The sequence below is a fragment of the Lissotriton vulgaris genome, chromosome 8, assembly GCF_964263255.1.
Source record: "Lissotriton vulgaris chromosome 8, aLisVul1.2, whole genome shotgun sequence".
NCBI classification, from domain to species: domain Eukaryota; kingdom Metazoa; phylum Chordata; class Amphibia; order Caudata; family Salamandridae; genus Lissotriton; species Lissotriton vulgaris.
The window spans coordinates 1301530610-1302684042 of record NC_141696.1 but is presented as its reverse complement, the minus strand read 5'-3'; the positions used below and the strand labels follow the sequence as shown (position 1 = coordinate 1302684042).

General features: G+C 45.8%; 1 protein-coding gene across 1 annotated transcript; it reads left to right on the top strand.

Moving 5' to 3' along the window:
• Positions 1 to 263004: 263004 nt before the first annotated feature.
• Positions 263005 to 1095260, top strand: DDX10 (DEAD-box helicase 10). The gene is made up of 18 exons (XM_086935230.1): positions 263005 to 263339; positions 282827 to 282887; positions 288378 to 288508; positions 291624 to 291782; positions 304016 to 304136; positions 304710 to 304899; positions 311006 to 311132; positions 327452 to 327614; positions 358400 to 358484; positions 426998 to 427099; positions 430567 to 430654; positions 437253 to 437341; positions 476294 to 476726; positions 773050 to 773178; positions 810127 to 810288; positions 839400 to 839453; positions 1006381 to 1006517; positions 1094520 to 1095260. The coding sequence occupies exons 1-18, from the start codon at positions 263124 to 263126 to the stop codon at positions 1094716 to 1094718; spliced, it is 2646 nt and encodes an 881-aa protein (XP_086791356.1). The 5' UTR covers positions 263005 to 263123; the 3' UTR covers positions 1094719 to 1095260.
• Positions 1095261 to 1153433: the final 58173 nt, after the last annotated feature.

The window sequence follows — 1153433 nt, the reverse complement described above, 5'->3', positions numbered from 1 at the left end:
TGGATACTACATCACCGCGGCTCTGTGAGCATTAAGCCAGCGTGAGGCGCTCCGTTTTAAGCATTGCTAATTAGGCATTTGCATGCGGAAAACTTGATTGAACGTAACACTAGTCTGTTAAAAATAAAGATGGCTCCTGTGATGCGGAACAGCGGAGGGAGGGGGGTCTATACTGATACTGCATGAGCGGTCAGTGACCACTTTTTCAGATACAACCACCACACACACACATACCGGATCTTTGAGAACTAAAAGCGGGAGCTATTACAACATACCATGGCGGAACTTACAGGTCTCACTTTTTCAGTTGAAGAAGTAGAGAGGCTTTTGGCCACCATCAATCCCTTTGAAGGGTTAAACACTTGAGAACCATGCTCGAACAACGGTGACAACTACTATGCACCACCGCCTTTTTTAGGGGCACACCCGGGACCACGGAGGGGCAGACATCGGAGGGGCAACAACGTCCACTGGTAAGCCACTTTGGACGACACAACAGGGGTCTCAACCAGGAGCATGACGGCACTCTGAACAACCCACCGTCCACAACCCGGAGGATGACCTAGTGGTCAATCGAACAGACCATGTATTAACACCAGCACAGAAGAGCATATTAGAGAAAGGCTTAGGGTTTGCACCCACCGGAAATCTGGGCCTAAAAGTGCCAGAGAATAAGCGAGAGGGAGAGAGAGCATTGAATTCAGATAGTCATCTGTGGAGGCATCTATGTATCTGTTATGATGTTGTTTGCGACCTGCCTGGGGCTATCCCTTTCGTGCACGTGTAAGTCCTGCATATGCTTTCGAAATTCTGATATTTGTCTGCTTTCTCCCACATAGGTTGGCATAAATCAGCCACACAGAGAAGCAACAGGAGTGTTGATGGTGTAGGTGTGGACAGTAAGTATATATGGCTACACAGCTCTTTCTCAATGCATAGTTAAGACCTTCTGCTCTTTGTGATTTGTTCTCCTTACAATTATTGGTGTAGAGCACAGTTTCGGTGAGCACAGTATGTGTCATTCAGCTCCCATTGTGGTGGTTATCTTCTACTTCCAACATTTACCAGGGTACTTTTCCCAAATTAATAATTTACCCCAAAACTAGAGCTAAGGGACATTTATAGCCTAATGTACGCAGACAATATCATTATATTTGATCGCATCCCAAGTGGATTACAAAGAAACCTAACTGAATTAAATAGATATGCAAAAGAAAATTTCTTGGTCCCTAATATCTCCAAAACAAAAATTTTACCTTTTAGAGGAAGAAGGACATTTTCGCCATTTACTTAGTTTTTGGGAGGTAAACCAATTGAGGTAGTGAAAGAGTATGTTTACTTGGACCGATTATTCTCATATAATCTTGAAAATGCTTCTCACTTTCATCACCTGAGGCGAAAGGCCGACACCAATGTTGGGGCCTTAAAGAGATTTTATTCTTCGACTGAGAAGAGACATTTTAAATCCCTGCTAGAGGTTTATAGTGTGAAAATCCCACCTATTCTATTTTATGCTCTGGAATATATACAGATTAAAACCTGTCAACCAATAAAAGTGAAAGAAGGGATTATCCTAAGGAAACTGCTGGAAGTCTCTCAATCTGTTCCCGCACAAGCCCTTTGCCTTGAGCTCTCTTTAATAAGTACATATGCTCGAGCCATCTCTAATATTATAAAGACGGCTTTTAATAGTTTAAATGCGGGTCCCGGCTCTCTAAGTCATATATTAAAATTAGAGACGTTTAGAGAAGAATCGGCACCACATACTCTCAATAGGAATCTTAAAGCAGCCCTAGAGGAATCACAATGCACTATAGCACTTTTGCAGGATTGGTCCTCAGCACATTTGAAGTTCTTTTTAAAACATATGATGCAGAGAATAAGTTTTGATTCAGACAAGGAGTATTGTACTCAAGTAGAACATTACAAAAAATGTGCAGATGCTATAGTATATAAAACTCCTGAGCATTACTTAAAGTTTCAGCTTGAACATAGAGTAAGGCATTGTCCTTCTCCTGTGACTAGGAATTCTTCCATTAAAAGTGTACCCTTCCAGATGGAATTCCTCTGAATGTTCATCAGGCATCTGTGTCTTGTGTAACGGTGGAGTGCAAGACCTTTGTCATGTAATTTTAATTTGCCCAAATTCGACCCTGGTAGAAGCCCGGCAATGTGTCAATTCAATTCAATTCAAAAGTAGCTTTATTCGATTTTAGCAAGGAAAATCATAAAAGCACATTTTAATACAGCATAATAAAATGAATTTAGCTCAGACCTAGTATTAAAATAAACGTAAGCGATAAGAAAAGACTTTGAAATTTTTTAAAAAAGGTATATCAGATTCAGAGGACAGTCAATTCATAGATGCTCTGCACCTTACTGCAAATTTCAAAAAACTAGCAGCTACAGTAATGGTATGTTCATCTTCGAGCATATAGAGCTTGAGTAAGGCTGGTCTGCACTGTCTTAGACCCCATTGTTTCAAAAGTGGTAGGAGATGCTTCTTTATACCCCAATCGTAATATTTGCAGAATAAAAGGACGTGGATATTGGATTGCTTAGAGGTATTGTCACAAGGACAGACCACCAGATTAGTGGACCAGTCATTAGTGGTGGGAAATGTTAATAGACGGTAGAAGCACTCTGTCCTCATCCTTGTTAGCAGCATTCTCGTGTAGGTTGGAATATGCGGAGAAAGATAGGAGGGAATGCCAACATCATGAAGTAGGAGCTTGTGATGGGCAATCGATAGTTTGTTACCTTCAATATAAGAGCGCCTGTCTTCAAGTAAGCCTAAACAATGGGCCTTAAGGTCCTTTTTTAGAATGGTTGTGCATAGGGTCGGGTTGGCATATAAATCGGCTAAATCCAAAGATGTTAGGAATTTCCGCACGTAGGCGAGCCAGGATATTTTTCTTGAGTCACTTAAGGCCATGCAGTCCATGATCACATCTCGGTTTAGCACAGTTTTTTCCGAGGTCCATATTTTGTGCCATAAAAGAATTGGTGCGGTTTTAATTGTGTCCGAGATATGTACACGGGCAAGCTCGTTGTGGCAGACTGTGGTGGAAATTGATCGTGGCACAGCCAGCAGGTATTTTAAGAATGCATTCTCGCTGGTTTGTATCTCTCCACAGTCCGCCAGACCCCAGATTCCAGCCCCATATGTTGCAGTGGAAATACACTTAGCTACAAATATATCCAACAGGATCCCTACCGGTTTCCCACCTAGTTTTGTGGCAAATTTCTTTAGGGCTCCAATTTGTCTAATGAAAGCCAAGTTACGGGTATGAATAGCATTTTTCCATGACCCTTTGCTATTAAAGAGTATGCCCAAGTAAGTAAAAGTTTTTGTGAGAGAGATCTTGGATGCGTTAATGAACGTGTTGCATGAAGTGTTCTTCTTTTTACTGCAACACATGGTAAAGGTTTTACTTACGTTGATCTTTAGTCCTCTCTCGCCCATGAATGTTGAGAAGGCTGACAGTGCTTTTTGTAGCCCTAATTGTGTCCTTGACATGATAACGGCGTCGTCCGCATATAAGAGAATTGGGACTGCCAGGCCTTTTATTTTAGGGTAGTCAACGTCCAATTTTGCGAGGCAGTCGGCGACGCTGTTTATATATAAATTAAAAAGAAAAGGGGCGAGGATGCAACCCTGTCTAACCCCCTTTTTTATGGGAAATTTGCTCGTGCAACTTCCATCCTTGCCGTAGCGAACCTTGGCCCCAGCTCCACGGTACAATTCTTTTATGAAAACAAGTATATTGGGATCAACTCCCATGGCGGTAAGGGTAGACCACAGTATAGAGTGGTTAAGGCAGTCAAAAGCAGAGCTTAAGTCCACGAAGGTCATATATAGATTACACCCTTTTGCCGTCACATATTTATCGGTAATCAAAGCTAAGTTGAGGCATTGTTCCACTGTCCCAAGGCCAGAGACAAATCCATATTGAAATTTGGATAAGGTGTTATTTGCCTGAGCCCATATCTGCAGTTGATTCAGCAGGACTCTCCCCGCCACCTTCATCATGGAGTCCAGCAAAGAAATGGGTCTGTAACATTTTGGGTCCATTCTTTCCCCTTTTTTAAAGATTGGTATTATGATGGCTTCTTGCCAGGTTTCAGGGAATCCTGTGTGGGCATAGGAGTTAAGGACATTTGTGACAATTGGTGCCCACAGTTTGATGTTATCTTTAAATAAATCTATTGGTATTCCGTCCGGCCCAGGGGCTTTAGCATTAGAACTTTCAAGAATGGCCAGTTCCACTTCTGCATAATTGAAAAAGATGGTAAGTGGAAACGACTCTGTATAATTTCTTTGTATCTCGTTACTCTCAGTTTGATGAATGTCAGGGTGGGGTGGCTCAATCTGTTTATCTAGTTTATACAAAAGGCCGTATTGTCTCTTAGGATACTTGCTTTTACCAAAGCTTCCCAGGCTGCAGATTTCAGTTCCTTTTTCCTGTTTTTAATTGCCTGTTTATAAGCTGCACGGGCTGATCTTATTTCCGTCTGATTTTTTGGGTGTTTGTTGAGAGTAGTCTTTAGGATATTGTGTGTACTTGAACATTCACAATCAAACCATCCAGGGCTTTTTGTCCCATTACTTTTGTTGTGTTTTCTATACAAGTTTTTCCTAATTTGTGACGCAATTTGGTCAAAAGCACTGATGATTTCCTGTGGGTTGGGAGGGTATTCTAGACAAGTCCGGAATAAATCAGGGTCAAAGTTGATCAAATTTTCGAGAAACTTGGATGTATCAATTTTTGCCCACTTTAAAGTATAACCGTTTCTCGACGAGAGTGATATGGAATGTGAATAGAGATTTCCTGTAGTGCTCCCAGACTTATTTCCACTAATGGGGGAATATATTTTCGCACTGATAGGGTAGTGGTCGCTCATAGCCAGCTCCTCTCTCCTTGTTTCTCGGGCATCGCCGTGGTGACTATTTGACAGGAGAATAAAGTCTATGGTCGTGAGCGAGCCCCTTCCATGGAATGTAGGTTGGAAGACAGTTGGTGGAACTGTTAGGTCATTAAGAAAGCCCAAATCCCATTCGTGTAATAAGTTGTTTAGTTGGGAACCCATAGCTGAGTGTTCGAAATGGGTGGTATGTTCGCCATTTGGGGCTCTTAAGTCGCAAACCCTGGTTCCACTATATGGGCATAGGTGACAGTTGAAATCTCCTAAAATAACTAAACGTCTGTCTAGACGAGGCCCACCCATGCCCTTCTTGATAAGTTTGGATATAAAGTCTATGAATTTTGGTTGGTCGTCTCTCTGTGTACTATTATATAGGTTTACGATGAGAGAGCTAACAACCTCTTTCCCAGTCATTCTTAAGGCCTGTGAGTGGAGGCTAAAGGACTTTAAAGTAGGATCAAGTGAGGCAACCTCAATGGGTTCTAGAGATACGTTGAGCCTATTTGTGACATATAGGCAAAGACCTCCTGAAGGTCTGCCTCTGGTAGGCTGGGTAGCTGGGGTGAAATGTGTGCTATAGCCATCCAGATTGGTAGGTGTCAGGTCCCAACATTCCTGTAATGCTATGATATCAAATCTGTTTATAAAGTTCAGGAAAGTTGGGTCCTTCGCTTTGGCTGAAAGACCGGCTATGTTCCAGGTTAGAATAGACACATGTTGATTAAAGTCGGTATGATTTGGGGGACAATAGGGATGACTGTGATCAGGGGTTAAAGTGGAAGGAACCAAGGGTCCATTTGTTTGTACGGCAGTGGGCCCAGAAGGGGACATATTAGTGGGGCCAGCAGTAAGTTGTTCCATAACAGGTTCCCCATATTGACTTGAGAGTGACCCAGTACTAGCAGGGGGCAAAGGAAATGTTGTCTTATTCTGGGGGGATGGTTGGTTGCTTGATGGTCAGTCGACCATTTCTAAAACTGAGTAATAGTTGCTGGTTGGTACCCCCCTCCACCCCTCTGCGTAGGGTTGCTCTCTTCTTTGATTCCAAGGGTGAAAATCCCACTCCCTTCCTCTGTTGCGTGTATCTACCTGAGACCAACTCCAGCCTGGAGATTGGTTCCAGCTAAGAGGATAATCTTGATCGCGAGGAATCCTTGGAGGATAAAAAAAGGACAGGCGATGGGTGTCTATGGATCCCTTTCTCTCCAAGGTTGACCAAGAGCAAATATATCTAACAGTCTCTGGATCGTCAAAATTGATGATAATGCAGTCCCCCTGTATTCTTTTTCTAGTTTCCCCAATCCAAGGAACCCTGCGTGTCATGGAGAGCCTGCTATTACAGTGGGAGGGAAGGGGTCTGTTGACGTTGAGCCATTGCATTACTTTATTTTTAAGGACCAGGTGGATTCACTCGTATTTTCATCTAGTTCTGGGACTCCCGTAAGGATCACAGTGTAGGGAGTTGCCTCTGGGGGGAGGTGGATAGGTCTCTTTGGCTTGGCTGGTTTATTCGTAGTATCACTTGCTGGTTGTACATCTAAGGGCTTGGGAGGGGGGGGCTTTGATTTAGTTTTGGAGGGCTCGGAGGTTGTTATGGTTGACTTTCCCTGAGCTTGCTTGGTGGTGTCTTTAGTGTTTGTTGGAGTTACTTTAGTGTTAGTAGGCGTTTTGGGAGGTTTACCTGCAGGTAAAGCGGTGTTATGTGTTGGTAGTGGGGGTGCGGATTTCTGCACAGTAGTTTCCCTAGTATGATTGGGAATTGTGGAGACTGGGGGAGCTGTAACAATGCTAAGAGGTTTTTGTTGACTAGTAAGGTTGATAAGTCTAGCAATTTGTTTCTCGATGTTATTTAAGGATCTTTCGATAGGTAATAATTGGGATTTTATGAGATCCTTAATTGTGACAACCATATGTGTATTAAGCTCTGCATGATTTGTAGTTCCAGCAGCAGCGTGGTCCCTCTGAGCATCTTCCAAGGATGCAGCTATTACCGAGGGGTCATCCACATTAATATGTTGGGAGGTGCTGGCATTGTTTTTGCGTTTAGTGTGCGGGGATTTTTTTGACCTTGTGTGCTTTGGTGGACGTTTCTGATTAGTCGTGGCAATTGACCTTGTGCTATCATGTTTAGGGATGGCTCCCTCCCTTATCCCCTTCTCGGTATTAGTGGCAGGGACAACTAGAGGTTGCGACTCTATTAGAGTTGGCGATGCCATTTGAGTCTGGCTAATCATCAGAGTCGGTGTTTTCTCCAGGTCTTCCTGCGAGGTTTCCCCCAAGGATAAGTGAGTGACGGATAAATCAACACTCATAGGAATGGTGTGTAAATCTGCACGGACTTCTTGCAGTAATGGGGCGTTATTGCCTTGTTGGATGGGTGTTTTAGCTAAGGCCAGAAGGCCCATAGAGGATCTTCGGGCTGCTGCTAAGTCCTGGGAGACACGTCTTTCCAATAAAACAATCCCCTGGTTTATTGCATCGTTGGCTTTCGTAATGAATTGGTCAATTGGACCAGTCACCTGGCCCACCCCTTGTGCCGTCTTACTCCGCATGACCCTTGTAGTCATGAGGGCTCTGTATTACACGTACACGTAGATGAATATAGGAAAAAAGGGGATGGCGAGATGCTATCAGGATGCGAGGGGAGATGTCAAAGAGGGCTAGATGAAATAAAATAGGCCCAGGCCAGGCTCGCTCAGGCTTGAACGGGCTTAAACGGGCCCGCCCTTTGCCCGGGCTTCGCCCCGGGCTGCGACCCGCGCGCGTCCCGCGATGCGCGTTTGAGCCCTTGCATAAATGCTGTGGTGTGACGAGGGGCGGGCACTGGGAGGGGGCGCGGCTCACGCGGGAAGAGGAAACACCCTGCGAAGGGCATTCTCTGCTATGATCCTTGCAAGACTGGATTATGGTAACTCGCTCTATTTGGGCTTACCTCAAAAACTCCTGGACAAACTTCAGATGGTGATGAACGATGCCGCCAGGCTCATTCACAAGAAACCCAGGAGCACGCATGTGTCCCCACTCATGCGTGAGCTACATTGGCTCCCAATAAGGCAGAGGGTGCTCTTTAAAGGGTTATGCATTGCACATAAATCCCTTTATGGTAAGGCACCAAGCTACATCAAGACCCGCCTGACCCCATACACACCGGTCAGGGTGTTAAGATCTGCTGAAGCAACTTTGCTCATGCAACCTCGGTTTAGATTGGCGACAGTGGGCGGTCGTGCCATTTCCAACACCCTCCCAGGGGTCTGGAACAGTCTACTGGTGGACTTGCGCAAAGAACCCAATTTGCTGACTTTTCGGAAGAGGCTGAAGACTGTTCTTTTCCAGAAAGCTTGGGGAGGGATATAAATTTCCTGTAGTGTTTCTTTTGGTTCCTGTGGTGTTTACTGGACAAGCGCTTAGAGACCCCGGGGTTATATAGCGCTATATAAATCGAAAGAAATAAATAAATAAATAAATAAAACAGCTGATGGACTTAGCGCTGTTCCTCGCAGTCCCGGGGCCGCGCCTCTCACCTCCTCTGCGGCCTCGTGGTGGCTTTCTCCTCCCTCTTATGGCGTGGACAGTCTGGCAAAGAAGCTGCTACTCCTGTAGCAAAGGCAGGACACTGGAAGCGCTGGGATCAGAAACCTCAAAGGCGAGCGGCTCCCGCGAAGCGGGGGCCGCGAGAGGTTATAAACGCCTTGCTGGGGGCGGGCACTGGGAGGGGGCGCGGCTCACGCGGGAAGAGGAAACAGCTGATGGACTTAGCGCTGTTCCTCGCAGTCCCGGGGCCGCGCCTCTCACCTCCTCTGCGGCCTCGCGGTGGCTTTCTCCTCCCTCTTATGGCGTGGACAGTCTGGCAAAGAAGCTGCTACTCCTGTAGCAAAGGCAGGACACTGGAAGCGCTGGGATCAGAAACCTCAAAGGCGAGCGGCTCCCGCGAAGCGGGGGCCGCGAGAGGTTATAAACGTCTTGCTGGGGGCGGGCACTGGGAGGGGGCGCGGCTCACGCAGGAAGAGGAAACAGCTGATGGACTTAGCGCTGTTCCTCGCAGTCCCGGGGCCGCGCCTCTCACCTCCTCTGCGGCCTCGCGGTGGCTTTCTCCTCCCTCTTATGGCGTGGACAGTCTGGCAAAGAAGCTGCTACTCCTGTAGCAAAGGCAGGACACTGGAAGCGCTGGGATCAGAAACCTCAAAGGCGAGCGGCTCCCGCAAAGCGGGGGCCGCGAGAGGTTATAAACGCCTTGCTGGGGGCGGGCACTGGGAGGGGGCGCGGCTCACGCGGGAAGAGGAAACAGCTGATGGACTTAGCGCTGTTCCTCGCAGTCCCGGGGCCGCGCCTCTCACCTCCTCTGCGGCCTCGCGGTGGCTTTCTCCTCCCTCTTATGGCGTGGACAGTCTGGCAAAGAAGCTGCTACTCCTGTAGCAAAGGCAGGACACTGGAAGCGCTGGGATCAGAAACCTCAAAGGCGAGCGGCTCCCGCGAAGCGGGGGCCGCGAGAGGTTATAAACGCCTTGCTGGGGGCGGGCACTTGGAGGGGGCGCGGCTCACGCGGGAAGAGGAAACAGCTGATGGACTTAGCGCTGTTCCTCGCAGTCCCGGGGCCGCGCCTCTCACCTCCTCTGCGGCCTCGCGGTGGCTTTCTCCTCCCTCTTATGGCGTGGACAGTCTGGCAAAGAAGCTGCTACTCCTGTAGCAAAGGCAGGACACTGGAAGCGCTGGGATCAGAAACCTCAAAGGCGAGCGGCAATGTGTCATAAAACCTATTCGTCTTCGATATAACGCTAATTTATCTCAAGATTTAATATCATTGTGCACGTTTCCTCTAAATGAATTTATTTGCTATAACTTCTACAAGTTCTTAAAGAGTTTTTTAAAGTTGTAAAAAAAGCTACATTTTTAATAACCACAGATTATGTATTTGTACTCGTTAAATTTAAATTACCAAGTCTACAACGTGTTTTTAAAGAAAGTTCAAACGTATAACTACAATTTTTATTTTTAATTATGGATTATTTGACCTCAGATGAGGTCTGAATCAAATTGATTTTTATATGTTATGATGTTGTTTGTGACCTGCCTGGGGTTATCCCATTCGGGCATATGTAGGTCCTGCATATACTTTAGCTATTAAGATTTTTGTCTGTTTTCTCCTGCATAGGTTGGCATAATTCAGCCACACAGAAAAGCAACAGGACTTTTGATGGTGTAGGTGTAGACAGTGAGTATATTGGGCTACACAGCTCTATCTCAATGCATAGTTAAGACCTTCTGCTCTTTGTGATCTGTTCTCCTTACCATTATTGGAGTAAAGAGCAGTTTATGCCATTCAGCTCCCACTGCTATGGTTATCTTCTAATTCCAACATTTATGGTTTGGTGCCATGCCAATTTGTCGTCCATCAGCAGGTTTATGTCAACCTTTAGAAATGGTGGTGCGCTACTGCTTTCAAACCAGGTTTGATCTTTTTGGGCCTACAGTGTCTTGAGAAGGATTACTAGAGTTTTATAGTGAAAAGGTGGGTGCATACTTGATTTTCCTTGGGTATTCCTGGCACTGCCAGGTCTCAGGGGTCGTGACTTGAAAGCGTAAATAAAAATAAACTGGATTTTAAGAGCCGTGTAAACTTTCACTGGTTTCCATATTGTCCCTCCCCCTTGAACGCATGTCCAAAAGGAGCCTGCTGAGCTGAGCTGAACAGGGTGGGACATTGTTGTCTTCCAAGTGATACCATTAGTGTTCAGAAGGTGGACAAGGTCACTTTTAGCATGCTTGGCATTATGGCAAATAGACACCCAAGCATTTCCAGACTCTCCGCTACAGTCCTGGTATCATAAGGTCCATGAAAGAGTCAGTGACTCCCATTTGCATTATATGATTTCTCATTAGGTCTACCCCTATTCAGTGTACAAAGGTGGAATTCTGTTGCAATAAGATCATTCTGCTTTTACCCAAGCACGTACGTTGAATCAGAAATGGATGCTGACCATGTAGAAACCATAGACAACTATGGCTCGGCCATGAAAAATAAAAGTAGAGTAAACACAACAATACATTGCTTATAGCGCAGTGCAAGTATTCCGTACACTGTGGCATATTAAATGCCTTCTGCCATGTTACTGTAATAACTTTGCTGATAATATGATTATTTTCATTGTGGAACGGATACACAGTTCCCAGCAGGTACACTGCGGGCATTCATGCAATGCACAGAGTTAAAATTCAGGTCTAGCAGGATTTCCTTCACACAAAATGTCTCCTAGCGCACTCTTGAGTACTTATGGAACTTGTCAATACTTAGAGCAGATTATATGGTGTTAATGTTGACATGGGAAATGTGGTAACCTGGAGCAAACAGCTTATAAGAGAAGGTTATATACGGGGTAAGATGTGTCAAATCACCTTGAGCTGTACCATACAAGGGCATATGACAGAGAAGTCTTGCTTGATTCACTTTAATGATGCTCTCAGGGCCCAATTCATGAATATATTTGTCATGCAACTTTAAAATGTGCAAATGCCTTTTGCTTGCAAGTGTTAACTCGTGTTTGCTATTCACAACACATGAATTTAGACTTGTAAATGGATTTACTCACATGTAACTTTACACCAGCATAGAGTAATTTCCACTGTGAGGATATCTGCTCATGTGGAACACAGGTGGTAGGCTTATAATCGAGGTACCTGACAAAGTAGGTGAACTCCCCCAGGCTGACAGCCTTGTGAGGAGTTACAAACATTTGGCAGGTATATTCCTAGCATGGATACAGTTGGAGATTTACTCCTGCCAAGGAGACGAAAACCCCCCTATCCAGGGTTGAAATAGTGAGGCACCGCTGCCAAAATTGTTGTTGGTGTAGTGGGAAGAGGTTTCCAGCGACAGCAACAAAAAGTAAACTATAAAAAGATGCCAGTTGTAAATGTACTGTTGCATTATAGTTATGCATGCATAATCGTACACCTGTTACATTTACGTATATGAAAATATATACTATGGGGGTACTCATAGAACACCACCACAGTCAGCCTGCCAGGAAAACTCCTAGACCTCAGAAAACTTCAAAAAATTACTTCACACGTAATATAGAAACAATTTTTTTAAATGGAGACAATCGGGTTCTCATTGAGCATTCGTTAGCTCTAATTAAAAATGCAAGCTTTTTGAAGCAACAGAAAAGAACACCTGCATTTGATCATGGTCTCAGGACATGATTTTATGGGTAGTAGCTGGGTGCACAAGACCAAGGGCTGTATTATAAAAAGTACTCTGGGAGTGCAACAGGCATGTGCGCCTGCTTTTGAGTCCTCTGGGTACTTTGGAATTACAGAAGGTGCTGCAGACGCTTGTATGGTCCCTTCTGTAACATAGACAGCACTGGGGCACATGTAGCGCCAGCACTACCATTAGGGGGCGTTGCCTTATGTGCATGTGGATGTGGTCCCATGCAAATGAGGGAATCATTTTGCCTCTACATATTATGGTTGTATGTCGTTACAACGCATTCCGTTGCAATGCATGCCTTTACCACGCATGCGTTATACCGGAATGCGTATTCCACGCATAACCTTTACCACGAATATTCCTTTACCACGCATAGATTTACAACGATTTTCGTTGTAAATTTATGCATGGTGAGGGCATACTTTTGTTAAAGGTTATACCCCTCCCCTTACATGACCCCCAGCCCCCACTCCTTATAATTACCCCTGCCCTTAACCTTTAATCTTTTTTTTTTTTAACTAATTTTCCCCTCACCTTTTTAACTTGTCTCCTCTCCATTTTCTTTGATGACGTCGGTCGTACGTCGTAAAGAGGAGGCGGAAGTTTCATTCCATTTCCTCTCTCACGACGATGATTGCTTCATTTTCAGCACTTCAGGTTTTTTGGGGGGGGGCAAGAGTTCCCCCAACCACCTTTTTTAATTCCAAGTTTTATTTTTTATTTTTGGGGGGAGACCCCCCAAGCCCCCTTTTTTTTTTGCATTTACCACACATGCTTTTACTAAGTATCTCGTAGTAAAGGTATGCGTGGTAAAGGTTTTCGTGGAAAAGCCTGCGTTGTAGTGGGCGTTTCCCCATATTATAGACGTGGACACAGAGGCAAACATTCCTTAAGCAGGAACAAAAAGGTGGCACACTTTCAGTGCACCTCTTAAAGTCAGCACTCTGGAGGGGAGAAAGGGGGTCACATGGATCCCCCCAGACATCCTTTGCAGGCAGGTGCAGTCACTTACTGCACCCGCCTGCAAGGGGATCTCTCTTCCCTTATAAAAGTGCAGGCAGGTTGACGCCTGCACTGGGAAACATGGAGCTGCTTTGAAACATCCACTCTATATTTCGCCTGAATGGGCTGCCCTGGGGCAGCACGAGTTCACAGCTGCCCTTGAAGCAGCGCATTCACTGCAATACGGCGCACTTTCCCTATTTGCGCACGGCGTACCTATTAAAAGGTGTGCAAAACTCAAACAGGGAATGTGCGGCATTTATGTAATACGGCCCTGAATGTACTACGATGAGGAAACAGGAAATTAATTTTAATATAGAGCATTCTACAGTTTAGTATTCACGAATTTATATTAGAAATATTTTCGATTGGAGGCACAGAGGCACAAAACGTTTAACCACGATTCACATACAAATGGTTTATAAAAATGGTTTAGGTCAAGTACAACCTGGTCTACATTTCAAATCCACATCACTTGTTAATTTTTAATGCAGAACAAGGCACTTCAATAATGGTGCAGAACTGTTGTCGTGCTACAAGCTAAAGAGGCTGCCACTATCTTATGGGTCCACTTGGCTACTACAGAGTAAGTAAAATATTAACTATAAAGTAAAGGTATCCCCATAGTCTGAAAATGTCAAAGGCTAAAAGAGTAGGCAATCCGAGTTATAACATTCCACCAGCCTGCATACATCATCCTATTCTTGGTGTGCCATTTCATAAGCCTTTTTACACTTATCAAAATTGTTAGCAGCAAAACAATTAAGAGCACAAAATAAAACAAAATGCAATGTTGAGATTAATCTAATTGCAGGCAGTAAAGAAGACAATACCTCCTTAATATGTGAGGATTTTTTATATTGTGATAGTAAACTTTGGGGAATGAGGGCAGGGTAAGGATGTTCCTCCTAATTCTGTGATACTCCAGCCTTTGTCTAGCAAGGCTGTAGATCCAAGGGAGTCTTTTGTATCTATGACTAAAGATGAATTTTCTTGAATTCTAGAAAAAGAGGTGTTCAACTTTCTGTTTAGGTTTTGCATACAGGTCCTCTTGTTTCACTTTTTTACATTCACACTTACAGAGTGCATGTCTCTGCAGTTAGTATCCCTGCCCCGCCCTCTTCCCAATGTTACTGCTCCCTCGTGCTGTTCCTATTACCCCACCCCTTCCACTGCCTGGTGTTGCTTTGACCGCACCCCTTCCACTGCCTGTTGTTCCTTACCCCATCCCTCTCGCTGTCCGGTGTTTGCGACTTACCTAACCCTCCTCCTGTTGTCCGTTGTTTGTAAACCCACTCCTACTGCTGTCCGTTGTTACGTCTTCTGCTGTGCAAAATGTTAAGAAAAAAAATAATAATTGACAAAACCAATAGATCTCGCATAGGCAAAACCTATTTGCTGTGCCAATTCTTGTTTGGATTTGGATTTCGGATTCTCAGGTTAAGAATTTATATCTTGTTTGCTAATTTTGGCTTTACTTTGTAAATGTTTTTTGAGTTAAGGGACCTTTTGAAATTGCTTAAATGTGGGAAGAGTGTTGTTTTCGTGAAAATAAAGTAGTTGGACCTTGAGTATTTAAACTGTATCCCTTTAGTTTACCTTTCCATTTTAGGAAAGAATATTGTGAAGTGTGTGTAGACAGGCACTGCCCCATGTGTGTCCAAAAGTGACCTCTGGATGATATCAAAGCTAGTTTCACTCCAGCGGTAGCATGGGAATATAAGGTTTGCTGGTATCCCTTCTGTGTGCTAAATGTTGCTGATGGCACCTATTTATGATGCTGAGCTTCTCAGGAACTTGCATTGCAATTTACTAAGGGTCTCCGCTCATTACCATCTCGAAGGACCAAACGGTATTCGGGGGCCAGATGCTGACTTGGTTTACTGTTTCTTTGTCCAATCAATCACAGCAGATGAGGAACGAGCGAGATGGACAAGTTTGATTCACTAACCCTATGTTGCCCAATAGGGATTTATTTTAGTATCTGCCAAGTTCGGCTTGTATATAGAGCTGCTGAGGGAGCTCCTCACTTGGTTGGGCTTTACCATGCGCCTATCTACAGATAACTCTCAGATTTTATCTGAGAAAGCCACCAGGGATGACACTAAAGGGCCTGATTTAAATCTTGGGGGACGGGTTACTCCATCACAACAGTGACAGATCTCCCATCTGCTGAACTAAAAATCCCATAGGATATAATGGGATTTATATTTTGGTAGCTATAGAAATCAGGCCCTAGGCTAATTAAGATGCCCTTAAGGGGGCAATTACTCTTGGATGGCTTAAAATGTCATGAAACTAAATCCCTTATGGACTGACTTGCTATTAATGGGAAAACATGAACACTTGCAGCACAGCAATGGTTCCAGTGATTAAGAATGGAGGTAGGCTGAGCAGCTCTCTCTGTCAGCAATGTTTCTAGAGTTCACTTTTAGGACTGTATATAATAAAACATATCAACACTATTGTATCCACAGCCATTCATTGGCTCCATCTGCTTCATCGCATTAATCTCTTTCGGATTCTGGCTGATTTCAGAACTGTGGTACAGGCACTAGCAATATTGTCAATAGAGGTTCAAGGAAAGTCATGCTAAAGTGCCCTTCTAAGGCAATCCTGGATCTTTAAAAGCTGTGTCCCAGGTTGCAAGCAAACTGAGGTACGCAGTCCACATTTCGCCACTTCTGGGAGAGTTCCACTGCCTTCCATTGTAGGCAACAATTTACTTAAAGTAAGCTTATCTTGCATACAAGAGGGTCCATATTGGTTACATGAGGTATGTGCTATGTGGCAGTGGAGAATTAAGTGCCTGGGGGTTCCAGGAGTTCTATGGGTCAATCTATTGTCATCCTGGAAACTGCGGGATTTAAGAGGTCTGAAACTTTGCACCAAACTTTCTCCAAATTAGTTCCTAGGTATTGGAATGTTCTTACTATTGAACTGCAGCTTGCTCCCTTGTTAATAATGTTTAGAAAAAAAATTAAAACGAACTTTCTGGCAGAATAAATTTGAAAGCGCTACTTTAAGCTTACATGTACGGTGCAATGTACATGCCTTTTTAATCTGGACCAAAACGTTATATTTTTAAGCTACTACCTAAGTATAGTTTAAATTTTATCTGCATGTTCACTGCTTTATTACCTCTGGGTGAGGCTTGTGTCCATCAAAATCGATGAGTTTTTAATAAAAGCAGTCTAAAAACTAGACAAAACATGCTATCTGTCTTGGTGCACCACATTCTATCAATCTGGCTATACAATCCGCTAAATCTTACTTCACCAATTCATAAACCCTGGTATAACATACCATCTGTCTGGGTACAACACTTTATGTATATAAAATTCCATTAGGTATAATATTTCAAAAGCCTTCATATAATATTCCATTAATAATAAGATGCCCAGGCTTCAATTTTTGTTTAGTACTTTGTAAATATGTTTATAATTCCATCTTTCTTGGTAAAGTATTTAATCACTCTTGGTGTAAACATCCACCCGTCGCCGTATATTTTTCCATCTTCCTCTGATTAACATTTTATCAGTCTTGGTATAGCATCCCACCCCGTTGGTATAAGGTCTACAGCATCTAAATAATCTACCATCAATTTGTGTATGAACCTCTACTTTTTTCTTGCTAGGACATTTCATCATTCATGATACAGTATAAAATAGTTTCTGTTACAGTTTCTTGTGTAATGTTCCAAGACTCTGGGAATGGCATTCCCTCAATCTGGGTATAACATTCAAATGGTCTTAGTATAATATAAAATTTGTCTCGATAAGACATTTCTTCATTCTTAGTATATCATCTCAAATTTCTTGAATAATGTGCTAAGAGCTTAGGTATAACACTCCCACACTCTGCGAAGGACATTCAATCAGCATTTTTATGACATTAAGTCATTCATGATGTAGTACCGTATCAGTGTTTCTATAATATTCAAAGAGTCTGTGTTTAGGAGTATAGTAGTCTGGGGGTAAAAGTCTCTCATTCTTGCAATAACATTCCATCAGTCTGGGTATAGCAGTTCCTCAGTGTGGGTTTGACAACTCATTATTATTGGAATGGTATAGTATTACTTTTTGTACAATGGTCAAATGATCTGGTCATAACAGACCATCACTCTGGGTGTAATATCCACTCAGTCTAGGTATAACATTCAATGTGTCTCCTTGTGACATTTCATCATTCTTGGTATAACATTATAATACATGGGATTATGGAATCTCTATATAAACAGCAGTCTCTAATTTATTTATAATCGACGACTTGTGACGCTCCCAGTCACAGAGTACAAAGAAAAGACATCAGATCTCAACTATTATAAGTTATTATTGTCGAGGTTTGACATCACAATGCCTGCTGCCAGAGCCAGCAGCCGAGGTAAAAGGCAGGTCAGGTCACAGAGCATAACTGAAGCAGCTGTTTAAAGCAACAAATATGGAACATTGCTTTTATTTCCTCTGTTCGATTTCAATAGCTTACATGGACAAGCAGAGAGAATATGTTTTTTTTTGCACTCCTTAGATACAGGCAAGCTAGAATCTTTCTGCATGTTTCATGTGGCAGCTTGCTCAGAACCCGGGGAGGTGGGCTTTTAAAAAAAGAAAATACAAGAATTAACTTACCTTGCCCGCTGCACTCCTCTCCTCAATCTGCTGGAAGCACCAAAAGCACCTATGCTTCTGGACTCTCTCACCCAATCACAAGGCTGCAGGAGCAGTGTCGATCTTGGTCTGAGCGCCCTGTTTGGACGCTCTGCCAGTGCTTGGGAAGGCTGGGGATGTTCTCCAAAGGGCTGTGCAACACAGCCCAATGGAGAACATGCCAAGTGTGCATGACGGTTTGGCCGGCCCCAAACTGTCATGAGCACTTAGAGGAGTGCAGACCACTCCCCCTCCCTCCGCTCTGGTGTCACAAAGCCAGCCCCGCCCGACTCCCTCATAAAAAAAGAAAATGATAATAACATAATTTTCTTTTTTGCACTGCTGAAATAGCAGTGGGAGGAGATGCTCCTCCGCCTTAGTGGAGAGCCGCCACTGCATGCGTCTACACATTCCGGGCTACTTCAGTTTTTATTTAGAAAATTGACTTGTATTGAACTGTTTCAAATATTTGCAACGAATATCTAACAGTGATTTGATGTGTTTAATTTTGCACTTGTGGTTTCATTTTTATTCTTCATGTTTGCAAACATGCTCGCTCTTTCATATGAAAGTGGGATGCTCCAAGGTTTTAAATGGTTTGTAGGAAAGGTTATGGTGTGACCATGTATTATATGGGATAAAGTACCTTGGTGTACATGATAAGGATATTGCAAGCCACCTTTGAGTTCAATAACCTTTGCGGGCTGCTTTTAAAAATAAAAATAATAATAATACAAAAATAAAACTTACCTTTCAGCCACCAGGTCCCGCGTCTTCTCTCCTGCTCGCCTGTGTCTGACTCCAGGTCGGAACAGGAAGGAGGCAGACAGGCTCCCACCCCTAAGCCAATCACAATGCTCCAATGGAGCGTTGTGATTGGTCTGAGCACTGTGACACAGCGCTCAGCCAATGGGCAGTAGGGGTGGGCATGTTCACCATGCAGGCTGTAAAGCAGCCTGCATGGTGAACAGGGGAGTGCTCATGAATGTTTTGGGTCGCCTGAAAAGATCGATCTAACAGTCATTGCCCACAGAAGTGTCTACCACTCCTCCCCTGCAGCTCCGCCCCGCCCCCTCACACACTGCTGCAGAAGGAAAAATAAATAAAAGGATAATAACATTCCGTTATCATTTTATTTTTTCCTTACTTTGGTGCTCCTGGCAGCGGGGCAAACTCTAGCGGAAGAGCCACCAATATGAAAATTCATCGTTCTTGGTATAACACTAAACCAGTTTTAGTATACTATTCTAAGCGTCTGGTTACAACAGTCATCTGGTCTGGAAATAACAATCATTAGGTTGGGTACCAAAAGTGTAAAAGGACGAAAACAATAAGCAGCCAATGAGGAGTTTACAGAAATTTGAGAGCACAGATGAGGAGGAGGAATTGAACGAAACAGTTAAACTCCAAACAGATAAAGTGAAATTGGAAAAGAAAAAAAGTAACCAGCTTGATTGTGTAAATACCTGTATGTGTGTGTAGTTAGACAAATTAAATCATAAAAGCATATGTGTTCTATAGAGATTGTAATGGAGCAGGTACATATATGAATAAGCCAACATGCGAAATGAACTATAAAATAAAGAGACATTGAACAAGAGTTTAAGGAAGTATTTTAAGTTCCTTACATGCTTTCAGTTTTCTCCAAGTACCTAAGAGTTACTTCTATGTGGTTCTGTAACAGACTAGCATGGTTTACATGGTGTCTTGTTAAGCACTGCTAGATATGGTAGGGGACCATGCAGCCATGCGGCCCCCACTACCTTTTAATAAATAAAAAAAAACAGCGGAATGGGGTCCCCAGGGTCTGATAAGTCTTGGGGAGGGTGGCCCCGCAGCCCGCTCCCCTTTAATAAAAAAAAAAAACAGTCCTGGGGATGGTATATTATCCCCTCCCCTTTAAAATATATATGGCGCTGGGGAATGGGGTCCCCAGGGGATTAATAGGTTCAGGGATGGGGTCCCAGGGCCAAGCCCTGTGGCTAACACCCCACCATGCAAAATCGAAGACCCAGGGCAGTGTGGGGTTGGCTGCCGTTACGGGGGTTGGTCACAGGGCCTAACCACAAGCCAGGCCCCGCAGCCAACCCCACGCTGCTCACAGCCAAAGGCAGGGGACTAGATTTACGTATGGTAATTAAATATTACTTTACATTTTAAAAAACCTAAAAATTAAGTGGGAAAAAAACCAAAGGTTAAAGTAAGATTATAGTTAGGTGAATTGTTCAGTAACGGCGTAACATTTTAAACTCTAAAAACCGCTGATCTTTATCAGCATTGAATACAGTTTTCTCAAGGTACTATAACTCGTGCCCTAAGGTTAACTACAACTCGTGCCCTCGCCATGCGCTGTGAAATACCCCACATATTACATCACTCATTACATCTTCTGGAAGGGGACAGAGAATGAGTGAAGTGAAAAATGTCAGGAGAAAGCTATTGCATAAAAATAGAACCAAAGAGAACAAACATTGGCCAGGCCAATAAGTCTGGATTTTTTAGGGAATGTATTTGGTAATAGTTGAGCAACGTTGTGTCTGGTGCCCTCAGTTGCCAAGACGAAAATCCCATAATGAAACATCCTGGGCAAAGAGGTGTTAACCTGTCCTCTCAAAGAAGAGTGTTGAGAAAACAATATAAAAGATTATATTTGCTTTGAAAATTATGAAGGGGTGCACAGAGAAATGGTGTGTGTCCAATACTTTTGGCAATGGGCCAATATTTTCATTGCATCGTTAAGAAAGCCTATGTGCACTCATGTCTTTAATTTGCAAACAAAAAAAGATGTAAATCCAAGAACATGTTATGAAAGCAAAATAAAACAAAAAAACATCAAGGGTGATTAGGAAATAGCACTGGGTCTTTATGACAGGCTAAGGCAGCCAAATAGCATGCACTTCCAAAACAAAACAGGCAAAAGCATCAAATTAAATGGTGTCAGCGAAGATCACACACTGGCTCTGTTTTACCAAAAGAACTACTTAATGCCCTGTCATTAAAACCTAATGGGAAAACAACTGAGACAGTATAACCATACATAAAATGCTCTGACCTTGCCGGACATCCCCTCCACGCAATGAAAAACTCAATAATCTATTTTCTGTACATGTAATTGTGCCTTTAGAAATAATTAATGATGCAAGATATTGAAGACAGCTAAAACCTGTAGTCACCTCAAACCTCAGTTTAAGGCGACTTAAGGACATGGACTGAGCTAGGTAAGGAGGTCATACCAAGGGAAACTTGAGTAGCAATACAACCAGAAAAGCACAAGGTTGAGAGAGAAAAAGTGATAGAAAACAGAAAATAATAAGGTAAAAAGAAAATGTGAAAAATCATTATTAAACAAAAGAGATAAAAGTAAAGAAAAGGGGGAAGATTGTACATGGGAAGACAACATTAGGAAAATAAGCAACTCTTTTTGAGCAGTTCAGTTAGTTAATAACTTGGCTATGGTGAGGTCAAACGTTCTAATTCAACACTCTGGTGTTGCTGAATGCACCTACACCAGAGTTCTGTTTTACATCCTGCAGGCCACAGGTTCTAATACCAGTGACAATAATTTGCATGTTAATGCACCTACTGCAGAGAACTGTGTCTAAGTTGTTTTTCACAAGCTCTATTCTTAGTGGTATAACTGTGCCCAGCAATGCACTAACAGTGTTGAACATTCTGTGATGACTTTAAAATTCAGCCGTGTGTACTTTAACAATTAAATGAAACATGCTTAACGATCTACAAAGTGTGTAATTCTACTCGGTTTGTGAAATCCCAACAAAATACTTGCAGGATATTACATTGTTTTAGCCGTGGCTCTATTCCCGACACCACAGACTCCCTCACTACTACCCCTCCATCTAGTTGGACCCACACTCACAGGTCCTATACTTTCTTTTTGTGTCAGCCACTATAGCCATATCGAGATTAGTCACAGTGCAACTCTTTGGAGTACAAAATAAGACAGCTCACAAAAGCTCGCAGGCGCCTCCAGCTGTGCTCCAAAGGATGGATGTGTGCTTATATTTAATGTAATTATTAATAGTAAAGGGAAACAAAGTTGAGCTTCAAGACGCATACAAATAACATTACACAAAGCACATTCCTGGGCAAACCAACAGCTGTATCACATAAACTAAAACACTGCTTGATTATTATTACCACTGGCACACCATGTCTTTTAAAATTTATACATTTACCATTGGAGGGGAGCTCTCTTCCCTTGTCACCATGCTGGTTATCTACCTTGAGGGGAGGAGGGGAAGGTTAGGGATGAGGGGGGTAGGGTTGGGTTTTGGATCATGTTTTCCTTACATTATTTTGTATTGTTTGCTGTTTCTTTCACGCTGTTCATAATTGTTTTCCTTGCTCAAGTGCCTTGCCTATTTATTCAAGTGATGATCTTCGCAGTGAGTCCCGCAGTAACAACCTAGCGCAAACAGGTGTTACAAAATTTTATGAGATGTTCTATAGAAGTGACAAATATTTTTACACAGGTACCAAGTTTTCTTTCTCAAGGGCAATGTCTTACAGTAATAACTTTGTGTGTACATGGTGCACCCCGCGGACCGATAACCACCAAATATGTGTCATGTCTCTCTGCCTGTATGCCACTTTTTTCGTTTTAAATATCATGTCTTGCTATATTATCTTTATACACAAAGTTGAAACCTCTTTGATATGTGCGTCCTATGTAAATGACATGAGTCTCCACTCAAGTATCATATCTTGTGTCTCAAGTCTACTGTTTTACAATGATAACCTTGCAGATTTAGGAGGTACCCTTTGAATGGTATGCCTCCTATATGTGACATACACAAATGGCTAACTAATTTAACGCAATTTCTACTAACCTCTTTGCATACGCACTATGGGACTACAACCTCTCATCACATAGGGAATAAAATGCACAAAAATTAATACAGAGCTAGGGACCCACCTACAATGCTGATAACGCACTCATGATGTCGCAAATATGCCCAGGTAACTTAGACCATAACAACCTCTAGATAGTCTCACTGAACGTTAAACCTTCAAATGGAGGAAGATACTTGATTATCTTCATGAACAAAAAAGGGTGACGTCTTCCTACTTTAGGAGACAAAAATCGACTCAAAACTATTTAATTCACTTAGAAATAGGTATTACAGCGAAGTTGCTGGCTCTGACGCAATAGGAAAGAAAAATGGTGTCCTGACTCTAGTAGCAAAGAAATCAAACATCAACATGGTAGAAAGCACATCAGATACTAAAGGAAGGTGGATTGCAACACAATTGTCAAAAGACAACACAGAATTTTACATTACTAATATTTATGCCCCCAACAAAGGACGACTTGGAATTTTGAGGAGATGTAAGCAAAAAAATTGACACAATCCCAGATACTGGTGGGCAATTTCAATCTACCCATAGACCCAGCAATAGACAGGGAATCATGATGCCCGTTTCGCTCAAACAACTCTCACAAAGCCCTTATTAACCTCTGCACACACTTCAATCTAACAGACACTTGGAGGATACAAAATCCCACAGGAAGGGAATATAAATTTCACTCGTCCCCACATAACTCCTACTCACACATTGACTACCTATTTATTTCCGGTAATGCTATAGCAAGAATCGAAGAAACCTCGATTGAGCCAACAGTGATCTCGGACCACTCATGCATCAGCTTGTCCATATCTGATCCAAAGCCTCTCTAAAAACAACCTCTCTGGTTGCTCAACAATGAAGATTTAGAAAAGGAGTCCCACAGACAAATCATTAAAAGTGCGATACAGAATTACCTAATGGTTAACAAACAGGGTGACACATCGGACCTCACACGGTGGGAGGCTTTGAAGAGCACCATCAGAGGAGAGATCATTAAAATTAGAGCCGCTATGAATAAGGACTCTAACAACAACCTTGAAAAGCTAGAAAAGGAGATTGCTATATTAGAGGGGATACATGCAATATTAAGAGATACCTCAGTCCTGAACGAAATAGTGAAAAAGAAATAAGAGTATAATAACATTCTCAGTGACAGAGCAGGGGTATAAATAAGTAAACAAAAAAGCATCAAGCTATGTGAGTCCAACAAGGCAGGGAAGAGCTCAGCTTCATACTTAAAGATTAAATTACAGAAGAATACGATTAAGAACCTAATAGATGAAAAACGTTTAGCCCACTCTGACCCTGACAAAATTGCAGGAATTTTTAAGGATTTCTACAGCACTCTGTATAGCAAGAACCAGAATTTGGACACCACAAAAAACACAAGATTATCTGAATGAATGCACACTTCCTGCCTTCTCAGTTCAAGAACAACTCGAAATCAATAGCCCAATCACCGCCTCAGAAATTGAAAGCTCAATTAAGTCTCTCAAAATAGGAAAGGCTCCGGGCCCTGATGGGTTTAATGATAAGTTTTTACAAATGCTTCTCCTCTACACTAACTCTCCCACTTTTAAACTTGTTCCACAAATTTAGTAACTCTGGCCAAATTAATAGGACACCAGCAGGAGCCATTATAGCAGTAATCCCCAAAGAGGGGAAGGATCCAACGCTCCCCAAAAATTATAGGCCGATATCTCTAATTAACTTAGACTGCAAAATTTATGCAATGATCCTCGCCAAATGCCTTCAAAATATGTTACCCAAACGTATCCATCCCTCACAAGTTGGTTTTTAAAAAACAGACTATCCAGCGACAGTACAGATATCCTAGCTCATGTCCTGGAGAAAGCCAAACTTTCTGACTCACCAACAGTTGCTTTCACTTTGGATGCCGAATAGGCTTTTGACAAAGTAGATTGGGCCTACCTGAAAGCAACGCTGGATAAATTTAACTTAGGCGAGAATTTTCCACGTATGGTAATGTCACTTTATTTTAATCCCATCGACCAGGGTACGAGCAGGAGGCTGCCTCTCATCTTCCTTCAAACTACAACAAGGAACAAGACAAGGCTGCTCCCTTTCCCCCGCCCTATTTCTACTTGCAATTGAACCCTTCCTATATCACCTTAGGAATAATAACCAGATCTCAGGGAAACGTTTCAGTAACTGAATGGTCAAGATAACTGCTTATGCCGATGACATATTCGTTGTCTCTGAGAATGCCGAAGCAGCTACCCCTGCGCTCATGTCCTCAATAGAAGACTTTGCTGCAGTATCCGTGTACAAATTCGGTAAAGACATGACTGAGCTTAAACTCCTGAACAACCTTGGCGGTAAAGAAATTATTGGTGACACGGGTCTCTTGTGGCTACCTAAGTGCTTCAAGTACCTGGGCTTGGAGTTCACTGGAGATCTGATCACCACCCCTCAAACCAATAAGCATGCCCTCTACAGGAAAATCTCTTCAGTGCTAGATGTTGGTCACCTAAATTTTTATCTTGGTGGGGAAGAGTCGACACTTTAAAAATTATGATTACTCCTGTTGTTAATTATCTAGCTAGCATTCTACCAATGACGTTTTCAAATGACTTCCTGAATAAAATATATAAACTTTTCAACAGGTTCCTTTGACAAGGCAATAAATCCAGAATATCAATGAAAAAACTCCAATTGCCGAAATAGAAAGGTGGTCTGGGTCTTCCGATCTTTAGGAACTATTAAACAGCGTATCTTTGCAAACAAGGTTCCATCTAGCTAATCCCTCAGACTGACAACACCCCAGTCTGGATAGATAAAGAAACGTCAATCATCAATAATATGCCTCTACCTGCTCTCCTCACCATGGATATATCTCCCCCACTCAAAATACATTTTGATTAATACTAAGAGAGCTCTATTATGGCTGGAACATCTCTCAACGCTAAATATAAAAACAAATAAGTTCAATCTATCCTCTCTCTGGCGCAACCTGAGCCGAAGATTGATGGAGAGGCGCTCCATTGGGAACATTGGTCTAAAAACAGTATAAATCTAGTCAAAAACCTTTTTATAGGGACCCTACCATTACTTTTTCCCGTCCTCCAGACTCGACACGGGCTAGAACCGATGGATTTTTATAAATTCCTAAAGTTAAAATCTCTCCTCTCTGTGCGCTCTATTAGACCCTCCGATCAGTCGTTAGTTTCAAAGATGTCACAGCTACTAAAGTCAGGACACACCATCTCTAAAATATATAAACTTCTTTCCCCTAAGCCTTGCAAATCTCACATGAAATGTGAGCTAAAATAGGAATCTGAACCCAAATCCAGCAATATCCCATATGATTGGGAGAAAATACATATCACCCCATTTTCGAATAAAATATCTCCAATATTGTCGCAAACCAAAATTATGCTAACAAATAGGACATACTGGACACCCGAGAAAATCTTTCAACATCATCTTAGCGAGAGCCCGACATGCTGGAACTGTAAGTCTCACGTCGGTAACCTCGCCCACATACTCTTCTATTGCCCTACCTTACAAACATACTGGGACAATGTTTATGAGTGTATAAGCAATACTTTCAACATAGTTCCCCTAAGGGAATTTTCCTATATTATATTAGGTGCTTTGGATCCTAAGATCAAAGATGTGAATGACCGTTACGTGCTAGACCTCATGCTCACTTTAGCCTGTAAAATTGTTTTGAGTAAGTGGAAAAATTCCAAAGAAGTCTCTTTTAGAATGTGGCAAGAATGGTTATCTTTCCTTAGAGGAGCAGACAATATCGCACTTCATACCTCTCCCTGGTGTAAATTCCACAGGAAACTATTGAAGTCCCTTGATGCCTCATCTCTCTCATACGATCCTCCGTGAAAATCTACCTAAGTCCCCAGACTATAATGCGTATTGTATGCTACATTAGCGGCGATACTACTGCACTGCGTTGTATTTTCCTGCCTCCACAACTGTGAAAAACGTACCTGCTTGACATACCTATGCTATATATTGTATCGTATAAATTCTCTTTTTTAAACTCTCGTGGGGGAGCTGTACTTGTTCACCTAACTGTACGTCACTGCGGGTTCACTGCAAACACCATGGCTGGGCACTTAAGTGACTTGTAGCTTTCTATTTATTTTGTATTTCTCATAATTTGTACGTATTATTATTATTTCTGTAGTTATTTGTTCATTTTTTGAAATTCAATAACATTGATTTGAAATAAAAAAAAAATATGTGCATTTACAAGCATTTCTGCAATCAATGTTTTTGTCTAGTCAGAATGGAAAAGATCTCTGGAGCGAGGTTTATGGCAGTAGGGTTCGTAAGTGCCGGGGCCCACTTCCAAAACAGGTGCGACCCTCTTCTCCACACCGCTGGCTAGTTACTACAAGCACGTGGGGCTGATTTTTGGTATGTTTCAAGGAGCTTTTTTGGACAAGTTGGAGCCACTGGGTCTACGTCTGGGGCAAAAATATTTGTAATTGAGAAGATTGTCAGGAAGCCCAGCTCCATATTGCCATGTTTATAGTCCTGGGAGTTTCTGTAAATAATCATTGTTATTAGGTGGGTTTGTCTAAATGGCACAGCGTGAGAAATCTATATCCACAGCTCCGAGAACATATTTGGTCAAAAGAAAGCCACCACTGAAAATATAGTGCCCTGGCAACATGGAGGTGGTATGTGACAGCTTCACCACTGTGGAGTAAGGTTCCAGTTCCAGGTCGGTGTAGGCAGTGACAAGATAAGCGCGAAAGCAGAGCGTACCAGACCATCTCCTTGCATTGTAGAAGAGGCAGGATACCCTGTGTGTGTCATAGTTATGACTATTTGCAGCGTAGCTGGTCAGGGCTGGCTTTAGAACAGTGCGACTGGTGCAGCCACACCTGGTGCTAAGGTTGGGGGGGAGTTGTGGGGAAGAGGGCTGTGATTAGAAATAAGGTAAGGTTTTAGAAGAACCTGCTGCAGAGTCCCTTGTGAGTCTAGCAGTTTTCAGGCAGCAATAAAAAGTTTAAGACAACTCTGGTGATTAATGGTTCTTGTCTAGTGGTATGCTTGACTCATTATAAAGTAGAGCAGAGGATCAATATATCTACTAATAAGAACATGTACCCTGCAGATCACTGTGTTTTATGTGGCTAGCTCAGTGGGGTACTGCTTCTGTCACAGAGATCCTTTTGTTACTTGCAGTTCATATGCTACAATCCTAACATAGTACAGCGACCTAAGAAATGTTATCAACGGGCTGCATGCAAACTGCATGGTATAGGTTAGAACGTTATCTTGTACCCAAGTCTTTCATTATGCTAATGTTGCTGAAAAGGCTTAGTGTTTGAAATGGGGGTCTCTACTTGCAGTGGTATACACCCTGTCCTGGTAGGGACCCTTCTTTCTAGTCAGGATAAGGAGCTACACACCTAGATAACCCCTTTGCACCCCCTTGGTAGCTTGGCGCAAGCAGACAGGCTTATCTTTCGGCAATGTGTAAAGCAGCTGTACCCAAACGCACAGTAATGCAGCGAAAACACTACCAAATGACACCACAACAGTTTAGAAAAATAAAGTATCTTTATCTAAACCAAACAAGACCAAATCAACAAATATCTAACATACACTTATCAAAATACCACTTTTAAAAAGGTTTGAGCAATTCTGTCCATAGAAAACTATGGATGCAGGTGTTTTTCACAAAGTACTTTAGGATGTGTCAAAATTCACCAAAGCAGTCGCAAATGAGCAAGGCACGGGAAAACACTGTGATGCGTCTATTCCTGAGTCTGTGGGGAGGCAATGCATCAGTTTGGCTACACGAAGGAGAAGTGTTGCGCTGAATCCAGACTGTAAGGGGAAGCGTTGAGTCGATTTTCAGACAGCTCAGGTCTGCGGGTGTAGATCTTGGGGCACACGTGCGATGTGTGCTAAAATCTAGGTGCTGCGTGTCGATGAGTTAGAGATCCATGCGCTGTGATGATTTTTGCAGCCTCAGACAGGTGATGTGCCGATTCTTCCAGGTGCACGGCAGGCTTGCGTTAGAATCGGAGAGGGAGTTTTGGACTTCAGAAACTAGGTGCTCGAGCTGCGGCGATTTCTCAGGCAGCACACTGGTGCTGCATCGATCTTTTTGGATGCACCTCGGCGAGGCAAGTGTTTTTTTGGTCGCACAGCACTTTTCAGCGGGAAAAATGGGGCTGGAAGGGCAATGCATGGATTTTCAACAGGAATTCAGCAAAACAACTTCCATGGGCCTAGGAACTGGATTGGACACCAAAAGGCAGGTCAAAACTCCCAGCAGTAAAGTTCAAGGTTGATGTAGGTGAAGTTGTTGTGTTCCTTTGACTGCTTAACAAGAGGCAAGCTCTACATCAAGCCCTTGGAGAATCTTCTCCAGCAGGTTTCACAGCAAAATCCTGTCTTTGTCCTCTCCTTTTCAGAAGCAGCAACTGCAGGCCAACCCTGCAAAGCAACAAACAGAAAAGGGACAGTAGTCCTCCTCACAGCTCTTAAGTTACTCTTCTTGGCAGAGATTCTTCCTGATCAAGAAGTGTTCTAAAATCTTGGGGACAGAGCCTCAATACTTATACAACTTTTTCCTTTGAGGTCAGCACAAAGAAAAGTATCTCTTGCACACAAGAACCAGTTCTATCCTGTACTGGCCAGGCACACTACATGAGGTGGAGACGGCATTGTGCAGGGCAGCCACAGTCTATTCAGGTGCTAGTGACACCTCCTCTCACCACTATAACCCAGGATGGGCCATCAGCATATGCAGGGCACGCTTCATCTCCCTTTGTGCGAGTGTATGGAGTGAATGCACAAACAAGCCCCGGTCAATCTACAACCAGAATGCTGATTCCACAGACAGGCAGAGGCACATGATGGTTAAACAAGAACATGCCCACTTTCAAACACACAATTTAAAACCCATCTGTACTAAAAGATGCGTTATTCAATTCTGAGCTCTGGGAGTCCAAACTCAAAATCTCTAGCTGTTCACAACTGACAGTTACACTTGTAAAATGTTACATGGCCGCTCCAATAATAGCATATGGGAAAGCCAGTCTTTCAATAATGAAAAACGAAATTGGTAGTATTTCTCTATCAGGACATGTAAAACACACTAGTACATGTCTGAGCCTTCACATACACTGCACCCTGACCAGGGGGGTACCTTGGGCATACCATAGGAGTGCCTTACATGTGAAAAAAGGCAATGTTTGTGCATAGCAAGTAGGCAGTTAAAAACTGTGTGCGCAGACATTACAATGGCATGCCTGAGAAAGGTTGGAAGGGCTACTCGTATGGTTGGCACAACCAGTGCTGCAGACCCACTAGTAGCATTTGATTTATTGACCCTGGCACACTTAGTGCACTTTACTCGGGGATTACCAGTAAATAAAATATGCCAATCATAGATAACAATCATAATTACATTTTATACAGGGAGCACTTGCACTTTGGCACTGATCAGCAGCTTCAAAGTGCCTAAATCATCTAAACTAGCAAAAACGACATCCAGCACAGTGTCAAAAATACTGGAGGTAAAGGCAAAATGTCAGGGGAAACCACATCAGGGATGCCTGATCTAACAATAAGTTTGTGTAGAAATGCATTCTTATTAGTAAAGCAAACCCCAAACACTGTTGCATTTTAAATCAGGAGTTTGTGCTTCTGCAGAACAAACACTCTTAAAATATACTGCCTACTATTATGGATAACATGTGATTCCTACATCTTGTAATCCTCACTGTCTTATGTAACATTTCCCATAGACTAATTTACACATGTTTATTTAATTGATCTATAAAACAAATGAAATACATGTGACAGAGGGTTATGGAGAGTTGAGGGGCACTGTTAGAGGTTACTAGTGAGGGAATCAGTGGAGAACGGGGTCAATGGGGGGCACATAAACAGACTGTTGCACCTGGCACCACCAGTGCAAACGCTGGCCCTGGTGCTGGTGCACAAAGAGTTGCTAAAAAGCCTGCTGCCAGTGTAATAAATGTCAGCGCATTGACCACCAAGTCTGCATAGACTGGAAACTACCTCAGGCCTCTGCCCCTTTACCTCACTCTTGCCGGGCCCTGCTTTCTCCGTTAATGAAGGTTTTTCTGTCTTTCTCTTCCTCCTTCTTCCTCCCTCTTTCCCGTTGGTGTGTTCCTCCTCCTCCTGCCCTCGGGAAATGTCTTATGAGGTAAAATGAGTGCTGGTATAAAAAGAATTAGTGCTGGTGCCCTCATGGGCAACCACCAGCTCAAATTAAGCACTGGCTATTTAACAAAGCCCCCTTTAAGGATCATTTGTGAGCTTAGTTTGATCCTAAAATATAATGTGGAACCTATAAAAGTTTTAATCTGCCATTGTGCACCATAAGGCAAAAGAATAAGGAACAACAATAAAACGCACATTTTGTGATGTCCAGTCTCTCCATTAACCACCTGGGGAGCAGGACGGAAAGTAAATGCTACTTTCCAGAGGCGGGAGCTGAGACTACATCATGCTGGAGTGAAAATGAGGCCTAAAATCGACAAGTTAGTTCATGCCCAACAGTCAGCGCCTAACACAGAGCTTGTGCGGAAGGAAATCCCTCCCAGGCCTCTATAAAACCTTTTTTTTGGTAATTGACTTTATCATTTTACATGAAAGGACAAAGAGAATAAAATACAACAACAATTCAACATTACAGCATGATCACCAATCCACATATGCGATATACAGCCCATGATATGCTTAGACCAGGCGGCACCGGCAGCTACTGTCCCATCTATTAATAGAGTCTAGACCCCTACATTCCATAAAACCACAAACCAAGGTGACAACAGTCAATCAATAGGATTTGTTAAGCGCAGCTTATCAGGCGCTGGTGGGGAGGGGGGGTGCTACTGAAGAGGACTTTCTGATGAACAGCCAGGTTTTAATTTTCTTTTAGAAGTCTTGTAGAATGTGTGTTAATCGGAGTTGCAGAGGGAGGTGGTTCCAGTGTTTGGTGGCCACGTAGGAGAAGGTGCAGCTGTGGCTACTGCTTCTTTTGATGCACGGGTGGAGGGGACGCAAAGCGCAGTTGTCTGGTGGGTTGGTGGAAATTAACTCTGAGGTAGGCAAGGCCCGAGTTGTGAAGGGCTTTGTAGGTGTGGGTGAGTAGTTTGAACTGGCACTGTTTGTTTACAGGGGGCCAGTGTAGTGCTTTGAGGTGGGGGTCATGTGGGTTTGTCTCGGGGGGTTGAGATGAGTCCTGCTGCTGTGTTCTGGATGGGCAGGAGTCTGTTCAGAAGTTGTGTGGTGATTCCTATGTGGAGGATGTTGCTGTAGTCCAGGCGGCTAGTTATGAGTGCCTGGGTGAGCATTGTAAGGACCGGTGTAAGGTCTATCCCAACCCTACACCCAAGACAAGCTGCAAGAAGTAAGAGTCATTGACAACCTTTATCCAAAGGCCCTGCGCAAATTGTGGACATGTAAGCAAAGTCCTGCACCATAGTGTAGCACAAATAAAAATGCACAGCCTCTCTATGTACTTTGTAGAGAGGACTATGTCGTGGATGAATAAACCAAGTTTTTTGAGTATGTTCTGCAAGAGGTATTTCTGCATTCTGCACATCAGAAGTTGGAATTCCCTGAGATGCATATCGGTCATCAAAGCTCCAACAGACAATTAACTTTTATGGTATGTCTCTTACACCTGTTTCAAGACACAAGGCTATCTGGGAGGACTGCGATTCTTTCCGAGGATCTTTTGAGTGACAATATCTGAACAAGCATTTGCAATGCAATAGGTCTCGCATTAGGAAAGTTTGAGCTATTGGTATTGAAAAGACAAATATTTTATTTATGTGTTGGTTTTGAAAATAGTGAAATAATAGCTTTGTCATTTACAATGCCAAAAGTTTTAACTTTCGCAAATGTGACACCTATTGCATTTGTAATGCAATATGTGTTGTATTTACGTGACTTAGATGTAGTGATATTACAAATAACAATGGCTTTTAATTTTTTTTTATAATTAATACCTAAATAAAAGTTATTGTAATTTATAATGGCAATAGCTTTAACTTTTGTAAATAACTTTTGTGAAGATAATGTTCAGTGTATTTTATTGTGACGAAAAAGCAAGAACAGAAGTGAAATATTAACATATTTTTGTGACATTTGTAATAAAGCTTGAAGCATTGAGAAAACATATTTGAACCAGTTGTTGTTGAATGGTTGCACAGATTCATGCTGTAGTGGCGCTGATTGATGTTGTGGTTGCGACGAGTGATGCTGTGGCGTTCAGTGGTGCTGTGGTAGAGCATAGTGATGTTGTGGTGCCCCTGAGTGATGTTGTGGTGCCCCTGAGTGATTCTATGGTGGTGCTGACTGATGCTGTGGTGATGCGATAGATAGAGTGAGTGAGTGCGATAGATAGATAGAGTGAGTGCGATAGATAGATAGAGTGAGTGCGATAGATAGATAGAGTGAGTGCGATAGATAGATAGAGTGAGTGCGATAGATAGATAGAGTGAGTGCGATAGATAGATAGAGTGAGTGCGATAGATAGATAGAGTGAGTGCGATAGATAGAGTGAGTGCGATAGATAGAGGGAGGGCAATAGATAGAGGGAGGGCGATAGATAGCGGGAGGGCGATAGATAGATAGATAGATAGATAGATAGATAGATAGAGGGAGGGCGATAGATAGAGGGAGGGCGATAGATTGATAGATAGATAGATAGATAGATAGATAGATAGATAGATAGATAGATAGATAGATAGATAGATAGATAGATAGATAGATAGATAGATAGATAGATAGATAGATAGATAGATAGATAGATAGATAGATAGATGGATAGATAGAGTGAAGGAGATAGAGTGAGAGCGATAGTTAGATAGACAGATAGAGTGAGAGCGATCGATTGATAGATAGAGTGATGGCGATAGATAGAGTGAGTGCGATAGATAGACAGATAACGTGAGGGCGATAGAGTGAGGACGATAGATATAAGCATGGGCGAATTTTGCGAATCTCGCGTTCGCAAATTTTGCGGATTTGCGAACTCGCAATCCGCAAAATCCGCGAATTCTCGCGAATTTGCGGATTTTTTTTCTTTTTTTGTGTTTGCCACTCTCTGTCACCACTGCCACTCTCTGACTACTCATGCCACCCTCTGGCCCACCCATGCCACCCTCTGTTTCATCACAGCACCCTCTGGTTGTCCAGTCAGTGTACATTATTGTGGCAAAGCAAAGCACACCTTCCCTGCCTCAAGTGACCTGAATTAATTTGGGGCTGATTAATGTGTCACAGAATATTTTTTTAGCTGGCACCTGCTTCCTTAGTGCTTCCTGATTAGTGATCTTTTGCACTTGCTAAGTGCTTTCATTGTTGCAAAATTAGTTAGAACACCTGCCCTGCCCCAACTGACAATAATGAATTAGGGGCTGATTAATGGATTTGAACTTCCAGCCTGGCTCCTGCTTGTCTCCCTTAGCTGTAATTCAGGACCTTTGTGGCATATGTGTAACTATTCCGAGGTTCAGAGCAGGGTCACATAATAGTTGCAACTGGCAACTGAACTCTGGAGGGGCCCCTCAGGAAGCACTACAGGAAATGGCTACTAATGATGAGCCTGAACTTTTGAACCTGGTAAGTAGCTTCAGTTTTGCTAAGATCGTATTTCTGCAATTTAGCGCTTATTCGCGGGGCGCGAAGTTGTACTGGGAAGCCGCGAACTCACGCGAACAGTGCGAGCAAGCCATAAAATCCGCTGCTCGCGGATTGCGAATTTACCGAAAATCCGCAAAATCCGCGAGCGAAACGGATTTTCCGCCCATGCTTAGATAGATAGAGGGCAACAGATAGATAGAGTGAGGGCTATAAATAGAGTGAAGGTGATAGATAGTTGTAATTTAAAAGTGTAAGAAGCACTGAGTGATGCTGTGGTGTTGTTGAGTGATGATGTGCTGGCCCTGAGTTATGCTGTGGTGGCGTTGAGTGATGCTGTGCTGGCCTTGAGTGATGGTGTGGTGGGCCTGAGTGATACTGTAGTGGTACTGACTGATGCTATTATGATGCTGTTGCGCTGCAAAGTGATGCTGTGGTAGTGCTTCATGATGCTGTTGTGGTACTGAGTGATGCTGCTGTGTTCCTGAGTGATGCTGTGGTGGGGTGGTGCTGAGTGATGCTGTGGTAGTGCTGAGTGATGCTGTGGTGGAGGTGAGTGATCCTGTGGTGGCCCTGAGTGATGCTCTGGTAGTGCTGAGTGATGCTGTGGTGGTCCTGAGTGACGCTGTGGTAGTGCTGAGCGATGCTGTGGCGGTGTTGACTGATGCTGTGGTAAAGGTGAGTGATCCTGTGCTTGCCCTGAGTGATGCTGTGGTGGCGCTGAGTGATGCTCATGTAGCCCTGAGCTATATGGTTGTGTGCTTGAGTGACGCTGTGGTGGTGCTGAGTGTTGCTGTAGTTGGGCTGAGTGATGTTGTGGTGGCCCTGAGTGATGTTGTCATGGTGCTGAGTGATGCTGTGGTTGTGCTGAGTGATGCTGTGGTTGTGCTGAGTGATGCTGTGGTTGTGCTGAGTGATTCTGTGGTGGTCCTGAGTGACGCTGTGGTAGTGCTTAGTGACGCTGTGATAGTGCTGAGTGACACTGTGGTGGTGTTGCCGGATGCCGTAGGGAAAGTGAGTGATGCTGTGGTTCTGCTGAGTGATGATGTGGTGGCGCTGAGTGATGCTCTTGTGGCCCTGAGCGATATTGTTGTGTGCTTGAGTGATGCTGTGGTGGTGCTGAGTGATGCTGTGGTGGCGCTGAGTGATGTTGTGGTGCCTCTGAGTGATGTTGTCATGGTGCTGAGTGATGCTGTGGTTGTGCTGAGTGATGCTGTGGTGGTGTTGAGTGATGCTGTGGTGGCGTTGAGTGATGTTGTGGTGCTGAGTGGTGCTGTAGTGGCGTCGAGTGATGCTGTGGTAGTGCTTAGTGATGCTGTGGTGTTTTTAAGTGATGCTGTGTTGGTGTTTTTGAGTGATACTGTGTTGGTGCTGAGTGATTATGTTGGAGAAAGTGTAAGAAAATTTAAAAAAGCAAAAACCCATCGGTGAACCCCCATTTTAGCCTGAAATAAAGTTGTTTGCCTACTCAATTTTATGTTCTCTATAATGAAACGCCCCTTGTGGTACTTAAGCTCGGGAGATTCTAGGTAATCAGGTGTATAGTTCAGAAACGTAGTGCATGTTAACTGGATAAAGTAGAACACATTTGTAAGTGGTCAACACATGGTATAGCAATTCAAGACAAACTGTGCTGCAATTCGGGGTTTTCATTAAGCAACCACTGCATTATAGAAATAAGTCACTTCACCTGCGGCCAGAGAAAATGGGGAGCAGAGAGCTTGGCTCTTACATTACTGCATACACACTGTTCCAAGCCCATCATCTCATCACCTTCTTTTGGATGTAAACAATCCTTCCCGTGCTGCCATGCATATTTAATATATAATAAACACTTAAAATATCTCACTTTAAGTAGCGCTCCAAGCAAGATTTTGCTGTTACGGCGCCCTAGCGCTTCGAACAACATTTATCTGTTACGGCGAGCAGTGAAAACGTTATTGTCAAGAAATTAATTTGCACCCCTTTTTTCAAGCAAAAAAACAAAAAAGACGGTTGGAGCAAGAATGTTGTATGCCATAGGTATTATCAATGGTAAAGGTTTGAATTTTCGTAATGCGTCACAACACCCAAGGGCAAAGCTTACGCCATGCAGAATAACTGCTGAGTCACTCACAACCTCTGGAATTCTAAACAATGACCTACAGTTTACAAAGAGATCTCTGCAGGCGGCGCATGAACCCCGTAGGCTGCTGAGTAGACAAACATGTGCAAATGGTCTTGAATCCCCCCTCCCGCCACCCAGGACCATAAAATAGGGTGTGCCCGTGTTTTAACAATATACTTAATAGCAAACTGATTATGGCTTGATTTAACCAGGATCGCACAATGGGCGATACCAAGGGACAGGCTTTACACATCCTGGGTAAGCTTATTATATTCCCTACTAATTATATCAAAATGGTGTGAATCGCTTGAAAGCCCACAGAAGGTTTTCACACACACAATTATCCATATGTATCCCTGTTCTGTAGTTGACCGACAATGTTCCCCGTTTTCGGCCCACGCCATCTACTGTAATCAATACTGGTGTTTACTTGGGGTACAGTACAGCCCAGTTAGTTACTCGGATAACTAAAGACTTTAAAACGCTGACCTTGGCAGTTTGGTCATTTTCAGAAAACGTTCTCTGTCGGTGGCTGACTGTGGTGAATCACACAACGTCATCGCGTTATCTCAACAGTTCCAATACCAGCTCCCTATAAAGTGTCTATTTTGGGGTAATTTATTGGGCTCTAAAAAAAAAAAAAAGACACCCTTAAGTATGTGTGATCAAACCAGGAAAGTGGGGGTGAAAAAAACTACGCTAGCTTGCAATGTAAAGTGCTATGCAAAAACGGAGTAAAAAGTATTAATTATAACAAGTGGTGATAATGTACAGAGAAAGGCAAAATACGTAAAACAACGGGATATATTTTATAAACAATAACGAAACAGTACTGGCTTAAAAAAAACTTTAAAAAAATTAGAATGGGAGGAGCTTAATGTGGCATGCCCCAGGAGGTATTAGCGGGGGAATGGTACAGCACAGGATATGGGTGACATCCCCCGGGAGATGGTAGCAGGGGAATGTCACTGTATGGGCTGAGTGGCGGGGCGTGGAAGGCTACCGCACGTCCCAAGAGTGGTGCGGTGGGGGAAGAGCAACACGCGGGGAAATAGATAGCGAGAGCAGGGGCACCGAAGTCAGGCGCTGCGCTTGTGGTGCAGGGAAGAGAAGCAGAAGACAAGACAAGGAGTTGAAATAAAAAGGATATTTAAAATAAGGGGCAGCTGATGGTACCGAAATGAGAAAGAGCCTAAGACCTTAAGAATGCTCACAAAAAAACAATCACTTACCTTCCCGGACGCCTTCATTTTATCTTGGGGTGCAGATTTGACAAGTGTTGTTCCAAGTCCTTCTTTGATGTCTATGCCGGTAACGTTGAGCACGCATGGTGTTCTGGTGAGTCCTACCGCTCATGAACATCACAAAGGGACGATGAATGCCCAGTCGGACGTAATTCCAGCTGTGACTTCAACGGAGCGTTTCGTCATTGAGTTACACCTTGAATTGTGTGACGTCACAATGCTAGCCAGGGGTGCCCTGGCTCCGGGCCCGAAGAAGCAGTGCTCCCCTAAGGTCCCACCATGAGCTGCCCCGGCGGGCTGCCCATCCTGCTTCATGTCCTCCTGTCTGCCCCTCCGTGCCATGGGGCCACCAAGCTCAGCTCCCCGCGAGTTCTGCTGTCCTACTGCAGGGAAGTGCGGGTTAGCATTATTCTCCGGTCTGGGAGCGCCTGCTACAGCTGGTGAGTACCAGAAAGGGGCGGACGCGCTGACACATTATTAAGGGGGGGGTCGACAAGGCTAATTAATCGGAAGAGAGTCCAAAAGTCTTTAAAGCTGTTGAAAGGGGTGCGGTATATGGAAATCATATAGACTAGTAAAACACTACCCAACACGTACGTCACGCTTTTGTCTTGTAACGTGACTGTGCTGGTGGCTGGGTTGTTACGAAACTTCACTAGCCGCGAAGTGAAAATAAACCTCCCAGGGGGGCTCCGCTGCCGAGACAGCGCAGAGAGCTGCAAGGGCCATGGAGGCCAAGGACACCGAGCTCTACGAGAGCCTCATCATGTGGGTGAGTGACGGGACGGGCTCGAAAGTGGAACTGTATGCTGGCTTGCCAGCGAAAGCAGGACAGGCAATGTGCGCGTGGTCGGACGTGCGCGGCCACAGACCACAATCTGCGCGTGCCCCGGTCTGTCTCCCTTGAGAGGCATCTCAACGACAATAGGTCTCGAGAGCTAGACCTAAAAATCTCAGACTCTCTGGCCCCACCTCACTTATGCCTACATCTCTGCTAACACTCTCAGATCCAATTGTAAATGCTGCGCTGTGTAGGACAAGCAGCGCAGCAGTCCCTACCGTTTGTTTGAAGCCTCAACTGTATTTTCTTCTGGAGTAAATCATAAGGAGAGGACAGTCCATGACCCATTTCCCCACACAGGCCTTGGCAACCTCTGCCATGCAATGTGTCTGCCTCTATACGGCACAAAGTTCATAACTGCACATAATTTAAGTTATATGCACGAACAAAAAAAGTGCATATGTATGGGCCCTTTACATGTACATTTTCTGTGCTTACAACAGCATGTGCTGTTTAATACTGCTATCCTTAAAATAGATATTTGCAATGATATGCCCTTTATTGAAGAAACTCAATGTTAATGCACACACGAGTGCAGAAAAGCAGCTTCAGAAACAAATGCGTGACTGTGATATGAGCTGCAGGGTTGTATCATCTTAAGGGTTTTTGGGGCCCATGACAAGACATACATACAAGAGGGACCCTCTATTCGGAACAAACCCACATTTATTAGCCACTTCCATCTAATCGTAGTCCTGATTATGTTAAACAATATTGAATTATATGTTAAACTTTCAGAAAAGGAGGCCGCCAAAAACAATTGAAAGTTCAATCTGAATGGCATCTGCCAGCCAGACAGTACCAGAAGAAAGCAAAAACTTATCTTTTAAAAGCCATTTAGTTCGCGTTTGGGTCTGGATTTTTTTGCATTGCAATAATATTTTACATGAAACTCAATATCTCACTGGCCTGTTCCTCATTGTGGGAAAGGCACAGGATAGGTAACTTTGTGGACGTTTGAGTGGAAGAGTACATATTATTACAATAAAATACATGCATATAGCGTTTGACAATGTAACTTTAAATGCCAGATATTTTTAATCAGAAATAAATCACCCTTCACACGAGGCATTCTTTCTGCAACAAGGAAAATCAAAGCACTATACCGAGGATGGGGGAAATCCTATAATTTTCTCTTTGCTTCTCTTGTCCCCTGCCCCTCATCTTCTTCTCTAGCTAGAAAATGATTCCGGCAGGCCTGAATAAAATAAATTGGAGGGGGCAGGAACAGAAAGCAAAAGAGAACACAGTAGTAAGAGAGGTGAAGTAGATTCAGATATTGATAACAAAGGAGGTGAAAAGATAGCAGATGCAGAGAGATGAAGGACAATGGGAGTAAAGTCAAGAGGGAGAAGATGGATGAGAGAGTGAGGGAAATTGAGTTGTGGGATAGTTTAAGATTGGGAAAGAGAGAGAGGGAAGGATGGAGAGTGGGCCAAAGAGCGAGCAAATGTGGGAAACCTATGCATACTCATCCCAACGGTGGCCTAAAATACCCAAGTTTTACACCCAACTTGTGCATTGGGACTGTGAACTGCACTGAAGGGACGTGTGTTCCGCCTCATCCTTGCACACTTTGTTTCAGCACTTAAGGAACGTTGCAGTTATTTTAAGGCCATTTCTGCACATTGCATTTCAGAAAAGAGAGCAATTTTGCAACTGTTATACGTAAATGTTAGAGGTTGGCAAATTCAAAGCTTGGCGGCCCTGATTTTGTAATATTTATCTTTTTACATAGACTCCATAGCTTGGTTTAGTTGGGTTAATGTGTCCCTCGAAGTGTCACACATTTGGCAATGGAATGTCACTCATATGCACACTGAAGCCATGGAAATGTCACTCATAAGCAATCTGAAAACTTGTCAGCTTTGATCTATAGCAAATGACAACTACAAAACCACGACTGACAGACCTCTGCTCTTGGCCAGAAATACAGCTGAAAGTCATCAAACAGACTGAGGGGATCTGAAATATGGTGTCATTAACAGACATGACTATATCTAATTATATATATATATATATAATCAGGAGGGTAGGGAGGTAGAGAGAAGATCCTTTCAGTCTCCGGAGTTAACTCATTATAATCAAGGGGGGGGAAAGGATCACTTGTCCTGCTTAAACCTTGGGTTTCACAAGTAGAGGAACTGGTATCTCCCAAAATATAACTCTCATACACGTGTACTTAGGATGGTTCTTTCTTAGCGGTATATACTGGGTACCCGCTTTTTTACACGTGCGTGCGTAATCACTGAGTTATTTTTTGTATTGTGCACCCTCCACCAGGAGGTATTGCCTTTGGTTTAAGGCAGTAGTGATCGTGAATAGTAGGGGAGGGGTTGTGGTGGCGGTGTGGTTAAAAAATCCGGACAGCCAGACTGAGAGAATTTTAATAAGTCTGGATTCGGAATTGATTTAAAAGTTAATAGTGCACTTTTTGAAATTGTTAGGGGTTCAAGTGCATTTCGTATCTTAAAAAGAGGTCAACATGTTTCAGCCTTTGGTAGTCAGAGGATCTTAGGCTTTCGTCAGGACCAGTAGGGGTGAATAAATAGTGATTAAAGCAAAAATTGTGAGAAGAAAAAAGGTAAATTGACCTGATCCTTCGTTATTCAAGGTTTCATTGTACCTGTGAAAAAAAGACATACACAAACGACAACAAAAGGGAGATAGGAGATGGGAAAACACATAATATGTACAGTAGTGCCTTTCAATTATTAAGGAACTCATGAATAGCAATGCTTTCGCTCATACTCAATTCAGGCGTCAACTCTTCCTTTTTCATGCTTCGATAGTGGCAGGGACTAGGACTGTAAAATGGTGCCCATAATTTTACCAAGGTACAATTTCTGTGCGTGGTCTATAGTGAGGATCAATGTTTGTGGTTGGTTCATAATTTCATTCATGCTCCATTCACACCATGCTTACTGTCGCATATCAATCGTGTGGTAATAGTATTAAAATCACGTGCCCATGTGATGGATGTCTATAAACCGGTTTTGCTTGGTGCGACGTGCGCAAGGACTAATAACGAGTTTCCACTCGAGTGATTCTGAAATCATGCTCTAAGGTGGTCGCATTAGGTATGCGATGCTCCGTGGTGAAATGCGTCGCTCATATATGTAGTTTCGCCCAAGGCGGTCGGCGTTATTGCGTACCTTGTTTTGGATGAAGAATTACTTCATCGGGGAATGAGGCGGCTCGAGAGAGGTTACTATGGAAGTATTGAGAAAAGGAAGTTACAAAGGGTCGTCAATACTTGCGGTTTGTCGGTCTCATGTACGAGGCTCCGAGCGCCTCGTTATACCTGAGTGCCTTCTTGCTCGGTCAGCGCCGCATGTGCTGGCTCTGCCTCTCGTCCCCCGGAACTACAGAGAGGTGCGGTTCCGGGTGGACTTTAACTCCAGGTGGATAGAAAAGGAAGAGATACTTCCCGCTTTCTTAAGGAATTACTAAGAATATGTAAAAATGTAAAAAAGTGGCTTTAATTTCTTGTGAATTGATTATCACATAGATTGTGATCCAGTAATTATGAAAACGGGTTTGGAATTATATCGAGTGATTCCAAAATCCTGTTTTTTCTATACTTCAGGATAATTATAAACTGTCATATTCATAGACTAATTAATGAATGTGTTGATTTCTCACATTCTACGGAAGACTCCGCAGTGGGGCATGTGTGTGGCCGTTGTTGGTTGGCACATCTGGATGGAGGCAATGGATATGTTGATTGGGACAAACAACTTTAGTGCTCACTTAGGGTACTCTTGGTTTGATGGGGCTTGTTCATTCTTATAATTTATTTATTGAGGGAAAGCCACGGAACGGAATCATTAAGGCCCTGGGTATCTGTTTTGAGCCTATGGACCCAACGTTGTTCCTTTTCAAAAAGTATTCTCGTTGCATTTCTGTCTACTATGTCTAGACTTTCTAAAATTACCCAGTGTAAGTCATTCACTGTGTGTTGCTTTTCCTTGTAATGTGACGACATCTTTGTCGTGGTTCTTTTGCAGTTAACATTACTCCTGTGTTCACATAGTCTTTGCTTCGCTTTTCGACAGCTCATCCCAATATATCGCATGTCGCAAGGACATGTGATCATATACACGACATGGCTAGTGTTACAGTTCGTGTGTTTCTTTAATTTCCATAGGAAATTTGGGAGTAATTGCAATTCTTTTGTAGGTTCCGTGGTTGCACACATTACACAGGACCCACATGGGTAATGACCGGTGATTGGGGGGTTATTCCAAAGTCCTGGTTGTTGTTTTTTCTTCTTTGGGGGTGGTCGTGTGTGCACCAGGAGGTCTTTGATGTTGCTGCTCCTTTTATTTGCGAATCTGGGTTTTGACCAGGTTAGGGTATTGGATGTTATAATCCTCCAATTTCGGTTGATGATTTTCTTTACCTGGTTTGTGATTGGGCTATATGTTGTAACGCAGGTGGTCCTTTCATCAATCTGTTTTGGGTGGCTTTCTAGGAGAGATTCTCTTGGTTGGTTTCTAGCTCGCTTGGCACAAGAATTGATAATTCTTTTGGGGTAGTCTCTGGCTGTCAGTTTGGCACAGAGATCATTTGCTTGCAGTTTATAATCCTTTATGGAGCTGCAATTTCTCCTCAATCGCAGAAATTGACTGTATGGGAGATTCTCTCTCAGAGGGCGTGGGTGGAAACTGTTGAAGGACAACAAGCTATTTTTAGCAGTGGGTTTAAAGTATGTTCTCGTTTTCAGGGTGTTTCCTTCTGCAAAAACAGTTATGTCTAGGAAATCCAGACTTTGTGAATCAGATGTGTAGGTGAAGTTGAGACATTTATCTTGTGTGTTCAACCATCTATGGAATTCCATCAGAGATTCTGTGTCTCCTTCCCAAATTAGCAGTATATCGTCAATATACCTTTTCCAAAAGAGTATATGACGAAGATAGGGATTATGTGCATTTTGGACGTAAGTCTGTTCAAAGGTACTCACGTAAAGTCCCGCCACACTTGGAGCAAAGACACTGCCCATAGATGTCCCATGTTGCTGAAGATAGAGAGTGTCTTTATATTGAAAAAAATTTTCCATCAAGGCCATCCTGCAGCACTCCAAAACAAAATGTCTTGGTGTTCGATGGTGCCATTCATTGTTGAACAGAATGGATTCAAGCGTCTCTAAAGTCTTCTGTTGTGGTAAGCTCGTGTAGAGGCTCTCCACGTCTAAACCTACTAAGAGCATGCTGGTTGTCGAGTAGTTGAAATTCTCCAGTTTGTTGATCAAATCTCGTGTGTCCTTTAAGTAGGTTGGTGTGGTTTGCACCAGTGGTCTAAGGTATTGGTCTGCGAATTGCGACAATGGCTCTAGGATGGAATTGATTCCTGACACAATGGGCCTCCCGGGAGGGGGCATTTTGTTTTTGTGTGTCTTGGGTAGAGAATAAAAGTAAGGCGTGACTGGATCTTTCGTTATCAGATAGTCCGCTTCTTTTTTGGACACCCAGTTATTGCACTCTGCCTCTTCAGTCATTAAGGCTATTGTTCTTTGTAGACGTGGTGTTGGGTCAGTTGTGATGATTTGGTAGTATTTTTGATCTGCGAGTAGGGTCAAGCATTGGTGGTCATATCCTTCTGCTGATAGTAGGACTATGCCTCCGCCTTTGTCCGCCGGCTTAATGACTATGTCTTGATTGTTCTTCAATTCGTTTAAAGCGATGTTTTCAGCTTTAGTTAGGTTCTGGAATGGTTTTGGGAGGTGTTGATTCAGTTCCTCAACCTCCTTCATGATTGCTTGTTCAAAGGTACTGATCTCGATGGGTACCTGCGAATTGAGTGGACAAAATGACGACTTGTTTCTTAGAGTTGTATCTCCTTCTTGGGGTTGTTGTTCTCCTTTGAAAAACGCTTTTAATTTTAGGGTGCGGCAGAAATTTGCAAGCTCGCACTTAGTTCTGAAAATGTCTGTTTTTGGTGTCGGCACATAGCCTAGTCCTTTGTTGAGAACACTTATTTGGTTCTCAGTCAATTCTTGTCCAGTTAAATTGACTATCAGACTGTCGGGCCTTGATTTGTGTTGGCTTTGGTGACACTCCGTGTTTGGACCTGTCGTGTCTGGTCGGACCAGGTGATTCCTTTCTGTCTGGACCTTCGGTTGTTCTGGCCATTCCCTAAAAAAGGACGGCCTTGTTGGTAGTTTTGAGCACCCTGTGGGGGCATTTGGTGGTTCATGGGTATCGGAAAATAAGGGTTCGGCCAAGCTTGGAACTGGGGGTTGAATGGGTGAAACGGTATCCCTTGTCCACTGTTGTGGTAGAAAGGGGGGCGCCATTGGTTGTTCCGACCTCTTTGTTGTCCCCTTCTGTTCTTGAAATTGCCTCGGCCTCGTGGTGTAGTATCATCCCCACTCTGGTTTGAGCTGTTGTCGGATGACATACTGTTGGTGTCAGAGTTATCATTTGATTTATAATCTTTACTACTGTATGGGTGAATGCGTTCCAAGGAGAATCTTTTTAACTCTTTAGCAAGCTTCTGTAATTTTGTCTGGGTTAGGTATTCTTGGGTGTCTTTCATTTCTTTGTTGATCTCATCAAGGCGGGTTTTGTAGATAGTGATGTTGATTGTATTGTTCATTTTCGTTTCCAGAATCTCGATCTTGATTGCAAGTTCATCCGTCAATCTAGTTGCGGTTTTGATTATTAGTACTAAATACCAGAGACTATTAGTACTAATAATCAAAACCGCAACTAGATTGACGGATGAACTTGCAATCAAGATCGAGATTCTGGAAACGAAAATGAACAATACAATCAACATCACTATCTACAAAACCCGCCTTGATGAGATCAACAAAGAAATGAAAGACACCCAAGAATACCTAACCCAGACAAAATTACAGAAACTTGCTAAAGAGTTAAAAAGATTCTCCTTGGAACGCATTCACCCATACAGTAGTAAAGATTATAAATCAAATGATAACTCTGACACCAACAGTATGTCATCCGACAACAGCTCAAACCAGAGTGGGGATGATACTACACCACGAGGCCGAGGCAATTTCAAGAACAGAAGGGGACAACAAAGAGGTCGGAACAACCAATGGCGCCCCCCTTTCTACCACAACAGTGGACAAGGGATACCGTTTCACCCATTCAACCCCCAGTTCCAAGGGTGGCCGAACCCTTATTTTCCGATACCCATGAACCACCAAATGCCCCCACAGGGTGCTCAAAACTACCAACAAGGCCGTCCTTTTTTAGGGAATGGCCAGAACAACCGAAGGTCCAGACAGAAAGGAATCACCTGGTCCGACCACACACGACAGGTCCAAACACGGAGTGTCACCAAAGCCAACACAAATCAAGGCCCGACAGTCTGATAGTCAATTTAACTGGACAAGAATTGACTGAGAACCAAATAAGTGTTCTCAACAAAGGACTAGGCTATGTGCCGACACCAAAAACAGACATTTTCAGAACTAAGTGCGAGCTTGCAAATTTCTGCCGCACCCTAAAATTAAAAGCGTTTTTCAAAGGAGAACAACAACCCCAAGAAGGAGATACAACTCTAAGAAACAAGTCGTCATTTTGTCCACTCAATTCGCAGGTACCCATCGAGATCAGTACCTTCGAACAAGCAATCATGAAGGAGGTTGAGGAACTGAATCAACACCTCCCAAAACCATTCCAGAACCTAACTAAAGCTGAAAACATCGCTTTAAACGAATTGAAGAACAATCAAGACATAGTCATTAAGCCGGCGGACAAAGGCGGAGGCATAGTCCTACTATCAGCAGAAGGATATGACCACCAATGCTTGACCCTACTCGCAGATCAAAAATACTACCAAATCATCACAACTGACCCAACACCACGTCTACAAAGAACAATAGCCTTAATCACTGAAGAGGCAGAGTGCAATAACTGGGTGTCCAAAAAAGAAGCGGACTATCTGATAACGAAAGATCCAGTCACGCCTTACTTTTATTCTCTACCCAAGACACACAAAAACAAAATGCCCCCTCCCGGGAGGCCCATTGTGTCAGGAATCAATTCCATCCTAGAGCCATTGTCGCAATTCGCAGACCAATACCTTAGACCACTGGTGCAAACCACACCAACCTACTTAAAGGACACACGAGATTTGATCAACAAACTGGAGAATTTCAACTACTCGACAACCAGCATGCTCTTAGTAGGTTTAGACGTGGAGAGCCTCTACACGAGCTTACCACAACAGAAGACTTTAGAGACGCTTGAATCCATTCTGTTCAACAATGAATGGCACCATCGAACACCAAGACATTTTGTTTTGGAGTGCTGCAGGATGGCCTTGATGGAAATTTTTTTTCAATATAAAGACACTCTCTATCTTCAGCAACATGGGACATCTATGGGCAGTGTCTTTGCTCCAAGTGTGGCGGGACTTTACGTGAGTACCTTTGAACAGACTTACGTCCAAAATGCACATAATCCCTATCTTCGTCATATACTCTTTTGGAAAAGGTATATTGACGATATACTGCTAATTTGGGAAGGAGACACAGAATCTCTGATGGAATTCCATAGATGGTTGAACACACAAGATAAATGTCTCAACTTCACCTACACATCTGATTCACAAAGTCTGGATTTCCTAGACATAACTGTTTTTGCAGAAGGAAACACCCTGAAAACGAGAACATACTTTAAACCCACTGCTAAAAATAGCTTGTTGTCCTTCAACAGTTTCCACCCACGCCCTCTGAGAGAGAATCTCCCATACAGTCAATTTCTGCGATTGAGGAGAAATTGCAGCTCCATAAAGGATTATAAACTGCAAGCAAATGATCTCTGTGCCAAACTGACAGCCAGAGACTACCCCAAAAGAATTATCAATTCTTGTGCCAAGCGAGCTAGAAACCAACCAAGAGAATCTCTCCTAGAAAGCCACCCAAAACAGATTGATGAAAGGACCACCTGCGTTACAACATATAGCCCAATCACAAACCAGGTAAAGAAAATCATCAACCGAAATTGGAGGATTATAACATCCAATACCCTAACCTGGTCAAAACCCAGATTCGCAAATAAAAGGAGCAGCAACATCAAAGACCTCCTGGTGCACACACGACCACCCCCAAAGAAGAAAAAACAACAACCAGGACTTTGGAATAACCCCCCAATCACCGGTCATTACCCATGTGGGTCCTGTGTAATGTGTGCAACCACGGAACCTACAAAAGAATTGCAATTACTCCCAAATTTCCTATGGAAATTAAAGAAACACACGAACTGTAACACTAGCCATGTCGTGTATATGATCACATGTCCTTGCGACATGCGATATATTGGGATGAGCTGTCGAAAAGCGAAGCAAAGACTATGTGAACACAGGAGTAATGTTAACTGCAAAAGAACCACGACAAAGATGTCGTCACATTACAAGGAAAAGCAACACACAGTGAATGACTTACACTGGGTAATTTTAGAAAGTCTAGACATAGTAGACAGAAATGCAACGAGAATACTTTTTGAAAAGGAACAACGTTGGGTCCATAGGCTCAAAACAGATACCCAGGGCCTTAATGATTCCGTTCCGTGGCTTTCCCTCAGTAAATAAATTATAAGAATGAACAAGCCCCATCAAACCAAGAGTACCCTAAGTGAGCACTAAAGTTGTTTGTCCCAATCAACATATCCATTGCCTCCATCCAGATGTGCCAACCAACAACGGCCACACACATGCCCCACTGCGGAGTCTTCCGTAGAATGAGAGAAATCAACACATTCATTAATTAGTCTATGAATATGACAGTTTATAATTATCCTGAAGTATAGAAAAAACAGGATTTTGGAATCACTCGATATAATTCCAAACCCGTTTTCATAATTACTGGATCACAATCTATGTGATAATCAATTCACAAGAAATTAAAGCCACTTTTTTACATTTTTACATATTCTTAGTAATTCCTTAAGAAAGCGGGAAGTATCTCTTCCTTTTCTATCCACCTGGAGTTAAAGTCCACCCGGAACCGCACCTCTCTGTAGTTCCGGGGGACGAGAGGCAGAGCCAGCACATGCGGCGCTGACCGAGCAAGAAGGCACTCAGGTATAACGAGGCGCTCGGAGCCTCGTACATGAGACCGACAAACCGCAAGTATTGACGACCCTTTGTAACTTCCTTTTCTCAATACTTCCATAGTAACCTCTCTCGAGCCGCCTCCTTCCCCGATGAAGTAATTCTTCATCCAAAACAAGGTACGCAATAACGCCGACCGCCTTGGGCGAAACTACATATATGAGCGACGCATTTCACCACGGAGCATCGCATACCTAATGCGACCACCTTAGAGCATGATTTCAGAATCACTCGAGTGGAAACTCGTTATTAGTCCTTGCGCACGTCGCACCAAGCAAAACCGGTTTATAGACATCCATCACATGGGCACGTGATTTTAATACTATTACCACACGATTGATATGCGACAGTAAGCATGGTGTGAATGGAGCATGAATGAAATTATGAACCAACCACAAACATTGATCCTCACTATAGACCACGCACAGAAATTGTACCTTGGTAAAATTATGGGCACCATTTTACAGTCCTAGTCCCTGCCACTATCGAAGCATGAAAAAGGAAGAGTTGACGCCTGAATTGAGTATGAGCGAAAGCATTGCTATTCATGAGTTCCTTAATAATTGAAAGGCACTACTGTACATATTATGTGTTTTCCCATCTCCTATCTCCCTTTTGTTGTCGTTTGTGTATGTCTTTTTTTCACAGGTACAATGAAACCTTGAATAACGAAGGATCAGGTCAATTTACCTTTTTTCTTCTCACAATTTTTGCTTTAATCACTATTTATTCACCCCTACTGGTCCTGACGAAAGCCTAAGATCCTCTGACTACCAAAGGCTGAAACATGTTGACCTCTTTTTAAGATACGAAATGCACTTGAACCCCTAACAATTTCAAAAAGTGCACTATTAACTTTTAAATCAATTCCGAATCCAGACTTATTAAAATTCTCTCAGTCTGGCTGTCCGGATTTTTTAACCACACCGCCACCACAACCCCTCCCCTACTATTCACGATCACTACTGCCTTAAACCAAAGGCAATACCTCCTGGTGGAGGGTGCACAATACAAAAAATAACTCAGTGATTACGCACGCACGTGTAAAAAAGCGGGTACCCAGTATATACCGCTAAGAAAGAACCATCCTAAGTACACGTGTATGAGAGTTATATTTTGGGAGATACCAGTTCCTCTACTTGTGAAACCCAAGGTTTAAGCAGGACAAGTGATCCTTCCCCCCCCCCTTGATTATAATATATCTAATTATAGCAAACAACTGAAACTGGACGAAAGTGATCCTGATCTGGACTCAACGTTGTATATTTTGTAGAGATCAGACTCCTTGTCTCGCTCGTGAAGGAGACTCACATATAGAGACTGGTGTAAGGCTATAACCAAGGCCATTGTAATTATGCAGCAGAGGAGGACTAAATTATGTAGCAGGGATCACTAAATTATATGGTATGAGAAAGCACATTATGCGGTATAATGCAGCATATCTTGTAATGGTTTTACCTCATTATTTTGTTATGTTTACACGTTAAATCTTCAACTGCAAAATCGCAAAATTCCAGTGGCCCTGGCTATTACCTGAACACGAGATGAGGCTCCGTTAAGAAAGCTACAGTTTGAAGCTACAGTCTTTGGGAAGCCATCCCAGTGTAGGGAGAGAGAGAGGAGCTGGTTGGAGCACATCGAAGTGGTACTACTCTTATTTTAATAGCCATGAGATTACTTAAGTAAGGGTTAGGTCTTATTATACGTATTTTAAATGTATTTCAATATTTTGTTTCAGATCACCAATGTCACTTTCCATAGTTATTAAGCTCAAAGATTGTGCGACGTCCATTCCTGTGATGTTTTCAAAGATGCTAATTAGTTACCACTTCTACGAATCTTAAAAACTTGAGAGCTCTGACAGAATTGTGGCCTTTCTCTACTTTATGATTCAAGGGATCTTATCAGAAGTGTCTTGTCAAATGTACAACTGTGGAGGGAGTCACTACTGAAGGTCAAAGGGGAAAAGGGGCCAGGATGAACAATGTTAGCAGAGTTGCCTGCATCATAAATGCTTCTATATGATTTTCCATAAGATCCTGCAAAGAAAGCTAAAACACAAATATTTTCAAATGCCAGTTGCGGTTTCTCGATAAGAGACTTTATTGGTGTGTGTTTCTCCGGTACTGTTTGTATTTTCACCTTATTAGTTTCTTTCTTTACCACAATAAAACACATTAGCCACACATGTAAAATTACCTGGCATAGTACATTTTTCAACATCTGGCTAAGTACTACAGGATTTTCACATTTTTTCCGGATGGAAAAGGTGGCTGGCTTGAAGGACTGAGGCCCTCATTAAGAGTGGCATGCTATTTTAACCATTAACTTGCGTTCCAGTAATTCTGAGTTGGAGGAAAAATAGGACTATATGTTTTTGGGGACTAACATCCCAGAATAAGTTTTATCATGCTGATTCTTGGATATTTCCTGTTCAACAGCAGCTTTCCTACTAAACTTATATCTCTGATGAGCCCGATAACTAATGCTATGGACCATATGTAATGAGGGGGCAGACGATGCTTACTTAGAAAAAAGTCACCCTATTAGAGGGCACAATTCTGACCGGTTACTTGGAGAGGTAAACAGAAAATGTGCTTTGCGAAACCCACTGCGGAAAATCGGAACATTCTGAATTAACAAAAATAGACGTAACTTTCTATGTGTTTCTTGTGGCGCAGCAACGCTGTACTCAATTGAATGTCTTGGGATGGTCGTACCACAGGAACACATATAAACATTTCAGGGACAACAAATATATGCGTTCAAAGAAGTAGAACATGAAATCACAAATACATCATCAACGGAAGAAAGGAATGTGGTTATAGTTCCATACCCACATTTAGAAAACAAGCACTGTAACATACTGAAAAACCGTAAAAAACAATTATTTCAAAGTTCTTGCTAAAATCTGTAAACTATTGATATAAGTCACTGTAGATGGAACTGGAAACGTTTACCTTTGACATTAATTTTTAATGGCAGGTAAAGTGGAGAACTCCTTTGAAAGGAATTCCTTTACTGGAACAAAGTCTGTGTCCTAACATGTTCTGTTTGACTTTGAACAGGTTCTGTTTAATGCATATTAATCCACTTTTGCCAATTCTATATCAGGGGAGGGAGGTTCTTCTTCATGACGGTTGTCAATGTGTAAGTAGCGAAACAAAGACATGTGGCTCGGTGGAGGAGTTTCTAAATAGTTCTGACATTCACATTTAAAAAAAAAATGTCTTAAACATTAACTTTGTGGCGCGTTGCCAGACTGTGATGCAGTCATTTTCTCATAAATTAGATAGTCCTTATTTGAAGCTTTTCCTCTACTGAATTCTTTAAAATCTTCCTATGAAAGCTGCTGCAAGGACCTCTGTATCCAGCTTTATTGATCTGTATTTTCGATTGTTAAGTGCAGTGAGTGGGAAGTCATTTGGACGATTGTTAGTAAAAAAAACATGCTGACATAGGGATTCAGGTCTCACACTTGGCCTGTTTTCCAAATTGGAAGCTCTTGTTATGTTCTGCACTTGATTGATTAAGACATGTTGGGTCTGACTGAGCACAGAGGTATTCCATAGGTTAGACACCCAAATATACATTATAAATAGAACTTAAGAAACAAGTAACACTGTCAAACAGCTGTGCCTAGCACAACAAAATGTAGGCAAGCAGATGCAATAAAAATCCGAAGGGGACATTTATGTAAATGTTCTGACAGCAATCTTTTGGGGACAAGAACGCTCCTGACATCTAGTGAGCATTGACAAAATGCAAACACGTTTTCATGTTTTATCCAAAATATCCATTAAAGGAAAACTGCAGACGTATGTCTCGTCACAAAGGCTGCCAAGAAAAAAAAAAAAATTAAAAAAAATGAATAATATGAAGAAGCACAATAGGTGGCCAGTTCACAAAAGATAACAAAGAAACTGCTAAATATATAAAACTGCCACCCAAAAAAGCAGAAGAGTCGAGTTACATCAAAACGTATATGAGAAATCAACAATGTGGTACGATTTTTAAGGAAAAATGCACAATGATGTAGAAGAAATGTATGTGCACTGGATACACTGAAATGTGCCCAAGAAGTGAAGAAAAACATAAACATGTGTATAGTTATTTCTTTATTTATTTTTGTAGTTTTCTTAAGAACAAAGCAGACTGCGGAGGGTGTCGGAGGGCTTTACAGGGATGAAGATTAAGAACATAGGCCTTCATTACAGGCAGGAAGATTATTTCTCGCCTGAAAATAACAATAACATGGGTATTAGTAATATTGGTTTGCAGAAATAGTGATATTTTGAGGTTTTCTCCAGAGGGTTCCCTGACAAATCACTAGGAATATGATATACACCATATTCAGCAAAGTCTCACTCTGAGATGTCGCCAGCTTTTATTTAGTATATTGAATTGGGAGGGGGGTTAGAGGATGCAGTATTCCAGCATTCCTTTTCGTTATTGTTTCCAGTCATACCGGGTATTACTTACAATTTATTGGAGACTGTTCCATAGACTTTTCCTGTGCATGTATTCTGTAGAGTCATAAGGCCCTTCGGGCCATGCGTCCCATCACCACCATTACACAAGGTCCAAGTGACACCTGAGGATTGGCAACAGCACCATTCACTGAACTGGTACGGAATGACATTTGTCAGGCAAACCTGAAAAACCTTTAAAGATGCATGAACCTCGCTTGGCAGCCGGAGTAGCCCTTTACGTGAATTACATTTTCAATGCAGAACTGCACAAATGGTAGAAAATGGTGCATATGTATACCACAGACTTCAGGGTGATTATGAATCTCCCAACTTGCCATCCTTTGGTGACAACAATCCACAACCCTAATTAGTTGTGGGTCAAACACAAATCTTCAGAGATTACTTTCTGTGATGAGGTAAGGATACTCATAGGAGTAGTCCTCGATTGTACCTGTCCAAGTGCTAAAGAGTTCGACAGCTTCATCTGATAGGCCTAGGTGGTGTCTGTAAGCCCAGTTGCGCAGACGTGTGCATATAATGAATAGACTGTGGCCATCACTCGAGCAGCGACAATACTAGTGCCATGGTAACTAGAATGACAAGGTCGTGCAAGCAGACTAGTACATCTATCATTTCATGTCTCACACATGATGTCATGCAAAGTCTGTCTAGTTGCTCTGACTGCTCTCACTTGTGTTTCACTAGTGCCTCGTAGTTGTGCAAGTCTTGCTGTTTCCGACGTGTACTGTGTTGCCAGCAGCATCTCACTGCTCCTTCAGTATTCACACCTATCGGTTTCGAGGGGACAGGGGGTAGTGTGTGTCTCCACGTCCTTTCCCTAGGGGTTCCTTGCATGGAACATGGGTGTGCTAGTGGCTTGTGCATAGCTATCAGCAGTGCAGTGGGTGCACTGGCACCGGGGCCCCGGTGCTTGAGGGGCTCCTTAAAGTGGTCTTTTACCATGAAACAAGCCTGCCTTGCCTGCATTAGGGCTCGCAGGGCCGGCTCTAGGCATGTGCAAGCTGTGCACCTGCACAGGGCCACCAAACCCCAGGGGCCACCACGCCAATATATATCCTTAATGTATTAATCCTCTGAGGATGGATACATATTTGCGTGGTGGCCCCTGGCAGGGATTTGGCGGCCTCCGGCTCTGCTCCACTTCTAAACACCCTGACCCCCTCCCCTCTTTACTGGCCTGCGCGCTCCGCCCCGCCGGGACCCCCCCTTCCGGGGCCCCCTACCTATGCTCCTTGCCCAGGGCCACCATGAGCCTAGAGCCGGCCCTGGGGCTCGCGGCCCACTGCTACGCCACTGCCACTAATGTGCATGGGTAGAAAGAGCAGGAGCCTCCCTTTCTTCTTACTGTGCCTGAACAAACGGTGTTATATTATCAGACTTCAGCTACTTTCTACTCTATTTTGTCTCAATCAGCACCATCCATTAAGTCAAAATCCTTGGGATGGCAGGAGTGACATCTTCACCTGATGACATTAAAGGGTTGACCCTGTGTGCCATCATTGACCTTTCTAATAGCCTCTTACACTTCTGCTGGGAGGCTATGAGGAGGGAAGGGAATGGAAAGCACAGAAGTAAAGCAGGAGTTTGGGAAGGCACCCAGAACAGTATTGCGTCATAAGGGCGTATCCCAATTCACAAAAGAATGGAGCATCCCTCCCTGGAAGATAAAAGTCATTAAGACACAGAAACTAAAACATACATGTAACAAAGTGTTAACTTTGTATTCTAGCAGCTGGATTCATAACCCTTGAGACTGGGGGATGGGTATTGCCAGGGTACCAAAGCACAAGGCATGGGTAGAGCCGCTACCACTGAATACCGATCATTAAATTCCATTGAGCAATTACATGTAGGAGGAGGCGTGAGCAAAGAATGTCACTGCCTGTCTTAGTTTATTCCATTCTACAACCTCTAAACCGTTATCTTGTCTACGAAATGAGCAGATGACACAGAGAATGTCACTGTCCAGGCCGAACTTCACAGAGCCTGACAAAACTAAATCAATCAATACCACAACACATACATGCAGCAAGTGTTGTGCAATCTAACAGGCGTCTTTATATAGGACAGTGGGTATTTTTTTTTTTATATAAATACTGCAGACATAACCTAACCACGCTTCAGTAGAATACATATGATAGCAGACAAAGAGAACCGAGCATGTAGAATCCTGGGTGAATTGTAACATAATCTTACATAAGTACGGACAGTAGATGAGGAAAGAAAGGTTAAAAAAAACCTGTGAGAAAAATAAGGATTTGAGTTTCTGAGCTCTATGAACCTACCTAAAATTGACCCTGATGAAGTCGACTGGATGCGGATCCTTTGAGATTACGTCTGTAAGACTACTCAGAGTGAGTGTCCATAAACAAACAAAGAGGAAGAATAACAAAAAAGATGTGGGGCTTTTGACAAAACAATTAGTGTGTCTATAAACTTAGACGGATGTATGTCAGTACAACGTGATCTTTTAGATCGCTGTACTTTACAACGCGGTTATTACAACGCAAGTCGTTACAACGACTTGTGTTGGAGGGCGCGGATTGAGGAATATTGTAATTTTATATTCCAACACCAGTCCACGTAACAGTAGGAAAGGTGTTGGAATATAAAATTACATTATTCCTTAACCAACAGCGCCATCCAGCGCAAGTCGTAGTAACGACTTGCGTTGTAATGGCACCGTGGTAAAGGTCGTGCGGTGTAAACACCGTGTTGTAAACAACATTTACCCCCAGGGCTACTGCTCTTGTTGTATGGTTGGAGTCAGTGCATCGGTGACTCAAGGCCACAGGAAACAGTGGGTACTAGACAGACGCAGCGTCTGCTATCAGAGGCTAGCTGTCCTGCCGTCTCTTTTATGTAACAAGGTGTTTAAAGCAATATGCAAAAAAAGCCAGCTATAAAGTTGGGTGCTTTCCTGATTTGTTCACGTAGGATGTCACAGAACCTCGGTGTGTTGCCTCGGATAGACCTGGCCAGGTCAGTGTGCTCTTATTCTTGACGCAGGAGTGTCGGGCACGAGTTTGGTTTTGCTCCCGATTATCCTAGAGTCACCTGGTAACTGTGCACACCGGTGAAGCTGCAGAAAAAGTCTTTCACCGCATTATGTGCTTTTTCTTTTGTGTCTCGAATGCTCTTACTAAACTGCAGGAAATGGTGTGCAAGTCCACAAGCTGACTAATTCGATGTGCGCTGATTGATTTTGTAAGCACGTCTTCGTTTCTGTCTTCGAGGGCTCTCTAAATCTGTAACAGAAAACTTTCTGAAAGTTTGTTTTTTAAACACTTTGGCCGAATGGAGTTCAATGATCGTGTTACCTGTTCTACATTTCATGATACCGCCTAGCTGAGATTTCCTTTACAACTTCCTTCAAACGTGAGACGGGTGCTTTCTTTGCTATGGACTCTGTTTTCTGTCAGCTGCTATTACCAAAGCTAATTTGATGTGTCTTGTTTAATCGTCGGCTACTGTTTTTGAGCGTTGATTTGCTGTGGCATTTTTTGTCCATGACTGTTTTCTTGAAAGCTCATTTTGTGGGTTGTTTTGTTGCATCTTAAGGGTGAGACTGAACCACAACATTCTTCCTTGGTGCCTTGGGGTGGAGATCCCACCTCCTCTCCGGTAGTCAGCCAATAAAAGCCAACTTCAGAGTCTGTGGCAGAAGTGGAAGCATCCGCATCAGAGAGAAAGGAGGACACCCTGTTACAGTTAAAGGTAAGCTCCTCCACCACAGGAGCCTCTGTGTCTCAAGAAGCATAAAGGCATCAGTCATCTGATAGGCCATGGTCACAGCCTGCCCCCTATGAGGCTGCTATGGTGACGGGGATGACGGCTACATAGTATATTGTGCAATAATGCAGTGACAGACAACTGAAGAACTACAGAGTTATGATACGAAAAAGGAAAAACACCAAAACTAATATGTTTTTCTTTGGAAAAGTTTCAGCCATCTTGTCTTGTCTCTACTAATTTGTGTCCGCACTTTCTCTTTGTTCAAGTAGACATATTTTTTGAGACCAGCAGCAACATAACGTACTTAACGCTGCACAAACCCCTGCTCTAAAGTTTAAGGACTATTACTCTGCCTGAGCAAGGCAATGTCTGAAAGTAGCAATGTGGCTGTCACAATGACAACCAACAGCAAGGAATGATAGGGCTGTGATAGTTGTATCGCTTGCAACAAGGGTATTAGAATCATAAGCAAAAGACACAGTAGTTTTCGGTGACATGTGTCCCTGAACTTGTGTTGCACAGGATCACCGCCTTGAGTGTCATGCGTTAAACTGCCTTCCTTTATTTTCAGAGCCCTCCCCAAGTGTCACAAATTCACAGGAGATGTACTCACTCTAGGGTCAGTGTCTCAAAATTGTGACTATTTATACGAAAAATTAATAATAATAAACTGATAGATAAGTTAAGATAGTTTAACACTATGGCAATGTCTATTGTATGCTTTGCCTCTATTGCCTTAAAAGCAAAGTCGTATTGTTCTTTTTAGGAAGTATATAGTGGTTGTTAGAAATTGGGTTACTAGTTGACTGGGGTATGAGCCCTGGTCAAGCAGCAGCCACACTTGTAGTCATGGTAAGGGCAGGCAAATCCTAAATTAACCTGTGCTCACCCTTGTAAAGAAATCCATTAGGCACAATAAATATAATTAATTAATATGTTCCCTCAACATTCTTTATTCTTGACATTCTTTTACATCTCACATTATGATGTCATTTATACATCATTACAACCCTCTGGTAGCTTGGCACAGAACAGTAAAGCTTAACTTGGAAGGAATGTGTAAAGTATTTGTGCAACATTTCAAATAGGCATACAGTGAAAACACTACACAAAAAGAGTCCCACACCAGGTATGAAAATATGGAACCGACTTTAATAAATAAAACGAGAACAGCAGCTGAGGTGATGTGTTGATGAGTGGTGAAGCTGTGTGGAGTTTTGGACTCGTAATCGAGGTTTCTGTTAACAAGAGATGTGTGGACCTGCACCAGGGAAAGAGTTGCGCATTAGCAGTTCCAAAGGCGGTGCGTCGGTCCCAAGTTGGAGGAGCGATGTGACTGGTCCAATCCATGCAGCAGCGGCAATGGACCAGTTCTGCTCAGGGATGCTCCGCTTAGCCGAGGAGATGTGTCAGTTCTGCTCAGTGATGCGTCTCTCAACAGAGAAGATGTGTCAGTTCCACTGGCAAGCACCTTATGCTGTCTTTTAAGGGTCCAGGACTGGGGTAGTACCACTTGGAAGGGTAGACTCACAAATGGCAGAATCCGGGTTTAGGGGTTGGAAGCCTGTAATGGTCCTGAAACTTCAGATCAGGGGACCAGCCAACTAGCCCTTGGAGGCCCTGTGGGTTCTGGGGTCAAGAGATGAAGTTCCAGTCCTCCTTAACCAGGTAACAGCACAGCAGATCAGCACAGAAAAGCAGGAGACCTGCAGAGTGGCAGACCTTCAGCAGCACAGCAGTCCTCCTTAGGGGCAGAGTATCCACAGCAACTAACTTAAGGGATTCCCTCACCTCTATGCCGTATCAAGCCAGATTGCTAGTGGTTGTAAAAGTAAAACACAAAGTCTTTGCCATGGGACTTAAATCATAGGGTAATCCATATTTCAAGCAGTGCTTCAGTGGCCCAAGCATGTTATAGTAGGTGCATTTGTAAAGCAGACTATCACCCGCAAGGGTATCCTGAAGCTGAGCAGGTGTGTGTGCCCAACCCTGCCTATGGTAGGTTGGTTAAATGAAAAGTCAGGTCTTCTTAAAGAATCCAAGAGGAGAGGAGGAGGCTCGGATGTGGGGTGGGATGCCGTTCCATGCTTTAGGAAAGATGTAAGAGAACGCACATCCTACCTCCTAATCTAGTTCTATGTACACCTGGGATGTGTGCAAGGAGGGGCCCTGCACAGCAGAGGTGTCTAGGTGGTAGGTAAAGGAGCTGAACTGTTCGGGTAGGTGGGTCTAAGTTGTGGAGTGCCTTGAATGTGCGAGTGAGAAGTTTGAAAAGAATATGTTAGTGTATCATGAGTCAGTGGAGCTCTTTGAGGTGTGGTGTGATGTGAGGCCTGTCTTGGATATGAAACACAAGAATGTGGCTAATAAAACAAATGATTTAAGGCAATGGTAATTGAAGTAAAAAAGAAAGTGTGTTTTCACACTTACTGCTGATTCTAGTGTTTACAGATGACTACAAATAAGAGGAACAGGAAACAAGAGCTAGTGATCAAAAATGTTATTGCTTTACATTGTTGTCAGGTGCAACTGGGTAAATATCCTGATCCTTGTAATTTCATCTCAGTAGAGTTCAGAAAAATATCAAGTCAGAGAAACATTTGCGTTGGAAACTATTTCATTGAAAATTAACCTTTCGGTAAAACCTATTTAGTTGAAAGCTGCACCACTGAATATCTGATTGTTTTTTCTCATACTACTCCCTCCTTCTGAAATATTGTTACTTGTATAGTATTAAAAAAAACGGGTTTAGTAAAATTGAAAACCTAAAGCTAGCCTTTAACTCATACCTGACTTTACACTCATGTTTGACCTTAGCGCAAATTACAAATTCTACCTCATCCATTTCTTATTCCTGACCCTTATAAAGACGCTAGTATACCATAATCTAAACTTTACCCAAGCCTTCTTCAAACCTTTAATCAAACCATAACTGTAAAATTGACCCCGGCATAATCTCAACAATCAGGCGTGTCAAAGCTTTTCTAGGGCTCAGGTCACAAATGTGACGTGAAGTGAAGTGAAGTGAAGTGAAGGAGTTGGGCCCTTTGCTTGTTTTATGTTGACATCTAGAGGTTTTACCTACCTTATCACGGACATATCACGAAAGGAGGGTAAGCTTGCTTTCGTGATATATCAATATATTTAGCAGTGCCACACAAATTCCTGAAAAGAGTGGGATGGGACAAACATCCCTGGCTGCTTCTCCAATGTGACAGCCATGTCGCTCAGACTATACCTTTAGTCCAGAGGACCCCATCCCAAACCTTGAGGATTACTTTTATTCTAACACTAACCTAAGCATTATCCAAACACTACAATGTACCCTTATTTTTACCCAGGATCTAACTCAAAATGTATCCGTCGCCCTTACTTTGACCCAAGCATAAAAATAACGTTGTCCTTTACCTTATGCCTGCTTTCCACCCTAACATGTCCCTAACAGCAGACCTGAATCTAACATGGTGCATGTTCTTCGCCCCCAAATATTTTTCTGATTCTGTTTCATTAACTAGTTAGTTACTAGTATCAAATGACAGGTTATCAAATACTCCCGTCTCCTAGATTTCACAGGCAGCAGTACTTGTGCTCTTAACCACTGCACTGTGCACATATTCATCTGCAATAAAAGGGCCTTGGTGAACTCAAACAGTTATGACCGAACACTATTTACTTAGCAGGTAGGAGCTACATAACTCCTGTTTGATGTAAAATGGAATGCAGTGCTGAGACTGGGAGTAAGTGAGACACTGGGAACCCCAAACAAAGGATGAGGGGTAGCGCAAACCAGAAGCATTTTTAATGCGAGTTACTCTTTGTATTCCTCTGATTTGTGCTGCTTTTTGGTGTGTTCTTAGTTAGACCTGTAAAGGTCGGGCAGGTAATTACAACTGCACCTTAACAGGTCAATGTGATGTAATGAAGGAGAGGGAACAATAGAGCACGCACCGTCCCCACGCAGCTGCCAAGTGTACCTACCAAAGGAGAATTAAAAGGTCAGCGCACCGGAGACAAATTCAAAGAAGACTGTCGTAAGCAGGTTCATGGGAAGGCGGCTGACTATTTAAAAAAAAAAATAGAACACACACACACTTTAGCACTATATGGAATCAGTCGAGGAAAGGTACCAAAAAGTAGCCATTTTATCATATTAATTCCCAAATCTGGTACAATTCTGGCACAATTATCTGACTCGGACAGCAAACAATAAATTCATGGAGATTTTGAATAGAATTGAAAGAAATTGTGAGTAAATCAGCTACTGAATGGTTATTGTTCATTAGTACTTGTGTAGCTCACAATCGGCTACGCAGCCTACAGCCAGAAAGGTTCCAAAGTGCCACGCATGAGTGGGGCACTTTATTCAACACGGAAAAGTATCAACAACAGGTTATTTTTCACCGAGTAGTTCTAATAATATATTTAACAACTGTATGAGGTATACATCTCTCGTGCCCCATGCATAGACCCTGCGCGAGCTGTTCTCGAGAGGAAGGGAAAAGATTGGAGCAGTGTCATGCAGCAGCCGTAATGTATAGGGGGAGAGCGATGAAATGCAGATGTTGGCACAGTGACGTCCCTGCCGCTGACAACTAAACTTACTGTCACCAAAAGCTAGAGGCCAGAAATGTTTATTTTATGAAATTCCACCTACAAAAAAAAACTAAACCACGATTAAATCCTACTGGACCCAGCAAAGGGGCCAGGAAACGGACCCAGCAATCCTACTGCAGCAAGAAAGGGAAAAAAATCTGCATTGAAGCAGTCCAAATGCTGCGAAGAATAGAGAGGATACAATAATGTGCTTTCTGTCAACACACACGTGTTTAATTTACCAATCACATTTAAAAACACGTGTGTGTTGCGCATGCATGTTTGGGGGAAGAAAGGCGTCCCATATTTCTAATGCCGATTGCATAGTTTTGAATGATTATATATTAGAATTATTACTCATAATTAAAAGGCGCCCAGGACTCGGGTCCTGTCACTGAACGTATACTGGTTGTAGCAGCGCCCATGCCCCCTGTAACAGCCTTACAGCCACCGTGCGACTTTCAGTATTCAGGTGTATTTCATTCATGTTTCTTTATTTGTGTTTTATAATGCACCACATCTTCTCACTGTTAATGTATGAGCGGAGGCATGAGTGAGTGAATAGGCCGCGACACTCACATAGCTCACTATACTGTTAAAAGGCCTCTAGGCGCACTCCTGCAGCCAGTGCAAGGGACCAGCCGTCTTCCGGCATCAACCACAGAGCATGATACAATAACTGAGGCCACGAGGGCGTCCATAACAAGTGGGTCACTGGCTCCTTACTCAATAAACTGCAGTTCAAGACACACCTCTGCGGCGCGCTCAAAGATAGGTAAATGAGCACTCTACAATGTCACCCACGCCTCAAGACGCGCAATAAAACACCTCGACGCTTCATGCTGCTCCGCCCGAGGCGCGCACTTGTAAATCTGTGCTCTTTCAGAGAAAGTCGCCTGTTTGCTTTACTTCCACATTTCCTATAATATCCTCACCGCAACCGACAATTGGAAATGACAGCATCATTAATAGATATAAAATGCGGAACAACGTGCATATACACCGGGCATCCGCACACTTTAGCGTATATATTTGTGCAAAATTAGCACCGTTTTGCTGATGCTAATGGGCACGCTATCCCGTGCAAAAAGAAGTAGCGGTGTGACTTTTTTCATGCAATCTTTCTACTTGCCAAGAAGCCCCAAAATCGTGGTAAGCGCTCAGAACAACGCGTTGCATACGTTGACAACGTTTATTACGCAATCACATACTCCTAATGAGAGCCACAGGGTGCCCGGGAACCTGGCGCCTAGAATCTGTGCATCGAAGGAGCGAGCGCGAGGCATGATTCTACAGCCTGCAAGACTAGAGAGAAAACTAGAAAGTTCGCCTGTTTCAAACTTCGTCCTGGACGACGCTAGAAGCTCAACCCGCTCCCGCTGCCCCGTCCCTGAAGTGTGTTGTGTACCTGGGTCTGCTGTCCTCGGCCCCCCTCGGCTCCCGCTCCAGCACCCGGCGCACCCTGGTCCTCCTCTCCGCCTTCGCGAGCCCCTGCTTCGACCTGCTGCTGCTGTCCCTCGGCGCTCCGTGTCCAGGCCCAGCTCCCACTCGTTGAAATCTCACGTTCATGCTGGCATTACCGAGGCACGGGGAGCGCGCGCTTCCTGCTCACCTGGCAGCAGCCAGATGAAATCAAACGCAGCTACATTGAGGAACAATGCATGCGCTGCCTCTACCTGCACCCAGGGGCTTGTTTTGACAGCTCAAATGACTGTCTGTCCTCTTAGCCAATCCACGCTGCAAACTGGGAGCCGGTGCTTAGGCGACAGCCAATCGCTTCCCCGAGGGGGCGGGCGCTATGTTGTTGAACACAGCATGAAGTGGTTGAGTAACATTTATAACATAACTTAACTTTGCCCGTAGAAAGGCAGCTTTCCAAGGTACATATCACCTTTAACCAGTTGCTCAAGCTGTCTAAAAATTTACAGTTTATAGAAACAGGCTTTAATTACAACTTGTTTATTGTAATTAGCATATTGTTAGAGTATTTACAGGTCTGTCTTCACAATGTATTTACATAACTGCGTCCACTTAAAGAGGAAGTTACATTGTCTATGAAGATATGTGGGTGAGGAAGAGACTGGGTTAGGAAAAGTAAACATAACCTGACAGGCCCCATAGTAAATACCTCAGTACTGCCTCATCTGTTGACCTTTAAGTGTAGGAGGCAATGTTGTTAACGTTATGAATGAAGTTGTTGGAACTTTTGTGCATTTGATATTTTTGTGTATTATTAACAAGGTGCAGAACTTACTTTTGATGTCATATGTGCACACAGACATGCTGCTATTCACTTGAAACAAACTTTCTATAACATATACTAGTGATTTACTGGGTCTTGCTAAATAGTCTTTACTTTTGGCCTAGATGACATCTTGTTAAAAATGGATGTCTCCTCCTGTATGTACACTGTTCATTATTTCTGCAGCACGCAGTCAAGCAGAATTATGTTTGTTTATTTCCATTGCCATTGTCTTGCTGTTCTCAATGAAAACTTTCCAGCAGGGTCACAATGTTTCTTTTCCCAATGACCATGCAGTAGCTCACTGTACCCTATCCATTCAAAATAGTTTACTGGTGTTCATTTAACTAGTTTGTCCTGCTATTTCCGGATGACATCATCATATACTGGTAGAATCAATACTCACGTAGTGGGATAGTATTAGATGCTAAGGCAATATGTTGTTTCATAAAACTGTGCTCTGAGCTGCTAAAATGTAATTCTTATGCTCACACTATGATGATTCTCCAGAGCTAATACTTTTCTATGTCAGAAAATGGTATATAAACCCTTCATTTTGGGGATGAGCCAGAACTTTCCCAAAGACTTTCCATTGCTACAAGGGATGCTGTCCTTTTCTCTACTGATTTTGCTGCTCAATAGGAACTTAAAGTTTTTCTAATTTCCTCATTATTCTGTAATATCCTATTTTGAGACCCTTTTACATTTTATTCCTGATCTAGAACTCAATGATTGAGTGGGCTTTTACTTAATTGAATGCATTTTCATCTGCAGTGGGGTGCCTTATCTCAGGTACAAAGGACAACCAAAGGTGATGATGGACGGAGCGTTGACAATACAAACACTCACCCCCAGTCAATTGATCTGGGTTTAATCCATCACCGTTCTTTAGCTCACTCCGCCACCCCAGTTCAGACATGGCCATATGCAAATCAGTCTGACACTGTGCCTCATGGGAATTGTCCAGCCTGAACTGCCAAGCCATGTCTTCCCTGGACCGGAATCAAGCTTCCCAGGACCGGTTTCTGGCATTACAGCCGTCTTCAGCCGGGCTTGCTTGACTCCAGTGGCAAAGTGAGCAAGGGACTCACGTCTGAGCATACCCTGCCAACTTAAGGCAAACAAAGAAAAACCAAAGGTGATGATGGATGGAGCGTTGACAATACAAACTCTCACCCCCAGTCAACTGATCTGGGTTTAATCCATCACCGTTCTTTAGCTCACTCCGCCACCCCAGTTCAGACATGGCCATATGCAAATCAGTCTGACCCTGTGCCTCATGGGAACAGTCCAGCCCGAACTGCCAAGCCATGTCTTCCCTGGACCGGAATCAAGCTTCCCAGGACCAGTTTCTGGCATTACAGCCGTCTTCAGCCGGGCTTGCTTGACTCCAGTGGCAAAGTGAGCAAGGGACTATCGTCTGAGCATACCCTGCCAACTTAGGGCGAACAAAGAAAAACCAAAGGTGATGATGGACGGAGCGTTGACAATAAAAAACCCTCACCCCCAGTCAACTGATCTGGGTTTAATCCATCACCGTTCTTTAGCTCACTCCGCCACCCCAGTTCAGACATGGCCATATGCAAATCAGTCTGACCCTGTGCCTCATGGGAACAGTCCAGCACGAACTGCCAAGCCATGTCTTCCCTGGACCGGAATCAAGCTTCCAAGGACCGGTTTCTGGCATTACAGCCGTCTTCAGCCGGGCTTGCTTGACTCCAGTGGCAAAGTGAGCAAGGGACTCACGTCTGAGCATACCCTGCCAACTTAGGGCGAACAAAGAAAAACCAAAGGTGATGATGGACGGAGCGTTGACAATACAAACACTCACCCCCAGTCAACTGATCTGGGTTTTTTTTTTTTCAATTCAAATTGACTTTATTTCGGATATATTGCAATCCATAAAAGTACACACAATTAGACAATTCATAATAAAAACATCATAATACTCACAAAGTCAATCTTAAATTACATACAACTCAAATGTGTCACAAAAAGGAGTGCATTGACAGAATTAGAATAAGAGATGCAAGTAAGGTCCATATACAGAATATACGAAATAAAGTGCAATAGTGCCATAAACTACAGTTAATGCACATTTACTCATCCAAACAATTTCTTAGTCTCATAGTCATTTTTAAGAATTCTAACACCTGGAGGACACTGTCCGAATGCAGCAACTGTAAGTACATAAGGGCGGGTCTGATTTGGTTAAAATTTAATTTCTTTAAAAGAGTAACCAGGTACCGCTTTCGTGGATATTCATAAAATGTACATAAAAATATAAAATGCAGCATGTCCTGTGGAGACTTCCCGTCGCAGCCACAGGGAGCTGCTGGTTTCTTAAAAATGTCCGACTTTGGTCTAATTAAAAGCTGATGAAAGATGTTAAACCTGAAGCGGGTCAGCAAAAATTTCTCATGGGTGGTGAAGGAGCATGTTAGATACAATTCCATTGAATTACAAGTTCTCAACATGATATACATTCTAACATTAGGTTTCAGGAGCTCTACTTCATCTCTTGCAGCATTACGGTTCAGGTAAAAAGCTCTCTTAATTGCAGCAACATCACCCTTAACTATATCCCCCGGGTTATCAAACAGGTTCAGTCGGCCAAGCTTCACAAATTGCGACTTCAAATATTTAAGCCAGGGTACACGCATTGAGTGGTCAAGCGATAAAAGATCCTCCACTATCAAGTGGGTCAGAGGGATTGCATCACTTAACCAAAGTTTTACCCAGCACAACAACGGTTTCAGTCCAACAATGTCCGATAAATGTAAACAGCCAAGTTCTTCATGAGCGGCTAAATTCGGTGTGCTCCCAGGGACACACAACAGACGTTTTAAAAATTTATTTTCAACTATTTGAAGTTGATCACTGTTTGTGTAGCCCCATATCTCGCTTCCGTACACTGCAGTGGCTATGGATTTAGCGTTGTATAGTTTCATCATAGCCCCGTTTGGCTTTTTTCCCAATTTAGAGGCAAAATTGAAGATAGAAGCATTTACCCTGGACATTTCCCCCTTCTTCTTGGCCAAATGTGGGGCCCAACTCATCTTTGTATCAAATAAAACACCCAGGTAGGAAAACATCTGGGTGATGGGTATCGGAACATCATTCAGTTTAAAATTGAACTTCTTCTTAGGTTGACGGCCGACATGCATTATGAAAGATTTTGAATTGTTGACCGTAAGGTCCCTATCAGACATAAATTTATTAAATCCATTCAAAAGTGCCTGAAGACCTAATTCAGTTCGTAAAATTAAGACCGCATCATCGGCATATAAAAGCAGAGGAATACCCCTCGCACCCGCCCTAGGACAATCAGATTTTATTTCCTGTAAATCAGCCTCCAGGTCATTTATATAAAAATTAAAAAGGTAAGGGGCCATAATGCACCCCTGACGTACACCTTTATTAATTGGAAAACAACCCGTGGTTTCCCCAGTCGAAGAATACCTCACATTGGCTCTTGTTTCATTGTGCAGATCCGCAAGGAACTCCACAATACCCCCATCTATTCCCTTGTCCTTCATGGTCCTCCACAGCCTCCCCCTGTTGACACAGTCAAAGGCTGAGGACAGATCCATGAAGGCAAGATGAATTGCTCCCTTCTGAACGACAGTATATTTATTCAGAATAAGGAACAGGTTGAGACACTGTGTTATGGTTGAGCGCCCCTCACAAAAGCCATATTGAGAGATTGACAAGATGTGGTTTTCATTCGACCAACTTATTAGGCGTTGAAGTATAACTCTCCCCATGATCTTAACCATTGAATCAATTAGGGATATGGGTCGATAGCAAAGTGCACTTCCCCTATCTCCCTTCTTGAATACGGGGACTATAGTTGATAGTCCCCAAGATTCTGGACACCCCACTGTGGCCGCCGCATTAAATACGGCGACCAGAATGGGAGCCCAAAAAGCTGGATCAAACTTGTAAAGATCAGGGGGTATTCCGTCAGGCCCCGGCGCTTTATTAGCAGTGAGGCCCATTATGGCTGCCAAGACCTCACTTTTGTTAAAAATAATAGGGGTAACCCTATCATAGGGGGCAACAACCATAGATCCAGAATTTTCAGAATAATATAAACTTTTAAAATGGCCTTCCCATTCCTTTTTGGTTATACAGCAAACAATTCCGTCATCAGGGTCCTCGATCAAGAAAGGTTTCTTAACCAAAGCCCAGAATTTGGTGCTGCTATTCAGGGTAGAGGGGTCAAGCAATTCCTCCCACGCCTCTTTCTTCAGTAGCTCCTTACGGGAGATAGTAATAGCCTTATATTCTTTTCTACACAGTTTTACAACCTCCCGATCCCTCGGGGAAGCTGACAAAGCAAGCCTCAATTTGCGAGCAGCTACGGTGCAATCATGGCTAAACCATCTCGGTCCTACTTTTGCCTGGGTTTTATTAGGAACAGATAGGAACGCTGACACCTTCTCCGCTATATTTTGATAAGCCTCTAGAACTAATTTAGGTTCACCTCCCCCGTTGATACAAACGTCAATGTCCTCTGCACACCCTTCAGAGATGTCTTTATAGAGTGCATCCGCAGAGTCAATTGACCATTTTAACCGCCTCCTCCCATCTGTTGTGCCCAATCTTCCTTGGACAGTACTTATAGGACAATTTTTTCCCCAGGGACAGTTCAAACAGATTGTGACAGGATTATGGTCACTAAATTAACTAGGGAGGATACAGAAAGAATCTAAAAAAGTTTGCATAGTCCTAGAGACAAGTATATGGTCAATGAAGGTACCCCTGCCATGTCCCTTAAAAGTAGGGATGTCAAAACAGTATGAAGGGTCCTTTAAAGACATACAAAAAACAAGAGAGGTACTCAAAGTCTATGAAATGAGGAACTGACAGAACCAGACTGTGTCCAATCTGAGTGTTCAGATCAAATCGTTGATCTTGAGCACATGACACTATTATGTCATAGAGGTGAGGAAAGGAGAGGAAGATACAGGGTCTAGAAAGTTAGAACAAAGTACCCATCCGCCCACTCAACAGTGGATTTTCGTCATCTGGGTTGGTGAAAAGAAAAGGTGTCCTTTGGGCTCCTTCTCAGGGAGAGTCTGAGGTAGCCTAATATTGGACCCTTAAGAACAACATCCAACCACAGAGGATAGTGTGTGAGTGGAAGGGGCAAACAAATTTGCAGTGCTCAGAAAAGACAAGAAAAGGAAACTAATCCTAGTGATTAAAAATACCTACTTTGATGACATAGGAAAACTTTATTCGGTGTGACCATCAAGGTGGTATCGTTAAAAACAGTATGCTGATAGCATGTAAGGAATTGCTATCTATCACGTATGTTAATTGGTCGACATGTTTCAGCCTATACCGGCTTACTTCAGGACCTATGATATGCTACTGCAACACATACTTATCGTGAGTTGGGACTTGATTATGACCAATCTCCAACAAATGAAGGTGTATCTCCTCCTGTGCATAAAAATGTGGAAAACAAAAAAACAGTGTTAAACACATACAGACTATATAGTGTTAATCTCACCCTCTTGAAATGTAAAGAAAACGTAATCTTCACTCACCCCAATTGTAGGGAGAGAAAACCTCACCTCGCCTGGCAACAGCTCAGGTTAGAAGGAGGCCACGCACTAAAAAGATAAGTGCGAGAAAAGGAATTAATAATGCAGTAACTCAATGAGTCCTGCATTGTGTTTTAGACTTTTTACAGACAGTGACACCAAAAGGCATAGGAAAGCGGCTGGGTTAAGAAACTGATGTAAAATTCATCTCTGAACATTGCATAAAACCCATTACTATATTCAAGTTGTGCTCCCAGTAGAATTATTCAAAGGGGGCCAAAAAACGCCGTGCTATATTGTTGGCGTTGAGTTGAATCAAAGGGAGTTGGAATCTTCCTGTCTAGAGCCCTCCCAGGAGAAAGTGCAACATGGAGCGCTAAAGAACTCACCTCTCCGTCGTTGCCTCGGGTAGAATCCTGAGCCGAGGGGGAGGTGACTGGCTCGAAGAGAAGAGCTGTTGATAACAGCCGATGGCGGACCTGAGAGAGGACTCTCAGTATGCGCGCTGTTATAGGTTGTAAGAAATTAGCCAATGATAGAGGTGCAAGCTAAGCCTGCAAGAGCGCGGACATCTATGCGCGTTCTCATTGGTTGGAATTTAAACCAATGCCAGCGGATGAAGGCTTTTAATGTGGAACTGTACTGAGTACGTGCCGCAAACCTTCTAAAAGTCATTCATGATAATTACAAATCTATTTAAGAGAGGGACCTCATCTGAGGACTGCTGACAGACCATTCGCATGAAAAACGTATGTCGCCCAATAGCTCTAAGTGTATCCGGAGGTTGTCTGAATGGGCTATGACACAAGAAACGTGATTGGTGAACTTGCAACCAATCACGCACTGTTTGGTAGATAAAAAACAGTTTGTTTTGTTTACTTTTCGAGTGCATTACAGATCAGGTCCGCCTTCAATTATAACTCCGCAGTTGCAGAGAAATGGTAGAAAACAAACTACTGCCGATCTGCACTCCATGTTCACACTAAGTGGTGTGTACCAGAAGAAATTGTAGTGTATAGCAGGCCGTATCTGAGTATACACATGAGTAAACAGATCGACCGGCATTTTGCTACCGAGTCGTGTGTAACAAGGGGAAGGCAGTATGTCGGAGGTTTTTCTTGTATGTGCAATCCCTAGGCTACGGCTGCGTGTGACAGTGATATGGGCAAGGTTATGTTTAAATGGTGCCAATTCCAATCGGAAAATCACTTCCGTGCACCATAGAAAATGAACCTAGATACTGGCAACCTCCCCCGACAATGTAACAACCGTAAAAAACCTTATGTAGGACCAAACAGGTGAAGATGGTATGTACCCATGTCTAAAAAGTTAGCCCAAAGTGGCCAAAAACCAAGGTGAACTGTAAACATACTGAAATTCAGTTAGATGCTCACAGTTGCATCCAGGGTATATCATCGTTAAGCCCTTGTGTGTCGCTTTTCAGTTTGTAGACCCACCTTTGCTCTTTTCTCAGAAGGAACAATGAAATGTCAGTGATGTGACTGGGTATATGTGGTTGTTCCAAGATTAACCACCTCAGTTCATCAGGATGGTGTTTTTTCTCCAGAAAATGTGAGGTAAGGCGGGTAGCCTGTTTTGTGCGTCTGATAGTGCTTTTATGCTCTTGGATGCGCAGTTTGATTTTTCTTGCTGTCATCCCTATATACCTTAAGCCACAGGGGCAGGTGATTTGATAGATGACTCTGTCACTGTTACAATTTGTGTGACGTTTAAGTTTCCAGGGTGTAGTGGTGCCAATGTCGACTTCTAGAATTTTACTGGTTTGGGCACACACTGAGCAGTTGCCACAAGGGTAATGGCCCTGCACTGGAGGAAGATTCCACAAGTTCGAAGTGGATTCTGCAGTTTCATCACGAGGTCTTGTATGTACAAGAGCGTCTCTGAGATTTGCCCCTCTCTTAAAAGAGAACAGTGGTAGAGAGATGTGTTCACCAGAGCTATTTAGAATGCGCCATTTCTGTCTAATTATTTTCTGTATTTTAGACGAAGAGGTGTTATACGTGGTGACACACACTATTCTGTCGAGGGGTGGTTTTGCAACTGGTGGTTCGAGTAGGGCCTCACGATGATTATTGGCAGCACGTTTGAAAGATTTGCGAACCAGAGATTTAGGATATTGCCGCATTTTCAGTTTGCTGGTGAGATCCTTTGCTTTTGCACAGAAGTCTGTAGTGTCAGAGCAGTTCCTCCGGACCCTGAGGAACTGGCCAAAGGGAAGATTCTCCCTCAGGGAGCGGGGATGGTGGCTGTCAAATCTGAGCAGTGAGTTCCGTGCCATGGGTTTCCGATATAGAGAACTCGCCAAATATCCTTCTTGTGGGAAAATTGTCAGATCAAGAAAAGGGAGTTCAGTTTTACTGTGCTCTAATGTAAACCGAAGATAAGGGTTTTGTCCATTCAACCAGTCTTGAAAAAGCAGGAGGGAATGTGTATCTCCTTGCCAGACCACTATGATGTCATCAATGTACCGTTTCCACATCTTCAAATGATGAAGATGTGGATTGATGTTATTCAGTACATGTTGGGTCTCAAAATGATGGACATATAAATTCGCTAGACTGGGTGCGAATTTGCTGCCCATAGATGTCCCCGAGATCTGTAAATACAGAGAGTCCTCGAAGGCGAAGAAATTTTCGGTCATGGCAATCCTTGCCAGCTCCATTATAAAATGGATGGGAGTGGCAATGTCCACCGAAAAATCTTCTAGAAGTGTTTTAACCGTCTCCAGTGTCTCAGTCTGTGGTATACACGTATAGAGTGATTCGACATCAAAGCTTGCTAAAATGTCAGTATTGATGTCGAAAGGGACATCGGGTAGTTTCCTTAAGATGTCCTTGGTATCTTGGAGATATGTTGGCATGGTTTTTACAATCGGACTGAGAAAGACATCAACAAAGCTTGATAGAGGCTCTAACAAAGATCCAATTCCTGAAATAATTGGCCGGCCAGGCGGTGGTCTGGCCGGTTTATGAATCTTTGGAAGGGTGTAGAAATACGGAATGGTAGGGCATTTCGTAACTAGAAAGTTGGCCTCTTGTGGAGTTATCCATCCCTCAGAGCTTGCTTCTTCCACTAGACACTTAATCTCATGAGAGAGTCTGGCAGTGGGATTGTTGGCAAGGAGGGTGTAGAACTGTGTGTTGCCTAATTGTCTAAGACATTCGTCACGATATGTAGTGATGTCTTGAACGACACTCCTTAACAAAAAGGGTTCTCCACGGTTAGTGGGAACAAACCCGAGACCTCTGTTGAGAACCTTTTGTTCGCTGGGGGTAATGATCCGGCTACTCAGGTTCACAACCAGATCTTCTTCAGGGGGCTGGGGTGTATCATCTACTGGCCTCGTTTGTTGTGGCTCGTCGAAGGGTCTTGATCGGCTGCCCAGGAGTGAAATCGAACGATTTTTCAGGACAATCAGGCTACACTATTTTTTCAAAGACAAAGAGCCTGCCACACCGACCAATGACACGAACACAGGGCTAAAAGTAAAATCTAACTTTATGCCTCTACTCCAACAAGTGCCATCCAAGGTTGGCACTTTCGAGGCAGCAGTGTTGCAAGATCTGAATTCTTTAAACTTCTCCACAGAAGGTAACTACCAGAACCTTTCAAAGAAAGACAGAGCCGCCCTCAATTCGCTTTCCAAAGACACTACGATAGTGATTAAACCGGCGGACAAGGGGGGAGCCATTGTCGTTCAAGACATCACTACATATCGTGACGAATGTCTTAGACAATTAGGCAACACACAGTTCTACACCCTCCTTGCCAACAATCCCACTGCCAGACTCTCTCATGAGATTAAGTGTCTAGTGGAAGAAGCAAGCTCTGAGGGATGGATAACTCCACAAGAGGCCAACTTTCTAGTTACGAAATGCCCTACCATTCCGTATTTCTACACCCTTCCAAAGATTCATAAACCGGCCAGACCACCGCCTGGCCGGCCAATTATTTCAGGAATTGGATCTTTGTTAGAGCCTCTATCAAGCTTTGTTGATGTCTTTCTCAGTCCGATTGTAAAAACCATGCCAACATATCTCCAAGATACCAAGGACATCTTAAGGAAACTACCCGATGTCCCTTTCGACATCAATACTGACATTTTAGCAAGCTTTGATGTCGAATCACTCTATACGTGTATACCACAGACTGAGACACTGGAGACGGTTAAAACACTTCTAGAAGATTTTTCGGTGGACATTGCCACTCCCATCCATTTTATAATGGAGCTGGCAAGGATTGCCATGACCGAAAATTTCTTCGCCTTCGAGGACTCTCTGTATTTACAGATCTCGGGGACATCTATGGGCAGCAAATTCGCACCCAGTCTAGCGAATTTATATGTCCATCATTTTGAGACCCAACATGTACTGAATAACATCAATCCACATCTTCATCATTTGAAGATGTGGAAACGGTACATTGATGACATCATAGTGGTCTGGCAAGGAGATACACATTCCCTCCTGCTTTTTCAAGACTGGTTGAATGGACAAAACCCTTATCTTCGGTTTACATTAGAGCACAGTAAAACTGAACTCCCTTTTCTTGATCTGACAATTTTCCCACAAGAAGGATATTTGGCGAGTTCTCTATATCGGAAACCCATGGCACGGAACTCACTGCTCAGATTTGACAGCCACCATCCCCGCTCCCTGAGGGAGAATCTTCCCTTTGGCCAGTTCCTCAGGGTCCGGAGGAACTGCTCTGACACTACAGACTTCTGTGCAAAAGCAAAGGATCTCACCAGCAAACTGATAATGCGGCAATATCCTAAATCTCTGGTTCGCAAATCTTTCAAACGTGCTGCCAATAATCATCGTGAGGCCCTACTCGAACCACCAGTTGCAAAACCACCCCTCGACAGAATAGTGTGTGTCACCACGTATAACACCTCTTCGTCTAAAATACAGAAAATAATTAGACAGAAATGGCGCATTCTAAATAGCTCTGGTGAACACATCTCTCTACCACTGTTCTCTTTTAAGAGAGGGGCAAATCTCAGAGACGCTCTTGTACATACAAGACCTCGTGATGAAACTGCAGAATCCACTTCGAACTTGTGGAATCTTCCTCCAGTGCAGGGCCATTACCCTTGTGGCAACTGCTCAGTGTGTGCCCAAACCAGTAAAATTCTAGAAGTCGACATTGGCACCACTACACCCTGGAAACTTAAACGTCACACAAATTGAAACAGTGACAGAGTCATCTATCAAATCACCTGCCCCTGTGGCTTAAGGTATATAGGGATGACAGCAAGAAAAATCAAACTGCGCATCCAAGAGCATAAAAGCACTATCAGACGCACAAAACAGGCTACCCGCCTTACCTCACATTTTCTGGAGAAAAAACACCATCCTGATGAACTGAGGTGGTTAATCTTGGAACAACCACATATACCCAGTCACATCACTGACATTTCATTGTTCCTTCTGAGAAAAGAGCAAAGGTGGGTCTACAAACTGAAAAGCGACACACAAGGGCTTAACGATGATATACCCTGGATGCAACTGTGAGCATCTAACTGAATTTCAGTATGTTTACAGTTCACCTTGGTTTTTGGCCACTTTGGGCTAACTTTTTAGACATGGGTACATACCATCTTCACCTGTTTGGTCCTACATAAGGTTTTTTACGGTTGTTACATTGTCGGGGGAGGTTGCCAGTATCTAGGTTCATTTTCTATGGTGCACGGAAGTGATTTTCCGATTGGAATTGGCACCATTTAAACATAACCTTGCCCATATCACTGTCACACGCAGCCGTAGCCTAGGGATTGCACATACAAGAAAAACCTCCGACATACTGCCTTCCCCTTGTTACACACGACTCGGTAGCAAAATGCCGGTCGATCTGTTTACTCATGTGTATACTCAGATACGGCCTGCTATACACTACAATTTCTTCTGGTACACACCATTTAGTGTGAACATGGAGTGCAGATCGGCAGTAGTTTGTTTTCTACCATTTCTCTGCAACTGCGGAGTTATAATTGAAGGCGGACCTGATCTGTAATGCACTCGAAAAGTAAACAAAACAAACTGTTTTTTATCTACCAAACAGTGCGTGATTGGTTGCAAGTTCACCAATCACGTTTCTTGTGTCATAGCCCATTCAGACAACCTCCGGATACACTTAGAGCTATTGGGCGACATACGTTTTTCATGCGAATGCTCTGTCAGCAGTCCTCAGATGAGGTCCCTCTCTTAAATAGATTTGTAATTATCATGAATGACTTTTAGAAGGTTTGCGGCACGTACTCAGTACAGTTCCACATTAAAAGCCTTCATCCGCTGGCATTGGTTTAAATTCCAACCAATGAGAACGCGCATAGATGTCCGCGCTCTTGCAGGCTTAGCTTGCACCTCTATCATTGGCTAATTTCTTACAACCTATAACAGCGTGCATACTGAGAGTCCTCTCTCAGGTCCGCCATCGGCTGTTATCAACAGCTCTTCTCTTCGAGCCAGTCACCTCCCCCTCGGCTCAGGATTCTACCCGAGGCAACGACGGAGAGGTGAGTTCTTTAGCGCTCCATGTTGCGCTTTCTCCTGGGAGGGCTCTAGACAGGAAGATTCCAACTCCCTTTGATTCAACTCAACGCCAACAATATAGCACGGCGTTTCTTGGCCCCCTTTGAATAATTCTACTGGGAGCACAACTTGAATATAGTAATGGGTTTTATGCAATGTTCAGAGATGAATTTTACATCAGTTTCTTAACCCAGCCGCTTTCCTATGCCTTTTGGTGTCACTGTCTGTAAAAAGTCTAAAACACAATGCAGGACTCATTGAGTTACTGCATTATTAATTCCTTTTCTCGCACTTATCTTTTTAGTGCGTGGCCTCCTTCTAACCTGAGCTGTTGCCAGGCGAGGTGAGGTTTTCTCTCCCTACAATTGGGGTGAGTGAAGATTACGTTTTCTTTACATTTCAAGAGGGTGAGATTAACACTATATAGTCTGTATGTGTTTAACACTGTTTTTTTGTTTCCCACATTTTTATGCACAGGAGGAGATACACCTTCATTTGTTGGAGATTGGTCATAATCAAGTCCCAACTCACGATAAGTATGTGTTGCAGTAGCATATCATAGGTCCTGAAGAAAGCCGGTATAGGCTGAAACATGTCGACCAATTAACATACGTGATAGATAGCAATTCCTTACATGCTATCAGCATACTGTTTTTAACGATACCACCTTGATGGTCACACCGAATAAAGTTTTCCTATGTCATCAAAGTAGGTATTTTTAATCACTAGGATTAGTTTCCTTTTCTTGTCTTTTCTGAGCACTGCAAATTTGTTTGCCCCTTCCACTCACACACTATCCTCTGTGGTTGGATGTTGTTCTTAAGGGTCCAATATTAGGCTACCTCAGACTCTCCCTGAGGAGGAGCCCAAAGGACACCTTTTCTTTTCACCAACCCAGATGACGAAAATCCACTGTTGAGTGGGCGGATGGGTACTTTGTTCTAACTTTCTAGACCCTGTATCTTCCTCTCCTTTCCTCACCTCTATGACATAATAGTGTCATGTGCTCAAGATCAACGATTTGATCTGAACACTCAGATTGGACACAGTCTGGTTCTGTCAGTTCCTCATTTCATAGACTTTGAGTATCTCTCTTGTTTTTTGTAGTAGTAGTTGGGGGACAAGGTACTCTCATTGTCTATAAACTAACTCCCCTAGGACCCCCCAATACTCTGTTGTATTTTTTTTTTTTTCCTTTAAAGACATAGCCAAAGAGAGGTCAAGGTCATTCATTAAGTCATTACACATTTCCCCCTCTATGGTGTGCTCCATATGCAGACAATCCGCACGAGCACAGGTCATTTCTGATAAACCCTTGTGCAATGGATCTACACATGGATGCAGATTAAAATCCCCCCAAATCATGAGATTATGGCCCACTTTTTCCATAAAATTAGAGACAAAGGAATTAAGAGCATGAATATGATTCAAACCTGCACTATCAAAAGCAGCATTATAAAAATTCACCAGTCCCACAAGAACATTACCACCAGATAGAATTAGTCCCATGACCCCTGTGTGCTGAGCTACCAGTCTCCTTACTTCGCATGGTATCAATATGGAAACAAAGACTACAAGACCCCCCTTGGGCCTTCCCCGCAATGAAGGCAAGGCCAGCACAAAGAAGGCCTTATACCCTTCTAAAAACAGATTACAGCCCAACTCCCAGGTCTCTAGGAGACAAATGATAGAAAACTGCTTGATGTAGGTAACCCAGTTTACATCAGACATTTTGGCCGCAAGACCAACAATATTCCAGGAGACAACAAGGTTTCCTGAAGTTTTACCCACCGGGTTCAAAGAATTTGTAGTTTCACCTGAAGCCCTAGTAATCTGAGCCGCAGGTGCCCCCAGTCAGTCACACTGCTCCAGACCGGATAACATTTCGAATCTATTCTGTGTATTTAGATTCAACCCATATTGATGATGACCGTCACTTGGACTCCTATTATGAATTCTAATAGGCCCCCCTGACCCACAAGGGTTAGTAACATTATAGAGAAACGGAGACTCCTGCACAGGAGTATAGGGTTCAAACCCCCGCCTGGTTAAATTCTGTTGTGGTCTAGGTTTACACAGATGTGCATAAAAGTAACCCAAGGGGCGTACACAAATACTATTCATGTTATATACCAATGCAGAAGCTCTCAGAAGGATAGTTGCCACGTGCTGGGGGTGCTTAAAATTTACGACTATACAGTCCCCTGTCCCAGTCTTTTTTGACGGCCCTACCCAATTTACACGTCTTACTGTCATAATTTGGTCCGAGTATGAAACAGGGAACCCACAGTTTTTATTGAGCCAAGACACAGTTTTATTTTTCAGAGAGGATTGGGATTCATCAAAAGGAGATGCGGGATTAGTCCCGCAGGGGGGCACATTAGTTAGTACAGCTCAAACGGAGCACAATCTGGTGGTAAATTAAGATAGGGATTGTACCTCGGGGTCTGGGTGCTCTACTGTTTATTTGCTTTATAGATGGTATTGGCGGAGCCGAAGCCACAGGGATATCTGGACGAATAGGGGGTTCAGAACCAGTGGCCTCTGCAACAGCAGCATTCCCCCTTGCCTTATTACATATATCGTTGATATCGGCAAGTTCTAAACCTTTCCTCCCAGAGGGTACACTTCCACAAGATGTGACACTATTCTTTGCTGATAACAGACCACCCAGCCTTGTCACTTCCTTTGCTAGGTTATCTATCTTACTTGTTAATGGTTTAATAAGCTCCTCCATTTTAGTTGTCAAAGAAGCTTCTAGATTTTTTATAAGTGAAGCTAGAAGGTCAGGAGTTATACTTACACCATTTCCATTACCATCATTGCTAGTGCCCATAAAAACAAAAGGGGTTGGTATTGCAGGATTGATAATTGCCTTACCATCCTTATTTTTAGACTTATTTTGCTTCCCATTTACCCTTTGAGAGAGTGTTCTACAAGTTCTTATAGCCCTGGTTTCTGATTGGGGCTCATGTAACACACTAGTATCAGGACATGACAGCACCTGAGGGTCAGAATGAGCCTCCACGTTAACTAAAATGGACACTGGAGGGTCAAAAGAAATGACATCAGTCGAGTTAATTACACATCCTTGTAACGGGCTGATAGGGGAGTTTTCAAAAACCATTTCCCCTACCACAGTGCTTTTCCCCAATGATGCACGCCTGTTATTATTTATCTGGCTTACTTTCCTAACCAGGAAATTATCAAGAGTAGCGGGACCCACCGGTGCCTTATCATTTTTGGATTTAGACATTATAAATATAAATGGAACTAATACTTGCAAACAGGTACCCTTCAATCTAAGCACTGAGTATTAAAACAACCTATACAGCTCAATATAAAGAAATAATCAGATATCTTACACGCTCCAGGCGCGAAAATGGTCCACAAGGGGAAAAATAAGGGTCCAGGCCCAGTCCAGTCTCCTTCAGTCCCCTGAGGGCCACAGAGGGCCCGCCCTTTGCCCGGGCTTGTCCCGCGGCGCGGGAGTCCAAGGCTGTCTTATACGTCCCTTCAGGTGAGGTGGGAGGGGCTGCCGGTTTGCTCTGCGGCCCCCGCTGGTTCCTGGGCTCTGGAGTCCTCGGATGTCAGCCCACAGCAGTCCCTGACCGAGCGCAGCGTCTCCCGCGAAGCGGGAGGCGCAAGGAGTCTTTGAAGCCCTTCAGGTGAGGTGGGAGGGGCTGCCGGTTTGCTCTGCGGCCCCCGCTGGTTCCTGGGCTCTGGAGTCCTCGGATGTCAGCCCACAGCAGTCCCTGACCGAGCGCAGCGTCTCCCGCGAAGCGGGAGGCGCAAGGAGTCTTTGAAGCCCTTCAGGTGAGGTGGGAGGGGCTGCCGGTTTGCTCTGCAGCCCCCGCTGGTTCCTGGGCTCTGGAGTCCTCGGATGTCAGCCCACAGCAGTCCCTGACCGAGCGCAGCGTCTCCCGCGAAGCGGGAGGCGCAAGGAGTCTTTGAAGCCCTTCGGGTGAGGTGGGAGGGGCTGCCGGTTTGCTCTGCGGCCCCCGCTGGTTCCTGGGCTCTGGAGTCCTCGGATGTCAGCCCACAGCAGTCCCTGACCGAGCGCAGCGTCTCCCGCGCAGCGGGAGGCGCAAGGAGTCTTTGAAGCCCTTCAGGTGAGGTGGGAGGGGCTGCCGGTTTGCTCTGCGGCCCCCGCTGGTTCCTGGGCTCTGGAGTCCTCGGATGTCAGCCCACAGCAGTCCCTGACCGAGCGCAGCGTCTCCCGCGAAGCGGGAGGCGCAAGGAGTCTTTGAAGCCCTTCAGGTGAGGTGGGAGGGGCTGCCGGTTTGCTCTGCGGCCCCCGCTGGTTCCTGGGCTCTGGAGTCCGCGGATGTCAGCCCACAGCAGTCCCTGACCGAGCGCAGCGTCTCCCGCGAAGCGGGAGGCGCAAGGAGTCTTTGAAGCCCTTCAGGTGAGGTGGGAGGGGCTGCCGGTTTGCTCAGACATGGCCATATACAAATCAGTCTGACCCTGTGCCTCATGGGAACAGTCCAGCACGAACTGCCAAGCCATGTCTTCCCTGGACCGGAATCAAGCTTCCCAGGACCCGTTTCTGGCATTACAGCCATCTTCAGCCGGGCTTGCTTGACTCCAGTGGCAAAGTGAGCAAGGGACTCACGTCTGAGCATACCCTGCCAACTTAGGGCGAACAAAGAAAAACCAAAGGTGATGATGAACAGCGCTTTGACAATACAAACACTCACCCCCAGTCAACTGATCTGGGTTTAATCCATCACCGTTTTTAGCTCACTCCGCCACCCCAGTTCAGACATGGCCATATACAAATCAGTCTGACCCTGTGCCTCATGGGAACAGTCCAGCCCAAACTGCCAAGCCATGTCTTCCTTGGACCGGAATCAAGCTTCCCAGGATCGGTTTCTGGCATTACAGCCGTCTTCAGCCGGGCTTGCTTGACTCCAGTGGCAAAGTGAGTCCCTCAAAGTGAGCAAGGGACTCACGTCTGAGCATACCCTGCCAACTTAGGGCGAACAAAGAAAAACCAAAGGTGATGATGGACGGAGCGTTGACAATACAAACACTCACCCCCAGTCAACTGATCTGGGTTTAATCCATACCAACTTAGGGCGAACAAAGAAAAACCAAAGGTGATGATGGACTGAGCGTTGACAATACAAACACTCACCCCCAGTCAACTGATCTGGGTTTAATCCATCACCGTTCTTTAGCTCACTCCGCCACCCCAGTTCAGACATGGCCATATGCAAATCAGTCTGACCCTGTGCCTCATGGGAACAGTCCAGCCCGAACTGCCAAGCCATGTCTTCCCTGGACCGGAATCAAGCTTCCCAGGACCGGTATCTGGCATTACAGCCGTCTTCAGCCGGGCTTGCTTGACTCCAGTGGCTAAGTGAGCAAGGGACTCACGTCTGAGCATACCCTGCCAACTTAGGGCGAACAAAGAAAAACCAAAGGTGATGATGGACGGAGCGTTGACAATACAAACACTCACCCCTAGTCAACTGATCTGGGTTTAATCCATCACCGTTCTTTAGCTCACTCCGCCACCCCAGTTCAGACATGGCCATATGCAAATCAGTCTGACCCTGTGCCTCATGAGAACAGTCCAGCCCGAACTGCCAAGCCCTGTCTTCCCTGGACCGGAATCAAGCTTCCCAGGACCGGTTTCTGGCATTACAGCCATCTTCAGCCTGGATTCAAGTTGTTGTTCATGTTCTGCCGTGTGTTTTCTCTTGCAAGCTCTACCACCATATTTCTTGACACAGCTGTGCAGCTATTTGTAAAACGTGACATAATTAGTTTCTCCCGCTGCAGTTTCCCAGAGAAACAACTGCTTCACGTTCCAAGGTGCTCTCTAGTCTTGGGAGACATTTATGACTTCGAACAGAGCTAGTGTACCAACATGTCAGGTCCAACGGTCCTCAGGATCTCACGATGCTCTATGGGGTCCACCTCTCGACAGCCCCTGGGTCTGAATGGGAACAGACGCACAGGAATGATCGAGCGAGGGATTAACAGGAAGGTAAGGGTGGGAACTGCGGGGAAGGGAAGCTGAAACGAGAACAAGGCACCATGAGACAAGCACAGACTAAAGATGCAATGTAATGCGCCAAACAACTTATTGCCCCTCCTTTGTGTGAATTGACTGAGTTATACCTGGTAGGAATAAGTGGTTGGCTTTGCCTGGCAATCATAAAAGGTTGAATAGGATGTTATACCTAGAACACAAGAACCTATGGTCAGTATCTAAACTCAGCAAGATCCACAATACATTACAGATTGCACATTACTACATACCAACAAAGATGTACAATGGGGCTTCAACAGGGGTCAGTATGGAAGTTAGCCTGCCAGGCGAAGCTCATAAGCCCCTGTTGTCAGAGAGGAGAAAAGCGGAAACAACAGTTATGTCTTCACTCCCTAATGTGATTGCCCGGTTAAATCACCTGACAACACACTCTGCTGAACACAAGAAGTAATACCAAAGTCCTGATTCCTGAAGTGATAAAGGTACACCAATGAAGCTAAACCAACAATGTCATCCGTTTGGCTGGTGAACCACAGAATATGCACCTTTGGAATACAATGTCTCAATGCAGGTAAGTTCGTTTGTACCCCTCAAGCACAAGGCAAATGCATAGGACGTAAGAAAGATCAATAGCCCTGGAAATCTGAATTCAGATTGAACCCAGAACACGGAATGGCAGTTCACAGAAAACAGTGTTCCCAATAATATCCTTGGACCTTTTCACACTGTAAACACTGCCTGGATACCTGCATCTCACTAGCCAGTGAGACGCTAGAGCCTCAGCCGAGAACTCCACTGAACAGGGAAGCGCCAGCCGACGCCACCCCTATACAGAAGCGGAAGGCTTCTATTGTACTCACCAGCCGGTAAAGTACGCTCGCAAAGGATACGCAGGAACTCCACGGAAAAGGGAAGCGCCAGCCGACGCCACCCCTAGACAGAAGCGGAAGGCTTCTATTGTACTCACCAGCCGGTAGAGTACACTCGTAAAGGATACGCTGGAAACTCACGATCTCACCCAGATCAGGATCGGAACCAGAATCAACGGCGGCGTCTTCGGTTTCTTCTCCGGTAATGTTCTCTGCGCGTGTGACGTCATAACACGGGCGTCGCGCGCGTAGGACCTGGAATCATGGGAAATGTAGTTTATAGGTGTTAGATCGCGTCTCAAGGCAGGGTTCGCGCCTAACCTCCGCTATGAGATCTGACACAACATTTAATGTGATGTTTTCTTTTGACTTTGCTCTTAATTTTGTGCCTTTCACCATTTGAGCTAGTGTCAAGTTTCATGCTCATAACCAATTTTTGAGTGAACCTTTTGTGCATTTTGCGTTCATTTTGTGGTTGATGAATGAGTTCCTTAATGCTACTTAGGTTGTGTGTGGTGTGACTGTGTCATGGTACGTCATCCTTTTACCTGTTGTATTGAGATGACTGTACATAATATAAGTCACCTGTTCTTGATAGAAGTGTGGGGTGACTGCACGTAGTTTAAGTAACCCGGTTCTTATTGAAATGTGCTGTGTCGGATGACAGTGCGTGGTTTAAGCCAAACAGTTCTTATTGAAATGTGCTTTGTGGGATGACTGTGCGTAGTTTAAGTCACACTTTTTTAATTTAAAGGTGTTTGTTGTTGGATTGACTCTGCGTAGTTTAAGTAACCCGTTTAAAAAAAAATGTGCTGTGTGGGATGATTGTGTGATGTTTTATCTCCTTGTTTCGATTGAAATGTTCCAAGTGGGATGAATGCGTGCTGTTTTAGTCACCCGTTTTGCCTGTTTATGATGTTTGTCATTTCATTTGTCAGCTCTTTATGTTCTCTGCTGCACCGATTTTATACGTACTTTTGTCTGGCTGCATTACGTGCCAGCCTGGCCAACTGGCATGCGTGTGGTTTGTGGGTCAGGTAGTTGAGGTGGGGTGCTGTAGATTTTGGTGGACAGGGAGAAGGTGTGTGCATGATATGTGAAGATGTATGTGATCATGTGTTTTGTATAAGAGAAGTAATGGGTTATGTGGTGCTTTATTCAATTCGCGAGTTACTTATATTTAAATTATATTTATAAGGTACAGGCATAGACTTCCTCTATTCTGATTTATATTGCATGTACTTTCTCCATTCTAATTTATATTGCATGTACTTTCTCCATTCTTCGCGTAACATATTTATGGAGTAGTATCTATGCTATTCTTGCTTTTGTCACTATGCTTTTGTCACTTTTCTGTTTTGTGTGCATAACTATTTACCAACTTTACATTGTATTGGTTACATGTATTGTTTTTAACATTGTTTCATTTAATGTGCTGTATACTTGTGCATCTTACATTTTCTTGCAAGGGTCCCTTCTCTTGCTATATATTTGTGGGAATGCGGGGGGGGGGGTTGTAGCAATGTCTTGTATTTTCCTGTAAAGAAGGGAGATGTGTTGTATCTGCTGCTCAGCCAGGGTCACTGTGGTGAGGAATGTTGGTGAGTGATGATGCTGTGGAATGTTTGCTGGGGAGAGTCAGTTGGATAAAAAGTCTGAGCAGCAGGAAGGCTGCTCCTGGTGGGGTTCTTAATTACGTCTTCATCTTAACATCTCAATAAAGCAACTTACCTTTCTACACTTGGACTACTGGATATCATCATTTTGATTACAATAGATTGGAACATTGGGAGCTCCACTGAAGACAATAAAGTGACTCAGGGCCAACAGCCGATTGTGCAGACCTTCTTCTCCAAGATTTCAATTCTTGTCTTCCTCCCTTTTTAATTTAGAACATTCTACTCTCAGCGAGTGGAATGCTCTAATATTTTAGCCATTCTGCATCAGGCTACACTGATTGTTAAAGGCCCTCACCCTCGTTATAAGCTTTCAACTGTGGCTTGGACCTATAGCTCATGTACAGTGCCGTTAGAAAACCGTGATAGCCCTCGGCAGTGGACTATAATGCTATATTATTCCAGTGCCTTATTCAGTGGCCTCCTTAAATATCATGTTGCCTGGTTACAGCATGTGCAGAACACTACAGCTTAATTATTGCTTAAAATTGGCAAGTTTGATCAAAACTCAATGGACATTGGGCAGTGTATTGACTCCCTGTCGAGAATTAAATTGTTGTAGAATCAACTCCAAGTCCGCAGAATAGCTTGTGCATTTTTGGGCGAGAAAAGCTCTCCCTACATTCTGGCACAAAACTGAATGCTCGCTTCCAATGGAGAAGGAATGGATTTTCAGTTCTAGATAACACATTGTGGAATTACTTGCCATCAGAGTGTAGTATTGTCTTCTACTAGTTGTGCACTGTTTATGTGTATTTCTTATAACCCATGCTGTCTGCTCTGGAGCACAGTAATGTCGAGTGTTCCAGAGAGTGGAGGTTGGTTTCCACTTGATAGCCTGGAGCAGTTGAGGTTACTTTTTGCTGTCTTAAATAAAGCCCTTTATCTACATTGACGAAGTTTGTCACTTTTTCCACATGGTGACGAGCTGGACCGGTGTACCCTCGAAGAAGAGAACCCACAGCCTGGTTAACACTACCGAAAGAGAAGGCACTTGCCCGCATCACGTGTGTTTCAGCCAGACGTCGCAGCAAGCACAGTTCCAGTGTTAGTAAATGTAAATGTGCTGGACTTGTAAAGCGCACAGCTGCCCGTAAGCGTCCCGGCGCTTGCTTAGGGAACCCGTCCTGGTATTCCCCTGTGAGAAACCACGGCAGGGTGTCCACAAGGTGAAAGCCAGGCATCCCGCCGCGAGGGGCCGTAGTTGAGATTAAGCAAGCTATTGCCCAGAGTCGCAGAGTGTGACCCCGTGAGTTGAGTAGGCACCAGAGCGAGAATTGTCGAGTCTGTGGAATTTTGAGCCCGAGACCCGCCGAGGCGGGGAATCGAACCCTGGTCCACAGTCGATCTCAGCTTCCAGGTCTGCCGCCTCTAACCACTGAGCCACGCTTCTCCACTTAGTCTCCTGGTTCCGGTAACAGAATGGGTGAGCCGTACCACATGAAGAAAATTTGCACAGGAACACACGCTAGTTGAGCTGCACGATGCAAGACAGAGTTGGATGATGCATACCGAACTTCTCCGAATTCCCGTAGAAAAAATGCAGGAACTGACAGCCATTTGCGGGAGGAGGAGCGGTCAACCAGGGCTAGGTAAGGGAATCTGTGCATGCGAAGAGGACGTTTGTGGGTACAAAAACATGGTATATTGGCCTTAAAGATTAGAATATACACGGCAGCCATCTTTATAGATTGGGAAGGTCTCTGGATTATTGTATCGTCCAGGAAAAGGCCTATCGACTGAAGAAAAAAGAAAAAAAACAGAGCCATCCTGTGCACTGAAGACAGTTGTGCTACAATTTCATTGAAGTGTGACATTTTCATAATGTACGCTTCAGGCATAATAAGAAGTACTTATGGCAATGTATACACGATTTTGACTTCTACCTAGCACTTAAAATGTTTTAATATATATATATATATATATAACAGCTTCCAAACACCAGCCAGATGCACACGTGAGCGGCTGCACACACAACGGGGGTGTGCCCGTTTAGATAATCCAAGCTCCGAACATCCAAGGATCCTTAATCCATAAAGAAAGTAGCACACACAGGGGGTAGTTCCACAGAAGATTTATTACGGGAACTTAACGGGAACTTAACAGCAACGACGCGTTTCGCCTTAGGGCTTTGTCAAATTGTGCCAATTGCCCCGACCCCCTCCCGCCCACCTCGCCTTTGCCTTTCCTGAGCCGCCAAGACACCTATTAGCTACACGGACCAGATGTAAGCAGGGCCAACTGCCCGCCCCCCTCCCGCTGTGACCCCCTCCCGCCCCGCCTCGCCTTTGCCTTACCTGAGCCGCCGCTAATGCTGGGTTTTTATTGTATTCAGGGACGGACACAGAGCAGATGGAAGCAGGGCCAACCCCCCGGCCCCCTCCCGCCCCGCCCCGCCTCGCCTTTGCCTTACCACCGCCGCTTTATGTCTGCCGCTCCTCCTCGTCATCACGCACGTCGCGGCCAGCGCTTCGTCGCGGCCAGCGCTACGTCGCGGCCTGCTCAACGTCGCGGCCGGCTCTACTTTCAGAGGACTACTGTTTTTTTTGTTGTTACATTTTTAAATTTACGTTTAATTTTTATTTTTTATAGCCTATGTCCATCTGCACACTCTGGTAATTTCAACGATTCATCAGGTGTGTGGATTGGCGCTGTGGTTCTCGAGTTTACCTGGCTCAAATGTTTGTGTTCTCGCTTTATAATAGTAGTATAGATACATTTTCATAAAAGAAAATGTACATATAAGTTGGTTGTGACTTCCACCATGTATTGCTCTTTAAGTTTATTTGAAGTACTATGCAGTCAGTAAACCCACCACCACCTTTTTTGGAGACACCAGGAGATCCACCTACACAGTGGAGGCAGTGGCATGGTGCTTTTGAGGTTTACTTTGGGGCAATTGGTGCTTCCAGATTCAGACCAAAGAGGAAAATATATCTACTTTTGAAGTCTTTGACTTTTGAAGGTAGATCCACGCTTAAATATCTACCTGATATTCAGGTTGACTGGGAGGATGAGTTGGATGTCTATGAACAAGCCATAAAGAAACTTGTACAAAGGTTTGATGTTGCTCCCAGTCTGGTGGTGTTGAGGCACAAGTTCTGCAAAAGAGAACAAAAAGTAGGAGATGATGTTGATACGTATATCTCTGCTCCGCACAAGTTGGCAGCGGAATGTCAGTTTGAGAATTCTGCAGAACAAGTTATTAGAGATCATTGCCACTGCACTGATAGGTCCATCAAACAGAAGTTGCTTTTATTAGAGAATCCTTCTTTGACTGAAATCCTCACGATTGCTATGAGCATTGAGACATCAATCAAATCAGTTAGAGAATTAGAGAACAAAACGGTTGAACAGGTTAATGCAGTGCACTCCAAAGATCACAAAGAGAAAATGTTTAAAGTGTCTGCTGCGTCAGCATTTGTCACCTTGTAATCCTGCACAGCAGAACTTGTTTTTCAAACAAAATAACATGTGTTTCAGGTGTGGATATCCACCACATCAAGAGGGGGGTAGGGCTAGCCCGGCTAAAAATGTTCAATGTAGACTTTGCACAAAAACTGGGCATTTTGCCAAGGTTTGTCAAAGTGTGTCAGGACCCCACAAGTCTTACCTTCTGCTTGCAGATTAATCTCGCACCTTTCCCTAGAAAAGGAATATATACTGACCAGGGTAAAGATGGGGACCGGAGGAAGAAATCCCAGAAGCATGGCGTAGTGTCTCTACTGTGAAGACTTGTATGGGTACGCCCACGGATGCTGAGGAAACCCCTTTGGGAATCACCGTCTGTAGGGATAAACCATATGGGTAATTACTTCTTCACCCCTGGGTCACACACATACAGTTTCCATACAATCACTAGAGGTACTGCTAAGGAGGACATAATCACCTGGACAAGGTATATCGTTTAACAGGAATGAGAAGTCCTCCCACACACTGGAGTAAGAAAATGGAATTTAAGCTTGCGGACGCTCCTGCGCATCCTGGATGAGATGAGACTTGTGGCCACGTGTTCCTACGTGAGCCAAACAATAAGAAAAGTAGATTGAGCGCTTCTGCCCTATGTAACATGGAAAATCACTTGGCTATGTGCTCCTGCGCATGCCGTAAGTGAGAGACACATAAGCGCTCCTGCTCGAGTGTGAAACCAAGTGTTGTGGCTGCGCGCTCCTGCGCGTAGCACAAATGCAAGATATAAACCAGCGCTCCTGCACAAGTATGGGATTACATTTTAGGCGGCTACGTGCTCCTGCGTGTGCCGCAAGTACAAGGAAATATCAGCGCTGCTATGCCAGGGGGAAAACAACAGTTGTGGCAGTGCACTCCTGCACTTGCCACAAATGCACAAACACAATAGCGCTCCTGAGTGAGTGTGCAAACAAGTAAGGTGGCAACGTGCTACTGCGCGTGCCGCAAGTATAAGGAAATACCAGCACTCCTGCTCAAGGGGGAAAACAAGTGTTGTGGCAGCTCGCTCCTGCGCTTGCCACAAGTGCACAGACACACCAAAGCCCCTGCGTGAGTGGGGAAACAAGAATAGGCGGCTATGTGCTCCTGCGCGTGCCGCAAGCAAGAATGACTCACGCGCTCCAACGTGAGTCAGACCAAGGATTAATTGCTCGATGTGGGACAAAGGGACTGCTTGACGGAAGTCAGCGGAGAGCAGACAGGGCAATGACTCGTATTCGAAGCACTATCAGGTTGAGAGTTGCGGGCCTTATGTGGTCTCACCCGGTAGGGCAATGTCAGCTGACCTGGACGTAATTTCCCTTGCAGGAAAGCTGGACCGCTAACCGGTCCAGCATTCCTATAATTACAAACGCCCGTAAGAAAACAGACCATGCAAACCCCCTCAATCATTCGGAAGACGGACCCTCCAGGACCTGCTCAGAGACGGAACCATGACAGTACCCTCCCCTAAGACAGAACACTCCCCCTCCTAAACATGGGTGGCAGGACGTGGCTTAAGGGGATGCCGATTATGGAATGCACAAACCAACTGGGGGGCATGGTGCACATGGGGCAGGGGTTCCCAAGACCTCTCCTCCGGACCATGTCTCCTCCAGTCTACCAGGTAAAAGAGCCTCCCCCTTGTCCTCCGTGAATCAAGGATAGCTCTCACCTCGTATTCTTCGTGGTCATCCTGGAGCACAGGAGGTGGAGGGGAAACAGTGTGGCCTTCCAGGTGAGCTGGTCATAGAAGGGAGACGTTGAACACGGTGTGTATTCTCATCTGAGCTGGCAAGGAGAGTCAAATGGATACTCGGTTGATGACTGTATAAATGGCGTAAGGGCCAACGTAACATGGCAACAGTTTTTTGGGACCGTGCACATTAAGGTTTTTAATGAATACCCACACCTTATCCCTTACTTTGTAGTCTGGTCCAACTAGTCTATGTGTAGTGGCATACTGTTTGTGGCTTTCCTTGGCTTTGGCTAACAAACCGGGCTTGCTGCCAGAGGTCTTGAAGTAGGGTGTGCTAAGATATTTACAAAGTTGGATCTCAACAGAGTTTACTATCTGGTTAGAGTCAGAACGGGTGATGAGTGGAACACTGCTGTGATGAGTGGAACACTGCTTTCTGTACTAAGTTTGGGTTGTGCTAGTATCAGGTCGTGCCTTTTGGACTGTGCAATGCTCCTGCAGCATTTCAATATTTTATTGATAAGGTATTGAGATGATTTTTGGATGTGTTTTGTGCTATCGATTTAGATGATATCTTTCTCAGTTTTGAAACCTTGGAGGTTCACCTTTGACATAAAAGGGTGGTTCTGCAATGTTTGAAAAAACATCATCTTTTAGCTAAGATATATAAATGACTTCATCACACTACTACCACAGTGCAGTTTCGGGGGTACTTCATTACACCTGAAAGCATTCAGATGGAATAACAAAAAGTAGCTTTAATAGTGCAATTGCCCACACCCACATCAGTTAAGAAACTTCAGAGGTGGGAAACTAATTTGGCAACCTCAGAAGCATAGAGACAGCACAGAGCGCAGCGCGCTCACTAGGAGCCATCACAGCTTGAATTTTAAGATTCCCGTTTTGTCTCCTGAGTTGTGTGTTTATTTGCACTTTTACCCTGATTTTAATGACCGCCACTCACTTGCACATAAAAATTAACAAGCACCGCGTTGGGGCGGCTCCTCTTGTCACTCGAGAATTTATCTGCTTTGCTTCACTCAATTCACTGCCATAGCGGCGGACATCTTGGGTGGGGGGTGAGGCTCTGCACGGTCTAGTCGTCATAAGGACGCTAGACCGGTACTTAAGCAGAGCAAACTAGGCGGCCTGTTACTTGGGAAACTAATTTGGCAACCTCAGAAGCTTAGAGACAGCACAGAGCGCAGCGCGCTCACTAGGAGCCATCACAGCTTGAATTTTAAGATTCCCGTTTTGTCTCCTGAGTTGTGTGTTTATTTGTACTTTTACCCTGATTTTAATGACCGCCACTCACTTGCACATAAAAATTAACAAGCACCGCGTTGGGGCGGCTCCTCTTGTCACTCGAGAATTTATCTGCTTTGCTTCACTCAATTCACTGCCATAGCGGCGGACATCTTGGGTGGGGGGTGAGGCTCTGCATGGTCTAGTTGTCACAAGGACGCTAGACCAGTACTTAAGCCGGCCATGCCGACGCGCAGCGGTCTCGCGCTGCGGGCTCGCCAGAACATCGCCGGAGTCACACCAGAGTACAGCCCGTCTGCGCCCGTCCGCGCACGGACGGGCTCGGGGGCCTGGACTCTTGACCATCGGCACATCTATACGTCGGAGGAGCTGCGTCACTTAGATAATGGTGAGCCGTTAACAGATCATGGAGTCATTGCTAGGCTAAAAAAGTATGCCATACAACGATCTCATAATGGAATTCTTAGAGCCCAGTACCCTGTATTAAAGATAGCTAGTTTAAATACCAGGTCACTTCCCAGCCATCATGTGGAGATTTATACCCTGCTTCAGGATAAGGACCTTGATGTCCTGACCCTTACAGAGACCTGGATGGGCGAAAACTCCATGCCGGACATTATTGCTGCTCTTCCAAATGGCTATGATGAAATATGGCAGAACTGCGCAGGGGCTGCGTGGGGGGGGGGTAGCGATCTTATTTAAAAAGACCTTGTCCGTAGAAAGACTATTATCAGAAACGGTGGATCTAGCTGATTTGGTAGGAGTAACGATTACCCTGAACAACTCCTGCTGGGTGGCCCTGTTGATTTACCGCCCGCCCAACTCAACCCCACTCTTTAACGACCTACTTGCTCCTATTATGTCTGACCTCCGTACAAGATATAAGAAAATCTTGGTAATGGGAGACTTTAATCTGCATTGGGATAGCCCCCACAGGGATCTGGCTACACGCCAATTGGACATTACAATGTCCTCCTTGAGTTTTAGTCAACTCGTGGAAGTACCCACACACATCAAGGGTCATACTCTTGATCTAGTATGGACCACAGATCCAAACGTCACTCTTAGGGATGTGGTCCCTTGTGTATGGACCGACCATTATTTGGTGACCTGTGGGGTAAACATTAATGACCATTTAAAATACCTACCGCGGGGTATTCGAAGAACCCGTAAATGGGCTGAGGTTGACTTAAAAACCCTGACCATGGTGTTCCCGAAAGCGGCTTGTCTGTTGGATACAGATAAATGCCTGGACCTAGAATACGCGGATCTAACTCGGAGTCTGGGCGAAGCTATTGACCAGATAGCGCCGGAAAGAACTCAGTCAATAAAAGGACCTGGCAAAGAGTCTCCCTGGTTTACCCCACTATTGAGGGAACAAAAAAGAAAACTCCGAGCTCTGGAGAGATCCTGGAGGAAAACTAAGCAGGATACAGCGAGGAACCACTATAAAGGCTCTCTTCATCTGTATAAAAAACTAATTTCACAAGCTAAGGCGGAGTACTATGAGTCTCGCCTAAAGAGAGCCGGGAATACCCAGAAGGAGACCTTCAAAATCCTGTCGGAGTTGAGTAAAAAACAGGAAAACTTCGAGTCCCCTATAAACTGTAACACCTTCCAGGGGTACTTTTAGGAAAAAGTAAAGACCATCATCCTGGAAATAAAGAGTAGTGTGGTGAATAGTGCTACCATACACTCTGATGCTCGTAATCTTGTCCACTGCTCCATAGTACAGTTCCCTGAGCTGGACATGTTGAGCCTAGAGCAGCTGATGGGTAAAACCAAATCCGGTTCGCCAGCGGACCCGTGTCCCCCGAGTGTTTTCCATGTGGCACGTCCTCTACTGGAGGATCGGATTATCTCTCTCCTTAATAGGTCCCTAGAAACAGGGTATCTACCGGACGAACTCAAGGAGGCTCGAGTTAGGCCCCTGTTAAAGAAACCGGGCGCAGACCTGGCTGTTCTGAAGAACTACACGCCGATTTCCCAGCTGCCTTTCCTCTCAAAGATCTTAGAACAGCATGTGCTGAAATCTTTGTCCCTGTACCTGGAATCCCATGGTCTATTACATGAGCGACAGGCAGGGTTCAGAGCGCATCACAGCACCGAGTTAGTGATGCTCTCGGTGCTGGATGAATTAAGAGGCATAGCTGACAGCAAGAAACCGAGCGCCCTGATTTTATTAGATCTGTCAGCGGCGTTCGATACTGTCAGCCATGACTTGCTCCTGGAAAGACTGGAGGCCTTTGGGATCAGAGGCCTGGCCTTTAAATGGCTGCAATCCTTCCTTTCGGGAAGGACACAGAGGGTACAACTGGGGGACTTGACTTCAGAGGTGGGGACCCTAGAGTGCGGGGTACCACAGGGCTCCGCATTGTCCCCACTCCTGTTCAATCTTTACCTACAACCTCTGATTGCATCCTTGGCCAATATGGGCTGCAGAGTCTTTAATTATGCTGACAACACTCAGCTTGTGCTGAGTGTCGATAATACAGGGGCAGCACAAATTCAAGCCCAGAACATCTTGAGGTACACCGTAAGATGGATGACGGAAAACCTGTTAAAGATCAACCCGGATAAGACCAAGGTGTTGGTAATTCCATCTACCACCTCACCCTGGAGTGATCTGTACTGGCCTTCAGAGTTAGGACTAGCCCCAAAGCCAAGTGTGAACGTAAAGAGCTTGGGGATTAAATTAGACTGTGATCTGTCAATGTGCAGCCAAATATCTTCCGTTGTGGGAAGCTGCACAAATATTATCAGGCAACTGAGGAAGTTAGCCCCCTTTCTCTCTCAATCCATGATGCGCTCAATTGTAGCAGTGACCGTCATCTCAAGGATTGATTATGGAAATGCCCTTTATCTTGGTCTCCCTAAAACTCTGACTAACAGAGTACAGGTCGTGATGAACGACACCGCATGATTGATCTTTGGATTACCTAGAAGAACCAAGGCCTCCCCTCTACTACAGAGTCTTCATTGGCTCCCTATTAAAGAGAGGGTTGAATTCAAGAGTTTATGCATAGCCCATAAGGCGGTTTACGGCCATGCACCTGTCTACATTGAAGACCGCCTGGAGGTGTACAGCCCAAAGAGAACACTTAGATCATCGGACTCCCAGTTGCTGGTTTGCCCCCGTTACAAATTAGTAACTAAGGGAGGGAGAGCCTTCTCTGTATTGGCCCTTCAGCTATGGAATAAGCTGCCTGAGGGGCTACGCAGGGAAGTGAATCTTCTGCGGTTCAGAAAACTGTTGAAAACACTGCTGTTTGGTAAAGTTCTGAGCGCAATGTAAACTGTTAGCTGTGTCTCTCTGATGTGTTGTGCCAAGTTATTGTAATAACATCGATTTCCGAGTGCTTAGAGACCTGTAGGTGATTGGGCGCGTTACAAATCCAAATTAACAATAACAATAACAATATTGCCAATTTTTATATGAGATACATTCATCAGATATGAAAAAAGCGGTAGCTTTTATTTGGTCAGAAGAAGCCAATCTGCATTTTAGGAATCTTTTCATAGTGCTTCCATTTTGCAAAATCTTAATGTGGAGTGCCCTTTCACATTTGAGACAGATTCTTTTTGTTCTGTGACTGGAGGTGTTTTGGTATAGAGAAATACAAACACTGGCCAGGTTCCCCCAGTATCTCACACTTCCAATAAATCTTCACCAGCAGAGTTATATTATACCATTATTGAGAAGAAACTTTTGGCCACGAAGAGATTTAAACGATGAGGCATTTTTTGTTAGGAGGATAACATACCATAGTAGTGCACAAAGAGAACATAAACCTGCAGATTTAATATCAGTCAGAGCACTTACCCGTACAAACATAAAGGGACTTGGTTTTCTCTGACTATAATCTCATGCTAAATTAAAGACCAGGTCCAAAGATTGGGCAGGCCAATTACTTCTCACAACAAGGTCAGGTGGCGAATTAAAGTCAAGTGACTGAAAATATCTCCCCAATCTTTTCATACCTAAGGGTTTATGCAATCAATCCATTGCTTTGATTATTGTAGCTTCGTTTTTTAACAAACTGTGTATAGAAAGTCCTTCTATAGACAAAAAGACATTTCTAATGAAACAAGACTATAGACATGAAAAATATGTTTTTATGCATCATGAAAGAGCTGTGTATCTACCATTAAAAGACTATGAGCTGACTTCATGACTCTAAGGTGGCTGAACATCCTGGACTAGCTAAGACTTTATCAGCAGTGACAAGATGTTTTTGGTGGCCATATTATGTTACTGTTGTTAAAAGAACCACCTTCCACTGTACAGCTCTGCCCCCAAGAGCACCATCTGTGACATACCCCAGGGCTCCTCTCTCAACTCCACCATGTTCATTTTTCTACATGAAGCTGCTGGCACTCATCACCCGCAGCCACGGTCTCACATTATCTCCTATGCAGACGACACCCAGCTCATACTCTCCCTTACCAAAGACACAGACACCACTTAAGTGAACTTCAAGAACGCCATGGCTGATGTCGCCAACTGGATAATAATCTATTGCCTCAAATTCAACTCCAACAAAACCAAAGTTCATCTCTTTGGAAGACCGCCCTTCACCGTGGGACTACTCTTGGTCGACCTCCACCCTCGGCCCAGCTTCGAACCCCCAACACCCACGTCCTCAACCTCGGTATCATCCTCGACAGCGAGCTCTCCATGAGACAACAGGTCTACTTGGTTGCATCCACCTGCAACAACACCCTCAGAATTCTCCGTAAGGCCTTCAGATGGATCCCAACAGACACCAGAAGAACCATCACACAAGCCCTCATCACCAGTCGAATTGACTACGGGAATGCCTTCTATGCAGGAACTACCACCCTCCTCCTGAAGAGCATCCAAACTATCCGGAACGCAGCAGCAAGAGTCATCCTGGATCTGCCTATACGATCCCAAATCACCCCCCAATTCCTTAGCCTTCACTGGCTACCCGTCAAGAAGAGATGCCACTTCAAACTGCTCACACACGCCTACAAAGTCCTCCACATCATGGGACCAGAATACCTGAACCTTCCACAAGCCCTCCAGACACCTGTGATCTGCCACCCTGGCCCTCGCCACATCTGTTGCATTTACCGCACCCGAGACGGAGGAAGCGCCAATGTGACAGCGGCGATGCAGGCGCTGCATTGATTTCACAGTTGTGAAGCAGGTGCTGCATCAATTCCTCAGCCACGAAGCAGGTGCTGTGTCGAAATTGGAGTGGGTGCCACGGACATCGGTGACAGAGTAATTATGACTCACGCTGCAGCGATATTTCTGACGCGCTGCGATGGCACGCTAGGGCCTGCAGTGAAAGCTGTGGTTGGTGCGTCAAACGGGAACCACACTTCTGTGCAGGCAGTGGCGGTGTCGATCTTTTGTAATGGTGCATCAAGAAAACAGGCTCTGGGAGTCAATGCATGGATTTTCTCTACAAGATCACCAGATTACACTTCAAAGGGCCAGGATCTGGATTTGGCACCACTTGGCAAGTCAGGACTCTCAGCAGAAGAGCCCAGGCACTGGCAGGTGAAGTCTTTAATGCCCCTGAGACTTCTTCTTACAGGAGGCAAGCATACACAAGCCCTTGGAGAACCTTGGAAGCAGGATATAGAAAACAAAGTCCAGTCCTTTCACTTCCAGGACAGAAGCAGCAAGGAGCAGGCCAGCGCAACAAAGCTACAGGCAGAGTGGCAGTCCCTCCTACAGGGCCCAGCTTTCTTTCCTGGCAGAATGTCCTCAGTCCAGAAGTGGTCTGATTTTGGGGTGTCAGAAGGGTCCTTCAGCCTAGGGATGTGCCATCAGGATATGCAAGGCACACCTCAGCTCCCTTTATATGACTGTCTAGAGTGAATGCACAAGAGCCCACCTGTCAGTCAACCCAGACGTATATTCTACAAACAGGCAGAGGCACAGAATGGTTAAGCAACAAAAAGACGACTTTCTAAAAGTGGCATTTTCAAACACGCAATTTAAATACCAACTTCACCAAAATATATATTTTCAAATTGTGAGTTCAGAGACCCCAAACTCAAAATCTCTATTGTCTCCCACTGTGAAAATATACTTTAAAAATATTTCAAGGCAATCCCCAGGATACCCTATGGGAGAGATAGCACTTGCAATAGTGAAAAATGACATTAGCAGTATTTCACTATTAGAATACGTGAAACACACCAGTACATGTCCTACCTTTTAAATACACTGCGCCCTGCCCATACGCCTGCCTTGGGCCTGCATTAGGGGTTACTTACATATAGTAAAAGGGAAGCTTGGGCCTGGCAAGTGGGTGCACTTGCCAGGTCAACATGACAGTTTAACACTGCACACACAGACACTGCAGTGGCAGGTCTGAGACATGTTTGAAGGAATACTCATGTGGGTGGCATATTCAGTGTTGCAGGCCCACCAGTAGTATTTGATTTACAGGTCCTGGGCACACCTGGTGCACTTTACTAAGCACTTATTAGTTAATCAAATGTGCCAGTCTTGGATAAACAGGGAGCACTTACACTTTAGCACTGGCCAGTATTGGTAAAGTGCCCAGAGTCCTAAAACCAACAAAAACAAAATGCAGCGCATAGTCAAAAACAGGAGGTCAGAAGTAAAAAGACAGGGGAAATCACGCCAACGATGCCATGTCTAACAGAGGTGCATACAATTTTTAATGCAATAACTGTAAGAGGTAGGTTGCAGTACTTGGCTGATTGGAACAGATTTGGTCCTGAGGAGCGATCATGGGAATCTGATTCCAATTGTCATGCTCCACAATTGTTGCAAGGCTTTTATGCAAGACATCCAGACAAACCAGGAGCCCCTCTGCTGAGATGATGGCCTTGTGGAGGGACACTGTCAGGAAGCAGAGGAGGTTCTTGTAACTGCTTTTTGAGGCCCATGCGTGTGGCGGTAGTACGCCAAATCTGATTGTGCTGGGTAATTTTCTGCAAAGACAAGGCAGGAGGCCATCTTGGGGTGCTGATACTGAACTGAAGCTTCATGCATGCGAAGAAAGCACTGTGCGGTTGAGTGTTGGCAGTTAACAACGATTCAAAGCAAGCCACAAACTCTTCCATGTTTCTAGACAGATGGCGGCCATCTAGGTTTATCAAGTCCTTTGCTAGACAATTTTGCTACAATGTTGCTGCAGCTATGACCTTGCTACATTGAACCCAGATTTCCCTTGCAAAGACCAGTTTCTTCTTAAAGGGTAGTTTGTATGGACTATTGAATCACAAAGAAATATCCTGAATTCATATTGTTGGTGAAAATTAACTTTCAACAGTTCACTCAACTCTTTATCTGAACTATTAGGACTAAAGCTACTAAGTTACCTTGTAAAGGAACAGGGAGAACTCATAAAGAGGATAATATGTATTTATAAATGACATTAACAGTGTTGATTATATTCACAGTTTTACAGAACTCAAGTAGATATCATAACTCTTCTTCCATAAGAGGGTATGTAGTGACTTTGGTTGAAGTCGTTATCTAAGAATAGGGAGAAATACTAGTACACATATATATTTGATATACTTGGTGTTTGTATTTTTACTTTTCAGGAACTTAGCTGTTCAATAATAAAGTGCAGAGAGTAAAGGCATATCAATTCACAATTGAGATTAAATTTTGTTCTCTGAACAACCTTACACTTAGGATATCTCTTCTGCCTCAAAGGGATTCACTACATTCCACAGAGCTCACTTACTAGACAAGCAGTGTTCCAGAAGTGGTGAGTCATTCCCTTGGTTCTACCTATGGCCCTCATATTTCTGTATATGTGGTCATTGGTGAGGGGGTGAGAGATGGAAAATAGCATCTCTCCTGTTGGATCCAGTGCACAAGGTTAGTGCAACATGGCAGAGGCTGGGGCCAGTCCTTTAAGTCGGTCCCTCAAATGCTTCTTCAATATTGGCCAGATTTGATAAGCAGCACCTTTTTCTAAGCATTAAACACAGTTGACCTCAAGAAAGGAGAACATATGTCTGGCGCCCTCTGGTGGTCTGGCAACAAAAGCGACCTCATTATTATTGAAGACATCAGATTTGCTTACAATCAAAAATCTTTAAATAATTGTTGCTGAGGAAAGAGGGGCCCTGAAAACTGTGGGGTGTGTGGCATAATGCCCTCACCTCTGCCCATTACCCCCCATAACATCCCTAATCTGATACAGGAAGAAATTGACAATGTTCATTCCACCTAACTGTTTCCTCAATCTTAACTTTTTCAGAAAGATTATTAATGTTTCTATTTCCAGAGAAATATCATGAATAATAAGTTAATGGTTTAAAGTCCGCCGGCCATCCTGATGTAAAAAGGGACCGCCCGCCATAAGTGCGGCGGTCCCGTGGGGGTGATTAGGATGCACATGCCACACGAGTGGGCTCATCCTGCATTTTTAACTTTGTGTCAGGCGGTGCTTTTAGCAGCACCCACCGCAATGTCAAAAATGCATGTTGTGCATATTCATGCACAACGTGACAGGCACTGCGCGGTGCCTGCCATGTTGTGCATGCACATGCAGGAGGGACGATAGGTACCCCAATTTACATCCCCCAGCCCCTCCAACATCCTGGGGGCCCTCAACGGGCCCCCAACTTCAAAATCCACATGCCTTTCCGTGGCGGCACCACCATCACGGAAAGGCTGCTTCATGCCTGCATCCTGTCTAGAAGACACGCCACCATATTAAACCCTTTTGCGCCCGGTTGACTTGTCGACCGGGCAGAAAAGCGGCGGTCGGTCTTCCCGTCCGCCACGGTATGCCCCGCCATACTGATATGGCGGGGGGAAATGGGTGGCAGGCGGGGAAGAATGTAGGGCAGATCGCCACCACCATGCCGGCGGTGGCGATCCGCCCTACATCCTAACGGACCCTATAGTTTGAAAGCTTAGTTGGCAAAATTCTCAAAAAATAATGCCTGAAAGCACAAAGGGCAAACTGTGATTATGTGATTGCATTGGATGAGGGGCAAAATTGCAAGCCCAGGCTAACCACAATGGGAGTGAGGCCTGCTGAACAAAAGTACAAGGATTTGTTGCATAGAGGTGGTTCCGAGGAGCAGCATAGCTGTGATGCTGTGTCCTGCTTCATTGTTGAGGATGCTTTGCAATGTGAAGTCCGGTTTGCCAGATGCATCGCGCACCAGCGGTTTTGAAGAGCTGCAGGATTATGATGCGGAGTCATGCGCCATCGTCGAGGACTCCGTTGACGAGGTGCGTTTGATATGAAGACCTGCGTCAAGAATGCATTGTGGTGGTTCAGAGAAGACTGCAAGCTGCAAAGCTGGTCTGGCACTGGGAAGGCCTCGTGCTGTGGTGATTCCGATGCAGCTGCAAAGACATGGGTTGCGCTGCATCATTACTGGTCAAGGAACCGCCTCTGGGGTGTCAGAGCACCTTCAGACCCACTTCCAAGGGTCCAGGACTGGAGTGGCACCAGTTTGCCAAAGTTCCAAGGGACAAACAAGCAAAAGCCGGCGACAGATCCTTCTCCTTCCTGAGCCCACAAGCTTGGATCAGCAAGCATACTCAATTACGCCAAATGAACAATGAACGACCTTTCAGAAAGCAACTTAAAATGTGGCTTTTTACTCTCTAATTCTGACCCTTCACATTCTCTTACTTTCTAAACTAGTGCCAGGACACTCTTCGAAGTGTCACTCTAGAAATCATGACATTTTAATTTATTCATTGCCTCAGTCACCACTTGGGGGTAGGACTCATAGCAGACAGAGTCCAGGTGTTGGGTTCAAGATGAGTGGAGCCTTTTCTTTCCCTGAGGCTCTGATGAGGAGGCCAGCGAAGTAGCTCTTGGAGGCACTCTGGTAGCCTTGGGTTCAATATGCAGGTCCAGTCCTTCACTCAGGCAGCAAGGTAGCAGGGCAATTGAGTTGCTTTCCATCTTGCAGAGCAGTACAGCAGTCCGGTGTTGGACGTTTACAACTAATCTTTTACCACGCATGGAATCACAATGCGGTTGTTACAACGACCGCATTGTGATTCCGCATACCATTACTCCACAAGTCGAAACAACGACTTGCGGAGAGGGAGGGGGGAGGGGGGTTGGATTTTAAATCTACCCCCACTGGGATCTGAAATGTTCTGCCTCCCTGGTCTATCCCCAGCTTGTCTAGGGTCACAAAAGACTGGTGTCAGACCCTTTGGAAGTATGCTTAGGCAGAGCATTTGTGATGTGCGAGTGTGTTAGGTGACATCTTGTCCCCCTCATCAAGTCAGAGATGGCCCATCCTGCTAACAACTATCTGGGAGCAATACACAAAGACCAACTGGCAGCTACACCAAGTCATATGACCCAGTATGCAGGCTGCAGGCACCAAATGATTAGAAAAAAAGTAAATGCTAATTTCTAAAAGTGGCATTTTCAGAAATGCGACTAAAAATCCAACTTTACCATTACAGAAGGTTTCAAATTACCATTACTTAGGCACCAAACTCAACATTCCCAACTGCTCCCCAAAGAAAAGCATCACTTAATAAATGTAATACGTTAACCCAATGCTATGCTATGTGAGAGGTAGGCTTCACAGTAGTGAAAAACAAATGTAGGTATTTGTCACTATCAGGACATGTAAAACTTAAAAGTACATGTCCAACTTTTTAAATGTATTGCACCCTGCCCTATGGCTGTTTAGGGCATAACCTAAGGGTGGCTTGTATGTATTAAAAAGGAGGGGTTAGGCCTGGCTAACGGTTTATTTTGTCAGGACGAAATGGCAGTTTTAAAACTGCATACACAGGCTGCAATGGCAGGCCTGAACTTGTGACTTTGTCCCTGCCTAATGCGACCAGATATCCACAGTTGGCGCTTTGTGCATTGCACCAGCTCTACTGATTGGATTTTTGTAGTTTTGGTCTTGTTTGATTTATTAAAATTTGCTCTTTTTTCTAACCTGGTGGGGGATTCCTTTTGTGTGGTGTTTTCACTGTATTACCGTTTGAAGCGTTGCACAACTACTTTACACATTGCCTCCGAATTAAGCCTGCCTGCTCTTTGTCAAGCTACCAGGAGGTTGAGCACATATTAATTTGGGGTTTGCTTGTGCCTTACCCTGATACAGATTATGGTTGCTGCTTGACCAGGGCTCACATCCCAGTTACCCAAAAACCCAATTTCTCACACAGGCGAACAGCAGTGAGAATTGGGACTTGTGTTTGTGAAGTGCCTTACAGTGATTTAGAATACACTAATATTCAATTTCTGAGACCAATTCAAATTTGTAATTCTCCTTGATTGGCCTTTTTGCTTTTTCGAAATTCTCTCTCTGACTGTTGTACCTGAAACCACACCTGGAAGAAAGGAGTTTGAGCTGGCCAACATGGATGCCTAAACTGTAGCCCAGCTCAAGGAGTTCTGCAAGAAGAGGGGTCGTCGACCAAGGAGCACCACTAGGAAGGTGGTGCTACAAATAGTGCTGAGGGCTGAGCAGAAGCCCACCAGTTGTTGGCTTGAGCTACAGAGGGAGATGGTGGTGAGTGGAAGAGCCCAGAGAAGACCTCCCAGTGATGCACCCTGCAGATGAAGGGGATGACTTGACCCCTGAAGTGGAGCTCCCTGCCAAAGCAGAGAGTAGTGTGTCTTTCTGCAGCCTGTCCCCAGAGGAGCAGGTGGAAAGGAAGGCGGAGAGGGAGTTCAGACTGCAGATGGCCCAGTTAAGGATGGAAGGAAATAAACTGGCCATGGAGACAGAGGAAAAGATAACCTCGCCTTGGAAGCAAAGAAGGTTGAGGTTGTTTTGGTCTAGTTTTATTTAATAAAAATCACTCTATTTTTCTAACCTGGTGTGGGATCCCAAGTGTGATGTTTTTACTTTATTACTAGTGTACTTTACACATTGCCTCTAAATTAAGCCTGACTGCTCTGTGCCAAGTTACCAGAGGGCTGAGCTCAGGTTAATTTGGGGTTTTGTTGTGCCTTAATCTGACAAGGATTGTAGTTGCTGCTTGACCAGGGCTCCCACCCTAGTCAACTAACAACCTAATTTCATACATTATGCTTCTCAATTTGGCGTTAAAGGGGTTCCATAATATTTGAGCTGAGGCATATGGCTCTTGGATTTAAGCAATAAAAACATCAGTTGAATTTCTAATATTTTTAAAGACAGTTAACATTCTAATTATATTAAATGACCCCTTGTCTTCTACAATCTCCTCATTCGTTCTTCAGATGTCTTTATTGAGTTGCACATTACCAAGGACATGGGATACTGAAATGTAGGCAGGATCCAATATCAACATTGATTCACTGTATTCTTTTAAAACAAAATGTCTTTATTGGCATTTATAGCAACAATAACATAGTTTTTCAGGATTTAACAATAGACAAAGGGGTACTTAAGAATCACAATAACCTACTTAAAGCTAAAATACTAGGAGAAATTGGAGTTTCATCAGCTATGCAGGAATATAAAGATGCTATATGTCATATGGTCATAAAAACATCAAAAAGTAGTAAGAGAAAGTGCCCAAAGCTAGTTTAACTCAAGCTGTAATCCTCAGCTTTGGTTCAATTATTGCTTCTTATATCAAGGATAGGTGTTGGTCATCAATTAAGAGATAGTCAAATATAGAGTAGGTCTGGTGAGAAAATGTACATTTTCTTCTTTGAGGATGAGGTGTTCTCCATACTTCTTTTCATTTGTGTTAAGGTCAGTGCTTCAGCATTTATGAAGACACTGCACAACACAGAGAGCTTGCGAAATAGAGTAAACCAGTAGGGTCTGTATATGATTTTCCATCCATTCTCAACCGAACCTATATATCTTTAGCATGTACATCCTTCCAAATTGGCTAATACACGGCTCATAGGCATGTGAGTTCAGAAGTTTATAAACATTGTATCTCTGACCACTCCCACACTTAATTTAATACCACGGAAACAATGGAGTGAAAAATTGGACTTAGGGTGTTGCCCAGTTATTTTTCAAGAATATAGGGCACCTATATAAAGATCCCAGTTTGTGTCAAAGTTGCAATCACCCTTAAACAAGTCGGATTTCCATCTATCTATAAATAAATCCCAGTGATCCCAGGAGAGGCTAACCAAGCTGCATAAAAGCTCGGCATGGCTTAGTTTTATAGGCAGCTCTAACAAGATTCAATGGAACATTCAAATCAATAGTAGGAGATCAATATAGAAAAAAAACTCCATCTTTACTTACAAATGAACAACACTTAATTCTTTACAGTAGCTTGGTAACATATCCTTATGAGAGTTTTATGACCTCCTATTTCAATTAAGATCTGTCATATAAGTCTGTTTTGTGAGTTTCTTTGTTTTTTACGCTCTGTTTAAATACTGTTCTTAGATTACCAGAAAACAATTGTACGGAGTGATGTCTGCAGACTTGCAGGATCAGATTACTGTTAAATGAATCTATGTTTTTCTGCTTATTTTTATGACCACATGATGAGTACGTCTATTTAAGTGAAATGTTCCCATCCCCTCCTGTGCAACAGGGGCAGTGTTTCTCTTATGGCTTGGGGGCATTGGCCCACTGATATTATGGCCTCCGTGGCTCTCCAATTAAATGTAAGTAAAGTAAACACTTGAAGTGTTTTGTATTCTTCTGCCCCTGGCCGGTTGCAGCATCCCTGAAGGTGGGTTCTGACTCCTTGGAAGCTAGTGCGGTCTGAGGGGGTGGGGCTGAACAATAATGTATCACAGACACAACACAGTAAGTCCGAAGGGTCAATATGCGCATGTCGGGTAGGACGGCTGCCTCTCTCCGGCCAGCCTGACATGCTCACAGAGTTTCTTCCCCCTGCTCATACAGGAGCCCAGGGTGACTCACAGATACATAGACTTCATAGACGCAGCCCCTAGGCTCAGTAATGAGCGCTGAGGTCCCCTGCCCCAGCCAATCTAGGTGCTGCTGTAACAGCAGGAGAAGTGTCTGGACTGGCTGAGTGAGAGATGGGTTAATAGTTATTGGTGCCTCTGTAGTCTGTGTGAGGCAGCGCGTGATGGGAGGAGGCTGTTTCTCTTACGCTCCCCTTTTCACAAAGAGAGTCAGGTGCAGTGTCCGTTGCAGGCCAGCCCTCTGGATGTCTGGAGTCTGCTATACTGCAGAGACACAAAGCTTCCAAAGTACCCTCTTATGTCCAAATGAGAGTGCTCACCTGCTGAGGACAGGAATCCTACCCTATCCCTGCTACCAGTGAAAGGCGCACTCCTCTCGCAAGGGGCCAGGAGTGATGTTGCACGGATGCCATTATAGGTACATACTGTTCACCTGTTTACAGGCTATCCCTACAAGAGGAGGTTTGGCAGCGCAAACAATTATTATGAAATAGAGCAAGGCGTGCTGCTGGATGGGGAGTGCAAGGTCCTTCTTATTTACACTGCTATGTTTTCCCTCCACCCATTCACTTGCCCTTTAGGTCACCTCCCCCTCTATGCTACCTCTGTCCCTGGACTTTGCTCCTTGACTCTTTGTCTCAGTCCCACAGCTGTACAACAGTGTTCTTCGTCGATCCCTCTTTTTTGTTTTCAGAGTGTTCGTTGGAGCTTGGACACATCCAAGATGGCCACTCAAAACTATTGGTTTTTCCAATGCTCATGCAACAACTTCACAATCATTGGTAAAGCTATTATCGGCAGCGGTGAGCGGTGGAATGTTGCACTGGCAAACTGAGAAAAGCTGGCTTTACTAGTGCTTGTTTTTGCAGACAATGTTTTCCTTAAACCCTCACTGTGTTTTTTCTGCTCCTTCTGCTGATTGTGTAGCATCACAAGGCAGCATATTTTGTAGTGTGCGCTGCATACAACTTGTCACCCCTTTCCATAAAAAGTTGACTTCTCCCCAAAATCCATCATTTTACCCCTTAATGGAAACGATGAATGAGAGGTCAGTGGTTTGGGAGGGGAAGTTGACGAAAGGTGAGAGAATGAGGAATGCTGTTCAGACCTCAGTTGAAATGAAATTCTCATGGTCTGTTGTGGGGGTGGGGAATTTTTATATCAGGGATGTTGAGGTTAGTATTGGGTAAAAATGTTTTTTTAATATTTTTTGCAAAAGAGCAAAACTGGATTCAGTGAATACAGACAAAACTGAACTGAAGGAATGTGTTTCTGTGAAAATTATGTTTCCCCTCCGTTCCATGTTTCACAAATTGGTTTGTTTTCTAGAACAATTCATTCTTATTCATTCTTATTTGATGAATTTCCAGGAAAGTTTTTTAAGCAAATTAGTGGTGAGCAATTACGGTACGGAGACATATTCACCTTGTTTGAAACATTGGTAATTATTTTATCAAATGTAAACAACAAACTCGACTGGAACCTACTTGACTTTTACTCACCCGATATCGCCTTCTTCACAGGGACCTGGACCAACAAATCCCCTGATCAGATCCTTGAAGGAAAGAAAGGTGGTCACCTTCAACTATGCCGACGCCCTCCAAATCATGTTCCCTATTGACAACTCTCCCCGGTCAATATCTGACTTTCAATCCACCATGACATTCATCCGTCATTGGAAGGACCACAATCACTTGAAACTAAACCCACGCAACACCAAACTGGTTCTGACAGCTGGTGCCCATAATCAATGGGACCCACAGTACTGTTCAAGTGAATTAGGTCCCCCCCAGCTCCCTCACCCTCAGTGAAAAGTTTAGGGGTCACCATAGGCAACGACCTTTCCCTAAAATCGCACCTGAAGCACCCAGCATCGGTGGGCATTCGTCTATTGTGCCCCTAGTCACTGGCAAGTGACCCAGACTCTATCCCCTCTGCTTTCAGGTTCTTCACATCCTCGATCCAGGCTTGGATCCCTCCAGACACTTTCCTTCTTCCCGGCAGCAGCACTTTTCAACAGGTCACCATTGAAAATGACGACACAACCCAACACCATTTGACACCTATGCACCCGGCCTCCCTGGGCAAGGTAACTCGAGTACTCTGGTGCTCCCATGGGTGTTGGCCCTAGACCCCCTAAGTCTAAAGGGTTTGCTCAAAGTCCTCTCCTAAGTGTCCATAAACTTTCAAATTCCAACCGCGAATTTCCCCATAGAAGCTAACTGAGCTTGTGGCTTTGTTCTCACACTGCACATGTCCCTTGTGGGTCCCCTGTGTGTTGCCTGGGTCACTACCTTGGGTAGTTCCTTGGGGTCCCAGTGATTCTACATGCTCTAGGCACTGTGTCTAGTCAAGTCGTGGTTCTTACACCACTTTCTTAATATATGATTTGGTCTCCCCCTGCGGCCGAATGTATATTGTGTTATTTACTGAAGTTCTAAAGGGTTGATGTTGTGTATCTTGTTCTCTAATCTCATAAAGATGTTAGTAGAGAGTGTTTAGTAATAAATACATATATTTTATATATACCTTGTGCAGTTCTCCTGTCATTTGGTCATTCAAGAGGTTATAATCTGGCAAACAAAGCTGCTTTACACTTCAAGACGTAGCCTGAAGGCTGCTCTCCATAGCTACCACTAGGATAGCTTTCAATAAAGGTTGTCTTTAAACCTATCATCAATAATGGTTGTTTGGACTGGTGCAAGGTGCCCACTAGAACTAGTGGACAGCATATGCCAGGCCAATTTCTCACAATCGCCTCAACAAACTACATACTCATTGGAGACCTGAACTTCCACCTCGACAACCCCAGCGACCCCAACTCCACTATCCTTCGTGACAACCTCGCCAGCATCGGACTTAAACAACTTGTCAACACACCGACCCACAGAGCAGTACACACCCTTGACCCCATCTGCGCGGCAGGAAACAGCGTCCAATTCGGCCAAACAACACAGCCGCCATGGACCGACCACCACTGCGTACACTTCGCCGTCAACAAACCAAAGGCGCCCAAACCAGCCCCACACCCACCATGAAGGAACTGGAAAAAGGTTAGCGTTGAGCAACTTAACTCCACCCTCACCCGAGACAATCACACCTGGGCACCCGACGCAAACGACGCAGCCAGAGAATTCCACACCTGGATCTACAACTGCGCAGACAAGCTCAACCGCTACGCAACCCCGACAGACAACGCCCCAGGAAAGCCACCTGGTTCATCACCACTCTCCAAGAAGCCAGACTCACCTGCAGACGCCTGGAGAAGAACTTGAGGAACACCAAGACAACGAAAACCACACCACCTACAAGGACGCCATAACAGACTACCACAACCAGATCAGAGCCACCAAGAGGAACTTCATACACAACAAAATCCTGGCCAACTCAACCAACTCCAAGGATCTTTTAAGTGTCATTCAAGAATTCACCAACCCACGAAGCGAAGCCACAGACATCACCCATCCCAAGACCTCTGCTACAAGCTTGGAACCTATTTCCACCTCAAGATCAAAAACCTCTATGACAACTTCATCGACCATCCACCACACGCCACAAACGGCCCGCCCCAGAAACAACAGCCAGCCCACCATCTCCAACTGGACACTGATCATGGCCGAAGACACCGCATTGACCATGAAAATCATCCACTTGGGTCCCCCACTGACCCCTGCTCCCTCACATCTACCACAGAGCCGTGGCCGCCATCGCACCTGAACTACAACGCACCATCAACACCACCTTCAAAACAGGCACCTTCCCAGACGACTGGATGCGCACAGAAGTCAGACCCCTGCTCAAGAAGCCCACAGTTGACCACACCATTCTCAAGATCTTTTGGCCCGTCTCGCTCCTCCCCTTTGCAGCCAAAATTGCAGAGAAAACAGTCAACAGGAAACTGACATGATTAATTGAAGAGAACGCCGTCCTCAACCCGTCCTAAACCAGATTCCGAAGCAACCCCAGCACAGAGACTGCCCTACTTGCTGCCACAGACAACATCCACACCCTCCTCGGCCAAGGCCACTCTGCTGCCCTCATCCTGCTTGACCTATCAGCGGCCTACGACACCGTCTCCTAACGTACACTAGTCGCCATACTACATGACGCAGGCAGACAAGGAACTGCCATGGACTGGATCCGATCATTCCTCACCGGAAAAAGCCAAAGGCTCAGACTCCCATCCTTCCTCTCCGACCCCACGAAAATCACCTGCCGAGTCCCGCAGGGTTCATCCCTGAGCCCCACCTTCTTCAACATCTACATGCCCCCCTCGCAGCCATCGTCCGACAACACGGCCTCAACATCGTATCCTACACCGATGACACCCAGCTCATCCTCTCCCTCACCAAAGACCCCCACAACTGCCAAACTCAACTTCCAGAAAGGAATGCATGATGTCACAGTCTGGATGACCAACAGCTGCCTGAAGCTCAACACAGAGAAGACAGAAGCACTCGTCCTCGGTACCACCCCTTCTGCATGGGACACCCCTGGTGGCCGACCGCCCTCGGAAGCTCACCTACCCCCTCAGACCACGCCAAGAACCTCAGCATCGTACTCGACTCATCACTCACCATGAACCGACAGGTCAACGCCGTCCCCTCCAGCTGCTTCATCACCCTCTGCATCCTTCAAGTGGATCCCCCTGAATCAAGGAAGACAGACACCCACACACTCATCACCAGCAGACTGGACTATGGATACGCCGGCATCAACAAGTCCCTACTCCGCAAACTCCAGACAATACAGAACACAGCCGCCAGACTCATCCTCGGCATCCCACCGACACGAACACATACACCAACACCTACGAAGTCTCCACTAGCTCCCCGTGGAGAAAAGAGTCACTTTCAAAATCGTCACTCACGTCTACAAATGCCTACACAACAACGGACCCAAAAACCTCAACGACTGAATCAACTTCCACGTACCCAAAGGAAACCTCCGATCTTCCAACCTCGCATGGGTTGAAACCCCGTGCATCCACAGAGCCAGAGCAGGCGAAAGATCCTTCTCTCACATTGCAGTCAAGACCTGGAATGAGCTACCAGTAGACATCAGATGCGCCCGCTACCTGAACACCTTCAGAAAGACCCTCAAGACCTGACTCTTCGTCTAAACAGATCTGTGAAACCCCCACCCCGCGCCTTGAGATCCTCAAGGGCGAATGTGAATAGCGCGCTTACAATTCCCTGATTGATTGATTGATTGAACAATAAGTCTATCTCAAATCGTTTAAGACTGTGGCCTGTAGGTGACCGCTGAGCTCTGCACTATGTGCATGAACCCACTCAGTTATCCTACGGGCATTTCCTGTGGTATGCATGTTATCTGCAGACATCAACAGTAGGTGCAATCATCCAGAGAGCTATCTAACAGGCACAGATCTCCACCTTGCAGGTTATATGCATTTCTATGCAGTAAGTAAAACACAGGCATCTTTATGGGGTGCAGGCCAGACTGGCTGTACCTCCTCGGGAGGATGGAAGGGTGAGGGGCTGGTTTTGTGGCAGTTCAGAAGTTTTGAAAGCTCCCGCTGCAGAATTCCCTGTACATCCATTGATTTTTAGGCAGCAATAAAAGTGTCAAGATAACACCAGTGATTAATGTTCTTCCTGAAGAGAGATCACAGTTTTGTCTAGTGGCAGTTTTGACTCATCTAAGGTAGCGCAGAAGGTTAATATGCTTGCTACAAAGAACATGCACTATGCAGATTGCAGAACAGCATTTTATGTACATAGCTTAGTGGGTTACTGCTTTTGTCACAGAGGCCCTTTTGTTACTGTTCAGCTCATAAGTTATAATTGTATCTAACACAGTGACCTATGAACTACCATCAAAGATGCTGCATGCAAGCTGCATGGTACCGGTTAGTAAGTTATGTTTTTCTTTAAGTATTTCATTATCCAAATGTTATTTAAAAGGGTTTGTTTGGATAGACATAACTTATTATGAGCAAAGCGAATACTACCCACTGTGTTACATTATGAATCCTAAGTTTATGCTTCTGCATACCAAGCACTCTTTAAAATACCTACCAGTATAGATGACATGAATCCAACACCTTGTAGTCCCCTTCATCGTATGTAATATTTTCTATACACTGATTTACACACTTATGATTACTTATTATCTCAAAATCTGGTATGAAGTACTGTGGTTATACTGAATAAGCAGCTACCTATGTCATTATCATATGAAATCTCATTATTGATGTCATAACAACACTTTCACAATTGCATTGTTAACATTCTTGTTTTCTCAAATTTTGCCCATTCTTATTTTAAAATTATCTCGGGAGAAGCTCCTCGAACCTCCCTTATGGCGGTCAAGCTCGCTCGGTATGCTTTCTCGACACAGGGCACTCATACAGAACTTTTACACCTCACCACTTTCAAATGTCACCAGCCGCCACTGCTGTACACCTTTGATGGGTTTATATGTGATTGAAAATTCACAAAGGCAACTCATATGGTCCATAAATGTAATGATTTAGGGCTAGATGTAGGTAAATCATTTTTACAGATTCTAAAATACCGAATTTTACCGATTCGGTATTTTAGAATCGGTAAATCTGATGTAGGTAAATTTTCTGTATTTTTTACCGAATTGGTAAGATTCGGTAATTACCGATTCGGTAATTGCCATTCATTCTTATGGGCCAGGAGGCCATTCATTACTATGAGCCTGGAGGCCCATAGGAATGAATGTCAATTACAGAATCGGTAATTGCCGATTCTGTAAATAGCGAATAACACAAGGGTGGCAGCCTGTTGCACCCCTGATTAGGGCTTGTGTGCCATGTGGCACACATACATGCCCTAAGGGCACACATACTTGCCCTTAGGGCATGTATGTGCGCTACATGGCACAGGTGTACATGCACAGATTTGCATATACACAGGTATTCGTTATTTACCACCAACTAATAGTTGGTGGTAAATAACGAATCCTTAAAGCCCTGTGGCACTGTTTACAGTGCCACCTACATCTCAAAATACAGATTCTGTAATTTTACCGATTCTGTAATTTTACCGATTCAGTAAAATTACTGATTCGGTAAAATTACCGAATCTGTATTTTAAGATGCCCTACATCTCAGTATCCAAAATGCCGGTCGGTAACGGCCGAAAATCTGTATTTTCGGCCATTACCGACCGGTATTTGGATACCTACATCTGGCCCTTAGTGTTTAATTTTTATAAAAATATAAAAGTGTTCGAAATTAAGCAGTATTATTACCTTCTCTATATTTCCTCCAGAAATACATAGTACAATTTTAAAATTAATAATTCAGAACCCAACAAATCATGGCAGTCCATTAAGGATGATTGCCCATGGTTCGCCTCTCAGTATCCCTGGCCATGTCCTTGTTACCTTTGTTCTTACAAGTTATAAAAGCTGGAGCACGAATCAATAGTAACCCAAACACGGAATGCCTTGTTTACTTTGTTATTTTCCACTCCTTGCTATCTGCCTGGTACCGCATAAGCAAATAGGAGGGTGTGGATGGGTGGCAGGGTAAAACAAGTGGTCAGTCCTGTGAACGCTGATTTGTTTTCATGGAACAATTCCATGTCTCTTTAGCACATTTTTAACATCCACCTCAGGACAAGTGTTAAAGCATTTTTTTGTTCGCTGCTGCGGGTAATAAAGGAATGCAGAGAGTGTATTAATTTGATTTACATTTGTTACATCATTATAACATTAATGATTGTTTTGTGGGGCATGGCTGTGACCTAAGAAATGCATCTGAGACAAAGGCGAAGGCTTATAATAAGGATGAAAGGCAATTGCCTAATGATAATGTTCTATAGGGCATTGTCTAATGCTTTTAGAATATCTTCCCTGGGAGCAGCAATTGTTGGGAAAACCCCTTCTGAGAATTTGGTTTTGGAAAACTAAAAGGAACCCTATGCTATTGACCCGTGTCCATGCTGAGCAGTGTCGGTTGGTATGCCCTGTTGGGCAAGGCTTAATTAATAAAATAGTATGAACCAGGGCACAAGGTTGTGTTTAGAAGCCTGGGGCCAGTGCATTCAAGGGTCAGGGTTCTGAATACCAAGGCTGCATAGTCTTGAGTCCAGCTCATGCCTCTTTAATCCACTGCCAGATCCTCCAGACCTCTTTACATCACTCTTGGAGGCTCTTTTTCATCCCTGCTTCCTCTCTTTGTTAGTGTTATTCTGTCTTTCTCGTCCACCATCTTTCGCTTTTCTGTGTTGTGTCGGCCCCCAAACATGAGTGCAGATGCTCACCACCTGCAACCACGCTGCTATTGTGCGACATCATCATGAGTAAGCCGAAAACAATTAAGAATCAGCAGCAGAAAAATATGTGAGAGTTACATTGTGGTTAGTTGGGAGCAGGCACGCAACGCCCATTGGGCTAAAAAGACTTTAGCCCCACCCCCTCAACTCACCCCTCCTCCCCGCCGTCTGCTGTAGCCCAGGTTGTGGAGTACATAGGCAGGTCTTAAACTGCTTAAGGCTGGGCTGGGCAGGGGCTCACATCTTGGCCTCCTCCGAAGTGTTTTTCAGGCCTTCAAAAGACCGTTTCACTTCAGTACACCAGTATTCATTTCTGCATTGACCGTTTCATATATCAGAAGTCACAATTTCGCAAACTTTGAAACATTCATGCTTGCGATGACGATGCTATTAGCAGGGCCACTATAATGGATTTGCCGCATTTGCCACATAATCCTTTGTCTGCTCCATAATCTGTAGATTCAACAAAAAGAAAATAGTTTCTAGCTGAAATGGATCAACATATGAGCAACATTAATGTCTAATAAAACATAAATGTGAAGATTTTGTAGAGGGCACACCCAAAATTGATAAAACAATAAAAGATATGGAGGTACGATGAAATAAGGTAATTGCCTAAGGTAAAACACATTTTGTCTAGCAGGTAAAGCAGGTGTCTTGCTTTCACGGTGCACAATTTGGCCACTAGGTGAAGGGGAAAGGACTTAGTGACTGACATATGTTAGTGGGTGGCAGAAGCCACACCACATGAAATCTTGCCTCGAATTCCCAAGAGGACTTTTTCCAGAGCTCAGCATCTGACTGTGACCTGCAATAGCTCTCCCACCGCTAGAAAAGTAACTTTCCGCACGCCCAAAAGTATGTCATTTTTGTGCAGGATTAGCTTCGATAATCCTAGTTGAAATTACACCTGAATCCTCACTTGCCATGTCAAGCACATGGTGAATTACTTAGAGTGTCTAGGGATAAATCATCCTGTGTTCACACAGCTCACACTACACTCACACAAGTTCACTACTCATCCTGTCCTCACATGGGCTTAACTTTTACTCTCCCAATCCACTCACAAGAGCGCCCTGGTCACCACAGGGCATATTTACAAGGACGGAGTTAAAATTATTCCCCACTTTAGCAGCAGAAAACTGCTGCTAAAGCGGCGATAATGGGCTTGATAATAGGATCTTGAGAATTCCAGAGAATTTCAATAGAAGCCCCAGTTTACACCAGAACATGGTGAGCAATTGCAGGGACAGCCCCCTGGGGTGGTGCAAATCATCCACTATCGTCACTTCTGTCTTCCTCGAGGCTGGAGCGTCGTTAGTTTTCACTACTCATCCTCTTCCTCTCCCGTCGTCCATTCTCGTCCGGCAGACGAGGGTAGGTGCGAATGCCAGTCCTCCGAGGTTCAATGTAAGTACAGAACCCTTGCCCCTCATTACCATTACTTACGAGTGAGATGCTGCCTCTCGTTCATTATGAGAGTCTTGGTCTCCCGGTTTGCCATACCTTTCCGTTCTGCTTCCTTCAGCAAGGTAACCTCTTGATATGCCTGCTTCCCCCGTTGAGGCAACCCCGTGCACTATTTAGGATAAGCAATGCGTTTTTTCAACTTCAGTTATGCATGAGCTGTGGCACCCATAACCACCTGGGTTTCCATATGATTTCTAGCCACGCATTGCCATAATGATTGACTAGAGTACTTAGAAGCATTAACATGTCTTGCCTTCACATCCTACTGCTATAATTTCAGCTGTGAGCAGTTCTCCTACCACTTTGGTTTTTTAATCTTGTTTTAACCATGTTTTATGTTCCCACTAACACTTTTTTACCACATGTACTTTTATCTACTTCTATAGGTTGGATTAATATGTTGGCTTGGTTCTGAACGATCACTCACCAGAAAACTACAACCACTCACCTGATTCAAGTTTATTTAACAGGGTGTAAATTATCTTTGACCCCTGTTTAATTTTATATTTAATGTTGCACTTTTCACACTTTTCTCCGGTCCTGATGAAATGCCAGGGATCCAGTAGGAACCATTAGGGCGTGAAACATGTCGACCCCATGACCTTTTTCACTAATCACTCTTTGTAAATGGAACTAAGCCTCCTCATTGGTGGAATGTTGCGAGAGTTCTTTTTCCTGCTTTTAATCATACTGAACGGATATAAGAATAAATATTGTTTGGTGTACTCTTACAATATTTTTAATTCACCTGCAGACTTACCCGACACACCCACACTCACCACTATGGCATTCCTCTTAAAATATTTCTGCTAAAGAGCCCTCTCTCAGGGCCCGTGGGGGACTGCAGGGCCAACCCCACGAGGGGAAAAATCGCCCTATGATGAAGCATGACACCTTAACGAGTGCGTGAGCGCAGCTCTTCAATTTCGAGGCATTTCCTAGCTATATATATTTCTTTTCCATCCAACCTAATATTCATCTATTTTAGATGAATCACTACCAACCTCCTGTTTCCTCTGTACCTTCCACAGCCCATTAGGTTAGGATCCTTCTACAGGAACAGTTGCGCTCCAGTGAATTTGATGTCAGGCACAGGACCAGCTCTGGGTTACGTTGACTACATTCACCATGGGCACAGTTCTTGATTTCAGCAGCGAGGTCAACCGTGATTGTTCCTACTGAATAGCGGCATGGTTTGATGTTCGCCAGCAATTCCCTCTTGGAACTGAACTTCTGGAGAGACTGTACCCACCCTCTTTGGACTCACAGATTGACCTCTGCTATCTTCTTTCTCCTGGTAGACCTTCCACACTAGAGTCTGGTGGTTCGTGGCATCAACTGGTCAGTCACACCTCCTGCGGCTTGACAAGCTCTTTCACTCTCTAAGCAGGCAGGCTGGCTGCTTAGAGAGTGAACAGATCAGGGGTACAGTTCTTCCAGCAAGTAAATACTCCAGGTGATGTACCCTCTCCTCTGGGAGGCTGGCTGTCACACAGACACCAGTTCTGGTTGACCAGCAGTTCGCAGAGTATGCTGTGGAATACTCCCTTCCTTTGTGAAATGACTTGGAACTGGAGCAACAAGGATGTAAGGAGCTCCCACTTTTATGCAATCAATGCAGATAAGGAATGCAAATTCTCTGTATACAATCTAAAAACAGATTTGCGTCAGTTCTTCTGTCAAGTGTCGTCTCTAGGCTGTTCTCCAGACACAGCCTTTGTGTAGAGTGATGCTCTTCACAGCAAGGTAGTCTCCAGCTTGAAGTACCTACAACAGAGGCACAAAAAGGTGTGATATTTCTGCAAATGTCTTTTCACCAGCCACACTGAATAGTGATCAGGGTGAAGACAAAAGGCTAGCCTCACCTAAAAGATCTCTCTCACCACAAACAGCAGAGAAAGTGTCTCACCCCAACCACCTAACAAATGGGAGTACCATTGAAAAACTAATCAGCAGCTTTACTCAGCAGGAGCTGCTTAAGTGAATTTCTAAAGGAGCCTTGTCTCTTCCCTCTGTTTTCAGGGTCGACAGTAATACTCTTCCACTGTCTATGAAAACAATCTCACCTACACCTTGGGCAGAAGAACAGACTAGGAGCTGTCAAAACGGTACCCACAGGCCTCCATTACTCCACACAAGCCATAAACACACAAAATCCAATTGGGATGAAAGTTCTGGGATATAGGTTACACATTGATGCAAAACATTGCACAGGTGGGGTCGGCAACACAGATAGAAGGTATGTGAATGAACAAAACACAGTATGATGCCACAACCACTGTATGTGCTAAGCCCATGACTGGGAGCGTAGCCCACTGTCCGCAAAACGACGATCTACACTTGATGCACTCCTTCAGGTCCCAGGACAGTCCAGGACTTCGTTTGTGTCAGGGACAGGTGTAATCCTCTGCACCTGATATATTAGCTTGAGCCTAAAGCCAAAACCAAAACTGGGACACAAGATAGCTGCAGTCGCGCACTCAGAATGTAGCACCATGACTGCACACCCCGCAAGTAACATTCCCAGTCCAACAGAATTTTCAGGCAATATTATGTTTTTCCTACATTAAATGTCTTATCATATCGTCTTTTCACTACATGTTTGTTTAATTGGCTTTGGAAAATATGCTATTGTGTTGTTACTAAACAACTGCAAATTTGTGTCTCAATGTATAATCATTGAGGTAAATATACATTATTTCCAATTACTGCCCGCCCCTACACAGTGCATGCATTCAGGAGTAGTCGCTCCTCACCTTCTAAATGGTGAGTGGCTTGATTGTTTTCTTTTCTTCACAAGACTGATGAGGGGGTACCAGGGAAAGCTGACAGGAGCCAGTAAATTGAACGATTGTTGCGACTTGGTGCCTGCCTTGCTCAAGGGAGACCTGCCCTATGTCCTGGAGAGCTTACCTATTTCCTGAAGGGCTGAGAGTAGCCCTTAACATGGGGCAGAAGATTTGAACAAAGAGAGCTGGTGAGGGGCCTGAAGACCTGATGAGTTGCCTCAAGGTGAAAACAAAAGCCTCACTAGAAGATTTTATAGGAAAAATTATCTGCCAGCCATAATGTCTGGAGTGGTAGTAGCTTAGACGATTTTGATACCTTGGCAGTGCGACTGAAGGCCTTCTCACCACTGGGCCTTGCTGTTTGAAGGGCAAACATGCATTACTTCCCACCCACTAATTTCACTCTTCTTGCATCCCTTCCCACTGCTCAACCACATTTCCAGAAGCTCAGTACAGTTCACCATATAACAAAATGCCAAAACATCTACAGTCACTCACCTTTAATCTCATCAAGGCTTTATCAATCCCTCATCATTGTTGCAAGCACCTGTGGGCCAGCAGAATCACCTGCAGTCCCATGTTCTCATGACTAGCTCTGTGGCTAATCCAACCAGAACAGCCAACAACTTATTGAATATAGGTATTCTCCCAAAGGAACACTAAATGCCTGACATAAACCCTCCCTAAACCGAACAGGCATTGAGTCAAAAAAGTCTTGTAAACGCTGGCTAATAACAGACTGTTTTTAGTCAAAAAGTTAAATCAATTGAAAGATGTACCTCAAAACATAAACCCACATTCAAAGAAAAGTATCTGCTTTCAGACAACCAAAACAGATTCTGGTATGGCTGACGCACAGAAGCAGCAGCGGATTACAAATGGAGTACCGGCACACCTATTACTTGAACTCTCCCTTACCTTTGATACTGTTCATCATACCAACTACTAAACGAAGAAAGATCTTTGTGAATCACACAAGATGAAGTGAAAAAAGAACTGTAACCTGTGTAGGATCAAGCAGATTGCATCTTTTTGATCAGACAGATCCTTATCTCACTTCTCTTCAGGTCAGCTCCATTCAATTCACAACTAATGTACCAAACATCCTCACCCCCTCTTTAACATGTACCTTAGATCTCTATTGCACCCAAATCGGGTTCTCCAATCTTAAGTGTTACTGTTAAGCAGATAATAAACAAACCATACCTAATTATAAAAACCCGTCTGACTTTGACTCATACTCAATCAAACAATGTCTCAGTCAAATAATGAATGATATCTAACCACAGCAAAAGAAACACTTCACAAATCGAAATATCCATATGCAGCAAATGCATTAAACAGCACCCACCAACAATATGGCCTCAGCAAGTAGGCCCATGACCAAACTGACCCCAAGCGAGGAAGGTAGGGATAAATACATAATCTAGTCTGTCAATCATATTAGGATTGAGTTTGCCCAATAAGTTTAAACTGCAGTTTGGCACTTCATTGTTATGTTATGTTATGTTAAAACATTTATACCGCGCATGGTCACCAAAATGGTTTCATGGCGCTCAAAGACAATTGCGGGTAAACAGTGCAACAGAATAACTCAATAGGCTAGCTGGAAGGCTAGCTTCCCTCATATATGTTATAAAGATAGCTCCGCCTACATTGCTTGATATGTTTGACGCGCCCCATTGACTGGAATAGTTAGCCCCTGCCCCCCGAAAGTCGAGTCTAGTTGTCCCCAGTTTGTTTAGTCATTATTTTGTTACTTTTCAACATTTTGGACAGCAGGTTGTTATTGCCAGTTAATACCCTCTTTCTAATCAAGCTACTGAACAGCCTGAATAGGTCATTAACTACTGCAGCACTGCTTAAAGCTCGGGTACTAGGAAAAGCATCCGAAGCACAGACAAACTTCAGCCTGACTCCTGACTTTCTGTAATCCCAACAAACATTGCTGCTGTTAAGGAAGAGTTTTCAAAATGAGACCAGGTGAGAAAATGGAAAGGAATGAGTAGGCCAGGACGATGCCCTCAGTGACACAAATATTTTTAAGCGCCCCTAGGTTGCTTAAAGTGTGTGTCTTGTTCAATACAGGGGCCAAAGGAGACTTCCTACAGCTGCAAAGTCACCCAGGCAACCCAATATGTGAGTTTGTCTCCCCTTCTGTGCTTTGGCACAGGTCAGGGTACAGGAGCTTTGACAGCCACGTGGATCTCCCTGAGGTACTGGAAAGGGGGCATGCTCGGTATAAGAAGAAGTAGCACAAACAACATGGCCTCCTGTTCCCCTAGCTTTCCCGCCTTTTCCAACTGTAGGTCAAAAAACTGGGGCAGCATGTGAGGTTCCGTGACAATCGTAAGTGGTGCTTTCGACTCGCACGAATATGGTCGAGTCTGGTATCTATGAACCGCAAATGACGAGTTTAGTAAGTGTGCGCAGTTTCGCTGTGCTAACTTAAACCGTTTGTTTGTTAGGTGGGTTTTTCATCTGTACCCACGGGTTCCATCTTAGATACGGCATCCATTTTGTCTCTTGCCCTCAAGTAGCCAGCGAACGGATGCTGTCCGCTTCGCGACCCTGGGACTCCCAAGATATGTGCGGAAGACACATGTTCTTTGTAAATGTCTTTATGACGAGGGGGATGTTACTGTAAGGCAGATGGCGCCGCTCAAAGCTCATCTTGCCGCACAGACTTATTGTCTCAGCCATGCATCTCATTAGGCACGTCCCTTTGATGCCTGTATCTCGTGTTTCCCGATACCTCCCCTTTTACACCCTTTCCGATCTCCCCACTGTCTCCGTCTTCCCCTGCACCTGTCTTTGTTCCTACTTCGATCTGTTTTACTACCGATTGGAATGCACTAATGTTGGGAAGATGGGTTTTTACAGTTGGGAACCGCCAAATGTTTCCGTACTTATGTTCCGGACCTCATGTGTTTCAAAGTGACCAAAGCGACCCCTCTGGGGGATGATGGTGGGAACTGAGTTGTAAACTTTTGTGTACCATGTTGTCCTATGGGTAAAAACTGTATAAAAGGAGCGATCCACAGAACCAATTTGAAGCAGTCTCCCCAAGTTGCACGTGGTGTACTTGTCGTGACTTCTGTGTTCCCTGCAGTAAATAAACCTTGAATCTTTGACGCCGAAGGAAGTGTCCCGTGTCTCTGTGATTCGTACGCCGGAGCAGGTTACCCACGAAGGTTTCAGGTGTTGTGCCCTGGCACCGCTGGGTCCTACAGAACCCAGTCCTTCAGTTGGCGCCCAACGTGGGGCTGCATCAGTGGTACCGGTCCAAGCCCGACGATCGTGAGGAACTTCGTGTGAAATCTCCGAGGGAAGGTGCACTCCGCTTCATCGATCCAGTTGTCGAAATAAGTGGCCCGAAGACTTTTCCCGCGAAGATTCCCGCCTCCGGACGGCTGCGACGGACTGCTGCCCTGACTGTAGACCTGTTTTGGCGCCTGGCGTAGACCTTGGTATAGCGAGACGATAGACGGGCCTTCCTGGTGACGCCATTGATCTTTGAGTTAAGTATTTGTGGGTCGCTCCCAGAGTTCTTGGTTGTTGACACTTTAGCGAGTGTTTTTGTTGTTAACGCTGTGTGAGTGTTTTTGTCGGTGACACTTTGCTAGCGTACTTTGTTGTGTTGTTTGACGACTGCAGCCGCCAAAGACCGAGGGTTTTGTTCTTTGCTGGGACTTGGTAAATCCCGTAACCCTTGAAGTTTGTGAAACTCGGCTAGTGTGCAAGATGCCTGGTCGTAGTACTTTGTTTAGTTGTTTCAGACCTTGTGGTACGGACTCCCGACTGGAGGACTCGTGTCCGATACCTCCGGTTGGAACTCCCACTTATGAACTATATAGTAAACATGGACTAGGTCCGATTACCTTTAATGATTATTGGATTAAATATACAAAGAAGGACGGCGACCTTCGTTGGCCACCTCATGGTAGCTTCGAGGCCCCGATCTTAGATAATTTAGAGATTAAACTGTTCGAAAGAAAATCAAGGCCGGCCATGTTTGATGCCTTTCGGTTGTGGCGCAAAGAAGCCCGACAGAAAGAAATCAGACAAAATAAACGTAATCATCGAGATAATGTTGCTACTATAGTAAAGAAAGCAGAGCAATTTCAGCATGATAAGGAGGTTAAGGATAAGGAAGTGTTTGACAGACTACAGCGTATGACCGTAGATAAATGTTATCCCGCATTGCCTACGGAGTCGGAAAAGAAGGAAGAGCCAGTTGAGGATCCTTTAATGTCTTATCTCATGAAGTCGCCACCTCCGTACGTACAGGGTACCGCAGCTGCAGCTCCTGTGGTTCCTGCCGTACCTATTTTTCCGCCTATTGTTCCTCCGCCTGTTCCTCAACCTGCACCTGCTCTTCCGACTGTTCCTGCTCCTTTGCCTGTTTCTATCCCTACTGCTCCTCCACTTCCACATACTCCTGCTCCCGCTGCTGCTCCTGTTTTGTTAACTCCTGCTGTTGCTACTGTTTCTACTCCTTCTCTTGTTAGTCCTGTATCGTACGCTTCTCCTTCTACTCGTTCTCGTAATTCTCCTCTTGCGGCTAGCTTCTTTCATTCGCTCGGACCTGTTCATGGGTCCGCAAGTTCTGATGGTCCTCAGAGACGTAGTCAGCTTCCTGGAAACAGAGAACGTGTTGCGCTATATAATATGGCGATGGGTTGGATGGTAAACCCTCTTAGAAATCCACCCCGTGTTGTCCTTGAAACGTTCTGTCAGTTTAATGCACCAACCCAGAGATATGTGTTTAATGAAATGTGCAAGTTCCTTCATGATCAGATAGTGGCCGATGCGCCTGACGAGGTGCTGACCGCCCTGTCTGAGCTTCAGCTTCAGTTCGCAAATGGACTGATAGTAGATACTAACGTTCGACGTGCTATTGAGCGGTTGCTATCTCTTCGCCCCGCTCCGATCCCTCATGCATTGTTTATCGAAGATATTGAAAGACAACCAGATGAGTCTGGCCAATATCCCATGCGTGAAGTTCCACCGGTTTGGATGCCAGGTAACCCCGCAGCTGCCCCTCCGGTCCCGCCATATTTTCAGAGAGTATGGATACATCTCCCATGGAAAAGATCGGAAGTGTTACAGGTGAAGCAATCTTTGCCTGACCCTCGCAAAAATCCCGCAGGGTATTACAAAGAATTATCGCAGCTCGTAGATGCTACGGTAATGAGTCTTGCCGATATCGATATGTTGTTTGGCAATGTTGTACCGCAACCGGTATGGGCTAAGATTCGTCAGGAAAATCACGCGACCGAGCTAGGTGGTGATTGGGCGGCCATCGTAGCGGCGGATGGGTTGCAAGTTGGTGGTGCTAAGCCTGAACAGTTGATTGCTGCTCTTCCCCAAAGAATAATTACATTAATGAAAACGCTTATGCCAGCTATGAGAGTAAATTGGGACAAATTGTCAGCTTGCAAGCAAAAGAAAGATGAGAGTGTTTCCGACTTCTTTACGAGGTTCGAGGAAGCATTCATTGACCATAGTGGACAGGATATGGGTACCGAGGGTGGACAGAGATTGTTTGTGGATAAATTTGTTTCGAACTTATTGCCCGATTTGAGCAATAAATTAAAGAATTCGGAAAGTGCATGGGCCGTTTCTACCTCTGCTCAGATATTGGCTACGGCACAATATTATGAGAATAGAGAGAAAGAAGAGAGCGACCGTGCTGATAAAAAGACGAAAGAGCTAAAAACTAAAGTGTTGCTTCAACAAGCATATCCTCCGCGTTCGAATCAGAATGCACCCCAGCAGAATAGATCGCAGCCGCAATCGAATCGATCGCAGCCGCGTAATGATTCCTCCTTCCAAAGATCATCGTTGGGGTACAATCAATGTGCTTATTGTAGACAGGAGGGACATATTAAATTCAATTGCCCTGTTTTGAATGAACGTAATAGTGGTAACTCCTCTAAAGGAGGTCGTGGTGGTTCGCAGCAGGCATCACGTGGTAGAGGTCGTGGTACTCAGAACGATCGTTCAGATAACTCATCTAATAATAATAATTGTTTTGATCAACGTGGATCGTCGCAAGGACGATCTGCGCAGTATAATGTAGATGATTATTACGTCGATCAGGGGACTGACGACAGTAATTACTAGGACAGCCAAAGACAAGGAGAGGGAGTGGTATCAGTTCCGGTTGATCAGAGAGGGCCTTACGTCGCAGTTGCTACATCGGGCGTCGTTGAGCCTTTTCTGTTGGACACTGGTGCAGCGAAAAGTTCTATTCAGCATTCGAAACTCCCTGGCGCACCTTTGTCTGGCTTAACAAATGTTTCCGTAGGATTCTCTGGCGCCCCCGTTAGCAATCCAGTTTCGCGCCCTTTGCCCCTTAAAATTGGGCCACATGAGCTAGAAGCTCCATTGATTCTAACCACAGGTTGTGGTGAAAATCTTTTGGGCCTGGATTTGCTTAAACGTTTGTACGCAACTTTGTATTGTTCTCCTGCGGGTATAAAGCTTACGTTAGGAGAAAGGGTTGTCTCTCCCATGTACTTGTCTCTCGACAAGCTTCCACCGGAATTGAGTTCTCTTCCTGCGTCTTTGTGGGCAACGGGTCCGAATGACGTGGGCCTACTTGATATCTCGCCCTATGTTGTTCAGTTGAAATCTAATGTGCGTTTGCCACGTATTCCCCAGTATCGTATCTCCCTTGATGGTGAACGAGCACTGTTGGCGATCATTTATGATCTGATTGAGAAAGATGTTATTGAAGAGACTCGGGGAAACGTGTGCAACAGCCCTGTGCTGCCTATTCTTAAACGTACTGATCCTTCAAAACCACCTGTTTATCGTTTTGTTATCGATTTACGGGAGGTGAATAAAATTGTGGTTCCTCAATTCCCTGTTGTGCCTGACATCACGGCGCTACTGACTCTGATTCCAGCTTCTGCATCGTGGTTTTCGGTGATTGACTTGAAAAATGCGTTTTTCAGCATCCCGATTGCTGAAGAGAGCAGAGACCTTTTCGGTTTCTCTCTCGGTGGACGCAGCTTCCGGTTCAAACGCGCTCCTCAGGGCTACTGTGAAAGTCCATCGATTTACAGTCAAGCCTTGAAGGGTCAACTGGATGTGTCTCGGTTGCCGGTCGGTGCGGCCTTAATCCAATACGTCGACGACTTATTGGTAGCCGCCGATACTCAGGACATTTGCAAAATTGCTACGGTGTCGTTGCTGCAACATCTCTGTGAGTTGAATCACAAGGTGTCACCTACTAAACTCCAATATTGTTGTCAAGAAGTAACCTATCTAGGTCACTTATTGTCAAAGGAGGGAAGGAGGTTGACCCCAGAGAGAATTGCAGCGATTGCACGAATGGCTGTGCCAAAAACCCAAAGAGATGTGCGTGCCTTTCTAGGTATCACGTCGTACTGCAGGCAATGGATTCCTAATTTTTCATTGCTAGCGAAACCATTGGTGGCTCTTACGTGCAAGGATGTTACAACTCCTTTACCATGGACGGAAGAATGTCAGAAAAGTTTTTCTGAACTGCGTGATTCATTGTGTTCGGCTCCTGTGTTAGGTACTCCTGACTACAGTAAGCCGTTTACATTATATGTTCACGAGAGAGAAGGTTGTGCTTTGAGTGTCTTAACGCAACCTTTTGGTGGTAAACAGCGTCCATGTGCATATTTTTCCTCGACCTTGGACCCAGTAGCTAGAGCATTGCCGAGTTGTTTAAGAGCAACTGCGGCAGGTGCGGTCTCCATCCGACAATCAGCAGGATTGGTCATGGATAATATGCTTACGGTGATGGTTCCGCATGCAGTCGATACCCTTTTGAATCGAACGAAAACTCAGCACTTGACGAGTGCGAGGTTGTCTGGGTACGAGTTGACGCTATTGGCAAGTCATATTCAGATAAAACGTTGTAATGTTCTGAACCCGGCAACTTTGTTACCAATTAGCACAGAGTCAGATGAAGTAGCAGAACATGATTGCTACTTGAGGACTGAAGAGGAAACAAAAGGTCGAGTGGACCTTAAAAACACCCCATTGGAAGATCCGGATGGCACACTGTATGTGGATGGGTCATGTTTTAAGTTGCCGAATGGCGATGTGACTACTGCTTATGCTGTTGTGACGTTGAATACGGTTGTTGAGACTGCAAGGTTGAATCAGAATTCTGCCCAAGCTGCAGAATTGATTGCTCTTACTAGAGCATGTGTGTTAGCGAAAGGGAAACGTGTGAATGTGTTTACTGACAGCCAGTACGCGTTTGGAGTTGCTCACAGTTTTGGACGTCTGTGGAGAGAGAGGTTTCTTGACGTCGCACGGTACGAAGATTCAGCATGGCCAGCTTGTGAATGATCTTTTGGATGCATTGACGTTGCCTAAGCAAGTAGCGATTGTTAAATGTAGTGCGCATCGTAAGGTGACGGATGATGTTGGTCGTGGTAATGCGTTTGCAGACGAGATCGCTAAGGAGACTGCCCGGAACCTTAGCACTCGGATGTATGTGACGAGTTCGGTTAGGTGGCCTACAGAATCGAGCATGTGTGAGGACACTATCGAAAGTGTGAAAGAAATTCAGAATGAAGCCACCGAGACTGAAAAGGCGAAGTGGAAAGAAAGCACGGGAAAGTTGGATGCGAATGGTTGTTGGATTGATTTATCGGATCAGAAAAGATGGTTGTTGCCTGATGCGTATGTGCTGGCCGTTGTGACAATGGCGCATGGGTTAGCACATATCAGCGTGAAAGGTATTTGTAAATTGTTGTCTCCGGTATGGAAGAATGATGGCATCACGAAATGTGCTGAACGTTTGGTGAAGAATTGTATGGTGTGCATGATGTACAATCCTGGCAAAGGAACCCCAACGCCTAGAGTCGTGTGGTCAGATAACGGAAGTGAGTTTGTGGGTAGTGTGATGAAGAGTGTGTGTAAGGGCCTTGGAATTAATCAGAAATTCCATAGCGCCAATCATCCCCAGTCAGCTGGTTTGGTTGAAGGGTACAACGGCACCCTTAAACTAAAGCTAGCAAAGATTCAGGCTACGACTGGTCTGTCGTGGCCTGACGCTTTACCTTTAGCATTACTGTCAACTAGGGCGACTGTACACTCCCGAGTAGGGCTTAGTCCCTATGAAATAGTGTTCGGCCGTCCTGCTAATGTGTGGGGGGTTCCTAGGCCAGGAATGTTTTCTGATCTTGAGTACCCAATGTTGATCGATTATCTACATGACTTGACTGCTAAACTGAGGTTAATTCACCAACAGGTTTACGACGCCTTGCCGACGCAGACGGAGGGTCCAGGCCACCAGCTCCAGCCCGGAGACTGGGTGGTGACGAGAAATTTTTCACGCAAAAACAACCTAGACCCGAGGTTCACCGGACCCTATCAAGTGCTCCTGGCCACGAGGACTGCCGTTCGTCTCGAGGGACGTAAGAATTGGGTGCATGCCACCCACACTAAACGAGTCCCTATTCCTTTGCCGGCAGACCCGTGGGTAAGGAGAGGCATTGCGTCAACGGAAACAGAAACATTGCCGGCATTTGTACCTTTTAGCGATGCACAGCCTGTTGGAGAATCCTCAGCGCAGCAGAAAGACACTGTTGAACAATTAGCATCGAAAGACTCAAGACCAGAACACTCAACTGATCAGCAGGACGCTGTCTCTTCAACGGATCCTTTGTTTGACGAGCAGACACGTCTTGGGAAAACCCGATACTTTTTGCGATCTCGCACTAAGGACAAATAAAAAGATTCGGTTTTGTTGTATTGACAACTGCATAATCCCATTTTTCGTGATCAGTTTTGAACCTTCGTATTACTGTAAATATTCCTGTATATATATATATTGAGCTTCATTCCTTGTACTTTTTGCTTCCACAGCTGAGAGACTTTGTTTTTGCATACATACATATTGTGCATTGAAGGCCGTAGGGCCGCGCGCGTACTTCCTTCTAGATAGTAGGTCTTGACACTAGGTTAAAGGCCGTCGGTTCCTGGGAACTCCTAGGGATTGACTATTGCTATACAGAACGAAGTGCGTCAAGAAACGTTGCGGACGGTCGTAGGGAATGGCATTCTCGAAGCTGAATGATTTGGAGGGAGCTCAGGTTCATCGATTCAAGCTGCAGCAACTCAGTCGTACCAAATGTTTTATATTCCAACTGTTTGTATTGTTTCTGACTGCTTCTGCACTTTTGACGGGTGGGGTGTATTACATGATGTCTTACTTCTTACCTGCTACACCTACTCCTACTCCTGACCCTAACCTTACCTCTACTGTTTCTCCCCATTCCTTTCATATGTTACCGGAACACGAGCAGGCTAGACGTGTAGAATTCCGCAACAATTCCTTTATTCAGCTCCTTCATCAGCATCAGTTAGTGGTTAACACTACTAATTGTTGGGTGTGTGGGTTGATGCCACATACTACGGATAAGGGAATTCCATATCTGGTGTTACCATATAGTTCCCAAGGGTCAGCTCGAGCATTTCAAACAATGTTTCGAAGCGCACTGGGTTTCCACCCCATTCGAGAACCACGTTCCCCCTACTCTGGTCCTACCTCGTATCAAAAACCTTTGTCGATAGCAATAGAGGATTTAGATAGTGATATCTATGATCCCTCGCTTATTCCCGAAGAAGAGATACAAGCCTATAGGGTCCTAAGTAGAGGTGAATATAGTGCGTTCACTAGCGAAAAGCAGCTTAAAAGCTCGCCTCCGATATGGGTCGTACCCCACACTGGTAATTTTTGTCTCATGGGTCGTGGCCGAAGGTCGCAAGCCCGACTTGGAGCAAGTGCTTGCATTGAAAATTACATATTGCCTATGGTCTCGTCCCCTGTGTTCCTGGCTGCCAAGGGTACATACTTTATCTGCTATGATCGTGCATACACATGGTTGCCCGCTGACTTTATGGGCTCATGTTTCATTGCAAATCTGTTGCCTCCGACGTTTACCGTAGATGCCGATTATCATAAGACTAGAGTTGTGAGAGGCGTAATTAGCGAAGAGGATACTGCCGGTCAAGAGGCAGGAGACTTTTTCAAGGGTTTCCTCCCGTTTTGGGGACCTATGGTTAATAGTAGGAACCTGAGACAGTTGACTCAAGTGGTAGAATCGACAGCTAATATTACTGCCAGTGCCCTTGGTAATATCACCACAGAACTTCAGGCGGAGAGACTTATGACGTTACAAAACCGTATGGTTTTAGATGTCATCTTAGCAGATCGAGGTGGGGTATGTAAGGTGATCCATTCGAGCTGCTGCATTTTTATTCCAGATAATGCTCCTACTGTCTATCAAGCCATCTCGAGGTTGCATAAAATCTCCGAATCCATACACGTGGATGTAGGGGATTGGACGTTACTTGGATGGTTTTGGGGCATGATGTCGACGTGGGGTTGGAAAATTCTGATGATCATCGGAGTCGTTGTGGCGTTCCTGTTCACGTGTTGCCTTTGTGTGCAGTGCGGTCCTGCCTTATGTGGCCTCTGTGCTACAACGTGTATGAGACAACCACCTGTTACCAAGGGGACTCGATTGGACAGAGCTATGCTACAGCAACATCTCGGTGGTTTGATGAATATTGATTATGATTCCGACTAGTGCTTGCCTACATGAGGGCAAAAGGAGCGTCTGAGGTTCCGTGACAATCGTAAGTGGTGCTTTCGACTCGCACGAATATGGTCGAGTCTGGTATCTATGAACCGCAAATGACGAGTTTAGTAAGTGTGCGCAGTTTCGCTGTGCTAACTTAAACCGTTCGTTTGTTAGGTGGGTTTTTCATCTGTACCCACGGGTTCCATCTTAGATACGGCATCCATTTTGTCTCTTGCCCTCAAGTAGCCAGCGAACGGACGCTGTCCGCTTCGCGACCCTGGGACTCCCAAGATATGTGCGGAAGACACATGTTCTTTGTAAATGTCTTTATGACGAGGGGGATGTTACTGTAAGGCAGATGGCGCCGCTCAAAGCTCATCTTGCCGCACGGACTTATTGTCTCAGCCATGCATCTCATTAGGCACGTCCCTTTGATGCCTGTATCTCGTGTTTCCCGATACCTCCCCTTTTACACCCTTTCCGATCTCCCCACTGTCTCCGTCTTCCCCTGCACCTGTCTTTGTTCCTACTTCGATCTGTTTTACTACCGATTGGAATGCACTAATGTTGGGAAGATGGGTTTTTACAGTTGGGAACCGCCAAATGTTTCCGTACTTATGTTCCGGACCTCATGTGTTTCAAAGTGACCAAAGCGACCCCTCTGGGGGATGATGGTGGGAACTGAGTTGTAAACTTTTGTGTACCATGTTGTCCTATGGGTAAAAACTGTATAAAAGGAGCGATCCACAGAACCAATTTGAAGCAGTCTCCCCAAGTTGCACGTGGTGTACTTGTCGTGACTTCTGTGTTCCCTGCAGTAAATAAACCTTGAATCTTTGACGCCGAAGGAAGTGTCCCGTGTCTCTGTGATTCGTACGCCGGAGCAGGTTACCCACGAAGGTTTCAGGTGTTGTGCCCTGGCACCGCTGGGTCCTACAGAACCCAGTCCTTCACATGCCTGCCCAGATATCATCCAAAAGTTACTGTGCATTGTTAGGTGAACGGACCAGGGGTAAATACTTGACAAGGTGATGGGTAGTGTCTTATCAGGCTTTACAGCTGGTACACATACCCATTACTCGGGAGATGTAAGGGCGTGGTAGGAGGCCAGTAGAGGAAGGACTGTTGCACGCCTTTGACAACCTGTTAGTTGCCTATTTGGTCTGTTTTGGGTGCACATTCAGAATGCTGTCTTTAGGTGGCCTACTGTAGATAGCTATGTTGTGTTTTAGTGGACAGTGTTCAGCACAGGGGACATTATCGAAGGGTGAGGGTAATCAGACGCGGGCATCTTAGAATAAGGTCAGAAGTCCATGGGGAGGGGAATTTCTTGTAATGACTGACGGTCAGCTCCTCCAATCAGTATTCATTGACTGAATAAGTGGTTACCCATCTAGAGGTTTATGTTGTGGCACACTAGATTGACAGGAATATGAGAGGGTCCCACAAAGCAAGGGAGAGAGCACCATTTGAAGCAGTGAAAATCAGATCTCCCGTTGGGAAGTATAACACCACATATGTGTACTACATTCTCTCTTTAACCAGCCATTGGGACTGGCAAGGCATACAATATTATAACTCAAACTTCAGTACCACTACAGAATAAAGAAACACTAGGCTAAAATGGGATGTTCAAAAATACCTTCTTTAATTGTAAATTCATAGTCCATACAATACGTACATCGGCAATATTGCATTCGAAAATTATTGTACCATATCAGTTTTAGAAACAATTTTTATTTAAAAAACAAAAAGATCACATATTTAAAATTTGTCATAATATGGCGCAAAACAATTTTGTGCAATAAAATTAAAACAAAACTACAAAAGGAGCTGTAAACAAAACATGGAGAGACAAAAAAGAAAACACAGCCAATTGTCTATTCAGCACTACTGATCTGTTCTGACATAGTACATGATACTAGATCTCATTTAAAAGTCATCCTCTATTGTACCAAAAATGTACACAGATTCAGTGTCGATAACTTTGTCAACGTTTCTTGGTGGATCGCATAGTTTGTTTACTACCTTCTTAAAGACAAACAAATACATTCTCCCACATACAACAAAAATTCATAAAATCTGTAGAAAAGCGGTACAGCTACTGTAATTTTCATACTGGAATACATCAAATACAAAGCTTTGACAAATGTTCAATGTGCCAAAGGGATCTCTTCCCCTTGTTTCCCATACTGAAGTGGTACTGTCACTAGATTGAACAAACCTCATCCACAAATCCATTAAAATAACCATCCATAACACCCATATTCCCTAGTGCTTAAATCATGCGTTTTGTACATCTAGAAATTAATGTCAGCTATTTTTTACTCAAGCCATTGTCACTAACGTCTATACACATATATTCACCAACTCATTCTTCACCCCACCATGACACACTCACCAGTGAATGAAAGAATCGAAGTTCCAATTCAGGACCTGTATTTGAGTGCTAGTATCCAAGCAGGACTTCTTATCTTGAAGATTCCAAATAGTCAAGGATTGACCCTAATCTTGGAGGGGCATCCTAAAATGGAAGACAGCAATACCATGCATCTCTATTCCTCTGACAACTTTACTTTTAGTATTTATAGGTCACATATCAATGCTCAGCCTTTTATAGAGTTGCTACCACTTCAATGATTTGCCACTGGACACAATGTACTCCGGGCTGAAGAAATAACCTAGCGGAGCTATGTTCTTACGGGTTTCAATAGTTGTCACCAGTGGCGGCTGGTGACACTTAAAAGTGTTGAGGTGTAAAAGTTCTTTGAGTGCCCTGTTACGAGTGAACAGAGCGAGAGAGCCTGACCGCCATCAGGGTGGTTCAAAGGGATACTCCCCAAGAACATTTGGAAACATGAATAGGCAAATTATGCGTTTTCAAGCTAATTTGAGACAGCAAGAAGGTTGATAAAGCAATTATGTAAGTGTAATTATGACATCAATGAAGAGATTTCAAATGAAAATTACCTAGGTAGCTGCTTATTCAGTACAGAACTTCATAACAGACTTTGAGATAACAATGAATCATACGTGTGTAAATCAGGGTATAGAAAATATTACATAAGACAAAGGGGGCTACAAGGTGTTAGATTCATATCATCCATACTGGTAGGCATTTTTAAGAGTGCTTGGTATGGAGAAGCACATTCTCAAAATTCATAACTTAACAGAGTGGTTAGTGTTAGCTTTGCTGATAAGAATGTATTCCTATCCAAATAAACCCTTTTTTGGCAACATTAGGATAATGGAAAACTTGGAAAAAAACATAACTTGCTAACCTATAACATGCAGCTTGCATGCTGCTCTTTGATGGTAGTTCATAGGTCACTGTGTTAGATACGATTGTAACTTATGAACTGCACAGTAACAGAAGAGCCTCTGTGACAAAAGCAGTAACTTACTAAGCTATTTACATTAAATGCTGTTCTGCAATCTGCGTAGTACATGTTCTTTGCAGCAGGCATATTAACCCTCTGCGCTTCCTTAGTTGTGTCAAAACTGCCACTAGCAAAACTGCAATCTCTCTCCAAGAAGAATATTAATCACTGGAGTTATATCAACACTTTTATTGTTGCATTAAAACTACTCGCTGTACAGGGAACTCTGCAGTGAGTGCTTTCAAAACTACTGGACTTCTACAAAACCAGCACCCCCACCCTTCCAGCCTCCCAGGGAGGTACAGCCAATCTGGCCTGCACCCCATAAAGACATCTGTGCTGTACTTACTGCATAGAAATACATATAACCCACAGAGCAGTGATCTCAACCCGATTAAGATAGACCTCTGGGCAATTGCACCTACTGCTGATGACTGTGGCTGCGAATAACCTGCATTCTACAGCAAATGCCCCGTAGGATAACTGAGTGGGTTCATGCATGTGAGGCAGAGCTCGACAGTCGCCATCTGGCCACAGGCTCAAACGAGAGGGTACTTCAGAAGCCCTGTGACTCTTCAGTATAGCAGTCTCCAGACATCTAGAGGGCTGACCTGCAAAGAACGCTGTGGCCTCCTCCCGCCTTGCGCTGCCTCACACACACTGTAGAGGCACCAAGAAACTAATACAGTGTCTCTCTCAGCCAATCCAGATGCTTCTCCTGCTGTTACAGCAGGGCCCGGATTGGCTGGGGCAGAGGACCACAATGCTCATTACTGAGACTGGTGGCTGCAGCTATGAGTCATCCTGGGCTCCAATATAAGCAAGGGGAAGAGACTCTGAGCTGGCTTCTACTGTGCATGCTGGGTTAGCCGGAGAGAGGCAGCCGTCCAACTCGGCATGCACACTTGGGCCCCCTCTGACTGATTGTGTTGTGTCTGTGATACATTATTGTTAAGTCCCACCCCTTCAGGCCCGCACTGACGTCCCAGGAGTCAGGACCCACCCTCAGGGATACTGCAACCGGCTTGTGGCAAAAGAATGTAAAACATGTCAAGTGTTTACTTTATTTATATTTAAATGAGGGACCAAATATCAGTGAGGCAACGCCCCCACGCCCTAAGAGATGCACAGTCCCTGGTTATCACTCAGATATGCTTCACAACAGTTTTTTAAGGAAGCAACTTTTTACCTAGAGCCAATATCTATAAATTAGAAACATAGTTTTAGCATCTTAAAATACATATTAGTACGTTCCCCTCAAGTGGAGAAATATCGCTTTGACAAAGAGACCCCTTTACTCATCGTGCCATATATTTTGCATTAACTTGCCTGCCAAATATGAATAGGTTAGAGACCTTATTTTGTCATCTTTATCTGCCTATTGGTTCATCCCTTGAGGTAGGGAAGTGTCATTTTGGCAAATAAATCGCTTTAATAGTAGTGGAATTCATAGCTTTTGAAAAAAACACCACAGTTACAAATGAGGGGACATACATATCACCACCACAAAAAAAATGAGAATGCTACACTATACCCTATCCGTACTAGTGACCGATCACACAACCCACTTTCATTGGCGCCTAGCGTTCCTGACTCCCTGGTGCACATCGTTACTGTAAACTACTGAATCTCCTATTGGAAGCTTTGTAATTATTCTAGTGCCACATTCATTTAACTAAGCCCCCCCAGTAGCATTTATCGCCCTCATTTTGCGACCATAATAGTGCATGGACTTGCCTGCCAAACTCTAACAACGTTAATTTGACCTGTTCAATTCCCCCATATGCTGGGGCCAGCAACGCCATACGCTGACTGCATGCGACCACCAGCCAATGAGGACTACAGTCTCACACCTCCTGGGTCTCCTATGCAGACCAACCTCCTGCATTGTTACTGGAGGTACACAGCCCTACATCTTAAATACTGTATCCCCCTTACATCGGGTTGACCCCCACCGAACAAGGATTCCACCGCCATTTCTATTGAGCGTACTGCACCCTCATGGTCCCATGAACAGGACCTGCGTATTTGTACTTACTTTAAAAAAGTTCTTCATGCTGATGGATGTCAAAACGCATTTCGACTCTGGGATAACTCTCAGAGTCTCTAATGCCCTTTAAGTATCCCTTTATTGGCCCATACACGTCATGTGTTCTTAGTCACCGGATCTACCAACTAGACCGGTTGTTAGAAATCTTTATCATAACAATCACTATTTTTGTCGAGGATCGTTCATTTACCCAAACGCTGTGTACAACAAAATTATATACATGAGTCATAAAAAAAACCTCCTAATACCAATTGTACATGAGTCATAATGTCTCAATGAGTGTCACAATTAACTAGGCACACATTTAAAACTGCTATCAATATAAAGCGATGTATGTAGTGCCTACTAATTCTTCATTGATTCTGTATACCATAGCGCTAAATTCACAAAAATTGATTCTGACACACAACAGAAATCTTACAAAATTAGGTGTCTTTGAGGTGGTGAACTGGTCCCATTCTTCCTAGTTGTTCATACCAAACCTTCTCATATTAAATCTAGATATTAAGCATTGTTACATTAATTAAAATGTTCCACTCTCTAGGCATTTATCTTTTGTGTTCTCGATGCAGCATGGAGAAATTTTTAAAATGGGTCCAGTAAAATGAGTTCTTAACTCCATGCGCGCGGCGGGTTTTCCCGCTGTGTGCTGACTTTTTTTAAAACCCGCGGTTCATGAGGAGCTCAGCTCGTCATGAGCGTACGAGAGGCGTAACTCATGACGAGCTGAGCTCGTCATGAGCGTCGAAGGGGTTACAGGTGGAGTCCGCTACGATAGGAAGGGTTGTGGAAGCCTTGTTCGTTGGGGGTCAAAGTCGATGAAAGGGAGATACAGTATTTATTATGTCGAGGGCAATGTACCTCCAGTAACAATGCAGGAGGTTGGCCCGCACAGAACTTGCCAGAGAGGCAAAAGTGTGGTCCTCGATGGGTGGCGGTCTCACGCAGTGAGTGTAGGGCGTTGCTGGCCCTGGCCAATGGGGGAATGCAACAAGTCAAAATACCATTGTTGGGATTTGGCAGGAAAGTCCATGCACTATTATTGTCGCAAAATGAGGGAGATATGTGCTACAGGGTAGTCTTAGTCAAGTGAATGTGGCGCCAGAATATTTACAAAGCTCCCAGTAGGAGATTAGGTAGTTTACAGTGTCGACATGCGCCAGTAAGTGGGTAACGCTGGGCAGTAAGGAAGGTGGGTTGCTGTGATCAATTTCTCATACGGATAGGGGATTATGTGGAGTTTCCTTTTTGTTGCGGGTGGGTGATCTTTTTGTCCCCCTCATTTGCAATTGTGGTGGTTTTTATCAAATACTATAAATTCCATCATTAATAAAGGGATTTATTTGCCAAAACAACACTCCACCTGATGGGAATGAACCCAATATGCACCTGAAGATGATAAAATATGAACTCTAAGCTATTAATATTTGGATGCAAGTCCACAAAAAATAAATGACATTAAAAGAGGGAGATACACGCAATTGGGGTGTCTTATTTATATAAATGAGGCACTGTAATACTTGTAAAACCCCCATGATGACACAAGTGATTTCATAGTGCCAACATGCACTAGGTAGTGGGGAACGCGCAAATGGGGGCTTATTGATGTGACCAGTCTGTAATATGGGTGGAGATTTCTTCATCTGGGGGGTGCATTTAAGGCTGCTTTTTCGAATGAGGTGTAATACCACCATGAGTCTCTTTATCAAAATGATATTTCTCCACTTAAGTGTAACATACTAATATAAAGTTTCTAATTTAAACATATTTGCTCTACGTACAAAGTTGCTTCCTTAAAAAGCTATTGTGAAGCAAATCTGAGTGACAACTATTGGAAACCATACGGAGGATATAGCTCATATACGTTTTTAGGGCGAGCCCTCGTGATGCACTGCGTAGCAGTGCTCGCGTAGGCGAGCCGTTTTGTAGGGGTTTTCAAAATGGAGCTGGAAATTCCACACAGCTCGTGCGTGTTATTTCCTAGGTCCATTTTTATTCGGCTTTGAGTGCGTGAACAGAACACGCAATAGGCCATAGGCGGTTGCGTAGCTCCGCCTATGGCCTATTGGTGTCTGTTACGCGCACCAAAGCCCATGTGTCTTCAATTATGGTGCCGACACAGGTGCGATAAATGAAGACATATGCCTGCAGTGGCGCTCGCTGGCTTTTTTTTTTTGGATCCATTTCACGGCGAAGCAGCTCTGAGCAGTGTCTCCAGACGCACCCACGCATTCAGGTGGCCAGACCCCCTGCCACATTTAACACTCTATTTTCCTCTAGCTAGGCCTGCTTATGCGTGTCATATATGTAATACTTAAAGACCTTCTCACTCCGAGCAGTGATGCCAAGTTGCAGAATGTATGCCTTATTTTACCCAGTGTGTTTGCAACTGCTGCCATTTTCCTGACGTCCTAGGCTTTAGCGCTATCTAGTGACGGGTGACGCCATCTAGTGACACAAATAGACGGGTATTTTTATGTCTCTGGAGTGCAGGCTGTTCGGCCTCCCTCGGGCTGCAGAGCGGGGCAGGTGTCCGAGACCCCCGGGTCGAAGGTGACCCGCCTCACTTCAGACAGGTGCCGGTCGCGGGAGGCTGCAGTCTGGCCGCGCCTCCCCTCCTCCCAGCCTCTAGTACAGGCCGAGAGGGGCGGAGCATCCTTCGCCTGCAGGTCCCCGTCCCAACCCGGCCAATTACATAAAGATGCCCCGGCTCTTAGGAAACCACTGGACACCCGAGTTTGAGGACCGCCGGACGCCCCTGTTAAGGAAAGCGAGGCCAGGCTCCTCCAGCCACCGAAGCCCACTTAGGGTATCTTTTAAGGATTCTGCACGGACGATAAGAATGCAACTTTGAGGTGGAAGAAAGTTCATAGTGTTAACGCAGCTTTTAAGAAAGCTCAATGATTTCTCCAAAAACTGAGTGGCACACAAAGTTTACTCGGAATCCTCTTCGAGACACGTGGCCTCTGTAATTAAAGGTTTGGTTTGAAACAGGTACATTAAAATCCTGTACATCCCGGAGTGTGCCTAGCTGTCACTGAGCTTTCTGCTATTGCATCCAACAATATAATCGGGGCCCCATGGAATTATGTGATTGTACAATAAAACCATTACCTGCATGTTCACAGTGCTTAGAGTCACATGCTGGGGCCTCGTAGCACTATGGATACACGTTACTATTCCCCACTATTGCACCAATGATTAGATTCTGGGACTGGTTACACACAGACATCTACAGTGATCACAACCTTTCAAAACGTAACAGAAAGGGCGAGGATGTGACCTAAGCGTTAGGGTGGACGCCTAGGGTGAATTCTCAGCAGGGACGCTCAACATCCTGCAATTTTGGGTAAATCACTTAATTTACCCGGGCCGTGCCTGACAAAAAACAAAATGAATGTGACCGTCTGTAACGTAACTGGTGCTCATCTATTGCGCTCTGACAACTTCAGGTCTAGTTTGTGCTATATATACTACAGCCCACCCCCCCCCAAAAAAAACACTGCATTTCCCAGATATTACTTTAACTTGCATTTATTGTTCATTTAAGGTGTGTGATATGTATTTACATGAAGGTGCAAACGCACACAATAATAACATAATATGTTGCTCCTTTTAGCCACTCTTTGTCCCTGCCCCAAACACACACGCCCCTCCCCCCTCCATTAACAGTTCCCAAACTCAGTGGCGTAGAAAGGTCAGGTGGTACCCGGTGATGAACATTTCTTGTCTTACACCAAAAACGGACACTGTTCCAAAGGCCAGGTCCACAAAGTGATCCATAGGCCTTGTGATAGGGGAAGAAGAAGTCCTAGGTGAAACGGACCCAACAAACAAGGGAAGGGTTACTCTTGCCTCTTGTTGCCCTCACACACCCCGAGGAGTGTTATGCTTCATCATCGGGCTGTGCTCCTCGTTGGGCCGGCGCTGCAATTCTCAACGGGTCCCCTGAAGGGTCGCTTTATCGGAGATCTTTTTGAGGCATGCTGGATGGTGCATGAGGGTATGCGGGGTAAGGGTGGGTCTTATATTAGGGGTATCAAAAAGTGCGTGCATTGTAAAATGAAAAACTGACAAGGGGTAACCTCCTAAGGGTTATCTTGATGATGCGTCCCTCTTGACAGATTAAAAAAACTCTAAATAGAGTATCATCCCACAGGGCATATTGTGCCTAGGTATAAAAAAACGGTCAACATGTTTGACGCCTCTGTCGCCGCTAAGCTTGCTGGCGCTTCTTCAGGACCAGAACATGAGAACAATAGTGAAGTGCATGTGAATAGTGAATTAAAAATATCTACCCAAAGTACAGGTCAGGGTGGGCCATTGTTCTGCTCCTGACCAAAACCTAGGACAAGAAAAGAAAGGAAAAGGGAGAATACAATGGAAGTGCATTAACCTTGCTTAATACAACTTAGTGTGCCACTGCTGTGTGCATCACATACCAATGTCAAAACAAGAAGAAAAGGGAATAAAGGACGAGACCAGTAGGAGATTAGTCGTTTGCTTGTTGAGCATGAAAATATATAGGCGGGAACCTAGGAAAACATATATACATACATATCGTAGTATGACACATCACAAGGGAAACCATATTGCCAGGCGGGTGAAATACACCCGTATTCATGTACCAGTGTTCAACGAGGACAGGGTTCAACATACACTCCAAATACCGCTCAGTGCCACAATTACACGCCACATAATTACACGGCACTGAATGCAACATACACTCCAAATACCACTCAGTGCCACATAATTACACGCCAAATAATTACACTGCACTCAATGCAACATACACTCCAAATACCAATCAGTACCACATAATTACATGCCACAGAATTACACTGCACTCAATGCAACATACACTCCAAATACCACTCAGTGCCACAGAATTACACGCCACATAATTACACTGCACTCAATGCAACATACACTCCAAATACCACTCAATGCCACATAATTACACGCCACATAATTACACTGCACTCAATGCAACATACACTCCAAATACCAATCAGTACCACATAATTACACGCCACAGAATTACACTGCACTCAATGTAACATACACTCCAAATACCACTCATTGCCATATAATTATACGCCACATAATTACACTGCACTCAGTGCAACCTACACTCCAAATACCACTCAGTGCCACATAATTACACTCTACTGAATGCAACACACACTCCACACAATACCACTCAGTGCCACATAATTATATGCTACATATTTACACTGCGCTCAACGCAACATACACTCCAAATACCACTCAGTGCCACATAATTACACACCACATAATTACTCTATCTATCGCCCTCACTCTATCTATCTATCTATCACCCACACTCTATCTATCTATCGCCCTCACACTATATATCGCCCTCACTCTATCTATCTATCGCCCTCACTCTATCTATCGCCCTCACTCTATCTATTGCCCTCACTCTATCTATCTAACGCCCTCTATCTATCTATCGTCCTCACTCTATCTATCTATCTATCGCCCACACTCTATCTATCTATCGCCCTCACACTATATATCGCCCTCACTCTATCTATCTATCGCCCTCACTCTATCTATCGCCCTCACTCTATCTATTGCCCTCACTCTATCTATCTAACGCCCTCTATCTATCTATCGTCCTCACTCTATCTATCTAACGCCCTCTATCTATCTATTGCCCTCACTCTCTCTATCTATCTATTGCCCTCACTCTCTCTATCTATCTATCTATGGCCCTCACTCATTCTATCTATCTATGGCCCTCACTCTATCTATCTATCGCCCTCACTCTATCTATCGCCATCACTCTATCTATCTATCGCCCTCACTCTATCTATCTATCGCACTCACTCTATCTATCTATCGCACCACCTCAGCATCACTCAGGGGCACCACAACATCACTATGCGCTACCACAGCATCACTGAACGCTACAGCATCACTCGTCGCCACCACAACATCACTCAGTGCCACCACAGCATCAATGTGTGCAACCATTCAACAACAACTGGTTCAAATATGTTCTATCAATGTTTCAAGCTTTATTACAAATGTTACAAAAAGATGTTAATATTTCACTTCTGTTCTTGGATTTTCGTCACAATAAAATACACTGAACATAATCTTCACAAAAGTTATTTACAAAAGTTTAAGCTATTGCCATCATAAATTACAATAACTTTTATTTAAGTATTAATTATTTAAAAAAATTAAAATCCATTGTTATTTGTAATATCAATATATCTAAGTCACGTAAATACAACACATATTGTATTACAAATGCTATAGGTGTCACATTTGCGAAAGTTATACTATTGGCATTGTGAATGACAAAGCTATTAATTTTGCTATTTTCAAAACCAACACATCATAACAAATTTGTCATTTACAATACCAATAGCTCAATCTTTCCTAATGCGAGACCTATTGCAATGCAAATGCTTGTTTCTTCAGCCATGAGTACATTGTGTCCATTGGCTAATGGTTGAAGTGGCAGCGTCTGTATATAAGGGTTAGCATAGATATGTGACCTAAAGTGATATACAGATACTTACGGCCACATGCATCATTGTAAGGTTTTGCGATTCCTTATTTGCAATTTTTAGGGAATCGCAAATAAGGAATCGCAAAATGGGACGCATGATTTTAATCGCATAATATTTGCGATTCGGTAAAAATCGCAATTTTTACCGAATCGCAAATATTATGCGAATTCTAATTTGCGATTTCGCAATTCCCATTGATTCCTATGGGCCAAAAGGCCCATAGGAATCAATGGGAATTGCGAAATCGCAAATAGGAATCAATGGGAAGTCATTGACATTTTGCAAATTTCAATTAGCGATTCGCAAAATGTTAATGCATTCCATCCGCACCCCTGAAATGTATTTTAAAGTGCATGTTTCACACACACATGTCCTAAGGACATGTGTGTCTGTAACATGACAGTGTTTAAAATGCAAATTTGAGCATTTTAATACTTTTTCGCAAATTACCACGAGGTTCAACTTCGTGGTAATTTGCACCCCCTAATTGCGAATTCGCAATTTTAAAAACAATCCTGCATTGCTTTCAAAGAATCGCAAATTTGCGATTCCTTGAAAGCAATCGCATTTTTGGAAATCGCTAAAAATGGCGAATTTCACAAAAATGCATGATGCGTCCCAAAAACTTATTTAGGAATCGCAAACGGCCGAATTTACCGATTCGCACTGTTTGCACTTCCTAAATAGGTTGATGCATGTGGCCGTAAGTGTAAAGTTGTAGGAGAGATAGAGGTACATGGTATTGCTCTCTCGCATTTTAGGATGCCCCTCCAAGATTAGGGTCAATCCTTGACTGTTTGGAATCTTCAAGATAAGAAGTCCTCCTGGGACACTAGGAATCAAATACAGGTCCGGAATAGGAACTTTGATTCTTTCATTCACTGGTGAGTGTGTCAGTGTAGGGTGATGAATGAGTTGACGGTTGTATGAGTGTGGACTTTAGTGACAATGGCTTCAGTAAATAACAGCTGACATTAACTTCCACATGTACAAAACGCATGTTTTAAACGCTACAGTATATGGTTGTTATAGATGGTTAATGTAATGGATTTATGGATAGGGTGTGTTCAATCTGGTGCCAGAATCACTTCAGTACGGAAACATGGGGGGGGGGGCGGGGTCTCTGTAACACATTGGAAGTTTGTTAAATCTTTGTATTTGATTAATTGCATTATGAAAATTACAATAGCTGTACCATTTTTCTAAAGGTTTTATTAATTTTTATTGTAAGTGGGAGAATATATTTGTTTTTTTCTGAAGAGGGTGGCAAACAAACCGTGAGACCCACCGAAACGCATCAACAAAGTTATTAAGACTGAATCTGTGTACTTTTCAGATACAATAGAGGGTGACTTTTAGATGAGATCTAGTATCATGTATGATGTCAGAACATTGATAATGAAAGGAGTGAATGTTGTGAATAAGATGTCACTTGCGGGGTTAATTTCAATGGCCTTCGATTATGGTTGAGTTAGAGAGTAGGTGGGAAACACGATGATCAGCATTGTACGCTTTAAATAATTGTAACTAGTACATTGGTCCCAACACTCTCTCTCGTTCTGTGCATATTGCTATGGAAAGTTACACGATGCGAGCCTGTGTCAATTGAAAAACACAATAAAAAATGTGTTTAAAAAAAAAAAGTATGAGGCTGGAACAGATCAGTGGTGCTAAATAGACCATTGGTTGTGTTTTCTCTTTTGTCTCTCCTTGTTTTGTTTACAGCTCTATTTATAATTTCGTTTTAATTATTTTGCACAAATTTGTTTTGCGCCCTATTGTGACAAATTTTAAAAGTGTGACTTGTTTTAAAAATAAAAAAATGTTATAACCCTGTGAAATGGTGTAATCATGTTCTACTGTGATATTGCCGATGTACACATTATATGGACTATGAATGTACAATTAAAAAAAGGTATTTGTGAACATACCATTTTATCCTTGTGTTTCTTTATACTTTAGTAGTATTGAAGTTTGAGTTATAATAGTGTATGCCATACCAGCCCTAATGGTTGGAGAAAGAATGAATGTAGCACACATATGTTGTTTTATACCTCCCAAGGGGAGATTTGACATTCAATGTATGGGTACACTAGCCAATAGACTAAATCAGTACAGCAGCTGTGAACTTGCAGTAATCATGCTCATGTCATAGCAGTGAAACACAAGCTCTCTTTCTCACTTCTGTGATGTAATTGTAGTTAATAACAGGAGTTAGAAAAGTTTGTTCACTACAGTGAATGGGTATAGGGCACATATATAACAAATTTGTTGTCGAAGCCTTTCTAAGAGGCAAAAGTTGGTGATGTGCCTCGGACAGATAAACAGAGGAAGCACTATGGTTTTGGAACTGAATGTTTTTCACTAAATATCCTCAGACACATTGCCCCTGGTGACAGAGTGACAGGGTTCTCTGTTGAGGTGAAACTGGAGACACTGCCAAATGATACCAACAGGTGGAAGGATGCACTGAAGAGCGACAGAGAGCTACCAAGCCCGCTCGGGAGCCCTGCCTGTGCCCCAGGGACGGGGCGGACGCCCATCGACTCCCAGCCCTGCCAGAACCTCTCCAAAACAGAAGGCTTTACATCTGGAGATTCATTAACCCGAGCTGCAGAAACCCTGGCGGACACCGTAATTAACGCACTTAATCCAATCTGATATAAACAAGGCAGCTGCAGTCCTGGAGCACTTAAAGGGTGAAGCTCTGAACAAGTCAGAACAGAGTCTCTGAGGCGAACTATAACTTGAAGTTTAATATTAACTCTGCTGCTGTGAACCTACAGAACCTTTCTTGTACGATGGAAAACGTTTTCCATTTAGATGTTTAACATATACATTTCTCGTGCCAAATTACAGAAAGGCGTACTGTCTTCTGGCACCAGCTACTACTGTGACACTCTTGCAGAAATATTTTGATTAAAGCCAGCAGCCCTTGGATTTCAACACGACAGATCAAGATGATTCTTTAGAGGATTTTTGTGTAGCCAGTACAGCAAAATACCACAAAGCAAGACATATAAGTAGAAAGTGCTCCTAAGTTCAGTCCCCAGGAGAGGTACTTTCCTTCCCATAAAACACTGTCAAATCCAATAGGTCTGGTTTTAATGTGCAAATGCATGTAAAGACAAGAATGAACCAAAGCCCTCTGAATGCTTTGAATGCACAAATGCTGTTTAGTACATTAAAGTGCATGTAGTGTCCAATTGTGTTGTTTAGGGGCCATTTGTTGAACCCCAATGTTCTTTGATGTTCAAGTCCCACAAGTCGAGTCTTCGAAGTGGCACAGATTTTGCCATGCATATGGTATGTTGAGATTTATGTGCCTAAGGGACTCGCCCCACTTTCATAAACCAACAAGTCACATTGATTATTTTTATGTTTTTAGCAACCGCTTTCAGCTCCACAATGGGACCTCCATCCAGTGGGTATCTACACGGTGCACAGTCAAAATATCGACTACAAAATATCGAATTGACATAATATCGAGTACAAAATATAGGCTGGACAGAATATCGAATGGACAGAATATAGACATCAAAAATATTGTTTTGAAGGTAAGTAATGTAATATCGAATTTTAAAATATATATAGTCAAAGTATCGAAGTACATAATATAGGTTAATAAAAATATCGAACATTTTATAATATCGAATTTTTTATAGTGTATTTTATGTGTTAAAAGTGTTTATTTATGTAATAATGTAATTTAATTAATTAATTTAATGTTATTTAAATTTTGCGTAATTTAATTCTGTAGCGGGTTGTGGGTTTATAGGGGAATAGGGTGGGAAGTAGTTTAATTATAATTAATTAAACATGTAAATGTATTTATTGGTATTTGTTTATAATTATTTGTTAATTAATTTTTGTTTTGTAATTAATTACATTTTAATTGTCAATTAATTTTATTTAATTGATTAATTGATAATTATGTTAATTTAACTAATTTAATTTCTGTAGCGGGTTGTGGGTTTATAGGGGAGTAGGGTGGGAAGTAATTTAATTATAATTAATTAAATATGGAAATTTATTTTTTGGTATTTGTTTATAATTAATTGTTAATTAATTATTATTTTGTAATTAATTACATTTTAATTGCCAATTAATTTTATTTACTTGATTAATTGATAATTATGTTAAATAAACTAAATTAATTTCTGTAGCGGGTTGTGGGTTTATAGGGGAGTAGGGTGGGAAGTAAATTAATTTTAATTAATAAAATATGTTAATTTATGTAGTGTTATTTATTTATAATTAATTGTTAAATAATTGTTATTTGGTAATTAATTAAATTTGTATTGATAATTAATTTTATTAAATTGATTAATTGATAATTATGTTAATTTTACTAATTTTACTCTTTGGAGTGGGAATAGTAATTTAAACCCCTACGCTATCCAACGCTTTCCCTACTGTTGCACTCTCTGGAGTGGGAATAGTAATTTTTACCCCTACGCTATCCAACGCTTTCCCTACTGTTGCACTCTCTGGAGTGGGAATAGTAATTTTTACCCCTACGCTATCCAACGCTTTCCCTACTGTTGCACTCTTTGGAGTGGGAATAGTAATTTTTACCCCTACGCTATCCAACGCTTTCCCTACTGTTGCACTCTCTGGAGTGGGAATAGTAATTTTTACCCCTACGCTATCCAACGCTTTCCCTACTGTTGCACTCTATGGACTGGGAATAGTAATTTTTACCCCTACGCTATCCAACGCTTTCCCTACTGTTGCACTCTCTGGAGTGGGAATAGTAATTTTTACCCCTACGCTATCCAACGCTTTCCCTACTTTTGCACTCTCTGGAGTGGGAATAGTAATTTTTACCTCTACGCTATCCAACGCCTTATCTACTGTTGCACTCTCTGGAGTGGGAATAGTAATTTTACACTTCCGCTATCCTACGGTAATAATATTGGATATTTTTTAATTATAGTATGTTACTATATATATATTTTAACAAATATGATTGTAAACAATTGTTTTATAACTTTAATTAATTATTTAATTATTCTAAGGTAATTTAAGTATGTTTAAGTATATTTTAGTAAATAATTTTTAATATTAATTTAATTTAACATTGTTTTTAATAAATTCAATATTATTACAAACTATATATTTGTAAACGATATTTTTTACTCAATATTTTTGTACTTACCTATTTGTAGATACAAAGTCGATATTCTGTCTGTCGATATTTTGTCGCCGATATTTTTGGTAGTCGATATTATGTCCCTCGATATTATGTCAGTGATCCACCTTCACACAGGGGGTCAAATGTCAAGAGCATGAATATGTGTATTTGTATTTTATTTGTATTTTAATGTATTTATAGAGCGCATCAATCATCCCAAAGCACATCACGGCGCTAGGACTGAATTTAGTGCAATTCATATTGGTCCTAATGAGATAAGTGTCTGGGAAACAAGGTGGTTTTCAGTTTTTTCATGAAAAGCAGCTGGTCATCTGTCAGGCGGAGATCAAGTGGTAGATTATTCCAGAGGACCGCAGCTGCTTTAGAGAAGGATCGATCACCCATCCTGGCCTTTGATGTGTGTTTGACTGACGCAAGGGCTAGATGGCATGATCTCAAATTTCGTGAAGGGACATGAAATTGTAGCTTATCATGCAAGATGTGTGGTCCTTTTTTATGCAAGGTTTTGTCCGCAAAGCATAGGAGCTTGAAATTAGCTCTCTAGCGTACAGGTAGCCAGTGCAGTTCCTTCAGGCAATGAGATGCTGAGCTGTATTTTATTTTGTTATAGATTAGTTTAGCGGCAGCGTTCTGGACTACCAGGAGTCAAGCAAAGAGATAGTCGGCCATGCCAACGTAAAGGGCATTGCCGTAGTCTAGTCTGCTCAAGAGCAGAGCCTGGGTTACCGATTGTCTGCAGTTAGAGGGGATCCTGGGGAAGAGTCATCTGAGCAATTTCAGTGTGGCGAAATCTTTTCCACATAGAGTGCGTACTTGGTCCTGCATGGAAAGGGTGTCATCAAAGACAATCCCCACATTTTTTGCCGCTCGCTTAGGTTTTGGGCTGGTACCTAGTGCCTGAGGCCACCAGCTATTATCTCAAATCGTCTGGGCGCCCCCGAAAAGCAAAATATTTCGGACTTCCCAGCATTTAGTTCCAAACAGTGCCGAGACATCCAGCTCGCAATTTTCAGTGAGGCAGTTTATTAGGTTGTCCTTGGTTTCGGTATTGGCCAGTTTATTTAACATAGGAATGACCAATTGAGTATTGTCGGAGTAGGAGCAGATTTCAAATCCCCATTTCTTGCTAATGTCAGCCAAAGATGAGACAGATGCATTAAAAAGGGTAGGACTTAAGGTAGCTCCTTGCGGGACTCCATATTCAATACTCTTTGAGGAGGAAGTGCAAGATCCCATTTGGAAGTTTAGCTTCGGTCTTTAAGAAAAGAGACTAACCATGATAGGGCTTTATAGCATATCCCTTTTATATGTAGTATTTGAAGTAGTTTAGTATGTGATATGGTAACGAAAGCCGCATTAAGGTCCAATGGGATCAATACTACGGCTCTACTTTAATCAACTTGCGATCTAATACTGTCAGATACATCTAGTAGGGTGGCCTCGGTACTGTTATTTGCCCTAAATCCTGTCTGTGAGGGATCAAATAGGTTGTTAGTCTCAAAGAAAGCGGTGAGTTGTTTATTGAATAGCCGCCCCAAAACTTTGGAGAGATATGGTAGTTGGGAAATTGGGTGATAGTTGGCCTGGTCATGAATTCCAACTCCTGCTTTCTTTAGGAGGGGAAAGACCACTGTTTTCTGTCATATGTCTGGAAAACAGGCTTTCTCCAAAGATTGATTGAAGATTTTGGTGATAAGGGGACATAGGGCCGGCACTAGTCTGGAAAAAATAAAATGTAGGCAAGGGTCAAGTGGAGATCCTGCCTAAACTTCAGCCATAGCTTTGGCCACCTGTTCCTCTGAAAAAGGAGTCAGAGTATCGAGATGGATTTTTGCTGCGGGGTGAGGGGCCAGATTTTCCCAATCAATATTAGCCTCTTCGGGGGATTATGAAAGGATGCGTAAATGTTTGGCACTTTATCAGTGAAAACATTGTTAATTAGCTGACAGTTCTCTGTCATGGGAGTCATAATTTGTGATAGACTGGAAGGTTTACAAAGCTCGAGAATAACTTTGTATAGTTCCTTGGAGGAGATGCCATTGTCTTCAGCCCTTTTTGTATAATAGTTTGTTTTGGCTTGTTTTAATGCGCAGTGGTAGTTTTTCAATTCAGCTAAATAATTAAGTCTATCAATGCAATCTTTTGACAGTCTCCATTTGTGCTCCAAAGTTCGGCATTTTTGTTTATTTGTTTTTAGTTCAGGTGTGTATCATCTTTCTGATCGGGAATTAGAAGCCGGTTTGCTAGTGAGTTTGGGAGTGCATTTTTCTAGCGACTTCTCGACCTCTTACTGTAGTTGGGCATCTGATGTAGAGGCAAAACTAGAGAGGGGTGCAGCAGAGTCATGGTAAGTGAAGTGAGTAGCAAAGGCTTCCTGGGTAATTAGGTTCCATGCTCTTTTCCCTATTTGATATGTTGTTTCAGCCTTGGATGATTTGTTCGGTAGGACTGTTTCTTGAAAAACAGAGTTCTTCCTTCTAAAGAATTTCTGTCTCTAAAAAGCATACTGTCTGCCCCAGTAGTAAAATGGTTTACAAAAAATGCTGCCTCAAAAGCATTGCCCAAAAGCATTGAAATAAAATGCTATGGTCCCAGTTCACTTCTTAGGGCCAGTCTTCTTTAACGGCTTTCATGCACAGCTTTGCAGGACAGTATTTTTTATAAAACCACATCAGGATCTACAGGAGTAACATAATTGGGCAAAATCAGCTGAGCAAAACCTCTTTCAGCACATCACAGAGCAGACAAGGTGTACACCTTGAAGGAAGTAGTAGTCTGGTCTCTAAGTTGCAGAAAACATAGGAATACATTGACAGAAATTTGGGGGACAGACCTGCTTGGATCAATAGAGCACACAACATTAGTTGCAATATTATGTGAGCTAACTCTTTACTGACTGATATTCTGCTGTAATAGACAACACCTTAAATGACGAGGCAGGTCGTTTGGGAACCATGATGAATTGGGATGGCTCTACATTGATGATGTAACTGCTGTGATGGCCGGGTAACTTGCAAAGAGGTTTGTCCAACAGATTCAGAAAGAGCCAATCCTCATCTTGGACTTCCAATCTGAATGTCTTACTTTCACCGCTGATTCTAATAACCATGCCAGTGTAAGGCTCCCTTGTCACTGCATCACCTTCAACAAACATTACTGGCCACACGCAACCCTATTTCTCAGTGCCACCCAGCACAGCATGCAGAAATATAGACACACTGTGTATTTTCACCCAAAAAGATACCATTCTGTGAGGATTTAATGGTAATAGTGTAATTCCCCTAGATGAATATATATATATATATATATATATATATATATATATATATATATATATATATATATATATATATATATATATATATATATATATATCTGCTAATTCACACTGAAGTATGTCCCCCCAACACCTTAATCAACTCACATAAGATACTTGAGTACATATTACTTAAGTCCCATGTTTCCTGTATTGCTACGGGGAACAATTGTACTGTGTCATCAAAAGATATTTGAGAGGTCGTCTCACCCACAACTTAACGGTGCATGCTTCACCATAGGCGACCTCTCACACTGGGGTAGGACAGTACCACTCCGGCGGAGTCACCTGAAGTGCTGAGACTTAGGAATTCTTATATATATATATTTCAGGACAATATCATTGGTCCAGCTGGAGTTAGAAAAGATAAAAATATCTAGCGGTATACCCATAGGGACTATCTTTATTACTGAGTACTCCTGATATCAGTTAAAACAAAAATGTGTGGTTAATAGATAGAATATGATGATTGATCTTACCTCTCAAATCACAGGAAATTACCAAGATGTTTGAAATTATGTTGTCTGCATGAAAATGGTCAAAGGGGTTTGTCAGGGTAATGTAAACTCCCCATCTGTATTAAACATGTAACCTTGGCCTTAAAGTAGAGAAAAGACGGAAGGCCCCACACTCTCTCGATCGGGAGACTTAACGTTTGGTATCTGACTGATAAAGAGGTGAACCTGTGCATTTCACAGGAACTGAGCGTGTACTTGGCCACCAATGAGGGGTCTGTGGATTTGCCCACGACACTGTGCAAAACCAAAGGGGCTGATGGACGGAGTATTGAACATTGCAAGTACTCACCCCCAGTTAACTGATCTGGGTTTAATCCATTATCATTCTTTAGCTCACTCCACCACCCCAGTTCAGACATGGCCATATGCAAATCAGTCTGACCCTGTGCCTCATGGGAACAGTCTAGCCCGAACTGCCAAGCCATGTCTTCCCTGGACCGGAAACAAGCATCCTGGTATCGGTTTCTGGCTAATCAGCCGTCATCAGCCAGGCTAGCTTGAATCCAGTGGCAAAGTGAGCAAGGGACCCATGTTTGGGCATACCCTGCCAACTTAGGGCGAACAAAGCAAAACCAAAGGGGATGATGGATGGAGTGTTGAACATTGCAAGCACTCACCCCCAGTCAATTGATCTGGGTTTAATCCATCATCATTCTTTAGCTCACTCCGCCACCCCAGTTCAGACATGGCTATATGCAAATCAGTCTGATCGGGGGTGAGTGCTTGCATTGTTCAACACTCCGTCCATCATCCCCTTTGGTTTTGCTCAGGAGACTGTGGGCAGCAGACAGGGCTTTTATGCGGGGAACAGCTCAGACTCACATTCGGGCAAATAACGGAACTGGAGGCTTTCATTGTCCAAATGGAACAGGACCCTGGAATTGGGGGGCGAAACAAGAGAACCATCAATAAGAGATAGACCCAACATCTCTGAGACACTTATGCGTTAATTAGGCGCACCATTGCTGAATTGCACCTTCCAGACAAACAAATGGTTGGGGAAGACAGGTTCAGTAAACTACTATACTAGCTGGCAACCCAAGGTGATACCAGGTATAATACATTTTACCCAGAACCTAGTATTGGAAGCTCCTGAAATTGAGGCCACATTTGCTGAGTATTACCAAGCCCTATGTGCAAAATACCAGAGACCCCCAAGGGAGGTGAATACACCATTAATTGCTGATTCACCCTTACCAGCTTTAACAGCACCCAATAAAGAAAACCTAGATCAACCATTTGCACCAGACGAACTGGAGAAGGCCATATTTTACATGAAATTAGGCAAAACTACCAGCTCAATGGCTTCCCATTCTAATATTACTGGAAATTCTGGGATTCTTTTCTCCTTCCCATATTATCTATGTATAATGAGGCGATTGAGAGAGGCAGCTTCCTGCATGTCTTAGATCTAGCCACGATCGTAGTGCTCCATAAATCAGGACGTCCACCGGAAGAATGCACTACCTACCATTTCATGTCCCTTCTTAATAGCGAACACAACATTTATGCCAAAGGACCCTCCAAATAGGCTTGTCACAGTGTTACCTCACTTGGTTCACCTAGACCAATGGGCTTCACTCCCCAATGCAGCACCAGGCACTGTATCCGCAGGGTCCATATGGTCCGGCACATCATCACCGCCTTATAGGCCCCAGCGCCTTCCAACTTATAGACTTGGGGGAGGCCTTCGACTCTATTTACTGGGACTTCCTTATGCAGGTACCCTCACACCTGGGGTTCAACCCTGCTTGTTGTCAATATGCGAAGGAACTATATGTTCATCCTTAAGCTCAAGTGCGGGTGAATGGGCGCTCTCCCACACCTTCCTGATCTGGTGCGGCCCAAAGCAAGGTAGCCCATTGTCCCCCTGCTATAAGTCCAAGGGATAGAGCCCCTGGTGGCTTGGATCCAATGTGATGCGCAAGTATGGGTGTTTCAGTTTAAGAGTGGTATAGAAGACCACAATGTGTTGTACGCAGACAATGTGCTGCTCTTCCCTGCGTGCCCACACGATACTGGACCATTACACTTCTAGACCCTGGATCTTTATGGACAGGCCTCAGGTCTACAAGTTGATTGAACTTAGTCCCTCTTGCTTCCCATTACAAAGCATGCTGAAGCGACATCTTGGCAGAATAAGGTACCCACTCACAGACTGAGTTTCCGATATGTAATTCATATATGTCTACTACAGGTCCTCTCGAAGTCCTGTAATTTTATACCGCTGGTATCCAAAATATGGGTGAACTTAGAGAAATTGGTTTGTCACCCGCTCACCATCCTGGAGAGGTCAGCCCTCTTTAGGATAATGGTCCTGTAAGCCCTCCAAAACTTCCCATTTGCCCATCTGTGATCTCTCAATATAGAAAACAGGGTGGTCCTAGACACAATTTATCTGACACATGTAAATGCAATAATCGTTTTAGCATCTGAATGGTCTGCGATACCCAGGTCCGTTGACCGTTGACCTTTTTTGGGTTATACCCCATTTTCTTAATGGTCATCTGTGATCTCTCAGCAGTGGTTCACTGAGGTTAAGGCAAGAATATGATTATTCCTCTGGGAGGGCCGAGTCACACGGATTACATTTGGCAAATGCGTCCAATCCACATTTAATGGGAGCATAGCGGTCACAGACCTGAGACTACATTGTTGGCAGTTACCTTGCTTGGTTCATCCATACCAATGTGGCTTTATTCCCCAACGTAGCACCAGGCACTGTATCCACAGGGTCCATGTTGCATGGCACATCATCACCGCCTTATAGGGCTCAGCACCTTCCTACTTATAGAAGGTCTTCGACTCCATTAACTGAGACCTCCTTATGCAGGTGACCTCCCACCTGGGGTTCGGCGTTGCTTGTTATCATATGTAAAGGAACTATATACTCATCCTTAAACTCAGGTGCAGGTTAATGGGTGCTCTCCCACACCTTCCTGACCTGGTGTTGCACAAGGCAAGGTTGCCCATTGTCCGCCTGCTATTCGCCCTAGCAATAGAGACCCTAGCGGCTTGGATCCAAGGAATGAGGAAGTCTGGGGGTTTCAGTGGGGCAGTAGTTCAGGCAAGAATACGATTGTTCCTCTGGGCAGGCCAAATCCCACGGACCGCATTTGGAAATGAGCCAAATCCACATTTGATGGGGCATGGCAGTAGTAGGGCTGGGACTATATTATTCAGCCTCCCAGTTGGTGGTCCTCAACAACTAGATCAGTGGGGGATGGACAGGCCCAGGATTCCGTACAGAAATAGCATTCGTGAGTGTTTGCTTTATCCTGGACATGGACTACGGAGAACCCGTCCTGCGCTCTCTGCCAGAAGGGTGGTGTTTGTGGCATGGAGGGTGGCAATGCGATGGATTAGAAAGGAGGGAACGATTACCCTAGGTACAACAGGTATCCCGCCTGGAAGGATTTAGCAAATTACACTTAATAGGGATTTCAAAACTATGGGATGCCTTGCAGGGGTCACATATTAAGTCCTTCCAAGAACTTTAGGTGGATTTTAGTGTTCAACACTCCCAATTTTACAAATATCTATAGCTCCACCATGCATTGTCGGCCTATGGGGACTCACTAGAGGGGACCCCTGAGTTCAGCCCGTTGATGACCAAATTGCTTAAGGGGCCCCTGGAGAAGGGGGCCATTTCCAGTGTATACAAATCTATGGTCATCAACTACCCAGATTTTTTCACCCCGTTTATGGACAGGTGGGAGTCCTGGGTGGGCCCATTGGAGGATGACAAGTAGAAGAAGGCATTAATGTCACCATATAAATAACAAAAACAACAAGTGATGGACCGAATGTGGATCAATGTCACACATTCCCCCAGTCAAAAGATCTGGGCCCAAATCCATCGTTTTTTTGCACTCCACACCACCCTGGGTTAGACAATGGCGATATGCAAATCAGCTCTGACCCTGTTGCCCCATGGGAGCAGTCCAGTCCGAACTACAAAAGCCATGTCCTTCCCAGAACGGAATCAAGCATCCGAGGACCGGACCGGTTTCGAGGTAACACCTCTCATCAGCCCGGCTAGCTTGACTCCAAGTGGTGTGGAGTGCCTGGGACCCACGTCTGGGCATCCCCAGCGCACTTAGGGCGGCAATTGCAAAAACAACAAGTGATGGACCGAATGTGGATCAATGTCACACATTCCCCCAGTCAAAAGATCTGGGCCCAAATCCATCGTTTTTTTGCACTCCACACCACCCTGGGTTAGACAATGGCGATATGCAAATCAGCTCTGACCCTGTTGCCCCATGGGAACAGTCCAGTCCGAACTACAAAAGCCATGTCCTTCCCAGAACGGAATCAAGCATCCGAGGACCGGACCGGTTTCGAGGTAACACCTCTCATCAGCCCGGCTAGCTTGACTCCAAGTGGTGTGGAGTGCCTGGGACCCAGTTCGGGACCCAGTTCGGACTGGACTGTTCCCATGGGGCACAGGGTCAGAGCTGATTTGCATATCGCCATTGTCTAACCCAGGGTGGTGTGGAGTGCAAAAAAACGATGGATTTGGCCCCAGATCTTTGGACTGGGGTGAGTGTGTGACATTGATCCACATTCTGTCCATCATTTGTTTTGTTTGCAATTGCCGCCATAAGTGCGCTGGGGATGCTCAGACGTGGGTCCCAGGCACTCCACACCACTGGAGTCAAGCTAGCCGGGCTGATGAGAGGTGTTACCTCGAAACCGGTCCGGTCCTCGGATGCTTGATTCCGCTCTGGGAAGGACATGGCTTTTGTAGTTCGGACTGGACTGTTCCCATGGGGCACAGGGTCAGAGCTGATTTGCATATCGCCATTGTCTAACCCAGGGTGGTGTGGAGTGCAAAAAAACGATGGATTTGGCCCCAGATCTTTGGACTGGGGTGAGTGTGTGACATTGATCCACATTCTGTCCATCATTTGTTTTGTTTGCAATTGCCGCCATAAGTGCGCTGGGGATGCTCAGACGTGGGTCCCAGGCACTCCACACCACTGGAGTCAAGCTAGCCGGGCTGATGAGAGGTGTTACCTCGAAACCGGTCCGGTCCTCGGATGCTTGATTCTGTTCTGGGAAGGACATGGCTTTTGTAGTTCGGACTGGACTGTTCCCATGGGGCACATGGTCAGAGCTGATTTGCATATCGCCATTGTCTAACCCAGGGTGGTGTGGAGTGCAAAAAAACGATGGATTTGGCCCCAGATCTTTGGACTGGGGTGAGTGTGTGACATTGATCCACATTCTGTCCATCATTTGTTTTGTTTGCAATTGCCGCCATAAGTGCGCTGGGGATGCTCAGACGTGGGTCCCAGGCACTCCACACCACTGGAGTCAAGCTAGCCGGGCTGATGAGAGGTGTTACCTCGAAACCGGTCCGGTCCTCGGATGCTTGATTCCGTTCTGGGAAGGACATGGCTTTTGTAGTTCGGGCTGGACTGTTCCCATGGGGCACAGGGTCAGAGCTGATTTGCATATCGCCATTGTCTAACCCAGGGTGGTGTGGAGTGCAAAAAAACGATGGATTTGGCCCCAGATCTTTGGACTGGGGTGAGTGTGTGACATTGATCCACATTCTGTCCATCATTTGTTTTGTTTGCAATTGCCGCCATAAGTGCGCTGGGGATGCTCAGACGTGGGTCCCAGGCACTCCACACCACTGGAGTCAAGCTAGCCGGGCTGATGAGAGGTGTTACCTCGAAACCGGTCCGGTCCTCGGATGCTTGATTCCGTTCTGGGAAGGACATGGCTTTTGTAGTTTGGACTGGACTGTTCCCATGGGGCACAGGGTCAGAGCTGATTTGCATATCGCCATTGTCTAACCCAGGGTGGTGTGGAGTGCAAAAAAACGATGGATTTGGCCCCAGATCTTTGGACTGGGGTGAGTGTGCGACATTGATCCACATTCTGTCCATCATTTGTTTTGTTTGCAATTGCCGCCATAAGTGCGCTGGGGATGCTCAGACGTGGGTCCCAGGCACTCCAAACCACTGGAGTCAAGCTAGCCGGGCTGATGAGAGGTGTTACCTCGAAACCGGTCCGGTCCTCGGATGCTTGATTCCGTTCTGGGAAGGACATGGCTTTTGTAGTTCGGACTGGACTGTTCCCATGGGGCACAGGGTCAGAGCTGATTTGCATATCGCCATTGTCTAACCCAGGGTGGTGTGGAGTGCAAAAAAACGATGGATTTGGCCCCAGATCTTTGGACTGGGGTGAGTGTGTGACATTGATCCACATTCTGTCCATCATTTGTTTTGTTTGCAACCATATAAATAACAGCAAAGGAGTGACTACAGATTATGGCAAAAAACACATACGGGCTAGTGTCTTCAACCAAAAAAGGAAAAGGCAAAACAAAGAAGTGTGACAGAAGTGTACCGAAAAACCAAAAGGTTTTTAGGAAAACCTTCACTCACCCCTAGTGGGTGACATGCTTCATCATCAGGTTCCACCGGGTGGGCCGAATGCCTACCCAGTGTGCTACAACACCTGCGATTGCAGTGGAGCTGGTTTTTCGTGAATAGTAGTGACTAGTGATAAGTGTGGTTAAAACAGAGCGTACTGTAGCCAAAAAATAATTTTAATAAAGTCACAGCAAGCTCTCATTAAAATCAATTATGGACAAACATTTGGCCATTAGTTTGAGTCAACTGTGTCCAAATGGTGATCAACGGTCGACATGTTTCCGCTCAAGAAAGCCAAGTCGGCTGAGCTTTCATCAGGACCACAGAAATAGTGTAAAAAGAAGCCTCCACTGGGCGGTGTACACACGCTAAGGCGTACCCTAACCTCAGTGGTGAAAGTGAAAGAAATTTAAAATTGTAAAAAACTCACAATTTTGTCCCGGACTTCCCTGGCATTTCCAGGTGTCCGAACCTGTGAAGGAAGAAAAACGGGACACACAAACAAAACAACATATGAATATGCATGCACCCATTGTCGTGCTGGACTGTGACTAAGTTCCATTGTCAGCCCAGTTATTAACTATCACACTTCAAAACACCGAATGGTGATCAAATAGATCCCCTGCTCATATCAGCAGAAGACATTTTTTGCCACAGTATTTATTGATTATAAATAGAGGCCCTGATGGGGAATCTAAATAGCCCCTTGTCAAATGCCCATTTAGTAAGTCACGACGAGTCTAAAAATAGTTTCTATTGCGTCTGTGCCATAAATATTTTTGAGATTTTTTTTTAAAAGTTGTATGCAGTCAAAGTTCTGTTCCTTTTATCGATAAGCACAGAAAAATAGCGCCACAAGTGCTCCAAAGTTACTAGACAGCCCGTAATACCGAAAAAGATTGCAAGGTGGCACAGGTTAGTACATATTACACACATAGTTCAACGGTCATAAAACTTAACAAACGACCAAAGGAGCCCAGCAGTTGGAAAGATATGTGTAAAGACCAAATGTCAGATAGGAGAATGTATAAGTCACATAGACTAGCATATTACATAGTACCTATCAGGCAGTTTTCAAATATGGAAGTCAAGTGGATTGATGCTAAACAATTCCTAGTGTAGGACTTAGTATCAATGAAAAAAATTGTAATATACCATCTATTCATATTTGCATTATCCCATGGTTGGTACCAAATATGTTAGGGAAGTAAATGTAAATGTTACTGGTTTGTCCACAAGTAGGGGATACAGATTAATGATGCAGAACTGAGCCCCAGGGTATATTATCATTTGAACCCCTTTGGTGGGTTGAAAGGCGATAAACCCAACGTTGTTCTTTCTCATATAATGACTCTTGGACGCTAGTGCCACCCGTAAGCTGTTCTATCACTGTCCACTTAACATCATTGGGTGTGTGATTGGCTTGTATGACGTGAGCAGTAAGTTTGGTGGTGTCCTTTTGGCATCTAATGTTGCTGCGATGTTCACCAATCCGCAATTTGATACGTCTCGTAGTCATACCTACATAACGTAGGCCACATGGGCAAGTGACCAGGTAGACTACGTTATCAGAGTTGCAATTTGTATGTTGATGTAACACCCACCGCTTTCCTGGCTCTAGATCAAGGGTTTTCGTGGGGGATGTAAGATGGCATACACTACACCCTCCACAGGGATAGTGCCCTAAGACTGGGGGAAGCCCCCATGCATTCAGTACTGTTTGTTGGTAGGTCTGATATATGGGCTGGACGTGTATGGACCAGGGAGCCCCTCAAGCTTCTGGCTCTCTTATAGGAAAAAAGTGGTTTCTCCCATTTGTGATTATTACTTGTTAAGATCTGCCAGTGCTTGTTGATGGAACGACTCACTGTGTTCGACAAAGAGTTATAAGTCGTAACACATGTTAAAGGGATATTCTCCACCATCGTCCTAGGATTGTCTTCCAACAGAGCATCCCTCTGTTGGTTTCTGGCCCTTTTGCAACTTTTATCAAGGATTTTATGTGGGTAGCCACGTCCCTTTAGTTTGTTTGTCAAGTCCAGAGACTGATCTTTAAAATCCTTTATCTCACTGCAGTTACGCCTAAGGCGTAAGTATTGCTCGAAAGGTAAGTTCTCTCTAAGCGGGCGTGGGTGGAAGCTAGTGAAATGTAAAAGATTATTCTTCGCTGTCGGCTTGTGTTAGGTTTTAGTTTTCAGCCGATTGCATACCCTAATGATTGTCACGTCCAAGAAGACCATCTCATTTTATCATAGTTGTTCGTGAACTTAAGATGTATATCACAAGTGTTAATCCAGGTCAGAAAGTCCTGTAACTGTTGTTCTGACCCACTCCAGATAACTAACACATGATCAATGTATCTTCGCCAGAAGAATACATTGGATGTGAATGGATTTGACGCATGAAGTTTGTACTTGCTTTCAAACTCAAAAACGTATAATCCAGCCACACTAGGGGCAAAAGTGCTGTCCATCGATGTACCTGTGGCTTGGAGAAAAATCTAATTTTGGTATTGGAAAAAATTTCGCTTGAGGGCTAGTGTTGCACAGTCCACAACGAAGTCAGGCGGAGTCTTATAAATACACTCCGAATTATTAAGTGTGTCCCTGATGACCCTAATGGTGTCATTCTGTGCTTATCGATAAAAGGAACAGAACTAATAAAGTTTTGCGATATGCATGGCTCATTCACCTTTAAAAATCACACTTCAGGTCACGGATCACGTGATACCTTGGTCACGTCATCTACCCGACTCGCGCTGTGATTTGTTGCAAAACGATACACTAACCATTACGAATCATGACACTTAACTTTCTGAAGAAGTCTCAAACAAAGTGATATTATCTCGGGTTAACAAATTGTTATGTGGGATTGATCCCTTCTCTCAACAATGTTACCCCGTTGAAAGTATATACGGCAAAACGGTGGGGTGGACCTGTGATACCAGCAGGGCGGGTCCACTTGACGTCTTTGCGCAATTGAAGAGTAATGTTTTATTAACAGCTTGAAAAATCACAATCCCTAACATTCGGGCGGTGGATGCGAGCACACTAGATCGCAGGTGGGGAGCCGTTTGGAGTGAAGTAAGTAAGAGACGACTTGTTGTATGCACGGTGAAGTGTTTTTATCAGTCGCTTTACCAAGACTGCTTGACCGCATTTCTCTTTAATCTTAGTACCTCCGACGTGAAGTAACCCCCACCACCGGTCCCATGAAGTGAAGCGCGAATTGCTTTCACATAATTTCTTTTATTTTTACTGCTATCGCTCTCTCTGGGCCATACCAGCACGCTCGGGTGTTTGTAATATGATTTAGGGGACTCATTGTTAATCTTTCAAGTCCTTTGACTGCACACAACTTTTTTTTTAAATATCTCAAAAATATCTATGGCACAGACGCGATAGAAACTATTTTTAGACGCGTTGTGACTTACTAAATGGGCATTTGACAAGGGGCTATTTAGATTCCCCATCAGGGCCTCTGTTTATAATCAATAAATACTGTGGCAAAAACGTCTTCTGCTGATATGAGCAGGGGATATATTTGATCACCATTCGGTGTTTTGAAGCGTGATAGGTTAATAACTGGGCTGACAATGGAACTTAGTCACAGTCCAGCACGACAATGGGTGCATGCATATTCATATGTTGTTTTGTTTGTGTGTTCCGTTTTTCTTCCTTCACAGATTCGGACACCTGGAAATGCCAGGGAAGTCCGGGACAAAATTGTGAGTTTTTTACAAGTTTAAATTTCTTTCACTTTTACCACTGAGGTTAGGGTACGCCTTAGCGTGTGTACACCGCCCAGTGGGGTCTTCTTTTTACACTATTTCTGTGGTCCTGATGAAAGCTCAGCCAACTTGGCTTTCTTGAGCGGAAACATGTCGACCGTTGATCACCATTTGGACACAGTTGGCTCGAAGTAATGGCCAAATGTTTGTCCATAATAGCTTGCTGTGCCTTTATTAAAATTATTTTTTGGCTACAGTACGCTCTGTTTTAACCACACTTATCACTAGTTCACTACTATTCACGAAAAACCAGCTCCACTGCAATCGCGGATGTTGTAGCACACTGGGTAGGCATTCAGCCCGCCCGGTGGAACCTGATGATGAAGCATGTCACCCACTAGGGGTGAGTGAGGGTTTTCCTAAAAACCTTTTGGTTTTCCGGTACACTTCTGTCACGCTTCTTTGTTTTGCCTTTTCCTTTTTTGGTTGAAGACACTAGCCCTTATGTGTTTTTTGCCATAATCTGTAGTCACTCCTTTGTTGTTATTTATATTTGAATTGGGGTAGAGGAGTGTTTCTTAAACCCTACCTCTCTTGTTGTTGATAAGTATTAATGTCACCATAGCAGCTGGCAATCTCATCTAGACTCCGGTAATCCAACTTAAATTCCTGCACATCACCTACCTGACACCATTGAGACTCTGGAGGGCCAAGAAGCGCCTTGCCCCAGACTGTACCAGCTGCACCACAGAAAATCCATACTTCTATCACATGGTGTGGCAATGCCCAGTGAATCAGCAGGACTGGTATGTGATCTTCTGCACCTTCTCACAAATAATTTTGGATAGACTTGTTGACCCTTCACCGGGCCTTGTATTCCTGGGACTTCTAGAGGATCTGGGAGGGAGTATAGGGCCCTGGTGGGGATGGGGATCCTAGTTGCTAAAAGGATATAGCACAAGTATGGTCATCTGTGGCTCCTCTCTCAATAGCGACATGGTGTGGGGCAATGAATTGGTATGCGACGATGGAGGAATCCATTCATGTGGTGCGAGGCTGCGCCAACAAACATGAGAAAATCTGGTGGAATAGCTTGTTAAGACTTTTATAAAAGCATACACTGTCTGCTGCATAAGTATGTATTGTGCGTGCAAGCTTGCAAACTGCTGTTTTATGATCACATTTACAAAATCAGTAAACATGTGTTTATCAAAATAAATGAAAATTTGAAGGAAATAAACAGCCATTTGTGACTACATATACCCGTACACAAAGGAGCATTGAGTTAGCCCTCTTCATCCATTTATCTATTCAAGTGCCACTCATATTTTGCTTCCGGCCACCACAGCATGGTGGAAGGGCAGCTCACTTCCTCCTCTGGCTGTCTTGCATAGTGATTAAAGGCATATTGCTTGATCACAAGTCCACAGCTATCTGAAAAGGAGTGCATTTCAGTGCCAGGACTGGGGTGCCTAGGTTGCGGGTCACTATTTTAATTTTTTTATTTTTGGCCATTTATTTGCACATTGCTTATGGTTACCGATAACAATTTAAAAAAAACACTGCATGCTTGCCAAGGCCAGACTTACTAGATTTACCAATACTTATTAAAGTTATGGGTGCGGCGGATGGGCACAGCAGGCACCTGGCTGGTTTCTGGAGTGAGTCCGGCAGTGGGCCGGGTGCTAGCTTTAGCCTGGGATGCTTTTCTTCTCTTAACCTTGCATTCAAAGCCAAATAATACAGAAGAAAGGATTTCACACGATATTTGCCTATAAGGTCAGAAAGCGGGACATTTTATTTAAACACTTTCCATTGAAAACGGAAAATTACAGCATGTCAACAAACAGTAATAGTTAAGCTACTAGCAAAAAGTAAACAAATAAAATACCAATAGCCAGACTAGTTAAATTACTAGGACTACCAAGCAATTCCGAGGGCTTCGGAGCTGAAACACCGAGCTAGCAACGCCAACTCTTAAACACCGCTAAAAGTCACACCTTTCTTTACCTCTAATCAAAGTGAAGCCATAAGACCGCCCCGGTGTGAAGGATGCCCTCCCCAAACCCGTCTTGTATACACACATAGCTGACACAAACCACTTGACAACGCTGTGATCATTACTGCAAGGTCAACTCAAGGGCAAAACAAGTAAACGCTGAGCCTCTCACAAGGGACCCTCTTACCACGCAAGACTAGACTAGCACCCCGTTTAATAGACCCCAGGGAGCGTCAATCCAAAAATGTGACCTCCTAATTCCGATTGAATCATATTTGTACGTGTAGTTTATGAATGCTATAGCGAGTATCATTAATCAGTCCATGCTACACCAGGATATTTCAGTCCCTCCCACGATCTCTTGTGTAACAGTCAAGAACACATTCACTCGGATCACTGACATTATATCGAATTCACAAAGAAAGAATTACCAAAATATCGAAGAAAAAATATAGAATGCAAAAATATCGAATTCCTATCTACAAACAGGTAAGTACAACAAGCACTGGCGTTGCCAATAGGTCTCGCAGTTGGAAAGTTGGAGCTATTGGTTTCGTAAATGACAAAGCCCTTTATGTTTTTAAAATGAAAACAAAAATAAAAGGCATTGTTATTTGCAATTGTAATAGCTCCAACTTTCCTACTGCGAGACCTATTGGCAACGCCAGTGCTTGTGTATTCTTTAACATATGTCATGAGCTCATGAGCTCATCTATCACCAATAGCCCAAAATAGGGGTATACTGAACAGAGGGGCGGAGCTTGGTCAGTAATATGGGGGGGGGCGGGTGAACGGGGACGAGCTTCAGATTTGTCGACGATCACACTGGTATGTGATGCTAAAAGACAGCAGGGGTGCATAAGAGGGGCTTAAGGGGCAGTGGAAAGGGAGAATGCGGACTCGGAGAAGCACTAAGTGAGAGAGACACAATATTCTATAAAATAATCAACATTTGTTAGGGCTTTGAAAAGTGTGTGTGTGTGTGTGTGTGTGTGTGTGTGTGTGTGTGTGTGTGTGTTGGCAAAAGTTAGATGCTGCCCCACCCCTGAATACTCTTCTCAGCAAAGGCGAATACCTCATGCTGTTGGGACAAAAAAGTCCAAGATTAATATTTTTATTCTCACGATATAATAGCATTAAAGAGCATAAATGGTGGCTGAGGGCATCTAACTATCAGGGGAACTAGCACTACCACGAAATGTCACAGTCACGTGGTTACGTTGCAGAGTTAAAGACGCAACATGCCGGGCAAATCGGTTTTCTTCAAGCACCTCAAATATCTAATTTTCCCAAAATTTAAGCCAAAACAAAAAAAACGAATCACTGGTCACTTCGTTTCCATGAGGTTAAAATCTGAAATGTGCTGCAGCTAGCAAACGAGTGACTGAATAATCTAGCCCTGCTGATTTTGTGCCTGCAGAAGAGGTAATCGGAAATGTAAAGTGCCTTGCTGCTGCAACCACACGTGCTAGTCAACACTGAAAAGGGACTGGCAAGAATTGCTTTGGCACTCATACACTATCTCCTTTTAGGGAGAAAAAAAACATCGGGCTGAAGGCTAACGGGCCCCAATTGGGGCTTGAATCAATCTGACCAATTTTAGCCTCCTAACAAATTGCGGTAGCACATGACTCATAGTAAAATCAGAAAACGAACAACAATGTTAGCATCCCGTTCTCCACAATTTGCATTTAGGAGCATGCTTAAAAAAAAGTGTTCGCTAACATTGGCCATTTCAGGGTTGAGTCTGAACATAAGTCAGTGTCCAAAAGTAGAAGGAAAGCACCTGCCGGCTTAAATAAAGAAACACGCAAGCAGCTGTGAAATGGAGAGTGAAAAAGCCATGGCACTTCAACATACCCCAGGAAGAAGAACTCTGTAAACAATTTCCTGCTAGCCTGTGAACTGGACAGCTGCAGAATTATGTAATTACGTCAGGGATTTTATGAACACTGAGGATAAAAAAAAGAAGAAAAAGTAGTGGAAGTTTGGCCATAGAAACGTTCTCGCAAACTACCAAACAAATTGCTGATCTATGTGAAAATAAAGAATGCTAAAAGGACTAGAAAGAACCAATGCAGACCAGTATGGACTAACACGAGCCGCAGCAGAACAGAATGCATTCACGTTGAAAGAGCTTATCAGTGGAATTTAATGTTGCTGAAGGAAACTGCAGATTAGCCAAGGTGTCCTTGCGGCCGAGTGAACTGTAAACATACATCAAATAGTTTCACCACATATTGTAAAAATAAGGATTTTGAAAGAGGTCGCTGAACGAACAGCACATTTTTTCATAAATGTATTACTTTGGTTATTTAAGAAACCACATGCGGACGTTGCTTTAAGGGCGAATGAGTTCGAGTATTGGAAAAAGGCTCTGCAAGTAAAAATAAATTCACGCACAGAGACAAAGTGAAAAAATGAGTTCGAGTTTTGGAAAAAGGCTCTGCAAGTAAAAATAAATGCACGCACGGAGACAAAGTGAAAAAATTAGTTCGAGTATTGGAAAAAGGCTCTGCAAGTAACAAGGGAGAGAACAACACGAGTGGTGGGGGAAAACCACGAGGGAGACGCACGCACGGAGACAAAGTGAAACAACACGTACCTGATAATGCAGAGCGGCCGGGAAACTGAAAGTACGGCCGGCCTGCGGCCGGCCATGAATAATTAGGGGAGGAGAAGCCACACAGCGCACGCTGGGAGAAGCCCTTTGATGTGCTGTGCGGCCGTGAATGCGCATGCTTGTTTGGTCACGTGATTCACGTGAACTTAATGAAACCCGCAGCGCAAGAAGCCCTTGGTTTGACGAGGATTTCGAGCACTTGAATTCTCGCTCCGCACAATGCGCTTGCGCGCATTGATAGGTCGCGAGACCTAAAAATATCGAATCAAAAATATAGTTTTAAAAAAATATAGTCAAAATATCAATTTCTTTTAAATGTTTTAAAAGTAATTTAAAATTAATGAAATAATAAATATAACATTTACTATTCCCACTCCAGAGAGTGCAACAGTAGGGAAAGCGTTGGATAGCGTAGGGTTAAAAATTACTATTCCCACTCCAGAGAGTGCAACAGTAGGGAAAGAGTTGGATAGTGTAGGGGTAAAAATGACTATTCCCACTCCAGAGAGTGCAACAGAAAGGAAAGTGTTGGATAGCGTAGGGGTAAAAATTACTATTCGATATTCAATTACTTACGTTCAATTCGATATTTTTCACCACTATATTCTGTCCATTCGATATTTTGTCCATTCTATATTTTGACTTCGATAGTTTGGTAATTCTATATTTTGAATTAAATATTTTGTCTTGTTATCGTAGGCATAGTATGCTGTCCGCAGGCAATTGACCACATCATGGGAAAAGCTAGAGACCAACATTAGGGGTGTTAATCCATGAAATAGATTCTCTTCCTTGCTCATTAGTCGACCTTAAATCCAACTCATATTTCACAATATGAGTTGAAATATATAAAATATTTCACGGGTCCCTATGCAGCTAGGCTCTCATAATAATGGTGACATCCCCAAACCGCATTGCGCAGCTTTACTGTTTTGCATTGCTAAATCAATATTCTATTCAAGAAAATAATGAAAGCCGGAACATTTTAATTGCAATTATTGCACACATCTCTCCTTTCTGCACGTAGAATGTTTCTAAACAAAGCAAAGGGTGTTTTTTTTCTCCATTGCACAACGTTTTTTAGGTCGAAGCCTGCATTGCAGGGCATGCCCTGCTGCAGGCAAAGAGATATTATGAGCAGGGGATTTCAGTATGGCGTGAAGCCACGCCCCTTTTTTCCATTGGCAGGCCTCTGGAAACAGAGGCCTGCCATTGGAAAAAGCTCCGGTTTAGCAGATTTGTCTGCTCTGGATCCCGCCTCTCGAGGACTCCATGACCTGCCTTACGGTAGCACGACAATATTTTTAGAAATATTGCCTTGGCAACCATGAGGCAGGTCAGGGAGTCCTGGAGGGGCGGGATTCAGTATCATGTTCCCGCCCCTTTGTTTTTTTTTTATCCGTGCGGTTTTCGGCATTGTTGCCTCGTTCTCCTTGCTGGAAGGACCCTCCTTGTTTTACATCTGTATGCGGTTCTTATTATTTTAGCCTTCAGCTTTGAAAGCTTTGGAGTCCGAGTCTTTCGTCCCTGCTTGTATGCGCTGCACTGTGCACAAACGACCAAAATACCAATTCCTCTCCCTGGGTGAGTCATCACGGATCGATGGAGCCTGCATTATTTCACGGCTCAATTTAATTTAATTAGGAAGGACGAATTGAAGCCCACGAGAGAGCTAATCACGGCCATTAGGAGAGATTAGCCAGCGCTAATGAAGTGTGTCTTGTTCAGCTCCTCAGTGCTGCTCTGTGGGCTTGGAGGACATTTTGAAGCGCCCTCGACGAGGCTGCGCGCCACTGTTTAAAAACACGTCGCAAATTCGAAACAGAACTGTCACTTGTGTAGTTTTTACTTCTGGCGTGGCAGCACAGCCGCTTGCCAGACATACTGTTAATTTGTTAACTGCACATAGTGATTCCCCCCCCTTTGCCCCCCCTCCCCCAGACTAGGAAAACTCTTCCTTCACCTAGGGTTGTTTGGAGTATTTTACCGCCGTCCATGAAGTGCTCCTTTAGAATGCGTGAGGGACTTTATTATTTTTTTTTTAAATCTGAAAAGTACCCGGAATCATCATGCTTTCTCGTTTATTCAATCCTCTACCCTATTTGTACCAAAACGCAGAAAGAAATACTTTTTAGGTTTTGACCTGGCGAGGGGCAAAGCCCCTCCCAGATCGAAAACTTTTGTTTTCAGTAGGGATGTTTGGACCGCCTCTGTCTATCATTGGCTAGCTCCATAAATGGAGGCTAGCCATTGGGAGACAGAGGCTGTCAATCGCGCTTTCTCTTGAAAACGCGATTCGGGGGCGTTTCTGGTGCTTTTTTTAAGCCCCGCCCCTTTGTCCCGGGCCGCGCTGCGATTGGCTGCCGGCCCGGGACACCCCCGTGACGTCATTCCCGGGCCGCGCTGTGATTGGCTGCCGGCCCGGGACACCCCCGTGACGTCAGCCAATCACAGCGCGGCCCGGGACCTGACTTGTTTTTTTTGGGTAATTGATTGGCCTTCTGGCATCTTCCCCGAAAGAACGTTTAGCATAATCCATGACAAATCAAGCATTGATAAGCCAAAGGGCAGAGGCCAACACTAGACCCATTGGCTGTGCCAACGCTATATTTAATTCCCGGCCTCCAGTGGAATCACAGAAAGAAGGGCTCAAAAGGAGGCTCGGGCAGAGAGCACCGGAGGACGATTCCCTGCTTTTATTTCTGGAAAATTGCAGGTCCTCCAAGCCGGGAACGGAGTCTGACAAAAGCGAGGGGGAGATTACAAAAGAAACGGAGCCGAGAGCGGGGATTGTGCGCTGCGAGGCGGCATCTCGCTCTCTCGGCGCTTTTGTGCCGGCTGCGGTTGATTTCAATCCGGAGCCGGTGAGATGGAGGCGTCGAGGCCGGGAGCGGCGGTGATCAGTGCAGGGAGACTGAGCCCCCCCCCAGCCCTCGCCCCCTCTCTTCCATCACTCCTCCCGCGGACGCGCATCCCTCCCTGGCGAGCACTTCACGGCACCGCTCGCCGTCCAAAGCAAATTCATTTACAGCGGAGAGAGGCAGTGGACTCACTCGTTTAATTTACTTATGTTTTGGATCCTTGTAATTGTCTTGTGTGCCCGCGGGCCACCAACAACTTGTCGACCACAGACGACCTCCCTCCCCCCCACCCCCTGCAAAACCCCTGGCTACAGTTGCCTCACTCCATCACGACACCCCTTCTCTCCCGGGGTTTGCCGATGTCTCAAGAACTTATCTCGAATTTCTTTTCCGTCACTTCTCTTTCCTCGATGGCACGTTGAGCTCGGAGCTGGAACCGTGATGTAACCACGATCCGCAATATTAAAGCTGGCGCGAGGGCCGGGCCGGAAGCAGACAGACGGCCGCAGGGCATCATCCCAGCTGGACTAGCGTCCTGGGTCAGTCGCGATCCGTCGCCAGAGCGGGTGGTCAAGGCTGCTTGGATTGGAAAGGAGGGGTCATCACAAGACCGGTTTGCGCCGTCTGAAAGGACACCGTACCTCACGGAATGGATCGAAAATAAAGACAGAATAAAAGGTGAGGATATGAAACAGATGGCGCGGCGATAGTCATGCCACCAGCACACACACACACTCCAAGTAAGACACGCACGCAGTATTGGATTCAACAATTCTTTGTCATGCACCTGATTATCAAACATATCGTGACCGATGCTCGGAATATTAATACACATAGTGACATTCCGACAAGTTGCAGTTATTTCTCCCTTTTTTCGCTCCCTTCGTTGGTCTTTTTCCATCTTTCGTCTTTCTCGGTTCTCTCCTTCTGTTCTTGTGCTCCTTCCGACGGCTCTGCTGATCCCCAGCTGAGATGCACTTCCGGGCCGTGGTCCAATGCGCTGCCCTGGCAACAATACCACAGTTCTGAACTGAAGCACTTCCTGTTACTGGGCTTAACCGCAAAACTGCTCTTACGCCCCAAACTTTACCTGAATTAGTAGCTAGTGTTAGCTAGACACCACTGCCAATGCCCCTCCATCCAGACTTCAAGATCCTCTGCTCCGCCAGGCCTATGACTCCAACCAAACTCTTCCCACTCCGGCATGCCCTCCACCACGCTCTTCCGTCCTAACCCTGAGACCCACACGGCTGCCCCTCCCTGCAGAGTCTCCAAATCTCGCTCGAAGCCCCGTCAGTGCACCTCGAGCCTGCTTGCAAGAGTCATTCTAGCAATGAAACCCACATGTAACTCGGGAAATGCACATCAGAGATGCCCTTTTTGGCCTCTGCTATTGCCATAATGCCAATCTCTGTCGAGTCACCTCAATAGTACTCTTAATTTTCTCAATTCTCTGCTCTGCTTGTAATTAGCTACACGTTTTGCGCGGGCGGACCTCTTGCGGCTTAGTTGGTGACGTTTGGGACAGAAATGTGCTGCCATGCGTCCATGGAAGGTGGCTTTGTGTGGATTGGTAAATCCAGTTGAGGACTTGCCCTGCTTTGCGTCACCGTGTGCCACACAAGGCAGCACAAGCCATAGTATATCTGACCCTCTGTTCACGCCAGTGATGTCATATTTTATGACAAATATATCTGAGTCTTTCTTAATTCAGGCGGATATTCACCGCATTTCTGATAAAGGAGGTCCCGATGGGTTGAAGAGCTCAGCTGCAGCCCAGATTAAGGTGTTTGAATGCTTACAATAATGTGGTGGTTCAACATTACCATCTATTCCCACCTTGTCCCAGGGATTGGCATAACATAACATAGCACACATTGTGTATTTGTAAAGCACCTGTTACTCGCGGCCGCTCCTAAGCACAGGTGGTGGGGGGATAATGGGAGTTTGTGAACACAAAATAATAATAATAATAATTAAAGGCACTTACCTGAATGCCAAAAACAGCAGCAAGCTTGATTGACCCGTGCCCTGGGTGTGTAACAACCAAACCTTCAGGAGGAGGAGGAGGAGGGAGGGGGGTGCCTGCGCGCAGCGCATAGAACGTTGCACTGTCTCCTCCTCCGCGTCTGCGTGCCTCTTTAGGGCATTAGGCCTGCGCGTGACTGCCTGCACCATTACGAGTGAGAGTGACGAGCAGAGGCACTGTGCGCACTTCTGGACCGGAGCTGGTGGGCGGCCAACCATAATTCAATTACTCCTAGGCTAGCCCGTCAACGTAGCCACCATCTCTGTCTGCCACCAACAGCAGGTGAGTTTTTCCGGCACCAAATCAAATAATGATTCGTCATGGCATAATTGGCATTGGTTGCACAAACAGTTGGCTGGCTTTGCGCCGTGGTGGTCTGGATTCATTTAATTGATTGCTGCCTGCCTGTGTTGTTGTGAGTCAGTGAGTGACTTGTGAGCAGGGGCCAGGGCGGAGGAGGCAGTGCGGAGCGAGGTGGTCTGCCTCTGATGACGTTTATGGGTAAATGCACCGCTCTGTGTACATACAGAGGCCTCTCGCCTGCTAGCGCCTTCTTCAGCCTTCAATCAGTTACCCATTCCTGAGCTGAGTGCAGAACTCAGGATGAGGGGGCCCCTCAGCTCCCCTCAGCCTGAGTTGTGCGCTCAGCCTCTCACAGGACCGTCGCAGGTGCAGGCAATAAATCAAAATATGTAATTATGATGATGAATCAATCAACATCATGATTACAATGTTTGATTTGTTGCGCTTGGTGCGGGCAGCCATGCCGGGAGGCCGTGATTAAAGTAGGAGAACTGAACTAAACTAATGCAGCAGGCTGGCTGGCTGCTTTGTTCGTTCTCCTACTTTAATCGCGGCCTAGGCTACTGTGATTGCTGCCTCATCCTCTCGGGACTGGAGGGGGCGGCCGCGGCCACCGAAAGTAAATTACAGGCCCAATTAATTTTTTTTGCACATACCATCAGATTGAGGCCTAATCTGATGGTATGTGCAAAAAAAACAAGCATTTGCAACGCAATAGGTCTCGCATATGCGAGAGTTTGAGCTACAGGCATTGTAAATGAGAATGCCTTTTATTTATTGTGTTGGTTTTCAAAACACATAAATAAAAATCATTGTCATTTATAATGCCAATAGCTTGAAATCTAGCAAATGCGAGACCTATTGAATTGCAAATGCTTTTTTAGGTTTCGACCTGGCGAGGGGCACGAAGTGCCCCTCCCAGTTTGAAAACTTTTGTTTTCAGTAGGGATGTTCAGACCGCCTCTGTTTCCAATTGGCTAGCTCCATAAATGGAGGCTAGCCATTGGGAGACAGAGGCTGTCAATCGCGCTTTCTCTTGAAAACGCGATTCGGGGGCGTTTCTGGTGCTTTTTTTAAGCCCTGCCCCTTTGTCCCGGGCCGCGCTGCGATTGGCTGCCGGCCCGGGACACCCCCGTGACGTCAGCCAATCACAGCGCGGCCCGGGACCTGACTTGTTTTTTTTTGGTAATTGATTGGCCTTCTGGCATCTTCCCCGAAAGAACGTTTAGCATAATCCATGACAAATCAAGCATTGATAAGCCAAAGGGCAGAGGCCAACACTAGACCCATTGGCTGTGCCAACGCTATATTTAATTCCCGGCCTCCAGTGGAATCACAGAAAGAAGGGCTCAAAAGGAGGCTCGGGCAGAGAGCACCGGAGGACGATTCCCTGCTTTTATTTCTGGAAAATTGCAGGTCCTCCAAGCCGGGAACGGAGTCTGACAAAAGCGAGGGGGAGATTACAAAAGAAACGCAGCCGAGAGCGGCGATTGTGCGCTGCGAGGCGGCGCCTCGCTCTCTCGGCGCTTTTGTGCCGGCTGCGGTTGATTTCAATCCGGAGCCGGTGAGATGGAGGCGTCGAGGCCGGGAGCGGCGGTGATCAGTGCGGGGAGACTGAGCCCCCCCCAGCCCTCGCCCCCTCTCTTCCATCACTCCTCCCGCGGACGCGCATCCCTCCCTGGCGAGCACTTCACGGCACCGCTCGCCGTCCAAAGCAAATTCATTTACAGCGGAGAGACGAGCCGAGCGGTGGAGGGAGAGGGGGCTTCTTTCACAGGCCTTGGGGAGGGGGTGGGCAGGTGAGGGGGCGACGAGGAAGGGCTGCCTTCCCTGTCCAAGGACATCTTCAAGAAAAGACGAAACAGCGACTGGCCTGCGCAATAAAAAGTATATGTTTCTTCAATTTAACAGTGCTCACCTCTGACCTTCTGAAGTTTCTAGGGAAGGGGGCGTGAATCGTCTGGAATGAATCCCAAAGCATAAGCCAAAAGTCACCCAGTTCTCAGGGGCACCATCGGTACCCAGCCTGCTCCCCGACTTCCTACCCTAAACCCCTCGAAAAGAATGCCTAGATGCAAAAATATGACGAACAGATCACTCGAACTACAAGCCCCACAATGCAGTGTGTTGTTGAATAAAACGTGGCCACGTGTTGTATCCGACCTTGTGTGGAACACGTCAGCCGCAGGACAGGCTAGTCCATCCTGACTGGGGTTGGCCTTTACGCCACACCCAGGGCTTTTCCTCCCAAGTTAGAGCTGGGCGCTAGACTCGTTCTCGGTGACCCAGGCCTGAGATCCAGGGATGTATGAATGGGTGCAGTGGTCCATGTCGGATATCAGAGTCCGGGCTTCCAAGCGCGGGGTAACAGTGGGTGCGGGGAAACCTCCAGCTGGGTGCGCTCACCCTCCCATAGCGGCTAGACTTTCAGAGTGGGAGCAGAATGGAATGCGCAACCTTCCCCCCTCATCCCTCTTCACACTCCATCCAAGAGAGGCTTTTGCCTCACCTTTACCCCATGATAACTGGCTAAAAGTAATAGAACGCTGGTCTAGGCTGTTTGGTGCCACAGAACCCCGGCCCAGGTCATAGAAACAAACGAGGGACTATCTCCCCCCTCTCTCCGGGAGAATCTTGCTGATGGGAAAAGAAATGTTGTGGGACGCTGCTGAAGTGGGTGTATAGAGCTGCGTTTCCTTCATTGGTACGTCTACTATCTTCAGGGCCATTGAAATTATTTGGCTGCAGTTTTTTTTCTCTTATTAAGGATTTGCCACATAATCTCTGCCCAGACATCATTACCATGTGCAAACATTACCAAATAATGAAATACTATCAAAATATTGACTGCATTATGTTTCATAATATCTTGCCTCATAATTCATTCAACTTTTAAACATAATTTGTTGCTCCCCTGTCGCATGATTCGTTGCTCTGTCTGTGTGTGTTGCTCTGTCGGTGTGTGTTGCTCTGTCTGTGTGTGTTGCTCTGTCTGTGTGAGTTGCTCTGTCTGTGTGTGTGGCTCTGTCTGTGTGTGTGGCTCTGTCTGTGTGTGGCTCTGTCTGTGTGTGGCTCTGTGTGTGTGTGTGCTCTGTGTGTGTGTGCAAATGCAATAGGTCTCACATTTGTGAGAGATTAAGCTATTTGCATTGTAAATGACAATGCCATTTATTTATCTGCTTTCAAAACCAACACATAAATACAAAATTTGGCATTTACAATGCCAATAGCTCAAACTTTTACAAAGGCGAAACCGTTGCATTGTAAATGCTTGTTTACGTTTGTTCCCACCATTCTCAAAGCCACTTGTGTAAAGTTTAATGTGATTAAGAGCGTGTGTGCGTGCGCTGCATGAAAACGGCGTTTGTGAATGCCTGTGTTAGGTAGTGGTGCATTAAAGCCAGACCTATGGCCTGACCTATTGTCCGAGCGTGTTTCTGTTTATCAGGCTGGTTTATTTGCACCGTGATATCATACAGGAGAGGAGGAGGGGCCTTTGACGGCCCCTGGAGAAGGGACTGGACCTGGAGCACTTGTGTTCCCGATATTATTTGATTGCCCAAATCACCGCCACATGAACATGATGACGCAGAGCACGCACATTATATACTTGCCAACTTACAAATGAATGCCACAGTGTGAAGAGGCGGCGGCGCCTCATGCCGAGAGCTACCGAAGAGGCACTTTGCCCCTCACAAAAACAAGCATTTACAATGCAATGGTCTCGGCATTATTAAAGGTAGAGCTATTGGCATTGCTCATGACATTTTTTTTCATTTTTAAAAAAAAACATAAATAAATGGTATTGTCATTTACAATGGCAATAGGTGAGCAATAGAGAGTAGTAGAGAGCAGGTATACAGCATAAACATTTGTTGCCTTTTATTGTCACTCTGTTTTGCTTACTTATTTCATGGCTTGCCTTCCTCTTCCTGTTTGTCCGTCCCCCGGAACATATCCTCTTTACCATCCTTTTGATTGACTGACTTGTATCCCCCCCACTTCTCACATTTTAGGAACTTCTCCATGAGAATGCAAGTGTTTTTTTGCTATTTCTCGTGTGTTACACCCCCCCCTCCCCCGAAATACTCAAATCTATCTGTTGATTGACCTTTCAACTGCCTCTCTGTTGCTCCCTTACCCATCGTGGTACAGCAAATGCTTACATTTTCATTTTTTATTTTTGCAGGGCCCAGGAATTGCCATTTGCTGCCTGTCTCTACACATTCCAAAAGGCACTTTCAAGTTTAAAAGAGAAAAAGCTTTTCATTTATTGATCCTTGTGCATTCTGCCATCTTGGAATGGTGAATAATAAATAAGAGAAAATGATGCGGCTGTCAGCGGCAGCCCATCCTTGTGGTTTTTTTGTGGCAGTACTGACTAGGATCACCAAAAAGCACTTTGCTTTTTGCCGATGTTGCACAGTACTAGTGGTAAATAACAGTGCCAAATGTAATTAGCAAGAAAGTGAGATCGATTGACTTTTCCCGTGCTTATTTGCAGTAATAGTTCCCCTCTGTTCTTCCCCTAACTCTCTCAGATAAAAGAACTGTTGCTCTCTTGTTTGCTCACAAATAACAAGCTGCCATACATTGTCATCACTGTAAAGGTAATCACACTGGCCCAGCCCCTTTCTTTATAATATGTTCGCGGTCAGTATAAATTCACAGATTGTCACATATTTCACCTATCTTCTCACCGCTCGTGGTTCTAAAAAAAGTACCTTTCGATGCCTTTTTTTAGGTCCCCTCGCTCGCAAGGGCCCCGCACCTTCTCAGTGGTGTAGTATTACACCCCGGACCATGCTGGCCTTAGTTCTTGAAGAGAGTGGATTGAGCGTGTAGAGAGCACAAACGCGATTCCAGAAAATAACAGACCATCGTTGGCATGCTCTCTTCTGCGAGGGGACGTGCAGGCACTTTTACTAGCACTAGAGGGGGGAGGAGGGGGGGCAGGGGGGAGGAGGAAATTAGGGCTTTCCAAAGAGAGGGAACCATGTTATAGCGACGTAACCCCCAAAACATGCATTGTACAAAAAAAGAGGGCTCTTCGGGCCGCACTGCCTGTATGTCAGCCAAATATAAGTGTAGGCAAACACACCAATCAGAGGCGGCTCGCTCTTTTCACTTTCGGGCAAACGTTTCGGTGTTTCCCAACTTATAAAATATCCCTTACTTAAGTAATGTGGAAAAGAAAGATCCTAAGCCTTCTAGAGCGCTCTGTTCTCAAATGTTGCCATTCTTTTCTAATGACGAACAACTTCACATCAACTCGTACCCCACGAGGAATATTACTGACACTGAACGAGTGTAACATTCATGGATGACACAGGGATGCGCTCGTTCAGAGTTTAAAATGTCGACATATTTATGCTAACTTATGTCGAGAAAATTAGGAGGATTCGTGACTACTCCGTCTAAAGGATGGCTACATGTGCATATGCATTAGGAACCTTCGTTGGCATAAATGGTGGAAATTCATTGTAATACTTGAACAAACGTTTTCGGGTACCTTTTGGACCTTGAGAAAACGTCACTGTCATGTGACTTAGGCAGTCGGGAGACACACCTCTAACAGCGGCCGTATACTACAGCCAGGGCCGGTCCTAGAACTTCTGGGGCCCCGGGCGAAAGGGAAGATGTGAGGCCCCCCTAATTTCTATGTAACATCCAGTCGCGGCCGGCATGATGCACGGGTGGGGGGTCTCATAGGGGTTCGGCGCGGGGGGTAATTAAAAAAATAAATAAACTTACCTTCCCAGGTCTCGTAGTCGTCTCAGCTCCTGTTCTGCTCTCCTGCTTTCCTGCCTCTGGCAGGAACAGGAAGCAGGCAGCCTCCTTTCCCTAAGCCAATCACAAGGCTGCAATGGCAGCATTGTGATTGGTCGATACGCCGACCAGCCAGGCGCCTATGGGGAGGCCTTTTTCTCCATGTAGGGTGCAGTGCCCATGACTGGTTTGGTCGGCCCAGAGGGCCGACCAAACAGTCAGCGCCCTTAGCAGTGGGCAAGGGACTCCTCCCCTGCCCTAAAGCAGACCCGCCCACCCCCAACCAAACACTTCTGCTTTCTTGCAGTGCGACAAGCAGAAACATAAAATGGGAGTTTTAGAATTTTGTGTTTCTGCTTCTCGCACTGTGAGAAAGCAGTAGGGCGACACTCCTCCGCCCGAGTGGAGGAGCCGCCCTTGGTAACATCACAAGAAGTGACATCACTGAAATTGGCATCTCAGCACAATTGATCTTATTTGGCATCCCGAAGAGACCTAACTTGGAAACCAGTAACATGGACAAAAAGATCAATATACATATAAAATAAGTCCATATATTTTAAAACTGTATTAAATGGATTACATTTGTCACATTGGATGGAAAAGCTAGGTGCAGTTCTCACAAAAATGTATATTATTTACTCCTCGTTAACTGATTGTTTCCAGATGAGTGCAAGATTCAATTTCCAGTTCTGCCTCATAAAGGGGGGAGATCCTGTTGAGGTAATGAGGGGCGGGATCATTCAAAATATAAAATGACACAAGAGAAAATCTCTCACACCATGGAAATAATTGCAAATTTGAAAAGGCTCCCTTATCTTTCTGTGCCATTATTGTGCTACCTTAGGATGACATTAATACTTCTTAATTTGTTTTAACATAAATCCTCTCACCAGTATCCCGCATACACATGCTAAGAGATGTAGGACAATCTTTTTTGTGTGTGGGATCTTTACTCGCCAGAATTGTGTTAAGTGCAAAAACACAACGCCTAGTACAAAATTACAAGACACCATTGCAAACAAATAATGATTGTACATAAATAAAAAAAGACTTGAAACAACCAAGACCACTGCTAAATCATACATTGACTTGAAGGTAAACTTCAGATTCAAGGGGTTGTCAAATCAACGTTTTTGATTTGGTGGTAGAACTGTAGGAAGTAGAAGTGGCCGCCTTTAGCGCTGGTGGAGCCCTGTGCAACAATGTTGGTGACCCTCAATGACTCTGCCATGGATTGCCTCACTACCACCCTTTAACAGTGCCACCCTTTAACAGTGCCACTCAAGTCTCCATAACCACACTCTCTCTCAGATACATTTAATTTAATTTACAGAGCCGCTGATACCAGTGTAGGGTTTCAGAGAACTTTATATCACACATTACATGGAGACAATCAATCCTACGTGTGTAAATCACAATAGGTAATGTTACATAAGACAAAGGACTAGGAGTCACATTACAACCATACTAGTAGGCAGTATGGTGCATTAGTGATTGATCAGGAAAAACACAAACTCTGAATTTAGAATGTAATACCATGGTTCAGGGTTCTATTTAATAACTAGAATTGATTTCTGTCTTTTTGCAACATTGGGATACTCAAAGACTGGGGAAAAAACCATAACGCTGTAATTTATACCTTGTAGTTTGCATGCAGCTCTTATGACAGTTAATAGCTCATTGTTCAATGTTAGGATTTTGACTTATAAACTGCAAGTAACAATAGCATCTCTCTGACAAAAGCAGTAACCCATTGGCCTATTTAAATTATGTGGATTTAGTGATCTGCATGGTACATTTTCTTTGCAGCAGGCACATTAACCCTCTGCGCTACCTTTTAAAGAAATCAAAACTTCCACTTGACAAAACTCCATCTCTCTCTAGGAAGAACATTAATCATCAGAGTATTCATGACAATTTTATTGTGGCCAAAATTGTTGGAGGCCAGGAAGAAGGCAACAAGTGCTTTTAGAAACATAATATACTCACAAACATGACTCCCCCACCCGAAGTCAGCACTCAGTGCGATCTCATAGGTCGAACCGCCCTAGAGCCTTCCTGCTCAAGGGTCCTATGACCTCAATGCCAGTCACTAGGGTGTGCTGCTTCGAAGGCCTGCCCAAAAGACTCAAGTTGAGCTTCAATAAGGGTTGTAATGGACAGGCCTTCAAGTTTAACCCACACTTGCCACCGCTATGGTCCACCTGCTGGTGCTCAGATACCATTCTTCTAAAGTCTTTCGGGGCCTACTAAATGCGCTCTCTTGGGAGAGTAGTCTGGTGGACTGGTCATGAAGGTTGAACCTGGTTCCCCAGTTCCAAATTTGGCCGCTCTGACCATAGTGTCACATCCTCTCCCTCACTGAACACCATACTGCCCCACTGGGAGAAACTTACATTTTGAACCTTTTATTTCTCTCCATCCCAATGCTGCAGGTTGGAAGAGGAAAATGTCAGAAAAAAGACGACCTTTCCAGCAACTGTTTTTATTTTTGGGATTCATTTCACTTGAGAACAAATAAAGTAGTACTGGCTACAAGGCCCAGGGAAAGGGGCCCCCACACCTGGACCTTGCAGCTTTCTATAGTGATTAGAGGCCCAGGGAAAGGGGGCCCCCACATCTGGACCTTGCAGCTTTCTATAGTGCTTAGAGGCCCAGGGAAAGGGGGCCCCCACGCCTGGACCTTGCAGCTTTCTATAGTGCTTAGAGGCCCAGGGAAAGGGGGCCCCCACATCTGGACCTTGCAGCTTTCTATAGTGCTTAGAGGCCCAGGGAAAGGGGGCCCCCACACCTGGACCTTGCAGCTTTCTATAGTGCTTAGAGGCCCAGAGAAAGGGGGCCCCCACATCTGTACCTTGCAGCTTTCTATAGTGCTTAGAGGCCCAGGGAAAGGGGGCCCCCACATCTGTACCTTGCAGCTTTCTATGGTGCTTAGAGGCACAGGGAAAGGGGCCCCCTTCCCCTGGGCCTTTGAAGCTGTGAGTCAATTCGTAAAACACTGCCCTAGCACTGGCAGTTCTACATACATTAAGTTAACAAAAGCCAGTTGATCTGGCTGCTCCCTCCTCCCCTCACCCACCTCCCTTACCTGAGTCCGGCTGGTCCTGAAAACAAAGGGGGCCTTCTGTAACCTGGCAACAAAATGCAGACAGGGAATGGCCGGTACTTAACAGAGGTGCTGCTCCGCCCCTGACACTGTGATGCTAGCTGGCTGCTCTGCCTTCCCCCCACCCCTGCACCCCCAGGAATGCCAACACGCCGTGATCAGCAAGGTCGACTCCAGACCATGTGTATTGTATTGTGATTGTGCGGGGAGGGGGCCCAGCAATAGCAGATGGGCAATCTGTGAAAGTGTGGCCTTTCACAGTGAAGCGGTGGTGGCCCCCTGTCTTGCAGCCAAGCGCGAGGCCCTGGGCAGCTGCACACACTGCCCATGCCTAGCGCCGGCCCTGACTACAGCGACCTTTTAAGTGCACATAATACATCTTTAAAATGTAACGTTTTAACAATGGACGCTTTAAGTAAATAATGCAACTTTCTGAAGCTAAATTAAGCGTGTTTTCCTGATTAATAAAGACTAATTTGGCACACCTGTGCATTTACTGGTGTGTGAGCCCTTTTACCGGATGAGACAGAATAGAATGAGGTAAATCGGAGGTACACATAGAAAATTCTGAGCATAAAGGTAATTACCAATTGCACGCACAATGGTCTCCTTCAAACTTGACATGCAGCATCTGGGGGTTTTAGGTGAAGTGCAGATGCGAGGGGTAATATCGAGTGTTGGAAAGAATGTGCTGGTGAGAGATATTCTTTTGGGAACAATACGTAGATTTCCCTTGTCGAGGAAGGGCTCCAGACGGGGCATGCCTTGGTGGCAATGACGGACATTACAGAGTGCACAATGGAACATATAGGGGCTTTGAGTGCATTATGAGATAGGGCATTTATAAGAGACGTCATACCGTGCATTAGTCATCATTAGGGAAAGTATAGAGGACGTTCTGGATAGGTAAGACGTACGAGCCAGATACAACACCGGTGGGACAGGGGAGGGGCGGTACTGGCGTTCCAGCCAATGGAGGTGCAGCAGAATATTCCACGGATCTCAGACCTTCGCAACGGCGCTGGCAAAAACGTCACGAGAGTATTATGGGCTGCCTGTGCCACTGACGGGTGTAGGGAACGGGGCGGACATGGAGCTCTTGGCTGTTGGGGAGCGAGTGTTTGCTGTGGAGGCACTGCTCGAGCGTCGGGTGTGGAAGTGTCAGACGCGTGTGCATTTATGAGCGATGGTGGTTGCACACACATGCGACAACTTCTCAGTACATGGAAAACCAAACCTGTCTCAGTGGCAGCAGCAGAGGCGAGGACTCGGCGACTTCTTGGGGCGGCGGTCGTTGCGAAATGGCATGAAAAAAAGCGCCGCCATTTTCAGATTCGGGGCGTGTTTTTTGCGCCCTGAGTGACAGACGACGTCACAGGGCTAAAGAATGCAAAAAATCACGCCCCCGAATCCGAAAAAGACGGAGCTTCTTTGGAGGGACAGCTCTCTCCTCCAATGGCTGGCCTCCTTTTAGGAAGCCAGCCAATGAGGAGAGACGAAAAGAGAGGTGGGATAAAGGAGCCACTCTAAGTAGCATTAATTCTCCTGACTTCCGGTCTTGGCCTTCGGCCAAGCCTACAGTCCCTCGACCTAAAAAGGGTCCGGATTGGCAAGGCGGGCATTCGGGCATGGGCCGAAGGGCCGGTGCCTCAGTGCCCTCTGTGGGCCGTTTTATTTTTCTCTCCTGTCCCAGTCCACTGAGAGTGGACTAGGAAAGGGGAGAAAAAAAACGGCCCACAGAGTGCACGGAGACAGAGACTGTGAAAATGAAAGCAGCCTCGCAGTGCGGCCAGACAGCGATTGTCAGCTGTGGCCTCTCCTTCACCCCTGCTCTGCCAAGCAATCAAGCTGAGGCTGGGCTGGGGAGGGGTGATTGTTTGCAATAATCGGCCTCCCTGTGGGGCCAGGTGTTTCTCAGGCCTTTGAGCCATTTGCACCTCGGCCCCCAGGCGCCCATGCAGCCCAGAAACGGTGTTAGTCTTAACACCTCGCCCACAGCCCTTCACATTCAGGGCATAGTGGGCGAGGAAGAATAGGTCTTGCTGTGGGGGCCTGGTGATGTTTGGAATTTTTTTGTTTTATTTCTTTATTTATGCGATTTTATATAGCGCGGACTTTACCCGAAGGTGTCAGAGCGCTTCACACTAGGAACAGCAATAATACACGAGGAGAAAATTATAAGTGGACAAATTACAAAAGCAAACATTAAGTTACATGAATCAAAAGTGACAATAGTGAGCAACCAAAATACATGAGGAGCAAACGATACATTACAGGAGGAAAACGTGATATGTGTGCAGGTTACAAAAGCGTACAAAATGCAAGTAGAGGTATAATACTTCAATTAATGGAAGCCACTCCAGCACTAGAACAAACGTTACATAGGCAATGGTGGCACTTGTGCAAGTATCTAAAGCAAACAAAAGTGGGAGGTAGCAAACAGTGTGTTACAAGAGAAAAGAGACGTGTGCAAGTTACAAAAGGGTACCATACACAGGTACAAGGGTAATACTACAGTAAATGGTAAACACTCAAACTGCCAGAACACACTGGGAAGGCACTTCCCATGCACCAGCTTCACCTCAGCCTCCCCCCTGGCTACCTGGCTACCTTGGATGACCCAGAAAGCTGTGTTTTGTGCTCCCCTGCCAGGACATTTTACCAAGGCCTGGAGGGTTGATTAATTTACTAATTGCAGGGGCCTTACCTCTGTTCATGTGCTCCTGAGCTGAAGGTCTGGGGAGGGCTGAGTAGGTTAGTAATAGCAGGGGCTTTGCTGCTTTTCAGGTGCTCCTGTGCTGGAGGGCTGGAATAATTTTGTGACAAAAAGGGGCCTTGCTATTTTTTTTAGTTGCTCAGCATGTAGGCCATTGTAACCTTGGCCCTGTGTCCTGTGCAAGAACAGTATCCTCCCACTTTCATTCCTTGTCTGTGCAATATGGGCCACGCCTCTTGAATGTGGGCCACTTTTTTCGTCAGTGCCCGGGCCGAATTGTGATCCCAATCCGACCCTGGCTGTTGCCAATGTCCTGCGGTGTTTTTGCACCACTTAATGGACATCCGCTGCTTACTGCTTCCGAAAACGAGCTTGAAATCCACTCTTTACAGTAGTTTTCAACTCGGTTTTCCTGCCACTTTGTGATTTCGGCTCCTCACTAGATGACTGTTGTGAATGGAGCAAAAATCATGTGACACACGGCACCATGTGAGTTGGCAGGTAGCACGCATGTTGCCTCAGGCGATGGTCCACCCCTTGCCTAGCCACAAATAAAGGCATTGAGGGATTGCCCTGGAACATTTGGAAACCCTTCATGGATTAGTCTCCACACTTAAGCTGGAAAACTACTGTCCTGCCAACTCGCACAAATTTGTCTCCCTTTTACACGGTCACCCAGAGAGGGGCTAGTATACCATGGTGGCAGGGAAAACGAGCTGAAAACTAGGGGTGCGCGAGCCACTGAAAGCTCGAGCCCAAATCCTTGCTCAGCTCGAGGTTCTGTTGGAGCCTCGAGCCCATAACATGCTGAGATTTCGTGTGGCTTTTATCTGCCTGCCTCCCTCCTGGTGCCTTGGATGTGGCGTTGGGGCCAAAGCTGTTGACTTTAGTCCTTGGAACAATACGATTCTGGGCAAATCACTTAATTTCCCCATCCCTATAAACAATGAATGGTGATAATGTAGTGAGTGATTATGTAAAGGCTCCAATACCTTAGCATCGAATTTGTGCTATATAAAAACTGCTGAAAGGTACACAAGAGGAAAAGCAAAGCTTTAACATAAGGAAAGCTACTCTATAATAATCTAGGCCAGTAAAGGGTTTACATGGCTACTGTCTTGCCTCTTAGTTCACTAAAGGCCTTGCCGGTGACCATTTTCACATGTTTACTTATTTACACAGCACTTGATGCCATCATCTTGCTACTAAGTATCAGTTTACGTGAGATGTTTTATTAGATAATTCAATGGTACTCTTTTGTCAACATTAGAACGATGAAAATGCTGCATTATTACCCGGCACAAGTAAGAAGTTCTATTGTAGAAGCATTATTCCATTAAACTGTCTTAATTGCTATATATTTAGCTAGTCAATGTCACACTGCTGTGAGCTGCAAAAAAAAAACAACTTCAGCTTCCATTCTTCCGAAGTTAATAACTAAAGTACTATTATAGGGCATAATTACAACACTAAATATTTTCAGTGGTAAAAATGAGTGAACTGTATGAAATGCTATGTTAAAAATTCGCATGATTTGCTTTCACCGAATTAAATGAAATTTGGCAAAATTACATGAAATGCAACTCTATTACTTAGCATTATATTTTAGAAATGATTCGTCGTATCAATTTTTAACTTGAGAATGCATTGTACATTAAATAAACTCACGTTTTGCTGTTTTTGCTGCATATGGTGCATAATTACACAATGCGACACAATGGTGGAAATTCACATAACAAGCGGAACACAAAATTTCGCGAATTATGCCAACGTATTTTAAATTTGGCCCAGACCTTCCAGACGCAACACAGCACAGAAATGGTGTTAACTGTTAACCGCTCAGCAATTACAGAGGAGTCTGGCCATTTTTTTCTTTTAATTTACGATTTACTCTGAAGTGAAAATTTGTGCCATGCAACCTTACTTCAGGAAGGGGAATGTCTGCCTAAGAGGACCAATGGGAACGAGCTTGTGCTGCACTCCTTGAACCAATCACACATGCATAGCATCCTCAAAAGTCACAATTTTAGATAAATAGTCCTGCCTTCACGTTCCACCACCTGCAGATTGTTTTTCTGTCTAACGTGAAAAGTGTCTGATAGGAGATTGCAAAATTTCTAACACTCCTCCCGCCCCCCCCCCCCCCCTCCAAAAAAAACTCTTTCATAAGCTCCATCAGGTTGGGGGAGGATTCTCTACTGGGGTGTGGACATAGAAGCAGAACAGGGAATACTTTACAAGAGGCACGGTCTAAAACGTGAACTAGAATCCTGTGTGTGACATAGGGAGCCACCTGATAAGTCCTTGTATGCCTCTATATGTGTGGTTAGTAAATCCAAATATATCACACAACAACTAATACATACACCTTAAACTACCCACACCTTTTCGCTTTACTAGTGCTTTTCAGCACTCATCTTTATTTGATATCACTTATATGAGTAAAAACTGCCATTTTATTCACATCACGCTCACAATAATTTCTCTCTGAACTGGTCACTCACACCCTTCCCTCTCCACAATCTCTTTCTGAAGTTCTTCCATCAGCCTGTTTCACGCTTGATGTCACTCTTGACTACTGCTTTGCATGTACTGCCTTTTATATCCTTTACTTCACTGGCCCCTTTCTCTCTCGCTCTCTTTCTCGCACACACACACACACACACACACACACACCCACTGCCTTTTTCTCTGCCTTTGGAGCTAATATTATTTCAACAGTTGTGAGCCTCCTTCACTCACTTTCTCTTGAAATACTAGCTACAGTTGGCACATATGTGACATTTGCTCTGTTTCCTCTACAGAGACAACAATGATTGTAACAGCACATTCCTGTTATGACCTAGTCACAGGCACTCTGAGAGTCTTGCGCCATCTTCAGTCTCTACCCAGTGTTCTCAGTCGTGTTCCGTCAGGAACACACAATAGCTTTCCACTCCGGTGGTCTCAGGTTTATCTCTTCATTGAGGGCCTGATGCACAATGCTCTGATTGGACCTCATTGCCATCCACCATTTTGAGTGATAGTAAAGATATCTTTCTCTTTCCCAGTCTCTGAACAGTGATGTTGCCACAAAGTGTGCACCTTCCGAGAGAAAATGAACGAACATTCTCAGCTATGTTACAGAAAGGCTCCGACAGAGGAAAATGATGTCTGAGACCCAGTTCATCCACTAATGTTGTCAGCTGTAAACATATCACGAGAGATTGTGCTTGGCCCAGGCTTAAAACAACATGTGCAATTTTTTATGCCAATATGGAAGTGGGTTCTGTACTTTTACAGTGCACACAAAGTATTCTGTGTTGATTCACTTGGAAGAATGTCCTAGCGTTGTTGGCACATACTCCTTGTTTTCTCTCTGCAATCTGCTCTATCCACTATTCCCTGGTCTCAACCTCTCCCTTGGCTCGCAGCACACCCTCTATGTTCCTTCCCTTGTCCTCTCCTCTGCTGAACCTCAAACCTCCAGAGGGAACCGGGTCCTCTCCTTTGTTCTCGCCCCTCGTCTCAGCCTCCCTCTTTGACGTCACTGTCCCTCTTCTTATGTCGCTGTTGCTCCTTCCTTGGAACTAGTTACAAAGCAAAATGCAGTTGTCAGGTGTGAAAATGCAGCACGACTAAAAGTGTGAGGGGCCAAAGAAACAAAAAGCCTGAAATGCTCAGGAGTAATTGAAATTAGGTCAGAATAAATGTGCAGCTACAGATTAAGACGCTCATTTAGACTCCAATGAAAACAAGCATTTGCAATGCAATAGGTCTCGCATTGACACAAGTCTGAGCTATTGACATTGTAAATAACAATGCCTTTTATTTATATTTTTAAAAAGAAAACAGAAATAAAAGGCATTGTCATTTGCAATGTCAATAGCTCAAACTCGCATCAATGCGAGACCTATTGCATTGCAAATGCTTGTTCCTATAAGCAACCAAGTATTTCACGCAATGTTTTCATTGGTTGTCCTGGAAAATTGGCATAGAATTGTTCCTGAAGTAAGACATATGTGGCCGATAGCATTTAATGATAGTGCAGTTGTTTCATCAACTTAACACCTCCTTATCAAACACACACTAACACATTTCAGAAATTATAGTTTACAAAAAAGAACAACTTAGGAACAAGAGTAATCTTTGTGTAGTGAAAACAATAATACACCTTTATTATTGTCTCTGTTGTATTTCATTACATAACACAATATTATTATTATGTATGGTGTGCGAGATGCAATTTAGTGTATAATTCATATATAATTCGTTTATGACAAATATGGCATCACTAGTGGTAACCAAAGATTGTAAAATCTGATCTTCATGTCTTCCTGAAGGAAGGAGCACTAAGATTCCTTTTGGTCCTCTGAGAGAGCTCAGAAACAATGGAAACTCCTCATTGTTGACAGCAATTAATTAATATCACTGCTTTGTCTCCAAATGTCACCAACAAATTCAAAGTGTAGGACTATTGCTCTAATAAAAACTTTCAGAAATAATCCACCAAATGCTAGGTTTGAAACATACTGTTTTCCACAGGAACCGAGAGGTAGGGGTCTGCTGCTGGAGGTTTTTTAAGTCTGCCCAGGAACCCCCATATATTCAGTCAGAATATATGCCCCAGAACTAGTGTCAGAAACACACTAGGATGAAAATGCCACACACCCCTAACTGAGCCCTGCGATAGTCTCTCTTGTGGGCCTGATGCTGCAGCGAAGGTGAGAAGCTTGATGTCCAGATACAGAGGCACAAGGTAAAGTGTGAGATGAATTGGGAGTACGAGGGACTACATCAGTGTCTGGAGATTTTTCATTCAGGAGATCTAATCGCAATAAAGGAATACTTTCCCATTCATTTCTATGGGCCAGGAGGCTCATTGGAATGAATGGGAAGTTATTCTTAATTTGCGATCCGCAATTTGCTAATCGCAAATTGAGAATAATGTCAAGGATGCAGGGGTGTCCAAAGGACACCCTGTTGCACCCCTGAAATATGCATGGGTGCACATGTGGCGCACATACATGCCCTACAAGCATGTATGTGCGTCACATGGCACTTTGAAAAATGCAAAAATGTGCATTTTTCAAGGAATTCGCTACTTACCACCAACTAGAAGTTGGTGGTAATTTGCGATTCCTTAAGGACATTTTGCACTTTTTTTTTGCTTCATACATTGCATTTAAGGAATCGCAAAATGTGCGATTCCTTAAATGCGATTGCTAAATAAGGAATCGCAAATTTTGCGATTCCTTGTTTTGCACCAGATTTTGCTTTATACATACCATTTAGCAAATTCGCATTTGCAAAGGCCGAAATTTAGAAAATTTCGGCCTTTGTGAATGTGAATTTGCTTGACACATATGGCCCATAGTCCCATAACTGCTATGCCAGATCAGTCTATCAGCAAATGAACAACGTTTAACCTCCCCATGCTTATCAAACTAACAGACATCCTTAGTGAGTGCATGACCAGCTCTTACAAAGATGACATATTGCCATCAATAAATCTATTGATCAAGATTCCCTAACATGTCTTATCCACATCATTTTTTTATTTTTATTTATTTGAAGAGTTTTATATAGTGCTGGCTAGTCCCAGAGGTATCAGAGTGCTTTACATGAGGTAAGACAAGAACAGAGTTACATAGTTACATCTCGTATATATATCATGTGACGTTGTCCGTAAACATGGACACTAATATCTTCCTAGCAGTGAAGTTGAGGCCCTTGAGAGCATGGTGCTGTTGTACCCGATAAGACAGTACCTCCATGGCTTTGGTGTAAATTGGTCCATTGAGGTGGAGATGCTCTGTCGGGGAAGCGAATACGAAGCTGAACAGGCAGAGGAACCAAGGGCAGAGCCGCAGGAGAAGATGGAACATGTATGGCCATTCCAGGGAATCAAATGCCTTAATGCCATTCAATAATGTAGCAGCCACTGACAGCTGGGGGGGATCCATGGCATGTATGAGGGCAAACATCATGCAGAGGTTATGGGCCGTTGAATGGCCTGGCACGAATCTCGACGGGTCTGGACAGATAATGTTTGGCAGTAAAGGGAGTAGCCGATTGGCGAAGAGTTTAGCAAATATCTTGTTGTTGACGTTTATCACTGAAAGCAGTCGGTACAAGTCGCAGCAATTTCTGGGTTTGTTGGGTTTCAGTATCGCAACAATGATCGCTTTCTGTAGGAACGGCGGCAGCACACAGGATGCCAGGGAGTCTGCGTACACAATCAGAAGGTGGGGAGCTAGAATTGTAGCGTATTCCTTGCAGAAAAAGGTGCTGAGGCCGTCTAACCCCAGCGCTTTGTCACTGAGGAGGCTCTGAATTACCTGCGTCACCTCTTCCATGGTGAAGGGGCCATCTAGGTGCAAGCGATGGGCTGGATCAAGCCACAGCAGCTGTAACATGTCGAGGTAAGCAGCCAGGGCCACTGGGTCAGGTATGACTGTGGCTCTATACAGCTGAAAGAAGAAGGATGCCATAGTCTGTAACAGGTCTTCGGGTTTCGTATGGCTACTCTGCTGGTTGTTGATAAGCTCCACGACGTATGCAGTGGCCCATGGCTTATGGAGCACATTAGCGAGCATCTTCCCAGGACAATCGTCTTCACCATAGCGCCACACAGTTGCTTCTTGGTGGAGGTTAACGGGTTTCCCTCTGAGCCTTGTCGTATGCTGAGAGTTTCTCCTTAATGGCAGTTAGAGTGTGTACATTTTGCGTCATGTAGAATTCCAGTTCAAGGGAGCAAATTTCCCTTTTGCGTGCAGCCAGTTGCATGTGTATCGCTCTGAGTATGCCTGACTGTTTGCTATGCAGACGACGCGGATTATCATCTTAAAGGCTTACCACAGTGTCGTAAGGCAAGGCTTCTTAGCCCTTGTTATGGACGTTGTGGTCAATAATTTATTTATTTATTTTATTTTAAAAGTTTTATATAGCGTGAACAAGATCCTTGCAGATATCAGAGCGCTTTACAGAGCATAGAATAACACCAGGATGGCGAATAACAGGCCATAAGGTACATCACAGTTGTAGGTATAGGTGGGGTGGGGTATGTACATGGGGGAGCATAATAAACAGGTACATCAATAATGCAAGTAGTAAAAATAGTTGTAAGCATAGACAGTCTGGTAATTCAATAATGCAAGTAATACGAATAATCAAGGGATTATAGATAATACAGATCGGTGCAGATACTTTTAAAATTCACGTTAATAGATCAAGTGTGTTTAGCCATGAGGATGGCTTTTACTTCTTTCCTAAAGAGTGTGATGGAGGGGATGAGTCTAGTTTCAGGAGGGAGTGAGTAATTGTCATATGGACTTTGTCCCTGAATACCAGGTTGCGGAGAGTGCTGGGATCTAGGCACCAGGTAAAGGCATGTGGGATGGCCAGCGGAGGGGATATCTCCATTAGAACAGGGGTGTGATCAAATAGAGTGCGAGGCAAGTGCAGCACGTCTGAGGCCCAGGTGAGGACGTCTCGGGTAGTAGCCAATAATCTATTCTAGAGCATGTACCGTGGTCAGATGTAATGCAGATGCCCTCTACACTGTCAGTATGTTTCAGATGGCAAACATCAGATAGGCAATTGTCATGCATGGGCGTGTGGAGCTGCACCGGGAGTTGGGATGGGGTCAACTAAAGACGCTGGATCGGTCTGAAGTGTAATCTAGAATGATATTAAAGTCTCCTAGCCAGATAAGAGCTCCAGGGCCCAAGGTGGCGACTAAGCACTAAATATCTGCAAAGAACTGTGGTCTGTCAGTGTTAGGACCATATATCGAGACTAAAATACCTGGGTACATGTGTAGGGAGCCAAAGACGATTACATATGTACAGGCCCTGCTATCCTGTTTTCCTTTGTTGTGCCTTATGCCCCGTCTAGAGCCCTTCGCTCTAGCTCACTGCATCTAGCAACCACAACTAAAATTAACAAAGCCCGATGGGGCAGTCGGAATTCTCTCCCTCTATCCCTTCGAGAGAACAATAACCGGATGTCCTTCAGAAAGGCCCTGAAAACCGATCTGTTCGCAAAAGCGTGTTGATTCACCCTGAGCTCGCCACCGTAATCAGTCAAAAGCGCTGCGAGGCCTCCGGGTAGTTACGCGCTATACAAGTGCAATTTTCATTTCATTTCATTTCACATATCGCCCTTCTCTATCACATATCGCCTGTGCCAGGGGAGCCCTTTGCAGATAAGCATGGCAGTTACTCAAGCTTAATTGGAGTACAAGGACACATGGGTCTCCAGGCACCACCCAGCCCAAAGGCAGATATCTACGTGGTGCCTATTAATAGAAGTGTGACCCAGCCTGGTCTTCCACTTGTCATTTAGTTCGCTGATGTTCTAGGTCATGCATCTTATGGTGGTCATCCCATATCAAAGAGAGGAATATGTGATGTAGCTGGGACAGTCAGGGTGCCGTGTCCCTGCCATAGGAGGCAGTGCATTGGTATGGTGTCTTGCCAGGTGTGTGACCGGGAGGGAACAAGCAGGGAGAAACAAACAGTCCATCATAGCCATCCCCACCTACCTCAAACACCATAATCGATTGAGAGACCCTATCCCACCCCCATCCCCAAATCATCCCCAAACAGCAATAGTACACAAGAGAATAATCCTGTGAGGCATCAGAAAGCTGGGTGAACTGCCCAGTCATGGACCAGAAGGAGTCGGTTTGGGCGTATTGACGCCGAGTTCAGGGCCTTGATCATATCATAGGATATTGTAGGTACTTGTTGTCATCGAGGGCCAAGTGGCAAAACTGGGGATGCTAAAGTTTGAGGCACAAGGGTTCGGAGCAGGACTCTGTCAGGCAGTCATGTCATTTTATATAGTCCAGAGGGGCGTCTTATTTATTATCCCTGAGGCAGCCGTCCGCTTTCTGTGTGGCGCCTGTGCGGGGTTGGCCTTGGGCTTTGATAGCTGTCAGGAGAATTTAATTGCTGCTTTGGCATTAGTGAAGTAGTGAGGTTTTCCATCATGTTGGATCCACAGCATGGCCTGGTGAAGTAAGTAGTATTTGATTTCTGATTTCTGGAGCAGGCGTTTGTCCGGTAGGAATTTGCGGCAGCCAGCCTGTAATCAAGTGTGAAATTGGGGTAAAAGGAGGCATATTTGCCTTTGTACTGAATGGTGCAGTGCTTTCGAGCAAGCCGTAGGACCATGTCACAGTCTCTGTAGTTGAGAAGTCTAGCGATTATGAGTCGTGCTGGTGAGGGGGGCCACAGGCCCAGCATATGGTTGGCATGCTGCACAATGAAGACTACCAATAGGATGTCCTCAAATAGTGCTCATAGTATGCGTTCAAAATAGTCTTCCATTCTATCAATGGCAGTGGATTTAGGTATCCAAATGATGTGAAGATTATTGCACCTGAGCCCGCTTCTAAGTCCTCATTTTTCAGTTTGATGACTTCCAGGACTTTGTCCATATGGAGAAGATGTTCTTCTTTGGCAGTTTCCGTGCCTTACACGTCGAAGGTGTGGTTCTCAAGGTGATCTAGGCGGTCATCGTGTTTGTCCACTCTTTCTTTTCTGCGGTCGATGCGCCTACGTAGGAGATCAATTTTGGCGTTGATAGTGTGAGGCTGTTTTTGGTGTCATCCAACATCACTACTTTGGCACATCTCTGAGGGGAGGGTTCTCTGCCTTTGACTGGTAAGTGTGGTGCATTTGGCATTTCCACTCGAATGTCAGTTTGGACTGGCATGCCTCCAGCTTCCCCTTGCCACACAGATCCAGGGAGGGAGGCACACGCTAATCCCACCGGAGAAGCTGCTGTCGGGGTCTGCCACAGGGGAATCCGCAATTTAGAGTGAAGAGATGTCCGGATGACTGAGTTCAGTACTCGCAGGCCCCCTGCTGTAGTGTAGGTGGCTGGAGAGCTCCATGATTGTCCCATGTCCCCCCGTTACCCCACCTCACCCTAGAGCCAACAGGTGTGGGATGGAGGGCACGATCAGGCCTGTTGTCACAGCACTGAAACTTTAGATGACAAGGGGGGCCCTAAAGTGGAACCATGGCCATGCCGCCAGCATGTAAGAGCCCCCACAGCCCATAGGCCCCTCTTGCCTCTGTTCATCTTCTCCATCTCCTGGCAGTGCTCAGGCTCCGGGCCTGGGCCAAGGTCCTCTTGTCTCTCTCAGGTCCCATCCGCCTGTGCCCCTGCGACTCATGCCAGGCAATGTAAGGTGCCCCTTAGAGTGGGCAATAGATCTATTGGGCAGCTCCTGCCGCCAGCACCAAGCCCAGCTCCGCGGATGAACCAGGCCCCCTAAAGCAAAGTTATTAGCCGCTGGTCTACTTTGTTGTTTGGCACTAGTAGCCCCAGTCTCGCTAGCTCCTGTTGCTGCTGCTGTAGACTGCTAGGAATTGCCCTCTTCGGGGAGGTATTATGGCGGGCCCAGGGCAACCCCACGAGACCCCAGGAGTACGAGTTTCTCCTCTCCTCACTGCACGCACCTCCATGGGAGATGTGCCGCGGCGGGTCACAGGGTCACAGTGCAGGCTGCAGCATGCCGATCCACTGTCCTGCCTCAGCAAAGATGGAGGTATAGGCTATAGCACCTCTTGTTGTGATGCGTATGAGGCGTCCGCTGGTATTAGGGGTCCCCTCAATACGAGGCCACAAGTCCTCTTCAGCAGCTATCGCCATTCATGTCAAGCCAGACTCCACAAATGTAGCAGGCCCCTGAAGGCAGTGCCGAGGGCTTGAGTCGGGGTACCACGTGGGTGGATGGCGTCCCCCCACTTATTTTACTGGGTTGGCGCCGTTCCCCCTGCCCAAAATCTGGACTGGGCAACAATGGCGTTACTTACCGGACCGGCCGCCCCGCCGATCTCCCAACCTTGACGTACTCATCGCATCCTGCTTCCTCCTCTCTACACCCCTCCCGTCACTCTCCCCTGCCCACTCACTCGCTACCCATCTCATGCACCCTGGAACCACGGATTTGTGGTGGATGATGATATCGGCCACCAGATTCTCGCTATGCTGCAGCCATCTTGCTGCCGGGCTCTCTAGCGCCCCTGTACTCTTGGAACCTCACCTCCCAGCAAAGTCTCTTGGATTTACCCCTGACATGGATTTCTATGGTACGCTTCCTGTCTCTGCCTCTTGGAAATGTCCTAAATCATACCTGTGTGCTTGCCCTTCTGCTCAGTGATTTGTTACTTCCCCGCATGATTTCTTCTATGTAAGTATAAGTGCATAATAACATACATCTTCCCAGATCCTAGGCGGCAAGGAAGACATCTACAAAGACTCAGCTCTTGGCTGTTTTCTTCTACCCTGACAAGTGACATGATCTGAGCATCAATAACACCAGTTCATCCAGGAAGGGGAACCAGATTTATGCCTTAATAAATGTTTTGTGTCAAAGTTGCCCTATGACTCTTGCGCAGGGTCAAGGCCATTTGTCCATCAACAGCAAGGGAAATCTGCAGGAGACATTTTCCCAGTTTTTATATATAACAAGCTGGAGCACAATTCAAAAGTTAATGATACTTATTAACAAACTGCATTTTGTAGTACGTAAATTAGAATTACATTACTACTATTCCTGTATTACAAAAGGCTATTCGCAAACCCAAGGCCGGACACCTCCACCTATCTTATCCTTTCTGTGTGGCGATCTCCACCCTGGGTATGCGATTTAGTAAGTAATGTGAGATTGACCAGGGGGAGTGGTGGGAAAATGGGGAATAATTGCTAGTACATATCAGGGGTTTAGAGACACTTAAAGAGGAGTTTGGGGGGACATGCTATTACAAAACTCACACCCACAAAAATAGTAAGACAATTGCAATTCACAAAATTCACTTATGAAGTTACTACAGTCTGAAAGGTGTCAACAAAAGTTTCAATGTGCTCTAGCCCAGCCTTGTAGTACGCCAAGAGCTACACACGGCCAACCACTAGTACTGCACCACACTACCATAGAAAACAGAGGAGGCTGAGAATTAAAATAACACCCCATAGGAACTAATGTTAAATTAAAGAAAATATTCCAACATTTCACAATCTGTATATATACATAAAGATATTTCTAAGTGACAAAATATTATAAATAATGAATAGTTTCTATTAATAAAGTAATTTCTTTCAGATTACACTTTAAAAAAATGTTTATTAATTAAATATACAACTTTGAACCAAGTTCACTAAATATTAGCGAGTAATGGGGGGTGGGGTTCCTTAAGTCGTTACAATTGCTGTATACTGCCCCCCACACCAGGTTACGAGTAGGAGGCATTATCTCGAGGGCCTGGCACTGGACAGGGGAGTCCACTGTCGCCGCTTCTTTTTTCAGTGGCGATGGAACCGTTAGCTGCGGCTTTCAGGGAGAAGATAGGTAGGTGGGGGAATATCGCAGGGCAACACTAATCAGTGGTCTCTATGTACGCAGACGATACCTTGGTGTATTTTTGGCAACCAGCACAGGTGGTCTATATATTATTAGACTCACTGCGGAGGTTCAGCGAAATCTCAGGACTGAAAACAAACTCCAGTAAATCGAAGCTAATTCCGATTAGACGGCTAGCCCTAGAGCCAAGGTAGACATTACTGGTGGTGGGGCTTCCATAGGTGGAGACCAAGCCCAAATATCTGGGAATTAGACTGGCGTGTACACCAAAGAGATATCTGGAGCTCAACATAGGGAAGGTCGTAGAAGGAATACAGGGTTCAGTGCATTTCTGGCAGGAGTTGCCTCCATTCATTATGGGCAGGATTTCTATTACAAAAATGATCATCTTGCCCCGGTGCTTACATGCAGTACAGCACTCGTTCTAAAAAATCCCTAATCACTTTTTTAAAACACTAAATAGTTTGATAGTAGAACTGTTATGGGGCTCTAAACTTAAACAGGTTATTTTGATGACATTACAGAGAACATGGCAAAAAGGGGGCTGGAGGTGACTTGTTTAGAATTTTACCACATGGCTTCCCAACTGCAGCATGCAATCCACTGGCTAGATGAAAATGATAGTTGGGAGACGAGGCTCCTGGCGGGGACCTTCAATGGAGGCTCACTACCGGAGCTTTTAATGATGGGGGTGAGGGTTTTCCCTGCCTGTCCCTACATAATTTGTCACGTGCCAGAAGTCTGGGAATATAAAGTTAAAAAAGTGATAGGTCGGGAACCATAAGTCCCAGATATGCCACTATGGGTGACACAACCCCTTTCCAAAATTGCAGACTCTATGTCTGTCCACAAATAGAAAGAGGGTGGTTGCCTAACAATGGGAGACCTCTGCGAAAATAAACAATTTATTGCACGAGAGTGCAGAGTCCACCTTTGAAGTAGGAAATGGGCAGCTTCTGTAATATAGGAAGATCTCCCAGGTAGCTCAGGAATTATGGTCCTCATTTCCGGAAAAGCCTCCTATTGCAAATGTGCTCCACTTAATGCTCTACATGACCCAAGGACACCACTCTATTTCCCACCTATACCGGGCAATCCAAGATGGACAAGATACTCCCTATTCAAACATGGTGGGATGTAGTTGTAAGGGGCCCTACTGATGACGAATGATTGGATCAAAATACATGAGGGGGTTAAACGAGTGAACTCGAATGCATGGTTTAAATTGGTTCAATATAACTTCCTACACCAAACTTACCTTACCCCCAAAACACTGAGTAGAATTTACCCGGGCTATTGTCCCAGCTGTAATGAAGCAGAAGCAGACTTTTTACATATGGTATGGTCCTGTGCATTCCTGGCCCCTTACTGCAATGACATTTTAACCAAATTGAAAGAAGCTACAGGGTGGGAGGTATCCAGAGAGAGCCGTACGGTGATGTTAGGTTTATTACCTACTCCCAAGAATAAAAAACTCAGTAGGAAATTTGTAATGCTCGGACTTGTTTTTGCAAAACTTCGAATAGCCATATTGTGGATGATTCACACTCCGCCAAGAATAATTATGTGGATAAGAGATGTATGTGAATGGGCAACTGCAGAGGCAGTCCGAATGAAACAGCTTAGGCGTGATGAAAAAGTGGAAGATGATTTACGAGCCTGGTCGACAATGTTAGGGCATATGGGGGGGGGGGGCACACAACCACCCACAGTACCCCCATGCCCGGGCCCTGAGTGCTAGGAGCACCCAGTAGATATCAGGGAGTAGATGGTCGACAACAAGACAGGACATGAGTTGATACAAGATGGGCAGCACACTGGAACCAGGAAGAGATGTAGCACTAGCACAATGACACATACGTGGGTGGGAATAGAGGGACAAACAGGGATTGTCAAGTGGATTTACCATGCTGCTTATTTATTATTTCTAGAGTAATAATTAATATTTTAAAATTCATTCACATTTATATTATACATTAAAATATTTTATTTATTTATTATGAAAAGAAATACACTTTATAAAATGTTCCTAAACTTTCCCATGGGGAGATCTCCACAACAGGTGAAAAAGTTAGTAATAAGAACTTTACACTCATAAATGTTGTTGTAGGAGGATTTACTCCTAATTTGACAGGGACATGTTAGTCTACACTTAGGTGTAAATCGCCACTTGAAGTGGTGAATAGCAAAAAGCAGAGAGTTGCACCTCGGTGTAGGAGTAAATGTACACATAAGTTAATATACATGTTCACATTTACCACTGCCTGCCACCTTGCATCACAGAAGAACACCTAAGTCATGTTTACCTGCCGCAACTGCACCTTCTCCTGCCTCCACATACCAGACCCTCCGACTGAATGCCACTCAAGAACCGGACATGACCGCCTCAGATAAATCCTACTCAACAACAACTGTTCCCTCGAAAGACACACCATGGAAATCTGGGACCTGCTCGACTCCATCTCCCCCAAATTCACCTTTTTTACAGAAACCTGGATGAACCCACCTTAGCTCAAGACATTGCAACACCATCCCTGACAGCTGCAAAATCTTCCACAAGGACCTCGTCAACTGACTGGGAGGAGGGATCACCATGGTACACAAAAACACCCTCCACCTCTCAACTAGCTCCGACGACCACTCACACAACATGGATCATGTCCACTTCCTGACCAACCCAAATGCCACCCTCTGCGGCACCCTTGTCTTCAGATCTCATAGACCCCGCCCACCCTTCGGCGAAGCCATAGCTGACTTTATCGCTCACCACGCTCTAGCCTCAACAGACTAAGTCCTACTCTGCAACCTCAATTTCCACCTGGACAACCTCAAAAACCACAACACCTCATCCCTACTGGAGAGCCTCACCACCATCGGACTCAAACAACCTGGCACAACTTCAACTAACTCAGAAGGACACGCTTGACCACATCTTCTCCGCAAGCACCAACATATCTGTCAGTCACACTTCTGAGCCACACCAGACTGACCACCACTGCGTCCACTTCTTCAACAGATACACAGTGCGCCACCATGCCCACCGCTATCCTCGCAGAAGCTGGAACAAGGTCACCGAAGACCAGCTCACCGAGTACCAGCTCAGCACCTCCCTCAGCAAAACCCGACCCCCGCCATCCATGTTCGCCAACACCTCAGCACGCAATATCCATCTTTGTATCTCTGACAGTGCCAACATACTGGCTTCCCTCAGGAAACCCTCAGGCAAGCAGCCTTCCAAGAAATCCAGCTGGTTCTCCCCCACCCTCCAAGAGTCCAGACACACCTGCAGACGGCTCGAGAAAAGATGGAGGAGCAGATAGATCATGGAAGTCTATGCATCCTTTAAAACCACTGTTAGCGCACACCAACACCTCATCAAACAACAAGAAAAGCAGCCATACATGAACGCATCAATGCCAATGCACACAACAGCAAAAAACTCTTCGCTGTGGTCAAACAATTTTCCCAACCCAGCACATAGACAACAGACATTCCCCCCTTTAAAGACCTCTGTGACGGGGGACTTGGCCAATATGGCGGTGAGGTAAGACGCATTGTTCGGAGCTCCTGCCCGCCTATTATAGCACTCATGGGTCTCTGCGGGGTGCTGATATAGCCTGAGACATCGGCGGAGGGTCTCTCTGATGAGGCTCTCCCTACACTGGCCTTGTAGCCCCCCACAGAAGAAGTAAGCGGCGGCCTCGTCAGTACCGCGTGAGAGGTGACACGGCCCTCCCATTGCAGACGCCTGGGAGCGGCCTCGACAATGAGGTGGCCCAGAGTCTGGACCACAGAGGCCAGCTGTCTAACACCCAGCCGCTCTACTGGCAACCCGGATGACACGTGGGTTGCCTAACATGCCGCCCGGCTGCCTGTGACTGCTGATTTTGATCCACCTTGGAGGGCGCCGGACTTGGCGCCTGTGTGTGGGCCTGGCTCTGATTGCTGCAGGGCTTGCGGGAGCAGGCGAAGTCCAGGGAGTTGCCCCATCTCTACTGGAACACTCCTCAGGGTTACAGCGGGTGACTCCGGTGTCTTGCGAAGATAGGGATCGCCACATCGGGAGGGCCAAGCAGTAAACAGCGTGCAGCTCATTAGGCCATAGGATCCCTGGCCTCCATTCTAGAGCTGCCCGCCTGGGGTGCGGGAGCCTGGGGTGACGTACATGAAGAGCCCTGGGGTCTCAGGTAGGTGAAAAGGCCGATGAAGTGCCTGATTGCGAGATCGGAAGAGCAGCAGCAGCCCGCAACGCTACTCCAGCAGCAGAGGTAATCACCGACCCGACGGCCTGTAGAAGCACTTAGGAAGTGGCCCCAATGCCAGCAGTAACTCTCACCTCACGGACTCCAGGTGAGAGAAGAGACAGCTGGGCGCCTTGCTGCAGGCCTGGGGGATAAGAAGCGGCTTGCAGCGTTACACCGCCTGCTGTACCAATTATCGACCCGGCGCATTGTGTCGCCTCATGAAGAGGTGAGCCGGATTCAGCCCTGGTAGACCCTGTCCTGCGTATCCCCGAGGGTGTTGATACCAGCAACGGGGCCCAGGCCTCCGATTTGAGGCCTGGGCCTCAAATCGAACACCCTCAACTCCTGCCTGACATTCCTTGAGAACGGCGGTTGGCCTCCATCGTGCCCGGCTGCAGGCGTTGAATACGCACTGACTGAGCTCGCTAGCACACCAGGCCGGGATGATCCTCGGCCTCAATTTTGGGCACGCCCGCGGGGGAGCGCGAGGGAGACCTGAGCACCTCTGTAGCTTCCCTGGCGAGACTCCCTCTGGTGGCACCTTGGGGATAGCGCAAATCCTGGGCCTGCACTGTGAGATCCTCCACACAGCATGGTGCATATCAATCAATCAATCAATCAAGGCATTTATATAGCGCGCTACTCACCCAGAGGGTCTCAAGGCACTTGGGGGGGGGGAGGTCTGTTACTGCTCGAACAGCCAGGTCTTGAGCTGCTTCCTGAAGGAGAGGTGGTCCTGGGTGAGGCGAAGGTGGGTGGGGAGGGAGTTCCATGTCTTGGCGGCCAGGTAGGAGAAGGACCTTCCTCCTGTGGTGGCTCTTCGGATGCGGGAGACGGCGGCAAGGGCGTGGCTGGTCGATTGAAGCTGGCGGGTCGGAGTGTAGAAGTTGAGTCGGTTGTTGAGGTATCCTGGGCCTTGGTTGTGCAGGGCTTTGTGTGCGTGGGTGAGGAGTCGGAACATGATTCTCTTGTTGATCGGGAGCCAGTGCAGGTCTCTCAGGTGTTCGGAGATGTGGCTGTGTCGGGGGATGTCCAGGATGAGTCTTGCTGAGGCGTTCTGGATCCGCTGAAGTCTCTTCTGGAGTTTGGCAGTGGTTCCGGCGTAGGGGGAGTTGCCGTAGTCCAGTCGGCTGGTGACGAGGGCCTGGGTGACCGTCTTCCTAGTCTCGGTGGGGATCCACCGGTAGATCTTTCGTAGCATGCACAGGGTGTTGAAGCATGACGAGGAGACAGCGTTTACTTGTCTGGTCAAGGAGAGGGAGGAGTCCAGGATGAAGCCCAGGTTTCGTGCGTGGTCCGTTGGTTTGGGTGTGCTGCCAAGGGCAGGGGGCCACCAGGAGTCGTCCCAGGCGGAGGGCGAAGATCCCAGGATAAGGACAGTCTGACTCCCTGAGATCACCTGCAGCAGCGGCCCACGTGGGGCTGGGCTCTGAATCAGTGAACTATACTCCCAGCAGATTCCTCGTAAGAGCGTACTCTGGGCAGCGGTGCAGCAGGGGCCCCATGATTTAAGCAAAGGCAGCCCCTGAATGCAGATGACAATTGAATACACAGCACACAGATCCCGCGCATTTTCAGAGAACCTAGGGGTGCAGTGCTGTATCAGGCTGCAAAGACTTGTGACTCTCCCCCTGGGGCTTGGCCTGCTGCCTGGTGCCCCAGTCCTCACTTCCTATCACTGCCCTCTGGCCACTCCTTCCAGCGATAACTGAATAAGGCACTGGAGCACAGAGGGGTCGGTGAGTGTGGTGGTGCAATTCTGCCTTCATTCTGAGACATCTAATTTGCAACGGACTCGGAAGGCCCAGGTTGAATTGCAGTGGACAGACGCAGATCGCACAGTGCACCTAGGGCCCCTGCCGTATCGCCTGCCTGATGCCTTATTGGCTCAGTGGTTGTCCCTCTGGCACCCGTCCCCATCCTATAACAAGCCTTGGGGTGGCAGAAGAGCATGTCCAAGTCCAGGACAAAAAAGGTGAAACATCTGAAGGACATCTTTGGTCGCTCACAATCCATCCTCAACATGGCTGCTGCTGCCCCCGAAGCCGAGTCCTCTAAACCCTCTGCGACCTCTGGTGACGAACCTGTAACAAAAGCCTTTCTGGAGTCACTGTTTCTCACCCTCAGGGAAGATATAAAATCGGTAAAAACTGAACTTGCAGCGGAGATCAAGGAGATACAAAGGGACGTGGATGACGTCAGAGATCGGGTGGCCACCTTAGAGGAGAAGAGGGACACTGCTGTGACCGAGTGACCATGCTTCAACAGGAAGCAATCAGACTACAGGATCAGCCTGTGGACATCCAAACACATCTGGAGGACTTGGAAAACAGGTCCCGCAGACACAACATCAGGATTCGTGGAGTGAAAACTGCAGAGGACACCAAATATCTGTTCACATTTACCAAGGCCCTCTTTCGTCACATGCTTGGCGACTCCCATGATGCTGAAATCATCCTAGACAGAGCGCACAGGGTTGGGCCGCCCCGAGCACCCAATGCCCCTCCAGCAGACATCCTGGTGTGCGTTCAGGACTTCAAGACCAAGGAAGCCATCCTCACTAAGGCGAGATCTCTTCACCCCACCTCCTTCCAGGGACATTCTCCGGGGTGCTATTCCAGGATTTAGCTTTGATCACGCTTCAACGTCGCTGGCAGTTTCGTCCTGTGACCGAACAGCTTCGACAGCAGGGTATTCTGTACTCTTGGGGGCTCCCATTCCGACTTATCTTCCGCTACAAAGGCAAACTCCACCAGCTTTGTTCACTTCTAGACTCTTGCCGACTGCTGGGCATCGCCCTGCCGAGCGAAGACGACGATGAACACAGCACCGGGTCGGGCCGGAGAGATCCCCGTTGTGGTGGCAGCGGCAAGGCAGATGGAGGCATTCCAGAAAACCACACAAATCAGAAATAGCCAGGAGTCAGCAGGCAGCCCTTACTGCTGTATCGGAGGCCCTTACAGGGAAGGCCCCAGCACCAAATGAAAGCCTCTGGGACTCTGGATCTTCTGAATGCTTCCTCACTGGGTCTAGGCGGGCGGCGGGTTGAGTGGCACTCCTGTTGGTCACCACTTCTTTGACTGACCGGTCATCTCAGGATGACGAACGATATTTCTTGACCTTCACTGTTCGAACTGTCCCCATCTGGATGTTGTTTTGGGGCTTTGTTTTTAGGGGTTTTTTTGGGGGGGGGGGGTCGGCCCCCTCGTCCACCTACCACTTTTGCGCTATGCGGACCATTTATCATTTAGGTGATATGGATTGCCTTCTCCCAGTCTTCCATCCTTTAGCCCGTACCACAACTTATGACATGACATGGCTTGCATTTCTTCTCAACCTAGATGCCACACAGACCTCTTAGAATTCTAACACTTAATGTACGTAGCTTGAACAACCCAATTAACCGCAGGGCTGTCCTTCACTATTTGGAACACTCCAAAGCTGTCATTTGCCTTCTACAAGAGACACATCTTATCCCCAAAGACCACCATAGGATGAAATTGTGAGCTTTTCCCACACATATGTTTTCCTCTAACCCTACTAAGTCAGCCGGGGTTGCCATCTACATTTCCCGATCCTTTCAGGGTAAGGTGCTCTAGAAAGAGGCCGAGATTAGGGATCATTTGCTCACATATCAGTTTCTCGTAGCTGAGGTGTCCTTCATAGCAGGATCTGTATACGCCCCCAATGAGGGGCAAGAAAAACATTTTCATGACGCACTAACTTAGGCGACGGCTAACTCGGAATGGCGCCTGCTATTGGGTTGGGATCTGAATTTAGTATTTGATAATCTTCACGACCACTCGTGCCAACGAACGAGCCAGGCTGGTGCTCTTTACCTAACAGGGCTGGCTCGTCTCCAAGACCTGGGGCTTATCAATCTATGCTGCCACATCCATCCCCACAGCCGAGCCTATACTTTTTACTCAGGAGCTCATAAAACATATGCTAGACTAGACTATCTCCTTAGTTGCACCCCACTACAAGCGCTTGCAACTGACTCCGAGATCCTGACAGCGTCCGTATCAGATAACTCCCCGGTCATTGCTTCCTTTCAGTTCCCTCCTGCATGACAACCACTGAGACACTCGCGATTGCACGACACATTGCTTCACCGGGCCTCCACAGTTGACCAAATTAAAGCCGCTATCACTAATTATCTTGCCCTCAACGCCAATCCAGACACCTCTTTAGCGACACAATGGACAGCCCCCGAAGGTGGTGTTGTGGGGGAATATATAGCCATATCCACAGCCAATAACCTAGAACTTAGTCAGAAACGTGCCGAGCTTACCCAGCGAGTTGCGGAGCAGATGCACCAGCACACTGGAGCCACTAGAGCTTGGCACCAACTATGCGTGGAGCGGAAACAGCTCACAGCACTTGACCAGGACTGGGCCGAATACGCGGCTCTCTGTCTCCGCCCCTTCTAATACACCGGGGAAGACAAGTGTGGTCGCCTTTTAGCCCACAAACTGCAGGAAGCCAGGCAGCGACAGGGCGTACAGACCATCTGCTCTTCCTGGGGCGAAGTTACCATGGACGACGCAGCAATCGCAGCGGCCTTTTATAAAACCTTTTGCACCCAAGTGTCTCCTCTGTTGCGGGACCTGTTTAACACCTTTGCACAAGCTGGGGCCAATTCAGAGGAGAAGCTGGAAGCATCAATTTTAGTCATCTCGAAACCCAGGAAAGATAAAATGTACAGCAGCGCGTATAGACCGATCTCCCTCCTAAATATAGATGTTAAACTCTACACTAGCATTCTCGCAACTCGTCTCGCACCATATATGCCCCAATTGGTAGAACCGGATCAGGCGGGCTTTATCCCGCAAAGGCAAACAAGTGATAACACTAAGAGAGTCCTCGACCTGACCGAGAAAGCATCACGCACAAAAGTGGAGTACATGTTGCCGGCCATCCACGCCGAAAATGCCTTTGATAGGGTACATTGGCCCTATCTAGAGCAGGTCCTGCAAAGATTTGGCCTTGGTGAGAAACTACGCACTCGGATTCTCAATTGTTACCGCTTACCCAAAGCAACGGTTTGGGTGAATGGTCAAACGTCCTCACGCTTCTCTATAGGTAGAGATATTAGGCAGGGGTGCCCCCTTTCCCCCCTCCTATTCGCGCTCTATATGGAACCACTAGCACTACGGATCAGACGCCACGCCCTTATTACGGGAATCAAATTTGGAGGTGATGTCTATACAATCAGCCTGTATGCAGATGACATCCTGCTCTCCCTCTCTAGCCCGATCTCTGCGCTGTGTGCCCTTTTCATTGAGCTACACTGCTTTGCACAGGCCTCCGGTTACAAGATCAACATGGATAAGTCAATTGCTCTCGACATTTCTCTCTCCCCGACCACTTTAGCTCACTTGCAAGACAAACACACTCTACAATGGTCAACTTCCTCGATCCTATATCTGGGAATTCAACTAGGGTCTACCATACAAGCCACTACTGACATCAACTATTCCAAACTTCATGCACACATTCGGCCCCGATCTTGTATCTCTTCCAGACCCTTCCCCTTCGCCCTCCCTCAGGCTGGATTCAACAAACACAAGCTGACTTAGCACACTTTATCTGGCAGGGCCTTAAGCCCCGGTTCAAGCATGCGATCGCCGCTCTCTAACTGGAGATGGGTTGGGTTGGGGTCCCTGACCTACAGGTCTACTTTTATGCCTCACAACTTCTATATCTAGTAGAATGGCATTGCCTAGAATTGGAGAAACACTGGTTGTTTCAAGAACAGGCAGTGGCAGCTATGCCCCTACAGGGCATGCCCTTCCTTCGTAAGATGCATAGGCCACCCAATCTCTATGCATCATACATCACAGGTATGATAATGAAGGCTTGGGACAATACTAACACCCTCCATGCTCTGACTTCTTTTCCCTCCCCCTAACTCCCCTATTCAATAAACCAGAATTTCATCCTGGCATGGTTCCTAAGGCCTTCGCAGCCTGGCGTCCCACGGCATGTCGATCCCTAGGCCACCTTTTCGACCTAGAAGGGATTATTCCATTCCCACAACTCAAGACAGACTATGACATCCCTGAATCGGAACGCCTACCCTACCTTCAACTCAGGGACTGGGCGCTTCAGCCGCACATCAAACCGGGCGCCCAGAGCCTTTTGACCCCCTATGAAAAAGGGCTCATCACTCGCTCCTCCTATAAAAAAATCACCTCCGATCTCTATAAATAGTTATTAACAACTTTTACTCTCACCTACAATTCTGGCCAAATGCGATGGGAGCGGGAACTGGGACTGAAGCTTAGCCATAAAGAGTGAGATGGCATATACCATAGGGCGCGGCACTCAGCACACCACACACGACTCACTGAGACACTGACTAAGGTAGCCACCTATTGGTATTACACGCCGGAGCGCCTTCATCGCTTCGATGCTCGACAGAGTGCCTTGTGCTGGAGGGACTGCTTGGAGGTGGGCACTCTCACGCATCTTCTCTGGGGTTGCGACCGCATCCAACCATATTGGTCCCATATATTGATGAGGTAGACAGCCATTTTGAAACACAACTCCTGTGATTTCCTGCATACATTCTCCTGGGCTTGCCCAATCCTATAACATATCCTCTAAAGTCCTGGAAGGGCCGGTTGATTGCTATCGCACTGGGCGCAGCCATTCAGATTTTTCATGCACACTGGTGCTTCGCCCAGCTCCCAACACCCTTCGGATGGCTAAAGAGGCTCTGGCAGGTACTGGGGATGGAAAAGCTCACCCTCACATTAGCTGGCAAATGGTCTGAGTTCCCAGAGCTGTGGAAACCCTTTCTGACCTTGCTCACTTCTGAATTCCGAGAACTGACATGCCCCCGAAATCTCAGACTTCTTCACCTTGCTGATACACAAATCCGCAAGATAGTTCCTCACGTAATCCTAAGCGGCCACGCTGACTTCTAGAGCGTTCATTCTCTTTTTTCTTTCTTTCTTTTACTTTTGTGGACGAGGGGAAGAATGGGGGGTGGAGGGTGGTAAAGTTGGGTTTTAGTTGTTTGTCCTGTTCTTTCCCACCCCTACTTATTGTTTCTTCCCATAGACCTGGTCCACTCATCTTACTTTGGTGATGCTATTATTTGCAACACTTGTTGTCGTCACTGCCCTGTCCTCAGGAGGCTGGGGATCTTTTTTTGTCTTCTGTTTGAAAATCAATAAAAGATTTAAACCATAAAGACCTCTGGGACAACCTCACCACCTTCTACCATTGCAAGATCAGGATGATCTATGACAGGTTCGCAACCCAAGACCCACACCACCTACCACACCCAATGGCTCCAGACCCCAGCAGACCTTGGCCAACTGGGCCACTGTCACTTCTGAGGACACCCTCAGGATCATGAAGAGCATCTACTCTGGATCCCCATCTGATTCCTGCCCTGACCACATCTTCAACAGAGCCTTTACCTCCATTGCATCCGAATTCTGCTGCACCATCAACTGCACCATCAAGTCTGCCACCTTCCCTGAAGACTGGAAGCATGCAGATGTCAACCCCTGCTGATGAAAACCCTCTGCCGACCTGATGGACCTCAAGAACTATAGACCCATCTCTCTGCTTCCCTTCCCAGCCAAAGTCATCAAGAAAGCCATCAACCCCCAACTCTCCAAGTTCAGCAAAACAAACCACATCCTGGACCTCTCCCATTCAGGCTTCAGAAGCAACCACAGCACCAGGACCGCTCTCCTCGCTGCTACAGACGACATCCGCACACTCCTCGGCCGAGGCAAATCTGCTGCCCTCATCCTACAGAACCTCTTAACCACCTTCGATACCGTCTCCCACCACACCCTCTGCACAAGACTCCATGATGATGGCATTCATGACAAAGCCCTACAATGGATCCACTCCTTCCTCACTGGCCAAACACCGAGAGTTTGACTTCCACAGTTCAACTCAGATCCCACAGGGATCAGCTGTGGAGTGCCTCAGAGACCCTCCCTGGTCCCCACCCTCTTCAACATCTACATGGCCCGCTTGCAGCCATCGTCAGAATCCACGGACAAAACATCGTCTCCTATGTCGACGACATCCGGCTGATTCTCTCCCTTACTGACGAACCCACAGCTACCAAGAGCAACTTCCACAACGGGATGAAGGCATTCATCACCTGGATGAAGGAAAACTGCCTCAAGCTTAACTCAGACAAGAACAAAGTCCTCATCTTGGGCTCCACTCCCTCGGCCTGGGACAACTCCTGGTGGCCCGCAGCATTTGAACCCCACCCCCCCACCCCCCCTCACCCACTGACTACACACGAAACCTCAGCATCAACCTGGGCTCCTTGATTTCAATGAACAGCCACATCAATGCCATTTTGTTCTCCTGTTTCCACTAGCTCCGCCTGCTTCATAAGATCTTCTAATGAATCCCCACAGAGTCCACGAAAATGGTCACCCATGCACTAGTCAGCAGCAAACTCGATTACAGCAAGGCACTCTACGCCAGCACCACCCAGAAACTCCTAAAGAAACTGCAGAACATCCAGAATGCCTCCACCAGACTAATCCTGACCATCCCACACCGCAGCCACATCACCGGCTACCTGAAAGACCTTCACCTATCAACAAAAGAATGACCTTCAAGCTCCTCACGCACGCCTACAAAGCGATCTACAACGCAGGACCTGCATACCTCAACCACTGCCTCTCCTTCTACACTCCCACCGGACATCTCCGCTCTGCCCAACTGGACCTAGCCACCATCCCACAGATGTGCAAGACCACTGCTGGAGCAAGTTCCTTCTCCGACCTCACTGCAAAGACCTGGAACTCCCTGCATCAGCACCTCAGGCAATCACCTTCGCTTCTGCAATTTAAGAAGGACCTCAAGTCCTGTCTCTTCAACTAAAACGTAGATCTACCCCCTGCCCCCACCACTCAGCGCCTTGAGACCCTCACATGTCAGTAGTCACGCTCTACAGGAACCCTGAATGATTGATTGACTTATGTGAATTGTGCCAAGTGTGTATAAGCTACAAACCCTCTATATACAGGGGCAATCTAGCTGTGGGATTGCCAAATATACTGATGGTTAGTCATTACAGTAAAAAGATTCTCCATACAGGAATATGATCCCATGCACACACATTCAAGTGTCATCTTTTCAGTTAGCAAGTAAGCTTTCTCATGTTTGGTCAGAGTCCAACTGGCATATGGAATGATAAGTTCTGGTGATTCTAGGTCAAATTCATATAGCGTCTGGATGGACACCCAGTTCACAGGACGGACTTTAACAACTACCTTGGAAATCTTTGCAGGGTCAAAGTAGTACAGGTCGCCTCTAAAATGCGAGCCTTGGTACCAACAAAAGCAGTCTGTTCCTATTTCCTGGCCTCTCTCAATGGCACACTGATTGGAGCAAAATCTTAGTTGTACCTGGTAAAATTAATCATTAAACCCAGGGTCAGAATCAGTCAATATGCCTTCACGAGAGAAGATGTGTCCAAAGAACCTCAGCACTAGCTGACAGAAAGTATATTGCTCTCATTCAGCTTCAGTTCCACGTCTGCCAATTCTTTACATAAGTTGAAAAGTATGTAATCATGGTATTATTTGGCCTAGCCAAATCCCAAAATATTGCTACTCTAATTGAGAGAAACAAAAAGGCTTTAAATGATCTTCTATATGTCTACCTGCAGATGATATCTCAAATTACCAGGGTGTATAGCTGAACAGGCCTGAGTGCATGGTGAAGGTTGTAATGTATAATGATAATGCTTCCATTTCTAAATGATGACAATACTTGTTAGATTCAAGTTTAGGGAATAAATTAACCATTCGTCAGATGCATCATGAATGCAAGGGACAAGGGGATGGTTCCTCCGACTGTAAAGAATGGATGGTTGCATGTCTACACAAATTCTTATCTGACCTCCCAATTGTCTTTTGGCACAAGGACAATTGTAGAAGCACAGAATCCTGAAATCATTTACTACTGTTATAGTAGCAAAATGGGAAGGCAGAGGAGACAGAGGGCGGAAGTAGAAAGTACAGTTGGTGAGTAGGAGAGGGAGTAGAAATGTGATTTAGTCAAGCGGGAAAGGTGTGACCAAGGACAAGACAGGAAGTAAAGTAACATTTAATAATAATAAGCCAATGTCAAGTGGAATGGGGACATTTTGGCATAGAGAAGTGCATGGTGATGTATTGTACCTGTGGAGGGGTGAAGAGAGCATGAGGGTGGGGCAGCTATTGTTCCAGACAAAATAGTACAAGGATAAGGTTGAGAATTCTTCATTCTGCTGTAAGTCAAACAGGAACGTTTCTCTTATTTTGTGAAAGATCAATAAGGATTTGATCAGTCTGAACACTTCTAACACTTCCAGGCCCCAAAAGGTAAAGCCATATTTCCCTTTGTCTGGAATAATGTCAGGAATGTTGTCCTGCCAGCAACAATGTTCCAATGGCTGGTTCACTTCCCTGGTAAGGGCACCTTCAGTCATTTCTGTGACTGGCTCACTTCCTCACGCCCTTCTTTCTTGCAATCCTTACTTGCAGTGAGATTTGATGCTTTTGTCTTTGACCAGCTCACAGCTTTTAGCTGTCTTGAGGATTCCCTACAAAGAGTGTAGATTTTTGAGCAGATTGTGTTGCCTTTGTTGTTGACAGACAGCCCTCGGCGATCTGCAGACAACTGTACTTTCATTTGTGAATGTATTGAAAGTGCCATTTGTACCAGGCTATGTAGCCTCACAACAAAGGCTGCTAAGGATTTGACTGGCTTCTGACCTGCCAAGCTGAAAAAGTGGCGCTCTTGGTCTATATTTCTCTTAGGGTTGAAAGTGCACACAGTGCTGCTTTGAGATTTTTGCATATTTCTGACTTTCTTACAGAGAGTGTTCCATTAGGTGGCTGCCGTCATGGCCCGCTTGAAGCTGCTATTGTTGTAGGGGCGGTCGTAGGTAGGGGGCCCCGGAAGAGGGGGTCTGGGCGGGGCGGAGCTCAGGAAGGTGTTTTAATAATACTCCCAGAAAAGACGTTAGATGACCAGTACCTGCGGCTGCTCCTACCCTTCCGAATTCGTCTCAGAACGATATGATTTAGGAGGAGGAGGGCATTGTGACACACAACGTGAGGGACTGGCACAGACGGCTGCAGTGCCAGGGCCATGACAGGGGCACCGGACCCACAACCCCCCACAGAGAAAGAATCGGTGGCTCTATGCCCGGAAACAGTAATATCGATGCCATATTTACTATGGTCTACCGTCTATACCTCGATATTCGCTCTCCTACACGGGAATGTCGATGATTACAACAAAGCACCATGTATAGGGAAGCAGAAACAGCAACGACTCAGGGCAATTGCAGAATGTACCAGACATTATAGTGATGACGACTCACATAAGGTATTTACACAACAACCAAAGAAAAACATAGAACCTAGCAGTAAACACTAAATGGACAGGATTGGCCATCATCCAGTGCAACAACAGGCAAACGGGCTATTAAAATGGAAACTCTTCCTCATCGCCCCCTCCAACAGTCCACAAAATTATAATAAAAATAGGTCTAGCCTTATCCCATGCATGCATGAACATGAGAATGAAAGCCAGCACCCTAAGTCACGTGAAACAACTGGTTTGAACATAAAGTGAAGCCTCAAATATTTATTGTAAATTAGAACACCAGCTACGTGATAGCACATATTTTAAATGCTCACACTATTTCCTTAGTTGTTGAAAATATTAAAAAAACACATAGATACAAAATGGATTCCATTGTTATAGAAAAATATAGGCATCTTAAGTACTGAAACGTCACAAATGTAGCAGATTACACTTGCAATGTAATTCACCTCTAATACGTTATTTGTCATGTCTCTGGGTGTGCATACAGCAACCAAAGCAGACCAGGAGGCCAATTAACTCTCGTAAAATGTTTTGGCATTGCATTTCACCCCATGTAGCCTGTTTTAATAACTTTCGATCCAATTGAGCTACACATCTTTTTTGTTAAATTCTGGAAATTATGCACCAGTCCAGATAATGCATTGTGTGCCAGGGGCTACAAATCCGCATGCACAGAAAACACTTACCCCACGGATTCGCATAATTTTACGACAATTGATTTCTCTCCCGCATTTTAACTTGCTGCAGTATAATATTTGAAAGACACACCTGCCACCCTATATTTGCAGTTTATTCCATCCGGCTCCTGTGAGCCTGGCTGGGTCTGGGGCAGGGCGAGCAGCAGCAGGATGGAGAAGCCCAGCTCAGCCAAAGTCCAAATGCACGCCGAGTACTGGTGAGTGCACGCGCTGGTTTAGAATCTCGGACTTCAGATGCATTTCGAGGCTAAAACAATAGTTTCAGTAAAGTTGGGGTAGATGGACTCAGTCATATTGTGTATTTCACCGCAGTATTATGTATTTATTGCTCCTGGAGACAGACCTGCACCGCACACTCGTTGAACTCTGTCCTTGATTCCAGGAAGTGAGGTCATAGCTACAGCATGGACATTAAAACGCGGACCAGCTAGCTGCATTTCAACCCCCCCCTCCCCAACCCGCTATCTGGCATATCGATACACATAATTATTTAACAAAATACAGTTGCATCATCACAAAAAAATAGATCAACACTGAGGCACGAGTGTGCCCAGGGCCCGGGCAGGCCCTCGAGACAGACGGGAGTGTTTGAAAACTTCCTTTTGGATACTGTGCGCCTGGGCATGTGTTTGGGGCCTCCTGGCACTGCCTAGCCTTGGTAGCCTGCTATGCACCGTGGGTCGGGCTCCGCAGGGTCTGGCGTGGACAGACTCGGTTAAGGCTCTTGTGGGGGCACCGCAGCTGGCACAGCGCCCACCACCATGCAGCGTCTGTGTGCGCTGCTCCTGCTTCTGGGAGAGATAACTGGTAAGAGACTGCCCAGATGCTTTTATTTACTCGTCACGCCTACGGAGCAGTATTGAGCTGACACAGATGAATTTGTTATAGTGGGCAGAGTGGAAACGGGCACGAGTAAGGCAGGGGCCGGCCAGATCCATTTTCTCTCGTGACTGGCAGCTACAGGCTTGACCTTTGCTGAGGCATAATACTATTGCGCAGCGCCGCTATGAACACTGGCATTGGACATGATCTAATAGTGTGCAGCCTTCCATCAGACCCAGGGCCAGGGGCAGGCATGCGCCGGAAAGGACAGTACTACTCCCAGGGTCACTCAGAGTGACACATTGTGTGACTACAGCACTGCAGAATCTACATTCAGATCTGATCTGCCTCTGCAACCCTTACCCACGCCAGGTGCGTTCAGACTTTTACCTTGTACTTGACTTTCTGAAGCAGGACTGGACAGCTCAGCTTAGTCCGACCACCACCAGAAATTATGGCTGTAGACTGACATACGCCACCACGCCGCACGCGGGAAGCAGTATGAGGAGGTTAGGTTGAGTCTGCGCGCCGCGCAGATCACCCTTGGCTTCCGGCGTCTGCCATCCGCAACCGCCGCCCGCCTTGGTGACATGATTGAAACACCCCGGCGCCGCTGACTGCCAATCAGGAACGAGGAACACAGGTCAGTACGGAGCCAAAGGCCAGGCAGTGAAAGGGAGGAGGGGAGGGGAGGGGGGGATGACTGTCAGGGCTTTGGAAGTTAATAATAGTGGAAGCCGGGGTCGGAGGCGGCCAAATCCTGCCAGGGGCCGCCGGCACCAGTGCCACGAATATGTATCAGAATCCTTCTCGTGGCGGCCCCTGGGGTTTGGCCGCCCTGTGCAGGTGCACACCTTGCACATGCCTAAGGCCGGCCCTGGTTGTTGCTTGTCTTGCGAGGCTGCTGCCGCTTCTAGAAAGTCTCCCACTGACTCTAGCCATCTCTTCCACTGGAAACCAAAAGTCTGCACCCATCAAACTTCAAAACTAGAGGTGGCACTTTGAATGAGGAAGTTGAGTTTTGTGTGGCTCTTTGCTTGTTGAGTATGTTTATTGTCGCGGGTGATGGGAGAGGTGCTCTTTAGTGTTTATTGAGGCTTCTTTTCTGGTATCTTGTGAGTTATTGAGTAGGGATAACTGTGGTAAATTTAAAATATTACTTTAGAATACCTCTAACAGCCACAACCATCTTTCTGCTCAGTGCTAACCTTGCTCCAATTTTTATTTGTCTTTGACAAATGCCTGGTACTGGAGGTGAGTCATTTTTAAATATCTTGCTCAGCATCTCATGTTTACATTCTGTATCGATTTGAAAGTTGTTTACAGTCTCCCATGACTTCTGATTCTACACCTGTGTAACACCTTTGTTTCTGTATCATTAGATGATCTCCATGGGATACCTATGTATGAAAACATACATTTGAGTCTTCTCTCTATTTGAATAGCTTTATGCTCATTGGGGTGCTGGGGATCCCTTGTCGCCTGCTTCTGTGATTCACAGATTAGCTTTTCTTTTGTTAATAAACATTTGCAGACTTCAAATTGGTGTGTGGGCAAATTTTCTTTAATAACTGAATACCACACTGGTGTCTGTAACAACTGCAAACACCAGGGATCAAAGTTTCTGTACTTTGTGATGTTCATTTTATCAGTCTTCACAGAATGATAAATTGTGCTAGCCCTGATCAGATTTGAACATGTACCAGCCACCTAACACCCTGATCTTAGGACAGAGCACTAAGACGCCCACAGGATACGGTAGCAGTGACATTGATGATTGTATTCACCATTGGGACATGAGACCAGCTGGTGCGTGGTCCCCGAATAGTTTGTTGCAGGTACGAGGGACGATCGCAACCACTCGGTCCGGTGTGAGTCTCAAGTGAGGTGAATACTGGTTACCCCGGCAGCCCTGATGAAGTTGCATAAATTGGCGGCAACGAAACATGTCGGCTTTCTGCTTTTGAAAATGGTTTAATATAAACCATTTTTTAAATTGAGGTCGCTCACAGCACGGAATAAAGTTATGCCCAGCTAGTGAGTTGCACCTCATTTTAAACATTGAGAATTGCATTCCTTTTCTTACGGGGACCAGAGGGCGCTTTAGTGACACAAGCACAGACAGTGCATTTATATTTGCTTTTTCACTGTTTCTCTTTTTCCTTCTCTCACTTCTGAGAACTCTATGATGAAACACACACTTTTCCTTTACAGGAAGAAAGCAACCGATGATGATAAGCGGGTGTGCTAGTGAGTACCAACCAGCAAGCCCCCCTTGGTGTTACTACCTTGAGGTGCTTTCTTTCCTTTCTCACATTTTTTCATGTAACTTGTGGGAAAAATTCCCCTTTTATGTGGTGTATTGACATTTTTTGCTTTGAAATTGAACAAGTGGACACATAGGCTAGTGGCAGTGGGCCTTGCCTTGGAGGAAGATTTTTTTTAAAACCCCTCGACTGTCTTGAAGATGAGTGTTGTTGTTCAAGATCAGTCAGGTTCATTTTTGTTGGTAGACTGTTGAGTCGAGGTCGACCTGACCGTTTCCCCCTTGTGCTCCTTCTGTGTTGATTGACCTAACACACTGAGACTTCTGGTTGCTTTGTATGTCAGTGTTTTGCTTCTTGATATTCTGTTATATTTGTAAACAATATATCCCGATCAGTTGCAATCCGCGTTAGGAAAAGCAATAAAGAAGAAAAAGTCTTTCAATTTCAGTGTCAATCTTCTTCTTTTAATGTTCTCAAAATGATATTTCTTCAGATCTTTAGCCAACACGTGTTTCGTCTACAGCAGTTTATGCTGTTAGACTTCGTCAGGGCTGTCTGTCTGTTAGAGCTAGATCAATATTACTGATTAAATTTCTCCCATAGACAATTTCAATGTCACTCGTAAAATCTTAAAAGGACTGTCCAGTCCGATGAAGTGGCAGAATGAAAATAATGTTCTTGAAACACAAACCCACGTCTGGGCTGGTCAATTCCCACAACTGTGTGCAGTTGGATCTGAATCTCACGAGTAATCCGGGCACGGCGTTTAGCCCGGATTACTCGTGAGATTCAGATCCAACTGCACACAGTTGTGGGAATTGACCAGCCCAGACGTGGGTTTGTGTTTCAAGAACATTATTTTCATTCTGCCACTTCATCGGACTGGACAGTCCTTTTAAGATTTTACGAGTGACATTGAAATTGTCTATGGGAGAAATTTAATCAGAAATATTGATCTAGCTCTAACAGACAGACAGCCCTGACGAAATCTAACAGCATAAACTGCTGTAGACGAAACACGTGTTGGCTAAAGATCTGAAGAAATATCATTTTGAGAACATTAAAAGAAGAAGATTGACACTGAAATTGAAAGACTTTTTCTTCTTTATTGCTTTTCCTAACTCGGATTGCAACTGCTCGGGATATATTGTTTACAAATGTTTCATATGTAGTTTACTACATTGTTTATGACGCTAGATAGACGTCACTATTGTCCCTTGTAGCAGCATTGAGAATTGTTTTCACCTACTATTAGACATTTGTGCGCAAGTCGGAGAACCTTCTATCTTGTCCTTTTTCAAAAATTTGATATTTTGTTAATCTTCCTTTGTCTCTGGGCCAGCTCCTTAGCCAAGACTCCACATGTTCTCAAGTGTTAACAGATTCTATGCAAATATTTAAACTGTATGAGGTAAAGTCGATTTGATATAGCAGCCTTGCGGGAGGAACTGAGAGCGAATGTCCATTCTTCGTCTTCTTAACTTTTCCACATACCTCTCCCAGACGACTCTGGCAAATTTGTTAGGTATAATAATTACTAGTGACCTGTAAATATGCGTCATCTTCCCCCAGCTAGGAGGTTCATACATGACCAGTTTGGCCACTTGGGGCTAAACTCCGGCAACTCCTCAAGATCTCTCAGATATGGGATAGCTGCAGATATTTACAAAATTGTGTATGTGTAAACCCAAATTCTTCAATAATGGTGGTGAAATCCTTGACAGAGCCGTCCTTCACCACTTTTCCCAGCATTGTAATCTCTAGGCCGTCCCATTCTCCAAACCCCTCCAATGTGGCAATCTTATTCAGCATAGTGCTCTCCCAGAGGGGCGTTTGATCCGTCATTTTGCAGAACCAACCAGTCTTTTAGCAGCTCTCCATATGACGACCACCGCCCTGGCTGCTGGGGGTGCCTCTTGAAGGAGCTTTGCTCCATATTAGAACCTTATTGGAGACCCATCCCCCATCGCCTACAGTTCGACTACATATGCCAGGTCCAGCCCTGGTTCAATCCAAGACGAGTAAATCCAGTTGACCTGTAGGCTTGTCACTCCATAATATGACACAAGATCCATCATTGCTAAGCCGATTGTGTAAAAGTTTTGCATTTACTCATTGTAATTTGTAGGTTGCGCAATGCGGTGTAGTTTCCTTGAAGTGTCCTGATTACATCATGAGCCCATGGGAAACAGATTAGGTCATAGATCGAGTTAATTGAACCTTTCAGCCTCTCGAACTCACTAAGGTGAAACCTCCTTTAGTTGACCCTCTTTATGACCCCACTGTCCCTTTAAAACTGCTACTTACTTGCCACAATTATGCTGTACCCCCAAAGCTCAATAATTCATTACGTCACACGATGTAAACTTCACTGTGCACCAAGGGGAAGGCCGAAATTTTCAAATAATTTTTCTCATCCCTGTTTATTATTCTCATTGTCATTATTTTGCCACTGTATGTTTAGAGATACAAACTGCTAGTAAATGCTTTCAAAATAGGGCAGTGTACCTGGCACAAGAACCATGTGGCAGCAGTTTACCAGCAGTTTTAAATGAAGGGGGTGGGGGGGACAGCTAACCAATGACAGTGTACAGGGAGCAAAAAATTAGTTCCTCGATACGACCATGATCAGTAGAAGGACACTGGGCACCTAAATTAATTAGAACTTGGTCCATGCTCCACCGATGAGACAAACATAAGAAGACGAAATGAAGCCTAAAACCAGCGGTCAATGAAAAGCAAGGAAATGAGAGTGATGATGGAGCCAACCAATTGTAAGTAATGGGTGGGTTCTAAGTCATCTGCAAGTAAACAGAGGGCTCCACTTCATAATGGTAAAAAGGCAGTTTTGGTAATGAGTGCTTTATGTGCCGAAGTATATTGTTATGCAATATGTATGGTATTACACAGGAGAAATCATCACACACAAGTTTTCTTCCATGTTAATGTAGTATAACGCTTGTTGTAGCATGGGCTGTGCAACATTCATCCACAGGCTCCTTGTTTTATTAGAAAAATTATTTATTTGAATCTTCTTAAAATGTACATTATTTTCAATAGCCAATGTGTTTCGTCTCTTTCATGAGCGACTTCTTTAGGGCTTTTTTATTTATCAAATCATTTGAACCCGGCCTAATAGCCCCCTTCTGATTATTCACACTGGTGCATGAGAACCATTAATATCCAATTCTTGTTATCCGTACAAATGAATTTCCTATCTCTCTCTGGACAGTCAACAGCGATTGTCAAACCTGGCTTTTAATCACCGGATATATACGCTGGATACCTATGTAATGCACTGCGTTATCCCACGGATAAGTGCGCAAAAATCCCGACATCAAAGATTAAACAACCCCTTAACTCACCCCTCAACCCTCCTCGTTGGTTCCCGCTGCTTGGGTCATGGAAAATCGGTGATGGGTTAAGGAACATGAGTTTGAAGAGATATCGGAGCAGTCTGGGGGTTCGTTTATCGATAGGGAGTTAGCATTTTTTTACAATTTTTAACATTTTGCTATTTAAAAAAAATAAAAACGCGGGCTCTGTTCAGCATAGAGATGCGGACAAGGCGACCATATTCGGGCGCTTCTATGCGGCACTCTACTCGAGTGACGCTCTCGATCCGGGCGCACAATCCAAATTCCTGGAAGGTCTGTCTCTCCCGAAAGTCTCTAAAGAGTGGAATGAATCACTGTCCTCCCCCATCACCCGGGAGGAGGTCTTAGATGCCATTAAAGGCCTGAAGATGCACAAGGCCCCAGGGCCTGATGGCTACACGGCCCTCTTCTACAAAACGTTCGCCTCTGAAGTATGCAACTACTTAGTCTCCCTCTTCAACGCAATGGCGGTTGATGGCAGAACCACGGACTCTATGGCCGAAGCACTGATCACTATTATCCCCAAGCCGGGGAAGGATCCTACTTTTTGTACATTTTACCGCCCGATCGCGCTTCTCAATTTGGACGCCAAGCTGTATTCCTCTATTCTGGCGGGTAGACTGCAGGATCTGATGCCTGCCCTGTTCCATCCTGATCAATCGGGGTTTATTAAGGGCAGGCAGACTCATGATAACCTGCGCCGCGTCGTACACCTCATCGAAAAGGCGGAACGATTTCGCATACCTGCGGTGCTAGTAGGGCTCGACGCGGAGAAGGCTTTCGACCGCGTCGACTGGGGGTTTTTGCACCAGACGTTAGTGGCCTTCGGATTCTCGCCTCCTTTCGTAAGGATGATTGAGGCCAACTACAGTGTTGGTCAACGGCCATAGGTCCACGAGTTTTCGTCATTCCCGAGGGACGCGAGAGGGGTTGTCCCCTCTCGCCCCTTCTTTTTGCTCTTAGTATAGAGCCGTTAGCATTGGCGGTGCGGGAGAACGAGAGGATTCTAGGACTTCCCTTTACAGGCGTCCTGTTGTCCATCAGGGAGCCAGCGCTGTCGCTACCGCATGTCCACTCGGTGCTCTCTGCTTACGAGGAGGTGGCGGGCTTCAAGGTTAATTTCGATAAATCCTATATCCTAAATCTGACCCTGTCGGCGGGGGAGGTGCAACTGACCCGGCTGCTTACTCCGCTCGCTTGGGCGTCGGGATCCCTGCTTTACCTGGGCGTACGGTTGACTTCCACCGTGAATGCCCTGTTCCACGCTAACTTCCCACCGATGTTATCTTCCATTAAAACTGAGCTGGAACGATGGAAGCCTAAATTCATCTCGTGGCTGGGCAGGATACACACCCTTAAAATGGTGCTTCTTCCCAAATTGTTGTACTTGTTTCAGGCTTTGCCTATTCCGATAGGGCTAGACTACTTCCGCCGATTGAAGACCGTGATGCTGAGATATGTCTGGCAGGGTGGCCGAGCAAGGCTTCCGTTTTCGGTCCTGCGGCGCCCACGCTTGGAGGGGGGGGGTTGGCTTTCCGGACATGCATTTGTACTACAAAGCCGCCCAACTGAGGGTCATCGTGGAGTGGTCCCAACAGCTGTCGGAAAAGCACTGGCTCCACATGGATCGGAGCGTTGCGGGCCGCTCCATCTGGGATCTGGCCTGGAAGCCTAGGGCAGACCGACCCAAAAATGCTTACATTAGCACTCCCACGAGCACGGTGTTGAAGGTCTGGGACACGGTGAGTGGCGACGACCGTTGGACCACATTCCCGTCCCCATTCACCCCGATCCACTTCAACCCGGCCTTTCCCCCGGCTCTGGCGGAATGTCCCTTTGACGCTTGGAGGGAGGGTGGCTGTAGAGCCCTCACCCACTTGTTCCATGGCGTCGAACCCCTCACTTTCCACAACTGTATGAGGGATTATGGCGTTCCTCCAACAGAACGCTTCAGACATCTCCAACTCCTGCATTGGGCGACGTCACCTGCTGTAGTGGACGCTGCTACCAGACCCTTGTCGAAATTTGAGTCCTTCCTTCTTCGCTCCTCCACCATGAGGGGAACGATTTCTTTCCTGTACAAATTGTTGTTAGACTCTACCGTGACACCGCGACCGCGATACCAAGACCATTGGGAGTCCACGCTGGGGAGGGACATTTCTACTAATGAATGGCAGGGCTTATGGAGAGATGTGACAGCGCATAATCACTCTACTGACCTCAGAGAGGCACATATGAAACTCATCTTTGATTGGTACCTGTACCCCTCCAAATTACACCGCATCTTTCCCACTGCTTCAGATAGGTGTTGGCGGGGCTGTGGGATGTTGGGAGACTTTAGCCATATATGGTGGGAGTGCCCCACCATTAAGCTATTCTGGGCTGAGATTCTATCCCACATAAAGGACATTTTGGGTTACCCGATCCCGGACTCCATGGCCTTTGTCTTATTAGGGCTTAGGGACCCGCTGCTTGAGCACCAGACTAGGGCGGATAAGCGTGTTATGTGGTTGTGTTTGGGTGCGGCCAAGATTACTCTAGCGGCCGCGTGGAAGTCCCCATCTGCCACCGCTATTTCCCTGTGGCATGCCCGATTGTGGCGTCTGTTGAGCATGGAACGCCTCTCTGACATCTTCCTGGGGAATTTTAAGAACTTTATGTACAACTGGGGCCCGCTTGTGAGATTTCTGTCCCGAGGCCTGCCTTCGGCTGTATGCCCATCAACGCTGCGGTCTCTTCATCTCTTCCAAATTTGATCTCAAGAATGTTTGTATTGCTTTGTATGCTTGCTGGTCGCCGCCACTGGGGGGAGGGTGATGTTGGGGAGGGACGAGGGTGGGGGGATAGTTGGGGAAATTGTCTTGTGTTTTCTCTTTCGTTGCGACTGGCTATGACTAGGGAGGGCTACTGGGCCATGGGCGGAGTTTGGGCTGTTCTTTCGGTCTAAGGGTACCGCGTCCACTGTTGAGATACCTGTCCTGGACTAGGAGCTGACCTGGGCGGACTCTCCCCCGTTGCTTTGTCGAACTATTGCCGGCTACTTGTGGACTATGGAGCTTTGTTGCCCTTCTTCTTCGAATGATCCCCTCCCTATTTTTGCTCCCCCTGTGTGGGGTTTAGTGGCGGTATGTCGCCTGTCTTTCTCTCTTCTTTCTGATCCCCCTCTTACTGTTCCCTACCCCCGCTCTGTTTCAACTGATATACTGCAAAATAAATTTTTTTTTAAAAAAATAAAAAAAAACCTGTCCTCACCTCTCCTCCTTATGACACATCCCAAGCCATTCTAAATACTATGGGGCAGATTTACAAGCCCTTTGCGCCACTTTTGCGTCATTTTTAACATGGGAAGTGACGCAAAAGTGGTGCATGGGGCTTGTACATCTGCCCCTATGTACCTTTCTGAATACTATGAACCCCCAAACATCCTTCTCAAACTTTTATCCATCCTTTTAGCCAACAACCACACACAACCGCTACTTACAAAAACAACTTACAACTTCCCCTTTTCAAATGCACTCCTAACAAACATTCTATCCCTACCCCCCAAACTCTACAAAACACTCAAGACTAATGCACAAGTAAACAAGCAATGGCATAGCCAATAGGTCTCACCTTTGGGACCTTATAGGTATTTAGTTATGCAGCACAATATCATTGGTACAACAGCATCAACTGTTGCATAGCTAAACACTTATAAGGTCCAAAAGGCGAGATCTATTGGCTATGCCAATGCTCAACCTAAAAAGGAACAGTTATTTGACAATAACAAAAGCTCATTTGGTAGAAAAAGTGCGCAGCATACCAAAAAAAAGAGACAAAAACAATTATGAGACCCAAAAAACAATAAGAGGTACTCTGAAACTCACACAAAAGTCACATTTCCTATCTTCTTTCAAGGGGCTAGCACAAAAGCAAATAGGTGGTTATGTCAAAATGTTTTAAAGTCTTTCACCATGTAAATAAATAACAGCCTTCCCCCATGCCTCCCCGGAAAGGTATGTACTTATTTTAAATACAGACATTGATTGCAACACCCCAACGGAGTGTCCCTGGGTATGGTAACACCTAAATCAGGCACTCGGTTAATGGCATTTAGCAGTGGGTGAGACACACACAAGGGATACCCGAATACAGCTAAACAATATTCTCTGACATTCTTATTTAATTGAGGTTTCAAATATGATAATACACTTTTGACATAGCATTAGGGGCGCGGAAGGCAAAGCTGTAACAGGACACTTTTTTTTCAGCTGACACTGACAACTGATCTTAAGTACCTCGAGCCTAGCCATGTGGTACACACATTGGTAATTAACGAAAATGCCACTTCAAGACATCTTTGTTGTGTCACCGATGATAACCTTACAAAAGCATTACAAATGAGGCCTCTCTTACAAGTGTAAATATCGCTGCGTCTTAAAGCATACAAAGTTTTTATTGTATCTGCTTATAAATGTTACAAAGTCTTCCGGTATTAGGCAAAGAAAAATGCAATGCTTATGGCGGGTGTTAGATACAAACTAAGGGAAAGAAATGCTCACTAAAATGAACCGGAAAGAAACATTTTCATGAGAAACAAGCGCTAAGCCACAAGCGCGGCCCGCGGCCGCGAAAGTTAATTGTTATGAGAGAGAGGGGGAGCAGGAGGTGAGCCCGCGAGTGGTGGGTGCGTGCGCTGCTCTTTTTCAAGCACTGCACTCGTGCTTGTGGCGCAACCCTGCATGCTCCCGCAAGGTGTATGCCGCCACAAGCACAAGTGCAGTGCTTGAAAAAGAGCTGAACGACGGCTAAAGGTCTCCTAAGTAGCGCATGAGCGCTTCATAGCCGAGACCTAAAAATTTACTAAAGTACTAATTTTTGGTTCCGGAGTACCATGGTACTAGCCAAAAAAGAGCTTCAATGCCTCGTCAGGGGTCGTAAGCGCTATATAAATACATTTACAATTACAACTAAATTGTTATCCTGTATTCAGTTCAGGGCCGGCCCTAGGCATGTGCAAACTGTGCACCTGCACAGGGCCGCCAAACCCCAGGGGCCGCCACGTCTCCTGTCGATGAAGGGGGCCCCTCAGCTGAGCTCTCGGTAGAGAGCTGTCTCTCTCTCTCTAAAGCAGCTGCTGCTGTCTGCAGCCTGCTCCTAGGAGCTCCTCGCTCCTCGTGCTGCTGACCTTTGACTGAAGAGAAACAAAGTATCAACTTCCATTGTTTCTCTTCAGTCAAAGCCACGAGCCAGGCCCGGAAGAGGAGGGGGTGGGGGCCCTAGGATGGTGCATTCTCCTCAGGGCACTATTCCTTTGAGAAGGGAGGAGGCCAGGGCTGTCTGTGAGGGGTGAGGGGTTGTCAGGGTTTGGGGGCCTACATGGGCTGGGGACCTCCTAATGTGATTGTGGCACCCTTAAAAAAACTGCTTCCCTGCCTCCCCTACAAGTTATCTAAAGACACAATTACAATGTTGAAGCTGGCTCTGTTACCACATCAGCATTTTAAAAGCATGCTTACATTTTCTGGATGATTTTAGCCGGCTCGACTACGCATGTCTAACATTGCGAAAGTGAAAGCGATTTGCACACCCCTCTTGAGTGGGCCTCGGTAAATGTGGAGAGCTGGCATGCTGGCATGTGGCGAAGACGCAGTGTTCTGCTATGTGCTTGTGCACAGGTTGGCCCATGGTGAATTATAATTATTAGAAAGAACGCTCCAGATGCAGAAGCGCTTCCTCAGCCACCAAGTTTGGGACAAGGAACGAGACAGTGAGTAAGTGTATTTTTATTGTTGAAAGGTGAAACAAAGGTCTCGGTGGAATGGGATAAGGGGCCTGCAAGTAAGGGAAGATTATCTGATCTCTGTTCAGACAGCCTGTAGGTCCTTTCTCCAACATATGTGCCTGTGTAATATCGTTTGTAATCACTGTGACATTTTTAGGAACTTTTATACATAATAGAAACTGTGTTTTCCGACAAGTCATGGTTCTTTTAAACAAAATACAATTTTAATTGCTTGCTTTATCGTAGTCCGTTTCACGCTCACCCTGACATCTGTTTAAGTCCTCCGAGTCATTTGTTATTCTCTCGGTGTACCAAGTCAACCTTCCCTCTGAGTTCGGTAAGCTGAGTTACAGTGACAATCGTTATCTACAGCACATAGAGGTGTCAAAATGGCATTTGTACAAACATTAATTTTATTGTGAGAGAAAAGCATCCTCATTAAAACATGAATGCATGTGAGGGTGATGTGCTCTCTGCCCACCCTTGTTTGGCCGATATATTGTTGGTAGTTCTTAGTATTTAGTGTGCATCCTTGGCTTGGGATGGTGGCACTTTCCTTGTATAGCCAGAGTACATATGGATACTGGATGAAAACTGCAAACTGATAGTAGAGCACCTGCCATGCATTTACTAAAAATAAAAAGCTTGTCTATTGGGTCAAAATTATTTTGTTTGAAGAAAGTGATCAGCTTACGTTTTGGAGTCCAGGCGGAGGGGGAGAAGGGTGCAAGGCAGAGGGGAGAAGGGTGCAAGGCAGAGGGGAGAAGGGCGGAAGGCAGAGAGGAGAAGGGCGCAAGGCAGAGAGGAGAAAGGCGCAAGGCAGAGAGGAGAAGGGTGCACGGCAGAGAGGAGAAGGGTGCAAGGCAGAGGGGAGAAAGGTGGAAGGCAGAGAGGAGAAGGGTGCAAGGTAGAGAAGGGTGCAAGGTAGAGAAGGGTGCAAAGTAGAGAAGGGAGCAAGGCGGAGGGGAGAAGGGTGCAAGGCAGAGGGGAGAAGGGTGCAAAGCAGAGAGTAGAAAGGGTGCACGGTAGAGAAGGGTGCAAGGCAGAGGGGAGAAGGTTGCAAGGCAGAGAGGAGAAGGGTGCAAGGCAGAGGGGAGAAGGGTGCAAGGCGGAGGGGAGAAGGGTGCAAGGCACAGGGGAGAAGGGTGCAAGGCAGAGAGGAGAAGGGTGCAAGGCAGAGAGGAGAAGGGTGCAAGGCAGAATGGAGAAGGTGCAAGGCAGAGGGGAGAAGGGTGCAAGGCAGAGAGGAGAAGGGTGCAAGGCAGAGGGGAGAAGGGTGCAAGGAAGAGGGGAGAATGGTGCAATGGGGAGGGGGAGATGGGTGCAAGGCGGAGGGGAGAAGGGTGCAAGGTGGAGGGGAGAAGGGTGCAAGGCGGAGGGGAGAAGGGTGCAAGGCAGAGAGGAGAAGGGTGCAAGGCAGAGGGGAGAAGGGTGCAAGGCAGAGAGGAGAAGGGTGCAAGGCAGAGGGGAGAAGGGCGCAAGGCAGAGAGGAGAAGGGCGCAAGGCAGAGAGGAGAAGGGCGCAAGGCGGAGGGGAGAAGGGTGCAAGGCAGAGGGGAGAAGGGTGCAAGGCAGAGAGGAGAAGGGTGCAAGGCGGAGAGGAGAAGGGTGCAAGGTGGAGAGGAGAAGGGTGCAAGGAAGAGGGGAGAATGGTGCAACGGGGAGGGGGAGAAGGGTGCAAGGCGGAGGGGAGAAGGGTGCAAGGTGGAGAGGAGAAGGGTGCCACGGGGAGGGGAGAAGGGTGCAAGGCAGAGAGGAGAAGGGTGCAAGGCAGAGAGGAGAAGGGTGCACGGTAGAGAAGGCTGCAAGGCAGAGAGGAGAAGGGTGCAAGGCAGAGGGGAGAAGGGTGCAAGGCAGAGGGGAGAAGGGTGCAAGGCAGAGAGGAGAAGGGTGCAAGGCAGAGGGGAGAAGGGTGCAAAACAGAGGGGAGAAGGGTGCAAGACAGATGGGAGAAGGGTGCAAGGCAGAGGGGAGAAGGGTGCAAGGCAGAGAGGAGAAGGGTGCAAGGCAGAGGGGAGAAGGGTGCAAGGCAGAGGGGAGAATGGTGCAAGGTAGAAAAGGGTGCAAGGCGGAGGTGGAGAAGGGTGCAAGGGGGAGGGGGAGAAGGGTGCAAGGGGGAGGGCGAGAAGGGTGCTGCAAGGCAGAGGGGAGAAGGGTGCAAGGGGGATGGAGATGAAGTTAAAAATGTGCCCCCCCCCCCGGAAACATTTCTGCGGATGCCCATGGAACGCACACTACTTTGTGAGAGAGAGTGGGAGAGAGTGGAGAGAGAGAGTGTGGAGAGAGAGTGTGGAGAGAGAGTGTGGAGAGAGAGTGTGGAGAGAGAGTGTGGAGAGAGAGTGTGGAGAGAGAGTGTGGAGAGAGAGTGTGGAGAGAGAGTGTGGAGAGAGAGTGTGGAGAGCGAGAGTAGAGAGCGAGAGTAGAGAGCGAGAGTAGAGAGCGAGAGTAGAGAGCGAGAGTAGAGAGCGAGAGTAGAGAGCGAGAGTAGAGAGCGAGAGTAGAGAGCGAGAGTAGAGAGCGAGAGTAGAGAGCGAGAGTAGAGAGCGAGAGTAGAGAGCGAGAGTGGAGAGCGAGTGAGTGGAGAGCGAGTGAGGGTAGAGAGTGAGGGTAGAGAGTGAGGGTAGAGAGTGAGGGTAGAGAGTGAGGGTAGAGAGTGAGGGTAGAGAGTGAGGGTAGAGAGTGAGGGTAGAGAGTGAGGGTAGAGAGTGAGGGTAGAGAGTGAGGGTGGAGAGTGAGGGTGGAGAGTGAGGGTGGAGAGAGGGTGGAGAGAGGGTGGAGAGAGAGTGGAGTGAGGCAGTGGAGAGAGAGTATAGAGAGAGTGGAGAGAGAGAGTAGCGAGAGAGTAGAGAGAGAGTCAGTGGAGAGAGAGTGGAGAGAGAGTAGAGAGAGTGGAGAGAAAGACAGTGGAGAGAGTGGAGAGAGAGAGTGGAGAGAGAGAGTGGAGAGAGAGAGGGTGGAGAGAGAGAGGGTGGAGAGAGAGAGTGGAGAGAGAGCATGGAGAGAGAGTAGAGAGAGAGAGTAGAGAGAGAGAAAGTGGAGAGAGAGTGGAGCTAGACAGTGGAGAGAGAGAGAGTGGAGAGAGCATGGAGACAGTGGAGAGAGTGAGCAAGAGAGTGGAGAGAGAGAGAGTTGAGGGAGATAGTGGAGAGAGAGTGGAGAGAAAGACAGTGGAGAGAGAGTAGAGAGAGAGTGGAGAGAGAGTGGAGGGAGAGAGAGTGGAGGGAGAGAGAGTGGAGGGAGAGAGAGTGGAGAAAGAGTAGAGAGAGAGAGTGGAGAGAAAGTGGAGCTAGACAGTGGATAGAGAGTGGAGAGAGAGAGAGAAAGTGGTGAGAGAGACAGTGAAGAGAGAGAGTGGAGAGAGTGGAGAGAGAGAGAGTGGAGGGAGTGGAGCTAGACAGTGGAGAGAGAGAGAGAAAGTGGAGAGAGAGACAGTGTAGAGAGAGAGAGTTGAGAGTGGAGAGAGAGAGTGGAGAGAGAGAGTGGAGAGAGAGAGTGGAGAGAGAGAGTGGAGAGAGAGAGTGGAGAGAGAGAGTGGAGAGAGAGAGAGAGTGGAGAGAGAGAGTGGAGAGAGAGAGAGAGTGGAGAGAGAGAGAGAGTGGAGAGAGAGAGAGAGTGGAGAGAGAGAGAGAGAGAGAGAGTGGAGAGAGAGAGAGTGGAGAGAGAGAGAGTGGAGAGAGAGAGTGGAGAGAGAGAGGAGAGAGACAGTGGAGGGAGAGAGTGGAGGGAGAGAGTGGAGGGAGAGAGTGGAGGGAGAGAGTGGAGGGAGAGAGTGGAGGGAGAGAGTGGAGGGAGAGAGTGGAGGGAGAGAGTGGAGGGAGAGAGTGGAGGAGACAGTGCAGAGAGAGAGTGTGGAGAGGGAGTGGAGAGGGAGTGGAGAGGGAGTGGAGAGGGAGTGGAGAGGGAGTGGAGAGGGAGTGGAGAGAGTGGAGAGGGAGTGGAGAGGGAGTGGAGAGAGAGTGGAGAGAGAGTAGAAAGAGGGTGGAGAGAGTATATAGAGGGTGGAAAGAGAGAGAGAGAGAGAGTGAGAGAGTGGAGGGAGAGAGGGAGAGAAAGAGAGTGGAGAGAAAGTAGAGAGAGAGTGTGAAGGGATAGAGGGTGGAGAGAGTGGAGAGAGAGTGGAGAGAGAGTGGGGAGAGAGTGGGGGGAGAGTGGAGAGAGAGTAGAGAGAGTGGAGGGAGACAGTGGAGGGAGATAGTGGAGAGAGAGTGGAGAGAGAGTAGAGAGAGAGAAAGTGGAGAGACAGTGGAGAGAGAGTGGAGAGTGGAGAGACAGTGGAGATGGAGTGGACAGAGTTGAGAGAGAGAATGGAGAGAGAGAGAGAGTTGAGAGAGAGAGAGACTGACTGACTGACTGACTCAGAGACTGAATACTGACTGACTGAGAGACTGACTGGCTAGGAAACTGACAGAGAGAGAGCAAGATTGGCTGACTAAGAGAGTGACTGACTGACTAACAGAGAGAGAGAGACTGATTGAGAGTGAGACTGACTGGCAGAGAGAGAGACTGACTGAGGTAGAGAGATACTGACTGACTGAGGTAGAGAGATACTGACTGACTGAGGTAGAGAGATACTGACTGACAGAGAGAGAGGCAGAGACTGACTGACTGAGAGAGATAGACTGATTGACTGCGAGAGAGACTGACTGACTGAGAGAGACTGACTGACAGAGAGAGAGAGAGAGACTGACTGAGAGGGGGACTGACAGGGAGAGAGAGAGAGAGACTGACTGAGGTAGAGAGAGAATGACTGACTGAGAGAGACTGACTGACTGGGAGAGAGAGAGACTGACTGGGAGAGAGCGAGACTGGCTGACAGAGAGAGAGACTAAGAGAGAGAGGGACTGGGAGACTTACTGGCTGAGAGAGAGACTATCAGAGAGAGATAGACTGACAGAGAGAGAGAATGACAGAGAGAGAGACTGACTGACAGAGAGAACAGAAACTAAAGAGGGCCCATGGAGCTTTGTTTACTTTTCTGTTGTCTCCATTTCTTGCTCTTTCCATAACACCTCAAGCAGTAAAAAGGAGGCCGTCGAAAGTCCAAGGTTAGACACGCCTGTGATGTCACTGGGTGTGAAAGGGAGTGACATGTCGCTTTTGTCACCCATAACATTTTGGCGAATCGATGTCCATGAGGGTCTGGACCCTCTCTTCCGGGGCCCCCACCTACGCTCCCTGCACAGGGCCACCATGAGCCTAGAGCCGGCCCTGTTCAGTTGTAGGAGAGACCTTTCGCCAGAGGAGGAGTGACAGCACTATCATGCTTGTATTATCAGGTTGGAGTCCACACTCAGGGGAGGCATTACCTCGTCTTTGCTGCATTCTGTAAATTCATCGAGAAGGGAATCCCAATGCAAAATGTCTTCGTGCATGTATTACGAGCTGTAGAGAGAGTTTAATATCTGTGCTTAAGAATGTATCCACTGATTGTATTTGTGGGCCCCGGCTGCCCTCTAGAGGTGTGTTTAGGAATTCCCACAAGTAAATGTGAGAATAACAAAGAAAGCTAGCTTGTAATGAAATTAGTTTGTAATGAAATTGGAGAGTTAGTTACGTTTTAGTAGCAGAAACAAAGTCACCTAACTAAGCAGTACGGTTTTTGACGCGCAGCTCCAAATTTAATGAGTGGAATGTACCATATAATAATTTAATGAGTGGAATGTATCATATAATAACCAAACTGTTATCCATTTTAATGGTGCCGATTCTGTGTGACTTCGCAATAATTCCTGCGCCGTATAGGAAGAAAGTGCTGCTGTCCCTGGCTTGTAAATCGCGAACTACTCTCCCTTACAGGTTTCAAGGCGCTGGGGGGCGTTGGAAATTAAGTGACAAATTGCCCAGAGTAACATGGTGCTGAGCTGAGCTGCTGCCGGAGCCGGGGGTCGAGCCTTGAACCCTGTGCTCCGAAGTCAGCTGCCCTGGCCGCTGCACCACACCTCACCACATGCTTGGTGCCTTAATTATTTGGTGCTGTTTATAGGAATTAGTTCGCTGTCACAGCATGCCATCTATGGCCAAGAAGACGCAGAAAAGGTTGCTATGATCCAAATTGGCCCCGCAGATAACTGTTCCTCCATGAACAAGCATTTGCAATGCAATAGGTCTCGCATTACTGAAAGTTTGAGCTATTGGCGTTGCATTATTAATTGCAACTCCAATAGGTCAAACTTTCAGTAATGTGAGACCTATTGCATTGCTCATCGAATCTCCCATGATGCCAAAAGTTCTTCCAGAAACAGGGTTCACACAAAAACAGGTGACATAGGGCTTTTAAGGACTCCTGTATGCCGCCGGGCAGAGAGAGAGAGACAGAGTCAGGGGTAGGCAGAGATGGGCCAAGATATGAAAATAGAGAGAGGCAGCTTACTAGCGAGATTGTTTACTTTCCATGGGGCCCCTGGAAAGGTAGGGCCCTGAGCAACTGCATACTTTGTTCATGCTTTAAAACTTTTCTGTACATATAAACTGCTGTCCCAATAGCTTCAGTAATGTGGCTCCCCAGTTAAACAAATAACTTTATTAGACGCCTCTAGCCTTTCCTACGACGTAGCAAACAGAAATCACGTATTGCAAACTAATCACTGAAACAACAGTCTCTAGCGGAGAGTCTGTGCATTAAGGTAAAATAATATTTAGAATAGTTGCCCCTGTCAAATGTAAACGCAATCTGTCCAATCCTTTTTTTCCAGGAAAAAAACAAGGGGCAGATTTACAAGCCCCTTGCACCTCTTTTACGCCGCCGTTGCGCCACTTTTGTGATGCAGCGGCGGCGCAAAAGTTGCGCCATGGTGCGGGGTATTTACAACGTGACGCATCTCCCCGATGCGTCACATTGTAAAGCCCTGCGCCTGAAGGAGACGTTCCATCGCAGGGGGGGGGGCGTTCCGGTGCAGGAATGCCTTCCCAAAGTGGCTGAGTGAAATCTACAAGATTTCACTCAGTCACTTTTGGGCCCATGCTGCGTCAAAACCCTGCGCCTGCTTGAAGCAGGCGTAAGGATTGACGCAGCATTGTGGAGATAGAGCCCCCCAAGCCTTGCTGAAGCTGCGTCGCAAGCTCCAGCAATGCGTCACTTTTACGGCACAGATGTGTCACGCATCTGTGCCGTTTTTGCCACATGGTGCGCCGCAATGCGTCACTTTTACGGCACAGATGTGTCACGCATCTGTGCCGTTTTTGCCACATGGTGCGCCGCATTGTAAATGTGGCGGAGCTGTGGCATACAATTACTGGTGCATCCCTGCTGATATGCAGGGATGCGCCAGTAATTGTAAATCTGCCCCCAAGTTACATACGAGGACTCACCTTTGAGTTTTTAGCATTAAAAAAACGATATATAAAAAAAAATGTCACAACAGGTAACATGCTCTTTTGAAAAAAATATAGTTAACACAAAAGAAACATCAGTTATTTTTATTCTGGCTTCTTAACCTGCAGTCTTTCGACCGCATACTTGCTCTAGAAAGCGAAAATAAAGTCCCAGAAGGATTCGTCCTATGGGCTACTAATACTACACATGCGTATTTATTTAATCTTTTTAGCGATTTTTGTATGGCGCAGACTTTGTCTAAAGGCATTCAGAGCGCTCTACCAGCAAGCAAGAAGTAAATTTGGATAAATAAACACCATAAAACAACCAAATAGGACCGGGAAAAAATATTCTTATACCTCCAGTGATTCAGCTGGTGAACGACATTCACGTACCTTACTCGTAGTGCTCAGACTTCAGAAAAAGAGGACAAGGTCTCTTTATATGGAATTAAGCCAGATTTACATACGCTCCTGGCAGGACATACATTTCAGGAACCCCTAAGCGGCCTAAAGAGCGCCAGCAGCAGTAATCGCGCGCTTCTTCTGGTCACCAACCTTTCAATGTCTCTCCTGTCCCATTCACTGTCCGCGCAAGATGCACAAGGCTCTCTTCTGACCTGAACCGGGTGTATGCAAATCACCTGGCTGCTCAACCAATGACCTCATTAGACTTCAATTAAATTTAAAAGAGACCGCGCACTTTGACTATGCTCTTAAATGTGTGGTAGACTAAGGGGTAGACTCTGGTAGAGTAGAAGCAAATCCAACAATTGCGATGGCTAAACCCCAGGAAATGTTAAAGTCGGCTGAAATGAATAAAATGTTAGTCCATTCAAAATCCATTACATTTTTAGAGAACCACGTGTGTCCCCGCCACGCGCTTGACTCTTTCGTGTAGTTCTTTTTTTTTTACACATTTCCTTACATGCTTGAATTACTGACCGAATGCTCACAATGATACAAATCCCACACACACCGCAGAATTGCACAATTGGCTGAAAATGCCACAAACTACAATCCAGCTTCTGCACAGCTGCTTCGTAGCCATCCTATATACTCCTCGTGCACTATTAATTCAGCCTTGGCTTTGTAGGCAAGATTACGCTGCATTCAGGGACTTGTTTTCCTTTAAACATTGTATGGACCCAAAAGTCCCAGAGAAAAGTGCAATTACCTTACATGCCAACAGAGCCTATTTAGGTGGGAGAATTCCGATTTTGTAAGCCAAAAAATGCTTTACTTTAACTGTCTCCCAATGAAAATTGCTCTTGTGTTAATATATGTCAATCAGGAAAATGTAATGCTCAGTTTTTTTCTTCACAAACTCTCCCTCTTCCTAGCTTAACAAGCGGCAGTGAAAGCGATCTCGAAAGTGAAAGTGATTGTTATTGAACAGCAAATAAGCCAGTGAGTGGTGTGTGCACGTGCGCCACAGCGAGACATGTGGTTTCAATTATCGCGCCCATGTCTGGGTACGATAATTTAAACCACATGGCAGCGGTGCGGGTAACCGACACCAATAGGCCATGGGCATAGCAATGCACCCGCCTTTGGCCAATTATGTGCTGTCTTTGATAAAAAAAAGACGCACGCAAAGGCCAATAGCATGGGCCAAAAGGAAAAGCACACACACAAGCATGTGCAATTCCTTGCTCCGTTTTCAATTCCCTTACATGAGGTCTCTCACTGCGCGAGACAGTGCTGCGCACTGCAACGCTAGGCGCAAGACCTAAAAACTATTGGTGGAACATCCTTCTCTGTCTAATCTTCCAAACTATGCAACTCCCTCTCTGAAAAGATACTGGCTATCGTATATCACCTGTAGTTTAGGCGTCTGATGAAAAGGTCGCTTTTCCCTTCTTGATCTGTGGTTTGTAAAATAAAGATCTCACTGGCAACAGAAAGTGGGTGGGCCTTTGAGTTACCATACTCTTGGCCATGTACTAAAAGGTACAGTGCCTTAGGACAACATCCCTAACACATCATTGGCCAAGAAGGATTAATATGTCACATCTGCAAATGAGGATGAAGTCCAACCTTTATCATACGAAGACATCTTCTGTGATCCAAACAGCACAAATAAAATTCTGGCAACTGTTCGAACTTGCATATTCTGGAGGATACAACCCAGAAATTATCAAGAAAATAATAAAAATGTCGTTTTGCACTTGAACTCCTTGCATGATACAGCATGTCAGCCATCTTCAAAATAAGCATGACTTGCATAACAGACTTCATTCATTCATTCTTTCACTAACTGAATCCATGTCTGACCATGTCTCCTACGTTATACTGCTTGAACTTCAAAACGAAATAATTCAGAGCTATTTCTCCCATTCTCACTTGCCTATCATGAATAAGCATGGCCCAAAATACAGAAATGGATACATAACTAAAGCATGTAGAACAGTAACAACAATTAACTACTAACTTTCCTCAGCACTAGAAATTGCAGGCAACTAAACAGTATAACAACTCTAATAGTGTTATTAAGTGCAGCACTTAAAACTACCAGTACAAACCAACTCTGGTCTCTACAGAGTAGCGTGCTCCCCATTTGTAAAGCGCTTTAAGGTCTCTATAGTACAACACAATATAATACAACAGATGACGAATTAGAAGATCACAAGCCAGTAGGTTGTACTAGAATGGTGATCAGTGTCCAGCGACAGTACTGGATCCCAACATCAACAATCATCGTATGCAGTTCACTGCTCGAAAAGGTGAAGGAGAAGTAGGTTTGTCATGTGGACAAAATAAAAGAAACAAGTGGCGGCCCAAAAAGGGGGACACAAGAGCTGGGATGAGGTCACAAGGAAGTTAGGCAAAAGTACCTGTGGATTTGTCAGGTGAGGAATAAATGCTAGGTGTTGCATACATGGGATATGCACAGGACGGTGAGGCAGTGGTGGGGAGCAGTATGTTTAGGCAGCCATAAGGCAGTGAGGAGCCATATATAGTGCTGCAAAATGAAGGATTGGGGAGAGTGATACAGACCCTATGGAAAGAAGACTAGCACATCTTCATTCACTGTGCATGCAGAAGGGATTAGACAGCATCATTATGAGAAACTGGGTTGTTGGTTGACTGGGGTGTGAGCCCTGGTCGAGCAACAGCTACAATCCGTGGCAAGGAGAACTACAAAAGGCACTAAATTAACATGTGCTTAACCCTGGGAAGCTTGTCACAAAAAGCAGTAAGGCTTAACTTAGAGGGAAAGTATAAAGTAGTATGCAGCAAACGAATAGTAACAAAGTAAAAATACAGCACAAGAAAAATCCCACACCAATGTAAAAAAAAACTAGAGTACATTTTAATAAATGAGTTGACACTGAAATGGAAACCAATCAGTAGAACTGAGTTCTGCATTTGTAAAGTTTTTAGTAAAAACTTGCACCTACAAGATCAATGCGCCAACCGAAGACATCCAGACACGCATAACAGAGTCAAAATCAAAAATATGGCCGACCGCGGTGGATTGGGCCAAGTCAGAACTTACCTTCAGACTTAGAAGAATTTCTTTGAAAAATGTTCTGAGAAGGTGCATTTCATCAGAGCAAGGCTGCAGTCCCATGAGGTAGCGACATTGTGTACAGCCTTTGGTCGAAGCCACAGTGAAGATTTCTATGTTCAGACTTAGTCTCTGAAATGGAAGTCGAAAATCTCCAGTGGGACGAAGCAGAGGGCTTAACAGCAGAGTTGCAAACATTATACAGATCACTGAAGGGTCCATCAATTCTCCCAATGTTAAAGGCCATGTCTGCAAAACTGTTATCAACACTGGCATTAACCCTGGACGTAGTGGGCGTCGCGGGGCTATGCAGAGGGTCACGGAGTTGTGAACAAACTCCGTGGAACTCCGCTACGCCACCTGCCTCCACTCCCCCTATATTAACAAGTAATTCTACATTACTTAAAAGTAAGTTAAAACCACTTACCTGTACTGCAGTGTCCCCTGGCTGCCCTCCTCCTCTTCCTCGCCATCTGGGTAATCCTTGAGCAAACTGCGTGCGCGTCCGTGCATGCGCATTTCTTGCGAGAAATGCACATGCGCGGGTGGGGAGTGTGCGGATATTTGCATCCCCCGTGTTCCGCGGAGAAGGCAAATCTCCACGCACTTCGCAGCGGAGCTGAGTTAGCTAGCTCCCGCCTCCACCCCTATATTAACAAGTAATTCTACATTACTTAAAAGTAAATTAAAACCACTTACCTGTACTGCGGCGTCCCCGGGCTGCCCTCCTCCTCTTCCTCGCCGTCTGTGAAATCCTTGAGAAAACTTTGCATGCGCAAACACGCGCATGCGCGCATACGCATTTCTCGCAAGTAGATCACAACGGGGTGAGCTGAATAAGCCTCGATATAATTTAGAAACAAAGACACTGCAATCTTTCTTACCAGTGAAACTCTCCTGGACAGCAATACCAAATCTACAAAATGGCTGTACCTAACATAATATGTGGGGCAGCTGCCTGTAAACACAAGTTAAACTTCCATGTGCATACAAGGACTGCCCCTGAAAATCTCTGCCCGGTGTGGCAGATGCCTCGAGGCGCCTGCAACAAGGGGCAGGGATTTACACAAACACCCATTTCTCTGTAGGAGCTTGTGCGGTGGGCAGTTTCCACCTACACCACAATCTCCCACAGGGAAATGGGAGTTTGCGGTTTTATCACCGCCGACCAGAGGTCAGTCGGTTCCGAATCCGCAAGGCTGTCAGTCGGAGGGAACTCCGACCGACATCATAATGAGCCCCTAATGGTTCCATTTACAACAAAACTTCCAAGCTAGTGTATAAAGAAATTATAGGCAGTGAATTAGAATGGGTGAGTCAAGCAAGGAGATAACTTGAATCAATGGTAAGCGATCTTAATACACAAAATTTAAATATTGAGCAGTGCAGTTTGCCCCCATGAAGGTATTAAATTCAGGGGCAGCTCCTCCATTTGAATGCAAGTCCCAGAGCTAAAATATAAAACAGTAATAAACTTCATTACTGTTTTATTTTTCAGCAACCCGTTCTGAACCAAGTGTCAGGACGGGGCGGGGCCAGCTGTGCGATTTAAAACGCGCATCTCTCTTTGGCTGGCTGTCTTAGGCTAGCCAGCCAGACATGCGCTTTTTAAAGTTCGCTAACCTAGCTGTCTTAGGCAGTTGGATTAGAGAAAGTGCTGTCCTCCATTGCGCTTAGGAGCGCTGAGAGAGGCCGCCCGCTCCAATACTGGTGCTGCTTTTATGCTGTGAAAGCAGCGCCAGGATTGGGTAGTGCAGTTTCCTGCTTCAGGAGCTTCCTGGAAGACACCCGAGGGAAGAGGACATCGCTTTATCAAGGTGAGTGAATTTATGTCGGGTTTATAGTGCTCCTCCCCCCTCACCACCCTCAGTACAAGCCAGCCACCACTGTTTAAATTTGAGGGTGTAGGGGGATCAAGATTAGGAGACTTGGGATAGGTATAAGCAAAGAAATCTACACTGCATTTTAGAGTGAATATTCTGTCAAGAAGCTACCTTGTACCCTTATTTGACAAAGTTACTTAACCACGCAATGCAGGAAATATTGTCAAGATTTAGACTAGGCCAAAACTCCTTATACACATAAGGAAAAGTACTTAATTAAAAAAAAAAATAGTACAGATAATATGGAAGTATAGAAAGTATAGCACAACAACTGAATCACACAATCACACAGATCATCTCATCATTGTACACAATAAGGGCCCCATTAGGATAGCGGGCGGAAAACCACCCCGACCGCCATGGAGGCGGGAACCAACAGCCCGCCGGTACCACGGATAAACCGGCGATCAAATTAGGATCAACCACCAAAAAAGACCGACCGCAGCGGAAGCGGGCAAACCAAAACTGTCTGACACGGGCAGTGACGTCCAGAAACCAACCGCGGCGGTCGGAAACGCTGCGGAAAAGCTACAACCCTCCACAAGCAAAGCGGAGACACCGCACGGGAAATTACGATATCCCCGATGGTCCCGCGGTATGATCCGCTGTTACCGACCGCCGCGATCACACACAGGAGTGAATGGGAGAGACAGCGGAAGAGCTGCAGCAAAGCCACCGCAGAGGGCAGTAAATGAAAAACATGGCGGACGATGCCAAAACACCGCAACAATGCCAAACTTTGCACAAATCAAAGTAGCCATGCCCTCCAAATACACAAAACACATACCAATGAAAAAACAAATGCCCAAAAAAACATATAATTCCATGGACAACACCCACAACACACCTGACATCAAAATCCCATTTGGACACACCCACACAGCTGAGTATAAAACCAGCCCCTTTACTGACCACAATCCTTTGCAACACTCCAGAAGAGAAGGCCATACACCAGATCTGACAGGAGAGGCAAAGGAAAACAGCACACACACCACCACCACCACCACCACCAAAACCACCACCACCACTACCGCCATCACACCAGTACCAACTATCCCCCAGCACACAACACACCTCACACATCAACACCACGCCCACCACACACACCCCTGCACCCACAAACATTCCAAACACCACGCACCATGGCAGCACAGACAATGCCCAAATTCACAGAGAGTGAGTTGACAGTCATGGTAAACGAGATAGTGAGAGTGGAACCACAACTGTTTGGTAGCCTGGTCCAACGGACACCATTAGCCACAAGGACCCAAATGTGGGAAAGGATAGTACAAAGGGTCAATGCAGTAGGGACCACCCCGCGATCCAAGAAGGAGATCATGAAGCGGTGGCATGATCTCAAGAGGGTTGTCAAAGAGAGGAGAAGCAAGAACAGGGAGCTGGCTGAGAGGACTGGCGGTGGCCCTCCCATCCCACCGAAACCATTCACACCATGGGAGGAGAAGGTAGTTGCCATACTGCATCCTGAAAGTCTCACAGGAGTAGCCGGGGGAGTGGAGGCTGGTAAGTACAAACAAATGTTGACCAACACACTGATATGTACTTACTTGCACAACCAAAACACCATTGCATTGTTCAGCTTCACCTAACAGGTAGGTAGCCATCTTGCCTGGGAGGTCTGTTTGGGGAAAGGAGGCCTTTACCACTACTCCCACTATGCCCCCTGTCCCACAGCCTACCAAGTTGGATCCCTCCTCCACCCCACCCAGAAGCATGTGTCAGCCATTGCATTGTTCACCCTCACCTAACAGGTAGGTAGCCATCTTCACAAGAAAGGCCTGTATGGGGGAGGGGGGGAGGCCTGTACCACTACTCCGACCATGCCCCTGTCCCACAGCATCATCAAGATGGAGCCCTCCCCCACCCCACCCAGAAGCAGTTGGAAGCCATTGCATTGGTCACCTTCACCTAACAGGTAGGTAGCCATCTTCACAGGGAGGCCTGTATGGGGGAGGGAGGTCTGTACCACTACTCCCAGCATGCACCCTGTCCTACAGCATCATCAAGATGGAACCATCCCCCACCCCACCGGAAGCACTTGGAAGCCATTGGATTGTTCACCCTCACCTCACAGATAGGTAGTCATCTTCCATGGGAGGCCTGAATGTGGGAGGGGGCCTGCACTACTACTACCACCATGCCTCCAGTCCACCAGCCTACCAAGATGGATCCATCCTCCACCCCACCCAGAAGCATGTGTCAGCCATTGCATTGTTCACCCTCACCTAATAGGTAGGTAGCCATCTTCACAGGGAGGACTGCATGGGTTGCAGGGTGGCCTGTACAACTACTCCCACCATGCCCCCTGTCCCACCGCATCATCAAGATGGAGCCCTCCCCCACCCCACCCAGAAGCACTTGGAAGCCATTGCATTGTTCACCCTCACCTAACAGGTAGGTAGCCATATTCCATGGGAGGCCTGAATGTGGGAGGGAGGCCTGCACTACTACTCCCACCATGACCCCTGTCCCACACCCCAGCAGCATGGAGCCCTCCCCCACACCACCCAAGAGCACATGGATGCCATTGCACTGTTCCCCAAACAAACTTACAGGTAGGTAGCCATCTTACTTGTGAGGCCTGAATGTGAGAGGGAGGCCTGCACTACTACTCCCACCATGCCCCCTGTCCCACAGCTGAGCAGGATAGAGCCCTCCCCCACCTAGGAGCATGTGTCAGCCACTGCACTGTTCACCCTCACCTAACAGGTAGGTAGCCATCTTGCTTGGGATGCCTTTTGGGGTGGGAGGCCTGTACCAAGACTCCCACCATGCCCCCTGTCCCACAGCTGAGCAGGATAGAGCCCTCCCCCACACAGGAGCATGTGTCAGCCACTGCACTGTTCACCCTCACCTAACAGGTAGGTAGCCATCTTGCTTGGGAGGCCTGTTTGGGAGTGTGAGGCCTGTACCACGACTCCAACCATGCCCCCTGTCCCACAGCTGAGCAGGATAGAGCACTCCCCCACCCAGGAGCAGGTGTCAGTCACTGCACTGTTCACCCTCACCTAACAGGTAGGTAGCCATCTTGCTTGGGAGGCCTGTTTGGGGGTGGGAGGCCTGTACAGCGACTCTCACCATGCCCCCTGTCCTTCACTCCAGCAAGATAGAACCCTCCACCAACATCACCCAGAAGCATGTTTCAGCCATTGCACTGTTCACCAAACAAACTTACAGGTAGGTAGCCATCTTCACTGGGCTGGCTGTTTGGGGGTGGGAGACCTGCATCACTACACACAGCAGGGCGTGGCAGCAGGACAGGTGGGAGGGCCAGGGTCACCCCCAGACCTCAGGAGGTTGGCATACCATCCCTGGACCACTTCACCAGAGTCATCAGGGCATATGAACAGGTCCAGGGACAAAGTGGCCGGTATGACGAACTATTGCGTGAGTTCATCCTGCTGATGAGGTCCATCGACACACGCATGGGACAAATGGTGGAACTCATGGCCCAGCAAGTGGCGTTACTGAGATACAGGCCTGCGTCCCAAACAACACCTCTGCCCCCCTCTGTTGTGCTGCAGGAAGACAGTGCACCATCCTCCCCTGCGGCCACAGAGAGGGGTGAGTCTTCAGATGCCGCTGGCCTTGCTGCAGGCCCCACCCCCATCAAAGCAATCAAGGGGGCGTCCAAAGAAGAGCCTGGGAGTCTCTAGAGGCAAAGCACCAGCCACACGCCATTCACGGAGCTAGCCCTGATGGCAACCCTCTTCCCCGTTGCATTGATTGTTTGGACTGTCCTTCCCCACACTGCCTTGTGAATGGCACCTGTCTGTTGGACTGGGTCACCACATCCATGTGGTGTCTACTCTTGCATCTCATCTACCATGACTGTCAACTCACTGCTCCATCACCACCTTCATGTAAATATGCTCGCACCCCTCACATGTCACCTTTGTAAATAAAATACCTTACACACTTGAATTTGTGCAGTTTGGTTTTTACTGCAATATCTACAGTTTTGAAAAGGTCCATGATGTATCCAAAAGATGTACAGTAGGTAGGCCTGGAGTTTTTCGAGGCACCTAGGGAGACACAACAGAATAACAGTCACTGGCGTTAGTGTGGCATCACAGACATAACAACACAAAACATCCACATTTGTCTACAGGCAGACAACACAATGTGCAGCAAGTGTCACCAAACAGAGTTCTGTATACGTTCACATGTGAAATGTCACTGCCACATTTCAACACACAGTCGACTCAATATGTGCCTATCTGTAACATCCGCACATAGCCCTTCACAGCAACAGCAATTACACCACACAATATACAAGTCGTGCCTCGTCACCCACCTTCAAGTGAAGTAGCGGGCGATGAGCTGTTGACGCATGTCAACTCCTTCCTCCTCTCCACTGTCCTCATCACTAGACTCAGGGCCCTGAACAGACGGGGCCTTGGGTCCCCAACATCATCCAGGAGCAGGGGAATCCCCTTGTGAATGGCCATGTTGTGCAGCATACAGCATGCCACAATGATCTTGCAGACCTTCCCAGGCGAGTATGACAGTGCACCTCCTGTCCTGTCCAGGCAGCGGAATCTTGACTTGAGCAGGCCAAAAGTCCGCTCAATGACACGTCGGGTCCTGCCATGGGCCTCATTGTACCTGACGTCAGCCGGGGTCCTGGGATTCCTTGGTGAGCTCAGCAGCCATGGACGGCTGGGATATGCAGAGTCACCTGTGAATGACAAACACACATTGCAATGTTGCACAGTCAGAGGGCAGCAGTTCACACACACAGCACACCATAGCACTAGGCATACTCACCCACAATCCAAGCACGCTTGGGAAGCAGATTTGCCATCTTCCGGGGCACCAGGCTGTTGCTCAGGATGTACGAATCATGGGCTGAGCAGGGGAATCTTGCACACACATGTGATATGCTCATGTCCGCAAGGCACACCACCTGCGCATTGATTGAATGATAATGTTTACGATGTCTAAAAATGTGCTCACTTGCCTGTGGTGGCACCAGACCTACATGGGTGCAATCGATGGCACCAACAACATGGGGGATGTGCCCCAGGGGAAAGAAGTCACCCTTCACAACGGCCAATTCTGCTCCCCTGGGGAAATGTATGTATCGATCCATAGATAACATCATGGCTGCAAGAACATCCCTCATCACCAGGCTGAACATGGGTTGCGACATCCCAGCAGCGCTGGCCATGGTCTTCTGGAAGGAACCAGTTGCAAAAAAGTGGAGGGCTGCCATCACTTTGTACGTGGGTGTGAATGCTGTTGGGTAGTGGCGATGAGGCTGCAGGTGGGGCTCCAACAGATCACAAAGGGTTTTTAGTGTCGGTCTGTCGAGGCGGAATTTGCGAATGATCGCAATATCTTCCATGTCCTCCAGCACTGTCAGTTGATGTATTAGATTAGGCCTCCTCCTAGTTGAGATGTAAAAATACAAATGTCACAGACAACCATAATGAGATGACCACAGCAGATACTGTTAAGGATGTCACGGAAGAGCAAAGACTGCCATGAGAGATGCGTAGCACACCAGGTTACATGGGTGGACATTTGAGACAAATAGAAGGCACACCTCTCAATTTACAATACACAAGTGCCGCAAACAACACATAGGTCAATGTGAATGCACACATACTGAACCCCACAATTCACATGTGCACGCCTTGTACCGTACCATCCACCAATTGTGTAAAATGACCATGACTGTCACATACCCATCTGCTGTACCTGTCACACCTCAATGCATCATGTGAACTTGGCACACATCCACAACCCAATTGTCATAGTAGCTGGAAAACTGTCACTTGTGTGCATGAGCTGATATGAAAGCACAAGTAAGTAATAATACCATACAGTGAGACAAGCCGTACCAAGGTCAGCACTGACCCACAACACATTGATTTCTTACACATTAACATATTATTAACACCAGCTTAACACTATGAAGCATCATCAACCATCCAATGCATAAGTTACATGGCAGGGACCCTCTCTGTGGCCGCAGGGGAGGATGGTGCACTGTGGATTATATGGAATAATGGCATTGTGTGCCCAATGAAGTGCCCTTAACCATGTTGCTGCTGTGTACTGATGCAGTGTTCACGATGGACATTGCCATTGCATGTGCCCCAAATAGTGGAAGCTACCACCTGGCCCCGGCGGTGTGACACCAGCACCACACCCTTCACAAGTGCAGTAGCCATTGGCATGGAGACATGGATAGATGGCAGTGGGCATGCTCCGCCACCCACATCGAGAAAGCTATCGCCCGGGCCCGGAGGTGTGACACCAGCACCACCCCCTTCACAAGTGCGGTAGCCATTGGCATGGAGACATGGATAGATGGCGGTGGGCATGCTCTGCCACCCACATCGGCGGTGCGACACCCCATGTGATGTTCGTGTGGTGGTGCTGTGCTGTGTCATGTGAGTGGCTGCTGGGATGTGTGCCAATATCAGGCATTGGGCCAAACTGCCCTTACAAAGCTGATCCTCCCTGCTGTGCTTTCTCATAACCAGATGTCTTAGGATCTACATAGTCATACAGCATTGGGATAGTGTGGGAAATCTATTAGGGGGTGAACAGCAGGGTCCACTATCTGAGTGTGACATCATGTAAGCCTACTTTGCATGCACCATGATTGGTGAGGCCCACACATCTGACAAAAAGGTGCACCAGAGTAGCACATGGTGCTCGTATGGCCTACTTGGCATTGTGGACTGTCATGTCCTAATAGGTGTGTGTGTTGTCCCCTCCTGTTCCCTGAAGGTCTGTCAGTGGAAATGAGTGTTGTCCCCACATCATGTCCCTAGGTATGTGCAGGGCAAGTTGTGTGTCTGGTATACTTCATCCATGGGCAGGGTGTTGTGCTGTGTGGCCTCAACATGGCTCAGTCATGGCAGATGTTCAGGGTTACAGGCTACACTGTTGTGGTCTATGTAGTGTGTTGCTGCAATGTGATTGCAGGGTGTGGTGGTCACCATGTTGATTTGGGCATCTCCTGTACTGCATTTATTCGATTGCTTTGTCCTGCTTTGTCCTGATGATGACACTAACACAGCCCTGCATCTGTTTCCCATGCAGAATCGCCAGTGGACACGGAGGAACGGGAGCCGGAAACCAGTGGTGGCGTGAGTAGCACCACAGCTGCACCGGAGGCCAGTGACACAGAGCTCACCAGCGTATCTGAGGGGGACCGGAGTATGCAGGAGGAATCCGTGGCTGAGAAACAGAGTACTACATCATCTGATGCCAGCGGTGATGCTTCCATGTTGGCAGGCACAGGGGATGGGGAGTCTGCAACATCATCTACCACACAGCGGCCAGTGCCCAGCCTCCCATCCACTCCATCTGGTGTTGCCCATGTACGTGTCAGTAAGAGGGGACGAGTTACATTCACACCTGGCACCGCTGAGCCTGCACCTATTCCCCCTGCTGCCCCAGTGCAGAGTGTGTAGAGCTCCTGCGCCAGCTTTGTGTGGGTCAGATCGCCCTGCTCAATGCCTTCAGTGACCATGACAAGAAATTAGGCCAGGTGGTTGCCTACATTGAGGGCATACACTCTGATGTGGGTGGGCTACACCGTACAGTCCAGGCTTTGTCATCTGCAGTTACGTCTGTCCTTCAACAGGCACATGCTCCCACTCCTGCTCAGGTGCCTTTGTCCACCCCCCAGTCAGTGGCCACATCAGATGACAGTGACCACGGCTCGCATGTGTCACAGCAGACACAACCCAAGAGGTCCCGGCCACAGACACCATCCCCACAGAAGAGCAGAGCCACCCCAGAATGCAAAGACAAGAGCCCGTCTGGGAAGAGCAAGGGCGAAAAAGCAATGAGGCTGACATCAGGCTCACATGCCTCAGAGGCATCACCAGCAAAGGACTCTCCTGTCCCAAAAAAAGTCACGCAGAGCTAGGCATGCAGTGTCCGTGCCCACTGAGTTGTATGGCAAGCGTACACCTCGGAAGGGCACGGGGCCACATCCACCCACCACATCAACTCCAATTCCAAGCCCAGTGAAGCAGGTGGAGGAGGGCACTGTCGGTACCACCCATGACAAATAGGCAAAGGAGAACACTGTAAGTGGGACACCTAACAAGCAGGGGAAGGTAGTCCAGAGGCGTAGCCAGGCAAAGCGTTCCGCAGGATCCAGCACGTCACCAGAGGGAGTGCCAGTGTCTGCACCTGATGCGGGACAGTTGGTGTGTGTGCCTGTTGTCTCATTCCCAGTTCCCATTAACCCCAAGACAGGGAAGCCAATTCGTATTCCCAAGAAATGGAAGGGCACCCCTCCAACCTCTCCCACCCACACTGTGTCACAGGTCTGCATGACTCCACCTCCATGTGCCACTATACCACCTGGTCCAAACAGCCCTCCAGCTTGCCAAACCACTGGTAGCCCTACATCACCTGGGCCTCTGTCTCCCCAGTCAAGTGTTCCTGCTGTCCCCGACACACAGCCATCTCCAAGTCCGCCTGACAGCCAAATGTGAGTGGCAGTCCCCTCATACACCTGTCTCTCATACAGGTGTGCTAATCCTGCCCATTGTTTGCCACCTGGGTGTGTTGCTGGTCTTGGAAGGGTACAGTCAAACACACTCACTGTGCAACTTCTCATGTCCTGACTCCGCATTTCTCCCTGGCAACTTAAATTGTCATTCACTGCTTTGTTGTACTCTCCCCTGTGCCATGGACACTGGCCCTGTTGCTCTGCTGTTTTGTACTCTCCCCTGTGCCATGGACACTGGCCCTGTTGCTCTGCTGTGTTGTACTCTCACCTGTGCCATGCACACTGGCCCTATTGCTTTGCTGTGTTGTACTCTCCCCTGTGCCATGGACACTGGCCCTGTTGTTCTGCTGTGTTGTACTCTCACCTGTGCCATGCGCACTGGCCCTGTTGCTCTGCTGTGTTGTACTCTCACCTGTCCCATGCACACTGGCTCTGTTGCTCTGCTGTGTTGTACTCTCACCTGTGCCATGGACACTGGCCCTGTTGCTCTGCTGTGTTGTACTCTCACCTGTGCAGCCTCTCATGCACTTGCTGTGCCACCTGCCATGGGCACTGGCCCTGTTGCTCTGCTGTGTTGGAGTCTCCCCTGTGCAGCCTCTCATGTACTTGCTGTGCCACCTGCCATGGACACTGGCCCTGTTGCTCTGCTGTGTTAGAGTCTCCCCTGTGCAGCCTCGCATGTACTTGCTGTGCCACCTGCCATGGACACTGGCCTTCCTGTTTGGAGGTTGCCTGTGCAGATTATCTTGCATATGATCAGCATTTTGTGCCTTGTTCTTGTCTACTGTTGTTCTACTGTCATATCTGTGCAAAATGTGAATAAAGACAGTTACTCCTGTTGTCTGTTTTGTCAGTGTCCTTGCTGATTAAAGTTATTTTGGTGTGTGCATTTGGTTGGCTGTGCCCCATGCTCTATGTGTCACTTCAACATTGCCAAGCTGTCACATCTTTAAACAGGGGTGACAGGGTCTTCAGTCCATTCAGACACTGATACTTGTGTAATCTATGTTGCCTCTTTTGCCTGTCATGCAGTTCTCTTTTTAGTGGTTTGCTATTGTTGGCTACGTTGTTGCCATGCCAGCTTGGGGTACACTGCCACAGGGTGTGATGCTGTGCACAGGTTTGCATGCAGGCTGGGCAATGTCATGATGTATGTGTGTTATTCCTGTATATGTGCCCAGCTGTGTTTGTGTATGGTCATTTTGTGTTGGCCCTTAGTCCTGGTCCCCTTGCCTACATGAGATGTGTGGTCTTGGGTGGTGAAGAGGTGTGCAGTGTGAAGGGTGCGACTTTGTAGTGGTTGTGGATGTGTGTGTGCCCCTGGATTGTGATAGACACACATGTGTCACCTAGGAGTTGTGCCTGTTGTTTGGATTGTCCTGCCCTGTGTAAATGACTGTAAGCACTTGCGTGAGTTGTCTGTTGTGCACTGTGCAGTGTGTTGGTGTGTCCATGCAGTTCTGTGTGACTCTTCCTTGTTGTTTTGGTCACTTATGAGTGTGCAATGTGTGTGACTTGCACATCCGTTTTGAGTTTGTTTGATCATCAATGTGTCTTAAGTGTGTTTGTGTATACTGTGTGGCCCTGCTGCTCCTCACTGGCATTGTGTTTGTCATGCATTGCAGGCACATGGTGCCTTTTCTCCTCCTGTATGGCATGGTGTGTGTGGTGTTATGCCATCACCTATGTGTGCCACTTGCACCTACAACCCTTACTTGTCTACTACTGACATGCTAGTCAGTTGACTTGGATGTCAGCTGTCCCCTTGGTTTACATGTGTATGTGCCTCCCCATCACTTAATTTGTGAGACTGTGCCTTATGGTGCAGTTCTTGGGTCAAGAGTGATGTTCCACTCTGGACATTGCCCCAATTGTTTATGTGTGATGTTCTTGGCTATTTATCAGTGAGGATTGCTCATGTGCACTTCAGCTGTGTGTGCTGCCCAGTGATCTGGTGAAGATGGTTCTGCTCTTGTATCCCAGAGTGGTGCATCCTGTTGTTGTTGTTGTATTGCATGTATGTGTGTTGGATGTGGTATTGCTTCACTTCCTGTGTGTGCTGTTGTATTTGTGCTGTGCTGATTTGGGGTGTGTGTGTTGAGGTTGTATCAGTCATGTCTATGTGAAGCTGTTGTGCTTGGAGTGCACAGACTGCTTGTTGTGCATACAGTGCTGTGTGTATGTGGGCGTGGCATTGACTGATGTGCATCCCCTGATGCCCTGTGGTGTTTGTTGATTTTGGCTTTCATGTGCATGTGTAGTTGGTTTGATGTGGCAGTGTGGTTCTGTGCTGGTGCTGTTCTTGTATGATTTGTGGTATGTTTTGTGTGTTTTGTTCTTGAGTGATGATGTTGTGCACTCATGTTGTGTTTGTGCTCCCATTGCCTTTCCACTGTTTGGCTGACAGGGTATATCTGTTTCTGTTGGGGTTCTGTGTGTGTTCCTGTGGTGTTTGTGTGTTGTTTTTGGGCAGGTATCTGTTCAGGCTTCTCTGTGTGTGTGTTCTGTTTGTGACTACACCCAGGGTGTGTGTTTGTTTGTGTGTATATGTGCTGGGAAGTATTGGCAGCCTACAGTGTGTGAGGCAATGGTGTTGTGTGTTCATTGTCAGCCACTCCTGCAGTGGCTGTCTCCTTAGTTGTTTGTTGTGTGGTGCAGGGTGTGTATTGTGCTTGCTTGTTGCTGGGCTTGTTGCTTTTTGGTGTGCATGGGGGTGTACAGGATGGGCACCTGGCCTGTGACTTGATGGGGTGTGTGGATGTGTGGTTGGGGTGGTGTGTCCCTGTGGTCTTTGTGCCCTGCCCATGCCTTGAGTGGCCCTGCCTTCTGCATTGTGCGCATGTGTTGAGCGCGGCTGTGGCAGTGACGTGACCGGGAACGGGACGTTGCTGCTAGTTCGCGGTCGATGTGTCCCAGAGGCAGAGGGGTGACTTGGTGGCAGGTGGGTCATGGTTGGGTGCCCTTGTGGATGTGTTGTAACCCCCAGCAGGGTGTCTGTTATGGTTTTGGACCCTGTGGTATTTGTGTATTTACGTACCTGCGACGTTGTCCGCGGCGGCCCATTTAATGATAGTACTGTAGCAGGTACATCACCGGATGCATATGTAGGGCTGGGTCCATGGCGTTCATGACCGTGTTGAGAGGACCGCGTCTGTGCTCTCGCGCTCCGCTGTCTAGTTTCCGCCGTCTCTGGTTGGGCGGTGTCTCCGCTGCGGTGCGTCTGCCTGTTTGGGCCATCCTAATTTGTGGACCGGGGCGGACGTCATTCCGCAAGGCAGTGAGTCTCGATTGGCTCCCACCGCCGCGGTGGCGGGCACACTTTGATGGTGGGGCACGTTGCTCCGCGGCGGACGGGAAATTACCTATGCTTTGATATACTAATATGGCGGATGTGAGTACCGCTGCTAGCGGGCGGAAAAAGGCGTTTTTCCGCCCCGCCAGCACCGCGATGGTGCCACCGCCCGACATCCTAATGGACCCCTAAGTATCGAAAAACATGCCTGGATTACAGAGGCCTCCCATAATTTCTACATTTAGTAAAAGCGTAACGCCCCTACAAATCAACCTTATAGCAAGACCCTAATATATATCTGACAAAAAATATTATACATCTAGGAGCCTTATTCTGTTGAGAGGGGTACACCTGCTCATTCCAAGCCTAATTTTGTTAAAAATGTTCTCAATGGATCTCAGAAATCTCACGGAATAGACGATGGTGGCAAAGTCTCTGTATATGTCTCCACCCATTCCTCACACAAAGACATATCTTTCTGCCAATTTTGAAATTTCGGGGAAAGATTACTACCCCATCTTATAGCTACCTTGCGTTTCCCCAAAAGCAGACCCATAGCAGTGAACTTTCTATATGTGTTCGGAATCTCCTTAACATATCCTAGCAAAACCATAATGGAAGTGAAGCGAAAACTATGATCTGTCATTTCATGAAGTGGCGGCATAAGTCGAGACCAGAAAGTGGCCATCTAGGGCAGGTCTATGCTAGATATAGGAAGTCCACACCCATATCGCCACAGCGCCTACAGCTAGCATCTATGTCTGTGTAAAACCGTGCAAGCGTCAGTGGCGAAAGGTATACTCTATATAAAAAAATATAGTGAATCCGTCAGTGTCTGCGATTAGAAGATACTTCTCTGGTCTGCTGGAAACAATATTGCAATTGTTCATCTGATATTTCGAGTCCCAGGTCACTCACCCATTCCCGGCGTCTCCTGGGAGGTTCCAGATTAAATATTCCATGACAGCATTATATAGTTGTGAGAGATGTCTAAGTGATTGTTGACTAGCCAGTAGAATGCGTAGCACAGGCCATTCTGGGGGTTCCTCTGGAAAATTGTCAAAGAGGGATCGAGCTTCATGTGAGAGCTTGCCACAGGCAAGAACATCTAGCATGGTAGCCTGGGAGTCACACACATATTCACTGAATGTTTTGAACCTATGTTCTAGGAATACGTCTCCTAGTCTTGAAATGTGTCTTCTCCCCAATGACCTCACAACCCCAGGCGCACAGTCCACATGGAGCAGGCAATAGTGTTTAATAGTTATATGCGGAGAGTATGAATGAATTGTACTTATGCCACTAAATAATAAACTTCGATGTTGGGGACAGCAAGTCTGCCCTGGTGATAGGGAAGCTGTAGTATACGCCTGCTACTCATAGGCTGCCGGCCAGCCCACCCCAGCCTGATCCTAAGGGAATGCAATGGAGCAAAACATGCTTTATTCAAAGGCACTGGGATATTTTGGAATAAATATAACAGCTTGTGCAGGATCACCATTTTCATAAAAGCAATCCTACCCACCAGAGACAGTCGGAGAGTAATCCACCTGTCTACAGCAGACTTACGGGTTACCATATAATGTCCATAATTCTCCCTAAGCAGGGTTGCAATGTCGGTATGATACAGAACACCCAAATATCTTATTGGTTCAGTTTGCCATTGTCACTGGTAGGGCCTATCTGGCCTAGTAGTGGCTCTAGTCAGTGGGACCTTGATTGATTTGGTCCAATTTATTTTGAGTCCAGAACATTGACCAAACTTAATGATTTCACATATAACGGGAGTCATGTTAACTGCTGGGTCTTTGACAATTAACATCCCGTCATCCACGTATGTAGATAATAATGTGTAGCAGAACCCGATATTTACACCCCTATTATAATGGAATTATCGAAGGGCACACACAATAGGCTCCACCATAAGGGCAAATAGGATGGGCGATAGGGGCAACCCTGTCGCGTACCAATACCTATTAAAAAAGGTTCTGACAAGCCACAGTTTGAATGCAGTCTAGCTGAGAGGGCTCTGTATAACAACTGCACCCACCTTACAAATGTGCCACCCAGCCCCATTCTGGTTAACACCGTGAGCAGGAATGACCACTCAACTGTGTCAAAAGCCATAGCAGCATCCAAAAATGCAGCAACGACTGGCACATCAGGATTTAATTGATGTGTAAGGGATAGCAGAGAGCGAAGATTATCCCCTGTAGAATGGTCCGGGATGAAGCCAGACTGATCTGGATGAATGAGCCGCAAGCAATTTAGCTAACTTTTACAATCAACAGTGATAATGGATAGGGGATAGTAGGAGTTACATTTATTCAGAAGCTAGTCTGACTTCGGAGGAGTGATAACTACGGATTCCCTCATAGTTAAGGGTAAGGTGCCTAATTGGAGTGCCTCTTCCTATGCTTCTAATAATATAGGAGCCAACTCCTCGGTATAGGCTTTCTAAAATTCAACTGAGAGGCCGTCATTTCCCGGTGCTTTGCCATTCTTTAATTGCCTGATAACCTACTTGATCTCCACAACCATTTGGGGGTCGACAAAATAACTCTCGATTTGCCTGATCCAGCCGAGCTAATGTGAGATGTCTTAAATATTCAGTTGCGTCAGCAGAGGTAGCCTGAGTGTGAAAGGTGTACAGCCTGTGGTAAAAAGCAACAGATTTGTGCATAATCTCACCAGAGTCGTACAAGGGATCGCCGTCAGTGTCATCTACGGTGTAGATACGGTTAGCTGTCGACCTGGGTTTAAGCAGCATAGCTAGTTTGTGCCCTGGTCTGTGGCTCTACCCATATTTTCATTCTTGAGAGTATTTACTCAAACATTTCACTTCCCCATCAGACTCATCTTGGAAATCCAGCAGGAGGGTATGCATGGGGTTCAAAAGTAAGGGGAAGTAGGGGGGGGGGCATGGCCTGACTAATGGCTGAGTAAGACATACATCCAGCAAGCTCCTGCTAGGGCATTTTATCCGTGCATACTCCTGCAGTTACCTGCATCATCTTAAGTGCCAGGAAGGATCCCCTTGAGTGGCGGAAATAATACTCCAACTTAAATCGGAGCAAAGAAAAGCAGCCAAACGAGTGAAGAAATAAAAAGGAACCCGGGCAAGCACACCAGCGGCCAACACAGAAAATGGAGGCCTGGTGGACTTGATACTCTCCCATTCTCCAGAGATCAGAAAAGAGTGGGCCAGAGTGAACTGGGCAACACTGGCAACCTGCACAATACGAAACACCGAGGGCTTCTCTGATGACGCAGTGCAGCCAGCGGGTGGAAAGAGGAGGCCGAGCGACGTTGGAGAGCAGCAGAACCCTGCAGAAGCAGAACCAGACTGGCTGCTACAGAAGTGGGAGACAAGGCAGGGAAGTTACTGGCTTGGATAAGCAAGAAAGAGATGCAAGCTAGATGGGTGCAGGAAATTGTCGATCAGCTCATACCACTGACACTAGCATGGCTGGGGCATTCGCCGACTATTATTGGGATTTTCACACAACCCGTCATCTAAGAATTCACACAGAGATAGAGGAATACCTAGCCTCAGTCAAGACCCCAGTATTGGGGGTAAGAGAGACAAGAACCGAACCCTTACTTGACTTTGACGGAAGTTCAGGAGGCAGTGGCTAAACTACGTCTGTGTGAGACCCCTAACCCTAATGTGTTACTGGCTGAACTCTATAAGCGCTGTATTGACCTTCTAGTCCCCCATTTGTTGCGGTTTTCCACAGATACGCATGAGGAGGGCATCCCACACCCTGATCTGAGATCTGCAACAATTGTTGTCATACACAAGGAAGGCAAACCCTACAACCAATGTGGCTCATACAGACCTATCTCATTATTAAACACCTATCACATCACTAGTCCATGACAACCAATAGGATTTTATACCAGGTCGAGCAACCCGGCTGAACCTCCGAAGGACACATAATTTGTTAATGAAGGTAAAAGGCTGTGACGCACCCCACATAGTCCTATCGCTAGATACAGAAACAGCGTTCAACGTGGTACATATGCCGTTTTTAGACTGTACTCTGGCCAAATTCTGGCTAGGCCTACATTTCTGTAGCTGGGTAGCACTCCTCTATAATCAACCCATAGCCACACTGAGAATAAACTGAGTAAGATCAGCAACATTCCCCATAGGCCGAAGGACAAGACAGGGATGTCCCCTCTCACCACTCCTCTTTGCGCTCACCCTTGATTCCCTCGCCTTTAATATCCCAGGCCACCCAGGAATCCGGGGCTTCCAATGGTTCTTTCTGACCAAGAGTAGGAAAATATTTCCCTTTACGCTGCCGACATCCTCCTATATGTCACAAACCCCGATACAGTAATTCTTACCCTATTTGATACCATAGTAAAATATGCAGGGCTTGAAAAATCCTACAAATGTTACTAGACCTGCAGGTCTAGTAACTTTAATAATCTACTCGACCTAGCTGTAATGTACTTGACCAGTGAACTGGTCTCAAATTGTGTGATCCTAGGCAGATATTTTGTCTTATGGAGCACCATTTTTTTATTATCACATAAGAGAGTACCTTCAAATATGCAAGTTTACTATTTCTGCTGTACAAAAACTCTTTTTATTTACTAGACTAAATGTTCAGAACAAGTATCAAGCCCATATATTGGGCACACATGATTCTCGGCTTGCCTCTTAGTTCACTAATAGCATTATCATCTGGGCAGGAGCAGTAATAATTTCCAGTTCATGTTTAAAAACTCACTTTTCATAACTATATTACCAAAGCATGATGTGGTAGTGCACTGTTGTTTACAGATTGCATATTTTGCATTGAAATGGCCACAAAACGTTGCCACTAACATGTAGTTTTACTGATAATGGCGCATAAACCATTGGGTTTCAGCAAAAATATTTAAAATATGCACATCACCTACTAAAGTGTTCTAATTTCTTTTGATCCTATAAAAATATTTTTTTCACCACAGAATTTCAAAATGGGTTTTCATGACTAGCTAAATATATTTCAAATGTTTGAAAAGTTGACTTAGCTATTTCAGTGTTGTGTTAAAAAAAGCCTGCCATCTTACAGCCTTTCATTTAACATGCTTTGCATAGTTCAGTTGTCACACAGTTCACTTTACAAAATCCTTTAACTTTATTCACAGAAAGAAAACTAAATGTAGGAAAACTTTTGACCTCTATCTCTTAAAGCCAGCAAATGTGACAAGGTAAGAAAATGTAAAGCCATCTGTATTGCTCTTTCACTTTGTGAGCAATAAAGATGTCTTTAAATCTTATCATTTTGTCACATTTGAGACTGAGGTCAAAAGTCAGTTGTCTTCCTACATTTACTTTTTATTCTGTGACTAAAGCTAATAGGATTTTCAACTTGCTTGGAAGGGCGAGTAGTCCCTAAAAATAGCTAAGTCCTTAATAAGTCCTGCTCAATAATACGAGAGGGCGAGTGGATTTTTGGAGACCTGCTCCTGGTTCAAAATAAATTGGAACAAGTCCGCACTCTACTGCCCTAATGAAACTCAGATATGCTGGCCATAGCCTGGTGACCTAAGAGTGGTTAAGGAGGGCTTTCAATACTTAGGAATCTTTATAACCCCACATAATGAGAAATGTAGGCTTAAAAACCTCAGAAAGGTCATACAAAACTTGTGGAACTCTGGAAAGACCACCCCCTCTCTCTGCTCGGAAGAGCGTCCATCTTTATAATGATCACCTTACCCCAATTGCTATATGCCCTCCAGAATACATATCATCCACACCCACGCGGAGTGTTTGCCGAGCTGGAAAGTGGATTCAGATCCCTACTATGGCAAGGAGGTCACCCCAGAATTGCACCTAAAAGATTGCAGAGAAACCCTTACAACGGGAGGATTGCGCTACCAGATGTAGAAGCCTACTATTGGGCCTCCACCTCGTTCTCATAAATGAATGGCTAGATAGAGCCAGAGATCACGCAATACGCCGCCTGGAGAGATAATCAATCATGCAGCACACACATCTACACAAACATCTACACTATCTTTATGATGGGAAGGGAATCTCACACTTACTGCCCCAACACAAGTCACTTTAAAGGTATGGGCGAGAGCAACGAAAACCATAGACTGGGCGAGCTGGGTTCCAAAGACGCTCTGGAAAGGGGGAGGATTCAAGAAACTGTGGGAACTAAAGGGATTTGAGGACTGGGACCTCTTGGGCATCTCCATGATGGGGGATGTAATGGACAAAGAAGAACTCAAAACCTGGACTATGCTTAGTCAGGAATATGGCCTACACAAATCCCAATTCATCAAATATGAGCAGCTGCGACATGCATGGTGAGCAGAGGTTATACAGTGTACAAACTTACTTGAGCCCCACTAGAGGGAACTTAAGTAAGAGCTCGTAGAAAAGGCTGTCTCTCTAACTTACAAATCTATTAACAATAACATGCCAGACAGATTGGGGGGATTGCGAGGAAGGTGGGGAAAGGATATAGGGCCCCTGGAAAACATAGAGTGGGAGGCGGCATTAATGCACCCCAGAGAGGTTGCAATCAAGGCAAGGTTGAGCCTCACACAGGATAAGATACTGCATAGAATATATTATGAGAAAGAAAAATTTCACAAGATGGGAATATCAGAAATGCCATACAGCCCTACCTGTAAAACGATCAAAGGTTACTTTTTTTCACACAATATGGGCCTGCCCTGCAATACAGACATATTGGGAGCCCATAATTGAGACACTGGGGACAATATTCGAAACGGCACTGCAGGTCGAACCTGGATTCGCCGTATTGGGAATCCCGAGTGAGGTAGATATTAATAGGGACCAACTACTTTTCGTCTCCCTAAGACTGACGGTAGCCAAGAGAGATGTGGTCTTAGTGATGGGAAGTAGTGGAGTATCCTAGGATTCAGGAATGGACAAGGGGTATGGACCTTTATATGGCCTCCGAACACACCTCATACCTAAGTATGGGATGGCCCCGGAAAATTCCGTACAATTTGGGGTCCATGGAGACAACACTTTGGGCTTGATCTATGGGAAGACATGCAACATCTCATGTTACGATCCTCAGGGGGAGCCTTTATGGTTAGACATGGAGAACAACCTTAATAGAGAATGCACTTTGTTATCCCTCAGAGGGGAGGGCGGATGCCATGAAAGAGCAACAGTATTGATTCAAACTAATGCGATGTTATGGGAATGGGGGGATTCTGTCGACAATGGCTGGGTTTTTATGCGACCAACCGGTGTAGTATTGTCTGTTGAATGTATTTGGCATATAAAAATAAAGAGATTTGGAGAAAAAAAACAGTAAGGGGCAGTACTTACGCACAGATTAAATGAGGCGGGAGAATGCTCTAGTGGGCTTGAAGCTTGTGATGTTATAAAGCACTTTTCATTTGATTGTTTACATTTCTTAGGCTTGAGGCATCATATTTTAAAACCAGTTTTACCAAATATGTTATCAAATTTTGATGTGATGCAATAGGGCTTTTATACGAAATTAACTTTTTAGATGAAACCTGTGCTGTTGGTAGATTTTTTAAGGTTTTATCTGAAAGGGGAAATCATTTGTAATTTTCAATGTGTATGTGATTAGTTGGTATATATTGTAAAGGATAATATAATAGGAAGATGTTCATTGTTTTAAAGACCCAGGATCAAAATAAACATAATTCTACTACTACTACTGGAAGTACCTTTGGTGACACCCTCATTTCACATTACACCCTTAGTGATCGCTGAACACTATCACCACAATACCACCACCTATACCAGATTAAACATCATAATACAAGGCACTGTCATAAGAACCAAGGTAGGCCTACTGGATTTTTTCAGGGTGTCACCACGTCAATAAATGTAACCACATGTTAAATATGCCCTTACTAACATCAATAAAACCAGTAGTCAAAAGCAGTCATATTATTGCTAAGCATGCCATTATCGGGGCATGGCCTAGGAGGGCAACATGGCAATCGCAGTGTAAACCTGCTCCCCACCTTCTCTGCCATTCGCCTTCATCCTGCCGTCCCATGTTGTTGTCTCTGGGCCCGCTTGCCTACCTGTCCTCCCTGAAGGAGCTGTGACTGTCTGGGCGGGGATGGAGCTTCCAGGGATGCTGTGGGGACCAGTCGTCTACCCTCCTTCCCCCTAGGGCTCCTCTTTCCCCTAGCGGGACCTGACTGTGGCGGAACTCTCGGCCGTTGGCCAAATTCCCATGGAGCCAAAGGGCAAGGGCCTCCTCTCTCTCTCCCCCCTCCTCTGGGACCAGCGGTGTGGCCCACTGAGGTGCTGAGTCTCCCATGAAGGGTCCTGCTGCAGTACCTGTGGGTGCTAGGGTCGGTGTCTGACTCCGGGGGACATGTGAGTCACCTGAGGATGTGCTGCCAAAGACACACTCTACCCCTGCCTTAGGGAGACGTCTGCCTGTTTTGGGGCTGGGGAAGAGACTGCCCTTTGTGGTCTGACTCCTCTTTCCCTCCATAGCAACATACCCACTTGAATAATCCTTCTCGCCTGCGACAGCCCGGAGGCCTCATGATTGATGGTGCTAGAGAAGACCTCAGCGGCCTGAACCACTCACAGATGCACTGGTAAGGGGGATCACGGAGAGGCTGTGGAGGCAACAGTGCCTCTCCACCTGGAACTCGTAGGCGATCCCCTCCCCCATTGCCCTCCTGAGGTCCAGGTGAATATGTGCCTGGGACACACCAGCTGACCCGCCACTGGTCATGGCCCCTGGGGGCAACCTGGCTACTCGTTTTGCCCGAGGTCAAGCGGCCCAGAGTGGGACTCCACTTACTACTTCAGCTCATCACCCTGGCCCTGTGTCGACTTCGTTGAGCAAGGATACGGCCCTCCAACCTGCACAGGCCCAATCCAAAATTGACTATTTTACCATGGTACTGGCGGGAACTGGGAACTCAACTGGGCCCCCTAGGTAGCAGCCCCTCCAGATCATGCGCAGCCCGACCTGGCCACCACTCTCAAAGTCATGCAAGACTCGAAATCTGCCCTGGAAAGCTGAGTAGGTGAAGTTCAGATGGATGTTGCGCTCCTCTGCCAGGATCTTGGAGAAGTTCCAACTCAAGTCTCTGAAGCTGATACCCGGGTGTCCTCGGTGGAGGATGACGTGACTGTCCTGAAGTGGCAATTCACGGGTCTGTTGTCCTCTGCAGCAGCCCTGGAGGAGAGAGCTTAAGATGTAGAGAGCGGCTCCTGCCGCAATAACGTGTGAACATCAGGTTTTCCAGAGGGGTCTGAGACACTGTACACAGTTAATTTCCTGGAGAATTGGTTTTGCTCATGGATCCTGGAGACAGCGCTCTCTCCTTGGTTTGTGGTGGAATGAGCCCACAGATCCTTAGCACATCTTCCACTCCCTGGGGGGCCGTTTCGCCCATTAATTGTTACATTACTAAACTTCTGAGACAGCAACACTGTCCTCAGAGAGGACAATGGGCAACCTGAGCATCAATTTAAAAATGCATGCATAATGCTCTTCCCCTATTATACCGAGTTAGTCCAACAACGTTGTCGCTCCTTCAGTGAGGTCTGGCAAGAACTACAAGCACTTAATCGCCAATACATGCTCCTCTTCCCTGCGATATTGAAGATCCTTTTCAAATCCAAATCCTATTTCTTTAAAAGCCCTGAGCAGTCCTGGGAATGGGTTGAGACATGTAGTGTGGGCTAGATTGGTGTGCCCAACTAGAAAAGCCTATTTATGATGCATTGGGTTGCCCACAGAAACACAATGAGGTTTGGGGGAAATGGGGAGCGTACAACGGATTGGGTCTGTGTTTATTAATTCTGACAATTGTACCTGGGTGCTGTTATAACAGATGTAGGGGTGCTTCAACTGGTAGATTTGAAAAGTTAATAAAAAACAACATGGCATTTCAATACAAAACATGCATCTCAGAGTCTTTACTTTACTATAGTAACACTGCTAGACTGTTACTGCACTGCAGAGCCCAAGAGCAAACGCTGTAGCTCTGGGAGTGCCTGAAGGTATAATAAACCTCTCCTGGGGTCAGGGATTCAATTCCCTAAGAGAGGTGAGTGAGTTACATAAAAAAACATTCCTATGTGGGGATTGCTGCACCACCACCAGCCACCCACAGAACATTTACAAAACCCTGGCTGTGCCCCTGCCCACTTTGGGGGTTCATAGCAGCAAAGTAGGTGTATTTTAGCCTGCTGTTGGGGCACTATGACCCCTTTACCGCTGGGAGCCGTTTCCGACCCAGCCGGAAATCGGACACAGTTACCTCCTCGTTTCCTCGCCATGCCTCCTACCCCCTCCCCACCTCTTACCATCCTTCCATTCTTGCCTTGCCTTACCTCCCCTTCTTTTCCTTTCGTCTCTCCCCTGAATTTCTCTCCCCCTGCCTGCTTTGTTTTTCCCTGTGCCTATTTTCCGCTTAATCTCCCTCCCCGTCGCCCTTTGACATTACCCCATACCCTTCTACATGCCATGAACCAACGGATGTAACCTGTAATTGTTGTACCTTTCAGATGTAACTCGTAATTGATGTACCTTCTGTAACAATGTGTAACGTGAAACCTATGTAACTCTCCTCATGTAAAGCGCTGTGATACCTCCGGGTCTAGCCAGCGCTATATAAAACTCAATAAATAAATAAATAACAATGGGGTTCTCCAGCCCAGCATTGTGAATATCTAATGGGCGTCTATCGGTTGCTTAAACTGTTATCAGCTTTTTCTTTTTTTTGGGTACCCCGCTCCCACCGGGCCACCCAAAAATAGCAGAGGCCATTGGTGGGGTGTGGGGGAGCAGCAAGACCGCCATGGCTCCCTGTGCACATTTGAGGATATTGTGGGAGCCGTCACCATTCTCCTCTGCTTCCACCTGGCAAAAGCAGACATTCTCCTTGGCTTCCACCCATGGCAGGAGCAATGTCGATTCCCCTGCCTGCCAGGAGCACAGGCAAGGAGGAAGAAGTGACATGCCCCACCTCAGACACTGGGGGCTGACTACACACCCGGTCTGTTGTGCGTTCCCCTCTTGCGAAGGAGGGAACACACAGAAGGAGGGAACACACAGAGAATGTGATTCCCTGGACCAGCTCTCATTGTGCTGTCCACAGAGAGATGGCGGCCTCCTGGCGCAATACTGATTCAAGACAGGGGGCCCCACATAGCCATCTTCTGCCAAAAAAGGGAGGGAGCTCAATTTTAAAAGGCAAGCTGCGTCGACCCCTAGCCCAAGATATTTGCTGAAATCGCAACAGAGTTATATGCCCCATATACTTGTTTTTTAATTCTCATGGGCAAAAGACTTCCTAAGCCTGTTTCTCACAATAGGTCCAATTTTTCTCCTGGTGGCCCTCCATAGCCACCAGGTGTATTTCCATCACGCATTTGGGCCTCTAAAAGGGCACTTTTCGTGAGGAGGTGGACTTTCTGGCTCCCTACTTTAGACATGTTCTCTGCCTGTCTTCTGGAGCTCTTCTCCTACTGGCTGAGGCATCTTGCACAGCACCTATAAACCCGCCAGAACACATTTCCAGACGCTCTTCCCCAGACCCAGGGATTCTGGACTTTTCATTGGTTGTCAGTGTGTGTCAGAAAAGTCATGGGCCACTCCACAAAGAGCCCAGGGACACCATCCATGGTGCCTCAGCAGGTCCATTTCCCCAATGGTTCGTCAAAGGACATAAATGCCAGCACTATTGGCCCTGGAGAGATCCATCCAATTCAACTGGAGTCAAAGTCCCAAAATTCCTTCTTAAAGGGGATCAGGCAGCTTCTTCTTCCAGCTGGGCATCCTTTCGCCGTTGTCTCTCCAAGGTCCAGTGACGTCTCAACTTTGTATAGGCGGCAGGGCCGGCTCTAGGCTCATGGTGGCCCTGGGCAGGGAGCGTAGGTAGGGGGCCCGGAAGAGGGGGTCCGGGCGGGGCGGAGAGCGCAGGCCAGTAAAGAGGGGAGGGGTCAGGGAGTTTAGAAGTGGAACAGAGCCGGAGGCCGCCAAATCCCTGCCAGGGGCCACTACGCAAATATGTGTCCATCCTCAGAGGATTAATATATTAAGGATATATATTGGCGTGGTGGCCCCTGGGGTTTGGTGGCCCTGTGCAGGTGCACAGCTTGCACATGCCTAGAGCCGGCCCTGTAGGCGGTTTTAAGTAGTGGTGGAAAGTTCTAGAACCTAGACATCATCACTCCATCCCTATCCCAACCCTCCTGCAAAGCATTCAGGGACATTCTAAAGTTTGACTTCAAGTACTCCCACCGAGAGCCTCAGATCTGCCCTAGGTCTAATCTCTTCCCACTACAACTTCAAAGGTGAGCATCTTTTGTGCTCGCTCCAGAGGTCTAGTTGTCCCACTGTGTTCCTGTCCTAGCCAATGTACAGTGTGACAAGCTTATTATCAGAAGCAAATGTACTCTCCACATCTTCCTTTCCCAGGAACTGGGTCAAGCACTGTTAGTTGCTCTGTAGTGTGGGGAGGCCTTTGATCCCTCTGCTTGGCAGCAGAATAATTAACTCGGCCAAGTAGGTGGAACAAAGGCCCAGAATCGGATTCTGAGGTGAGCTGGAGAGATAGAAAAAATCTTAAACTGCCATAAGGTGTTTGGGTTGGATGGTAGGGACTGGAAATTCACACACAGGCGCATGTTTAACACCAGACTGGTACCTCGCTGGACCCTGTAGTGGAGTGAAACTGTACTATGGAGCAGATTTTGCCTATAATGTGTACATAATGTAATCAAGCCAGACCTTCAGTAAGCACTAAAGATGTACACTCTGAATATTTACTCACATCAGAAGATCTATCACCACCATCCACAGAATAGTCCCAACTGCGACAAAGTACCTATGTGCAGATGCCAGGCTGCACAAGACGGTAGAATTACACACGCAGCTGACCCATGTTCGCACAAGCATATGCACATATGTTCATGTCTTAGCCTAGCTGGGCAGCAGGAGCCTTGTCTTAAAAGGTAGACGTTGCTGATTAGTATGCTCAGACTAATTACTGTGAATTTACAGTAAGACTGACGTTGTGCGGCCTGCTCACAGTAAAAGTTAAAAAAACAGGTAGTCAAAAGCCAAAAATCCTAACTAAATGGACGAAACCCATCTGCTACAAACAATATTAGAAGAATTTGGTTTGCGTGGATTTTAATTCCAAATGCCTTTTGCCAATGCTATACAGCATTGGCTAATGCTGTGTAGCATGGCTAAAAAGAAAGAACAAATATACAAAAAAGCCTGTAACAGCTGCCTCATTTGTGTATTTTAAAAAAACTGAGGGGCTTTACAACTGAAATCGAGTAGTCGATTGGGCAAGCATTGGGGAGTGGGTATAGGGCATGAAGGAGAGAGCAACACGGGGCAGGGGAGAAGCGCAAGAGGGAGACACTGAGGACGAGGAGAGGCCCCACCTGCCCCCATAACCAGAACACACAGATGTCCAGCCCAGTTTTGCTTTCGATTCAGCCTGCCTGGCCTCCCTCTCATCCTGTTGTTTTTTTCCTGCCTCATGGTGCCCCAGTGGCCTGCCCCCTCCACAGATTTGTTGCTGTCGTCAGGGCAACAGAACTTCCTCTGAACAGTGTCTCTAAGAGCAGGTGCTATGAGAGAGTTGAACTGGTGATGACCGAACCCGGACGGAAGACCCGGAGGGCACCCGGACATCATCCCTTTGAGCCCTTTCTTTTGTGACTTGCTTTCTGACTTATGTGAAATAAATTACCAGCATAGCCCACTATATTCGGCCTCCTTGCCTGCTTTTCTGGCCCGCAGCACACCCACAACCACAGTCACTCATAGTCGTTGAAATGTCACTCATAATTTCACTCACATTTTTTAAATGTCACACATGGCAATCTGAAACCTTGGCAGCTATGTGAGAGCATTGGCAGAGTGAGTACAGGGTAGAGAACAAACAAAGAGCATGGAGGTAGTGGGGATGGTATTTAGTCGGGCGGAAGAGAAAGACATGAGAGAGGAAGCTGGAAAACACATGCACTCTCATGAAGCACTTAACCAAAAAAAATAAGTAGTTCACCAAAAATAAACAGCAGAAGGACACAAGTAAGCTAGTCAAGAGGGTGGTAAAAAGGGTATGCACCTAGGAAGGAAGAAACATAATATGGACAAGGAAAGCCATTGAATAAGAAGCAAGCTAATGAGAGTGACAGTAAGGCTATCCAATGGTAAGCAATGGTGGGCTTTAAGCCCACCGTAAGTTCTTGTCAAGTTCACCATAGGTCTTTTGAGATCAAACTGCTTGTGCTGCCTTGTAGCCTGGACCTAAAATAATCAGCACTGGTGCCCTCTCCCATACTGTTAGAGGCTACTATGAAAAAACAGACCAAGTACAGCATATGAAACAGAATGCACTTGGCATCTCTCCAGACCTAGTTTAATGAGCGCACTAAGGGTATAGTCAGCATCTCAGAATGCAGAAATATGTGTCAATCAAGTAAAGTGAGTTCTGCAGCTGCCACACTATTGTAGTTTGGCTCTGGAATTCAGGGGCACTTGCTGATAGCAGCCAGTGAAGAAAGTATGGTCAATTTAGAAAAGCAGATGATGCTTTTGTCAAAATTAAGAACACTAAACCAATGTTTATTTACGTCTGTAACCACAGAATCCTCTTTTTGTATGATGCCGTTTTTCACGGGTGCAAACAATTTAGGAACAAAAGCAGTCATTGCAGTCCTTTGGGGAGTAGGGAGATAAAATTCAACTATTTGTCTGCAACTTCACTGCCATTTTAGCTACTAGACATCTCCTTATCATCAGCATACCTAGTTTCCAATTTTTGCTTTCATTAAACACATCACTGTATTCTGCGAGGAAGTAGACATCAATTCCATTGAACAACTCAGACTTAGCTAGAAAAGACTAGTAACCTTACTGACATGGCCTCAAAGGATCTAAAAGATTAATATTTAATTTTGCATCAAGAAAATATATTTCAGTCTTTATAAATACTACTACTTTCTTTTTTTTTCATGAAGGGCTCTGGCTGACAGATATGTTCTTATACAATGGCTGGATCATTAGAAAACAACGTGAGGAATAGAATGCTTGAATTAATCTCAGCCACTAACAATCACTTGTGGCTGCATCCCAATCCATTCTTTTACTCCCACCATGCCTGAGGTTGGACCCAACTATATACAAATTAGTCTTAAACTGCTCCAATGGGCCCAGTCCAGCACAAACTGCCAGGCCCTCCTTGAGCCGGAACACAAGCAACCCAGGACAGGTTTAACCCTAGTCAGGGCTCATCAGTCAGGTATAGCTTGGTTCCAGTGGCACAGTGAGAGCATGGCAACCACGTCCGGGCATTTCCATGGCACCTTAGGGCATCAAAAAACAAAGTGATGGATATAATGTTTGAATTAATCTCAGTCACTGACAATTGCTCGAGCCACATCTTTCACCCACTATGCCACCTCAGTTTGGAGGCCTGCCATATGCAAACTAGTCATGACCCTGCTCCAATAGGCCAGGTTCTCCCTTGACTGCAACACAAGCAACCCAGACAGGTATAGCTTGTTTCCAGTGGTACAGTGAGCATGGGATCCACGTCTGGTCATACCTGTCGCACAAATTTAAGGACTCAATTGTAAATGCACTTCTATTATTACCATTTGATCAAAAAATGAGGAGTTGTTTGTATGTTGACGCTAGTGTGAGGGCTCTGAGTTCCATGCTTACTAAGAAATATCAAGGAACTGAGAGAACAGTTGGTTTTGCATCAAGACCTTTGTCGAGTTCTGAAAGCAGATATTCCACTATCAAACATAAAGCTCTTGCTTGCGCATGGGCAGTGGAATATTTGAAGACCTATTTGTGGAGGAAGGAATTTACTTTAAAATCTGACCTCAAACCTCTACTGTCTATACTCAGTACCAATGGTACTGGAAGAGCATTTGCCCAGTTGAATTGGTACCAAAGGCGAGGTCTATTGGCTTTGCCACTGCTTGTTTCTTCTTAACGTCTGCCCTTCTCTGTTCACAAATGTGCCCAGGTGCATTTTTTGAAGGCTGTGTTCCGAACATTGGATGCATTAATTGATTGCTGTTTTAATATAGAGGTGAGCAGAGCCATAAAAACATTTTGCATAGATATATCATAACTGCTCTTATGCTGTTTTACATAGCCGTGATGTTAAGCGTAGAGCGTGAACAGAGCTACTGCACTGTTCAATTCCACGATACTAATAAAGTTTATCGCATTCGAAAGTCGTCATTCGAACGCGCCATGTTGTGGAAGTAGTTTGTCTCACGTTGTGAGATTCTAACATCGGCATGGGGCGCATATGCTTCAAGGAGGCAGCCATGTCAGAGTCAGGCATATTTTAGTCCAGGGCCCCTTTGCAAACGTCGACCCGCCTTTATCACTACGGAGACTTGCCTGTTATTAAAATGGCTACCCTTGTGACCCAGGTACGCCCCCAGCGCAATGAGGAATGCGCAGAATGGATGTATCCGCACTGGAGTATTTGATGTGTGTTTAGCATTCGGGTGTAGAAGGGGGACTAGTTATTTGCTTTATTGATAGATATCGGCATGGAGACCACTCAGTCGCAGACACCAGCTACCCCAGTAGTCAAGAAAGCTTCTAGGTTTAACAACCGCACAGACCCCGTGAAGAACTTTGAGCGATGGAAGAAAAAGTACAGTAAAAAACAGCAGAAGTGCAAGACCCTGCGAAAAGAGCGACGTAAACCAGAGTGGCAAGTGGAGAAGGAGAGCATCAGCCGTCTGGTGCAGCGATACAATGAGGTAAGAGCAGAAACACTGAAGGTACAGAGGGCACAGCATCAGGGACTCTGCACGGCTGGGACATGGGGCTGTCACTGCTTGGGAGAAGCACTGTATGCGACAAGGCAGGCACATTACTTTGTCATTTTTCGAAGGGGTTATAGACACTTTAGAATGAGAGGAGATATGTACAAGCTATGATTGGGGAGAGTGACTTATGTAGAAAGGCAACACTAAGGAAAAATAATTTTAATGTAAGGAACTACTCCTGTTAGGGTGGTCAAGTTTCCAATATCATTTCGCACGACATGGCGAGACATTGCGCGTTGTGGCATCATATTTCTGTTGGGGATGGGGGAGCTATAAGTCACGTAGCGTATTTTTGGGATTCCATTCTAAATCCTCTCCCTCTAAATAAGTCCATATTAAATGATAACTGCCATAGAATGTATATTGAGTGTGATCATTGTGCACACTGTACCAGTCTCTTCCCCTGTTTGTCCCAATTCAGTGCTGATTGCAGTACCTCTCGGATTTGCCTTTATTGCATCCCATATCATACTAATATGCACACCCAAGGCGGCAATATCGCCAAAGAATATATTAATTGTCTTTGCCATTATCACCGTATGTACAGGACTCTGAAGCTTTATCTGCCGCATCTGCATGATAATATCCCTGTCGGGGTGTATGCCCCTCTCCTATGTCATTTCCAAAAGTGTGTGATTGGAAATGTAGTTATCGGACATGGCCACTTTCATGAGAGAGCGATTCAGAGAGTAGAAAATCAGTGAGTAATCTATACGTGAGTATGTGGCTTGCGATTGAGAGTAGTGAGAAAAGTTCTTTCCTGAAGGATGGAGGGACCTCCAGGTGTCAATGGGACAAAGTCTATTAATTCTCTTTTAGTTCCCCTGACATTTGAGTTCCTGGCAAAGTTGAAGTTACCCCCAGCTATTATATCCTCCTTTGCGTCCCCCAGTTGGTTGCTAAAAAGTTGTTGGAGGAAAGAGTCTTGGCCTTTTTTGGACGCGTAAAGATTGAAGAGGGAATAAGGTATGTTGTGCAAAAGCAAGTTAGAGTTTAGTGAAGCATTTTTACCTGTCTCTTTACTGATGATCAAGGTAGAAAAAGAGTTGCAGGTCAAAAACAACAACCGTGATAAGCAAGATACTGGAATAGATAGAGGAACAATATAATATGCCAACACAAAAGGAAATAGAAGAGCATATTAGTGCAACAGACAAATATAGAGGTTGAGCACAATCAAAAGTCACAGACATAGTCAAAAGCATAGGAACCCCTGCGAAAAATATGTAGTAGCGTTAATCAGGTCGAGGCAGTCCGTGGAGGAGAGAAGCCCCCAAGTAGCGGAACCAACCGCGAGTGGTACCTGATGGGGGTAGGTGCAGTCAAACAAGGGCTTTCATCCACAGAGCTTTCACTTCTTTTTTGAAAGATGCCTTAGAGGGAATCAGTCTGATGTGCGGAGGAAGGGAGTTCCAGTTTCTCGGGGTGATACCCGAGAACGCCTGGTTATAGGTTTTTCTTTTTTGGGAATTTTTGAGGTTTCAGCAGCAGGGTACTGGAACTCCTAGAAGATCAGCTCCCACTAGAAAGATCCCGTTTTTGAGCTAGCTACAGAGGAGTGTTAAAGTGAAGGGCCTTGTGAGTCATGCACGCAAACTTAAAATGAATCCTAGCCTCCAAAAGCAGCCAATTTTAATGATTTCAGGTCCGGTGTTATGTGACAATTTCTTCTGGAACCTGTGATGAGCCTATCCACTTAAATCAGGGAAGCCCTGAGCGGTGCCAACTTGTAGCTGGAAAGCCCACAGAGTGTTGTGCAACCATTATCTAGCCTGGAAATTACTAGAGCTTGAACAGCAGACCTGAAGTCATCCGGGGGAGGAAGGGTTTTCTCTTTCTTAGAATCCTCATGTGGAAGTTGGCACCTTTGGTGGCTGAGCTAATGTGATCCTGAATGCTCAGTGACTTGTCAAGTGTAATTCCAAGAGACCTTGCAGAGTTGATGATGTGTGGGGTACAGTTGAGAGCTGTTAGGTGGTGCAAGTACTCAGCGTTGGTTGGCGCGATCAGGAGGAATTACGTTTTGGAGGAATTGAGCTTAAGATTTTGGGAAGTCAGCCAGTGTTGTGTTTTGAGTAGGGTTGAGTTGAGTGATCTGATGTTGTCTGTGAAGGAGATTTTGAGGTACAGTTGGGTGTCATCGGCATACATGTGATAGGGAATGTTTTATGAATTGAGTAATTCCGTTACAGGCTCCATGAACAAGTTGAAAAGCGTGGGAGAGAGTGCAGATCCCTGAGGGACCCCAAGAGTGGATGGCATAGAGTTAGTAAGGGAATGATTGACTTTAAATCTTTGCGTTCTGTTGTTAAGAAAGGAGTCAAACCAGTTTAATGCAGCGCCAGAGAGACCCATCCTTCGTTCCAGTAAATCCAGGAGGTTTTCAAGCTTGACCATATCAAACCCTGAAGATAAGTCAAGGAGGATTAGAAGGCATGCTTCATTCCAATCGAGCATTTTTAGGAAGTCATCAACTATGTGTGTAATAGCCGTTTCAGGGCTATGGCCCTCATGAAAATCCGATTGGAATTGATCTAAAAGCTGGAATTGAACAATCTGGTTACATAGTTGGACTAGAACACATTTCTCTGGGAGCTTCGCTACAGTTGGAATGCTAGTGATAGGAGGAAGGTTATTAAGGTCCTCTTGGTCCGCAGTGTTTTTTTTTCGGAATGGGTGTAACCTGCCCTGACTTTAGACAATCAGTGATCACACCGTGACGTAAGAGGCATTTACTATTTTTGTCCAGAGAGGGCCTAAGGAACCTTTCATCTTATTGAAGAAACTTGAGGGTAAAGGGTCACTGAAGTGGTTTAAGGGTTTCAAAGTAGAAAGCAGGTTGAGTATAGAGAATTCGTCACATGGAGTGAATTGGCTCCAGCGGGCATTATTTTTGGAGAGACCTACAGTAGGCAGAGGTTGAGGTGGAGGAGGGGATGTAGGGTTAATCGGGAATAGGGCAGTCGGTTGGTTGCCTTGTAGAGTTCGTAGATAATTTTCAATCTTAATAGTCTGAAGAAAGAGGCAAGCACTTCACAGGTTGGCTGTGTAATGGCCTGTGATGGCTGGAGGGTGGGGAGATAGTTGGATTGGAGTTTGATCAATTAAGAACATTTTTTAGGTCTATTTCTGGCATTATCCAGTTTGCTTCTGAAGAAGTTCGATATCGCCCTTCTGATATATTTGTTGTAAGAGCTTCTTCTAGATCTCAGGAGAAAGAGGTGTTCCGGGGACGGGGATCCTCTCCAGGATCGTTCGGCAAGTCTCAGATTGCGTCTCTCTGAATTTAAATTTAAATTTAATTTAATTTTGAAAGTTTTATATAGCGCGAACAAGATCTTCGCAGATATCAGAGCGCTTTACATAGGTGAATAGCAGAATATACACAGATACATCTATAGTGTTAAAAGTACAGTGAAATGATATCATAAACAATCAAGTAGTCAATTTCAAAGTCACACAAAAAAGCAAAGGGTTCGAACAAGTAGTACAGATGAGCACTGAGTCTTTGAAGTTGATCCCCAGTAGTGGTTCAAGTGCATTTAGCCATGAGGATCGCTTTTACTTCTTTCTTGAAAAGTATGGTAGATGGGATGAGTCTGATTTCAGGGGGGAGTGAGTTCCAAATCCTGGGAGCCATTCCTGAGAAAGAGCGTTTGTAGGTTTTTTCTTTGCGGAATCTTTTAGGCTTTAGCAAAAGATTGTTTGTGCCTCTAGTGTTTCTGGATCCTCCAGAAATCGTCAGCTTCTGAGCGAGGTATCTAGGTGAGCTAAGGTGGACAGCCTTGTGCGTCAAACAAGCGATTTTCAGGTGTATCCTGGCTTCAAAAGGCAGCCAGTTCAGGGATTTGAAGTCAGGGGAGATGTGTGAGTGTTTTTTTGATCCAGTGATAAGTCTCGCTGCGGCGTTTAAAGAGGCTCTTATGGGTGCCGTAGTAGCTAGGGGGAGACCGCAGAGGGCGGTGCTGCCGTATTCTATTCGAGGTATGACAAGTGATTGTACCGCAGTTTGGAAATCTTTGGCTGGAAGGAAGGGTTTAAGTTTCCTAAGCGTGTTGATTTGGAAATTTGCTCCCTTAGTTGCTTTGTTGATGTGTTCCTGCATGCTGAGATTGGTGTCGAGTGTTATGCCCAAGGATTTCGCTGAGTCCACGATGGTGGGTTGAACATTGAGTGCCGTTAGGTGTTTAAGCCACATTTGTGCGGTAGTGATCTTCGCGGGAGGTGAGATCAAAAGGAACTCTGTTTTGAGGGCATTAAGTTTGAGATGATTAGCGGCCAGCCAGGATTGGGTGCTACTGATCGTTGAATTCAAGAGCGTGATGTCATTGGGTGATTGAAGTTTGAGATAAAGTTGGGTGTCATCAGCATACATGTGGAAGTGCACTTTGGATTCTTGTAGCAAGGTGGTGAGAGGTTCCATAACTAGGTTGAACAGAGTTGGGGATAGGGAGGATCCTTGTGGTACGCCTAGCGATACAGGTCTTAGCGCGGACATCAAGTTGTTGCTCTTGAATTTCTGCGACCTGTTATGCAGAAAGGACGTGAACCATTTGAGCACAGTTCCAGATAGGCCCATTCTTGTGTTTAATAGGTCAAGTAAATTCTCATGTTTGACGGTGTCAAATGCGGAGGAGAGATCAAGGAGGATTAGGAGGCAGGTATCGTTATGATCTAGGATTTGGAGGGCGTCATCGATTATGTGAGTCATAGCAGTTTCAGTACTGTGATTTGCTCTGAAGCCTGATTGATGAGAGTTGAGAAGATCAAACTGAGTAATGTGTTTAGACAATTGTATTTGTACGCATTTTTCCAGCAGTTTGGCAAGAGTCGGAATGTTGGTGATGGGGCGGTAGTTGTTGAGGTCTGAGGGGTCGGCTGTAGGTTTCTTTAGCAAGGGTGTGACTTGTCCAACTTTGAGGGAGTCGGGAATGGACCCTTGTTGAAGTGAGCTGTTAATGATTTTAGTCCAGAGTGGAAGGAGCGACGGGGTAAGGACTTTGACAGCGTTAGCAGGAAGGGGGTCCGTGAGGTGATTGGAAGGTTTCAGAGTGCTGAGCAGTTTGCCAATTTCTTCTTCCGTGTAGGTGACAAAGGTTGACCAGATGGCATTGTTTTTTGGTTTAGTTGGTGCTATGCAGAGGGGTTTGGGGTAGCGGCTTGCATCCATGAGTAGGTCATTCTTTATGTTGTCAGTTTTTTGGATAAAGAAAGAGGCGAAGTCTTCGCAGGAGGGAGCTTCACCCATAGTGTTGAGAGGTTGGGGGTGTTCTTTGGATTGCGTTCGGATAAGCTCAAACAGCTTTCTCGGACGATTTTTGTCTAGGTCAAGCTGACGGCTGAAGAAGACTGATTTTGAGCGTTTTATTTTCCTGAAGTAGGCATTTCTCTTTTTCTTCAGGGTTTTTAGGTTCAGTGCAGAGGGAGCTGATCTCCAGGTGCGCTCTGCCATTCGCATGGCGCGTCTGTCGTCATTGAGACTCCCGTCGTACCAGGGATTGGAGATTTTTGCGGAGGCTTTTTTAGCTGCAAGGGTGCGACTTCATTAATTATTGAGGACATAGTATCAAGATAGTGATCAGTCAAGGATTGGACGTCCTTAACGCCAGTAGGAGGAAGTAGTGAATTGCAGCTGTTGGGGGGCAGAGAGTTTGAGTTTAGTTTTTTCATGTCTCTTTTCCAGATTTTGGGCCTGGCGGATTAAACAGGGTTAAATTTAACTTTTACATTGATGAAGAATGTGATAATATGATGGTCTGACCAGTCACAGGGTTGGATAGATTCGAGTTGGATAGAGGCTTCTTTGGAGATGATAAGGTCGAGGATAGAGCCTTTCTTGTGAGTTGGACTATTGCAGATTTGAGTGAGGTCAAGGGCGTTAAGGAAATTCTTCAGACCTTTTACCACCGCATCATTGTGATCGTTCCAGTGGAGGTTGAAGTCACCAAGGTATATTTGTGTGAGTTGTCGCCCGGAGTTGGTTGAGATCATATCCATGATTTGCTGGGAGAAGGTAAGGTTGTCGCCGGGTGGGTGATAAACGCCGTGAAGAGTGCAAATCGGTTTGCCCTCATTGATAATATCGAGGCAGATGTATTCACAGGAGGTTGGGGAGGGTAGGGAGGGGGAAGTTACTTTCAGGACAGAGAGGTTGCGCCTGTGTATACATGCGATTCCGCCACCTTTTTTATTGCCAGTCCTGTCAAGTCTGGTGATGTGGTAGTTGGGGGGAACCAGAATGTCCATTATAGGTGTAGAAGATTCTGTTAGCCATGTTTCAGTCATGATGATTAAGTCAAGATCCAGTTTTAGGATGAGATCGGCGATAGCGAAGGAGTGTTTTGCGGCTGATCTGCAGTTGAGGAGAGTGCATTTGAGACGGGGTGTGTTGAGGGTGGAAGGGGGTTCTAGAGCGAGGGGGACTTTACTCAGGTTACTATGGATAGCTATTCTGTTGTTCAGTGTGGGGGGTCTAAGGGGATTGGAGTGAATCGTAGGAATGGCAGTGAGAGTGTTGGGTGTATTGCTATGGGGAGCTGGGTCGTAGGAGCGGAGGAGGGCGATTGTGTCGAGGTCCGAGAGAGGATTACAGGAGCGATGGGGGCGGTTTTCGCGGTTGTGAACCGGGATTGTGGTCCAGTGCGGTGGGAGTCGAGTGCGAGAGTTCGCCACCCGGGTGGAGGTCCAGTTGGGAGGGGAGGTGATGGTGGAGGCGCGTGCGGGCTGTCTGGGATGTGTGCTGAGTAATTGTTTGATGATGTGAATGTCTTGTTTGATCTGGTGGAGGGTGTTGGGTGAGGGGTGACTGGAGTGTGATAGGCAGAGTAGTTGTTGTTTGATGATGTGCATGTCTTCTTTGAGCTGGAGGAGGGAGGTCGTAGTGCAGTCCAGTGTGGGAGATGTGTTGGAGGTGGGGATGGGAGGGTCGGGCGTTGTGTTGGGGGTGAGGATGGGAGGGTCGGGCGTGGGTGACATCGGGGAGATGTTGGAGGTGTGGTTGAGAGTATTGGTGGTAGGCGGAGAGTGCAGGGTGGAGGATGGGCGTTTATTAGTGGTGAAGGGGGCGCATGTACGGTAGTGAGGGGTGAGAATGGGGGGGAGGTGGGATTGTATGTGGTTCTTTGTTGAGGAGTCGTAGTTGAAGAGATAGGGGTAGCGTGTTCTGCGTGGTTGGTTAATGAGTGGAGGTGAGGGCTGAGAATGGGGGGGGACAAAGGGTGGGGTTTATCCGTGAGCTTGTCGATCAGATGCTTAGCTTGATTAGGCGGGATGTGGGTGGGGGCTGTGATGTCATGGGTGACAAGAATGGGAATGTGGGATGGAGTATGGGGGGGAGGGGGTACGGCTGGTGTATGTGGGGCCAAGATCAATGTCAGTGATTGAGGGGTGTGGGGTAGCAGCAGTGGATGGGAGCATGGCTAAGGTGCCGGTGGTATAGGAGAGGTGCGTGTCGTTTTGGGGCTGCGCTAGATTAGCGGCGTTGTTGGTATGGGAAGTGGTGTCAGGGGTGAGCGGAATGGTTGTGGTATGAGTGGGGGTCAAGATGTTGGTGGGGGGGGGTGCGGCTGGTGTGTGAGGGGGAAAGGTCTGAGTCTGTGAATGAGGAATGTGGTGTGGCTACAGTAAGTGGAGGAATGACTGTGGTGACGGGGTAGAGGAGAGGTGCGTGTCGTTTAGGGGCTGAGCTAGGAGAGAATGGTTGTGATTAGGGGCTGTGAAATCAAGGGTGATAGGACTGAGAGTGCTGTGAGTGCTGTGTGTGCTGTGAGTGGGGGTCCGTGGTTTGGAGAGGTGCTGTATGAAAGTGGGGAACAGGTTGTCTAGTAGTTCCAGGTTCCTGTCTGTGGATTGGATAAGGACAATCCCGTTGTTATAAATAGTGATGGTGGTTCTGCCCGGGAAGAGTTGGGAAGGTGTGATGGTGAGTGTTCGGCCATGAGCGGATTTCCTAGCATTGGAGACGGTGAGTAGGGAGAGGAACGTTTTTCTCCATTGAGCTCTTCGTGTGGTGTGGAAGATGATATCAATGTTTACGGCACCATTGACCGGTGAGAAGTAGGTGTCTGCAAAGGGGGTTTCAGGGTGGGACCTCAGTAGATTGTGTTTAAAGCGTTTTGCAGCGTTTTTGGTGAGTGCGGGTGGGTAGTTGATTCTATATGTGTGCTTGCCGATGAGCTCCATGATATGGTGACGGAATAGGTAGGGGCGTGTGGGTGCCCAGTAGACGCCGGTTGCCGGGAGTAATAGTGACACAAGTAACAGCCAGGGTATATGAGGTAGTCGTCAACGTAAACAGGGTAGTGAGGTAGTGAGGGTATATGAGGTAGTCGTCAACGTAAACAGGGATAAAAGTTGTAGCAGGAGCGGAATATAGATGCAGACAATAACTTCCCTGGCACAGGGGCGGTACCGGAGGGCACCCAAAATATGTGCAGTAGTAATCAGTGTGTCCGGGAGGGAACGGTGTAATGAGTGCAGGTTACATCAAATGTGACAGGTCTATATGAGGAATTAATTGGTATATTGCAGGAATAGCAGTAAATTCGATGTGGGTTACAACAAAATAAAGTGGACGTATGATGCTAAACATATGCAGGAATAAAATAAAATACCTATGCAGGCAGTAAAAAACCTGAATCGAAAGTGACAGAAGTGAGTATGTGTCAGTAGCGAAATACACTTGCAAACAAAAGTCAAATGCAGAATAAAGTAGACGTACAATACTAAAAATATACTGGAATAAGGTACCTATGCAAACTGTAAAATACCTGAATCGAAGGTGAGCAATAGTGAAAAGTCAAAAATAGTCAAAAATATGTGAGGTACATGAATCAATAGCCAGATACAATTGATAACAAGAGTCACATGAGACAGGTGGCGCTAAATACAATACCACTGTAGAAGGCAAAAATATAAGGTAGCCCTCGGTGCAGGATACAATTAGGAATATAAAACCACAATAGACTGCAAAAATATATGAGGTAGCCCTCGGTGCAGGATACAATTAGGAGTATAAAAATATAGTACCACTATAAACGGCACAGAGATATGAGGTAGCAATCAGTGCAAGATACAGTTAGGAATATAAAACCACAATAAACTGCAAAAAATATATGAGGTAGCCCTCGGTGCAGGATACAGTTAGGAATATAAAAATATAATACCACTATAAACGGCACAAATATATGAGGTAGTAATCGGTGCATTACAGGTGCAGATAAAGTGAAAAGTGCTGGATACAGTAAGGGGTATAGTAATATAATATAGTACCACTATGAAAGGCAGATACTATCATAGTCCGACGTGGAAGCGCCAAGTGGTGTACATTGTGCATTGCTCATAGCTTGCTGGAAGGGAGTCTTATCTCTATTTCTGTTGGTCATGCGAGGGGGAGGCAAACTGGGGAGCCTCGCGGCCATCTGGATACCGAAGGGGATTTATGTCTACAGTTTTATGGCCCCAGCCATTTTGCACAAAGGAGGTAGCTTAAAATGTGTGCAGTTTAATGGCTCCAGCCATATTGCAACAAGGAGGTAGTTAAAAATGTGAGCAGTCGGGTGGGCTGAAATAAATACCTTATGCCTCCATAAGCGTGTTAGGCTTGCCAGCAGGGTTTTGCAGATTCAGTGTTTTAGACAAGTGTCCCAAGGCAGTTATATGTGAGCTGTGCGTTTTTTGCCGCAGGGCTCCAAACCTTCCAGGGTGAGCTCAAACTGACTACCTCCAGAATTCCAAACCTGTGTTTCCTGAGCGGTGGGGTGACTCCTCAGCGAGAATCCATGCCCGGTGCCGGTGGGGGCAGGCTCCTGTCGGCCCCCTAGATCTCGTTTCCCAGGGCTCATTTCATCTGCTACACCGGTCAGTGGCGCCACACCTCCGGGGGCGCTGTCATGGCCTCATTCCGATCGATCACCCAGCGGTTCCGGCCAGGCAAGGCACCCAACGCATAGCGCCTTGAAGCGGGCGGGAGGGGGGGGCCTCACTCAGCCCTCCGGTGTTGTGGGGCGGGCGGGCGGGGTCCGTCTCCGTTTTCGTGGCCTCGACCAGCGCCTTGAATCGGGCGGGAGGGGGGGGGGCCCTCCTTTGATCCTCCAGTGCTGTGGGTCGGGCGGGAGGGGTCCGTCTTCGTGGCCTCTACCAGCGCCTTGAAGCAGGGGGGGGAGTGGGGGGGTTCTCTCGATCCTCCGGTGCTGTGGAGCGGACGGGAGGGGTCCGTCTTCGTGGCCTCGTCCCGCAAAGGCAGAGTATTCAACGACCAGCGCCTTGAAGCAGGCGGGAGGGGGGGGAGGGGGTTCTCTCGATCCTCCGGTGCTGTGGAGCGGGCGGGAGGGGTCCGTCTTCGTGGCCTCGTCACGGCCAGGCAGAGCACTCATCGACAGCGCCTCGAAGCGGGCGGGAGGGGGGGGGGGCTCTCTTGATCCTCCGGTGCTGTGGGGCGGGCGGGAGGGGTCCGGCTTCGTGGCCTCGACCAGCGCCTTGAGGCAGGCGAAGCCTCGGCCACTTAGCCCAGAATCAGCTCTCAGGTGCTCCGGTGCAGCGGGGTGGTCGACTTCAGCTGCACAGTCCAGCAGCGCGATGGTTCCCGGCACCACAGCCTGTGTCCTCATCCATGAAGCGGCGGGAGGGGGCCTCTCTGACCTCCGGCGCCGCAGGGGCTCCTCTGCCGGTCGCAGCACTAGTCCGCAGGGAAAAGGAGGCTCGGCAGGCTCCCGGGACTTCAGCTGCACAGTCCAGCAGCGCGATGGAGGCGATCCGGATTGAGAGACGAGTGGGTTTCAGCCCTCCGCCGTACAAGGTGGAGAGAATAAAAATAAAAATAAAAATATGCTGGTTGTAATCCTATTACTCTTATGTAGTCGGTTTCCACGGAGCGGTGGGTGCTGACAGGGATAAATCCAACAAGTGGGATCCCAAGCACCGGGAGCTCTTAGCAAGCTCCTGCTCCTGCTCCGTCGGCCATCTTAATCTTAAACTATCATTGAACCAATGTTTGGAGTCTTTGGAGGACTTTCTTTTAAGTTGTAAGGGGACAACTGAGTCTAAAATACTCAATATAGAGCTGTTGTAATGTTCCGTGAAGTCCTGTAACTCGGACATATCAATTGAAGGCAACAAGGTGTTCTTGCTGAGGGAGATCAGGTCATTCATGACCATGTGTTTCTTGTCTTGTGATCTTTTCTTGGACCAGGGTTGAATGATGTGGAAGGAGATCTAATGATGATCAGACCAGTCGCACGCAGTCGAGGGAAATTTAATAGCATTGGGGTTAGCCATAATAAGGTCCAGGATCGAGCCCAGAATGTGGGTGGGACTATCACCTCTTAGAACTAGGCTGAGGTCCGCAAGGAAGGTTTTGAGAGTGGTCGCTACGGGGTCTTTCAAGTCATTCCAGTGAAGGTTGAAATCTCAGAGAAAGATTTGGGGACAATGTTGCCCCACATTGAAAGAAAGATTTCCATGATATCTCCCACGAAGGGGAGGTTGTCACCTGGCGGATGGTAAAACATGTACAATTTGCATAATGGCCTGCTATTGCTGGTGATGTCAATGCACAGGTATTCACAGGAGGAGGCTGCATCTAATTGACCTCCCCTCTATACAGATCTCTCTTAAGATATGAACTAGGCAGTCCTGAGTATCCTAAGTAATAGCAAAGAGTCTTATCTAGGGCGTGCCAGCTGGACCAGGTTTCCCAGGTTCTGTGTGAACTTTTTATGGTTGAAATGGCCCACATGTCAATTACTGAATGTTGTTTTCAGCACTTCTCTCGACCCAAGTTTCTGAGCCCAGGGTGCAGCAGCTAGTCTTCTACCATTTGGTTCTGTGTCCGAATAGACTCTGTTCAGTACTTTGCTGCTTGTGTCACCCTGTGAATGAGACATGCCCAAGCTTGTCCCCGGGTGCTGCATACTCTTCCCGGTGTGAGGGTCAACTTTATCCATGTGCCACGAGGGGCATTCACTGTAGTGGCACTATCAGTGTTCCTTTAGTCATCTTTTGAGAGGTGTCCACATCAAGTCTCTCGCATAGCAATGGGGAGATAGATTGCAGGCGCAGGGGGGCACCTAACTGATCGTCCCGAAGCTTCTGAGACGCAACATTGTTATTGTTGGCCATGTAGCTGAACAGCATGCTGAATCAATTCCACTCCTCATTAAATCTGAGCCGTCCCTCTGCCTCGTGATCTCTGTGGCACTGCTTTCTTTTATGCAGCACATGGGGTGATGGAATTTGAATTTGCTCCGCCTCCATTCTCTAGGGGGCTCCCACCCGTAGCCTCTCTGAAGCAGCTCTCCTGCATATCTGTGCCAGGGGCTTTCCCAGCTCAGGGTATCATGTTTGTGCTTAGAAGTTGCACTCCTACTCTGTCCCTGTTCAGGAGTTTTTGTCACATGGGCTCACCTCTACCTTCTGGCTCGCCGTTGTCTTTGTTAAGTTGAATCCGCTTTCTCAAGTGTCTGCAGTTAGGCCAGCATCTGACTGGGAGCCTTCACCTCCTGTTTTGCTGGAGGTTTGGAATGCCTTGATGTCAGGAATTGAAGGGAACTGAAAGCTCTATAGAGCCGAACAGAGTTTTCCAGTCATTTGTGAACTCAGATTGCTTACTTCTGCTTCCCAGTCCTACCTTCATAGATAGTTGCTTCAAAGAGCCAGGAAAGGAGCTACAACCCCTATTTCAGTTGCTTGGAGGAGTTTCCTGTATATTGTTGTAGGGAAGCCCTACATATATGTATGTGAGGGTTCACATTAGTGGTGGAGGCAGCGTCATATACAAACGTTGCTAGCGGCATTCATGATGTTGCTGTCATTATTTTCGATTCAATGAAGGAAAGGTATGTCTTCCATTCTGGGTTGTGGTTTCTGTTGATGTGCCTAGTTGTTATTTTTTGTGACTTGTCTATTTCGGCCTTCAGGGCTTTGCATAAATCTTTAAGCCATTGAGATATGGGAGGTGTTGTCCTCGCTTTCCAGCACATAGGTATTCTGTAGATTTGCTAATATTAGAGCTAGGTCCAGAAACTACGTTCAACACTTTGAGTTAAGATGTACATTTAGGAATTCCTAGTATAAAATGTTCCCCGCTTGCTTGCACAGTTGTTTCTGTGGCATCCGTCAAAATCCCTGCAACTTCGTCGCAATATCCACCTATTTTTGGGCATGTCCATGCCATGTGTACGAATGTAGCAATGGATGTGCTGCATCATGGGCAACTATCTGAGGAGGCCAGATACATTCTAGCAATCCTGTGAGGTGTGAGATAAGTGTGTTGTAAATAATTGAATTGGGTGTATTTTGTCTCGATTGAGCTAGTCTTGGTGTTCATTAAGCATTGTGACCACTGCTTGTCGGTCAGAGTTGGAGCTAACGTTTCCTCCCAGTAAGTCCTCAGTGTTGCCAATTGTGGTATATTGTCTTGGCGTATTGATTTGTAGAGCATTGTAATTGCTCGACCAGCTGTGCCGTGGGTGAGTAGCGTTTGGAGGGGCTTGGATATTGCTGGTTTAGCATGTGTTTTGTTCCATATCCCACGCAACTGGTTTGTTAGTGTGGCGTACATTAAAAAAGAAGCAAGGGGCAATCCATATTCTTCTGATAAATGTGTAGAATGTGACGAGTATGAGTCAGTGAACATGTCCCCCCAAGTGTGAGTCCTTCGTTGACCCATTCTACAATTTCTGGTTTGCGACCATGCTCTATAGCCCGGTGTAGCCCATAGCAGCAAAGCTGGTGTATATGGGAACGATTGCTCCTTTTTATGTACATAATGATGCCAGCAATGTTTAGCTATGGTCAGTAGCAGGCTTCCAGGTCTTCTGGGTATCACTGTGTCCGTACCTAGGAGTACCTAGAAGTGACTCTAAAACAGCATTTGAGTGGAGCCTAGTCACCCGTTGACCCAATTCTAAGATATTTTGGCCTGCAATCACATGCATCAGCCATTGCAACTGGGCCGCTGCGTAGTAGTATTCGTAGTTTGGAGCTCAAAGGCCTCCCTTCTGAGAGTGGTGCATGAAGTTTTGCCAGAGAAACCCGTTTTCTGCCCTTACCCCATATTAAGGCTATTAGTAGTGACTTTAAGTCTCGGAAAAATCTTGGAGGTATATGTTTTGGGAAAGCTGTAAAAAAATATAATGGTCTTAGTAATTGGAGCATCTTGGATATAGCAATGCGGCCCATGGGTGAAAGTGGTAGACCTGTCCAGAACTGCAATGAAGATTTGGCACTGGTCAATACTTTGCCTAGATTTCCGTCCATTAAATCTACGGGTGAATGATAAACTTGGACACCCAGATATTTAAACGTGTCGCATTTCCATGTTAATGGAGCGATTGGGAGTGTATCCTGCAGTTCCGGTCTCGTATATGTCAGGGGGAGTAGAATTGACTTGCCCGAATTCAACTTTAATCCTGAAATTTTGTCAAATTGCTCCAATAGTTACATCAGTTGCGGTAGACTTGACGTGTCGTTCCTCAGATATACTAATGCGTCCTCTGCGTATAACGATACTACGTGCCATGTATTGTGCACTTTGAAATCCTATTCTAGAACATATTTACGAAGCATGCATGCCAATGGTTCTATTGCTAAAGGAAATATAATTGGTGATAGAAGGAAGCCTTGACGTGTGCCCTGTTCTATATTGTACGGTGCTGAGATTTCTGCACCCGTACAGACTCTCGCATTCAGGGAGTTGTACAGTAGGGATACCCATTTCTGGAAGTGTGGCTCAATTTCGTGACGTGGCAGAACTGCTTGTAGGTAGTGCCACCCTAGTGTGTCAAACACCTTTTCTATATCCAAGGAAGCCACCCACCCTTGCCTCTTGTGCGTCTTTGACCAGTCCATTATCATAAACGTATGTTTAGTAATGTGTTCCTGTTTGGGATGAATCCATTTTGGTCATGATTTATTAGTATTTGTATTAGGTTGATTTAATCTATTTGCTAGTACTTGGTCTAATATTTTATAATCTGTGTTTAATAGGGATAATGGTCGATATGTGACAAGAAATAATGGGTGCCTACCTGGTTCAGGGAGCAGGACCTCCTCTCGCAGGGAGATGGGTAGTATGCCTTTATCGTACGCCTCTATTTACACACGGTGTAAACGAGGGGCTAACTGTGTTTGGTATGTCAAGTAAAATTGTTATGGCCATCCATCTGCTCTTGGTTTTTTCCCTCTTGCTAGTTGTTGTATGGCATTTTCTATTTCATTTAAGGTAATGGTGGACTCGAGATCTGCGTACTGTGTTTGTGTTATTTGTGGGAGTTCTATTTCTTCCAGGAACTACTGATAGGGGTACTGTATAATGTTCTGTAGTAAAAGTGGATGGTCGAGTTTATCACCGTCTATGTGTTAACTATGCTATCTGACGCCTTTAGAACCATCCAAGACCCGTCCCATATTCAGAAAGAATTGAGCCCCTGGACTATGTGCAATCTGCAGTCCAAGATACCGTAAGAGATCGCACTTCCAATCCATGCCAACCTCCGGGAGACCCTGAACTGCCCCCCCGTGCCAAAACTGCGAGCGGGAAAAGAATAATCTTCTGACCATTAATACGGAGTCCCGACAAAGTTCCAAACAGGTGTAATCATCCTTTGTGGCTCACATACATATAGCAGAGCGTCATCTGCATATAAGGAAACTACATGCGTGCGACCATCCACGTTCACACCTCATGGTTCCATGTCTCTGTGCAGGCATAGCACCAAAGGCTCCATGGCCAGGGCAAACTGCAATATAGACAACGGGCATCCCTGCCGTGTGCCCCTCCCTATCTTAATGGCCTCTAAAACGTCTCCCAGACCGCTCCCTAGCCATCGCTACCTGGTACAAGAGCTTAACCCAGGCTATGTACTCCACTCCAAACCTCATTCTCCGCAACACTTCCCAAAGGTAGGCCCATCTAAGAGTATCGAAGGCTTTATCGATATCCAGGGCAACTACCGCCACCCTGAGGTCCGTGTCTGCAACCAAATGGAGGATATGTGACAATCTACGCAGGTTCATGTACCCCTCCCGGGCATAAACCCACATTGAACCTCGTGGACCAAGGCGTTCACCACCCTCCGTAGCCTAAGGGCCAAGACTTTAGCCAATATCTTGGCGTCCACATCCAACATGGACAAGGGTCTATATGCAGCAGGGTCCTCAGGGCCCCTATCGAGCTTGGGCAGCATAACTACCAGTGCTTCGCGCATGGATTGGGGAAGAATACCCGCCTGCTTTGCTTCCCGCAGAGTGTCCAGAAGTCATGGAAGGATGGTATCGGCATATGCCTGATAAAATTCGACAGGGATCCCATCCGGGCCTGACGCTTTTCACCTGGCCATCTTTCCCGGGGCCTCCTGAAGGTCGTCCAACCATATCTCTGCTTCTAGCTCCCTCCGCTGGTCGGCTGAGAGTCTCTGGAGTGAGAGCCCTCGGAGAAAAGCACACCTGTCTGGGCCATTGTCTTCCGCAGTTTGGCTGTACGTGGTCACCAAGTGATCGAACAAGTTCTTCTTGATCCCGGCCTACGTATTTGCAGGGCCACCCTCGGGGCAATGCAACGTGAGAATCAACGGGGGGACATTCACGCTTTAACAACCACGCAAGTAGTCTACAGGATCTATCTCCTTCCCTATGTAATAATTGTCAAAATTCCCTGCGGGTCATAGTCCAGCCTGTCCCATGTCTCTCCTACCTTGCGCCGTGCCTGTAGGAGGGCCTCAGAGGAGTGGTCTGGCGCATGCGCTCGTATTACATGTTTGTTAATTAACTCCAAATTGGACTATGTAAAGGCATCATTGAGTGGGCTTCCAAGGAACCTAATTATGTGACTGAAATAGCAGCAAAACACAGCAGTGAGGCTGGTCCTTGAATAAAGAAATGTGACCATATCTCAACAGGGTTAATCCCATTGCACTATTTGCAGTGCTCTAGAATATTACCTGCAAAGTTGCTGATTTTGATTTGTCCTTAGAACTAAACTCAAATGGAAGGAAGACTGAAGGGTTGCTGGGATAGGACTAATGATCTGGATCTTTTTGTTCACAGACCTTAGGGGAAAATGCTCAGCTGGCCTTTAGAAAACACCATTGGAAATTATTTTGTCTGATAGTAAACAGCATATTTCTTTATTTTTTATTTTACAGAGTTTTATATAGCGCGAACCTGACCCGAATCGTGTATCAGAGCGCTTTATAGCACCAGTTGCATTACATGAGGAGACATTCATTTTTGTTAGGCACAGGCAGATTAAGTGATTTGCTCAGAATCACAGGATGTTCAGCGTCCTTGCTGGGACTCGAACCCAGTTCCTCAGATTCGAGGTCGACTGCCCTAGCCGTTAGGCCAACTCCTCTCCCCTTATGGATTATACATAGCATGTTGCATTCAGGGTTTCTTTTCTAGTTGTACTTCTCGTGATTATTTACTGTTTAATTGCTCCTCGTTCCTAGAGACAATTTAGTCTGTGGTGTCCGCTCTATAAATGAATAAACAAATGTGCGTTCAAGTTGTCTCTTTTGGACTGAAGAGTAACTGAATTTACTGTTCTTCTGTTTTGTTTGGAGATGCTCTTTCACATTGATAATTTCAGTACTAATGTATCTGGTAGTTGTAAAGTACGAAACTAGTCAAAAGACTTGTTTGCAGGTGCTTGTTTGTGTGTAACTATGATGTGGGTGGATTGCAAAGCAGTTAACTGTTTACTAATATAAGGTGATCCGTGTGTGTGCAGTTTTATTTGTTGTACTTATCAGTTTTTTATACTGTTGTTTGTGATGTCAGTGCTTGAGTACACACGGAGAGTGTAAATTTGTGTAGAGCAATATTTGCATGTACAGTATATGTTCTACTTTACAAGGCGTTTATTCGTTTCGAGTTGGTTAAATGAAGTGCATTCAGTTGCAGCTACAGAGGTTCATTTATTTTACTTGTTGCTAAGTTTCTTTGGTGCTGTAGTTGTAGCAGTGAGAGTTTATCACTCAGTGTGTGAAGCAGCACACGTTTTGGTTTCTTTGGTTCTCTAGACCCAATCATAGCAGGATGATTTATCTCTCAGAGTGCAACGTTGAAAGGATTGCCCTTGACCAATTGATGCCTTATCTATCTTAGTTACATTTTTCTTAGAAGTCATTTGAAATATTTTACCCAGTTGCAGTTGGCATGTTGGGGTTCTATCTAATTCATGGACTGCCTGTTGCTGTAGACACCCGAAATGTTGTGTTTTGTTATATTGTATTTATGCAGCTGAATTCATGCAAGGCTTCTTGGTGCTCCATAGACAGTTACACAACACACACTGAAATTCAGATACTAAGAAGTAAGAATCCTAATAAAAGCCAGGAAGAAAATATACTAGCATCATAATGTTTTTAAAAATACATATTGAATTTAGAACGGGGTCAAGATTAATTATTAAAAAGAATGTTTTAAGGAAATTCGTGAATTTTGTCAAGAAGGACTCCACCCAAAGTCCTAAAGAGAGAAGATTACACTCTTTTGTTGGTGCCACTGCAAAATGTGAAGTTACTTCATATGTTCCTAGTTCTCCTTCAGAGGATCCTAATTTAAGTCATAAGCACAGAATTGTCCCTGGCATGCACAGGGACATTTAGCACCCTAATGACACATATTTATAAAGCCTTTCAGTAGAAAAGCACACTTCAATAACGAATCAAATCTGTTTAGTTTTGTAGTCTGTATTGCCTACATTTTGTTTACTGTATTTTGTTTATTTGTATTAGGAAATCAAATGAATTCTAAAATAGGTCACTTAAGTGAAAACCAGATCCATATATGTAATGTATCATTTAAAAGTGTTCCAGAGACCCAGCACATAAGCAGGGCATTTCACTGCTTTAATTATTCATGAGGATCCCCAGAGGAGATATCCTAGCTCTACAAGTTACAATCATTGCCATGGGAACTTGCAAAATGTAGTAGTGACCTGAGCACAGACCGCCTCCCATTGTGTGCCAAGTTAATTTGGTCACCTAGAACTCTGGGGTATTTGAATAGATGTTCTTGTAGACCATGAAGGCCATCATAAGCGTAATGGACAGCTTGACACGTCTGGTCATTTCGAATTTGCTAAAATGATGCAGTTAATGTAGCAGGGAGAGGCACTGTAGCATGTAGAAATGCACGCACTGTATGAAGGAAAGGTGGGAACACAGAAGAGCAAGAAAGCTGCCCAGAATGAAAGATCCAGAAGTTGTAGCTGCACTGAAACCGGGGAGATTAATGCACTGTCAGACAGAGAGAGGGGGGAGACTCTTTCAAGAATAGAAAAGCAGGAAACCCAGTGGGTGAGAGGGCAGTAAGATCCTAGAGAGGGAGAGGCAAGCATAAATGCTGCAGGAGGAAGGGGCCCTGGATCTCCAGAGTGAGATTGCCCCTCTTCAATATGTGTTTTTCTTTTGCAGATCAATCTTGAAACTATAATCAAGTTTTCTGATTTTCCGTTGTCAAGAAACACATTGAGAGGTAAGTGTTAACTTTATGCTGCAGTTGATTTACTGAGGTTCTAATGCAAGCTAAGGTTTATTGTAGCCACTTCTGACATTTATATTAAGGACTTACATACTTTATAAGAAGTATGGCAGCATCTGTACAATATAACTAAAGAGCAGCAGGGGCCTGTCCATGTGGGCTGAGGGGCCTCATTCTCCACCTTTTTCTCAACTTGAAGAGTATCTGTCAGGCTGAGCAAAGGTCAGCCTGACAGACACACTTTTTGTTCAGGCAGCCAGGAGCTAGATATGTGCTACATGCGCATGCTCCTGGCTGCATGAGCTGAACTTTTTCAGGATGAGGATTTAAAAGCCCTGGAGGCGTGACCTCCTCAGCCTGAAAAAAGTGCCTCGAGCCCCTCTGCCTCATGATGAGGAAGAGCTTCACTGATTGCCTCAGACATGGGTGCATCAGTTCTAAGCCCTTAAGTGCCTAGGGCCGAGTGTTAATCAGTGACACCTCGTCAGAGTGGGGTAGGGTCAGCAGTCTCACTCTCCACATCCCACTCTGTGACGAGTGAGGGACTGCTGCCTTCTCTCATTGGCTTAACTTGGGTCAGCCAATGAAGGAAGGCAACAGCCCCAAACCTCCTGGGACCTCCAAGGCTTCCCTCTCTACAGTGAAAGTAAGTTTTATGTCTTTTTTGTATGTTTGATGCCTGCGTGTGTGTATATATTTGTGCATATATCTCTTTTAATGAGTGTTGTGAATGGGTGTGCGTGTGTGAATGCATGGATGTGTGTGACTGGGTATGTGTGCCTGTGTGGCCGCCGCTGCCTTCCCTGGTAAAATTACCAGACGGAACTGGTAAAGAACAAATTAGAGATTGAGAACTGTTCTTGGTAAAACATTTATAATTGTATTTGACTCATCCCCAGGGCCAAATACAATTAAACAGGGGCTGGCATGCAGCACCCTTACCCAAGCCTTATTAGACCCCGTCGACCCCAACCCGCAGGGACAATATTTTAATAAAAGGAAAGGGGTGCCAGTTGGCTGCCCACCCCAGACGGTTATTGTTAGCCGATTCTGAAGTGCTCCTAAACCGACTTCGTCCTGATGAAGACCCCAGAATGAGGAAACAGTAACCCTTCAAACCCACGGGGTCGAAACGTAGACTACCTCTCATCCTCACACCATAGGGCCAAAAGAAATACGGACCATTCTAGGCTGTAAAGGTCTAACTATATATAAGTGTAACTGTGTTCATGTCACGCCACCTTTACCCAGTCCGCCACCAACCCAATCACCCCCACCTTACACAAATACCTTCCTTTCTCTATCTTCACTGAGAGCACTTTATGATATCGAATGTGATACAATATGCATTGAGTAGTTTCATAAAGCTACATTAATACTTTGATTTACAAAAGTTCATTATGAATGTTCTACTTTGAGAACCAAATGTCCTCCAAAAACAGATACATGGAGTTATATGGATGCTTTGGTTTGTAAAAGCCGTGAATAATTTTGATTTTCTTTCCTTTTCTACTTATGTTGTGATAATAAACCAGAAATGATGATGAATTATGAAAACATCTAGTTTGTGGTGAATTACTAATACAATTGTATAATTATAGCTACTACTCTGACCCTTTCTAAACATACTTTTTTTAACCCTCTTGGTAGCTTGGCTCAAAAGCAGTCCGGTTTAACTTAAAGGCAATGTATGAAGTATTTATGCGGCCCACAAAGAGTGATAAAGTGAAGCCACAACACAATAAAAATCATAAAACAATTTAGAACAATAGAGTAAAATGTAATAAATAAGATGAGACCATAATGAAAAAAATCCAATCTGTAGAGCCAGAGATATGCAAATTTTTTTTAAATTTTTGAAAACCTTTATTCGGAATCAGAAAACACAGCTATTTAGCCTAACATCCCGGAGGCAAGGCAGCAAAAGCAAAGGAGGGCATTAGCGTTCAACAGTAGGAACATAATCATCAAAGGTTAATTTTATTATAGAAAAAAACAACAACAACTGGCGCCCGTGGGCGCGAAAGTGGCAGTACGTAGAGCATGTCGCTGTGTGTCGGGGATGGGTAGGGAATAGGGCAGGAATACAATCAAAAAAGGAAAAGTTCAGGATAGGACGGAGGGAGGTGGGGGAGGGCATCAGGAGGAAGAAGCACTTCGAAATTCAGTTGGCGTCACAGGTCAGGGGAACGCAGCCTCCTGTAGGTCAATTGGTTCAGGTGGTTGGCAAATATCCCCCCTATATTCATTCCATGCTCCCCAGATTTTCGTCCAGTTCTGCGGCCTCCCCCTGGCTACATAGACCGTTTTCTCTCGAACCATACACCAGTCCATGTTGGCCTTCCACTGCACCAGCAGAGGGGCCGCAGTTGCACCCCACCGCTGAGCTATGTCCCTCTTCGCCACCATGTTCCCAAGGGTGACCCACCTAGTCTGTGCAACATTATGGTCGGACGGTTCCCAAACATTTAGGAGGCACCGACGGGCCTCCGCATGGGAGGCCACGCCAGTAACCTCCGCCATCACGCGGTGGATCCTCCTCCAATAGGAGGCGATCACCGGGCAATCCCAGAGGATATGTAGGAAGGTGGCAGGAGCCCCACACCCCCTGCGGCAGAGCCCATCAGAGGAGAAACCCATGCGCATCAATCGGGGCCCAGTCACATACACCCGGTGGAGGATCTTAAACTGCACAAGGCGGAGACGGGAAGAGATGGCAACCTCCTTAGGAGAGGAAACCGCACTCTGCCAGTCCTCGTCGTCCAGCTCAAGGCCATCCGCAACCCACTGCTCTCTCAGGCCAAGGAGGAGGTCTGTGCGTGCATTTATCAGTTTCTTGTACGAGAGGGAAATCGCACTGTCTGGCACATGCCCATCCAGGATCCTATCCTCCAGCGGGGAACTTTCAGGAATGGCGCCATCCGGCGGGGAGGCCGAAAGCAGCGCATGTCTCAACTGTGCATAGCGGAAGAACTCCGTCGCGCCCAGCTGATATTCAGCCTGTAACTGGGGGAAGGTCTTAATCACGCCCCTAGCAATCATATCCTCAACCCTGCTGATGCCAATGAGGTCCCACTTGTCAAAGCCTTTGGTGTGCCACAGTCTACCCAGGATGTCGGAATCAAAGAGGGGAGTGAACCTCGTGAGTCTGCCCCGCCATCCCTGCGCCTTGGTAACTGCCTTCCAGATACGAACCGCCGTTAGAGTGGGGCCCGTCAGTTTGCGGTCAAGGGACTTGGAGTATAGGGCACGGTAGTAATTACCGCCTCCCATCAGCCATCTGTCCATGGCGTATCCAGGGTTCTCCACTGGGCCGTAGAATCCGAGATATGCAATTTTAAACACTGAAGTACAAATAGCTCCAAGAAGCAGAAAGCACGAACTGTGGGTATCTGGTCGCGCTAGACCGGGCAAAGTCAGAAGTTCAGGGCGACTGCGATGGAGTGCGGGCTAGATTCAGGGGCAAGTGTAGTCCCACTGAAAAAATTACCCCCTCAAACTCCAGTTTGCAGAGATTAAAACTTCAGGATTTCACAGAAGGCACTCCGCTGATGGCAGCAAGTGAACCAGGACCTGGGGACACACCTCTTGAAGATCAGGAACTCACTTCAGCAGAGGTCAGCAGGGCTCAAACAGGTTCAGTTTTAGGTCCAGTAAGAGTCTGTTTCAGCAGGTCAGCTGGGCAGTTGCACAACTTCCTCTGGAGCTTGTTGTGTCCCTGTAGCACAAAACAGGTCAGCCACCTGACCCTTGGAGTCACTCTGGTAGTCCTGGGTTCAAGGAGATGGTTCTTTCTCCTTCATGCTGCAGGGCTGCAGAACAAGACAGGCCTCCAGCAGCAGAGCAGTCCTCTGAGAATCAAGCAGAAGAGTAGTCCTCTGCTCTAAGAAACAATGCAGACCTCGAGCAGCAGGACAGCCCTAAGAAGAACAAGGAAGTCCTTCTGTAATCTCCTGTAGTGTACTGAAGAGTGGGTCTGAGGGTCCAATATTTATACCTGGTGCCACCTTTCAAGTGGGAAAAACTTCTGGAGTTTTACCCCCTACAGATTGTTCTAGAATTTCCTTTCTCCCTGCCAAGGTCCTAAGATGTCCAGGGTGACAAGTTCATTGTGAGTGTGCTGAGGCGACTCCCTTGAAATGTAATTGAGCAGGGAACACACTATATCTTTCAGGACCAACAGTTGGCAGATATGTTGTCCATATCCTAGTTTTGTAAGTTCTCTCAGTCAAGTGTGAAATTTTTGAGCATCAAATGTTTGTGTAATTGCTTTGGGTTCATGATTTACAGGATAGGTTTGCTGATTTACATGATAGAACTCAGTCTAATCTTATGCTTGACAGTCCTGCCCCACTAATCAACTGCGTAGATTAAACCGAGAACTGGTCCGTGTTTTCAAACCAAAAGCTCCCAACAGATGTCACAGTTGAATCCTGCAAAAATAGAGGTGATGCTTTTCCTTGACCACCCTGAACTTTGCTGACATTTAGCAAGAGGTTTTTCCAGTGTCATTTAAATAGGTCTTGGGCTTTGATAACATACATTTTGGTTCTTTTCTTCTGTTCATTCTGATTAACACACAACTCGGTGCACGTTTTCTCGATCTCCTGTACCGTTTCATGTCTACCAGCATTTTGTGGATGCAGTGAAACTAATTAATAGCTTTCTTTCTATTCTTGGGTCCCAGTGCCCCTGCCTGTCTCTTCTTGAAATTCTATAGGATGCTCCTGTTGCTGGCTTCTTCATTAGCACCCTGTAACCATATAAGTATGTTTTATATAGCTTTGCAACTTGTGCCTTACTACCTTTTAGTGTATAATTTATGCACTCTTTCCCACAATGAATGCTCAGTTCGGATGAGAGCCTCCGGTTATAGTTTGCCTTTCTACAATATATATATGATATTTACACCATTCTTCGCTTTGGATACTTATTTAGAGGAGGTGTTATAGGTGGGACCAGAATAAGAAGTTAATTGTCTATTCTTTGGGCCAAAAAATATGGAGAAATGTCCATCATGGCTGTAAAGGATGACTTTGACTTTAACACTCATGATTAAGACCTGCTTGCATCACAGCGGGTGGGATACGTGTTCAGCACTTTAATACAAATGCAGTAGCAAGTGCTATGCTTTATAAATTTAACACTCAGCAAGCCTATTTTGATAGGACATAACGCGTGTTTGGAGATGGATGGGCGGATAATTGGGAATGATGACAACTGTGCTCCGAGAGCTGAAAAATGGCCATATTATTGTAGTACTCAATTGTAGCAGACTTGGCTGAATATGAAATTGTTGAAAAACACCAATAAATGTATGAGTTCTTTATGTTCCCCCTGCTCATTGGCTCTTCTTGTGCAAGAATAGTCCAAACATATGCATTAGAGGAATTGAAGATAAATATTGTTTGCTTTATTCTGCCTTCATATGACTTGTTATTCTGAAGGAGTCTAATGTTCTGCTTTTGTCCTCTTTTGTGACAGGTTTGCAAGAAGCTCAGTACCGCATGCCCTCCGAGATACAAAAGCAGACTATAGGGCTCGCTTTGCAAGGAAAAGATGTCCTAGGAGCTGCAAAAACGGGATCAGGCAAAACGTTGGCTTTCCTTATCCCTGTAAGCTTTGGGTTTGGTTTCGATCACTTGTTTTTGTCCTGTTGATCACTAATATCTGCCAACTTGATTCCCAAAGATTTGTGTGCACACAAATGGAATGTCTGTGCATAACAAACTTACCTATCAATCGAAGTTCTCTTCTTCAGTCATGAAACATTTGCTCCAGCAATTAGACTTAATGTTGCAGTCATTCCATCTGAAAACCAGATTGTGCCCAATACTAACCTTAGGAACAAGATCAAGAGTGTGGATTTTCCTGGGGCTTGGAGGAAAGCTGTTGGTGCTTGACAAGCGCTGCAAATTTGTGCAAACTCGTTACTCCTTTTTCATCTTGTTTCGCAAATTAACTCTCATACTGACTCCTGGGAAATGCTGGAGTAAATGCTTTTCCAGAGTGGGGAAATGAAAGGGTACACTTCATTATTTCATCTGGTAAAGGGGAAGGGGTTTCTGCAGGGAGAGCAGAGAATAATTTTTGCTTTTCAAAGTTCTGTCATTCGGAGTTGAGTGAATTGTCAGAACCACACAGAGTTGTATCCCTTGGAAATGTGAGATCATTACAATACCCATGTGCTATTAAACCCACACTGTGCACACATTGTAATGTGTATTCTAATTTTAAATCCCCATTAATCCCTACTGCGTGCACCGGGTACTCCTCTGTTCATGGAGTCTACGCCATGGTGTCACATCATCAAACATTTAAGTAGTAACACTTCTGTATCACAGGCTTCTGCCTCTCCTGCTTGCTCCAGACCCAAATCAAACTATGTAGCCACTTCTTTGCACATAAATTAATCTAGATTTATTTAAACATATGAATGTTCATTGATACCATCGGGAAAGTAGCTTTCTTGTTGTAAGCAATGCCTCATTAATTATGTGTATTTCTGTTATTTCTAAGCCTTTTATCCTGAGAAAACATTTGTATAAGTCTACAGTTTATCGGGCTACCTGACTCCAGATGTGTTGTGTTGAGATTATTCTCACTTTCTTGTGTTCCCACAGCGTTCATCTTTAGTGTTCCTGCAGGAAAGTGGCTCTAAAAATCTTTGGATCTGCAACAACCCAGAGGGATGCAAGTTCCCATGACAGGGTCTTTGTTACATAACGTTATGTAGTAATACACATAGTTAAAAACCACAGTTGATGGACAGAATGCAGAACAATGTCATACATTCACCCCAGTACAGAGATCTGGGCCTAAATCCATCGTTTTTTTGCACTCCACACCACCCCAGTTTAGACATGGCCATATGCAAATCAGTCTGATCCTGTGCCTCATGGGAACAGTCCAGCCCGAACTGCCAAGCCATGCCTTCCCTGGACCGGAAACAAGCTTCCGGGGACCGGTTTCTGGCATTCCAGCCGTCTTCAGCCTGGCTTGCTTGAATCTAATGGTGTGGAGAGCATGGGACTCATGTCTGAGCATACCCATCCCACTCGAGGTGACAAATGCAAAAACCACAGTTGATGGACAGAATGCAGAACAATGCCATACATTCACCCCAGTACAGAGATCTGGGCCTAAATCCATCTCCTTTTTTAGCCATTTTTTAACCATCTTTTTTGGCATTCTCATGGTTAGCATACAACAGATTGCTAGCTGACGGCAGCCGGATATGAGATACAGCATAGATAGAATACGCCGCCCATGTTCTGCTATTTTATCGCGTCATGTCTGCGCCTGCAGGAGCCATGTGCCCTTAAGGTGGTAAAAAACATAAAATAGTAAAACACAAAAAAGAGAACAATTAACCAAGCAGGCAGTCACCATGATGAGAGCGCCCCATAGTAATGGGAGCTGTCCAGTTAACATGTAATAAAGTCCCTTGTCCATGCTTCCTCACAGCCCTACCCTTTATTACTTTGACAATATATATTACACACTGCTGAATGTATCAGCACCCCCGTCGCCCCAAGCTGAATGCTCCTCTCTCCGAATAGAAAGTTCTACGCCACAGGGAGAATGTTAAAGTCCTTAATCGTCTATGGGCGGTTGCAAGCCTTCTAGCAATTCTTCCTATTCTGTTATAGGTTTTTTTCCCCCGCAGGCCTCTTCCCGTCTCAGTGCCGCCACTTCCACCTTACCCCATGAGAGCATAGCTGTGCTCCATCATTCTATCCTGGGTAGCGCTTTGGCTTTCCAGTGTATATCGATCAGTCTGAGTTATGAGCATCGCTAGGTCAATGAATTCTTCTTGTATGGTCCAAGCAGACAGCTGGCATAGTATGAAGGTCAGTGCGACCCATGAGGCCTGTCGATTTGTTCGTTACCACTAGACACAGGTTGTGTGCCAAGGGACCAATCCAGAACACATGCATTATATCGGCCCCCTGTCCCATGCATTATGTGCAATTAGGGGAGAGTCGGTGAAGAGCCTGTGAAGTCTCACCTGGGTAAGGTAGGCTATATGTAGTAGATTATGCTGAATGTATTGGAACCAAGTGTTCCAAGAGACCTTCCTCGGATAGAGGAGAGTACTATCCCATTCTTTCTGAGAGAGCTTGCATCCTGTGTTTTCCTGCAAGGCTCTGTGTAGTGGAAGAAGGGGGTGCTCTATGTGCTGGTAAAAAAGCATGGTACAGCCATGTGATCAGGCGGCACCCAGCTCCTACAGTGTGCAGAGCCTGTACAATCAGATGGGCGTTAGGTTCTGTCAGTGATGTGCCTCAAAGTAGTGTTGCCATTTCATTTTTAGGAGCAATTATGCTTGATAAAGTAGGAATCCATAGTTACTAGGATTGGTTGGATTTTACCTGGATGGCAGAAAGGGACTTATTGACACCAGAATTTCTGGTGCCTCCATCCACTAATTTTCTCATAGCATGGTGAAGGGAGGGCAACATTTAAAACCTGGATGCAGAGTGAAATCCAGAACATTTCAGCATTGATACTTTATTGAATAATTAGTTAACCAGAGCCACAGTGAAATTGGAACATTTCTAATTTGAAGTTCTTTCAAGGTCACATTGTTTCAGTGGTAGCAGGCCTTTGTTGTACTGTGCCCCCTCCAAATTAACCTCTCTCTGTTGTGTTTCGTGTTTCGAATGACTGGCTCTATGTTATTCAGATTGTTTAAGGTGTCATAACACATTGTATGTGGCATTGCAGGCCTTGGAATGCTTGTATCGTCAACAGTGGACAGCAGATGATGGCTTGGGTGTTCTGATAATCTCACCGACCAGAGAGCTGGCTTATCAAACCTTCGAGGTTCTGCGAAAAATTGGGAAGAACCATGAGTTTTCGGCTGGTCTCATCATTGGTGGAAAGGTACGCAAGTATTGTAACCAAATCACTCAAGGATAGCACATCATCTGCATGCAGGATGGGAAAAGTTCATGTTTTGTTTCTTAAAAACAACTTTGTTTTGCATTTTGAATATACAGTATAGTATTTGTAAACACCAATGTTCCTCTGTGGGTATTGTCAATAAATAGATGTTTGAGACTTGTGAAAAATGTATTTGTGCTTTTCATATGGAATTCTATACAACTTCTTTCGGATTCAAAAATATTTCTAAAATGATGTACACAGTTGGTCATGTATGAGTTTGTTGTAAAAGCTATCTGTGCCCACATACAATTTGATTGTGCTGTGACACTGAATTTCATGAAGAACGAAAATATTTACATCTTTTTTCTGTACTCCAATCTGATTTGGGACTGTCAGAATATTAAAATTTCTATATGGAATGAATGGAATACATTCTAGATACGTTATATTTTTAGAATTCAGAAATTTAAATAGCACAGATGCAGATAAAAATTTTGGGGGTGATTTCTAATACTCTTAATATGATATAGAATTTCTTTTCTTTGGCAATAATGCTTGATGTTGGTGTAAACATATGCTGAACATTCATGACAGTGTGTTGCAAGAGTATTGGCAGTGATTGACCACGGTGTTATGAAGCTGAATAGAGATATTAGTATATGTTTTGACTTCTATTAAGACACTGGGGGCAAGGAACACGGCTCTTAGTATCTTCTTAACACGCTTACACATGCTGTGTTATTTGTAAGGTAAAGCGTTTAAAGAAAAATCATTGAAAACAAATGGAAATGGTTCAAATTAACTAAGCCATGATGTTTTGAAGCAATATTAGTTTGAAGTAGCACCTAATCCCATGGCAATATGCTCTAAAGTGTAAATGCTTCTATATGTGTCTGCTATAACAAGATCTGCTGTCACTGAAAGTTATTTTTCTTGAGCGCTTTTTTAGAATTCAGTAAATTTAAATAGCACAGATGCAGATAAAAATTTTGGGGGTGATTTCTAATACTCTTAATATGATATAGAATTTCTTTTCTTTGGCAATAATGCTTGATGTTGGTGTAAACATATGCTGAACATTCATGACAGTGTGTTGCAAGAGTATTGGCAGTGATTGACCACGGTGTTATGAAGCTGAATAGAGATATTAGTATATGTTTTGACTTCTATTAAGACACTGGGGGCAAGGAACACGGCTCTTAGTATCTTCTTAACACGCTTACACATGCTGTGTTATTTGTAAGGTAAAGCGTTTAAAGAAAAATCATTGAAAACAAATGGAAATGGTTCAAATTAACTAAGCCATGATGTTTTGAAGCAATATTAGTTTGAAGTAGCACCTAATCCCATGGCAATATGCTCTAAAGTGTAAATGCTTCTATATGTGTCTGCTATAACAAGATCTGCTGTCACTGAAAGTTATTTTTCTTGAGCGCTTGTACATGCTTATACTTGCTGAGCATGACTGTAGCTAAAACCCTGTTCGACAGAGTATTCGACACGCCTAGATTCGGTTGCACATCATACATTTACTCCTGTGGCAACATTAGTCTATTACAACATCAGATTGAAGGTAGTCTGAGAAAGAACTAGTTTAGAGCATTATGCATCAAGAAAGACTAGTCACCCATTTCCCCTTTAATCTTGCTGTTTTCAATAGACCATGGTGGTAAATCCTCTTAACTGAATACTGACACATTAAAACATTTACTCCTAGCCCCTCCCCCCCCCCCCCCCCCCCCCCAAGAGCGAGCGTCCCTTTAGGAAAGAGTCCCATAGTTTCTGATGTACATCATTTTTTTTTTTTTTTTTTTTGGGGGGTTCAAGTCTGCTTTATTGAGATAAAAGTAGTAGGATACACAGCTTGGAACGCCTACAACCCGGAGGCCGGCAGCAATGGATGAGCAACAATACACAGCCTGGAAGCCGGCATCCCGGGGGCCCGGCGGCAAAGTATAGAGCGTCACTGCATCGCATTAGTATCCGGTGGAGCAGGCCAAGCGAGGATGAGCAGCAGTCGAACAGATTTTTTGAGCGAGAGAATAGTCTCACCATTGTTTTGTTGTCTGTGAAACAAGAACCACTAAACATCCCAACGAGTTAACAAACTAAGAGGTGTCGCATGACTGTTTTGCGTTAGAGTATGGTAATGGTGCATCGCGGCTATCTTGGTGGGTGGCGCTGCGCGGGGAGATTGACTGTCCTAGTCTCGACTGCTAGTGTGAGTGGAAGTTCGCGGGGCGTAATCTCAGGATCAGTAGGGTATGGAGGACATAGTGTACCAGAGGCGGGGTCGTCCGTCTAAGTGGCAGGGAGGACGCTTGGGCACAGAAAGGGGTAAGAAGGCAGCGCTATTTATCCAGGGTTTTAGTCAATGTCTAGAAATGTGTCACTGTACCTGGGGAGTGTCGGGTTCATCGCTTGACTGCGCATCGTCCGGTGAGCGTTTAAGCAGATAGTGTACCAGTGGGCCCCAGATGTTCCCAGGCCGGCAAGAGAGAGGCAATAGCTCAGCAAAGGTGGTGTGCTGTTCTTGGCAGTATGTCAAGTCAGTTAGCCAGTCCTTGAACTTGGGAGCTCTGCCCCTGCTCCAGCGGCAAGCAACACGTCTCTTGGCCAAGAGCAATGCTATGTCAATGAATTTTCTGCAGTCCCTAGGTAATAGCTTGGTATATCCAAGGATGGCTACCAGAGGGTCCGCAGGAACCTCCTCATCTACCATTTCCGCGACGGCTTCGATGACCTGCCGCCAGTAGTCAGCAACCTGGGGGCAGGACCATGCCAGGTGGAGAAAATCAGCATGTTCAGCACGGCATCGTTCGCAGCGATCATTATCGGCCAGTCCAAACCTGAATTTCCGGACCGGCGTATAATACATCCTCTGAAGGAATTTATAGTGTATTATTTTCAATCTGCAGCTGGCCGAGATGCGGGAAGTTAGTACGCAGCAGTATTTCCATTGGTCATCCGAGACATCTGTTCCCAGTTCCGCCGACCAGTGCAATCGGGCAGCAGAGGCCTGTAAAGGAGCAGCTCCGCGAAACTGGCGGTAGAGTCCAGAGACCAAATGTGTCCCATCCTGTGACTCTAAAAGATAGTGTAGTGGTGGCAGGGTCGCAGGCTCATCAGGATAGTCAGGTAGGATGTCACGCATCCCAGCACGTAGTCGGATATAGTAAAAAAGGTCAAGGGGCGAATGGGTATGCGTTCCAAAAAATTGATCGGCTGATTTGAAAAGTCCGTCGTGGAACAGGTCTCCCCAGCAGACGATAAGAAGCTTGCCACAGAGCTGTCAAAATCCTACTTCCGATAGCAAGGCCAGACGTGGATGATAAGTAAGGGGAAGTTTGGGGGAGTAGGGCAGCGTGCAGAGCAGCCGCCGAGCAATGCGGCGCCATGCATCCAGCGTGCAAGAAACCGAGGTATTCGAAGTGGTGATGGAAGTCTCGGGACAGTGCAGCAGGCCATTCAGCGGGAGGGGGTGTACTATCCAGTCCTCCACCGCTATATGTGGCATGAAGGGAGTAGGGGCCATCCAATGATAGGCGTAATGCGCCTGAGCGCATAAATAGTACGTCTCGAAGTCGGGGACATCAAAGCCCCCTTGGTCATAGGGTAGGGTCAAAGTCGACCATTTCAAACGGGGAGACTTACCGCCCCAAAAAAGTCTGCGCAGCTCCGTGCGAAGTGTCTTGAAGAAAAAGGCACCAGGGTAGTAGGGAATATTGAGGAAAAGGTACAGGAATCGGGGCAATAATATCATTTTTATAAGGGAAGCTCTACCAGCCATGGAGAGAGGCAACGTGATCCACCTATCAACGGAGGCAGTAAGTTTGGTCACGGCAACGCCATAATTGGAGCTGAGTGTCTCGTCCTTGGTGCGCGCGATACGAATCCCAAGATATCTGAGATCATCACGGCACCACACCAATGGGTAATCTAGGGGGAAGTCGTGCACAGCATCAGTGAGAGGAAAGAATTGCGATTTAGCCCAGTTGATGTGAACGCCCGACTGGCCTCCGAAAAGGACAAACTCACGAAGCAGGGGATTAAGGTGTTGATCCGGGTATTTGACGTACAGCGTTATGTCATCCGCATAGAGGGATACATCGATTTGCCGCTGCAGACACTGTACCGCTCCTGCTCGGTGTAATTGGCGCAGACGGCAAGCCAAGGGTTCCACTGCAATAGCGAACAATAGAGGCGAGAGCGGACACCCCTGACGGGTGCCTCTTGTAAGGTTAATGGGTGGCGACAATTTTCCATTTATCAGCACTTTTGCCGTGGGGTCTGTGTATAGGAGGCGCACCCAGGCCAAAAACAATTTAGGGAAACCCATGCTGGCCAAGACCGAGAAGAGGTAGGGCCATTCGACCGAGTCGAACGCCTTGGAGGCGTCCAGGAACACAGCTGCCACAGGGATATCAGGGTGGACTGTGCGGAGCAAGGAGAAAAGGGTGCGGAGATTATGAGACGTAGACCTGCCCGCCACAAATCCAGACTGATCAGGTAGGACAAGTCTGGTCATGAGTAGTGAAAGTCGCGTGGCCAGGACCTTAGCAAGGATCTTGACATCACAATTCAGAAGGGAGAGTGGGCGGTAAGAGTCGCAGGAGGCGGGATCCTTGTCCGGTTTCAGAAGCGAGGTGATAACCACCTCCCGCATAGAGCAGGGCAGTATCCCATCAGCCAACGATTCGGCAAACACCTCACTCAGCACGGGAGCCATGATTTCAACATAAGCCTTGTAGAATTCGGCCGGGATGCCATCGAGCCCCGGGGCTTTACCGTTCTTGAGGGACATGATGGCTTCGCAAATCTCATCGAGCTCGAAGGGCGCCGCAAGGAATTCCCTATCTCCATCACTAAGCCAGCAGAGGGCTACTTCGCTCAAGTATTCAGCATATGGAGCGTCCTCCTCCGCCGTGGACGTATATAGTGTCGAGTAGTGTGTCGTGAAGGCAGTAAGGATCGCATCCGTTTCCCTAATGGCGGCGCCAGTTGCATCCGTAAGCTCTAAGACAGTGTTGTGTGCGCGTGGCGTGCGTGTGAGTGAAGCCAGCACTTTCCCAGGTCTCTCCCCCTCCCAGTATCTCCGGGCCACCCAGTGTTTACCCCGATATTTCGCCTCCCTGGCAGCCTCATCCTCATATTTGGACAGCGTGTCCCTAAAGGTCACCTGCAGGCGTGGATCATCATCTACCGCCATTTGGAGCTCCAGTGCGCGCAGCTCTGTCTCTAGTGTGGTGATAGTGCGCAGGATAGCACGTAGGACCCCGTGACATTTGGAAATGCAGAACCCCCTAATGGTGACCTTGAAAGCCTCCCATATGTGCTCTACCGACTCCACTGAGCCCTTGTTTCTAGGGAAGAATTCCCTAATTTCCTCACCCAGCTCTGTGCGAAAGAGCTCGTCAAGGAGCACGTCGGGGCTTAGCCTCCACTGTGGTTTCGGACTGTCCCAACCAGGGGTCCTGAACTGCAACTTCACAGGGCTGTGATCTGAAAAAGTTCTGGGCAAGTGGTCAACCCCTATCAGCTCCTTAGTAATGTCTCGGGTAACCAAGAAGTAGTCCAGGCGCGCCCATGACCCGGTGTGAGGTGTGAAGTGCGTGCCCTCCCGCCCGTGGGGATACAGGTGTCTCCAGGCATCAAACAGACCACCCTCCTCCACCACTCCCTCCAAAATCTCTCTGGCCCGGGGCTTGTAGGAGCTAACACCATCCGCCCTGTCAAGGGGGGGCGCCAGCGCCAGATTAAAATCACCACCCCAGATGACATGTCGTGCCCCAATCGAAACAATCCTACCCCACAATGTGGAAAAAAAGGCAGGCGAGTCAACATTCGGTGCATACATAGAGACAAATAAATAGATGTCATGTCCTACCCTGCCCCACAGCAAGACATACCGCCCCTCCCTGTCCACCTCCTCCCCGAAGCGATGGAAAGGCACACCACGGGCAATGAGAATCGCCACGCCCCTCGCATATGTCGAATAGGAGGAGAAGGCACGGGTACCTGCCCATTTGAGTCCAAAGGAGTTGTCCCTGCGTATGGGCATGTGCGTCTCCTGCAGCATGGCAACCTGTACATGATGTCTATTCAAGTAAGCAATAACATTCCTGCATTTTTTAGCATCGTTCAACCCCCGGACATTCCATGATAGACATGTCAGTCGCGCAGCAGTGTTCACAGCAGCCATGGATATAGCGACAGCAAAGGCGAAAGAGCCCAAGAGGGCCAAACAGAGGATCCACCGCCAACCCCAAAGGACCGAGTCATACACCAAGCGGAGTAATAAGTACACAGCGCATTCAATGCTAACCTCTCAGAAACTAGCCCCCCCCCCACCCACCCCAGCATCCCAAACATGCCAGTAGCCTTGGATCCCCTCAACAAGAACCCCCCTCTTCACCCTCCCCCCCAACGTCAGAGAGGCAAACGGCCAAACAAACAATAAGTCAGTGGGGAACACCCAATTGGGGTACATCAGAAAGAGCGCGCTGCCACTATCCGGCCCATAGCTCCAAACTGTACCGTCCCTGGTGGAGTCTAGGGCCGAGAGAGTGGTCTTTGGTATACGTTACCACTGGGGTGCAGTGTCCAATTGATCGCCGCTCACGCATCTCCCCAATTCTCAAGTGGTGAGTCAATGCCAGCTAGTGGTCCGGTATGATGCAAATGTGAGTCAGAGTATGTAAGATCCGTTAGTCTGCATGGTGCTCAGGAGGCAGGTCATCATTCTCTTGTTCGTCTGCAGGGGCCTGTTCATCTCTGCGTGCTCTTCGGATCGTCTTGAGGAAATCCTCAGCTTTCTGCGGGTTGGTGAAAAAGCGTTGCCTGCCCTGATGGGTGACTCTAAGCTTCGCTGGGTACAAGAGGGCGTAGTCTATTTGGGCCTCCCGCAGTTTTTTCTTCACTGGGAGGAATTTGCGCCGCTCGTCCTGGACCATCGGGGTGAAATCAGGATGAATGGAGAATGTAATGCCCTCAAACCTCAGTGATCCTTGTGTCCGGGCAGCCCTGAGGGCCGTGTCGCGGTCCCGATAATTCAAAAGACGAGCAATGATAGGTCTCGGTGGCAGGCCTGGCTGGGGCATAGGCGCCAAGGATCGATGGGCCCTCTCCACAATGAATTGGGATGAGAAAGCTTCATCTCCGATCGAACCCTTGAGCAGTTTCTCCACATAGAGCTCCATCCTGCCCGTAGCAGTGGATTCCGGCACATTCGTAATGCGGATGTTATTCCGGCGGCTACGCGCCTCCAAATCCTCATTCTTTGCCGCTATGATGCGGAGGAGATTGTCCATTCTCGCTAGTTGCGTCGTATGGGACGCGGCGGCATCAGTGTTGTCGGAGATTCTCTGTTCCGCAGACGTAAGGCGCTCCTCATGGCGATCTACCTTATGGACCAGGGCGTCCAGTCTGGCCGTGACGCCATCCACCTTCTCTACGACGGTGGCAAAGCCTTGACGCATCTCCTGTATCAGGTTGGTAAGGTCCGCAGCAGGAGCGATGGGTGGGGCAGGCTGTGGTGGCGGTACGCTGGGCCCCGGATTCATCTGCGCCGACGTGTTGCTTTTGCGTGTATTATCGAAGCTCAGTTTAGGCTGGCGAGTCTCAGATCGTCCCATGGTTGTGACCGGAGGCAAGTTAGAGGCCAAAAAGGAAAGAAATAAGGCGACAGAGCACTGTGGGTAGGAGACAGCCAGGAGTAGGTAATAGGGTTCCAGGCGCAGTGTACTGTAGTACACCGCAATGCAGCCGGTGCCACCAGTAGTGCTAAATGGTCGCCAAACGTCCAGTGGCAGTGGTTGCTAGTCCTGCCCTGGGCACCCGGCTGCAGCAGCAGGCACCCGCCGTGTGCTAGCCAGGTAGTGCAGAGGCCAGAGCGTCGCCCCCCCTCCGATGGGCTGTAGGGTCAGATCCAGGGAGGCAGGCCAGTGACCAGGAGTAGCGCGGCATACAGATTAGTGCCTCTCAGTATGGCAGCTGCGTGATACGTTTACAGCCCCCAGCGCATTCAGTGCTCGAAATAGTCTATAACTCAGCCATGCGGTGTAATGTCAGGGGAGCTCCGCTCGATGGTACAACCCCTACACCCGATCCAGGATTTCAGGCGGGCATCGCCGCGCAGGTACGGGGCTGTGGCGCCGGGGGAGACAGGCACGGCGACCAGGTAGCGCTACGTTTGCAGGCGTCGCAGCAGGAGCAGCCCGCCGTCCGTGGCAGCACGGTGACGGCCGGGGGGAGACCCAAGGAGAGCAGGCAGCAGTCTCCTACCTTCACCGTCCCCTCCGCACGCCGGCACAGCAGGATCGGGCAGACGAGGGTCCGTTGCGGCCTGGGAGCCTCGTGGCAGGCACCGAGGTCGCGTAGTTGCGGCAGCCAAGCGTCCGCCACAGGCAGCTCCAGAGCAGGCACCGGGCAGATTTCAGAAGCCCGTATCTTCGGCTCTGGGAGTCGCAGCCACTCCAGACTGGACACGATTGTAGATGGCACCCCCCGGATGCGGAATCCGGTCTCCTGGGGGCACCGCGGCACCCCGTGGCGAAGGATCACAGCAGGATAAGTGACCAAGGAGCGGGAGCTGCAGGTCTAGGCAGCCATTCCACAAGCGCGCCCTCTAGCGCCCCTTCTGATGTACATCATAATTGTCCTCGCCTTGCTGCTCCGACCTGTAAGGCAGGGCACATCTGTAGGAAGCTGACTCTTTATATAGTGTACCAAAATGAGGTGCACTGTACAGAGAGTCCAGGTATCCCCTGTTAGTGTACTGAAGCTTACATTAACAATCTCAATGTGCTCCATTTGTGGTAGTGTGTTCGAGCAGCCTTAGGCTTATCAGAGGGGAGAGTTAGGCAATTGTTGCACACACACAGTCAATAAGAAAATCCGACACTAATTTAGAAACATAGCATAGATTTTTATATTAAATTAGATACCAAGGTCTACGAGAATAGCTAAGTACTTTTCAAGTTAGCCGTATTTTCTTTGTCGATTTGAAGCATTAGCCTTTCACGCAGTAATGTTACCCTGTGGGAGAAACATACACTGCATAGGGGTACTTGCAATCGAGTTACAGGGTAGTTCTTCTGGATTTAAAGTAAGTAGGAGCCAAGGTTCTTAGAACCACCAACAGTTTTGTTTACCTGTTCTACTGTGGCCAGGTGCAGAGGTGCTGGGCGCAAGGATAGCCTTTAACGCTACAGTTGAAGTCTATGGAGAAAGCCTGTAACAGTAACAGGCTGCATTTAGAGACTTGTGGACAAGTCCTTCAGAACCCAATAGGGGGCTCGGTTCTGGAGGGTCTGTAGGACAAGGGTACATCGTCAGTAGGCTCGAACTCGGGCTGTGGCCCTAGGGTGTTTTGTCTGGCTGGTTCCTTGCGTTGGAGGCTGTGACTTGTTGGGTGGACCTGGAGATGGGGGCAGAACAGGCCACTCTCAGTGCTGGCCTTGGTGATGCTGAAGTCCCTTGTCGGTAGGTCTGTCTTGGCGGTATTCTTGTATGGGATGGACAGTGAACAAGCCTTGCCTGCTGCAAGGGGTCAGTTACTCCGGTTATTGGTGCAGGCCTGCTCCTGGGGGTCCTAGCATCTCCAAACTTGGTGAGGAGACTGATTTGACTTCCTGGAGCACAATGGCCTCTTCCTGGCCGACTGCTGCGATAGGGGACCTGGTGTTCAGAGCAGTGAACCAGACATTGCGGTCGGTGCATGCAGACTACAGGGAAGAGGCTACCCCACTTCAAGGGAGATGCTGTTAGTACTGGCAGCCCTCCGAAACTTTTGGAGGATGCACAGCTGCAGGACGTGTCTGGTCTTTGCAATCGTCCCCTGCTATTCTACAATTTGTGCGTTCTACTGCTCTTTTCTGTCCTTCTTTGGTCAGGTGAATTTGACTTCCTGCTGTCAGGGGGCCACCTAAATACTGAACGCCGGAACCACAGCCAAGCTACAGAAAAGACTACAACGCATCCAGAACGCCTCCGCCCGACTCATCCTGGACATCCCTCGACGCAGCCACATCTCCGGCCACCTGAGGAACCTGCACTGGCTCCCCGTCAACAAGAGAATCACGTTGAGGCTCCTCACCCATGCACACAAGTCTCTCCACAAACTGGGCCCCAAGTACCTCAACGACCGCCTGGCCTTCCACAAGCCCACCCGCCAGCTACGGTCCACCAGCCTCGCCGCCGTACCAACCATCCGAAGAGCCACCGCCGGAGGCAGATCATTCTCCTACCTGGCTGCCAAGACATGGAATTCCCTCCCCATCCACCTTCGTCTGACCCAGGACCACCTCGCCTTCAGGAGACAACTCAAGACCTGGCTGTTCGAGCAGTAGCGGCCCCCTTCCCCCAAGCGCCTTGAGACCCTTCCGGGTGAGTAACGCACTATACAAGTGTTATGATTGATTGATTGATTGATTTAGGTGGCCCCTGGGGTCACCTAATGGGCTACTTACCCTTGGGGTTATTACACCCCCTATATGACCACTTCTTGTGGGGAGTGGGCATAACCCTGTCCTAGAGTTCCTAATTCCACCAAAAGCAAGATGGTGGAATCCTTCTTTCATGGGGAGTGAACACTAGTAGCTGCAACTTGTTCTCATGCCCTGTCTACAAATTTGATTCCTATTTTACACCGTTGTTTCGATTTGTTGTATTCGTGTCTGTTAATTGGTATCCTGCTCTAGGGCAATTCCGATTTAGGTACGGGTCGGGCCAACTCCCCAACTCCTGACCTTGATTGTTTCCCCCCCTCTGTTCGACAGTGTGTGGGTTTAACTACACCATTTGTACAATTGTGTTTTTTGTGTGCTTTCGTCACATCTGTACAGCGCTCTGTACCCGTAAGGGTCTAGTTCGCGCTTTATAAAACTTATCAAATAAATAATGGAGCTCACAAGGCTGCCCACCTTATGGGTGTGACAAGCCTGGTGGTGGAACACGCCTACTTGCATAGGTAATTTCCCACTAGTCCTGGTGCCAAATGGGCCTTAGGGTGGTTTCTCCCAGGTCTGGGGGAAGCCAGGATCGCATATCAAAGGCTGGAGGGGTTTTGAAGCCCCTAGCCTTGATATGCTAAATCACTAGCCATCCTGCTGGAGGAGGTGTGAACACCTTCCTCCGGAGCGAGCGTTGTTTGGGGCCTCAGAGATCATTGGCTCTCACCTGCCGGGGTCAGAAACATGTCTGTGGTGGCAGACTGGAGGATACCAGTCAGACGGCACACTAGATAGTGGTAGGTTTTTCATGGGGCACCTCTACGGTACCCTCTGGGTGCAGGTCATAATAAATCTCGTACTGGCAACAGTACAGATTTATTAAGACTAGGTGTTTGATACCAAACATCATAGGTTTTAGTAAAGCCAATATGTAGCTGGGGAGCTCGTAATGACTAGTTCATATACCTAGATGGCTTCCCTGTTCACTTGTACCATCTAGTAAGCGCACTAGACAGCAAATGGGTATATCTGCTAATGTAGATATATGCCCCCACAAGTAATATTGCACCATGCCATAGGGCTACCAGGTCCGCTGTAGGGATGACTTGCATATATTACATTCAGTAACTTTGGCATGGCACGCAATGAGTCTGTCATGTCGTGCTTTCACTGCTGGCTTGCAACATGTCACAATGGCCGCATGAATGAAGTTCGTATAGGTATCTCTTAGGCTAGCATAATACATGCTGCAACCCACAGGGAACCTCTTTTGTACCCATGTCCTAAGTACCAGTGGCACTACCTACTAGTGGTGCCAAAGTATGTGCCAATCGGTTGACAATTAGACCATATTACCTTGTTTTTAGGAAAAGAGCACTGGCACTGGGGCCTGAATAGCATGGACCCAGTGCACATCAGTCGAAAACATCAGTACCAATGGCAAAAAGTGGGGAGTGACCATGACAAAAAGAGGCACTTTCCTCCAACATAGTCTTGCTGTCATGGCAATTGCACCCCTTTTGGGCGGTGCTGTTTATTCTTTCATTTTGTCCCCTTTGTGGAGAGGCATTTACTAGCATTGCTCTGAAGTGCTTATCAATCACAACTAGCTTCAAGCTAAAGGTAGAGAGCAGTTCTTGGCAGTTGGCCCACGAAAATCAACCTTGGGTAAGCTTTTGCCATTCTGTAGTGGAATATATCGCTGAGAAACAGACTTCTGTGTATATTGAAAATACAAAGAGCTCATTATTGCCTCTTTTTCACATTGTTATATTTTAGGACTTGAAACAAGAATCAGCAAGTATCCATCGCACAAATGTTTTGATTTGTACGCCAGGACGACTTCTACAGCACATGGATGAAACTTCTTTTTTCCATGCCTCTAATCTTCAAATGTTGAGTAAGTAAACGACAACACTGAAATATGTTTTTAAAAGGTATGTCTTTGAGAATGATGTTCAAGGTTTTTGGTTTGCTAAATATCCTGCTTTAAGTGCTTGCATCTCAAGCTTAGTTTAGAGGATTCTTTTGGAAGTTCAGTACTGCTGGCTTTACTTTAGAATTTCTTTTGCATTCCCCTGATCTTTCATTTGCCTGAACATATACATATTCTAGGCTTAGGAACATGTTACAGATAAAAGAGCTGTGATAACATATTTTCTGTAATTAATAGTTTAACATATTTTCTGAAATTAATATTCTCTTGTGTCTATTGTAATATGTAACAACATAAACCATTCTTTTGGAAAGTTTACAGTGCCAGATCTCAATTTTCTTTTGTTCTTGGCGACAGATGACAACATTTATGGATCTAATTTTACTGCTGTTTTTAAAATTGCAGCGACTTAAGATTAGTTGTTCAGATAAAGTACTCTGGCACTGTATGTGGTGTTATTGGGTACATCATTATTTATAGTTCTGTCATTAACCTATAATGTAAAGACTTTGAACTGTCATCCTGTTTTTTTTTTAGTTCTCGATGAAGCTGATAGAATACTGGATATGGGTTTTGCTGATACCATGAATGCTATCATAGAAAATTTGCCCAAGAAACGTCAAACACTGCTTTTCTCTGCCACACAGACAAAATCTGTAAAGGACCTGGCACGTCTGAGTCTAAAGGACCCAGAATATGTTTGGGTTCATGATAAAGCAAAATTCAGGTGATTATTTTTTGTTTAAATCCTTTTTTGGGAAGATATAGACAGTATTATTCAGATTGCTCTTTACTGTTCTGTTCCCTGAACCAAGTGCTTGCCAAATTTGTGTAGTTTGCACAAACTCTTACATTTACAGTTCTCATACGATTGTGTTTGGCCAAAATATTCATGCTCAGCCTGTACTGTTTACTCAAGGTAAATGTCTGTTTTCATTTTGCTGTGTGTATATTCAACTTTACATAGTACTATTCTAAGCTGTGATGCAGTATAGTGATAAATAGTGTAAGGCAATGTTGCGATCAGGTCATCGATTAAACAATGAGAGTGAGGCGCAGAGGAAAGTTCTCTCTGCAGTTCAGACCTGGGGGCAAGAGGAGGGAGCCAGGGAATTCCTTAGCAGTGGCGGATGAGATGTATTTTAGTGAGATGAGAGTTCAATTATTTTCCTAAATTATATCGGCGAAGGGGTGAGCATGATCTGGGACAGGGTGAAATCCCACATACTTTGTACGTGTGAGTAGATTTTTTTTCTAGTCTCTCCCTTTTTGGTCCCTTCTGATACATAACATATTTGATTATTTCTTTGGTTGTTACTTTGGCATCCTGAGATTGATTACTTTTGTTTGGTCCGCTTGGGCTTTGTCTAGTGTGAATACCCCTGTTGATGATGCGCATATCTTGCAGATGATCTGAGACTGTAGTGCTAGCCAGTGCCCCTCTGCCAGGATTGGGTGATGAGGTCACACTACTTTAAAACTTTCAGTTGGCCTTTTACTGCTGGTGAGATGCTTTTCAGTGGCGCTAGGTGGGAACCAGGTATACTGTTAAGGGGTGCCTTGCAACTGTTAAGGTAGGAAAGGTGCCTTTTAATGTTCCTTTGAAAGCTGCAGTGTTCTTAAAGCTTTCCAATTCTCAACCGCTTGGTGGCGGGGACCGTAAACATCTTCCATAGTTATTTGAATACAGAAATGTACGTACCAGTACTGCGAACCCACATATATGTCCTACAAGTTACACTTCTATCCCTCACTAGTCAAATTTTTTTCCTCACTTCATGTAGATCAGAACCTACTTATTTCATGTTTGGATCCTTTGTTTGTGTCTATGCTACTGTTTCTCCTTCCATCTCCTTCTTTCTTCAGATCAGGTACCTTATGCCACAGTAATGTGGATTGAAGCCTTTTATGTAATTTCATCAACATTTTATGCTGACTCTAATCAACTCTCTAAATTTAAGCCTGTCTTCAAATGGCACAGCTGGGCAAAGCATTTGAGAAATGAGTGGCTGGTTAACTTAACACATCCATTGAGAAGAATAAGCTTCTTGCCCTTGTAGGAGAGTGCCCTTTTTTGACATGGTCACCCCAATTTTCTGCCTGGTATTTGCTGCAACTTTGACTGAAGTGCACTGGGTTTTTAATAACCAGGTCCCAAGTGGCAGTGTTTTTTCCCAAAAACAAAGTAAATGTGCATTTGGGACACAATTGGCAAGACCTTTAGCACCCTTTTAAGTCCCTTGTATATGGTACCCCTAGTACCTAGAGCGTTGGTGCTAAAGAAGGTCTCTAAGGGCTGCATCATGTATTATGCCACCCTAAGGGACCCACCACCAGACTCATGCCAACTACTATTGCAGGCTGTGTGAAATGGTGCAGACCATGTCCCCGACACTGCATGAAATATTTGTAAGTTCCACTACAGCAGGCCTTCCAGCCCTAAGGCAGGGTGCATTATATTACATGTGTTGCCATGTCTGCATGAGCAGATATGCCACTGTGCTGTCCAGTTCAATTACTAGATCGTACAAGTGAAAAGGAAAGCCATCTTAAGGTATATACTGGGCACTAGTCAGAACGAGGTTCCCAGCTACATTGAAACCCACACTGAAACCTATGGTGTTTGGTATCAAACACCATGTATTAATAAACCCACACTGGTTCCTGTGATGCATTTATTAATGCATGTACCCAGAAGGTTCCTTAGATGTGCCTCCTGAACCATACTAGACCAGCCTGCCACCACAGACCGGTTGTTGACCCCTCTAAGAGGTTACAGCCCCACGCTCAGAGAACAGAAACAATGCCTGCTCTAGCAGGAAGTGTTTATACCTCCTCCAAGCAGGATTGCTAGGTAAAACAGCATATAAAGGCAGGAGACTTCAAAGGCCTCTGTACCTTTGATATTCGACCCAAGGCTTCCCCCCCAGACAGGGTAAGTGCCAACCCTGCCCAGGGCCCATCTGGCATCAGGCCAGGCGGTAAAATTAGCTAGTCAAGAGGAGTGTTCAGGCTAGTACCGTCCCTAATCAATCAATCAATCAATCAATCAATAAATCAAAAATTTATAGAGCGCGCTAATTATCTGTGAGGGTCTCAAAGCGCTGGAAAGGGAGGGGGATGAAGCAGCAATTGATCGAACAGCCAGGCCTTGAGGAGTCTCCTGAAGGTCAGCAGGTCCTGGGTCTGTCGTGGGTGGGGAGGGAGTTCCATGTCTTGGCGGCGAGGTGGGAGAATGATCTGCCCCCGGTGGTCGTTGGGCGGATGCGTGGGGCGAGGGCGAGGTCGGCAGAGCGGAGATGGCGGTTCGGGGTGTTGAAGACGAGACGTTCGTTGAGGTATGCTGGTCCGGTGTTCTGGAGTGCATTGTGAGCATAGGTGAGGAGTTTGAAGGTGATCTTCTTGTTGATCAGGAGCCAGTGCAGGTCTCTCAGGTGCGCGGTCATGTGGCGGTGTTGAGAGGGATTCCGAGGATGAGGCGTGGGAAGGCATTTTGTAAGTGTTGGAGTCTTCTCTGGAGTCTGGCCGTGGTTCCCGTGTAGAGGGCATTGCCGTAGTCCAGCCTGCTGCTGACGAGTGCTTGTCCCTAAGGCTGTGCACACGTCTAGGAAAATTGCACCATCTTGTTTTTTGTGTGGAATTAGTTTCTCTGGGTCAGGAAATGGTCTTATACAGGGTGTAGTCACCCTAAAGGTAGGTAACCCACTGGCTACCACCTGACAGTCCCTGTAACAACCAACCGTAAATACAGTATGTAGGTGGCATCCCTGATACCAGGACTTCAGATTCCACAGGCAAAAAGGAGTGGACAAAGAAGATTGCTGATACAAGAACAGTGGAGCAACCACTGTTGTGGTGCTAACTCGTCTGCCTGCCTGCTGCCCCCGACCCTCATGGAGAAACCAACTTGTCCTGCCGCTGTGCAGACTACTAGAAACCCAGAGGGCTCCCAGTGCGCTGTAAATCGCCAGAGAACTCTTGTGGAGTAGGGGAGCTACTTCCCATCAGGCACTTAGAAGCAAGGTCCGGTTCATGGTCCTGTCGCTTACCGGGACTACTGACGCTGTAACCACCCAGGAAGAGGTCACTGCTCCCACAGGTCAGATCTGTCCTCCCTCCAAGTGTGGGGACGCCAGGACCGGCTTGAGCCGCACTGTAAGAGTACCTGGGGTACCAGACCCCTTACAGAAAGCAAGGCTGGTTGTGTCCAGCGCGGGCACCGATGCAGAAGAAGATCGACCTGCATTTCTAGGGACTCCAGGGACAGTGCGACCCACATAGAGAGTGGCCCACCTGTCCTATTTTCCCCTTTTCTGCAGAACAAAGACAAAGAGTAAATCTCCCACTGCCGCCATGCGACACCTCAATGTTCCTCTGCTCCTGCACCCCACAGCTCGAGTCCAAGGGAGGTGACAGTGCCAATGAATTCCCAGCCTCTTTGTGCTTGACCCTTCAACCGCGAGTATCTCCTGCAGCACGGACCAGACGCCGAAAGACAGCACCTCGCCGAGCCCTACAGCCTGAGGAGCAGGGGACCAACTGTTTCCCTATGTGCCTCAGCATCTCAAGGACAGAGCCTCCCTGTGGGTTCACACGGACTACCGTTCGAGGTGATGTGCTGGTGTTGTCTTTGACCCCACCTCACACTCACCTTAAGTTCTGAAAAAGTCGCTGAGCAGTGCCAAATGCAGTATATGTTTTTCTCACATATGATAACAATACCGCTACAAAAATTGCACTGTCGACTTTTGAAACATGTAAAAATTCATAAATTGAAAACTACTTACCCAATTCCGACTATCTTGGTATCTAAATTCATATAAAAATAAAAATGTTTTTATAAAATGGTGCCGGATTTCGTTATTGAGTCTATGTCTCACTCACTTCCTTTGTGTGTGCAATAAATGCTTTACACGACCCTCTGATAAGCTTTCCAGCTCTCCCACACCACCCCAAAAAAGAGCATTTGGGTTATTTGTGCCTTTGTAAACTATTGGGGTTTGCCTGGACTCTTTTCACAGAATACCTCTTTTTAGTTCACTATATAAAGAGCCATCTTCCTACACTTTTCCCCGAAATCTTGTACATCTCCAGTTCCCCAAATTGGATTTTTGTAATTTTGGTGTAAATTTAGTTTATTAAAGTGTGTCCTATTTTTCTAATTTGATTTTTTTTTTTATTGCTTGCCATTTTCAGTTTTTTAAAACTATTTTGGTACTGCATAAATAATTCACGCCCTAAGTCAATCCTGTCTGCTCTGTGCCATACCAGGGTGTTGAGCTCAGGATAATTTAGTGACTATGAGGGTCCACCCATAAAAGGTTTGGGATTATTTCTTGAGGTGAATAGACACCAACCCCATATAATAATCTAACTTCTTAGATGCGCATTCTAAAATAAGGTGCCTGAGTGCACCATCTTCCGCTGAAGGCTTGCGGGTTCTTATAGTCTTTCAGCGTTGATGTATCAATAGTGATCATCCAGCGGCCATCCAGTAGTGAGTAAAATAAAGGCAGCTTGTAATAAAAACAAATAGTGAGTTTGCATACTGGGGAAAGTCGCAACGATTTCAGTGTTGTAACTGATTTAGGAGATGCTCTTGAAGAGATTGTTCCAGTCTGCAGTATAAAACCCAGTAGTAGAATCAGGCTTTCATTCGAGCATAGAAACAAAGATTAAAAAGAATAACTAATTCTCCAATGTTGCTGGCAGTTCATTGCTCTGCAGTGCTCAACCAAGGAAGTGTGGGGCTCCCCATGACACGTCCACCCTATAGTTCCTGGCCAGCACCATGACAAAGAATGCTTAGCCAATTATGACTTGAAAGTACAATCTATGAAATCACGTATGTAATATCTGCATCCCCTCTCCATGCTTTTAAGTGAGATCTGGAAGACCACTAGAGCGACTCTCACCGGAACTAAAAAGGTCTGAAATGAAAATAGTAAAGCAATTGTGAAGATGGATACAATGCACGATCTGCATTAAAAGACTAGGGGCAGATGTATCAACATTCGTGTTTGCGATTCTCAAGTAGCGATTTTTTGAGAATCGCTATTTGAGAATTGCAAAATGGGATGTATGTAAAAAATCACACTTTTTTAGCGATTTCTTCGTTTTCCTTAATTGCGATTCGCAAATTGCGAAATCGCAATTAAGGAATACTTTCCCATTCATTTCTATGGGCAAGGAGGCCCTTAGGAATGAATGTGAAGCCAACCTCAATTTGTGATTCGCAATTTGAGAATCGCAAATTGAGAATAATTTCAAGGGTGCAAGTGTGTCATAAGGACACCCTGATGCACCCCTGAAATTTACATGTGTGCATATGGCGCACATACATGCCCTAAGGCAAAAAGTGCATTTGTGAAAGAAATCGCAAATTACCACAAACTTCAAGATGGTGGTAATTTGCGATTTCTTAATTAGTAATCGCACAGCTTGGGTGCTTCATACATAGTTTAAGGAATAGCAATTTGAGATTACTTAAATGGTGACGCAAAATGAAGGAATCGCAAATTTTGCGATTCCTTAATTTTGTGATTCCTTAATTTTGCGATGCGATTTCAATCATACATCGCATTTTCCAAATTGTTTGTCGCAAACTCTGCTTTTTTTGAGAATCTCAGCGTTTGCGACTAAAAAAACAGATGATACATGTGCCCCTACCTGGCGACTTGGCAAATTTTGTTAGTCTTAGAGTTAAAATGTGTCACCCAATTGGGTTTGTCTGTTATGTAACAGGCAACCTTATGAACTATCTAACTTTTCGCCATAAAAAAATTGTTTTTCTGACCAGAACATCTTCTTTTTTTTTTTTTTTTTTCTTTCAGTACTCCGGCAACTTTGGAACAAAACTATGTAGTTTGTGAACTATCTCAAAAAATTAACATGTTGTACTCATTCATACGAAATCACCTGAAGAAAAAGAGCATCGTCTTTTTTGCAAGTTGCAAAGAGGTACAGTTACATCACTGATGCATGTTGTTAACTTTTTAGTTGTTTCTTACGATTGCACTTTGATAAATGCTGTAAGAGTTTTCCTTGTTTACATTTATACATGTTATATGAAACCGATACACTGAACTGGTTCTGTTTGTGAAATCATAATAATTCAGTTAAGTACATGAGTACATTTGTGTTTTTATTTTTGTTACAGCTGTTGATCATAGATATTTTCATTTGTTGCTCATCCTAAGGGGAAAAGCCTTATGTAGCTGTCTTCTAGCAATATAACTTCAAATTTCCATTCCGATTCCCCCGGTATTATATGCAACAGTTTTTAAATAAAAGATATTTTTTTAAAGTTCCAGTAAAGAAGAAGAAACTCAAAGAAAAGTGTCCTAAGTGAGCCATGAAGATGCAGTACTCAAGGGATGAGAATAGAAGCAAAGGAAACATAAACAAGTGTTAGCTCTGATCCTAAACACTCAGATAATATGTGAGAAATTGTTCTCTCCCTATGAGTGTTATTTACGCTTATCTTTTGAGGAATCCTCATTCAAGACTAAAGTGTCTAACCCGAGGTTGCTTTGTTTATTAAAATTGTGGGGCAGCACCTACTATCCTTTGGCCATTGTCCACATCAGGTGTTCAAATTGAGGCAAATGTGCACATCAATGTAGAAACAATTGATGATAAACTGGGTGGCGCCTTATTCGACCAACCCTTACCACTCCGGGCCCTTGTCCGGGATTAGAAGGGCTATACAAATGCTGGAAATAATGGTGCGTGCAAAGAGTAATGAGAGTGAGTTGCAAAAGAGGAAAGTGCAAATTGTGGGGTGGTGTGCATGCACAATGCTGAGGGTTTTGTGTTTGACTTCTGGTAAGTGATGAATAGTGTATACATGAGCGCAAATTCTGTCCACCTATTGGAATGAACCTTGAGTTGTGACTTTTGTACTGTCTGGTTAGGGGGTGATGAGCAAGGAAGGAGGAAGTAAAGAAACCTCTGAAAATGCTCTGCATTCTCTCCTATAGGGTGATTTGCCTGTTCTGTAGATAAAATAGACTCCCACCATTTTTTTCCCCAGTTCCACTATCTTACATATGGATAGCACTGCTGGAATAGTTTGTAACCACAAAGATAGGAGCATAAATAAATTGACAGATTGGTCATTTGAGCAATGATAAACAGAAACAGCAAGCAGCTTCTGGGCAAATCAAAGACCAAGGCACTCCTGAAAAGGAATTTGCACTGCCTTTCTTTTGTTGACACATTTTCGTTTCCTAACAGTACATGAGCATATCATTTTTTTATCATACGGTCATGTTCATTGCAGCATTCAGCGCTCCAACTTGTTTTTTTAAACATATGTTATTGGCATTTTGCTAGTATTCAGGACTGTGCCTCAGCGAGATTGGTCCAGTAACAAGTAATGAGCATGTGAGACAAAGACATAGCAGGAGAAAGGAATAAGCATACAAGTCTCTCGTGATGACTAAAATAGTCCAGAGTAGCGATCTGGGCCTGTCCCGTAATATGTTTGCCAACTCAACCTAAGCAGAGCCTATGTGATAGTATAAAAATTGCTATGTCCCATGTGGCCTGTATGACCTTGGGACAGGAGAGAGGTAAGGGGGAAACATTTAAAATAACATCAGAAAAAAACAGAACTGTCTCAGGGTGAGCATTTCCTTCATGTGAGGAGTAACATCAGAGAGGGCACACTTGAGTGGGTATCAATGGGACGGTAATATATCAGGGAAGTCTCACCACATCCAGAGGGCAGGGAATGGAGGGGGTAGCGCTAGGGTACTCGGAGATCATAACAGGTGAGAGGGGGCGGAGTACCCCAAATATAAGGGGGCCTGTTCTCCCCTGTGTGCACTCACTCCTACTTAAACACCTAAGTCCCTGCCATGATCTCCATCAACTAGCTCATTCTACTCCTCAGGCTGTGACCCCCACATCCTCCTCTGGGTTTTCCCAGCTCTCCATAACCTCTGTCCACAGACCAGCTATTGGGGGCCTGTTCTCCCCTGTGTGCACTCACTCCTACTTAAACACCTAAGTCCCTGCCATGATCTCCATCAACTAGCTCATTCTACTCCTCAGGCTGTGACCCCCACATCCTCCTCTGGGTTTTCCCAGCTCTCCATAACCTCTGTCCACAGACCAGCTATTGGGAGTCACCGCACCCAACATGCGTCTTCCCTAAGCAAGGCCCTCTCCACATCTCTAATCCACCTGGTAACATCCCTCACCCAGGTTCCCAGAACAGTTCCCACTATAGACTTCCACACCATTGCAATTCGTCTCTTGGATAACATAAGGGCTATGTCCAACAACCTAGTGTCTACCTTCCACGCTTTGGGTCTGGGAAACCCCAGAGAAGGCAAGTCTCAATTGTGCACGGAAGAGTGCAACCCAGTGTAGTGTGCAATCTGAGGAATGTCATGTTTCAGAACAGCTGTAGAGTGGGGCAGCTTCACGCCATGTGACAAGTCTGCATCTGGGTGGCTACACCTGGGAAATTTAGGTGGCTCCCATCAATAAGTGACCTGAAACCTATGGGGTGTCAGGTATGTCATGTGGACATAGTTAAATTCAATGTATTTCAGTCTCATATTTCTGGAGGCTTTCTTGAGAAAGCCCAATATCCTAAGGACCTCCAGAAAGGAAAGCTAGGCTTAAGGGATTGGAGCACCCCTCCCAAGTTGCCATCTTAAATCTTCCAGACTGTGGTACACCTAAATACCCAGATATTTAAAAGTTGAAGGGGATCAGGTCAAGACCGGAGGGTAGTCCAGAGGTTGCTGGACCCCTGTGTAACCAGAAATAGACAGGTTTTGGTCCTATTGACTCATAGGCCTGAGAGTGTCCTAAACTCCTCCAGCCATCAGGGTGCACCTGGGGCACCAGCAGGGCCGTCAATCAGATAAAGCAGGCCATCCACGACAATATCACAGCCCCTGCCCTCCTGACGAAATAAAAGTCCTCCAAGGGCTTGATGGCCAATGCAAACAGGAGGGGGGGAGGACAATGGGCAACCTTGCCTTGTTCCCCAAAATATCTATCATATTGACAGGAGACCCGAGTGCCTGTCCTGGCTTTTGCTGTCGGGCTACAATTCAGTAATGTGACCCATTTGACCCAGCCCTCTCCCAGTCACACTTGATGCATGACCGCGATTAGAAGGTCCCATCAAACCGTGTCAAAGGCCTTTTCAAAGTCCACCGACCTGAGCATGGCTCCCGGTAAGGACGGCACTGCCAGGTGATATAAGACATGATAGAGCCATCGGAGGTTAAGGAGGGGATAGCTGGTCGGAATGAAGCAGTTCTGGTCCCTATGGACCAGAGCTAGCAACTGGGGCAGCAATCGAGTGGCCAGAACCTTACAGAGGATCTTGAAATCCATATCTGAAAGAGACACGTTAGTGATAGATTCCTTACCTTAGAATATCCCCAGGCGTCAGACTGGATCAGGAAAGTTTTGCGTAGCAGTACCCTTGCGCGTCGGTCGGCGTCGTCTGCGGCTCCGCGTCGGCGTCGTGGGCGCCGTGATGACGTCGTCGGAGTACTTAGACGCCGCCTCCTCGTGCTGACGTCAGTTCTTCTTTTTTCCGCGCCAGCCAGCGCAGATCTGGAAAAAGCAGTTCCCTGGTCATTTTTTGACTAACTTTTTGGATCTTTTTGATCTCTTTCGAAGTCTTCACGACTCCGACGGTGCCGTTAGGGATGCCCGGCTTCAAGCACTGCGGCGGTTGCGAGCGACTCATGTCGGTTACGGATCCGCACCGACTGTGCCTGACGTGTTTGGGCGTCGACCATGACGACGAGGCCTGCTCCGACTGTCGGGCCCTCTCGAGGAAGGCCAGGCGGGAGCGGTCCCGCAGGTGACTCGAGATCCGCCAGTCGGCCCCGCGCCAGCTGAGGTCCCGGTCCCGGTCCCACGGGAGGTCGAGGGACAGGTCGCGGGGGCGGAGCCGTCACAGCTCCGGGAGTCGGCGCCACTCCTCCGGGTCCAAGTCATCAGGTAAGAAGCATAAGAAGTCGAAGAGACATCATCGCTCTTCCGACTCCCCCCCGACGCTCGCGCGATGCGGTCGGGGGTTCGGGTGACACCGCCCACGCGGCTCCTCAGGAGTCGCGGGCGCCGCGTTCGGCTCCATACCCCCCGGTCCCTGGGCTGAACGCGACGCCGGGGGAGATAGAGCGCTTCCTCATGGCCATGAGGTCCCTTTCTTCCCCGACGGGTTCCGCGGCGCCTTCGGGCCCAGTGAATCCGTCTGGGGGCCCTAGTGGGTCGGGTACAACCCCGACGCCGTCGGGTGCTTCGGCCTCGACGCCGCTGCTGCCCTCGGGCTCGGCGCCGCAGGGTTCGGCGGTCCCGGCGTCGTTGGTGCCTTCGGGTCCGACGCCGCAGGGTGCCGTTCGGCCCTCGTCGGGCGATGGAGCGTCCCCGGTGGACCTTACGACCCCCCCCGGGGTCGGTCCGTGTGGTGTCCCCGCTGGTGTCGGTCCCGGCCGACGCCGTCCCCAATACCTCCTCTCTATGGGTCCCGGCGTCGGGACAGCGCCAGTCGGCGCCGATCCCGACGCCGTTCAGGGATTTCTATCCCTATGAACCATCCTCATTCGCTAACGACCCTGAGTCTTAGGAGATGAGGGAAGAGGAGGACTGGGAGGGGTCTGAGGACCCTCTGACAAGGGAATGTCAGTCTAGCATGGACTGGACAGGAGAGCTTGGGGAGGCCAGTGGCCTGGACACCTCTCCAGACACTGGATTCGTCTCTCCTCCTTCCGTGGCTTCGGAGGAGGGCGCTACATATAGTGTGGTGTTGATGAGGGCTGCTAAGGCCTTGGGCCTTGAGCTCCCCGTCGCGGCCGTGAGGACTAATCTCCTCACTGAGGTCCTTAAGCCGCAGTCATGCTCCATGGAGCCAATGCTGCCGTTTAATGAGGCCTTGTCGGACGTTCTGTTGGGCACTTGGTCCAGGCCCGCTACAGGTTCGCCTGTAGATAGGAACGTGGCCAGACGCCACCGCCCGGCTCCGGGCGACCCATGTTTCCTGTCCACCCACCCCCCCCCCGAGAGTCTGGTTATCCAGGCCTCTAACTCCCAGACCGCCTTCCCGTCAGCACCCCCTGATCGGGAATCCAAGAGGTACGAGGCCTTTGGCAAAAAGGTCTTCTCGTCCCTTAGCTGTGGACTGCGGTCTTCCAACACCGCATGCCTCTTGGGCCGTTACACCCATTCTATATGGGAAACGGTGGCGGAATTGCTGCCAGAGTGCCCGTTGGAGGTACGGGCCAAACTCGGCCAAGCCCTGGTGGAGGGCCGGGACGCAGCGAAATATTCGATCAGGTGCGGACTGGACACCACTGACTCGCTGGGCAGAGCGATGGCTACGACGGTGGCGATTCGACGCCACGCCTGACTTAGGTCCGCCAACTTCTCGGCTGATGTCCAGAATACACTCATGGACATGCCGTTCGATGGCCGTCGCCTCTTTGGCGACAAGGCAGACCACGCGCTCAAGCGTTTTAAGGACTCCAGGGCTACGGCCAAGTCCTTGGGCCTCTCGGCCCCGCGCCAGCAAGTGGCTGCCTTTCGCTCCTTTCGTGGCCACGGAAGGGGCGTCCCCACGCGTGCCGCCAGCCACTCGCCGCAAACTGTCGTCCAGCGCGGCGGCGGCCGTGGAAACCGCCGTGGAGGCGGTCGGGGAGGCAAGCGGAGCCAGTCCACACCTGCCCCCGCAGCATCCGCCTCTAAACCCTCCTAGTCCGTGCTTTTCGGCCCATGTGACGCCAGTGGGAGGCAGGGTTCGCCATCACCACTCTCACTGGCGCACAGTCACTTCGGACAGGTGGGTGCTGCAGATCGTCCGAAGGGGCTACTCCCTCCCCTTCGAGACGACCCCTCAAGCCATGCCACCGCAACACCACCGCGTATCGGGGGATCATTTGCAGCTCCTGCAGGAGGAAGTTTCGGCCCTCTTGGCCAAGGGGGCCATCGAGCGCGTTCCTGGGCCAGAAGTAGGACGTGGTTGCTACTCCCACTACTTCCTGGTACCCAAGAAGGGCAAAGGGGGCCTACGCCCTATCTTGGATCTGAGGAACGTCAACGGCTTCCTCCGGAAGGAGAAGTTCAAAATGCTGACACTGGCTCAGGTCTTGACTGCCCTAGACCCAGGAGACTGGATGGTAGCGTTGGACTTGCAGGATGCGTATTTCCACATCCCCGTACTGCCGGCCCACCGGCGTTACCTGCGGTTCACGGTAGGCCACGAGCACTTTCAGTTTACCGTGCTCCCCTTCGGCCTTACCAGCGCCCCACGGGTGTTCACGAAGGTGATGGCGGTGGTCGCAGCTCACCTGCGCAGGTTAGGGGTTTCAGTCTTCCCCTACCTAGACGACTGGTTGTTGAAGGCGGGCTCGCCCCAGGCAGTCGTCACCCACCTCCAGACTACGGCGGATCTCCTGCACAGGCTGGGATTTACCATCAATGTGCCGAAGTCGCACCTGTGCCCCTCTCAGAAGCTCCTTTTCATCGGAGCGGTTCTCGACTCGGCGCAGTTTCGGGTTTACCCGCCCGAACAGCGATTCCGGGATATTCAGGCCCTGATCCCGGTCTTCGGGCCGTTATCCCGGGTTTCGGTCAGGTTGACGCTGCGGCTTCTGGGGCTGATGGCCTCCTGCATCCTTCTGGTGCATCACGCACGGTGGCGGATGCGGGCTCTGCAGTGGGACCTGAAGTTTCAGTGGGCCCAGCACCGGGGCAACCTTTCCGACCATGTCCTGATCTCGGAGGGCACTGCGAGACAGCTGCAGTGGTGGCTCACGGACCGCGATTGGGTCAACGGCAGATCCCTCTCCCTTCCCCAACCGGAGTACGTAGTTGTGACGGACGCGTCCCTCCAGGGCTGGGGTGGCCACTTGGGAGAGGCGGAGATCAGAGGACTCTGGTCTCCGGCGGAATCCCGGCTCCATATCAATCTGTTGGAGCTGCGGGCGATTCGTCTGGCACTGAAAGCATTCCTCCCGTCTGTCCGAGGGAGCGCAGTGCAGGTGTTCACGGACAACACCACCGCCATGTGGTACTGCAACAAACAGGGCGGTGTGGGGTCGTGGACCCTCTGCCAGGAGGCTCTGCGCCTCTGGCAGTGGCTGGAACATCAGGGCGTGACTCTGGTGGTTCAACACCTGGCAGGTTCTCTGAACGCCAGGGCGGACGAACTCAGCCGTCGGTGCTCGATGGATCACGAATGGCGTCTGAACTCGGACGTGGCGCAAGGCCTCTTTCTGCGTTGGGGAAAGCCTTGGTTAGATCTATTCGCCACCGAAGAGAACGCGCAATGTCATCAGTTCTGCGCGTTGGAATTTCCAAGGCGGCACTCGCTCGGAGACGCTTTTCGTCGCGAGTGGAGCTGCGGTCTGTTGTACGCCTTTCCGCCTATACCTCTTCTGCCCAGAGTGCTGAAGAAGATCAAGCGCGACCGGGCACAAGTCATCCTTGTGGCTCCGGACTGGGCACGAAGGTTCTGGTATCCCGAGCTACTCAGTATGTCAGTCGATCCCCCGGTTCGTCTGCCTCTTCAGGAGGACCTTCTGTCGCAGCAGCAGGGGACGGTCCTCCACCCGAACCTGTCCAGTCTCCACCTCCATGCATGGAGATTGAGCGGCGGCAGTTGAGGCCATTTGACTTGCCTCCTGAAGTTTGCAACATCATTCTGGCAGCCAGGCGTCCCTCCACAAAAACGGTATACGCCTGCAGGTGGAACAGATTTGTGGCATGGTGCACAGCAAAGGCTGTGGATCCTCTCAATGCCCCTCTCTCTGAGATTCTTCTCTTCCTTCTTTCTCTTGCCCAGCAGGGCTCTGCTCTGGGCACTATCAAGGGCTATCTTTTGGCTCTTTCGGCCTTTCTGAGGCTGCCTGACCAACCTTCCTTGTTCAAGTCCCCTATAGTTAACAGATTTCTGAAAGGCATCACTCATACCTTTCCTCCTGTTCCTTTCGTGATGCCTCAGTGGGACTTGAATCTGGTTCTAACATTTCTGATGTGCGCTCCCTTTGAGCCACTTCATAACTGTCCGCTTCGCCTTCTTTCTTTGAAGACTGCATTCCTGGTAGCCATCACCTCTGCCAGGAGAGTGATTGGGCTCCAGGCTCTTTCTTGCAAGCCTCCTTTCCTTTCAGTCCATCCGGACAAGGTTGTTTTGAGGACTAGGCCCTCCTTCTTGCCTAAGGTGGTCACGGCCTTCCACATTGGGCAGTCCATCACATTGCCCACCTTCTTTCCGCCTCCGCACCCCTCGAGAGAGGAGGAGAGGCTCCACCGTCTGGACCCAAAACGTGCGCTCTCATTCTATCTGGATCGCACACGCCAGTTCCGGGTGGATGATCAACTCTTTGTTGGGTACGCGGGCGCTAAGAAAGGGAAAGCTGTGCACAAGAGGACCATTTCTAGATGGATTATCATGTGCATCCAGGCGTGTTACTCCTTGGCTAAGAAGGAACCACCTGTTGGGCTGCGGGCTCATTCCACTCGAGCCCCGGCCACTACAACTGCCTTGGGCCGGGGTGTGCCCCTGCAGGACATTTGCCAGGCTGCTACGTGGGCTTCGTTGCACACGTTTGCGAGGCACTACTGCCTGGACAGTCAAGTCCGGAGAGATGGCTACTTCGGCCGTTCCGTTCTCCAGGACTTTCTGGTGTGAATATTGGTTCGCAGACCCACCACCTCGGGGATGGTATTGCTGGGGTATCTATTCTAAGGTAAGGAATCTATCACTAACGTGTCTCTTTCAGATGCACAAGTTACTACTTGTGTAACGATATATCTGTAAGAGACATTAGTTAGTGATAGATTCCTTACCGACCCACCCATCCTCCCCGTTCTGCGAACCGATATCTAGGGTTAAGGTCATCCCCTTTCAGGGCCCTAGTTTCTTGGCACCAGTGTCGGTTTTTGTCATGGCTCTGCGCTTCTGGCGCGGAAAAGCTGTGGCTAAGAACTGACGTCAGCACGCGGAGGCGGCGTCTAAGTACTCCGACGACGTCATCACAGCGCCCACGACGGACGCGGAGCCGCAGACGACGCCTACCGACGCGCAAGGGTACTGCTACGCAAAACTTTCCGGATCCAGTCTGACGCCTGGGGATATTCTAAGGTAAGGAATCTATCACTAACTAATGTCTCTTACAGATATATCGTTACACAAGTAGTAACTTGTGCGTTGAGCATGGACAGCGGCCAGAACATGGATGTAGGTGCACCCATAACTTTGGTGTTGGGAAGGGGCACAACAAGCGCGCTTCGCATAGAGTTGGACAAGGCTCCCAATCTCAGCGACTCTATAAAGTGCTTCCAGTTTTGTGGCCAGTTGTCCCATGAATGTGGAGTAAAGCTCTGCAGGGAGTCCATGCAGGGCCCGGGGTTTTGTCAGTATCCATTTTGTTTATGGCATGCCTTATCTCTTGAAACGTCACCGAACCCCCAAGATCCACCCTAGTCCCATAAGGTAAAGTCAGGAGTGATAACCAGTCTAAAAAATATGTCTGCAAACACACCAGAAGTAGCTCTGGGCAGCAATAAAGTGACTCATAGTAGTCCCAAAACCCATCATTAATGGTCCCCGGGGAGTAGACTTGCACACCGACAGCAGCCTGAAGTTGGGTGATAGGGGTGCCTCGAGTCACTGGTTTAGTGAGCCCCGACTTTCCTTTCGTCCTCATGACTCCGGGCCACACCATTCTTATAGTCATGACATCACAAACGCTCTAGTGTAAGGATATACTACCGCCCTTCTCCTCAAGGAGCCGATGGTGAGTCACTGGTTCCACCCCTAAGGCATTAGCTAAGACAAGACATGGAGCGTGCCACCCAGAACTCGCAACTCCCCATCCAATTCCCTTCGGACTCCCACCGACTTACCCAAAAGCGTCCGCGGACCAGTACTTTAAATGCCACTGGATGCCAAGCTCTGGTTAGAATCAACGATGATGGATTCAACCCAGATCGGTGACTGGGGGTGAGTGTCTGAAAAGTTTCAGCGCTCTGTCCATCATCTCCTTGTGTTTCTTTACAACTAAACACCAACAAAACAGAAGTACTCATCATGGGCCCAAACCCTGATGTCTGGAACTACCCCTCACGCCCTGGTCACCCGCAGACTCGACTACGGGAACGCACCCTACATCGAAATAACCAAAAATCTCACCCGAAAGCTACAGAACATCCAGAACGCTGCTGCAAGACTGGTCCTCAACCTGCCAAGACACTGCCACATCTCCCAGCACCTGCACATATTCCACTGGCTCCCCATTGAGGCTAGAGCCACCTTCACAATGCTCACTCACGCTCACAAGGCTCTCCATGACACCGGACCAGAATACCTGAACAGCCGACTCAAATTCCACGCACCCCAAAGGACCCTACGATTAGCCCAGTTCTCCTATTCCCCGCGGCCATTGCCTGGAACGCCTTTCCGCTCCACCTCAGACAGACCACATTGTTCCCCATCTTCGCAAGAAACCTCAAAACCTGGCTCTTTAACAGACCCTTTCCTTGATGGACTGGAACCTGCACCACCCCCAGCGCCTTGAGACCCTTACGGGTGAGTAGTCGCGCTCAACAAATGCCTGATTGATTGATTGATAATAAGCATGACTCTTCCGGACTCGTGATAGGGCTAAGGGTTGAGGGGCAGTCAAGAGTAATCCGAGTCCACCATTCCCTCTCTAACCCTGGCTGAGCATGTCATCCGGTAGCAAACTATGGCTTCCCTAATAGGTAACTCAACACCCCTCACCTATTCGTCCCAGAACCATTACAGAGGTGCTCACCCGACCCCCACGGTCATTGCCATGGCAGTTAAACCATATAGCCACCAAGAGGCAGGTTACAAAGGCAAAGGTCCCCATCAATCCACTGTCAGCAGGGGGGAGTGCTGGGCAAGGGCAAATCCCAGTAAACAAACAGCTCAGAGTTGCATCAGTTCACATAACATTCTCTGCAGATTTTGGGGTCACCTTTGCGGGACACTTACCGTCCACTGGCGAACCGTGAGATTTCGATTCTATGGACTGCTACACTGACAGAAAACCAGTCTCTGAATCCGACATATTGGGCACCGCAATCTCCGCCACTGCCTGAACTGCAGCCTCTCGGTCTTTCTCCGTTTGGGATCAAAGTCATTTTCTTCAGGCCCCCTCTGCAATTGGCTACAGGAAAGCACCTGGTTTCGCCCACTGCGACCTGGGGGACTGTGGGGCCGACCCCGGTCTGTAAGCGTCCAGCCATTCCCACGCCGTTTTTTGTTCTTCTTAGAAGTGCTTGACGCCATCCAGCATTATTTTCATTTTGGCCAGGAACATTAAAGAGGTTTGGAAACCCTGGTTTTAAAGCACCCTCTTGACCTCTCGGAAGGAGGCTCTCTTGGCTTGCACAGCAGTGGTGGCTATTCCGCTATGGCGAGGAGCGTCGACCCATTGCTTTCTCGCAGTGCGAGAAGCAAAAACATAAAATGGTATTAACTTTTAGTTATTACTATTACAACCTAGGAATATATAGTGAGGTCTGTGCATGTTTTTCACCATTTGGTGAGATGTTAATTAAGTGTCATTGTCAGTTATTAACACCACAGGAGCACCCTCTTCCCTGAAAATTCCTTTCATCACAGTAAATCTTACATTCACTGGCACCTCCATCGTGGGGCTAATAAAGTCTAGGCAAATGGTATGCCAAGGCTTGCCTGGATCTTCTATATGTCCGCCAACAGCCTTAGGCCTACCTTAATTTTTTTCTTCACTTTCCTTGCAAATGAGCAATATTCCACCCACCTTCCACCTAGCCTGGCCACCGGAATTCTCCTTTGAGCCTTTTACTAGTCAGACCTTGACCTTGACCTAAATGGCCCTCATGTGCAAGCTCAAACAACCTCCATCTCAACCCTTCTAGAGGATGCCAAATGGTATGCCAAGGCTTGCCTGGATCTTCTATATGTCCGCCAACAGCCTTAGGCCTACCTTAATTTTTTTCTTCACTTTCCTTGCAAATGAGCAATATTCCACCCACCTTCCACCTAGCCTGGCCACCGGAATTCTCCTTTGAGCCTTTTACTAGTCAGACCTTGACCTTGACCTAAATGGCCCTCATGTGCAAGCTCAAACAACCTCCATCTCAACCCTTCTAGAGGAACAAAGCGATCACCCCTCATCATAAGATTCACCCCACAAATGGACAGCACATCAGCAACCTTAAAATAAGGCTGAATGGTTTGTGACCATGCACCCTCTCTTGCCGCTCCACACTGAATCATTCTAGACACCTCCTTAAGTACAACATCAAGTTCAATTTCTTCCGCCCATTGTTCAATAGTGAAAGCCCCTAGACCACACTGGACCGCGTCATGTATGGATGCTACCGCACCCTCCAGTTCAAATTTCTTCACTGCCATAGCATCTACAGTCTTCCAATCCAGCAACAGTCTAGACAAACAGTCTGCTAGGATGTTAATCCACCCCTGCTTAAATTCTAGAGTGTAAAAATATTCTTGCAGCCTAGCAGCTAACCTAGATAGTCTGGCTGACCCCTTGCCTGCCGCACCCGAAGATAACATTTTCATCTAGGGTTTATGATCCGTGCGTAACACAAAACATGCTCCCATAGGCAAATGCGAAAGTACTCCGCACCCCATTCAGCTGCTAATGCCTCGCGCTCTATCGCCGAAAAGTTTCTTTCGGCTGGTGTGAGAGTGCACGGGGCAAAAGCAACTGTTTCTTCCCATGCCTTTGTGAAAAAACATCCCCAAAACCGGTGCCACTTGCATCCACTGTATGGCCAGACTTCAGTTTATCAAAGAGTGCTAAAACTCATGCATTACAAATTTATGCTTTGATGTTATCAAAGCAACTGCTTTGTTCCCTGGCCCAGACAAACTTTTCTCCCTTCCTCAGTAATCTCCTCAAACCCTCAGTCTTGTCTGCAAACCTCTCTACAAATTTTGAATAACATTCAGTAAGTCCAAGGAAAGATCTTAATTGATCTGTCTCTGCAGAGGCTGTTGCTTTTCTAATGGCATCCAAAAGAGTGTTTAGGACTGACATCTCCATTGGATATAAAATACCAAAGGTAGTCTACCTTCTCTGTCAAAAATGTACACTTGTCCTTGTTCAACGTTAGTCCAACGTCCTCCAGTGTTTTCAACACCTTCCTCAAAGTGACATTGTGCTGCCCTGTGGCTTACCCCATAATTAGAATATCATCCTGAAAGTAAATGACCCCTTTAACTCCCTCTCACACTTCCGTCATCACCCTTTAGAACAGGCTCGCTGCCGGTGCCAAGCTAAGCGGCATACAGGTGAACTGGAACGTTCCTTCAGTGGTAACAAAAGTGGTGAGTTTTTTTTAATTTTTCATGCAACCGAATTTGGTGGTAAGCACTTCTCAAACTTAACGTCGAGAAGTACTTACCCCCCTTCACCATGTTAAAAATGTCCCCTATATTAGGAAGAGGAAAGGTGTCAACCACAATCTCTTGATTAAGATATCTCAAATCGACACAGAATCTCAAGCCACCATCCGATTTTTGGGTGATCACCACTAGAGAAACCCATGGTGACGATTCAGCCAGTTCAATCACACCCTCCTTGAGCATGTCGGTGAGTAACTCTTTGACCCCTTCCCTCGCAGACAAAGGTACCCTTGATGTATCCAACTCAGAATTGGTGGCCCCTGTTCAGATACATACACCTTCCTTTTAGTACATTGTGTCCGAAGTTGAATGTCTCCTTCCACAATGGTTTCCCCTTGATACCCTGCTGGATTAATGCCCTTTCCAACAACGTAACACCACTCCACACAGTGTTGAATAATTTCTTAGGAATTATTATGTACATAGATCCGCATTTACCATCAGTACCACCTCCTTCCCACACACAATATATTTAGCTGAGGGTCTCACTTGTCTCCTCTCATCGCCCATTGCTGCCTACTTCTTCCACTTATCCTCACCTTCACACACTACCAACGCTTTCACCATAAAGATTGTTATTCATAACCTCAACGACACCACATTAGATTTGTTATCCTTGTCCCACGCACTGTATCTTTACACATTTGGGAATAATGCCCTTGGCGCCCACACTTCCTGCATTCCTTGTTGATGGCAAAGCACCTCTTAGATTCTGCTGTATGGTAACCACTGCCACACCTAAAACACTCCTTACCTTTACCTCTAGGCACAGATAATGATGCTCCCTTCTCATCTCGCCTCTTTACCACACAAACTACATCTTCCACATCCTCCTGACTGTTCTCATTAACAGCAGACATGTCACCTACCTCCCTCTTTTCCGTTGAGTTCCTTCATACACCTTTGGGACTCTTCAGTGACTTTTGTCATGTCTCGCTTCCTTGAAAGAATGACTGTTTGCTGCCCATAGTCTATCTTGGATCTACTTGTTTGTACACTGTACAGTAAGCTGGTCACGTATCGCCATTCATGGTAACAAAAGGACGTTTGGTTGAAAGCGCCCTCAATCTTGCTACAAATTCATCAATTGGGCTGTGCTCTGCCTGCGTTTGGGTATAAAACTTGTAGCGCACCATACCCAAATTGATCTCCTTAGCAAACATATTCTCTAATCGTTTAATAGTCTCCTTAATGACATTGGTTATGGGTCGGCCATTGGGCCCCACTGCTACAGGTTAGTACTTAAAAATCCTTTGACCCTTATTCCCAAGCACACTCAAAAGTAGGGTCCTCTTCCTTGCAGCAGAAAAATCCTGACCGTCTAATGCTACGATATAATTCTCCATCATCTCTACCCAATTCTCCTACGATATTGATGGAGGTCCTGGCTGAGGTAGGAAAAATGGTGGTGTGATGATGTTATTAGCCATAGTCAAAGAGCAGTGCCCAATTCTAGGAAGAAACTCTGGACTCTTTACAACAAAGTGCGGTGTTAAAATGGGAAGAATTAAATTCATAAGTCTGTCACAATATTGCTGTTAAATGAACCAGAGTGGCCACATTTCAACTCCTCACCGCATATGACCGTAATTTCAGTCATTAACCAACTCCCATTCCAAGCGCGTGTGTTCCCTGTGGACTCCTCCGATTTTCTGAAACGGAACGTCAAAGTGAGGCGTCCGATGACACTTGTCAAGTAATTACCACTTGTTCGGCAGTCCAGTTGTTTCTGTGACACAGGTGATGTGCATAGGTCACGTGTCTTAAAGGCGTCCATCACCTTGTGCTGGTTATACCGTGACCACCAAAAAACTTTGTGTTTCACAGTATTGTTCGCTCGCGCCGGTGTGATTTTTTTAAAAATAATGGCTCCAGCTTCTCACGCTTGTACGAGTATAGCGGATGCTCTGGCTCCATCTCCCTGTTCAGTGTTCAGGTACAATGGATGCTTAAAAAAGGCTGTCCTGCTATATTCCTTTTTTTTCTCTCTCTCACCTTAGTGCACTGGACAAAGACTTATGTACTGTTGTTGATGCCTAAACTTTAAAATACCCAACAGAAAGCAACCATGCAATTGCCCAAACAAAAACCCAGTAAGCTTCACTTAAAAGCCGAGTCCTTCTAAGGTTCTTGTAGAAGCCTTTTTCCTCTGCAAGATAGCTATAATGTCTTGAGAAAGACCTAAAAGATTAAGTAATAATCAACATTGCAGCATGTAACCAGTTCCTCATGTGGCGTGCTCATGGGTGGATTCTGTAGAACATTTAGCTTGGTGATCAGTTACAGAGGTATTCACTTTTTGGTGATAAAGGACTGAATGGGACACACAGGAGCTTGGCAATGGGCCATAGCCGTTGATTTGCGATTTGACACATTCGGTTCTCTCCAGGTATCCAAGTTCAATTAGTTTGAGAGCCTCCATGTTGAATCCGGCCTGTAGGTCGCTACTCTAGCATGTAAGCGTGCATGCCCTTGAGCGTATAGAATGGCTGCCTGTAACCAATTAATTTCTGTCTGTTGCTCCTTTTATGCTTATGGGTACACTCCCTGGAGTTTACCCTATGGCTGACCGTAACCAGTGAATTTCTGTGTGCCGCTCCTAGGTCACACATGGGTGCAGTCACGAATGTATACTGTAGCTTCCTCTAACTAGTACATTCCAGCAGGTTGCACCTCTGATGCTCAGTTCATCCAAAAAGCTGAACCGTTTGCCTCTCAGGGATGCTAGGAAGGGCCATAGTGCTTATGTCTTACAGAGACACACATTAGTTCTTATACTTCGAAATGTATTGCACTTTGAAGGATTTGTACAGTGCATGTTAATGTGCTTCTTTAATTTGCCTTTACGCAGGTGCAGTATTTGTTCAGAGTGTTCTGCAGGCTGCGCCCCGGCATACCTATACTTGCTCTTCATGGTAAACAGCAGCAAATGAAGAGGATGGAAGTCTACAACGACTTCATTCGGAAGAAAGCAGCAGTGCTGTTTGCCACTGATATTGCAGCAAGAGGCCTTGGTAGGTGTCAATAATTTTAAAGGTTCTTAATTAAAGCGATAACCCAAGGGCAAAAGCAACTGCTGATGTAGCATGCTCTGAAGTAAAGCAAAACTGTTTTTGTGAATACAATATGTTGTAGCGGGAATTCCGTTCTCCTACAGAACTGTGCATAGAGACCTGGAACCTCAGTGAATTAGGATGGCCCAAAACTCACCTCAGTTCCCAAAATCCCCTTACCGAGCTAGCTACAGTGTCTCATTGGTCATAACAAACTCCCAATGCTTAGACAGACCAGAACATGAACTTAGAATACCTCCGGTATCGTGGAACACATGAACACTCTTTTGTTATATAATCATCACAAACCAGAACGTGGAGTAAAAGAGGACACGTGCATGTTTGAAATATTAATTTACCAATGCAAGGTTCTCAAACGCAGTATCTTGTATAATACTAGCAAACATATTATAAGCAACAAAGTTATCAGCATAGTTATCAGTCCATAAAAGGCGAATGGTGACAGCATACTAAGATGCTGAAATGAATAGAAATTAACAACGTCTAATTCACACCCTCCCTAATTAGCATAGTATTTTATATCGATGAGGGTCTCATTTGGGTTTTTAGCAGGGCGGGCCCATACCTCAAAATCTCAGTGGCAGGAGGATCACATCATCTTCGACCAGCTCTCTGCAAGGGAAGCATATCAAGTGTGTTTTTGTGCGTTCAGCTCGACAATATAAAACTCGCCTAGAGCCAGATTTTGGCAGCAGCATGTGTGTTATATCTATAGGGGTGCGGAGATCAGACCTTACAACAACACTGGGTTAAGTTATTCGTGTAGCCTTCAGCACTCACTGTGCAGACAGACTGCAGAACAAAACTGATATCAGAGCAATAACATATTATTTCTCTAGTAAATCACAAAGCTCTTCTGGGTTGAAAGCTAAAACAACAATTATGTGTCGTGTGCAAAAGTGAAGCAAGAATGAAACGGCGTGCAAACATTTAATAAACTAATGCTAACTTAACACAGTATGTAGAAAAGAAGTAGCTATATGACACCCCCCAATGATCAGAGCACTGTCAGAAATCATGTAAAGTCAGAACCAGGAAGGGGTTTAACCTGAAAACAGAGTTCAACAATAATGAGCTAATCTATTCTCCAAACGTATATATGAAGGCCTATAGGGGCCAAGTGTAATTGTTCCAACCTATGAAAATATAAGTCAATAGGTCTGGGACGTATAAAACATTTTCACACATGAAAAAAGGCACTGTCCAAAAATATAAAAATGCACGTGCCGAATTAAGTAAAAAAACTCCATGGCATCTCACGATAGAACTGAATATGCAAAATATGCAGCCACAGCCTCCAACATGAAATCACTGTCATCATCCGAAAACAGTTCAGCCATCCAATTAAGTAGTGGGAAGGAACATACGTGCTGCTCCGTCACTGGATCCTCTATTAACATCAGAGGACAACTCGGTGGGTTCTCAAGAAAGCTCCTTGCCAAGAACTCATGCGCTGCTGCGAGTACATCCCAATGACCCATTAGTCCTTGCATCGCTGCCAAGGCCATAATCATTTCGCCAGAACAAACCAACTCGTGAGCAACTACGGGGCTCATCAGATGAATAAAATCGACGTCAGGAGACACCGTCAATTAGAGACACAAATCAAGGGCCCAGTGGAAATCGCAGCTCAGGCAATGAAACAGGCTGGACACATGTGAAATAGGAAAATAGAAACGATAATCCAAACGACGTGCTTAAAGTCGCAAGCGGCAGGGTGCCATAGTAATCAAGCATCCGGTTGCGCAACAGTGACTGGAGGGGCTCTTCTGCTCCTAATGCAGGATGGGCATCCATTTGTAATAAAACAAAATATCACCAATCCGCCTGCAGCTAAAGCCAGCAAGACAGGGAAGCCTCCAAACAAACTCGAAAAAATAGAATGAAAGAAAGCAGGGATGACCCCAAATATTTTTTCAAATGAAGACACGAGACCGCTGCCAACTAATTTAAAAAAGTGAGCAAGGCCGGAAGTGGAGGAGGCATTAAAGATTTGATGAACTAGCTCGCTGAAATGTAACGGTAAATCAGTATTTAAAAGCGCCTGCACTTCTGTGCGTGTGTTAGCTATGTGAAGGACGAATGTTTCTCGGGCCGAACTCAGGGCCACCTCTTTCTGAGACAAAAGGGCTCTTATTCTAGTCATACCATTGAACTCTGCCTTCAAGGTTGGGATGCGCGGCCAGATGGAAACATCTGAATTCCCATGCGTAGGGGGATACAGAACGTTTTTGCAGCACACAACACGTTCCGATACAGTTACCAAATAAGCGATACCAACAATTAAACCACAACACTCCTCGTTATTCAACAGCAAATAACTACCATTTGCCAGAAGTGTAAACGTGGGAACAATTGCGGGAACAGGAGTCCCTTTTAACACACAGGCTAGATTAGGTCGTTCCTGGTTACAGGAACCATGTAACTGGATGTGTCTGCATATTAATGAATGGTCAGGGGACCCTTGCTGGCCACCCCGACCCCTGCCGCCCCCTCCACCACCGGTCGTCGGAGCCGATGAGTCCTGAAAGGAACGAGGACAGTGTTGGTCAGAAGCCTGAAATCGATCAGGAGTCTTAATCGTCGCGCGGTCGCGCAAGTCATAAACACGTTCCGACTGCGTAGGCAACGGAGACGCAGGGCGAGAAACCTGTGTTTGTTGTTGTTGAGGTTGCTTTACCTGTTTCTGTTTTTTTAGGCCAATTTTGTTTTTTGGACTTGGGCTGAACTTCCGTCTCCGAAGTGTGTCCCTGGGGCTCCTTTTTATCTTTAACAGAAAAAGGCTTAACGCCCTTACTATTGCGACCCACGGTTTTATAAGCCGCCACAATAATCCTCGCTAACTGTCGGGGTTTCTCGGCCTCGGGAAGCGCCGCTAACGCGTTAGCAACCTGAAAGTTCACTGCATCCCCTTGACATTAGCAAGGATCAGATCGCAAACTGCATCAAAGGTGCCACACAGGCGCATGCCCAACTCGACCGCAGATTCCGATCCGTGATCATCTTGAACACGTTTAAGGACTGAAGACAGCACGGACATAGACGGGGTGCCCTAGCACGGAGCATAGACTGCCGCAAAAGTCTTACCCCAGTTCTCAGTCAACGAGCTCAGGGGCCAAATCCTTCGGCAAACTAAGCGTAAGAATCCGGTGTTTTTCACCAGGAGTCGTATTAGGAAATACAGCTTCCAGCTGGTCAAATTTCTCGGCAAGCCAGAAAGGAAAATCATCCTTTTCCTGGGGCTTCTTGCCCATTACGGCATTGACCATGACCGGACTGATTTTCAAACCACCCTGCCCTGCCAGAAGCGCCGCACCCCCCGGGGCTCCACCCAGAAGATTACGGCCCATGTAATGCACTAAGGCTCTAATCACGGCAATCGCGACTACATGTAGTCGTCGGAGTTCAGCCACATTACAATTGCCGTGTAGAGGATGAGGAGTAAATCCAGCCAAAACAGGCTAACTAGCGCCTGGAATGGACAAAGGACCTAACCTCGGAGCGGTTAAAGAATGGGGTAGGGCGCCACCAAACCAAACTCCATGCTGCCAAACATCAATAGGTACTTCCTGCGCTCTGTACGGAGTATACTCATTAAGTACAACCGTGGGAGTGTACTTGTGGAAGACGCCTGAATTCGCGTCCACCGCCGGAAATGTCACCCTCGAATAAAAGAGTTCGTAAGGGTAAGCATGTTCCGCACTCACCACCATAATCACAGCCAAGCCTTCCAAAGGTACATTGTAAGCCCGCAAATGATCTCGCACCGCAATGCGACTATGCTGCGGAATGTCCACGGCTTGGGCCATGACAGCACAGGAATGAGAAAAAACAAAGCAAACTTTGTAGCACAACTGGGTGGTAATTCAAGGAAACCGTTTTTAGAAAGAATCAAGCTTGAAAAGACCTATTTCAAAAATAGGTAGGTTTTTCAACACCACCGTTTACCGGAAACGTCATTGAAGGGGTTAAGGATTGAATGATATACTACTCGAGTGTCATGATATAAGGCCAACAACGTATGGGCGCCATGTAGCGGGAATTCCGTTCTCCTACAGAACTGTGCATAGACACCTGGAACCTCTGTGAATTAGGATGGCCCAAAACTCAACTCAGTACCCAAAATCCCCTTACCGAGCTAGCTACAGTGTCTCATTGGCCATAGCAAACTCCCAATGCTTAGACAGACCAGAACATGAACTTAGAATACCTCAGGTATCGTGGAACACATGAACACTCTTTCGTTATATAATCATCACAAACCAGAACGTGGAGTAAAAGAGGACACGTGCATGTTTGAAATATTTATTTACTAATGCAAGGTTCTCAAACGCAGTATCTTGTATAATGCTAGCAAACATATTATAAGCAACAAAGTTATCAGCATAGTTATCAGTCCATAAAAGGCGAATGGTGACAGCATACTAAGATGCTGAAATGAATAGAAATTAACAACGTCTAATTCACACCCTCCCTATTTAGCATAGTATTTTATATCTATGAAGGTCTCATTTGGGTTTTTAGCAGGGCGGGCCCATACCTCAGAATCTCAGTGGCAGGAGGATCACATCATCTTCCACCAGCTCTCTGCATGCGAAGCATATCAAGTGTGTTTTAGTGCGTTCAGCACGACAATATAAAACTCGCCTAGAGCCAGATTTTGGCAGCAGCATGTGTGTTATGTCTATAGGGGTGCGAAGATCAGACCTTTCAACAACACTGGGTTAAGTTATCCGTGTAGCCTTCAGCAGTCACTGTGCAGACAGACTGCAGAACAAAACTGATATCAGAGCAATAACATATTATTTCTCTAGTAAATCGCGAAGCTCTTCTGGGTTGAAAGCTAAAACAACAATTATGTGTCGTGTGCAAAAGTGAAGCAAGAATGAAAACGGCGTGCAAACATTTAATAAACTCATGCTAACTTAACACAGTATGTAGAAAAGAAGTAGCTATATGACAGTCAGCTTCCTATTTAGTACTGAAAACGCATGCATTTCTTATTATGAACATCTGCTGACAAATTCTAATGAACACACACCATTGAATAATCCAGACATCAACTACTGTCTTTGAAATTGCTGTGCACTTTAAGTGCAGAGATAAAATAGATATTCAAATTGATCTTACAACAATCTAAGCCTTAAGACACACAAGTGTGGCGCCGCAGCCAGAGCGACTGATGCTGGAATCTGGGGATCACGGTTCGATCCCCGGCGCCGATGTCAGATTAGCCCAGCACCATGTGACTCTGGGCTTGCTTAATCTTCCCGACGGCCCCCAGCGCCTAAAGACCCTTACGGGTGATTGTTCGCGCTTTACAAATGTGGATTATTATTATTATTATTCTTAAGTGTTAGCCTGACTGTAAATAATTTACCACCGTGCTTAATGAACCTAAAGCATCACTGAGAGGTAAATCAAAAACTGCATTTTGTGAATTCCTATCTCTGGTAAATATACACAGTCATATTAATGGAATGCCTAAACTCAAAGCAAAACCACCTATAGTACATCACTAATTTGTATTGCAGTACTTCGAAAATTAAATGTAATACAAAATAGGTAAATACCATTAATAAAACATTTACCGTCTTGTCTCGTGCCTACAGCTTTATAAGGTTATGTAAATGTTGATCACAAGAATCTAACAAATTAAATGATAAAAATAGAGCAAAGTTGACCCGCTGGGTCGCTATGTGTTTGTCATGATTGGAGCTGAACCGGTGGTGTTTGGTAGTGTGTATTTTTTGCAGTGGTCCTTGGCTGAGAAGCTATTTGAACTATGGGCTGATATCCCAGAATCCCTGGCCGTGATAGGTGGCGACTGGAACGATGTTAAGGATGTGTGCCTGGACCGCAGGAGGCTGCAGGGGACATTGGCGGCTGCCTCCCCTACGAGACTGAAAGCAATGGTGGACGGATTGGGCTGGGTGGATGTTTGGAGACATTTGCATGCCACGGTGCGAGAATATACTTATGTGTCTGCTGTGCATGGTTCATTTTCACGACTGGACTATGTGTTTATGCCAGGACCGTTCCTTGATAGGGTGAGAGAGGATACGATTCGGCCTAGAGGGCTGTCCGACCACTCCCCTGTGGCAGTGCGGGTGGAGCTGCACAAGACACGTCAACCATTCCGATGGAGGATGTCCTCGTGGCATCTTCAACAGTCAGACTATACTCAACACATGCGAAGTGCAGTTGCCCATTACTGGCAGGAAAATCTGGTCGAGGGTATGGACGGGGTGACAGTCTGGGAAGCCATGAAGCCTACCTTGAGGGGCATAGACATAGCATGGTGTACTGCGGCCCGTCGCCGCCGTCGTGAGGCTATTGTTGCAGCCGCGGCGCTGATGGAGGTGCTAGACCAGCGGTGTCAGGGGAGGGGGGATGACGTGGCGGTATGGCTGCTCCTGCAAGCTCAGCAATCCTATGCGTCTGTCTTAATTGACGAGGCTCGACAGGCGTGGCTCGCCACTCAGGGCAGGATATATCAGTGGGGCGATAAGTCCTGCACCATGCTGCTTAGGCTATGTCAGCATACCCTACAGCCGGTCACACTGCCCGGCCTCACCGACGGTGAGGGAATTGCCATGACAGACCCAGCGAACCTGGCGACGAGCTTTGCCCACTACTACGCGGAGCAATATGCTCACCGGGACAGTCTCCCACCGGATGCGATAGACCAGTTCATTGCTGACCTGCCCCCCGTGCAGTCTCGGACGAAGCGAGGAAATCCCTGGACCTCCCCCTTACGGCTGAGGAGCTAGGAGATGCGCTAGGGCAACTCAACACGGGTAAGGCACCCGGACCTAGCGGGTTCCCCTGCGAATTTTATAAGAAGTTTAATCTCCAATTAGGACCACACTATAGGAGGGCACTGGAGACAGCGCGAGAACAGGGTAGCTTGCCGGCGGACTGGCGCCATGCTGAAATTGTAGTTTTTCAGAAGCCGGGTAGGCCACCTGACCGGCATGAGTCTTATCGCCCCATATCCCTGCTCAACATCGAAGCAAAGCTGCTGGCTAAATAGTTGGCAAACCGCCTTCTCCCATATGTGGCCGACTTGGTCCATCGGGACCAGGCGGGCTTGATGCCACATAGGGCGACACGACACAACATCAGACGAGCGCAGGCGGCTGTGGACGCCATGGGGGCCACCGGGGAGCGGGCGGCCTTATTGCTGGCAGACATTGACAGGGCGTTCGATTCGGTCAGCTGGACATACCTATTCGCTCTCTTGCCACGCCTTAACCTAGGCCTAGTGTTTATTTCATATGTCAAGCTGCTATATACGGACATCACTGCATCTGTATGCGTGTCTGGGGCGATCTCAGAGAAATTCTCGATTGCCAGGGGAACCCGACAGGGGTGCCCACTGTCCCCATACCTCTTTGCGCTGGCTATGGAACCTTTGGCCTCTTGGGTGCGCATAGATGCGCAGCTTCGTGGCTTTGTGTGGGGAGCAGGGCTCACAGATAGAATTGCGCTATATGCGGACGATGTCCTTTTCTTCCTGACCGACCTTAACCGATCTGGCCCTCGAATACTGGAGATAATGCGCATATTTGGTGAGGTGTCAGGCCTTTTTCTCAACCCGCACAAGTCGGCCCTGTGGGTGCTGGGCGGGGTGACAGGTGTATACCCCTGGGCGTCGGCCTTGCGGGTGGCGATCGGGGGTCTGAAATACCTAGGAGTCTTCCTGTCCGAGTCCGCTGACATTGCATGGGAGCGCAACGTGCTGCCTGTGTGGGACAGACCCCAATCGGACATCAAGACATGGTCTTGCATGCCCCTCAACATCTTTGGTAGGTCTGCGATTTTCAAGATGGTCGCCCTTCCGCGCCTACTATACCAATTGCAGAACCACCCGTATAAGATTGAACCACAGTGGTTCCGTCGGGTCAATTCGGTGCTGGGCCGCTTCCTGTGGGCGGGGGTGCCGCCAGGGTGGCGCTGAGGACATGCTTCCTATCCACATACTGTGGGGGTCTGGCCAAGTCGGACCTCCTGTCCTACTACCAGGCCTCCCACCTTTTGGTTCTCAATGAATGGTGGTACGGCGATAGACGAGACCCTGCGTACGCCCTCGAACGCTTGTTGATGGGAGATACCACACTGCATACGCTATTGTACTCGGCTGGGCAACGGAGGAGGCTGCCGCGAGTCACATGATTTGGAGACAAGTACTGCGCCGTATGGCTGGTGGGGTAGGCTGACGGCAGAAACCCCACTGTGGAAAAATGGACAGCTCCCCGCACTGGCCTCGCTGACGGGGTTTGGTGGCTGGGATTCTATCGGAATTTCCTCGCTTGGACATGTTCTTACCGGGGTTACGCTCAAGTCCTTCCAAGACCTTAGCACTGAATTCCATATGCCCAAGACACAATTCTTTAAATACCTACAATTCCGTCATGCGCTTGCACCTAGTTTGGTTGGCTTGGATCAGCTCCCTGAATTTAGTCCAGTGAAAGCCAAGCTCTTCATGGGAGACCTTGGGGATAAAAAAGTATCCCGAATCTACCAAACATTGGTCACTCACTGCTCCTCTTCCCTACTATCGCTGAAAGAATCCTGGGAAACGGACGTTGATCCATTGGACGAAGATGATTGGAGGGAGGCCCTGGAATCCCTCCGTGGGGCTGCCATTGCCGTGCAACTCCGCTTCATACAATTTAAATATCTGCACAGGGCCTATTACACTAGGGAGAGACTATGGAAGGCTGGCCTAATTGCGATTCCGGAATGCCTTCGTTGTGGGACTGAGAGAGGCACGCTATTGCATACGGTGTGGTCCTGTGTGGGTCTGACTCGGTTCTGGAGCGGTGTGTGGGGCTGTTTGTCAGAGGTGCTGGGGTGGGACCTTCCCCGTACGCCCAGGTTGGGCCTCCTGCATATCTTGGAGAATGTGGGTGGGAACATCTACAAACGTCACCTTTTGTTGTTGGGCCTGGTAGTGGCCAAGCGAGACCTGGCGAGGGCATGGAAGGGTGAGCGTGCTCCCCCACTGAGTGCCTGGAAAGCGGGCCTGGATTACTGCATGGGGTTAGAGCTACCTGTGTTTGAAGCCAGGGGATGCCCCCGGAAACATTTCAAGATCTGGAAACGGTGGGCGGATTACAGGGGGTTAACTCTGGAGCCCCCAGCGGACTCGGACGATGGACTGCCTGCAGATGGGGACTTCCAGGCCTAAGGGGACCCTCAACGATTGCTGTACTCTATTCATATATTGAGGTTGATTGTGATCACGTGCATTGGGTTAGGGTGGGTAGTTGGGGCCTTGGGTAGTTGGGGTGGTGGAGGGGGGCGGGCGGGGGGCTTTTTGAGTGATTGGGTTGGAATACACCTAGACTTGTGTCTGCCATCCGACAGTGCCCTCCTGATTGTGGCGAACTGTATTTACGCTCTGCCTAATCATTCAATAAAACAGTTGTGAAAAATAGAGCAAAGAAACAATTAAAAATACTTAACCACAGAAACAAAAGTCTGATAGTGTTCAAGGTAATTTGTTAAACGATGTAAAACACTTATGTGAGGTTTCATTTTATTCAACAAACACTACAAACTACTTTTTACTCAGGGGGCAATCTGATATAATTGGGAGGCTTCAGTTTATATTTGAGGCAGTCTAGTGGATGAACAGTTATTTGCCATGGCTGGCGAAAGAATGTACATGTACTAGTCCTTAAAAGTTATTATTGAGGAATGAAACAAATGCATTGAGTATGTGGCATCTCCCTTACGAATGAGGATTAGATCAAAGTATTTTTAACCCTCAGATTAAATCTTTACAAAATGAAGTGTGTGTGCCTTTCAGTCTCTTTGGGCTAGGATAGAGGAGGTTAAGATCGAAGCCTCCCAAGTTTTGGCAGACGACCTGAGGCAACTGGTGTCAGGCCTGCCAGACAGGTTGATTCGGAAAACTACATCTATCCACCTGTTGAAAATATTCCAATTCAAATAGATGTGGTTTTGCAACACCAAGATCTTATATGTGTAGTTCTCTGGTCTGAGGCCTGGTACCTGGCTTGCAATGTATTTAGCATTTTCTTCCACGCATTTTTTTTATAACAAATGTTATTGGGTTATTTTGCATTATGAGGGGCACAAGCCCCGCAGCGACCTGTATGGATGAAAGGATATTACTTGCACCGATAACCACATTTATGTTGATAAACAGTACCTGCCAAACATGCAGGTGAAACAATATGAACATTATGAGGACAGTTTTCGATCTCCACAGCAGGACACATGACACACCGGATTCAATGTATACATCATAGCAGGGCAGCAAGGGTCCATAACGATATAACAAAGGGTGATGCATATCAGGGTATAAGGGGTGCCACTCATGGATCCACCTCGGGTAAAGGAGGCAGGTCGATTCCTCAATATGTCGCCCACCGGGTCCAGATCTTACGATGTTTTGTAGGGCAACATTGGGCCTCGAAGACAGCGATCTCGGCCCCCATGCATTTATCTAGCTCAGTAAGAACAACAGATGCTGTTTATCCTGGTTCCCCCCAATATCATCGGTGGAATGTAACAAGAAAAGCCGTGGGTCAAGGGGAAGCACCCATGCCAGCACTTCATTAAGACATGACGGAACCCTACACCAAAAGGGTTGCAAAGCCTTGCAGCTCCAAACTGTGTGTATAAATGACCCTTCCTCCCGGCCACACCTCAAACAGGTTGGGGACTGGATGACACCCATCCGCCATAGCTGCACCCTAGTATAGTACACCCTATGTAGATATTTGAACAGGATGAGCCGATAGCGTGTGGATACTGCCGGACCCCTCGGGCTGGTGATTGACTCGGCCCAGTCGTCATCGGTCAATTCTGGAATGTCAGCCTGCCAGGCAAGTCAGTACTTATCAAGGGAGGTGGATGTGTGTGTGTGTCGTCAATGTCTGGTATATTTGTCTAATCTTGTGGAGACCAAGATCACCCATTAGTAGGCGGCCCTCCAAGGGTTGGAACTCGGGGAGAGTCTCCAGATTGCGGATCTGGTGGGGTGAGTGCATGGCGAAGCTGGAGAAATTTGTAGAATTGTGACTTATGTAGGTTAACGTCGGCCTGCAGTTGTAGGAATGATTTTAATGTGGTGCCCCGTAGCACGTCCCCAAGGGTCAAGATCCCCACCAGGTCCCACGCCCGGAACCCGCCCAAGGCGGCCACTGATCGAAGGTGTGTACCCTGCCATAGGGGAGTTTGCTGGGTGAGTTTCCCCTTCTTTCCCCTTCCACCCCATCTGTCTGGTCTTGGCCCTCGTTAACTGTATGACCACTTTTCCTGCCGGCGGCTTCCACGCATTTTTAAAGATTTCTGCTCAATCACGTTGGAACGTACAGCATTTAATGTTACCTAGGGACAGTCTGTAAGATGTACGCCCATTGTATTGTAAAATGTCTAAATCAGTGAAGTCACCCATTGCAGACTACGAAATATTTGCTCCAGTTGCCTTTAGCCAGGTCATACCTGATAGTAAGTGGTGCTGCAACAATTTTCAGAGTGGAGGTGCTGCCATCAATGTCCCTGCACTGAAGTCATAGCGATTGTGAAAAATCCAAGCATCACCGAAAGAGCAAATGAATCGCACCAATTCAGCAGTAGAGAGGTATGTAGCAGGTGGTGCATTTTGTTGCACACTGTCTTAAATATATTATCTGGGGCTCTGCGAGACCTCATCTGGCAACTCGGGAAGTTAATTGCCCACAGATCAGAAGAGGAAGTTTAGACCTGCCCTCTGTGGAACATTATTATTTAGCCCTACATTTGGCATACATGCATCACTGGGTCCAAGACCCTATGTTGTGGGTTATGATTGAACATAGACTCCAGGAGGCATCATTGGGATTACAGGCCCTCTATCTTCCTGACCCTCTGCCGCCCACTTCCCCAATCCCATGCTGAAAGCCTTGTACGCTGCCGGCCCACAAGCTTTTTTCAGTGGATGTGTATCTTCATGACAAAGCTCCTATTTGGAATAATGCTGTAATTCGCATAAGAGGAATCAACTTTGTCTGGGGCCCTCGGCGCAGAGCTGGGATTCTGACTCTTACGCACTTGATCTCTGCTGGTGAACTCAAGCCCTTTGAGATGCTACTGGACGAATTTGGCTAGTTGCTTTCCTAACAATGGCGATATATACAATTACGTCATTGTCTGCTGAGCAAATTGGGTCCACAACCCTGGACCATTCCCTGTTGCTCTCTTACCTCAACACTTGGGGCCAGTTTAAAGCAGTGATGTCTGGATTATATAACTTCCTGATTTGTCATCTTTATTCTCAACCACAATTGGATAGCCTCAAGACAACCTAGCAGCTCATCTATAGGTGGAATAGGACGAGGAAGACTCTACAGAACTTGTGGAGGCCCTAGAACGAGGAGTCTGTGAGGCATGGACGAAACTCGATTTAAAAATAAATCCTTCAGGGCTGGTACTGGACCCCAGCGTGGCTCCAGGCTGCAGGGTTGCTCCCTTATTCTGCCTGTTGGCAATGTGATCATGCATTCTGTGATATGGTCCATATTTTGCTGGACATCAATTGAGTCGATGCTACTGGAATCTATGGATTTGCCCTCACCACTTGCAGACCCCCAGTTCCCCTCTATGACCTATGAGTTATTCCCAAATTGACCCGCCATGCTCTTTGATTGATCGTCACTGCCCTTACAGCTGCCAAAATCGGTATTTTGCTACAGTGGCGCTCTCCGCAATTGCCATCACATGAGGAATGGCTTGCGGAGATGTACAAGACTGCATCATATGAAAAGATCATTTGCAATTTAATGGACAAAGCAGATACTTTTCTTCGTATATTCTCCCCCTTTTTATAGATGCCCCCCCTTCCTTCATAGTTCACTTAGACTCTTGCTTTTGTCTTATTACCTTCATTGTACTCACATGCACTCCCTCTCCCCTCACTTTCTTCCCTGCTTTGTAATTTCCGTCTTTCTTCCCTTCTTTCTCTCTCCTTCTTCTCTTCCTCTCTTTACTTTCTTCCTTCTATAGCTTTCTCTCGCACCTCGCTCTTCAATATTATATATAAGTATTGTTTGTTTTGGTGTTTGCATCGTAATCAACGTTTGTATCTTCATATGGGTAAAAGCTGGACTTGCATGTCACTGTATTTGCTGTTAATTATTAATTTTATCAAAAAATTAATTCTTGTACAAAAAAAATCTATATTATTAAAACATGGTGTGGTATTGTGCTGTAATTTACAGACCGCACATTTTCCATTGAAATGCCCACTAAAGTTACACAGACACATACTGTATTCTCTATAGGGTACAAAAGATAGATAATGTTTCAGCGAATATTTATCATTTTGCATCACCACCAAAGTGTATTTATTGTATTCAAATCTATGTTTCCATCACACTTCAGAATTACATACAAATGTGCTCCATTTTTCTTTTCGTAACTGGCGATATATTCTCAAATGTGTGTACAGTTCATATATGGGCATTTACATTTTGTGCATTAACAAATAAACATTGAACATCCTACATCCTTTCATTTCAGAAGCCATGCAGCCCAGTAGGATTGCCACATAGTTCACCTTACCAAATCCTTTTAATTTTTAATCATAGAAAGAAAAGTAAACCTCAGCCTCCATTATAACAGAGAAAGTAGCAAATTGTCAGAAATCTGGCATCCTACTTCCAATACCTATGCGTTGATTTGAAGCTCCACAAAACCACTTACTCAATTGCGTGGCAGTGTGTTTTTAAACAAGTTACCATTTGAAAGCTCATCCCTTAAGTACACAAATATGCAACAATACTTAGCAAATCGGTTATCATTAAGGCTCCCTGTTTTCCGTTTTATGGGTTTTAACAGATAAATACAGACAGAAAACAATGTGTTTTTTGTCGCCTTTGTTTTTTATTGTGGATAAATACAGAAAATAGTGCTTCTTTAGGTGAACCTTCATGCTGTCTTTCATGAATTATAGCCCAACAGCTGAACAACTGGAACGCTTGGGAAATTAAAAAACTGGGTGAAATGTGTTTACGGCATATGTCAACATACATTTGTGGTATAAAGCTAATATTTACCAGTGGATGTATTTTTATGTAATATGTGGGACCTTAAACAGCTAAAACATGACAGACATCAAAGTATGAGTGCACGTCGATCAGTTAAATAAATATGGAAATATACAGTTTTGATACTTCATTTTGATGCAGAACACAAAATAAATACAGATAAAATGTCCAAAAAATAAATATGGATAAATACAGACAGAAATGTAAAATAAAAACAGGAGCCCTAGTTATCATCCCTCAAGCCAGATTCATCCACCATGAAAGTTGCTTTGTGCGTTGCATTTGTTCAGTGGTACACTTCATCTAGATTGGAACGTTTTCATCCAGAATTCAAAGCATGTTCTTTTGCAGTTGTCAACATGTAAATCATCTTGGCAGTCTGTGATCACAGGTGTGACTTGGGTAATGGGTCACATTAAAAGTTAAAGAAAAGGTTTCTCTTTCTTAAGCACCTACTAGATAACAAGGTGGTGAAATAATCTATATATCTGCACAGTTGCTCTACTTTAAATGTGCCTCCAGATAACCTCATATATCTCCTCTGTAGACTCTTTAAGTAGTCATGAGGTTAGAGCATGCAGAGTCCTTGGAAGGCCACCAACCCTTTGGACTTCGGCTCATCTTCTTTCTTGAGGTTGCGTAAAGCTCCTGGGGCTCAGAGAGATCAAAGAATGTGGCATTTTTTGGAGTGGGAGAAACAGCAGTCCTCCTAAAGCACTGCCACTGAAACTAGAAGGCTGACACTGGCTGCAGAAAAGCTGTCCCAACTCAGAGAGCTTTCAAGATGGCAACAGCGCTGCAATGAGGATGTGTAGTAGCTTCATGCCCAGCTGTGCACTTACACAAAACTTCACTGTTTTATTCAGAATTGAGGGTGAAACCTAACCCCAAACATCACCAACTGCCAGAATGGCATAGGGTTTACTCACATCTGAAGTGGCAGTAACAGCAGGAGAAACCAGAGAGGTGCCTGTTTTGGAACAGAGTGGAAGGGTGTTGCCATTCAGTGACTGGGTTCCTGCCTGCCCCACGTGACTGTGGACCGTAACATGGTGGATTCTCTTACCAAGGGGATGCATGGCCTTTCGAAACTAATACAAGGGATATAGGTGCCCATCCCAACACATTTCTTTCTGTAGAATGACCCTGCTCCTCCATCTAGAAAATGCTGCTAAAAGGTACCAAAGGGATACTTACTAATGCTTAGTGACTTACTTTATACCGAAGACCTGTAACTAAAATGACTAGTGGAAGCAAATTAATCCAGACATCTCTGATGCTTCTATAACCTAAGGTAAATTGATGCTGCTCGTGAGCAACTTAGAAAAAATATCCTAGCAGATTGAAAGTAAGGTCATCTCCCTGGAAGGCACCTATTGAAGAGACTGAGGCAGATATGTGCACATTAAGGTTACCAGAAGAGACTGTTTCATGAGAAGCTTATTCTAAGAGGTACGGGCACTTCACGGATCGTTGTGTTACATCTATTGTGCAGTGTTAATCCAGTTTAGGACTCGTTGATAATGCTACAGGGTATTCTTTATTGTGATGCTTTGTCTACCCTCTTTCACAGATGGGGATGCAAGACAAATCACTCTCATTTTGTTGATGTCTGAGGTATTAGGGTGATTGTTGCTGCTCTCTTGATGGTCGTACATGCTACTAGACTTACTATATAAGATCAGGCTGGCAGTCGAAAGAGAATGTGCTGATCGCAGAATTGGGTGACTCATGGCAAGGAGGACTTGTAAACATAGAACTTATTTCTTCACAGTTGTAACATTCATGTTTTTCTGGATTTCAACTGTCCTCCCCTGTTGGAAAGGGTACACCTGCAGGTTGTGGAAAAAAACCTTGGACGATTCATTTCTTTCCCCTACTGAGTTGAGCAGGGAAGAACATGCACAGCTTCTCCTGTCTTGATGTTGCCTGTAGTTTCCTTACCCTGAGGAAAGGGATGTTAAGATAACTGCTGAGCACCGAACTTAGGTCCTTTTATGCTTGATGGTGATTTATGTATTTTGTCCGGTGTTTGCTTCAGGTTTTATTGCCCCCCCCCCCCCCCCCCACCCCCACTGCACTTTTTGCATTGCTTTCCTCACAATACTGAGTAGTTTGTTAAATGCACTGTCTGGGTGTGATGCATAGTGCTGTTATAACCCTACCTGTAAAACCAAATCATGGTTATAAAGGGAAGGAATGTGGGTGGAGGGACAAAACGTGTTTTAAAAGCCTGACCACTTCGACACACTAAGCTGAGGAAATCTTAACCACATATGATATTTGTGTTTATTTGTCACCTGTTTCTGACACTGCTGATCAGCCTGTCTGAGGTAAGTCTGTTTACAGTAGGTTACTCTTGATTACTTCCTTCCAGGCTCCAGGTTCCAAGGGTCTGAGTGTCCATGGCAGCTTTTTGCAAAATGGGCCCCACCTACAGATCTTTTACTGACAATTTGCGATTCAAGAAATATAGATTACAATTCATGAACCACTTTTAAATAATTGTATTTAAAATTGTTTGTCCTGTCTACTGAAATCCCATGTCACCAAAATCATCTATCTGTAGACAACACTGTGGGATTTAGATCCTCTCTTTTGATGACATCAGAATATTTTGAAAGTCAAATGTTCATGTAGAAAACAAAACTAAGTCAGTCACGCATGACATTATGTAAAGGAAAGTGAGAGATCTAAATCGTTGTGAAGGTAATTCAGAAATAAATGGAAAACAATATGAAATCACTTTTGATAATGCACATTGAAGAATAGTTTTTCGGAAGTGGAGCAGAGAAATGGAACATGAAATATTTCCCTGAGGGCTCGAATGTCAATACAGACAGATAAAAGAAAGCGAAAGTTACTTTTTAATATTGTTTCTAAGGCTTTTTAATGCTTAGCAACTTGTGATGCTGTTAAAAATGCCATATATGATGGACTTAGCAGCGCTATTGATAGGAATTGTGTTATTGTCAAGTGATATTCACACTGTTATCAATTGTAATGTTGTTACTAGAATCGTGCATTTTAGCTTGTGTGTGTTTTTGTGATAATGATTATAATAGCTATATACCTTTTTTTAAATGAATTTCAAACCTGTTAATCTCTTTTAATGTGGTTATGGATCGAACATTACTCAGAAGCGTATTTCAATGAATGTCCATTTGTGCACCACTCTCTGCAGTTAAGCAAGATTACGCTTAGAACTTAATAATATGTCTTGAAATTTAAACCCACAGAGGACCTGTGTTGCTAGAGTTCTCAGACTGCCTCGGAATGTATTCTTTCACACATCAACCATCACAAAAGTTATCCGCGATGCTACCCTTATTTAGGATCTTCCAATCCTGTAACTGTCTCCTTCCCCTGTAATCCTGTCGCCTTGTTCTCTGCTTACACCCTCTTTCGCTAACCTTCTTTTTGTACATGTATGAAACACCAGGGCGTTGTATCCATTTTATAGCGTTGTTGTAGGAAAGAGCCTCTTTTTGTATGATCACCCCCCCCCCTCCGCCCCCCCCCCGAATTTTGGAATGATTCTATTGGTTTTTCAACCATGTAGTGCACTGGGCCTTGCTGTCCATGTCCTGGTGTATTTGCAAGTGGCCAATCCCTGTTTGGCATAGTTTACTTACTTTTAAGACCCTAGTGTATGGTTCTCTGGGTAACCAGGGCTAGCAAGTTAATGGCCACTAGTGGACTGTGGCACTTTTTGTGCCACTGTTATGGCAAAGTGAAAACAAGGCTCTAGGTCTCCCATCATAGCCTAGTCGGATAGCTTCCAAACTGCCATCTTAACATGGAAAAATAATGATTTATTTTTAATATCTATATTTACACCTAAGGGAGTCCTTATAAGCCCTTGAGGAAGTGTGCTGATATAAAAAAAAAGGACATGTCGAATTTATACCTTACATGTCCTGTCAGTAAAACAGTAAAAACTTACAATTGTCGTTTTTATTGTAGTATGGCTGGTAGCCCCATTAACTAACACGGAGTACCGCTAGCCCACGTGCTATGTGATAACTTCCATATGGGACCATCGAATATGGTACTTTAAGGTATAAAATGAATTGTTTCATTGAACCAGACTTCATGCTGGATTTGGATTTAGAGTAACTTTTAAGGCAAAGGTGATGTTAAAAATTTACCACTTTGTTAACCAAACCTCTCGTAGCCCTTTCTTACTATCCGCAACTATTGTTCCCACCAGACAACAGGCTTCTTCCCTTCTCGGAAGTGTGAAGCTCTCCCAGGAGCAGGAAACAAAGAGAACTGTTGGTGGGAGGAGATGTGGCCTCCTTCAACAGGATGACAACCGGGCGGTGGTTACAGCTTCAAAAAGGCTGGCTGCAACTTAAATGAAGTAGATGCTGATCACACTCTAGCTTGCCTAGAAAATGCTGATCACACTCTAGTGTACCGGCTCCTTTGTGTCAATAGACAGGCTGGCACCTCCTACAAATTGGAGAAAGCTGGTTGCAGGACTGGTGTTCCAACAGGAGTGGCTCATTATTATTGGTACAACTTAGGGGTGTGCCCAGAACTCAACAAAGGGGAAGAAAAACCTGAGCCCTCTTCAATTCAGGCAGTGAAGGGTGCTCTGGAATTGTTTTTGGCCAAACTCCCACACAATAATGTGGGAAGAATTGTCCCGTGGGAACTGTTGCCCCATTAGTTAGCGAGTCCTCCCCTCCAAAAAACCTGAAGATGGAATCAAAGTAGCACCCCTTGCACAGTATTCATATCACTGCTGGACTGAAAAGAACTTACGTGCTGCTTCCTGGGCCCAGCAAAGAGAGGCTGCACCAAAGTCTGGACACCATCTGCTGCGCCAGAGGGGCCCACAAAGAGGACTGTGCTTGCTGTGCCCACTCATGGAAAGGAGCTCCACTTGTGCCCGAACAGAAGTGGCCCCAAGGAGTAGGTGGCTAGCCTCCTGTTAAACACCAGGAATACAAAAGCTAAAGAAGCCTGCACCCTCGAGAGCCGAGCTGCAGAGGAACGCCTGCCCACCACTGGATGTCAAAGTGAACCGTGGGATACAGAGTCCTGACGTACACGAAGTGCCCTTTTGCCTATAGTCAGAGCGGACCCTGGTTCCCCTACAAAAATGATTTACATACCTGCAAGTAACCACTGAGACCACTGTAACTGAGAGACCAGTGTACCAGTTGTGACTGGACCTGCACTGGACACCAGTGGTACATCGTGGGAGAATGAGTTCTGAGCCCCAGATTATCCCTGGATGTTCATGGATCCAAGCGTGGCCTAAGGAGGACTCAATGTGCCTCTTCAGACAGTGTCCGTATCATCTTGCATTCCCAGCATCAGGACCACTTCTTTGCTGGACCACGATACAAGACAAAATCAGTGACGACCTTGAAACTGCTGAATCCGACAGGCTACTGTCTTCCTGGACTTTAGTGGTCCTTGTAACGGGCTCCCAACCTGTTGTGACCTGCCCAAGAGAGTTTTAGTAGTAGCCGATCTAGCCGTTTGCTCAAAACTATTAAACTGCTTACAATGATTCATTGTGTTCTAAAAATTGAAATACATTGATTTATGCTAACCTTGAAAAATCTTTCACTGGTTTCCCCCAATAGATTTTTGTTATTTGGGTGTCTATATACACTCTTTTTATAAATTGGTGTTGGATTTTTATTGATTTGTGTTCCTTACTAACTGCCTGTTTTGGTATTCTAAATTCTTCCTGTGATTAAACCTGGTTGCTCTGTGCCACTGAAACCCAGGACTAAAGGTGTTATTAAAGAATCTAATTGGACCGGATGGAGATTGTGTCATTATATTAAAATCAAAATTCCTTCTCCTGGGTTCAATAAAACGTTAATGGCGTTGGGATCCCAAAGGGGACGCACACATCAGTGTCGGGGATTTAGATGTTACAATGGTTACCAAATTTACAGAAAGGTATATATAAGGCCTAACAGTACCATGGGAAACATGAAACAATAATAAAAACTTGAAACAATCATTAAAAAAGCTTTTTCATTTATTTAAGAAGATTTAAAATTAGATTATAACATGTGTTTGCATTTAAAATAATACATAAATTTCATAAATTTCCAAAGCATACAGTTTTATATTAAAAATTGCTAACCTAGCAATCATTCATACAGACATTTTCACAAATTTAATCAATGAAAATGTATGGGAACGAAAATGTCGACGCGGCGTTTCGGTGCCTCTTTTATATCCTGCACCTTCTTCAAGGACTCGTTCACAGCTTAATAATATCTCTAAAAAACATATCATAATACATATTGTTAGGCCCATATTTTTCCAGTACTTGCACATAGATAACTAAAACATTTTAACTTGCATGCCTAATATTTGGTAACCCTGAACACTTTACAATCCCAGTTCTACTTTTTCGTGGTAGTGCATTCCTGCACAGCCTCATCCTTAAATGTGCTAAGGGCAAGGGTATAACAGACTTGGTGGTTCTCTACTGGTATACAGTTTCATCTTTTTTTAAAAAAAAGTTTAAAAAAATTTTAAAGAAATTTTTAAAAAAAAATATTATAAAAATATTTTTGGGCAAAGGCATATATGGCTTGGTGTTTAATTACTGGTCTGTGTTGCCTTAATACTATTTACTTAGGCCCAATAGACTCTTTCTTTTATTAAGATTGACAAGTCAAAGGGAACAAATTTTTCAATTCTTTTTTGTCCCACTTGTTATCAGATTTTGATTGAACTTGGCTTACCCAGATTAGATCTCTCCTGGTCCTGGTTATTTAGCTATCTCTGAGCACGTATTCCATCCGCCCAGATCTCTTTCGGCCTTTTGTTCTAAAAAGGGGAAATCCGTCTTATTTTAGGTAGCCCCGTTATCTATTCATTGATATTATCCTTGATAGGTGATCTAACATCTCTTTACCTTGTGTGTAGATTTTCTCCAACCTTCACTCGCTTTAGGAAGAAAAAGGACCAACTTCAATCCTATTGGGAGGATACATATTTGTTATAAAGATAGGTCGCTTTTTTGTAGTTTACTTGATTTGCTATTCTTTATCATATATTCTATGAGGTTTTATTAGAGTTTTATTTAGTTCTACCTTAACCCCACAGGTCTTCGCAATATGCTAACCCATTGTCATGTATTGATGGCAGCATTATATTTTGTGACCGTACTTTTATTCCATATACTTTAATAAGGTATATGTATTGAAACTTATTTTCTAGATGTCCCCTCCTCTGTGCCTCTAGTTGGTTTACAATAAGTTTTTTAGAAAAAAGGGGGCTTACCAGTCCTATTTTCTCATTTACTTGATCGTTAGGAGGACGCCTCTGGGAGCTACCTTACGCTGTTCTTTTCATCACTTTATCTATAGAATAATGATGTCTATTAGTGATAGGCAGTGGTTTTTCTTCTAAGTAGTCTAGATTTGAGCAGAGTCTTACCTTTGTGGTAAAAGAAGATTTATTTTGCTTTTATCTTCATACAGTCAAAGGTTCCCTTTGGGGTTTGTTATATCATTGGCTGTTCGCTCTAAAGAGAGAGTAGAATTTTGTATTTTTTGTATTAGAAATCTTAGCAGAATAGTCTATGTCTATAGTTTATCATGGTATAAGTTGTGGTTTAAGGTTCCCTATGTTTTACTTACTTGTAGCTGGTAGCTGAACTGCACGGCGTCCTCCTCCCTGCTCGGTAGTTTGGAAGTGATTCTTTACCTTCCACTGCTGGGTTTAAATACTGTTATTAATTGGTTAACTGCTAGCACCTGTGTTCGTGTTTTTGTTCCTTCCTGTATGTATGCCCATTACTGAAGTTAACCACACCGCCATTTTGTAGTGGGTTAAAATCTTAGGGTCCTATGTTCTGAATACACCCTTACTTTATTTTCTAAACCATAACCACACTCGTTCTTTATTCCGTTTCGTAATTATTATTGTGCTCGATATTCTTTGCACAGCTGTGCTGGTTTATGTATTATTTTTTACCGTCGTGCGCTATTTATGTTAATGACCTCGGTGGTCCAACTAACCCCTTTTCTTATGAATACAATTTATCCTCAGCGTTCTTTTACTATTTCCCATTATTATGGAATCGACCTCGTGTTTATATCCACATGATTGCTACCTCGGTTCGGATTGTGTGTTATCTGCCGCCATTTTGAAACGGGAAAAGAACGAAAGAATGTCTCTTCCAGCTTTGACATCAATCTATTCGAATAACATATGTTCTTGATGTCTTACGAACCATTTATTTTTAAATTCTTTGGAGATCAGGTGGAGTGTAAAAAATTAGATTTAGATTCTCGATCTTTTTGGTCTTATCGAGTCTTAACGGGCGCCGTCCTGGAATGGAATGACGGTCATCACTAATAATCGTTTTTCAAAATACTATTTCATTAGTGTTCTGCCTCTACCTAATTGCTATTTTACTGGTGTTACATCTCCCTCATTCTTACACGGAGGGTATCAATTATTTTTCGACTTGTGTGTTTTCGGCCGCCATTTTGAAACGGGGAAAACGAAAGATTGTTTCTCCCAGCTTGGACATCAATCAGATCGAATAGCAAAGGCTTTTGATGTAATATGGATCCTCTTATTTTTAAAAAGATTTCGAGCTCAGGTGGAATGTTTAGAATTAAATTTGGATTCTCGATCGTTTAGGTCCCTTTGGGTCTTAACGGGCGCCATCTTGGAATGGGGTGACGGTCATCACGAGCATTGATTGTATAGATCGTATTTCGTTAATATTATGCCTCAACCTCATATTTGTTTTCGTGTGTTACATCTCTCTCATATTATACAGGGGGTTTAATCTGTTATTATATCTGATGTCCTGATTCTGTCACAAAACACTATTATTAATATGCAGGTTGCCCTATTCTATATTTGTTACACGGTCACATGCCGATGTTATATTGTTCAAGTTGGTATATGTTGTTAATGTACTTGCTGCTGCCTTCTAATGAGATGATGATGGATAGTCTAATTCAGATTAAAGAATTTGGATTAAAGCATTATTTGGGCCTTTGCATATTCGTAAATGATTAGGAGTGATTACCGTTTACTGTTCTTATTCAGATCTCAAACATTTTATCTCCCTACCGTTTGTCCTAAAGGATTCTCTCCCATTCCTCTCTGTTGTTCAGTCCTGTTTTGTAACTATTAAACTTGGACATATAGTACTGCTCTCTCAGTTTACGCTTCCTTGTTACATCTCCTCCTCTTCTGTTTGTACTTATAACTTCAAGGACGCACCATTTCAGGTCTTCCACTTTATGGTTATTTTCTAACCAGTGCGTTACTAGGGGTGCTGTTGTTTTTTTCGTTCGGATAGCTGACTTATGTTCATTTATCCTAACTCTAATTTCTCGTTGTGTTTCCCCTATGTATGCCTTCTCGCATGGACATTTTATCATGTAGATGACATTTTGAGTCCTACAATTAAAAAGCGTTTTGTGTAGGTGTGTTATGTTGCCATAGATCATCTTGGGGCCTGATATAATTGAAGGGCAGTTTTTGCAGTTGCCGCAGGCAACGTTGCCCGTAGGTGTTGTGCCATCAATGGTTCTGATGAGATTTCTGTGGTTTTTGTTTGGATTGGTATGTACTAGACAGTTTCTGACTGTCCTGTTCCTTCTGAAGGCAAAAATTGGTTTGGGCATAGGTATTTCCCCTGGTTCGTTGATCAATTTCCAATTGCTATTAATACAGTTTTTTAATTTGTTTGATATACATGAGAAATTGGTCACGAATACAATCGGTTTTGTTTCCCTTTCTTGTCTTGTTTTCGGTTCGAAAAGGCTCTCCCTGTTATAATATTTGGCCCGTTTATATGCCTTTTTAATCATATTCTTCGGATAGCCTCTCTCTAAAATTTTTTTTGTCAGAACATCTGCATGTTTGTCATATTCTTTTTTTGTAGTGCAGTTGCGCCGTACTCTTAGAAATTGGCCAAATGGTATGTTGTTCTTTTGGGCCGCTGGATGGTGGCTCTTAAAGTGGAGCATGGTGTTACGATCTGACGGTTTAGTAAATAACTCTACCGCCAAGCAGCCCTCCACATTTTTTATTTTAATGTCCAGGAAGTCACATTCTTCATTACTGTATGAGGATGTGAATCTCAGGTTCTCATCTCCTAGATTAAGCCAAGTGATGAATTCATTTAGATCTTCTTCATTGCCTTGCCAGATGAAAAATATATCATCTATAAATCGAGACCATTTCGAAATATTTTCATAAAAGGGGGCTAGTGTATTGAAAATATGTTTCTGTTCAAAATCTGCTACGTACAGGCATGCTAGACTTGGGGCACAGGTGGCTCCCATGCTAGTCCCTTTCGTTTGCCTGTACATGGTGTCTTTAAATAAAAAGATGTTATTTTTGAGGATTAGTTCCAAACATTCTATTATGAATGTTGAATGCTCTGACAAGTCTTCACCTTCCCTAGCTAGCATTTTTTTAATTACATTTATTGTGTCATTTTGTGGAATGTTTGTGTAAAGCGCTTCGATGTCAAGCGTTACCAACCATTGTGTGTCAGAGTTGAACTCAGTGCCTTCCACTTTGCTGATCATGTCAGTGGTATCCTTTATGTATGCGGGTTGTTCAGTGACTAACGGTTGGATGAACCTATCCACGTATTTGCTTAAGGGTTCCGTGAGGGAATTCAGACTGGAAACTATGGGTCGCATTGGTGGGTCTTTGATGTCTTTGTGCACTTTTGGCAGCCCATAGATTGCTGGAATAGTAGGTGTTAGGTTGTTCAGAAAGTCAAATTCTTCCTGGTTAACCACTCCGTCCTCCTTAGCTAGGAGGAGTAAGTTCTTAATGCGTTTTCCCAGGTCTTGCCATTCTCGCATGTTGGACTTTACGTAATGGTTAGGGTTATCCAGAAGAAGATTCATTCTTCTCTCATAATCTGATGTTGACAGTACTACTATGCTGCCACCTTTGTCACCTGGTTTGATGGTGATCGTGTTGTCTCCTTCCAGATTTTTAAGAGCTTTTTTTTCCCCAAATGTGAGATTGTTCTTGACCCACATTTTCTGATCTAATATATCCTCTAGTCCTCTTGTTATTACTTTTTCGAAGGTTTCTACATTTTTGTTCACCATCGAACTCAATGGTGTCCATAGGGACTTTGGGCGCAGGCCTGATTTGTTATCTGTTGGCATTTTATCTTTTCCCTCAAAGTATTTATGGAGTCTGATTTTTCGTACAAAATTTTGTAGATCCCTCTCTAGTGTGAATCTATCTGGGGGTCCTGCTATTGCGTAACCTAATCCTTTCTCTAAAAGACTAATTTCTTCTTTTCTCATGTTTCTATTTGACAAATTTATTATTGGTGCTTTGTTATCTGAGGTTAGTCCCATGTTTTCTGACTCCTGGTCCTCATGTAGGGACGTTGTTGGCTCTGATTGGGCTGGTAGGATCCTCTCCCTCTCCCACGTCCCCGTGGGTTTGGGTTTGGATTTGAATTTTGATTCCCCTTTCGTCTGTCTAAAAAAATGAGACTCTCTCTATTCTGTTTCTGTGGTATTTCCCTATCATTGTCCATATGGTTGGCTGATCCAGACTCATTCTCTGATTCACTGCTAGTGTATGATGTATCCGAAAATTTTACACCCTTCCTCTGGCCCTGACGTCTGTTGGATTGCCAGTTATTTTTAGCTGACCAATCTTCCCTTGGTCTATCAAAGTAGTCTTTTTGCAAGTAGGGATAGACTGACTCTTGTTTATATTGGTTGAGATCTTTCCTAAATTTATTACTTTTCTTATTGATCAGGTAATCTTTATAGCCATCAAGATCCCTTTGGATTTCCTCTAGTTTTTGTTTCGCGTCTTCTACTGAGGTGTTATCTTTAAGTTTCTTTTCCATATTATCCAATTCGGCTCTCTCTATGATCAGAGTGGCTTGTGCTGTCTCAATAATTAGTAAGAGCCAATCTCTACTGCATCTGTTTGCTATGAAAGTCCATGTTTCTAAGAACTTTTCATTTTTTGTAAATAGACTGGGCTCATTTTTAACCTGTAATCCTTTCGGTATCATTCCCTTCTTGCAGTACTGTATCAGGAAGTCGGAATGCAGTTCCGTCCTGATGATCTTTTTTTTATAATTCCAGAGTTCCTTCCATTGTTCTACATCTGTGTTGGTTGTTGTTATTGTGTTTACATTTTTATCTGGGCAATTGACTAATTTATTGAATTGGTCCTCTGAAAAACTAAAGACTTTAAAGGTGTCCATTATGAATTTGGAACAACCGCGTATTTAATTACGCCTCACTGTTTAGGTGAGAGAGAAAACAAAAACTCCCCAGTTAAATAACTGTGCCTGAAAGTCCAAACAATATTTATCGGGAGTTACCCTTTCTGACAGGAAAAGGATTGGGTCAACAATCTATTAAAATCAAAATTCCTTCTCCTGGGTTCAATAAAACGTTAATGGCATTGGGATCCCAAAGGGGACGCACACATCAGTGTCGGGGATTTAGATGTTACAATGGTTACCAAATTTACAGAAAGGTATATATAAGGCCTAACAGTACCATGGGAAACATGAAACAATAATAAAAACTTGAAACAATCATTAAAAAAGCTTTTTCATTTATTTAAGAAGATTTAAAATTAGATTATAACATGTGTTTGCATTTAAAATAATACATAAATTTCATAAATTTCCAAAGCATACAGTTTTATATTAAAAATTGCTAACCTAGCAATCATTCATACAGACATTTACACAAATTTAATCAATGAAAATGTATGGGAACGAAAATGTCGACGCGGCGTTTCGGTGCCTCTTTTATATCCTGCACCTTCTTCAAGGACTCGTTCACAGCTTAATAATATCTCTAAAAAACATATCATAATACATATTGTTAGGCCCATATTTTTCCAGTACTTGCACATAGATAACTAAAACATTTTAACTTGCATGCCTAATATTTGGTAACCCTGAACACTTTACAATCCCAGTTCTACTTTTTCGTGGTAGTGCATTCCTGCACAGCCTCATCCTTAAATGTGCTAAGGGCAAGGGTATAACAGACTTGGTGGTTCTCTACTGGTATACAGTTTCATCTTTTTTTAAAAAAAAGTTTAAAAAAATTTTAAAGAAATTTTTTTAAAAAAATATTATAAAAATATTTTTGGGCAAAGGCATATATGGCTTGGTGTTTAATTACTGGTCTGTGTTGCCTTAATACTATTTACTTAGGCCCAATAGACTCTTTCTTTTATTAAGATTGACAAGTCAAAGGGAACAAATTTTTCAATTCTTTTTTGTCCCACTTGTTATCAGATTTTGATTGAACTTGGCTTACCCAGATTAGATCTCTCCTGGTCCTGGTTATTTAGCTATCTCTGAGCACGTATTCCATCCGCCCAGATCTCTTTCGGCCTTTTGTTCTAAAAAGGGGAAATCCGTCTTATTTTAGGTAGCCCCGTTATCTATTCATTGATATTATCCTTGATAGGTGATCTAACATCTCTTTACCTTGTGTGTAGATTTTCTCCAACCTTCACTCGCTTTAGGAAGAAAAAGGACCAACTTCAATCCTATTGGGAGGATACATATTTGTTATAAAGATAGGTCGCTTTTTTGTAGTTTACTTGATTTGCTATTCTTTATCATATATTCTATGAGGTTTTATTAGAGTTTTATTTAGTTCTACCTTAACCCCACAGGTCTTCGCAATATGCTAACCCATTGTCGTGTATTGATGGCAGCATTATATTTTGTGACCGTACTTTTATTCCATATACTTTAATAAGGTATATGTATTGAAACTTATTTTCTAGATGTCCCCTCCTCTGTGCCTCTAGTTGGTTTACAATAAGTTTTTTAGAAAAAAGGGGGCTTACCAGTCCTATTTTCTCATTTACTTGATCGTTAGGAGGACGCCCAATGCCATTAACGTTTTATTGAACCCAGGAGAAGGAATTTTGATTTTAATAGATTGTTGACCCAATCCTTTTCCTGTCAGAAAGGGTAACTCCCGATAAATATTGTTTGGATTGTGTCATTATTACATGTTGAGTTCTCACAACCACAACACATAATAATCCACTTTCCTACAGTGGTGTTATGGTAATGGCATTTGTGTAGTGCATAGCATAGTCTGCCATTAATATGTCCTTGGTGTGCCAGTCTGCTGTCTAGGGGTACCTTTCCACACAAGTCCAAGGCTTTTATCTTCTGGGAAGACATGTAGTAACTTTTGACTGCTGCTGTGTGGTCCCTCTCTAAGATGGCAGTGCGACCTTTAAGGTTTGAGATTGGGAATTAGATTTTTATAAAAGAAACTAAAATGTGTTGTTGTGTAAGGTGGCTTGCTAGATTGGCTGGGAATATGTATGTGGAATGTTCCGTCCAATTATTTTTGTTGTTTGTGATGGTTTTCACTTAGGAGCTGAGTGCATAGTGACATACTACTAACTCACTGCTTAGCATTTCTCTCCTATGTCAAATGTATGCAAAATGTTGTCTCTAATGTATACTTCAATGTTAAGTGAGTGGAAGATTTATTGCACTCTGTTGTGTTTCTGTGTGGCTCAGTTTACTGCTTAGTGCATGCAGGAAACTATTTAGAAGATGCCAGAATTGCATATGTCTTCTATGTTGAGGTGTATTAAATGGTCTCTCCAGTGAGTTCAATTGTTTGTTTGTTTGTATGTGGCACGACACTGAGGTAGGTGCTATGGAAGGCAGTGTAAAATATCAGTATATGTCACACCCTTGCTGTGCTTGTGTGTGTTGATCATTTAAATACATTCCCTAAAGTGCTGAACAACAGTGAGAAATTCAAGCTAGTACTGAAAACTTTATATTTCTTAGTTGAGATAACGGTCATTTAGGGCTTGGTGTATGCTGCCTTTTTTTCTGTCGCAAAAGGTCCAATTCATAGAATCGGGTTGTTTGTGACCACACAGATATTTGGAATGGGCGTGTTTTAGGGAGCAAGTTCCAAATATTGATTTGCATTAGTACGTATTAATATTTTTTAGACCGACTTTGATCAAATTAATCTTTACAACCTCCTGAACAGAGGCGTAAGCCATTTGCAACCTAAAGGGGCCCCCAGTGGACCTCCTTCCCCTTTGTGAAAGTTGACCGAAACATTATTGAAGAGGAGGCAGTGCTCCTATGGACCTCTGTCTTCTCTGAAAAAAATGAAACTTACACTTTTTTTTAAACTGCATCCTGTTTTCTTTAAAGGAAAATGGGTTATATTCAAAATCAATGCAGTCGGAGACAGGGTAGTCAGCTGACCCCAGCAGGCCACCTTGCCTGTGATTCCTAGAGGGTCACAATTGGCATCCTACCTCATTATTATTCATGAGGTAGGTCAAATTGCTACCAACTACAAATCAGTAATTTGGAATCTGTCCTATTAGTGCATAGGTTGGTTTGCAAATTACCACACTGGTCTAAAAAATACTGGTCGCATATTACGACCTGTATGTTGCAATCAATGCTACGTATGTCTATCCCTTAGTTTCAGGCACTGATGCAAACTACCTAACACATGACTAGGCCTCAGATACGAGGAACAGGTGATTTAACTTGGGATGAAGACAATAACAACCAACAGCACTCCATGCCTGTCCATGTACTATAACAAGATTATGTCTTTGCTTAGTTGTCTCCAATGGTGTTTAGTGGGTGCTGTGATTGGCAATGCTGTCATGGCTGTGATGGCATAGGATGGTCAAAGACACAAAAAGTGATTGGAGGAATGCTTGTAATTGGGGAATGCTTATAGTAAGTCTAACCACTGGCAGTAGCTCTGGGTAGCATTCCAACCCACTGTTCTTTCTCCCACCGTGTCACCTCAGATTAGACCCAGCAATATGCAAATCAGTCTTGACCCTTCTCCAATAGGAACATTCCAACCACAACTGCCAAGCCAGGTCCTCTCTGAACTGGAACATAAGCAACCCACGATCTGTTTCCACCTGATTGGTCCTCTACAGTGAGGTGTAGCTTGGTTTCAGTGGCACAGCAAGGAAGACACCCACGTCTGGGTATACCCTTGGCCACTGAAGGGGTTGCATCAAACACACAAAAGGTGATGGGAGGAATACTTGCAATAAGTCTAACCACTGGCAGTCGCTGTGGGTGGCATTCCATGCCATTTTTCTTTTGTCCACTACGGCACCTCGAATTAGACGCAACCATATGCAAATATGTCTTGGTCTTGTTACAGTAGGAACAGTCCAGCACGAACTGCAGAGCCAGGTTTTTTCATTGTGTAGTGTGGCACAATGGGCGAAAAATGCTGGAATGCTACCCCGAGGATATTCAGACAATGGTAGTTGCTACTCTGAATCTGCCCTTTCTCTGAGTCCTTCCAGATGAGGAGCCCCAAGATATGTAATTGGAGATGATAAATACTTTGAACCCGTGTGAGGCCCACACAAATGCTTCTATGCAATGCTATGATATTTTGCCAATACAAATTGGCTGTTCTGTATACATGTCCTTATTTTCATTTTTTTAATACATAATTTAATGTTTTATTTAACTACAACTCATCTATGTCACTACCCTTATAGGTTGTCTTTATTTATATGATGGGCACTACTGCCTATAGTTATGCTTCATTAGCTATGTAGTCAAAGTGTAAACATAAAAAATTGATAGATTTTATTGACATATGGCTTTTGTTTGATTAGATTTTCCTGCGGTCAACTGGGTTCTTCAGCTTGATTGTCCAGAGGATGCCAGCACTTACATTCATCGAGTAGGAAGGACAGCACGGTATGTTCAAACTGTGTAGATATTAGTATTTGTTTAAACAAAGCCATGTTTTCTTTTTCCATGTTCACCTGTTTCTCAAAGGACAAAACATAATGTTGATGTATTAAGGGAACATATTCACTGACCCAATTCAGTGCTCTTGGTCAGTGTTTATATAGGAGCGTGTTAACTTCCTTTCTAAGCTGATGAATTGTATTGATGATGAAGCATAGCTTGGAGATGAAATCAAATGAAAGTATAAACAGCGGAACTTGCTAAACTACATTGGTAACAAATCCTGAATTGTTGAAGCAAACGTTGGAACAAAGAAGCTCCTGCTAGTGGGAAATGTGAGTGTGTACACAAGACATTCATCCCAGGTGTGGTGATCAAGCTATGAATGGTTTTAAAAGTCTGACAATCTCAGTCTTTCATATGGGTTTGAAGATCAGCTGCCAATCCAAAACATGTCCAGTAAAATGGTGTACACCGGGGTTGTTATATCGGTATATATTCACACCTTGTTGTATGTTACTATATGCCCTGCTGGTACTTTGCCTGCCACTAAAGCCCTCCTGCTGCCACGCCTACAAATTCATAATTGCGACACACTGGCCCCAACTTGTTAAATTAAGTTCCCCTTATCCTGTTTTATAAAAGTGCTTGCTAATAAGCTGCTCCCAGTGATAGAAACAAGTTTACATTACAGTCATAGAGAAAGATTTCAGTACACTTTGTTGAACGTATATAGGGGATGACCTAGAGCATGCGGGTGTGCTCCATCCTATTTAAAACGGGGGGAGACTCTTGTTCGCATTTCCCACAGCTAGGATTAAAACAGATAATGTCAGACAGCACTGCGTTGACAAAAGGGCACGAGGCAGAGTGGTCACTGTTTCCTCTCCTATTTGCATTGGCTATGGAAGCACTCGATAGTAGATTGAGAAGACCGTGGAAGAATGGTGCATACAACTGTCTCCTTGTGCATGGCTGCTGCATTAGTATACCTAAGAACCTGATGTGCAATTCCTATACTACTTTTGGTATTGGAAACATGTAGAACAATATAGGTGCTCAAAATGACCCAGGCCAGATCCAAATTGTACCAATTGGGTAGGTTGACATACATGCAAAGCGAGCACTGCCCAAAACTGGGTCTAGAATGGGTTTCCACAGCCTTCATATACCTGGAAATACGTTACCCAAACATAGAAGACAGACATTGAATGGAACAAATTATAGCTGGCTTGAAAGCATCAATAACATTCTGAAACATTCTCCCATTGTCTGTGATGTGCAAAGTGTCCATAAGAAAAATGGTGGTCTTGCTGCAGTACCTCTAACACTTCGGAGGTCTCTTTATCAAATTCAACTCATCGGATTCAAAGCACTAGATCAGCTACCGACCTCTCTTATATGGCTGAAAGACTTGGCATATCAAATTAGAAACCGTAAAGGTGACCAGGAGTAGTAGAGGTTTATTGATCCTAGAGATGTAACTTTATTATATTGCTACTTAGCTGCAGCTCGTTGGTTAGATGACTAGGGAAACTAGATAATAACACTGCTGAGAGGAACACACAATGATACACCGCTAAAAGACATTTTCATGATGGGTGTATGAATCTCAAGTCACTTGCCATACGTAATTAGACAGGTGTATCAGATCTGGGAGGGAAAAAAGGCAGACCAAATGTTGATGTGGAAATGGAAAATGGGCATGTAAGTTACTTGGCGTCTTGTTCCCACACAGATAATTTATCACATATGGAAGCACAGGAGCACTTTAGAATAGGACAGATCTTTCAATATGCTTGCATTGTCCCAGATAGTAAGAGAAGTAGGGAAGACAGTCCCAGAAGTCCCAGACATCATACAGGCTATGGTAACTACAGGAAAGTGGTTTATTATATAAGGTGGACCAGTGTCCACCTCAATGATAAGGCCATAATCTGCTAGACATTACACAAATTAAATTAAATAAACCTATGCTCAATCCCTGATAACATGACACAAATCGGTCCGGCTTAAATCCAAAGGCAATGTGTTAGGTATTTAATCTGTGCATACAATAGAAAAAGTTATACAAAACAGAATAAAGTTCCACAGCAAATTTTTAAAGCAAACAAAAATCTTATTGAAAAGTAAGAACAAAACAACAATAATCCAATAAGAGGAACCAGAGATATGCATTTTTAAAGATTTAAGTGTAAATACTGCCCAATCGGGTGCCTGTGGAAGCAGTAGACCTGGACCTAGATGCAATTTGAAGCCATCCACGATGGGTCCCTAGATGGATACAACGAGTGGATTGGTGTCTGTCAAAGTCAAAAAGTTTTTAAGTCTCAATGCAGAAAGGGCCTTTTTCAATTTTGAGAAGAAAAGTTCTCCTTGAGCCGGCTGCTGCTGAAATTGTAGCTGCTGCTGTGGAACCGAATGCTGGATAGTTGAAGCAGGTTGGTCTGTTTGAACCTTTGGAGATTGCTTGCTAAAAAGGATTTACATTCCAACAAAAAATGGAACTTAGACTTTTTTTTCAGGTGCTGGGATCCTTGACTGGGATAGGACTAAAATGCAGTCCGACACGGTGAAACTGCAGTTTGGATACTTTATCCTGCAGGTCCCGCTGGCGCTCTAGACGAAAAGTTTTTCAAAGTTTCCAGACTTTTGTCTAGTGGCAAAAAAATAACAGGAGTACACTTCTAAGACCCAGGACTTCTGGGGATGACACTTAAAGAGCCTTGGGTGCCAGCAGCACAGTCCACTCCAGGACCAATTGCCACTCTGGGTCATCCAGTTACCTTCTGGAAAAAGACCTCTTCCAGCTTGTGGTGTTTCTGTAACCACACACCAAGCTGACCCGCCGAGTCCATTCTTTGTCCTGGGCACAAGAGGGAGCAGGCCAGTCCTTCACTGCTCCTTTTATTCACAGGCACCATGTCCAGACCTCTTCTGATCTTTCGGAGTTTCAGAAAGTGTTTTGAGGAGGTGCCGCCTTTATGCCTGGCTCCAGTTATTGGGTGGAGTGGGAGGGCTCCTGGACACTACCTAACCAATAAGGTAAAAGTTGCTGGGGCTACCCTTCCCACTTTTTTCAACAGCTCCTGTTTGCCCTTCTGCAGACAGTCCCACAGTGTGCCTCACTCTCCTAGAAGGCATACCCTTCTCCTCTTGTAAAGAACCTGTGTGCCCACCCAGAGGTGTGACTAGGGTCATGATCAGTACCCTCGGCTGTTATCCCTTGAAATCGTTTCTGGGGGTAGCTTCCTCCCACTGGGTTTGGTACCAGCCTGACAAGGGGGACAAAAGCTGGGTCCTTTCCCGGTGTCGCTTGACATTTACTTATGACAGAGAAGGTCACTTTAGAGTATGTTCCATTCTTGGGCCGAACCCTACTGTTCTTCCTTCTGGGGGAAGAAAACATCTCCCCGCACGCACGCCATGTCTCTGCCCTGGAAGCAGTTTTCACACTTCTTTCACTCCTAATTTATGCTAAGTATGGCTGAGCAGTTGTTGGAGACCTAATGCAAATAAGCAGCCAGCCGCTTCTGACAGAGAAAAGGTAACTTTCTATAGCTTTATAGCCTGCTGGAGAGGGCTATACTGGTTGTTAAAACCCCTGAACCCAAGTTATATGTGGTGAGGGCCATTAACGAAGGTGGGGCCTTTAACAGTGGGTAAAAGCCTGAGACAGAAGAGCTATAAGGCATTCTACCCATTGAGTGTGGAATGTTCTAAATTAAAAAGGGAGAAACAGAAAGATAAACATTGGAATGTTGGAGCTCAGGCTTATACCAGACAATATAAGTCTGATGCTGCTCCATTGTCTTCAGTGGAGCCCTCAACATTCCAGTGTTCTAATAAAAGTTACTGTTGTGTTGCACTGTAATAGATTTAGCCGGTAGCTTGTCCCCCTTATGCTCCCGTCCCCCTCCATGCGCCTCCCCTGCCCTCGCGCTTACCCTGCTATGACATCAGCTGGCATTCTAGAATGCCAGCCGATACTCTAGCCTATGACAGTTTACAAGTGACAGTTGGTTGCTTTCTGACTTGGCCGGCTGCGACGCTTACGCCCTCCTCCAGCCGGTGTGTTGTACTTGAATTCAAGAATAAATTATATTCTAAAGTCTTACCTTGCCTGAGTTAACTACTTAACATTTATGGCGACGAGGTGAAGAAGACGACGCACAGGAGTATCCATGCGAAAAAGAAAAAGATTTTGAATGTAATGATCCTTTCAGGAGCGGAACAAGGAATCAGCAAAGAGGAATTTAAAAAGAAGCACAAAAGTAAGGATATTTCTGATCCAGAGCGCATATTATAGAGGTGTAAAATATTCAGAATTGCCAAAAATATGTGAGGTGAGGAACGGAGACTGGAGCATGAATGAAAAGTGGAAAACCAGCATCGCTGAGAGTGGCAGTGACTAACGGCAGAAAGATATTCAATGAAAAGAGAGTCGGTATTGTGGTGATCGGTTAATGAAGTGTGTCAAGGCTGGCTTAGATGATATTTGAGAAGATCTTCACAAGAGACTGCGGCGAAGTTTAGGCTAGCGTGATTCGCTGACATAAGCGAGCTGCGCGGAAGCCATATTGGGAGAAGATAAGGTCAGCGGTACAGTCTTAAATGTGACATGAGCATGCAAACGTGCCACTATTTTGGGAAACAGTTACAGCGAAGAAAGTGGCATGCCAGTTTCACAAAAAGTTGAAATAAGGAGGCACGAAACCTGGGAATGAGTGAGCGCATTGTTCTGCGGCTTCGACGGGCAAGATATTAAAACGAGAGCAATACAAGTGAGAATTGCAGGGGAGAGAAAAAAGAATTTTATAAATATATTTGTGTTGTAAGTGAAAGGAAACTTAAAGAGATCTGTTTAAGAAGCAAATTACGGACCGCGGACCACATCTGAAATACATAACTGTGCATTGCAATCTCTATAGATTATGGCTAGTAGTAACAATTTGTCACCCCTGCAAGCGTTTTTGGCAGTTTCTGGCGAGCCGCCATTGAAATGGGAGGAATGGCGCGAGTATTTCAATAACTACATTTCTACATGTGATGATGAGGATGAACCACTTAAGCTTGAGGAAAAAAAGACAATTTTGCTACATTGTTTGGGGGCTGGTGGACTTAAGGTGTACAATAAAATTAACAAGAAGGTACGGGAAGGTGAACAGGGTGATTTGTTTACAAATGCATTGGAAGATATAGACAGTTATTACAAGCCTACTGTCTGTGTTGCAGTGAACCGATATAAATTTTGCCACCGCAAACAAGAGAAAGAGGAAAGTGTAGAAGACTATGTTTCAATACTTAAAAATTTGGTGCTTACATGCAAATTTGGGGAACTGCATGATGGATTAATTAGAGACCAGATCGTAATGTGTGCAGCTAACCCAAATATTCAGGATGTGCTATGGGCTAAAGGAGAAAAAACACTTAATGATGTGATAGAAATAGTAAAGCGATCAGAATTGACAGTAAGGTGTGCCAAGGCAATAATTAATGAGAGTAAAACTAAGGAGGTGGAACCTAATGTAGTGGCTAAAATAAGTGGTAACAGGATAAGGCAAAAAGATAAAAGCAGGAGCAAAAGCAGAGAAAGTGCGATATATGATAGGAAAGGGGAGAAAAAGATGGGCTGCAAAGAAAATGTTACCGATGCGGAAGCCACAGACATCTGGCAAATGACTGGAAATGTTCTGCACGCAATGTCAAATATAGCAAATGCTATATTCTAATATTCGAATATAGCAAATGCTAATATATCTTACATTCTCAGGGAACAACAAGGGGAGTAGGATAGACCTATTCAATGTTTATTCAAGAGGGTCCCCAGGGGATCAAATGTCAAGTACAATAGCGACCCTTGAGCAGGTATTAGCTAAATGCCCCCCGCTCTCCAAAATCATAGTGGGAGGGGATTTCAACTGTACATTTGAACCCCTAAGTAGGGATGATCCCCTGGGTACAGAGGAGGAGGACTCTAGATGGTCTATACCGGCCCTGTCATTAGCACCAATCAGAAAATGGTCTCCAAGGGCAATACAGATTAATGCCCTGACCATGGAATACTACCTAAGAGCGCTAAATGGCAGGACAAGCTCAGACCGCGACGGGGAAAACACCTTTAATAGGCTTAATGGCCCGTCGAGAATAGATTATATCCTACTTGACGTCACCTTGTGGCGAGATCTAATTGACATGGAGGTGGTACCTTCTCAGGACAGTGACCACAACCCCTTATGTACGAAGTTATGGTGGGGCACATTAAATGGAATTGTGACTAAAGCCCCCCTGAGGACAACCAAGGAGGTCGTCCCCTTTAATTCCAATCGTAGACTGAAATGGGATAAGGTTCAATCCCAGGAAGGGAATCTCAATAGGATTAAGGTTCATTTAGCAGATCTGATTGTAGACCTAGAGGAATTCGAATTAGCAAATGACAGTGTTCAGGGCCCGTCTTTCTCTCTGGCCTATAAAAATGCAATAGAGAAAGTGGGCCACTATTTCTCCACTCAGGGCAATAAGTGTAAACTGAACCATAAACAGGCAAAACACAGTAACCCTTGGTACACGGACCAGTGCAGGGAAAAAAGGAAGGAGCTATCAGCCGCCCTGCTTAAAAAGAATCCATCACTAGTTAGAGCGGCTAGGAAGGATTATGCCAGGTCATTAGTGCTAGCCAAACGTGAGTGGGAAGAACAACATTGGCAGGACCTTAAATCTGCAGCCCATATGAAGAATTCTTCACTGTTCTGGGATTTGATTAATAAAGCCAGGCGGCGGAGCATGGGTACCATTAGTAATCATATAACAGAACAACAATGGTATTTCCACTTCCTGGCTTTGTATGGTGAAGCAGATGTGATACGCCCCTCGCCCTCAGCCTCTGACAGCGAGGGCCAAGTGCCATCGGTGCTCGTAGAACCATTTTTGACCACCGAGGTAACATTGGCCATTAAACATCTAACCCCGGGGAAGGCGGCGGGCCCGGACGGGCTACCTGGGGACCTCCTTCTGGACGAACCTGTAGTCTGGGCCAGACTTATCGCCCTAACAATGAATTTGATCTCTAAGTGCTACCCAGAGCCGGATTCGTGGATGGGAGCAGAGGTTGTAATCGTGTATAAGAAGGGGACGAGAGATGACCCTGCCAACTACAGACCGATCAGTCTAATAGACGTGATCCAGAAGGTGGTGGGCAGGGTCATCATCTCCAGGGTGGGTGTCTGGATGGAAGAGGAGAATATCCTTTCCCATTTTCAAGCGGGTTTTAGACAAAAAGTGGGCACGATGGATCAGGTCTTCCGATTTTTTGCGATCTATTGGAAGGCCGTGACCATCGGTAAAGGTAGCCTCGACCTGGCATTTATAGATCTCAAAACAGCTTTTGATCTAGTCCCTCGTGCCAGGCTGTGGGATATCCTAGAGAAGATGGGTTTCCTGGGGTCTCTCTTGGGATTTATTGTGAAACTTCATGAGGGGAATGGAATTATGCTATCTCAAAATCCAAGAGATTCAGGAACAATGTTTCGCTTAATGGTGCCCCCTTGGAGTTGGTAGATTCATTCGACTATTTGGGGGTCAGGGTTAATAGCCGGATGAATTGGAAAGATAATTTTGCCAAAATGCTTTTAAATCATAAAAGAGTGTCAGGGGCTATTTTGAGGGAACAGCGGGAGTCAACGAGTAAACCTGTAGCACCGGCTCTCGCTGTGTATGAAGGCCAAGCATTACCGTCAGCACTGTACGGATCCGAGCTGTGGGGGTCCGAGAACATAATTGATCTAGTTACATCTGAAAATAAGTTCTTGAGAAACCTGGTGACCCTTCCAGTTTCTACTCCCCTAAATCCACTACGGCAAGATATGGGCAGGCGCTCTTTAAAAGATGTAGTTCGCTTGCGGCCGCTACTTTTCTGGGTACGACTCAGAAGGACCCGGGAGCTCCATAACTACGCAGCAGTTCTAGACGAACTTCTTTTGCTCAACTCGGGGAATAAGATCAAGTGGTTGAGCAATTTGAGGCAGCTGGTTTTATAATTGGGCCTGAGTGAATCATGGATGAGCCAAACACCCCCATCTAAGCTAGTGATTAAAAAACTTTACTGGGATTGGGTTCAGGAGGAGGCCACATCTAGAGGTGCAGGGGGTCCCCTTACAGAGCGGTTCCTTGAGTTTAAATTGGCAAGGAAACTTGAACCCTTCCTAGATTTTATAGAAAAACCATTGGATAGATCACTCTACCTAAAACTCAGGTTTGGGACCCTCCCGGTGAATGATTTCACCTCTGGGTGGAACAACCCAGGCAGTGTACCAAAATCCTGTCCTGGGTGTGCAGCCCCCAAAGAGTCTGTGGCTCATTTATTTTTCGCTTGCCCGGCCTACAGGGGTGCAAGGAAGATATGTTTAAAACCATTATGCTTGGGGCTGGGCCTCAGGTGTCATAAAACGGCCTTTTGGGTCCTCAGCACCGACACGTCTTCCCTTGCCATGGTGTGTGGGGTAGCCAAATTCTTGGGTAGTGCTTGGCAGACACGTATGCAGAGGGTAAAATCCACCCCCTTATCAACCTGATTGTTAGATGGATTTATGTTAGGATGATTTTAGGCTGTCATGTATCTGTTTTTATTGTATATCTTATCGCTTTTAGCATTGTGGTTTTAACGTGTTAATGTTTGTACACAAGGATTGGTGGGTTCTTGTTTTTATCTTTTTTAACTGTATAAGATTGTATACTTTTATGATGAAATTTTATCGAATAAAGTACTTCCACCAGATATAGCAAATGCGGAATAGTGGGGCATTTTCAGAAAGTGTGTCACAGAAAAATGAGTGCAAGAGTCCGATTGGTTGAGGGAAGCGCAGAATACGAAGGGGATTCCTCTGACGAGTCTGATTATAACTTGTGCGTGCTTAATGTGAATGAGGAATCTGAGAATCGAGAAAAAGAGAAAGATAAGAGGAAACCTATGGGCAAAGTTGGAATTGGAGGAGTGAGCATTGAAAGTGTAGCGGATCAGGCTCACCCTGTACAATAGTCAAACGAAAGGTTTGGCGAGAGAAATTTCAGAACGCACTAGGACAGAGCATGGAATCTCCAGATAAAGTACTTGGTTCAGCTATTTCAAGGGGGTCAACACAAAATAAAACTAAAAGAAGATGTTGTGCCAAACATACATAAGGTGCAACACATACCATTCAAGAGAGGAGGTCAAGATGCAGCTAGGTGTGCTACTTGAGGTGGGCATCATTGAACCAACGGAATCATCTGAATGGGTAGCACCCTTGGTGGTAGCCTGCAAGCCCAATGGCAAGTTGAGATTATGCATAGAATTACGCGATCTAAACAAAAGTATTATAATAGACCAATATCCGCTGCCTAAAATAAATGAAATGCTGTCCTTGACAAAAGATATGAAGGTATTCTCAACAATTGACTCAACCGCAGCGTACCACCAGGTTCCTTTACATCCGGACAGCAGGTGCCTCACCACTTTCTTATCGCCATTCGGGTGTTATAGGTTTAGGAGAGTACCTTTTGGGCTGGCATCGGCGGCAGCATTATTTCAAAGACTCATGCATGACATTTTTAAAGGTGTAAAAAATGTGCTCATCTTCCAAGATGACATCCTATTGAAGGGGAAAAATCAAATTGACCGTGAACAGAAGTTGACACAAGTACTAAATATCTTACAAAAATGTGGTTTGACCGCAAAGTATGCGAAGTGCAGGTTCGCAGAGAAGAAAGTAACATACCTGGGACATGAAATCACACCAGAGGGCAAAAAACCTAAGAAGGAATTCGTTAACGCCATTAGGGATGCACCACTGCCACAAACAAAAGAGGAACTGAGAGTCTTCTTAGGGCTGGTAGAATTCTATTCAAAGTTTGTGAGGATTTTTTCAACAAAGAAATATGACATTAGACAATTACTGGAATCTAAAAACAAGTTTGATTGGTCACCGTACTGCAACAAGGCATTTGGGGCTCTTAAACGCAAAATTTGCGACTCACCACCCCTACAAGGTTTTGACCCGAGTCTCAATAGCGTGGTTACGCCGGATACAAGTCGTAAGGGGTTAGGAGATCGAATTAACAGGTGATGAAGTAACAATTGCCTTTGCATCACGGTCACTCACCCCCACCGAGGAAAGATACTCGGTGATTGAGCGCGAGGCATTGGTGTGTGTGTGGGGTTTGGAGTATTTCCGCCAAAATATTTGGGGTAAAAGAGTAACTTTGCGGTGTGATCACAAACCACTCACAAAGGTACTTTCATTTAAGGGATTGTATAATGCATCTCTGAGGTTGGCACGTTTGTCTGTCAGACTGTTAGACTAAAATTACGATGTACAGTATCTGCCTGGTGCCAGGAATGTAGTAGCAGACTTTCTCAGCCATTTACTCCTACCTGGAGGTAGTGAGGGGGAATGCAAAGAGGATGAATTTTGTGTGGCGAACATCAGTGAAGAGTTCCCCAGCATTCGTATGGTTGATGGAATATGAGCAGGATAAGGTGTTACAGGAAGTAAACAAACTAATTGTAAATGGTTGGCCCAGCAATAAGCTGGTCAAGAAAGAGTTGAAACCATGCTGGGAACTCAGAAATTAATTATCTGTTGAGGGGGGACTCCTTTTGAGACAAGGGAAGGTAATACCGCCGGAAACACTAAGAGGCAGAATCGTGCAAATTTGCCACGAGGGGCATATGGGCATCAACAAGACAAAACAAAGAATAAAATGTTGGTACTGGTGGCCAGGTTGTGACTTAGAAATCGAGAGAAAGTTCAGGGACGGTGTCCAATGTGCAAATTCTGACAAATCTCAAGTTACACCGAAATCACCCTTGCATCCTTTGTCTTGCCTGGGTATGCTGTGGGAGAGAGTGGGCATAGTCGTTATGGGCCCCTTACGGTACCAGGGAGAAAATGTGTATGTTGTGGTTCTGGTGGACCATTTTTCAAAATGGCCGGAGATCTAGGTATTTCACAAAGTCGAAGCAAATGACATTGTCATGTTTCTCGACAGTGTTTTCACAAGAGAAGGGATACCCAAAACGATTGTAAATGACAATGGTAGACAATTCACATCTGTAGTATTCAAGAAATTCATAGATAGGAATGGGATAACTCACAAAACCACTTCCGTATATCATCCAGCAGGCAACGGAGCTGTGGAAAGATTTGACAGAGTAATCAAAGGTACTATACAACTAGCCAACAACAATGGGCTATGTTGGAAAATGGAAGTAAAGAAAATGATTTGGGCATACAGGATAACACCCGGGGAGAGCACAAGCTTCAGCCCTTTTGAACTGATGAGAGGTAGAACACCATTATCCAAAGATAATGTGGGTTGGCTCAAGACAACTATAAAAGCTGAGTGCTCTGCGTAGTTGGCCAGGAAAATGTACAAAAGGCACAAAATGAATGCAAAAGACGTTTTGACATAAAACATGGATATAAACCAATCACTGTCAAATAAGGAGATACAGTAAGGATAAAAAGAAGTGGACTCATTGAAAAAGGGCAGAACAGATTTACACAGCCATTAGTTGTTGAGAAAGTATTTTGTAATTCTTCCCTTCAGTGATGGGAAAGTGTGGCATGCTTCTGCACTATCCACATGTGAGAGGAAAAACATTAGGGATAGAGAAAGAGTAGAAGACTTTGGAACAGACAGACTAGCCAAGGAGGACATATGTGAAGATTACGATAAGCAGATAAACTTTAACTGGTTATTTGAAGAAGAGTCTGAGAAAGCGGGAGAGGAGAATAGTAAGCAGGGGCTTACCCAATCCGCAGCAGCCTATGTTCTCTCCAACCAGAATCTCATAGAATCTATAGGGGAAAACAGAGATTTCAGCAGCAGTGATTCTGTTGATTCTTCCAGTGCGAGGGTACTGAACAGTCAGAGGAAGAACAGGATCCCAAGAAAGGTCCTGTGAGAAGGAAACACTACCAGTAGATGTGGACGCACAATTGTTATGCCTAACCAGTTCAAAGACTTTGCATGTGAATAATTAGGCTGTTTGTTTGAACATACTTTATATGCTCTCTTCCAGCAATCCATGTACCTCTTCTCACCTATTGGGAAGGAGATGTGTTGTGTTGCACTGTAATAGATTTAGCCGGTAGCTTGTCCCCCTTAGGCTCCCTGCCCTCGCGCTTACCCTGCTATGACATCAGCTGGCATTCTAGAATGCCAGCTGATACTCTACCCTATGACAGTTTACAAGTGACAGTTGGTTGCTTTCTGACTTGACCGGCTGCGACGCTTACGCCCTCCTCCAGCCGGTGTGTTGGGCTTGAATTCAAGAATAAATTATATTCTGAAGGTTTACCTTGCCTGACTTAACTATTTAACAGTTACATTTCCAATACACTTAAGAAAAACCCGACTTTGCCATTTAATTAGATTTATATAAAAATAAGCCTTTGAGTGGAGTCTGTGGGTGGTACAAGTCAAAAGATATAAAGTGTATAATCTATACTTTGACTTTTCCTATGTGCCGGCTACATCCTGGCCACTGACAATGTGTTTTGGACCTAGTCACTTGGGTAACATGCCGTCTTTAATATCCCACACATTTCACTCTTAAATATTATGCACCATACCTTGTGTGCAGCAAGGTGCACTTAGGGGTGTTTTAAAATCTGTTTTTCCACCTGTCAAATGGGTATTATTAACAGGTCTAAACAGCAGGGTATAGCTATTGCTATCAGGCTTGGACTAAAGCCATGTTTTCTCTGCCACTGTAGTGGAGGTCCCAATAAGTTTTGCAGTCCACAAGTGACATTTAACTTTCCATTGACCTTATAGGAAAGTTACATTTGCCAATTCTGGTTAAGCATATTTCTACATATTTTAGGGGTTATGTCCCATACTCTGGGAACTGTATAGTTGGCTCCCAGTGTTAGAGTTCAAGATTACCAGAAGGTGAGCCCAAAAAAAAAAAGAATTTCTCGCGATGACCACCACTGCAGGTTTTTTTTTGTAGCTGTAACTTTGTTGGCAATGGGAGGGTGCAGGAGAGTTTACTATTATTTATATATAGAGCCCACAGGCAAGATGTAGGAGGAGCTTCATTGCGGCATATGAAAGATATTTAACCATCATAGATAAACTGCTTACTAAAAATGAATGGAACAAAATATGTAAAAGAGTTAAAAGTACATCCAGCAGTGCCTGCTTTAAGTTAATGCAGTACAGGGACGATTAGACTTCTTTTAACTGAAGGCAGACTTTGGATTACCGCATTCCATGTATTGGCACTACAATGCTATCCAACCCTGGGTAACCCTCACACTAATACGCCCACTTGCGAGTAGACCACACACGCCTTTTGATAGGTGGTTCCTCTCTAGGCACGATGACAAGTGTATCCTGTCTGACATTTATGCTTTCCTTAACACTATCCCCAACACTACCGCCTCACCTGCCCCCCCCCAAATGGGAACTGGAGTGTGAGCAGCAGTTCTCTGATAAAGAGTAGTCCGATATCTTGCGACTGGCCAGCATCTGTGCCTGCAGCGCTTCAGGAACGAAAACTCTACTTAAAGTTGCCCACTATTGGTACTATTGTCGCAGGGATTCTGCTCCTACACAGAACTGTGCATAGAGACTTGGAACCTCAGTGAATTAGGGTGTGCCAAAACTCACCTTAGTACCCAAAATACCCTACCAGACTAGCAATCAGTGTCTCCTTGGTTCTTACAAACTCCCAATGTTTAGACAACCCAGAACATGGACTAAGAACACCTCAGGTAACGTGGAACACATGAACACTCTTTCGGTATACTAACATATCAATCCAGAACGAGGAGTCAATGAAGCCACATGCACGTTTGAAATGTTAATTTCTAATGCAGTATTCTCAAGCGCAATATCTTAGCTAATACAAGCAAACATATTATAAGAAACAATGTAATCAGCATAGTTACTAGTCCATAGAATACAAATGGAGAAAGAATGGTAAAATGCTAGAGGGAAGAAGGCTAAATAGCACCTAAATCTTACCCTCCCTTGCTAGTATATTATATTATATCTAAAGAAGGTCTCTTTGGGTTTTAGAAGGGCGGCCCCATACCTCTGATCCTAGTGGAAAGGGATCACATCATCTTCCACCAGCTCTCTGCATGCAAAGCATCATCAAGTGTGTGTGTGTGCTCTGTGCAGTGCAATATCAAACGCGCCTAAAGCCAGAATTAGCCGCAGCTGCATGTATGTTATGTCTAGAACGTGCGAAGATCAGACCTCACAACAACCACTGTGTTGAAATAACCTTGAAGGCCTCGGCACTCACTGTACAGACATAGCTTACCAAGCAATGGTGATACAATAGTAAAACATATTATTCTTGTGTGAAGCAAAATATTCTACGAGGCTCAAAGCTCTAATAACAATATGTGCCGTGTGCAGAAGCAGCAGAAAGGTAAAATGGCATTTAAACTCCTAATAAGCTCATGCTAACTTAACACAGTGTGAAGGCAAAGCATATCTATATGACACTATACACCTGCAAGCACAGCCGGATGGAAACGTGGAGGGGATTGTTGTTGGCACCACTGCAAGCAATAGCTTGGGTACTATGTCCCATGTACTGTGGCACTGTTCCAAATTACATCACAATTGGACGGACATACTTGCAGATATCGATCAGATGTTTAATACTGACATACCATGCTTCCCCAGTTATATCCTTCTAGGTCTCCCCAATACATTGACCTATCCTTCAGAATCCTTAGGAGGGAGAGCCATCACTCTGGCAGTCTGTGTAGCTAAACAAATCCTACTATCAAAATGGGGCATGGATGTGTGGCCACGCATACTGCTTGGTTCCATAAACTTCGGAACCTTATGTATAAGAAGAAGCTGGTGACCTTTGTAGAACAGTTTGAGAAGACCTGGGGGCCCTGTTTGAGATTTTTGTTCCAAAGCTTCTGAGAACTCACCTTACCAACAAATCTACGAGTGCTTCACCTTACAGTGGAAGTTCCCGACACAGTCTAGCCCTTCCTCTGTGGCTGACCTGGTATATGAACTGGAATGTGAGGCATTGATTTGTGTGAGCATCTACCTACTTATCCCTCCATCATCTCCCACCTCGCTAATAAATGTGTGTACTTCTTGTACCTCTTCACCCTCCACCCTCGTCACTCTTGTTTTATGATCTCTACCACTGTCCCTTTTATTTCCCCGCCGGCCTTCAGATGTAGGCTTGTTGTTATGTTAACTGGTTTATTAACTTTTGCAAAAAACAATGAACGATGTAATCCTAAAACTAGGCAAGGCACCTGGGTTGGATAAAATCCTGGGTGAACTACTGTCCCATGATTTATTAGTTTGTGTCTCCTATGTTAAATTTCTTTGCAACGGTGTAAATGTAAATGTAAATGTAAATGTATTGGCATTTATATAGCGCACTACTTACCCGTAGGGTCCCAAGGCGCTTCGACCGCTGCGAAACCCTTCCTGGCTTCCCTGAGAGATGGTCCCTTAATGGGTATCTCCAGGGTGAGACCAGGCATCCCCGGCGGTCTGGTGGGGCCGTTAGTGAAGATGAGGCAAGCTAATGCCCAGAGTTGCCGAGTGTGATCGCTGATCAGAGTGGGCACCGAGGCGAGAGAATTATCGAGTCCGCTGACCCTGGTCCAGAAACCTGCCGCGCCGGGAATCGAACCCTTGTCCCGGGCCGTCCTCTGCTCTCGGGTCTGCCGCCTCTAACCAGAGAGCCACACTACTTCACTGGTGTAACCCCAGGTGCTCCAATCCCCGGCACTTGGAAAGGTGCGGAAATATTCTCCATATATAAAAAGTGGGATCGTATAAACCCAGGCAATCATAGGCCAATAAGTCTTATAGACATTCTACAGAAGGTCTACGTGAGACAAAATCTCAAACTCTTAGGCCCTCATTAAGATGTCGGGTGGACTGCCACCGACAGGCTATCCTTGGCGGTCCACCAGACATCCAGGACATCGGTCCGACAGCTGCATTATGATGCAAGTAGTCTGAGTGATAATGTCGGGAGAAAGACCACCGCCTCAGACAGGATCCAAGATGCCTTCGATTGGCGGTCAGAATCCTATCCCTACAATGGAGGCAGCGCCTGTGCATGCACCACCGTGGAGATTAGGATGTTCCTTTCGAATGCCTTTTCATTACTGTCCCACTGCCATGAAAAGGCAGACAGATATGGACGTGGGGGGTCCCAAGCGGAGACCCCGTATGCCACTTCTAGGTGGCCCAAGGGGGCACATGTAGTGCCCCCCCACACATACACACACCATGTGCTAGGCACCACGTGGTGTCTGGCACATGGTGCATGAGTGTGCTCAAAGTGCCTCTTTCTACTGCAGCTTGTGCTGCGGCCCTTTTCCTGGTCCACAGTATAAGCTGCAGTAGAAAAAGGCACTTTTTGCTCGACAGCTTGGCGGTCTCATTCTAATTTGGCAGATGGGACTGACAGTTCATTTTCGGGTATTCTCCTGACCTAAGCAATGGCGGTCAGTGGTCCGGCCGTCCGCCATCCTAATAAGGGCTTTAGAGTGGATTGGTGCCCCGGAGATCTTGACCCCTATCAGGCAGGGTTCAGAGCGAAAGTCAGTACCATACACCGGGTTTTAAGACTTATAATTATCTGGAAGTATACTAAGTTGAGACACCCATCTATACATAGCTTTTGTAGATCTTAGGACTGCCTTCGACAAAGTCGCTAGGGGGTTGCTATGGGACTCTTCCAGGAGGTTGGGTGTTCTCGAAACATTGCTTGCCCTGTTAATAATAAGACTTCACCAGGACAACTATGCTCAAGTCCTTTGGGCTTGAGAGGGACAATTAACTGACTGTATCTCAGTATGTAGAGTGATGAGACAGGAGTGCTCATTGGCCCCCACACTTATCTCACTGTTTGTAAAAGATGTTATAGGGCCCTTACTTAACAGTAACATATGTGCCCCTAAATTAGGTGGGGTCTTTGTGCCAGCTCTCCTATTTGCAGACGACATTTTGCTAATCTACCAAACTCCTATGGGCTCCTCGAGTTTTGTTCATCCAAGGGGCTGAAGATGAATGTATCAAAACAAAATACATGGTAGTCCGACCCCATAAGACTTTTAGATGTGCTATACATTTGGATAAGGAAGAACTGGAGTGTGCTTTTATGTTTGAATATCTAGGTAGTATGCTGGAGAGTAAGGTTTCATGATCCCCACATATTCCAAAGCGCAGGGCCGTGCTCCAGGACCAAGCTGCGCCAATTGATAAAAGACCTCCGGCATCATTCACAAGAGCTATGCTCCCTGCCTTGGAAGTGTATACATTAAAGGCTCAAACTGTGGCACTTTATGGCTCTGAAATCAGAGGCCACGTAAACTCTGAGATACTGACTTTGAGCATGAATAGGTTGTTCGTTCTCCGCTGCATCTCCCTAAGAGCTCTCCCCGGATCCCAATGTTTTTTTATGTAGGTCTCAAAAGGGTGGGCTGAATTGCCAGGTTAAGACCTTTGATGTACTGGGTGAGGCTCTGTTCTGCTGAGGATTTGTTCTGCTGAGGATCTTGTGCCTTATAGTGAAGCTGTGAAGGAGCTTCCAGCCTACGGTAGGAAATCCACTTTTCCATGGGTTAGGCATGTACAGCCATGGCTCTCGAGGCTGGGACTTGAAAGGGTATGCACTCACCCAAAAGACGTAACTATAAATCTTCTAAAAAGCAACTAAAAGACACCTACTGGTACTATGTCACAGTTAATTATTTCTGTAATTCCACTCTGGTGAGATTATCAGAAGAGTCCTTCTCTGGTAAGGATACCCCATGTTCTGAGCCCTTCCTGGACATACTGCAACAACCGATGGCAAAAAGTCTATACTTGAAGATCTGTTATGGCACGCTAGAAAAGCACGACATCCATGTGGTCTGTAGGAATTTCAGTAGACTCTATAGATATATGTCCAATGTGCTCTTTAGCATTAAAAATATTTGTCTCATGTTCCTATTTTGTAAGGCATAAAAACAAGAGCAAAGTTGATTCGACCATTATGCGTTCATTAGGCTTGGCTTTAGACTTCCTAATGAAGCTCTAAGGGTTTTGAAGAATGACACATCTATTGATGCTGTGTCTGCTCTGAGTAAATACTTGTTTGCGGTGGGCTATTGAGGAAAAATAAGGATGTAACGTTTTAGTTGCAGGTTGTATTGACTACATAAGCTTCCGGTTATTATTTTGAACATTTTAATATTTGTAATATTGGTTTTAAATGATGTACAGTTTCGTTTATACAGTATTCTTAGATAAGCTTGATATTATGGCTTGCGCTTTATTAGCGTCATCACCAGTATAAACATTAGAGATCACAGGTTACAAGACTCATTTCTCCACCGTGTGAAAGTCTGGTGGAACCTCCAATGGTCATGAATTGTTAAAATTGTTCGTATAATTGTCTGAAAAACTTGTACTTTTTATGGTGGAAATAGCATTTTACTGCTGATTGTAAAACAGTGAAATTGTGGGTGCTTTTTTTCCCTTGACCTTCTTCCCAATTATATTGTTGTTAGTTTTGTCACATAATTATTTTAAGCTGCACAATTTTGAGTTAATGGTGCGGCATTCACAATCCTCCAGAGTCTCCAGCCGAATAGTGGACATGATATAGCTTATGCCAAAATAAATAAATAAATAATTTGACGGCATAGTACTTACCATCTATTTTATGATTTTTTTAAATTGTGGAGATGTAGGTTGTGTGACTATTTTCGCGTTTTTTTGCTATATTTTAATGACGTTATTTACTGCATGAAGGCTTTTAATTAAATGTGATGTTACATAGTTTTATGGGTGCATTTTCCGAATAAACATTCTTGACTGACTGAGTCATTTAATTCTTGTGTGAGGCAAAACCGTTCCTCTGCTTCGAGTGGGTGCTTCCCTCACCCGTTGCCTCCATTTCTCAGCAAACACTAATGCAAACATTAGCTGAATTGCAGTCGAGTGCGGATCATTAATGCGGTTAGCTATGATTTGATTGAAAGGGCCGTGGCCCGTGATATGGGTAATAGAATTGATCTGAATCTAAATTAAATACTGCAACTAATTAGAATCCTTCGTGTTGCTGTGTTGCTGTGCCGCGGACACTTAATTGTCGTGAAATTAAATTAATGCTTTGAATGTCTAAGGTTCTGGTTGTTGCCTGCTCTAATGTGTCACCTATCTGCGGAGGTAGCAGAATTCCAATGTCGCCATCACTGGCATTGGTGTGGTGTGAGACTCGGTATGCCAAGGTGCCAATAACTACCTGTGTGTCAGCTGCTGCTGCCAGTGAATATCAGTGTGTGCTGTGCTGTTCCTGTAATTGGGGCTGCAAGTGGGATGGAAAACCTGTGTGTGTGTGTGTGTGTGAGGGTGGGTAGTCTCTCAAAGGGGCGTGGTCATGGTAATTAAGGGCGTGGCTTACAACACGTGAGATAAACATCAGTGCACAGCATAGTGTGCCGACCGACTTGTATTTTGCTGTTTCTGTTATTGCATCCAGATATATGATACATCTGAAAGAGACACGTTAGTGATAGATTCCTTACCATAGAATATCCCCAGGCGTCCGACTGGATCCGGAATTTTTTTGCGTGGCAGTACCCTTGCGCGTCGGTAGGCGTTGCCTGCGGCTCCGCGTCCGTCGTCGGCGTCGTGGGCGCTGTGATGACGTCGTCTGAGTACTTAGACGCCGCCTCCGCGTGCTGACGTCAGTTCTTCTTTTTTCCGCGCCAGCTAGCGCAGATCTGGAAAAAGTTGTACCCAAGTCACTTTTTGACTAACCTTTTGAGATCCATTTTTCGAAGTCTATCGACTCCGACAGTGCCGGTAGGGATGCCCGGGTTCAAGCCCTGCGCCGACTGCAACTGACTGATGTCGGTTACCGACCCCCATCGCCGGTGCCTGCACTGTTTGGGCCTGGACCACGAAGACAAGTCCTGCTCCGACTGCCAGGCACTGACGTCTAAGGCTAGACTGGAGCAGTCCCGAAAAAGCGACTCGAGCTTCGGCAGTCTGCCCCGCGCCGCTCGAGTCCCGGTCCGAAAGGAGGTCGCGGGGCCGGAGCCCCCCAGTTCCGGGAGTCGTCTTCGGGCTCGAAGTCCTCAGGTAAGAGCCACAAGAAGTCGAAGAGGCACCATCGCTCTTCTGACTCCGCCCGACGCTCGTGCGACGCAGCCGGGGGTTCGGGCGACACCGCCCACGCGGCTCCGCTGGAGCCGCAGGTGTCGTGGCCTGCCCCACACCCGCCGGTCCCTGGGCAGGACGCGACGCCGGGGGAGATTGCTAACTTCCTCATGGCCATGAGATCGCTCGATCCTCCGTCAGGTTCTGCGGCGCCTTCGGGCCAAGCGGTTCCGACTGGGTCACCACGCGGGCCGGTTGCTTCAGCACCGGTGCCGTCCGGGGCTTCGCCGTCGGCAACTTCGGTCCCGACGCAGCAGGGCCACACTGGGTCCGGTTCCGGATCCGGGTCGTCACCGGTCGACTTACCGACCTCGCCGACGCCGGGCCCCTCGGATGTCGCCCCCGGCGCCGTCCCTGGACGACTTCGTCCCTGGTCCTGTCCTCGTTTCGTGTCCGGCGCCGGTCTGCGCCGCTCTCGACGCCACTGGGAGATTTTTATTTCAATGACCAGGCCCCATCTTTTGAGCCTGAGTACCAGGCTGTGGGTGATGAGGAGGATTGGGAGGGGTCTGAGGACCCTCTGGCACGGGAGTGTCAGTCTTCTGTGGACTGGACAGGAGAGCTTGGGGAGGCCAGTGGGCTGGACACTTCGCCCAACACTGGCTTTGTCTCCCCTCCTAGCGTGGCTACGGAGGAGTTGGCTGCTTATAGCGTGGTGCTGATGAGGGCGGCCAAGGCCCTGGGCATTGAGCTCCCCGTTGCGGCCGTGAGGACTAACCTCCTCACTGAGGTCCTTAAACCGCAGTCAAGCTCGGCCGAGCCTCTGCTGACGTTTAATGAGGCCTTGTCAGACGTTCTTTTGGGCACTTGGTCCAGGCCCGCCACAGGACAGCCTTTGGATAGGAACGTGGCCAGACGCCACCACCCGGCTCCGGGTGACCCTTGCTTTCTGTCTACCGATCCCACTCCTGAGAATCTGGTTATCCAGGCCTCCAATTCCCAGACCGCATTCCCGTCGGCTCCCCCCGACCGGGAATCTAAGAGGTACAAGAATTACGGGAAGAAGATATTCTCCTCCCTAAGTTTGGGACTGCAGTCTGTTAATACCGCGTGCCTCTTGGGCCACTACACCCACTCTCTGTGGGACACAGTCGCAGACGTGCTGCCACACTGCCCGTTGGAGGTACGGGCTAGACTCGGCCAAGCCCTGGTGGAGGGCCGGGATGCAGCACGGTATTCCATCCGGTGTGGGCTGGACATTACCAACTCTCTGGGCAGAGCGATGTCAACGACGGTGGCGATTCGTCGTCACGCCTGGTTGAGGTCCGCCAATTTCTCGGCCGATGTCCAAAACACACTTATGGACATGCCGTTCGATGGCCCTCGCCTCTTTGGCGACAAGGCAGATCATGTGCTTGAGCGCTTTAAGGACTCCAGGGCTACGGCCAAGTCCTTGGGCCTCTCGGCCCCGCGCCAGCAAATGGGTGCCTTTCGCGGCCAAGGAAGGGGCGCCCCCACACGTGCCGCCAGCCACGCACCACAGTCTAATATCCAACGCGGTGGTGGTGGACATGGAAACCGCTGTGGCGGTGGTCGGGGTCCACGGCGAGGCCAGCCCACACCTACCCCTGCAGCATCCGCCTCGAAACCTTCCTAGTCCGTGCTTTCAGGCCCATGTGACGCCAGTGGGGGGCAGGGTTCGCCATCACCTCCACCACTGGCGCTCTGTCACATCGGACAGGTGGGTGCTGCAAATCGTCCGAAGGGACTACTCCCTCCCCTTCGAGGCATCCCCTCCAGCCATGCCACCGCAGTGCCACCGCGTGTCGGGGGATCACTTGACACTTCTGAGGGAGGAAGTTACGGCCCTCTTGGCCAAGGGGGCCATCGAGCGCATTCCTGGGCCAGAAGTAGGGTGTGGTTGTTACTCCCACTACTTTCTGGTACCCAAGAAGAGCAAAGGGGGCCTACGCCCTATCTTGGACCTACGGAACGTCAACGGCTTCCTCCGGAAGAAGAAGTTCAAGATGCTGACGTTGGCTCAGGTCTTAGCTGCCCTAGACCCTGGAGAATGGATGGTGGCGTTGGACTTGCAGGACGCTTATTTTCACATCCCCGTCCTGCCGGCCCACCAGCGTTATGCGGTTCACGGTAGGCCACAAGCACTTTCAGTTTACCGTGCAACCCTTCGGCCTTACCAGTGCCCCACGAGTGTTCACGAAAGTGATGCCGGTGGTCGCAGCTCATCTGCGCCGGTTAGGGGTTTCAGTCTTCCCCTACCTCGATGACTGGTTGTTGAAGGCGGGCTCGCCCCAGACAGTCGTCAGCCACCTCCAGACTACGGCCGACCTCCTGCACCTGCTGGGGTTCTCCATCAATGTGCCGAAGTCACACCTGTGTCCATATCAGCAGCTCCTTTTTATCGGAGGGTTCTCGACTCGACGCAGTTTCGGGTTTACCCACCCGAGCAGCGGGTTCTGGGTATACAGGCTCTAATTCCACTCTACCAGCGGTCTGTTGTACGCCTTTCCGCCTATACCACTTCTGCCCAGAGTGCTGAAGATCAAGCGCGACCGGGCACAAGTCATTCTGTAGTAGGGGATCTCTGTGTATAGTCATAATCTAGTAAATAGTCCCGCCCATGTGCGTGGACCCCGGAGCAATCAAAAATAATCTCTTAAGGTGTTGAAAATGCAGAACTGCACAGATACTTGAGAGAATTAAAGACAGATAATGCATGCAGCCTATATAACAGGCTACACTGTCCAGTACTTCAACTAGAAATTCCACCAAAAATCCACAAACAGCAAAGTCTGTCCAGATTTCCCTTGCTTCAGCAGCAAAAACCCTCTGGAATGATAGAGAGGAAGACATAGACAGACAAGCCCCATATGTTGCCATTATGTGGCTCAGAACAGGATACTCGATGTGCCTGCTGTGACTGCAGTCTGGGGAAAAAACGGACCGTCTGTGCCAGGGCACATATCAGAGCCCGATAGAGACCCGATTCGAGGCCCCCTTTAAAAATCTGCTGGTGCTCAGACAGCACCGGTGAGACCCGGCCCACTTAAAGCCCTGCCTTTAATGACCAAAACCACGCATGGATTCCAGCATTCTCTTAGCACAGTGTCTCCCGCCCCGACGGCTCGCTTTGTGGTGACACCAGATTCTCCCTCAAAAGGCTCAGCTTCTATGTAGCGCTTAATTCTCAAATATAGCACCTTACAGTCATGGAAACTGAGCTGTGCAGATCGTTAATTCCCCCGTTCTGGGTGTGTCCCTGCTCTCGCGCTCCCTCCTTTCTTATCCCCGACCCCCTTCCAACCAAAGAGGACATTACGCACTACGGAATGCAATCCCCGTCATCCTGGAATGCGCGTGAGGAGACTGCTTGAGTGAAGATTGCATTTTAAAGATTGGGCCTGAAAGGACTACCTTAACCATAAAGCAAAGGGGGACGTGGCTTTAAAAACCGTAAGAGTGGCGCCCACGGTCACTGAAAGTGGACACTTAAAATACACTTAGTGTGTGCGCTTTCGAGGCGTAACGGGTCTGCACTGAAAGATTCGACCTCTTGCCCATCAGCTCACTGGGTACGAATGCATTCAATCTGAAACGTTCACATGCTCCGCTCTGCACTGAGGGCTTTAGAAGAAAGTGAAGCCATGTGCCAAGGTATTGTCTAAATATTGCATATATCGGGCAGTAAATAGTAAAACAGGGACATCTCTTCCTTCAATCTGGAGATGTTACTTACACAATTTAAGCAGAAGATCAGAAGCCCCTCTTACCGCGCCTCCTTCTTTTTCTGTCGCCCCCGTGGCCGTGGAACCTCTGTCCACAACCTGCCCACGGCAGTTAATTCTTGCATATTCTCACAGGACGTTGAGGCGAGGCTGGCACAGTTGTGCTTTATATTGAATGGCAGCGGCAGCAGATCGCCACTAGGGGGAGCTGCTGTATAACCTACCCATTCAAGAAGTGGTTCCTAGACGAAACGCGTCGACAGTGGATGGTGGTGATCTTGAATGAATCAGTTATTGGTTAAATGTAAGGAAGGATGACTGGGTGAGTGAGCGCATGGAAAGATGGAAATATAAATATGTATGTTCTCGTGCTGGTAGTACTGCACACGCAGTGTGTATCCCTTCTGGTGCTGTTTAGTACTGTACACGTTGCAAGTGAGGCCAGTACTGTGCATATAGCGCGGATGCTGGTGCTACTGTACAGGTATGTGTTTATGAATCCGACCTTGTCCCCCTCGTCCCTGTACCTGGTCTGTACAACATGTGATTTGAATGGCACCAAAACTTGGTCACCAGCTCTCTATCGGGGCTGGAGTTGTGCGTTAACCCCTATAGGGCCGAACGTGAAGCTGTTAGTGTAGCGGCTGCTGTGAAGGTGTCGGGCATTAATACACAGAGCATCGTTCGTGTGTCCATTTCCGGATGGGAGTCTTTAATCAGTTGATGTGAGGGCTCGGCAGGCATAAGCAATGGAGCGAAGAGACCCGTTCGATACTCTGATGAGGTCGGATTAGGCAGAGCCCCCCGTGCTGGAATCAGCAGGCTGCTGACTGTGCTGATTTGTCGGGCTCACAGCTGCCCGCGAGCGCTGCTTTGAACGCTATCGATACCCCCCGATGGCCCGGAGTCCAGAGCGCTGTGACGTGCTATCGCGAGCTTATGGGTGTAAGTGAGGTCTAGAATTGACGTGAAGTGGTCACATGCATCTGTTGTCCCGCCTAAAGGTGTGACGTCGGCAAGTGTCATTGCTACTGGCAAGAGTTGACACAGAAGGTGAAAGCAGGCGGGGCATTGTGTCTGCGAAGAGCTCAGGTTTCACACTGGCCCAGTAGTGTCTGTTGGGTGTGGGTTCTGCTTCCTGAAGCCCCTGTAAAACCACCACCTGAGGGGGCACAGACCAGTGTTTGCTCTATTAAAGGCTGGATATGATCTCCAGACTGGTACTTGAAAGATATCATCAGATAATTTGTTTGTATGCACCAGGCCAGACACAAGTCTGGATGTTGATGAGCTGCTGACAACAGCTGCCAGCGCCATCGAGTTGGAAAATGCACTTGGATTTGTCGAGTCCATGGGCCTGTGCTCGTGTGAGGGAGGTGTTCTGCTGGACTTTGCATGAGGGCTGTGACCTTGTTTTAAGATGGCCGATTTTTCTTGGCAAGGGGAAAGAAAGAGCCTTCGCTTAGCTGCCAGTTTGCTGCCCCTTCCCCTCCACCAGTGATGGTTTGTATTGCGCTGTAGCCAGGGTGAGCTGGCTGAGTGCTTCGAAGATCAGAAACCGCGCTAGATTGGGAACATAAGCTGAAGCAGCGATTGCCAAATGTAATCATCTGCTTTGAGACTCAATATTACCCTTTGACAGGTGTTGAGTGTAGGCATGAACTCGCCAGCAGTGCAGCGTTTCACTGGCATCTGAAGGAACCGTGCAAGCTTTCTAGCTACAATCTGTGTATTTTGTTTTAATTTAGTCTAGTAGAAAGTGCCAGACTGTAGTGTCTGTGTTTAGTGAGAAGGATGTTGCGTGTCACACCTGGTGTGATACGATATGTTCACGCAGGCACCCGTTGGTCGCGCGCCCTCGGAGGGGGCATAGGCCGTTTTGTCACAGCAAGGCCTGTCTATGGCTTAAATTGCATTGTCAAGGCTGGTGGGGGTTGTGAATGCTGCAAGAGTACTTTTCTGCATACTTGCTCAACACAGGCAGTTCCTGCAGATAGTCCAGTGATGACAAGACACTATTTTGGTTGGCACGGTGTTGCTGCTGAGGTTAAGACAGTGGCTTCCGTGAAGAACTGCAGATGGCTCGGGATGTTCGAAGAGCAGCTGCTTTAAACACATTTTGCTAAAAGTTGGAAGGGAATGGCAAAGGCCCGACCCGTCACAGTGAAAAACTGGTGTGAAAAGGGAATCCCAAACAAACTCACTGGTACATCATTCAAATGTAATTAATCAGCGGGAGTGCTAGATTATGTGGATACTTTCTACAATAATTTGGTTTCCAGACCAAGCATGGAAATGCTAACTACTCTGCTTTATTGAATCAGTCCTAAGCACGCGTCTGGTGCATGGTGCCAAAGTCTTCAAAAATATGAACTTTTGCAGACTTTCTGAGCAAGCCATCGCACTGGGTTCACGCGGGGAGAGGCACAGAATCTGTCCTGATTTCGGTCTGGGCGACATGCAGATTCTAGTGGAAGAAAATGGAGTTGTTGCAGTACTGTTGGACCTGCCCATCACTTTTGATACAGTATACCCTCACTTCTTACTGAGACCAGGGGAGCATGGCATCCAAGGAACCATCCTCGACTAGATATCCTGCTACCTCTCTGACAGATCTGCCATAGTATCACTTCCACCATTGTATCCCCTCCTTTCAAGACCAACTCTGGTGAGCCTCAAGGCTTGATGCTTTTACTTCTCCTAATGCTAAAAAAGCATGGACCTCTACTATTCAGGACTCTGGGCCCGATGTAGGTACCAAATACCGGTCGGAAACGGCCGATTTCGGCCGTTTCCGACCGGTATTTGGCCTACTGAGATGTAGGGGACCTTTTTTTGTCCGATTCGGTATTTAAAATTACCGAATCGGTAAGTTTACCGATTTTTAAAATTCGAGATGTAGGTGGGACTACTTTCAGTCCCACAGGCCCTTCAGATTCGGTATTTTAACACCCAATCCAATTGGGTGTTAAAATACCGAATCCAGGTGTGCATGCACATGTGTGCATGCACACCTATGCCATGTGACAGACAGACATGTCCTTAGGGCATGTCTGTGTGCCACATGGCACACAAGCCAGTATTAGGGGTGCTAGAGGGTGTCAAAGTGACACCCCCTGCACCCTTGCAGAAATCGGTAATTACCGAATCGGTAAATACCGATTCGGTAATGCCCATTGATTCCTATGGGCTTCAATGCCCATACCGATTCCTTCCGATTCGGTAATTTTTAAAATAATATTACCTACATCTGCCCTTCTCTTTTTTACCACTTCTTAAATACCGATTCGGTATGAATCGGTATTTATGAAGTGGTAAAAAAGATTTACCTACATCGGGCCCCTTATCTTTTGCGCCGAGCTGTTGACCAGGGGTTGCCAAGTTAGCACATAGTGTAGGCTAGGAATCTCCAAAATGGACACCTGCAGATAATGGAAGAACTATCAGCCTACAGCCACCTGGCTCCAGGGATAGGGCAATTTTGGCTGAAGTAAGAAACCTTGGAGTAATTGTGGACTCTGGCCTTTCCTCAGTCCTCAAAGTGAACCTAGGCTGAAGAAGTGCATTCTGCGTGATACAAGCCCTGTAAGCAACATCCTTCATCTAGGATTCCCTGAGAATCTACAGGCCACCATTTTCGAGGTCATGTCCAACTCAGCCTACACTAATGGGGCTGTAGCTTAAAGCCTCGCTCTTACTACTCCAAAGACTGTAACAAATTCAAAATGATGTTGCAGGACCACTCTTAGGTTTTTTGGAGCACATCGCCCCACCCACCCAAGCAGGCTTTCCATGACAAAACACTCTGGCTTCACAACACTCTGCATTACCCACAGGACCATCCATTGCGGAGGCCGTTTCTTCATCCAAGTAAAAAACTGTAAAGATACTCCTGGACAGAAAACTGTGCTCTAGCCTGGCACCTCAACTGATCTTCCCCTCGTACTAGAAGTAACCGGTCAGTGGGACCTCTCCAGTCCGTGCGGCACAAACACTGATCTCGCTCCGGAAAAGACAAGGGACATCCAATATCACCTGGAAATCAGAAAGGCAGTAATGACCTTGCTCTTCCCTGACAGATGATGAAAGTCTACCGCAACAAGCAGAATAAAGTCTTGTAATCATAAGGATGCCATGGAAGCCTTGGAATGGAAAATAGTGGCCTGGAAATGTAGTGCCTTGAGACCCTCATGTGTGAGTCGTCGCGCTTTATAAGATTCCGATTTATTGAACCAAATCTCCCTTCGGCATGGTAGGCAGGAGCACAGGTACAGCTGCAGCTACAGGGCCTCAGGTACCTTTGTGAAGCATGGACCACACCACCTATGTAGGCCAAACTCCATCTTTCGTGCGTCCAACAAAACACAGTGGGGCGTTATTGGCGGCAGCACCCTCTCTCTCTCACTTGTTTTCAGTCCACTGCACACCAAGGCACAGCAGCACTTGAAACAATGAGAGCTGAACTCCCGGCAATTTTGTCTGATGAGCCCAGGGGTGGGGGTGCAAGTATGATGCACTGCTGATTTTGTTACTGGGGGCTGATGTTGCAGCACCTCTGCAAAACCGGTACCCTCCAGTAACAAAACCTGCCCCCACTGCTGCAAAACCGGCACCTACCCATTCAGCCTACTGAGGAAAACCCCAATGCCCACTACGGCTTGTATCCGGGCATTACTATGGATTGTGAAAAATCAGTTTTTCAAAAATGTCTGTCCACCTCTCCATCCCTTTTATTCAGAATTCAGCATGTGCAACACCACACGAAAAAATACCTCTGATAATATATGCACAATTGATTTAGAAGCTTGCTTCCAAAGTGAAAGGTTCTGTCTGCCTGCGGCTAATCCATACACAATTAAAAAAAATATATTTTCCAGTGTTTTTTCTGTAATGTTTTGCACACTTCTCTCTCTGGTCAGCATTTAGGAGCAGAACATATATTGATTACATTGCGTCCTGTACAGCACAGTGTGAACTTCTGTCCGGCCTGCATTGACACCATCTAGCATGCTTAACCTCAGGATCACCAGTCTGTATTGGATTTGGAACATTACCAGGCCTCACATTCTACATCTGAGCCCTGCTGAAGCCTGGACCCATGCAAGCGCACAAGTATACATGGGTCTCGCCCTACTGCAACAGTAGTCTGCTGCGCAATGGCCCCTGCACATGAGGTGGACAGATCATGAAAAAGACTCACAAGTGTCTGCAGTAAAACTACACCAACTGGTTCCAAGATGGCCGACGGAGAGCACAGGGAAGGACTGTATGCAGCTGCCATCGCTGTGCTTCTATTTCTGAATATAATATTGTCGCCTCAGTCTGTTCGCTCTAGGGTTAAACAGAATACTTTGCCATTTGGTGCCCTACAGTAGGGCTGTAGTTGTCGATAGAAGCAGCAGGTTCCCAGTGTCTGGTTTTTCATCCACACTTTAATCTATTTTCTTCAACTCCATGGATGTTAGGTGTTGGTAGTAAGGTATAGTTAAGATACAGGAGTCTGTGTGGAGTATATTTTCTAGCCCACTGTGGTGGGCAAAGCTAGCTGGTAGTACAGGTTTCTCCCATGGTCAATGCTTCGGAGTGAAGTAAATGCACCTCTTTTCAAGCAGACACAACAATACGAAAGTAGAATTAGAGTTGCATAAATATGTATATATTAATTCTTAAATGAAACGAGCAAGTAGAAATGTCAAGAAAATATTCAGTATTGTTAGATCTGCAGTAATTCCACATGTATTTGCCCTTTCCCAGAGATTTATGTAACTTATATCTGCAGAAGTGTGGGGAGAGTGAGAGGTGGACAAACCACGCAGGGTTCGAGCCTGGCACGAGCTGAATGTCTGTCTCTGGCTCAACCCCTGTTTATTGGGATTGGCAAGCCAACATAGAGCCAAACCCAGCCTCCCAGGCACTACACTCTTCCTTCCCTAGCTCAGGTTTAAAATACAAAAGATCAGTTGAGAACGTGAACTCTACAAAGGTGCTTCTTTGCTCTGTATGAGCCTGTGGGAAGGTGGGCTGCAATCTGTGCCCCCTGCTTCCGGATGCTAGAGTCCGCTTTCATTTGACAGTCCGTATAATTGATGTCATTGCCTTCGCCTACGTTTGTACTTTTTTATAAGACCTATTTTGACATTTTATATAGATTTATGCGGAATTAAAATTTGTGAATTGTATTTATTGAATATATTTACTAATTTAGTTCATGAAATAATTGAACACTGTCGGAGATATTTATCCCGTGGCTTAATTGCAGGATGTGAGAGTAGGAAAGGGAACCTGGGTTCAAATCCAAGTGTTCGAGGCATATGGGCTGCAGACCACACACTATTGCATTAGATCACCATCTGGTGTTGGGCCCGGATGATTACACTTTGTTGTTGTCTTGGAAGAGTCTTTGTCTGTTGGATGACTCCTTCCTTAGGCCGTAGTGCGCATGGGGATCAACTCCATCTTCAGATTGTTTTTTTCCGCCATCGGGCTCGGATGTGTTCATCGTTCAATCCCGTTACCCATCTCTTTTCAAATCCAAAAATTAATCAAAATACCATTGGCATCGTCGTCGACATTGATTCCGGTTACCAGCGCCGAATAGAGACTGCACTTCTCGATTCCAGCGTTTGTCGGGGCTGTCGGGCCCAAGTGCGCCATTGGGCCTTTGGCTCATGGAAAGAACACCCTTCAAGAAGTGCCCTTGGTGTGGACACAAATTCCCTTAATTCTCTTACACCGATCTTCATGAGGTTTGCAATCTCTTCTTATCTCCAGAGCACGAGAGTCGAGACTGTGAGGCCTGCGCTTCGTTCCGGTCCAAGAAAACAATCAGGGACCATCGAGCTCGAAGAGTAATGGCGCAGTCATCTACATCGACACCTGACCTCATCATAGACGAGGCTCCAATTGAAGTAGACGCTGAAGAACAACAGCACAAAGACATAGTTTCCGAAGCGGAGGATTCAGCTTCGGAAGTAGAGGATCAATCCGAAGATGAAGATCTTCCAGCTGGTCAACAGATCGTTAGTACAGACGTCGACCCTGTTCACCCCACCATACCGGGACAGGCTTCGTTTCCACCTCCACCTTCGGGTCCAGGTGCACACCGACCAAAACCTTCCGACGCCCCGTCTTCGGGCTCGGCAGCGAAGATTGCAAAAAAGCCTCCAGTCGACTCGGGCTCGAGTCAGTCTGTCGTTCCCGAAAAGCAGAAGATCCTTAAACCCAAATTTAACACCGGCACCAAAGCATCCTTCGGTACCGAAAGTGGTTGAACCGAAAGCAAGTTTGGCACCGAAAGAGGTTCCCAAACCTACCGAACTAAAAACCACCCCGGTTCCGAAAAAAGTGGATCCGAAGATGGTTCCGGTAGCGAAACATACTTCGGCTCCGAAGGTAGATGAGTCGAAACGTACTCCTGGAACATAAAACTCCGGATCCAAAGAGCACGGATCCTAAGAAAAAGTCTTTGGAACCGAAACGAAAACCTGCTCCAAAGACAATGGACACTGTTAAACCTAAGCATTTCGGCTCCATACCATGTAAATCGGCGCAGAAAAAAGATTTGCCAGTAGAAGAGCTTTTTAAACCTGATCCAAAGCAAAAAACTCTTCATATTAATCCAAAGACTGGACATATCACTTCAGTCCCTGAAAAGAGGAAAATGGACTATCCTAAAACACAGACAGTTCCTCTAAAAAAGCATGCTCAAACTTCACCAATGAGGATCCCTGCACCCGAAAGGGAAGTACCAGTAGATATTTCTCCTGTAGATTCACCATCTAGTACACATAGTCTTATACTACAAGATGAAGATGATGGGGATAGTTACTCACAGGACATAGAGAGTGAACATCACATAGAAGACATTAATGACCCAGATGATATTCCTGGGCCATCAGGGGACCCATGGGAAGATTATAATGCACCAGATCTACCTCAAGATGATGTATACCCATCTAGACCATCTTCCCCAGATGACACTATTGGGTTCAGGCAGCTCATTCATAGAGCACCCACTTTCCATGGGGTAGACCTCATACACACAGATGCAATTGAAGAAGATTTCCTAATAAGTACTTTAATGTCATCTCATAAGACCAAAACCACACTTCCAATACTTAGTGGAGTGGTAAGACATGCACCTGAAATATTTAAGGACCCAGTCAGAGCAAGGGTATTTAACCCCAGACTAGAAGAAAAGTACAATGCAGCTCCAACTGATCTAGCATAGATTAAAGGACAGTTGCCATTGGACTCACTAGTAGTGTTAAATGCGAGAAAAAGAGCGAATTCGCAGACTACAGGAGATGCTCCACCTCCTGACAAAGAGTCTAAGCTTTTAGATGCTTCGGGAAAACGCACCATTTCACAAGCTGCTAATGTCTGGAGGATTGCTAACACTCAAGCTTTGTTAGCAAGGTATGATTGAGCTGATTATGATGAGTTTGAGTCACTCATGCAACACTTGCCAGAGCAATACAAGACAAGGGCTTCTGACCTAATACAGGAAGGCAAAGTTATTACAATTACCTCTATAAGATGTGCTCTAGACACAGCAGACACAGCTTCTAGAGCAATAAACACAGGGGTATTGTTGCATAGACATGCATGGTTACGCATCTCTGGGTTTAAGCCAGAAGTACAAGCCAGTATCTTAAACCAGCCATTTGACAAAGAACATCTTTTCGGTCCATCAATTGATACTGCACTAGACAAGATGAAAAAAGATACAAACCCGGCAAAATCCATGGGAGCTTTACAAACACAAGCCCATAGATCTTCCTTTCGTCGCTCCTCTTACAGGGGCCCCTCTAAGGGTTTCCAAACTGACAATACCTCCCTTTCTTTTAAAGCACCCAACCAAACCTCGCCTAATAAAGGATATTATAGAGGAGGTTACAGAGGAAACAACAACAAGGGTAGAGGTAGAGGAAACAACAATCGCAACACCTCTACTCCCAATCAGTGACTTCCCTTCTATCCCCCAGACCATTCCACTCCTGTTGGGGGGAGGTTACAACAGTTCCTACCTGTCTGGAACTCCATCACCACAGACAGGTGGGTAAGACAAACAATTCAATCAGGTTATTGTCTGGAGCTCACTTCCATTCCTCCAACAATACCACCCAGACAACGTCCTATGTCACAGGAACACCTCATACTGCTAAGACAAGAGGTGGAATCTCTACTGCAAAATAACGCAATAGAACCAGTCCCAAAAGAACATAAAAACACAGGAGTTTATTCTCTATACTTTCTCATACCCAAAAAGGACGGGTCCCTCAGACCTATTTTAGATCTAAAGCCCCAAAAGCTGTACATACAATCAGAACACTTTCATATGGTCACACTACAACTGGTTCTACCGTTGCTAAGGAAGGGAGACCTCCTTGCCACATTAGATCTCAAGAACGCCTACTTCCACAGTCCCATACATCGATTGCGCAGAAAGTACCTAAGGTTCATTCTAGAAGGTAAACACTACCTATTCAAGGTACTCCCCTTCTGAGTAACTACAGCACCTCGAATGTTCACAAAGTGTCAAGTAGTAGTATCAGCACGCTTAAGAAGGGACAACATTCATGTCTTCCCATATCTGGACGATTGGTTAATTAAATCCAAGTCATACAAACAATGTGTACAGCACAGGCATCAAACAATATGTCTGCTACACAAACTGGGATTCACAGAAAATCAAAAGAAATAACATCTCCAACCATCCCTGTCTCAGCAGTATCTGGGTGCTACAATAGATACCTCCAAAGCAATAGCGGACCCCAACCCAGCAAGAATGCAAACTATGCAGGATGTATATGCAACTAATAGGAATGATGGCATCTTGCATTTTCATAGTGCCGTATGCAAGACTACAAATGCGCCCCATTCAAGAGTGCTTGGCAAGTCAGTGGAATCCGGGTCAGCAACAAATAACAGATCTGGTGGTGATAGACGACCGGACATATCACTCTCTGCAATGGTAGAACACCAAGAATTTTTCCAAGGGCCGGCCGTTTATAGAACCTGTTCCACAGATAATACTAACCACAGACGCATGTCTCACAGGATGGGGAGCGCATGTACAAAATCACACAGTACAGGGTACATGGACAATGCAACAAAAACTACTCCACATAAATCATCTGGAGTTACTAGCAATCTTTCTAGCTCTAAAATCATTTCAGCATTACCTGTCAAACAAAGCTGTACTAGTCCGGACGGACAATATGACAGGAATGTATTACATTAAAAAAAAACAAGGAGGAACATACTCCCTACAGCTCTCCTGATTGGCACAGAGCTTATGGAGATGGGCCATTCCTCAAAACATTGTTCTATTAGCAGAATATCTACCAGGAGTTCACAAACAAGTTGCAGATCTGTTAAGTTGTCAGAGACAACAGATACACAAATGGGAACTTCATCATCTAGTTCTTCAGCCATTTTTTCAAGAGTGGGGTCAACCAGGGATAGATCTGTTTGCTACAAACCACAACTCCAAATGCCTACGCTTCGCCGCCAGATACCCACACCCATTATCCAAAGGCAATGCGGTATGGATGAACGGGTCAAACAAATTTGCGTACGCTTTTCCACCTCTCCCACTAATTCCATTAGTGGTTCGCAAGCTACAGCAACATTCTCTCACACTGATTCTCATGGCACCAACGTGGGCAAGACAACCTTGGTACACCACGCTACTAGAGATGTCAGTAGTACCACATCGCAAATAAAACTCTCTCCACATCTATTAACACAGAAACATGGAGAGATTATGCATCCAGACCCAATGCAGCTCAATCTAGCGATTTGACTCCTGAGGTCTTAGAATTTGGATAGCTAAATTTACCACCTGATTGTATGAATGTCATAAAAGAAGCAAGGCGCCCTACCACTAGAGCATGTTATGCAGCAACGTGGGAAAGGTTTGTTGTATATTGTACAAATAACATCAATCCCTTAGATGTTTCCATACAAAACATTATATGCTATTTGTTGCATCTGCAAAGATCTAACTTAGTGTATTCCTCAATCGGGTTACATCTTGCTGCTATAGCAGCATATCTTCAAAATAGACAACATTTGTCTTTGTTTAGAGTACCTGCAATCAAAGCGTTTATGGAGGGACTTAAAAGAATAATTTCTCCTAGAATACCACCCTCCCCAGTGTGGAACTTAAATGTTGTCCCCACAAGACTTATGGGACTTCCTTTCGAACCATTACATAAGTGTGAATTAAAATTCCTTACATGAAAAGTTGCTTTTTTAGTAGCTGTGACTTCCCTTAGAAGAGTAAGTGAGTTACAAGCATTAACAATTCAAGAACCATTTATACAACTTCATCATAATAAAGTGGTTCTTAAAACAAATCCAAAGTTTCTGCCAAAGGCCATTTCACCTTTCCACCTCAATCAATCTATTGAGTTGCCAGAATTTTTCCCCAACCACAAACAGTGGCAGAAAGAGCTCTACATACATTAGATGTGAAGAGAGTGCTTCTATAATACATTGATAGGACAAAACCTTTTCATAAAACTAAACAACTGTTTGTGTCTTTTTCTCCTCCACATAAGGGAAATCCAATTTCAAAATCAGGCATTGCAAGAGGGATTGGTAAGTGCATTCAGATGTGTTATCAAAAAGCAAAACGCACTCTATCCATTCCACCTAGGGCTCATTCTACCCGTAAATTAGGGGCATTTATGGCATTCCTAGGGAACATACCATTAGATGATATATGTAAAGCAGCTACATGGTCTACTGCGCAAACATTTCCAAAACACTACTGTGTAGATGTGCAGGCAAAACAACAAGCAAGTGTGTGCCAGGCTGTGCTCAAAACATTATTTCAAACTATTGAAACAGACACGGGTGGTCACCGCTAAGGGAGAAACTGCTGTGCAATCTATACAATAGTGTGTGGTGTGCAGGCCATTTGCCTCGAACAGAAAATGCTACTTACCAGTATGGCTCTGTTCTTGGCATGTAGGGCTCCAGAACCACACACACGCCCACCCGCCTCCCCGGCTACCGGTGTCTGTTCCAGTATTATCTTATTTGGATACACAATACATGGTCATCTCTATATGTACTCATACAACTCCATCATTTGCCCAATGGCGAAAACAACCTGAAGATGTAGTCAATGCCCATGCGCACTACGGTCTAAGGGAGGAGTCATCCAACAGACAAAGACTCTTCCAAGACAACAACAAAGTGTAATCATCCAGGCCCACCACCAGATGGCGATCTAATGCAATAGTGTGTGGTTCTGCAGCCCTACATGCCAAGAACAGATGCATACTTGTAAGTAGCATTTTCCTTCTCCGCTTGACCAATTTGTCTAATCTTAGGTGAACCACTTTACTTCACTGTACCGCACTTTGATGGAGTGTCAGATCTGAGAGCATTTGAAATAATTTGGTTCAGAATTTGCACTATATAAAGCATATTTGTATGGATGAACAGGCAGAGTTGCTCCACTTGTAAGAATGTTCTTAACCTGTGGCCTGCTGGCCCTCAGGATCTGCAGTGCATGTTCGTGGGGTCTGCTGACCGATACTACCCTTAACCATTAGTTTCTGTCAATAATTGCAAACATTTATAGATAAATAACTGTATAAAGGTGGTTCCTTCTACAAGGGTAATAGTTTCATCAAGTAACAGTAATGCTTACGTGAGGTATACTGTATGGCCTCCCCAATGTATTTGATACAAGTATTTATAAAATCAAATAAGAAATGTTTAAAAAAATCATAAGCATTTTAAAATGTTTGAAGTTGTTATTCGTGTTCAAACACGCTCCTTCCTGAAGTAGCAATCAGCTGCTGACTAAAAACGTATGAATTGCTAATGATTTTCTATAAAATCGTACACATCTGGACATTTAGAAAGCATTTGCTCTAACTGCTCACTGACCTATGCATGTATACGTGTGTAGACATCTCAAAACGCCCTCCAGGCAGAATGTTCTCCCATTCACTTCTTACAGAGGCAGGAATCTACAGACACCTGGCACCTATACTTCTTTTTAAAAAAAAGGGTGTGACTTTATTTTTTATTACAGACTCCCGGCGCCTGTAATTCTTTGTATTAGAAAGAGGGTGTGACTGCACTTTATGTAAGAGACTCCCGGCGCCTAAACATCTTGTATTAGAAAGAGGGTCTGACTGCACTTTCCATCAGAGTTTCACTGCGCCTATACGTGTTGTATTAGAAAGAGTGCCTGACTGCACTTTCCGGCAGATAATCCTGGCGCCTATACTTCTGGTGTCAGAAAGAGGGCCTAACTGCACTTCCTGTCAGAGACTCTTGGCGTCTGTACTTCTTGTATTCGAGAGAGGGCCTGACTGCACTTTCTGTCAGAGACTCCCAGCGCCTAAACATCTTGTATTAGAAAGAGGGCCTGACTGCACTTCCTGTCAGAGAATCCCGGCACCAGTACTTGTATTAGAAAGAGGGCCTGACTGCACTTCCTGTCAGACTCCCGGCGCCAGTACTTCTTGTATTAGAAAGAAGGTCGGACTGCACTTCCTGACAGACTCCCGGCGCCTGTACTTCTTGTGTCAGAAAGAGGGCCTGACTGCACTTTCCGGCAGAGACTCCTGGCACCAGTACTTCTTGTATTAGAAAGAGTGCCTGACTGCCCTTCCTGTCGGAGACTCCCGACGCCTGTACCTCTTGGATGAGAGAGAGTGTGTGACTGCACTTTCTGTCAGACTCTAGGCACCTATAGTTCTTGTCTGGAATCACAGTATCAAGGCTTATCGAATATTATGCATGATGGGGAACTTGGACCTCGAGCGCGTGCATGGACGCAGACTCTGTCACCAAACGGAGTCCGTGGCTGCCTCAAATAGCCCTGTGGGTAATGTAACCGAAGAGTCAGGGCAAACAGATTTGTGCTTTTTTCTCCTACTTCCTATCCCGCTTTTCTGCTGCCTTGCTGCTAAGGTGTCTATGCCATCATCCTATACCACTGCTCCCCTGTCTTCTCGCTCCCTAGTCTCTCGGCTTCCTTGTCTCTGGTCTCACTGCTGTTCCCTCCCTGTATACAAGAAGCCATCTCGCCAGGGTCCCATGGCTCCCCCTCACCCTGTCCACCTCCGTAGCTGGTCCCTGGCAGTGACTGCCCACCCGCAGTTCTCTTCCTCCATTGTTTCATTCCACTCCCGCTTGTTCCACCTTCTCCCTAACCTCATTTAGATTTTAGTCTCCCCAAAACTCTTTTCTTAGCTACTCTCCAGGGTCTCCCTTCACCACGTCGCTGCTCCCTGATCACCACTAAATTTAGCGCTTCCATTTTTCTAATACTCCGGAGTGAATATGGCGCTGTATGGGCAGATCTGCTATGGCTTAGTATTAACCATGCATTATTAGCTTCATGCTCTCCCAGAGAACCCCGAAACAGACGAAAAACCCCGAAAACCCGCACATTTCAGAGCAATAAACAGAATCCCCCTCCCCCCCCCTCCCAGCCAGATTCCTCTTAGAAGCATTATGCTAATATCAGATGCGTATATTGCCATGGACTCCACTATCTGACTCACCCGCAGATTACCCATGCTGAAAGATATAAATGCAAACATACAGATGCATTCGTGCCTAAATGCCAAGTTTTTATGCTTCTAAATCATTGCTCTCTTTTACATAATTTACCGTTATCCCAAATACGTTTCCACATAATTTACTGTTATCCCAAATACGTTTCCAGTCCCATTTCTTTTCGAATAATAAAAGTTAGTTTTGCGGTCACCATTAAAGCTATGTAAGAATCCTCTATGTTTGCCCTAGTAGGACCAAGGTTCAGTACAGAGAACTGTGAATGTGATCCTTGCTTCTCTTTCAAACCAGAATAGAGCTTTCTAGGATGGGTTTGCTGTGGCCATGTTTGTGGAGATTTGAGTTTCTTGTGGAGACCAGTGTAAGTGATGTTGAAGTAATCAAGGGGTGCCATGATTATAGCTTCAGTTATCCTTAATTGGTTTGAAGAAGTGGAAGGATTTTATGAAGTACAGAGTTCTTGAATTTGAATTTGAATTTAAAAACATTTGTATAGCGCACTTCTACCACGCGGTTTCTTGGCGCTTTTAGATTGCGAGGAGACAACAGGAGCGGAGGGAATCTAGACATTATAGGCTCGGGAGAAGAGCAGAGTTTTAAGACCTTTCCGGAACTCGATGTAAGAGGATGTCATACGGAGTTCCGTCGGAAGGGAGTTCCAGAACGCAGGAGCGAGAACTGCAAATTTTGTTCCGCCCGCCTTTTTCTTTCTGAAACGGGGGGTAATTAGCAGGGCCTGATGGGTGGATCGAAGCTCTCTACCCGGCGTGTAGGGCTTGATGGCGGAGCAGATGAACTCCGGGGCAGTGCCCATTTTGGCCTGAAAGGTGGTACAGCCAAGCTTGAACAAGGCTCGCTCTTTCACCGGCAGCCAGTGCAGAGCCTGCAGTAAGGGAGTAGCTCGGTGGAATTTGGGCAGGCCGTGAATCAGGCGGGCGGCCTGGTTCTGCACTAGCTGCAGACGGTGAATGGCGTAGGCTGGGGCGCCATTGTAAATGATGTTACCATAGTCAAGGCGCGAGAGCACCATAGCCATCACTATGATCTTTAGGGCAGGTAGAGAGAAAAAGCGAGAGATCTTCCTGATGGTTCTGAGGGAAAAAAAGCAGGAGGAAACAACCGAATTGACCTGTGAGTGAACGGAAAGTGAAGAGTTGAGGAAAATACCAAGGGTTTTGACCTTGGGGGCAGGGAGGAGGGGGACACCAAGTGACGGAGGCCAGTGGAAAGGGGACCAGGGACTGCAACCACCTCCGGTCAAGACTAACTCCGTCTTGTCCGGGTTGAGTTTGAGGTGGTTGCAGTTCATCCAATCCTGGATGAACAACATGACGGATTGGACGTTCAGGGAAGATGAGGAAGAGTGGGAAAGGTTAAAGATTAGCTGGAGGTCATCGGCGTAATTGAACACCGTGACCTCAAGCTGCTGTAACATAAAAATAAGAGGGTAGATGTATAAATGAAATAAAAGAGGGGAAAGTGAGGAACCTTGGGGGACTCCACATACAACCTTACGAGAGGCAGCGGTAAAACCAGCTAGGTGGACCGCCTGAGCCCTATCACTCAGGAAGGACTCAAGCCAGGCGAAGGCCAGGCCCTCTATGCCCGCCGCCCTGACACGGGTGAGGAGGATGGAGTGGTCCACCGTGTCAAAAGCGGCGGACAGGTCTAAGAGGATGAGGGCCTGCGGGAGGTTGGTGTCAATGCCCTCGCGTAGGCTGTCCATCACTGAGGTCACCACCTTCTCCGTAGAGTGGAGGGGGCGAAAGCCCGCCTGCCGGGGGGAGAGGCAGTGATTAGTTTCCACATAGGTGCTCAGGGTGCTGGTTACATGGGTTTCTAGAACCTTGCCCAGGTAAGGCAGAAGGGAGATGGGACGTTAATTAGAAGGGGATGAAGGGTCGGCACCGGGCTTTTTTAGGATGGGGATAACAGCCGCAAATTTATGAGCAGTGGGGACCACTCCATTGCTAAGTGAGTCATTCAAAAGTGTGAGGGGAGGGGTAGGGCAATTTAGGAAGATTTCTCTCAGGATGTGAGCAGGGGCAAAGTCTAGGGGGGAGCCTGACTTTACCTTTTGGAGCAGGGGGAGAAGCGTAGCCTTAGTCAGGGGGGGGGATGGAGGTGAGTTTGGAAGTGACAGCGGGTGGGGAAGGGTTGGTGAAAGTGGGGGAAGGGAGGGGGATGTTGGCCTTGATCTTTGCGACCTTGTCTGTTCTGTATGTTGATGCTTTTGACTAATGCATTGACTTGGAGGGATGAATCCAAAAGTATTCCTAGGGTGCTGGAGTTTTGGGCAGTTGACGCATGGCTTCCTAGGCTTCAATGTTGGTCAAATAGTTTGAAAGTGGCACTGGCTCAGGTCCACCCATATCAGGGAGCTAGGTTTTTGTGCTGGTCATGCAGGGGATGGTAGTATATAGAGTAAATGTTTCAAGCACTAGGAGAAGTTGGTAGGATTATTTGGTTGGTAGTCTAGGCACAAATGACGTATGCTCACTTTTGATAATGCATTTGGTCAGCCAGTGTATGGACCTTTCAACTGACCCGGCTCTGATTTTTTTGGGCTGCTCTTAGAAAGAACCCAGGACTGAGCAAATCCAGATATGGCTGCCCACTATTCCAGGCTTTCCACCAGTGGTATATAGTCAACAATAGGCTGCAGGTATGCAAGGAGTTTCTCATCTTTGCTCATGGAAACAGAGAGCTCATCCTTTATTTTGCTTAGGAATAATCAGTGTCCTTTGTGGGTGGTTTAGTGGAGTGTACTCTTGGAGTTGTTATATCACTTCACTTTCCATTATCTTGTTGGGAATAGGAAGGTTGGAAATTGGAAGTAGTTCAATAAAATCTTAGGATCAACTTTTTATTTTAGCCAGGCTGGGTACAAAGATAATATTTATCATGCTTGACTTTTCGAGAAAAGGAAGAAAGTCTTTTAAGCAAGACTGAACAGTGGGCCATGCTTTTATCTTGGGGATGAAGACTTAATATCCAGGCAGTATCCAGAAATGTTAGCGGGATAAGGCCGATTGCCTCAGTGGTAGAGAGACTGGTGGGAGAAGATATCCAGTATGTATCTGACTGTGACACAGATTTTGACATTTTTAGATGAGAATGAGTAAAGTATTTGCACTGTTCTTTAGATGTGCATTGGTTGCCTTTCGTGGCATCGGGTGAGATTGCTAGTGATAAATGTTCAAGATTTCACTAGTTTGTTTGGATGTCTTTTTAGTTCATTTGGTGAAGTAACTTTTTTTTTTTTTTTTTTTTAAATTTTTGAAAACCTTTATTGCGCATGGTGCAGGAATACAAATACGGGCCTACAACCGTCTGGCCGGCCACATAACATTTGAGCGCAGGTGTCAACAATACGGTCCCTCCAATGACATCAGGCAATATAGCAACAATTAAGAACATGTACACTGAAAATTATGTCGCCAGGGGGAAGGAGAAATAAAGGTTAATTTTTAGGTTTTGTCGAATTAAACAAAAGTCAATAAAGGATAGGTACAAAGGAGATCCGAGCCCGAACTGTAGTACCCACATGAGTAGGCAGCAAGTATAATAGCAACAATTGCGTGAAGTACCTCAACAGAGTAGCAATACAATAGAAAAGCAAGCAGACGACAGGAACTAAGCTCGTGCCACTCCCAGTGCCACCCACTCCCTACCAACCTCCATCACAGACCCAGAAAGAAACAGTACAAGAAAGCGCAGAGAAATGAAAAAAAGGCCCATAGAAACTAAATGAAGAAGTAAAATCTACCCCCCCACCCTACACCAATGCGGAGGCTACGGCCTACCCCCCCCGACAATGTGCCTGTCGCCCCATAAAGAACCCGAAATGTAGTAAAAGTAAAGGAAGAAAAGAAAAAGTAGAAACTCTGAAATATAGAGAGTGAGATCAGACCATTCTAATCCGCAACTCCCCAAAACCACCAAGGAAACGGGAGGAGGAGCCAATCCGAACAGTCCCAGCCCCTCAACCAAGAACACCATCCCCACTCAATTTGCGACAGCTTGTATCGGACATTAATACAACAACAGTTAGGGGAAAGTCAATATATCGTGTGCGACTGAATCAAATCTATATCAATCCCAGTCCCGGTCCAACCCGCCAAGCAACCGACTGCGTAAGGAGCATTTAGCCCTGACCCGATCTAGTACAGACCCCAAAACGAGGCACACAAAGAAAGGCCACCCCCACCCCGACCAAAGACCAAAATGGCCGCATAATGAAGGAGAATACAGTAATCCCACAAAATGGCCATCTAACGTCACCACTAGATCCTCCGTCCTGAGCAATCGAGTTCCCAAGTCCATCCGGAAAATATGGGGTCTCCGGGGCGCAGACTGAGGGCAACAATAGGAAATCCGCCGAAGGGGCCGGCTGTTGGGAGTCCCAGGCATGAGGCAACAACATAGTTGCAGGCGGCAGAGTGTTAAGCTCCGGAGACAAAGGAAACAAAGTATCACAAACACATTCACTAGTCGGCCGGTGGCAGGCTTCCACTGAAACAGGGAAAGTCACGGATTCTCCTCCAATACAAAGCAACACTGCACCCCTCATAGGCTCAAACGTAGATAGTTCCATGGGCAGCTGGCCATCAACTGTACGGTCCCTCCGTAGATCGGCCGCCATTGTGTCGAGACTAGTGCTCAGCGCTCGAAAACCCACTCTCAATTCCGACCTAAATTCGGTCAGGGCGGCCAGGATAGTCTTGTAAGACATCGGCGGTTGGGGCGCCCCACAGTCCCGTTCCCAGAGAGGAATGTGCAAACTGGCCCCCGGTTCCCTTCGGGCACCATCACCGGCAGACAGGGACGGGCGCTCGCCCCCATTCTCCAGGGCAGCAGTCCCCATCCCAGTGGTCGAGGCGCAACGCTACCTAAATGCAGGCGCAGCGCACCGTAGCTGCGATACAGGGCTCCATGCGCGTACAGGCAAGGAAGGTCGGGCCGTCAGAGCGGAGGGCTGCGGAGCCACCGGCCGCACACCAGGTCGAGGGGGCAGGCAACAAGCCACATCACAACATGGCCGTGCAGTCCTTCCCCCTCTCCACCGGCCGCAAACAAAGACGCTCTGCCGAAACGTCTCCCGAGGGGTTACAGCTCGCAGGACGCTGGTCGCGGCGTTCCTCAACAGGCTGCGTGACAATGGGTCCGAGACGGGAGGAGAGTACCACTCCACAGTATCGGCGATCCCCGGACAGGTCAGCCGCCTCTCAGCCGCATAGACTCGGGGACGGGCAGCGGCAGTGTCCCGGGGCCAGGGCTCGATGTCATCACTCGGTTACTCCGGCTGCCGGGCGAGTTAGGAAACCCGGGAAAGTCGAGACGAGTCAGCACAGCATGGCACGCATTTCGCCTCCAGAATTGCAGGATTAGGTGCAGGATAATCAGCGCGGAGGAAAGGCAGCTGTAGGAGCCGGGAGCCTACACGTCTTCACTCGTCGCCATCTTGGCTCCTCCCGAAGTAACTTTTTTTGAATCTCCTATTTGTTATGTGGTAATCTCACTGGTGTATGTTATAGTGAGCTATATCTCTTTCAGTCATAGATTTGCTCTATTGAGTATCCAGGTCGGGGGTAACGTATTTCAGTTAAGATGGTTCCTGCTGAGTGACTTTTTTGATGCCTTACTTGGGTTTTGGAAGTTTTGTTTCAGCTAGAATGCTGTCGACAGAAAATATGTTACGATAGAGGTCGTTCAGCATGGTTTTCATGTCTGCAGAGTGGTTTCATCTTTCTAGCACTGTAAGTAACTCAAAACTATCTATGCTGATGTTTCCCATGTGCCTTTGTGGGATGGTGAGGATAGGGTAATTGCTGTGCATGATAGATATGTTACACAGGTCAGACAGGTTGATGGAGAGGAAAGAGTGAATTCACCATGACAATGGTTGAACCACTGGGTTTAGTGTTTCAAGGTTGTATGTGAACATGACTATGAGCATGTGCCCAACAGTATTCTCTGGCCACTTACTGTGTGTTGGAAGTCCAGAGCCTGCAATAAACATCTGTTATTCAGCGGCAAGATACCCTTGGGTGAATAAGCACTTTACAAATACTGATGTTATGTTATGCATATTTCTAGACGGTCCCCACCAGATTTTGAGTCAAGCTTGTTAACGCCTAGTTTGAAGTCACCCATTATCATCAAGGTCTTGTTTACTTTAATCTGTAAGCAGAGTGTCATTTTTAGAAATCCCTGTGGGAGGTTGAAAGTATTGGGGGTAGCTAACCACTGCTAGCATACATTGGGGATATTGGTAAAGGTCAAGTAGTTAGTCACCCATTTCTTGTGACTCAGAGGTCTAAAGTGAATGTTGTCAAGAGTGTTATTCATTTGTCTCCAAACTATGTGTCAGTGAGGCCAAATAAGCGACAATTGAAGTCAGAAAGAAGGCCATGGGCACGCTTCAAGGCATAGCAGGTCTTAATGGGTCATGAGTTTTGGGATTAGAGAAATCAGTTAAGTGCGGTAGGTGATAGTCAAGTGCTTTAATGGTTTGGATTGGGAGGTGTGCTAGGAGGTAGTGTTTTTAGGTTTATATTGAGAAAGAGAGCTGGTCTTCCCTTGAGACGGTTGCACTAGTGAATGGCAATGAGGAAAGACTATCCTGGAGAGTGGTCAAGGAAGTTGGTGTTTATTTGTGCATGGTCGTGGCATGGGGGTTGAGAGGTTGGCATTGTTATAGGGATAGTGTTGCTGAAATATGGCTGAATGAGTAGGTTTTTGGAGTTACATAAGTGTACAGTTTGGCTATTTTGAGACACTGACCGATCTTACCAAATGTGTAGGTTCCTTTTGCTGACCAGAATCATTTTGAGCTTACTTCAGTGAGCCATAATGGACGGCAGCATCAAGTCGAGTAGCACTTTGGATTTCCGAGCTCTGGCTTAGTCTGAGCATCGTCCGTAAAATAATCTGCCAAGCTTCAGTCTTTTTTAAAATTAAAAAAAATATATTTTTATTAAACCGGCTCAGGATAACACACAGTTTCACCATATCTACAAATTTGTACATAGCATATCATTGTTATCAACAATCCCCCCCATGCTCTCAACCCGTTCGTCGAATCCCATATGAACTCTCAGACTATTGTAATCTAATCTAAGGTAAACCCTCCCCCTCCAGTTTCCTTCTCTACCTAATACCCACAATAGTTCTGCCATTGTCCCCAAATTTGATCCTATTTATTCGGACAACCTCTGGCTTTATAAACCACTTTTTCCGTCCTGGTACACCAATCCATGTCCGATTTCCAGGTATTCACTTCCGGTATCTGTTTCGCCCCCCATTTTTGGTCTGTTTTGCCACCATCGCCGCCACCTTCAGCCAAATGGTGGTATATTTCGGCTATTTGTCCTCTCCTGTGACACACAGAAGCATCCAACGGGAGTCAACTGGAATTGTTATCCCTGTGACTTTAGACATGATTTTCGACACACCCTTCCAATATTCATGCATATATTTACAATCCCACAAACTATGAAAGAAGGTACCAATTTCTCCACATTCCCTAACACAGTATTTAGACATCCCCATCCCAATTTATAGATTAGTGACCTAGAGGCATAAGACCTGTGCAGTATGCGCAACTGAACCAGTCGGAACCGGTCTCGAATTGCCACTTCCCTGGGGCTTTGCACCGCCAGGCTTCAGTCTTGTGTATGAAGAAGAGGAAGTCTATCTTTGTAACCATTGTCTTCGGTCTGGTGTGGTTATCTGTCTTTGTAACTATTGTCTTTGGATTGGTGCTGTCATCTGCTGAGTGTCCCAATGTAGTCTTTATAGACTCCTGCACTTTTGGATGCCCTCTATTTTTGGGTTTAAGATGTAGAAGCAGTTTAGATCCTCTTGTACAAGAAGGGCTTGTGATTGAGCTGTCTGAAATTTGGGTATTAATGGTGCTTTAGTACTTGGTTTCTCTTTTCTGGGTGAAGGAGGGGATTGGTTAAAGGAGTTATTGGAAGCAAAAATGGAGAACTATTTGGAGTGTGAGCCAGCATGAACGCTTGAATGAACACAGTAGTGCAAGCCATTGATTACCAAGGTTCCCTATGCATCTCCACACTAGATATCAATACTGATTACACAAATGCATCTGATTGAACATTTTTATTTTTCTGAAAGAAGCAGCAAACAAGTGGCCTTTTGATGCAGAAGCCAATGGCTTTCGATGGCTCAATACTAGAATGACTGGCTAATTTTCTGTCCAAGCTCGATCCTGACCTGAGCTCGGACTTAGCGATGAGCAAGCCACATAATTCTTAGTGAGAATGGAGCCAGACCCATGGCTGCATCCTAAAATGCAAAGTACGAGCGGAGTCATTTAAAAAACCAACCTTGTAAATAATAAAATAAAGGTCATGAGAAATATTACTCATTGAAACTAAAAAAAACTATTATTTTTTAAATTTATCGGCCTAATACATTAGTTTGCATTACTGCTTGAGTGACATTTAATTAAATTGGCCCCATTTCTAAACATAATTTTAGAATGAATTACGGAACAATTCCCTTACTAAGAGTGAGCTAAGAGACGGTTAATATTTTGCTGTACACTATATAAATGGTCTGTTATGAAGAAACCTACGTTATCCACTTGCCGCGATGCGGTGGTTTAGCTGAGTGGGCGGGGCCTCGTCTGCCAACGGATGTGCGCAGCACTATGGCGGTTGTGCTCGCGACGGCTGTAGGCCGACAAACGCAGCAAAGGGGTTAAAGGTTTGAAAGCACATATCGAGGGTATTTGTTTTAGTATAGCCCTTGCTCTGAGCGGAATCATTTCTCGGTCTTCCTAAAACTTTGCAGTTAATGAAATAGAGGCACATTAAAATAAAGTGGTTGCCGAGAATTACACGAATTGGAGTAGTTGGGTAGTCCAGGTCAAAGCCCACATTCCTTGGTCACATAAAGTGCAATTAAGGCTCCGAGCTCATCTCCCCCAGTCTCTCCGAACCAACAATGGCTTCTGCCTGGGTGCGGTTCATTTGGTAAGTATTTTTTAATTTGTTGGTACAAGCCAGCAAGCCACATCTATGAAAAAACATCTGTCTTGTTCCCCATAATGCAAAGCTAAAAGTAAGAGAAGTAGAATACTTTGTATGTCAATCACTGGTCGCACCATTCAGTTAGCAAATGATGTATCAGATGTACTGAACAATGGTTGCAAAATTCTGGTCTATATTTTCAGTATTTTAGCGACCATTGTGGAATTTTTCAAACCGGACTATGGACTAATAGGTTGGTTTGCAAAATTCTGAATGTTAGTGGGTCACAATAAGCCCTACCTCATCAATATTCATGAGGTAGGTTGCAAATTACCGCTCGCTAGGATTAGATGCTATCACAGGGACGGTGGCCTGATGTGGTCAGCAGACCACCACATCTGTGATCACATTTCAGTATAGCACTTTCTTTTAATGAAGCACTTTTTCCTTAAAGGTAAAAAGTCTACTGTTAAGAAAAAAAAATACTTTAAAAAACATTTAAGCGTCGACCCACTGCCCACTCTCAAACTTTTTTTTTTTCTTCATTCTCCCAGGGGAAGTTGGTCCCACAGGGGTTACGAATGGGTTACCACCTCCTTTGAGGTGTTTGTAAAATGTCAATGTTTTGCTGTCCTCTTTCTTTCCGCTTATGTCTATCTGCATTCTTTCTTTCCACTTTCTTATTTCCACCTTATTTTCTGTCTACGTTTTCTCTTGTTCCAACTTCTCTTTCTTTATTTCTACTTTCTCTATCTTTCATGTTTCTTTCTGCTTTGTGGTAGGTACAGGCGAGTCCTTCCCTGTTCATCGGACCCATGAGTCCAATACCAAAATAGCCTTTGCAGAGGCCTCAATGCACAGTCTTGCTTATGACTCCAATGTTTACTCACATCGCCTGTAGCACATGCCAATTCACAAAATGTTTTTTTCTTGTGTAAGTATGTTTTACTCCCGGAAGTTCTGGAGTGAGTGGTGTCTAAGTCATGTGCAAACACACAACTAATCGCAGTGTAAGCTTTTGGAGTTGAGCCTACTATTCTTTTTTGACCCGGGTTTGCTCCCGTCAGTGCCTCATGCACCCTTTCACATATTACTTAAGGATCAAACAGCTATGAGTCGGGTCTAGTGCATTTGACATATGTATCTGCTGTTAGGTCTGGCTTCACAGTACAGCTGTCATCTGATCTTATGTTATCAACAGAAAAGGAGCTTAAATATGTACTACTCCATGAGGGAATTTTGTGCCCCTGACATGTTGATTGCCTTGAGTACAGAAACCGATTGATCAAAAGTTCTGTGCTTGCTTAGAAGAGTGCTTGTTGCACTCTTATTTGCTCCTTTGGGGTTTTCCCTTCACCTAACATGACCGCTCCTAGAGGCAGCTTGCACATAGGAGTATCTAATAGAGACGTCTAGTCACAGATTCCTTACCTTAGCAGTACCTCAGAAATATCCCTAGGCGTCAGATTGGATCCAGAAATTATTTGTGAGCAGTACCCCTGCACACCGGTAGGTGGCTTAGTTTGGTATCGCCCATGCCGAAAATGATGTGCATTGTGCCTAATAAGGCATCACCCCAGTACGCTGACGTCAGTTCTTTTCTTAAGCATCAGTCAGAGCAGATTTGGAGAAGAGCTACCCTCAGTCACTATTTACTGACCTTTTTCAACCTTTTTGTCAAAGACTTTTAAAGACATTGTTTCCTGGTGTCCCAGGATGTCCACAAGGAAGGATGTTTTATTCCCTGGAGAGCCTGTCACTAGCAGATGGTGGTGACAGAGCCACACCGTGTCTGCCTCTGGTGTCTCGAGCGTGACCACAATGCCATGACCTTGAGGGTTCTGTCCCTCAAACTCCTTGCTGCTCGAGGCTGCAACAGTCTTGATCCTGGTCGAAAGGAAGGTCCCGTTATTTTTCGCGGAGCCATCAATCTTCATCAAAGCCATCCAGGCATTTGGGTAAATCCCACAAGAAACGAAAAGGCAAGAAGTTATAGAGATCTTCGAATTCGCCCCGTCCGTCGAAGTCATCTGATGATACAACGGAACGTCTGCATTCAAGGCCTTGCTCCACGGTCATCTCTGCACCGGGGCTGTCTCCATGCCTCTCCGAGTTTTCTGGAGTCCAAGCAACCCCGGTGCAATGCCATGAACTTTTTTTGAGGCCATGTACCTCCTATTTGGGTGGCCCATCCCCACTGGTGGGCCTTTGTACTTTGCAGCGTCGGCAGGGGCCCCTACTGTTTTTTTGTTGTTGGTGGGCTCGCCTACGTCACTATTCTAACCTCTTGGATCAATGGCCAAACCTGGACCAACACTGGTCGATCTATTTTAATCTTCCCTTGCGCTTGTCTCTTTGCCCTTGTTCCCAGCAACGCCACCCCCATTCATATTCACAACTCTGAAACACAACCGGATGGGCGTGATTCAATGCTGACTCCGGCGCAAACTAGAGCCATTCCCTCCAGGCTGGAGTCTAAACACTATTCCTATGGGCTAGGACTTAGGGAAGATTGGGAGGAGCCACTGGACCCTTGTATTTATAAGGGTCCTATGGCTCCTCACAATCTGGTGTGATAATTTAGCAGATGCCAGTGAACTGTACACCTCCCCAGATACTGGCTTGGTCTCTCCTCCTACCGTAGCTACGGAAGAGAGAGCCTCATTTGGAGTGGTGGTGAAAAGGGCAGCTGTGGTCCTGGAACTTACGCTACCCTCTGTGGCTGTCAAGATTCACATCATGATGGAGGTGTTTCAACCGGGAGTCATCCCATCCAAATCGCCTTTACCGTTTTAATGAGGCCCTCACATGTCCTACTCGAACCTGGGCCAAAGCCCTACACAGGGACTCCTGTGAAAAGGACAATAGTCCGCTGCTATCGCCCCATCCCAGTGGACCCCAACTTCCTCACTCTGTACCCCTCTCTGGAGAGCTTGGTGATCCAAGCTTCCACGTTAAAATTAAGTCCTCACGTATGCCCTACCACGCCACCGGACAGGGAATCCACTTAGGCAAGAGGATGTTTTCTTCCACTGGCCTGGCACTGCGGTCAATTAACACTGCATGCCTTTTGGGTCGATATCGCCACTCGCTCTGGGACTCTGTTGCGCAGGTGCTGCCTATGAACTTAATGGAGGCCCGAGCCATACTCTCCCAAGCTATTGCTGATAGGAGGGATGCAGCTCAGTTCGCCATTTGCTGTGGACTGGATACGACCGACTCACTGAGCAGAGCGGTTTCATTGTTAATGGCCCTTCGGTGCTATGCCTGGTTGAGAACCACAGGCCTTTCAGGTGATGTTCCAGCCTTCCTCATGGGCATCCCTTTGATGGCTTCCATCTCTTGGGAGACAAGGCGGACTCAATGCTGGGTCGCCTCAAGGAAAGCATAGCTACGGCTAGGTCCTTGAGCCTTTCCATGTCCCCTTGCCAAACCTGTCTGCCTTTCGCTTCTTTTGTGGTCACAGAAGGCGCTTCCAGCTGTGTCTCTCCCTGCCCAGCACGCAAGCTTCCCAGCCTGTGGCAGAGGAGGTGATACCTACATGCTTATGGGTTAGGCAGCCAGAGATCAGGCCAGTCCACCACTCCGCCAGCAGCGGCACCTTCCAAGCCTCTTTACTTTGCCTTCCGAACATCATGGGCACTCACTGGGAGGCAGCATACACTATCACCTGCACCTCTGGAGATTAATAACATCCGACCGCTGTGTTCTTCAGATTGCCCCTTCGTAGCTAACCTTTCACCCATGATAGCTACTTGTGACAGGCTGACAGTGAACACAACTCCTTATCCATAAGGAAGTGGCAACTCGTTTTGCCAAGGGAGCCATAGAGTGGGTGCTAGCATCAGAAGTACATCATGGCTGCTATTCCTGCTACTTTCTGGTACCCAAGAAGGACGGTAACCAACATCCTATCCCAGACCTGTGACCTCTAAATTTCTTCCTGAAGAAGGATAAATTCAAAATGCTCATGCTGGCTGTCCTAGATCTGGGCAACTGGATGGTAGCATTGGACTTGCAGGACGCATACTTCCTCGTCCTACCTGTCCACAGACTTTACCTGTGGTTCACAGTAGCACTTTTAGTTCACCATGCTTCCCCTTGGCCTTATCAGCATCCCTCAGGTGTTCACTAAGGTGATGGCAGTGGTTGCAACGCCACCTTGGAGATCAGAGGTACAAGTCTTCCCTTATCTCGACGAGTGGCTGTTAAAGGCGAGCTCGCCCCAGGCAGTCGTCTCCCACCTCTAGGCTACCGCGGACCTCCAGCACTCACTGGGGTTCACTATCAACGTGCCTAATCCACACCTTCCCCCCTCTCAAATTCTCCCTTTTATCTGGACTGTTCTGGACTCAGTGCAGTTTCGGACTTCTCCTCTCAAACGGCGAGTCCAGGATATTCAAGCTGGGATATGATATGCTTCAATCTCTATTCTGGATTCCGGTGTGACTGACTTTGAGGCTGCTGGACCTCATGGTCTCCCGAATCTTACCTGTGACACGTGCCTGCTGGCATATGCGAGCTCTGCAGTGGGACCTGAAGTTCCAGTGGGTACAGCATCAGAAGAATCTCTCCAACATGGCCCAGATCTCTGAGGAAACTGCACAAGACCTGCATTGGTCTGACGATCCTTGATTTGGTCAAAATCAATCAATCAATCAATCAATCAATCAATCAATCACTGCATTTCTAAAGCTTTCTACTTACCCGTGAGGGTCTCAAGGCACGGGGGGGCCCTATTGATCGAAAAGCCAGGTCTTGAGAAGTCTTCTGAAGGCCAGCAGGTCCTGAGTCTGTCTTGGGCTGGTAGGGAGGGCGTTCCAGGTCTTGGCAGCGAGGTAGGAGAAAGAACTGTGGCGAGGGCGAGGTTGGCTGAGCGGAAGCTTCAGGTGGGGGTGTGGAAGCTGAGTTGGTTGTTGAGGTAGGTAGGTCCGGTGTTGTGTAGTTCTTTGTGTGCGTGGATGAAGAGTTTGAAGGTGATTCTCTTGTTGATGGGGAGCCAGTGCAGGCCTCTCAGGTGGGGTGTGATGTGGCTGCGTCGGGGGATGTCGAGGATCAGTCGTGCCGAGGCGTTCTGGATTCGTTGTAGTCGTCTCAGGAGCTTTGTTGTTGTTCCTGAGTAGAGGGCGTTCCCGTAGTCGAGTCTGGTGGTGATGAGGGCCTGGGTGACGGTTTTTCTTGTGTCGAGAGGGATCCATTTGAAGATTCTGCGGAGCATTCGGAGGGAGTTGAAGCAGGACGCGGAGACGTCGTTGACTTGCCTGGTCATGGAGAGGGTGGAGTCGAGGATGACCCCAGGTTGCGTGCGTGGTCTGTGGGTTCCGGGGCTGTGCCTAACGATGTGGGCCACCAATAGTCGTCCCAGGCTGATGGGGTGGGTCCGAGAATGAGGACCTCCGTCTTGTCTGAATTGAGCTTCAGTCCGCTGTCCTTCATCCAGTCGGCTACGGCCTTCATTCCTCTGTGGAGGTTGGCTTTGGCAGCGTGGGGGTCTTCGGTGAGGGATATGATCAGCTGGATGTCGTCGGCATAGGAGATGATGTTGAGGTTATGTTTTCGTGCGACGTGGGCGAGCGGTGCCATGTAGATATTGAACAGCGTTGGGCTGAGGGAGGATCCCTGTGGGACGCCGCAGATGATCTCAGTGGTTTTTTGAGCGGAAGGGTGGGAGGCGGACGCTCTGGGTTGTGCCGGAGAGGAAGGATGTGGTCCAGGCCAGGGCCCTTTCTTTAATTCCGGCGTCATGGAGCCTGATGATAGGTCCAGGATGATGAGGGCAGCTGTTTCTCCTTTGTCCATCAGGATCTTGATGTCGTGAGTGGCGGCGATGAGGGCGGTCTTGGCGCTGTGGTTGCTGCGAAAGCCGGATTGGGAGGGGTCCTGGGTGTTGTCTTCGAGGTAGCGGGTTAGCTGTTTGTTGACAATGTTCTCTGTCACTTTTGCTGGGAACGGGAATAGGGAGATGGGCCGGAAGTTCTTGAGGTCCTTGGGGTCCTCTTTGAGCTTCTTCAGAAGGGCGTTGATCTCGGCGTGCTTCCAGCTTTCCGGGAAGGTTGTTGTCTCGAAGGAACTATTGATTGTTTTCCAGAGGTGGGGCGCGATAGTTGTGCTGGCTTTGTTGAAGACGTGATGAGGGCTGGGGTCGGATGGGGATCCCGAGTAGATGGAGTTCATGGTTTTGATGGTGTCTTAGTCGCTGACGTTGGACCAGGTGGTCAGGCGACTGGTGCGGGTGGTGGACTCGGTGGTGGGTGCGGGGGTGTCGGAGTTGAAGCTGTCGTGGATGTCGGTGATCCTGCAGTGAAAGAAGGTGGCCAGGGAGTCAGACCCCTTTTCCTTCTCCAACCAGCTCTCACAGAAGTGACAGATGGGTCATCCTGGGAGAAGTGGAGATCAGAGGACTCGTGTCTTTGAGGGAATCCAGACTCCACTTCAACCTGATGGAGCTGCGACAGATCCGACTGTCATTGAAAGCCTTTCTACCCTCCATCAAATGAAGGCTGCAGGTGTTCATGGACAACACCGCCATGTGGTACTGCAACAAACAAGGCGTAGTAGGGTCGCGGACCCTTTATCATGAGACCCTGTGTCCCTGGACTTGGCTGGAATGTCAGGACATTTCCCTGGTGGTTCAATACATGGCGGGATCTCTGAACACCAGAGTGAACGAACTCCTGTGAAGATGCCTAGCGGATCTCGAATTAACCCTCAATCTGGAGGTGGTGCAGTCTCTTTCAGCAGTTGGGAGGACCTTGCTTAGATCTGCCCTCCACCGCCCAGAACGTGCAATGTCAGCACTTCTGCATGCAAGAGTTTCCATGGCGGCCCTCGCTCGGAGATGGTTCAGGAACGTCCAGGCCTAAGTCATTCTTGTGGCTCCCAATTTGAGTTCGGAGAGTCTGGTATCCCAAGCTGTTGAGCATGGCCATCAGTCCTCCAATCAGGCTGCCCCTTTGGGAGGCTCTTCTGTCGCAGCAGCAGGGGAGGGTCCTGACCCTGCAACTGTTAGCACCTATGCGTGGAGATTGAGTAGCAACAGTTGACAGCTTTTGACCTTTTCCCAAAAATGTGTGATGTTATCTTGGCAGTTCGGCATCCCTCCACCAAGGCAGTATTCACTGGCTGTTGGCGCAGATGTGTGTCATGTGCAAAGCCAAACAGGTTGACCTCTTATCAGCCCACTTTCTCAAGGTTTGTTGTTTATCCTTACCCTTGCCCAGTAGGGCTCTGCATTGGACACCTTAAAGGTTTACTTATCAGCCATCTCCGCCTTCCTGCGGGCACCAGATCAACCCTCCCTCTTCAAATAGGCTCCTTAAGTCTCCAGCACGTTTCCATCCACTCTGTTCGGAATACCCCAAAGGGACCTTAACTTGGTCCTTACTTTTCTGCTGTGTGCTCCCTTTAAGCCGCTTCATACCTCCCATGTTAGGCTTCTGACTTCAGACGGTCTTTCTGGTGGCAATTACATCTGCCATGAGGGTCAGTGAACTGCAGGCCCTGCCATCTCTGCCTCCATATGTGTCTTTCTTCCCAGACTACTTGGTCATTCGGACTCTAGCATCCTTTTTGCTGAAGGTAGCCACCCTGTTCCACGTGGGCCAGTCCATCACTTTGCTTACTTGTTACTCTCTACATCATCTCTCTTAAGAAGAGGTACTTCACTGGCTGGACCCGCTATTGTTCTACCTTGACCGCACAAAATTGTTCATTGTGGATGTCCACTATTGGGGGGATATGTTGTAGCCATGAAAGGAGGAAGGCCGTGAAGTGAAGAAACAAACAATCTCCCGATGGAGTGTACTCTGCATGACTATGCATTGGCCGAGTAACAGCCCCCGGAGGGCTTGCATGCTCATTCCAGCAGAGTAAAGGCTGTGACCACTGCCTTGGCATGCTTAGTTCTGGTCCTGGACATCTGCCAGGCAGCAAAGTGGGCTTCGCTGCCACATTCACTAAACACTACTGCCTGGACAGTCGAGATGGGCTCTTTGCCCTTTTAGTCCTGCAGAACTGTCTGGTTTAAACCATGTTTGCAGACCCACCTCCAGGAGGGTATTGCTTATGTATCTATTCTAAGGTAAGGAGTCATCAGCTAGCAGTCTCTATCGGATGTACAAGTTACTAACCTCGTGGAACAGCTTATCTGGTAGAGACTTTATCTAGCTTCAGATTGCTTACTGACCCACCCATCCTCTCGTCGAATAGGTTTTAGAGCATTTTTGGGGCCCTAGATCCACACACCAGTGGTCAGTGTTTTCCGTGGCATTGCACTTCTGGCGTGAAAAGTTGCAAAAATAAACTGACATCACTGCACTGGGGTGGTGCCTATTTAGGCACCTGTGGTCGGGGCTCTCCTAACCGCCCCACCCTCCCCCCTTGAGCTGTGGCTAGACCCTGGATCTAAATCGCAGTCCAAACCTTAATGCTTGTATTTAGGCTCTCTTTATTTCTTGACAAAAGGGGTAATCTCAGGCAGTCTCTTGGCAAAGGGGTAATCTCAGGCAGTCTCTTTAAGTAGGTCTCTTTGAGTCCCAAAAAGAACAAAACACTTGGCTATAAACTAGGGCTCTTCCCAATGCGACCTTTCAGGGGCCTCTCCTCCGATGTCCTCCTCCAGTGGTTGGATGTACCCAAAACAAGTAAAACAAGAAACAAGGTTCAGGCTCTTTGCCCTTAATAACATACAAAAATGAGGGAGGGGTGGTGCACCTTCACCAAGCGCCTAACATGCCGTGCCTAGCTGGGGGAAACATTTGGTGTGCTTTGGTAGCCTCTGACCCGCTCCCACAAACCCCGTAATATCCCCGAGCATGCAGACTGCACTTGCCTGCTACCACGACCCTCCTGGGCCGTAGTTGTGGGAGACTCTGGCTCTTCCTGGTTGGGGAGAGTCGCAGTCCCAAGCGCGTTGCTCCTAGAGCAGTTTTCTTTCGCTGGCTCTGGTTCGACGTCCTCTCTGTCCCGCATTGGCTCCCTGAAGGTGAGAAGTTCTCCTTCCTCGCGCTGCACTCCTCGAGGCTCCTTCCGCTCGCCACCATCCGCGTCTTCCACACCTGCTCCTCCGGTCGAACGCCGAGTTCGCTCTTCTCCGCCTTTTTCAGCCATCAGCTCACCTGCGTCTTCTCCAGCCGCTCGACCGCTGACCACACTTCCGGTCGCGTCTTCCATGGCGGCCATATTGGGTCGGTCGGGCGCTTGATCCGACGGTTCGAAACTCTCACAGCACCGTACATGTAATTTCTGGCGCTGACGAAGCAGCGCTGCGCCACTTAACGCCACACAGGGGTACTGCTCATGAAAGATTTCCAGATTCAGTCTGATGCCAGGGAATAATTCTAAGGTAAGAAATCTGCGGCTAGATAGTCTATACCAGATAATGTGTTACTGAAGGTAAGTAACTTGTTTGTTTGGGATCTGCTTCCCTTTATTTGTGGTCTCATGATTGCAGTACAGACGCTCCCCTATCCTGTGTCCTCCTCCTTGTGACCTTCGTAGAAACACGCAACAATTTACTTTGCAGCCCTGTTTGAGATTGGCTAAACTACACTGGCTTCCTGTCAAGCAACGCTCCCTTTTTAAAACTGGTTGTATGGTTTTTCAGGCTCGTCAGGGCACTGCCCCCGCCTTTATTTCCTCTCTGATCCACGATTATGTCCCTACAAGAGAGCTTCGTTCTTCCTCTAAATCCCTCCTGCAAACTCCGCGTTTTAAACGTAAAAAGTGGGGTGGAGCCAATTTTTCAACTCTGGCTCCCACCTTTTGGAACTCCCTCCCGGACCACCTACGTTCGGCCACACAATATACATCCTTCCGCAAAGACTTAAAAACGTTCTTGTTTCAACAGGCTTTCCCCTTGTAATCTGTCCATCCTGTTTTTCGCCTGGTTCACTTCGTCCTCAGTTGCTGGGTTTACCACTATAGCGCCAAGAAACCGTACGGTGAACGCTGCGCTCTACAAATATTTTAAATTAGAAATTAAATGTAACTCAAGGCTAATCACCCTACCCTTTCTCAACTCATCACGGGAGGGGGGCAGAGATCAGCAAGCTTTACAACCTCCAACCTATTCTCTGACTAGATGGGTAAGGGGGGAGTTAAGATAGTTTCTCTGCAGTGGCTGGTTTGCTTCTCCAAGACTCCACCTTTATGGGGAGGCTATAGGATGAGCATATCTGCCTAAGAGCTCTCCTATGCGTGTTTTGCATTGTCGTGAGCTTTGAGTTACCAGCTCACAAATCGTCATGGTTCTCTTACATTTCACATGTAAAATCAGCAAATATAACCACCTGCCTTGTGGGCCATGACCCGTAAGGGGATATAACCACCTGCGGAGAAAATGGAATGTCTTGAAGTCTTGGCGTCTTGGCGATGAACACAGATGCCTCCCATTGTTCAATTGCTATGTGAAGCCCCCTGTACTCCAATCGAGGCCTCCTCTCTTCTCAAGAAAATCTGGTCTCAAAATGAGGTACTGGGGGAGCGCCTTTGGCCTGTGCCTGCTGGTGTGAATGTGTCCATTTTTATTTTATTTTTTAGATTCTGTTTCAGTCTATCACTGCTGCACCACCATTACCAGTTACCATATGAGCATGCGCAAAATTAATGGACAAAAAAAAGCCAGGGCATATATGTTTTTGGGATGTATTTATCATTCTCATTTCTATTACTGGCACTCGGACAAAGCGCTGGTGGGTGTAAATGTTATGTCACCCTAGATATTGTTCAGGGGGGAAATGCCCAGGTGGGATGAAAAAGTGATCCCTCTCTGGGTTTCTTTTTGCGCGAGTTTATCTTAGTAAGCCAAAGATATAAGGGTGGGGTTGATGTAAAATTAAACAGCCGGTATGTTGGAATATTTTCTTCTGTTCACATCACTCCCAAAGCTTGCAGCTACTATGCTGTTTCTTTTTATCACTGTTCCAATTCACATTGTGTTCAATAAAATAAGATTTTGTTTTTAAAATAAAATCTTTAAAATGCATCCTTTGTTTCCTAGTTTTCTTGAGTGTGCCTTTCTAATGTGAGGATTTGCGTTCCTCTATTTGTCCCTGTGACATTTTATGTAACTGATTATTACCGGAAACATATCTCACTCTAGTAATACTCACCGTGTTGTCAGGTGCTTGCAGTCCAACTGGCTCTCTTTCTTAGATTGGCACACTGGTGAAGTCCTTAGTCCCAGGCAATCTAGAAAGTATACTTTCCAGGTTGTATTCTAGAGAATCTTGGGAACGTTTTAACAGTAGCAATGGGAAGGAATTGGAGTACCATGCATTGCCTGCCAGGTGACCATGAAACCGCGTTTGTGGGGAGGGGCTAGGACAATGAGAAACAGTAAGAAAGATAAATTATGTTTAGTCAGAGTCTCCGTCAGTAAATAAATGCAGGCAATACAGAAAGCTGCTTACAATTAACCCTGGGCGTAGGACTACGCTCCGCTCTCAGAGCATGCGTAGAATGCACAACTACGCACAGTGCAAAAACGCGCAGCGTAGCGGGCATTTTTTGCTTGCTCGCGGTCCTCATTGTCAAGTTGGCGACCGCGAGCGAGCAAAATAACATCCCGGCGAGACTTTTTCCTCGTTCGCAATCAGCAACATCAAGTTGCCGATCGCGAGCGTGGAAAATCAACCTCCCAGCGAGATTCTCAACCAGGGGAGGTCAGGTTTCTCATTGCGAGTGGTCGCGTATGCTCACGACCGCTCGCGATGAGAACTACCAGTCCTCATTGAGAAAGCTGCTGTTTGAGTACAAATCTACTCGAGCGGCAGAAAACGACCGCTTGCACTGTGCAAGATGCGGTTTGCAATGATTGCACAGTGGCAGATGCTTGTCTGCACTGTACAATCAGTGCAAATAGCATTTTCCCTACCACACTACACAGTTCGCGTAGCTACACGTAGCTTGCATAGTGAAAAGTGCACTTTGCATAGCGCTACTACCGGAACTACTCCCAGGGTTACTTACAAGACAGTTCAATGGGCGGATCAACTGCTAGAATGGTTTGTGTAGAACCAACAGAGAGTGCCCAAGATATTGCATGATCAGCCAGAGAGGAAAGGTAATGAGTAACCCCCGCCCCCGTCTCCTTGCTGATGAAATTCAAGATATTGATACTCTTTTGATAACTGGTCAGGCCAGTGCAAACCTTTTGTTTTCTAAGTACTTGGGTGCAGAATAAACGTCTTCTGTCTGAAACTCTGCCATCTAGACAAGTATCTCTGACCTTTTCATCGGTCCCACCCTCTTCTTTCTCTTCCCTCCCACATTTCCCCTCCCAGCACCCTGGGCCCTTTGTTAACATAACTTTTTCACCCCTGAAACTTTTTTTCTGTCTTACCAATGCCAAAGAGGTGGTTAAGGTTCAATGGTGCGCAACACTGAAAGTTCAAGCCAGGCTTGAGACAGACGTTTGGGTCAGCTCGAGGTCCTCTTGGAACCTGGAGCCCAAAGAAGCTAAGCTTTCATTGGAGGTGACGTGACCTAATGGCTACAGCTTCCTGCCATGTAACATGGGGATCCAGGTTCGAACCTTTGCCTCGGGTCATCATCCTGTGAAGGCCACAAATATCCCTCTATCAAAGAAAGGCGTACAGGACTCTTTTATGTCCTTGGGAATGGTTCGTGCTATGTAAAACTGCTACAAATAAATGTGGGTTCTGTCCGTATCCCACACTCTGCTATCATCCTCCAAAAATGAATGACAAAGCTTTAACCTCTACTGTCAAAAAAAGGTCTCCATCTAGTGGATGAATTGCACAGTATGAAAATGGAAACTCTGGCATCAATCTCGGCTTCCCTGCTTGATGAAACTATGTAATTCCTAGCCTACTTTATTTCCAGGAGCCTCCTTTATGTTCATGATCGCATATGAGGCACCTGCAGATACATGAGTTCAGGATGTGCGCTGTAAAAAAACCTCTATTATGTTTGATTTAACTGCCTATAATATTGCTCCATCTATAATTGGAATCTAGGCCGGGTACACATGACAACTGAATTGCCTCTTAGTTCACTAATTGCGTTGTCATCAAAATTGTACAGGGATGTTGCGTGTTTAAAAGCTCACTTTTACTAAATACTTCTCAAAGCAGCCATATCATCTGATGTACTGATCTGAAACGATTCCTTGTGTTAAAGAAATTGAATCTCAAGGAGTCAATCTTTTTTCTTTTTTAAACTTTTAATCGTGTTTTTTTTCTTATTCGTTACATTACTGTGTATAGCAACATTGGAGTAATACAGTTAACATGAAGGTAGCATGAGTCCTGTAGTCATTATGCAACGTTGAGTAGTACATGCTTAGGACAAACATCAACTATTCTCTGTGGTTGTACTCCCACTAACGTGTGGGAGAATACTATTGTGAAGAAACACCATGTATGATGTAGAGCCCAGCATATGTAAGAATGGGAAACATCGGTTACATCGCGGTGTTTACACCGCAATACTTTTATAACGTGGGGCATTACAACAAAAGTCATTACAATGACTTGGAGTAGATGGCGCTCTAACCTAAAGAATAGTATGATTTACTGTTCCAACACCTTCCCTACTGTACGTCGACTGGAGTTGGAATAGGAAATCATACTATTCCTAAGTCCAGTGCCCTCCAAAGCAAGTCGTTGTAACGACTTGCGTTGTAATGCCTGCGTTGAGAAGGTATTCGCGGTGTGAAGACCGCCATGTAACATCATATATTTGTATGTATTGACAGCATTGACGGTATGCTGTACGCTGGTGATTGGGAAAGAATTGTGGCCCTTAAGCTAGGCAAAGGAGGAGGTGAACCTCTGAATGAATACTGGGGGATGAGGAGATTCATGGGAAAAAGAGGAACTGTGGGAGAAGGGTGGCAACTAATTAACAGCACAAGTGTGAGTCGAGAGGGAGTTTCAGGGGAATCCTGCATGGGTAAATGGTTCATCAGGTGTGGTGACGTCTATAGTTTCTGCCTGTGGCACCATGCTTGCTCCTACCCCCCGCCGATGAAGTGATGGTTTTGAATGCCTAAGGGCTAACTCTATTTTTGGGAAGTTTGGAGCCCCTTTGCTGCTTGCCAGCCATGTTATTGGGTCTCTTGGCTGCTTCGACACGTTTTGCCAGAGTCTTTCTTCCCTGGGGCATTGCCACTTTGAGCTTTTCATTACTCACTCATTTTTCACCACTGGTGTCCTTCACATAAGTCAGGGAATACTTTGTTGCACGAACGCGGTGAGATATCCTGGATACAATATAATCATTCCTTTCCTTTGAGAAAGGCATGCCTATCAGCCCTTACAGTACTGCCTAACAAAGAGCACCTGCTGTAGCCTTCCTATTAAAATGCACAGTTGACTGTACTATTCAGGTCTGCATGTCACAGAACTATGGGTACTTGGACTTGGTTTTTAATTCACTGGGTGCTCTACCTCTATATTTGTGCTCCCCAATGAGGTTACAGCTTGTATATATTGTTTTAATATGTACTTATCTTCTTCGATTGTCCTGAAGAGAACTGCATTTAAAACAGCCGAAACGCGTCAACAGCACCCATTGAAGGAGTCTTCTAAATCAGAATTTTGTAAAGCATTATTTAGGGCACACACTAAAGAAACAGAGGATAAGCCAATCCTCAGTGTGAATTGTTCAAAGGACTACCTCCCAGTGTGGACTGTGCACTCAATTAGGGAAACAGACACAATTGCCCTAAACAATTTGAAGACTGGAAAAAAGAAAAAAAAAGTGTTTATTTGTTGCACTTTTTTGTGATTTCATGGATTTGTATATATATATCTATCCAAACAAAAATTTGCCTGCTGAAGAGAGAGCCCGCTAACAGGTAGGTCCATTGCCAACTCTTATTTATTACAAATACAGCTGCTGGAAAGAACTGCTCGGCATCACAAAATTAAGTTCCAGCTGCGCCTGACGCGTTTAGTGTAAACTACACTTTATCAAAGGCACCGCCTGCACAAACAATGGCACGGCAGTTTTCGGCACCATTTTAAATGAAATCCCCGCCCAGATGGGCATGGCCACAACTGTGGCATTTTGCGTGATGTGGTCCCGGTATTTCTTCAGTGAGATGCCGTGTCAATGTTCATTTATTCGCAAAATCAAACCCCAGTGGGCTAGTGGTGCTGGGCTGAGGTCCCCGGTGCAGTGGGATTAATGCAAGAAATCGGTGGGTGTTGAGGAGACCTTGATATTTTTGTGTATGTTACTTGCATGATTTGCATGCACATAGTTTGAGGGCTCAGCTCGTTCACAGGCTCTTGGATCCAGAACCGACCATTGGATCCACCTTCGCTCAGCTGTCCCTGTGAATTTGTTAGCTCGCCCACCTCTAGGTAAAGCTAGACTGCTGAAAGTTCTTCAGAGGCTGCACACATGTGCCCTCCAGTCATTGGCCACCTGCCCATAACCACTAGTATTTCATTTTATCAAATGAAGACATTTCCTAGTTTTTCCCATTATTTTTGATTAACTAAAACCAATTGCCAACATTAAAGGAACGTAATAGTTGTTCTGCAGCTGATAAGGGACGAAAGAGATTTGTAACAGTTTTCGAAAGCACTGAGTGAGATGGTGGAGGCTTCCCAATCTGCCATTGAGAGAACATCAGTTCTACCTGAGGCCCTTTTGAGGGATGGGAAGGCCACCTCACCTGCCCCAGTGTCCCTGAAGGTGGAGTGGCGATGCTGGGCACTGCGGCAGGGATATATGTGACTGCCACATGCTGGTCTCATGGTGGCCCCCTGGTCAGTGGATTAAAGTATCTGCTGCTGAGTCTGGTGTGTAACTGTTCCACAGATTCATTTCCTGAGAGTGCAGTGCCTGTGTTGGTGCAGGGTAAGAGGTGTTTCTGTGTGAGTGCAGGGTTGGCAGTGTTACTTTGAGTGCAGGGTGAGCAGTGGGTGCTGATGTGAGGGCAGTAGGAGTGTGTCCGGGTGGTTGCAGGGTGAGAGGTGTGCCTGAGTGAGTGCAGAAAGAGTGTATGCCCATATGAGAAGAGACATGTTCACACTCTGTGCTCACTGGGCTCATGTGGTTTGTGCTCACTGAGGTGAGAGAAGTACATGTGTGAGTACAGGAACAAAGGTGTGCCCTTTAAGTGCGAGGTATGGGTCATGCACATGAGTGCCTGGGGGGGTGGGCATGTGAGAGTGAAATAGGAGAAGTGTGCCAGTGCTAGTACACGGTATTCCTTGTTAGTGCAGGGTGAGTGGTATTCTTGTGTGAGTGCACAGTGAGTGCTGTTCCCTTGTGATTGCAGGGAGACGGGTGTGCCCTTGTGAATGCTGGGTGAGCACCAATCTTGTCGGAGTTCAGTGTAAGCCAGGTCTGTGTGAGTGCAGTGGCAGAAGTGTGTCTGGGTGTGTTCTGGATGGGCAGTGTGCCCTTGTGAGTACAGGGTGAACGGTGAACCGATGTGAGTGCAGGGGATAGGAGTGTTCATGTGAGTACATAGTACTAGCGTGTCGTTGTGACTGGAAGGTGAGCAGTGTGTCTGTGCAGGGTGAATGGTGTGCCTGTGTGAGTGCAGTAGGGATGGGCATTGCTGTATGGGTGCAGGGGGGATATCTGTGTGCATGTGAATGCAGGGTGTGAGGTGTAAGTGTGTTGAGTACAGGGACAAAGGGGGTGCTCTTTGGAAGGGTGAGCCTTGGATTTGAGCGCAGGGGGAATAGTGCATCTCTGCGAGTGAAGTGGGAGGGTTGTGCCTCTGTGAGTCTAGGGGCATTGTTGTGCCCATGTTGAGTGCTGGGTGAAAAGCAGACACATGACTGCAGTGGCAAGTTTGTGCCTATGGAGGCTGGTGTAGGGGTAAGAGGTGTGCTTGTGTGTTTGCAGGGTGAGAGATGTGGCAGCGTGAATAAGTTGATTGTGTGTCCTTGTGAGTGCAGTGTGAGCAGTGTGCTTGTCTGAGTGCAGGGTGAGTGGTATGTGTGTGTGAGTGCAGTGGGAGGGGTTTACGCGTGTGAATGCAGATTGAACGATATGCGTGTATGAGTGCAGTGTGTGAGCTTTGTGTGTGAGTGCAGGGTGAGCGGTATGAGTGTGAGTGGTTTACGTGTGAGTACAGGGTGAGCGGGATGCGTGTGTGAGTGCAGTGGGAGGTGCTTACCTGTATGAGTGCAGGGTGAACGGTATGCATGTGTGAGTGCAGTGGGAGGGGTTTACTTGTGTGATTGCAGGGTGAGCGGTATGCGTGTGAGTGCAGTAGGAGGGGTTTAGGTGTGAGAGTGCAGGGTGAGCGGTATGCGTGTGTGAGTGCAGTGGGGGGGTTTACACGTGTGAGTGCAGGGTGAGTGGTATGCGTGTGTGAGTGCAGTGGGGGGGTTACACGTGTGAGTGCAGGGTGAGCGGTATGCATGTGTGAGTGCAGTGGGAGGTGTTTACCTGTGTGAGTGCAGTGTGAGCGGCATGCGTGTGTGAGTGCAGTACGGAGGGGTTTAGGTGTGAGTGCAGGGTGAGAGGTATGCATGTGTGAGTGCAGTGGGAGGGGTTTACGTGTGTGAGTGCAGGGTGAGCGGTATGCATGTGTGAGTGCAGTGGGAGTCGTTTACCTGTGTGAGTGTAGGGTGAGTGGTATGCATGTGTGAGTGCATTGGGAGGGTGTTTACCTGTGGGAGTGCAGGGTGAGCGGTATGCGTGTGAGTGCAGTGGGAGTGGTTTTAGTGTGTGAGTGTAGGGTGAGCGGTATGCATGTGTGAGTGCAGTGGGAGGGGGGGGGTTACCTGTGTGAGTGCAGGGTGAGAGGTATGCATGTGTGAGTGCAGTGGGAGGGGTTTAATTGTGTGAGTGCAGGGTGAGCGGTATGCGTGTGTGAGTGCAGTGGGAGTGGTTTAAGTGTGTGAGTGTAGGGTGAGTGGTATGCATTTGTGAGTGCAGTGGGAGGGGGGTTTACCTGTGTAACTGCAGGGTGAAAGGTATGCATGTGTGAGTGCAGTGGGAGGGGTTTACCTGTGTGAGTGTAGGGTGAGTGGTATGCATGTGTGAGTGCATTGGGAGGGTGTTTACCTGTGGGAGTGCAGGGTGAGCGGTATGCGTGTGAGTGCAGTGGGAGTGGTTTTAGTGTGTGAGTGTAGGGTGAGCGGTATGCATGTGTGAGTGCAGTGGGAGGGGGGGTTTACCTGTGTGAGTGCAGGGTGAGAGGTATGCATGTGTGAGTGCAGTGGGAGGGGTTTAATTGTGTGAGTGCAGGGTGAGCGGTATGCGTGTGTGAGTGCAGTGGGAGTGGTTTAAGTGTGTGAGTGTAGGGTGAGTGGTATGCATTTGTGAGTGCAGTGGGAGGGGGGTTTACCTGTGTAACTGCAGGGTGAAAGGTATGCATGTGTGAGTGCAGTGGGAGGGGTTTACATGTGTGAGTGCAGGGTGAGAGGTATGCATGTGTGAGTGCAGTGGGAGGGTGTTTACCTGTGTGAGTGCAGGGTGAGGGATGGGCCTGTGCAAGTTCAGGTTAGTGGTGTGCCTGTGTGAGTGCTGAGGGGACTGGTAAAACACAGGATACAGGGGCCAGGGTGAAGACAGGTGGGGATGGGTGCGCCCCAAGTGAGTGAACGGGCAGGGTGTGACTGCGAGTGAAAGAGGGGTGGCAAGCCCTAGTGTATGTAGGATGTAGCGCATTAAAGCCCAACCTATTTGCATTGCCAACACTTCTGGCCTTTTCTATAGCGCTGATTTTCCTGATACCGGCCTGTTCATTTGTGAAAATGTAGGGATGCAGCCCTGTTTTAACCCCAGACCAGAGGTGCACTCTAAGGCACAACTGTATGTCCTTAGTTTCTTCTACAGACTTGAGACAGAAATAATTTCTCGTTGTGCTCGAGGCCTGGACGACTAAGCCTATAAAACCGGGCAGCTGAGCGGCGCAGACCTGTCGATTCTACATTCCCGACTCACCGAGCCAGAACGAGGCGTTTTTTATAGGCGTCTTTGAACATTTTCCGATGGAAGTTTTTGGTTAATACAGAGTGGCAGATCACGGACTCTGTGGAGAGGCCAAGAATCATTACTTTCCGCCCGCAACCGATCTGCATTATTCTGAAATTGAGATTCAATTGATCAGCTCATTAATCAATTAATCATTGTAATTGCCCACGGTGCATACAGATTTCTTCAGGCTTTGTGGTTGAGTCACTTGCTGACCTCAATCCTCCTTGCAGACAGCATCTCTCATTGTTCTGTGCAAACAGATTACACTAGTGAATCTTAACATAATAAAAAGGACACAATAGACCGCAGTGTAAAAGTAAGGCAGAGCGCAGCGCTTTAAGATGTGAACACCAGTATATTCTTTTTAATAAAGCATTGGCTGACGAATCTTGATAGCAAGCAGTTCTGGGCAGATGACAAAATGTGGGCTCCAGTTCATCAGTGTGTTTTCTAACAGTTTAATACTTGCATTTTTAGTAATGAGAGTTTTATTCACAGTGACATTTGAGAGAGAGCAGCTACTTAATTATTACATTTTATTGTAGTGTATCATGGGTGTTTTCTCCCTGATCGCAGGGCGTGTCTTAAACTTGACTTTTTGCCTTGAGGGACTTGGGCCTGTGCATTTATTTTAGGAAACCTGTATTTATTTGACTCAATTAAGACATTAACCAAGACTGTCCCCATCCCTCCTCTTTGCAGAATCTTAGAAACCTGAGACAGATGGGGCGGTAGTATTGGTGTAGAAGCAGTATTGCCGTGCTGTAGATAAAAATGATACCAAGTGTTAGGGAGCAGAGTTAGGGTCACCAGAGGCTGTATGTCACGGCTACACTGCGCTTCAAAAAGTTAATCTTAAGGTACATTTTCTGGCATTTATTCTAATGCCACATAATTCTGATCTTGCATCCCTCTTGGAAACCTATTCTGGGGCACTAATTACAAAGTACACGACCACTGGTTGATTATTCTTCTAGATGTACGCTCTGTCAATATATGAATTTTGGTAAGGAGGAGCCAGACCAATTTAGGCAATGGACGCCTCTACAGATGTGTGCCCATGGCAAGGTTAAACGTCATCAGCTGTAACCTGTGTCTAGATCATCTTTTTCCATACAAAAATGGACTATGGGCTAGTCTGTCTAATGGACAGCTGTACCATCCTAACAGTTTTCTACAGTTCTGTTTAGCCCATTCCCCCTGTCATCTCCCCCTGTAGGCTTGAGATCTTTGGACCTTCTGAGTGTGCTCCACATTGTTTTGATTGCTCTCCCAGTAGAGCACGGTGCTCTCCTGGATGAGGGGCAACCTCACATGCAGTGGAGGGTGCCCACCGCCCTTTCCAAAGGCTTTTAGGAGACTTGTGTTTGAAGGCAAAGAAATGATTATTCAGTTCACAGGCATTCCATAGTATACCTAGTAGCTGGCACTTGGTCCTTTGACCAAATACCTAGGAAGTCCCTTTTGTAACTGGGTGGGATCAAGTGTAATCAACTTCCAAGCCCTTGATGAACCTTGGAATTTCCTTTCTTTCACACTTGCTCCCTAAGGTGTGTTCTGTTGACGAGTGGTGGTTTTACTGAGTTTAAAAATATTGAAAACCCAATTCTGTGTCTTATGGTGCCCAGATTTTCAGAATATTAGTTTGTACCCTACACTAGGGGTCCCTGTTGTTGCTTTCCAATGGCACATTTTTCTGGGAAGTACTTTCTTTCTGGCAATGAATTTTGGAGCATGCTCTTTGGAGAAGAGTTATGGTGGATTTCTCTGCTCTGTTTACTGTGATAAAATGACTTTGTTTTTGGACTATCTAGTGGCGCAGTATTTATGATAGTGTCCTTTGTTAGATTCAATTAAATGCCTTTGCTGAATTCAGTACTATCTTCCCACCCACTACTGTCATGTGCCGCATTGTCATTGATTGGTGAGTCTGTAAATGTTTGAAGCTAATCTCAAAACCATGCGACCAGAAGACGAATAACTGGTTATCAAGCATCAAGAGAATTTGAATGGTGGTAGATATGCTTAGCACGCACACTAGGCCCCAGTTCTTAAGGCACAGTCTGTCAACAAAGTTGTCAGATTTGGTTATCCTGGTTTACAGCTGGTTATAACAGGTTTCATTTATCATTAACAGGTACAAAGAAGGGGGTGAAGCTTTACTGGTCCTCCTTCCCTCAGAGGAGAAAGGCATGGTGCAACAGCTGACCGAGCGGAAGGTTCCCATCAATGGAATCAAGTAAGAAAACAAATGTCCATTTGTCCGGATTTAAACTTACTGGGTAACTTTACATTGTTATGGAGATACATACAAGGGTATTGGGGAGTAGCAATGACTTTTTAAAATATGTTTTTCTTTTAAGTAACTTAACTTGAGATGTGATACACCGAGCTGTTGTGAAAACAGCGGATGGGTATTCTTGGAGCATTAAAAGATTTTAAATCACATCACCTCCGTCTGAACTTTAAATCTAAGAGACACAAAAACGGATGAAAATGATTATTTTCAAGATTACTGGATTGTTCACTGAGGTGGTTGATTGATCGTATGCAGTGCAGCTTTAAACTGGTGCCAGGCATTCTTTGTCTTTCCTTTAAGTAATGGCATATTTTTCCTGCATTTGATCTTACATAAATTGAAAGGCTTGATTAATTCTGCTTTGTCGAGCTGTTAAACCATCAGTAATTTTAAAATAGTTGTGCAATGCTAAACAGTCACATGAAGAGCTGTGAAGACTGTCACTTTAGTAGCTAAGTCACCTCTTTAAAAAAGACCGAACCTTGAGCCAGTGAGGCTGAGCTCCATTCCTCTAGTGGCAATCATAACTACTCAGACCTCCTTGCACAAGTGTGAAAGCATCATATCAAGTAGGTGAGCTACCCGGAAGGAAGGGTGGGCCGCTTGTGAAGCTATGAAACACACCAATGCGAGAGGATTATAGTTAAATATAAGTAACATTTCTTCTGCAGTATTGGATATTTCATAGGTTTACATGCTTGAATCAGATTCGCAAGCAGTTTATCACAATTGTAGACAACAAAACAGCAGATGGCGGGTTAAAAAAGAGACTCGCCTAATGGCCAAAGATAGCAAAGGGCCTCTTGACTCACTGCTGCATTATTGCTGAGTAAAGGTGTGGAGAATCTTGCAGGTCACAGCTATACATATAACTGCTAATGACGCGGGTACATTAAGGTCAGCTGATCAAGTGGAAACTTATACGGTATGACACAGTGTGAGATTCCCATTGAGGCTAGGATACAGCATCATAGCAGAACCAGATTCTCAAACACATTTTCTAGGATAAACAACCTTGCTCAGGATGCACACAAACTCGACCAACTGACTAGAAGATGTAAAACACCACAGCATTGGATCCAGAAACAACAACAGGCCACAGATAGTGGGGAACTTCGAAAGCAGGGTGGGAATGAACTATTGAAAATGCGTGGGGGGGGGGGGGGGAGATGTGGCACCCCTTGGTCTAAAGAAGGAGACACTGAACTGAGCGAGCAAGCCCATCCGCAAGAGACCCATTGCTTTGTCATATCGAGTAAGAAGCCTTGAGAAGTGAGATGGCCATTGGTTTATCTGAATTGAACCATGGTCTATTCTGAAGCACTCTCACCTCCTGCAACAGGTAACCTATTGAAAACAGGCTCGGAGATCTTAGACAAGTTCAATGACACGATTAAGTGAATCCTTCCAGGAATCTCCTCCCGGCTCCCTGAGCTGGAAGGCAAAGCATGAGAAAAATCACTGCTCATGGTACTGCTGGGCAAAGGGAATGCAGCAGGCATCAACATGACCCAGCTCCTGGAAAACAAGGCCTGCTCTACGAATGTATCTTTAAATGTGATTCAAGACCCCAGGGGTGTTGCTGGCATCTGCTAGGGCCCCTCTGTACCTGAAATCTTTGAATTGATATGGTGCATCAATAAGATGTATAACTTGTTACTTCTTCTGCAACTATTCTATTGCCAGGCTTTACATAATCATTTTTACATAGCCGTAACAATACTAGATTTCAATGAACCAATGGATGTAACTTGGAACTGATGTACCTTCTGTGATCATGTGTAACTTGGAACCTATGTAACTCTCCTGATGTAAAGCGTTCCGATACCTTCGGGTCTAGCCAGCGCTATATAAAACTCAATAAAATAAAATATTGCCTCACTGGTGTTACCTAGCCCTCACTCTCTTCCTTGTCCTACCTAGCACTACTCCTACCCCAGCCCTTACCAAAGCCTAAACATTACGCTAACCTTTAATCTTCGCCAATCTCTAAACCTTGCTCAAAACCTATATCTGTGCCTGAATCTAAAGCTGAATTTGTGCAACGATTGATGTACAATTAGAGACCATGTAAAGTAATTGTCAATGTAATCTTACGGCAATGTAAATGTATTTATGTGAATTTGTCTTTCTAAATGAGACATTGTGATCGACTGCACCAATTCTTCAGATGAGGGCATAGAAGGTCCGATCAAAACCAACATCAAAGACAAGTGACTGTTCCCTAGAGAAAGACTTGAATTTGGGAGGAAAGCACGAGTCACCAAGGGACATTGATCTGCAATTCTATTTCTGAGGGTCTGTCTTTGGCCATGCCACACCCATTCCAGCCAGATAAAAAAATCCCTGGACATGCAATCTCAAACGCCTGACAAAAAATATGAAGGAAGCATTGGGATTCTCTCAGAGAAAGTGAATGAAAATGTGCTACCAGGAGGAAATACGTGTATATATTATATATATGGTGAGGGCATGCAGAGAGATGTTGTATGGAAACTCTCAGAGAAAGGAGGCACCACGTGGTCCACTGGAGGTGACCAAAAGTACCGTCGGTGTTCAAGGGGTTGTTACAAATTCCATTGTGGATGGTCCCCTATGGAGATTGGTACCACAATAAGAGGCAGATGATGGTAATGACATCACATGTATCAAATAAAGAGAGGAAAGACCCCCCAGCTGGGTCGCCAGAGGAGGACAGGCAAGTTGACCCATTGTGCCAGTTAGTTGACAGGGTCTGCTGCTGCCTCAAGTTAGTCTTGTTTTTTGAGATGGAAAGATGCGTAACATTCCACGGCTTCGAATGAGCTTGGCTAATAGAGTACTTGGGCTACTAATCAAATTAAAAACCACACAGGACGTGTTCTCTCCACACATTTTTAAATGGCATTTATGTTCTGCAAAGCTACTCTGAAAGCAATTCATTTTCCAGTTATTGAGACTGCTGAGATACAGTTTATTGCTCTAAGTTCCTAACCACACTGTGGCGCTGATAATTGCAGCGGTGATTTTTTGAAAATGTGTCCAGATACCCAAAATGGAAGCTTGTACTATGTTGGCCACATTCAGAAATGTTAATTTCTTTTGAGTGTTAATAGCTAATGCATTTAGACCTGTATACTTTGTATAGGACGTTTTTGTAAGGACTCTTCTTAAGAGATCCTTATCTTATTTAGACATATATTATCTGCCCTAAGAGTCTTGCTTGGAAAAATCCATAGCTGTTGTCACCATCTTGCTTTTTCTGGACAGCGATGATTGTGTGTATCTGCTGCTGCTCTGTTTATTTGCCTACTTAACACACTCGAACTCTTTGTTCACTGAGTGGTGATGGTTTACTTTGTTGTATGCCGATAAAAAGTATCAATTTGTTTTGTAAACCTAGTCAACAAATGTGTTTTTCTTTCTAGGATTAACCCTGAAAAGCTTATAGATGTCCAGACGAGGCTAGAAGCATTCCTTGCTCAAGAACAAGAGTTGAAAGAACGTGCTCAGAGGGTAAGCTTTCTTTAAAACTTATTGATTATTTAGTTTTCATTGCCTATTGCAGAAAGGGACAACATTGGAAAATGTATTGAAGTGGCATGATGAAAATGTGCTCCATCAGCTCCCCATCTGGTGAGTGGGTAGTTAAGAGGTCTGGCTTCTGTGGCAGACCGAGGAGTGCTTAATATGTCTCTGTGATTGCAGTTGGTGAGCACCGGAGCTCATTTTTGGACACTGGCACTTTTTTCGTCATCAGACTTTGATAAAGAGCAAGTGAGAGAAAGGCTGAAAAGGGAGAAAGAAGGGGGAAGAAAAAGATAGGGATACTCTTGCAAAGGAAGAGAGGAAGGATGAAAAGAACATGTGAGATTTAGATAAAGGCAGGAAGAACAGGATGGTGGAAGAAAGAGGCATGGGATGGAATTAAGACTAGGCCGTCACATTATTCCTAAACTCCACATCCTCCACTGGCTATGGGCTCCGGAGTACACATTGGGACTCTGCACTTAGAGTTGTTATACATTAAGCTATGGCTAGTGATGGAATTATGAACTAGGGTTGCTGTGAAAGGCACCTCGGGAACCAACTAGTTACCACAGCATCCGGACAAGCACTTCTAAGCAGCATTGCTATACTTTAGAAGGATATACCACTATACTGTAAAAGGAAATGCTCCCACGTCTCAGTAGAATAGCTTCTAGACATTTTCGGGAGCAGTATCACCACTTGTCTGCTGGACCTCTATACCTGTAAGCCTGTCAGCTGTAGGATGTCTTCAGAACCCACGTATATGTGATGGTTTGTTTTCACTGTGCATTCAGAAGACTTTTCCTCCTTTTGTTTTGTGTCTTGTCAATTGTCCTTTTTGTGTTAATGTCAAAAGTTCCTTCATTATTAGTGCAACTCTGAAGATTTCTTTCTTTAATTTTTTTTTCAATAAAATGTTAATTATTTTCTTTCATCCCAGACATCCTAACACAAGGGTTACTACTTTTAAATTATCATCCTTCACAAAATGTTTTTCGAAGCAAGGGACCCACTGTCCTGGCGAGAGGGGGTTTAGGTTATTCGTTTAATTAGAACAAAATATTAAAAAACAGATTCATTTTTGAACCAAATGTTCAGAGAGGGTACGTGTCATATGACATCCAAAGTGAAAAGATTCATGTCTTAGTATAAGTTGCCTAAAGGTGAAAATGAAAGTCTAGATACAATCTAACAAAGGTTTCTTTCAGTATGTGTGTATATCTGTTGTTTCAAAACTTGAAGTTGTGGCACAATTAGCCATTAGGTTAGAGAGTCCCAACACTTTTTGGTATGTGGGCTGTGCCTACATACCTATCTTTTAGGTAGCGCTAAATATCTAGACTGGTTTTCTTCATTGCATGAAGTACAATGACTTTGTCTCAAGGCGGAATAAACTTTATAAAACTGACACAATTAAGAGTTCTGAGCTCAATGCAAACTGACCCCATATGACGTGATTCAACAAAAGATTATATATTTTTTTTCTCAGAAAGTGTCCAATTTAATACGTTATTTTTACATTGTTTAATTACCAAACCAGTAGAATTCTGTACACCTATGGCCACTGATGCAGAAAGTATTTTTTCACACTGACCAAGATTATGACATTTAGAGGTTATTGATAATATCTCATTCTGTTTCCGGTTTTAAAGACGATTTAAAACCTAACAGAGTGAGGCGCTATATTGTTTAATCCTTTTATTTCTTAACGAGGAACACAAGGGGTTTCTGTTGATATTGTTTCTGGCTTTCATTAGTTAAACAAACGAAAGATCCAGCACTCCATTCAATATCAAAACATGTCACAATTAACAAAATTTCAGATCCAATCAGCAGGTCTTGTGTACATTTTCTTTATTCAAAATCTTCTTTATAAGGAAACGACCGTAGCCAACGCATTTGGGGCCCAATGTAGGTAAATTCATTTTACCACTTCTTAAATACCGAATCATACCGATTCGGTATTTAAGAAGTGGTAAAATGGAGGGGGGGGGGATGTAGGTATTTAAGATTCGGTAAATACCGAATCGTTAAGATTCGGTATTTACCGATTCTGTAAATACCGATTCTGTAAATACCGAATCGGTAAAGCCCATTGATTCCTATGGGCATTGAAGCCCATAGGAATCAATGGTCATTACCGAATCGGTATTTACTGATTTGGTAAATACCGATTTTTGCAAGGGTGCAGGGGGTGTCACTTTGACACCCTCTACCACCCCGAATTCAGGCACGTGTGCCATGTGGCACATAGACATGCCCGAAGGGCATGCCTGTCTGTCACATGGCACAGGTGTGCATGCACACATGTTCATGCACACCTGGATTCGGTATTTCACCACCCAATTGGATTGAGTGGTAAAATACCGATTCGGTAAGGCCTGTGGGACTCAGAAGAGTCCCACCTACATCTCCAATTTACCGAATCGGTAAAAATATCGATTCGGTATTTTACCGATTCGGTAAATTTACTGATTCTGTAAATTTACCGAATCGGTAAAATAGGGGCCCTACATCAGGAATGACCATTTACCGGTCGGTAACGGCCGAAATCGGCCGTTACCGGTCAGTAAATGGACACCTACATCGGGCCCATGGTCCCTAAGGACTTCTTCAGGGCCAGTATATTTCCAATTAATCTGTTCCTATTTTCGTCAATGAAATACTCGCGCTAGGTCACTCCCTCCTAGAACAACCTCCTATATAGTGAAAACTCACTGATTCAAGGGTTGTTTAAGTCCCAACTGTCAATATTCCTATATGTCAGGTATCCGGTTCCAGCATCTCTTACTAGTGGAAGTACGGCGTTTCACCTATCGCAATCTATATATTATAAAGCGGCGTCCGTTCTTGCCCGTCATGTTGCATCCGTCGTGTACATTTTTCGTGATGACGAGTAGAATTCTGTACACCTATGGCCACTGATGCAGAACATATTTTTTCACACTGACCAAGAATATGACATTTAGAGGTTATTGATAATATCTCATTCTATTTCCTGTTTTAAATATGATTTAAAACCTAACAGAGTGAAGGCGCTATATTGTTTAATCCTTTTATTTCTTAACAAGGTACACAAGTGGTTTTTGTTGATCTTGTTTCTGGTTTTCATTAATACTGCAATGCAAATCCTTATTATGTCGAGCAACGGTTCAGGTTGACTTGAAGTGGCCTGTCCTTTTGGCAGACATAAAGAGTGCCTGTCAGGCTGAGCAAAGGTCAGCCTGACAGACACACTTTATGTTCAGGTCAGGCCCCCAGGCGCTGTACATGTGCTAACTGCGCAGGTGCCTGGCTGCCGGAGTGAACTTTGCTGGGCTGAAGATGTCACAGCCCTGTGGGTGTGACCTTCTCCGCCCAGCCGAGCGCTGCAAGATCCATAGCCTCAGACCTGGGGGCTTTAGTTTTAAGCCGCGAAGTGCCCAGGGCAGAGTGCCAATCGGTGACTCCTCTTCCCAGAGTAGGATGGAGTCAGCAACTTTCACTTACCTCATCCCAATGTGTGATAAGGTAAGAACTGCCGCCTCCTCGAGAGGAAGCGGCTATTCCAACCCTTCAGGAACATCTGAGGTTCTAATGCCGCCACCCGAGATCACTGCTGCAGTGGGTAAGTTGTGTGATTTTTTTTTAGTTTTTATGTTTGGTGTGTGCATGGTATGTCTGTATATATGAATGTTTGTGCATGCATGCTGTGAATGGGTGTGCATGCTTGTGAATGGTGGGTGTTTGCATGCATACTTGTGAATGCAAGGGGATGCGATTGTGCATGTATATGTGAGTGTATGTGTGTTCCATCCGCCAACCCCCACCCCTTCCTGCTCATATTACCAGTTGCCACTGCAGTGAGAACCCCCTAACTGTTTTGGTTGTGTATTATAGCATCTTATTTACGCATATACCGTATTTTCCGGCGTATAAGACGACTTTTTAACCCCTTAAAATGTTCTGGAAAGTTGGGGTTCGTCTTCTACGCCGGGTACCAAACTTTACGGTATGTGTTCATGCGTTTTTACATAGTGCGGACTTCACCCAAAGGTGTCAGACCGCTTCTCAATAGAAAATGGTGCATTACAGGAGGAAAAAGTGACATGTGTGCAAGTAGAGGTACGGTATAATATTGAAATAAATGGAGGGCACTCAAACACAAGAACTAATGTTACGTAGGTGATGGTGGCACTGTGGAAGCACTGTGCAAGTATCGATAGCAAATAAAAAGTAATAGGCAAATAGAACAAATGGCGCCGTGAATGACCAAAATCGCTATGCAGGACTGCGTTGGAAGTGGGGGTAGTCTTATACGGCGAGTATAGCATGAAACCTACATTTTATCATGAAAAGTAGGGGGTCGTCTTATACGCCGAGTCGTCTTATACGCCGGAAAATACGGTACATGGAACGTCAGCTTATTGGGGGTAGACATAATAGCTGTATAGCACATGCATTAAAATAAAGAGCTAGGGTGCCTGATGTGGGTGCATATATGTGTGCAGATGCTAACTATATGTGTATTTGTGTATTGAAGTGTTACTGTATTATTGGGTAATAGTGTGCTGGCTGCGTGTGTGTTAGATGATTTTTATGTTATTAATTGTGTGTGATGGCTCTCTGTGTATATGAAGGTGAACACATGCCGGTGAGAAACTCATCACAAACTCACACCCACCCAGGGGGATGCGATTCTCAGTGTCAAATTGCTTTTTCTCAAAACAAAATCTCTTCGTGAGACCTAATGAGTAAATCTCTTTGTAATTGCTTTACATGTTTCTACCTTCTTGTTATCCAGCTTCTGATGGATTCTTCTAGGATGTTATTGCCAGTGGCAGGAGACCTGTTCCTGTGCCGGTTCACTCTTCCACCCCAGTGCTTGGGTCCACACCAGTCCTTTATGTGCCAGCACTAATACTGACTCCACCTGTCCCGAGGCCACTGTGTGATTCTGAGCAGTCGTGACCAGCTCCATGCCTATGTTCCACTACAAGAGTACACAAATGCAACCAGCCGGCTTGCAACTGGACTCTAATCCTTATCCTCTGACTCACTGTCAGTTCTATCAGATGCTAGAGGCCTTATTCGCATCAGCTTGATCAGTTCTCTGTGAGACTCTTTGGTGGAAAGCAAGGGAATGTGGTGCAGAAAAGAACCCGGTTAAGATTGATAGTCCTCAGTATCAAGATTTGCTATGTGCTGGCCACAAAACAACCCCCTGAAGATCTGCAGGCTCATTCCTCCAGGGTCAATTTTGCCATTACGTCATTGGCAAGAGGGTGCTAATTCTAGACATCTGCCAGGCTGCAACATGGACATCAGTGCACACCTTCACAAAACACTAGTGTCTTGACAGCCATCTCCAATGGAAGGGCCTTTTTGCCTGCTCAGTCCTCTTAAGATTTTCCAATCTAAGACCACTCCTCAGACCCTTCACCTTTGGGAACACTGCTGTAGTATTGATTCTAAAGGTGAGGAATCTATGTTTAGGAATGTCCATCGGAAGAACAAGTTATTTACCTTCCGCGATGCTCTTTCTGGTGAATACTCTATCTGAATGCATACTCCTCACTTCTTATCCACCTCTCCGTTCTGTGGTATGGACTCCTGAACAATATAAGGTTCCAAGATGGGTTTTGGCACAGGCACCTGAAGTTTGTTCACACTGGTCCGTGTCCGAGAGAGTGGAAGGAGAAAGATTAAGAAACTGGCATCAGCGCAGAGGTGGCACCTATTAATGCAGCTCCACTCTGTTACTCCCAGGGTGGCACATGGGCCCTGCAGCATCACCTCTTTGCACGTAGGAGCATTACTGGAAAATTCTCCTGACCCAGTCTGGTGCCTGTGGATGTTCTAAAGGTGATGAATCTAGAGTTTGGCAGAGTATCCACCATAAAGACAGTTACCAAAGGCAAACAACTTGTTCATCCCCACCTTCTACTAGGTTTATTGCTGATCTACCCATTTCTGGCTTGTACAGGAAAATAAAAGTTTTTTTACTAAGTGGTTGAAGGACTCGCATAAGTAACCAATTGAAAGTGCTCATTTAAATGGTATGTTAATTTGTTGGCATTTTGGTAGCTCACAAACTGAAATTAGTATGGATGGCATTTAAAAGTTTCAAGTTGTAAAATCGCACCAGCTTTGTAGATTCAGAATGGTAATTCATTAATGAAGCCATGTAAAACCAGTGCTAGACTGTTAGTGTTTTAATGGACTAGTAACATTGGTTTTCATAATGCCTGGTGTGCGAAGCAGTGAAGATTTTGTTTGCTTCACTTTCGTGTGTTACTACTAGCCTTTAACTACCCTGTGTTGCTTTTGTATTGTATAGGACATAGAGTGACACCACTGTGTGTGTGTCTGTGTGTCACTCTCTCTCTCTCACTCTCTCTCTCCGCCTTCCTCTCTCCATCTCTGCATCCCTTCCCTCTTCTCTTGTTCCCTCCCTCCCTTTTTCTCTTGTTCCCTCCCTCCGTTCTGAATGTTATCATGGGTGCTGTGTGACTTATCAGATTAAACATGTAGCTGTGTAATGATTGCACTCGCTTCAGTTATGACAATATATTGATGCTATTGTGGTTTTGTATTCTTTTAGTGTTTCGTATCCTACTTGCGTTCAGTCTACCTAATGAAGAACAAAGAAGTGTTTGATGTCTTCAAGTTGCCTTTAGTGCAATATGCCCTGTAAGTACATAACAAAATACTCTGTGATGTATTTAGTAAGGTATACATTACTTTTGTTAGATTTGTAAATTTGTTGCACACACCCAATGCTATTTGAGTCTTTGTTTTAAAAAAATGTCATTGTTACAGGTGAGCAGGTACATTCTGGTCATGTCGCCAAGAATATATGTTATTAGCACTCCGCATTTATTGTTACTGTGTTCTCAATCTATATTCTTGTTTCTGATGGATATTTCTAACTACAGATTCCTCATCTTTAGATATTCTCCGGCGCGAGACTTTTACAGCAATACTTGTGCATGCCGCTACCCCATACCACCCTGCAAATGACAGAGCGGAGACGCATATAATTGCCACCTCTGCCCACTGACATTAGTTCCTTTCTTTCCACATGTTCCGACAGAGATCCATAGTCCGCTTCCAATTTTGTTGGCTTTCCAGTGACCCCTAAACTTAGAAAATCCAGTGTGCTAGGAGTCAATGTCTCATCCTAAGACCTTCAAAGCATGCCGCAACTCCAGGAAACAGATGTGGGGCACTGATCCAAAGGAGGTGTGTCTGTGCTGCTTGGTCTCTGGGCACGACTCAAAGTTGTACATCAAGAGTGAAAACATGGACCCTGAGTGTGCCCTAAGGTAATCCGGGACTGAGAACATGCTTCCCGAAGGATCAACTTGCCGATCAAGGTCCAGTATGCCAAAGTCCGAACATAAACACCAGAAGACGAACTGGGACTTGGCCCTATTATGCTGCTTTTTTCAGGCGGGCAATAAATCACGATCGAGAGATGGGTCCTTTAAATCGTTTACTGCAGCTGTTTCTTTCTGCTCTGCTGAATTTTCCCCCCCACATCAGAGTGAAACTCTGAGAATAACCTGCCCATTCTGGTGCAAAAGATGCCGGTTTTACTCTCCAATGAAGCAATAGAGAGGGCTCTAGACTTGAAAATGGGGGTAGGTTGCAAGTCTTTATATTTCCTTGTGACGAAGAATGATGGGGGCATTTGGCCCATCTTCGATCTTCATCCTCTGAATTCCTTCCTGTGGGGAGGACAAATACAGAATGCTTATGCTGGCCCAGGTTCTGTCTGCCCTGGAACAGAGTGACGGGATGGTGTCCTTGGACCTGCAGTATTGCGTACTTTCATATACCCCATCTGCAGTCCCACCGACACAACCTGCCTCTCAAGTATCCTATGCTTCCCTACAGCCTCACCAGTGAACCCTAGGTGATCAGAAAAGGGATGGCGATCATTGCTGCTCATCTTTTGGAGCGCGGGGATAGCAGTTTTTCGCTAGTTTGATGACCTAGCTTGCCAAAGTCAGTGGTAGACCACCTCCAGACGATGGTGGACCTTGCAATCTTGTTGGGATTCACTATGAGCAAGCCGAAGCAGCACTTAACTCTTTCTCAGAGGCTTTCTAAAAGTGGTGCGATCTTGAATATGATACAGTTTTAGGCCTTATCTCCATTGCACCGATTGCAGGATATTCAGGCTAGGATCCTGGTGTTTCAGCCTCTATCCTGGATCTCGATGAGAGAAGCTCCTAGGCTTTATGGTCTTTCAATCTCCTGCATCCTCTTTGTCAACTATGCCAGGTGGCATATTTAGGCTTTGCAATGGAATCTGAAGTTTCGGTGGGCCCAGCACAGAGGAAACCTGGAGAAGCAATTTGAATTCCGGAGAAAACTGCACACGATCCACAGTGATAGCTGCTCGATCGAATTTGGACTGGTGGCAAAGCCCTCTCTCTTCTACATAACATAACATGTGTATTGTAAAGCGCATGTTCACCCTTGGGTATCGTGGCGCTGAATAACAGATGTTTCTTGTTACTCAATGGTACTCATTTTATTGACCTCAGATGGATGAAAGGCTGAGTGGACCCCCTGGGATTTGAACCTGTGACCATGAGGTTGAACACAGACCCCTGCAGTGGATGCATTAGTCCACTGAGTCACCCTTAGGTGACCTTGGGGACAGATGCATGACTGCTAGGGTTGGGTGATCATCTGCTTGATTTGGAGTTCAGATGACTGTGGTTTCCAATGTAAATCCAGCACTATATTAAACTGCTGGAGTTGCCGACCTTTCGTTGGGCATTTAAGGCCTCCCTGATGTCTATCAAGGGGAAGCTGGTGCAGATTCTCACTGGCAAAATAACCACCATGTGGTACTGTAACAAGTAGAGCGGAGTGGGGTTATAGGTCCTGTTCCAAGAGGTTCTGCGACTCTGGCGTTGGTTTAAGCAGATCACCTGGTTGGAATCCATGAATAAATGTTAAGAGCACGTCTACTCGAAGAGAGTGTCCTGGTGCTATACGAAGAGTAGGAAAAAGAGAGGCTAAAGTGTAAAAAGCCATGTCTTAGGCTTCTTTTCTTCACCTTCATTTTAATGTAATTCTATTGGGAGCCTGAGGTCCTAGAAGTGAGAAGGATCTGCCCCCCCCGATTTGATAAGGCGAACCCTAGGAGTTGAGGCTAAGTGGCCACAAGATTGAATTGAATTGAATTGAAAGAATATTTCTATAGCGCCTAACTACCCGGAGGCCTCGTAGCGCCTACAGGAAAGAAAGCAGAGCGCAGACAGGTTCTCCTCTTAAAAGGACATTCCAAACAGGTGCGTTTTTAGAAGCTTACGGAAGGACATCAAATTGCGGTTCTCTCGCACAGCTTGAGGAAGAGAGTTCCACAATTTGGCCGCAGTGCATGAGAACGAACGTCCTCCCCATCTTGACTTCCTGATTTTCTTAGTGGTGGCAAGGTGTAAGGTGCTGGAGCGAAGGGATCTCGGCGGCAGGTAAGACGTTAGCAGAGAATGGAGGATTGCCGGGCCCGTTTTCCACATGGCTTTAAGAGCTATGCACATAGCCTTAAATTGTATCCTGGCAGCCACAGGTAGCCAGTGAAGCTGTCGGAGGGCAGGCCTTGCTGATTGTCTCCTGGGGACCTGCATGAGCATCCTTGCTACGCTATTCTGGACTACTTGCAGTTTGTTTACTGTGGCCAGCGGGGCTCCTAAATACAGCACGTTACCATAGTCCAGCCGAGACAGTATCAAGGCCTGGACCATTATTCTACGCGCTTCAAACGGGAGGAGCGGAGTAATTTTGCAGAGCATTCTTAACAGCCCGTAGCAGGTAGATGAAAGCACCATAGCCTGGTGTCCGAAGTTGAGGGAGTTGTCTAGCCATACGCCTAGGCTCTTTATGTGGGGCTTTGGAGATGGAGCAGGGCCTAGACATGACGGCCACATGGTGACTGACATGGAAGGGGAGGAGTTACCCAATAGCCTAATCTCCGTCTTGTCTCCGTTCAGACGGAGATAGGAACACTCCATCCATTTGGCCACTGCTTCAAGGCAGGGAGCCAGCATGCAAGACGATCCCTTTTTGTGGCAAAGAGATACCACTAACTGGGTATCGTCTGCATAGCTGACTTTCTTAATGCCAAATGGATGGATGATTCTCGCCAGTGGCCTCATGTACACATTAAAGAGCGTCGGACTTATGGCCGAACCCTGTGGTACCCCGCAATCCAAAGACAGACTGGAAGAAGCCACGTCCCCCTCAAAGACTTGGAAGCGGCGGTTGCTAAGGAAGGAGGAAAACCAGGCCAGTGCAGCGCCCGACACCCCGACACTCTTGAGTTGGTCGGTCAAGATGGTGTGATTGACTGTGTCGAACGCTGCACTTAGATCTAAAAGAATAATGGCAGCCCTTCCACTCTCATCCACCAGCTTCCTTGCCTCTTCGGTCACCAACAGCAGCGCGGTCTCTGTCCCATGATTTGGACGGAAGCCAGTCTGGTGACATCTAGCAAAATGTTGGATTGTAGATGGTCAACCAAGATGTTATTTATATGTTTCTCCAACAGTTTGCTCAGCCAAGGCAGAAGTGAGATTGGGCGGTAATTAGAGAGTATGGACGGATCTAGACTGGGCTTTTTAAGTAGTGCTTTGACCATTGCGCGTTTCCACATAGGGGGAACAGTGTAAGTTGAAATGGAGGAATTTAAAACCTCTAAGATGGTAGACCGGACTGAATCAATAGCCGCCCTAAGATGTTGAGGCGGAGCAGGGCAAACTCTGCTGATGACTTGATCTAACATTTCTGTGTCCAGAGAGTAGAATTGATCCAGTACCGGGACCTGATCCAGGTCCATAGCTCCACATTCCTCAGGCAGAGACTGATTTGGAGGGAAAGTGGTATAGATGGCTTGGATCTTTTCTTGAAAAAACACAACTAGTTGGTTACAGCGTTCCAGGGCCCCTTCCTCTGGAGGAAGTATTTGGGGGGGGGGGGGTTGATTAGGGACTTCGCTATTCGAAAAATCTCCTTTGGAAAATTGGCCGCTGTGCTAATTTTGGTCTCATAGAAGCGTACCTGGGCAGTTTTGATCTCCGTTTTTTAGATCCTAATGGCCTTCCTATAGGTTTCCTTTGTGTGCTGAGAGGGGTCCTGTCTCCATGCCCTTTCCAGTTTCCGGCAAGATTGTTTTAAAACTCTTACTTGGGAGCTGAACCAAGGGGCTACATTTTTCCTAATTTGTTTTTGAACAATAACTTTATGGAGGGTACTTGAGGGTACGTGAGGGTACGTGAGGGTCTCTTAAATGAATAGTGGCGTATCCTGAATGACAGATAAGCTGGACCATATTGGTTCCTTGCTCTGTGCATTAGGAGAAGGGTCTTAAATAAGATCCGCTTGTTCACAGTGAGCCAATCCAGATCTCTCAAATGTGGCAAGACTTGCTTGGTATAGTACATTAAGCACCTAGCGAGCAGCCGCTTTGCAAAGGCGGACATCTCCACCACCATGTCTGGTGGACCATGAATGTCTCCTTTGTCCTGAGGTGGTGCAGGGCATTTTCTGGTAGAGAGGAAAACCATGGTTAGAAATTTTCGAAACTATTGAGAATGCGCAGGGTCAAAGGTTTGCGTGTTGAGTTTCTGCGAAGACACTCGCTAGGGACTGCATTATGGCTGGAATGGAACAGAAAGCTCCTGTACACCTTCCCACCACTGCCTCGCCTGCCACAAGTTCTCTAAAAAATCAGGAATGTCTGGGCCCAAGTCACCTTTGTGGCTCCTGTGAGAATCTTAAAATTGAATGGTAATTCCTGGAATCCAGTGGATTTAGTTCAGGCCATTTCAGAATTGTTTGGCACTAACATTTTATTAGTCTAGGACTTTATTTTCCTTTTGTGATTTATTGATAAGTTTGGTCTTTTATCTCCTGTGCCACTTTGAAAATAACTCCAGTGGTCCAGGATCCACAGGTGATGCAGTGGTTCCCAGGTCAGTAATTGTATTTGGGTCAAACGTATCTATTTACAACCAGACCGTTTTTCTTGAGAAAATGTGTTATGTTAAATGAGTCTCTTATTCCTATACGACCGTCTGTGATAATAGGTTTGTCAATTTATTTGCTCTGATAGTAGTCATACCATGGTGTTTGTGCAGTCATACTTTGTGAGATCCTGTTTATATGTCTGTTTTACCCCGGCCGAGTGGGAATGCAGCATAATTCACAATTATCAAGCACAGAGTCAAAGCCACATTTAAGTTAGTGTCAATAATCGCAAAGGCTGGACAATATATGCTTAATTAACTGGGCTACAGCCCTGAAATGCTACACATCCCGATGAGGATTCTTGGAGAGAACTACTCTTGTGTAGGTATTAACTAGTTTGAAAGGTACAGTGAAGTGCATATATAAACCAGACCATACTTTCAAAAGAAAGCTGGCTTCAACACTACCTCTAGTAAGTATTCCTCTTGTATTGATGAAAGCATGTGTAGCCATGTGGTAGTGTGAAAATGACAGAGCAATGGTAGAAAGAAGCTTATGACACCAGTCTATCCATTGGCTTGTAATTTGACTGGCGATTTGTTTCAGTGGGGCACTGTTTTCCACTTTTTATTTTGGCATAATGCCACATCCATTACAATAACTAGCTGTGTATTACATTTAGGTGTAGCATGCGTAAGTTATCATAAAATGTTTACTTTTTTTTATTCTCATTTCACACCTACTACTTGACTTTGCCCCTTTCAATCATTGCTAATTTCTTTGAGGAAATCATTTTTCCTCAAAGAATTTCACCGAATTCCTTGCTGTCTTCATGAGAGCATTTTCACCTCCAGGGCAGCGTGGCTTGACCCCAAGCTGGAGCCAGTGGTCTCTCTACAGATCTCAGTGAGAAACTTCAGGTTTGAGAAGACCCTTCCCGTTGAAATAATTCAAGATGAATCAGAATCATGCCCGAAGAGGTGTTTATGAACTATTTTTCCAACAGGTATTGACTCAATTTTGGGCTGTGGATATGATGTTGATTCACCTTAAATCATAGGGAGGCTTTCTCATTTCAAGCCCAGTCATCTTCGAATTAATCAGCTTCTAACCAACCACATCTGGAGATAGGGAAGCCTCCTGGACCCCAGAAATTCTCTGAAGGTCATTGACTCCCCAGCAGCCTCATTGCAGAATTGACAGAATTGTGTGTACTTGTATGCTTACTTTCGATATTACCTTTTGTCTGGCCTTCTACTTATTCTAACAGCTTTTGAGATGTCTGAACAGGGTTTCTAGTGAACACCGTGTATTTCTTGTCTTTAGGTCTTTCCTGCCAGACAGCGAAAGCTGTCTGTATGCGAAAATACTTATTGTCACTTTACAGTGGGAATAAAACCTGCTCATTAATTACCATTGGTTGGCTCTATTGCACACTTGTTTGTGCGCAAATCTGTCTTTAATTTTTGCTTATGGGGTATGCCAACATCTATGACCGGGAGCGGTGTAGTCCGGATATGGACTTTGGTGCTTCACGGCTGGAGCCATCACTTTTCTAATTAGAGGAACCCATGTAACAATGCTGAACCATTCTCATGAGAATGAGAGACAGATTCTCGTTTCAATTCAACAATCTTTATTCATTCAATATATAAGCAGGAAAGAGTCATAAAACCTTTTAAAAGATATACAATGTTCAGAATAAAATCCAGGTTAACAAATGTAAACTCATTATAAAACAGATGCCCTCTGCCTCATAACACTTTGAATATAAACAGCAGTACAGAAGCAAATCCTCACAGTTGACAATGTCTGCAGAAACGCAAAGGCAGCTCTGTTATATCAGATATTAGCCTGTTTGAAAAAAGGTAAAAGATACACCTTTCTCAGTCATGCATAATATTTACAAAAAAAATCAAGTGAACTGTACACAATATAAGTCTAAGTAGCAAGAACCTATGTTGCCGGTTGCTAACCCATGTTAAATATGGCTCTATACTGTTGTTTGTGCAAATCTCAGCAAATGCATCGACAGCTTGCTTCTCAGCATCGCCCCGCACTCTCACCTCTGTGCATTTAGCTAAAAACTTGTTTTTTAAGGTGCTTAAGAAACTAGCATTCATGCTACCAGGAGAGGTGAAATGATGTTCCAGTCCCAGGGTCAAACAGGTGTTATGAATGTACCTCAGCCAGGGGATTTTCAAGCATTGATCTAGTTTCAGGCAGTCCGTGAGAACCACCTAGTTAAGAGGTTTGACTCCTTGTCTATATCCTTAGCCACAGAAGGAGCGGTTGCATCTTAATAACATCACTAATAAACCCTAGCCCAATCTCAGAATGGCAGATTAAAGAGCTAGCCGATTTGGGGACAGCCAATAATCTCTTGATAATGCTGTTCTCAATCCTTTCCAGCCCCACCTGGTCTCTCTGGCCCCAAACCCTGACCCATAGCTAACAATTGTGCAGCATTTGGCTTTATAAATGGCAGTGACCTCCCTAATGGGCGTATTACCTAGCCTCAACAGCTTTTGAGAAGTCTGCGGCTCTACTATTTTTCAGTGGGCCCCGGGTGAGCTTCTTGTCAAATGGGATTCCAAAATAAGAAAACGTAGGCATGGTACTTCCTTTATTGCTATTGACTATGAAAACAGTACCTGCCTTCTTCCTCGCACCAAAAACGATAACATGGGGTTTAGCCTGATGAACCTTTAGATCCAAACTCATCAAAAAGTTACAAAGTGTTCAGGCAAGCGCTGCAAACTGGTTGCCGTCCTGGCTGTTATGACTGTGTTGTTGGCGTAAATCAAAGTATGGACACTATGATCCCTTCTACGTGGACACTCCACACTGAGCTCAAAGAGTTATTCTTCCAGGCACTTCACTTACAGCGAGAAGAGGAAAGGGGCCTGGACACAGCCCTAGCAAACACCTCTGACTCAGTTGAAATCTGCAGTTGTCCCGTTCCCTCCCCGCCCCCCGCCCCCACCGCCCACCTCCCCTACCCCCGAACCGTACCTCAAACTGGTAGTTACTTCATCGTGGAGTTCTCTTAGGGACTTAATGATGTCTGTTTTGCCCCCATGCCTGACATAATGCGCCACAACTTTATTCTATTTACAGAGTCGAAAGTGGGGCCCGGATCCATAAATGATAACTACAACTTGCCCCTCTTAGCCACAGTATATTTGCTTATTAAGAGATAAAGATTGAGGGACTGCTCTACTGTCCCCAAGCCAGGGCGGAAACCAAATTGAACCTCAGAGATCACATTGCGCTCACAAGCCCAAGTTGAGGGGCCACCCCTGCAAACTACACCGAGGGCTCCCCTCTGCACTCAGTCAGGAGCTCTCAGACCAGGGTACTGTGCTAAGAGGGACCCCTGGAGCATGCCCCCCCCTGCTCACTGGACTGCTGGGGCCTTGGTTTAGCCACTGCCCAGGAGTACCACCACAAATCTGCCTTTTATGACACTAATGCAATTATCAATGTCCTTATGCAAAGACCTGACCAATTCCACCTTGGTTAGGTCAAAAACATTATTATAGATGTTCATCAGTAACTTTGGCATTGTTAGATATTTTAATACAATGAGCTGGTGGTGCCCAAAACTAAGACCATGTAACCTGGGCAGGGAACGTGAGGGAAATAGGGGTTATGAGACCTCTTTTGGCCCTGCCCATAGCACCTGGGATTGCTGGTGAGAAATAAGTGGCATACCCATCAATTGATACAGGATCAGTTAACCATGTCTCTTGCAGGCAAATGACTGTGTAGCGCTTGATTATTTGCACCAGTCTTGGTTGCGTCACTTCCTCGCCAGGCCTACCACGTTACACAAGGCTATCATTAAAGACTTGGCTGAGCTGTTTCCAGGGTCCTCCCTGAGGATAGGACTATCGATGCTGGTAGAGGGGTTCGATGGGCCTGCGCAGGCCTAGCCAACCCATTCCTGCCCTGCATATTGTTAGGGCCAGAGGTGGAGGCATCGGCGTGAAGTCAATCCAGGGTGTCCAGCTGCAAGATGGGTGCAAATTTATTTTTAAGTGGAGAGAGAATGACAAAGTCGTAGGAGCAGGCATCAGACTAGCCGTAGTCTGTAAAATTAGCATTGCGGAAGTGCTTCTAAGATTGAGCCGGTAGGCCTGGTAAAGCTAAGCCTGGCCAAAATATCTTTGGCCACCCTTCTGTCTTTAAAGTTGATGACAATGAAATTGTTGTTATCAGGCTTCAGGATGTTTCCCACCCATGAGAGTCTGTGGACAAGGTTGATCTGGCTGTGAAGTAACTCTGGACTGCCTGTGTACCGCTTTAACCAATTGGTCATGGTCTTCCCGTGGAGGGTAGATGTAGCGTGGGGAGCTTGGTGGCGGGACCCCAAAGTACACTCAGATCTATTGCTCCCTGGGCTGCGGGACACTTTGTTTTGCACCTGGATCTGCCACCCCCTTCAAGAGTGCCTTGCCCGCCACACCCCTTTCTCAGCAGGTTGATGCTCCATAAGGACACCACTCAGTATTCTCAAAGCTTCTTTGACCTTCTCTAGGCAGGCCAGAATCGATGCTTTATATAAAGAATTGATGGGCACATTTAAGAAAAGGTGTCATGAGAAAGTTTAGCAGCTAAGCATATAAGTAATAAGTACAAAGAATTCAGCACAGTTCTAAATTAAATCTGCCATAGGTTTGCTTTTTAAAGCGGGGGATAGAGGGTTTCTCCTGCTAGCAAAAGCCACACACTAATATAGGGCTTTATACAAAGTATTTCATACATTCTGTGGAAACACAAGGATTCTCAGGGTTTGGACCTATAGAAAATAACATATGAGAAGTATTTTACTGCAGAATACATTATAGGATTGTCTCTGGATATTGAGAATCAACCATTCTCGCGTCTTAGCTGTACAGTTCAGCTGATACATTGTTTTAACAAAAACCTGGGACAGTGAGAACCGCCCTTGAGTACGAGGAAATTTCTGTGAGAACACTTTCCGCTTACTCTAGCGAAAACTAGACAAGTTTTATTTAGAACAGGAATCATCAGCGTTATCCCGTGATATATTGTGGCGTGGAGTCAAAATGGAGGACAGCGTAAACCGATTCTAATGTTAGCATAAGCTCATATCATAAGGCTCTTTATATTAACAGAACATTGACTCTCACATTCTTTTGCTTGTTTTTTATTTGTCCGCTTGTGTGGGCTTCCTCTTCTCCATAGCTTCCTCTTCTTGTGTTTGTACCTCCCCTGGAATAAGGCCTAATTGTTGTTGTCCTTCTACTGCTCACTTTTTGGACACAGCTTTTTTAGTTTTATTGTTTGTGTTCTTCACATGTCTCCCTTGTGTACTTTTGTTCCCTTCCCTGCTGTGCTCTGTATTACTCTTTCTTCCCCTTTTGCTTCTCCCTGCCAACCTGTGTGTTGTGCCTGCCTTTGTGTGCTACTGCCCTGGTGTGCTGCTACCTCTATTGCTAACTCACACGTATGCTTCTCCCCCCGCTCCTCTCTCTAGCCCACGTGCTTCTCTTCGCCTCTGCCATGCTCCATGATACCCTCTTTCGCCTGTAGTGCTTCCCCCATATTGCTCCCCACCCACGCTCTTCCAGTTGCTACTACCCCCTCACCACCCTTATTTCTTCATGCCTCTCACCCCCAGTGTTTTTTCCTTCCCATCGTTCGTGTTTCTTCCCCTCACCTGTGCCTGGGGGAAAAACAGAAAAATGATTTCACTTTTTTTTATAGATAAAAACAAATAAAGTGCTTGCATCATTTTGTAGGAACGTATGTGTGGTGCATGCACATACAAAATGATGCAGCAGGGTCATAATATTTTTTTTCCTGTTTAGCCATACTGTATAGAATCGTGAGACATTTTAGCTTTACCAATGATTGTTCTGTCTTTTATAAATAGCATTTTTATTAACATTAGATGCAAGACATTAGTTTTGCAAGTTACATTTTACCCAATAACCACCCAATAAGTATTCACACAAAACAATAAAATCCATATATTACAAGGCAAAACAGATTATGATTTCAAAATTACATTCCCATTCAACCTTATATACGAGTGAAAATTATCTTACCTTTTTGCATTTACAACACTGCATCGTTATGTGAGGACAGTTCATTTATTTTTTATTTTCCACACTCTTTGCCTTTGAAATCACGCTTACATCATTCACACCAGACCCTTCCTTGTACTCCTACAAAATTCTGGTTTTAATTATTTTAAACACTGCCATGTGCTCTTGCTGTGCTGGGTCGAATGTAAAAAGTTATGAAATATTGATTATATCATAAACAATATTTGTCCTGAATTTTAAAATTGTTCATCCTGCTGATTAGTTGAAGTCTATCTCTCACGGGTCCTTGAATATACGTGTGACGTCCAGTGTGCTTGAAGCACACTGTGCTTGGAAGAAAAATCTGTCTTTCAACCATTGTATTTATTTTAGTGTTACAGTTCTTCCCCAGAGCCATTACCCTCGTCATCATCCTTCCCTTCACCCATCTCCTTGCCCTCTTCGTTCAGTCCGCCTCTTCCTGTCACTGGTAGGTCTTTAAATATCCTACTATCTTCCTATTCCCAGCTACATTTCGAGATAGCAAGTTCCTTTTTGTCAAAAGGTCACTCAAAAACGTTTTGAATATCTCCTCCAGTCTCCCACTGCATAAACAGATCAGATCAGATGGTCTTTGTGAAAATGTTGAAGAGGGGGTCAGAGATTCCATTGTTATTATATGGATGTTGAAAAGAAGAAATTAAATAAAAGAAAGTTGGTCTCTTTTATCAGTGTTGGAAATCTGGAATTCTCTTGTCATTCAAGGGATGTGGCAACAAAATCAAACATGAAATGATTAGTATAAAACATTTAATGTGTTCTCATGTGTACTCAGTGAGGCTAGTTTCTTTTTAGAATTACCAATTTTGCAGCTATTTCCTCAGATATCTGGCCACAGCAAATGGTTCATAGTCTTTTGTATTTTCCTGGACAAAAATGACTAGTCCAGTTTCACTGTGTGTGCGTTAATCCTCAATCACAAATCACTCCTGAATGAAGGGTGTACCGGAACATGGTTTCCCTAGGACACAGCATCCTCTGCTTCAGGTGGAGATCTCATCCACTGCCCTAGATACGCAGTTCATGAAAACTCCACTAGGATCCTTCCTCAGGAAGATCACAGAAGACCATGTTATTAGCGATGTGCTCCCCACCTTGCATGTACCGACTGGCACCCACAGCTGACAACCATGGGTGTAATGTTGTGATGGCCACACACTCTGACATTGACACACAGTAAGGCACAACAGCCGCTAAATGTCAGTGGAGCACCTCCAGTGTAACCCACACCATCAGTTTCATTAAGCGCCAACATTTAATCTCAGTACATGTCCCGCACGCCACTCATTACTGTTCTGGTGTTGTGCAAGAGATTGCAACCTTTGGCCCAGTATCTTCATTGAGGTCCAGTGGTTTTTCTTCTAAGCTTTCATACATCCTTGAGACCCCTGAAAGAAACACCATGCAAGGGGGTAGAAATGCATATTTCTGCATAACAAAACCTGCTGTTCACCTAAAAGACCACAGTGGTGTAACTAACTGCTGGGCTCAGAACACTCAGTGCTTAATGCCTCCAAAGCTCCAAAAAGAATGGCAAGATGCTGATAAGATAAGAAATGCAGCACATCATAACATTAATGCAGTCCCTTCTGTCTCCGGATACCTGATGGAGGTGTTGGAATGACAGTTCATGGTGTACCCTCTCTACTCCACCCCTTCTCCGTAGACTCTCCAGAACCAAGGGATGCTGGGACTCTCCAGACCCAGGGGATGCTGGGACTCTCCAGACCCAGGGGATGCTGGGACTCTCCAGACCCAGGGGATGCTGGGACTCTCCAGACCCAGGGGATGCTGGGACTCTCCAGACGCAGGTGATGCAGACCAAGGGCATGCTGGGACTCTCCAGAGCCTTGGGATGCTGGAACTCTCCAGACCCAGATGCTGGAGAATACATCAACACCCACCAGTGTCACCAGTCATGCTCTCTCGCTTGCTGTGGGCCAGTGCAGAATTACAGCTGCTTACATTGCCCTTACTGATGCAGCTTTAGAAGCCACTGGCAGCATGGTATATGGTCTCTCATTGACCCCAAAGAGCACAATATCGGGGGATAAGGTCGGTACAGAGAGAAGCAGTGGAGAAGTGTGGCTCACTGGATAGAGCAGGCAGACCCTGAAGCAGAGGTCAGACCCGGGACCAGGGTTCAATTCCCGACGTGGCAGGGTCTTGAGCTCAAATGTCCACGGACTCGATAATTCTCGCTTCGGTGCCTGACCTAATCATGGGTTCACACTCTGCAACTCTGGGCATTAAACTTGCTTAATCTCCACAACGGCCCCCGGTGGCGGGATGCCTGGCTTTCACCTTGGGGATGCCCTGTAGGGGCTATCTCACAGGGAAAAGCCAGGACGGGTTCCCAAGGCAAGCGCTTAGAGACCCCTGGGTGATAAGCGCTATATAAATCCAATATACAATACAATACAAGCAGAATATGGTGACAGGCCACCATGTCAATCTTTTTTTTTATTTTTTATTTGAGGGGATTAACCTGAGGGAGGAGACAAAGGGTGAGGAAAGCAATCATGAGTGGGTCTTCCTAATGACTTCTCCCACTCTGCACGGGTGGTCCATAGAATCAATTATGGGAGGGAAAGGGGTTTCCAGATTGCAAGCCACAACATAAAATTGTAGATTGATAGCTATTATTTATTAGTTTTCTTCACCTTGGCTCCAAGTGGTATCACAAAATGAATGTGACATCACTACTAACCTCATGAGGAAGGCCGTTCTAATACTGACCGCTATCCATCTATAATTCTATCTGCTCCTTGAATCTTCATAGTTCTGTGTATTGGGTCAAGTGACGTACGTGTATTTAACTGATTGCTGTACCTGTGTAAAGAAATGCACGATGGGCAGATAGTTTCTCATTATATAGTTCCTATTGTAGGTGTTTCGTTTCCATTGTTGTCTTTGCAAAATTATATAAGTTTTACAGCAATAGTATGTTCTATATACGTAATGTTGGGAGCAGTGAATATGCAGGAAATTGAACTCTGTCGCATTAAATATTTGCACATGTTTGAGGGCATTGCGCTTTTCGGTATTCTTTACTGGTGTGAGTGGTAACATTGAGAATTTCTTGGGTGAGGAATGGAATGACCATTGTGCTCTTTCCTGACCACACTTTTGGCAAACACACTTGTAAACTGCTGCGGGGTGCATGCGTGAGTACATGTGCTGCCCTCCCTAACAGGATTGAGGCCTGAGATTGATCTAGTAATGCAGTGTCACCTTCAGCGAGCCTTACTTTGATTTTTGCTGACTTTCTAAGGCCCGTCAAAATCTGAGTCAGACACAAGGGATGAATGCAGCGAGGTGGAGCTGCCTTGTTTTAATAAGAACTGCAACAAAATTGGTTCAAAAACACTTCTGACTGGTAGAGAGACATTTATTCCATCCTCCATTAATCAGAAATGGGATTCTTTAGGCTGTTTTGGGTACCGAATGTCCACCCTGCACATTGATGAGTAAATAGCACAGTTTGTTTTTTGTACTCCATGGTTGTTTGTAAAGATTATTCTCCAGTATTGTACTTTTTATAGATTCACATGCTTGAATCTTACCCGTCATCATGGTGGGAGTCCCACAGTAACAGTAATAAAAGCAGTGTTAAAGCATCAGCATTAAACTCCATTGAAAAACCAATAGTAATTAGTCGAATTGGTTAAGTACACCCAGCCTTCAGCCAATCACACAGAGACTCTGGAGCACTCATCTCCTGCAGAGCCACCATACCTCAGATTTCTTACCGCAAATCGTGTGTTAGGGAGTCTCGCTGAACTCTGCTCAGTCACAGTGTTTCACTGTTACCCATTTGAACATGCAGTTTCCAGTTAATCTCTTTAATTCATATTTTGATCTGAGGTACAGTTGGAAGATGTGTTTGGCTGTTTTTCTTTAGAATGTCTGAGTCTAAAATAGGGCTATTTAGGCCCTGCAAGACTTGTGGAAAATCCAGACTTTTTTCTGAGGATCCAAATAAAGGAAGCATGTATTCCCTTTATCCAGATCATAACCCTAGAGAATGCAAGTACTGCCATATGTTTTCTGCAAGGACCCTCAAGGAGTGAGAGGGTAGGCTGCTTCTCTTGCTATAGAGAAAGAGGGCTGGCAAGGATTCAGGCTCTGAATGTGAGAAGCCTCATATCTCCTCTAAGAAAAGGAAAGAGGGAGAACCATCCTCTTTTCACAGAGGCACTAAAAAATGTAGGTCTTAAACCAGAGAACCTTCTGAGAAAAAAAGGCTTCCTGACCCTTCATGCTCGCATCAAAGAGCTGGTTCACAACCACCATCTGCGCCTCACACTCCCTTCAGGTAGTCCTCTTCAGGAAAAGACAGTCCATCAATAACCCCGTTGACTAAGCACTTACCGTCTACGGCCTCCATCTCTTCAGGATCAAGTACAGCCTGGTCGGCGACTTCCACCACGTCAACGGTCAAGATGATGATGGCGACCGCATCATCGAAGTTGGAGGTGGTGCTATCAATGTCGTCCGCAGCATCTGAAAGAGACTATTAGTTATAGATTCCTTACCTTCGAATTACCCATAGGTGTCAAACTGGATCCAGAGATTATTTCTTTAGCAGTACCCCTGCACGTCGGTAGGTGGCTTCCGTTGTTGGCGTTGTGTTCGCCGGGATGATGTCCCGGTGTATACTTAGACGCCGCCCCTGCGCGCTGACATCAGTGCTTGATTTTTCTGCGCCAGCCAGCGCAGAACCGGAGAGAGCGGTACCCATAGTCACTTTTTGACTAGTGATTTTTCACGGAGGGATTTCCCATCATCGGACCGGCTTCAAGCTTTGTGACTCCTGTCACAAACTGATGTCAGTCACTGACCCACACCTCTTGTGCTTTTGGTGCCTGAAGCGCGACCATGACCCAAAGTCGTGCTCCGACTGTCGGGCCATGAACCCGAAGTCTATGCGGAAGTGGTCCCGAAAGCTTCTGGAGGCCCGGCAGTCAGCACCAACCGCTCGAGGGCCCGGTCGAGAAGAAGGTCGCAGAGTCACCATGATCACTCCTCATTGAAGTCTTCATCTTCGGGTAAGTCGAAGCCCAACAAGAAGGCGAAGAAGCACAGTCTGTCTTCGCCTTGTCCCCATCCGTACCACTGTTCTTCCCTGGCGTTCCCTATTGCCCTAAGTGGCAGCCAGAGGAAGATGAAGAGAACTGGGAGGGGCCTGTTGACCCTTGAGCAGATCAGATCGAGGAGCCGGAGTGGAGAGAGGAGTTGGGGGAAGCCAGTGGTCTGGATACCTCCCCAAACCTTGGCATGCTTTCTCCCCCCCACCGCGGCCACGGAGTAGGGAGCATCTTACGCTGTGGTGTTGCGTAGGGTGGCTGAGGCCTTGAGCCTTGAGCTTCCTATGGTGGCAGTCAGGGCGAATCTCCTGACTGAGGTGCTTCAGCCAGCAGTGGCCACTTCGGAGCCCCAGCTGCCGTTCAATGAGGCCCTCACAGACACCCTTCTAGGCACTTGGTCCAGGCCTAGCACATGGGCTCCTGTGGATAGGATGATTGCCCGATGCCCCGGGCGACCCCATTTTCCGCTCCCAACACCCTACCCCTGAGAGCTTGGTGGTCCAAGTCTCAACATCCAAAGGGGTGTTCTCTTCTGCTCCCCCAGATAATGGATCCAAGAAGATGTTTACTTCCACCAGCTTAGGACTGCGGTTGGTGAACACTGCATATCTAGTGGGCCAATACACCCACTCTGTGTGGGATACGGTTGCGCAGGTGCTGCCACAGTGTCCGGAGGAGGCACAGGACTCACTTTCCCGTACGGTTGCAGAGGGTAGAGATGCAGCAAAGTTTGCCATCAGCTGTGGGCTGGGCCCCGCCAACTCGCTGGGTAAAACTATTTCTATGTCAGTAGCTCTATGACGCTACGCCTGGCTGAGATCCACTGGCTTTTCTGCGGATGTCCAATCAACCCTTTTGGACATGCCCTTTGATGGCCATCGTCTGTTTGGCGGACAGTGCGCTCGAGCGCTTCAGGGACTCTAGAGCTAAGGCCAGATCCTTGGGCCTCGCTGCCGCCTCTCGTCCTGCGCAGTCTGTTTTCCCCCCCTTTCGCCCCTTTCGTGGCTAAGTAAGGGATGCCCCCCCCCCCCACGTTCCACCCAGGGACCCAGGCCGGTGCAAGCTACCCAGCCTCTACGCTTCCGGGGACATGGGACCCAACCCTTGGGTCTGTGGACCAGTAGGCAGGCCAGTCCACCAGTGCCCCCTCAGCAGCGGCCTCTAAGCCTTCCTAGTCTGACTTTTCAGGGGCTGCCAGTGGGTGGCAGGATCCGCCATCACCTCTCCCACTGGCACAACATCACATCGGACAGGTGGGTTTTGCAGATAATACCACTGCAGAAAAACGGTTATGGCTTACGATTCGCCTGTACACTGTTTGTCCTGTGTCTGAATAATGCTCACTCTTCAGGTCAACCGTAAAGAATCCCGATTTTACCAATACATGTAACTACACAAGTTGAGGAGCACAATATTTGGAAACATAAGAGTTTAACTTCCAAGAGTTATTATACCTGTTTCATGCTTTTCATGTGGATGTGACGGCAAAACCAATACTTTTAAATAAAAGGATTTTTTTTCACATTCTGATAGTCCGAAGGGGCTACTCCCTCCCCTTCGAGCCTACCACTCCCTCTATGCCACCAACACTTCAGCGCATGTCGCAGGATCACTTGGCCCTCTTCCGCCAGGAAGTTGTGGCTCTTGACCAAGGGAGCTATTGAGCGAGTCCCTGTCCCAGAAGTAGGTTGTGGTTGTTACTCCCACTACTTCCTGGTGCCCAAGAAGAACAAAGGCCTGTGTCCCATCCTGGATCTCAGGGACGTCAACCGCTTCCTCTGGAAGGAGAAGTGCACAATATTGACATTAGCTCAGGTCCTGTCTGCCCTCGACCATGGAGACCGGATGGTAGTGTTGGACTTCCGGGACGCCTACTTCCACATTCCCGTCCTGCCAGCACACAGGCTTTATCTAGGGTTCACGGTAAGCCCCAAGCATCTTCAGTTTACTGTGCTCCCCTTTGGTCTTATCAGCGCCCCTCGACTGTTCACGAAAGTGATGGCTGTGGTTGCAGATCATCTTCGCAGATCAGGGGTTCCAATCTTCCCCTATCTCGACGACTGGTTGTTGAAGGCGGGCTCGGCCCAGGCTGTCGTCTCCCACCTCCAGACTACTACGGACCTCCTGCAGTCGCTGGGGTTCACTATCAACATGCCGAAGTCACACCTGATTCCCTCTCAGAAGCTCCTTTTCATCGGAGCAGTTCTGGATACATTGCAGTTCAGACTTATTCTCCAGAAAAGGGATATTTGGGCTATGATACCGATGTTTCATTCTCTATCCCGGATTTCAGTGAGATTGACCTTGAGGCTGCTGGGCCTCATGGCCTCCTGCATCCTGCTGGTGTACCATGCCAGGTGGCACATGCAAGCTCTGCAGTGGGACCTGAAGTTCTTTTGCAGTGGTGGCTAACGAACCAGGATTGAGTCAACGCCAGATCACTCTCCCTTCCCCAACCAGACTTCACAGTGGTGACAGATGCATCCCTTCTGGGATGGGGCGGCCACATGCGAGATGCGGAGATCGGAGGCCTCTGGTCTCCGGCCGAGTCCGGGCTCCACGTCAACCTTATGGAGCTCCGGGCGATTCGTCTTGCACTAAAAGCATTCCTTCCTTCTGTCAAGGCAAGGGTAGTGCAGGTGTTCACGGAACACCGCCGCCATGTGGTTCTAACACAATCAGGGCGGGGTGGGGTCGTGGACCCTATGTCAAGAAGCCCTTTGCCTCTGGACATGATTGGAACATCACGGCATGTCCCTGGTGGTTCAACACCTGGCAGGTTCACTGAATGCCAGGGCGGACGAACTCAGCCGCCAGTGCATGATGGATCACAAATGGCATCTTCATTCGGAGGTGGTGCAAGGTCTCTTTCAGCAGGAGGGAGAGCCTTGGTTAGAGCTGTTCGCCACCGAAGAGAACGGGAAATGTCAGCAGTTCTGCAAGTTGGAATTTACAAGATGGCTCTCGAGTTTTTCGCTTCAAGTGGAATCTACGGTCTTCTTTACGCCTTTCCACCTATACCTCTTCTGCCCAGAGTGCTAAAGAAGATAAAGCGTGACCAGGCCCAAGTCATTCTTGTGGCTCCGGATTGGGCACGAAGAGTCTGGTATCCCGAGCTCTTGAACAAGGCCATCGATCCTCCGATCAGACTGCCTCTACGGGAAGATCTTCTGTCGCAGCAGCTGAGGACGGCGCCCCACCCGAACCTCTCCAGCTTTCACCTCCTTGATTGGAGATTGAGCGGCGATCGACTTTCGACTTTCCTCCCGAAGTCTGTAATGTCATCTTGGCAGCCAGGCGTCCCTCCACTAAAACGGTAGACGCCTGAAGATGGAACAAATTTGTGGGATGGTGCACAAATGTGGATCCCCTTTCTGCCCCTCTTTCAGAGGTACTCTTCTTCATTCTTTCTTTAGCCCAGCAGAGCTCTGCTCTGTGCATCCTTAAAGGCTATCTTTCGGCCATTTCGACCTTTCTTTGCCTTCCTGATCAGCCTTCTCTTTTCAAGTCCCCTATTGTAAATAGATTTTCTAAGGGCATTACTCACCTCTTTCCTCCTATTCCTTTCGTAATGCCCCAGTGGGACTTGAATCTGGTCTTAACTTATCTCTTTCGAGCCACTACATATTTGTCCTCTCATGCTCTTGACCTTAAAGACTGCTTTTCTGGTTGCCATCACCTCTTCTGACAGGTTGAATGAGCTTCAAGCTCTTTCTTCTATTCCTCCTTTACTTGCTGTTCATCCGGACAAGGTTGTCCTTTGAAAAAGACCTTTTCTTCCCAAAGTGGTTACCTCTTTCCACATAGGACAGACCATCACTTTGCCCACCTTTTTACCGCCCGCACCCTTCAAAGGACTAAGAGACTCCACAGTCTGGACCCAAAATGTGTGTTATCATTTTATATGGATCGCACAAAACAATTCCAGGTAGATGATCAACTCTTTGTTGGCTATTTGGGGGCCAGGAAAGGCTGGGCCATGTAAAAACAGACCATCTCTCCATGGGTCATTCTTTGCATTAAAATCTGTTACTCCTTGGTGAAAAAGGAGCCTCTGATAGAGCTGCGCGCCCATTCCACCCGGGCGATGGCAGCTACTACTGCTTTGGGACATGTAGTCCCCCTCGGTGACATCTGCCAGGCAGCCACGTGGGTATCTCTGCACACGTTCAGAAAACACTACTGCCTGGATAGCCAAGTCCGGAGAGATGGCTTCTTTGGCCGTTCAGTTCTCCAGGACTCTCTGGTGTGAACTTGGTTTGCAGACTCACCTCCGCGGTTGGTATTGCTGGGGTATCTATTCTAAGGTAAAGAATCTATAACTAATAGTCTTTCAGATGAACAAGTTACTTACCTTTGGTAACGATATATCTGTAAGAGACATATATTAGTTATAGATTCCTTACCACCCCACTCATCCTCCCCCTTCTGCGAACTAATTTCTAGAGTAAGGGACACTTTTTCAGTGCCCTAGATTTGTGCACCAGTGGTCAGTGTCTTGCATAGCTCTGCACTTCGGGCGTGGACTGTTGTGTAAAAAATCTCCAGATCCAGTCTGATGCCTGGGGGTAATTCTAAGGTAAAGACTCTATAACTAATATATGTCTCTTACAGATATATCGTTACCGAAGGTAAGTAACTTGTTCGTTAAGGCCGTCTTAATTGATGAAGATTTCCTTGACCACTGCGCCGTCAACGGCTGCACTCGCTCTGTCAACGAAGATTCCTCTTCATGTGCATCATCGCGTTGCCATCGACAGTGATGTTTTGATATCGTCGACAGGGGAAAAAGATGTTACACTTAATCCACCACAAGCCATCCCATCTCTGCTTCGAGATTTCTCCAAAATCTCTCCATTGCCTCCAACCCACCTTCTGGATTTTCAGGAATTGGAGGATGAAGGCCCTTAAGGCCCTATATACAATCCCTCATAAATTGATAGTCAAATGTCAGAGGAAGATGAGGCGGGGAACAATTTGGGAACATATCTGAAGAACGACTACTCCTCTGATAGGGGGTATTCCTCTGCTCAGCACTTAAACACCTTCCAGGAACATTACTCTTACGAGGACCAAGGGGATGAACACCATCAAACTCAGGAGCCTTCCATCAATGTTCCTATGTCTTTAGTCACAGACTTAAGTTTGATTGTACATGATTACGAGAAACTCTTCCCTGATGCCAACTGTGCAGGAAATCCCTACTGTCATTCCTGCACCACAAAGCTGAACTTCGTTGCCAAAGAATAAAAATATATCACCCCCATTATCAATCCTGGATAATTTGTTGGACAGCGACAATCGGCAATTAGAAGAAGGGGAACCCCAAATAGATGCTGATGCTCACGATAAATACGATGATTGTCACGCCTATGTCACCCTCTCCTACTTCAGCAGAAGCCGATTAGCTGCCTGCAGATATCAACAGTTTCCATGATGTCCTGAAGCGAGCTACAAAGCGCTTTGACATCTCTGTGCCAGCGCAAGTGCTTCCTTTGTTTCTAAGGCTGTAACACAACGCACCTTGTAGAAGGGATGTGATCGGGTTTGCGAGGGACTGGGTAAAGGTGGTGTGACATTGATAGCATCACATTAAAATCAGTAGGCCTTTACACTCAAGATAATACACATGTTCCCTAATCACATCACACATAGGCTAGACAAATCCATTGCATTGAGTCATATGGTGTGCTGAGTTGGTGTAGTCTACGTTTCGACCCCTGTATGTGTGGAAGGGTTATTCTTGCCTCATGTTGGGGTCTTCGTCAGGATAGATACAAAATGTGATCACATCCCTTCCTTCCTTCACTGAGAGCACCATCGCTGTGATGATTTGAAAATTACGCTTATAAACTTTGAAGATATAAAGTTACTTCTGTGATGTATTAATTCACAACTTACACGATTGTAAGAATTTCACAACTTACACGGTTGTAAGAATAAATGCAATCATACTTTAAATATCACAAGCCTTATTGTTTACTTTGTTTATCAATGAATAATGATACATGTATGTGGTGAACGTCTTTATTTTATTTATTTATTTTTGACACTTATTAAGCGCGCTGTTACCTCACGGTGTCCTAGCGCTATTTTGATAACTCCCAAAACTAGATCCCCAGGTTAATTTACAAAAAGCCATGTTTTTAGCTTTCGCCGGAAGGTCATGAGCTCAGGGGACAGGCGGAGTGCCATTGGAAGGGAATTCCAGGCCACCGCCACCCCTCGCCTGAAACTCCTGCCTCCCCAACTCACTTTTCTGATGCGTGGGGTCCTAATCAGTCCCAGAGCAGCTGACCTGAGTAGTCTTACGGGTTTGTGCCAGTGAAAACATTGCCCCAGAAATGCTGGACCTATGCCATGGATCGCCTTGTAGACAATACACAGACTTTTAAATAGAATCCGCTTCCTTACTGGCAACCAGTGTAGTTTCACTAGTTCATGGGAGATGGGCGCAAATTTAGGCAAGCCTGTGAGCAGGCGCGCTGCTGCATTCTGCAGTATCTGTAGCTTACTAAGTACTCCTTGTTGAGCTTCCAGGAGCAGACTGTTGCAATAATCCAATCGTGAAAGCACAAGAGCCATCACAACAGTTTTTTTGCATTCCTCTGGAAGAAACGGAAGAACCTTCCAAAGGATTTTCAATGTCCAGTGAATAGATGAGGCCAATGCGTTTACCTGCAGTTTATAAGAGAGTCTGTCATCGAGGATGACCCCCAGGTTCTTTACCTTATTGACCGGAGTGGGCAAAGTCCCCATCTCTTCTGGCCACCAACTCGGGCCCCAGAAGTTAGCCGTAGAACCAAACAATATTACTTCGGTTTTGGCCGAATTCGGTTTTAGACAGTTTCCTGCCATCCAATTGCTCACAGCTTTCATGCATTCCTGGAACTTGCTGGCAACGTCATTTTCCCTCCCGGGTAGCAGTGACACCACAATTTGTGTGTCATCTGCGTAAGATGTGAGTTCAAACCCATGGGAGCGGATGACTGGGGCCAGGGAAGAGACATAAACATTGAACAAGGTAGGGATAAGTGAGGATCCCTTAGGAACCCCACAAGATGGTTGAAAGGGTTTTGACTCAAAGTCCCCCAACGCGACTACCTGGACCCTGTTGGTCAGAAAAGATCTCAAAATGTCTAGAGCCTTCCCCTGAACCCCACATTCCTCCAGCTGGTCCACCAAGATGGTATGGTGGACCGTGTCGAAGGCCGACGACAAATCCAGCATGACCAAAGCCGCACGACCTCCGGAGTCCATCACCTTCCTGACCTCTTTTGTCGACTTGATCAGGGCGGACTCGTTACTGTGGCCTGGTCTGAATCCATGCTGTGAGATGTCTAGCCCCTGCGTGGTTCCTAGGTATGCACTAAGCTGGATGTTCATTAGCCTTTCTACAATCTTGGCTGGCATAGGAAGTCTAGAAATTGGCCGATAGTTATTGGGGTCCTCGATATCCAGATTAGGCTTTTTTAGTAGTGTTTTAATGGACGCCCGCTTCCAGCTCGATGCAAAATCCCCCGTCTCAAATAGCTGCTTAGCTAATCCTGCTAAAGCCTTGGCTATGGGGGTTGCTGCCAACTTGGCAACTGTTACTGGACAGGGATCATAGGGTGAACCTGATTTTATGCTCAATAGATGTCTTTTAATCTCTTCCCCTTCTACTGGGATAAAGCCCAGCAATTTGTTGTCCTGAGTGGCTGCCTTCGGGAGCATGGATCTGGATGCCAACAAGCTCTGCGTCACGGGGGCAACCAAAGATGAATAGATTTTTTCCACCTTGTTTGAGAAAAAATGGGCTAAATTCTCGCAGAGTTTCTGCGTTGGAGGCATAACTACTGGTTTAGGTGTGGCCAAACTGGCTACTGTGTGAAAAAGTTCCTTGGAAGAATTTTTTGCCCCAAGGATACGATCTGTGAAATAAGTTTCCTTACATTGTCTAATTCTTTCTTTATATTTCCCCAGGCTGGCTCTGTAAGTCTACTTCTCGGCTTCATTATAGGTTTTACGCCAGACTCGTTCTAACTTTTTACATTCGCACTTTAGCTCCCTTAGTTCCTCAGTGAACCAGGGGGCTGATGGAACCGTGCGGGTCGGAAGCCAGCTTTTAGGTGGGGCCAGTATGGTACAAGCTTGGTCAATCCAGTTAGGAAAGGTGGTGGTGGCTTCCTCTATTCCTACCGGCAGAGGCACCTCGGAGGCTACCAGCAGTTCCTCCAAAACCGTCCCATCTATTTTAGTCCAGGCTCTACTAACCTTGACTTCCTTCTTAATCCGTCTTGCTCTCTGTAATGCCCTGCCTTGTATTCTAAACCACACCACGTTGTGGTCTGACTAGGCTACAGGCTCTGTCCCGGAGAATAGCAAATCTGGGTGACTGGTAAATATTCCATCCAAGGTATGGCCTGCTTTGTGGGTAGGCCCAATGACCAACTGTATTATCCCCAGCCCTTCCATTAGATCTTATAGTGCAACTGTGTCACTGTCCTGACTAGAGTCCAGGTGGAAATTAAGATCCCCAAGGACTGTGTAATCCTTTGTGCACAGTGCTTCCTCCAAGAAGTTGCCCACTTCCCCCAAAAACCCACCTTTAGTGCATGGTGGTCTGTATATGAGACAACCCTTAAAGGATTGATGGTCCGAAAGGGTTAGATTGAATGCTGGAGCCTCACAGGAGTCGGAGACTATAGGGAGAAAGCTACCTTTAATAGATGGATGATATATGACCGCCAGGCCTCCTCCTCTTTTCTTTGGCCTGTCCAGAATGTAACTAAGGTAGTCCGATGGGATCGCCTTTACCAGGTCTGGGCCGGACGCTGCATCAGTCTTAGTTTCGGTAACAAATGCCATTTTAATATCATGATCTTTAAGACCGAAATATCTATAAATAATTGTGCAAACTCGGACCATTTTCTTTGGGTAAAAATACTGAGCACCTGAGAGTTCCCCAATATGCCTCATTGGTCATCCTCGATCTGACTCATTCATCATGCAGGCTGCTCAGAGGAGAGCTAAAATTCTTCCTCTCCATGTACGGCCCTGCCGGACAAAGAAGGACGCTGGTTTGACAATATTAGCAAAAGATAGTCTGCACTTGCAGCTACTTCCATCAGGGCTTCCAACCCCAAGGCTATCCTGGGGAGATATGACGGACAGATATGGTCCGACATCTCATCTGTCGGAATATCTCCCTCAGGACAAGAAGAAAGAGGCAAAGGACATTCTATTTGAAGGTGATAAGGCCTCCTCTGAGATTATCGACATAGCAATAGATATTTCATCTACCGCCTTCAGGTGGATGACTTAAGTGGCGTTGTTGAGGCACCAGGGTTGGCTCAAGACAACCACATTCTGCCCAGAAGTACAAACCAAAGGGCTGGATATGAAGTTCGAAGGTGAAACCTTTTCCATAAGCAAGTTAACGACACACTACAGCCAATTCAATCTTATTCTGGAATGGCTAAATTGCTGAGGAGCTTACAGCAGAGGAAGTTTTCCTCCTTTCAGGGCAGAGGAAGAGGACAATATCTCTCTCAACCGCAGTTGTAGCAGCGCTTTTCCCATCAAGGGTTTCGATTGCAATATTACGCGCAGGCGTAGCAATCAAGCACAACACCCTCATATTTTAGAACGTTGGGATTTTTACATCTAGCAACAGGATGAAGGTCTCCGGAAACAACTAGGAGACAATAAGGAATCACAGGCTCCTTTGACCGCAGTCCCATGTCAATTCGGTCCCGCCTTGTCCAAATTCCTCAATAAATGGAAGCTCATATCTTCCGACAAATGGGTGCTAGACATATTCCAGAATGGTCCCACCCTGGAAACAGCCTCCAAATTTTCCTCCATTGAAGAGATCGCATCGTCATCTTCCAGTTCTCAAAGAAGAAATCTGATTACTCTTTTTCAAAAGAGAAATCCCAGAGGTGCTGCACAATCGGCACAGTCTGAGTTTCTACTCCCACTTCTTTCTGCTCAAGAAAAAGACTGGAAGGTGGAGGCAAATAATGGACCTCAGGTTACAGAACAAGTTCATCAAAAATCATTCCTTCAGGATTCTCTTTCTCCAGAAGATTTTGCTATTCATGGATGTGGGAGATTATCTGTCCTTCATCGATCTTCTGGATACATAATTCACATCCTCACACATTTCAAGCACAGAAGGTTTCAGAGGTTCATAATGTTAGGGTGCCATTATCAAATCAAGATGCTTCCCTTCAGGCTGAAGTCAGCACCCAGGGTCTTCACCGAGGACATGGGGCTAGTGGTGGCGTCTCTTCGACTGACCAGTCACAGGGTATTCCCCTACCTGGAAAATTGGTTAGTTAAAGCTCCATCCTTCCAAGGGGCCAAAAAATCCACAGAAGCCTGCCTACAACTATTTCAATCCCAAGGTCTCCAGCTCAACAGGAAAAAATAATCTCTTATCCCTTCCAGATCACTAGTGTTTCTAGGGGCAGCAAGGATACAACGCTTTCAAAGTCTTCTCCCACAGAAGATAGGCTTTTACGCCTGCAGAAAATAACACAGTCACTGTCTTCAAAAAGGTGCGTTTCTGTAAGGACATACAAACCTGTACTAGGGATGATGTTAATCTTCATCCCCTTAATCCACAATTGCCACCCACACATGAGGCCTCTTCATAAGCAGCTCGATGCACAGTGCACAAAATCTTGTGGCTCTTTTGACTGTATTGTTTCCATAACCTCAGGAATGACCGCAGCAATGTTCTTTTGGAGGGTCAAAGACTACATCTCCCCGGGTCTCTCCTTCCTCCCTGCAAAACTAAAGGTGGTGATGAGATTGGATGCGTCCATAGAAAGATGGGGAGCCCACCTACAGGATTTACAAATCCACAGCAAGTGGTCCACATAGGAAGCATTGTCTCACATAAATCTACTAGAATTAAAGGCTGTCATTCTTGGTCCCCAGGCTTTTCTTCCAAGGATCCGGAAATCGTCAAGTTGTCATTAGAACGGACAACACGAGATCTCAGGCCCTGTCAGTCCACTCACAATAAATATGGGAGTATACCAGGAGTCCACAACTAGTGGGCCGATTCCCTCAGCAGAGACACCAAGCAATGCCTCAAGCGGGAGCTCATCCAGAGACAATTAAAAAGGGTTTTTCAGTCTTGGGGATTTCCACACCTATCAGAGTGCTCTCCAATTCAGATCTGGCAGACAGAGAATCTCCGTACTATGAACCAGGGCCAAGTGGTTAATCTGCAAATTCACACACTCCATTAGTCAGCCTGGCTCCTCACCACGTTGAACTTGGAGCTGTAACAATTTCTGACAAATGTTGGTTGAAACTTCAGGAAGCTCGAGCTACTTTGACACTCAAGAGCTACTCGGCAAAATGGAAGGGACTGTGTTCATGATGTGTTTCACAGTCTTGACATCCTTTCTCCTCGATACCCGTAGAGATTCTACTTTATCTTCTGCATCTCTCCAAGTCAGGCCTCACTCATTCATCCATTAGAGTACACCGGGTGTCAATCTCCAGATACAGATGGCGTTCTGGTCAATTATCCCTGTGGTCTAAGAGACTCATGAAGGAGTTTATGAAAGGTCTATTTAGAGCTTACTCTCTGGTTAACCCTCCTCCAGTAGTCTGGCAGCTGAATACTGTTTAATCGCAGCTAATGAAGTCACCATTCGAGGCTATCCTCAAATGCAAATTTAAATTCCTTTCATGAAGGTGCCTTTTCTATTAGCCATTGCATCTGCTAGACGTATTAGTGAAATTCAGGCTTTCACCAAAACAGAACCTTGTCTACAGTGTGTTGAGGACAGAGTAGTCCTATGCACCAATCCTTCTTTCATTCCCAAGGTGCAAACAGCGTTTAATCCCTATGTACCAGTGATTCTACCTTTATTTTTCCCAAGGCCTTCTTTGCCTGCAGGGAGAGCTTTTCACTCGCTGGACATTAGGGATTGCTTGAAATTCTGCTTACAAAGTACAAAGACTTTCTGTAAATCTACTCAGTTGCTCAATTCCTTCTCTGACTCCAGAAAAGGTCAAACCTTAACGTGGGCTAGTATTGCTCACTGGGTGTTCTCAACTATAGTCTTCTATCATGAGAAGGCTTGACGTCCGTTAGATGTAAAGGTGAAGGCTCGTTCAACTCAAAAGGTGGTAGCATCTCAGCCCTATTCGCAGGAGTGTCTCTACCTGACATCAGCAGGGCAGCGACATGAGCGAACGCCCATAACTTTACAAATTATTACTGCCTGGATGCCTGGAGTAATGCAGATGTAGCAGTCGGCCAGGCTGCCATACGAAGACTGTTCGTATAAGGTATGCTCCTATTAAGCAATTTTCTCTCTGAGCTTTCATTATCATTGACAAATGCTAAACTATGTCTTCTGATTTTGTGCAATTCCAATATCTTTGGTTCAACTGTTGTATTTAAAGTTTAGTTTGCATGGTGGGATGGTTTGCCTTACCCGCCGCCATTAATCTTTGGTTACTGCTTACTACTCTGATTCAAGCTTGTAAATCTATAAAAGATACGATACTGGAGAAAAAACAAGTTACTTGCATGTACACTGTGGCTTTTCATTATTGATATATTTTATAGATTCACTATTGATATCTTTTATAGATTCACATGCAACACTCCCTCCTCTCCGTTCAGTCTCACCAGTTGCATACCTCTATTATTTTCTTTACATTCGTGCTCGAAATCTGAGGTCTGGTGGCTCTGCAGGGAATGAGTGCTCCAGGGTCTTTGCTCTGATTGGCTGAAGTTTGGGTGTATTAAATGAATCTGAATTGACTACTATTGTTTTTTAAATGGAGTTCAATGCTAATTCTTTAACACTGCTTTTATTACTGCCATGACGGCGGGGAAGATTCAAGCATGTGAATCTATAAAAGTTATCAATAGTGGAGAACCACAGTGTACAGGTAAGTAACTTGTGTTTTATTTTCCCAGTATATCCTTTTATGTAGTAAAGGAACACCAGAGCAATGCTCAGCCATTCTGTCAGCATTTTGATTCAGAGTTGCCTTGTCTGTGCATTGAAATTGTTTTAAACACAGAAAAGATAGATGTGTTTACTGAACGTGAAATTAAAACTCCAAAGTATAAAATTGAGTACAAGTTTTTCCCCATAATCTGCAATACAATAATAGTTTATGTTCCAGCAGCGGGACGTGAGAAGTGTAGAGCGTAGCAGCTGTAATAACGATTTGATTTTTTCCTTCCAAGAGTCGGCGTGCCTTGAAGTGGGCTCAGCTGCTCTGTGGCGCGCAGCGCGATGACGCAGGAGCCGGCGTTGCTGCGAAAATGCCACTAATCCGTTCTGGCGCCTGCGTTTATAGCGTCAATGCGTCACTCTGGAAGGAACGAGCCGTGTGACAGGGGTGAGCCTGGGCCAGACTACTGCCCATGCGGGAAAAATATGTTATATCAAATGAGGCCTCGCTGCACACTTACCAGAGAATAATAGGCTTTTCAATTATTTCTCACATTTTAAACTCGCAACCCGGGAGCCGCCTGTCAGAGATTAAATCTTGATTTCTGTTAAGCAATTACATATGCTGAGCGCCCAGTTTAAAAACTACCAAATACATCTAATCGGGTCTAATTGGAGCCACTCTCTTCTTCAGTGCTTCTCATTTTAAAGTAAAAGTTATCTTTCTTTCATATTTAGGAGTCAGCCCGAGTAGAAATATATTCCGAGATATGACTCATGCTGACCTATATTACTGCCAAGTGTCCTGATGTGGGCTCTCCTGCTTTTTCTTACTCAACTGGGATTTTATTCTTCCACAGAAGAACCACGTATCAGAAGCATCATTTGACATGTTTTTTATATCGACATATGTACCATATTTGTGCTCATTGTAATTACAATGTACAATAGTTTCATAACCATATGATGTAACATTACCTTCCTGGCTTCACTCCTAGCTGTTTTTGCAAAATAATAAAAAGTCTTTCGCCTGTGTTCTCTCCTTTGTATTTCTTCTGCCTGCCCGCTTCACCCCCTTCCCCCACCTTCAGGTGTTTCCTCAACACCCAGCTGCTGTGTTGTTTCCCAACAGCCGTGTTGCTTTACCCTAACCCTACACCTGCTGTGTTGCTTCACCTCGCCCACTGTGTTGATTCACTTCCGCCTGCTGTGTTGATTCCTCTGTCTTCCAGTTTGATTCCCCCACTCGCTATGTATCTACTACACCCCCTCCAACCTGTTTATCTTCAGTTTACATGTTTTAGTTTTAGTTTGTAAAGAAAGCACTTTCACATTATTTTTTGCAAACGAATTGAACCATCTTGGATCGGTAAATGCATAGAAAAAATACCGGTGTCCTTTTGTAGGCTCACATGTGCGTGTTGAACTCCTGTGCTTGCCTATAAAAGGATGCAGCGCTTGGTCATTGCGTCTTTTATTTTTTCAACCATGCTGCACAGGAGCCATGTTAATGCACAGTGCGGCTAAAAACACTGCCAAAAACTGACAAAGCCAGTCGGTTTTATTGGCATGACCTATTGGCTTTCCCAAATCTTGCTTGACAGCCGTTTACTTAAGGGTGAGGTTGGTGTCCAAGGCGAATGCAAGAGATTTGGCAATTGGGGAAAGTTCTGATTCGAAACCGGCAAATTTCATGTCATTGAACCATCAAGCTTTCAGTGAGAGGTGCCCATATGGACAAAGTTAACCTCTTCGACACTCATGTCGAGCTGAGCTCGTCATGAGCCACGGCTCTCCGGTGCTCATGACGAACTCAGCTCGTCATGGCCCGTGGAACGCTCAGGTGAGGGGAGAATTCCCCTGCTGTGCTGAATGTTCCACGGAGCCAATGCACCTGTGACGAGCTGATCTCGTCATGAGCACAGGAGCACTGTAGCTCATGACGAGCTCAGCTCGTCATGAGCATGGGGGCGCTGTGCGCGCCCGCCTCCCCCAACAGCACAGCGGGGGAATAACCCCCGCATTGAAGGGGTTAACCTCCCTCTTTGCCGAAAAATATAAATATTGGCTGTAAATAGCGAGCCACTCCTATATGTGAGAAGAAGAAAGTATGAAACCCCCTAAACCTTTTGCCGAATAAAAAAGAATCCCAATAAAGCTTCCAATCCGCACACATTACTATCTGAGCTCTGCAGGTGGCATAGGACATTACCAGGGATGCCCATGGTGGCCTGGTGCATGGTTAGTCCTCACCAGTAACTGCCCTACACTCTGTCACCAAATACATACCTTAGTTGCTGGCGCCATAGCTTATGGTAGTATAGGAAACCAAATTAGCGAAACACATGAAAGTCCAAGTGAACATTAAGCAAACTTACATCCATCCTTTACTACTCCCCCCAGAAAAACAAATCTTCTTGCCCCAGTGCACAGGATTGTCTTTTAGATTACAAATGGATTTGAGGACAGCAGAGCCTGCGTTAAGTGGATTCCTGCTGCTGTCCACAAATGGACTGGTGCTTGTGCTTAGGGAGTGCAGTGGCCACGAGGGTATGCATTGAGCGAACAGAAACAGAATGGTGTAAATAATTTAAAAAAATGGCAACTGCATAAGGAGCCAAAATGCACTAATTCAGTAAATTGATCTGACTGTGTGTACTATATCAGTACTACGAGCTAATGCATTGTCGGGAAAATATTTGGTTAACAAATTGGGTGAGTGAGGGAAGCAAGGCAGTAAACTAGGAAGGAGGATATGAAGGGCCAGCACATTGACTAGTCAAGTCAAGTCAAGTCATAGGATTTGTATAGCGCACTACATACCCAGAGGGTTTCAAGGCGCTTAGGAAGGGGAGGAGGATTACTTGTCAAATATCCACGTTTTAAGTTGCTTTCTGAACGCTAGGTGGTTCTGGGTAAGGCGAAGGTAGGCGGGGAGTGAGTTCCATGTTTTGGCAGCCAGGTATGAAAAGGATCTGCCTCCCATGGTGGTCTTGTTGATGCGAGGTACAGTGGCGAGGGCTTGGTTGGAAGAACGTAGTTGGCGGGAGGGGGTGTAGAAGGACAGTCGTGAGTTGAGGCAGTCTGGTCCGATGTCGTAGAGTGATTTGTGTGCGTGGGTAAGCAGTCGGAAAGTGATCCTCTTATTGACGGGTAGCCAGTGGAGGTCTTTAAGGTGACCAGAGATGTGTTCGTTGCGTGGGAGGTCTAATATGAGCCTGGCTGAGGCGTTTTGGATTCGTTGCAGTTTCTTCTGGAGTTTTGCGGTAGTACCCGCGTAGAGGGTGTTTCCGTAGTCCAGTCGGCTCGTGACCAGAGCGTGGGTGACTGTTTTCCTTGTATCGGAGGGGATCCAGCGAAATGTTTTTCTGAGCATGCGAAGAATGTTGAAGCAGGAAGAGGATACGGCGCTGACTTGTCTGTTCATTGAGAGTGAAGAATCCAGGATGACGCCTAGGTTCCGTGCGTGGTCTGTCGGGATGGGTGCTTTTCCGAGGGCTTCCGGCCACCAGGAGTCGTCCCATGCAGAGGGGGATGTACCTAAGATGAGGACTTCTGTTTTGTCTGAGTTCAGTTTCAAACGGCTTTGTTTCATCCATTCGGCAACTTCTTTCATTCCTTCGTGTAGGTTAGTTTTGGCGGTGCTGGGGTCATTGGTGAGAGAGAGGATCAGTTGAGTGTCGTCCGCGTAAGAGATGATGTTGAGGTTGTGTTGGCGTGCGATGGCCGCGAGGGGGCTCATGTATACCTTGAAGAGGGTGGGACTGAGTGAGGATCCTTGTGGTACGCCGCAGATGACTTCAGAGGCCTCGGACTTGAATGGAGGAAGGCGGACTCTCTGGGTTCTTCCGGTGAGGAACGAGGTGATCCATTCAAGTGCTTTTCCTTGGATTCCGATGTTATAGAGGCGTTGTAGGAGGGTGCTGTGGCAGACTGTGTCAAAGGCTGCGGAGAGGTCGAGGAGGACGAGGGCGACTGTGTCTCCATTGTCTAGTAGCGTTCGAATGTCGTCTGTTGCTGCGATGAGGGCGGTCTCAGTGCTGTGTTTTGCTCGGAAGCCAGATTGTGAGGGGTCGAGGGATTTGTTGGCTTCGAGGAAGGTGGCGAGCTGGTTGTTGACAGCTTTCTCGATGACTTTGGCCGGGAATGGGAGAAGCGAGATGGGGCGGTAATTTTTGAGTTCGGTGGGGTCCGCTGTTGGTTTTTTCAGAAGGGCGGTGAGTTCAGCGTGTTTCCAGTCTTCCGGGAAGGTGGCGGAGTTGAAGGAGCAGTTGATGACGTCTTTGAGGTGCGGAGCTATGACGGAGTCTGCTTTGTTGAAGATGTGGTGAGGGCATGGGTCTGTGGGGGATCCTGAGTGGATTGAATTCATCAGGCGGATGGTGTCCTCAGTGGAGATTGGGTTCCAGTCGTTGAGAATGTTCACGGGGGGAAGATGATCAGCAAATGGTAGGGTGGGTTGATTTCCGGGTTGGTTGTCAAAGCTGTTGTGGATGTCTGCAATCTTGTTGTGGAAAAATGATGCTAGGGAGTCGCAGAGGGTTTGAGAGGGGGTGATGTCGTTGGAGTTGGCCGAGGGATTGGAAAATTCCTTGACGATGTTGAAAAGTTCCTTGCTGTTGTGGGCGTTGTTGTCAAGTCGATCCTTGAATGCTGTTTTCTTGGCTTTTCGGATCAGTTGGTGGTGAGTGCGGGTGGCGTTTTTGAAGGCGTCCTTGGTGCTGGTGGTTGGGTCTTTTTTCCAGGCCTTTTCAAGGGAGCGGCAGAGTTTCTTGGACTTCTTGAGATCATCGTTGAACCATGAGGCCTTCTTGCTGCCAGGTTTGCTTTGCCGTTTTTTCAGTGGTGCTAAGGTGTCGGCGGTGTTGGATAACCATAGGGTGAGGTTAGCGGCGGCTTCGTTGGCGTTAGAAGAGGGGGCTGGGGAGTTTTGAAGGAGCGATGCGGAGATTTGGTCCGTGGTGATTTTGTTCCAGTTTCTTTGCAGGGTAGGTTGGAGGTGGATGTTGGGTTTTGGTTTGTTGTAGGTGAAGTGAACGCAGCTGTGGTCAGTCCAGAGGAGGTCCGTGGTGTGGCCGAAGGAGACATGATTGCTGGATGTGAAGATGGGGTCGAGTGTGTGACCTGCGATGTGGGTGGGGGAAGTGACTAGTTGTTTAAGTCCGAGGTTGGCGAGGTTGTCCACGAGGGTGGCGGTGTTGCGGTCGTTGATATTTTCAAGGTGAAAGTTGAGGTCTCCCAGAAGGATGTATTCTTTGGAGGGGAGTGCGTGTGGAGTGATGAAGTCCGTGATGTCTTCACTGAATTTTGCGCGGGGTCCTGGTGGTCTGTAGAGGAGAGTGCCTCGGAGTGTGGTTTTGGGGTCGATGTGGATCTGGAAGTGAAGGTGTTCGGAGTTGGCGAGGTTGGCGTCAGAGCTGGTTGAGATGCGGATGGATTTCTTATGGACGATAGCGATTCCTCCTCCTGTGTGGCTGGTACGGTCTTTGCGAGTGATCTTATAGTCTTCAGGGATGGCAATGGTGATGTCTGGTGCGGAGGAAGCGTTCATCCATGTTTCCGTAAGGAAGGCGATGTCCGGAGAAATGGTGTCTAGTAGATTCCATAGGTCAACGGCGTGCCTGTGGACCGATCGGGTGTTGAGAAGGATGCATTGTAAGTGGTTGGGGTCGGGAGTCTGATGTGTGGTTGTAGCGGAGATGTTGTCGGTGCCGCTGAATTTGCAGGAGTAGCATGAGAAAGGTCCATGGGTTTGTCCAGGGGCGGCTTGGACGCAGTTGGGGGCGCGACCGGGGTTAAGGGCTAGGAGGGCGGCGGCATCGTAGGTAATGCGGGGGGGCTGGGCAGCGCGAGGGGCAGGGGGTCTGGCGCTGGGCGCGGTCCAGGCGCGGACGGGCGTAGACGGGCTTACCTTTGGCGCACCTTCGGCGCGAATTGGGCGCGGTCGCTGCGCGTGAACGCTGCGCGAGAAAGCATCTGTCATAAATGGTTGGTGGGGGGGAGGGGCGAGGGAGGGTCAGCAGGGAGGCGGGATCGAGCGGACAGGACGGGCTCTGAGGCACAAACAACAAACAAAATGGAATCCGAGTCCAAATTGCAACAGGAAGGGGCACACCGAGTGAATGGTGGTTCCAATGCTTTTTTAAAATTAATGAGGAGCACTCGGCAATGTAATGTTTACACAGGCGCTACGTTAAGTAGCAGCTGGCGCACACAACAGCTGGGTATGCGCGTCTGAGTCAGGGGAAATGCAGAAATCGGGAGAGCGCTATGAATGGGTTAATATACCCACGCTTATGGCTTTACTCGGCAGAGCGCTATAAATAGAATACAAAGCGCACGCTCGTGGCTTCAATCTGCAGAGCGCTATTAATTGAATACAAAGCACACGCTCGTGGCTTCAATCTGCAGAGCGCTATTAATTGAATACAAAGCACACGCTCGTGGCTTCAATCGGCAGAGCGCTTTAAATTAAATAATATGCACAGGCTTGTGGCTTCAGTGGATGCAATGACAAGGCAAGTAGCAAGATGTAAATAAAAGTATTGCAGGCAAAGCAGCGAGAATATTAACGATACCAGCAGGAGCAGGGAGCGACCGTTTCTGAGAGCGTCAGGACGGTCACGGCGCTTCTGGGGGAGGGGGTTAGGCTATGTAGTTCGTGGGAGGGAGGGTCAGCAGGGAGGCGGGATCGAGCGGACAGGACGGGCTCTGAGGCACAAACAACAAACAAAATGGAATCCGAGTCCAAATTGCAACAGGAAGGGGCACACCGAGTGAATGGTGGTTCCAATGCTTTTTTAAAATTAATGAGGAGCACTCGGCAATGTAATGTTTACACAGGCGCTACGTTAAGTAGCAGCTGGCGCACACAACAGCTGGGTATGCGCGTCTGAGTCAGGGGAAATGCAGAAATCGGGAGAGCGCTATGAATGGGTTAATATACCCACGCTTATGGCTTTACTCGGCAGAGCGCTATAAATAGAATACAAAGCGCACGCTCGTGGCTTCAATCTGCAGAGCGCTATTAATTGAATACAAAGCACACGCTCGTGGCTTCAATCTGCAGAGCGCTATTAATTGAATACAAAGCACACGCTCGTGGCTTCAATCGGCAGAGCGCTTTAAATTAAATAATATGCACAGGCTTGTGGCTTCAGTGGATGCAATGACAAGGCAAGTAGCAAGATGTAAATAAAAGTATTGCAGGCAAAGCAGCGAGAATATTAACGATACCAGCAGGAGCAGGGAGCAGGGAGCGACCGTTTCTGAGAGCGTCAGGACGGTCACGGCGCTTCTGGGGGAGGGGGTTAGGCTATGTAGTTCGTGGGAGGGAGGGTCAGCAGGGAGGCGGGATCGAGCGGACAGGACGGGCTCTGAGGCACAAACAACAAACAAAATGGAATCCGAGTCCAAATTGCAACAGGAAGGGGCACACCGAGTGAATGGTGGTTCCAATGCTTTTTTAAAATTAATGAGGAGCACTCGGCAATGTAATGTTTACACAGGCGCTACGTTAAGTAGCAGCTGGCGCACACAACAGCTGGGTATGCGCGTCTGAGTCAGGGGAAATGCAGAAATCGGGAGAGCGCTATGAATGGGTTAATATACCCACGCTTATGGCTTTACTCGGCAGAGCGCTATAAATAGAATACAAAGCGCACGCTCGTGGCTTCAATCTGCAGAGCGCTATTAATTGAATACAAAGCACACGCTCGTGGCTTCAATCTGCAGAGCGCTATTAATTGAATACAAAGCACACGCTCGTGGCTTCAATCGGCAGAGCGCTTTAAATTAAATAATATGCACAGGCTTGTGGCTTCAGTGGATGCAATGACAAGGCAAGTAGCAAGATGTAAATAAAAGTATTGCAGGCAAAGCAGCGAGAATATTAACGATACCAGAGGGAGCAGGGAGCGACCGTTTCTGAGAGCGTCAGGACGGTCACGGCGCTTCTGGGGGAGGGGGTTAGGCTATGTAGTTCGTGGATCAAGGATTTGGCTATGAGTATTTGAGAGAGCAGTTCTAGACCTAACATGAAAGTAATTCTGTAGTAAATGAGTTGACATCATAGTTGGGCTGAAGTAATGTAAGAACATTTTTTAATTGGCCTATTTGGCCTTTGAAGCACTCCTACCCTTATCAAATTTATCTTGCTTATATTTTCCATTTCCTAGATAACTCTTTACTTTGTGCTCGGCAATGAAGCCACTTTTTCATTAAACACATGGCAGCAGGCCAGGTTTATTGCATTGCAAATCTCTTGTTTGTTGGTGTCTGCAAGACATACATAATTCCTCCTGGATGTAACTTAGCAGCCTTGTTGCCCTTGTCTGACAATAGGCATGAGAATGTGGGTTGAGGTTAGGTAGTTGAATTTATGAGCAGATTTCTGCTTTTTTTTGCTGTGCCTGGGGGTCCTCACATCTCAAATCTTGACTCCACCTTTCTGCAGATGCACCTGGAAGTCTGGTCCACTCTCCTTCTGGAAATGGTGGATTCTGGCTGTGTATTCGAGCCTAACTTCAGTGGCTCAGATTTACCTAAATATTTCCTGTTTATATGTCGGGTACCCTTGGAACTCAGCAGGCCATGCAGCGGAAGTTCTGAGGTTTGAGCACCTTGGGCTGTGAAGTGATGTCTGCAACTCTTAAAGACTACCACAGACTTTCATGGACTGGCGGGTACCTCAGGCATTCAGCGTATCCACCTAATCAGTCAAAGAGCACCTACGTACAAATCAAATTACAATATACACTGGGACTGTTCAACAACAATGCCACCTTCAACCTTGCAGGGAACAGCAACATTCTTCAAAGTCTCAGTACTACACTTATCCAGACACAGAATCAAACGCATTCAGACAGTCCACACACGCAGCTCTCACTCTTATAATTAATGCCTTGTACAGCCATAGAATAAGCCATCAATTTCAGGAACTTTATTTCAAACATCAGATATGCCACACCTAATTCAAGAAAGCAGGTAGATGTGCATTGAAGAATGCGCAGAGCACACTTCCTTTTATTATGCTAGGGTTGGCAGTCTTGCTGGAAGTTCCAGGCACAAACTGAACCCCACCCACTTCAGCCTGGAAATGTATAGACATATGTTGGTGATGTTTGAGATACCTCATAATGACAACACTGTTGTTTCTTCCTTTTTCATACTGTGCAAATAAGTAAAGGTCTCCCTTTAGATGTTGTGTGATGAGATGTATTTGTAGAGCTTTAGTGGCTGGCTGTCCAGAGTGAAGATGGTTAGTATTTGAATTGTTTTTGTTCCTTTAAATTATGATCTCATATTTGGTGTACTTTAATTTGCGGTATCTTTGGTTACACTATAAGAACAATGCTCACAGATTGTGTGGTGGGTAGTTAAAAATAATAAAAACATATCACAGTAATTTCTGCTGATTCGTTGGTGCAGTTCCTTCCTAAAGCACTATGTGGTCTGTAGCTCTATAGTAAGAAAGTATTGATTTTCACTTTTTTTTAATCTTTCCTCTCCCTCAAAACACAGTTCCCTTGGTCTTGCAATTGCACCGCGGGTGAGATTTCTTCAGAAAGCCCAGGCTCAGCGTTCAACTGCAGATCAAGCAGAAAAAGGCAAAGCTGTGCAGATGACCAATCAAAGTAAAGAAATCTCTTCAGTCAGTGATGATGAGATGGAGGAATTTAGAGCACGCTTAAACTTGAAGGCTGCAGACCACACAAAAGCTGGACTGTCGGAGGCAGCCTTGGCCAGTCCATCCAGTGATGAAGAGAGCGAAGGGCTAGAGGATGACTCTGAAGAAGAGTCGCTTGACCGTTCTACAGATGATACCACTCATAACAAGTTCGTATCCCTGCAGCTATTAGATGACGACGATGAAGATGATGCTCGGGATCTTGACCTCCTCACAGTCAAACGAAGGGATGTTTTTGGTTTGAATACTCCTGATACTTCCATACAGGTACATGGATTTATTTCTTTCATTACAAGCGCATTTATTTTCCTCTAATATAGATTGTTTTCATTGTTTTAAGAATACTGTCTTTAACGCTTATTCAGATGTTAAACAATTTTTGCCATCTTTTTCAGTTTTGCACTTGCCTGTTTTTTATTTGAGTTTCAAATATAGCAAGGAACATGTTCAAACACAATAGCCATGCATAAGACAAGTTAAAGGAGTATAGCCAAGGAAACATGACCTGGTCATACAGTAAGGGCCCATTCACAAAGGTAAACTTACACATAAGTAACTTACATGTCCGCACCCCCTGAAATAAGGGATGGAGCCAGTCAAAAAGTTAAACACAACCATAGAGTTATACTATTAGTGGCTTTTGTTCAGAAAATTTGGCGGAGAACTCCACTGTCGGGCCGAGCTCTCAGCATGGTAAAGAATAGGAGAAAGTTTAATGTCTTTAAGTTAAATATTGATGTTCATTTTATATATTTAGTTTACAGGTAGAATAATATAAAATATTACAGCATTACTAACTTAATTTCAAATTAAAAATGTAATTATTTTGAATATATTACATTTAAAACAATATTCTTTATTCTGTAGTTTAATAAAAAAAAAACACCTAAATCAAAAACATGCATTTAAGACTAAGTTGTATATATACTAATCACAGTAATTTAATTATTTTTTAATACATATTAATCTTACATTTATTTTAAATTTAAAAAAGGGTAATAAAATATTTTTTAATACCTTAATATTTGCTTTACTTTGATCATTAAATTAAATATATATATTTAAACAGTTTAAAACATTTAATTAATTTTAACATTATTTTCAAGGGGTGTTATTTTATGTCCCAAGCTCCATTATTTTCTATGGGAAGGGTGTTGCATTACCTGTGATAGGCCATGGGTGTTGCTGGACTTACCTAAGCTTGAGAATATTTATAACTGTTTTGGATCGTTTTTGACCGTAGTAACTAGAGGGCGTTTTGTGAATAGGAATGGGCTAACCCTTTTGTGGATGGGTGCATGTCTATTCTTAACCCTCCCTTAATGCCTCCTTACTCCTCCCTTAACTCGTTCCGTGCTAGTGATGGAACCACTCCTTTTCCAGCCACTCCTCTCTGCCGCTCCAACATTTGGGACTAAAAAGTAGGCGTACATGTGCAGAGATGTCTGTGGGCAGGTGGAGATCTCGGCACAAACAAATTAGGGGCGGTGGAGGCGGAAAACCCCTCAAGTAGGTTTGAGAATAGCATTTAACATTATGTTTAGTAGTACTGTTGTAGTCTAAACTTTATACAAAATGCAGTTTGTGATTGGCCCCATATAGTTTTAGCTGTGCAACAGTCATTAAATGGGGTTGTTTTCCACAGAGGATTCCCAGTGACTTCATATAAGCAGAGCTGAAATGAACTGATTGTGCTAGGAACCAGCACTCCACTTCCTCACTCTGGTCTATAGAGACAGAAACACTACTATCATTCTTTGCGGTCATTGAGCCTATAGTTTTCAGTGCTTTGAAATAATGAATCTAAACTTGTACAGCACACTATGACCCCACCATGATTCTTGGAGTTGCAGGATTGCTCAACAGTAGTCAGTAGCATCTAAACATCACCAGAGGTTAAAAAAATAGGGTTTTAAGGCTTTACATAATTTTCAATTATCTGGGATGGTGCAAAAGATGAAGGCAGCATGTTCCTTGTTTTCTTTGGATGATACGAAAATAAACTATCAATATTCTTCACCGGCGAATGCAGGTACACTACTCCAAATGAGAACAAATGAAGCAGGTATTTTTCCAGGCCTGGGTTTAAGTTTTAAATAGTCTGCATCTGTTGGAACATTTATTCGAGTAGCCCCACATAATCAGTGTTTGTTTAATCAAGTCTACATATAATTACAGCTTGGGTTATGGATTTTGTACAAAAAGATGGTGACGTGCTGAAATTTCCTCTAGGTATGCAACACCAAAAAAAAGTTTGATGTCAGTGATGCTAGTTGAGTTTTGAAATACAAAATGCCAAGATTTCAGGCTTGATGTTAATTAACCACTAGGAGAAAGAGCCTCCAAACATGAGAATGTCTGTTTGCTCGCAATTCCATATGAGATGGTGATTGATCTTCCAAGTAATGTTTGTCGGCAAGGCACTTCTGGATTGTTACTGAAAATGATTGATTTCAAATTGATGAATATGCAAATTAAATTATGTCTCATCTGCATTGCAGTAAAAATTGAACCATGGGCCCTGAATTGGACTCAGGCAAAAACCCTTTGGAACTCTATATGTCACTGTATGATAAGATAAATGAAAAGAGGGAAAGACCCGCTGCTTGTTCCCATCCACAAAGAAGAGAATGAAGTCCTAGCAAGGCACTATCTTGCACCTCTGTCTCTTTTAACAAGCTAGTGACATGGATTGTGAGATCTTGTCCCATGCACGGCCAAATTCTTGGCAAAAATGGCGGAAGTTATAAATCCGCTAGTGAATCCACTCTTGAATCTCTCTTTGAGTCAGGGAGTGGTTCCGCAGGCCTGGAAGCAGGCAATGGTTATTCCTTTGCTTAAGAAGCCTGGTCTTGATCCGGAAGTTCTGGCCAACTACACTGCTAGCCCCACAGTTGTGGAATACTCTGCCTCTGGCTTTATGTGGTGCCACTAATCTGCTTACCTTTAGGAAGGGCCTTAAAACTTGGCTTTTTGCCCTTTAGGCCACTTATCTTGTTTAATTGCCTCTTTGTGATCTGTTTTTTATATCATTGTGTTGTTTTACTCTGCTACAGGTTTTTAATAAAAGTGCCGGGAACTCTTTTTGAGTAGCCGTGCGCTATAAAAGACAATAAATAACATAACATAACATAACAGATAAAGTCAAATGGGACTGAAAGGTGAACTTCAGACCCATGAATAACTGGGTTTTTTAATCCATTGTTTGCGTTAAAGGCTTCAAAAGGAAGTTGAACACAGGTTTGTTAGCAAAAGTTATATACTGGCTCTTCTCTTGAACTGGTGCAGAATTGAGAAGTTGTTAAAATAGATGGCCCCAACCTCTTCTGATGACTTGAGTCACCAGTAAGCATGACAGGTTGGTAGTCCTCAGAGGTTGTGGTTTGTAGGACTGTAAAGTGGTCACCAACAAACAAGTTGAGGCTACTGTTCGGAAGGACTCGAAGAGTAAATACTTAGACTAACGATGAAGTATTTGTAGGTGCAGCTGACCAGCGTTCCCTCACAACAAAAGACAGTATGTCCTTTGAACAGTTTTGTGGTGTTAATGTGATAGTTGATCTTGCAATTGCTTTGGTGGTGTTTGATACTTGTTAGTGTCACAGTTCAGAAAGCATGTCAATTGTTTTGCAGCTATGTATCGTATTTAAGATATTTTTATTTGACAGCAAAAGCTTGTATTGAATGTGGTCTAACCTTCAACATGGCCTACTCGGCTGGTGTTCTCCAGTGAATGTTTGAAGTAGTGTTCCTACATTTTCATGTGGGATTGTTCAGTGTTCCCAACTTTCGTTTTTATTACTTTCTAAAACTTAAATGCGTTTTCACTTTGTAATACAAATTCAGTTTCTTGAAGAGGACCAAGTCCTGTTATGTGAAATACAGCATCTTGTGGCCTTACATATTCTACGTTTGGGATCTCTTCTGTTGGTACATGATGCATTTGACTTACTTGCTTCTTGCAATGCTTGATTTTTAGCAACCCTTCATTGACTTGTCAAATCTAAAATGTTATTTCAAAACCCATAATGTCATGTACATGTTTCAGGGTACATTGTAGCCACAGGCTATAAGAATGCTTGGAGGGATGGGTTGACGCGTACAATGTTGGAAAGAAAGACTAACGTTTCAGTGTAGGTATGTGAGAAGTGCTAGAAATAAATTGACCTAAAGTAGCACTGATACTTAGGTTGAGATGCTGCGTAACTCAAGAATACTTTGTCTACACCTCTAATATATAATAATAAGGGTAGCTTATAAAGCTCTTGGTTACGCCAAAGCGTGTCCCCGCGCTGCAACTGAAGAGCTCTGTGCGAGGTGGAGACCAGTGATCCGCTATCTGGAGAACAGGTGTGTTTTTAGGTTCTTGCGGAAGCTGGATTCGGATGGATCCAGACGGAGATGGAGAGGGAGGGAATTCCAGCTCTTCGCAGCCAGATAGCGGAAGGAGCGTCCGCCCATACGGGCTCTTTTGACCCTAGGAACCTGAAGTAGGCCCTCATATGAGGAGCGCAGCTCGCGTACAGGTGTATACCTTGTCACTAAGTTCTGGAGAGGAATAGGAGATTTCTTAGCCAGGATGCGGTGGCATGTACAGAGGGCTTTGAATTCCACTCTGCTTTTTACTGGCAACCAGTGGAGGGTTTTGAGAGCGGCTTTGGTGTCTGATCGTTTAGGGATTTTTAGGATGAGACGGGCTGCTGCATTCTGTATTACCTGAAGGCGATTCATGGCTTTACAGGTGGTGCCCAGGTAAAGTAGGTTGCCGTAGTCTAGGCGTGATGTCACAAGGGCGTGTACCAGTGTTTGCCGTGCTGACATAGGAAGGAGGTCAAGGACCTTCCTTATGGTTTTTAGGACACCAAAACAGACGCCTGCAACTCGGTCTATTTGGGGTCCAAAAGATAGGTCCGCGTCGAGCCATACGCCTAGGTTTTTTACTCCCTGGCGGGGTATGGGAGCTTCATCCAGACGTTGAGTATTTATGTACTATGTTTGTCCTCTCTACTTTTAATGTACTGAACATTGTCATGTTACCTTTGCCTTGTCAGTCTGTAAATCTGCCATACAGGATCAGGGGGTTATTTAGAGTAAGGTGGATGGAGGATACCCTCCAAAACTGATGGATTGCCCATGTTCCCAATTTAGAATGTCTACAAGGGCCTACATTGATATACATTCTAAATATGGTGGGCAAGTTATCGGCAGATGCCGTTGTCCACCACGCTCTAATAATCCCTTAGTTCAGCAGTTCTTTACATTTTGCCTCCTGTTAGCCCCCACAGAATCAGTACTGGATGCTTCCAGGCCCTCCCCACCCCAAGCAATTTCTACGATTCCAACCTAAAAAAACAAAAAAAATAAACCAATATTCATCAAATAAACACACTGTGTACACCATTTATGTAGATATACGTTATTAATATGCTAAAATGGTGTAATTTTCTCAACAGTTGCAACCCCCTTGAGTATGTGTTGTGGACCTCAGGGGTCCAATGAGCCCAGGCTAAGAACTTTTGCCTTGGTTCATTGTGTGCTTCTACATGCTCTAGAGTTAGCAGTGGTTGTATTTCAGACTTACTCGTTTCTCAGTCTCGGTATTAAACATATTGATTCTGAGATGCTATAGCCGTAAGAAACTGTATAGAACAACAAACGTTTTGTTTTGAGGCAGTTGTGCTTAATCAGACAAAGTATGGATAGATTTTACAATTTAAAGAATTCAAACTCAGCTATCCTCATTCAGCCTGTGTTCAATGAAGCCTAGTTCCTACACAGTGTTCTCTCTAAATCATTAGTGTGTGAGCTTTAGTCATCCTTATAGTCTTAGATTTGTGGCCAATGTATTCTTCTGTATACTTAATATGAATCTAATTGTTTTAAATGCAGAAACGTGTGCCTTTAAGGCAAACTACACTAATGTGGCTGGACATTTAACAGGGTCACATGACTGACTTTTTTCAAGCAATTCGTTCCTGTAGGCTTAAGTGTTTTGACTACATTTAGAAACTAAAGTTGGTCCTATAAACCATTAATCTATTATTAATTATCTTATATGAATGATAAATGCGTTTGAATGATAACTGTGATGTTGAAAGGTGTGTTTTTTCCACACTTTGCAACATTTTTCATGTTCTGAGAATACAACCTGATGAAATTAACTTGTATCCGTACAAGGGTGATAACTCTCATACTAATGTGCAGGTTCCTTCATGAAGGCAATATTGCCCATGGCAAGTCAAAGCTGTTGCTTCAGTACTTTTGCCCCAGTGCATTCCGGTAACCCTTTACAAGATCCACTGTTCAGAACGGGGAGAAAAAAGGGGTATCGCTGCATGTTTTCTGGATTTCCGAGGTGCAAAACTCACAATCTTAAGATTTTACCCCACACAAATTTACTAAGATGTTAACTTGTGAAGTTTGTGAAGAATACCTTAGATCGCAGTAAAGTTAGTGCACCACTCGTAATGCCCATTCTGCCGCAAAATTCTGTTTTGACAGTAGTGACCAGCTTGGAATGAGAGACTTGGGGCTGGTTTTAAATTTCCATGGTGGGATACTCCTTCAGAAAATGAAGAATATTCTGTTCGCCCTAATACAAATATATTATATCCTTCGGCACTTGGAATACGCCTGCTTCTAAATCAAGTCCTCCGTGTTCTTAGTTTGCACTTGCATAATGACATTGTGTGCTGGTGCGTTTGCCGCACAGGTGCGTCTCGCACTGCTTTTCATGCTGCATGCTGTCGAAGGTGCCAGGATTGTTCATCTGGTGTTAACCTGAGCTGATGGGTTCTCGCCGCCAGTGCAGCAGCGCGTCTCATTGTAATTCTCTGTAGAGCTAATACAAATCATTACCAGTGCTCATGACGATAATGTAAACCTTTGGGCCATGAATTTTACTTTTAGTAAAACCTTTGCTTTTGGGACATTATCCAATGACTGAAAAAGCTTTGTGGGCTTATTTATGAAGCTTTGTTCGACTCTTCATGCAGATATAGTATTCTCCTGCCAGGATTAATCAGCGTTTTAATGCTTCGATATTTTCACACCCTCTTCATTATGGGTTGGGAGCTTGCAGAGCAGCATTTATAGTGCTAAAAATAATCTTGTAAATACCTAAAAATCTTTTTTATGGGCAGTACATACTGCATATTTCTATAAACACTGGTATTTTGTGTTGTAAAGAAACCTGGATATTTTAAGACTACTGGGAGGTTCTTGTATATTGGGTCTTACTGTACTTTACCTTCCTTCTTATATCTAGACTAGGCTGATTGCCTACTGTGTTGTATGGTTTTGGAGTTACACGTCTAGTCTCATATCCCCGATGAGACCTGGAAGAGAATCCCACTGAGTGGGTAGCATGCAACTCCTTTGGCTGTGCTTTATTGCAGGAGTGTAGATGTATAGCATTGTCTGTGTGAAAGTGTTTGACTGTTGTGCATGATGAACAGAGGGGTGCTCTTATTGCATCATAGGGTCGTGTAAATGTGCCCAACTGGGCAAAGAGCAAGGAAAGAAACATATGCATTTGCTTGTCATGTTCTGGTTTTACCATGCTTTGTTTAGCTATAGGCATGGTGTTTTTCTCTTCTTGGAGGCTGCCACGTCTTATATCTCAGTTCTGTTGCTGTGAACCTTAAAACATGTATATTAATTTGTATGGATGTGTGAACTCTTAAGTCTAATTTTAACTAAGAAAACAATTGATTAGTTTTCTGGGCATCTCGTGGACTGGAATGTCAAACTCTCGGGTGATTTCAGAGGTTATACATCTCTCCTCTTCAGGATGCCCCTTTAAAGGCTACTCACTGTGGTTTAAATGAGAGCAGCGCACATAGTCCCTAAAGCAACCTGTCCCAACCACCTTCTGTAAATGAGGAGCAGTGTGCAAAATCCCATCAGCAGCCATGCTATGCCCCTTAATCACATCCCAGGGTCATGCCAAGTTCCTCTGTGAGCTGCAGGCGCTCAGCGGTGCCTGCCAGAGGGTTAAAAGGCTCCTTTCCATCATGGCTGCCAATCTTGCTGTTAGTGAAACCATCTAATTTGTTCTATTTAGACTCCGTTTTATCCTTTTGCTAGTTTCCTTGTGACTTGATGATGTTTCATATGCTGGTTCCTTAGAAAGTTTATTTCCCACTGCTTTCTTCTCCACATGTTTTAATTCTTTCCTAGAGACAGCTGTCCCTCCAGCATCTTGGCAACTAAACCAAAGGTTAAAGTGACATTATAGTTGGGTATTGTAGTGAAGAACTTAGTTTACATTAAAGAAACCCCAGACTTTACCTGAAAAAGCAAACATCTGAAAGAGACATGTTAGTGATAGATTCCTTACCTTAGAATTACCCCCAGGCGTCAGACTGGATCCGGATAGTTTTCGTCAGCAGTACCCCTGCGTGTCGGAAGGTGGCGTTGTGCGCTCTGCGTCCGTCATAGTTGTCGTGGTCACCAGAATGAAGTTGTGGCAGCTACTTAGACACCGCCCTCGCCGCTGACGGCAGTTCTTTCTTTTTCCACGCTAGCAAGGGCAGATCCAGAGAGAGTGGCACCCCCAGTCAATTTTTTTAATGAGTTTTTGGGGACTTTTGTCTCTGTCTTTTTGAGTCTTTAACCCCTGGTGTATTGGGATGCCTGGTTGTAAGTTTTGTGCGGTTTGTCCACGCATGATAGGAAGGGGTGGTAGCACACTGCTGACCTCCCAGCACATGGTTGCTTGATATTTTGCTGGAGTGTTCCACCAAAGTTGGTGCTGTTTAGTGCTGTACATCTCTAGACACATGTGTTTCTGGATTTTATCCGTCATCAGTAGAGATCAAAAAACTATTTTCGTCTGGGGTTGCTGAGCAGGCTGCCACAATTCTTACAGGTCTCCGTACCTCTCGGCAGCCTGCTCAGCAACCCCAGATAAAATTGTTTTTTTTATCTCTGCTGATCACGGATAAAATCCAGGAACACACGTGTCTAGAGATGACAGCACTAATCTGCACTAGCTTTGGTGGAACGCGGGTCCTACTGGGGGTTCTCGCCCATCTGCGTCGGCGGCTCCGTCCGCAACGTCATCGACGGCTCCAGCCTCAGCGCCACGAGACTCCCTTGGATCCATGCATAGATCCCAGCAGATGGTGGTTGACCTCACACAACCTCCATCGATGTCTAAGGCACCGTCATCGGCCGCCCCCCCCCCCCCCCCCCCCCCCCCCCCCCCCTCCCGGCTGATGTCGTCCCCGGTTTCCACCCCGTGGCGATGGTGCCGTACCTGTGTCAATCGACTCAGATGGGGAATTTTTATCCCTATCTCTATCCTCCTCCAACTTTCCCACATACCCAGCAGGTTATGGAGGAAGGGGAGGACTTGGAGGGGTCTGAAGACCCTCTTGCAGCTCAATGCCAGTTAGACCCGGACTGGGCAGAGAGTTTTGGGGCGCTGGTGATCTGGATTTGTCTCCGGAACCTGGCGCACTGTCTCCTTCTACCGTGGCTTCGGAGGAGGGTGGTACTTATTCAGTGGTGTTGCGTAGGGCAGCCGAGGCTCTCCACCTCGAGCTCCCTACAGTGGCCGTCCGGACTAACCTCCTGACAGAAGTGCTTCGGCCGGCAGCTTTCTCTGAGGAGCCGCTGCTGCTCTTTAATGATGCACTATCAGACGTTCTTTTGGGCACCTGGTCCACGCCTAACACTGGGGCTCCTGTGGATAGGAACGTGGCCCAACGCCATTGCCAAGCCCATGCGGCTCCATTTTCCTCTGCCAATACCCTATGCCTGAGAGCTTGGTTGTCCAAGCGTCTGCGTCCCCGAGTGCATTCTCTTCCACACCCCTGGGCAGGGAATCCAAGAAACTGGAGCAGTTTGGGAAAAATATTTTTTCTTCTGTCAATTCAAGGCTGCGGTCAGTGAGCACTGCTTGCCTCTTGGGCTGTTATTCCCACTCTGTGTGTGATATGGTGGCACAGGTGCTGCTTCAGTGTCCGGAGGAGGCCCAGACGGTGCTCTCCCAAGCTATCGCTGAGGGAAGAGACGCAGTCAAGTTCACGATTCGTTGTGGCCTTGACACCGCCGACTCACTGGGCAGAGAGATTTCCATGACAGTGGCGCTACGCCGTCACGCCTGCCTGAGAACCACTGGCTTTTCAGGGGAGGTCCAGAACACTCTGATGGACATGCCTTTTGATGGTACTCACCTTTTTTGCGATACAGCAGATACTGCGTTGAAGTGATTTAAGGACTCCCGGGCTACGGCCAAGTCCTTGGGCCTTTTGTCCACGCGCACTCCTTAGGCATCTGCTTTTCGCTCCTTTCGTGGGCAAGGAAGGGGCACCCAAACACGTTTTGTTTGAAGGCCACAGGCCTGCGCAGCAACAGTCTTAAGTGCTACCGCGGACGTGGGACCCGCCAAGGTGGGTCACTGGGCAGCGGGCGGGTCAGTCCATCACCTCTCCTGCCACCATTGCCTCCAAACCTTCCTAGTCCAAGTTTTCAGGCCCACAAAATGCTAGTGGGCGGTAGGATTCGCCATCACCTCCCCCACTGGCGCACCATCACTACGGACAGGTGGGTGTTATAGATTATCCGAAGGGGCTACTCCCTCCCCTTCGAGACCACCCCTACAGCCAGGCCACCTCAGTACCACCACATGTCGGGGAATCACTTGGTACTTCTCCAGCAGGAAGTTGCGGTCCTCTTGGCCAAGGGGGCCATCGAGCGCGTTCTGATGTCAGAAGTAGGTTGTGGTTGTTACTCCCACTACTTCCTGGTTTCAAAGAAGGACAAGGGCCTGCGTCTTATCTTAGACCTTCAGAACATCAATCGCATCCTCCGGAAGGAGAAGTTCAAGATGCTCACACTTGCTCCGGTCTGGTCTGCCCTGGACCCGCAAGACTGGATGGTAGAGTTGGACTTGCAGGAAGTTTATTTTCATATCCCCGTCCTGCCGGCACACCGGCGTTACCTGCGGTTCACCATAGGCCACAAGCACTTTCAGTTCACCGTGCTCCCTTTTGGCCTTACCAGCACCCCTTGGGTGTTCACAAAGGTGATGGCCGTGGTTGCAGCTCATCTGCGCAGATCAGGGGTTCCAGTTTTCCTCTATCTCGACGACTGGTTGTTGAAGGCGGGCTCGCCCCAGGCAGTCGTCTCCCACCTCCAGACTACGGCTGACCTCCTGCTTTTTCTGGGGTTCTCCATCAACATGCCGAAGTCGTACTTTATTCCCTTTCAGATACTCCTCTTCATCGGAGCGGTTCTGGACACGGCGCAGTTCCGGGTTTATCCTCCCGTATAACAAGTCCAGGAAATTCGAGCTATGATCCGATCTTTTGGCCCTTGTCCTGCATTTTGGTCAGGATGACCTTGAGAATGCTGGGCCTCATGGCCTCCTGCATCCTGCTGACCAATCATGCCAGATGACATATGCAGGCTCTGCAGTGGGACTTGAATTTCCAGTGGGCCCACCATCAAGGGGACCGGTCTGAGTACGTTCAGATCTCGGAAGGCACTGCACAACAGTTGCAGTGGTGACTCACGAACCGGCATTGGGTCAGCGGCAGATTACTCTCCCTTCCCCAACCGGAGCACACAGTGGTGACGGATGTGTCCCTCGTGGGATGGGGCGGCCACATGGGAGAGGCGGAGATCAGAGGCCTCTGGTCTCCGGCGGAGTTCAATCTCCATATCAACCTTCTGGAGCCTGGGCGATCCTACTTGCACTAAAGGCATTCCTTCCCTAAGACAAGGGGAGAATAGTGCAGGTGTTCACAGACAACACCACCGGCATGTGGTACTGCAACAAGCAAGGCGGGGTGGGTTGTGGACCCTATGTCAGGAGGCTCTGTGTCTCTGGACATGGCTGGAACATCAAGGCATTTCCTTGGTGGTTCAACACATGGCAAGTACTTTGAACGCCAGGGCAGACGAACTCAGCTGCAGGTGCATGATGGATCACGAATAGCGTCTTCACTCTGACGTGGCGAAAGGTCTCTTTCAAAAGTGTGGAGAGCATTTGTTAGATCTATTCGCCACCGATGAGAACCCGCAATGTCGGCAGTTCTGCGCGTTGGAATTTCCAAGGCGGCACTCGCTCGGCGATGCTTTTCTTAGTGATTTGAGTTGCAGTCTATTCTACGCCTTTCCGCCTATACCACTTCTACCCAGAGTGCTGAAGAAGATCAGGCGCGACCGGGCCCAAGTCCTTCTTGTGGCCCTGGACTGGGCTCGTAGAGTTTGGTATCCCGAGCTACTCAGTATGAGCGTGGATCCCCCGATTCGACTGCCTCTTCGGAAGGATCTTCTGTCGCAGCAGCAGGGGACAGTCCTCCACCCGAACCTGTCCAGCCTCCACCTTCTTGCGTGGAGATTGAGCGGCAACAGTTGATTCCATTTGACTTGCCTCCTGAAAGTCTGTGATATCATGCTGGCCTCCAGGCGTCCCTCCACTAAATCGGTATACGCCTGCTGATGGAACAAATTTGTGGCATGGTGCACAGCAAAGGCTGTAGATCCCCTTTCTGCCCTTCTTTCAGAAGTCCTTTTGTTCCTTCTTTCTTTGACCCAGCAGGGCTCTGCTCTGGACACTATTTAGGGCTACCTTTTAGCAATTTCTGCCTTTCTCAGGCTCCCTGATCAGCCCTCTCTTTTCAAGTCCCATGTCGTAAATAGATTTCTCAAAGGCATTACTCACCTTTTCACTCCTATTCCATTTGTGATGCTGCAGTGGGACTTGAATCTGGTTCTTACTTATTTGATGTGCGCTCCTTTTGAGCTGCTTCACAACTGTCCTCTCCGTTTACTGACTTCAAAGACTGATTTCCTGGTTGCCATCACCTTCGCTAGGCGTCTGAGTGAGCTCCAGGCTCTTTCCTGTAACCCTCGTTTTCTGTCTGTTCATCGGACAAGGTTGTGCTCCGCACCCGTCCTTTCTTCTTGCCAAAGGTTGTTACTGCTTTCCACATCGGGTAAACTATTACCTTGCCCACTTTCTTTCCACCTCTGCACCCTTCCAGAGGGAAGAGAGGCTCCACCGCCTGGACCCAAAACGTGCGCTCTCCTTTTACCTGAATCGCACACAACAGTTCCGGATGGATGACCAGCTCTTTGTTGGCTACGTAGGTGCCAAGAAAGACCGGGCTGTACACAAGAGGACTATCTCCCGCTTGGTCGTCTTGTGTATAAAAGCCTGTTATTCTCTGGCTAAAAAGGTACCTCCGGAGGGGCTACCCGCCCATTCTACCAGGGCGACAGCAGCTACTACTGCATTGGGACGTGGTGTCCCCCTGCAAGACATCTGTCATGCAGCTACATGGGCCTCGCTGCACACTTTTACTAAGCATTATTGCCTTGACAGTCAAGCCTGGAGAGACTGCTTCTTTGGCCATTCTGTTCTCCGTGACTTTCTGGTGTGATCTTGGTATGCAGACCCACCACCGGAGTTGGTATTGCTGGGGTATCTATTCTAAGGTAAGGAATCTCTCACTAACGTGTCTCTTTCAGATGCACAAGTTACTTACCTTCGATAACGATATATCTGTAAGAGACATTAGTTAGTGATCGATTCCTTACCGCCCCATTCATCCTCCCCGTTCTGCGAACTGATTTCTAGGGTTAAGGTCATCCCTTTCAGGGCCCTAGTTTCAATGCACCAGTGGTCAGTATGATCATGACGCCTACGACGGACACAGAGCCGCATGACGCCACCTTCCAACGCGCAGAGGTACTGCTGGCGAAAACTTTCCGGATCCAGTCTGATGCCTTGGGGTAATTTTGAGGTAAGGAATCTATCACTAACTAATATCTCTTACAGATATATCGTTACCAAAGGTAAGTAACTTGTGCATTAATGTTATGTTTAGTTGGGTGTTGAAAGAGATGAAATCTAACATTTAAAAACCAATGAAATTCACGAATTAAAGTTTACTGAGCTAACTATAACTTGTTCCTGCGCCATGCCTTGCATATAACTTTACACATGACGTATTAAATAACATCATTGATGATATCTCATCTCATGTGTTTGAGGTAAGCCTCCTTTTTTCAAGAATCATGTCATTTCATGCAAGTGATAATAAGCAGCGATTAAGTCATTGTCAGTTGAGTGCTTACAAGAGAACTTTTGAGATGCTGTTCCACTAATCAAGACATATTGAAGGAAAATTATGACTTCAGGAATTGGTTATTGATATACATTCACAGCAGATCAGTGACCAATCCATCAAGAGTGATACCCAAAATAAGGCTTATTATCAAGAGAAGAGTAATCCTGCTAAATAGATATATTCACTCTCTCACTAGCAGCTACATCACACTGAGCGTGTTTCAAATTCTGATTTATACTTCTGCCTGCTGATTCCTCACCTTTTGAATATCCCCAGGAGTCAGACTGGATCTGCAAACTTTAAATAGCTCTCCCACGCTGGCTCCACTGCAGGTGTGACATTACTGGTGTCCTATTATGCCACCATGTGATCTGGTGGCAATTCCCTGTTTTTCTGCCCCCTTCGCCGTGGATCTGGACCTGCTTGCCATGAGATTTCTCTGACATAAACGTTTGTTTTTGCTTTGCTAAGGATGCCTCCCTCAAAAAAAGTAAATTTAAACTCTGTTGTTCCTGTCAAGGACACATATCCAGTCCAGGCCCTTAATAGGTCTACCTTTGGTGTGTAGGGCCTAAGCATGATTCCATGTCAAGCAATATGTGCAACCTATTTCACACCAAAGCAAGTAAAGAGTGGTAGGTTAAACTTTTCATGGCGTGCGCTGTAAGCACCAGGTTTGGCATCACTCACGCTCCGGGTCAGAGTCAAAGTTGTGATGCTCTACTTCAGTGAAATACTCTGAGAACGGTAGAAAGCATGAGAAAAAAAGAAGACATGAAGTCTTCTCTCTCAAACGCTGCTTCTATAGCAGTAGGTCACTTGGTCAGTCTGCACTTCCAGTGGAGTCCTTGTCTGACTCCGAGCCGGTTATTATCACACTGGCAGAACCTCTACTGACTCCGGACCTGGCCCCAGGCCCAGACTCAACTTCTGTTCCAGTCCCGGCCTCCTGGCCAGGTCCCGACCCAGTGTTTTTTTTCAGTGTGATGCCTGCAGCCTTCCTGGGTTATATAGAATTTCCAGCACCGATCCAGTGCAGTTCTTACTTTCATAATAGCATTGTTTTAGAGCACTGCAGTTCCATCTGTTGTCCCTTTGGGCCCCATGGAACCGATTGGGATACCGCTGGTGGGGTTTCCCTTTGGTGCCAGTCAGCCCCAGTGCCACACCCTGGCGCCTAGTGCTCTGCCTGTCCTTGCTCCACTGTTGCCTGTTGTGATACTGCTTCTGGCACTGCCATTCACACCATCTCCTCCTCAATTTACATACCTACTGTCAAAATCAATACTCATGCAATCCAGAAAAAGAAGTACGGTATGTTGGGAGAGAGCCAGGTAAAGGGAAAGTATCCAGCCTAGTTCTTTGCCTTGAAAAGAATATTGGCAGACAATGGAGTATCTATTTGGGTCAAACTCTCATCCTATCCAAATGCCCCAAATAATTCCACACGATGAGAACAGCAGTGAGGCAGTCAGATTATTGCTTTTTGTTGTCTCAGTTGCCACAGACTTCATGGCACCACATAATTCCAGTGTTCTGTACAGGTCATCAGACATTGACATGGAGTGTCCTATGGAGCCAGCATCCCTGGCAGTCTCCTCATTCCGTGGTGTTCTGAGGAAGAAGTGCTGGAATTGCCACAGCCAACAAGAGCACCATGTAGAGTAATTCTTCAGAGATTTTTCAACCCGCTTGAACCCCTCCTCCCATTTAATGACCATCTCATGGAGCCTAATAGATTTAAATCTTTTTTATTGATACAAGCAATATTACAATAAACATTACAGTGCCATCTGTTTAAAATCATACGTGTAAGCCAAACAATAATGCATGAGAAAGACAAACCATTCAACTCCCTCCCCCGCCCCTCTTCCCCCCCCCCCCCCCTTCTCCCCGGCCCTCCCCCAGTCCCTTACCCATGGTACCGCCTCCCCCCCCCCCCCACTCCCCCTCCCCATCCACTACATTAAGCAGCCAAGGGAATTAGCAAGTTGTCGCCTAATATCATTATGTCTGTGCTGGGTGAGCCTGATCCTGTGTCACCGCAGGGAGACTTAGTAATCCCAGGTATCTAGGACATGTGAGCTCTCGAAAGTCAGTGCTTAACAGGAAGGGTCTTGAAGGGAATCCACAAGTCTGCAAAGGAAGTGCCATCTCCCTGAAGCGAGATTGTTATACGTTCCATCCCGACTAAGTGCCGGATACTGTGTAGCCACTGACGGAACGCGAGTAGTCTGTCCGTGCCCCAGTGAGACAAAATATTCTGCAGAGCTGCGGCTAACGCAATACCCATCTGCCTTTATGGAGCCTATTAAAGTGGCATGGGACAGACCAACGTCTGCCTCTGCAGTCAACAGGCTTATTGCCTGATGTTATTGGATAGTATGTTCTTTACACTCATCATGCACCAGAGAATCTAGTAATGCAGGCATCTTCATGCGCTAAGCAGAACCAGGGGGAATTTCCCATTGCGTCTCTGACAAGGAATCCTAAAAGGTGGAAACCATGGGAAAAAGGTACTTTTAGTCAGGAACTTTGCACTAAGATCCTTGAATCCCTCATGCCTCCTTGTTGGATATACCATGTGCTTTGGGGAATGGCAGCTATAGTGGTGCCAAATCTGTCTGACCATCTGAAGAATTACTTTGCTGAGTTGGTGAAGGATGGCTAGGAATCTTCTCTCCAGGCCATTAGGGTCAGGGTGGCAATGGGGCCTTCCAATGCACTGAGGCATTCTTGGCTCTGTTCCATGGACCATTCAGGGGATGTTCAAGCTACCTTGACAGTTTGTGCCTTTTCAGAGATAAGGACAATTCAGCCCTTGAACGTTGTAAAACCAGAAGACCAATTTCCAGATTGTTAGGCCTGACTTCCTACAGACAGTATAGAGAGTCTCAGGGCTACTCCAGGGGACTTCCTTTAAGCCATCACCATCCTTCCCAACCTGTCCAGCACCTTAACCATTTTCTTAGGCAATACAAAAGCAGTGGCAAGCCTAAGGGTAGACAAGCTCAGCATACTTCCTCCTCCCCGGCACCACCCGGAAAACTACTTTAGTACCTCATCAAGCGAACACACGTAGTTACTTAGAGAGTTGACATTATCCTTTACACTGGCCGTGGGAGGCCATTATGATGGACTACTGGGTCTTACAGAATATAAAAAGAGGCTATGCCCTTACCGTCCAATATGCCCTTCCCTGAATCTCTTTCCCCTAAGTTGGATAATCATCTTCGGATTCAGAAGCATGTGGTGGAAGCCCTCTTGCAGAAGGTAGTGGTGAAGTTGGTCCCAGAGTAGGACATTGGGCAAGGGTGAAATTCCTCGTATTTCCTGGTTCCGAAGAATGACTGTGGTCTGCATCTGATACTAGACCTCAGGAACTTGAACTTGCACCTTCTCAAGGAAACATTTTAAATGCTTCCCCTGGCTCTGGCAATTTTGGGCTAGAAGAGGAAGACTGACTGTAACCCTCGACTTGCAAGACGCATATTTCCACAAACCTATCCTGCAGTTGCACACGAGGTATATGCCGTTCGTGGTGTTTCTGTACTTCGAAGTTTGCTTGTCCAAAGCGGGCTCGCAGTAGCTAGTATTTGACCTCCTTAAAGCTGCAGCATTCCTGCTGTTCTACTTGGGCCTTTCCATCAACCAGCCCTATTCTCACCTAGAGCCCTCTCAGTAGCTTCTGTTCTTGAGGCAGTATTGAACACAGTATATTTACTGGGCTATCCGTCCTCTCCAAATATCAGGAACATTCAGGAGATGATTCCGATGTTTTGCAAGGGAGCTCAAGTTGTGATCCAACCTGATCTTTTGCTAGGTCTGCTGACTTCATGGTTTGTACTAGTCACACATGCTCACTGGCACATGAGAGCCCTCCAGTGGCACCTCTGTATGAAATGGTTCCAACATCTGGCGATCTGTCATACATAATCAGGATCCCTCAAACATGTCAATGGACATAGGTTTTACTGACAAGGCTCTATCCTGGATCAATTCTTACTTGCCCAATGACTTTCAAGCCATTCTACTGCCCCCCAAGTTGGGTCATCCTTTCTACCCCTCTCTTCCAGAGTCCCAAAGGGTTCCTTACTCAACCCTATTTTATTTAACATCTATGTTGCACCTATTTGTTCACATGGTTTCTCATTTTCAATGTACGCCAATGATACTCCACTCCTAATTTGGCTTGACTCCTGCTAGCCATATCCTTGCCTCAAGCTACTTTATAGTCTCTCTAAAGTTGTAGCTTGATGCACTGGAATTCTTTAAAGGTCAATACAGAGATTTTTATCATTGGGAAAGACCCCTCAATCTCGTCTTGTGATTGGAGGCCTTCTAAAATTGCCTCATCCAAAACTCCTATTTCTGCTGTCAGAAATGTGGGTTATTATTTTGCTCAGTTTCTCTCATGCCCCTCAGATTGGTAAGGTTTCTTCTCCTGTGTTCATCACCTACGTCTTAATCGTCGCTTGTCAAATAGTCGTTCAAGAACTCATTCTTTCACGACTAGATTACCATAACTATCTTTATCTTAGTTTCCTGGTTTCCTATCTCTCTAAGCTGTCCAGACTTTTGAATGCTGCAGTTTGGGCTACCTTTCACTGATATCATTGCTCCCATCCCATCTCTGACACTCGCAAGAGGTCGTTTCGGTTCCTACACGGCAGCAAAAGCATGGAAAGGCTTGTTCTCTACCTCTGCCCCAGATTGATGACCACTTGTCTTTTCAAAAGGTTTTAAAGACCCATCTTTTCTCTGCTTCCTCTTATTATCTTAGGTGATAGATTATATTGCCTTCTAGCACCAGGATGCCTTTATTGGGTGATGGTGCGCTTTACAAGTAGTAATACAACACAGAGATTAGATGGCATTGATGGGATTCTAACAAATGAAGCCTATTGGTAGGTTAAATTGAAGTAAGGTAAATTGAGGCAGAGTGAGAGGAAACAGTCTGTTTTCAGAAGAAAAGGAAATAAGGGGTGTTTTGAGCTGAAATTGTAGAGAAAGGGAAAGTTTGAGATGGTGGCGTCAGCAATTGCACATTCATAGAACACATAGAAAAGGTATGTTCCCACATCTGTTCATTGTGCAGGGTTGGAACTTCACATATGCCTGCAATGGAGCTGAGGGCAGTGTGAGATGCTCCAGAAATGTTGATTTGAGTTTTGAGGTAGACTTTAAAAAAATAGATTAAGTAGAAAACCTTTTGATCAGGCACCATGTTTTGATGAGGAGTGACACTGGGTGAGGAAGAAAGTGTAGTTTCTTTAATACTCACTTTTGGGCTTCTCAGGCATCTCAAAGCAGAATAATTCTGAAAGCCTTGCGATTTAGCACAAGGTGAGACACAGTTGAAGAACCCGTATAGCTGAGATAGTTTTGGATGTAGGGTTGATGTTTTTTTAAGTTTAAGATATCTGACCATCATGTATGAATGCAATTGAAGCAGAATCTGAGTTTATGGATGCAGGGAGTGGCTGGCACTTTAATGTATAATAGACTATTAATGTCCCATTGAGCTGAATATTGCTCTCAGCTACTCCATAAAGATTAACAAAATGGGTGTGAGTATTTATCTTGGTGTTAAGTGGGTGAGTGGGGAACATATGGATGAATCTATGTGAAAGAAATTATTGTCTCCCAAAAGAAGTATGAATGGAGGCGTTTGACAAACGCATCTGTGATGCCCAGGCATGGGAAGGGGTTCAGTTACCTCTTAGTAGCAATGTTCACCACTTTGTAACAGCACTGTTCAAATAGGTTGTGATGGTCTAGTGGTGTTGAAGCTGTTTAGCGACTGCCCGCTCAAGGATTATTCTATGATAGAAAATGCAAGTGATTGTTGGGGATAATTGGAGATCTCATAGTATATAAGATCATTTTTTTAGGAGGAGAAGGATTTGATCTTATTTCAAAGGGCTTGGGAAGGTTCCAAAGAGGAGAGAGATATTGACAATGTTCAGAAGTGGTGTGAGTGCATCCTGTGGTACGGATTTGATTTGATGTTTGGGAAAGTTGCTTTGAGTTATCGTTGGATGCTATTCAGAGATTGAATTGTCGGTTGTTGGGAGGAGAGCCAGGAGGGAGTTCGGTGAAAGGGGATGTTTTAGGCGGAGGAGCCTGGTTTTCGCAAGAAGTTTGGTTATTGGTTGAAGGGGGGGAGTGGAAGCCCCACTCAGAAAACAACCACAATCCTTCCCAGGGTGAACAACAAAAAGTCAGGCTTATCTTAGAAGCAATGTGTAATGCATTTATGCAGTACACAAACAGCAATAAACTGAATAAACAACACAAAAAAATCCCAAATCCACGTAGACAATTGTGTACATTTTAATAAATAAAATGATACCAGAACAACAACAATTCAAACAGTAGAACCAAAAAAAAGCACAAAGCAACCCCTGTGATCATCTGATTGTCCTAGGTTAGGGAAAGTCACACGTTCAGGCTGTCTGTGATGGAGTGCGGGTTAGATACAAGGACCAGGTTAGTCTCACTGAAATGTTATCTTCTCAAGTCCGGTGCAAAGAGTTCCTTTCCTGGTGAAGGAGTCCGCAAGGAGCAGGGAGAGCGCTGCAGATGATCATTGCTGGAGCTTCCTGTTGATAGTCACCATGGGCTGTCATTACTGTAGCCTGAAGGGCAGATTGTGCATTGTTGATCGTCGCAAGCGGTTGATGTAGCGCGAGGAGCAGTATTCACCGAAGCTTCACAATGAAAGTCTTCGCGAGTGGCAAATTTGCGGCAAAAATGCGCCTATTTGCGGTCACGAGGAGCCCAAAACATCAGGAATTCACCTTACTTCTTAGGAAGAGCTCCACTGATGCCACCCCAGGATCCAGGACAAGGGGACGTACCTCTTGAGAATCAACAGAGGCCAGCAGGGCTTAGGCATGTCCAGTCCAGCTTGGCAGTTGCAGGGAGGCCTCTGAAGCTTGTGTCCCTGTAGCTCAGGCAGGAGGTCAGTCAACTGACCATTGAAGTCCCTCAGGTTAGCATGGGATGACGGGAGCAGATCCAGCCTTCCTCCTCAGAACAAATAAGTTCTCAAGCAGCAAGGCAGTCCTTCTTCTGTAATGCCCACAGGTCGAGGAGTGTACTGAAGTGTGGCTTTAGAGGTTCATTATTTATACATGGTGCCAGGCTTTGATGTGGGGGTGTTCACTATACTAGCCCACATTTGGTTCTAAAAAGTTCTTTGCTTCCCCTATCAAGGCTCCAAGAAGTCTGGGGTAACAAAAGGCTAGTGTCAGGTTCCTTTGCTGGAGGAATGCCCTTTGAAGTGTTAGTGGAGCATTGAACAGTTCCTCCCACAACCATCCTTGAAGGACGGCCATCCTGCCCGCAAGTAGTCCCCTTTGTATCACTCTGAGAAGAATACACAAACCCCAACAGCAGAGCCATTTACAGTCATGTCACCCAGGACATTAGCAGAAAGCAAAATGGTTAGGATAATAAAATGACAACTTTCTGAAAGTGACATTCTCAGGACTGTGACTTAAAATTTGACTTTACGATTAAAGAGGGTTTTAAATTGTGATTCATTCATGTCTACACAGCAGATGTCGACCTGTTCCTGATTCACTTATTAATTGTAATAAGGTAACCCATTGTGGCAGGGATTCTGCTCAGGAACAGAACTATGCTGGGGACCTTAGAACATCAGTATGTAGGGGACTGAGTCACCATAAAAGCTCAGTATCTATGAGCTCGAGTCCGACTAGTTATAGTGCCTCACTTGCCCGCCTAACCTTTCCAGAGAGTCAAGTGGGTTGCCACCCCAGAACACAACACTCTCTACCCTCTCAGGGATCGCTGTAACAGGACACACCCTTTCACTCTCTCACTCGTACTTGTCCACAATAAGATTTTAAAAAAGACACAAAGGAATTTTACAATGTTTATTGAAACTATTGTGCTCTAAGATGCAATAAGCAAAAAGAGTGACCAGACCAGCTGTTTGATAAGTGCTGTTTTAGGAAATAAAACAGTCTGTGACCTTTATTCGAATGGTCTAGTGCAATTTAATTACTTTATACAGAACAACCATTCTAATAAAACACATTGTGTAACCATGTCTTATCAAAAGATACAATGTTTCATCGATAACAGAATACATTTTTAAAACATAAAACATACATTGTTGACACTAGACAAACTAGTAACTACCTTATAACCAGTCAAAAACAAATCAAAACATAACAACCAATTGTGTCCATAAATTCATAATTTTTTCACAATTAACTACAAAGGCTGTAAACCTACTGGGAATACATTTAAACGTCTAGCTGGCATGGAGACATTTTAAACAAAATGCTCATCATAGACATATGTCACTTAAGGAACCCAGTAGGGGTTAAACGCCGACTCGTTTCAAGTCCCTATCACAATTTGCTTACTCTCTTGAGGGCTTGTGACTGGAATATTGTGGCTGAAAATGTTTTTTCCAATGCTTTTAAGGAGAGGGTGATCAATGACAGTGATCCGTGCTTATTAGCTGTGGGCCTCGTGATTTCAATAGTGGTCCAGTTTTGTATACAGAGTTCGAAGTTTTCAACTGTGAAAATGATTCCGGAATTGTGGCAATTTGCTTTACTTAAAACAAAGTTGCTGTTTATTGTACTAGAAGAGGATTCTCAGACACGCTGATGAATAGCCGCTTCAGTGTAACAATTCAAGACGCTCGTCCCTCACGGATGATTTAAACGTTGAATTCATCCGTGAGGGCCCTGAAGAGAGTCCCAAATTGTGCTAGGGACTTGAAACGCGTTGGCGTTTAACCCCTTATGGGTTCCTTAAGTGACATATGTCTATCATGAGCATTTTGTTTCAAATGTCTCCATGCCAGCTAGACGTTTAAATGTATTCCCAGTAGGTTTACATCCTTTGTAGTTAATTGTGAAACAATGATGAATTCATGGAAACAATTGGTTGTTCTATTTTGAATTGTTTTTGCCTGGTTATAATGTAGTTATTAGTTTGTCTAGCATCAAGAATGTATGTTTTATGTTTCAAAAATGTATTCTGTTATTGGTGAAACATTGTATCTTTTGATAAGACATGGTTACACAATATGTTATTAGAATGGTTGTTCTGTATAAAGTAATTAAATTGCACTAGTCCATTCGAATAAGATAAATGTCGCAGACTGATTTATTTTCTAAAACGGCACTTATCAAATAGCAGGTCAGATCACCCTTTTTGTTTGTTAGTTGGTCCTTCCTGACTGCAGTGGACCAAGTCCCCCTTTTCAGATAGTCTAAGATGAAATAAGAGAGCCACAGTTAGTAAACTGATATATGTCAATAATGTCATCCACATGTTTAATAAACCATATGCAATAAAGAGCCCTGTCATGTTATCTGACAGATCTGCCTAAACCCTTCCCCACTACTAAAGCTAAGCGGGTATAGATTCTAGATCTCTGTGTTTGATGGTGGGCCCCGTACTGTAGAATACATTTGTGGATGTTCTACATCTCGGGTGACGCAGCGCTCTTGTCTCAGGAACTTCGCTCAGTGCGTCTGTTTTTTCCTAGTTATACGGCAAGATATGCGTATTCAAAACAGCAGCTGCATTCTCTGATTATGCCTAGGCTGTTCAGACTAAATCCGAGTAAAATAATAAAATGTGAAAACATGTGCTGGTTCTGTGTGAAAATGCAGTGTGGCACGAAAGCAAGCATAACATTTAGTAACAGGTGCAAAACAAAAGCAGCCTCCAACGCGGATATTTAGGCCAACATGAGGAAAATGACAAAAGGCCATGAGAGAAACACATGACACCAGTGTTAGTCAATGGGAGAGATAGGCCTTGCAAAAGTGAAAAACAATAAAGATTTTTTTACTCCTAGGACATGCAAACTTAAGTACAAATTTCGTACTTTGTAAAAACAGTGCACCCAGCCATATGAGCCATTGGGGCATACATTAGGGGTGATTTTTAAGTATTAAAAGGGAAGGCTTAGGCCTGGCAAAACGTTTATTTCGCCAGATCGAAATGACAGTTTAAAATTGTACTACAGGCTGCAGCGACAGGCCTGAGACATGTTTTAAATGGCAATGTCAGCGGGTGGCACAATGAGTGTTTCAGGCCCATTAGTAATGTTTAATTTACAAGCCCTGGGCACATGTAGTACCATTTACTAAGGACTTACAATTAAAATAAATGTGCCACTCAGGTGTAGGCCAAGTTTACCATATTTGTAGGAGAGAGCACAAGCACTTTATCACAGGTTAGCAGTGGTAAAGTGCTTAGAGTCCTAATGCCAACAAAAATGAAATATGGAAAACAGGACGAGTGATGGCAAAAAGGTTTGCAGGATTAGCACATCAAGGATGTCAAGTCTAACATTTTGATTAATTAATTAGTTTGTATTCATTAATCTTTATTGTGAAGGAACCTTTTCTGAGGGGAAGCTTAAGATTGAGTATTTTATGAAGTTGAGCCCCTTCCTGGTGTTGACTTTACTGTATCACAACATTGCTTTAAAATATACAGCTTTTGTTTCTTCTGCGACCTGTAAATATTTTCATGCTTGATTCTGAGGAATGCCAAAGGGAGGAAAGCATCTTGTTAATTGAAAAAGGCACCTTTCAGTATATATTTGGAAGCCAGGAATGGGCATCCTTCAGGCCCCATGTTCCACTGCTGTTTTTTCGCTCATTCCTATGAAGTAAAAGTTCGACAATGTAGCTGTTTGGCACGGACGCGAATCATCATCATAATCTACTCTTCGATGTGTTAATTCTTTTGCCGTATTCATAGATATGACCAGGAAAACTAGAATAAGATAAGAGAGAAAACCCAATTTGCACTTGAAGCGAGGAAAGCTGAAATCTTAGCATGCCTTACAAATGGGAGTTGTCAAACAAGGCTCTAGCAGATGCAGTGGTTTGAAGAGACTTGCTTATCATTGGGTAGAGCTGTTTTTGTTAGCAGGAAGGTGGACCTTCACAGCCCAGTGAATGAAGACTATTACAGGCAGAAGAACATTGCGCAACTAGAGCACAGTCAACAACACCACACTAGTTCAATTAGCGAATCAAAGAAACAGAAGACTGATACCTCAAAAAGAAGTCCAACAATAATGTACTGACAGAAGATGCTAATGCTCTCCGCGGCTGCCAAATTTAAATTACTTTCATTATGTTTCACTCCATTACACACCTAGTGTGAAGCAATTTAGTAGATCTCTTCCAAAGTAAACCCCTTTTCATCTGACAAGTGGTTGTTAAAGGCTTTTTAATTGTATTGTTTCTCTGCACCCTTTCACAAATCTCCCCACTCTCCACTCCTAATACTTATTAACAACCCCCTAATTCTTGTCAGCATTCTCAATGCCCCTTCCACTGCTTTTCAGCACACCATTTTAATGCTTCTTAGCATCTCAATCCTTCTTAGAACCACCTAATTCTTCTCACCACCTTCCCTCTTAGTTCTTCTCTGCATCCCTTCCTCACCCATCCCAGTTGCTTCTTGATGTTGGTACCTTGCCTGCTTCTTCTCTGCAACATCCGGCTCACGCTAATCAGCCTAATCCCCACCCTTAACTGGCTTCAGCATCCCCTTTAATTCCTCTCAGCACCATCCCCAAATTCTTATCAATTGCTTCCTGAATTCCTCATGGATTACTTCTAGGCACCCTCACCCCATGATATTGCTTTCAGGTACTCCTAGCTTGGTTCTCAGTTCTGCCTCAGATTGCTTCTCAGTTCCTCCCCTCTATTTGCTGGTCAGTGACCCTCTAGGATTGGTTCTTTGCAACCCCCTCACCCCCCATTTCCTTGCTTAGATTTACTCTCTGCACAACCAGTGTTGATTTCATCATCGCCCTCGATTTGTTTCTGTGCAACTACTCCGATTGCTTCTCAGCATCCTTGTCCTCTCTCCCCAAATTGTTCACAGGAGATTCAACAATTAAAACAGTGTTTGAAGGGCAATAATAGGAAACGAGGTGCCTGGCCTAGGAAGGAAAGGGTGGTTCAGTAGTGACTGTAAGGGTGGAGATGGTTTGAGCTTACAAGAGAGTAAGCATAAGGGTGCCTCTTTACTCTTTGAGGAGGAGGTGGTAGGGTGGAGTACTGTCCACAGTGGTTAAAGAATAGCAGATAGAATCTTAGGAGGGCATCACAAGCACCACAGATTGTAGTTTTAAAGCTAGGACGTGAAAAACAAGAAAGATATGGAAAATAGTGAAACGTCTGTCTCTTTCTTGCTTGCATATAGTGAATGCTCGGCTCTTGCTAGCATGTAGTAAATCTTAGGCTCTTGCTTGCTTGCATATAGTAACTACTAGGCTCTTGCTTGCAAAGAGTGAATACTCGCCCCTGCTAGCATGTAGTGAATGCTTGGCTCTTGCTAGCCTGTAGTGAATGCTCGGCTCTTGCTAGCATGTAGTAAATCTTAGGCTCTTGTTTGCATATAGTGAATGCTAGGCTCTTGCTTGTATATAGTAAATGCTGCCCTCTTGCTTGCCAAGAGTGAATGCTAGACTATTGCTTGCATAGGTTGAATGCTAGGCTCTTGCTTGCAAAAAGTGAATGTTCAGCTCTTGCTAGCATGTAGTGATTGCTCAGCTCTTGCTAGCATGTAGCAAATGCTCCGCTCTTGCTAGCATGTAGCGAATCTTCTGCTCTTGCTAGCATGTAGTGAAACTTTGGCTCTTGCATGCATATGATGAATGCAAGGCTCTTGCTAGCATGGGGTGAATGTTAGGCTCTTGCTTGCATAGGGTGAATGCTCGGCTATTGCTTGCATATGGTGAATGCTCGGCTATGGCTTGCATAATGTGAATGCTCGGCTCTTGATTGCATAGGGGGAATGCTCGGCCCTTGCTTGCATAGGGTGAATGCTAGGCTGTTGCTTTCAAAGAGTGAATTCTCGGCACTTGCTTGCATAGGCTGAATGTTCGGCTCTTGCTTGCAAAGGGTGAATGCTCGGCTCTTGCTTGCATAGGGTTAATGCTATGCTGTTGCTTTCAAAGAGTGAATGTTTGGCTCTTGCTTGTATAGTGTGAATGCTAGTCTCTTGCTTGCATAGGGTGAATGCTCGGCTCTTGCTTGCATAGGGTAAATGCTTGGCTCTTGCTTGCATAGGGTGAATGCCCGGCTCTTGCTTGCATGGGGTGAATGCCCGGCTCTTGCATGCATATGGTGAATGCAAGGCTCTTGCTTGCATGGGGTGAATGTTAGGCTCTTGCTTAGGGTGAATGCTCGGCTCTTGCTTGCATAGGGTGAATGCCCGGTTCTTGCATGCATATGGTGAATGCAAGGCTCTTGCTTGCATGGGGTGAATGTTAGGCTCTTGCTTGCCTAGGGTGAATGTTCGGCTCTTGCTTGCATAGGGTGAATGCCCGGCTCTTGCTTGCATGGGGTTAACGCCCGGTTCTTGCTTGCTTAGGGCGAATGCTCGGTTCTTGCTTGCATAGGGTGAATGTTCGGCTGTTGCTTGATTAGGGTGAATGCCCGGCTCTTGCTTGCATGGGGTCAATGCCCGGCTCTTGCTTGCATGGGGTGAATGCTCGGCTCTTGCTTGCATGGGGTTAATGCCTGGCTCTTGCTTGCATGGGGTGAATGCAAGGCTCTTGCTTGCATAGGGTGAATGCTCGGCTCTTGCTTGCATAGGGTGAATGCCCGGTTCTTGCATGCATATGGTGAATGCAAGGCTCTTGCTTGCATGGGGTGAATGTTAGGCTCTTGCTTGCATGGGGTTAATGCTCGGCTCTTGCTTGCATGGGGTGAATGCTCGGCTCTTGCTTGCATGGGGTGAATGCTCGGCTCTTGCTTGCATGGGGTGAATGCCCTGCTCTTGCTTGCATGGGGTTAATGCCCGGCTCTTGCTTGCATGGGGTGAATGCCCGGCTCTTGCTTGCATGGGGTGAATGCCCGGCTCTTGCTTGCATGGGGTGAATGCTCGGCTCTTGCTTGCATGGGGTGAATGCTCGGCTCTTGCTTGCATGGGGTGAATGCCCGGCTCTTGCTTGCATGGGGTGAATGCCCGACTCTTGCTTGCATGGGGTGAATGCTCGGCTCTTGCTTGTACATGGTGAATGATATGTTGTTGCTGTCAAAGAGTGACTGCTCAGCTCTTGCTAGCAGATAGTGAATTTTAGGCACTTGTTTGCATATATTGAATCTTAAGCTCTTGAGTGCATATATTGAATCTTAAGCTCTTGTTTGCTTATACTGAATGCTAGGCTTGGAAGACATTTAAGAGATGGGTTCTGGTGTAAACGTAATGCTCGCTTGTAATATGTAGGATGTTTTTCGTAGAGTAGCATTACTTGCACTTTTGTTGATTGGTGTTCCCTACGTCACTTGTAATCCATTCCTTAAAGTCTCTTTTGCAAATCGGATTGTTTTTTGAGAAAGTTACAATATAGTGAATACTTTGTGCAACGTCGTTATTACTTTAGGTCCCCTCGGAAAGCAGAAATATTTGAGACGGATTTTCTGACATTTTGGTTTTATGAGCGAGCGCAGAGCTTGAAGGCATTTGGAGCTCTGACAAGTACACGTGGCGTCCCTGGCTGTGCTCGCGGATAGTGTATCCATTAGTTTGTCAAGTGCTGAATGTGAGTTGAATATATCTGTGGAAAGGTATTTGGATTGACACAGAAAGCATAATTCAATTGGATGCGATGGTTGCCGGGCCTTCTGCCCTGGCAGGGCTCAGCATGTTTCCTCTAGTTCGGATTCCTTTTTCAAATGAGAGTATTGTGCAGGCTTTACGAGTTCAAAGCTCCTGAGCAAGAGTGCACAGGTGTGCTCTCTTGCTCTGTCTGAAACCAGTTATGTTTTAAGAAGCTGCAGGCTGCCAATGGCCTTTCTTTAGCTCATTCTGCCAAAACATTCATTTTCGACTATGCATGGCTTCCTAAGTTGTCTCGGGTATGAATGCTCCATTTTACTTTGCTTTATTATACATAATATATTAATATATATCAGTATCATACCTCTAACTCAACATTGGTTTAAACATCTGCAACATTTTACTCCTCCAATAATAAGTCATTGTCGAGTTCCGCAATGGTCCTGAAGAGCCCTAGACTCCCTGCTGCCGTCTTGGAACTAACTCACAGCCAGTGTGTGTTAGTAATGGTGTTAGTGTTAATCTGCGGGTTGGTGTACTCACTCACTGCAGCAGGGGTCATGCTTGTTCGCCATCCAAGTAGAGTTGATTTTAGCCCATTTTTTCTCATCACATCTTTACTAACCTACTTAGATAGCAGACATATTGACAGACCTGTTGACGCCCAGTGCAGCTGGTGTGAACTGATGACCTTTCCTTAAAGCTCCTCTATTGGTCTGTTAGCGCCATGTGGATAGAGGTGCAAGGGAATGGCCAGGATGGGTTGCATACCTCACTGTGCTAGCTCTGAAGCAGCACCTCACGGATGAGGCCCACAGGAGTGAAAACCAGTCTGAACTTGCTTGTGTGCATTTTCAGAGGAGACATGGTCCGGCATTGCGGACTGGATTTAGTGAGATGGAGTAGGGCCAAGAAGGAGGACCAACACTGGTTTGCGTATGTTGGTCACTGCTGATAGTGGCATGGTGAGGAAAAATTATAGGCTAAAATACAGCCCAGAGTAAATACCAGTGGTTGAATTAATTCAACTCATCACCTTTTGGTTTTGTTTTGCAGTTTTGCGCCATAAATAAGTGTAGGCAAGGGGACCTGGTCCTGTGCTCTGAGAAGGGACATCTGGTTCCTAGAATGTGCTCTCACCTGTGTAAAAAGTTTTTCTTAGTGACTAGTTGTACACATAGAATGCCATCTATAAGAGTCAATAATATAAAAACAAGCTTACCTTAGCTCGCAGCTCCTACTTATCATCGCACATTTTATCAGTTAGGAATCCCCAAAAGTTGATCTTTTAGATTGTCAAGTAACTGCCTGCCCTATTGATGGGTGACGTGACTGCCATTTACCTATAGGACAGACTAGCTTCCAAAGTTGGGGTTATTATAGATTTAATTTGAAAACCTTCCAGTGGCTACATACAGTAGGACACTCCCAGAACCCTCTCTAACAGTATTTACTCCTTTTGGCAGTCCTTATTTGGCTAAGACCTTGGAGAATTATATAACATGAAATATAAGTTAGTTAACAAACAGGCACTGGAATAGCTGTCCTGAATGTAGACTGTTGAGTGAGCGCCATCTACAAAGTCCTTGACGTTTGTACCTTATTGGATATGAGAAATACTTGAAAATATCCCTCACTGAATGTATAGCTGTAAAAGTGAAGGTGTCAGCTGGGGTGATTTTCGATGAGTCTTGTTTTTCATCCAATATCACTATTCCTGTTGGGGCGTGTAAGTCCATGCTTCTAGGTGGTAAGATGAAGCTACCTGCATGCTTTATGCTGTTGCTGAAAAACCAGGAGTGGCTGAAAAATTATACACACTAAATGAGGCCACATAAAATCAAATAAACTCTATTGTCTATAATTGAAATAATATTCCCCTAAAAAAATAAACATGTCGGTCCATTAAAGCAATTCACATTACTGTCTGTAGGGTTTACACATTCCATGGCAAAATGACATGTTCTAGTTTTCAGCAGAAAGTGCTGTCACCAGGTAGGCAGAAAATGAAAATTTAGCTAATATCAGCCATTCATTCTGTAAATGGACATTTCGTTAATTTATTACGTATCTCATAGATAATTGAAATGCAGGAATTATAGGATGATGTGGAACCATTTACAATTATCATTATGTATATGCGCAGTTGGGGGAGGGAAGTGTTTGTTTGTTTTGGAACATGGGGTATGGGGCACGCACCAGAATCTGGACATATGTTTCAGGACACCACAGCAGTAACAAACTAACCACCTCTGCACCCTGACACAGACCCCTTTGTGCATGCTGAGTTCTCTCACCTTGAAAGTTCCCTATGTTCCAATGAAGTCTTTTATCATCAAGACCACCTCTGCACAGAGGTTCTTTTCCTAAGCACCTGAAAGAACCCCTAGACCTTCCAATTGAGGTTGTGTACACAGGTACAGTGTTGGAAGAAAATCTGTAGCATTTCGGCTTCTCCTCCAAGACCAGCCGGTGACGAGATACAAGAACAACGATAAACCAAGAAAAAATACCAATATTGCCACGTTATTTGAATACTGGATCTCGAGTGATCTCTCGAATGACTGAATTAAGCAGTAATTCTCAATGAACCATGTTTCTGACTGAATCGGTTTTATTAAATTTTAAACTTAGATGCATGTATCAATTCAGTATGCAATTTTTTGTTTTTTGATTCAGGGAACATTTCTTTAGTTCCACAATGAGCACAGATTTGAAACAATTAACAATAAATACAAACAATAATTAGACAGCAAAATCACAACTAACACTCGTCATTCATACCACACAAAATAATCAAGATATAATGCACTTATTTACAATCTATACAATGTCACAGTTGAAATACAGACACAGCATTGGAAATCAGTAAGTACACAACGTTATTATTTTCTGAAATAATCAAAGGTTCCTAATGCTGAATGGAAGAGGTCTACGCGTTTCGATAACCCCTGGTTATGGGGAAATCTCATCAGGACCGTGTGCCTGTGAATGGAGAACGAGATTCGATCAGAAGGGAGGACAAAAACCAACTTCCTCACAACGCTACAATGGGAGAAGAAAACTAATCATACCTCTTAGTAGCTGGTTTTGCTTTTGTGGGTATCACTGTTGGATGAAAAATGAGGTGGATATTAAACCTCTAAAGTGAAAATGCCAGGGAGGCAATTATTCAGTCTCAACAAGAACATTCACTCGTGTCTACTTACATCGTGTTACGCCTACTGTGGCCGTTTGTTGAACTGGAAAAGGTCGGGTTGATAGGGGTAGCTGGGGGGTAAAGGAAATGGCTTTACAACTTTTGTTTAGGGGGGCGAGCAACTCTGTTTCTTTTTGTTATGGTTTAAAAGAAGGAGACTTACTGTTGTTTGTTAAGCGCAGGGAGTTCATATGTATCACAATTTCAGTTGAGCGAATCAGTCGCGTGCTCCGGTTTTCCTGTAAGTGGAATGGAGCAGGTATCAGGTATCCGGATTGAATGAAAAGATCGACGAACTAACGGTGGTTAACTGGCTTGTATTAGCGTTTTACCTGTAAGCGTCTTGTCCGCTGTATAAATCAGGGGGTCTGCGCTCGTCGATCTCTGTTCAGTGCGTTCAGAGACCGGCACCTTCCAGTCGGTAACTTTGCTCTCGCGTTCAGTTGGGTTTAAACTCACTTCCTGGTTACCCGGGGATTGTGGGGATTGTAGTTCTTTAACCCGTTACCATGGAAACGGGCAGCTTTTGAAGTCTGGAGTGTAGGTCTCGGTCTCTCAGGGAAACAGCAGTCTAAATCTCGGTCTTTTCATTATCATTAGCCTATTAAAGGCGATAGAGCTCGGAGAGTTCATTGAGACCGTTTATAGCAGAGTTGAATTTAACAATTAACATTGCTTCCGTGTGTGACAGTTTCTCTTCCATGTCACCACCTCTGGGGTCTTTCTCAATTTTCGCAATTACTGTCCATCTTAGCTCGTCAACGGTATGTTTGTGATTGATCCAGTGATTAACCAATGGGGCCGTTAGCACATTCTTTTTAATGCGTGATTTGTGCTGAGTTATGCGACATCTCACCTCTTGACTTGTTTTGCCGATGTAAATTTTGTCACAGGGGCATTTGATTCCATATACGACGAACTTGGATTTACAATTTGTAAATTTGTCATGTTTCCACGATATCTGTTTGTGCTGGAACAGATTGCCTTCCTCAGTACTGGCACAGCAGATGCAAGAGCCACATCTATGATGTCCTTGGATCGGTGGTAATCCAAGCATAGTACTGATTGTTGGTATGCTCGGTTTGACTGCTGCTCGAACTAGATGATTGGCTACGCTTTGGTCCTTTTTGAAGGCAAATAATGGTTTATCTTTAAGTGTCTCATCGATGTTTTCCACTAAATGCCAATTTTGCAGAATTGTTTTTTTGAAATCATTTGAATTTGAGCAGAATGTAGAGACACAAACCATCTTATTTTGGAGTGGTTTGACCTTATTCGTTAAAAGTGTATCTCGGGGGATCCACCATACTCTTTTCATCGTTCTTCGGAGAAGTTTTAAAGGGTAGCCTCTTTGGGAAAGTTTCTCAGTCAAGTTAGCAGCATGTAGCATATATGCGTCCTTGAAATAGCAATTTCTCTTGATCCGCAAGTATTGCGAAAAAGGAAGATTCTCTTTCAGATTCCGTGGGTGGCTGCTTTTAAAGTGCAGTGCCTTGTTTCTGTCCGTCAGTTTTTTGTACAATGTTGTGACCAGACCGTCATCTGTCGGGTACACTTCGACATCAAGGAATGCCATTTTAATTTTGGAATAGTTAATGGTGAATTTGATTTCCTCCGTTCTCGCATTTAACCATTGGTGAAATTCCTTTAGTTCGTCTTCCGTCCCCTTCCATGTCATAAAAACATCGTCGATATATCGACTCCAATTTGTGATCTTTTCTATGAATGGGTTCGACTGGTACACAAACTTTTCTTCAAATAATGCCATGAAAAGTATGGCTAACTCCGGTGCAAAGGGGCAACCCATGGCTACCCCACTTATTTGAAAAAAGAAATCTCCATTGAAGTTGAAGAAGTTCTTTTTTAATGCTAATGTGGCTAGTTGCAGAATAAATTCCGTTGGTACTCTGGTAGGTCTTGGTCGTTGTTCTAGAAAAAACTGTATTGCATCCAGTCCATCACTCTGGGGGATCTGGGTGTACAGTGAGCATACATCCATCGTGACTAAATAGTCTTCATTTTGGTTGAATGGTATAGTTGGTAGTTTGTTCATAAAATCAGTTGTATCTCTAAGAAAAGATTTTACTTCTGTCATGAAAGGTTTCAGAAAAAAGTCTACAAACTTAGACACTGGTTCGAATAGTGACTCACATCCCGAGACAATTGGTCTACCGGGGGGATTTTGTTCATCTTTGTGGATTTTGGGCAAGACGTAAAACAAAGGTATTCGTGGGGTATTGCATTTCAAGTATTCGAATTCTTTTTTGCCAATGATGCCTTCTGCTAAACCTTTTTCCAGAATTGGGTTGAGTTGTTGTTGTAATTCTGCGGTCGGATTGTGATTTATTTTCCTGTAGCATTTGACATTATCCAGTTGACTCCTTACTTCTTTTTTGTAATTTTCAGTGTCCCAAATTACAATGGCGCCACCCTTATCCGCCTGTTTTATTACGATTGAGGTGTCTTTTTTGAGATTTTCTAAGGCACATTTCTCATCATATGTGATATTAAATTTGGTCCAATGTTTTCTTTCTTCCATTTTACTTAATGCTGATAGGATGGTTTTTTCAAAAATAACGGTTTCTTTCGCAATTTTGTTTGATGGTGGGCAAAATTTAGATGGATGTATGCTCACTGTACACCCAGATCCCCCAGAGTGATGGACTGGATGCAATACAGTTTTTTCTAGAACAACGACCAAGACCTACCAGAGTACCAACGGAATTTATTCTGCAACTAGCCACATTAGCATTAAAAAAGAACTTCTTCAACTTCAATGGAGATTTCTTTTTTCAAATAAGTGGGGTAGCCATGGGTTGCCCCTTTGCACCGGAGTTAGCCATACTTTTCATGGCATTATTTGAAGAAAAGTTTGTGTACCAGTCGAACCCATTCATAGAAAAGATCACAAGTTGGAGTCGATATATCGACGATGTTTTTATGACATGGAAGGGGACGGAAGACGAACTAAAGGAATTTCACCAATGGTTAAATGCGAGAACGGAGGAAATCAAATTCACCATTAACTATTCCAAAATTAAAATGGCATTCCTTGATGTCGAAGTGTACCCGACAGATGACGGTCTGGTCACAACATTGTACAAAAAACTGACGGACAGAAACAAGGCACTGCACTTTAAAAGCAGCCACCCACGAATCTGAAAGAGAATCTTCCTTTTTCGCAATACTTGCGGATCAAGAGAAATTGCTATTTCAAGGACGCATATATGCTACATGCTGCTAACTTGACTGAGAAACTTTCCCAAAGAGGCTACCCTTTAAAACTTCTCCGAAGAACGATGAAAAGAGTATGGTGGATCCCCCGAGATACACTTTTAACGAATAAGGTCAAACCACTCCAAAATAAGATGGTTTGTGTCTCTACATTCTGCTCAAATTCAAATGATTTCAAAAAAACAATTCTGCAAAATTGGCATTTAGTGGAAAACATCGATGAGACACTTAAAGATAAACCATTATTTGCCTTCAAAAAGGACCAAAGCGTAGCCAATCATCTAGTTCGAGCAGCAGTCAAACCGAGCATACCAACAATCAGTACTATGCTTGGATTACCACCGATCCAAGGACATCATAGATGTGGCTCTTGCATCTGCTGTGCCAGTACTGAGGAAGGCAATCTGTTCCAGCACAAACAGATATCGTGGAAACATGACAAATTTACAAATTGTAAATCCAAGTTCGTCGTATATGGAATTAAATGCCCCTGTGACAAAATTTACATCGGCAAAACAAGTCAAGAGGTGAGATATCGCATAACCCAGCACAAATCACGCATTAAAAAGAATGTGCTAACGGCCCCATTGGTTAATCACTGGATCAATCACAAACATACCGTTGACGAGCTAAGATGGACAGTAATTGCGAAAATTGAGAAAGACCCCAGAGGTGGTGACATGGAAGAGAAACTGTCACACACGGAAGCAATGTTAATTGTTAAATTCAACTCTGCTATAAACGGTCTCAATGAACTCTCCGAGCTCTATCGCCTTTAATAGGCTAATGATAATGAAAAGACCGAGATTTAGACTGCTGTTTCCCTGAAAGACCGAGACCTACACTCCAGACTTCAAAAGCTGCCCGTTTCCATGGTAACGGGTTAAAGAACTACAATCCCCACAATCCCCGGGTAACCAGGAAGTGAGTTTAAACCCAACTGAACGCGAGAGCAAAGTTACCGACTGGAAGGTGCCGGTCTCTGAACGCACTGAACAGAGATCGACGAGCGCAGACCCCCTGATTTATACAGCGGACAAGACGCTTACAGGTAAAACGCTAATACAAGCCAGTTAACCACCGTTAGTTCGTCGATCTTTTCATTCAATCCGGATACCTGATACCTGCTCCATTCCACTTACAGGAAAACCGGAGCACGCGACTGATTCGCTCAACTGAAATTGTGATACATATGAACTCCCTGCGCTTAACAAACAACAGTAAGTCTCCTTCTTTTAAACCATAACAAAAAGAAACAGAGTTGCTCGCCCCCCTAAACAAAAGTTGTAAAGCCATTTCCTTTACCCCCCAGCTACCCCTATCAACCCGACCTTTTCCAGTTCAACAAACGGCCACAGTAGGCGTAACACGATGTAAGTAGACACGAGTGAATGTTCTTGTTGAGACTGAATAATTGCCTCCCTGGCATTTTCACTTTAGAGGTTTAATATCCACCTCATTTTTCATCCAACAGTGATACCCACAAAAGCAAAACCAGCTACTAAGAGGTATGATTAGTTTTCTTCTCCCATTGTAGCGTTGTGAGGAAGTTGGTTTTTGTCCTCCCTTCTGATCGAATCTCGTTCTCCATTCACAGGCACACGGTCCTGATGAGATTTCCCCATAACCAGGGGTTATCGAAACGCGTAGACCTCTTCCATTCAGCATTAGGAACCTTTGATTATTTCAGAAAATAATAACGTTGTGTACTTACTGATTTCCAATGCTGTGTCTGTATTTCAACTGTGACATTGTATAGATTGTAAATAAGTGCATTATATCTTGATTATTTTGTGTGGTATGAATGACGAGTGTTAGTTGTGATTTTGCTGTCTAATTATTGTTTGTATTTATTGTTAATTGTTTCAAATCTGTGCTCATTGTGGAACTAAAGAAATGTTCCCTGAATCAAAAAACAAAAAATTGCATACTGAATTGATACATGCATCTAAGTTTAAAATTTAATAAAACCGATTCAGTCAGAAACATGGTTCATTGAGAATTACTGCTTAATTCAGTCATTCGAGAGATCACTCGAGATCCAGTATTCAAATAACGTGGCAATATTGGTATTTTTTCTTGGTTTATCGTTGTTCTGGTGAGGCTTGTCCTTATTGCCAGTAAGCCCAGACCCTGTGTATGGAGATACAAGAACAGCATGGTGCAGAACACTGAGAGTAACGTATTGTGTGTGGTGGGGGGCAGGGGTTTGGAGGGGCACACCACCATCGGTCGTCATGCAGTGAGAAAGCTGCAGCGGAGACCTCACCAAACTGGCACACAGGTATAATTGTCTGCATACATCTGACCGGAAAAGACAGTGTCTGTGTCCTTCTTAGCGAAATGATGAGAATTTATCAAGTTAAGGTGGAGAGACAATATCCATGGACCCAATGACAATGCAGACAATTGAAAAATAAGATGGCAGCTGTGCAGAGCGCAGGAGGTGACGGTGAGCAAGTATGTTGTGCCATAATCACCTGTGAGAACCAATGGGTCATTGCGACCACTGACCAAGAAGCTGCACATTTGAGTGGCCTCAGTTATGGAAACTGTATAAATTGACATCATGCACCATAAGGTGTAATTAAAATAAAACTGATAAAAAGATGGCTCTTTACCTGGGATCTAATGATCCTGCTTGCAGCCAAAAGGCTGTCAAGACAGATTAGGGCCCCTCTGAACTTCAAGTTTCTTAACTGCACTTTTAAAACTAAAGTAATCCTGATTCGCAGTAGTTCTCAATCCGTGCTGAAGGAGAAGATAATACACTCCAGGCTGATGTAAAAGCTCTAAAATGCTTTGGAGGCTGATCTGACAACCTTACTCTGTGAGTATCTGGGGCTTTCATTTCAGCTGAGTCTTTGGGTCAGACATAAATAGTTTAAAGTCTACTCTTCAGTGCGCCTTGAGTCACCGAGCAGCCTCATGCATGGAATCAGCTGAACATCCCTGCTCTGTATAAGAGCATCCTCTAGATGCTCTTGCATAAAAGTGCATAAATGGTGATCTGTTTGAAGACCAAAGCACAAATGAACTATGCCCGAGCTTAAGAGAGGTATTCGCTTCCTCCAAGTGTCCAGATGGAAATGGAAGCACCTGGGCTTTTGCGTCCTCTCTGGTCTCCATTTGAGTGGGTCATTCTAGTGTAGGAATGGAGGGATTACTTGTCTCAAAGGGTTACAGTTTTCAACTTATTTAGAGTCAAAACATTTTGCCCACATTTAATGACTAATAGCTGCTGAATAGTCATGTGTCTCTTGTGAGATATTAGATTTCTGATGAACGATTTTACTTTTTCAGTTGTGAAAAGCCTGCATTTTCTACTGTAGTGCTGATGGACAGGTAGTAAGTAAATAGAAAATTAGTTAATATCAGGCTTTTAAGAGGTTGATCTTGTGTGGAATACCGGGAAGTAGTACCAGATAAGTCAGAGTTTGCTTATAAATGCATAAGCCCCTTCTACCTAACCCCCTTCCTCCAATAAATCCAAATCACCCCTCTCAACAGCTGCAACTCCAACCAGACACCCCAACAGCACGATGCCTTGATACCTGTGGTGATGGAGACCTGCAGTACAGGCGAACCTGCTATTAGGCCCTGGAATTTATTTGTTTATCTCCTCCTGTGAAGAGCAGCTGTGCTTCTGGAGTGAGATTGCTGTGTTGTCATTTATCACTGCAAAATGTGACTTGCATGATATTCGGGATGCAAATGTGGAAACAGTTCAAACAAGCAATAGCGGAGAAGGGCTGACCAAAAGTAACCAATGACTATGAAGGGGTCTTACCTAAAGGCCACTCTCTGTTTCTGATTGTGACATAGGGTTTACTTCAGACCTAAAAATACCAATCAGGGCCACAAACAGAAGTTGCTGTGAAGATCCGTTAAAGCATATATATAGATATTTTCTTTTTAAACAGTTTTATTAGTTTTTGAAAAGTAAACACAGCAAGACAAAGAAACTTAAAGTGCATGAATACAGCATTGCACATATTATCTCAGTGAGTACGAAACAAAGATGGTTACAAAAATGGAATCACGTTACCCCTCAGTCAGGTGCCACAGCTGCAAAGCAGTACATACAATGGATAATTCAATTGGTGCAATAAACCAATTCCTTGATCAAATACTTTCAAGAATAATTTCTCACTGGGTCGCCCCTCTGCTTCATAGCTGTCATCAGTGCTCGACTCCCCAACCTCATCCTCTTTGAGTCTCCCAAGCAACTGGATCTAGATCAGTACCTCCTCCGCCACACCCTCGTCAGTTGATGACAGTCTCATATAGTGTTGTTATGCCACCCCCACTCCATCAGGTCCCTCAACAACTGAGCTACCAGGGGAACTTTAGCGTCCAGCCACTCGATGGCCACATGACGCTTCACCAAGAGGAGGGCCAGCAGAGCAAGTCAATAGGGAATTTTTCGTACCCGGGGTCTAACCAGCCCGCCCAATATGCAAGCGAGTGGCGTTAGCGGGATCACCATTTCAGTGGCTTCCTCAATACGTGGCAACAATTGCCCTCAGTAGGACTGGACCCTGGCACATTCCCAAGCCAGATGTAGAAAGGAAGTTCCCACCTCCCTGCAGCGCATGCATCTAGCTCCCCTAGTAGGGTCCATTTTGTTGAGTTTATAAGGTGTCACATAAGTGCGGTGTAGAAAGTGAAAATGCAGCAATTTGAATCTGTTGTTACAAGACACTGCTTTGACCAAAGCAGATGCCTGATCCCAATTGATGTCCAAAATGGTCTCTCCGAGTTCTCTTTCCAACACCCCGCGTGCTATGAATGGCTGTATATGCATGCCCCCTCCCCCCCCAGTAGGGCCCTGTAAAAAAGTGAATAAATGCTTCCCCCTGTCCGATTAGGCCTTCTAGCACCTGCAGCACTGTAGGAAAATCACCCCACACCTCCCTTGCGACGCTCTCTAGCTTGGTGTAATGTAAGAAGTGGTCCGGTCTGACCCAAAGGTGTCCTGAGCTTCTTGTAAGGTGATAAAGGTTTGTCTGGGGTAGAGATCTCCCCCCACCTAACACCCTCCTGCTCTCCAGTTTTCCATGGACATGTCTGTATCTATAGCTCGAAAGGGAGTGAGGTACCACAACTGCAGCACCCTGCTGAAGGGGGCCTTATGGATAACACTCTGGACCACCTTATCCCAAATCCCAGCCGTAGTTTTAAATAAGTACGGAACTGCATGCTCAGACTGACCCCGCGCATCAATACCTGTGGTACGGTGTCTCCTTCCACCATTGTCCCCAGTGGTCATTACTCCCAATCATCAGTCTGGCAACCATCTAGCGCCGTGCTGCAGATGCGCTGCATAATGGTAAAATTGCATATCTGGGACAGCCAGCCCTCCATGTCTCTCTTAAGCGCCACCAATGCCACCCTGCTATGCTTCCTACCCATATTAGAGAGACTAACAGGCTATCCAGTTTGCGGAAGAACCTGGCCTTTAGTGGGAAAAATGAGTTGTGAACGAGGTACAGTCAGCGCGGTAGGAAGACCATTTTCACTAGGACCACGAGCCCATTAAGGAAACAGGGGACCTATTCCAGGACGCAATGGGATTCTCAAGGCTGGATACAACCCTGTTGTCTATTGTAGGATTTGGACTGACACTCAAGAGAGGAGTAGAAGGAAGCTCATCTAAATGTTTTGGTCAGCCTGGAATCTTAGCCGCTGCCTCCTACCAGGGTCACTAGAAGGATCTGGTTAGTTATTTAGTGATCACACATAGCAAAACCATTATTATTTAAAAACAAGAAACGTTCCTGAAATGATATTGTATTGTGTTGCAGCTGCATTTATGTAGTGCTTTATACCCTTGACGTGTTTACAGTCCGTAGTATGCTACTCCATGGAAGTTCTGTGGATCAAAGGGTATTTACCCGGCATGTGGTTTAGAATTGTCGTGTTTTGATGATGTCACTGGGAACCAGAGTGGTATTCAGTGTGTTTGTCCGCTGTGCCTGAATTTAAAGTGAAAAGGAGTCAAAAATAGTACGTTTAAGCATTAAGTACCAGTGTATGGGTGGATAGAAAGTGTGCGCGTACAGTGTGGCCTGTGTGGGAAGTGTTCTAGATTTGTGTATGTCATGGACTGCTCAGTCCATTTCACAACAAGCATGCAGCTGCGTTTAGCAATCGGTGTAGGAAAATTGTGTGAAAAAAGATAGTCTTAAGTAGATACCTACCCATTATAGATTGTTATGCAACATATAGTTAAAACCATACTGAATATGGGCATAGGAAGTACTAAGAGCATGGTCAGAGTTTAACAGAATATAGGACTGGGCACCAAAATATTTGGCGCTTATCAGTGAATTAGATAGCTATTTCTATCTGCATCTTTTCGAGTTGAACTGCACCTGTGTTGGAGGACAGAGACGGTGCTCTGTGCTATCGCTGAAGCGCTTTGTGCTATCTCTAAGCGCTACTTTCCACCGGACCCGCTCCGCGGGTCCCGCTTCACCGGAGGCGCTTTTCTGCAGTGTTTGTCAGCTGAGGACTGGAGGCTCGAGGCAAGTAGGGCTGCGAGCGGGCAGACTGCTGGACTCCAACTCCCAAGAGTCCCAGCAGCTGCCTCACCGTTCTCACCTGGTGACGCTCTCCCTCAAGGCCACGCCCCCTTCTCTCCAGTAAAAGGCGCCGGATTACCATCAACAGCGGATTTCTATCTGCATCTTTTCGAGTTGAACTGCACCTGTGTTGGAGGACAGAGACGGTGCTCTGTGCTATCGCTGAAGCGCTTTGTGCTATCTCTAAGCGCTACTTTCCGCCGGACCCGCTCCGCGGGTCCCGCTTCACCGGAGGCGCTTTTCTGCAGTGTTTGTCAGCTGAGGACTGGAGGCTCGAGGCAAGTAGGGCTGCGAGCGGGCAGACTGCTGGACTCCAACTCCCAAGAGTCCCAGCAGCTGCCTCACCGTTCTCACCTGGTGACGCTCTCCCTCAAGGCCACGCCCCCTCCTAAGGTCAGTCAATAAATAGAGTACCTGTACTCCGCTGCGCGGGAGCGCGCGGGTAGCGCCCGGGAGAAGCCCGGGACAAGGGCGGGCCCTCTGAGGCCCTCAGAGGCACGAGTAGGCCAGGCAAGGCCCACTCCCTTAACCCCGGTACGTTATAATTCTATTCAAACCACCAGAGTGACCGCTCATACAGCCAGTCTGCAACTGGGTAGGCTTTCTTGCTCTTTTCATTAGATACATTTATTACAATAAAATACTAGAGATCCTTATCGATATTGCATACGCTTCTGTACAGTGCATATTCGATAGTGTTCTCTGGTCAAGATGACAAAGAAATTAAGATCTGGTAAAATATTAGTAGGAAGATCTAGCTCCAAAACCAAATCAAATCCCCTCCGAAACAAACATAGTCAATCCTCAAACATGAAAAGTACCTGCCAACTTTTTAATTTTTGGGAAAAGGGTAAAAATAAAGCCTTAGGGTCGGACAAAAAAGCAACGGACCCAAAGGACTTTAGAGTCATCCATTCTGACTCTGCCCTAAATGATGATCCAGAAAACCCTGAAATTAAAAAAGTAAAGGCAGACTCAAGTCCAGCTAGGACGCTTCAATCCTCCCCTAAGAGTGAGTTCTCACCCCCTTTGTTTTCTACTTTGAAACACAATATCGACCTAGCACCAGAGGTAATTATAAAAAGAAAAAAAGACATGGAGCAAGATAAAATAAACCTTACGGCAACCCCCGTCATTGAAGCTACCCAGCCCACAAATAGTTCTTCAATTAAAACGTCTTTTCATAACGATTTGTCCCCAATGATTCTAGACGAAGCCCTTTGTCAACGGTATTTAGAACCTGATCCCACGATTGTTGAGTTACCCCAGAACACCCCGTCTAGGTTAAACCACGCCGGCCTACAACTCTACAGCAGTACCCCATCTAAAACCTCACACTCTCTCCTTTCCTCTAGTCCAAATTTAAATTTGACTGGATTAAATTCCTTCCAATGTAAGGGGCCTGGTAAACCGTTTTCTGACTCCCTCCACATCTTAGAACACTTACTGGCCTCTATTTTACATCTATTGGAAAAATTTGTGGGGGGATCTGATTGTGTGTTGGATACAGTTACCCAAATTCTAAAAGTTCTGCTGAAGTCTCAAAAAGAGAGGGAAGTGGAAGGGAAGGATTCCCCCTTCCCCCCCCACGGTCCCAGACCAAACTGGTATAAACGAGCAGCCTCCAGTAGCTACAACTACCCCAAAAATTGTACAAGAGAACACTGGTGTCCCCCAACCACCAGTCAATTTAAATGGCTCAGTAAATTACGTTTCAGGAAATCAACCTCAGGGGGAATCCCCGCTAAATACTGGAAATAATTTATTTCCAATATTTAAGAAACAGAAGGGGGACGGGGAAATAGCGGAGGAAGTTATTCAGGGGGAAATTGACAATAGAGGGAAAATTGCACCATTAAAAAAGAACGGAAAGCATAAGAGGAAACTGTTAAGACGGATAGATAAAAATAGGCGGAGGAAAGTTTTATTTAGGAAACATGTAAGCTCTCCCCTATTGGTAGCGGCACCTCAAGAACAGATGGCAGTGGGAAATAATGAAAACCCGTCCAATATGTCAGCCAAAGAAATTTCCTCCTTAACAACTAAGGTTAAATTTCCCTTCTTACCTACTCATACACCCCCCCCATCAGTAAGCACTAACATATTTACCTTTGGTCAACAAAGTAATAACACTAGGGATAAAAAAGTGGCACACAAATCGACCTCTCCAGGTCAGGTTCCAAAGCCTCTTACCCAAGCAACTATGCCTCTAAATCCCTTTGCACCTGCTTATCAGGGTGTAACTGGCCAGGATGTTCCTCCCCAAGGCTCTACGTATCAAGAAGTAGTTAATCCAACTCCATTAGAGCAAGAGCATAATCACCCTGTACAAAACATGCACTTTTCCAACCCTTTTGTAATTATTCCCAAGGAAGTCCCTGCAAAGGTTTCCACAGGCAAAGAAAACATAGAAAATAATATAGATACTGTATGGGTAGATTTCTTCCCCCTCTTTGAAGCCGACTGCATCCTGAATAGATCCCTCTTGTTGAAATACTTCCAAGAATCGGCCAATCTGAAACTTATTCAATCAGCCGACCTAGATGTAGTTCTGCAACGAAAGTCGGAAGTGGGGACGGTCACGAGGGTGAAGTTCCTCTCTAAACTGGTAGCTAACCTTATCCTCCAACGGGCTGAAGACCTCCAGAGTAGGGGAATAGATGTAATCCCTGTATTATCGCCCTCCAGTCGGAATATTGCCGTTAAAATGGTAAATCAACGGAATCCCACCTCTTCCCTGCTGCTAGCTGCAGCCGGCAATATAAATAGTTTGGGTGAAATAAAAGAATTAAAAATAAGCAAGTCCAGTGATTCTCGAGTAGTATCATACGCCCAACCCTCTTTTTTCACTCATACCATCCGCAGAGAGGAAACGAATCACTGGAACTGGCTGCCCAAAGTATTAGCTGACAAATCCTCGGGAAAATTACCATCTAATCAGTTCCTTTAGCACGGGTTTATCTATAATATCGTGGAACTCAGCAGGCATAAAAAACAACTCTGAGAAACTACATTTCCTCCTATCCCTGGAGTCAAATATCATATGTCTCCAGGAGACATGGTGCAATGAAAATATTCAAATAGGGAAGGACTACTGGGCACTAGAAGGCAGTGCTACTGCGAATAAAAAAGGCCACGCCAGCGGGGGCATTGCCTGCCTACTATCCAATCGTATAAACTGGGATTACAACCATTTTCTAGACCCGAGTAAACTTTTTCAGGTAGTTACCCTGTTTGGGTCAGGCATCTCCTCAGCTGGAACCCGCCTGGCCCTGATAAACGCCTATATCCCCCCTGAAGCGGGTTTTGATACAATTTTAAATAAAATCTTCCTCAAAATACAGAGCATTAAGGAGAAAGACCCTGGAACGGTTATTATCTTAACCGGGGACCTGAATTGCAAAATATCCAATTTTAGTTTAAATCTGTTTTCTGACAAAGTAAGAGAAGAAACGCTCCATATTCCTCGGGCAATATTCCCTGAGAATATATTAACAAATAAACGGGGTAAACTATTACTAAATGAGTTGGTGGAAATCGACGGGATAATTGCAAATGGGCGTCTCCCCTCGGACTCCCCGGCAAACTTTACCCATAGATCGTATCAAGGGGAATCGATTTTAGACTATGTTATAATAGGGTCTCATTCGTTTGAGTTATTAAAGGACATTGTTGTAACCGATACCATTTTCAGCGATCATAAAATTATTTCCATCTCAATGAATATACACCCCCCTAAATGTGACCAATGGTCCTTGAACAGTAGCCAAATAAATTTTGGTAACAGTTCGGGAAGGTGTTATTGGAATGCAAAGGCTCACCGCTATCTGGAGGATATGCTAGATATAGCAATCTCCGAGCTCCCTTCTTGGTATGGTCGCGAAAATGAGCTCTTCTCCCTGTTTTTGAGCTCAATAATAGCAGGGGCTAAAAAACAGCACAAGAAAAAATCTATTAAAACAACTCACTGCCCTCTGAAATTACTCAATGTAGACCTGAATAAACTTATAAGGGCCCAATACCTAAATAGAACTGAGGATAAATCCCGAAAAATAACAACACTAAAAAGGAGAAGGAAGCGACTCTTCTACTCTCTCCGAAAAGAAAAAGAAGATTCCATCTGGATAAAAATAAGGGAAGCTGCAATTAATGGTGAATTGAGACAATTTTGGTCCCTTATAGGTGAAGGGTGCGGAACGAGATCCTTTCCGCTGCCTATCCCTATTGAGGAACATATATGGAGGGACTTTGTCTCAAACCTCTATGCTAGCAACCTCCCAGTCTCTCCCCAAGTTAGGCTTTTAGATATTAGCCAACCGATAGAGTCTTTCTCAGAAAAAGACATAGAACTCGCCATTGGGGAAATGAGACGCTCAGGAGCCATGGGTCCCGATGAAATCCCAATTAATGTGTTAAAACAGAATAGGGTCAAATGGAGCAAGCTCTTACGTCCTATTTTTAATTCCTGCATATTAAGTGGAAAGGTCCTTCCCTCCTGGAAGGGAAGTATCCTGGTCCCATTGCACAAAAAGGGTGATCGTCACCTCCCCCAGAATTATCGCCAGATCGCATTGCTGGATGCAATCGGCAAAGTTTTTACTAGATGCCTGCTCAAAAGGATAAATGCTTGGGTTGAGTCTGCAAATATCCTACCACTTGAACAGACAGGCTTTAGAAAAAACCATGGGACCCTGGATAATCTAACCGCCCTCCAGGTAATAGTTGATAAGTATATAAGAGCGAGGAAGGGGAGAGTCTATGTGGCCTTCATAGATTTCTCCACGGCCTTTGATAAGGTCGACCGTCAGGTATTGTGGAGAAAACTGCACATCTTAGGAATGCCATATAGCCTCCTACGCTTGGTTCAGGATCTGCATGATGGTACATGGTGCAAGGTCCTGCTGGGAGGGGAAAGAGGTCTCTCTCAGCTCATTCCATCTGCAAATGGCCTCAAACAGGGCTGCCTACTAGAGCCCCTCCTATTTTCCCTTTATATTAGTGACCTTCCCCTTACTTTATCAACTTGTGTAGGAATTGCCCCACGCCTAGGCGAAAGACCCATCCCCTGCTTAATGTATGCAGATGACATTTTAATATTAGACCTTTCCCCAAAGGGCCTTAATAACCGTCTGCATGCACTATACACCTTCTCTGAAGAGCACTTTTTGAAAATAAATATTTCTAAAAGTAAGATAATGTGCTTGGAGGGACGAAACAAACTAAAACTGGACCACATTAGTTGGGAATTGGGAGGTCAGAAATTAGAAAGAGTAAAGTCGTACGTCTTTCTGGGTATGGTAGTTACTAGTAATTTAAGTAATAAACTACACATAGAAAGCAGTTCCCGAAAAGCAAAGTCACAGGGTAAAGGCCTTAGATCACTATATAAATCAACTGGTCAGAGGCACTTTGCTCACCTGCTGGAGGCCTTTCGGGCAAAAGTTCCCCCGACTCTGCTTTACGGGGTAGAATTAATTGACCTTGCAGAATGGGGTTTTTTAGACGCAGTGGAGGGTTCCCTACTGAGAAATTTAATCTCGGTTAATAACAGTTGTAGCTCGGCAACCCTGCGTCTTGAACTTGGCCTTAGGAGTAGCTGGACTCAGGGTCTCGCAGGAGTGATCCGTTGGGTTTTTAGTCTGATTAAAGGAAAGCCCTCTACTCTCAGATCTTTAATTACAAAAGAGTTGATGGGCCCCTTAAATGCTTACTCGATCCTAATAAAGAACTACAGGAAAGCTATCACTCTTTTTGAGTTGGAGGAAGCATCCATTTTAGAACTTTCCATGTCCCAATTGAAATTACAACTAAAACAAGCTACATGGAAGCTAAGTTTTGAGAGGGATCGGAAATTAATATCACAAAAAAAGGGGGCCACACAAGTGGCTGAGTCCTATTTGATCAGACAGAGACAGCCCTACCTGTCATGGAACATCCCGCACGGTTTACGCCGTTTTTGGCTGCTTCTCAGGCAGGACTTGCTCCCCCTGAATAAGTTGTTGGCCAAATGGTACGGGATATCCAATGTATGTAATTTCTGCAACCTAGCAACTCAAGACTCTAAACATGTCCTGCTAGTTTGTCCTGCATTATTGATCTACCGGCGCCTCTGGATAAAACCGGCTTGTATTCAGTTTGGTATTTCTTCTGCAACAGCTCTGTTGGATGCTATTCTTAGCCCCCCAAATGGAATTTTTTGCAACAAAATTTTTAAGTTTTTTAAATGTTTTTTGGAACTCTATTAGTAGGATGGTAAATTGCTTTTGCATAATTATTGTTTGTATGATTTGTTTTTCATGGTTAAAAAATTTTATATTGTGTTTTGTAATTGTATAATATGTGGATCTCCACGGAGTTCCAAAACATATTCAATAAAATAATTGATAGCTAAACAAGTAGTCAAGGTTTGCGAATTGAGGTTGTTTTGAACATGTAGAGACACGCTGTATACGTTTTTTGAGAGGTATTGAGGACTGCATGGATTTGAGCTTGCTGCAGGCAAAGTTTGTTTTAGTATCGGAGACATCAAAAGTAAAGATCTTCCCAGCAGACTATATTACATGCCCACGAACAGCAAAAAACGGCCCAGCAGACCAAAACAGGCCCATGAACAGTCCAAAAACTGTCCCGCAAGCTGATCTTTCAGACCAGCCCTTTGGCACTGCCCGATTGCCCTATAGGCCAGTCCAAGCCTGGTCAAGATGCAAAGATGTTACACTGGGTGACTAATATTAGTTTGCAAAAGTAGGACTTGTAATGTAAATATAAATGTAGTAGTACTTGTATAGCGCACGAATCACCCATGAGGGTATCTCGGCGCATGTACGAATACCGCTGTGGAACCCTTCCTGGCTTTTCCCTGTGAAGTGTCCACTCCTGGGCACCCCCAAGGTAAAGCCAGGCATCCTAGCGTTGTTGGGGCCGTTGTGGAGATTAAGCAAGCTATTGCCCAGAGTTGCAGAGTGGGACCCATGATTAGAATAGGCACCGATTTATAGAGCGCACTGACGCCGTAGGCTTCCTGGCGCTGTAAGACAGAGTGAGGAAGGAAGCGTGAGTGGCGGAAATTTAGCCCAGGGAAGGGAAAAGGTGGGTTTTAAGCGATTTCCTGAAGTTCAGAAGGGAAGGGGAGGATTTGATAGAGAGAGGAAGAAGATTCCAAAGCCCAGGAGCCAGATGAGAAAAACGGCGACCGCCGAATTTCTTGGTTTTAGTTTTGGGAGTGACTAGCAGATGACGGTGGGCTGATCGGAGGTTTCCTGTTGGAAGGTGAGGGCAGATAAGAGATTTCAGAAACGCGGGGCCGGAGCAGTGGAGGGCTTTGAATGTGAGACAGGCCACCTTAAAAGCTGCCCTCTGGTCTTTTGGGAGCCAGTGCAGGCTGTGGAGTAGAGGTTTGGCCGATTGCCATCTGGGGGTTTTATGCATCAGGGTCTGCCGCTCTAACCATTGAGCCACACTTCTCCACTGTCCATAACGTGCGTGAGTAAGAACAACTACCAGGCATTAAAAACCTTGCCAGAGACAGTAGGTATCACCTCTACAGTGAGCCTACTCATCTGCTTATCTTTTTGCACTTTAAATGTATTTTCCTGTGACATTGACTGAATGCCTCGCATTTCAGCTTTAGGAGATGGGCCAGTTGTTCTCTTGCCTGTGACAGACCAGGATGCCCACTGGCACGTGCACCTGGGCATGTCAATAGACGCACTTGCCTATTTAACATTAATATAGATGGTGTTCTTATGAATCCTATGCAAATAAATACTACCGCACTTCTGCTCATTTTCAGAGGTATATTTCTGCATTTTAACACAATTATTTGAAGGATACCTTTCAGCAGTTTCCACCAACTGTTTTAAATGTTCAAAAACCATTTTTTACAGATGAAGCACATAATTTCTAATGAAACAGCGGACTAATATCTTGTTAAAGTTTGGTTTTCTTGCAATGGCTTTCTGCTCATAGTTTGAGTTACTAAATTAAAGTGTGTCTGCCTGTCTGATTTAATTACCAAACACGAACGTTCGATTCGGCAGTCGGATGATGAGCGATAAGTTGCAGTGAATATGAATTGCCTTTTTTGGGATTGTTTGCACTTTTCTGAAGCAGTTTTGGGCAAGTTGCGACTGTATTAAACGACGAGATTTTCCGCAGGGTTGAAGTCTTGTCTAATAATGTGACAGAGTTTGTATGCCCCAAAGCTGCGGTTGCTTCACGTGTCAGTCGCCTCTGGCGCGCAAGTGCAAGCGCGCGCTCTGCTTTGTGCTGCAGGCGCCATTTTCCTCCTGTCGAAACAAGATTCCTTCTTTGGCTTATTAATCATGCCAGAGCAAATTAAAGCTAAGAGTTCTAGACTTCTTGATGTTTTTTGCCTGGTGTTTTGATTTGTGCTGTTACACTTTATAGACTGGGGGGGATGTATACCTGAGAATTAGGGAAGAGTTGTCATATTTTAGCAGCTGTCCGTGTCATGGCAAGCTGCCAAACACTGACATATTCACAATTTAGATTGAAAAGATTTTTATTGTTTGAGTTATGTTACCTAGAAATCGTATGATGGGCAAAATGTCAAATGCCTATTTGGATAATAGTTGTATTTGTAGTACTTGCAGGCAGGTGTGTGAATAAAAACCCATTTAAAGTGGAGTTTTTTGAAGTATTTGTTTTGTAGGTCGTCCAAAAAAATCACGAGACTTTCCCAATACATTATTCTCCTGCTGATAATTTGACCTAGTCCAAAATTTTTACAAAAGTATTGACAAAGTCAATTGGATGAGGTTTGCCAATGTTGAAGGACGACGTGATTGGCGTTGTCAGTGCCCCATTGGCAAGGTGAAAAGTATAGAAAAAGCAATGTATAAAAACATTGTTTTCTGTACTCTCACGGTGGGGTCCGCATTGCGTGATGCAGCATTGTTGCACATCGCTTGACATGCCTACGCGGTGCAGCAGCCATTTTGAAAGTAGAAAATTCATTATTTTCTATACTTTTAACATTGCAACTCGCCGCTTTGGCTTTGCCAATGGTGGAGGAGTTTCAAAGGTTCTGGCTTTGGCAAAGCCAGTAGCGGATACCACCATGCAGAGGGGCAGCACTTTATAGTGCAGCGAGGCAACATCCGGCCCAGCTCCAGGGCTGCAGCCCAGCTTACCGAACACAAGCATTGGTGGAGGAGAAATGAGGTGAGTCGGGGAGGCCCAAAAGCAAAGTAAAGAGCCAGAGCGAATGCTGAACACCAAGACATGTATGGCCCTTGATTGCTAAAAAAGTAATGATAAAGCAAAAAAGAACTTCCATGACAACAGCAGTGGAAGGCTGCACCCCAACAGATTGAAAGCAAGGGTAAACAAGCTATGCTTCAGAGGAGGGACAAACTCATAATAGGGAGCGGGAAACCGACGTCAACAAGAAAACCGTTTATTCATGACCAAGTGCCAGTGGCGAACGAATTTTGAGCCCCCCCCCCCCTGCGCAGTACATGGCGGGGCTCCCATCAAACTCACTCAGGAGCTTTCAGGCCAGGGTACTGTGTTGAGGGGGACTTCTGGAGCTGGGACCCCCGCAAGCGGGGGTCTGTGTTTTGTGTACAGTGCTGTGTGCGACTGATCCCAGGTGTCTTGAGCGAAACTTCAAGCTTTGCTAAACCCCTTTGTTTTTGCACTACTTTTACAATGATAGCCAGTGGATGAGTTGGTATACAGTCAATTGGACAGCAGTAGCATGAATATAAATGTGTTTATGGCACTCTCAGACTTTCTTCAAACTCTGTTTCTCAGAAGAGGCCACAGGCTAGAGCTGGGAACAGATGCTGAGCATTAATATCTTTAAAAGGGAGCGAGCAGACTTCGGTGGGAAATGAAATATATTGCTTGTGTTGAGTAAAGCAATATCACAGTGTAGAGGAACTTCTGCAAGATCAGCTCACAGTTCTCTTATGTTCTCTGCTCCTTCGGCGTGCCCGGCATTGGGGAACTTGCAAACATATTGAAAATGGAGTTAGGTTACCTGATCATTACCAAGAGCCTTGAGGTGGCACGCAGAACCTCTGGGTTCCATCCTCTAGAATACTTTCAGGAATGTTCGTCATTTTTTTATGTCGAACAGTCTCTTGCTGCTGCTGGCCGGACGTTTGACTTTTATATTATTATCTCATTAATATTGAATTCACTCTACTTTGCTCGATAAACCAGTCAACATTTTTTGCCACCGTACTCCATTGGTCACAGTTATAAAAATGGCATAAACAGTTTGCCTTTAGTGAATCACCAGCATGTTTTGCATGGATGGTGAATGTAACATTCCAGGACAAATTCAGTCTGGGCACATTTATTGTAAAGATCCATAAAGAAATGACTCCATCCTTTGATAATGCCCCTTTTCCAGTTCGTAGTAACCGCGGTGCTAGAATGATATGATATGCCTCTGGACAAGGTTCAAGGCTGGGATCATCACTTGCCCCATTCTTACTACACACAGGAATGTAGGGCCTGATGTACAAAGTGTTTTAACAGTCCCAAAAGCCCTAGATTCCCAATAAATCTGAGGGTTTTCGACTGCCAAAACATTCTTTGTAATGTAGTAAACCCAGTTAACAATTCAGAAAAGGTTTACAGGAAATTTGAATGGGTAAATGTTAAGAAATTCCTATTTGGAAGGTATCTGTTGAGAGCATCCCTTCCAAATACTGATTTCTTAAGTTATGTATTAACATTTTTGTGACTGAAATCTAGTCGCAAAACGATAATATTTTACCACCTGTTCAAAATTAATCGTAAGTCATTTGCAAACATGAAAGATCTTTTCCCCTTTGAAAATGTTGACAAAAACGTTTTTTTAGTTGTAGGCAGTGGTCCAGTGGACCACTGCCTACTCGTTAAAAAGGTTTGTTCGACTTTTATTTTTTTTAAATGCGTTCTGTTTTCCTTTTAGGAAAATTAGCTCCATTTTAAAGCAAAAATTAAAAAAGAAATATTGTTTTATTTCAAAGCAATCACAGACATGGTGGTCTGCTGACATCAGCAAGTTGCCATGTCCATGACCATAGCCAATCATAGTGGCTCTCAGTTTGTAACCTGCCTCATTGCATATTGATGAGGTAGGTTGAATTGCCACCCACTACGATTCGGTATTTTTTGCACCAACCTCTTGACGTAGGTCAGTTTACAGAATTCCTTACTGTGAGAAGTTGGCCTGGTATATGTTGACCACTAATTATAGTGGGCACCTTGTACCAGTCCAAACAACCCTTATTGATAATTAGGTTAAAGACAACCTTTATTGAACGCGAGCCTATTGGTAGCTATGGAGAGCAGCCTTCAGGCTAAGTCTCGAAGGAATGTAAAGCAGCTTGTTTTACTAGATCAGAACCTCCTGAATGACCAAATGAAAGGAGAACCACACAAGGCATATATAAAATAGATGTATTTATTACTAAACACTCTGTGCTAACCTCTTTATGAGATTAGAGAACAAAGCACACAATATTAAATCACTAGAATGACAGTAAATAGCACAATACACAGTGGGCGCCAGGGGCAGACCAAACCATATACTAAGAAAGTGGTATAACAACCATGACTTGACTAGATACAGTGCCTAGAGCACGTAGAATAGCTGGGACCCGAAGGAACCACCCAAGTGACACAGTGGACCCACGGAGGACGGGTGCAGTGTGAAAACACAGGCACGAACTCCGTACAACTCTATGGGAAAGTCGCAGTTGGAATTTTAAAGATTATGGACACTTCGGAGAGAACTTTGAGCAAACTCGTTCAAACATAAAAGATTCTAAGGCCAGCACCCTTGTGAGCACCGGAGTACTCGTGTTAGCTAACCCAGGGAAGCCGGGTGCATAGGTGTCAAGTGATGTCAGGAATCTTCGTCGTTTTCAATGGCGTGATGCTGAAAAGTGCTGCTGCCGTGAAGAGGAAAAGTGTCCAGTTGAATCCAAGCCTGGATTCGAGATGAAAAGAACCTGAAGGTAGAGGGGACCGAGTCTGGGTCATTTCAGGGTGACCAGGGGCTCGGTAGACGAATGCCCACCGATGTCTGGTGCTTCAGGTGAGTTGACGCGATGCTAGATCGAAGTCCGAAGGTGAGCTGTCCAACGAAGGATGTTGAGTGCTGGGGGGTCAGTGTACGGATGGAACACCAACAAGTCTTGGCAACTGCAACCCACCCAGTCAGAGGAAATCTGCTTAGGTGAGGACCAGCAAGGTCCTGGGGACTCTCCAAGCAATGGAGAGTCAGGGCACGTCTGGAGCAACCAGGAAAGCCCACAAAGTCAAAGTTACCTTCACAGGGACCCACAGGCCAACGGACTAGGGATTGCGAAGGGACCTCAAGAGAAATCATAAAATACCAGCCCACAGAACTCTCCTGGATTGTAGACCGGAATTCTTCGGTGGAAACACTGTTTGGGGTCAGGACTACAAGTACCCCAAAGCACAGCTTCAGGGGTTTCCGGGAAGCATATGCTTCTGCAAAAGAGCACGGTGCACAGGGGTTTGGTTTGCATGGTCCCCACAAGGGATAGGGGCCTCGGAATAGCTGAGAGCACAGATCAACATCAGAGACCTCGGGAACCCACCTCCCATGTTGCAGAAATCTTCGGAGTCCTCAGAAGCTTTGGACATGCAAACCGGTGAGATGCGTTTAGGTGCCTGCTTAGCAGGGGAGTAACTCCTTTACTCCAAGGGAGATTCTTCAGTCGTCAAGCGTCGTGCAGATCGTCAAAGTACTTGGTTTCTGTAGCAGAGTTTAGTCCAGGTAAAATCTAAAGTCCTGTAGTCAGGGGTTCCTACTTTATACCCAAAGAAGGGGTTGGACAAACTCTGGGGACCCACCTATGGGAGGGTTAGGACAGAGGGGTGGTTATACCCATGTCCTTTGTCCAGTTTCGTGCCAGAGCAGGAGCCAATGGCTCCTGCAACCGGTTTGAACTGGACTATTCACAGGGACACCAAATGTGCCCCCAGTGCAGACATCAAAGCACTGAGTGCACCCGCCCAGTCCCAATATACTAAAGCCAGTCTGGGAGGTGGTTACACCTCCATGTGACTGGAAGCCTATTGTCGAGCCTTCCCCTGCTCGAGCTTGGCTCAGCAGCAGGAGGGCAGACTCGGGTCTGGGCTGGCAGCATCCATTTTGTGATGCCCAGGTTCAGAAAGCTGGTACCGGGAGTACCGGTGTGTCGCTTATGTCCCTTTAAAGGGTGGAAATGGAGGGGAGGTATGATTACAAGGTTTTTGACACCAAACACGACCTGTATCTAAGCCGCCGTTTAAAAGTTAGCATTTACTGCAAGGTTATAACGCACTTAAGAGTATATAGTTAGCTGCATCAAAGAACAACCCCGGAGAATAGATTCTGAAGGATGCAGAAGGGCTCTGCTCATGCATGGACACCCTCTCACATAAAACCCAGCACCCTGCCTTCAGGATTGATATGGTCTGCCATAGGGGTGACTGACTTATATGTGCAGTGATATAAGGTAGATATAGTGAACCTATATCTAAGTAAGGGAGGCACACACCGCCTTACACAGGCTGCAGTTGCAGATCTGTGGTGTCAGTTTGAGTGGTCTCTCAGGGGTGGCACAATACATGCTGCAGCCCCTGGGAGGCCTCTGGGGTACCTATGCCCTAGGTACATAGTATACCATATACTAGGAACTTATAAGGGTACCCCAGAATCCAATCTAGAGTGTACCTAAAGTACATGCAATCAATTTAGAGGAGAAAGCAGCTAGGCTAGGGTCCTGGATAGCAGGATCCCAGACAGTCTAAGTCGAAAGCAGTGAAACATCAGCAAAAAGTAGGAGTAACTATAAGAAGCATTCCTACTCTCCTAAACTTACCATTTGCAAACAGTCGGTGCACAGTTTGCAAAAATTCATACATCAGGCCTTAAGTTCCATGATACAGACTTAGTCTACGTTGTCTGGACAAAACCACATAACTTTGGCAGTGTTAGTTTAATTTTTTCCTCTCTAAATAATGAGGTTGAGGAGTTCCTAAATGTTGATGTTTGTTTAACCGATTGAAGCTGAGGAATCGTGTTGTACAGCAGTCCTTCAGTGATGCCACAGGCTTATGTTGTCAGGAACTTTAAGATCACCTTACTTTTGTCACCCTTCATTTCTCCAATGTAACTGCAGCAAAGTCTGAGGCCTGTGTAACACTGAATCTTAGCCAAACACATTGGCCCGAATCCCATGCTGGCTGGCTACATTGCCTAGCACTTAAGGCGGCTCACTGAAGTTGAACTGGTTATGAAGAAGTCAAATCTTTTTGTGAAGAATAGGCTTCGCTGCAACTCAATGGAAATCTAAGACGACCTTCAAGACAAATTGTCAGTTTTAATTTCTAAAGCAATAAAATAAGAGACTGCACAGGTTTCTATAAAATACAGGCGATGTGAGCAGAAAAGCGTGGATCCAGATAGTGCTCACTCATTAAGATGCATGTATGATGCATTTACTGATAATGATAAAAGAAAGGGAAGATGGAGGAAGAAGTGTGATAAGACCATACAAACTGAAGTAGTGGTTTAAAAAGTTTTTTGAAGAGTGGACATAATCAGATGGAGTAAAAGGCTAGGGCGCTCTAATAAACATGGTTGCAGTCCGCAAAAGCGTGGAAGACTTGGAGAGAACAAAGACTAGCAGCAAATTTGCAATAGCCACTCTGCTTTTGAACTTCCCATCTCCAATCCCCGATTAACATTTCTGAGGTATAATTCCAACTTCAAATTCTTAATTTTTGGTTTTATATATCTTTATTTGCATTTTTTCCAATTTAGTGGTAGCAATAAACATATATGAGGTAGGGATCAGGTAACCTCTACAGGTGCGATAAATATGGCCATGCATACTGTGGAAATATTATGAATTGTAACCAACACCAGTTCTGTTTACCCGGCAAATGTACATATGAATGTTATTTCCATACATTACGTCAGACTTATTTATCAGAGGAGTCACGCTCTTATGTCCATTAGGGTGATAAAGTATTTGTCTTACCCCACCTTGATGCTGTCGTTTTGTCCATGAGCCCAGTTGCCATTCCGCATGGATTTCTGTACCTCACTGTCCAATTTGGAAATCAAGTTTAAAGCAATTATAATACAGTTTATAATCAAACAATCCCCCCCCCCCCCCCCCCCAAAAAAAAAATTGTCAATTTGTCACGCCTGGGTCAGTGTATGTAAGGAATATAGACTGCCTTCTCATCTAAACTGTGCTGAGCTCACTGCCTCTTCCTCGTAATATCTGATGGGATAAGCAGCTAGACCTCTCCTCCCCTAGCGCACATGAGTCCTAATAATGACTCCCTCTCCCCTGTCACTGCTCAGTTTGACTTGGGCCTGGGGTGTGGCGTGTCTGGGGATCAGTGTCCGTGTCCCGCCCGTCAGCCGTTAGTGAGGAGTCACTCCCAACCTCCCTGTCGGTATGTATTAAGGCCGCGAGTATGGTGTCCTAGAATTGCTACATGGGTTTTTTTTGCGTAGACCGGCTATTTCCTCCCGCTATGCTATGACGTGGTCTCTGCCTGTGCCCACTCGAGGAGCACATTTTTCCAACTATAAACGACGGGGGCTCAGTATGTTTCCATCTTTTAGTAATCAATCTCTTTGCTACTATGAGGCCCAGGTCAGAAAACCTGGATGTGACCCTGTGTTTCTTCGGTCTGGGGTAAAAACCTGCCTCCCATGTTTGTAGTGATGGCCTGCCGGTGCACGTCGCAAGCGCCGCAGTGATTTCCTGCCAGTATGTATGTAAGAATGAGCAGGACAATAGCATGTAGAGGAGGTCCGCTTTTGTCTGTAGGCAGCAGGGGCATGCCAAGGTGGTCGTGTGAAAATATGTTTAATTTGTCCGGGGAAAGGTACGCCCTATGTGTGATATGTGTCCGTATAAGCCTGAATTTGGAGTTTCTTGGTATGCAGGTGGAGTTGGCTAAAATCATGTCCCATTCGCAGTCTGTCCATGGATTTCCCCTATCTGCCTCCCACTTTAAAAGAAGGGCCGTCATGGGTTGCATCGTGTGGGTGAGTAGCGCCTCAGCCAACCAGTGTATAATATGGGGTCCATTACTCATGACATGTAAGTATTGTATCAATAGATGTATCTCCGGTTCAGAGGTGATGTCACCCCACACCGCAGAGAGCGATCTTGTGATGGAATTATGTAGTAGGATCCTCCGCCAGGGTCTCGAAAGGTATTAGAGTACCCTCAGCGTAAAGGTCACTGAGCGTGTGTAATTCCGCTGCATGCCAACGTAAAGTGCTCCTTTAGAGGTGCCCGACCTACCTCTGGGCGTCCCCATAGGTGGCAGTAACGGGGCATAAGGGACTGTGTTCCTGGTGAGGTATAGGCTCCTCCTATAGCAACGGTGTGCTAGAGCAAGACAGGTCTGAGATGGGCGTGGGGGTCTAGCGACAGGATGGAACAGATGATATACCTGGATTTGGGATCACGGCGGCTGTGCAGTGGCTGTGTCATCTAGGCAGAGGCCCCCAAGCCATTTAATCTCCCACTGTAGTTGTGCTGCCAGGTAATACAATTCCATGTTGGGGACCGCCAGACCACACCCTGCTGGTAGGTGCGTGGAGTTTCCAGAGCGCTATTTTGGGTTGGTCCGTGTTCCAGATGAGGCCCCAGATCAATTGTTCAAGTTCACAAAATATTCTGGCTGGGACACAGACCGGGAGGTTGGAGAAGTAAATATAACAATTTGAGTAACACTACCATCTTGGTCAGCACAATTCTGCCCATCACATTCAGATCCAACGTCAAATTCTCCATGTTGTGAATATTACCTGGTGCCAGACTTGATCCAAAAACACAAAAAGCAGTGCTCCTGCATGCCGGTAGGTGGCGCTATGTGGCTCAGCGCCAACATTGTTCCACATCAGAAGTGATGAACAGACCTGTATATAAACGTCACCTATGCACACTGATGTCAGTTCCTTTCTTTCTGTGCCTTAACAATTTGACCAGAAGCTCGTATTTCTTTTTCTTGACTCTGTAAAGTGATTTTTTACCTTTAAAGTTTTTCCACTGTGCAAGGGAACATGTCACTCCCTAAGACTACAGAGTTTATACCTTATAGGGACTCTCACAAACAGGTGTCTGTGACAGATCTCCCACAAGGACTGTATGGTGTTTGGATTCGGTGCACAACTCTAAAGCCTGCTATGACTGTGCCAATATGAATCCAAAGATCTTTTGTGAACGTGAAGCGAAGCTTTACATGGCAATCCACCTTAAGACTCTACTCAGGTTCTGCTTCAGATCAAAGTTGAGAACGTGGAGCTGCTCCCATTCCCACAGCAGCTCATCTTCGAAGTCAAAGTCCTCGGGCAAGTACAAGAAGAAACCCTAAGAAGTGCAAGTGGAACTCAAGCTCTTCCTGCCACTCTTGTTTCTCCGTAGAAGGTGAGAGGGAGTCGCTGTGCCTTTAGGTCTTGCTCATGTTCCACTGAGGAGCTGATTCAGTCTTTGGTCCCGAAGCAACCAGAGTTCCCTGGTATGTTGGTGACATTGCAGCATGTCATAGTCTTTAGAGAGGCCATGCTGCACATCTTTAGGATGCTTCTGGCTCTCTCTGGCTTGCCTTTAGTCTCCAAAGGTCTGCAGGGACCTCCAGTCAGGTTACCCAATGGTGGGTCCATCCTTAATGCCATCTGTGCCCCTTGAGCCTACTTTAGGTTCCACACTGGCGTCCATGCCGACTACCGAACTCTGTACCAGTCTTGGGGATGTAGCCTCTGGCTTTGATAGTGCTGGAAGAGGAACAGCAACCCATTGGGATTTGTGACTGAGCCAAATTCATCTTCACCGAGGCCTCACCCAAACCCCAATGTGGCGCAGCCTAAACTCAATGCCCCAGAGACTGACACTATTCTTCTACCATGTGGTCACGTACACACAGTGCACCGCTTGGACTTTGACCAGAGCCAGCCATAAGCACATGACAATGGAGGGGAGCGGGAAAAGTGTGACCTCTTCTCCTTCTTATGATGAAGGCAATTTGTACATCGATCTACAGGATGCCACTCCCCACTTTGGAGTTCAAACATTTGTCCTTACAGAAGTCCTTCAGCATGGGTAGGTACTTTCTGAACCTCTTCTGCCCTTCAACGAGGCCCTCACGGACATGTTATTGGCCACTTGGGCAAAACCATGTTCTGGCCCTTCAGTCAATCAACAGGTCGCCTGTTGACTTGACCAGCTCGAGGCAACAGACTTTTTAACTCCGTATCCAACCCCTGAGGGTTTGGTGGTGGTAGGATCTGCCAGCAGAGTTAATCTGATGATTCAGTCTGAAAGAGTTTAAAAATGTTTGGAAACTCCATGGCCAGCCTTGCCTTAAGGCTGGTTAACGCCATCTGCGTCCTTGAATTCTACACCCTTGCACTTTAAAACATGGGTGGTGAAATCTTACTGACAGTCCCACAAGACCTACGGGCTTTACTGGCCCAAACAGTTCAGGATGGCCAGGATATGACCACGTTTTTAATCGCATCGGGCCTGGACACCATGGAGTGTGCAGGAAAGGTTACTAGGGCAAGCCTGGTGTTCAGGCACTATGCCTAGATGAGATTCAAATGTTTCTCGGGTGTCTGGCCATACTTGGCATTCCCTTTGACAGTAACTGCTCGTTTGGCAAAAGATGGATTCTGCCTCGGAGCATTTTGAGAGCCGAGCCACAGGACATTCCTTAGGCCTTTTGGCATCAGTCGGACAACCCCCAGCTCCACCAGTTTTGTCCTGTTTAGGGATACACTTGGGGCTAGGCATATCGATGGCGTCTGGTCACCCTTGTGCACAAAAGGCCTCCTGCCTCTTTTGAGGTTAGGGCCTTAGGTAAAACAGACAACAAGACTATTAAGAGAAGGGTGCATTCACAGCCCCGCCCCTCCAGCAATTACCATTAAAAAACCTTAGTGGCAAGTAGTCATGTGGTAGGAGGCAGGGTCAGCCACTTTCTTCCGGAGTGCAGACCATTTAATCCGACAGGTTCTTCCTCCAAATTGTTCTTCGTGGCTACACCCTGCCATTCCTTTTTGGCCCACCACACCTGCCACCTACATCAGAGCAGCTTCTGGAGTTTCAGCTGTCTGTTTTGCACCAGGAGGAGCAGGCTGTTGTAGCCAAAGGAGCCATGGAGAGGGTACCGGCCTCATAAGTAAGAACTGGATGTGATTTCCACTACTTCCTTGTGCCAAAAGATGGAGGCCTTTGTCCTGTTTTAGATCTTCACCCTCTTGATGCATTCAAGATGCTAATGCTGGTCCAGGTTCTACCTGCCCTGGATCCCTGAGACTGGATAGTGGTAATGGACCTGCAGGACACCTTTTTTCCCATCCCCGTTATGCAGGGCCACAGGTCTGACCTACGGACTAGGTAGGTCATAAGTATTTTCAGTATTCCGTGTTCTCTTTCGGCCTCCCTGGTGCCCCTCAGATGATTACAAAGGTGATGGTATTGGTCTCTTCCCATCTGCCGAGGTCAAGGATACCAGTCTTCCCATAATTTGATGACTGGCTGTTGAAGGCAGGATTGCCACAGTCTGTCGCAGACCAACTCCAGAGACAGCAAACCAGTTGACATTGTTGGGGTTCTCAACCAACGTATCGTAACCACACTTAACTCATTCACAGAGGCTCCCTCCTCTTCATGCGAGCCATCCTGGATGATGTGTGCTTTCCGGCCTTTCATCTGAACCATCAAATCCAGAACATTCAGGTTATGATCCTGAGGTGTCAGACTGTGTCCTTGGTCTCAGTGGGGATGTCCCGGAGGTTTCTTTGCCTGCTTGCAGGGTTCTGCAGTGGGATCTGAATGCTCAGTGGGCCCACCACCAGGGGAACCTGTTGGAATATGTTAATATGTGAGAGGAGACTGCAGAAGATCATTCTTCGGGGTTGGTGAGACCATGTGGAAACGGTGGAGGTCCGGAGCCGTAGCCACAGGGGGCATTTGAGTACCGGGCCAGCCCATTCTAATCTTTACCCCCTGCACACCAGTCAGTGACTGAGGCAGCTGACACAGGAATTCAGAAAGTCAATGAAGAATAACGCGCCTTAATATTTTGTATTTATCTCGTTAAATTTGCTGCGTTTGCCAAGACAGGTTAAATGTCAAGCTTCGTCTTCTGACAAATGGCTGCTTATTCTTTTCAAATTGAGACATTTACTTTTCTTTCTTTGACAGCAAAGTGAGAGGATTTGTAAAGTGAAGTGTGTGACAATCTCTGGAATACTGACAACCACAAGAATTATGCAGCAGGAGGAGGCCTAAATTATGCAGCAATGTTGACTAAATTATGTGCCAAGAGAGCACACATTATGCGGCTTAATGTGGCAAAGTTTGTCATAGTATCACTTCTTCATTTTGCTATTTCTTCACGTTGGTAATGTCTGGGCAAAGGTTTCACTTCATTAGTACCAGTTTCAAATCCAAATACAGCTGAAAATAACAGAAAGGCACCAAGGCCCTCCCCAATGTGCTCTTCCTTCACCAAGGCTGTCACCTGTTCTAGACTTCTGATGCGTGAACTCAACACGTCACTCAGGGCCACCCAGCCCGTCCCACTATACCCCATGTTGTGGTGTCCTCCTCACCCATAGCAGGGGTTCTGTAGGGACTTCCCAGACATTATTTTGTTAACTTAATCTTAGATTTTAAGAGAACAGGATCTTTATAGTGTAAAGGTGAGGCGCATCAAATGTTTTTGTTTATTCTGGTTCTTATACAGTGTCACTTGCTGGCAGGAATCCACCTGCGATTCTCCTTCCCACCTCCCATCTTCCTTATAGACTGCACTCAAATGACTTGTCTCTCTCTTTTTCAGGCTCTTGCTCAGGCCAACCTGATTCCCAGGTTTCTCCAGGGCACCTAGTCGTTAATTAGTTTCTAAGAGCCTTATGTAGGTAAATACCATTTACCGATTCTAAAACACTGAAGTTTACCGATTCGGTATTTTAGAATCGGTAAATGGTATGTAGGTATCGATTTGGTAATTTTTACCGAATCGGTATTCCCCTTTCATTCCTATGGGCCTGAAGGCCCATAGGAATGAATGGGAATTACCGATTCGGTAAATACCGAATCGGTAATAGGGGGAAGATTTACAAGGGTGGCAGGGTGTCACATTGACACCCTGTTGCACCCCTGAATAGTGCATGGGTGCACATGTGGCACACATACATGCCATAAGGGCATGTATGTCTGCCACATGGCACTTTTGAAAAAGCACAAATTTGCTTTTTCACAGGTTTTCGATATTTACCACCTACTTGTAGTTGGTGGTAAATAACGAATCCTTAAATGACAAATGCACTCTTTTGAGTGCTCCCTACATTAGGGATTCTGTAAATTACCGAATCGGTATTTAAGAATTCGGTGATTTACCTATTCCTTAAATTACCAATTCGGTAAATTACCAAATCCTTCAATTTGGCCTCCTTTATCTGCCTTTAAAGGGCCGAAATTCGGTAATTTCGTCCGTTACCGACCGGTCTTAGGCTACCTACATCTGGCCCTAAATGTGTTCACCAATAATAAATTCATTTGATTATTTGAGTTTTTAAATGAACCAGCGATTATGTCTCTTCCTTCTCAAACAACGCTTACCTAGATTATCATATCTGGAATCTGGGGGAGTCTACGTCATTGTTGGCCTGGGTAGTAAATCTTTACATACTCCACTGTTGAAAAAGGCGTCCTTGTAACAGTTTCATTCACACGCTTTACAAATCGATATGCTGTTTGTAGAATATCAATCGAGCATAAATGTACCTGAGAGGAGAGAATCGTTGGAAATGCTCTGTGTACCACGGTGAAGCTAATGCTATACTTTCGTAAAAAAAAAAAAACATTATAAAATACTACTTTGTTTTAAAAAAACAGCATATTAACACAATGTAAAGAAGGTTTTTGGAGTGAGAATAGACAGTGCAGAGGGGACAAGTAGCACGTCGAGAGAAGCTCGCCCAGGGAATATACAAATCTTTCAGCTTCAGAGAAGGGATGCCAAGTCCCCTTTCAGTGGAGCCAATAACTCCAAATGGACTTCCGCAGACGCTTTTTCCATTCTTGTGATTGGGCTGAGAGCTCTCCGAGTCTCTGTGCCAGGTCACAGAGCCCTCCATGAATACCAACAGCGGTGGCTTGTCCGGCTCACATTGAAACAAATGCATTTGGGTGAAAGAGACAGACAGGCTTAATGGCTGTGCTTCAAAGGCAGCCAAAGGGAAGAGCAGGAAGCAAATTAACATCGAGCAGCCTTCAGAGCTATTGTTGGTTCTACATTTTAAAAGTGCTCCGGCGGGTGCTGGCCATCTTCTGAGTTTGATGCTAAAGAGGCGACCAAAGCTTATTTTTGGAACTGACTTGCGGGTACATACCAATATTTCTCCATTGACAGAAATGGGCTGCTGAAAAGTCTGTTCAAGTGTCTTGGTGTCCATTGGCAAGTTGTATTTTTAAGCGAAAATCCAAAGTGATAATGCAGTTGCCTGATAGTCTGTTTTGTAGGGTGAGTGGGTCTATGCTGTCCAGTGAAGTCAGATTTTTCTAATCTTGAAGCCGCCTGCTCCTGGAGCAGCAGGAGACATGGGAAAAGGGATCTGTGGAAGCGGCTCTTTTTAACCACGCTCACACTTGGCGCGACCTGGATGATGAGGGTCCAGCAATTGGGAACCCCACCTGCCTCACGGTGGGGATTGTATCACAGATGATGCCAAACGATGGGATGTCAGGCCCGCTTCTTATACTTGTGACTAACATCTGAGCATTGAGTGGAAACGCTGAAAACATTTTAATTTTAGAGGATCTCTTGATCTTTCTGGCCCTAGTGTGTGAAAACCTGGAGCACCCAAACCCCAGTGGTGGCAGCTGCATCTAAACCACAAAATTGAAAATTATCATAGGGCTCTTCACCATGCAACTCTCAACCTCATGGGGGCTTCTTGTGAAAACGCTGTAGAGTTATGGGAGCATCAACCATACATGCCATCTTACAGGTTGCGCCTAATAGCACACTTTGGGCAGCAATATGTACCATTGCATTTCTCATGCAATCCTAATGTCAATTCCAGGAAGGAAGTTGGCGCCCTTGCTGGGTTCACAGGAGAAGAGTATACCAAACTTGCACAGTAGCAGCTTTTTGGACTAACTTTTTTGTGTGGATTTTTATCCCAACTTTCCACAGTATTAGTCTTCTTGTCTCTGTGGCTTGTGAAAGAGGAAACGGGATCATTAAAAATTCGCTTTCCAAAAGGTGTGATTTCTCTCTTTCCACTGTCATTAATAACACCCACATTTCTAGTCAAGTCAATGAATCTTTATCGGATTCAATAACCATAAAATTCAGCAAATGTTAAAGGACAATTTGTATTGACAAGAACACATAGTACCATAACATGGGTATATAAAAGACATTACAGTTGCTTCTTAAAATATTTAAAAGCAGGTATTTCATTGAGAAATTAATAATCTCCTTACCTTAAGTGATTGTTTTAAAAATATGATGACTAAACAGGGTACATACGTCGTGATGCTGTTGCAGAAATAACAAGGCACGTTTACAGTGTCTTTAGCCGACTTTCTTTAACAGTGGGCGCAGATAACAATGTCTAACCTCTTTATAAAATCTGCAGATTAAGATGTAAAGTGCTTTGACTAGATATATGATCACATGGACAGAGTGGAAGGACACTAGATCATTCACTCTTTTTCAGGAAGGAAACTTGAATGCGTATTGTATTTAAACGGAAGTGTGTTAACAAATATCTGTTTGTTTTCAGAGTCCATAAAAGCAGGCAAATAAAACTGCATGCCCTCAGATATGAGGAGCAAGATATGATGCACATTTGTAACTTTGACCGCTTCCGATCGATAACGCCTTTCTGTAAATACACTCAAATAAAGGCAATAGTTTTGCTTCTTGAAATGAGAAAAGATAGTTTCAGGATTGCAAAAAACATTCTGACTTGACTATGTTCTCATTGAGTTTTGCTATCACTATAGAAGCTAGCCAGAGGATGCGCAGAGCGTATTCAGGTGATAGACAATCCGGCAGCACCTGCCAATTAATCAGGGTTTCTGGTTTAGACCACACACTATTCCACAGCAAAAGGGTGTGTGACTCAATAAAATAGATGAAATGATTGAGACCCATTTCCATATGAGCTATGGCATTTGAACCGTTGCGTGGAACGCCAAGGCTCTCTTCAAAAAGGGCTTTTGAACTCTTTGGAGATTTCTGAGGTCAACATACCCCCAGACACCTCTCCATAACTCCCTGCTCAGACACACTTTGATTTATATATCATACACATTTCTTTTTATGGCTTTTGACCTAGCTTGTTAGCAAATCTACTTTTAGCTTTAACAGCTCTTTCAAGTTCTGGTCTCCTGATTGCTTTAAAGAACCCAGTTCCCATCCGAGTCGAACTGAATGCCAAGATGGGACTAGCATGGCTGATGAGGGCTGTTAGCCCAAAACCGGTCCCAGGATGCTTGTTTCCGGTCCAAGGAAGACATGGCTTGGCAGTTCGGGCTGGACTGTTCCCATGATGCACATGACTGGTTTGCATATAGCTGCGTCTGAACTGGGGTGGTGAAGTGAGCTAAAGAACGATGATGGATTCAACCCATATCTGTGACTTTGCTTTAGTAAGTTATATGCCACAAGTCCTGCAGAAGGCCTTACTTTTGTTTGTTTTTGCATCTAAATCGTCAACGTATGTAGCAAAGGCATCTAACAATTTCTGGAGTACACTTTTAGCCCTGGACATTATTACAGCAACGTTCACATAGAGTGATATAGGTAAAAAACGGTTTCTTGCTTTAGGCATATCTTGTCCCTTGTTGAGCAAAAATGATTGCATGCGGGGGACCACCACCTCGCCGGGTCCAGGCCAAGTTATAGAATTGGGATGGGGACCACATGGCCCCATTCCCAATCTGTAATCTGCCACCACCTCCCTTGCCATGGAGGGGGGCACCACCTCCCCAGAGCCAGGCCAATTGGTAAATGGAGGAGAGGGGTCTCGCTGCCACTTCCCCTGGCCGCAATCGGCCCAAAGACACCATCCCCCGGGGCCCAGCTGTGCAATTCAAAGGTGACCGGGACCGCGCGGTCCCCCTCCTGGACCCTTCCCCCAGGGCTGGCTCAACTATGCTCTGGGGTGCCCACCCGCAGGACATTTCCTTGCCTGCTGTGAAGTGGGCAGGAAAACAGATGAAAAAATTGCTCCCAAACACAGGGAGGCTGTGTTTGACCACGGCAGCGGTCAGATTAACCTGTGATAATTAAATATTACTAAATGTTAAAAAAGCAATAGAAATTCACTGAAAGAAACAAAGATTACTGGGACGTTCTAGTTATTTTCATATTGTACACACAGAAAACTATTGAAATTCAGCTTTTCTCGTTAGTTATCTAAAGAAATTATAACTTGTGCCCTAAGTTAACTATGACTTTCGCCCTCGCCACGCACTGCTAATTATCCCAAATATTACATCACTCATGACATCTTCTACAACATCATTAATAATGTCACTGCGACATTTGCAATACATGAGAAGACTGTGCATGGCGGGGGTGCTAGTAATAGTTACCTTAGGGCACAATTTATAGTTGCTTGAGAACTCGAACTATAACAGCAGAATTTCTATGGTTTTGTGTGTGTAAAATCTGAATTCAACTCTAACATCCCTGTAACCTTAGGGTTTTTCAGTGATCTATCTCTCTCTCTGTCTCTGTCTCTCTGTCTCTGTCTCTCTGTCTCTGTCTCTCTGTCTCTCTCTGTCTCTCTCCCCTTATTAGACTCTGGCCAGGTGAATATGCCCTACAATTTTCACCATAGAGTCTAGGAGTGACATTGGCTGTAACATTTCGGGTCATCTCCATTGCCCTTTTAAAATATTGGTACAAGGATTCACTCTGACTAGGCACTTGGAGGACCAGTTTTGCCCATAGAATTAAGAACGTTCATCAGTAACGGTTCCCAAAAAATCAATTTTGTATTTAAACATATCAAGCAGTACTCTGTCAGGGCCTTGGGCCTTTACAATAGCTATTTTTATAAAAGTTAAAAAGACCTCACCAAGGTCAAAATTAGCTGCTGAATAGGTAAGTATTTGATATAAGTCTAGTTATGGATCTTTCAAGACTCGTTTGACAGCAGATCTTTTTAAAATGCTCAACCCACCTATCAGGTGTAATGTTTGCCCCAATATTAGGGGGCCGATTGCTCCTTAACACCTTGGCTGCTAAGGGTTTTCCCCTCCTGTGCTGGAAATTGAAATAGTCCATGGATCATGACGAGCTCAGCTCGTCATAAGCACAGCTCCACTGTGCCTCATGACGAGCTGAGCTGAGCTGAGCTGTCTAGGATTGTAGGAAGGTAGGATCCTTCTGCATGGTTACCTCCACTTTTTGCCTGGTGGTACGCTGTTTCAGACTAGGATCCTGCTAAGCAGGACCCCAGTCTGTTTTCTTCCCTAAATGGTTTTGGTAAGTATTTGGGTACATCCAGATTGGATACTCTGGTACCGTTATCAGTCCCTAGTACATGGTACTAAGGTACTCAGGGCTAGGTACCCCCGAGGTCCCCCATAGGCTGAAGTATGTATTATGCCACCTATGGGAGACCATTCAAACTATCTCTACAGTCCTGCTGTTGCAGCCTTTGTAAACTGGTACTAGCACCACTTACGAAAGATATAGGTTTCTCTATATCTAAGGTCACTGCACTTAAAACCTATAAGTCACCCCTACAGCAGGCCTTTTCAATCCTGAAGGCAGGGTGCTTGGTTCTAAGTGTGAGGGTGCCCCTGCATGAGCAGGACACCCCTACAGCCTACGAAGTCCATTCACCCGGGTTGTAAGTGGGACAGCCATATAACATATAGAGGGGCACCTCGTCATTACAAGATGACCATCTCGAAACTGGCTGCAATGAACCCTGTCATGTTTGGTATCAAACAAGTTGGGATCATATACCCCACACTAAACGGTGTGGGAGGTATGATTCCAAGCACTGTAAAGGCCCTCCGTTAGGCCCTCTGTACTCCTGGTACCAGTCTTCTAGACATGGACAGCACAACATGGCTGCTGCCAACCAGAGACCCGATTCTGCCCTCCTGCTACTGAGCCCCAAGCTCGAGCAGGGGAAGGCAGAACAATAGCCATCCTGTCACAGGGAGGTGTGACCACCTCCCAGACAGGGTTTAGTGAATTGGGGTAGGGTGGGAGCGCTTGCCACCACCACATATTCTGCATGCCGGGCACATTTGGTGCCCTCCATGCAAAGTCCAGTTCAAACCAGTTCAGGGAGCCGTTGGCTCCTAATCTGGTGCGAAACCGGACGAAGGACAGGGGAGTATCCTTCCCTTGTCCAGCCTCTCATTAAGGGGGGGGGGACCCCTGTATCGTCCCAACCCTTTCCTTAGGGTACCTAAGGGTTTACCTGTGGGTGGGTCCCTAGATTTGTCGTGGGATATGATGCAATTCAGACACCACTTCAACTTTGACTGTCTGGGCACTCTGAACTTCGCTCTGGGCATCAAGGCTGCAACCAAGAAGACTCCTGTTGCTCCTGATCTCTTCGCCCTGCTTGTCTGCTGCAATGTCAGTGCCCGTACTCTATACAGGAACCCGTCCAGGGCCTGTGGACATCCAAGACACCTAAAGGAATCTCCCTTGAAATGAAGGAGTCACTTCCCTGCATCTGCAGGCACCGCAACTAAGCGGACCGGTCTGCTAATCCTGGGGTCCTACGGATTCTGAAAAGCTCAGTGACACAGGTTGTGGTTCTTCACATCCATTGAGGCCTGCCCTGTCCTCTCAGCAAGTTTGAGGCTAGTATCCTTCATCGTAGCCACAGGAACCAAACCCCTGTGCACCATGTCGACTTGTTGTTGCAAAGGCTTGTTGGCCTCCTTCCACCAAGATCTTCGGGCTCCAAGTAGCCCCAACCTCAAGCATCTCCAGTGACTAAGAACTTCATCCTCACCACACCATTTGCACCATGTGCCTGCATCTTTGGTGAGCTGCTGTTACTCCAGTTCCTCCAGCCTCTGGATCCTCTTGAGGGTCACCTTTGAATTCTTTTGGGCTTCTCTGATTGCCCGGGGTCTTTCCTGACTCTCCTGCTTGTGGTGAGTCTCTTGAACCTTGCTGGTCCCGACAGTATACCTTCTTCAACTTCTACGTTGGTTGCAGTTGCCAAGGCTTATTGGTGCTCCCACCGGACACAAACCCCTCAACTCTCGACATCCGACGTGGGACATCTTGTGTATGGCTCCTGGTCTTCCACAACGTAGCCTGGTCCACACAGCTGCCGTTCCAAGGTCACCATCAACTCTTCTACTGCACCCAACATCGGTGCGCGTTCGTCTTCCGTGCCTCCTGGTCATTTTAAAGGGGCATACACTCTGTCCCCTCTGCTTTCAGGTACTACTTGACTTGAATCCACCTTTGAGTTCCACCGGAGACTTTCATCTTCTCCAGCAGTGGCATCTTCTTGAAGTCCCTCCATTGCGTTAGACTGGGGTTTCCGACATCGCTCTTCTGACTCCCCCGAACGCTCGCGTGACGCGGCCTGGGGGTTCGGGCGACACCGCCCCCGCGGCTCCGACAGAGTCGCAGGCTTCGCGGCCTGCTCCATACCTGCTGGTCCCTGGGCAGAACACGACGCCGGAGGAGATCGAGGCCTTCCTCATAGCCATGAGGTCGCTCACTTCTCCGCCTGGTTCCGCGGCGCCTTCGGGCCAAGCGGCCCCTACTGGGTCCCAAAGCGGGCCGGGTGCTTCGACCCAGCGCCGTCAGGTGCTTCTGCCCTGGCACCGTCTGCGACTTCGGTCCCGACGTCGCAGGGCCCGCTCGCTCCGGATCTGGGTCGTCGCCGGTCGACCTCACGACCTCGCCGGCCCCCAGGGTGTCGCCCCGGGCGCCGTCCCTGGACGACGTCGTCCCCGGTCCTACCCTCGATTCGGGTCCGGCATCGGAGCAGTGCCGCTCGGCGCTGTATTCGACGCCGCTAGGAGATTTTTACTTCTACGACCCGGCCCCATCCTTTGACTCTGAGTATCAGGAGATGGGTGGCGAGGAGGATTGGGATGGGTCCGAGGACCCTCTGGCACGTGAGTGCCAGTCTTCTCAGGACTGGGCAGGTGCGCTAGGTGAGGCCAGTGGTCTGGAAACTTCGCCAGACACTGGTTTTGTCTCCCCGTCCTACCGTGGCTACGGAGGAGGGGGCTGCCTATAGTGTGGTACTGACGCGGGCTGCCAAAGCCTTGGGCCTTGAGCTCCCCGTCGCGGCCATGAGGACTAACCTCCTCACTGAGGTCCTTAAACCGCAGGCAAGCTCGGCTGAACCTCTGCTGCTGTTTAATGAGGCCTTGTCAGACGTTCTTCTGGGCACTTGGTCCAAGCCCGCTACAGGTCCACCTGTAAATAGGAACGTGGCCAGGCGCCACCGCCCGGCTCTGGGCGACCCTTGCTTCATGTCCACCCACCCCACCCGAGAGCCTGGTCATCCAGGCCTCTAACTCCCTGACAGCATTCCCGACAGCTCCCCCCGATCGGGAATCCAAGAGGTACGAACAGTATGGTAAAAAGATGTTCTCCTCACTTAGTTTGGGGTTGCGGTGAGTCAACACCGCGTGCCTCTTGGGCCGTTAAACCCACTCTCTGTGGGACACGGTCGCGGACGTGCTGCCACAATGTCCGGAGGGGGTCCAGACTAAACTCACCCAAGCCATTGGGTAGAGGGTCGAGATGCGGCACGGTATTCCATCCGGTGTGGGCTGGATACCACGGACTCACTGGGCAGGGCGACGGCAACGACTGTGGCGATTCGTCGCCACGCCTGGCTGAGGTCCGCCAACTTTTCGGCTGACGTCCAAAACACCCTTATCGACATGCCGTTTGATGGCCGTCGCCTCTTTGGCGACAAGGCAGACAGTGCGCTTGAGCGCTTTAAGGACTCCAGGGCTACGGCCAAGTCCTTGGGTCTCTCGGCCCGCGCCAGCAAACTGTTGCCTTTCGCTCCTTTCGTGGCCAAGGAAGGGGCGCCGCCACACGTCCTGCCAGCCACGGCTTGCAGACTAACATCCAGCGCGGTGGCGGACATGGTAACCGCTGTGGCGTCGGTCAGGGACAACGGCGAGGTCACTCCACACCTACCTCTGCAGCATCCACCTCAAAACCCTCCTAGTCCGAGCTTTCAGGCCCATGTGACGCCAGTGGGGGGCAGGGTTCGCAATCACCTCCTCCACTGGCGCACCGTCACATCGGACATGTGGGTGCTGCAAATCGTCTGGAGGGGCTACTCCCTCCCCTTCGAGGCGACCCCTCCAGCCATGCCACCGCAGTACCACTGCGTGTCGGGGGATCACTTGAGCCTTCTGCAAGAGGAAGTTACGGCCCTCTTGGCCAAGGGGGCCATCAAGGTAGGGTGTGGTTGTTACTCCCACTACTTTCTGGTTCCCAAGAAGGGCAAAGGGGGCCTACGCCCTATCCAACGGCTTCCTCCGGAAGGAGAAGTTCAAGATGCTGACTTTGGCTCAGTTCTCAGCTGCCCTGGACCCGGGAGACTGGATGGTAGCATTGGACTTGCAGGACGCTTATTTTCACATCCCCGGCCCACCGGCGTTACCTGCGGTTCACAGTAGGTCACGAGCAATTTCAGTTTACCGTGCTCCCCTTCGGCCTTACCAGCGCCCCACGGGTGTTCACGAAAGTGATGGCGGTGGTCGCAGCTCATCTGCGCAGGTTAGGGGTTTCAGTCTTCCCCTACCTTGACGACTGGTTGTTGAAGGCGAGCTCGCCCCAGACAGTTATCAGCCACCTCCAGACTACGGCCGACCTCCTGCACCTGCTGGGGTTCTCCATCAATGTGCCGAAGTCACACCTGTGTCCCTCTCAGAAGCTCCTCTTCATCGGAGCGGTTCTAGACTTGGTGCGGTTTTGGGTATATCCTTCCGAACAGCGGGTTCGGGATATTCAGGCTCTGATTCCGATCTTTCAGCCGTTATCCCGAGTCTCAGTCAGGTTGACGCTGCGGCTTCTGGGGCTAATGACCTCCTGCATCCTTGTGGTGCATCACGCCCCGTGGCGGATGCAGGCTCTGCAGTGGGACCTGAAGTTTCAGTGGGCCCAGCTTTAGGGCAACTTGTCTGACCATGTCTTGATCTCGGACGGCACTGCAAGACAGTTGCAGTCGTGGCTCACGGATCGCGATTGGTTCAGTGGCAGATCCCTCTCCCTACCCCCACCGGAGCACGTAGTTGTGACGGACGGGTCCCTCCAGGGCTTGGGGGGCCACAATGGAGAGGCGGAGATCAGAGGCCTCTGGTCTCTGGCGGAGTCCCGGCTCCACATCAACCTTCTGGAGCTGCGGGCGATCCGGCTTGCACTGAAGGCATTCCTCCCCTCTGTCCGGGAGAGTGTAGTGCAGGTGTTCACGGACAACACCACCGCCATGTGGTAGTGCAACAAACAGGGCGGGGTGGGGTCGTGGACACTATGCCAGGAGGCTCTGCGCCTCTGGCAGTGGCTGGAACATCAGGGCGTGACCCTGGTGGTTCAACACCTGGCAGGTTCCCTGAACGCCAGGGCGGACGAACTCAGCAGTCGCTGCATGATGGATCACGAATGGCGTCTGAACACGGATGTGGCGCAAGGCCTCTTTCAGCAGTGGGGAGAGCCTTGGTTAGATCTATTCGCCACAGAAGAGAACATGCAATGTCATCAGTTCTGCACGTTGGAATTTCCAAGGCGGCACTCGCTCGGAGACGCTTTTCGTCGCGAGTGGAGCTGCGGTCTGTTGTACGCCTTTCCGCCTATTCCACTTCTGCCCAGAGTGCTGAAGAAGATCAGACGCGACCGGGCCCAAGTTATTCTTATGGCTCCGGACTGGACACGAAGATACTGGTATCCCGAGCTACTCAGCATGTCTGTCGATCCCCAGATTTGTCTGCCTCTTCAGGAGGACCTTCTGTCGCAGCAGCAGGGGACGGCCCTCCACCCGAACCTGTCCAGTCTCCACTTACATGCGTGGAGATTGAGCGGCGGCAGTTGAGGCCATTTAACTTGCCTCCTGAAGTCTGTAATGTGATTCTGGCAGCCAGGCGTCCATCCAAAAAACGGTATACGCCTGCAGGTGGAACAAATTTGTGGCATGGTGCACAGCAAAGGCTGTGGATCCCCTTTCTGCCCCTCTTTCAGAGGTTCTCCTCTTCTCTCTCTTACCCAGCAGGGCTCTGCTCTGGGCCCTATCAAGGGCTACCTCTCTGATATTTCCGCCTTCTTAAGGCTCCCTGATCAGCCCTCTTTGTTCAAGTCCCCAGTTGTAAATAGGTTTTTGAAGGGCATCACTCCTATGTTTCCTCCTGTTCCTTTCTTGATGCCTCAGTGGGACTTGAACCTTGTTCTGACTTACCTGATGTGCGCTCCTTTCGAGCCACTTAATAACTGTCCTCTTCGTCTCCTTACTCTGAAGACTGCATTCCTGGTTGCCATCACCTCTGCCAGGAGGGTGAGTGAGCTCCAGGCTCTTTCCTTTAAACCTCCCTTCCTTTCTGTCCATCCGGACAAAGTTGTGTTGCGGACACGACCCTCTTTCCTGCCCAAAGTAGTCACAGCCTTTCACATCGGGAAGTCCATCACCTTGTCCACCTTCTTTCCGCCTCCGCATCCCTCGAAAGAGGAAGAGAGGCTCCACCATCTGGACCCAAAACGTGCGCTCTCATTCTATTTGGATCGCACATGCCAGTTCCAGGTGGATGATCAACTCTTTGTTGGTTACGTGGGCACTAAGAAAGGTCGGGCGGTGCACAAGCGGACCATCTGTCGGTGGGTCGTGTTGTGCATCAAGGTATGCTACTTCTTGGCTAAAAATGAGCCTCCTGTTGGGCTGAGGGCCCATTCCACTCGGGCCACAGCGGCTACTACTGCTCTGGGTCGGGGAGTCCCCTTGCAGGACATCTGTCAGGCAGTTACGTGGGCCTCGCTGTACACGTTTGCAAGACACTACTGCCTGGACAGCCAAGTCCGGAGAGATGGCTTCTATGGCCGTTCCGTTCTCCAGGACTTTCTGGTGTGATCATTGGTTCGCAGACCCACCACCGGGGTTGGTATTGCTGGGATATCTATTCTAAGGTAAGGAATCTAATACTAACCTGTTTCTTTCAGATGCACAAGTTACTTACCTTCGGTAACGATATATCTGTAAGAAACAGTAGTTAGTATTAGATTCCTTACCGCCCCATCCATCCTCACCGTTCTGCGAACTGATATCTAGGGTTAAGGTCATCCCCTTTCAGGGCCCTTGTTTCATGGCACTAGTGTTGGTTTTATCATGGCTCTGCATTTTTGGCACGGAAAAGCTATGTATAAGAACTGACGTCAGCGCGCGAGGGCGGCGTCTAAGTACTCCGGCGACGTCATCCCGACGCGGACGACGGACACGGTGCTGCAGACGTCGCCTATCGACGCGCAAGGGTACTGCTACGCAAAAGTTTACGGATCCAGTCTGACGCCTGGGAATATTCTAAGGTAAGGAATCTAATGCTAACTACTGTTTCTTACAGATATATCGTTACCAAAGGTAAGTAACTTGTGCATTAGCCTCTATTTGTGTGCCTTGGTCTTGTTGGGCATTACTGCTATTACTATTCAGATGGTTCTTTGTATTGATTGTTCCACTGCCATTCTGTTGCATATTTCTAGTAATATTGGAGTCAGCAATTTAGGAAAATACTTTAGAAAATATGCTGCAAATCAATATTTGTCTTGGACTTTGCCAATTTCGACTTCATTTGAAGAAAGATTGAAGTGTTAGTGCTATATGAGGACCCTGAATTTTATCCCAAAAAGTTAAGCATGAGATGATAGGGTGTGAGTGTTGCTGTAAATTAATTTTGGCGGACTCTGAGGTCCTGAAGTTTGCATAACACTCAACCCTGGGGGTCCTCATACTGCAAGAAACCCATCTGTTGGGAACTCAGTACTCGTTTTTAGCCTGGCAGGGATAGGATAGGGTTTACCATGCGGGATTCACCCGAGGATCTAGAGATGTAGCTATTCTCCTTCACTGCAGTCTTTCTTTCACAGTTGCCGAGATTCTCTAGATCCCAAGGGACTCTTCTTAGCCCTCACGGGGAAGATGGGAGGATGAACCCTGATTACGGTCTGTATGCTCCCAGCTCTTCTAGAGACTTCCCTCAGGGACCTCACAGCCTTGCTGACATCTCTTCCCCAAGGACTGACCATGATCGGAGGGGATTTCAACGCAATCAAGCACCGTACCAAAGATACTACAGAGGTCCTCTCCCATGGTCGGCGCTCAGGTGCCCGACGACTCTCGGAATGGGCCTCCCAACTTGGGCTCTGTGATATCTGGAGAATATGGAATCATCAACTCCACGAGTATACCCACATCTCTGCAGCCCATCACTTCCACTCCCGCATTGACATGCCGTTTATGCCCGCTCCACATTACCGTCTGGTGACAAGCATCCAAACACTCATCCGGGGAATCTCAGACCACTCACCCCGATTCCTCTCCATGGGGTGAGCCACCGATGTCCTCTGCCCGATCTGGCGGCTTAACACCTCTTCCCTCCAGCCAAAGATTGCAAAAAGGCCCTAGGTGAAGAACTGATGCAATACTTCCAATGTAACCAAGGGACAGTGAGATCACCGGGTACACTGTGGTCAGCTGGTTTAGCCACCATCAGAGGCATTGCTAAGGGATGCATCAAAGTAATGCACCGGTCTCAAGAATAACATTTGCTCGCTTAGAAGCTCATGCACTCCATCTAGAACGCACCTTTGGCGCAACAAATGGAGACTCAGTCTCGCCAGCTCAAGCTCATTCGTGAGGAAATTCGCCATGTCATTTTAGAATCGTCCAAGCAAATGTGGAGGTCTTCTTTGTCCCAGGTCTATGAATTGGGGACACAAATGGTAAGCTATTATATTGACTGGTGTCCTGCCCTTTAGTTAATCGGAAAATTCCCGAAATCGTCGATTTTGACGGATGTGCTCAACAGAAACCTGAGGCAATAGCCCAAATTTTTAGGGTATATTTCAAGCACCTCCATCAGACATTCTGCTTTGCTTGACAATACACATGCATCTACTCCCTACCCGAGTGCCATTCTTTCTTCCAAGGTTCTGGGACGTCAGCAAAGCCCCCCTCCGTCTTTTGTAGAATTTCCCTGGGTACCCTCAGCTTTCAAGGATAATCTTTTCATTGAAGCATACAATGACCTATTCCTTCCAAACAACACCCTTTTGGAAAGGAGTGAGGTGCCCCTTGAGTTTCTCTTCCACATCTATGATGTACTCAGTTTACATTCTGTTGTTCTTAAAATGTTTATAGATGAAGCTCTGGGTAGGTCTATAGATCTGTTGTGGGAAGACTGCAGAGAATTGAGATTGATGGAGTCCTTTATCTTGGAATAAACCTGTTTTCAACTAGAACACTGGAGTTGTTGTATATCTTGGTGATACCACAGACTGCTCTGTCTACTGTGTAACTATGTCTCTTTTTGCCATTATTACACCCAATGTCATTAACAATTGGCGACCTTGTCATATCTGCTTTTCTGTAGATTCATGGGAGTAGCAATGTGGGCTTTACTGTGATCTCTGCACCCACTCCTCCTGTTAGTACTGCTTCAACCTATTCCTGGAATTTTTGCTCCACAGGGCAAGTCCAAAGGGGATATTGCTGCAGTACCTCAGAGAAACCATATAATAGATCAATCTGCATTTCACCCTAATATTATTATTCTTAGGTAATTCTCTCTCAGGACACATCTTAAAACTGAGGATTAGTCTGAATTACACAGGATATAACCTAGCTCATATTGTTCTCCCTGGGATACTGAACTTAATGCAGTCTGAATTCATAATTTTAAAGCTATTCTGTGATATACAATTGTAGCATCTGATAGAGAAGTCTAGCCGCAGATTCCTTAACTTAGAATATCCCCAGGCTTCAGACTGGATCCGGAAAATTTTCCGCAGCAGCACCTCTACGCGCCGGGAGGTGGCGCTGCACGACTCATCCCTGAAGTCATCCTTGGACATGACGTCATCGGAGCCATATATGCCCCTTCTGGCGTGCTGATGTCAGTTTTCTTCTTTTCCGCATCCTAGCGCGGATCTGGGAAAGCATTACCTCTGGCCTGTTTTGTTATTATACAGGCCTTTTTGAGACTCTTTGGCGTCTGGGAAAAGTATGTTGATGCCCATTGCGGGCTTCAAGCAGTGCTGGTCCTGCTCCCGACAAATGTCGGTGATGGACCCTCACCAAATCTGTATGTGGGGCTCGGGGGAGCACCATGACTCCGTGGAGTACGACACTTGCCGACAGCTGCGGCCTAAAGCCTTGCGGGAACGCCGCATGAAATTACTGTCTGCCTGGATGTCCTGTACAGATCCCACGCAACGTAGATCTCCTTCTCGGACTGGGCCGTCCACACGACGCAAGTACACACACAAGGCCGTTCCTGTCCGGGGCAGGTCCCAGGACCGGCACCATCATCCCCCTACCTCCGGTAAGCACAGAAAGTCACGGAGGTCATTGACATCGTGTTAGCTCCCGTTCCTTACTGGGCTCAGATGCTCAGGAGTCGGACCCAGTGTACCTCCCGTGTCCAGGTGCTGGGGCAACTCGGCATCAGATGGAGGACTACTGCAGGGCCCTGCAGTCTTTTCTGGCTTTGCCTCCCCTCCCTGGCATGCCTTCGGGCACCACAGGGGAATTAGGGACTAAGGTTGGGTCTCCACTAGTGAGTTTTCCCTCGGCTCCGACCGAGGGCCCTGACTCCGACTCCAGAGTCGCCGCAACGTCGGGACAGAGCCCGGTGGGCCATCCCGTGACATCTAGCCTTACCACAGTGCCGTCGCACAGCCTCCCGGGGCTCCCTGCGGCGTCGCTGGAGGGGCTGCGGCGCGGTGCGTGCCACCGCTTCGGTGCACTCTCTCTCCACAGGATCCCACCTCGGAAGATGTTGAGTCTCCGCCGGTCCATCTCCGGATCGTCGTGGCCTCTTCGGAGGTCGTCGACGCCGGATCGACTCGGGCAGTCGAGGCCTCTTCGGAGGTCATCGACGCCGCCGAGGTTGTCGACGCTGGCTCGACTCGGACGGTCGAGGCCTTTCCGGAGGTCGTCGACGCCGGCTCGACTCAAGCGGTCAAAGCCTGTTCGGAGGTTGCCGACACTGGCTCCACTCGCCAGGCGAGACCCTTTCTGAGGTCGTTGACGCTGGTTCGACTCGCACGGTTGAGACCTCTTCAGAGGTCGCCGACGCTTGCTCTGCTCCACAGGTCGAGGACCTTTGTGAGGTTGTCGATGCCGACTCAACGTCGCCTCGGCATCATATCCAGCTTTATTGGTGGAGGAAGGGCTTCCTTTGGATTCCCCACTTTCTCAGTTATTTCAATCCTCTCCGGAGCAGGCACAAGTGGGGCTTTGGGCTCATCCTTTTGCTGAGTCTCTGGTAGGTGGCCGGCTTAGCTTGCATCCGTCACCTACGGACGACCTGCTGTCACCACCTCGAGGGGTCACTGATGCAAGTGCCATGTTCATCAGGGCTGTTTGTAGGGCTGCCGACCTTTTGCGGATGCAGCCACCCTCTGTGTCTAGACCTCCAGAACCTTTGCTGGATCTTCTCCACCAGGTTGCAGGGGACGTGGAGCTACTGCTGCTGTTTGCGGAATCATTATTTGACATCCTTCTTGGAAAATGGGCGAGCCCCTCTCCTGGGGAGCCTGTGGAGCGTGCTGTGGCACATCGCCATCGGCCAGCTCCCAATGACCCCGACTGTTTGACCCTCCATCCTGGGGCAGGAGGTCTTGTGCTTCAGGCCGCTCTCTACCACTACGGTTCCAATGAATCCTCCCACTCGGGAGTCTAGGTGGTTAGTCATGCGGCCGCGATGTGTTCGCATCTACGAGCTCCATGCTGAGGTCCCTCAACACTGTGTGTGTGTGTGTGTGTGTTTGCATGGACTACTTTTGCCCTATGGGACGCTGTGAAGTTGCTCCTCCCCTCCATGGCTGAAAGTTCTCTTACCGATCTGCCCCGTATAATCCGCGGTGGCCATGATATGGCGCAATTTTCGATTAGGGCTGCCATGGACACCAGGGACTCCGTGGGTAGGGCTATGGTCCGTTCGGTGGTCATACGCCACCATGTGTGGTTGCGCGATGGCGTCCTCTCAGAGCATGTGCAAGAGCAACTGCGGGATCTACCTTTTGATGGGGTCACTCTTTTTGACGCCCATGCTGAATTGGCGGTCAGGCGCCCCTTGTCTATGTTTGGTTGTCTTCCCAGGCCTTAATCCTTATGGTGGGTTCCTGGGTTTGTGGCAATACCATCACTTTATTTTCCGTTACCCCTTGTGAGTTAATGATGTTCTGATGTGTGTGGCTGTTCAGCCTTGTTATTTTTATGTTCGGCTACAGCTAGTTTAGCTGTGTTAACCTTTCTTTTGAGTCCCTGCCTACAAGCTTGCTGAAGAGGGACCCTTCTTTTGTAGGGTTGTGCCTTACCCTATGTGGGCTTTTTGTTGGCGGTTATATTGCTACGCTTCCGTACCAGGCAGATTTGCCGGGATTGTCTATTCCTACTGTTGTAGGATGTCTCCTCTGGTGAGGCCCATAAGGTTGGTTTTTCTCTGGGTGTTCCTTTGGTGGTCTACGGTTGTCCGTAGTTCCTTCCTGCCTTCGTAGGGACGACCTTCAATGCCCTCTCCCCTTTTTTCAAAGGATTTGTCACGCCTGTATTTTCTGGGCTCGGTGTTACGGCATTGCTGTGGCCGTCTTGCCTGTCTACCACTTGGATATACGCCCATGCTACTGCCCTATTCATATTCTTAAATCTTCACTGAGTGGTTATAGTTTATCACTTTTTGCCGCGGTATCTTTGCTCCACCCCCCTATGTTTCCTGGGGTTTGGGTCCTTTTTCACATTTGTGACGCTGGTAATGGTTCCACACCAGTTGCTCTCTAATACAGCCAGGGTTGCTTCTTTCAGTGGCTTTACTGTGAGTGAATTTTTTCACTGCATTGTCAATCCTTTACTGCCAGTATTGTGGTCTCTCTCCTTCCCTGCATCACTGGAGGTCAGATTTCTCCCCTTTGGGGTACTGTTGACTATTAGTCCACTCACTAGTGCAGTGTACATATTGAGCGGATCCCCTGTTTTGGGTTTCGTTACTCCACATATATGTGGCAACGTTCCTGTCGCCTGTGTGTGGCGTAGGTTCCAGACACGTCAGGGGTGCTTCATACTAGGTTTCTTCTGTCCTAGTCTTCAGAATTTTTGTTCGCTCTTTCCTTCGGATTAGAATCTCCTATATGTTTTCTATGTACTGGCATGTCTTCTGTTCTAGTACTAACGGCACCATCTGGCCATGGGTTGGCTACCTGCCAACGCTGTCCCGTGTTTAGCTGGTGCGAGTTTCAACTTGTTATTGCCGCTGTTATGCATACCAGGCCGCTATGCGCTGACTCTCTCATACCAGTTGTCATCTCTCTGGGTTTTACTTGCAGTCGGCACTCCGTATCCTGCGGATCTCCCAAGTACTGAGTTCAATTCCTCTTTTTGCGAAGTCATGAACTTTCCTTTTCACACCTACATATCTAGTATGTGATTTCTTCTCTGATCCGATGTGTATACGGGTGTTTTCTTCTCTAACCCAGTGTATATGCGGGGGTTTCCATGCTGTTCTTGGACGGCTTATGGTACCTTTGTCTCCCATTGTTCTCTGCTCTTTTCAGAGCTTCATGGTCTGGTGTTCACCGCGCTATATTGCTGTCCCCACTGTGTTTCATCACCTGGTTGACGGTACCGTTTTAGTCACATTGTTGACGGCGAAGTTCTCTCTGGAACTTGGTGGGGTTCAGTCACAGACCCGCCTCCTCCATGGGTATGGCTTTGGTATCTATTCTGATTTAAGGAATCTGCGGCTAGGCTTCTCTATCAGATGAACGAGTTACTTACCTTCGGTAACGATGTATTTGGTAGAGACATAGTCTAGCCGAGGTTCCTTACTGCCCTCCCGTCCTCCTCGTTCGGCGAGGACCTTCCAGGTTGGGCTTTCTATACTCGCCTCCCTCTGGGTGGCTTGTCCTGCAGGGTACCGTTTTCTCTTCACTTCGACACAGACTGCTTCATTCTATTTTCATTGCTACTCTGCTCATTCTCGGGATTGGGCAGTATGCTCATATGTCATGTGTTCTTTCCAGCCCTCAGCCTGGATTGTACAGTGTGAAATCTATTCATGTTTTCCCTCCACCCCTCCATCGCCTTCGGGTCTTTTACCACCACGCTGACCCATTTGTTCATGTCTATTGGCTCTGCCACATTCTATAGGTCTTTTATTGGGGTTACATTGTTTCTTTCTGGTGACGTCTTGTGGTGCGTTATCCTTATATACATTATGAATGTGGATTTTCTGTTGTGTGCCGGGTTGTTTTTTCACATCCTCATTTCTCTCCAAAGGTGATTTGGTCTTCACTCTTGTGGGGTTGCTTTTCAAAGCGGTGCTACTTCCTTTTTTCTCCTTTTCAACATCCATTGCCTGGCACCGTCCTTTATGGTGCTGTGTTTCACCTTTCAATTTTTTTTCTTTTTCATCATTTTGTCACACTGTTCCCATATTTTCACAGTTTTTAGTGGTGGCTCCGCGTTGTGATCCGGAAATGTTTCTCAGACGAAAACTGACATCAGGGCGCCGGGAGGAGCATACATGACTCCGCTGACATCATGTCCGCGGACGACGCCCCGAGGTGCGCAGATGTGCTGCTGCCGGAAAATATTCTGGATCCAGTCTGACGCCTGGGGATATTCTAAGTTAAGGAATCTGCAGCTAGACTATATGTCTCTAACAGATCCATCGTTACCGAAGGTAAGTAACTCGTTCATTTGGACAACTAGTTTAAAATGAAGCCAGGCAAACTGAGTGGTGCATACACAACCTTTTCTTTTGCATAGCAGGGCACGCAGTCCCACTTAAAGTTTAGAAAACCTTTTGATGACTCAAAAGTCCAATGCAATACCCAGGTTACCTTGTCTGCACTGAAAATGTTCATGCTTATGCTGCTATAAATGTTGTCAAAATGTTGTGCTTTTTCTATTCATAATGTTATCATTATTCAATATATCAAAAGTGACACAAGATTTGCTAGTAAAGACTGCATGAGATTTTGTCTGGGGTATACTTAGTGGCTTTTATGTAGCAGGTCATGAACAAGGATCGTATGTAAATGTTCTTGCTTTCCCGCATGTTTGTGTTATCTCCATTGTTTTCTGCAGCCTTTATTATGAACAGTGCTCCTTTGTGTTGTTGTACCTAGGTTCATGTTTTATGCATGCAAATATATATATTTGTTGTAAAATCAATCAAAGCAATTCATTAAAAATAGCAGACTAAAAGCAAAGTACATCTGCATTTTGTCGATAAGGTACGCACAGGAATCAATCAATATATTATGGCTGTGTAAGGTAGTGAGCAAGAACTGAATAAATGAGACCACTAGCAAACTCCTAAATGAGCTGTCAAATCCTCTGAGGGATCTTATCACATTGCAGTTCTGACCTCCAGTAATCTTTGTTGGTGTGCGATCTCTGCTGATTCCAAAACTGATTGTATTTGTAGAGCCTTGAGGAGTAACATGTACGTTGAGTTAACAATGGGTAATCTTACCTGACTATGTAATACTCATTTATGAACCTGAGTGTCTTTCCAACATTCATCCCTGTGACCTGCAAGTTCTCCACCCATTGCAGAAGCATCTAAATTAGGTTGTCAGCTATTGTAATGGCTGCTCTACATTGTGGCCCCGAATCTAAAGGCTGAGGTGATGGGGGTCAACAGGAGTTGTCACTCAAATTGGAATTTCAATTGGAGCACAAATACAGCCCATCTGGCAGTTTTTCTTTTCTTACAAGTTCCTAGACCTACCAACCATTCTGCTTTTTTAGGTGCTGTTCCCTTCCCACGTTTCATGGCTACTCTTCGTTTGCTCAGCAGTAGGGCTAGTGCTATGAATTTCTTATATTTTTGGGGTCTTTATTTTGCGTATACCAAAAGGGCCTCCAGAGGCATCGGTTGTATATTTGTAATTTTTATGAGGGTGCTCTCCACTTCCTGCCAGTAGGTCAGGATAACTGGGCAAGACCACGTCCGGATTGGTTCATCTCATGCACTCAGATGTTGCAGACAAATCACATTTAGCCATTGTGACAGGTGTATAATAAGCCCGTTGTATGAATTTGTAATGTTTTAGTCTGTGTTTCCCATTTGTTTGGGGAACTATATTTAGTTTGTTGGCGAATGTACTGCCATATATATTTAGATATTTTCTGGTCCATTACTCTTGACCATTTCTCTCGGGCCTGGTCCATCGGTTTTGCTATGTGTTGTAACTTGGGACATGTGTTCACCCAAACCCTCTCCTGGTTTCCCCCCCCCTCCTTTATGTAGAATGTTGGTATCTCCCAAGTGACAGCCGGGCGCTCGCTGTGGAATGTTGACACAGTGACCCGAGCCATGTGTGTGACAAGCTGACGGCAGTCTATGATGTTTCACCAGTAATAAAGAACTTCAGTTTAATTCATCTGTGTCACGAATTACTACATTTTCCTGGCGACGAGGAGGAGGAAACTGAGCCAGGGACAGTGACTGCCGTTTCCCTGGAATTGTGAAGTGCTTGTCAACCATATCAATATTGAAGAAGCCTGTGATCATAGCTCAACAGGAAGGTGACCGCTATGCAGGAGGACGTGGGAGCAGAGAAAATCAACAAGTAAGGCGACTCTGCAGCGCTGTCCCAGCATAGTGCAGTTCTCTTGATTAAGGCCCGTGTTATCAGGTTTAGCTCGGGTGTCTCATCGGGCATCGCATAACTGAGCGTGAAGGCGAAGAGAAACTGCTGGGGTCAAGGGATCGTTTCCGCATTCGGGTGTCTAATCGGGCATCGCAATCCCTGTTTTACTGAGGGAGCCAGCTGAGGGAAGGAGCGTGGATTCATTGGCGCGCATACAGTGTGAGGGCAGTGACACGAGCGAAAAATCTAAGGCGATTTGGTCAGGAAACAAATAAATTACATTGGGAAACTCAGAGCTGAATTACACTCGCTTCTAGCCTGAAGACGAGTGGATTTTTCCCCTCATGGTATCAGCCCCAGCGCGCACGGAAAAAAAAAACGCTCTAGCGTAACGCCGAAGCGGAAACTAAGCAAGCGAGTCCTGACTGACTGCGCTCCCGCTAGCGGGCTGAAATCAAGCAGCGCACTCACCGCTGGTCCTCCTGAGTGCGGAGAAGACTCGGTTCTGGGTGCACACACCGAAACTCGGTGGGAACGGCGAATAGACGGCCCGAATCGCCGTTTCTTTGAGGGGCAGGTTCAGGAAGCCATAGCCCAGCCGGCAGGGTACATTTTTCTCTCAGGAACTAGGCTGAGGGAAACCCTCAGCACAGGAAGTTCCCGCCAGCCAAGGGAAAGCAGCAGTTCAATTGGAGAGTGACAGTACACCGGTAGAGGCAGAAAGTGGACTGCACACCCTTGGGTGCAATGTGAATGTTTTGCTTTTGTCATGAATTGTGTCTCATAATAAGGAGAAAAAGGGGAAGTGTTTAATATTTGCATGTGGGTTCATCCAAGTAGTAAAAGTAAAAGAGTTAAGCTTTCCATAATATTAATGGTAGTAGTTCCTTGGGAATATACATTTATCAATAGATTGTGAAGTTTTATGGCCATGGCAGGAGCAGGAATGAGCCAACCACCCCCCTTCCTCAATGAGTTAGGTGAACCAGTCATTCCCTGGAGAAGGTGGGAAGGAATATTTAAATCATACCTAATAGCAATTGGAGGTAGCAACAACACTAACATACGCAAACAACATATATTGCTACATAATTTAGGTACACATGGAAGGAAAATATATGAGGATATTACAGGAAGATTGATTGAAGATGAGGAAGAGGTGGTGGAGGAAGGTGTCAACGTTTATGAAAGCACCCTGAGAGAATTAGCAGCTCATTTTAAGGAGAAAATAAACGTAGTGATGGAAAGGCATAAGTTCTTCAAGAGAGTTCAGAAGAGGGAGGAGAAGGTGAGCAATTATATAGCAGTGTTGAGCGGGTTGTCAGCCACATGTGAGTTTGGTCAGCTCACGGACTCTTTAATAAGAGACCAACTCGTGAGGTGCACAAATGACACAAAGATACAAGAGGAATTACTTACTAAAAACCCCAATCTGGAGGAGGCAATAAACATAGCTAAGGGCTTAGAACACACAGCACGCTGCATGAGGGAAATGAAGGTTTCAGAGGGCTCTAACAGAGAGAGGGCTGAAGGAAAATCTAGTACAGAGAGTGAAACAGTGTGCAAAGTAGGAGAAAAGGGTAAAGAGCTTACTCGCAGCAAGACCAATCCTTCTGTGTGTTATAAATGTGGAAGTCCCAACCACTTAGCCAATAACTGGAAATGTCCGGCTAGGAATGTACAGTGCCGAAAGTGCAATCGGTGGGGCCATTTTTCTAAAGTGTGTAAGGCCCCGGGGAAGGCAGTACATGTCATTGAGGAGACACCCCAGGAAGAGGAAAGGGAAAAGTCTTATGTTTTCCAAGTGGGGGATGAGGACAATAATGATGATGTGTATCCAAAATGTGATGTTTTACTTGATGGGGTCAAATTTTGTATGTTTGCGGATTCATGCTCCCCATATACACTAGTTGATAAGAAAGTGTTTGAAGACAAATTTGCCAACCACCCTGTAAAATTGCTACCTCCTGATATCAGTCCCAAGGGTTACAACGAAGGGAAGATTCCCCTGGAGGGCATGGCGATCATGAGAATTTCTTTTAAGGATAGGCACACGGTTGGGAAGATATATGTTTCCACTAGAGGTTCGACCTTATTGAGCTGGAGACATCAGAAGCAGTTGGGGATTACACTTGACCCAAACAATAGAGAGCAGGTGTTGTTGATTGAACCAGAAGGGATATCCGAGGACCTCACCAATGAGTTCAGAGAAGTGTTCAGCGATAGATTGGGTGTATTCAAGAACTACATGCACAAGATAGTGTTAAAGGAGGGGGCGGTGCCAGTAGTGCACAAGACCAGGTCCATACCTTTACGCATGAGGGAGCCCCTCCAGCAAGAACTCAAGAGATTAGTCAGTGAAGGGGTCATCACAGAAATTGAGAGTTCTGCATGGCTAGCACCGATTGTCATCATGGCCAAAGATAAAGGGAACAGCATAAGACTCTGTGTAGACCTAAGAGACTTGAATGCAAACATCCTTGTGGACAGGTTTCCTCTTCCCAGGATAGGGGAGATGCTAAGCACCATAAAGGGGGCCAAGTATTTCAGTGTGCTGGATCTATCATCGGCCTATTATCAAATCAAACTCCATCCAGACTCCCAAATCCTTACTGCATTTACCACCCCATTTGGAAACTTCAAGTTTCAGAGAATGCCATTCGGATTGGCATCAGCTGCAGCTGCCTTCCAAAGGGTTATGCAACATGCATTGAAAGACTGCAGGAACACCGTCTGTTTCCAAGACGACATACTTATCTATGGAAGTGGGGAAGAAGAACACAACGAAATGGCTAGAAGAGTTTTGAAAAAATTGAAAGAGGTAGGCTTCACCACAAAACCTTCCAAGTGCAAACTGGGAGTAAGCTCAGTAGACTACCTGGGACACACATTATCCGAGGACGGCATCAAGCCAAAACTTGACTTAGTGAGGGCAGTGGAGGATGCCCCAACTCCCAAGAGCAAGGAGGACATATTGTCTTTCCTAGGCCTTGCAGAATATATGGCCAAATTCATCAAGGACTTCGCGATGGTTTCACAGCCGTTGAGAGACCTCATAAAGAAGGACAGTGTGTTTGAATGGGGTAAGGAACAAGAGATGTCCATGAAGAGTATCAAGAAAGCCATCATCGAAGCTCCGTATATAGGGAAGTTCGATCCCAATGGTGTAACCATCATCTCCACAGACGCGAGCAACAGAGGCATTGGGGCGACTCTGGCACAGAAAGAAGGTAGCAAGATAAACGTGATCGCTTTCGCTTCTAGAACACTCACCATGTCAGAGAAGAATTACTCAACCATTGAGAAGGAGGCTCTAGCAGTGTATTGGGCTATACGCCACTACAAATTTTTCATTTGGGGTACCACGTTTGAAGTACAGACGGACCACAAACCGTTGGTTGCCCTGTTCACCAAAAAGGACATGGAAAGCATGACGCCTAGGATAGCTAAATGGGCAGTAGGCTTACAAGCCTATAACTTCACCGTATCATACATTCCGGGGCAACAAAACAGAGTTGCAGACTTCTTGTCGAGAGCACCCACAGAAGGAGATGAAGAAGAAGAAGAGAAGGTCTGCTCGATCCTGGAGGTGCGAATAGCAGCGGTAGAAAAAGAGTCCTGGGAAACACAAATGGAACGAGATGAAGATTTAAAGAAGGTGAGGAGGTATATCTTGGCAGGATGGCCAAAGAAATGCAAGGATGTGGAGTCAGAGATCCAGCCATTTTGGAATGTGAGAGAAGAGCTATCGGTGGAAGGGGATCTCGTGCTGAAATCAGGAAGATTAGTCCCTCCAGAAGCCCTAAGAAACCAAGTAGTAGAACTTGCCCACGAAGGACATCTTGGGAGAAGCTTGTGCAAGGCCCGACTTCGTGCAGACTACTGGTTTCCAACAATGGACAGAGAGATGGAGGACAAGGTGCGAGATTGTTACGCATGCGCCTTGAGCGATAAAACCAAAATCACAAGAAAAGCACCACTGGCACCAGTGGAAGTTCCAGAAATGCCGTGGAGCAAGTTAGGATTTGACATTGCAGGTCCCATCCATGGCAGAGGTCCGCAAGACTGTTACTTATTGGTCCTAGTGGACTACTTCTCGAGCTGGATAACCTGTAAGTCAGTACACAGCGTGAGCACCAAGGTGATTGTTGAGTTCCTAAAAGAGGCGTTCACCCAAGAAGGCATACCCTCAACTTTGGTCACCGACAACGGCGTCCAACTGGTGTCAGAAGAGATGAAGGATTTCCTCAAAGACTGCTCGGTGAATCACATTCGTACGCCACTGTATTGTCCCAAAGCCAATGGTAAAGTGGAGAGAGTCAACCGGATGCTTAAGGAATGCGTACAGTTGGCCAACCGTGCAGGAGAGAACATGGAGGAAGCCATAAGGGACATGCTGTGGGCGTACCACACCACGCCCAAGTCCACCACTGGAAACACGCCTTTTGAGTTACTGAGAGGAAGAAAAGCAGGCACCAAACTCACTCCAGGATGGATGGGGAGAAAACAGACAACGGAAATCGAGCATGGAGAAGTCAAGAGAAAGATAGAAGCCAGCCAACGTAAATACAAGGAATGGTATGACAAAAAGTGGGGAGTGAAGGAGAGAAAATTTCAGGAAGGTCAAGGAGTCCATGTAAAAAAAACCTGAGACTATGGAGAGGGGGCGACAAGTTCTATGCCTCCAAGACCATCCGCAGGCCCAATAGAAATTCGGTGGTCCTGGAAGATGGGAGGTTATGGAGCCATGATCGAGTGGTTCCGGCAGAAAGGAGAGAACAGGGGACAGGAATGAGAAGGGCAGGAAGTAACGAAGTAGGAGAAAACATAAGACAGGACAGAAGGAGTGATAGACTCAGAACATCTCCCCAGTGGCACAAGCAGTACATAATGAGATAGACACACATGCAGGCTCAGTCTTTCATCCGCTGTTATGTATCTTTTCCCTAGTGTTTTTTCAATTTCCCTTAAGGGGGATGATGTGTTGTAACTTGGGACATGTGTTCACCCAAACCCTCTCCTGGTTCCCCCCCCCCTCCTTTATGTAGAATGTTGGTATCTCCCAAGTGACAGCCGGGCGCTCGCTGTGGAATGTTGACACAGTGACCCGAGCCATGTGTGTGACAAGCTGACGGCAGTCTATGATGTTTCACCAGTAATAAAGAACTTCAGTTTAATTCATCTGTGTCACGAATTACTACACTATGCTACAGAGCACTTCATTGTATAGTCTAGCTATCAGTTGTTTTGTGCAGGGGTGAGCTATCACTCTTGCGGCTAGCTCACAAGGTGCAATAAATGTCTCTTATTTCCCCTCAAAGTCAATAGGATAGCAGGGTATCTACGGAAGTTGAAGGGCCATCAATGTAGTCTTGTGTTGTTATAAACATGTGGTTTGGAAATAGGTCGCCCAATGTGCGCAATAGTTTTTTTGCAAAACGGTTGATCGCCAATGGTTCGTTTGCCAAACACCGTCTTGGGCTCCTCCTGAGCAGCAGTTGAGATGAGTATAGCGTCTTTAATACACACATTTTTGCTCTGCTAGACCATGCCCATATAGGGCAATTCACTGTGTGTATCTTCTTTTGTGGCCTGCGAGGCATGCAAGTAATTACCGTGCCCAGTGGGGTTGGGTGGGCCATGCCTTTCTCAAATTCGCAGTGAGACTCACATTGTGGAACCAATGGTGTGAAAACCCTGGGCTAGCAGATAGTAAAACTCATAATTGGATGCAGCGAACCCTACACCACCACACCACCGTCACCATCCTTATATGGTGTTTGTAGTGTGTCCCCACTAATTGTAGACTGCTTGCTAGCCCAGGATGATATTTGTGACTTCAGTTGGTCGAAGAAAACCCAACATAATGGGATGGGCATATTTTGGATCTGATACAATAACGTAGGTAGCACTACCATTTACATGAGTGCTTTTCTGCCTGCTATCGATATCTGTAGTCTGGGCCACCTTTCAACTTGTGTACTTATCCTCTTCAGGTCATCTCCCATAATTTTGTTTCATTAGGTCTCTGTCCCAATGATAATAAATCCTTAAATAATGGAGTGAATTTTCTGTCCAGATTATGAGATAATCTAGTGCAGGTATTTGAGTATTTTCGTTTATAGGCATCAGTAGTGATTTCCCCAATTTATAGTTAGGCCGAACCTTCCACCAAAACAATACATTTCCCATATGGGCAGATTCAGATTTGTTGCTAGATGTTTTACCAATAAGAGTATGTTGTCAGCATACAGTGATAGCAGTATCCAACGGGATCCCAGTTTTATGCCATGATTATGGTGGTATGCACTCCAGAGGCTCGACAGCAAACAATATTGGTGATAATGGGCATTCTTGCCTGGCACCACTGTATGTTTATGGGATTTGATGTTTGACCATTGACTTGTATTTTAGCTACTGGTTGGGTGTATAGCAGGTCTATCCATTGAAGCATTCCCCTGCTCAGTTCCCATTCTGCTTAGCACAGTACGCTTACATTTTATGGAATTGAACACCTTTGTAGCATACAAGAAGGTAGCAGCGGCTGAAGTGTAAAGGTCAATGTGATGCATGACTGCACATATTGTTCTATGGTTATCCGCTGTAGAGCAATTAGGTATAAAGCCTGATAGATTGTGTCTTACGAGCCCTTTCATTAACAGTAGCAATCTGTTCACTATTACATTGGCTAAGATGTTATATCTGTGTTATTTAATGATAGCGTTCTAGAAGAATAACACCTGTGGGGGTGCTTTCTCGGACTTCAGTAGCGTTATGACAATTGCCTCTCTGAGTGATAACACTTGTATTGTATACCCTAGTTCCTGTTTTGGCTACTGCGACCTAATAAGGCAATCTAATGTATGACCTGGTTTCCTGTATATCCGAGCTTGTGCATATTTTCCTAGAAACGTAGTCTCTCTCTCTGCCTCCTCTTGACATTCTTGTCTTTTATTGTGTATGCCCTGTACCGTACCTGGTCTGTGGGCGTTTATATATTTATCTTTGAGTGTTTTTATATATTTTTCCAATATCTTCCACCTTCCCCTGATGAATTTCAGTATGCCTCTACATTTAACTATACATTCTCCCCTCACAATGACCTATAATGCCTCCCAAAAGGTGGCGTATGTGTCCACTGAGCCTTGGTTGATATAAAAATATGTATGAATTGTCTGAAGTTTATTTAGTCTTGAAAAACCCCAGCCAGGAGCATATCTGGTTGGAAGCTTCATTTTATGCAGGTTTTTCATACATCATATATAAGGCTAACGTAATGGGGAGTGATCAGACAGATGTGTTCTGGGCAGATGTGTAACAGTCTTCGTCAAGTCAACCACATCTGATGAACATAGCCAATAATGTAATCTGGCCTCGGAATCATATATGGCCGAAAACATGAAGCTTTTAGTATTGCACTGCTATTTCCTTCTACGGTATAGCTGCATCATGTCACCATGGCCCTTAGAATGATGGCCACTGTGCGCTGTTCTATTCACTGTACTGGGAAAAACGTTTTTCTGATATAGTTTGAGGACATGGTGTTAATTTGGTCTTCTGTTTAAAGAGTACCCCTGCACTGCTGTGTAGCCCAAACCCGATCACACCGTAAGCTGATTTCGCTTCCCAATAGTGGAGGTAGTTCATGAAAAGGGGAGGAGACTGAGCCCTGAAATTGCTACAAAGGGAAGCATTTGGACCCGGTGATTAGATACTTGGCAGCCAAAGGGTCTTAATGAATCTTATTAAAGAAAGTGAAAATCCAATTGACATTGACTTTAAATGTGGATGCTCAAAAAGAAGAATTTAGGTGTAGGAAACGAACGTGGGCTTTTTATGAACTTGGACATGATTTAAGAATGCATTTAATAAAATACCCACGAAAAAAATATGTTCTTTGGGGTCCCATTTATTACATCTTGCTCATCTTGGAAATACACCCATTTGACATTCGCAAGCTCTGATGCCTATAGAGCTAGTCTGTCATTCTATACATCAAGGATACCCAAATGATGAAGCTTATCACCAGGCTTGGTGAATGATGGGAATCCATACACATAAATTCTTATGTTTAGTTAACTTTGTTTTGATTCTTGGTGGGAACTTCATTTTTTAGTTCTCTCGTCATATAGACTCTGGAGTATATTTTGTATGTTTAAGTCAGTTTAGGGGCTACATATTCCAGCTAGTCTTTAAATTTTGGCCTCCGACCCTAATTCAATCTCTCTTTGTGTATGTCATGATTTAAGAAATCCTGCTGCCAAAGACTAGGCTCTAATTGTCACAAGGGAGGGCTTGAAACCAGTGAAAAAAGAAGAAACGGGCAATGCTGGAGATGCCAGTGAGTATCACAGTGGTCATTAAAGAAATATGTTATAACTAGTGGCAGCTGCTTGGGATCTGAAGTAGTGGGGGGAATAGAAATACAAAAATTAGCTCAGACAAAAAATAAATAAAACTTTACTTACCTGCTTCTGCGGTCACTGTATTGCTCCTCTCCTGATCCTTGACTCCAGGGCTGATGCACAATGCGCAGGCTTGCAGGTGCCAATACTATTCCTAGCATGAGAGAAGCGCTGGGATTGGTCTGAGTAGCCTGGTTTGCCGTTCAGACAGTGCCTAGGAGCCTGTGGCTCTCCACCTGGCTGTACAACAGAGCCGGGCGGAAAACTGCAAAGTGCACAGCAGTTTGGCTGGCCTAAGACTGCTGGCCAAACCGTCATGCGCACTTAGTAGTGCCCATCACCCCTCCTCCAACGCGCTCGCTGATAGCCTGCAGGTCAGAAGGAAAATTCAATTAATTTATCATCATTTTATTTTTTCATGTGTTTAAATCTGCTGTCACCTAGTGGGGCGATGCTCCGCTGCCATAACGGAGGAGCTGCCCCCGGTTATAACATAAAGCAGTATGAATATCAAGATTTAACAGCAATGTTTTCATTGGGATTTTAGAGCTGAAGTTTTTGATTTCTTTGTTTCTTTTGCTTGTCTAAAGATTGTTGGCGTATGTATTAAAAGTGTACTTACCACCATCTGAGGAAACTGTTTCCTATGTTCGAAATGCATCTGGGATATGATTTATTAATATATATAATTGTTTAAAAAACAGTCATGTGGTTGAATATCAGTTTTGGTAACCTCAAACTGGAAATTGGTTTAACAAATGAACACAGACAGTAGTGCGATCTCATTAATGAAGCATTGTCAATTATTATCTGATAGAGACTTCTAGCCGCAGATTCCTTACCTTTGAATTATCCACAGGCTTCAGCTTGTATCCGAACGTTTTTTTGTTAGCCGTACCCTTGCGCGGCAGTAGGTGGTGTTGATCGGCTCCGCGTGTGGTTGGCGTCGTTCGTGCTGGATGGGACATGCGTGGTGCCTATATAGGCGCCACCCCAGTGCACAGATGTTGGTTCTTTTCTTTCCGCGCCTGTCAGCACCGACCCAGAGAGAGCCACCCCTTTAGCCACTTTTTGACTGTACTTATTGAATGTTTTGTCAAAGTGCTTTGTGAGAGTTCTACTCCTGGTGTGGCAGGGATGTCCACTAGGAAAACCGACTTCAAGCCCTGCGGCGCCTGTCACCAATAGATGCCAGTGACAGACCTGCACCTTGTATGCCTCTGTTGCTTGGAATGTGACCATGACGCGAAGACCTATGCCGATTGCTGCACCATAGACCCCAAGGCCTTGAGGGAGTGATCTGCTCGAAAGGAAGGTCCTGGGATCAGTAGTTTAGTCCACAATCTTCGTCACACTCCAAGTCGCTGAGCCATTCGGGTAAATCCCACAAAAAGAAAAAAAGCAAGAAGTTGAAGAGGTCTTCGACTTCACCTCCTCCGTTGGACCGACAAGATGAGGGAGCATCGACATTCGAGGCCTGTCTCCGCTGTTGAGCCAGCACCTAAGAGCCGGAGCAATCCCCTCTCAACTCCATGAGTTTTATGAGTCCATACGCCTCATATTTGAGCGGCCCGCTCATAGCGGCATGCCTTTGGGCCCTGTGGGTTCAGGCGGGGCCCCTACTGGTTCCACAATGGCGACTGCAGCCCTGAAGCCAGTAGGGACCCTTGGTTCCATGGATGGATCTGGTCAGACCACCTCAACCTTCCCCGGTCCTGTTGCTGATGCTCCAGGCACCGCCGGTGCCCTCCCCATTCTGATCCCCAACTCCAACATGGAGCCGGCGCAGCATCATCGGACCCAGACTAGAGCCATGCCTTCCCGCCCAGAGCCTGAGCACTATTCTTATAGCCTAGGACTTTGGGAGGATTGGGAGGGGTCGCTGGACCCCTAGTAATACCAGCCTCTAGATCCCCAGCTGGGACTTGGCGGAGGCCAGTGGACTGTGGACTTCTCCAGTTACTAGCATGATTTTTCTCCCCTTACTATGGCTAACTAGGTGGGAGAGTCTTTTACAATGGGAATAAGAAGGGCTGCAGCGGTCCTGGACCTTTGCCTACCCTCAAAGTCAGACAAGTTGAGCAACTTGATGAAGGAGCTTCAGCCGGAAGTGTCCCCTGCTAAACCGCTTCTCACTTTTAATGGCGGCCTCACAGACGTCCTGTTTGGGACATGGTAAAAGCCTAGACGAAGGGGTCCTGTGAACAGGACGGTTGCCCCTGGCCGCCACCACCACCACCCTACTCAACGGGACACCAGCTCCCTCGGTCAACACCCTACCCCACAGAGCATGGTAGTCCAACCCTCTACCTCCCATTTTGCTTTACCTCCCCCTCCTTTGGATATGGAATCCGGAATGCTGGACAACTTGGGGAAGAAGATGTTGCGCAGGTGCTGCTGATGGTCCTGATGAGGGCTGGGCTGACCTCCCTTGGACTGTTACTGACGGCAGACAAGTTCATGATCCGATTTGGACTTGATACCACTGACACACTGGGCAGAGCAGTTTTAATGACGGTGGCCTTACAGCCCCACAGCTGATTGAGCACAACTGGCTTTTCTGGGGATGTCTAAACATCACTGGAGCGCTTTAAGGACAGCAGGGCTACGGCCAGTTCTTTAGATCTTTCCATGGACTGTTGCCACCCCTAATTCACTGCTTTCTTGGCCACCAGAGTGGCTTCTAGCCATGTCTATACACACCCATCCAACACGGCACACAACCTTCCCAGTCTTTGCTTGGTCAAGGACGTGCTACCCACAGACCCCGGGCAGCCAGAGGTAGACAATTTCTACTTGTATAATGAACTATTTTGGAAAAAGATATGAAAAGAATTCAATAAAAATTATAAATTGTAAAATTACACATATGTAATTATGGTAGTACATTTAGAACTGAACCAACTGCTCAAATGCATTTAATTTGAAGAAATACAGGTCAAGTGGGTACTTTCCCTTTTTGTTTTTGTCAGTCCACCCCCGGTAGCCACAGCCTCCAAACCCTCATGGTCTGCCCCCTTAGCATCATGGCAGGGCTCGAAAAATCAAAAAATTGTTACTAGACCTGCAGGTCTAGTAACTTAAAAAATCTACCCGATCTAACTCTAATGCACTTGACCTCTGTGAGCAAATGTGACATGCTAACAAGATTTAAAGGCATTTATATTGCTCCTTCACTTTGTGAGCAATAAAGATGCCTTTAAATCTTGCTATCTTGTCCCATTTGCTCCGCTTTCAGAGAAGAGGTCAAACGTCAGTTGGTCTTCCCACTCACCAGAAAGGGCGAGTAGGACCTAAAAATAGCTTGCCCTAATTAAAATTAGCTTGCAACTGCGGGTGGGCGAGTGAATTTTTCGAGCCTTGTAGGGGCATCGAGTGGGCGGTAGGATCTACCATCAGCCGCCCCACTGGCATCTATAACATCAGACCAGTGGGTTCTGCAGATTATCTGGAGTAGCTGCCCCCTCCCTCACCCCTCCACCCATGCCACCTGCTTGTAACAGACTAACTGAGGACCATCTTTCTTTTATCTGCCAAAAAATGTACAGCTCTCTTGGCCAAGGGAGCCATAGAGAGGGTGTCGACATCAGATGTAGGTCGTGATTGCTATTTCCATTACTATCTGTTGCCCAAGAAGGACAGAGGCCTTAGTCTTGTCCTCAACCTGCCCCCTCTCAGTTTTTTCCCCAAGAAGAATCAAAATGCTCATGCTCTCTCAAGTCTTGTCTGCCCTGGACCCTGGATACTGGATGGTAGCATTGTACTTGGGAGACGCAAACTTTCACATTTATGTCCTGCCTGCGGTTTACAGTGGGCCATGAGCACATCCAGCTTGACGTGCTTCCTTTTGGCCTCACCAGCGCCCCTCCAAGGTGATGGTGGTGGTCGTTGCTCACTCATCTGCGAAGATCAGTGGTAACAATCTTTCCCTATCTTGATGACTGGTTGTTGAGGGCTGCCTTGCCCCCAGGCTGTCTGCTCCCACCTCCAGACTACAACGACCTTCAGCATTTGCTGGGGTTCACTATCAACATACTGAAGTCACACCTAACTCCCCCCTCAGAAGCTCCCTTCATCGGAGCTGTTCTGAACACAGTGCTGTTTCAGGCCTTTCCTCCTCAACGCTTATGCCAATATATTCACAATATGATACCGAAGTTTCAGCCTCTATCATGGATTTTGATGAAACGGACTCTGAGGTTGGTGGACCTTAATAGCCTCCTGCATCCTGCTTATGACACATGGCTGCTGGCATATGCAGGTTCAGCAGTGGGACCTGAAGTTCGAGTGGGTGCAGCATCAGGGAAATCTCTCTGACATGGTCCAGATCTCAAGGGAAATGCAAAAGATCTGCAGCTGTGGTTAATGAACTGCGATTGGGTCAATACCAGACTCCTCTCCCTTCCCCAATGAATCACACCTGGGATGGGGTGGCCCTTTGGGAGAGGTGGAAATCAGAGGCCTCTGCTCTCCGTCTGAATCCAGACTCTATATTAGCCTTCTGGTGCTCCGGGCGATCCGGCTGGCATTAAAAGCCTTTCAACCCTCAATCAAGGGAAGGCTAGTGCGGGTGTTCACGGACAACTCCACCGCCATGGAGTACTGTAACAAACAGGGCGCGGTGGGGTCGTGGACCCTTCGTCAAGAGGCCCTACATCTCTGGATATGGCTGGAATGTCAGGGCATTTCCTTGGTGGTTTAACACATGGCGGGCTCTGTGAACACCAGGGTGGACAAATGCAGTCAAAGATGCCTAGCCGATCACAAATGGCGTCTCCATCTGTAGGTGGTGCAAGGACTCTTTCAGCATTTGGGGGGTGGGGGTAGCTCTTGGTTCGTCACTGCCGAGAATGCACAATGTCTGCAGTTCTGCTCACTGGAGTTTCTTAGGCGTCTCTTGCGCGAAGACTATTCTCAAGTGGAGCTCCGGCCTCCTGTACGCCTTTCCACCCAAACCAACCCTGCCCAGAATTCTTAAGAAGATCAGGTACAACCGGGCCCAAGTCATCCTTGTGGCTTCAGGCTGTGCTCGAAGAGTTTCATGTCCTGAGCTGTTGCGCATGGCCATCAGTCCTCCGATCAGGCTGCACCTTCGGTGGTTGGGGTGGGGGGGATCTTCTGTTGCAGCAGCAGGGGAGTGTTCCCCACCCGAACCTGTCAACTCTCCGCTTTCTCTCATGGAGATGGAACAGCAACAGTTGACAGTTTTCGACTCTCTGTTCGAAGTATGCAATGTTATTCTGGCAGCCAGGCGTCCCTGGCTGCCAACATATTTTCCTGATGGTATACTCTTGATGGTGGGGCAATTTTGTGGCATGGTGTGCTGACAAAGCAGGTTGACCTCCTTTCTGCTGCTTTTTCTAAGATTCTTCTCTTTATTCTTTCCCTTGCACAGCAGGGCTCTGCTCTGGGCGCCTTAAAAGGTTATCTTTCTGCCTCTCTGCGGTTGCCTGACCAGCCATCTCTTTTCAAACCCCCTATTGTACATAGGTTCTTGAAAGGTTAGCAACATACATTCCATCCTTTTCCCTTTATCATGCTTCAGTGGGACCTTAATCTCGTCCTGATGTTCCTGATTTGTGCTTCCTCTGCGCCCTTGCCCAGCTTTCCTCTTAGGCTCCTTACCATCAAGACGGCCTTCCTGTTGGCAATAACATCTGCCTGGAGGGTCAGTGAGGTTCAGGCTTGGTCATCCAAGCCTCCATACCTGATAATCTACCCATATAAACTAATTCTGTGAACTAGAATGTCCTTTCTGTCGAAAGTTGTCACTCCCTTTCATGTAGGCCAGTCCATCACTCTGCCTACTTTTTATTCTCCACCGCATCCCTCCAAGGAAAAGGAGCATCTTCACCGACTAGACCCAAAAAGAGCATTCTTGTTATCCAGTATTAGGGGTGTCTTTCATAGATTCACATGCCTGAATCATTCCCCGTCGTCGAGACGGGAGCCTCCGGTAAATAAAAAAGTAATGTCCATAGACATACATGGAGAGAAAGGGTCCAAGGGTCTCCCCTTAGTAGCCTTTCCTTGTCCTTATGTAAAAAGGACCAAACTGACATAGTCAGCCAATCAGCTCCGACCTCCCTCTAGAACCTTCCTGGGAGGAGCCTCAGTCCCTCAGATTTTCTACCGCACGTTGTGCTAGGGAGTCTCCAGCCTGAGCTCTCCTCAGGATTATTCTAAACTCAACAAACTCTCTTGGAAGTTTTTCTCTGAACCTACAAACTCTTCAAGGACTTCCTCAACACACTATCCCTGAAGTAAGTGTGTGTTAAACTGCCTTTTCCATGTCTGACTCGGGGAAGAAAGCCCTGTTCAGGGCCTGCTCTTCCTGCAGCAAGAAAAGGATTCATGTGGATGATAAACACGACCTGTGCCTGTATTGCCTTTACCCGGATCACAATTCGGAAAAATGCGCAATCTGTCGGTCTTTTCCCAGAAAGACTGTGAGAGACAGAGAAGGTCGCCTTCTGATCTGGTTGGACAGGCTTAAGAACAGGGACAATCTGGAGTCCTCTGTCAGCAGCGTTTCCAGAACTTCTGCTGTTTCGAGTAAGAGGCCAAGGGACGCTTCCCCGGGCCCCTCAGACACTCCTCCTGCGAAGACCCACAAAAAGTCTTCAGAGGCGAGATCTGTATCATCCTCAGTGTCTGCTAAGGAGGATAAAACCTTCAAAATGCCTGCTCCGTCCTCCAGACAAAGCCAGAGGACTACTTCAGTCAAAACCACAGTGTCTACCACGTCAGCATCGTTGCCCTCGGCTTCGACGACGATGACTACTTCCTCTTCGTCTACAGGTAGGCCTGTCTCTTCAATTATTCTCCTGACGTCATCGTCGTCGACGACAAAATCCATGTCGACAACGAAGACTGCACCGTCGACGACGCCGTCCACAGTGACGAGCCCATCGTCGTCACAACCGACGACGACGAGAGTGTCGACGAGAGACTCGTCGACGAGACCATCGTCTACGAAGACACCGTCGACGAAGACGACGACTGCGCAATCGTCGACGACCAAGATCCCGTCCTCCACCCCTCCGTCGACGACGACCTCGTCGACGACCCCATCGACGACCCCGGCGACGAGAGGCTCGTCGGCGACGAGCCCGTCGACGAAGACACCGTCGACGAAGACACCGTCGGCGAAGACACCGTCGACGAAGACACCGTCGACGAAGACACCGTCGACGAAGACACCGTCGACGAAGACACCAAAAGCTCCGTCGACGGACTCGACGACGACACCGTCGACGGGCGATTCATCGTCCAATGAACCATGGAAAAAATCAAAGCTGGTGGAGACGCCGTCCATGATGCTACCACCGTCGACGGTCCCCTCGACGACTACAAGCTATACCATTCAGACTGGCAAACAGGGCAAGTCAATAATTACCCCGGAAACAACGTCTCCTAGCAAGATGGAGAAGCAACCACCTCAAGAAATTTTCCAAAGCGAGGAATCCGAGGAGGATGAACATCTGGATCCCGCTACTTCAATTTCAGAGCTTCACATAAAATGCCAGAGCACAGATGAGGAACAGGAAGAATTCACATATCAAGAACACTCTGTCCAAGCCAGTGTCCGCACCGAAGTAACCCCCATGATATGCTTGCCGGCGACCCTGGTGGATGACTTGAAACTTCTTGTGCAAGACTATAAGCGGCGCTTTCCGGAGCCTAGCAGAGGCGGTCAAGCGCCTGAGAGCCCCGCACCAGGGGACAAGGGAGATCAGACACCTCCAGCTCATGTACAGGTGTCCGCACCGGAACGCCCTCATCCTCACCACCAAGAAGTCCATCCTCAGGTGGTGGTCTCTTCGGACGAAGAAGAGGAAGAGGAAGAACTGGAGGAAGGAGAGGTCCAGGAGGTTCACTCAGACCACTCGGACCAGGATGTGGAGGACGAATATATTACATCATCCCCAGCTTCACCACAACCACGCCAAGCGGACTCCCCACCGGTGGACATTGCGGGTTTCCACAAGCTGGTGGAGAGAGCGGCGAAGAGATTCCACATGGTGGTGGAATCCACGGAAACGGACTGCTTCCTCCATGACTTCAAGGAACAGCCTCAAAAATCTGCAAAAGCGGTTCCAATCATAGATTTCTTGTGGGAACAGGGAAAGAAGCTAATGCTCACTCCTGCCTCTGTGCCAGCGGTGGTCCCACGCCTTGAGAAGAAATACAGGGCACCACTCACTGCAGCGGCTTGCCTAAATGGTCACCCCAAACCGGACTCGGTGGTGACGCAGGCGGCCCAGAAAAACTCCCGCAACCCTTCCTCACCACTGTCAGCTCCCCCTGACAAAGAGGGCAGGAAACTGGACACGATTGGCAAGCGCTTCACTTCCACGTCGGCCATGTCCATCAAGGTGGCCAACTCCATCGCCTTGCTGGGGCGTTACAATCGACAGCTATGGGAGGACATTGCCCCTTACATAAAGGAACTACCTGATGACGTCCAGGGTGAGGTGAAAGCGCTCCTCGTTGAGGGTCAATCTTCTGCAGCGGAACTCATAGACTGTGCTATCGACGCAGCCATGACAGGCTTCCGTCAACTGGCGGGAGCTGCCGTTCTGAGACGCCAGGGATGGCTCAAAGCCACTTCATTCCGCCAAGAAGTTCAGGCAAAGGTTCTAGACATGCCCTTCGACGGCCAACACCTGTTTGGAGTACAGGTAGACGAGGCCCTACAGGCCATTAAGAAGGACACAGACACGGCAAGGGCACTGGGCTCTCTACAGTCTAGGAACCAGTCCTTTCGAGGCAACAGGCCCAGAGGTCAGTCCTCCTATCGAGGCTCATATCAAAACAGGTCCTCGTCCTCATTCTCGTACAATCAAAAAGGCCAGTACCAAAACAAGCAAAATCAGGGCAGACAATCCTCATTCGGAAGATCGTCCTACAGAGGTAAAAATACCAAGAGGGGCGCTGGCGGCCGCCAGTGACCACCTACTCCAGCCAGTCCAAACACCATCTCCATCCTTTCGAATTGGAGGAAAGCTGACCCACTTCCTTCACAATTGGCAGTACATCACCACGGACCGGTGGGTTCTTCAAATTATTCGATTTGGCCACTCTCTCGAGTTCACCTCCATCCCTCCCAATACCCCTCCACGCAGACGGACACACAAACATCAACGCCTGCTTCTAATGGAACTTTCGACAATGCTACAAAAAGGAGCAATCGAAAGGGTTCCGGCATCCTCGAAGGGGAAAGGATTTTACTCCCACTTCTTTCTTGTACAACAAAAAGAAAACAAGTGGAGACCCATCCTGGATCTCCGGGGCCTCAACACCTTCCTACGAAGCCAATCGTTCAGGATGGTGACGATTCAGGAAATCCTGGGCATTCTAGAGAAAGGGGATTTCATGGTGTCACTGGATCTCCAGGATGCATACTACCACATCCCTATCCTCAAAAATCACCGGAAGTTCCTAAGATTCGAGGTGGCGGGCCGTCACTATCAGTTCAAAGTTCTGCTGTTCGGCCTCAAGTCAGCGCCGCGCATATTCACGAAATGCCTTGCGCCTGTGGCGGCCTTCCTGCGCCAACTGGGCCACCAGATCTTCCCCTACTTAGACGACTGGCTGGTGAAAGCACCCTCACCGGGGGACGCGGTCACGTCCTCCAACGCCTGCACCAATCTCTTTCAAAATCTGGGATTGACGCTCAATATCAAGAAATCATGCATGGTTCCCGCAACAAGAATTACCTTCCTAGGGGCCATGTTGGACACAGGCTGCACGAAGGCCTTCCCCTCAAAAGAAAGGGCAGACAAGATCTTATCTCTGGCCACGGCTGTGGCAAAGAAAAAGCACCTGAAAGTTCGGACTTACACCTCCCTCCTAGGGATGATGTCCTCCTGCATACTCCTCATCCCACACTGCAGGCTCAGAATGCGGCCCCTGCAGGAGGCACTCGCGAGCCAATGGACCCAAAGCACTGGCTCATTCGAAGACATCCTTCGGATCACACCGAAGATTTCAAAAGCTCTACAATGGTGGACACATCGCCACAATCTGACAGTGGGCTTGCCGTTCCTCCTCCCAGCATCACCTCTGGTGATAACAACCGACGCCTCCCTAGAGGGATGGGGCGCGGTGCTCCAGGACCTGCGGATCAGCGGCAAATGGGACTCTCAAGAGCAATTGCTCCATATCAACCTCTTGGAACTGAGAGCAGTGTTTCTGGCTCTACAAGCCTTCCAACCACGCATCCGGAAATCCCCAGTGCTCGTCAGGACGGACAACACCACGACGATGCACTATCTGAACAAGCAAGGGGGAACGCGTTCACTCTCGCTCTCACGCGAATCACAGACGATCTGGAACTGGCTGGTGCTACACGACATCCAACTCAAAGCGGAATATGTTCCGGGAAGGGACAATACCATCGCAGACGCCCTGAGCAGGCAGAAGTCCCTCTCCCACGAGTGGGAACTATCGGACAGCGCCCTCACTCACGTCTTCTCTCTTTGGGGAGTCCCAAACATCGACCTCTTTGCCACCAAGAGGAACGCCAAATGCCCGTGTTACGCAAGTTGGCATCCCCAACCAGGATCACTAGGAAATGCGTTCTCCATAGGATGGTACAGCGTCTTTGCATACGCCTTTCCTCCGTTCCCGATGATTCCACGGCTCCTCAGGAAGATGAAAGCGGAGCCATGCACCCTGATCCTGATTGCCCCGTCCTGGCCGAGGCAACACTGGTTCTCGGATCTGCTTCGACTATCCATCAAATCACCGATCCGCCTGAACCAACACCCAGCCCTACTGACGATGTCCGACGGGCAAGTGCAACACCCGAACCTCCAATCGCTCAAATTATCAGCCTGGCTCCTGAGCACAGAGAGTTCGGTGGCCTGAATATCCCGCAAGACTGCAAGGATGTGCTAGCCAAAGCAAGAGCAGACAGTACGAACAAGACCTACTGTCTCAAATGGAAGAGGTTCTGCATATGGTGCTCAGTACAGGGCTTACGGCCACTCTCCATCACACCAGAACAAATATTACCATACCTCCTGCATTTGGCCCAGTCGGGACTGGCGCATGCGTCCATCAAAGTCCACCTGGCAGCGATCTCGAGATTCACCAGAACGGTCACAGGGCCTTCTCTGTGGTCTAGTCGGCTAGTCAAGCAATTCCTCAAAGGACTATACAGATCCTTCCCGAGACCTCGGAAGGTACCTCCCACATGGCAGCTTAACCTGGTACTCAACCAGCTTATGCGTCACCCGTTTGAACCCATCCACAGGGCATCGCTTCAACACCTCTCATGGAAAACAGCGCTCTTGCTCGCTCTAACTTCGGCCAGAAGGGTTAGCGAGCTGCAAGCCTTGTCCATTCAAGAACCATACCTGCAATTCAGAAATGATAGGGTGATACTGCGGCCAAACCCTAAGTTCATTCCAAAGGTACCGTCGGACTTCCATCTCAACGAACCATTGGTCCTTAGGTCATTCTTCGCCAACCCTTCCACAGCAGCGGAAAGGTCGCTGCACTCTTTGGACCTTATGAGGTGCCTGAAATTCTACCTGGAGAAGACTAAGGATCTCAGGAAATCCTCACAGCTGTTCGTGGCATACAGCAGGCCAAGAATGGGCCTACCCCTCACGAAGCAAAGCATATCCAGATGGATCTCCTCGGCGATTTCCTTCTGCCACGAAAAGGCCGGCCGGCCTTTGAATGACCGTGTCCTAGCTCACTCAACCAGAGCGATGTCTACATCGGCAGCACTGTTTGCTGGGGTACCGATCCTGGACATCTGCAGAGCGGCGACTTGGAAGTCACCGCACACTTTCTCCAGACACTACTGCCTGGATATCGAACTCCAGAAGGACGCGGCAGTGGGCCAGGCGGTGCTTCGCCATCTCTTTCAGTAAGGTGAGCCTTCCTACATCCCGCCTTCCAGGTATGCACATTATTGCTCTGATGAGATTATGTCTAAGCTGTCTCTTTATTGTATGATATTATATGCATTATCTACTATGACGGCAGAGCAACTCTGTTTTACAAATGTGCTACTGTGATTGCTAGCTACTCTGATTCAGGCATGTGAATCTATGAAAGACACCCCTAATACTGGATAAGAAATGCGTTACTTACCTGTAACAGCAGTTATCCAGTATTGGTGTCTTTCATAGATTCACATGCAACCCTCCCGCCTCCCCTGGAAGGACTCACTTCCCTCTCGGAACTATACTACGCCAAACCTAGCTGGGTGCGTACGAAAATCTGAGGGACTGAGGCTCCTCCCAGGAAGGTTCTAGAGGGAGGTCGGAGCTGATTGGCTGACTATGTCAGTTTGGTCCTTTTTACATAAGGACAAGGAAAGGCTACTAAGGGGAGACCCTTGGACCCTTTCTCTCCATGTATGTCTATGGACATTACTTTTTTATTTACCGGAGGCTCCCGTCTCGACGACGGGGAATGATTCAGGCATGTGAATCTATGAAAGACACCAATACTGGATAACTGCTGTTACAGGTAAGTAACGCATTTCTTCTACCCTGACCACACTAGAGAGTTCCGAGTGAACAACCAACTATTTGCCGGGTACATGCTCCGCCTTGGGTCCGACTTCTGAGACCCGAGAGACCTTTCCTTGGTATGGGGGTAAGGGAGCCACACACAGCAGATTGCCTACACCGATGCCCCAGTGGTCCAGAGCCTGCACGCCTCTTCTCCCTTCCACCTGCCTTTGATTTGGAACTGCGCTCCCCCTCCCCCCTGACTTTCTGCACTTAAATCCTGCTCCCTGGTTCTTATTTATGGACTTTTGACTTTGCTCAGGCCGCCATTTTGTTGCTGGCCACCGTCGATTACCAGGACCAGACCCACCATCTTGTTTGACGTCTGTCCTTTCCCTCTGTCCTCCGGTCTCCCCTTGACGATCCTCAAACGTTTTTTTCCCTCTTTCTGGTCTGCCTTAACTCCATCCCCCCCTGGTTTCCTCCTCTTCCATCACCCTCTCTCAGAACACTACTCTTGTCCCCCTCTACCTTCTCTCGCCCCTATGATTTTTCCACTCTGGTTATTAAATCTGTACAACTAATGTTTTCAAATTACTGTACCTTGTCCTTATGTTAATCGCTCGGATATCTTGACTTTTGAGTTGAACGTTTTTCTCTTTTCGTTGGACTACCTTTACTCCATCCCCCCTCAGGCTCCCTTTCCCCCTCCCACCTATTCTTTCACTCATATTCTTGTCCCCCCTTTATTTCTCTGCCTCTTATGATTTGTCTTTTACTTTGAAATTTCTGTGAAACATGTTTAAACTATTATTCCTGTAACTCGCTGCTTTTCCTTATGTGAAGCACTCCGATACTTCCGGGTCTAGCCAGCGCTATATAAAACTCAACATAAATAAATACATAAGTAAATATAATGAAGCGAAGACGGGAAAGGCTGTTCAGAAGTGACGCTTCTACATTAAGATCTGGTACGCATTAGCCAATAAGCAATCCCCAGAGGACTTGCGTGCTCTTTCCACCAGAGCTAAAGCTGCGACCACTTCGTTAGCATGCGATGTCCCGGTCCTGGACATCTGCCAGGCAGCAATGTGGGCTACTTTGCGCACATTCACAAAACACTACTGCCTGGACAGTCCGAAACGTCTGGATGTGCACTTTACCTGTTCGGTACCGCAGGACGTTTGGGTATGAAATTGTTTTGCAGATCCACCTCCGGGAAGGTATTTCTTTGGTATCCATCAATTCAAAGGTGAGGAATCTGCGGCTGGAAGTCACTATTAGATGGAAAAGTTACTTACCTTCGGTAACGCCTTCAATGGTAGAGAGACTATCTAGCAGCAAATTCCTTGCCAACCCACCCATCCTCCCTGCTCTGCGAACAGATTTCTAGGGGTAGGGCATTCCCATTTCAGGGCCCTATTTTTCCAAATCAGTGGTCAGTGATCTTCATGGCTCTGCGCTCCTGGCATGGAAAGTCATGAAAAGAAATTGACATCCGCGCGCTGGGGTGATGGCTATAAAGGCGTCGCGCACATCACATCCATTACTTACGACGCCTCGCAGAGTTGATCGACGCCACCGACCGGTGCACAGCGGTACTTCTCAACAAAAAAAAATCCGGGTCCTCTGATGCCTGGGGATAATTCAAAGATAAGGAATCAGCGACTAAATCGTCTTACAAGATAAAGCTTTACCGAAGTTAAGTAACTTTTCCTTAAAATTGTGCTTTTAAATTTTGTGCTCATTATGCCAAGCGCAAAGAAGTGTGTGCTGCAGTGGGACCGATAGTAGGTGTGCCCCGGGCACTTTTAGAGTTGTGTTTAAAACCGTAGCCATAAGCTAAATGTAAGAAATAATGTTTTTCAATCGCCCGCACAGCATAATTTAAAAGAGGCCCCAATTTTGGGGTGAATGACGTCTGAAGGCTAACATGGTAATGTCAGGAGTATGGAAAAGTCTCCGAGCACTCAATGAATCAAGTTCTTTATGTTCACATCTGTTTTCAAACTTCGCCCTTACGTGTTTCGTCTGTGCTGGCAATGTTGCAGCAGACTTCTTCAGGGCAGGTCCTGTTGTGATGTAATAAGAAAGGCCTGATGATATTGTAGGTCTTATTGTTTCTTGAACAGTCCCAATAAACGTGTGTGCTGTCTGAGGCGCATATATTAAAGTTGTACCATAGTGTCTTCAGGAGAGTACTCCTGCCATGCGGTGTCACCTCCTTTCCTTTGATACACGCCAAAGGTAGGCCGAAGAAAACAGCTCGTGTTGGCGAGGACGGTTTGAAAACAGGTAAAAATAAAGAACATAACGATTGACACCACAAGCTCAACCTTGATTCATTGACTTCTCGGAGACTATTTTTCATATTTGGACTTTTCCAGCCGGGAAGACTTGGTGGCTCCCCCTCCTCATAGAGTGCTGGATACTTGTGAACATTCAAATACTACTAACTGTGACCTATTGCATACTTTGGTGTGTGCACCCGTGTCCCCAGCCACCTCTGGTCTGAATTGCAAGCCATGTTAGGAGTATGAGCTACTTTCAGAGGCGGTTAGAGGTTAGACCGGTGCAGTGGTGGCTCATGATGCACTCCAGGAGTATGATTGCTGTTCTTTCGCTTTGCAGTGTCGGCTTTCCAAGATTGAAATAGTTTTTAATTTTTTTTTTGTGTTCATAAGTTCATTGCGGTAAGAGCACAATTTACAACATTCTCCTTGATTGAGAGGTTCATCCGTTGAAAATCTAATGTTTCTGCAATGGGCAAAATGACATTGCCGTGTTGCACCAATCCTCGAGAGCTTTGTTTGATCTTTTGAAGTGCTCGTAAATTGCTTTGCGGTTATGGCGCCCAAATGGCTCCCGTAATCAGCCTGACATTTCTGTAGTGCAGCCTGCTGCTTTTCAGGGGAAGGAATTAGAGCCACTTCATGCTCAGTTTGGCCTGGAAATGTGCAGATGGGAGCTCTATAAATCCATTTATGCATACAGAGTAAATGGCTAGTCTGTGGAAATTCCAGATATTGATGCAGCGGCCATGCTTCGGTGACCTGCTGGGAGCCGAATTACTGGATTTACGAGGACTGGTCACTCTCCAGATGGAAGTTTTTTAAAGAAATGTACATTCTAGCAGAAGAGGTATAAGAAAAGACCTGGGACGCATTCAGTGCAATAGGAGGAGGTGACCTTTATATGGGACTCAGTGGCTCTCCTCCTGTGCCCTGGAACTCTTTAGCCAAATGATCACATTGTGTTCCCTTGCTGGGCATTACCTTAATGGGCACTGTGCCCCTTAGAGTATTGAAGCGCCAGACGAGTTTGTCAAGAAGCTAAACATCCTGTAAAGACTCAGTACTCCAATCCCCAAGCTTTTCTAGACCATTATTGCATATAGTCCAAAGAAATATCCAATATAGGTAATTTTCCTGCACCACGAGAGCTCCTACTGAGTCATCTGTACGTGAAAGAATAAACAGTCCTTGACTGTTCTCTGCTGTGCCAGGGTCCCTAACTGTTTTGTGACCCTTTAAAAAGTAGATAAAACTGCAAGTGGCAGGGTTTTAGATGAACTAAAATGAGGGTGAAAAACCACACAATGAAAGTCTAAAATTGAGTTCAAGCGGGAAGATAGAACAAACATTTTAAGAGCCAATAGATGTGCCCTTGGCAAACTTGTAACATTTTTGTTTTGGAAACATGCAATATGCAAACAAAAATGGCAAAAAAGTACAAATCGAGGAGTGGTCCAGCCGACGAGGCTTTGGTATTGAAGTGGAGCCCGAACCTGGTACTGAAGAATATAGACTATGGGATCTCACGTGACTTTACACCAATTTCTTACTACTCCCAATCTTGTCATACGATACGTGTTACACTGTTGTTAAGATGTTTAAAACTAGGCTCTTTGCATTCAGCCACAGAAGAGTGTTTCCCCCAACAATCTCTCTCCAGTTTAATAATAGGCAGAAGGATCAATCTTGACCCCTAACGTAACCTTCCAGCACACCAATACGTTTCTTGGGGCAGCAGGTCTTACTAGTGCTGCATCTACTCCATTTAATAGGTGTTGGCTGATGACTCTGCAGATCCCCTTCACCAGTACCCTAAACACCCCCTCCTGTCTCAGGTGGAGCGTGTAAAGTTCTGATGAGCTGGAATAAGGGTTCTTGTAAACCCCTGAAGCTATGCCTTGTTCTTTAGATGGAAGGACGCTGTGTTTCTCGCCAGTGCTGTGAGCAGTTATTCATGGCTCTTTATCCAAGTATGACATGGTTATAAAAAGACTCTGGTCTGTAGGAATGTGACATACAAGGGCCACATGATGATTTTGTGGCTGGGGCAGGTCAGTAGTGGAATGTGTTGATAAAGAGATTGCAAAGACGTAGAGTTTTCACAGCTTTTTGGAGGTGCTACGCCCCCCGCATCTGTTTAGCCTTGAGACCCAGTGACATTGATGCAAACCACCCCCACCTTACACCTGCCCAAGCTGTACCCCTACAAATAGTATTTTCAAACTGCGGCCATGAATGCTGCCCGACTATCTCTTTACATACAGGTATATCCCTCAGAAACCATTGCAAGTATGTATTCACTCCTGTATGTTGTGCCCTTAGTACCTTGCATCTCATCCGTTACTTGCATATTTTGTGCCTCGCTTATCCAGAAACTCAACAAAACTGCATAGTGTGATTAAAATATCAATATCATGACCTGTTTGCTATGTGTTCCATGTCAGTTTCAAATACCCTTTCATATGGCAAATAAGTGCATTGGTCAGAATTAAGCTAGCTGGGTAAACACCTTTGTTTGTTTTTTGTCCTCTTTCATCTTTAGATGTGGTTGTACATGATTGAGAATGCCCTCAAACATCTGATATAGCGCTTTGATGCATTGGTTCTTTGGGGGGGTGGCTCCTACAGCCAATTCGGCATAATCATTGGATCTCTGATTGTAGGGATTTTGTTCGCCAGTTCACACATTTGAAAACGGAAGAAGTGCAACCATAGTTGAGTTTGCAAAGGTCATATACAGTTCCGCCTCCATCCTCTGGCATAATGGCGGCCATCTGTATCTAATTATGATGTCTTTATGTAGCACTAAATCCGGCTGCCCAGTCATGATGGTCTCTCTCCTTGAGAAACCCTACTACAAAGGCCCAGTGAGCACAGCTGATGTGGTTTGAACATTTGGTACCACAGCTACCCATTTGGTTTAACCGGCTGTTGCTTTTGCTTTGTTGTTGTCTCAGACTGACATCTTAACTTTTTAATATGCCAGATGGTAGTTCATGGCACTGGATCAAGCAGATCAGATTATCTGTGGAAATATTTTTTGAATAAAGAGAGTAAAATTGCCTCAATTACTTCGCAGTCATTTGCGAAGACTATGTGAATGAGTCACTTTAATTTTAACATGAGGGAATACTTTGAGTAAAAAAAAAGTCACAGAGGATACTGACAAGACATTGGTACCAACAGAAGCTGCTTGTTCTGCTGAAACCATTGTCTTTTAAGCCAAAAATGTCATTAACTGATGTAATGTGAAATTTCCCAAATTTTGTGAGCATAATTAAAATTTGACACTGGCTTGGTTTAGAACCGTGTTAGTTTAACTCAAATGTTTAACATGTATGCCAACTGAAGAAATAAAAATCTACCTTTTAAGTATTTTAATTTTTCCCTCGGTAAACTGAATTTACAATTTTTTCATTGTTTCACTTTGATTGTTCTGAACATAATGTTCTCACCAAATTGAGGCCATTTAAGAAATATCAATTAAAAGGTGAACATGGAGCAAAGCAATCTATTGCAGAATCCTTTCTAATGAGATTGAAATCCATCTAGGGTGCTGGGCCGGACTGGATGAAGAAGGGTAGGTTTGAAAGTTAATTAGTCTGAAAGGTTTTAGACTGAGTTTTGAACCCTCAGGCATCCCGTCCTCACCTCCCATGTGGCAAAGAATAGATTTCAAAGGTCACAGCTGCCATCTTATGCACCGAAGGACCCACTGTAACCACAGTCAATGCAGCATAGCGTCAGTCTTTTTAATGTTTTTAAATATGTTCTATCTGGAAGAATGCCTTTTAATCAAAAAGAAAAAGACCCTTGTTTGATGTTTACCTCATAGCTTTTAACATATTTAGCTTGTCTGGCGGCATATCTTGACGGAGGCTTCTTATCATGTTTTTAGAAAATCCTCAACTTCCAAACATTATTTCTAAAAGCGATAATTACACGAATGACAGCTTGTCTGCACACACAGCCTTACAGATCGGGTATTACATCAAACAATAAGCCGGTTAAAATGCTCATCCTTATCTTTTACATTAAACATTTTCTTCTTTTTTCCTCTAAATATTTAGTTTTTTTCGATGAGCACCGGAAATAAAAAAAGACGACAAAAGGCCTCCATAAGCTGGATGGTCCATAAGACCTTTTTTCAAACGTTGTCACTGACGTAAAATTATACTGCTCTACCAGTCTGAGGCAAATGAAAGGGATGCATATTTCGAGATTTGTCTTTTATCTGGCTTTGCAAGTAATGTAAAAAGAAACACTGCCTGACTGCCTTATTTATTTGAGTTGTAGCGAAAATGAAGACCCCCTCATTAATATTTAAATATCTATTCCTTATGTCTTGAATCTCGGGTGTATAGAGGGTACTATGATGCTACCACGGGAATTTCTATTAACTGGACTGCACATATGTTTTATTTCATTATTGAGTGTCCTAATACTAGACAGCACATGCACTGTCTGTTGCAAGAAGTATTTTTAGCTTATAATGGGCCTAGAGCCCGCCTCTTGCTTACCCTTGTCATTGGTGTTTGATTGCTTCTTATTCGTTAGCTTATGCAGGCTTTCTTTCCTATTCTTGAGTTTCTCCATCCCCGTAAGCACGGATGCATTACTGTCCGTAAACTGCATGTCTTTTCAGATGCTACGTTTTGCTTTGTGTTCAAGCACTGAGAGTGCATGTGTTTTCCAGCTCTTTCCCTTGTGTGCTTCTCCTCGCCTCTCTATGCTTCTCTCTCTCTCACCTGTGCGCTTCTCCCCTGCCCGTGATGCGTTTGCCCTCGTGTGCTCCCCCACCTGTGTTGCTTTCTTGACTGGGTGCATCTACCCACTCCCAGCTGGAAAAATACTCTCAGTCTGTAACCCATGTGCTTTTCTGTCCTCCACCCTCTGCGCTCCAGGTTGCGCTGTAACGCTGCCATTTGCCCCCCACCCGTACCCTGCATGCTGCTTCCAGATACCCAATATTGCTTCAGCCCCCACTGGTTCCCCATGTTACTTTCGCCCCCTCCAGACGTTTTGTTCCCCCTCCCCACTCGCTAAGCCCTGTGTTGCTTCCACGTCCCCAACCCTGTTCCTTCAACAAAAGGAAAAACATTTCATGTTTTTTTTATTTATTTATTTTTTTTTGTACGTTCAAGAATCTCCAAAATGCAGAAATCCTATTTTTTATTTAGCTATGCTGCACACATCAAGGACGTTGTACAGTACAGCTAAAACCCAGTGACAAAGCTAGTAGGTCACAAAGGTGTGATTGCCGATGGTGTTGAATTTGTTACAGCTATAACATTATTTTGTTATGCCTGTGCTCTCTTTCACAATCATCAGGGTTTGTCTACCAGATCCCTCTATGTCGCGAACAAGCTAATATTGAGCAAAGCGTACTGTATACATGGATATTAATCTTTCTTTGCGTCTTAAATGTGGACAAGATTCTGTTTCAGAGAACCCTCGGCTTCTTCACCTCTTTCTAATTGTGAGGGGCTTACACATTCACCCCGCATTTTATTTCCATTATTAACCCTCCCTAAATGTAAGGAACAGAGTAGAGACTTGAGGCTTTACCCTAAGAACACCGCTGATGTCAGTCTTCTCATATCAACCCATGGCACCAGCCCATCTCCTTAAGTGACCTGCGAAGTACAACATCTTTACAATCCCTGAAGCCCTTGCAGCTTTTTAGAGCCATAAGGAGACTGCATTGCCCTCCCCCATTGGTTCCACGCCTGTGCTGAGAGCTTAAGTACTAGATAGAAATATGTACATTGGAAAGATACCCCATTGAGTAAGGTACTTGCTGATGAGATGTGCACACTGTTTAGTGGTTACATATTTGAGTTCCTAATCAGTATCCGGGATTACTATAGTAGTGTGTGCTTTTTTGACACTATAAAAATATTTTTTTCCTTTAAACCATTGTTTTCTTTTTTTATGTTGTAGAGGGCCCAGCAGCTCCCCCACAATACAGTTCTACATCAGCCATGACAAAACAAAAGAAGCAATAAAAAAGTCAAAAGGCTTCATCATGCATTGTTTTATATGCGCTAGTGTGTTTGCTTCGATGTGAAATTTGAGGGTGTGTGATAATGAGCCAATGGTTGTTTGGATGAGGCAAGGGCATGAGATGTATGTATGTATGTATTAGTGAATGAATAGATGAGTGGTTGAGTGAGCTAGTGCATTAAGCCTGAGTGAAATTCAGTCCCAATAAGACAGTGTTCCTCAGTCTTTCTATAGAGTAATCTAATTCACTCATTTAGACCACATTTTCGACCTCTCTGTGCAACCGAATTGGTCCTGGTTGCATTAATAGAGAATGTAGGGAAGATGGCTGCATCGTTAGGGCTTTAGTTACCCATTGCGACCTTTGACCCTGCCATCAGGTAGGTCGCCCCCCAAACGGTTCTCCTGTGGCGCTACCCCGCTAGTGCCTCGCTGCTGCCTGCCGCCTGTGCAACTTCGCTGTGACCCTGCTCACTGTTGGTTTCCTGTTGTCCTGCCCGTTTTGTCATTCTGTTCCTCTGATCTCTGTTGCCTTGTTTTCTTGTGTACCATGTGCCCCCTCTACCCGTTTTTTCATTCTGTGCCCCTGATCTCTGTTGCTTCGTTTTCTTGTGTACCCTGTGCCCCCTCTCCCCCCTCCCCGTTTTTTCAATCTGTGCCCCTGATCTCTGTTGCCTCGTTTTCTTGTGTGCCCTGTGCCCCCGCTCCCCGTTTTTTCATTCTGTGCCCCTGTTCACTGTGTGCGCCTCGTTCATCGTTGCCCTTGTGCCCCCTCTCCCGCCTCCCTCCGTACCACCTTTCTCCCGCCGCTGCGTCCATACAGCCCGCCCCCCGCTGTCTCCATACGCCACCCCGCTCCCGCTGTGGGAGCTGCTCCTCCCTCCCACAGCCCCTCATATGGAGGCCGCGCAGCTGTTTTGCAGCGGGCTGTGCAGCGGGCGCGCACAGCGGGCGCGTCTAAGGCAAGCCCGTCTGCGCCCGTCCGCGCCTGGACCGCGCCCAGTGCCAGTACCCCTGGCCCCCGCCGCACCCAGAGCACCCGACTGAGATACGACTCTGCTGCCCTCAACGCACTCCACACCGGACGAACACCCGCCTGCTACCGAGCCACCCCGAAGCAAACCCACGGACCCTTCACCTGTCAAGCCTGCAAATACACCTGCCTCCGAGCCTGCAGACCACCAACCAGACCACGCAACAACAACAACCACCTCAAGTGCATCCTCCTCAACACATGCTTTGTCCACAAACACGCCGTTGAACTGTGGGACCTCCTCGACACAACAGCACCAGACGTCGCCTTCCTCACGGAAACCTGGATGAACGCCTCCTCGGCCCCCGACATCGCCATAGCCATCCCGGACGGCTACAAGATCACCTGGAAGGACGTCAACCAAACCGGAGGAGTAATCGCCATCGTCTACAGGAACACCATCAACATCACGACCATCACCGAAGACACACACTCCGCCGCCCAACACCTACACTTCCAGATCCACACCGACCCCAAGACCACTCTTAGAGGAACGCTCATCTACAGACCCCCGGGCCCACGCACACAATTCAGCGAAACCATCGCCGACTTCATCAGCCCGCATGCCCTAGCCACACCAGAATACATCCTCCTAGGGGACCTGAACTTCCACCTGGAGAAAAGCAGCGACAACAACACCACCACCCTGCTCGACAACCTCGCCAATCTCAGACTCAAGCAATTGATGAACACCCCCACCCACATCGCCGGCCACACGCTCGACCCCCATCTTCTCCGCCAGCCACCACGTCTCCTTCAGCCACTCCTCTGGACTTCACTAGACCGACCACAGATGCATCCACTTCACCTTCAAAAAGAATACATCCCACCACCGCACGCAACAAATCCCCCGCAGATGCTGGAGCAAAATCACCACAGACCAGCTCCACTCAACGCTGAGCCAGAACCCGCCAGCCGACGCCGCCGACACCAACGACTCAGCCCACAACCTCGCACAGTGGATCACCAACTGCGCCCACGACCTCGCACCACTGAAGAACCCCCCAGGCATGACCCGCAACAGGAAAACCTCATGGTTCTCAGACGCCCTCAAAGAATCAAAGAAATCCTGCCAAACCCTCGAAAAAACCTGGCGCCACGATCGAGCTAGAGAAAACATGACAGCCCTCAAAATCGCCACCTGCGAACACCACCAGCTGATCCGCACCACCAAGAGGGCATCATTCAAAGAGCGACTAGACATCAACACCCACAACAGCAAGGAACTTTTCAACATTGTCAAAGAGCTCTCCAACCCCAGCAACAACGACCTCACACTGTCACAAGAACTCTGCAACTCTCTCGCCACGTTCTTCCACCGTAAGATCGCAGACATACACGACAGCTTCGGACCCCAGACTCCACCTCCAGCCACCCAACCAGCGGCCCCCACCACCACCCTCAGCGCCTGGACCCCCATCAGCACTGAAGACACCACCAACGTCATGAACTCCATCCACTCTGACTCCCCCTCGGACCCATGCCCCCATCATATCTTCAACAAATTGGACACCATCATCGCACCCCATCTCCGAAACGTCATAAACATCTCGTTCGCGTCAGCCGCCTTCCCCGAGAGCTGGAAGCACGCAGAAATCAACTACCTTCTGAAGAAACCCACAGCGGACCCCAAAGACCTCAAAAACTTCCGCCCCATCTCTCTTCTTCCTTTTCCCGGCCAAAGTCATTGAGAAGACCGTCAATAAACAGCTGACTGTTTTCCTCGAGGCAAACAACTCACTCGACCCATCCCAGTCCGGATTCCGAGCCAACCACAGCACCGAGACTGCCCTCATAGCAGCCACTGATGACATCAGGACCCTGATGGACAACAGAGAAACAACCGCCCTCATCCTCCTGGACCTCTCGGCAGCCTTCGATACCGTATGCCATCGCACCCTAATAATCCACCTCTACAACACTGGGAAACAAGGAAAGGCCCTGGACTGGATCACCTTGTTCCTCTCCGACAGAACCCAGAGAGTCCGCCTCCCTCCCTTCCGCTCAGAAGCCACCGAGATCATCTGCGGCGTACCCCAAGGCTCCTCGCTCAGCCTAACCCTCTTCAATATCTATATGAGCCCCCTCGCCGCCATCGCACGCAAACACAACATCAACATCATCTCCTACGCCGACGACATCCAGCTGATACTCTCCCTCACCAAAGACCCAGCCACCGCCAAAACCACCCTACAGGAAGAAATGAAAGACGTCGCAGAATGGATGAAGCTCAGCCACCTGAAGCTGAACTCAGACAAGACGGAGGTACTCATCCTCTGACAACCCCCATCCGCCTGGGACGACTCCTGGTGGCCCTCAGCACTGGGCTCAGCGCCGACACCCTCGGACCACGCACGCAACCTGGGATTCATCCTGGATTCCTCCCTCACGATGACCAAGCAAGTCAACGCCGTCTCGTCATCATGTTTCAACACCCTGCGCATGTTCCGAAAGATCTTCCGGTGGATCCCCACCGACACCAGAAAGACGGTCACCCAGGCCCTCGTCACCAGCGGACTGGACCGCGGAAACGCCCTATACTCAGGAACCACCGCCAAACTACAGAAACGACTACAACGCATACAGAACGCCTCCGCATGACTCATCCTCGACATCCCTCGCCACAGCCACATATCTGCCCACCTGAGAAACCTGCACTGGCTCCCCGTCAACAAGAGGATAACATTCAGGCTCCTCACCCACGCACACAAAGCGCTCCACGTCATAGGCCCGAATACCTCAACAACCGCCTCTTGTTCTACACTCCCACCCGCCAGCTCCGCTCTGCCAGCCTCGCCCTCGCCACCTTTCCACGGATTCGCAGAACCACCGCCGGAGGAAGATCATTCTCCTACCTGGCAGCCAAAACATGGAACTCCCTCCTGCACACCTACGAATGACCCAGGACCACCTCACCTTCAAGAAACACCTCAAGACCTGGCTTTTCGAGCAGTAGCAGCACGCACCCCCTCTCTCAGCACCTTGAGACCTTCACGGGTGAGTAGCGCGCTCTATAAATGTTTTTGATTGATAGATTGATTGATGGAGTTCTAGTCGGTGTGCCTGAAGCGAGCCACTCCATAGGCCTTTTTGTAATGATCCGCAAGCTGCACCTGCCTGGTATCCCTGGAAGCACTAGGCTAGCAGATTGAAAGTAGATTATCCGATTCACCTGTTTCCGTCAAAATCAGGCCTCAGATATTTACAGCACTACGGTAGTCATCACTTTCAATGTCTTTCCGTACCCCGTATTCCATTTAAGACATTCAACTACATATGTTACATGCATACGCAGAAGATAGAATACCTTCCTTTGGTGGGACACCACCAGAATTCACACTCTTTTACCCAGCGGTGATAGCGCGAGGCTAGAGTTGGCTAAGACAAAGTCCTTACAAACTGAACTGCATATTTTTTTTAGAAAACTTCTGTACTTTCTCAGTAGGACCATACCCCACTCCAGTTGAGACACTGAGGAATCTGAACGATCTTATAGGTACCAGACCTACAAAATGCACGGCCTACAAAATGCACCAGCCTATGCCTTTAAAATGAGAACTGTTGGGGGGAAAAAGTCTTCCCTTCTTCACTTATGGCCAAAGATTTGGGTCCTTTTTAATAATACTGTCCTTCTTAGATTTCACAAAGTGCAAAGTAAAACAGGTCGTAATTTCACAATTCATCTTTTAGATTGCTAGCTAGAACAAGATCATGTGACGTTTTGTGTCCTAGCTGCCTTTAAGGCCTATATGTGTAAAATAAAAACAGGTCGATATCAAGTCATTACAAGCAGATAATGGACCGCAAAATGAAATCGGTCTTCTGTTTCTCAGTTCAAGAGGCGACAACTTGTCTTCTGCTTTCTTGATGTGCTTCCTTTTTGTCACTGATTGAAGACCTGGCTATTTACCTAGCATTGCTCTCTAACAAAGGTACCAGCATTCAGATTCTGGGCAGCTGCAAGAGGCGAAGTTAACAGATATGTGCTTTAGAAATATATAGAAGGAATAACTGCACCAGTATTTGTTGTTGCCGGATGTGAATGTTGAGGCTGGGTTTTTTATTTTTCTGTCCAAGGATAATTGCACTGGTTTAGCATGTGTATTTTTCATGCAGTCGATTATTGTCTTTCAGATTCTCAAGGATAGAACTGAAACGCAGATCCTAAAATTCATAACTATATTGCACCCAAACCATTGGCTGTGATATGGTGACAAGTTAATTTGAATAAAATACTTCTAAACACTTGTAATCATTATTTTGCTAATATCTTAGCCGTATAAAACAACACAGCGGCTGACGTGTGATTATGTACAATGGGACTTTGAAGTGTCATACTCTGTGTGTCAGTAGTGTGGGTTTAATTTTCTTTGTATAATACTTAATTTCTTGTTTGTAATGCAAAACATACCTAGTATTCTGTCGTTTTCCATATCCCAAAATACAATTTAGAACATAACTGTTGTCCTTTTACCAGCCTGCAAGTAAAACATTCCTGCTGCCTTGCCAGCCCCTATATTAAACATACTGTATGTCCGTTTGTCCTGCCATTCCCACTTTGCCATGATTAATGTGCCATAAAATTGAAGGAATTGAGGGGCACGGATATAGTTAAACGTTATGTGTGGCCTAATGACACATGCCATTTTCTAGCATTGGAGTCACGCTGTGGTTCTGGTTAGTGAGAGAATCCTGTGGCTGGTCAAGGCATTGAACGATGCGACCCCTTGTCCTGTACCAGTGGACAGACATTCTATCTGTTAAAGACAGAGTTACCATTCACCTTGGGTGTGGACTTCCTTGAGTCCGACCTGATAGTGTGGCGCATTTCTATTTCGATGAGCAATTTGGGTGCACTTAATACCAGCTCAATATGGTGGTTAAATGAGGAATAACGACAAGCCCATCATTACTAAGGAAATATCCTGCAACCGGATGTGTCGGATTATCTGGTTAAAATAACAACTGCCATAGATATATGAAACGTAAGCCTGAGAGTAGAAATATTCGTTACAGGAAGTTCCTGTTTTTAGTTAAAGTTAATACATTTAGACAATCTCGCGTCTAAGAAGATATAAAAAGAGAGGCTCAAAATACGCTCGCTTGGATAAAGTATATTTACAACAAGGGGTGGTGAGGGACAGAGTCTCTGAATTAAGCAGAAATGCCAGAAACCGGTCCCCGGTAGCTTGTCTCCTTTCTGGTAAAGAATTGGCTTGGTAGTTTAGTCTGCCCTGTTCCCATGATGCACTGGGCCAGGGACAGACTGATTTGCATATAGCCAGGTTCTGAGCTGGGATGGGGCAGTGAGATAAAGAACGGTGATGGATCAAGCCCTGATCTTTGGACTGGGTAAGAGTGGTCTGCTCAATTCAGACACTCTGTTCATCACCACCCCCTTTTGTAAATCGCTTGGATAAAGAGCATCAGACTCCCATTTCGGCTAAAATTATAGATGGAAATAAAGGATTTTCCTGAAGGACTCTACGGACCAATCTCTTTTCTCCTGTTTCAGATTATATGCCATTTTCCGGACATTCGATTTAGAAGGGTGTGCCTTTTGTACTTATTGCAGCCTTTCCCTGACAGTTACCTCTGTAGGCACTCGAGTCTTCCTAAAATAGTTACAATTACTTTTCTGGCTCATATAACACATATATATGTGCAGCAAGGACAACCCTATCTGCCTACGAGGACGAGGGTAACCAGTATCATAATTAAGGGTGGGCGTAGTTCGTGAAGTAGCGCTACGCGTAGCTACGCAAAGTGCACTTCGCACTACGTGACCTACACAAAGCACTACGCGATCTGTGTAGTAGCATGTTCGCACTGTGCAAGATGTCGTTTCCAATGATTGCACAGTGCGGACAAGCATCTGGCACTGTGCAATCATTGAAAACGGCATATTGCACAGTGTGAGCTATACTTTTCTGCCGCTCGAGTAGATTTTTATTCGAGCTGCAGCTTTTTCAACGTGGACTGGTAGGTTCTCATCGCGAGCGGTCGCAACCAGTCGCAATAAGAAACCTGACCTCCCCGCGTTGAGAATCTCTCCGGGAGGTTTATTTTCCATCCTCGCGATCGGCAACTTGATGTTGCTGATCGCGAACAAGGAAAAAGTCTCACGAGGATGTCATTTTGCTTGCTCGCGGTCGCCAACTTGACGTTGAGGACTGCGAGCAAGCAAAAAATGACCACTGCACTACGCTACGCATGTTTGCACTGTGCTACGTGCAGTTCGCGTAGTGCGAAGTTGCGCAAACTTCGCAAACTACGCGAGCGTAGCGTAGTGCTTTGCCCAGGGTTAATCATAATGCAACAGTTGTGCCGTGGACTCACTCAGTCGGATACCTCCTGGAAGCTTCTGAGGTAGTCAATTCAATTATACAATGTAATGCTTATTGAATAATCACAACAATTGGTATCAATTACCAGACACACCTTTTGTTTGAATAATTTCAAGTTAAAAGCAAAATAAGACGATATACAATATGAACATAGTACAGACAATACCTTGCTCAATTAGTGAACAAATATACATAACCTATATAACAAGCTTCTCTTGGGATATGCAATCACCTCACTACCAAAAGGAGGCCAAGAGATATTGTATACATATAGACACTGTCTCTCCTTTAGAGTATTCTCGAGTTATTGCTCAACCAATATGACCTGGTGCCTGTAAACTGTCTTGTTATATATGATATTTATATATGTTTACTAATTCAGCACTGTGTCGTCTGCACAATGTCCACATTGTGTACTGTTGCACCTTCTCTTAATTAGACATTATTCAAACAAGAAAATGTGTCCTGTTTTTGTTACGCTTTGTTGTCATTACTCAATAAGCATTGAACTGCATAACTGCATTGAGTACCTAAGATGCTTCCGGGAGGGGGGCGGGGGGGCCCGACTGGGTGGCTCATATAACCCAGCACTTGCTTTTAGTTCTGCTGCATGCTGTTTCTAGATGTAAAACAGAGAGGTGTTCTCAGAGTGGGCCCTTCCTTCTCGAAGTCCTTTTTGTACCTCCTTACCTAGTACTCCTCAAGCGATATTATGTGATCCTTACCTTCTGTCCTCTCTTTGATCTCAAATATACAGACATTGCTCCTCCTTTTATGGTTTCTGAAAATCTTCAATTGTTTAAGTGAAATTCCCTGCACCTCCAACTCCCCGCCCCTCCCCCCTTCCCCAATTTTACCTTCATTATTGCCTGCTGTCTTGTAGCTGTGCCATTTAGATACATTTTAGACCTGCAGAGTCAAAATGCTGCGGCTGATGAACTCCTGGCTGCATTCTTCCCCTGTCATGTAACATACTTCTGAGTAACACACAGAGTACTACACTACTGTCAAATTTTTTCTATTTTTAATAAAGTGGGTTTGTCCCATGGGGTTCTGTTACATGCTATGTGCAGCACTCTGAAACTGCCTTCTCAGGCAATGTAGCTCACGGCCCGGCTTTAGGGCAGTGCGACTGATGCGGCTGAACTGAACGCTGACCTGTGGAGGGGCGCTGACCTGTTGGAGGGGGGTGGAGTGTAGGGCTCTGAGTTCAGCAATAACTTATGATTGGAAAGATGAGGGGCACTTTTACCTGGTGGTGGAGAGAGAATGTAAGGAGGCGGTCATGGGCCCCCATAAATGATTGTCGCACCGGGTGCACTAGTGCTAAAGCCGGCCCTGATGTAGCTCATGTAGGTTGAGACTGAACATACCAGGTTAAAGTAGCTCTATCCCTGGAAAGTGGGAAAGTACACTGGTGGGTGGCTGACAGGACCAGAGAAAGAGGACACCCCATTGGGACGAAGAGAAGCTTCAGGGGTGACCAGGGCTCGAGTCGGGGTACCACGCGGGTGGACTGCGTCCCCCCACTTATTTTACTGGGATGACGCCGTCCCCCTGCCAAACAGCTGGACCTCACTCTTTAGCCTCTCTGGGAAGAGATCGGAGCTCACAGCACGCTGCTCACGCCCTGCTGTCAGATGCACTCGCATCTACGGGGTGAGCGAGGGGAGGCAATGAGCCCGATGGTGCAGGCCACCCTTCATGACGTCACTTCCGGTGACAGCGTCCCCCCACTTCTTTTTTTAGGACTTGTGCCCTGAGGGTGACCATTTGATTCAGACTCTGGCCGAGAGTGATAGCACCGAGGTTGTATAAGTAGGACCGAAGGAAGGAGGCTGATAAAGGGAGAGCAAGCAGAACATATAGCGTAGGTCTCCTAAAAGGCATACCACACATCGGCCTAGATTTAAAGTGCACCGTTGGGGGCAGAAAGAACGGTAGGAAGGGGATGACGTGTGCCTCAATAAAAGCATTGAGCAGCAGAGCCTGCGGGCACACCTCCCATTTCATGGTCCTTGACATCTACCCCAAGTTGGCTGAATGGATAGTGAAATATCACTTTCAAGGTAGTTCATGTCTTCTTGGTCTATGCTGTCCTTCATTTATAATGCCGCCCAGCCTTGCCTACATCCGTACACTAGGTCGCCTTGGGGCGTGTGTGTGAAACCTGAAGAACTGGGGCTGTATTTAGTAGCTTTGGTGCCTGTCGGTCTTGCTGACGTACAGAAGTGACATTGTTTAGCACCATATGTCCTGATTTTATATCTGCATGCAATGGGAAAACAGCTTCAGACCAGATGTCAGATCGGGTGCATTAATGTCAGTATGGGCCTTTCATGAAAGCCGATGAGAGCTTTGTAATACAGTTAGGAAGCTGACCTATAATAGTGGCTAAACTGGGGCTTTTAAAGCACTCTGCATTTGATTTTCGTTTGCCTCCCAGAGTCCCACAGGTGTTTGATTCCCCTCTGAGATCAGTTTTCGTTTTAGTGGAGCACACGCCATAGTGAGATGAGCAAAGCCTTCCTGTGTTGTAGCTAATATTTACCTGGCACCAGAACCTCTTTTAATGCTCATCGACTGCATCTGGCTTAATCTATTTAGCCTTTTGAGACCGAAGAGAAATATCATTAATAGGTGCATGAGTCACTGCCTTTTTGCCTGCTCTTTTGTTAGCAGAGATGTCTCGTTAGCCCGCTTCTTTCTATCTGCCTCCATCTAGTCAACACATGTAGGGCCAGGGCGTGAAGCCGGTGGATTGTGGCTCGTGGGTAAAGGTCTACACCGACACTACCTCTAATGGGCGAGCTTAGTTGAGCGCGCCATCTCTCATGCTTTGATCTTCACTTATCCATAAATAGACCATGTGCTCTGCACCATTCGCTCTTTATGGATTTTTATTGCAATCACTGCTTTTTGTCACAGTTAGACCGAGGTTGTTTTGCAATGAGGTCAAGTGATATAAATGTATTTGATTTCATTAAATCATTCACTTTTAGAACAAATACTGTGTAGGTTCAATGACACACCTGCCAGCTCACCGGCATTTATTTGGTGGATGTCTCCCTCTTTTCCTTCTGTTCGCCTGTATGACAAACAAGATGCCTCCATGGACTTTAATGCAGGCACTCGCCTTTCAGCCTTGTAGCACCCTCACAAAAAGTGCTTGTTAGAGAGTATGTGCTTGGTCGCTTCTTCTACTACTGAGTTTCACTCCCTTGTCAGCGTTGCGGCGTAGATTGCAGTCCTGAGGATTCTTAGTACAGTCGAGTCCATGTAAAGCAAATGTTCAAAGATGCTCACCTAATCAGTGATCTTCGCTCATGTTCTGCTCTCTTCTTGTGCATACAGCTTCTCTCTGCATGGCTCAAAGGACAATAGCAGTGCACATCCAAGGGTACTTTTTGTATCTATTGTTTTCCACATGTGTGGATAATATTGGGGTTGTGGTAACCAACCTCTTGTCCTCCTCGAGCACCATCTATGTACTGTTTGCTATTACTGCCCCTGGATGTGCAGAGCGCCCTTATTGCGTAACTGGTTACCACATTTCATTTATTCTCACATCTAAGGGTAGTTCATTTTTTCGGCCATTTCCGAAACAGTTGCCACTCTTTGTGTGTGTTGCACTTGCACAACCACAGATGAGTTTCATCAGTTTTACTTGCCATGATTGACACAAGTGTAGCAAATGCTTTTGGAGACATGAGCCAGTTTTCATGTGCGTTTCATCCATTACACAACATTTCTGTTTTAGACCATTCCTCTGGTCTATAGAAACGTGTTGTTTGCCTAGCCGCTAGTTTGTTGATCAGGAGGCCTGTGTCATCCTAAATTAAAACCTGGCATCTTTGCGGAGCTGAGCACCACTGGTCAAGAGGGTGAGAACGTTTGACTGGACCAATCCATTTGGTGCTCTTTTGTGAAGATTTTGGAATAAGTGGCCTTAGTAGCTCGAAGCTGTAACCAAGAAATGGCAGAGGCCCCAGGCTACACCAGCTGTTGTTGCTACTCGAGTCTTGTTAGAAACAGTGTCTTTACTCTGGCTGTTGATTGAGCACTGATTCTTCACCCTCGCATGGCGGATACAAAAGTGGGTGACAGCAGTTATCTCCTCTGGGAGCTTAGCTAGTTGAGGAGATTTAATGAACTATTCAAAGTGGTAACTGGACCATACAAACCATTGTTACATATTGCCAACAGTTTTGGTCTGACTATTATAAGTGTGAAAGCATTCCTTAATGTATCCCTTAATTAATACAGCAAATAATGTATCCCTTAATAATTATTTGCGGGCGTATCCGTATCGGAAAATATTTTGGCCAGAATTTATGTACAAGAGGCCATTATTTTTGGTATGTAGGCTATTCGAGCGATTTAGTGGTCTTCATAGATGAAAGTGGTATTTAATAGAAGTGCTGTTGTGTCTTATTAACAAAGGCAAACAATAACTTATTTTGCACCAAAGGTTATGTACGAGCATTTTGTTAGGGTTTATTGGCATATCATATGTACAGTGCATAGTTGTAGACTAGGTGGAACTGCTAACTTTTGTGACAGGAGATCATTTCTTAAAGTTGTTTTGAGCCCTATGCAGGGACTATTTTTTAAAGCAGTTGAATATGGATGTGAGTTCAACCATTCTAGCGGTGAAGGACAGGGATTTGGATGTGAAGCGGGGGCTTTTTTTGCGTGGAGTTGAAATGTGCGGATTGTGATGGAGCAGTGATATTTGAACCTCAGTCTCTTGGTAAAATCCTCAAACAGTATCCCCCACTGGTCGTATGGGCCTTTTGGTTATTGACTTGAAGTGCTGCGAGGGAGGTTATGTTATGTTAACGGGGGGTGCTTCTATAGCGCACGGCTACTCCGAAGAGTGTCCCGGCGCTGTCGGAGCCTCACAGGTCCAGGGTAAAAAAGACGGGGAGTTAAACAAATGTGGCTGAGAAGGGCAGTCTTATTGTGTAAAAAGCAGAGTTTTCAGATCTTTCCTGAAGGCCAGCAGATTAGGGCTGAATCTGAGAGAGAACGGGAGGTCGTTCCATAGTCGGGGGGCAAGATGTTTGAAAGAGCGGCCTCCACAGCGTACCCGACGGATCTGGGTTAAGGAGCGCAGGGATCTAGATGGAAGATAAAAACTGATCCATTTCTGAAGATAGCGGGCACCTATATCGTGGAGGGCCTTGAAGGTGATGGTCAGGGCCTTAAAAGTGATCCGCTTCTTTATGGGCAGCCAGTGAAGGGTTCTGAGGAGCTCACTGGCCCTGGCTCTCCTAGTGAGGCCTAAGATGGCGCGGGCCGCCGAGTTCTGCACCACCTGGAGACGCGATAGAAGATGTTCCGGCAGTCCTAGGTACAGAACATTAGAGTAATCCAGTCGTGAGCCAATCGGGGCCTAAACCGTGGTCTTTCTATGCTCCAAAGATAGGAGCGGCAGGAACTTCCTCAACATCTTCAGGATCACAAAACATCTGCCGGCCAGGCCAGACACATGGACCCTAAAAGAGAGGCAGTTGTCGATCTGAATGCCCAGATTTTTTGCAGACCCAGAGTCGTTATCAGGAGGGGACATGGCGAAGGGCAGCCGAAGAAAAGCACTTCGGACTTATCGGAGTTGCATTTGAGGCTGTGGCGGCTGAGCCAGTCAAACACAGCCCCCAGACAGCCCCGAATAGCTACTCCATCAAAGTCCTGGCCTCTGTCGCAGGTGAACTGGAGTTGCGTGTCATCGGCGTACGACACTATCTGGGCCCCAAAATCCTCTGCGAGTGCCGCCAGAGGGGTCATATAAATATTGAAGAGCGAAGGGCTCAAAATTGAACCCTGCAGCACTCCGACCTCCAAAGGTGGCATCGCGGCAGAAAAAGGTGGGGCCCAGATAGTTTGCTGGCGGTTGGAGAGGAAAGATCTAAACCAGCTGAACACCGTCCCCCTTAGGCCCACCTCCCAGAGTCTAGAAAGGAGGCGGTCGTGGGGGACGTTGTCGAAAGCGGCCGAGAGATCAAGCATCACCAGCAAGGTTTTTCCGCCCCTGTCCAAGGTTTCTTTGATCACTTTGGTGACCTCCAGCAGAGCTGTTTCGGTGCTTAGATTAGTGCGGAAACCAGACTGAGATTTATGTAGGATGTCATTAGCCTCTAGAAAGTGGGACAAGGTGGTATGAACGTGTTTCTCAACCACTTTCGCGAGAGCCGGTAAAAGGGAGATGGGTCTGTAATTGGCGTAGGAGGCAGGGTTCAGGTTGGCTTTCTTAAGCAGGGGCAAAATGAGGGCATGTTTCCATGACTGAGGAACTACACCTGTGTTGAGCAAAAGATTCAGAATGGGGTTGATGAGGTGGTTAAGTGTAGGGGCCATCAGAGCGAGAAATTTAGCAGGACATGGGTCGAGAGGTGAGCCGGATTTCAATTTGGAGAGCAGGTCTAGAGAGGACTGGAGAGGACAGAGGAGGAAAATTGCTCAAGGAGGGAGCTGTAGGGGTCTGAGAGACGTCAGAAGACCAAGAGATGAGGGTTATTAATGGTAGCGGTCCCAAAGGAAGTTTGGATAGCCCTAATTTTGCTGGCAAAGAAGTCAGCTAGATCGATGATCCAAGACTCTGAATGTGAAATTTTGGGAGTGGACCAAGGAGGGGAGATAAAGTCCTTAACTATCCTGAAGATTTCTTTGCAGGAGTTGGAGGCGTTATCTATTCTACCCGCCAGATAGGCTTTTTTACTGGCGGTGATGTCGTGATGGTAGTCTCTCGTAATAGCCCTGTAGGCTTCCTTGGAGCTGGCGTCATAGTGTTTGCGCCAGATCCTTTCATCAGAAATACATTTCAAATACAGTGAATCCAAAGGGCTTCACCATACCATCAGAGAAGGTGGTATTTCAACGATAAAGCCTTATTTTCCAGATTATGAATCAATCATCACGCAACAAATTTTGAAAATGGTTAAGAAAGTATACCAATACAGCAACAACGCATCTCCTTGTTACTCTTCCGAGACCACCAGGGCTCTCGAGACCCATTGTTTCTCTTTTTTCTTTTTCTCTTCCAACATCTCTTTCAAATAGGTTCTTCTGCTCAGTCTCCCACTCTATGTAAACTGAGTAGTAACTGTTGTGAACAGCATTCCTGGTTGCCAAAGGCCTATTAGTAGGCCTTTAAAAAAAGAAATTCTGTTTATGATCAGTATTTTTCTCACAGACGTTGCCTGATTGGTTGCAAGGAAGGAGCCTTCAGAAAACCATTTTTTGTGGCATTGTTTGATCAGAGGAGAAGGAGGCGCACATTCAAATCAGCTGTTTTCTCTGGTGGCTCTTCGTGCTCCTTTGTTCCTTTTGGGAGACTGCAGGCTGTAGGGGCGCAGTCGTGCCGCTCTCAAACACACTCCCCTCTTTTATTATATTTCACTTCTTGCTCCTCTAGCAGATTATTGCGACTATTTTTCTCCTGCATTCTCCCTCTTGTCATAGCTTAGCTGATCAAAATGCCCCCACCTCTTAATATGTTTTCATTCTTTATTTAATAAGTTCTATTTTTGTTCCAAATACCTGCCTCATAAATATATGGATGTAGAGCCATATTTTCTTGAACACGTATTTCTACTTGCACACATTTTGCTGATGTTGTTCTTCCTTTCCTTGTATGTTTAGATCAGAGGAATATTAGCTCGGTGAGTGAATCCCTTGGCAAGGTCTGTGTGCAGTTGCTGAGATCTGTGTTCAGTTTGCATGTCACAGGTTTGAATCCTGTCTGGGCCAACTGTTCCTTCCAAAGTCGAAAAAATTAGATGAATGAAGTTGTATCGACCAAATCGCTTTTATTAAGAGTTATAAAAGATAGTAAAAAACCGTAATAGGAATGAAAGTGCGTTTATTATTGTTGTTCAGTGCTTTAAATTGAAATACAAAAGTGCAGGTACTCGCTCTTTAGAGTACCTGTTTTTTCCTTAGAAGTGCTGGTACTCTCCTATTAAATGTATTTCAGAAGTGCTGAGAAGTGCAGGTACTCTCCCTGAAGTGGAGGAACTCAGTACCGAACAGTACCTGCACATTTAAAGCACGTTCTTATTTCTCACCTGATCACTATTTTCGTATGACAAAAGTTAATGCAAAACAACATGTAGAAACGTAGGAGATATTTTCTTTCTGTGCCTAATTTCCATGAACCTGAGCACTAACATAATGCAATTCTATGGCTTAGCGACTGTGGTAAAACTAGATCTCTCCAAAATCCATGGATTGATGCATGTCACTTTCAGACTTGATGATTTCCCATTAACCTGTTGAAATTGTATGTTTTCCATGATTGCCTAAATGTGTGCAATCTATTCCATGACGCCTCTCTTTTTTCTTGCTGTGACATTGGCACTCTTGTGTGAAATGGCTTCTCTGTGTGTCTGGTGTGAATGAAGACCTGTCTGAAAAAGCAACTGCCTTTTTAATGTGTGTGATCTAGTACATTTGTTTGTACAATGCTTGTCAGAAATGCATTCCTATGTGTGTTTCTCTTGTGTATGTCAGTACACAGAGATTGCCGAACTTGATTGATGCTGGGGGAGTTAACTCGCCTTCAGGTGAGTTATTTTCCCATTCATGATTTGTAGGTCAACTACTTGGGAATTCATTACATATTTCTACGGATCATTACCTCTGCGACATTAGGTCATGAAGAAAATCTTACATTTGTCTTTCCTGAGCAAATGTTATTTATCCTTGGGCTGTTGTATTATTTTCGATCAAGCCTCCACTGAATATTTTTTCATGTCGACGTATTCTTTTTCTCTGGCGAAGTGAGAAAATTTCAAGACGTGCCTTGGGTTCTTGAAAAGTGCAAGATCATGCTATCAACTTTATCTACTATATAAACGCAGATTTGTTTTAGAAAATGTGAGCATTAAAAAGTATTTAAGGATCAATTTAGATAAAAATCTTTCAGTCAACTTCCTTCATTAAAACCTGCTGAAGGTCCACAACACACAATAAAAAATGTATGGCTATGTTGTGGACTCTTCATTGTTTGCGTCCCCTTGCAGAATTCCAATGTTTTCAAATACCCCAAAGCCTGCAGACATTTAAAAAATCTTTCTTCATCGGCAAGCACCATGTTTATCCAATCTTGCGCCTGTGCCACTGTTTCCTACAAATTGATACCATGCCACTGCCTCAAACACCAACCCGCAACTGACCGTCTACTTTTCTAGTCTCTCCTGAGGACTGTGTTTCCCAGCTAATTAATTTAGGTGTTTTTTCCAAGTATACTAAAAAAATCTTTCCTTTGTTATATGAATCCTAAGCATATCTCCTTGTGGTGTTAAGGAAAAATAAGGATGTGCTGGTCCAACCTGCAGAAAAGTTATTTTGCTGACCCTCAGCTAACCACATGTGGTGCTTAAAGCAGCACCATGGCATTTTCGGGCACAAACAATTAGAAAGTTGATAGAGTCTCTTAAGATTGTACCACAACAAACAAAGCTCCGAGATTTGGTTCCGAACTAATAAGTCTATCTCCCCAGTTGAGGGGAATACTATGCCTCCATCAGTTATTCTTCTCAGCCTGTATTTTACTTCCTTTCCACATGGAAGGCTACAAAGAGAATCTGAAATTAGAAAAGCAGTAAAAGATCTACATTAATCAATCCATTCAGCTACCTTCTTTCTTTTCTCTGCCCTCCAGGGCAGAAAAAATACTTCACTGCTTCGACCTAAGATTGGTTATTTGCTGTATCACCCGTGTAGATGAGGTACAGTGATAGATCTTAATTATGTACATAGGAGCCTACAAAAAGGCAATTACTAAAAAGAGAACATTGTATTGGATCCAGCTGTTTCCTTACATTATACACTGTACAACTAGCCAGGTACTTAAGGTGAGATGGAAACCACAGGCAATGCTCCTATCAAGGCTTTGCTCACGAGAAGTAGATGAAGGAGATTTTCAGGGCAACACTGATTACTTTTGATGAGCACTCATATCTGAATTCTATGTCAGGACTGGAGGCGATGATTATGCCTTCTATTCTTCACTTTTATTACACAGCAGCCAATCTTTAACAACAGACTACATTTCTCATCAAACCGTGGGAAAACTGTAGTCAAACAAATAACCAATATCCATAGTCCCCCAATAGGGGTCCTCCATCACACAGATAGTCTACCCTAACTGGCCCTTCCTCCTCTTTCTTCGCTGCTCAGCAGCCGAGATAAGTGCTTTCCTCATTGCTTATGTATTGTATGTAAGCTGTTCTCTTAGCAATATTGTTCTTGCTATACGCTTTGTACTAAATCCGCTATATTTGCTTGTTATTTGGGCTAAGTGCGCTGTTTTGCTTGCTTATGTCATTACCGGTTTGTGCGTTCGCAGTGCTTTGTCGGCGTTGGTGACTGAGCCTCCGGTCTGTTTCCTCAGACTTTGGAGCTTTTTTTTCAAACCTTGTAACCGGGCCTGCAGGCCCGTGTTCCCAGGGTTCTTTTGCGGTCTGTGAGGCGGCTCGGGACCGTGCCCGGCCTCCAGTTTCTCTCAAGGTTTCGCGAGGACATGTGCTCGCCCATTTTTAGGTCTCGCGCCTGCGATGCATATGGCGAAGCCATATGCCATCGCGCAGGCGCGATACTATTGTTGCCGGGTCTGCTTCCCAGGAGACAGGAGATGTCACGCGCACGCTCTGGAAAGCGATCGGCGCCGGCCGCGCGCGCTTCCCAATCTCCTGTCTCTCTGGGAAGCACACAAGCAAGCCCAGCAAGCCCCGCCAAGGTAACTTTGAAATAATCTGACCGGCGATATTATGGAGACCAGCATCCGTCGGGGGACGCACCGACCTCCGCCACCCATCGGGAAAACAATTTACATAAACCAATAAACTTTGGGCCATACTTACTAAATTTCATTTAGTTATCGTATAGTCGACTCCAAGTGCGGGACAAAACTGGCCTAGTGATATCAGCGAAACAGGAACTGGGCGTGCTCCAACACTGCTCACCCCCATCCCTATGCATACCCCGCACCCCGTTCGCACCAACCGCCTCATCCCCGCGTGAAGCCTGCCCGCATGCCCTGCAGTTCGGAGTCTGGCACCTTACTTCAGGGCTCCCCCGCCCTTTCCACTACTGCCAACTCGCCCGCTCCAATGGCAGCCGTTCCGAACGCCCCCCTCCCCTATCTCCTGCACTGTCCTCCTCCCGCACCAGCATAGGCTTCCCCCCCTCTAGTTACGCCACACCCTCTGCCCCTGCGCTCCCCCTCCCGTATCTGCAACTCTCCACGAGCGTCTAGCCATTCGTCAGCCCCCCCCTCTCCTTGCCCCCCGCCACAGGATGCGCACCTCTCCACCCATCTCCTGCCCGCACTCCGGCATATTGCCGCGCATCTAGTGGTGTGCCGTGTAACACCTCCCCGACCTTCCCACGCAATGAAGCGCTTCATACTATTCCCTATAACGCTCAGCCATGTGCAGAAGCATTACCTAAGGCAGGCTCAGGCTAGGTGGCTCATTGCCGTTCTCATTTGACGGATAGTATGGAAGGGTAGGATGAGCGGGAGTGAAGATCTTTGCTCAAAGCACGAGAAAAGAGGGGGGGGGGTTTGACACCATGCTTTCTCCTGACTTTTTCTAATGTTGTCTTCCTTGGCGCCCGTCTGCAGAGACGTCCTCATCCAAAAACGCCACAAGCCACACTATTAACCTAATTTGTGAAGCACTCACACCTTTGGGTAAAGTCTGCGCTATATAAAACGCGCCAATTACATAAATAAAATTGGGCGTCTCTTCGCCCTAAACTCAGCCCTTCCCCCTTTTTTTTTTTTTTTTTTTGCACACACCTCGTGCTCCTGACTCCCCCCCCCCCCCCTCCCCCAATCTCCTTTTGCCTCCAGTGAGCCTCCTGCGGTCTTGGAAAAGTCTCCTTTAACGGCCTCCCCTTGAGCTTAACCCTCTTGCGCCCCCCCCATGCGACCCTTGCCTAGGCAACCTTTCGACTTGTTACCCTAATGCAGAGCTTTCCAAGCTCTGTGTCTCGACACGTTACTGTGTCGCCTGCACATGGTGGGTGTGTCGCGGAATGACGCTGGTACAGCGCAGTTCGTAGGGCAGGCAGATGTACATGCAGAAAGGAAAGGGAGACCTTTAGCCGAGCACCAGCAGGACGCACCCCACTTTGAGCTCTCTGTAAGAGTGATGCATCGCCTCGATTGCCTGTGTGTGTGGGGTGGGGTGGGCGGGGGGGGCGGGGGCGTGGGGTGGGGTGGGCGGGGGGGTTTGGGGGTGGGACGGAGATGCAGATGCAACACACAGCTCTTTAGGCACCTGTATGGATAATACAGCCCCGTGAGGACGTGCAAGGACAGACCCGTAAGAGGAATGCAGCGTGTGCTTATAAGAACCTGGGAAGCGTCGAAGGTCTCTGTAGATCACCGCTTGTGATAGTGACCAGTGTCTAACTCGCTGAGCCATTCCTCCCCTCTTGTTCATACTGTCTGGCATGCGCCTCTCAGACGCAACATACTGAACACAGCCGGCTCAGCCTGTGCTCGTCTTGTGTGTGATCTGTTGTGTTCCTCTTGCGTGTGAGACATAAAATGTAGCCCCGCCTTTGCTGCTCTGAGGTGTGAGATATTACAGTGACTCAGCTTGCGCTCTGCTCCTATCAGGTGCAAGTTAATAAATACAACCCATCTTTTACTCATCTCGGGTGTTTGACTGTTGACAGACCACCCTATCCCCTCTCACAGGACACGCTCACCTCCCCGCGCCCTATGGTGCCTCAGACAGCCTACTGTGATTCCGACCACCCGCTGCCCCAGCCCAGCCTTCAGGCGCCCTGGGCGTGCACTGCCGTCCCCAGTCCTAACGCCTCAGACTGCACTGTTGATTATTTGAACTTACTCTGGTTTATTTACATCAGTCCCGGAAATGTGGCTGCAGGTGCGTGCTGTGTGCACACTGCTGTTTTGAGCCAGCACTGGCGCTGCCCATGGTCCCCTTCGTGCTCTCTTTGGAGGCAGATCGAAGCACCCTCTGCAGCTGCTCCTCAAACTGTCTTTCTCGGTCTCCCTCGCAGGTGCCCTTATCTGTCCCCAGCTGTAGTGCACTCTTTCTGCTGCAGTCAGCCCGTGTACACTGTCATTCAAGTTTCAACCAGTCCTGGTACAGACTGTTACTTCTGGTGCGCTCTGTCCTCATCTGCTGTCAGCCCTTGTACACTCCTTTTAGCTGCAGTCATATATATATAAGTATAGATATAACTGCAGACATATATATATATATATATATAAGTATAGATATAACTGCAGACATATATCTATATATATATATATATATAAGTATAGATATAACTGCAGATATATATATATATATATATATATATATATATATATATATATATATATATATATATATATATATATATATATATATATATATATATATATATATATGTGTATAGATATAACTGCAGCTAAAAAGACAGTGTACAAGGGCTGACCGCAGATAAGGACAGATATATTCATATGTCTTTATTTGCTGTCATCCCTTGTACACCGTCTTTTTAGCTGAAGCCAGTCCTGGTGCCCGCTTTTTATCGGCAGTTACTTCTGGTGCACCCTGTCCTTAGGTTAGTGTACTGTAGTTAGTCACTGTGCGCTCTCCTTATCTGCCCCCAGTCATACTGCACTGGAGGTGCCCAGGAGTGGATGCCTCACAGGGAAAGCCAGGACGGGTTCCACAGCGGTATTCGTACAAGCGCCTTGAGACCCTTGCGGGTGAGTAGTGCGCTATACAACTATCAATTTACAATTTACAATTACCTCCTTCTGTGGTGTTCCCTTGTGTGCTCTGTCCATATCTGCGGTCAGCTCTTGCACACTGTCTGCTTAGCTGCAGCCAGTGCAGCCTAGTGCACTCTCTCCTCATCTGCAGCCTGGTGCACTCTCTGGTGTACATCAAACGTCAGACTGTCTTCCCACAATTGCTGCTTGTTTGGAAATTGGTGTTTACTTTTATTTCTCTTACTGCAAAGTGAGAGTATTTCGTAAAAGATTCAGTGAAGTGTACGAATCTATAACTTCACCGTTAACAATGTTGCCGCTGGTGTGGGTTTCTGTGATGGAAAACAAAAATAAACGCAGCTTTTTGCAGGCATACTCTACCACAGATGTGCTCTACCAAATGTTAAATGTGAAAGGTCAAGTTGAAAGTGTCCCGAAAATAAAGGACTGTTTGATTGGTGTAGTTATCTTTGATTGTCACACTTGGTTGGCGTCTGTGATGCCAAAGTAGGCATGGTTTATTATAGTGTGCAGAAGTCTGTAAAAATTACACTTGGTGATGTTCTATGACCTCACGGTTGATGGGTTCCAAGTCTTCACAGTTCTCTCGGTCCCATTATTAATGACATGACATTTCTTTGTGTCTGTCTTCATAGTTGGTGTTGTCCTGTAATCCACCAAATTACACTTGATGGGGTTCCATGTCTTCACAATTGTCTCAGTTCATGACATCACAGTTGATGGGTTCCATATCTTCACCCCTCTCCCCCTCCCCCAACCCCCTTAGGTGTTTTGGGCTCGCTACGCTGCATTACCGTGTCGCAAAATTATGCATGTCGAAAAAGTGTGTCACCAACATGAAAAGTTTGGAAAGCTGTGCCCTAATGCCTTTGATTCACTGCTGGTGGGGAGGACAGCGAGGGGGGTGGGGTTACACAGTTGCAGCCTTTTGTGCACCTTCATTTTCTGACCCTCTCTCCCCACTTCCTCTCTTCTCGAACTTCTTCCCCCTCCCCCATTCCCCCCTCCTCCGTACCAATACATTTCCCTTCCTCTCTCCCCCGCTCCTTCACCTGCCTTCTCCCTCACTCCCCCGCCACCCCTTCTCGTTCCCTACACACCTCTCCTGCCTGCTCGCGCCTAGCAATACGCAGAGTAATTTAAAGCTGTTTGTGGCCTGTAATGCGCTCTTTTTATTAACTGCTATTGCTTCAATGTCACAATTTAACAATCTCCGCACTAATATCCATTCTCCCCTTCATCTCACTGCCCTGCTTTCTCAACTATCACTTGTATTGCCCCATCTTTCTACATATCTTCATCATGTCTTTGCTTCCCCTTCTCCTCCTATTCCTCATTTACCTCCACTTCTTTCTCGCTCTTCGCGTTTTTACATCCTCCTCCTCTTTTTAGGTCAAGCCAATTTAGAAGCGCAAACCTTCAAGTACACGCAGTTAAAAAATTGTCCAGCGCAACTACCACTGTTAAACAAAATGTGACTGGATGCTTTGTGTTCTTTCTAATGTTTGGAAACTTGCAGCTTGTTATTTTTATGTCTTTTCATTCCCTTTTACAATTTCTCTCCAGCCTCCTCGTGCTCCATTTTTATTCCTCTTTCCTTCTTTCTGCCTTGCTGTCCCCTCCCTTCTTCTCCCACTAACACCTCATATTTCTCTATTTTCTCTCCTCCACTAAACATTCTGCCTTCCACTCACTTCTGTTCTGTCTCTTACTAACGTCCCTTTAGACCCGTTTACATGGGCCCCTCTCTCCTTCGTTCACCGTGTCATTGCATTTTCTTCTTTATCCCTTCGTCTCATTCTATCGCCCTCACTCGGTCTATCTATTGCCCTCACTCTATCTGTCTATCGCACTCACTATCGCCATCACTATCGATCGCCCACACTGTCTATCTTTCGATACCCCTCACTCTATCCATCTATCTATCGCCCTCACTTCATCTCTCGCCCTCCCTCTATCTATCTCTCGTACTCACTCTATCCATCGCACTCACTCTATCGCATCACCACAGCATCACTCAGGACCACCACAGCATCACTCAGGACTACCACAGCATCACTCAGGACCACCACAGCATCACTCAGCGCAACCACCTCATCAATGTGTGCAACCATTCGACAACAACTGGGTCAAATATGTTCTCTCAATGTTTCAAGCTTCATTACAAATGTCACAAAAAGATGTTAATATTTCACTTTTGTTCTTGGATTTTCGTCACAATAAAATACAATGAACATAATCTTCACACAAGTTAAAGCTATTGCAGTTATAAATTGCCATAACTTTTAAGTATTCATTATTAAAAAAAATTAAACGCCATTGTTATTTGTAATATCAATACATCTAAGTCACGTAAATACAACACATATTGCATTACAAATGCTATAGTTGTCACATTTGCGAAAGTTATAACTATTGGCATTGTAAATGACAAAGCTATTCATTTCGCTATTTTCAAAACCAACACAAATAAAAAAATTGTCATTTACAATACCAATAGCTCAAACTTTCCTAATGCGAGACCTATTGCATTGCAAATGCTTGTTCTTTCTGGAGCCGGGTCTCCGATGCGGCTCGTCTGGTGACCTTTGATCCTCCGCCCGTCAGGAGGCGCAGTGGATGTTTGTACGGCGCGCGCATTTTAAACGCCGAAGGGTCTGTGCGACGCGTTGTGGGTGGGGGTACTGGCCTGAGGATTTACGCGAGCGCGCTGTCTCCATTTTAGCATATTTTGCAGCCGCTTGTTGTATAGCTCACACTCCACTCGGCACTTGTGTGGACTCAGTATTACTGCCTACTACGCCCTGTTGGGTTGTATTTATTGCGTGTGAAATTGCTTTAAGGCACCTGCCCATGCCAGCATTATTTCAGGTGTATTGCTGTGTAAAAAACTTTATTTTCACCAGACTCTGGTGCCAGAGAGGCTTCTACCCCTTTATCCCATCTGAAAATTGCGAGGTTTCTCGTCCCATCTACAGGCTGACACCCAGCCTTGCTTATTCTGGAGTGTTTCCAGCAGTGTCTGAAGCCTAGGTCCATTTAATATATATTACATACCTCCTCGGTCTGTCTGTTGTTTGGACTGTCGTTATGGAATATGAACATGATAACGACTCCCATGGAGGGGATGATACCCTGACCGACCTCCAATGGGATGAGGAGTTCTACGAGGCAGTGGTCACCTCCATATACCGTGCTGTGGGGGAAGCCATGGCCCCCTTAGAGGAGCGTCTTACCCAGCGCATTGACCAGGCGCTAGCACATTTGGCTAATGTTGCGGGGGTTCCCCCACCTCCTGCCACTCCCTCCCCTGCGGCCTTGGCAGTGTCACCTCCGCCGGCCAAACGTCCATGGGACGCAGGGACGGACACCTCTGCATCTGATAGGCCCAAAGAAGCCTTCCAGGCCACTCAACCCTGTCTCCCCCAGGGGCACCCCTCTACTGGTTCACAGCCTTCGGGGAGTAATGACCCCAATCCGGGCTCCTCAAAGCCAACAGACTCTCCTACCCTACCTGACATCTCGGATATGTTTGACCCAGATGAGATTGTGCACCCTCGCTCATTGCACTGTGCACCCTCGCTCATCGGACTGGGCTCCGGCGGACAAATTGGCTGAATATGTAGCGGTGCGCATTAGGAAGCCCCTGGAGAAGGACGCCCGTAACTGTTTAAGAGCTGAATGTCCTTGACCTTCTTTGGAGGGCAAAGTCGCCCTCTCCAGAAATAGACACCCGCATGGCGACCTTTTGGCACAAATTCATGCGTGATCCCAAGAAGAGCATCAAAAGGTCCTGGAGCTGTCAGGACTAACTGCTGGAGGTCCTTGGTACATTAACAAAGATCCTTGACATCGCGGAAGAGGCGGAAACATCTGGCTCCCTCATCTCCCTGGTGTTCTTGTCAGGTTGGGCCCAGAGGGCCATCGTGTTCCTAGCAATGCAAACTGTGCTATTTCCACAGAACGCCGGCGTTCTCTTTTGATTAAAGTGGACCCCAAACTTGGAGACCTCGCGGATACAGAAGCTGGTGCGGTGGCCCAGGGGGGTTTGTTTGGGAATCCTATTGTCAAGGAGCTGGGGAAGTTGTCAACACTTTCACTTCCCTTGACAAGGCCCAGACAACTATTAAAAAAGTCTTCCCTCGGGTTTTCCAGGGGGCCGGTCGAGGCAGGGGCCGCTCGTCCGGCCAAGGTACCAACAACAAGCCACGTGGGCACGGCTCCGCTAAAGGCCAGTACCAGGACCAAAGCAGCTTCCGCAACTTTTACCCAACGAGAGGCAAGAGAGGCAAGGAACAGGGCTTCAGAGGTGCTGCTTCCTCTTCCAACAGTGAGTCTACTCCCTTCTTCCATCTAAAAATAGGGGGGCTGCTGGGTAATTTTTTCCAGGCCTGGACTTCTGACACGGGGGACCCGTGGCTTCTGCAGATCATTCAGGGTTTTTATATTGAGTTCCAGTGGACCCCTCCCCAGCACACCAGACCACATCTCCTGCAGTTCTCCCTCCACGACTCTTCTCTGTTCGACGAGGAGGTTGCCTTTCTCCTGTCCAAAGGAGCGATAGTCTCTGCCATTCTTCAGCCACTCAGTTTCTTAAGCAATATTTTTCTTGTAGACAAAATGGATGGGGGCAAGCGCCCGGTGATAAACCTGAGCAGCTTCAATGAGTGGCTGGTATACCCCTACTTCAAGATGGAGGGCAACCACCTCCTGCGAGATATGCTGTGTCCGAACGATTCAATGGTACGCCTGGATTTGAAGGATGCCTATCTGGTGGTCCCGATCTTTCCCTTCACCGCCGTTTCCTGTGGCGCAACCAGGTTTTCGAGTTCGCCTCCCTCCCATTTTGCCTTTCTTCAGCACCTTAGTGCTTTACCAAGGATTCCCTGATTATCGACTCCTACCCGCGTTGTCCTCAACATCTTCAGATAGCAGTGAACCTCCTTCAGGGTCTGGGGTTTGTCATCAACGAGGCAAAGTCAATGCTTTCTCCTTCACAAACTCTAACATTTCTATGTTTCGTGATCGACTCAAAGTTCTCTACTCTCAGCCTTCCCATGCGAAAGACAACGAAGATCCGTCACGAGCTGAGGAGGACTCTAGCCAGAGCTCTTGTGTCCCTGAGGGACCTGGCACGGGTGGTTGGCCTACTCTCAGCCTCCATACAGTGGATCTTCTCAGGTCCCTTTCACTACCGCACCCTTCAGCGACTCAGAGTGTTATCTTCGCAGAGGGCTCCCCTACTCTCACGAAGTAGCCTTTTCCGAGGATGCAAGGGCCGTGATTCATTGGTGGTTACAACACATGGAATGGACGTGCCATCTTTAGGTCCGCTCCAGATTTAGTTATCGAATCAGACGCCAGCAATCAGGGCTGGGGTGCCAGGTGCGGCGAGTTCGCTACAGGCGGGTTCATGTCTCCAGAAGAACGCAGTTTGCACATCAGCTGCCTGGAACCCGGCTCCTTCGCGTGCGTTGTTGGACCAAGGATCGCATTCAGTCTTTCCTCCTGCTCAAAATGGACAATGTCTCGGCGGTCTGCTATATCAACCATCGGGGGGCTCCAGATCCAAGGCCCTCTCCGATTTGTCTGCCAGGTTTTGGCAGTATTGCTTGGAACACCATGTCTCGGTGACAGCAGAGTACCTTCCGGATCAAGAGAATATTGTGGTGAACTTTCAGTCCCGGAACTTCAGTGATTCAAGCCTCTGGAAACTGGACTTGGGGGTGTTTCTCCAGTTGAACGGCTTCTGGGGTCCCTTGTCGATCGACCTCTTTGCCTCGTGGCTCGACTACCAGTTGCCTTGATACTTCAGTTGGAGGCCCAATCCCATGGCGGTGTCCACAGACGCATTTCTCCAGACTTGGATCCTGGAATCGGGCTATGCCTTTCCCCCCTTTGCCATTCTGACACCAGTCACGGCGCAGGGCCGGCACCAGGAAGCAGAGCTTGTGGTCCTCTCTGGCTTTCCTTGCCCCCGGAACCCTGTTACTAGGCCTTATAGAACGTTAACCAGGTCTTGAACTTGTTCCTGTCCTGGAAGCCCAATAGGTTTCTTTCCAAAAAAGCTAGCTATGTTGCTGTGTCTGGATTCTTGCAGATGGGTCTCTGATGTGAGGGCATTGGATATCTCCTCCAGGATGTTCACCCCTTCGGCCGCACCCAAGGGGTTAAGAGCATACGAAGAAATGACAGAGGAATTTCGACCTCCGTGAGAGCACCAGATCCTCCTCTCCCTCGGCAAGCCTTTTAAGGCAGTTTCTTCCTCTACTATCGCTAGATGGGTTAGGTGGGTGATGCAGGAAGCTGGGATCAGCCTCAGGGAGTTTGGTGCCCACTCGGTCAGAGGGTTGATTGCTTCCAATGCTTTTGGCTTGGTTGCCTGTTTGGAGGATATTGTCAACGCAGCGGATTGGTCTTCGGACTCAACCTTTAAAAGGTTCTACTTCAAGCCAGTGCTGGATATGGCTCACCTCGTGGTGAGCAAGCTTTGAACTAGCATAATCCTCGCCTCCAGTCCTGACCTAGAATGAAAAATTTCCTAGCTAAAGTAACGGAAAGTTTCAATTCTATTAATGACTCGGAGGCGAGGATTATCCCACCCTAGAGATTGACTCTAGATTCCCGCCCCACATGTCAGTAAGTAACACATTTTTGGGCATCCTGCTTTGGAGGGTGGGCTTGAAGTTCTTTCACTGTGGGAGATGTCTTCTCCAGATGTATATTTGTGATGCATTTAATTGCTTGATCTTTGAATTTCTCTGCCGAGTTCGTTTGAGTGTCTGCCTTGTCATGCTTCTACTTTGATGATTTTTGTACCTTTGTACAAATGATGGTTCCTTTTGCCTCCGTAGGGTCTGACTCCAATAAACAAGACGCCTGAGGAGTTTTCGCCGGCTGATTTGGCGCTCAGAAAGAGGAGGGAGGGCCAGTGAGGGCAGACTATCTGTGTGATGGAGGATCCCTATTGGTGGACTATGGACAATGTTCATTGGTTATTTGTTTCACTAGTTTTCCCACGGTTTGATGGGAAATGTAGTCTGTTGTTAAAGATTGGCCGTTGTGTAATAAAAGTGAAGAATAGAAGGTATAATCCTTAATCATGGCTTTGGAGTCCTTAATAGAATTGAAACTTTCCGTTACGTTAGCTAGGATATTTTTCATTCATGTTCTCTCGAGCCAGGTTTAGGAATTCACTCTTGGCTTGATCATTTTGCCTTACGTTATTTTCTGTATTCATTTGGGCCCACCATCCAGGTAGTAAGACATGGATGTGTAAATCCTTCTAGAAATAGAGAACACACAAGTGACCCCTGTCAATGTGAGTACATTTCATTCCCTTTTCTTGGTTTGTTTCTAACTACTTTAACTTTCGTTATCTCAGAAGGATAGTGGGTAAAATATTGGGTTAAATGAAAAACATCATAACTTTAAATTGAACCTTCCTAAGTTAGAATCCGAAATAACTGTATTTGAATTAAATAGATAGATCATAAAAGTACATTAAAAACCTACTGACTGCATTAAAAAACAATTAATATCCACAAGTACATAATAAAAAAATTCATGTGGGAGAGCAAAAACCTCATAATAAAAGAAAAGGGTTCGCTATGCACTTCTTTCATCATGATTAATGGTACTGATATGTACTAAGGCGTGCCAGTGTGCCAGCTATACACCGATGTAAAGGAAAGCAGAAATGAGGGCACATCATGATCACAATGGCAACCATCTGACAATTTATTGAAGAGCTGTGACGTCAAAGCCAGAACCACAAACTCACACCTCTAAACATAGGGGAGTGAGCAGGAATGGTGAAGAGTACAGGGGGCAGCTAACTGCAGTGCTAAAAACACAACACATACAAATTTTAAAAGACATATTTAAAGTAATTGAATAACGGACCACAGATCTGGAAACCGTAATAGGAATGTAAAAGTGCAGAAAAACAATTTCAAACCTCCCTGGGTGAAAAGCCTAACCCACTAATACAATGGTATGAACAAGGCAAGGGGGCAAAGGACCACAGACTGGATCAGTACAGAACAACATAATCTTGTTGTCCGAAGTCATTGGTCGGTGAAGAGTCTAGAGGTGACTTCCCTTGTAGTCCCCAAATTCCTCCTGATCTTAATTACCATTCTAAGATGTATATAAACAGTTATAACATCAGCAGATGTTACGTCTGCATGCAATGACTTAGAGAGTTTATTTAAGAGAACTTAATAGTGTGGGATCTTGGGAGAACATAAAAAGTACAAAAAACTATGTCTAAAGTGCTTTGTGGGGAAATAAAATCACAGGAACAAGGATCCAAATTACACTCCCAGTTATTGGAATCAGAACCTCAAAAGGAAAAAGTTCTGGTAGTTTTTTACGTTGAGTAACAAAAGTGGCTGAGGGCTGTTAGATGGAAGCAGCGAGATATTGGGTATGACTGAGGACATGGTTATGACTTTGTGCCACCTTGCTGCCCCATACTTTACGTAGCACATATCCATTGGAGTCCTTTTTATTAAGGGAGGAGAAGGATGTCAGACTGTCGACCAGCTATGGTCTAGACAGAGCCAGTGTCATATTCTTAATCTCCCTCAACCAGGGGATTTCAATGCCTTGGTCCAATGACAAACAATCTTCAATGATTGCTCTATTTAATGTGAATGCCTCATTGTTCCAGACTCTGCACCACAGCATCGGGGGGCAAATACATAGTTTGTCCTCCAAAGGAATGAACACCAACTCATTCAGGCAGATAAAAGTGGCAGTGCTTTGGGAAAGGGAAAGCAGATGACAGACGAACCTATTTTCAGTTAGCTGTAGCACTGTTGCTTTGTTCAGGCACCAGATTCCGGCGCCATAAATAGCCACACTTAGGCATTGTGCCTGCTTGATCGCTAACGTATGATGTACGGGTCTTCTTACTAGTTTAGCAGCAAATCGAAAGAGGGCGTTGGTTCTCCATGCATACTCACTGTTTCTGGCCTCCAGCTGATGATGCCAAGACCCAGAGTTGTTAAAAATAAGACCAATATAACTAAAATTATTTATGGGTTGAGTAGGTTCAAGGTGCAGAAAATAATTTGATTTGACCACATGTTTGGGGCTCTATGGCATAACAAACGTTTTGCTAATATTAACTTTGATTCCAACCCTTCCATTAAGATGGAAAATTCATGTAAAAGATGCTGCAAATCTAGGGGGTTGCGCCCCGAATGGATAGCGTAATCTGCATACAGCAGAGCTGGAATAGGACGCTGACCAATTTGGGGCAAGTCCCTGCCAGGTCCTTCTCTAAATGATTTTAGGGATAAAGGGTGAAGAGAAAAGGAGCAAGGATGCAACCTTGCCTTACCCCCTGCGAACATCAAAGGACTCCCAGTTTTCCCCTCTGGGACAAACCTTACTGAAGCATTAGCATCCCGATTAATCTCGCTAATGGGGTTAATTATAGACCTGTCAACACCAAGATCTTCCATGATGTTCCATAGTTTGCTATGAGAAACACAAAGGCGCTGGACAGGTTAATTAACGCCAAGAATAAAGAGCCCTGCTTGGCGATGGTGTGCTTGCCAAGTAGGAGACTGCGATTGAGGCATTGATCCTCCGTCCCGAGCCCTCTCTTGAATCCATACTGAATGTCAAAAAGAGTTATGGAATCCTCTGCCCATGCCTCCAGATGAGATCAGAGCACATGACTCTGGATCTTCACCATGGAATCCAGCCGAGAGATCGGGCAATAGCAGCTCGCGTCCCCTCGATCCCTTTTTTAAAAATGGGGACAATGGTTGATTGCAGCCAGATAGGTAGTTTGCTGGTATGGCTTGCTGCCCGAAGAACATTAGTGACCAGTGGGACCCAAAAGTCCAGCTGGCTCTTGAAAAGGTCCATGGGTACCTCATCAGGCCCAGGAGCTTTACAGCTGGGGTTTGTGATAATAGCCTCAAGGACTTAATCATAACAGAGGAGGTATTTAGACTTGGAGTAAGCCCGTCTGTCTGCTCAAGAGGCATACTTTGATTCTCCATCTCCCCAAATTCCACGGAATATATCCCTCTGAAAACAAATGCCCACTCCTGTAATGAAATGGCAATTCTAGGAAGGGCTCAACAGCCTTGCTTAGAAAGAGCCGGTTCACAATGCCCCAGAATGCCCTAAGATCTTTCTCGCAGTTAGCTTTCTCAAGATCCTCTCAGGCTTTCATATTTAGTGCCTTCCGATAGCTTTTCCTGCACTGGGTCACTACATGCTGTATCCTCTGGTGTTTTTGGAGTGCTCGCATGAGTGTCTTTATCGAACCATACCTTCCAGTGCCCTGAGTGTGAATTACCGGGCCTAACAAGTGCAGCATTAATAGCCTCGGAAAGAAATGAGAAGGCAGGATAACATGGCTAATGTTTGACTTGTCATCCAGGCAAATGTCTATCAAACCGCAGTTGACTGCGAATTTTGGCATAAAGGTCTCGCTGTTCAATTGTTCCCACCTAATCCTTGAGCCCTTTTTACCATGAACAGTGATGTGTGTAACCCACTGGTCGGGGCGGAAATTAGCCTGCCAGGCAATAATATTGATGGATAGACTTTGCGGCACATGGTCACTAAAGGGACTCAGGTGTATAGTGAAGCACACAATACAAAGGTCTAGGTTGGCCAAGGAAAGAATAAAATCAAGAGTGAATCCCTCTCCCTTACCTACAAACGTAGTTGCAAAAGGCACATTATTTCTACTGGATTTGTTGGCAAAACCCAAGTTATTCTTTAACAAGTTATAATTAAGGCTATTGCCAAGGGCATCATGCAAGCAGTGAGTTTGTGGTAGCCACTCTATAGCTAAAACCTCACATGCCTCTTGCAGCACTGTGGGGCATAAGTAGGCATTAAAGTCCCTTCCCCATACATACACACACACACACCATGCCAAATGTTTGCCCCCTCTGAGAGTAATGGAGTCCAGCTCCATGTCCAGTCTAGTCAATACCATGGCTCTGTCAACGAGAGGGATCTCATTATAAAAATTAACAATGCCCAGCCTTGTACCGTCTCTAAATTCAAGGCAGAGCAATTGATAATGAGGTGTGTCTGCATTATAAAAAGATGCTCTTGTATGTACCATAACTGGGAGGTAGATTGTCAAGCCTCCCATGAGTCTACCAGAAGAAGCAACAAGGTGAAAAGTCTTTAAACCATTTAAACGTAGTGGTGTTATAACCCAAGTTTCTTGTAAGCAACCAGTTGCAATGGCCTCTATTAAATCAAACCCTAAGACTTTATTAGTATTGGAACTAAGACCTGCTATGTTCCAGAAAAACAAGTGTCAGCTTCTGATCCATACAACTTGAAATTAGGGTACCCTGGGGTGATAAATTATCCTCACAGTGGTTGTGATAAAAAAATTGGCCCCGCATTAAGCTGACTACAGTATTTGAGTCCCCAGGAGTAATGTGCAAGTGCTGAAGTAATGCTTTATGGATCTCTTGATTGCACCGGAGCCCCATGCTGCCATCCTGAGAAGTGGGGGGGCAAGGCAATTGTTTTGGGGGGAGTTTTATGTGGCTCAAACTAGACCAGAGAAATCGAGTATCAGAGCACTTTACATGAGCACCAGTTACGTTACAGAAAGACACATTCATTTTTGTTAGGCACAGGGAGATTAAGTGATTTGCCCAGATTCACAGGATGTTGAGCGTCGTTGTTGAGACTCGAACCCGATTCCCCAGCTTCGAGGTCGACTGCTCTAGCCGAAAGGCTACATCCTCTCCCCCAATTTGTCACGGGTGACCATTAGTAAGGGCGCTGGAGACTTTTGTATGTACATAGTTATTACTAAGCTGCTCAAAGCCAACCCCTCCTCCGAGATCACATCTGTTGGTAGAATCTGAATTAATACGGCTTGGCTTTAGAGGGGAGGGATAGCACGATGATGTTTGAAAGGCACCCTCAATGCCCCAGTCTAAAAATATATCCCTATGCTCCCAGGCCTTAATGGCAATCTCCCGGGTTGCCCAAACAATCACGGTTATGTTTCTTACTTGCAGCATGACGCTTAAACTCCACGAATTCGAAATGTTGGATTTTCCAGATCCACTAAAATGTCAATCAGTTTGAGTATAGCACTCCTATTGAGTAAAGCAGGTACTGGGCACACGTTCAAGAGATAAACAGTATTGATACTGAGAGATTTACATAACAATAAGTCGACACCGGTGGTGTAATAAACACGTTGTTTATGTTGATATATTCTTCAGAACGTACAATGCCAGCCAACACGTGTTTCTTCAACAGGGGGATACCTGTGACTCTTCAGGGCTGAACAGGCGTGAAGAGTAGATCTAATTACCGGTGATAGTTCCAACCCGGTCGACGGGTATTGAAAGGGCCGTAGGTAAGGTACGTATGGATAAAGGCAAAAACACAGGCGGGTAAGTCTGTGTGGTCAAGACCTTATGGTGTCCAGTCTCGGTGGTACTCGTCTCGTCTATACTACTAAGACGAGACGAGCACCACCGAGACCGGACACCATAAGGTCTTGACCACACAGACTTACCCGCCTGTGTTTTTGCCTTTATCCATATGTACCGTCCCTACGGCCCTTTCAGTACCCGTCGACCGGGTTGGAACTATCACCGGTTATTAGATCTACTCATCACGCCTGTTCAGCCCTGAAGAGTCACAGGTAGCACCCTGTTGACGAAACACGTGTCGGCTGGCGTTGTATGTTCTGAAGAATATATCCACATAAACAACATCTTTATTACACCACCGGTGTCGACTTATTTTTATGTAAATCTCTCAGTATCAATACTGTTTATCTCTTGAACGTGTGCCCAGTACCTGCTATATGTTTCTCCGGTGCCAAGATTTCTCATCTTTGGCTCTTTAAGTGGTTTAGGGTATTCCTCTATACTGGCAGCACCGTCTAAATCTGTATAAACCTACTACTCCCTAACTATTTGTGTGACTGCTAGAGCGCCAGTGTCCTGCATACTTCCAAACCCTACGCATGCCTTCCACTCCTATTGAGTATGTCATGACTACCCTTAGAAATGCAACTGTGAGTCAACACTAGTTTCTTTGTGTGTAGGCGTGAGGTGCTATTAAACTCGGAAGTAACCTCAGAGGCCATTGGAGTTACCCCGCCAATACGCTGTTTGGTGGCCCCAGCTTGGAGCTTGCAATCGCTATTAGTTGGATTATCCATGTTTACTGGCTTATGTCTCCTGGCCAAGGGCAAGGGCAGTGGAGCTGGAGCACCTGAGCCGTAAGATATGGGAGGGCCATCTACTACTCCCTTATGACAAGCAAAAAAGTGCTAGGCCCACTGGGGATTGTTTCAGAGTGCCTCCTGCATGACAGCATGGCTGAAGGCGACTTACTGAGTGTTTGACATGGCACCCTCTGAAGAGATGGTAAAAAACCATTAGGTCTGACAGGAAGCAAAGAAGGCGCTGTTGGCTTTGCCAAAGGGGGATGTCCAAGAGTAGTTGGTAAATCCAGTTGGAAAGTTGGGCGAGCCTAAGAAAAAACCTGCGGAATAAAAGGTGTCTCTTGTTTACGGTCGTTCCCCCATGCCCCCCCCCCCCCCCCCCCGCCCCCTACCCCTCTCCCCCTGGCTTGCAACTGTCTACCTTTTGGGAGAGCAATGTGGTGGAAAATGGGATAAATCTGCTATCTCTTTGGTGAAATGGTCTCAGATAATGAAAGTGCTTGGATGGCCTGTGTTACGACCCGGGCCATAGGGCTTGATGAAGTCGGATGGAAGTATCCATGTTATCCATGGGCTGGTTCTTTCTTGCCTTCCTCTGCCTTTTTCTTTCCTCTGCCGTGACGTCCACCAGAACCGAGGCTATGTCAGAGACCTCCCCATGGGCGACACTGTTGTTGTGAAAGTGTAAAAGGGAATTCATTCCAGAAGTTACTCCAACTATGGGAGTATCTCTTTCCTCTGGTGGCTGCAGCACCCGTTCAAGAGAAATCTCAAGCCCTAGGGCATTGATAGAGAGCGCCGCGTTGATGCCAGTTGTATGCACTATGGCTTGCGTAGTGAATGTTTCTATTTTCTGGGGTAAGTCTTCCCCCACTAGATGTTGAAAGATCTTAGTTTGCAAAGTAGCTTGCTTGGTTCCCAAGGCTAGGAGAGCCGAAGGATGCGGCGGTGACGGTTTGTCAGTGTTTAAAACCATTTTTTTTTGTAAATCTGTGAATCTCAGTTTCTTTGCAGCAGGTGGGCAAAGACTAAATCCCTCATGAATCAAAGCTTCACTGACACCCTCATCTCCCCGCAGCATGCCAATGTGGGTGTCTGTGATTTTTTTTTGCTTCACCCCTTCCTGTTAAGACTGCAGGCTGGTTTATGACCCCACAAACCTTGCTAAAGTAGTCCAGGCGTTCAATAATATTACTTGGACTAGGCCTGCGACAGCATCGTGGGAGCAAGCACTGGGGGCCTATTGAGGAGGCTAAACATCCAGTAGACCTAGAGGATAAGCACCGTCTCACCTTCCGTAGCAGTAAGATGCAGACAGATAGCTATGGGGAAGGGACACGAGCACGCTGAAGATGGCCCTAAAGCCTTTGTGCCTTCAGAAGCTTCAATTCACTTTGAGTACTCCAAATCTTCAAGTCTTCAGAAAGCCGACATGGATCTTGAATTAAAGGTGCAGAAACAAGCTGGGGAAATAAAATAGAGGCTGGGGCAGTAAGACCCACTTCTGGCTGATATAGCAACACACCGGGACTATGATGGGTGGAGACGGTGTGAGGGGGAATCACTCCATGTAAGTTAACTGCACCGGCCTAGCGCTTGCCGCTTACCCTCAACACAGGGAGACCACCAGACACCTATGCACACAGTCTCACTCCTGCCTTACTCCCTCCTCCTTCTCACTCCACACTCCCACTGCGACAGCTATGCCTATGCCTCTCTCAGGCTACTCACCAGGGGCACATGGGGACTGGCTGGCTGAACCTTAACAGAGGCTTATCGGCGTATAGTGATGCCACAAGGGTGCCTGGGTATCTGGATGCCAATTCCCCTGGGGGCCGGTTCTCAGATAACTCTCAAGCAGGACCGGGAGCTCTAATTCCCAGGGCAACGAGTCCATGTCAAGCTGCGCAGTATTCACCAACAAGTGCAGGCCGTCCTTTGCCTGTCTGCTCGTCACCTCCCTGTCTCCACGCTGTCAAGTTGTCCTCCCTCTGGCAGCCATTGTCCACTGCCTAGGGTAACAGCAACAGAACTGATGAGGGGTGAACGAGTCAACGGGGTGAAACGGTGTGGTCAGCGGCACAGCAGCTGCGGCTCCGGCTTTCAGCCATGCCCCTCACGTGGCGTTGTGTACCAGCATCAACTGGGAGTCCTTCCTAAGTTACTCATCATCAGTCCTCCGGTACTCCTTAGACTTTCTAGAGAGACTTCGTCTGCACCAAAGCCTATTTTTTCCTATTTTATCCTTGTTTTCCTGTAAGCTATTGTGTTCTTCAACGTTTTGTTGGCAGTAGGTAAAGCTGGTGCTCAACCACACCTGTGTTTTATAGGATTCTCATGATGACAGTAACAAAACATGACTGATTGCCAAAAAAGTAATTGGTCTGCACTTCTTGTGATTTAGAGCAATCAACATGTGAACGGTTCCCTATCCAGTCCGTTGCCAGAGCATAAGATTCCATTGTCTGTACTATAACCTCAGAGAGATTAATGCTCTTTAGTCATAATGTTTGCTTTTATATAATTATGTGTGACGCTTTCTAAAGGGAGCAAAGTCCAACATGCTAGAGTTGAATGAGGCAAACTATCTCAGAACTAAAAGATTAAGGCTTTTTGAAGTTACATAGTTTGTTAAAAGAGGCCATAATAATGTGGATTGTATTATATGGAGCTAGTTCATGGGAAAGGGTGAGTTGGCAATCTGTTGGGTGTTAAAATGACTGCACAACTTAAATCAGTCTTTGTGAGGCAGTCAACCCCTCAAAAATACTGTCAGATTTCCATCTCAACTAAGAGATTGTCCTCCTGAATGTTTTCTTGACTGAAATGTTTCACAAGTGGATATCTGGCACATCGTGCACTGTGACCTTTCAGGTGTGTGCCGGGGTGCTCTGAGTTGTGTACTTCATGGATCAATACATGATGGGTAAAAGCAAATAATGAGATGCCGACATTGTCTAACGTTAAACATAGGATTGAGAAGAAGGAAAGTGAATATAAGTAATACCGTGCTAGGAGGAATGAGATTGAGAATGACGATTTGAAGGTTGACAATTGTGTATACATACCCTTTGTTCTAATGTGTGTGTTGAAGCTCATGGATCTGTGCCAGTAGAGTATGGTTAATCAAACTAATGATTTTAAGAGGTGGACCCTAGGCATGTAGTGAGGTCCAGTCGTGGTATTGATGGTGCTTGGCTCAGTTTATAGCACGACAGCAGTACTTTAGGATACAGCAATGTACTCATGCAAGTGATTGAAGAACGTGATTCCGAGTAACCGCTAAAGGGTGAAACCTTGAATCAAGAGGGGATGGTGGATGGTGGAGTCACAAGACCATCTACGTTGCACACAGCTGGTGAGGAGCGAGAGAGAAGCGGGCAGAATAGGTTTCTAAATTATATAGACGTGTTCTGGAAAAGTAGGACGTCTGTGCAAAGGCTGTTGCTGCACATTATTCTGGTTGTGTGAGCAGCGCGCCGACAACATCCCCAGATTATGTACTTGATGGCTCATTTATTTTTGATCCTTCTGCTGTTTAGTTGAGCAGCATTTTTCCACTTAGTTGCGGCATTGTTCGTTCTTTCGAAGACCCGGGCTCAAGGGCATGTTGAAGGTTGGTGCTTGGCAGCCGTCTCGCTGCAAAGGTGTGAGGTTCTGTAAAGGGCTGTCGTAATAACCATCTGGTACATGAAGTTTCTTCTGCTTTTACAATAAAGAAATGTACATGACCCTGGGACTCCTGAACTCTTTAGAAACCATCCATGAACAGAGTAAAAGCATTTACTTCTTTTAAATGTTAGCAAAAGGTTTCCCATTCTGGTGCGCGTATTACATATTTATGCCGGTCTGATTTATCCCTGCCAGTGACATTAATGTTTTTTCTACGTAAACACAGTTGTTAGTTGAGTTGAAGGAAGTTTCCTTTCCATAACATGGGCATGGGGTGGGGGGGTGGTGAGGTGGTGGGTGGTGGGTGCAGTGCAGAAAGAAAATAATGTAAAGGAATGTGTACTTAGCGAAGATTGGTGAATGATGGTGATGGTATGGGACCCCAGTTACAGAATGAGGAGTGAAATGTTAAGGAAAAGCATTGCACTTTTTTAAAGCACTCACTATGGTAGTAGGTACGTGGTGTTTGCCTACTGCAAACCTAGCTAAAAAGCAATGGAGTACTGCATATGGTCAAGGACAATTTAGAGGAGTTTCTGGGTTCTGAGAGTGGGAATGGACGTTTGCTTTGTGTTTTCGTGTTCTTCAAAGAGGTGTGTCTCCAGCTGTTTTCTAAATTCGAGCAGGATGCATGGGCTGTGCTGATGGGCATGGGGCTATTGCTCCAGATTCTCAGTGCAGGGATGGAGAAGGTCTGCTGCGGCCTTGTTAAGAAGAAGTAATACTTTTATTTGATTTATAATAAAAATCATGAAAGGGTGGAGCTTACCACCATTTGAACAATGTTTACATTTTTAAAACAACACAAAATCAACTTCAGGTCAAGATAAAACAAAAAGATTAAAAACAAAACAGAGAGAATTTAAAGTTGCACAAACTTTTCAGGAAGGTGGTCGAAGGTAAAAATTAAAATTTAGAAAGGTGTTATGATTAAGATCAAGGGACACTTTTGTAACATGAAATTACACAGACTTTTCAAAAAGTGGTGTAAGGGGGAAAGTAAAACTTGGGGAAGCAATGTGGGTTGGATCAGGGTGCCCTTTTATGACATAAAATGAAGTGCTATGGGATGGAGACAAGAGAGTCAGTTGGGAAAATAAAAGTGAGTCTATGGCCGGCTATGTCCATGCCTGTTATCCTGACTTCTCTTTGGTTGCTTTATCCTGACTTCTCTTTGGTTGCTGCGGCCTTGTTTTATCCTGTTTGCATTTCTTCGTCTTCAGTCTGTAGGTATCATGGCTGCAGGTGAGCCAAGAGACACCAGAGGTGACCTTGTGAGACAGATAGGAGGGGCAGCAAGTTGTGATGTTGTTAAAACCGAGTTATGTTGTTTAAAGTCCAGTAATTGCTCAAGGAGTAGCAGACAATTTACATCAAGTGGGTGGAGGTTGTGCTCTTCTAAACATTTTTTGCTGTGCAGGAGGAACCATTTTTAGTTCTGGCATTAGCCAAGACTGTTTAATTTAACTAGCTTACTAACTGAGAGCCTCTATCGTCTAGCCCTCTTCATCCATTTGTCTGGTGTGCCATTCCCATTTTCCCACCCACTACAGCCTTCAACGTTGGAAAATGGACCATCCCACTTCGGCTTTTGGCTATCTTCACTTTGAGCGATGGCATATGTTCTTTGAGAGTTGTTCCCTTTATTGCCAGGAACATCTATGGCAATGTGGGTTTTTTTCAGACCCCAAAAATTCCTTTCTTTTAACCAGTGCTTTTTCCAAATATTGGCGAGGGTGTGGCAGCTCACCCAACACTGAAATGTTACAAAACCCATGACAAAACAATCATTGACAAAGGTAGGAAGGAGGATGACCGTCAGACCCTATTGGCTTTGCTAATGCTTGTTTTGTTTTCATCTTTTCTGGTTTGTACAGACAGTAAGTACATCTCGCAGGATACTGAATAGCTTTCGAAGCGTGTCCCATCTAAATTGTTCCAGACCACAAAAGCACATTAGGATTAGTTGTGCTCCTCTGTTTTCTTGTTTCCCATTTTTCTCTTCCATATCTCATTCCCCTTTTAGAGTGTGCAGCTGATCCTATTACCAAGTCTGTCCAATCCCAGGAGCTCATTTGTTGGTATTTTCAGAGGCTGGAGTCTTGGCAGAGCCACAGGGATAAGAACTGACCATTTCTGTGCAGAATACTCTGTGGGTTAATTGCATGCAATATATCCTTGAAAAACACCGTGATTTGATCTGATCCACGCTCTTGCCTCTTGTCAGGAAATCTAATACTATTTATCATGGCCTTTTTCAATTTCTTTTAGCGAGTCCTTCCATCTCTGTGCTCTTGTTAGGGGGAAGTCTATTTTGAGATAGAGTGAAATGGATTTAGAGCATTGTCCTGCCTAGCAGACCAGTTATGAATTAGTCTGCAACAAAAACTGTGTCAGAAGCAAGTTATCTGCATAATTCTTCTAATTACTGCGTGCAGTTTGCATTTCATGCATTGTGCCATGACCAATGGCAGAGTGAAATTAGCATACAGGCTCCTGCAGACTTTTTTCACATCTTGAATAAACCTGCACCGCCAAGTGAGTTGTGGGAATAATACTGATGCTCTTTGTATTTTTTTCATGGCCCACTGTTATTTTTTGATGTGTAAAATGCCTTACGAGCATGTAATTTTGTCAGTTCCTATTTGACTTGGTTGTGTGCTTCAGTGCACCTGCCTTCTATGGTGAGTTGGTGCCATGCCACTGTTAAGTGTTCTCCCCTCCCAATGTTTGCTTCTGCTTTGGTTTGCCGAAACGTTTATTCAGATTAATTTATCTTTCTCCTCTGTTGCGATTTCTTTCCTTGTATTTTTTCCAAATGTTCTCTCTCTTATCCAATGTATCCCTCCCTCTCTCGTTTACTTTCTCCTCTACATTACCTCCATTTCACGCTCCACTTCCCCATGCCTCCATTCTGCTCTCCACAGGCTGCCTTTGAACAGTTCATATGGCATTGTTTAGTCTTAGACTCTAATGCCCCCTTCTATGTTCCCTGTGGCTGTCTGGCCAATAATACATGTTCTGCAGCCAGTTTTATAGGCTTTGGGCCCGGACCCATGCTGGTTTAGATTGGCGATCGTATTATTAGGAGCACTGAACATAAAAAAATGTCTAAAGCTGTGTTTTGTGTTATACCTGTGCTAAAGCTCCTTCTCCACCTTCTCCCTTGTAAACCACGCTGGACACGTCTGCATCGCTCAAGCTCAGACGTTGCATGGGGCTGTATGAAGGGGCATCTTTCTCACGCTGAGGTAGAAACCCCAGTGCGGTACTGCCTGTTCCTTCACGCCCGGGTCCTCGCTCCTCCCACTCCTTCACTCCTCCCCTCTCTTCCAAGCTTGTAGAGGTCTACACATCGCAAACCTCTGCTCTCTCTGGGATATCCGATACCCAGAAAATGTTCTCCCTATTGTGTAAGAGAGAATGCAGTCTGTATATGCAACTGTTTTTTGTTTTTAAACAGAATGGTATTGCAATTTTAGATATTACAAACATTTCCCAAATGATGTTGTCAGGATAAATATGTAAAAAAAATCATCACATATGCATTACAGTTCAACATCTACCCTATTTATTAAAAAATCACTGAATTCCATTAAGCCCAGGGGCATAGATAAAAATGAAATGCCACACTGTCAGTGCACCTCTGAGCCCAAGGTATGTATATTCAAAAATTGCTGCTATGTGCAGTCAAACATCAGAAAAGACTCCAACGCATACAGAACGCATCCGCACAACTCATCCTTGACATCCCCCGCCACAGCCACATAGCAGCCCACCTGAGAGACCTGCACTGGCTCCCCGTCAACAAAAGGATCACGTTCAGGCTCCTCACCCACGCACACAAAGCGCTCCATGACATAGGTTCCGAATACCTCAACAACCGGCTCACGCTCTACACTCCAACACGCAAGCTCCGCTCCTCCAGCCTCGTCCTCGCCACCATCCCACGGATCCGCAGAACCACCGCCAGAGGAAGATCATTCTCCTACCTGGCGGCCAAGACGTGGAACTCCCTCCCCGCCCACCTACGACTGACCCAGGACCACCTCACATTTAGGAAACACCTCAAGATCTGGCTATTCAAGGAGTAACGGCACTCCCCCCCCCCCCAGCGCCTGGAGACCCCTACGGGTGAGTAGCACGCTCTACAAATGTATTGATTGATTGCTCTACAGATACATCATCCATGTCCTGTTCTCTAAGATATTCCAGTAATTGATCCCAAGCTCGAGCCCTATCAATTGATCCCCTTCCATTCCTCACTTCTCTGAGCAACATCGCGATCTCTTATCCCACCCACCAAATCAATTCCTCCCTCCATTTCTGAAACCTAGGGGCCCTAGTAGCTTTCAGGTGCATGGTAATCTCACACCTAGCAAGGACCAGAGCCAGATCTATGAACCCTGTAGTAGTCTAAAAGTTAATCAGCTTAAATCTAGCATTTCTATGTACTGTATAGGTGCAAATAAGTATATAGCAACATCTGCTTCTGAAATAGCAAGTGCTAAATCTTCTTCCGATTGGTCACAAAGCCCCACTAGAGGTGTAACAATATCATGCCGTAACGCTTGATAAAGACACATCATCACCCTAAAGTGGCCCGATGTAGTACACAACACCTGGCAAGCACTGTGGTGTGGAGGCTCCTCCACGCCCATGCCCCAATGAAGACGCACCTTGACTACTACGGCCCAGTAAAATTAAAACTGGCCTCTTGGCATGTCAAAGGTAGCTGAAAAATCCTCATACGTTAGAAGTTCCCCAGCTCTATAAAGGTCCCCCATTTCTATGTACCTCTGAAGCACACCATCCCACCAGGCCCCTTTATCCCCGCCATGTGTAGTATCCACCAAACCCCTCAGTGGGATATCCGGGGCATAGGGAATGAGAACATGGGTGCGTTGGAGAGTACGGCGCCAGCAGTGGTGGCCGACAAGAAGTGCAGACAATCACCCAAACAGGTCTTCCCAGTGCCAGGAGAATTGGTACAATACACAGAGATTTGACTTCATCCGGACGTGCGCCTCCTCAGTGTATCTTCATGAATGGATTCATTGAGCAAACCACTACAATTGCACCGCCAAATAGTAGATCTCAAAATCTGGAGCCAATAATCCTGCTATGGTTGTAGAGCGTTGTTGTAGAGCGTTGTAGTTAAGATAACGCCACGCTGCACCTACCCGTTCCCCTTATAAATGAGTCAAGTTCATGGAAGATCCTGTGGGATATCCCTATCGGCAGCACATAGAAGTAGTATAGCAATCGGTGTGTGCCACCATCTTTGCTACAGCTATATATCCCGCCCCCGATAGTGACTGGGTCCTCCAGAAATCCACACAAGTGCAAAGACTCCTATTGCCACACCAATGTTAGCCTCAAAAAGGTCAGAAGGCTTTATTAGCAACAAGTTTTCGTGTAGGACACTTTAGGGTTCAACTTGTGGACTTGTTGGTGAATCAGTGGCGACCAATGGTAATTTCTTGGACTTTACTGATGCCCCATCTGGTCTAATGTAGATCTGTAAGGCTACGCGCGAGTAAGTCATCATGAATCATCATTGTAAGACCTTTGTGTTTCTCTGGATTTCTTTGCCCTTCTGACAAGTTGTGACAGTTGGCTTGTACATTGTTTAGTTGCCTGTGTATGTTTATTCTGGATTCAGCGCGTCGTGCTATAGGCGCATTTCCACTTTCGCTGCATGCAGTTTGCATATTATTGCAAACTCTAACACCCAGGCAGTTATATTACCTGCAATCTATGCACGTAAACCTAGACTAGGGCAATGGTGGTGAACCTGTCAACCTACCAGTTGAGGCCTCAATGCGCCCGCAGCTGCCGCCTTCGAAGTTCTGTTGCTTGGTAACTGAGAGATTGTGGTCTACTGGTGAGGTATTCTATGTTCCAACATCTGCCTACTGCAGTTGGTAGTCCTGCCTCCATCCTCTGCTTTATGTCTAACCATAGATATTACTTGAATGTATCCCGATTGGCTTGGGTGTATTATATCTAGGGTTTCCTTTTTTCAGAGTTTATTTTTTGTGAATTAAACTAAATACTTTTCAGTTTTTCCTCAGGTTCTGAAAATCAGTGCTTGTATATTTTAGCACCCCAAAATTATGATTGTGGTATCCCATTGGTTACTAACTACAATGGAGAGACGTTCACTTGTAGCATGTTTATTGTAGCAGGGCCACCTCTAACATGAAGTGGCTCTTCAGTGAAACAGATGGGATATTGGAGAAGAACCGTTTTCTAAGGTGGCTACAAAGACAAAGGGCTTGCATGCCTACAGACCAGTGCAATGAACACCCATAGCTCCTTTAGGAGACACAACTATGCCATACGGCCTGTGAAAGACAAGCGTTTGTTTGCAGGATGATTGGGGGAGCGGCAGCACTGCTATCCTGCACCATGTCATTATGGAATATATTTTCACCCGTGGAGCTTCTAAAATGAAAGAAATGCTAGTACTTGGGTGGAGTCAGGGGTGGGGGCGGGGTATGTGTAGGTGTGACTTACCCTAATTCAGCAGGGGTAAACAAGACATTTCTACAAAGGTAATTTATAGGTTTGATGTAGAGTTGCCTGTCTGCAGAAGCACCTGGAAGAGTGTCTTGTCTGACAGGCTGTCTGTGTGCAGAGATAACTTCATCTTGGACTACTGTAATCCATAAAGATATCAGCCTCTGCCATGAAAAAGCATTGGCAAAGCCAATAGGTCTCGCCTATGAAAGATTATAGGAGTGAAAAGATCACATCAAACATTAACAGTATGAAGTGAATGAAGACCAACATCATATAGGTAAAAAAAACTGTGAACAACCACACACGCAGTTACCCAAATTGTTGTGCTAGCCCCTCTGTGCCATTCCTCGGGATATGTTACTGTGCAGTCTAAAGCCAGCAGAATAAAAAAATGCTTTTGTAGATAAAATCCATGCCTCTCTGTTTTATGGTGTTTATGGCATTTACTTCCTGCAGAAACCTCCAATCCATATCACACCTGCTTGGGCTGGATCAGATCTACCTAAGGTGAACGCAGCAGCTCATTTCTCTGTTCTTTACCTAACCTTTTAAGAATATGGCTCTTGTTGACATTTATGTCTGCATCGTCAAGAATTCCTTCTCGAGGTAGCATCCAGCGACAGGAGCGGGAAGCAAAAGCTCTTTATGCTAATGAACTGCCTGTTGGGTTGTCAAGAAGGTGTTACTGCCCCACTTATTAATTTTCTCTCGTTATTGTAGGATTTTCACTAGAAGCAGCAGACTCAGGCTTTTGTTTTGGAGCCTTCGTATGGCTGAATATTAACAAGGAGCTATATACGACAAGAGCTCCGTCAGCTCACCTCCGAGAGACCTCTACCCATGCCGGGTAGAAGAAGCTCTGCACTATAGGGTTATATGGTTTGGGGTACTGAGGTATATGTTTTCGGGTGTTTGGGTATTTTAAGGGTTCAGATATAGTTTTGGATTATGGGGTGCATGGATAGTTGTAGGGTTTAGGGATAGGTATGGGTTTTGGGGTACAGGGGTATTTTTAGGGTTCAGGGCTAGGTTTGGGTTTTGGGGTATAGGGGTATTTTTAGGGTTCAGGGCTAAGTTTGGGTTTTGGGGTACAGGGGTATTTTTAGGGTTCAGGGCTAGGTTTGGGGTTTGGGGTACAGTGGTATTTTAGGGTTCAGGGGTACAGGGTTATTTTTAGGGTTCAGGGTTAGGTTTGGGTTTTGGGGTACAGGGCTATTTTTAGGGTTCAGGGGTACAGGGGTATTAAGGGTTCAGGGCTAGGTTTGGGTTTTGGGGTACAGGGCTATTTTTAGGGTTTAGGGGTACAGGGGTATTAAGGGTTGAGGGCTAGGTTTGGGTTTTGGGGTACAGGGGTATTTTAGGGTTCAGGGGTAGGTTTGGGTTTTGGGGTACAGTGGTATTTTTAGGGTTCAGGGCTAGGTTTGGGTTTTGGGGTACAGTGGTATTTTTAGGGTTCAGGGCTAGGTTTGGGTTTTGGGGTACAGGGGTATTTTAGGGTTCAGGGCTAGGTTTGGGTTTTGGGGTACAGGGGTATTTTTAGGGTTCAGTGGTAGGTTTGGGTTTTGAGGTACAGGGGTATTTTTAGGGTTTAGGTTTGGGTTTTGGGGTACAGGGTATATTTATAGGGTTAAGATGGGTTAGTGTTTAACCCCTTGGGTGCGGCCACAATTCTGCGTCTGTGCGGCAGAATCGTGTGTGGGCGGGTTCATGACTGCCCCCAGCCGTCATCAGCACACGAGCACCGTATAGGGGTGTGGAAATATTTCAAAAATCTACTTGGCCCGGGTACAAAATGTTACATATATCTACTTGTCCTGGGAAGGTAACTGCTTGCCCCACCTACTCCATAAATCACTAGGTAGGTCTGCACGGAGAGACCCTGCACTGCAATCAGTGCAACATACCGTGCAATATATATTTCAAGTGCAAGTCCAATCATGCAGTGCATGGTCATGCACTCTTAAATGCAACTGTGTCGAAATATGAACCTGTAGGAGAGAAGGGTGTTCTCTATCATAGGGCCAACTGCTGTCCAGCATGAAAAATCCTCAGATGTGATGCGCTGATATACGTGTGGATGGGAATAACTGCACTTCTTGGCAGAGATTATGAACGGTTCATGGGGCAGCAAAATCACGTAGCAGATACACTATGATTCACTGAGGCAGTATCCACAAGTACAAATACACAAGAGGCAGGTGTGATGTAATTATATTATTGAGCACTCACTGCTACATCTCCAGATTCTTCTCCCACACAAAGAGCATATGCAGAACTGGGAGTAGCGGTACAGGGTTCTCTCTTGGTTAGTAATGGCTGCAGCAGAGTAAGCTTCCCTAACATGAAGAAGAGCAGATCATCAATGGATGTTCAAGTTTGTCTACTTCAGATATGAAGGACATGTAGCAGTCACGCAGCTGAAAAGCAAGTGTTAGTCTCACAGCGAAGGGAAGGAGTGTTAAGTTTGAAAGACAGTAAATGTAGAAGTGGAGGGCTGAGCATCGAGACAGGGACTAGTGAGTAACCGCAACCACTCACATTTCATGTTACACCCATGGCTGCAAGTCCTGAATACTGTATTCAGAGGGCAGTGTGAGTGCAGCGGTGGTTGTAGGCAGAGTGTACAAGGCTGGAGAAGGTGCTGTCTGCTCAGTGGTTGAAGTTCATTAAAACAAAGTATGGGCTCTGTGATGCTGAACGAAATGGGAGAGACAGGGTGAGTGAGTCTGGGGGCAGGGTGAAAGCAGTGGCAAAAAAAAACCAAAATATTTTCTAATTTTTTGTGGTCTTTCACCTTCAGTTAACTACATGTATAATAATGGACAGCTTTAATTGAAATGAAAAGTTATATTGATCAGTGGGAAATGCGGTATCAGACATTATGAAACCTCTATTAGTTCATGCACTCACCAAACCATGAACATTTAGCACAACAGGCAGGAATCTATGACAGACCATCCTAGACACAGGCACCCACATTTGCAGACTGCATATGCATCCCTATGCACGGGTGACTATGCAAGTTTCACTGCAGACTTCTGAGGCTAGCCATAGGCAGCTGTCTTGCAGGCCACTGAACTCCACCAGAGACCACACCAAAGAGCTGGGTCAGCCCTTGGCTACCTGGGGTAGAGGTGGAGGCTGCGAGATGCCTGCCCAACGGGTTTCTGCTGAAAAAGGTTCTGGTCACCGGAGGTGGAAGGGGTGGGTTCTGCTCACATGCAATGAAACAGCTCTGTATCCGCAGGGGCCTGTCTTGGAAGCTTTTATGCCATCTAGTAGTGACACTGAACCATTTACAATGTGGGGATAGGACCCCGAAAACCCCCCAAAATCATTTCTGTGGTCAGAATAAAAAATAATGTGGAGGGGCAAGTGCAGGTATCAAGAGGGATTTTGGGCTGGGCATGAGGTTCAGGGGCGGCAATAGGGGGTAGAACAGGCTAAACATTCTTCATGTACCTCTAACGTAACCAAGCATTGAGGGCTCTTTGCCTAAATAGAGCTTAAGAAAATCTTATCACATCACAGGCAAACTGTGACACTTTCTGATTACAGCCTCCATTACCGATAGAAGGACAGTTAAGGAGGTCGAAAGTCTGCTGCAGTGATATGTTTGTAACCTACGTGCCATAGATAGATAGATATGAATATGGTAGTTTGGTGGGCTTTTGAACTTGCTACCACATACAAGGTAAAGAGACACCTGCAGCACCCCTGCTCCGATCCCACTGGGTTAGATCCACAGACTGAATTTTTCTTTAGTGATCTGTTTGCAATGTGCCCGTCTCAGGCTCCAGAGCCAGTATGCTAGTTTGATGAGAGAGACAGAGTGTGAGAGAGAGAGACCGAGTGTGAGAGAGAGAGAGAGAGACCGAGTGTGAGAGAGAGAGAGAGACCGAGTGTGAGAGAGAGAGAGAGACCGAGTGTGAGAGAGAGAGACCGAGTGTGTGAGAGAGAGAGACCGAGTGTGTGAGAGAGAGAGAGACCGAGTGTGTGAGAGAGAGAGACCGAGTGTGTGAGAGAGAGAGACCGAGTGTGTGAGAGAGAGAGACCGAGTGTGTGAGAGAGAGACCGAGTGTGTGAGAGAGAGACAGAGTGTGTGAGAGAGAGACAGAGTGTGTGAGAGAGAGACAGAGTGTGTGAGAGAGAGACAGAGTGTGTGAGAGAGAGACAGGGTGTGTGAGAGAGACAGGGTGTGTGAGAGAGACAGGGTGTGTGAGAGAGACAGGGTGTGTGAGAGAGACAGGGTGTGTGAGAGAGACAGGGTGTGTGAGACAGAGTGTGAGAGAGCGACAGAGTGTGAGAGAGCGACAGAGTGTGAGAGAGCGACAGAGTGTGAGAGAGCGACAGAGTGTGAGAGAGCGACAGAGTGTGTGAGAGAGCGACAGAGTGTGTGAGAGAGCGACAGAGTGTGTGAGAGAGCGACAGAGTGTGAGAGAGAGAGAGAGAGACAGAGTGTGAGAGAGAGACAAAGAGAGTGAGACACAGAGAGACACTAGTGAGCGTGTATTAGTGCAAGGAAGTGTGGAGTTGTTGGTATCTTTATTGCATGTTTAGTAGTTGATATAGTCTAACTTAACTCCCAGGAAAGATTAGAGAACATTTTTATAACAGCAGGAACACGCTAACATGAGGTACTTTAGCAAAAAACTAATTGTTTGCGTGGAGTCTGTGAAGAGGTTGCGAGGACTATAGTTAGTCAGGCATTACTGGGTTGTGCACTCATGTGCAGTTCGTGTTGATATTTTTCAGTTACTTTATGACACACACAGTCTGAGAAGCAGGGAGCAAGAGAGAGGGTCGTTTTAGAGCAGAATATAACTGAGGTGTGCAGGTTACAAGACTGAAAGGAATACATTTCACTATGATAAAGTCCCGGAGTTCGGCTGCTGCGAGGCGATTGGTGACTGAGAGCTCATGGACACGCTACTACAGAGTGCTGGGGTGTCTTTTGCTAACGCTGCATGGCTCCTGTGCAGCCAACATGCAGGACATTCTGTGCCAGGTGCGTGTTGGGGGTAATTGGCCAATTTTCAATTCTATAAATTCCACCAGTTTCTTCGTAGCTTGTAAATAAACACAATAGTTACAACTGACATTAGAGCACTAGTGGGAAATGCTTTTCTTTGTGGTCTCCTGGAAGAAAGCGGACAATGTGTGCCCTCGAACGCGCAAACTGTAATGTACCAAAGGGGCGTCCTCTGATTGAACGGATGTGGTTTGACCCATACAGTTAAACTGCAAGGAATGAGTTGCAAGAAATATCTTAGGAGGGGCTTTGGGGAGTAAGAGACGGGGCTGAGGCGCTTGCAGCACGTGGCTGCACGAAGCACTCACAATCCAAGCAATTGTTTAATAATGTTGTTACACAAGCACATGTTCTGAAAAATAGCAGGAAAGAGAGCATGTAACATGGGCGCGTGAGAGAAAAATAAGGCGAAACTAATACTGTTAACTCGTGTCACATTGTGTTCAATGTGAAGCGCCTACCAATTAATGAGTGTTTGCCATAGGTGACTGATTCTGGACACTGGAATTTCAACATCTCTTAGTCTTTACATATGTTATGCAACAGCAGCTCACTGTTCACCACCTCAGTTCTCATCCGGGCAAAAATTAGACGACTTCGATCAGGCACTTTGCAGGAAATAGACAGCAGCTTCTGTCGCACTTTTATAAAGGATATTAATACAAATCACATTTCTGCCAACCACTTTTAAAATCCACCGGCTTTCACAGGCAATACGCGGTAAAACAAACATATTGCTTGTGTGCTCTAATGCTATTGTGTGGTGATACGGAGCGCGTGAATTTTTAATGTTTATGCCCCAGTACAATTCTTTAACGCCACATTTAGTATAATATGCGTCACTGCATAGCTGAGCTCCACTTAAAAAAAACAGTCTGCTCCAAACCCCAAGTTAGCGCGCTCTGTTTTCTTTTGTGGACTCTGAACTGGGAACTCGGTAATGCAGTTACTTTTACTGAACTTCGCTGAGCTCTCAGCAGGATGTTTGCATTGCCTCTTCCCTTTGCAAGCACCGAGAATAAAGTTAACTATATTCCTACGCCTCTTATGCCGCAAGCTCACTTGTCATTAGCCTGGTAACATTAATGCCCCTCTGCCTCCTCACCCCGTTTCAGGTGTGTGAGAAGTTGGCCTGATATATGATGCTCACTTGTTCTAGTGATCACCTTGTATCAGTCCAAACCACCAGTAAGTCAACCTTATAGACCAGCTATCCTAATGGTGGCATGGACAAAGCAGTCTTAGGCTAAACTCTTTTGGCATGTGAAGCCAGCTGTTTTACCACATATAACCCCTTGAATACCAAATGAAAGGACAGCACACAGGTAGTTATGAAAATAAACAAGATATTTATTAACTAACATACACCTCTGAACTCTTTATGAGATCAGAGGCCTAAGCACACATGACAAGCCTCTTAAGAAAAATACATTAAGTTGCACACATTACAATGGTGCCCTAGGGGCACGACAAACCATATACTAAGTAATTGATATATGGAAATCGATATGAATGAGGGGTTTCTTATATCGCGCAAACTTTGCCCAGTGGGCGTCAAGGCGCCTAAATCAAATACAGAAGCTTACACCCTACCGAGTCCTATTCTGTCATAAGTAGGCCTTCTTAAAGAAGTAGGTTTTTAGAGCCTTTTTAAAAGAGTCGATGGAGGGGAGAGTTTTTATTTCCGTGGGGATGGAGTTCCACAGCTGCGGAGCAACCACGGAGAAGGCTCTGGCTCCCCATCTGGCAAGTTTAACACGGGGGACAACCAGTTGGCAGAGTCCCGCAGAGCGAAGACTTCTTGTGGGGACGTAACGGAAAAGAAGGGAACCAATAGCACTAGCAGGACCATCCATCAATGCTCTGTGAGTCAGGCATAGAATTTTGAAGGCGATTCTGTGCTGCACAGGGAGCCAATGAAGCTCCTTCCTGGCTAAGGTGGCAGAAGAGGCTTTAGGAAGATCCAAAACAAAACGCGCTGCAGCGTTCTGAAGAATCTGCAGACGCTGAATCAGACCTTTGTTGGCTTCCATGTATAGGGAGTTGCAATAATCCAGCCTCGAGCCTACCAGGGCGACTGCAACCTGTTTCCGCGCCTGGGGGGACAGGTACCCACGGATTTTATTGAGTACCCGGATCACACCACAGCAAGTGGCCACGGTCCTGTTGACTTGCAGGGACATTGAGAGCGAGGTGTCAAATACCACTCCAAGATTTCTGGCAGATGGGGAGGGAGTGGGGCAGATGCCAAGAGAAGAAGGCCACCACTCACTCGACCATAGATTTTGATTCTTCCCAAAGAGAAAGGAATGGAGCTGTCCAGAGGCTGTAGGATCGCTGGGAGTACACTATCCTAACCTGAGGTAAGTAATAGGAGGCCCACGGGACGCGTGTGCAGAGTGTGAACTCACACGCAAAATGCGTAACAAAGTCAATGGACAGTACAAATTACGAAAAGGTAAGTAGTAGACAGTTCCGACTAGCTAGGACTAAAACGATTGGAAATCTGGACACTAAGAGAGTCAATCTACCCTTGAGCACCGAAATGCTCTTGTTACCTCACCCATGGGCTGCGGGTGCATAGGTGTCAAAGTGTGTCGGGTTTCCGCGTTGAAGTCTATGGAGCCTGGAAGAAAAGATGCTGCAGGCGGCCAGAAGGAAGATGTCCGGAGTGATCCAAGCGTGGATCAAGGAAGATGAAGACCTGAAAGCAGAGGTGACAATGTTCACAGTCACTAGCCAGTGACTGGAGTGGAACCAGGAAGGAACCAGATGCTGTTGTCGTGATCAGATGAAGAGTGGACGCTTGACTCTGCAGCCACGTGGACCAGGAGGTGTCTTGGACGACCAGGATGAGGGCGCGAGCTGTCCCACGCAGGCTCTCGCTGTCGGCGGTGTTGGTTCCGGATTCGTGGTCAACAGGCCTTGGCAAAGGCAACCCACGCGGTGAGTGGAAAAGGCGTCTGGTGCGTACCAGGAGGGTCCGGGGTGCTTCTCCTTTGCAAGGAAGCAGGGGCCAGTCTGGAACAGATTTCAAAAAGAGAGGTTACCCCACTGTCGCCAGGGACCAGGGCACAAACGACAACAAGTCAAAAAGAAATCCCTGGGGTGTGTTAGTTAGCCCGTGATATCTATACCCGTACAGTTACACCAGAGCACTTGAATTACAAGTTGCTAAAGATCACTGTTTGAAGGGAAAAGATTTGTATAATGATTCCCACAAAGAAAAATATTTGTTAACAATCTATTTTTTTATTAAAATAAAGCAATAGTTTACAATAAAAATACACACATTTAAAATTTCAAAGGAACTTTCCCTGAAAAGTAAAAATTAATCAGCACAATATCAATGAACAATATGAAACTATAAAGCATAAAAATACATTACATTGCACATCATAAACACAAGGATTTTGTTGTTAAAGACAATACATGGAATAAGGAAACAAGAAAAAAGACCCCTTTAAAACGGTGGTACTTAGATGTTTTTACCACTATTGATTTCTAGATCCACTAGCTAAAAATGACATATACACTATAACACACATGTGACAATAATGCATGTGCATCCGGTGTGTTTGAGCTAGAAGTGGATTCTCTCGTGAAAAAATGCGTCGACGCGTTTCGGTGCTTTGCACTTGATAATGTAGCACCTTCCTCAGGACTTCTTAGTAGGGGTTTTCCGTACAAGAAAGAATTCACTTTCCCTGTATAAGGGGCAAAATAATATCATATCAGAATCTGTTTACTCTGAATACTTATTCATATTCTCTATAGTCTTTATCTTCTATGTCTCAGTGATACTCAGGATGTATTTATATTCACAGTCTGCAGTAGCCAGTTATATGACCATCTCCAGTTATACATTCGGAATTGGTGCCCTATACAATTACCCCTGACAAGGGAACTCTTTAATTAATTGATGCAACAGTGATGTACAGTTAATATTTTAGTCAATCATTATTTTCCCATTTGGAAATTATATAAGACATTTCGTGTCCTTCAAACATCATTCAATGTGGAAATCATTACTAGAAAGGACTCTGGCATAAAAAGAGGGGAGTGAAGAATATATGTATACTGAACAATGCCCACTCTCTCACCTAAGCATAGGCGACAAGATCCTTTAAAGGTTGGTACTGGGGGCCAATAGCGTCGTTCCAGAATATTCACTCAGAGGTCACTGGTTGTTTTGGCCTGAAGATAGATGTGTATATAATGGGTACTTATAAAAGGGCATAATGATTGTTCTGCATTATAAGTTGTCGACTTATGATCAATCATTACCTCTGTGTTTCCTTTAAGGCTCCTATTGGTGGTGTTCTTTTATCTTCAAATTAGTCTGATCTCTTTCTTTTCTCCTCTTATTTTAAAACATGGTATCTAATTGAAAGGAGGCAATGTATTTCTATTACTCTCTAGTTACACGTATTTAAGCAATTTTATATGGTCCCTATTCATTCGTTCTTACCTGCAATGGTTTTAAAACTTGCTTCAAACGGGCATATATTAGGGGCCTCGCCGGAACTGGATATGTTCTGGTGGGGTCAAAAGGATATATAGTTGGTGAAATGAAAACATCTCTACCATTAAATTCATTATTTATTTCTTTCGAACGTAAATGAGTTGATAGGCAGTAGTGTTATATACTTGCAAGGTTTAGTACATCTGAATCTTAGTTAAGTCCCCCCTCTTCTAAGCTTGTATGGGTTCGGGCTCGATCAATGTTTTAAAGCGCGTCTTATCCTTTGGAATTTTAAACTAGCCCCTGTGCACCCTCCTTTTTGAGACCCGCAACGAAGGAAAAATTCCCTGCATGCATGTTACCATAGTACTATTAGTCACATTTGTACCCTAGGAATGCTGCACAACAGCGTGCTATTTTTAATCTCTAAGACTAAGTGGATGCCTCACCTCCCAATCCGGTGTTTGGGACGCACCCTTTACATCTGCTACAGGGATACCATCTCCCCCCTTAACTAGTACCAGATCCACCAGGTCCTTACCTCTAAGCTTGTGGCGCCGCGTTTCTGCCTCGTTCGATTCTGCACTCTGGCGTGTGTGTTCCGCGCACCGCTATTTATGTTTGGCTGATGACAAGAAATGACTCGCAGCTGGCTAGTTTGCTCGTAAAGGGGGCGTGGTCTATGTACGCGGTGTCGCCATCTTGGAGTGGTGACTCTTTTGGTTACATACCGAGTGTATTCCCTATATTATAACCCTGTGTTAGTTTGATTAATAGGCTAGATTATTACCATTTGATCGACATCCTTATTTTAATATATCTAGTTTAGGGCCGTCTTTGTTTTGACTAAATTATTTTTATATTTTTTCTGCCCTCCCGATCCCTGTTTTTATTGTATTTGCTTGCGCTGTTCTGATTTAGTATTATCGCGCTGGATATTATGAGTGATCTGTTTCATATTTATGTCTTTAATACTGATAATTAATAGTATATTTGCGCTGGGCATTCTCTTCCTCAAATTAGCAAATGTCATTACCCCTAATGTTTACTGATATTGACTACAATCGTCTAATGTGTACGGGGGTTTATTTACTTGCCTCGCGCTAGAGGGAGTGTAGTGCATGTGGTTTGTGCAAGCCCCGTGACTCATGGACACGTTGGTGTGGTGGGTACTTACTGCATCATATTATTTTACCATGGCAAGGAAATATTATTATAAAATTCTGCATTTTGGTTTATACTGATCGCAGCCCGGTTACTACAGTTACCTGGTGTATATTAGTAGCTGATTGGGCTGTCTATACGGAATTTATCTTCATAGCTCCTTTAGTTGTTATGAAACGCTGCATTGTGGAATGTTTTGATCACAACCAGGGTTACTCTAATAGCCTGGTACAGAATGGTAGATAGCCGAGATGTCTACCCGATCTTTATCTTTATCTGTGCCCTGTCTTTGCTGTTATGTTGGTCTTATTTTATATTGGTCATTTAACAAAGGGGGTCTATTTTTTCACTTCAGATAAGGGCTTCCCATTCCTCCCTCGAATTGAGGCCCTTTTTGATGGTATTAAACGTAATCATGTACCACTGTTCTTGCTGTTTGCGTCTGGTGGTACTATCACCTAGCCTGGTTAGCTCCTTTATCCGTTCTATGATGATCCACCTGAGATCTTTTTCACTGTGGCCTTTTTCTTTCCAATGCGCTACAAGGGGGGCATTTTCTTTGTTATTTTTGATCGCAGATTTGTGTTCGCTGATCCTTACTCTTACCTCCCTGCCTGTTTCCCCAATATATGCCTGTTCACATGGACACAGGATCATGTATATTGCGTTTTTTGTTCGGCAGTTGTTTAGTGTGGTAATGTCATGTGTTGCGCCGTTGTGTACCACTTTCTTAGTGACTACACAGAGGTCACATACGCTGCAATTACCACATTTGTTGTTTCCCACTGCTCTGTTGCCAGTGAGTGTTGTCTGGGTTTCTACCACATCGTCCCTGTACGTATGTACTAGGTTAGATCGCAGGTTTTTGTTTTTTCTATACGCGAACAGAGGACGTTCCAAAACACTGGTGTCAGGCCCATTGTTGAGAATTTTCCAGTTGTGGTTGATTATGTTTTTTACTTGGTTGGTTGAAGTCTATGGAGCCTGGAAGAAAAGATGCTGCAGGCGGCCAGAAGGAAGATGTCCGGAGTGATCCAAGCGTGGATCAAGGAAGATGAAGACCTGAAAGCAGAGGTGACAATGTTCACAGTCACTAGCCAGTGACTGGAGTGGAACCAGGAAGGAACCAGATGCTGTTGTCGTGATCAGATGAAGAGTGGACGCTTGACTCTGCAGCCACGTGGACCAGGAGGTGTCTTGGACGACCAGGATGAGGGCGCGAGCTGTCCCACGCAGGCTCTCGCTGTCGGCGGTGTTGGTTCCGGATTCGTGGTCAACAGGCCTTGGCAAAGGCAACCCACGCGGTGAGTGGAAAAGGCGTCTGGTGCGTACCAGGAGGGTCCGGGGTGCTTCTCCTTTGCAAGGAAGCAGGGGCCAGTCTGGAACAACCAGACCAGCTGTGTGGATTTCAAGGATCCTCGTCTAGGAGGCCACTAGACAGCCGGCAAGTGACCAGACAACCCGTCGAGCAGCAATCAAGCAAAAGGGCCCCACGCAGATCTCGTGGATGCTGGAGGGCTGATCCTCTGTGCAGGAGCTGCTCGGGGCTGGGGCTTCTCAATCCCCAAAGCCCTTCGTCGAGGATGCCTCTGAAGTCGTGCTGGAAGCGAAGTGCGGTTTCTCCAAGATGTGTCTCGTCGCACCCACGGATCTCAGCTGTGCTGCAGATGTAGGTAGAGGTCGGAGAGGTCTGGAAGTCCGGGTCTCGTCGGGGTCTGAAGTCTGGATCCACTCGCGAAGACGACCAAGTGAACCGCTGGAAAACTAGATGGTGCCTGCTTGTGCAGGGTGGTCACTCCTTGGCCACAAGGGAGATTTCTTCAGCCTTCTGTGGAGCAGAAGGTCGAATTCGAGAGTTACTTCTTGTAGATTCAAATCAGGATTAATCTAATTTTGAATGGGTCCAGCTCCTACCGTTATTCTCCTAATGGGGGCTGTACTAGCGACTAGGTCCATCCCATGGGTGGGACCAGGAAGGGGGGTTGTTACACCCCCTATCCTTTGTCCGGTTTCTTGCCAGAGCTGGGGCTGGAGTGCCCCAGCAACTGGTTTGAACCGGTGTATGCACAGGGCACTTTGTGTGCCCCAGGCATGTCTCATTCCTTTCAGGCCTGTCCTACCTAATACACAAAATCCTGTCTGGGGTGGTGCTAGCACCTCCCAAGGCAGGAAACCCTTTGTCCAAGCCTCCCTCGCTGGAAGGACTCCCAGCAGCAGGAGGTCAGACTTGTGTCTGTGGTGGCAGCATCCATTTTGTGATGCTGAGGCTCGAGTTAACTTTAACCCGGGTTCACAGTTACATACATGTCGTGTCCCTCTAAAAGGGTGGAATGCTACCCCCGTCGCCAGAACTGGCGAGGGGGTAGTATTCCAATTCGTATGACACCTTACTCGACATGTTTCGATAATGCTATGCCAAAGTTAGAAATAACCGCAAGGTTATAATGCATTTAAGAGTATATGGTATAGCATTATCATGGAAACGGCTAAAGGACTTGGTTCCGAAAGCTGCAGACAGGCTCAGCTCATGCTAGAGCACCATTTCACATAATTCCAAGCACTCTGCCTCCAGGATTGTTAAGGCCTGCCATAGGAGTGACTTATAGGAAGGTATGTGTCCATTTTAGGTTTAGATATAGGTATACTATATCTAAAGCAAAGGGTGATTACACCACCTTGCCCCAGCTGATTGATCAGCCAGTTGTGTCCGATTTGGATGGCCAGCCAGGGGTGGCATAATACATGCTGCAGCCCCTGGTAGGCCTTGGGTTCCCTTATGTCCCGGGTACCTATGGTGCACTGTACAAGGACTTACAAGAGTGACCCAATACCAATTGGTAAATGCACCTAAAGTACATAGATGTCAATTTAGAGAGAGAACAGCTAAGCTGTGGGTCTGATTAGCAGGCCCACAGCCAGGGAAAGTCGTAAACCAGTGAAGCAAAAAGCAAAAATCTGGGGTGACCATAGGATGGCAGACCCTACTCTCCTACAAGGTCGCACCACCATCAGCGAGATATTTGTGCTAGCCTCTTTTGTTAAAATGGGGACAGCTTCCGCACGGTTCTACACGTCCACCCCATTGATCTTGAGGAACCAAGACACCCGATTGCTGAGATTGCCGCTTGTTGCGACTGAAGTTTCAGCTCCCCAGCCAATCACAGGCTAGAGCCCAGTCATGGGCTGCTAGCCAATCAGAGGCCTCAAAAGCATCTGCAGCTTCCCGCCAGCCATTCTGATTGGCTGTGAGACCCAGAGTGTCCACAGCCTGTATCATGTAGACGATTTAATGGCTACTTGTCCGTGGGACAAAATAGACATTACATCTTCTTGCCCCTGGTAAAAATCAACATGGTTCGGCCGTCGGGCGATATGATTTCCCCACCCCTGACCGTAATGCATGACGGCTGGGGGCCGTCATCAGCACTGAAGGAGTTAAGGTGTTGGGGTATTTTAAGGAGGAAGGGTGGGTTATGATTATGGGGTGCAGGGGTATTTAAAGGGAGCAGGGTGGGGTTAGCACACGAAATGAGACATGGCATGAAGGGCGGAACGTACCCCACGCCCCCAGCGTTTGTCACGCCCCCAGCACACGCCCACAGCACAACGCAGACACGCCCACAAGGGACTACTTTGCTGGCACGGTTCTTTTACCTTTTAAATGTATATGGTGGGCGTCTGCATAGCCTATGTCCTTCTGCTGCAACTGCCCTTTCCAACGTTGTATTGGGTGTTGTGATTGGTGCTGTGGTTCCTGAGATTACCCGCCTCAAAGGTTTGGGCTCTCTCTTTATTATATTAGTATGGATATATCTATCTATAGATCTATATATATATATATATATATATATATATACACTAATCTTACTACCTTAAAAAATCCCTTACTATACCCTTTCCTATTTCCTAAAGATCCTTTACTCTACTCCTATCCTTACTCCTTCCTGAGCCCTAAAATCCTTTTACTACTCGTTACTTACCCAACCCTGAACCCTAAAACCTCTGACATCTCTGCACCCTTTCTCATCACACGCTAACTTATCCCTATCCTTGTCCAACCCTGAACCCTAAAAATGAGTACAAGCTTATATCCGTATCCATCCCTGAACCCTAAAAACCCTTTTCTATCCTTTAACACCATATACCTTTATGCATTCCTGAGCCCGAAAAACTCTTTGCTACCCCTTACTTGCACCTACCCATATCCAACTTCAACCCCTTAAAACCCTTACATCCCTTACCCATTCCTTGGTCCTTAAAACCCCAAATTCCCTAAGTAAAATACATTTAAAACACACTTACCTGCATGGTAAAGTTCCAAGTTGTAAAGTACCAGGAAATGACATGCATGGTACTTCCCTACATGGTAACTGCTGTGTGGTAAGTGTAACATGTGGTAATGCCTGCGTTGTAAAGAGTGCATACCCACCTGACTCACGGTTCATGCTCTTACTTGCATGACATTCTCAAATGCTATATGCCTCTGCTCATTTATGCTTAGCTGTAGAAGCAGAAAGTATATATTTTACCCCTTACTCTGAAAGTAAAGGAGTAAAAGTATAATGTTGGCGTTAATCATTCTTTCAGTGTAGTTACTGGAGCACTGACCCAAGTATCCCCATAGTTTGTAGTAAGCTATGCGTACAAATTCATGATTGGACGAACGTGAGTGCGTCTGCCTTCGCCTTCCCTTGGCGTTGGTAGCCAAAGCTACGGGGTGTGAATTCTGGAAACACTACCACGAGGGAGAAAGTTATGAGGGACAGACACTTAACATAAAAAGAGCACGGATCACATCTAATGGATTCTGTTGCTGGTTTCGCTTGCCATTTTCTAGTTTTTCTGCAGGTCATTTAGACTTTGGCAGAAGGCTCGCCAGGTCAGTGGGGGCAGTCGCCAAAGCTTCCCTGGTGGAGGACTGCACACCGCTTTATGATTTGCCTGCCTGCTTAGCAAGAAACTCATTGTTTTCTGTGCATCTTGTGGAGCAAGCGGTTGTACATGAGGCAAAAAAGTTTGACGAGTGGGTGCCATGTTGCTTTGGATCAATTAGCAAATTTTTTGGTTTTTTAAAAATCAGCCACAAAAACGAAGTTATGTTTTCGAAACTCAACCAAATGACCTTGACGCTCTAGGAGTTTTCTTTAGCACAGTCACGTTAGAGTGATTTATGTTTTTTTTGGATATTTTTTCCTGTACTGCACTGCCTTCCTTTCCTGGCGGTCCCAGACTGGACACATGCATGTCACAATGACGTGACCGCCGAATGTATGTCACAGGAACGTTAGGGCACCCTCTGGTGAACAGGGCATCAGACAAAGGTTTCCAATGGTGGAGCCATCAGAGACTCCACTGCTGAAAACCACCTGGGACATACCCATCTGTAAAGCAGAGAGGTGGACCCTGAATTTGACAGAGCTCCCGCTCCGCCGAACTCTGAGGCCCTATGATTTTTCATTGAAGTTAACCAAATTTCGTATTGTTTGAGACCATGCATGAATTGTTCTTATGACTACTTTTTTACCTTTACTTTTAATGTTGTTGAACTTTTCACTTACAATTTTTTCTTCTATTTTTCATCGGTCGCCTTTTGTGTTTTTTGACACTCTTGAAATTGTACTTCAGATCCTTAAGGGGAAATTGGACGTAACCTTTAAAAACAATTGTAATTTCTGTTCTGCTACCCCTCAAGCCCTAATTGTCTTATTTCCAGAGCAAGTGGACTTTTTTGTGCCTTTTCTGCAGCTGTGCTATGCATTTGTCCACTTGTAGAAAGTAGCTCACACATTCTGTGGTTGCTTTTGTATTGCATTCCTATTTTAATCCTTTTTCATCATGTTTAATAATACTTCCTCCCACAAATAAAAGTGTTATTTAGCAGTCTTTTTCTGATTGTGTTTATATGTAGCTTTTATATTATGTTATTTTTATTTAGCAATCGATCTGCGGGCGGCCTAGTTTGACGCAAGAAGTCTCTGCAGTTTTTATTTATCAATATCAACATGTTTCTAGTGTGTATCCATTATCATAAAAGCTAGATTGGAAATGTGGTTTTCAATGCTCTAAAATGAGATTAGTGAAAGGCAGTAGTTTTGAATCTGGTGTTTCTGGTGAATGCTGATCTAATGCGTCTTCCAGGTTTCCCAAGATCTTCGGGAGGTGTGAATGTCAGATGCCAGTTGCTACCTCTTGTGCCCTAGATCACCTCGCTCGAGTCTGTGCATGCCTGAGTGAGCGGTGGGGGTAGTCCTGTGGTGCCCACATATATGGTGTCCCACGCCAGCCATGGCTTTCCACAGATTCGTGGTTGTCCGGGCATTTAGCATGGTGCAGGCTCACTGATCTCTTGTTGAAAGTGCAGCACATGGCTCCCAGATTTGGAGGAGGAGGAGGAAGAACCAGAGGGGTGGTGGGTATTGGTTTTTATTTTTAAATATTGGGACAGTGGGAGGGCGTTACCAAGGATGGTAGGAATCCATCTTTTTTTCTAATATTCGATTTGTGTGTGAAGGAGGGTGTTACCAAGAGTGGTGTTGGAGAATAGCAGGGTGCCAAGTATATTTTTTATAAAATGTTGTGGGTCAGGATGTGGGCTCTCGAGACAAGACTTTGCAAAGACCCCAGATACCTTTGCGATTTACTTCTTTAGGATGGGTGCGAGGCAGGAGATAGCAGTGCTCTGAGGTGACGTCCATTTTCTGGCATCTCTTTTTAAATATGGACACTCAGAAAGGCAATGGAAGGTAGTGACTCATCGCCCTCTGCTTTTAGGAAGTGGACCTATGGGTGATGGGGTGGCACACAGCCTGGAATTGTAAATAGACAGCTGCCAGAAGTCATTTTACACGTCTGGTTTCCACTTGACATCATAGCTAACGCAAGAATCTCTTTCTTTGTCTGTGTTGTCACTTGATGCATTTGAAAAAGAATTGTACATGGAGCAGCTGTCTGTAATGGAGTTGTTTTCCACGGAGAGGTTCTTAGTGACACCAGATTCACAATGACGATGTGAGTGAGGTTTCACTTGTCTTTAATGTTACCTGCAACTTTGAGGTGGAAAGCTCTTCATTATTTGCAACTGCTCATCTACCAAATGTAGTAGGTCCCCAAAATCCACTTCCATTGCAAAGGCAAACCTATGAAAGAGCTGTGCAGGGAAAGAGGAGCCACAGGGAAGCCAAGCACACCATGCCTCTTCCTGCTTCGACTCCCAGCCTCTAACTGAACCTGAAAAATAATATTTATCTTGTGTCCTACCACCACCCCCAATCTCATTAGTGCCCCCCAGATACTTAAAGAATACCAGCTTTCCAGCATATCTCCCCAATATCTCCCTCCCCCACTTGCCCTAATACTTAAAACATGTTATACCTAGCTCCATGCTACGCCTCCTAACCTCAGCGACCTGGAATGTGAGCGCTGGTCCTACGCCGACAGGAGCTCAATAAGATCTGCTCATGCATGCAGTCTTAAATCCCTGTCATCGAAGATGGCAGTTGTCCTCCACTTTCAGTTCTGCGAAGACTGGTGAGAAGCACCAGAGATACCAGAGCATGAACTGCCATTCCACGGCCTTCCTGGGGTATATGGAGGCCTAAGTAAGGCGATGGATCAGCGTCCGCCTGCCCACCGATATTGCTTTTTGCTGCTCCCATGGCAGTGCATAACAGAGTGTTGAAAAGGGTGTTCTTAATTTGACAGCTAGCCATCTGCAATTCCATGTATATTGATTTTTCAACTTGCGCATACTAGTGACACGCTTAAATGCAAAAAGCTATAATATTGGTACTGATAGTACAAACCTCTTTAAAGTATTGTGATCACTGCTGCCAGATCTCGTCATGTCTGCTGAACTTCATGCATAGGTTATCATTGAACTTTTTTTGTACAGCCTGGATGTGACCGCCTTTTTTTCAGTTGACACAGTTGGAACAATGCTAAAAGTTGTTTTGTTAAAAGACAAGCTCACGCCTGGAGACGCTGAGTTTGGAGTATATCTAGCGACCAAGCATCCCACTGTGTAGCTTGTTAATTTGTCAGAATGCTTTTATCACCAACTTCCTACTATTTGCTTCATCTCCCAGCGCTCTGTAGCATAAAATAAAGCATACAAGCCCGTGTTAATTTGCTTTTATGTACTGAAGGATGCCAATAAAAGCACTTTGTAGTAGTGCCCTCAGAGCAAGCACTCCATTACTGCAAGACAGGGACTTTGCGATAAAATCTAGATGCAGCCTAATAGTTTGACAAAGAGAGGAGGCGCGGGCTGAGCCCACCGGTTCTGAAACTACTAGAAGTAGGTTGGAGCAGAAGAGTGAAGGAAAGATGGCCGCGAGCATTGAGGGAGGAGGTGCTGCATACGTTCATGTGCTGTGAGCTCCATTACCCTTGTAATAAGCCAATGACATTCAGTATTGTTGTTTTCCCTCCTTCGGAGCTGTTCCTTCTGGTCCATTAGTTAGGGACAGGCCAATAATGTGCGCTGGTTTATCCAAATAAAGTGTGCATGCCAATAATTTGTTATAGAGCATTACTTGTACTCTAGATAGGTTTTCTTAACCTTTTGACTTCTGTGGACCCCCACTTGATCATTGCTGGAATCCAAGGACCTCCTAGTGAAGCATTACAGGTCAGGGACCGCAGCCTTAGTATTCTTGATGATTTGAACTTCAAAATAATACACAAATATAGAAACAAGATTTCATCATACAAATACACAAATAAGGAGCTATTTTATTTAATTCGCCAATAAATACAAAACAGCAGCATTTTAATGGGAAGTTTGGAGCTCCTCTAAAATTAATTGAGGGCACCCATCGTCTATGCTATATTCTGTTTGTCGCACTTGCACTACTCCTAGAATCAACCAGAGGATTCCAACTTGATTTTTAGCCTCTAGTTTCAATTCCTTCATATTTACAGAACGTTTTAAAATTTTCAGTTTTACATTTTGCTTTTTTAATTAAATTACCATATTATTCTGTTAATGCTATTCCATTTTCTAAGCAGTCGCGCACCCTGAGTAGATGTTGCGGACCCCTCAGGGTCACTTGATCTCAGGTTAAGAACCGCTGCTCTAGATGTTCCGTTCCAATGAAGGCAAGGTCCTGGTAGAGATAAAGCCCGCTGTCTGGCTTTCTCAGGAAGAGTGTCCAAAAGTGCTGAATGTATTGATGAGGCAAATTTCCGATATTGAACATGAGGCGGGGGTGGTGGGGTGAAAAGCTTATTAAAATGGAAAACGTGTCAGAGATAATTTGAGCTAAGAATGAGGGCTTGGAGGTGAGATCATGTTGAAAGAGCCTTTGTATTGTAGGAGTTGAAAAAACAACAATAAGTGTAAAATAGAGAAATACGTGGAAAACTTTCTATTATTATTCGGCACATCACTACTATTAAGGGTCTTTATCATGGAATAAGTGCATTGCTACGCCAACAATGGCTCATATAATGTACTGTAGTGACCCTGATGCATTATACAGATGCCAAGGACAAGGGACACTTGCAATATGAAGATATGTCAGTTTCCATCTTTCCAGATTTTACGCATGCTGTGCAGGAGGCATGCAGGGACTTCAGTGCTGTGAAAAATGCTCCAAGAATTGGGCTGGGACTATGCAAGGCTATGTCCAGCCAGAAATAAAATTATTAGAAAACGCAGTACACACATCTAGGAGAACTCCATTGTCTCCTGCTACATGCCCGTGTGTCGTTTGAAAGTTGTCACCATTCTACTCCAGCAGCCCGCCCTGTCTGGATTTCCCGGTGAATCCCTACATGGTATTACCATCTTGAAAACTAGGAAATACAGGGGAAAAAATGGTCTGAAACCACATCTTTCCTCCTTTCTCTGGATAACTCAGCAAATGGATGCAGTTTAGGTGCCCAGTTATATTACTCCCCCCCACGCCCCCCCTGAAGAGAACACACTACTGTCGCCTACCTCTTCAGTATTTCACCTTTCCTGTCTCTGCAGTTCCCTTTTCTTTTTGTCCCACTTCCTACAGCAAACCTGTTCTCGTACAGTGTGGCGTGTTCAAACTGCCTGTATGTATCTAACCCTCTTTTTGTTTTACCTGTCTCCAGCACCCTTTGTCTACGTAGCCTGTCCCCCATACTCATTGTAACCTTATCTGCAGTACAGTTGTCTATTTATAGCTAAATTTAAACTATGGCAATCTTACATCCACAAGAAGGTTACAAAGCACTGCTAAACTTCCTACAAAACTTCCATCTTTATAGGACGACAGTTGGCATGCTAAGGAGCCCAGGATTAACCAGCATTTGCAATGCATTCGGTCTCGCATTTGCGGGAGTTTAAGCTATTGGCATTGTAAATGACAATGCTTTTTATTTATTTGTTTTGATAATTAACACATACATAAAAGACATTGTCATGTACAATGCCAATAGCTCAAATGTGAGACCTATTTCATTTCAAATAAGCAGCCGCTATTGTCCCAGGCTGCTTGGAAAGTGAAAGCACGCATGGTGCGCTGAATGTTGCAGAAAAACGTGTCGTGCCTGCAGTTGGAGAAACTCATTAAAGAAAAAAGTTCTTACAGACTAAATAAGACACACCGTGCAACAACAGAAGTAAAAGGGCCAGTCCTCATTGGAGGTTACAAATGAAGACCAGGTGGTGCTAAAGAGGGACTAACAAGCCTATTAACAAATAAGAAGCCAGCGTTAATGAAGGACAATGGCACAAGCAATAAAAAATATGGGCGGAGAGTGGATGGGGCTTCAAGTCCAAACTCGAATACAGCATGTCTCGCAGAGCAGCGCATGCGCTGCCAAGGTTCAACCTAAAAAAAACGAGTTTGATCTGCTTGAGCAGTGTAATAAATGCTTGTGGGCAGTATAAGAAGGGTGCATGGATGATTCTGTTGACTTGAAGCATTCCCAAGGTATTGTACATATTTTGTGAATACTGAATCTGCACCCTGGATTGGCCATTACGCCAGTATACAATCCTGTTTATAGTTTTGGGTAGTTGAAGAGTGCTTACTCATGATATGAATCATTTAAATATATCATAATGATCCAAGAATATTTTATGATTCATGTTATGTAAAAGTGCAAATATGGAAAGCAACTTAGATGTGTGCCGATATTATCCAGTTTGCGTGGCAACCTGCTGATTCGATCATAGTGTTTTTTACTTCTCTTGGGCATCCATATGCCATTCTGCAGAATTTCCTTTGATGGATTAGAAGCTGGATCTTGACTGACAAGATGATCTTCCTGAGAAAGAATGAAAGGCACAGCATGTTATTATTTTGCACTTTTCCCTATTTTAAACTTGTTTCAGTTTTTCAGAACGTTTTCTGAATTAAATTAAAGTTGTTTTTAGCTGTTCTAGACATTAACCCATGTTTTCTCCTCTCTCCAGCACAAGTCTTGTACGTTTTCAGCACCTTGTCAATATCCAGTAAGCCATTATCTTTCATTTTTTAATTCTTTAAGTAATACTCACGGGAAACTGGATTCACTTCTTAATCGCAATTCCTGCAACTGCTTGCAAAAAAAAAGAAATACTTGTTTCATTGTATCATCGTGGTTGGACTATATTCAGCATAATCATGGTAAAAGAGATGCATGTGTAATTGAGTAAATGTATCAATTAATGTTCGAACATGGATGGGACATGGTCATAAAAGAAATATTCTAAAAAAAGACAGTAGACTTTCTGACATTTTTTAGGTATTTATTCTTTGGATGACGTGTAGCGGGACAGATTGTAGGGAGTTTCTGCACTTATTAAATGTTCACAATCCACATGTAAGAAACTGTGTTAGTGACACACTGAGATAGGAATCCAAGAGAGCATCCCTGATGCTTTTACGTACGAAATCTTGGTGTCTTTTTTTTTTTAGGTCTAGAAACAGGCAGCTTCAGCAAAGATACACCATTAAGAGTATGTGTGTTAGCTGGTATTCTGACTGCGACTGGTAGTCACCAGGAAATACAAGTTAGCTTTCAAGAAAGCAGGGGACAGCACTGTTTGTAATGGCACAACTCATGTGGCATTTATGGCTTTGGAGAAAATGGAAACCAGTTTAACTTGTCTTAGGTGGCAAAAAATGACACAAGGCACTGGAGAGCTGTCCCTGCAATGCCACGGGAAGGCTATTGCCAGTGTAGATACATTTTTTGTCAACCTTGTGTAGAGCCACAGACATGTCCACACTGTGACAGAGTCACATCCTGAGCATTTGTTCCATCAGGTTCACACAGATGATTCTGATAGATACTTCTAACCGCACATTCCATTCCTTTAGAGTATTCCCCAGGCGCCAGATATGATCTGGACATTTTCACAGCAGTGCTCCTGTCTAGTTTGGAGAGGAGCAAAGATTGCACCACAATCTTGAAATCATCGGCGGGAATACATGGTTTCAGTTTCTTTATGTTTTTGAGTGAGTCCCTCGCTCCTTTTGCTGTATTCTTGATGTGCTCTTTGATTAACATGTTGTTGTCTATGATGAAGCCGAGGGATTTTTCGGAGTTGGATAGAGTAAGAGAGCAATTTAAAGCGTTGAGGTTGTTGAGCCATTGGTGATTGGAAGGTGGTTTTGACCACTGCCATCCGAGCCCCTCAAAGCAGCATCAGGTTCTGCAGCGACTTTGATGTAGACATCACTCCAGTTCTAAGACCTGCACCATGAATGACCCGTGAACAAGAAGCAAAGGCTTCAAAACGCGTCAGGTGTTTTTTAGTGCTGGATTAATAGACACACAGAGAAACAAGAGCTTTGGCCATCTTTCTATTTCGTTACGTGAACAACGTTGGAAAAGTGAAGACGTTTGTGTGCGTAATTTGGGGTTTGTCACCCTGCTAAGGGCTCGCTGTTTTAAGAGGCAAGAGGATCGGCACACAGTGGGAGAATGAATATATATATATGTATATATGAATATATATATATATATATATATATATATATATATATATATCTATCTTGCTAGGGCCCATGAAAAAAGGGGATCACCTTGAACTTCTCTGAACTGGCCCTGGTTAGTCGTGCTGGCACCCTGTGAGCTGGTGGGAGGCCTGGATGCTTCTGGAGTGCAGGTAGTGACAGTAATCTGTCTGAGGATTTTATGGTGCAGCTACAGAAAGACCCCGGAATAGGAGATTACTAAGGACTAGGACAGAGGTGCAGACCGAAAGCCTTGCAGCCCACTCCTTCTAGGTAGGAGGATGCTGCAGTTCCCATAGAATATTAAAATCAAGCGAAAACATCCCAAAGATTTAGAGGCCAGAAGACCCCAAATTATCACTCTTAATTGGTGGAGCACCCCACCAGGCGCAATAAGAAACTAACCCGTTGCACATAGGCTTGTTGATATATTTGAATTTAAAAACAACTGGTCTTGTGTGACATTAACATTTCTCTGCAATGAGCCCTGTGGCATAGGGGCACCTCTGCTCTTGATTTGATCTTTGGCAGGATCAGTCTTTCATCCCCGGGGAGCCTGTGTGCTGTGGGTTCTCTCAGGGCACCCGCCTGTGTGGTGGGCTGTTAGTAAAAACTCCCCCACTTGTAGGTTGCGTCGCTGATGAGGGACCGCTTTTGCCTAGGGGGCCTCCAGTCCTCACTCAGGTGGCCCTTCTTGGAGGGGGCACTTCCCAGGTCTCCAGATTGCTAAAATGCTTGCAATCCCCACTGCCTGCGTCTCTGCTCCCGAAGCCCTTGTTTAGGGATAGAGGGCCCAAATAGACATGCTGGGGCAGTGTAGACATTGGCTCTTCGTATTTGCTGGGATGGGCAGGGAGCTGGCCAGTCTGCACGCAGGCGCTCTACAGAGAAGCAGGGTCACCTGATGGGTGAGTCTGTGAGGGACTAGTTTCATGGAAGCTGGCACTTTAAATCTGGAAAACAAAAAGAAAGGTAAAGATTTCATGTACAAGCCATGGATACATCAAATTCCTGAAAATGGTCACCAAGGAGTTCTATTGAGGGATTGGAAATGTTCATAGTTTTTGGGTGGGGTCACAGGGGAGGGCACCAGAAGTGCTGTAACAGTTTGTGGGGCTTTCAGAAGAGACGTACCCCCACAAAACGTGCATTTACAGTCTGAATGTAATATTGCATAATCGCAAATTATTACATAGAAGTAGATCTCCTCTCTTGTGCATGGAAAGGCCATTTCTGAGTGAAAACCCTCGCAGAAGTAGGTGAATACCCACAAGCTTGCGGGTTTATTGGTATTCACAAATTATTACAAGTAATTTCCCACCCAAATAAGTTTTAAATGTATTTCTTTAAATTTACTACTATGAAAAGGCTGTAAGAAATGCGTATTCGAAGTGGAGAAAAGAAGGGTGACCCCACAATCTTGGTGGAAGCCTGTGGAAAAGGGTTTCTAGACTTAGAAACAGAAAAAAATTATCAATTACACATTTATTTAGAGTTAGTCATTCAGGTTATAGAAACACAAATCTACATTGTGCACATTTACACATGCATAAATTGTAAATCATGTATGTCATGGTATTCTCAAAAGAACTCTGGTTTTCAAAATGTTGTTCCAAATATACAAGAGATCGTATAGGAAGGAGTAAATTGCTGCGAATCATTTATGAATTTGGTCCACAGCTAACAGTGCTGGAAAATTCAGAGGAACGTCTTACTCTTAATCGGCCTTGCACCTGGGAAGAATATCTTAATTCTGTTAAACAAAAAATATAAAATACCTCGAGCATCTCACCTCCCAGGTGGATAGAGGTAAGTACTGCCTGGGCGTGCTAAACATCTTAGCGCGGAGTTTAGGCCTGCAGCAACAGTGTGTCTTCCCTGGAAACTGGCCTTGAATTTACACTACCTGCCCTGATGTAACTGTGCCAGTTAAGCCATCGAGTAAAATTCAAATTAGTACTCAGAGCACTGGTTCTCAGTGGTAATTGGTAATGGTAAGACTTTCTACAGAAACTGCTACCACGCTACCCCTGCAGCAGAAACCTCTCGTCCAATCAGTCATATCGATGCAAGTTCAAAACCAGCACTCTGGCACTCAACTTCCGCGCATTTTCGATCCCTCTGAGAGCACAATCAATCGTTCCAGAAACTTCGGCATACTGTTCTTATAACAGAAGCGTTTTGATGAGTCCATGGCCACTTCTCGCCCATAGAGTGTCGTGACGTGGGCGCAAGGTGTCACGATTGACATTTGACCGAAAAATAAGATGCAAAGATGCACTGAATTGCATTTCTTTTAATTGGCAGCATCGTTGTATTAATAAAGTGCTGCATTCATTTATAAAATAATAATAATACAATTTTCTTAGGAGCCCAGTGCTGTCATATGCTAGGTTGCTGATCGCCAGGTTTCTGATTTAACTAGTCTGTCTGGTCTTGATTCCAGAGGATTTTTCTTTCTTTTGTAACCACCTCTTTTTGTATCTTTATCTTACTGTTTCAGGTTATTTTTCCTCCGTTTGCAACTGTGTTCTCTGTCTCTTTATCCTATCTCTCCCTTTCTTTCTTTGGTGCTGCTTCAAAGTCTGATGATGAAAATAGTTCCTGGTCCCCAAAAATAGGTGCCAGTGCTCACCACGTGCAACAACGCCACAAATATGATCGACACACATCTGAAAGTATACAATAGTTAATGTGTGTATGGGAAAAATGTAGATTTTCCACACCCTGGTGGGCAGAAAACTCTGAATTTTATTTAAAAAAAACACTAAGGCTAATATTATGCTGCTGCGAGTAGTGGCATCAAAGGAGTTTGCATAATATCGGCCACGGGTCTTTAAATTCAATTAGCTCAATCTGCTGCTCAAACATGGCATAAGGGTGGGGTTGGACCAGTCCAAGCTTCGTGCTTAGTTCTGTGAGCATTAATGTATTGATTGGAATTTAAGAGGCTAAAGATTCTCACTCAGTTCTTCTCAAAACATTTATTAAAATATTAAGACTTTACGCCGCCTTAACTCGGGGCCTTCTGTTTTCTGTATGTTTTTGGTAGATACATTTTCTGACAGATTCCTTACCTTATGAATATCCCTTTGGAGGTTGTATTCGGCAACATACAGCAAACAATATCCAACTTGAGTGGCACTGGCCCGTTCTCTCAGAAGCTGCCACTCTCACTGATGAGTGGCAGCTTCTGACACTTGCACTGGCTAAGGTGGTGATTTTACCTAGGTTGTTTTATTACTTTCTGATGTGGTTGTTAATTCTGCAACGATCCCTATTTAGAGACTAGGACTCTTTAATTACTTCATATAGAGCCCTGGAATGTGTGAAGTAGCTGTACATAAACTCAGACTTGCAACTGTAGACAGTCTTCTTGGAGAACCAGATTGTGGGTTTTACTATCACGGACCTAGCTTTAGTGGACTTCCAGATGATGTTCTAAATAGCTCCATAATTGAGACTGAAACATTAGAGTCGAGACTGGGAACGGAGACAGTGGGTCGATATGCACGGCTCGCTGTTGGTGGGATAGGTGCTTGAAAAGACATGTACGACAGTAACGTGCTCTTCCCATCAGAACGATTCTGTCAATTTAGGGGGGGCGGGCAAGAATATGGGAAGAATCTAGGATACTAAGAATGGGAGACCTGTTTGACAGTGTTGTGCTAAAAACACGGATTTGACATTGGAATACAACATTCAAGCAGGACAATTTCTGATATATGGCTCCATGGTGAGAGTTACAATTTTAACGCTGGACCGTGAGGTAACTGTACCAACGAGTTACTTGGTGTGGCAACAAATCTATAGGTGGTGGAAAATAATTAATAGCAACTCTGTGTCTTACAGTGGTGTGAACGCCCACATTCGATTTCCCAGATGTAAATGCTAACCAGATTTATAGTAAGAACTCCCGGATATTGAATGGAACGTAATAAAGGGATACCCTAGTGCAAGATTGATGTACTTGCAATATAATGATTTCCAAAAGATACCAGGCCTGGTTCTTGATGGTGAGCCAGGCCCAGCAAAACACGTCCTCTGGCCCTCCCAGTCACAGCAGAAGACACCACGGAGAAAGAACCTGTTAAGTGCTTCCTCCATGTGGACGGCCAAACGAGAATGTTTTCACTTTTTTTACTTTTATTATCAGTCAGGGGTCTTCAAGAAACTTCTAGAATACATTTTAAAGTGCATTGTTTTAATACAAGCTGATTTACTTATTTACTGATAATGGAGACAAATACCTGCTTTCGGTGATTTTCCCTATTGTTGTACTAGCTGAGATATTAAAATACTGGTCATGCTGGTAAAACAAAATACAGCCCAGAAGCACCCCTATCTTGTGTCTGAGGCAGACTGCAGTGGGGGAGAGGGAACAGGGGTTTACCTGCCAATGACGCAGCAGGTGCAGTGGCACTAGGACTATAAACGGCCTTCTGCATCTCAGGTATGGTTGTTTCTGTGTGGGGTTTCTGAGAGTGTTATGTAGTTTAGTATGTGGAGGATGCATGCAGTAATATACTGTAGAGCTGTTTCTCCTTGTGTCCCATTTGGCTGTTATGGCGTTGAAACGTGCCCTCTGTAGGACAGTGTTGTGGCACATGGTGAGCACCGTGCGGAGACCATGCTGTATCGACCTTATGTACATTGAAAACATGGATTTACTGTGCTGTAAATGAGCAGTCTTTGAAAATCAGTAAGCGCATACACATGCCAGCCAACAGAGTGGTTGTAAATTTAGCTTCTTGGGCTTTTCAGTTATATTGCTCAGATCTTTCCTCAAGGGTCTGCCCCTTGGTTTGCCCCTTACCCTTCCCAAAGGGGTGGTGGGATGTGGCTGGACTGTGGTCCTTAATGAAGGCCACCCCCAGGGAGTAGAACCCGGCCTGGACAGGCGTATTTTGCTTTCTGCCGATGCATGGAGGGGACACCAGGCATGTCTTGGGATCAGAGAGGGACCGAAGAAGGAATGGAGCTGATGGGGTCCGGTGCAGGATACAGGGTAGGGCATGATGGGACAGGATTTGGTTTACAGCAGTAGCCCACGCCTCTTGGGGTGCACCTATCGGACATTAGAGTAGATGTATTTCTACGCAATTTAAGCGCCACATTGAATGCAAGGATGGTAGGTTGGAAGAAATGATGCGCATCTTTAGCGGGGGCCAGCAGCTGAAGCTCCCAGCAAGGCATGGCGGTACTTACAATGCCATCCTAAACAAAAAAGTCAGGATGCCAGTGGGGAACAGGTCACAAACAGGTGACAGTCAGGACCCAGGGGGTACTGGCAGGCTACTGCAATGGCCTTTTGGGTTGAACTAGAGGAAAACAATCCAGGGCATAGCCTGTGGCCTGGAAGAAGTGGGTGTGTAAGGTCACCTTGCAAGGTAGGGTAGAAACGTTTACCCGTGATATCAGTTAATTCATGGGCTGGAAGCAAACGCTTGCCCTGAAGATAATACATTGTTACACCGGAAGTGAATGGTCACCTGGCGGGCTGGAAGCAAACGCTTGCCCGGAAAAGAAAAGGCTTAGTTGCGCCGGAAGTGAAAGTTCACCGAGCTGGGTAGGAAGCAGACACTTGTCCGGAAGGATATGTGTGGTTGCACCGGAAGTGAAAGGTCACCCACTCGGACTGGAGGAAGACACTTACTCGGAAGGAAAAGTGTGGTTGCACCAGAAGTGAAATGTCACCCGGTGGGGCTGGGAGCAGACGATTACCCAGAATCTGAATAAATGGTTACACCCAAGGTGATAGGTCACCTGAGCAGACAGGCCGGCACTGAATGTAGCCATTAATGAAAATGGGGTAACCCAAAGGATAAGGACCTGGGTATAATGCGGTAAGAGTAAACAATGGTCCAGAACCTATTTCTTTAAGAGAGCCGAGTAGATCAGCACATATTCAAACATTTTCAAGTTCATGGGCGTTCCTCATATATCCACACCAAATCATAAATGAACTTAGTTACTTAGAGTAAAAAGAGAAAATATCACTACAGCACCAATATATCAAAAAGGAGAAAACAATGTTTAATTCATTGTCTCTAGTCACAAAACTGATATTTTTTACAATTTTATCAATACTTTCAAATGAGAGGTTGCCCAAAAGGAGCGTGCACAAAAAGATGTGATCAAAAAAGAAGTGCAGTGAATCAAGAAAGGAAAGGAAAAATCAGAGGTAAGCAAGATAATTTCATTCATTTTCTGTAATTACGGTTTTACAATTTCCGTAATGCAACAACCTGGCCCACATAGAATTTTACTATCAACTAATCTCTAAATCATACAAACACAACAGTCATGTCGATTGTGTGCACTTTTTTGCAGAGGCTGGGTCCAAGGTGAGATTAGTATCGAACAAGTAAGGGGTGCCGCCGCTATGCATTTACAAAAAAAGGCACTAGAACATCAGTGGCAAGTTTTGTCTTGCTTCGCCTCTGCTGCGTAAACTAAAAATAAGATGCCTACGGTGCCGTGTGTTTGACAGGCCCTTAAAAGTGCTGCTTGGCAATTGATGCCATTAGATAGATCTGTAGCCGAGGTGCAGGGATTGTGCTGCCTAAAGACTTTCTCTGCTGATTTAATAGTCTGGCAGATGTGTAATTTGCAAAGCAAAAAAATGCTAATCATCGTCTGTACATAATTTTACTGGCAAACAAACATCATTTCCATAAACATTTCTTTTTTGCTGCGTATGTTTATGAAATAGCTCTTACGGCTCTGAATTCTGAGTGGTGAGCACCGCTTTGATTATAAGGAGGCAAAAGGCAGTGGATGGAGGAGGGGAGAGGGCGCATGCGCAGTTCTGCGCGTTCATAAGGTGGATGGAGGCGGTGAAAGTGCGTGTGCAAGGTTCTGTGCCTTGATACAACCACAGTGGTCATATGTTTTGCAGGTGAATAGAAATTCCCATCATACATGCTACACAAAAATGTTTTTGTTTTGGGTATTAGTGCTTTAATGACTTCAATCAATGCCATTTTCCTATTGGTAGGAAAATGCCTTTCATGAAAGTAAACTGTATTTGGTAAAGGAAACAGCAGTCCCAGTCCTTCTGGTTCCTATGCACATTATAATTTGTAACACCAGTGTTTCTTCTCCAGTGCCTGTGGGATTTGCAGCGATATTGTAGTCGTCTATCCTCAGAAGAGAAGTGGCTGCTTTAACGTTTTTTTCTACCTCTGTAAATTGAATCGAATGTCCATACAGCTGTAGGGGTTTGAGGTTGATAACTTGGTCACTTTGTGTCACCGTACTCTGCCTTTCATCTTTTTGGTTAGCCTTTCATGTTTTCCAGTGTGATGGACTTGTGTCATGAGTCCCTTGACTGATGCTATTCATGATTAGGTCTTGCCTACACAGAGCATGGTTTTAGTTCAGTGGGCTTACAGCTCGCCCACAGCCTACCATTATTTGTTTTCGTTGTCACTCTCACTTGCAACATTTCGATTGCTTTGTTACTGTAGCTTCCCTTCCTTTTTTGTGTTAGCTCATCCCTAGAGCATGTACCGGGAACCTATGTTCTTCCGGGTCTTTGTTCTTCCTCATCTTTTTGCAACACACTATTTTTTATTTTACATGCGTTTCTGTATTATTCCTAGACGTGCATGGCTTCTTATTAATGTTGCTTTCATCCTATCTTCTGTCTCTATTGACACTTAAGTTACTTACACACACAACTGTACTAATCTGCGCTACTCTACTTCTCTCTATGCTAACCCACTCCACTTTACTCTATGCCACTCCACCCTATGCCACACCACTACACTCTACTGTACTCCAATCCACTGTGAACTCCTCTAATCTATGCCACTCCAGTCTTCTCTGCTCCAATCTTCTCTATGCTACTTCTCTCTACTCTACGGCACTACTCTCTACTCACCACGGCAGTGTACTCTACGCCCAACCAATCTACTCTATGCCGCTCTGCTCCAGGCCCTTCCAATCTACTCCACTCTGTGCCACTCCACTCTGTGCCACTCCACTGTCCTGTACACTAATTCACTCTGTTGTCTGCTATTCTACTCTGATACTTCACTCCACTCTATGGCACTCCACTTTATGTCACTCCACTGTTCCACTCCACACAATACCACTCTACGTCACTCTGCTCTACGCCACTCTGCTCTATATAACACCACTCTACCCTACGCCACTTCACTCTATGCCACACAACTCTCCTCCATGTCTCTATGCCACTCCAGTCTACTCAGTGCCACTCTATTCTATGACACTCCTCGCCACACCACTCCACACCACTCTGTTTTATGCTACTCCACTTTACACCCCTATACTCTACACCACTTTGCTCTCCTCGTGTCTACACCAGACTTCTGTATGCCACTCTACTACCTACTGGGTTTACCTATGCTTGTTTTTATGTTGCCTCCTAGTAGAGCTGTAGACTGTGTTGAACTAGAGGGGCCCACGCAAAGTGAAACTCTTAATCGTTGGTGACATCCATTGCTATGAATATGCTATCACACACAACTGTTGGGTGTGTCTGATTCATAGATGTAGGCTTTATCCCTTTTTACCTGAACCACAAAGTGTGAAGGCTTCCTTTTGGCTTTCTCTGAGTGTAGTCTGTCATATGAGAGTGTCCACTGATACCACCCCCCCACCCAAGTGTGACCTCTATGTATGTATTTTTGTGTGGAACATTTGAGGCACCCTAGATTGAGAGACATTATTTGTAGCCCAGGGGCGGACAGGGACAGAAAATAGGCTCAAGCACCATAATAAAAGTGGCCCCATTAGTGACCTAGATAACTTTAAAAAAAGTGGCCCATGTTTGCAAAGTGTGACAGTTTTGAACTTGTAAAGGAACACTTTATACGCCTTTTACAAGTTATTGAAGACTGCATGCATGTGTACTTGCTGCAGACAACGTTTATTTGAATTTCAAAGAAATTAACAGAAAAAACGGCCTAGCAGATCGTAAAACAGCCACAAAACCAGCCCGCAAACTGATCTGTCAGACCAACCCATCAGGCCCTAGCTGATTGCCCTTTAGTTCAGTGTGACTGTGATGTAGCCCGAGGGTGCTGCCTGTGGCATAACAAACAAGCATTTGCAATGCAATAGGTCTCGCAGCATTTAAGTTTGAGTTACTGGCATTGTAAATGACAATGCTTTGCATAATTTTTGTTTTTTGGTGTCCGTGTGTGCATGGCAGTGGTGGTGTCCGTGTGTGCATGGCAGTGGTGGTGTCTGTGTGTGCATGCCAGTGGTGGTGTCTGTGTGTGCATGCCAGTGGTGGTGTCTGTGTGTGCATGCCAGTGGTGGTGTCTGTGTGTGTATGGGAGGGGTGGTGTCCGTGTGTGTAATGGGAGGGGTGGTGTCCGTGTGTGTATGGGAGGGGTGGTGTCCGTGAGTGTATGGGAGGGGTGGTGTCTGTGTGTACATGGCAAAGGTGGTGTCTGTGTGTGTGTATGGCAATGGTGGTGTCCGTGCGTGCATGGCAGTGGTGGTTTCCCTGTGTGCATGGCAGTGGTGGTGTCCGTGTGTGCATGGCAGTGGTGGTGTCCGTGCGTGCATGGCAGTGGTCGTTTCCCTGTGTGTATGGCAGTGGTGGTGTCCGTGTGTGCATGGCAGTGGTGGTGTCTGTGTGTGTATGGCAGTGGTGGTGTCCCTGTGTGCATGGCAGTGGTGGTGTCCGTGTGTGCATGGCAGTGATGGTGTCCGTGTGTGTATGGCAGTGGTGGTGTCCCTGTGTGCATGGCAGTGGTGGTGTCCGTGTGTACATGGCAGTGATGGTGTCCGTGTGTGCATGGCAGTGGTGGTGTCCGTGTGTGCATGGCAGTGGTGGTGTCTGTGTGTGCATGCCAGTGGTGGTGTCTGTGTGTGCATGCCAGTGGTGGTGTCTGTGTGTGTATGGGAGGGGTGGTGTCCGTGTGTGTATGGGAGGGGTGGTGTCCGTGTGTGTATGGGAGGGGTGGTGTCCGTGTGTGTATGGGTGGGGTGGTGTCCGTGAGTGTATGGGAGGGGTGGTGTCTGTGTGTACATGGCAAAGGTGGTGTCCGTGTGTGTGCATGGCAGTGGTGGTGTCCGTGTGTGCATGGCAGTGATGGTGTCCGTGTGTGTATGGCAGTGGTGGTGTCCCTGTGTGCATGGCAGTGGTGGTGTCCTATTGTGCATGGCAGTGATGGTGTCCGTGTGTGTATGGCAGTGGTGGTGTCCCTGTGTGCATGACAGTGGTGGTGTCCGTGTGTATGTATCTATGTATGTATGTATTTGAGCTTATATAGCGCACTGCTACCCGCAGTGGGTGTCCCGGCGCTTGCTTAGGGAACCCGTCCTGGTATTCCCCTGTGAGATATCCCGGCAGGGTATCCACAAGGTGAAAGCCAGGCATCCCGCCGCGAGGGGCCGTTGTGGAGATTAAGCAAGCTATTGCCCAGAGTCGCAGAGTGTGAACCCGTGAGTCGAGGAGGCACCGGAGCGAGAATTATCGAGTCTGTGGAATTTTTAGCCCAAGACCCGCCGAGGCGGGGAATTGAACCCTGGTCCAGGGCCGATCTCAGCTTCCGGGTCTGCCGCCTCTAACCCCTGAGCCACACTTCTCCACGTGTGTGCATGGCAGTGATGGTGTCCGTGTGTGTATGGCAGTGGTGCTACGTATATAAGTGTGTTTGGCCTGTGGCCATAGATTAGACTAAGGGTGTGATCAGAGTGTGTGAGTGTTTTGTTTGAGGGGACAAGTGTGCGTTTCTGTGAGTAGAAAGTGAAGTACACAGTTGTATGTGTTTGTTAGTGTAAATGGGTGTAAATATTCCACGCACTTACATAGTGGCAATCTAGAACCCTCACACAACACAGCGGATGAGGGGGAAAATCTTGCAGATGCGCACCTGAGCCAACAGAGATTACGTGGGCGTATGTGAGGAAATGAGAATCGATACCAATTTGTGTATCTTTGCTTCGGGAGGTTGGATATGTGGCGATGTGTCCATAAGTCCCATGGAGAGACGGGAAAAAGAACGAGAGAGAGACCCAGCGAGCACAACCTGCAGCGTCGCGGACAGCCTGCGGGCTCCAGCTCTCTTCTGCCTCCGCCTCCCGCACTCCCAGTCAGCCTCTTTATCTTCAGAACTGGTCTTTTCAACCGATGACTGCGTTGGGAACCTGGGGACAGTGAGGACAGGAGGCGAGCCTTCACAGATGTGGAATGGAGGAGTTGGTGACGAGCCACAACAAAGCCAGTCACTCTGCGGGTTACTTGCTATCAGAGCTAAACGCAGGCAGCCCAGTGAGTGTGAACACGTGCTATGATTGTCGCCAGCTCTCTTATAGACGGCAGAGTTCAACACTGCCAATGCGGTACCGGGGTTACAGGGCAGCATGAGGAGGTAAAACTGCTGCAATAAGTACAAAGTCCACGTGGGGGCACCCTAACAAACTGTAGGCATCGGTTAGAGCAAGTGAGCACATTTGTAGGTTTTTAGCTGCTACACCATGCAAGCTCAAGGCCCTGGACAGGCTCCGGTACTTTACATCAACATGGAAACCGCTTGGTTGCAGTGCCCATTGTGATGATAAAGGAAGTACAGTGACATAAGTGACCAGGCTCACACATTTGTTCATGCGGGGAAGCCGGAACTTAACACAGGCTTCCTTCCCTACTGTTATGAAAGTCATCCTGGAGATGGAGTGTAGGGGGGCTTAGCGAGTGAGACAAGTGTGTGAGGCAGAAGCCACTTAGCACATGAGGGCTTGGCTCGTTTTTGGCTCGAGGTTTCATGAGGACCTCGAGCTGACCCAGAGCCATATATCTGGGTCGAGCTTTCAATGGTTCTCCCTTCTCCAAATGAAATGCTGATGCCACCTAAACTACATCATGTTTTTGTTTTCCCATTTGCAATGTCCTGCTTGTATTTGTTAACCCTAATCCTGAAAGTGGCCTGTGGTGGTATTGGCATGTCCTACAAATCTAGCCCTCCCTAAATTTAGCGACCGAAATATGTTACATATAAATGCCTCATGGTTGCCCCTTGTCGGCGTAAACATTTCCTTATAAACACAGAATGTAGTAGTGTTAGGGTAATGCAGCACAGAGCTTTTTACAGGTGTTCTCTTTCGGGAAGGCCCTGTAGCACTCTGGTAAAAGTAGTCCTTGCTTCTTTCATTGCATCTGTATGTCTTTTTCCCTGTGTAGCTTCACAAAAGGCTGAGCTCCTCTTATGTATAAACCTTTGGGTATAAGGGCCAGTTCCATGGGCCAGTTGTTTTGCAGATGCAGGAACACTGGCCTGATATTTCTGAATGGGTTTCTGCACGGTATACAATATTCCCATACCCTTAGTAATGGCCTGAGAGTACGGGCACCGCCCAGGCACCCACCGGCCATCCTTCAACAAGAAAGACAAATAGAAGGCTCTCAACCGCTGGAAGAGGAAAGCTGAAAAGTCCATGGAACATGGATAATCAATCAGAAAAGGGCCTTGTATTATTGGATCTATGTTGTTATGCTCCATTCCAGCGGCTATGTCTTATCAACCAGGCTGCATGGTTATTCTTACCAGCCAGAATCGCCGAATCGGTACTTCCACAACTTCTGCACACTTCTAATCACAATTCCCCGGAGGGCAAACATGAAATCCACTAACTTTCCATAAATGAGTGATATAGATATACCAAGAGCTATATAAATGCAAAGCCATCACTTCGCTATCCCTTTTCAATCCAAAAAACAGACTCACAGGCCCATCACTCAAATGAATTTCATATTTCCCGATACTAATTCACCACTAATCCTTTTTGGGCTCTGGAGTAGCGTGCCACTCGCCGAAATGCGTTTCGACGCCTGCTCATGGGTAGGAAGCGCTATATAAATGGAAGTATAATTACAATAAACAGTGTAACATAGTAAAGGAGACAAACAGGAAGTGTTTCTTTTCTGTAGGTTCATTTTAAAAGGTATTTATATGCCCGTTTCTTATTAAGATCAGATATTTTTCAGTGGTGCGGTGCTAACGTTCACCATGCACTGAACTTTAGAAACCACTGTTATGTTTTTTGTAGGACGATAACAGTCTCGCAAGGTCAGTCTCCACCCGATCAGTGCAGTCCATTCCAGTGTCCACATCTGCTACACAACAGTATCGAGTTATCTGTATCTCTACCTAGAATAAATACGGTGCTTCCGGTTTTCTGCGTGCAACATCCTATGCAGGTCAATCACTGTAGCGTGTGATGAATAAATCGCACTAAATACAAACCTTGCTTTGGGTGGCGTGTCGGCAGCACAGGGCTGATGACACTGACAGGATAATGACATCTCGACTCTGGCTTGATAATTTAGAAACCGACATGATGCAGTCTCCCTGGGAGGTATCTGATTCCCTCTGTGGCGAGGTGAACAGAATCTCCACGAAAGCTGCACATTTGATTTACCCCAAACAGCTGTGAATGTGGTTAGAACAATAGGTCGAAATGTGTTTTCCAGGGGTTGACACGTGCGCAGATACTGCCTTTAACGGGCCCTGTGGGGCTAACCTCAATTAATTAGACAGATCTGACTCCCCTCCGCCCCCCTCCTTCTCCTACCTTCCATTGGCAGGTCCCGGCCTGTCAGATTCCCGCCCCTCCCCCACGCCCTTTTTAGTTTAGCGTGCCTCATTATGCAGGAGCTGCGCCACTCGCCCCGTTATGATGTCTTGGGGCCTAAAACCATCATTAAAAAGCGGCACGGCGCAAGATGCGTTTTTTAATTATTATTTTTTACACTTTTTACGGCTAGTGGCATATTTAATTTTATATTGTGCGTCATTTTATTAACCTATGTCCTGTCCCGTCGCCTCCCCCCAGGTTATAACCCTAATTTTGAAAAGCGATTTAATTACGAGGACTCTGAACACACAGAGAGGATCGATAGGTGAAAAGCAGACAAGGGGGTGGCTTTGCCAGGTCCCCGGCTGGGAAGGGTTTGGGGCGCAGAGCGACACCAGAGCTCTGCCTTTCTCCCTTCCATGAGTGTGTAGTTCATCCAATGCAGACATTTCCTTCGTATTCTGGGATCTGGAGTTCTGGTATTATGGGTCCGTCAGGAGGGACTACAATTCCTCCCAGCATGCAACGGAAAATACCTGTACTTGATGAGCTATTCCTCCATGTAATCTGAGAGCCACGGGACTGAACCTGAAATGTAAAGGTTCCGTGCATTTTGAAGAGGCGCCAAATATTCATATGCAAAAGCACAGTACCGCACGCATCTTTTCAAGGGAATACGTAATACTCTAAACAGTAATTATGAAACCACATGAAACGACCTAAACAATGTCTTTCTGTGCTCATTTCTGAACGGAAAACACAATGGAATACAGTGGTTCATTTGCCCTCAAACCTTAATTCCAGGACGGCGTCGTCGGAGGAGGGGGCGGGGAGGGGTGCTGTGACGTCAGCCTCGTTCTCGGAGTCCATTGGCCCCGACCTCGGATCTTCCACGCGCTGGAAGGCGGACATAATTCACAGTGACGCGGGGAACACCGGACTGGCGGTAAGTGGGACGGGGGGCCGGTGCGCTTGTGTGCGTGTGTGTGACGGGGAGCGTGTGTGTGTGTGTGTGCGCGGGCGCAACGGGGGTCTCTGTATGTGTGTGTGTGTGTGCGTGCGTGTATGTGCGCTCCTGTGTGTGCGCATGCGTGCAGGGGGAAGTGTGCCTGTGTATGTATGCTGCGCTTCCCAGGAGACAGACACGGCGAGCGCGTTCGCGCGTGGCCTGCGCCGATGCCTTTTGAGAGAAGCGCGCGGCCGGCACTGTCTCCTGGGAAGCAGAGTCACTAACAATAGATCTCGGCGAGTACAGTGCTTACGCACTGTATCGCTACGAGACCTAAAAATGAAGAGCTCCTGAGTGTCCTAAACCTCACAGACATACATTGGCCTTGGGCGGAATGGGGGCGCCTTGAAGGTTTTGGACCCCCCTACTTTTCACAGGCCTATATTGGTGCATTTGAGATGGACCGTAACACCCTAAGGCCGATCAGTGATTGTTAGGACTGAGCTCCATTGTGCTTTCTCCCTTACCACCGCTACAGATTCCTCCCTAATTGCAGTCACTACATAAACAATCACATGCAATGCCTGATTACAGAGAAAGAGATGGTATCTGGAGCAGTGGGGAAAATCTAAATGGAGACTGCATGTAGCTTCATGATACACCAATTCGATGTTGGAAGGTGCTGACAGGCAAACTCTGCTTTTATAATACGGTCCACTCTACTTGGGCCGGCCGACTGGTCACATATGAACCCTTCCAGTACAACTGAAAGCCATTATTAATCAAGGGAAGACCTATGAAAAGGAACAGACAATGTAGGACAGGTTCTCACCAACTTCTTCAGTTAGGGAGACCGCCAACTAACTGTTGCTCCTGTTGACCAGACCTATTCCTACTTTCGTGCCAAACTGTTTAAGTAGTTAGAGTTCGTGCTGACTTTGTTCCAGTTTCTACCTTACTTTTCTTCTTTAAGGAGAGTTCCCTTAATTCGTGTTCCCTTGATTCTTGTTCCTCCCCGCTTTTTATCCCTCTCCTGTCCCCCATTATCTTTATTCCTCTCCATTCATGCTACAGTGACGTCATCCTCTGGATTCACTTTGACTGATTTCCTGTTACTTTGAGGAAACATGATCTTTCAAGGTCATAGAACTTGTAGGAAGATGTATGTAGCAGACTAGGAAGCCCCAATTTTAGGTTGGCAACACCAGGAGGTAAAGTGGATCAAATGTTATCCAAGTACTAGTGCCCTAGTATATGTTAGTTATTCAGGGAACTTAAGACTCTTGACTAGATTGGATCTGTGGAAAGGCTGAAAGAGACGTTCAGAATTGTGTTTAGTAACACATTGGGTGAATGTTTGAGTTTTAAGCAATACACCATACTAAAATAAGGTACCATTCTTGTAAGACATTGTCTGAGAATTGTCCCTTGATTGTACAGAGGAAAGCGCAAAGAGATGATAAATTATCTTTGTTCTAGAGATATCAGGAAGCCAGTGGAGTCATCTACTGGGTTGTTTCTTTTGTTACTTACCAAAAAATGCAGTGGATTAGTGTCTGTGCATTTACCTGTGCCTCCTGAATTACGCTTTCTGACTAGATAACCATGTGTTCCATTGGTTGAATTCATAAAAAAGAAAGTATGGGAACTGTGATACTGTGCTCAAAAGGAGACGGGATGAGTGAACGTGGGCACGTGGGTCAAAGGTGTGGGTAAAAAAAATATTCGGCTACTTTTTCTGGTCTTTCACCTTCAGGGAGCTACATATAAAATAACGTGCAGCTTAAATTAAAACTAAATGGAAGTTAAGTTAATCAGGGGGAAATGTACTCATACATTATGAAACCTCTATTAGTGCACTGCCGAGGTCGTTGTCTGTAACCAGAAAACCACAGGATTGAACCATGATTGGTGCAGTGGCGAATAGTGACTTGAGTATACTTAGTGCTACAAAGTCCCAGTCTGTGTCATAAAGCACTGTGAATAGGTTAGTCATTATTTTAACTTGCATTACACACGATAGAAGATAGGCTGCTATAAATGTGCAAAAAGGTTTAAGTTTTAAAAAAGGGGCTTCCAAAAGATAGATTTTAGTAATGTTTATACCAGTTCTTTAAAAGCACTCACTTCACATCTCAGCTACTCCCTTGCAATACCACTCCCCCAAAAAATCTGTGTCATCTGGACGCTTCATGTGATTCTATCTATTAAAGCCAATACTAGCTTCCAAGCACCCTTTAGAATTCTGGATTAACAAGTCACATTTACATTTTTTCAGGTAAGCAGGTTTCCTTTTCATAAAAAGTAGAGGAACGGTCTTTCCTAAATGAAGAGTATGGGCATGTTGTGCCCCTCAGATCCCGCCCACTTTGACCACTGATCCATTCCCAAACATGTATCCGATGTTTTCTACTTTAGGAGGTAGAGCAATGTTTTCTACTCTGGACCTTGCATGCCTGTCCTCAGGTTGTACAGGCAGATGAGTCAAAACACCGAATAGCTTTTATGAGTAAAGAGAACATGTTTCAGTACAAACACATGCCTTTCGGCCTTGAGAGTGCTATGCCGGTTTTCAAGCACATAACGAAAGATGCACTAGAGAGAGTTGATGGAGCTGTTGCTTTATAGGAGGACATACTTGTATTTGGCAACAATCAGGATCAACATGACCAACATTTGCCAAGCACTTTCAGCAAAAGGTTTTACACTTAAAATTGAAAAATGTACATTTGGTTGTGATACGGTTGGATATTTGGGCCGTACAGTGTCCAAAGATGTTATAATGCCTAAATGGAGTCATGGAGTCATGGCTATGCAATTCTAGAACCTCTTGATCCTGTTTCCACACGCAGAGCAGTTTATATCCATTTTAGGGCTTACGGTGGCTGTAACAAACTTCTGTCATTCTTTATCCATAAAGTTGATACTCTACTGGCTTGCAATGCCACTGTTATTGTCGGGGACACCGAGCCATGCACGGCCCTACCTACACCTCCAAATACAAGGTATTTTTACAAGTTTTTACCTATTTCTGAATCTGACTCGAGGAACTTCTTGGTCTTCTAAAATAAATCTCCTCCTTGGCACATTCACAAAGGTAAAGTCCTCAAACGTACCCTCCCAGCACTAACAGTATTTTCAGTTTCCTCATTAACTCCTTATCCAGTGACGTCATCCGCAGGCCCTTCCACATGCACTCATTCCTCCCACTAAAAAGAAATCAGCAGTGAGCCTCGATAATTTACTACAGACCCATTTCCGTCTTCAGTGTGGCTCAATGTTGCTTAACACTGATGTGGTTCTTCAATTATCCTCTCACCTAGGTTCCATCTGCTTTCTGAATGGCTTCCGATCAGGCTTTAGACTCTATAGTACAGCAAGACAATGTTATTGTTTTTTTTTTTAAGTAATGTCTTTATAAATGAGGAAAATGCATAGCAATGGTACTGTGTGAAACAAAACTGAAAGTGAACTGTTTCTTTGATTTTGACTTGATGAAGCAGCACTGACCAGCATGGCTCTTAGGGCCCGATGTAGGTAAACGCGATTTTCCGATTTCAAAATACCGAGGCGGGCCGAATCGGTATTCTGAAATCGGAAAACGATATGTAGGAAAAAAATACCGAATGAAAACCGAATCGGTCGGCATCGGTAATGAGAATCGGTACGTTCCGATTCAGCTCGTTCCGAATCGGAAATTACCGATTTGGCCAACAACGAATCGGAAAACACCGAATCGGCTCTCATCGAATCGGATAGTTCCGAATCGGCGAATACCGATTCGGTAAAAGCCGAATCGGTAAAAACCGATTCGGCAATCATAGACCCATGGCGAAAAAGCCCATAGGAATGCATTGCATGAACCGATTCGGCTTTTACCGATTCGGATAATACCGAATCGGATTTTACCGATTCGGCTAATACCGAATCGGTAAAAGCCGATTCGGCAATAGGCGATTCAGCCAATGAGGTGGCTCCCCCTCCCCCACCCAAACAGGGAGTGGCAACCCTGGCAGGTGCAGACAATTAAGAAGTTTCTAGAAGTTACTGGAAAGCCTGCCTGAGCCCAACACACAGTTAGCAGCAGTGGGAGAAGGAGGTTGCAGACTGAACAACAGCAGAATGGCAGATCAGGCAGGAAGCCAGAAGTCCTCCCAAAAGAGGAAGCCCAAATTCACCACCACAGAACTGCAGGTGCTGGTTGAGGAGGTGGTGAGGGTGCACCGCCAGCTCTTTGGCAGGCTGTCCCTCAACGTGCCAGACAGCACGAAGAGGAGATTGTGGACCGACATCGCACAGAAGGTCAATGCTGCTGGAGTCACCCCCAGGTCCATTGAGGAACTAAAGAAAAGGTTCTACGACCTCCGCAGCCTCACGAAGAGGAAGCTGGCCGAAATCCAGAGGCAGGCTGGACACACCGGAGGAGGCCAGAACCCGGCGCCACCCCTCACCGAGCTGGAGGAAATTGTCTCCAGCACCATCGAGAGGGCGAGCATCGTAGGGATCGGGACCCTGGACAGCACTGCGATGGCCACAGCTACAGGTAAGAAGCATGCGCATCATGACACACCCTACCAGACACCTCCCCATTAGACACAATGCATAGGCAAACACCAGCACTGTACTGCCACCAACATACAAGAGACAAGCATCATGGTACATGTAGTCAGCAGAAGTTAGCCAGATATGTCAGTGCAGAATCACAAGACAGGAAACAGTGTGACACGGTGTAAGGAGATGCAAGGACATGTGGAATGCCATAATTGTACTGCCTGTAATACATCGGCACTCAGTTTACAAATGCTTCTTTGTACCTAGGGGCACCATCAGGCAGCACCACTGTGGCACCAGAGGGAGCCTCGACATCTACTACTGCAGTGGCAGGGCCCAGCACCAGCCAGCCTGGCCAGGAGGAGGAGGATGAGGATGAGGAAGGAGACACCACAGGGCTTGGAATGGAGGGAGTCCTGGTGATTGATTTCCAGGCAGTGCACTCCCCAGTACTGCCCAGCTCACCCCCCTTGCAATTTTCACCATGCAACTCCCCAACAAGGCAGACCATTCCGCCAACAACAGCTCCTGCCACAACCGTGGCCTTGCCACCCGTCCTACCTGTCCTGGGAGCAGGGGCACCGGGACCGGCCAGCACCACACCACCACCAGTGGCACCCCAGCCCACTCAGCAGGCCGGAGGCAGCAGTGCCAGACGCCGTGCCACCACCACCACCACCACCACTGCTGCACCAGCACGGGAGGGCAGTGTGTTCCTGGGCCTGGAGGGCCAGATGGTCAAAATCCAGCGCCAACAGGCCAGATCCACCATGGCCTGCCAACGCCAGCTCCTGCAGCACAACCTGCAGATGGGGGAGTTGGTGAAGGGGTTCCAGGCTGTTGTGGACAGCAACAAGGAGGTGGCAGCAGGGTTGGGCAGGCTGACCACTGCCATCACCCACTCCTCTGCCAGGCAGGAGGAGCATGAGGTTGCGCGCAGGAGGGATGCCCGGGTGCTCAACCGGGCCATGGCCCGCCTTGCATCGGCGACCGCCCAGCTGTGCATCCGAAGCGCAAATCAGGAGTCGGTGCAGAGTCAGCAAACGGCTGAGCTGACCAGGGGGATGGCCAGAATCACCACGGCCATGGAGGCCATGTTAATTTCAAACGCCGCCTCCAATCCTGCCCTGGACCTGGGTGATGCTGGAGACAGCAGCAGCCGCAGCAGCCCGGCCAGCGCTGCATCAGAGCCAAGGAGGAGCACCAGGCGATCCGCTGATGCTGCAGGCCATTCGGAGGGGGCCGGGGGACACCCCAGTGGGTCTGGAAAGCGGGCCAAAAAATAGGCTGGCAAGGGGGGATGATCATACCAGGACCCTGGACTTTATTTGTTTTGACAGACTCCATTTTTTAATGCACTTCAGTGATGTAACTGTGGTGCATCACTATTAAAAATTTTATTTTCCAAGCAACATTTAGCTGTCTTTGCATCTGTACTCAGTCAGAAATAGTTCTCAGTGATCTCCTCACGTCTGTATCTGCCATCACATGGCGTACACACCCCAGCTGGCTGTGTCAGTGGCACAGCTTCGTCGTCGTCATAGTCCTCGTAGTCAGACAACTCCACCTCAGTGCCCTTCTTGACCGCAAGGTTGTGTAACATTGCACATACAGCTATGATCTTGCAGCAGGTGATGGGGGTATACTGCCTTGCACCTCCACTCTTGTGCAGGCATCTGAATCTACTTTTCCAGATGCCAAAGGTCCGTTCCACAACATTCCTGGTGCGTATGTGGGCCCGGTTATACCTCCTTTGGCTGGGTGTGGAGGGGTTGAGGTAGGGGGTGAGTATGAATGAGCGGAGGGCATATGCACTGTCGCCTGGAAGAGAAAGGGGTCACATTAGACACATGCATACATGTATTACACCTACCTACCATGTGTTATGGGGGTCTGATGATGTGTCTCACCTAGGAGGTATCCTTCTCCAAAATCGCCAGCCATCAGCCGTGCATATATGCCGCTCTGTTGGAATATATAGGAGTCATGGGTACTCCCTGGAAATTTTGCTACCAGGTCTGTGATGGTGCACTTGGCATTGCAGATCACCTGCACGTTGATGGTGTGTGTCGATTTCCGATTGCGGTATATGTATTCGGTGTCCGCTGGTGGGCAAATCGGAATATGCGTGCCATCTATGCAACCGATGACTTGGGGAAAGTGTGCCATCTGGTAGAAGTCCGCTTTGGTTTGTAGCAGTTCTGCGTGGGTTGCAGGGAATGAGATGTATTGGTCCATCCTGTCTATCATGGCGTCAAGGAATGTGTGGAAGAACCTTGACAGGCTGCTCTGGCTCACCCCTCCTGCTGCTGCTGCTCCACTTTGATAGCTGCCAGACGCTACCAGGTGTAGGCTGCATAGCACCTGGACGTGCGCAGGGATGGCGTGTGCCCTTGGGGTGTGGTGGTCCAAGTATGGCTTAAGGTCCCTGATGAGCTCAAGTATGGTGTCAGAGTCCAGCCTGTATCTCTGTAGGATCTCAGCCTCAGTGAGCATGAACAGGGTTATCCTCTGTCTGTAGACCTGTTCATTTCTTAGCCATTCCCTCTGTCCTTCCTGCTGTAGCCGTAGCCGCCTCGCAATGACATAGAAAGCTGCCATCCTGCAAGTTGCAATGCATTTTGGGACTGTTTATATGGGTTGGAGTTGGTTACCACCTGATTGCAATCCATGGTAAATACCGAGTGAATTCTACCGATTTAGAGCCGATTTCGGTGTTTCTGTGCCTCCCTACATCTCCCCAACTGTTGGAATCGGGGAATTTCCCGATCGGAGATTCATACGAATCGGCATGTTTTCCGATTCGGTTCATGTCCGAATCGGTATTTCTACCGAATCGGTACATGGACCGAATCGGTGATTTCCCGATTCGGTGTCACTAACGAATCGGTAGTGGGACCGAATCGGTGAATTCCCGATTCGGTGTCACTAACGAATCGGTAGTGGGACCGAATCGGTGAATTCCCGATTCGGTGTCACTAACGATTCGGTAGTGGGACCGAATCGGTGATTTTCCGATTCGGTGTCACTAACGATTCGGTACATGGACCGATTCGGTCTTTGTCACCGAATCGGTGTTTTTCCGAATCGTTACATATCCGATTTTCGGTATGTACGTATCGGATCCTTTCACGTTCGGTACACATTCCGATTCGGTTTTCTATCCGATTCGTTCTGGTTTTGGTTCCCTACATCTCGATGGCTGTTTACCGATCGGTAAGGGCCAAAAATCGGTATTTTCGGCCGATACCGATCGGTAAAGCCCTACCTACATCGGGCCCTTAGTGTGCTGACCATGTGCTGTGACTGTGAATTTCTGACCAACTGCCACCTGAATTTTGATTTTTTTTCCATCCCGAATTGGGCCATGGCTATATCACGTTTGGTTTGGAGACGAAGGCAGAGTTTGTGTTTATGAACATAAATACGATACTCGTCAAGCGATCACCTTTTCTTTTGTGGATTAGTAAAACGTGTGACTTAGCCCGCCGGTGTCACCTTGTATATCCTCACATATAAGTGATAGCCCTTGCTGTCTTTCTGTTCGTATAAGTAGGTAGGTACCCCTTCAATGCTGGTCGGGCCCGCCGACGTGCCACAAACATGGCAAAATGGCGTCCCTCGGGCACGAGACACTGGCGGTCTATGTGTGCACTCCATAGCCTTTGATATTCTCATCAGGTACTCCAAGAAATGCCTCGCGCCGACAGTGAAGCATTGCCCCGCGCTCTTCACCTGATAAACATCCGCGGTAAGCCTCCATGCACCGGGTCCGCGGTATATTACAGGCGTGCTGCTTTTTCGCGTTGTGTATGAATCCGAGGCCCATTTTGTGGAGACTTCCAAGTCGGCATTTTTGTTAAGATTTCCATGGAAGCGGCTCCTTGTGAGTAAATGCCGCATTTTGTGTAGCGTGGTAATAGCTAGCTTTTTTTTTTGTAGTTAAAACATCACTTTGCATCGCTGGTTTAGAGCAAGCTCATACATTTTCCTCGAGCAATTCCTGTTATGACAAGCCGCACCAAACACTGGAATCCATTTGTGTTCTATGAGGAACAAGCAGCGAGAGACGGCAATAAATTATCCAGACTTTTCTTCTGGGGATTGTAAAATGGATTGAAAATATGGCGTGACTTTGCCCTTGAAAGCGGCGTGCCGTTTGAGCATTGAATGAGCTGCCTGGCTGGCTGTGCATCCTCCAGTAGCGACCCAGCGATGAACCGCCTGATTTCTTAAAAATGCATTTCTACTGCAAAGTGGGATGGCTCTGCACACATTTATTTTGTCTTGCTCTCGGGCTTTCTTCAAAGTTTACCACCTCTACTGTGCAGATGACTCTCGAATCGGACGTCTCTTTTGTATACAATAATGCGGGAAGGAGCAGGTCCCAATCACGAATTAAAGGACCTGCCATTAGTAGCTTCTTAATTTTTTTTTAATTGATGGTTGAGCCGACCACCTGAGTGCCACTGCGCCAACATCAGAAGAGTGGTTTAATTCTGATGGAGGTGTAACACACGCATATATTGGTACACCTAGAATAAAAGTCTGTGAGGAGGACAATATTTTTAGCTTCGTTTTTAGGGGCGAGTCTGAGAGCGCGCTTGCAATACTATTGTGTTCAATAAAGGACTTGCAGCCCGCCCACTGCTTATCATTTGTTGGCTCCAGTTTCAGTCTTCTTTGGTGCTTCCTAACTGGCCAGTGCAGCCTGAAGGTCATTTCTGTTTGTCTCTGTGGAGCAGGGACCAAGCACAGATTAATCAAACCTACTCTGTGTCCATCTAATGCTCCCCACATGATTGAGGTACTATGTCTTCTTCACATTCCCACTTTCCTTGCGTGCTGCAGTGGATGCTCGCAACACGTCTTAGCTCCTCTTTAGGTACCGCTTGAAATAAGTTCATGGTGTTAAAAGTAATCATCTGCCACGTGCAAAAACTCCCCAACCAAGGGGGATAAAGACTGCAGGCTTTATGGGAGGAGTATGGCGTCTCATGCAATCTGAACCTAGGCTCGAAAAATAATTAAACTTCTACTATCCTTTCATTCCCACTCTGGAACTGTGGTCTGCAACTCCCGTAAATCGCTCAGACAATGCCTAAGTAAAACAAACTGGAGGTAAATGGAGCTGGAGACGTCCAAACAGACTCCGCCCAGATCAATGAACTGCTAAGGTCCATAAAAGATACAGGGAAAAACTAATTGCATGGATGAGACCGGAGCCTCGAAATTCGGGCCACATGACTGTAAACAGCGATTTCAAACCATTTGGCTTAAAACCATAACCTATGAGTACCTCATCCAGTCAAGGCGTATCGCATTCTGGAGCTTGTAATCACATTTATGACTTAATAGCACAAGGACAAGTCACAGAATGCACAGCTAAAATCAGGCCTGGATGAGCTACAATCTTGAGCCTAGGAATTGTGAGCACTCTGTGTATTTTGCATCCAATTCATGGAGTACACGGATGCAATTTTACACAGTTTAGGTTGTTTAGTTTCAAGTGCAAGCAAGTAGGCCATTTCTCTTTCCTTGCATGCTAGGTCTTGTAATCCTGGACTTGTAATATGAAATTTGAAGTTACACTACCAAAAAAACGTAACGTCACTCAGCACCAGGTGATTATTTTCAGTTTCTCCGACATCAGTATGTAATCAGCTAACTCTGCCTTTCCTATGTAAACACTGGCCCCATGTGTTGTATGGTAAAACGTCCTATTACAAACCTGAAAAGAGGTATCTTACTTTCAGTTTCACTTTCTAAGTGGTCAGTAGTAAAAGTTTAGAGTTCACCATGTAGCCGCTGTGGAAAGCCTGTTCCGTGTTCTTTTAGTTACAGACTAGTTTGTGCTCATCACATGCACACAGAGGACAGCCACCAACACAACTTTTTGCCGATTACAAACCCTGTTTTTTCACGGTGGCCTTTCTGAAGACAGTGTAATGAAAATAAAGATTTAATCTTCTCTTCTCATCCTTGCACCTATACGCGTAAGCATACACCCATATCCGTAGCAACTGTTAGAGAACAATACTCTTGTTGTTTATTATGTATGAAGAAAGGGTTCAAGGTAGAGTGCTTCCATTAGCAAGGTTTCTTGGGCTAGTGAGCTTCCAGTAGCCACCCCTCCCTGGAGCTCATTCCCAGAATTATAGTTGCAGTGCTTGGGTTTGTTTCAAGGTTCTGTGCGCCCACATCAGAACATAAGGTTCTAACAAAGACACCCACTCTCACCCCTCCCTCGTTGCACCAGGGCGGGGAGTACACTGCCTCCACCCGCCTTTTCCCACAATGGCCTGCCGGATCTCCGCATTTACATGGACCCCCAGACAACTATCTGGGGGCCCGCTTTGAAATACTCAACTTGCATAGAATGACCTGTGATCTGCGCCTCTTTTATCAGATGCTTAAAATGTATGGGGCTGTTGTTTTCAGGGCTGTTATCAATGAATTCACTTTAGTGCAGACGTTTTTTAATTGTACTAATGAACCCTGTACATACCTCTCCCTCATTCTGATTATTGTGTGTGTTCAACCATTAGACACCCTTTAATGATAATGTGGCTATATGCTGTCCTGCCTTTTTGATGCCCAGTTTGCTATTATCATTTTACTAATTGCTTTGTTGCCATCCATTAGTGGGTGTTTAAGAAATTTGTCAAATTTAACTGTGAGAACATCGGTAGTGGTGAAAAAGTCACTTGCTCCTTCTAGACGTATTATATGTGTAGTACCGCAAATCCCTTCTCAACAGAAGTACAAACATCTGGAGCATAGATGTATTGTTAGTGTCCTTTCACCGCTCCCTTTTCGGATGCTGCTTATTCTTTTTGTTTAAGCACTCTACGAGACTGCATGTGTTTATCAGCTGTCTCCCTAGTGTACTTCACTTCCCCTCACTACCCTGCTTTCTGTCACCCATGTTCTTCCCCCCCTCTCTGTGATACACTCATAGCTGCCAAGGTTTTAGATTGCTATGTGTGACATTTTCATAAACTCACTGTAATTGTGAGTGACATTTGAACAACTATGAGTGACACTTTTTCGCAAGCAAAATCAAGCAGTGAAGAGGAAGGAAACATATAAATATCAGAAATTATACCCACTTGAGACACGAGAAACTTTAAGAAGCTCTTAAAACTGCTGAAATTGACGTATGGCTTTGCTGTTACTCAATATTTGTGACTGTTGTACTTTCTACTTTAATGTTCTTTGTCTATCATAAATGGTTGAACACCATTGTGTAGTATCATTTATATGCCTTATATCATTTATTTAATTATTTTAAGCACTCTAACATCTTTCGGTCCCTCTCTCATAATTAGTTTGTGTGTTCTACAGTGCTGCTCATACCAGTGCAGGGTGTCAGAGCACTTTACATCACACAACCACACATTATACAGACAGAACGATTCAATAATCGAAAATCCAGTCTTGCCAATGTAAACCGTAGAACTTTTCCCCTGACAACAGCTAAAGTGTTTTCATAAAAGGTAGTGAGTGCATCTATCCAGCAATAGTGTAGGTTGAAACTGAAGCGCTTAGAAGTGTTCAGAACCATTCTGCCTGGTGTACTGTAAGAACTCCAGCAGAAATGTGAAATAAGCAACCGGGGGCCCAGGCAGCAGGATAATTGAATTTAAAAACATTCCGCAGTGTCACTGTATGGTACTAACACACAGCAGCAGGCTGCAGATCCCTGATCGCGTGCTGTTCTTCATTAGGTCTTAAGCTCACAGAGGCTTGTACTTACTTGGGCCGGAGCCGGCCGCAGAGTCCCAAGAAGTGTGGCTATGATGGCTCCAATAATTACTGAGGCAGCGTCTCTTTGCAAAGCTGTGGCTGTAGGCCTCGATCCACCGCAGGCCACCGTAATTCGGGTTTGCCGGCCGCTTCAGTGATAGCAGCACTCCAGGCTGGCCGTCTAGTGAGTCCCAGGCGCGGCCGTCCAGTGACACACAGACCCTATCCTGACGGCTGCTATAACCCAGGTCACTCACTCCTCTCCGAATCGTTCGGCTCCGGGACTATTTCCTGGTGGGGGTTGGATAAATTCTGGAGTCGGCTGCTCTGTCCCTGCAACAGCCTGTCAGGCTCAGGCCACGAACCACCATTTGGGTTCCAATGGCGGCCGCCTAGGTGTTTGTCCCGACTCCTGGCAGGCGGCAGCGCTGCAACCAGTCCGTGAGTGTGACACTCCATGACTCCGACGACATCCGCCACACTCCTACGGCCAGAGTGGCTCCGCTCTTGTATTATTGCTGACATCATTCTCAATATTTATCACCACGCGCTGGCGGCCCTAGAATCAGCAGAGCTTAGAGCAGCATGATTTCCAAACTGCGCCACCCCCGCAAACCAGTCAGCCACCGGGCTTCCTCATAAACTCCCTGCGGCTCCACCTGTCACACTTTGAGTTAATGTATTAAACCACGTGAGAGGGGCCCCGGTTCTCTCTGGCCGTGATGTTAGGCTCTCGCACTCAGAGCCGTTTGGTGCCGCAGGAATTATTAGTAAAGACTAGATACATTGTAAAACTCGGAACCTGCCAGCCAGTGCTTTAGGTCAGCTGGAGGGCAGGCCCGAACTTAGCCTGCAGCGGGAGCAGGGCAGGCAGCCACAAGGCAGCGCTCTGCCATCTGCCCTGCTCCAAACTCAGCGCCAATGCTACACTGACAGCTGGCTCATTTTTATCTCGATTTTTCTCCCTTATTTGAACCAGATTTAATTTTAAATAGATCCGCCCTATTGATCTGTTTTAAAGAGATCGAAAGTTTGAAATTAATTCAAACGTCCGATCTAGACATTGTACTTCTCCTTAACTCCTACATGGGGAAACCATTAAGATCAACAAGGGTGAAATTTCATTCGAAAGTTGTGTTAAATCTTGTTCTACAGTGGGCAGAAGAATTACAAGTTAGAGGGATTGATGTCATGCCATACTTTGGGGAAAAACGTACTCAAAGTATTTTTGCTAATTCTTTACTACCACTTCCCTCTAATATGGGAGTGCCGTTGTCGGATTGGTCTAATCTTAGATCAGAGGACCTAAAAATCTGTGTGGCTAGGAATGAAAGGCTAGTTTCATACAAAAACCCTCCCCTTAAGCAGACAGTGAAGGATGATCAATCTAAATGGAGTTGGTTACCCGGTGTTCTAGCGAGTAAATCAGCTCCTGGTTCTAAACAACATTTTAATTTTTAACAGAGAGCTGAAATTTATCTCATGGAACTCTGCCGGATTCAAGGATTATAAGGAGAAATTGGGTTTCCTACATTCTCTAAAAGCAGATATAATCTGTTTGCAGGAAACTTGGGTTGAAGGAAGATTAGCTTTGGAAAAAGACTATTTTGTTTTGGATTACAGTGCAACCAGCACTAGAAGAGGCCATGCCAAGGGAGGGTTAGCATGTTTGTTATCTAACAGATTGCAATGGAACTATTCACATTATCTAGATCCTGGAAAACTGTTTCTAGCAATAACGCTAAAAGATGTATTTGAAGATTGCCCTAATAGATTGTTGATTGTGGTAAACATTTATATCCCCCCCAATTGTAGTTTTAATGCTGGTCTAAAAACTCTGTTCACTTTTTTAACTAAAGTGCTGGATATTTCCCCAACTCCGCATGTGTTAATGTTTGGGGATTTAAATTGTAATATATCCAACTCTGGGTTGGAGCTGTTTAGAAATATTCCATTGGAAGAGTCTTTGAATATTCCATCAGCCCAGTTTCCCTCCAAAATTAAAACTAACAAAAGAGGTAAACTTATATTAGATGGTTTACTTAAAGTTGAATGCTTAATAATAAATGGGAGGCTTCCATCTGATATCCCGGCAGCTTATACTCGTAAATCTAATAAGGGAAATTCTATTATTGATTTTATCACGGTAGATTATGCTGGTTTTCACCTATTGAAGGATATGAAGGTCATTGAGACTAATCTTAGTGACCATAATGCGTTGATGCTTTCTGTCTCCATTAATCTTCCGAAAGTGGATCCATGGAGTCTGGATATAGATTCTGTGAATTTTGATTCCAGCTCAGGGAAATGTTTTTGGAACCCTTATACTGTTGAAAATCTGGTGCCTCTTTTGAATTTTACTGTTGAGAATTTACCCCTCTGGGAAGGGAGAGAGCTGTTGTGTTTTAATAATTTTTTAGATTCTGTGACTGTTAGTGCAAAAAAGAAACCAGGTGTGAAACAATCCCTTGTAGTCCCTCATTCTTTACGGGCTTTAAACAGAGAAATAAACAAAGTTGTAAGGGGGCAATTTTTACTCTTCTCTCAAGAAGCTAAGTCTAAGTTGTCTATTTTAAAAAGAAGGAGAGTTAGGCTTAAGGCCCGCTTAAAACGTTCTAAGGAAGATGCCCTCTGGATCCAACTGAGGGAAGCTTCTTATAATGGTCTAGCCAAGTCATTCTGGTCCTTAATTGGCAAAGGTTGTGGTACCAGAGCCAGTCCTTCGCCTATTGCCATTGAGGAACAGGTGTGGGTTCACTATATCGAGAAGTTGTACAGTAACAATAATGCTCATGTTTTTAATGTTGATTCAGATAATGTCTCACATATACTTGAGTGTCCAACGGAAAAGGAAATTGAATGTGCCATTAAGAATATGCGTTCCTCTGGTGCGATGGGTCCTGATAAAATCCCAATTTCAGTATTAAAAAACCAGAGTGAACTTTGGAGTAAAATACTCTTTCCAGTGTTTAAATTTTGTTTCTCTAGCGGAACAGTCCCCCCCTCCTGGAAAGGAAGTATTATTGTCCCTTTATACAAAAAAGGGGCAAGAGATCTACCACAAAATTACCGCCAAATTGCCTTGCTTGATGCCATTGGTAAGGTCTTTGCAAAATGTGTGCTTACTTTAATGAATCAATGGGTATCTGAACATAAAATCCTCCCTATGGAGCAAACAGGTTTCAGACAAAATCATGGAACTTTAGATAACCTGACTGCATTGCAAGTTATCAATGAAAAATATGTGAAAGTCCGTGGTGGTCAGGTGTATGGCGCCTTTATTGACTTCTCCACCGCCTTTGATAAGGTAGATAGAATTTTGTTGTGGAGAAAGTTATCTAACCTAGGTATGCCCTCATTCCTTATTAAATTAATTCGCGCTCTGTATTCTGACACCTGGTGCAGAGTTCTACTTGGAGGTGAACGTGGTGTATCTAAATTAATCCCCACTTCCAACGGGTTGAAGCAAGGTTGCCTTTTGGCTCCATTGCTATTTTCCTTATATACAGCTGATTTACCCATCACTCTCTCTGCTTGCACCGGTATTGCCCCGTCCTTGGGTGGAGTTGCAATTGCATGCCTTATGTATGCAGACGACATCCTGATTTTTGATCTCACGCCAAAGGGCCTGAACAATCGGTTGCATGCACTCTCCGATTATGCTGAAAGCCATTTCTTATCAATAAACACGGCAAAAAGCAAGGTGATTTGTTTCTCTGGTAGAAAGAAGCCTAAATGCCTTAACTATCCATGGGTTGTGGGGGGAAAAAAACTGGAATGTGTGAAATCTTATACCTTCCTAGGCAAAATTGTCACTTATAACTTAAGTGATAAACAACACATTGACTCTAACTCTCGGAAGGCTATTTCGCAGGGAAAGAGTTTAGTTTCCCTGTATAAAGCCACAGGTAGAAGGCATTTTTCTATTCTTTTAGATGTTTTCAGAGCGAAAGTGCCGGCCTCCCTGTTATATGGAATTGAGTTAGTTGATCTAAAAAAGTGGAGTTTTTTAAACTCTGCGGAAGGGAAAATTTTACGTAGTCTAATGTCGGTAGGTACAGCAAATTCAACTGCCTCCTTGAGACAGGAACTGGGTTTACGTAGCAGCTGGGTTCAAGGTCTGGCAAGTATTATACGTTGGGTAGTAGCTCTATCTAAAGGTGAACCTAATACCTTAAGAGATCTTATAAAAAATGAATTATTAGGATCTTTTAATGACTTCTCACTGATTGTAAAAAACTTCAGATTTGCTGTGTTACAATTGAAATTGGACGAGGAGACTTTATTCTTATTGTCCTCTCATCAATTAAAAACTATTCTGAGGTCAGCCACTTGGGAATTGGGGTTTTGTCAGGATAGAGACCTCTGTCTAGCGAAAAAAGGTTGTACGCCTGTTATTGAATCTTATACCCTGCGGAAAGCTCAACCGTATATGTACTGGAACATCTCCCATGGTGCCAGGCGCCTGGTATATTTACTAAGACATAATTTGCTTCCGCTGAAAGTTCTACATGCCAGCTGGTTTGGTCATTCGGCATGCTGTGATCTTTGTCAATTGTATGACCAGGACTTAGATCACGTCATGTTTGTTTGTCCTACACTGATGCCGTGCAGGCGTAGATGGTTAAGACCAATTTGCTTACAACTTAATATATTATCTGCTTCTTCGTTTAAGGCAGCCTTGATTAACCCACCTAATGAAATGTTTGCTTTTAAACTGTACAACTTTTTTAAATGTTTTTTGGACCTGTATTAAGATGTCTTTTGTAATTGTGATGGAATAATATTTTACGTATTTCTTGTTTTGTATGTATATGTTGTTTTATGTGGATCTCATAAAGAGTTCCTTATCATAATAAAATAAACTTGACAGCTGGCTCATTGCAGAGATGCGTGACAACGCATTTCAGTGCGGTGATGCGGAGCACCACACTGAAATGCATTAGCGTCACGTCTGATGCGTGATACTTGAGTGGACTGTACACTTGCCTTTGAGTGCCCACCCGCTTGCGTTGCTTTCTGGCCCGTGTGACTCTACCACCTCCCGGCTCCACATTGCTGTTACTCTTACCTGTTCTCTACCCAGAATTCATTGTGTTCCTTCCCTCCCACTTAAAAAAAAATGCTTTTGTACGTTTCGTTTTCTTTTTATTTACTAATCCGAGTTGGATCTGCAGATAAAAAGAAAAATGCAGCTGCATCATTTTGTAGGTATGCGCATGCGTAGTGCATGTACCTCCAAAATCTTACGTTAGCCCCCCCCCCTCCCTCCGCCCTTCCCACTTATTTAGCCATGCTGGACAGCATAACTAAAAACCATTGGCAAGGGAAAATGCCATGAAAATCCCCTGGCTGAAATATATTAAATCTACTTTTTATATGCTGGGGAGACCGGAACTCTTTAATGACCCAATTAACATCAGAAGAGAGGATATTGGATGGGTCAAGCAGGCATTCCGGGAGAGGGCATGCATGGCAAGAGGAGTCGGAACTGAGGAAACCTATGGTAAGGGCGCACATAGTTTTAACGACCACTCCCTCCTTGGAACCGTATTTAAAAATAGTGACTAATCCACTCCACAGACTCCTACTTACAAAATTCAGGATGAACTTAATTCATTATTCATTAGGAAATTTCCCTGTGTGGTCAAAACCCGAAGATGGACCACCCTGTGGCTGTGATCAATTCTCAGTACAAGACACCCTCCACTTCATATTTTTCTGTGGGTTCTACAGTAGGGAGAGGGTAAAATATTTACTTCCTGTCTTAAAGGCTGTTGGTTTTACTCAAATAAGGCCAGCTTTAATTTTCCTTCAAATGATGGCAGATACCCACACTATGTTCAGTGTTGCATGTTATTTAACAGCTGCATTCAGATCAAGGAAGAAAAGATTACTCAAGAAAGCCTTATTTTAATCCAAACTTGGTTTTAAACGGAGAATTTTTAATAATTGTAATAATTTTTAACTTTTGTAACTTTTTTGGTGAAATGAAATTAACATGTTGAAATTTAGTAATCAAATCAATTGATGTTTTAAATTGTATTTGTATATTGTCCTTTTATGATTTTAACAAAAATCGAATAAAGAGTATTTTGACTGACTGACATTGGCAAAGCCAGTAGGTCTCAAAGGCACGATCTGTTGGCTTTGCCAAGGCTTGTTTATTAATTTATTTCTTAGGGTACAATGATTCCATGAAAACGAATGCACTAGCTAAACCAAATCAAACGGTGAAACTAGTTAACAGATGCATTTCTACCTCAAAAGTGAAGCTTTTCATCTGGTGTAATAGATGACTGTGCTTCAGGAATCATCATGCAACATTGCTTGGTATTAACCAGAAAAAAACGAGCGTGGCAAAGTTGGACATTGGAAAATGCAGTTATGATAAGACTGATTTGTGGAAATGGATGGCAGACAACCCATATTTAGCTGTTGGTGTCACCACGTTCGCTCTCATACTACCACTGCCTTTCTTTGTGATCAACAACGATGACAATCGGTTGTCTCGGTTGAATCACTTAGTCTCAGTTTCATCCATCGGTTGCACCCTGACCACGAGTAGCATGTTCATAACATGATGACTGGTGGGAACTGTTTTTGGAGCAATAATGATGTGATCAGAAAGAGAACCAAGCATTCTGTTAAGACTTCTGGATATCTTTTCCCCCACAACGTTTATTGAATGTTTCCATGTGCGTTTCAAGCTTATTGTTGTGGCCTATGGGTCTAAAATGATACTGAACTCTTCTCACAGTTTTCCACCCCAATAACTGTGAACATGCCTAACATTGTTTTACTGCTTTCTGAATGCTGCCATGTTTTTGTAGTTGATTAACGTAAAGTCTCAACTAACTTTCCTGACCTGACCTTTCAGTGCACTCCCATTTCACTGTATGTTGCTGTAAGGCCTCTCATATTACACAAACAGTTTGATGGACTCCTCCTCAGGAATCAATAATGCTGGCCTGGACTTCTTAATCTTCCATTAGTAGTAATAGACATCCGGCCTTGAAGTTGACCTCAACACTCTTCACAATCAAATATTGTACCTTCCTCATACCCCTCATTTTTCCTCAGCCTGGTGCCCTTTACCCAGTCCTACTGTCTATATTTTAGCAAAATGTCCCCCGGGGTTGCATACTTGCCTTTGCTCTTTCTTGGCCGAGCTCTGTTAGCAACTGGAGTGATGTTGGTACATCCTCTACCATAGCAACAATTCTCTCATGATACGGTTAGTTGTATATTTATACCAACATTGAGAACGCTTGCTTCATTTCCTGCCCTAAGTTGGTACCTTTCTACCACTTTCCTTTCCTTTGTGGGTCCTTGTTTACTGTTTTAAGGATTATGTTTGTAATTCCATGTCTTCCTTCGTTGTTGATTCTGTAGATGCACGTAGTGTTTCTTGTTTCATTGGTCTACATGTTTGCACCAAGAATTGGTTGCGAGTAGAATCATCATATAGGACATTAGATATGCATTGGCTATTACATACTGGGCTTCTCTTTAGCAATGGCGGCTGGTGACATTTGAAAGTGGTGAGGTGTAAAACTTTTGACTTGCTGCACTGCGGCGAGCGAGCCCGAACCATCCACAGGGATTCGAGGGGGTTTGATTCCCCCGTGAACACTTTGAAAAAAAAGTGGGTAAATGGTGCATTTTCAAGCAAATTTGAGAAATAGGTAACAACCAAGAGACAATGTCCATGATTGTGTGGGGCTCAGATGTATGATGCTAGGTCTGCGACTCTGCTCGCTCTGCCTCCTACGTGTTAAAATGTGTTTGGGTGAATTAATTCAGCAGCTCTGTGCGGACTGAGCTCACTGTGGAAGTAAATCGCCTGTTTGGTGGTGCAACAAATCACAGCCTTCAAGAGAGATGGCTGTGGTGAAAAGTACAGCAATGCGACATGCACATAGCACCTTATGTGTGCAGAGTTCATGTGAGTGCCGCATGCACACCTCACCATATGTTGGCAGTGTTCTGAGGTCTGGGAAAATGTCCCAGGTTTTACCGGATACTGATCTTCACCCAGTAAAACTGCAGCTGAAGAGGGCCAGGAGCTATGGGCTGAAGCAAAGCCCTGTGCCCACCTGTCCTCCCCAGCAATGCCCCCTCCTCCTCACATGCCTGCAGCCCCAGGTCGCCTAGCCAACTTCTAGCCCCCATTCGCCAGACCTGCATCAATCCACACAATTCCATTTATTAACTGCTTTAATAGAGAGGTAAATCTGCCAACTTTACCAGGTCCATGCACACTCTCTTGGTCCAGTTCAGGTTTTTCTTTGAATTCTGAGACTTGTAGTCCTATTTCAAAAAGCAACAAACAAGATTGGAAGTCAAAAAATTCAAAGAAAAGACCTGGACAGGAGCAGTTCTTCATGCATTGATCTGGAAGACTTGATAGGACTGAAATGGGAAAGAGAAAGGGTGCGTTATTAGGCCCATAATCCAGTTTAACATGTGGAAATGGGTCCACAAATTAATCTAAATTTTGGGGCCAACAACTTGTGATTTCTGCTATCCAACCACCATATCCCTGCACCAAATAACAGGCAGCTCGTAATGTGGCCCTAAGTAATGAGATTGTAGAAGGTCCACAAAGTCAGGATGAAGATGCATCGAAAGTTTATAAACCCTGTTCTACATTTTTACTTCGAACATTCTAGCAACAAGATTCAACACAACTAAGTCACTCTAAACAAAAAAACAAAAAAATGCAAAAACTGGAATATAAAGAAACACCCTGTCATGTTAGATATAATGTGGTTTACTCCATGTATTTTTAACTGGTGCATCAGAACACGACATGCAGCCTGTTCACATTATCTGTGAAACAAAAGGTTTGTTGCTGTTCTGTGTGACCGGCGTTGCCATGGTGCTAGGATTGGGTCTGGGATTCACCCGGCGTGTTTCCGTCTGTGCCTTGTGCTGGGGAAGCCCGTTTGGCTGCAGATGTGTACAAACAGATGTCAGACCAAAAGCTAAAATCCCAAGATACATACAAGAAGGCGCGCGGCCGACCAATAATGGAGAGAGTGCACGAGGAGCACGAAAATTCATTTAGTCCTGATCACTGGGATATTGTAAATTGATACTTGTAAATTGATACTTGTATAGCGCACTACTCATCCACAAGGGTCTCAAGGCGCTTGTACGAATACCGCTGTGGAACCCATCCTGGCTTTCCCTGTGAGGCATCCACTCCTGGCAACCCCCTAGGTGGAGGCCAGGCATCCTTAGCGTTGTGGGGGCCGTTGTGGAGATTAAGCAAGCTATTGCCCAGAGTTGCAGAGTGGGACTCAATGATTGGAATAGGCACCGAGGCGAGAATTATCAGGTCCGTGGAATTTTGAGCCCAAGACCCGCCGAGGCGGGGAATTGAACCCTGGTCCCGGGCTAGACCTCTGCATCAGAGTCTGCCGCTCTAATCATTGAGCCACACTTCTCCATATGACAGACTAAGCCTGTGCTGTCGTTAAGTGGTTGAGAGTGAACGTGGTCAGTAGGTCTCTAGTCACACTTGGGGTCCCACAAGGCTCGATCCTCTCTCCTTCCCTCTTCAATCTCTTCATGGAGCCCCTCACAATCATCCTGAAAAAAGCGGGAGTGAATTACCACCTATATGCAGATGAAACCCAAATCGATTACAAAATCAATTCACCCTGCGACATTCGACACCTAAATGTCACTCTAACTGAGATCTAAACGTGGTTCCACGCTAACCACTTAAAGCTCAATCCGGATAAAACAGAATTAATACTATTCTCTCCAAAAAGTAACCACCCACCAATCCAGGAGTAGCTCAAGAATCTGGATGCCCTAAACTACCCCCTCTTCTTATCCAACTCAGTTAAGTCTCTAGGCATTACCCTTGACAAGAACTTATCAATGGAGGCCCACATCAAAAACTCTGCAAAAGGTGCGCTTTTCTCACTAAAACACCTCAAGAAATTGAAACCTTTCCTTCCCCAAGATGATCTCATGACAATAGTTCAATCCCTAGTTCTCTCTAAAATTGACTACGGGAACGCCATCCTAACGGACTCCAAAAGCTCACCTAGTCCCGCTAAGGGCAGTGCTGAACATGGCAGCTCGACTCTTATCTGGGGTAAAAAGATTTGAACACATAACACCTACCCTCAACTCGCTCAACTGGCTTCGCATTGAAGGGAGTTGTATTTACAAGCATGCCTACATCTCACACAAACTCCCTTCACTCTCCGACCCCCAACTACCTAAACAACAAACTGATAAAAGCAGGAAAATCCAGAACTCTGAGAAGCTCAAACTCACTCCTTCTTATCCCTTCGAAACTGAAAAAGAAAACCACTCAGTGCCGATCCTTTTCTGGCAATGCTCCTATGATGTGGAACGCTCTCCGTGGAGACCTCAGATGCAACCCCTCCTTCTCCTGTTTCAAAAGGGACCTGAAACTCCATCTCCTCAACAAATACTTTCCCGACTAACGTCAACGAACCTAGACTTCAATATTCGAGTTCACTCCTACCTCACTTGACATTCAAGGATAGATGGTGACTGTATTTTGTTAGCCACCTTCATATTCTTTTTACTCTCCCTCTCCTGCCCTGTTTACTTAATTTTTATGTTGTACTTATATCTCTGTTTGCTTCGTTACTGCCTGCCTACTTTGTAATGCAATTTTTCTTCTGTCCCTACGGTGTGTATGTAAAGCGCTCGGATACCCACGGGTCAAGCAAGCTCTATATAAAAGTTTTTAAATAAATAAAAATTTCTGAGAAGGACCGAGAAGGGTTCCCATGCGGGGTACTATCCTCCCAGAACAACCATCACTATAACATGTTATACCTTATTTCCATACGAGCTCTAATATCATAAACCTCATCCAGTTCCTCCTTATATCTACTCACCCTCCGCTCTTGATAAATATTTGAAGACTGCAAGCCTAACCACCCATCACTCGCCATTTCCTGTTAACTGACCGGTAAAAAGCCACTCTAAGAAGAACGCACCTAAGTGTTCGTTGCATGAATGAATCCTACACGGTCGGAGGAGGAGGATCATTGCGGTGGCCGATAAATAAAAAACGTACCTTCCTCCGGATCGCGCGCACTGCCTCAGCTCCTGCTGCTCCTGCCCACATTTTACCTAGGTAGCCTTTCTCCCCTATGCCAATGGCAGCATTGTGATTGGTACGGTGCAGCGTTGTTACCTCTGGAATACCTGGGATCGGGGTAGGCCAGGCCAAAGCAAGAGAATCAGACCCCAAACAGCTGTAGCTGACCAATTGTTTTTATTGGATCAATGTTATCAATGGTAAGGATAAACGTAAGTAACCAAGAAGGCAAACCATAAGGTGTAGGAAAAGACAAAGAATCATCAAAGAAATAAGCATAAGGGAAATGTCAACGATACCCATTAGCAGCACGGCTCCTTCTGCCTGTATGGGGCTCCCACCATCCTCCGCATGAATACGGGTCCCGGTATTCGCCAACGGAGAGCACTGTGCTAAGAAACGGCAGAAAATGCCGTTCATGTGCTGCTAATGGCTTGGGATGTCTCCCAGGGAAGCAACGAACTTGGGAGGTGACGTAAATAATTAATTTACTCTCTTAATTTCTATGCAGGTAAGTACTTAATTAATAATAACTCAATCAGAATGAAGGAAAACAGAGTCCGTGGTGTAAGAGTTTCTAAGGGTTTTATTCCTCATAAAGGAATCAGGATATCATGTTCTGACCACCACACAGGGTGTCAGAAGGGATAGATGAGCGCGCTCACGTTTATTGACAATACATAGCTTATATACTTGATTTACATCATAATGTTCAATGTAAGAGGCGTAACAGCTGAGAGAAAACAAGATAACAGTATACACGTGGTACTAGTACATCATCAAGAGGCGTAAACTAGGCGTAAACTAGGCGTGTGTGCTAGAAACGTCACTGATAGGTGACGCAAATGGGTGGCACCAAGGGGTGGTGCTAACAGAATGTTGCAATGTCAGCAGAAATCGGAAGCTTGGATGCGCACGCAGCTGCATGACGTGTGATAGACGGGGTGCAGGGGACTTGACATTTACACTGACGGAAAGAGACAGAAGTCTGGCATGTCAGATCAACTTGTGCTTCTATCATATCTGATATCTGATGTTTAGGAACTAAGCTATCTGGGCAGAAAGGTCTCTAGAGCAGAAGCTATTCTATACTTGCTGTGAGTGCGTGTATAAGCGCCTGAGTGTCTGTATGAGAAGCGTGGGGGCATGGGGCCTTCCATGGAAGCATGGCAACAGAGGCTATGAATTACTTGCATAGAGACAGGTCGGCCCTTTAGCCCTGTAGCTGAGGAAGGATGTTTACTGAAACTAGCAGGCTGGAATGTATCTTCGGGGAGGAAAACAGATAACTCGAAGGTTATAGTCAATCTTGGCAGGCAGCAGGCTGAGCTGAGCACGGAGGGCCGCGCTAGAAGTAAGTCAGAGTTCACGGGTACGGGGGCTGCTTGGGCAGGGGCCCTCGCAGTCAGAAGCCAGAAAAGAGGCTCGGTGGCAGAGATTCAGGGCCTACTTTCAGCCAGGCTGAAAAACGTAGGAGTACACTTCAAAAAGACGTTGGCATAGCATACTTAGGAACGGACCATCGAACCCATTCATGGTGGGTCTGAAAGAGGACAAGTTAACGTTGGACGCAAATGTATTTGCGTCTTCATAGCTGGTACAGGAGGGAAGTTACATGCACTTTTAACTCGTACATGGAGTCGGTGGGGTACTCGCTAGGGAACACAACATGACCATAAAATTTATATTACCTCAGAGGCCCAGCAGAGCTCTCTACCATGCAGTTCACCGCCGAGACGAAGGGAGCAGCCGCTCGACCTCCTCCGCTTTATGGGCACAGCCTCAGTGCACCGTATCCATGCCTCTGTGATGTTACACGCAATGTATAGCAGAGACGCGGCAACCACCTCCTTGGTGTGCGTCTCTGTTAAGGCCTTACAAAGGTACAAACTCTCGGGTAGTAAGAGCGGGGGCAGAGAGCAGCCGCTCTATCTTGCCTCCGTATCCTCAGTTCCTGTTTGGTGGATCTTGGCGGTGTCAATCGAGACGCAACAGCCACCCCTGCGGAAAGCGTCTCCTCAAAAGTCTCTCATAGAGTGTTAGTCTGACACTCGAGTCTCTATGGTCGGGAAGCGAGATGCGGCGACAAGCCCTTGACCTCACCTATCTCTCTCGCTCTCAGGTCTGCTGCGGGTGAAGAACGCCTCAGTGCAAAATCCAGGGCAGCCCTCGAGGTCGTCAAAGAATCGTAATATCCGACGCAGAGTCTACTATGAGGCATGCTATTTGTAGGCGTTTCTGGCGTCGCACAGGCCTCGATAGGCATGCTGGTTGTCGTAGTTCCGCTCTGCGACGCCGCTGATTGTTACATGAGCTGGATCGCGGCAAAACCGGAGCTAACGGCATAGGAGATGAGGGGGAATTCATGACAAGCTTACAGCGCCTGGAGGAAGGCCATTTTCTCTATGTAGGCCGCTTGCAGCCTACATAGAGAAAAAGTAGAGTGTTCATGACTGGTTTGGTCAGCCTTGGGGCTGACCAGACAGTCACTACCCACAGCAGTGGACAAGCCATTACCCCCCCCCCCCCCCCCCCCCCCCCTGCCCTCGAGCAGGACAACCCCCCCCCCCCCCCCCCCCCCCCCCAACCAGGCACTTCTGCTTTCTCGCAGTGCAAGAAGCAGAAACATAAAATGGTAGTTTTACCATTTTATGTTTCTGATTCTCGCACTGTGAGAAAGTAGTGAGGCGCCGCCCCCACACCTCAGTGGAGGAGCCACCACTGCTCTTTAAGGTGCATGAGTAAAATGTTTAGCTTTTGAGAAACTAGTTTGTCTTCTTACCAAATGTTAACTCCAAGAATCTCTCTCATAATTCTTATGTATGTCACGATTATGTCCACCTACTCCTGAATGTCCCACTTTTTTTTCCAAAAATGCAGTAAGATTAATTTAGATCTAGACTGAGAAACAGCAATGCGTCCTTCATGGTGTTTTAAATGCATTTTCTCATGTGGCTGCCATATATTTCATGAACATCTTTTATACAATTCTCTTGTGATAGAGGGCTGCTTTGGGCGGATTTGTGCTTCATTCTGAATTGGACTTCCTAAAGTTAAGATTTAAGAATGTGACAAATGTTAAAGTGAAGGTGGTGATTGTCCCTGCAGTTAAAACCACCTGTCATAGAGATGTAATCTCATGACGTGGGTGCTCCACTGGAATAAAACAATCACGAATCAGGCTGAGATAGACAATGCTATATCTCTGCTATTTGTCCTTTATTTATTTCCATCTTTATGTTAATGCCCTTCCTCCAAGATTGAGCCTCTGCTGTTTGCACGCTTGTTTTTTGTTTTTCTGTGGGCTACTTTTAAAAACACTCCACCCCATTATCACGATCTGCAGTAGTTGCCCAACTCATGGGTTCCTTACCCGAGAAGCACCGTTACTTCAAAGCCACTACCTCCTTGAAACAACTGGTCACCATTGACAGCTAAAGTGGCGCCTACATTCTAGCTGAGGACAGGCCTTACCTCCCTAGATAAAGACGTAATATGCTTTGTTTTGCTTTCTGTATGCTGTCCTAGGTACAGGCTTGTGTTCATGCACTTTCCAATGCCCCCTTGACTTGCAGCCTCCAGTTTCCAACCTCAGTATTTAGAAAACGAAATGGAGGCCGCAGGAACTTTGCCTGTGGCCAATGCTCTACCACCACCGACCGTGTAAAAGTCTCGAGACAGCCTGCGCCTAAAGAGAAAATTGGAACACTATCAGGACCACCCTCCAGCTACTGATACACTTGAACTACCCTAAAGAGCAGTCGCAAGGTGTCCACTCCTCAGAGTGGCGGAACTGTAACCACAATGAAAGGGGAGCCACAAGGATGAATCTCATCCACTCTTGTAGTACGTGGCTGAAAAAACACCACGTGCCGATGAATAACACATCCAGCACTGATCTGAGCCTTAGAACCGCTCCACTTCCCATCCAGTGCCGGATTAAAGCCTGTGGAGGACCTTGGGAAGTTGAAATCCCCCCCCCGCAGATTATCTCCTAATAAGTTTTTAATTTTTACCAACCAACAATTTTAATAAACCAAATTTATTGCACAAAACTAAACATTAACAATTATTATTATGAAACAAAAATTAGTTGAAAACAATTTAAGAAAGCTTGATTGTAATTTTCTTTCACAATCAAATCAATAGTATTTTGATCCATTGTCGCGGGACCCCTAAAAGGAGGGAGGCCCATAGGCCGGTGCCTACTCTCCCTATTTGGTCATCCGGAACTGTTCCCATCAGCCCAAGTACTGCCCTGAAAAATGTTGCCGTGCTCTTTCGTACGCTGCACACGCGCCTTGTTCAGTTCATGATGTCACCGCTATGTCAAAACGGATGCATGAAAAAAATCATAAGACCATTTCATAATAGGACACCCCGTGAGTGAAGGGCGAGACACCTATGTACCACCGCCACGCACTTGGCGGATGGAACCTTTGGAAGGGTGAGGCTTCAGTGCGCTATTGGTGGCGCGAGCGTATTGGTGGCGCGAGCGCAGACATGAAGGTTTACGCAGCTTCAGCAGTAGTACATGGAAGAAACCTTGAAAGAATATTCCTTGCTCTTCATAAGCGTTTAGACCTAAGCTAAGGCTGCCAGGGCGACTTCACATCTTTTTTTCCCCTGTTGTAACCATGGGAGTCATTGATGCGGCACAGCTTAAGGAAAAGTAAGAAAATGAAAAGTTGGTGTTTCTTTTTACACTATAAAGATAAGTTGAATGAAAAACGGAGAAAAGATGTGTTCCACAGCGCTACAATCCTTCCCTTTAATAGGTTCGGCTTGTGTTAGGCAAGCTGAATTAGTTAGTTGTGCTCCACTGTGTGCAAGCTTTTTGTTGTTGTTCAGCCCCCTGCCCCCCAGGGCTGCTTCAGGCTTTACAATATCTGACTTGTAGGCTGAAGCCCTTCACGGCTGTACTGTGCAAGGCATCTCCCGAGGCCTTATCAGACCATCTCCATCTGCTGACAGCCAGGGCCTTCTGAAGCATTTACAGTGATCAAGCGGCGAGAAATGAACACAAATGACGGCCTCCTTAGCTATGCTGCAGCACGTTTAGTTTATGTCAGAAACAACAGAGCAACATCTTAGACGAGCCTTCCAGCTACTCCACGGTTATTACTCCGCCACCCTTTCACAAGGGTATTTCGAGGCTACATTTCCATACACTGTAAAAGAAACAAAAAAAGGAAAAATACCCGTATGCAAACAGACGTGCAGTCTGGGATGATTTGGGTATGAATTAGTCAGCGTGAAACAGTAGATTCAACATAATGGCTTACAGATGTCTAAAACCACCTTAACTCGGGGCGTTATTCCCTGCGAGCGAATAGTTCTCTAAACCCTGGCTTCTAAGAGACAATGCATGTACAAATTCGGTGCAATGATTTCGAAAGCCCCAATCAAAATGTATTGCAATTTTTGTGTATTTAATTGCCGCCCCCATTTTGATACCGGGTATCAATTTTTTGATGAAGCATAACATAATGAGAAAGTTTCAGTCCTTTCGAAACGTGTTAAATCGTTTTAAAATAGCATTACTGTGCCATCAGTGGAAAAATCCCCAGAAGCACCTTATTCGGAAAAGAACCCGCACAAATCCACCTTTGCAGCTCTGCATTCAGATTCACATTCCCCCCTCTTTTAACATTTAATAACTTTTGCCTGTGATGCTTTGCTCTTAAAACAGATATTCAGCCCGAAGCCTTAATAGACCTCAAGGGGCAGGAAGACTCAGTAATATTCCGTATTACTGTATAATATCCAACCTCACTAATTTGAAGTTGTCATTTAAACACCCAGCCCCCCCCCCCTCTCCCCCCCTTCATGTCAAGCCTCTGCCAGGCCAATCATACAGAATTTTTGTCTTCCGTTTTTCGATGTAAGAATTTTTTTTCACACTGTCTGACTACAGCAACGCCAGAATCCACAATGTATTCCCACATCTCATCAAAATATAAAGATTAATATTCATCATCATAAGCAAAGGAAGGAGGGTCAATATGTGCTTCTTACTTGAAATATTAGCCCATAAAACATGGGAACTGTAACATCAGAAAGGTGATACACCAGCGTGTTTAACCCCCAAAATTAACACGAATTCAACTAAACGTACGGCCTTTAATTATTAGTACAGCATCTAGCATCACCGGCAAAGTCATCATGTGAAATGTGCCATAATTTGGAGATATTTAGGAATAAAAAAAGACGAGACTCAATGAGCAAACACAAGTTACGGAGGAGTGAGGAAAGACAGAGTAACGAGGCCTTCAAGACTACCCACAGGGCAACAAAATGATAATCAGAGCAACAGTTAGAGCTGGGAATCGAAAAATGACCTGGTGACAGTTCTAGTACCTCAAGAGAGAGGCTACCAGAAGTTAAACTCGGATTCAGTCAGTGCTTAATTTGTTAGAGTATGTGCCGGTACCCAAAATGTTGCCCAGAACTCCGCATCGGTGCTATCCAATGTGGGGTGTGCTGAATACTAAGGCTCTGCAGTCTTAAATTCCACCTCGTGCCTCTTTAAGCCACCACCTGACACTCCTGCGTCCTTTCATTTCACTCTTTCAGGTGCTTTTCCATCCCTACCTTTTACCTTTGTTACTGTTTTTCCATCTTTCTCTTAGTCCTTGTATCTTCTTTCTCACCCTCTTCCTGAAGGCCTTAGCACTCAAAAAGCAAGTTAGTCCTATTGACTTTACCAATTCTTGTTTCCCAAAGGAAGATTAGGGTAATAAAAAAGGGTTATTTCCAGTCATAGGCATGTCTACCTGGACAGCAGTAGCAGGGCAATTAACGGGAAACTGTTCTTCAGTACGAGTCTCCCGGGCCCAGCGCAGCCAGTCGCGTCAACGCAAATGTCAAATGTTTAATGGGAACCCAAGGAATAGAATGTATAATTACATGAATGGGACCAAACCTCCATTGGCAGAAAGGAAATTATGGACACGTGCTTTTCCCCAGATGAATTGTTGCCATGGCAACCGTGCCGGCTCTCCCGGGGGAAATGTGCTAAGCAGGGAAGCCTGTGAGGCGCATGCGCAGCAGAGTCGTTACGCCTAGATGGTTGGTCCGTGCTAGACGCGTAAAATTAGAGTAATTCTTTATTGTCACTCCATGGTGGCAGCAAACATGCATTCTATTTCTGTGATGCAAGTATTCTTGATCTGCACTTTAACCACTTATTCTCTGAACATCTGTATAGGTTATAGTAAGCCCATCATTCCAATAATTGGGGAAAATCTTGTGCAAACAACCTTCCTGGGGACCCTCCACCACCTCACACTAATGCTGTGCTTGCTCATGAGAGTTTTTCATGCAATGTGGAATAACCTTGCAGTATTGTATTTACAGCATATTATCCCCCTTTCCGCAATGTTTTGGTTCAGCAAATTCCTTCACATATTTACCTGTAGAAACTTCCACGGGCAAAATCGAGGCAAAGTCTAGTTTTCTTAGTACCCGTAATACGCTCAACCGGGTGCATCGTTTGTTTTGTAGTCGACTTTGCGTGGGCCTTCTAATGAAGCCATAAGCAGATTTTAAAAAATTGCGATAACCACGTACGTTTGTCAAAATGTACTTGTTTTAATTAAAAAAAATATGATGCCTATGTTAGCGTAATTCTTATTTTCAGTTCTTTATTCTCTCGACCACAGACTAGATTTATTTATAAATAAAAATGTTTTATGCCTCCGCACACGAACACTACTAGCCTTACTAGAAGTATACATTAATTGTGATTTGTCTCTACTATCTTGTAATTTTACAAGTGTAGGAAGGTGGATATCTGACTATATGGTTACCCCAACTTTTTGCTTAGGGTTTTGCTGGTTTTCGACTTAGTTTGCCTGGGATCCTGCTATTCAGGGCCCCAGGCTATCTGCTCTCCCTATAAAATGGACTCCATGTACTTTAGGTACATACCTGATTGGGTATTGGGTCACCATTGTCAGCCCCTGTATAGTGTACCGTAGGTACCCAGGGCATAGGTGCATCCAAGGCCTACCAGGGGCAGCAGCATGTATTATGCCACCCCTTGCTGGCCATCCAAACTGACACCACAGGCTGATCACTCAGCTTGGGTAAGGTGGTGTAATCACCCCTTACTTAGATATAGTATATCTATATCTACCTTATATATAGACACATATGCACCTATAAGTAACTCGTATGGTAGGCCTCGACAATCCTGGAGGCAGAGTGCTTGGTTTTATGTGAGAGGGTGCCCTAGCATGAGCTGAGCCCCTCTGCAGCTTTCATCTCCTTATAGCTGTTCTATGATATAGTCATACCATATACTCTTAAGTGCATTAAAATCCTCGCAGTTATTGCTAACTTTGGTTTGGCTTTATCAAAACAAGTCGTGTAAGGTGTCAAACACTTTGGAATACAACCCCTCCCCCCCCCCCCCCCCCGGCAATTCTGGCGGCGGGGGTAGCATTCCACCCTTCTAGAGGGAAAAGACATGTATGTTCCTGCTTTACCCAGTTAAAGTTAAAGAGAGCCCCAGAATCACAAAATGGATGCTGCTGCCACAGACACAAGTCTGACCTCCTGTTGCTGGGGGAAACTCCAGCAAGTGAGGCCTGGACAATAGGTTTCCTGTTGAGGGAGGTGCTAGCACCTCCCCAGACAGCCTGTAGTGTATTGGGGCAGGGTGGGTTGAATGGAAAGATGCTTTTCCAGGCACTGCCTGGGGCACATAAGGTGCTCCATGCATAGCCCGGTTCAAACCAGTTGCTGGGGCACTCCAGCCCCGCTCTGGCGCGAAACTGGACAAAGGGAAAGGGGTGTAACCACCCCCTTTCCAGGTCCACTCACAGGAGGGACCTAGTAGGTAATCCAGCCCCTAAAATCAGTATAAAGATAGGAGCTGTGTCCACAGACTTTAAATTATCCTGGAACGAAACTCTGATACGAACCTCTTGGACCTTCGACGTTCTATTCTGACTAGAAGACTGAAGACATCTCCCTTGTGGTCAAGGAGTGACCACCCTGTGCAAACAGGCACCACCAGTAACTTGCCCGTCTGCTTTGTCGACGCTCCCGCTGGAACCCGAAGACTCGGCGAAACAGGAACTGGACTCTCAGACTTCTCTGACTCCGACCCACATCCAGAGCAAAGCTGAGACCCGTGGCGGACACGAGAGACGTGGGACCGGACGCCCTGGACATCCTGCATTTTGCTAACTTCTCGACTCCCAAGGTACTCACGCAGTTGTGCTTTGGGGTATGAGACCCGATCACCATTTGCACCGAAGCTCAGCCCTCCACACTCCACGAGTGCCGCGTGGGGCCTGCTCTTGCATTTCAGCTCGACACGTCTTCCCGGTTGCTAGCCTGCTGGCTAGTAAGCCCTCTAAAGACTTGCTTTTGAAACCAAACAGCTTTCCTGGTTGCTCAAGGCTTGCTCCAGCTTCCCTGCAAAGGAGAAGCTTCCCAGACCTTGCTGGTTTGACTCGAAGCCAATCTTCACTTCCTTTGTGGATTGCGTTTGCCAAGGCTTGTTGGGTCCAGTCCGGATACCGACACCGCAGTCAACTAGATCCTCCGTGGGACAGCTCGAATCCAGCTCCTGGTCGTCGTCGACGCCTCCTGGTCCTCGTGGCTGCAGAGACAAGCTACACCTCTTCACCTGAGATCATCGCAACATCGCCTGGTTCCTTCCTGGTCACTGGCTAGTGACTCAGACTCTGTCCCCTCTGCTTTCAGGTTCTTCACTTCTTCGATCCACCCTTGGATCCACCTGGACACTTTTCCTCTGGTCGCCTGCAGCACTTCTTTGCAGATCTCCATAGAAAACGACGACGAAACCCGACACGAAAAGACACCTATGCACCCAGCTTCCCTGGGTGAGGTAACACAAGTACCTCGGTGCTCCAGTGGGTCTTGACTCTCGAAGTGTCCTAGTCTAAAGGGGTTTTACCGTAGTCCATCCGGAAGTGTCCTTAAACAGTAACTTTGTAACTTCTACGTCCTCCATTATAAGTCAATGGTAACTCGCAACTGTGTTTAGACACTGCACGCGTCTCCCGTGGGTCTCCTACTTCCTAACCTTTGGTTTTTAGTGTAGCCCCAGCGATTCCCTAGGCCTTAGGCCTATTCACTATTTCTGAAGTGGTTCTTATACCACTTACTTAGTATATGGTTAGTGAGGCCCCTAGGGCATAACTGTATTTGTGCAACTTATCGTATGCCAATTGAGTAACTTGTGATGTACTTCGATCTCTGACCTCATAAAGAGTGCAGAGGGGTTGTGTTAGAAATAAATACATATATATTTGATATATACCTTGTGTGGTGTCCTTTCATTTGGTATTCAAGGGATTATAATTGGCAAAACAGCTTGCTTCACATGCTCTCTGACGTCTTAACCTATGACTTCTGGTCCATGCTACCACTAGGATAGCTTGTCTATAAGGTTGACTTTACAACCACCATCAATAAGGGTCGTTTAGACTGGTGCAAGGTGCCCACTAGAATAGTGGACATCATATGCCAGGCTAACTTCTCACAAGTATATGAAGGACAACTGCTCTAAATATGTTTTTGGGCTTTTGAATTCTGCCTAGAAATGTGTTTATGCGTTTCGATTTCCATCTGTAAATATCTGTAATGTAATATATATATTTCAGTAGGACGCTAGTGTTTGGAGTGGAGATTGGGCGGTGGCCCACTGACCAGTTATTCTTACTCGGTGACTATTGATTGTGCATGCTGGCAGCCTCGTTTCTGTTCTCTTCGCTCACACGAGGTGCTTGACAGCAGCCAGTCTGTGCAATGAGCATAAATCCTGTGCAGGCATGGGAGTGTTGGGGATGTGGCCAACAGCATGGCTAGGTGAGACGTGAGCCTAAGCTGCTCCGGCTACCCGTTTAGATCCGATATACCTGAGGCCGGCAGGGATTACCGTACCCCGTTGTGTGGTGGACTGTGGGGCCCCTGCCCCTCCTGGAGTGCTGTGAGCGCTGTTCTGGGTCTCCGGTGGCCTGTAACTTCGGAGGTGATCCTTACGCCCTGCGCCTGGCCTGGGTTCCATGATGGCGCCGCCGGGGATTTGCTGACTGCCGGGACCGATGGCGACGGACGTGATGCACTGGACCCCCGCCGCTGGGCTGCGAGATCTGGCGGCGGTGCAGGCAAGGGGCGGCGCTACCCCTGGGGACCGGAACAGACCCAGATGGAGAAGGGACGTGAGCCGCTGCCCGTGGGCCTCTGGCGTGGCCCGCACTGGTGTGGAGCTTAGCGGCTGGCAGGGGTGGGTGACGCGTGGCCAGAAGGGCTGCGCGGAGCGATGGTGGAGACTGGCCTGGACCGCGGAGCTGTATCTCGGAGCTGTGTTGCCGCGGCGGTGAGGGCCTGAATATCTGCCTGTGACCAACTTATTGCTGGGCGAGAGACGTCTGGAGCTGAGTGGCAGGGGGGGGCGCCCCGTGGCTCTCGAATGAGAGGAGGCAGCTGTATGCCTGGACCGCCTGGGAGCTGTAGCGCTGCCTGCTCCTCTTTTGTGCCCCCCCCCACATGCTGGAACTTTCTGCTGCACAGCTGGCCCCCCTACCCTGTGGAGACTAGTAGTGGGGGCTGGAGGGCTGAAGAGGGGCTAGTCCTGGACGAGGCAGGGCCTGCTAGCGTGGCCCCGGGGAGCAAGGGGAGACGTGTGGATTCACCTCTGGAGACTCGCCTGGTGACTGCCGGGGGACAGAAGGGACCTGCCGCTGCAGAGGTACGGGCACGGGAAAGACCGGGACCCGGTGCGGACGTGCGTGGGATTGTCTGCATCCCGATTCAGGGCGGCTAGTGTGGCCCATACCCGGACGGCCTGAAGAGTGAAGGGTGACTGGGGTCTCCGCTTGCACCCAAGATACCGGCGGTGGGCACCTCTGGCGGTGGCGCCTGTGAAGACAGTGCCTGATGGGTCTATAGAGGGACCGGAACTGGGGCTCTTGATATCCTGAGGATAACGTCTTCTAGTGCACGGCAGGAGATAGCAGCTGGCCCCTGGAAGTCGGTGGTGCGGAGGGAGCACGGCCACCTCGCGCACAGCTATGGGCAGAAGAACCTTAGACCCCCAAGCCCCCTGGACAGGGTACGCTGGACCGATTTGCCACGGCCCCCCCACCCCCGAACGTTAACCAAACCGGGGCGAGGTCGGATACGGGCATGCTGATGGAGGCTATACAGGCGTCCGAGAGGCCCTACAGAAACAGGTCGGAGAGGTTGGTGCGGAAGTGGCACTCCTATGACAGAACCTTCGCAACTTAGCAGAACGAGTGACGGTCTCGAAGACTCGGATAGGGGAGGCTGAAGATACCATAACGGACCTAAGGAAAGGTATGGCGGAACTACAGGCCTCCCATAAGCAGCTTCTCTGGAAGGTGGACGGCGCCGAAAACAGAGCACGACGCAACAACCTGCGATTTTAGGGCTTTAGGGAAGGACCTCGAAGGGGCGAACATGTCAGAGTTCCTACATTTGTGGCTGCTCCGCACTTTCCCGAAGGACACATTTTCCACGTGTTTTGTCATAGAACGGGCGCATAGAGCACTGCTGGCGAAACCGCCGGAGGGAGCAAGACCGGCGCCAATCATTGCTCGCTTCCTCAATTATTTGGATAGGGACGTGATCCAGCGTGAGGCCAGGAAGCTTGGGGAGATCCGCCACGAAAATGCCCACATAATTATTTTCCCGGATTACAGCCAGGAGGTGCAGAAACAGAGGCGCTCCTTTGATTCAGTCAAGGCCAAGCTGCGAGACCTCAGACTCCAGTATATGCTGTTGTTCCCGGCAAAGCTGAAGTTTCTGTACAAAGAGAAAACTCTTTTCTTTCAATCTCCGGAGGAGGCGTGGCAATGGCTGGAGGAGCGTCCCTCCCCCTATCACGACAACAGTCAGGGACCCGGGGTGCATCGGCTGGGGGGATCGCCAAAGCCGCAAAGGCTGCGCCAGCCGAGGAGGTTACCCGATATCCCAAATCAGGATCGGCGCGGAGGAGGCGCGCAAGGCGATCTTGGTGGACACTAATCCATCGCCGGGGTCCCGGTTCTCCTGTTTAGCAGAGAGGGCACAGTCGGAGGGGGAGGAGGAACCTGGTGGCACCTCATCCGAGGGAGAAGAATCGGAGGAACACTCATTGCATCCCGTAGTTGCGGCAATCCACCATATGGAACAGGACAGCGTGTCGGGGACCGGGGCCTCGCGGGTGGACCCCCTAGACTCTAACTCATGAAGATGGGACAGTAATGGCTGGTCGACTTTGGACTTGGTGGCCAGGAGCACACAAGTTGGACACCCCCTCTTTTTCTTTGTTTGCTTGTTTTGTTTTTACTGATTTGTTCTTTCTTTCTCGTTTTGTATTTAGTTGGTCTCCGCCTTTACTGGTTGCTCCTCTATAGGGTTGGAGTGAGTTAACTTGATCTGAGGCTGAGGTTGGGTGGGCAACAGACCTACTTCACCTGATCAGCTGTATCTCTATCACTAGGATGGTGACGGGTCTGGTGGGGGGAGGGAGGTGGGGAGGGGGTGATTCTTGGGGGGGATGATCTTTGGGTGTTGGGGAGGGGGGAACAGCTAGGGTTCACATTTGGGGGGGTTCATTGTTATTGTTTTAAAGCATGTCACAGACAGAATTGCCACACATACCTGCACATTGTACGTCCGATGCTCACCGGCACAAAAACTGACTGGGACTGATGTTGTCTGGTGTAGTGGATGGCCTTAGGACTGAGGCACAGGATACTGGTACTGCCCAAATCCTTACATGAAATGTGAACGGCCTGGGCAATAAGATCAAACGGGGTTGGTCCTGGCCTATGTAAAAAAGACTGCCCCGGACATAGTCCTGCTCCAGGAGACTCACCTACGTGGTACACGATGTGGGGTTTTGGCCCGGGGGCCCTACAGGGTGTTGGCACATGCGGGATACACTTTGGGATCCTGAGGGGTGGCCATTCTGGCTAGGAAGTCCTCTCCCTTAGCGGTAACGAAAACGTGGACTGACCCCCTGGGTACTTACGTTGGGGTTACAGACACTTAGAGACACCAGAAGGTCACAATAGTTTCGGTCTATGCACCGCCCAAGCTATAGGCCCAAACCCTAGCAGGAGTAGCTGATATCCTTTTAAATACTCCAGCCACACTACAAGTGATAGGAGGGGACTTTAATGACGTTATGTCCCCCCCCCCCCCTTGGATAGATCAGGGTTGCGGGCGGTCACTCTGGAGCCTTCCTCTCTGAAGCAGTTCAGTGACCTGATGGGACTGACGGATGTCTGGAGATGGCACCATCCGGACGCTAGGACTTACTCTTACTTTTCAGGGGCCCACAAGGTGTACTCTAGATTGGGTCTACATTCTCCTTCCTCGTCATGCTCTTAGAGCTGAGAATCGAGCAGAATACCTGGCCCGGGGAGTATCAGACCACTCACCACTGCTAGTGACAATAGGGACGAAGCGCGGACCACGGGGCGGGACTTGGCGATTGGCGGCATGGGAACTGCAGGACAAGGATTTGTTGCGGGCAGATGTGAAGGTGTACTTTGCCGAAAACTTGAACACAGTGCAGTCAAGGGTTACGCTCTGGGAAAATTTTAAAACAGTTATGAGAGACCGGGCACAGAATAGAATCAGGGGAAAGGCGGAAGGTGCGGGGTGACCTGAATCACCTTACGACCCGTATCTTGTGACGGATGGGACGACACACTCACTTAGACAATTACTGGACATGCAGCAGCAATATAGGGCCCTGATGACTGACGAGGCCAAAACGCATGCAAAGGCAACCCTGCATAGGTTGTATGATGTAGGGGATAAGTCGGGAAAACTTCTAGCGTGACTGAGTCGTAGAGAACAGGAGACAAGGTGGGTGCAGAAGGTGATGGATGCCCAGGGCCGTACCAGACAGATGGATGTCCAGATAGCGCAGGCGTTCGCGGAGTATTATGAGGAGTTCTACAAGGCCAGGGACTTGGGCTCGGGGGAGGAAGTGGAACAGTGTTTGGTTAGCATTGAGACCCCTACCTTAGACGAGGAGGCCCAAAAGTGTCTGGAAGAGGAGATAACAATCACAGAAGTTCGGGAGGGTATAGCTAGACTCCGTCCGGGGAAATCTCCAGCCCAAATGGGTTTCCTGCATCATTTTTTTTTAAACGCCCAATCTACTCTCCACTCATCTGCTGGCCCTGTACACCGATGTGGCTCAGGAGGGCTCGTTCCCACCGGATCTTTGTATGGCCACTCTGGTGCCAATTTATAAACAGGGTAAGCCGCCAGGAGAGTGTACGTCATACCGACCTATTTCCCTGTTGAACGTGGAAGTTAAACTTCTGGCGACGATTCTCGCGTTGCGTCTGCGACGGGTGATTTCAGATTTGGTACAACTGGATCAGACTGGTTTCTTACCTGACAGGGCGACTAGGCATAATTTACGGAGGAAACACAACTGGTTGATGGCGGTCTGCGATCGTAAGTCGCCGCACGTGTTTTTATCTCTAGACGCTGAAAAAGCGTTTGACGCAGTTCACTGTCCCTTCCTGGAGAGAGTGCTGATTAAGTTTGGCCTAGGCCCGAAGTATAGGACGTGGGTAAACCTTTTGTACACGGACCCGCGAGCGAGGGTTAAGATCAATGGGGTGCTGTCTAGGGACTTTCTCTCACGAAGGGGGACCTGGCAGGGGTGCCCCTTGTCCCTGCTTCTGTTTGCCCTCACTATAGAGATAGCGGTGTGCGCAATACGTCAGGACAGTGGGATAATGGGATTTAGAATTGACCAGAACGATGCGGCTGAGGAAAAGATCTCCCTTTATGAGGACAACATCCTGCTGTACGTTACCCAGCCAGAGGTTTCGGTCCCACGCCTGTTTGCCCTGTTAGGTCACTACGGAGCGCGATCAGGATACACAGTGAATTGGCACAAATCAGTATTATACAGCCCCCTATGGGAGGCCGAAGGTCCTGCCTTGCCTGCCATACACCGGGTAACGGACGAGGGGTTTACGTACCTGGGGATCTACATGACGAGGGACCGGTTAACCTCGTATCAGAAAAATATCCAGCGGGTCCTTGCTAACTTCGCTGAGGATGCGGCCAGATGGAGATCCATCCCCCTCACGATTCTGGGGCACGCAGCAATGTATAAGATGATAATGCTGCTGCGTTTTTTGTACACGCTACAGAACAAGTAATTCCCCCTTCCCCGCCAGGTATTCAAAGAGATAAACGAGGGGTTGCGGGCACTGCTTTGGCTGGAGAAACAGCCCAGGATAGCACTAGAGACACTGCAGAGAAACCAATACAATGGGGGGATTTCCCTACCTAACGTCGAGGCATATTACTGGGCAGAACATTTAGCGCCAATAAACGACTGGCCTCACTCCCCGGCAGACCACCCCACATACAGACTGGAGAGGACGACGATGGCGCAGCGGACGTGTTTACACTACCTTTAAGGTGGCAGGGGGAAAGACGGGCTGCTATCGGCCATGCGTGTGACGGTGGAGATGTGGGCAAGGGCGACAAAGCAGATTGGCTGGGCGCATAAACCGTTGAGACAGACCCCGTTATTGCATTGTGCGTGGCTAAAGGAGCTACATAAACTGAAGGGGTTCCAGGGGTGGGATGCCATTGGGATTTCTGTCTTGGGCGACTTGATGAGACAGGGGGCATTGAAGTCCTTCCAGGCCCTGAGTTTGGAGTATGGGTTACATCGTACACAGTACCTGAAATATGCACAGCTACGACACGCCTGGAGGGCGGAGGTGGTGCTTGCAGGGCCTTTACCGGAATATGCACCGCTGGAGGGGCGCTTGTTGCAAGAGCACGTCCCTACTCAAATAGTTTCCCTGTCGTATAAAACCCTACTTAACAAAATGCCGGACGGGCTAGTAAAGTTAAAGGACACATGGGAGTCAAACCTGGGAGAGATGGACACTCTGGATTGGGAGACGGCCCTGATGCACCCTAAGGAGGTTGCGATAAAGTCCAGACTCCGTCTCATACAATATAAAATCCTGCATAGAGTCTACTATGACAGGTATCGCTTACATCAGATGGGGCGGGTGGACGACCCCAATTGCCTGCGCTGTGGTTGTGCGAAGGGGAATTTTTATCACATTGGTCCTTCCTTGAGAAGTAGGTAGCCGGAACTCCACACCCAATTTTGGTTGCAGGGGTAACATCCTTTGGTAAAATGAATTGGCATTGGACTGAAAGTATAGCCCGGCCATGATTCCCCAGCTGCCTTTTAAGGCATGTTGGGGCATGTACTTCTTTGCCTTTTCCCAGGTCACCATCTCCGCTTCCCTCGTTCCTTTTCACCATTCCACGGGGTTAACTCGTGGTATGCATATGTAAGTACAGGGGCACCTGTCGGACATGTTATATCTGGCCACACTATATCCCTACACATAAATACACCTAACTCAAAATCAGGGTCATAGATGGTGGTTGGCATCTCCGCTCTCCCTAAACCCAAGACATTAAACAATGAAAGTCAAATGCATAGTGACGGGTCTGTGGAAATCGGCTAGGGCGGTCGTCCTCGAACCTGGCGGAACTGGGTTTGAGTCTCAGCAACGACGCTGAACATCCTGTGATTCTGGGCAATTCACTTAAGCTCCCATGCCTACAAACAATGCATGTGTCCTCATGTAACCCAACTGGTGCTATGTAAAGCGCTCTGATACCCAATTCAGGTCAAGTTCACGCTATATAAAACTCTGGGGAAAAAAAATTCATCCATCTGGATTAAGCCAGATGGGATTGCTTTGCCTCAGACAGTATGAGATCTCCTCTATGTTCTGCCTACATCATTCTCTTCCTTATTAGCGTCTGGCCAATGCTTCCTTGATAACACAGTATGAAACTCTACATCCCTTTTATTACACAAGCGAGGTTTTGAGTGTGATCCCTTAATACAACAAGCATTGGCAAAGCTAATAGATCTGGCTTTGGCCATCGGGTGCAGTGGTTATTTTTCTTTTTTACTGCAAGCATGTGGGGCAAAAAAAAATTATGTTACATCTAAACCTACATGACGTATGCTTGAATTAAAAATCTTACATTTAAAAAACATTCACATCCCAGCTATTTTATTAGTGATGTTTTTTAAGTAACAACCCTTTCAGTTTTGACATGCATTTTATTGTTATTATTTGTAAATCACCACCTAACGAAGCACTCAAATCTCAGCCAGGTAGAACGTTACAACGTCACTTAATATAAAAAAAGCAAAGGCACACTACGAACCAGCTTAGTCAATGAATAAAAGGCACTATTTTTAGACAGATGTGAACATGGTGCACAGGGTTTGTGCAGTCACTCAAGGTGAAGACGGCCAATGGGTAACTTGTGCAGGCCCATTCATTGGCTGTGGTGGCTGGACTCAAAATACGATTGGCAAGTAAACAGACCAGTGAATGAATCCAAATGACCAAAGGTCTCTCTATGTATATATTTTTGGGAAAATCAGTAGTGTGGCAAACATCTAAAGCTGTCTCAAAGACAAGACCTACGATGCTGCTGTATTAAATACTGTCTGTTTGCTGGAAGCCTCCTGTTTCTTTAAACTTAAAATTTTTGGACTTTTCAATATATTTTTTAGTGTTTTTATGTTTCATTTGATTATATTTTTCTTTAGTTTTCCTTTAGTCTTGCTTGACTCATTCAGTTTTTGGTACTACCCAGAACTTTAACACCATTCTGTCCTTACTTGATACATATTAATGGGCGGCTGAAATGTGCAGTTCATAGTCTCCAAAACTCTTTGGATTTTCTCAGTCCGTATCAGCCATTGTGTTCTTAAATAAGAAACTGAAAAAGGACTCCCTTTCTAAAAGTTCCTGTTTCTAACAGAATTCATTTTCCAGTTCTGTTTCGCCCAGCCCTGTGTAAGCATTCACAATGTCCAAACTTTGACTGTCTATCCCAACACCTGCCCTTCCTGTCATTTCTCACAACGCCAGCATTGCATTTGAGCCCAGGGAAGGCTCTTGCCATGCACTTGCAGTGGAACATATTCATGTACAAATAAGTGATAGGTAAAAATATAAATAGTTATTACAAACAAAAAATAATTATCATAACCTAGCATGGCTTACTAAATATGCATGTAGTGTGTGGATTGGACAGTGACAACTGTAGTACAGAGATAGTGTGGCTGGTACGACTTCTGCCAGTTCACAATCCTCTTTTCACGTGGGAGTACATCTCCCCCATGTGAGCCGCTTGATTTATAATTTCGAGCAATTCAGAAATGGTGAATTAAATGTGTAAATTGATTTAGCTATGCATAATGTTACCTCTACAAGGTGTCACATAATGCATGGGTAAATCTACTATCACGAGATGGTAGTGGTTGTTCTATAGCAGGATTCTCTTAAACGTTTGGGATGACCCAAAAGCATGTCCACAACTCATTTCCACCTGGAAACTGATGAAGATGTACTGCTGGTCAAGACAGGAGTGTATCCGTTTGCAACAGTGGGATTGAGAAGGAAACATCCTGAAAGTTGGCATTGAATAGGATATGATTTTTCCCATAGGAAACATTTTACAGATACAGTTGCACCAGTGCAAAATATTTTGCGTGTAGAACTGCCTCTGCATAGGCAAATAGTAATTTGGAAATTATTTTCAGAAGGACTATGGGAAACCTTGAAAGGTGTACAATTAGGGAATTTGCACCTAGAAGAGGTGCTAAACCTCATGGTCCAGCGTTGCAAATGTCTTTGTGATATTGACCCTTAACTGTTAGGTACTGTCGTTAAAACAAGTGTAACTAGTGTACTGATTATTGCACAAGGGGCTGTTATCAACTCATTATATCATGTTTTGTCAGAGGTGACGTCATTGGCTTCCTGAATGTTTAAAGGTGCTGGTAGTTGTCGTGGGCAGTTTTGTGCTAGAAGGAGTATATTGAATGTGATGCATAGGTCCACCAGTAATTTATTTGCAAGGTATTATGTCCTGCAGAGGTGCCCTGTTTCCTTGAACAGGATGCTTCGTTCTGGTGCAGGGAATTGGTGCATATAGGATTTATATTCGGTATTTTCCATTTTGATTGTGTTCAGTGTGCTGTGGTGCAGTAATTCAAATCCAGCAGATCATGTCGGGATGATTTGTTTTGCCTGCCCTACCCCTCGGAGATCAAAGCCAATATTGCATTATCTTGATAATAAATCCCTGCAAGATGCTAGGAGGTAACCTGAGTTCAAGAGGAGGAGGGTGTTATGTTAGTATTCACAGAGGGCTTCTGTAAAACAAGCAGCAAGTGCACATCGTGTATTAAAAAAAAACAGCTTTATTTTCAGGCGCACTCCGTACAATGCTTACAACAAACTATCTGAGTGGAGAGTGGATCCCACCAATGTTCCTTTATGTAGGAAGTACCTGTTGCGGCCTCATGAGATTGAAATAGGCAAGTAATTAACTACAAACTCAAAATAGTTGTTTCTCGTCCAGCATACCCCTTCGCCAAAAATGCTTTGATTACTACTTATTAGACGTAGACCGGTCTAAGTGCAACCCAAGTAAGTGTCATAGCATATGGTGTGGTAAATCTTTGGTAGTGAAAAAGCTTCATAGAGAACTTCGCAGATTTATACTGATGTCCACTTTAGCTCAAACAGTAAGTGAAAGTTGTTTCTGTTCAAGCCGTTTTCATACTGGCAGTGGAAGTTCAACACAATACCTAATGCCTGTTCTTGACCTTTGGTGAGTCAGGATACTACTGTAGTAGGGGCTGCTGCAGACAGTGAGAGGTTAGCATATATTTAACAAGGACCCCCTGAGTTCATGGAAATAAGGTTCCTAGACCAGGGAAAAAGTAAGCAATTGCAATGTAACAATCTAGACAACCTGGACGAACAAATCAATATGGAAAGATACTTTGAAGGGAACTGGGCTACAACAATAATTTTAGTTAAAAAAATTCCACAGTTTATTAAAAAATTGACAAAAAAACTTACAATATCACATTTCAGAATTAATATGCAAAAGTTATATATATAATTTGTATATTAGAAAATTAAACACCATACACAAATCAAGTTACATATAAGAATACAAGTAAAGTTAAAAAGGGGGAAGAGTGGCAAGATATTTCTCTTCGCGTGTTTCGGCGAACCAGCGCCTTCTTCTGGAGCAGCCACGAAAGTTTCTAAAAGAATGAATTTGCATAAAAGAAAAAAGAGATTACATACAATAAATGAAAAATTTAAAAGTACACAGTATATAAATTTTAGAAGTAGCCTCAAGTTGAACCTTCTTATTAATAATAGTCATGATATTTTGACATATCAATGTTTTTGATTTCATTTCCTTGCAATACTAACTTAATATATGATCCAGGGGCATATGACAAATTCATAACAGATACAAGGATCTCTTGGTAGATCAGGGCAGAAAGTATTTTTTACGGAGCCAGGTAATTCTCTAAAGACTTTCAACACGTACACCGAAGGTCTGAGTACCTTTGTGGTGTAATTCTAATTAGAGCATACACTTACATAAGATGATGTTGTATGGATGTATAGGGTATACTTTATTTTCTTTGTTTCTATAATTGGTGGTTTCAACCGTCAGAATACTGGAGCTTTAAAGAAAATTTATAGTGGAGAGTTACTAGATGCCGTTTTAACTTTCTTCAGATGATAATGTGTGTCTAATAGTTCTAAAGCACTTACATGATGTAGAAATTGGTTTGTGCAGCCCAATAGTAGAGTCTTAATGTAGGAAGAAAGTTAGTGTCCCATTTCTTGGAGGTAACACTGTGAATCACAAAGGATAGAGATACTATAAATTATAAGTCAATGCTTAGTGTCTCATTATAAAGGCAATTCAATTGATGTTTTATACCTAGTTTACAAGGTGTCCTGGATTGACTCCTAAGTTTAGTCTTTGTTGGTTGGTGCTTTTCAATCACAGTTCTTCAGTATTCCGTTTCCTGGAAACAGAAGGAGGTTATAGAATTTAGAGTTTAGGAATTGCTTACAGTCATGGCGAAAAGGGGTTTCAAGATAAAGTAAATTTTCTGAGTTACACTAGAATGATGGGATGTTTGGAAGCCATTCTGAATAAAGAGAATTTTGAGTTTTAATTAAAAAATGTGTTCAAAACTATATTCTGTGCCATAAAGGGGAGTAACATGTCTGAATTTTATATAGGACTGATGAAATAAGTAGCACATTTTGATCACACTGTATTTGAGTAGCGACTGAATAGTCTGGCATCAGTGTAGGAAAAGATGCATGTGGGGAGGTTCCCTCAGATTACTGCAGAAGCTTTTAAATTTATCACGGACTTTGAAATCGCAGTTATTATTTTCCGCTAATATTATGATTCCACTTAGATAAAAAGCATGTAAAAGGCAAATCTTAAATATTTCAGATATGTGAGGAGAGGAACACTAGTGTGTTTACATAGTGTACAAGGCGATGTGGAGGGATTGTTAGTTGAAATTTTGGAAAAAGTCAGGACCTCTGTTTGCCAAATTATGTAGAATATTATTAGAATTAGGTGAGAAAGATCCAAAAATAATTTCTTGCAATTTATATTGGTCTGATTTTAAAGGCCAAACGAGGAAGTGCAGAGGTACCATCTGTTGGAACCGTGTTTTTGAGGAAAGACATTAAAGAAAACAATATGGAGAATATATCTCTGGAAGTATGAGCATTAGCGAAAGAGCATTTTCAAAAGCTAGCGGGTATGGCCGTGTGAAATGTTTAAGCTGTTACTTGGTAATATGCAGTAAAACTTGAGGTACATCACAGCTCTGCACTTTGCTGAACATTTTAGACTAAAGAAATGGATAGAAGTATATGTAACTCTGCTACTTTAAAAAATTATAAAATGGAGTAAATGTTTAGAAAATACATGTTCCCTTAGTGAAATAAGGGTTTGGAGAGACAAGATAGGGGAAACCTTATCATCAGAAATAGAAAGGGACATTTTAACCTACCACCAGAGTCCACGCCTTATACTGTCGTGCTCTCGAATGTTCCAACGATTGAACCTAATTCGGAGGAACACTGGACTACTCTAAAACACAGGGCACTACATTTATTAAATATTAGAACTTGGCTGGGCAACTACTTGTTTGAAGATTTCAAAATAGTGCGTAGGGTGCCCTGGATAGGGAGCTCAAACAGAAATGTAATGGGTTATTGTATAGTCCTGAACTTTTGGCTCTCCTGAGCTAGTGAGAAAGATTCTAGAGAGGGCAGGGACAATATACATGGGAAGGGAGGAGATCCACATTTAACCTCTGGGTTTCTTTTACCCGCAGATAATACCTGCCCACAGGCGCAATAATCAACACACTACACAAAATCAAGGCAGATATAATTACAATGTCCCAACCTATAACCGCTTTGAACAGGCGTTTTCTAACCTTGATGATCAAGATTGACTCCTGACTAAGTTGTCCAGCATAAGATATCAAGAGGGAAGACCAATAGTGGAAATTTTAGCCCACAACCAAATAAGCTCAGTTGAGGGAAACATGGCCCAGGAAGTGACACTGACATGCTCAGCAATGCAGTCTACCGATTGCCCTAAAGTAGCGGCTGACTCATGTCCAAGGCGACAGATTAACAACAGCAAACTGGCGAATGCCCGTGACTCAAAGGAAACAACTAATAGACAAGATCTTAAAATTTTAAGTTGGAATGTCGCCGGCCTTGAATCACGACTGGCTGACACTGATTGGTTGCACATATTTCGTGGCATAGATATAATAATGCTTCAGGAAACATGGGCTGCTGATGACCTACACATAGAAGGGTATCATTGTACTAGTGTGACAGCACCCAAGCCCGCTTTTGGTCGTGCATCTGGCGGATTATTAACTAGTGTCAGGATAGCCGCCAGAGGAAGCATTAAGGTAATACCTACTACCAGCTTAAACATTCAGATAATAGAATATAAAAGACGGGTGCCTTTTTATCTAATTAATTTCTATAATAATGGTTTTAGTTCGGTTCCTAACAAGAACTTTGTTGAACTTTTAAAAATTATATCAGACCTAGTCCAACACCATGGCACAGATGACGATATATGGATCCTCCTAGGAGGAGATTTCAATGCAAACATTTTAGGGGCACAGCAAGGCATGGACAACCCTCAAGCTGGCTCAGCAATTCAAAGGGGTTCAGAATTACAGCGCTTCATTAGCGAATACATTTTCACTATTGTAATGGATTTGTGCCATATCTTGGGAAAACAACAGATATCAATCTTTAGAGGTAGAGACTGCTCATCAACCATTGACTACATTTGTATGTCCCCATACTTAGTAGATCGGCTTATAGGGGTTAAAGTACTCGCCACAACTTTTGGTGATCATAATCCGCTATTAGCAGTTTTATGTTTAGGAAATAGCCCCGTGTATGCCACCTCCCATGGGGCAAGAGACATTACACCCTCAACGAACAACTTAAGGCTAAAATGGAGGGGAGTAGACAGTGGTAGTATAGTAGAAATTGTGTTAGCAGAACATGGGCACTTAATCAATTCTTGCATATCAATAGATGGGAACCATACAAGGAAAATTGAAGAGTTTGTTAAACTATGTTGTGTTATAAAATCTCTTTTGTCAGTGCCAACACACAAGATAGAGAAAGTACCTAGATGGTTCGACCATAGCTGTTCAGAAGCGAATAGGGCCCTACGTAAGGCTCTGTCCTCCAAACTTAGGTGCACCGTGGAGATAAGGGCAGCAAGGAAGTTATATAAAATTAAGATCGGTGAACAAAAGGCTGCCTTATTGACGGAGCATTGGGAGGCATTAGTTGATTCAGCGGTCGGGAAGAATGGAAAATCCTTCTGGCCCGCAGTTAGGAATATGCGCAACATGGGCCAACATCTGACAACAGTTAGTTGCACCATTTCAAGTGACCTATGAGAGAACCACTTCTCTAAAATATACGCTGCCCCAATAGAGAATAAAGTCTGTTATGTACCAGGACAACTATGTTGCTTAAAAATCACGCTGCATGAGGTGGATGAAGCCATCAGACAGAGCCTTGGCAACAAGGCTCCTGGTCCTGATAGCCTCCCAATAGATATCATTAAGTGGAAACCGGAACTTTGGGCTCCAATTTTATTAAAAGTTTTTAATAGCCTGCCCTTAGCTCCCATGCCAGACACTTGGACAACTAGCATTATCGTGCCAATATATAAAAAAGGAGATAGATCTGACCCTATTAACTATAGGCCGATATCACTGTTGGACAATTCACTGAAGATTCTGGGGAGGGTACTCTATAACAGGGTCTTGGAATGATCAGAGGAAAGCGGGATACTGGATCCTTGCCAGATGGGATTTAGAAGCAAGGTTGGTACGGTCGAGCAATGTTTGACTCTTAAACTAGTAATTGGTAAATATAATATTGCTCGATCCTCACCGATCTACTTAGCTTTTATGGACTTATCGTCCGCATTCGACCTAGTCAATCGGGCCAAACTATGGTCCAGTCTTTTGGATTATGGATTAGACAAAACCCTGGTACACTTCCTGGCATTTCTACATACTGATCTTAACCTCATAGATGCTATTAAACATTCCTCCCCAGTGCTGCGCTGTCCATTAGAACTAGTGCTGAATGGACGTTCAATGGTCGTGCGCAGCACTGGGGAGGTAGTGCTGCCGTCGGCCAATGCACCGAGGCAGCACTTAAGGGGTTAAAGCAGAAGTCAGGATTGGGATGGGTGGGGAGATCTCGGGCGCGATTAAGGTGGGACGAGGCGTTAGACAGGGGTGCGTTTTAGCACCCCTGCTTTTTATTATTTATATTAATGGGTTGAGCAATTCCCTAAGGCAGGCAACTTCAGATGTGCCAAACATTAAAGAGAAACTACTCCCAGCACTACTCTACGCAGATGATGCGGTCCTTATGGGCCGCACTCCTAACTCCCTGCGTATTTTGGTAAAAACCTTCGCTCAACATATGGACGAACTGGACCTTCGTGTGAATTTTAAAAAATCTTCTATTATGTCGTGTGGGCCAGGGAAACGACAGTTTACCTCCATCTCAGTGGGAGGCGATACATTACACTCTACAAGCTCATTCCCATATATAGGGATGGTCTTTGCTGCAAACGGCTCGTGGACTGGACACTTGGCCCACTCCACGAGCAAGTTTTCAAAGGTCATCAACTCAATTCTCAGCCTACCACGCCCGAGGAAAATAGGTGCCACTAAGGCTATTTCAACATTTTTTAAATTGCAGTGCGCTCCAGTGGTTACATATGGGGCAGAGATATGGGGCCTGGCAAAAAAAACACTGCATCCAATTAGAAGAAAATCGATTTTGCAGAAAAATCTTGGGTTCACCGATCTCTACTTCTGAGTATATCTGTCACAGGAAACTAAATTTGCACTTTATTTGTGATTTTATTGGGACAAGACAAGCGTCATTTTGGCTCTCCATTTGGAGGAATAATTCATCCACTTTGACGCAAGAAAACATAAATGACTGTCTCAGTTGTGACAAAGGTATGGAGATCCCCTGGCTCTCAGGAGTTCACAAGAGCCTATGTAGCGTGGATAAAGGTAATCTTTTCCTGGACCCCACTAGAATCGAGCCTAGCGACAGGAAGGAGCTAAAATCTGCACTATATGCACTTAACAATTTAAAAAAAGGTACTTACTAAATCATCTGCGGCAGCATATATGAATAATGAAATGTATAGGTATCCTTTACCACTTTACCTCATCCTGCCAATGACTAATTGGGAAAGATCCCTCTTGTTTCGCTTAAGGGCGGGAAATGTAACAGTATTGTTATGTTTTCCCTTGGGTTATTGTCCAAAATCACATCGTAAACCTTGTCCTTGCGATGGAGGGAGCTCACAAAATGATCTGCGTTTTTTCTTCTTTTGCAAATTTTACTTAAAATATGTCAAATGGGTTTTAACTCCGTATTTTTTTAGAAACATAGACCCCTTTCTTTGGGGGAATCGTATCTGATGCTGCTTTCTCTGGACACCGAAGAATTAGTCTTCCGCAGTAGCACTTTTCTGAGACTTGTTGTCCGTATTCGCCAAATGATGGAAAACCCATGAACTGTAGTTTGTTTTAATTGCCATAATAATCTGTTGCCGTATTCGCCAAATGATGGAAAACCCATGAACTGTAGTTAGTTTTAATTCCCATAATAATCTGTTGCCTAAACTTGAAAGTCTGTATAAAGTTTTTAAATGGGATTTTATGATAATCTGTCATGTGGCTACTTTTATAAATTTTTCAAATTCGAATAAAGACTTTTTGAATTTGAATTGAATTGACTAGTCACATTCTACACTAAGGGGCCGATTACGATATGGCCCATAAAGGCTTTGACCTTTGATGGAGGCGGTCGGAATGGAATCCGACCGGTCGTTCCTGCTGGCTTCCAATGGGCTTGGATAGGCTGTCCGCCAGTCGGAATGCAGCCTGTAATCTCAAGGCTCTTTCCAACCTTGAAATTACAATGCAGGGTTTACGACATGGTTTCCATGCAATCTGTTGGACATGAAAACCTGTCGGAAAGCGTGTTAGGGGGCCCACAGCTGGGCCCCCTTTGGTGCACGGCCTCCGGTTAATCCCTGCACCTTGTGGTAGGTACCTTGAGGTGCGTGCCTCGGGGTGCAGGGATGACCTGCACATCCCATTTCACTATGGGAGCATGCATTATAGATGCTTTACAGCCGTAATACATGCTCCCATAGTGAAATATAGGAATGTGGGCGATTGGGACCGACGACCGAGTGTCAGACGATCCCATGACAGAGTCGGTGTCGGCGGAAGTTATTCTGCCTGACATCGTAATGTCTGTTCTTGACCTTTGGTGAGTCAGGATACTACTATAGTAGGGGCTGCTGCAGACCGTGAGAGGCACATCCACCAAGTGATGATACTAACAAGACTGACGATTTAATGGTAGGCAAACTAGCAGGGCATTGTAACACCATCGCTCTGTTTTCTTAAACTAACGGTCTATTAGTACACGAGTACCCATACCTAAAAATGGCACATAGTTCTTCCGTTTACCTGCTAATTCGCCCCATAAGTATCATGGTGAAAAAATCTGACATTTACTTTATCAGCAGCCAGAAAGGGCTACGGTAAATCCTTCTTTGTTAGGCAAAACTAAGCAAGACTATTTTAAGGACAGTTGACTTTGCCTCCAGTAACATGGTTGAGTTTTAGGATCCTGCTGCTTGATTTTTAAACCTAAAAGGGGTATCAATTTCGAGACCTTCAGTGTCTGAAGCTTGCAATCACAGTGATTGTCCATCATACCATCCAAAAATAAACCCTGAAATGCCATGAATTAAATAAAATATGTGTAGAAATTACTTGAATGATGTTACTGAATGTAATAAAATAATCAAGTGTATGCTAGTATTTTAAACAAGTGCAAGCTCTGCATGGTTAAGTTCAGTACACATACCTGTAATTCTGTCATATACCACGTCATTATTTTTTGGGCTAAATGTATTTATAGGTAGAAATCGCACAGAGGAATCTACGTTTCAAACACTAAAATCTCCTAATGTATATCAAAACAAATCCCAGGAATTAAGTAAATAGTGTAGAATCCTTGGGTCTACTACGGATTGAATGTTTGAAAAATACAAATGTAATATGCCACAGACTATAACACACAGACCTAACTGTGGGAAATTCCCTTTTCAGGACGAAATCCCTCACTCACCAAAGGTGACATGCTTCATCATATGGGATTCTCCTCTCAAGAGAAAAACCTAGTTCTCTTGAGGGTTACAACCCCCGCTCTGAGAGGGAGGAGTTCAGGGATGTTTTAAATTTCTATTTCCTAAGCATATTCCAAATCCACATATTATGAGCAAAGTAGTGTGAGCGAGAGAGCAGCGCAAACCAAATTACAGAATGTGCAGGAAGTGCAAATAAAACTAGCTAGGGGATAAAAAAATATATGTTTTATTCGGAAACACCCTCTGTCAGGATTAACGAGCTACATGAATTTAAGTTGCAGTGGTATGGTGGACAATAATGGTCAACATGTTCCAGCCTAAAAATGCCTCTAAGTCTGACAAGGCTTTCTTCAGGACCTATACTGATGCTGCTGCTACAGTGCTCATGTTAACAAACAAAAAAAGGATATAGGAACCAGATATTCTCTTGGTACGACTGCTCCGGAAGGTGAAATTACCTATTAGAAACAGAATCATACAATCAGATCTGTGCCACCTATACGAAGGTGGCAAGACTGTGGGCTTCAATCTATTTAAAGTGAAAAAAGGAGAGAACTCTTATCTGCTAATGCTAGGCAAGGAACTTCACCTCAACCTGGCGACAGCTCAGGATAGGGGCACCGCTCTGAAGAGGAGAAAGTGGTGCAATTTTCGAAAGATTGCACTATGTATTACTCTCAATCATTCGATAGTGTATCTGGACTAGGGTAGTCAAGAACAGGTAAGGAGCAAACAATAGAGGAAAACCTGATGGGGGTCAATGGACCGGACCAGGTGTCTAGCTTTAAAAACAGAGTCTTCATTACATGTGCACCTGTGGTCAGGGCACACATGTGACATGCAGTGTAAGAACCACTTCTACATTAACACTATGCAAAAGTGAAAGTTGTTTCTCAATCATCTAGTCTCCCTTGTGTGCACATACGATTGAAATACACATGTGACGTGGAGAGTAAGAAAGCTTCTCATGTACAACACAGCCAATGCAGTTGAAATACACATGTGGCGTGGAAAATAAGAACTTTTTTCATGTTCAACACTTGCTAAGTTTGATAGTAAAACACTGACAATATCGCGTCCCCGTTTCAAAGTGGAAAACTTGCCTAACCAAATAACTGGTATTTCGGTAATGTCCTTAACAACCAGTCGACCAGCAAAACAGTTAAATAAAATTACAATGAGGCAGAGCCCCGCCACACCACTCACCTCTCCGTCGATACCCCTGGTTCTGAATGAGCCTGCAACCGGAGGTGAGTGTATGTGGCCGGAGTGTTCACTTTTATAAAGGCCAGCTCAAACTCTTGAAACAGGTGTGGGAATCTTGCTGCCAGTAGTAATGCGCATGCGCTGGTGAACTGAAACGAGTGTCCCGCGCATGCGCAGTGCAATGCTAGTAATCAGAAAAAATGTATCTCAACCCGTGCGTTCTCCCTCATCATCCGCCTGTAACCTAAGTGGAAGTCACTGAGAGGCCGTAGCAGCCTTTGAGAATCGGTACCTTTTAATATCTAGCAGGTCAACCAGGGCCCTTAATCTATTTCTGTGGTCCCTTTCTCCCTGTGGCTCGAGTTATGACCTAACATTGCTTCGGGACAGACAACAGAGTATGTATGGTGCTTAAGTCTAGTGCTCTATCTGAAGCTTTGTCCTGGATATGTGCTCTGTACCTATCACCATCACCACCGCCTCTGCCAAACTGCTATTCTTACACATTGTAGCCAGGCGCAGGATTCAAACTCTTGCTGTGTAGCTGCATTGTTCGTCATTTAACCCGTCAAATTGTGGTTTACAGCTGAGAAGTAGTAATTCCCCAAACCCCCGACACCTCCAGACTCCTCCTACCTGAGCTGATCTTTATACTTAAAGCTTTGATCAGTCCCTTGTATTATTTTGACCAACTGTTCATGAAAATGGCCTGGGTTAGTTGAGTCATCTCTAAGATTGTAAATTTTTAATCACAAACAGCTGTTCCTGGGTAGATATGAAGGTGCTCATTCAATGGAGTGCTACAACCATTGTAGAGAAAAAGAGAAATTAGCCCTCGCGTCGAATAGAAACTCTGTGATGGCGAACTTACTGGGTCATTTATTAGGTCGAGGACTCCGTCACACTGCGTATGCAGTGTGCGGAGCTCCCAGATTTTATGTTTCTTAGTGTAGGGGGCTCGAACCCGCTCCTCTTCTCCATTGGCTAGCCTCGTAAATGCTGGCCAGCCTTTGGAGGAGAGGGGTGTCACTCCCTTTAAGCCCCGTCTTTTTCGGATTCTGGGGCGTGTTTTTTAGGTTCTTTCTATCTGTGACGTCATCCGTCACTCACCAAAAAACACGCCCCCGATTCCAAAAATTTCGGAGCTTTGCGGCAGCCATTTCTGCCCGACCGCGTCCTGCCCTTGTTCTTCATTACCTATTGGGAACACCCAGTTGCATTAAACCTCATCCTCCTTTGAAAACCAACCGATTGACACAATGTCCTCAATGAGTCATTCCTGGTGATGGGGCTATATTTTCAGTTATGGGGGCTTTGTGGCTGAATGGGTGCCACAGACTGTTGAAAGACTTCGGTGAAGATTCATGTATACGTGGTATATTTATAAGTAAGTCCATACAGACCATAAACAACATTTCCTGTCATATATCGCTTGCACGGCTCTTCTGTCTCTTCAATGTGTTCAGTGGTTGGTAGGCAGCGCCAAATCCTACAGTGGCGCTTCTTGGAACTTGTAGTTCAGCCTCTTCCGGCGCGCTTTGTGCGACGCCAACTGCGTCACCGGAAGTTCCTGTAGGCTCGCGAGGCTGGGGCTCGGCTGTGGCGGAGTCGTCGTTCTTAGGCTCAATCAGGCCAGAGTCTTTTTTCCCCCTACCACTGTGTGTCCTGTTCTGCTTTTAACTTTTGCTTGTTTCTTCAGTAAAGCGCCCCCAGAAGACACTCTTGCTATCTTTATAGGGGCCCGGTCTCATCAATCTTCGCCGTTCTTACTTGAGGGCCGCGGCTTCACTGAGCATTTTAGTGACTCTTTTCGTATTTTGAGTGGAGATGGGCCTTTCACCCAGTTCTTCGTTAATTTTCTGCGCCCGAGGAGATATGCTCCAGCGGGCTTGGTGCTTTATGTAGTGAATGCTGTACGGGGGGGCTGGTGACGAGTCTCTCTTCTCTGTGTAAGCTGCCACTGTCTCCCATTCACGTCTTCTGGGGTCGTTCCTTCTAACTATTTCGCACTGTTGCTCTGTGTGAATGGTGTTGATGTGCACTGGGCACCTTTCCTGTGCCCCGTCTTGATTCACCTGTAACTCCTGTTTTGTTTCAAGTCCATCAGAACGCCCACCCCCTTGTCCCTTTGCATGCATGTTTCATGCTGTAACTTCTCCACTAGTGAGAAGTGAGCAGTGTGAGCGCACACACATCAATGCTCAGCTATTGCCATTGCCCTCTGTGTGTGGGGGGGCTCTCTGTGTGTGTTTGTGGGAGGCTCTCTCTGTGTGTGCCGGGCTCTGTGTGTGTGGGGGGGCTCTCTCTCTGTGCGCGGGGCTCTGTGTGTGTGGGTCTCTGTGTGTGTGGGTGGGGCTCTCTGAGTGTGTGTGTGGCTCTGTGTGTGTGTGTGTGTGTGTGGCTCTCTGTGTGTATGTGGCTCTCTGTGTGTGTTTGTTGCTGTGTGTGTGTGTGTGTGTGTGTGTGTGTGTGTGGCTCTCTCTGTGTGTGTGGCTCTGTGTCCGCGAATACTCTCTACTACTCTCTAATGCTCACCTATTGCCATTGTAAATGACAATACCATTTATTTATGTTTTTGCTCTGTGTGTATGTGCGGGCTCTCTCTGTGAGTGAGGGGCTCTCTGTGCGTGTGGGGGGGCTCTGTGTGTGTGTATGTGGGGGGTGCTCTCTGTGTGTGTGTGTGGGGGGCTCTTTCTGTGTGTGTGGGGGGCTCTTTCTGTGTGTGTGGCTCTCTCTGTGTGTGTGGGGGCTCTATGAGTGTGTGTGTGTGGCTCTGTGTGTGGCTCTCTGTGTGTGCGGCTCTGTGTCCGCGAATACTCTCTAATGCTCACCTATTGCCATTGTAAATGACAATACCATTTATTTATGTTTAAAAAAAAAATGTCATGAGCAATGCCAAGAGCTCTAATGCCGAGACCATTGCATTGTAAATGCTTGGTACTTCCTGAAGTCTGCTGGGCGGAGGGCTGAGCTCTGCGCAAGGCAATTGGCTCTCTCCTGAGCTAAAGCAATAATTTCCCACAAGCAATAATTCTGAAGGAGGTTCAAAATCCAGATTTGCTTATGGCAGAAGAAGTCACGAGGATAATGATTGATCGCAAGCTCTTTACCTCTTGTGACAGCATCTCTGTTTTCTTATGGGGCGGGGGTGGGACTTGTGTCGTGGTTCAGCTGATATGACCAATTGGACTACTGGTGGGAGATTTTCATGAGCTACACGATCGATCATACACACACATATATGTGTATGTTTGTCTGGAACATCGTAGTAGTAAGATCTAGCTTCATGTTTTTTGTGTCCTCCAGTGTGAATTGTGTAGCATAGCATTCATCATTTAGACCATTTTGTGAGGCGAGAGTCAAAACGTGAGAGGAGTCGAGTCGATGCCTATTTCATGTTATCCTTTGTATCTTGTGTGTGCAATTTTACTGTTACAAATATATAATTTATGTAAAATAAAAGTTAAACCTTCAAAACGCTTTTAAGAGAGTTTGGTGGACTCGTCGCTGTAACTGCAGAAGGCCCTTGTTGCTTTATTTGTCGATTGGAAATAGAAGCCGAGAACCACGTCTCACATTCAGTTTCTCAAAATGATTCCTGGCCGCCTGATTCGTAATGCAGAGAAATGTATTAAAAGTGGCAGGATACAAATTGGATTCCCTGGGCACAAGATGGCCGGTGTAATTTGGTAGGGGGTAGAGGAAATGTGTGCTGTGCGGTTGCCCCTCCAGTTTGCGTGTTTTCCAGGCGAAATCAATGAGACGGGCCCGCTAATGACATCCATTTCCGTACTTAATAAAATGGGAAGGCAGCGCAGGGGCGATGGGCTGTAAACACACCGTCTTGTGGTTTAACTGAAGCAACCTGACACTTTGGGATTGTTCTGCTGCTTGATTTAATTGTCTTTTTCTCCCGGGAAGATGCATTTCTTTAATTAAGCATTCCTATCGGAAACCCCGAGAAGCTGGGCTCGCCGTTGCGATTACTGCGTTGGCTCTGAGCAGAGGGATGGTTTTGACCTACGGCACACCTGGTGTAGAGACTTGTAGAAAGCTGCAAACTGCCTCACTTCACTGGAACATGTGTGTTATCTAAACTTACATGCTATCTCTCCATGAAAAACAAAGGCAGACCCAGTTTGCAGTGTAAATCAACGGGTTTATTCGGCAACCGCCCGCACCTCCATCATGACGCGTTTCAGATAATATATATCCCTTCACTCGGTTCCTCTGACGCCAGGGAAATGCAGCGCTCTCAACGTTGGTTCGTATTCCTTGCGGCAGAACCACGCCGCTTCAAATGTAGACGCAATTCACCCCTCACAGATACTATGGCAAAGTAAAGCAAACACAGATCAACGCGTTTCGGGAGCGCGTTGATCTGTGCTTGCTTTACTTTGCCATAATATCTATCTGAAGGTTAAAATCAAATAAATAAAAAAAAAAAGAGTAAAATCGTTGGTGCACGAGAGTTCGTCCAAATTATTCACCCTGTGAGGGGTGAATTGCGTCTACATATATATATATATATATACATATATATATATATCTATCTATCTATCTATATATATATATATATCTATATATATATATATATATATATATATATATATATATATATATATATATATATATATATACTGAAAAAACAAAGGTTACATGGATGTTATAATTGGTGATTAGAATTAAAAAAAATCTTATTAATTCGCAAAATAAACCAAAGGTTACAGGGACGTTAAAGTTAGGTTCACATTTTTCACACCAAAAGCATAGAAATTCAGCAGCTATAGTTAGTTATCTCATGTAACTATAATTTTTGCCCTAATGTAACTATAACTCACACCTCCACCATGTACAGTTTTCTCATTGATGCCTGGTCCTCCTCCCCAGACTGTATTTGGCCCCTGGCACCCTATCTCCCTGGGGCCCATCATTTAAGTTATGTAGAGGGGGGCACGCACCCCCCTTCCTGGGCAGATTTCTGGCCTTGGGGACTCCACCTCCCGGGGCCCAGCCATATTAACAAGGGGGAGGAGAGCATGCAGCCTCCCTCCCCTGGCCAATATTTGCCCTGGGACTTCACCCCCGGGGCCTAGGCTTTTAATAATAATAATGTGGCCCTTCCCCCCATTTTCATTACACATCAGGCCCGGGGGTTTTGGTCCCCGGGGCCGATAATGGCCCCAAAGGGGAGCAGCGTCTCACTGTTGTATGATTTGCCCGGACCCTGGGGATGGGATCCCCTGGCTCAAAATCTGCTCAAGACGGGAGCTGTGCAGCCCCCTCCCTATTGTATTATTTGGCTGGGCCCCAGGGGATGGGCCCTCCGGGGCCGATATTGGCATGGGATGGGGGGACCACACACACCCTCCTTCCCTTAAGTATGAAAATACATTCCCCCGGGCCCTGGCCCACAAGCGCAGGAGACCACGCATTTAAAAAATAATAAAAAAAACTATTTACAGCGGACCTGCTACGAATTTTCAGCATTTTTTTTTAAGTGATTCGCCTTCAGTGGGGTCTCTGTGGGACACCACCTCCAGCCGTAGGAGGTCATGATATTTCTACCCTGCAACCTTTTTTTGCATTTTGTTTTCAGACTCTGGCTGAATCCGATACCTAAGATGGCTGCCAACACTTCCTGGTTAAAGTGTTGGCAACAAATCAGATCTCAGCATGAGAGCTACGGATCCGCAGAGGATTTGCGTCCCTAGATATTTAAATGTACTTTTCCTTTAGTAACGCCAAAACTACTGAACGAATTTACATCCGATTACAAAAAGCACTCTTTCCGGACCAAGATTTAGCTTTCTGACAAATTTGGTGTAATTCTGTTCAGCAGTTGGGGCTGTAGTTCTTTCTCAAATCCCTTTGGGAAATTGCATGGGGAAAACAAGTTTTGGGACTACCCTTTTTTCACAGGCCCGCTTAGCGAATCACCCCGAAACTTTCCAGTCAGCACCTAAAGTGATTGGCGTACTAGTTTTGAAAATTTCTTAAAGATTTATCAAACGTCTCCCAAGTTAATAGCAAAGCAAAAAATAGTGTGTCTATGGAAACTAGGTCCTAACTATTGCTACCTACTGGCGACTGCCAGCAGGAGGTGGATATATTTACATTTATATCTCCAGCCGTGAAGAGGCACCACCCTTAATGAAATGGAAAAGGGGCCATGGACACGTAACAATTTCGAGTCTGTCTGGGAAGAATAGACATGACATAATTATCAGCATTTCCTTCGTTCAGAAGCGCCCACCAGAGGGTAAGGACAATGTAATTAATAATGTGTGGCAGCGCAGAACCTACAAAGGAAAATAATAACTTTTTAAAAGGGGCAAGTCTGACTGCAAGTACTACCCATCCCATCATGCAGTATATTGGTCTCACCTGTGAAAAGAGCATGATAGGACAATGCCTCTTCAAATCTGCGCAGCCCATGGAGATGCCTGTGAGCAAGGAGATTTACTCCGAAACGCGTTGGGCTTTATAATGTTTCTGAATAAAGAATTTTGCCTGCCTTCACTGTATCTGTTCTTGGAGTGCTCTTCGAACAGGTGAGAGTTTTGTTTTGTGTATATATATATATATATATATATATATATATATATATGTATATATATATATATATATATATATATATATATATATATATATATATATAAAAAAATTTCGCTGAAAAATCACAGGTTACAAGGACGTTATAGTTCGGCTGAGAATTTACTCATCCAAAACCAGTAAAATACATCAGTTATAGTTACCTGAAATAACTATAACTTATGCCCCCGCAATGCACTGCTTATTACCTCATATATTACATCACTCATGGCATGGTCAGTGACATCACTGATAACTTCATCATGTGAGTTTAAGTGTTTTTAAGAGTTTATTGGTGTTAAACATACACTAACCTACTGCAAATGTAAATTAGTATACTATGTGCACTGATTCTAATGTAGACATACTACTTATAACATATATTTTGTGAGTGACTGTGTGAATTTATGTATCCTTGTGTGTATGGGTGTGTGAGTGACTATGGGTATATAGGTGGGTGTGTGAGTAGCTGTGTGGGTGAGTGAAATGCTGTGTGAGTGGTTGTATTGGTGAGTGGGTGTGTGGGTGACTGTATGGGTGAGTGAGTGGCGGTGTTAGTGGCTCTCTGGGTAAATGGGTGTGTGGCGACTGTATTGGTGAGTAGGGGTGTGTCAGTGGCTGAATGGATGAGTAAATGGCGTGTGAGTGGCTCTATGGGTGGGTAAGTGGCGGTGTAGTGACTGGCTGAGTGAGTGATTGGGTGTGTAAGTGACTGTATAGGTGAATGAGTGGCTGTATTGGAGAGTGTATGTACGAGTGCTTGTATGAGTGAGCGGATGTGTGAGTGCTTGTATGAACGTGTGAATGGGTTTGTAAGTGGGTTGTGTGGGTATGTGAGTGAGTGTGAGGGCTTGTATGGGTGAGTGAGTGGCTGTGGTAATGGGCTTGTATGGGTGAGTGAGTGGGTGTGTGATTGACTTTGTCGGTAAATAAGTGGGTGTGTGAGTAGCTGTATGGGTGAGTGTGTGGCTATGTCACAGACTGTACCGGTGAATGACAGGTTGTCTGAGTGGCTATATGGGTGAGTGAATGGTTGCGTGAGTGGCTGTTCTGGGAAGCAAGTGCGTGTGTAACTGGCTTTATGGAGGAGTGAGTGGGTGTGTGAGTACTGGTATGGGTCTGTGAATCTGAATCGGTATGTGGGTGTGTGAGTGGGCGTACGAAAGGTTGTATGGGGTGTGAGTGGTTTTGTGGATGATGTCATCAATGATGTTACTGACCATGTCATAAGTAATGTGATATGTGAGGTCATAAGCAGTGCATTCCGGGCGTAAGTTATAGTTAGCTTGGGTAACTGTAACTGCTGAATTTCACTGGTTTGGTTTGAGTAAAATCTGAGCCTCACTATAACATTCCTGTAACCTTTGGTTTTTGAGTTAATTTCTATGTTTTTTTTAACTAGGAGTCACATTTGCACAGTGGTGGAGAAAGGGGGCTTTGCCTCAGAAGACCTCTCTGCAATCCAGCTGTGCAGTACTTTCTGGAGGTTACAGAAAGGGGTTGTGTGCCCCCAAAGATCTACAGCAGCCCAGGGGACTTCATTCCTCAACCAGTAGTGAGCCAGGTGGTGCGTTTGCAGAGTGGTGGAGAAAAGGGGACAGGACCTCCGAGCACCTCTTGGCATCCCACTGTGTGGGGTTACAGGAGGTAACAGGAGGGGTTCCTGGCCCCCAAGGTCCCTTAGCATCCACGAGGACTTCATCCCCCAACCAGTAGTGCACCAGGTGGCACGTTTACAGATTGGTGGAGAAAGGGGGGCAGGGCCTCTGTTGACCTTCCAGCAATCCACTGGAGGTAACAGGAGGGGAAGTTGGCCCCTAAGGACCCTCAGCAGTCATGCGAACTTCATCCTCCAACTAGTAGTGGTCCAGTCGGTGCGTTTGCAGATTGGTGGTGAAAGGGGGTGGGGTCTCCGTCAACTTGCTGGGGCTGTTTTTTTATGTTACTTTTTTTTGCTTGTATTAGAGGAGAGGGCCCCATGCACCCCCTTCCCTTGGCTGATTTTGGCCCCCAGAACCCCATGCCCCGGGATCCGGCCTATTAATTTAATTTATATTTTTCAAAGTACGGGAGGGGGGCTGTTCGCCCCCGGTCCCCTCTGGCAACCTTTACTTTTTTTGCTTTTATTAGTGGAGCGGCCCCCATTTTAAAACTAATGAGTCCTGGGGAGGTGGTGGTCCCCATCATTTTTTAAGCCCATAATAAGGGAGGCCTGTCTGCCCCTCTCCCTTATTATAAAAATGCCTACGGGATCTGGCCCACCCAGGGGCTGATTACTAACGAAGTGTAATAGTCCAGTCTTGTTTACTTGTGCCTACTTTATTCAGCACTGCAGTTTCTTTTGCTATTCCATAGAATTCCTTTTTTCATCTATTAGGCATCTACCATTCTATGTTGTGTTTTCCATGTCCAGATGATGAGCCCAAGTCATGAAGGTCGAAACGTAATAGACTTCCATAAGTGAACATTTTGGCTTTGAATTATGACATTATTTTATGTTTTGTTATAACTGCACTGATTCATGCATAACTTTAATTTAATTTCTAGTCCAATGTGCTATAGCATTTGTTTCTCTATATTTCTTCACCTGTTTCACTTGTGCCGCGTATATGTTTTCCACAAGCACAAAGCATTCACTATTTCACTTTAACACACAACCTTAAAAATATAGTTAAAGCTGTAATTTGATTTATACAAATCAGATTTGGTTATTATTTTCTGAAATTATTATTGCAATAAATCATGTTCTTGGGCTGATTTTTGTTATCGTTTAACGTATATTATAGTTAAGTTGCCTCCTTAACCCCTTCCATGCTCATGACGGAACGGTTCCGTCATGAGCGTAAGTTGGCCTGTGCTTATGACGGAACCGTTCCGTCATGGTTCCATAGGCCCAATGGAACGTTCAGCACTGCAGCAAAATTCGCGCAGCACAGAAGGGGTTACGTTTGTCCCCATATTGATTCCCGTTGAGACATTGTTATATGTTACCATATTTACCCAGGTCTCCTCTGGGCCTACAAATGTGTCCTGTAGAGGCTAACACGAGCTTCTGTGGTCAGCAGAAGTGGCTTAGTCTGAGGAAGGAGTGGTGGTCTTAGATTGCAGTGCAGATCTATGGGCAGCAGTAGCAAGGGGCGATAAATAGGCAATGAACACTTGGAGAATGCTCAGAAGGGAAAAAGATTTGTATTGGGATTGTGAAGGGTGCTTTCAGCGATATTTTAAGAAAACATCCATGGTAAGGCTTAGTACACACACATTTACTGCAAAAGCTAAGCCACAGTCAGGGGGCGGAGCTTTATCGGGTCTTCAGGAGGTAAGTCCAAGCTCGGTATGAGAAATAAAGGAAGATGTTGATTTAGGTTCAGACAAAAGTCTTTGAAGAAAGGCGTTCACTGCTGGAGTTCCTTGGTATCACTGGAAGCCCAATTTCCAGTCCCATAAGTAGCAATGGATATGCATCTACTCTTATCAATCTCTATCATATTCTTAACAGGTTTTTTTTGTTGTAAATATATTTTTATTTTCAAAAACAATAAAAGAAATAAAAGCATAACAAGATTCAGTTACAGTCATACATTAGCTAATGCTCGTAATCAGCATATAAAACGGTATCTCCTCATAGCCTTTGTGGACCCCTTTGTATCCTAACCGCGTGCCGACCAAAGAGTTTAAACATCTCCTTATGGCTTTCACCTCCCCTGAATAGCAAGATACACTCAGTTTGTCGTTGAGCCTGGAAGAGCTATCCCTCTGGGGGCCGGTTGAGTGTCCCCTGTTATTACATCAAGACCATAATATTTCATCCATTTGCCCCATACCTTGTGAAAATTCTTTGGGCAGCTCTTCGCCTTGTAGGTGACCCTTTCAGCTGCCATATACATATCCATCCCTACTCTCCATTCTCGGAGCGTTGGTGTGTCTATGGCTCCCCACTTTCTCGCAAAGTCACTTTTCGCCACTACCAAGGCCAGTGCGGTGAAGATTAATTGTGGTCTACCCAGATCAACATAGTTCTGCATGCCCAATAATATAAATATGGGATCTAGGGGTATAGTGACTTCTAGTACTTTGCTCAGTTTCTGTGTTATCTTATTCAAATAGGCCTGTATCTTGACGCACTCCCATATAATATTTTAAAAGTCGCCGTCCCTGTGTCCGCACCTCTGGCATTTGGGGTCCTTCCCTCATCTTATCTTATATAGTCTAACTCGGTCATAATAGGCCCTGTGTAGTATTTTGTATTGAATGAGGTGAAGTTGTGATTTAATCGCCACCAACCTAGGGTGCATCAAGGCTGCCTCCCAGTCTGTTTTCTAGCGTGCCCACATTTCCTTCCCAAGTAGACCTTAGCTTGTCCAGTATGTCTGGTGCATTATTGTTCAGGGTCTTGTATGTTAGTGATACGGCCTTGGCCTTGAGCAGTCTCCCCTCTAGCGGCGCATATTTTGGCTATCGGAAGTCTTCTTTGTTTTCTGCTTGCCATGCATTTCTAAGCTTTGCGTATTTGAGGAACTGGGATGGCTGTAGTGCAAATTCAGCCTTGAGGGCGCCAAAACCTTTGAGTTTACCATTGTGTAGAATGTTTCCTAACCTGGAAATACCTATGTCATCCCACCCTCCAAATCCCTTTAGTTTCTGCATTTCTTTGAGCCAGGTGCAATGCCACAGGGGCGTCTCTTTGGTGAGTTTGTTTCCATCCCATTACCTTTGTTGTCTACCCCATGACTCTATGGTAGCTTGGGTGGCCGGAAGGAGCTTCTTCTTACCTCTGCCACCATATAATTAGTACATAGATGTGCGTCTGCTCATGGTTACCCTCTCTAATCTGTAGGTTGGGTGGGCCCGGGTGTATGTACCCAATTGTTGATTGGAGTTAGAAGTTCCCACAGTAATATGCTTCTATATCAGGTAGTGATATCCCCCATTGTATTGATTGCGCTGTAACGTGTGAAGAGCAATCATGGACTGTTTCCCCAACCACAGGAATAAGCATAGTTCAGCTACTTTCTCTCAGAAGATTGTTTGTGATAGGGGGAAATAAGTGTTTTGTAGGGCATATAAGAATCAGGGTAGAGTAAGCATTTTAAACATGGATGCCCGTTCTATTATCGTAACTTGTAGTGATTTCCATTGTTGCACCTCTCCCTTGAAGTTTGTGAGTGTGTGTTTAATGTTTTTTCTGGTAGCAGAGATCTTTATCTATAGTAAGGTAAATTCCCAGATAGGTAAACCCGTTGTACGTAGTCTGGAGATCTCCGGGGAGTTTGGGCCGTGTGTTTAAAACAGCTGGGCTATATATCACTGATTTATGCCAGTTTGTGTAGCCCGTGTTTTGTCCGTATTTATCTATTGTGAGGAACAGGTTGGGTATTGTTGTATCTGGTTGCGTGATATACAATGGTATGTCATCAGCATACAAAGAAATCTTTCCGTCCATGTTGTCCTCTGGGTTGATTTAAAAATCCCTGCGTCACTGGGTGTTGGCGCACCAAATAAGCTAGGGTCTACCGTGAGGGCAAAGAGTAGTGGGAACAGAGGACAGCCCTGTCTAGTACCACGCCTTATGGGGAAGTCTCCGGAGGTCTTTCCATTCACCCGAACTCTCGCCCTGGGGTCTTTATATGGTAACCCCACCCATTTCCCAAAGTTGGGTGCTAAACCAAATTAAATCAAGGTGGCCTCATGGAAGGACCAGTATACTGCGTCAAACTCTTTTCTGCGTCTAAAGATAACAGTAGGTGTGGGGTATCTCGGTCTTTGACCTCCATTATCCAATTGTGGGTTCTCGCAGGTTCGACCTGGTCACCCAAGCAGGTAGAAAACTCAATTGGTCATGGTATACTAGGGTCATTTTCACTTGGTGCAGTCTTGTGGCCAGGATGGTTGACAATGTCTTCACCTCTGTGTTTAGTAAGGATATCGGGCGTTAGGGGTCGCATTTATCTTTTGGTTTCCCATGTCTGTGAATTGGTAATATTGTGGCCATAAGCAAGTCTCACGGGAGGACTCCCTCCTCACATTCTTCCTTAAAAAGGTTTAGGAGGTGTGGGCCGAAGAGATTGGTGCATCTCTTATAGAGTTCTTCTGGCAGGCCGTTTGGTCCTGGGGTCTTACTGGGTCATAGCTGCCTTGATTTCTTCAATCGTAATGTCAAATTCCAACCCCTCTCTATCAGCCTCTTCCAGTATAGGTATATATACCTCTGCTAAGTATTCTATAATATTGGGGAGGTGGGGGGTGTAGGTGACAGGCGTCATAGAAATCTTTATAGTAGGACCCGAAGCTCTACATTATCTGCTCATCCTTGTCCGGTGGTATCCCTAGTGGGTCTATAATACTCTCTACCCATCAAGCGACTATTTTTTTGGGCTGAGTCAAGCCAGGAGCTTTTCATAACATGTTTTTAACCTAACTTGCTTGAAAATGTAAACAACACCTTTGATAGCCTTCTCAAATTCACAGGGTCTGACCTTGTGACAATTTTCCCATCTAAAGCTTTAGTCAAAAAGAACTCCTAGGTACTGGAAAGTTTTTACAGGCCAAAATGGTACACAATTGATGTGATGCAACCTCGTTTAGTCGAACGTGGGTCACAGACATTCAGGAAAGATTTAGTCACATTGGTCTTCAAATCTAAGTTTTCCATAACAGAAACAAATGAATCTATCAATAGTTGCAGACCATTCATAGTAGGTACCATAAGGACTGCATCATCAGCATACTGACATTGAACATAAACCTAACTGGGACATGGCTTGACTTTTTTAACCTTAAACATTCCTTAGATTTATTCATCTACAGGGTAAACAAAAAAGGGGCCAAGACACACGCAAAATGCACTTGCCAAGTCCATGAATGACAAGTGCAAAGAGCCAGCCTTTACTGCTGCATAATTCAGCTCTCCAGTTATATTCAAAGTTAAGCTTTAACATTTGAGGTAACTAGTAACGATAAAGTACGTTTTTATTATTATTATTATTATTCTGAGTTTTGTATAGCGCCTGGTTACCAATAGGCATCCCAGCGCTTACCAGAACATAACACTACTAAAGAATGAAGGGATTAGACGGAGAACAAAAAAGTTTTTAAAAGTTTGCGGAACCGAAGAAGGCTAGCTTCCGAGCACAGTTGTAGGGGCAATGAGTTCCACAAGGAGGCCACGTTTATTGAAAACATTCTGCCACCCGTTCTTGCCTTTTTCACCCTGCCAACCTGAAGGAGATGTTGATGGTCAGAGCGAAGAGAGCGAGGGGCCTTGTAAGGCTGGACCATCTCCTCCAGAATAGGTGGGCCTACCCCGTGCAGAACTTTGTGGGCAATACAAAGTGACTTGAACTTCACCCTGTCCCTCACAGGGAGCCAGTGCAGTGCCCTCAACGCCGGGCGAGCAGATTGACGCCTGGGGAGACCCGTCAAAAGCCTGGCCGCCGCGTTCTGCACTTGCTGCAGATTGTTCAGGGTAGATTCGGGTGCGCCCAGGAATAGCGCATTGCTGAAATCCAGCCGCGAGATGATAAGTCCCTGGATGAGAAGCCTTCGGGTGGCCACTGGGAGCAGGGGCAGAATCTTCTGGGCTGCGCGGAGCAGGCCAAAGCACACGCCAGCAGTCTTTTTGGCATGAGTTTTAAACGATAGGTTCTGCTCCAGCCATACCCCCAGGCTCTTGATCTCCTGTTTGGGGGGGGGGGGGTACCGGTCCCAGACAGTCTGGCCAGCTGCTGGGGGACAAAGATGGAGAGGAGTTCCCCAGCAGCATCAATTCCGTCTTGGAGCCATTTAACTTTAGGGCTGAGCTGCACATCCACGTGTAGATCCCACATCTCCATAGTAACTTATTTCAGTTGAAATTGTCACTCCCAGTTTGTATATTGATTTCAGACGACTTCTCTCCAGCTACGCAAAGGACATGATGCAGGGGTGGAGCAGGCAGCCCATCTTCTCTGCTTGGGTTGTGCAATATTGGCCCTGCCTTTCAGCTGTTGCATTGTAATAATGCTTCTCTCATCAGATCACAGACTGTTCTGCTGGAGCTGATTTTAGTTCTGGTTTACTTCAAGAAATAGTTCTTCCTGCTTCATTTGCTGTATTTTAGTGAGAAAGATGCACTTGGCTTCACAATGAATTTTAAAGAGAGTGGAAATCAGAGGAGCATTGCATGGAGAGAGGGAGACAGCAGGAAGGACTACAACCAGGCAATATAGAGTTCCCAACAACCATAAAGTATACATAAACATGGAGGATACTCCAGCCCAAGGGTACCCCACCTCAGATGGACCCAAGCACTCTTGAATGCAACATATAATTAGGAGAATGGGGCTGTTTCATCAATGACATAGTAAATGGATTTATCAGAGATGGAATCTCTTCAAGGGTTACGGGTAAACAGCATGTACCTCCGAACTGTAGCCTTCTGTCAACAACCATTAGAATTACCATTGCCTAGTCATGGGAGTTGTACCTGCAGCCACGTTTCTAGCAACTATCAGGTTTTACTATTACCCACCTAAATTGTAACCATTTTAGTACACCCAGAAAGATGGAAGGCAGAGTAGACCCCATTGTGGTAAGACCCTGTGAGGAAAGGGATTTAATCTAAAGACTAGGTGTCATACTTCGAAGCAGAACACTACAATACTAATCCCATCTTTCTAACATAATTTAATGAATGATTGTGAGTAGATCACAATTTTTCTTAATGCCCAATCCTCTTGTGTACAACAATTTTTCTTAACTTAGAAAATGATTGTACGAAATTAAGTTATTGTTTGAGAGGGGTGGAACCCCACTTAAGTAATAACCACAGTCCTTGTCGGGGTGAACCACAAATGTCACTAAGTTAACCTCCGTTTAACTCTCTGGTAATTTAGCACAAAGCAGTCAGGCTTAATTTACAGGCAACATGTAAAGTGTTTATGTAGCACACAAACAGTAACAAAGAAAAAATGCAACACAAGAAAAATCCCAAGCCAATTTAGACAGAGTCATTTGTAATAATTAAAATTACACCAAAATGAAAAAAATCCAATCAGTAGAACCGGAGATATGATTTGTAAAAGTTTTAGGTGAAAATAGAACCAAGAAGCATGAAGCGCCATCCACACGCTCGACTAGGGGAAAGTCACAAGTTCAGGCAGACCCCGATGAGTGCGGGTTGGATACAGGGACCTGATTAGTCCCAAGGAAGTGTTACCTTTTCAAAGTTCACTCGAAGAGCTCCTTTGACAGGGGTTGCTACGAGGTCGCCATCGGCAAGAGCTGCAGGTCGAGCTTTGCAGACGGTGTTAATGTAGCGTGAAGAGCTGGTTGTTCTAAAACTGCACTTGGTGATCTTTGCGGGTAGTCGCTGACGGCGTAAAGTGCAGGTCTCGCGTTATGGGTTGCGGCCATTTGCTGTCGGTGTGCAGATCAGGTCCCACTGGAGCTTTGCGTTGGTAGTTGTTGTGGGCTGTCTATTCTCGGCGTGAGTACGTAACTTTGCTGTCACCAGGATCCTGAAACGTCTGTATCTTCACCTGTTCTTCAGAAGGAGTGAACACTGATGCCAGCCAAGGGTCTTGGACTGGGAGCACCTCTTGGGGATCAGTACACACTCCAGCAGAGCCCAGCAGAAGGGTTGCTACTGGCCAGATGTGCAGCTGCAGGAAGGCCCCTATTGTGTCCTTGTAGCACACACAGGAGGTCGTAGCTCAAACAGTTGGCCAGCCAACTGATCCTTGGAATCACTCAGGGTAGCCTGTGTTTAAGGCAAGCAGGTCCAATCCTTCAAGACAATCCCTCTTCCTCATCCAGCAGGGCAGTACTTCTTCTGAATTTTCCACAGGTCCAGGAGTGTTCTGATGAGAGGTTTTGAAGATGCCACATTTATACCTGATGTAAGCTTTTGTGTGGTGGAAATCCGTGGACTACCCCTAAAACTAGTTTTAGCCAGTTCTTTCCCTGGATTTGGTTACAAACTTTCTAGGGTGACAAAGGTAAGGTGAGGCCTGATGTCATGTTCTATTGGGTGTGTGGTGCAGGCAGGGCCCTTTGAAGTGTAATCAGGGCAGGGTACTGCTCCACCCCATCCATCCTGTCAGCAAGACCCTCTACCCTCATATGTGAGCCTCTTTTGTCTCAATGTCTACAAGCAATACAGAATCTACCACAGGAAAGCTGTTGACAGTAATGTGACCCAGGACAATAGCACTAAGGTAAAGTAGGTGTGGGCATAAAAATACCAACTTTCTAAATATGTTATTTTTAAAATAACCTAAAATGCGGCTTTACCATCAAAGAAAATTAAATTTGCAATTAATTTGTGTGTAAACCAAATTTCTCTATCTGTTCCCAAACTGACGTTTAATAAGGCAACCCAGTGTTGGGCTGTGGGAGAGATAGCCTTACAGCTGTGAAAAATGACTTTTGGGGTTTTCACTGCCAAGACATGAAAAACTTAAACACAAATTTCCTACTTTTTAAATACCATGCGCCCTGACCTGTGAGCTTTTAGAGCCTACCTTAGGATTGACTCATATGTATTAAAAAGGAAGGTTTGGGTCTGTCAAAAGGTTTATGTTTCCAGATTTGAATGGCAGTTGAAACTGCACTACAGGCTGCAGTGGCAGGCCTTAGAAATGTTTTGTAGTGCTACTTTAGTGAGAGGCACAACGAGTGCTGCTGCCTATTAGTAGCATTTAATTTACAGGCACTGGGTACATTTAGTACCATTTACTAGGGATTTACAAGCAAACTGAATGTACCAATCATGTGCAGGCTAATTTTTCCATGTTTAAAAGGGAGAGAACAAGCACTTCAGCGCTAATTAACAGGCGTAAAATGCACAGAGTCCTAAAAGCCAACAAAAAGGTGTTCAACACAGTAGGGCAAAATCTTGGGGGACTATGCAGAGAGGGCCAGGTCCAACAGTGATTCAGCTTGATGTGATGTGATTTGCATGGCCATTTACTCACTCCTTTAAAGGAGAATAAAACAGCAAAATAGAAACTTTTAAAACTGTTTATGTGAAGGAATTTGAAATTGGAGCATAAAAATTAAATTGGTATCTTAAATTTGATTTGTGGGAGCAGCTCAAGTACTACCACAGGAATCTAATATGGACGTATCATGGCACCCAATTGAAGCACTGGTAAACACTGGCAAAAAGAGAGTATGCATTTTGAGCAAAAAAGACAAAATTATATGCTGGACTCCAGCAGATCATTTAATCTTTTAGAAATAATACTGCATTTTGAAACACTCCAACTTTCTGATTTAAATTAAGATTTCAGTTGTCCTATATGTTTTTGTTTATGGATTAAGTAAAATGTGTGTATATTTGATGTACAGTTGTTTCTGTATTTTTGTGCATTTTGTTTAGGTTTAAATCATTGAAATTGCTTAGTCTCTGGCTTTCGGTAGTGGTTCAGTGGGGTCCACAGAAGTAAATCAGTTAGGAACCGCTGTTCTACTGCACTCTCAGGGTTCATGGGTGTTGTTTAGCTCTTGAAAGAGGTGCAGTGCCACTGATGCTGCAGTAGAGGGAGATATGGTTTATAGAAAACAGTACACCTCTGTGATGCGAACTTCAAATAAGCTGATGCAGTCCAAGGCCTCTGTTTGACTTTAAGCAGAAGATATCACTCTTTTATTATGCAGGTATCGTCACGTAGCTGAAATCTCATAAAACCTAGGAAAAACAGTTTAATGACATTTCAGAGATTGAACCTTGAAGATTTGCCATATAATCCTTGTAAACCTGTTTCCCGCTGTGATACACAGCCCGAGCGTTAATGAAGTTAAATAACAATTTTATTTTGGATGCCGCCCAAACCGAGCGTAGCCTTTTAAAGCAGAATCCTGCCGAGTCACCCTAAGGCAGTTAGGAGCGATGAAAGGAAGTCACGAATAGGCCAAGCCAAGGCATCCGCTATTGACGAGGAGTGAGAAAGTATTTGTTGAAGCTTATAGAAACCCAAAGGGAAAATGAACAACGTTTCAAAAACGTGGTATTGCAGATTGTCAATATAGTTCCTTTAACCCCTTCCATGCTGATGACGAACCCCAGCCGTCATGCACTACGGTGCTCGTGTGCTAATGACGGCTGGGGTTCGTCACGGCCCGCCCCTGTTCGTGTTGTTTACAGTACACCAGGGGAATCGCGGCCGCATGGAAGGGGTTAAAGGGGTCTGCAAAGAAATAAAATTCTCTCCTATACTTAACATCCCCTTGCTGTACCTTTTTTATACTTTTCAGTGATATTGAGCGGGGCACACTACCAGGGCTCCCTCCTTCGTCTTTCCTGACGTCATGGTAGAGAGGGGACGCCACTCAGGGTTTTCAGAACTGGACCAATGGAGATCAGTAATTCATATAAAATTGCAAAGACGTTGTGTGGATCATGGAGGTCTCTCTTGTTTTTATTTACTGGATAGTGTAGCCCTTCAAACAAGCGAAGCTGAGAGAGTAGCCAACTAGGACACAATGTGGCCACACTCTTTTCCACATGCTTCTTTTTTTATTTCAAGCTCTGCACTGATGGGGTGGATTTTGGTGAACATATGGGCACTAAAATTCTGACTTATGCTATGTAGAGTAGTTAACCAAATTTTGGTTCTGATGCATCTCTTCTGGCCCGGTGATGGGTGACGCTGAACACATGGACATCTGCAGCAACTGTGATGGTACCTGTGTATGTTGCGGTTCTCCTGAGTGAAAGTTGGGAAAGTGACCTGGGTGGGGCTCCAGATTCTTTGGGAACTATAGACAAAAAGTGAGGAAGGAGGGTCCATAAGTGATCCCGACGGTGGAACTGGCAGTGTGGCTGAGCTTTTTGGAACTGGGGTGAATGCCTAGGTGTTGGAATGAACTGGAAAATGAGATGTTAACACGCAAGATGAAAGACCGCAGCCTTGACAACATCGCTCCTGACAGGGCCTGATTTGATCTCCTTGTCAAGGTACCTTCATCCTGATGACAACCCTGATGTGGCTTTGTGACTGCGTATGTGGGGTGATATGAATCATTTGACAAGCGCATGCTGTAGTCCGTATTTGCCCTCCAGTATATTTCCATGTCTGGGAGAAAGAAGAGTAAGGAAGAAATCTTTGTACCCATAACCCAACGACTATAAGAGGTCCTGGAGAGGAGTCTTGTTATTCACTAGATGAAACACCGATGTTTGTCAGAGGACCCTATTCACCTTACATACCAGTATAAAAGAAAGGTTCAGCACATCACAAGACACAATAAGAAAAAGTGGGGAATATTGGAGGGCCTAAGCACCAGGCAGGTGAAACTAAACATGGTGAGGGATACCACTTCCTTTAATCAATGTGCTTTAGACTTTTGGTGAGGTTAAAAGAAAAAGGTTATCTGGTGGTCAGTCTGTAAAGAGGAGACCAACCGTAAGTCGTTGGGTGTGCCAGCGCAGAAATCAAAGTAATTTAGTCAGTTGAACCTGTAACTTACAAAATGTACCCCAACTCTGTGCTGTGTTGTTCTTCAGGGGAATGGATCTTTGTTACCGTATTTAGATCAAAAGAGCTATTTTATCATAACAAACAAATCTCAAATGCAATTCGAAATTTTTGTCAATAATGAGAGTTGTAAGTAGTTTTGAAGGGCTTTATTTTCTAATTAAAAGTTTTTAGTGCATTCAGATTCTTAATTAATTAGTCAAGTATCATTTGGGTTACAGAGTTGATAATAAAAAATATGGTAGGCGCAGCTCATATTAAAATAATGTATTCAGCACATTCCATAAAGGAAAAAAAATCCATATTCTGAGAATGGGATGAAAATAGTGTCAGTCAGAACCCATTAAGAGTTCGAAAGAGAAAGGCAACAGTGAGACTAGAGCATGGAGATCAAAATCAGTATGTAATATTTGCTGAATTTCTTATAAAGAGAAATAAAGCAAAGAGAAAATAAACCTTGGCAAAAGCCAATCAGTTGAAGGGAAAGCATAATTCGTGTGTAATGTCAAAAGGGATCAGCTGGTCTACTCTCTCCTGTCCCTTCTCTGTCCTGCTCTGCTGCTGCGCCCCCTCTCTACTCTGCCCTCATCAGTTGCTCCTCTCATCTCCGGTCATCCGAAATCCTAAACTAGGAGCACCCTTTAACGCCTTCCATGCTCATGACGGAACAGTTCCGTCATGAGCGTTGGTTGGCCTGTGCTCATGACGGAACCGTTCCGTCATGGTTCCATAGGCCCAATGGAATGTTAAGCACAGCGCAGGAATTTGCGCCGCGCTGAACGGGTTAAAAAATATGTTTCATGTTGCAAAACATGTGGCCTGTTCTTCTCGTCTTCAGCCAATAAGAATTTAGCATTCTCCAAAAGGCACGTTTCTTCCATTCTCACATACCTTTTCGTCATCCGAGCAGGCTGAACGACTTGAGTTGGTCTACTCTTTGCAGACTGGCCACCAGCTAACCTTATTCTTCTAGCCTCACCAAAGGGTCTAAAGCACATTGATTAAAGGAAGTTGTCTCCCTCACTATGATAAGTTTCAGCTGCCTGATAATCAGGTTCCAGTCATATGAAGCTTCTTTTAGACACCCCCCCTCTGCTGCTTAGGCCCTCCAATTTTCCAATTTATCTTCTATGTTGTTACACTCAATCTACGCTACATGGCACATTTCTTAGCTTGTCTTTATTTGTCATTACTTAACTTCCCTAACCTTCTAATGAAGTAAAATGTATTTTAACTAAACAAATCTGTTAAAAAAATTACATCAGCTGCATGAAAAGATTATTAAGCAGGATATTCATTAGATCATAACATGAAATTGTTAAAAGAAAAAGATCATATGAATTTTGCAATATGTGTTTTCTCCTTTTCTCAGCAAGTAAAATAAAGTTTCAGTCAGTTATGAGTGGCTTTCTGTGTGAACAGATAACATTTAGCGGAACAAATGTTACCATACCAGTGAGGAACGAAACGTCTTCATTGTTCCACAAAACGAAAGGCAACATTCCTTTCTATGTTAATCTGAAAGCTAAACTGAGGTCAGCTCTTTAAGGGTGCATGTCCTTGCACTTTTTCTTAAAATCATTATTTTAGCAAGCTGTCTAAAGCATCCATAGTTTACATTAACAAGTACTGTGTTTTTGGAACCCTTAAATGTCATGTTATTTCAGTACAAACTGCACGTTATTTATGCATGCAGGTTTCATTATTTTAAGTTTAAAAAAAGCAGTTCTACAGTTAAGACAAAATCTTAGTCACATTCGTGCATGGTTCAGCATTTCCCAAAGGACATTATTTATTAAAGGAAAAGTGTGGTAAAGACCTAGCATTGAAAATGGAAGCCTCTTGTTTTCAGCACCATTTGTTGGTGTCATTTTAAAAGTGCACTTTTCACCTAAGACAAATTATCAGCTCTGTTATTAGATTTTTAAGCTATTTATTTCTGCTCTGTCGGGTGTATTAGCATAGATTCTATCCAGTAGGAAGGTGACTTTATTTTGTGACCTACTGTGTTTGCAACCTGATGATGAACACGACTGGTGAAAAGGTCTTTCACACTTTCCCTGAAAACGAAAAAACTGGTAAAACATCTGGTGGGAGAAGGAGGAGAAATCAATGCAATATTACACAAGATCAGTGAAATCTGTGATGCTGGGGGAGAGATGACTTGGTGATTCCAGATCTAAATCCCACTCCCTTGGTTAGAAAAATTCCATGATCAACATTAAACGGGAATTGATAATACAAGAACTCACAGCTTCAGTGGGCTTCCCCTTAAAACTGCAACACGTAAGGAAACTGTTAGTCTTTTTAACAACTGGACTTGGCAAGGACCATTCTAGTTGGTTTGAATTTGCAATCTGCATAAGTTTGTGCAGACTTAATAGAGATTCTCGGGGCATAGTGTTGGGGCAAATATTAGTTCATTAGATGGAACAAGCTGGTGGAGTTTTTCCTTGGATGTGTGTGTGTGTTATGTGAGTTGAGTGTGATATGAATAACCTCTATTTTTGATGTTTTAATATTTTTTCCCCTTAACTAACCAAATTGTTCTGGATAGATGTGTCGGAACAATCACTTGGGGGTATAGGGGGAAGGGGATAGGTAAGGCAGCCCCCCACTCGTACAGTGTTTAAACAATTAGAGCCTCACCTATATGTATACACATCCACATCAAAAACCACCAGGAGTAGGGACCCCTCCTTGTTAATGTCCCCAGGGATTTGTCAATGACATAGATCCAAAGGTTAGGATGTGTGTAAATACCAAAAATCACACAGGACCACTCTTACTTCATCCACCAGAAAAGTGTGAAAGATAGAGAGAGTACCTCACGGTAGCACCACCCGAGGGGGTTCCCGGTTAGTAATTACCGGTATACCCACTTCTCATCATTGGCCACTCTCTCTATGTGAAAAGACAAAAGTGCACTAAGGAAGATAATAGTGCAGACGTGAGAATAGTGATGTGAAAAAACACAAATAGTGACAAACGTCTCACCACTAACACATAATTTGAAGTGTACAAAGAAGATGTACAGACCCCTAACCAAACACACAAATAATATATAAAAGTGTGGTAGGGTTATGCTTGCTTTACCGTTTTATTCTGATGCAGCAGAACCCCACTTCTTAAAAATGGTAAATATGTACCATAACTCTTTTCAATCTCAAGCCGACATGTTTCATCGCTGCAAGTTTAGCGATTTCATCAGGGCAATGAGGGGTACAAAATTCTCAGTCTTTTCATGAAGTTTATGGACCTGTGTGAGGAATAAAAAGGAGAGACGCAAAAGTGCGTCATTCAAACCCCTACATATGGGGCATCACTGGAGCAGCTTGCTAATGACACACAATTTGAAGTAAATTTACCTTGAGGGTGCTACGTTAGCACATACCAGCACCACTCAAAAGGGGCACCGTGTTAAGCATCCACGTGTCCCAACATGTGACCGACAATAATCACAGCCACCTGTACACATGGGGAAACAAGGATCGGACAAGTTCACACTGATGTCTCCATAGATGCAGGTTGCTGTCACGTTATAGCCAGTGTGGAATAAGCTACTCTAGTCTTGATAAACACGACCACTTGGTCCACCACCCATTCCAGGGGAGAAATACCCGTATGCCAACGAGGGGTGTTAGAGGGGAGCTCCCGCTTAACGCTCTATTTAAAATTAGGACTTCAAGTGTGCGTACGCGGCCACCACATCACATATATCGAGGCATTTTACTCTTGGCGGTATAGACATGACACCCTTCCCAATAACACCAGTGGACATGAAACCCTTCTCAATAGCACAAGCGGTCAGCCCCCCAGCCTCCTTACTGTCGCCGAGTCCCTCCGGCGCTTCCGACGATCCACGCATCCCTTCACTGCCGGGATGCGGAAGTAGCCGGTGGCGGGACGCGACTCCGCCCCCCACGTCAACGTGAGGTGCGTCCATCTTGGAATGGGTTCGAAACGAACCTCAACTGCAACAAAGTGGATAGGCTGCAGCGATCTTCATGGCCCATGACTGCTATCAGAGTCTAACCCTTTACAAAGATGCATGGAAGGGAACTTAATTAAGTCTGTCTATTCTATAAATCAACCCCCTCTAGACTGATTTAGAAATCGACAGTGAAGCACATAAAAGTTCTGGCTTTGTTATGAAGTAGACAAGTGTCTGGTAATACAACTCTATGGTTACCAGATACTTCATAGGCGCCTGATAATTATACCCAGTCCCCCTTTGATGGTATTAGATAAACCTTCGCAAGGTAGGCAATTGTGGGTTCTAGCACATAGACCGTAGTGTTTCAAAGGAAGTGCCTATTTGTGATACATATGTGAAGGAGATGGAGGTGGTGGAGGCGAGGGCAATTACATTCAGGTGCTATATCTAGTGCCATTATGTTGGTTTTAGCAGTGAGGAAAATGGAGAGGAGGCGAAAACAGGGCCCTATTATCGCCTGCTGACCCTATTCCATTCAATATTTTCATTAAGACCCTCATGGTCAGCCTTCTCCAGAAAAGGAAGGAAAGAAGCAAAATGGATTTTTCTGGAGAAGGCTGACCATGAGGGTCTTAATGAAAATATTGAATGGAATAGGGTCAGCAGGCGATAATAGGGCCCTGTTTTCGCCTCCTCTCCATTTTCCTCACTGCTAAAACCAACATAATGGCACTAGATATAGCACCTGAATGTAATTGCCCTCGCCTCCACCACCTCCATCTCCTTCACATATGTATCACAAATAGACCGTAGTGTTTCAAAGGAAGTGCCTATTTGTGATACATATGTGAAGGAGATGGAGGTGGTGGAGGCGAGGGCAATTACATTCAGGTGCTATATCTAGTGCCATTATGTTGGTTTTAGCAGTGAGGAAAATGGAGAGGAGGCGAAAACAGGGCCCTATTATCGCCTGCTGACCCTATTCCATTCAATATTTTCATTAAGACCCTCATGGTCAGCCTTCTCCAGAAAAATCCATTTTGCTTCTTTCCTTCCTTTTCTGGAGAAGGCTGACCATGAGGGTCTTAATGAAAATATTGAATGGAATAGGGTCAGCAGGCGATAATAGGGCCCTGTTTTCGCCTCCTCTCCATTTTCCTCACTGCTAAAACCAACATAATGGCACTAGATATAGCACCTGAATGTAATTGCCCTCGCCTCCACCACCTCCATCTCCTTCACATATGTATCACAAATAGGCACTTCCTTTGAAACACTACGGTCTATGTGCTAGAACCCACAATTGCCTACCTTGCGAAGGTTTATCTAATACCATCAAAGGGGGACTGGGTATAATTATCAGGCGCCTATGAAGTATCTGGTAACCATAGAGTTGTATTACCAGACACTTGTCTACTTCATAACAAAGCCAGAACTTTTATGTGCTTCACTGTCGATTTCTAAATCAGTCTAGAGGGGGTTGATTTATAGAATAGACAGACTTAATTAAGTTCCCTTCCATGCATCTTTGTAAAGGGTTAGACTCTGATAGCAGTCATGGGCCATGAAGATCGCTGCAGCCTATCCACTTTGTTGCAGTTGAGGTTCGTTTCGAACCCATTCCAAGATGGACGCACCTCACGTTGACGTGGGGGGCGGAGTCGCGTCCCGCCACCGGCTACTTCCGCATCCCGGCAGTGAAGGGATGCGTGGATCGTCGGAAGCGCCGGAGGGACTCGGCGACAGTAAGGAGGCTGGGGGGCTGACCGCTTGTGCTATTGAGAAGGGTTTCATGTCCGCTGGTGTTATTGGGAAGGGTGTCATGTCTATACCGCCAAGAGTAAAATGCCTCGATATATGTGATGTGGTGGCCGCGTACGCACACTTGAAGTTCTAATTTTAAATAGAGCGTTAAGCGGGAGCTCCCCTCTAACACCCCTCGTTGGCATACGGGTATTTCTCCCCTGGAATGGGTGGTGGACCAAGTGGTCGTGTTTATCAAGACTAGAGTAGCTTATTCCACACTGGCTATAACGTGACAGCAACCTGCATCTATGGAGACATCAGTGTGAACTTGTCCGATCCTTGTTTCCCCATGTGTACAGGTGGCTGTGATTATTGTCGGTCACATGTTGGGACACGTGGATGCTTAACACGGTGCCCCTTTTGAGTGGTGCTGGTATGTGCTAACGTAGCACCCTCAAGGTAAATTTACTTCAAATTGTGTGTCATTAACAAGCTGCTCCAGTGATGCCCCATATGTAGGGGTTTGAATGACGCACTTTTGCGTCTCTCCTTTTTATTCCTCACACAGGTCCATAAACTTCATGAAAAGACTGAGAATTTTGTACCCCTCATTGCCCTGATGAAATCGCTAAACTTGCAGCGATGAAACATGTCGGCTTGAGATTGAAAAGAGTTATGGTACATATTTACCATTTTTAAGAAGTGGGGTTCTGCTGCATCAGAATAAAACGGTAAAGCAAGCATAACCCTACCACACTTTTATATATTATTTGTGTGTTTGGTTAGGGGTCTGTACATCTTCTTTGTACACTTCAAATTATGTGTTAGTGGTGAGACGTTTGTCACTATTTGTGTTTTTTCACATCACTATTCTCACGTCTGCACTATTATCTTCCTTAGTGCACTTTTGTCTTTTCACATAGAGAGAGTGGCCAATGATGAGAAGTGGGTATACCGGTAATTACTAACCGGGAACCCCCTCGGGTGGTGCTACCGTGAGGTACTCTCTCTATCTTTCACACTTTTCTGGTGGATGAAGTAAGAGTGGTCCTGTGTGATTTTTGGTATTTACACACATCCTAACCTTTGGATCTATGTCATTGACAAATCCCTGGGGACATTAACAAGGAGGGGTCCCTACTCCTGGTGGTTTTTGATGTGGATGTGTATACATATAGGTGAGGCTCTAATTGTTTAAACACTGGATAGATGTGTCAACAGCGATCTCACACCTTCCTTGTGCCCCGCCAGGGCTGCAACTTTTTTTCTTTTAACTTATTGATTTTGGTTTGCCCAGCTAGTGTTTTAGACTACTAAAGTTAAAAGCTATAATATCCTCAAACAAATGTAGTCGATTTAGCTGGAATGTTGCTATTGAGTTTTTAACTCTCAGTAACTAACCTGCTGAGCACTGATCTAAGCTCCTGATTGGAGGGGTGTCCACTAACAATTGTCCTAGCTTGTTTTCTGGGAGAAGGATTAGCAGTAGTACTATGATATTGTGGAGAAGTGTGGCTCAATGATTAGAGCGGCAGACTCTGATGCAGAGGTCTAGCCCGGGACCAGGGTTCAATTCCCCGCCTCGGTGGGTCTTGGGCTAAAAAATTCCACGGACCTGACAATTCTCGCCTCAGTGCCTATTCCAATCATGGAGTCCCACTCTGCAACTCTGGGCAATAGCTTGCTTAATCTCCACAACGGTCCCCACAACGCTAAGGATGCCTGGCCTCCACCTTGGGGGTGCCCAGGAGTGGACGCCTCACAGGGAAAGCTAGGATGGGTTCCACAGCGGTATTCGTACAAGCGCCTTGAGACCCTTGCGGGTGAGTAGTGAGCTATACAAGTATCAATTTACATTACATTACATTTACATGATATTGAAATGTTGCAGCCGTTGAGATAAACATAACAAATACATACTTGTGTGCATCTTGGTTGAGATGTTCTGTGTAAAGGTTGTATTAATTTCCCTTATAAGGCAACCAGCTTTGCAGCAAACCCCTGAAATAGCAAATTATATCAAGTTATAAGCTTAGTCTTAATTAATGCTTTGGGGATCAGAGGGAGCAGAACACCCTGAAACCATTCATTAGTCTTCAAGTATTGGGGGAGTCCAGTAAACAGCGATAGTTCGTGAATTACTTGATCCATAATTTTCTTGAAATTCCCACGGTCCACCCACTTTGAATATAAGGGAAATTTAGCGATCATGATATTCCAACTAGGCAGGGCTTAGTTGTGTTGGTGATTTCCAGTGCTCTGCACAGGAACTTAAATCTTAACGCTTCTCTTTTCTTATGACAGTCCACCACATATTGGAGTTGTAAGCCTATTTTCAGCATAGCACATCAGTTTAACAATTTAATATACATTAAAAAATAATAATAGTAACATATCCTGGCCATTGGTACTGGCATTCTGCAGTACTGACAGGGGAAGGGGTTGTGCAAGCTACAGATGCATCCGAGGCAATCCCTTGGACTCTGGCACTTATGTTTTTTATTAACATTTAGCACTGCTAGCGTTCCTGGTCTTGTTCTCTGGACCAAGAGACTTTACTGGCAGTTTCTGTTACGGATCATTATTCTCCCTTTCTTATTAATGGACATCTTGTGTTGCAAAACGTTTATACCTCAAATTAACGGTAGCTTAATGTGCTTGGTTGTGTGACACCTTGCATCTGTTGGAATCTTGGCGGCCTGATGGTTTACCAAATCACATTGAAGAGTGAATTATTTCCTGGTCTGTCATCTCACAGGCGCACCACAAACACATACTGGCATGGAGGACAGAGACATAGCAGGATAATAGCGGCATCCCATTTCAGTGCATTTGCTGCATAAAAAGTGACACTTTGCTCAATGCATGCCAAATTTATCAACCGTCCCTTGGATCCGCCATTGTTCCATTGCTGTAGCACCTGGTTTATCTTCTAGGCTGACCAGAAAATGTACGCGTGGTTCTATTTATAGCTTTGCCCAAACTTGTAATGGGCTGCTTGATAACCTTTCTCAAACATGTTATAATGGAAAATTCAGCAGAAGGGTCCTTCAAAGCATTTACACAGCACACCAGAAGGTATTGTTTAGGCATGGAGTGATATCAATGTATTCCTCACACAAGAGATGTGTTTTGGTCAGTTTCCCAAAATTGTATTAATTGGTAAAGTATTATTTTCTGTGCAGTCTAATAAGCCGTACTGATTTGGTTTATTTCAGGGGAGTTCTAATAACGTGCACTTTAATTAGCTGGTTATGAGAAATGATATTCTCTCCTATACAGAAATCTTACAAGAAGCTGCCAGAAAGTAGTAGACTATTTCACTCTGATGGCATTCGAATATTCTGGGCCAGAATTGAAGATCTGACTCAGTTCCCATGATGTCCATGTGTTGATTGATTGACATGTAAAAAAAAGTCTAGCTCTATTACTGAAGTGGTTACCAAAAGGAGTCTAGAATTTAAAGAGAATTACTGAAGAAGGCTATTAGCACCCCCCTACCCCCATCCTCGGTATGGCTCACTCGTCTATGGCATGTCATGGAGCTCCTCTCTCACAGACTAACTCACACCGATGCAAAATTCGAGCGCACTTGGCAGCCCCTAGTCTCACACCTCTCTAAACTGGAACATGCCTGATAAGTTCCTCCTCGCTTGGGTGCCCTCTAACTCTTTGCTGACCCCTTGCTTCCGAGGGGAGAACCCTGTGAGGACGAGGCGGGATAGCAGGGAGGATGCCTACCCTTTCCTCTGAAGAGACTGAATATGGCCCCATGTACAGGGAACATGCTCACCCTTTCCCAGGGCTTCTCTACACCAAGGAGACACTACACAATCCTCTCTTCCCTCCTCTTTTTCTCATTTTTCTCCCTCTAAGTCTTTGGGTATTGGGGTTCTGTTCTGTGCCTTCCTCATTTCTTCACAGGCCAGCAGAACTGGGGGACCTCCCCCTGACCTTTAGGTGCTGGCAGTATTTGGCAACTTTATAAGCCGTTGGTCCTTGTTAAGATGCTTTTAGCCGGACGGGGCCAAGTCTGGACAGACCTTAATCGATGTTACTGTCTACTAGGGCTTACAGTCTTAACCCAAAGCTGGTTACCCTCATTGGGGTAGTTAATAGTGTTATCTAGGGGCTTTTACACATTTAGTACACTCACCCCTTAGGGGTCTGCTATTGTTTGGTAGTTTTTAGTACTCTGCACCTTCTGTCCCAAATAGGTCTGTAGGGGATGCGACTGAGTTAGTTCAGAATAGCTTAGCCACATGTATCCATGAGAACCCTGCCTGTTTGATTCATACTGTTGTTACAATGTAGGGTGGGAGTCTCTAGTATACCTTCTATTATGTCGAATTCAACTGGTCTTTTGCGCTGTATCCTATGGCTATGTTCTGTGGACCATATCTTACAGCCTCACTACTGTGGACTGACGATATATACACTGTATCTTGCCTACTAAGATCGGCCTCATATTGCTTACTATCTGGTGATTGTTAATGTTCTTCCTTTTGATTGCGTACAAATTCAATAAAAGCGATTCAAACAAAAGAGAATTACTTCATGGCTGATTATTTTTATTATTTTTATTATTTATGCCCAGGCAATCACTGTTCCGATAATTATATTACCTGGCCTCAGCCGTACTGGGTCGTACATGTAATTTTCTGTTCTTACACTGAGAAATGTATACACATTTCACAGTTCTCACTGCAAAAACTGATATCTCTGTTGCTTGGTATTGTTTCTGTATTCCATTTTTTAGGTCTGACCTAGAGATGGGTAGCAGCTGTGGAGTTAACATTATCTTTCCCCAAAATAATTATGAAAATACATAGATTTCAACATAGAGGAACTTTCTGACAGCCCTTCTGTGAAAGTCAACGACAGAGCAAACATGTAGAGATTTGAAGTAGATTTTAATTGAGATCTTCGGTAACAACCTTTTCCAGCCTGTCTCCTCACTAGCTTCTCCCAACTCCTCCCTTAGACTCCAGTAATAACATTCTAAGAATTCCCAGGGCAGAGAATAATAAAATGCACAAAGTGAAACCAACTAAACCTCTATAAACAGATACAAATTTAAAATATAAACAATAAAATCTATAGATACATTCAGCTATTCTCATAAACTAAATATTCTGTATCTCTTATTAAACATAGTCACTCAAATAGTGAGGTTCTTTACGTCTTCTTGAACATCACCTTTGCCCTTCATTTTGCCTGACTGTAGAATTTTCTAAAGACGATTGCACACTAAGAAGCGGGTTTTCCTTCCTAGTAGTGGATAAAGAGGTTTCCGTTTTTCCATCCAACACACCTCTTCATCACAGGACTCGCCATTACAACTGTAAACAATCTCATCAACATCATCCTTTCCATGCAATCTTGAAAAACAATCAGCCAAATGGTTTTTCACGGGTACATAGTTCGAATTAAAATCAAATCTCGGAGAGAAACCACCCACTTCCGTACTCTGCTGGACACCAACCAATACCCTAGTTTACAACAAATTCTTTCAAGAGTTTGTGATCCTTTTTAACTGGGTAATTTAACTCTGCACCTTTCAAACTCCTCGAGATGAACACATTTGTTCTTTCCTGACCATCCACAGTTTGCAGAAGTGCGCCCTCATAAATCTTTCAAACTAGCATCGATCATAAGTGTAGTTTTCATGCCAGGTTCAAAACTACTCAAACATGGTGTATATTCCAGACTAGTTTTAAGACATTGACATTCTTTTTCACGAGCAAGATTCCAATCACGAAAATGTCCTTTCTTCAACCAGGACCTCATATCCTTGCTCTTCTCAGCAAAATTAGGAACACATTTCCCATAATGCTCGTCAATGCACAAAAACGTAATTATTCACTGTTGTTGGAGGTCTGTCCATGTCATTGAAGGCCCTCACCAGGATTAGATGAAAAAAAAAATTACCCGAATATTCAATGGAAGGAACATTGAAGCTGCATTTCTCTTAGTGCCATCAATCCTGGCAACACTTACTGCAAGTGCTCATCATGTTCTTATGAGTAATCACCATACATCAACACATCAGCCTGATATATTCTGACCACTCTGCGAAGGAGTGTGAGCAAGACCCCTGACCTCCTGGTCAGGGACCTGCTCTCCCCTCGCAGCTCCACTATTAAGTGCCACCACTGCTGCTGGGCGCTGCTGCTGCTCAGGTAGGTGTTGAGGCCCTCCTCCATCCACAGGCTCCTGCCTGCACTTCATCCCTGGTGGCCCAGTGGAAGAGCCTTGCTCTTCTGCTGGCTGCTGTTTGTCTGTGTCTCTGCCACCTTTCTGGTTTCCTGTCTTGTGCCCGTGTCTGTGCCAATCTCTGTTTTCTGTCTCCTTGTGCCAGTTTTCTGCATCCTCTCTGTCTTCTGATTTGTATCTTATTCCTCTCTGGAACTTTTTTTTGTGCCCGTTTTCTGCCCTGTGCCCTTCCCACTGCTGCCTCTGCAGCCCCTCCCCCCTGTCGTTTTCCCGCCTCCCAGTTGCGCTTCCCTGCCCCCTCCCCAACTACAGGCAGCAGGGCCATGCACCGCAGGCATGACGCTAAGCCCGTCTGCGCCCATTCGCGACCCGACCTCAGCCGGTGCCAGTGACCTTGGTTCTCCGACCATCCGCCGCTACGACTCAGCTGCCCTCCTCGCACTCAACCCCGGAAGATACAACAAATGCTACAGATCAACGGCGAACACAACCCACAGCCAGTTCTCCTGCTGACCTTCTGACAATCCTTCAGTGCCAACAGGCCCCCCACGACCGCTAAACCCACGACAGGTGCCTGCACCACCGACACCCTGATAGGCATACTCCTCAACCTACGCTCCCTCCACAGACACGCCACGGACACCCTCTCGCCAGACGTCGCCTTCTTCACGGAAATATGGACCAACGGGATACAAGATCCAAAGAAAGGGCCGGCCCAACTGCCCACGAGGAGGACTCGCCATCGCACACAAGAGATCCTCCGACTCTCCACCTCCAGCACGTGCAACCCCCGCTCCAACACAGAGTACCTCCACTTCCAGATCCAAACCAGCCCCAGAGCCTCTCTGTGCGGGACCCTCTTCTACAGACCCCCGGGCCTCGTGCCTCTTCCCCCACCACCCTTACCAACCTCATCGCACCCCACGCCATCGCCTCCACGGATGACATCCTCATCGGAGACCTGAACTTCCACCTTGAAAACCGCAATGACCCCCACTCCCCCACCCTCCTTGACAACCTCGACAACCTCGGACTGAAGCATATATATATATATATATATATTTATATTACATATTTGCCAGTAGGTAGTTTTAGTTGGGATCTAGTTTCCATAGGAAAAGATTCTTTTGATTTGCAAATATCTTTGGCGCTGTTTGTTGAATCTTCGCAAAATGTTCAAAACTAATGGGGCGCTCCGGTCAGCTCCTGTCTTGAAAGTTTCGGGGTGATTCTTCAAGTGGCGGCCAAGAAAAAAGGGGGTCCCAAAACTTGTTTTTCCCATGTTAATTTCCATAGGAAACTTTAGACACGGCTACAGCCCGAACTGCTGAATGCAATTACACCAAATTTGGCAAAAAGGTAGCTCTTGGTTCAGAAAGTGACCTTTTTTTTAATGGTGTAAATCCGTTAAGTAGTTACAGAGAAATTCAAGAAATAAGAAATGTATATATCTGAGCACCGAGGACGAGCTTCATTCCAATTGGCTGCCAACACTCTAAACCAGGGACTGTTGGCAGCCTTCTTGTGACTCGGTAACCGAGTCACAAGAAAACAGAAAAAAGAAGGTGAAAAACAAGAAAAAGGGCAGGGTAGAAATACCCTGACCCCCTAGGCCTGCTCAGGGGGTCCCACAATGACCCCCAGGCCCAAAAAAAACATTTTTTTAAAATGTCGGCTGAATTTGCGCTGGGTGCGCGAATCCGGACAAATTAAAAAAAAAAACCTCAGGACACAAGTGGACTTCCTGCCCCGAGCAGCAGTGCGCCAGGCAGCCTGGTGTAAAAAGGGAGCGTGGCCTCGGACCACTCAGCTGTGTGGGACTTACTGGAGCTACCTGGTGGGCTAGTTGGACCCCAGGGACCCTCAGGAGGCAAGGGGACTTAATTCCACAACTTAGAATGCGCCAGGGGGCGTGTTTGGAGAGTGGTGGAGAAAGGGGGCATGGCCTGTGTCCGCCTCTCAACAATCCCACTGTGTGGGGCTTACTGGAGGTAAGAGGTAGGCTAGTTGGCCCCAAAGGACCCCCAGCAGCGAAAGTGACTTTAACGCCCATCAAACAGAGCGTCAGGGAGAGCGTTTGCAGAGTGGTGGGCAAAGGGGCTGAGGCTTGCTATGAGGACTTAGCAATCCTGCTGCGTAGGACTAACTGGAGGTAATAGGAGGGGTAGTTGTCCCCCAAGGATGTCCTTGGGGGCTAACTACCCCTCTTGTTACTTCCAGTAAGTCCCACAAAGTGGGATTGCTAAGACGTCTTAGGAGGCCACGCCCCCCTTTATTCACCACTCTGCAAACGCGCCTCCTGGCACACTACAAATTGAATGATGATATCCACTTTACTCCTGAGGGACTTTGGGGGCTAATAAACCCTCCTGGTACCTCCTATAAGTCCTACGCAGCAGAATTTCGGAACTCTGGTCCGAGGCTCAGCCTCCTTTCTCCACCACTCTGCAAATTCGACTACTACGTTGTAGTTATAAATTAGGATTTAAAAAACCTTAGAAATTAATTGAAAAGAACATAGATTTCAGGGACGTAATAGTAATTAGCATTTAAAAAGCCTTTGAAATTAACTGGAAACAACATAGGTTTCAGGGACCTTATAGTTAGAAATTAGCATTTCGAAAAAACATAGAAATTCACTGAAAAAACCATAGGTTTCAGGGACGTTATATTTGGACATTTCACTCGTACAAAACCAGAGAAATTCGGCCGTTATAGCTAGTTGAGCTAACTATAACTCATGCCCCCGCAATGCACTGCTGATGACGTCACATATTACATCACTCATGACATGGTCAGTGACATCACTGATTACATCATCCAAGTGATAATCTGATGCACCTCCTCACACAATAATATAACCTTTGATACACCCACTCTAAAATGCAGCCTACCATTTTCGAAACCATAGACACACCAATACCAGTTACTACATACCAACTCACTGATTCCTAGGTCTACACACACATCCACTCATTCACCCATACAGTCACTCTTACATGCAGTCACTTATCAATACAGCACTATCATTTGCATTCAGATACCTATACAGATACTCACACATCGCCACTCATCCATAGTTACTCACACACCTAGTCAGTCATGCAAAGATTCATTCACACTCCAATTTACTCACGTATATAGTTATACACACACCGCCACAATCATTCACTCTCACATATAAATTGATTTATTTACTCCAACAATCACATATACTGCCTTTCACATATGTAGTTACTCACACATGTACCTCAGAGACATCCATTCACTCACCAATACACATACTCACCCACCCATACATCATTTCACAGATGCAATCTTGAACCCATATATCCATTGAGCTACCCACTCACACATCTATGCACAGAGTCACACCCCCCCACACAGACATTCAGGCACTCAGATTCTCAGACAACCAATCAATGACCCATATAGACACTCCTAAAGCTGCTCACCAACTCATGCAGCCGCCTACACACCAACTGACAGACTGATACAGATATTTACACAATTTAGTCACTAACCCATGCATTCAGTAAGACACGTTAAATCACTCACTTATACAGTCAGTCACTCACCTACTAAATAATCTATTCGGACACTCATACTCCCACTCATACTTCAATACACCTTGAGATATATATATATATCTCCGCTGCTACTTGAACAGTAAGGACCAGCACTCTCGTTAGTTCAATCTCAATCGAGATTTATTGCACAAAATGTAAACATATTGTAGCGGGTTAGGGGGAAGCCCGTGGACAGGGATATCTACTTCTACCCTGGTTGGGCTCCTGAGGGACGGTTCGATGGAAGGAGAGGCTGAATACTTATATAGACTTTTCAAAGACGGCTTTATTTTGGTGTAAGTCTTTCTCTGTCTACTGGTGATGCGCTCTCGGGCAAACGCGGCAGGATCATAGGCCGTTGATCGGGGGGATCCAGGTTGCCTTGGTCTTGGGTCCGGTCTTCTCGGGAAAGCGGCTCGCACCGGGTGGAAGAAGAGAAAGGAGGAATCCGGACCACACACTCACTAAACTCTTAGGGACCGGGAGTGAGGGAAACCAGTGCTTGCGTGTATTTTACAAAGAAGGATTCGTGAAGGGTTTGTGCTCGTGATGTCGGGCATGCAGGGCGGCTGTACAGGGGTCTGTACATTTACTCTACGGGAGGCAGGTTGCGTTGTCCCATCCAACCCGCCATAAGACCCCGTACCTGTTGGAGCCACACCCCTCCCGTGGGCGTGTGGCGGGGCGGCTCGTTTTTCCGATGCTCTCCTGGCTTCCACGACTCCTCGCCTGGGCTCGACAGGTTCTCCTCCGCTTCGGTGCTACGGCTCGCTCGCTCCTCTCCTCCACTCTTCTCCGGGGAAACGTTGTCCGTTGCTTCCTGCTTCCAGGGCTCTTTTGACGTCGTCGTGTCCGTCGATAGGGGCGGAGCTGCCAGTGAGGGCTCCCATCCCTTAAAGGTATAGAGTTCGTTTTCTTTCATCGTCGGCCACCAGTATTCCGGGTCTCCGGAATTCCAGTCCTCACCGTCGGGGCTGTCAGGGTGCTGCATGGAGGGAACGGAGGCACGTGAAACAGCGGTGGCTGACCACCAGTCCATAGTCTGATCCCCTTCTACGGGGGCCTGTGAACCCACCCCGTCACACACATATATATATATATATATATATCTCAATCATATTTAAACTTTACAGAAACAGTTAGTCACTGGATGATGTCATGAGTGATGTCGTCTGAAATGTCACTGACCATGTCATGAGTGATGTAATATGTGACGTCATCAGCAGAGCATTGCGGGGGCGCTAGTTATAGTTAGCTTAACTAACTATAACCGCCGAATTTCTCTGGTTTTTACGAGTGAAATGACCAACTAACTATAACGTCCCTGAAACCTACGTTTTTTTCAGTGAATTTCTATGTTTTTTTATGCTAATTTCTAACTATAACATCCTTGAAACGTATGTTTTTTTCATTTAATTTCTATGTTTTTTTAAATGCTAATTTCAAATTATAACGTCCCAGAAACCTATGCTTTTTCAGTGAATATATATAACATAACATAACATTAATAGTACTACAGGTGAAAACAGGTAAACAGTCTTCAGAAGATCTTCACCCTCATACAAAATGAGTGACCTCATATTGTGATGAATTTTCAAAATGTCATAGGCTCTTTCCCATTTGGAGGATGTCTGGTCTGCCTCGATGTTTGTCATTGTGTATGCCTTTTCATGAAATACAGCTGTAAAGGTTCTGTTACAATACCACCTTTCTGTCGCCTTTGATTTGGACTTGTACGCCATACTCTGGGCATGCGTGTCAAAGCTTCCTCTGACATAACACTGTGTTTTAATTGGGAAACCCACCTTCTACTGCAAATCAACGCACATAACATTGATTCGACAGTTTCTCATATAATAATAGAACTGCTGATGTTATGGTTCGGGTAAAATGAATTTAATTTGCTGTGTAGCAAGACGGCAAACATCAGTCACTTAGAATTCTGTCATGAGTCCCCAGTTTGCAAATTTTATATTTCATTGAAAAACCGGCCCAAAATGGAATACAAGATTTTTTTTAATTTTGACTAAATTATTGCATCCTACAAAAGAACACATTCCGAAAACGCAAAGAGCAACGTGTTCGAAATCTGTAAAATAAATGCTCATTTCAATAGTTGCCCCATCGGCTATTTTTTAAGTTTAGTCCTTACTGTGTATATAATCTTTCAAGGGCTAGCTCGGTTTCAGTTAATAATACGCATGCAGCCTGATTCATCAAAGAACCGTTTTGTGAGTCTTTAATAGCGATTCATAAGGAATCGTTATAACAGACTCGCAAAACGGGATTCATGAAGGAATCGCAAAAAAAATGCGATTCCTACAAATTCCTTATTTGCGATTAGAAAATTGCTAATCGCAAATAAGGAATGACTAACCATTCATTCCTATGGGCCAAAAGGCCCATAGGAATTAATGGGGAGTATTCCTTATTTGCGATTAGCAATTAGCTAATCGCAAATAAGATAGCAATTTAAAGGGTGCCAGGGGTGTCCAAAGGACACCCTGTAGCACCCCTTAAATGCAAATTTAAACAGGTGTTGCGCACACACATGTCCGAAGGACATGTGTGTGCGCAACATGCAACTTAGAAAAATGCTTTTAAAAGCATTTTTCTAAGTTTTCGCTATTTACCAAGAGGTTGGACCTCGCGGTAAATAGCGGGCCGAAATTGCGAATTCGCAATTGTAAAATGGATGATGAATTGCATTTAAGGAATCTCAAATAGAGATTCCTTAAATGTAATTCCTCGCAAAATAGCGAAATCGCTATTACCGATTTTTGCATTTGGGATGATGAATCCAAATGCAAAAATTGCGCTCGCAAAGAGCCAGATTCTGAGAATCTGGCCCTTTGCGAGCACAATTCACCTTCATGAATCAGGCTGATGGTGTCTCTCAATTGATGCACGTCAGGCTGCAGCCCAAATGATGAGAAAAAGTCAGCATAAGCGGCAAAGCCATTCACTGTGATAGGGATGAAGGCTCCTAGATGTAAACATTTGAAATATAAATGCATTGGCTCTCCTTTATGCCGGGTGAATGCTGGAATTTGCAGAAAGAAATCAGGAGTGATCCCGGTGCAAAATATGACTGGCAATTTTTACCATTATCAGCGATCTGTATAGAGTTGTGATCTTTTTTACGTCTGGCTGGACAGCACTGATGTCGCCATACTACCTTCTGTGATCAAGAAGAATTTGCTCTCTCTGTACTACTCCGAGAGGCGCTGTGGCTCCTCCCACATGTTGGTTTCTCTTAGTACAGGATTTGACTGGGCCGAAGTTCTGTCCTTACACTGAAAACAGTGCTTGTATTGCACTTTTTTGGCTTGTGCCAAAGTTTATACTCCATATGGAACAACAAAACTGCCAATACTGGTCTTAATTTCAGAACCTTTTGACACAGAACCTGTTATGAATAAAACAAACCGGTCCGTTTTCACTAACGTCACTAGTTTATTGAGTCATTTATTTGACTACTCTAAATCATTTATATTTTTATCAGAAATAGTTCTTAGTGCATAAACAGACTATATACAAATGAATACATTTTTTGCAATAACAAACATTAACTGTACAAAATTTGCATCACATCCTCACCAGCACTCATTCACTACATGCATCCTACATACAAACAAAAACAAAACATCTTATACCTCTGAGGTATTGGCCCTTTGTCACAACAATTACTTCAATATACATAAATATACGCCATAGTTATTTTTCATTAATGTAGTGGAGCAGAATCAGTTGGAATCACTCCTATAGTTTCATACTACAGTCCTTCTAATGTTTGACATGGACAGTGAGCCAATGGGGGGGGAAAGGGTCGACGCGTTTCGAACCCCTTATTGTGGGGTTCTCCTCAGGACCAACAAGTAATCTCTTTCAAATCCAGCAATGGTATCTCAAGGACTGGGTTATGTGATGTGCTCCCACTTGTCTTATTGAAGTGGGGCGTGGGGCAGGAATGCCCGGTTTGTAATTGTAGCGCTCCAGTCGGGGCTGTCTGTGTCTACCGGCGGCTAAAACTTCTCAAGCCCGAGTCCAGTGGTCAAGTAAAGACAACGCACGGAATCCGTTGATTTGATGCGTATTTCAAACACATCGGCACCGCAAGTTTATACTCCAGCAGGACTGTTTGTTATGTTGCCAAGCCAATGGTCATGGCTAAAGGCCTGATCTGTTTATTATTAAATACATATTTTAACATTAATGCATTTTAAAATGACTTATTTCTTCTCCAATTAAAGCCTGCAGAGAAGGGTATAGTTACCCAGAATCTCACAGATTGCTGTTGTAGTCAGTGGCTGTGGATTCGGTTACCCATGGTGACAGACCGTTTATACATAGAAAATTTCCCCTGAGAGAATCATTGTTCGTCCTTCTTAGGAGAGAGAGTAGTTTGCTTTGCCAATGCTAATTTTGTATTTATTTGTAATTTCATGATTTTTGCACTAGGGAAATTTTGTGCAAAACTGAAGGGCTGAAATAGTATTAGTCTCTCTAAGGAGGGATTTTATATTGTTTTGGCAACTGTAATTTTGTACATATTTGTAATTTTACTATGGTGTTTCTGACGGTTGTTTGTGGGTGGTTATGATGACATCTATTGGCCGGATTGGTGCACTGAGAAATGTTATCTCTTATGATATAGGTCTGATTTGCTTATTATGAAACGTTGCGACAAAGGAAGGAGGCGTGGCCTATTTATCATGAAAAGCGTTTGTTGCAGCCAGTAGGTATTTTCCAGAGGTTTGTTAACACATTGTGATACAGGCTATAGACTGGTATTTTTTTACATGTAGTCATACAGATTATCATAGTACCCTTGAGGTTTGGCATTGGCCACCCACTCTGACAAACCTTGTTGGCGTTTCATTGTGATAATTCTTGCTAGGCCCTTTTGAGAGGAGTGATACATTGTTTTGCAAGCTATATTTCTAGATATTTGTAATTTCATAACTCTATACATGATGTTTGCCAGTTTGTGTTGGTTATGATGTCAACCCAATGATGAAGGCTTTTGGCCGTATCAGTTTATTGGGAAAAGATATTCCAGACTCCATAGGTTTGATCTGTTTATTATGAAACATTATGACAAAGCCAGAAGTCCTGGCATACCTATTATGACAAGCATGTGTTAAAGGCAATAAAGCTGGATTACTCTTACAATGTGATCAAACCTGTAGGCAGATCTTATGTTGCATGGAATCATACAGATTAGCGTATTAGGCAAGAGTTTTGGAGTTGATAACCCATGCAAACAAATCATGGGGATAGAATGTGTACTCTAGGAAATCCTTATTAGTCTCTCTTAGGAGGGATTTTATATTGTTTTGGACACTGTAATTGTGTACATATTTGTTATTTTACTATGGTGTACCTGATGTTTGCTTGTAGGTGTTTATGCTGACAAGCTAATTATAATGTTTTTAGGCCTGATAAGTTACGATGAAGGCAGTAGGCCTAACACATTTATTGTGAAAATAAATAATGGCGTGTCCTGTTGATCGTATGTTACTTTTTTGTTGTATCATATATCTGCTGTCCCATTAGACAGTGGGCACACTGGGGTGTGTACCCTGAAGCTCCATCCCCACCATCACTTCTCCCTAGCCTGAGTAGTCTCAGAGATACAATGCTATGACATCCCACCATGCCTGCCCACTTTGGTCTTGATATCAGGTTATTCAGAAGCGAAGCCAGTGTGAGCAGTGAGTGCTGCAGCCCTTTCTTGCTCAAGCGGTGTCCGCAGTCCACTGTTTACCCAAAGCTGCCGCAGCAGAACTGGGCTGAGAAACTACAACAGCCAGGGGCGGCCTTAGGCATGTGCAAGCTGTGCACCTGCACAGTGCCACCAAACCCTAAGGGCCAACACACCAATATATATCCTTAATATAATAATCCTCTGAGGATGGATACATATTTGCGTGGCGGCCCCTGGCAGGGATTTGGCGGGCTCTGGCTTTGTTCCACTTCTAAACACCCTGACTCCCCCTCTTCACTGGCCTCCACGCCTGCGTTCCTCCGGGGGCCTCCTACCTGTTCCTCCGGGGGCCCCCCACTTCCGCTCCCTGCCCAGGGCCGCCATGAGCCTAGAGCCGCCGCTGCAACAGCTGCCTGTCAACCCTGGCCAGATCAGGAGGGATGGAAATGAGGGAAAAGAGGATGCGGAGAGGACCAGCGGTCAGGGACATCTTAAGGATTTTTCTGCTAGTCGCTGTAAGCTAGAAAAATAAAGCGGAAGAAAGAAAAGCAACTTTTCATAATTTTCCTTTAAGCAGCTGCCTTTCACCTGGGCTGCTGTTTTTGGCAGCAGGCATTGTGATATCCGAAATCGCCTGCAATTACTTATTACAGCCGATTTTGATTTTGTAATCTGCAACTGAGTGCGTCACTAGGCGCCTATAGAATTAAGAGATAACCATTTATAAAAAGTTTGCAGACTCTCATGGATTATAGAGATTATGATATTTAACGTTTTTTAATAACTGGTCAGATTTTTGCTTGAGTAATTATTGAAATATGCTCAAATATCATTTATGAGGTCTTTCATTATCACAAAGGTACTTGTTATGGCCTAAATACCTTGTTTTTTGTTTTTACACCTGTGGCTGACTTGTCCTCATCGAGCCAAACCCACTCTAAATGAAGATGGTACATACACCTTTTGCAGATTGTTGAATGCAAAATACAGTTTGCTTAGGTAGAGATGCCTCGCTTTGGATTGGTGATCTGTTGCAAAGGTCTGGATACTCAGCCTGTAAGGTTGCACGTAACTTCGAAAGTTCTGCACTAGGGTGATAGAAGTTCTGTAGAAGGCCCATAGTCCGTAAAAAAAATATATACATTTCATGAACAACAGGGAATATATAGGACATGCTTAAGCATGTCAATTCTACTACGCTTTATGCCATAACTTGGTGGTGGACGATTTTTGCTATTAGTTGTAAAGCCAAATACCCAAGTTAAATAACAAATTCTGTGGCACTTTCCAGGAGTAAGTCCTTACTTACTCACAGTAAAAATGTTTTGTGAATTGCCCGTCTTGCTCTTGGAAATTCACAAGTAAGTTACACAGTGGTGGCTGCCACCTACCAAAGGTGGGCGGGTGACAGCGGGTGGAGAGGGAGGCGTGTTTGGGAAGGGGAGAAATCTAATATATATATCTATATAAACAAATAAAAGGCTACCTGCTGTTTTGCTCCGCTCCCGCCTGCCTTGCTGCTCTTCTCGTCGGCCGGAAGAGGCTGGGTCCTCAGGGCACAGGCTCCACACCCAATCCAGATGCTGCTCTCACATGAGAGCAGCCCCAGTATTGGTCTGAGCGGCCTACTTTGCCGCTCAGATGGTGCATTGGAGCCTGTGCCTTTTCTCCAACCCAGCTGTGTAACACAGCGGGTTGGAGAAACAGAAGTGCGCATGTCCGGCCAAACACACATACGCACTTAGAAGTGCACTCTACTCCTCCCTGACATGCCTGGCCCAACCCCATACGTAATGCGGGGTCAGGCAGCATAAATAAAACCATAATAACATTATGTTGTTATAATTTTATTTATCGTCGTCTTGCACCGGCTGTGGGGCGACGCCCCTCCGCCATTACGGAGGAGCTGCCCCTGAAGTTACACCTAAGTCTGGAATAAGAGATTGCTCATAGAAAAGGTTTTATGAATAAGAGCCCGAAGAAAGGGGCACATTTCATCTATGGTGTCTGAAGTGATTAAAGAAAACTCTAGTTTCATCATTACAAAGTACAGATGAGCCCACGGATGGAAGTCGCCGAGAGAATTAGCCAGATTTAGAAGCACTGCCTCTGAAGATTGACTGTTTATTTCATGTAGTTAATTGCTGAATGTATGTGCTATTGGCCTCATTTGAAGTTTAATAATCTTTGCCTTTCATAAGTCTCTCTGCCCTCTCCACATTTAGTGTGCAAAGCACTCAATCTGTATGCAAATACTTTCAGAACCTATCTACAAGTGACCTTAACATTTACGACTATAGGTCAGAGTAGTAAAATCATTTTTAATAACTAGGCAGATTGCATTAAACACCCGTCGGACACATTTATTGAATGCTTAAACAACCGTTCTTCCTCTTTAACAGACTAAATTTAGAAACAGAATTCCAAACTTTGATTCCTGTATGCTGTGAGACCCCATATAACTAAGGATATAATCCTATGTGCAGTGCGGCATTTCAAAAGCTTCTTTTAATCCAAACAGACTAAGTAACTTAATAGCTTAGTTAATTAAAAAAATGCAATACCTTACACGTAATGTAAAAATGATAAACTATCTTAAAAAAAATGCTAACAAAATGACATCACATATATTAAAATAGGACAACTACTCATTCCTTGACAACAATAAAAAATCGCACAATTTATCACACAGTTATTCACTAAAACTGTCTTTTTACTTTGACTGGAGTATGTTGGAGAGACATACAAACACCTTGATATAAAAATGAATAAAGTGGATGAGGTTCAACAATCAAATTGTTTGTGTGTCAACCGCTTTTTGAAAGGCGCATCTGCTATAAAAATCATTATTAATGTAGTTCTACAGTTAAATAAGTAGTGCTTCTGGCCCTAACTTTAAGAATACTTGTAAGTGCTCACTGCTCATAATTCGTTGTTCATTAGCTGTGGAACTGACACTTTTGTCTGTAACCACGCTGCGGCGGCTCCTCCGCTAAGGCAGAGGATCATCGCCGCACCGGAAAAATAAAATGATATCGCAATGTTATCATTTATATTTCACTACTGACTCTGTTTAACTGTGGAGCGGGGCTGCCCACAGAGAAGGGGGAGGGGCAGTGAGCGCCTTCTAAGTGTGCATGGCGGTTTGGCTGGCCATCTTGGGCCAACCCAACAGTCATGCACACTAACATGTTCTCCACCTCGCTGTAATGCACCGCCTGGCTGGGGGCAGAAAAATGCACAGACTCCCAGTCCCTGACTGAGTGCCAAACCATGGTGCTCAGACCAATCACGACTCTGTTGTCAAGTTGATGACCGCAGCGGCGTGATTAGCTTAGGAGAGTCCGGGAGCCTGTGTGCTTCCTGCTTCGTCAACCGAAGAGGACGGAGGAGAGGCGACTGCCGGGAAGGTAAGTGAAATTATCTTTTTTTTTTTTTACCCCCTCCCGCCACACTCTTATTGTAGTCGCTATTTTTACCACTATCAAACATTTTACTTGACCATTTCAATGTCTGTTATTGAAACTGTATCTGACAGCATTGGTGCACTTTCTAGTGCACAAACTTAGAAATTATGGCTGTGAAAAATAATGTTCTTTTTGAAAGCTTGGGCAACAAAATAGCATATGTGATAGGCTTTTCAGTGTATGTGCACAGAAGCTGCAACTCAGCTGATTGTCACCTCTTGCACGTTTAGTTCGGACGGATCTCTTGTGTCTAGTGGGTGTTGTATTACTTTAATAGATATATGTAGCTGCACTGTGCTAGCTTTACTGGCTGATCCAGTCTGGGAAGGATAGATCTTAATGAAGGATTTACAGCTAGTCTAAAGGTATGTCCATTAGGTTAGCTTTAGGCTTCCCTTGATGCCTTGACTGCCAGGTATCACTCTTGCACCAATGTGTCTTTTCCCTTGTCCTCCAATGTCCATGTTTTTACCAGTTATTAGAGTATCGAATTTACCATAAAGCGCACCTTAAATCCTGCTTGAAGGTGTTTGGTTTTTAGCACCTATAAATCCCTATGCATTGCAACTTCTAGGATTTTTATGGTCATTCATAGGTTGCTTGTACAGACTGATGTAGGAATGGTATGCTGTCCAGGAGTCAAGCAAAGGTCTTTACAGGAGGAGGCTGAAATGGGTTAAAGGATTTCAGTCCACTTCCAAATTGCACCAGTCCTAGCCTTCGTAAATCAATCAATCACATTGTATTTGTTGAGTGTAACTTGTCTCCGGAGGGGATATCAAGGCGCTAGCTGCAGGTTTCAGTTGAAGAGCCAGGTTTTGATAGTTAGATGTGAGAAGGAGCGTCCTCCAATGCAGCACCAACATATGCAAGGGATCTCTGCGAGAGGCAGGTGTGCGGAGCGGAGGTTCCTGGGGTGTTGGTGGAAATGATGGCGTGGTTTATGTACGCGGGTCCTTGGCCATGGAGGGTTTTCTAGGCGTGGTTCAGGATAAGCTACGCAATTTTGATGGCTGGTTATGATAGTGTTATTTAATGTTTTTTGATGGAGAGAAAGGAAGATGTTGTATATGGACTTGCATAGTGTTGTGGCTAATTGTGTTGTGAGAAATGGAGGGAGATAGGATAGGGTTGATAGAGGATGTAGAAGGTAAGCTTCTATGAGTATGTGGTGCCGCGCTCTCCTGCTGTGCAGTTAGGTTCTTGCTATATGTCAGATACATACTTAAATGCCTCCTTGAAATGTGCTTCATTATTTGGGTTGGTGAATTATTTCATGTCCGAAGCACAAAACCCCCATCATTCAAAATGTGCGAGAGACATGTTCGAATGTAGAGGCTTGAAATCTTATTCATGCATGCCACCTTTATCCAGGAATTCGGAAAGGTGACGTAGGCAAGAAATCTTCACTCTAATGCCCTGTCAAGATGAGCCATATTGAGGGACTGAGGATCGATGAAGGAAGATCAGGCCCAACTTTAAGATCAGGAAATAACCTTGAGCTTTTTTTATTGACTACGCTTTGCATGAATAGCTACAGTGTGCCTGTGCTGGCAAGATTGTTTCCCAAGGCATCGCATAGCATTTTGGCAGGTTTATGCTGAATGTGCTTCTGCCATAGGCTAGAATCGAAAAAATAGGAAAGGTACACCAGGTGGGCCTAGCTAGCATAATTTTCAGCATGTTTTTTTAATCTTCTTTATATTAAGCTCAAAAGGCTTATTTAAGACCAATCTTTAGAAATATCACATTACTAACAGATGGGAAGATTTCTTCTTTTTGTGAAAGGGAAACCCACTGGATGGTGTGCAAACAATAGGAAATTATCTACACGAAGAGCCAAATGAACCACAGAATATATATGTAAAGTGTTGTATCGGTCTGTTGATAGTGAGAAAAAGCAATTTGAAGTGTAGATTTGTGTATAGTAAGTAGATAAATCCAATAACTAAACTTTTATATTTGTTGTTTAAAAAAACAAACATTAATCTTTTGCACCGAATGCCCATTTATCAAAGTTGCAAAGACGTCTTCCTGTCTTTGGAAAGATTTATTATATTCCTTTGGCCAGCAGTAGCTCTTATGCACTTATGATTAATTTTAATTAAAATGTATTAATGCATCTTGTATATTTTATTTTTGATAGTGTGAAGATGAAGAGTCGACCTTAAAACTCAAGAAATCTGAAAAAGTATCAAAAATAAAAGGTGCCAAAAAAGCGCTGAAGAAGAATTTTAAAGTTAACACTAAAGTAAAATTTACTGATGATGGAAAGGTAAGTTCTCACACAAACCAATTACTCATGAGCTAGTGCCAGAAGGAAGATTAAGAAAATATTATTGCCTGAAATTGATTATCTGGAAAGTACAATTAGTTTCATTCTCAAATGTTTGCATTTTGATGTTTTTCATAGGCTTTATCACTCAGTAAGTGTAGCATTTTTGATGTGACATAACTATTGAATGTTTCTGCTCTCTTGTTCTTTTATTGTTTATTTCTGTATTGCAAGGTATGGTATATTCATGACTGCACAAATATGGTTTTGTGTCAGCATACAACACAGTATTTACATTTTCAATCAGGGAATTTTAAAGCTCACTACTCACCCTTGAGGATCTCAAGGAGCTCGCGGTGGGGGGGGAGGTGAGTTCAGCTCCGGGTTTAGCCGAAAGGCCAGGTTTTTAGTCTCTTCCTGAAGATTTGCAGGGTGGGGGAGCGTCTGATGTCCACTGGGAGGTCCTTCCAGGCCTTGGCAGCGACGTAAAAGAAGGCTCTTCCACCCACTCTGGCTCTGCGGATGCGCAGGGTTTCTGCCAGGGCGAGATCGTCTGAGCGGAGGTTTCTTTTGGGTACGTGGGAACAAACTCTGTCGTTGAGGTATTTGGGTTCCATGTTGTGGAATGATCTGTAGGCGTGAGTGAGTAGCTTGAAGGTTACCCTCTTCTCGACGGGGAGCCAGTGGAGCTCTCGCAGGTGTTGGGTCATGTGCACTGTTCTTAATGGTCTGGAGTCTGTGTAGTAAAGATTTGTTGTTTCCAGCGTAGAGGATGTTCCTGTAGTCCAGTCTGCTGGTTATGAGTGCAATGATGATAGTCTTTCTGGCGTGGGGGGGGGAATCCTCTTGAAGGTCTTGCGGAGGGAGTTGAAACAAGTGGAGGCAACGGCGTTGATCTGGCAAGTCATGGCAAGGTAGGAGTCCAGGATGAAGCCGAGGTTTCGGGTGTGGTATGTAGGGGTGGATGGGTTTCCGAGGGCGGGTGGCCAACAGGTGTTGTCCCAAGCCGCAGGGGATAGGACGAGGACTTTGGTCTTGTCCGAGTTGAACTTTAGGCAGCTGCTGCTCTTCTAGGCTGCGACGTCCTTCATTCCTTCCTGGAAGCTTAGTGTGCTTGCTTCAGGGTTCTTCGTGAGGGAGAGGATGAGCTGGGTGCCATCTACGTAGGATACTATGCTGAGTCTGTGCTGTCTGATGAGGCTCTGAGGCGGCCATGTAGATATTGAAGAGCATGGGGCTGAGTGATGATCCCTGGGGTACTCCGCAGTTGATCTCTGAGGGTTCGGAGAGAAAGGGAGGGAGTCTGATCTTTTTTGTTTTGCCGGTGGGAAAGGAGCAGATCCAGTCGAGGGCAGTTCCCCTTATGCCGGCATTGTGGAGTCTAGCTGCAAGAGTGCGATGGGAGACGGTGCCGAAGGCTGCAGAGAGGTCTAGCAGGATGAGGGCTGTGTTGTGGCCATGGTTGAGGAGAGGTGAGGAGGGCGGTCTTGGTGCTGTGGTTTCTCCGGAATCCGGACTGGGAAGAGTGAAGGATATCGTTCTCTTTGATGAAGGTGGTAAGCTGGGCGATGCCCATTTTCTCATTGACCTTGGATGTGAAGGGGAGGAGAGAGATGGGGCGGTAGTTCTTCAGGTCTGTCTGGTCGGCGGATGGTTTCTTGAGGAGGGGCTTGACCTCAGCCTGCTTCCAGTGGTAGGGTAAAAGGCGCTATGGTGGCGGCAGGTCTGTGGAAGATGTGCGGTGGGCAGGGGTTCATGGGGGTTCCTGAGTGGGTGCTCCTCATGGTCATGGTGGTCTCTTCGGTGGAGACTGTGGTCCAGGTCGTGATGGTTGGCTGGCCGTCTTTGCTGGGGGGAGGGTGCTTCCTGGAGTATTCTTACTGAAGTTGTTGTCGTTGAGGGTCTTGATCTTTGTGTGTAAGTAGGAGCTGAGATTGTCACAGAGGTGAGAGGGTGGGACATCCGTGGCTCGATGAGAGATTTGGTGAATTTCTGGATGATGTTGAAGAGTTCCTTCGGGTTGCTGGAGTTGTTGAGGATTTTGTTCCGGATGAAGGTCCTCTTGGTGGCTCTTATGTGTTGGTGGTATTCTGTCATGGCATTCTTGTAGGTGGTCTGGTCTGCGGTGGCTTTGCTGATTCTCCATTGTTTTTTCGAGGCGCCTGCTTGAATGTCTGGCTTCTTCGAGGTTGGTGGTGAACCAGGTGGCCTTTAGGGGGCGCTATCTGTCGGGGTTGCACAGGGGGGCGAGCTTGTCTGCGCAGCTGGAGATCCTGCGTTGAAGCTTCTTGGCTGTGGAGTTTGCATCAGTCGTGGCGGAGTGGGGGTCGTGGATGAGGGTGGCGTAGAGGTGTTCATCTGTGACCTTGCCCCAGTTCCTTTGTGGTGGGCGCAGAGTGGGCAGGTGCGCAGTGGTGGTGTTGAAGGAGAAGTGGACAAAGTGGTGGTCCTTCCAAAGGGGCTACAAGGTGTGGCTGAAGGGGACTCTGTTCTTTCCTGCGAATGTGGGGTCGAAGGTGTGTCATGCCTTGTGGGTGGGGGCGGTGATGAGCTGCTTCAGTCCGATGTTAGCGGGGTTGTCTAGGAGGGTAGTAGAGTCAGGGTCACTGCGGTTGTCGAGTTGGAAGTTCAGATCTCCGATGAGAGTGTAGTCCCTGGAGGCAATGGTGTGGGGTGCGATGAGGTTGACTATGGAGGTGGTGAAAGAGGCACGAGGTCCGGGGGGGTCTGTAGGTGAGGGTGCCTCGGAGCATGGTTCTGGGGCTGGTCTGGATCTGGAAATGGAGGTGTTCGTGTTGGAGAGGGAGTTGCTCGTACTGGCGGTGGACAGTCGGAGGGAGCTTTTGTGTGCGATTTCGAGTCCTCCACCTGGGCGTTGTGGGTGGTCCTTCGTCTGGATCTTGTATCTGTTGGGGATGGCGGTGCCGATGTCCGGGGCGGAGGAGGCATTGGTCCAGGTTTCTGTGAAGAAGGCGATATCTGGCGAGAGGGTGTTGAGGAGGTCCCAGATCTCTACACCGTGTGTGGTCAGGGACCACACATTGAGGAGGATGTACTTTAGGGCTTTGGAGGTGTTGGCGTTAGTTGTGGGGGTGGCGTCCATGGGGGTATGGTCGGAGGCGAAGGTGTAGCGGCAGTGGCGGCAGGAGAACTGGCCATGGGTGGTGTTCGGAGTGGCCAGCTGGCAGTTGTTCTTCCCTGGTTTGAGTGCGAGGAGGGCATTTGAGTCGAAGCGGTGTGTGGTTGGAGATCAAGGGTTCTGGCGCTGGTCACGGTCGGGTCGCAGACGGGCTTACCTTAGGGTGCCAGCGGCACGGCCGCCATTAAATAGGGAAGGGGATGGGAGGCGCAGCTGTGAGGCGGGACTTGGCAGGGGTAGGGGCCGTGGGGCAGCGCCAGCGGGAAGGGAGCGGGAAACGGGCGGAAATGGGGCTGAAAACAATAACAAGACAGACACCAAAATAGAGGGCAACAGTTACAAAGCACAACAAATAAAGAGCAACAGTAACACTGGCACAAAAACGGATACAAGACAGGCACAAAAAATGAATAAAGGGCAACAGTGACACAGGCAAAGAAAAGCGGGCACAAGACGGGTACAAAAAATGAATAAAGGGCAACAGTGACACAGGCAAAGAAAAACAGGCAGAACACAGCAGGCATAACACGGTGGCTCGAACCCCTACCTGCACCGGGCACTGCACAGGGCAGAGGCAGCAGCACAGTAGAGGAGCTGCAGAGGGAGAGGGCAGGTCTCTTTTGTTTTATGTCTGTTACTCTAAAAGCAAGTCAGATGTTTTTCCCTTGCTGAAAGACATCCATTTCATTTTTGGATGAAATGTGGCTTTTAGTGGATACAGTGATATTACACACCTTTTTTTTTACCTCATTTACCCTCATGGAGAGTCATCTATAAATTGTATGAAAACACACGGTAAAATCACTTAAGTTTGACTGCCTCGAGATATTGATAGTGATAAAAAACCTGAAAAAGGTAAAGCATCAGGAGGAAACAGCCTCCCTGCAGACCTATTCCAAAGCCCATTGTAGATAGCTTGTGAGAGGTGTGCCAGGAGGTATACGTAAGCAAGCAGCTGCCTCTGTCAGTGAAAGAGGTATTTGTTCTTAAGCTCCCAAAGTCAGATTGAGACCCAGAAGAATGTGGCTCATAGTGTCCACTCTTTGATCAACACGGGTTTAAAAGTTCTGAGCAAGATGCTGACTGCTCAAGGCGATAGAATCCCTGCTCTACACTTGCCATTGTGGTTTCATACCTCACTGAAGCATGCTGTTCAATGCAAGACGGCTCACATAGTTAATAAAGTGTAGAATCTGCTGAGGCGCACTATGCGTCATATTACATATAGAGAATGCTTTCTTTACAATGTTGTTCGAGCGGCATGGACATATGGGCAGAGGGCATGGTTTATTTTTTTTAAACACCTGCAGTTATTATAACATATATCCTCACAGAAGATAACATCTGACAAAAAGAAACATATGCATCTGTGAAGACCACTAACCATTGTCCCTATTAACTGTAAATTGATCTTGTATAGCGCACTACTCACCCACAAGGGTTTCAAGGCGCTTTTACGAATACCGCTGTGGAACCCATCCTGGCTTTCCCTGTGAGGCGTCCACTCCTGGGCACCCCCAAGGTGGAGGCCAGGCATCCTTAGCGTTGTGGGGGCCGTTGTGGAGATTAAGCAAGCTATTCCCCAGAGTTGCAGAGTGGGACTCCATGATTGGAATAGGCACCGAGGCAAGAATTATCAGGTCTGTGGAATTTTTTGGGCCCAAGACCCGCCGAGGCGGGGAATTGAACCCTTGTCCCGGGCTAGACCTCTGCATCAGGGTCTGCCGCTCTAATCATTGAGCCACACTTCTCCACCTCAAACTGGGGAGTTTGAGGCACGTGGTGTGAGGGGTGTCATATTGTTGTTGCATCAAGTATGACCTCAGAGACGCCCATATATCCTTGGGTCTAGATCTAATTGGCAGCATCTCTGCAGACATATTAGCATGTCTATCACAGACAGTAGCGCTCTTAAACCAGCGTTCCTGGGAGGGGATGGGCTACTCATCCAGTTGAGGGCCAGCTCTCATCTCGCCAGCAGTATAAGCACTGCCATAAGGTGCCCAACTGACTACGGTACCTTGGCTTCATATCCTAGCACAGTGACATCCAGTGTATTGGCAACTTCCCAGTCCTTCGCCTGGTATATCACACTCAACACCTCCGTCCAGTGATCAGCAACAGTATGATATATCCTTGCTAAGTAAATAATAATAATAATGATGACATCGAAGGCATTTGTGTGTTCTGGAGTTATCAAGTTTGTGTAATTTAGCAGTAGTACAATATAGTTTATGCAAAAAGTTGAAGTGTGTAATCTTATGTTTATAATTCATCAAAGTTATAATCTCAAGCAATGCCAGATTTAAACTAGTTCAGTTCAATTACATCCACAGAACCTACTCGATGCCTGTATAACTAAACAAGGGACTCCCAGGATGTTATGTTAAATGGGTATTTATAAGCGTACAGCTACTCAATAGAGTGTCCCGGCGCTGAGGCGTAATAATAACCAGTTTGCTATGCAGTGTGACAACCACGGTTAGGTATTATTGCTGGAATAGCCAGGGTTTCTGTGATTTCCTAAACGCTAGGAGATTGTGCGGCAGTCTTAATTCCACCGGTAGATTGTTTCACAGTTGCGCCGCCTGAACCTGGAAGGAGCGCCCCCCTATCTGCAATCGGTGGTATTTAGGGGCACGTGCCAACTGAAGTGTTGAGGACCTTAATGTATGGCGAGGGCAGTAGAACTGGACTCTCTTCATGATGTACCCGGCACCTATGCCGTGGAGAGCCTTAAAAGCCAGGACCATGGCCTTAAAATGGATCCTCTTGCGGATTGGGAGCCAATGCAGGGATAGCAAACCTGTGGACGTCTGTGCTCTTCGGCCCAGCATGAGTATTGCATTGGCTGCCGCATTCTGGGCCATTTGCAGCCTTGACAATAGATACTCCGGCAACCCTAGATACAGTATGTTCACGTAGTCCAACCTAGAGACTATCATAGCACGGACTACCGTTTTTCTATGAATGATAGGCAGGAGAGGCAGGAACTGCTTTAGCATCTTCAACATGCCAAAGCTAGAGCCAGCCACTTCCTGAATCTGTGCCTGAATAGAGACGTTCTCGTCCAGCTTCACCCCTAGATTTTTCACTGTTCTGACGGAAGTGGAAGGTGGAGACATATCGGCTGGCCACCAATTACGCCATACACTGCTGGTTGGGGAGTGGCTGGAGAAAATGATCTCCGACTTTTCAGGATTACTTTTAAGCTTATTAGAACACTTCAGTCAGACAGGAGTTAATCCTATCTCCTTTAAAATCTGAATTTTTATCGCAGGTGAAGAGAAGATGTGTGTCGTCCGCATACGACACAATTTTTGCTCCATGAGCCTCGGCCAAATATGCTAGTGGTGATATTGAGATATAGATATATATATATAGATATAGATATAGATATAGATATATATATATATATATATATATATCTCAAGATTGAGCCCTATGGAACTCCCACCACCAAAGGGGAATGGGGGCCTCAAAATGCGGGGACCAGACTATTTCATTGCGGTCTTTCAGAGAGGAGGCAAATCAGTTGAGTACCGCACCCCCAAAATCGCATTCCTGAAGTCTCGCCAGGAGTTGGTCATGGGGGACTGTATCAAAGGCCGCAGATAAGCCCAATAATATCAATGCGGCCTTGCCGCCTTTGTCCAAAACTTCCATTATGGCATCAAACACTTCCAGCAGCGCCGTTTCAATGCTGAAGTTCACCCTGAATCCAGACTGACTCTGGTGGAGATAGAATTAGTTTCAACAAAAGCGGTAGTGACCTGGTTCACAACTTTTTCCAGGGCCTTAGAAAAAAAAGTGTTGGGAATGTATCTAGGACCCTAATTAGATATTCCCGATTTATGCCCTTGTGTGGTTATAATAAATCATATCCTTATAAAGGCATAAGAATCATATCCATATTAAGTCATAGCCAATGCAGTCCAAATACGGCAAGGCTACTCCCATAGACTCCTGGAAATTACAACGCGTTCTTAAACAAACCAAGCCTCCAGTAGCCCGGGAATTCCCCCTGCTTCTGTTTTGATTTGTCCTAGAACTCCTGAGAGTCCTGAAAGAACTGCCGGTTCTTAGTGACGTCTTAATTCCAACCCTACGTCAAACTCAGCACCTTCCAGGTATAAATATACCAGCATCTGCCTTAAGCAACACACAGTGGTTTGGAGCAGAATCGGCTATCTACTTGCCCGACGCCCTGCTGATGCGAGTGCCGAAGGAAGCCGACCCTCCCTGCTGACGCACTGAGAAAGACGCTGTCTTTTCTCCTGCCAAGAAAATCCAGCTCCAGTGTTTCCCTGATACCCTCGCGGGTTACTGGGAGATCGAGTCCAGAGAGAGATACAAGACCTCCTTCATTCTATACCCAAGGTACGGAGCTGATTAGACCCATAGAGAATGCTTGATTCAGATTCTTGGCAAAAACCGTAACACATCTACTCCTTCCCACGTACTAGGCTTAGGTTAGGTACACTGGGGTAGGCGTATCTTAGAAACACCAGTTGAGTACGTTTAGTCATTATTTTATCAGTGTATGTATTTTATCCATTTTAAGTATCTTATGGCTTAAAAACCATATAAATGCTTTTACAGTATTATTTCATAATACTTCTTTTACTGTACGCACTTTACTTTGACATGTATTGCAATTAATTTCTCTTGCATGAGAAAGAAGACTGCTCAATAAATAACCCTTTTATTGAAAACGCCTGTCTCTCTATTTCTCTGCATTTCTGGTGAAACGAAGCTTGCACGATTGACTGAGTAAAATAGCTATCTATTGTTTCTGCGACTCTAGAGATATATTCCTTATTGCAGGGGGAACAAAGTTGTCATGTGATATGGTTGTCAGAAGCTAATCCCTTCTTGACTATTCAGGAAAGCTAAACGCCTTCTTGTTTACTCGAGAAAGTTTCTAGTGACCTCTGAGCTAGCTGGCACACACAATTAAGTCTAACATATTCAATAGAGACCTATTCGACCTCAGTCCTACGTCTAAACTATCGTTTATGTTAATCCAAAGCGCAGAGCCTATTGGGAATATAGGAACTACACTACACTACATGGGGCCCAACATTTGGTAAGGCGATAAATTTAACGCTAGATACTAGAGTAACTCAGTCGTGCTTTTAACACAGACCCCTTTTCCCGTAAAAACTCCAATAGACGCCTGGAGTGGGTAAAAGGTTAATATCCGCCATAACTTAGTAGGAAAAGATTCCTATGTATTAGTTTTTGGTTTAGTCAACGTTGAAGGATACAGTGTTCCAAAATATTGTGCACCTAATCTTTGTTTCCTTGAAACTTGCTTTGCAAACTTTCTGTCAGCAAAATGACAGAGAGTGACGACAAAAGGGATAGAGCTAGACTAGCAGCTCAGCTTTTGACGGAAGACACAAGTCTCCAACAAGATCAACTGGATCCAATAATCATCCCGGTAAATGTAAGGAAAACCTTAACTATAAAACTTATAGAAAACAGTGTATCATCAAGAGGTGGTACAGTCATATTTGTTGTCGAGGCACATGAGTATCGGCAGACAGAGGTATTCTATTCATGGATAAATTTTCCAGCAGCAAATGCTGTAACACACGAGTTCCACTACTACAAATTAGGGGAACCTCGAGCGGAATACACTCCTTTCGAGGAAATTGAAATTCCAATAACTTACCAGTAGCATGAGCTCTGGTTTAATGGCGCCCTAAAACATCAAAATCACATTACCAGGCTCTACCAGGCACTAGGTAGACCAGGAGCCACATGGCCGGTTCTAGCCAGCTATACACCACATCCTGACATTGAAGAAATGTCAGACAGAGAACTTTTAGTTCAACTAAAACAATTAATTAAAATACATAGACAATTGGTACAATATGTCATGCAGACTTTAACAGTCCAACCAGCGATAAAAAGTCCACAGCACACCCCTCACCAGGGAAACACAAATAAAATTACACCACAGACTATTCAATCAGTCATTGGTAAAATACCCGCAAAACGGGAACAAATTCCGTTCTGGTTAGCTCAAAAAATTACTCAAATAGAGGCAGTATTTCCTGATACTACCCCTCACGAAAAACACAGAATTATGACCATCTGCCTGCCAATGGGGATTGCACCACATGTGGAGGACTGTGACACTTGTGGAACAGTCTTTGCTTCAATCTACACAAAAACACATGGTGTTCCGTCTATGACGGTTATACCAGATGTACTAAGACAGATTCAAAATTAATATGGTCCAGAACCTGCTTTAACTCTAGGTATGAAATTACTGAAAGACTTTAAGCAAGACTCGGCCATACTACTAGCCAACATAAAAGGAGAAGCAGCAACCTTGGCAATCTGCCAAAAACTAAAAGAAACAGATATAGCAGACCAACCTTTTGAACTTGCCAGAATAATTGAAACATCCTATGAAGAATTAGGTAGAGACAGTTTAGGTGGTTAACCACTAAAACCACAACTAACTGAAAAAACGTTCATTAAAAATAATCTCAATTCTCAAAAGAAGAAATTTGAGGGTAATAAGCAAACAACTCCCAGAGAAAAACATTTCCAGTCCAGAGGAAAGTCGCCCCAACGAAGAGATAGATCTCCAGAAGGGGGAGGGCAGGTCTCCACAACGGGAGCCCTCTGAAAAAAGATATAACCTTAGAAATAGGGAAAATTTGAGAAAACCTGACAGATATCAAGATATTGATACACGTCCCTTTCAGACTTCCTCACAGAAATCGGAAAGAAGAGGACGGTCAGAACATAAAGAAGAGCGCATCAAGTCCAAAGAGAAAGAACCTGCTCACCAAAGTAAAAAATTACAATTTCTCAAAAAGAAGGTAGCCAGCATTAAAATAAAACATGCAGAGGATCCTGAGGACACAACTCAAGAACGGAGAGTGGGCCCAAACAATGCTAGACAGCGCAGCAGAAGTGACAATAGCTCGCAAGATCCTGATGAATCTTTTGGAGACAGTGGACACGAATGAATACATTCAAGTGGAAACTGCAGACACCAGAGTTAGCGTGCCCCATAAACTATATGAAATAACATTACTTATAGAGGGAGATAAAACTAGGAAAATAAGAGGTCTCTTCTGGGAAAATCTATCTAAAGGTTATGATATCCTTCTAGCAGAAAAGAACTGGCCACCAGAGTTTGTCAGGGAGTGCCCACATGGCGAAGAAATGATTATGCCTGCCTTCTCAAATCACATTCCAATTCATAAAAAATACACATATGCAAGAAAATGGGAAGTGGCCCAAGCTCCTGCATTATATACAAATCATGTAGGATGGGATGAGGATTCTCCTCACCATAAATTCCAGTTAAAAAAATCAACCTACTGCACAGAGGCAGTATCCTGTTAAGCAAGAAGCTAAAAAACAAGTCAGGGAGATCTTAGATCAACTTGAGTACCAGGGGGTGATTGAAACATGCACCTCACAAATGAACAATCCTTTGTTTCCTGTCTCCAAGCCAGATGATTCATATAGTCTAGTTTTGGACTACAGGCACCTAAACTCTTGTTGCAAAACATTTGCAGTACAAAACTCAGACAGTGCAGCACTAATGAATAATATCGTGCTGAAAAAATATAAAACGACATTAGATATTTCAAATGGTTTTTTCTGTCAAAACATTGCACCAGAAAGCAGGTATTTGACCGCTTTCTCCAGCATGGGGGCCCAAAAGCAATTTTGTCCTCTCCCACAGGGATTCAAGAAGAGCCCAGCATTGTTTTCAGCTAGGGTAACAGAGTTACTACAAATATATGATGATGAGACATTATCCTATGTCGATGACATCTATCTTGCAGACAATGACCTGGAGACATACTTGAAAAGAGTGAACACCATCATGCTTGGGTTAGCATCTGAAGGGTACAAATTTGACAAGTCACGAATTGCCCACCAGACAGTCCTATTTTTAGGATATGAATTATCAAGTGAAGGCAAAAGCCTAGCAAACAAGCTCCAAAAACGCTGAAAAACTTACAATCAATTCTAGGTTTCCTGAACTTTGGAAGAACGTACATTCTAAACTATGCAGAGAGGGTTAAACCACTCTACGAATTAATAAAACCTGATTTCAAACCAACTAATTGGACTCAAAAACACACAGAAATTTTACGATCATTACAAACAGACATGTTAACTAAAACAAAACTGCAAACACGTGCAAACGAACGCAACCTTGTAATCCGAGTCATCCCAGGAAGATGCGGATTTACATACCTGACCTTCAATGAGGGAGAAACAGTACCAATAGCTTACAAATCACACTTGTACACACAAGCTGAAATGAAATTCAGTTCTACTGAAAAAATTCAAACTGCTGTAGCAAAAGAAAGAGCCCTCGCACAAGGTAAACGTATAATAATCGTTACACCTGTACCTGCTTTAGAAGCAGTAACAAGAGCAAGCATTCCAAATGCTAAAGCATTACATCCGAGATGGATACAATGGGTTAATTCTCTTGCTGCACCAGACGTAGTATACAAATGTGATCCTAACCTAAAAACGCAAGAATTTCTACAATACGAATACGAATGTCCTCTGCCGATCGAAATTCTACCTCTGGGACAGTACACCTGTGTAATCTACACAGATAGATTTGCACAACACTACGTTGTGGATTAAAAAGTTTAAAACTCAGCGTGTGCGATTGTTAAAGGTCGCTGGCGCTTAGGAAAATTCAGACTAATGGTCACTAAAACTGAATCAATTGGAAACTGTACAGCTCAGCGAGCTGAACTACGAACTTTGAAGATGGCGCTTGAAAATGCAGATCCCGAATTCCCCACACTAATAGTGTGCGACTCGCATTACTGCGCCAAATCTTATAAGAATTCCATGCAGACCTGGATTAAAAATGGTTACAAAGATGAAAGAGGTTGCACAATCAAGCATAAAAAGAAGAAAGAACTACAAAAGACTCACGTGATACATATGCAGAGTCTTCAAAGTGATGGCGTTCACGTTGCAGGGAATTCATTGGCTAATAAAGCCACAGCGGTAGCTGCTCACCCGGCTTCCGTAGCTACAAAAAAGCGTTCTAAATAACAAATAGATGGTGAAACGCTGCTTGCAGTAAAGCCTTCATGGAAGGCAATTATGCGGCGTTACCTCTAAATTATCCACTCGGAAATACATACATAATTGATGCAAACTCCGTTCCTTTTGCTCAAATCCCTGGAGTGGGGGATAGAGTAATTCCAAACACGAACCTGAGGGTCTTCTTGATTCAAGAAGCACACATGGGATTGGGTCTGAGGCACCAAGAGATCCTGAAATCTATCATAGAATTGCAATCACGATACTGGTGCCGGGAATGAGCGTGCAAGTTTATTACTTTGCAATGGATTGTCAAGACTGCAATAAAGATCGCAGTTTTAAACCAGACCAGATATATGACTCTATCACAGTAAGACCAGCCCAGACACCCCTGTTGGGCAGCATTAGACTATCTACATGCAGGCGTCCGACCGGACAAATGCGATCCCATAAATATTAAGACGAGATTCATTTGGATGTGGCCCCAGCGCTCGACTGACACCTGTTATAAAAGATTTGCGAGTCTTTATCGGCACATACGCAATTGGCATGCTACATTCTGACCAGGGTCCTGCGTTTAGCTCTCGAGCTTACAAGGAAGCCATGGCCAGCATGGGCATTGCATTGCGGTACTCTAGTCCATTCCATCCTGAGGGAAATGCGGTAGTGGAGAGAAAAAAACGTGACAAAGCAATCTATAACAGCGAGGGTATTAGGTTCGGGTGATGGGTGGGTCAAACATCTAATAAGTGTCCAACGTAGTCTTAACAATCTGCCAAGAAATTCTCTGGGTGGAATCACTCCGTATGAAGTTTTGTTTGGTACAAGAATGATAATCGAAGACCTCGATTGTCAGACTTCAGTGGTGGAACAAAAAGCTTTCCATATCAAAGATCGTTTGGCTGTTTTACAGGACTTGAATGAAACAAGAAGAAGTCTAAGTAACACAAGACTAAAGCCAACAGCCACTGAAGAGAAACCACCTGTCCCAGCAAGACCTGTCTGGATTCCAAAGATTGGGGATCTGGTCAGAGAAAAGATCGCGGTGAAGAAGGAATTTGGGCCTTCTTACAGAAAAGCAGTACCTGTCTTAGCTATCAGCGGAACAAGATCAGTAGTACTACCGCCCTTTGCTGGTAAAAAGGAGAACCGAGTTGTATCAATCGACCTGGTAAAACCACAACCATGTGGCCAATAATAAGTAGTAGGCCCATTGGACTCCCAAGAAGTAGCAGAAGACCAAACCTTGCTACAATCCAAGAGGTTCTAACTGAGAGACTAATCACATTTGATAAACCTGCAGTGAATAAAAATGGACTATGCAACAAAGCCTTGGAACTTGTGCCTCTTGAAACCCAAATTGCAACAGTTCGTCAAGAAACACCTGTCTACAATGATGTGGCCTCGGACTATTCTAATATGAAAAGGAAGAAGCAACTGCAAAGATTAATAACAATCCTGATGCCATCCAAACAATTGACAGAACTGCATCTGGCTACTTTATCAATTTCAATGACTTTTCCGATGATCCAAGTGAACATGGAGACAAGCCAGCAAACAAAACTTTCAAAGAGAAAATTACAGAACTCCTTCATCAACTTGGAGAAACATATCTGATTTCACCCTGGATTGTACTGTGGATTGTGTTAGGTGTACTTTTCCTACTGCTCTGGCTCATCTTAGTTTTAAGCTTGGGAAGAATGATTGTTGGAAAATACAGTACAATGGACACAGCAAGTCAGAACATCAACTTGCTTCTAAAACCTCACAGATCCTCTCACGTTGAAAAAAGAGAACTATCATCAGTGAACATCACAGCCATTCCTATACCTGGTTGCGTAGCATGGGACAATACTGATTACGAAATCTATGGCCCGGTTGAACTCTTGAAATATCCACATCAGTTCAAGATTTCTTTAAGTGACTTTGTATCACCTAGTACTTTCTCTGATGATTGGGACTTTGAAAATATTAATAATATGATGTCAGATTTAGAAATGTCAGCAAAATTTACAGAACATGATTATTTACAGGGTTCATTGAATTATGAAGAAATGTTTTGCTTCAATCATTTTGGGCATCATTATTTGCATAAATCTGCTAATCCTAGATATGTGTTCAGTTATAATCAATGGGAACATTGTCCAACTCCACCAAAAGGTAGTTCTAAAACATTTTATGAAAAATTCCCATACTTCTCAGGGTTTAATATCACTGATCAAGAAACATTTTATTTTTAAATGTCTACATTTGGTTTTGAATTTTGGAAAAACAACATTGAGACAAAAACTGTCTGGGGTACAAAAGAATAGCAGGTACAAGGTTTAGAATCATAACCAGAGCCTGCATGATCCCAGAACAAATAATGTTCCTGAATGACACCATTCAACAAACAACCTGTCTTGGTCTAGCCAAGATAAAAGATTTAAACAAACCCGTCTATACCAAAGCCTATGCCTGATAGAAACAACATTACAGATGAGGGGTTAGACGTGTCCCATATTTTAAAACAAAACAGAACAAATCCTAATTGGAACAAATGGTTGATCTGGTCCACCGACACTAATAACTGTCAAGATAGATTCCAGAACAAAATACAGGGGTTCAAACAGAATAGGCCAGACCCAAGATTTTCCCAGAGACAACATCCAGGGATAATAACAACCTATAGTGTAGGAAAACTATGCCTCGAATGGCTACAGAGATCCCCACTATCCGAAATTAAGCAACACTTGACTTTACTTAAAGAAGGTGCTGACTTGCGAGATTTCTTACTGGGACCTCGCAAACACAGTCAAAAATGTTTCATATACGCCTGTATATACGCAGCTTACAATGAAGCTTGGAAAATAACACAAATTGAAACTGCAGAAAAAATACGAGAAATTGATCGTATTAATTTGGAAAAATCACTTTCTGTAGTGGACAATGGGTTAACGACTCTGTCCTCCAGAATTTATTCACTGGACAGCATTGTATCTTCTGCTATTGATATAATAGAATAGGATAAGCTAATGTTACAACATGGCCAGTCCCAATTACGTTCTATTGTACAGTTAGTCTGGACGTTACAAAATCTGCGTTCAGGCAATGTGCCATGGTGTCTAATCAACACAACGTCATTATTTTCTATCTATAACCTTACTGATAGACAAATCTCTTTGGCAAAGAGAGGGGCAGACAGTACGGTGCTGAGCATTGAAAAACTAGAAAAATTGCCATTGACAATGTCAGAACGACCGGTCATTGAATGGATAATACATGGCACCATTACAATCCAGATAACAACGTTTAAGTTTCAATACTGCCAAAAGTATATACCAGCAGGCCTGTATGAAAGGTTGGGTAAAGGATACATTAAGTCACCCTGGAATTTGCCTAATACACATAGATGTTGGATTTAGAGCAAGAAAGAAGTATTTCTTAGTGGTAACAACTGTAAAAAGTCACTAAGCGGTACACTTCTGTATCAAAGAATTAACTTGCATAGAGCCTGCAAACGTTCTTCAAATAACCTTTCATGTCACCTGCACAGCACCCCTGCTACACAGATAGAGCCTTTTTTCTGACAGCTTTCCAACGGCAGCTACGTTATAATAAGTGACCACAGCTGTTGTGGCATGGTGCCAGGAAAAGCCTATCTTGTGAGCGTTACTTCCATGGTCACTTGTTGTATGCAAGTATTGTATCCAAACAGCAAACCAGACATGGAGGCGGCAATATGGCCTTCTTTAAATATCTCTTCTATTCAAATTGATACTTTAAGCAGAATGAAGTCTATTCTTTTACAAACAACTGTGCCTTTAACCTCGTCTAGAGAAACGTATGATCCGCAAGTTGCAAGGACAGCAGCAGAGATACATGCATTATTATCAACAAATTGCCCCGTACATTTCATAGAAATGTTAAGTCAAATCTTAAACATGTCTGATAACAGCGGCATCGCACATGTATTTAAGACAATTTTTTCGGGACTGCTAACACCCTTCGAAGCAGTTCTTGGCATCTTCCCGAATTTTGTGAATTCTGTGTTCAACGGCCTGCCTCTCATCTTGGGACTCGTAGCAGGAATCTTATTTTTGTTCCTTCTGCTTCGATATGGCAATTCAAGTCACAGACAAAATTCAGGCTACTAAGGAAGACACGATACTAGCAGTACAATACCGAGAGCGGATCCCTAAAGTCCTCGGCTTGGCTCGGCTAAGAGATCTGAATACAACCTGGTTTCTTTCATTCAGACCAATCTGGCAAGATTGCATCTTACCTGTTCTACGATGCTTGCTTTGCGGAGAAGAATGCGTGTTAGACGTCTGTCTCACACTTCCATCAGCAGTACCTATGGATGTCGATACTTTGCTTGGTTCGGTAACGGCTCATGCAACGTGTTGTCCCCAGCGGCTACCCATTCTGATGACGGCATTCGTTGAGACCTCACCATTACGATTAGGTGGCGGTGAGGTACGAGATGAAAGCGGCACACAGGTACAACCTTCCGTGACCATTGCTGATCTAAACACCGATGATGGCAATGCATCGCACATGTGCACTATTTCCACTTTTTCGAATTTGGCCCAACTTTCACCTACTGTTGTAGACAAATTTTTTGCCGGCCTTTCTGAGGTAATGTTCTATCCTAACAACGGGGATAATATTTGAAATAGCAAGCACACAGCGTTCCCTGAACTTTGAATTCGGCCTTCAGTTTTGATAAACAGAACTTCTAAAAAACATTAGGACTATTTTTCTTCCCGAAAGCGAAATTATTTTTCTCCAGTTCCCAAAATATTTACTTTTTTTGGCCCATGATACTCTGCCTGAAGTAGAACTATTCTTAGACAACAAGATTTCTATTTTTAAAATACCTAGAGACAATATTTTGATTTATCATCTAGCACATGTACCGTCTTGTATAGATATGTGATGAAATGGTCTCGACCTTCTCTTCTGTATTAAAAGCCATTTCATAAATGTAAATTTCGTGATTCATTCATGCACTATATGCATTATCTGAATGATACCACTGCTTGAAAACGTACAGTATTATACTCATTTTCTCGTGTATACACCATTTCAAATACAAACTATGTATTTTGGGGTGGGCTGAAATACACATGCATCGTTATATGTTTAGTATTGCTTAGTATTTAGTAATGATGGACATTATACGTGGAGTGGGTGTAGTGAATGTATCTAGGACCCTAATTAGATATTCCCGATTTATGCCATTGTGTGGTTATCAGCAGTGGAGTCTCTGATGGCTCCACCATTGGAAACCTTTGTCTGATGCCCTGTCCCCCAGAGGGTGCCCTAACGATGTTGTATTTCTATCTAGGACCCTAATTCGATATTCCCGATTCATGCCCTTATGTGGTTATAATTAATAATATCCTTATAAAGGCATAAGAATCATATCCATAGCCCATGCAGTCCAAAACACGGCAAGGCTACTCCCATAGAATCGTAGAACGTACAACGCGTTCTTAAACAAACCAAGCCTCCAGCAGCCCGGGAATTTCCCCTGCTTCTGTTTTGATTTGTCCTAGAACTCCTGAGAGTCCTGAAAGAACTGCCAGTTCTTAGTGACGTCTTATGTCCAACCTTGCGTCAAACTCGGCACCTTTCAGGTATAAATATACCAGCATCTGCCTTAAGCAAAACACTGTGGGTTGGAGCAGAATCGGCTATCTACTTGCCCGAGGCCCTGCTGATGCGAGTGCCGAAGGAAGCCCACCCTTCCTGCTGACGCACTGAGAAAGACGCTGTCTTTTCTCCGGCTGAGAAAATCCAGCTCCAGTGTTTCCCTGATACCCTCGCGGGTTACTGGGAGATCGAGTCCTGAGAGAGAGATACAAGACCTCCTTCATTCTATACCCAAGGTACGGAGCTGATTAGACCCATAGAGAATTCTTGATTCAGATTCTTGGCAAAAACCGTAACTCATCTACTCCTTCCCACGTACTAGGCTTAGGTTAGGTACACTGGGGTAGGCGTATCTTAGAAACACCAGTTGAGTACGTTTAGTCATTATTTTATCATTGTATGTATTTTATCCATTTTAAGTATCGTATGGCTTAGAACCCATATAAATGCTTTTAAGGTATTATTTCATAATACACCTTTTACTGTATGCACTTTACGACAAGTATTGAAATTGTGGCAATTCATTTCTCTTGCATGAGAAATAAGACTGCTCAATAAATAACCCTTTTATTGAAAACGCCTGTCTCTCTATTTCTCTGCATTTCTGGTGAAACGAAGCATGCACGATTGACTGAGTAAATTAGCCATCTATTGTTTCAGCAACTCTAGAGATATATTCCTTATTGCAGGGGGAACAAAGTTGTCATGTGATATGGTTGTCCGAAGCTAATCCCTTCTTGTCTATTCAGGAAAGCTAAACGCCTTCTTGTTTACTCGAGAAAGTGTCTAGTGACCTCTGAGCTAGCTGGCACACACAATTAAGTCTAACATATACAATAGAGACCTAGTCGACCTCAGTCCTACGTCTAAACTATCGTTTATGTTATTCCAATGCGCAGAGCCTATTGGGAATATAGGAACTACACTACAAAAGGAAGCAAAGATATTGGCCTGTAATTAGAGGCCAATTCTGGGTCCAACGTTGTTTTAATAGGGGATACATTTTCGCCGTTCTCCAACTATCAGGAACACTGCCCGTCTGCAAAGACCGTCTGCAAAGTTTTAACCGCAGGATTGATAATCTCCGCTATTGATGCTACAATGCTGGCCGGGCATGGGTCGGATGGAGAGCCGAATATAAGGCCTTTCATGATTTCTAATGATTTCTCCAAGGGAACCAATGGAAACTGGTTCAAAGATGGTTCTCTCGCATGAATTAAGGAGAAGTCTGCCTCACCACTGTTGCTCAGCACAGGGGACGTTATCGGGAAGGTCTCTTGAATATTTTTAATTTTGTCCTGGATATATGTGGCCAAACTGTCCGTCCATGCCTCAGTAGGGATGAATGACTTGGCTACCGCTATTGGAGAGGAAAAATCACTGACTATTCTGAAATTGTCCTTATTTTTGTTCTTTGCTAGTTCAATTTTTGAGGAGGAAAACATTTCTTTCTCCTCATGGAGTTGTTTATAGTGGGTCTTCAGCGCCTGTTTATAAATAATTTTATCATTAGGGTTGAAGCGTTTCCTCTGGTCCTTTCTAAGTGTTTGTAGAGCCTCTTACTTTCTTTAAGGGCAGTTGTAAACCAAGGAGCAGAGGACCATACAGTTTTCATAGGACGCAAAACAAGGGGTGCAAGTTCCCCTACCTGGAGCTGAAGCCAATTGTCCAAGCCCTCCGCATCCACCTCTAGATCTCCACTAAAAGATATTTGATGCTTATTGATAGCAGTACTCTATGCATCGGGTGTAATTAAATGAAAATGTCTAAAATGACTACGCTGAGACTTCCCAGGGGCCTTGGGAACTTTAGATTCCTTTCTAATTGTAAAATCCAAAAGGAAGTGATCAGACCACACTAGGGGAAGTGGTTGGGACATTCCTAATTTAACAGTAGAAAAAAATGTGATCTAAAGTGTGACCCTTTTTCATGAGTGGAAAGATGTACATGAGGGGCCAATTCTAACACCTCCAAGGACTCCTGTAGTCTGGTAGAATCTGAATCATCCAGTTTATCCATGTGCAAGTTAAAGTCGCCCAATACCAAACAGTGTTTGTTTCATGACAGAGGGTGAAACCGCATCGCCAAAAAAGGCTAAAAACCTTCCTTCAGGGCCCTGGGTCTATATATTAAAATGGCAGCCAAAGATTTGTTTGGGGATACCTTTAAATGAAAGTTGTGACATTCTGCGCCCTCTACTACCACCGAAGGAACTGTCATACAGGAAAAATTGTTTTTGAAAATGATACCGATACCGCCCCCTATGCCCATCTGCCGATCCTTCCTGATTATCTGATAGCCTGCTGGTATGGCGGAGGCTATGATATGATTTGAGGCCTCATTTAACCAAGTTTTTGTTAGGAATAAAAAATCTGGGGAATTCTCCACTAATAGGTCATAAATGTTAAGGACATGTTGAGTCATGGACCGTGTGTTGAGAAGCATTGATCGAAGTTGCTTGATAGTCTGAGATTGGTTAGTATCCCAGTTACCTAAATTACATCTGACCGGCTTCTTTCACAGCTGACCTGTTTCCGTGATGAAAGCGTCCCAGCCACATAGTGACTCTTTGCGCAAATAAGGATAAAGGGAGAGGGGAGCACCCATTCACCTTCCTTCCTATTTCCAACAGAGTATGTATATTGTAGCATAGAAGTTGACTTACTGCCAGAGTGGCTGACGCTGACCGCCTCCTCGACACTGACCGGTGCAGACGGGCTTGCCTTTGGCGCGCTTGCCTTTGGCCGCCTGCTGCGCGGCCGAGTCGTTGCGATCTTTTTAGGGCAGGAAGGTGACTAGAGCGCTGACCAAAGTAGGCGGACCCGTTCTTACAGGCGGTTACTGCGGTCACGCTTAAGTGTTATAAAAAGGATTAAAACATGTTCAGAGCCCCTACAATTAAAATCAGTAAAAAAATCAATAAAATGCAAAAGCAAAATCAAAGTATAGCAGCAACAATCGCCTGATATGAGGCCACATCACACATCAATATTCACATGCAGCGCGGCCGAGATCTCGCGGTCTTTTATGAGGCAGAAAAGAGGCTAGAGCCCTGACCAAAGTAGGCGGACCTGCTCTTTCAGGCAGGTACCGCGATCACGCTTAAGCGCCGGCGCGGTGCTTGATTTAGAACAGGCTCCCTCGGAGTGTTATCAATAAAACTACAAAAGAAGACCTGCAAATTATTCATCCAATCATAGAAAACACTGCAGGCATAGAGAAGAGTTTGAAGCCACCACGGGCAGAAGTGGATGAGGTGGAATGTCTTACGACGGGTTGAGTAAGCTCAGATCAAGTTAAGCTATATGGTCCTGAGGAGAACTCTACTAATAAGAAGAGTTCGAAACGCGTACACCGTTTAATGCCTAAGAATGTTTAAATCGATCTTTCCATTTTGTTTGAAATTATGAAATATGGACAGTACTGAGTTCTATGGCTTTGTTTCCAAATGTTCAAAGTTGAATAGTATTGCAATTAGAAAAAATAATTTGGTGTTCTGAATGTGTGAGAATTTTGCTTAAGAAATTGATTGAGTGGATTAAAGCTGAATGAGAGTGTTTGTGATTTTTTTTTTTTTAAAACAGATTTTATTGATTGCATGAGAATTATAACAAGCAATGCTCTGAACACCAGAGACAATCACTAGTAGCAAATTGCAAAGCATTAAGACATGCAATTATTTCGTAACGGTCAATCAATTATATGCAAAGAACCCCAGGATCAAACACCCCACCAGCCTCCTACCTACCTACCTCCGCCCCCCCATCCCCCTCCCCCCCGCGCGCGCCGCTGCAGAATCCACTCGCGTGGTATTGAGGACATGGACCTCCTGCCAAGTGTGCCACAACATCCGCCCTGACCTTGAGCCGTCGGGCTGTCAGGGGAGCTGGAATGCATCTTCCTCCGGCGGCGGGTCCAGTTCCAGACCCCGGTAGTCTGCCCACCGTTTCCAGATCTTATAGTGTTTTTGAGGACAGCCCCTGGCCACATATATCGGCTGCTCCAGACCCATGCAGAAGTCCATCCCATTCTGCCAAGCCATAAGTGATGGGGCTCAGGGCGCCTTCCAAGACCTCGCTATGTCCCGTTTAGCCAGGGTTAGTCCCAACAAGAGAAGATGCCGCTTATAGCGATTGCCCCCCACATCAGCCATCACGTGGAGGAGGGCCAGCTTAGGATTTCTCGGGAGTCTCCAGGCAGGGCCTCATTCAAATATCGGAACAACCCATCCCAGAACCTCTTTAGGACCCTACAATCCTACACAGTGTGCAGCAGCGTACCCACATCTGACTCACATCTGAGGCAATTTGGGGAGGCAATTAAACCCGCCCTCCACAGGCGCTGCCTAGTGTAATATGTCCGATGGAGGTACCGGAACTGTACTAGTCGCAAGTGCATGGAAATGGCCGCTCCCCTGGGTCCCTCCAGTGCCTCAACCCAGTCTTCCTCATCAAGCTCCCCAATATCCTGTTCCCATACCGTTTTGAGCTGTGCTAGGTCTGTGGAGCTATGTCGCACTAAGGTTTGGTAAATACGTGATATCTTCCTGTCAGGAAGTTCCCCCATAAAAAGCTGGGCTTCAATGGGACTAAACTCAGGTAATTCCTCCACCCCCTGGAGGTACGGAGTAAGTGCATATCGGAATTGGAGATATTTGTAGAACTGGGTGCGGGGCATCTCAATTTCCTCCCGTAGAGAGTCAAAGGACTTAAGGACACACCCTGACATGACATCGCCCAAGGAGGAGATGCCAATCGTGTCCCACCCCCTAAAGCCCACCAAGGCAGCGAGCTGGGGCAATCTACCATTCTGCCTCTGTGGGGTCTCTAACGTTAGGACATTCCACCATCTCACCCCACGCAGAGCCTGCCGCCATATCTGGAAGACCACCTGCGTGATGGACGGCAGGGACCTCCTAAGGGGTGCCGAGTATAGGAGCTTATGCAATGAGGCAGTACCCATCAGGGCTCGCTCCACCGCGTAGGCGGGGTCTTTCCTATCTGCGTACCACGAATCATTCAAAACCAGAAGGTGGGACGCCTGGTAGTATGAAAGGACGTCCGAGGTGGCCAATCCACCCGTAAACGTGGAGCGAAAGCAAGTCCGTAGGGCCACCCGCACAGCACCCACCTCCCACAGAAAGCCACTCAACGTTGTGTTAAGACGCCGGAACCAAACCTGTGGGATCAGCACCGGGTGATTTTGTAATTGATAGAGCAGGCGAGGAAGCGCCACCATCTTAAAGATGGCGGACCGACCATGTATGGAAAGCGGCATTCTGGCCCAGACCTTAAGGTCCTCCTGCACACGGTCCCATACCGGGGTGATATTGCGCTCCCGGGCCACGGCGGCGTCCTCTGTGAGGTACACTCCCAGGTACTTTACTCCATCGGCAGTCACCTGTAGCTCAGTGGCCCAGTTCCCCACATGCTGCGGACCCCCCAGGGTCCATAGGGTAGACTTATTAGGGTTCATATAGAGGCCTGACGTTTCACCAAAGATTTGTAATATACGCAAAATGCGAGGTCCCGAGCTCTCAACGTCAGTGAGGAAAAACAGCACATCATCCGCATACATAGCCACTCTATCAGCCACGTCGGACGACCACTGGAAGCCCCTCAGCTGAGCGTCAATCCGCACCCATGCCGCAAGGGGTTCCATTGCCAGTGCAAATAAATATGGGGAGAGGGGACAACCCTGCCTCGTCCCCCGGCGGATACTGAAAGAGCGGAAGACCCTTCCGCCTACTCGCACCGCGGCCGTGAGGTCTGTGTATAAGAGCCGGACGTACGCTAAAAATCGGGGCCCGAGATTCAGACGCCCCAATAGGGCAAACAAATACGTCCAGCTTAGAGAGTCGAATGCCCTGTCCATGTAAGCCAGTAGCAGTGCAGCCCGTTCTCCTAACCCTCGCCAGGCCGAAATCGCAACTTGGGCTCTCCTAATGTTGTGTCGAGTGGCGCGTTGCGGCATGAAGCCAGCTTGGTCGGGGTGTACTAGGTCAGTAATGTGGGGTTTGAGTCTATTGGCAAGGGCCTTTGCCAACACCTTGGCCTCGGTGTTAAGCAACGAAATCGGGCGGTAGGACTCATGCCTCTCCGGTGGCCGCCCCGGCTTCAGGAAGACAACGACCTCCGCATGCCTCCAGTCCCGAGGAAGCTTACCACTCTCACGCGCCTCCTCAATGACCGGCCGGAAGTGGGGGGTCAGCTGCGTCGCAAACTGTTTAAAGAATTCGCTCGGGAACCCATTCGGGCCCGGCGCCTTACCCGGGTTCAGTTCACCCAGTGCCGTGGTTAACTCTTCATCTGACAAAGGCCGATCCAGCACCTCACGAACTTCATCTGGGATGGCCCTCGGAGGGAGGTCATCTATGAACCGCTGTACCATCTCCGCCGCCAAGCACTCCCGGGGGGCATATAGGGTCTCATAGTACACGGCAAAGCTGCCAGCTATCACAGCAGGATCCAAGAGCGGTTCCCCGTCTGGCGCAACTATCTGGGGCAACGGCTGAGCATGCATGATGCCCTGACATAGGCGATGCAGCATCTTGCACGATTTGTCGCCCCACTGATATATGCGGCTACGGGTAGCCAGCCAGGCTTGTCGGGCCTCGTCCTGAAGCACTGAGGTGTACTGTTGTTGTGCCAGCACTAACTGGCGCCGCGCCTGTCCACCATACTCCCCACGACCTCTACGCTCCAGATCCTCCAATTCAGCCTCACGCCGCACCAGGTCCCTATCTTTTCCCTCCGAGCCGCCGCACACCACGAAATATCAATTCCCTGCAGTGTGGGCTTCATAGCTTCCCACAGCACCGCCTGGGACTCCACCGAGCCCTCGTTCGCGGACAGGTAGTACGCCAGTTCACGAGTGATGCGAGCACGGTAAGGGCCTTGCATTAGTTGCCAAGGCGACATACGCCACCGGAACGGCTGCCTAGCATGGCCCGTGTCTAGAACAACATACACCGGGGAGTGATCCGATAGTGCCCGTGGTAGAATCTCAGCTGACAAGATCTTATTGGCCATTACCCGCGGGACAAATATGTAGTCCAGACTCGAAAACGAATCTCGGGCCGAGGAATAGTATGTGAATTCCCTGCGTGCCTCGTGTTTGTATCTCCAGGAGTCAACCCAGTCCAATCCTGTGGCCATGGCCCTCAACCTGGTCGCCTGCTCTCCCTTCAGCTCATCCCCACCCGCGCCAGCAGCGCTCCGCCACCTGACCTGTCACATGAAACATTCATGACGTTGTTCCAGTCCCCCCCACCACAGACAGGGCGGGAGGCATATCGACCCAGAGAGACATCAACTTCTCCACCAGAGCTCATTGCAGGGCGGGCGGCGCACACACGCTTCCAATAATCACCACCTCTCCCCCAATCTCCCCTTGTACAAACACATACCTGCCCTGTGCATCCATCCATCCATGTGCGCTTGAGACTAAAGGCGACCCTACGGTGTATAAGAATGGCCACTCCCTTGATCCCCTCGTGAATCCCGAGTGGAAGGCCTGTGTGAAACCATTACACTGCAAGCAAAGCGCCTTGGTGCCTAGCAGGTGGGTTTCTTGTAACAACAGGATATCAGTGCCCCTCTTCTTAGCCCAGGCGAATACAGCTCCCCTCTTCACCTTGTCCAGCATCCCTCTCACATTCCAACTCAACAGGCGTGTCCCACAGGGACCTAGCCGTGATCCTCCACTATCCGACAACATTTGTAGACAGAACAATAAGCAGTGTCAGGCCCGCAGTGGGCAGATGTGGCAGTACCCATGAGGTAACGACAGCAGCACATTGCGCGCAGACCCCTTGAACCAAAACAGTCACAAACCCCCGCACCCCCCCCCCCCCCCCCTCCACCCCCCACCTCGCACCTCCCAAACATGGAAGCACCTGTCGTGGTCAGAGCATGGTCTATGCCCCAACAGGGAGCACGGGAGCACCTCCTCCAATGGATCCCCAAGTCACAGCCCATATAGAACTAGGCTGTCGTCCCTTCTTTCACCCTGAGCAAGTGTGGCCTCCAGCCAAGCCAGAAGCCCCGGTCAATCAAGCAACGTTTGAAGCAAATGTCAGTTCCTCCTACTTTCAGGACACATTCTCCTGAGCCTCCTGTGGGCCCTCGTCTGGACGTGTCTTAGACCTGGACCGCGAGTCACAACTCGAGCGGGATCTACCACGGCCCTTTCGCTGCTTCTTGGGACCCCTACCAGAGGGGCCCCCGGCTGAGGAGTCTGTTTCTCCACCCCCCGTCGTGTTGACGCGCACCTTAACAGTTTCATCCGTCCAGCGAAAGACGTCTTCTGGTGTGTCAAAGAAGAGAGTGCGGGACTGAAAGATGACCCGCAACCTCGCTGGATAATGCAGAGCATACAGCAATTTCAAGCCCCGAAGGCAAGCCTTGGCTGCAGTGAACGACTGTCTCTGTTGTTGGACCAGCTTCGTGTAATCCGGGAAGATAAGAATGGTGGAGTTTTCAAATGTCAGTTTGCCCTTTAGCCTCGCCTGTTTTGGTTCAAAATGGCGTCTCTCTCGGCATAGTTCAGTAATTTTGCAATCATCGGACGAGGGCGCTCACCTTGCGGGGGTTTCTGTGTCAGCGCCCGATTAGCCCTTTTCACCACGAAGCAGCGGGACAGAGTGTCGGCCAGCATCCAACCCTCCAGCCATTGCGTCAGAAAACGCTCCGCGCTGCCCTTCTCGCAGTCTTCCGGAAAGCCCAATAGGCGAAGGTTGCTGCATCTGGCACGGCCCTCCGCATCCTCAGCCCTCGAGACCAGGTCCTTCTGTGTTCTTTCAAGGGCAACAACCCTCTTTTTCAGGGTGGTCACATCGTCCTCAACAGCCGATATACGTGTCTCAGCGCCTGTTATGCGTTCCACGGCGTTGCGCAAGTCCTGCCGGAGGAGCATAACATCCGAGCCCACTGCCCCAATTTTAGCATCCAGGACGTCTCTGGACTGCGTGATTGCAGCCATGAGCGCAGCATTGTCGGACACCTGGGCCTGCGTTCCCTTAGCGGCAGCAGCTTCAGTGAATTTGTCTATGAGGCCCTGTTTGCCTTGCGTTCCCCGCGTCATGATGCCCTCAGGGAGGGAGGCCCCCGTCTCCACTGGTGTCCCCACCGGTCACAATCGCTCACCTCTAGTGGCCCGCCGACTGGGGGATGGTGCCGGCCCGCGAGCCCCTGCCTTCGACTGCAGACAGCAGCGCCGCACCCTGCTAGCTCACTAGGATCACTTGCTAGTAGCCACAGTCTCACGATGCCTTGCCAGTATGGCTGCCACTATACGGGCCGCACCTCCAGTAGCGTTCACCGAGGCCCGATCCGGCCCCCGATATGCCGCAGAGCCTCACTGTGCCACTTGCGCCCACCTCCACCGGGCCCGCAGCAGCCCCTCACACTGCCGAACGCTGCTCCGCTCCGCAAGAGGCCAGGGCCTCAAGAATCAGATGGGGTGGCGCTCTGGGTGATGAAGAGCCCAGGGCCCGGCCCGACCCCCGATGCACAGGGCTGTCCAGCAACCACCCCGCACGGCACTCCGCCGGACCCGGACTAACCTGGACTCGGACCACTGCCTATATGCTCGGGGCGGCCACCCTCACAGCAGACGCGGGCTCCGCGATGCAGCGCCGACCTCTCCCCAAGTCAAGATGGCAGCCGCTCTCCCCGGCCGTTCCCGCTGCCGGAGTCCGCCACAAGTGCACCACAGCCCCGTCTCCAGCCGCGTCGTCTATCGGGAGTACTGCCTCCGTGCCCCAGGATCTCCAGGGTGCCTTGTGTCCGGAGCCCCTCCGGATCTCAGCCCTCGGTGCGGCTACCCCAGTCTGGCAGCCAATGTGCGTCGGGATCGGGCTTCAGAAATCGAGGTCCCGGCGCAGTGGGCCGCGTCGGAGCTTCTGTTACGCTGTCTCCCACCGAGTCTTCTCTCCGCCCCAGGGGCGGATTCCGTGCTCCCAAACTCGGTCCCCCGAACACTCCGGGACCAGGACACACACAGCGTCGCAGGGAACTTCAGCAGATGACCGGGGCCAGGATATCATGGTAGGATTGATGAAGGCTGGTCGGAGCTTCGGCTCTACACGACCGCCATGTTTGCTGGCCAAGCCACGCCCCCAGCGTTTGTGATTTTTGATGGGATATATTGTCATTTATATAAATGTATGTCTTAATGTGTTGCGATCTAAAAAAATGTAAAGAATTGTCAAAAATGAAAAAATTATTCTGAGAAACAAATAAAAAAGTGATTAATTCAGACAGGACTAGAAGGCTGGTGCACATATTGTCTTGGTTTGCAATATGATTGTATAGATTGGATCATAAAACATAAGAAACCGTATTGGCACTTGTTCAGTTTAAATATAGGTCGGAGGCTTGGCCTTACTCTTGAGAGCCCGAAATCAATGGTGTTAGCAGCTACACCAATATCATCAAGGTTATCACATAATTTACCGAAACTATAGGCAGCAAGGTGCACAAAGGTCTCAATATACAGAGAGTTTGTTTAAAGTCACGTCAAGATCCAATCGAAACTACAGTTTAACCCAGAGCAGCAACACAGTATTTTGCATGAAACCGTCCGGAGTAATTTCTGTAGCAATAGTTATCTTCAAGTGATAGCGATATTAAGCGATCGTCCTGCAATGAATAGAGATGGAGGTGGACCTGTATATCTTTAGGACTAGACTTTATAGGCTGCATGTTAGAAAGCATCTGAGCGTTAACATTACAGATAGTCACTGACGCTGAGTCAACGTGGCTGAGGGTCCCTTCATCCAATGGGGAGCTATCTCCCACTTAGCAAGTAGTAGCAGTATCGCCACCAGTCTGGACTTCAGCAGCATAAGCTGGTACAGCTACATCTAGAGCACATTGAATGTCTTACTCAGTCACATTTAATAGCCTGTCTAAAACCTCTTTCCAGTATACAGCAGGATGACCGCACCGCCACACTAGATGGTTGAAGTCAGCCTGGGCCCGGTGGCAAATGTGGCACTTATGTGACCTGGTGTTATAAATTTCGTGTAAGTTGGCAGAGTGCCTAAACAGCTTTTTCTAGTTCTGAATCCTGCCATAATGAATTAGCCTACAAGGACTGTAAAAGTATTTTCTAGAGCCCACCCCAATCGATACTATTGCAACTATGCTTCAATCCATATTGGATACACAGATCTTTGTTGAATTGGAGAATGTTTTAAAAAGTTTAGTTTCTGAATGCATATCTTACACTATATAAGGGAAAGTTACCTGGCCCCAAGTGGCCCAGGCTAAGATTATGACAGTGCAGAGCATCTTAGACAGTAACCTTCCATTCGGCTGGCTTTAAGAGCCAGGGGCGTCCTGAAACCTCCAAAACAGGGAATAACATAGGTATATGCAGATCTCAACCTGTCGTGTAAGAAGCCAGTTTCTCACTTATAATACTTAGAATAGCCCTGCCTCTTACTGAAATTACAACAAACATCAAAGTGATATAAGGAATGCTTGATTTAACCTTAGCCACTGGTGGTCGATTGGGGGGGACACATTTGAATCCATCATTTTTGTCCCAGTCCACCACTTTAGAAAGAGAACAGCTATATACAATTCAATGTTGGATTCCAGCCTGAACTGCAAAATAGGCTGACATCAGTCTGGGGTGCTTGTTTCCTGTTTAGACCTGGCCTGGCAGTTTGTGTTAGACTTCTCTAAATGAAGCAGGTGTACCAATGAATGATTGAGTGAGAAGATTGTATGGATGTTTGGACACCCTGCCTATCTTGACAGTGAACATCTAAAATGCACAACTCTCATTGATGTCATCGGAGGTGGTGTAGAAATCTTGTTCATTAAATCTTTTCTCTTTGGATAAAAAGCCCTCACCCATCTAGTGTTGCACGCTTCTTCATCGGTTCCCCATCAGTACTGTGAGGCATCCAAAGGTCCTTACATCCTCCATTTCAACCAGTATGTCAGTGGATAGAAATGCAGTGGAGTGTTTACCCTGGTGCAGCCTAGAATACAATTGTATATGGTTTAACTTTCACAATATTTTCATTAAAGTCCCCCTTACACGGGGTAAAAATATCAAGCTTCGCAGACTAATGAACCATGTTATGCCAAATTGGCAACATCTTTCAGTAGTAAGAAAACATATGCTTTCTTGAGGACGCTAGTCTGTATGAACATATGTCAGGGGCTTTTAATTTTGAAAGAAAGATGCAGAGACATGCCAGTAGGCCCCAATCAGCCAAAGGATCGATTATGTAGCTTCTGTACATAAAAGGTTGAGAAAAGTCACTGCAAATATCTTGCGGTAAAAACAACCTGCTACAGGGAATAGCACCTCGATTATGGAGAGGACACAATCACCTTTGGATGGGTCACACAATTAGATTGTTGAACCAGTGTGGAAACATCCCACACTAAGTAGGTGAGGAATCATCATCCAAAGAGAAGAGCTGAGGGGAATAATATTCCCATGCAATGCCCGGTGACCCCAGCATAGAGAATTTGTTTTTTTAGATGTTGCTTATAGAAGTAGGACTGAAAATGATTTGCATAGGACTGGTCTCCGTCTTCTAATGTGGCACAGTGGCAGAAAAAATATAAAATGAAACGTGGCCTGAGCAATCAAAAGTGGCCGAGATTAATTGAATCATTGTTGTGTGGTACATTATTCTAACTAAGCATCGAGTGCAGGCTCCCGAGCAATGAATATTGCCTCTATTCGTCTGTTTAAAAACAAACTTAAAAAAAAAAATGTTTTAATTACAATGAAAATCTTAAGCCCCAGTGCCATGCGATATAATAATTCTTTTATTTCCTTTCCCCTTCTGACCGTGTTTCAAAACATTAGGTCTAATGCATACTTTCATCATTGAGCTCCTTGTGTTATAACCTTATTTATCAATTAGAGACTACTTTCAACATACCTATGTGGCAGTTTGTCACACTTTACATAATTAATATCGTTTTGGTTTTAAATCAAGTTGATTTGGACGTTTTAAGTTGTTTATTTTCTTTACTGGTTTGTTGATTTGTATAGTAGTTGCACATGTAATGCATCATTTTGCCAAAGAAGACCTTGCTGCTTGAGCCAAGCATGGATTTCTTACAGAAATCAGTTTACTTTTTAGTGGTTACATATTTTGGGCCATGTGGTTCTTCCCATACTTTATTGATGAAGTTTACTACAGTGACTATTTTGTTTCCCTTATCAAGCGCATTTAACAATTACCATTTGTATTGTTGTAAAATGTGCTCCAATATTCTTTTAAAGGTTACCAGTTTAAAGCCAAGTTAGTCAGCCAATCTTCCCATCATATTTTATTCACAGTAAACTGTATTTCCCAGTGAACCCAAATTAATGTTTGTCCTAACGCATAGCTGAACACACATTCACATCAAATAAATCAAAACCTTAAATTGAGTACATTTGCAACTCTCTTATGAGGAAGCAATTTTGCATACTTCATTAGATTAATTGATTTGTACAGTGTGTTTAATCATGTTGCCACTCTGATTAGCCATTCAGCTAAGTGACTGGATGTTTTCATTGCATCCCTGGGAAAAGCCACGCTCTGATGCAGAACCATTAGCTCTTGCAGTGGTTCCCCAGTAAAGGGTTTCCCCAGAATTGTATGCAAATAAAGTGAAGTTCAGAAAGCGCCTTTCACCTACTGAATTGTGGTTTTAAACGTGGCTGCCATTTGCCTGCTGTTTTTCTGTCTAGCAGGAATGTAAATTTAATTTAATAAAGTATTCACTCAGTCTACCTTCCCCTTCGTCTTCTCTCTGCTTTCTTTGCACAGTCTCTACCTTCAGTAGTTTGTCTTCTCATAAAATACATTTTGCTTCTTTTATATTGGTTGAGGTTGCCTCTGGGCTTTATTACTTACCTGATCTCAGAGTTAACAGCATATTGAAATGTGTGAAGTGTGAACAATTGTTTAACTGCAGCTTAAAACTGAAGGAGCTTGCTTACCATGATTAGGTGCACTGTTTTACCTCTCTGGTAGAAAGTAAAACAAAATTGGACGGGCTGACCTGTTTTGTGACATCAGTCTTTCCATCAGGGACATTCATTTAGTCCCTCACTGGTCCTGCCCGGAGGAAACATCAACACAAGAATGCCCTGGACATCCAGGTAGATCAGTTTGGCCCTGCAACTGTTTTTACACAACATCCAGGCCCTGACACTAAATATATTAGAGCTACCTGATAGCAATGCTTATATATGGAATCAAGGTGTTAGAAATTCATCTCGAATTGTCATTGGAGGCTCTTGAAGAGCGGAATTTATATTTTTCATATAGGACTCGTGATTCTGTAGCATTGGGTGTGTAGTCGGCAATCTAGCAGGCGTCTTAAGCAGAGGTTAAGGGCTCTGCCACAGTTGGGGATTGGATGAAAGTTGGGTCCAGCAACTTTTTGGCTGATTCACATCCCATAATGCTGAGTAACGAGGTTCTGGAAACAAAGAGAGGCGAATGCCCCAAAAAGGTTTGCAGACAAGAGGATGTTCCCCAACAGGTGCATTATTAAGCTGCAAATGCCCAGCCGATATAACTGAACTAAAAGTATTGCTAGACCTGTAGGCCAAGCCACTAGATGCTAAATGGGCCACGAAATTCAGAATGTACACAATATCTGCGTCCAAGGGATCAGCACCCTGTCGCATACACCAACTCAACCATCTGCCCCAAGCAGATCTGTTGCGTTTGACCGTACTGTCAGCCCACGCTCTAGACATGAGTTCCTCAGCCTTTTCTGAAAGGCCTGGGACTTCCCAGCGTCTCCGGTAATCCCCATGCCACTAGCCGTAACGAGTTCTGCAGGACTAGAGGATAAGGAGTTAGGTCTGGGTTCAGAAAAAGCGTCGGAAAGAGGGGGAGTAGGATTGGAGAATCCCAGGATAGTTCCAAAATAAATGGAAACCACACTTGAGTTCTCCACAGGGGGGAAAAGGACCACTAACTCTGCCCTCTTCCTCCTGACCTGAGCCCTCACCGAGTGATCATCGCAAAGGGGGATACGCATACCCCATCTCTAGGCTCCAATCCCAGGAAGGCATCCGTGGACACTGCCAAGGGATCCGGTCTCCAGCTGAAGAATTGGGGAAAGCTGGTGATGGAGCCTCGACGCAAACAGGTCTATTGAAAACTGCCCCCAAAGGTCGTTCAACTGCTGAAAAACTGCTGTGTCTAACTTCCACAGACTTGAATCCGTGAAGTTGCAGGACTGGAAATCCGCTACCAGATTCTCCCGAACGGGGAGGTACTCTGCAGTCACCGACACGTGGTGATCCAGGCAGTATTGCCAAAAACTGCAGGCCAAATTGGAGAGGGCTTTGGACCTCGTTCCTCCCAAATGGTTGATATAGTGGACTTCGAACACGTTGTCCATCCTCAGAAGAACTGAGGACTGAATGGATTCCCTCGTCCAACAGCGTTCAGCGAAGGAGCCTGCCAGGAGTTCCAGACAATTGATATGTAATCTGCGTTCGTCTGGAGACCACAACCCTCCTGTAGAAAAATTGCCGCATCTGGCTCCCCAACCTACGGTGCTGGCATCTGACTCTGTGACTATGTCAGGAGCAGAGCCGAAGATTGCTCGGCTGTTCCAGGCTTCCATGTGTTGAAGCCCCCATCCGAGCTCCTCTCTGGCGTCTTCTGAGAGGACCACCATGTGAGAGTTTGGGCACCTCTTCCGCAGGTAGAACGCTTTGAGACGTTGCAACGCGCGATAATGGGTCCTGGGAAAATCGCTTGGATAGAGGCCCAGAGCAGATGCACTATCCGAGCTAAATCTCTGAGGAAGACTTGACCCCTGGAGAAAGGCCGCTGCAGTTCGTGGCCGATCTTTGCAATCTTACTTGGTGGGAGGCTGAGAGTTGAGGACCTTTAGTCGATCACAAATCCAAGAAACATCAGGCATTGTGAGGTGGAGAGCATAGACTTTGTGTCGTTGATGACAAACCCCAGACTCTGGAGGAGATTGACTGTCATCTGAAGGTGCGGATGAAGCTGACTGGGACATGCATCCATAAGGAGGAGGTCGACGAGATAGACGATCATGCGAATGCCCCGAGCTCTCAACCCCTCTACCACAGGCTTGAGGACCTTGCTAAAACACCAGGGGGCCGATGACAGTCTGAACGGGAAACGATGGTGAGCGGGATAGATCGGAACCACCAGATAAGCGTCCTTCATATCGAGGCGGACCATCCAGTCGCAAGGACGCAGGATATCCCTGAGCAGATGGATGCCTTCCATCTTGAGGTGGCGATAGACCAGCTACTCGTTGAATTCGCTCAGGATCTATCTATCCCCTTCATGGGGTCCCTCATGAACTTTCAGAGATAAGTCTCTGTGCCGGCCTCAATTTCTGGGGTAAGGGCGACTTTGCTTTCCAAGGGAGGATGAGGACATTCATCCCCGAGACAGTTACGTGCCTCCTTCTCCAAAAGGCATCCTGATGCGCATGGCCACGTACTCTGCCACATTATCCGCTGGAGCCCAGTCAGAGGAATGTGGGTGGAATATGTCATCTGGATCATACATATCTGATGCGTCCAGAGGTGTGACATAATGGGAGGGCTTGGAAAGGCCGGGATCTCCGTAATTATGCCCTGCAGCGTCCCAAGGGGGAGGGGGGGTTGTGGGGGGGGGGATCCCCTTGTGGTAAGTAGGGTTGGGTAACCAAAAAGGCTTGTTTAAGCTGCTCAAAGACACTGGGATCCATCCCTGCGTTGCACGCGCGCTCTTAGTAGGGGGAAGGGAGGGAACTGGTGCTGCCATTTGCTGAGTGGGAATTGCAGGGGCCATCTAGGGTGTAGGGGCCATGGGTAGGATACCTAGGCGCGAAAGCTCTTGGTCAATTTTCTGAATCAGCCGTTCTTCCAGTGGGGTCATGGCTACACCCACCGCTCTGTAGATCGAGGCGTCCACCACCTCGTAAAACTCCTCGTCCCACTGGAGGTCAGTCGGGCATTGTCCCCTTCCTGGAAATCATCCTCATATTCGAATTCCATAGCTGTATGAGGGTAAGTATTATTGATGAGCTCTAATCGTACAGTCTGGGTGGCAGACCTGACTGATGAAAGAATCAGTCTATAATGGGCTGTGTGTCAGCCTGCAGTAAGGGCGAGAAGCTCGCAATTTAAATATGTAGGGCAATCCCTGTGCACGTGTGTCTGGTGCCTCCTGAATACAAAAACTCAAAACTGGCCTGGGAAGCAGTGCCCTTGGAGCGACAGGACACTCGATACTAGACCACAGCAGGCGTATGGAAGAGAAAATACTGGCTCCGTTTTAAAGTGCCAAACGGAGTGTAGACGCGATCAGCCCTTAAGAATGGTAACGGACAGATCGTGCGGACAAATACACCTCACAGGAGGCGTTCACCTCAGGCCAATGCTAGCAAACTACGGCGCACCACACAAACCCTTCAGGGTTTGAATGCGCGCAGCTTAGCGAGAAGCCTTACACACGCCCTGATGGCGGGAGGTCGCGAGTGCACCAGACGAGCTGCCTAGGAGTGGGAACACTCCTGCGGCTCAACACAGATGGACTCGGCACTCGTCCATAAGAAAAACAAAAAGAAAACACAGCAATAAACAGAGGGAGAGTGACGGTCCCAGAAGTATGCCTCAAGCGGGAAAGAGCTACTGCGTCACCCCCGTCACCAGAGTGTACCAAGCAAAGGAAACAACCTGTCTCACAATGAGACTGTAACAGAAACGAGCAAATCAACCCCAAAGTGGGGAAAAAAAGTCACAACATAAAGCTCAATGAAAGCAGTGACATAATAAGCAGTATAATACAATACAGAGGAACCAAACCAGTTGTACAATAAAGCACAGTTGACATGCACAAGTAAACAGCAAAGCACTTATCTCGACTGCGCAGCAGCGAAGAAAGAGGAGGAAGGGCCAGTGAGGGCAGACTATGTGGAGTCTGGAGGGACCTGATTGGTGGATCCAGGTCTGTTCATGATTGGACATAATTTTTTTATGGGAAATGTAGTCTTGTTGTTTTGAATGGCTGTGTAAGAATAATTTGAAGAAAGAAAGCATAATCCTCGCCTCCATTGCTGACATAGAATATTTCTCTATCACCCCCTAGTCTAATGGCCTGCTAGAACAAACTAACTGCTTAATCAGTCCAATTGGTAGTGGCCTGAGGGAAACCATTGTTTCCTCTGTCAGATCACACCTCTGCTCCTATAGGAAGACTACCCTTCAGCTGCTGGGTATGCTCAAGACCGCACTGAAAAAATATAAGGAACAACAAGAAACAAGACGGATAGACCCCTAACCTTATGTTACTGGTATGCCTCTTTGTGCCTTTTAGTCAGTGATTGGATAGCTTATTTTTATTTGTTTATATCTTCGCCAACCAGATTCAGCCATTGGCACAATTTGTCTTTACTCACTATGCCAACAATCCAAAAATCATTACCTGCATTGCATCACTGTTGTTATGTACAGCATTTCTGAAAGAATTGTTTTTCTCGCCGTAAATGAATATGTAGAAAAATCACCAGTGCTGGTCTCTTTCCAATGAAGGACTGTCCTACAGGATATGTGTGCGCGTACTCCTGTGATTTATGTTATAGGCTGCTGTGGAAAGAGATCAGTGACCAGCTGATGCACGCTGAAGGGTAGAAAATGAGTTATTTTACGGAAATGATACTCGGGCACAAGATGAGAGATAGTGAGGGTTGTGCTGGAATGGGCAGCCCCAAAGCATTAATCACAGTGAAATTCAAGATTGTGCTTCTTGTTCTTTCCACCCGTCCTGAAGTTTAATTGGTTGCTGCTTTAAGATGCCCATTTGTAAAAATAAAGCATCAGCTCCCAGACAAAATGTATATGTTATGCAAAATATTGTCCTGCACAAGAAAGGGCGACATGACAAATGGATGTGTTTCATTTTTTAAGGTCTCTGGCATGATTTATGAAAGTTATGTTTTGACTCACTTTGTGTCCATGGCCAAACCTCTTGATAAATAGAGGCCATTAACCTCGCAGCTGCTTGAATGGAACACCACTAATTCTGTAGTGTAAGCCCTGGATACTGTTTCATTTAATTTACTGTGGGTTTTTCTGTTTCACAGCTGATCCAACAGTGGCCCCAGGTTCAAAAGTCTACAGTGAAAGAGCCCGAAGAGTGCGAGGATTCTAGTGGTATAAATCTGGACAAAGCTAAAGAGAGACTCCATGAGGAAGACAAATTTGACAAAGAAGAATACAGGAAGAAAATAAAAGAAAAGCACCGAGTAAGTAAACTGTCGCCCTCAGGGTCACCCTTAAGTATTTGTTTTCCTGATAAAATAAAAGAACCACCCTTACATAATTGTATGTGTCATGTGCACGCCATATCTTATTTATTTAGTTATTTATCTGTTCGTGTTTAGTTCTACAGACCGAGTGGTAATGGAAAACTTTACAAGTAATGCAATAGAACTTCTACAATGGGAATAAAGGAAGAGGTTAGAACGGTGACAGGAGGCCCTTAAAAAAGATCTGATAAGTAAAACGAGGGCACACAATGAGAGTTTGTGGAAAATTCATGCTTTGCGGTTTTCCTGAAAAAACTGATATAGGGAAAGGTGTAAAATCAGAAGGCAGAGTAGTACACTTGGGAAGGGTGATTTGAGGCATGTAAGCATGCCTCAAATCAGCCTTCCCAACCGTGAGTGTTTATTCTAAAGGCTGAGCAAGATTTATGCGAATTCTGCTCTCCACAGGGACTTGATGGATTTCTTTGAGGACTGAGGTGTCGTCAAGCTTGTTTAAGCTTTTGGTGATTGGTATCAAAGGATGGGTCCAGAGTAGGTTCGGAGGGCTTGCAAATATGGCCTTTTTAAGGGTAAGGTAAGACACGACTATAGCTTGTATGACTACTGGAGAGAGAGAGAGAGAAGTTGATTTGTTTACTCAATTGTGATTGGTTTGTCATGTTGTGTTATGTAATAAGCACTTCTAGGGCGGTGGCTACCCATAGGCATCCCAGCGCTGATTGTACCACACGTAATACGTATCAGGAAGGGATATGTTTAGAAAAAGCCAGGTCTTGCACTTCTTCCTCAAGGGAAGCAGCCGGTTTTCAGACCGCAGAGAAGAGGGAAGGGCATTCCAAAGTGAAGCCGCTCTGTAAGCGAAGGATCGTCCTCCCACTCTATCCCTCCTAATGCGAGGGATAATCGCTAGATGGGCAGTGTGGGAGCGCAGGGAGATCAAAAGAGAGCACGAGTTGAGAGATCACAGGGCCATTGCCCCACAAGGCCTTGTGGGCAATGCAAAGAGACTTGAACCTAAATCTCTCGTCCACCGGCAGCCAATGGAGGGACTTCATGAGCATTAATTGTGAAATGGATATATAGGATAAATGCTGGTTGTTTGCATGAACGGAGACCTTAACAGAGAGACTGTTGACTTTTAACTCTGATAACAATAGTAGGTGAAGCATGTCATTCTTGATTCAGCTTTGTCTTGCTAATGCTTGGTTACATCAAAATTGAATCTTTCAGGCAAAGCATTACAAAGTAGGAATACTCTGATGCACTTTAACTGTTTTAATGCTAGGCCTTCCTTCTATCATGCGCATAAAAATTAATAGTGTTAGGTGTGAACATTTTACAAAAGCAATATAGGTGGCTAGTTCTGCATTATGAAACGTTACGGTGGAAGATGCATACTCCCTGTACTAGACACAAGTTGCAAGTGCAATGTTTAACAGTTACATCTTCATAAAGTCAACCTCTCCACACTGGTGCTTTCTTGAGTCCAGCTGTAGAATGAGAAACCTCCTAGGTAATTGTACTGGACAGTTAATGCAAAATATAAATCTGTCTCTCTCACACTCTCTATCTCCCCCTCGCTACCCCTATTCCTCACTCGCTGTAGGCATGCACGTATGTATGTGGTATTTCTATAGCATAAACCTAACCAAAAGGTGGCAGAGCACAGAACAGGGTCAAATACTAGCATCGAGTCAACAAACGAGGTAGCTGGGTTTTAGACTGCTAATGCATGGTAAGGAAATATTATTTAAAAAAGGTTGTTCTTGAACTCTTTCCTGAATTGGAGCAGTGTTAGAGTAGCCCTGATGGATATGGACATGTTGTTCCAGATCTGCTTTCCTTAGATGGTTGTTTTTTTCTTTTTTCTTTTTTTACCCTTCTTAATATCCAGTCTGATGGTGTCTGTGGTTGTGCCACATATGATGCAGCAGATTTTGAAGAGGGTGTGGGTCAGCAAAGGGAGCAAATGGAGTTTCATCAAGATGTGATCATATTTCTTAAGTCCCTGAGCGAGATGTGCTGTGGTGTGTAGAATGTCCTTTAGGGTTGTGAGTGTCTAGCCTGGTAGGCCAAGGGGCATGGTGTTACCAACTGGATGCAAGAGTACGAAGGCTTGAACAGCAGTTCTGAAGGCACTTTCTGGAAGAAATAGCTTAAATTTCTTTAGAGGAGAGAGCTTACACTATGTCATCTTTGTTTTCTTGGGAAGGTGTTCCTTGGGGATGAAGTTGATGTTCCATGTTAATCAGAGTGACTTGGCATTCAATAAAAGTTGGTGTTTGAAGCCATCAAGGTTCATTTAATTGAGCCAGGTGTGGTCTGTTTCTTGCCCTTAGCAAATAACACGAATTCTGATTGTTTTTGTTGAGCTTTAGGTAGCTGTTGGACATCCAGGTCTGGATGATTAGTGTATGTGAGTTTTGGAGCTTTTTGCGTGAAGCAAGTACCATTGTGGCCAATGTGCTTAATATGGCGGCCTCATTCTTTATCTTGTGCAATCCATGTTTGGTGTTGCACATCCAGTAAATTTGAATACTTCTAGGTTTGGCACTTACCAAGTCAATTGCTACACTGTTCTGAGTTTCAGACGACGTGATGGAAGAAAATTAATAGTGCATGTTGTTCCTTGTTCCAAGGTCCACAAGCTCAGAAAGTTAACGGTTTCCCTGCATAATTTGTCGAAGTTATAACTGGCAAATATCTCATTGGCAGTCTGACACCTGTGGAATGCTTTATTACTGCCTGATTTAAAATACGAGTTGGGCTCAAACTCAGGATTTGTGTGGGAGTAGGAATGAGGCTTTTGTGGTTTCTTAGGTGAGAGAAGCTTTGTTGAAACTTATCAGCAAGCCTTTTTAGCTCCATGTTGACGTAGACGAAAATTAGTAGTAGTAGAGCACTTGATATAGAATGATTTTACTGCAGTCTGTGGGAGGGCAAAGAATATGTGTTTGGGTGTGGGAGACTGAGGTGCAGCTCTAAACAGCAGCATTTTTTCCAAAGGAGTGGTGTTAGACCTCACCCACACACAAGAACAGATTCACTGGAGCAAACACTATTCGTCGTTTTGGAGATAGTGGGACTACATATACCACAGGCCCACTAGGAAAGGAAATGTCTGCCGGACATGCAGTGGGAGAGTATTGAAAGCATTCTGTGAAGTTTGCATTTCCATATTTGTGGTACACTATTTAATATTTGATTTATATATTTAAAATTTGAGGCATGAGGCAGAGAGCACGACCCAACAATCTATGTTTCAAAAGGCACCTGAACCCTACCTTGTTCCGTCAAACCTTTAATACAATATATGTTAAATCAGGGGGATTCCCCTCCCATTGAGTCTGGTCACATGAACCTAAATACTGTGCTGCCTCACTGGACCCAAGAAATAGCATTGCTTGTCTGTCTTTAAATGTCTGTTACCTACGTGTGTGGTCAAACTCACTCCTATTGCCCTTGTTACAAATATGTTGGATTTAGGTGCAGGATAACTGGAGGCGGTGGGGATAGAGTCTCAGATTCTGGCCAGTATCCCTGCACCTAAATCTGTGTATTAATAGTTTTTGTATCCAGAAAAGGGAATCACCATGCAAACCCAGAATTATTGAACCTTTACCTCTAGTGTTCCTGTATCCTGAAACAGATACACTGACGTTCACCACCTGCTCTGTGAATCTGTGAAGGGATTGCAAGGCTTGGTCAAGGTAAAGCCTTCAGTTCCAGGAAAAGCACTGGAGGATTTGCTCAAAACTTAGCAATAGAGTTTGCCTGATTATGGGTATATCAGTGCAAGCTCCATAGGGTAGTTACCCATTTGATCTGTGCTATGATCCTCCAGTTCACCTAAAATGAAAGTGCAGTCCATCAGAAAGTACTAAGAATGTTGGATCTCCTGTGCAACCAATCCTTAAAGAATTGCGAACCCGCTCTGCGAATTCTAAGTCACCAACTGTGGAGGACAAACACATCTTTGCTGCCCTCTTTTTTTTTTTTTTTTGAAAACCTTTATTGAGCCTTCACAGTTATTACACAGCTTGTCGCCTACAACCCAACCGGGCCGGCCGCTATGGAAGTGTTAAGCAAATAAATATTCATTATTACAATACAATTGCACCTGCGGTCGTGAGGACATGAAGGTAGTGATCCAGAAAGAAATTGTGAAGAAAAATTGCGAATGGTCCATGCCGAATTAAGAGGTTTTCGTTTTCTGTTTTGTACCTAAAAAAGAACAATCAAAACTTCGGGAAATCACATTGCCATCGATACAGGAAACTTAACGCCAGTTAGGTGGAAGCGTACTTCTGAGTCCGAGCCAACAGCACTTTGCACACCTTGTCAGGTACAGTATTAGCCGTCCCTTTCCGTTACTTCGCCCCCACCCGGTGTTGCCCCCCCCATCACTAAGCCCTTCCCGCACATTCATTCTTCCTCGTCTGACTCTAGTGTGTCACCCTCAGGAAGTGGCTCACAAATCTCACCTCGGTAAACGTTCCATGGGGACCAAACTTTGTTCCACTTGGCCGGGCACCCCCTGTTCAAATACACTGCCCGTTCTGTGACCATGGCCCTGTCCATATTAACACACCATTGTGAGGCCTTCGGTAGATCCGCCACCCCCCAGCGCTGCGCGATATCCCTCTTGGCCATCATCATTCCAAGCGTTACCCAGAGGCGGCCATGCCGGGACAAGTCAGTTGGCTCCCACACATTAAGAAGGCAGCGACGAGGTTCTGGGAGCACGGAGACCTCCAGCACCTGTGAGATAGTGCGCATGACCTGACGCCAATAGGTTTGTATAAGGGAGCAGTCCCAGAGTGTGTGGAATAGTGTGCCCTCCTCCCCGCAGCCCCGCAAGCAGAAGGGGTCAGGGGCTCGCTGTATGTGGTGAAGCAATGTCCTGGTGTAATATGTTCTGTGCAGAACTTTGAGTTGGATGAGTCTCATTCTAGAGGATATGCCCGCTTCCTTAGGGGATGCCAGTGCCTCATTCCATTCATGTTCATCCATCTCCCCCACGTCCTGCTCCCATTTTCCTTTAAGAGGCACTAGCGGGTCTGGGGAATTATTGAGGAGTTTCCGGTAGGTGAGGGAGGTGGCCTTCTCCACCATGTAGTCGGTCAAGAGGCGGTCCTCTAGCGGGGACGACTCGGGGAGAGCTGACCCCACCGGAATAACCGCCAGCAGAGCATGACGAACTTGGACATATCGGTAGGTTTCATGTGGCCCCATGTCGTAGAGTTCCTTCAGGCGGTCAAACGTAATGACAGCCCCATGGTCCCACATGTCCCCCACTGTTGAAATGCCAATGTCGTCCCAGCGGGAGAACCCCTTGCTGGTCCGAAGGTCGCCCAGAGCACGTGAGTCCCAGAGTGGGGTGAGCTTGGTGATAGTATCTTTCCATCCCAGCGCAGCGGTGGCTGCATGCCAGGTGGCAACCGTGATCCTAGTGGGCCCCTTCAGCGACCTGAGTTTTCGTTTATCGTAAAGCGGGGCCAGCAGGGTACCAGCCCCCAGCTGGGCCCGATCCGCCTGGAATGCTGGGTCCGATTGCGATGCGTGCAACCATTGATTGATCGGCCTAAGCTGGGCCGCCCAATAGTAAAGTTGGAGGTTAGGAAGTGCGATGCCGCCCTCGTACCAGCCCTTACAGAGCTTGGCGTGAGCTATCCGTGCCGGGCGGTTACTCCATAGCAGACCAGAGACCACCGCCGCCACCCTCTTGAAGTACCTAGGGGGCACAGCAAAAGGGGTATTGTCCAGAATATATAGAAAGCGGGGCAGGGATTTCATCTTGAAGAGGGCTGCTTTCCCCAGCATCGTCAGCGGTAATCCTGCCCAGAAACTCGCATCTCGCCTGAGGCGGTCCAGCGGTGGCGCTAGGTTCAGTCTTTCGTATTCCGCCGGGTCACCCGTGACGTGAATACCAAGATACTTAATGATGAACCGGCCAGTCGCAGAGGGCAGGTGGAACCAACCGTTGGTTGGCTGCCCGTCAGGGCATAGAACTCGGATTTATTCCAATTGATGGTGTAGCCAGACACCTCTCCGTGGGCATTGCAAATGTGCAAGAGAGCCGGAATGCGGTGTTCAGGATCCGTCAGGTAGACCAGCATGTCATCCGCGTAGAGCGATATGAGGTCCTCCCAGCCCTCCCTCCATTGAATCCCTTTAAGCAAGGGGGTGGTCCTAATGCGGATCGCCAAGGGCTCAAGCGACAGCGCAAATAGCAGGGGGGAAAGAGGGCAACCTTGTCGGGTGCCGCGCTTGAGCGGGAAGGAGTGTGAAATGTGGCCATTCGCCACCACATGTGCTACCGGCATGGTGTATAGCAGTTTGACCCATGAGATGAAGACAGGACCAAAACCCATGTATTGGAGAACCTCAAAGAGATACGCCCACTCTACCATGTCAAAGGCCATCTTTGCATCAAGGGCCAAGATGGCCGCGGGTTCGCCGATTTCATCCGTTTTGGCCAACACCCCATGCACCCGTCGTAGGTTGAGTGAGGTGTTCCTGTGGGGCATGAACCCCGACTGGTCCGGGTGAATAAGGTCAGGTAGGTGGGGCATGAGACGATTTGCCAGAAGTTTCGCTAGAATTTTGCTTTCTGCGTTAAGTAAGGATATAGGGCGGTATGAGGAGCATTCCTCCGGGGGCTTACCAGGATTAGGAATAGCCACGATCGTGGCCGTTCGTTGGTCCAACGGGAGTACCCCCGTAGCACGGCATTCCTCGTACATTCGGAGCAAGTATGGGCTAAGAACAGCAGTGCGGTCTTGGAACCACTCAATTGAGATGCCGTTCGGTCCAAGCGCTTTGCCCGTATGTAGGGCCCCAATGGCGATCCGCAGTTCGTCAGCAGTAAAGGGCGCCTCAAGCTCAGCTGCCGCCTCCGGCAACAGTGCCGGGATGGGCAGATCGTACAGTGCGCTTTGGGCCGCAATCGCAGTGACGTCCCGCTCCGGGGTGTAGACTTTCTCAAAGTGGGCAGCCAATGCCTCCACTATCCGAGCTGGGTCCGTTTGGATATTTCCCTTTTCGTCCTTAACCTGTTGGATCCCCTTGACGCTTCCCCCTCTCTTGTCAAGCCAAGCCAACATTTTCCCTGCCTTGTCCCCCATATCATATATTCGGTTTTGTGTGTCAGTGATGTGACCTTGTGTAATGTGCCGAGCGTGGTCTGCATATAGGCGCTGGGACAGCATGAGCGCATGCAATGTGTCATCAGTGGGGTCTGCTTCGTGGGCAGCGGTTGTTTCGCGCAGTCGTAGCTCGAGCGCCGAGTGTTCAGCCGCCTGTTCTCGTCTATGCGATGTTATGGAGCTAATGGCTTGCCCCCTCAGGACGGTCTTATAGGCCTCCCATAACACCTCAGCCGAGGCTGCGGTAGGCTCATTCTCCATGAAGTAATGTGTCGTGGCAGTCTGTAGTGCCTTCCTGACCTTAGGGACCTTAAGGTATGAGGCGTGCATCGGAAAGACGCGGTGGCGTGTGCGTGTTTGTGAAGTAATGGTGAGAGTTAGTGGGGAGTGATCCGAGATGCCCCTAGGGTGTATGAGCACCTCTTCGACGCGCTGTAACCCATCCCCCAACGCCAGAAAGTGGTCAATGCGGGACAGACTATTATGGACGGTGGAGTGGAAGGTGTACTGTCGCAGTGTTGGGTGGACGTGTCGCCATATGTCTATCAGCCCCAGTGCCTCAAGGAAGCGCTGAAATCTGGAGGGACCCCCGGGGAGGGCGGTCACTGGGAACCTGTCGAGTTGTGGGTCAGCAGGGGCATTAAAGTCCCCGCCTAGCAGGGTGTCTCCCTCAGGGAGGGACAGCAAGAAATCGCCCAGGGCAGGCAGCATCACTGAGTGCAAAGACGGCGGGATGTATACTGATACTATAGTCAGGGGGCGTCCTTCCCATTGACCAATCGCTGCCGCAAAACAGCCCTGCGTATCAGTTTTTGTGCTAAGGGTGATAAAAGTAGAGGATTTTCTGAGCAGGATACCCGTGCCCCGGGACCCAGTAGAGAATTCCGAGTGGGCCAACATTGTATACCCTCGTCTGTCCAGGGCCTTAGTGGCATTACCCATTAGATGGGTCTCTTGAAGGAGTATGAGGTCAGGTTTATGACGCTTAACCTCGGACAGAACCAAGGCCGCGCTTCACTCTATCACCCAGACCGCGCACATTCCAGGCCAGAAGCCTGAGGGAGGAGCCGCCCAGTCGCGTCTCTCCCGCCTGCATCACGTTAGGCTGTGCATCCACCACCATCAAAACTTAGAGACAATAACCATCAGTACAGGGCCCACCCTCCCAGCATTGTTCAAGTAAACAGCACAGTACATTCTACGTTTTGTGATCGATAGCATGAATCTCCCGTAAAACCAAACAAATCCCCCCCCCAACACCCCCCACCCTGCCTCCATGCCAAACGGACTCAAAACTGCCCGCCTCCCCAACTTAGCAGAGCGCTTATCCCATGTCAGAAACAGAGTACTTGCACGTCAGGGGAGAGTTTCCCCCAAAGCAGGCGGTCCCTTTGCAGCCCTCGGGTCATCTGGGCCAGCGTCCATAAACGACTCGGTGAAGAATCAGAATGGGAGTAGAGTTCAGGAGTAACTCGTTAGTTCCTTGTGTTCACATCATTCGCCTCCAGCAGCTCCCAAGTGGTCCTGTGACGGTGATCCATTCTCGCTGTTCCTGGGTGGAGAACGGGAGCCCCGCCGGCTCTCTTCTCCCGACCTGTTGCGTCGACGGTTGGAGGGGCGGTCCACAGTGTGCCAGCCATCCAGCCACTCCCTGGCATTCTCCGCTGAGTCGAAAAACCAGACCTTCTTGTCCGCCACCACTCTCAGCCGGGCCGGAAACAACATGGAGTACGGCAGGTCTTGGTCGCGAAGCGACTTCTTAACTTCGAGGAATGTTCTCCTCTTACGGGTGACTTCCGCCGTGTAGTCAGGAAAGAACGAAATCCGTGAATTCTGGATTTGGATGGGCGGTGCCACCCTGGCTGCTTGGAGAACCGCGTCGCGGTCTCTAAAGTTGAAGAGTCTCGCCAAGATGGGGCGCGGGGCGGCCCCCGGGGTAGGCGTCCCTCCCGGGACCCGGTGGGCCCGCTCCACTGTAAAGAAGTTGGACAGTCCCTTCGGGGCCAGTTTAGTCTTTATAAGGTCTTCAACGTATAAATCCATGGCCCCCTTCGTTTCAGACTCCGGAACCCCCAAGATACGGACGTTGTTGCGTCTGGAACGCCCCTCCTGGTCATCCAACTTACTTTTCAGAAGTTTATTGTCCGCCTGCAGCCTCTCCATTGCCACTTGTAGGTCGGAGACGTCTTCTATTAAAGATTTAGTCACCACCTCCACCTGCTTCACTCTTTCGCTCATTTTCTGGAGGTCGGCTCTGATAAGGGTAACCTCCGCCGCGGTCGAGCCCACCGTGGCCTGTACCTGCTCCAGCGCTCGTAGTACATCGTCCAGCGTGGCTTTTTTGGCACCGTCGTTGTCAGCGCCCTTCCCCAGTGATTTGCGCTGCTCAGGCTGGGTGGATGACTGGTTATCGTAGGCATATTTCCCTAGCTTCGCCTGAGCAGCGGTCTGCCGCTGTCCCTTCCCCGCCATTACTGTCCAGTGAGACAAAGTCTGTAATGGAGCGGGCCGGAGGTCCGTAGCTGTCCGCGGGGGGGAAGGGAATGCAGGGGGGCCCAGAATGGGTGTGGGCCAGAGGTCGCTGGCGCTGTTAGGGTGCCGCCGGCCGCCGCGGAGCTGTGGCGGCCTCGGCTGGGTCAAGCAAAATGGCGACTGGTGCTGCACAGGTCCTCCGGCTTGTGTCGAGCGCAGCCAAGGGGCACAGCTGCCTAGCGCCACTGGGTACACTGCGTGAGGGATGGAGCGGGCGGCGGGGAGGATCGCCAGCCAAGAATGTCGGGCGATGGCGTCGTCGGCTACTTCCGGATGGTTGCGCCGGGGAGGATGAACTTCCGCCCAGCCTCAGGATTCACTAGACACCGATGCTCGCCTCGTGTCACCAGGCCCGTCTTCCACGAGGGACGTAGATGAGGTTTCGCCCCGATACCGGGGTCCAAGCGCTCCCAAATTTTCTGTGCCGGCGCCGTTCGGTCACCGCACCCAGGACACCCTCTTCGGACTGATCAGTGAGCGGATAGGCATGCGGATTGATGCGGGAAGCCGCCTCGCTACGGGAGCCTCTCTAGGTTGCTGCCGCCATCATCGGCTGCTAGCCACGCCCCCCCCTTTGCTGCCCTCTTGCAGGAGTTCAAGGGGGGCAGAGGTCTGCACCATCAACCCCTGCATGACACCTGGACTAGGTTGGGGGAACAACAGGAGGCAGCTTGAGAGCCAGCATAGTAGTTTCCCTATAGAGGTCAGCGAGCGCTAAATAAAACCACAGAAACAGACCATACTTATTTTCTAGCTTCATGGACTAACCAAATGCCTAAAGCAAAGATGGACACGAGGGACACAGGTGCACAGAGAAGGGGAATTCTGGAATGTTTGTTTTAAAGAAATTTCCACCAGCCATCAGGGTCAAAGAGTTTCTGCAAATGTGCAGTAAGCCGACACTGAGCAGCATGATGTTCTCATATAGACCTGGGTTCTCCCTCGGAAGTTCACACTGGCAGAGAACGATTACAGAAACATTTGCTGTTTGTGAAAAGGCCTTTGTTTCAGAAGCAAGTTGAGTGCACAAACACAACATCCTTCAGTTTAGACGTACATTCTAAACTGACATAACTACATCCTAACATGGTCAAACTAGCCCATCTCTTCTTCGCTGATACACCACTCACACCCATGAGGTTCTAAAATCCGTCTTTTAACATCCACTTCAAAAATATGTCTACCGTTTAGCCTGCTGTTTATTTCCTCAGTCTTGAATTCCTTCCAAATTCCTATCCACGCTAGGCCCACTCTGGGCCCACGCTGCATCCTCTTACTTTTTGTTAGAGTCTCTCCGTTTCAAACCTGCTCCCGCCTCGCTCATTCTGGACTCTCTCTTCCAATTTGCCTCTTGTGACAAAACTTAATATGCCAACAACCTTCCCGCCCCCTGCCAAACCAATTTTTAACATAGACTGGCACTCTGTGCCAGAGTGGGAGTTTGCCTTGGCTCCTCCGAGGGATTATGAACATCCCTCTGTGTAGGCAAGAGGGCTTTGCTCTGCTGAGGGACTGTGATAATCTATCTGTGCATGTGTGGGCTTCATACACATGCACAGATGTGCATGTGTGAGGGCTCAAAGACGCAGGCTCCTGTGTCTTTGAGCCCTCACATATCTGTGCTGAAAATGCCATTCCTTCCTCCTCCAAAAAGGACATGCCTTTAATGAGAACAACTCCAGACACATTTGCTGTTTCTAAAACAAGCATTGGCAAAGCCAATAGGTCTCAGCAATCAGTGGTAATACATTTGTGTATATCAATAAAAACAGCCCCTTAGCTATACACAAATGCACTTCCATTGTCTGTAGCGATCTGATTGCCGAGACCTATTGGCTTTGCCAATGCTTGTTCTGATATTTTGTCTAGGGCAAGGATGTGGCGCAACAGCCAGAGCTGATGACTGTGGAGCTAGGGAACCAGGTTAAATTCTTGATGTCTGCTCAACAGCCTGTGATTCTGGAAATAGCACATTACCGCCCTGTACTTCTAAAAAATGAATGTGTGCTTGTGTAATGTAAAAGATGCTCCTGTAAAGCGCTCCAATACTTTTGGGTCATGTTAGCGCTATATAAAACTGCAAAACATATATTACAAAATGTGTGAGTACTCCAGTTTCCAGGTACTACTCAAAACTTGAAGTGGTCCTCTTCAGTTCATATTATTTGCCCTTACCACCTGGGCTCTGCAGGAGGGAATGGTCATCAATGATGCAGAGTACCAGCTTCCAGAACGTTTTTGTCAGGTGGTGGTGGTAGGGGGGCTCGACGTGTAAAAAGGTTTAGTTGGGGGGCTCAGCTGACAAAAGTTTGAAGACCTCCGCTTTAGGGAGCAAAGACTAACTTGCATATGGCTGGGTCCAACTGTGGTGACGTGGCAAGCAAAATAACAAGGGTTAAGTGTTTGAAAACTTTTAACCCTCCGTTCATCATTTTATTTTGTGATGTTGCTATGTGCGCCCTAAGTGGCTAAGGTTATGCCCAGATGTGGGTCCTTGCTTCCTGCGCCACTGGATTCAATCTAGCCTGGCTGATGAGCGGTGATACCCCGAAACCGGTCCCAGGATACTTGTTTCCTGTCCAGGGAGGACCTGGCTTGCGAGTTCGGGCTGAACTGTTCCCATGGGGAGCAGGGTCAAGACTGATTCACATATGGCTGGGTCCAATTGGAGTGACATGGCAAGCAAAATAACGATGGATTAAACCCAGATCTGTGACTGGGGGTGAGTGTTTGAAAAGTTTCAACACTCCGTCCATTTTATTTTGTGATGTTAATAATTGAGTGGTGCCACAAAAACACTGCACTTATCAGCACACTAAACTCTACATGCGTAAGTGAGCAATAAATGTATCCCAAAACCACAGAAGGGCATTGGTACATTACCTCTCTGCCTTAACTGAATGCCTCCCTCAGGGCCGGCTCTAGCGCTGGTAGCGCCCAGTGCAGCTGTTTGTTGGCGCCCTCCAATTACCTCCTTCTCCGTGAATTCCCTCACTACCACCCTTTAACAGAGACCCCCAAGTCTCCATTACCGCTCTCTCTCACACATGCTTTTCTTTTATAGCGCAACTCACACCACTGTAAGGTGTCAGAACGCTTTGCATCACACACAGAAACCTTGAATCACACATGTGTAAATCAGTGTATAAGAAATATTACACAAGACAGAGGACAACAAGGTATAGATAGGAGTCAGATGCCACCCATACTGTTAGGCAGTATATAATAAGAGTGCTTGATCTGAAGAAGCACAAACTCAGGATTTAAAAGTACCATTATGGTTGGGGGTTGTCTTTGATAATAAAAATAGATTTTTAAACAAATGAACCTTTTTTTTTTTAGAACGTTAGGATAAAAGACTAGGGCAAAAATCATAATGCTTTAACCTATACCTTTCAGTTTCCAAGCATATTTTTGATGAGTTAATAGCTCACTGTGCTATATTAGGGTTTTAATTTATAAATTGCAAGTAACAAAAGGATCTCTCCGACAAAAGCTATAACCCACTTGTGTATTTACAGTAAGTAGTAGGATGTGGTGGTTGGTTCAAGAAAGGACTATGGGCCATATGTAGGGAATTTCCATTTACCGATTCTAAAATACCGAATGTTACCGATTCGGTATTTCAGAATCGGTAAATGGTATGTAGGAAACAATTTGGTAAATATTCCCGAATCGGTACGATTCGGTATTTAAGAATCGGTATTTACCGATTCGGTAATTCCCATTCATTCCTATGTGCCTGGAGCCCTAAAGGAATTAATGGGAAGCCATTCACTATTACCGATTCGGTAAATACCGAATCTGTAATAGGGGGAACATATTCAATGGTGGCAGGGTGTCATATTGACACCCTGTTGCACCCCTGAATCGTGCATGTGTGCACATGTGGCACATATGCACTTTTATGGCCCACTGTGGTCGAAATAAAGTTATCAAAAATAAAGTATTTTACCGTTTCTTAAGGAATCGGTAATTACCGAATCTCTAAACCTGCCTCCTACATCTCAAACCCTAAATACCGGTCGGTAACGGCCGAAATTCGGTAATTTCGGCCGTTATTGGGCTACCTACATATGGACCTATCTGTTTTACTTGTATTGGACCAGTGCGTCTCTGAAATACGATTACAAATACATGCACTGCAGCATAGTCCACCCCAACCTGTAGGTTCACAGATCAATTCTGAAAAGGGACATGTGGGGTATCCAATGCCAATGTACGTCCTTAATTGTTCTGTAATATACTTTAATTAAGATTGAGACTTTCCGCTGAGAGTCTCTCATAGGAGGCACAGGGGCCTTCTAACAACAGAGACAAACCAGCATCTTCCAAAAAGAATCACAAGACTCCAGAAAGGCACTGTGCCCACTCATGCACACCACAAGTTCACTGGCGTATTTCAGGAGAGCTAATGTGTTCCTGCCCATTCATACTTTGCACACACTGATTGAACATATTCTGACCAAGCATTGGCAAATCCAGTTGGTATTGCCTGTGCGAGATATATTAGCTATGTAAATGTTTTTTTTTAAAGCCATGTTGTACAGAAGTGCATCTGCTGTGCACAATGGCTGAAAGCATAAAAAAACACTATGACACCGTCAACGGAGGCTGCATAATTGCTTCTTTTTTTTTTACTTCAACCATGCTGCACAGAAGCTGTGCTGCTTTGAAACATGTCTCAAAAAAGCTTTTTTTTTTCCCAGAGCCATTCCCAAGCCAATAGTGGAGCTTTTTCACTTTTTCAGTGATTTAAGCCATGTTGTATAGCAGCACAGCTACTGTGCAACATGATTGAAAGGGGGGAAAAAAACACTTTGCCATACCAGTGTTTCACGTGAAGAACACTTGGCGCTGAAAGGTAGCAGTACTTTGGCCAGGCTCCATGGGAGGGATATGAGTACATGAAGAGGAAGTGTAGTCGGCACGCGCTGGCCAAAAACAGGTAAGACAGTGAGAGTGAGGATGAAGCCAACCATCAACAGTAAGCAATGGCCAGGCTCTGAGCTCTCTAAGTCAATAAAATATCTTGCAAGTGACTGCGACGCGCCGTCTCTGAGGAGAACTAAAAAGCGTTTAACCTAGTTTTAGAAACAAGAACAGGCTGTGGCCAGTAAGGACGGTGCAGGTGCGCCGACAATCTCTTTGTAGATAAGTGACTTTACATTTTAGTTGTAGCACGTTAAAAAAAATGTTTTTTAAACATTCAGTCACGCTGCTGTACAATATAGCTAAAAACACATTAACAAAGCCAAGAGCTCTTCCACCAGAGAGATCTATCGGCTGTGCCAATCCCTGTTTTTCTCAGTTACCTCCAGGTACAAGGCCATCTCTGGGATGGTCGACTTTTATCTCGGAAGTTTAATACCTTAAAGTTTATTTCAAAATGTAAGCAGCTCTTGGCAATTTATCAGCTTCCTGATCATCTGTTCGGGACTTTCGTCACAGTATAATGACCGGGAATGTATTTGATGGCATTTACCCAGTGCAGGTCATACATCAACATTAGGCCCTCTCCCATGGGCTCATAGGGCACGTGCCAAAGAATTTATATAGTTGCCGGTCAGGAGAGCCCTATCCTTAGAAGCCCTGCAGTGTGTGAATGGTCCTCCGTTTTTTAATGTCTTTCGAATTCCTGTCCAGGTTAATAGGCTGCCTGGGTGAATGGGAAATGATGCACTTCACTGGTCTGTAAACCCCTTGCAAAGCCTTTGAGGTTGTAATTGATGCGGCTGTTCGGCGCCATAAATAAAAACACATTGTGTTACCGGCAGCTTGTTATGACCTTGATGTATTTCTGCATGGGTGTGTAGCCTCGGTATGGCTTATGTTTGTTAATAACTGGCCTAGTAACAGGAATTCTATCATTCGTAACGCACAAGTACTGTCAATGTCTACGTACCGTTAAAGGACTGCTTTATTTTTCTGAGATTTGTAAGGGCCCGCTGCCATGCAGAAGGCCTCTTGAGCGTCAGCAATGACGCTGGTGGGACCTGGGGGGGTGTTTGCGAACCCTGCTCGTCGTGGTCTTGAAGATCTATATAATGTTGGGTGGGTGCTGAAACGCTGCAGTGCCAGCCTGATATGGTTGCCAATGCCAGATCAGTGTTGGTCTAAAAAAAAGTAGGTGGCCTTTTAGTGTTTTCCTGGAGCATGTTTGCGGAGTGGCATGAGATTCCAAAGAGACAGCAACCAAAATCTTACTGAGTTTCTGTCAACCATAAATTATTACAACTCCCCATGTTACCATCTCTTTCTCCCGTCACTTTGAAATCCTGTATTGAACGCCGTGATAATGAGCTTTTTGACTTTTATCACAAAAAAAATGTGACTTCAGGATTTGCTAATGCCTTGATTCCCTATAATTAATTATCAGATTGCCTTTGATCTGGATGTTACATTGATTCACTATTGATAATGTTCAGACTTGCCCTAATTAGTGTCTCATATATATTTTTCTAAAGATTAGTGTAACACCTTACTAGGCTTCATCTGCCGGCTGTCACTGCAAGGACTATTGTTTACAATAAAGGGCTTGGAACCTGCCCATTGCTTACCATTCATTGGCTTCATTGTCATTTTTCTTTGCTGCCTCCTAATTTCCAGCGCATGCTGGGCGCCACTTCCTCTTCTTTCTGACACATGGACCAAGCACAGATTGATTCTTTTTTATTGCAAGTTGTCTGCCTGCTGCTCACACTGTGTTTGAGGTTTTATTTCCTCTTCCCCTCCCACCCACTCTTGTTCGTGGTGCTTGCGTGGACCAACTCTCACTTATGCCCACTCCGCCCTGTCTTCGTTGCTTGTCCATATCCCCACCCCTTCCCCATTTTTGCTTGCTCATCCCACCCTAATAAAAAGCGCTACGATGTGGCAGCAGCCCTGGCTGCCTCTTAGCACTTTTTACCTTAGTTTGCTTCCATACCATGAAATAAAGACTGTAAGAAAGTTGCTAGTGGCACTACAGAAGGCTTTGCAACAAAAAATCACATTCCCCAACGCAACTTTAATATTTGTGTCATAACATGACAAACTTTACTATAGAGAGTCAATAAACACTTGTGTTACTACATATTCAGAAACACGTAGATGGATTATATTTTGCTTCAGAATTCGTGAACTACAAATATTTAAGGCTCTAGTTGCATAGGACATTAGCATTACAAGTCTTCCTGATTCGAAGCGTATGACACAGCAGTTAGTTGATTCTTCTTGCTTAGTGTCTGTCCGCTGCTCGTGCGGTGTTTGAGGTAGTTTTTTCTTCCCCTTCCCACCCACTCATCTCTGTATTGCTTCATCCCCTTGCACCCACTCAGTATTGCTTTGTTCTCCTCCTGCCCACCGTGCCTCTCTATTGCTTTGTCCTCCTCCCACTCACCCGACCTCTGTATTGCTTCTCCTTCCTCCCATCACCCCTCTTTCTCTGTCCCCCTCCTGCCCACCTCTTCCCCCTGTTGCTTTGTCCCTCTCCCGCCTACCCTTTCGCCTTGTTGCCTTGTTCCCCTCCTGCCTGCCATTTCAATGTGTTGCTTTGTCTCCCTCCTGCTCGCCCCTTATCCGTGTAGCTTTGTCCCCCTCCCACCCACCCCTTCCCCATGTTGCTTTGTCCCCCTCCCACCCACCCCTTCCCCATGTTGCTTTGTCCCCCTCCCACCCACCCCTTCCCCATGTTGCTTTGTCCCCCACACACCCACCCCTTCCCCATCTTGCTTTGTCCCCCTCCCGCCCCTTCCCCGTGCTTCTTTGTCCCCCTCCCACCCGCCCCTTCCCCATGTTGCTTTGTCCCCCTCCCACCCGCCCCTTCCCCATGTTGCTTTGTCCCCCTCCCACCCGCCCCTTCCCCATGTTGCTTTGTCCCCCTTCTGCCCGCCCCTTCCCCATGTTGCTTTGTCCCCTTCCTGCCCACCCCTATCCTGCTTTGCCCCCCTCCCGCCCCTACCTTGCATTGCTTTTTCAGGCTGCCGCCTGCCCCTTAACCTGCATTGCCTAGTCCCTTTCCTGCCTGCCCCTTCCCTGTGTTTCTTTGGCCCCTCCCGCCCACCCCTTCCACTGGTTGGTTTGTCCCCCTCCCTTCCGCCCCTTCCACTGGTTGGTTTGTCCCCCTCCCTTCCGCCCCTTCCCTGTGTTGGTTTGTCCCCCTCCCGCTCACCCCTTCCCTGTGTTGGTTTGTCCCCCTCCCGCCCACCCCTTCCCTGTGTCGGTTTGTCCCCCTTCCCTGTGTTGGTTTGTCCCCCTCCCGCTCACCCCTTCCCTGTGTTGGTTTGTCCCCCTCCCGCCCACCCCTTCCCTGTGTTGGTTTGTCCCCCTCCCGCCCACCCCTTCCCTGTGTTGGTTTGTCCCCCTCCCGCCCACCCCTTCCCTGTGTTGGTTTGTCCCCCTCCCGCCCACCCCTTCCCTGTGTTGGTTTGTCCCCCTCCCTCCCACCCCTTCCCTGTGTTAGTTTGTCCCCCTCCCTCCCACCCCTTCCCTGTGTTGGTTTGTCCCCCTCCCTCCCGCCCCTTCCCTGTGTTGGTTTGTTACCCTCCCACCCACCCCTTCCACGTGTTGGTTTGTCCCCCTCCCACCCACCCCTTCCACGTGTTGGTTTGTCCCCCTCCCACCCACCCCTTCCACGTGTTGCTTAGTCCCCCTCAGGCAGTCTTCTTCCCCATGTTGCTCAGTACCCCTCCCGACTGCCCCTTTCCCATGTTGTTTTGTCCCCCGCCCACCCGCCCCTTCCCTGTGTTGTTTTGTCCCTTCCCGCCCACCCCTTTCCATGTTGTTTTGTCCCCCCGCTCGCATCTTCCCCGTGTTGCTTTGTCACCCCCGCTCGCCCCTTCCCAGTGTTGCTTTTTCCCCTCCCGCCCACCCCTTCCCCGTGTTGCTTTTTCCCCTCCCGCCCACCCCTTCCCCGTGTTGCTTTTTCCCCTCCCGCCCACCCCTTCCCCGTGTTGCGCTTTTTCCCCTCCCGCCCACCCCTTCCCCGTGTTGCTTTTTCCCCTCCCGCCCACCCCTTCCCCGTGTTGCTTTTTCCCCTCCCGCCCACCCCTTCCCCGTGTTGCTTTTTCCCCTCCCGCCCACCCCTTCCCCGTGTTGCTTTTTCCCCTCCCGCCCACCCCTTCCCCGTGTTGCTTTTTCCCCTCCCGCCCACCCCTTCCCCGTGTTGCTTTTTCCCTTCCCGCCCACCCCTTCCCCGTGTTGCTTTTTCCCCTCCCACCCACCCCTTCCGTGTGTACTGATAAATCCTCTTTACTGGTAAAGTTGAATTTAGGATTACTGTTTAGAAATACCACTTTTAGAAAGTGGACATTTCTCTGCTATTACTGCTCTGTGTTCCTTGCAGCTGTCTCCAATACAGGTCTGGGGTAGGTGACAGCTACACTTTGTGCTTTCTCTCTAGACAGCAACAAACACTGTGTAGATTATTTTTGTGGTATTTCCATTGTGTTACTGTGTATGTGTGTGTTGCACACATACTTTAAACATTGCCTCTTTAGATAAGCGTGAACGCTCTTTGCCAAGCTACCAGAGGTTGAGCACAGGTTATCTTTTAGTGTATATCTAGCTTACCTTGACTAAAGTGGTGGTTCCTGCTTGGACAGGGTGCATGCCTCTGTTAACCAGAAACCCCAGTCTTACTACTGTTTACTTATTTCTTCCATTTCTCTTCTATCCCTACTCTACATTTTCCCTTTTGATCACTTCCTTCTTACTTCTGCTTTTTATCTCCCGACTTCTTTATCTTCAGATCTGTGTAACATGTCTTGTGGCAACCTCATGGATTATGTTCGCCAGACCCTACCCTCTGTAGATCACTTTTCAGTTATTCATGATAATGCCTCATTTCTGATGGATACTTCTAACCATATACATCCCCTTAGAATATCCTCGAGGCACCAGCCTGAATCTGGAGAATTTTGTAGCAGTGCTTAATAGGTGGCATTTGTACGACTCTCTGCTTGCTCCATACTTCCCCTGAGGTGAAAGAAAGAATCCGCCTATGAACGGCACCCCTAAATGCAGATGTCAGTTTCTTTCTTTCTGAGCTGTCTAATGTGAATCTGGACCTCCTCTCCCAGCTTTGAATGGTTTTTCAATAATGACACTTTTCAGCAGTGTGCTAGGGGGACGGTTTTGCCACTGAAAATTACAGGATTCATGCTGTGATGTGACTGCGGAAACCATGTGTTGCTTATTGACTCACATGCCACTTTAGACCTGTGATCCGTACTAATCTCAGAGTCATGTAATAAATGCACCATACCTCACCTAAATGCTATTTAAGACCAGGAGGTGAGGTTTTTTGTTGCTTAACACAAGAAGTCGGATCTTCATGCAGATCACAATTCCACTTCAATGTTAATGTTAACTGGGTTTTCTAAAGTGCATAATCGCCGTCAGTTCTCTAAGCGCTATGAGAGAGAGCCCAACCTCGCCACATCAGCAGGAGTAAGCAAACATGGCCTAGGTTGTGCCCCAGGCTTCAATAAAAAGAAGTGTTTTGAGTTTCTTCCTAAATGGACGAAGGACAGGTTCCTTGCGGAGGCTTGCAGGTAGCTTATTCCAGAGTTGGGGGATAATTGTAGAAAAGGCTCTGCCACCCTTGGAGAAAGTATTAAAGCGGGGCTAGCCAGAAAACCAGCATCCGATCATCGGAGGGACCGCCCTTGTGGTCCTTAATGCAAGCTAGGGCATGACCGTGGATTGCTTTGTGGGCTGTGCATAGGCCCTTGAACCTGGTGCTCTGTTTGACTGGAAGCCAGTGCAGCTGCTGCAGTAAGGGGGTGGCGTGGGCCTGCCTTGGGAGCCTGAAAATCAGTCTGGCTGCGTCATTCATAGCTATCAGGAGTTTTGTTAGCAGCTTCTCCGGGAGAGCAATGTACAGGGAGTTCCATAGCCTAACCGTGACATGATTATTGCCGACACAGCCATTCGGAGTCCCGTAAATGAGAGAAGGGGGGCGAGTTTCCCTAGCTGTCTTAGAAGGCCCACACATGTCCCCACCATGGTAGATACCTGTTAAGACATGGAAAGCTTAGGATCCATTTTTATGCCTAGGGTTTTTAAGACTGGGGCTGGCTTGGGAGTGGTGCCAGGCGCTTGTGGCCAGAAAAGGTCACTCCAGGGGTTGATATCTGTGGTAATGGCCAGTACCTCGGTTTTATCAGGGTTGATTTTGAGAGAATTAGCTGTCATCCAGTTGACTGTATTTTTCAGAATATTCTGCATCCGTGCGTGGGCCGTAGGAGAGTTGTCAATCCGGATAATGATTTGGGTATCATCCACATAGCTGAAGACTTGGCACTCCATGCGGGTCAAAGCGGCCTCCAGAGGCTGCAGATATACATTGAAAAGAAGGGGAGACAACGCTGAACCCTGGGTGGGGACACCGCACGTTAGCTTGCCAGTATCAGACACATGGTCAGCCAGTTGGATCCTTTGGGATCGACCTGACAGGAAGGACGAAAGCCATTGAAATGCCAGCCACTGGATGCCCAACTCTGAGACCCTTGACAAAAGTTGGTCATGATTGACCGTGTCGAATGGCACAGACAGGTCTAGCAGGACCAGGGCGCATTGCTTCTTATTATCGTCTATGAGCCTAAGTTCATCCATTGTGGCCATCATTACCAATTCTGTGGTGGGCCCTGAAACCTGCCTGTTTCATTTAGAGTAGCTGATGTTCCTCTATATGGTGTGATAGGGTTTTCAGCACATGTTGTTCCAGCACCTTTGCCATAAAAGGAAGCTGGGAAATTGGCCTAAAGTTTTTACAGCGGTACAAAAGGGGGTGGTGATGGACGGAGCATCCGAACCAATCAAACACTCGCACCCAGTCAACAGATCTAGGTTTAATCCATCACAGTTCTTTAGCCCGCTCTGCCACCCCAGTTCAGACATGGCCATATGCAAATGAGTCTGACCCTGTGCCTCATGGGAACAGTCCAGCCCGAACTGCAAAGCCATGCCTTCCCTGGACCGGAAACAAGCTTCCGAGGACTGGTTTCTGGCATTTCAGCCGTCTTCAGCCCGGCTTGCTTGAATCCAGTGGCAAAGTGAGCAAGGGACTCACGTCTGAGTATACCCTGCTAACTTATGGCGAACAAAGCGGTACAAAAGGGTGTGGTGATGGACGCAGCATCCAAACCAATCAAACACTCACACCCAGTCAACAGATCTGGGTTTAATCCATCACCTTTCTTTAGCCCACTCTGCCACCCCAGTTCAGACATGGCCATATGCAAATCAGTCTGACCCTGTGCCTCATGGGAACAGTCCAGCCCGAACTGCAAAGCCATGTCTTCCCTGGACTGGAATCAAGCATCCTAGGACCAGTTTCTGGCTATCAGTGTTGTCATTCTCAGAAATTAGGGCATGCATGCTCAAGAAAGAGCAATAGACGAGACTAGTCCACAAATAATTACAGGATGCAGTGCTAGTGCCAGCTGTGTCAGGGTGTGCATGCGTGTGTTTTCTTTAGTGTGTTAATTATTGTGTGTGAATATGTCTGCTTTTCTAAGAGTGGGAGCTTTTGGGGAGTAAGAATGTGTGTATGAGTGTTATGTGCCTTGAGGCGATGGCTGAACATCGAGTAATGGGAAACGTCGTTTACAATGCAGTGTTTACACTGCACGACCTTTACCACGCTGCCATTACAACGCAAGTCGTTACTACGACTTGCGCTGGATGGCGCTGTTGGTTAAGGAATATTGTAATTTTCTATTCCAACACCTTCCCTACTGTTACGTGGACTGGTGTTAGAATAGAAAATTATAATCGTCCTCAATCCGCGCCCTCCAACGCAAGTCGTTGTAACGACTTGTGTTGTAAAATCTGCGATGTAAAGTACCGCAATCAAAAAGATCGCGTTGTACTATCATACATCCTCGAGTAATGAGATGAATGGGCAGTTTAAAATGGGACAATGCAGTAACTTACTTATGAATAGCTTCAGATGTTTAAGTAGCGAACAGTGATACGCCAGCAGCACCACAAACCAGATATTAAAAGCAGCAGCGTCAAGGTGAAAGGTGGCAACCAAGAGGTGAAAGGTGACAGCTAGGAGACAAATGGCAGAGAAAAAGTTCCACTCACAATGCCAAGTACTTTATATTGCCAGTTTAATCTTTATGAAAGTAAAATGTGCCGGTATTTTCTGAAATCAGTGCTGCTATGTTTCGAACTGGAGGAACGTTAGTGCTGACGCTTATGCAAAATGATTGGCTACTCTGATTGACTCCTCCAATCAGAGAGGCCTATTGTAATAAATAACTAAAATAATCCAAAGATTGGAGGTACTGGTTTAATAGATACAGCACAGTACTCTCTTCTTAAGGTCCAGCAGAATAATCCAGTGCAAAGCATTTACAGAAAAACAATTCCAATATAGAATCATGCAATGCAAGCATGTGCACAGAACTAAAGGAATGCATATTAAAAAGGGAAACACAAAGTTAACAATCTTAAAAGGGAAATGAAATGGATAAATATAAACTGAAAATGCTACACATTTTCCCTCTTTAAGAAATTTTATGACACAAAGGAATACATTTAGAAACTCGTCTGGCATTCCAGACCTTACCATCCTGCGTAACTACACTGTTACGATTTACCTTCACAATTTTGATAGGTTTACCAAACTTAATATCACCTTTAGAGACAAAACCTGGTTGGCGAATTCCCACCCAATCACCACACTTAAACATTGGTACTTTAACCTTCATCCGAACATCATAATCACTTTTGATCTTATCTTGCTTCATTTCAACTTTACGAGCTACATCGGTAACATCAACTATAACATCATGAGGTATAGTACTCTTTTTAAACCACCACGGACACAATTTAGATGTGGGATCCCTACCTCTTAATAATCGAAAAGGAGAAATCTCAGTAGTCGAATGAGGTGTTATGCGATACAACCAAAATCTCTCCCTTAACCTTTCTCTCCACAAGCTACCAAAAGTGCGAGCCCAAAGAATATCTTGCTTGAGAACCCTGTTGTATCTCTCAACTTGTCTGTTCCCTTGTGGTTCATACAACGCTGTGGTGACATGTTTGATACCACAATCTTTAAAGAAATCCAACATTTCTGAAGATTTAAACTGTACACCATTGTCAGAAATTATCATTTCAGGATAACCTTCTCGAGCAAACAGCTCTTTCAAAAACAAAATCACATTTCCTGAATTAGGATGAGAAATGAGCTTGACCTCTGGCCATTTAGAATGGTAGTCAACAACCACAATGGCAAACCTACACTCCAGTGGTAAAAAATTGAAAGGTCCAGAAATGTCAATACCCAACTTTTGCCATGGATACTCTGGCCACTTTACAGGTATCAAAGGAGCTGGACTACATTTACAAGCCTTGTCACTCTCTATACAATCCGGACATTCTCTCACAAACTTATCAACAAATGTATCCACCCCTGGCCACCAGAAATTTGACCTAATCAACCTCTTCATGGATGACATACCCATGTGACACTCATGACTAAGTTTCAAAATAGAATCACGAATCCCAAAAGGTGGAACACACTTTCCAGTTCGAAAAATCAAATCACCTTCAGTAACTAGTTCTTCATTAATATTCAAAAATGGAATAAGATCTGCAGATAACTCGCATCTAGGAGGCCAACCCTTCTTGATAAAATCTCTCACTTGGCAGAGTGAAGTGTCCTCATTCATACTTTTTCTCCACACCTCTTCAGATATCAACTTAAAATGTTCAGAAACCGACTCAGTAATGCTAACTACAACTTCATCATCTCCATGTTCTTCAACACTGTGGAATGGCAGCCTGGACAAACAGTCCGCAGTTGCATTCAATTTTCCTGGAACATACTCAATGTCAAAATTGTACTCTTGTAGGCTTGACATAAGTCTGGCTATACGAGCAGTAGCTCTAGCCCCACCTCCAGGAGACAAAATATTTACCAAAGGCTTATGGTCAGTTCTTAACACGAACCTTGCACCCCAAATATAATTACGAAAATGTTCCACCGCCCATGCACATCCCAAGAGTTCCTTCTCAATAACAGCATATCCTCTCTCAGTGACAGTTAGCGTACGAGATGCAAATGCCACATTCCACTCCTCCTTTCCAGAACGTTGTGATAAAACACAACCTAAACCATAAAGGCTAGCATCTACTGTCAAAAAACACAACTTCTTCAGGCAGAAAGGTCTGAGAGTAGGAGCAGCAACCATGTCAGCTTTTATACTTTCAAACGCACTTTGCTGTCTACTACCCCATACAAATTCCACATGTTTCCTAGCAAGTTCTCTGATAGGTTCCATCTTAGTAGCAAAATCTTTAACAAATTTGCTGTAATACTCACAGAGACCTGAAAACAACAGCAACTTATCTTTACTATCAGGTGCAGGTGCCTTTAAAAAAGCATCAACCAACGATTTCTTTGGAGATGCACCATCTCTCGAAACTGTGTGCCCTAAATATTCTACCGTCTTCTGAAACAATTTGCACTTTTTACTCTTGATTGTCAAACCAGACTCACTCAAAACCTTACATACATTTCTTAAATGTTCACAATGGACTTCATCATTCTTAGAAAAAATGAGAATGTCATCGTGAAAACACTTAACATAATTCCCCATATCCTTAAATAAATGATACATTGACCTTTGAAAAACGGATGCCGCCGAAGCTAAGCCAAACGGCATCCGCTTAAATTGGTACAATCCTTGAGGGGTAATAAAAGCTGTTAGATGTCTAGATTCTTTTGTCAATTCAATTTGATGATATGCTGATCTAAGATCGAGAGTTAAAAACACCGTGGCACCCCCAAGCATGCTCACCACTTCATTTATATTGGGAAGGGGATGGCAATCAATTGTGATATTTGCATTTAAAGCTCTCAAATCAATACAAAGTCTCAAACTTTTATCTGGTTTTCGGGCAAGAACTACTGGAGAAACCCATTCTGAGGATTCAACCTCCTCTATCACACCATTGTCTAACATCTCTTTAAGAGCATTACCCAGTTCTTCCCTGGCATTAAGTGGCACCCCTCTAAGCTTTTGCACCACAGGAACAGCTCCTTGTTTGAGCTTGTTAGCATGTGCAAAACCCTTCAATCTACCTAAATTTTCTGAAAATACGTTGGGGAATTCTTTAGATAAATTATTCCAACTGCTGTCAACTTCTACAGTGACAATAGACCCTTCTTCAGTAAATATATTATTTAACACTGTGACAGGTTCTTTGCTACGTGGATTTAACATAATCCCTAACTTGCGTTGATCCCTCCATCCAAGAACATCAACACTTTTCCTAGCCACATACAATTTAATAACTGCAGATCTCCCTTTAAAATAAATAGTGGACTGTAAATAACCAATAAAATCGATGTTCGAACCATTAAAACATAGAGCATTAATATCTGGCGAAGATAGATCTTTTTCCGATAATCGCGAACCATACTTTTCAGAGAAATAATCTCTTGTTATAATGGTCCAGGGAGAACCAGAGTCTGCCCTGAATTCAAGATCTACCTCCATGAAATTTACAATACATTTGGGTGAATTAAGTACTTCACCATCAACAACCCCAATATTTAACCACCATGCCACCTTCCCTTATCATTTCCCCCGCATTAGAATGTTCACATTTGGTACAAGGAATCTCATAAGAAAGATTAGATCTTACACAAGAGACTTAATTTTTCTTGAAATGACCAACATTACGATCACCACTTTTCCTTTTTTCGTCTCTGCACGCTTTAGAAAAATGACCAATCCTGCCACATTTGCTACACTCTTTACCAATTGCGGGGCAAAACTTAAAAGAAGCGTCATGATTATATCCAGCAGAATAATCCAGTACAAAGCATTTACAGAAAAACAATTCCAATATAGAATCATGCAATGCAAGCATGTGCACAGAACTAAAGGAATGCAGATTAAAAAGGGAAACACAAAGTTAACAATCTTATAAGGGAAATGAAATGGATAAATATAAACTGAAAATGCTACACATATGTGAGATGGCCACGGTATTGAAAAGAAACTGAAGTAAACAAGAAATCAGGCGGAAAGCAACTATAAAACCAACAAGCAATGTTCATCTAACGCGATAGTCCGTAAGCAAAGTGACATTTCGAAAACATGTAAAAAGGTGTATGTGATAGAAATCATTAACAAAACAAACAAGCACTATTCATCTAGCACTATAATCCTGGAGCAACATCCTGTAAGGAGGAAGTAAAGCGACATTTTTAAAACATACCGAAACACGTACTTGCAGGAAACTATTGAAATAAATTGTTCGCCCATATAAGATACATTCACCGAAAACAGGACAAAACTGTACTTGGCTGTTGTACTCATGCCTTAAACAGAAGTGAGGTATCGGCTGCAGCACGACTTAAAAGACAGAAAAGAAGAGTGATGGTGGAGTTAACTACAGCAAGCAGGTGCAACTAAAGTTGTTGTGTTTTATTACACCAGGTCTTGCATACAGCGCATGCGCGCAGCCTAGGCTCACCTAAAAAAGGGTGGTTTTGAGTAGAAAAATGTAATCTGTCCATGTTTCTTTTTGTGGCTTTTCTTGTTGCGGAAACTAAGTCCACCTACACAATGGTGGTACCATTTTTATCAGTAAACGTGCGGAAGCGTTGGGTGGTAGGAAACTTTTAGATCCCCATAGATTCAGGAACTTTCTCTCACAGAAATGTGAGGAAAATTAATATTCTTAGCTGAAGTGTGACGTTTGGAAGGTCTTCTGGGTAAAAAAATGTTATGGATTTCATGAATGTCACTCCTTCCTGAACTCCCCTGGGTGACTAGTTTTCCGAAATGTCTGAATTTGGGAGGTTTCCATGGGCGGCGGCAGAGCAATGGCGCAAATTCCACAGCTACTTCCATTGTAAAGAAACAAAAAAACTTGGATTTTGCTGGGTGAAATGTGATGTCTCCAGCTAGCACTTGTGGTTCATTTTGTGTTGCAGGCTGTAGGCCCAGCCACACAAGTAGAGTACCGTTTTTATCTGTAGATATGTGTAAGAAAGAGGAAACCTTTTGTTGGACCAATTTATAGGGGGGGAAAGTATACCCGTTCTTGCACAGGATTTCTCTTGCATTTTCCACAAAATGTTGGCTGTTTTCTCAGTTCCCTCCAGGGGAATCTACACACCCTGGGCACCTTGAAAATCCACAGAATGTTGGAAAAAAGTGTGAACATTCCCAAACATCCAAAGAAGGCCTTAGCACTGGGGGTGGGCAAGACGTGAAGAAATTACTGAATGAACAGCTTTTGTCACCAAGCTTGATCATATGTTGTAAACTACTGGCCTGTGCTTTGTGGTTTCTATTTGACTTGTAAATCAAATATAACATAAAGTATTTTCGGCGCAATTGCTATGATAGACAAACTCCAAAAGCACTATGGGCCATACAAGCAGGGGTGTAGCTACAGTTGGTGCAGCAGTTGCAGTGCATTGGTCTCAGGGCATTAAGGGGCCAATAGCGCTCTGATAATTGTTGTATTTTACTACCTCAACAATAGTGAATGTGTCATTGCTTTTACCAGAGCCCGAGCATCTTTGCTACAGTATTGCTTAGGGGTGTTAAAAATGTGCTATGCAAAAAGTGGTGACATCTTTTTTTCCATCAGTAGTGCAGACATTGGTGTACACATGTTTCTGGAAGTGCCTATCAATATGATTGTGCTGTGCAACTCGAGTCTTATAAAAACAGAACGTTTTAAAAACCTAGGTCGCCTTTACGATGCCGTTGCACCGTGGCTGAAGCAGGACCGCCCGAATAGTAGTCGGTGGTCCCGCTGGCCACATTACAATGCGACCGCCTTTATCGCGGTCGCAATGTGTGTAGTTTGTATTGCGGCGTGTGCTGCAGCCCAAAATAAACACATCTTACATATCCCTGAACTATGGGGGCAGGCACTATATCCAGGGCCCATAGCGGAGGCCCAGGGAGGAAGGGGGTCAAAGACCCTTTCCGCCTGCATTTTCATGACGAGTTAACAGCCATGAGATGGCCGGCGGAAAGGGACATTGTAATCCCTACAGCGGTGCCTCATGACTGTTGTAGAGATTGCAGTCCTTCTGACGGTCGCCCGTCTGATACATGGTGGTTGGTCTCTCCGCCGCCTTACATCTGCCCGTCATCACAATGTGGCAGGCGGTCCTGCAGGGTCCGATGGAGGTAGGACAGCCACCGACGGAGGCAGTCCCACCGCCATAGTGATGGGGGCCTTAATGTGGGAGGATTAACACTAGAAAGATGTCTTTAATCTCCACAATGATGAATTAGTAAAAGGGCACATTTTTAGGAAGAATCGCTCACCTACAAATAAGAGAACTCGTGTTGTAAATCAGATCTTTTCATGAATCCGATTATAATGGTGCCATCTCACTAACTGCTTTCCTTATCTTTCTTGCAGGAGAAGAGGCTGAAAGCGAAGGCTGCCCGAAGAGCACACAATAAACCGGAAGAGGTATGGCGCGTTCCCTTTCCCGCTCTTTTAATGCTGTGGCTTCGGAAAGCTTTCTGGCTGGCGCGTGGCTTGTACTCTGACATGTCCGCGAGGGGGATGGGGCGTGCGCTGTCTTTTGCCTGCTCACCGGTGCATGGCTACTTGTCATTTTCTCCTCCTCCAGTTTAATTCTGTGCCTAGAGCCATCCTCTGGGAATAGCAATCCATCTGCCTCATGTGACAGGCCTCGCGCTCTCGCAGCTCTCGCGTGCAGACGCGCTCTTTTCAGACAGAAAATGCACATTCAGGTAGAAGCATCTTTCTACGCATACTATGTGGCAAGTGCTTCTGCTGTTTTCAATGAAAATGCCTTTCATGGTGTCTTTCATCTGTTTGTTTTCTAATCGGTGTTTACAACAGCTAACCGTTTAAGTACCCATAAATGTATGGAAGCTGTCTGTGGTGATGGCAGGGTGAAATGAGCACGCCTGAGATTACTGGGTTGCTTGATAACAGTGTTTATTTATTTATTCATATTACTATATTTGTATTAAGTGTTGCTTGTCATTGTTTGGAGCATTGCAAGTGAGTAAGAATCTGGATATTGAAGTGATGGGTTCAAGGCAAATCGGCGCCGCAAGGGTTCAATCCAATATTCTTAAACTGCTACCTGCATTGGTCAGATAAATGTGATCTGGAAGATTTCACTCATTGGGTCATGTGGCCTCTCGTTTAACCATCATGATTTACTGTGGGTAATTAACAGCCCTGAGGCACGATGCAGAACACACATGATGGTCTTTATCAGGCATTTTTAATTGCGGTCATGACACAATTAGCGCAGATCTAGGATTATCAATAATGTCATAGTGTTAGTTCATAAATAATATTTGGAAAAAGTACCCATGCAGTATTTTAGAAGGGTACTGCAAGTCATGCATGAAGTTCTGACGCGTATCACTGCAGCGCGTTGAATATCCTTTTTACATACAGTAGGAGGTATTTTATTCCTTATAATACATGGTAAAACCCGCAAGTTCATCCTCCCCAACTCTGATTAAATTCTTGGTCTGTTGCTCCTGAACAAAGACATTTTCTGTTGCAGTTAATGTGGAAAAAGGTGAAACCTGTGCTGTTAAAATAAGCACTGTATAATTTCTTGAAAGCACGCATTCTTAAGCAGTGTCATGTAAATCAGCATCAGGCCGCTTTGGTGTTTTAGTAATGTGTTTAACATGCAGATAGGTTTATTCTCCCCTGCATTGATTCCCAACAGTGCAATAAACCTTTTAACAAGAGCACCTAATGAATGGAGTTTTAGGCTGTATATATATTTTATAAGAACGCTATCAGAAAAGCTAGGCTTCACTTCAATAATGTGCATGATCCTTAATCGTTCTACGTAGGAAGGTACTTTTTACAGTGTTTTCTGTTTTGGTAAAAGGTATAGATGTCACAATTCAACTGTAAAAACGTACTAAAGCAGAAAAGCTGTAATTTTCTTATTATAGGGGGCTAGTGATGTCACAGCTGCACTTTAGTAGAGAAAGCAGAAACAGGATTTTATACAAGGTGTGCAGGTTTTCATGTACTCATGTACATACTAACCATTGAATATATTTATTAGAGAATTATGCACTGGTTACCTATTAATCACAGTACATTATAATTGGATAACTGTTTCTCTGTGGCACAACAACTAGCCAGTTATAAGATAGGGCAATGGTATGCAATAGGAATGTGTATTATAATTAGTAAGGTACTCCCTACCTTATTTTAAAATTATATTGCAATGCATTACAGTATTTGCGTAGCGCTTATTACTTTATGTGGAGTGCTGAAGCACGCTACATTGTGTCGGTGTATGGTTGGAAGATTGTTGTCTTTTCTTTGAGCCTATGTGGCAAGTGGTTCAGTGTTGTGCGTGTGGCCACCGAGGTGCAGTTCTCATGCTGTGTACACATGAGTTCTCATTGTGAGGGATGAGGTATTGTGGGAGGTAGACACACACTATTTAATGTGTGTTATGCTGGAAGACCTTATTAGCTCTGCAGGTCCCTTTATTGTGTTGGTAGTTACCTTTTATATTCTTGATTCAATTTCTTATGCTGGCTGTGACAGGAGGCCGTCAACTCTCTGATTTTATGGCTCTGTAAGGGATAAAAGTTGCCAGAGTCATAAGTAGTAGTAGTTTATTTCGATCATTTCATGATCATTCACACAAGAAAACAAAACAAGTCACCTCAATCAATAAATACATATGTAAGAAAGTATGAAAGAGTAATTTAATAAAAGCACATCATACAGACAACAGGGTCTTGGTCTAGGTTAAAAAAGATACAACAGGGATGATTTCATCAGACTACAGATCAATCAAGTTAGCGTCTTAAATGAAGGTTAAAAGGCCCCTCCTTCCAGCATGTGGCCACCGTAATGGTACCTAATTGTCAGATATGTGCCTAGTCTTAATGTGCCAAGCATACAAGAGGCATCTCCTCATTGTAAACACTAGCCATTTGGTAGTGTCAGATCTGAGTATCCGTCGGGCGTCAGCTGAACGTTTGAAAGACATGAGGGGGTATTCTGAGGTAAACCACCTTTTTCTAATGCATGCATAAAAAGGGCAAATGAACATGAAATATTCAATTGTTTCTGCACTTAAACTACAGAAGGAGCACAGTGGGGCTCCAGATACATTTTTCCATTTATTTATGGTGACATTCAGTGGCAAAATCCCAACCCTAAACTGTAAGTAAAGTGCACGAGCATAAAGCCAAATCATCAGACTTTGCATACACCTTTCCCCTCCTGAGGCGGAAGCCGGGAGGTCTCCTGCTTTTCTTTTAATTTTAATCGCATTTTCGTGATTTTACTCGTTTTGACACTTGTGCTTGCTAATTGTATTTTCTAGCCTGCAGCAGTGTGTAGAGACCCCCCAGCGCCCAGCAGCGCTTAAAAACTCTTCTTTCCCCCCTCCCTGCAGCTCCGGTCCCACCCTTGGCTGAGTGTTGATGCCGAGGGCTGGGTGCCGGTTTTGGCGGCCATCTTGGGTCGGGCTGGGTTGGGGAGGCCTGAGACAAGGGCTATAAAAGGCGCCTGAGACTTAGAAAGCGGTAACATCAGACTTTGCATACACCTTTCCCCTCCTGAGGCGGAAGCCGGGAGGTCTCCTGCTTTTCTTTTAATTTTAATCGCATTTTCGTGATTTTACTCGTTTTTGACACTTGTGCTTGCTAATTGTATTTTCTAGCCTGCAGCAGTGTGTAGAGACCCCCCAGCGCTCAGCAGCGCTTAAAAACTCTTCTTTCCCCCCTCCCTGCAGCTCCGGTCCTACCCTCGGCTGAGTGTTGACGCCGAGGGCTGGGTGCCGGTTTTGGCGGCCATCTTGGGTCGGGCTGGGTTGGGGAGGCCTGAGACAAGGGCTATAAAAGGCGCCTGAGACTTAGAAAGCGGTAACATCAGACTTTGCATACACCTTTCCCCTCCTGAGGCGGAAGCCGGGGAGGTCTCCTGCTTTTCTTTTAATTTTAATCGCATTTTCGTGATTTTACTCGTTTTTGACACTTGTGCTTGCTAATTGTATTTTCTAGCCTGCAGCAGTGTGTAGAGACCCCCCAGCGCTCAGCAGCGCTTAAAAACTCTTCTTTCCCCCCTCCCTGCAGCTCCGGTCCCACCCTCGGCTGAGTGTTGACGCCGAGGGCTGGGTGCCGGTTTTGGCGGCCATCTTGGGTCGGGCTGGGTTGGGGAGGCCTGAGACAAGGGCTATAAAAGGCGCCTGAGACTTAGAAAGCTGTAACATCAGACTTTGCATACCCCTTTCCCCTCCTGAGGCGGAAGCCGGGAGGTCTCCTGCTTTTCTTTTAATTTTAATCGCATTTTCGTGATTTTACTCGTTTTTGACACTTGTGCTTGCTAATTGTATTTTCTAGCCTGCAGCAGTGTGTAGAGACCGCTCAGCAGCGCTTAAAAACTCTTCTTTCCCCCCTCCCTGCAGCTCCGGTCCCACCCTCGGCTGAGTGTTGACGCCGAGGGCTGGGTGCCGGTTTTGGCGGCCATCTTGGGTCGGGCTGGGTTGGGGAGGCCTGAGACAAGGGCTATAAAAGGCGCCTGAGACTTAGAAAGCGGTAACATCAGACTTTGCATACACCTTTCCCCTCCTGAGGCGGAAGCCGGGAGGTCTCCTGCTTTTCTTTTAAATTTAATCGCATTTTCGTGATTTTACTCGTTTTTGACACTTGTGCTTGCTAATTGTATTTTCTAGCCTGCAGCAGTGTGTAGAGACCCCCCAGCGCTCAGCAGCGCTTAAACACTCTTCTTTCCCCCCTCCCTGCAGCTCCGGTCCCACCCTCGGCTGAGTGTTGATGCCGAGGGCTGGGTGCCGGTTTTGGCGGCCATCTTGGGTCGGGCTGGGTTGGGGAGGCCTGAGACAAGGGCTATAAAAGGCGCCTGAGACTTAGAAAGCGGTAACATCAGACTTTGCATACACCTTTCCCCTCCTGAGGCGGAAGCCGGGAGGTCTCCTGCTTTTCTTTTAATTTTAATCGCATTTTCGTGATTTTACTCGTTTTTGACACTTGTGCTTGCTAATTGTATTTTCTAGCCTGCAGCAGTGTGTAGAGACCCCCCAGCGCTCAGCAGCGCTTAAAAACTCTTCTTTCCCCCCTCCCTGCAGCTCCGGTCCCACCCTCGGCTGAGTGTTGACGCCGAGGGCTGGGTGCCGGTTTTGGCGGCCATCTTGGGTCGGGCTGGGTTGGGGAGGCCTGAGACAAGGGCTATAAAAGGCGCCTGAGACTTAGAAAGCGGTAACATCAGACTTTGCATACACCTTTCCCCTCCTGAGGCGGAAGCCGGGAGGTCTCCTGCTTTTCTTTTAATTTTAATCGCATTTTCGTGATTTTACTCGTTTTTGACACTTGTGCTTGCTAATTGTATTTTCTAGCCTGCAGCAGTGTGTAGAGACCCCCCAGCGCTCAGCAGCGCTTAAAAACTCTTCTTTCCCCCCTCCCTGCAGCTCCGGTCCCACCCTCGGCTGAGTGTTGACGCCGAGGGCTGGGTGCCGGTTTTGGCGGCCATCTTGGGTCGGGCTGGGTTGGGGAGGCCTGAGACAAGGGCTATAAAAACAGGCACTTACGGCTCCGCGCAGCGGACGCGACCAGCGAACGCGCCGGACCTGCGCCGGAGTCGTGCCAGAGTCCTGCCCGTCTGCGCCCGTCCGCGCCCAGGCGGGCCTAGGGCCTGACACCATGCCCCATACAGTGATGCCTGTCACCTCCAGGTTACAATACGGGAGAGACGCCCTTATCGCCTTGCGTCCGCCCCACCCTACTAGTTGTAGCTTTGCACAGATGGGGATCATCCAATTTTTACCGTGCAGAGCGTGTTCCTCCGGCCACAATTCAGTGGCTGTGAAATCCGTTCTCTCCATGGCTTTACTAAACTGCCGGTCCTTGCCGAGCCATGCCATTGAAATCAATTCACTTATTCTGGACCACGAGCTCGATGTGTTGTTTCTCACTGAGACCTGGCTCTCCCCCAGCTCTGGCCCTGACATGGTCAGAGCACTCCCCCCAGGCTTTCATATACTCCACCTTGATAGACCTAAAGGGAGGGGAGGAGGAACTGCAGTTCTCTATAGAGACACGCTCGCCTGTAAGATCCAGAATGGAGGGGTGGCTGATTGTGAGAGCTTACAGTTCTCCCTTCGGTTGTCACCTACAGTGTCGCTGGTGGGCTTGTTGATCTATCGCCCTCCCGGACCGCTGGGTAGTTTCCCTAACTCTCTCTTGGAAATTACTGCACTTCTTGCCTCTTCAACTGCCAACTTTGTTGTTCTCGGCGATTTTAATATCCATCTTGAGGACCCAGCTAATGCCACAGGAGTCGATCTGCTCGACGATCTCAGATCTTTTGGACTCAATTTGGCCAACTCGGGCGCGACCCATGAGAAGGGCCACCTGCTTGATCCCTTATTTTCTAACCTGGACCATCTTACTCCATCTCCGGCTCTTGCCCTACCTTGGACAGACCATTATTTGGTGTCCGCGTCATGGCAATTCGACAGCCGAGCCGCGGTGGTCCCACGGGTTCACACCCTGGAGAGAGCCTGGTCGAGGCTCCCAGTTGACACCTGGGCGGCACACTTGGAGGCCACGCAACCCTCTCAGGGAGCCAACCCGATAGTCGCTGACGCGAACTTCCACACCTGGCTCGTGGACTCTCTAGACACTCTCCTACCCAAAAAGAAACAACTTACGAGGGGGAAGAGAGTGGGCTCGGCACCTTGGTATTCATCAGAATTAAGAACTCTGAGGAAAGGATGTAAGAGGCTAGAGCGGTCCTGGAGGAGAGACTGGAGTGAGGCGAATCGTAAAGAATATCGTGCGGCCCTGAGCAGGTACAAATCCGCTATTCGGGTGGCAAAATCAGGATTCTTTGAAGAGCGCATTGGCTCTGCGGCCAACTCTTCCAAAGAGTCATTTAGGGTCATTAAGGAGCTACTCAATGTCCCCGATCCTCAGGTTTTCCACGAGGGCCCTCGCAAAAAATGCACAGAACTGGCCTCGTATTTTAAAAGTAAAATCGCCAACATACTGGCTTCCCTTCCCCGACTAGATGAGGTCTCCCCTTTGGAGGACAATTCCAGCTCCCAACCTGAGTCACCATTGGTGGAGTTGGCTTCCCTCGGTCCAGTTACTAAGGAGGAAGTCTTGTTGGTGCTGAGATCTATGAAGAGCGGCTCCCCGAAAGACCCAGCACCCATTAAATATCTTAAACAGGTGTCATCTACTATCGTTGGCCCTGTTACGGACTTGATAAACCTGTCTCTCGCCCATGGGGTGGTCCCCCCCAGTTGGAAAGGGGCGGTGGTTAAGGCTCTTTTGAAAAAGCCTAACCTCGATCCCGCCGATCTCGCCAACTTTCGGCCTATCTCTTTGCTGCCGGGTATCAGTAAGGTGGCTGAGAAGCTGGTGAATATCCGCCTTTCCAACTTCTTGGAAGCCAATTCCCTCCTGGGCGACTCCCAAATGGGTTTTCGACCCGGTCAGGGGACCGATACCGCCCTGCTGGCGGTCGTGGAGAATGCGAGGAGCATGCTGGATTCGGGGGGATCAGTGGCAGTGATCCTCCTGGACCTCAGCGCTGCTTTTGACACTGTGGACCATCAGGTGCTTCTCCAACGGCTGTCGGGGGTGGGGGTCACGGGTTTGGCCCTCAAATGGTTCGCCTCCTTTCTGGAAGGTCGCACATTTGAGGTGTGGGAAGGCCAGGAAAAATCATCTTCTACCCCTCTCCAGTGCGGTGTGCCACAGGGCTCTTCATTGAGCCCTACCTTATTCAACGTTTACATGGCCCCCCTGGAGAATGTGGTACGGCCGCTGGGTATCAAAATCATCAGTTACGCTGATGATACTCAGCTGGTGGTAGGCCTCTCCCAGTCGGCGTACCATCCCGACCGGCTGCACACGTGTCTTGAAAAGATCTACACGTGGATGTGCAGCTCAGCCCTAAAGTTAAATGGCTCCAAAACGGAACTGATGCTGCTGGGGAACTCCTCTCCATCTTTGCCCCCCAGCAGCTGGCCAGACTGTTTGGGACCGATGCCCCCCCCCAAGCAGGAGATCAAGAGCTTGGGGGTATGGCTGGAGCAGGACCTATCATTTAAAACCCATGCCAAAAAGACTGCTGGCGTGTGCTTTGGCCTGCTCCGTTCAGCCCAGAAGATTCTGCCCTTGCTCCCAGTGGCCACTCGAAGGCTTCTCATCCAGGGACTTATCATCTCGCGGCTGGATTTTAGCAATGCGCTATTCCTGGGCGCACCCGAATCGACCCTGAACAACTGCAGCAAGTGCAGCATGCGGCTGCCAGGCTTTTGACGGGTCTCCCTAGGCGGCAATCTGCCCGCCCGGCGTTGAGGGCACTGCACTGGCTCCCTGTGAGGGACCGGGTGAAATTCAAGTCACTCTGCATCGCCCACAAAGTCCTGCACGGGGTGGGTCCACCTATTCTTGAGGAGATGGTCCAGCCCTATAAGGCCTCTCGTTCCCTCTGCTCTGACCATCAACATCTCCTTCAGGTTGGCAGGGTGAAAAAGGCAAGAACTGGTGGCAGAAGGTTCTCAATAAATGTGGCCTCCTTGTGGAACTCACTGCCCCTACAACTGCGCTCCGAAGCCAGTCTCTTCAGGTTTCGTAAACTTTTAAAAACTTTTTTGTTCTCTGTTTAATCCTTGCATTCTTGTAGCAGTGTTATGTTCTGATAAGCGCGGGGATGCCTATTGGTAACCAGGCGCTATACAAAACTCGGAAAAATAATAATAATAAAGCGGTTCGATTTCATGCATAAACATTTCTAACTGAAAGCAATTTTTAAAATCAAGGAACCGGAGCGCATACCGAAAGCTAGGTTAATTATCCTATCTTCCCAATGTAAAGTGTTATTACCTGCCTGCAAAACTCCAATACATTGTCAGATGGATGGAGGTAGGGACCGGTTTCATTGGAAAATTTCTAGCGAAATCAGTTGCTAGAGACCACAAGTTGCTTTGATGATCTTGAGTGAGCCAAAAAAATTGCCCTACCGACCAATTTTGTTTACTTTGATTTTTACATAGTATGTTGTGTATTGTAAAAAAAATTGTTGTTGAAGTGAAAGGAATGTGGGAAGCAAACTTTGCAACGGAGACAGCTGAAAGGCTTCCTTGCATGTTAAAAAGATGTCTTCTAATTCAAGGTAACTTAAACAATTGACCTTAGTCATGCTACATAGGATTAATAGTGCTAAAGATGAGAATTTACTCTAAGTGGGATCACAGTCCCTCCTCTGCTTTATTAACTTATGTAAGGGACTCAAAGAATTACAAATGAGGGGGATTGCCACAGAAAGGATGAAGTTGTGTTTGGTAATAGATGATTGGATTAATCCCAGAACCTGCCTACTGGGAATAGCACACAGATCCAGTGGGTTGGATGGGACACAAATCAGAGCCACTTATATTGTTTCTAGCAAAACATATTTACCACAAACCCCCGAAGATAGATATGAGGACTCTTCTAGAGTAGCCTGAGGCAGACGTGATAAGCAAGGGCAGACAGAAGGTTGGAGGATTGTCTGAACGGTTGGATACTCTTGGTAAAAGCAGTACGCATGCAGCATTCCATGCTCTGAGAGTAGAAGTGCCTCCAATTAGAGTTGCATTATAGAATATAGAACCAGCAGTGTTTTGCCTATTGCAGATATAGTAAGAGTTGGGTCACGTAAAGTACATTGGAAAGTACTTTTCGCTTCATTTGCTTTAGGCGGGGTTTTTGGTACCTGAATACATCCTCCTGTTTAAAAAGGGTTAGTGTGACATTGTTGGGAAAGTCTCTGCAGGCATGGGATTAAGTGAATGAGCCTTGTTACAGGACTTTGATGGTTTTTGAACTGCTAACACCCATGTTAACCCCTTAACATATGGTGCTCTTTGTTTCTATGTGTCTTTTGAGGCTTCTGCCATGGAACGATTGGCAGAGCTTGCAATGGTTAGCACTACATTATGCATGTGGATGGTCGACATTTTAAAGGCTCTGCTCAGTTGTAGCAACATCATGCAACCTCCAATAATGATAACTCACCCTGCCCTTGGTTGAATTTTGGTGTAGGAGTATAGGTCTGTTTAAATATATTGCACAGTTTACAGACTGTCTCAACCTTCATTCAGCAAGGTATCAGGTCAGTCTTTGGAGCAATTATGTGACTTGTAGTACGGTTCTTGCGCAGAATCAAGGTGTAACGCAGTTCATTCTAGGATTTCTTCTCAATTTGAAAACCCACCTGGTCTTTTTAAAATAGCTTTTTATTAAACCCTTTATTATAATTCAGCACAGTTGAATATAACTTAACACCACATCTCGGAAAGATGAATGTTTACCATATTTAGTGGAAGAAGCACATACCTCAACAGCATTTACTTGGATATAGATCCTACACAATTATTAATGTACCTCGTACTGAATATTCAGAAGTTCAGTTAGGTATACTGATTCGTACAGTTTTAATTTAGAATAAAACTAGTGAGCTTCATGGCTTCCGGATGCTAGATGTTAGAACCCTTCCATCAATGTCGAGACTAGAGACAGGAACCCTACATCTTGTGGCAAGTTTTTTTTCCTCCCTGGTTGATGACTTTTAACCATGTTGTGGGAATGAAATCTGTGAGGAATTGGGTTACTGGTTCACTGGGGTGTGAGCTCTGGTCAAGCAGCAACCACAATGCTGGTCAGAGTGAGGTACAAGCAAAACCCAAATTAACTTGTGCTCAACCCTCTGGTAGCTTGGCACAGAGAAGTCCGGCTTAATTTGGAGGCAATGTGTAAGTATTTATGCCGCACTTCAAACAGTAATAAAGTGAAAACACAACACAAGAAAAAATCCACACCAAATTAGAATAATAGAGCAAGTTATTTATAAATAAATCAAGATCAACAAAACGAAAATCTGATCAGTACATCTGGAGATATGCAATTTTACGGACTTGAGTGAAAATAGGGTCAAAAAAGCTCAAAGCGCCACTTGAGCTATCTGGTCATGCAAGACCAGGAGAAAGTCACAAGTTCAGGCTGAGCACGATCGAGCGCGGTTGGGATACAGGGACCAGGTTAGTCCCGCTGCAAAGTTACCTTCTCAATCCAGCGCAAAGACACTCGTTCTCGGTGGGAAAGGCCACAAGGAGCAAGGAAGCATTGCACGCTGTGATCAATGTAGTTCAAAGAACAGGCCTAGAGTCACGGACAGTAATTGCGGTAGCGCAAAGATGCTGTTTTTGTCGTTGGCAGTTGGGCCGGAGCTTCGTTATGGTACTCCCCGTGAGTGGTCGCTGCTGTAGCGAGAACGGTCGGGTTGACAGAGCTTCCCATTGGCTGGCAGTGCGAGCGACAAGGTTTTTGCACCAACAGACCTCTTTGTGGTCGGGAAGAGCCCAAAAAGTTAAATTCAGGTCCACTGAGGCCACACCAAGGGTCGAAGACCTGAGGGGCCCCATTTGGGGGTCAGAGGCTTGCTCCAGCTGGATCGGGATGCTGGATCAGGTAGTTGGAAGCCTGTTATGTCCTTTTGGCTCTGATCAGGAAGACAGCAGACTAGCCCTTGGAGTCACTCTGGGAGTCTTGGGTTCAGGTGCACGTCTCATCCCTCTGACTTGGGGAGGAGGGCAGTAGGGCAGCTATCCAGCAAGGCAGCAGGGCAGCAGTCCAGCTGAGTGGCAGTCCTTTCAAGAGCACAGCAGTCTTTCTTCCTGGTAGTCTCCACAGGTCCAGAAGTGTACTGAAGAGTGGTCTCTGAGGTCCAATATTTATACCAGGTGCCTACTTTGAAGTTGGGGAAAAGCTCCTAAAGCATTCCATTTGAAGTGCACAGGTTTCCTGCCTCCTCTGCCCTGGCTCTAGAGTAACTACAGAGGGTATGCAGCCCTTTATGTGGAGGCAGGACACATCCTATTCAAATGTAAGTAGGGCTGTGCTCAGGTCCGCCCTCGCTTATTGCCAGTGATTGCCCATCCAGGCACACCTAAGCTGTCTAGTGTGGGTTGCTCTCTAGGAGGAATAAAAAAAGACCAACTGTCAGCTACACCCAGCCATGTGACCCAGAGACAGGCTGCAGGCACTAGATGTCAAAGGAGGGAAAATACCAACTTTCTTTTTAAAGTGGCGATTTCATGAGCGAGGATTTTTCATTACAATTTCAAAGACACCAAACATGAACTGGTTACCTGCTCCCATATGGAAGTTACAGCTTATTGAATGTAATAAGGTAAATCCAATGTTTTTCCTATGGGAAAGATTGGCCTAGCAGTTCAGAAAAACAACTGTAAGAGTTTTTCACTACCAGGACATGTAAAACATAAAAGTACATGTCCTACTTTTTAAATACACTGCACCCGGCCCTCTGAGCTGTCCAGGGCCTACTGTATGGGTATCTTATGTGTATTTAAAAGGAAGGCTTAGGCCTGGCAAAATGATTATTTTGCCAGGTTGACATGGCAGCTTAAAACTACACACACTGGATGCAAGGGCAGGCCTGAGATGTTTAAAGGGTTACTCAAGGGGTTGGCAAAATCAGTGCTGCAGGCCCACTAGTAGCATTTAATTTACAGGCCCTGGGCACAGGTAGTGCCACTTGACCAGGGGGTTAGAAATAAATTAATTATGCCAATTAGGTTTAAGCCAAATTTACCAATTTTTAAGGAGAGAGAACAAACGTTTTAGTACTGGTTAACAGTGGTAAAGTGCGAAGTACTGGCAGCCAGGGTCTGTCAGAATGTGGCCATTAGGGGATTCAGAAAGGGGGTGCTGGATGCCGCTGAAGAGAAAATATCACTCTACACGGATGACATCCTACTATGTATCACGTAGCCTGAGCACACGATACCGGAAGTTTTTTCGGAACTGGAAAGGTATGGCAAGTACGCGGGCTACCAGGTAAACTGGCCCACGTCGGTCCTTTATGACCCTAAGGGACGGGAACGGTGGCCGGACCTCCCGGGGAGGTTATTGACCGCTGCAGAAGGGTTTAAATACCTTGGGGTGTGCATCACCCTGGATAGGAAACAATCCTACCAACAGAACCTAGAATGAATAATACTGAATTTCATAGAGGACGCGACTCGCTGGATGCAGCTCCCGCTTACTATACTGGGTCGGGCGGCTATGTTCAAGATGATCACACTACCCAAATTCCTATATACCCTCCAGAATGAATATTATCCACTCCCACCAAAAGTGTTTGTGAGAATACATGCGGAACTCCGCTCCTTTCTCTGGCTGGGTAAGCATCCCAGGGTAGCACTGAACACCCTCCAGCGACATCAATATAGCGGAGGGATCTCGCTCCCGAATCTGGAGGCATACTATTGGGCGGAACAGCTAGCCCCAATCAATGATTGGCTTCATGCGCAGGCAGATCACCCCACTTATGCCCTTGAGAGACATAAGATGTCAGCTAGGCCATTGATGTACTACCTCTATGTACTACCCTGAAAATATAAAAACAAACAAACGTGGCAAACTATTACTAAACGAGTTGGCAGAAATGGATGGGATTATTGCAAATGGGAGACTCCCTTCGGATTCCCCGGCTAATTTCACGCATAAATCCTACCAAGGGGAATCAATTCTTGATTACGTAATACTGGGGACCCAATCATTTTAGTTGTTGAAGGACATCGATGTTATTGATACACCGCTAAGTGATCATAGAATCCTCTCCATCTCGATGAATGTAAAGCCTTCTAAATGTGATCAGTGGTCTCTGAATAGTGATCAAACAAACTTCGGTACCAAATCACGAAGGTGCTACTGGAATGCAAGGGCACATCGAAATTTGGAAGCAATGCTCGATGTAGCAATATCGGAGCTTCCTGCCTGGTATGGTTTTGAAATTGAAAATTTCTCCCTCTTCTTGAAGTCCGTGATAACAGGGTCAAAAAAGCTTAATAAGAAAAAGTCCATTGGTATATTCCCTAGCCCTCTGAGACTGCTTAACATAGAAATTAATAAATTAGTAAGGGCCCAATATCTAAATAGATCAGGTGTTATAGCACAACAAATAACAATGCTGAAAAGGAGAAGGCTTTTAGCCACATTACGCAAAGAAAAAGAGGATGCCATCTGGGTAAAAATAAGAGAAGCTGCTATTAACGGGGAAATGAGGAAATTTTGGTCCCTTATAGGAGAGGGGTGCGGATTGAGAACTAGCCCTTTACCCATCCCTATTGAGGAACAAATATGGAGGGATTTTGTCTCTAACCTTTATGCAAGCAACAATACGGTGACCCCTCAAGTATGGCCAATCAAAACGAGTTTGCCTTTAGAGCCATTTACAGAAAAGGACATAGACTTAGCTATCGGAGAAATGAGGCGTTCCGGGGCTATGGGCCCGGATGAATTGCCCATTAACGTACTAAAACAGAACAGGGCTAAATGGAGTACGCTACTCTGCCCAATTTTCAACATTTGTTTATCAAGAGGTAAGGTCTTACCCTCCTGGAAGGGAAGTATCCTGGTACCATTGTTTAAAAAGGGAGATCGCCTATCCCCTCAGAACTACCGCCAGATTGCATTGTTGGATGCAATCGGCAAAGTTTTTACAAGATGTCTGCTCAAACGAATAAACGATTGGGTGGAGTTTTCAAATATTCTCCCACTCGAGCAGACCGGTTTTAGGAAAAACCATGGGACCATGGACAACTTAACCGCCCTCCAGGTAATAACCGACAAATATATTGGAGCCAGAAAGGGGAGAGTCTATGCGGCATTCATAGATTTCTCCACGGCCTTTGATAAGGTCGATCGACAAGTATTGTGGAGAAAACTACATGCTTTGGGAATGCCTCATAGACTCTTATGTTTGGTACAGGATTTGCACAATAACACGTGGTGCAAAGTGCTATTGGGGGGAGAAAGGGGCCTATCCCAGCTCATCCCATCGGCAAATGGCCTTAAACAGGGCTGTCTTTTAGCTCCCCTCTTATTTTCCCTTTACGTTAGTGATCTCCCCCTTACCATATCTGCATGTGAAGGAATTGCGCCACGCCTGGGAGACAGATATATCTCTTGTCTAATGTATGCGGACGATATACTAATTCTAGACCTTACCCCAAAAGGCCTTAACAACCGTCTGCACTCATTATACGCTTTCTCCGAAGAGCATTTCCTGAAAATAAATATTTCCAAAAGCAAGGTAATGTGTATGGAGGGGCGAAAAAAAACTGAAGTTGGAACACATTAGCTGGGAGCTGGGAGGCCAAAAATTAGAAAGAGTAAAATCATATGTATTCCTGGGCAAGGTTGTTAATAGCAACTTGAGCAACAAATCCCACATAGAAAATAGCTCCCGTAAGGCAAAGTCACAGGGAAATGGTTTAAGAGCATTGTACAAATCAACCGGTAAAAGACACTTTGGTTATCTGCTGGAGGCTTTCCGGGCAAAAGTCCCCCCCACTCTGCTTTACGGCGTAGAATTAATCGACTTAGTCGAATGGGGTTTTTTGGACACTATCGAGGGCACCCTCTTGAGAAGCTTAACTTCGGTTAATAATAGTTGCAGTGCAGCAGCCCTTCGTTTAGAATTCGGTCTAAGAAGTAGCTGGGCACAGGGCCTAGCAGGAGTCATTCGCTGGGTTATCTGTTTGATCAAAGGAAAACCAGCCACTCTAAGATCCCTAATTACAAAAGAGTTGATGGGCCCCCTAAAAGAGCACTCGATTCTTATAAAGAATTACAGGAAGGCCATTACACTCTTGGACTTGGAGGAAGCCACTCTTTTAGACCTCTCTATGCACCAACTAAAATTTACATTAAAACAAGCCACATGGAAGCTAAGCTACGAAAGGGATCGCAACTTGATTGCACAAAAGAAGGGGGTTACGCAAGCTGTTGATTCTTGTTTGTTTAGACAAATACAACCTTACGCCTCCTGGAATATACCCCACGGTTTGCGCCGTTTTTGGCTGCTTCTTAGGCAGGATCTCCTTCCCCTGAATAAGTTGTTGGCCAAATGGCACGGCATATCTAATGTATGTCACTTCTGCAATGTCTCAGTTCAAGACTATACACGTCCTGCTAGTTTGTCCAGCATTAATGGCCCACCGCCGTCTTTGGGTAAAGCCTGTATGCGTTCAGTTTGGTATTTTATCTGCAAGATCTCTGATAGACGCTATTTTTAGTCCCCCAAATGAAATTTTCTGTAACAGAATTTTTAATTTTTTCAAATGTTTTTTAGAACTGTATTAGATGAATGGTATGATAATTTGTATATTCTTTGCTAGTATAAGTTGATTACATGTGGTTTCATTTTATTATATTTTGCTTGTTACTATGTAATATGTGGATCTCCAAGGAGTTCCAAAATCATATTTAAATAAAATTGAAATTGAAATACTACCTCTATGGGGGAGCCAGACGGGGCCACCTACTTCCTGCTACGGGCATTACCTTACAGCTGTGGAACAAGGCGATGAACCGCACGGGATGGGAGAAGAAACCCACTCGACAGACGCTGATTTGGCACTGTAGGTGGCTCATGGAACTGAACACATTAAAAAGGCTTCCAGAGGTGGGATGATATAGGTATGTCCACCTTGGGAGACATAGTGGTCAGGGCAGAGTTGAAATCATTTGCGGCCCTTAGATCGGATTTTGGACTGCATCGCACGCAATTTTATAAGTACGCACAACTGAGACATGCTTGGCGTGCCAAAAAGATTCAGGTGGACAAGCTCTGACTACGCACCTCTAGAGGGAAGGCTACCACAGGAACAGATTCAGGGAAAAGCGGTCTCACTTACATATAAAACTTTAACAAATAACATGCTAGGTGACCTGGGTACACTTAGAAGGACATGGGAGAATGATGTGGGAGACATGGAAGATATTGACTGGGACATGGTGTTAATGCACCCCAGGGAAGTGGCCATTAAGTCCAGGCTGCGACTTATTCAATTTAACGTCCTCCACAGAACATATTATGACAGAGTGAGGCTACATAAAATAGGTAGAACGGACGACACAAGATGCCTTAGATGTAAGGACACAGGAGGGGACTTCTATCACATCATATGGATGTGCTGCTCGATACAGGACTACTGGGGTAAAGTGTTTGAAGAACTGAGCGAGGTGCTGAGACCTCCCTCCGACCTGAGCCCAGGCTGACCCTACTGGGCATGACGAATGACGTAGACCTAGCGCGCCCCAACTGATCTTTCTGGTGTTGGCACTGGTGATGGCAAAAAGGGACATAGCAAAGTACTGGGATGGGCCAGAATCGCCAGGATTGGAAGAATGGAGAAGAGGGCTGGACCTTTATATGGCCGCAGAAAGGGTCACTTACAAAGCAAGGGGTTGCCCGAAGAAATTTCGTAAGGTCTGGGGCAAATGGAGAACATACCACGGGCTGGATGGGGGGTTATGAGGGATGCATGCGAAGTAGTGTGATGGGAGCATCTAGCTGTTCCTCCCGGAGGCCTTTGAGGCCGGAAGTAAGAGACTATCGCACCACAGCACTTGGACTTTGGGTCGGACCGACATGGAATTTATCAGAGATGTATGGTGGGGAGGGTGGAGGGTGGGAGACAAGGTAGTGCGAGCAGATGATGACATGATTGTATTGTTGGGTTATAATAAAATGCAAATAAAAATGTAAAATAAAAAAAACTGTGGTAAAGTGCTCAGAGTGCTAAAGTCAGCAAAAATAGGAGGGTTGAAGGCAAAAAATGAGGGTGAAAACCACGCCCAGGATGCTAAGTCTAACAGTGTCCATTCCACTGCTGAACCATCTGGGCTCTTTCTCCCACTCGGTCACAGTGAACACACTCAATTATGGAGAGCTTCCATCATGATGTATGCGGCCAGTCTGTTTTGAGTTTGCTGTGCTGTAAACCGTAAAGCCAATTCCCAAAGCTCTAAGGAAATTCGCCTGTAAACTGACATCAATTGTAGTTGTAGTTATTAAGAGTGTATTATTTTCTTGAATTTGTATGATATTGACATACGTTGGACTGACAGACATTATTGTTACCCTAAATATGTGTGTCTAGATGTGTGCGTACAAAATGAATTGTGTACGGCAGACTACATTTTTGTAAAATGTTGGAAGCTTTTTTTTTATAACGGGTGTACTTTTTTCTATCACTGTAAATCATTGTATAATAAATATCCCAACTTTCGTCATATGTCCTGTATATGTTGATGTTATGGAGATGTTTTTTTAGAAGAGTGGTAAATGTAATCAAATCAATCATTTTTTCCAATGTTGGTGAGGGCTCCCAAAATACATCTGTCACTGATCACCTTGTTTACTTTGGCTTTTCCTGGTCACACCCCAGTGTCCACTAGTTTAATACCGTATGAGAGCTTTGGTGAAAAGACTGTTACAAATTCATTGCTAAAGAAGCCTATCAATAACTTGTCCAATCCACAAAAAACTGTTGCCAATCCAAAAAACTGTTGCTGACAGGCAGGGCTTCCTATTATTAGAGAGTTTGTCGAGAAGGTGATTCTGTAGTAGGGGATCTCTGTGTATAGTCATAATCTAGTGAATAGTCCCGCCCATGTGCGTGGACCCCGGCAATCAAAAATAATCTCTTAAGTTGTCAAAATAATGCAGAAACTGCAAAGACCCTTAAGAGAGAATTTAAAGACAAATAATGCAGCCTATATCCACAGGCTACACTGTCCAGTACTTCAACTAGTAATTCCACCAAAAAACACTACACATAATACAGCCTGCCAGTTTCTACCATAGAGAAACTTGCCTCCCCCAGTAAAAGACTCTGGAATGATAGAGAGGAAGGTAGGGACAGACAAGCCCCATAGGCTGCCATTATGTGGCTTAAATAGGATACTGTGCCTTTAAGAGAACTTTCCAGAGCTTCTCCCAGTATCCCAGAATGCATAGCAGGTCCCTCTACTTTCAGTTCTTTTTTCCGGCTCCTGCTTACAGGACCCTGGCATTGAGCTCTCCCTTGTTTCAAGGGTTTATTGGATATTTTGGCACTTTTGTGTTCTAAAAGTGTTTCAGGTTACTTTCTTGGTGTTCTCTTTCTCTTTTTTGTGCTGTGTCAGGCGTTTTAGGGCTCTAAAATGCCTGGCATTTTTGATAAGTGGCCAGCATGTGGGAGGAAGAAGGCCAAGAGTGATCCCCATGATGTCTGCATCGTCTGCCTCCCTGAAGATCATGTCCCTGAGGATTGTGTCATCTGCCAGCAGTTTACTGCTCGGACTCTGAGGGACAGACTGAAGATCAGGCTTTCTGGCCTTGAGGAGAGGCGTCTGCAGGCTGCAGGTGGGTCTGGGCAGGCTGGGAAGGTTCCCTCTGCCTCTGCTGAGGCCTCTGGGGGGCTCCCCAGGGGCAGGAAGTCCAGCAAATGGTCCCGGTCTCTGTCGACGTCGATTGCATGGACGACGACGTCGAGAGGGATGACGGCGGTGTGCTCCCCTTCTCCCCGGGGCTCCAGGTCGAGAAGGCGGGACGGCTCGACGTCGAAGATCATGGAGAAGTCGCTGTCGAAGCCACCGTCGACATCATCGTCTTCGTCGACGTCAAGGTCTTCCTATCGACGCCGACGGCGAAGTGACAAGCATCGACGCTCGCCGTCGAGGCGACACCGTCGATCGCCATCGAGGCACCGGTCGACGTCGAGGGGCTCCTCGACGTCGAGAGCATCGAGAAGATGACGACGCTCGTCGTCGAAGACGGAACGCTCGACGTCGCGGAGGCGGCCTACGACGTCGCGGAGGAAGAGGTCGACATCAAGGGATCGGCGTTCGACGCCGAGGAAAAGAGGGTCGACGTCGCGGAGGCGGCGATCGACGCCGGAGTCACGGAAGCGTCGTTCGACGCCAGAAAAGCAGCGCTCTGCGTCTAGCAGAAAGCGGTCAGCGTCTAGGAGTCGTTCAGCCTCTCCGAAACGGCGCAAGAGGGATTCTAGTCCCAGGAGTCACGCTGCTTCTAGTGGAGGACGCAAGAGGAAGCGATCACCTGCTGATGGGGCTGGCTCTCCGCCCCCTTCGCCTAAGGGGTCACCGGGCTCGTTGTACTCAGAGGTGTACACACCATCTCGGCCTCGGACTCCGACTCCTCCTCCAGTTCCTAAAGAGGATCCTCTACCCAAAACTCCACTTCCTTCAGGCGACCCGCCACCTCCTCCTGTCCCTCCGCATGGGCCCACCCCGCAGCCGAAGGTTCCTCCGCCGAGGTCCACTTCCCTGCCGTCTTTGCCCGTTCCTCCTAAGGGGACCCCAAAACCGAAACCCCGTGAGGAGCCAAGGAAGACCCCGCCACGAAAGCCGGCGGAGCGGCCACGGGCTGGCAGGTCTCGCTCTCGCTCTGGGAGAAGGGAGAGATCGCGACGCAGATCATCCACGAGGTCGAGACGCCGCCATAGGAGACGCGAATCTCGCTCACACACGAGGTCCTCTGGAACCAGGGACTATTCTCCTACCCTGTCGGGGTCACCGGACACGAGGGTGTCCCCGATTGATGACCTGGTGGCGTTCCATGGCGTCCTTTTAAGGGGCGCTGCGAAGTTGGGCATATCCCTGACGGTGCCTACTCCGAAGACTTCAGTCATTTTTGAGACATTGCATCAAAAACATCTGTCTCGTCCTCTCCTACCTCTGGTGCCGGGCCTGGAGGAACCGGCTATGGCCCTGTTTCTCACTCCTGCGGTGACAAGGGCGGCTCCATCGAGGTTGCTTAAGAAGTACCGGGCTCCCGAGTCGGACCCGGCCTTTCTGAGAACGGAACCCCCTCCTGACTCTGTCATTGTGACGGCGGCCCGCAGGCAACATGCCACCGCTCCGTCCTCCACGGTTCCCCCGGATAAGGAGTCCAGGTGGATGGATTCGGCGGGGAGGAAAGTCTGTGGAACTTCCGCTACCTCCATGAAAGCTGCGAGTGCCACGGCACTGTTGGGCAGATACGACTGCGCCCTCTGGGACTCCCTCGAGCTGTTTGCTGAGCATTTACCTCGGGAGAAGCGTGAGGACTTCATGGAAGTGCTGAATGAGGGGATGCTGGTGGCGAACCAGATTATCAGCGCTGCGGCGGACTCTTCCCTGTTGGCTGCTCACGGATTTTGCCACTGAGTCAACCAAAGACGCCACGCATGGCTCTGGCTTACATCCCTGAAACCGGACGCACAGCAGAGGGTGGCCATTCTCCGGTGAGACCCTCTTCGGGAAGCATGCGGACAATGAGATGGCCCGCATGAAGGCGGAGGCCGAGACGCTAACGGCTGTGGGCCTGGAGAAGCCTAAAGAGACCAAGAAGACGTACCGCCCTTTCCAACGGCGGTTCGGCGGGCAAGGCCGAGGACGAGGCCAGGCTTCGGGGCAATCGCAACAGCAACATCAGTTCCGTAAGCCGTTCCCGAAGCGCCAGAAGGGCAGAGGAGGCCAGCAGCCGGCCCCGGCGCCCAAGGGCCAGGCTGGGTCTAGGCCCTCGGAACCTACTTCCCCCGGATCTGTTACCCACTCCGGTAGGGGGAAGCATTCAATTTTTTCTGGCAGAGTGGAGAAAAATTACTCCGGACAAGTGGGTGCTGAATATTGTTTGCAATGGATACAGTCTTCGGTTCACCAGCCCTCCTCCAGCAATTCCCCCGGTCAGCTCGCAGTTTCAGCTGCGCGAGCTTCAGGCGGAAGCGGATATCCTGTTGAGGAAAAGGGCGATAGAAGACGTACCTCTGTCTCAGAGAGGAAGAGGTCTGTACTCCAGGTTCTTTCTGGTTCGCAAGAAGGACAAGAACGAGTTCAGGCCCATTCTGGACTTGCGGCAGGCAAACAAATGGATTCGCAGGGAAAAGTTTCGCATGCTGTCGTTGCATCAGATTTACCCTCAGTTGCAACAGGGAGACTGGCTGTGCGCTATAGACCTACAGGATGCTTACTTCCATGTGCCCATTGCACACAAACACAGGAAGTTCCTGCGGTTCCAAGTCGGCACCAATCACTATCAATACACAGTACTCCCATTCGGACTGAAGTCTGCGCCGAGAACATTCTCGAAGTGCATGGCGGTGGTAGCAGCACACCTGAGGAAGAACAAGGTGTTCATCTACCCGTGCCTGGACGATTGGTTGATCAAGGCATCCTCCTTCTCGGAAGCGCGAGCACACTTCCAGAAGACGTGCGTTCTCTTGAACAAGCTGGGGCTGCACATCAACATGGCCAAGTCTGTCCAGACTCCGGTCCAATGCATACAGTACTTGGGAGCCTCCATCAATACGCTGTCAGCAAGCGTGTCTCCTTCGGAAGAGCGACGATTATCACTCCTTCGGAAGGCTCAGGCTCTTATGACAACTCCATCTACAACAGTGAGGACGGTGTCTTCTCTACTGGGATCGATGGCCTCTTGTATCTTCCTGACGCCACACGCACGGCTGCACATGAGACCGCTGCAGGAGTGCTTGGAGGACCAGTGGGATCAGAGGAAAGGATCTTGGGACGACAAGATTCGACTGTCGCTGCATGCTCTTCAGTCTCTGAAGTGGTGGTGTTCGGCGGAGAATCTCCTCAGAGGGGTTCCCTTTCACAAGGACATTCCCACGCAGACTTTCGTGACGGATGCTTCTCTCCTGGTTTGGGGAGCGCACTCCGGGACTCTACAGATTCAAGGAACGTGGTCGCCGATGGAGGCCACGTATCACATCAATTTCCTGGAACTCAGGGCTGTTCACTTGGCACTGAAGGCCTTTCTTCCATCCTTCCAGACCAACTCTCTGCTTGTACAGACGGACAATACCACCACGATGTATTACCTCAACAAGCAAGGGGGCTCGAGATCACGCACTTGAGATCACGCTCCTAGCCAGAGGATTGACGATAACGGCCACCCATCTACCAGGTGTGCAGAATGTTCAGGCAGACGCACTGAGCAGACTGGTTCAGGAAAACCACGAATGGGTCATAAACGACGAAGTACTAGGAGAAGTCTTCGCAAGGTGGGGAACTCCAGACGTAGATTTGTTCGCCACCGCCGAAAACAGCAAGTGCAGAAACTTCGCCTCCAAGTACTTCCAGCAAGGGACGCTGGGGAATGCGTTATGGATCAACTGGACGAACAGCTTTCTGTACGCCTTTCCTCCCATTCCCCTGATTCCGGCAGTGCTCATCAAGCTGGCCCGGTCCAGGGCTCGGATGATACTCATTGCCCCGGAGTGGCCCAGGCAGAGGTGGTTCACGGACCTACTTCACCGATCTCTCCTTCCTCACATTCGGTTGCCGTGCAGGCGGGACCTTCTAACGAAGTTCGGGGGGGCGGATGTTACACCCCAACCTCTTGTCTTTGAGTTTGGAGGCATGGCTCCTGAGATAGTGCAATATGGCCATCTGAATCTGCCCGATGATTGCATGGACATACTGAAGGAGTCTAAGAGACCTTCCACTCGAACTTCATATGCTTACAAGTGGAAGAGGTTTTGTATCTGGTGCCAGTCTAAGAACCATGACCCTACGACCTGTAAGGAAGATGTCATCCTTCCTTACCTTTTACATTTGGCGCAGTCTGGCCCTAATGTACATTCCATTAAGGTTCATCTTGCTGCATTGACTGCCTACAGGAAATGCCCTTCACAGACTTCCTTTTTCCAGATCCCTGTGATCAAAGATTTTCTGGAAGGATTGAAGAAAGTATTCCCTCCTGTCAGGCTTCCTTCGCCTTCATGGGAATTGAATGTGGTGCTGTCCAGATTGATGAAGGAGCCTTTTGAACCTATTCATAAGGCTTCGTTGCAGCACCTGTCCTGGAAGGCGGCGTTCCTCGTGGCCATTACATCGGCCCGCAGGGTGAGTGAAATTCAGGCGTTGTGTTGTACTGAACCTTATACTGTGTTTCATGCTACTAAGGTTGTTATGCGTACTCACCCTAAATTTCTTCCCAAGGTTATTTCTGATTTTCATGTCAACCAGACCATAACTTTGCCTACGTTTTTTCAGAACCCTTCATCCCCAGCGGAGAGGTCTCTCCATTCCCTGGATGTTAGGAGGGTGTTGAAATTTTATCTGGATAAAACCAAAGATATTCGTAGGTCTGACCAGTTGTTCATCAATTATAGATCGGTCAGGACGGGTCTTGCGACCTCTAAACAGTCCATCTCTAGGTGGATTGTGTCCTGCATACAATTGTGTTACCAGAAGGCTAATAAGACCTTAGGAGGTAAGCCTAAGGCTCATTCCACCAGGGGCAAAGCTGCCACGACGGCTCTGCTCCGTAACGTGCCGATTGCTAAAATCTGCAAGGCAGCCACTTGGAAGACGGTTCATACCTTTGCTAAGCATTACTGCCTGGACACTGACGCCAGGGCAGACGCTCAGGTTGGGCAGGCTTCGCTGCGGAATTTGTTCGCACAGTAGTGGCGTTATGCATTTATTCTCCACCGCCGCTTTGGTGTGGGGATGGGCTTGCCATTCTATTCACTAGATTATGACTATACACAGAGATCCCCTACTACAGAAGGAGTAGTCTCTGTCCTGTAACTCCAGTTCTGTAGTAGGGGTATCTCTGTTATAGTCATAAGCGCCCGCCCTCCTCCCCGGTGGAGATATTTCATCATGTAAGGAATGCGACAGGTCTGGCGTGCTTCGCCTTCAAAAAGAACTGAAAGTAGAGGGACCTGCTATGCATTCTGGTATACTGGGAGAAGTTCTGGAAAGTTCTCTTAAAGGCACAGTATCCTATTTAAGCCACATAATGGCAGCCTATGGGGCTTGTCTGTCTCTACCTTCCTCTCTATCATTCCAGAGTCTTTTACTGGGGGAGGCAAGTTTCTCTATGGTAGAAACTGGCAGGCTGTATTATGTGTAGTGTTTTTTGGTGGAATTTCTAGTTGAAGTACTGGACAGTGTAGCCTGTGGATATAGGCTGCATTATTTGTCTTTAAATTCTCTCTGAAGTGTCTTTGCAGTTTCTGCATTATTTTGACAACTTAAGAGATTATTTTTGATTGCCGGGGTCCACGCACATGGGCGGGACTATTCACTAGATTATAACTATAACAGAGATACCCCTACTACAGAACTGGAGTTACAGGACAGAAACTACTCCTTACCATGCAGTTGCAGAGATATTTTAATTCCCATTAGCTATTAGATCCCAAGCAGTCGAGCTTTAGGCCCAAGAACATAATACAAACAGCATTATTAGATTGTAACAGATAATATTCATAGTGCAGCTGAAGAAGTGATGTTCTACATCTGAAATCTGGAAAATAAATGTTCATACTACCAAAAGACAGCTAATGGCGTAGGTTTCTGAAATGAATTAATCCTGTGGAAACCAGAGTAGAGTGACTCACATTGGTATTGCACGTTTTATGTACAATTCTCATACTCAAAGAAGCTGCAATGCACAAAATAAAACAATACTAACTGAAAAAAAACACCTACATCTTGCTTTTCACCATGAGCCAACCAAGACTGTCTGAGCTATATTTTTCCTCCAGACATGTTGATGACATATATTTGCAAAGTGTGAATTGATATCAGAATATATTTATGTATGATATACGTGAATGTCGAGCATGCCATGTATAAGTTGAACTAAATGAAAGTCTGTTGCTGAGTATAAGCATTCGACTGAAACTAGCACACCTCAAGATGACTAATGTCATGAAACTAGAGGAACATACCGCCTTAAACCGCAGAAAGGGTAGGAAGGTGCAAGCAGCACCCCTCTGTCAGAGGAAATACAGTCCTACTATTAGAAGTAAAATCTGGTAGGAGGCAGCATTCGATATTCAGGTCTGACCTTGGTGGTGGGATATTTATTGAAATAAATGTAATTTATTGAACCTATGAAGGATACACAGCACTGTTTCACTAGCCAGTAATGTGGTCTTCTGTGTCTGTCATCTTACATTGAAGTAGCTTTGCTAGTGCATTAGCAGTGAAACAGTCTTGCTTTTACCTGTTGTACTGCCTCACTTTAGACAGTCTTTTATTGATCTGTCCGTTTCTTTGGCATTTCTTCTGGAGGAGGTTGTTTTAATCAAACCTGGTTTTGGCTTCTACTTTGGCTTTCCTGTATTGTTCTGACATAAATATATTTTCCTTTTTTAATATTAACCTTAGGTAGGCATAAACACAGGCTCATTACCATGGCTTGTCGTTCAACTACCTATTAAAATATACTGGGGCTTTGATGAGTAAACCATCACTTCACTTTGTGTTTGGTTAGAGACTTAAATGATAGGTTAAAATGTCAACTTCTTACTGTGCAGAGAAAGCACACTTATCCAGTGGATGTACCATGAATTAAAATGCACCGATTAGCAGTAAATCATACAACCTATTACTATCCAGAGATCGGATGTGACTTGGAGGAGTCCCTCCTGGAAACTTCTATCATTGGCGCTTCCTCAGCGGGTAGCTTTGAATTCTCTGGGGGAATAACAGCAACTGTATCTCCCTTCTGCTGCCTCTTCTCTCTACCTGTATTTTTTAAGACTCCTTCTATTCTGTGTAGAGTGCCCAGAGAAAGAAAATGTATTAAGAAATGTATTAAGATCCGGTTTCACATCCAAACGCTGCAACACAATGCTCCTACCATTTTACTTCTCCACATATTGTAAAATAAGCAATATCATATCTTGCATGTGTAGCATTCAGTACGAGATGGCTGTATGACTTCCTTAGAGCTGCAGAGCTGCTCTCCCTGATCAACCACTGTGCATATGTCTTATTTTGTATTGATACATGGAACAGGTTGAAGGTCCGAAGAATCACTGTGTACACAGACGTGTTTTCCAAAACCAGCCTTTGAAAGAATGACAAAGGTAGCAAAGCAAGGAAAACCTTTATATCAACATGTTGCATCATTCATGTTATTAAACATCTTCACTTAGGCCCGGATTATGATAGCAGGCGGTTGGACCGCCTCCTGCTATCACAACAATCAGGAGACCACCCGAAAGCAGGCAGCGGTCCGACCCCCCTATCCCGACGCGACCGTCGGACTGGCAGCCGTAAAGTACACCTTTGCACTGCAGCTTATACTGCGGCCCAGGAAAAGGGCAACAGCACAAGCCGACGTGCAGAGGAGCACTTCCTGCACCTCCATGAAACTTGTGTCATGCACCAGGTGACTACCCCTTTCGGAACATGAGTGGTGTGATTGTGCCTGTGGTTGACCGTATTTGTTTTCTAGCCAAAAGAGGGGGCGCGGCTAAGAATGTGATTGCATGCAATTAGGCAGTACTAAACTAGCAGGTGAGTAGCCCTAAAGCAGCCATGCTTTAGCCCTCAGTGTTATTGGCCAGTCTGTTCTTGGATTCACCTCATCTAAGAACTGGTGGAAGGAGCCGAAATGAGCACAGAGAAGCACCTCCAGTGCTGGGCAGAAGACCTCTTATTGTGATGTAAGTTGTCTTAGAAGGGCTCCCTGAGCTGCCAGATGGCTTGCTGTATCGTCATCAACATCATCTTACTGTCTTCCATTGATACCAAAAATCTACAGGGGAGAAGCATCCGTCCGAAAAGCTCGTTATCTCTTAGTATTTATGTTGATTACATTACGTGTCCTCCACATTCTACTAACCTCCACCCTGTTTGGTTGAAGGATTCCTCCACATCTTTTACTAGTTATAAAGATTTTATTAGTAAATTAGATCAACAGCATGAAGTTACATTTATAGTTGGCCATAAATGCGGTTTACTGTTTAAAACTGAAAAAACTTCTTTGTGGTACAAATTAGGATTAAAAATGTTCTGCTAATTTGAAAATTAAATCAAGCAAACTCCCATATGCTCGATCTGACCCCAATAGTATACCTCCTGTCATCATACAACAGTCTGGTAAATATCTTGGCATTAACATTGAGAAGAGACCTTTTCCCCTGGATTTTTCCCAGGTTTTGGAATAAGTATAGTAACCTAGACATGGTGGGCTTCACCCCTACCAATTCATCAAAATAATTCAATTATGCTGTTGGTGAAGCCACCAGCAAGTACAAGACATGTTATTAGTTTTTTGCATCGTGCTAAAAGGCACTGAGCCTAAAACTACCCCACATGAACGACAAAGCAGAAAGAAGAACATCAGTAATACCCCCATTCCCCAAAACTCCCCAGTGGGTAGAACATCAATGTAGACATTTTCTATGATAGTATATAGGTGATTTATCATACGCTTATACACTCAATGCCTCTGTCCCTTTAGAGTCCAGTTGCTTCACCAGTCTCAATGATCTTAAAGATTGAGGACATCCCCAAGTTATCAGCTATGCTGACAAATTCCGCTAAGGGACAATATTTACCTGCCAATTTGTCAATTTCTGGCACCACTGCTGACTTCCATCTCTGTGCTATCAATTGCTTGACCGCTAAAATGAAATTGGTCACTTTTCTTCAGTCAGATTTGGAAAGGTGCTTGTAGTCCTGGGGTCATAGGTGTAGCAGGATTATAGCAGGTTCTGACCATAATAGCTAGCACAGTACACTCCTTAATTGACTGAGAATAACCTTCCACAGCACTTGCAAGCTGGGCAGGACCACCAAATATGTTTTTTCATCACCCTCTTGGCCACACTCCCTCCAGCACAGCCCTGATGTTTGTGAAAACATCGCTTTGAGTTTTGTAGGCATAATGTGACTGTTTCACATATTTATAAAGAGATTCTCTATTTTGGACACTTTTCCACACGTAAAATGTGCCTGACCAGAGTTTCTGCCATTGTTATAGCTGGATATTGCACTGTAAGGTAGTTTGATACTGCCTCATAAATGGCCCTTGTTCACCAGGGCCTAGCGCCCTTAGTGTTGTATGGATATTGAATGTAATTTCTCTAGGACTGGGGTTCTTGACCTGTGGTCCGGAACCCCCTTGGGTGAAGTCTCTTCAGGGGATCCATGATTGTTTCACAAAATTATATAATATTAAAATGGATAAATTAAAATTAATAAAGTATATTAAAATAAAAATGCACATTTGAAAATTGTAAAGCTTTTCCAAATGTGATTGTGAGTTAAACTAAATATTCCAATATTTGAGCATTATTTTGGTGTATACATATTTCTGTGTATTGTTTTTGTTGTCATATCATAGAAATTGCTTAGGCTGGGGGCCACAGCTTCCAAAAATGACTCAGTAGATGTCCCCGGATTCCAGTAATGATTCACTGTGAGTCCACAGTGGTCAAAAGGTGAAGAACCGCTGCTGTAGGAGATGTGCAAATTGGGAAGGGTTTCTCCCAATCATTGAGCGGTCGAAAAGCCACCTTGCTTTTTAGTGGGCAATTGTCAGTCTCTGCTTTTTAAAATTCTTTTTTACACAGCTCAAGCGTTTTAATCTCATCTTTTACAAAGAGATCTCTGAGCATTCGACAACCTCCTCTGTGCAACAACCTGCTCCTTCTCCGTCAGTCCCTGCCACAAATTCCGGGTTCCTCCACAAAGGAGTGAACTGGTAGGGAAATGAAGTCAAGGCCACCTTTCTGATATTCGTGTCCCAAACTCCCATTACCCTCATAAATATTTCACTGAATTAACACACAGAAGATCAAGCATGCTGTGCCAGCCAACGTATCTCTCTGAAGGTCTGGCCCACGACTTCTGCATCCATATGGATCCAGTGTTGTTCTGGCTCATAATGAGATCATTCAAAAAGACCTGAAGTTGGTAGGCATAGTAATATTGTCTAAAGGTCGGAAGCCTGATTGCACCCAATTTCTTATGGCCTGTTAACACTTTCCTTGATATTCAAGCTGTCTTCCCCGCACAGATGAAGAAGTGACTGTCACTCTGCAGGGTCTTCAAATCCGCCTCAGGAATGTGAAATGGCAGGACTTGGAAGGCATACAACAGTCTGAGAGGGATTTCCATTTTAAATGTCCCTACTCTTCCCACCCAAGAGATATACATGGTGCGCTAACAAACACAATGAACTGGCAGGTATAACTGAGGTACAGCAAGCTAACTCTGTCAAATGCTTTTCATCTAGTCACAGTATTGTAAGATGTACCTTCTTGCATTATTGAAGCAATCGGGTTGTGGGAATTTATTGGGTTTAAATTTGTGATAGCATTCCTAACCTCTTTGGGAATGATAATCTCTTCCAGAGCTTTACTGTTGGCATGCAATAAGCTGTCTTGATAAAAGCATTTACCTTCCCTGGATTGATTGGGTTTTCTGTGTATAGTGCTGAATAAAATGTCCTGAATACCTCTCTTATCTTCCCAATTTACAGCTTCTCCATTATTTCCCCTAAAATCTGGGATTGGCTTAAGCGCCTTCACATGCCCTAGTCTCTGAGCCAGCATGGAGTCTTTCTTATTAGCTTTTTCCATAGAATTTTTGCTGTAGAAATAATATCACTTTTTTTGACATCTCAGTAGCCAGAAAACTCATGCGCCCCGTTGCTTCAGTCGGGGCCCAAAGGGTGCGCATTGATCTCATCCTCTGGAATTCCTGTGCCGCTACTTGAAGTTCGAACTCCATTGTATACCCTGGGGGTATACAATGGATTCTTTCAGAGAACAAGAGGCCAGTTTATCTTTAACGAGGGCTCTGTCAAACTTCCAATAACATCCCTTCCTGGCACTACCAGTCCATTCCCCTTCCTGTATCAAACATGGAGCGGTCTGATATCGCAGTTGGGCCCTGGGTGATATGTTGTTTGCCAGTGACTATCCCAGGCAAGATCAATGCATGAATACGATCTTTGTACATTTGTGAAGTACTTGCATTTTTCTGCCATATGGTTCTTCTCTCTCAAGAGATCTATAAGACCCACATCTTTGAGTTCCCCTAATAGTATGTTGTCAAGCCTCCATGAGGATGTTTGCCTCGTGGGTGTTTGTCTAGCTTGGTGCCATTACTGGGCAATATTAAAGTCTCCCACCCAGAGAAGATCACTTGGATTCTAGTCCTTTATTTTAGCAAGCATGTGTACTAAAAAGGTTGTTTGTGCTACTTTCAGCGCTTAGACATGAAGTTTCAAAGCTCCCAGCAGGTCCTAGACCTTCCAAATAGATATAGGATGCCCCCCACCATTATTTCTCTCACCAGTTAGATTTGTTCCAGCATAATGAAGAAATATAAAAAAAAAAAGTATACAGTAGATTTGTTCCAGCAGGAAATCCCTATGGAGACCTATCATCGCTGCAACTTTTTTAGGTCGCAATCTACCAGACAGCGCAGCTCTGTGGTATGTGAAAGACATTTTGAGGAGTTTCAGAAAGTTGAGATGGGAATGCATTCTGCCTGTCGCTGGAGTTCGTATCTCCCCATGCAAAAGTAATGTTTACTGTATTTTTCCACAAACTCGTTTTCTGTAATAAAACTGCCTGTAAATCATGTTGTTATCTCGTCGCATTTGCTGGGCATTAAGTGACAGAGGTCACATGTCAGCGCTGTCTTCTGAGCGCTATTATTTTTCTTCTTACTGAAACCTACCCTCCTCCTCTTATTGCTAAGGTACCACCTTGACTGTCGGAAAGCTTTTGATTTTTTGTTTGGTACATTGTACGCCTATTATGGTTTCTTTGTGCCGCTGAAGCATGGGAAATTTGACAGTTTGTGTTCGTGCTATGTTCGCTTCACTGTATGTTTTGAAAACTTTTTTGTCAGTGTTTTAATTTAAATTGTGCATTCATATTGGATTGTATACCAAGATTGCGGTACTTTTTATATTGATGAGAGAAACCAGGAGAAGGATACGAGAATTAGAGGTAGCCCGAGGAACTATGGCAGATAGCTTAGTCAATTCCAAACCAGAGAGCATATGAGATCCCCTGCGGGGTCCCCCTGAGAGTCTCCTGATGGCTGAAACCCCCTTCTATCTAGCCGTATAGTATTGACCTCTAAACTAATATGTAGAAGGCGGGCCGCCTGCTTATAACTATTTCACCTTTTCTTGTGTATCATGAAAATATGTCTCTTGCACCCAAGACTTCAGCTAGATCACACCCTGTAGTACTGACTCATGGAGTGGGAGGGGGAAGGGTCACCCAACCTAACTGTCATGGTTCTGGCATTGTCACGATTTAGATTTACGAATACACCAGGGAGAATTTCTGGATCCAAGCTATCCAAGAATGATATCTTGACTGTGTTGACAGATGTGTAAAAGCAAATCAAATTCTTTTCCCCAAAAAGATTGCAGCATTTTTTCAATTAGGCTTTTTCCTCATTTGGTTATTGGTGAGAGCAGAAAATACAGATTTAATTATATGTTGTACATTCAAAGAGATGGTGGCATGATGGCAAACTAGTCAGTTTATAAACTTGGCTGTTGCCTCTGATAGGCCGATAGGTGTCCAGTGTCAGACTCCTTACATATGACTGACTCACTCCAGCTGGTTTGGCCTTTACACAAATCATAGATCAGTTTATGTGCCAGTCAGGGCCGGACTGGGAACCAAAACTGGCCCTGGCAAAGTTGTCGGCCGCGCCCCCAGGGGGAGGTTGGGGGTGCGACCGAGCTCCTTGCCGGGGTAGGTTTTCAGACAATTTTGTTACAGGGCCGATTTTGCAGCTATACTGCATAAACGGCCCTGTAACGAAACCGGCCCCCACGGGCCCAAAACCGGCCCCCACCCTTGCGGCGCACCGGGGGATTGCCCGGAAAGGCCAGGCCGGCCCTGGTGCCAGTTTGGCCGTGAGTACATCTATGCAGACTGCTGCTGGGTTTACATCTTGGTGACGGAGCATACCACAGAAAGATGTCTTGAAGTAGCACATCAGTGTCTTCACTGAAGGTGTTCCTCGCCAAAAAGGAACTTGTCAGGAGACAGCAATTCGTTTAAGGGCTGTCCACAAAGAAGCCTCAATTCACCCTTTTCCTTGTAGCCTCCTTGCAGTGATGAAATTACATCGCTCTTGGCAACCGCCATCGCATATGCCATTGAGCTGTCATATTCCAGCAAAGGGGGTGGAGGGTGGGGGACTCCTACAGATAACGGATCGTTTTTTAGATCAATGCAGACGTGCAGGAACCCCAGAAGAAATCCTACAGAGGGAAATTGTAAAATATATGCCTTTAGTTATTTATCTGGAACAGGGCTTTGCATTCTGAATGTAAGTGCCACCCCGCCGATACGTACCACTTAAGGACGGCCCTTTCTATTTGTATGTAGCCAACCAGTTGCACTCGAAAGATTAATTAGAACAGTTCAAAGATCATCCACTAGTTCTATTTTGAGCAAATCTCCCAGCAAAAACCTCACCAATGCCTGCAGATCTAAGATCCAATTCGTTTGCCTGTTGGTAGCCTGTTCAATGGCGTGGATGTGCTTGCTCAATAAAAACAGGCATTTGCAAAGCCAATAGGTCTTGCCTATGTGAGATCTATTGGCTTTGTCAATTTGTTTAAGCCACATTGTACAGCGGCGCTGGCTTCAGTGCAGAATGGCCAAATGTAAAAGTTTTTTTTTTTTAAACTCTGTGACTGTCCACGCTTGCCGTGTCATATAGCTTTTTTTTTTAATTTACTTTCATCCATGTTGCCTACAAGGAGATTCATTAGATTCTGAATAGTGTCAAATATAACAATTTATGCTGTGTTAGATGCTTATCAATTGAGCTGAATAAATTTTTTCTGTAAATTGGTCTGCTTCTCGATAAATCTGGTGTTCTTTATGGTCACAATATAGGTTGTAGGGATGTTTAACAAAGATTGCCAGCCTCATTGATGTTAACAAGTGGGATGTAGAGAATTCTGTGCGGTATTCCCTTCATCTCTTCATAGTCTGGTCTCAAATCTTCAGGTTGTTTTTATGTAAAAATGCAAAATCTGGTAACAGTTCCCGATACTCAGTGTTATCTGGAGCTCCTTTAATTGGGCAAGTTAGAGCCCCTCAAATTTTCTTCTGTATTTGTTTGCTGTGTTTGCATTGGCCCCCTCACTTCCCTTCAAATATGTTTTGCCATGTATGTTTGACCTGACTGCTCTATGTACAGTGCTCTGATACTCTTACTGGTTATGTTTGCGCTTTATAAAACTCCGAAAATAATAAATAAAATTCAGCAAAAGTTATTTTGATCTTCTCCTGTCTACATAGTAGATTCTATTTTGCCTGGCTACGTGTCTGAATCCCTTCCTATCCTCATGTACCCACCCTCCAACCTGTTACAGTTGCAATGCCAGCAATTTACACACCTTAAAAATGACTTTGGCCAAGCAAAAAAACAGAATGGAAAAAGCTACTTCATGCCTTGAAGCACTTATTGTAGAAGGTATTATTTATGGGGCCGCATTCGGCCGAATCCCAATGATTATATGTGAGATATTGTGGATTCAGGGGCCCCTCATCACATTCTGAAAGGAGGACTGGTGGGGGGGCGGGGGGAGAAGAGGTGCGGCAACCCCTCCCCCATTCCCCCCCCGGTTCTTCCCAAAGTCAGTTAATATCTGTGAGGCATGAAAGACGGAGTGGCCCCCATCATATCATGCAGGAGGGCAAACCTTCAGGGGTGCCCCCTTTCAGCAGATGCCCAGTTAATATCTGTTGGATATGGAAGAATCAGTGACCTCTCATTACATTCTGCTGGGGGGCTCTTCGTTTTATGTTAGGCCACTGCACCAGACAGAGGAGATTTACATATTTTCACTCCAAAGCTGGCAAAGCTGAACAATCAGAATATTGAGAAGCAACATAACCTCTGACCATACTAATGCTGAGATAAACTATCTCCTGAGGTTTTACAAATTCCACCAACTACTGCTCTCTCCTCCATTTTGACATCCAATATAGGCCCTAAAAGAAACTGCTCAAGTGGCTAATTTTTAAGAAAAAATCAATTGTTCCTCTGCTGAAAAATTTGAAGAGCTCATGGATTCCCTTGCAAAAAATAATGGCTCAAAACTTTAACCAAGGTGATTGATTCTCACTGCCAGGAAAAGAGCATGTAACAATAATAGACCAGCATTACTTGATCCTCATACAGAAGTGTGTAACACATTTTCAGACATCTTTAAAAAGTGACTGATGTTTGTCATTACGGGAAACCACCAATAGGGTAAGCCTTTGTGAAACTTGAAAGACAGTCTGGTCCACACCAGACTTTGAAAAGGTGCACAATAACGAAGACAAAGTACATTGTAGGGAAGACGTCCACTAACAGGCCCCTATCCTTGTGGTATCTGTAGCATATGTCATGTCACAAAAAGTGTGCACACCATAGATCTGGGTGTTACAAAACTAATGGAATCTTACCAAACACACTAACTGTAATAGTAATTTGAACATTGGACTGTGAGAGCTCAATTGAAGACAATGGAGTAGCTCTTGGCTTATAATGGCTGGTATAATCCTGGAGCTACAAAATTCCATTGTTGTCTTAATGTTTCTCCCTTTTTAATTTAGAACCTTCTACCCTAAATTGGTGGAATAACCCTTCTGCCTCGGGCTATTCAGTTGTTAAAGGCGCTCTCCCTCGTTATAGGCCATCTGCGGCTCAGGCATAAAACTCAGGTCCAGTGCCTTTAACAACTGGTCTAGCCCTAAGAAGAAACTAAGAGTATAGCTTTCCATAAAAATACAGAATTTGTTTTCAACAGAATATTTTATACTGGGCCTCAATGATGATATACCATGTAACTCTACATAGTAGGTCATTGGAGAATCACTTGCCTTTAATGCAGGCTATCTGAATTGTGCCCTGTCCCTTCATACACCAGTTTACTAGCCCTCCATGCAAGGAACTTGACCTGGTCACACTTTCCTCCTCCAGTTTAGCAGTCATTGGCTTACTTTAAACATGGAACTAATGGATTCAAGAGGATTAACTGTTGCAAGGTCATCTGTTTTCATAGTCAGCCTCAGTTAAACATTTGACCTTCATTACCTGCATTATGAGAGAATTCTCAAAACAGGTGACGAGTGGGCCCGAAGATGAACCACTGTTGAACCTGCGATGCGCAAGCCCAGCACAAAGGGGGGGTAGCTTGGCTCAAATGACAAGGCAAGTGAAGGCTTTAGTGTTAAGCCGGCTCTGACCCAATAATAACTCCCTGCGCAATCACACCAAAAAGAAGGACACCACACCACTGCTGTAGAAAAATACAATTACTTTATGTAAAAGTTCTCAGTTGTAAATAGGGTTCAGTTGGGAAAGCACATTCAAATTTCTTTAGTCACAAATCTCTGGGATTCAGTTACTGAAATAAATACTGTAAATTGATCTTCAGGAATAAATAGCAAGATAAATAGAATAAATATCAGGAATAAATATCACAAATAAATATCACTTTTATATAGCAGAATAAATACTGGTTCATTTAAATAGATAACTACATGTTCATTCTGGTATCACTGCCACCAATTAAATGCTTTAGGAAGATTACACTTGCAATACGTTTCAGCTTGGAAAGATAACTCTTACAGTTCACGTTGGTTTCAAGGATAATGAGTACGGGCTTCCCTAGGCACAAAATAAGCCTTAGACTCTTTAGGGTTCACTCAGGGAGTAATGCACGTGTATCTAAAAGGCAAGGAAACACAGTGAATACAGAATTTGCACTCCGCTGCCACCGGGATGAGATCTCTGCTTGCCGGTGGAATCTATGCGCGCCTTCACGCTTTGACACCGCTAGCACACAGGCGGCACCAGTTCAAAGTCTTTAGACTGACGAACGGGCTGCCGGAGGGGTCACACAACCTTCGCGCTCAGTCAAATGAATGGCGGTTCACAGTTCCTTCACAACGCTGCACCCCCACCTGAAGAAACGGGCCCACCTCGCATCGGCTGCAATCGGTAAGCGATTCAGTCAGGGCACAGCACCTCTCACGCCAGCGACAGGGTTTTCAGGGGCTCCACGGTCCTCCCTCCGACTCCCTCATACGGGGTGGATCCCGCCCACAGCTACAGCTTCCGGCTCACTGGGGAAGGGGCAGAGACGGTAGTCTCGCCCAATGAAGGCCGGCCTTTCCCCACCTCGGCGCACCACCTCACCTTCAGTCCGCACAGGAAGCGCTCTACGGCGGTGGGGCTCGGAGACGTCCGAGCTCCACCCTGGAGGCGCTTGTCGCGAAGGAGGCACTTCTGAAGATCGCGGTCGCGGCGAACTTGCTCTCGCCTCGCGACACGCAGTATCAGTCACGATATCACCACCGGGGGGGGCGGGGAGGCACTACAAGTATGGCCACAGTCTTTGGGGCAATGAGGCACTTGCTGGGCAGGCGCTGTAGGCGCAAGGTACCACTCACGCAGCTGACTGGAACGCCAGTCAGAAACAACGCCAGCAACCTTTTCTACTCTACTGCCTACGCTACCAGCCACCTCAGGGGGCCAACAGGGCAGGTGTCAATCTGGTGTCAAGTCTGGAATCTCCTTCTTCTTTTCTTCTTTCTAAAATGGCCGCATGGGACTGGGCCTTTTATAGCCAGTGCCCTGGGGTGCTGGCACGAGCCAGAAGGTTCTAGAACCTTCTCTGGCTGTGACAATGCCTTGGCACTTTTGAGGTATATCTTGGTCACTAGCAGCCACCGTACTGTGGCTCTAGAGCAGCCATTTTGTGTATCTGAGGAAAACAAAGGGATTCCTATCAGGAATGTGCGTCAAACAAAGGGCGCCAAAACCTCAAAAGGCCAGAGTTCAGGGAGGCTCCAATGGGGAAAAGGGTGTCCACCATTTTAGGGCCACTCATACAGGTTGACAACCCCAGTTTGTAATGCTACAGGTTCCGCCAGGCACCTTGTAAATAGGTGACAAAAACCTTGTGAGCAACTGGGCGTCAAGGAACATCTAGCCCCATGAAACAGCACATAAAAAGTCCTGGCAGACAAAGAAAAACGACAATTTTTGGGAGGTACGGGGGAACAAAAGAAATCATAGTGGTGAGGAGAAACATACGGGTCTAACACGCGTCCCCCCAGCTGAAAGTGGGGCGAGCTACCCAACCCCTTGGGAGTTCTCAACACTAAGGCGGAAATACCTGGAGAGACCGTCTGCATTGGCGTGGTCAACCCCGGGCCGGTGTTCCACCCGAAAGTCCATTCCCTGTAGGGAGATAGACCAACTCAACAGTTTGGGGTTTTCCCCCTTCATTTGCATGAGCCACGAAGGGGTCGGTGGTCTGTCTGAACAAGGAAGTGTGAACCAAACAAGTATGGTCGCAGCTTCTTCAGTGCCCAGACCACTGCAAAGGCTTCCCGCTCGATGGTACTCCACCTCTGTTCCTGGGGAAGCAGTCTCTGTGACAGAAAGACCAAGGGTTGATCCAGACCCTCTTCATTGAGTTGCGATAGCACTGCCCCAATGCCAATGTCGGATGCATCTGTCTGGACAATGAATTCCTTCGTGAAATCTGGAGTCTTCAGGACTGGAGCTTTACACAATGCTTGTTTCAGAGTGTCGAAGGCTCGCTGACAAGCCTCTTTCCAGATGACTCTCCTGGGTTGCTTCTTGGCCGTGAGTTCTGTAAGGGGTGCCCCGATAGTGCCATACCCCTCCACTCGCCACTCAGCGGGGACAGGCAAATCCTCCAACGGAACCATGTCCTCCTCCGCGGACTCTGGGTCCACCTCCGCAGGTGGCCTATCCGTCTCACGGGGCACGGACATCGAGGCAGGCTCTTCCTGTCCTCGAGATGCTCCCTCATCAGCAGCTGGGTGGGCCATTGTTCCAGGCTCCAACCCACGCGACTTCTCCTCCCGAGCAGCCGCAGACCTGGTACTCACACAGGCCCAATCAGGTGTACCCAGCATCTCAGAATGAGTCCGGTATTCCACCTCCTTCCAAGCATTGTGCTCCATATCATTGCCCAGCAGACATTCGACTGGCACGGCGGGGCTTACAGCAGCTCGAAGTGAACCTGCAACTCCTCCCCACTCAAAGGGAACCTCGGCCACAGGATAGTGGCCCATTCTGCCGTCAGCCATTGCGGCTGGATGAAGTACGCCTGGAATCACCTGCTCTGAGGACACCAGATGACTCCTTACCATAGTCATACTGGCTCCTGTATCTCTTAGAGCTTCCCCTCTATGGCCATTGATGGTGACCCATTGCCCATACTTGGTAGTATTTGAGGGCACCAGGATCTTTGGAACCATCTCCCGATCACCCAGGGACACTAAGGTGACACCCACCCACTCCCTCCCTTTAACTAAGGGCATCTCCTCCCCGAGCGCTACACTAGCGACTCCCGGGGCCTTTCCTCCAGTGGGAGGGGGTTGTCTCTTTGGGCATTTCACGTCTCCCTTATAATGTCCAACACCACCGCACTCAAAGCAATGGACAACCCTTCGCTGCTGACTCTGGCCAGGATTAGGGTTCTTCTGCGGGTTAGCCTTAGAATCAGAAAAGAAACTTTTCCCCTTAAAGTTATTTTGGGGGCCTTTGGAGAACTCCGGTTTCTTGTTATCTCCCCCCTCTTTCTTCTGGGGAGCGCCCTGTCCTGACTTCTGAGAATCTCCTCCCGTCCCTTCGTGGACACTCGGGTACTTGCCCACATGTCCGCCTCCTCAGCAAGCTTACGGGGACAAGTAAGTTTGCTGTCTACCAGGTGTTGCCTCAGCTCGGGAACACATTTCTCGAGTAGATGTTCCTTGAGTATTAGGTCGTACAACCCTCGATAATCCTCCACCTCGCTACCTTGGACCCACCCATCCAGGGCTTTCTTGGCATAATCCAGCAAGTCAACCCAATTCTGTGAGCTCAGTTTGTGGTTGCCCTTAAACCTTTGCCGGTATTTCTCTGGGGTCAACCCAAACTTCCTGATGAGCGCCACCTTCATGGCGGGGTAATCTACCTGCTCCTCCCGGTCTAGGGCCAATAGGGCATCCCTACCTGTCGGAGGCATGTACCGGTACATTCCACCACCCCAATGCTTCTCATGGATCGCATGGGCTCTTAAGGAGACCTCATAGGCTGCCAGCCACTTGGCTATGTCGTCTCAAGCGGTATAACTGGTGACCACGTCCTTTGGTAAATGGGGCCTGGGCTCCCTGGCAAATTCCTTTGACTCGACACCCTCCGGAGTGATGTTATGGGCCTTGAGGTCGAGTTCTCGTAGCTTTAACTCGTGTTCCATCCTCCTCCCTTCCATCTCCAGCTTGGCCAACTCCCACCTTAACTGTCTTTCCTCTCTCCTGTCCGCTAACTCGGTCTCTGACAACCCTCTCGATGACACGCTGCTGCCCTCCCGTGAGGCTACCTTGGGGCTGATTGACATTTCACCCACCCCCGGGGGACATTCCGCAGTCCCCTCAATGACAGTACCTCTGTCTGACTCCTCCTCCTCCACCGTTCCCTCTGTGTGCGCTTCCACCCAGGCTCAGTGAAAAGTGTGGACAACCACCCTGAAGTAGGTTACAAGGATAGGAAACTCTGAGGGTCACCTCCACCCACCTCCAGAAAAGAATTTAGAAAAAGCAAAATGTTGGATTAGAGGGCCGCTGGGAGAAAACTCCGGGTGTGTACCTGTGGTGCACACTGAATTATTATTGGGTACAAAACAAGCACGGCTTGTAATCCCACCCGCTGAGCACCAATTTTATGTTGGACCTGCGATGGGCAAGCCCAGCACAAAGGGGGGTAGCTTGGCTCAAGTGACAAGGCAAGTGAAGGCTTTAGTGTTAAGCCGGCTCTGACCCAATAATAACTCCCTGCGCAGTCACACCAAAAAGAAGGACACCACACCACTGCTGTAGAAAAATACGATTCCTTTATGTAAAAGTTCTCTGTTGTAAATAGGGTTCAGTTGGGAAAGCACATTCATATTTCTTTAGTCACAAATCTCTGGGATTCACTTACTGAAATAAATACTGTAAATAGATCTTCAGGAATAAATAGCAAGATAAATAGAATAAATATCACTTTTATATAGCAGAATAAATACTGGTTCATTTAAATAGATAACTACATGTTCATGCTGGTATCGCTGCCACCAATTAAATGCTTTAGGAAGATTACACTTGCAATACGTTTCAGCTTGGAAAGATAACTCTTACAGTTCACGTTGGTTTCAAGGATAATGAGTACGGGCTTCCCTAGGCACAAAATAAGCCTTAGACTCTTTAGGGTTCACTCAGGGAGTAATGCGCGTGTATCTAAAAGGCAAAGAAACACAGTGAATACAGCATTTGCACTCCGCTGCCACCGGGATGAGATCTCTGCTTGCCGGTGGAATCTATGCGCGCCTTAAGGCTTTGACACCGCTGGCACACAGGCGGCACCAGTTCAAAGTCTTTAGACTGACGAACGGGCTGCCGGAGGGGTCACACAACCTTCGCGCTCAGTCAAATGAATGCCGGTTCACAGTTCCTTCACAACGCTGCACCCCCACCTGAAGAAACGGGCCCACCTCGCATCGGCTGCAATCGGTAATCGATTCAGTCAGGGCACAGCACTTCTCACGCCAGCGACAGGGTTTTCAGGGGCTCTACGGTTCTCCCTCCGACTTCCTCATACGGGGTGGATCCCGCCCACAGCTACTGCTTCCGGCTCACTGGGGAAGGGGCAGAGACGCTAGTCTTGCCCAATGAAGGCCGGCCTTTCCCCGCCCCGGCGCACCACCTCACCTTCAGTCCGCACAGGAAGCGCTCTACGGCGGTGGGGCTCTGAGACGTCCGAGCTCCACCCTGGAGGCGCCTCTCGCGAAGGGGGCACTTCTGCAGATCGCGGTCGCGGCGAACTTGCTCTCGCCTCGCGACACGCAGTATCAGTCACAATATCACCACCGGGGGGACGGGGAGGCACTACAAGTATGGCCACAGTCTTTGGGGCAATGAGGCACCTGCTGGGCAGGCGCTGTAGGCACAAGGTCACCACTCACGCAGCTGACTGGAACGCCAGTCAGAAACAACACCAGCAACCTTTGCTACTCTACTGCCTACGCTACCAGCCACCTCAGAGGGCCAACAGGGCAGGTGTCAATCTGGTGTCAAGTCTGGAATCTCCTTCTTCTTTTCTTCTTTCTAAAATGGCCGCCAGGGACTGGGCCTTTTATAGCCAGAGTCCTGGGGTGCTGGCACAAGCCAGAAGGTTCTAGAACCTTCTCTGGCTGTGACAATGCCTTGGCACTTTTGAGGTATATCTTGGTCACTAGCAGCCACCGTACTGTGGCTCTAGAGCAGCCATTTTGTGTATCTGAAGAAAACAAAGGGATTCCTATCAGGAATGTGGGTCAAACAAAGGGCGCCAAAACCTCAAAAGACCAGAGTTCAGGGAGGCTCCAATGGGAGTCACTCACATGAGGGAAAAGGGTGTCCACCATTTTAGGGCCACTCATACAGGTTGACAACCCCAGTTTGTAATGCCAAAGGTTCCGCCAGGCACCTTCTAAATAGGTGCCAAAAACCTTGTGAGCAACTGGGCGTCAAGGAACATCTAGCCCCATGAAACAGCACATAAAAAGTCCTGGCAGACAAAGAAAAACGACAAATTTTGGGAGGTACGGGGGAACAAAAGAAATCCTAGTGGTGAGGGGACTCTCAGAAGCAGACGGGTCTAACAACCACTCTACCTTTGAGTTGGTGTCAGCTCGCGTCCATTGAACTAAGGAGTCTGATAGTCATTTACATAACACGTCTGTTATATATTTGGACTTATATGTTTACTAGGACCCGCCCACAACATCATACTTTTACTTAACCCCTTCGCTGCTGGCCCGTTTCCGCCGCTGTGCGGTAAACAAATGACAGAGGCGGGCCATGACGAACCCCAGCCGTCATCAGCACACGAGCACCGTAGTGCATGACGGCTGGGGTTCGTCATCAGCATGCAAGGGGTTAATAGCTTATTGAGGCTTTAAGCCACAAAGATCATTTTCACTATTGTGCAGCTATGTGCGTTTCATTTATTCTGTGTTTTGATAGTATGCTTCCAGATCATATATTTATATATTATGTATATATAGTGTATATCTGAATAGCTGGTGCTTAGGAAAGAGCATAAATGCATTAGGCTTTTACAGGACTGTGCAAGAGAACTCTCACATTATTTTACTCAGTTGGCATTATGATCATAAAGTTTCTTTTTCTCAAAACAAAAGTTTTGGATAGTTTAAATTGGTGTTTTTAGCCCCCTCCATAGCATTTATCCATCAGAGGCCTTTTATGGCCTTGCAAGCAAGCCTGCAGTCTGGAAAACATATGAAGTTCAGGTACAATTGTTTGTTGACTCTATTGAAATGCTAATCATACAAGATTGACAAGACGCTGTGAAATATGTCTTGAGATTGGGGCTCGACACCACCAATTGCTTGGGTAGGGCATTCGTTACCAGCGTGGAGCTTCTCAGTCACTCATGGATGAAATCCTTGTGCTTCTTCAGTGAAATCCAGGCTCCACTGATGGACATGACATATGATGGCACCCGTCTCTTTAGAGACACAGCAGATTTGGCCCCTGAGTACTTCAAAGAAAACAATGATGCAGCACACTCCCTTGGCCTTTCAGTGTCCTTGCTGCAGTATCCCCTAGAGTACTGCCCTTTTGAAGGTTTCGGAAGGGACAACCAACAGATGCAACACCAAGGCCTGCCTCTGCAACCACAGACCTCCCTATCTTTTATAGGTTGAGGTCAGAGATCACCTCACTATCCAGTCTCCTGCACCTGACTCCAACACCCCCCCAACCCCACCACTCCTATATACCTTCACCCTACCCTTAGTGGCACATTGCACTGTGTTGGGGGCAGGATAAGTTATTACCTCCATGGGTGACAAAGTATCACATCAGACAGATGGGTATTCCAAATTGTCCAGGATGGTACGTCCTATCTTTCCTGTCCAGCCCTCCTCCTATGCCACTTCCACCACAGTGACTTCTGGAGGACCACCATCAACAGTTGTGATGCGCTTCTTGAAGGGAATAATCCACATGTTTCCACCCAAACTCTTTGTGATGCCACATTGAGACCTTAATTAGGTTCTACCATTCTTGTGGGCACCCAATTTGAGCCACAGCATATCGGTTGTCTACGTATCATAACCCTAAGACCGTTTTCCTCAAGGTAATAGCATCAGCTTGTTCATGAGTGAGTTGCAAGACTTACCTGTCCAGCAACCATATACCACCTTCCTAGCAGAAAAATTGGTGCTGAGAACTTGGGTGGCATGTCTACCAAAAGTCAGAGCACTGTTGCCCACCAACACAGGCTTGTCAACCTTACGGTATTCTTTGCTCCACCTCATCTATCTAAGGTGGAGGAGAGACTAAATCACTGCGATTGCAAAGGAGCCTTAAGTTTCTATATTGATCATACCAGTCAACACTGGGTGCACAATCAGCTCTTTGTGGTGTTCGTAAGAGCAAAGAAGTGTAAAGCAGTACAGAAAAGAATATATCAATGGTCCTCTGCAGAAAGTTCTGCAATGCAAACTCCAGAAGACTTGATGGCCCATTCCACCATGGCCAAGGCTGCCATCATGGCATTGGTGCATGGTGTGCCTGTCTTCGACATCTACTAGGCTGCTACACATGCATCTCCACTCATGTTCACGAAGAACTACTGCCTTGATAGCCACATCTGTCTGGGGGAAACACTTTGGCCATTCTGTACTGCATAACTTCCATGTCTGATCCAATCCACAAACCCACACATCCTCGTGGGTACAACTTTGGTATCTAACCAGACTATGAAGAATCTGTGGTTAGAAGTATTCATCACAGGAACAAGTTCCTCCCTTAATTCTTACTTCAGATACCCTAGCTAACTGCAGATTCCTCACCGACCCACTCACCTCCACGCTCTGACGAATGGACTCCTTTTTCTCCAAATAATAAGATTCCAATTTCAAGATCAGCACACTGTCAACTCTAATCTGTATTGGCTCAGTGCCTTACAGGGTGGACAGGGTCAAGAAAGAAAGTGACATCAGTGCACAAAGGTGGCGGCTACATGTGGTGCTGGTGTAATTTCTGGAATGGAGCAGCACAACACAACCCCACTAAACCTGTGGGGTATTGTTGACAAAAATCTCCCAATCCAGTCTGGCTCATGTGGATATCCGCAAGGTGAGAAACCTGCGGTTAGGTAGAGTATACATCATAAAGAGAGTTACCAAACTACTCTTGAGTATTTTCCAGCTGCTTTTTGTCTGGGTAGGTGTAACGAGCAGACACAGTGTAAGTGGCATGCACCTGTTTATGCTTATGTATGCTAGAGCAGCAATTTGCAGGGGTGAAGCAAGGGGGAGTGGACTGCCCTGGGCAGCATGGGTTTGGGGGCTGCAATTCCCCCACCCCCTGCTTATACCTGCGACTGTTGCAGTACGGCAAAGCAGAGATTGTCAGGCCCTCCCACCCGCGCTCTTACCTTATCTTCCGATCATTCTGCCATTTTGTTTAAAATGGCACTCTGAGGAAGGGTCATAAAAAGTAAAAGGAGGCCCCCTTATCTGTCAAATTTGGGACAGGGGAGGTATATTGTAAAACAAAGATGTCCCACACATTTGCCACTGAGTTGGAAGAAAGTGGACGGATGGTACCAGGTTTGTTGATGTTATTTAGCAATACCAATCACACAGATATAGATAGAACAGTAAATCAAATTACGGGACATAGGCCAATCATTATAGTCATTTACCAACCAGCAAAAAAACCAATATAGCACACAAAACACTTAAATTCAAGTCAAGATTAGGAAAAGAGAGCCAGAAAATTGTTTTTTGGAAAAATATATATCATTTGTATATTTATTCAAGTATTCACAATTTATCACAATCATAACAAAGCATTTAAAAAATATACTTAGAGTATATTATACATTTCATTAAAAGCATAAAAAGTCACAGAAATAGACAAAAACAAACATTGGTTTAAAAGTTCGTAAGAACAGGGGTCGACGCGGCGTTTCGGTTAAGGGCTAATAATAAACAACCTTCTTCAGGACCAAGTTCTAAAAGGAAACCAACAATTACTTTTTTGCATATACAATTTTTCACAGACAAAGCATATTTCCAAAAAAACATTTCTTGTTGGCTGAACTTTTAGGTGGTTGGCAATAGTCAAAGGCTGGTGATTCTTAAGATTATTGGTATTGTTAAAACAACTATCAATAGGTTAGTTGTTTTAACAATACCAATAATCTTAAGAATCACCAGCCTTTGACTATTGCCAACCACCTAAAAGTTTAGCCAACAAGAAATGTTTTTTTGGAAATATGCTTTGTCTGTGAAAAATTGTATATGCAAAAAAGTAATTGTTTGTTTCCTTTTAGAACTTGGTCCTGAAGAAGGTTGTTTATTGTTAGCCCTTAACCGAAACGCCGCGTCGACCCCTGTTCTTACGAACTTTTAAACCAATGTTTGTTTTTGTCTAATTCTGTGACTTTTTATGCTTTTAATGAAATGTATAATATACTCTAAGTATATTTTTTAAATGCTTTGTTATGATTGTGATAAATTGTGAATACTTGAATAAATATACAAATGATAAATATTTTTCCAAAAAACAATTTTCTGGCTCTCTTTTCCTAATCTTGACTTGAATTTAAGTGTTTTGTGTGCTATATTGGTTTTTTTGCTGGTTGGTAAATGACTATAATGATTGGCCTATGTCCCGTAATTTGATTTACTGTTCTATCTATATCTGTGTGATTGGTATTGCTAAATAACATCAACAAACCTGGTACCATCAGTCCACTTTCTTCCAACTCTGAGGAAGGGCCCATCAAATATGTGGCGTTCTAAGAAATAGATCAGCAAGAACTTGGAAGAAATGAATCAACAGGAATTGCAGTTGTATCTATCTCGTTCCAAACAAGTTTATGCAGATGATGTAGACAGTAATGCCAGTAATTTTAACTACTAGTAGGCGGCTAATGTCTCTCTATTAGCTTTGATGGTCCGATGGTCACATCACATTCTATGGCCCCCTAGTACTCGGATAGGTTGAATGAGCGCAAATTAGGATGTAAAAAACAGGAACGTCTTTGTAGGTTGGCCTACAATCCCGTAGAGAGGCAAGAATATAAAGAAAGTCTTAGCAACTATAAAGAAATGATAATTACGAAAAAAACAAATATTTCACCCAAAAAATAGAAAGTGTAAAAAAACTCCTCCAAGGAATTTTTTCATACTGGTCTGTTCCTTACATCACCACATACCCTTGAGGTTGTGCCAACTCAGTCTTTGTGTGACAAGATTGGTTTACACTTTGTGCATAAAGTTGAAAGTATATTTAACGATGTGGGCAGGCACAGGGCCAAGGATGTAGAACCCACTCTGCCCAATGGTCCCACCTTACATAGGCCTTTAGATGACCCGATTTTTGATAAGTTTGCTGACCTTGAAAAGGCGCAAGTTGAAGATCTTATCGCTAAGACCAAATGTGGTCCGCCGACGTATCCCTGCCCAGTGGTAGTGATAAAATTCACTCAAGAGATTATAGTGGACAATCTGTCGAAAATTCTGTCTATCCTGAAGAAAGCTAACCTAGACCCAGATGACACTAATAATTGCGCCCTATATCGCGCCTTCGTTTTCCCGCTAAACTTCTAGAAAGAACAATGAATAAACAGCTCATGGATTATGTTACAGAACACTGCTAGCTAGATGAGACATAACACGGTTTTAGATCTGACCATTGTACAAAGTCGGCGCTGATTAAATACGTTGAAAAAATCAGGCAAGCACTGGATAATGGTGGGAGGGCCGCACTTATCTTATTAGATTTGTCGGCCGCCTTCGACACTGTCCACCGTACCATCTTGGTGGCTAGGCTAGCAGCAATTGTAGTGCAGGGAATGGCTCTCAGTCTGCTAAAATCTTTCTTGGAACAGAGGACACAATTTGTTGCCTTGGATCCATTTAAGTCTGATCCGTTTTGGATCAGTGCCACAGGGCTCCTCTATTAGCCCTACTCTTTTTAATGTTTATATTGCTGCCCTGACCCCCAGTTATAAAACCCTTTGCTCGAACCTCTTACGCAGACGACACTCAGATTGTTGTGGCAGTCATGAAGCAACCTCACTCCATTAGTAAGCTATTTATTGACTGCATGACGGCGGTAAGCTCATGGATGAGCGATAATTGCTTAAAGTTGAACTCTAATGAGACAGAGATGGTGCTTTTTGGCAATGATCCTTCATTTTGGTCCCGAGCTGGTGGCCAGCGAACTTGGGCGATATGCCAAAACCAGTCGAAAAAGCAAAAAATCTAGGGGTCATTATAGATAGTAAGCTTTCTTTTGCCAATCAGATCAATGCTCAGACATCCGCTACATTTTTTATCCTTTTATCCTAAGAAAAATCAAAAAGATCTTAACATTTATTCCGGCAAACTCCCAAAATGATGGTTATATCGGCCTTGGTGTTGGCCAGATTCGATTATTGTAGTGGTCTAGACCTGAATCTTCGACTACAACACCTAAAAAAACTACAGGTAGTACAAAACACAGCAGCAAGAGTTCTTCCACGCACCCCATAACAGGTTTCCATGAGGAAGATCTTCAAGCAGCTGCATTGGCTTCCAGTAAAAGAGAGGATACTGTAAAATAGAGATCCACAAGATGAAGATTGAAAGTAGTGGTTTATTAAGAATAAAGATCCCATCCACAGGTGAACATCCAGCCAGCATCAAAGTGTGGTAGAAACTGCCAGCTGGACAAAGCATAACATTCCATGGGATGTGCAGCTGATTCTAGTGCCTCATGACATCAGCGCAGCTATGTCATGAAGCACAGACACAGAGAACCAGGATGCCACACATCTCCCTTCTAACAAGAAGAACAAAATTACAAAAAGGAATGAGTTAAAATTAAAACATAAATCACACAGTTACGTAGTCCTTTAAATATTCAGGAGAATGAGAAACCCTTGCAGACTTACGAGGAAGCGAGGAAGGTTCATCACTAGTTTGAGAATTACGAGTACAAGAAGCCTCCACAATATCATTTCTAACCACCACCACCCTGTTCAAATTCCAAACTCGATGGTCTGCAGTTTTGATGGCGTTCTTAAAAACCTTGATGACATGTATAGGCTTTTTAAAGGTAGCAGAAAGGGCCTTATTGTTTTTGCAGGGATTTTTAATAAGTACCCAATCGCCCACTTTGACAGGAGTGACCTTTACAGAATTTCTTGCATCAAAAATTCTTTTTCTATTCTCAATCCTAGAAGATTCACGCACCATCCAATCATCCTTGAGATCATGAGGACATGGCTGTAAATCATTGACCCATGCGGGTACTACAAGTGTATTAGGAGTACGTGCCCTAAAAAGTTCAAAAGGAGTCTTCCCAGTAACAGCATGGGGAGATATCCTGTAAACCTTAACTTTCTTAAAAACATCTGCCCTCCAATCTGTGCCAGTAGACTTAGCCATCCTAATGGTTTCTTTAAGAACACGGTTGAATCTCTCAACAGTACCGTTGGTTTCTGGGTGGTATAGGGATGATTTTTTGTGTTTGATACCTTGTTCTAAAAGGAATTTTTCCATGTCCTTAGACACTAACTCTGGACCATTATCAGTAAGAATGGTGTTAGGAATGCCTTCTCTTGCAAACAATTTGGCCAAGAAGTCCACCACATTTTTAGTCTCAATTCCACGAGTAATGGCAATTTCTGGCCATCTGGAAAAGAAATCAACAAGGACAAGAACATACCACTCACAACCACTTGAGACAATGGGCCCCAAAATATCCAAACCAACCTCCTTCCATGGTGCATTCGGTCTGTCCCTAATTACCATAGGTTGGACTTTAGGTTTCGCTACCCTCTCACTAAGAGCACAGTCAATGCAATCCCTAACCATGCGTTCCACTTCTAAATCCATGTTTGGCCACCAATATGACCTCCTCAAAATCTCCTTGGTTTTTGAGACCCCTAGATGTCCAATATGAGCCAAAGACATAAGCTCATTCCTAAGAGCTACAGGTGGAACTAACCTAGTGCCCCTAAAAAGTAAGCCATCTTGTTCTGAGAGCTGATCTTTGACATGCCAGAACTTCTCAATCCCTTCATTAGGCTTTGGTTTAATCTTCCACCCAGTCATTAATAGTTTAAGCACTTCCACAAGGATTGAATCTTCATGAACCATCCTTAACCACCTCTCTTTATCAATGATGGCTTCCTCAACAACACAAACCATTTCATCATCATCATCATCAAAATCTTCCTTACTATCAGCCTCACAAACAGGAACAAGGCGAGACAAAGCATCTGCCACTTTGTTTTCCACTCCAGGAAGGTATTTTACATCAAAATCATAATCTTGTAAATCAACAACCCATTTCGTGATCCTACCTGAGACTGCATCAATACCCTTTTTCTTTAAAATTTCACAAAGCGGCTTGTGGTCTGTCCTAACCTCAAAAGTGGTTCCCCATAACAAGTTTTTAAGCTTCTTGACTGACCAGTAAACAGCGAGGGCTTCACGCTCAATCACCGAGTATCGAGTTTCAGCTCCTTTTAAACTCCTTGACAAAAAGAGGATGACCCTCTCAGTCCCTTCAAACTTTTGTACAAGCACCGCTCCCAAACCTTTCAAGCTTGCATCAGTAATTAAAATGGATTTTTCAGAAGGATCAAAACTGCTCAATTTCGGTGCAGAGGCTAGTCTCTCCTTGATGACCTCAAACTCTTGCTGACACTTTTCTTCCCAAATAAACTCCACTCCTTTCTTCAATAAATACCTCATGTTGGCACACAAAGAGGCAAAATCCTTCACAAACCTACTATAATATTCAGCAAGCCCCAAAAAACTCATTAATTCTTCTTTATTTTGTGGAGGAGACATCTTAGAGATGGTAGAAATCAAATTCTCTTTGGGTAAAATTCCTCCTTCAGTGATTGTGTGACCCAGATAGTCAATGGAAGTTTTTCTAAACTTGCATTTCTCAATCTTGACAGTTAAACCTGCACCACAGAGTCTTTCTAAAACAGCAAAAAGTCTAGAATCATGTTGCGAGTTATCTATGCCGAACACAAGAATATCATCCTGATAGACTCTGACACCTAGTAAACCTTTCAAGACCTTTTCTAATGCCCTCTGAAAAACCGATGCGGCTGACACTAAACCAAATGGTAGTCTGACGAATCTAAAAGTGCCATAAGGCGTCACAAAAGAGGTCAAATCTTTCGAATCTTCTTCCAACCTAATCTGATGGTAGGCGGACCTTAGGTCAATGGTGCTGAAAATTTTAGCACCTTTAAGTAACATAAGCATGTCTGCAATCTTGGGTAAAGGATAATGATCTGTAACTACACACTTGTTGAGCTCTCTTAAATCAACACAGAGACGGAGAGAGTTGTCCGACTTCTTTGCTGCGACAATCGGGGCAACCCACTCCGTTCCCTCTACTGTTTCTATAATGCCTCCCTTGACAAGCTTTTCAAGTTCTTCTTTAACTTGTTCTCTGACTGCTACAGGTACATTTCCTACCTTGCAGCAAACAGGTACAGCATCCTTTCTCAATATAATGCGATGACAATAACCATTAAGACACCAGAAAAAACTTTAGGAAATTTCATTTTCAGTTCATTGGTAAAATCATGAGAAATGAGTGAAACAGTTTGAGAGGTGCAGGGAAAAGGCTCTTTTAGAACAATAGGAGGTGTCGAGTTTGGATCAAGCATTACGCCTAAATCCTTGAGGGCGAACCAGCTTATTATGCTATCCCCCTTTTGAGAAACATACATTTTTGCTTTAGTCAATCTATTCTTATAATTAATCATTCCTTCAAAAACCCCAAGTAGTTTAATGGGTTGCCCAGCATAACCAAAAGGCCTTATATCAGGGCGGGACAGCTCAAGTTTTTGCCCCAACTTACTAAAAAAAAAATCTTTTGCTACAATAGTGATCTTCGCCCCAGAATCAAACAAAACTTTAGTGGGAAAACCCTCCACCATAATCTCGTCACAAGGAGAATTCTTTGCTTCTTCAGCACTTACAGTCTGTATACAGATTTGACCACAATCTAAATTCTCATCCAAATTACTCTCATTTTCAAAATCATAAAATATTTCATTCACTTTACCTTTGTAGTTCCCCCCTCTACAACATGAGGTAAAGTGTCCTTTCCTTTTGCACTTACCACAATAGGCTTTCCACCCTGGACATTGTCTATCCGTAGCAAAATGCCCCATTTTACCACATCTGTAACATCTTACTTGGGAGAAATCCAAACTGTTCTCCTTCTTTTTATAGGGAATTTTGCTTGAAACATTTTCATTTCTAGACTCTTTCTGGTGATTTTCGCCTACTCTAGGAGTAGATTTTACAACATTCACTGTTTCTTTAGAAGTTTTGTTCTCACCATTTTTTTTTATGACTTCCACACATTTGATAGAATGTTCTATCCTTTTTGCAATAGTAAGAACTTCCTCTAAAGAAGGTTCGTCCTTTTGCCATAATTCTTCCCTCACCTTTTCAATATAACATCCAAGCATGAACTAATCTCTTATATGTTCATCAAGACTTGCACCAAACTTACATGAGGAAGCAAGCTTCTTTAAAGCTGTAATATAATTTTCAATTGTCTTCCATTTGTGTTCTCCGACCAAAATGATATCTTTCTAAAATAGTACTGACTCTAGGAAGATAATGCTCATCCAGTTTTGCAATACATATCTCATATTCATTTAAACTACCATCATCAAGGTCAGGCAAATGATCGAATACCTCTTGTCCTTCTGCCCCCAAACAGTGTAAGAGTAAAGCTGTCTTCCTTTCAGCACTCAAGCTAGATCCACATACCCTTGCATATCTTTCAAACACTTTACGCCATTTTTTCCATCTGATGGGTGGATCTCCAGGTGAGGACAAGAAGAAGGGGGGAGCAGTTACATTTTGCATATTAATAGAAGAACCAGAGAAATAAAACACAAAGGAGAAAAAAAAATAGAAGTCCAATATGTGTGTGTGTCACAGTAAGTGCACACAAAAGACCAGCCTTGAGTAACAATGCAGAAAAAGTATTGTGTGTGTGTCACAGTAGCAGGACACACAAAAGCAGCTTGAAGTGAGTGTATCACAGAAGGTAAATAAGAGGTTAAATAAGAATAGTACCTTTATATTGTTCCATCCATTCACTCCACAAATAAATAGAAGACTTGAGCTTAATTTGAATAATGGTGGAGATTAGCGGTGGTCGGAGCCATGAAACACGCTAAAAGCGTAATGTATATTGTGAAGAGAAAGTGACCAATTCAAAATGGCGCCCACGTTAACGTGACTCCCAGAACACCTTGCGGGACGCTTGCGCGTTTCCCAGGAAGCTTCGCGAGCCGAAGAGAAGACGAAGGAAGTTTGTTTGTTTATGTTCCAAGGCTCCGCTGCTAGGCAATGGCGTAGCAGGCTCCGCTGCTAGGCAAAGGCGTTCCCAAGGAGGCAGCTCGTGAAGACGTTGGTCAGGTAGGCGTCTTTTAAAAGATGCAGATCGCTGAGTGCGTTTGGTTGAATAAACGCAAAAATGTCAAATTTAGCGATCGGAAGAGCGCAGAAACCAAAGACACACCGCTAAATAGATGCGAAAACAAAGAGTTCGTTTTCCATTATTAAATAAGTTTTGTTTCCTCTTACCAGAAAAAGGTGAAGGTGAAGTCCGTGTGAAGTTAAATATGACGGACTTTGAAGTCAAATGTCACTGAATAATCTGTAATCCTGTTTAGTTGGACGTCACCGGTATCTCAAAGAAGTTGTTGCAAGTAGAGTGGGGAATATTATCCAAGTAGATGTGGAAAAATATCTTCCTCTTTAAAAAAAAAATATCAGAGATAGGTGTTGAGATCTTTTCTTCTTCTTGTGGTAAATCCCATCCTCCGTCGCCAAATGTAAAATAGAGATCCACAAGATGAAGATTGAAAGTAGTGGTTTATTAAGAATAAAGATCCCATCCACAGGTGAACATCCAGCCAGCATCAAAGTGTGGTAGAAACTGCCAGCTGGACAAAGCATAACATTCCATGGGATGTGCAGCTGATTCTAGTGCCTCATGACATCAGCGCAGGTATGTCATGAAGCACAGACACAGAGAACCAGGATGCCACAGATACAATTTAAGGCTCTGTGCTTAGCGATTAAAGCCTTGGACAATCAGTGACCATAATATCTTGGTCAGAAATTTAGATGGTACTCGCCTAATAGACCACTTAGATCCTCTAAATACAGGATTTTTGTGGATCCAAAATTTAAGAGAATTAACTGGGGTGGAAGAAGTTTTTACCTAGTAACGCAGTGGTTCCCAAACTGTGCGCTGCGGCGCCCCGGTGCGCCGTCATGAGAAGCCATGGGCGCCGCGGACACGATGTGGGAAACTGAAGCTCATTGCAGTAATGCTTTGATGTGCCAATGGCCCTGCCCTTGACCTGTGGCCTTCCCTTTTGTAGTGCTGAAAAGCTCCAGGAATGATTTCACACCTCCTTCTCGCTGCCACCACAGCCTGCGCTTCCAGGACAAAGGGAGAGAGGTTTGTTGATTGTTGCCTTCATCCTGCCCTTCCCCAGCCCCTATCAGGTCTGCCTAATCGCCTCAGCAGCTTTTAAAGAGGTAGTAGGGCCTCTGTTCTTATCTCCCTTTTACTACTCAGGCGGAGGTGTTATGTTTCTCGCTGGACCGGGGGGGGGGGGGGTCACACAGGCATGAGCGTAGGAAGTGTGGGGGATTTATCCCCTCATATTTTACAGTGGAAGGGACACAGGGAGGAAGGGGGCAAAAAAATATTTCACACTTCCACTGTTTTCAGGGCCATTGGGGGCGGTAAAACGCCTGCTTTTGACCTGCTAACCTGCCTTCAGACACTGTTAACGGTAAGAAATCTAATGTGCACATTAATGGTAGGTTTCTGAAAAACGCATTTGCACAATGTACGTTAAGATGCTGCAGACCTGTCAGATATTGGGCAGAGTGTGCTGATTTGAACCTCGCATTCCAACTTGCTAAGTTTGGGCAGACGCTTGAGGTGATATCATGAAATCAGATGGGGTATAATGAGCAGTGTTCTGTTTCGAGCTGGTGTGAAAACTAAACATTAATCAATACCACTTCTTTTGGGGAGTAAAATATGAAGTAAACTCCTTTGGCAGGTTAAGGGAAATTTTCTGCAGCTCTGTGGATAGAAGATCATGCCTTTGTTTTTTTAACCTGTTTAGTTATACTTATGTATAATAACATATATGCATAGCAAACATATAAACTTCCTTCACTGATTATAAAACTAATACAAGTTTCCCTGTCCATCAGTATAACTTTAAAAATAGTATTTTAAACCTCAAAAGTGCAAGTAATAAAATGTAAACATGGACCAGCTTATTGTGTTGTGAAGCTTTCTGTTGTGTAAGGGCAGTGTCAGTGGAGCCTGACGAATATATAGCTAAATGTTTTTCATTTAGGTTTGCCAGTTGTTCTTTTTAGGGCTTTGTTAATTAAGAAAATTATAGGCACAGCATGATCCCGGCCCTCTCTGGGTATCCCCACTCCCCACTATTACCTCTCGTGTAGCCTCTTTTAATCTTTCCATTGTACTCCTTTCCAGAAGAGCCGTCCCTTTCTAAGTCCGTGGACGTACCTTTGAAGACCATGCCTTAATTAAAGAGATGCATGCTATTCTAAATCACTTCTTTTATTGCTGAAATGTGATTCTTTCATATCTCTTACTACAGTGAAAACAATAACAACCTTGCTGACATCTTTAAGATTCTAAAACACCCCAACTCACTTTACTCTTACTTGACTTTCGGAAGACGACAGGAAGTATTCCCGAGGTCGGGCTCAATCCCCCAACCCTGCCCCGCCCCCCTGGCCCCCCCCTCCCAACCTTTCACTGGTAAAAAAAAAATGGTGTGGAGCCACGGCCAGCTGCCAATTAGTCCAAGGGAGGAACAGCTTACCTGAAGCCGCCGCTGCAGCAAGGGGACGCCACAGCTTGCCAGGCGCCATTATCCACGCCGCCACCGCCGAGAGTCACTTTCACTGGCCTCAGACAGCGCCGCCGCTCCGGGACTACGAATCCCGGCAGCCTACGCGGCGGCGCACGCACTGACACCGCGAGGGTGCCAGGGGAGGTGCACAAAAGCGCACCAGGAACGGCGGAGCTTCGGGAGACACCGGAACAGCTTACCTGAAGCCGCCGCTGCAGCAAGGGGACGCCACAGCTTGCCAGGCGCCATTATCCACGCCGCCACCGCCGAGAGTCACTTTCACTGGCCTCAGACAGCGCCGCCGCTCCGGGACTACGAATCCCGGCAGCCTACGCGGCGGCGCACGCACTGACACCGCGAGGGCGCCAGGGGAGGTGCACAAAAGCGCACCAGAAACGGCGGAGCTTCGGGAGACACCGGAACAGCTTACCTGAAGCCGCCGCTGCAGCAAGGGGACGCCACAGCTTGCCAGGCGCCATTATCCACGCCGCCACCGCCGAGAGTCACTTTCACTGGCCTCAGACAGCGCCGCCGCTCCGGGACTACGAATCCCGGCAGCCTACGCGGCGGCGCACGCACTGACACCGCGAGGGCGCCAGGGGAGGTGCACAAAAGCGCACCAGGAACAGCTCCGCGGGACGCGAGCGGGACGCCCGGGGCGAAGCCCGGGCAAAGGGCGGGCCCTCTACGGCCCTCATCGGCACGAGGAGGCAGGGCTGGGCCAGAAACTCTACAGGACTGATATCAAGTAAGCCATATAGTGGTGTCAACCATATATTACGTATTTAAAGTTTTTAAACTTTGGCTGTGAAGATTCTGAAAAGTATGCCTGCAAAAACCAAGGAAGCCCCACAGAAGACCCTTGATAATTTTCTTGTTCAGACCGTTAGGAAAATTAATATGCAAAGGAGAGACTCTCTTGGTCTAAGCCAATCCCCAGACCTTCGCTGCTTGTCACCTACAGCTTCCACCATGATTGATGATACCATTTTGCAAGAATCTAGTCAGGAGAATGTAATCAGCGGCCCCATTCTACTGGATGTAAGTAGTGCACCAGATAATGCAGACATGGCTATTGATTCTTCTCATACACAGGCTGAGGGTGGTACTGTTTCTGACACTGACTCTGATCTAGAGACACACGCACAGGCTGCAACCAAGGAGATGACACCTAAAGTCCATGCTACAAGACCTAGACGCTTATGCACAAAGATCCCGCCAAAACTGAGTGGCCAGCGAATAGGGGCAAGAAGGAAAAGGACTACTACCCCAAAGCCTAAACAAGCAAATGTCATTGAGGATAATCAGAGTCATATTTTGGAGGACGTTCTTTTTGAAAGGATCGCTGACTTTCTTGAGCATAAAATTAATGCCATTGTCAAACCTTTAATATCTAAGATAGACAAATTGCATGCAGAGGTCAAGAGGTTGGGTGGTTTAAGCTCCAAGGTAGTAGATGGGGTGGATAATATCACCAAGATAGTCACTACCATGCCCAACAATATAGGGGGAGATGTGATTAATGAAGTCTTCCGTGAAAATGAAGGGACCCAGTTACCTGTTGATAATTCTTTGCCCGAGCCATTAATATCTTTGTCTACCACCTCTGAGGGCCCCCTTTTGGTTCCTATACCAACAGAGGTCCCCCCTTCTGTTGGACCACCCCCGGCAAATACCCAAACAATGGTCCCTCACCAATTTCTAGTTGAGGCCACCCCTGTGGTTCTGGTGCTTGCAAACGTACCCCCCCTGGAAGGGGGAATAGTCGAAAGCCCTACCTCTCTTACTAGTAAGGCTCTGCACTGGCTAACCAACAATATGCGGTTAGCCCCTGGGGGAAAACATCATTTAGCAAATGTTATCACGTCTGCAACCAGGGTCTCTTGGTTGGGAAACCGCCCGAAAAAGTTTAAGGGGGACTGCGTGGCAGTGACCCTTTCAAATCAAGACGTTCTCCCTAACATCCTGGCCAATCTATTCCCCCCTCAACGCAGAAAGGGCACAGTTGTTCCTCTTACTTTGAAGTTTTTTTATGGGGAGCAACAAAATGTCACCTATCCAAGGACTCCAGCGCTGGGGTGGGACAGACCCTGGGATTCCAACACCAGACAAGGGCAGGATATAAGACATAATTCTGTAGCTCAATATCCCTTCCTATCACGGCAAAATTCTTTTGTCGAACCTCTCCAGTTATTTAACCGCTATGCCCCATTGTCCTTCATGGACCAGAATGATTGACTCACTCCTACAATAGATACTAATAAGAAGGATCTTTTACCTGTTTCGTTTACTGTCCCTGAACATCTAGATTTAAAAAATAAAAGTAACAGGGTGTGTAGTATCTTGAGTTGGAACATTGCTGGTATTAATTCAAAAATTGGTAATAAGGACTGGCTGGAAATGGTTAGATCCTATGATATTCTTGTTCTTCAAGAGACCTGGGAGACGTCCGACGGACTTGTTCTAGACGGCTTTTCCCAGTTCTCTGTACCTGCCATTCCCAGCACATCTGGAAGGGCAAAGGGAGGCTTGGCTATTTATATTTCCTTAAACATTCAGGGGAAGCCAAGACGAATTAATTTTAACTCACCAAATATACTAGCAGTCGAATTAACTTCGTGTAACTCACAGCCTATCCTATTAGTAAATTTTTATAATTCCCCTGTCAGTCAACTGCTCAACGAGCATTTGGAAACCTTAGAGGATTTTTTGTCTTCCCACAGCGAAAATAGTGCCCACGGCTTTGAAGTGATTCTCATGGGTGACTACAATATCCACCCATGCAACAGGGATTGCCGTGAGGAATATGAAGATTTTCCCCCTTATCTCTGTATTCCGCACTTTGAACACTCACCGCGCGGGGAGGCACTGGAATCACTTTTAGCAACTTTTAATCTTTATGAATTCTCTGGTAGTAATAGAGATTTGAGGTTACCGACATTTGTGGGAAACAACTCTGGCACAATAGTAGATTATATTTTTTTGTCGTCTGGTATTTTGTCTGAGGTTTCAACCTATAAGGTTGAAACCTCAGTTTTTAGTGATCATAACCCACTAATTTTAGAGATTTTATCCCAGGGAGTACTTGGAAAGAGAGAAGCTACAGCCTCATGTGCGACTAACTTAGTTTTGGAAGATCAAAACCGCAGGCTGAAGTGGGATCAAGTCACTCCGATCACTTTTATACAGGATACCCTGTCCAAAGTTGAGAGTGAGGTTGCAATCTGCCTAGATAAAAATAACTCGTCTTCTAGCTTGATAGAGGCTTTTAATGTCATCTGCAACCAGATTGACCTGGATCTGACCGTAAGGAGCAAGGGTCAGGCACATAGAGGTAAAAAATGGTTTAACACAGGTTGCTCAAAGGCTCATTCAATTCTCTTAAAGGCTTTAAAAGCGGAGCCAAGAGATAAAATACAGATAGCGACGTTAAGGAGAAATTACAACGACGCCATCAAGAAGAGAAAATTAGAGATTAAAACTGAGGCCTGGAACGATTTGCTTTTGCCCGAAACCCAGAGAGACAGCTCAAAATTTTGGGCAATAATAAATCATCCCTTTTTTGTCGATTCAGACAAGCAGAGAGCAGATTGTACCATTCCGGATGACCATTGGGTCACCCACTTCAGCAATATCTATAGTTGCCCTGATAATACCTTAGGCTGTGGACTACAATCCATACAAGCAGTTCCTCGTATTTCTCCCTTCAGTATAGAAGAGGTTAAAAAAGCTATCAGCGACACAAATTCTAAAAAGGCCCCAGGGCCTGACGGGGTTCCTGCTGACTTTTTTAAGAGCGCCCCCGAATTAAGCGCCAAGATTCTCTCCAATATTTTTAATGCCACAAGAGATTCTGTCTTTCCTAGTAGCTGGTCAAAGTCCACCATAATACCTATCTTTAAAAAGGGACAAAGAACAGACCCAGCCTGTTATAGGCCAATCTCCCTGATCGACTCAAGCGTCAAGATTCTGGGAAGAGTTCTCTTAGCCAGATTGACCTCGCTGCTAGAAGAAAAGGGCATTTTATCGAATGCACAATACGGCTTCAGAGCAAAAAGGGGAACCCTGGACCAGTGTCTGAATCTAGAATTGATTATTAGTAAGTATGTGGCAGCTAAGGGGGGCTCCTTGTACATGGCCTTTATGGACCTCTCCTCAGCTTTTGACCTGGTCAACAGGGCTAAGCTGTGGGGGGTCCTTTTGACCATGGGCTTTGATGCCCCTTTAGTGGGTTACTTGGCAGAGTTACATAGAGATCTCAAGGCATCTGTCAGAGTGACCAGAGAAGGGAGATGTACCTGTCACTTTGATTCAGGGAGAGGGGTTAGGCAGGGATGTATCCTTGCTCCCCTTCTCTTTACACTCTACATAAATGGTCTAGAGGCAGTTTTGGCAGCGTCCCACATGGATATTCCACGTGCAGGAGAAATAAAGATTCCTGTTCTCCTGTACGCGGATGACGCCGTCCTTTTAGCTCGATCAGGAGTGGCACTAAGCAAATTACTGTCAGTCTTTGGGGATTTTATGTCCTCATTGGACATGAAAACCAATGTAGAAAAATCCCACGTAATGATAGTAGGAGCCGCAGGCAGGAAAAAAAGGTCTAAAACTTTCTTTTGCTCAGGGAAGGAGGTGAGGAGAGTTCCATCTTTCCCCTACCTGGGTGTGATCTTTGACGAAAAAGGCAAGTGGGGCCCTCAGCTTTTGGCCAAAAGCAACGCAGTAGCAAGAGCGGCTGCTGGGCTGCTTGGATTCGCTAAAAAGCTGGGTGCTCGCCCCATGGAGAGCATTATAAAGGTCTACAAATCTAAATGTATATCGGTTGCCCAATACGGCTCTGTCATCTGGGGGCACACTAATAATGAGCATGATAAAATTCAAAAAGCTGAAAATAAATTCTTGAGAACTCTGCTCTCAGTCCCCCAGTCAACTTCTACTTATATAATACACACTGAGCTCGGCCTGGGCTATATTACCGACACCCTGAAGGTAGCCCCAGTTATTGGCTGGTTGAAAGTGTGGCTCAATCAGGAGCTCACTCTAAACCATCATATTTTTAAAGATTGCTTAGCCTTGGATAATGTGCATAACATTCCCTGGTTAAAATACGTCAAGACACAGTTAACTCTAGTTGGCCGACCTGAACTTTTTTCCTCCCCACATTTGATAAATCTAGAAGACATAAAGATAGTCAAAAATCTTTTGACTGAGCTTTATGTCATGGAGAGGGAAGCCACAGAGTTGAACAAACATATGGTTAGGAAACACTGTATGATAACAACAGTCCCAGGTATGGAACCATATCTCTGTTTGGTACATAAACCTTACCATCGTTTCCTCCTAACAAGATTCCGCCTTGACTTAATTCCTTTTATACTGGGCAATTTTAAAAAGTGGTCTAGACCTGAATATGCCGATCCCTGTGATTGTGATCAATTTTCTATCCAAGACACAACGCACTTTATCTTGTTCTGTGGTCACTACAAAGAGTGCAGAAAAAAATTCCTGCTGCCTTTATTGTGCAATATGGGTTTTACTCAAGTTAAACCTGCTATGTTGTTTCTGCAACTTTTATCCAGTTTAAAAGTGGCATTTCATGTTGCTAGTTTTTTGGTTGCTGGCGCACGCATAAATAAGCATCGTTTCAACGCCAGGCACTGCGTCCTTGATCAATGATTGCCTTCTATAATTAAATGAATTTTTAGATCATGGTATAATTTTACTCTTGTATAATGTGTTTTTAGGGTTTTTTAAAAGAATAACTTTTTAAAAAATTTTTGTAATTTTATAAATTTTTGTGTATGTAGTACTATGTGTCATGATGAAATGTTACCGTGTATTGCTCGTTTTTCTTTTATGATTTTAATTAATCGAATAAAGAAATTTTGACTGACTGACTGACTAGTCCAAGGGAGCCACAGGTCAAAAAAGTTTGGGAACCACTGTAGTAACGGTAGCAATTTGGAACAAGCTTCGGTTATCGATCCGTTTAGCTACCTCTCTGCAAAAATGTAGAGGGCTGCTGAAAACGTGGCTTTTCAGCAAATCAGATCTCTGCTAAGATATTTGCCTTCTCCACGATCAGACCAAACTAGTGCCAGGACACCGAACGGTAACAGTGTGCTTTATGAATCAATCACGTTAACATTATCTGCGGCTGTCGCTGGGCAGCAAAAGCAGGGACCGCCACGGGCGGCCAAAGGTCTTGCTACGCCACTGGCAATTTGTACATCCAGAAAAGGTTTGATAATTGAAAATGGATGGCTTTTTAAACAAGGCGACCTATTTGACTAGGCAAAAGTACAATTCGTCAGAATGAAGTTATGAACTTAAGACCCCATGGTCCACCCGTTGATCATTTGATATTTTGTCAAACTTTTGCTGCTGTTTCTTCACAGACTAATTAATGTCAGGCCCTCGAGTCCACCCTTGACGTCAGGGACGCGCATTCTGCTGTACATCATCCTGACAGGCTGCCCTCGGACTGTCGGCTTCCTTGACAAGTGCTGGGCGTTTGACTGAGCGCCATCCTCAGTGGACGGTACCGCGCCGAGAAGTAATAAAAGCAGGAGCTTTTAGGAGTTGCGTTTCTTGCATTACTTCTCGTCCTTGAGCCTTGTTGGTATTTTGTTTTCGCTCCACCCTGCATTTTCGAACAGCGTGGTCTTGTTCCAAAGTAAGTGGTTCTTTTCTGCCAGTCGCTTGCTTTAAGTGGGCCTCGTCGCCTGTTCATAGCACTTTGAGGGCATGTTTACTTGAATGTACTAACAAAGCAATTGTACTGAAGATGCAGATGCGGAAAGGTAATGGCTGACACTCAGATCTATCATGTCTTATCTTTGGTTCGTTTTTCCTTTCAAGACCGTGAAGCGTGACCTCTTTGCCTTTCAGTGTGCGCGCGGAAAGCATGCCAAAACAAAACAAGCATTGGCAGTCCCAGTTTTGGCTTAGTATAATAAAAAGATGTTCTCAGGCTTGAATAATACTATGAAGAGACGGTGGCTGAGAGCAGTGGATGCATTTAGTGTGGTTGTGGAAGCACACACCGCTGGCACCCACCCTGTAACTGGCCTTTATGCTAGGGAGGCGTGCACTGCTGCAGCCCGCCCTATGCCTCGATTGCATGTTAAGGATCAGCACTATTGGGGATGGAAAAGTACAAGGGGGAGTGATTGCTGTGGACAGGGCACAAGTCCTAAATAAAGAAGTGGGGGGACGCTGAGCTTGATGAGCTTGATGGTGCCAATGATGAGAACAGGGCAACACTGTAAATGTATAGGCATTTATATAGCGCACTACTTACCCGTAGGGTCCCAAGGCGCTTCGACCGCTGCGAAACCCTTCCTGGCTTCCCTGAGAGATGGTCCCTTAATGGGTATCTCCAGGGTGAGACCAGGCATCCCCGGCGGTCTGGTGGGGCCGTTAGTGAAGATGAGGCAAGCTAATGCCCAGAGTTGCCGAGTGTGATCGCTGATCAGAGTGGGCACCGAGGCGAGAGAATTATCGAGTCCGCTGACCCTGGTCCAGAAACCTGCCGCGCCGGGAATCGAACCCTGGTCCCGGGCCGTCCTCTGCTCTCGGGTCTGCCGCCTCTAACCAGTGAGCCACACTACTTCACGCTCGAATACAGGAAGTGACGTCACAGCAGGAAGTGACGTCACGAAAGGTAAAAACATAGACGTGGGGGGATGCTCAAAGGCATATTGTGACGTCACGGCCGGGAGTGACGTCACGAAAGATAAAAATTAGAGCACTCCTTTCACACATATCTGCACTTCCAAAACAAATCTATGTAAATTAGTCCTATAGTGCAGTACATATATGTTGAAGAAAGAGAGCCTTTATTTGAAAATGTATTTTGAAAAAGAATAAAAAACAAAAGATGTTTCTGTAATTTCACATGCAGCCTAGCACTGTGGACCCAAGGGTTTTTTGCAGGGTGTAGAATCAACTCTTGCAATGTTATTTGAGCAGTCCTATATACATCTGTTAACATGGCATTACATACTTCACCTACGCTCGTCACATTAGTGAGTTAGATAAAAACGTATAAAGCCGTACCTGTAGGCTGTTCAAAGAGCCCTTCCCAGGCAGAGGATGGGGAGGGGATGTAGCGTTTTTTTGTGAATAGCTTCCCATGGGCTTACTATGCTTGTAACTACAGCTTCTATCGGGAACAGTCAGTGGTGGGACCGCGGGGCGTTCCCTCTCCGTCTTTATATTTGTTGTGTTTTTGCATGCAGTTAATGGCAAGAATACACGATTCCTTAGCAAGGGCATCTTTGCAGGGGGGACGGCGTCCACCTGGTAAAATAAATTAAAATAAGTGGGGGGACGCCGTCCACCTGCGTGGTACCCAGACTCGAGCCCTGGCTGTGGATGAGTACATAGGGTGGAGCCCAAAGCCCGGTGTAAGATTGCAGAGTGCTAGGGGTTCCCAGGATTCAATGCGCAGCCCAAACCGCAATGGGTTGTAGTTTATCAGGCAGCAGGAACCAGTGCAAGGTTGAAGCACAATGGAGAGTTCGTGTTTTTTGAGCGCATGGTGTAAGGCATGACGTGTTGTGCAGACCTCTAGCTTCCATTGAACACACAACACTGGTGAGCCATATGCTGCAACATTGCATGACTAACACAATGCTCCAGTCAAAAGCTGGGGCCATATTATACAAAGTGTCCTGGGGCGGAACAGGTTTGCGCCTGCTTTCCTCATCCCCCCAGGGCACTTTGGTATTATAGAAAGGGCTGCAGACGCTTGTGCGGCCCTTTCTGTAATACAAATAGTGCTGGGGCAGATATAGTGTCGGCGCTATCACCAGAAGGTGTTGCCTCTGTGCCCGCGCCATATTACCAACACGGGTGCAGAGGCGAATAAGATGTCCGGAGGCGCACTGACCTTGCGCCCCCTGATAGCAGCCCTCTTGAAGGGGGAAAAGGGAGTCCTGTGGACTATGGCGCACTTGTTTTAAGGTGTGTGGTGATGCAAACAGAGAAAGTGCACCCTATCTGTAATAGTGCCCTTGTAAGCCAGTGGGTGGAGTCCCCGAGTAGTGTGGAGTCCCTCTCAGCAGTTTAGTTTCATGTTCTGCACTTGCAATGGTGCATGGAGTTGAAACGTGCCTGTGGGGGTCCGTATGAACATGAGAGCTCTGAAGGTCAACCTGAGAGCGACACAAAGTGGCACTAGAGGGCGACACACAGAGGGTACATTGCTCTTGTTGGTTGTGACATCACGCAAGAATTGAAGCACAGATGATCTTCACTTTAAAGGCCTGCTTTGTACATCCAAATTATGGCTGGGGTTTGGAAGGGTCCGGCACACATGGACTAGGCCAGTCTGGAAGGTGACATTTTCTGCCTTCCTGGCTGCACATTCATTGGATATCTGAAGATGTTTTCCACTCTAACTGCTTGTTGTTCACCTTCCTGTGTCCCTGTAAATATAAATTCAAGCATTGTCAATGTCAGTCGGTATGTCCTTTAAATGATGGTAAACGCACAACAAAGCAAAGGACAATGATCATTATGCATTATATGTTGCTGAGATATTTGTTTTGTTTAAATATACCATTCCAAGGTGCCAAACACCCATTTTGGAGCGGTAATTTTATTTGTATTCCTTTCCAGGAAAGGAAATAGCAGCTGCTGGGCCCCCAAAAGAGATGGAAAATGTGAGAGGTGGGGAGTCATATTAGAGCAGGCACGGGATGATTAAGAAAAGTAAAGAACAACAGGCAGCTGGAGCAATGTAGGTGGTATTTGGAGGCGTGGGTTTATACAGAAGAACAAAAAAATCTGAGTGGAATTGGAGAGGTGTAGGAGGCCACAGAGGAACTTTGGGTGGTGAAACAGTATGGAAAACACTGGGGATGACTATCTTGGGGGAGGAAGCAGTCCTCAAGGAAGGGTAGGGGCAACAAAACGTGCAGTACCATGGAGTTCTGCAAGCAAAAACAAAAAGTAGTTACCTGATGTGGAGCTGTAGAAGGATAGAAGACATCCATTGAAAAAATGTTAAGGAGAGGCAGAGACACATTAAGAAGGAATGCTGTCAACTAAAAGGCAAGCAAAGCGATTGGCCAGGCAGCCAACTAGTGGTAATCAATGTGCTGACACATAGCCTGTTGTAAATATTGGTGTTGTCCATGAAAGCTCTTGGACACCACACAGCTAAAAGCTCTGTTGTAGGCAAGACCAAAAAATACTGGTCAGAATGGAGTCATTATTAGTGGATGAGATTAATGGAAGCAGTCCAGCTATCACTTTTTGTTCTTCTCTTTTCAGAATCACAGCCTGGGTGACTTAGGAAAAGGGAGGTAGGCAGGGCCTCCAGCATGGTCATTGTATAATGTGAGGATGCTTGAGAGGTCGCATTTTTAGCATTGTGAGCACCCCGCTCTGTTTCCCGGTGTTTCTAAGGCTGATACCTAATCCGGCATGGAATGAGCATTTGTTGTATGGACGACACCGATTTTATCTGAACCGGACCAGGTTTAGTCAATGATTTGTGTTTATGGGGAAAGCTGCTTTCGGTACATACGATTTTGGATCTAAGATTTTTATGAAGGAGGCTGCTGCCATAAGTTGAAATTAAAAATATAATCGTATGATTAAATGAATTAAATTTACCAGTCAGCACTATGACTGTGTGTGACTGCAACTCTGCGCTGTCTAACTCCATCAAGGTCAATTTTTTGTGGTACAGTATATCAGAAATTGCTTTGAAAAGATTCAGCACCTAATGTTGTTAATGGTACAGAAGCAAATGGACACTGACTTGTTATATTGCAGAATGTTATTTTTGTGATCTTTAACCCCTTGGCCGCGGCGGTAAGTCCGGTGCAGGGGGGGTAGGCAGGTCTGCGCGGCGTCGCCATGCTTGTGACGGAACCACTCCGTCACTAGCCACGGGCGCACTGTGCTTGTGATGGAGTGGTTCCGTCACGGCCCCGCCCGCTCAATAGAACGCCGGCTCGGAATTCCTGCAGCGTGGGCGGGGAGGCCGCGCCGTGACGGAACCACTCCGTCACCATCACAGCGCGTCCGTGGCTCGTGACGGAGTGGTTCCGTCACGAGCAAGGAAGAGGTTAATGCTGCAGTCTAGGCAAAGCATTGTTGTTGCTTTTGTAGAAGAGTAGTATACTGAATTCAGGTAGAATGGTATCTGTGTTTCTGTTTAGTAAATTAAATTGCCTTGATCTCAAACCTAGGACCACATGTACAAACCTTGGCATGTACAAAGGTCAAATAGCGATTTCGTAACTTGTTAGAGAATTACAATTTGGGTTTCGCGATTCTGTAATAGGAAGTGGCATTATAAGGACGTCCCTTCCTAATAGCGACTCACAGTGCCATATATGAATATTTTGGGTTCTAAATGCGATCATAAAACATTTGTATTTACCCGCCTACTTCAAGTAGGTGGTAACCCAGTCGCAAACGGGACGGGGTCCCAGGTTCTCGTTGTGAATGGTTGCGAAAATGTTTTTTAAGAGCAGGCAGAGGTCCCAGGGACCAAAAAGGAAACTGAAATGTTTCATTTTTTTTTTAAAAGCATCCCGATTTCCTTTAAGGGAAACGGGCTGCATTTAATAAATAAAACAACAACAAAAAAGTTGCTATATTTTTAAGTGAACACAAACATGGTGGTCTGCTGTACCCAGCAGGCCACTAGCCCTGTGTTTTTTTAGCGATTCCCAATAGGTCACAAATTGCGACCTACTTCATGAATATTAATGAGGTACGTCAATAGCGACCCCTATTAGGAATCGCAATATTTGTCAAGAACACATTAGTACATAGGTGTTTGCAATTTCCTAATAGTGAATCGCAAAAATGTGGTATTCGGAACTTGCACAATGAAACCTACGTAAACGTAGCCCCTAGATCCCCCTATTCCTATAAAAATAGACCTCCGTTTGCAAATCTAGTGTGTCATTTCTGTGATGGGTTTAAGGATTACAATATGTCTTATGCAGCTTATTAAGTGAATCATAATAATTTACACAATAAACCGAACAGTTAGACCACAAAACACAGCGCAGCAAACAATATAAAACACACTGCAATTCGTGGAAAAAAATATAGTATGTGTCTGAAATCGTAAGCCTCTTGCCTTGGGACGGAATTGACTTTTCCCTGTTTCAGCACCTCAGCAGCACATAAAAGTTCTGTTAATGTGTTTCTAAATGTGGAAGCCTGACATTATGGATGTGGCATTCAGTTTTGTACACAGCAGAATTTCATAGACTACTTTCGAGTACGCCTGCAGCTCTTTAGCCGACCGCACAAACTGCTAGCAACAGAACATTAATCTCCCTCTATTCAGGCTAGGCTAGAGGATCCATAATTTTTAATAAGTATCTACTTGTCTATATCTCAGCTTCTTGCAAAAAACGCAGCGAGTACAAAGAAATGCTCCATGAGAGAGGTGCAACTGTACGCCATGCTGTTTCTTTGAAAGAGCAGCAGACCTTAATAGGACTAATAGCAAGCAGAGGAATGGGGTACAGAAGGGACAAAACAGGAGCAAAAGTGAGATGGGAGTAAGAAAGTAGGTTTGGCTTGAGGGCCATGCATGCTACTAGACGGCAAGGGAAGATGGTGTGATGGCTCGGGCAGATGGCATGGTATTGAATTTAATTAGGTCTTAGTCATAGAGTTTGGAGTCTACATACTAGTACCTTCAACAGATCACATTGGGGTTCATGTTTTTTTTGTTGAGTTTGGGTTACTCCAAAGTTCTGTACATAGTATGGATAGTGCAGGCAGCAACATAAGTCTAATGGCAGTGTGTCTCCTTTCTAAAAGATTGTCAATCTGGGCGCTTGGGGGATTGCTGACACTGCAAGAGTACCATCGGCTCAATGCGACCCATAACTTTCTTTCTCCATCTCCAGTGATTTGGGCATGCCACCATTGATGCGTTTTCCTCCCATGATTGTTTCTGTTTGTTTATCTGCTGTCCTGGGTTGTGTCAATCCCTCTCAGGATCAGGCCACATAAGTCTCCTCTTTTCCTTTGTTGTACTCCTTAGCTGCCCACGTACAGTTTGTTGAGGCCTACCAAATTCTCTCATAGTGAAGAATTTGCACTATTGTTTTCCCATAAAAGCCCCAGACTCTGTCTCTGCAGTTGCCTCATGCCAGAAAATGTTACCTGCTTAATTCTTTGCATCTCACATTCTTTCAGAATTGCCATAAGGTCCTTCATTGATTGCTTCATTATATCCTCATAATAGTGAGACTGGAGGTATCTCTCGCAGTCCATTATAACAATTAGTGTTAAGGTTCACAGAGAGCGCCTCTCAATGTTGCTTCCTTGCCATCCATAAAGGTAGTTTTCCAAGCATTGGACAGTTTCAGGAACATCTCCCTCAGGTCATCTAGGATCAGTGTTCCCTCACTTCTATCCTAAGTCTTCAAATGGTAAATTAGGAGTAAAATATATTAAAAAAAATCTTTTTGGACGACTACTGTGTGTGAGGGTGCCTGTGCTGTCTGCCAGCTTGGAATTATTTTGATTATACTTTGAAACAAAATTCCAAGAATCCTTCCTGTTGCATGTGCGTGTCTTCTCACTGACTGTGGTCACCTTAGAATGACTATAACAAAACCATTTCAAGATTCCTGTTTGTGTACGCACACACACATTGGCGGCCATCTTGTAAAAATATTTTACGAAAAAATTACAAAATGTCTGCCCAAACCACCACACATATGCGAATGCACGGGTGGCATGTTTTTCACAATAAATGATTCCAAAACAAACAATGACAAAGCTAGTGCCTCCACACCCACATTTAAAATCCAAGACTTTATTATGCTGTAAATGTGTGTTTTCTTTTAGAAATAGAGTTGTTAGTGTATTGGTATTTTTACTGCATGTACCCATTCAGTGCACGATGATATTGCCCTTAGATAATGGGTTTATTTTTCCTTTCCTGTCAGTGAAACCTGCTCTTGCTTTTTCCGTCGGTTCATAGCGATAACGAGCTGTTAGGAATAATGATGTTTTTCATTTGGTAAATGAAGTAATAGTTACATATAATGAAAATGGAAAGATAGTGAAACTTGCATCAACATTGAAGATACTTTGCATTCAACTTACATCAAAATTGAAGATACTTTGCACTCTACTTGCTTGCCTGTGTATTTCAATCTGTATTTTTTGTATTTGCTTGGTTTCCAACCACATTGCATTTTTCTTATTCCATACTGCAGGGTGTGGTTTGCTCAGTGTATAGTTGCTTTAATAACAAAATAACTATCATTGAAACACTTCGCAGTAATCTTGTTGCCATGTAATGAATACTTGTTTGTTCACAAGAACCAACGCATAGGGTCAAAATGGGTGAAGTGAAAACTGTAGGAGCTTTTCTGCTCTGGATGCTTGAGGTAAATCGAAGGCTTCAACACATCGTCCTCCCAGGCAAAAACCCTTGGCGAGTCGGCGTCGTGAGTTAATGTTGAGTAAGGAAATTAAGAATAAATGGTCTGATGTACAAAAGAATTTTTGTGGGTTGCAAATCCTGCAATTCATCAACTTCACAGAAGTTGTCACCGCAAAATACCTTTTGGAAATATACAAAAGCCCTTGTACCAGTGGGGAAAGTGTTAACTCATAAAGGGGCATTTGCGACACTCTCCGAATCACAAATAGGAGAGGATGTGAAAGCGGCATTCCCTCTTCCGCGAGTTGCAAAGCTAAGTACCAGTCCTTTAACCATGGAAACCACTGATGAGCTGCCAGCATCGGAGTAGGACTGTAGGACAAATTCCCGCTCGGGAATCATTGTAGGTAGCCTTAGTGGGAGCAGACAGTGGTCCAAGGGACAACTGTTTGCTCCCATTTCCCCCATGTCTTCCCTGGACGCCAATGTCATATATATATATTTTTAAACGGTACTTCTCCCGTTAAGGTACAAAGGCCACTATGCAAAAAATGGTTAGAGATCTGCTGTCCCTCACAGGCCTGCACTCTATTAGTGAGGCGATTGGTTTTGCGTCCTCCTTCGACTATCCATTTTGTGATGCTACATATTAGTGCATCAATCACATCCCAAATGAAGGGCATGCCACAAATAGTCTATACTCAATATACACCCATTATTGCCACTTTCCCAGTAGGACATAGTGCTGCCAGGGAGTTTGTACATTGTTCCCCACCCTCGTGTTGAGTTGCTTTAGAACAATATGTGGCACTACATTCAATAGTGTTTCTAATCTTAAATATTACCAGTCTGACCTTTTGATTGGGCTCTGTCCTCCAGGCAGATGTTATCCTGAGACATCTTTAAAATTGACTGACCCACTTCCTCACTAAGAGTTTGTAAGGAAGGTTCATAAATCCCGTTGGTCAATATTGGGATGCACATACTTTGTATTATTTTCATATCAAGATGGAAAAGAAAATTGCCTGTGTACCAGGTTTTTAGGTCTGGCTTGATAGCACAGCTGTTTCATGCCCTCATGTGATCAATCTAAAAGCTTTCAGGAGTACTACGGAAGGACTTTAACATTACCCACATCTTGGCGAACTAGAATACTTGTTTGATTGGACAGGAGTTGGGTGATTCCCCAAAAACAGTGCATTTCCTGCACCCAGATGTGATTATTTTAGCTGTTTATCTAGCTGCATGACCCAGCAGCATTATGGCAGCCTAAAGAAGGCTCATAACCCATGTATAAAGCTTGCAATGGGATGGACCCTGAACTTTTTAAAAGCACGCACATGGCACTGTTAAAGTGGCCCAGAAATGTATATAATTTACAGTGTTTGTTTTTCTCTAGCAGTAGCATAGATCCCGTTCTCTTTCCTCCATTAAGTTTCATAGTGCCGTGTGTTTTTGAGATCAATATGGGATGGCCTGTGCTGTAGTAATCCATATGCATTTTTAGGTCTGTCTTGACAGTGCAGCTGGCTGGAACTTATGTGATCAACAAAAAGGCGCTTTCAGGCCACTGAGGGATGACCTTTGGCTCTATCTACAAGCTGCTTTCCCGAAGTAAAAGATTTGATTAGACCAACGTTGTGTGCGTCCACCAAAGAATGGTGGATTGCTCGTTTTGGCTTTTGGCAAACCTTATGAGCGATACAGCAGGACTGAGTCAATTATGGTGGCAAGCCAATGATCATGGCTATAGGCTCGATTTGTTCACTCAGAAATACTATGATAAAGGCAGTAGTCCTGAAGTATTTATTGTGAAAATCATATTTTAAAATCAACCCATTTGAGGGTGAATTGTTATTTATCTCTAGTAAAGTCTACAGATAGGTTTTTTGTTACATGGAATCCCCCAGATTGTCATAGTAGGCAAGGGTTTTGGTGTTGGTTACCCGCTTGGGCCAACTGGGGCATAGAAGAGTTGCACTGTGAGAATCGTTGTTAATCCCTTTTAAGAGAGAGTATTTTGCTTTGCCAACTGTAATTTTTAGTACATTTGTGATTTTATGACTGTATGCCTGATGGATGCCGTGTGATCTGTACTGTAGGCCTGAGTTGGTTATGGTAACCAGCCAGTAATAACACCTATAGGCTTGATGGATGCACTAGGAAAAGTTACGTCAGATGTCATAGGTCTGGTTTGTTTATTATGAAAAGTTATGTCAAAGCCGGCTTGACTTATTTATTCTGAAAAGCATTCTATTACTCTGTTTTAAAGCCTACAGATTGGTGTTTTGTTACATGAAATCATACAGATTACCGTTGGAAGGAATGATTTTGGCGTTGGTTACCCCTAGAACAAAACCCTACAAGTCAAAGATGTCCTCTCTAATAATTCTTGTGTCACTCTTTGTGTATATATCTATCTATCTATCTCTCTCTCTCTCTCTGTCTCTCTCTATATATATATATATATATATATATATCTCCACATAGACCATAGACACATACAGGACCTTTAGATTAGCTTTCTTATGCCACTAGTCAGTCTGAATGTCAATTGCAATCCGCTTCCATCCATGATAGTGTACTGCTTTGGGTACTGGTTCAGCCCACATAAGTCAGCAACTCTGTTGCCCTATGAATGACAATTGTTTCGGATTCCATGTTCACATTTACCTGAAAATGAATGCGCTTCAGTGCCAAGGCTGGTTGGCCACTCCTTTAGTTTTCAATGACCTCCTTTTATAGTTCCCATTTTATGTATTCCCTTATTTCATTTTTAGTCTAGTTTTACACAGGTCCTTGCATGACTTACAGTTCATCTGCTGTGCGCCAAATCCCACATGGCCACTTCTTCTAATCCAGGCAACCGTTATGGAAAGCTGTTCTTCATTTTTTCTTACCATTCCAAGATGGGCAACATGGTGGTTTTAAACTTGGCAGTCATGCACGAATTGTGTAGATTACCTCTGCAAGATGAACACCTCCTGCTATATTTAGTTTAGTTGCTAGCATATGCCCGCCATGTTTGAAGGCAGCAGGTTTTCTTTTTTCTAATTGTATTCTTAAAATGTGTCCAGCGATGTAGAATTTATTAAAATATCTAATTGTCCATGGGGCACATTGCTTCATAAATCTACTTGTCCTGTAAGAAAATCCACTTGTCTCTTTGGTGCCATGCAGTGTGGCGTCCAATTATGGCAGCAAACTCATTATATAAGTGCTCTTTTATAGCCTCTCTGATTATGCCAGGGCTCATATCACGAAAGCCATATAGCTACACTTAATGCAAGGACATATAACAAGGGTGCAATTTTGAGACTTTCTTTAATAATTGGGCCCCAAATTTGGTCTGGCATTAACCATGACCCTTTGTGTTTATTAAAATTCTCTAATCTCTTCTCTCTTCTCTTAGTTTTGTTCAGTGCTAGTAACTAATGGCTTAAACTAAAAAGCTGACTGCCCATTTCAGACCTACTGGCTTTGCCACTGCTTGTTTATTTGTATGTTTCCCATAATCTTATTGACACTGTTTACACTGATTTCTCAATATGAATATTTTTGGGAAATACTAGCATGCATCAACTTATTTTACGAAATGATGCTGCAAAGAAACAGTACCTGAAATTACAGTAGTGTAGCAAAAACAAACTCCTACTTTCATTTTTTAGGAACATTTTATATTGAAAGCAAAGCATCATTAATCTTGCCTTCAAGCATCTGCAAATATTTGCATCTAATTAGAAAGCATTCTGGGGGCATGATGCATAGCATCATATTGCTAAACTTTGAAACCGTGTGTACACATTTTTATACTGGAACCACTGTCAGCAGTGCAGTCAGAATTTACATTTACTTACAGTGCTCACCTTAATAATAAAGGCTTTCAATTAATGAACCATAAACACAAGTTTGAACAGCATTAACATATGCACACAAATATTAACTTAACTGCAGACAGTGCCCTTCCCTGTTCCTTAATGTGATACTGCAAACTGACAGCCAAAGGGTTTGTGTTGCAGGAGGTTGGGCCTACTTGTCCCAAGGACAAAATACACATTAAAACGTGTTGCCCTTGATCCCAAACAATATGTCCTGGAGGAGGTTGAGCCTACTTGTCCCAAGGACAAAATACACATTAAAACTTGTTGCCCTTGACCCCAAACAATATGTCCTGGACGTCGGGCTATAGGAATTCCACATCCCTGCTGTCTTTAATATACTTTTGAATGTTTGTATCCTGTTACGGTTGTGTCGGATGGAGAATAAAAGAACCAGTCACTGAATGGCTGAATTAATGCATGAGTGCAATGATGAGTGAAAGAGTGCATGTATGACGACTTATTGCTTGCATAAACCCATTAATGACACATAAGATACTTTTATTCATAAGCCACACATTTTGCCATTGACAATGCTAGTTAAAGATAACTAATAAAATAGCCCAACCATGAGGGTTAAGCACAGACCCCTCATCTACAAGCCTCTCCCTCACAAGTCTTTTGGCAGGGCTTTCCTTATGCCATTTAGTTCATTTTAGGTGTCCCTTACAGACCCATTTAAGCTGTCCTCTATCGAAAGACCTTTTGTGAGTCGTACCAAAAGCTTACCGTAAGCTTAGAGCGGCTATTGCTTACAATTAGTTGGCTTTATTGTCACTCTCATTTGCTTTCTTTGTATTTAATATCTTTCCTTCCTCTCCTTGTGTTTGACCCTCCACTGGAGCATAGCTTCCATACCATTCTTTTGATTGGATGACTTGTATCCTGTCACTTCTCGCAATCAGGGAAGGTTACTTTTTTCTTTCGTTCAGCAGTTCATAAGAGTGCACTCCGTGTTTCTCCCTGCCTCCTGCGTATCCACTGCTTCTCTGTCCCGCCCATCTCCCTGTTCGTCCATTGCTTCCTCAACTTGCTCTCGCCCTAGTGTGCTGCTTCCCATAATCCTACATGCTCCATGTTGCTCCCCCCTTCCTGTTTAAAAAAAAATCCAGCATATCTGTTGCTCACCCACCAATTGTGCACGGCTTCCCTCCCACTAACCCTCTTCACTTCCACTCCTCTATTGCTCCTCCACATCTTACAGTACCGAAAATAATTTCCCCAACTTTTCTGGAGGGTCTGGCAGCTGCTATTTGCAACGTGGTTTTTAAAATAACATACTTTCACACAGGTCACAAAGGCAAGACAGAGTGGCTTTGCTAATGATTGCTAGATGTAGCTTACCAGCACAGTTGTCTGCAAGACTGCTACTACCAGTTCTTTACAGCAGAGATAGAATGGGCTTGGCTGCACCCAGGGGAGTATTAGTCTCTCACCAAATGCTGTTGGATGTTTGGTGCAACATTCTGCCTCCTATACAGTGCTTGCAGTGCATATGGGGCTAATTTACATTGTAAAAGTACACCAAATCATCATATGTTAAATTGTTTACTTCATAGGCTTACTTTATACAGAAAACAAGTTACACCTATACCCATTGAGCTCTTAGCGTCATTTCTCACTCTCTGCAACTTAGACTGCCTCCTTTCCTCTCATTTACACAACTTGTGGCAGAACAAGGACTACTACATTGAGGAATTCTTAGATCTTCTCAACTGCACATTCATCCGATACACCCACAACACCCTCATGTCAAAGACCCAGACAACACAAGCTCACCCAGACAACACAAGCTCAAAGAAAATTTAAAAAAAGGAGAGACACACACCTCAAGCTTATCAACACGCTTAATGTGGTAAATCACGCCACCAATACACTCCAAAGGTCACAACTTTGACCTGTTCTTCTCAACATCACCAACAATCTTATGCAGGCTTCCCATACCCCTGGGCTGGACTGACTACCTTACCATCTCTGTCTCCCTGCTCAGTGTTCTACCAACAATCGAAGTTCTACGCAGAAGAGAAGACCAGACCTTCATATCCCTCAAAGATTTCTCCATAGACAAAGACTCCTCTCTTGGCTGGCCAACTTCAATTTAAACACCTTTTTAGTAAACTGTGACCATCCACTCTACAACTAAAAAAAACTCAAGTGCCAGCCAAAACCATTAGCACCCTGGTACTCTTAAAAACCTTGTTGACAATAAGCGATCCATTTGCAGACAGGAAAGAAATTGTAAGAAGAACTGAACTCCAAATGACCTCTTGATACTGAAAGCCTTCTGTGTAGGACAAAGAGAGCTTATCACATCAGCCAAAGCAAAGTACTATAACAACAAGATCAGTGAACCCACCAGCAGAGCAGGGCGCTCTTCAAGAAAATCAAGCACTTCATCAACCAACTTGCCTGACTCCCCGACCCCATCCTACACTCCACAAACAAATACAATGCCATCAACTGCTTCTTCATTGAAAAAATGCAGAGGAACCAACTGCACATCAACAAAACCAGGCCTGCTTCGCATCTTGCACCAACCTCTTCTTATAGAATCCTGCAATGATATTCATTCAAAGACCTATCTCTTGCAGATTTTGCCTCCAAGCTTAGCTCCCTCAAGGCCACTTCATATGAAGATGACATCTTACCTTCATTCTTCATCAAAGTTCTTTCAAGGGAGTCTCTCTCACTCCTACTCACCATTGTCAACACCTCCCTCACTCATGTAATCTTCCAGTAACTCTCAAGGCAGGTGAGATCCTCCTAGTCCCAAAGAAGATATCCTAGACTGTGATGGCCTCACCAACTACGGGTCCATCAGTCACCTACCATTCATCGGCAAGATCAACAAAAAAGCAGTCTAAACTCAACTTCTTGATTACTTCAATGCTGTCTCCTATACAATTTCTAATCTGGTTTCAGATCACGTTGCACCACTGAGACCACTACCTTACACATCGAGGCAACAGTTTTCTGACTACAGATGTAGATGCCCCCCCCGATTCCGGATACTGTTGGCCATAAGATTCACTGGCAATGTCCTTCACTGATTTTCTTATTACTTTTCCAACTCATACCAGTCCATTCACAATGGCACCTTCAGGTCACAAAGATCCCTAGCACCTTTGATCGCCAGGATTCCATGCTGTCCCCGTCATCTTCAACCTCTACATGCAGTCTTTTGGGGCTCTACTCACAGGTAACCGCATCAAAATTCAACAATATGCAGATGATGCACAACTCTACTTGAAAGTCTCCTCTGTTCTAGACATTTAACTCCTCCAACTCTGCTTGCGTCATAACCAGGCATAAATGTCCAACATCCACCTGAAGCTCAACCCCAGCATAATTACTGTTATTTGCCAACAAAATCAATAACAAAAAATAATACAAACCTGGTTTGATGATCAGAGTCATGTCTGCTACGAACCCCACCTTTCAACAAATGCCAAGCCACTTGGATTCACCCTTGACACCACCCATACCTCCTCAAGGAACAAATGGCCAATAAAACAAACAACAAAAACTACCTGCTCTCTCTCCTAAAGAGAGTGAAACAATTTCTTCCAGAAAGCCACATCATAACTCCTGGTCAAGCCCTGATACTCTCGCACCTTGATGGTGATTAAAGGGCATGCAGCAGCCCGTCTCATCCTGGCACAGAAGCAATGCCTTCTTCCTGATAGAACTCCGTTGGCTCCTCTTGCTGGCCCACGTCATCTGCAAAAATAACTGCATCCTTTACAAGGACATCATGACAAGGGTCCCCTCTTATTTTGCAAACTAACTCACCTTCTGTGATGACACTCCCACGGCCAGGACATCATGAGACTGGACACTAAACTAAGAAGTGATGAACAAAATAAACAAGGTATCAGGCCTTTTCTATCAATGCACCAAGGATCTGGAAGATTATAGGAAATAATTGATGATGCTCCTCTTCAAATAACGCTACATCACAATGAAGTAACAGCGCTGTTCTGCTCTCAGAACTCAGCTACCACTCATCGCGTTTAACTGCATGCTTGCCTATGACCATGTATAGCAATAAGCTGCTTCTTGGCTATGGTCACTGGTACCGCATACATACATTCATAATTACATACATACATACATACTAGCAGTAAGAGAAAGGGATGTGGGGTTATTATAGGGATTTACACCACATTCTTTCACTTTTTTTGCCCACCTTTAGGTGCTTCACTCTCCGTCCACACCTTTATAAATGAACAAGCATTCCAGAAGTCAATATGTTTTAAAAAACTGCACTTTGAGCCCTGACTACAAAATAAATAATAAATTAAAAAAGTCAATGGATAAATGGTTTAACCCCTTCGATGCTCATGACGGAACGGTTCCGTCATGAGCATCGGTCGAGCTGTGCTCATGACGGAACCGTTCCGTCATGACCACGCCCGTTTTCATTAGGGCCCAGCACCGGTGGTAAATCTGCACCGCACGGATGTGGTTAAGGATGTAAAGGTTTGGTCTTCTGTTGTAGATTGACCTTCGTTAGTTGGTAGATCGCAGAGCATGGACTTGGCGATAGGGATGGTGAAATGGTTGTTTCAGTCCACGGATTGAAGGTAATTTGCATAAATGTTTTCGTGATGTTCAGAAGACGAGGTCAAATATGTGGCTTTTGCGGACAGTGTTGGTTGGGTGACTTGCTTTACCAGATTGAGTGTGTTGATATGGTTGCGGGGGATGTTTGTTGCTTTTTTTTTAGCTTGTTTTGTCTGTGTGGTTTAAGTCACCCAAGAGGGGGTGTGGGTGTATCGGATGGATGAGCGCCATGCAGTTTAGTGGCACTCGCTTTCAGTATGCAAGAAGTCTGTGAGATAAATAACTTAACGTGTGATGATTTGGTTTACTTTTAAATGGAAAATATTCCCTTATGCATGAAGTTGAGTGTTCCGTGCATGCCTAAGGTGGTGCATTAGGGTAGCTTATGAATGATAAAAATCTCTCCTTCATTCTTTGGAGCGCAGTGCTCACGATGGATGTTGTTGACTGTGGGAAGAAGGACTTCGAGGATGTGGTGTAAACCATATTTCAGTGATGAAGAATGTGTCAAGCTTGTGATAGCTGACGAGGTATGCAATGTCTATTGCATGGAATATTCCACAGAGCATTAATGATCATGAGTTGGACTGTTTGTTCTGTAGTTTAAGGGTTTCTGATGGTTAATGGAATATGTACAAGATTGGGTCAATGTGTTGTGAAGATGCTATGCAAGTGTCATGTCATATAGATCTTGGTGTGATGTTGTGGATTGACAGCATGAGGCGCTTGGCCAATCAATCAGGATTTGTATAGCATGACTGCTTCACCCATGAGGGTCTCAAGGGCTCTGGGGAATCACGCTGCCTGTTCCTGTCGGTTGAACAACCCGGACCTTGAGGTCCTTCGTGAACTGCGGGGACAATGTTGAGGCTCTGAGGTACATGGGAGAGTGTTCCACGTCTCCGCTGTTTGCCCGGCGGATGTGCTGGGAAGTTACTAGGGAGAGGGATCTGGAACAGAGTTCTCTGGCAGGTTAATGGAAATTCACTTGCTTGTTGAGATATGCCGTTTCTTCGTTGTGTAGTGCCTTATAAGCATTGGTGAGCAGCTTGAACTGGCATCTCTTCACGACTGGTAGCCAGTGGAGTTTCCTGAGATGAGAGGTGAAGTGCGTCTGTCTGGGGAGGTTGAGGATGAGTCTTGCTGCTGTGTTCTGGATGGTTTGGAGTTTCCTAATGAGTTGGGTGGTGATTCCTATGCAGAGGGAGTTGCCGTGGTCAAGTCTGCTGGTGACGAGATCTTGCATGACAGTTCGCCTGGTGTTGGGTGGGAGCCATCTGAAGACCTTCTTGAGCATTCGGAGGGTGAGGAAGCCTGACCCAAATGATTATATCTTACCTTGTAGATTTCAGTGGCACATGGGCTCTGGCCCAAAGCCCTTCCTAGCCCAAATAAGCAATGTCCTTGTCTGCCCTTAACTGGGGAAGTTCTAATTGTGGGTGACCTGAAGAGCTGATTAAAGTAAAGAGAAGTAAGGACTCCTCCATTTCTGTGCAGATGGATGCAGTCAAATGCAGTGATGTTACTTCCTGTGGAGTTGGATGATGGAAAATTCAGTGATTTCACTTCCTCTGTAGATTGATAATGGGAAAGGAAGTCCTCTTGCCTCTCTTCTTCTTTGAAAGATGGTTTTGGGGGAGACCAATGATATCTCCTCCTCTGCAGATGGATGCTGGAAATTGCAGTGATCCAACTTCTTCTGCAGGCTGATCATGGGAAATTAAGTCCTCTTGCCTAACTTCTTCTTTTAAAGATGGTTTTGGGCTAGATCAGGGTTGTCACCTCCTGTGGAGCTGGATTTTGGGGAATGCAGTCCACTTGCCTGACTTTCTTTAAAGATGATTTTGATGGAAAGCAAGATATGTCACTTCTTGTGGAGATCGATGATGGGCCATTCACGCTCTTGAAAATAAAGCATCAGTTTAACTCTGGACACGAGAACATTTCCTTCAAATGTCCGCTGAATGTTTGTAGAGGGCAACTCCATATGTCCATACAGAACTTCAATTGAAATGTGGAAGCCAGAAGGTTGTAATCCATCGGTCTCCATTATGAAGCAGACTATTGTTGCGTTGGAGAGCGGAGGATATTTTCATTCCTCATTTTATTTTATGTATACAGTGCTAAACGCTTGAGCAGTGTAAAGAGAACAATGCCATGACTGGTGGTCTATAGAACCTGATTTTAACTGGTTGCTGCCTAATCACAGTGCGATTCACATTCCATTAGGTTTGAAACATAGCACTTGATAAAAGAGAATTTTAATCCTACCTGTACTAGTGCCTGGGTCAGTGGTATCCATGTATCTAGAAGGACTGGGTCCATACCAGATTATCAGGAAAACCACATACAATAAATGTAAATACAGTGTTTCTCAGTGCAACTGATTTACATAGCCCATCAGTATCTTGAAAACCTGACATGGATCCCACCCTTCTAGATGTATGTTGGACACTCTAACCATGGTTGCATGTAATTTTGGTTTCTGCACTATTAAAGGGTATTCGTGCTTTCATTGTATAGATTCGGTTCACAACACTTGCTACAAAACGTGACATATAAGCAGGAGGGAGATATATTAACATCAGTTTTATGCTTCCCCTGGCGCAGGTTTTCCCTTTGTTGATTGAATATCATTGTGGTCCAAGACAACAGTGACTTCCTACTATTTGAAGGACGGTTTTCCTCCTTAAGATGGGACTGCATTAGTTGATTGTTTGTGTTGTCTCTTAAAATCATTGCAGTGAATTCTCTGAAAATGTATGAGAAGTAATACTTTTCGTTTTCACCTAACAAGCTCTGTGTCGGTCAGAGCGTATCTTAGATTGTTAGCCCGCTAACAGGTATTTTTTCATTTTACTTGCAACTCCAATGCAGTTTAGCCTACGCATCATTTTTCTGACAGGTTGGCCTGCCTTTTCCTTCACGTGCCAGCCCTTGAACTGCTGGCAAGGTACAACAGGTAAGTGGAGCGCAAAGGCAATGAGATGATCTGGCTCCTCTTCTCGATAGCCATCTCTCCCTCAAGGCATTCAAGATGGGAGCTAAGGCAAGACTCAGCTGACTGCGGCCTACACTGATAAAAGATGGCGCTCCGTGTGGTTCAGTGCTGGCTCAGCAAATTAAGTGAGATGCAGAGACAGCAAGGATTGATTGCTACCAGACTCAACTTAATTTTAAATAATTGATTTCCTATTAGGCTCTTATTTGAGCTGAAATCTATCAACATCATTAGCTTCTCTTTTAAATTAGTATTCGTCAAACAATCCAAATCTTCAATAATGCATTATTTGCACTTTTCGCAAGCTTGTAGAGTGAACGTCGGTGGCGCGTGAAACACGTCAGGTGGGATGATGCATAAGTGGATTGAACAGGTTTATTGCCTTTAAAGCAGTAATTGGGGTTTGTAAATCCTTTTTTGATGAGGAGTACTCTAATGTATAGAGGCTATGTGCTGTCTTTGATTGGAATCTTTGTTTCGGTGTGCGTAGTCAATTGTTACTGTGAGTGCTCGAAATGGATGCATTGATCAGATCTTTATCGTGGATTGTTCATGCGTATTAACAATTAAGTGCATGTCTTAACTTCACCAGCTACATGAGGCAGATTAACAGTACTATTGTATCCGCCGGCCCATTGGTTCGTTTGCGTTAACGGTTGCCTCTTCACTTGACTGCCGCGCACAGTACATTGGCAGCGAGTGCATGAAAATGCATGTTCTGCGATTCTGGGAAGCCGTCTGATTGACAAGACATTTTTAAAAGAGCCCCAAATGCGCGCCAAGACTATGCCTTTAGAACGTGTAGTCAATTCCACACAGTTATAGTGTGCGTTCTCCCCAGTCTAAGTAGGTGTCTGTTTCCCATTTGGTTAAATAGCTTCCTGCATTCTCAACTAAGTTTCAGCTGGGGAATCGTTTTGTGGCTTGATTTGTGCCACTAAACTACTTAGTATAGTATTTATGTTTCATTGTACACTGTCTGATTGGGGTCACCCAGCTCTATGTTCCTGTTGAAGAGAACACAGTTGATAATTTACAGTGACTTATTCGACTTTGATACTATGTGATATCTAGTTATTTCCACAACCTTAACACTGGTACCGGAAAACAATTGTATGTTTTACTTCCACGAGCCACCAAGGAAAGTTTGTATTTGCTTTGCATACCAAATGATGGGCAGGTGGCCGCATGTCTGCATTTATTATGTCTTTGTAATGATAAAGTGCTGGAGACGTCCTATTTCAATATGTAAGGTAAGTTCTTATAGAGAAGTATAGATTTACTATTTTTAGTTCAACATCTACATACCTTGGAGAGAGATATATATATATCTTGCATAGGTACGTATATGTGAAGTAAGTTATAGAAAAACTATTCTTGCTTATCTCACTAAGAGCATATAGTATCAAATACCATGGTGGTGTCATTGTTAAGCAATTTTCAAAAAGCAATGTGGATCAAGTAAGAATTGTTAGACCCTATTAAGATTTAAAATGCCACTATGCAAGGTGATTTTAGGATCTTAAACTAAGATTCCTAATAGAAAAAAAAGTGCAAATGTGTACTTTGAAATCAAAATGGGCAGGTATATTGGCCAACACATGATAAACTGTAAATTCTTAGTATTTCCAAACATTTCTCTACATGTACCAAGCTCTCATTTTGCTCCTTTAGGCTCTCTTGTACTCTCTGTATTCACTCCCAGTCTCTCCCCTCTGCCTTTTTTTTTACGCTTTTCCTCTGCTATCGCTTTCTGTCTGCTGTTACATTTATCGTCCCATTCCTATCTCTCCTGCTCTTTCTTGCCTTTTCTATTTACTGTTCTTTCTTTCTCTTAATTTTCACTCCATTTTTTTAACCTTTTCTCTATATATGCTTCTGCCTTCTTTGCACTTCTCAATATTTTTCATTCTCACATCAAAACAAAGGTGAAAGCATATTGCACTAAATGGAATCTGCGGGGATCTCCAAGTGTGTTACCAAACAGCTTATCCTATACTTCTCCCAATAACAGTAGTACTCCACTAATCAATTGTTGGACTTGGCCCTTTTTGCTTAAAGTTCCTTAAACTTTTTGCTTTCCCCCATGACCTTTTTTTCTAACATGGTATTGCCAACTTAGATGCTTTGGGCACTTTGCCACTGCTGATCAGTGTCAAAGTGCAAGTGCGCCCTGTGTAAAGTGTAATTGTAATTGGTTGTCCATGATTGGTGCCTTACTTGTAAAGTCCCTTTTAAAGTGCACAATGTGTGCCAGGGCTGGTAATGCAAATGCTATCAGTGGACCTGCAGCACTAATTGTGCCACTAACACAAGTAGCCTTAAAGAGAGAACTCAGGCCTGCCACTGCAGTGCCTGTGCACAGTTTGTTAAACAGCCATGTTGCCCTGACTAGTGCACTCACTTGCCAGGCCTTACCATTCCCGTTCTATGCACATCAGACACACCTATGGTAGGCCCAATGTACCCCATGGGCAGGGTGCAGTGCATGTGAAAGGTAGGACAGGTACTGAGGTGTGTACCATGTCCTGACAGTGAAATACTTTCCACTTCGTTTTTCACTGTTGAAAGGCCATCTTGCCCATAGGACAGAATGGGGAGGCTGTGTAGTATGTTTCCAGCCTATCTTCCCAAAGGCTTAATTAAGATAAAGAGGTGAAGTTTAGTATGTCTGAACTCACAATTCAATAACACATCTTTTTGCGAATGTGGTTTTTGCATTGTGTGTGTAGAAACCACTCTTTTGAAAGTGGCTGGGTTCAAGGAGTCATCTCCTTGAACCAAATATTGTGGACACCAAAATTAGGGCATCTGGACCGAAAGCATTAGTATTATAATTGACCTCTCTAGACATCGCCACATAACATTGACTAACATGTTCTGATTTTTTGTATATTGCATTTCTAAAATCTGTGTAGTATGGATCTGTGTTTTGAAACGCAATGACTTCTTTATAATTCTGCTTTATCCTTATCTAATTTATTTTCATAGGAAATAAAACTGCGGTAATGAGGCCCCAAGTAATAAATCAGATACATTATCTCACCGGGCTATATTTCACAACATGCCAGTGTAGGTGGAACAATGTCAGTCGTAAATATGTTGTGCCTGACTTGTGTTAAATCTGTCCCAGCACAGTAGGCTAATCAAAGCACCATCCCATATTAGAATCTCAAGTTTTCTGATTGGACTTTGCTTCTGTATGACTGATAGGCTTAGGTAGTGGCAACCAATTATGCGTCAGAAATAGGAAATATCATGAAAGTGGCTGGCTTAAGAACAACATGACTCAGTTTCCTGTACAGTTGTGCAATCTCTTTACACAGTAAATTCAGTAAATGATACCCACATCATTTAAAGAAATGTATGGCCTGGAAAACCTCTACAATTTAACACTTGATGACTGCGTTTAGGCCTTAAATACATGGCTGATAACCATATAAAGCTACATACCCTAAAGGCCGAGCTTTTAACCTGTGAAAAATACCAAAAATACCAGCTGGCCGCCATATGGCTTAAGGAACATTAGGCCTCTCTAACAATATCAAGAGAAGTCAGAAGGATTCAGACCTTTATTTGATAGAACACGTTAACAACATAAAATATACTTCTATACAAAGAAAACAATACGTTGCATCCTCCCATATCTTGGATGCCAACTGAAACTGCAAGCCATCCTCAAACTCATGATCTCCAATCTTGACAATTCCAAGACCTTATAGCTTGGCACACCAACATTTATAATACACAAAATGCAATTCATCCAAAATGCTGCTGCAAGATTTCTTCTCTGCCTCCATCCAAGAGAACACATGGCTCCAGTCTTCCAGTCACTCCACTGGCTACCTTGTTAATAGAACCTTCAAGGTAAAGGACCACTATACCTACAAGCTAAATTCAAGATGATAGTAACAATGAACAACCGAGCAGATCCCTCCATTTCCTCCTCCCTCCAACAATACCCGCTCTGGCCCAGAAGTATCAAATAGGGGAAAGATTTACTAAGGTTTTGAGTCAGGTTGCTTCACTTTTGTGGCACAGCCCTGACGCTATATCAGTTTGGAATTTTAGTAAGCCATGTAAAGCCACTTTGCATGGCTTTGTGTAGTTTATACTATGTAACACAAGACATCCATATCATTGTCTTGAGTTACCTTGCATTCCTTGGGAAGTAGTTCCCTGGGTGGAGCATGGGCATTCTCATGCATCCACCCATGGATGTTTGGCACATTTACAGATTTACAGCAGCTAGTAAACCTGGAAATGCATTAGAATGCTTCGCCTTCCCCAGTGAGGCATAACAATGAGACATGTCTGTATTTTGCCTTGTTACTTCCTCATTCTATGTGTGTTGAATTCTGCAGCACACATAGAAAGGGATCTATCGCTCTAAGGATTTTTTTGTGCAGGAAGTTTTCCTTTCCGCAAAAACATAATCCTGCCTGTAACAGCTGTAACGCAGGCAGCCTTGCACAATGTCACAAGGGTGCCTGCTTTGGTGCAAAAACAACAGTTGAAGGACACAATGCAGAACAATGTCATACATTCACCCCAGTACAGAGATCTGGGCCTAAGTCCATTGTTTATTTGCTCACCATGCAATTCCAGTTTGAACCCAGACATATGCAAATCAGTCTTGACCTGTACCCCATGGGAACAGTCCAGCCCGAACTGCTAGGCAGCTGTCAGTGCACCAGTGCTAGGACACAGCAGAAATGTGCCATATTTTTGTAAATATGAAGCATTTCTGTTGCCGGCCTTTCATGCACATGCACTGCAGCAAGTTGCCTGGTGTGTTGCATGAAATGTAAACATCTCAGCCCCACAATTTCAGATTGGACAACCCAATAAAGTTACTAGCTAAGCCGACTATAATCATACGAAATACCATAATGGGACCCACAGAGCTGTGCAAAGCTGCCAGCATACTGAAAAACCGTAAACTGTGCATGTGTCTCTCACACCTCATCATCCACCATACTTCTATGCACTGCATTTCAAAGCACCCTTCTAACCACACACCACCCTATATGGCATAGCTTACTGCCTATAAAGGTAAGCTTTTCAGTACCACACATAGTAGTAAGCACTATACAAATGTGCAATACAATACAATATTTTTCACTTGTGCATCCCCAAGATTTGTTTTGTTTCTATTACAATTTTTGTTTCCATCACACTTAAGAATTATTAACCAAAATGTGCTTCATTTGTGCTTTTGAAGTGAAACCTTTTCCCAGACAGTACCAACATGTGTAACAAGCATTTTTTAATGCAATAGGTCTCGCAATTACGAGAGTTTAAGCTACTGGCATTGTAAATAATAATAGCTTAAATTCTTGCAAATGCGGCCCTATGGCATTGCAAATATTTTTTTTGTTTACAAGCGCCCCATGCCGCATTTTCACATTAATAGAGGCCATGCCCCTTTCTTTAGATGAGCCGTGTCTAAAGAAAAGTCAGCGGCTGCTATCAAAGTGAAAGTGTGTTACAGGTGTTTTTACCTAAAGAAAGGGGTGTGGCCTCTATTAATGTGAAAGCGCAGCATGGGGCGCTTAAAAATGAACAAAAAGTGAAATAGCATTAAAAAATGCGGGCGTCTGTGCAATGGTGGGAGGGGGCAAGGAACGGAGCATATTTCAAACTTGTAGCACTGAGTCACTAAAAAACAGGTTTGGCAAATTAACAGCGCATATTTGTTGCTAACGCCTATTAAGTTAAAGCGCGCATAGCGCGCTGCAAATACCACCGAAAAAGATGGCCGCCAGGAGCCAATTGAAAAAATGTGCGTCGCAGCATGCCTCGCAGAGCAGGGCATGCACTGCCCAGGCTCTACCTGAAAATGACAAAATAATGAAATGATACAATTGAAAAATATGCTGCATTAAGCAACATAATATGTTTTCTTAGCACATATTTATTCCATATTGCTGCTTTATTTAGGCCTTCTATGTAGCCTAATTTAATTTGCCTTGTACCACAGAGAGATTGTCACATATTTCACTTTACAAAATCCTCTCACTTTTCAGTCAAAGGAAGAAAATAAAACAACTTCCCTGTTAGAAGAACAAGCAGCAATTTGTTGGAAGATACAGCCTGACATTTAATCTGTCTTGGAACATGCAGCAAATGTAACAATATAAAAACAACATTTAAAGGAATGTTAGTGCTTATTCTCCTTCTGAAAACCCACACTCTTTTCTGTGCCAGATTGGTCATTGGTAGGGGGTGCAAGGATTATTAAAGGATGGCCTTCAAATGCCCCCATCCCGCCCACCCAACCCTATGACTACGGCCCTGCTGCACTTGGAAATTTCTAATTTTAACAGTAGGGAGGGAACTGGGTGTCTACAGAAAACTGCAAAAGGTGACTCTTGGGTCCTTCTGATTTGGTGCCCTAGTAGTTGGTCTTTTGCGGCTCTGACTTGACCAGTACTCAACCTATCGACAAGTCTTTGCTAAAGGTTTCCAAACAAAGTTAGGCAGAAATTGATCAATAAAATGTTAACCACAAGAGTATAGGCCCTGTGCATTTTTAAATCTACATGCATAAATGATTTCTTAGCAAAGAAATGCTGTTAATTAACTGAGACCTCCCCAAGCTCTTAAGAGTGTACTTTAGCCAGGGCAAGTGCTACATTAAGGAAGCTATAGGCAACCGCCTTACAGCACCACTGCTAGACGCAACAAGAGGGCTCCAGATTGCAACAAAAGTTCTGAATTTGACCTTGTTTTTGTCGGAAGAGTGGCTCCCAAATTGCCAGAACTTTATGAAGTTTCCACAATTCTTGCACTGGAGCATTCCCTGTCTTACCCATGACACCTATTAAGAGGCAGTTCGCATTAGCACCATAGAGTAGGCCTTATAATGTTATTTATTGTACCACACTACAGGTTATTAGCCTACATAGAAGGGAAATGTTTTAGAGTAGGTCATGCTACAAATTGAATAGCATCTTGTTGGTTTCATGTATGTATTTGTGCATCTGTCTCTCTCTCATTTCTCACTATCGATGCCCACATGGCCTTGTATCCCAAGTTATAATCTTCCACGGTAATTGTTACGTAAAGTGTTTCTAGTTATAAAACTGTATCCTCGTACTCTAATAAATAAAATAAAAGTGCTTGCATTTAAGTTATCTATGCATGTCAATAGAACGGGCAAAAACACGTTACATCTATGTTAATATTGGGACTCCCACACAAGAGTCTGCTCTTACGCCTGGTGCAGCTACTGGGAGTCCTTCCAAGCTCAGCTGATCTGCCCCGAGTTTAGAATCTGAGTGGGTCTGCAACCGACCAGGCATAAGTTGATTTGGGAGCTGCGATCTCCCTCCACCTGCCTGCCACCGCCATCTCTGCTCCCAGCTCCCTGGCTTAGCGATGCCAGTGCTTACCTGCTTTTTGTCTCCCTTGAAGTTTCTTCTATGTATCCTCAGTGCATGCAAACTTCACACAGCTAAGTAAATCCCTTTGAAATGTTACACATCTACCAAGTCGTCTTGCCTGGCACTCTCGTCAAGGTCACCATTTTTGGTGGCTCTCGGGCTAGCAAACCATTAGACTGTTAGAGCTAAAAAGAAAAGCAAGGAAACTGGTCTGCCTCATCTATGAACCCAGGATCTGGAATGACATCCCCATATCCATTAAGAAAACCACACCCTGTTCCAGTTTAGGAAACCGCTGAAGACACATCTCTTTAGTAGTACTAGAATGCATCCCAATGACAGTTCACTTCCACTCTCATAACACTGCCATCTCTCCACTCAATCAATGACTGTATCGTTGTCATTGACCACTTATAACACTCTGCTGCATTTCATCCAGTGCTTATTTTATGCCAGTGGTTTCCAGTGCTCAGCACCGTCACTTATTTCACAGTGCCGGGGCTATACCATTTTTCTTCCATCAGTGGTGGGGCCCAGTAATTAATTAAAATACATATATCCGTCCTTCGTGGTGGCTGCCTTATGTCTCTTCACAGGAAGGCCCTCCCTGGTCCATGCATCATCATGTTAGTGATGTCAGCACGGTTGTCTGTCACGTTTTCTCATACTTGGCTGATGCGGATTGGACAATTGGTTTGGAGGTCTTCCCGTGGCTTAGCTGGGGTGATACATGGGCTGCACGGGGGCTTGACGACGTTTTCTGCCAAGGCACTGCACGTGAAGAGGAAGGTAATTCTGCACGCCTCGCTGCCCAGAAATAAAGCTGGCTGGCCGCATTCTGTCCTCATGGTTGTGCCCGTGACCCACAATCAATTCCCGTCAGATCACTCTGCCTATCGGTGGTATATGCTGCAATGCAGTCTTGACAGCCAGCACAACCCTAACCGCGGAGCTACGTGCGTCGTGCAACATTGGAGGTTCTGGGAGCAGGTGAGCAGCTGGCACCAGCCCGCCCGCCTGGTCTGCACGGATAAATTACAGTGCCATTCGTCACCCCCCACTGAGCGGCTAAGCGATGGAAGACTGAGCATTCTCGGCGCTGGGGCCGCTGTAGCTTCATTGGGGACTCCCATACACAGCGAGGCGAAGACAGGCACGCGAGGGAGGCAGTCGTACTAACGATGGTTTTGTAAAATGTGCAAGGCGCTGTGCGTGCGCGCATGGATTGATGTGCAGAGGTGCGTGCACACACCTTCACTGATCAAACAATGATTGTGAAGCGAGTGCAAATGGGAGACTTAGCCCTTTCCTATATTATTTTCGGCAACCCAATGTTCCGTGCTCCGGCCACGTTCTTCTGAGCCAAAGATTGAGCCCCGGGACATATCCTTTCACAAATTAAGCACTAATTTAATCTAGCTTCTTACTGTATAAATGTCACATACATACATACTTACATACCTGTTTCCGAGGAGACCTTGAGTTCTGGAGGCCTGCTGAACTTTTAATGCCTTTATGGTGACACAGGCCTGTGCCTCATTCCCTTGCTTGAAAGACATAATTGTCTGGCGTACGCTATATCTGCATTACAAGAAGTTAAAAAAGCAAGTGTTGCAATGTCACATGGCCTATCGAACTGCATGCATACAGAACGGCTTTCCCATCCCTTTCCAAAATATATTTCATAACTTAGTCTTCTTGGAGGGGGCAGGGGGGACAAATCATATAGCAGTAGGCAGAAGAGTAAGACAAATCTTAAAGGCCCAGATAACAGATAGGTTACATCAATCCTCTTTGTGTAAGCATAAAAAGAGTTTTTAATAGAAATGTGACAATCCCCCATGTCAAGCCATGAAATAATAGCCATTGCAGTAAGTGCCCTCTGGTATCAAGGAATCAAAAGCAGCAGACAACCCGGCCCCCAAATTCATCATGGTTTAGCCCTCAAACAGCAGCTTTAAAGATATTTCTTAGGTGCAGTACTTTTGTCCAAAACACCAGCTTTCCAAATTCTGTAAATACAGTAACGTTACCATAACATTAAAAGTAATAATTTTGCATAAACATGTTCAATCCCTCTACCAGAGGTTTGTCTCTTACGTGAAATATCAGATTTTGATCTTTAGTAGTTACATCTTTAGTCCCCGAAGAAGTCACAGACACTAATGTCACCCGTGTAGAGATTCTGTCTTTCATCATCATCAAATACAAGGGATGCTCAGTGTATGGTAGAGATGTTCATACTATTATGATAGGAATAACCAGGTTATTACAGTAAGTGATTGAAGCTTCTAGGGCCACTTTTTTTTAAAGGATAGGCACAGCCTGGTATGAAATGTCATCAAGAATGCTCACAATGTATCAAGTAGGGCCACCATTAGATCACCTGGCCGCATACCCACTTCTGCAAACCTACCCTTGTAGTGGACCCCAATTAAATACATCTTCACATGCATTCACACAGCATGCGCTCTCACCGTCATCCAGTGAAGTATGGCCACCTCTCCTTACTCAGACAAGACTGTTTGCAGTTTTTTCCAGGCACACTGTATGAAGAAGGGCTAAGACTCAACCACAAGCACATGGTCTTGTAAGTCATAAGCTCCATGAATGGTGAGACATTAGCAAAGTGGAAAGTGGTGCGGCTTTACTGACCACACCCATATGGGTCGTCCAAAACTGGAGAGCTTCTAGCCACGCCTTATTTGTTACGAATATTTTAACATTTTCTAAATGTGTTTAAGATACATTTACCCAGAACACCACTTGAGATTCTGATCCAACAGCACATTTCTAGAACTGGGTTCACAGATGTTAGTTTCTGTTCTCAAACTGCAATTGATCTTTAGCAGGACAGGCTTTCGTTTAGACAGAGTATCACATCTGACTTACTATATTGTGAAGTGTTTTTATGATGACATCACTTTTTTTGCTACCTGTTTCAGGGGACTGGAATTTTATAAAATATCTATTTGGCCAGGGTGGGGGGGGGATGGGGGGGAGAAGGGGGGGATGCTTCCGAAATTTACTTCTCCTGTAACAAAATCTACGTTCCATTTTGCTGCCATGGACTGAGTTGAGAAATTATGGCTGCATTCTCGTCATATACAAGCTCTGCTAATGCTTTATCTGGTGATGCCACTGCTCATGATATGTCAGAGTTAAGATTCTTGCAAGGGTCGGATTGTGCCACCTTTCTGTAAATCTATACTGTTCCCGATGAGGAGTTCAATGGAGCTGAATTCTAGTGTGTAATCCCATTTCGCTCACTCGTGAGTGGGCCCGGATTTCACAGGTGCAAGAACAATGGACACAATCAAGTCTGACTAAAAAATTTGGCCAGTAAAATAGTTTTTGGTTCTGGCTCCATTGCAGCCTAGACCTGTTTTCCTTCCCGTGTCCAACCCTCAGCCATGGAACCCGTAGAGCAACCTCACTCTCGCCCTTGCCTAGAGGCAACCCCTCGCTCATGTTTGCAACCTGCCCAGAGCAAGTCTAAATGTGAACAATAATACAGACAGAAGAAAAGGGTTACCATGAATATTTCTGCCTGGTAAAGCCAGGCCAGCATGCTTATTCTACAATCCATGGATACACCTGGAACTGCGTGGTATCAATGAGGTTTTACCAACTGTCCTTTTTTTTGTGTTTTTTGTACAAGTGTGAATTTACCACCCCACCAGTACCATGCAACTCTTATTTGGGCCATACAGGGGCTCGAAGTAGGCAGGAACTGATGACTTTTGTATTCATGAGTCATATATGCAAATTAAAACCAGCTTTACAGATGGATACACATTGTGCCTTAGTAACTGACAATCCTCTTTTACAGACCACTAATCCATACTATTGACTCTATACTGGCAACCAAAGTGTACTTGTTCATTGGTCAAAATAAACATGAAAACCTGTTGTCCTCGACCCAAGACAGTGTCCTAGGCGTTGGGCTATAACATTTTCGCATGCCCACTGTTTGTTTTATCTGTTGATTGCTGATATTGGGATATTTATGTATGTATGAATGAACACTATTGAATGCATTTTCACTGCGGTTCAGTTTGTAGTAATTGAATGCATGGCAACACGGTTGGTGCATCTTATTAACTTCCTTCAGTTGTGAGAGACTGCCCTCCTCCATCCATACTTGAGTACGTTTCTTTTCTTGTATTTGGGGCAGTTCACACTTTAGCCTTCATAACGTGTTTTTCAACTATAGGCGTCCAGACCAAATGTACATCATTTTGTTGCCATGTATTGGGGATTCTCATGGTACCCAGGGTTTGTGGAGTAAAAGAAATAGTCAACATATTGCAATTTGTTTTAAATTGGGGAAAAAGTGCTATGTGAGAGAGTTTTGTTCTCTAACAGTGGCATCAACGGAAGGTTTGCTGTGCTTAGAACACCCTCTTCCCAGCTTTAAGGAGCAGGCAAATGAGTTTTTTACTACAGTTTTTGCAATTTTCTAAGTGGTAGTAGATTTATTCTATTTTGGTATGGTTTCTACCTGTTTGCAGTGTGTGATGGAACAGCTGTGAAATGCATGGGTGAGCCTAGAAACGGCACTTTCTGAAAAGTAGACAACATTCAATAAATCAGAAAGTAGTCGTGTGTAGATCAGTCTGTTTTTTTCAATAAATCGAATTGTTGAAATCAAAAGGTAATGAAAATAATTAGGAAAAAACTAGAAGATTAACTAGAGTAATACACTGTTATGTAAAATTACTATTTTTCCTCACTTTTCTGTTAGAGATAGTTCTGGAATCTGAGGGGATCCACAAAGTTCCTTCCACCCAGCATTCCCACACTCCACTTGTAAGGCTTGGCCTGTCAGCCAGTGACAGCAACAGATGAAAACTGTGACCATAGGAAGTCTGTGTACTGTTATTGTGGTCTTTGCAATGTCACTGGTTTGGTCTGTTGCTATCTTAGGCAGTAGGTCCACCCTCACATGTGGGATACAATGGTCTTCAGAAAAATGATGGGAACGCTGGGTGGTTGGAATTTTGTGGATCCCCATGGATTCCAGAACTTTCCCCTACAGAAATATGAGGACAATCTGTGATTTTGGCCAAAAGTTTGACATTTGCACTGCATGGTCTATGCAAGGGACAGCATCTAAACTCCACCGAGTGTCTACTTTTAAGAAATGCCTGGGGTTGATAGATTTGCCTGGGAGTCAGCTGACCTTGGGCCCAAATACTGCAGTCATACCCTACGTTTGATTGTATTTGGGTGTAGTGTCAAAAATGTCCTTTCCCTTAGAGAAAGTACATACATACCTGCCAATATATTATTAATTGAGTGAAGTGCGAGGCAGTTGTCTTCAGTGAGATACTACTGATTGGTGGTTTACACAGTTTTCTCAAAAGCAGTGATAGGCCTCAGAAATATTTAAACTCCTCCACTGATGTGTGCTCCCTCAAAACGCGTTCAACATGCACAATCTTTGTTGCAGAATTTCCTCAAGGAATCGTTTAAAATATTGGAAATCAATGGACAAACAATTAACAGTATTGACTTTATATCCAGCATCTCAAGTGAAGGGAGAAGCTAGATGCTGCAGTCTGTGAGGAGGCTGCCACATGAGCACTCTTCCTGTGCTGCCATGCGATACTTGACAGCTGTCACGATTAGGCTATGCTGCTAATGTATCTCAGTTGCACAGGTTGTGCTTGTAAAGGGACATACATCATGGCTGCTTTGCAGTGCTGCATGGCTATGTCCTTCAGAATAACTGGAGTCACCACCTGATGGAGCTCCAACAACTGAAAAAAAATAACTTCCTGATTCTGACCCATGACCCTCTTCCTCAGATGCAGTCTCAGTTCCTCAGAGCTCTCCTCCATTATTTGACTTAAGTCCTATCTAAACCCCCCCCCCCACCCAAGTATTCTGCTAGGTAGAATGCATAAGTACTCAGAGAAATGTTATTACACCAACAATGTTCTGTGTGTGATTTATGTGTGAAAATAAGAATGCAGTGCTAGTGAGAGTGGCGCACAACTGGAAACAATCAAATAATGTAAACCTTATTATGGAATCCTCCAGGAAAACTGGCTTTACAAGCTTGCAAAAAGCAATCTTGAAGAGAAGATAAAGAAAAAAAAACTTCAACTTGCAACATACACATCAAGGCAAACTGTAATGCAATTACAATATTCAGAAAAGCAACAAATCAAATATTGCTTTCAAAATATCATTATAATTCATAAACGTAATTTATCTGGCAGAGAAGTTGGTGCACACCTATTTTTGCAGAGGCAAGTCCCCAAGCTCCAAAAAGCCAAATCCAAAATGGCTACTGACATTTCCCCTTTCACTACCCCGACCCCGGAAGGATAGATGCTTAAACATAATAACCCCAAGGAGGGTTGGTCCAATGCCATGGAGACTACCCCCTCAAAAACAAAATCTCTAGTGTGTAGCTGTGGATTCCAGCACGGCTACCTGCAAACAGGAATCCTTTCTGGAGGGGCACCAGACGAAAGGGTAGATTGTCACCTTTCCAGTGGTACCCCTCATGTCAATGAGTCTGTACACAGACTGCAAAATTGACCAGTTTGACGTTGATAGTGCAACACCAAGAGGGAGACTGATACATAAGTGTTTCTGTGTCAGACCCCAGTGAAACATTAAGTAGGGAAAGTCTTGGGGTATCCCCTTAACCCCCAAGCAGGAGAAGCCTTTCACGTTCTCTGCATATTTCAGGTGGAACGAAGCACAGAAATATCTCGTCCTCCACACCAGAGGATTTAATGGTGAAGAGATCAGTTTGGGTTCTGTTTAAGTAGTTACAATATGTGCTACATCATTACATTAGCTGATGCTTCCCTTGCAATGGGACAGAAATTGGCAAAGGAAAAACCAGGGCTTGGTGCCTTATCAAACTAAAATAAAACAGTGACAATGTCAGTTCATCAGGCAAAGACTATCTGGCTTCGTCAGTGCTTGTTAATACACTGATGGCTGAGTAGTATTCCATAGAAGTGGGTGTACATATATACATAAACACAGCTTTCAAGTGGCCACATAGCATGAAAGCGTTCATAACTCATTTAGGTTTTGATTGTTCTGGAAGTCTGAAACTTGTGGTTTTGTTTTTATGATATAAATGCAGAATTCCCAGATTGCAAAAAGAGAAGTGGAGTTGGAATCACACATCATGCTTGACCCAGTGACGTAGCAAGGGGGTGGCGTCCAGCCCCCCTTACATGCAGCTGTCGCGGGAATTCCCAGCATCACCTGACACCCTCCCCCACTCTTACCTGCGGTTGTCCCGGGAATCGCCTGAACCCCGCATTACAAACCACCACCCCCGCTCTTAATGGGCTAGCTACGCCACTGGCTTGACCATGGGTAGCCCTTAAGTATCACAGAAGGTAATACACCCACAGAGTCCCACTGAACAGCTGCTTTATTTTTACTTGGATTGCATTTCTAAAATTGTGAGTATGTTGGAAGGTTGGAGAGAAGCATGGGAACGTGCAACAAAATAGCAGCTCCCTGCTCCTTCCCTTTCCAACAAGGACCTTTGTTGATAACTGGATTGTTTTGGGAGGTTGACGTCTTTCAATGCTGAGCGATGATCCTTTTCTGGGATTCTGCACAGACTAGTTGGTGGTGGATCCTGTTCTGAGCACTATCTGCATCTAAAGGGTAGGCAGCAGAATGTGGGGAAGAGACACGTAGGGCTAGGAGGTCAGACACCGTCAGCACAGCATACATGCTCTGATGGGGGATGGGGGAACGGAGGTCCTCTACCCAGCACCTGCTTTAATGTTCTGTTTTTCCCCAGTGAGGACATGGGAGGGCGAGGGGAGCCCTCCAACCTGCTGTAGCTAGCAAATAGTTCTCATTGAAATGTCACTACATGCTCTTAATACATTATTATTAATTAGTAGTGTGACGTTTGGTTTTATTATTGGTGTGTTCTGATGTACCAACCATCTTGCAATAAGAAAATAATCGACTATGTAAACTTCCACCTATATATACATAACATACAGGTACACTAAATGAGAATCTTTGTAATAGACATTGTGTGCAGTATGGCGTGCAGGACCAAAGTATTTCCAGGACTTTGTATGATCACATCCTGTTTTGGAATTTAACTGAAACGAATACCTAATATTAAATGTGCTTGAGTTTGTGAAAAAATATCAAAATTAGCTCTCCTCATCCACAGTCCATTAATAAAAAGTGCAGCGTGGGCAAGTATGCAAATCGTGTGAGGAACCATAATTGTACATCTGCAGAGTCAGGTGTCTAATTGTTGCCCTTGGCAAAATTGACATTACTATTACACAGGGTGGTGTTCAGGTCTCGGTGACAGCTGCCTTCCTCGGCCTAGCGGGAACTAGTTGACGTATTGTGTAGTCAGCTCTGTTGTGATTTTCCAATCCAGGAGCTAGTGATTTTCCTTCTTCAAGCAAAACATGCAATCCTACAAAGTAAATGCTTTTGTAATAAAGAATCAACTTTGTTTTCATGACTGTACACTTTGGTCTTTGGCTCTTCATTTTATGGTGTAAAACAATGGTACAGTTTCACCACTTCAAATTTGTCATAGTTTTTGTATTTTGTAGCAGTAGAACAAACCTTTACAGTGTGGGTGTTGACCACTGGTTGATACCCACACTGACGCCCCAGTGGCCATCGGCAGATGCCTGTACTACCTCCCCAGTGTATCTATTGGCCAAAGCTGGAGAGAGCTCTAAGGGACCCTCTGGTACGAGCACTACAGGGTTTCCTTATTTCCGCTTTAGAGCTCGGGCCTGCTGGGGCTTTTTTATATGGAATGATGATCATCATTCATGGTTATTTCCACTGAAAGTGAAAGGAATGATCTGATCGGCTCATTTCACTTGCACTGAATTGGTGCTCATGGGCCCTCGAGCTGTGGCTTTCGTGGGGGAGGTACAGTTGGAAAGGGGAGAATTTGCCCTTTCCAATGATCTCTCGCTCTAGTGGATCCCTGCTTGGGGGTCGCCGCAGTAGGGTGATCCCCAAGCATAGGAGTATACAATCAGATTGCAGATCTGCTCAGTCGTCAAAGACAGCAGATACACGAATGGGAACTTCATCCTCAAGTTCTACTTCAATTTTTTCAAATGTGAGGCCACCCAGAAATAGACCTGTCGCTACACACCAAAACGCAAAATGCCCAAGCTTCGCATTCAGGTATCCACACCCATTTTCCAAAGGCAATGCGCTATGGATGAACCGGTCAGGCAAATTTGCTTACGCTTTTCCACCTCTCCCGCTCATTCCAGTAGTGTTTCGGAAGCTCAAACAGTATTCCCTCACAATGATCCTAGTTGCACCAACATGGGCCCAACAGCCATGGTTCACAACCCTATTGGATCTATCAGTAGTTCCTCATCAAAAGCTACGCCTCTCACCCACGCTTCTCACTCAGAACCATGGAGAGATAAGGCATCTAGATCCCACTCAACTCATCCTTGCGATCTGGCACCTGAAATCTTAGAGTTTGGCTACCTCAATCTCCCGCCAGACGGCATGAACATCATTAAAGAAGCTAGACGGCATACCACTAGAGCTTGCTATGCCGCAAAGTGGAAAAGATTTGTAATTTACTGTAAAAATAACAAAATCAACCCACTAGATGCTTCCATTCAAAACATCATTTGTTACCTTTTGCATCTACAACAATGTAATCTACCATATACATCTATTAGACTACACCTTGATGCAATAGCAGCCGATCTCCAAAACAGACAACACTTGTCTTTGTTCAGGGTACCAGCTATCAAAGCATTTATGGAAGGACTTAAAAGGATAATTCCACTTCGAGTCCCACCCTCTCCAGTATGGAACTTAAATGTGGTCTTTACCAGACTCATGAATGCGAATTACAATTTCTCACCTGGAAAGTAGTTTTCCTGGTTGCGATCACCTCTCTCAGAAGAGTCAGTGAACTCCAGGCATTAACCATACAAGAACCATTTCTGCAAATTCATCATAACAAAATGGTTCATGGGACTCACCCAAAATGTCTACCTAAAGTCGTGTCTCCTTTCCACCTTAACCAGTCTGTAGAACTCCCAGTATTCTACCCTCTACCAGACTCAGTAGCAGAATGAGCTCTTCACACGCTAGACGTAAAAAGAGCAATACTTTACTACATTGAAAGAACAAAATATTTTAGAAAGACTAAACAACTTTTTGTGGCTTTCTCCCCACCTTATAAAGGCAATCCTATCTCAAAAACAGGGATTGCAAGGTGGATTGTTAAATGCATCCAAATATGCTATGCTAAATCCAAACGCACCTTAACCATACCCCCTAGAGCTCACTCCTCACGTAAAGTAGGGGCGTCTATGACATTCTTAGGGAACATTGCCTTAGATGACATCTGCAAAGCAGCAACTTGGTCTACACCACACACGTTCACAAAGCTCTGTTGTGTAGATGTGCAAGCAAAACAACAAGCTAGTGTGGGCCAGGCTGTATTAGGAACACTTTCAAACCACTGCAACAGATACAGGTAGCCACGGCTAAGGAGGTAACTGCTGTATTTTCTATGCACAAGTATACGATCTACAGCTCATATGCCTCGAACGGAAAATGCTACTTACCAGTATGCATCTGTTCCTGGCATGTAGAGCTGTAGATTCGTATACGCCCACCTGCCTCCCCAGATACCTCTACCTGTTGTAGTACTATTTTACATGGATACATTACTCGTGGATATCTTTTTCGATTTCTTACTAACTCCATCATAACCCTCTATGGCAAAACAATTTGGAGATGGAGTCGATGCCCATGTGCACTATCATCCTAAGGAGGAGTCACCTACCTCGTGACCACAAAGACTTCTTCCAAGACAAAAACAAAGTGCAAACATCCGAGCCCAACACAAGATGGCGATCTATACACAAGTATACAAATCTATAGCTCTACATGCCAAGAACAGATGCATACTGGTAAGTAGCATTTTCCTTTTAACAGAAAGGGGTGGGGGGCAGCACTTCAGGCATTTAGCCAAGCCTCCACCCTCTAATTAATCCAACAGTCTTTCTGCCCCCATGAGGTGTGAATAGGAGGTTTTAACATATTGTGTGCCCCTTGGGGGAGGGCAGATATCTCCCTAGGCGCCAGGGTTTTTTTGTAACCAAAAGGGTTGGAGGAGGCGTACCAGTCACTGGGCTGAGCCACCACCCCCTAAATAAACCCAACAGTCTTTTTGACCCCCCAACCGCCCCGGCGCGCAGATAGGGTTTCTTTCTTCCAATTTGCCCCAAACCTAATCCCCCCCCCCCCCCCCCTTCCTTGGGGTATAGAGGGGACAGAAATCCTAATAGACAGCAGGGAGCTTTTGTTAATAACAAAAAAAGGGTTGGACAGCCTGCCAGGTTTGCAAGGAATCTGGGTAAAAAAAAAATGCCTGGTGAGAGCCATCCAAGACGTGCCACCCTGAACTCGCCCCTTTGTTGTCTAGTTTTCAAAAATGTCCAGGGTTGGTAGATTTCCGTAGGTGCTGACTCAGCTAGTGGGTGATATCTTTTAGGTGGGCGTATTTTATAATTCATTTTTGGTTCATGATCGAACTGTGATGATGGCATACCACTGTTATTTTTATTTGTAGATTCACTGTGATTCCTTTGTCTACGAAGAACAGTGTGCTTTTGAGCACAACTTGGTAACAGATTTTGATTGTGCAAGAGTTGAGATAAAGTAATTTAGATTTTCTGATATCAGATGTAATGCAGTGCTTTCAGCATTGCAGAATATGTCCACTCAGCCCAATCCTAGTGTAACTATTCTAGCTGTAGAAGGATCGTGGCTGTATTCCAGGTCCATACCTTTGTTTAATAATGAAGGCAGACTGTGCCTCTTTCTATGTCTTTTAACTTAAAACCCACTTTTTGTTTTTTGTGTGTGAGGAAATGGCGTTTTACAGATTCACCCCACTTTGACTATTAGGTACTGGGGTAATTAATCTGGGATTCACTGGGCCCTATTAACCAGGCGTTAGTGCATATGCTATGACCCTCAAAAGGGTATGTTTAGCTGGCTTACACCCAGGTGGCATAGGTTGGCTTAATTGCCATCCCTAGTATATGGTACCAGGAGTGCCCAGGGCATGTCAGGTAGTGCCCCTCGTGAACTGCAGCACTTATTGTGCCACCCCACAGTGTGTCAAGGTAAAGCATGTCTCCTAGCCTGCCACTGCAGACTGCTAGAGCAGCTTTAAACTGCAAACTTGACTTTCCAATTTAAAGTAATGGCAAACCCAGGCCTTCTTTTTTAATATATACAAGCCACATGTAAGGCAGGCCAAATGAGCCCTCATGTAGGGTGCTGTATATTTAAAAAAATGTACAATTTTACATTAGATAAAGAAACCTGGGGAATGGAAACATTGCTTGGCTCAGAGTCGGGAGGAAGAGTTGAGCTCTAAAGCTATACGAAAACGGCATACACCGGAAAATTTAGTGTTATCTATCGATATATGGAAAACTATTAATAAGTTCAACTTTGGTTCATTACGTGGTGCCAACTGGCGTAGAATGCTATTTTTTAGCAAATGGCTTTTGTACTGCACTCCTGCAATTATCGCCAAAATTGTCTGCCAATTGTTTTAGATGCTTTCATTGCGACCCAGCCAATTGGTCTCACATTATGGCTTACAGTCCAAAAATTAAGCCTTTCTGAGATGAAATTTTTGATTTCTTTAAAACCTATTACGCGATTCCGATTTCTTGTAACGTAAAATTATTACTGTTTGGTTTTGATCCTGATTGCAAACTTTCAGATTATTTGGCAAAATTGGTTTATATTGTAATGGCTGTTGCTAGATCTTTGTTATTGCAGAATTGGCGGTCATCACAGGTTCCGGTGTTTCAGGAGTGGTTTGACAAAATGAAAAGGGTCAGGAAATACGAACAAATGTATGCAAAACGGGTCGGGGGGATAAAAAAGTTTGAAAAGATTTGGGGATTGTATTTTGAGTAACTTCCTGCATAATATGTTATATTGGAAAAAATGATAATGTACATCTGTGAGATTTATACTGTTTGTATCTGATTGAAGCGACTGCAAATAACTTCAATAAAAATCTTTTAAAAAAAAAAAAAAAGAATTTTACATTAGAATGGTTAGTAGTCCCATTGGCGACTGCAGGGTTACACACTGACAACTTGTCTGTGCTAACTTCTGAATGGGACTACTAAAGTTGATACTTAAAGCTATCAAGAGAATCGTTACGTTAAACCTGATCCTCAAATCAAATTTAAAGTAACTTCTAAGTAAATGGCAACTTTAGAAAGTTGGCATTCTGTTCCCCAAGTTTTACATTGACCGTTTACGGTCCTGCTGGGTAAGTGTGAATGACTCCCAGGAAGGGACACAAAGGTCCTGACATTGAAAAGGTGTTGTCTCTTCCTGGCAGGAAGGCCAAACAAAGTGTGAGCCCCCAAGGCATGCTTCAAAGGGGAAGGTAGACACACACTAGAAGGCTGCTCTTTTGTTCTGGTGTACAGGTTAGGATTGGGGACAGAGATGGGAAAATAGTTGCCAAACCAGTTTTTCCAATGGTGTGTAGCCCTTCAATAGCCACACCTCTAGGGTGGACTGCCGAGCTCCAAACACCGAAAGAGGAGTTCTGCCATCTTGAGAGTAGGCAGAGTAATGTATTCTGTAACAGCTAGATGCCACGCTTGACAGGTGTTGTACTTGGCCCTTTCTGCAGGGCCATTCACAAAAACTTTTTTCCCTTCACCGTCCTGTTTTCTGAACACATTTGTGTTGTCTTTTTAGACTCTGCACACTTTACCATTGCTCACCATTGCTAAAGTGCTAGTGATATCTCCTTTAAAAATGGTCAAATTGGTTTACACCCAATTGGTACATTTAATTTACGTACGAGTCCCTAGTAAAATGGTAGTAAATATACCAAGAGCCTATAAATGAAATGCTACTGGTAAGGCTGCAGAATTGATTGTGCCACCCGCTTAAGTATCCTTTTAAACATGTCTCGGACCTGCCATTGCACCCTGTGTGTTCAGTTGTAAACTGCCATTACGACCTGGCAAAATACATCTTTTTTCCTTTTTAATACATGTATATCACCCCTAGGATAGGCCCTATGCAGGCCCTAGGAAAACATTGGGTTGCCTTAATACATTTGATAAGTGCTAACTTTCAATTGGGAGCAAGTAGGAATATCAGGTTTGGCGTCTAAGGAATTGTATTTAAAAATAATCTTTTCAATTGTAAAGTCGGATTTTAAGTTACAATTGTGAAAAGGCCATTTTTAGAAAGTTAGCATTTTCTGGTTCTAACAGATGCTGTGCCCGCCTGCACGTCAGACTCGAAGATGGACGGAGAGCCCGTTGAGAGCTGAGCTGCCCATCTACATGCTAGGGAAAATTCACAGTGCGCAAACTGTTGCTGTAACTGTCGCGAGGGGAAACTTGCTTGCTCTCTGCCTATGCCTCGGCCACGTTGGCATCCCTGCTGACTTCCAGCCTAATCTCTTCATTCCCCTAGCCCACTAGGCCACTAGCCCATCGTAGTCACTGCATTCATCTCACACGGGGAGCCGGGTGAGTTTGGGCATGCGGCAGGGTGTGCAGCAGGGCGGTTGTGGTTCTTGCGGCAAGGAGTAGACTGAGATAGGTGCTGAGGGGGGGATACTTTACCCCTTTGGTTTGTACCGGCGAAGGCGGAGCAACATTGCCTAGGGGCGAATTGACTCTATCAAGTCCATCGAGCTCTGGTTTTTGGAGCTGCTCCAGAGGTGCTGCTTTGGGCACTGGAGCCAGTGCTGTTCTAGGACAATCGCACCATAATTGACTACCAGCTACTCTGTCAGCTCTACCTGGTGCCATATTGCAGTGCACCGCCTACAGCTTCAAGTCTAAAGTCTAATAGTAACCAAGTTTACATTTGTGCTTTGGGTTGGTGTGGGTGAAGGCGGCGGCTGTCACCAAGTGCAATAAGTCCAGAGGAGGAAGTAAAGGGATGTGCTGGATTGTGCAAGGAGGAGCGGCCTAAGGCCCACAAGTCCCACACTGCCCGAGGACACTGCCATCAATTCTGTGCCTGGAGGCACGTATAATCACAGCGGGGGCTCCAGCGGCGCTAAGAGCGGGCCAGTCTGTGCCCATCTGCAGCCGGACAAGGTGAGGCTAGGCTCCTATCTAGCGCCTGTGTTAAGACTAAGGACAAGCGAAATCACCTGTAAGTTCTAATTTTTACCTTGCATCGCTACTATAGGGGACGTCACCTCACTCTGACATTTAATACCTGCTTGCCTCAAATTATTTACTTAAAGAGCTAATGTAGTGCAGCTGCAACCACCCTGATTACTATAGTAGCCACTACCTTCATCCATCAAGTAGCTATGGGGAAGCGTAAATGCCCAGGTGTGATGCACCCTGGTCAAGTATCAACTTCAAGATTAGGGTACATCAATAGACCGAATGTTACACCGAGCTATAGGGGTGGTGGCTATAGGGATCGAGCTGACAGAGATGATGTCCATCACTCCACTCTGGATGCTTTGCCTATTACTCAAACCATCGTCAAGCCAAATGAGATTGAGAATGAGGGGGAGGGGAAGGAGGGTAGGGCAGAGCGTCTCCAATGATGTTGACAATGTAAGGACAGATATGAGCTTTGGGCAGTCCTCGATGTAAGAAAGTGGCATGGAAGTGCTACAGTCAGCTAGGAAAAGATGGAAGGGCCCAGGACCAGGAGGCTAACAGCAAAAATCCACTGCTTCCGACTAATTGTGAAATCCTGGCCTGTGAGCAAGTTCCAGCGGGGGGGGGTTACGGGGGGTCACGCCCAGGTTGGGTGGAAAACCTGGTGGGAGACATCATAGCCAAAGTGAAAGCCACCCTTCAAACTGAAATATGCCCCTAGTTGAGTAAATTATAGCAGTGGAGCAAATAGGTAGAGATTTGCTCAATTTACCTGCTACGTTAAATGGTGTACGAAACAGGCCAGGAGTAAAAGTAACATCACAACCTGATTCACTGATACCCCCTACCCCCACCCACAAACCTTGCCCAGCTGGAAACTCTCTTATTGATGCCAAGAGGGCTTCTATAAGAGATCAAGCTAGCCTAGTTAGCCAGTCCCAACCGATCTCAAGTTCTTCATCAGCACGGAGAATTCAAATAAATTCCAACCACCTCCCAAATAATCACAAAAAAGGTATACCTTTGGCCTTGACTGTTCAACAGATTCACAAACCTTCATTCATAAACTTGCCACCTGCAGCATGCCCGTACGGTTGTTGTTATGTCGGGTGTGCTGCCTTTAAGGAAAGGGCAAAGGGACTCGCAGGAGGACTTGTTTAACAAATGCCTGCTCTGGCTCACACAAAACAGGGATTATTTGCCTGCATTGGCCAATTCTATTTTACTAACAACTAGAGTAAGTTGGATTGGGTATGTACGCATTGATCGGGATGGTGCCTGTGTTATTGTGAACTTTAATAGCCCTATACCAGCTGCTTAGCTTTTAAAAGATGAGATCCACAGGCAGGTTCATGGCTTACTCATTAGTCTCTTACACTTGGGTTATTTGTATCGACCTGCGACGCATGTATTAGGGGCCTATGTTCCTGGACCCGCGGAGCCTCTTACCGTAAGCTGAGTAGACCATCAGGCACATTGCAGCCTGGTTTATGGGGTCCTGACTACCAACATATTTAAAGCACTGGAGGATGTGGATTGACTCCACAAAATGGGGATCTTGAGAGCAGCAGACCTGACTTGTGGCCCTTAGGGATACTTTCAATCCTCTTTTAGATATCACAATGGATGTTATGACTGGCCCCTCAAACCCTGTGTGAACACTGTGAGAAGTGACCTTTGAATTAATGGGTCAAAATTTGTGGGACGGTTGAGCCTGTTTGGCTGCGATAATGTTCTTCCAGTCTCTATAGCTCGAGAAGCGTTAGTTGTAGGATAAAATAGAAGGATATGATCCCCAGGTAGTACCATTATCCATATATTTACAACACAGGTAGTTGACACTTTTGAGATCCAAGTAAGACGCCCTAGTGAATTAAACCTCTTAAGAACAATCTATAACAAATCTGTAAATATGGTCTTTTGGAATTTAGCAGGGTTAAAAAGTTAACTCCTGGACCCTGAATGGCACGAATATGTAGAACACATCCAACTTTGCTTTTTTTCAAGAGACATGGGTGATAGATCTGCCTTATAAACTTGGGTATAATACCTATTGTGTTGAAGCTATTACCTCATTGAGTGGTAGACCTTCAGGAGGATTGGTTTTATGGAGAAAAATCACGTTAGATGTTGAAATAAGAGTTCATCAAATAGATTCACCTGATATCCTTGGAGTGAGCCTAAGTTCAAGCAATGGTAAGCTTTTACAGCTGTTTAACGTTTTTATTAGGCCAATAATAAGTAATCTCGAGCCACACTTTTTGGAATTATTGGGAAATGCCCTAAGATGTGTAGCTCCAAATAATATAGTTATAGCGGGTGGTGATTTTAACTGTACTTAAAAACCTATTATTTGATTAGAACTAGTGATGGAGGAGGAAGACTTAGACATTGGGGTCCCACAATTTGTAGCAGGTCCATTGGTCCTGTGCTCTATAGCTGCTATGCAACTGCTACTTTTTGCGTTAGAACATGGATTAAGGGCATGTAACGGCCGAACCATGCCCGAAAGTAAAGATAAGTAAGTAAGTAAGAAAGTAAGAAAGTAAATCATTATATACCTTAAAAAGGTCAAATACTCAGGCTAAGATAGATTACATCCTACATAGTACAGAAGAATGGCAAAGAATAACGACCTTTAAAATTGATGACAAGGAAATAGTGATAATTTTCCCTTGTGCTTAGAAACTGCAGGGTGCTTCACTGAAATACAGCTAGAGATGAAGAAGAAACTGCAACGGCCCCTTGGAAATAACTGATGGTCAATAAAGTGGCCCCTTATTGTGAATAATGCTGAGACCATGACTGAAATATATAACCTCTTTTCCAAAGTGCTTGGTCCTCATGTAGAATGTGTCCAATCTTTAACATCAATTACGGTTATCCATTAGTCTGCTTTGACTGCCCTAAGACCATCACTGACAAAAGCTATCACATGTAAAGAAATGACATCGAAAGATTTACAGAGTAATCCTCGGTACAATAAGCTATGTAAAGACTGAGCCAATCCCAATTAATAGAGGTGTGAGACAGGGTTGCATGCTCGCACCTACCCTGTTATCCTTCTTTATTTATGATGTTGTTGACCATCTGAACAATTGCAGTTATGACTCTCAAAGCTCTGCAGGTCTGCGGTTCCAGTATTGCTTTTTGCTGATACTATTCTGCTCTCGCAGAATCTGAGGGGTCTCCAAAACCTTTTAGAAAGCTTCAATGAATAATGTACTGGAAAGGGATTGGAAACTATCATTAGCAAGTCCAAATGTACTACTTTAAAACACAATAGGACCTTTAACCCCTTCGATGCTCATGACGAGCTCAGCTCGTCATGAGGTATACCTCTCGTGTGCTCCTGACGAGCTGAGCTCGTCATGACCACACCCATTTACATTAGGGCCCAGCACAGGAGAAGGATACCATCAGCAGCGATGGTGTTAAGAAAAAACATCCATGTTGCTAAGAAAAATCTTGAAATGGTCTCACATTTTATTTATCTGGGTATTACTATAGATTCTAGGGTGTTGTGGAATCCCCAAATAAATCATGCAAAAACGATTCTCACACGTGGTGCAGGGGCGGTCTCTAATAAATATCAGTAGATAGTACAATAAAAGCTGTTATTGCAGCTACTGAGGTTTACAAGTACAAAGCCCAGGCCGCAGCATTGTATGGGGCTGAGCTATGGGCCATTGAGGAAAATAAATTCATGAGGGGATATTAGGCCTACCGGCAGTTACACCACTAAAGCTTCATTTCCACGATCTTAAAACAGATAGAGCATATTGCAAACTTGAGACCTCTGCTCTTTTGGGTAAAGTTGTGGATGATACAAGAGTTGGATCATTATAAAGAAGGCCTTGGAGAAATAATACTCTTAGATGAACTGTAAACTCTTCCCTGGCTGCGTTATGGGAAAGCATGGTTCCTTAATCTTTGTTTAAGTGAATATTGGGACTAGCCACAAACACTGCCACAGAACTCCCAGAAATAGTTGAAGCAGATAAATTAGGAGTATCTGCTGAATATACTGCATAGTTACCCAAGTATAGGTAGATTAATTACACAGTTTTTGGAAGCCAAGCCTTTTCCAGGGTTTGAGGAGTTGGATGGTGTATACCCTCTCCTGGCAAGAACAGTATATTTGAAGTTTCTTTTAACCTTCAAATGAAACCTTATAAAACAAAATGGAACTCGGATAATGGGTAAAACGCTGAATCCCTTTGCACTTTAGGAACTGCAGAAAGTATTTCACATTTTTTTTTATTCCTTTGCACAGTTTATGATAAGATTAGAAAGAAGTCGATTCGCCCTCTCTGTCAGAAGTTGGGATTTAGAAAGCACCAGGAAGCTCTGAGAATTTTGAGGCACAAAATGTCGCCCTATGTTGTTTTTAGCTTGAGTAGGTATTAGCAGTGGCAATTGCACAGAAAACAAGCATTGGCATAGCCAATAGGTCTCGCTTTTGGGACCTTATAAGTATTTAGTCATGCAGCACAATATCCTTGGTGCAACAACATCAAATGTTGCATGGCTAAACACTTAGAAGGTCCCAAAGGCAAGACCTATTGGCTATGCCAATGCTTGTTATTATTAAGCTTGCGAATGCCACAGAAAGAGTACTCTGTACTTTCTGTTGTTTAATGCAGACTGTCTGAATTTAAAGTCCTGGAAAGCAGCCAGGGGTTTGGACAAACTCGCCATAATGCGTTTTAAAAACGCCCTCTTACAATCGAAAATATTCTGTCTTATTGTTTGAAGTGAACAATTTAGAGCAAATTAGTGCTGTGCTTTTACTCAGTTTTCGGAATCCCTAAAAGTACCGAACCTCAGGCGCAAAAGAAACGAAGATAATGTGTTACATTAATGATACCAAGGTATTACAATTTAGAGGAAAACAAGTCGGCCAAAATAACACCTTTTTTGTGTAGTATGTAGATCACGCTACAATATGGCTTTCACGCAGCAAATAATGTTTAAAATGTAATAGCCATTCGGCGACTACATTCAGGGCCAATCTTCAATGTGGCCAATCGTTCCGATCTAGCTCATTACAAAATATCCAGTCCTAGTTCAGAATACATAACGTAGCCCTCACGACGAGTCACTCGGTTCCAGGTAGCGGAACCGAGTGACTCCACTACCTGGAACCGAGTGACTCGTCGTGGGGGCTGCATTATGTATTCTGAACTAAGACTGGATATTTTGTAATAAGGTAGATCAGAACGATTGGCCACATTGAAGATTGCCCCACGACTTAGAGCCTTTCAGCGACACATGCACAAGCACTGTTACTCAGCACGATTGACCTTTGCAGTTCACTTTTGAAAGTGTTTTAACTCTGTCAATACGGAACATTATACTTTGCCTGCGTCAGTCCGGCCGGGTTGGAATTATCATCCGCTGAGCTATTACCTGGACCAAATTTGTGCTCAACAGCCCTGAAGAAGTTGCGGAGCAGTTCTCCTTAATGCGACAAAACACGTGTCGGCTGGCTTGTTCAACGTGCATTGTTTTTGGCAAGGGATTAAAAGATTGAACTTCCTACCAACATCATTTCAAGACTGTTCCTTCCATCTGGAAATATACCTTTTGTTTCTATGTACCCCAGTGTTCACATGGACTTGCTTCTCTTTTATGTGTGCCTAGGCGTTTGAGTTTTGCTTGTTTGGTGTGGGTGTTGCCCACACTTATTCGAGGGGTTATAGTGCTTATCCCCTTGCCTAGCTCGCACCATACATACCATGTTTGTAAATGTGTACCTATTTGCGTATATTAGCTGAGCGCCTGGAATAATCCCTGACCTAAAAACCCTTGTTTGAAGTACATAAACTCTTAGCCAAAGAGCTACAGAGATGGTATCTTGTGCTCGAGTTCCCCAATTAGCAAGGAGATAGTATTCAATGTAAACTCAAACTAGGTAGTTAGTAACACACACACAGAATCACACTATTTTCGCAAAGGCTGCCTGATGTGTGTGTGTGAAACGAAAACAAAATACGGACAAAACACATTCAATCAGACACTGCAGGAGTAAATATCGTTACGTTGTGTCTGTGTGTGGGGGGGGGGTCTACGCCACTAGAGAATACCACAAGTGCACTGTGCACAAGTGGCACTGCGGCTGAACACACTCAGAGCAGCAGGAGTGCTTCGAAGCACTTCTTTTAGAGAGGGCGAGGTAGTGTTGAGCCCCGTTTCCTGTCAGTGACCCCAGCGGTTAGTGACCCCTAGTGCTGGTCCAGGTGACTTTTGACCTCCGTAAAGTGAGGTGGCGTGGATTTTGTGTTAACACACCTCTGCTCGGCTCCACACAGCAGCCTCTGAAGCATCGTTTCTAAGGTGAAAGCAGCTGACACGGACTCCACAGACCATGTACGAAGACAGTGAGGTCACTACCTGTCTCTCTCGCTGGAAGCAAGCCGCCGGTCCACAAACAGCGAGGCGCGTGCACCACCCTGTTGAATGGATGTGTAAGGGGGAATACCATGTAAAAGGTTTAATTACACAGCCTCTTGCTGCATCATTTCATAGGGTGAATGGACTTGTATGCAGCACCAAACCTGCACGCTCTTATTACTGGACAGCATTTTTTTGTTTGATTTAGAAAAGGGCTTGGACTGCAATATGTGTGAGGGTAAAGGAAAAACGGGAACAGAAAAGGTGAGTTTGGAAAGACAGATCAAGGCAAGATGAGACATGTGGAGAAGGGGAAGGTTGTGAATTTTTTTTGTACGAAAGAACATAAAAAAAAAGACGTGCGGCCGAGTGGTGCGTGCGCGAGGGTCAAAAGCAGACATGGCAGGAGCTACAAGACGTGCGGCCAAGTGGTGCTAATGACCCGTAAAAGACAGATGGCGGCTGCGTGCGTTCACGTGAACGCAAGCGCTAGGCCAGCCAGTAGCACTTTGAAAACTCACCTACTAAATGTCTCGCAGATCAGCGCATGCGCTGACTCAGCAAGACCTAAAACGTAGGTCTAAAGTTTTAACATTTTTAAAATAATGTATTAATTGCTTATCTCAATCTGTTTTTATTTTTTCGTTCTTATTGTTTAAAAGATTAAATGTATTTTACTGTAACTTTATGGATAATAAGCGAAATAGAGTTCGAAAGCGGGTTCTAACCATTTGGTTCCTGCAGCCTGGGTCTCATAAGTGGGTGTAGCAGGCAGTGAGTCTTTGTGTATTGCTCCCAGACAGTGATACAAAAGAACATAGATGTTGGCAGGATGGGGCTATTTCTGACTTGATGAGGGGGAGGAGCTTTCACCTACCACACGTGCAGATCACAAACGTTGTGCCTAAGCATGCTGACAAAGGTGTGACACTAGTTTTTTGTGAACCTAGACAACGTAGAGCAAGGGAAGGGAGGCATAAAATTCCAAGCACTTCTGGGGGTGGAACCCAGTAGAACGTTCTCCTCCTTCAGAATGGGCTCCAGGTATAAATAATGGACGCTCAGTCCCAACTCTTCATTACACCTCTGGTCCAGTGGAGTACTAAGCAGGACTGCTCTGCTGCTTTGCAAGAAGGACTGCTACTCTCGTTTTGGTGTCATATACATAAGGGCTTGTTTTTTATAAATTACTGTTGAATTATCTTTGTGTCATGTTTCTTTCTTGTAAACACAAGAAGATGATGGACGGAGTTCTGAAACTTTTCAAACACTCAACCCCTGACACAGATCTGGGTTTCTTTCTTGTTGAACAGTTTTGGTACTTGTAAATGCTTTGCACGTTTTCCTATGACAAACTGACTGCTCGAAGCCACAGCTACCCAGGGTTGAGCTGAGGTTTTGCAAACGAGCCTGACTGCACCAACGACTGGTTTGTGAGTTTATTACACAGTGAGGTCGCTCAACCACACCAAAAATAACCTGCTTTCATCACATCGTGCATTTCCCACCATCAAAACATGACTAATGGTAAATTTGAATTTGAATAATGTGGTTGAATGATGGCACCAAAGGCACTTTCACTGTCTCTTGTCTGTAGTTACACAGACGTTCTTTGTATTGATCTAGAATGTTAAACCTAGTCGATTTTATGGTACATATTCGGAGTATGTTGTCTATTATAATCTGGACATGAAAGCACAATGAGACAACGCCAATCCAGCTGATATTCTATTGCTCAAATTGATACCTACTGAAACCCATGTACAATAATGTTTAACTATTTGTGTTTTCAAATTCTGTGCAGTGAATTATGTATACATTAACCGGTGTAAACAAATTGGGATCCACTCCTTACCTATTATGATTGGGACCTTTTTTTTTTTTTAACTGTGAGCCATTTTTCACTGTGTTTGGAACATTGATACTTAAAATAATCACTGTGGAATATAGATAGTCATGTGATCAAGACACACATAGGGTCGAAACTCGTTGTCGTGTTCCTGTCTGTGAGCTGGAAACGCACTCTGTGCAGTGGTTTTCAGTTTGCCTTCCCTCACACACTGATGCATCGTGTGAGTTAGCAGGTCTGCACTTCACACATCTATCAGTCACACACCTGACAGGCCATAAGGCCCTCATGTTCACGAGCTGGTTTCTGGGCTCTGCTATCGTAGCTTATCATTTAGAGGGTTTTGGTTGTATATAGATAAGTATGTGAGATATTGGGCAAGTTGAGTGAAGTTTAGAGATGTGCTCTCAATATATTGTAGTATAGCTTTCAATAAAAGGAAAGTTTAAAACACCATTTGGGATGGAAGAAAAGCTTCCTTTAAAAGACAAATAATATTTTTTGTTTTCTGTTTGCTCCACATGATCTTTACGAACAATTGATGACCAGGGCAGCCTCCTCTCCTTTCTGATATTTTACACTACCGTGCACGTTTTCCATCATTTTAGACTTCGCTGCTACATAAAGATGCACCACAACAAAAAGATAAAAGCAAGTATATTTGTCATGTTCCAAGCAACCGCCTCTCGAATCTACTGCTATAATTCTTTTAAAATCCGGTGCGCCACAGCAGACAAATGGGGTTGATTAAATGAGACAAATTATACACAGCCATCTATTTTTAAAAGACTGCTTTTTACTATCCATTACAAATATTTTATTATTTCTTTAGAAGAGTAAATTACTGTTTTGTAATGATCAATTACATGCCCTGCAGCCATTGATATAAATGAGATTTCTTTTAGCTCAGAGAAGTAACATGAGAAAAAGCTTGTCCTCTCGAAAAGCTATTCTTTATGCTAGGAATATGTTGACCGCTTCCTTGTCCTTTGACTTGACACTAATTTCAAGGGTGCTTCGATGCACATTGATGCATTGCATACGTGCTCCCCTGCTGGGCTGCATTCTGCTAGGATGTCATAGGATGTTTGTTTCTGGTCCCGAGGACCTGGCTTGGCAGTTCGTGGTGGACTGTTCCTCGTGGGAATAGTCCATGGTCAAGACAACGCCACCGAGTCTAGCAACTCATCGTGCTACATCTCTCCTTACCACAACATGGCCCTCAAGATCACACTATATCACACCCCACCACCACACCACTGTCCTACACAGCTCAACGCAAAGCACATGACAGGAAGTCACACTGCACAACGCAACACCTCCTAGCAAATCATTATACTACACCCTCGCATTACCACAACATGGCACTCAAGATCTCACTGTATCACACCACACCACTGTCCACCACAGTTCACTGCATACCACATGACAGGAAGTCAAACTGTACAAGTCACACTGTTTCACTGCTGTGGTCTCAGTAGGAAGTGGCGGAGAGCTTTGATTATTATAAACAGTGAATATCCAGAACTGAGGCGTGAGCCGGGAGCTAAGCTAGCGCTTACTTACATTGTTTAACTGCATTACTGCCATTGTTTTTATCTCACTATTCACGTGTTCTTACCTAATCTGTGCCGTTTTTTAAAGGAAATCTTTTTGCTGCTGTCCTCAGGGGAACGCTTTGTAGAAAGGTGGGAGGACTCTGTCCTATTCGGGCAGGGGCTCTGATAGCTGGTTGCGGTTCCCCGGAGTGGCTGGAGTGTGTCCGCAATCTTGGGGAGGTACCGCTGGGTTTGCAGGCTAGTGGTTGCAGCCTCGCCTGCCTGTTCACCTCATTTGCTATAAATGCAGACACTTAGGCGCTCGCGCAGTGGACACACGCAGCGGGCGTGCCAAAGGCAAGCCCATCTGTGCCTGTCCAGGGCGTCGCCTGTCGCCAGGACCCCTGCATCTTTCTCAGGTGATTCTCTTAGATATACACGGGTAGAGCTTCTGGGTATGGCCTCCAAGTGCCTTTCGGCACCTTGGGCTTTTCAGGAGCCGACTTTTGAGTGAGAATTGTGTGCTTTTAAGGTGGATTCCGGGGAGCAGTTTTTATGTTCACCCAACTTCACCGAATATAGGTTTTTTAGCCTTAACTGTCGCTCTCTGGTGAGGCACCATGCTGAGGTATTTGACCTTTTAATAGATGAAACTGATGCCCTCTTCCTTACAGAAACCTGGCTCACCCTGGAAGCAGTGGCGGAGACATGGCTAGCCCTCCCCGATGGCTATACGCTAAACAGCATCAACAGAGAGGGAGAGGGGGCGGTATCGCTGTGGTGGCTAAAGAAGCCTATGCAGCTAGCCTGGCCAAGGAGGGGATAGCGGGCTGTGAAAGCGCTCTGTTTAAAATTAAGCTTAGCTGTAATCTTACAATGTCTGGTCTTTTCATCTATAGACCCCCTGGACCTTCTGGAATATTTTGTGAAGATCTAGTGAATAAAATCGGACAATTGGCCAGCAAGGCGGTAAACTTTACCATCTTGGGGGATCTTAACCTTCACCTTGAGATGGAAGGAAAGGCTGAGATCGCCAGCTTTTTGGCGGACTTGGAAGCCTTCCAGCTGCCGCAACATGTCCTTGAAGGTACTCATGTGGCTGTTCACTTGCTGGATCCCAATTTTTCCAATCTCAATTGTTTACAAACTTTCTCCCCGGTCCCTCAGGCTTGGATGGATCATTCATTGGTAATATTCTCCCTGCAGTGGCTGGGCAGAGTTCATGTGGCCCGTCCAGCCTCTGTGCAAAAACGGCCCTGGCACAAGCTAGCCCATGATGTGCTTGCTACGTGGTTAGCGGAGCATAGACCCCAACATCCCTCAGACATCGTGGGGGCGAACTTGTGTTTTCACGACTGGTTGTTGGCCGGTTTGGATTGTTGCATCCCGGCCAAACGGGGTGGCAAAGGTCGCGGGCCTTCGAACCCATGGTTTAATGACTTACTAACTCAGGCAAAGAAGGGGTGCAAGTAGCTGGAGAGTGCCTGGCGCCGCTCCTACGAGGCTTCTGCAAAATTAGAATATCGAGCGGCGGTTAAGGAATACCATAAGCTTATCCGAAGAACGCGGGCGGAGTTTGTAGCTAATAAAAACTTGGCTAGCTCCGATCCCGCCAAGACAATTTTCTCCCTGCTCAAAAATATGAAGAGAGTGGGCGCGACTAGTGTCTCCCCTATAACCTCTAACCATCAATGCGAGGCATTAGCACATCACTCGGTGAATAAAGTAGAGCTGATTTATCAGGGCCTTTCAAATGAGACTATTCCTGGGTTGACATTATGGAGGGCAACTTTCTGTCTTTCTTCCCTTTGCTGATGCCCCAGGAATTTGAGGCCTTGTGCTTCAAAATTAAGTCTGGCTCTTCAGCTGACCCAATGTCATCTGCCCACTTCCGCCAGTTCCACTCATTTATTGCCCCGTGGGTCTAGAATTGGCCAATTTGTCTCTGAAACTAGCCTCTATCCCCAAGGCGTGGAAGCACGCTAAAGTCATTCCGTTGATAAAAAAAGTTGTCTCTTGATCCGGAAGACCCTGGCAACTATTGCCCCATATCTCAGCTGCGTTTCCTGGCCAAGCTGGTGGAAGCACATGTAAACTCCATCCTGTCCAAATTTATCGATGAGTTTAACATCTTCGATTCTCCTAAACATGGGTTTCGCCCTCGCCATAGCACCGAGTCAGCACTCTTAGCTGTGACGGAATCCATTCGGACTAGGCTGGATGTGGGAGACTCCGCGGCCTTGGTCCTATTGGACCTAAGCTCCGCTTTTGATACGGTGTCTCATGCGATCCTTCTTGAACGTCTCCGTGCAGTTGGAATCAGGGGTGGTGCCATGGATTGGATCCGGTCCTTCCTGGTAGGGCGGTCCTTCCAGGTTTCAGTGCCGCCTTTCCACTCCCAAGATTATGCCCTGCGCCAGGGGGTACCTCAGGGCTCTATTTTGAGCCCGCTGTTGTTTAACCTTTATGTGAAACTCTTGGCGGAAATGGCTAGAGGCAGGGGGCTGTCCTTGGTGTCGTACGCAGACGACACCCAGCTGGTGATTGCCTTTTCTAAAAACTGCTGTGCAAACCTGGAGAAGTTTAAGGAGGATTTGTCGGTCATCTCGGATTGGATGAGGGCTAACTTTCTTCAATTAAATGCCAGCAAATCCGTGATCTTACTGTTAGGGAAGGACCAGGAACTCTGGTCCGAACAGTGGTGGCCTGACCATCTTAAACCTGCCTCGTCACCCAAGGAGGCGATTAAGAACCTGGGTGTCTGGTTCGATAATGGATTGACATTTGAGAAACAGACAAAAGCCGTTGCCGCTGTCTGCCTTGGGCTCTTGAGAGGACTGAGACCCTTGCTTGGTTTTTTCCCTCCCAGAGTGCGCCAGACTATTGTGCAGGCTTCCATTCTTGCTAGGCTCTCTATATCTAGGGTGCTAACAAAGCTACCATCAAACGCCTGCAGAGGGTTCAGAACGCGGCGGCGCATCTGTTAGTGGCTCTAACCAGATCCTGTTCGGTGGTGCATGTGCTCCCTAAGCTTCATTGGCTGCCCATCGAACAGCGTATTCAGTTTAAGGTGCTGTGCATCTCTCATGAAATCTTGATGCACCAAGCCCCTGCTGGGTTATCCTGTGTACTGAAGCCCTATATGCCCAGACGCGCTGTGAGATCTGCCTACCGGGGGCTTGTCTGTGTCCCTCGAGTGTGGAGAGCGAGGGCTGGGGGACGTTCGTTTAGCCTTTTAGCGGCTAAACTCTGGAACTCTCTCCCAGCTCACATCAGAGGTATTCTGGCTGTTTCCATTATCTGATGTTTAGGTGCCTGCAGCTCTCCCTGTCTTCTCTCTGGTTTCTGGTTTGCACTGGGACACCTTGTTGCTGAGGCAGCCATGCGCATTACAAATCCCAAATAAAATAAAAAATAAAATATCATAATCATGTAGCGTTGGAGTTAGTGGCTACCAAAAAACTGTCCAATTGCGTTGCTTTCGAATTTTATAAAGCCTCTTGTTAGGCATGTGTGTGCAGAATTGTGGATTTATACAAGAAACTCCACGCACAGAAACGGGAGAGGAAAATGCGTGCTTGATGCAGTAGGAAACTTTGAGTGCGAGGAAGATTAATTATGTTGTTGTAGTTGTGTACACCTCCCGGGAATTCATCCTTGCCCCAGTATTGGAACTTTCATAGATTCCCATGCTTTGTATCATTCCCCGTCGTCGGACTGGGAGTCTCGGTAATAAAAAATATCATAGTAGTAGGTACAAAAGAGAAAGGAAAGGCTTAGGCCTCATTCCCTTTTGTAACATATCAGCCTCTTTTTGTAAAAGAGACCAAACTCTAGGCGTCAGCCAATCAGAAGAGCCTCACCCTTAGAACCTTCCTGAAGGAACCTCAGAGCCTCAGATTTTCTACCGCACGTTGTGCTAGGGAGTCTCCATTGAGCTCTGCTCTATTTCTACTCTTTTGAACTCATTTATATAGATATTTCTTCAGATTTTTCTTCAGATTCTTCAGGAAACACCTTTCTTCATCAAAATGGCTGAAGTTGAGAAGAAAAAAGCCCTTTTTAAACCCTGTTCCACCTGTGGTAAGAAGAGGCTGTTTGTGGAAGACAAACACAAGGATTGCATTTACTGCCTGTATCCTGATCACAAGGCAGAGGACTGTCGAATTTGCCGCACTCTCTCCACCAAGACCTTGAGAGATCGTGCTGGAAGGCTTCTGACATGGTTGCAGAAGCAGAAGGAGAGGAAACATGGAGTTTCCAGTGATGAGGAGGAATCAGTGTCCTGCGCTTCTTCTAAGAGGTCAGTGAAAAGGGGTAGAGGTTCCCCCTCTTCCTCTACTGGGCGCCCCTCTAAGGCTTCAAGGAAGACCCCCAGTGAGTCTGATGGCCGGGGTTCAGGAGGTTCCCCCCACCGCAGTGGGTCGGGCAAGACTGAATTGGTTACGCCTCCTAAGGGTGAGAAGACAGACCCAGCCTTCAAGAAACCCTCTTCACATTCTTCTGAGAGGAGTTCCAAGTCCTCTACGACGAAGACATCGTCGACGGTGGCTCCGTCGACGACGAGAATGAAGCCCAAGATCCAATTGGTTCCCTCGACGGGCTCGTCGACGGGAGCGTCGACGGCTAAGGCGCCGTCGTCGTCGAAGAAGACCTCGACGACTGCAGCGTCGACGGACAGTATGCCGACAACATCGTCGACGAAGGTGAAGACGTCGTCGACGAAGAAGCCGTCGACGGTGGTGGCGACGACTGCGATACCGACGACGACGTCGTCGACGACGGGCTCGTCGACGACGACGCCGTCGACGATGGTGTCGACGACGAGGTCGACGACGGTGTCGACGACGGTCATGTCGTCGACGAGTGCTTCAACGACGACAACGATTTCAACATCGACGGCGAGCTCGTCGACGGTGGCGTCGACGACGACTTCCTCTATTCCTATCTCGTCGACGAGGATTTCACCGGCGTCGACGGAGCAGCCTACAATATTGGCTGCAGAGAGGAGGGTGACGATTTCTCTTACGAGGATCACGCCTGAAATGACGTCCCCAAGGAGAGTGCCATCATTACCTCCCACACTGTTGCTAGATCAGGAGGACTCTGAGGGAGACGGTCAGGATGGCTTTGATTATGCGAATAGCCCTTCGCAACTACTCATTAAAAGTCAAGAAACTGACTCGGAGGAAGCATATGAACAGGGTGGCGGTTACTACCCACAAACTGATGAGCCAAGGGAATATGAATCACAAGGCATGGTTTCAGTCCCGACATCCTTCCTACATGACCTGCATAAGATGTTGCATGACTATAAATCCAAGGCTGAGCGCCCAGCTCCGAGAAGATCTATTCCATCAACTCCAGTTCGGGGCCACTCTTCAATTGTACCACCTATGCACCCGGTGCAGTCTCCTCCTCAACCACAGCGGCCACTGCCCCAGACTCCTTCTGATCCAGCAGATGATCCGGATAGGGATCAGGATAATGACACAGATGTGTCTTCCGATAATCGTCCGGACTCAGATCAGGATGGAGATGAATACCATGATTACGTCCACCCGGATCAAGCATCGCCACACCAGGACCTAGGCGATTCTCCTCCTGCTGACATCGGTAGTTTTCACCAACTGATGGAACGGGCAGCCGGCCGATTTAAGTTGGTCTTGCCGGCGCAAACAACGGATTGTTTCTTGTATGACTTTAAAGACACTCACCGTAAGTCTACGAGGTCCATTCCGATTGTGGACCATATATGGGAGGAGGGGTTAAAGACCATGAAAAACCCAGCCACGGTAATCCCTGTGCTACCGCGCCTTGACAAGAAGTATAAAGCACCGGAGGATGGACCGGCTGCCCTGACAGGTCATCCTAGGCCGGACTCTGTAATCTCACAGGCGGCGCAGAGGAAGTCACGGAACCCTTCTGCACCCTTAACGGCCCCTCCTGATAAGGATGGACGTCGGTTGGACAGCACAGGCAAGAGATTTTCATCCATCGCTAGCCTTCTGGTTCGCGCAGCCAATGCTTTGGCGATACTGGGACGATATGATCGCCAGTTGTGGTGCGATATAGCTCCTTATTTGGATCAACTTCCTCCAGAATCGGGACTGGACGCCAAGAAGACCTTACAGGAAGGTGAAGCGGTCTCCATGGAGATCATTGATTGTGCCATGGACATTGCCACTACGTCCTTCAGAGCTTTGGCAGGAGCGGCAGTGTTAAGGCGCCAGGGGTGGCTAAAAGCGACGTGGTTTAGACCAGAGATCCAAAATAAGGTCCTGGATCTTCCTTTTGATGGCGAGGCACTCTTCGGCAAACTAATCGACGACACCCTTCAGGAGATAAAAAAGGACACAGAGACGGCTAGATCGTTGGGAACGCTCCAGTACCGCAAAACTCCTTTTAGGGGCACGAGAGGCAGAGGTGGCACTTACAGGGGCGCATATCAACAACAACGCTACTCTTCGACCAGCTCTGGATACCAACCAAATCGCCAATCCTACCAGCAGAGACAGGGCCAGTCCTCTGGTTATACACGGCCATACAATAAGGGCAAGCAGGCTGCCCGTGGACGGGACTCATCTAAACGCCAATAGCGGCCTCCTGGCTCTGCCTACTGTTCCCTCCTCCAGGAGATCATCAGTTGGAGGCAGGGTGTCAAAATTCCTTCTGAATTGGTCCCAAATTACATCGGACCGTTGGGTGCTCAACATAATCAAGCGAGGACATACTTTAGAGTTTACGGAAGTCCCTCCACCCAGACCCCCATCAGCCATACCATCGCGTCATCTTCATCTCCTTCGACTAGAGGTTCAACAGATGCTCCGCAAGGGAGCGGTAGAACCGGTCCCCCCCAGTCAACGGGGCCAGGGCTTCTACTCCAGGTTCTTCCTGGTGAGGAAAACGCGAGACAAATGGCGTCCCATCCTCGACCTCAGGGAGCTAAATGCCTATCTCATCTCCCTATCCTTCAGGATGGTATCCCTGCAGGATGTTTTGAAGATGATCAACCCGGGGGATTATATGGCCACACTCGACCTGGAGGACGCGTACTTCCATGTCCCAATTCACCCAGCGCACAGAAGGTTCCTACGCTTCACAGTAGCCAAGAGCCATTTTCAGTTCAGAGTCTTGCCATTCGGCCTTCGCTCTGCTCCAAGGATTTTTACGAAGGTGCTGGCACCTGTCGCAGCATTCCTGCGAAAACACCACTTCCAGGTCTTCCCTTACCTGGACGATTGGTTACTGAAGGCCCCAACCAAGACATTAGCGCAGGACGCGGTGCAGGCTTGCACCACTCTGTTTCACAATCTGGGTCTCACCTTGAACAGGGACAAGTCCACGCTGCTGCCGTCTCAGAGGGCTCGGTTCCTCGGAGCAATGCTGGATTCGCAGCTTTCAAAAGCCTTTCCCACTCAAGAGAGGATTCAGAAACTGCAGACACTAGCAGGAAACCTTCAAAGAAAAAAGTGTCTTTCTGTACGCAGCTACAAGTCGCTGCTGGGGGTAATGTCATCCTGTATCCCCCTGATCCCGCACTGCAGGCTCCGGATGCGCCCCCTGCAGGAGCAACTAAACCTTCAGTGGCAACAAGTGCACGGGTCGTTCGACGACAAAGTGCTGGTCACTCGAGACATGCAAGATGCAGTGCGTTGGTGGTCAAATCAACAGAACTTATGCCGAGGTCTATCCTTCGCAAGCGTTCCATCGCCTCACGTACTGACGACGGATGCGTCACTGGAGGGATGGGGAGCCGTGATGCAGGACCTGCAGGTCAGCGGCCATTGGTCCCCAAGCGACCAAAAGTTACACATCAACCTGTTGGAGCTGAGAGCAATAAGGCTGGCTCTTCAAGCCTTTCTTCCGCGTCTCCGGGGTTCACAGGTGCTAGTCAGGACAGACAACACCACGGCTATGCATTATGTGAACAAGGAGGGAGGGACCAGATCACTTCCCTTGTCACGAGAGGCTCAGCAGATTCTAGAATGGACGATTCTTCACGGAATTTCTTTGAGGGCGGAGCACTTACCAGGAGTGCTCAACGAAGGCGCAGACAGACTGAGCAGACTCACCTCAGTCACTCACGAGTGGGAGCTGAAGCAACGAGTTCTGGATCTAATCTTTCGACAATGGGGCACACCAGGGGTGGACCTTTTTGCAACTCCAACCAACAGAAAGTGTCCAGCCTACGCCAGCAGGTTCCATCACCAAGGCTCGTTGGGCAATGCCCTGTCAATAGCCTGGACGGGGAGGTTCCTCTATGCATTTCCACCGATCCCCCTGCTTCCTCGACTCATCAGGAAGATGAAAACGGAGCCATGCAAACTCATCCTAATAGCCCCGGCATGGCCAAGACAATTCTGGTACACCGAACTACATCTGCTATCGCTGGTACCTCCGATAACGCTAGAGGACGTTCCGGATCTCTTGGCAATGTCCGGAGGGCAGGTTTGGCATCCAGACCCAAGGTCGTTGCACCTGACCGCATGGCTCCTGACCAGCGAGAATACATGAATGTCCCACTTTCCACTGAGGTCAAAGACATCCTCTCTCAGGCGAGGGCTCCGTCCACGAACAAAACATACAGATTAAAGTGGAAGAGATTTTGTATTTGGTGCAATAAAGAAAAGATTGATCCTTTCATGTCACAACCTCATCAACTCCTGCCTTACCTGCTCTCGCTGGCTAAGTCTAATCTGTCCCATTCTACCATCAAGGTTCATTTAGCGGCGATTTCAAGATTCAGAAGGGCGGACTCGGGTCCTTCTTTGTGGTCTGCGAGAATTGTCAAGCAATTCCTCAAAGGTCTGTTCAGGGTTTATCCACCAGTGCGATCTCCTCCTCCAACGTGGCATCTGAACTTAGTCCTAGCTCAGCTAATGAAAAGACCTTTTGAGCCGATTCACCGCTCAGACCTAAAGTTCTTATCGTGGAAGTTAGCTCTACTCTTGGCCCTCACGTCAGCGAGGCGAGTGGGGGAAATACAGGCCCTGACTATCCAAGAACCATTTTTGCAATTCAAAAAGAACACTACCATCTTGAGGACGAACCCAAAGTTCATTCCAAAAGTCCCCACTGACTTTCATCTAAATGAACCAGTCATACTTAAAACATTTTTTCCGAACCCAGTCACTCCAGCAGAAAAGACATTGCACACTCTCGATTTGCAACGATGTCTGAAGTTCTACATAGACCGCACCAAGGACTTTAGGAAATCTTCGCAATTATTCATTGCCTTCGGCGGTCCAAACAAGGGTCTCCCTCTGTCCAAGCAGGGGATCTCGAGATGGATTTCAAGTGCCATTCTGCATTGCCACCAGTTAGCAGGAAAACCTCTGGTGGGCAGGATCCGCGCTCACTCGACAAGGTCGGTGGCTTCTTCTTCGGCCCTCTTTGCGGGGGTCCATGTCAAAGACATCTGCAGGGCTGCTACCTGGAGCAGCGTACACACGTTCACTAAGCATTATTGCTTAGAATCCTTGCAGCAGGATGATGCGGCTGTGGGCCAAGCTGTCCTGAGAAACCTCTTCAAGTGATGGGTGAGCTTTCCTTTCTATCCCACCTTCCAGGGGTGACACATTTTGTAATTTCTTGCTAATGTGATAATGTACTGCTTTACAAAATGTGTTTATGATGTTTTACTGCTTGCTATTCTGATACAAAGCATGGGAATCTATGAAAGTTCCAATACTGGGGCAAGAAAACAAGTTACTTACCTGTAACTTTGGTTCCCCAGTATTGGTAACTTTCATAGATTCCCATGCGCCCACCCACCTCCCCGGGGAAAGCTCAGCCTTCAGCAGGTATGGTGTCTAGCACTCTACGGCTACGAAAATCTGAGGCTCTGAGGTTCCTTCAGGAAGGTTCTAAGGGTGAGGCTCTTCTGATTGGCTGACGCCTAGAGTTTGGTCTCTTTTACAAAAAGAGGCTGATATGTTACAAAAGGGAATGAGGCCTAAGCCTTTCCTTTCTCTTTTGTACCTACTACTATGATATTTTTTATTACCGAGACTCCCAGTCCGACGACGGGGAATGATACAAAGCATGGGAATCTATGAAAGTTACCAATACTGGGGAACCAAAGTTACAGGTAAGTAACTTGTTTTCTTCCTCCACTAGGCCAGATCAAGAAAGAGAAGAATTTCAATAAGCATTTTATCTTTTCATGATAACCTAAAGGTGATGTGCATTTTTTTCTCAGGAATATTGTTTGTCTGGATGAGCTGTTTTTGTGGAAGGGTCAAGAGCAAAACAAAGCAATTGTATTTAAATTGTATTTGCTGCCATTTAAAGTGCCTCTCATCTTGAGAATGTTTCATCATTTTACATCTAAATATAGTGTGTTTTCAGTAGTTAAATCTTCAAACCATTGAGGATAATTTAAGCAAATAATTGTATATTTGTATTAGTAAAAGTGATTGGTAGCTTTGGTTGTCTTAGATATTACCAGTATGTTTGTCTAGACCAGTTTGTCCTCACTATGCCGTAGTGTCGAGTTAAACCATCAAGTTCCATTTCTGCAAAGCTTATATTTTGGTGTATTAGAAGGTAAATGCGCCTACTTCTTCACCCCAATATCCACAGCTGTTGTTAATGTTGCTGCTTACATGTGGTGTCCCAGACAAACTCCTAGCTTCCTTGGTGCAACGAACCTTCTGTGTTTGCGCATTACAAATATAACGGTAAATGTAACCCCTATGTGTCAAGTTTCAGTATATGATCCTCATGTTCGTACTTTATAGACTTTCGAAAATGATTGTTTGAAGGTGCATGTTTCCCCAGTCACTGGTAAAGCTACATTTATTTCCCACTAAACTTGTTTATTTATAATGCCTTCAGAAGACTTTTTTTTTTTTTATTTGTTTTTATTGCAGAATTAGAAACCATTGCATACAATAAATCAACCAGCACACTCATGGTGTCCCCCCGCATAGTTCGAATAACATAGTTTATACACAGCCATTCAGCCCGTATCCCGGGGGCCGGGCGGCATAACGTTCTAGATTGCCAGTAAGACATCACAGTGCGCATCCCTGAGGGACAATGGTCGAAAACGGTTCATGTATCTGCATTTTACCCCACCAACCCTTAACTCAACCCCAACACCGTCCAACACAAGCTAACAGCCCAGTCTTGTGGCGATACTGCGATCCCGCCCCCCAGACCCTGTGGGGTCCTGTCGCGACAGAGCCATGTGCCCCCGCCCCTGCTCCGCTATCTGTGTATGCTCCACGACCGTAGAGGCGGTCACGGCCCAGTAGTTCCTCCGTTCCCAACCTGGATCCCGGTGTATAACCCTCCCCTCAACAGCCCTAGAACAACACCGGCGCCCTCCCCCCCTGCAACCGCTAATGATGTGTGCCGTGTCCCTAACTCCGGTATGGGTTCCGCTACAGATCTATTTGTACCTCCACCCTCGTAAGCCTCGCAGTGTCCTCATGCCTCAACCATTCAATCCTCATCGTCCACCAGGGAGTCACGCAGAGCTTGCACTATCAGTTCCCACGCCCGTGCTGATTCCAGGCTCTTTTCGTTGTCAAGCTTGACTGCTTGTCTCATACGGAGCACACTCTCGCATTCAGACCACCTTAGCAATTCATTCATCCACCTCCTCACCGACGGCCCCTCCCTGGACTTCCAGTGCCAGGTGATCTCCCTTTGCGCCAATATCAGCCCCAGGTCAATAAATTTGCTTGTCACCTTAGTGTTTTTTGTATGTGGGAACCAGAGCAACAAGCACGCCGCCATATCAAACTCCACCTCCCTATCGGTCACTGCATTGAGGAGTTCCCCAACCTCCACCCAGTAATCCTCCAGTTTCAGGCAGCCCCATAACAGATGATCCAGATCCGCATCCAACGCCATGCATCTCGGACACCGCGCCTCCTGTACCTGAAAGTATCGTTTGATTTTCTCCGGCGTCAAATAGGCCCTATGCAAGACATAAAAGTGCACCTGCTGAAAGCGCGCGTTCCTCGTGCCCTTCCACGCACGCTTAAGGATATGACCCCACACCGTGTCCGGAATGGGCCTGCCTACGCTCACCTCCCATTTCGTTTTCAGGCCCAAGAGCGGTTCCAACCCCTCATGCAACATCCTATTATGGAGGCAGGTCACCGCTTTAAAGGTGCCGGCGGCCATCACTACATACTGGCAAGCCATAGTCGTGCCCGGTTCGATGAGCCCCTCTCTCCAATGCTTCTGCATGGCCGCCACCACAGCCGCATGCAGGAGGAAGCTCCCTTCCGGCAGCCCAAACTGTTCTTGTAGCGTGCGGAAGGGTACCAACGTACCATCAACGTACAAGTCCCCCACCACTTGCAGTCCCAGCTCCTCCCACTCCGCCAATGGAGACCAGTCGCCCCCATGCGGGAGTGCAGTCAGCATGCCTATCGGTATCTCCGGGGCATACGGCCGGGCCGCCTTCGCCCTCCTCAGGCTCCTCTGCCAGCACAACCTGAGCGTCCGCTCCTCCATAGTAAGGCCTCGAAAGTCCACATTTCTGCTGCATAATGATATAGGCCAAGACATGGCGCTGTATCCCCTGCTCTCGATCACATTCCGGTCCTCTAAACACCCTAGCCACATGCTGTGTGAGAACCTGAAGCTGCGCGGCCAAATAATACAACTCAAAGTCCGGGACGGCCATCCCCCCTTCAAGCTTAGGACGGAGCAACGTGTTAAGTGCCACTCTACGGCGGCCGTGCCCCCATAGGAAGTCAATGATCATCGTCCGCAGATCCCTGAAGACCCTCTGTGGAATCCAAATGGGCAGCGTGCGAAAATAGTACAGGAGCCGCAGAAGCGCCACCATCTTCAGCAGAGCCACCCTACCCAACACCGACAGGGGGAGGGACGCCCAGAAAGACATGCAACCTCTCAGGGCCCGTACACACCGCCCAATATTGCCCTCTAATAAGTCCGCTACCTCGTGGTAAATACGGACTCCCAGATAAGTAAAACAAGATGGCTCCCAGACCACCCCTATATCACGTGCGGGGCAGGGCGTGGTCGCTCTAAGCGGGAAGACACACGTCTTTGTCCAATTAACTCTGAGGCCCGAGAACCGGCCAAACTCAGACAGCATCTCCATCGCTCCTTCCAGAGCCCGGTCCGTATCCTCCATATATAGTAGTAAATCATCCGCGTACAATGATATGTAGTGCAGCTGGCCACCTCTCGCAATCCCTGCGTGCATGTCTCCCGACCTGGCTCGTGCCGCTAGTGGTTCCATCGCCAGTGCAAACAGGAGAGGAGAAAGGGAGCACCCCTGTCTCGTCCCCCTACCAACAGGATAAGCCGCTGATACCAGATTGCCCAGTCGTACTCGCGCCGTCGCCGAGGAGTATAACACCTTCGTCCATTTGCGAAACCCTTCACCTATGCCAAACTTCACTAGGACTTCATCCAAATACACCCATTCCAAACTATCAAAAGCCTTCTCAATGTCCACAGACAGCACCGCCTGGGTGCCGTCCGTTTCCACCGTGCCATCCAGTACCCCTATCAGACGGCGAATATTTAATGCCGTACTCCTTGTGGGGATAAACCCCGCTTGGTCCCTGTGCACCAGGCTGGTCATGTGTGGGGCCAACCTGGCGGCCAAGATCCGGCTTAGTATCTTATAATCCACCGTCGCATGGACAGGGGCCTATAAGACCTCACATCAGTCGCTTCCCTGCCGGGCTTCAGCAACGGCACTATCAATACCTCCCTCAGCGATCCGGGCAAATTCCCTAGCCTGTGAGCCTCCTCATACACCACCATTAGTCTGGGCGCCAAGCTATCAGCATACTTCTGGTAGAATTCTATGGGCAGGCCATCCACCCCGGGTGTCTTATTCCTCGCCATGTGTTTAATGGCCGCCCGAATCTCGGCCAGCGTGACAGGTCCCCCCAAGTCCTTCGCATCGTCATCATCAAGCACCGGAAGCTGCACTGACTCCAAATATTCCGCTATTTCGGATACCCCCACTCCTAACTGACTCTCGTACAACTAAGCATAGTAGGCCCTAAAGCACTCCAGTACCGCCGTTTGGGAGTAGACCGTCTCCCCCAGATAATTTTTGATGCTCAAGACCGGGCAGCCTCTGAGTTCAGGATTAGCGAGTCTAGCCAGTAACGTGCCCACCTTATCCCTCTCGTCATGAGCTCTAATGGCATATTGTCTATAGTCCTAGCTCCGTAACCGTTCGGTTTCGGTGGCCACCACCTCTTTAGCTTCCAGCAGCCGGGTCTGTAGATCCGACCGGTTCGGCCTACGCCGCTCCAAATCCCTCAATTTCTCCTCCGCACTGGCAAGCGCACTCAGCACCGATGTTCGAGCATTCGAGAACCACCCCAAGCATACTCCTCTCACCACCACTTTCATAGCGTCCCATTCAGTGGACCTACAGGAAGCTGTCCTCTCATTCTCGCCAAAATACTGATCTATGCCCCGCTGGACTGCGTCACCGAACACCGAGTCCTCCAGAGTGTCGGGCCGGAGCCGCCATGTTGGAATCGCGGAGCGCGCTCTCTGCCATTGGATATGCATCAGCAAAGGATTATGATCCGATATGGTCCTGGCCAGATACTCCGTATGGGAGACCAATGGGGCTAAGGACCCGCTGCACAATACCGAATCTATCCTTTCCTGCCAATCCTTCCTGTGTGCGGCTAACTTACGTACAGGGGAATCAACGAGTGGCGGGTGGGATCTATCCAAGGCCACATCTGTGATCAAGTTAAAGTCCCCCCCCAGTATCAGAGGCCCCGCTAAGAAAGAGGCCAAGGAGCCGGATAGACCATCAAAGAAGCGGGCCTGATCAACATTTGGGGCGTAAATGCAGCTGAATACCACATCCCGGCCATACAACCTCCCCTCCACCGCCACATATCTGCCCTCAGGATCCACCACTTGATTCAGCACCTGGAACGGTATCCCCGCCCGCACCCATATCAGTACCCCTCTAGCAAACGCGGAGTAAGTAGTGCCACAAAGACCTGACCCCGCCACCTCTTCTGTAGTACAATGCATTCCTGTTTCATGAGATGAGTCTCCTGCAACATGGCAACCTGAACCCCCCGCTGCACCAAATAAGCATGCACTTTATGACGTTTGACCATAGTTCGCAGTCCTCGGACATTCCACGTTAGGCATTTCAAGTTAGGTAATGTCCCCATACCAACATTGAGCAATCCAGTTCAGGTATAGCCCTTCCATGCCCACATCACAGCGGTTGCCCCCCCCCCAAACAAACCAAAAGAAAAACACCCCAAACCCCACTCCCCAGGACAGAGCCTACAAACCCAGCGTGAGCCCCGATCCAAACCTCAAACAGCACACACATCCGACTAACCTGTGGTCGCCACCACAGAAGGCCTTAAGGGCCCTGAGGGGGTGAGTTACCGCCGACCCGGGCAGACGGAGCCCGCGCCCCGCGCCTTCCATCCCGCAGATCTGATGCTGCACCCTACCAGGCGACCCACCCAGCGCCAACAGGATGCCACCCTACCAGACACAGTGTCCCAAGTCCCATAGAAGAATCAGCCATGAAAAATCTCATCAGACGTTTGGGGGGTGACCACCGGCCCCTTCAAGCTCTCCGCCTCCGAAAATTCCTCTCCAGTCCTGCCACCATCTTCTCCAGAATCCGTTGCCGCCAAGTCACTCTCCCGCTGTGACCTCGTAATGGCCGCCGTCGCTGCCAGCGCCCCTTTCTTGTCCGCTGCCATTTGGGCCTCTCGTTTCTCTCGTTGAAGCTTAGTGCGGGAGCGAATCCTCTGTGATTTCCGGACCTTGGGCGGGTTAGGCTTCGCACGTTGACTCTTGCTATTCCTGTCCGTGCCAGCTCGGTATGATTCCAGCCACAGCCACACTTCATCCGGAGTTTGAAAAAAATGAGTAGTCCCATCCAGGATTATCCGCAGCTTGGCCGGGAAGAGCAAGGAATATTGGATGCCTTCCTCCCGCAGCTCCTTTTTCACCGCCAAAAAGGATGCCCTATTCTTCTGGACCGCCTGAGTATAGTCCGGGAAGATCGTGACCCGGCTGTTCTCCACCTCATATGGGCCCGAGGCCCGAGCTTTCTGTATGAGGAGGTCCTGATCCTTGTAATGAAGGAGCTTCACCACCATCGGTCTGGGGGGGCGGCCAAGCGCCGGCGGTCGAGCAGGCACCCTGTGCGCCCGCTCCAACGTAAAGAAGGGAGTGAGACCCTCCGGTGCCACCACTGTCCGGAACCATTCCTCCATGTAGGCCACCGCATCCCCCCCCTCAATTCTTTCCGGCAGGCCAACGACCCGCACGTTGTTCTGCCTATTGCGGCTTTCAGCATCTTCCGCTCGCCGCTCCAGCGAGTCCAGCCGGGCCAAAATATCCGTTATTTTGTGCTCCGCAGTCACCACCGCCGGTTTCAGGTCCAGCAACAGCTGTTCATGGTCCTTAACCTTGTCCGCCAACTTAGCGTGATCCGCTCTCAGGAGCCCCAGCCCCGTGGCGACCTGCGCAATGTCCTGCTGCAATGCCTCCTTGGTCGAGGTGATAGCATCCAGAATAGCATCCAGGCGCCGATTCAGTCTCTGCTCCTGATCCATCATCGGCGGGGAGGCCTCGCCAACCTGGGATAGCGCGGTCGAATCCTCCCGGCTCTGCCCCGTGGTGGCCGCTCCACTCTCAGCCGCAATCTTAGGTGTCTCTGTCGCAGCTACACGGCAGGCCGGACCTCACCAGGTCCCGATAATCTCTGTCCAGGGGACGCGCGCCCCAACAGCGAACGTGATAGAAAGCCTCTGCAACGCCCGTCACGCCAGGAGTCAAAAGTTCTAGCTCCGTCCTTCCCACTGTCGCCAGGTCCGGGGTGGAGGGGGGAGGGGGGGAAAGTAGAGATGAGCGCGGCCCCAGTGATCTAGTCCAACGGTGACCACCAATCTCCCCCACTCCCCAGGTCCGTGCCAGCAGATCCTGCAACTCCGATCTCGTACAGGCGGGCCACCCCGATAGCCGATGCCAAATCCGCTCAGTTTCGGTTCAGAGATCATCGACCCTCGCCGCCGCCATTTTCCTCACACTCCGGGCAACACCTCGGACGTCGTCTGACTAGGTCTCCGTGGGACTAACGGACCCCGAAGAGGGCTCCTTCGTTCACCAGTGGTTCCCCAACACTTCGCAGACAAGTTGCGCCGACCAGGGGTCGCCCCAGGCGCGGTTTTCAGGAGAAATAGCGGGACCCTGCGCGGAGCAGCAAGCTCACGCCGCCATCCCGATCGGCGTCCAAACCACGCCCCCCATGCCTTCAGAAGATTTCACAAAACATATCCCTTGAAACCCACTGTTGCCTTATTGGCTATGTTCCACTGGAAGCTCGCTTGTTTACAGAGCATTAGGCGCAGTCCACAGTCCTTTGCACAAGCTGTGTTTTCTAGAGACAGAACATGCACTTGCTTCACGGTAGCTTCAGTCCCCCTTTGGTGACATATCAAACAAATCAATATTTGAATTATGTAATAGGGGCTAATCTCACTCCAGTTCGCCCCTCAACTGTATTAAAATTCGGTTTCATTATAGATTATCGATACCCCGATGAGGCATTGTAACTGCTTTGCATCTTTAGACACATACTGGCCTCATACAATCCCTCCAGAATGTCTGGCATACTTTCACTTTAAGCGGCCAGCATTATCAATTAAACCCCCCACCCCCGCCCCCTGCAGTATTTGCCAGTACTGACTCCTTTGGCGACTAAATCATTCAAGCCAAAATATTTCAGTTATTTCCTCACCTTGAAAATAGCAAATTACTTCCTCTTTCTTCAAAGCTTAAAAGCTCAAAACAAAATGAGAGGTCTGTGATATGCTGCAGTCCCTCGGGATGCTGCCATCCTCTGAAAATCCAACCTACAGCCATCCTAACATATGGACTTTATATGTGCTTTAATCCACAGCAATGTGGAAAGAGTCTTTCTTCAGGTCCATCAACAGTACATGTTCCTTCCCATATTAACAAGACTGGGCAAAGGAGGAGGCATTATCAAGAGGGAAGGCCAAGGAGAATTGGCAGCGCGTACACGTGTAATCTCAGCTGCACCTCGAACCTGTCTATTGGTGCCCTAGTTACTGAGCTTGATTCCAATTCTTGCAGAAGTCGGAGCATCATTGTCCTCATTGCTCGTGCTCAGAACACAGCCAGGAACATATCTATCACCCCCATGGTCTCTATCCTCCCCTGACTGTCAGACATTCAGACAGGGCCAAGTGACGTTGTAATGCCACGCTCGGTCCAGGGGGTTGTGGAGTCAGCTATAGGCTTCATGATGCCTCAGTTGGACTGAGTTGTCAATTGACCCTCAGTTGTCCAACCAACGAGTTCCAATTTGAACACTCAACTTGGAGGCAAAATGCTGTATCTAAGTGACCCTTTTAAGCAAGTCAAAGTTATTGCATTCCCTTCCTTGAAAGGTCTCTGCCTACAACCTAGGAATTTCCAGTCCGTGTCCAAGAAGCTTTTCCTCCCATGAATGAATCTATCTGCAAAAGAATCACATGTTCTTCTCGCAGCTTTCTGCTTCCTGATGCCATCCCGACAGGCATGGTGGAGTGTGGGTCATGGATGTGTTGACAGTCTAATGGCCAAGAATTCTTCTTTTTAAAATATATTTTATTGACAATAGCATGCCTTCTGCAACGCACAGAACCAACCTCTAGATCGCAGGCCAAACAAACCTGCTCAGTATACCCGGACGCAGAATACATTAAGTGTTTGTAACCGCCACTCTGTCAGTTACTTAACACAGCAGATTATATTTCAGTATTACTCCTGCGAAATGGATACATATATTCAACTGTAAATGAAAAGTATATAATTAAAAATAATAAAGAGAACAAGCATTTGCAATGCAATAGGTCTCGCATTAGGAAAGTTTGAGCTATTGGTCTTGTAAATGACACCTTTTTAGGTTTTGCCTGGCGAAAAGATGCGCTCTGCGCATCTTTTTCGCGCAGGCGAAAACCTCTTGAGTAGTGTAGTGGAGTTAGGAACGGCCCCCGTCATTTATTGGCTAGCTCCATAAATGGAGCCTAGCCATTGGACGATGGGCCTGTCCGTCATTGCCGGACCAGATTCGGGGGCGTTCCCGAGATATTTCGGCTTTTGGCGACGTCACGCGACGTCAGCCAAAAGCCGGGAACGCCCCCGAATCTGTTTCGGCATTGAGCCGGCACCCGCCTTTCTGACCTTCTCTTTTTTGAGATGGGGCCCTTTGTCCACTGTCTAATAACTGGCGATGAAAGTGCAGCTCCTATTTCCATGAGTTTAAATGTGATGCGGGGTCGAGTGACGAAGTTAAACCTGCTTTTAAAATTGTAACTCGGGCTCTTAATTAGGGATTAAGGCAGACATCTTGCATTCTGCGGAATCGGTTACTGTACACACAATGTCAGATTTCCCCTGTCAATCACTGGTTTTCTCATGGCTCGCTGATCGCATTTTAAACAGCGATTAAAAGCAGCAGCCATGTAATGAGCTCGCCACCTGGCGCAGCGGGCTTTCTCTGCGTGTCACCCCCGTGAAAAGTGTTCAGCGCCCGCGAGCACAGGGCAGGGGGCGGCGGCATGGCGCCGGGGAGGAGAGGGGCTCGCCTGCCCTGCCGGGTGGCGCGGCTGGGGTTGGCTCTGTCGGGGGGTGCCCGCCTTTCACTTTTCCTACGGCTCCTCTCCACTCCTTCCCCGCCCCCGGAGCCCGGACACAGTCAGCGCGGCGGCCGCACTCCACTCGGACCCGGCTCCGGCTCCTGGCCCCCTCACCCTACCGAAACGGCTACAGCAGGTTTCCGGGGCCCAACACCCCCGTCCAGCAGGTAAGAACGGCACCCCGGGAGGGAGGCGGGGAAGCAGCAGAGCGGCCTACTCGAGGCCCCGGCTGCGGCCTGTTCCGGCCTTTGTGCCCCTCCAGCCGGGGCCTCAGTTGGGGACGGGGTGAAGCCAGTGAGGATGGGTGGCGATAGCGTCTGGTGCCCATGAGTTTCCCTGTCCCGACCCATAGGAGGCCCGCACCGAAAAGGGCCATTGTGAGGTCTTGCCGCCCGTAACCTGCTGGCTCGGAACTGTGTAGGCTGCTTTGCAGATAGGACGGGGAGTGACAGAGACCACTCCTGCACAGTAGACCTCCGAGGTGAGCCCTGCTTTGGCGGACCCGTCTGCGACTGCTTTCCCCACCCCAAGACGCCTGGAAGGGGAGGCCCGACTGGAGCATGAGCGCTGCTCCCTTGGGGCGGCGAGGGCACACCAGAGACTCTCTCTATGCTGCAGGCCTTTTGATCGCAGACCTGCCTGGCTCCGATTCCTCCCCTGATGCGCTTGGGAGTGGGTGCCCTGCTGGAGCACTGGGCAGCCCTGAGCCTGGGTGATTAAGACCGGGGGGCTTTCTGTGCCGAAGCAGCTGAGGAGAGCTGGCAGCCCCGCCTGTGCGCAGGGGCCTTCGCTTGCAGACCATGTGAAGCCCAAATCAATCGCCGACTGGATGCTTCACTGTTTGAAGTGAGGAGGGGGCTCGGTGAGCTGTTTCCTCATTGAAGGAGGCCTACTACAGACTGCCACAAGAGCTTTGCCCCATATTATCTGCAGCACAAAGAAGGCTACGGGGTCTCCCCTCTTGGACCGCATGCCCATTGACTCATCTACTAAACACAGTTGCAGGGCACCCTGCTTGGGACTTATGTTGGCACGGCTGAGACGCGCTCCCTTATCAGTTATACTCTGATCACTTTGAACAACCCCCTGGGGTGGTGCGCATGCCTGCCTCTGTCTGCACAACGGAGGGCCAGACACTGCTGTGGGTTCTGCACCTGGCCTCGAAGGACTACTGCAGGCGCTGGGTGCTCTCCACCCCCTCCACCGCTGACTGTATTGATCATCTATTGATATCCTGTGGTTTTCAGCACCCCTGGTGAAGTGGTCCTGCTGTTTGGCTCCTGCTGGCTGGGGCCGTGCGCATGCCTGCCTCTGTCTGCACAACGGAGGGCCAGACACTGCTGTGGGTTCTGCACCTGGCCTCGAAGGACTACTGCAGGCGCTGGGTGCTCTCCACCCCCTCCACCGCTGACTGTATTGATCATCTATTGATATCCTGTGGTTTTCAGCACCCCTGGTGAAGTGGTCCTGCTGTTTGGCTCCTGCTAGCTGGGGCCCCATAATAAACCACCCGATACAGATCGGGTCTGTCGCCCCTCGACCCCTCCACTTACTGTTCCAGACCAACAACTATCCCCCCTCCACTGGCTCCCCGGGCTCGAAGGGCCCACTTGATGACCTCGCCTGATTCACCTGTCTGTTGCAACCAGACCACAGACAATGCTTCAAAGGAGCACTTATCACCCTGTGCAAGTCATTCTAGCCCAAGAGGCTGAATAGAGTTGCTGTCTTTCTAGCCCTGCTGGCTCACTATTGGAAAACCGGTCCCCAAGACTGCTGAGGGTCACCATAGAGTACTTCACAGGCCCGAGAGATTAATCCCACACTACGACCCGTACACACGAAAATCCGACTGCCCGTCTTAGGACCTTAGCCGAGCGCAGCAGCACCACCACCATAGGCTTGGGGCTCGGAGCCGCACCATGGTGGACCTGGGCGGCTGCCCCAGGGGACACATCTGCGAGCCCCTGCCGCCCCTCGCCCTGCTCTGCTGGGTCCTGCTGCTGCTCTGCGCCCCGGAGAGCTCCGCGCTGGCAGACTTCTCAGTTAAGACCCTCTCTGCTTCCCAGCCTGTCCTCTCCCAGCCTGTGCTGTTCTAAACTGTTGTGTATGAAATGTTTTTTTCCAAAAATGTTTTTTTCAAAAAATTTATGATGCTATATGCACTTTCAAAAAACTAAAATTATAGTCTCTCTTCCCTTTTTCCTGTTTTCTTGCAATGTCTTGTACATACGCCTTTGTTTGTCCCTCCTACTAAATCCGGTTGAGATATTGTTGCCTTTACACATGTACACCCAAATCCCAACTCGGTCTATGGGTTTTACTCCTGTTACCTTTACCCCTACATTGCTGGCATCTCCTTCTAGCCCCTGTAGAGTTTAGCAGTCCCTGAACCAGCATCATCATCCTCGTTAGAGGTATATTAATGGACAAAGAATCTTGGATTGTTTTCTGGCGGGGACTGGGTAGGTTGAAAAGACATGAAGTCAATACAAATATTTTGTGACTGCACTCAAGATTGACCTTGCTAGCCAGAATATTTGTACATATGCAAGCCTTTGCTGAAGCATTGATTAGAGAAGTAGAATTCTTCGAACAGACCTGCCAATGCTAAGATGTATTGGACATTTGAAAGGCCCAGACTTTCCCCAACATGGCTGTTTAGCAATGGGCAGAGGACAACAAGACTTATCAACATACATCTACTAATGAGATCTGAATAACATTAACTTGGAATTCTGCAATTTTTGAATGAAAATGTCTCTAGTTCGTGTTCCTAAATTTTGGGCTTTTGCATTTATTAAAGTGCTATATAAGGGCCCTTACTAATTGCACACTGTCTACCCCTTTTCTTTGCGCGACTCTAAACTAGATTCTTTTCTCTTTTCTTAACATTTATTGCACTTTATATTGTACCACTCTCAGGTATGCTTTGAAAGATTCACACGGCAAAGGCTTACTGCTTGGAGCAAAAAAGGTCCCATGTGTCGTTTTGTGAGATTTTGTGAACTTTTACATAAGGGTCTCCAAGATGACTGTCCCCTTGGGGAGGTCAGATAGAATTGAATGCTGCAAGTGCTCTGAGGTTAGGATTTATTGGGAGAAGATAGAGGACTTTTGCTTTACCATTCCACCTAATTTGTTGTGGACAGTTGAAAGTCTCCCTTCAAATAATGCTGGGAAGGGTGAAGTGGTTGAAAGTAAAAGAATGGGTTAGGAATAGGTCAAGTGAACAGGGGGCAACAGAAGTGTCCTGTCCTACTGGTGTAATTTTCTCACTTGCCTTCACAGGGAGATTGAAATGGCAGGTTTCATCCTGACAGTACTTGACACTGTGCTGACCTTCAGGAGGATGGGATAGATCCTTTTGAGTATATGACCTGGGTATGGGGATACATTGAAAATATATTGAATAAAAAGTGCCATTCTTGACAGAGTTCAAATTTTAAATGCATCAGGGTTGAGTTGAATTTTACAGGACTGGACTGGACTGGACTGTGCAAACGTTTCCACTGGTAACAAGTGCTAAAGTGCATGTGCTCACTCCTTTAAACGTGGTAACATTGGCTTATACCTAATTGCCATATTTAATTTTACTTATAAGTCCCTAGTAAAGTGTTATGATACTACATATGCCATGGGCCTTTAAATTAAATTAAATGCTAATATTGGGCCTGCAGCCCTGAGTATGCCACCCACTTAATTAACCATTGAAAAATATCTCAGGCCTGCCATTACAGCCTGTGTGTGCAGTTTTAAAACTGCCATTTTGACCTGGCGGCAAAAAAGACCTTTTACCTCTTTTCAATACATATAAGTCACCCTGGAGAGGCCAGAGGGCAGGGTGCAATGTATTTAAAAAGTGGGACATGTGCTTTTAGGTTTCACATGTCCTGGTAGTGAAAAACTCCTAAATTCGTTTTACACTACTACAAGGCCTACCTCTCCCATAGGATAACATGGAGTTATCATATTACATCTTATAAGTGTCATTTCCAAATGGGTACAAGTGACCACAATTTTAAATCCTCTCTCATCGTAAAGTCGGATTTTAAGTTACAATTTTGAAACTGCCACTTTTAGGAAGGTTGACAAAAAAGTTCTACAGACACGCAGTCAATCTGTACCACGTGACCACAGGGTTTGTATCCCAAACAAATTTATTTTCTTTTTTACTGAAATTGTCAAAGTTTCAAAAACACGGGCACAAACAAAAAACCATCACAACAGTGAGTTCATGTATACAGTATCTACAAATATACAAATTTACAAATGTACAGTACTTACAACAATGAGTCAAACGAAGCAAATAATAATGACACACCAAGGAACATTAAACATTCAGTGATCCAAATAAATTGCAATTATATACAGTGCAAAATTAGTGCATGAAACAGAGGAGAAAACCAGTCCTTAGAACTATGAAACCAAGGGACAGGCGGGGTAGATGGAATGGAGTGCCTGCCTGTCTACCAAAACCTGTGGTCGAATGTTTATATGGGGTTGCGCAACTAGGGTCCAAAGTCCAATCCGTCGTTTCCAAAAGAAGTTCAGTCTGTGGATTGATTCCTTCCACACGACAGGCCCCGGTTAAATCGAAAACCGCCTGCCGGCTTGAATTCGGTTCAGTGACCAGGCGCCCCCATTATCGCTATTTTGAATTCAGCCTACAACACCTGCGCTGCAAAATGTGAGCCGTTCTCCAACCTGAGTGTGCACCGCTTGGCGGGCATCACGTCTTCAGTCCATCACTGTGTGAATTACAGATTTGACTGCTCATTGAGATTTACCGACACTACGGCAACTTATGTGCCCCTGTGCAGATTTACAGTTCCCAGTCCCTGTCCTGAAGAGAACCTATAACATCTAGGTTCGAAACGCGTCGACACTCCCACCCTGTGGCAATCTCAAAGGGTGCCTCTAGGATATAATTCACCTCACTACTTTGGACCGTAGTTGCGCAACCCCATATAAACATTCGACCACAGGTTTTGGTAGACAGGCAGGCAGGCACTCCATTCCATCTACCCCGCCTGTCCCTTGGTTTCATAGTTCTAAGGACTGGTTTTCTCCTCTGTTTCATGCACTAATTTTGCACTGTATATAATTGCAATTTATTTGGATCACTGAATGTTTTACTGTTCCTTGGTGTGTCATTATTATTTGCTTCGTTTGACTCATTGTTGTAAGTACTGTACATTTGTAAATTTGTATATTTGTAGATACTGTATACATGAACTCACTGTTGTGATGGTTTTTTGTTTGTGCCCGTGTTTTTGAAACTTTGACAATTTCAGTAAAAAAGAAAATACATTTGTTTGGGATACAAACCCTGTGGTCACGTGGTACATATTGACTGCGTGTCTGTAGAACTTTTTTGTCAATTTCCCTGTCCAGCCAATTTGTTCTGTTTTCCCTGTTGTTGAGATCCGGGCTGGGTAGATGTAGGATCCAAAACCTTTACTGTTCCACAGACTTTTAGGAAGGTGCCATTGTCCTGCATTAGCCATTTAGTGTCTGAAGACTGCCTCTGGGTCACATGACTGGGTGTATCTGATGGTTGGGCATTTTGTATTGCTCCTAGGCATCCACACTCGGTAGTTCTCTTAGGTGTACCTGGATGAACCATCACTGACCGGATGGGAGTGTGGAGTTGGGCACAGCCTTACCTACACTCGAATAGGCTGTGTCCTGCCTCCACACAGAGGGTTGCATACCTCCTATAGTTAGTCTAAAGCCAAAGCAAGGAAGGCAGGAAACCTGTGCACTTCTAGAAGTTTCTCTCACCTTCCTTTGGAAGAGCACCAGGTTTAAATATTGGACCTCAGTCACCACCTCTTCAAAACACTTCTGGACCTATGGATTCTCTACCAGGAAGAATGACTGCTGTGTTGCTGACAGGACTACCTCTCTGCTGGACTGCTTCTCTGTAGAACTTCTGCCCTCCTGCCTTCTGCCCGGAAGCCCGGAAACTCTCCGTCTCTGGAATACTAAAAAACATCCTCAGTGTGAATTCATCCTCAAGGATGACACCCCGTTCACAGGATGCACCCTCTGCGACACCCCCGAAGCCCCGGAACCCAGCCACACGCTCCGACTCGGCCTCCTGAACTGCAGGTCGCTGGTAAAGCACTCGCATGAGATAAATCTTCTCACTCAAACCCTCTCGCTAGACGCCCTATTTTTGACCGAAACTTGGCTGACCCCCAGCAACGGCTTTGACTTGGTCAATGCAACCCCCCCGGCTATCAAATCTGCTGCCTGAACAGACCGGTCGGAAGAGGTGGTGGGCTCGCCATTCTCTACAAAGACCATCTCAGTTGCAGGATTGACGGCAGCACGGTTAAGGACTGTGAAAACTGTAACTTCACCCTCCAGATCTCCCCTACCACCTCACTATCGGGTCTTCTGGTATACCGACCACCAGGCTCGCTAGGAGACTTCTCAAGCACTCTGATGGACCACATCCTTCTAAAAACAATATCAACGCCCAACTTTCTCCTCCTAGGAGACCTGAACCTACACTTTTTAGACCCGGCAGACAACACTGCCGCTAATCTCCTAGCAGACCTCATGTCAGCCGACCTCCTGCTTCTAAACTCGAAAGCCACCCACGAGAAAGGACAGCTCCTAGACCCAGTTTTCACCAACATTAGGAACCTCCAAACCCAAGACCCCACCCCTCTCCCATGGACTGACCACTTACTGGTCCCTATGTACTGGTCCTTTCAGCCCACCCCGGTTCCCAAACAGAAAACTAGGTTACAAACCAGACGCTGGCACAAGCTAAGACCAGAAGAATGGGAAGTGAAGCTGAGGGAATCTGATGGCCCCCTCTCAACCGACCCTAACACCGCCGACATAGAATTTAACAACTGGCTCTCCAACCCTCTAGACAGCCTCATCCCACTAACCAGCTCTCTTAAGCATGTAAAAAGGATAAACCACGCTCCTTGGTACACTCCACCCCTGAACATTCTTAGGAAGGAGTGCAAAAAGACGGAGCGGATATGGAGAAAAACCAAATCGGCGACGGATAAAGTTGCTTATCAAACAGCTATGAAGGCTTACAAACAAGCCCTCCACAATGCAAAAAGCTCCTTCTATGAGGAAAAAATAAAAAATTCCTCTTGCTCGGCCAAAGAGACTTTCTCCATCCTCAAAGAGCTCCTCCATGTCCCAACCCCCCCGCAGATACCCATGGACCCCAAAGCAGCCGAGGAAAAATGTGTCAACCTGGCCAATTTTTTCGACAATAAAATCAAGAAAATCCTTTCCTCCCTCCCTGCCACCAACCAGGCCACCTCTGGAATAGCCAAGGATCCATCCCCTTCGTCAGGGAACCCCCCTGACAAACCCGATCCGCCTCGTTTAGCTTCATTTGGACCAGTTACAGAAGAAGAAGTGGCAACCACTCCAGCAGCCACGAAGAGTGGTGCTCCCAGCGATTCAGTTCCCATACGGTTCACCAAAAACATCGCTCAGACCATCACAGCTAGACTCACGGCCCTCATTAACACCTCGTTTGTCCAAGGAGAAGTCCCACAAAGCTGGAAGGAGGCCGTTGTCAAAGGACTTCTCAAGAAGCCGTCGCTAGACCCCGCGGACCTATCCAACTACAGACCCATCTCGCTCCTCCCTTGGATAGGTAAGGTCGCGGAGAAGCTTGCAAACAAAAAGCTGTCCCACTTCCTAGAAACAAACCATCTCCTGAGAAACTCCCAAACAGGCTTCAGACCAGGTCAGGGCACGGACACCGCCCTCCTGGCGGCCGTAGAGAAAGCTAGGGAAATCATTGACACAGGAGGATCAGTGGCAGTGGTCCTCCTAGATCTTAGCGCGGCATTCGACACTGTCAGCCACCAGGTCCTAGCCCAACGCCTGGATAACTCAGGTGTGAAAGACAGTGCGTTGAAATGGCTCACATCCTTTCTCTCCTGACGTTCTTTCCAAGTCTGGGAAGGAGAAAGCCGTTCCCCCTCGATCCCCCTCCGGTGTGGAGTGCCTCAGGGCTCCTCATTGAGCCCCACGCTTTTCAACGTGTATATGGCCCCACTGGAAGAGCTGGTCGCCCCATTTGGAGTCACGATCGTCAGCTACGCTGACGACACTCAGCTGGTGGTGACCCTCTCACACCCCGAGCTAGAGCCCTCCAACCTGCGAGACTGCCTCTCCAACGTCCATCAATGGATGAGCGACTCCGACTTAAAGCTAAACGGATCAAAAACGGAGATCCTGCTCCTCGGTCACAAATCTCCGAGCCTCCCCTCGAACCTCTGGCCCGCCTGTATGGGTGAACCCCCCTCTCCCAAGACAGAGGTTAAAAGTCTGGGAGTGTGGCTGGAGACAGATCTCTCCTTCAGGACACAGGCTAGGAAAACAGCCGGCATCTGCTATGGTCTTCTCAGATCTTGCAGAAAGGTGCTCCCCCTACTACCACCCCAGTCCCGTCTCTTGCTAATTCAAGGCCTAGTGCTATCCAGGCTAGACTATAGCAACGCCATTTACCTCGGGGCGCCGGAAGCCACCTTTCAAATACTGCAAAAAACCCACAATGCCGCAGCTCGCCTTCTCACGAACACCCCAGCAAGAACATCAGCCAAACCTGTTCTGAGAAAACTTCACTGGCTCCCCGTGAGAGAAAGAGTCGCCTTCAAGGCCCTCTGCCTGGCCCACAAAGTTTTGCACAACGCGGGTCCCCCCATTCTGAATACGTGGATCACTCCATATAGACCGACGAGAGCGCTCCGGTCTGAACAGGGAAACCTTATCGTTGTCCCGAGGGTGAAGAAAGCCCGCATCGGCGGCCGCCGATTCTCGGTAAACACGGCCAAGAAGTGGAACGCCCTCCCCCCAAGCCTCAGAGCTGAACCTAACCTCCTACGATTCAGGAAGTCCCTCAAAACCCTTCTTTTCCCCTGATGCATTTGCAGCTCCCCTGTGCCCCCCCTAAGGAGTCCGAGGTTTCAGCGCTGGGATACTCGAGGGTGACTACGCGCTCTATAAAAACCTAAATAAATAAAAATAAATAAATAATCTCTTCAGAAGACCTGATGCAAGAGTGAGGTAGAGACTATTGCAATAGTCAATCTTTGTGAGGACCAAAGCCATGGTTACTGTTTTTAAGAGTCCTGGAGGCAGACGTTTTTCTATTCTTTTTTTATAAGCCTTAGGGAGCAGAAAGAGGCAGATGTAATTTTATTAATTTCAGTTCGCTGTCTACCAGGAAACCCAGGTTCTTTACTTTAGTTACAAGCATGGGCAGTTTGTCCAGCTCTGGAGGCCACCAATCCGGTGTCCAAAGAGAGGGTTTGTAGCCAAAGATGATCACCTCGGTTTTTGATGCATTTAATTTCAGGCAGTTGCAATATATCTAGTTGCTCACCTTGCTCATGCATAAGCTGAAAACCTTACCCAGGTTGTTTTCACTGTTTGCTAGTGACACCACAATTTGGGTGTCATCCGCGTAAGATGCTAAAGTAAAGCTGGAATCTTTGATAAGGAAGTGGTGTAACATAGAGGTTAAGCAGTGTTGGGCTTAATGCCCTGGAGGACTCCACAGGGCAAGGAAAACTGCCTGGAGATGAAATTGACCATTGTCACATTAGGTAGTCGGTGAGCCAGAAATGATTTCAGGAGTTCCAACTCTGTGCCCACAATTCCCAGGCTTCGCATACGGTCAGCCCGAATCTCATGACTGACCCTATCAAAAGCAGCGGAGAGATCCAACAGGATCAGCACCGCTGTCCCCTCTCTGTCAAGAATTTGTCTTATATTTTCAGTTGCAACCACTAGAGCTGACTCTGTGCTATGATTTCTTCTAAAACCATGGTGTGTGTCATCTAGCAAAGAGTTTTCCTCTGTATATTCTAAGATCTGCTGATTCATAATTTTCTCAGCCAACTTGGCGGCAAAAGGGAGTCTAGAAATAGGACGGTAATTATTGGGGTCCATGGTGTTCAGATTGTCTTCCTTTAGGAGCTGGAGGATTGAAGCGTAGTCAAGCTGCTCCTCTGAACCGACACTACGGCCCGACTGCGTAACGCTAGACTTCACATCACAAGCCCTCTATGACAGGATCCTCGATAACTACGTAGGACTCTGCACTGCAGCCTTGCCTCATCTCAGAACAATGAATTTCACGCTTCGTGACACATCTTTGACATGGATCATCAAAAGCCTCCGTAAACCAGTATTTAAGATACTTTGATCATTAATTTTATTAATTTATTTACTGCGATTTTCTATAGCGCGAACATTACCCGACTGTGTCAGAGTGCTTTATAAAAGAACCATTTGCGATACATAAGGATTTAGGATTATATGAGTTACATAAAAGATACAAACAGGAAAAAAAATTGCAAATGTACATGTTGTAAAGTCACTCAAGGAAGAGATACAAATAGATAAACTCTAAAAATCACATAGGAATGGTAGTGAGTACAAAGGTCTACTACATATACTAGTGGTTAGAGTAACTGGGTCCCCGTATTGGGTCCCTGCTACCATTGCGGTCTGCCTGAACTTATGACTTTGTCCCGGTCCGGTGCAACCAGATATCCACAGTTGACGGTTTGTGCTTTTTGGCTCTATTTTCAATTACATCTTAAAGCCTTCATATCTTTGGTTATACTGATTGGATTTTTGTCTTTTTGATCTTATTTTATTTATTAAAAATGAGACTCTTTTTCTAATCTGGTGTGGGATTCTTTTATTGTGTTCTTTCACAGTGAACTGTTTGAAGTATTGCACACTTTACACATTGCTTCTGAGTTAAGCCTGCATGTAGGTCTCTGCAATTGTAGGTATCCGCACCGAGACACCAATCGATATTTGTGCGCTATATAAGTTTTATAAATAAATAAATAAATGCTCTGTGAAAACCTTCCCAAGGTTTGAGCACAGGCTAATTTAGGGTTTGCTTGTGACTTCACCCTAAGAATAATTGTGATTGCTGCTTGAGAAGAGTTTCACTCCCCTCAACCAGAAACCTAATTTCTTACATCAGCACACTGGTGCTAACATCATATATGATATAGAAACCCCTTATGAGGTACTGGGCAGATTACCTCTGGGTCTCATGTTGCTCTCCTCTGCATTGTGTGGTACAGTAACTACTAAATTCATCCAACATTGTACGGAATCATCCATGAGTAACAAACGCGCTTTGTTACAATGCACCAAAACTATGGGTCTAATTTAGAGTTTGGTGGACAGGTTAATCTGTCACAAACATGATGGGTATGCCATAGGCCTTATTACAAGTTCCATAGGATATATGTAGGCTTTCCTGTTTTCAGTTTCTATTTTTGGTAAATTCTGGTGGGTTTTTTTCCAGTGATTTCAATACTTTAGAAACAGTTGTTATCAATGGTTACATATTTGTGCGCCACTAAAAACAACAAAAAAAGTGTTTTTCCTGTGTTTATGGAACGTTTTGCTTTTATTATTGCTTGCTTTCTGCACTGATAGAACATGGTATATAGACAGTGTACGTATAGTGTATATGAGGTCCTAATAGATTTTTGCAAATTAAACTTATTGTAGTACACCATACAATACTTCTTTAGTGAGTCTTTGGTCATGTGTGCTCGCTCTTTCCTTCCCATGTAAACTTCTGTGAAAAGGCCCTCTCAACATTGGCACTTGAGATGGGCAACGCCAAAACAGCCAGTACACAATGTGTTAACTCTGACCACTGACATAGCTTTCATGCCAATACTGGTACACTTGAACTTTTCGATTCTCATGGCAGGTTCTGCAACATTTGCATTGAGCTGGCGCTTGTCCCCTTTACCTAAGGGATCTAGAACTTGTACAGACTACCACAGTTAGATGGCATAGACGTCAAATGCCATTGGTGGTGAAGGGACATTTCTATGCATCATTGCAAGACATTTCTCATACATTGTAAAATAAAAAATCCCGAATTGCTCTTCAACATTGCTTTGCTTACCAAGTGGCAAGCACTCTAACATGGAACATGTTGCAGTGCCAAAGTCACTAAAGGTGCCGCCCAGCCTACTCTCTAGAAGATGTTTCACATCTACACCAATTATGCTGAACACTTGTCAGACAAGGGTTTTTTCAGACTCTAGTTTTTTTTATCATGTCCACTACAGCAGTTATGTTTTACTGTAAAAATCCAATAATGCAGTAGAGTGTACTTTTTTTTACATCACTATCAATATGTGACCAAAGATCCTCCCATTTCTTGCTTTTGGCATCATCACTCAGCCAAAATTCTGTAAACGGTTGCCACATGGATAATATAGCATTCATAGCCCCTTGAACTGAGAACAGTCAGCTAAAGGACACAGTTGGGATGACTCTTTGTTGCCACACAAAGCAAGAAATTATAAATATTTGCGTTTTAGTTCCTTTGCATAAGAAAACAGTGTTCCAGAATGGACTAAAAAGTAAACCGCATCCCTCATTAACTCTGAAGAATGTAAAGATGCTTTCAGCATACCATCTAACAAGTGGCAAGGATCTCCTACAGGGAATTAATTCAGCTCAGGTATCAATTTTGGCAGGTCATCACACAACTTTTTCATATACATAGCTGAATCACTGGAAATACAAACAATATCACTCCAATCTTTGTTGAACTTGGAAAGAACCTATTTTTGAAGAGCATTCCAAGTGACACTGCGTTTTTCCAAAAGTTTAGTGTCATGTTTTCACCACTATCCCATATGCTTGATGATAGCGCTCTTTATACAAATACTTGTCACTATACCTTGCGTTGAATGTTTAAAGCCTGAGGTGTTGGCAATTCTCCTACTATCAATACTGACCCACTAGAAACTGTGGGCTGACGTATTAAGGGTTTACCCATTCTCTGTGGGTAAATGTGATGACACATATTAGGAAAGATTCTTATGAAACCAGCCATTTTACCTATCAGTGAAAGAATCAAATGCAGCCAAAATATCAAATATGGTTTTGACATTTCCTGATGCTCAACAGGTTATAAATTAAACAAGACCTAAAACATGCTTCTAAACCCTGCATCTTTAGACCAAAGACCACAAAAAGTGAAACAAACAAAAGGAAGAAGAAACAATATTTTAGTGGCATCCCTAAACATCAAAACTCAAGCAGAATAATGTTAGCCAGTCTTTCTTACTGCTAGCTTGTATAACATAGTTACATTGTATTCGCTGCTTTAGGAAGAAAAAAAATGACTCACTCTTTTTCCTTTCTTTGAATGGCATTTAGTTTGTGGTTGTGCAGGTAAGATAAGATAAGATAAGATTTTATTTTGCTTGATTACTTAAAATCTTTGCAAATACATACCAAGAAATATTCCCCATTGTACACAGTTAAAACAGTTAAAAGCTGCATAATGTAAAAACGATCATCAATTACATATTCCCCATTAACCCCTTCGATGCTGATGACGAGCTGAGCCTGTCATCAGCGTGTGCGGATGACGAGCTGAGCTAGTCATCTAACGCGGCTTTTGCAAAAAAGCTGCGTAGCGCAAAAATCACCGCAGCAGCGATGCGGTTAATACATTTTTCACATAGACTCTTTCGTCTCATGTTGTGCAGGTGTTTTTTTCAGTGTTTATATGTTTTCACTGGTGAGGGTTATTTCTCTTTCAGTGGGGTGTTATCAGTTATTATAGGTTTAAATCTAAAACCCCACAGCCAAGATATATGCACTTGTAATAAGACGGACAGGATATCAGTCACGTTAATGAAGGTGTAAACCATTTGTGATGGAGCAACACATTCATCAAACACTGAATTAGACCCTTAATCTCTGATGTAGACCTTAGAGATGTTTATTAGCTCACTATCCTAGGTTTCCATAGGAGTATATTGCTATTATTTAGACCAAGGGCTAATTTTCCCCTCTCATAGTGCTGTTAGAGGTGTATCCACACCCTTCCTGACTTCTACCATCGAGCAAAGGAATATTTTTGTGATCAGAGTTGCTTTGGTATTCCTCACATGTTAAATGAGTGGCCACTTTCTTTGCCTTGTCAGGTTTAGTGATTTACTGGACGCACACTTGGGCCATTGGATTTGAAGGCTGATACGTTTAGTACTTCGTAAGATGTCCATTATGAGTTGGAGAGCCTGAGTTTCGGTCAAGTGCCCTGAATATTTCTAGTATTTCCAATGTGCCTGACCAGGCCTTTCCTCTCCTAAGTCTTCATCTGCATGATGGGTGCGCTCATTATTCTGATACCTTCAATATCGATGTAACGAGTAAGAAATCTGCAAATATTGCTAGTGCTCCTTTAAACTGTAAATCAAAAACATGGCTGTAATTCCACCGTTTATTGTGTTTTTGTGCTGTAATGTGATGCACTGTAGAAATAATAAATAAAGGTTTGATTAAATAAATCTATAGCGTTTTAAGCATTTTTCAATTATAGCCTTATATTGCAGTGCAGTGCAATCTTATAGTTAAAACCCAATAAATAGCTGATATCCATTAATGAATCAAAATTCTCACTAGCCATCCATTATCTAGGTCATCCAATATCGATTATCCTACTTGTTTTCCCTCAACCAACTGTAGATATGTTGCTTTCATATTACTTAGAGCGTACTCTTCATGCTTACCAAATCATCTATATTTTAAGTTGAGCTCCAGATTTTTAAAATATTATTTTTAGTGTTGCTTAAGAAACATCTCCTGCGCCTCTGATACAAACCAATTATAACATAGATCTGGAATAAACATGTTAGTTATAGATTCCTTACCTTAGAATTACCCCCAGGTGTCAGACTGGATCCAGAAAGTTTTTTCATCAGCAGTACCTCTGCGTGTCGGAAGGTGGCGTTGGTCTATCTCCTATCTAATGTTGAAGTTCGTTTACAACAGTTTTCAATTTTGACATTGCTTGTAGCATTGAATGAAGAGGAAAGGGAAAAAGAAAAAAACTGCTGACGAAGCAAGCTCAGTTCATATTACTTTTTCATTATATGAAATGCACACACTGTTGCCTTGGGAGAAATGTCTTCAGCATCCAACTTCAATATTCCAGTTTGAGATCTGAAACAAATGTTGGGACTCCAGTTGGTGGGAAAAAAAGTACAAGAAGAAAAGGTTGTTGTTTAAAGAAGTGGGAACCTGAATAAAGTGTGACCTGATAGTAAAATCATACACATTAAATAGCATCACAACAGTTTAAAAAGTCATGGAATCAAATGAACTAAACTTGGATGGCATAGCATTAATAGATGGCAAAAAGTTGTGAGGAGGAGCAAGTGTACGCATGGGAGGAGTGGATGACAGGAAGGGGGTAGTCTAGCAGTGCGTGATTATGTGCGGTAGAGGAGAGGGGGCACAAGTGTGTACATCAGAGGAGAGAATGACAATGAGGGGAGCTACATAGCTGTGCAAGGTCTTGCCTAGCTGGAGACCGGATGCACAAGTGTGTGCATGAGAGGGAAGGACAGCAGTGGAAGATACGGTGCCGCAGAGGAGAGGAGATGCGACTGTGTGCAAGTAAGGAGAGGACACCTGGGAGGGAAGTGCCCTAGCTGTGCCAGATACCATGCAGCAGAGGAGAAGAGGAGCTACTGTGTGCAAGTGAGGAGAGGATGCCTGAGAGGGAAGTGGCCTAGCTGTGCAAGATACTGTTTAGCAGAGGGGAAGAGGAGTGACTGTGTGCAAGGGAGGAGAGAACGCCTGAGAGTGTTGTATTTCTATCTAGGACCCTAATTCGATATTCCCGATTCATACCCTTATGTGGTTATAATTAATAATATCCTTATAAAGGCATAAGAATCATATCCATATTCAGTAATAGCCCATGCAGTCCAAAGCACAGCACGGCTACTCCCATCGACTCCTAGAAATTACAACGCGTCCTTTAAATAAACCAAGCCTCCAGCAGCCCGGGAAATCCCCCCCTGCTTTTGTTTTGATTTGAACAAGAAGTCCTGGAGTCCAGAAAGAACTGTTAGTTCTTAGTGACGTCTGATGTCCAACCTTACGTCAACCTCGGCACCTTTCAGGTATAAATATACCAACAGTTGCCTTAAGCAAACACACAGTGGTTTGGAGCAGAGCGGCTATCTACTTGCCCGAGAGCCCAGCTGATGCGAGAGCCCACGGAAGCCGCCCCTCCAGTTTGACGCACTGAGAGAGACGCTGTCTTTTTCTCTAGCCGAGAAAATCCAGCTCCGGTGTTTCCAGCTACACTTGCGGGTTGCTGGGAGATCGAGTCCTGAAGAAAGAGATACCAGACACCCCACATTCTATTACCAAGGTACGGAGCTGACTAAACCCTTAAGTGAATTCTTGATGCAGATTCTTGGCAAAACAATCTTAACCAACTTAACTTAAAGTGCTACTTACTTACTCCTTCCCAAGTATTAGGCTTAGGTCAGGTACACCGGGGTAGGCGCAGTTAGAAGCACCAGTTGAGTACATTAGTCAATGTTTTTATGTATGTATATATTTTATCCATTTTAAAGTACCATATGGCTAAGAAACCATATCAATGCTTTTACAGTATTATTTCATAATACTACTTTTACTGTACGCACTTTACTTTATGATAAGTATTGCAATTGTGGCAATTAATTTCTCTTGCATGAGAAAGAAGACTGCTCAATAAATAACACCTTTTATTGAAAACGCCCGTCTCTCTATTTCTCTGCACTCTGGTGAAACTAAGTATGCACGGTTGACTGAGTGAAATAGCTGCCTATTGTTTTCACACGACTCTAGAGATACACTCTTTTTCTGAGGGAGCAAAGTTGTCATGTTTGTATGGTTGTCAGAAGCTAATCCCTTCTTGTCTAAATCCAGAGAGTTATCTCTTTCCTGAACATTCGAGAAAGTTTCTAGTGACCTCTGAGCTAGCTGGCAAAACTAATTAAGTCTAATATAGTCAGTAGAGACCTAGTCAACCTCAGTCCTACGTCTACACTGCTGTTTATATTATTCCAATGCGCAGAGCCTATTGGGAATATAGGAACTACACTACAAGAGGGAAGTGGGCTAGCTGTGTAAGATACTGTGAAGAAGAGGAGAGAAGGAGTGACTGTGTGTAAAGAGGAGAGGACGCCTGAGAGGGAAGTAGGCTGCCTGTGCAAGATACTGTGCAGCAGAGGAGAGGACGAGCGACTGTGTGCAAGGGTCGGTAGGAGGCCCGGGAGGGAAGTGGTCTAGCTGTGCAAGATACAGCGCAGCAGAGGAGAGTAGGAGTGACTGTGTGCAAGGGATGGGAGGACAACTGGGAGGAAGTGGCCTAGCTGTGCAAGATACTGTGCAGCAGATGAGAGGATGAGCGACTCTGTGCAAGGGTCGGTAGGAGGCCCGGGAGGGAAGTGGTCTAGCTGTGCAAGATACAGCGCAGCAGAGGAGAAGTAGGAGTGACTGTGTGCAAGGGATGGGAGGACGCATGGGAGGGAAGTGGCCTAGCTGTGCAGGATACTGTGCAGCAGAGGAGAGGAGGTGCATGTGTGAGCATGAGAGGAGAAGGTCACAGGGAGGGGAGTAACTACTATGTAAGGTAGGATGTTGTAGAGCAGAGGGCAAGCAAGTGTACTGCACCTAAGAAGAGGATGGCGGGGGAGGGGGTAGTAACCTAGCTGTGCAAGTTAAGTGCAGCAAGTTTGTTCATAGGAGGAGATGATGGTTGGGAGAGTAGTAGCCTAGCTGTGCAAGATTCGATGCAGTGGAGCAGAGGGCGAGGCAGGCTCTGCTCAGAAGTACAAGAGTAGAGAGGGGTAGCCCAGCTGTGCAAGAAACGGTGCAGGCGCGTAGAAGAGTCTCGCCTGGTGGACTTTTAAGAGTAAGAAGCAAAGAAATAGTTTGGGGTTTTGCAAGAGTGGCTGGTTCTCGAAATAAGATGCCAACGGAGCGAGTTCTTCTGAGGACACTTGCGGACATCCCCTTGGGGCGGCTTGAGTTGAGCCGAGCTGATATTAGCGCTCTAAGGTGCTGTCATCCTGTCCCTACCCTAACCTTTATGGCGACAGGCCACCATTTTCATTATTTTCCTTTTATTGAAACTCGTTCATCCTCCGATTTCATCTCTTGGGCTGACAGCATCAGTTATTTTGTATTGTGCTTCTGGTGAAGAGGACATTTATTAGGCGCATTATCTCCCCGGTTGTAGTTTGCTTGATCTCATTTCTAGAAATAAAGCGGATGTTTTAGGCTGGAGCAGCGCGATAGAAGGGACTGATCTGAGCTCGAGGACAAACCCGAGACTGTGAGTGAGAGAGAGAGAGGCAGAACCATCAACCTTCACTGCATGATTGGAAAAGACTCAGTAACATTTAGCGGGTCAATTTTTAAAAAAGATTTGTCCTAGGCGCAGGAAAAACAGGAACATTGCGTTCTCAATCTGGCACTAGACTTTATTTTGAAATTCAAGTTCATTAGCAGTGTGTGATTAATGGTATACTCTGAAATTAAAGAAGAATAGCTGTTTTTCCGTCCTGTTTCCTTGTAATTTCAGGAGCAGTTTAATGAAAGTATTTTTTTTCAGTAATGCACTGAGTGATGTGTGGAGACACTGCTCTGTGGACCATGGCTTTAGACTTGCCTCTCTCCTCATATTATTGTCGCATAGATTCTGCCTGCTTCTCCTAGTCTGTGTTTTCTTTCAGCAGCATTCCTGTTCTCAGTTTGTTGTTGTCAGAAAGGAAAATCGTATGATGTTTAACCTTGGAGTGTGAAATGGAACCTGTTATTATTATTTATTATTTAAACACCTGATGTATGTGAATTAATGGAAAAACGAAAACCGAGAAACCACATTGGAGGAAACCAAATCATGAAAAAACTATTTTAAGGGCAGACAATTTTTAGGAGATACAAATAAATTGAAAATTAAAGGAACGCTTATTTAATGGAAAGTTCAAAAATCACACACTTGGTTCTTGAAGATTAGAGTAAGGAGGGTTTTTTGGGTGCAGGGGTGGGTGGTAAGAGACAACAAAGGGCTTTTATGGTACAAGATTGGGTGGATTTTAGGGATTGAGAGAGTTTTTTTGGTATCCGGCATGAGGGGAGTTACAGGTGGTGAGGGTTTTTTAGGGTTAAGGGATGGGTGGCGTGAAGGTGTGTTGAGGTACTTTAGGTTTTACAGATGGTTGGAGTTTAGGACTATTGAGTATTTTCAGTGATTCAGTGATCGGTCGAGTTTTGGGGTGGGGAAGGGTTTTTAGTATTAAGGAATGAATAGCGTTTAGGGTGATGTGAGTTCAGGGATAGGTGAAGTTTATATGTACAAAGGGCTTCTAGGGTTCAAGGATGTGGGAGTTTAGTGGTGGTGAGTAATTTTAGAGGTTCTGATTGGATGGTTTTCAGGGGTGGTGAGGTTTTTCTTTTTTAGGGTAAAGGGATAAGGGGTTTAGGGGTAGTGAGGTGGTTTTAGGTTAAAAGATGGGTAGCATTTAGGAGTACAAAGTTCTTTACGGGCTCAGAAATGGGTGGCGTTTAGGGGCCGATCTAGATGTTTTAGGTGTGGTGAGGATTTTTCAGGGTGGAGTTTGGGTTAGAAAGGGCATTAGGGGTACAGGAAGAGGTGGAGATTCGGAGTCCGAAATGGGATTAGTTTATGAATCAGGAGGCATTTTTAGGGGGCAGAGATGGATGGTGTGTAAGTGTGGTGAGGGTTCAGCAAATTCAAACCATCCAAAGTAATTATTGACATTGTAAAATATATCAACCCAAAATATTGTCCCCTGATGTAAAGTATTAAAATAAATACCTTTTACAAAAATGTTTCTGAAAGTAAGACCTTCAACCATTTCATTTATACCCAAAAATAAAAATGCAGAAGCCAAATTCAGAAAAAAAGACATTCTATAAAATGGTAAATGCCATTTATCCTGAAATATTCCATTAACCCCTTGCATGCTGATGACGGCCCCCATCGGTCATGCACTACGGCGCTCATGTGCTGATGACGGCTGGGGGCCGTCATAAACCCGCCCACTCGCGATTTTGCCGCACAGGCGCAGAATCGCGGCAGCATGCAAGGGGTTAAACCATTTAGATGAAATGGTTACTGAGCAATGGTTTTCAATTAAATCTTTTTTCTATCAAATCACTTACAATCGGTTAACCAGTTGCTAAAGGGCCTGAACCAGAGTTAAAAACCTGAGCCTGACTATAATGAGAGTGGAGAACTTTAAAAACCAGTGTAGGTCAAGGCAGAAGGGCTGCAATGTTATTCAGACATCCCACCCACTGATGGTAGAATGTTCTAAATTAAAAAAGGGAAAAATAACGGGACCAGCATTAGGATGCTGGAGCAAAAGATCAGAACCATCCATTATTTGCCCTGAGCTACTCCATTTACTAAAGTGGAGCTCTAAACATTCCAATGTCGTAATTATATATTATAAACTCATGTAAAAGATTAGATCTCTTACGAGACAGTTCAGGCAAGTAGTTCATTTCATTGTCATGTACAAATGGGGATCTCAGTTTTCTTTTGCTTTTTAAACATTTCTGTCAGTATTTATCCATACTTATTTTTTTGCTCATCTCATCAGTATTTATCCATATTTTGTCTTGAGTGAAAAAGACTACGTTTTAACTAATATAATGCCACTTATTTAATTGATGAACTTTCACTCACACTTTCAGTTTTTAGCACAAAATCTAGATATGTATAATACAAAACTTTTTTTCTGAAAAAATTAGGATTCTGTTCAAATAAGTTCGTAGCTGCTGCTGTTTCATCCCTTCAGACATAACAGTTTTTGGCATTGCAGTTAGGATGGACAGCAAAGAGAGTAAGACCGAAGATTTTTTTCCCCATTTTTAGGTCTCGCCTACGTAGCGCACATGCTCTGCATACAAGGGGACCTCTTGGATTCGATCTGCTTTTTTGGCCAAAAACGTGCACGCTTTGCATTGCTTTCAAATGCAATGCGTGCACGTTTGGCGTTTCCCTTGCGGGAGCGAGCTTTGGCGACATCTGTTTGTAATTATCTTGCAAACAGATGGTGCCCCTCTCGCTCACGCAAGGGAAACCTGTATGTGTTGCCTGCGCACTCTGTGCTGCATGCCACTGGAACATGGCACAACTTAAACAGATAATGGCCCGCTAGACTCTTACAGACTATAGCTCAGTGCAGACGTCATTATCAACAGTTTGCTCACTCGCCAAACCAGCCTAAGTCCCCATTCCACGACAGGCTGAAGCGACATTACAATTACTGTCTGAGCTGCTTTGGTGCACGCTGCCCGGAAACGGAAATATTTGAAGGGGCAGGGCAGCGCGAGGGCGGGTGTACGATTTCTTGGTTTTTTATATTGTACGGTCGATATGGTATGTGTTGCATAGTTGGTGTGAAGTGGTATGCTGTGATATGGTATGTGCATTTATTCCGCGTCTACCATGTTGCGTCTGTTGCTCCACTGATAGGCTGTGGCCACCAGCTTCCCTCAGATAGCGGTTTTGCTGGGTAGTTTGCAAGTTTTAGTCTCTGGGCATGCTTCCTTCCGCTCAGCATTTGGTGGCCTATACTTCATAGCTGCCCACTGGCCCTTGCCATATGAAACACATTCAGTTAGTGGTAGTTTTTAGTAAACAGGCGTTGCATTCTTGGAATTTTAGTTTTGCTTTCACCGCTACCTGTGTTGATTCAAAACAGCAGCAATCAAAGTGCTATTGGATAAAAAAACAGGGACTTGCTGAAGGTGCCATTCATGATACACGGCCACTTGGCCCAAATTCCATCTTAGCAACCTTTCTCCTGATGTAAATATTGTATTTATATGGCTACTGCACCCCTTGATCACTTTAGACTACTGTGGTTTGACCTAAAAAAGAGTGCCAAAAATATTACGATTAAGGTGTGCTTTTAAAGAATCTGGCCACTGTTCGGTTGACCTGAAATGGGCCCAGTAACTTATTTTGCAATGGAAGCCTGGTGGTGGGGTCACAGAGACTTCCAATTCCCAAAAGAGAAAGGGGAGATCACACGCTGGTGGTAAGGTCCCCATAGTTTATTTTTACATGGCTTGTACTTTTTAGAGGCATAGGAAAAAATACGCAAATCACGTTCAAGTGTTTTAAAAAAATTCTTGAAATGTATAATTACATCATTCACTCTTTGTGCATGTTGTGCGTGTGATCGCTTCCAAACTATATAACCCAGGTACACCTAAGGAATGTAAATCCATTCAATATGCTGGCCCCTTGGGGAGGAGGCCTGGGGTGCATCGCCAGCTCTGAAGAGAGCCTCGCATAATCACCTCATTCAGACTACAAAAGCCCTCGTTGGAATCAAAGCTCGGACCTGGGAGGTAGCCAGCCTGAGCCGTCTCCAGCTGAGCCGCATCACGGGCCTTCGAGGGGACAGGGCCGCACATATCACGTAAAGGGGCGTGTCCCCGCAGAAGGGCCCAGCGGGGCGGATTCTTAGTCTTAGTGGGACATAAAATTACCTATAATTTTCCAGGTGGGAGGTCGGACCTTATGACAGGGGGTCTGATATTCACACTTCGCTGCACACCGAGACAAATCAGGCCTCGGAGCACTTGAAAGCAGCCTCCTGGAGAGGGGTGGAAGTAACTTTGACCTCTTAGACCCTCCCATCCCACCTGAGCACTCTCAGGGGTCACTCTTAATCTGTGACAGGGTGGGTTGGGGTGACTTTCAGATGCTGCAGTCAGCAAGTGAGCATCATGGAAATCCCATACAATGTGCAAAATGACATAATGTTTCCCCCACAGAGTGGGATGGCTGCCGTTTACCTGTGACAGATGTGGGTTGGTATCTATCAGCTTCACCTTTGATTAAAGTTGTGACTCACAATACGAGCACAGGTCAGAGGAATGCCAAACTCCTACCTCCCTTTGAAAACCAGACCCCCTTAAAAATAATGGTAATGTAAGAGGGAGCAATTACCCCACCCCCTACCTTGACAACCCAAAAATGTACCACTGCCCCTTCCAGCCACCCAGCCCCTCTTCCTCTGACTCCTGTCCTTACCACTTCCCAAAACAAGCATTGGCATAGCCAAAAGGTCTAGAATTTGGAACCTTATAAGTGTTTAGATATCCAGCACAATATCCTTGGTGCAACAACTTCCAAGTGTTGCATGGCTAAACACTTATAAGGTCTCAAAGGCGAGACCTATTAGCTATGCCAATGCTTGTTAATTATGGAAGGGCAAACACAAAATTGTTCTATGGCATTTATGTGTAAAAATCAGTTCAAATGTAAAACAGTGAGCCTTGCATTGGTGACGTTTTTTCTACCAATGAAGCACTGTTACCTTAGTCTTTGATGTAAGAAGGTGCATGCATTTATTTCTCGGAAGGATGTTGGATAGTGTGTCTTACGTGTGAAAAGGAGGGGTTTGCCTAGGTGGCAGGTGGAGAGGTGTGCATTATGTGTTGGAAGGAACTGGAGCGCAGGCTGTAGTTATGCTTCGGATAGACATTGTTTGTCTACATGGTACTGGCCATTTCGGCATAAAATTATGAATTTTTAGTTATTATTCAGTCACATATATTACTGCCTTGCCAGCTTCAAGTTTTCTAAAAATAAGAATACATACATGTATCATTCAAACAGGTGCTTTTGATCAGCCCCTATATCCATTGGTCGGCTCAAATGTTATTCTTATTTTTTCTTCGCCCACCAAAGTACGAAGTTTGGGGCAAAAAGGTCAGCCAGTAGAACCCAGTACATCCTTTGCCTTTCTTGCAATTTTTGGCATTTTCTAGCCGCCTTAAATAAAAAAGAGTACACTTCTATGATTGGGCTTGTGTCGTTTGACTGCTGTAACTCTCCTTTAGTTTTTAGTAATTACAATTTCAGCCCTACAGAGCCTTGTACTTCTTATAGGCGGCAGCTAACAATTTTTCTTTGGGATGCTTGTAAGGCCGATAAATCGCTCCTCAGGCAAATCTGACCTGTTTAAACTTGTATTTATTACTGGGCTATCTAATTCTGCAGCTTTGTCCCACTGTTGAATTTTCTCACAACCAAATTATTCTTTCTATGTTTTTTTCCCTTTTATTGTGGCTTGTTTTTGTATAGCTTGAATTGACCCAGTTTCCTCTGCTTCAACACACTATCCCCCTGACTCACCCCATTGCCCTTTGCATTTACCAACTCCTCACCACACCCTTCCCTTCGTGATTTGTCTTACCCTCCCTTTCACCCATTCTGTCTCTCTCGATGCATAAATCCAAATCCAAGCTTGCATTCCCCAATCTTCGTCCACCCCCTTTCTTTTTTTAAATATGAATACAGTTTGAGATCAGTTATCGAAGTCTGAGTTTAAGATTTTTCCTTTTCCAATGCAAATCTTGCTTTTAAAGGAGAAAAATTCAACTTTATGTCCCGAATTGCCCATTGCTCCAGTTAGTTGCCAACATACTCCGTATGTGGTGTACCTTGCCATGTTGTATGGAAAATTGCTCACCTGCTCTGCAACAGAATACATCTACACCTCGGAACGTCCAATTTCCTCACTTTTCTTAAATATAAATCTATAATTTCTCTCTGGAGTACCTCTGTGCAGGGTCGTCTGTCGTTGTCAACCCTGAGAAATCTCCAGGTAGTGTTGAGCAGTACAAGACACCGCACCCTCAAGCACATACTTTCATTCATAAACATTCAAGAATGTTTCGTTGCATGGGGAGCGTTAGCGAGCCCGAAGCAAAATGGCCACACCTTAGTGCAGCTCTTCTGGTCGGGGCTATTATCCTACATTTATTAGGTCGAGCAGACCTAAAAAGCATGCGAAGCATGCTTTGTGTCTGCGAAGACATCTTTTGCTGGCGTGTCTGGGGGAATGTGAGACAGCGATCGCCCACGCGCTTCGCTGTCTCAGATTCCTCCTCGAGGGCAAGCACGTCGCCGTGCACATCCCCTGCCTCGCATTCTCTCTCAATCACACACAGTCACGCATGCGCACACACATTCCCTCGCGCACACACGCACACGCGCAAACACTCCCCCCCTCCTCCCCAGGCATACACACAGGCAAGCACGGAGTCCCCTACGGGGGACTCTAACTTCACATCAGCCCTGGGCCCCACTCACCGGCTGCTCTCTTCCGGCGGGGCTCCTCTCGCGCTCTGCTCCTCACGGCGCGTCTCCTCTTCTGGATCGGGGCTCCCTCAGGTCAGAGGAGCCCTGCAACAGGCGCCACACTCCTCCTTCTCCCCGGGCCCCCTCCTGGGGACCCGGGCTACCCAGGACCGGCAGGGCGCTCCATGCGCCGGCAGGCCGCCTTCTCCCGGACCTCAGGAGGCGGGACTTCCGGTCGGCCGCGAGCGGATTGGCCGGCCGGCCTAGAACTTCCGCGTCGACGCGGGCAGCGCGGCGACCCGTTTTCAGACAGGCAGGCGGCAAGGCAATCCAAATATCGGCGTGGGCAGCCGAAGTAGAAATAAAACGGCACATAAGCGAGGTGGGCACTCGCAGACTAAATAACAATTTAGTGGGGCAAATCCACGCCGGGTGGGCACCGGCTCCCAACAATAAAGCGCTCTTAGCGCAAAATACGTTTTTTTTTTTTTTGTCGTCCGTCTCTGAGCGTACGTTTTCTATTACCGCACCTCACAGCCTCTCGTCAATATCCGACTTAAACTCCGCTTTGCACGCGCTGCTGTCACACCCTTTCCTGCTCACGTCAGCTTCTCACAGACCCGACCGTGGAAGCCTACTGCTTAACGGCGACGAGACCGTACGGTGGGAAAACAACTCTTGACCGGTGTTGAGTTCTGCCCGCCTCAAAGATGTAAGTACAAGTAGGGAGAGTGGAAGACTTCAAAGCCGCTTCGCTGCCCTAGCGCAAACCAAAGCGCTTCGGGAAGTTCCCGAGATTGCGGACGTAACCTTTCACTCCTTACTTAAGAGTACTTAACTTAACCAAAGTCTTCTTTTTCTAAATAAAAATGAAAATTGCATAACTTGTCGACTTCTTTTGAGCGTCTTTAGCTACTGAAGTAGTTTGCGATCCCGGTGAAAATATTTTAACTGCTTCTCAGTTTCTTAAACAAAGTCTGGATTGTTTGCAGCGGTTGGCATGTGTGGTGTAAGTGTAATGCCAAGCTTACAATAGCCGTCTGATCACTCCGCTATGCCTGTGGTCTTGCACTCAATCCTTACTGGCACTTTGTTGACTTTCTCTGCCCATCTTTATAGCTGGAATTCTGTATCGATTGACAGTCACACTGTCCTGACTGAGAGTTGACACTCCACCCGACCGCTTTTCTTCTCCAACTCTGGATAGCAGTGGCGTTGCCCACTTTGTCTTTTAACCAAAGGTAGTGCCTGAACGTCCAACAAGAGTATAGAGCTTTACAGTTTCAAGGTTGTTAATTTGATTAGAAGAAAATTGAGTGATTTTGCCAAATTACGTTTCAAATAGCTCAGGATAAAACCTTTTTATAATGCTTTGTTGCCTTTTGCAAAGAATCCTATTTGCAGCCATTGTTTATTATCGCACTATAATGCCTGATAATGATGCCAACGTTTCAACTCGTGGTCTACATCAATCTTTTGTGAATGAGTGGTTGCAATGTAATTTCACACTTCAAGCTGCTAATCAGTAGTCAAGTTACACTCCGAAGAATGCCCCTGTTCAGTGGATCTTGTAACAGTGCAATTCTTTTTTTGCACTACTGTGGCTGGGATACATTTGGAATCTCATGCATTTAACATTTGCTTAGAGTATTACAACACACAATTAACTTTTACATGTCGATTGGTTTCAATAATGTCCAAATGTAAAAGTATGTTTTGTGTACCAGCGTTAGCCACATGTTGTGCCACGAACAGAAGCATCCAATATCTATATCCATGGCAAGAATTGCAATCTAAATTGATTTTGCTCCTGTCTCTAAGGAAACCCTCTTTATTTTCTTTCAGTGATAAAGATTATTAGCCATGAATTCAAAGAGCGGTTCTTCGTACCTTGAAATAAAGGCGTTTGCTTTTAAAGCCCTGATTGTACATTTGTGGAACTTTTTCTGCAGGGGCCATTATTACGGTGCTAAGTGGTGTGTTCTGAAGCTTATCTTATAGATGTGACCAGATACGAGCCTCCTTTTCGATCACTTTATGAAACATGTATTTGTAACTAAAATGTAATCTGAGCCCTTATAGAGGGGTTTACGAAAAAAGAAAATCATGCTAGTTCGTTAGTTTAACTTGGGCCTGATTGATCATGAGTGTAATTATAGGGGTGGTTATGTTACCTGGCCGCACAAGTTATTTTTGTGAATGGCTTAATACTCTACATAAACTTTACCTTTATGAAGTAAAATTGCCTTGCTCCATTTGTATTAATGATAATGTTTTTTACGTGGAAGGAGTAGTATTTTTTGAATTTGGATTGTGAAAAAGGTTTTTTGCCTCGGAAACCAGATCAGTAGTAATATTCTCGTTTGTCGACGATTCACTACACCCCCGCCCTTTCTCACTTGTCTCTCGCTTTCCTTTATTTCTCACACTTGTGTGACCCCTCTTGCACTCTCGGGCCCTGCAGTTCACTTCCCTCCCCCGCCTGTGTTTCCCAAAACTTATTACCAGCAATGCTTCTCAAACCTTATCCTCTCTGGTCTCTCTCCTCCGTTTCTCATGCTCCCTTCGCCACTATCCCATGGATCTGACGCCCCCACACTTCTCCCCTTCAACACCCTCCTGCTCACACACACCTATGCAGTTTCAACTTTGCACCCGCAAGACATCTCATCCCCGGATGTCCCCAGTACACCCTGCTACCATAGCCCTTCTTTTTGTTTATCCTCTTCTTTAGGGGTTCACACTTCGCTCACCTGCTTTTCAACCTCCCCTCTACTCCCCCTCTCATTCTCTTCCTATCTCCAGTCTTTCTGCCCCCACCCTCCAACTCCACCCTCCTCACTCCATCGCCCTCACTCCATCGCCCTCACTCCATCGCCCTCACTCCATCGCCCTCACTCCATCGCCCTATCTCCCTCACTCTATCTGTCTATCTATCTCCCTCACTCTATCGCCCATCTATCTATCTATCTATCTATCTCCCTCACTCTATTTGTCTATCTATCTATCTATCTATCGGCCTCATTCTATCTTTCGCCCTCTATTTATCTATCGCACCACCACAGCATCACTCAGGGGCACCACAACATCACTATGCGCTACCACAGCATCACTGAACGCCACACCATCACTCGTCGCCACCACAACATCTCTCCGCGCCACCACAGCATCAATCAGTGCAACCATTCAACAACAACTGGTTCAAATATGTTCTCTTAATGTTTCAAGCTTTATTACAAATGTAACAAAAATATGTTAATATTTCACTTCTGTTCTTGAATTTTTGTCTCAATAAAATACACTGAACATAATCTTCACAAAAGGTATTTACAAAAGTTTAAGCTATTGCCATTATAAATTACAATAACTTTTATTTAAGTATTAATTATTTAAAAAAATTAAAAGCCATTATTTGTAAAAATCAATACATCTAAGTCACGTAAATACAAAACATGTTGCTCTCTTGAGGGGATCAATGGACCGCCGGTGTCCCTCATGAGGGTGCACCCCAAGATGTTTTGTGATGGGGAGGGAGCGGTGAGTGTATTTGTGACTCACAGTGGGTGGGAGGATTTTGGGTTCTTGGTTTCTTGTTGCATGGTTTGTGTTGTCTCGGTGTGACTGGGAGTGTGGGGGGAATCGGGGGTATAGGGATGTCCTTGGCACAGTTGCGGTGCTAGGGTGGGAGAGGGGTGTTTGTTGTTGGAATGTTCTTATTTGCAGCTGTGCAAATTGGATTGTTAATATCTTATCTCATACGTCTGGTAGTGCAAAATATGATTTTTTACACTATGTGCTGTTTCAGTATTGCATATAATGGAGGGAGCAGGGAAAGTCACTTGGATAACTTGGAATGTCAGGGGGTTAACAAACCCGAAAAAAACGAGGCAGGTACTGGCGTATTTAGACCGTCATAATGTCCAAGCTGCGTTTCTTCAGGAAACTCATCTCAGTAAGCATACAGTCTCAGCTGTGGCGAAAAAGTGGGCAGGTGCACGTTTTGCCTCATCATATTCATTGTATGCAAGGGGCGTGATGGTGCTAGTTAAAAGAAGCATTCACTTTGAAAGTAGTTTTGAAGAGGTTGATGATGACGACAGGTATATAATTGTGCAGGGGAGGTTATGTGGTACTCTAATTACGATTATGAATGTATATGGCTCGAATATCGCCGACCAGGAGTTTTTAAAAATGTTGTAGAACAAAGTTTATAAATTGCCACCATCTGCCATAATTTGTGGGGGGGGATTTTAATGTGGTGCTAAATCAAGGGTTGGATCGGTGTGCAAGGACATCTGTAGCTGTTAAAAAAGCTGTGCAGGCGGTGCATGATGGTATGATGAACCTGGGACTTCGCGATGTTGGGAGGTTGCAACACCGTGGGGTAAAGGAGGGCACATGCTATACATACGCACATAATACATGGTCCCGATTGGATTATTGGCTCGCGACGCAAGTTATCAGTACATGGGTGTCCCAGGTGTCGTATTTACCCCAGACTTTGTCGGACCATGCTCCCGTATTGCTTGTAATGCAGGTGCCCACTTATGCTCCGGCCCCGTTCCAATGGAAACTATAGCCCTCGGCTTTACTAGATCCAGTGTTTAAAGAAGGCTTGCGGGAAGCTGTTGAAATTTTTTTTAGTGACAATCTTGGGTTGGTACAGAGTATGTGCACTTTGTAGGAGGCATTCAAAGTCACTGGCCGGGGTTCATGTATAAGCCTGCGGGCGGGTGTGCTTAAAACTCTTTGCGCGGATCAATGCAACAGATAGAGCATGACCTGGTGAGGATGGAGCGTCAGTATGAGGAGACGCATGATACCTTGGCTAATATACGGTCGCGGGTCACTGAGTACAATGAGTTGGCAGCTCAGGAAGTGCGACATATGTCGAGGCGCTGCAAAGCTAGATATTATGGCGAGGGTGGTAGACCAGGGTGGGCGTTAGCTGACAGGATTCTGGAACCTTGGGCAAGATGCTGCATGGTACAAGGGATTACAGAGGGGGATACTATTCATTCGGACTTGTCTGGTATCCTTGCACAATTTGTCAAGCATTACACACCAATGTATGGGGGCAGGAGGACGGCTAGTGAGGAGGAAATAGAACAATATTTGATGATGTGGCTTTGGTTTGGTTGTCTAAAGGACAACAAAATTTCCTGATGCACCCACTAACTGCCGACGAAATTACAGATGCCATCTCGTCCTTGCCCAATGGGAAAGCAGCGGGCACTGACGGGCTCCCGCCCGAATTCTATAAGGAGTATGTTGATGTGCTACTTCCTCATTTAACGGCTATGTATGACGAGGCCTTTGAGCAACAAAGGCTGCCGGACTCCCTCCGAGAAGCTCTAATTGACGCATTGCTAGAAACCTGGCAAACCACCGGACCGGTGCGAGTCACACAGGCCCCTCTCCCTCATGAACACGGATGTAAAAATTCTAGCGACGGTTTTAGCGATCCAGTTACGCTTGTTGTTAACAGTTATGGTGCTTCCAGATCAGTCTGGGTTTATCCCTACCAGCCTCACGGCGCATAATCTGAGGGCACTGTTTGCGGTTCTGCAGCTTTTAAACCCCGAACTTCCAGCGGCTGTTGTCCTTATGGATGCCACTAAGGCATTTGATTCAGTGGCCTGGACGTATATGTTCGCTGTAATGCACTGAATGGGGGTCCCTTTCTTTTTCACTAGTTGGATAAAGTTACTGTATACTGAGCTGGTAGCCCGAGTGCGCATAAATGGTCATACGTCGGAGTTGTTTCCAATTAAGCGGGGTACTAGACAGGGCTGTCGCCCTTGATTTTTGCGGTCGTGTTGGAGCCGATTGCGTGCGTGCTGTGACAGAGGCATGCTGGTTCTGCACTGAGATTTTGCCAAAAGCCATTGGCAGTGTCCATGTATACCGATGACATGGTCCTGTATGTGAGGGAGCCGGTGCAACATCTAGAGCAGGTTATACGGGAATATATCCGTTTTGAGTGGTTCTCTGGGTTAACCATTAATTAGAACAAGTCTATAAGGTTCTCACTTACAGATTGTACCAAGCCCTTTGTGTTGAATTACCCCCTAGAGTGGGCTACAGATCCTGTAAAGTATCTTGGGGTGTGGATTCACAGGGACTCTCAGGTTGTTATTAGGACAAATTTTGGAACAGCTATATCGAAATTAGAAGATCAGGTGACTCGATGGATTCGCTTACCCCTAACATTTGCTCACAGGGTAGCAATAATCAAAATGTTAGTGCTGCCAAAATTCTTATATATATTTGCTAATGTCCCTATCACATTAACGCAGCATTTTTTTACTACATTAAGCTCACTGTTGATCACTCTGGCATGGAGGGGCAAGATATCCCGCATTGGCTGGGACACTCTGACGAAGCCATACGCAATGGGTGGTTTTGCATTGCCAGATATGCACTTATATTATCTCTGTGCTCAAGCACAGTTTGCGTATTACTGGCAGAACGCGCCGCCATTTACACCGCATGTGGCGGTTGAAGCTGGGGCTGTTCACCCTTGCCCTTGAAAGCAATGATTGTCAACCCGCATTTAGTGTTTGAACGGGATGAGGTGGATACGGTTCAGTGCACGGCTCGAGCAAGGCATGTGCTGGGGCGACGGGCGAAGCGGCTTCCACTGTATGCTCCGGCTATACCTTTGCTTCATCATGCTGAGTTGTCTGTGACAGGGGAGGCGGGAGCCCTTAAGGTATTGCACGCAGCTGGGATGCTGACTATGGGTGATGCATTTCCGGGTGGGACATTTATATCCCTACAGGATTTTTTGAAGCATGGGACGTGTGGGGCTATGTCCACATTTATATATGCTAGGTTCCGTTCTGCTATGCGTAGCTTATATCCATATTTTCCCGAGGAACCCTCAGTGCTGGGGGCTTTGCAACTCATTTACACTACGCAAACCCATACTAAATTGGTTTCACGATTATATCACATCTCGCAGCTGGATGAGTGTGCGGCAGGGGTTGCCTCCAGGGACAAATGGGATGCGTTTCTGGCACAGCCGCTTACGGATGAGGAATGGGAAGAAAGCTGATGAATGACTGAGAGTTTTGCGAATAACGGGAATTTTAAGTTCATTCATTACAACTACATTCATCAGATGTGTTATACACTTGTACAACTGTATAGATATGGTCTGAGGGAATCTCCTTGCTGCAAAAGATGTGGTATGGATAACGCAGACTTTTTGCATTTAGGATGGATATGCCCCAAAGTGTCTGCTTTCTGGGATGGAGTGGTAACAGCGTTAACCGAAATGGTGGGTGTTTCGATTGCAAGCGATGCAAAGATGTGTCTTTTGGGTGTCATTTCCAAGCTTCCGCCAGGTGTTCGCAAACTGGTGGTGTCTATGCAATTGGCTAAGCGTAGGGTGGCATTAAACTGCTGAAACACTGGCTACTTGATATTGCTTACTGCCGTGATCAACTTCTTTGTTATGCAGAAGAGCTACTAAGTGCGACAAGACCTCGGGATGTGTGGGGTCCGTACACTGCCTACAAGCTGACCCGTTCTGCAGATAATTGAGCATTGTGATATGGACAAATTGCTACTGATGAACTGCTTGTACTTCCTGATTCCATGTTTTTTTTTAGCAGTCTATGTATTGTTTCCCTTTGGCGCCTACGGACATGTATGAGATATTGATTGAATGTATAATGATCAATTGCACTGTATTTCTGGTTAGAAATGTATAAATATTTTTTTTATTAAAAAGAATGTTTTGTTGCATGCCATGATAAAATGTGTGCCAACTATGCCTTACTTCTTTCTCGTAATGGATTTGATCCTTCACAGTTGGGGAAGGTTGGACTGCTAATTAGTGAGAAAAATAAAGATAATGTACTCAACGCTCATTCATAATATTTCCTTTAAAAAAAGGAATTAACCACACCAACTTAATTCTAGTGGTGTCTGGCACTGTTATATTCTTCCTTTTCAAATATCACGTAACTAAATTGAAAGAAGAAATTTGTGTAAACCACTTCGTCATATGATAATAAGCACAAGTGTTGCTTTTAATTGTTATGAGGAATCACCTTTAAATCTGCATGATAGTTCATGTCCCACTACTATGTATCTTAAAACTAATAAAGACAGTGAAATAAAGAAACACTTTATTTAATCATTCAGTTCTATTCTGTGGAATTGGTTTTAGCTGGTCTGATAGTGAGTGGCATAATTTAGTTACATGATGAAAATACATTCTTTTTGTCGGGCACTAGAAATGTGACTCTCTCTACCTTTAGTTCATCACTCACTGTTTGTTTTGATGCTTGTTGGCCTCCATATAGGAGCAAAACTTTATGGAGGTTGTCAGCAGTACTGTTTGTGTAGTTCAAATCTTTGGCTATCAGGAGATAATTGGAGTTCTTGTAGACATGGTTATGTTCTCTGCATTACTTGTAATATTTACTATTGTTGGATTTAATTATGCCTGTGATGGTGGCTGCACATATGTTAAAGAAGATGGGGATCTATCTAATCATTGTGGTACTTTGCATGTGATGATGAAGGTTCTAGGGAGAAAGAGGCTGAGTTTGACATGATAGGTTTAGTTGTGGTTGTCAACTGCAGATTCACCTTGGTGGTTGAGAGGAGTATGTTTTGGTTGTTAGCATTGATGGATGATAAAAAGATCGATATGATGAGTAGTCTACACAATTATTCATGCTATAGAACATTTTAATTTGTCATAGGGTTTGTTTTTTTGTGCAATAACTACTGACATATTAACCACATTAGATAGATTGATGTAGTTTAATTGTCGGTCCTGTGCCAATTACATATCTCTAATTTTTTCAGGATGAAGAAGAAGCCGTCGCCTACCTTGACCGTGAAGAAAGTGCAGATGAGATTGATTTAACCACTCTTCCTGATCCTGATAAATTGCGTGGTTCTGATCAGGAGGATTTGGATAATGAACTTGAGGAAAAAAACAGGTACGTTTTTATATTCAAAAACAAACCTATCCTACACATATAGTTACAGGGGAATTCATACATGTCCAATTTCCATTATAAATTATTCCAATATTTACATTGTGAACAGAATTTTAAAAAACATACAAATACATCTTTGGATGCATGAAATCAGGCAACATTATGCACCCCACCTAATTGGAACATTGTCCACGAAGCAGAGTTGCTACTTGAGGCTGGGAGAAAATGAGGAGGGTGTATGTGGATTTTTGAAAGGTTTGTAGAATTGAAGAAGAGCTTGGTATAAAGATAGGAATAAAGCTTGGTTGACTAATATGATTTGTTAAAGGACAGGATTTTCAGATACTGTATTTTGTGAAAAGTGTCCTGATGGTAGGTTCACACAGCCTTTAGTCGAGCACAGTAGGGTTGGCCACAGATTCTAGCGCATGGCCATTCCCAAAATTAAACACAGCTCGGGCGGACAAACTCTACTGTATATGGTCGTTGGGTACCACAAATGTATTTTTTTTTGATGGATCACAGTTCGTGAGACTTGGGGAGAATCTGCATTTTCCAGGATCTGTAAATCCAGACCAGTAACTGTCAACCCTGTGACAAATCTGAAAAAAATGACTTGCTGAAACACAGTCACTTTAGCTATTTGCTGTCAAGTGAGTCATCCGTGTATATATAATTTGCCCCTGGATAGAGGTGGATTTCAAAAGAGATTTCCTTAAATTGCCAGTCAGGATGGTAGTTAATGGCAGGAAAGGGGTCCCTTGGCCCAGACATTTTCCAGAAACTTCTTTTCCTGAAAACAACTCTCTCAGTACACTGAAAGCTGAAGTGAGGGCTGGTTGAAATCAAAGAGGGATGTGTGAAATATCAGGATGTAGCCAAGATGTGGTTTCACATAGGTCAGAGCGGAGAGCTAATAGGGAACGTCCGCACACACAACATGGGGTAGAAGTCTGAGCTACAGTAGGTAGTCTCTTAGGGTAGTAGTAAAGCTCAGCCCTTCCACATGATTAGTTGAATTTTGTGTTGTTTCAAATGAGGTGGATATGCCACTAATCAAACGTTGTTGAAACCTCTGGCCATTTTGACACCGTTTACTGCTGTTTATTGTTATCTGGGAGTCCCAGCCTGATGACCAGGAAAGATTCAAGCATGTTAATGCCTGCATGATATTAGTGCTGGTGTAAGTACCTCATTTCATCTTCTTTTTACAACCTGGACAGACCTCATCTGAGCCTTTTCTGCCGATCAAGAATACCCTGACCAACAACCTTGTGCTCTTGGGCTAAATCCTGCTCTTCTTGCTCACCTGTTAACAGAAAGGTGGCACGCCGACACAGACCAGCTCTGGATGACCCTGCCTGCTTCGTACAGAATCTTATTCCTAGCCTGGTAGTACAGGCCTCAACCAAGGGGGCTAACCCTAATTATTTCCTGTGACCTCCTGCAAGACAAAGACTCAAATAGAATTGAGTCATTTGAGAAGATGTTTTCTTCAGCTATCCTCGCCATCAGGTCAGTCAACATCATCTGTTTGCTGGGTAAGTACTGTCATGGGACATGGTCGCTGAGATCTTGAAAGCTGTCCCAGAAGAATACCACGCCAACTTGGAATAATCATTCAAGATGGCCAGGATACAGCCATATATGTAATTCTGTCAGGCTTGAACACAACAGACTGCTTAGGCAGAGCTGTTGGCACAAGTGTGGTGCTTTGGTGCCATGGAAGAGATCCACAGGTTGTTCTGGTAATATTCATGCACAGCTTATGGATATATCCTTTTATAGATCTTGCCTTTTTGTCAGCAAGGCTAACTCTGCCCTTTAGTGCTTCAAAGGCAGTAGAGGCGCACTGCATGCTGCCTCGGTGTTTCAACACCTGCAAAACAATATCCTCAACAATTTCACCTCTTTTGAGGTATCTCTAGGGTTTCGCACACAGGCAGCATCACGGCCTACAACCCAACTAGCAGGCCCCCCCAGGCCTTTCGTGGTCCAACAAACAGTGCCCGGACTCACTGGTACAGGGATCCTCCCAGTCCCCTGCTCCTCTGGCAGAAGCCTCCAAGCCTCTTTAGTTTGCTCTTAATGGCACAAGACCACCCTATGGCAGGGAGGATCAGACATTTTCTCCAAGGGTGGCAAGCCTTAACATCTGACAGGTGGGTCTTGCAGGTAATCCAACAGGGCTATGCCCTGCCATTCCTTCTGTTCTGCTGCACCTTCCACCCACTTCAGAGGGATATTCAGAGGATCATTTGCCCTTTTTAATACAGAAGGTTCAGGCTGTTTTAGAGAAAGGAGCATTATGGAGTGCCCCTGCCTTTGAGACCGGAACTGGGTATTGCTCCCATTATTTCCTGTTGTCAAAAAAGTGCAGATCCTTTGGTCCTATTTTAGATCTTCAACCTCTCAAATTTCCAACTGCAAAAGGATAAATTGAAGATGCTCACGCTGGCAAGACTGTATCTGCACTGTATCCAGGAGACTGCATGGTGGTGTGTAACCTACAGGATGGCTATTTCCATATCCTCGACTTGCAGGGCCACCGTAGCCACCTGCGGTTCAAGGTCGTTACAACCATTTTCAGTTTGCCATGCTTCCTTTCACTGTCACCAGCGCACCTCTGGTGATGGCGATGATTGCAGCATAACCTTCAGAGGTACGGAGCACCAGTATTCCCCATCTTGATGACTGGCTGTTGAAGGTGGATTCATCACAATCAGTTGTGGACCAACTAAAGATGTGGGCAAACCTTCTTACATCACTGGGGCTCACACTTAATGTGCCCAAAGTTATACCCGACTCCTTTGCAGAGGCTCCCTTTCATCAGAGCCATCCTGGATACCGTACACTTTCAGACTGTCTACCAAATCAACTCATCCAGGACATTTGCACAATGATCCTGATGTTTCGACCTTAGGCCTGGGTCTCAGTGAGTGTAGTTCTGAGGCCCAGCAAGGACAAGCAGTGGGCACTGTTAAAGGTTATTCTTACATGATCTTACTTGGCCGTTAAACATGTGTATTGATCTGGCCATGGAACGTTCGACAGCGCTAATCCTATTTAATGGCGCAGTGACAGAGAGTTTTAGGATTACTCTGGGTACGAGGCTGGGGTGTCCGCTTTCTCCCTTTTTGTTTGATATTTATATAGAGCTTTTCGCTCAGCTCCTTAGAAAAGACCCTCAGGTAATCCTTTTTCTGCACAATAACTTAGAACCAAGATAGCATTGTATGCAGACAATTTAATCATTTATACATCTGACCCTTTTCAGACTATAGTTAGGGTGGGAAAGTTAGCGGAAGAATTTGGGGCACTGCCTGTGAATGCAACTCAAGTCAGAGATTATGTGCTGGAACATCACCAATTGGGGTCAGGAGGCGAGTGAGTTAAGGTATTTGGGCATCTCAATAGTCCATATACTGGGGGCGTATCCAACACATTATCTAGGCAGGTAGCAAAGGAGATAGATAAGCTGCTTATAAGGTGTAGGAACTTGCCATTGTTGATTTTTGGACAGGTGAACCTGATTAAAATGACGGCTCTACCTAAATTGACTTATCTCTTAAACTGTATTCCCCTTACGTTTCTTAAAAAAGAGATAGGGAAAATACAGGGTGAAATTACTAGCTATAACTGGGCATCAGGGGGAGCTAGACTCTCTTGGAAAAAGTTACATAGGAGTTTGATAAAAAGAGGGCTTGGCATTACCGGATCTAAACCTATGGCGTTTCAATTTAAAAACTGTAGGATACTCTTTGGCAGTGCGGCTCCTCTATAGGAGCGTTTGGGCGCCGCCCCCCTGCTTTCTCGCAGTGCGAGAAGGCAGAAACATAAATGGTAATAATTACCTTTGTTTCTGCCTTCTCGCACGGCGAGAAAGCTGAAGTTCCTGGTTGGAAGTGGGCGGTGCTTCTCGAGCGCAGGGGGGAGTGGCTTGCCCACTGTTGTACATACTGACTGTTTGGGCAGCCTGAGGCCGCCCAAACAGGCAGTATGTACACCAGTGGGCAGGCCACTCCCCCCTGCGCTCGAGAAGCACCGCCCACTCCCCCTGTTCTCTCTGTATGCTGCAGCATACAGAGAGAAAATGACACGTGTGGGGCAGTGGCCTCACCGATCACAACGCTGCCATTGCAGCGTTGTGATTAATGGAGGAGAGGGAGGCTGCCTGCAGCCTTCCTGGTGACGAGCTGCAGAATTCAACAAGCAGGACGTCGGGAGTCTCGGGAAAAGCGGGACGGTAAGTTTAACTTGTATTTTATATCTTTTTTTTCCCCTTAGACCCCTCCCGCCTCCCCCCCATCCCCTCTGCGGCGCGACGATCCTATTTCCACACCCCCACCCACCCATAATGCCAGCCGCGACTGAGAGGGCCCGTTTCCTCAAAAGCTTTTGCCATGGGCTCAAGAGCCTTTGCTAAATCATTAATACGAGTTCTCTGCTTTTACACTTATTGTTTGAAAAGCCACCGCGCGCTTTCCTGCTGAAGTGGCATTTGTTAGAAGTGTTTGGATGTTTGCAGCTTCATTCTGGCGTGATGCACTTCCTCCCAGCAGCAGCCCTCATTCTTATTGTTGTTCGTGCAACAGCACACCTTTAGTCATCATCTCATTACATCACATCACATGCTGCGCTAGATTGCTCTCCTGATTGGAAAGAGGGAATCTGTGGGAATTTAAGCAATAGTACAGTGGAGACATAATTTCACCAAAATCACGTGGTAGGCCGGAAATGACATCCATCTTTGCCCCTTGACCCTAGGATATAGGCCACCTTTCTTCTGTAAGCTAAGGGTGGGAATCAGATCGGTTAAATATTTAGTGTTGGAAAGCAGTCTAGAAGGGCTGCGCGAGTCCACGTGGGGCAATCGTTTCTACCCCTATCTGCATTTAAAAGTCACCTCTGAAAAGCTGCAAACCGATTGCGAGCAGAGTATACCGACCGCCTCCAAAATGGACATTGTCAACATGAAAATATAACCATATTGCCTCACGGCAAAAAAAAATATGTCTCAAGGATACAAAACCTTCAGAAATTAGTCTAAACATAAAATAAATGGCAATCTCAAGTGCGCACTGCTCCATCAGCAAGCAAGTAGTGTGATTTCTTCTTGCACTGGAACATAAAGAAATACTAATAACACATACAAAGAAAATGTTTCAAACAAGTAATACGTGTTGGGTCTGGATTACTGCAAAATCATAGAGGATAAAGATATATATATATTATTTTGAACTGGCGAAGGTGAGATTCTCCGGCTAATGCGTAGCGCTACAGCATGGGAAGACAGTGCACTAGAAAGCAAATAAATCTAGCGCCAAATTATGCTTACTAGATGATGCATTGTGTGATCGTCGGCAAATGAACGTTCTAGCCCTGTTCCGTTAGCAGCAGACAACGAGGGATGCTTTGAAATGGATAATGTTGGTGCAATCTAGCGCAGACAGTGGGGCGCCTCTACATAAGGAAGACGCATGGATCCCAGAGGCTTTTGCCATTTTTACCTGCAAGTAACTCACAGATCTCGGCGCTATGTGCTTTTTCTCACTAACTTCTTTTAAGAGATTCCAGACAATATCCTGCTGGAAGCTCTCAGATACGTCAAGTGGGTGACAACCCGCCTGGAGGTTTCAACAGCCTTGAGTTACTAAGCATGGTGGCTCACTGAATGTATGCGAATTAGTGCTGTGATCTTTGAATGGGTGTGTGCATGGGTACATATGTGCTACCGAATTAAGGGTGTATGTGTGCGCGCTTGTGAATGGATGGGTGTGAGTGCACATGTAGATGGGTGGGAGTGAGTATGTGTGTGTGGGTGCTTGTGAGGGATGGGAGGAAGGGAGTGTTCTTGTGCGTGCCCGCCCCACTACTCATCGACATTAGGAGCCGCCACTGCTACTTGGGACTCTGAATAGCTCAAAATGGCGACGGGAGGGAGGCCGGGATTGCCAGTTGGGGGGATCTTTTTACAGCGTTTTACCTTGGGAAGAACTCAAGGCAAAGACAGGAGACTCCTTGTCTAGATCTAAGTACATACAGCTCACCTCTTGGTCTATGAGCACTATTTTGGAGATAGGCGGGCCTGGAAAGTAGAAGCACTTTTGCAGGATACACAGCCTTTAAGCAATGAGGTCTCTACATGGTACCAAAAGCTCCTGGCAGCTGAAGATGGATTTTTGGAGCTACCTGGTGGGATGTGGAAGGGAGTAATTCAAGAATCCGAGCTCCCATTCCTAGGGAAAATTTCTTTGAAACTGTTATACTGTACGGTAAAACCAGCAAATTTAAAAAAGAACATATATTTCACCATTAATAGAATATATTGGACACCCCAGAGGCTAGCTAGATTTGTCCGATCACCTATCCTAAAATGTAAAAGATGTGGACATCCTGAAGCAAATGATGAGCACATGTTCATTACCTGTCTCTCAATTAGTGAATTCTGGTATAAAGTGAGCAATATTATAACAGACATCCTCGGTCTCAGAATTGAGATGAGCCTGGTGCTGGTGTTAATGGGTGTGGAAACATAGTCACTTAGCCTTTTGGGCAGGAAGCAGAGGAGGCTGCTCTTCTATCTTGTGCTCCTGGCAAGAAGAGAGAATTGCAAACATTGGCTGGATGAAGCAGCAACTCGCCTGGAGAACTAGCATAGAGCTGTACGCTGGTCATGCTGCAGGATGGCCATGTGTTGCTCCCATGATAGATCAGATACTATCTGGATAGATTTCCTAAGATGGATTGGTGGGTCGGATCTGGAGATCGGACTAGTCCTAGGACTATGAATATGGGTATTAAGCCCTGGTTGGTGTGGCTGGGAAGCTGTCTGTGCAGAAGTTGTGAGGGCGGTACCCACGAGGTCACCTGAGACTGCAACAAATGGGGTCATATGAGGACAAAAAAGAAAAAGAGCTTGAAACTGTTGCAAATTACCATATTTGTGTGGTGTTCCCCCAGATGTTAGCCTTCTGTTGCTGGACCTCTTTTTGCACATTACCGATGCCAGTGGTAGACTGCTCTCCTTTTTAAACATGGTAAAACTGGCATACACCTAATTGGCCCATGTAATTTACTTATGAGCCCCTAGTATATAGTAGTATAAGGGCAAGTAAATGAAATGCCACTAGGTGGGCTACCGCACCGATTGTACCATCCACAGCTGTAGCCCTGTAAAGCATGTTGCCAGGGATTCTTTGCAGCCTGGCTTTGCAGCATTTAAATTGCAGTTTCGACCTTTCAAAATCACTCTTTTGGCAGGCCTAAACCTCCCATGTTTATATCTGTATGTCACCCCTAAGGTAGGCCTTATTTCCCAATGAGGCATGGTATTTAAAGGCAGGACATGTAGAATTTTGTTTTTTTACATGTCCTGGCAGTGAAAAACCCCCCGAAGTCTTTTTTCACCGTGGTAAGGCAGTCTCTCCTATAGGAAAACAATAGTTGATATAATAATTTATGATGGGTGCAGCTAGAAGATTATTTATTGAATCATTTTAATGGTAATTTAAAATCAAACTAAACGTCAAATCAGATATTGTATTACTATTAAGTTAAAGACACTTTTAGTATGTTGTGTCCTTTCTGCCTAAAACCAAAAGGCCTTTCTGCCAGTGTCATGGGTTTAGAGCAGAGGTCTTCAAACTTTGGGGGGCCTTAAGTGATCTCCGGGGGGCACCAGTCTCTGGCCAATAGAAGCATCCTGCTTTGTTTCAAGTGTTTAGAGCATGACCAACAGTAAGCCACCTTGTAATGGGCCATCACTAACAGCTTTTGTCATTTATATCCTGACTGGGAGTATGTGTAACAAGCATTTGCAATGCAGTAGGTCTCGCATTCATGCGAGCTTGAGCAATTGGCGTTGTAAATGACAAAGCCTTTTATTTGTTTTTGTTTTTAAAACATAAATAAAAGGCATTGTCATTTACAATGCTAATAGCTTAAACTATCGCAAATGCGAGACCTATTGCATTGCAAACGCTTCTTAAATTACTCTGGCTGTAGTGTAGTTCCTATAATCCCAATAGGCTCTGCGCATTGGAATAATATATCCTATAGATTTGACGTAGGACTTATGTCTACTAGGTCTCTATTGAATATATTAGACTTAATTGTGATTGCCAGCTAGCTCAGAGGTCACTTGAAACTTTCTCGAATAAACAAGAAGGGATTCGTTTCTGACAACCGCATAAACATGACAACTTTGTTTCCCCAAGATAAAACTGATCTTCAGAGTCGTGGAAACAATAGATAGATATTTTACTCAGTCAATCGTGCATGCTTCGTTTCATCAGAGGTGCAGAGAAATAGAGAGACTGGCGTTTTCAATAAAAAGTATTTATTGAACAGTCTTTTTTCTCATGCAGAAGAAATGAACTGCTACAATCGTAATACTGGCTGTAAAGTATAATGCGTACAGTAAGAAGAGTATTATGAAATAATACTGTAAAAGCATGGTTCGAGGCATGTGGGCTGCTGAATTCATATCTGTGCATAGATCGCCGCCTAGTGTTTGGTCCGGATGATTGCACATTTTTGTCCTGGAAGAGTCTTCGAAGTATCACAAGATAGGTGGCTCCTCCCCTGGACTACAGTGCGCATGGGCATCCTCTCCATCCTCAGATTGTTTTTTTCCGCCATTGGGTTCGGATGTTACTATCTTAGCTCAAGTTAGGAAAACTTTCTTCGAAGCCAAAAGGCTTCCGACAGCGTCAGTATTGTTTCGTTCGGTACTGATAACTTTGCTTCGAGAGGACATTGAGGAATCAGACGTTTTTTTCTTCCATATTTGACCAGATCTTCGATCTACGACGGAAAGAAGCCCATTCAAAAGGTGTCCACTTTGTAATGCAAAATACCCGCACATCGATGTCCACCCGGTGTGCAACAAGTGCCTGTCCCCGGATCACAACGAAGCCAACTGTATGGCCTGTGCCCGGTTCAGGTCGAAGAAAACTCTTCGGATTCGACGCGCGGCTCGATTGGAGTTGCGGAAGTCAGCGCCTGTTCCAGAAAACATCTTCGGGACCGAAGACGAAGAGGTCGTTGAGCTGGAGGATCGGGAAGAACTCTCAGATCCGGCTTCGGGCCATTACTCCGAGTATGACGCTGAAGACGAAGACGTATTGGAAGAAGACGAAAAGGTCGTCGAAGAGGTAGGAGGCGACGCAGAGGCCCTTGGGGCCGTAGAAGATAGCTCAGACGAGGAGCTAGGCCCAACCGGCTATACGGGGGCCGACAACGTAGCACTCAATATGGCTCAGGTCGAGGGATCGCCACAAGGCCTTACCCGAGATCTACAGACTCGCTCTACAGCCCCGCATAAAGGCCCGGCTTCGAACATATACAAGAGCCATCTGTATCGAAACCGCCATCGGTCGATCCAGAAAAATCGAAACCGAAAGCGTCACTGCCAAAACCAAAACCAAACGTGCAACTGGATCTGGTCGGCTCCAAGGCCTCACACCCCTCGGAGCCGAAGAAACAGAAAAAGGCCATCGATTCCGAGAAGCTCAAGAAGGTCATCGAACCAAAGGTTGGGGCACCGAAGACCAAAGTCAGGGCTGTCGAACCGACAAAGCCGACGTCAAAGGGAGTCGACACACACAAAAGGCCCGAACCAAAAGAAGGGTTCGATCCTCGGTCGAGGCCGGCGGACAAGACGAAGACTGGCTCCAAGGACCCTGTCGAGTCGACGCAGCCGAGTCCATTCATAGCCAAAGAGGTGGTGGAGTCACTCCAACGCATCAAAGATAAGGCTACAGCGGTCGGACCGAAAAAGGCCCCACCACCGAAGCTGGTCGGAAACGTTCAGACCGCATCAACACCAATCAAGTTCGGGTTGCCACCGACGGTGCGCCCGAAGATGTTCGAACCGAAAAAAGGTATCGGAGCCGTTAAAAAAGTGTTCATGGAAGTGGAGCCTACGGAGAAGCCTGAAGAACAGGAGTCGAGGCAGTTCATCGACTCGGAAACTGGTAGACTGTCCATTTATAAAAGGAAGATCATACCAGAAACACCCATGGAGTCATATAGGATTCCCTTAAAAAGGAAGAGAGATCCAACAACATCGCCAGTTCTTGTGGAATCTCTCCAATCCTATGGACAAGAGCCTCAGACTTTTTCACCCACATACTCAGATGTGGATGCAGGGGATGATGAGAATGAAGATGACACTTATCATGTGGACACTGATCCCGATGATCAAAACCAACCATGGGCAGACCCAGCTGAGCCAAAAGATCCGCAGACTGCCCCTGACACAGTATACAGTGTAAACACATCTCCCACTGAGGACACTACTGCTTTTAACGCCCTTATTGAAAGAGCGGCAAGTAACCATGACGTACAACTACATGCTGACCCTGTGGATGAAGACTTTCTGGTGGACACCTTTTTCACTTCAGAAAGGACAGTCAAGACCCTGCCCATGCTAAAAGGGGTCCTTAAGCATGCCGGTGACATTTTTAAGGAAACCACCAGGGCCAGGGTCTTAAACCCAAGAATTGAGAAGAAATATAGACCGGCACCTGTGGACCCTACTTATATAAGAGGACAGTTGCCGTTGGACTCATTAGTTGTTTCTAATGCACGTAAGAGAGCAAAATCCCAGACTACAGGTGATGCTCCTCCTCCTGACAAAGAGTCGAAAGTACTGGAGACTTCAGGAAAAAGGGTGGCAGCGCAAGCAGCTAACATCTGGCGCATTGCAAACACTCAGGCACTCTTAGCCAGATATGACAGGTCCCATTATGATACCCTTGAGACACTGTTGCAACACCTACCAGATCAATACAAGGAGGGTGCAGAACTACTAATCCAAGACGGAAAGCTTATAACCAATGCTTCCATCAAGTGCGCGCTAGACGCAGCTGACACCGCAGCCAGGGCCATTAACACTAGCGTCATGTTAAGGAGACATGCCTGGTTAAGAATCTCGGGATTCAGACCAGAAATTCAAACTTCTATCCTCAATCAGCCAGTTAACCCGGACTACTTATTTGGACCTGAGGTTGACACCACCCTTGGAAAAAATTAAGAAGGACACAGAGACTGCAAAGTCTATGGGGGCTCTGCAGTCCCAGCAGTTTCGGGGTGGCTCCTTTCGTCACTCCAATATTAGAGGACCTTCCAGAGGCCAGTCCACACAGCAGACACAGTACAATAAAGGAGGTACACAATCCACCTACAATAAAAACAACAGGGGTGGATATCGTGGAAACAACATCAAGGGCAGCGGAAGAGGAAACAACAATTCAAGATCCTCTGCCAATAACAAACAGTGTCGCCCTGTCACTGCCCCCCGACCATATAACACCTGTCGGGGGGAGACTACAACAGTTCCTGCCGGTCTGGAAATCCATCACCACAGACAGGTGGGTGAGAGACATTGTCCAGTAAGGGTATTGTCTGGAATTGACCTCCACTCCACCCAACATACCACCAAGACACCGTCCTATATCCGCAGAGCACTTACACTTATTGCAGCAGGAGGTCATCAGCATGCTGCAAAAAGGAGCCATAGAGCTCGTGCCTGTAGAAGACCAAGGCTCAGGGGTGTACTCTCTGTATTTCTTAATACCCAAAAAGGACGGGTCTCTCAGACCTATACTAGACCTCCGGCCTCTGAACAGTTACATTCTGTCAGAGCATTTTCAAATGCTCACCTTACAGCAGGTTCTGCCGTTACTCAGTCAGGGAGACTTCCTTGCAACACTAGATCTGAAAGATGCGTATTTCCATATACCCATACACCCATCACACAAAAAGTATCTCAGGTTCACTATTCAAAACCAACACTATCAGTTCAAAGTCCTCCCTTTCGGAGTAACGACGGCACCCAGGGTGTTCACAAAGTGCCTGGCAACAGTAGCAGCACACCTAAGGAGACAGCACATACATGTCTACCCCTATCTGGACGACTGGCTTATTCAAGCAAAGACGGCCCAGCAGTGTACCAGCCACATGTCCCACACAATTCATCTTCTTCACAGTCTGGGATTCTCGCTGAATTATCCAAAGTCACATCTTCAGCCCGCCCACGTGCGGCAGTACCTGGGCGCGACAATAGACACTCTGGCAGCCAAAGCTCAGCCAAATTCAGCGAGGATAAACAGCATGCAATTGCTGATACAGAAGTTCAGACCCCAACACTTACTTTCAGCAAGAGTGTTCATGCAGTTGATAGGCATGATGGCCTCCTGCATCTTCATAGTCCCGCACGCGAGACTACATATGCGCCCGCTTCAGGAGTGCTTAGCACGTCAGTGGAATCAGGCTCAAGGACAATTAAAAGACCTAGTGTTGGTGAGCGGTCGGGCATTTAACTCTCTGCATTGGTGGAACCCACAAAACCTTTGCAAGGGCCGACAGTTCCTAGAGCCTGTGCCACAGATTATACTGACAGCGGATGCATCTCTCCAGGGATGGGGAGCTCATGTACTCCACTATACGGTGCAGGGACTATGGACGACACAGCAGAAGAAGATGCACATCAACCTTCTGGAACTGATGGCAATCTTCATGGCAATGAAAGCTTTCAAGGTACACTTGGGCAACAAGGTCGTGTTGATCCGAACGGACAACATGACTGCCATGTACTACATACAGAAGCAGGGGGGAACACACTCTCCACAGTTGTCTCATCTGGCTCAGAGCATGTGGAAGTGGGCCATTCAGAGGAACATCTTCCTCCTGGCGGAACACCTCCCGGGCAAGGACAACCAGATGGCGGATCTGCTCAGCAGACACAGCCACCAAATTCACGAGTGGGAGATACATCCATCAGTACTCCAACCGTACTTCTAGCAGTGGGGTCATCCAGAGATCGACCTATTCGCCACAAGGGAAAACGCAAAATGCCAAAGCTTCGCCACCAGGTTCCCGCATCCGCAGTCACAGGGCAATGCGATCTGGATGGACTGGTCAGGCAGATTTGCGTACGCTTTTCCCCCAGCACCTCTGATACCGCTGGTGGCACGCAAGCTGAGGCAACACTCGATGACACTCATCCTAGTTGCTCCAATGTGGGCACGCCAACCATGGTACACCACGTTTCTAGAACTCTCCGTGGTACCGCATCAAAGGCTGCACCTCACACCCAAGCTTTTAACGCAGAGCGGTGGCGACATTCAGCATCCAGATCCGCCACAGCTCAAACTGGCGATCTGGCTCCTGAAGTCTTAGAATTTGGCTACCTCAACTTGCCGCCAGAATGTATGAATATCATCAAGGAGGCAACACGGCCCACAACCAGAGCATGCTTTGTGGCTAAATGGAAAAGTTTTGTTGTATATTGTAACAAAAATGACTGACCCACTGGATGCATCTATTCAAAACATTATCTGTTATTTGTTGCACTTATACAGATGTAATCTGGCGTACAGTTCCATTCGTATACATTTATCCGCAATCGCAGCTTATCTTCAAAACAGGCAGCACCTGTCACTATTCAGAGTGCCTGCCATTAAAGCTTTTCTGGAGGGACTCAAAAGAGTGATCCCTCCCAGACACCCAACTTCACCTGTATGGAACCTGAATGTGGTCCTCACCAGACTGATGGGGCCACCTTTTGAACCTCTGCACTCTTGTGAGATTCAATTTCTTACCTGGAAAGTTGCTTTCCTAGTAGCCATTACCTCACTAAGAAGAGTTAGTGAACTCCAGGCACTAACCATTCAAGAGCCATTCATTCAGGTACACGCAAATAGAGTTGTCCTACGCACCAACCCTACATTCATGCCTAAGGTGATTTCGCAGTTCCACATGAACCAAATCATAGAACTGCCAGTTTTCTTTCCTAATCCAGAAAATGTCGCAGAGAGATCTCTATGCCCATTAGACATCAAAAGAGCTCTTATGTACTCTATAGACAGAACAAAGGATTTCAGGAAAATGAAACAACTGTTTGTTGCCTTTACTCCACAGCACAAAGGCAACCCCATTTCCAAAGCAAGAATAGCCAGATGGATCGTTAAGTGTATACAGATTTGCTACGCAAAGGCTAAACGCACACTAACCATTCCTCCTAGAGCACACTCCACACGTAAGTTAGGAGCATCCATGGCTTTCCTGGGAAATATTCCTTTAGAAGAGATATGTAAGGCAGCCACATGGTCCACTACACATACATTTACGAGACACTACTGCGTAGATGTGCGTTCAAGACAGCAAGCAGCTGTAGGACAGGCTGTTCTCAAAACTCTTTTTCAGACTGCTGCAGCTGGCACGGGCAGCCACCGCTAACAGGAGGGACTGCTATTTATTCTATGCACAGATATGAATTCAGCAGCCCACATGCCTCGAACCCAATGTGCTACTTACCAGTATGCATCTGTTCTTGGCATGTAGGGCTGCTGACATTCATATCGCCCACCCTCCTCCCCGGCGCCTGTAGCAGCTGTAGCATTCACAATTACTATGTAGCATGGACATCACTCCCTGTATTTCACTCCATCTCTGCCACAATGGCGAAAAACAATCTGAGGATGGAGAGGATGCCCATGCGCACTGTAGTCCAGGGGAGGAGCCACCTATCTCGTGATACTTTGAAGACTCTTCCAGGACAACAATGTGCAATCATCCGGACCCAACACTAGGCGGCGATCTATGTACAGATATGAATGTCAGCAGCCCTACATGCCAAGAATAGATGCATACTGGTAAGTAGCATATTCGTTATGTTTTCTAAGCCATAAAATACATACGTGAATAAATAAAGATTAAAAAGTACTCAACTGGTGCTTCTAAAATACGCCTACCCCGATGTACCTAATTTAAGTCTAGTACGAGGGAAGAAGTAAGCGTGGTGTAGCATAAGTTTAGTATTCTATTGCCAAGAATCTATCCAAGATTTATCTTGGGGTCTAATCAGCTCCGTACCTTGGTTTAAAATGAAGGAGGTCTGGTATCTCTCTGCCTCAGGACTCGATTTCCCAATACTCCGCAAGGGGAGCTGGGAAACGCTGGAGCTGGATTTCTTGGCAAGAAGAAAGACAGCGTCTCTCTCAGTGCGTCTGCTGGAGGGTCGGCTTCCTTCGGCACTTGCTGTAGCGAGCTGCGTCGGGCAAGTAGATAGTCGAACTGCTTCAAACAACCTTGTGCTTGCTAGGGCAAGTGTGGGCATATTTATACCTTGAAGGTGCCGAGTTTGACATAAAGTTGGACATAATAACGTCATCAAAGAGTCTGTTCTTTGAAAACTCCATGAGTTCTTGAACAAATCAATATTCAAGCAAGGGGAAGTCCCTAACTGCTGAAGCTGAGTTTTCCAAGAAATCGTTGTTGATTTTCAGAACTAGTGGTAGTACCCATGCCGTATTTGGACTGCATGAGCTATATCTAAATATGGTTATGATTTCTATGCCTATATATGGACAAAGTGAACAGCATGAATTGGGAAAATTACACTAGGGTCCTAAAATGCTATACAACATGGCTGCTCCTAGAAGAGACCCCCCTTTTTTTCTCCCCATTTTATTTGAAATCGGTTACTTGTTTTGCAGTGTATAATTGGTGTCAGCTTGCGGTGCAGCAGTTCCCAAGTGAAAGTGGAGCGGAGTAATGTGGGATGTCTGCCTGCTGTTGCATTGCTTGTTCTACTCCCGAGTTGTAAAAGAAACAATACAGCTATTTGTAATAATGTGTTTTCTTATTTGACTGAGATGTGCAAGATACGAAAGTGAGCATCGGGCCGGAAAGATGCACAATACTGAATGGAACATGAGGCACTCAAATTTAAATACAATTCCAGAGGTTTGCTTTCATGTGTGTCCTGGTTAAGTGTTTATGCCATATCACTGGGAGTCATGTACGCTTCCTCAAAAGCTCCCGCAGCAAGCAGTGTTCGCCAATGGTGAAGGCAAAGCGGGGCCATTGCAGGAAAGCATGTCATGCCTGCAGAATAAGAAACGCATTGAAGAAAATAATGCTCATGCACCAAAAAAAAGAGATAACGTGTAACACCCGAAGTAAAAGGTCCAGTCCTTATGGGGAGGTAACAAATCGGCATGGCGGTACCAAGGAGAGACTAACAAGCCTTAAAACGACTCGGAAGCCAGCGTTTACGAAGGACAATGACAAAAGCCAATTAAAAATATGGGTGGAAAGTGGGCGGGCTTCAAAGCCATACTCCAATACTGCATGCCTCGCAGCAGCGCATGCGCTACCCAGGCTCGACCTAAAAAGAAGTAACAGAGCTTAACTGGAATGTTTAAATATGTTTAGACATTTTTAACATTGCCAATTTAGTATAATTATTGTGAAAACATTTAGGAGGGGTAATTCCTATAGCACAACGCCCAGGACATATTGTTTGGGGTCAAGGGCAACAAGTTTTCATGCGTATTTTGTCCTTGGGACAAGTAAGGCCAACCCCCTGCAGCGCCAACCTTTTGGCATCTAGTTTGCAGTAACACATTAGGGATCAGGGAAGGGCAGTGCCTGCAGTTCAGGTAAACATTTTTCCCATATTTTAATACTGTTCAAACTTGTATTTGTGGTTTATTAATTGAAAACCCTTATTATTACGGTGAGAGCTATAAGTAAATGTCGTAAGCTCAGACTGCACTACTGATAGTGGTTCCAGTATAAACAAGTGTACACACGCCAAGAGTCGGTTGGCTGACCTGTTTGAACTGCAGGGATACAACAACCTTTCAGGTGCCTTTTCCTGCTTTCCAGATGACCAGTCCAACCTGGACCTGACCTGGTCCCCTCTGCTGGCCTCTAGGGGAGTGAGTCTTGACCCCTCCTTCCCCCCCCCCCCTCCCATCCAAGTACTTTTCACAATGTGCTGGACCCTTGGATATGGTCGGAGTGTAATCCTCCTTGCCTAACCGCAAGCTTTATCAGATTAGTCGCGAACAATCTTTGTCTATGGCTTCACCGGACCGATATCAACAACCTTTGTCGACAGTTTTACCTGTTCCAACGCTGAGCAGCCACCGATCAACTCCGAGACCTCACACAGTGGCTCCCCGTCCTTGCACAGGAGCCCCCATTGTCATTGAGACATTCTTTGGAATGCGTTTTCCCCACTGCCGCCTCATCAAAGGCCACTTTCTCTACAGAAAACTGTAGATCAGAAGGTAAACTTTCTACTGGGATGAATCTTGTGCCTATACCTGACTGGAGATCCATTGCGGTCAGTCTTCGCTTTTGACTTTGACACTGTGTAGCGTGATCAGAAACCGCAGTTGACGCTTTGTGCTTTTTGGTGGTATTTTAACTCAAACTTTAAAAAAATATTTGTCTTAGTTTTCTAAATTTGTTTAGGATTATCGTTTAGCTGTGTATTCTCTCCATTACTGTTTGGGTGCTGCGTAATTACTTCACCTATTGCCTATAGGCTAAGCCTGACCGTTCTGTACCAAGGCACAGGAGACTTGAGCACAGGTTCATTTTGTGACTCAAGTGGTTCACCCTGACAAGTTTTGTGATTATTACCTGACGTGGGTTCTCATCTAATGCTCCAATTTCTTAGACATATCATAACGAACTCTTTCCAATGTTAAAATGAAACATCTTTCTATTTTGTTTGCCAGGCACAGTGGGAGTTTGACGGTGTCGTTGGAGTAGTTTCAGTTTCATCAACTTTTATTCGATTACAAAGATATAATCATAAAAAGTACAGTTTTATAAAAATCATGAATTAATACAATACAAATTGTTTGTGTTAAACATTTATGATATTAAAAGACAATTTTACGACGAGTTGTTATTACTGATTTTAAGAATGTCACTATTAGTTTTGCTTCGTACGGATTTTTCGGAGCCTGAAGATAGGCAAGTGCAGGGTAAGTATGTCTGAGTCCACTTAAACGAAGGAGGGGCAGAATCCATTTTTTCCTTGCTGGTTTATAATATTTACAGAATAGGATGACGTGGACCGTTGATTGTTTGGATAATCCGTCGCAGGGACAGCATATCAGGGTTCGCGACCAGTTGTTCAGTTCAGGAAATGAAACTATGCGGAAAAATATATCAAACCGTAGTCTGGTCAAAAGAAATTTTTCGTGATTCGTGAGAAAAAACGTCAGGTAAGGTTGTATCAGTTTCTCCGTTTGCAATATGCTGATTTTATCGTTTTGTTTTTTGATTATCTCAGCTTGGTTACGGAGCTCTCTTAAGTGGCCCAGGCAGAGATCTTTCAGCTGTTTTTTTGAAATGTCTTCTATTGAAGGGGGTTCAAAGAAGTATTGCTCACGATCTATGTCTTGAAAGAATTTGTGTATGTAGTTAAGCCACGGTATTTTTCTCCAATGCGTTAGGCCAAGACATTCAGTAATAAGGGAACGTGTTATATGGCTTTCAGGGTTGCACCATATACGGTGCCAGAGTATAAGGGGCTGGCATCGTATGGTGTCTGTTATGAATTCCATGCCCAGCTCCCGATGTGCTGATAAAATCGGGGAGCTTTGCGGAAGAGCTAGAATATATTTAATAAAAACGTTCTCCGTTACCTGCAGTTGGTCAATGCGACCGTGGCCCCAAATGCCTGCTCCGTATGTGGCCACACTATGGCATTTTGCATAGTAGATCGTTAGCAATTCCGCTGCAGCTGGCTTACCGAGTTTCCTGGAGAAAGCACTTAGTGCTGATACTGCTCGACGGAAGTTGAGGTTCCTAGCTTCTATTGCATTATGCCAGGACATTTTGTCTTCCACAAGTATACCCAAATAGGGATATACCGATGTTTTTTCCAGCCTAGTATTGTTAATGAAAATGGGTTTTGTGGCTCCCCGTTTTGGCCCGATGGTCATTGTAAAAGTTTTTTTGATATTTACTTTTAATCCCAGGGAGTCCATGAATGCCACGTAGTTATTCAGTTGTCGTTGAAGTTGATTGGGTGTCCGAGCCAGAATTACCGAGTCGTCAGCATACAGAAGGATGGGTATCGGGCGGCGTGCTATCTGTGGGAGGTCCTGGCTCCCTTCTAACATGGCCTGTTCAATCCCGTTGGTATATAGATTGAACAGGAAGGGAGCCAGTACACACCCTTGCCGCACTCCTCGTGATATTTTAAAGGGGCGCGATAGCTCGCCGCCGGTGCCATAGCGGACTCGACCTTCCGCGTTAGTATATAGTTCTCTGAGGAAGGCTAGTAATGATGGGTCCACTCCGAGGTTAGTCATGATCTGCCACAGCTTTGCATGTTGAACGCAGTCGAAAGCTGCGCTCAAGTCTACATAAACCATATATATGCTACCTTCTTTCGCACGTGTGTATTTCCCGGCCAGGAGGATCAGGTTTAGGGCCTGTTCCACCGTCCCCAACCCCTTCTGGAAGCCATATTGCAGGTCTGTGATGGTATTGTTTTCCTGGGCCCAAGATTGTAGTCGGTCCAGGAGTAGTCGACCTGCTATCTTGCCCGTGGAGTCCAGAAGGGAAATTGGTCGGTAGCACGCGGGGTCGTTGCGATCCCCTTTCTTAAATATTGGCAGTAGAGTTGATGTTGACCATGATGGGAGGAGTCCAATTTCAGTAACTGCAGACATTACTCGAGTAATTATTAGTGACCAATAGTCACTATTGTGTAAGAACAGATCCATGGGTACCCCGTCTGGGCCGGGGGCCTTGCCATTTTTTGAGGCTTTAATAGCCTTTCTGACCTCAGCAACTGTGAAACGTAGGTTAATGGGATAAAAGTTATTTCCTACTGGTTCCTGGACTTCTGGATGGGAAGGATCCTTTGCTGAGGCAAAGATTTTTGTAAAGTGGTGGACCCATTCACTCTCGGGTATTGCTACGTCTAGGTGTTGAAGGTCAGTGATGTTGTCTAAAAAAGGTGATCTTACCGTCTGCCAGAATGTTGTACTGTCTTTTTTTAATGCACTCTCGTGTAGTTGGCGCCATAGGTCTTGTTTTATCTGTCGCCTACGATTTTTCCGGGCTGTATTGTAGTTTTTCCGCCGGAGTGAAACGAGTTGGGCATCTCTAGGTTTTTGTCGAAGAGCTTCTTTAAGAGACGTAAGTGTCTTCCGGCAGTCTGAATCAAACCATCGCCTCGTTGGGGGCTTTGGTTTGTTCGCTGTATTTTTGAATAGCTCTTCCCTAATTGCTCCTTGGATGTTGTTAAAGGAAGTGATAATTAGTTCAGGGGATGCCTCTGTGGACAGACAGTCCATGAGCCAAGGCTGCGTTTTTACGAGAATTTTTTGCAATGTCTCTTCTGGATCTATTTTTGACCATTTGACAGTATAGCCGTTCTTCTTCCTTATGGCCAATGATTGTTGAACAAGAGCGCTGGCTTTTGTCGGGGAAGGGCTCACTGTTCCCATTTGAAGTTCCACACTCAGGGGGTAGTGGTCGCTGATTGGGCTGGATCCTATTTTATAGTTTTTTAATAGGCCTTTAAGGGTGTTTGATGCTAGGATAAAATCGATGGTTGTCATACAGCCTCGTCCATGGAAGGTGGGTAGAAATTCCTGCACTGGGTTAATTAATTCGTTAACAAATTCTAAGTCCAGAGTGAAGAGAATTTCATTCAGCTTACTTCCACCCAGGGTGTGGGTAAAGTGAGGAATGGGATTTTCGGATTCGTTTAGCAGTCCACAGGTCCCGCTCTTATGGTTTGGACATAGTGTTTGGTTAAAGTCGCCTCCCCATATGAAGTTAAGTGTTATGTTGGGGTTTGCACTTTGTAAAGAGGATAGTAATGCCGTCATTTCATTTAGATGGGAGCAACATTCTAAAGTGCCAGCGTTGTTGTAATAATTTATCAGTATGGTTAGATTTTTCGTTGTTACCTTCTGATGAGTGATTTGGATAACTTGGTAGATGGATGTTTCCTTTAGTAGTTTAACTGTATGAGGGACAGTATTAGAGATGTAAGTTATGAGTCCGCCTTTTGGCCTTCCCATGGCACTCGGAATGGCTTTAGTAAAAAAGGTCTTATACCCCGGTAGGTGGATTGGGGTTATACGCCAAGTCTCTTGAAGGCACAGGATTTGGTGAGTCCTTACAATATTTAGCCATGAAGGGCATGTTATTTTTGCAGTTAAGCCCGCGATGTTCCAGTAGGCTATAGCAATATTTGTGAGTTCTTTCTCTTTTTCTATCGTAATGGTGGATATTGTCGAGTTATTGATGTTAACTTCATTAACTGTGTCTAGCTCATTTTGTAGTCTTTGACTAGTGTCCGATTCTGCTAGGGGGGTGCTAAACCAAAGGTTAGTTGAATCCAACGGCGGTATCCTGGGGTTAAGGGACAGCTCTGGTCGTGGAGTATATTGTTTGTCAAACTCTAGATGTTGTGTAGTGTCAGGATTATGATGGCTGGGTTTATCCCGAGATGGTCAGTCGACCATTTCAAGGCAATCGAAACGGTTATGGGTAGGGAAGCCCTGCCATCCCTCATAGGCTTGGTAGGGTCTATCCTGCCAGTAAGGGTTTTGTCGTTCCATATACCTTTCTCTTGGCCCACCCCTTACTGTATAATCATACGGGTATTCCGTCTGGTTCCATGGTGTTTGGTGCCATGGGTCCTGATTTCGGAAATCTTTGGGATGGTGATGCCATTCCCACGGTGGAGGGTTACTATGTTGTTTCACTGGTGGGTAGAAAAAGGAAAGATGACAAGCGTCTATTCTCCCTTTCTTTTCAAGTTGTGGCCAAGCACAGATGTGATCTACTGTTGCGGGATCTCTGCAGGTTACAATAATGCAGTCACCGCGTATTGATTTTTGTGTTTTGCCTACCCAGGCTACCCTTCGAGCTGAGGTGACCCCACCCGAGAGATGCGATTCAAGAGGTCTATTGATACTAAGCCATTGCATGGCCTTGTTTTTTATTGACCATGCGGTTTCTACTGTATCGTCTGTTAACTCGGGTACTCCGGTTAAAACGATGGTGTAGGGGGTAGCTTCCGGGGGCATGTGAACGGGGCGTCTGACTGTGGAAGTTTTCTTTGGTGTGTTTTTAGGTGGATTTTTAGGTGTTTTTTGAGGTGGCTGGGGCTTTGATATGTGAAGCTCAGACTTGTCTGAACCAGTTCTACTGGGAGCTGTGTTTGCTGCAGGGCGTGGAGTGTCTGCCGTAGTTGTGTGTGTGGGTGCCATTTGCTGTGCTGATTTAGGAGGAGGTTTCTCCTTCTGTGAGAGAGGAGTATTTCCGTTCAGCTTGGTTGATGTAGTGGTTTGTTTGGAGTTCTTTTGCACTATTGGTGTTGGGTTTGAATGAATGTTTGCTTTCTGTATGTGAGGTTGAATTTGTTTTTTGGGAGGATGTGTGGTGTTACGCTGCCCCTTTATGTCTATCCGGGTGTTTGAGTCTAGAAGGGTCGCCGAGATGATCGTTAGTTGGGCTTCAAGGTTTCTGATACCTAGCTGAATTGGCTTTAGGTATTGGTACAATAGATCTTTGGTTGTTGTAAGAACTTGCGAAGTGATTCTGCAGGTCTTACATTGGTTGGAGGTGTTATCATTTGAGATTGCCTTGTGTGGGAGAGTAGTTTCCGAAATATGTAGTATACTGTTAGAGTTTGAGGAATTTAAAAGGGTCGTTGTATGTTCTTGGCACTCTGGCCTGTGTGCTTCTCCACTGATTGTTATATGGGTTTTCGGTATTGCTCCTTCTCTCTCGCCTTGCTGGTGTAGGTTGTCGGTGAGTTGGGTATCTCCCTGAGTTGGACGGCCAGCTAGATCGGGAGTTACTTCCAGGTCATCCGATGTAAGGGAAAGGTCCAACTCAGAATGCGTGACCGAAAGGTCAACTACCGCTGGTACAGTATTTAGGTCTGAGGCTGTTATAGTCACGGGTAGTGAGCTGTTTTGGGTGTTAATATTAATTGGAGAGGTAACATTCGCTATAGCACCTAGTGAGGATCGCTTTGCGTTGGCGCTCATAAGGTCTAATGATACTCGCTTCTCCATTAGGGCTATACTTTGATTTATGGTCTCGTTGACCCTTGATATAAATAAGTCGATAGGGCCTGTTACTTGTGCTACCTCCTGCGCGTGTTTTGATTTAGGTTTGGAGGTACTTCTCGTTTTGGCCGGCATGTTGTTTCTTTGTTGCTGGGTCGTTGTTGAAAGAGGAGTGGCCCGGTCCGGTCTCTATCGGGCACTAACGGGCAACAACGGGCCCGCCCTTGGCCCGGGCTTCGCCCCGGGCTGCGTCCCGCGCGCGTCCCGCGTAGCGGGTGCCGCGAGAAGTTGTAGTGCTTTGCTGGGGGCGGGGCACTGGAAGGGGGCGCGGCTCTCGCAGGAAGAGGACCAGCTGGAGATGGTGTATGCTGGTCCTCGCAGTCCTGGGGCCGGCGCCTCGTCCTCCTCTGCGGCCTCACGCGCTCACTTTCTCAGCAGGGATTTGAGTGGAAGGTTGTGCTACTCCTGTAGCAGAAAACGGCAGCAGGAACAGAGGGTGAGTCCTTAGGCGCTGGGTCTTTCTCCACGAGTGGCACCCGCGCAGCGGGTGCCGCGAGAAGTTGTAGTGCTTTGCTGGGGGCGGGGCACTGGAAGGGGGCGCGGCTCTCGCAGGAAGAGGACCAGCTGGAGATGGTGTATGCTGGTCCTCGCAGTCCTGGGGCCGGCGCCTCGTCCTCCTCTGCGGCCTCACGCGCTCACTTTCTCAGCAGGGATTTGAGTGGAAGGTTGTGCTACTCCTGTAGCAGAAAACGGCAGCAGGAACAGAGGGTGAGTCCTTAGGCGCTGGGTCTTTCTCCACGAGTGGCACCCGCGCAGCGGGTGCCGCGAGAAGTTGTAGTGCTTTGCTGGGGGCGGGGCACTGGAAGGGGGCGCGGCTCTCGCAGGAAGAGGACCAGCTGGAGATGGTGTATGCTGGTCCTCGCAGTCCTGGGGCCGGCGCCTCGTCCTCCTCTGCGGCCTCACGCGCTCACTTTCTCAGCAGGGATTTGAGTGGAAGGTTGTGCTACTCCTGTAGCAGAAAACGGCAGCAGGAACAGAGGGTGAGTCCTTAGGCGCTGGGTCTTTCTCCACGAGTCGTTGGAGTATTTTAGACGTTGAGGTGTCAGATTTGCTTTTTCCAGTTTCCTCCTATAACTCATGCCTCTGGTGACGCAGATCTAATTCTTTTAGGAAAGTACTTGGAGTGAGCTTTCTTATTCGGATTTCACAAGTGAAACACTGGCTTGTCATTAACAAACCTATCTATGACTATGATTGGAAGCTGTAGGCGATAAATTGGCAAAAAAAAACCTCTTCGGAGTTTAAGTGGCTATACGCGTGACCCACAATTATTTTGATGCCATGTTCAAAGCGAGTTTCTGATTTCTTACAGGGCCACTTTCTCAAAGCTGCTTGGGTGTCTGGTCGGGTGTGGCCACAAGAACAAACACCAACTTTCTTCTAATAAAAACAAAAGCTAACTTTACAATTTGATGAGCATTGCCTTACAGCAAACGACCTGATTCACAAAGGTAAGCTTACACTTTTGTGTAAATTTACTAATTTTAAGTATTCACAAACTAGATGCGGAGTTTTAAGACCCCAGGGTTTTACGACTCCGCACACCCTATGCTTATTTGTGCGATTGCAGAGTCTCCAAATCACAATTCAGTAGAGGGAGTACAAGTCGTAAAACTCGGCACGTAGTTTGTGAATACCTAAACGTAGTAAACTTATACAAAAGTGTACGTTTACCTTTGTGAATCAGGCCCACAATGTTATTGTTTAGATAACAATCTAAGCTTTCAGTACAGTGTATACAATGATGTTCGGCTTGCGCGTGCATTCACAAGTTTTCATTTAAAGGAGAGGCAGTTCTGCATCTTTGTATGAAACGCGCTGCTGCTACCCTACTTTAATAGAGGCCACTAGAATAAGGTACACTGAACATATTCCAAGAGCAAAGCCATTAAAATCTAGCACAGTCAATATTTCAAACCTACCGGCAAAGCTTAACAAAATCAGCAAAATGAAAAAGATGGCTGCCATATCGACTGCAGACATAACATATAAAAAGATCCGGAATAGGATGCTGCTGCGCGAAACATATATAAACTTTTTGTTTGCAATTTAATATAATGAAATTGAGTCACAAATAATTTAGACTGAATTAGTTTGGAAGAAATAAAACATAACAAGGATCCTGGAACTGTGTTGCCCATAAATGAATTGCAATAACCCTTGTGCAAAGATCAACATACTGACCTCTGAGTGGAAGGGGTTTGCTTACAACCCCCCAGAGTCATGTTTTCAGTTTAAACATATTCTACGTTTTGCGTAGGCTGACACTGAGGGACCACCTCTAGGAGACTTTTTTCATATTCTTGGAAGAATTTCTGTGTAAAGCCCGCTCGTTTCGATTTTGTGACAATGGAAGTGGCTGCCACGATTTGTATAAGTGAAATGTACATGTAATGTAAGATAAAACTGTGCAACATTTGATTGTCGTTGAATTCGTGTACAAACCCACAACCCTGCCACAAGAAATCCATGTGCTCCCACCCAAGGGCAGGTGCAACCTCTGCCCTGTCATATAACAGAAGATTAGGCCGGATGCATTGGTGGCTGTTGTGCATGTTAAGCCAATCAAGTGCTGAATGTAGACTGACTGGAATAGTACATATGATGTTCAGAGGCAATGCAAAGAGCTTCCTTAGAGCAAAGTGTTGACTTTGATTGAGCATATTCGACTCAGCTCATATCACCATCTTCACAGGAAGGTGCACTGTTGTCCAGAGCTTGAGTGCACTCTTGATGGGTCAGTGTATTTGTCTTGCTTTTGTCACACTGTCCTCTAGGCAAGCATGTAGTAATAGCTGGCAGTCATATTATTAATATGTTAAGTCTGTTTTCAACTTGGGGACTTGGCAATTTTTTTACTACATTTGTTGTGGCCACTACTTTGTATCTCCATTTCACTCACACAACACTTATCATCCTCGGGGTCTTCTCAGTGAGACTGCGCAATAAAATTTCCCAAACCAATTCAGAAAAATAAAGAACAAATTAATGAGCAAAACATTTGAAGATCATCAAAATAGGTTAAGGGGAACTGAAGATACTTTTTATTTTTATTTTAAGGCAAAATCAGCTAGAGTACCGGCACCTAGGTGCAATGAAAGGCCTGTGGCAGTGGAGCAGAGATGATCAAACAAGTGGGCTGTCATGTTCAAAGGTTTTACTTTAAGACTTCGTTTCTAACTGCTAGGGGAGCTTTTTTAGTCAGTCCTGCAGCCCTAGCTCTTTGGGCAGGCTTGTGGGCACCAGGTCTCTTTTCAAGCAGGTCTTCAACAGGGTTAAGTCCTCTTTAGTCAGCATGGCCTTTGTGGAGCAAGGGGTTCTTCTGCTTTTTGTGTCCCTGAAGCAGGTAATCAAAGGGCCAACGTCTTTACCCTTGGAGAGCAGTTCTAGCCCTTGGGTGCGAGCAGGATTCAGGCTCGGGCTTCCTTAAGTGAGTCCTCTTCTTGCGGCAGAAGTCAGGATTCTTCTACCTACAGAGCATTTTTACCTAGATAGTCATCTCAGGTCCCTGAATGTTCTAAGGAGGGGTTGGTTGAGGTGCCAGACTTAGTCTGTGCACTAGCTACTAATAGGAGAACATCTTCCACCCAATCTTAAGTAGGGAAAGGTGTGGAGCAGTGGCCAGGGCAGCTGACTCTGGAGCACGGGGCTCACGGGACGATGCCCGGCTCCGGCGGCAGCTCAGCCCAGCACCATGTGACTCTGGGCAATAGCTCACCTAATCTTCCCGACAGCCCCCAGCATCTTGAGACCCTTAGGGGTGATTTGTTCGTGCTTTACAAATACCGGGTTATTAATATTATAAGTATTTTCTCAGAATTCCCCACCTCATTTTGAAGCATTTCCTGTTTGCCTTACTGTAAAATTACCCAGACTCCCCAATTGCATCATGGTAGGGCCCAGCTGTCATCGCCCTCTTGGCTACTCACCACCTGACAGGGCAAAAAACAGTTTCCTCTCCTACAGTGGCTGGAGACTGGGTATCCAGGAGGATCCTAGGGATATGTAGGAGAATCCCTCCCTGGCATCTCCAAGTCAAATGTAGTAGTTCTAAAGCTTCAATTTGTTCTTCCCACTCTTCCTGTTCACTCTTATATAGCTTATCCTTAGGTCACCAGTTAACATCAATCATCCTTTCCTTGGCCGAGAGGCAAGCCATTGTTCTCTAACCCGGAGTTATTAATGATCCCGGTGAAGAATGTGTATTCCAGATCTGGAGCTGTTGTGGCTGGAGACTGGTTGCTAGGATGGGTCCTCATATTGAATAGGGGAAACCCTTTCTGGCTTGCCCAAGACAATAGAGGTAGTGCTGAACCTTCTGTTTGTTCTGGCAATTGCTCCTGCCACTCCCAGATAGCTAATTCCTACTAAGTGGTCAGCAGTTCACACTCATTGGCCTTTCCTAGGCCAGACCCAATCAATTGTCCTTTGAGGCAGATTCATTAACTTTGCCAGGCATGGATATGTATTCCAGCTCCAGAGGTGTGAGAAGTGGCAGAACTGGTTTTAAGCCAGTACTGGCTCCGGTGGCATTAAGCCGCATTTTAAAGAGGAAAAAACTTCTTGGGGGGAGGAGGGGGGCGGGAACTGAGGGATATCTTAGCTACTGGTGTTTGCTTGTAGGTAGTTTGTTAGGACCTAGTTTCCATAGGAAAAGCATTGTTTTGCTTATAACTTTGGTGCCTTTTGACAAATGTTCACAATTTTCAAAACTAGTTTGCCACTCACTTCAGCTGCTGTCTGGAAAGTTTCAGGGTAATTCGTCGAGGATCCGTGAATGCCAGAAACGTTGTTTTTTAGGTCTCGCCTTGCTAATGCGTGAGCGATGCTCTGCAAGATATTAAGTAAGGGGCTTCTGAAAGTGCTGCAGGCGGATCGGGTACAGTGCATGTGCGCTGGGTGCCGCGCCATTTGTCAGCCTGTGTGATCACTTTCCCGGCCGCTTTGATGTTCTCAGTGAGCCGCGCGGCCACTAAGAACATCAAAGCGGCCTCGAAAGTGATCGCAAACAAAGTGTATCACCAAACGATGAGGGCAGCCTTCGCCTAATCATTGTCCTGAAATATGCTTGCCATTCAAACCCAGCATCTTAAAAAATGGCTTGTTTTTTTATAGCATCTCAAATGTAATCCTGCGCTGATTGCTTGGGAATTGTACTCAGGTACAACTTTTCTCCCATTTACTCTCTATATCTGCTTAATTCTACCTAGGTTGTAGTTTATCTCTAATGTACTTCTCCTGTGAATGTCCAGTAACTGTTCTATTGTAAAGTACTCGGATGCCTCCGCTCCAAGTCCACAGTAAATAAATTCACTAACAAAAATTCAATTACATGTGTTTGTTTTCTATAACACAGTTTGAAGCTATCGCTCAAATGTTAATCAACTAACTGCACGTCTAATTAAACTCAACATAGGAACTAGATTTTTTTTTTTTTAACAACACTGCGTTTGTAACTTGGTATATTTTGCGCCTTGATAGACACTGCCACAGGGTGGCAGCAGTGTGCAGGAATGTGGCTATTGCTCGACACTGCGAACAAAGAGCCTCGTGAAAGAATGCAAATGGCGCCTGCCAGGATACGTAAATTCAGGCCATTTTGTTTCTTTCAAAATCCAATGCAACAGGACAAATATTTTGCAGCCTCGTCCTAGGATTTTTCTTTTTTTTTCTTTACATATTTGCAAGCAGTGCCCACGCAGCCCATGCCACTTTCCTGCCTTCCCCACCAGAAGCCGAGCCAAAGTTTTAGCACTGATGCGGAACCCGAGCATTCATTGCCTCCTGCCTTCATACCAAGTCGAGGTCAAACGGAAAGCAAATTATTCCTGTCACCATTTCTGTTCCTCTGCGTTTTTACTGTTTTTAAAGAAAATGTGTAAAACGCATCTCTCAGCGAGTTGTCCTAGGAGAGTTGGGCCTCCTTATCGCTGGAATGTCTAATTACAGAATACCACTTTCCTGCGACGAGCCAACAGCGTGCTCAGGCCATCCAGGGCAAAGCATCTCTCACCCACACATCTACCCATCCTCTCACCCACTCACACACAGAACCACACACACAACCACACACACAACCACACACACAAACACACACACAACCACACACACAATCACACACACAACCACACACACAACCACAAACACAACCACACACACACACACAACCACACACACACAACCACACACACACAGACAACCACACACACGCAGACAACCACACACACGCAGACAACCACACACACGCAGACAACCACACACACGCAGACAACCACACACACAACCACACTCACAACCACACTCACAACCACACACTCACAACCACACACAACCACACACACACAACCACACACAACCACACACAACCATGCACACAACCGCACACACACACAACCACACACACACAACCACACACACACAACCACGCACACACACAACCACGCACACACACAACCACGCACACACACAACCACGCACACACAACCACGCGCACACAACCACCCACAAAACCACACCTACACAACTACACACAAACCACACCTACACAACTACACACAAACCACACACACAACAACCACACACACAACCACACACACAACCGCACACACAACCGCACACAACCACACACACACAACCACACACACACAACCACCCACATAACCACACACACACACACACACACAACCACACACACAACCACATCCGTCAGTGCACACTTTCACCAGGCACACACACACTACCAGCCGTCAGTGCACGCTTTCACCAGTCACACACCACCAGCCGTCAGCGCACGCTTTCACCAGTCATACATCATCAGCCGTCAGTGCACCCTTTCACCAGTCACACACCACCAGCCATCAGTGCGCTCTTTCACAAGGCACACATACCACCAGCCATCAGTGCACGCTTCCACCAGGCACACACACCACCAGCCAGCAGTGTGCACTTCCACCAGGCACACACACACCACCAGCCATCAGTGGACAATTTCTACAGGCACACACCACCAGCCATCAGTGCACACATCAATTGTTAACGCATCCACAATTAACTATTGTAGCACTCGCAGTATGGCGCACTTTACTTTTAAACATATTCATCTAAAGCGCAGCCTGCCACCATTGCTAAAAAAATGAATACACATTTTTTTGGCCTACAATTTATAGACTATTGTTGCAATTGGTGTTGCAATATTTAGCAATGCCAATAGCTCAAACGTAATTAATGCGAGACATATTGCATTGCAAATGCTTGTTTTACATTTTGCTGTAAATTCATGGAGGAGACGCAGCAAAAAGAAAACAGGAGAGGTCTCCAGGGCGTTTATGTTGATTTCAGCCCCGAGGGTGGGCCATGTCCCGGTGGGAATTGTATATATTAATATGGGGTACGGGCGCACGTGGCCCGTCCCCTGTCTGATTTCGGCCCCGGGGTCCCCATCCCCCAGGGCCCGACTGATATTGAGAAGAGGAAGGGGGACTGCGTGCCCCACTCCCCTTTCAAACAGGTGGTGGACCTTGAGGGATGTTGTCACTGGGGCCGAAATCAGCCCTGGGAGGGGAGCTCCCCCTTTAGAATACTGCTGGGCTCCTTAGGATGGGATCCTCAAGACAAATTGGCCCTGGCAGGGGGCTTCGTACCCCCGCTAAATATAGTGGTGGGTCCCAGGTGGTGGTGTCCCTGGGGCCAAATACAGCCTGGGGAGGGGGCCACATACCCCCTCCCCTAAAACAAAAAAATGCATAGGGTCCCATGGGATGGGTCCCCAGGGTGCAAATTGGCCTGGGGAGGGGGTTGCGTGATTCCTGCCTATAAAATATAGTTCCGGGCCCCATGGGATTGGGACCTGAGACCGAAATCGGCCTGGGAGGGGAGCTGCATGCCCCCCTCACCTTGAAATATGTTGTGCGGGAATTGTGTCCCCAGGGCCAAAAGAGACGTAGGAGGGGGCCTTGTGTCCCCCTAAAAAATGTGCCGCCCTCAGGGGATGGTGTCCCCGGGGCCAAAAGCGGCACAGGAGAGGGCCTGCAGGTTGGCCAGAGGATCTGGAGCAGCGCATGCTGAAGGCTGTACGCGGGGTGGGGTTGACTGCATGTGGGCGGTTACAGAGATGTTATTGTTGGGAAATACAATTAAAAAACAACTTAGAAATTCACTAAAAAACAAAGGTTACAGGGATATTATAGTTAGGTTCAGATTTTACACACACACACAAAACCATAGACATACAGCAGTTCTAGTTATCTCAATCAACTAAAACTTGTGCCCTAAGGTAACTATAACTTTCGCCTGCCATACACTTCTAATTACCCCACATATTACTACACTCATGACATCTTCTATGACATCATTGATAATGTCTCTGCAACATTTGCTGTAAAATTATTGAGGAGAAAACTGTGCATGGTGAGGCGTGAATTATAATTACTTTAGGCATGAATCACCATCACCAAGTATGCATCACTACCTGGTTGGGTGACTCACCTCAACAACACGACAGTCCAAGGTCTGTGGCTACCTCATCTAAGGGGTCTCAACATCAGCCACTTGGAGATGTTAGCCATTCATCTAGTTCTCAGAGCTTTTCTCCTACAGATTCAAGGCAAGGTAGTCCTGGCATGTACAGACAACATGGCCACCATGTTCTATCTTGAAACACAAGGAGGTGCTCACTCACCTCACTTGTCTGCCCTAACGCAACAGATTTTGCATTGGACCATCCATCAACGGGATCACCTCCTGGCAGCGTGTTTCTGGGAGTGTACAACAACTTTGTAGACCTGCTCAGCACGATGCAGCAATAAGTCCATTAGTGGAAACCACCTACAAGTCCTGCTTCCTTACTTTTGCTAGTGGGATACCCCAAACATAGATCCTTTCACCAGGGCATAAAACGCAAAATGCCAAAACTTTGTCGCCATGTCTCCCCAACCCTGTTCCATGACAATGTTCATGAAATTAACTGGTCAGGGATATTTTCCTATGCTTTTCTTTCTCTCCCACTTTTTCCGTATGTGATCAGGAAGCTGAGGGAAGCATCTCTCGCCTTCAGCCTGGTGGTTCCAACATGGACCAGTCAACCCTGGTTCTCAACCCTGCTCGAGGTGTCCATTGCCCCTCACAAGCATCTCACCAACAGTCTGGACCTTTTCACTCAAGTCCACAGGAAAGTCAAGCACCCAGACCCCATGCCGCTCAACCTAGCGATTTGACTCCTGAGTTCCTGAAGTTTGGTTACCTTGGTTTGCCGCAGGCGTGCATGGGCATAATCAGATAGCCCGTAGGTCCACCAGAGGCACTTGATATGCTGCTAAGTGAAAGTGTTTTGTTCACTATTGTAACCCAAATAACATGCATCTGCTTACCCCTACAGTGCAGGACATCATTTGTTATATCCTACACCTTCAAAAGTCATGGTCAGCTTACGCATCAGTCAGGCTACGCCTAGTGGCCATTGCTTCATATATGCAGAGCAGGGAAACTCTTTTCTCTTCAAAATCCCAGTTTTCAAAGTTCTCAAGGAGGGCCGTAAGCTTTTATCTCCACCAAGGTTGCTACCTGCCCCAGTCTAAAACATCAACATTGTTCTCACTTGAATCATGGGGCCCCCTTTCGAGCCAATGTATACATGGCAACAAACTTGAACTATCCGGCTTGAATCAAACCTTTAGAAGCTCTAATAATCTATTGCTGAAACCGCAAACATTCAATAAGGAGAGAACTTATAACTGAGCCTTCTCCGGTTTTGCTCTGAGAATTGGAATGCTCTTGCTCCTGAAATCAGATCTAACCCCTTGTTGCTCCTGAATAGCTACCTGCAACGATGGGCCTGAAACAACCCAAACTAACTCTTACTTCTGGTCTACAGCATTGTTATTAATGTCCAAAGATGCATTTTGTACTGATTTATACCTTCTATTACCTGGGTTGTCCTTTTCTTGCATTTCTACTTACCTGACTAGCTACATGTTTAATATACTACATTTTCCCTTTGAGCTTGCATGCTTTGTGTACAGCGCTCTGACACCCTGACGGGTCATGTTCACACTTTATAAAACCTTTCAAGTAAAATAAATAAATACGTCCTCAGTAGTTCCTTTCTTGGAAGGTTGCCTTCCTCGTCGCATTCACATTACTCAGACTTATCGGTGAATTGCAGGACCTCATACTTTAGGAACTTTGTTCCAAGTCTACAAAGACAAGGTGGTTCTTAAGATCAATCCTACCTTTTTGCTCAAAGTGTATTGTGGTCCCAGTCTTTTTTCCACGACCTGTCTCTTTAGCTGAAAGAGATCTCTGCATGCTTGATGTTAAGTGTGTGCTTATGTACTACAAAGACAGGACCAAATCCTTTCACAAAACGCAACAGCTGTTAGTAGTTTTCTCTCAGCCTCATCAAGGCCACCCCATTTTAAATGCATTTTCTACTTGCATGGTCAATATTTGTTCTCTATACTCTGCTCCATACTTGCTCTCACCCATTGGGCGCAAACAATTGAGTCAGGGGCAATGCACACCAACGAGCAGAGGAGGACGCACTGAGACCTCATGATTGGAAAGACTTCTTCGAAGAAAAAGAACTGACTTATAAGGAAGCTCAGTAGGTCAAATAGGGAGTTCCATTGTACAGCAAATGATTTAGAGTGAAAGCAAGAGCTCTTTACTACTGCTAAGCAGTGGTGCAGTGCACAGATTCATAAAGCCAGCAAAAATAGGGTCTAGAAAAAGGTGAAACATCTTGAAAGACCACTCAGAAAAGGTGGATTTGCTACAGTCTTGCTCCAACACTGTGACTGGCAGTAGCTCTTTAGCAGCAGGCCTCATTTGTACACATGCTCTGTGGGACAGCTTCCCTGTCTCCATATCTCTAGCTACATTCCTTCTGCGGCAGACCATTCCACTCCTTGGCCTGATTGCATCACAGCACTCACTCTTCCTATTGCAACTGCCTCTCTAACTAATTTCACAAGTCCCCACACTCTTATCTCACCCAAGCACTCGCCCTTCTCTGTTCCATGCAGGGTCTGCAAAACATTGCTCTTAACCTCACCTTTCCTGAATGCTAAGCTACTCACCCCTTAGCCCGAATCCTGATCTACTCTCCACTCGCCCACTTCCTATCTCTCCCCTCACAAGCAGTTTCATAGCCATTTTCCCTACCACCCAGTGCACTCTCTCCTCTCTACCTAGTCCCACCTCCCGATCTAGCCAGCAGGTATTTACTGACAACATTTTGATCTTACATTTACTTTAGAAAACACTTAAATTCCAGTCTCCCTTCCACAACTTCCTCCTAATTCTCAGACCCACAAAAAACAAAGATGCTGGCTCTTTCATCAGGATCGATATATGGCAATATATTTTGCTTGCATCACACAAAGGACAGACTATTATGTTTGACCACTTCTCTTTGCTTGCTGACACTGCATCAGTCTATGTACTCTGTGATATCGCCTTGCCATAGTCAAAGACTATCAACACATCTGCAGTTGTGTTGTGAGTGGGAGGGTCCAGCTGTATGGCTTTTACATTGATCCCAATGCACGGTTGCATGCAGGAAGGGAAGAAATAGCAGTGGTGAGACTTTCCCCTTCCGTGTGGCAGTATTTATCTGCAGCCTCAATTAAGGTGAGAAGGGTAGAGAGGGCCGAGGGAGAGACCCTGTTAGTTGTGCTGCACAGTCAGCTATTCCCAGCTGTGCCCTACACCCAACTCACCTGTCTCCATTCTTCCTTTTTTCATGTCATGTCCATTCAAGAGTGGGTGCTCCCGGCACTTCCCTCCTAGCTCTCAAGTTCTCTCCAACAAGAGGTGTCCATAGAAAATACTCCCTCATTGAATATCTGTGACTCTATGCCTGCACTTGACTCCGCCCTCCTTTTTAAGCAGGTAGCCAGTAGTTTGCTGCATAGCTGTCTAATGGGGACAAATAGTGGGTATCCAGTCAAATGGTGTTGCATACCTCAACTTAAATGATGGACAGTTGGTAGCATAACAGCGGTTTAAATGGACAGTGAACAAAAACATCCAAATGCTAAACTGTCCTTGACAAATTTGGTCATGTGGTCACCCAACAAGCAAATCATGCTATCCCCATCTCCCGCCATGTCAGAGGTCCTTTTGATATGGGATAGTCTACAACCAGCTGTCGCCTAACTGCTCCTACCATCAAGTCGTTTTTCAGTGCTGGCATCTGCAAGAAAATGAACCTTTTTGAACAACTTGTTGGGAAAATACAAGACTCTTCATCCATGCAGTGGAGGAAATAGTCTTTACAATGCTACTTTTACACCGCAGAGCCTCTACCGCGCATTTATTACCATGCAGGTTTTTACCACGTATAGGCCTTTACCACGCATCACTTTACAATGCATTTCCCCCAACTTTACAACGCATTTCCCCCCAACTATGCCATTCTGAGGCAAGACCGTGATAGCGGCTGAGGTGGTGGAATTGCTATCATTTATAAAAATAAGTACAGATGCAGGTCTACGAGAAATCCTGTACCTAACTGCGAGAGCTTAGCCTTTGTAGTCAGTTTTTTGCCTACCTGCACCTTTTCAGGAATTTTAATATATCGTCCCCCAGGAGTATTGGGCGATTTCTGTAAAGAACTCCCAGGTATTGTAGCTAACTATGCCAGCCTTTCTTCACATTTTTCATTTTTGGGTGATTTTAATATACATTTTGATGACCTGAATTCCACCTCAATTCAGGATCTCATTGAAGGTCTGGAAACGTTTCACTTTAAGCAAAGAGTGTTTGGCCCTACTCATAATCAAGGACATCTGCTTGACCCCTTATTCACAAATCTTCAGGATCTTGTGGTGGCTAAGTCCACCCCGGGTCCCTGGTCGGACCACTTTCTACTTTCGATTATCTGGACCCCACAAGATTCCCTGCTGCCTTTCGCTAGAACAAAAAAATGCGGTTGCATCTGGTCTAAACTTCCAGTGGAAAGCTGGGCAACCTATCTAAAAAACTCTACTCCTATACCTCATCCTAACCCTATTGTTGCTAATGACAGTCTTAATAATTGGCTTGAATCCTCCTTGGATTTAGTCCTCCCTAGGAAAGAATCCTGCCATCAAGTAGGACTCAATAAAAAAGCGTTTTACTCCCATAAACTCAGGCAGCTTAAACAAACGTGTAAACAATGTGAAAGAAAATGGAGGAAAGATTTTACAGCTATTAGTAAAGCCAAATACAGAGAGGCGCTCAAACTCTATAAAAAGGAAATAAAGGCAGCTCAAGCAAGTTTTTATCATGATAAGATTGTCCCGCGTCCAACTCCCCCGGGAAGTTTTTTTATTTGCTAAATCCCTCCTCACCCCTCCCAGTCCCCCCACTGATTCTGATAGCGCCCAACGGCGGTGTGATGAAATAGCTGAATTCTTTTCTGCTAAAGTCCACAATATTTACAGGACTTTATTGCAAACTAATTTTGTTACAGCTCTTGTAACTCCTAAAAAGCAAGCTTTGCTGGAAGAGTTTCCCACGTTGACTCTATCTTCCCTGCAGGAACTTCTCAGGCAATTAAAATCGGGCTCTCCTGTAGACCCAGCCCTGCCTGCCATTTTAAATCTGGTCACTGAAATAGTTTCCCCGGTTATTCAGGACGTGATAAACATATCCTTCCTAAGGGGACAGGTCCCCCCCTATGAAAACAGGCAAGAGTCAAAGCACTTTTGAAAAAGACAACTCTTGACCCTGAGGAATGGGCTAACTACCGGCCCATTTCCCTGTTGCCCGGAATGAGCAAATTAGCTGAAAAATATGTCAACTCCGTACTGGCAGTTTTTCAGGAAAAAAATAACTGCCTTCATTCCACGCAGATGGGCTTTAGATGCCAACAGGGTACGGAGACCGCTCTTCTTGCCTTGATAAAAGAATCTAGAAAAATTCTGGACAATGGGGGCTGCGCTGCTCTCATTTTGTTAGGTCTCAGCGCAGCCTTCGACACTGCCAATCACCAACTCATGGTCCAAAGTCTCAGAGAGGTGGGGGTGGCGGGAATCGCCCTGAACTGGCTTCAGTCCTTTCTTGAAAATAGATTTTTTGCTGTCTACGAGGAGGATGCTTCTTCAGAGCAGATTCCTCTGCAGTGTGGAGTCCCCCGGGGATCTTCTTCAAGTCCTACCTTGTTTAACATCTACATGATTTCTCTTGCAGATGTGGTGCTTCCTTGGGGGATCCAGATCGTCACCTATGCTGACGACACCCAGTTGGTGGTTTCCCTCAGTCAGCAAGATAAATCTGAGCCTGGCTTAACATCATGCCTCGGGAAGGTTTCTGAGTGGATGGACAAGTCATTCCTAAAACTGAATGGAGCAAAGACAGAACCTATGCTCCTTGGTAATTCTTCCCCCGCTAACATAGACATTCTGTGCCGCAGCTGCCTAGGCCCCCCACCTGCCCCCAAAAAAACAGATCAAGAGTTTGGGAGTCTGGTTTGACTGCAATTTGAATTTTAAAGTACATGCTCGTAAAGTCGCAGCCAATTGATATGGACTTCTTAAGATGATAAGGAAGATTCTCCCTCTCCTTCCTTTTGTTGCCAGACGAATATTAGTCCAAGCACTCATACTATCTTGGCTGGATTATGCTAATGCAGTCTATTTGGGAGCGCCACAGGGAACTACTAAGAGACTGCAGAGTGTTCAGAACTGTGCAGCCTGTCTTTTAATGAACATTCCCAAACACAGCTCAGCCAAAGCAGCCCTTACTATGTTGCACTGGCTCCACCTCCAGGAAAGAATTAGGTTCAAGGCAATGTGCATTGTCCATAAATCTATTTCTAGGAAGGGTCCCCCACTGTCTCACTCGATGGTGCAATTATACCTTCCTAATAGGACTTTGACATCCGACAATAAACGCCTACTTACAGTTCCCATGATCAATCGTTCACGAACTGGAGGTCAGTGGTTGTCATATAATGCAGCCAAGTGTTGGAACCAGCTCCCAGATTATCTACATCTGGAATCCAATCATCTTAAATTGAGAAAACAGCTTAAAACTTTCCTCTTTCCATGATCGGTTCTGTGTTCTTAAGGTCTCACATTAAGCCCTGGGATGCCCTGGGGTAGCCATGCGCTATATACATGTGTATTCATTCATTCATTAAGGTAAGTATGGGGTCTCCCTCCAAAAAGATTAAATATATATATATATATATGTATATATATATATATTTTTTTAAATTTTATTTTATTTATTTAATCTTACCTTAGATTGATAATATTTGGTGATGGCAATCGAGGTAAACGCATATGCGTGCTAAAAGAATGTAAGGTAACAAAAGCATTGTAAAGGCAAGCAATGTTTTTACCTGCGTTGTTCCATGGTACAACCATGCTGTGGTCACCTGAGATCCTAAAATCAAGAATCACTGACATGGGTTAGGTGGAGGGTTGCAATAACAGATTCTCTAAACCAACAGGCAAACCCCAACACACACTTAACATTCACATGGTTGCGGTTGGACGCTTGCCATTGTCCCCATATAAACAGCACAGAGCCCACTGTAGGGTAAACTCTTATACTACAAACCATTTCGCTGACATATATCTGGGAAGGTAATTTAACTCCATCTCTTATGCAACCACTATCGAACAAACCAGCACTCGCAGACAGCACAGCACAGAGCAGTCTACCCTGAACATCACAGGACTACTGCCAGCTACTACTCATCGCATCTTCAGGGAAGTGCATTGCCGACAGGCCTACTGAATCATGCCTAGCACCTATCAAATTGCCTCTCCGTGAATCTGCAGGGGTGATCCAAGAGATTGCAGTGCATCTCTCCCATCTTCACATACGAGGACTTCCCCCTCAAACTCAGATCCACCTATCAAACTGTGCACATTATGTACAACACCCCTGCTTAGCTCTCCCAAAAAGTCACACTGCCAGTATAAACTGAATAGAAGAAAAAAAGGGCTGCCCAAGATTGACGCACCCACATTCAACAAGACATTCTGAATGAAATTTGCGTAATTTGATTTTGTGTAACCACGTGAAATTCTGCAAAAAAATATGCTAAATGAATTGAAATTTGAATGCATTTAGCGATATATTTTAAAATAAAATGCGATTTTGCATTCATTTCGGACATTAAAAACACTTTTTCAAAAAGTAGTGCATAAAGCACAAGTGGCGCAAACAGCAGCCGCTCGTGTTTTGCTTGTTTGAATTCTTCCTGCACTCATGTGGTAATATTTTGCCTTGAACGTGGTGCAATTACTGGAATTGCGCGTACCAAGCGTAATGCGTAATTATGCCAGATTATGCCAGTGTAACAAAAATGTCTCCTGGGCGTATAAAATAGAAACAAACCATCCCTATTAATGCATACATTGCCTAGAATGCTCTTCCTGCACACGAGTCTTCAAACAACTCTTTGGTAGCACACTTTGTGTCCCACTTGAGACATTGCTCGCAGCCTCAAATTGCTTCCCTCCCTCCTTCCATTTATTAGTCAGCTGCCTGGCACGCTCTTTTCTATTCCAGGATGTGCATAAACGCATGTCATACCTAATCGCCACCATCCTCAGCATATTCATATATAGATTTATGTATTTGGCAATAACACTGAAGTTGAGATGTCTTACCTGACCGGTTCTAGAAACAGGGATTTGTTTACATCATGGCACATCAGTGTGACTGTGTTCTTGCTCCTCATTTAATTATGTCTAATTTAGTGCTCATCTTGCTTCATGTTAAAACGGAACCATGTTTATGTGCTCTGACACCTTGTACAGAGGCTTGATCGCATTACAACAAGAACTATATAAATACATTAAAAAATTAGACAGCAGCCTGCCCAAGAACTTGAAGCCAGGAGATCAAGCAACAGATGAAAGCTGTGCAGTGCAAATCAAAAAAAAAGCAACCCTCTTTTGTACAGGGGGGGTTATATTACCACTGAATACCAGGAATTTCATGGAATCAGTTCTAAAGTTAAAGAACATCTGGAATCATGAACTCAGTGGGTTGCAGGACGCGTGGTCTTGTGATTTCACAAAGAGAGAGTCATGCTGAACATATGTAATTCAGTTTTTGAATAGGCGACACATGGGATTTATCAGACATTGACAGATGTAACCGCATTGGAAGAAAGCCTTCAATATAGCTTCACAGAAAAGATTTACTTTTCTTCAGCTTCCTTTTCTCACTTTACAATTTCATGGTCGATTAAAAATCCAACAATAGACATATGCTGCTCTGTGGCAACGTGTAAGGAGCGAAATACCTGGAAATGTGTGTTCCATTGAAGCGACAGATCAAATTATTGTGTCCATTGTTTATTTATTTATGCAATAGGATCTTTATCAGTGTATAATGATTGCGTTCCCCTCCATTTGTTCCCTTTCAGTGACAACAACCACAACACCTACCTGAGATGTGTAGCACTTTCAGCTTGTTGATACAGCTGGAATTAAAGACACTGCACACACAGACCCTGACCCCCACCTCCCTTTTAATATGGTCTTTCACAATCCTCAGATCTGTTACCTGAAAGGATTCTGATGTCTTTTGGAGGTATACGTGAATATATTGAAGGTTCTCTCACTATATAACCTTCTGTGGCTTCAGAGGTGGGCTATCATGAGGGTAAATGGGCTGAAATAAACATAGAGAGCCAAAGACCCTAACTAGCACAATCTTAGAGAGAGAGTTAGAGAATTGAAACCACAATATTTAATAAATGTAAGCAGTATAAATGCAGTGCAAGCAAATGGCAGGTACTGTACTACATGGTTGGGAGATTCAAGGTTAACACAAAGATACTGTCTTCCTCAGAACAATTAATAAGTGCCCAGAACTGGCCTTGAGCAGGAGTAGTGGGATTAAATGCAATGCAATAATTGAAAAGACTTAGAAATTGGGGCAGGAAGGTCAGCTGCTTCGTATATGGGCTCCTGCCCGGAGTGATCCGACAGCATGTGATCCTGTCCTGTCATTTTACTGGTCAAGTATGTGCGCAGATGCCTTGTTCTATCCATGGTAGTGCCAAGTTCCTGAACCTGAACTGTGACCTGGCAGTGAACACCAAGCGTGTCTTTTTTAATCAACATGGGATTACTCTCCGTATTCTGAGTTGACATCAAGGGATTGTGGCAGCACACCAATTTTTTTTAATTCATACACCTGAACAGACCTACCTGCCCGACTGGTACAAATTTATGTGTCCATGTAACACTCAGACGCTTGTGCTAAAATTGTGTGTCGCATGAGTGCACACATGGTGGATGTGTGTCACACTCATGGGAGCCAGATTTTGTGTAAGGTGCAACTATAATTGCTGGGACCAGTGGGATTCATTATGGACTGCCACTGGTTTAGCATGGCACAAAATGTAGGGTGGATACAGCTTTCATAGACAGAGAAAGTATGTTGCCTGCATTCCTGTGTCTGGAGTGCATATATATCCAGGCACTGAAATGAGGGAGAATGGAAGCAAGGCTACCTTCAGAATTTCTGTGAAGATCTTTTTGCAAGGGATTTAGATTTTCCAGAGCATGGCCATTTAATGGATGGTAGAGGAGAAGGGTTGAGCAAACAGAATCTGTTGAGGGTGGGATGGTTACAAGGCGGGCTTGCCTTTTTGTCTGTCCCTAATTGTGACTTCAAGAAGGCTATTGGCAATTGAGTACAGTGACTACTCACTTCATTGTGCCCATGTTTTATACATGCCTAATTGAGAGCTATTACCTTACGTAAAAGCTGAGACTGTATTACAGTCAGAAAATGTCATTTGAAAGGGAACCACCCCAAATTACTTCCAAGACCCTAGATAGTGGATCCACATTCTCTTTCTGGAAAATGAGTATAAAAGTGGGACTCAAACCATCCAAGTTCTTTTTAACCAAAGAATGTGCTGCAGGATTTTGTTTCAGTGAGACCAGTGCTTGCGTCTGCATGGCAGCCATCATATAAGGGACCATCACCTGAAGTCTGCACACCATAATGTAGAACTTGTTGGCCTGCCTAGTGCCTAGAAGCCTGCCTGCTAAGGAATGGAAGAAAATTACCTGGCCTTGCAGGAGGGTGACACTGCCAAAGAGGAGAACCCAGCCATCTTTTCGGGGTATAAAGTGCCCAGAAAAAAGCAGACTGCCCGTTGGAGGGAGCAGGTGGTGACTTTAGTTGATAGGGGTAATCCAAACTACAAGAATGCAGGACATGTGGTGAAACATGAATAAACTAAAGGAAGAACAGCAGCATGCCATCTGGTACTGCATGTCTGATGGACTGGTGCCGGCCGACGGGTGGCGAATGCTTCAAAGAGTCATTGCTGCTGACGAAGCAGAAGATGTACCCCACAGCCCAGTGGCCGCAACTGCAAAACATGAGAACTCACTGATCAGGGCTGCCATGCTGATCACCCCTGCGACACTAATAAGAAGTGAGGCCACCATCCTCTCTCCAAATTGCTGCCATAGCCGAAGACCTGTTCTTTTCCTTTTTCTACCCCTTATCCACGTGAGCACCTTCTCTGAGCACTCATCTTTATCACTTTATCCATTTGTGGAAACAAGAGTTTTCGATATAATCTGTACATAAGAATGTTATTTGAGACTGATTTATATGTAACGAAACTTTCAGAGATGCAATTATGTGTATGTGTCCTAATCTTCTGTGTTTGAAATCTTGTCTGGTGCCCTAACCTCGTAACTGTGGATTGAATCTACCAATGCCTCTCGTTACTTTTTCCGTTAGGACCATTGTTTGTCTGCTTCATAAGTTGCCCATGTCCTTCAGGTTCATTTTGGGTTACCCCATTGTTTTGTGACTGTTGATCACCACAGCAGCTTGCTGCCAGGGGTTCTGCGAGTCCAGAGAAGTTGCCAAAGGTGCACCCCCGATAGTTAAGCCCAGTGGGTTAACGTGCAAGTCAAAATGGCAAGCTGCTCAAACTCACGAGAATAACTCCCTCGCAGCAGTTCTGGCTGTGGTTATCACACCTGCAAAGGACGTTTCTCTGATTCATAAAAGTCGGTTACACATTTGTTTACAACTATAATGTTACTACAGTTTACCGTGCTGTTAGCATGCACATAGTAAAGTGTGCGAGCAGGAGCTCCTTCAGGGTCAATAGCTCACTATGTCAATTTGTAAAGCTCTGATCTTTCTGGATCTCTTGTAGATCCTTTTGTTGATAGGCTGATCTGAAAAGGCAGTCACAAGCAAACGAGGCTGTGTCCGAGGACAGCACGGCTGCGCCTTTGGAATTTGTGCTCTGAAAATGTATTTATTGCTTTCAAGCACAAATTAAAACTCGTTTGCATTTGTTCTTCAGGCAACCATTGGTGGCCGCTTAAAGCCTTGAGAACAGAGTTTGGCAGTATAGTTTGTTAGACGGGCGTTTTCACCTGATCTGCTTTCAGCATTGATGAGCCGAGGAGATGCATCCTATTAATGTATAGGAAAGAACTTGTCTGTGTCACAGATGTTCTGGTTTGCTTGATGTGTGCTTTTTTCCATGCTGCCCTTTCTCTTTCTCAGAATATTGATGTGGCCTGTGCAGATTGGTACCAATACACTATTACATCGTGTACGAGAGATTCACTTTATCAATGCCATAAATAAATGGAAGGAGATGAGTTAGATAGGCAGTACAATAATGTTGCTGCTGTCATGCTGTCTGATAGATTCAGCGCAAACAGGGTTGTAATTTTCTTATGATTTTAATAAGCGCTTAATTTGAAAAAGAGTGGAAGCCTGCGAGGGCTCCCGATTCCACATCAGGCTTTTTTCTCACCCACCAGAGCCCCCCCCCCCCCCTCCCCCCCCCACCCCACCCGACTCTTTATCTTACTCTTACAGTTTCTTTTTCGTCCCTGCTTCCTTTATTTGGCCGTTTTCCGTCTTTCTCTTCCTACTTTTTTCACCCTTTTGCGTTTTTCTCTCTCTTGCTATGTTCAAAGTCTGATGAGGAAGAATAAGAGGGGATGTGCCCCAGCTGCAAACACCGGCTCAAATTAAGCTCTTATTTTAATGAAGGAGAAGTGATCTCTGCGCCCTAATCAGCGGGTTGTCATTTGATTTCTCCTTCAGTCAATCTTCTGACATTACTGTGGGTTTCATAATTATCTGTCACCACCATTCTAATTTAAAATGTTCCTTTTTCAGTGTGGTCATTTTTTCAAGCTAATGAAAAGATAAGAGTCTGTTATATTACTTGATTTTTTTAATAACATGTTTAGGGTTGTAGTCATTTCTCTGCACATCAGTGAGAGATCCAGCAAACAGGCCAGGCTAGCACAATATGTTTTCATTATCAATGTAAATTGCCAGAGCACTCTGACAGTAAATGAGAAGACCGCAGGACTCCGCTGAGGAGACCACAGGGATTAATCTTCATTAAGCGACAGGCCATACCCTTGTAAATTGAAATTTATGATATAGGAACACGTTGGTTGCAGTACATGTTTGATTATCAAAGTACCAATACCCAAGGGATAGATTATTTCTAAATTTCCGGGACTTTGCGTGTCTGAAATTCCCTCAATAACCGATTAATTATCTACATTGAATTTTGCAGAACTTCTGGTCCCCATGTATTTTTAATTGCATCAATTCTCAGTACCGAAAACCAACAGCCAAGCACGTTTCAGCCTCCTGCGAAAGGAAATTGAGTTTTTTTTTATTCATGGGTTAACTGTGTGTCTGCAACGATTATCTGCATTCTCGGGCGGGAGTGTGGGTTGGGTTATCTGCATCCTCGTCATCATCTTCATAGTGTGGAAAAATCTGAGGGATTTGAGCAGGATCCAAATCGGAATCAAGCATGGCCTCCATCCTGCCAAATTTCTGACCTGTGGTAGGCTACAAGGGGCTTTACATTAAAGAAAATTTGCGTTTTTGTGGTAGGACAGTAACATTTAGACAAACCCTGGCTGAGTGAGAGTACAGCACCGCAAGCAGCACCAGTGGTGTCAAAACTGATTTCACTGAAGGAGGGGCTGAAGATGCCAAAGTCAGCCCTGATTAAGAATAGTTTTGCAGGTTTAACTTACCTGTAAGTCCATACTAAAGTAATACTACATGTAAACAGGTCTTGTAATTTAAATGCGCTCATTTTGCCATCCACTTAAGTAGCCCTTTAAACATGTTTCTGGCCTGCCATTGCAGCCGGTGTGTTCAGTTTTAAACTACTATTTTGACCTGGCAAAATAAACCTTTTGCCAGGCCTAACCCTTGCTTTTTAATACATAGAAGTCACCCCTGGGTAGGCCCTAAATAGCCGATATGGCCCCTGTGGTAGGCCCTAAATAGCTGATAGGGCAGGGTGCTTTATATTAAAAACATTGGGCATGCATTCTTAACATTGACATGTCCTGGTAGTGAAAATCTCTTACATTTGTTTTTCACAACTGCAAGGTCTATCCCTTCCACAGGAAACTTTGGGTTACCTGTTGAGTTTGGTGTCTAAATAATTGTAATTTAAAACCCTCTTTAACAGTAAAGTCAGATTTTAAGTCCAAATTCTGAAAATGCCTCTTTTAGAAAGTTTGCAATTTTTTTGTCCTTACCATTTGGTGCATGCAGCCTTTGTTCTAGGCCACATGACTAGTGTAGCTGGCAGTTGGTCTTGTATTGCTCCAAGACAGTGAGACAAAGAGCAATAGTTGCTGGTGGGATAGGCTATCTCTGACTTGATGAGGGTAAGGAGCTGTCACATACCACACTTGCACATCTCTAAGGCACCCTCACAAAGGGTGTGACCCCAGACAAGCTGGGACTAGGACAGGAAGACCGGAAATTCCACACACCTCTGGGGATGGGAACCTCCAGAACTTTCTCTTACTACAAAGTGGGCTCTAGGTATAAATATTGGACTCTCAGTCCCAACTCTTCAGTACACCTCTGGACCTGTGGAAGACTCAAAAGGACTGCTGTGCTGCTCTAAAAGATGAATTGCTACTCTGTTGCCCTACCACCTGAGTGAAAGAACTGAACCTTTATTTTGAACCCATGACCCCCAGATTGACTCCAAGGGCCAGTTAGCTGGCCTCCTGATCCGAGCCTCAGGGACAGGAAGTGCTCCAACCACCTTGAACCAACACCTGGACTCTGCCAGCCAATCTCTAGTCCTGTGGGCAGAACCGAAACACTGCGACACATCTTGTTGCTCAGCTTTCGGAACTACTGCTGTGCAAGGCAACCCCGAAGCCAAACCTCATACCCCAGCCTCCTCAGAACTATCTCTTCTCATCCTCATGACCGCATCCTCTACGATGCAGGACTCCACATTGCAGTACCCAGTTTCTTCATAACCTTCTGATGTGCATCACTTTTTCAATGCAGGACTTTGCATCGCTGACCCCTCATCAACAGCATCCTCCGCGAGAACGCAGGATTCTGCATCGCCGCTGCCTTCTTCGACTGCACAACGCATCCTCAACGCGGGATCTCTCAACACTAAACAAATCAGGATTTAAGGTATTTTGTTAAGGGGGCCAAACTGAGTCCTTATATCTGGCCTGTGCTCCATCGCGGTAGGTCCCAACTTGTGACTTTCTCATGGTCCAGCACAACCAAATAACCACAGTTGGCGCTTAGTTATTAGGCACTATTTTCACTTAAATCTTTTAAATGGCATACCTTCGGTTATACTGATTGGCTTTTTGTCATTTTGGTTCAGTTTGTTACTTTTTACTCTATTTTCCTAAGTTGGTGTGGCATTTGTCTTATGTTATGTTTTCAGTTTGCTTAAATACTTTACACGTTGCCTCTGAGTTAAGCCTGACTGCTTTTGTGCTAAGCTACCAGAGGATTAAGCACAGTTTAATTTGTGGTTTGCTTGTGTTTCACCCTGACAGGGATTTTGGTTTCTACTTGTGTATGGTATTACCTCCCTCAACCAGTAACCTAATTTCCAACAGTAGCCCATGCTATGGACTCGGTGTTCTCATTAGCAGACGTGCACTAATGCGCTCTTTGAGGTTCTCAGGAAACATCCCAGTTATACTTGTGGACATGTCCTTTCATCTTGCGCAGTTCTTTAGAGATCAGGGTAATTCAGCTCTTATGAAGTTTAAACAAAAACATGCAAAGATGTACTCGATGGGCCTGTCTTCCTTACCAGAGCCTGTTCTAAAGTTTCGAACCCTCAAGGGCAGAGGCAGTGAAAGGGGTCGGGGGCAGCAGCAGTCTAATTCCTCCCCCTTTCTGGCCCTAATGCAAAATATCTTTGAGTCACCCAAAGGTAAGCCCAAGCACCGAGTTGGGAAAAATATACGCCATTTACTGGATGACTAACGTTCCATTACTTAGGACCAATGGGTCCTGCATATTGTTCAACCTGGGTGTGCCTTGCCCTTTCCGCTTGTACCTCCACACATCCCATCTACTTTAACAGCAGTCTCCATGGATTACACCAAGTACTCTCCAGGAAGGTGCTGAGTTGCTGCTCAAGGCAAAGATAGAAAATGACAAGCTTTGGAGATGCTTCTGTGTGCCTGATACTCTGACCTGAGAGGAATTTGGCAGCATTTCTAGCTACCCCAAATTACTTTCCTTTTGCTTGCTACAACTGCTGCTCTCTACTGATGAAATGCGTGTCTAGAGATCTACAGCAATGTCTGCACCAACTTTGGTGAAACACTACTCCTAAATTTCAAGTAAACACTAATCTTGTACTGCATTTACCAGGATGCAAAGGGGCAAACTGTGCTGGGATGTGAGGCAGGGTGCTCCCAACCCTCTTTCTGTTTGAAAGATAGAAAATGGTTGCTATTCCTGATGATTTCTGGTCCCAAGAAGCTTGGTAGAATTTTTTTTCCGATCCTAGACCTCAGGTTGTTGGACTTTCTCGAAAAAGAGATTCAACATTCTGTCCCTTGCTCAGGTCTTTCAAGCCTTGGATCACGGAGACTACATGGTAGATGGTATTTTTGGACTTTCAAGATGTGTCTTTTCTTGTGGCAGTCCTGCCCCAAATACCTGGATTTGTGGTGGTTCCACTCATTACCAATTTGCAGTCCTTGCCTTTGGCCTTACTTTCGCCCTCTTATGTTTACAAAGGTCGTGTCGGTGGTTGTCTTCACAGGTCATTGGTATACATATTCAATTACTACTTTGACTAGAACATGAAGTCGGCTAATTTCAGACCACTTACAAAGCATGTCAGTGTTCAGCCTGAGGTTCTCCATCAATAGTTCCAGGTCCCGCTTCCAGCCCACATAAAGGCTGCTCTCCATTTGGGAAATTTTGGAAAATCAATTGTCAATCAATCAGGATTTATAATGTGCGACTAATCACCCACGAGGGTATCCAAGTGCTGAGAGCCTTGCTGCTTCAAATGGGTTAAGTTGAACAGCCAGATCATGAGTCATTATTCTGAATTCCAGAAGAGAGGATGAGGTCCGAAGGTGAAGGGCAAGAGGGGAGGGGTCATTCCAAGACTTAGCAGCAAGGTAGGAAAAGGGGCGCTCTCCACCTTTGCTGCAACAGATGCGAGGGGCGAGGGAAAGTGAGGTGGAGCGCAAGTGTCTGGATGGCTGGTAGAAGTTAATGCAGTGGTTGATGTTGGCTAGTCTTTGATTGTGACAGGCTTTGTAGGTGTGGATCAGTTTCTTAAATTGGCCTCTTTTCTCAGTGGGAAGCCAGTGGAGCTTTTTGAGGTGCGGTATGATGTGGGTCCATTTGGGGAAGTTGACAATGATTCTGGCCGCTGAGTTCTGTATGGTCTGCAGTCTCTTCAGGAGGAGGGTAGTGAGTCCTACATAGAGTTTGTTGTCGTTGTCCAGCCGGCTGCTGACGATGGCTTGAGTGACTGTTCGTCTGGTGTTGATGGGGAGTCATTTGAAGATTTTTCCGGAGCATGCAAGAATGAGGAAGCAGGTGGATGAGACTCCATCGATCTGGCTTATCATGGTGAGCTAGCTGCACAGGATAATGCCACGGTTGTGAGCATGGTCTATCGGAGTGGGTCAGAGTCCTTGTTCGGAAGGCCACTTGTACATAGATCTTAATTTGGTTAAAAAAATCATAAAAGAAACATACAATTCATTGTAACAATTTCATTAAAATCGCAATAAAAAATTTCCAGATGTTAAAATCTCCTTGATAAGTCATCTTAAATAAAAATAGTGTGTAAAAACAACTTACCATTAAACCATGTGCAAATATCCCAAAAACAACTGCAGCTGTCATCAACCTATGGTTGTAGTAAAGATATCTCAATAATAGATGTACAGAATTTACAAGAGCAGCTACTCTTGCAGTATAAACAGTCTATTTTCGTAACATAACTTATACTGTGTGCATAATGCAACTCCCAGTATGTCCTACCATTAATAGACCATAGGAAAATACAGAAAGGGACAACTTAATTCTTATATGCAGCTAGTATAGATATCTAATTATAATGACTTGCCTGCTACTTTATGCAACCTTGCTGCAGTCAATCTAACCTTTCCTTTAATCAGCACTGGACATAAATATACATAAAAACAAATGATTAATTCAATCAATCGATACTTGGGCTAAAAGAATCATCCCAGCAAGAACAACAATTTACATACAGAACGTGTGCAAGTCCGACTACAATGGAACCAGAATCTCTGGACAGCAGGTATTTGGACCTTAATCTCCACATGCATAGCAGATACTGTGAAACCGCAAACACTATGGGTTGCCTAGAATCAGTTCTCAAAATCCTAATTACTGTTCTATAGTCTCGTGGACCCAGGAGCCGGCAAATTAGAAGTATCTATTTTCCCCGATATCCCTGTAAGCTGGGCAAAAGAGCAGAACATTTTGGATGGTTTCATTGGATTTAGCACAAAGGGAGCAAGTTCCTTCCAGATCCCTGGAAACTCGCCGCAAATATAGAAATAAAAGAACACAGAGGAAGGATCACATAACAAAATTTTAAATTATAATGTCTTAGCCGATAGGGGCTCAACCGCATCAAAAGAGGGTCCCAGTTTAAAATGTACTTCAAATTCACTGCTTGCTAAATGTAATTAAATGTCTTATGATGCCTGTACGAGCTCTTAATGTCCGCCTTAGTGAGCCTGCTATGGTCTGTTGGAGTGGTCTAAACATTCGCACAGCCTAGTTGGGTAAAGGATTGTGAATGTACCTGACCCGTGGTATTTTTATTTTTAGGGCACCAGGTAACCTGAGGACATCCTCTAGGCGCTGCCGATAGGCTAATCGCTCTGGTGTCACCAAAGTCTGCCTCAATATAATAAAGGTCTAAGCCCTATTTTTTTTTTAACTAAGTGCTCTCAGTACCAAATCTAGACGCAGACGAATGAGAGGGTGCTAACAGGAACGTCAGTCAATGACCACATAAAACAGTTCTCAACTTTATCCAGCAAACTACAATCTTTGTGGCCCCAAAGTTCAGCTCCATACGATGCAGCCTCCACAGCTTGCATATTGTAAATTTGTAGAGCTGGGAAACTAGAACGAATTGGGAGCCCCTGAGGGTCCTAATAATTCCACCGGAGTACTGTTTGAGTTTCAACTTTCATTTCACAATATGTGGAGACCAATCAAACTGTTCTGTTAGTGTGACCACCGAGTAATCAAATATTGTAACTCGCCCAAGCCGAGCACCATGCAGTTCAGAATTGCCCTGGATGTTGGACATGGGTTAAGGACCATGTACTTGGTCTTGCTGAAGTTGACCTCCAACCCCCTCTGCTTGCAGAAACACCTGACTGAGCCATGAGCTTTTGAAGGGCCGTCAGGAATCTAGAGATCAGGAGGGTGTCGCCCACAAACAGTAGGGCCGGTATCTGCATGACTTGGTGCATCAATCTTTCAATCTGCCAAGTATGCCACCGTCCCATTTATAAAAAGCAAAAATAAGGTTGGGGCCAAAACACATCCCTGTCTGTCACCCTGGTTGACCGGGATAACATCCGTGAGTTCGCCCTGGGTCCCACAACGCACCTGTGCAAAGATGCCAGTGTGTAACCTGATCAAGAACAAGACATACTTAGGGATACCATATCACCCAGAACCTTCCAAAGAACATCCCTAGAGACAAGGTCAAAAGCTCACTGGAGATCAACAAACGTCACATATAGACGGCAACCCCTGAGTAATACATACGTCCAATGCAGCAGCTGAAGACGAAATACTTGATTGATTGTGCCAACACCTTCTCTAAAGCCAGCTTGTAAGGAAGTCCGTAACGCAACAACTGTGAGACACTTACACAGCCTTGCCAAGATGATTCTACCAAAGATTTTCTGCGTACTGTCAATGAGGCTGATGGGTCACTAGGAGTCATTCCACTGGGAGGTGTTATTCCCGAAATTCAGCACCTCCATTTTATCTGTGTTGAGTTTTAGGCAGTTGCTTTTCATCCAGTTGGCGACGCTCATCATACACCTACGGAAGTTGTCCCTTTTAGTGGAGTGGTCTTCTAATAGCAAGAGTGTTAGACCTTGCCCTTTTTGCAGGTTTATCCCCAAACGTTTTGCCCTTGGCCTCCTATTTTTCTGACCTGTTGTTGGCGCTAGGACTCTGGGCACTTTACCACTACTGATCAGTGATAAAGTGCATATGCTCTCTGTATAAATTGTGATTATGATTGGTTCCCCATGATTTGCATATTTAATTTACTGGTAAGTGCCTAGTAATGTTCCCTTTGTATGCCCAGGGACCTGTAAATCAAATGCTAGTTGGTCTGCAGCACTGATTGTGCCACCCACACCAGTAGCCTTTCAAATGTCTTTCAGACCTGCCACTGCAATGTCTACACGCGCAGTTTTAACTGCCTTGTCGACCTGGCAAGTGCACCCACTTGCCAGGACCTAACCTTCCCTTTTCTTAAATGTAAGTAACCCTTAAGGTAGGCATCCCACGGGCAGGGTGCAGTGTATGCGAAAGGTAGGATAAATACTGGTGTGTGTTATTTATCCTAATAGTGAAATACTATGCATTCACTTTTTCACTGTTGAAAAGCTGTCTGTCGCATAGGCTAACATGGGAGTTGCCTTGTAACATCTTACAGGAGTAACTTTCCATTAGGACAAGATAGGGAAATGGAGTTTAGGCTCTCTGAATTCAGAATGTAATAACTTACCTTTTTCAGCGGGGGTAGATTTTAAATTGTGTGTTTGAAAATGCAACTTTTTCAGAAAGTCAAACAGTTGAGGTGTGTCCTGTCTTCCCTGTGTGACTCATAGCTAGGCTGAATAGACCTTTCTGCATTTAGAGTGGTGGTATTAGTTTTCACTAGCACCTGCATTGACCGTCTTCTCTGAACAATTCTGTCTCCACCTCCTGTAGTGAAGCTGGACTAGGGAGGATAGAATTGGTTTTACAGAGCTTAGAGACTCATGGGACAAAGACTGTAAAGAGAAAATGAACTTTAGATCTTTTCTGGAATCATGAGGAACCTTTGCCAAGGAAGTAGAGCTGTAAGGAGGAGCACTGCCCCTTTGATGTGTGCTGCTTTGCTGGGTTATCCTGCAGTTGCGCTTCTGAAAAGGAGAGGACAAAGACAGGACTTTGCTGTGAAACCTGCTTAAGAAGAATCTCCAAGGGCTTGTGTGTGCTGTTCTGAAGTCTCCGGGACACAAAGACATCAGCAACTGCTTCCTTGAACACTATTGCTGGGAGTTCTGATCTGCCAGGTGGGGCCAGTTCCAGTTCTGGGCACCCGGAGATTGTTCCTGATACTCAAAGCTGTGAAAGCCTGAATATTGATGCTTCATTTTGCTAGCAGTTGTTTATTTCAAAGCATCACCGCCATGCTGGAGAAATTTTGGATGCACAGCTTCGTGTGACCGAAGAAATTGCCGCAGCATCTACCCATGGCCCAGAAAACTACCGTACATCGAGCCCCGTGCACCAGGCGTCGAGATCACCACACCGACGCAGGCCCTGCTATGCAGCTAAAAGAATAGATACATTGTTGGACCGCAGCTGAAGAAATCGACGCAGCGCCTCTATGACCGCCGTCGCAGGAACGCCAGCGCGTCCAGATCTCCATACATCACACCTGTGTGCCAAATCTACATCAAACACTGGGGCTGCAGTAAGAAACTGACGCATCACCTCCTCTCCAGGAAGGACCCGACACAGCTCCTCCCCTGCGTGGCAGTAAGGAAACAACGCATCACTTCCCCTTGAGCAAGGAACCGATGCATCACCATCCCTGTGCGTAAGGAACTGATACATCACCTTCCCTGCGGCTGTTTTTGCTTGTGATTTTGACGCATCCCAGGTACTTTGTGCTAAAAGTGACCCATCCATAGTTTCTTTTTTGTTTTTTTCCTTATACAAGTCATATTTTCATGTCTGTATGTTTGATTTTTGTTGTTTCGGTCTGGTTTAGTTTAAATAAATATACTTTATTTTTCTAGAATAGTGTGGTGTCCATTTGTGGCGGTTTCACTGTGTAACTGTAGGTTATATACAAATGCTTTACACATTGCCTCTGTAGTTTAGCCTGACTGCTCTGTTCCAAACTACCAGAGGGTGAGCACAGGCAAATGTAGGTGTGTACCATACTCATCCTGACTAGAAGTAAGTGTCCCTGCTTGGACAGGGTGTATACTACTGCCAGCTAGAGATCCCCAATTCCAACAGAGAGGATGAACTGGGGTCGTCTGCGTCACAGTGACCTTGAAAGTGTTTGCATCTTTGCAACAAGTACGGGGCACTCGGGTAATGACTGTCATGCAAAAGCTCTTCCTTTAGCGTTAGCAGTTTTGTGACTGCTGGGCCTGTACGTTTCTTGCATTCTGTTGGTGCCTTTCAATCAGTGCCACATATGTGCTCTCTTTTGGAACTTGTTCAACACTAGGGGTTGCTTTTCAGGCAATATCCGTATCTCTGAGGTACTTGGTATTTAAAGCCTGAACAACCAGTCTCTGTGGAGTAGGATATTTAGTGAGAAAATCAGGGGCGCCAGGTGTCTGTCTGTGACGTCTGGCCGCCTGTCTATTCACCGCTAGGGAAGAATAGGGCTTTGATCAGGGACCCATTAAGGTGTCACTGAGGGCTTCGTTGAATGGGAGCAAGGGCTGTATTTCTCAAGGATATTTCTCTTAAATCAATAGTGGGCAGTTGTAGGTTCTAGACTCCTACAACCAAGAATATGTTTGAGTCCACACTGGTTGCTTTAGAAATTTCTCCAGGTATTTTTATCCTTTGAAATTCAATCTGAATCCAAGGTAAAACAAGGGATCAAATACTCAGAGGCAGTCATTACCTCAAGGCACATGGCAACTCTATGTTAGTGAAGTGACGGAAAACAGCATCTATCGCAGTTCTCTGGTATTTACCAATTTGGAGGGAGGTGATCCATGTCAGATTTAGGGTTCCTGTTTAGTGGTAATTACTCCTCTTTAGGGTAGTGGTATTCCAAACCATCTCATCCCTGGCCTATCTCATCACACCCTATATCTTTCTGGCAATCACTGTTGTATGATGGGAAAAGGCTGATGGTTCCGGAGAACTGCCTAGACGTTGGATCACAAATTTGTGGTGAATAATTACATCAGTTTGACGCAGCCGCACCACAAATCTTTCAAACGCCTATGTTGCATTGTTCACCTTATGATCCTAGCAGTGAATCTTGGCAAAGATGATTGAGCTCCACCTGAACCACACCGCATATCTTGTTGCCTTCAATGCTGGGGCACTGCAGATGAAAAGAGATGACCGAATTGTGGGATATTTGGGTAGGAGCTATTCTGACTTGGTTTACATTTTAGTCCTTAAAGTTTAACTTCATATCTAGAAACAGAAATACTTTACCTTGCAAAACCTTTCCAGTGTAGTTGGGTGCTGGTTAACAGAAGACAGGAAAGAGCTTTCAGTAAGGACATAGATTTATTCCGATTTAAGGAACACTCGAGGCAAGAGCGGTGAAGAAACACCAGCTGATAAGGCGCGACACCAACGACTTCTAACCACCACCAAAATCAAACCCTTCTATTGCACTCTGTTACCTCACACCTTCTAGTCAGAGGTGGCTTCTCCGTTGGAGCGGTGCAGTGTCGCCCCACTTAAAATCACCCGCAAACCCTATTAAAAATAAATGGTCATTTATTACCATTTTGTTTTCCATCCGCGTCCCGAGCCTAGCGTCAGGACGCTGGCGGGGTCCCTTCTGAGTGACGGAGCAGAGAGGAGAGTGGGCTGTCTATGCACTTATGTTTATAGTGCGCATGTCTTTTTGGCTGGCCGTATTGAGATGGCTAGCCACACATACGCACTTCAAACATCTCTAATCCAGCTGTCTTAAGATAGCTAGGTTAGAGTCAGTGCAGACCTCCAGGGTGCTGTGGAACACTGAGTTAGCCTGCTTCCTCCAATCAGGGCGCTGCTCGCACAGCATGAGAGCAGCGCCCTGATTGGTCAAGGGAGTTCCAAGCTCCAGCTTCCAGGCCCTGCGGAGGTCCGAGTGGAAGACATCGCATTCACCAGGTATGTTTTTTTTTTTAAGATATATCTTTATTTTTGCACCTGCCCCTCCCTCTCTCTGCAGATGCCAACCGCTTCTACTTCCTAATTCCCTGGAGCACCAGAGCAGCTTGTTCTCCATGTGTTAGTTTAGTCCCTAGTAATATTGGTGCAATGAAGCACAAACAGGAGCTCCGAAGAAGTCTAGGAAGGGCCCGACCTGCCTGGTCATACTGTGCAGTCCAAGAGAAGAGCAGCCTCACGGATATTCATAGCACCGGCCTGTTCATATAGCGAATGCTACAGGCGTATTTGCTTTTGTGCTTTAATTGGCATGTCTTCCACCAACGTCAAAGGTACTGATTGTATTGACCTTTATAGGACAAAGGGGTACATTGGCTTCACGGTGGTTACAAAATGTGAGTGACTAATTGCACATAAAAAATGTAGCAGAGGCTCCACTCGCTGGGCTCTTTAGTCAAATGACTACACTTTTTATTCAAGTTTCACATTTTACATAAGACGAAAATTACCTCATGTGGTTCGCAAACCTTTCCAGTCCCAGAAACAGGACATTTTCTTGATGTAGTTCTATTAATGGCCAGCACTTTTCCCGTTGTCGAGAAGTATGCATCTGCTTGTTCGTGTTGTATTTCTGTTGAGCGCTCCTGTGAGTGTTTGGGCGTGCTTGGGCAGTATCAGGGCGCATGTTAAGAGTTCTGAACTTCTTCACCAAGAATAAAAACACCGGAAACTGTAAGAATAGAAATTATCATTTAGAAGAGTCTTCTGAAAACCCTGCTCGGGTTTGTAGATAACCAGTTTCATCGAACTAGGGAGATAAAACATCTTAAGCAATTCATCCTCCTACGGGAGACCGAGCTTACATATTGTGTGCAAGGATATAAAGAGAGAAGAAAGACACCTCTCCTATCTGATCGCTGTATAAAAGTTCTAGGCCGCAGTCTGTTACGGCTTTGCTTTAGCTCAGATTTGTTCGCCTGGCGCAGAGTCCAGAGTATGCACGACCGATGCCTGCAAAAGTAGCCACATTTTTTCCCCGTGGAAAATACCCTCCCCAATCCATGCATTAATTCAGGATTCCAAGCCCATTCAGTAATCCAGTCATTCCTCTATCTGTCTACTGCAACATGCCTGTTTCTTTCTCGCTAAACCCTTTCATTTACTCATTCATTCAAACCTTCGCATTTAGTCCTAACTCGGCTACAGCGTTCGCCCATCCATTCCATCCGTGTTTGTGTGCCCCATGGCTTGTAGTGTTTCAACTCCGCAGCCTCTTTACCTGTAACTCCCCAGCCGATGACGTTCAATGCCCCGAAGGGTTCCCATATGCAGCGACTCTCGCTGTGGTGGCTGGAACCATTCTGTAGTCACCTGCATCCTTGGGTGGGGCATCCACATGTCCGGTTTTGGAGTCACTCTACTTGGTTTGCAGAGATTGGGAGTGGCTAACCTTATGAAAGGCGTTCTATTATGTAAAATATGTCTGCATGGTCTTCTTAAATGTGATAGTTAACTGGACTTTAAAACAAGCATTTACAATGCAACGGTCTCGCCTTGAAAAAGTTAGAGCTATTGGCATTGTAAATGACAACATTTTTATTTATGTGTTGGTTTTGAAAATAGATAAATAAATGGCACTGTCATTTACAATGCCAATAGCTTAATCTCTCGCAAATGCCACACACAAACACACAGACCCACACAGAGTCCCACACACATACATACCTACAGAGTCACACGCAGAGCCACACACACACACACACACACTGAGCCACACACTTCCAGTAGTCGGTGGGCAGCGTGGAGCAGACCAGCACCCAGCCCGCCAGGGCCAGCAGGAAGGCCACGATCTCCCCCGCCATGCTGGCCATGGTCACAGGGCACAGGTGTCAGAGCTGGGGGCACGGGTGAGGGCAGAGAGCTGAGGGCACAGGGGTAAGAGCTGAGGGCAAAGGTAAGAGCTGAGGGCAAAGGTAAGAGCTGAGGGCACAGGTAAGAGCTGAGGGCACAGGAGTCAGAAGCGAGGGCCTAGGAAGAGCTGAGGGCACAGGGCAGGGTCAGAGCTGAGGGCAGAGGGGTAAGAGCTGAGGGCACAGGTGTAAGAGCTGAGGGCACAGGTGTAAGAGCTGAGGGAATAGGTAAGAGCTGAGGGCACAGGTAAGAGCTGAGGGCACAGGGGTAAGAGTTGCGGGCACAAGGGTAAGAGCTGAGGGCACAGGCGAGGGCAGAGGGCAGTGCGGTGAGGGCTGGAGGCCTGGTTTGAGGTCAGAGGGCACAGGTGCCAGAAGTGAGGGCCTAGGAAGAGCTGAGGGCAGAGGGGTTAGAGCTGAGGGCAGAGGGGTAAAAGCTGAGAGTACAGGGGTAAGAAGTGAGTGAGGGCCCGGGGTGAGATCAGATGGCAGAGGATTCAGAGCTGAGGGCACCTGCAAGGGCAGAGAGCAACGCGGCAAGGTACGAATGCCCTGCTTGAGGTCGGAGGGCGGTACGGGGCAAGAGTTGATGACCAAGGGGTAAGAGCGCTATGTCGGAGCCGGGCACCGGTCAGAGCTGAGGGCACAAGAGAGGGTGGAGCAGATGGACGCGGGGCTCAGAATAGAGCCCTACTGGCAAACGCGCAGGTTAAACTTGAGAAACAGCAAGTGGAAATGCGCGGGTGCTGGGTTGAGAGCAGTGGTGCTGAGGGTGGGCGTCACTGTGGTTTCTTCTTGCTCCTAGTTCTTTCCCCGTGGTTGGTTTGTGCTCCCCAGACCATAGCTTCTCTCCCGCAGTGCTTCTACTGCACCCTCACACACGCACACACCTGCCTGCTCTGAATCTTTTAGCAGAATTCTATAGGGCGGCCTTATAAGAAAATGTGCCTGTCACACTCCTTTCCCCACAGGAAACCTATAAAAATGGTGAGTCCATAGTAATCACTAGGAAATAAACGTACAGGATTAATATTTCAGAAATGTGCACGACCCTTTGAGCATGGTGTTCACAGTGCCGTGTATTAGTGTGTAGAATGTTACAAATAGATGGCGTCACACACTGAACTTCTCTCTGCTATGCCCAAGCTCCAAAACTCGACTAAACAGATAAAAATATCCTTTGCTGTAATGTCCCCAAACTGACAACTCGTGTTTTTAAGAAGATAACTTGCTGTCGACAGCCTGAAAATCGTGAGCTTTGTTGCATGAACTGCACTCCAGCTTCTTCCCTAGTAAATTAATTGTCCCGAGGCACTTTATAATCATGCCAGTAGCGCTACACAAAGACCGGTGACATAAGCCAATATAACATGAAGAAAAAAACGTATATCGTATCATCACGCGATATACTTCCCACAATTTATTAGCCTTGCCAAGATTTGAACTCGCGACCTGCAGGTCACACCGGATGTCGGCGGCAGTGCTTAACTCAATGAGCTGTGAGTATGTATGCCATTCTCCTGCCTCACTTGCCAGATGTTATGTTAAAACACACAACAAGTAAGGAAGTGTCGTCTTTTCCAAGGTATTGGTTGAAGAGGAGTGTTTTGTGTTATTATTCAAACTGCAATATCGAAGTCCATAATGTTGCTAAGAGAGAGTTCTAAACCACAATGGCCGAGTATTGTGATATCCTGCGACTGGCTTTAAACTACAAAATACAAACTAGCAATCACAGCTGAAGGATGCTTTGCACCTTTATTTCACACAATCCGTTGCTTTTTCCTTTATTTAATAATACTATGTACATGTCCATGATTGAGGGTCCGTGTTTTACCATATCTGGGGCAAGCCATCAGTTCATGCCGAGTAACTGCTTCCCATTTACTGAAAGTCATTACTCCCTTGAATTTGGAGAGGGTTATGCGTTCATTTAATGTTAGCCATCCAGCAGCCATTAGAGATCTGCCGAGGACATGTTCTCTAATGCGCCTCTCATGCGGATTAGTCTGTCTTCTCTGGAATGGCGCGTCGAGGACCCTTGAAAGCGAGGAGCTACTAATTTGCAGAGCCTACAGTTTCGCCCGGGCTCCAAGAACCACAGCCCCGCAATAGTTTAACCGGATAAATACCTCCGCCTCAATGTCAGTAGGAAAGGCCGTATCCAGAGGATACATCATTGGCTTTAACCCTTCACCTCCGAGAAAGTCAGGCTCCAAAGAACAGTACTGCATCGTGTTTGCCACCCATCCCGTTGAGTGGGAGGGGGGGCGGGAACGGGCACACGGACAGCGGGAGGGGAGGGGAGCACTCACCTGGACTTCTTGCGGCGGTCGGCCTGGAGGAATGACAAAACAAACCTTTAAAAAAAAAAAACACCGCCCACCGCCGCAATGACGTTTCAAAAGGGGCGGAGAGGAAAAAAATCGCTGGAACGCCCACGAATCGCCTCGGACAATGACGGACAGATCTCTCTTCCAATGGCTAGCCTCCATTTATGGAGCTAGCCAATGGAAGAGAGAGGCGGGACAAAGCCACATACTGTTCTAACATAAGATTTCGCCTGCGCGAACGTTGCTGCCCAGCGGACGCCAGGCGAAACCTAAAAAGGCGTTGGGTCCCGATTCGTTTGATCTACTTCTTGGGTGATTTTGTGACTGCCATGTGCCCCCACATATTGGCCACTTCAGAGCAGGAGCATAGATAGCTATCATCGGTGCAGCAGGTGCTGTGGCAACAGGGCTCAGGCGAGCAGGGAAAGCACAAGACTCGCTGCGGCCAAGCCTTGTTTCACCCGGAAGTTATTTTTTGACTGGCGCAACTAGAGCCACATTTGGTGGTTAGGGGGGCTGATTCTTCCAGCAATTGGCCGAGTGAAGATGCAGGGGCTCTAAGAGGTGAATGAAAAACAACAAAGCCTCGTTACCAAGTAAATGTTTTTTTTAAAACCTGTGAAGTCCTTGGGTGCGGCTGTGTGTGTGCCCGGGTCGGAAAGCTGTCTCCGCCCGGGCTGACCCACACGGCGGGAGGAGCTGAAGCCCTTTGTGCCCAATGGGCGTTGTTGCGCCTAAGGAGGGGTCTCAGGTCAGATGTGTAGCGTGATTTCATGGAGGCAGACGCAGGCATCGACTTAAGCATGGGCGTTGCCGGTTGCACAACATGGCCTTAGAGAGGAAAGAGAGCACAATTTACGAGGGAGGGCTTTGTTTAGTCGAGGGGTGAAGCGGAGGGGGCGTGGGGTGGCTTTGTCCATGGCTGCCCACAGGCTGGCATCCGTGTTATTTTAACGCGACTTCAAATGCCTCCAAAATGCGATAATCCACAGAAGGCGAATGAAGAAATGTGAATAAACAAACAACATACATGAAACACAATACAGCTTCTTGTATATATTCTAGATATGAATATACTTCGGTGTATTAAACGTCACACAGGTCTTCTTTACATGTATAATAGATTAACATGTCTATTTAATGACAATATAAATCAAGTATTCCCATGAAGTTCAAGGTCACTGCATATTGTTGGCATTTTCCTGCATGCAGACACCAAGGAGAGACGTTCGAGATGCTGTTCTTTATCACCCCAGTGGACACGACTTCATTTATAATGAATAAAAGAAATAAGTCAGAAACTACTGGAGCTCAGTACGTTATATGGAGCGCTGGGCTAAAGTAGAAAAGTACCAGAGAAATCCCTTATATAACCAGTGCGGACTCTAACATAATTTACTATGCAGCAAGTGAATAATGCACAGAAAGTGCCATACTTCATACCCCTGAGTGCATCGATAAACAAGTAAGCCTTCCAAGAAGGTGTAAAAATACCTTCGGAATGTTTTAGTGCTCCTAAAATCATTTGTTGTAAGCCAATGAAATCACTCTCCCGATCTGAACGAGGTTTAATACGGCTTAGACTCGGGAAGAAATATAGGAGTACTTATCTTATGTCACTTGATTTATGACATCACTACTGAGAGAAGACTATTGTCATTAACCAGCAGCAGCATCCGCCTCTAAGGCTGGAGCATCCACCTCACATTAGTTGGGACATTCATATTTTACAATGCAGAAATCCCAAGCACACGTGCTGCCCATCACATGCCCAGCCCCTGGCCCCATGCCCTGAACTCACATTAGTCTTTTTTATTTTTAGCCAAACTAAATGTGTGTTATAGGCAGTACTTGATCTGTAAAATAAAGGCTGCTGTTGCCCCATCTCTGCTCAGAAGCTACCACCCGGGCAATTAAAAGTTAGCGCGCCCAATACCAAGGCTGCATAGTCTTGATTCCACTTGATGCCTTTGCAATTCACTACCAGACACTCCCTGCCTCTTTATCTTACTCTTGGATGGCCCTGCTTGCTCCCTCTGACTGTTTTTAGGTCTCGTGACCTATCAATGCGCATGCGCATTAAGAGAAGCGAGACTAAAGCGACTTAAACAGACTTTACCCAACTAGTATCTCAACTGGCGATTTGGTGCAGTGCCCGTGCGCTTTTAGGTCAATGCGCAAGCGCATTGACCTAAAATGCGCGTGCACATCATCAAATCGCCATCTGTTCCCCAGCAGCACTCCTCCCACACCTTTGAAGTGAAGCTTAGCTTCACTTCAAAGGCCCCTGCTGCTTAACACCCTCATCGCCGCTCTCCCCGCTCGGCCCCCTCCCCTGCCCGCCGTGTCGCATTTCTCCTCCCCCCCTCCCCTTCTCTGCCTTCCCTCATCGTGATAAGGTCGCTCTCCCCGCTCGGCCCCCTCCCCTGCCCGGTAGCCAAAATGCCTGTTTGCGATTTTTTTTATTCCTACTGTTTATTTGCTTGAGCTTCACCTTGATCATGTAGCTGTCACGTTTCAATCTTTTCTAACTTGTTTTGATCTGGCAGACAACATAAAGGCCCACAAGCTCACCAGTCTTCACAGTCCCCTTCCTCTGCAGCAACAGACACCTTTCCATTTTCGCTTGCCATTAGTGGCGCACAACCACCGTGTGGGAAGGAGGAAGCCAGCTTTTTCTCCCAGGGTGGCGATCCATCACATTCGACAGATTAGTCCTCCACACCAGTCACCATGGTTATGTCTTTCTATCTGCTCTGCCAAATCATCCTCTTCCCACATCAAAGAGACTCTCAGAGGAACACGTATTTATTCTTTTGCAAGATGTGCAGTTTTCTTTTGCAAAATGTGCATGTTTGAGGTAAGTAGCCTCCCCTACGTCTAAAAACAGAAGTAGGGGAGGGTTGCTACTCTCGCTATTTTACTGTGCTGAAAAAGGATGGAGGCCTTCGACCCGTCTTAGATCTTATTCCTATGAATGCCTTCCTGCAGAAGGACAATTCAAAAGCTACAGTGGCCCAGATTCTATTTGCCCTGAACCTGAGGAAGTGGAGGTGTTCTTGGACCTGCAAGACACATGTTTTCATATACCCATTCTGCAGTCCTACAAACATTACCTGCAGTTCAAGATGGGCTAGGAGCATTTTCAGTTTGCTATGCCACCCTTCGCCTCACAAGAGCTCCTTGGAAGTACACAAAAGTGATGGCAATGGTTTCTGCCCATCTTCCGAAGTCATCAACGCCAGGTTTCCCCTATCTCGATGACTGGCTGTTGAAGGCTTGCTTGTCTCAGTCAGTTGTAGACTACCTGCATTCGATGGTGGACCTCCTGACATAATTGGGGCTCACAATCAGCGAGCCAAAGTGGCTCCTGACTCCTTCACCAAGGGATTCTTTCATTGGAGCTGTCCTAGATACGGTATAGTTTAGGACTTTCGCTACATTGGAATGAGCCCAGGACATTGTGGATATGATACTGATGTTTCAGTCTTGAATCTTGACCTTTTAGCGTCCTGCATTCTTGTTGACTATGACAGGTGATGTATGCTGGTTTTGCAATGGAATCTGAAGCTCCAATGGGCCGAACACCAAGGAAACCTACCAAATACTAATCAATTTCATAGGAGATTGCACATGATCTGCTGTAGTGGCTGTTCATCTGCAGTGGCAGGACCCTCTCCCTTCTGCCACCTAGAGCCGACAGTTGTGCCAGATGGCTCACTGCTGGGTTGGTGAGGCCATCTAGATGAGATGGAGACCGAAGGACTCTTGGTTCCAAGGGGACCCAGCTCTATAGCAATCTGTTGGAGTTGCTAGTAATTTATCTGGCGTTAAAGGCCTTCCTGCCGTCCATCAAGTGGAGGCTGGTGCGCATTCCTATCGCCATGTGGTACTGCAAAAAGCTGAGCGGAGTGGGCTCATGGTTCCTGTGCCAAGTGACTCTGCGCTTCTGGAGTTGCCTAGAGCGTAAGGGCACTTCTCTTATTGTGAACCACCTGGCAGGATCCTAAATGCCAGGGCATACATGCCCAGCAGGTGGCATCTGACCTATAACAAATGGTTTCTCCATTCCAATGTGGCACAAGGCATCTTCCCGCAGTGTGGAGAACCTAGTCTGCAAAGACTCTCGCTAGGAGTTGCATTCCAACTGGAATAGAAGACAGCACTCCTGTATGCCTTCTTGCCTCTGCCTCCTGATAATGTGGTACCTGGGAAATCTGGGCGTAAGCATTAGCCCTTGGTCAGACAATCACTTTGCGAGAATTTTCTGTTGCTGCAGCTGGGCAGGGTCCTTCTCCCAACTTTTGCAATCTACACCTCCATGCATAAAGATTGAGAGGAGCAGTGGTAGCTGGTACTGAACTAGGGTGGTGAGGTTTAAAAAAATAAACCTCACTTACCTTTCTTAAGGCCACGACTCTACTCCATCATCGTCTCTCGTCCGCTTCTCTTCCAGAGTAAGGAAAAACACAGGCTCCCCTAAGCCAATCACAACGCTGTTGTTACCATGACAGCAGAGTTGTGATTGGTCAGCGCTCAGACAGGCAGTGGGAGTCTGTGCATGTTCTCCACCCATGCTGTGCATTACAGCCCAGTAGAGAACATGCTAAGTGCGCATGACAGTTTGGCCAGCCCAAGACAGCCGGCCAAATTGTCATGCGCATTTAAGTGCACATATTTCCTCCTCTCTCTGCTGGCTGTGATGACAGCCAAGCCCTGCCCCACCCCAGAGCCTGCTTCAGCACAGAAAGATAAAATAACAACATTGTGTTGTTATAATTTTGTTTTTCTTTCTTTGCATTGCTGAAAAGCAATCGGGTGCCACTCCTACGCTTTAGTGGAGGAGCCTCCACTGGAGACGAGGCAGTTGATTGCATTTGATCCTCCACCTGAAGTTGTGGATGTTTTCCTTGCCGCCAGGTGCCCTATAAAGAAGTCCATTTCCGATGGGCGCTGGGGCAAATTTGTGGCTTGGTGTGGAGTCCCCCAGACGGACCCTTTACAAGCTAAACTGTTGGATGTTTTATTGTTTGTTTTGTCTTTGGCCCAGGAACACCTTGTAGTGGGCACTATTAAAGGTTATTTGTTGGCCCTTTCAGCCTTTTTGATTTTTTGGGACTAACTGTCATTGTTTAAATCACTTGTTGTGATGCAGCTTATTAAAGGTTTGAGGCAAATACTTCCTCTCAAACTGTTTGTGATGTACAGTGGGACAGTGATATTTCTCATGTGTACACCCTTAGAGCTGATGCACAGTGGCTCATTTCTTTTTTCAATCTAAAAACTATTCTACATTGCGATCACCACAGCTCGTCACGTGAAGTGAGCTTCAGGCACTATTGGTGAAACTGTCAGACAAAGTGATGCTGCGGTCTTGACTGTCATCTTTGCCAAAAGTCATGACTTCCTTCAACTTTGAGCAATCTATTGCCCTACCAGCGTTCTTCACCCCGCTTCACCCTTTGAAAGAGGAGGAAAGGCTTCATCAGGGGGACCTCAAAAGGGCTTGATTGTATCTACGAATGACATATGGGTGAGCAGCGTTTTCTGGGGTTCTTTAGGACGGAAAAAGGGAAAGCTGTGCAGAAGAGGACCTTATCAAGGTGGATAGTCCTCTTAATGACCAAGAAGCCACCTCTGATAGCCCATTCAGCCAAGGCCAAGGCTGCTACCACTGCATTGCCACTAGGAGGACCTGTTCTTGATATCGGCTAGACTGCGATGTGGGTGTCGGCGCACACATTCACCATTCAGATAGACCTGGTCCGCTGTGAAGGACATTTTGCATGTTTAGCCTGAGTCCACTGCACAGACCCTCTACCTTCAGGAGGTACTGCTGTTTTATTTATGCTACTGTGAGGAATTTGAACTTACATGTATCCATCAGAAGGACGTTACCTACCTTCTGTAGTGCTTATTCCGGTGGATACTCTATCTTACTGCAGACTCCTCCCTGCCCTTCCATCTCCCCATTCTGAGGAGTTGCCAAATTATAAAACCTAAAAGGGTCCCAAGTTAGAAATCTGCACACTGGTACTATGAATTATTCATGCTCCGCATTTGAGGGCACGGAAATAGACAAGAAACTTAACACCAATACCCATGGTTGGCACTTCTATTTGGCTCCGCTCCCTCACTTCCAGGGTGGTGTGGAGTTAACGCGGAGCCATATGATGCCACCTAGCAGCGGGTAGAGCATTACTAGTCGAAGGTGTCTGTTTCTAGTCTAGCACCTGGGGAGTGTTCTTAGGTGAGGCATCTGCAGTTTGATGGAGTGTTCTACCAGAAATAGGTAACTGACTTGGTCAATAGGGAGAACAAACAGAAGGGATATACAGTTTTTCCCAAAATTAACTACATTTAGGGCAAGAAATACATTTACTTTTTATTAATATTTGCATTTTCCAACTGCCCCATTTGAAACACAATTGTGGATGTGTGAGAGCACTGTAGGTAGGGCTTGAGTCGGGGGTAGACGCGGGTAGATGCCACCTACCCACTATTTTTAGAAGGTAGATCCTGCCTACCCTGCTGCAGAGCTCCACGCTTTCAGCAGAGTGCCACATTCCTTTCCCACTTCTCCCAGAATTCACAGAAATATTCTGAACTCGTCCCAGTGTAATTTTCTGACCCCGGGACACTTACAGCAGCGCCTGCAGGTTGTCTGCTTTTGTTTCAAGCAGCAACATGCTGACAGGGAAGGGGCTTATCAGATGCAAGCTGGGCCATAACAAAGGCCGAAGTTAAGGGGCCATTAGGCCTCTCTTTGTTGGAATATCCTTGGCTGGGAGCTATCGGAGCCTCACACCTAGATGAAATGGAGGGGAAACAAAGGCTAACATCGGATCACTTCACTGGTACTTAAGAGAGAAATGCTTTTGCCTTTTTTCAGTTCCTGTATATAAGAGATGTATATGCATGCACTGTAAGAATGTCAGATGTGTTAGTTGCTCCAGTATATTTACAAATAGCAATTGAATTACCACTGTTTTGTTTTATTTCCTTTATAGCACTTTAGCACTACAGTAGTGCTAAAGCGCTATAATAGAAATAAAACGAAATAGTGGTATTTAAATTGTTATGTGTGATGTAAAGCACTCTGACACCCTGCATTGGGATGAGTAGTGCTACTACTCACCCAGTGCAGGATGTCAGAGCGCTTTGCATCACATGTTCAGGTGATACATTGACAATAAATTATATGTGTGTACACCAATATAAAGGATTTGTTGCATAAGACAGTGAGGGCTACAAGGTGTGGGAGCCACGTGTTCTTCATACTGCACTGTGCTATATTAGAAGGATTACAATTCATGAACTGCAAGTAACAAAAGGATCTATCTGAAAAGCAGTAACCCACTTACCCATTTACATAAAATAAAAATCTGTCATCTGTGTGTAACATAATGTGCTTTGCAGGAAACATATTAACCATCAATGCTAATTTGTTTCAAAACTAGGACTAGGCAAAAAACAAATTTCTTTAGCAAAGTTGTCATCCTTCAGAGTTATATTACCATTATTATTATTATTATTATTATTATTATTCCTCAGATTTAGATGGCACACAAAAATCTCTGCAGGAGGTGCCTTAACCGCATAAGATATTTTAAAATACAGACATTGTAACCAATTGCGCAGAACATATTTACTCCCACATTTCTCCTTGCTGCCAATTTCTTTGTGGCAGGATTTAAAAAAATAAAAGTATATGTTGAGGCCCAGATTTTGCATCTGGGTTGCATCAATATTTTGGCACAACCCCAATGCAAAATCTAATTTGTCAAATATTGTAATGTGCTCTAAAGTACTTCTGATACCTGCTAAAAATATATAAGTTCTTAAGATCTGATGTCACTTCTTGTGAGGTCATGGGTTGTGATGCCACTTCCTGTGATGCCACACATAGTAATGTCACTTCCTGTGTTGTCACGCCTGATGATATTACATGCTGTGATGTCACTCCCATTCTGCCTAACTTGGTGAGTCCCCCCACTTCTGTTTTTTCGGACTTGAGCCCTGACTGTAGGGTAAGGATGTGCATTTTATATTTAGCCTTAGTGATTAGACAAAAATGCTGTTCTCCCCCTCTCCCCTTGTACGGTGTAAGATGGGATTGGGAGGTGGCCCCACAGTGTGAACCCTCCATTGTATTTTGAGAATTGTAAGGATTTGCATCTGTAGTGCAAATGTTAGCAATGCTGGTGTTTATCTTCTGACTTGTGAGAATAAGATGAGTCTCTGCTCCCCTTTGTGTTTTTAAAGTCACTTACACTCTTGAGGGAACTCACGGATGCTAAGGGTATGAACTATATAGTGGCTGAAATGTATAACATGCAGCTTTAATTTTTGGGAGACTGCATATTTTTGCTGAGGCATCAAGTATCTTGGAAGAGCACTTTTCAGACTAACTATAAACACTGTAATAAACATTTGAGCAATGGTTCTTTTGCTCGGATATGAGTTTATCTTAAATAAATTAGAAGACAAGAGGCGCTTGGCAAAACGGGAACACGTTGGTTTAATTAAATGCAGCGGCCGGGAGAACCTCAACAGAGTGCTTCTGCTCAAAGTCTCTTGATGTAAAAAGTTTTGGCCGCTGTTATATACAATTATGAGGTCCAATAAACCAATTTTCTACATTCCAGAAATCTAGCTTTGTGGTATTTTGGGGAATGCGAGCCCTTGGCCAAACGTGTTTTAGTAGGGCCAATTTCCTCTGACCTGTTTGTGGCGCAACTATTTATCTGTGAGATCGATCAGAGTTTTCCCCGGGCGCTCGTTTGTCTTTAGGTTACGAGAGACCCCAGCTGTGACCTGGTATTCAATAGGCCTGGGTGTCGGGTTGATAGAATCCGATGGCAATGATACAAGTTCTTTGGAACTCCTGAAAATAATATGGCAGTTACTGATATAATTTATATTGACATCCTTAACATTGTGCATACAGTTGTCATAGCATACATTAACATTGTTCTTACTGGTATTGACTCAGTACAATTTGCTTAGGTCATAATGCACATAAATATTGTTTTTAATAGCAACCGTTTTGTTATTTGTGCATGGATTATGAGACAGATTGATCTCGTCCTTGCCGCTGCCACTGTGCACCTACAGGGTATGACATACACTAATATTACAATAACTGGTATTGACATGTTCCTGCTGGCACAGGTTATGGATATTGTCTTTATTGACATTGATCTCGTCCTTGCCGGTGCTACTGTGCGGGTACAGGTTATGACCTATATTGATATTACATTAGCGGGTATTGGTATGGTCCTACGGGCACAGGTTATGGCATAAATTGATATTGTCTTTATTGGCATTGCCGTTGTCAGGCCAGCACATATCATGGTATTCATTGACATTGTATTCACCCATTCTAACACCCCCGCCTCCTCTATTTGATTCTTCAACTACTCTATCCTCCTCATTTGTCATGACAGTTATGTTATTAGAAAGTGTGTGTAGTGTCTGTTACCTTTTCCCTAGCAATATGCATACAAGCTAATTTGAGGACAGCTTTTTTGCTGCAGGAAACCCCCACTTGTAGGCAACCACTTAACAGAAGTACAACAATGTGAATTGGCATAAATGTGGTGAATAGTTTTGGCTTGCAGACAATGCAGTACTCGGACGGCATGGGCTAATGTCCCGTCGTCCATATCTTTTCCGGGAATAAAAGTAAAACAGGAAGCACCAATCATGGTGCACACCCCCAACTTCCGTAGTGGTCATCAAGTGCAACATATAGCGATGTTGCAATGCCATGAGGCAAATGGCTCTCAATTCCTCCTTGCCCAGTATTGTTGATCATCTTAATATTTCCCAACTGGTTATTTGTAACCAGTGGGCGTTCGCTTTTATTTGCATGGTGAAGAAGGATATTGACCCTCCTGCTTTTACTTGAACCTTGGTGAACTGTCTGAATTCTTCTGGAATGTCCTTGTACTGAGCCCGGACAAAGTACTGAGCAGTTCTTCTCCTTCAAGCTTGATGCATCAGAGCTGTTTTCTTCTGTAACAGATGTTGAGACAACTCAGAGAGACTTCTCCAGGGATAACCAGGGTTGGGGTGTGTATGGTCACGAGGGTGCAGAGGCCCAGCCATCCAGGGAAAAGCTGTGTGTAGGCAAAGTCCCCACACTCCCAGTAGTAATACATCAATGCGGAGGTGTCCCATTACAGGTCCGGAATGTGCTTTATCATGCTGCACTTCCAATTGGTGCCCAAAGGTATGGTTCCTTTGCCTCTGAAACAAAGAGTACAATGTACATTTTCGTACAATTAGGGGTTGCCCCTTCCCCTCCAACCATGTATACCTATCGTTCTCGCTATCCCAGTGTGCCTATGCTGGCGTTCAGCTCCCTCTTTGGGACTTATTCCCCCCTACGTGATTGAAATGAGCAGCCCTGCCCTGGAATTCCATACCTGGGGTCCATTTGTCTTTATAGAGGGTGGCCTCAAGGATGTTAGGGGCCACCTGGGACCCCAGACGGAGGCAGGAGCAAACAGGTTTGTAGCATTGGTGCGGTGATCTTGCTACCTCCAGGAATCTCTTTTTTGCAAAGTCCTGAGGTAAACAGTGTCCTCCCCTATGGTGCGCTTTCTGCGCATCCTGTCTACTTTGGACTGGATATCACTTGGCTCGGTGAAGAGATATAGTGCAGTGGGGTTGGTTTCATACTGGGTGATGTTTGTTAGTATCCTACGGGTTTCTACTCTTTTGGGTTGGATTTTTGCCCTGATTCTGCATAGGTACAGATGGACGAGGCACTTTGATTTTATGGGGGCCGCCTCCTGTGATAAGTAAAGCTTGTCTGGTCTAAGGGAGTGAGGTATCATTCATGTGCTGATACCAGGTGTTGTGTAGGAGTGCACTGTGTAGTGTGTGGGTAATACTAGTGTTTGGTTCAGTGTATGTGAGGTGAGAGAGGTCTGTGTGCATGCATTGCAAGAATGTAGAAGTAGAGCTTTTGAGATAAGGCATACTTTTAGCTCCAGAGGGGGCCAAGAGCACCCCACCTAGAGAGAGCATGTACAAAAATTCAAAAACACATAACTTATGAATGATTTCATAGCTGTAGGGTCGTTTTCAAGGAAGATGTCTGTCATCAGGCTTGCTGTCGGTTGTTTGATGTCTGTTGTCCGGTGTCTGAGCGCCCAGAGGTGTCTTGATCTGGTGTGGTGCAGAAAAAATGTTTTTAAGACAAGGCTAGAAAAATCAGTTTGGACATTGCGTTACTTGGGCGATTGCCCTTGTAAAACAGTCTTGAAAGCTCTGATTGAAGAAATTTAGGACTGCTGCCGTGTTGGTGCACTTGTAGTTCAATTGCAGACCTGCAGGATAAGAACTGTGGGCTGTAGGTTAGCTTGGTAAAAACACATTATTAGGCAGTTTTAGAACATTCCTGCGTTTATTTTTAAATGGTACACCCTGTGGTTTTACTGGGGGGCAATTTTTTCTCGAACTGGACAGAGTTGATCAAATTTTAGTGGAATGGAGGGGTTTTAGCCTAATTTTAGTGGGTGCTCGAATTTTGGGGGAAATTATCACTTTTAAACTTTTTTAATGCTATTCGTATTATGGGTTTTCCCCCGCTCTTCTTGCCACAGTGGGGACAGTACTCCTCCCTGTGGGCTGCTTCGTATGAAGGTGTGATGTTTTAACCGGTGCAGTAGTGTCTTTTTAATCTGCATGAGCAGCGTGTAATTGTGATGCGAGGGGGATGTTTAATTTTAGGTTATTGGGAAGGTGTGTCCTAGATCAACGCTTGGGTTGTAAGTCAGAGAAGTGGACCCAGGCTTCTCTCCCTTCCACCTTGATGGTGGTTGGTGTCAAATATTACCCCGTAGGGTCCATCATACTTAGCCTGCTTGCACTTTGTACGAAGTTGCAGATGTAGACTTCTTGCCCTGGCTGTGGTGTTTGGTATGGTAGCTTGGTGTTGAGCTCGCGAACGCTCCGGTGATGTACTTGCTTGGTCAAAAACTTGGCAGTCCTCGTCAGCTCGGAGAGGTACACGTGCAGCTCATCCCCCAATTCCTGAGAGCTAGCATCAGCGCTTAATGTGATCCGGGTCTTTGGGATGGGCATTCCCTTTAGTCTGCCTGTCACAATCTGGTGATGTGTGAAGGGATGGTCGCTGCTGGGTGTGTTTCTTAACGCAAAGACGGCTAGGGGAGGCAGTGTAGCCATTTTTCTATTAGACTGCCATGAATTTTACGAATTTTGTTCTTGAGAAGACCACTCAGTCTTTTAACTATGCCGTTGCTTTACGGGTGAGACTAATTTATGTGTGATACTCAGGAGGGTGCAGATATGATAAAACATGGAGCTAGCAAAGTGCCTGCCGTTACCCGATCGGATGACGTCAGGCACTCACCATCTCGGTATTACCTCGCTGACTAGGAATGTGTCCACTGTCTTGTATTCACAGTGATGCAAGGGCCGGCTTCGATCCATCTTGAGTAAGGGCAGACCACCACTATCAGGTACCAATAGTTGGAACATCCGTCTATCATATCAACGAAATCGCAATGAAGGGCTTTGAACAGCCTTGTAGGTCGAGGAATGGTCGACGCATCGACCATCAGCGTGGGTTTGGGAGAATATAGTTGACAGACATTGGAATTGTTGAGATACATAGTTATTATCTCGGGCATGTTGGGGATAAACCAGTCACTTTGAAGCTCTGCTGCCATGTTATCTTTCGTCATGTGCATGGGCAGGTGCAGCTGGGGTAAGGCTATGTCAACTAAACTGCGAGACATAACAGGTTTCCCGGATGGAGGGAGTTTCAGTAAATGAAGTTGTGTGCAGCCCCTGGCCAGCCACCAGTTCTTTTCTTCAGCAGGGGACGTCTCCTGTATTTACAATAGATATAAACGTGCCATCTCCGTGTATAGTTTGTCACGGCGATACTCTGGGCTCCTCATTCTGCTGCAAGGGCAGTATGTGAGACTTGTGAAACCTCCCATATGCTGCTCTCTTCGCCATCTGGTCTACTAAGGCATTTTCATGGTACACAAAGTCTTTCCCCGCCATATGGCAGCAACACTTTACCGCGACTAAGTTAGCACGTCTGTCAGCAATTCCAAGTGCACGGCAGGGGTGCGGTCTGATTTTAGGAACCCTTATCTCCTCCACCTTCTGATGCTTGAGTGCATGGTGGTGGTGACATATGCAGAGTCGGAGTAGATGTTCACCGTCCTCCCAGAGCTTTGGATGAGGGCTTAAATTAATGCTGTTAGCTCTGCTGCCTGCACGAAGAGGTGGGGGAGGAGAATCAGTTGCACTGTGACTTGTAGACTATCTAATTTGTTGTTACTAGAGACATCACCAAGGCTGCTCACGTGTGCCTCACCCCTGTCTCCTGTTCTATTATGGAGGATCCATCCGTAAACAGCATGTTGCAATCAGGAATGGGATCTTCTTCAGCCAGGCTGATCCCTTCGAGAGTGTGAGTCGCGCTATTGTGGTTCTGAACACCCTCCTGAGTCTTGTGCACTAGGAAAGCGGTAGGGTTCACCAAATGGCACAGAGCTATTTTTAGCTATGGCCTGGAGAGCATTAGTTTGTACTCCGACACCCATTGTGTAGCCAGAGTGCTCTTTCCTTTTTGTATGACTGCAAATACTGAATGCTCTGCTTACAAGGTCAGAGGAGACTCCATCACAATGGAGGGGCTATTGTCAACAGCAAAGGCTGCAGAGTTCAAGGCCTGTTCACATGGCAATTGGCCCTGCATGACTGAATCCAACCATCTGCTGTTATCCAGTGGATACTTTTGGGTTAGGGGGGCAGCCAAGACTCGTCCTTTACTGTGGCTGAACAGTAAGAACTCCTTCATAAAGTCAGGTGGACCTAACACAGAGCGTGAGATATTTCCCCCTTTAGTTTGAAAAAGGATTCTTGCATCTCAGATTTCCAGACCAGCTCCTTGTTGCCTTTTTCATTGTCTCGAGCAAGGAGACGATGAGTGTGCTATAATCAAAGATCCATTGTCGCACATAATTGCACAGACCTAGGAACTTTTGCATACCCTTCTTTGTCTCTTATGGCAGCAGGGCCCTGATGAAATCTGCCCGTTCCAGTGAAAGCAGTCAGCGAGATGCTGAAATAAGCTGACATGGATAGCTAACCTCCTTTTGCACATATTGTACTTTACCTTTTTAGGTTTCGCTGGGGGACGGAGCCGTTAGGCTCCTCCTCCAGAGAAATCTATTGAGTACAGTAAGCACTCTGGAACACGCCCCCCCGCCCCATTGGCTAGCTCCATAAATGGAGCCTAGCCATTGGACGAGGGGCCTGTCCATCAATGCCGGACCAGACACGGGGGCGTTCCCGAGATTCTTTGGCTTTTGCCGACGTCACGCGACGGCGGGAACGCCCCCGAGTCTCCTCCGTCCGGGCCGTGCTTGCTGCTGTCCTGCCTTGTGTCCGGCCGGGCCGTGCTTGCTGCTGTCCTGCCTTGTGTCCCTCCTCCCGCCGTCCCCACGTTTCCCGCCTCCCTCCCGACGTCCGTGTCCTTTCCCGCCCCCCTCGTCCTCTCCCGCCCGCCCCCCTCGTCCTCTCCCGCCCCCCCCGTGTCCTCACAAATTGTGGTATCCCGTCCCGCCCGGGGGTCAACCGGCAGCTGCTCGGCACCTTGGCCGAGGCACGAAGGGGCTGCGACCACATTGGTGGCTTTTCGGAGGTTCGTCGGCAGAGGCGCGCTCTGATTGGCCGCTGCAGTGGGCCTGTCCCCGTGAGCTGCGCCGCCGTTGGTTGGAGCCTCGCCGCGTCATCAGGATCTGCCCCGGGAGCCGCGCTGTGAGTGGCTGACTCCGGGGGAACCCTCGACGTCAGCGGAGGCCAGTGGGAGCTGCGACGGGGGCCGTGCCTGCGAGGGTGAGTCTTCGGCCCAGAAGCTGGGGGAGATCGCCTTCCACCCCGCACCCGGTATTGACACCGGCTGAAGAGAGGAAGCGCTGGGGGACTGTGCGCTCGCTCGCCAAAGCGTCACGGACGTGCGCCTCGCCTCCCGAGTGCCCCGCATTGCGCGTGGGACCCGGGGATAACAGCCCAATACCCGATCTCCCTGATTTGAGGGGAGAAACCAGCTGAGGCAGGAGCGCTGCTTCTACAAATGCAGAACAAAGATTAGGAAGCACGTTTTGAGTGCTAAGATCCTACCAATTTACTACGTTCTATATTTTTTAAAGACTTGAGACAATTGATGACATAAGAACTTCCTGAATATGCAGTTTCAGTTTGGGGTTTCTACTTCAAACTGTACTTGGATTTAAAAGGAACCTGTCTTGTATTGATTAATACATCATATGATTTTAAACCTTCACCGTTTTGTGCAACAGGCAATACACTATTACCTTGCTTCATCAAAGAAACCTATAATGATTTTGTATGAGTTACGCAATGCATATAGCTATGAGGATCACCTTGCTACTAGTTGACAAGCTGTGTGTATACAACAATAGCAGGATTATATATATATCTATTTTTTTTTTAGCAAAAATACGCCGCACTCAGAAATCCTTCACTTCAGGTATTTAATTAAGTAAACAGAGCCAGTCTGTCACACCGACCTGTTTCGGCCACGCAGGGCATTTCTCACTGTTGGAGGACACTACTTTATAGCCTGATAACATTTCTTGCTAATAAAGAGTTCAAAGAGGGGTTCTCAATACCAATCATTAAGAAAACAACTGAGATGCTAAAACTTACAAGAGCAGGTGGCACAGATAACTTATCAGCAGTAATAATAAAAACAGCTATTCCCCTTGGAACAACTTGCTCCACCTGCTTTTTCAAACAAATTCTCCTGAAAAGAGCTTCCTAGATTGCTGGAAGGGGCAGTCCCTCGAATCTGGGGTACACCTCCTCCACCTCTGGCCAAGTTCGACCCCCCGCCCCACGTATGGAGCTCTCCCTTCATTGTTTACCTCCTCTCTTTCATCACTTCTCCCTTACCCTCCCTCTATTTCATGCTAGAGGCTTCATGCGAGCCTCAGCTGGTGAAACTCTGCTTCTGTGCCACCCCTGACCTCTGCGTGGGGCTCTTTGCATGTGTGTGGGGCTCTTTGCGTGTGTGTGGGGCTCTTTGCGTGTGTGTGGGGCTCTTTGCGTGTGTGTGGGGCTCTTTGCATGTGTGTGGGGCTCTTTGCGTGTGTGTGGGGCTCTTTGCGTGTGTGTGTGTGGGGGGGGGGGCTCTTGCGTGTGTGTGGGGGCTCTTGCGTATGTGTGTGGGGGGCTCTTGCGTGTGTGTGTTTGTGTGGGGGGCTCTTGCGTGTGTGTGTTTGTGTGGGGGGCTCTTGCGTGTGTGTGTGGGGGGCTCTGGTGTGTGAGGGGGGCTCTTGTGTGGTGTGTGTGGGGGGCTCTTGTGTGGGTGTGTGTGTGCAAATGCAATACGTCTTGCATTTGCGACAGAGTAAGCTATTGGCATTGTAAATGATAATGCCATTTATTTATCTGTTTTCAAAACCAACACATAAATAAAAAGTTTGTCATTTACAATGCCAATAGCTCAAACTTTTCCGAAGGCGAAACCGTTGCATTGTAAATGCTTGTTCCACCTTATATCCTCTTGTGGCAAGTGCAGTTAGGAGAGCCTCATCTCTAGTGGACACATCCTCAGAGGGACTGCAGACCTGGGTGTTCACAGAATACTGTATGAGGTTGCTGTGCGCCTGAAAGTTGGCGAGGTCTTTTCTCAGTATTCTGTTGAAAATACTGGAGGATACGCAGTCTCCTTGTGGCAGTCTCCTGTATACCAGCTGGACCCTGCGGAGGTGAGTGCCGTGAGGTACTGGCTATTAGGGTGCAACAGGATGCTGAAGAATGCATTCTTTATGTCTACCACGGAGAAATAGCAGGCGTCTGCCAGTATGCCATTAATATGACAGAGTATGCCATTAATATGACAGAGAGGTCCGGTACCACTGAGAATTCTGAGACCTCAATGTCATTGAGGGGACGCAGATCCAGCACTAGCCGCCATATACCTCCCAGGCTCTTTTTGCCTGGGAGTATTGGGCTATTGCAGGGAGAAACCCCCACATGGAGGACCCCGCCTTGATCTTGGGGGCTTTGCCCTTTCCGGCATCATGGAGAGAAGGTCCTGACGCACATGCGGAAGAAGGGCTCTCTCTCTCTCTCTCTCTCATTGTAATCCTCACTGGGTCTGCAGTATTGATAAGCCCTACATCGTAATTCCCCTGGGCCCACGGTTGGTGTGGCACAGTAGCCACGTCCTGCCATGTAGCAAACACTGCTAAGCGCACCGGTGCCTCACTCCGTACTTCTACCCTAAGATGGATGGGGATCATGAAGTTGGTCTCCGGGGCCCCCAGGTTATCACTGAACAGGTGGTCATCTGTTATTTCCCGTACGCTGACGCTAGTTACTGTGAAGATGACGTATCCCCACATTACATTTGTCTGGTCTGTGGCCAGTAGTACATTGTACCTGGACCGTATCGCAACAACTTCCAAGCAGAACAGGTCTTCCCGCAAGGGTTCCGCATCACAGTGAGCCTCATGGCGGACATAAATGCAAGTGGCATTTGCAACTTCTGTCCTAACAACTCTGGGGTTTTAGCCACGGGGAGTGAGGTCGGCACTGATAAAGGCCGGCAAATCTGTGGGTGTCGCCCTCACTTGTTCCACCATGCTCTGTGGGCGTAACAGGGACATGAACCTGGTCAGGGTGACTCCTGGGGTGGAACCTGTCATTGTCCCGTCTTTAGAGAAATGGATGGTCATATTTAATTTACCCATTAGATCTCTGCCCAGGAGGTGAGTAGGTGATATGGGTGATACAGCAGTTGCCCCTTCACTCTGCTGCCTCCCCCCTCTAGCTCTAAGGGTTTCGTGAAGGGGACCCTTACAAGTGCAACTGAGAACTCTTGTGTGCCCATGCAGTCCCAGGACAGGGGCATGTTTCCCTCCTTTAGACAGGACTTAGATGCCCCAGTGTCAATCAGACTATGTGGGGTATCATTTATCAGGATGGTCCCAGTGTGTTCCTTGTCTGATCGCCGTGTCATGGACAGCACGAGGCACGTGAGAGTGGGGGTGTCTTCCTCGCCAGTTGGGTGCTAGACCGGCCATTTAGTTGAGATTGCAAGAATGGAGGAGGAGTTGTCCTGGCCCTGGCTTGGGGGGGGGGGGGGGGGGGGGGGGGGGTTTCTCTGTACAACTTCCTGACCTTCGTGGCTACATGCTGTGTCCTTCTAGAATCTCTGCGGCGGCGTTCCCATTAGTGCCACCTCCTTCTATGCCGTGATGGCTACAGCTGTTCTGACTGGTGTTGCCTTTTCCCCTGAGCAGGGTTTCGGCGGCAACCACATCTTGTTTCCTTCCCTTTGTACTTGCTCTCATCTCTGTTCCTCTCTCTACCTTCTTCCTTTCCCATTTTGTAAGGCATTGCTGCATGTACGGTAAATTCCAGTCAGCGTTTCCCTTCCCGTATCTGATGCAATCCTCCCCTATTGCCCTGTTTTCTGACTCAAATGACCACTGTGGGCCAGGACAGATTAAACTGACTCCTTTCTTTTTTCCATTCCGCTAGGAGGTCGCAAAAGGGGCAAGCAAACCTTTTCCCATCTTCTCTGGCTATAATTTCTATAGAAAGAGCTGGCCTACTTTGCCTCTCTGGGATCTGTGAAAGCTACCTTGGTGGCTGGCCTGTTTTTATCCTGGGCGTCTAGTCTGGATCTGTTTGGTGAGTTCTGTGATGTTGGTTTCGAATGCTCCCCCCTCAGGACAGGGAAATACATGGGTTTTGGTATGGGGGTGCCCCTCACAGCAGTGTTTCTCTAGTTTCCTGCCCTGCATGTGATCTAGTGGAGTCTTCGTGAAGGATTAGGAAGCTTGTTTGTTTTAAGGTCTTTGCAAAATTGTGATCGTCTCAGGAGGTTTTATAAATAATCACAATTATGCTCAAATTGTGGGGTTCCGAGTAAACGGGGCATACCCAAAATTCGATCATGAGCTCAGAAAAGTAATGATTCATTAAAAAGAAGTGTGTAACATGAAAATAGACACAAGTGCAATGAAATAATAACCTATAAAAAAGTGCAATTGTTAGTTCAGAGCAGAACAAGTTGATTTGTAGCAGCAAACTAGCAATCATGAACCTTTGATTTGAATAAGGGATATTATTAGCTTAAGCATAGACTTACAAACATGACATAACATTTAAACATGCAACATGATTTGCAATCTTCCAACAGCACCACCACATCAATAAATACATAAAAATGGGAAAAAATCACATGGAGACTTAAAAGGTTTACAGCATTTTTTTCTCCAAAAAACAGAGCCCTCTCCTAGTGCCTATAGCCCGTGGAGAGGGGATGCTCTGCATAGTACGCTGAGCTAGGTTAGCCTGATAGTCTGTCTCTATCGGCTCCGCGGGCAAAAATTTAAGCAGAGAAAAAGCAATAACCTGGTAACTATCGGCCGACTGTTGGTCTGACACAAGCTACACCTGATTCCCCAAGGTTCAAATTTAGTTCATTTCCGAAATACACCCTATATCAAACTTAGGGGTTCTGCGTATCACTGCCTAACTCCCAGCGATCCAAGCGGAGCGAAAAAGGGGGAACACCTCTCCCTTCGTTTAGATGTTACCAGTGATGAATCTATGGCACTTATAATAAATTTGTGACTAAAAGTATGAGATGTACCCAGTAGTCCAAGCTATTGTTTACTGTCACCGAGGGACGAGGCGTATCCTCTGATCCACGACCAGTGGTACTAGCAATCCCCTACTAACACCCAGGGATGAGGCATACCTGTTGCACCCAGGTCAGGCTATCCCTTACTAACACCCAGGAATGAAGCGTACCTTGTGGTCCATGCCCAAGGTCAAGCTACCTTTGACTCTTGTAGCGTGCTGACCAGTGAAAAAACAAACGTGATCTAGCTTGTCCTAGTTTGCCATACGCCCCACGTTGGGGCTAGAATCAGATGTAGTCTATTACCCTGTGACTGCTGTTCCTGAACGCACCTCTGCCCCGTGGATTAAGACAAACCTCTAATCAATTATGGCATCTGCTCACCGATCTTTTTGCACAGATGTGAATCCGTTCGATCCGGGGTCCTTCTTTAGACAGCAGTCGGGCTCGATGAGCCAATAACTCCTGTCTGGCTTGCCAAAATGTTGCTCGGATATGCGTTTACTTTAAGTAAATGAAAAGACGAGGTGTTTGGCAAAACAGGATCGAGTTGGTTTGATTAAACACTGTGGCAGGGAGAGCCTCATCAGAGTGCCTCTGCTCAAAGTCTCTCAATGTGCTAAGTTTTGGCCTCTGTTATATACAGTTCATGAGGCACCATAAAGCAATTCTCTACATTCCAAAAAAGCATCTCAGTCATTAATAAACAAATGTGGGCTTTTGATAAGGACACAGATGGCTTGTGATCTCTGGGAGACCTAGTTTGGGCTAGTGTGTATGTGTGCAAATGCCCGGCATGAGGAGTATGTGATCACTGTATGTGGGCTGCATGTTGTGTCCTAATCGGTTTAGTGTTTTGATCTACATGTGGTATCTAGCTTTGTGGTATTTTGGGGAATGGTTGAGTGTTTCTATATACATGTGTTAACTAGCTTTATGGTATTTTAGGGAACGCGAGCTCTTGGCAAAATGTGTTTTATTGGTGCCAATTTCCTCTGACCTGTTTGTGGTGCAACTATCTGTTGGATCGATCAGGGTTTTCCCTGGGCACATGTTTGTCTTTGAGTTAAGAGAGACCTCACCTGTGACCTGGTATTCGATAGGCATGGGTCATAGGATCTGTCTAACCACGTATCTCTGACTCAGGGTTGATGGGGAGGTCAGCTTGGGTGATCCGACAGCAATGATACAAGCTCATTGGAACTCCTGAAAATAATTTGGCAGTCACTGGTATCATTTCTATCAACATACTTAACATTGTACATTCAGTTGCCATAGCATACATTGACATTGTTCTCACTGGTATTGACACTGTTCAGTTTGCTTAAGTCCTAATGTACATCAACATTGTTTTTACTAGCAACAGTATTGTAATTTGTACATGCAGTATAACATACATTGATCTCGTCCTTGCCGGTGTTAGTGCCATTGTGCGGGTACAGGTTATGACATATATTGATAATAAATTGACAGTTATTGGCATGATCCTGCGAGCACAGGTTATGGCATACTTTGATTTTGCCTTTGTTGGTATTGCCGCTGTCAGGCCTGCACATATTATGGTCTACATTGACATTGTATTTACCCATTCCAACACTTCCAAAGTGTTTCTACAGATAATATTTCAAGGTGCCCTCATGCATGGCCTGCAGAAAGTTGGTAGTGTCCGTGCTGCTGGAATCGGGTGCGAGACTTTTAATCCTGTATTACAATTGTCCGCTTTGTCTTTAGTACAGCTCATCTCTGCCACTAATGTTCTCTTGCGACACTCCAGCCTTGTCCGATTTTTGAAAGTCGGAGAAAGATTGCGTTGTCTAGGACATGTTTTCGATTGAATACCAACCGTAGCACCCATACTTGGTTAGAGGTGGGCAGTGACTACCATACAACAGACTTACGGCAGTCTGTGTGGTTTCGCTTGTGCCCTGGTACACCATCAGTGGCTCTGAAAGTACTTGTCGGCTAGACAGTAGTGCATAGAGGTGGGTGAGCCATGGTATGCTCAGGCCAGGGGTATGGCTCAGGTTCGGGTGCGACTCGGGTTCCTCTGTGAGGCAGAATGTAAGAACGAGCCAGGTCACTGCCCTCTATCCCCTCTCCATTATGCTGCTTGCTAAAACAAAAACAAGCAGCAAACTGAATAACAAAAGTGAGCTGCTATAATACTGTCTGGGCAGGAATTTGGCTTTTTCACCATAAAAGTTGGAGTTTTTTTTTATTAAAGACCGAACACGAAAGTGAAAGCAGACATGGTGGTGGGTCTTGTGAAGGCTCTGCTCGTGGTTTGGCTCCACGGGCCTAGCCAGATTCATGGTTCGGTTCTTCTCTCTTTGAACTTGGTGGCTTGTGTTAGTGAGCGCTGCACCAAGGTCTGAAGAGCTTGAAATTAGGTGCCTTTTCAATCCACAAAGGAGCCCCACAACTGTAAAGTTTGAGGCGTGAAAGATGTAGAATTTATAGCATTCATTATTTATGTAATACATTCCAGTAATTGAATTTTCACTTATTGCGTGAATAATCAAGATTAAACAGCCTTGGTCTTTAGCAACCCTGACACTTGGGCAGTGGCCCAGAGTGCTTCAGACAGAATGTTGGCCCTGGCACTGATTCTTTTAATAAAAATATTTTTCTTTTGACAGTGTTCGAAAATATTTTTCTTTTAAGGTAAAGAATACATTAACCACAAACGTGAGCAGATTTTTGTACATTTTGAAACAATGCGGTTTTTGTACCACTGCCATGTCTTAAAGGTGACATGTGCCATAATGCGAGCTAATAAAATCAAGCCCCCTTTGCCTGGTTCAGCAGGAAAAAACAACTTCCTTTGGGTTGCAGTGGGCTTCTCAAACTTCTGGCCCCGATACCTCTGCACTATTGATAGGTAAGCCCATGCTTCCCTCTTCCGCCTAGGACTCTCCCTGCCCCCTTATCTCTTGCCGGTCCCTTTTCATCCTCGCTTTTGCATGTAAAGGTTTCTCTGCCTCCCTTCGTTTCTCTCTTTGCTCCCTTTCTCCATATTTGTCTGAGTCAAAGACTAGTGATTAAAAATAAGTAGGCAAGCTAAGTATCCCATTAAAAAAAACAAAAATCGTGGTACTGTAAATTCGCAAATCGGATATTTGGACTAAAGTGGAAAATCAAACTATATACAGTACGCAACTTTTCATTTTTCATTTAATATTCCATTTCATGCCCATTTGTAGTTGAGTCGGATCCAGACTTATTTAACTGAAATATCCATTGCTTCGGAGCATCCTCCCCTCCAGGGTGCTGTTGGAACAGAGTGAGCTCCTTTTTCCTTTCATTACGAAGGTCTATAACATTATTAACCAATTTTGGGCTGATTTTGATTGACATTTATGGGAAGATATGTCCTTCTGGCGGTTTAATAGTGTTCTAGCGTCATGACCCTTTCAGTCATGTCAAACAGTATTTCTTTCTCGCAGCAGTGTGAATATTTTAAGCAGACGTGGATCAGCTTTGCCACTTCTCCTAAATGCTCAGTTCATGCTTTCAAGTAGTTGATGAGGCCATTTTGTACATATTTCTTAAATTTAATTTTGATTTCACATGCAGTTTAATAGATTGCCTGTCTCATTTTTTACTTGGAAAGGCTTGTTTCTGGATTGTGCAATCCAAGAGAAAGCAGAGTAGAGTACCATTTTGCCTTTTTAACTTAAATAAGTGTATTACTTTTTTCAGCTCATAAATACCTCAGTGTTTTTTTGCAGCTTGCTGTTTTTTTTTTAAACAGACATTTTTAAATACTACTCAAACAATAACTTTTCAGAAAGCAAAGGGGGTCCCACAACTTGGTAAGCAGTCATCTTGGGTTGATTCTGGGTGCTAGCCCCGCATGGCCCCTTCTCACTGAAAAAGGAAAGCACTTTGTGCGCTGTTTGGGGGGTGGTTCTCCGGCCCAGACTTCATTAGGGAAGGGGGCTAACATAAAAATGTTGGGGTGGCTAAAGGAGTTAGGTACTGATTAGGATGGGGCAATTGTATCGAGTAGGATTGAAGGAAAGTCCCGGGAGTGTGATAAAGCGCGTAGGTGGGGCAATTTGGGTCTTAAAGAGGAAACTGATAAAGCGCGACATTGACCTGACAAGTATCTTGGCTCTATGAAATCTTTCAGGGAGATAAATGAAAGGGTAGTACACAGGTATAAAGGAAAATGGAACCACAGGTAGCTTTCCTAGCACGGGGCTGGGTAGGAGAAAGGGCGAACTAATGAAATCTTACGTATCCTTGAGCACTTGGAATCCCTCGGATTGGCTCATCGGTAAATCCTTCAAGCAACACATTCTTTCAGTAGGTCGAGTAAGACCTTACTCACTGTGGATTAGTGTTTATGGACCCCACGAAGTATGACCAGATCGCTTCACTGTAATTCTTCCACCTCCCGGGGAGGGATGTGGTCACATTTCCCCGCAAAAAACTTCCCTGCAGAAAGCAGGTAGCACTGTTCTCAGTGTGCTCATTCTCTTGTATTGTGCCACAGCCAGCCTCCCCCTTTAAAGTAACAGCTCCTCTTGGTTAAAGGCTCCCTCCAAGGCAGATGATCTGAAGGGTGTCTCGAACAGCAAACTCCTGCCAATGGTGAAGTGACTCCGTCTGGAATGCAATACATCAGCCATTCAAGAGAAAGGGGTGTTCTCAATGACCCAATTGAATCTCCCTCTATAGTCAATTCTTCCAAAATTGTTTTGATTACTCCCTGATACTCCATAGTTCTGCGAGATCCAGGATAGTTTCTAGGAACCATCACTCACTGCTGCTACTTCACACCCTCAGTTTCAAACACAAACTTGCAACCTCCTTTGCCAAATATAGCTGTGATGTGGAAGTCCTATGTGGTAGGCCTGGGTAGTGCACCATGCTCCGTTCGCGGAGTTTGTGTAGTTTTCCACGCTCCGCGGAGCATGTAGAGTTCCGAAAAACTTGTGGACAGGCGCGGCCGACATGGCAAGGAGGTCGCGCAGGGAGGGGGTTGTGCAGGGAAGGTGGGTTAATTTAAAAAAAAAATGTAACTTACCTTAGCGTCTGGTCCCGCGTCGTGTCTCCTCTCTCTGCGACTCACAGGAAGCCTCCCTTCCCCCCCCCCGTAGCCAATCACAACGCTGCAATGGGGAGGCCATTTTCTCCATTCAGGCTGCATGTAGCCTACATGGAGAAAACGGGAGAGTGTGTATGACTGGTTTGGTCAGCCCAGGGGCCGACCAAACAGCCAGCGCCTACAAAAGTGGGCAAGCCACTCCTCCTTTGCCTGGAGCAGGACCGCCACCCCTAACCAAACCCTTCTGCTTTCTTGCAGTGCGAGGAGCAGAAACATAAAATGGTATTCATAATATAATTTTATGTTTCTGCTTCTCGCACTGCAAGAAAGCAGTGGGGCGACGCGCCCACGTGGAGGGAGCCGCTCCTGCTTGCAGAGTGACTTTTTTCCTTGCTCGCCACTGTTAAGTTGGCATGCAAGGAAAATCCAACGCTAGACTATCTCCCAGGGAGATTTCTCAAAGCGGGAGGTCGCGACTGCTCGCATTGAGAAACCATCCGTTTGCGTTGAGGAAGCTACCGCTTGAGTAACAAATCTACTCAAGCTGCAGAAAGAAGCAGCACTCTCTTGTGCTGCGCATTGTGACGTTCGTGCTGATTTTCCAGCACAACCCAAACGCCTGGCGCTAAAAATCAGTGCGAACGGCATGACCTAACTCACCTAACTCACTACAGCACCTGCGGAACTCCACCTCGCGCAACGGAGTTAGCTGCGATGTGGATGTTCTCCACGGTATCTTTGACATTAACATTAGGCTTCGGGCTTCTCTTATAGTTATCTCCTGAACAAAAGCATGCCACCCTTGAACAAGATCGGTGGCAGCTATCTCTCATTTTGGTCCACTGATATGTTAAGATTAGGGGGCTGCTTCTGTTACATGTAATTTTGGCACCAACGGTTTGGACCAAGAGAGTGTAATAAGAATCTAAAAGGGTCTAGCGGACAAAATAGTATTTTGCTTTTGTATATCGGCCACCGTGACAAATGAAAACGTTGTCACAGATGGCAGTTTTTCTCTGCTCATTATCAATATATCTTTATTCCAGCAGTTAGTTTCTTTGGAAAAACATTGAGGGATAATCTATATTTAGAACAACAACCAGGCCTTGGTGCTCCTCGACCTCTCCGCCGCCTTCGACACGGTTGACCATACCATCCTACTGTCCCGTGTCGGAGCGGCGGGGGTCGAGGGCCCAGCCCTGGTGTGGTTAGCGTCCTTCCTGAGGGACCGTACCCAGGCGGTTCGGCTGGGGGATTTCTCGGCCACTCAACTCCAACTCACTTGTGGTGTCCCTCAGGGCTCTTCCCTTTCTCCCCTCCTATTCAATCTCTATATCTATCCTTTGATTTTTGCCCTTCAACAGCTGGAGGTCACTGTGTTTAACTACGCAGATGACCTCCAGCTTATCTTCAACCTTTCCTCTTCTCCTCATTCTATCTCTAACTTTCAGTCTATTATGATTTTTATCAGGGACTGGATGAACCACAATCATCTGAAGTTGAATCCTGATAAAACAGAGTTGGTCCTTACAGGTGGTTCATCCAGTCCCTGGAACTCCCTCTTCTGGCCCTCCTCTTTGGGACCCCCTCCCACACCCTCTTCCTCAGTTAAAACCCTGGGTATCAAACTCAATAACCATCTCAACCTCCACTCACAAATCAGTTCTGTTGTATCTTCTTGCTTTCTTGTTCTCCGCACCATTCGCTCTGTCTCCCGTTTCTTTTCTCCTTCTGCCCTCAGGTTAATCATGTCCGCCCTGGTTGTTTCCCGGCTGGACTACGCCAATGCCCTCTACAACGGCATCCCGGCTTACAGTCTCCAGAAGCTCCAGCTGGTTCAAAACCAGGCGGCCAGATTGATCCACGGACTTTCTCGTTTCCATCATTCCACCCCCCTGCTGAAGGCACTGCACTGGCTGCCTATAAAGGAGCGAACCTTATTTAAAACTGGCTGCATGGTCTTCCAGGCACGCCAAGGGACTGCTCCGGCCTTCATTTCTTCTTTACTCAAAGAATACACCCCTGTTCGCGAGTTGCGGTCATCTACCCAATCACTCCTACAAGTCCCCAGATACAGACGTAAGAAATGGGGTGGATCCAATTTCTCTGTTTTGGCACCCTCCTTTTGGAACTCCCTTCCTGACCATTTACGTTCGGCTACTCACTACCCTGTCTTCCGAAAAGAGCTCAAGACTTTTCTTTTTACCCAAGCTTTCCCAGTGTAATTCCTTCCCCTCCCTGTCATCTCTAGTCTTGTTTGTGTCACTGCTAAAGTTTGCCTCCATAGCGCCAAGAAACCGCATGGTGAACGTTGCGCTCAATAAATACTTTTTAAATTAAATTAAATTAAATTAAATTTATGACCCCTTGCTGAATACTTTTGAGTTTCTCACTGGTTTCCACCACAAACTAGAAGTATGCTGAGAGCACAAAAAATAAGAAAAATGGTCATCCTCTTTGAAAAATGCCAAATCTGTGATTAAAAAAAAGTCTGTTTTTTTTTTATTCAGCTCTGCATGTTTCTGGAAGATGATGACTTTAGCACAACAAACAGTTCATTGATGCATTTTCTGAAGAAAAATAAAAACCAGACACTACTATCTGGAGGACTTTTCTGGTATTTTGCCCTAAAAATTCTAAATGTATCTATATTTTGCCTATTTCTCTCTCACCTCCAGGGGAATCCACAAAGGTACCTTTACTATCCTCAAGATGTTGGAAAAAGGACACTATTTTGACTTGGACTGGAGTAGGGGAAGGCCCAGCAGTTAGGGTTTTTTGGGGACCCCTGTTCGGAACAGCTTTGAATTTATTATCCAGTTTCAGCTCTTTCATGCCCTCTTTGGCCAGGTCACTGTCAGTGCACAGGCACACTTCTCAAGATTCTTAAAGTATTTACATCAAATATTCAGGGATTGTGACCTGTGTTCAATATTGTAACACAGCAGCAGTTCACTAATATTACTGCAAATAATCTCTGACATCCTCTGCTCAGCTGGTTAGGGGCGAGGCTGGGCTGTCAGAGGAGCAGGGGGAGGTGTGGTGAGCTGTCTCTTAAGTGCACGTGGCTGGCATGCAGGTAAGTGATTTTTTTTTTAATTCTTTCCGACCCCCCAACCCCCACCGCCTTTAAGTAGCACCCTCCACTGATGCGAGGTCCTGTTTTGATCTAAAAAAAATGATCTAAAAAACAGTTTTACGGATGTTGCATCAAGCATAAAGACATTTTTCTGCAAAATAACTGTAATATATTTTCATACATCAACCACATTAAGAATAAATTAAAGGAAAAGTGTCTTTTTAAGAATTATTTAATGTCATCAGGGCGAGACTTAATGCAGAACAGAGCTGGCTGTATCAGGTAGTCCCCTGAAAGGATGGGGCCCTGGCCCAGTGCCTACTTTGTCCATGCCTTAATACTTCTCTGCTTTGTACCGGTGAAAAGTGGACTAGAGTCAAATACAATCAATATTGATTTTCGTGTGCACTGTAATCAATAAATTCTCTGATGTACCTGCATATCCAAAGCCTTGAAAGTGAGTTGATTTAGTTCCATTGTGCCTGCTTCTTCATTGCTTTCTTCAACGTGCTATGTTTTTACATTAATCGCTGCCTTAACACTTCATAATTGCTCGCTTGATCTATCCGTGTGACAAAGTGCGCCATTCTCTTTCAGCAACGAGCTTGTGAAAAAGAAGGCGAAGCGGAAAAGAGCCCTGGGCAGCAGCCGAGCGGAAGAGGAGGAAACACCTTCGAAAATTAAAAAGAAAAAGGCCAAGCGCGCCCCCGAAGCGTCCGCGGCGCCGCTAGACACGGGCCTCTCCCTGGCCGAAGATGAGGAGCTGGTGCTGCACCTGCTCGCCGGCAGAAGCTAATTATTTCCCCTTCACATTTTTTTCTAGGTCATCTTGGCTGTTAGGGCAACAGCCTTCAAAAATCAATGTGGCGTAATAGCAGGTGGGCAGCGGCGGACGTAGATAAATGAGCGCCGCACACAATGGACCTGCCTCAAAACTGCCCCCAGGGAACGCGCGCGCGCGCAGTGATATTTCTCCCCTTATCTGCGCGTGGTTGCCCGGTGTCAAGTATCTACCAGGAAGTGCCTGAGCGGAAACGCCAAGACAGCGAGCGCTTTCAACCAGTTCGTGGACTATCTGCAGAAAATAGTAAAAACTGGACCCCCCACCCCCTTTATCGTTTTTAAATGATCATGTTCATCTTTTATTATGACATTTAATTCGAAGAGTTTGCAAATGTGACAAAAATAGCAGTTTCACACTGAGGTACAGTTTCGGATTATCACAAAAGTTTAATTCTGTACAGGAGTTATTGTGCATCTGCTCTGATTGTGCTTTTCAATGTGACTTTTCTATGTCCTTCTTTATATCTAATAATAAAGTTAAATGTCTCGAAGTCATTTGATGTGTTAATTGTATTGTCATATGCTGATAAAGCAAGATTTTCCATACATAGTTCTTCTATGTCAGCATCTTCAAGCAGTCATGTATAGAGAGACCTGGGCTCCGCTGACCTTTTGAATCTCATACATTTTCTGCATTGTAATGATATCATGTGCCTTTTTACATTAAACTCTGCCTGGCTCCTGCATAGTTACTTAAACGCCGGTCAGCTGTTTTATGGGCTCCATTCAGAATGTTTTTGGGAAGCCTTGTCTTATGTTGGCAATAATGCCTAAAACAAGAAGTCTTAAAAAAGAATCCTGTTCTGCCTGCCACATACCACTCCTAAAACTGGCAGACCCCACACATTCAAACCGCCCTTCATCCTTCGGACCAGCTGGTGGTGACCGCACTCTAAACCGCTACTACAGCCTGCTCCCCTCTGCATGTAGGAAGTGCTGATACCACACATTAATGTATATAAATTAACTGAAATCCATACCTCAGCGACTGACATCAATGACTGCTCATGAAACGTATATTGGTGAGCAAAAGTTTATCTTTGCAACCATATGTCTCTTCTAAAGCACCTATCATCCCCTGGGACAAAGTCCATCAATAAAAATACATAAATACATCTGTGAGGAGAGCATGATGCGAACATTATCTTTGGGGGTCCCCAGTTCTGGCAAACAGATTAATCAAGAGAAATGCCTACTCATAAAAAAATCCTCCTAGGGCAGCTGAAAATGTGGGTGGGTTTCAGTAGAAGAAGAGGAATATTTAAAGTATATACGAATTAGTTAATTTAATTATTTAGATGTTTTTGGTAGAGCGCCGGGTGTCATCTTGTGATAATTTTGGAGCGCTAGGTTATTCCGATAAAAAAAATACAGCAAATTAGTTACAAAGTAGATATCTGGCTGCGAGAGGCAAACAGGATCTCGTGATCACTGCTGCTTGACGGTCTTAACCTTTGAGAGAAAATGTCTGTCAATAGATTCCTTAAACTTTTGTTTGATCATTTCTGAATTGTAGGTAGTTTGACTCCATTAGGAGTGTTTCACTCAGGGCTTTACCACATTTTCTCTCCCAGAGACTTACCATTTTCTTTCTGTCTGCTGAAGTGGCTTCAGGGGCTATATTGCGTGAGTGCCTAGAGGGCACACAAGAAGTGTTCACCTGCTGTTTGTGTGTCCTAGTTTAGGACACCCCCGCGCCGCACGGCCACCAGCTGCTGCGTGCGTTCCCCGCCTGCCTGCCTCGCTGCCCGGCTGCCTCCGTGTGACTACGCCCCCTTCCACCGAGCGGCGTGGCCTCGCTGTGCTCGCCGATCCTGCTGCCGTTGTTCTCTGTGTCCCCCCTGCCTGAAGTGCTTTTTTGCCCTTTGGTATTGTTTTTGCACTGTGTAATTGTCTTTTTTCTTTCTGTATTGCCGCCTGACTCTCGCTCCCCGCTTCCCGCCACCACCGATGACCACGCCCCTTTTTCTTCTGTACCCTCCCCGCTCCCGCCTCCCAGCTGCTCCGCCCTCCCTCGCACTTTGCCATATATGGCGACCGTGCGAACGCGCAGCGGTCACGCGCAGCGGTCACGCGCAGCGGTCACGCGCAGCGGGCGCGCCGATTGTGCGCCGAAGGCGCGCCAAAGTTAAGCCCGTCTGCGCCTGGACCGCGCCCAGTGCCAGGACCCCTGGCCCTCGAGGACCCCTGCCCACCCGCCTGACGTACACCGCCGCCACCCTCAACGCGTTCAACACCGGCCGAATCCCAGGATGCTACTGAGCAACCCCGAGAAGCACCCACGGACCCTTCAGCTGCCACGCCTGCAAGTTCACCTGCATCCGGACCTGCCTCGCACCAGCACCCGCCAAGCCGAACACCAGCAGCAACCACCTCAAGTGCATCCTGCTCATCACCCGCTCCGTCCACAGACACGCCATCGAACTCTGGAACCTCCTCGACACCACAGCCCCTGACGTTGCCTTCCTCACGGAAACCTGGATGAACGACTCTTCAGCGTCCGACATCGCCATCGCCATCCCAGAGGGCTACAAGATCACCCGGAGGGACCGCACCGCCAACCAGATGGGAGGAGGCATCGCCATCATCCACCGGGACACCATCCGCATCACGACCAACACCGACGACACCCTGACCACCGCCGAACACCTGCACTTCCAGATCCACACCGACCCGAAGACTACCCTCAGAAGCACCCTGATCTACCGACCCCCGGGACCACGCACACAATTCAGCGAGGACATCGCCGACTTCGTCAGCCCGCATGCCCTCCCCTCCGCTGACTACATCCTCCTGGGGGACCTCAACTTCCACCTGGAGAACAACAGCGACCGCAACACCATCAACCTGCTCGACAACCTCGCCAACCTCGGACTCAGGCAGCTGGTGTCCACCCCCACCCACCTCGCCGGACACACACTCGACGCCGTCTTCTCATCCAGCAAAGACATCGCCTTCAGCCACGCCACAGGACTCCACTGGACGGACCACAGCTGCGTCCACTTCACCTTCAGAAGAACGACGATCCACCACCACCAGCAACAGGTTGCCCGAAGATGCTGGAACAAGATCACAGCCGACCAGCTCGCCGCTTCCCTGAGCCAGCACCCTCCTGCCAGCTCAGCGAACCCCAGCCAGGCCGCCGACAACCTCACGAAGTGGATCAGCAACTGCGCGGACGAACTCGCCCGTCTGAGGACCCCGCCCAGCAGACCCGGCAGCAAGAAAGCCCCATGGTTCACCGACGAACTCAAGAGCTCCAAGAAGAACTGCCGAGCCCTCGAGAAAGTCTGGAGAAGGGAACCAACACCGGACAACATGACCACCCTCAAGCTTGCCACCCGGAAGCACCACCAACTGATCCGCGCCACCAAGAAAACTGCATTCAAGGACCGGCTGGACAACAACGCACACAACTGCAAGGAACTCTTCAACATCGTGAAAGAGCTCTCCAACCCCAACGCCGGAAACAACGACATCACCCCATCGCAAGACCTCTGCAACTCCCTCGCCTCCTACTTCCACAACAAGATCGCGGACATACACAACAGCTTCAGCATTCAACCGACGCACGCCACGACCGCAGCAACGCCGCCCACCACCACCCTCCGCGCCTGGACTCCGATCAGCACCGAAGATACCGTCCGCATGATGAACTCCATCCACTCCGGATCTCCGACCGACCCCTGCCCCCACCACGTCTTCATCAAGGCCGACGCTGTCATCGCACCCCACCTGCGGGACATCATCAACACCTCCTTCGACACCGCCACCTTCCCGGAGAGCTGGAAACACGCCGAACTCAGCGCTCTACTCAAGAAACCAACAGCGGACCCCACCGAACTCAAGAATTACCGCCCCATCTCGCTCCTCCCGTTTCCAGCCAAAGTCATCGAGAAGACCGTCAACAAACAGCTGGCCTCCTTCCTCGAGACGAATGGATCCCTCGACCCCTCACAGTCTGGCTTCCGAGCCAACCACAGCACCGAGACCGCCCTCATCGCTGCCACCGATGACATCCGAGCCCTGATGGACAACGGAGAAACAGCGGCCCTCATCCTCCTAGACCTCTCCGTGGCATTCGACACTGTCTGCCACCGTACCCTAGTGCAGCGCCTCAGCAACGTCGGAATCCAGGAGAAGGCACTGGAATGGATCATCTCCTTCCTCGACGGAAGAACACAGAGAGTCCGCCTACCACCGTACAAGTCAGAGGCCACCGAAGTCATCTGCGGCGTCCCTCAAGGATCCTCGCTGAGCCCTACCCTCTTCAACGTCTACATGAGCCCCCTCGCGGCCATCGCACGCCAACACAACCTCAACATAATCTCCTACGCCGACGACACCCAGCAGATCCTCTCCCTGACCAACGACCCCGCCGCCGCCAGAGCCAACCTGCACGATGGGATGAAGGAGGTAGCCGAAGGGATGACGACCAGCCGCCTGAAACTGAACTCAGACAAGACGGAGGTCCTCATCCTGGGCTCCACGCCCACCGCCTGGGACGACTCCTGGTGGCCCCCCGACCTGGGCTTCATCCTGGACTCCTCCCTCTCCATGACCAGACAAGTCAACGCCGTCTCCTCGGCGTGCTTCAACATCCTACGCATGCTACGGAAGATCTTCTGGTGGATCCCCACGGAGACCAGGAAGACCGTCACCCAGGCCCTCGTCACCAGCCGACTGGACTACGGCAACGCCCTCTACGCCGGAACCACCGCCAAGCTCCAGAAGAGACTTCAGCGGATCCAGAACGCCTCAGCCAGACTCATCCTCGACATCCCACGAAACAGCCACATCTCCGGACACCTGAGAGACCTGCATTGGCTCCCCGTCAACAAAAGAATCACCTTCCGTCTCCTCACCCACGCACACAAAGCCCTACACGATCAAGGCCCGAGCTACCTCAACAACCGAATCAACTTCCAACGCTCCCAAACGCCACCTCCGTTCAGCCAGCCACGCCCTCGCCGCCGTCCCACGCATCCGTAGAGCGACAACAGGAGGAAGGTCCTTCTCCTACCTGGCCGCCAAGACCTGGAACTCCCTCCCGACCGACCTGCGCCTGACCCAAGGCCACCTCTCCTTCAGGACGCCGCAGATGACTTCGGTGGCCTCTGACTTGTACGGCGGTAGGCGGACTCTCTGTGTTCTTCCATCGAGGAAGGAGACGATCCATTCCAGTGCCTTCTCCTGGATTCCGACGTTGCTGAGGCGTTGCACTAGGGTGCGGTGGCAGACAGTGTCGAAGGCCGCGGAGAGGTCTAGGAGGATGAGGGCCGCTGTTTCTCCGTTGTCCATCAGGGCTCGGATGTCGTCGGTGGCGGCGATGAGGGCGGTCTCGGTGCTGTGGTTGACTCGGAAGCCGGACTGCGAGGGGTCGAGGGATCCGTTCGTCTCGAGGAAGGCGGCCAGCTGTCTGTTGACGGTCTTCTCGATGACTTTGGCTGGAAACGGGAGTAGCGAGATTGGGCGGTAATTCTTGAGTTCGGTGGGGTCTGCTGTAGGTTTCTTGAGAAGAGCGCTGAGTTCGGCGTGCTTCCAGCTCTCGGGGAAGGTGGCGGTGTCGAAGGAGGTGTTGATGATGTCCCGCAGGTGGGGTGCGATGACAGCGTCGGCCTTGTTGAAGACGTGGTGAGGGCAGGGGTCGGTCGGAGATCCGGAGTGGACGGAGTTCATCATGCGGACGGTGTCTTCGGTGCTGATCGGAGTCCAGGCTCGGAGGGTGGTGGTGGGCGGTGTTGCTGTGGTCGTGGCGTGCGTCGGTTGGGTGCTGAAGCTGTTGTGTATGTCCGCGATCTTGTTGTGGAAGTAGGAGGCGAGGGAGTTGCAGAGGTCTTGCGAAGGGGTGATGTCGTTGTTTCCGGCGTTGGGGTTGGAGAGCTCTTTCACGATGTTGAAGAGTTCCTTGCAGTTGTGTGCGTTGTTGTCCAGCCGGTCCTTAAATGCAGTTTTCTTGGCGGCGCGGATCAGTTGGTGGTGCTTCCGGGTGGCGAGTTTGAGGGCGGTCATGTTGTCCGGTGTAGGTTCCTTTCTCCAGACTTTCTCGAGGGCTCGGCAGTTCTTCTTGGAGCTCTTGAGTTCGTCGGTGAACCATGGGGCTTTCTTGCTGCCGGGTCTGCTGGGCGGGGTCCTCAGAGGGGCGAGTTCGTCCGCGCAGTTGATGATCCACTTCGAGAGGTTGTTGGCGGCCTGGCTGGGGTTCGCTGAGCTGGCAGGAGGGTGCTGGCTCAGCGAAGCGGCGAGTTGGTTGGCTGTGATCTTGTTCCAGCTTCTGCGGGCAACCTGTTGCTGGTGGTGGTGGATCGTCGTTCTTTTGAAGGTGAAGTGTACGCAGCTGTGGTCCGTCCAGTGGAGTTCTGTGGCGTGGCTGAAGGCGATGTCTTTGCTGGATGAGAAGACTGCGTCGAGTGTGTGTCCGGCGAGGTGGGTGGGGGTGTTCACCAGTTGCTTGAGTCCAAGGTTGGCGAGGTTGTCGAGCAGGGTGCTGGTGTTGCGGTCGTTGTTGTTCTCCAGGTGGAAGTTGAGGTCCCCCAGGAGGATGTAGTCAGCGGAGGGGAGGGCATGCAGGCTGACGAAGTCGGCGATGTCCTCGCTGAATTGAGTGCGTGGTCCCGGGGGTCGGTAGATTAGGGTGCCTCTGAGGGTGGTCTACGGGTCGGTGTGGATCTGGAAATGCAGGTGTTCGGCGGTGGTTAGGGTGTTGTCGGTGCTGGTCGTGATTCGGATGGTGTTCCTGTGGATGATGGCGATGCCTCCTCCCATCTGGTTGGCGGTGCGGTCCCTCCGGGTGATCTTGTAGCCCTCTGGGATGGCGATGGCGATGTTGGGCGCTGAAGAGGTGTTCATCCAGGTCTCCGTGATGAAGGCAACGTCAGGGGCTGTGGCGTCTAGGAGGTTCCAGAGTTCGATGGCGTGTCTGTGGATGGAGCGGGTGTTGAGGAGGATGCACTTGAGGTGGTGGCTGCTGGTGTTCGGCTTGGCAGGTGCTGGTGCCGGGCAGGTCCGGATGCAGGTGAACTTGCAGGCGTGGCAGCTGAAAGGTCCGTGGGTTCGTCTCTGGGTGGCTTGGTAGCATCCTGGGGGTCGGCCGGTGTTGAGTGCGATGAGGGTGGCGGCGTTGTACGTCAGGCGGGTGGGCTGGGGTCGTCGAGGGCCAGGGGTCCTGGCGCTGGGCGCGGTCCAGGCGTGGACGGGCGCAGACGGGCTTACCTTTGGCCCGTCTGCGCCCGTCGATACTGGGGCAGAAGTGAGTGTGTGCACCACAGCTCGAGTGAAATCTTCTATATTAAGGCATATTCACCCGTGGATGCCCTGTACATTGTGGGATGATGTGGAAATGTTTTAAGGAGAATGAGTACTGTGAGTACGATGACTACTCTTATTATATTGTGTATCTGTTACTATAAAAAAACAGTGACTATTTTTTTGTTTGTTAGGTTATTACTTTATAGTATCACGGTGTCCAGCATTGTTCTTCCTCCCCCATTTTTTACATCACATGGGAAACGCCTTTGGACTGGGAAATTTGGGAAAGCAGTATTTCTTGCTTATGTGGATTTATACTTGAGGGGAATAATTGTGCCCCTGAGAGGAAACTGACTCTTATGAACTTTGCCTAATGGGAAAAAATTGATCACTGTCTTGAACAGGCATGCATTTTATTCAAGAAGACAGGTAAATAGTGAATCTATTGAAGGTTATGTCGCTGCTTTGAGATCATAAGCCACAACCTGTGACTTCTGACACTGAGTAATTACTAGGTAACCACATTCTCATTAAAACAAATGGTAAGCAGGTAGAAGAATGTTCATGGGTTAGAGCAGATTTCTCTCTGAGTGACTGTTACTCATGTGAATGAAATTCACCGGTCAACGATTCATAGAGGAAATTATGGGCGATTCAAAGAAGACAACTCTAAGCTTCTAGGAAATACACTAAAGGTAAGTCAATGGAAATTCCTGGTAGCTAAAAGGAGAGTAGAAAAACTGGGCCTTTTTGTTACAGGTGTGGCAGTCAATTTAATCTAGGAATTTTAAAGCGTCCTGCAATGAATAAAGCATGCTCCAAAGTGCAGGAAGAAAGCACAGATAGCTAGTCTAAAAAAAATCAACGCCTTTCACCTGCAGATGGAATCTTGTCTGACACTCAGGCTGCTCTAAAGTATGGAAGGCGGAGTCTGTGTATTGGTATAAGTGCTTCAAAGTGGCATCACGCAGACGTGATGACACTCATGCTTCGTTGTGCAGTTAGCCTTCCAGCTGTCAGAAGTAAGTGTAAGGAACGTGTACAGAGGGAGGCCGGTCAGTAGAGGTGGTCCAGCCCCACCCAATACTCACAAAAACATAACAAGTGTACAATCACCTGCAGCAGTTCGAACAGCGTCACCAAAAGCCATACTCTCCACCAGTTGATCGTATTCTACAGCTGACCGTGAACTCCACCTGCCTAGCCTCTCCTCCGAGGCATCTGTACTTCTGCTTGTCGTCACCAGTGTTACATCGAAGAAGGGAAATCCACTTCAACCAATGGCAATGGTCAAGATGGCTGAATAAAGAATAGCATGTTTTCGGTGTTTCATTATTTTTGTGTGCTTTAACTTAGGTATTCGTTCTGTGCTCTAGACCTCAAGTATGTTTATCTTTGCTTATTCATTTGAACCAGCGTGGGTGACTGCTTCAGTTTGGTTAACAGCTCCCCTATGGCTTTAGCACCAAGGGTGTTTACCAAGAGAATGACAGCAGCAGTTGTGATGTACTTGTGATACAGAGCAGTGTACAACTCCCAATATCTGGACAACCAGTTGGTGAGTATATCCTTCCCCCAGAAGCACTGAGACTCCTTTTCTCCAGTTAAAGCGTTGCTTCTTGACCCATGGATTTCTGTGAGCTAACACAAATCCTTGCTAAACTCATCTAATTGGTTGTTCTAGTTACCAAGGAAGCCCTTCTTTCTGAAGGACAGCATCCTGTCACTGACCGTGATTCTTCTTTTTTTCATCCCACTTTTCTTCTATCTGAACAGTGAGATGGAGTCATAGGGCTTTTGGAAAAAAGCTCGGTTCAGGATATAACTTAATCAATTTCACTTATTGGCTGCTTTAAAAACTGCAGAGTTACCCACAATATTCAGTGGTCTACCTTTTGGATGTCCACTATATTTGTTCATCAGTAGGGATGCTTCTTAATATTAATCTCCTGGAGTTGAAGGCTATGTTGTTTGCACTAAATAATAATTTTCTATTACTGCAAGACAGGCGATCTTCGTTTCAACCGACAACAATGCATTATTATCAGTCAACAAGCAGAGAGGGTTTTTGAACTCTTCTCTGGTTTGTTTGTTGTAGGTGATGCTAGGGCACTCGATGTTTCACAAGAATATATTGTCTGTTAGCACCTTAAACCCTTGAGTAAAATCAGATCTGAAAGAGACTGTAGTTATACATTCCTTATCTTAGAATTACCCCCAGGCATCAGACTGGACCTGGAGAAATTATTTTGTAGCAGTACCGCTGCGCATCGGTAGGTGGTATCGGTCGACTCCGTCGTCGAGGTCCCTGGGATGACGTTGCTGTGTCTACTTATACGCCGCCCCTGCACGCTGACGTCAGTACTTTTTTTTTCGCGCTAGCCAGCGTATATCCGGAGAGAGCATGCACCTTAGTAATTTTTTGACTAAACTTTTTCAACTTTTTGTCAACATCTTTTATGAGTTTTCGACTCCTGATGCACAAGGATTGTTCCATCATCGGACAGCTTCAAGCTTTGAGACTCCTGTCACAAGCTGATGTCAGTCACCGATCCGCACCTCGTGTGCCTTTGGTGTCTGGAGTGTGACCCCGACCCGAAGTCGTGCTCCGACTGCCGGGCCATAAGCCCAAAGTCTTTGCAGGAGCGGTCCCAAAAGCTTTTGGATGCCTGGCAGTCCGCTCCGTGTCATTTGAGGTCCCGGTCAAGAGGAAGGTCGCAGGACCGGTTGCGGAGTCACCACCACTCTTCCTCGAAGTCTTTGCACTCCTCGGGTAAGTCAAAGCACAAGAAGAAGGCGTAGAAGCAACCTCGCTCTCTGCCTTTTCTCTGCCTTTTCCCTGCCTGACGTGAAGCGGGACCCGTGAGCGTCGCAGCTCTCTGGCTCCTTCTTCGGAGCCCGCTGGTTCGGCTCTGCGCTTCCCTCCCTTTCCCAGAGCTGGAACATCCCCTGCCCAGCTTCGTGCATTTTACGAAGCACTGCCCAGCATCTTTGGGCATCCCAACTGTTGGAGGTGCGCCTTCGGGCCCCACGGACTCAGCTGGGGGCCCTGGGCCTTCGATGCTGGCGGCTCTGGCGCCAGAGGGCCCCCAAGGATCCAGGCCTGGATCCTGATCGATGCCGGTCGACCTCACAGTACCTTTTCCGGTGCCGATTCCAGTGACAACGCCTCCAACGCTGGTTGCGCCCCCAACCAGCGTCGACCCCGGCCTCGGCCCTGACTTGGACCCGGTGTGGGACCAAAGTCGTTACCGGTGCCGGAAGTTTTTTTTATACCGCTGTCCAGAGGAGGGTGGAGGAGGACTGGGAGGGATGTCTTGACCCTCTAGCTGACCAACTTGAAGAGCCGGAATGGTGAGAGGAGTTGGTTGATGAAAGCGGTCTGGATACCTCCCCAGACCTTGTTATGCTTTCTCCCTTTACTGTGGCTACGGAGGAATGAGCTTTCTACGCTGTGGTGTTGCAAAGGGCGTCTGAGGCCTTGGGCCTCAAGCCTCCTATAATGGCAGTCCGGACTAACCTCCTGATAAAGGTGCTTCAACCGGCTGCAGCCTCTTCGGAGCCCCTGCTGCCTTTTATTGAGGCCCTCACTGACATCCTTCTGGGCACTTTGTCCAAGCCCAGCACATGGGCTCCTGTGGACAGGATGATTGCCCAACACCACCGCCCGGCCCCGGGCAACCCACTTTTCCTCTCCCAACACACGAGAGCTTGGTGGTCCAAGCCTCATCCTCGAAAGGTGCATTCCCTACTGCTTCCCCAGATAGGAAATCCAAGAAGCTGGACCATCTTGGGAAGAGGATGTTTTCTTCTGCCAGCTTAGGGCTGCGGTCGATGAACACTGCATGCCTCTTGGGCCGTTATATCCACACTGCGTGGGATACGGTTGAGCATGTGCAGACACAGAGCCTGGAGGAGGCCCAGGCCATGCTCGCCCGTGCATTTGCTGAGGGTTGAGAGGCCGCTAAGTTCACCATCCGGTGTGGCTGGATAATGCCGACTCTCTTAGTATACCGGTTTCCACGTCGGTAGCCCTGAAGCGCTACGCCTGGTTGAGGACGCCTGGCTCTTCTGGGGATGCTCAATCCACCCTTTTGCACATGCCCTTTGATGGCTGTCGCCTGTTTGGTGACAAGGACTCTAGGGCTACGGCAAGATCCTTGGGCCTCGGAGCAACCCCTCGCCCCACACAGTCTGCCTTTCGCCCATACGGTAGGGGTGCCCCAACAAGTTCCACCCAAGGCCACAGGGCCATGCAGGCTACCAAGTCTATGCATGAACTTGGGACCCAGCGACTTGGGTCTGGGGGCCAGCGGATGGGCCAGTCCATCCAAACCCCCCTGCCGCAGCCTCCAAACCTTCCTAGTCCAAATTTTCAGGGCCACCAGTGGCCAGTGGGTGAACGGATTCGCCATTACCCTCCCCTACTGGCACAACATCACGTCAGACAGGTCGGTTTTGCAGATAGTCCGAAGGGGCTACTCTCTCCGCTACGAAACTACCCCTCCTTCCATGCCACCAGCACTCCCTCACATGTTGGAGGATCACTTGGCCCTTCTCTGCCAGGAAGTTATGGGTCTCTTGGGCAAAGGAGCTATTGAACGGGTGGGTGTGCCATAAGTAGGTCGTGGTTGCTACTCCCACTACTTTCTAGTACCCAAAAAGGACAAAGGCCTGCGTCCTATCTTAGACCTCAGGGCCGTCAACCGCTTCCTCTGGAAGGAGACGTTCAAAATGTTAACCTTGGCTCAGGTCTTGTCTGCCCTCGGCCCTGCAGACTGGATGGTAGTGTTTGACTTGCAGCACGCTTATTTTCACATCCCCATCCTGCCAGTCCACAGGCGTTACCTACGGTAGGCCATGAGCATTTTCAGTTTACTGTGCTCCCCTTTGGTCTCACCAGCTCCACTCGGGTGTTCACGAAGGTGATGGCAGTGGTCGCAGTTCATCTGCGCAGGTCAGGGGTTCGAGTCTTCCCCTATCTCGACGACTGGCTGTTGAAGGCGGGCTCGCCCCAGGCTGTCGTCTCCCACCTCCAGACTTAGGCGGACCTCCTGCATTCACTGGGGTTCACTATCAACGTGGCGAAGTCGCACCAGACTCCCTCTCAGAAGCTTCTTTTCATCTGAGCAGTTCTGGATACAGCGCAATTTCGGGCCTATCCTCCAGAGCAGTGAGCCCGAGATATTTAGGCTATGATACCGATGTTCCAGCCTCTATCCCGGATTTCGGTGAGACTGACATTGAGTCTGCTGGCCCTCCTGCATCTTGCTGGTGGATCATGCCAGATGGCATATCCGGGCTCTGCAGTGGGACCTGAAGTTCCAGTGGGTGCAGCATCAGGAGAATCTTTCCAATGTCGTCCAGATCTCGGAGGGGACTGCACTTCTGTTGCAGTGGTGGTTCAGGAACTAGGATTGGGTCAACAGCAGATACCTCTCCCTTCCCCAACTAGAATTCATGGTGGCGAAAGATGCGTCACTCCTGGGATGGGGCGGCCACATGGGAGTGGGGAAGATCAGAGGCCTCCTGGTCTGCAGAGTTCGGGCTCCACATCAACCTTCTGGAGCTTCGGGCGATCATCTCGCACTGAAGGCATTCCTTCTGTCAAAGGAAAAGTAGTGCAGTTGTTCACGGACAACACCACTGCCATGTGGTACTGCAACAAACAGGGCGAGGTGGGGTTGTGGACCCAATGTCAAGAGGCCCTTCACCTTATGACATGGCTGGAACATCAGGTTACATACACCCCTGGCCCGATTCACCCTACTCTTTAGCTGTTCAGCGCCAGGATACCTGCAAGGGGACAGTTTGCGCTTTACAAGTCAAATAAATAAATAAATAAATCCCTGGTGGTTTAACACCTGCAGGTTCCCTTAACGCCAGGTCGGACGAACTCAGCCGCCATTGCATAATGGATCACGAATGGCGTCTTCGCTCAGAGGTAGTGCAAGATCTCTTTCAGCAGTGGGGAGAGCCTTGGTTAGAGCTATTCGCCACCGAAAAGAACATGCAATGTCATCAGCTCTGTGCGTTGGCGTTTCCAAGGCGGCACTCTCTTGGCAACGCCTTTCTTCGCGAGTGGAATTGCGGCCTAGTCCAAATTTTCAGGGCCACCAGTGGCCAGTGGGTGAACGGATTCGCCATTACCCTCCCCTACTGGCACAACATCACGTCAGACAGGTCGGTTTTGCAGATAGTCCGAAGGGGCTACTCTCTCCGCTACGAAACTACCCCTCCTTCCATGCCACCAGCACTCCCTCACATGTTGGAGGATCACTTGGCCCTTCTCTGCCAGGAAGTTATGGGTCTCTTGGGCAAAGGAGCTATTGAACGGGTGGGTGTGCCATAAGTAGGTCGTGGTTGCTACTCCCACTACTTTCTAGTACCCAAAAAGGACAAAGGCCTGCGTCCTATCTTAGACCTCAGGGCCGTCAACCGCTTCCTCTGGAAGGAGAAGTTCAAAATGTTAACCTTGGCTCAGGTCTTGTCTGCCCTCGGCCCTGCAGACTGGATGGTAGTGTTTGACTTGCAGCACGCTTATTTTCACATCCCCATCCTGCCAGTCCACAGGCGTTACCTACGGTAGGCCATGAGCATTTTCAGTTTACTGTGCTCCCCTTTGGTCTCACCAGCTCCACTCGGGTGTTCACGAAGGTGATGGCAGTGGTCGCAGTTCATCTGCGCAGGTCAGGGGTTCGAGTCTTCCCCTATCTCGACGACTGGCTGTTGAAGGCGGGCTCGCCCCAGGCTGTCGTCTCCCACCTCCAGACTTAGGCGGACCTCCTGCATTCACTGGGGTTCACTATCAACGTGGCGAAGTCGCACCAGACTCCCTCTCAGAAGCTTCTTTTCATCTGAGCAGTTCTGGATACAGCGCAATTTCGGGCCTATCCTCCAGAGCAGTGAGCCCGAGATATTTAGGCTATGATACCGATGTTCCAGCCTCTATCCCGGATTTCGGTGAGACTGACATTGAGTCTGCTGGCCACTTCTACCCAGAGTGCTGAAGAGGATCAACAGCGACCGGGCCAAAGTCATTCTTGCGGCTTGGGACTAGCACGAAGAGTCTGGTATCCCGAGCTCTTGAGCACGGCCATAAATCCTCCGATCAGACTGCCTCTTCGGGAGGATCTTCTGTTGCAGCACCAGGGGACGCTCCTCCACCTGAACCTGTCCAGCCTCCACCTCCTTGCGTGGAGATTGAGCAGTGACAGTTGACAGCTTTTGACCTTCCTCCCGAAGTCTGTAATGTCATCTTGGCAGCCAGACGTCCCTCCACTAAATCGTTATAAGCCTGTAGATGGAACACATTTTATAAGCCTGTAGATGGAACACATTTTTGGCATGGTGCACAGCAAAGGCTGCGGATCCCCTTTCTGCCCCTCTTTCAGAGGTTTTCCTCTTCATTCTCTCTTTGGCCTAGCAGGGCTCCTGTCTGGGCACCCTTAAAGGCTATCTTACGGCCATTTCAGCCTTTCTTCGCCTTCCTGATCAGCCTTCTCTTTTCAAGTCCGCTATTGTAAACAGATGTCTGAAGTGCATTACTCATCTCTTTCCTCCTCCTCCTTTCCTAATGCCCCTGTGGGTCTGGAGTCTTGTACTTACTTACCTTATGTGTGCTCCTTTTGACCCACTAGATAATTGTGCTCTTTGTCCTCTTTCTTTGAAGACTGGTTTTCTGCTTGCCATCACCTTGGCTCTGTCTTCCAAGCCTCCCTTTCTTACTGCTCATACGGACAAAGTGGTCCTTCGCACTAGGCCCTCTTTTCTGCCCAAAGTGGTTACCTCTTTCCACATAGGTAAGGCCATCACATTGCCCACCTTCTTACCGCACTCTTCTAAAGAGGAGAAGAGACTCCACACTCTGGACCCAAAACGTGTGCTGTCCTTCTATCTTGCCTGCACTAAAGAATTCTGGGTGGACGATCAACTCTTCGTAGGTTATGTGGGAGCCAAGAAAGGTCAGGCCATGCACAAACATACCATCTCTTGATGGGTTGTCCTGTGCTTCAAGATCTTTATTCTTTGGCAAAAAAGGAACCTCCAGTAGGACTGCATGCCCACTGTACCAGGGCGACTGCAGCCACTACTGCTTTGGGACGTGAAGTTCCGCTGGTTGACGTCTGCCAGGCAGCCACATGGGCATCCCTGCACGCATTCACTAAACATTACGACCTGGACAGCCAAGTCTGGAGAGGTGGCTTTTGTGGCTGTTCTTTCCTCCAGGACTTTAGCTGTGAACTTAGTTCGCAGACCCACCACCAGGTTTGGTATTTCTGGGGTATCTATTCTAAGGTAAGAATTCTATAACTACAGCCTCTTTTACTTACCTTTGGTAACGATGTAAGATACATATTTAGTTATAGATTTCTTACCGCCCCACCCATCCTCCCTGTTCTACTAACTGACTTCTAGGGATAGGGACTCCCTTCCAGGACCCAAGTTTTGTGCACCAGAGGTCAGTGTCTTGCATGGCGCTGCACTTCTGGCGTGGAAGGTTGTGTCAGAACTGACGTCAGCACACAGGGGCAGCTTCTAAGTAGACACCGCAACGTCATCCCGGCGACCACGACGCCGACAATGGATCTGGAAGATTTTTCGTGAGTGGTACCCCTACAAGCCGGTAGGTGGCATTAATTTGCTCCGCGTGCGCATCTTCTGCACTGGAAGTGATGTTGCAGTATCTATATAGATACCACCTAAGCACGCTAATGTCACTTCTTTTCTTTCAGCATCAGTTAGCACTGATCCGGAGAAGAGCTACCCCTAGGTCACCATTTGACTGGAGTTTTTGATGTTTTGTCAAGAGTTATTGAGGTTTTTCTGCTGTTGTGTTGGGACTATGTCATCTAGAAAGACTGGATCCAAGACCTGCAGACCCTGTAATAGGCCAATGTCGATGATGAACTCGCACCGTTTCTTCCTGTGGTGTTTGGAGCGTGACCACGACCCGAAGTTGTGTCGAAAGGTTTGAGGGAGCAGTCCATGAAGCTCATGGCAGCCCGGCATGCAACTCCACGCAAATCGAGGTCCCAGTTGAGAGGAAGGTCACGGGAGCAGTCTCGGAGCCTGAAGTAGTCATTGTCCCATTCCAAGTCATTGGGACACTCTGGTAAGTTAAGGCACAAGAAATAGAGCAAAAAGTCAAAGCGGTCTTTAACTTTTCGTCTGTCGGCAGACACAATGAGGGCGTCTCCAAATTCAATGCCTGGTTCCTCGGAGCCTGTTCCTCTGCCGACTCCATGCCGCTCAGACTGTCCAGGACCTGGAGCGAACCCTGCCCAACTGAAAGGATTCTATGAGGCCATGGACCTCATTTTTGGGGGGCTTGACCCCTGTGGCATGCCTTTGGGCCCCGTGGGCTCTGAGGGGCCCCAACTGGTTTGACAGCTCCTGCCCGAACTGCAGTGGGTCGAGTGGTCCATTCCTAGATCCTGACCTGTGCCGGTCATACTATCACAACTTTTCCCGGCACCTGCCCGATGCCGACACTCCCGGTGCCATCTACATTTTGTTCCCCGACTCCAACACAGAGCCATGTGGGCGTCGCCTGACTCAGATACCAGCAGGAGCCTTGCCTCATAGATTGGAGCCTGAGCCCTATTCCTTTAGGCTAGGTCACAGCGAAGAATGTGAGGGTTTGCTAGACCCTACAGAATACCAGCCCTATTAAGAAGATCAAAATATGGAGTGGTGTGAGGAACTGGGCGAAGCCAGTAGACTCGCTACTTCTCCAGACACTGGTATGCTTTCTCTCCCTACCATGGATATGGAGGAAGGAGCCTCAGCAATGCTGGTGTGGAGGGCAGCTGAGGTCCTTCACCTTCATTTGCCCTCGTTTGCAACATCTTGACGGGTGTTAGAACCAGGAGTTTCCTCATCTGAACCCTTACTCCCAATCAATGACGCTCTTACTGATGTCCTTTCGGGGACTCCCACAAATCAGGCGATCGCCCACCGCCCCGCCCCAGGGTCCTAAACTTCCTCACCCAACACCCCATCCCGTAGAGCTTGGTCGTCTATGTCTCGCAGTCCCAATGCGCATTCCCTGTCATCCCCTGGACAGGAAATCCAAAAGGCTGGAATCCTTGGGGAAGAAATTTTTTTTTCTGACAGGCTAGCATTGTGATCTGTGAACACTGCATGCCTTTTGGGCCATTACTCCCACACTCAGGGTGAAACGGTTGCCCAAGTGCTGCCACAGGTTCCAGAGGAGGCCCGGGCAGTTCTCTCTCAGGCTATTGCAGATGGAGGAGATTTTGCATGGTTCACAATACAATGTGGCCTCTACACGACCCACTCACTTGGTAGAGCGGTTTCATCGACAGTGGCCCAGAGGCACCACGCCAAGTTGAGGATGACTGATGTTTTCAGTGGATGTCCAGCCTTCCCTTATGGCCATGCCCTTCAATGGCACCTCTCTCTTTGGAGACAATGCAACTTCGGTGCTTGAGCACTTTAGGGACTCTCAGGCTATGCCCAAGTCCTTGGACCTATTTTCCGCCCAATGTCACCCCACATCTGCCATTTGCTCCTTTCAAGGCTAGTGAAGGTGCTTCCAGCTACAGCAGTTCCCTCCCAGTCACACATGCTCCACAGCCCTGGGAGTGGCTGAGGATGCCGTAACCACAGATATCCTGGATCAGGCAGCCAGTGCTCTGGTCATTCCACCATCCCCCTGGCAGCCTCCAAACTTTCCTAATCTGCCCCTTTACCACCAGGGGAATATAGTTGACAACAGGATTCGCCATCCCCTACCCTACTGGCAGTCCATAACATCAGACACGTGGGTTTTGCAGATTGTCCGAAGGGACTACTCTTCCCCCCTTCAACACTACCCCTCCATCCATGCCACTATTTCACAACCATAGAGATGTGAAGGACAAAGGTGAGTAGCTTTATTGTGCGTTATTTTTTGTAGTTCATGAAATCAGTAGTCCTGAGTTTGTGCATAGTCATTTTTATTATTAATTATATTTGGATGGAGTTCCAAAACATGAACTGCAATTTGTAAAGGACAGTCAACACATCTTTCGCCCCTTCCCAGCTCACAAGCCTGGGGCTTTCTCTAGGCTGACATAGTAAGCAACATGAAATATAACAAAAGACACCCACATATGTGTATATCGGTCATGTCGAGGATAGGGCAGATAGGAGAACAGAAAGATTCAACCCAAGTTGGTAAAACCCATTAGAGGACCCAACCTAAACGAAATGAAAACAATAGTGTGATTTTAAAGACAAAATAATGGAGGGTGATATACTGTGTGAGCAACAGACGGATCTTCTAGAAATACATCTGTTTGAAAAAATGGTACTCAAGGTTAGTGCAGTTATAATGGTATAGTATTCAAAACAGGGTACAGACAGTGCTTTTAGTCAGGATATACACAAAGCATTATAAATCGAATCCAAAATAGTCATACATGTATGTTTAAATAGCATGTAAACATGAAATAACAATATAGATATAAATAAAACAGGAAGTAAATATAGAATCCCTGGTGGTTCAACAGCTGCAGGCTCCCTGAATGTCAGGGTAGACTAACTGAGACGTGGATGCCTAGCGGATCATGAATGGCGTCCCCACCCGGAGGTACCATAAGGTCTCTTTCAGCAATGGGTAGCTCCTGTCCTGTCCTGCTCACCTCTGCTGAGAACACGCAATGTCAGTGTTAGATTTGGGGGTCTCTAGTTGGCACAGGTAGATACTTGTGACAAATAGGGACCCTTGCCTCTAGTCATGGTAAGGGGGTACACTCCTAAAATAACCCCTGCTCACCCACTTCGTAGCTTGGCACGAGCAGACAGACTTATCTCAGAGGCAGTATGTAAAGCATTTGTGACCACATACAGTACCCCAGTGACAACACTACAGATGGACACCACACAGTTGTATATTAAAAATAAGTATTCTTTATATAGATTTAACACAAGACCATAAACGACAAAAATCCGCAATACTATACTTAACATGGTAGTTTTAGCTTAGTTCAGGTCAGTTCCTAAGATGCAACACTTTGCCTCAATGTACCTTACGATGCGTTGCTCTTCCACAACAAGTAATGTTGCAGCGATGGAAATGCGGCAAAGTTCCGGTGCAAAGAAATAAAGACATGAAGATCTTCTAGATGCGGCACGCTTCTACGATGATGCGAGAAGTCTCGATTCGATGCGTCAGCTGCAGCGGCGACACCCTTGTTCAGCAATGCGACGGCAACAGCTTCAGATGCAACACTCTTCTCCGGCGTTTGCGAGAACCTTCCACACAATGCGACAACTACAGCAGCAACATCCAAGATGCGACGGCAGCAGCTCAGAGGGCGGCGCGCTTCTCCGGGGGATGCAAGGCGCTTTCCTCGAGGCGATGCAATACGACAACTACAGCGCTGACATTCACAATGCGCCGGCAGCAGCAGCAACGGCGACACTCTTCTTTCACGTTGCGAGACACTTCTCTCGATGCAGTGCAATACGACAGCTACAGCGGGGACACTCTCCCTTGGAGTTGCGACGGCAGCAGCAGCGACGGCGACACGCTTCTTCTTCGTTGCGAGATGCTTCTCTCGATGCGGTGCAATGCGTCAGCCACAGCGGCGACACCCTCCTTCGGAGTTGCGACGGCAGCGACGGCGACACGCTTCTTCCTCGTTGAGCTGCGCTTCCAGCTCCTTGAGACATGCAGTCCCTCAGAAGGCCCAAAACAGCAACAGGCACTTCCAAAGAACTCTGGGGAGCTGGGGGGTGAAGTCATGCCGGGTCTGGTGGCTCAGTGGACTAATGCTCCACTTCAGAGGCCTGTGTTCGACCTCATGGTCATAGGTTCAAAGTCCACTCAGCCTTTCATCCATTTGAGGTCGATAAAATGAGTACCATTGAGTTGGGTAACAATATACATCTGTTATTTCAGCGCCAAGATGTCCCGTTGCTTGGGTGAACGTGCGCTTTACAAATACACCTGTTATGTTATGCTATGTTGTCCCTGAGACTTCAGCAAGAGGCAAGCTCTTTTCCAAGCCCGTGGAGATCCTTCACAAGGTGAAAGTAAAGCACACAAAGTTCTTTCTCCTCTCTTTGGCAGTCAGGCAACCACTGCAGGCCAATCTCCTAAGCAGCACTTCAGCTTAGGAATAGTCTCTCCTCAGTTTCTTCAGGTTCCTCTCCTCAGCAGAGGTTTCAAAATCCTTTGTTCTCTGAGGGCAGAGGGGTCTTTACCCAGTCCAAACCAGTTCTGGAGCACTCTGTTTACATGGCTCCTTCTTTCCTTTCACCGTGCAGGGCAGAAACATCACACGCCCCACAGGAGGTGGAGCATTGTGGAGGGAAAGCACAGCCCTGGAGCACTTTGTTGACATGATTCCTTCTCTCTTTTCACAGTGCAGGGCAGACATCTGACGCACCAAAGGGGGTGGAGCCAGCACTGTGGGAGGCAGGCACTGTCCTATTCAGGTCCCAGGTGCAACTCCTCCGTCCCATCTAGATGCAGATCTCTCTATTCACCACTGGACGGACCCACCCTGTCTCCTGGAATCCTCCAGCCCTGTCCCTCAAACTCCAGACAAGGAATACACATCCTAGCAGAGACAGTCCTGGATAGTTAGACAAGAAAATACATACTTTCTAAAAGTGGTATTTTCAAACACAGAATGTTAAAACCTACTTCACTAAAAGATGCATTTTATCATTCTGAATTCAAGCATACTAAACTCGAATTTCTACCATGGACCCTGAGTCAGTTAGGATTATAAAATGTAATAATCTAACTGCCCATTCTGGCCTATGGAGAACAGGTAGCCTTGCAATAGTGAAAAACGAAAATGGCTGTAATTCACTATTAGGACATGCCACACACACACCAGGGCGTGTCCTACCTTATTCTTACAATGCACTCTTCCCTTGGGCCTACCATAGGGGTGTATGATATGAAGAAAGTGGAAGGCTTAGGGACTGGCAAGTGGGTGCACTTGCCCAGTCAACATGGCAGTACCAGACTGCATACAGGCTCTGCAATGGCAGACCTTAGACACACTTTTATAGGCTGCTTCTGTGGGTGGCACAACCAGTGCTGCAGGCCCACTATTATTATTATTATTATTATTATTATTAAATGAAATTTGTAGAGCACGCTGACACCATGGGTTTCCTGGCGCTATAGAACAGAGGTGATACACAGGCTGGGGGTTTGCAGGGTGGGGGAAAGAGGAGGGTTTTGAGCTGCTTCCTAAAATGGAGGAGGGAGCTGCTTGATTTGATGGTCAGGGGAAGAGAGTTCCAAAACTTCGGGCCGAGAGGGCATCCACCGAATGTGTTAGTTCTGGTTTTGGGTACAACAAGCGAGTGGAGATGAGCAGAGCGTAGATGACGATTCGGGCGGTAGGGATTGATGAGTGAGGTGAGGAAGGCGGGGCTGATGCAGTGGAGAGCTTTGAACGTGAGGCAACCCAGCTTGAAGGCCACCCTCTGCTCTATAGGCAGCCAGTGCAATTTGTGCAGCAGGGGTTTGGCCGATTGCCATTTGGGAGATTTGAAAATGAGGCGGGCTGCCTGGTTCTGGACTACCTGAAGGCGGTGGAGAAGAGATTTAGGAAGTCCATGATAGATAGAGTTGGAAAAGTCCAAGCGGGAGAGCACAAGAGAAATGATTACTTGGATCAGGGCAGGTGGGGGGAGCAAGTGGCTGACCTTCCGAATCTTTCGGAGTTGGAAGGAGCAGGATGAAATCACGGCGCCGACTTTGGGCCGGAGGGAGAGTTCGGCGTCGATGGTCACATCGAGGCTCGTCACAGAATTTGCGGGGGTCGGTGGAAGGCTCAGTTCGGTGGGCCAGAACTGGGTTCCCCAAAAAGAGGGGCTGGAACCCGGGAGAAGAAGAAACTCGGTTTTCCCAGGGTTCAATTTCAGTTGGTTGGAGTTCATCCAATCCTGGATATGAAGCATAACGGAATGGAAATTGTCTACTGCATTGGGGGAGTTAAGTGGAAAGATGATCTGCAGATCATCAGCATAGTTATAAACTGTGATGTCCCAGTTACGGAGTGAGTGGAGTAGGGGCCGGAGGTAAAGGTTGAACAGTAAAGGTGACAGGGAGGACCCCTGGGGGACTCCGCATGACGTGGGGGTTTTGGGTGCTGTGTAGGGGCCCAGCCGGACGGCTTGAGTTCTGCCAGACAAGAAAGACCGAATCCTGCTGAGGGCGGAGTCCTGGATGCCAGCCTGTTCGACACGGTGAAGCAGGATGTTATGGTCAACCGTGTCGAACGCGGCCGATAGATCCAGGAGTACCAGGGCCTGAGGGGTCCCCGAGTCGGCGTTCCTCCTCAGCGTGTCGAGAACAGCTAGGATGACAGCCTCAGTGGAAAAAGAGGGCCTGAAGCCTGCCTGATTAGGCTCCAGGTAGCAAGAGGTCTCAATAAAGTTGGAGAGGCATCTAGTGGCATGCGCTTCGAGTAGTTTGGAAAGATAAGGCAGAAGCAATATGGGGCGGTAGTTGGATGGTTCAGCTGGGTCCGCGCCAGGTTTCTTCAGTAGCGGGACTAGGATGGCTTCTTTGAAGGAGCTGGAGACAGTACCTGAGCTGAGCGAGCCGTTCAGTAGAGGTAAGATGCATTCGGGTAGAGAGTGACAGATGCTTCGTAGGACTGGAGGAGGGCAGCCATCATTCGGGGAGCCCGATTTTATCAGCATTTGGTTTACAAGCCTTGGGCACACTTAGTGCACTGTACTAGAGTCTGACAAGTAAACCAAATCAGCCAATCATGGAGTCACTAATCCATATATCAATTTATGATAGGGAGAGCATATGCACTTTAGCACTGATCAGCAGTGGTAATAGAATAGCCAACAACAGGTCAGAAAAAATATAAGAGGAAGGCAAAAAGTTCAGAGATGACCCTGCAAAAAGGGCCAAGTCCAACTGTCAGGAGTTTTGCTTGCTAGAGTTTCCTCACCGACTGGCTCAGAGACCCTTTCGTCTACAGTGGAGCTCTGAGGCCTCCTGTACTTCTTTCTACCCATACCATTCCTTCCCAGAGTACTCAAGAAGATCAGGAACGACTGGGCCAAATTCATCATTGTGGCTCCATACTGGGCACGGAGAGTCTGGTATCCTGAGCTACTGAAATGGTCATTGAGCCTCTGATCAGGCTGTCCTTTCAGGAGGATCTTCTGTCACAGCAGCAGGGGAGGGTTCTCCACCTGAAATTGTCCACTCCCCGCCTTCTTGCATGGAGATTGAGTGGAGGCAGTTGACAGCTTTTGACCTTCCTCCCAAAGTCTGTCACATTATTCTGGCAGCCAGGCATCCCTCCACCAAGACTGTATACTACTGCCGTTGGAAACAATTTGTGGCATGGTGTGCAGAAATACATATTGATCCTCTTTCTGTCCACCTTTTCTGAAGGCTTGCTCTTCATTCTTTCCCTTGCCCAGCAGGGCTCTGCTCTGTACACTCTTAGGGGCTATCTGTCTGCTTTTACTGCCTTCTTGCGTCGGCCTGACCAACCCTCCTTGTTCAAGTCTGCTATTGTACATAGGTTTCTTAAGGGTCTTTTTTCACCTTTTTCCTCCTCCACTCTTTATCATGCCTCAGTGGGACCTTAATCTGGTGATAACATTCTTAAGTTGTACTCTTATCGAGCCTCTCTACAATTGTCCCCTCCGAATTCTGACGTTGAAAACAGCCTTCCTTTTGGCGATTACTTCTGCTTGCAGAGTGAGTGAACTACAGGCCTCATCACCTAAGCTGCCTTACCTTTCTGTCTATCCTGACAAACTGGTGCTTCGCACAAGGGATTCTTTTCTGTTGAAAGTGGTCACCCCATTTCATGTAGGTCAGTCAGTCACCTTGCTTACCTGTACTCCTCTACATCTCTGTAAAGAAGACGAGCGATTCTACCATCTGGACCTAAATAGAGCTCTGTTGTTCTACTTTTAAAACATACGAGAGTTGTGGGTGGACAACAATCTCTTCGTGGGGTATGTTAGTGCAAAGAATGGTCGAGCGGTGCAGAAGCGGACCATCTCCAGATGGGTTGTGCTCTACATCTAAATCTGCTACGCACTGGCCAAGAAGAAACCTCCTGAAGGCTTGCAGCCTCATTCCACCAGAGCTAAAGCTGCCACCACTGTGTTAGAATGTGGAGTTCCAGTCTTGGATATCTGCCAGGCACCAACATGGGCATCTCTGTACACATTTACCAAACACTACTCTCTGGAAGGTCAGGTCCGATGAGATAGGCATTTTGCCCATTCGGTCCTGCAGGTCTTCCTTGTTTGGCACGCAGGGGTACTGCTCATGAAAAATCTTCCGAATCCAGTATGACTCCTGGGAAATTCAAAGATATGGAATCGGTGGCTAGATATAGTCTCTACCAGATAAGGCGTTCCTGAAGGTAAGTAACTTGTTCTTTACTTCTTATGTTGGGGGCACCCTTCAGTGTATCTTTTAGCCTCGCAGAAAAAGATGAAATGCATTTTATTCCCATCTTAGATGGAAAAGGACCATTTGTCTCCTGATAACAAGTTAGTGCTCACCTGAATGAGCTTTTGCTGTATGTGTCTCTCCCCATAGTTCCTCCTATCTTGGAGCTAGATCTTAGGTTGCTAAAAAACCAAACAAAAATGCAGTTCATGTACTAGCCCCCAGCTAGATCAACAATATTTGGTTCTCTAACATCTAAGTTTGAAGAGACCCCTCACTCTTGTTACCTCTTTGGGGATTTTCTTCCTCAGCCAAAGAACATTTTTCTCCAACTTTCAGCTTGATGAATGTTGGGACGGGAAGTCTCCTGCATGTCTCTGGCGAGAGTGCTTCCCCTGCCTTATGCTAATCTCCAGGCAAGTCGCTCCAAAGCTACTGTATAGTTTCTATATCCCTACTTCAGTAAGCATGACAATCATACATGTCCACTGAGGGTCTCCCTGTTTAAATGTATTGAGACCCTAGAGCTTGGCTCTGAAGTCGAGGGGGCATGCCTAGTGCACCCCTACTTTTCAGAGAGTGGCTACTGCTTTCTCTATTAAGGCTGTGGTAGACTGACAGTGGTGGCAGCAATAAATCTATAGTCAGGAGATGCGAGTCCCTAGGCACCCGCCTGACCAAGTCTGTGCAGTTTGCCATGCCTGTGGGCCTGTTGCCTTTGTCTGACTGATGTGTGTTTGAGAGCCCGTGGGTGTACAGGGGAAGAATGGGGATTTGAGCTAGTGTGAGGAATGCGAGCTGTTCTGCTGGACATCCCAGCTCCCCCGTGCCCCTCCCTATTTCCTTGGAAAGGCCTGGTGGGCTGGTGTAGACACTCTGCTCTTATTTGGGTTTAGCTGCACTAACTTTGTGGAGAGGACCCTCCCCCATTGGTCAGGGCCTCCTGGGCTGGAGTTAATTAAAATTCCTCTCTAGGGAGTTGCACAGCCTGATACAGAAAGGGACCTGGTACATGCTTTACCCATGCATTGAACACGTTGTGAATGGTTTGTGATTGGAGGTGTATTCAGGATGCAAAAGTAGCAGAACCTCTGATTGGATGAGCCTATCAATCAGAGGTGATAAAAGTGTGGCCTGAGTGGTCAGCTGTGGTTCAAGACTGGTCTATGACTGACGAGGCGGCCACACCAGAGCCCTCTGAAGGTAGCCAGCCGTGACCCCGCAGTGTGAAGGCAGGAGATAAGACTGTTCACTGCGGTCTGGAAGGAAGGCATCAGCAACATTAAGGACCAGCTGTTTTGTGAGGCTTGGGGGAGCCTGCGCTTTGGACCAATAAAATTACAGACAGCTGCCCAAGGTGTGGAAAGGAAGCTCGCGGCACATCACCCAAGGTGTGGAAATAAGCTTGCGGCACATCAAGAAAAGCTGGTGGAAAGAAGCTTGCAGCACATGACGAGAGCCAGAGAGGAGGAAGCTTGATTCTAGTCTTTGAAGGTGAGATCAAATCCCCTCTTGGCTCCTCCCTTGCACTGTGGGAGCCTGTACAAGCAGTAACTGGGAATAGAGGCCAGTGAAGCAGTCCCCCAAATTCTTTCTGTTTGTGATCTCTGAGGGTATCAGGGTGAACTGGCACTCTGCCCAGCCACTACCCTCCTACAGCTAGCCAGTGCCTACTGGACTAGTGGGACTCCAGTAAACTGTACCAAGATATCAGGCACTTATGATCAGATCCCTGACACCACTAGAGCGGTGTCCTCACTCACAACGGGAGGGCACTTCTGTTGCTTCGGTGGGGGGTTTCTGGGCTGATCACGAACATTTGACTTCACATCATATGCTGAAACTATATCCTTTCAATACAAAGTTTGGTATCAAGGCTATAGTGAATGAGAACAGCCCTGTGTAACATGATCTGTAATGTGAAATGCTTACTGTGTGTTTTCATGTTAACTGTGTTTTTATAGTGCTTGGCGTCTAGGCGCTATAATACTGTTTGGGGTCAGAACTCTGTCCCAGAGGGTTGTAGAGACTTCTGGTTTTCACTGTTTATCCTAGTGTTATGTGTAGTATAATTATCTTATGTGTATTAAAGTACTTTTCTTTTATAAAAAGTAAAGCACTGACTGGATATTGAGTTTATCAGCTGGTGGTACGGTTTACACTGTATTCTGAATGTCTAACCCCACCTCACCTCCTTGAGTAAGCCTTGGACTGCTCTGTCTCGCTACCCTGAGAGTCAAGTGCTGGAGAGGAGTACTTGGTTATCCAGTTTTGGGTCCCTTAGTACTGAGGCCCCAGGACACCAGTGAGGGAACACTCCAGTTGATGCGATTGGAGCGCAGTTACCCCTGAGTGCCCTGGTGCCCAGGAAGCCGGGTCTAACAATGAAATAGGTCAATCTTCTGCTTCCTGAGACTTTGATCTATGGTCAGTTTGGTATGTGCCAAGAGAACCTAGGTAGTCTCCAAAAATCACATGGGATTCTGCTGACGACATAAACCTTTTTCTCTCAAAAAAGCGATTTTAAAAGGAATTATTGCCATTAGAGTACTTACCATCCCCTACCCAACGATTTGAAAAAATTACGCAGATACACATGACCACTGAAGTAATAAAACTGTTGATCAACCTTCCTCGATCAAAAAAAGGGAAAAAAACATAAGATCTGAAGATCTTAACTATTAACCCCTTCGATGCTGATGACGGAGCGGTTCCGTCATCAGCATCGGTTGGGCTGTGCTGATGACGGAACCGCTCCGTCATCAGTACAGCCCTGGGGGGAGCGCTGTGTTTCCTCTCCCCTGATGTCCCAATGCAGGGCATTCCTGGTGCACGATCGCGACGCTGTGCGCGATCGTGCACCAGGAATGCCCCACTAGACACCAGGGATTGATTTTTGGCAATAAACACTGTGCAGGAAGCGACCCCTTGGGCAAGGGTCGCTTCCTTTTGGGGCCATGATTTGTGTCAGACTTTTCTGCCCCCCCTGGGGCATATCGGCCGTTTTTTTGGCCGATCTGCACCCAGGGGGGCAGAAAAGCCCACTAGTCACCAGGGATTTGTTTGTGTGAAAAGGAAGCGACCCCTTGGGGAAGGGTCGCTTCCTAGTGGCGCTATTTTAGGTTTAGACTTTTCTGCCCCCTGGGTGCAGATCGGCCGTTTTTTGGGCCGCATCTTGACCGGGGGGGGGGGGCAGAAAAGCCCACTAGACACCAGGGATTGATTTTTATTTATAAAGGAAGCGACCCCTTGGGCAAGGGTTGCTTCCTAGTGGCCCTAATATTTTTTTAGACTTTTCTGCCCCCCCTGGGGGCAGATCGGCCGTTTTTTGGGCCGCATCTGGACCCAGGGGGGGCAGAAAAGCCCACTAGACACCAGGGATTGGGTTATATTTATAAAGGAAGCGACCCCTTTGGCAAGGGCAGATTCCTTAGGGGGATAAAATATTTTTTCAGACTTTTCTGCCCCCCCCCCCCGGGGGCAGATTGGCCGTTTTTTGGCCGATCTGCACCCAGGGGGGGGGCAGAAAAGCCCACTAGTCACCAGGGATTTGTTTGAATTTGAAAAGGAAGCGACCCCTTGGGGAAGGGTCGCTTCCAGGGGGCATTATAAATATTGTAGACTGTTCTGCCCCCCCTCGACTGTTTTTTTTACCGTTTCTGGACCCAGGGGGGGATAGAAAAGCCCACTAGACTCCAGGGTTTTTTTTTTTATAGGGAGCGACCCCTTGGCCAAGGGTTGCTTCCTTGTGCCCATTTCAAAAGTATGTTCTGCTGTGTCTTTATTTGGCCTCTCTGCCCTCCGTAGCGTTGCTTCCAGGGGGCCCACGTTTATAATGATTTATAATCTTCCCCCCTTGGGGACAGACACCCCATTTGTGACATAGCCTGTTGTAATGTGTGTTGTTTTTGTTTCTTCTAATGTGTATTGTTTTTTTTCTCTTTAGAGTGTTGCAGTGTGCGGTTCCGTTACTGGTGGTTCTGTTGTTCTGCTGTTTCTGTAGTTGCATGTGTTTGGTAAGAGACCTCTTTTTTGTTCAATTGTAATGTAATTGGTATTTATTTGCAAAGTGTGTAGTAATACAAGTATGTTTGGTTTCTGTTTGTTGTGATTGTAAAACATGTTTTGCATTTGTTTTTGATGTGTCCTTCTGTAGATGTAAGTTTTTTTTTTCTTCTTTCTAGTGGGATATCGTTGCCTCTTTGCTGTGTCTTTGCAGAGTAGGTGATGGGGAGTGTAGTTGTCTCTTGTAAGTGAATTGTATATTTTTTCTAAATATAGATATTTGTGATAAATGCTTCCATTTTTTAACTTACTTTGCACAGTGTTGGGGTTGTTGAGTTGTTTGCGCAGACTCCTTTATTTGTAAGGATAATGGCTAGCCGCCGGATTACCGCTCAGCAAGTTGTTGGAATGCTTTTTGATTCTTCCTCTGACCATGGTGCTGAGAGTGACTCTGATTCTGAGGCAGAGATGGGAGGTGAAGATTCTGGTAGTGAGTTTTCTCTGCGCATGGCATCGTCTGATGATGAAGATACCCTGAGTGCTGATGACGCTATTTTTGGTGTGGATGAAGTGCCTGTGGTAGGGGAGGACCTTGATGTGCCGATAGTGCGTGGAGTGGTGTGGCTCACTGGTTAGAGGCGGCAGACCCGTAAGCAGAGGACGGCCCGGGACCAGGGTTCGATTCCCGACGCGGCAGGGTCGTGGACCAGCGTCAGCGGGCTCGATAATTCTCGCCTCGGTGCCTACTCCAGTCAGGGACCACACTCGGCAACTCTGGGCATTAGCTTGCCTCATCTTCACAACGGCCTCCCCAGACCGCCGGGGATGCTTGGTCGCACCTTAGAGATACCCATTGGGGACCATCTCTCAGGGTGAGCCAGGACGGGTTCCCCAGCGGTCGAAGCGCGGAGATACTCCTCCGAGAGTCGATTCTAGCGCTATATAAACCCACAATTAAATTAAAATTAAATTAAAGAGGCATCTGTGGTGCAGCATGGGGCTGCTAGACTTCACGTTGGTGTAGTGCGGCGGGAGGCAGCTGGGCGGCAGCCTGGGGCTCCTAGACTTCCAGTTGGTGTAGTGGGATGACAAGAGGCAGCTGGGGGGCAGCCTGAGGCTGGGAGACTTGTCGATGACAGTTCTGACCTCTGGGTTGCCCCAGGCATGGTGCAGCCAGCATTGCCTGAATTTACTGGTGTTCCAGGGTGTAGGGTGAACACTGAAAACTTTTTGCCAATTGATTTTTTCAAGTTGTTCATGGATGATGTGTTTTTGGCAGAGATCGTAGAGCAGACTAATTTGTATGCAGAACAGTTTTTGAGGGAGAACAGTGCCATCCTTAAGCCCCATGCTCCAGCTAACCGGTGGACTCCAACAAATTTGGAGGAGATGAAAAAGTTTTTAGGTTTAACTTTTTTGATGGGCTTGCTTAGGAAACCATCATTGGCTTCATATTGGTCTACTAGTCCCTTGATGGCAACAGCTATATTTCTGGCAGTCATGAGTCGTGATAGGTATTTGCTTCTGCTTCGGATGATGCATTTTGTTGACAATGGTGATGCTTTGCCACGAGATCACCCTGATTGTGACCGTCTTTTCAAGATTCGGCCTGTCCTTGATCATTTTGTTGATCGATTTTCTGGGATCTTTTATCCTGGGAGAGAAATTGCAGTGGATGAGTCTTTGGTGTTGTTCAAGGGCCGCTTGGTATTTAGGCAATACATTCCTAGTAACAGGGCACGCTATGGAATTAAGCTTTATATGCTGTGTGACAGTGAGACTGGATATGTCTCTAATTTCAGGGTGTACACTGGTAAGGAATCCAGGATTAACCCCCCTGGTTGTCCATCCACTTTTGGAGTGCCTGAGAAAATTGTGTGGGAACTTGGTAGAGGATTTTTTAACAAAGACCATCATTTATATGTAGATAACTTCTACACTGGTGTGTGGTTGTTCAGAGAATTGGCCAAAGTGGACACTGTTGCTTGTGGCACAATCCACTGTAACCGTAAAGGTTTTCCAAAAGAACTTGTTTGTAAAAAGCTTGCTCGGGGACAGTGCAGTGCATTACGTTGTGAGGAGCTTTTAGCTGTGAAGTTTTCAGACAGGAGAGATGTCTATATGTTGACTTCCATACATGATGAAAGCACTGAAGCGTTGACTATTTGGGGTCAGGTTGCAGAAGTGCACAAACCTGTGTGCATTATGGACTATAATTGGCACATGGGTGGTGTTGACAGAGTAGATCAGAGGTTGGAACCGTATGCTGCTCTTCGTAAGTCTTACATTTGGTACAAGAAGTTGGCTATCCATCTTTTCCACTTGGCAACCTTTAATGCTTTTGTTGTGTTCCAGCAATCTTGTCCTCAGTCAAAGATGACTTTTGTGAAGTTTCAGGAGTCTGTAGTAGGCAGCCTTGTTTTAGTGGAACAGGCAAGTGTTCCTAGAGTTGGAGTGGTGGAGGATGTTGCCAGATTGAAAGATCGCCACTTTCCTGATCAAATTCCTCCTACAACCTCAAAGACTTTCCCAGTCGGAGATGTAGAGTCTGTTGGCGAAGAGGTTTGCGGAAGGAGGTTCGTATGTACTGCCCCGACTGTCCTTCTAACCCTGGGCTGTGTGTGCCTGCTTGTTTTAGAATGTATCACACACAAAAGAAGTTTTGGGAGCATCCATGAGTGGTAAAGTGAACAGGCTGGTCTCTAGTCTTTAAAACTGATTGTTCTGTTTCAAAGTTGGCATTTGTGTAGTGTATTTAGATTTAGTTGTTGTGTTAGTAGATTTGTATCAATTTGCAATTTGTTTCTGTTTTTTATTTGTGTTTTAAAAAAAACTAAAGTATGATGTTGGTTTGCGTGTAGTGTCCATTGTCTGACGGTGTGCATGGTTTGGCTCTTGGCTGGCGGTGTCTGTGGACTGGTGCTTGGCTGGCGGTGTCTGTGGACTTGGTGCCTGGCTGGCGGTGTGCGTGGTCTGTTGTTTGGTTGGCGGTGTGCGTGGTCTTGTGCTTGCCTGGTGGTGTGTTGGGATTGGTGCTTGGCTGGTGGTGTGCCTGGGCTGGAGCTTGGCTGGCGGTGTGTGTGGAGTGGCGCTTGGCTGGATGGTGTGCGTGGAGAGGTACTTGGCTGTCTGTGCACGGAGTGGCGCTTGGCTGGCGGTGTGTGTGGAGTGGCGCTTGGCTGGTGGTGTGTGTGGAGTGGTGCTTGGCTTGCGGTGTGCGTGGAGTTGCGCTTTTCTGGATGGTGTGCGTGGAGTGGTTCTTGGCTGTCCGTGCACGGAGTGGTGCTTGGCTGGCGGTGTGTGTGGATTGGCGCTTGGCTGGATGGTGTGCGTGGAGTAACGCTTGGCTGGTGGTGTGTGTGGCGCTTGGTTGGTGGTGTGCTTGGAGTGGTACTTTGCTGTCTGTGCATGGAGTGGCGCTTGGCTGGTGGTGTGTGTGGAGTGGTGCTTGGCTTGTGGTGTGCGTGGAGTGGTGCTTGGCTGGTGGTGTGTGTGGAGTGGTACTTGGCTGTCGGTGTGCGCTGAGTGGTGTTTGGCTGGCGGTGTGCATGGTCTGGTGCTTGGATGGTGGTGTCGGTGGACTGGCGCTCGGCTGGCGGTGTGTGAGTAGTTACTTTCTGTTGGTCACTACACACACTGCTAGTTGAGTGACACTCCACGCAGTCCATCATTTTGTGTTGTTGCAATTTCAGAAATGTGGGCGTGTGAAAGTGATGGGCCCTTGAATGGCGCTGTCTGCTGGTGTGAGTGTTGAAATGTGATGGGTCCGCGGCTGGCGGTGTGAATGTTTTGTATGTGTCACACGTACGAAAGGTGTATGAATGGCCTGTAAAGAGGTTGGTGCCTTGACGTGGCTTTACAGCTCACGAGCTGTGAGTCAGTGGTTCAGTTTATCATACTTTCAATTATACGCAGTGTATTTCATTTTTGTGAAATTACTTGCGAATACAATTGTATGTACTGAATCATCACTCACCCTCGTGCCAAATCCAACCAGAATGTGTGTGTGCTTGCGGATTAGATGGCTGTGCAGTAATGTTTGTCTTTTATCTCTTTCTGAAGTAGGGTGTACCTTGTCCCTTATTGTGATTGTTGTAATGTGTTGCTGTTCCTTCCGGATGGTGTCAATGGTCTGGTTTGTATCAGGTATGAAAGGTGCGTGAATGGCGTGTAAAACGGTTGGTGCCTTGTCGTGGCTTTACCGCTCATGAGTTGCCAGTCACTGGTTCGGTTTTTATGCATTTATTTATTGACAGAGCATTTCATTTTTTGAAATATCTTGTTAATAAAATTTAATGTACTGAACCATCACTCGCGCCAAATCCAACCTGTATGTGTGTGTCTTTGAGGAATAGTTAGCCGTGCTTGAATGTTTGACTTTTGAGTAACTCTGGTACGGTGTACATTATAGCTATAAATAACTTACTAAATTTAGATATTATTTTTAAACCATGGAAGTATATGGTCATGTCTTTCTGGTGAATTCTATTGTTGATTTTTATCCACAATCTCCTGCAAACTTGAAATTGTCTGTCACAATTTCCTTGAATCACACGCTCTCAAATTGAAAACTTAATTCTCCACCGTACGATTTGGACCGTTTCCTGTTGCAGCCACTATGCCTACCCACGCAAGTGAGGTACCATTTTTATCGGGAGACCTGGGGGAACGCTGGGTGGGAGAAAATTTGTGTGAGCCCAGTGACGCCACGCTTTCCCACACAAAAAAAGTGTGAAAAAAATGATTTTTTCAGCAAAAATTGATGTTTGCAAGGAATTCTGGGTAAAGGAACGTTGGAGGATCCACGCAAGCCATACCTCCTTGGAAGCCCCCGGGTGTCTACTTTTCAGAAATGTGTGGGTTTGGTAGGTTTCCCTAGATGGCCGTCTAGCACGGGGCCCAAAACCCAGGTAACCCCTCTTGCAAAAGCTGGTTGTATTGAATGTCAATACCACCAGCTTTTGCAAGAGGGGTTACCTGGGTTTTTTGTCAAATTTTTAGCTTTGCAGGGGATTCTGGGTAATAAAACCTGAGGGTAGGCAGACGAGTCATCCCATCCTGAATTCCCCTGGGTATCTAGTTTTCAAAAATGTATAGGTTTGCTAGGTTTCCCTAGGTGCTGGCAGAGCTAGGGAGCAAAAACAAAAGGTAGTCTTTTTGTCCAAAAAGTGCAAGATTTCACTGGGAAATTGAGGTGCGACCATATTGCGTTTTGCTCTGTTTCATGTCGCAGCCACTATGCCTACCCACGCAAGTGAGGTACCATTTGTTTTGGGAGACCTAGGGGAACGCTGGGTGGGTGGAAATTTGTTGATCCACGCAGATTCCAGAACTTTCCACCACAGAAATGTGAGAAAAATGTGTTTTTTTGTCAAATTTTGTAGCTTTGCAAGGGATTCTGGGTTACAAAACCTGGGGGTAGGCAGACGAGTCACCCCATTCTTAATTCCCCTGGGTGTCTAGTTTTCAAAAATGTATAGGTTTGCTAGGTTTCCCTAGGTGCTGGCAGAGCTAGGGCGCAAAAACAAAAGGTAGTCTTTTTGTCCAAAAAGTGCAAGATTTCACTGGGAAATTGAGGTGCGACCATGTTGCGTTTTGTGCTGTTTCATGTTGCAGCCACTATGGCTACCCACGCAAGTGAGGTACCATTTTTTTTGGGAGACCTGGGGGAACGCTGGGTGGGTGGAAATTTGTTGATCCACGCAGATTCCAGAACTTTCCACCACAGAAATGTCAGGAAAATGTATTTTTTTTGTCAAAATCTTAGCTTTGCAGGAGATTCTGGGTAACAAAACCTGGGGGTAGGCAGACGAGTCACCCCATCCTGAATTCCCCTGGGTGTCTAGTTTTTAAAAATGTATAGGTTTACTAGGTTTCCCTAGGTGCTGGCAGAGCTAGGGCGCAAAAACAAAAGGTAGTCTCTTTGTCCAAAAAGCACAAGATTTCACTTGGAAATTGAGGTGCGTCCACGTTGAGATTTGCACTGTTTCATGTCGCAGCCACTATGCCTACCCACTATGCCTACTCACGCAAGTGAGGTACCATTTTTTTCGGGAGACCTGGGGGAACACTGGGTGGGTGGAAATTCGTTGATCCACGCAGATTCCAGAACTTTCCTCCACAGAAATGTGAGGAAAATGTGTTTTTTTGGTCAAATTCTTAGCTTTGCAAGGGATTCTGGGTAACAAAACCTGGTGGTAGGCAGTCGAGTCACCCCATCCTGAATTCCCCTGGGTGTCTACTTTTCAAGAATATATAGGTTTGCTAGGTTTCTTTAGGTGCTGGCAGAGCTAGGGCTCAAAAACAAAAGGTAGTCTCTTTGTCCAAAGAGCTCAAGATTTCACTGGGAAATTGAGGTGCGACCACGTTGCGTTTTGCGCAGTTTCGTGAGGCAGCCACTATGCCTACCCACGCAAGTGAGGTACCATTTTTTTCGGGAGACCTGGGGGAACACTGGGTGGGTGGAAATTTGTTGATCCACGCAGATTCCAGAACCTTCCTCCACAGACCTGTGAGGAAAATGTGTTTTTTTTGTCAAATTCTTAGCTTTGCAAGGGATTCTGGGTAACAAAACCTGGTGGTAGGCAGTCGAGTCACCCCATCCTGAATTTCCCTGGGTGTCTACTTTTCAAAAATGTATGGGTTTGCTAGGTTTCCCTAGGTGGTGGCAGAGCTAGGGCTCAAAAACAAAAGATAGTCTCTTTGTCCTAAGAGCGCAAGATTTCACTGGGAAATTGAGGTGCGACCACGTTGCGTTTTGCGCTGTTTCGTGTCGCAGCCACTATGCCTACCCACGCAAGTGAGGTACCATTTTTTTCGGGAGACCTGGGGGAACACTGGGTGGGCGGAAATTTGTTGATCCACGCAGATTCCAGAACTTTCCTCCACAGAAATGTGAGGAAAATTAGGTTTTTTTGTCAAATTCTTAGCTTTGCAAGGGATTCTGGGTAACAAAACCTGGTGGTAGGCAGTCGAGTCACCCCATCCTGAATTTCCCTGGGTGTCTACTTTTCAAAAATGTATAGGTTTGCTAGGTTTCCCTAGGTGCCGGCAGAGCTAGGGTGCAAAAACTACAGGTAGGCACTTTGCCAAAAAAGGGTCAATTTGTAACTGCAAAATTTAGGTGTGACCACGTTGCATTTTGCGCCGTTTCCTGTCACAGGCACAAGCGGGACCCACACAAGTGAGGTACCGTTTTTATCGGGAGACTTGGGGTAATTCAGATTTGTAAATCAACTGTTATTACCAAATGAGCTTTCATGCATTTCTCCCTTTCAATGAAAGACATTGTGTAAAAAAAAAATATTTGTGAAAAATGACCAATAATTCTCATGCTAGTATGAGTATTCCCAAGTTTGAAAATGTGCAATTATATACTGTTTCTGAACTCTATAATTTGTACCCAATTCAAAAATACATAGGTGTCTTTCATACAGATTTTTCCATGTATACATTTTCCAAGACAAAGTGCTCTATACCAAGTAAATGAAAAAATACCATTGCAAGTTGCTGCTCCGTTTTTGGATCTGGGTTCGTCGGGTTCTTGGTGAAACTACAAGTCCTATATATCCCCACAACCAGGAAGGTCTAACCGATGTAACGGTATATTGCTTTCCAAGAGCTGTCAAAATTAGAAAAAGGTATAGGTGAAAACGTTGAGACAAAAGGCTGTTTTTTCAACAAATTTTCAAATATTCCAATATTTAACTGTTAGTTTCTATAAAGAAACCTTCATGGATTTAGACAAATGACCCCTTTCTGAATTCAGAATTTTGTCTACTTTTCGAAAATGTACAGCTTTCCAGGATCCATTAGCTTTCAAACTGGAAGGAGGTGGAAAGCTCTAAAAATAGCAAAAATATGCTATGTCCCAGAAAAATGCCAAAACTGTGTGAAAAATGTCGGTTCTCTGACAAAAGACTGTCATTCCCTAAAAGCTGAGAAAATGGAGATTTCAGCCCCACAAACCCTTTTTTGATAACGTTTTCAGGGAAAAACCCAGAGGCTTTCATTTGCAGCCCGTTTTTCCCATTTTTCTGAAAAAAACAAAACAACACTATATTTTGGTTAATTTCTGGGACCCCTCCAAGGGAATCCACAAACCCTGGGCGCCTTTAGAATCCACATGATGTTGGAAGAAAAGGACGCAAATTTGGCGTGGATACCTTATGTGGTCAAAAAGTTACAAGGGCCTAAGCGCCCACTACCCCAAATCGCCAAAAAAAGGCTTAGCACAGGAGGGGAAAAGCCTAGCAGCGAAGGGGTTAATAATCGAGGACATTTCACCAGGGTGGTGGTGGCACCTACTTGACAGGTTTCCAGCGACAACTATCAGTGGCTTTCTTCATTTCGGAATGTGCATAACTTAGCATGAAGTAAAGGCATGGCAGAAGCACCCAGTCTGTCTTTTTTTCCTCTCATGGAAAGTGGGTGGCCTTGAAAGGCTGGTACAAAATGATGAGACTATTTCCTATGTTTGCACTTTCAACTGTTTGTCTTTAATAAGCATGGTACAAACTCAGTTGTCCTATTGGGAAACAGCTGTTACAACGCGGCTGTTTCTCTGCATATACTTATCCACGCATGCGTTACAACACATACACCATTACAATGCACAGCCTTTACCACACATGACTTTATAATGAATTACGTAGCTATTTGTGTGGAAAGAGTGGTCCATCAGCTTTGTTAGAGGAAACAAACCCTTCCGTTTCCTCTGTACAACATCCGTTGCATCTCAGAGGAGCTTCAAGGGTGACGTCATTGAGAGGTAAGGGGGATTATAAAATTAATATGTTTAAATGTATTTTAATAAAAATATAAATAATGTTAAATTATTTTAATGATTTTCAGGGAAGGGGTAGTTATTGGATGGGGGTGGTGTGTAGGGCTCAGGGGCAGGGTAGTTTGAAAAAAGGCCTCGGGGAGGGAGGGAAGGGAGTTGCTCAGGGGTGCCTTTTTAGGGTTCAAGGGAGAGGTATATGTTATAAGGTCCCCTTCTAGCGCTCCGGGCAGGGGAGTAATAGTTTTTAGATGGGTGGGGGTAGGGGTTTGCTTCTAGGGCTCAGGGGTGGGGTAGTTTAAAGAAGATCCGAGGGGTGGGCGAAAGGGGTCGCGAAGGGGGTCTGTTTTTAGGGTTCAGGGGTGGGGTAATTGTTAGAAGGGTTTGGTGTGGGGGGTCGCGTAGGGGTACAGCGAGGGGTATTTCTTTTTTATTTCAGGACGGGGTGCAAGGGACCAGGCTTGAAGCAGGGGTCAGAAAAAATCTTTGTTATGAATATGCCCTTAACCCCTTGCCTACGGGGCTAATTCCCCCGCTGTGCTGGGGGGTGGGGGTCGCCCACAGCGCCCCGGTGAGCTCGTTATGAGCCACGGTGGCCGTGTGCTCATAACGAGCTGAGATCGTCACAGCCACACCTGTTTCTGTGGAACGTTCAGCTCAGCGGGGGAATTAGCCCAGCGTGCAAATGTTGTGACCGTGATGACGAGCTCAGCTCATCATGAGCACACGCCCACCGTGGCTCATGACGAGCTGAGCTCGTCATGAGCATGGGAGGGGTTAACATGCATGCTTGTACAACAAAGTTTGTTGTAAAGGAATGCGTGGTAAATGTTACACGTGGTAATGGTATTCACGGTGTAACTCATGTACTATAAAAGCATGTGTTGCAACGGATTGCGTTCTAACGTCATACAATATTCGTATTATCTGGTTTTTAAGTATTCCACAAGCAGACAACAATGCATGCAAAACTAGGTCGGGCAAAGGGCGGTCTACCCACCTCTGTAATCCTTGCCAATAATTACAACATTACTAGCCATCAACACTAAAATTCAGTGCCACGGTTACACCGTAAAAAATCAGGCACCAACATTTAGGCAATCTCTTGCTGCTCTCTCAAGCTAATGTCTGCTTTAGGAGGGAATGGTAAAACACAAAACATGCCACCAAGGACAGGACTGCACTAGAGCAATCAATGGTTCGGGAAGGAATTAAAGGAAGAGAACAAGAGTGTTCCAGCCTAAAAATAAATTTTAAAAAAATACCCTGAAGATGTCAATCTCCTATCCAGTTTGAAAAATAAGTAGATAGCATAACATAAATCTACCTGGATAGCAAAACAAATAAGGCCAGGGTGGAGATCTGGACCAAGCTAGTAATTGCTTGAATTAAATACAACCCAGGATTATTCTGGGGAACAATTAACAGCTCGGTCAATAGCAATTTAAATTACAAAAGTAGCACATCACAGAAAATGTGGTTTGATTCCTACAAGTCTATGGTGAACCAAACTCTAAGTGTACTCTTCCACCAGAGACCTTTGTTTTCTGATCTTGGAAAGTGCTGCAGAAGCCTTCCACAGCTGGAAACCTGAGGAGCCACGTCAAATCAGCCCCAACCGTGGACTGTAGTCATAAGGAATGGTCACCAAGACAGTTGTCTGAGCACTACAAACACAACCAAGAATTTGGGCTATGGTGCGAACTCCACTCTTTAACTTCTACTGATTCTCAGAAGCAACTCCAAAATCATGGCAAGGCTCCATAATTCAACCTATCTACAAAAAAAGCAAACCCAAAAAGGCTGCCAAATATCACTTAATAGCATTGTTAGACATTGAGCCAAATACTAAGGCAAATGCTCTTTACAGAACCTTGAAAAATGGGCTGAAGAACTGGGTTGAATGCCACTAACTCAAACTGGCTTCTACCCAGGCACGGCACCGAGCTCAATATATTATCACTAGCAACCTTTATGTCCAAGGCCTTATTAAAATACTCACTATTGAATATTTCCGTTATTGATTTCATAGCAACATTTCCTCTGAATCTACTTTGGTAAAAATTGACGAAATGGAACATCCCTCGGCCATTGTTAAATGCAAATCGGTTCCTTTGTCCCAAAACATAGGGCCAGATCAAGGTATGTTGTAATGGGGCAACCTCAAGAAAAATTGCAACATGCAACGATTTCAAGGAAGGCCCGCGATCTGGCTCCCATTTTAGCTCACATCTTTACCTCCGACCTCTATGAGGCAGACCTAAATCTAGCTGCAGACGCCCAAGACTGGGCATCTTAAAAGTGCCAATTCTGTAATTTGCAGGTATAAAAGCCCTTGTACAGCTGCAACCCGTCCATATGGCTGAGGGGCTATGCCTCACATTTTCCCCCAGCAAGAAGAGTGTCTGTCATGTTGCACAAAAGTCAGCCTGATAGCCACTCTTCTTGTGCAGGTCAGGCAGCCAGGAGCTAGACATGTGCTAAATGCGCATGCTCTTGGCTGCCTGAGCTGAACTTTGCCAGGCTGAGGATTTCACAGTCCTGTCAATGTGGCCTCCTCAGCCCGGAAAAAGTGCCTCGAGGCTTTGTGATGAGAGGGAGTGTCACTGATTACCTTGGACTGGGGGCTTCAGTTTTAAGCCCTGAAGTACCCAATGCCACGTGTCAATCAATGATACCTCGTCACAGAGTGGGGTGGGGTCAGCAGTCTCACTGGGTTCATCCCACTCTGTGTCGAGTGATGGGCTACTGCCTTCCCTCACTACCTGACCTGAGGTGAGCCAGTGAGGGAAGGTAGCAGACCCAACCCTGGTACGTTTGATGTGTTTTTAATGTTTGGTGCATGCGTGCGTGTATATGAATGTGTGTGTATTTGTTAGTGAGTGTTAATGGGTGTGTGTGTGTGAATGCATGAGTGTGTGTGAGTACATATGTGTCATTCCGCTCTCCTCCCTGGTAAAATTACCAGGTGTCACAACCCTAAAAGTAAAACCCTGACAGGCCTGCAAAGATTATTGGATTGTCTGAGTCTATATTTCAATAATAATTTACTGGTAATAAAATAAAAGAAAACCCCAGAAACAATGATTATTCGCAGGAAAAATATCAAGAACGTCCAAATCTTGCAAGTATACAATGCTTAGGGATACTCTTCGATCACCATGAAACCTTCCAGGGATTCAAACGCTCTAGGGCCCAAGGTTAACTCATTGCGTCAGGCTTTCAAGTCAGTAAAGTCGAACTTCGGTGTGCATCGTTTGCACCTTTACTTTGGGGCTGTGAAAAGCAAAAATCAGAAGACGTTAGCCCACGGTTCACCTGTTCACCTGAGTCCTCGGCCTCCAGGATAGATCCACTAATTGCAAGATACATAGGCAGTGTTCTGCCTTCCCCCAAACGCCTCAACACGGAATTCGACTTGAATTTATTTAAGCGACCAACAAATGCAAAGGTTATCTCGCCTTACATAAAGCGCATGCAAAAAAATTACCCGCTGTGAAAACTTGCTGGGACACTTTTTAGGAAGGACATATTCTCCAAGACAATTACATAAATTAATAATTGGTTGCATCTTTGAGGGAATTATTTAAAAACACTGCATTTTGAGGGAGCTTGGACTATACCAACAAGCCACCCTTTCAAGAAAATATCAAACAAACCAATGAGTATTGCATCAAAGGAACCGAATAATAAGTGTGCTTAGAAATCGTTCACTCGCTTGGCCTGTAATGACCTCACTCTCGACTGGTGCGGAGCAAACATAGCTTCCACAGCCATTTCCTCGAAAGCTTAAGTGAAACTGAATTCAGTATCTCTTATGATTTTTTTCATGCAAGGCCTACGCTTCTCCGTGGGCTCAGAGCGGCGTAGACAGCTGTTGTAGGTTATGTGGCTACCATGAGTAGTCAGCTCTACATTTTCTACATATTTTAGGTGTCTGCCCTTTCTTAAAACGGGCCAGACTGGTCCTTTTAAAACCCCGTTTTCATGATCTGCTTGACTGCTTTGCTGTTGCCAGACAATTATGTAAGAACACAGCGGCAGCTCCACCGCTATTGCATAGGAGCGTCACCCCTGCTGCCAGCAACCCAAAAAAATTACGAAATAAACAATAATAAACCTGGGATTATTATTTTTTGTTTTGTTTCGTCTTCCGGCCGAGTCTTTGGGGGTGGGGCCAGGGGGGATGATGGGCACCTAAGGGAGTGGTTGCACACAATGCCTTCAGTGCTCATGTGGCTTTGGCAGCCTGTATCAGGACAACCAAACCGACATGCGCACTGAAGCGGTCTCCAACCCGAGCTATGTTGCTGGGTTGGAGACAGCAGGCACAGGCTCCCAATTTCACAGGTAGCTCAAATTCAGGGCGCTCACTCCAATCCTGACGCTGTTCTCATGCTGCCAGCAGCATGAGAGCAGCGTCAGAATTGGCTGCAGGGGAGTCTGGGAGCTTGTGCCTGCAGTGGACTGGATCCAGAGAGGAGCTGAAGACCAGCGATGTGGCAGGTATGGTTTTTTTCTGTCATTCCCCATCCCTGATCCCCTCCCACCCGCCACTTTGCCCGGACACCGACTGCTACTGTTAGAACGCCAGGAATGAAGCTTTGGCTCCACCCACATGTTGGGAGCCAGAAATACATGTTTTGATTGGGCAGACGTTGGGTGATTCCACAAAAATGTACTTTCTCTCCACACAGATGTGATAATTTTGTTTATTCAGCTTCGTGAGGGCTGAACTTTCAAGGGCGCACACATGCTTTTAAATTGCCTTGGAAAACTATCTTTTCTCTGGCAGCAGCACATATGGAAGGAGAGCAGTCATTAACCTAAATGGATTTTTAGGTCTGGCTTGACAGTGCACCTATCACCTGACTTTTTACCTACCCCAATATTATTCTACAGTTCTTTGCTTCTACACAAATATGTATCAATTCCCACACTATCTACTTGTGATACTTCATATTACCATAGAACATTCTTTTAAAGTCAGATGCATTTGGCATTGCCAATGCTTGTCTAGATTTGACAACTCAACCTTGTTGCCAAGCATTAATTCTTGGGGCAAACACCCATTTGAACTGCAGATTTGTTACGTTTATGATGGTTGCAGAGAAGTCCCTCAATTGATATTGACACACTTGAAAAATTGCTTTCTTTTAACTTGCCTTTGCTAGAGTTTTCTACCCATATTTTATTATCCTTTATTTTTCAAGTTGTATGTGCATTTATCTTCTTCCCTACTGTAATTATTTTAAGCAACCATGCAATATATTATTTGTCATCTTGGTCTCCATGTGGTAACCGGACAATCTAGGAGAGGCCAGTTCAAGCCAGCACATATTCAGATATGCAGGCATGGCTTGTCGGGCTGCCAGTATCTCATGCAGGGCCGAGATTGTGTGTTTACAACAGGGGTCTCCAACCTTTTCTGTGATAAGAGCTAATTAAATTCAATGGAAATCATCATGCGCTACTAATATTGTTAGTGTCTTAACAGCAACCACATCAGACAAGATTACATGAACGGCCACGAAATGAAGGTTAGCAGCAGTGATCACCTTGGTGCAAGGGTTCCCGGTAGTAATGTGAAAAGGCTGTGTCAATTTTGAATTCCTCTACTTGGGGAACACATAATAGTCTTAGCTTCAGATCCCTTGGCAACAAGGTAATACTACTGGTAATACGTCTCCCCAAAATCTGCATGATTTATTATTCAAATATCAGCTATAAATATTTTGAAAATGCAACAATTTGTCTCCAAACATCAGCTAGTTATGAATACATTTTTGTCTCAAATTTCCAATTTTAGTATAAATGTATTAATTCAAACAACCAAAAGTTTCTAATTTAGGAGACCGGGGCCACAGAAGAGAGCTACTTAAAATTAGCTGGAAAGTTACCAGTAGCTCATAAGCTTCTCGCTAGAGAAGCCTGGTTTACAGTGTTCTGTTTATAACCGCTTGTGATGAGAGTCCATCTTCCTAGGATTGTGGACATTTCCTGATCAGTGTTAACTCATACACTTTTGAGCACTTTGCATCCAGTTCAGTGTTTAGTGCTGTAGCAAAAACTAAGACAGTTGCTCATTTGATTTTGGTACGAGCCTCCAGAGAATATTTTGGTATTACTCTACAAACTCCTGAGCCCCCAAACGTAATGAAAAAACAGTCGCCTACTGGGATAAACAATCTAAAACTCCTCTCAACGAACAGGAATGGGGAACACTATGGTCCTCGGCCTCGCGTAATAAGATTACCCCAGTACTAGCACAAACTACATTTTGGCTGCTTCACAAGGCATTTTGGACCCCAGCGCAACTATACTCATTAGGACTCAGGGAGGACGCACTCTGCTGGAACTGTAACAAGGGAAAGGGGGGCCTAGCACACCTTATCTTCCAAAGCCCAACACTCAAGGTATTTTGTGGGAAAATCTTTGGTTTCATTAACGAAATATTTGAGTGCACACTAGCAATGGAATTCTCCACCCTCGCCTCGGCATTCATGTGCACGAATTTGAGAACTGAACACAATAAGGACCTACTGGGCCTTTTACTGACAGCAGCAGTGAAAATGGTCCTAACCAACTGGAATGACACAAGTAAGACTAGCTACAAAGGCTGGATCACGCATCTCAGAGGAGCGGACAATATTGCGCTATAGTACTCACCCTGGAAATCAATCGTCCACAAGAGGGATGTGGTAAGCTCTGGACACTTACCTAGACTCTTATGAACCCCCATAAACTGCTAAGATGCCCAAACAACGCATTGGTCCTCGACCAAAAGAGTTGTTCCCCACTATAGCCCTGTTGGGCATGCATGCGGACTCAAACATCCTGAAAGTGTGTCAGATGTAATGTATAATGTATAGCTAATGCCAAATGTGATGTACAGCGACTGTTTCTCACTCCGTGCTTGTCCTATACCTCTTTTGTTTTCACCACTAATTTTTCTGTCCTTTCCTTCTTGCTTTTCTTTTGCTCACAAAATATAGCCAAAAGGGGCTAGCTATATAAACACCAATGTAAAAACGACTACGACTCATTCTAGGCTGACCCTGTAACAGCGGTTGTGATTGTATTCTTTATAAAAAATAATTTACAAAAAATAAAAACTTACCATACTATAAAAAAAGAAGGTACTGCACTTCTTGGCTGCGGTAATGTGGCCAGTTACTTGAAGGAATGAAAAACCCATCGAAAAACCTTTGCACTGTGAAACCGTACTTTGTGTCAGAATGTGCACTCAGTGGCGGCTGGCACGGATCTGTGTGGGGTGGGGGTAAGGGGGTCTAAAAATGATTTAAAAAAAGAAAAATACACTTACCTCCTGCTGCGTCTCTCCTACGTCGCCTCTCCTCCGGGTCGAAGTCTCAGAACAGGAAACACATCCATGCTCCCTTGATCTAATCACACCACTGCAATGCAACATTCTGATTGGCTCCCCTAAGCCAATAATGATTGGTTTGAGCGTTGTAGTTTGGCGCTCAGATGGGGACTAGGGGCCTGTTGACTGTTTGGGCCAGCCAAAGCGACAAACAAACTTCAGTGTGCTCACCACTCCTCCACCTGCCCTCCTCTGTGAGAAGAGAAGCCTCGCTTGCCTAGCAAAGGCAGCAGAACAAATTAATATGATCATAACATCAAGTTATCATTTAATTCTTCCGTTCTTTGACTGTTTCAAAGCAGTGGGGCGACGCTCTTCCACCATAGCGGAGGAGCCACCACTATGTGCACTGCAGAAATACCTATAACACTTATACGTAACATTTTTGAAAATGGAGCCTATACTAGCTAAACAGATTCATTAAGTTTGTGCAACCCTTCTGTTGTTGGGGGCCTATTGACAAAGGTATTTCAGAGTACGTAAAAAAGACTCCTGCTGTTCTCTTTTAACTACCCCTACTTTTTTGGACTCAGTTGGAAACTTCCAACTCCCTAATAATACAAGTGCAAAAAGGGGCACAGTCCTTTGTATTTGTACTAACTGCGTATAAATATCCCCTGAATATTCCCATTTTAATCCAATTTTCGATTATTAGGGTCTAATATAAAAAGGCTTGGAAGAGTACATAAAATAGAACCACTGGTGTACGTTTTTAAATATTCCAAAATGTCGTTGTGAACAGGCCCCATTATTTTTATCGACACATTGAAGATTTTTTTTTTTTTGCTCCAGGTCAAATACCCCCAACTATATCCATTCACTGTCTGCAATCGCTTTAATTCTTCTTACTGGTACCAACACGTATTCAAGAAGGCGGCCTCATTCATCTATGTAGCATTATTATTATTATCGGAGCCTGAATGAGTTGACCCTGAAGGGCAGCACCCGGCTGCTTATTCAGTCCAGTTTAATATTATTTGATAAAATTGTAATTACAAAACAATGGAAATTGTTGCAAATGAAATATAAAACGTGTATATTAAAATAACTTATTTGGCATGCTTAGAGAATTATTCTGATCTAGGTTTCTAGAAATCGCATTTACTTTTCGATAGAATAATTGAAAACTGCACCAATATGTAGTGATTCTAACGATTTAACATTTCATCTCGCAAAACACCATTTATGCTAGCGGAGATTAACTGTTTTCTGTTATTTTTTCCCCAGTTAAACGACATTAATTGCCCTTTTCACTTGGAAAAAAACCCAGAAAGTTATTGCTTTTTCTTTAGTGCATTCCAAACTTAATTAGAATTGCTTGCATACCTTTTGCCTGTAGCAGTACCAGAAACAAACGAAAGAAAGAAATATAAAATGTGTAACCATCTCTACAGTAGCGGAGTCATGAAAACTATTTTTTGGAGTTTGTCTGTCCACACACTGAGACTAGGGTTTGAAAGTTGCTCCCGAATTTGGCACACCTGTTATTTCCGAGAAAAGAAGACAACCTAATTTACATTCTGTTCCCGTAAATTCTAATGATTTTGTAATGGACTAGGATTTTTGTTTTTTACTTCTTTCAGTTTGTTATTTTTGTTTCCTTCGTTGCCTTTGTTTGTGTTGTTGAACTTTTGATGTGTTTTGCTTATGTGTGTAAAGTAAGGGGATATGTTGTGATGTGTACTAAGCCTGTTCTTCTTTCTGCGTGTCTCGTGGGGTTGCCGTGGTGGCGTGGAATGCCATGGGGATTCCGGGGAGGTCCGGCAATCTTGGTGATGCGGTTGATGGAGGTAGCAGGCTGGAGCCTGCTCCTGTTGTAGAGACTCAATGAACTTACCTTTATTGGACTTTGTGGTGTCTGTCGTCCTTCATTCCTACTTCAACAGAAAGTATCCCCTACAACGTAGACACCCATGTACCATGGCGCAAGGGTACCTGCGATGGGGCATGGTAGCCCATTGTGTGCCAGCGCAGGGGTAAAGGACAGGAATGTGTCATAACTTATGGATACGGTGCATTCCTGCTCTTTTCTTCTGACGCAGGGCAGTGCAGCAAGATTCCTTGTGGTGCTGCCCTGCGCCAAAACCTCATAAATGAGGTCCACAGTCTCCTTCAATAGTTGAAGATACTGTGATACTTTATATTTTATTTGTTTAACAAAAGACTGATCAAGTGTTTAGTGAATTCCGTGAAAAAGATCACAACTGTACTTCTGTCATTGGTCTATAAACAGAGAGTGCCCTGGGTCTTTTGTGAGGGGGAGGGAGAACAGCAGTAACTGCTTTACGTTCTCCAAAAACAGAAAAATCAGAATCTCCCGTGGATCACGGACACCCTGATTTCAGGGGGCTCAAAAAACAGCTATGCAGGACTAAAATGACCAACTGAACAAAAACAATTTCCCTTATGTGGTTTTCCTGTTTCTTTACACCTCCATTAGAAACATGAACACCATATCCAAATGAGTACACATCTTTGGCAATATGCAGCTGTGTTAACAAGCATTTGTTATGCAATTGGTCTCGCATTTGTGAAAGTTAAAGCTATTGGTGTTGTAAATGATAATGTTTTTACTTATTTGTTGTTGTTTGCGATGGAGTGATCATGTAGAAAAAAAGGTGTACCCTATACCATATTGAAGTAAAAAAATAAGACACACTAGCGTCACGAAAACAGTGTCAATAACGTAGGGTTGACTTACCCATATATAATACTCCTTTGGGACATCTAATCAGGGATTGAAGAGCTATATAATTGCTACACATTAGGTTATGGCAGGGCTGATGTAGGGTACACCAGATGTGAAAGGTAAGATTTTAATTTGCTGAATCGTCTTGCTGCTTAACTCGCTGAGCCACCTTGCAACTTTACTCGCTGTCTGGGCTGCAGTTTTCCCCCTCTTTAAAACATTGGTTCCTCGTACACGAAGCTTGTTCTGCTGTTGAGGTCTCTCAATCTCTACCTTTCCTAAGTAGCCTAGAGCCGATACGTCTGTGCACTTTACAAAAAGTGGGCTTTCTTAGTCGGGTAAAAAACATCAACTTTAAAAAAAATAAACCGCATTTAACAAGGCATGGTAATTTTGGCCTCATAGAACTACATTTTCATGAGACGGATTAAAAGGTGAAGAGAAATAAGAATATTCATAAAACAAATTGTATGGCTGTATAAAACAAGTAACGTGGCGGGAGGGGTGAGGGACGGGTGCACCAGGAACAAGGGGGAGTAGGAGGCGCTGAATGTGGCGCAACATAGGGAACTGTTGACTTTGACACTGGGGACCCAGGTTTGAGTCATGGTGTAGGCTATTCTCGATCGTAATAACTAAAATAAAAAATGTGGTGCAACATCAAAACTGCTGACAAAATTAAACAAAACATGAAAGGAACTAATTTTATAAAGTAACGTGGTGGAAGGCATGAGGCACCGGGACAGGAGCACCAGACACAAGGGGGAGTGGGAGGGGATGAATGTGGAGCAAAAACTTTGGGACTGGTGACCCAGATTAGAGTCTCGACGTCGGCTTTCCTCGTTTGTAATAAATAAAATGTAAAAAATTTGGTGCTACATACAGAGCTGCCGACAACTAAAATTAAACCATGACAATATAGGAAAGGAATCAATGCCATACTACGTAAATGGTGGAACTCTGGATAATCTATACAAAATGCAGAAAGGAAACAAAGGCTGAACTCACTTCATGAAGCGTACAGAATCGGGTCAACAAAGAAGCCCTTCCTGAATTACAGGATCGGGTGAAAAAAGAGTCCATTAGGGGGACATGTAACAGGCTAATACTCCAAAGGAGGAGCAACACATTTGAAGGTGGGAGATATAACCACAAGAAACCATAGAGAAGAAAGCTTTTTGGAACGATGCACATTTTGACCAATTGGAACCGAGGACGTGGGCAAAGCACATAGAGTGAATACAGCATGTCTGGAAGACGCTGCACACAGCCGAAACTTGGCCTAAAAAAACAAAGTATCTGTTTCACTATAGTGCAAAGAATTATAATTTATTATATACTTAAGAATATACACCTCATAAATGTTTAAAAAAAACACGTTCGTTAGTTAGAAAAGATCTCCTGCATATACATCAATATTCTGGTACATAAATCATTTACCATTTTACAACAATGCTAAATAAAAAGAATTAATTTGAAAAGAATCAGATTCTTATAATAAATGATAATTCTTTGAATTATAGTGATACAGAGACTGGGGACCTCATTTATGAGGTTTTGGCGCAGGGCAGCATCACAAGGAATCTTGCTGCACTGCCCTGTGTCAGAAGAAAAGAGCAGGAATGCACCGTATCCATAAGTTATGGCACATTCCTGTCCTTTACCCCTACGCTGGCACAAATTGGGCTACCATGCCCCATCGCAGGTACGCTTGCGCCATGGTACATGGGTGTCTACGTTGTAGGGGATACTTTCTGTTGAAGTAGGAATGAAGGACGACAGACACCACAAAGTCCAATAAAGGTAAGTTTATTGAGTCTCTACAACAGGAGCAGGGATCCCAGCCTGCTACCTCCATCAACTGCCTCACCAAGAATGCCGGGCCTCCCTGGAATCCCCATGGCATTCCACGCCACCACGGCAACCCCACGAGACACGCAGAAAGAAGAACAGGCTTAGTACACATCACAACATATCCCCTTACTTTACACACATAAGCAAACCACATAAAAAGTTCAACAACACAAACAAAGGCATCAAAGAAAACAAAAATAAGAGGCCATGGGGATTCCAGGGAGGTTGTCTTCTTTTCTCGGTATTAACACCTCGCACTGCCTCAGAAGAAATAACTTGTCATCCATATACATATCCCCACAGACATCACCCTTTTTACAATACAGGGCTACTCTCTTCCTGTTCCATTTTGTCCATTCTCTAACACAACATGCCACTTGTGCACTTCCTTCACTTCCACAGGTGCAGAAAATCTGTTCAAACCTTGCTCTCTTCTGCCCAATTTTACCTTGACCAAATCACCAGCCTCTCTTTTACCACCCTTCACAGAGTGCTCTCCTTTGACATGAACATTACTCTCCCGCATCGGAATTTCATTAGTGATGCCATGTAAGGTAGTGTTGTAAGACCACACCATGTTGTCCACGCTTCTCTGAACATCCTGATTTCTTTGAATGGCCATTTGGACAGTGCCTTTGATTACCCTATTCATATGTACCATCATGTCATTTCCCTGAGGGTTGTAAAATCATGTGCATACATGCTTTATGCCATTTCTCTTTAGGAATCCCTGCATGGCATGGGGAACAAGTTGAGTGCCAGTATCAGTTCCCATGATACTAGGAAACCCCTCTCTCTTGAAGATCGAATCTTAATTCTTGATCACAGTACCAGTAGTGATGTTTCTCAAAAATTCTACAATAACCCACTGTGAATAGACATCCACCAAAACCATAGCAAAACGTTTATCTCCTGGAAGAAAATGCATGGGGTCAATGAAATCTATACACACTTTCTCCCACGCTACTCCACAATGTCCTCCAGAAATGGAACTTCTACCTTGCGAACCTACTTTAAGCCTTTTCTCACTTTCCCTGCACAAACTACAGCTATCCACCCACACTCTGACATCTTCCTCTAGACCTGGCCACCAAAAACGATCTTTAAGACGTTTCTTCATAATAGTTTGTCCTAGATTACCTTTGTGAGGCCAGAAGAAACAACTTCTTTCTCAGTGCTCTAGGTGGAACAAATCTTTCACCCCTTAAAAGTAAGTTGTCAGCCACACTAATACGGAGTTCTTCTTGCAATTTGATAAAATTCCATAAGGATGGCTTGAGATTACCTTCACGCCTCCAACCAGACCTGATAGAATTAACAAGCTCTCTATAGTCACCATCATTCATAACTGCTTGATGCAACTCATCCTTAGAGACCGATTTGAATTAATTAACAAACACATCCTCAACACTGGCCGTAAAACAAACCATTTCCTCCTCAATTTCTCCACACTAAGCAGTAGTCTAGATAGACAGTCTAGTCCGCCTGGATGTTTTTCCAACCTAAAATGTATTCGAGTTTGTATATGAACTCTTGCAGCCTGGTGGCAAACCTCATTAACTACGAAGAACCTTTACTTGCCCCCAAGGACTCAACATTCTGATAAGGGGCTTGTGGTCTGTTCTTAAGGTGAAATGTGCTCCCCACAAATAGGTATGAAAATATTGGACACCCTATACTGCAGCTAAAGCCTCCCTTTTAATGACTGCATAGTTACGTTCAGAACTATTAAGTGTGCAAAGGCCACTGTTTTCTCAACACCACACTTATTTTGCGATAACACCGCACCAATACCATGAACACTGGCATCAACGGTAATGAAGGTATCCTTACCAGGCTCAAAAGGAGTAAGAATACCAGCATTCACAATTTCATCCTTAATGTTTTGAAAAGCCCTTTCTTGTGCTAAATTCCAAGTGAAGGGTGCCCCCTTCCTCAACAATTCTCTTAAAGCCTCGGTTTTGTGTGCAAAATTACTAACAAACTTGGAATAGTACTCAATCAATCCCATAAAGGATTTTAGCTGTTATTTTGTAGTGGGTGTGGCAGCCAACTTGAAGGCTTTCAACAAATCTTCTTTAGGTTGAACACCATCCTCCGAAATGGTGTACCCTAAGTAATTCACCTCTTTCAACAAAAACTTGCATTTGTCCTTCCTTAGGGTTAGACCCACCCTATGTAAAATTTCCAGAACTGTTGCCAACGTTTTGTTATGATCAGCTTTGTTTTTACCAGTTATAAGGGTATCATCTTGAAAGTAGTGAGTATTCCTCACCCCTTTAGGTAGACTATGTCTCATGTGCTGGACTACGCTAGCAGCCGATGAGAGGCCAAAAGAAAGCCTCTTAAATTGAAATGCCCCCTCCATGGTTAGAAAGGTGGTCAACTTTCTTGAATCCGTATATAACATAACTTGATGGTATGCTGACCTTACATCTAATTTACGTGGCTTTATCCATCAAAAGTACCATCGCGGATATGTTGGGTAAAGGAAAACTGTTGACGATGATGTTGTGTTTAAGGGACCTGAGGTCAACACGGAAACAAAGTTTACCATCCTTTTTCTTGGTAAGGACTACAAGAGAAAGCCATTCTGATACTTCTGCGGGTTCTATAACATCTTGTTTCTGCATATCACTCAACATCTCCTTAACCTCATTGCGAATGGAGATGGGAATCTTCCTTAACGCATGTCTGACTGGCCGAGCATCATCTTTAAGTTTAATCTCATGCATGTATCCCACCAGTTTTCCCAAGTCTACTTGAAAGACTTCAATGTACTTGGATAGAATAGTATCAATTGTAGCATAATCCTCCACCACAATTACTTGTTCAGCAGATCTGGGATCTATGATTACATACAAATTGTGCTGTTGTACCCAGCTTAAAATGGCAGGATTGTCATTTGAGACATATACCCTTCCCATTACACTCCTTCCCTTGAATTTGAATTTATTTTCCATGACACGTTTAATGGAAATAGCCTCACCACTGTACCCTTTGGGAGAAATGTCACTATTGGAGAGTGACACGTTGGGCCAAAGCTCATTAAAGATGCAAAAGTTATAATAGTGAACATAGAACCAGGATTCACAATCAATTCTACAGTGACCCCATTCACTAAGAAGGTCGCTTTAGGTCTTTGTAACCTGTTCACATATTCGTCTTCCACACACAACAGTGTGTCAGGTGCAACACAATCTTCATCAACAAATGCAACTCTGTTTCTTGAAATTTATTTACAAAATCAGCTCAAATGGCCTTTTTTCCCACACTTTCTGCAAATTGTGTCTCTAGCATAACAACCCACATAATCTGCAGCAAGACCCATACTGCCACATCTATAACAGCCATTAAATTTACTTCTGTTATCACTTGGGGGCTTGGGTTTGAATTTGGATGAACTGTGTGTGCCACTCCTTTTTTGTTTTACTTTGAGCTCACTATCTAATTGATTATCTTTTTTGGCTACAACGTTTACTGTGTCTTCTTTTCGTACCTCTAAACTATGCATTTCTCGCATACACTTATCAGATTCCTCTACAATTTAAGCAATAGAAATGGCCTCAAGCAAAGTAGGATTTCTAGCAGCCCAAAGTTTCTCTTGGGTTCTCTTATTTTTGCATTGCACAATTAATTAGTCTCTAATCAACTGATCAGTCATGGCGCCAAAGTCACATTTGATTGCCAGTTCTCGTAACCGTGTGACATCAACTGTTTCCTTTCCTTTTAAGGTAAAGAATAAAACTTGTGACGTTGCATAACAATGTTGACATGGTTGTCAAAATACTTCCCAAGTCTGTTCTTCGACTCAATATACGGGTTATCAATAGGTTCACCATCAGCTCCCATAACCTCAGGTAGAACCTTAAAGACATGTTGACCCTCTTTTCCTAAAGAGTTTAATAACAAAGCTTGTTTTCTTGTAGCTTGAAACCTAAGACTATCAATGGCTTCTATATAATTTTCGAAAATGCCAATCCATTCTTCCCCCTCTATGCTTCACCTTCTGATAAGAAAATAGAAGGTGGTGACACCATTTGATTTGCAGCCATGACGTAATGAAGATTAAATGAATAAACCACCAAAGCAGGAAGAGTGTCAACAGGGTGTGTAAATCACCGTAGAAAATATAAGGTGTGTAAGTCACTAAAACACCTTATGGATCTGCACGGATGCGATGAGAATAAACAAAACTAGTGAGACCAAGTGTGCAAGTCACTGAGCTACCACGAAGTGTGGTTTAATATAGTAGATATATGGTGTGCAGATCACCGTACTGATCAGCAGAAAGAATGTGTAAAAATAACTTGCGAGCAAAAGTATGCAACTCAGTATGTTACCAGAAAGGTATGAAGAAAGGTGTGCATATCACCGTGCTGATCTGCAAATAGACATGAATGAAAGCGCGATATCAGCGCGTAAACAATGCCATCTGTGGAGAGCAACATCGGGGAAAACAGCTGTGCAAAGAGGCATACTAAAGCAGGGCACAAGTTTATTCAAGATGGCGGCACGTCAACGTTTGCATGTTGACGTTGGAGCGGAGAGCGCAGTGAAGGTTTAGAAGGTAAATACAAAATGGAGTCACGTCAGCGTGAGCATGCTGACGCCAGTACACGGAGCGCACGGTGAAGCCTTCGGTGCATTGAGGAAAAGTGGTTGCTAGTCAATACGAGACAAGGTAAGCAAGTTCAAGCGTGTAACGGCTCATCAAAGTAATTAAAGAAAACTCAAAAGTACCTTTTCCTTGTGAAGAATGTGGTCTGGGCTCACCACGAATGACTAAGTAAGGCAATTGAAGTAGCAACATCAGAGGCAAACACATGGATTGTTAGCCGAGGACAAAAACGCCATAGATTCACTCCCTGCTGCGGAAGACACGCTGCAGGCAATTGTCGCTAAAATGTTGAAGCAGGAATGAAGGACGACAGACACCACAAAGTCCAACGAAGGTAAGTTTATTTAGTCTCTACAACAGGAGAGGGCTCGCAGTCTGCTACCTCCGTCAACTGCCTCACCGAGAATGCTAGGCCTCCCTGGAATCCCCATGGCATTCCACGGACACAACGCCAACCCCATGAGACACGCAGAAAGAAGGAGAACAGGCTGAGTACACATCACAACACCTTCCTGCACAAAAACATTCACAATAGGTGTTTTCTTTTTTCTATGTGTGCTGCAGATTGCTGCACACATAGAAAGAGGAAACAGTGAGGAGAAATAAGGATATTTATCCTTGTTGCAACTCCCTAACGCCACCCCTGGGTTATAGTTAGAATCTGACTCATTCTTAGGTTTACAATTCCTCATGTTATGTTATCATAAGCTTATAAAGCGCCTTATCACCCAGGGGTATCTAAGCGCTATCAGCGGACACATATATATATATATAATATGGGAGTGCTTCAGATTCCATGGGTGTTGCTTGGGAACACCCACAGCAACACCCATCGATCGCCCCTTTCACGCAGTGTTCTGTGTGAAAGGGGCATATAGTTACACGGCCATGAAAAACCACGTAAAGGGGTTTTGCTTGGCCTTGTATCACTCCACTAGAGCGTCCAAAAAGTGCTTTTCCGGTGGCACAAAAATGCAGCTATGGGGCATCTTAAATGAGGCCCTCTGCATTTTTTTAATACGTTTGCATATTGCCCAAGATGTGTACTCATTCGAATATGGTGTTGATGTGTCTAATGGAGGTATAGACAGGTAAAGCAGAAAAGGAATTTTTTTTTGTTCAATTCCAAATTATCCTGTCTCTTTTGGCTATTAGGGGTGACTTCCTTTTGTTTGCAGTAAAATGACCAACTCCGTTCCCGTGCTAGGCAGCACAAGGAGTCACAGGGATGAATCTCTGTGGAACTTCTCCACATGTCTTTGTGCTTCAGCCATATTCCACAGCATGTGTAGCCCATCATAACATACATTCTTGGTGTCAAGCCGGTTCTGTGGGGCCTGTGTGACTCGCCTGCAGTGTGACAAAAATGACCAAGTCCCTCCTTACTAGGCTTCGACTTTCATTTCATTGGTATCAAGTGCGAACAGTCAATTTGTGCCAACGGAGTGTGGTGTGGCATTGACCATCTAGTTCAGGAAGCACATGTATCAATCACGTGCACTAAATATAATTTCCATGCAGTTATTTTTTAATCAAAAGGTATATGATTGTAATTACTATTAGGGTAATAAGCTCAGCAACTCTTAGAATGTTTACTTTCCGTCCATATCTAGTTACTCAGTAACCTCTCTGTGCTTCCCAGGGTTGTGCGTACAGGTTGTAATTCAGCCAAAAACACATTTCTGTTAATCTAGTTGAGTACAGAAAATGAAATGGATTGTTGTTCCTAGTATAGTTTGATACCTTAAACAGTCCCTCTTTTTGTTTTGCATGTGGCTTTTCTCAGGACTGTGATATGGACCAGAGTACTCTGCAGTAGACAGACGCCTCAAAAGTCTGCAAAAAGAGGCTGTTGCAGCAGTCTCTGGCCAGGTGGCTGGAAGACCAGTGGCAGGGCAGGTACAAAGACTTGTGCATCAAACCAGCCACTCAGGGAAAAGGATCCTGGGTAGCAAGTGCAGGTCATGTGACTCAAGCTCAAGAACACACAATGCAATGGCAGAGCTCTGTCAACCGCACTGGCTCACACAGCCATCTGGAGTCGAGCACTGTAGAGCGTACCCATGAGGCTTTGTTGAGCACATGGACTTACACGTGCGGTTGTTGCCAAAGAATTTGGGATGCAGTTATCATGTATGCGCGGCTCACTATTGTGGCAAGAGATGTAACTCAGCACACCTGAGAGCACCTGTAATCTATCTGTTTTTGACAATCCTGCTTTATTTATAAACACAAATGCAAAAACCACAGTTGATGGACAGAATGCAGAACAATGTCATACATTCACCCCAGTACAGAGATCTGGGCCCAAATCCATCGTTTTTTTGCACTTCACACCACCCCAGTTCAGACATGACCATATGCAAATCAGTCTGACCCTGTGCCTCATGGGAACAGTCCAGCCCCAACTGCCAAGCCATGCCTTCCCTTGACCGGAAACAAGCTTCTGAGGACCGGTTTCTGGCATTCCAGCCACCTTCAGCCCGGCTTGCTTGAATCCAGTGGTGTGGAGTGCATGGGACTCACGTCTGAGCATACCCATCCCACTCGGGGTGACAAATGCAAAAACCACAGTTGATGGACAGAATGCAGAACAATGTCATACATTCTCCCCAGTACAGAGATCTGGGTCCAAATCCATCGTTTTTTTGCACTCCACATCACCCCAGTTCAGACATGACCATATGCAAATCAGTCTGACCCTGTGTCTCATGGGAACAGTCCAGCCCGAACTGCCAAGCCATGCCTTCCCTGGACCGGAAACAAGTTTCCGAGGACCGGTTTCTGGCATTCCAGCCGTCTTCAGCCCGGCTTGCATGAATCCAGTGGTGTGGAGTGCATTGGACTCAAGTCTGAGCATACCCATCCCACTCGGGGTGACAAATGCAAAAACCACAGTTAATGGACAGAATGCAGAACAATGTCATACATTCACCCCAGTACAGAGATCTGGGCCCAAATCCATCGTTTTTTTGCACTCCACACCACCCCAGTTCAGACATGACCATATTCAAATCAGTCTGACCCTGTGCCTCATGGGAACAGTCCAGGCGGAGCTGCCAAGCCATGCCTTCCCTGGACCGGAAACAAGCTTCCGAGGACTGGTTTCTGGCATTCCAGCCGTCTTCAGCCTGGCTTGCTTGAATTCAGTGGTGTGGAGTGCATGGGACTCACGTCTGAGCATACCCATCCCACTCGGAGTGAAAAATGCAAAAACCACACCACTGGATTCAAACAAGCCGGGCTGAAGACGGCTGGAATGCCAGAAACCGGTCCTCGGAAGCTTGTTTCCGGTCCAGGGAAGGCATGGCTTGGCAGTTCGGGCTGGACTGTTCCCATGAGGCACAGGGTCAGACGGATTTGCATATGACCATGTCTGAACTGGGGTGGTGTGGAGTGCAAAAAAACGATGGATTTAGGCCCACATTTCTGTACTGGGGTGAATGTATGACATTGTTCTGCGTTCTGTCCATCAACTGTGGTTTTTGCATTTATTTATAAACACAGCTTTTAACTTCTGCTGTTTGTGACTCTCTTTAGCTTGCTAGCCTGTAAAGGGGAGGGGGGGGGGGTACCATTCTGCTCCCTTACCTCCATTGTTGATAGCCCATGCTACAATACTCCCATTGGAGGGGCATCAAACTGTTAAATACATTTTTCATCCTGACAAAACCCCATCTGGTCTGAAAGGTTGACAGGTCTTTACCTTCAGATTGTTTAAATGAACCATGTTTATATATGTAAACATTTGTTGTATGAGTTAATAAGAGACTGTCAGGCACACCAGCCTTACTCAGACACCAGCCACAGAAGAATGCAAGATGCACGCTGTCAGACACACTGGCCTTACACTGACATCTACACAGCAGAAGGGTGGACAGAGGCGCAGGGCGGAGAGACATGGGGCTTCACACAGTTTCATTGGGAGGGAGGGGTGGGGGTGGAGCAGACCACAACCAGTTTTTGTGTGAAAAAGGCCGCTTTACTGAAACAGGTGCACAATAACAAATTAAAAAACCTCGGCAAACGCCTTACAGAACTAAACCTCAATAAATAACACATTTCCTTAACCCCGATCCCCACCCCTAAACGTCATTGACCCCGCCCCCCACCCCTACATTACATAATTACAAAATACCAACAATGCAAATCCCTGCATAATCGTTTAAACTTAACAAATCCCCCAAACCATTGTCCAAACTCCCCTGCTTGCCCCTTAACAAATGTTGGTTCCCCAATCCCTGGAACCACCCCAACAAGTTAGCCTGCCCTACTCACCCTGACGATGACACAAGACAGCAAATGAACAACTACAATCCTGGCAAAACACCACTGACCCCCGCCACCCAGAAAGCGGGGGGGGAGAAAAACTACCCCCATCCCTTTCTGCCCCCCAACCCAGTAAAGAAAAAGGAACTACCCCTGTTGGACAACTTAACTGGCAAATTCCTGTACTTTCAGACACTGAGACAAAACTTCCCTGAGCTCCAACAGATATAAATCCATACCTATCCGGGATAGATGTACCCCATCACTCCGAAAAAACTCGAAAGCGTCAAAACAAATGTCTCTGTGAATCACTCTACCAAAACCCAGGCCCCTGTTTAACTTCTTGCAAGTTCTATCAATAGCCTTAGGCTTAATAGCGCCCCTCCAAATT

Coding starts and splice junctions, on each gene's coding strand:
- DDX10 (XM_086935230.1), top strand. CDS start 263,124: ATGGAGACCACTCAGTCGCAGACACCAGCTACCCCAGTAGTCAAGAAA. Junction 288,509..291,623: donor CGTTGGCTTTCCTTATCCCT/GTAAGCTTTGGG, acceptor GTGGCATTGCAG/GCCTTGGAATGCTTGTATCG. Junction 427,100..430,566: donor GTTCCCATCAATGGAATCAA/GTAAGAAAACAA, acceptor TTTTCTTTCTAG/GATTAACCCTGAAAAGCTTA.